The sequence below is a fragment of the Schistocerca piceifrons genome, chromosome 4 (assembly GCF_021461385.2).
Source record: "Schistocerca piceifrons isolate TAMUIC-IGC-003096 chromosome 4, iqSchPice1.1, whole genome shotgun sequence".
NCBI lineage: Eukaryota > Metazoa > Arthropoda > Insecta > Orthoptera > Acrididae > Schistocerca > Schistocerca piceifrons.
In genome coordinates this window covers 329385147-330538579 of record NC_060141.1, presented here as the reverse complement: position 1 = coordinate 330538579, position 1153433 = coordinate 329385147, and the positions used below count along the sequence as shown (strand labels likewise).

Genomic DNA, 1153433 nt, shown 5'->3' with positions numbered 1-1153433 from the left:
CCACCTAGCTTTATTTGCTATTTTAACTGCATTTTTACCTTGCTGATTTTTAAGATTTCTTGTTTGGAGGCCTTCAGCAGTGAAAGAATTGGAGTTTGAAACTCATAGCTGGAAAAGTTCGGCTATGTGCCGCTTTCGTTTGAAGGTGTTGTTAAATTACAATAAATAACAATTTTGTGCGAAACTGACCGACACCTTATTTGGTCCTTTCCACAATCCTAATCACTTGTTCTGCCCAGAGGGTTTAGCGGGCGTCTCAGGGTTAGCACTGTCACACTCTCTTCCACCGTCAATTCTTCGCTATACTTGCAAAATAAAAAAAATCCTCTTCAGTTGACAGTAATTTCTTAATTTATCCCACGACCGGTTTCAAAACATAAAGCTTCATCTTAAGGTGCCACCGGCACCGCGGTCACGAGGCTTCTGGACCGTCTGCACTTTTCCGCGTCATGCTGCCCAGTCGGGCGCTATGGATGCTGTACCTACGCTCCTATATCTGTTTTTGAAGTCTGTATGACCCCCCCTCCCCCATGGCTCACTGGTCCGAAAGCGACACATCTGTATCCCATAATTATTTGGTGACACCTGAAGATGAAGCTTTATGCGTCGATACCGGTCGTGAGATAAATTTACTAGCAACTAGAGTGGATTTTTATTCAGTAAATATGTTACTCAGTTGCTGATGTTCCTTTGATCAAATATTTTCTTCGTTACAGCTTTGATAAACCGCTGCGATTGCTGCTGCGTCAGTAGCTACTGCTGTTGCTGACCCTTCAGGAATGCAGTAATCACGGGAGTGTCGCGCCGGCCGCCCGACGCCGCACCTGCTACCGGAGTCTCAAGCCAGTTTACTACTGCGCCGCTGCGCCGTCCGCCGTAATAAATGGGGGCGGGGTCACGGCGCGGCGCTCGCTGCTGCAATATCGCGATGTAGCCGCTAAGCCGGGCGCCGGCCACCGCTGCCCAGTAAACTTGTGCCCGAAAGCCGGCCGGCTCCCCACCCCACCTCACACCACGCCACAACACCGCACCACACCACGCCACACCGCCATTCCACACCTTAGCCTTCTGTGCTCGAACGGCCGCTAAGCCCTGAAGCCACAACCGAGCTCTGACCTGCTACCGACGTGCTACACGGCGCTGCGGCTGTTTGTCAACTGCCAGCTACCAACATCGGCCAACCCTCTGTCGAGATTACCATCTTATTTGAAGACGCCTGCATGAAACCTCTTCTGTGATATTGTAGCGGTACATATATGAGGCACTCGGTCGTAAAACATGGTATCTAACAATTTTTGCCAATCGGCGTTTTAGGCAACGTTGGACTCGTTACAGCTGATTTCATAGGTTGGTGAAGGAATCTGTAAGAGATGTATACGTTGTAAGGAATTATGTTGGTATTATGTTATGGTAAGTGACAGCTGACTGCAGGTAAAATATTGTAAGTAACAAACATGGCGTCCCGACACAGTCTGTTTCATAGTGATGAGGAACTTGAATCGAAACTTTCGAGTGCTAACAATTATTCTGACTACAGTTCTTCCTGTAATGACGAAGATGAAAGAGTATTATCCTGTTTATGAGTGTAAACAAATCGGATGCAAATTACTCCTTAAAAAGGTAAGAACAAATGCCTTTATTTCTTAATCTGTTTGAAGTAAAAGATGGTATGTACTGCACTTACCAAGTTTTACTGCCTGTTCGGTATTGAAACTTTTCAAAAACGGAAATTCTGAACGTTTCTTTCATCAAATATGAACTCAGTACGTGGTAACCAAACTTCGTAAAACATAAACACAATGCATCATAGAGAAATAACCGAAACAGGTTTCATTTTGACTCGCGAATTATAAATATGTGCGAAGGTGACCAGGGTATCTACTAGAGTTACCATGTTTTACACCCACTAGGTTAAATCACTCAGGAGTTTTTCTATTATCATGGTGTAATTCAGCTCTTCAGAAGAAATGTCTACCTGAAACTTAAACACAAACTTTTGCTTTACGTCCTGTAGTGTAGCGACTTAAGCGCTTGACTACCAAGCCAAAGGTCACGAGATTCAATCCTGGTCGGATCACTAAGCGTGTTCAGTTAATCTTCGGACCGATCGTTTTCAGTAAGATATGAATTACGCCAGATACAGCCGCGGTTCGGCTTTCGCGATGAACTGTTGATCACTTCTCTTGCAGGTTGTGGATACGGGAACCTCCCAAGTGGCTTCAAGTTGATAGACTAGCAACAGAATCGGGATGCATACGAGATTTTTATTATTATCCCTTGCACTTTTTTTTAAAAGAAGGGTAATGAGCTTTTCGATACAAGTATTCCTTGTTTTGCATCAGAAATCGACAGCACTTAATATCATACAGGATTGTGAATCGGAACCACCTACCAGTGGGTCTACAACCAACAGTCATGATGAAAACATTGCTGTAACGTCACCTACTGCTTGTGCAAAATCTAATCCGCCTAGTCGAGTCCGTTATGCAGGATCGTCGGTACCTCTTGAACAAAAGGATACTGTAGATGATCAGGAAAAATCAAACAAAAAAGGTAGAAAAAGGAAACTTGGGGTAAACCAACAGGAAAAAAATAAAAAATTAAGAAATTTAGGTAAAAGCTATTTGTCTTATCGAGGAAAAGGAAATCAACAAGTACCTCGAGAAGCAGGCCCAGATTGCCTTTGTAAGAAAAAATGTTTTTCAAATATTTATGCTGACGAACGACACACGGTGTTTGAAGAGTTCAATAGAATGGAAAACTACAACATCCAAAACACTTATCTATTTCGTCTAATAGATGTAAAAAAAACTGCCAGAAGTACGAAAAAGACTGGAAGTCCCTCTCGAAGAAAATTTACCATTACTTACAATATCTTGGTTGAAGGGCAAAAAGTACAAGTATGTAAAACTGCTTTCCTCAACATCCACGGACTGCAAAAAAGTAGGGGGAGAGTGGAAATTTTGGTTTGAAAAAAAAAAAACAGTGGCGCTCATACTCCACCATCAGATAAAAGAGGTGCACATGGGTACCACAAGAAAAAGTATTCAGAAGACGATATATAAAATGTGCATACATTTATATCAGAACTTCCCAAATACGAAAGTCACTACACCAGGCGCATAAATCCTTATAAGATGTTTATGTCTATGGAATACACAGTTAAACGTTGTTTTTATTTAAGAATATACTCGGTTCTGTTCAGAAAGTGGTAGCAGTCCCGTATCTTCAGACAAGTTCAGAAGAATATTTACGGACGAATTTAATATAGGATTCAAGTCTCCTAAGACAGACGCATGTAAGGACTGCGACTCATTGAGAATTGAACTGCAACAAGCAGGAAACGATAAAAATGACGCTAAAGTCCAAGAAATTGGACACAAAATCGAAAGACACCACAACATGCTGCTGCCGGCCAAACCTTTTTGCAAGTTGCCCCAGAGAACAAAGAAGCCCTTGTTCTAACATTTGATCTCCAACAGGCGTTTCCCATTCCAAAATTATCCACTGGACTTGCATTTTACAAAAGAAAATTGTTTTGCTACAACCTCAGCATTCATGATTGCTCCAATAACGTAGGATACTTTTATTACTGGGACGAGGCTACTGTTAGGAGAGGAAGTGATGAAATTGCAAGTTGCATATTGAAACACTTCACCTTGAATGACATACAGTGCAAGAAACTGATAGTAATATCAGATAACTGCTGTGGTCAAAATAAAAACTGGACAACAGTCGCTCTCTGGCTTAAATTATTGGCAAGTGGCCGTTAAAACGTGTTGAACATGTTTTTCCAGTAGTTGGACATACTATGTTGTCATCAGATAGAGATTTCGGCCGAGTAGAGCAGTATGTGAGGGATCACATTCAGTATGTGTACTGCCCGGAAGAATGGGGACAGATCTTGAAAAATGCCCAACGCTCACCTCCCTTTAATGTGTACAGAATGCAGCAGGGAAATTTCTTTCAAGTTTCTTCACTGAAGGCATTGTTTAGAACACCCAAGAATGTAATTGCTGCGTCTGTCAAACTTCTGTTGGTCCGCGAAGACCCAGATTCTCTGACTGTTTATAAATCATATTTCGGATCTGGTGAAGAAATATCATTGAAGCTCAAAGGTCGTCCTCTTACAGAAGATCTTCTGGGGAAATTTAACGCACCTCTTCCACTGCTGTATAATACACCAATACCAGCAAATAAGGAAAAATTGCGCGATGTCCTCAGCCTGTTCAAGTATATTCCAAAGGCTTATCACGGATATTACACGAGTTTATATCCTGAGCATTAAATGTAAAATTATTGTACCTAAAAACTACTAATAAAACAACTGGTAATGCAACTTTTGGCTACTTTATTTTATTTCCAATGTGATTATCATTTTACACCACTGCACTGTAAACACCCTGGTAAGGTTCCATCTATGTGGTAACTGCCACGTACCAGAAGCAACATTTAACGTCAGTTGTTGTGTAACATGGTATCTGGCAGATAACAAAGTAGCAATGTCTCATACGTGAATGAAAAATATGGTATCTACGGGCATCTTTCCTCTGATTTTAGTTCTTATATTCGCAAACAAAATGTTATGAGGAGCAGCTAAGACGAATTTTACTTTTCAGTACACATAGAATATCTGCGCAACATAATTATGTGAGTTTCGTTAGAGCAAACTATTTGATATTTTCCTCAAAACTTAACAGCCGATTTCCCGTAAGTTTTCATTTCTTTGGTTACCATGTTTTACGACCGAACGCCTCATATAGTTTTAGTTAGTTTCCTGTTGCATAGATCATTTGCGCAATAAATCTTAATGACGTGGAACGATTAATTTTAATTTCACATACGAGATTAATTTGTAAATATGATTTGTAAATACGGCTCCTGCACCCACTCCACAAAAAGGCCGACAAGACATATCCTAATAACTACAGAGGTAGTCCACTGAAGAGCCAAAGAAACTGGTACACCTGCCTAAAATCATGTATTGCCCTAGTGAGCACGCAAAACTGCCGCAACACGACGTGGCATGGACTTGACTAAGGTCTAAAGTAGTGCTGAAGGGAAATGGCACCATGAATCCTCCAGAGCTGTCCATAAATCAGTAAGAGGGTTGAAAATCTCTTCTGAACAGCACGTTGCAGGCATCTCAGATATGCTCAATATTGTTCATTTCTTGTGAGGTTTGTGGCCAGTGGAAGCGTTTAAACTCGGAAGAGTGTTCCTGGATTAACTCTCGTAGCAATTCTGGAAATGTATAGTGTCGCATTGTCCTGTTGGAATTGCTCAAGTCCGTCGGAATGCACAATGGACATGAATGGATGCAAGTGATCAGATAGGATGCTTACATACGTGTCACCTGTCAGAGTCGTATCTAGACATATCAGGGCTCCCCTATCACTCCAGCTGCACATGCCCACACCATTAGAGAGCCTCCAACACCTTGAAGAGACCCCATCTGCGACGCAGGGTCCATGGATTCATGAGGTTGTCTCCATACCCGTACACGGCTATCCGCTCGTTACAATTTGGAACGAGACTCATCCGTTCAGGCAAGATGTTTCCAGTCATCAACAGTCAAAATTCGGTGCTGGAGTGCCCAGCAAGACGTAAAGTTTTGTGTCGTGCAGTCATCAGGGATACACGAGCGGGCCTTCGGCTCCGATAGCCCATATCGATGATGTATCGTTGATTGATTCGCACTCTTAACTCTTGTTGGTGGCACAGCACTGAAATCTGCAGCAATTTGCTGAAGGGTTGCGTATCTTTCAGGTTGAACGATTCTCTTCAGTCGTCGTTGATCCCGTTCTTGCTGGATTGTTTTCTGGTCGCAGTGATGTCGAACATTTGGTGTTTGACCGGATTCCTGATATTCACGATACACTCGTGAAATGGTCGTACCAGAAAATCCTCACTTCATCGCTACCTCGGAGGTAATGTGTTCCATCGCTCATGCGCCAACTGTAACACCACATTCAAACTAACTTAAATCTTGATATCCTGCCTTTGTATCAGCAGAAACCGATGTAACAACTGCGCCAGACAATTGTTGTCTTATGTAGGCGTTGCCAATTGCAGCGCCGAATTCTGCCTATTTACATATCTCTGTATTTAAATAAGCCTCCCTATGCCAGTTTCTTTGGCGGTGTGTGTGTGTGTGTGTGTGTGTGTGTGTGTGTGTGTGTGTGTGTGTGGAGCGAATCAACGCGTATTTCCATTGCTGTGGAGTTTTCTCTGTATTACATATTTCTGTAAGGATTTCATGGATTTTCTTGGTGATGGTTTGGTCTTTGAGTTTCCAGAACTCAGAAATAATGCCGTCTACTGCTGCGGATCTGTGGGTTTTTAGTTGCCTTATAATCTCTTCTACCTTTGCTATTATAGGCGGCTTTCAATGTGGGTTTGGTACAGTTTTCTTTATGCTTCTCGCAGTTGAGCAGTTTGTCAAAATAATTTTTAAGAATTTAGCAGTTCCTTAGCATTTGTTTGTAGAGATATATGTGTTCCATTGAACCAAATATTTGGAGGATAATACCCCTCTATATTTTTCATGAAAGCTGTGTAGAAATTTTTGGTGTTATTTGTCTTGAAGTTACCCTCGATTTCATTTAGTCTATTTTTGGCGTATGTCCTTTTCATTCTTCTAATATCTCTCGAGAATTGTTTCTGGACTTTGTGGAAATATTACATTATCTGTTTTGTTCTGTAGTTGCTAAACTTCTTCCAGCTTTCGATTCTATTTACAGTGGCCTGGTCGCAAGTTGCATTCCTCCACCTACGTTCGTTTCTAGGAAGTTCACCCCAACGCACTGCATTCTGAATTGTCTTCCGTTTATCTTCTATTAGTTTCTTCAGAGATTTTGTCTTTGTTTGTCATCACGTATTCTGGATCCGTGCTTATAATTCTTTTCTGTGTTGTCTTTCTGTTTCCTGGGATTGGCACAATTTGCACTTCTAGCAAGTGATGATCGGACTCCAACAATCCTTAGCGTGTTATCGCATTCAGAATTTTGCTTTTATATTTGATTATAATGGCTACGTGTTGTATTTGAAATTCTCTCCACTTGTTTTTGGGCATTTTCCATGTTGTAAGTTTTCGTTTTGGCCTTTGAAAGTGTGAAGTATGAGATCTTCCCCATTCTTGTTGGTGCGTTTGTGTGTGGGCCTGTGACTGGCTTGTACTCCTTCTCCTTGCCGAGTTGTGCACTGAGGTTGTCTAATACGGTTTTAACATGTCTTTCTTGTATTTTGTTATTTCATTCATGTCTTGCCAAAAGTCTTCGACGTCTTGTGGTTTCTTTCTGTTGTGATCATTTGTGTGTGCATTTGCATTTGATGATTGAGTATCTTTTGTTTCCTGACTCGATGATTGTTGTCGACTCTTTCTGATATTGATTTTAACTCTAGGATGTTGCTTATGGGTGATTTGTGAAGCGCAAATCCTGTGCCAAACGTTGTCGGTGTTCCTCTTCTGACAGTAGGTTTTCCTTTGTATATTATGTAGTTTTCAGTGCTGAAATGGTTTTCGTCTGTGAAACGCGTCTCTTATATTGCGAGGATTTTGATATGAAAGTTTTCCAGAACATCCGTAAGCGCTTTGAGTTTGCGTATCTTGACCAGCGTATTTATGTCGAATGTGCGAATGTAGTGTTTGGAGGGAGATTTCGAGTAGCTCCAATTTATCTCCCTTCCATGATGATCCTGGTCTCCCGGATTCCGATTACTGTGGAAGTCCAGTTTATTTACTGAAGCTTGGGATAGTGAATATTTTCCCTGTTGTTCGACACATGACTTTTTCAAGTTGAAGGTGATTGTGGTGAACTCTTTTGGAGGTCGCAAATGTTAAAGACTTGATATTAGAGACAAAGACATTTTTGTTGCAATCGCGCCAACTTGGTGAAGGGACGCTGACCACTAGCCGCTGGATGACGGAACAGACACTAATGGATTAGGCCTGAGTTAGTGTTTATTCCACCCAGGGTGTATATAAACATTACTGAAGATGGCGCTGGAGAATGAATGTTCCTCTGAGCATGTGCCGTGTGGTTCATGTGTATTGCGGGCTATGTAATTGACGCAGCTTATTTGTAAGAAGCAGAATGGTCCGGTATTCATGTCAGGCACAAGCTGAAATGTTGTTTGTGACGGCCAAACAGATGGAAACTACCGAGAGGCAGCACGGCTACACCAAAACAAGTACTCCAAAGGACTGTGACCCCACCACATAACATTTCAAGCCCATTTTGGGTTTTTGTGTGATCATGGGTCCCATCAGACGGATGAACGTGCGGGGAGGCGGCGAACTGTGCGTGCATCAGATTTGGAGGACTGGCTTCTAACAAACCCTACTACAATCTCAAGGCAAGTGGCCCGCCAACATGGTGGAAGCCAAAGTATGATTATATGTATCTTGCATGACGGCCGCTTCTATCCGTATCACCTGCAAAGACTACAAGAATTTTAAGCAGCAGATTTCGTTCTATGGGAAGGCTCTTACCGATGGTTATTGCACCGTACCATCACAATTATGGGTTACCTCTCATGAGACCTCTTTACTGACACAGCAGCCTTCACCACAAGTGGCATCATGCGTCTGCATAATCGTCATTTATGGGCTGTAGACAATTCGCAGAGAATGGATCAGGCCTCTCATCAGCATCGGTTCACCATCAGCGGGTGGGCAGGGATTCTTGGGGACCACATACTTGGACCACTTAGTATTCCACAACATCTCGACAGAGGAACCAACCTGGACTTTCTGCGGAATGCCTAGGGTGTCTGAGAGGGTGCCTTTGGCAATACGACAGGTTATATGGTTTCTACATGATGGAGCGCTACCCGGCTTCGGCATTACAGTTCGCCAACACCTCGACAACATATTTCCCGGACGTTTGATAGGACGCAGAGGCCTCATAACATAGCCTGCTAGATTACCGGACTTAAACCCTTCGGATTTTCCTCTCTGGGGACATCTGAAAAGCGTTGTGCATGCTGAATCATTTCCTCGAGTGCAGTTCCTTCGACATCGTGCTCATGACGCCTGTGACACTATTTGGTGAGAGGCCAGAAAGTGTGAAAGAGTGCGGAAATCCATGATGCGATGTTTGAATGCATGTACTGCAACCGATGGAGGGCACTTTGAACATGTGTTGTGATGTGGGTGCGTCGCCGTTTTGTACAATGCTCTGGCACGATTTTTTGTCATTTCAATTACATTGTCCATTTCCGGATACTTGTTCATGGGATCTCTTTTCCTTTATGTCCATCCTTCAGTTTGGTGGGTTTAAGAATCGAAACACCAAAAACCAATTACTCTAAATTGGTAAAATTTTGGGAATGTATTTGTCTAGGTAACATATTTAAGTGTTTAACATTACAAGATCACAGGTTAATGTAAGCACAAGACAAGCCATTGCAAATGCGAAATGTTAGTAACCCGTGTAAACGCCAGACTCTTCACTGCGTGCATGCGAATATGCGTGTATTGTGTTGTACAGGTGCCAGAAGTCAGTATGTACAATGGAGTTTTGTGCCTGTAGCACTTGTTCAGTCAATACAGGGACTGTTAATGTTGTTTATGGATGATGCTGTAGTTGTCGTCCAATGATGTCCCATGTGTGCTCGATTGGAGACAGACGTGTGGCTGCACCTGTGGCTGCCCGAAAGCATGTCCGACACTCTGAAGAGCGTGTTGGGTTGCGAAAGCGGTATGTGGGAGAGCGTTATCCTGGCGGAGAACACCCCCTGCAATGCTGTTCATGAATGGCGGCATGGCAGGTCGAATCACTAGACTGACATACCAATTTGCTGTTAGACTGTGTGAGATAACCATGACTGCGCTCCTGTCGTCATATGAAATTGCACACCAGACCATAACTGCTGGTGTATGTTGGTTGCAGGCCCTTAGCTGTCGTCCTTCTAAGCAACACATGGCCATCACTGGCACCGAGACAGCACTGGCTTTCATCAGAAAACACAACAGACCTGCGACCTGCATGGTGTCGTGGTTGCGAAGATGGACCTCACCGTGGTCGTCTGGAATGAAGTTGTGCTTCATACAGCCTATCGCGCACAGTTCGAGTCGTAACACGACGTCCTGTGGCTGCACGAAAAGCATTATCCAACATGTTGGCGTTGCTTTCAGCGTTCCTCCGAGCCTTTATCCGTAGGCAGCGGTCATCCACTGCAGTAGTAGCCCTTGGGCGGCCTGAGCGAAGCATATCACAGACAGCTCCTATCTCTCTGTATCTCCTCCATGTACGAACAACATCGCTTTGGTTCACTCCGAGACGACTGCACACTATCCTTGTTGAGAGCTCTTCCTGACACAAAGCAACAATGCGGAGGCGATCGAACCGTGGTACAGACCGTCTGGGCATGGCTGAACTACAGACAACACGAGCCACGTACCTCCTTCCTGGTGAAATGACTGGAAGTGATGGGCTGTCGGACTCCCTTCGTCTAATAGGCGCTGCTCATGCATGGTTGTTTACATATATGGGCTGGTTTACTGACATTTCTGAACAGTCACAGGGACTGTGTCTGTGATACAATATACGCAATCAACGTCTATCTTCAGGAGTTTTGGGAACTGGGGTGATGCAAAACTTTTTGGATTTCTATTATTTTAATCTTTAAAAGATGATGGGTATATAAATTACTGTGAAAGTAAGATGATTGATAAATCATAGAATCTACCTGCAAAACCTACAACTTGCCATCGCCGTGTGGTAAGAGTCCAAAATTACTTATTCTATGCACAGATTTTGAACATTTTCCAAAACACATTGGTAAGTATTAATTTTAATTTTTGCCAGCTCAGTTACTTCACGTGGTTTAATAAAAAATGTAAACACAGAAGAAGCTTTGGAAACAATGTTAAATGCTACTATGACTGACTCACAAGAAAGGGAATGTGACGGTCAAGGAAATGATTCCACTGAATCGAATACTGGAACAGAAGGAACAGGGAGAAAATGTGGTTACAGCAGGCGAAGAACCATCAAGACATCGGTACCAACTAATGGTAGTGACGGGATGCTTAACTTCCAACAGTGTTAATAACGTGTACTTGGTCTAAGAGACTGTTAAAGAAGGTCCTCTGTGGCAAATTTTATCAACTTGTTACCCAACCGAAGTCACTGTTAACTAGGAACCGGTTTGAATTTTAAAAGGAAGATTTTATTAACGTTGAAGTAGTAGGAAGAGAAGAAATCAGTATGTGGGAAGTAATCGCCAAAGTATCTGTTGCTGGAGGATAAGGGCAAAAAAAAGCTATGCTTTAAAAAAAACTGTTCAGCTAAACTAGCTTGTGCAAATCCTCTTCCAATTTATGTAATTCTAAATGTCACAACAGTCAACCTTGTGGTTACAAAAATTAACAATCACAAACATTTTATAACATTTTTGTTTAGCATTTTAATACTTCATTATAATCACATTGGAATGCAAAAATATTTAAATAACATAATTGTACAGTCAATAAAAACTATTTCAATAATTGCTAAGGTGATTTTTTTGGCTGTGAGTACTATTTATTCTTGGGTAAATCCTAAGGTTTATCAATGTCTCTTGGTAAAAGTTCGAAATCTACGCTTATAATAAGAAATTTTGGACAATTACCACAATGTAATGGTAAAAGTTGGATTTCCCTTAAAACAGTAAAACAATAGAAATTTCTGTACAAAAGAAGAGGTTGTGAAGGAGTAATGAAATAACAGTAATTGTATAATATCAAAGAGAGAGCTTCTGCTTAGTTGTCTATCCGATCCTGGAGAATACGTCTCTCTCATTCCACCCTTTTCAAACCATCTATCGAGCGCCCATAAATGACACGCTTCGTCAGTTTAAATTTGCATTTCTCAACTGTATCCCCATTAAAACCGTCTTCCGTCCCTCATGGACACATGTCCCGTACGACAGTACTTCTTCAAGAATCTATATCTCACCCTGTATGACACTCCTGATTAGCACATTTATCTAGCATAAATATGTTAACCACTTATTTCGTAATGGTAAGAGGACAGTTGTCATTGAGATACAAAGGCCACTTTCAGTTTATTGCTGTCATGACTATTTTTGCTCTGTTAAGTTTGGAAATAAAGCGTTTCGGATCTAGACAGAATCTAATTTCAAAACAATAAAAAACTGATCACAGTCTATAAAGTTCCTGTCCAGTAATCTACTCAGAAACGTTATGGAGTACTGCATTTGTTGAATAATAGAAGCTGCATTTCCTACCCACGCTTTAACTTTATTTCTCACACGATGCATTTTGGTAAATAATTGCCATTATGAAGTATACTTCTTTCTACGTACCACTATTTTACTTTGTTTGTTTAACGATGCTACAGTAGCATCTAAAGTACTTCAGTGGTCCAGTTTCGAATCTACCACCCAGCATTTTATCTTAGTATTTTATTGCACTGGGAGTATATCTCCAGTGCTTCCAAAACATTCATTTTGTGGCCTTTGCCTAGCAGGTGGAGTACTTTAACGTTTGCCTATATTTCTGAAATGGATATCCTGTTTTGTCTAAGTGTGTCGCTATTACCTGTGTTGTGTGTCTGTTGTGCGTGGTAGCTCTAAAATGCCCTGCATACCTGGTGTGGAATTCTAGATCTGTCTGTCCTTAGTAGAACGCCGAGCATTTCTCAATAGGGTCATCATTTTGAAACATAGATTAAAATGTTGAAGCACTACAGCGACTAATTAAAGATCATAAAATGGATCTGTTGGAAGAACTGGAAATATATTCTCATTAGAAAAAAAAATGCAGATAAAATTCTGACAGAGTGAATCAGTGAACTTTTTCAGATGCTTCAGTACTTGTATGAGCAAAACAAAATAATTATACATAAGACTAAGTCACTATGTGCTTAGTACATAAAAAATATTGGTTTTAAAGTGCATATGAGAAATACTCACAGCACAAAAAAACGTGCAAACAATATCTAATCAGAAATATTCGGAAGCCTGTTAGTAGACATTAATATGGCTTTCAATATGATGGAGCACAGCAATTAGTCCCTTTCAGGCTTTACTAAAGCAAATCTAGCTTTTGGCTAGTAACTAGCCATTGTCAGTGCTGTATTTAAGGGTTTTAATGCAGTCTTGAATGAACTGTGACAGGAGTCCGAACCACAGTGGCCTGAGTAACTAGAACGTGCATTAAAACTCTCAAACATTGCATTGATAATGGATAGTCATCAGCCGAAATCTAGATTTACTTTCGTAAAGCCTGAAAGAATCGTTGAGTAATGGAAGGTAACTTGATCGTTAATATGGCATCTGTACACCTTTCTCTTTCATTACACCTTGAACTCTGAGGGGTTTGAAAATCTGTAAAGGAAGTCTCAAGAGCCGAAACCAGAGAAGGTACAGATGTCTGACGCTGGGGCTTGGAGCGATGTCCACTATATGTGTCAATCAGAAGGTTCAGGTTAAGACTCTGACCAGGCAAATCAATTTCAGGAATGTTACTGTCCATAAAGGCATTGGCTTACAGCCACTGTTTTACGACAGGGTGCAGTGTCATTCAGTCACTGTCTTCGAACTGTTTTTATACTCTTACGCAATACGCAATGCTCTAAAGTGCGTTCGCGTTCTTCCGTATTTAGTGCTTTCTTAAGCGAGATAAGAGGACCAAATCCTAACCTCGAAAGTCATTCCCTTACACCAACTGCTCTACACTTCACTGTGGGCGCTACACACGACGGCCGGTAACGTTCTCTAGGCATTTGTGAAACCCAGTGTATAACGTGATTCGTCACTCCGAATCACTCGTTTCCAGCCATCACTGTCCATTGGCGTCACGTTTTCACAGCCTCAAGCGTTGCTAAGCACTAGCTGGAGAAATGTGTGGCTTATGAGGAGATGCTCAATCATTGTACCACATTCATTTCAACTCGCTGCACATAGTCAGTGTGCCGGGTGAACTGCCGGTAGCACCCTGAAACTCACGAATGATTCCTTCCGCTGATTTCATGCAGTCCTTCTCAACCAATCTCCGCAGTGCTCGATGGTCCCTGTATGTTAGTACATACTGTGTGCCTGGCCTGGGAATAGCTGTGGTTGTTATTTCGCGTTTCCAGTTCATAATCACATCACAGACGGTGGACTTGATTATCTTCTCTGACTGATTTGATAATCGGGTGACATCCAGTGACTAGTCAACGTTTGAAGTCACTGATCCCTCCTGACACATTCACTCAGCTGATACTGCTTCTCTACTAACTACACAATAGTCCTTGACGCCTTTTATAACGATGGGTGCGCCCCTCTTGACGTCTAGTGATCAAATTTCACAATACATAGGGGGGTCTGGATACTTTTATCATATAGTGTACTGGATGAATCACTTAGCATTCTCATTTCATTTTATTTCGTAAACGATTCATGGTATCGATATGAGGTTTTCGGAAAAATTATAGTACGCCGTTGTGCCGTAGTTTTATCCCAGTATTGCTTGTATCTTCCGATACACTGAAACAATGTGGCGCAACTGGAGAGCAGGAAGGAAGGCAGGCCCGATTCATTGATTTTGGTTGCAAATTACGACAATTTCCGTTAAAATAACAAGCTTCCTAAAAACCCATAGCTATTCAAGCAATTCACTTTAGTGGCAGTGAGAATAATATTTAAAACAGAGCTTCAAAGTCACTGGCACCGGTTTTGGATCCCAGACAATCTTTGCCAAACTTGGCATCTAAGGACATCCACCAGTTCCCTTGCACATGCGGATTGGTTACATTATCATTTTGTTTCAACAATCAATCCTCACAAATTCCTATAGTTAGCATCAAAATTCACAATCACGCAAATGTTTACCTGGCACAGTTTAGTTAAGGTCATCAGTTTAAATAAATTTAAATAATAACTGTTTGAAAAAATTTGCACTCAGTAAAACGCAAGAAAAACTTCATTAATTTCGGCATGTAATTTGATTACTAATGTCTAGTCCTTCAAACAATAAGCTAAAAACAATTTAAAATGAACTAAAATATAACAATACCTGTGGCAGAACGGCAGAATTAACAAATCGTTAGTTTACAGTACCAGAATAAAGCACTATCTCTCTCGGTGTATGCCAATGAGACTTGGTTGCGCGTCTCGCAGTAATGTACCGTCTGCAAGTTGTCAGTAATCACAGCCACAACTGCACACTCAACGTCAATGAGCCCCACGCTCCAAAATGTTAAAGCCGTTCTCTCGAGGCAGCTAACGTTGGCGCGGGACTGTTCGAGTTTTGTGAAGTCTCTTTCTGTTATTTCGCGTTCAGGAGCCATTGCCTCGAGTGAAATACAAAATTAATTCTGGGATATTTCAGAACGTGCTGTGAGAGACTACCAATATGAGGCAAGAGCGTTCTCTAACGTCTCAAACAGAACTTCGGGAAAGGTCATTTTATACTTGCAGTTTTCAGCTGAAGCCCATACTTCGGGGTTTTATATTACAACTCACTCCCTACGAACATATACAGTCTCGAAACACCAGCAGATTGTTGATCTCTAGGAAATGCGTCATTATTGGTAGGATTTGTTGTAATAAAATGAGGGGAAACGTCATGTAAGTCTTTAAAAAAGTTATGTATATACTATAAGCAATATTATCGAGATATAACTCGCTGCTGTGAATGTACGCCGCTCTAAGGTAATGCCACATTGAAGATTCATCAAAAACGCCTCGTTCTTGGTAGGACTGGTTATAATTAACTGTCTGTTAATAATATGTCACCGAATAAAGTCTTTAGAAGATCATAACCTAAAACAGAAAGTCTTTTGTTGTAGAAGTTCAGCATAGTATACTTGGTAGGACCATCAACTTACGATAAATTTGTAGCAATTCCTGATTTGCTACGAATTTTTTTCTTTTTTTTGCCTTCGCGCTTTCTAAATGGTTGTGGATCTTTCTTATTGGATTGTAGAAATATTTTCTGTAATATTGATTGTTATGTAGATAGAATGGCCATCTCTCTCAGCAATGAGTTTGTCCAACATTTTAAAATTTTTATAAACTGATTTCCTTACTGTCTGGTCATGGAACCTTTTTGTCTTATAATACTTTCACAGATATTGAAGTTTCCATTTATGTTTACCACACAGAACTGAAAAAGTGTAATGATGATCTCTCCCGTGGTAAAAGATTCCACATTATCTCCAATTCGGATCTCCGGGACAGGGACTGCAAGGTGAATGTTAAAATGAGAAGAAGATACTATAACCAACGAACGGTAAACATTCTACTAGTAGGAGCACTGACCGTCAGATAGTTGACAGTAATAGGAAACGTAGAAAATGTGAAAACGGAAATGCAAAGACTCACTCTAGACACCCAATGGCGTTCAGTGAAGCGAAATAGAGAGAAAATAAGTATTACTAGTCAGAAGAATATAGTGTAATATCAACAGCAGCAGAAAATGCTGTAACGGACCAGGAGTGGTCATCAATAAGAAAGCAGGCTAGAGAGTGAGTTACCGTGAACTGTTCGGTGGCAGGGCAGTTCTCATCAGATTCGACAGCAAACCAAAGACGACAACAAGGGTTCAGGTGTACTTGACGACGTCGCAAGCAGAAGATAAAGAGACAGAAAAGTATACGAGAATATTGCACGGGTAATTGAATACGTAAAGTCAGGTTAAAATCTAATAATCAAGCGGGGTTGGAACATGATAACAGAGGAGAAATACTAACTGATCTATGCAATAAATTTGAAATGTTAATAGTTCATACTAATTACTAGAGGAGGTGGTACACCTGGAAAAACCTAGAGACAAGAGATGATTCCAGCCGGATTAGAACACAGTCAGGCACAGATTCCAGAATCAGACATTGGATTGTTAGTCACACCCAGTAGCAGATATGATCATAATTGCTTAATGATGCAGAACTCACTGAAGTTTAAGAGAATAGTATGGAAGAATCAGTGGAGTGAAGCAGACTACTGATGTACTGAGGAAAGATGAGAAACATTTCGAGTTCCTTAAGGACTTGGATACTGTGATAAGGTGTATCACTGTAGGCAGTTCACTTGAAGAGGAATGGAAACTCTAACTAGGTTAAATACGGATTTGGACAGTAAGATATATGTACAAGAAATGTAGCTCCGAGGAAACTTTGGGTAAGAGACGGAAGGACAAAGTAAAAAAAAAATATTCAGGGGAAGACAGGAGTACACCAACGTAAATCACTTAGGAATGAAATAAAAGCAAAGAGCAGGACAGCCAAGGCGAAATGGCTGTAACACACTGAAGGCCTCTTATGAGCAGGAGAACTTGTCTGATGACTTGATAGAAGATGAAGCTGGGCTCAATAAGGAAGACATTAAGGATCCATTATTAGAACTGTAATTTAAAAGAACTATGAAGTCTTTAGATCAAATGAAGCACATGGGATAAATAACAATCCATTGGAATTTCTATAATCATTGGGGGAAATGGCAATCAAACGGTTATCCATGTTGGTGTGTAGAGTCTATGAGACTTGTGACGCACCATCAGATTTTCGGAAAAATATCATAGGAAACTGAGGATATGTTACATAACGATCACTTCGGCTTTAGGAAAGGTAAAGACAGTAGAGGGTCGTTTCTCACACCGCGCATGTTAATAGAAGTAAGACTGAAGCAAAATGAATATACGCTCGTAAGATTTGTCGACTAGCATACCCCGCTGTGAACAATCTAGACATCGGCTCACAGCAAACTCTGACTACCGTGATAGGAAAAGTGATATATAACGCTATCTGTAGAGTGAGGATGCATCATCTCTGTCCAGCCACATCAGAACAGACTGGTGCCAACCTTGATAGATGAAGCAAAATGGTGTCAACCTTGGCACAGCAAGTATTTTTTTTAAAAATGGGAATATGTTTCGATAACTTCAATAGTTCACAAATAAAAGGATTGCAATTCTAATGAAATTCTTACCCCTGTACGGTCTTTGGATGATCAGTAACGTCATATCTCTGTTGACAAGCGTGACGTTTCTCTGTGACTCGTCGTTTATGTGGGTTCCTGTTTCTTGCGTGTACTTTGGACTCTGAACTCTATAAATGACGTTTAACGTTCCAAGATGCTAGTCCAGGCGGGTGTAAAATGAATGTGCGCAACGGAAAATACTGATCGCGAAAATGAAGATTTGACCCGGTCTGACTACCCCCTGAAGAAGACCTTTGGGTCTCTTAATGGTGATATTATCTCCTCCTTCTTGGTCTTTAACATATAAATTACAACATGAACATAAATTAATAATTGAGGCAACTAGTAAATACAAATTACAAATGCTGTTTCTGCTTATACATTCATTGTGGATTAAACACCGCTTTATGTGTTACAACTGTTCATAGCGGGTGATCAAAAAGTCAGTTGTTGTTGTTGTTGTGGTCTTCAGTCCTGAGACTGGTTTGATGCAGCTCTCCATGCTACTCTATCCTGTGCAAGCTTTTTCATCTCCCAGTACCTACTGCAACCTACATCCTTCTGAATCTGCTTAGTGTATTCATCTCTTGGTCTCCCTCTGCGATTTTTACCCTCCACGCTGCCCTCCAATACTAACTTGGTGATCCCTTGATGCCTCAGAACATGTCCTACCAACCGATCCCTTCTTCTGGTCAAGTTGTGCCACAAACTTCTCTTCTCCCCAATCCTATTCAATACTTCCTCATTAGTTACGTGATCTACCCATCTAATCTTCAGCATTCTTCTGTAGCACCACATTTCGAAAGCTTCTATTCTCTTCTTGTCCAAACTATTTATCGTCCATGTTTCACTTCCATACATGGCTACACTCCATACGAATACTTTCAGAAATGACTTCCTGACACTTAAATCAATACTGGATGTTAACAAATTTCTCTTCTTCAGAAACGCTTTCCTTGCCATTGCTAGCCTACATTTTATATCCTCTCTACTTCGACCATCATCAGTTATTTTGCTCCCCAAATAGCAAAACTCCTTTACTACTTTAAGTGTCTCATTTCCTAATCTAATTCCCTCAGCATCACCCGACTTAATTAGACTACATTCCATTATCCTTGTTTTGCTTTTGTTGATGTTCATCTTATATCCTCCTTTCAAGACACTGTCCATTCCATTCAACTGCTCTTCCAAGTCCTTTGCTGTCAAAAGTCAGTAAAAATTTGAAAACTGGATAAATCACGGAAGAATGTAAATAGAGAGGCACTAATTGACACACATGCTTGGAATGACACGTGGTTTTGTTAGGACCAAAAAAATTGAAAAGTTCAAAAAATGTCCGACAGATGGCGCTTCATCTGATCAGAATAGCAATAATTAGCATAACAAAGTAAGACAAAGCAAAGATGATGTTCTTTACAGGAAATGCTCAATACATCCATCATCATTCCTCAACAAGAGCTGTAGTCGAGGAATAATGTTGTGAACAGCACTGTAAAGCATGTCCGGAGTTATGGTGAGGCATCGGCGTCGGATGTTGTCTTTCAGCATCCCTAGAAATGTTGGTCGATTACGATACACTTGCGACTTCAGGTAATCCCAAATCCATTAATCGCACGGCCTGAGGTCTGGGGACCTGGGAGGCCAAGCATGACGAAAGTGGCGGCTGAGCAAACGATCATCAACAAACGACGAGCGCAAGAGACCTTTAACGCGTCTAGCAATATGGGATGGAGCGCCATCCTGCATAAACATCGTACGTTCTAGCAGGTATTTATCAGCCAGACTGGGGATGATGCGATTCTGTAACATATCGGCGTACCTCTCACCCGTCGCGGTAGCAGTTACAAAACCAGAATCACTCATTTCCTCGAAGAAAAACGGCCCGATAACGGTAGATGTGGCAAATCCAACCCATATCGTGACTTTCTTGTCGTGCAATGGAGTTTCCACGACAGTTCTAGGACATTCGGTAGCCCAAATTCTGCGGTTGTGGGCGTTGACAGGCCCTCGGAGCGTGAAATGAGCTTCGTCAGTCCACAACACGTTACTCAACCAACCGTCATCTTCCCCCATATTTTGAAACGCCCACACCGCATTTGCCTTCCGCTTCACTAAATCGCCAGGTAACAGTTCATGATGTCGATGTATTTTGTACGCATAGCATCGGAGGGTACGCCTCAGTGCCAACCAAACAGTAGTGTATGGACTGCCGGTGCGACGTGCGACTGCACGAGCGCTGACTTCCCCGTGCATAGACGAACCCGCTACAGTCTCCATTTCTTCCTGAACTGTCTCACCAGCATTACGCCTTGTGCTTGGTCGGCCACTACGGGGTCTATCGTCTAAACAACCCGTGGCTTCGAACTTCGAAATCATTCTCGCCACAGCTGCATTTGTCAACGGACCTTTACCCGTTCGAATCCCCTTCCTATGACGATAGGATCGTAACGCTGGACTAGCACATTCCTCATTCTGATAATACAGCTTCACTAAAAGCACCTTTTTAGGTAACGTCAACATGCTGCGACAGCTGGCGCATCTAATTCTCTCTCTCATTACAGCCCCTTTTATACACGATTGTCATGCGCAGTCACTGACGTTTTGCTGTCCAGCGCCATCTGTCGGACATTTTGTGAATATAGTTTTTTTTTGTCCTAGTAAAACCCCATGTCATTCCAAGCATATGTGTCAATTTTTACCTCTCTATCTACATTATTCCGTGGTTTATTAAGTTTTCATTTTTATACTGACTTTTTGATCACCCGGTATATCAAGTCCAGTGGCCTTAAGAGATATCCCAACTAATATGAATGGTCAATTGCCCAAATCTGCCACTTTTTATGGCTACGCTATCTAATATAAATAGCGAGAGATGACTGTCATCACCTATGTACCAAACACTAGTAGACACTACTTTCCAAGATGATCTACAGTGGTGTGCACCCTCAGTGGAAATAACATTTACGTGATCACAGCTGTTTAGCTTTATAACCCTAATAAGCCGTACGAATTAGCAACATCACCGTATGTACTGCCTCCGATGCGTCTGAGTGCTGGTTCTTATACACGTCTGCGATGACGGAAGAACTCCAGCCACAAAATACATATATTTCTTTTTAAAAAAGCATTCAAACACTAGGACGGCAGAAGACAGCCCTCTGACTAGTATAATCCAATACTGTCTTCTCCTCTCTGTGTTCTGCAGACGAGAAACGCGAACTCCCAGGCACAAGGATGGAGTTCAGATAACGTCTCAAAGTGAGTATAGGCAGGAGAAGTGCTCTCAAACACTGAACGCTGCGTACTCAACGACGACTCCCTACCCTGAGGCGAAGTCCAGAATCGTATAGGTTCGCAACAGCACAGTGCCGAAACCGTTCTAACTATAAAATCTCCAAAGACAGCAAGTCTATCTGTACCAACAAAAACTGATACTGAGGGACCGTCAAACACGGGCACTCAAAACGGAAGACGTCTTTCTCTCCACCTCTAGCTTCCCAGCGAAGCTCGGCTCCCCTCCCCCGTAACTGCAGAAGGCGAATCATATTCTCGAAACCACGGAATATTCTCCCTCTCTACAGGTTCTTCCGATCGCCGACCAACCATATTTTAGTCTTTTGTCGTCCAGGGTGGAAAGTTGGCGAGGAAATACTCATCCCTGTTATTTAGGAATTCATACAATGGTACGCTTCTCAGAGTAAAAATCCTCAGAAATAACCCATCCTGCGTGAATTCCGAAGTAACGCTTTCATGTTCCTCTCTGCTGCGTCCAAGATTTTCAGAGATTCTGGTTATCCTTCTGCCCTAGCTACAATACCGGCAAGCCACCACTATATTGTGCTTCAGCGCTCAGGCGCCTCAACCGTCCGTCTTGGCTACTTCCTGCGTCAAGCAGGACCAACACACCTGTGTAGGCTTTTCCACCCAGTGCCTGAGCTACGCCTGCCGTTTCATTTCCACTGGTGTTCCCACCTCTGCTAGTATAGGTAATCATTCATAACGCCGTTTTGATAATAAAGACAATCCATCACCTTTCATGCAGTAAGCGTTAACAACTACTTACAAGGTTGACGTGACCATGCCAGTCTTCTTTAAATATTCATGTATACGATTTACAATCTATCAAATGATACCTAATTCCGGTAGTAAACCACGGAAAAGTGTGTAGATGAGTGCTTGTAAAGTGCGAAATTATAGCCACCTTACAATACCCCCATCTAATAAACTCTTTTTGCATTAGGATGGCGTAATTCTTATAGTATTGTCCCATCCAGTACAAAATAATACAACCATCAATTGTCTAATAATACGAGGACAGAGGAACAATAGGATCATGACATGTTCTTCTACAGTCATTCTACGTTCATTCGTGAGCTTACTGCCATAAATTTATTTATTACATGTTTATCATTTAATCTGTCTGCTCCTTATTTTTGGAACATTTTTCCGAGACATGATAATTGCTGCATACGATAACACGCAAAATAACCCATGTTATCAAAAGAAATTTAACTAACATATCTGAATTGTTATGCTATTTCGAGAAAAGCAGTTCCCATCTTTCTTTTAGACTTAAGGTCCATGCACTCTGTTATTCATCGATCTCTAAGACATAGGTTGAGGCAAGAAATATTAAAGTATCCTAATCTTGTGCTTCATTTAGCCATTAATATGCAAAACAAGCGTTTACATCAATTACTCTAGAGGGTATCTATTGGGCATTATACAATTATATAAAATTCTATGATACATCCTGAGTATTTTTACTTGGGCACATTTATGCTCTTGGCTTGCATTTTTTAAAGAAAACATAATTTCACAAATTGATTGTCCAAGTTTACTGTTTCCATAACGTGTACACCATTTAAACATTTCTAAAATCATATATAAAGCGTTATTTGACAAAGTGCATTTACGTTTCCTGTGACAACAAATTTTTGTAATAAGAGTTCGGATCGACCTCCAATTTTAACTAACGTTCTTGTTCACAGTGTATAAATATATAATGCATTAAAACGTTAAAGCCCATAGCATGACTTTCAAAGAAAATGATAAACCATAAGTTTACATAAATAAATACACAATTATTTAAAAACTTTGAAGTATGTAGCATCATTATCAAAGAGAATGACAAAAAATAATTTTACATGAACAAATACACATATATTTTCTTAAGTCTACCATGAAAAATAAGTACAAGACGTTTACAAAAATAATAAATATATTGTAAGCTGTTAGTTAGGGGTGTAACTGTTAAGTAATCACATTATACGGACTTTTTATCAAGAGTCACACACTGATTCGGATTTCACAACACACTTTCATCTTCATTTGTGTACAGGGAAGTAAGCTACAGTTTCTTTTTTTTGTGTAGTTTAGGAAGTGACGATCGGTTCAACATCTGTTTGAGATCTGTCATTGTGGCTTTGCAAGTCCATCTTAGGACCCTTAGTCCATTGTTGATCCCATCAGGTTACAAGTATCTCACAGAGTTGATGATTAGGAAGGATCCTCGGAATATATAACAAAGTAGGTGGTTATATGTTTTGAAACAATCAAGTTTTCGTCGAAGTTGCACACAGTATGAGGGAAGTACGGTCAGGTAGGATCATCATAGGTTACCTAAATTTCTTCTGTGTCGGCTAAGAGAAGTGTAATGGTATCTAGTCTTCAGTTTTTCATGATTCTTCTTTCTACTATGTCTGTGTTCCTACTTTTCTGTTCTTCAAGTCGCCTCTTTCTCTTGATATAAATATTGTATTTTGGATAAGGATATAAGTAATTGTGGACTGGTAGGTTATCTGTATGGTGACATTGTACGTGGAACTTGAGCCATTGTGTGTGACTCAGATTCCTCAGAAGTCAGTGCCAGATGACTGACTACTACAGATTATGATGTTTACCAGTCTCTGTCTGGCACCGGACAGCATAAGGAAAAGAAAATCAGAGTTCACAGTTCCGTACAGCTATTATCAGTTGCGCTGTAGGATTAACTGTAAAATGTGTGAAATTTGCTTATCTCGTCTCCATAATGTAGTACAACAGTGGAGACAAGTCATTAGTGGTCATTTAAACACCCATTAGGCCCGACCCAGCAGGTCCGCCGCGGATCGCCGCATACTACCTGCTCGCTCTGTCATCGCCTGCCTACCAAGATCTTGAGGTAGCCGCATTTGACTAAGCCTGCTGTTTGCTCATATACGCGACGTGGCTTGGGCTTACTGACGGCGTCCCTTGCTCCCGCTTTTCTCTGCAGCTGTGCCATTAGTCTCCCGTTCCATCTGCACATCACATTGCTGCTTCCAGTGTGTCGCAAAAGTTTATTTTTGTGAAACTTGTATGCACTATTATATACAATTAGTTTCCGATTTACACAAATACTATACAATACATAGCACAAAATCATTGGCAGGTTTCTGTTATGAAATATTACTTTTTTAAGAGGCACTCGCCAGTCATTGAGTTCATTTATCTTTACATTTATTATTATTCTTGTTGTACAATCAGTGAAGACGCTCACTTATTTGCTCTTATTATTGTGATCAAAATTTCATGTACAAAGTTAATGTCAACTATAAAAGAATGCATTCCTCAACCTATGTGATTTAAGTATTAAATATCTGGTGGCACCTATATACCTAAGAAAAAATACACATAACAGTAGAATTATGATCATCTCCAGATCCCAATGTCATTAATTGCAAATACTACTTGTTAAACTATTGGCCAGTGGGATGTTTATATTAGTCTAGCTACAACCCTATTCAAAGTACTAAACTGTCGTTGGGTATCAGAAGATCGTCCAATCTCATGGCTCTTGGCTTCGTCATGGATGTCATTGTGAATATATGTGAACAAGAAAGAGCACGTCTGCGCAAACATACACAAACGAACGATTAGGCGGACCTCTTCTTCATTGCATGCTTTGGATTGCTTCCTGTGGATAATCATAAGCTAAACAGTAACTTTAGCACAAAATTACTGATTGCTTCTTTAATCACACTGTCACATACCTTCTTCCATGTTTTTACTCAGGTATACCTTCTCTGCCGCTGTCCTTTTTCCGGAGCTGCTGCTGTTACCTTTACCTGTCATTAACTCCTCCTTTTATGTTATTAAAGTTACATTTTATTTTACTAGTGGTACCTGCATATATAAAGATTTTGAGTACATTATATAAAATCACTCCTCATCAACGCGACTGCCATTCCCTTATGTATTACCCAAGATGTCATGTGCTTTGAAGTATAGAATTTCGTACTTTCTTTAATTAATTCTTATGTGTCGATATCCCCTTATCACATGTCCATTTGATGACGCTATAAAATGCAACATTTCGGTAGGCTCATACGGTATTTCACAGAACTGGCCTCCATGTACGCAATTCTTCCATCTCTCCGAACAGCATAAATACAACATTTCCATATACAATTATGGTGCGCTCTTTTGTAGCCACGTGGAGCAGGCCATCTAGTGAACTCTCATTCCTCTGAAAGGAGACAAATCATACTTGGACCACACACGTGCTTGTCACCGCTAACCACTACTAGCAAATCACTCATTTGTGATCCCAGTGCTAAACATGGAAAATAGACACTCATTTCAGGAAGTAGTTCTAAATTTAAAAAAAAATGCTGACATTATCTGCTAATATGTTCCACATCAATTGGGTAGCAAATGTACCTATTCGCACATCTTTACAACATTTTTGCAGTACCACCCGTTGCTCATTTTTCCTTTATTCATTCAGGGACAGATAGCACATCTTAAACTCCAAACACCTTTCAAATTCTACGCTCAGCTTGCTGTGCACATAGTAACAGCCTACGCAAAGAAACGTACCCTAATTTTCTCACCCTCGACCTCCTGACCTTTTTATGCACTGTAGTACCTCTTTCAACATGATAATAGCACAGAAAATATTGATAAATCTGCATATCCATTCATTCCAATAACTTAATTCCTAACCACATACAATATAGCCGGCCGAAGTGGCCGTGCGGTTAAAGGCGCTGCAGTCTGGAACCGCGAGACCACTACGGTCGCAGGTTCGAATCCTGCCTCGGGCATGGATGTTTGTGATGTCCTTAGGTTAGTTAGGTTTAACTAGTTCTAAGTTATAGGGGACTAATGACCTCAGCAGTTGAGTCCCATAGTACTCAGAGCCATTTGAACCATTTGAACCACATACAATATACTTTACTTTCGCCTTACAAGTTCACTTTAATTCTTCCTACTTATTCTACTTCATTTTGCGGTACTCTCCCAGGGTTAGGTGGTCTAATTTCAATTGATTGTTCCCGATTCCTATTGTTATTCATTCATCCACCCTTGGTAAGACCGTTGACGAGTTTCTCTATTGTCGCCCCATGATGCGCCATTTCTTTGAGGCTCCCATCTGCTTTCATTTTGTTGCCTATATTCTCTGCCATAGTTCTTCCACTGTACATTGGTCCCACTACGAAATCTATGCTCCATGTTTTTGCGAGGCGGCCGATTTACATTTTTTTGTAAATTATGGTCTCTATTATTCCCTCCATTGTTCTCCTTTCTTTCACTTTGCATGTCTCTCTCCCTACGTTTTTATCGCGCCTGATGCTCGTTGAGAGCGAACTCAAGCTCTTAGGATACCCTTGAATCCTTCTACATCACTTCCACATCGGCCGACGAGCGTTTGCGTTTCATGTAACACAATCTTATGATCTCACCACTGTGCATGGGTCGCCCAAGTACTTATTTTTCTTGGTCAAGTTTTCAAAATAGTTCACCGGACTACGGCACCCTGAACCATCCAAGTCTCTGCTCATCATTATTTCCTGCCTGATATTGTCCTGTGTCACCTTGGACCAGTATTTGTTTAAAAAAGCGTCACGAAACACTTCGTATGACTTTCACGATTTTGCAATGTTACGCATGTATTCGGCGGACGTTCCCTCGATACGTGACCATACGAAGTCCAGTTTGTACATCAAAGGCCACCGAGGACGTAATTGTCCACTGAAAGTTTTTGGGTGTAAAACATTACCCTCGTCTTTGCTGGAATTTTCGTACAGAGATAACATGCTTAAAAGCGAAAATTTCATTAGAATTTCTTCCCGCTCACCCTACCACATTCTCACTTGGCGCTAACGTTTCAGGTCTACCGTTAATTTGGACATCCTCTCTTCTACTCCTTGTCAAGTTTTCGTCACTGGGAAAATGTCCCATAGTGAGCATTATCGGGTAACAACTATGCATCTATGCATATGAAATATCTCATTGCTGTTCTCCGTATTCGCAATTTGCAACACGGTCGTGCCCTGTGTAGACGCGGGGGCCATATCTCTAGCGATATCTCGTTGCTTTGCAGATACGGTTTCATTCTGTAGACGAGCAACTCTTACATTCGAGCACATTCTAGTATCGTCTGGGGTTGGACATGATCGTGCTGAGTTTGAACTCGCTTTTTTGGTTTCTGTTATTTCCAAATCGCCTACCATTTCTTTTCTGAAATGTGATTTTTGACTACGTTGTGACCTGACTTCCTGAGATAACTGCTTAATTTCACTTTCTATATTTCGTTTAAATTGTGAGAGCTCCACGATCAATGCCTTATTTGGCGCAATTTCTGTCTTTTGCAGCTGCGTTGTTTCAAGCGCCTCTTCAAGTTCCTTAATGCACCTCTACCTATCTTTGTCGTATTTTCTGTCTTCTCCAATGTTTCAAGAGCAATCCACTTTGCGCCCCTCTCTACTAATCGCGCCTCGTTTGCGGTTCTTCTGACCTCTGCAATCTCTCGTTTTAACCTTGTTCGCAGCGTCACTACCTCATGTTTCACTTTCTTTGTTTCATGCTTTATAGACTGAATCTCGACAGTCACGTTTTGAATTTTCCTTCCCATTTCAGCACTAATGTTTTGAATTTTACTTTCCATTTCAGAGCGTACTTCATAAATCCCCATTTTCATTTGGATTTCCAATTCAAAGCGGACCTTTTGATTTTTATTTCCCATTTCAGAGCGTACTTCATCATTCCCCTTTTTTATTTGATCTCCCAATTCAGAGCTGACCTTTCCAATTTTATTTCCCATTATATTCCCACTGCTTTTAGGTATGCAAGGATGTGCAACACACCTGTGTTATCTAAATCTTCTACTATACTCTTACGTCATCTTTTGGCCTTCCCCCTTTCCGTTCCTTGGTATTCGAGAAATTATCACGTGCCCCTGATATGCTGCCTCGTGACGATGTCACTGACGGCGATCTACCGCGATTCTTAGTCGTTCCGCGTTCTTTTTGACTCCCTACATTACAGTCCCATATCTTTACGATTGGCTCAGTGTGTCGCTGTTCCACATCTTAGCTATCAGATTGCCCAGCACTGTCTTGACTGTGTCCATCACCCTCAAAATGTTCCCTTGGATCGGTATTCTCCTCACCTGTGCTTTGTGCTGCTAACAAAACTAACTCTTTCTCATCCAATAGGGTTTCTTGACTGCTCCATTCATCTCAAATCTCTATATAGTTACAAATAGTGATGTGCTGTGCCACTAAGCGCGCTTTCGCCCTAATTATCATGGAGTGATTCCTGGTAACAGTTCTCTCTTAAAAGTACACACAATTTAAATTACCCACATTTATTATGAAACGGGAATGTAACATGAAATATCTACAACAAACAATTTAAAGTAATGGCAACGTAGTGAACGAACAGTGTCGTTACAATACAGACAAATTAGGACGACAAATAACATTACATACATATCAATAAATTGCAGCCAGAGGGTTGAAGCACAACACCTCTGAAAAGAAATACAATAAAATACACAGTTAATGTTTTTAATGTTGTCGCGTGATTTTAGCAGTGCAAACTACACACGCGAGCTGGTGATCACTATCAATAACACCTAAACATCATAAATTGGAAAAACCAATTTCTTGAAAATTTCCGACGTTTTTTAACCACCTTATGACTACTATCAGAAGACTCTAATTGGGGTCCTGGTAGGGTAAGCCATATCCAAGTTGCTACTCCAGGCGGGTGTAAAATGAATGTGCGCAACGGAAAATACTGAACGCGAAAATGAATATTTGACCCGGTCTGACTACCCCGTGAAGAAGATCTTTGGATCTCTTAATGGTGATATTATCTCCTCCTTCCTACTCTTTAACATATAAATTACTACATGAACATAAATGAATAATTAAGGGAACTAGTAACTACAAATGGTAATTGCTGTTTCTGCTTATACATTTATTGTGGATTAGAAACCGCTTTATATATTACAAATGTTCATATACCAAGTACAGTGGACATAAAAAGATAAAAATGGATATCCCTCCTAATATGAATGATCAGTTGCCCAAATATGCCCCTTTTTATGGCTACGCTATCTAATATAAATAGCGAGAGGTGACTGTCATCACCTATATACCAAACACTAGTAGACACTACTTTCGAAGATGATCTACAGTGGTCTGAAACTTCAGTGGAAATAACACTTACGTGATTACAGCTGTTTAGCTTTATGTCCATAATAAGCCGAAGCAATTAGCAATATCACAGTATGTGCTGCGTCCGGTGCGTCGGAGTGATGGTTCTCATACACGTCCGCGATGACGGAGGAACTCTAGCCACAAAATATATGTATATATATTTTAAAAAAGCATTTAAACACTAGGACGGCAGAAGACAGTCCTCTGACTAGTATAATCCAATACTGTCTACTCCTCTCTGTGTTCTGTAGACGAGTAACACGGACTCCCAAGCACAAAGAATGAGTTCAGATAACGTCTCAACGTGAGTATAGGCAGAAGAAGTGCTCTCAATCACTGAACACTGCGTGCTCAACGACGACTCATTACCCAGGGGTGAAGTCCAGAATCGTATAAGTTCACAACAGCACAGTGCCTAACCGTTCTAACTATAAAATATCCTGAGGGCAAAGACAACAAGTCCATCTGTACCAATAAAAGATGATATTGGGCGAGTGTCAAATATGGTGACTCGAAACGGAAGACCTCTTTCTCTCCACCTCTGGCTTCCCAGCAAAGCTCGGCTCCCCTCCCTCATAACTGCAGAAGGTTAATCATATTCTTGTAACCACAGAATATTCTTCCTCTCTACACATTCTTTCGAACGTCGACCAACCATATTTAGTCTTCTATCGCCAGCGCGGAAAGTTGTCGAAGAAATACCTATCCCAGTTAATTAGGAATTCATACAGTGGTACGCTACTCAGAGTAAAAATCCTCAGAAATAACCCAGCCTGCGTGAATTCCGAAGTAACGCTTCCTTGTTCCTCTCTGTTGCGTCCAAGATTTTCAGAGTTTTCGGTTATGCTTCTGGCCTAGCTACAATACCACCAACCCGCACTCTATTGTGCTTCAGCGCTCAGGTGCCCCGACCGTCCGTCTTGGCTACTTTCTGCATCAAGCAGGTCCAACACACCTGTGTAGGCTTTTCTACCCAGTGCCTGAGTTACGCCGTTTCATTTCCACTAATGTTCCAACCTCTGGTAGTATAGGCAACCATTTATAACGCCGTTCTGATAATACAGACAATCAATCACTTTTCATGCTCTAAGCGTTATCAACTACTTACAAGGTGTACGTGACAGTGCCAGTCTTCCTTAAATATTGTTATATACGATGTACTATCTATCAAATGATACCTAAATAAGGTAGTAAATCACGGCAAAGTATGTAAGGAGCGAAATTATAGCCACCTTACAACTTGTGTGGGAAAAGTTTCCGCCAGATGCTCCACCATGTCTAGAATTATACTTCAGTAGTTATAAAATCTGCATGCGTTCAATTGACAGTAAAGTCACCACAATAATCCAGTAGCATTAACACGCCAACACGTTATAGTACAAGAAAGTAGCACTTGGCAATGGTTTTTTTTTTCATAATATCGAGGGAAAATAAAGAATGATTGTCAATAGCACTAGTAACCCTTCGTCTTAAAGTCGCAGGTATTAAACCACCAATTTATAGTGGATAAAATATTACCTAATATTGTTTAGCATATGTCTCTATACCGTCTCGGAAAAGGTACAACGCTACGAAGTTTTCATTTGATATCCAGATGCTGACGCTTTTAGCTGATAATTTTTGCAAGACAACCGTTAAAGATGTAAATGTCTCACATATACCTTTCAGTTTGAACGGCTTTCTAAATGACTCACATTGGTGCTCGCTTCGTGAATACATATCTTTAAGAATCCTATTCTACGTCTTCTGCACTCATACTTTATGTGGACAATTCACGGGTCACAAATGCTATGCAGAACTGAATGACGCGCTGTAGTATATAAAGGCCACGTATAATATACTATGGCCCTTGTGGCCGCGTGGTTCTAGACGCTTCAATCAGGAACTGCGCGACCACTACGGTCGGAAGTTCGAATCCTGCCTCGGGCATGGATGTGTGTGATGTTCTTAGGTTGGTTAGGTTTAGGTAGTTCGAAGTTCTAGGGGACTGATGACCACAGGTGTTTAGTCCCATAGTGCTCAGAGCCATTTGAGACATTTTTGAGCTGATTATATTTTTCCAGAATTTATTTTGGTTACTTGAATGTAGTCAGTCATACTGAACTTCTTCCATCCTGAGATCTCCCACTCCCTGTACCTCCCTTGGCTCCATACCAGAAAGAGTAAGACTTTTACAATTGTAGAAATATACTTTATAATTACTGTCCAGTGCCCATCAACTCTACAGAACTAACATATTCAACTGATTAGCGTTCAGCGCACTAGCTTCCTTATTTCTTAGTAATGACCCATAACAACAGACAAGTCTTTGCCAAGCGTTGCTCTTATTTTGGTCAGGACTTGTCCTTGCAAAATAACCAGATCAAAGAAACGTCAGATACGTGGAACAGAATGGGAAGAGCTTTATTTGGGAAAATGGATGACCTTTTAATATTATGAGAGGCTTAATACACTTTTGCATTCGCACAGATATGTCGAAAGTATTTCTTAGGATCAAAAAAATGACTGGGTGGAAAGTTGTGACTTGGTGAACACGTGGTATTGGTAGATCATAGCTAATGGATGAAAACGGTAGATACGTAACACATAAAGGCTGCAAAATACAGAGCATATAAAACGGAATTCGTGAGATCTTTGCTGCAGGACGTGGTCTCAAAGACTTTGCAGTACTGTTGCTATGATGACTTCGACGCCCGAAGTGGAGAAAACATTCTGGCAAGCACGGAAGTTACGGCAAAGAGAAACTGATGTAGAGTGATACAAATTTTGGCACAGTTAAATGTTATTCGCATATTTTGCGAATTAGCTGTTTTTTCTTAGGTGTTCTAACTCATCGTTTAGTGCTGAACTGGAACGTTTGCTGAGAAGTACCGTAAGTAAGTAAAATTTCACCGTGTAAAATGTATGCGACATTAGTCTGCCGCTAGCCTAAAGCAAATGTGTAGAGCAGTGTCGTCAAATTGCGGCCCGAATAAAGTACAAGTATTCATGTGGTCGGCGATTCTCAGCTGTGTGTCGTAATAATATGCGTCTAGCAAATAATAGCCAAATTCAAGAGAGCCAACTAAAGTAAGAGGTTCTTAAGAGTACAGTTTTTCTGCTGATTTACCAAAAATGTACTGATGACGACCGTAAAATTTTAATATGTGCTTAATTTTAACTGCCGTTGCTGTATACGGTCGTGAGCTAAGTGCCGGCCGCGGTGGTCTAGCGGTTCTAGGCGCTCAGTCCGGAACCGCGCGACTGCTACGGTCGCAGGTTCGAATCCTGCCTCGGGCATGGATGTGTGTGATGTTCTTAGGTTAGTTAGGTTTAAGTAGTTCGAAGTTCTAGGGGACTGATGACCACAGGTGTTTAGTCCCATAGTGCTCAGAGCCATTTCGTGAGCTAAGTAAAGTTGAACGCTTAACTCAGTGGCAGAGGGGTAAGTGGTGTGGCCACATGGGGGTTGGAAGTTGTGAGAGTGGGAATGTTTCATTAGTTTTCCTCTAGTCCAGTATCGCAGTGGCGTGTGCAACTCGTTCCGACAAAAGGCTGTGGTATAAATTTTGCCATGGAGGTAACATGGATTTATGAATGCGCAGTGTAAAGGTTGTCATCTTGAAACGCGGTACCTATTTTTAGCAATAAATATGAAATTCACTTAAGGCAATGAGGAGGGGAAAAACGTCATTCGAAACGCTTAGTAACCATCTGTGAGTGTGTCTCATATTCCATAATGCATTTAAATATAAGTAAAATTCGTAACCGAGTAGCCATGTCGGCCTGTAGCCTCAGCACAAACATGTTTGCAGTTAATGTCATTAGTTAATTAATAATTCGCTAGCACGGGCTACACGCCTACTTTTCGTCAAGCAATTATAGTCTCACAACATTAGGGTCACTGAGGGACGCTGCAATATGAAACGGAGAAGTGTCGAGACGCAGTGTTCCGGATGCCGACTTTTAAGGATAAGTACGTGGAGGTCGTCGACCAATTTACTTCACCCTTACTTAGGGCTCTTAAGATACTAATCTATGTAGATCACCAATTAATAATAAGATCGGTTCAAACGCAGCCCGAGGTGCCACCCACAACAGAAATATAGGCTCTTAAGCAAAAAAGTTTGACGACCACAGTTCTACAGCAGGTACCATGTCAAGCTACGTTACTTAGCAGAGGAACAGCCCCGGACCCACTTCATGGAAAGCGGTCGATTAGCCGCGGACGCTACGTAGCGTCACAGTTGCTAACAGGGCTGCAACATGTTAAAAATTCTTGTGTTTATTGGATTAGCTGGACGTTCATCGCGTGCTGCAGTTTCATCATTGCATATATCCCATGGATCCACTGTATACCTTGGAAATATTGATCCCATTAGTAAGAGCGGCATGGTTAGAAGGTAGTAATTACTAGAGAAACTGATAGATGTTTCTCCGAACTGTAGCTATTCGAAAGGATGCAGTGATTTATAGTGATTTGCTGTATGTGATTGTCCTGTTTAAAATCTCTCTGTACGCAAACTCGCAGATATTTAATGCAGGTGCTTCCAGTGACTGTTCATCAGCTGGGAAATCGTACAATTATGAACATCTCTACATACGGGCAGTACGCTAGATCTTTTTCTTTTTTGCGTCAAATGCCCATCCTGGCGCAAGGCGCCTGCTGTATGCAAGTCTTCAAGCATTTCGCTACGATTTGAGTCTCGAGTTCCATGCATGTAAGTGCATCATCCGTGACAGCCTGATGGAGCTTCCAATGCTATTCACCGCTCTTTTATAGGTACTGTGAACACTAATGGTACTAAAACTGTCACTTCGGGTACGCTATAAGCTACTAATATGTATCGAGATTACTTTTCGTTATGAAACTGAGCTTTCCTTTTCTCACATGATATCCTGGAAACTATGGATGATGGGCGACTGTTAGATTCCATATTCTTAGATTTCCGAAAAGCATTTGACACGGTGCCTCACTGTAGACTGTCAACGAAGGTTTCCAAATATGTGAGTGGCACGAAAACAAGTAACAAAACTCAGTACGTTGTCCTCGACGGCGAGTGTTCATCAGAGTAAAGAGCATCGTCATGAGTGCCCCAGATACGTGTGAGAGAACCGCTCTTGTTCTATATACACATAACTGATGGGACGGACAGGGTTGGTAGGAATCTACGGTTGTTTACTGAAGACGATGTGGTGTTGTTGAGTGATTGTAGGAGAATACAAGATAGGCAAGATTTCTAGTTGCTGTGATGAATAGCGGCTAGCTCTAAATGTAGAAAAATGTAAATAACATATGTGAGTAGGTGAAACAAACCTGCAATGTTCGAATACGGCACAGTTACTTTGACTAAATATCTAGGCGTAACGCTGCAAAGCGATATGAAATGGAACTAACATGTAAGGATTGCAATAGGGAAGGCGGCTGGTCTACATCGGTTTATTGGGAGGCGTTCAGGAAAGTGTGGTTCATCTGCAAAGGAGGCTACATATAGGACAATAGTGCGATACGTTTTTGAGTACTGCTTGGGTGTTTGGGACCCCAGGTCGGATTAGAGGAAGACATCAGAGCAATTTTCAGAAGCGAGCTGCTAGTTTTGTTACCGGTAGGTTCGAATAACAATCAGGTATTACAGAGATGCTTCGGGGACTCAAATGGGGATCCCTGGAGGGAAGGCGACGTTATTAACGAGGAACACTATTGAAAAAATTTAGAGAACTGACATTTGAAACTGGAACCGACATTTCAAACTGACTGCTGAACGATTCCACTGCCACCAACGAACATTCACGTAAGAACGATGAAGATAAGAGGCGTCATAGCTCCTAGTGAGGTATACAGGTAGACGTCTTTTTCTCACTATTTTTGCAGGTGGAACAGGAAAGTAAATGATTGCTAGTGGTATAGCATACCTTCCATGACTCGATGTACCATGGCTTGAGGATTATGTGTGTAGATGAAGACTTTGAGACTGACATACTGCGTTCCACTTACTAAAACCCTTTCAAACTACTCCCAGACTGGTCTAATATTTCGAGTCCTCATATTTTGTTCACTAGCCGACCTTGCGTAGCTGTATCGAACGCCTTCTGGAAGTCAAGGAACACGGCATCAACCTGCTCGGCGTTATTTACTGCCTTCTGGGTCTCTCGAATCTGTGGGTGTTTCGGCTAAACCCGTCGGCATACATGAGGATTTAGCCAACGTTGACGTTGCGCTCTACGAGTTTTGTTGCCTCACGTTCTTGAGCCATTTCGTCAAGCGAAACATAAAGTTCTGCGACATTTCGGCCACGTGTCACGTAAAGTAGAACCAATAGGAAGCAAGAGCACTCCCTACGTCAGTCAGAAAGCTTGAGGCACGCAGACTGCAAGACACCATTTTGTACTTATCGTCTCCAGTAGAGTCCCATATTCGGTGCGTTTTATATTGTACCTTACACCTCGTGAATATACTTTGTTTCTAAGAGTCAGCACACTGAATGTCTTGATAACGATTCATTATTGGTACGACTTGTAATAAACCTATGAGGAACCTCATATCGATAGCTAAAAAACTTTCGTATTTAATTATTATACCGCTATAACTCGCGTGCTATCAGAGTAAGCCATTTTAAGGCAACGAAACATTCATGATAAGTGTGTCGTTCTTTTTGAGATTTGTTATAATGAAATGTAGATTAATAACATATCGATGGCTGAAGCGTGTAGAAGTCCAAAGTCAGTTATAATGAAGCTACAGACTAGCGAGTGTGCAGAGGCACCATGTTATACTGCAAATATTAGGTCATTAGAGGGGTTTTTATAATATTATATCTTTTTCTTCCTCTTTCCGTTTTACGTAAGGTTGTAGGACTTTTTAAAGAAATTAACAGAAATAATTTCGTAATACTTAATGTTATGTAAATATAAGTGCGCTCTCTGTCAGGAGAGAGTTTGTTAGATTTGGTGAACTTTTTTAAGCTGAACCGGACATGTAGCTTCCATTTTTGTATTATTACATGTCACGCGCATTTAACTTTTTATTTATGTGTACCACAGGCAGAAAAAGGACTTGGAAGAGCCGTTGAACGGAATGAACAGTGTCTTGAAAGGAGGATATAAGATGAACATCAACAAAAGAAAAACGAGGATAATGAAATGTAGTCGAATTAAATCGGGTCATGCTGAGAGAATTAGATTAGGAAATGAGACACTTGAAGTAGTAAAGGAGTTTTGCTATTTGGGGAGCAAAATAACTGATGATGGTCGAAGTAGAGGGGATATAAAATGTAGACTGGCAATGGCAAGGAAATCGTTTCTGAAGAAGAGAAATTTGTTAACATCGAATATAGATTTAAGTGTCAGGAAGTCGTTTCTGAAAGTATTTGTATGGAGTGTAGCCATGTATGGAAGTGAAACATGGACGATAAATAGTTAGGACAAGAAGAGAATAGAAGCTTTTGAAATGTGGTGCTACAGAAGAATGCTGAAGATTAGATGGGTAGATCACATAACTAATGAGGTGGTATTGAATAGGATTGGGGAGAAGTTTGTGGCACAACTTGACTAGAAGAAGGCATCGGTTGGTAGGACATGTTCTGAGGCATCAAGGGATCACCAATTTAGTATTGGTGGGAAGCGTGGAAGGTAAAAATCGCAGAGGGAGACCAAGAGATGAATACACTAAGCAGATTCGGTAGTTACTGGGAGATGAAGAAGCTTGCACAGGACAGAGTAGCATGGAGAGCTGCATCAAACCAGTCTCAAGACTGAAGACCACAACAACAACAACAACAGGCAGAAAAATAAGCCTAGAATTATAGATACCGGAGGAAATTTGCCTTTTAGTAGAGCCAACGTAGGAATTTTACGCGCGTCCATATCCGTGCACAGACTGTATTGTCTGCGAACCATATAACGCCGAATATTTCGCTGCAGAGCGGTGAGAGCGCAAAATCAAGTTCACTAGCTCGTGCTGTGTGCCTGCGGCGCTGTTTCTCGTGGCGCTGGACATCCCGTCTGACTCATACCCTGTGCCGGCGCCTTACGTAATTTGACACCTTCGAATGTGCCTCGCTAGCATTACTGTCGTTACGAAGGGTAAAGCGGCGCCATACACAATCCAATTCAGCTGCGAGCGTGTGTGCAACGGAGAGTGGTTGCCGGTAAGCGGTCCGACCCGCGCCTGGGGGGAGTGCGGGCAGTGAATGGCCGGCCGTAATGACGCCCGCGAGACTCGCCGGCCTGCCCCAGCGCGCCAGTTGAGCAGGTGAGCCGGCAGCGGCAGTCAGCGCAACTGTGGCCGCCCCAAATGAACCCCACAAAGTTTCTCTGGGGCGCCGCCGCCGAGTACTGCCGCTGCGAGTGCGCAGCCATTCATGCACCGCTTCCCGGAGGCCCCTTTAAGGAGGAAGGTGTTCAGGAATGCCAAACAGATAAATATGGAATTACCCGTCAAAGAAGCCTGAAGACTGGACCAACCGAGAAATCGGGATGAGAGGTAGTAGTGGCCAACATCCAAGTGTTCTTACAAACCGGTCAGTACACGACAATGCACGGTACCGATATGTTCCAAAACGCCACCCGCGGAAATGCGATTCTTCAGTGGATCATATTTCCTATTCTATTGATCAAAGAAATAAACGGCGAAGAGTTTTTTACAGCCCTTGACCTAGGAACCATTTGTACGGCTATCGGAAGAACATGCATACTGTAGCTATCCTACAGTAGAGGGGCGAAATTAAAACATTACCCACTTCCTCCAGCCCTGCATGAGGTGTGGCCTAGGGTGGACTTCAGGTGGCCTGTAAAAGCCCTTTTGTTCATGGGTGTTTCCTGGGAAAAGCCCGGTGCGAAAAGTACCAGTTGTGGGGATGGCTACTTCTACAATTCTTATTCATGGGAGATGATCGAAATTTTTATCATATGTTCCTAAGATGATATTCTCGGGGAACCTAGAAAGTATCTTCGATTTCATCATCCGTTACCGATATCCAAAGGTTCAAAGCTATCGCACTTACGTTGAAAACCGTAAAAACTGGTCTTCTAGCCACATCTCCTCCATGCGCCACAAATATCTAGATAACTAATAACAGCAAGTGTAACACATTTTAACTGTACATTTTTTAGACTATCGTCTTTCCCTGTTTCCAAATGTCTGTATATGTTGTGGACGTACACCCGACAAACCATGATTTATGAGTGCCAAAAGTATCACTTGCGGGGGTGGCCACTTCTCTAATTTCTGTTCATGGCAAAGTGTTGAAGGTTTTATCACATGTTGCTAGCATGATGTTGTCGGGGTATCGTGAAATTTCTTTAGGTATCATTGTCTGCTAGTGAGATCCAGAAAGTTACTGTATTTACGCACTAAAATGTGCACGTAATATCGCGTCTGAAGTGTAAATGAAGTTCGAATTGACGTAGTGAACACATTCGAGGTTTCTAGGGTAATCGTAAGGGTTCTGAGGTCACAAAACTACGTTATTAGCCTCTCAATTACTCATTATCTGTGTAAAACGGGTACGTTATATCTATACAAATATACTCAAAGTGGTAAGGCAGTGACAAAAAAGGGCTTAAAAGAGGCTTCGAATGCCTGGAAAGGACATCAAATAACTGTAGAAAGTTATGTAACACTGGTAAAACTGCACAGTAAGTTATTTCTTATAACATTTTTACTCTTTTAAGTTAGAAATCACAAACTGGGTGATGAGCCGAATATCAAAAAAAAATGTAAAGTGAAGGTTTTGTGTTAAACATATATTATGCGTAATTATTTGTTTTTTTATGTTTCAAAATGTATAAAAGTGTCGAAGTACAGTATATAAATAAACTGTCAAAACTTTGCTGACGTATAGAATTCGTTTTATGTAAGCATAACAATCTGCTGTCAGAGCACAAGAAATGCGAATATGTAAGACAGAAAAGTGGGGAACCAGATGCCTCTGTCCTCATTCCGCATTCCGCCTTCCTCACAAAAATTTTGGCATGCGAACATATTCATGCTTTTCTGTTCTGAAACAGAGTGGCAAAGAGACAGTGACGATGGCAGAGAGAGGAAACAGTGATGACGCTACTGAAAAAGTGGTAGTGAAAGTGAAATATACATGGTTATAAACAACAGCAGTGAGAGAGGAGATATTGATGGTCAGTGACAGACAGCGGCAGTAAAAGAGAAAGACAGATGGATGTAGATAAAAGCAGTGGGAGCAAAAGAGAGAGGAGACAATGGAAATCAAAAATAGAGATAAGCGGAGACCAGACATAGGCTTGGGGGTCAAAGCCTCCCACACCAGCGAATTTTAACGCCTATGTAGAGGACAGTTTGGACCAAAATTTTAGACATGTGGGTATAGGGGAAAAGTAATTTGGACACCCAAGACCTTTTGAGTTGCAGAGGTATGATGGAGACACTGGTAGTAGGAAAAAAAGGCTAAAGGAGAGACTGTAGGTGGAGAGGACTCAGTAGCAGTGGTATACAGGGCGAGTCACCTAACATTACCGCTGGATATATTTCGTAAACCACATCAAATACTGACGAATCGATTCCACAGACCGGACGTGAGGAGAGGGGCTAGTGTAATTGGTTAATACAAACCATACAAAAATGCACGGAAGTATGTTTTTTTAACACAAACCTACGTTTATTTAAATGGATCCCCGTCATTTTTGTTAGCACATCTGAACATATAAACAAATACGTAATCAGTGCCGTTTGTTGCATTGTAAAATGTTAATTACATCCGGAGATATTGTAACCTAAATTTGACGCTTGAGTACCACTCTTCCGCTGTTCGATCGTGTGTATCGGAGAGCACCGAATTACGTAGGGATCCAAAGGGAACGGTGATGGACCTTAGGTACAGAAGAGACTGGAACAGCACATTACGTCCACATGCCAACACCTTTTAATTGGTCTTTTTCACTGACACACATGTACATTACCGTGAGGGGTGAGGTACACGTACACACGTGGTTTCCGTTTTCAATTACAGAGTGGAATAGAGTGTGTCCCGACATGTCAGGCCAATAGATGTTCAATGTGGTGGCCATCATTTGCTGCACACAATTGCAAACTCTGGCGTAATGAATGTCGTACACGCCGCAGTACATCCGGTGTAATGTCGCCGCAGGCTGCCACAATACGTCGTTTCATATCCTCTGGGGTTGTAGGCCCACAGAAAGAAGTCCAGAGGTGTAAGATCAGGAGAACGGGCTGGCCAATTTATGCGTCCTCCACGTCCTATGAAACGCCCGTCGAACATCCTGTCAAGGGTCGGCCTAGTGTTAATTGCGGAATGTGCAGGTGCACCATCATGCTGATACCACATACGTCGACGCGTTTCCAGTGGGACATTTTCGAGCAACGTTGACAGATCATTCTGTAGAAACGCGATGTATGTTGCAGCTGTTTGCGCCCCTGCAATGAAGTGAGGACCAATGAGGTGGTCGCCAATGATTCCACACCATACATGGTCGCTGTCGCTCTACCTGTCTGAGCCAGCAAGGATTGTCCACGGACCAGTAATGCATGTTTCGTAGATTCACTGCCCCGTGGTTTGTGAAACCCGCTTCATCGGTAAACAGGTAGAACTGCAACGCTTTCTCTGTTAATGCCCATTGTCAGAATTGCACTCGATGATTAAAGTCATCACAATGTAATTGCTGATGTAGCGACACATGAAACGGGTGAAAGCAGTGACGATACAGTATGCGCATGACACTACTTTGACTCAGTCCACCGGCTCTCGCAATGTCCCGTGTACTCATGTGTGGGTTCATGGCAACAGCAGCTAACACACCAACTGCACCCGCTTCTCCTGTGACTGGCCTGTTACGGACCCGTTTGCGTGCTACGACCATACCTGTTGCTTACAGTTTGCGGTAGATATTTTGCAATGTGCGGCACGTTGGATGCTCTCTGTCCGGGTACCGTTATGCATACACCCTGCAGGCTTCAGCTGCATTTCGTCGACACTCGCCATAGATGAGTATCATCTCCGCCTTTTCAGAGTTCGAATACATCATGGTCACAGTGCCTACAGCACTACACTATCACAGACGTCTGGTAAAACGGTGTACTACAGTTGGTCTGCGTGTGGAGACGAATGCAGAATAACAATAGCAGCAAGCGCTACATGCGGACACTGCGACAGCCAGACCAAACCACAACAGTGCACTACAGCCACACTCGTAAACACGGTCGTCATCGTAAACATGTCCCTTGCAGATGCTGCTCGCCGACCGTGGCCCGTGTTTGTTACAACACGCAACTGAACGTCGGAGGTTTCAAGCATCAACTTTAGGTTACAATATCTCCGGATGTAATTAACATTTTACAATGCAACAAACGGCACTGATTACGTATTAGTTTATATGTTCAGATGTGCTAACAAAACTAAAGTGGTTCCATTTAAAAAAACGTAGGTTTGTGTTGAAAAACATACTTCCGTGCATTTTTGTATGGTTTGTATTAAACAATTACACTAGCCCCTCTCCTCACGTTCGGTCTGTGGAATCGGTTCGTCAGTATTTGATGTAGTTTACGAAATATATCCAGCGGTAACGTTAGGTGACTCACCCTGTATATTGTACATAAATGGTAGAAGGAGACAGTGTGAGAGAGACAAATACAGATAGCGGTAGTGAGAGGGAGACGCTGAGTATAAAGGCTTAACTACAAAGACAGACTGGGTAAAGGATTTAGAATGACCTGTATCAAAAGAGAGTGAATAGGTTTGTATGCTCAGGTTTTTGGTGAGGACTCATAATAAGGATTGAGGCAGCTTGTTCCCAACTTTTCTGTCAAAGAGTCTTTGAAAGAGAAACATATTCACCTTTTTGCACTCTAAAAGGAGCACTTTTCAACTAGAATTTACTTTATTTATTGTTTATTTAGCCTGACTGGATTAAGGCTTCAAGGCCCTTTCTTACAATGGATTGTAAATTATGTTTGTATGCCCAGTGTCTCCTTCTAAACCGCTAGAAGGAGTTCAAACATATTTGGTATATGTACTGTTTGGTACATGTGAATCAGTATTGTGGAGCTTATAATACCCTACATGCCATAGGAGCGGAGATATCAAAATATGACATGTAGGCTGCCCAGCATGACAGATATGCTGTGCAGATAGTATCAGCATGCCCTACAGTGGCTGAGCAGAGAGAGAGGGGAAGAGGTAGATAGAAACAGCAGAGAATGAGGTGAAAAGACAAAGGACGAAGAGGAGGAGGAGATGGACAGAAAGGGGTTGCGGTGATGAACAGAAAGGGGGGGAGGAGGAGAGCATGGACACATGCGGAGGAGATATGGGCAGACAGAGGTCGTGTAGGAGATGGATAGAGTGAGAGGAGAAGATCGACAGAGAGGGGAAGAAGATGGAAGGGGGAAGAGGAGATGATAAGGGAAGGAGGAGTAGGATAGAGAGGTAGTGCTAGAGGAGATGGACAGAAACTGGGGGGAAGAGGAGATGGGTAGACAGAGGAGAGAAGAAGAGGTGGACAAAGAGAGAAGGAGGAGGAGTTGTAAATGTGCGAAATACGTATGTTGAACATGGGCGAGGAAATTGAGAACAATAATGATTAACTTAGAACATTTGAAGCTGTGTTTAGTCTTGTAAGAAGTGGAAATGATAATGGAAAAGGAGAAGATTGAAATGACAGTGACTGTTAACAAAGCGCCGGCCGATGTGGCCGAGCGGTTCTACGCGCTTCAGTCTGGAACCGCGCGACCGCTACGGTCGCAGGTTCGAATCCTGCCTCGGGCATGGATGTGTGTGATGTCCTTAGGTTAGTTAGGTTTAATTAGTTCTAAGTTCTAGGGGACTGATGACCTCAGATGTTAAGTCCCATAGTTCTCAGAGCCATTTGAACCATTTGTTAACAAAGCCCAGAATTTCAATAGAAGAAACTGTAGATCAGGAGGCGAAAAAGTGGTGGGAGATGGAGAGTTGACGAGAGTGAGCTCCAGACGAGTAAACGGAAGATATAGCTATTTTGGTAGAAGGTCCGTCATTAGCTGCATTTGGAACTTCGAAAGTAGTTCAAAGTCTCAGATATATTTAGGAAGGTTGTCCCAAAGGGAGGAAAGTTAGGTTTGACATTGTAATGGTTCTTTATTTACGTGAACATTACGGCACTCCAACCCCAGTTCTCGATACCAGTAGTATCGTACTCCTTTTCTGCGAAGTAACAGACATATTTTTGTGACAATATTCACGTTTGGTTTTATTAATGTATAGGTACTCCGATGTATCGATATATTACAGTGATATGGTTCTTGTGTGTATTCATTTTTGTGAGACTGTCATAATCTTTGACTTACTTGTAATCGTTTTGGCGCGAATACGCACAGAGCAGTCTTTGTTTCACTTTGCAGAAGTTAAGTTGTTATTTCGCTTTGTAAAAGAACAGTCAAGTCCTGTGTTTGGTTAAAGTGGAAATTAAATATATGAAGATTGATAAAAAACGGTTTTCTTGATGATGTGACAATTAAGAAGCATATGTGAATTTACAAGAAGTTTAATAAATGTGGATCGTTAATACCAAGTCAAAAATTACTTCTACCATACCACTGTTCTGATCTGGGATTGTTTGATCATTAAGAATTTCCTGAAAAACGGATTTGTTAGATCTTCAAATATTGCTAAAATACAGATCTCGACATTCTAGCAGTCAAAGTGGTATCACCCTAGAATCAACAAGATGAGCCATAACAACTTCGACGAAATCTATTTGGGAATCCATTCAAGATAAGTGCCTAAATTAATGACTTTTTTACAGTGACTTCATTATTTCCATTCTGACGATACCATCCACAGTCAATACTTCGTTGTTGCCCGATAAAGCGAACATATGCTGCGTGAGCAACATTATTAATCTGATTTCTAACCTACTTTGCAAGTGGTGGTATTGTTAGAATATCCCATCGGCAAAGAGGTCATTAGAGACAATGAACAAGCCCGGACTGATCAAGGGCTGGGTAGGAAATCAGCTGTGCTGTTTCACTGGCGCCGTCCTGGTATTTGGCTTAAGTGATGTAGTAAAATCACGAAGACCCAAATCTGATCGGACGCGGATTTGAACAGTCGTCCTCCAGAACGCAAGTCCAGTGTGTTAAACAAAGCGCCACTTTGCTGGTAATTGTTCGGAAATCATGTTCCTGATGCATAGATGTTTTTAAAAGAAAACAGTGTTATGTAGTTGTAGTGGTACAGGGAGCACGTTATTTTGTTGAGAAGGAGTATTTCTGCGTTACTGTTTAGAATGTGGTGCAAGAGTTGAAGATAAATAAGAGGGATTGCAATGAATGCGGAGGCGGCAGAAACATACGGTCTCGACGGTTGTCGGCAAGAAGTCATTATAATTGTTCGTAGGGAAACTTTATGTGGTCGAAATAGAGTACGTCATAAACAAACCACACCCAGTCATTTACAACTAGTACCAGTCGGCTTCAGCTTGTCCTTCGGGAATAGGATCACCGTACTTAGTTGTGGGGAATAAAAGTGAATATACAGGTCTGTTTAACTTCGAAAGGAAATATATTTCTGTTGCTATTGAAGTAACGCTGACACATACTTACATTCTGCAGTTGTGTTTTTCAGTCCAGTTCAAGCGATGGCGCGGCTGCTACGGTCGCAGGTTTGAATCCTGCCTCGGGCATGGATGTGTGTGATGTCCTTAGGTTATTTAGATTTAAGTAGTTCTAAGCCTAGGGGACTGATGACCTCAGATGTGTCAGTCCCATAGTGCTTAGAGCCATTTGAACCATTTTGAAGCGATGGCCCAAAATTATCGCCAGGTTCTTTGCAGTAGAGAAAACAATTATTTTTGTACTGATTTGGATTAAGGGTCGAAGATATTTTCTGATCTCTCATGTAATAAGTCTTTTGTGAGCGACTAAGATTCTTGCATCTTAAAAGGGTTTAAAACCGATACTCTGCGTCCATCTGATAAGGCAAGTAACCCAGCAATTACGTGCTGGACTTGCACTAAGGTGTAACTGAAGCTCGCTGGCATGTAAGTGATATTTCCAATGAGAGTGAGTTGTATACAGTCAGTAACAAGTTGCTGATCTGGTCTTCATTCCGAAAACTGGTTTGACACAGCTCTCCGTAGTATTCTATCCCGTGCGAGCCTCTTCATCTCCGAATAACTACTTCAATCCACGTCCTTCTGAATTTGCTTAAAGAAGTATCTCACAGCCTCCCTCTATGATTTTTACTTCCCTCTCCCCCCCCCCCCCCCCCCCCCCCACACACACACACTTCCCTCCAGTACTAAAGTGGTGATCCCTTGATGTCACAGAATGTTTCCTACAAACCGATCGCTTCTTCTACTCAGGTTGCGTCACAAATTTCTTTTCTCTCTAATTCTTCTCCGTACTTCCTCTTCATTTACGTGATTTACCCACCTAATCTTGAGCATTCTTCTGTATTACCACATGTAAAAAGATTCTGTTCTCGTCCAATCGGTTTATCGTCCATGTTTCACTTCCATTCAAGGCAACGCCCTATATAAATACTTTCAGAAAAGGCTGCCTAACACTTAAATCTATATTCGATGTTAACAAATTTCTCTTCTTCAGACACGCTTTTCTTGCCATTGCATCTCTGCATTTTATATCGACTCTACTTGGTCCACCATCATTTATTTTACTGCTCAAATAGCAATTATCATCTACTACTGTAAAAATAATAAATGAAAAGCACCAGTTTGCATTTGTTCTACAATATTGTAGAACAAAAGCAAACTGGTGCTTTTCATTTATTATTATAATGTTGTTCTACCAAGAACCGACGGAAGATTCTGTTAATATACTACTTTAAGTCTATCGTTTCCTAATCTGATTTTCTTAGTATTACCTGATTTCATTCGACCATATTCCATTATCTTTGTTTTGCTTTTTTTGCTGTTCATCTTATATTCTCCTTTCAAGACACACTGCTCTTCCAAGCCCTCTGCTGTCTGTGACAAAATTACAATGTCATCGTTAAACCTCAACGTTTTTATTTTTCGCTCTGGAGTATAATCACTACTCCCAATTTTTCTTTGGTTTCCTTTACTGCTTGTTCAGTGTACATATTGAATAACGTTTGAAATAGTTAAAACCCTGTCACACTCCCTTGTTGATCACTGCTTCCTTTTCATGCCCCTCGACTCTTATAACTGCCGTTCAGCTACTGTGCTAGTTGAAAATAACCTCTCGCTCAATGTATGGCTCAAATGGCTCTGAGCACTATGGGACTTAACTTCTAAGGTCATCAGTCCCCTAGAACTTAGAACTAATTGAACCTAACTAACCTAAGGACATCACACACATCCATGCCCGAGACAGGATTCGAACCTGCGACCGTAGCTGTCACGCGGTTCCAGACCGTAGCGCCTTTAACCGCTTGGCCACCTCGGCCAGCTTGCTCACTGTATGTTACCCCTGCTACTCTCAGAGTTTCATAGAAAATTTTCCCATCAACGTTGTCAAAACATTTATCTAAGTCTATAAATGCTATAACATAGGTTTACCTTTCATCAATCTATCTTTTAAGATAGGTCGCAGGGTCAGTATTGGCTCACGTGTTCCTACATCCTAACTGATCTTCTCCGATGTTGGCGTCTACCAGTTTTTCCACTGTTCTGTAAAGAATTCGTGAAAGTATTTTGCAACCATGACGTATTAAACTGATAGTTCAATAATAATCACAATTGTCAGCAACTGATTTCTGTGTAATTAGAATTATTATTTTCTTCTTCATGTCTGAAGGTATATAGCTTGTATCATTCATCTAGCACACAACGTGGATGCTTTTTGTCATGGCTGGTTCTCTCAAGGCTACCCGTAGGTCTTATTTCGAATGAGGTCTTTCACTGCTCTGTCACATTCCTGTCGCAGAATCAAATCGCTCAACTCGTCCACATCTACGTCCTCTTCCAATTCTCTAATATTGCCGCCAATTATATTTCTCTTATTTAGAGCCTCTATATTTGCATTCCACCTTTCTGCTTTCCCTTCCTTGCTTAGGGCTGGTTTTTCCCTATGAGCTGTTGATATTCATACAGCTGCTTCTCTTTTTTCCAAAGACCTCTTTAATTATCCTGTAGGCAGTCTCCGTTTTTCCCATAGTGACATACAAGGGTCGTTCAATAAGTAATGCTCCAAATTTTTTCCCAGGACATATTTATTGTTAAGAGTCAGAACTTGGCGAAACTATATATCAACATGTCTTGTCCATGTCCTGTTTTGCTACGTAGTCTCCATCACGTTCTGTGACCGGACTCCAACGTTGTGGATGAGCATGTATTCCCTGCTGGTAAAAGTTCTTGTCCTGTAGGCGTAGCAATGTTTTCACTGCACGACTGACACTCTTGTCATCCTCCTAGTGTGTTCCCCGTAGAGAATCTTCAAGCAGCCCAAAAATATGGAAATCCGAGCGTGCCAGGTTTGGATTATAGGGTGCATGAGGTAATGATGTCCAACCCAATTTTGCGATGTGCTCCCGGATTCTCAGACTTTCGTGTGGGTGTGCATTATCTTATTGGAGCAAGATTTATGCTGGATTCTTGTCCGTTCGAACACATCGGAAAAGATTTTTGAGTTTATTCAGAGTATTCACGTATGCCTCTGAATTGATGGTTTACCCTCTTGGCATCACGTCCACGAGAATGACTCCATCATAATCCCAGAAGACTGTCACCATGGCTTTTCCGGCAGAGGGGATTGTCTTGAATTTCTTCTTTTGTGGCAAATGAGGATTATGCCACTCCATGGACTGCCTTCTTGTTTCCAGCTCAAAGTGGTGCACCCAACTTTCATCCTCCGTAACGATCCGTGACAGGAAGGCATCTCCGTCGGTCTCAAAACGCTCCAACAATTCAGATGAAATGGCCTTCCTCTGAATTTTGTGGTCCGCTGTGATCATTCGTGGAACCCATCGTTAGCACATCTTTGAATATCGGAGACTCTCGATCATTGGAGGCGCACTTCCGGTGCTGACCGACAGTTGTAGAGCCAATTGTCGAGTTGTGATGTGGCGGTCGGCACAAATAATGGCATCCGCACAATTCAGCATGCCAGCAGCAGTGGCTGTGACAGGGCGTCCCGAGCGGGGCTAATTTCCTGCATTTCCTGAGACTGTAACTTTCTTTACCTATCGCCCAACTCTATTGCTATCAACTTCGGCATCACCATACGCTGCACACAAACGTTTATGGTATGTTCACCACGGTTTCTTTTTCTGCACCCAAGAATTCAATAACAGCAAGCTGTTTGTAACGAGAGTTGTAAGTAGACGCCATTTCGACGCTGTATTACGGCTCTCTCATCTGCTAGAATGGTTCGAAACTTCAGCGGCGCACAGAACAAACATCAGATGTGAAGCAGCAACAAGGACGTTTGTCCGTGCATATTAATGGCTTTTTTAAAAAAATGTGGCGGATTAGTTATTGAACGACCCTCGTATGCTTCCTCAGCCTTCAGTTGCCTTGCAATCATCCTGCTTTGCAGTTCCCATCAGTCTTATTTTTAAATGTTTGTATTCCCTTTCGCTTGCTTCATTTGCTGATTTTTTTAATTTTTTTCCTTTCATATATTTCTCGTTTCATTCATTCTACTAGGCTTTCTCTATTTACCTATTTGATCTTCTGTAGAAAATGAAATGTGTGGCTAGGGCCTCCCATCGGGTAGACCGGTCGCCTAGTGGAAGTCTTTTTAGTTGACGCCACTTCGGCGAGTGGCGTGTCGATGGGGATGAGATAATGATGATGATGAAGACAACACTGCACCTGGGCCCTGAGCGGAGAAAATCTCCTATCCAGCCGGGAATCGAACCCGGGCCTTTTTGCACGGCATTACGTTTCGCTGTCAACATTTTTCCTTTTTTATTTTTATTTATTTTGTTTTTCCATTTTTTTATGGGATGTTGCGCCGGTGGGGGCTCAGAGGGCAAAGTGGGCAGGGATCGAAACCCTTGGCCTGGCCATAGTGTCCCCGTCACCACAACCGAGGCTGTGCAGCACAGGAAATTGGCAGACACATGAATATCCAGAACTGGAAGGCGTAGGTGTTGTTTATTTATTTGCATTTTGTTTTTGTAATATTCACTGTTATTATGCGATTATGTGGAACATACATCAGACACGGAGAAAAAAAATATAAATGCTGGGTAAAGAAAGAGAAAAGAAAAAGGAGAAGAAAAAAATAAATGAAATCCGTGAAATCTACGACACGCTCTCCCATCCGCGGAGGTCAGAGGTAGAATCTATCATAGACGGCTGAAACTCCGACACCACCGGGTAGGGGGGGGGGGGGGGGGAGGTGGTGCCACCAGCTCTAGGAACCCCCCTAAGTGGAGGTCTGACAGAGACCCCTTGAAGATAGTTAGCAAATAATGTTCGGTAACGTGGCGTGCTTTCGAGAGCTGCATGGGCCGTTCGTAAATAGGTCCAAAATTCGAGGCGGGATTTTGGTCCCTCATGAAAGAGGTAACGACTCACGTAATTCCAAAATATTTTGGGGCGGGAAAATGTTTGTCCTTCGGGTATAGAAACAATCTCGGTTTTATTGTGTCTGGTGGCACCCCCGCAGATAGCAGACAACGATTTGCTGCATGAAGAGCCGGACATCTTGCGATGAGGCAGGTCAGACGTTGGTCATCAGTCTCATGCTACAGTAGCTGGCAAAGGAGACAAAGTGGGGACTCTGACAAACCAATGTTGTGCAGTCGCTGTTTCGTGGCAAATTTCTTGTTGACAATGTGATACAACAGTGCCCGGACATCCGTAGCGAGGAAGAGCTAGTGGATAGTAGTCCACACTATGGGCCACTGATGGAGGGATGTTTGGTCTCCACCACACTCCGGTGAATACTGTGCAATAGCAGGCTGTAAAAATCCTTAGTCCTGGCAGGGCGCGTAACTGGGAGACTGGTTTGAGTGTAAATGTAGTCGACGAAAAAGGTCGAAATGTGAGACAAATGAGACACAATGTGGCCAACAGACACAGGTGATAAGGCGGAAGCAGGCACGAAGACCTCAAGCAAGCTGCCTATTAGAGATGTGCCCTGTCCGGTCCACTGTCTTCTCATGGTACTCATGTACAAGGCCTCAGCTCGCCTACGGACATTGATGAGCCCGAGGCCACCACGCCTTGACAGCTATGCTGGAAACTCTTGGTGTGTGTCAACACAATCATTCCGCCTTGTCTAAGAGACCGGATGTGCGGACAGAGAGATCGAGACACTCTCTAGCCACTGGGAAGGGAAACAGCGACAAAAAGAAAGAGAATCAACAATGATCAACAGCATGAGAGTGCAGAAGGAAATGGACACCTCTGCATTAAGGACACACGTTTATCCACAGGACATGTGGCCTATAACAGGAATAGTTCATGATGTTTTCTCCATTGGCAAAACAATCCGGAGTAGTCCCCCATAGCATATCTGAGAAGGGACTGCCAAGGCGAAGGTGTTAGAACGTGCTAGGGACGCTAGAAAATCTGTAAGAAGAAATGTTAAAGCACAATGTGGATATGGTGGGGCTCAGTGAAGTGAAATGGAAAGAAAACAACGATTTCTGGCCAGACGAATGTAGGGTATTCTCAACAGCAGCATAAAATTGTACATCGGAGAAGGATTCGTTATGAATAGGAAGAAGGTAGGGCAGAGAGTGAGAGACTGTGAAAAGTTCAGTGATAGGGATGTTCTCATCAGAATCTACAGTAAACCTAAACCAACACCGACCACATAGTTCATATACACATACCGACATCGCAAGTAGAAGAGGCACAAATTGAGAGAGTATATGAGGATACTGAAAGAATAATTCTGTTTGTAAGGGGCGATGAAATCTAATTGCCATGGGGGACTGGAATGCGATAATCGAGGAAAGAGTAGGAGAAAAAATTATAGGAGCATGTGGACTTGATAGTAAGTAAGAGAGGAGAAAGGCTAACGAAGTTCTGCAATAAATTTCGGCTACTTGTACGGAATACTCTGTCGAGAATCATAGAAGGAGGTATAATTGGAAAAAGGTTGAAGATTTCAGGTAGATAACATGGTGGTCAGACAGAGATTCCTAAATCAGAAATTGCATTGTAAGACGTATCCAGAAGTAGATATAAACTCGGGTCGCAATTTAGTAATGAAGAGTTAGATAGGCCTTAAGAGATTAGTCAGGAACAATCAACACGCAAAGAAGTGGGATGCAGAAATACGAGTGACTGAGAGATGTATCGGAAGTTGTCTGAGGCTATAGGTACTGGCATAAAGAGTATCTCACTAGGCAGTTCACCTGAAGTGGAATGAACTTCTCTAACACAGGGAATCACAGGGGTGGGAGAAATAAAAATGTGTAACAGGAAGGTAATTGCATAGGAACTATGAGTAACAGAACCGTTAAGCGACGAAAGAAGGAATAAAAAAATATTTAGGGCATTTCAGGAATACAGAAACACAAGTCACTTAGAAGTAAAATAAAAAGGAAGTGTAGGGAAGTTAAGGTGAAACGCCTACATGAAAAATGTGAAGAAATCGATGAAGAAATGACTGTCGGAAGAACTGACTCAGCACACAGAAAAGTCAAAACAAACTTCCCTAAAGTAATAGCGATGGCGGCAACATTAAGAGTGCAATGATAATTCCATTGTTAAATTCAGAGGAGAGAGCGAATGGGTGGAAAGAGTGAACTGAAGGCCTCTATCAAGAGGAGGACTTGTCTGACAGTACAGCAGAAGAGAAACTGGAGTCATGGAGGAAGACATAGAGGATCAGGTACAAGAGTTGGAATTTAAACGAGCTATCGAAGACTTAAGATCTAATAAAGCGGAAGGGACAGATAACATTCTGTAGGAATTTCTAAATTCATTTGGGGATTTGGCAAAGAAACGACAAGTTGTTGTGTATAATAAATGGGACTTGCGACGTACCACCAGACTTTCGGAAAAACATAATCCACACGGTTCCGAAGATAGCAAAAGCCGACATGAGCGAGAATTATCATACAATCAGTTTAACAGCACACCCATTCAAGTTTCTCACAAGAATAATATACAGAAAAATAGAAAAGAAAATTGAGGATCTGTTAGATGGTTATCAGTTTGGTTTTTGGAAAGACAAAGGCACAATGTAGGCAGATTCTGACGTTGGGGATTGACAATGGAAGCAACACTGAAGAAAAATCAAGATACATTCATAGGATTTGCAGAGTTGGAAAAAGAGTTCGAGATTGTAAAATGGGAGATAATTCAGAGGCTTCCTTTACCAGGATACAGGTTGGCTGGCAGCTTTTCTAGGAGCTCTTTGCGGTGTGGGGGAGTAGCCATGTATGTGAGAAACGGTATCCCATTTGAGTCAATTGATGTTTCAAAGTACTGCACTGAAAAGGTGTTTGAATGTTGTGCAGGTGTGGTTAAATTTAGTGGAGCTAAACTTCTTACTGTTGTTATTTATAGATCCCCAGACTCCGATTTCACAACATTTTTGCTAAAGCTAGAGGAGGTTCTTGGTTCACTTTATAGGAAATACAAAAAGTTAGTTATATGTGGTGACTTCAATATTAATTGTATAAGTGATTGTGCAAGGAAAAGGATGCTGGTAGACCTCCTTAATTCATATAATCTTATGCAAACCGTATTCTTTCCAACGAGAGTGCAAGGGAACAGTAGAACAACCATAGACAATATTTTTGTTCATTCGTCATTATTAGAAGGGCATTCTGTTAGCAAAAAGGTGAATGGCCTTTCAGATCATGATGCACAAATTTTAAGTCTAAAAGATTTTTGTGCTTCAACACATGTTAAATATAGTTACCAACTTTTTAGGAAAGCTGATCCAGTTGCTGTACAGACTTTTGTAAACCTTATCAAGGAACAAGATTGGCAAGATGTTTATAGTGCTGATACAGTAGACGATAAATATAATGCTTTCCTCAAGACTTTTCTCGTGCTCTTTGAAAGTTGCTTTCCGTTAGAACGTTTAAAACAGGGTACTAGCACAAACAGGCAGCCTGGGTGGCTGACTAAAGGGATAAGAATATCTTGTAGAACAAAGTGGCAATTATATCAAAACGTTAGAAACAGTCAAAATCTAAATGCAGCAGCCCATTACAAACAGTATTGTAAGGTGCTTAAAAAAGTTATTAGGAAGGCAAAAAGTATGTGGTATGCAGATAGAATAGCTAAGTCTCAGGATAAAATTAAAACCATATGGTCAGTCGTAAAGGAAGTGGCTGGTCTGCAGAGACAGGTCGAGAATATAGAATCAGTGCGTAGTGGGGATGTCCGTGTTGCTGATAAGTCGCATATATGTACAGTACTTAATAATCACTTTCTGAATATAGCAGGTGAACTAAATAGAAACCTAGTCCCAACAGGGAATCATATAGCGCTCTTAGAAAAAAGTGTTCCGAGACTGTTACCTGAAATGCTCCTCCATGATACTGACAAGAGGGAGATTGAGTTAATAATTAAATCACTAAAGACCAAGAACTCTCATGGATATGACGGGGTATCTAGCAGAATACTGAAGTATTGTTCCACGTATATTAGCTCAGTACTTAGCCATATCTGTAACTTTTCCTTTAGCAGTGGTCGGTTTCCTGACCGATTAAAGTACTCGGTAGTGAAGCCACTTTATAAAAAGGGAGACAGGGATAATGTTGACAATTATAGACCTATTTCTATGCCATCGGTGTTTGCTAAAGTTATCGAGAGGCTTGTATATACAAGGTTACTGCAGCATTTAAATTCACATAATTTGCTGTCAAATGTACAGTTTGGTTTTAGAAATGGCTTAACAACTGAAAATGCTATATTCTCTTTTCTCTGTGAGGTTTTGGACGGATTAAATAAAAGGTTGAGAACGTTAGGTGTTTTCTTTGATTTAACGAAGGCTTTTGACTGTGTTGACCACAAAATATTACTGCAGAAGTTGGAACATTATGGAGTAAGGGGAGTAGCTTACAATTGGTTCGCCTCCTACTTTAAGAACAGAAAGCAGAAGGTAATCCTCCGCAATATTGAGAGTGGTAATGATGTTCAGTCCCAATGGGGCACTGTTAAATGGGGCGTTCCCCAAGGGTCGGTGCTGGGGCCACTGCTGTTCCTTATTTATGTAAATGATATGCCTTCTAGTATTACAGGTGATTCAAAAATATTTCTGTTTGCTGATGACACCACCTTGGTAGTGAAGGATCTTGTGTGTAATATTGAAACATTATCAAATAATGTAGTTCATGAAGTAAGTTCGTGGCTTGTGGAAAATAATTTGATGCTAAATCACAGTAAGACTCAGTTTTTACAGTTTCTAACCCACAATTCAACAAGAACTGACATTTTAATCAGACAGAATGGGCATGTTATAAGCGAGACGGAACAGTTCAAGTTCCTAGGCGTACGGATAGATAGTAAGCTGTTGTGGAAAGCCCATGTTCAGGATCTTGTTCAGAAACTAAATGCCGCTTTATTTACCATTAGAACAGTATCTGAAATAAGTGACATTTCAACACGAAAAGTAGTATACTTCGCATATTTTCATACGCTTATGTCATATGGTATTATTTTTTGGGGTAATTCTTCTGATTCAAAAAGGGTATTTTTGGCTCAAAAACGGGCTGTTCGAGCTATGTATGGTGTAAGTTCGAAAACCTCTTGTCGACCCCTATTCAATAGTCTGGGAATTTTGGCATTGCCCTCACAGTATGTATTTTCTTTAATGTCGTTTGTTGTTAGCAATATTAGCTTATTCCCAAGAGTTAGCAGCTTTCACTCAGTTAATACTAGGCAGAAATCAAATCTGCATGTGGAATGCACTTCCTTGACTCTTGTGCAGAAAGGAGTGCAGTATTCTGCTGCATCCATTTTCAATAAGCTACCACAAGAACTCAAAAATCTTAGCAGTAGCCCAAACACTTTTAAGTCTAAACTGAAGAGTTTCCTCATGGCTCACTCCTTCTATTCTGTCGAGGAGCTCCTGGAAGAGATAAAAAATTAAGCAAATTCCAGTGTTACATTCTTGATTTTCTTTATTTAAACTAACGACTTGTTTCATTTTATGTGTTTCTACAATCGTGTTATAATTTCATGTATTGACTCGTTCCATGACCATGGAGACTTCTCCTAAATGTGGTCCCACGGAACAATAAATAAATAAATAAATAAATAAATAAAAAAAATAAAATGTCCGAAATTTTGCGAAAACTAGGGGTAAGCTACAGAGAAAGTCGGATAGTAAACCGTATGTACAAGAACAAATAAGTCTGGAAGACCAAGAACGAGGTGCTCGGATTACAAAGGTTGTAAGACAGGAATGTAGTCTTTCGCCCCTACTTATCTGCCTATACATCGAAGAAGCAAAGACGGAAATAAAAGAACGGTTGAGGACTGAAATTAAAAGTGAGGCTAAAAGGATATAAATGATAAGATTCGCTGATTACATAGCTATACTCTGTGAGAATGAAGTAGAATTACAGGATCTTCTGTACGGGGAACAGTGTAATGAGTATAGAATATGGATTGAGAGTAATTCGAAGAAAGTGATGAGAAGAAGCAGAAATCACAACGGCACCGTTGTTGAAACATTGTGAATTACCTCGAAGAAAACGGTCTATTGACACACAGTCAGCATGGGTTTAGAAAACATCGTTCCTGTGAAACACAACTAGCTCTTAATTCTCATGAAGTGTTGAGTGCTGTTGACAAGGGATTTCAGATCGATTCCGTATTTCTTGATTTCCGGAAGGCTTTTGACACGGTACCACACAAGCGGCTCGTAGTGAAATTGCGTGCTTATGGAATATCGTTTCAGTTATGTGACTGGGTTTGTGATTTCCTGTCAGAGAGGTCACAGTTCGTAGTAATTGACGGAAAGTCATCGAGTAAAACAGAAGTGATTTCTGGCGTTCCCCGAGGTAATGTTAAAGGCCCTTTGCTTTTCCTTATCTTTATAAACGATTTGGGAGAAAATCAGAGCAGCCGTCTTCGGCTGTTTGCAGATGACACTGTCGTTTATCGACTAATAAAGTCATCAGAAGATCAAAACTAACTGCAAAACGATTTAGAAAAAATATCTGAATGGTGCGAAAAGTGGCAGTTGACCATGAATAACGCAAAGTGTGAGGTCATCCACATGATTGGTGAAAGGTACTCCTTAAACTTCGGTTATTGTACACGATAAATGAGTACAATCTAAAAGCCGTAAATCCAACTAAATACGTAGGTATTACAATTACGAACAACTTAAATTGGAAGGAACACATAGAAAATGGCGTGGGGAAGGCTAACTAAGGACTGCGTTTTATTGGAAGGACACTTAAAAAATGAAGATTGCGTACACTACGCTTGTCCGACCTCTTTTAGAATGCTGCTGCGCGGTATGGGATCCTTACCAGACAGGACTGACAGAGTACATCGAAAAAGTTCAAATAAAGGCAGCATGTTTTGTATTATCGCGAAATATGGGAGAGAGTGTCACAGAAATGATACAGGATTTGGGCTGGACGTCATTAAAAGAAAGGCTGTTTTCGTTGCGACGGAATGCAACGAAAACCTCTCACGAAATCCCAATCACCAACTTTCTCTTCCGAATGCGAAATTATTTTGTTGACACCGACCTACATAGAGAGGAACGATCACCACGATAAAATAAGGGAAATCAGAGCTCGTACGGAAACATATAGGTGTTCGTTCTTTCCGGGCCCTATACGGGATTGGAATTATGAAGGTGGTTCGATGAACCCTCTGCCAGGCACTTTAATGTGATTTGCAGAGTATCCATGTAGATGTAGATGTAGAACGTCAAAATCAGAGTAGGAGCGAAATGGACGGAGTTGAAGGTCTTCTATCTTCGCTTGTGATCGGTCCAGACAATGTATCACTTCATGATCGAATTCGCCGAGACGTAAAGACCACCTTGTCAACCTGCTAGTTGGATCTTTTAAGACCTAGTAACCATGGAAGCGCTACGTGATTTGTAACTACTTCGAAATGTATACAGTATAAATAACACAGCAAATACGTTATACCGAATAAGAGTGTAAGCATTTCCTTCTCAGTTGTTGAATAGTTTTTGTCAGCTGAATTTAGTCGCCTAGTGACGTGTGCTACGGAATGCTCGTGACCGTTGATTCACTGACTGGGGAAGCAGTGAAGATCGAAGTTACTCACGGCGCAGGATAATATGAATACTCTTTGGAAATCGGGAAAAACAAGAGCCGGGCTTGGAATTAGCAAGTCTTTTAATATTTTAAATGCCGTTTCACAGCCCTCAGACCATTAAAATTTTACTCCCATTCAAATAAATTTCATAAGTGGTATTTCAATTTGAGCAAAGCGCGGAACGAAATTCGATAGAAAGTAAAAGATGTCAAATCAAAACATCTTCAGCCGACTAAATTTCCAGTTTCATTTTATCTGTGCTACCAGTTTCAGCTTTACATTATGCCCCCTGTTCGACGTTGTTGGAAAAATTCCATCTTTTTTACAATCGGAATAGGGGCCATCATACAGTCACTGGTATTCGCAGATTTCTTCTTAACGCAGCGATCACTTCATTCATCACCTGCAGTGTACAAGTGATGTTCGAAGCTTAAACGATTATATGTATTACAATAAATTAAAAACTGTGTAATTCGTTTGTGGAATTTAGTATTTTCAAATAGATTCCTTTGTGAATCATATCTTGATATTGTGGCCATCAACCAGCCACTTGGGTCTCAAACCGATCTCTTACCACGGTATGAGTATAATGAAACCATTCCCTGTGTTAAAAAAGTTCAGTGATTTTCAAATTGTCATACGTTGTAAGCTTTCACATCTTAAAACCTGGTGCATGCTAATATTGACTAATTATGTGGGAATCTAGAGGTAGATTTGCGAGCCAATATATGTTTCCTTTTGGGACCCATGCATAATTAGCGCTTCCCCACTCGAGACTAGTGCCGTGCGAGGTTAAATAAATTGATGTTTTCCAGTCTAAAATGATCTTAAGGGATCACTGTTTTTACTAACATTCCTTGCAGTATGTCAATGTTGTCTGATGGAGAAATAAATAAAGTGAAAATTAAAAGCAGGCAGTTCATATCCTATTTAACCCTAATCTCCCTACCGTATCCTTCTTGTGATCACCGAGCGAGGTGGCGCACTGGTTAGACACTGGACTCGCATTCGGAAGGACGACGGTTCAATCCCGCGTCCGGCCATCCTGATTTAGGTTTTCCGTGATTTCCCTAAATTACTCCAGGCAAATGCCGGGATAGTTCCTCTGAAAGGGCACGGCCGACTTCCTTCCCCATCCTTCCCTAATCCGATGAGACCGATGACCACGCTGTCTGGTCTCCTTCCCCAAACCAACCAACCTTCTTGTGATCAACTTCAAAGAACCATTTTAATGACAAAGATAATAGTTAATTTTTTTTAAAAAGCTGATTATCTGCACTAGGGAGATAGAGTACTGCACGTTTATGACGGGACTTTCACCAGACCTTACCTACCTGTAACTATTCATGCAAAGGAACATAAGTGTTATCCGTTTGCGACGTTAAATTATTCTTCATGATCATTTCACATCTTTTATCGAACGAGGCCTTTGTTTCTGGGATAAAATATCTGCTTGATATCTATGGACTATGAATTTTGCGCATGTAAACGCAAAATGAGCGACTTCAAACGATCTTGGAGTTATAAATACAAGTTGAAGCGGAAGGAAAGGTACATGCTTTGAGGCGTGACAGTATTAGTGAGTCTGAACAGGAAACGTTATATGAACATATGTCTTGTTCGTAACAGTTTCCAAGGAAACTAATGACGGACAGGTCTAATTCAGTTGATAGTAAATGAAACATTGGCTAATGTTTTGTATCATTCTGTACATTTCCCCGCAAACTATGTTGGAAAAAGTACACTGTAACGGCAATGCATTTTGCACATTTTGCAGACAGCTGCTGCGTTCTTGGTTTGAGATCACTCATACGGTCCTTTACTTGAGCACACGCATGTGAAGTACGAGTGAGGTGTTGGTCTTGTGTGCCCACTCTGCCCTTTCGGACTTCGTACTTACGCCCACTCCTCCAACAGTAATCTAATGAAGTAAGATCGAATAACCTTGGCCGGCTGCTGAGGCCGTGCGGTTCTAGGCCCTTCAGTCAGGAATCGCGCTACTGCTACTGTCGCAGGTTCGAATCCCGCCTCGAGCATGGATGTGTGTGCTTCCCTTAGGTTAGTCAGGTTTAAGTATTTCTAAGTCTAGGGGACTGATGACCTCAGATGTTGTCCCATAGTACTCAGAGCTATTTGAACCAATTTGAATAACCTCGGTGGCCAAGAAATGACTCCACGGCAACCGACCCAATGCCCAGGATACGTTTCAGTGAGGTACTGTGACAGTGGCGGTACATCCCACAAGGTGCAACTGAAGTGCGCATTGAATTGGCCAGTATAGGCAACACTAGATAGCGTTATGTAGCTTCAGTTGTATTCTCAGTGCTGGTCAATAAGGATATGTAATTGATGCCTATGATTTTTAGACAGATTTTAAGGAAAGGCATACGTTTATTCGAATTTTTTTGTTCTGAATCACCAATAATATCACCCACAGAAGAATTTTTTCCTCTCCCTGTACAGTAAAATCAAAGAAAGTTATCAGATTTTACGCAATACGCGGGATTCGCTGAAAGCCACAACAGCACGATATGATTACAAGGAAAACTATTTGGAAAGATGAAATTTCACACGCATTTCCACACGGAACATATGGGCGCTTGCTGGAAAGAAATGACTCTGATTTTTTTAAATGAGACAAGTCTCATAGCTTTTTAAATGAAACAAACGTTATTAACACTCTACATTCTACGTTAGTATTCTTCGTGTATACATACTGACATCCCTCTGTCATTAGGGGCTTGTAACATGTCACTGCGTACATACGTAGGTTAGTGAGAATCAGCGTGCTGTAATCGGTTTTCGAATTCGACGACTTCATCCACATCTCCTTCAGCATGACAACACCAGACCACATACAAGCGCTGCCACGTCTGCAACAATCCGGCGTCTTGGTTTCGCTGTCGTCGCTCATCCCCCATACACTCCCGGCTTCGCCACATCCGACTTCCATCTGTTTCCAAAACTTAAAGAGCACCTTCGGGGACTTCACTTTGATAGCAACAAAGCGGTGAAAACGCAGCCGGTGTCGTGGCTCCATCAACAATGTGAAACATTCCACAGTAACGGTACGAAATGGTTCAAATGGCTCTGAGCACTATGGGACTTAACAGCTATGGTCATCAGTCCCCTAGAACTTAGAACTACTTAAACTTAACTAATCTAAGGACAGCACACAACACCCAGTCATCACGAGGCAGAGAAAATCCCTGACCCCGCCGGGAATCGAGCCCGGGAACCCGGGCGCGGGAAGCGAGAACGCTACCGCACGACCACGAGCTGCGGACAGTAACGGTATCAACAACCTGGTCTCTTGTCAGGAGAAATGTGATCGTCGCTAAGGTGACTGTGTTGAGAAATAAACATGTAGACATGGAGAATAAAGACGCGGAGTGTTAATAACCGCTGTTTTGTTTAGAAAGCTTAAAGAGATTTCAAATTTCATATACATAAATTCTGAGGCATTACTTTTAACCACGCCCTCGTATAACAAGTTACTGGATTGTAGAACAACTAATATGATCCCTACAAACTTACTATTTGGAGCCTCAACATCGAGAAGGCTATATACACTCCTGGAAATTGAAATAAGAACACCGTGAATTCATTGTCCCAGGAAGGGGAAACTTTATTGACACATTCCTGGGGTCAGATACATCACATGATCACACTGACAGAACCACAGGCACATAGACACAGGCAACAGAGCATGCACAATGTCGGCACTAGTACAGTGTATATCCACCTTTCGCAGCAATGCAGGCTGCTATTCTCCCATGGAGACGATCGTAGAGATGCTGGATGTAGTCCTGTGGAACGGCTTGCCATGCCATTTCCACCTGGCGCCTCAGTTGGACCAGCGTTCGTGCTGGACGTGCAGACCGCGTGAGACGACGCTTCATCCAGTCCCAAACATGCTCAATGGGGGACACATCCGGAGATCTTGCTGGCCAGGGTAGTTGACTTACACCTTCTAGAGCACGTTGGGTGGCACGGGATACATGCGGACGTGCATTGTCCTGTTGGAACAGCAAGTTCCCTTGCCGGTCTAGGACTGGTAGAACGATGGGTTCGATGACGGTTTCGATGTACCGTGCACTATTCAGTGTCCCCTCGACGATCACCAGTGGTGTACGACCAGTGTAGGAGATCGCTCCCCACACCATGATGCCGGGTGTTGGCCCTGTGTGCCACGGTCGTATGCAGTCCTGATTGTGGCGCTCACCTGCACGGCGCCAAACACGCTTACGACCATCATTGGCACCAAGGCAGAAGCGACTCTCATCGCTGAAGACGACACGTCTCCATTCGTCCCTCCATTCACGCCTGTCGCGACACCACTGGAGGCGGGCTGCACGATGTTGGGGCATGAGCGGAAGACGGCCTAACGGTGTGCGGGACCGTAGCCCAGCTTCATGGAGACGGTTGCGAATGGTCCTCGCCGATACCCCAGGAGCAACAGTGTCCCTAATTTGCTGGGAAGTGGCGGTGCGGTCCCCTACGGCACTGCGTAGTATCCTACGGTCTTGGCTTGCATCCGTGCGTCGCTGCGGTCCGGTCCCAGGTCGACGGGCACGTGCACCTTCCGCCGACCACTGGCGACAACATCGATGTACTGTGGAGACCTCACGCCCCACGTGTTGAGCAATTCGGCGGTACGTCCACCCGGCCTCCCACATGCCCACTATACGCCCTCGCTCAAAGTCCGTCAACTGCACATACGGTTCACGTCCACGCTGTCGCGGCATGCTACCAGTGTTAAAGACTGCGATGGAGCTCCGTATGCCATGGCAAACTGGCTGACACTGACGGCGGCGGTGCACAAATGCTGCGCAGCTAGCGCCATTCGACGGCCAACACCGCGGTTCCTGGTGTGTCCGCTGTGCCGTGCGTGTGATCATTGCTTGTACAGCCCTCTCGCAGTGTCCGGAGCAAGTGTGTTGGGTCTGACACACCGGTGTCAATGTGTTCTTTTTTCCATTTCCAGGAGTGTATTTGCCATGAACCTTTGTCCGAAAATCGAGAGAGCGCTTATAAGTAGTTGCCGCACTCTACCGGTCCAGCCGGAAGAATAGCCGTGATGTGCCACTTGTTCTAAAGTTAGAACCACGTGTAGGGTAGCAGAACAGCTATCAATTGTACTCTACTATGTGCGCAAAAGCGGTGGTTCCTCCACGCTATCAGGCTATCTACGTTGATGCCAGCATTACCTATCCATAATTTTTAGTTGACAGTACAACACCAAAACAAAACAGACTCTACTAAACACACTTACTTCACTGGAGCGAATTATGAAGTGCTCCCTTTGTCTTGTTTGTTCACTCACAGAAGACGGATGATGTGAAGTATGGCTGCGTATGGTCAGAACACAAATAAATAAATAGAGACAGGCGCTCATTCACCCTCCAGAATATCTGTGTTGGAATGACACAGTACAGAAGGAGAGTCACACAAAGCCAGCATGCTGAGGCGATACTCGTACTTAGCATAAATGATGGAGACTCAACACAGCACTCACCAGCAACGACATACACGCATATATGAACAGTGATCCATTACTGTCAAATGTTTTTTTATTCCAGTCTTTGATCGCAATATCAATTCTTTTGACGATGACCGGTTTCAGTCAGTAATGGCTATCCTCAGATCTGCAGTATAAAATTAAATACACCTAGTGAGCAGTGTGTCTTTGAACACAATACAGCATTACATATCACAATATACTATCATACAACCAGGGAAATGTACAGATAAAATACGGTAAAACGTACCTTTTCTACAACATGTCCTAAAGTGATAAGGCCGTAAAGGCATCGTCAAAACATATCAATATACTCAGCACAGCATCGTCACATATATCTAAAATAAGTTGTAGAATAGGCCACATCGTCCACACAGTCAGTTTTGCAACTGGCTACTGAAGTACAGTAGCTACCAGAAATATGTTTGCCTACATCCTACACAGATGTCGCTACTGTGGGCTTAGATGTAGTCATCATTTACGTAAGAAACATAATCTGATAAAAAATACATTAGGTCAAATACATGTAGCAGACTTTTATTATTATTTTTTTCTTTATTGAGTTTCGATTCCCCCCGAAGGATGCGGGCTGGCAGCAGCTTGGCATGCCGCTCTTCAGCCTACAGAATTTGTTTTAAAAAGATGAAGATAATAAATAATAAAAACAGGCGATAAAATCGGAGACTTAAATGGTAATATGGCGGAAAATCGTTGAACTTAAAAACATAGAACAAAGGGATGATGATGCTAATAAAATGTATATGAAGCAGACAGGTAAAATAATAGACAGACAATTAAAAAACACGGTGACAGTCTGGTTTCTGTTCGCAAGAGACATAAAATTCACACCCAGCGACAGCATGATGTTCACAACACTTTGGAAAGACGAACAAATATGACATACCACAGCTGTGGGCAGACGGGGGGAACCTGGACAGACGATGGGAAAGAAAAAGGGGGTGGGAGACTTTTAAATATTGATAACTATTATAGAAACCAATTGTGATACACTAAAAGGCGAATACAGTTAAATTATTAAAAGGAAATATATATAAAGGTAATAGGTCTGACATTTTTATGGTGAATTTACGGCCAAAAATTAATAAACGTAATACATTGCCTGTAGCAACCTATAAATTACCTATGAAAGATAAAATGTCTATATGACAGCTGAAGAAACGGCAGATCGATGATCAGCGCCCTCTGTTGGGTCGGTCGCGAGGACGTTATGTAGGCACGCACCGACCGTAAGTACTTAACCACTAGAGGGCTTTACATACATCGTGATATGTCTCCCACAGGAAACGTTTAGACTACATATTAACGGTCTTTAAATAAAATTACTGAGTGAAAACGGTCATACTCAAAAGAACTGATATTTTGATCAAAGACTGGAATAAAAAACATTGAACACACCTCTGACTTACGCTAGCCATTGTAAGTCCTTACAAAGGTGGCTGTAGAAACTATTTCGGTTTGGTTTGTAGCATTATTCAAATGTAAGTTAACGTAAAGTAAGAATACTCTACAGAAATGTAGCGACATCAAGAATTATTTGGGTACGATTAAAAAGCGTTTCAAAACTGATGGAGGAAAGTGGAGACACGCTCAGAATTCAACGACTACCTACAGTTTCCTTTAAAGCTCACACGCTGTCAGCTAGTTGCAAACTAAAGATATCTAGACTAGCCTCGTAAAGTCACAAAATTTTTGCTGTGGTCGAAAACAAATTACCACACGATATGCCACTTTATCGGTGGGCTTTTTACGACGGTACCGAGACGCAGGAATTTCAACGAGTACCCGGTCTACTGATACAAAGAAAACTAGTTACCCTTTTTTGGGTAATAATTGTTATTTCGTGTCTACCCCTTGTCCACACAAAAGCACTCGCTTCAGATTGGTGCTGCACTCTTCCCACTCTAGGAGCACTGCCTTTTGCTGTAAATGAACACGGGTGAACACGTGTCTGAGTCCGGAAACTGGAAAGTCACAGCCCAGGAGCAACACACGAACTTTAATCAAAGGCACTTCTTTCATTTCCCATCTGTGAAAATGAATCTGTGTGGAGATGTATTCCGCAGAACTAGCTGCATCTGACGTGCGCGTTATCGTGGCGTGTTAACGCAGGGAGCAAATTGAAACACTGGATGCTTTCAAAGCGTTCTTTATTCGCAGACCGTCGTCGGTGATGTTTTTGGAATTGCGGTCTTTTGAAGTGTTTCAATCTCTTTGTCCCTTTATCTTGTTGGGACTGTTTTGCATTTCAATTTTAGCCAGCGGCATCTCTACGCTTTCGTCATTCGTATCAAGCATATATACCGAGATATGCAACGCTCGCAATAACTATTTAACAGAGAAGCTGTTCCATATTGGTACAGCGTGAACGTTTTTCTTAGTACATTGTTAATCTTTGCATGTTACACGTCTAGGTGACTGCATAAAAACGTTCTGTAGGTAAAGTACTGATTCCTCATAATGAAAAATTTGTCTCTGGCTCCTTTTGAACGTTAACGACCCCACTGCTAAAACGAGGATTTACAGAGAAAGAAACTTTTGTAAGTGAAGATGATTATTTCGGTTGCTGCGATGTGGTCTTTGGGTTGGCGTTACCATGCCGAGGAAGATGACACCGTGGGTAAATCACTAGTCTCGTATTCGAGAAGACACATGAATAATTCCAGTTCTGGAATCCAGTTTTGTAATTTCCATGACGCCAGGATTTTTTTCGGTAAGGCCACGGCAAATTGCATATTTTTCCATCTGAACTTGTGTCACGTCTCTAATATCCTACTTATTGTCGAGAGAGAAAATTATAAACCCAACTTCCGTAACACGTTCCTTCTCTGAGCAAGGTCGCAGGATTGGGTAGAGCTTTGACAATGGTCCCGGTGTTTTGCGATCTCTGTGACAGAGAGAAGACATACTGTCATTTAGCAATGTGGCCAAGCGATATCATCACTGGAAATATATTCTGGAATGAAATTCGAGAATATTTCTCGGTGTCTCGTTGACTATGAATTCTTGTATCAAATTCTTATTTTAAACAGCAGTAAATGAGCCGATTTTGCAACTTACGTTCATACCAAGTCCACGTATGCAATACATTCTCACTTAGACTTGTAAAGAATAAAGTGGAAGTAGTTGCCGCCTTGAAAAGACAGTGCTTCCATCACTTTGCAGGTTGAATAGTTGTATGTGAAACCTGACCGGGACGCCGATAATGTTGACCATCGTCGTAACATTCGAATGCAGGACGATTAAGATAAAAAAATAAAACACACATTTTAATCGTGCACACAATGTGGTTGTGTAACATGGGGATAGGAAGCTGGGTTCGTGTTAGGGTGAGCTGGGGCGCTAACATTCCCCAATCATGGTTTGCTCTACATCTAGACCAGCGTCATCGTTGTTGGAACATGAAACACTAGTCTTCCATCCGTATGGCTGTGACATTACGAGAACCTGGCCTGAGGAGCGAGAGATACTAGCGAATGTTTTGACAGTTCGCGGCGGCTATCTGGCCGAGTGAGGCGTGGGAGGATCTCAGACTGTTGAGCGCCGGATACGGGTTTCTGCCGAGGCCTGAACTTCCACGTTTGACAGAAGGGGGGAGGGGGAGGGGCAGAGGAGGGGATAAATTGATGGATAATTGAGTTGAAAAGAAAGAAGAATATTATGTTTTGTACGAAACAACGGCACATACCTGCAAACATGCTTGATACTAGACAACCAAGTTCACTAGAAGCTTCGCAGCAATGATATGCGCTCATTGCAACTTGAAGCATGATTCTACGATTAATATTACTGTTCAGAGATGTCACTTAACCCCCCCCCCAAAGGTGTAAACAACCATTCCTGAGCAGCACTATTAGACGGAAGGGGGGGGGGGGGGAGACAGCCGACCCAATCATTGCACCAGGAAGCCAGGAAGGTGGTACACTGCTCGTGTTGTCTGTAGTTCAACCATGCCTAGAGGGTCAATTTTGCGATTCGATCGCCTCCGCATTGTTACTTTATACCAGGAAGGGCTCTCAACAAGGAAAGTGTCCAGGCATCTCGGACTGGACCAAAGCGATGTTGTTCGGACATGGAGGAGATACAGAAACAATCGATAACATGACTCGCTCAGGCTGCCCAAAGGCCTGACAGCAATGCCACCCTGCTGAATAATGCTTTTCGTGCAGCCACAGGACGTCGTGTTACGACTCAAACTGTGCGTGATAGACTGCATGATGCACAACTCCACACCCGACGACCATGCAGCGCGGTACAGGTGGGTCCAACAACATGCCGAATAGACTGCTCAGGATTGGCATCACGTTCTCTTGACCGATGAGTGTCGCATATGCCTTCAACCAGCCAATCGTTGCAGACATTGTAATGCCCCAAAACTGAAAAGTAGTGTGAGTGGTATACGTATGTGGCATTACGTACGTAAGTCGCCTCAACTTATTATCAAAGTGTCAGTTTCGATGTATGAAAGGGTTGTTAATTTTATTTGTATTGGCTTCTGAAAATGTTGTCAAAACTATGGTGTAGAAAGAGCACATGCAGCGGATCCCGTCGCAGCCAGAGATGCCACACAACCGCGACGATAGCAGCAGCGTGGCGCGCGGCAAAGATATCGACTGATGCGCAGCTGGCCGCTATTGATGAGGAACGAAAGCATCTAATAATGAAAGTTATGAAAAAGAGACAATTAACATGACATGTTTGTTTGTTCAAAAATTCTGGTTCTTGGTTTTGTCCCATGTTTCAAGAGGAGTTACCGTTGAGACCCCGTGTAGAGAGTTACGTTTGAGACTGTAGGCGACTTGGCTACAACAAATAATTGCATAGCCGTCCGGTATAATGTGTTAACGGAAAAATATTTATTCGCAAAAACTCACAATGAGAAGAAACTCAAAAACCACAGAGAAGTAACAAAAACTAGGAGATTCTATAGTCTTACGGCAAAGATAAAAAAACAACACATGACCAGAAAAAAAAACTCTCGCGCACTTTTGTTATCACTTTGCACCAGACATGAAAAACATCGCTGCCACACAGCCCCCCCCCCCCCCCTTAAGGTGCGGAGCCCCAGGGATATCGTGATACTTGAATTTTATTCGACGTCCAACTCTGGTGTGCGTTGGGTGTCTCGGGGGCGGTGACGTTGTTGTTTGTGGTCGCTGTAGCGTGCGTAACTGCGTTCGCAAATCCTCTATTGCCGTTTTTAAATCTCTAATTTCGTTTCAACTTTTTGTTGTTTGTCGCGTTGCGACCGTGGCACAGTTTACTGTTATAGCATCAGTTTGGTCTTGCTGGTAATGGTAGTTATCGTACGTGGCATCTGTCGACGTCATTGCGACTGTTGCAGTAGGCTCGTGCGTCTCGTGGATTCTGTCTGCAGCGAGCAGCAGTTTGTCAACTGATCTTTCGTCGTATATAGCCAGTGTAGATCTTACTTGCGTTGGTAGCTGTTGTTGCCATACCCACGTCTATCAGAGACTGTCGAATTATCTACTAGGCTGCGTAAATGACGCCAGTATTCTGACGGGGTCCTATCTCCCCGTTTCTCTTGGTACAGTACTTGTTTGATTCTGATGTCGACTGACTTCACACACCGAGAAATTAATTCTTATTTCAGCCGAGGTCTGATGGTCCAAATTACTTATCACCAATGTGAACTTCTCGTGATCACTGACTATTCTTTGTTGTAGAGATATATTTTCCATTATCGCGAACCATATGTGTGGCTGAGAAGGCATGAATGGGGGGCGCTCGTAATTGCAACCGTTAAGTTGGTGAAGCGTTGACACCAGCGGCTAGTTCCATTGTTGTTACTTGCTGTGGTTGTGCTGCAGTAGTCCCAGTTTCTGATGATGTTGCCTTGCTGGTGTGTGCCATGGTTGTTGAACCAACGTCATTCCTTTGGTCCGGTTGCAAGGTGTATGCTTCGTCGGCGATGGGCGAGGCATGACAGAATCTCTGACCAGAGAGTAGTTTATTGTTAGTTGTTGCTTGTCGCGTGTCTGCGCTAGTCTGCACGAGTCGACAGTAGAAGTCAGTCTGCGCTTGTCTGCGCGAGTCTGCAGTAGTAATCAGTCGGAGTCTGTCTGCAGTAGTCAGTCGGATACGGTAGTAGGGAGTCGGCATGCGTCGGCTGTGTGCTCTGGTTGCGACTCTGGTCAGGACTCTGGAGGATACGTATTGTTGTAGAAGGTAAAGAAGCAGCCTTGCGCATAATTAATAATGTACGTTAATTGTAATTTAATTTGTTCAGAAAAAATGCCCCAATAATATTTTTTTTATAAAGTAAATCTTTTAAAGAAAAGTAATAATTTCAATTTAAAGAATTTTTCCACTCTTTTGAAGAAAAAGCATTCATTTCAATTTAAAGAATTTTCCTATGCATTCCTTCCAAGCTGCGTCGATAAATAAGAGCAGATATAGTTGCAGTTTTTATTGAGGTTAGAATTTTGCTTTTGTTATTCAGAATACAGGGCCGAAGGTCAGCGCTGCTGTCCTTATAAAATTTACCAGATATTATTATTTCTGTTAGGAGGTTACATTTCGTTCATGGTTCATTATTTAATTAATATTATTGTGTGGTTTTTGGTCAATTTTCATTCATTAATTTTTTGTGAGGAGGTTACACTTGGCTCCATTTCACAAATTCTTATTTATTAATTTTGCGGAGAGGTTACACTTGGCGACATCCGGCCAGGATCGTATTTCTTTGTGAATCTTCTGAGAAGTAGTCATATATCTGCTCTTAATTACTTAAATGTAATTAGCATTTGGCGCAGCGCATTTACTAATTTGTCACTCTTTCTTCCATAGATCATCGGCAATTTTTTTGCTCTTTGTTGTATTTGTGTTTGTTGCATTTTTGCATTGTGTTTGTTTCATTTGTAAATAATTTTGATTTTTTGATTTGTGAAAAATGCCGCGAAAAACTGTTAACAGTACATCGCGATGTGTAATGAGTGAAATAACCGACTCGAATAACTTGACCGATAGTACTTGCGACACTCAGTGTAATGATGACAATCCTCCATTTACAGACAATCAGTGTGTACCGACCACTAATGTTGATTTTGATGCTAGTGATGAACAGACGAATTCAATTGTGTCCTCTGTTAATTTAACGACAATTGATGACGCGGGACGTTCTGTTACAATGAACATTGCCCAGTTTAACACACCCGGTTTGCAAAATTTACGTAATGAACAGACAACTTTTTCTAACGAAAATGAACAGTGTAGTCAGAGTACGACAGATTTATTTAACTGCGAGGTAGTGACTAACAGTTCACATCCGATTAGCAAACATTTTCAAGAATCACAGGATGTCCAAATGGATACACAAAACGTGACAATTGCAGATACACCATCACACAGCACAGAGAATAGTGTTAATTTTAGGTTGGATCAAATTATGGCAATATTGCTACAACATAGTGAAAATTTCAAACAACAGAAGAAAGAACAAGACAACAATCACAAACAAAATAGTGAAAACTTCAAACAACTTAGTGAACAGAACAAACAACAAATTAATGAAATTAATGAAAAATTAGACAACAGTTCCAGATAGCTTAGTGAACAGATTTCAGCCGTTGCCGCGCAATGGCATGATACTAAAGAACAATTACGTGAGGAAATTGAGGCTTGTGCTAGGAAAAGTAGTGATAAAATTAGATCTGTCGCCCAAGAATTAAGGGATATGCAAACAGCTGTAGAGAATCACTTAGAGACGAAATTAGTGCAGTCGGTAAACAATGCTCTGAAAAAGCAACACAGTTACGCGACGAGTTTAAATTAATGACTGCAGAACTTTCGCGCACACTGGATGCAAGAGTAGACGCGAAATTCGACCAACAGAACAGTCAAATTGGCGAACGTTTTAATCACCACCTACAAAACAGTGAAACGCGTTTCCGTAAATTTATACAGGAACAGAATAAAGTAAAGCGACAAGTCATGGAAACAATTACCATACAGAGACAGGAAGATAAACGTAAATTGTTTGCGAAAGCAAAAACATACGTAGACAACAATATTGCTACTGTATCAGACGAAATTAATGCAATCAAACAGTTGAACACCGAATTGCGTGATGAAATTTCCGATCTTAAAACAAAAACAGACATACACACAGTAGATTTTCAGACAGTGACCGACAGACTCGAACAATTAGAACTAACACAGGATTCCGATGTCATCAAAGCTGACGTTAAAAAATTGAACGAAACCACACGTAAAATACAACAACAAATTAATGCTTCTGACACTAAAAACGATGATCAGGTAAAAATACTGACTGAAAAATATGATGAATTGGCCAGTCGTATTGACGTTATTGAAAGTAATAATGACAGCAAATCAGACGACACTTCACCGATTTCGTTTAATCAAACACCTAAATTCCAAAATTTACAGCAGAAGATCAGTGAGATAGATTCGTCTAATAATACATTGCGTAGAAAATTGTCAACTTTATAACAAGAAGTGACAGAGATAAAAAATATTTCAGTTAATAACACGTCACAGCATACGGCACATTCCGAACATTTCTCACGATCACACAGCCTGTATAATTTGGGTAATTTACAGAGAGTACATGAGTTAGATTCCGAACAGTCACAGACAAATAGATTCTCATACAATCGTGTACCTGTTCAGACATACAGAGACGATAATTTTGATTACAAACATTTTCTATCAGTGAGAACATTTTAAGTATTTAAAAATGACAGAACACAGATTCACCCCCTGGATTGGATACAACAATTTAGCTTTGCTTTTCCACTGACTTGGCCTGTAACGCACAAACTTGAATTTATTTGCAGTTTTTTGGAAGGCGAACCGGCAACTCATATGAGACCGATCGCGAGACAATGCTACTCGGTAGAAGAATTTCAGAATGCTTTTCTGTCAGCGTATCGGTCGAAGACGACACAGCGCGGAATCAAGGACCAATTAATTAGTTTACCAAATTATGAGAACTCAAATTTTTCCACTATCACGCAATTTTTTGAGCAGATGGTCCAACAAAACCAGTACTTAAGTGAACCATACAGTGAATCTACACTTATTCAAATATGTATTTCTAAATTACCACGATCATTAAGAGTGTCACTTTTAACGGGTCAGCAAAAAGAAAATATTTCGGCATTCAGAGATTTGTTACAGCTTTTGGAAGTGCAGCAATCGGATTATTCCTTTATAAAAAAAAATTTTTCCTATAACAACCAAGGTCATCAAACATACAGCAATTACGATCAGCCACGCAATTTCAATAGCAAAGGTAATAGACGCTTTAGGAACGACAACCACCAGAACTTTAATAACAGACAAAATTTTAATTATGAGTATCGTCAAAATTATCAGCAAGGGGAACCACATTTTGGTAACAATAGACGTTTTTCCCAACAACAGCAACAAAGCCAGCCGGTTAGCATACCTAACTAACAATGTAATGTACAATGTCAACCAAGCTTTAATGTTTCGCCGCGTGCACGTATAGTCTCAGCTCCAACAAATAGTAACGCACAGCAACAAGGAAATCAGTACATACAGAAAACACACTATTTCAATTCCTATCGCACTGCACCCTATAGAAATGACTATCATGACGGACGTAAAAATAATGGTCACAATTTTCAGCGTGCGATTAATAACAGTCGGTCTTATCAGCAGCAAAATCATCAGCAACAACCTATTATCATGAATGAACCAGACAGTAGATATCATCTGGAACGTAATACGTCAGGAAGAAATAACAGAACAGTACAAATAGTGGAGCTGCCACAGCATCCTCCCGAAAATAATAACACGCCACATAGAATTTGATTAAATACAGTACAGGTTGCATATTCCAGTAACGCAAGCAATACTTTTGACACGCAGAATCTCGTTCACGAGAATGTTATTTGAAACATGCTTTGTTGAATGCACCACTTTTATCGCACCCAGATCTTACCAGAAATTTTTCCATTGCCACCGACAGTTCTAACACCGCTTTAGACGTACATATTTTTTAGGAAATTGAAGAAGATGGTTCCACAGTAATTAAAAACATCGCTTTTGCTAGTCGCATTCTGTCACCTGCTGAGCGCAATTATTCTGTTACTGAACTTGAAACACTATATGTTGTATGGGCTTTTACCGGATTTAGGCATTTTCTTTATGGAAGACACACTACAGTTTACACAGATCATAGAGCGATACAATTTTTACTTTCGGCTAAATTTACACACGACAGATTAAGCGGATGGAAACTTTATCTACAAGAATTTAATTTTACAATTGTTCGCATTCCCGGTACACAAAATATTGTAGCAGATGCACTATCCCGTTCTCTCAGCAACAATCAGCAAGACATCGCAACCGACTTTTGCAAAGCTACTTTCAGCGTCATGTACATTCAACAAGTTGCATTTGAAAATTTCATTTCGTCGTCGTTACAAGACATAGCACAAGAACAGAGTAAAGACAACGTGTGGAAAGAGATTAAACACCTTTGGCAAGATAGGAATAATGTCGCCATTAGAAACCATTACACTGTACGCAATGACATTCTGTTTCGCCGCTCTCATCCTGACAGCAACAATTGGTTATTATGCATTCCTGACGAACTTGTTAACAAATTAATCTGGTATATTCATTTAAGTTACGCACGTTACGGAGCTAGAAAATGTTTTCTTATACTGAGACAGAACTGTTATTTTACCAACATGGAGAAACGTATACGACGAGTTTTAGCGTCATGTAAAATCTGCCAGAAAGCTAAATCAGATACGACTTCACATATTCCTCCATTACATCCAATTGTACCTGTTAGATTAAGACATATGCCCGCTGTAGACATTTTTGGTCCGATTCCCAGAACTAATAGAGGTTTTTGCTACATCTTTGTCGCTGTTGAACTCACTTCAAAATTTGTTACCTTAACTTCGTTACGAAAAAGCTACTGCTAAAACTGTTTCGAAAGCATTTGTAAAACATTTTCTATTTCATGTAGGGCATGTGTTGAAAGTAATTTCCGACAATGGACCACAGTTTCGATCTGCTATATGGACACGTACGTTACGAGCTAGAAACATTTCTCCGGTCTATATATCCAGGTACCATGCTTCTTCGAACGCTTGTGAACGATTAATGAAAGAAATTGGTAAACTGTGTAGAATTTACTGCCATAAAAAACATATTGATTGGGACACACACATACTCTCATTCCAAGATGTAATTAATTCCATACCGAATGAATCTACCAAGCTATCTCCGTCTGTTATACTGCACAATGTTGAACCACCTAACAAAATTAAAGAATTAGTAACATTTCCTACATCTCGTCGACTACGACACCATGAAATAATTGACATTGCGCTGAACAACATCAAACGTGCCGCAGAGCGCCGGAGAAGACAGCAAAAACAGGTTTGTATACGCCGTGACTTTCACATTGGACAGAAGATATTAGTACGTACACACTATTTATCCAACAAGGGAAAGAATAGATGCAGTAAATTTGAGCTTCTATACGCAGGTCCATATCGAATTCGCAGCATTCCTCACCCCAATGCAGTACAAGTCGAAACTTTGAGAACCAGAAAAACCAAAGGGAACCACCACGTGTCGAACGTCAAACCTTTTATTGAATGAAAATACTTTATGATTTGTAACACTGTAATGCCATTTCCTAATTTTTTATGACCGCTTATGCAATTATATTGATATGAACACTTACTGATGATTATCGTATTTTTCTTGGCAAGTGCCCGGCAAGGTAAGGTTGGCAGGTCGCTCTTCTTGTCGTTACACATCAGACCGTGAATATATTTCCAGATGAACTTACACATTTTTATGACCACTTATGCAGTTATATTTATGTGACTACTTGCTGATGATTGACGTGTTTTGTCTTGACAAGTGTCCGGCAAAGGTAAGGTTAGCAGGTCGCTTTTCTTGTCGTTACCCATTAGACAGTGCACATTTTCCAGATAAAATTACGTATCTTACGAATAATTATGCAATTCTATCTAGTGATATATTAATTTTATCAAATTTTCTCTACATTAAAGTCTTAAATTTCGCCTCTATTAACTACACAACATACAAGCTGTACACAGAGAAGATCACATTTATTGTCGTTATACACCCTAGACCGTGCATATTTTCCATTTTTATGTATGTATGATTCTTTTCCTGTTTTGTTTGTATGTATTATGAAATATTTAAGATATAACAAAGACCAGTTGACTTTAACATTTTACCATATGATATCTCAACATCGTGATTACTTTACTTTTTTTGCTGCTACATTGTGATACACTGTGTACAATTTTGCTTCTGAACACTGTCGATGTTTTGGAAATATTACGTTTTCTGTCATGTTATGCTGTATGCTCAATTATGTTACTATAAACCAGTTTTTATCTAATGGGTATATGAATTAAATGCAAGACATTAATCTTTGTTCATCATTTTCAGAAAGAAATAACGTGTAAACCAAATAAATTAAACAGAAATTGGAATTACACCTTCGGAATGAACGAAAGAGGATGCAATACCTCGTGATGAAGAGTAAATGGATCAGAATTAACAAGCATTAACAAGAATATACTATACACATCGTAGAATAGCAGTCTTAACTAATTTTTTCTTTCAGAATACGAGGCGATTGATGCAGGCTGTCAGAAAGAGCTACACATCTTAGTTTTAGTGATGAAATATCATAGAAATAAGGAATAGTTGTATAATGAATAATGAAGTGACTTTTTTGCAGATGATAATGAATGGTGATGAATAATGATGAAGAATATGCTACTATGGATAATGAAATTTTTCTTTACAGGTGATGATAATAATGGAGTTATGGTGATATGAATAATGAAGTATTTTCTTTGCAGATGAAAATAATGATGAAGTTTATATATTTGCTGTTAGTTAAGAGATGCTATGTAGTTATTTAAGTATTTGTTGCAGTTCGTTTTGACAGTATGTTTTATATCGTATGGTATGATGACTGAAGGTTTTGGACAGGACAGCTAGAGAACATATATATTTTTATACACATTTCACTACCTGTTAATTCGAAGTTCACTACTTTTCAGCATAATATGCGTTTCTTCTTTCAGCTCAGTATTCCATTTTGTATTTTTTCCAGGAGAAGCTTTTCATGATACTTACTAAACCTGTTACTTATTAAACCTTTTCTAGTACTTGCATTCTTTTTTACCCAGTTGTCTCTATCATTTATAAATGTGATCACATCTACTGCCTTTGTTTCATAACCTTGCTACAGCTGACTCATGACGAATGACGTTACACATCTTCATTTGCTGCAATAACTCAAAAGCAAAAAAAGTAATTACCAGTCCCAAGTAATGCTACTAGTTTAAGAAAGTTCTGAATAATACTGATCAGCTCTGAATAGTATGTCACTTCAATAATGACTTCCGAATAATACAAAAAAAACGCTTTGTAATGGGGCCAATGAATGCCACTGTTTATTGTAATAAGATTACCTATGATGCCAATGGTTACTATAATTAGATTAATTATGTATAAACGCTATGCCAATAATTAACTCATTCTGGGTAATGACTTCTAATGAATGCCACTGTTTACTGTAATAAGATTACCTATGATGCCAATGATTACTATAAGTAAGTGAATTATGTTAATACTATGCCATTCATTAGCTTCTGTTTTGAATGATGACTTCTGATGGTTTGTAACTGGGCAATGAGTGCCAATAATAACTATATTCAGTTAATTTTATGAACATTATTCTGTAATACTACATACATGGTACAGAAATGTTCAGTAACTGGGAGATGAGTGCCACCAATTACTCAAATCAGTTGTTAGACTAGTGTAATTCTCAATGAAGACTACTATGTGACTTAATGTCCTTCACCTTCTGACCTAATTACCAGAAATTACTGCAATATCCATTTGTCCTGTCTATCCTCATGATCATATTTGGTTTTTGCACTAATTCTACGTTGGTCTACTTTACAAGAACATGGTGTTGACACGACATGCTGTACACTACCTTGAGCGATGGAGATGTTATTATGGTCCCACTGTTTGGTGTACCTAGTGTACTACCAAAATGATAGCATGGAATATTATTACGACATTTCAGTGTCTTGGGTACACTGATTAATACTCCAAGGAAAAGAGCTTCAGATTGTCTCACTTGGTGTTGTGCTTCTGTAGAAAGATATGGACTTTCAGTGGAGCTGCGTGCAACCTAAAGTGCTACAACCATGACGCAATCCTTCCCATTCCTTTCCTAATTCTTGTAAAATGAAAAAGACATATTCAGTGCGTGTGCATTTCATTTCATTTGTTAACAAGATCAGTTGTCCTGCGTGTGCACTTCATTTCATTTGTTAACAAGATCAGTTGTCCTAAAAATACTAAAGACTTCTATAGTGCATGTGCATTTTATTTCACTCCTTAATATGATTATTTGTTGTAAAAAAATATTAGAGAGTTTTACAGTGCGTGTGCACTTTATGCCATTTGTACTCATTACGTATACATTTTTTTGTGATTCCCAGATATGTTTTGTACTACAGTGCGTGTGCACTTTCTTCATTTTGTTAACATGATTTGTATTCATTGCATTTTCTGATTTGCTGATATATTCTGAACTACAGTGTGTGTGCACTTTATGTCATTTCATTTGTACTCATTGTGTATACATTTCGTCACTGCCTGATATGTTCTGTACTCAGTGCATGTGCACTATATTTTATTTCATGTTCTGCACCTATATATATGTACATATTCAGTGATTGTAAAGTTAATTAATTATGAAAAATTTGTTGCTCATGGCAAGTCCAATTGACTCACCATCGCTGCCAAATTTTTGCCCCCCCAGTGGAGGGTTATGTAAGGTGTATGCTTCGCGTGTCTGCGCTAGTCTGCGCGAGTCGACAGTAGTAGTCAGTCGGAGTCTGTTCTGTCTGCAGTAGTCAATCGGATACGGTAGTAGGGAGTCGGCATGCGTCGGCTGTGTGCTCTGGTCGCGACTCTGGTCAGGACTCTGGAGGATAAGTATTGTTGTAGAAGGTAAAGAAGCAGCTTTGCGCATAATTAATAATTTACGTTAATTGTAATTTAATTTGTTCAGAAAAAATGCCCCAATAATATTTTTTTTATAAAGTAAATCTTTTAAAGAAAAGTAATCACTTCAATTTAAAGAATTTTTCCACTCTTTTGAAGAAAAAGCATTCATTTCAATTTAAAGAATTTTTCCTATGCATTCCTTCCAAGAATCAAATATATATATATATATGCCAGCATTGCACGAAGCTGTGTCGATAAATAAGCGCAGATATAGTTGCAGTTTTTATTGAGATAAGAATTTTGCTTTTGTTATTCAGAATACAGGGCCGAAGGTCAGCGCTGCTGTCCTTATAAAATTTACCAGATATTATTATTTCTGTTAGGAGGTTACATTTCGTTCATGGTTCATTATTTAATTAATATTATTGTGTGGTTTTTGGTCAATTTTCATTCATTAATTTTTTTGTGAGAAGGCTACACTTGGCTCCATTTCACAAATTCTCATTTATTAATTTTGCGGAGAGTTTACACGGTATATGCTTGAAGTTCATATCTTTCTAAATATGCAACTGTTAAGTTTCCATCTCATTCTGAAGCCTATGTATTTCTTGCGGTATCGAACTGTATTGTTTGCCGTCGTCGTTCATTGCTTTTGCAGTTAATTTTCGACGTAGCTAACGAAAGGTTTAAAGCTCCTTAATCGGAGGTCGCCAATCATGTAGGCGACTTGCCTACAGCAGATAACTGCATAGCCGTCCGGTATAACGTGTTAACGAAAAAATATTTATTCGCCAAAAACTCACAATGAGAAGAAAGTAAAAAACCACAGAGAAGTAACAAAAACTTGGAGACTCTATAATCTTACGGCAAAGATAAAAAAACAACACATGACCAGAAAACAAACTCTCGCGCACTGTTGATATCACTTCTCACCAGACATGAAAAACATCACTGCCACAAGACATCGGGGAGTTATCCACCATTGAGGTCACGGGGTAACGACAGTCAGTTCGTGACACTCTGGAAGTGTGAGCCTATTTGGAATTGGCGCTCGAGTGATTTAATGTCGGATTTGGGCTTCTAAGATTGTTAGTGGAACCAGTGATGGGGTTATGGCCTATATGGGAAGTTGTATGTAATTATTGCGCGAAGTGTATTGTTCGCAATCGGTAGTGGGATGTGCGATGATAGTTGGAGTTTGCGTGTGAGACAGGCTAAGAGATTGATTTTTCTCGCGTTTTAATGTAATTAGTGATAGCGTAAGGTTTGGTCGAACTAACCTTGGAGCTACTCGCAGTCAGGCGTTCCATATCTTGTGCTAAGGGGAGGTTCATTTCACTCTTGATTGTGTGTATTTGCTATCGCCTTCAAGCGAAGACTTTGTGAGTGATAGGTTTAATAAGGGTAAGCACAAAGGTACATGTGCCGTTGCCGCTTCTGTAATAAGGATTTGCTAAAGCTTTGGCGTGAGTGTGCGACTGTATTGGTTGTAATTGTGGAGAAATCCTAAGGTAATAGAATCCCCGGCTGAAAGAACTCTCAAATTGAAGTGCAGCCTGTGATTATCGTGTAATTATTGTGAGAATGGACGTTCCAGTTTGATTAATGTAAACGGTAGAACAAATCTGTGTCAGATACTTTGTGACACGCGCGAATTGGTGTAATAGTAATTTTCCATCCGATGAAATTGACAGAACCAAGACCTATTAACTGAGTAGAGCACGATAATTGTCTCTTTGAAATTGTGAGTGCTGAGTGTTTTAAATTTGGTATAGAGGGTCTGCGTATGTCAATGCCTGAAGAGGGAGAGATTTGCTTTGATTTGAGTGAATATTAATGATACTTTAAAGTGGCAGCGACGCTTAGGTTTTTTGTTTCTTTTTTCTACTCGCTTCCGCTTAGTGGGGAAGTAGTTTACCACCAGCACTCACGCCTGACGAAACTTTTTGGATACATTGAAAATTAAGAAAATGTCTAAATAAAATAATGCTCGAGCTCTGTACATGGTAAAGGAAAAATTGGTGTCTCGTATTATCATTTCTCCCCATATAACATAACTTGAAAATACGATAACAGAATCTCTGAATCTCAAAAAATAAAAAGTTTAAAGATAATGCAGTGAATCAAAACGGTAAAGTACAAGTAGGACAAAGAATATTCAAGTGAAAGATAAGTCACACTGAGAGTTTGTTACGATAATTACGTAAAGTTCGGCTTAAAGTATATGAAAGAGGTTTTTGTCTGACTGTTTAAGTGATAGAAAGTGGTAAAGTTACGTTAGGGGGAATTAATAAACTATGAAGGTTGTAGCATAAACCATTATCATTGATAAAGTGCAAATAGCATTATCCGTTGTGTGTATTCGTAAAAAGAAAGAAGCAAGAATAGAGCTGCAGTGCAGTGACTGTATAGGATTAATAATCTCTGACTAGCAACGCTCAGTCAACACGTAAAATTATATCGCTGGCGTGCTCTTACGAAAAATTAAACTAACTGAAACTGGTAGCTAACAAAGTTCAGTCTAGATTGATTGCTTCAATGGGGTTCTATTAAAAGAAATGCTTAAACTCCACGTTGGATAGTTTTCAAGCAGGGAAAAAGATAAATCCATGGTATCAGCGTTGGAGTGTTGGGTTACGTAAGCGAGGTTTCCGATCACGTTGCTGTGAAGCGTGGCACATCACAGTGAGTTGGGTTTGACTTAAGTAGCACATCCTAATCAGACAGGGTTTCTGCTTGATTCCATCGACTACTAGACCACTGTTGGTGTTAGCTTGCTGGTCGAACCTGCAAAATCTTGTGATAGTCAGATGCGTTAACTACAATTTATAATCGGGAGCTAACACTAGCCGATAATACCAGAAACCGTTTGTACTACTGGTGGTCTAGTTGCATCTTCGGCGGTAGCTATTGTGCGAGTGCCTAGCAGTTGGTTAAACTTCCCATCCTCGCAACTATTTGCAGAGAGCTGATACAGTACACAGCGTTGAGGAACTCTATTGTGTCGTAACGCGTTTTAATACACTTGTCATCTCTGTGTATCAGTGCCATCCGAACCAGGTTTGACACGCTTATAAATAGTAGTCGCTTTAGCAGGTGTTGTTGGCTAGCGCAGTAACTATAATTTAGCAGACACACCACCACCGAGGAGCAGTAAAACATGTTTGGAGGCAACGCGGTAAGGGGAACGCCTTAGACACACTGTCCAGCGAGTGCAGCGAGATGGAGGTTCCCTGGTGTTTTGGGGTGTCACTATGTGGGGCCGACGTACCCCGCTGGTGGTCATGGAAGGCACCGTAACGGCTGTACGATACGATAATGCCATCCACGGACCGATAGTGCAACCATATCGGCAGCGTATTGGCGAGGCATTAGTCTTCATGCACGACAATCGTGCACATGACTTTCTTCAGGATAACGACATCGTTCGACTAGAGTGTCCAGCATGTTCTCCAGACATGAACCCTATTGACATCGCCGTTGTGGAGTGGGACAATCTGGACCAACAGTTACTTGATGAATTTGTGGATAGTATGTCACGACGAATACATACATCTGTCAATGCAAGAGGACGTGCTACTGGATATTAGAGGTACCGTTGTGTACAGCAATTTAGACCACCACCTCTGTAGGTCTCGCTGTACGGTGGTGCAACACGCAATCTGTGGTTTTCATGAGCAATAAAAGGACGAAAATGATGTTTATGTTGATCTCTGTTCCAATTTTCTGTACAGGTTCCGGATCTCTCGGAACCAATGTGTATAATAAGGAATATAAGAGTTCACGCCAAAATTCAGTGATGAAGCTTCTTTGGTTATCAGTTGAAGGAAAGTGACGACTTTAAGCAACTTTTCAACAAATATCTGGCGAAAACTAACTTTCTGTGAAATGTGATATTTCATAGCTACTGGAGTGTAACCTCCTCTTCCGAGGGAGTACCGACCCCCATAATCACGAAGCTTGTCAAGAGATTGTCCACGCTATGGTAGCGGGGCAGGTGCAGCTGTCGAGGCTCGGTACTTCAATCCTTGTGCTGCATGTTCATTAGGTGTGCTGCCCACACAAGAGGCATTTTGATATAGACGAATATAGATGTGACACAGGGATATTCTGTCCACAGGAGGAAAGAACACACGAACCTACGAGCTGCCACCATCCATCGCAGCACAGTCCTGCCCTCACCACCATGGGTAACAGAGCTCGAATCACTTATGGGAATAAAAGCATGTCTGCTGAGCTAGAGCAGGTATGCAGTACTTTCTGCTGATTGATTACGTGACGATGTGAATAAAATGGAGCTGTCCAGAGGAGCAAAGGAAGCACTCAGAAAATTCGGAAGGAAAAATCAAGACTCGCCAAGTTTGTTTCAGATGCAGGAGAAATGTAAGTTGGGGAAAGATATGGACCATATCCTTTCCAAAGTAGCCGTCTCTATGTTTGTACTAATCGATTTAGAGGAAACATGGAAAATCTAAATCTGGGTGACCGCACTCGGGTTTGAACCACTACCCTCGTGAATATAATTCCTGTACGTTAACCACTGCGCAACTTAGTTGATTCTAATATAACCGAAGGAGAAATTAATGAGCCCCTAGAGCATAAAAATCCTTGTCAAATTGGAAGTGAAATATGTTTCTGCTATTTAATATAGTACTTACAATTGCACCATTGAGAAAAGAAGCCTTTAAGTATGTTGGTTGATGCACATCTAGAAATCTCCGCATATGCAGAGACATCTAGCCTCATTCGTGATGGGAGTGGCACCACTATACATAATACAGTCCTTAATCCCCATTTACACAAGGAAGTCGATTTGATCTCGATCTGCTCGGAGTATTGAGAACATAATGCTATATCGAACTACATGTGAAGTTATGGCATCGACATACCGCTCTGGATGTCAGAAAGATCTCTACCAGGTGACCTTGCCGATAAACATATCAAACCCCACAGTATCACACGAATTTAATTACAGTTGTCACGCAACAGATAATTTAATGCATTTAATTTACTAAGCAGGGGTGTTCCTAGCAACTGTAAAACATGTGTGCTGTAACTCGTAAGATGACAAAAATATAGGGCGTTCATCAAACTGCTAAATGAACTAATTGCTGCTATAAAACTCGCTTTATTACAGTTAACAGCAGGCTTCAAATGACTGGACAGAGACAGGAAACGTGGTTGTGATGAAATGGAAATATGAAGGCCTTGGTAAGGATAGAATACTGGGTTTGAAGTGATAATGTTTAAGTCAACACAACATTTGGTAGCCGGGCGGAGTGGCCGATCGGTTCTAGGCGCTTCAGTCTGGAACCACGCTGCTGCTACGGTCGCAGGTTCGAATCCTGCCTCGGGCATAGGTGTGTGTGATGTCCTTAGGTTAGTTAGGTTTCAGTGGTTCTAAGTTCTAGGGGACTGATGACCTCAGCAGTTAAGTCCCATAGTGCTTAGAGCCATTTGAACCGTTTTAAACATTCGGGAAAACAGCTAATTTCACTGAGGTCACGCAGTGATTGCCGAATGTTAATCAGAGAAGAAAGGAAGAACTACAAAAGGAATTATGTCTCCACTCATTCTCTTGATTGAGCATATATTCAGCTTTGGATAGTTAATAAATGCACTTCAAGTAAGAATGTGAAGTATCTAGTGTCAATACGAAATCTTCGTGTACAGCCTATCATTCATTTTTCGAACGCTGCAGTTGTTCACCGTAGTTAGAATTATTACCGGTGCCAGTGAGTGATGAGCTCAGATGGTTCAAATGGCTCTAAGCACTAATGGACTTAACAATTGAGGTCATCAGTCCCCTACACTTAGAACTACTTAAACCTAACTAACCTAAAGGCATCACACACATACATACCCGAGGCAGGATTCGAACCTGCCTCGTGATCCTGGACTGAAGCGCCTAGAACCGCTCGGTCACAATGGCCGGCACGAAAAGGACAGCCGGGCGCACTTTTGCACCGCAGGAGTCACCGCAGGAGCATGCGGTCCAAGCCGCGGAGGTACTGGACAAAGTAAGGAAAGAGCCAGGACGAGGGAGCCTTGGCATATTGTTCTTGTAGCCAGAGGAAAAAAAATAGTTCTCAAGATTTCTTTCACAGAGTTGGGTAGTTATGTGAAGTCATAGTTATTCCCAGTAAAGGCGAACGGCAGTCCATCAGTTTTTCAAGGCTCTCATACCTTTCCTGCTTCCGCTAAGATGGGTAACAGCTTGGCTAGGGAAAACATTTCTCAGAAGTACTGCTGGTGGCCAGACACTGGGAAAAATAGATGTTTTGTTTGGACCACGCTCCATGAGGTCATAAAACGGCAGTTTCAGTGTTCTTGGCGAAAACTCCACACAAACTTTTCCACGCTTCTCAAAAAGTGTGGGGAGCACAACCCTCAGTGGCAAACTGTGGAGGATTGTGAATGAGATTCAGTTTTATTCTCCAGAGGAGATTTTGTTCTTCGGACTTTGGGCTCGACGGTGTATCCATCTGGGGGGAGATGATGGAGGTCCACCATCCGATTCGGCCCCCAGGTGCACTGGACATTGCATCTAGAGTATACAGTCAGCATTTCACAGCACTGGAACGAGGAATCCATAGAGTGAACTCTCTTACGCTCTTGCACACGCGTAGCAGCAGCAGCAGTTGTCATCTGATTCAACCGCATTGCAGTAGTTTGTTTCCCGGTTTAGTTAGCAGTCACCGTCTTTCTTGTAAGCCAGTATCGGATCACTTCACAGTTAAATCGTGTCATTAGCATTGGTTAAACTTTGTCAAGTGCCAATTAAATCGCTTTATTTTACGAATACGAGATAGAGTATAACCAATGTATTTTTTTTTACCTATGTACCATGTGACTCATGTTTTTATGAATTAATCTCTCGTGATAATTAATTCTGTCATTCAAGGTCACAAGATCCATTCATCAAATTTGATTATTACTTACATATGTGGGAGATTAGGTCGCAAGAGCCCTTCATCACCTTTCATTATTTTACTTACATGTGCAGGAGAATAGACTAGTACCGCAGTAACTAGTACAATGTGTTGTCTTCAGTTTCACAACACAGGGTCACATTTTACAGTCACTTGCGTTACAATCTGTTGTGTTTAATTTTCATAGCAATGTCACTGAAAGGGTGAATCTGTGTCTTACAGTTATTGAGAGACAGGGACTGATTAAAGATAGCTACATCCTGCACATGTGACCACGTGTAAAAAAATCTTTCTCCTCCAGGATCTAGGATCTGTTTGGAGCTTTCGTGACTTCCAGGATCTGGAATCCATTTGCAAAATTTGTGACTAGTCACGTCATTATCGATGAATGAATGTTGCGTAGAAGTCATTGCCTGGCAGGCTTGTATTTTTCTTGACAATTTTAATTTGCTGACTGCTAATTTTTCGATTAATTACGATTTAGTTTCATGTGACAGGGTTGTGAAGCATCAGTGCCGCTGCAGCTGTTATGGCTAGCGCGAATTTACTAATCCATGTATCTTTTTCTCCTTAGGTTAATAACTTTGGGTGTAAAACATTTTTGGAAGCTGACTATAAACGGCCGTCAAGTCATGAATAAAATGTATGTTTGGCCATCAGCCGCTTTTATTTTAAACCCAAATATTGGCCATTTTCAGTCATGGACCATTTTCACAGATGAGGGTTAAAGTGGTTTAAGACACACCTTTGCATTTTCCAGTACTTACACAATATGTAGAGCCTATCATGAGTATCAAGGTCTTTTAGAAGCAAACACGCTAATAATAAGTGTCACGTTGTAAGTTGGCAGAATAAATGAAGGTTAATTTCCCACCTTACATTTGAGTTTTATACATCACAACAGGAAGGTGAATATGACATCTAATTTACTTTGGTGGTAATGAGCAGATTTGCCTATAAGTATGTAATGCCAAAGGGATGGCACTCAGCCGGCCAGAGTGGCCGAGCGGTTCTAGGCGCTACAGTCTGGAGCCGCGCGATCGCTACGGTCGCAGGTTCGAATCCTGCCTCGGGCATGGATGTGTGTGATGTCCTTAGGTTAGTTAGGTTTAAGTAGTTCTAAGTTCTAGGGGACTGATGACCTCAGAAGTTAAGTCCCATAGTGCTCAGAGCCATTTGAGCCATTTTTTGATGACACTCATTCGACGGTATTAACACATCACCCCTATGTAACGCATGTCAATGAGCAAAAGGTGACACACGCAGCGAGAGGAAACGTTTTGTATGGTGGCAGGTGTGGGCAGAAGCAGAGGCCGCACCACAGGAGGCAGCACAAAAAGCTCTTACGGGCTGTCCCATGGACAGGTGCCGCCAACTGGAGAGCATGTAATGACCAGTGACACAGTCGATCACCCGAACAGCGAGTGGTACACATGTGATGTATGCATGTAGCTTTTATGCGTATGGAGGGGGCACAAACTGTACGATTGGTGGAAACGAATTAGGAAGGAGTAAAGTGCCGAGATATCGACACAGTTTATTGGTAGGGCCCTTGCAATTTTCAGAGAGTTACCACAAAATAAGGGGAACGATCCTTTTGGTCGAAAAACGCTGTAATGTGGGGAACGAAAGAAGCCAGGTGGGGAGACAGTTCAGCTACAAGAAAGACAAGAGCGAAATTTTTGGGGACTCTTCTCTGAACTGTCATCATGTGCAGAACAGGGTGCATAACGCTATGTACGAAGCAGATGAGAAATTTGTGTGAAAACTGCGTTCACTGCAGCTGAAGTTCGGCTAGAAATTAGCTGTCGCGTCGTTGAGCTCCAACTGTGGAGAAACGAAGCAGCCAGTTAGTTAAACGTTCTTTTAAATGTTCTTCAGAGGACTAAGAGGGCATTTTAATATGCATGCTGCTCCAGTCATGTGCGTGCATATCGCCATATTCCAACTCTAGAGGTGAGTACATGTTCATTGCATAACAAGAAACATAGGGAGAGTTTCTGCTGGAAGTATCAGCAAAGGCTTAATTAGTTTTTTTTTTTTTTTAATTTCAGAGGGTGAGAGCAGCCATGGAGACAACACCTCACCGCAGCTAAAGTAAATTTCGTGAGCAGAAGCTTGAACTTGTTGGTTCACCAGCTTGTGTCCACTGTAAACTCAAGTGCCCTTAGGTAATCTTTTGCTCAACTTGTGACAAAAAACTAACAATCCTCCATAGACTTGATTGTCATCCTAAATAGTGCCGAACTTTGAACCGGAATCGGATGATTTATCGTACTACTGGCCCACATCATGACGCAGTTGTAAAAATAATTTTTTAAAGAAACTTCTAGTTAAAATTTACCATTGTTGTATTTAGGATTATTTCACTTTCTGAAGACGAGATGCGTTTGTTTGACAACTGCCGAAACATTGTCACATTGTAAACTGTGTAAATGCGTGTATTTCTGTGAAAAGATTGCAACATTAAACCAAAAATATTTGCATCTTACACAGTTATTGTAGTGTCCTCAAAACCTTACAACCTGTTATTACTATGTTTGCTTCTAAAACTCCTGTGTCATATATTAATATTCATGACATGCTATGCGCATTAAGTAATGACAACTGTAGTGTTGTGGCTTATACCGTTTAATCTTTATCCTTGAAGATGGTCCATGACTGAAACCACTCGATATTTGAATTTAAAATAAAAGCGGCTGACGGTCACACGTGCAATTTATACAATTTTGTGCATGTTGGTATGTGATTTTTTACCACTTGCTGTGTTTTTTATGGCGTCGGTACGAGCGTTGTTATTTTGGAAGGGTTATTTAATACAAGTGTATCAATATAGGAGACATTTTCCTTTTGGTTAATAAGCAATTTTCATTTTGGTTTATAATAGTGATATCCTAAAACTACACTTGAATGATAACAAGGAGCAAAGCAAGGCAAGAACGCAAGGGGAGTGGAAATAAGGATTTCGGTATGGATGAAGTGCAAAACACGGTGGTAGATGAATTCGGAGACGAACCGATTAACACTCGTGCTGAGGCCGGAGTTGTGACGGTGTGGGGAAAGCAGCATGAGATTGTGTGGAATAGTTCGACGTGTACGATGACTAGAAACAGTAGTTAGAGTCTCAAGCGCGATATCAAGAAATAATGAGAGTGACGTTGAGCAGTAAATTTACGTGCCTCTGCTCCAGAATTATCAAAGAGGATGAGAACGAAAATAGACAAAACTTTGAAATTTTTAAAACGACTGCAAGGTAAGGAAGGAAAGAGAAGAAAATAAGTTTTTTTAAACAGTGGAAGGTAAAAGAATGAAAGAAAGTAAGGAAAATAAAAAAAAATTGAAACAGGTAGAAGAAAACAGACAAAAAACGGAGGAGGAAAGACCGAAGCTCGACAAGGACTAAAGGAAAGTTATAGACAATATCAAGGACGACGTAACAAAAGTTCAGTAGACAGCAACAAATCAAAAGATGGCAAATTCCGCGACGCAAGACGCAAGAGTATCTCATAGAGAAGGACTAGGAGCGAGGAAGAAGGCACTAGTTTCACAAAAACAATCGAGACAAGCCGAACAGGCAGCCTGCCGACGGAAAAGGTAGCTGCGCTGCAGGAGCGTTGGAAGAAATTGAGAAAGATACGCAAGAACAAATATCGCTACAAGAGTAGCAATATGAAGAACTAACAGAAGTATTCACGAAACAATACATAGCAGAGCTAAATTATTAAAGACGTTAAAGAGACACGAGATCACATGAAGTGCTATGAAATTCGCTCCATGAAGACAGATCCATCACACCATCAGCAGGAAACGAGTGGGCAAGAAGGGGACACGGAGAGAAGACATTCAGATATAACCGTATATGTGCACACCATAGAATCATTACTGTCATGCGACCGTTGCATGCCCATAGCAAATAAACACAACACGAATCACCAGCCGTGACTCGGAGCCGGAACCGTCGCATAATTGTATACCATTACGAAGATATGTATCCCACGGTAGTGAGGAAAATAGTTCAGAAATACGTGGTAACCACTCGTGTAATATGCCATACTCCACCGTGAAGAACTTAGCATTTAAGAGGGAAGTGAACACACAATCGAGGACAGCGATGTGGGCTTCGACAACAAACATTTCTTGTGTGTTCAAAACTTTCAAAACTATGGGGACTACAGTAATACTTTATATCTGAAGCCGTGGACCGCAGAATTTGATACCTCGATACTCCCTTCTGGACATTATGATATAAGTCAAAATTAATCTGTGGATACACGGAAGATTCAGTCGCGGAGAAGGTGAGTGCTATTGCGGACACGTGCAGAACATGCCAAAGATTTAGAGGTGCATTCCTCGCCAGTTATTGATCACGAGAGACGCATGGAAGAATAAATGTGGAGATCATCAAGACTTGGAATCATCGGAATTCTGGAGCCTTGTGAAAATGTTCGTGTCACTTCTCAAGAAAACCAGTTTCTGGATGAACCATGTAGTAACAGCGAAACTATCCGATTCTGTTACATAGAACTGTCATTCAGTTACCAGCAGGTACTTGAAGGAAGATGGGAAGACAATTCTGAAGCGTTTAAAAGCATTTCGCATGAACTGGAGTATGTCTCCGAAACGAACGACGCACGAGAGAATAAATATAGAAACGGATTTTCAGGACGTGGTTGAGGAAGCAACAAGCAGAGGTACCCTCTCAAGATAGGTAGAACAGCTGGGACAGACTTCATAGAGTAAACGGCAACTGACATTTCGACTGAAACTGGTGAGAACTAGACCGATGACAGCAACCGACCGAGACATGAACACCGTAATCAGAAGCCATCTCATATGTGAAGGACGGTTGACGCAGGCTGGGCTCAAAAGACACCAGCGGCAACAATCGGACCGAGCTATAAATAATTACTGGAGGATGAAGATCTTAGCCGGCCGCTATTAGAGGAAGAAGAAGAGGAAGTCAGGCAAGATCTCCACCCTACCATACACGTTAGCACATGTGATGTACAGGTGAAAGATATATTTGACATAACGTCCATATCAGATTCTGCATATCGGAAGTGTTCCGAAAAATCATGTTGGCAGGTACTGTCGCTCAAGAAGACGAGAATAAAAGGAAAAGTTACTGAAATACAACTCCAAACTCTCTGGAATTTGTGTGTAAAGGTCACACGTTAGGAACGTACTTCCTGGTAGTGCTGAATTTCGCTACTGACCTGATCCTCAGAACGTATTCCTAAAAAAAACAGCAGGCGATACTAGATCCTGAAATCACGATACGGAAAGACCCGCTCAGACAGATAAGATTCGAATAGCTTGATATTAGATGGCATGTTTCCGCCACCTGCCTGAACCTAACCTAGGGAAGAAGTAGAAGGAGCCAAACCACAACGCTATAACCAGGAGACCAGTGGTCAAGACGAGCAAGAGATATGGAGACAGACATAATTGTGATAGAGGAGAAAACAAAGCAACTCCAGAACATTATAGGCGAAGAAAGAGAAGAGTTATATGATATTTTGGCAGCCAACCACAACAAAGAACTTCGGGTTCGCGTCCAGGGTATGAAAACACAAGAAATTCTTTTCATCAGCATATGCTATTCTGTATGCAAATAGTTACGAAGTGTTCTAGGAAATTAGAAAGATAGTATAGAATGATATAACACGATAGTTCAGCCGGAGACAGCCAGGCCAGAGAAACTGGAGGAACTCCTACTGAATTTTAACACAGTAACAGTATTCTCGTCGATTGATTTCAAATCAAATATGTGGGAATTCCTAAGGGACCAAACTGCTGAGGTCATCGGTCCCTAGACTTACACACTACTAAAACTGACATACGCTAAGAACACGTTTTTTCACTTCCTGCTTATTTTTCATGACCCAGCCTCTTATTTCTTATGGTGGCTCTGTATATGCCACTTGGCCGCTGTGACTGGTTTCAGGATCCGTAGTGGCTTGGTATACCACTCCGGCTCCCGTCCCACTCACACCGTTGACCATGTCCCGCCACGTAGAGGCGGGCTCTATTTATTTTTGGTTTCCATATTATTGTTTCATGTGCAGCATCTTAAAAACCTTAGAATTAATATAATGGAAGTAGGAAGGTGAAATACAAAAAATTTGGTAATTAAGGAGGATTTGAAAAGAAGACAGGAAAATTATAGTATGAGAGATTCCCGCCACCTGTTTGTGGGAGGCGGCCAGGGTCTTGGAATCAAGTCGCTGGCCGCCTCTCACGATTCCTTTTATATGTCTACTACCCTTAATCTAAAACAAGAATAAAAAAAGACATGCACTCCATGCCCAGCCCAATTTACTCATCCCTGCCAACAGTCCGGTGATTATCACCTCCCAGCTACGCAAACAACCCAGCCTGAACAGTGTGGTTCTCCCAGATCTACATTAACCTATCCGTCGAGTTGAGCTCAGATTACAGGGGCGACAATTGAGATCCTTCTGTCCAGGCTGTAAGTCGCCGCTCACCAGGAGGCGTAGGTACGCTGAAAAGTTACCTAACTTTAAGCTTTTCTTCGAATGCTACTGACCTGGTGGGACCACCTCACGTATGGGACGTGGAGATGCAACTTATTATTTACATAATTATGTAAGGTTATGGTGCTATCTATTTTTATGTGCTGGATCATATGCACCTAGTTTCGGCTTTTCTGGACCATGTATTGTACTGTTATGCGAGGAGCCACTACGGATCATCAGCGCGAGACGGCTTAAGATCCATTTCATCGCAAAAGTCGGTGTCTGTGGCTGGTGGTTTCAGTAATATCATCCATCCCATGGGCACTCTGCCGTCTTTGTATTCTGACTTGCCTTCTGTAGGGTCTGTTTCCTAGGTATTCCGTGTGCAGGATCTTGGAGTTTTCGTCGGTCAATGTGTTTAGGTCAGTCGACTGGTTAGGGTCGCGTAGTACAGCGTACAAAGTGTTATCCAGGTGGCTTACGTGTAATGTATGTCTTATGTTTGTGGGCTGTCCGTAGAATAAGACGATGTGTTCTGGGGTACCTTCTGCCGCGCATGTGCACCTAGCAATCTGTTGCAGACTCACGCGACTCAAGTGCGTGGGATAAGGGCCATGGTCTGTGAGGAAGTGTACCACACCACGGTTGCGATAGATATGCTTTAGTTTTAATCTTTCCTTAATATAAGGGAAGACGTTGTAAACTCGGCGGCCCTTATCACTATTGGCCCACTCCCACTGCCAGGTATCCACTCTTCATGCTCTTAGTTGGCGTGTTGTCTCATGCGGTACACCAGTGATTTGCTCAACCTGGTCTAGTTTCCCCACCCTAAGCCAGTACATTGCCGCACGGTATCTGATGGTTATATCTATCTGGAAGATTCCCATCACAACGCATATTGCACCAACCGACGTTGTGATGAAAGCCCCGTTAATCGAAGCAGAACGCTTCTTTGCCCACGACGTACGACGGTTCTGTTGGAAGAAAGTCTAAGTCTGTGGTCCCACATGATAGCATCAAAGCACAGCACTGCTAAGAACGGCACACACACACACACACCCAAGCCCGATGGAGGACTCCAACGTCCGGCAGGAGGGACCGTGCAATCAGTGACATGCGCCTCAAACCGAGCGGCCACTCCGCGCGGTTCGATTGATTTGCGTTCTAGTTTCTGTAAAGATAAGTAGCTCCATACCTAGATTGTTGTAAGTACATGACGTTCCTGGCATTCGGAAGATACTACCAATTGGACTGACTACCGTTTGGATTGTACATATCATAAGCGGCGTACATACGTGGCCTGGGTAGTATTTTTAGCGTCTGTCTGAGATGATATGTGGATTATCTTTTGATAGCGGACGCTTCATGGGAGGAACACAATAATTTTTTTGCACCAGGTGCCACAGACACTTAAAGAGCACAGTGTAGCCATAAAGGGAGATAAATCATGTTTTGGAACTTCAGAGATCAAGTTTCTTCGACAAATTATTACAGGTGAAGAGATCTCTCAGAATCCGGAAAAGATAGAGAGCATTGAGAAATTTGTGAGGAGAACCATAAAAAAGCAACTGAGAGGTTTCCTTGGAATTATCACTTTTTATGAATGATTCATGAACATGACTTCATTGGCATCACCACGACTCTGCCGACTGCCAACGAGTAAGAAGGCACAGTAGTCTTAGGATGCAACCTAAGAACAAGAATTACAGTCCTTAAAATCAGCTTTGAAAGAAGCACCGATATTGTCTCATCTCAATTTGTTGGTGGAATATTTTATGGCAACGGACATTGCAAGTATGGGTTTAGCAATCGTTATTTTCCAACTATGTGAAGAAACAAGTAGTCTTGTGTTATCAGATAATGAAATGAAGTGCTAGGTCACTTAAATGGTGACTCTGGCTGTCATATGCGAGTTTCAGAAATTTATGGTTTTCTTGTCCAGATGGAAGACAAGGATCTTCATAGACGACAAGGCTCTGTAATTTCTTTTAACAGCAAAACTCGTGCCAAAGAGGTTTGGCACGATGGCTACTTTTCATTCACGAATTTCGTTTCACTATCTTATACATACCAGGCAGGACGAATTTTATTGCAGATGCCTTGTCATGATCACCATTTAGCTTAGTGGAAGGTGTAAACGAGGAGCTGGATGACAACCGCTTTACTTTGTTCTATATGAGAAGAGTGGCGTTGGATAATTACATGACGAACAGCATCAATGAGTAGGACGCGGATCCTGCCTTGTTATCATTCAAAAGAAAATGGAAAGAATGTTGGCAAGCAGCCATTAGACAGTTTTACTTGCAACAAGGTAAGATGGTATACGCATCTGTATTAAGGTCACTCTGGCCCAGGAAGTGTTTCTTGAAGTTTGCGACACTCTGTCATTTTAGTAATATGGAGAGATGAATTAGGAGAGTTTTTGCTGTCTATATGCCCTACCAGAAGGCCAAAAGTTCTACCATAAAGATGCAGACACTCCTGTACCTGATTGCGCTCAGGAAACTAAAACATCAGTGGCAACAGTTTTGATGCGAACCCCCCTACGCACATTTCAAGTTTTCTGTTATATCACGGTAGACATGTAGCTGACTTCAGAGTTCATGACACTCACGCCGTCAAGGAAAGCCTAAGAGTATGAAAAGCACTGTACGTAGACTTCTTGCCACAGATCAACCATGTCAGTCTCAAAATTTCGGATAACAGAGCGCAATATGGATCAGAAAGGTGAAAAGCTACAGTGAGGTGGTGTAGAATTAAATCTATCTATATTTCGTCCCAATACCGAGCCTCAAACCAGTCGGAGCATGTAAAGAAGGACCTAAGAAACTTGTGCAGTATTTACTGAGCAAAACATCTCACTACTTGGGATGCATTCTTCCAAAATTTACAAGACGTAATGACTGAGTCTCTACAGCGAGTTGCGTCGCTGGCTCCATTCACTATGTTATGAAACTGTCAGCCCAAAAAACCTAATCAGAGGATTAGTCGACATTCCGCCTGGGGCACGTGATCAGCACCATTCAGCTAGTAGAGAAAGCAGTCCTAAGAATCAGGACCCAGCAAGGCAACGGAAGAACTGCTTCGATAGAGGCACAAAAGCGTGAATTCTATGTGGACCTGAAAGTTCTGATGAAGTCGTTCAATCTGTCAAATAAATAAAAGCAAATCTGCCACAAACTCTTCTCTGTATATAACGGACGTATTCGAATTCACTGGACTGGTCACTCAATAGCAGTTATGCTGGAATCCATTAAGACGAAAAAGTCAATGTGACTGAATCAAATCTAGCATGTAAAGTCTTTTGTTGAATAAAGGGGATATGCAAAAGGAAATTAGGTTAGGAGCATTTTGTTTAAATTTAGGTTGTTATTGAGTATTAGTATTGTATGAGATTAACACTAGTAATCTGTATTATCCAATGGTTGCAATGATTATTGTGGTGTCATTCAGCTTGAAAGAATCGGAGTAAGGTGTGGATCTTCATATTTCACCGTCTCAGGACCACTGCGCTGAGCAAAATGGAGAACGAATGTGCTAATAAATGGTGCAGATAAATTTAGTACAGATCATAAGTTATTAAATTATACAGAGAGTTGCCAAACAGGCTTCTGCCGTTTTGTCTGATACAATCAGAATATTTATCACTCTACTCCCACTTCAGAGTATTTGTGTCGTTGCCTTTCCTGACCTTTGTCATCCATTTGCTTGTTGTTGGTGTCATTAATATTCGCTTGTGTTGCTGTAATTGGTCAAACCGGAGCTGCGCATTTTCCACTGTTTTTGATGGAGGCTGTATTCTGTCCACAGAGTGGATGGATATCTGACGCCATTTCAGCTTTTGTGTTTCGTCCAATCTAGGATAGTGCCGGGACCTCTTCAATGAGTGTTTCTTGTGAACACAGCTTGTCACTGTAAATACCATACAGTCATTTCATATTAGTAACCGTTTATGTACTTATATTACAAGTAGAAAATTTGATAGTATGAGATTTATTTCATTATTTGATATTCTGAAAGTCCATTTTTGCATTTTTCACTGTCAGCGGCTCGTATTTTTAAACTGTGCTTACAAATAAAGTGTCACAAGTCGAGTAATGAAGGCATGTGTGAGGTGTGTGCAGAGTGGGACCTAGCGCATGACGGTGCAGAGAAGCGACACACAATGTCCGCATTGCACAGCCGTGGAGGCGTCTCGGCACCAAGCTGCGAGGCGCTGGCCGAGACCCAGTCGAGGGCGAAGGAGGGCGGGGCGGCCACAAAGCGCTTCCCTCAGCCTGATCACGCCTGGAGGACTCCCGGAACGCGTAACACCTTTTGGAAGAGGTGCAGATTTTCATTCTTGATGGCTGAATTCCTGTGACATTATCTTCGGCCACTCTGAAGCCAAACGAAGCGTTGTGCTACGAGTTTATCTGCAACATGCACGCATACATCACTTTCTGCTAGAGAGAATAACTTCTATCGTCCATGAAAACACAACCGATCAGGACAAACTTGTATCAACTGGCATCTTGGACAGTGACTGCACCACTGTTGTGTAAGTCCTTCCTCTCTTTCTGAATATACTATGCTCACAATAGAGCCATGTCTAAATCACTATCAATCTTACGAGGCACACGGTACCAAGGAGGACAACTGCAGGAAGTACACAGTAGACAGTTCATATCAGAGGAGAATTGAGTGGAGCCATTATGACTGTGTGCACAAAATATCTTCACTGCCAAATTACCACCACATGCTGTCACAACGTCCGCGTGAGTCTACCATTCAGTCCAATATCCCATGCTGCCTTTGACAAGAGAAAGGTCACAGTTAGTAATAATTGACGGAAAGTCATCAGGTAAAACAGAAGTAACTTCTGGCGTACCCCAAGATAGTGTTGAAGGCTCTTTGATGTTTCTGATCTACATAAACGATTTAGCACACAATCTGAGCAGCCCTCTTAGACTGTTTATAGAATACGCTGTCGTTCACCGTCACGTAATGTCATCAGATGATCAAAACTGATTGCAAAATGTTTTAGGCAAGATTTCTGTATGGTGCAAATGTGACAATTGACTCTAAATCATGAAAAGTGTGAAATCATCCTCATGAGCACTAAAAAGAATCTGCTAAATACCCCTTGCACGATAAATCGCACAAACCTGAAGGCTGTAACCTCAGCTACACAATTAGGGATTAAAATCTTAAACATTGCTTCTAAACAACAACTGTATAAATCTGAAGAGGTTGAAAAAATCAGCCAACCAGTTGCAAAACAAAGGTTTATAAGTCCTTCACCTAAGTTTAAATATTTCTAAGAATATCTTTTGCAGAAGAATTATCCCAAGCCATGGCTTTAGATAATAGCCGGATTACACTTTTCATACTTCTGAATGAATGCTCACAAGTAAATGGCAACAGGTACAGGCTCTTGTGAACATAATATTGTAACAGGAGTCGTAGGATAAAATATTTGCATAAGTTACGTGTAGATCATGCCACAGACTAATGAAAACTGTTTTGTCAATTTTATACACTCCTGGAAATGGAAAAAAGAACACATTGACACCGGTGTGTCAGACCCACCATACTTGCTCCGGACACTGCGAGAGGGCTGTACAACCAATGATCACACGCACGGCACAGCGGACACACCAGGAAACGCGGTGTTGGCCGTCGAATGGCGCTAGCTGCGCAGCATTTGTGCACCGCCGCCGTCAGTGTCAGCCAGTTTGCCGTGGCATACGGAGCTCCATCGCAGTCTTTAACACTGGTAGCATACCGCGACAGCGTGGACGTGAACCGTATCTGCAGTTGACGGACTTTGAGCGAGGGCGTATAGTGGGCATGCGGGAGGCCGGGTGGACGTACCGCCGAATTGCTCAACACGTGGGGCTTGAGGTCTCCACAGTTCATCGATGTTGTCGCCAGTGGTCGGCGGAAGGTGCACGTGCCCGTCGACCTGGGACCGGACCGCAGCGACGCACGGATGCACGCCAAGACCGTAGGATCCTACGCAGTGCCGTAGGGGACCGCACCGCCACTTCCCAGCAAATTAGGGACGCTGTTGCTCCTGGGGTATCGGCGAGGACCATTCGCAACCGTCTCCATGAAGCTGGGCTACGGTCCCGCACACCGTTAGGCCGTCTTCCGCTCACGCCCCAACATCGTGCAGCCCGCCTCCAGTGGTGTCGCGACAGGCGTGAATGGAGGGACGAATGGAGACGTGTCGTCTTCAGCGATGAGAGTCGCTTCTGCCTTGGTGCCAATGATGGTCGTATGCGTGTTTGGCGCCGTGCAGGTGAGCGCCACAATCAGGACTGCATACGACCGAGGCACACAGGGCCAACACCCGGCATCATGGTGTGGGGAGCGATCTCCTACACTGGCCGTACACCACTGGTGATCGTCGAGGGGACACTGAATAGTGCACGGTACATCCAAACCGTCATCGAACCCATCGTTCTACCATTCCTAGACCGGCAAGGGAACTTGCTGTTCCAACAGGACAATGCACGTCCGCATGTATCCCGTGCCACCCAACGTGCTCTAGATGGTGTAAGTCAACTACCCTGGCCAGCAAGATCTCCGGATCTGTCCCCCATTGAGCATGTTTGGGACTGGATGAAGCGTCGTCTCACACGGTCTGCACGTCCAGCACGAACGCTGGTCCAACTGAGGCGCCAGGTGGAAATGGCATGGCAAGCCGTTCCACAGGACTACATCCAGCATCTCTACGATCGTCTCCATGGGAGAATAGCAGCCTGCATTGCTGCGAAAGGTGGATATACACTGTACTAGTGCCGACATTGTGCATGCTCTGTTGCCTGTGTCTATGTGCCTGTGGTTCTGTCAGTGTGATCATGTGATGTATCTGACCCCAGGAATGTGTCAATAAAGTTTCCCCTTCCTGGGACAATGAATTCACGGTGTTCTTATTTCAATTTCCAGGAGTGTATATGACAAGAGCTGCTCGGGTTCAGCTAATCTAATGTACCATCATGTGATACAACAAGGCCCACTACTTCTGAAGATCTTTTCAGAAGTATCGAAATCTAGGTCAAGGGTTAATAAGCCTTTGTTTTGCAACTGACTGATTCTTTCAACCTTTTCACTTAGAGATTACAATTACGAATAACTTAAAATAGAACGATCACATGGATAATGTTATGGAGAAAACAAACCAAAGACTGCGATTTACGGTCAGAACACTTAGAACATGTAGCAGATACACTGAAGAGACTGCTTACATTACGCTTTTCTGCTCTCGTATGGAGTATTGCTGTGTGGTGTGGGATCTGCAACACATAGGATTGAAGGATGACATCAAAAACGTTCAAAAAAGGACAGCTGTTTTTTTATTATCATGAAGTAGGGGAGAGAGTGCCAAGTGTATGATACACGAATTGGGGTGGCAGTCATTAAAACAAAGGCGTTCTTCGCTGCGGCAGGACCTTCTCATGAAATTTCTGTCACTAACGTCCTCCTCAGAGTGGGAAATTATTTTGTTGGTGCCCCATCTACATAGGCAGAAACGTTCGAGACGTCTTGCCAAAGGATTCTGTTTCTTCAGTATCCCTCCTATTCTTCATATTAATGTATTCTTCTTCTATATTTACTCTCCACAATACACTAAATTGCTGTTGAATCTCCAAGGTGAAGTCACTATGTAGTGTTTCTAAATTAACGGACACTGTTATAGCAGTAGCGGACACCGGAAGATCGTGAGGAAGATCCCAGCAGAGGGGTTGAAACATCGATCATTTTACAGAAAATATGACGCGGCCTAATAACATAGAAGATTTTAACTTCTATTTTGATGCTGCTCATTCTTGTCAGACTTCTCGCACGCGTACGCGGTAATTTCTGCATATCCGAATGAATTAACCTTGAATATTCATGGCACTTGAGCAAGACGTACAAGATATTAAAGAAATTCGATAAACCTACGTACAAAATGTTCAAATGGCTCAGAGTACTATAGGACGTAACTGCTGAGGTCACCAGTCCCCTAGAACGTAGAACTACTTAAACCTAACTAACCTAAGGACGTCACACACATCCATGCCTCAGGCAGGATTCGAACCTGCGACCGTAGCGGTCGCGCGGTTCCAGACTGTAGTACCTAGAACCGCTCGGCCACCCCTGCCGCCAACCTACGTATACACAACACAACAGTACTCCTCAAAATACAGCATACACAAATAAAATCACTATAACAGATTCGAAAACTGAAGAACAACTGGCTGATATAAAACAGCTCTACTTACAGAAGTAAAATAAATGGGTTAGTTATTCACCATGAATCTCCAGTTCTTCGAGAAAAATATAAGAATCGCAGATCCTACTTGATCTTAACAATAAGCCTACCACTAGCGATCGGTAAATTTCATAAACTTCTCGCCTGAGTGGCAGTTTCTCATCATAGTCTCCATTAAGTAGTGTGGAAAGTTGCGAGCGCAATGATTTGGTGCAGACGGCAAAACATCTGCTGGTGAATGCAGCAAGCTCCTTACTCTACATCTGCTGGCGAAGTTTACCACCATTGACTTCCTCAAAGTCTTCAGACCATAGCTTCAGAATCTCCAGCCGAAAGTGCTCTCTTCAGATGCCGCAGGCAAAGCGCCCACTCCAGAAACCAACGTTTCTCTCCTCTCTACAAGTCCATGATGATCCTGCACGCCATGAGGAAGGCTTGTCAATGATGATGTTGTTGACAAAATAACCAACGTCACACACGGTAAAAGTCTTACAACGTTAACCAGTTAACTAACTACCACGCAGACAGATGTGTGTTACACTCGCACTCTTCAGTTAAGTTTTACATTTCAGCCAATATGCTACTGTGCACGCCTGAATGTCTTCGAAAAAGATGGATTCCTGACTTTACCTTGGCTGCCATTTTTAAAATTAACCCCAGTGACACAGCTTTATAGACAAGAGGGTGTCCACTCAGCACTAAGTGGCAGCAGAAAGTCCGCCCATCACTTTTCAAAGACAGACAAGAAATCCTGAACACAATGCTGCTGTGTCGCTCCTCATAGTCCGCTGAGATTTGCATCTGTGGCTGACTTCATCTTCCACAGCGTTCTAGGAAAGCGATCTGTCGGCGAGAAACAAAGCGAGTTTCACAAGTGACATGACGAGATGTCACATCTTGTAAAATCCAAGTTCCTGCGCACATGCAGCCGGCCGCGGTGGTCTAGCGGTTCTAGGCGCTCAGTCCGGAACCGCGAGACTGCTACGGTCGCAGGTTCGACTCCTGCCTCGGGCATGGATGTGTGTGATGTCCTTAGGTTAGTTAGGTTTAAGTAGTTCTAAGTTCTAGGGGACTGATGACCACAGATGTTAAGTCCCATAGCGCTCAGAGCCATTTGAACCTGCGCACATGCAGATGTTCATCACAGCACGTTATCCGGCCTTTTTGAATGGAGGCCAGAACCCCGTATGGCGCAGGTTGCAATTATGTGGAAAACTGCCGGAGTGTGACTCCTAGGCATCTGAGCTAAACACCACTTGAGCTGTGGCATTATTCCTGCCCAAGCAGACAGTTCGCTGCATGCCCCACGCTCAAAGGCGAGCTGAAACTCTGAGGAGGGCTGCGGACGGACATCGAATCACTGCCCTGGGACTTTCTGCCTAACCCAGTTAAACTATGAAAAATAGCATAACTGTCTCCAGGAAAGAGAACGAATTAATATGAAAGTAAATAACTGAATAGTGATTACTGAAGTTGCTGATAACAAACACTTTTCTTTTGTCACGGATATGATTTAGATTGTGATGTTATAAAACAATTACGAATTAAACGTGAGACGTGTGAGACAACCAAAAGATGTCCATGTGTCATGGATTTAACACGTTCTCCGTACGTTTCTGGAAGACGTGGAGCACTAAATATCTATGCACAACTTACACAACTTCCACAAATTAGAGGCCGGTGGTATGGGTGTACGTAGGTGGCAACCGGGCGAATTTGGTGACAAAATCATCAGTGTGACTTCACTAACATGCTTTTCAAGTAATTGTAGCGCCTTTCGGATCTTGTGACACTGATAAATATCCTGTTAGAAGATGGCATCGCCGTCGGGGAAGATACCAAACAGAAAGGGATCCAAATGGTACGGAGTAACGTTGACCCAGTCGACAGCTGTCATGGTGCTTCCGATTACTGCCATAGGTCCCATAGAAGTTTTGTTGAATGTCACCGAGTATTATTATTCTACTCCACCGGTCTGCGTCCGTTGCGTTGTGCATGTTTCGAGTAGCCATTTGCATCTGGACACGACCATCGAATTGGAGCAACATGAAACATTCATCGGACCAGGTGACACTTAGCATTGATCCACAGTGCGAACTCAAAGATCCCATGCCCACTGAAGTCGTAATTGACTTTCCATAGATGCTCATGATAGTAAAAAGCGATCAGCCACCCAGATTATTCGTTTCTGAGATATTCTTTCCAAAGCTGTTTCACAGAGGAAGACCGCACTGCAGTTCCTTCTCTAAATCCTCGCACAAACGAAAAAATGGCTGACATAGAAATAAGTGTCCAAGGAATAGAAAAGCAACTGGAATCACTCAATAGAGGAAAGTCCACTGGACCTGACGGGATACCAATTCGATTCTACACAGAGTACGCGAAAGAACTTGCCCCCCTTCTAACAGCCGTGTACCGCAAGTCTCTAGAGGAACGGAGGGTTCCAAATGATTGGAAAAGAGCACAGATAGTCCCAGTCTTCAAGAAGGGTCGTCGAGCAGATGCGCAAAACTATAGACCTATATCTCTTACGTCGATCTCTTGTAGAATTTTAGAACATGTTTTTTGCTCGCGTATCATGTCATTTCTGGAAACCCAGAATCTACTATGTAGGAATCAACATGGATTCCGGAAACAGCGATCGTGTGAGACCCAACTCGCCTTATTTGTTCATGAGACCCAGAAAATATTAGATACAGGCTCCCAGGTAGATGCTATTTTTCTTGACTTCCGGAAGGCGTTCGATACAGTTCCGCACTGTCGCCTGATAAACAAAGTAAGAGCCTACGGAATATCAGACCAGCTGTGTGGCTGGATTGAAGAGTTTTTAGCAAACAGAACACAGCATGTTGTTATCAATGGAGAGACGTCTACAGACGTTAAAGTAACCTCTGGCGTGCCACAGGGGAGTGTTATGGGACCATTGCTTTTCACAATATATATAAATGACTTAGTAGATAGTGTCGGAAGTTCCATGCGGCTTTTCGCGGATGATGCTGTAGTATACAGAGAAGTTGTTGCATTAGAAAATTGTAGCGAAATACAGGAAGATCTGCAGCGGATAGGCACTTGGTGCAGGGAGTGGCAACTGACCCTTAACATAGACAAATGTAATGTATTGCGAATACATAGAAAGAAGGATCCTTTATTGTATGATTATATGATAGCGGAACAAACACTGGTAGCAGTTACTTCTGTAAAATATCTGGGAGTATGCGTACGGAACGATTTGAAGTGGAATGATCATATAAAACTAATTGTTGGTAAGGCGGGTACCAGGTTGAGATTCATTGGGAGAGTGCTTAGAAAATGTAGTCCATCAACAAAGGAGGTGGCTTACAAAACACTCGTTCGACCTATACTTGAGTATTGCTCATCAGTGTGGGATCCGTACCAGGTCGGGTTGACGGAGGAGATAGAGAAGATCCAAAGAAGAGCGGCGCGTTTCGTCACTAGGTTATTTGGTAACCGTGATAGCGTTACGGAGATGTTTAATAAACTCAAGTGGCAGACTCTGCAAGAGAGGCGCTCTGCATCGCGGTGTAGCTTGCTCGCCAGGTTTCGAGAGGGTGCGTTTCTGGATGAGGTATCGAATATATTGCTTCCCCCTACTTATACTTCCCGAGGAGATCACGAATGTAAAATTAGAGAGATTAGAGCGCGCACGGAGTCTTTCAGACAGTCGTTCTTCCCGCGAACCATACGCGACTGGAACAGGAAAGGGAGGTAATGACAGTGGCACGTAAAGTGCCCTCCGCCACACACCGTTGGGTGGCTTGCGGAGTATCAATGTAGATGTAGATGTAGATGTGCTGTCCAGAATCTAACCTTTGCCAAAGTTACTATGTCAGATTTTTTTCTCCATTTTCGAGTCGTATCGTCATTAGAATGATTCTCCATTCGTCTTCTCTCCGCTTATATTCTTTCCTTAGCGCCTCACGTGCCCATAGCGCCCCCAGACAGCATTCGACCCCGCGGTGGGCAGTGGTCGTTATGTTTTGGGTCATCAGTATATGTTGCCATTACGAACACTTACAGCAACGAATTTGCTGGCCTGTGTTAGGTATTTAAGAAACTGTTGGAGAGAAAGATAAAATACACTGTCGAGTCACATTAATGTGACCACCTGTTAGAAGCCTGAATGACCATGTTTTGAAGATTCGACCGCTGCGAGAGGTGCAAGAAGGGTCAATGAGGTTCTGGAGGACACCGATATTGATGTGGAGCAATGCCGACAACAGGACCGTGGCCAGCTGCGCTAGGTTTCTGGCCTGAGCACTTATGGCGTTAACAGCCCTATTGATCTGTTGCCACAGCTTGTCGATTGGGATAAATCCGGGGAGATTGGTGGACAGAAAAGTACGGTAAAGTCATTTTGGCGTTCTTCAAATCACGCACGTAGACTTCGAGCTGTATGACACATTGCACTGTCCTGCTAGTAGATGCCAGCGTGCTAAAGATAAACAAACTGAATTTACGGGTGAACAAGATTCCGAAAAACAGATGAATATTCATGTTGATCCATTCTGGCTTCCAGAAAGACCATACGATCCAGAGATTTCCACGAAAACGTTTCGTAGATCATAACGCTGCCTACTCTGGCCTTGACCCTTCCGGTGACTGTTGTAGGACGTTTGCTTTCAGACATCTTGGAGAATACAACGTCATTCATGTGAAAAGACCACCTGTCGCCTCTTACCAGGTAAGTACTTGGGCTCGAAGAAACAGATCTGTATGAATGTGTGGTTACAGGACCATTATGTACCTCTGAATGTGCTGGTGGGTGTCGTTTTTCTGCAAAACTCTGCAGTCATGCTCTAGATATCACTGTAGATGTAATTGTAGACGCCATACGCAATGTAGCAATCTTAACTATAAATGTAAAAGCGGAATGTCAATAAAATGCTCCGAGCAATACGAATGACTGCAAAACGAACAGTGAAGAAATGCAAGTTGATCGCATGGCGTATTTGCACATTCTATAATATCAGTGTTGAACGCCACGTCAATGACACTTTTGAAGTTGTTCACTGGTTCACCAATATCGTAGCTAGCGTTCTGCCACGCGTAACGAAGCATTGGTCTGTATACTCCCGCAGATAACTGATTGTAAATGGCAGAACGCATATTCATGATAAAGAATCTGTCGTGCAATTTCAGCTGCATATTACTGGAACGTAGTTTAATGAAGTCTGTTATATTCTTGGCATATATTTTATATAGCCTGAAGAAATACACATCCAGAGGTGGTGTATGTTTTGTAGTTTTAGGCGGAATGATTTTTAAATCTACATGTTTTCCGCCACATGCTTCCAGTAGTACTCGTTCATCCTTATGTCCAGACCAGGAGTCACAAAGTATTAATGACTTTCTCGACAAATGTGGATTCAAAACTGACAGAAAAAACGTTTTCAGATGTTGTTTCGTCATCTTCCCACTCACACTTGCATCGACGACAACATTTGGAGGGCACCGCGTTTCTATTTCCCTTGACACGCGGGGTCCAAACTTTCCACTGGATTCTTGGAAGCAAATATAGAGTTTGTCTGCCAATCGTCCGTCGATTGATATAGCAACATCGATCGTGTAACTATGTGTTACACAGTTAACTGATTGCAACATCGCGACAGTGTTTCTCTCCCCTTTCATGGATAGTGTTCTGTCACAAGAAAGTTCATAGTTGAACTGACTCTGATCACAGTTCCATGCAGAACTGATATCGATGTTTTTTCTCGTTATATGCTCATTGACGTCATCAACAAACGTTTGAGGTCTTCCAATAAGCTCTTCTTCGTCATCCTTTTCTTTTCGTGCTTGGAGCATAGTGATACGGGGTGATGTTATCCTAAACTCCTTTTTCAAAATAGTAATAAATGTTAGTGAAGCTGTAAAGTTTGTACACCCGAGAATTCTGGCTACGTCCAATGACCAATGTTGTAAATGCCAATAATGAACGGCGGAACCGCATTGTCGCGCTACATCGAATTTCGCCATTAAACGCTCCTTGATAGTCTTGAACAGCAGTGTACGATTTCCTTTGAAAACTGTATTTCCGTCTCTTTTCTTAGCCACGTAATCCAGGATGTTTTTAATATTGCTTCTAGACTTCAGTTTAGGGTATCTTTTCAGAAGCTTGTCGTATGTGACGAAACCTCTTACGTAATAATCATCGCACATGTTCTCCAGTGTGTTGTCATCAAACGCCGTGATGATACTTGCAACTTTAACCTTCTTCTTGGGAGACGGTTGGTATTCACTGTCACTGCTTCCAACCCCTCTTCCCGCACTTGCCGTAGCACTACCGTTTGCAATGAGTTGTTCGTCATTATCATCCCTATCATCATCATTATGTGTTAGTGTTCCAACAGTATCTGTTTCTAACTTATGCTCATATTTCTGCACTATAATAGATACCAGAAAACATGCGAATGATCCGTCTTCTACACCAATACCATCTTCACGAAGAAGGGTTCTTCGTAACTTCATCTCAACCAATCGCAATACATTAGCAAGATTGATTACCAGTCGTCGAGCCATCTCACGCTTCAATACGCAGATAATGTCACAAAACGCAACTTCAGAGGCACACTGCAGCGCCCCTACTGGTCCCGACTGACGTACCGGCAGGTCAGTGTGCAATGCGGCACGGCACACGCAGATGCCTCTAACGAACGACTGCAGAGTTTTGCAGATGCGGGAGTATCACTAGTGCAATAAGAGGCTTTTACATTATTTCTCACATGATTTTGGTGTATTTGTGTTTGTTCGAGGTTCAAGTACTTTCCTGGTTAGTGGACATGCAATTGCGGTACTGAATTTCAAATTCCAGCCGTCGCCAACGAACATCAGTCAGCGTGGTACATGAACCAGGTGCCTGCTGCGAATGCCCACACGCAGCAATATTCGCTGAACGATCGTTGAGGAGACACTGTTAGTAGCCTCTTGGTTCTTCTGGGCGACAGTCTCTCAACAGCTGCACGTCTTTTCGCCCTTACACATCTCCGCAGCCATCGTTCACTCCACCTACCTATGGCCCGTGGTGCACCACGTTTGCCTTGGCGCCGGGTTTGGATAGTGCCATTTTGCCATGCACGGAATACTTTAACCATGGAGACATCGAGCAGTTTGAAAACTTTGACATTTCGGAAATGCTTCCAGTCCTAGCCCGAAAGGCAATGATCATGCATCTTTGGGCGCCAGATAATCGTATCGTTTCCGCATTACGACAACGACTGCACTGTTTACCGCATCCCCCCATCATCATCATTAGTGTTCTGCCAAAAGGCAGGTTTTCACATGGTATTTTCCAGGCTGTGTTTTCTTTACGTCTGCATAATATATTCTTCCCTTTATGTCGTTTATCATCTTGTATCTCCTTCTTCCTCTCGTTTTCTCCCACAAACCAGTCCTTCCATAGCATCTGCTAGCAAACTTTCCTGTCTCAAGGAATGTCCCAACCAATTCTTTAGCCTTTCTCTTAAAACCTTCAGCAAACATCTCCTCCCAGCAATCGTTTCCAATACTCTTACTCTTTTATTACTCACTGTTCCCATCCAGCTTATCCTCTCCATTATCCTCCACCTCCACATCTCAAATGCTTCTAACCTTTTTTCATTCTCTCGTCTCGGCGTGTATATTTCTGCCCCATATAGTGCCACACTCCAGACAAAATATTAGCCAAGCCTTTTGCTTAGGCTTTTACCTAACTTGTCACGTAACAGTCTCCTCTTTCTATTGAATGCCTCCTTAACTATGGCAATTCGAGTTTTCACCTCCTGATGACATATCAAGCCTTCAGTTATTGTGCTTCCAAGATATTTAAATGCATTTACTTGATCTAATGATAGCTTGTCCTATTTTAATACTGGACAGTCTACGCCTTGTACTGATGACCATACTCTTTGTTTTTGCTGTGTTTATTTGCATCCCATATTCCACACAAGCTTCATTCAGATCTTTCAGCATGTTATTCACTGTCCGCTCACTTCCTGCCACCAATACCATGTCATCAGCAGATCCTATACTTTCAGTTCTCTTTCCACCAATACATATTTCTCTTTTCTCATCTAAGGCTTTCGCAATAATCTCTTCAAGGTGTGCGTTAAACAACAGTGGGGAAAGACAACAACCTGGTTTAACACCTTGTCCAATGGTGCTTCCTTATGACATTTCATTTCGAATCCTTATCTTTACTTTCTGGTGTAAGTATCACACGTCTCTCTTTCCAATCTACTCCTTTCCTCTTCAATATATCCCTCAGCTTGTTCCACTGAATTCTGTCAGAAACCTTTTCTAAATCTATAAAAACAGCAAAGATTTATCTACCTTTTTCCATGTATGTTTCCCCTATAGTTCTTAACAGGTCGAGAGCATCTCTTGTCGCCTTTCCTCTTCCAAATCTGAACTGCTCCTCTGTAATCCCTCTATCCAGCTTGCCATATAGCCTTCTATTCAACACTTTCAACAACACTTTAGCTGCATGAGAATTTTGACCAATGGTCCTATGCCCTTCACATTTTTTAACGTTCCTTTTTATCTCTATTGGTATATAACTGTTACAAGGAATTCCTCAGGCTATTTCCCTTTGTCATATATCTCATTACAGAGGTAGACTATTTCTCTTCTTGCCTTGTTTCCCAGACTTTTCAACAGTTCTGCTGGATAATCATCAATTCCACATGCCGTCCTATTCTTCATCTCGTTCAGCTCCTTCCCTACATCTGCTTCCAAGATGGTGAATTCCTTTCCATCTTCCAGCACATATTGCTCCTCTTCAACCTTAATTTCACTTTGTATTTCATCCCTCTTATACAGACATTCAATATATTCTTGCCATTTGTTCAAAACCTCCTGTGGTTCTTCTATTAAAGTTCCATCCGCTCTTTCTATTTCCATGTTATTCCTCTTTCTTTACGTTCAAAAACTATCTCACTAGCCAGTCTATACATCACTTCATACTTTCCCTCTTTCTTCAATTTCTCTATTTCGTCGCATTTCTGTTTCATCCATTTTTCCCTCGCTTCTTCAGTTTCTCTTCTTAATTGATTATCAGTTTCCTGTACCTCTTTTTGCCTCCTTTAGTTTCTACGTTTTTCCACTTTTTCCGCTCTTCCATCTTTTTCAACATGTTTTCTGTTATCCATTCTTTCCTGGTACTTTGGGATACTCTAATTCCTAGTACTTCTTTGGCAGAGTCTCCCTGGCACGTTTTATATGCGCTGCACTGCTAGTGCTGCCATCTGTCATAAGTGATAAAGTACTGTAGGTTGAGATCGAACATAGGCGAACAGCTCTATCGAATCACGTTACTCTGAGTGGACCGTGTCTATTTTGGAGCTTGGAAATTACCAATATGATACCGTTATAAAATCTCGAACACGTTGAAAGATTGATATGTTAAAACCAGCAGTGATGACAGTGATGCAGCTGCGCAATTTCATTTACCATTTGCAAAAAGGAATGACCTTTAATACATTAATATTCTGCCGAGAACGAGGCAACCTAGTTTTTGCCTTGATGGAGGTTGTTGTTGTTGTGGTCTTCAGTCCTGAGACTGGTTTGATGCAGCTCTCCATGCTACTCTATCCTGTGCAAGCTTTTTCATCTCCCAGTACCTACTGCAACCTACATCCTTCTGAATCTGCTTAGTGTATTCATCTCTTGGTCTCCCTCTACGATTTTTACCCTCCACGCTGCCCTCCAATACTAAATTGGTGATCCCTTGATGCCTCAGAACATGTCCTACCAACCGATCCCTTCTTCTGGTCAAGTTGTGCCACAAACATCTCTTCAACCCAATCCTATTCAATACTTCCTCATTAGTTATGTGATCTACCCATCTAATCTTCAGCATTCTTCTGTAGCACCACATTTCGAAAGCTTCTATTCTCTTCTTGTCCAAACTATTTATCGTCCATGTTTCACTTCCATACATGGCTACACTCCATACGAATACTTTCAGAAATGACTTCCTGACACTTAAATCAATACTCGATGTTAACAAATTTCTCTTCTTCAGAAACGCTTTCCTTGCCATTGCCAGCCTACATTTTATATCCTCTCTACTTCAACCATCATCAGTTATTTTGCTCCCCAAATAGCAAAACTCCTTTACTACTTTAAGGGCCTCATTTCCTAATCTAATTCCCTCAGCATCACCCGACCTAATTAGACTACATTCCATTATTCTTGTTCTGCTTTTGTTGATGTTCATCTTATATCCTCCTTTCAAGACACTGTCCATTCCATTCAACGGCTCTTCCAAGTCCTTTGCTGTCTCTGACAGAATTACAATGTCATCAGCGAACCTCAAAGTTTTTATTTCTTCTTCATGAATTTTAATACCTACTCCGAATTTTTCTTTTGTTTCCTTTACTGCTTGCTCAATATACAGATTGAACAACATCGGGGAGAGGCTACAACCCTGTCTTACTCCCTTCCCAACCACTGCTTCCCTTTCATGTCCCTCGACTCTTATAACTGCCATCTGGTTTCTGTACAAATTGCAAATAGCTTTTCGCTCCCTGTATTTTACCCCTGCACACCTTTAGAATTTGAAAGAGAGTATTCCAGTCAACATTGTCAAAAGCTTTCTCTAAGTCTACAAATGCTAGAAACGTAGGTTTGCCTTTCCTTAATCTTTCTTCTAAGATAAGTCGTAAGGTCAGTATTGCCTCACGTGTTCCAGTGTTTCTACGGAATCCAAACTGATCTTCCCCGAGGTTGGCTTCTACTAGTTTTTCCATTCGTCTGTAAAGAATTCGTGTTAGTATTTTGCAGCTGTGACTTATTAAGCTGATAGTTCGGTAATTTTCACATCTGTCAACCCCTGCTTTCTTTGGGATTGGAATTATTATATTCTTCTTGAAGTCTGAGGGTATTTCGCCTGTTTCATCCATCTTGCTCACCAGATGGTAGAGTTTTGTCAGGACTGGCTCTCCCACGGCCGTCAGTAGTTCCAATGGAATATTGTCTACTCCAGGGGCCTTGTTTCGACTCAGGTCTTTCAATGCTCTGTCAAACTCTTCACGCAGTATCATATCTCCCATTTCATCTTCATCTACATCCTCTTCCATTTCCATAATATTGTCCTCAAGTACATCGCCCTTGTATAGACCCTCTATATATTCCTTCCACCTTTCTGCTTTCCCTTCTTTGCTTAGAACTGGGATTCCATCTGAGCTCTTGATATTCGTACGAGTCGTTCTCTTATCTCCAAAGGTCTCTTTAATTTTCCTGTAGGCGGTATCTATCTTACCCCTAGTGAGATAGGCCTCTACATCCTTACATTTGTCCTCTAGCCATGCCTGCTTAGCCATTTTGTACTTCCTGTCGATCTCATTTTTGAGACGTTTGAATTCCTTTTTGCCTGTTTCACTTACTGCATTTTTATATTTTCTCCTTTCATCAATTAAATTCAATATTACTTCTGTTACCCAAGGATTTCTACTAGCCCTCGTCTATTTACCTACTTGATCCTCTGCTGCCTTCACTACTTCATCCCTCAAAGCTACCCATTCTTCTTCTACTGTATTTATTTCCCCCATTCCTGTCAATTGCTCCCTTATGCTCTCCCTGAATCTCTGTACAACCTCTGGTTCTTTTAGTTTATCCAGGTCCCATCTCCTTAAATTCCCACCTTTTTGCAGTTTCTTCAGTTTTAATCAACAGGTCATAACCAATAGAATGTGGTCAGAGTCCACATCTGCCCCTGGAAATGTCTTACAATTTAAAACCTGGTTCCTAAATCTCTGTCTTACCATTATATAATCTATCTGATACCTTTTAGTATCTCCAGGGTTCTTCCATGTATACAACCTTCTTTCATGATTCTTAAACCAAGTGTTAGTTATGATTATGTTGTGCTCTGTGCAAAATTCTACAAGGCGGCTTCCTTTTTCATTTATGTCCCCCAATCCATATTCACCTACTATGTTTCCTTCTCTCCCTTTTCCTACACTCGAATTCCAGTCACCCATGACTATTAAATTTTCGTCTCCCTTTCTTTTATTTCATCATACATGTCTTCAATTTCTTCGTCATCTGCAGAGCTAGTTGGCATATAAACTTGTACTACTGTAGTAGGTGTGGGCTTCGTATCTATCTTGGCCACAATAATGCGTTCACTATGCTGTTTGTAGTAGCTTGCCCGCATTCCTATTTTCCTATTCATTATTAAACCTACTCCTGCATTACCCCTATTTGATTTTGTGTTTATAACCCTGTAGTCACCCGACCAGAAGTCTTGTTCCTCCTGCCACCGAACATCACTAATTCCCACTATATCTAACTTCAACCTATCCATTTCCCTTTTTAAATTTTCTAACCTACCTGCCCGATTAAGGGATCTGACATTCCACGCTCCGATCCGTAGAACGCCAGTTTTCTTTCTCCTGATAACGACATCCTCTTGAGTAGTCCCCGCCCGGAGATCCGAATGGGGGACTATTTTACCTCCGGAATATTTTACCCAAGAGGACGCCATCATCATGTAATCATACAGTAAAGCTGCATGCCCTCGGGAAAAATTACGGCTGTAGTTTCCCCTTGCTTTCAGCCGTTCGCAGTACCAGCACAGCAAGGCCGTTTTGGTTATTGTTACAAGGCCAGATCAGTCAATCATCCAGACTGTTGCCCTTGCAACTACTGAAAAGGCTGCTGCCCCTCTTCAGGAACCACACGTTTGTCTGGCCTCTCAATAGATACCCCTCCGTTGTGGTTGCACCTACGGTACGGCTATCTGTATCGCTGAGGCACGCAAGCCTCCCCACCAACGGCAAGGTCCATGGTTCATGGGGGGAGGATGTATGTAAAATTGATAAAGAATGTTGAAGTTTTTGCCAACAGTTTATTCTGTGGCAGGTTATATTGTCTCCAATTTTCAGAGTTTAATCTGTGCTACACGTAATGTAAAAGCATCTTATTTCAACAAATGCTCAGTACTACTCTCCCTTTGTTACACGACTCCGTCCTTGTTTGTGTTATTTTATTATTTTACGCCATCAGCATTAGAGACATCTGTATAGTATAAAAGGCTGTGATCTCACTTACGAAGCGATTAATAACTATTTGTTAAATAAATGCACACATGCTGGAACAGAAAACCGGGACGAAAATTTTTATACGACTGACCTCATTTAGAAGAAACGCCCAAGGACAACATTTCGGTAATCTAATATTGATAAAATTTCATCATAAGATACTTCTGTCGTGTTCAATTATGATAATACTGAAAAGTCAGAACCTTTATGAGACTACTATTTGATGCAATTGGCCTCACTGTAAACCTACTGAAGAGGCTGATGATGTGTGTATTGCTAGTTCTCAAATTTCTGTGAAGGATAGTGACAAAATACATGACAGAAGAATCAGACTAGGAAAAAAGAGCTACGTGAAGATCTAAAAGACCAAATGTCTAGTTATGGCCAACGTTAAGGTACTTTTTTCTTGCATAAATCCTAATGAAATTTTTGTCTTGTATCTCTCGCAACATTCATTTTTCAGTGTAAAAAAGAACATTTTCTGCTGAACCATTGCAGATAAAAAGGTGAAATTTGCCGCAGGCTTTATACGTACTGTAAGGCAACTTTCTACGGCACAAAGTTTTTCGAAGTGCATTTCTGATAGATTTATTTAAAATTTTGTGAAATAAAAATTATGCATCATTTAAATAAATTTTGAAATTTTTTTGCGAAAGTTCTAAGACTGATATTAAAAAACTGGCCCACAGATATCTTTATCTAATTACTAAAAGTTACTACCACATTTTGAAGGTGATACTAAAGTATCCTTTGAGAAGATGTTCCTCGTGTGATAATAGGTGTTCTAAAAGTATCCGTAAGCATCCTGATCAAATTATTTGACTAAGTAATTGCAAAACTCCAAATTGTAGACAATAACATATTGATGAAATGTGCAAAATTCAGTCTTTTTTTCTCAAGCAGTAAAAGTTTAATTAACTGATATGTACCTGCTTACTTTCTCACACCTCCCCTCTTAAGCGATTTACGGAAACAATGTGAAACCTAAGTCTCAACTGTCGAGATCTAGAATGTGGATCCGTTTCCTCAGTTAAGAGTTAAGAGTAATTTTGGTGCTGGAAAATGTTTCTTGACTAATTTTTCCGAGTACTTAGTCCCGAAATATCCGTTCCCATTTATATGCTCAACTATAGACGAATTCCGCTCGCAAGAACCACTTTTTCACTTCACAAAACACATTATTTATATTGTATCTGTATTTTCAGTCGCTGTTGATGTTTACATGTTTTCATATCAGTTTGACGCTGAAGTTGACGTTTGTTTACTTTCTCTGTTTGTCTCTCTCTCTCTCTCTCCCTGTGTGTGTGTGTGTGTGTGTGTGTGTGTGTGTGTGTGTGTGTGTGTGTTTGTGTGTGTATGTATGTATGTGAGTGGATGGTGGAATTGGTGAGTGTATTTTTCTTTATTAGTGTCTTCTTCTCCGTGCAGCTCATTTAATATATTAAATAATAAGCTATTCCATTATGTACTGTCGTTATTTACAACGTTTTCCATCTGCTAATGTCTTCTGTATGTGTAAATTCTATTGTAAGTTTATACGAGGGCTCTTCGGTGAATGAGGTCTGGTCGGTCAAGAAGTGCAAACATAGTGAAAATCAAAAATACTTTGCTTGCAACAGTTTGCCACACTTTCCAGCTACTTGTCTACATAGCCGCCGCTCTGACATAGTTCCTTAGCCCTTTGCCATAGCGTTGTACCAACCTTCCAATACCACCGGAGTAGATGGTAGCCATCTGCGCTTTCGGCCACTTCCCTACCCTTGTCTGCAGTTCGTTTTCTGTGCCAAAATGTTGTCTCTGTATCCAGCGATTCATGTGAGCAGAGATGAATACCGGAGGGATCCAAGTGTGATTATATCGTGGGTGGACAAACACTACGAATCGAGAAAGCTGCAAGGCCTACTCATTGCCTCTGCAGTGTGTGGCAGAGAATTGTTATGAAGAATGAAATGCGTGTCAGGTACGTAATGTGGGGTTACTTGAAATCAGGCGAAACCTCGCAATGGGCACCCGTACTTTGTGGAAGACACTATTGTTCTAGGCATCTTGACATGCTCAGTGTGTGCTCAGAACTGAAAACAGCGATGTGACACGATCGACAGACATATCACAGACACTACCCAAGACATCTGTGGAAAGCTTAATCGGGTTTCAGTGTCGTTCCCATTTCGCGACCTATTGCACCCTACTTTCTGAATAGTTTTAGTAGTTCTGACTTTGGGTATATTTTAGTATTATAAATTTGTTTCTAGTTTAGTTGAGTAGTGATAGTGAGACATAAAGTGGTCAACAAATGTGCTGTGCAACGGTTAGAGTATTGAGGTGTTCTGAATATCTTGTTAAAGTTAATATCTTCTTAAAATACCTTCATGTTTACCCTATGTACAGTACAGTGAATGACAAAAGTTGTATGTAAGTCCATACATACCTGATCTTTAGAACTTAACTATAGGTGCTTCCTTTGTTCTGTGTTGTATTTCAAATCCCTATTTATTTAAAGTTTTACCAATTGTATGAACTATTTTATTATTATAGGTTAATATGCACAATTTTATTTCATGTGCAGTTCCTTGTTTTTTCGTGCCCTGTGTATGGCCATTGTGTGTTGGATTATTCTGTCTTGCATGCATACCATATCCATGTAATTTTGCATATGGATATCAAAATTTATTCTCCACTGCTGTTTGTCTTATTGTATTTAACTCCCTTTGTAACCTCACTCTTACTAATCGGCCTATCCTGCTTGCAATATAAAATATTACTGTGGATCGCGTGTGTGCCTAATGGATTTTTTCCAATTGGATAAGGCTATCTTTCCCGAAGAAGTAATACTGGTAAGTAGGGGGAAAGCGTACAACCGACCCGTCTGATGGAAAGTCTACTAAAAAATAAAAAGTAATTAAACCGAACAGGGCTATAATTTGGAAAATGAAAGTTATTTTATGCATTCACTCACGAACAACACTGGACAGAAAAGAGGTACAACTGATCATGAATCCAAAAGTTACACTAATGAATGAAAAGGAAATAATTAACGGTCGCCATCCCACTAGGGCAATTAATATACAAAATCCTGTACAAGATGATGGGAAAGAAAAACATGTCAACAGTGACTTTCAGTGACCTCAACATACGTCATCAAAGAAATTTAGAAAGAAAGCTAGCACTTTTTACTTTGCCGTTACTTATTTTGCAAATTGGATTTCATATTATTGTCTGAACAACTGAGCCTTTTTTTACTGACTTGAACAGAATTAAACACTAGAATACATACCAAACCAAACAGCCATGTGCTCCGAGCTATATGTAAAATAAATAAAACTTCCGCACCCTTAATTTGTGCATTTCTTTAGATTTGGATTTTTTCCAGTGATTGATTCTCAAACTTGAAAAATGAAATTGTGTTACTTTAGTCATATACTAAACCTTCTGTTGTACAACAGTTAATTGAAAGTAGACTGAGGGTGAAATTATTCATTAATAAACTGGCTGTAACTATTCAATTTGTTTCTTATGACACTCAGTTAGCATGTAAGCAAAAAAGAAAGAAGGATCCTGCTTGGTAACAATGTCTGGGGGCAATGGGGACACAATCGCCCTGAGTTTAACTGATTACTATTTAAATAAATTTTATCAATCGAATCACATTCAGTTGTGCTGCTTGGTTAGCCGTTAATACTTTCTACCAATGAATAGTCTTACTTCAGTGCTGTGCATACGACGAAACTCAGAGCCGCCGACGAAAATGTGTTGCTGGAACTGCTGCTGTTGTTGATGTCGGTTGCATCTTGTGCAGCCACAGCTAATTACAGGAACTGGCAATCGTAATTAATACAGCCTCTCCCGCCTGTCCACTGTCCGTACTCCTGCTATTAGACGTCTCTCCTGAACTCGTACATGATTCCGCCGAAAATAGTACACTCTACTGCGAGAGCGTTTACACCACACTTTGGCACACTACAAGCGCTGGAACCCGTCTCTCTCTCTCTTCGCGCTCTCCGCGCAACAACTCCCTACCCAAAGATTTTACAACGCACAAGCACTGCTATTATAGTGGCTAGTCGATGCAGATAACAATTCCTTTGGCTTCGTCGCAGAGCTTATAAGTTTCACAGTAATACACAGATAAATACAATAAAACGTCAAGATACTTCTACCTACATTTAAACATACAATGAAGCAATGTCCTTACTTGCTAAAAGAAAGCATTTAATTACAAATAATTACAGACAATTCCAAAAAAAAAAAATATGTATCGGTAGCAGGTGCTATGCATCCTACATTTTCAGTGTTGCACCATGTGTAACTCTGGTTGTTTGTGGGTGTTATATTCGATTTGGGGAGCATCATTCTCAAACTTCATTGTTTGCGTGTCAGTGTATTGTCTGACTGACTGTGAATGTTGGTGCTTGTGGATGTGTGTTTCTTGCATGTTGTTAAATCATGTGTGTTGTTCATTTGTTGCACGATGAGATCTAGGAAATCTGATATGTTCTTGGTTTCTGCTCAAGGATGTGGGTTTCTTGTATCGGGTGGCCATAATCAAAATGCAATTACTCACAGAGGCTCAGTGTGGCCTGTAACTGTCGTACCAGTGAAACTTGGTGGATGACTAATGCTTTAATGCGGAACAGAAGTAGAATGGAAAAAATTAATTGAAATTTTGGCCACTAGGTGCAAATCCAGTACTCTTCATTGTACGGTGGTATGACATCTACTCTGTCATGTCAAGCCATAACGTGAGTGAAAGGTATGGCTGTCGAGAAGAGAGACCGTCTGCTGTTAGTGAAACTTTTTTAAGTGAATAGCAGCAATCAAAGTGGTACATTGAGGAAGTATTGTCGACTGAGAGGTCTGAGTTGAGCATGACCTGCCATGGCGTGCCAAACTTCACATGTTGAGTACGTGTGGGCCGCGTGCTGGCCAGGGTCCGGCCTGTCATCCGGTTTTGCTCGGTCCTTCTCGGAAGTACCCGGATCAGTCGACATTTCATTTAGTACTGCTCTGCGGTATTTTGGGGTCAGCACAACTCTTTGAGTTCGGCAGAATCGTGGTGTCAGCACTGTTTACCCTTCACTGGTTGCTCGTGGTGTGATGGACGTTCACAGGTTCAGTGGCTGTTTGCTGAAAAAGGAGCAGTCTATCAAGCTATCGTCACAATCCTTTAAAATGAATGAGCATTACAAAAGAAGGGATGAGAATGATCAATTTGCACAAGCGACAGGCATTGCTTATTTGCTATAAAACGACATTATAGTACCATGCAGAAAGAATTAAAGCTTTTAGATGACAATGAAAGAGAAAAAAATTACAAGTTCATTGTTCTATACATGAAGAAGCACTTTGTGCTAAATTTGCAGGCGTGGAGCCCTTGAAGAAACTGGGTATGAACAGTAAAATTTCTGATGTCACACACGTTACTCCTTTTTCAGTTGCAGCAGTTTTCGGCGGAAACAAACGAAGAGTATGGAGAATTCATGTATTACTGCATAGTACGTTGGTTAAATCAAGCGGAATGTCTGCAACGATTTTTCGAATTAAATCTCGGTAATGTTGAATTTATGAATAAAAAAGAGTACAGCAACGAAAATTAGGATATCTGGTTCAAAATGGTTCAAATGGATCTGAGCACTATGGGACTTAACATCTGTGGTCATCAGTCCCCTAGAACTTAGAACTACTTAAACCTAACTAACCTAAGGACATCAAAAACATCCATGCCCGAGGCAGGATTCGAACCTGCGTCCGTAGCAGTTGCCCCGTTCCGGACTGAGCGCCTAGAACCGCTAGACCACCGCGGCCGGCCAGGATATCTGGAATTGGTTTGCAACATGGCATTTCAAGTTGATTTGAATGCACATTTCACATAGTAAGACATTGCAAGGTAACTTCTTTCTGGTTCGAGGGGGATGCATTTAAAAATAAAATCGCATTGTACGAGGGACACAGTCTGACAAAGACAATCTAGTTCCCTAAGCCCACAGGAGTTAAAGAAAGTGCTAGGTCTGAAGAATTCATTTTGGACTTTCAAGAATTCAACGACAGTTTTATAAAGATTTTGAGGACACTGTCAATCTTATATTTCTTTTCAAGCTGTTTTCGAGACTGTTTGCCGTTTCAGTTGAAATCGCCCCTGTGTATATTCATGTGTAACTGGTTGACCTGCTAGGTACTTCATGTTTTCGTTACAAATATTTCTACATCAGAACTGTCCAGGACATCTACATTCCTGTTCTAAGATAGATTTTCTGTCTTCATAATAAGAATGTGAAATGCTGTAATATTTCATCGACATATCTTTGTGAATAAATAAGTCACGATTATGTGGCAACTTGAGTGAGAAACTCTCTGAAATTTTCTGCATCTGTCCATATGTCGACAGTCCGTACCGGCTAAAAATTATATTATTTCAGCGTGCCAAAAAATATGTAATTAATTAATACTCAAAACATGTTTTGTTTGTGATCTATATTGTTGTGAAACGTGAAATATGAAACCAAGTCGTATACAGTGTGACTGTACTGCCATTTAAATGCGGCACATTCGCTATTTTCCCCTCTTCCCCCTCATCACGCTCAGATAGTACGGTGTGGTAGTAAAGAGGGGGGGGGGGGGCAATGTGAAGTAAACCTGAGCCCTTTTGCACTCGTGTCCGGGCGTGGCCCGCAAGCCGAAATCTTGGGCACCCCTGAAGTAGAGGCTCGATGCAATTAAATGGTTTAAAGAAGATGATAATGAAATTCGACAACACTGGTAAAATTGGTGTGGCACCTGGAAGAGGAAGGTGTCCTATCATAGTGGAAGTTACTAAGCAATGTTACAGTTGCTGTAACTGACCGTGCAGCACGTGCTTTGGGTGGTCCTAGGGCTAGTGCCGTGTCACCAGAATTGTCCATCCCGTGGTCAATATTACGGCCACTACCACATATTTCACCTTCCATTTACTTCCCATTCCTAATCCATAACAGGCGGCTTTCGTTGTGGCAAGATATTTTCATGAAAATCAATCATCAACTTTCTCCTTAGAGTGTAAAAATATTTTGTTGACGCCCAGCTAGACAGATCCTCATATTAAAATAATGGAAATCAGAGCACACACAGAAATATTTAGGTGTTCACTTTTTTCCGCCTACTATTCGAGAATGGAACGGTAAAGAAATAGCTTGAAGGTGGGTCGATGAACCCTCCGCCAGGTACATAATCAGGAATTGCAGCATAATCATGTAGATGTAGATGTACACATACTCAAACATTTCTGTGCGGTTGTCTTGCATCCCGAGTGCCAGATTTACACCTGGTGTCCACAATCGGATCGAATTTCTTTCCAGGGTAAACTAGTTCCACATTAAAACGATACTTACAAGCCACACTGGACCGTTGCGAGCAGCTGCTCTATCCATTATACAGGGTAGCCCATTGATCGTGACCGGGCCAAATATCTCACGAAATAAGCGTCAAACGAAAAAACTACAAAGAACGAAACTTGTCTAGCTTGAAAGGGGAAACCAGATGCCGCTATGGTTGGCCGGCTAGATGGCCCTGCCATAGGTCAAACGGATATCAACTGCGTTTTTTAAATAGGAACCCCCATTTTTATTACATATTCGTGTAGTACATAAAGAAATATGAATGTTTTAGTAGGACCACTTTTTTCGCTTTGTGATAGATGGCGCTGTAATAGTCACAAACATATGGCTCACAATTTTAGATGAGCAGTTAGTAACAGGTAGCTTTTTTAAATTAAAATACAGAAATTAGGTACGTTTGAACATTTTATTTCGGTTGTTCCAATATGATACATGTACCTTTGTGAACTTATCATTTCTGAGAACGCATGCTATTACAGAGTGATTACCTGCAAATACCACACTAACGCAATAAATGCTCAAAATGATGTGCGACAACCTCAATGCATTTGGCAATACGTCTAGTGACACTCCTCTCATCGCGGAGTAGTTTGCTTTCCGTAATGTTCGCACATACATTGACAATGCGCTGACGCATGTTGTCAGGCGTTGTCGGTGGAGCACGATAGCAAATATCCTTCAACTTTCCCCACAGAAAGAAATCCGGGGACGTCAGATCCGGTGAACGTGCGGGCCATGGTATGGTGCTTCGACGACCAATCCACCTGTCATGAAATATGCTATTCAATACCGCTTCAACCACACGTGAGCTACGTGCCGGACATCCAACATGTTGGAAGCACATCGCCATTCTGTCATGCAGTGAACATCTTGTAGTAACATCGGTAGAACATTACGTAGGAAATCACCATACATTGCACCATTTAGATTGCCATCGTTAAAATGGGGGCCAATTATCCTTACTCCCATAATGCCGCACCATTCATTAACCCGCCAAGGTCGCTGATGTTCCACTTGTCGCAGCCATCGTGGATTTTCCGTTGCCCAATAGTGGATTTTGTGCCGGTTTACGTTACCGCTGTTGGTGAATGACGCTTCGTCGCTAAATAGAACGTGTGCAAAAAATCTGTCATCATTCCGTAATTTCTCTTGTGCCCAGTGGCAGAACTGTACACGACGTTCAAAGTAGACGCCATGCAATTCCTGGTGCATAGAAATATGGAACGGGTGCAATCGATGTTGATGTAGCATTCTCAACACCGACATTTTTGAGATTCCCGATTCTTGCGCAGTTTGTCTACTACTGATGTGCGGATTAGCCGTGACAGCAGATAAAACACCTACTTGGGCACCATCATTTGTTGCAGGTCGTGGTTGACGTTTCACATGTTTCCTTAAATAACGTAACTATCCGGCGAACGGTCCGAACACTTGGATGATGTCGTCCAGAATACCGAGTAGCATACATGGCACACGCCCGTTGGGCATTTTGATCACAACAGCCATACATCAACACGATATCGACCTTTTCCGAAATTTGTGAACGGTCCATTTTAACAAGGGTAATGTATCACGAAGCAAATACCGTCCACAGTGGCCGAATGTTACGTGATACCACGTACTTATACGTTTGTGCCTATTACAGTGCCATCTATCCCAAAGCGAAAAAAGTGGTCCAACTAAAGCATTCATTTTTCTTCACGTAATACACAAATATGTAATAAAAATGGGGATTCCTATTTTAAAAAACGCAGTTGATATCCGTTTGACCTATGGGAACGCCATTTAGCGGGCCAACCATAGCTCCATCTGGTTTCCCCCTTCAAGCTAGACAAGTTTCGTTCTTTGCAGTTTTTTCGTTTCACGCTTATTTCGTGAGATATTTGGCCCAGTCACTGTCAATGGACCACCCTGCGTAGTTAAATGTTTTGTTTGTTCATCGTACACAGATTTCGTATGCTGTATTTTCTGTTTGTGGACGTGGGTTTCTTGTATATTGTTAAGTCACGTGTGTGTCTGTTTTTTATTTTTATTTTAATTTTTTTTCTCTTGATGCTGTGAGAGCCACAGAATTCATTGTGTTGTCAGTTACAGTTTCTACTGTGAAATGAATTTTAGGCTGTAAATTGCGTATTGTCATAAAGGTGTTTTACTTGTGTCTGTGACTATTTAATGAGAGATGTTGCGTCATTGCAATAACGGAACCGATGTATAAACTTGTATTTATTTTTTGGTTTTATTTTACGCCCTTCGTAATTTTTTTCTCATATCGATATCATTGTTGGTTACGGACGGGGCAAATGAGGACTACCAGGAAATATCTTCTTCTTCCTGCCTCATCGTTAGATGAGTTAAACGAGGCACGTCAATAGAAAAGAAAGGAGTACCAGCGGAGCAGGAAGCTCGCGGCGAACGAAAACAATGAAGACAAATTGGCCCCACGGCGCAGACGAGACGGGAACAGGGCGAACGCTTCCACAGTCCTGATTTCTTCGTCTGGGTAAGTCAGTCTGCTCTCCACTATTGTCTTCGCGTCCAGATTTCGAGTCTTATCTCGTGTGTGAATCATTATGCTTATTCATTATGAGCAGAAAATTAGCTACAAACAAGTGACATGTACCTAAATGGCAGCCATTTCCATAAATGAGAATAGTGGTAATGGAAGAATATATCATAATGTCAAAGCAGTGCACCATGGTTTTTGTTATATGCGTTTACCATTTCTTTTCCTGCTAAAGGAATGCACCAGTCGCTTTGTTACTGAGTCAAAATCTCGTTGTTCATCTGTTACTATTTGACTGCTCGGTTGTTTCCATGTAAAGTGCTTTCGTATTAAAGAACTCGAATACTTGACTGGGTTCTAAAGAAAAGGGTATTCATGGAACATACTAAATCTTCTCACTATATTCAGCAGCTGCAAACCAAAAAAAATTTCTTTGTGGCATCATTATCAATACAGAGCTGATATAAAGGTTGGGGCAAATGAAAATTGCCTGGACGAGCGGATACGATTGGCAACACTAAGGAAAATGGAGGAAAAGACCTACAGTTTCTTGCAACAGGATGGAGCAACTACCGTGAAAGAATTGTTAGGAGAGATTGCGGCCTTAACTGGCCATCCAGGTCACCTGGTTATCTTGTGTGGGGGTACCTCAAGTTCGAGGTGTATCGTAACAACCCTAATGGTCTTTAAGAACTGCAGCAGAACTTTTCGGATGAGACTGCAGCAAATTCCAGGAGTCCAGTTGTGATTCGCCTTCAGCAACTTGCTGACCAGGACCTAACAGTGCCAAGATATGAATGATGGTCACTTTCAACATCCGCTATATTCAGCTCAATACTGTATTTCCTGTCCTATGCTGTGATTTTTTTGTACCCTGAAATTCTGTATTCTGGACCGCTTTTATCTGCACCAATCTGTACGTTGGCCTCCAAGCGCAATGTTTCTCACGTTTATTATTCACTAATTTTTGGGAATTATTGTAACAGACCTAAAGTATACCGTATATCTTTTTCCCATAGTAGTAACTCTTCCGAAATATTGTTATTTCGAACGAGAACGTTGTTTTATTATATTAATTCTGTATTAAGCGTACTGAACAGTAACTTTGGTTACTCTCATTTGGTTAAGCTGTGATTATTGTCTACGCAATTAAATTCAGACAGGACATTTATTACACCAGCGGAATTGTTCATATGCGCTCACTCACCCACCCAACCTCCCATCCACTCATACACAAACACACACACACACACACACACACACACACACACACACACCCAGACACACATAGCCACAAGGATCATTTTCCCACAGAACAGTATTCCAGTATTTACAGCAGTGGTGTCAGCGTTCAGATGACACGATAAAAAATTAACAATTCTAGCACCATTAGCACAAAACGTTGGTTAATTAGAACACCTAACCGACACTTTTTGAACTCATTTGGTAATATTAATAGAAAGCGTCTGTGGATGGTAATGACATAATTCGGCATCCCAGAAAAGTTAATACAACTTGTAGAAATTTTCATTGAAAGCTGAAATTTTAGAGTTGAAGAACAAAACCGTCTCTCAGAAACGATATATATTACTTTTGGAGTTAAAGATACAGAGCAGATTATCTGAGGCACAAACATCACACATTGAAGGTAAGAAATATTGACATACGACAATAATAACTGACATAGTTGTAGGCTAAATAACGTGCAAATTAAGTCACTGACGGAAACACTGTACAGGAACCTCTAGTTACACTTTTTTTAGAAAAAACGTTGGCACTATTATTTGTCCGGGGTTTACTGCGACTCAAATTACTCATACATGATAATACAAACACATCACAACAAATTAACTCTTGCCTGTACAGTTTTTACAGTAATTAATTTGTACAATAACATTGAAATCACTTTTGCTGCATACCACATCAAACCACATTGCATTCCAGATGATGAGTCAGTGTCAGAATATTGTACGTCAGGCCTCAACAGTGCAGCTAATCCAACAACAGATGTATAATCGTTTAATTTGCACTAGAATAGTTAGTAACAAAGGAGATATATTTAAATTACTTTAATACCACTGAATAGTTTTTCTTTTTAAGACTCAAGGTATTTAGCAAGTACTTTAATTGGTGGGCCTATTTAATGAGCTAGACAGTTAAATATCTATTACTCGAAACTTATTAAATATTCTCAGAAGAATTTAGTTGGTCAATTTCTTTATAGTTTATTGAGTTACCTTATTATCCCAATGTTCATAATTAAGAATAGGTGATGTTCTACAATCCAAGGGGCTTTCACGTGCTTCTCCTTAGTGCATCCCACGTGCACGTGATATACGGTAATGCAGCCTCAAAATTTGGCCAGGCAGGACGTAGCTCACTGCTGCTCTCTGAGAGGTATTACAGTGGGAACACCGGCTGAATCACAATTATTCCAGCGCTCCTCGCACCCAGCGGCGTCCACGCTCTGTTTGGATTTAAGAGTGGAAGGACACGCATTGTACAGTGGGGGCCGTTACTGAATGGATGTAATAGTGTATAATTAGATTTTTATTTTTCACTTGCTGTCCGTCAGTGCCTTCTGTCTGGCGGCTAGCTGCAGCAGATCAGTCACGTTACATAACCATTTTGAAACTCACGTGTTGAACCATCAGCAGCAAAACTCACGTGTTGCTGACGAGGTAACGCTATCGAACTGCGCATCTACGATTTGGCCGACCAACCGGGGGATTTGTTGAAGGTCAAGAGGGGGCACGGGGGGGGGAGCGGACACGCCGTCCGCTCTCTCTCTTCTGCTGGCAACTTCCGACACGACCAGACGCCCTCCTCTCCTGCTCTTTTAGGCGGTCGCCCATTCAGCCTCGGTGGTTTCTCTAGGCCGGCCTTTCCTTTTTACGGCATTAAACATCCATGCATTTAAAATATGTTTGATTTTTACCTCAATGGGTCCCTACTGATTTCCCCTCCTGGCCAAACCTGACACGTTAACAGCATCTACAACAGTGTTTATTTATAGTTTTGTGCCCTGTGAAGTTACAGTGTGTACACATCTTCGAAACACAGCATAAACTAACGTGCAAAACTAACCTTTACAACACTCGTACACAAATACACTCCTGGAAATTGAAATAAGAACACCGTGAATTCATTGTCCCAGGAAGGGGAAACTTTATTGACACATTCCTGGGGTCAGATACATCACATGATCACACTTACAGAACCACAGGCACATAGACACAGCAACAGAGCATGCACAATGTCGGCACTAGTACAGTGTATATCCACCTTTCGCAGCAATGCAGGCTGCTATTCTCCCATGGAGACGATCGTAGAGATGCTGGATGTAGTCCTGTGGAACGGCTTGCCATGCCATTTCCACCTGGCGCCTCAGTTGGACCAGCGTTCGTGCTAGACGTGCAGACCGCGTGAGACGACGCTTCATCCAGCCCCAAACATGCTCAATGGGGGACAGATCCGGAGATCTTGCTGGCCAGGGTAGTTGACTTACACCTTCTAGAGCACGTTGGGTGGCACAGGATACATGCGGACGTGCATTGTCCTGTTGGAACAGCAAGTTCCCTTGCCGGTCTAGGAATGCTAGAACGATGGGTTCGATGACGGTTTGGATGTACCGTGCACTATTCAGTGTCCCCTCGACGATCACCAGTGGTGTACGGAGAGTGTAGGAGATCGCTCCCCACACCATAATGCCGGGTGTTGGCCCTGTGTGCCTCGGTCGTATGCAGTCCTGATTGTGGCGCTCACCTGCACGGCGCCAAACACGCATACGACCATCATTGGCACCAAGGCAGAAGCGACTCTCATCGCTGAAGACGACACGTCTCCATTCGTCCCTCCATTCACGCCTGTCGCGACACCACTGGAGGCGGGCTGCACGATGTTGGGGCGTGAGCGGAAGACGGCCTAACGGTGTGCGGGACCGTAGCCCAGCTTCATGGAGACGGTTGCGAATGGTCCTCGCCGATACCCCAGGAGCAACAGTGTCCCTAATTTGCTGGGAAGTGGCGGCGCGGTCCCCTACGGCACTGCGTAGGATCCTACGGTCATGGCGTGCATCCGTGCGTCGCGGCGGTCCGGTCCCAGGTCGATGGGCACGTGCAGCTTCCGCCGACCACTGGCGACAACATCGATGTACTGTGGAGACCTCACGCCCCACGTGTTGAGCAATTCGGCGGTACGTCCATCCGGCCTCCCGCATGCCCACTATACGCCCTCGCTCAAAGTCCGTCAACTGCACATACGGTTCACGTCCACGCTGTCGCGGCATGCTACCAGCGTTAACGACTGCGATGGAGCTCCGTATGCCACGGCAAACTGGCTGACACTGACGGCGGCGATGCACAAATGCTGCGCAGCTAGCGCCATTCGACGGCGAACACCGCGGTTCCTGGTGTGTCCGCTGTGCCGTGCGTGTGATCATTGCTTGTACAGCCCTCTCGCAGTGTCCGGAGCAAGTATGGTGGGTGTGACACACCGGTGTCAATGTGTTCTTTTTTCCATTTCCAGGAGTGTACTTTTTTCTAATTAATTATGCTTTATATAGAGTAATTTTTCTTCGGAATGTAGTTTTTGATATGCTGTAAAGCTGTAGAAAGATATGCTCTATGTTTTCTCTTGACCGTTAGAACACGTTGCATCATTTGGAGGAGGATGACTTTAATTATATGTATTTTTTTTTGTTTACTAATATGTGTAAATGAAAGGAATTTGTAAAAGATATGAATATACAAGTACGTATATGCTGATTCACACTTAGGACTTTTGAATTGTATAAATGAAAACTTGGTGTGCTTCCCCTATGAAAATAAAGTGAGTTAGTGTTTTCAAAATGTGGCTGGTGCAAGGGAAAAGGTGGAACAATAGTCAGTCGGACGCTAGCAATCGTACAGTCGGCAGCTAGTAATTGGAAGGTGCATTTTGTAGGTGCCGAGTCAGGCTTTCAGTGCTTGGAGATATTATGGAAAAGCCTTGGGTGGATGAATGGCTCTAATACATTGCTCTGTTGTTGGAAAAAACAATAAAACCTGATGATCGTCGCCAAGAAGAAAATAACAGAGCATATCACTTCCAATGGAAAGTCCACCAGTTGTGTACTCGCTGCCAACATTGCGCAATCACTTCAGCAGAGAGGAGAAGACATAACTTTCGTAAAATGTTGGATCAGCACTTTTAGTATGTGTAAATATAAGGTAACTCATGTTAAATTCGTATACCTACCTTGAATTTTTTCCTATCATGATACTTGTTACCATCCTCTCCTTTTGAACAATGATTTCTGAGTGCCCTAAGTATGAGATCTGATAATCAGAAATAAGTGTTTGATTACTTTTGCTTGAAACTGAGTGCAAAAAGTGGCCTAAAATTACTGCGGATTTTGTTGAAGTTGAGGGAGGAAGTAAGTGGTGCTTCTATGAAAGCCTCCCTAGTAATTGAACTGCTTCAGTTTAAAGACTTCGTGGTTTTAAAGATTACTTGCTTAAATTCTGGCTATAAAAGTAAATGATTATGATGATGACAAACAGTTAACAAGTTATTTTGGGGTTAGTCAAAGTAAATATTTTCAAAGCTGGATTTGAAATACAATATCTAGTAAAAATATCTGCTGCATTAACTGTTGAAAAGGCATACAAGGTGAGGAAAATTTATGAAAGAGTGTTTCCAAAGTGTACTGATTTTAATGTGCTTCAGAAAAGTGGGTTCAGTTTGATTTATAATCCCCCCCCTCCCCCACCCCATTGTAAGTTGTTCAAAATGCGTAAAGTTACTTGATTAATGAATTTACCAACTTATTTTAAAGCTTATGTTGAGTTTTGTGCAAAATTGTGTGATAAAAAGTGTAATATCAGACTGGGGGCCTCCTACTTGCTGATTTTATTACTGAAGGTAAAGCTACTATGAGTGCTCTTATTCACAAAAACGTTTAAAACATTGCTTACATGGCAATGTGTGAATCTTAATGCAAGTGATTTTAATCAAATTTGTGTTGTGTAGAAATTATCTGTTGAAATAAGACTAGTCCTGTGTCCATTTCTAGGTTACTAATGAATTACAATTGCTGTGATGATAAAATAATTCAGGTTTGGCAAGGTATTTACTATTGATGAGTTTCAAAGTGTCAATTGTGTTTGTGAGAACTTGAATATCTAACAATAACTACTTTTATCCACTACAACATTTTTCGGCTTGTGATAGGGTTCATTGCAATTTCATGAGAAGTGAGTATTGGCGGTGTTTTTTTTTCCTTAAAAGAAATGTTTCATATTTCTATGTCTAAACGGGCTGATGACCGTATTCTTTTTCTTTTGAATAAAAAAGTGATTACTTAAAAACATAATCTAAATTGGATCTGACACTTTCTGTGTTGTTATGTAACTTTAATTTCAAGTCCGATAAGCAAAACTCCTTTGGGCATTTCACGTTTAAATCTGTAAAAATCCTCCCAGAGGGTAACATTATACTGTATTCAAATACCAAACTTGGGTATTATCTATATGCTGACATAGCAAAACTGTGCAGTGATAGTGTTATAAGTTCACCCGTACCATGTGTGAAAGTTGTACGGCCCATCAGTGGCACATTAAATCTGGAACTTGTGAAATCAGCAGGCCTGAACATAGCCCCAGAAATAAACACAAAATACAAGTGGGGTGCACCTGGAAATCTAATGTCGGACTCTTGTGCCTGACCATGATGCAATCCTCTTCAATTCAATAAACCTAACCAACAGCCTTATACTTTAGGTTATTTTATTTTATTTCGAACGCTACTTGTTTCGACAACTCATTTTGCCATCTGTAGCCCCCATATGCTTTTTTTAGAATCAATAAGCTTATCGTATAGTGCCACAAAACTTGACACCGTATTGAACTGAGAAGTATGTACCAGCCGATCTCTCCTGGCCGTAATGGACCGACAGAGGACGATGCAATCCAGCTGGAAACTTCCTGTGTTTCCGGCTCTTTTCCAAGCATACCTCTTCCTCTTGCTCCATCAAGACGGTTGGAATAACTGTTTTGCGAAGATCGATAACAGTGTCCATGGGAGACAAACACTTTCATATAAAATAGTAAGTCACTTGAATAACAGCGAAAAGGATGTGGCAGATATCAATGTCATAAAGAACAAAGACTGGCTACATTATTACAAGGAAATATGGACTGATGAAATGAACACAGAAAATGACGAAGATCTTGAAACAAATCCAGATCATCTTGAATTCCTAGAATTCGAACATGCTCTCAGATATACAAAGAACCCGAAAACAGTAGCAAGTGATAGTATTAATAGCGAACTAATTAAATATTCTTCAGTAGTTTTTGAAAAGGGGGTTCCTCAAATTTTTGAATCTTTGCTGGATAGCAAAATAAATACAAAAAGAGTGGAAGATCTCACTTATACAGCCAATATTAAAAAATGGAGACAGATCAAATACCGAAAATTATAGACGCATAACACTATTAAATACAGCATATAAGATCTATGCTAGAATAATAACCGAAAGACTAAAACCCATAATGGAGTGCCTACTGTCAGAAGAACAAAGTGGATATCGAAAGGGGAGAAACTGTACAGACAACATAATTATGCTACAGCAAGTTACAGAAAAACATAACGAATTCAATAAAGAAACACACATCCTTTTCGTCGATTATATAGGCTTTTGATAAAGTAAATAGGCAGCTATTGTGGGAAATTTTAATAAGCAGAGGTATATCAATACACATTGTACAGATAGTTCAAAAGATCTATGCTATTACAAGAATCCCAATAATTGGGGATAGTGAAGAAACTAAAAAGCTATTAATTTAGGAGTTTGACAAGGTTGCAGCCTCTCTCCACTGCTTTTTAATATATACATCGACGATATTATACGGCATTGGAGAATGAAACTGATGAACTATTCATATAACTTCAACCAAAAAAGTTACATTATGACTTTGTTATTCGCAGATGACCAAATGTTAATTTCGAATAATGAACATGGTGTGCAGAGAGCTGCCTACAAACTATACCGAACATGCCAGATATATAATACGTCAATATCAACACAAAAAACAAAAGCCATGGCTTTCTGCGAAAAAAATTCAGTAAGAACAAAAATAAATATAGACAATAAGATTATAGAGCAAGCAAATAGATTCAAGTTTCTTGAAGCCATTTTCTCGTACAGGGGAGACCTAGATCAAAAAGACAAAATCGAGAAATGTAACAACTTAAATGGCACTATTAGAAGAGCCCTCCAACGCAAAGTAAGAACAGAAAGATATCTAAAATTTTATAAAGTTATGTCATTACTATATGGAAGTGAATCTTCGGTAATGAGAAAGAAAGGTAAAATAAGATTACAAGCCAATGAAATGAAATTCCTCAGGTACATAGCAGGATACACCAAGGTAGACTACAAAAGAAATACAGATATCAGGAAGTAATTAAATATTTTCGATATAAACAGTAAGGTTGACGAATACCGACAAAACTGGATATCCCATCTGTTACGAATGGACAAATCGAGATTAATAATACACTTTTGGCGATATACTCTGCAAGGTAAAAGATGCATTGGAAGACCTACAAAACGGTGGAAGGACCAGGTGTAGCTGCAACAGACTGAAGGAGACCCTAATGCATGATGGAAGAAGAAGAAGAAGGAGACCACTTCCTCAAGTGATTCTGCAAGAGAGGCGCTCAGCATCGCGGTGTAGCTTGCTGTCCAGGTTTCGAGAGGGTGGGTTTCTGGATGAGGTATCGAATATATTGCTTCCCCCTACTTATACCTCGCGAGATCACGAATGTAAAATTAGAGAGATTCCAGAGCGTACGGAGACTTTCCGGCAGTCGTTCTTCCAGCGAACCATACGCGACTGGAACAAGAAAGGGAGGTAATGACAGTGGCACGTAAAGTACCCTCCGCCACACACCGTTGGGTGACTTGCGGAGTATAGATGTAGATGTAGATGTATTATTATCTGAAATTTGTTGCAGAGCTGAATTAGTCTTTCTCCTCTCTCGTTTCTACTGCCTAGCCCGTATACTCACCTTCCTTCTACTCGCTCCCCTACAACCGCATTGGCAACCTTACATAATTATTAGCCCTTACAAATTCCTCAGGTATAAAGCAGGATGACTCGTTCAGTATCCTTATATACTTTCTCCGTCTCTCCATCTTCTCCTTGCTACGTTAGCGTGTATACGAGAGCTATGGTTGTCGGCGCTGGTTTTTTGTCGAATCTGTTTATAAGAACCGTATCACTGAACTGTTCACTGTATCTCAGTCTCCACCTTACTTTCCTATTCATAAAGAATGCGTTATGGCATTTTTTGCTGTTGTTGATATTATCCTATACTCGTGTGACCAGAAATCCTGATCTTCCTTCCATTTCGCTTCACTTAACGTCTACTACGTCTAGACTGAGACTCTGCATTTTCTGTTTCACATTTCCCAGCTTCCCTACCGTGTTCAGAATCTGACATACCATGCTTCTACCCGTTGAAAGCTGTCCCTTATTTCGCTTTTCCATCTTCTTCTAATTGTCACCTCCCTCTTGGTAGTCTACCCTGGAGATAAGAATAGGTGACTAATCCAGAATCTTTTTCGAATGGAGAGATCATGTGACACATTTTTTTTTTTAAATACAGGCCACAATGCCTATGGATATATATTATTTGTCTTTAACGCAGATTTGCATTGTCTCTGCTTCCTCGTGGTATCACCGTTGCTGATTCTTCCGCCTTTTAGGGGTAGGTTCCCCCCCCCCCCCCCCCCTGAGGCCTAGAGAGCGCCAGAAACTCTGTTAGTCATTGTCCAAGCGAGGGTGACTTCTCTTGCCGGAATTCTACAGCCACCACTGCTGATGATTTTTATTCAAAACTTCGGCAGTGGTTTGGTTCGAACCCGGGACCAACTACTTTTTGATTACTGATCAAAGACACTACTCCTAGACCCCACGTTCTGATATATCTATCAATATTCCTTAGAGGTAATGTTTTTAACAGGGAAAGGCTTTATGCTCACCCTGTATTTCGGAACACATGAACAGTGAATCTTTACTTATTTACTGACACAATTACCTAACTGATCGCAGACTATTTTTCTCCTTCATTTGGCAAAGCCCTCTTAGAGGTTTTAAACCTCTTGGGTTTCAGTACATTAACAGCCTGTCGAGCAACTGTGGGCAGAATTACTCATCGATGGCGGAAACGGAACAGTCCACAGGTTTCAAGCAAACACTCCCTCTCCCTCCCTCCCTCCCTCTCTCTCTCTCTCTCTCTCTCTCTCTCTCTCTCACACACACACACACACACACACACACACACACACAGAGAGAACGAAAGAGAGAGAGAGAGAGAGAGAGAGAGTTCCATGAAGTAACTCCGTGGCTGACGTCTTCAGAACCACATCAGTGTGATCACGTATCGGCTAAGCCTGTCTGCTGTGTCCCCTCTGGCCCTTTGTCCTCGGTCCGAATTGGCCGCTGGTCTCACTGGTCTGGCGGAAATCGGAGCAGCGAAAGAGACGAGTAGACGAGTTCACTCCCTCCAATAGCCTGGCACGAGGGTGGGCAGAGAGGCGCCTTCCTCGCACCCTGAGCCTTAGTTATTCCGAGCTTCTCCTCCATCTGCTCCGCCTACAATTTCGTTCCCTCCGCCACCCTTTTCACTATGTTTATACCACGCCTCACACCTTAGGTCGGAATACTGTTCTCATATCGTTATCGCTTAACTCCATCTCCTGCTGCTTTACGAGGACAGGTTTCTAGTTTGGAAGTATAAGTTTACGTGAACCTTTCGTTTTTAACATTTGATGAATAAGGGAAACAGTAATAAAATAGGTATGAGCCTCATGTGAAGCAAATGATCCACTTCTGTTTTCTACAGCGAAACTATGATGACAGCACTCACTACTCGTCAATGCGAATTTTTGCCATCACTAACCTATGACTTGGTTTACTGTGTGGCATAGATCATGTACCTCCATACCCTACCATTTCTAGTACTCCAAAGGAGAAATTATCTATAAGTGTCTGCAAATAACATGAACAATGGGCATTCATGTTGGGAGCTATCTTTTAAAAATGAGTATGTAGATCATGGCTGTTTTATGCCACGTAACAGATCACCTTAACGTCATAGGAGGCCCAATATTGTTTCATATTTGACCACTTTCAGAAAACATAGCACATCTAGCGGAATACTCAAATATTATCTTGTAACGTAGGATATTTCGCAAAGAGTCTCTCGATTTCGTAAGAATACACCTTGTACATTCCTGAACGGCAACTTAGTTATGATATATAAAGTTTTAGTAAGGCCATTGCTAACATACGACGCTGAAACACGGACGTTAACAAATTTTGATGAAAGTCGACTGATTATATTTGAAAGAAAGATCTTGAGACAAATTCTAGGGCCAGTGGAAGAAAATGGTGTATGGAGAAGGAGGTTAAACTATGAACTGTGAAATCCGTATAACGAACCAGACATTGTCAGCTCCATTAAGATTGAAAGGCTGGAATGGGGAGGGCAGCCGCGCGGGATTAGCTGGGCGGTCTCAAGCGCTGCAGTCATGGACTGTGCGGCTGGTCCCGGCGGAGGTTCAAGTCCTCCCTCGGGCATGGGTGCGTGTGTTTGTCCTTAGGATAATTTAGTTTAAGTAGTGTGTAAGCTTAGGGACTGATGACCTTGGCAGTTAAGTCCCATAAGATTTCACACACATGGGGACGGCATGTACTGGGAGCAAACGACAGAATGATTAAGAAAATGTTCAGCAAAGTGCCTGAAGGAAACAAGAGAGCAGGAAGACCAAAGATAAGGTGAGAGGAAGGTGGCAGAAAGGACATAACGGAAATTCAAAATTTAAGGGGCTCGGCAATAAAGAGAATGAATGGAATAATCTTCTACAGAAGGTCAAGGCTCACAGAGCACCAATTATGATGATGATTGTGATTATAATGATATCTTGTACATTAAAGAAGATAGGAACATAGATAGATTTTAAATTCCACAAAGGAACTAAAAGTGTAGCTGGGCGCCAGTTGTTGGTTCCCCATCTCATTTGGCTGTCCATAGGAATCCCTCTGCTACTGCTCGATCTCTCGTTCATAATTCGATTCTGAGATCATGCCCAAGCAAGATGCTACGGGCTACGGCTAAATGAAAAAAGTGCCTTCGCTCTGTAAAGAATGGACCCTATCGATAAGCAGATCGCCGCCCTCTGACACACATGTGATGAGACAAACTGTGCACAGCGAAAACAATTGGGAAATTAATGGCAAAGATAAATGAGTCGTGGGTGTTGTCCTTGTCAAAAGTAATCGTAATTAACAGAGTTTTCATCTCTCTACTGGAGTGCTAAATAGGTCTATATTGACCACAGTTTATTGTTATAGAAATGCAACTGATTTACATATGAAACAGTAACTTCTCCAAACTAACGGAGATAAGAGAAATTGGAACATTAAATCTTTACAAAGCACTTATTTAAACACAACAACTGAGCGTCAAAGTCCGAGGGAAAGAGGTACAGAAAAATAGCTTTAAATAACGAGCACTCATCGAACTCAGTCAAACACATGTTTCCATATCGAACGTGATGACTACAGGAACCCCAGATACCTGAAGCATAAGTCAGGCATCGAACACAACGTAATTCCTAACAAGCTCCCGTCAACTTCAGAAAGAAAGGCGCTTACCACCGTCTCGTTAGTCTCATCTCACACTTGTCTCGGCAGCGTGAACTCACAATGATTCTACGTTACAAGAAGTTTCTAGATTTCCTACTTCGTTCAAACTTCTAACTTCCGGGCTCCGACTCGTAGAGCGTTATCCCTTCGTTGGTTGTTTCATCTTCTTCTCATGGTCGTTCATCCCTTGGCTGCCCACTCCAGGAGATCCGAATGGGGACTAACCAGGAATCTTTTACCAATGGAGAGATCATCCTGACACTTTTTAATTACGGGCCATATGGCATTTGGATACACATTACGTCTATTCAGTGCAGTTGTTCACATGGCCTTCTGCATCCTCAAGCCTTTGATCATTGCTGATTTATTCGTCTCAAAGGGCAATTACCCGCCCAAAGATAGATGAAGGTGCGCCTAAGTGAAGTCCAGAAGAGCCTAAGCGAAGCCTCCGCAATCTATGTAGCAACAGAAACGGAGCCACGGTCTCGTGCAGGAGCCCAAGCGGAAGAGTCTGCGTAGAAGCCTAGCGAAGTCATTCTCAGTGGAATCCAGCGACGAAGTTCCTCCAACACGCAGGTAAGAAGACGTATCGACAATCGAGACTCTTCCGAGTTCCCCGCGGACGAGCCACCATAAATACCTATTCGCCAATCAAAAAATATTTCATACTAGCTCCTAGGGGATGCTACGAAACAAACTTACGCTGCTTCCTTCGAAAAGCTTACTTACGCACTAGCCAACTTCTAAATCTTCCGAGTTAAACAAAATACTAATAATCTAGAGACAAAAGCCGCCGTTCAGACCAATGCGAGAAAACTGACCCTTCCTAGTCTTGGAAAACACCCGATCTTTTACACTTTCTACTTTTTAGGTGCCGTCCAATCACCGTGTCTCCCGCTCTCGATGTCAGAAATCAGGTCACCAACTTCTTTACCCTGACGACAAACCGACGCACTACTTTTCATCAAAAGTGGGGCAAACATTCTGCAGGTTTTGCATTCACATAGACATGACAAGGTGTTATCTGCTGTATCGTCTGCCCACACCCTGATCTTTTATGACCAGCGTCTGGCCCGTGGCCAGCAAACACCACAGGGACAGTTTGGTTGAATATTTATTTATTTATTTATGCACCCTAAAAGGATTAGGACCTTGAAGCCCTCTCTTACATCTGACCGGGAATGGACCATACCAAAGATATTACAAAAACATTAAGAGGAATAATAATAATTAACAATAGTAAAAATAATGAAAATACACTCCTGGAAATTGAAATAAGAACACCGTGAATTCATTGTCCCAGGAAGGGGAAACTTTATTGACACATTCCTGGGGTCAGATACATCACATGATCACACTGACAGAACCACAGGCACATAGACACAGGCAACAGAGCATGCACAATGTCGGCACTAGTACAGTGTATATCCACCTTTCGCAGCAATGCAGGCTGCTATTCTCCCATGGAGACGATCGTAGAGATGCTGGATGTAGTCCTGTGGAACGGCTTGCCATGCCATTTCCACCTGGCGCCTCAGTTGGACCAGTGTTCGTGCTGGACGTGCAGACCGCGTGAGACGACGCTTCATCCAGTCCCAAACATGCTCAATGGGGGACAGATCCGGAGATCTTGCTGGCCAAGGTAGTTGACTTACACCTTCTAGAGCACGTTGGGTGGCACGGGATACATGCGGACGTGCATTGTCCTGTTGGAACAGCAAGTTCCCTTGCCGGTCTAGGAATGCTAGAACGATGGGTTCGATCACGGTTTGGATGTACCGTGCACTATTCAGTGTCCCCTCGACGATCACCAGTGGTGTACGGAGAGTGTAGGAGATCGCTCCCCACACCATGATGCCGGGTGTTGACCCTGTGTGCCTCGGTCGTATGCAGTCCTGATTGTGGCGCTCACCTGCACGGCGCCAAACACGCATACGACCATCATTGGCACCAAGGCAGAAGCGACTCTCATCGCTGAAGACGACACGTCTCCATTCGTCCCTCCATTCACGCCTGTCGCGACACCACTGGAGGCGGGCAGCACGATGTTGGGGCGTGAGCGGGAGACGGCCTAACGGTGTGCGGGACCGTAGCCCAGCTTCATGGAGACGGTTGCGAATGGTCCACGCCGATACCCCAAGAGCAACAGTGTCCCTAATTTGCTGGGAAGTGGCGGTGCGGTCCCCTACGGCACTGCGTAGGATCCTACGGTCTTGGCGTGCATCCGTGCGTCGCTACGGTCCGGTCCCAGGTCGACGGGCACGTGCACCTTCCGCCGACCACTGGCGACAACATCGATATACTGTGGAGACCTCACGCCCCACGTGTTGAGCAATTCGGCGTTACGTCCACCCGGCCTCCCGCATGCCCACTATACACCCTCGCTCAAAGTCCGTCAACTGCACATACGGTTCACGTCCACGCTGTCGCGGCATGCTACCAGTGTTAAAGACTGCGATGGAGCTCCGTATGCCACGGAAAACTGGCTGACACTGACGGCGGCGGTGCACAAATGCTGCGCAGCTAGCGCCATTCGACGGCCAACACTGCGGTTCCTGGTGTGTCCGCTGTGCCGTGCGTGTGATCATTGCTTGTACAGCCCTCTCGCAGTGTCCGGAGCAAGTATGGTGGGTCTGACACACCGGTGTCAATGTGTTCTTTTTTCCATTTCCAGGAGTGTAATATTTGACAATCTCAGTAAAGGGCATTAGAAATAACACAGATTAGTTTAGAACATTTGAAAATATCTTTAGTATTATAGAAATGGAAGGGATAAAGAAAGAGGAGAAGATTAACATTACAATGAAAATGGCTGCTATGGATGAACAGAGTTTCGATAAAGAACCCTGCCAACATGGGGAAGGGAAAAGTCGTGTGGAAGGGGGGACCGATGAGACTGAGCTGCGGACTAGTATATGGCAATTGTGATACAAGGTGGCCCATTAATTGTCTTTTCAAGTTTCGAAGGAATTTAATTTCTCTGACTTTTTCAAGATTATCGTTCAAAAGTTGGGTTTCTGATATAGGAAAAGATTTAGAGAACATTACAGTGTTATACGATAACATACAGAGGGTTTTTCCTTGTTGAGAACGAGTATTTCTGCTGTGCTGTTAAGATAGTAGTGTAAGAGTTGAGGATAAGTAAGAGGGAGTGCTCCTGGGCACGGTGCAAAGAAATACACAGATTTCAAGTAGTGCCAGCTATTTCTTTATTCCGTAATGCTGCAAGATATTTTGTGTGGCTCGTTCTCCTGACACCTGTTCAGTTGTCACGAAGCAGGGTGACTTACCCTGCTTCGCCAGGGCAGCGCCCGGTACACAATGGCTGGAGAAGCGGCGGCGTACCACTGGGCCTACGCCCAGAGAGTGGGGGAAGGCGAGCTGTGCCCACAGCACAGCTCTTAGAGTTTGCGAAAGTCGGCCCCTAGGGGCCTTAACCCTCTGGCTAACACGGCAGCCGTTGCTGTGATGGCTCGCCGAGACTCAGCTGGTGTACCAGCCTAGTACAGCACACTGCCACAATACACAATAGTAGGAATTATGCTATTGAAGGGAGATTTTTACCTCTGCTATCATTGTAGTGGGACGAAATTAAGCGTCACCCATCCACCAAAGTCAGCCCAGTTTGCAGGTGACTATAAGTTTAATTTAGTTTTGTTTATGTGTTTTCTTATTATTTGTAATAAGATGTGAATTATCTAAAAGTTTTGTATTTTTTTTATGTGTTTCATGTACGGAGAGATCGGCGCAACGAACGGGGACAGCATCTTCGTTGCCGCGACCAGAGAGGAAATTGCTGGCCGCTATACGTCGCGGGTCGACAGCCAAGGAGCAACAGAAGATCCTGGAACCGAGTTGTTGCGTCGTGTTTCTAAAAATTAAAAATGAATTTTTATACTCTTTTTGTACAACAATGAAAAAAAAAATAGAGCTTAATCTTATTGAGAAGTCAGTCACTGTCTGTCAACGCTCAAGTTCACATCTGTATGTGTGGGAAGCTAATAAAATAGTGTATGCTACTAAAGTTGAAACACGTGTCTTGAAGATTTATTTATGAAGAGCTATGTGAACAGATTAATAATATATTTGACAAGATTATTGATTCAGACAGCGTTGGCCGAAACTTTGAATCTAAAAAGTTTATTTAATGTGTGATTCTGATATCGATTAGATCAAGATAACGTGTGTCGATATAATTTTCTGAGGAGAAACAAACGAAATTTAAATTCGGAAAAGTTACAAAAACCAATTGGCCCAAGTGAGGTAATTCTTTGCATACGACTCAACGGATGTTTTACAGTTTCGTTCAAGAACCATCCTATGACAATTTAAAAGAATATGAATCATTTTTGAAAGTGGGTTGTAACTGACGTAGGTGACGAAGTCTGCACATGGTCATACATATATCAAACGAAAAACTAATACGTCGTTACACCGCACTGTGGCGTCCTTAGAAACAGGACTTGTGTGCAACTAAGGCACACAGGTACGAAACAAGAAATCAAGAGTCCTTCGGAAGTCAACGCGAGTTTTCGTGGAGCCTTCACCAGCCAGCGGCGACTTCGCGGGTGTGGGCATCTGACGGAGTGCAGCCAAGCAGTACGGTCACGCAGTTGTTCCACGAGAAGGCGCGTCTGTTGGGCAGCAGCTGAACGCTGCAAACCCCGACAACCTTTTTTCTCCCTAAACTAATAGGCCCAGTACGTCAGCTGCGGGGCGTTCCTCCGGCTGATATTAGAGGTGTTGCTGAGGGCTTCGCCTGTCTACGGCGGTGCCGGGCGTGGTTGCAGCCAGCGACGTTTCCGGTGTTCGACTCAGCGTCCTGCCGGTTGCGGAAACGGGGTCACAGCATCTCAGCGGCTGCATCGACGGCTGTTACATCTGCAGCCCATAGCAGCACACTGATCATCGAGAACTACAAATTACAATATTAAGTCTCCGGTGAGTTTGTTTCAAGTTGGAAGTGGAGTGTTGTACATAGGAAGTGTGCTTTTACAGGATTGTTGATTACAAGTCTGCGTGTGTAAATAGTTAATATTTTACAATAATGTCGGGAAGTGAAATGTCAGACGAAGAGCAATCTATGTCCGATAGGAGCATGAGATCCCTTTTTAGGGCGATCGCTAAATTAAAACAATCTAACGGGGATTTCCTAGCTGAATTAAAACAGTCTAACGAGGAATCTACTGCTAGATTAAAAGAGGAACTAAAACAGGAATTAAAACAGTCTAACGAAGAATCTACTGCTAGATTAAAACAGTCTAACGAAGAATCTATGGCTAGATTAAAACAGTCTAACGAAGAATCTATGGCTAGATTAAAACAGTCTAACGAGGAATCTACTGCTAGATTGAAACAGGAACTAAAACAGGAATTAAAACAGTCTAACGAGGAATCTACTGCTAGACTTAAAGGGGAGCTAACAAAATCAACAGACAGGTTGCAGGAATATCTTAATGAAACCAGTCGAGAATTAAGTGATAAAATAGAGTCTTCTAAAGTTGAAATGCAGGAAAAATTAGTAGGACTTAGTAATAAGATTGCTGATAATTGTAAAAGGTTAGAAGAACATATCCAGGAATCGCGCGAGGAAAAAGCTCGCATGCGACACGATATTACTGACTTATCCGAGAGACTAGATAGTGTCAATATCTTAGTTGTAAATGAAATACAGAAAAATAACGATATGTTACGAGATGAATTTTCTATGCAAACAGAAACTGTTCGCAGAGAATTATTGAAATCTATTAAAGAGGTCTCTACCAAACCCGTAGAGATTTCTTCAATAGATAATGTAGAATTAGAAACATTAACTCATCAAGTAGAAAAGGACCATACCGAAATAGAAAACATGAAATTTTTAATTACTGAGATATGCAGTGATCTTGAGACTGCCAAAGATAATAATATTGACGAAGGTACAGAGCGTTCACATCGTGAACACAGTGAAGAATCGATATTAGCTAATCGCGTATCCAATACAGAAATGCGGATACAGGAAATTACGAAACGGTTATCGGAATTAGATAATAACGAGAACATTTCAGGTAGCAGAGGTAATAACATAATCAGAGACAACAGTCGCATCGAATTTGCTAGCACGGATGGCAACAATATGAATAAGGCAGTCACGGCAAGCCAGTCCGATGCAACTCCGTCTCTGCCAGCTAAACAAAATCCGACTATTTCTCTCGCAGAATGTCTGGATGACATAACAACAAATTCAAATGTAGCAAGTCGATTTCCTGTATTCAAACCAGGAGGCGAACTGCACCCTATAATCTTTATAAAAGCTTTTGAAACATCATTATCTCCTAAATGGAGTAATGAAAAACGCATTCAATTTGTAATAGGACATTTAGAAGCAGAAGCTGCGGAGTGGGCAGTACTGCATAGAACTGAATTCAGGGATTGGGATGATTTTGTTAAGCAGTTTAAACAAAATTATTGGTCAAGAGGAAAACAACAACACTTAACTTTAGAGTTGTTAGACCCTCCTCCATATTCTAAACGGTGGGGAGGTTATAGGAATTATTTTGAATGGCATTTAAACCGTGCTAAATTAATTGAAGAACCAATTATTGAAAGTCATTTAATACGAGTCCTAATTACTAGGTTACCGTATTACGTAAAGGAAAGAATGATAGAAAGAGAATGGTCACAGCCGTGCGAATTGTTAGGATATTTAGAGCAGTTAGATATACTTAATAGAGAAAGGGAAGACGAGAAGTTTAGATTTGGTAGAAATGACAATCCTCGAAATAATAATAATGATTCAGAACCACGAAAAGCTAATAACAACAATCATAGCCGGTTCTGTTATATAAAACGTCAATCTAAAGATAAAGAGAGCCAACAAAATCGTGGTAATAACCCTAAAGTGCGGAAATTACACAGTAACGATCATGAGATAAATCATCCTCAAGTAATTAATGAAGGTCAAGTGGTAGGTGACGTCATCATAGAACGTTCGGAAAACTAGTAAAGTCCTTTAGTACGGGTCAACTAAAGGGAACTATTGGTCAAGATTATCCAAGGCCCAATTGCAATTTATCATTAAGCTGCCAAAAGGACGATGACCGGCAACAAGATTTACTTCAGGAAGACAATCAGATAAGGGAGAATGTAACATATAAACCCGTTATTAAAGGTTATATTAAAGATACCGAAGTAAATATTATAGTTGATTCGGGTAGTGAAGTGAGTATTTTATCCAAAGAATTATTTCAGCTTAAAAGAAAATATTGGAATTTCCCGACTTTACCTGTAACTGGGGTGAAAATTATAGGAGTTACTGGTAAAAGAAGTCAAAATATTACTGAAGAAGTTTATGTAACTTTTGAAATTGCTAAACAATTAATTGCTCACTCTGTACTCGTCGTAGCCAACTTAAATGTGGCCATAATTTTAGGTATAGATTGGATGTGTAAATATAAAGCTATATTAGATTTTAAAGATTCTTCCTTAACCATCCATAAGGAGGCATGTACTTTTAAAGTGAGGTTCTCTAATAGTCAAGTACCTGAAAATTGCTACGAATCCTTACAGATTAGGTACGCACCGACCATGAATCTATTAACAGATTTTAGTGATCTTGGGTATGCAGTATACCAATGTCAGGCTAGTAATAGTATCGAAACCGAAGTGAAAGAAAAATGTTTATCTACGAATTGTCTATCCGAGCAAGAAAAGGAAGAGTTGGAATCTTTGATGTTAGAATTTAGAGCCGTCTTCTCAGATGAACCGGGGAGAATTAAAGATTACGTTTGTAAACTTAAGATTAAAGATAAAAAAACATTCTTTAAGAAACCTTATCCCATTCCAGTACAATTCAAAGAACCGGCTAGTAGAGAAATAAGTAAGATGCTAGAACAAAACATTATCGAACGATCATGTAGCGCTTTTAACAGTCCGTTGTGGGTAGTTAAGAAAGCTACTGGTGGGGTACGACTGGTTCTGGATGCCCGTGAATTAAATAAAATTATAGAGATGGAAAGAGACAGACCTATTCCTATGGAGGACGTATTTCTTAAGATTGCTGGTTCTCGTTATATGAGTACAATGGATTTAACCGCCGGCTACCATCAAGTAACATTACACCCGGATTCACGGCAATATACGGCTTTTCTTTTTGAAGGCAGATCATATCAGTTCCAAGTTTTACCTTTTGGACTTAATATATCAGTGTCAACTTTCATTAGGGCATTAGATTCTGCTTTGGGTCAGCAATTGTTACAAAAGATTATTTTATATGTAGATGATATTTTGGTAGCTACTAAAACGTGGGAAGAACACGTAACGATATTACGGGAATTGTTTAACCGTTTAATTGACAGAGGAATTACTTTAAAATTATCTAAGTCTTACTTCGGAAAGGAGGAAGTGAGATTTTTGGGGCATATAGTGGACAGTAAAGGTATTAGGCCAGACCCAGCACGTATTGAAGCTATTGCTCGATGCCCGAGTCCTAGAAATCGGAAACAATTGAAATCATTCTTAGGAATGGTAGGATTTCTAAGAAGATTTCTTCCAGGGCAGGATATTGTTAATCCTAAATTACTAGATTTATTGAAAGAGAAGTCAGTATGGCTCTGGGGACAAGAGGAAGAGGAAGGTTTTAATAAGATAAAAGGAGCGTTAACCAAAGCCAAAATGTTATACCACCCAGATTTCGATCAGGACTTTGGTATGTGTACGGATGCCTCTGATTATGGTGTGTCTTGTGTAATATTCCAAGGTGATCTGACCAATGAAGAGGGATTATATCGGCCTATTGGATTCGCTAGTCGAACTTTAAATAAACATGAAAGAAATTATTTTGTATCCGAGAAGGAAGCTCTCGCAGTGGTATGGGGTTTTCAACGATTTAGAGGATTATTAATGGGAAGAAAAACAATTGTATATACTGATCATCAGGCTTTAATCTTTTTGAACAATTGCCGGTTACTTCACCGTAGGCTATTACGTTGGGTATTATACTTGCAAGAATTTCAGTACGAAATTAGGTATATAAAAGGATCTCAGAATGTAGTTTCAGATGCTCTGTCAAGGCTTCCCGTAGGAATGGAGAATATTAATATTGCAGAAGAACCAGGAACAAATTATCATGTTTATTTCCTTTTGACTAAGGAGAACGAACGTAAGGTTAAACGGATAGTAACTGCTGTTAGATGCAATCAAAGAAATGACGATCAATATAGGGACCTTATACAAAACCTTAATAATGGGGACGAAACAGTTAACACCCGGGGTGTGTGGTTATATTTTAACGACTTGTTGTATTGGAAAGCACAGAGGGAACACCAGAGATGGAAAATCTGCATTCCGAAAACTGTTGTGGACGAGTTAATTACTTATATTCATGAAGGTTACGGGCATTTTGGGATTCATAAATGTATTAAACATCTAATGAAGTATTATTATTTCAAAAATATGTCCCGTATTGTGAAAAGTATTATTAGGGCTTGTGAAACCTGTCAAAAGGTTAAAGTTAATAACAAATCCAAGCGTTATAAATTATATGCTGTAATTCCTCGAGGTTTGTGGGATCTACTGTCATTAGATTTTTTCGGCCCTCTGCCTCGGAGTTCAGGAGGATTAACATATGTGTTTGTTGTAATGGAATGTTGGTCCAGACATGTGAAACTATATACTTTGAAACGAGCGAATACAGCAAGCGTTATACGCTGCCTCACCCGAAATTACTTTGTTAACTGGGGCATTCCTAAACGACTTATGTCTGACAACGGTAGTGCCTTTATTAGTCAAAGATTTCAAGATATGATAAGACAATATGGAATCAAACATATCTTAATTTCGAAATATCACCCTCAAAGTAATTTAGTAGAAAGAGTCATGAAAGAATTAGGACGATTATGTAGAACTTATTGTGCACATAAACATACTCGGTGGGCCAAACTAATGCCTGAGTTCGAAAAGATATTAAATGAATTGCCTCACCTAACGACGGGATTATCACCTATAGAAATTTTAGGCAAACGAATTATAGGTGAGCCTTTACTAGCTGCTTTACCTTGGCCACCAGTAAATGAGATACAACAAGATATTCCAGACGAAAAAGTTTGCGAACAGATTGTAAAAAATGCCGAACGGAGAATTAAAAGTTATAATCAACAGGCTATAGAACCCTCATTTCAGGTAGGAGATCTTGTGTTAGTACGATCTCATCCTAAAAGTTCTAAGATCGATAAGGAATGTAGAAAATTCTTCTTTATCTTTGAAGGTCCGTATGTTGTACATAAGATTGTACATCCCAAAGCATTACTTCTTATGGAACCTTCATCAGGTGTAATTAAAGGATTATATAGTGTTGATCAAATGAAACTCTTCATTCCTAAATAAGTTAATATTTAGTATATGTTACACACGGGAGAGCATTCATAGTTTATTCATGTGAAGTTTTTCGTGATAGTTACGTATTATTTTAAAGAATGAAACAGAAAGCTTAAACAAGTGTTCTACAATAATCTACTGGTACTTCAAAAAAAGAGAAAGATAACCAAAAGGGGGATTTATATGGAGGAAATTTTGCTCTTAGGTCTAAAGGAATTTTGCGTATTTTAAATTTACTCGGATAGTAGGAACAAAAGGGGATGGTTAATAGTTTTAGGGACCATGGGCGTCCAGAGCTATATGGCTCACGAGAACATAGCAGAGTGCCTTTAATAGAGGTTTGTAATAGTGTTAATATAGAACACACCAAACGGGGCTCTCTCGCTTGTTTCTCCTACATAAATGGCCATTACCCAACAAGGTGTCCGAAGGTAAAGAGAGCCGTGCCGAGATTCTAAAGAAAGTTTTGCTTGATTTCTTCTTGACCTCAGGCATAAATAAGGCATTAGGGAAGAGAATGACGTAAAGTAAATAGTACTATTAGTTATTGTGAGAAACGTATTAGTAATATACATTCTTGGAAAGAATAACTCTAGTAAGTAAATGAAACTATAGCTAATCTATCACAATTTGAATGCTCTGTCCTAATGTACAACGTTAAAGAACGTACTAAATTAGTATTTATTAGCAACTATTAACTGAAGAGGAGCAATCTCCCTATATTCGGTTACGAATTACCATAAGAGCACAATTAAGAGTAAATGACAAATAGTCACAACGATATCGTATTAAAAGGATTAAATCTATCTAATAGCAAAGACTCTAGGTTACGTAAAATGTGAGGAAAATGTATTAACAGTTAAATATTGTATATTGAACAGTTTTAATTCCGGTTAAAACCTGACAAACTGAGCTTGTGGGTGGGGTATGTAGTGAGACGAAATTAAGCGTCACCCATCCACCAAAGTCAGCCCAGTTTGCAGGTGACTATAAGTTTAATTTAGTTTTGTTTATGTGTTTTCTTATTATTTGTAATAAGATGTGAATTATCTAAAAGTTTTGTATTTTTTTTATGTGTTACATGTACGGAGAGATCGGCGCAACGAACGGGGACAGCATCTTCGTTGCCGCGACCAGAGAGGAAATTGCTGGCCGCTATACGTCGCGGGTCGACAGCCAAGGAGCAACAGAAGATCCTGGAACCGAGTTGTTGCGTCGTGTTTCTAAAAATTAAAAATGAATTTTTATACTCTTTTTGTACAACAATGAAAAAAAAAAAATAGAGCTTAATCTTATTGAGAAGTCAGTCACTGTCTGTCAACGCTCAAGTTCACATCTGTATGTGTGGGAAGCTAATAAAATAGTGTATGCTACTAAAGTTGAAACACGTGTCTTGAAGATTTATTTATGAAGAGCTATGTGAACAGATTAATAATATATTTGACAAGATTATTGATTCAGACAGCGTTGGCCGAAACTTTGAATCTAAAAAGTTTATTTAATGTGTGATTCTGATATCGATTAGATCAAGATAACGTGTGTCGATATAATTTTCTGAGGAGAAACAAACGAAATTTAAATTCGGAAAAGTTACAAAAACCAATTGGTCCAAGTGAGGTAATTCTTTGCATACGACTCAACGGATGTTTTACAGTTTCGTTCAAGAACCATCCTATGACAATTTAAAAGAATATGAATCATTTTTGAAAGTGGGTTGTAACTGACGTAGGTGACGAAGTCTGCACATGGTCATACATATATCAAACGAAAAACTAATACGTCGTTACACCGCATCATTCGTGCCCGATTTGAATATAAAATCTTGCATCACTTGAGCAATTAAAAGAGAAAAAAAAGACAAATCTAATTGTTGAATGATTGACGAGTGAATAATAATAATAAAGAATTAAAAGACATACTGGCTCCACCCTGGCACTTTTCACCCAAAATCTAATTTGTTAACAGCATGGAGCGGCAAAGCACAAGTACTCGCATTTAGGCGCATTTCTTAACAATAAGCTACTTCACCGATGACCGATGACCGATCGGCCATAACTGGTGTATATATATTACCTTACACCGTTGGCCTGCATGGTTTTCCAAATTCAAGATTTCAGCTTATTTTTGGGAGGGGAGTGGGAGATGCGGAGGGTTATTTGTCGGTGTTGTGTTTATGAGAGGCTCTATGTGCCTCCCATCTAACAACCATTGGTGAACTGCTATGCCACATAGCAACAGCAATGAATACGGGAACTTCGGACACGCTCATAAAACTATGGGAAGAGTCTGAATATCGTCTCGTTATTTTTCATGCGTTCGGTGGAGGGAACGTTGAAGATATGTGAGAGGTAAAAGGAAAATTGATTTTAAACGTAATTGTAAAAATACCCCATTTGTAAGACATCAGCTTTACCAGACCTTTTAACCTTTCTTGTGCAGTCGACTGGTGACTTTGGGTCCTACCATGAACAATATTTACAAGCTTCCTTATTAATTTTACTTCATCTTATATCACTATTTACAGACTCTTAGTAATTTTGGGCTGTTACCATGTGGAGCTTATTAGCATCCTGGTAGAAATTATTTCTCTATACACGAAATCACGCATTATTGTTGAACGCTCTTTACCGGTGCCTGTGAAGTCTACGTACCTGCTCCAAATGCATGTCTGTGATCGTGTAAAGCGTCGGGGGAAAGGCACATCTCGACATTACTCACAAGAAACTTTGGTAAAATTTTCGTCTGTTCAGACAATGGAAGGCATACGTAAATATACGTATCGCTATTCACATTCGTAATTAAGCGTATATTGAAGGGTACAAGTGAAAAGCGTTCTAGGTGCAAAATCTGACATTTGTGAAGAGAGTAAAAGAACAACGTATCTTGTACATAACTGAAATGTATGAAAAAAAATTGAGAAGCTATTTTGATTCTATAGAATTTTGCTGCCCACCGAGTCACAGCAGAAAGTAATGAGAAAAACTAGAATATAAATACTGTTTGTACATAACTGATTTGTGTCCAAAAAAGTTGAGAAGCTATTCTGACTCCATAGAATTTTGCTGCGCACCGAACTACCGCAAATAATAATTAGACAAATAGGAAAATACATAATTCAGCAAGATCGTTCCAAGTGACGTACCAGGAAACTGACTGGTTCTATACCAATAAGAAACTTTTAAAAAGTTGATTCTTGCAAAGAAAGAAATAAAGTCACACCCGCTTAACAGTACCGTCTGTTCTAATCGACAGGTTCATCTTCAGATGGCTGATCACGTTTATGTTAGATTTGTTGTTCCTTACATTAGTTGTTGGCTGGTTTTTATCCCAATACCTAACGTAAAAGCCAACAAATGTAATACCTTAAGCACAGTCATCTGAATATGAAGCTGTCTGCTAGAAACTGATAGCCGTGCAGCCTCGGTAAATAAATAATACTGTTAATAGCATCTGATTGTTCTTTTTTTTATCTGCAAGAACGAATTCCTATTTTGTACGCAGTCACGATCTCAAAACGTTAGTTTTCGACAAAATAGCACAGGAGTGTTTCTGTTCCAAGAGCCTTCAGTACTCATGTACTGCTCTTTATTTGTGGAAGAACAAGTCCATGAACACAGGACTACATTTTTAACTAGTAGAGCTGAAGTCAACAAAAACCTCTTGGCGATCTTACAAATTTCGGAGCTGCGAAAGGAAGAACAGCTTGGCGCGAAAACACATGTTTTAAAGACTTTCCCCATAGTTGCACGCCTTCTCTCGTTAGACAAATTGTTAGCAGTGTCTTGATTTTTCAAAAGTCAGAGCTGTTACGCTGGTGCATTTTGTTTCCCTAAACCCAAACTAATCATCACGTGACAGGTTCTCAGCTTTCTTTTCAACTCTTCTGGATACTATTTTTGTCATCGATTGGGATGCACATCAGCTGTTAACCTCCTAATCTCATGTTTTTCCGCCCTTGGTATTTGTGTGAGTATGTGAATGACATTTTTCAGAAATACTCGTCGTTTGGTGGTCACTTCTTAAAGTTCAGAAATTCCGAAGTAATGTTATGCACGCCTTCCTCCTTATTTGCTCTCAAGCCTTCCAAAATTATATTAAACTCTGAGTGTAAAATTGCATCCCCTGTATCGTCCAAATCAGCTTTCTTCTCCAATCACATTATCAGTAAGTTCCTCCCGATCACTGACGCCTTCAGTTTTCCCCTTTCTGCCAATTTAGTTTTTACTCTGCGCTTAACAGTGGAATTGTTCTTGCATTCTTAATGTTGAAGCCTTTGTTTTTAATTTGACCGAAAGATTTTGACTTTTCTATATTGCGAATCTGTCTTCCAATGCCACTTCATTTTCGATTTCCTCACATTTTTCCTGCAATCATTTCACCTGCGCTTTCGAGCATTTCTTATTTATTTCATCCATAAGTGATTTATATTACTCTATTCGTGTCATTTTTTGGAAATTTTTATATATCCTTCTTTCGCCGATAAATTGAAATTTTTCTTCTGTTATGCCACATTTCTTCACAGTTACATTACGTAAACTTATTTTTGTTAGTACAACATATATGATTACCCTTTACAGAGATTTTCATTCTTCTTCAATAAAAGTGTCTGCTATGGTACCCATTATCGCGGTACGAGTAACCTTGGAGAACTCCTAGTGCATCTCGGGGCACCTCAGTAATACAGTGTGCCACTTCTTTCCACAATGATTCTCTTGGATCATTGGCTTAAACAACATAAGAGGCATATTCCGAAAGTAAGATCCGATTAGGATCGAAATGGAAACCACTGTGAAAATCCGATGGAACTTTTCGCAGATGTGCTGGGTAGTGTCTAAAGTGACCCTGTCGATCACTTCACGTCCCTCTTTTCCGTTCAGAGCGCAAAGTGATCACGTAGAAATGCCTAAAACAACAGTGCCTCCCGCCAAGTATGTGGATCGGGTGAGAGATTTCGCCTGAAGTTATGGAATCCACGCTTTTCTTTCTTCAAGACAATTTTCAGCCACATTCTGCCGGGTCAATAAAGACGCTCCTGCAGCGTTTTCGACGGGGAGTGTTTGATCACTCACAATACAGTCATTAACTGGCTCCCTCCGTTGTTCATCTCTGCTCATATGAACCGCTGGCGACGAGGACAACATTTTGGCACAAACAACGACAGGAGACCAACGTAGAGAACTGGCGGAAAGTGCAGGTGGCTGCTTTCTTTGACGATGGTACTGGAAAGTTTTCACAACGCCACGACAAATACCTAAGTCGGAGTGGCGACTATTTAGAGAGGTAGCTGGAAGGTGTGGTTAACTCTTGCGAACAAAAATTTTTCATTTTCAATGTGGTTTTCATTTGTAAGTAGGCTGTTTATGTTTTCTCTATGTAAGTAGGCTGTTTAGGTTTTTTATTGGTAACGCCACCTCTGTATGACAATCACTGGCTGTGCTGTGGGCAGTCTGTGTCTGCTTTGCATTGTTGTAATACTCGCCATTGTAGTGTTAGGCAGCTGGCTGTGAACAGCGCGTAGCGTTGCGCAGTTGGAGGTGAGCCCCCAGCAGTGGTGGATGTGGGGAGAGAGATGGCGGAGGTTTGTAATTTGTCATGAACTGATATATATATTATGACTTGTGATGATATCAAGGTAAATACATTGTTCGTTCTCTATTAATATCTTTCATTTGCTAACTATCCCTATCAGTAGTTAGTGCCTTCCATAGTTTGAATCTTTTATTTAGCTGGCAGTAGTGGCGCTCGCTGTATTGCAGTAGCTTGAGCAGCGAAGATTTTTGTGAGGTAAGTGATTTGTGAAAGGTATAGTTAAATGTTAGTCAGGGCCATTGTTTTGTAGGGAATTTTGAAAGTCAGATTGCGTTGCGCTAAAAAACATTGTGTGTCAGGTTAAGCACAGTCCTGTATAAATTGTTCAAAGGGGACGTTTCATATGTCGACCCTTAGCCTAGGATACCTCACTGGAATCTTCTGATTTTTCTTGTAGTTTGTGTATTTAGTGTAGCTTTTGTTTATTGCTAGCGCGTAATTGTAGAGAGAATCTCCTTTGTAGTTGTAGCCTTTCATTGTTGTACAGTAAAACAGTTGTGGCATGCATATAGATTTGCACCAAGTATTTCGCAACTGTAATTAACAAGATATTATTTTCAGTGTTATGTTAATGTGTTCTCTTATTTTTGCTCTTCAAATTGTGTTTTTCTGTGTTGTCGTGTGAAATACTGTGACAATAATGGCGTGTGAAAAACGTAATACTAGGCTCCAAAGTAAACTGAGAAATGACAGTGAAAATGAGAGCAGTGTGTTAGCGCCACCGAGTTATGAATTAACTGATGTTCAAAGTAGTAATTTGGTAATTGTGCATAGGGAAATGGAGCGGGCGGCATACAATGGCGTGGACAGTGAAACAATTAGTGAAGAGGGAAGCATTATCGATCGATCGGTCGGCAACAGCTCGCCTCAGGAATCCGAAATGACAGGACACAATTTCGCAAATACTGTAGATTCAGGTTTTGGGTCATCACCGTTTTCTCAAATAAGTCAAGACACATTTTCTGCTTCTCAAAATGTGAATGTTGTTGGTGCAAATGCACTGCCGAAAAGCGTAGAGAAACAGATTCCAGACACTAATACATTATTATTGCAATTAATGCAACAAATGGAACAAAATCAGAGACAAACACAGCAACAGTTAGACACAGTGGAACAAAATCTCAAAAAGTTAGACACAATGGAACAAAATCTTCAAAAGTTAGACACCACACTTGAACAAACACGTGAAGATTTAACTAGTGAGTTACATAACATTGAATCGAAATGTCAAAAAGTCTGTAATGACGTAAAATCACAAATTTGTGAGCATTTCCAACCTATTTTTTCGCGGCATGAAAATGCATTACAGAATCATGAAGCAGCCATAAAAGAACTGCAAACTATTTTTCATGAAAATCACAACACCTTGCAAGCTAAAATTGACTCAGTTGCATCTACCGATTCGGTTACGCAACTTGCAAAAACTCAGGAAAACTTAAAGGTCACAGTAGAGACGATTGCAACACAAATGGACACTCTGAAACTTGGTTCAGAAAAACATGCAGAGGAAATGATTTCACTATCGGATAAAGTAGCCGAACTTTCAGATCAGTTCACTAACTTATCTACAAAGGTAGATGATGATCTGAATGACACAACACCTGTAGCCTTCACTGACACAGAAGAGTATGAACAAATTAGAAAATTCAAACAAAATCAAAATCAAATCAATACACAGTACAAAAGAGAAATCCGGGAAGTGCAAGATCAGTTGGCACAAGTAGTACAAGAATTACGTATTTCAGAGGACACTCGCGCCCCAATACGGGAAGAGGGACATAGAAATACGGAACAGCCACAAAATAATAACACAGCGCATTTCGGAAGTTATGAAAGAAATCGGCAATGTGCACCGAATTTTGAGTTGGAACCGCCGAAGCGACGTAACAATGACCGACATGCGACTCGCCGACATGATGATTTTGACTATAAGCTGTTCATTACTACACGTAAATTCAAAACATTTAAGAATTCTGGCAACGACATTCATCCACAAGCATGGCTCCATCAATTCTCTCATTGTTTTCCTCCCAACTGGTCGTTAGAACACGGATTAGAATTTATGTGTGGCTATTTAGAGAATGAACCAGCTGTAAGAATGCGATCGGTCATTCACGATTGCCACAGTGAAGGAGAGTTTTACCATGCCTTCCTCTCAGCATATTGGTCTCAAGCCACACAAGACCGTGTAAAACATAGCATCATAATGATGAAACGTTTCGAACAATCTGAATTTTCCAGTCTTATGAAATATTTTGAAGACATGTTGCATAAGAATCAGTATCTTTCAAACCCATACAGCCCCTCAGAACTCATCCGCATTTGCTTAATCAAACTGCCTGAACATTTACGACATATTATTTTGGCAGGGCGTTGCAAAGACGACATTGAAGCATTTCAGGGACTGTTACAAGAACTGGAAAGTGACACTGACAATCGCAGAATGCAGGAACACAACAATTACAGATCACATCAGTCGCAATTCCGCGATGAAAGAAATAATAACTGGACGCGACAAGGCTATTCTTACAACGCAAATCGTGACCAAAATAGACACCACCCGTACGACAACCGTTGGCAGAGTAATAATAGTTACAGAGAAAGATCGCATTTCCGCAGTAATGACTATCACAGAGACAATCAGAGAAACAGACAATATGGGAACCAAAACAATTATTATCAAGGGAGGCACAATAACTTCAGACGCAACAGTTCAGCGCGCAGTTACGATTCAGGGAGAAATTCTCCACCACTTAACCGACAAGAAAGACTCTACAGAAACTACCGACAAAACGACAGACCTGAATTCCATCAGAACTGGCGGGATTTAAACAGGGCAGGGCCCTCTCGGCAAGGCGAATTTGTAGAAGTTAGGTCTCCTAATCCCAATAACGACGCGCGCCAACAAAGAAACAGACAATGACTCACACCGCAGGCAGCCGCGTGCGCCGGCTGGCTCAGAGAAAAATAACATTGACGCTAACCTTGAGCAAGATTCCAGTATTCTTTACGGACGAATACCGCATGATAATTGCATTCAAGTTGAAATTCTGCGTACTAGGAAGAGTAAAGGTTTACACCATATTTCACATGTAAAACCGTTTATTGAAAGATAATCTGCTTTTTAACTTTGTCTTTGCCATAAAACGTTTCACTTCACGTTACTAGTATGCTGTAGAAACTGTTACCATGCAACAATGTTTGAAGTTCAATATCCAGCCAAGAACCAAGAGAAATTATTTAAACAGAAATTACGAATCCATTGTTATTGCGAACAGATGACACAGAGGTTAGTTTATGTGACAGCTACACGATTTTTATCACGACGCTACTAATGAGTGACAATTTACAATGTTGCTTTTGCAGTGTATCTGTTTTATATCTGCACAGTTTTCTGAATTCTTCTAGGAAGAAAAACATGTTTTAGTAGTAACTTTTGTGGTATAGCAACAATGAGACAGCCTTTTTCGTGGCATAACAATACGTTACTGTACAGTACTTTCCTCATCACGGCAATAAGCGTAATAACTAAGATATCTATACGTAAAGCATTTCACTTTTGTGTATCATGAGGTAAGTACATTGACTTTAGCAGAACTTTGCTTACAGAGGACGATAACTACGACAGTTCCACAGAATTATCTTACAGCAAGACGCGCATTTAGCGCTACAGGACACGCATTTGAGTGATTAATCTTATACTTAAAACACTTATTTTCAAAGATTTTTTAATTACAAAGTAAGTTTTCCGTGATACATTTCATTCCATTGCTGTAATTTGTAACACCTGAGGGTATAATTACATTAATCCTCAGGGGGGTACATGCCTACTTTGTGTACCATGTGTGTGGCAACCACAAGGAACCCTAGCTAATATGGTATTTGCTTATACAACTTTACACATCGGTACCATATTTCTCTAACACACAAATTACACAGCTATCTGATCATTTAACTGAGAGAGACAAACATTTATTTTACTATATCAGTGACAGATGTTTACGTAATTACACAGTTGGATAACTTCACACTTATGAAACTGTATTTTGTCTGTACTTTGTAAACTGTTCATATTTTTTTGGAACCATTGTGATACTATGAGAGCTTTGAATGATGTATTTGGTATGGATTCATGATTTTTAAAGTACGTTTGAGGCAGCTGACACTTTTGACATGAGCAGAGAATTTTTTTAGGCTTGGAAATTATTGGAGGAAGTTACGACGATTTTGAGATTTGACTGAGGTGTTATGATGTTATTATTACGACGACGATGTGTATTATGTTGTTGAGGAATGTTTATTATGCTACGTATTTCTCATGATGAAATATTGAAGAAGTGTCGACGAATATGTATATGTATAATGAGGTAAGGAATAATGAGTAGTGTTTAGGGACTCTGATTTATGAAAAGGATGTTGGAAACCAAGAAACGTACTTTAAGAGTTATGAAATGTGTGTGTATATGCATGAATGTATCACAATGCCACTGAAAATTTTTTTGGACACTGTTATATTTATAGGGTTTTGTTTCTACAGATTTGCAACGCTAATTCTTGACCTGTGAAATATTTTTATATGAGACTACCACGGTAGCAGAATCTCCTGTCGTAAATATTTCCGTACGAAAGTTAAGTGACCACCTGCACGTAATGCGTCGCGGGCACCCAGCTGTGTCAGACGCCTGGAGAAAAAGCCATTATTGCGAGCCCTTTTCAGCGGCACCGGTAGCACAAAAAAAAGGGGAGGCCATTATCCTTGGAAATATTCTTACATCTGCAAACCTGATAATGACAAGTGTCTTTCTACGAGAATTGAGAGCTACTGACTTACGAAATGCCACATAGCTATTGAATGATGTTTTTATGCTTTGGTTTGCGTAATTGCTTATTTCATTTGACATCTGTTTTCCAGCTGTGTTGCAGCATTGGTTTCATAAAATAAAATTAAATGCATTTGCTAATGTGAACACTTTCTGTCAACAGATCTATTAAATAATTATTTTATGATCCACATTCTTTAAAAAAGGAGCACTTGGAAAGGAAAGAACAATAAGAAGGAACTAGTAACTGCATTTATAATTTTCTTTTCAAGTAATTGGTAACTTTTTGGTAGAATAACTTCTTGTGGTGCACCACTTTAATTACATAGACATTAAGATGTGAATATACATTTCCCTTATCTGCATTGTTGTTTAGTGTAATATTTTTTCTGCTTGCGCTATGTCATGTTTAGGTATAAGTTGCTGCTGTTTGCCAGGCATAGTGTTATTGAATTTGACTTTTGCTCATTTATGCTGCTAGCTTTGCCAATTTGCATTTTTTGCATTGCTGTTTGTGTTGATTTGTTATGTGATGCTGCATTGCCTTGTCCCTTAGTTTAGCATCTGAGCTCAGTAGATTTAAGTTAGCTTAAGAGGGGGTAGCCTCTAAGAGAATGAGTTGCGATGAATTGGAAGAAATGCATTGAGAAAACAGGTTTAGGTAGGATTTTCTTGGAAATAAATGTTGAGGTAAGAAATGTGTGAACATATAAATACAGAAAGCATGCTTAGATAGAATTTTCTTTGGTGGAAACAAAGGATGAAATAAGAGGAAAGATATATGAAGTTTTGGGTTGGACTGCAGTACCAAATGTTACACTGAAAACGAACCCTGTCCTTTCCTATTGGTGTTATCCCACTATGAGTTTGTGTACCCTTGTATATTTGTTTTCTTCCTGTCTCTGTGTACTGTTTCATAGAATTTTTTTCTCTTCTAATACTAAGCTATATTCACTATGAGGAGGAATACTGTTATCCTCAAATATAAGTTGCATTAATAATATGTTATTTTCTTTGTAAAGTTGTTTACAATTCTGTTCTGTTTCAATGTTCATGTGTGAAATTAATGTTTCGAAAACTATTCTCATTATTTTATGTATGTACTTATGTCACTATTTTTGTAACACTGATGTATATGTTTATTTCTATTCTTTTGTAAAGCCTGTACTACAAATGTTATCTGTATTATTATGTTTTTAATGATGTATTTTGTACCTTTGTAATTGTATTCTTATGTTATAAAATTGTAATTGTCACCAGTTCATGACATTATTAACTTGTTAGTTACATTTCACTGCACACGTTTCTGTTGGTCATAGTATATGGATAATATGTGAGAAGTTGGGACTGTGAGTGTTTGCACGTGTGTTAATAACTCAGCAAGGGACTGGATAACAGCATTGCTGGTTCTAAGGACAATTTCAAAAACTTTGTGAGTGCACAAGTGGTGGTTTATGGACTTGCTATATTATCCGCAAGACTCTTCAATGGTGATTGTGCACCTGCACAGTCACAACAGATGGCTGCTGGCCATTTCTACAAGGACTACAGTGGGTCTGCATCTATGATGACCCACCATGCCATTATTTCTACAAGGACTGCAGTGGGTTTGCACCTCTGGTGGCCCACCAATACCACAATCTCTACCAGGACTCCAGTGGGTCAGCTCTGTGATGACTTACCTACCAATATTCATCAAAACTTCGACTGACTCTGCAGTGGGTTTGCTCTGTTGTGGCCCATTACCTGTCTGCATGTCGAGAGTCAGCACTGTCTTTCCATTGGAAGGTCAACACTACTTCTTCAAGACTGCATGGAAATCCACTACTTCTATGTGCATTTTCTTTTACTGCTTGGACTTTGAGAAAAACTCTGCATTTTTACTGTGATGAACAATGTGGACTGTCTTTATGGACTGTGAGAAATTTTGATCTTTTGACCAACATAATATTAATTAGTGTGTGCATTTTATATCTTTGTTACTGTAATTGTGAAAAATTTTTGTCAAATCTGTATTGGCCAGTGCCCAACACCATTTGTAAAAATTTTTGTGGGGAGCATGGGGGCTATGTAAGTAGGCTGTTTATGTTTTCTCTATGTAAGTAGGCTGTTTAGGTTTTTTATTGGTAACGCCACCTCTGTATGACAATCACTGGCTGTGCTGTGGGCAGTCTGTGTCTGCTTTGCATTGTTGTAATACTCGCCATTGTAGTGTTAGGCAGCTGGCTGTGAACAGCGCGTAGCGTTGCGCAGTTGGAGGTGAGCCCCCAGCAGTGGTGGATGTGGGGAGAGAGATGGCGGAGGTTTGTAATTTGTCATGAACTGATATATATATTATGACTTGTGATGATATCAAGGTAAATACATTGTTCGTTCTCTATTAATATCTTTCATTTGCTAACTATCCCTATCAGTAGTTAGTGCCTTCCATAGTTTGAATCTTTTATTTAGCTGGCAGTAGTGGCGCTCGCTGTATTGCAGTAGCTTGAGCAGCGAAGATTTTTGTGAGGTAAGTGATTTGTGAAAGGTATAGTTAAATGTTAGTCAGGGCCATTGTTTTGTAGGGAATTTTGAAAGTCAGATTGCGTTGCGCTAAAAAATATTGTGTGTCAGGTTAAGGACAGTCTTGTATAAATTGTTCAAAGGGGACGTTTCACATTTCGCGACCGATCGGACTTTACTTTCCTGAAAACCCTCAGAATACCCTTCATTATTAGCGAATTATATTCTGCCTCGGGCATGGGTGTGTGTGATGTCCTTAGGTTAGTTAGGATTAAGTAGTTCTAAGTTCTAGGGGACTTATGACCTAAGATGTTGAGTCCCATAGTGCTCAGAGCCATTTGAACCATTTAGCGAATTATAATCCGAGCTTTAAGATGCACCTGGATATGCTTTATATTACTATGCGATTTTTGAAACTCTCTCACTATGATGTAATGTAGTTGGTATCTTTCCATGTCTCCAGGCCATTTCCAAGTGTACTACCTCCTTTTCGATTGCTAGAATAATGTAGAATATTAGAGTGGAGTCCCATCTTAGGAGTGCACAGTGCAGTACAACTGTTTATATTGTAACCACACAAGTGATTTTTCTTTTTTTGGCTCAAAGACTCATTATGACTGCGAGAGACAGATTACCTCTGACTCGTGAGATAAAGGCTCTGTGGATACAATGTGCAACATTATGTGCGCAATGGACTGACACTGCTGATTGAGATTTGTGGAGAATACTATCGCAGTGGAATTGTAGTTAGCGGCGATATTGTAAGTTGCCATCTTGAATATGGAGTGAAATTTTATTACTTATGATAATATTTCATCTCATAGAAGAGGATAACGTACACTGGAATGTAGCTAGGAAAATCATTTACGGAAAAATATAATTTCATGAATGGAAAAGGTACATGCAGTTCTTTCGTTATTTCAAGTTCTCCCTTGCGTGTGGCTTAGAACACTATTTGGTGTGTTGTAACTCATAGGGAGCTTTGTATCCTGGGCAATCAGTAGATCCTCCACCATGATGGCTTCCCCATGGCATACGATTGTGCCTCTGATTATTTTAAGAATTTTCAGAATCAACGATCACCAGAATTTTGCAGAACCGTAGAGATTTTATTCCAGATGTAGTAATTAATCTTATACCTGGAAGAGTGGGACATAACTGTGTAAAAATATCAGAGAAGAGACTTCTGTCACTCAAAATGTTCCATTCGAATAACTACATGTTATAAATATTTAACTTCGAGTTTCGGAGAGAGAGAGAGAGAGAGAGAGAGATAGAGAGAAGTTAAGCTGGCGACCACGACAGGACTCTGTGTATAATATTTGTGTGTATCTCGTTCATGCCATAATGGAACATGTATTGCTGCTATGACATTGGGTTCAGACTGTGCAGGTGCGTCACAAGCGAATTTCAGACCAGAAACACGACGGAATATAACATATGAAGGCAGGACCACCAGTTTTCTTTCTGCATCTTTTATGCCACCAACTTGGTTCTCGTAGTGAGCAGATGTAACAAGGACTCTGTTGCTACTCTGTGTAAAGGATAATTTTCCATTTTTGATCATCCTGTAGACAAACTTCTTTAGCGGTAGTTTGTGAAGTGCTACGATATTTTAATCGGTTGTCAAACAGTGACCCGATTTGTTGTGTGTGTTAATCAGGAAAGTAGAGTAGACGGAATTTTTGGCAGAAATTCATAATTTGAACTCGTGCGTAGTAGACATCTCCACAGCTGCGGTGCAGAATCTAGCGAGATCCGCAGCACCGGCGACAGACCCCCCCCCCCCTCCCTCACCCCAATTATGCAAGAGCTTAGTCTGCTATCTGATATTGTGGCTCATATCGTGCAGGAGTAGTCAACCACGGCACAAGCGCAGTCAGCCACGGTACAAGCGCAGTCTAAAATCCAGACAGGTGCAAAATCAAAACGACATGCAAGAGACGATTGCTGATCTTATTAGAAAGCAAGAGGCCATGTAGAATGAGTTACAAGAGTTGGGACAAGTTCAGGACAATTTTCTGATAGAGATCGAAAGAGTTGACACTGTCAATGAAATTATGAATCGACAGATTCAGGTAGAAGAAACGGTTACTAACCTCAGCAAAACAGTGCAATATATTTTCTCAGGACTAGAAGACAAAATCAAGGAAAATATTGAGCTACATAAGCGCTACTTTTCGGAGGAGATCGATAACTGGACAAAAGCTAAGGAACAACAGCTGAATCAGGAGATAATAGATGTTGTAAAATCCATTGTCTCATCTCAATATGCATTGGCAGAAGAGAATTCCTTTAAGAAAGAATTAGAAGAGAAGACTCAGCTCAGTTCTGACTTTGTGAAATAGAAGGAGCAAGTCGAGGAATCTATTAAGGTGACCAAAGAAAAGCTATAAATGTTTCGAGTGGCGGTGAACAGTGGTTGCAAGGTGCATCAAGCTCCACGAACACATAATTCGGGCAACGCATCCAGTTACAGAAATCCAAACGTGTATTCGCCATAACTACAGTTCCCCATAACGTCCATAAGAAGCCGCTAGGGTCAGTACATGTGTTCTACACCTAATAGTGAAGAGAAATGCTCGAGTATTGACAGTTTCAGATATTTAATCCCAATAAGAGGACGGCAAATCCCGTAGTGTTCGTGGGAAGCTTAAGGAGGGCTTGCCAAGGAACTGGACTGAAGCGCAGAAGATAAGCTATATAAGCTATGGATCAGATTATGTACAAGGAGGAGGTGCATTATGGGCAACCGCCGAGCGCGAATCTTGTCGGACTTAACGATGAATTTGAGCAAACATTTTTAGCAAAATACTGGTCGCGTAGAATTCAACAAAGTTGCGCTAAGAAGTATTTTACCCTGAACAGTTCTCGCTGAAGCAAGAGACGTTATAAAGTACTTTGAAAAATATCTTAATAAATGTCGCTACTGGGACGATCCGTTATCATAACGGGACATATTGAGAATATTATAGTTAAATTACCGGTCAGTGTCAGACATCAGCTAGTTAATGTGTCAGACGAAAATTTCGAGGAATTTTTATCTGTGTTATATTCGATCGACCTTATTCAAGAGGACCTGAAGTCAAAGTCACGATCGAATAACGGATATAACAATGCGATCACTAGTATCCATCACTCAGGAAGTGGCCGTGGAAATGGTAGTAATGCATGAAGAGTTAATAAAATGGATAAAGCAAATGGAGGCAGTGTACCAAATGGTAATCCAAACAATAGTTGGAAGAACAACAATGGAAATGGTAGCGGCTTCCGACAGGCCAGAAGCAAATTTAATAGAGACGATCGGAGATACAATCGAGCCCAACCTAATAACCAACAAAAGTCAACTAGGCAGTTGTAGGACAATAACATTCCGCAATAGCAACAACAGAATTAGCCGCAGTCTATGCAAGGAGATTGGCACATGCAGATACCAATAATTACGGAGATAACAGACGGCAGAAATAGTGGTAGTGCCGCGCGTCCAGCAAACTAATCGGTTCGAGCCCCAGAGACGCAATCGGTGATTCGAATAGGGGTACAACCAGCAGCTGCAGATGCTACGGTACAACAGTGTGAAGAAGTTATCGGAGGAATTGTGTGAGGATATTTCTCGGAGTGGCAATGTTTCTCCTTTGGTGCCGGTGTTGAAAATCCTTGCTACAATCGAAGGAATTCCAGTCACTATAACATTAGACAAGAAAGCTTCGACTAGTGTGAGATCAAGCGCTTTGTTCCAAATGATATCGCAAAAAGCAAGACTACCAGTCTTGCCAGTGGAGATCTGTAGAGTTATAGGAGACTTAAGCACAAGATCAACAAGTGTCAGGATGCAGACACAACTGAAGTTGAAACTGGGAAATGCAGCAATTACATGAGCCTTCCTAATTGCTGACACATTGGTAGTGGATTGTATTCTGGGGATTAGTAGTAGACAAGAGGAGGACGGAAGCGGGAAAAGAGAAATTTTGGAAAGGTGGTGCTTTACAGGTTTGCCGCACGCCTGTTTAAGCTTCGTCATTACATATAATAAATGCCGAACAATGTTTTGTCTGAACACAATGAACGTATCTACATTTTCAGATCAAGCAACTGAGTAACTGAAGGAACCTGTACATCTCACTTATGAACAGAAGCAGGAATTATGAAACCTCTTATTACCTCATTCGGTTCATTTTGATGAAAACTCAGGAATCACCAAAGGATATTTGCGTCATTTTGATGTTGTGCCACGTACGACATCAGTTTCCCTGGAGTCTTAAGAAACATGTAAAAGAGGAAAATATGAACAACTTACTTCACACATCAGTGAAATTCACACCTGCTTAACTGATGTTTAGAAGAAAGGAATCGATGGGTAGATAAAATTCGGAAGGCAGAAGAAACTGACGTACCTTGGGAAGAGAAAATTAGGCAAGCTCTGGTTAATCTCGCGGAGAAATCCAGGATCAGAAAAAGTGATCATGACAGCAAACGCAAACGGAAGAAGACATTCAGGATCGGAGAAATGGTATTGCTGCGAACACATCCGCAACGTTCGTTACTGTCCAAAAAGAACAGGAAGGAACAGTTATGTGCTGTACCATTCTTAACTGTGAAGATTCCAAACCCTGCTGCGTGTTTATTGGTGTATCCAGAAAGTTTACTAATCAAAGGACTGTATTCCCATCAAGATACTAAGAAATATCATGTGAAGTGATTAACTGTGTGAAAAGGATTATGATGATTAAATTCGTACTGATTAGGAATTACATAGTAAGGAGTGATGAACTGTGGTTAAATTTATGGTAACTGCGTTTTGTGCTGGACTATGATGCACTCATAGTGAGATCAGAGTTAGAGAAGTAATGACAGTGCTTACATACTCAGTGACTAATTAGTTCTTTTTGTTGGTGGTCAAGTTAATTATTTATTTTTAAGAAGAATGTACATATATTTGTAAGGTTGTGTGATCTTCAATTTTAATTATTTAAGTTTTAATTTAGGAAGTGTCTTTGTGTTCATCCACTCAGTTTAATGCATCATAAATAACTCTTCCGTGTGAGAAGAAACGTACCTGAATTGACTGAACTTATGCGAAGGAGGTATTCTGATTTATAATTATGGAGACGCTTTAGGGATTTGCAGGGATCAGCGATAATGAAGAGTTAAATTTTGCCACATTCTTGCCACATACTATAGTTGCAAGACGGTTGGGGTTTGTTTGATGATTCCTGACCCTAAGGAATTTTACTTCCAGGCAGATGGAATCCCTTATATATGTTTGTGTGATTATCTGATTTCAAAAAATCATGAATGTGAGAAGAGTTCATTTATCTGCTAGCTCTAAAGTGAATTCAGATTCGGACGTGGTCACAAAAGAAATTGGGGAGACATAGGTCTTTGATAGAGAAATGCATGATGAAAGCATAGAAGAGGTGCGAAGGCAAAGTGATTTATAGCCTTCATGGGAAGAATTTCTATGTGGAAAATTCACTCTGCATATATTTAAAAAATTGTCTTGTCTTACTATGAAGGATGGTAATGTGATATCGAGCATAGACAGAAGGATTCCTAAAATGAAGGACGATCTTTCTTGAATATCGACTCATACGAAAAATTCCTATATGTCGAGTTAAGTGGTATATGTAAAAGGATTGGATGCTCTGCTGACTTCATACAGTACAAGAAAACCTGGCCCACTGGCCTCACATTCGCGAGGACGACGCTTCAAACTCTCGTCCGATCAACCTAATTTAGGTTTTCCATGATTTCCCTAAATCGCTTCAGGCAAATGCCGGGATGGTTCCTTTGATAGGGCACGATCGACTTCCTTCCCCGCCCGTCCCTAGCCCGATGGGACCGATGACCTCGCTGTTTGGTCCCCTCCCCATATCAACCAACCAACCAAGAAAACCTGAATACAATGAACTGATTATGAGCAGTGATTTACTTTGGAAAGACTTATTAAAACTATTAAAATTGATTGCTATGCGGTGGACACTGCACTGGGTCATACCTCTTCCGAATCTACTGAATTGATGAAGGATCCGATGGAGAAATTTGCTACTAACCAGTTCTTTTGGAGTGTATAAAGTAAAGATCCAATGTTTGAAGTTGTTTCAAGTCCTATTCCTCCGCTGTGGTGGCGTGAGGTTCGAGATTATCCCACTTTACTACAACCTGGTTCCTGGTTCCTGCGAGATCAGCCCTACATCAACCACAAACAGTTCCAGCTAGCCTCCAGCATCCATCTGTTGATCACCTCCATGCAGCTCCATCAACCGTCGTCAGATTCATCTATTCAAGCCACAATATTGTTATTGTTGTTCACTGAACTGTTTTAAACACAAAAATTGTATTTTATTCTATATTGGTAATCTGAGCGTTGAAACACCTCACCAAAAGAAATAGGTTAACGTTATAAAGCATTCAAGATTATTTGTACATGCTGCTTTAGTTTTCACTGTTCTGTGTGCAATTTTCAAACCATTCAAGTTTATTTGTACATGCTGCTTTAGTTTTCAGTGTTCTGTGTGCAATTTTCAAAATTTTCATATGCATCTTATCTATATATCACGAATAGGTCAAGTTTGCCGGTCTATTTTCCGGGGTTTTTCATGATTTCCCTCTGGAATACAGCTCCCTAATAGGTGGCCTGAATTTATTGTGATCTTCCATGATTGCGTGGCAGAGTGAGGTATACGCCACTTAACACGAGGAAGTCAGTAACCTTGTAGGCTACTGAGTAAGATAGCTTCTTGTGAACCCAGGTAAGATAAAGACAATGTATAGAAATTTTGTAAAAAGTGGTTAAAGTACCAAATCTTAGTCTGTTCGCAAACGAACACAGTTAATAGCTATTCATTGTGCGTAAATTAATGATACTGGACAATCCTTTTTAATTGGTAGCAAACAAATTTAAATGGTATTTAAAGTTTATTGCTCCCTGAGGGTCAATGGCAATATCACGCTTTATCATGGACACAGATGTGTGTTCGTAACCACGCAAGCGGTTTTTCTTTTTATTTTGTTTGCTCAAGGACTCATTATGACTGTAAGAGACAGATTATCTCTGACTCGTGATATGAAGACCATGTGGGTATAATATGGAACATTACGTGCACAATGGACTGACAACTTCTGATTGAGAATTGCGGAGAGTGGGCTCGCAGTGGAATTGTAATTATCGGCATCTTGAATACGGAATGAAAGTGTGATAACATTTCATTTCATACAAGAGGAAGACGTATACTGGAATGTACAGTCGTCCTCAAAATTATCCGAACGACCTGAATTGCATTTCGCCTGATTCGCATGCAACCGGCATAACGCAGCTGTCTAGCAGGTCCTCTAATCGCTCCTTGGTACAGTCGTTTGACTACTGAAAATGGTTCCGACAAGTCACCACTAGAAAACACTGCTCTCTATCGCAATAACGCTCGTTTTTGTTATCAAGTAACGTCTTCATTAATTACTATAGTTTTAATGTAATCTTCGAGTAATTGCTGATGTTTGATATTAACATGAAAAGGATTTCGCAGACAGGGAAAGAACCTTTTCTTGGGAAACTACTTCTATAATGACCAAAAGGCATTAAATGATCTTCAAGCACACGTGTTCCAGAAGCAGTATGAAGAAAATGATAGTAATAATGACGGTAATAATCGAATTATCCGGTAACTTCACATTTTACAGTGGATTTTCTCGAACTAAAAAAATTTGCTGAATTTGTGAAAATTTCAAAATAGCTAGCCTATGGTGCCTAGAAGAGACTTTACATCGTGCTGACATGAGAATAGCTTAGCATTAAACATCACGTTCCTTCGTTATTAACTGGGCAGAGCCGGTTTACGTTGGGAAATGACATAGCGGAAGCCATCGTAAACAGAAATACAGTCGCCAGTAAACTTACTTCCATTAGAAAATTTTATTTTATTTGATGAACCGATAGCCATTTAAAGGAACAGGGCTCTTACTTTACTGGTACTTGATTGAACTAGAGACGTTGAAAATTTTGTGCTGGACTGATCCAATACAAAAATATTCAAAATATCATTTCAAGCCCTATCACGTGCTTACTGGCCTGCTTTTAATGTCTGTTTATGTGTTAACAACAATCGCATTAGATGCCGTTATATCTGGTCAAACACGCAAACATCTTACTGTTGGTGAGTAAGCAGCTGATACTTAACCTATATTCGTGGATGCACGGTAGGTGTGCAGTTCGATTGTCGCTTAGGCACGAAAGTTTGTATCCTTGTTTTAGATTCAAACACCTAGAATCTGGTAAGAAAAACCGAGACGTAACATTTGATTTTACTTAGTCGATTATGTGTTGGGTTCGTATCTTCGTCACAGAACTCCACATCATGCACTTCATCTTTAAATGCATGCACACTTTGTTACTTCAGAATGGAGGTATATCAGACACCTTTCGTGGTTAGTTAACAGGGACGAAAAGGTCTTGATAGGAGTCCCGGTTTATTACAAAAATTGTCGTCTTTTATTGTCAAGTTTAGATTTGGTTACTGGAATTGGCAAAAGTTTCGGTAATTCATGACTCTACATTGCTATTTCTCAATATGACATGATTACATTAGATTACATTAGATTAATTCTTGTTCCATAGATCATGAATACGACATTTCGTAATGATGTGGAACGTGTTATTTTAATGAAAGATTTCTTTACATATCATGATTCAATTTCCTTACAACAGTTTTTTACTCTCTCTCTCTTTCATTCTTTTTGATTTTTATCTCTCTCTCTGTCACACACACACACACACACACACACACACACACACAAATTCCTTTTTTATTTTTATTTGTTTGTTCTGCTCGACTATCAGCTAGGCACGAAAATTTTTGTGAATGAGTTCTTAGTTTTGAGTACACTTACGAAAGAAATATATAAACAACTATGAGAGTTACTGATTTATGATCCTCAGTTCTGAGTATTATTAATAACTACGCTCCAGTCCCTAAACCGAGTTACAGAAATGCGAATCAGACGCATTACGTATTCCAGGGCGTAGCAGCCGCGACTTGGAGACGCCAGCTATGGTCACTTCCCAGCCCACTGTAGGATCACATCGGCTTGTTTTCTTCCTTCTGGTACTGCAACTGAGATTTGGCAACAAGGCAGGGTATATTTGGCAACTCTGTGATTGACGATTTACTTACTGGTGTGCACAGAAATAAGCCTCAAAGTTCACTTGATTTTACCTGTCATTTCCATTGAATAATCTGAGTTATTATCGCTTGAGGTGTAATAGAAGATTGTAAATTTACGGTTTTCGGTCCAGGAAAGGCGTTGCACGTGGAAATCGCAACTAAACTCGACCTTTAAATATCGGTTAACGAGTTCTAGCAACCGTTGGCCTCGTAAGACGAAGATAAGACACATATCTCTTCGTCAGCTCTGTGGTAACGTGCAGACCTGTGAAAAAGCGTCTGTTATGGTTCGCAGTTCCAGTCTCACTGACTCAAACGTTTTTATACCTTCTGTGGAAGAGCTACAAGAAGTAAGATCAAACATTGATAAGGAAATCGCAAGAAAATACTTACGGCCCATAGCGCAATGGCGAAAAACTTACAATGCTGCACAACAGGTAACGCCTCTTTCCGCTGCTGGCAAGCAAATTTTGGGTTCTAGGAATATGTAACTTTATTTACGAAATGCCACATTTGTATACCCCTTGAGTATGTCACAGCATACCAATTAAACACAGGCCCAATCAAAATCTAAATGAGTAGTATTTTACTAATTCGTGTCCATGGAGACACGCTTGTGTACAGATATTCAGTTTTATTAAAATAGACTTTCGTCGTAAGCTTACCGTGGGTGGTTTTATTTCATTTCTTATAATACAGTACACAATTTTCGTAAGTTTTCCTTTCCTGTTGTTAAAACAACAGTAAACATGAGAGAGATATTAATCATCAATGATATATGCGAATTCTCTCATGTTATCTATAACAGTCTGACAATACACATGCATTTTATTGATTACATGCATGTAGAAAACTTGTTCTTAGTTAAAGCTGTCAAACAAGGTTTGAAGCAGAATAAAATGTCACTACCACACGACAGCTAATGTAGAAAATACTTTTCTGACGTATTTTGGCACAATGCGCTCTCCCCATACATAATACAAAAGTTTCGAGATGCATCTGCTGCCTGGCTGTCTATTAAACCTGAAAAGAACAAAATATCGCAGAAGTTAGCCCTTTTTTGACATGCGGCTATTTTGGGTTGAGAAGTGAATGGAATTATGTTCAAAGTTCCATTAGATTGGTAACTTTAGCAGAGAGCAGAATTGTTTTTTAAAAAACGTAGCAGTGAATGTACTCGAACTCGCGACATCTTATCTACAGTACGCGACACTTACCATGAACTCAACAGTTCCTCCAGAACTTCTGCATTCCACTGTGCTGTGAGATAATACATATGGCCGAGTCTAGACTTATGAGAGACAAACAGTTAAAGCTTTTCTTTTTCACTGCACGACGTTTTCAACAAACAGAAAGCGCTAGAGTAGCTCAAGTGGAAAGGAACACTTCCTATTTAAATTTCTGCATCCTACACTGTTGGCTGTTCTGTGTAGGTGGCAGTTACGTGATTTTATTTCGGTGATTACAAAATAGAGTCGAATGTATGCACTGGGTAGCCGAGGCAGCTAGTTGATAGTGATTCGGTCAACCAAGTAAATGAATTTACTGAACGTGCTACAAATTACTACAGGGAGCCTGTGTGTCAGAATTCTCATCCAGTGTGGTGCAACAGCGTTATGATAGCAAAATGAGTCACAGAGAAGAGAATTTGGTGGTCTGTTGGACTGATGATAGATTCATATACCTATGGTCTGGGTTCGATTCCAAGCTCTGTCGATGATTTTATATAGGGAGAGACAGATTCCATTCTCTTCTGTCTACACCAAGTGAAGAAGATTAAATTGCACTGTGGTCTGAAATTCACATTAAAAATGATGTTCCTTCTCTACCAAGTAGACGTTAGTTTGAACCACGATAAAGTCTGGAGTGGCGACATGTAGAAACTCTATCACCAGTAACCTTTCTTATACTAGTTATTTATTTCTAGTGACGAAACAAACGTTATGTCGGGTCACAGGACACTTATTCCATCTTTTATTTGAGCTTTTGTATGTCGATAAAATTGGTTCTGAACTGGGAATGCAACTCAGACCGCCCTTAACGCGGAATTTGATCACTCCGTGACAATATAGCTCGGCTACAATTTGTTGTTTGTTCAAAACTGCAGATTCTTCATCGTCTCGACATGTTGCGCTTGAATGGGTTCGAATTATGGCTCGGCACTAAAGATTTCATTACGTTTTATCAAGCTCTAGCATGAGGACACCTATCTGCTGGTGGATAATAATTTTGATGTTTAATGTATTTTCATTCGTTGTCAACACTAACGATATTTGACGTTTTTGACTCCCAGTGAGACACAAACGTATTTGCGAGATCACTGTAAGTTCAAGATGTTATACCGAGCTGATGGTGGAGAAAAATTCGGCAACTCACGTCTCTTTGTGTGTAGTCAACAACGATATGTGTGGGGTTCGATTACCAGTCAGCAGTGAACGCTTCATCATATTATTTCTACTCCAAACATGCTCACATGTCACTGCTGTTGCAACAGACACATATTTAACGTTCGTTTTCTCTAGAATATAACAGCGATAGGTGCTGGGTTGGAGTCCTGGGAAGGAAAAAATTAATGTCTCGTCATTTCAGTTAAAACATCTAGCTGCTGCCAAGAAATTCTGATATGTCACAGTTGATTGTGCTTCGATATCAATCCGATTAGGTTCTGGGTTCGAATCCCTGTCCAACACAAAGCTTTACCTCACGGCATTTCAAGTAAGTTACTTGTGAAAAAGCAATATTTAACATCTCTCGTAGTTCGTTAACAGGGACAGTAGATGCTGGGTAGGAATTCGCGTCCGTTAAAAATGTCTGCGTTATGTAATTTAAAGTTGGTATTTGTTAGCTGATACTGTCTAAAATCGAGATATATCACTCACTGTATGCCTAGTGAGGAACGACTGTTAGTTTCCGTCAGTCACGAAATATTTGCTTAGTCTGCATAACCTGAGTTTGAATCCATGTGCAGAACATGACGGTTTATCGTGTCATTTGAAGTTCATACATATTATCACCTAGCTGGTCGTGAAGAACTTAAATTTTTAATGTCATTTTGTGTTAAATAATAAGTACGATATGTTACTTCCAAGAGCAAATCATGAATACGACGAACTTACTACGTTCATTACCTTTCTGACGTAATAATAAGAGTGGTAACATTTCAGGTGTGTCATTTATTGTAATAAATGTGACCTTACAAGACTTAAGGACAGTCTTATCTGTGATAAGGGGTTCGCTGATATTTGTGGTATCGTGGTATTACTTTACATCTTCAGTTATTGCGATAGAGAGTAGTGTTTTCTAGTGGTGACTTGTCGGAACCATTTTCAGTAGTCAAACGACTGTACCAAGGAGCGATTAGAGGACCTGCTAGACAGCTGCGTTATGCCGGTTGCATGCGAATCAGGCGAAAGTAACATACCGTACTTGTCATTTAACACAAAATGACATTAAAAATTTAAGTTATTCACTAGCAGCTAGTTGAGAATATGTATGTACTTCAAATGACACGAAGAACAGTATCGTTCTGCATATGGATTCAAAACCCAAGTCATGCAGACTAGGGTTTCGTGACTGACGGAAACTAACAGTCATTCCTGACTAGGCAAACAGAGAGTGATATACCTCGATTTTAGACAGTATCAGTTAGCAGATATCAACTTTAAAATACAAAACGTAAACATTTTTAACGAACGCAAATTCCTACCCAGCATCTCTTTTCCCTGTTAAAGAACTACGAGAGATGTTAAATATCGCTTCTTCACAAGTAAATTACTTGAAATGCCGTGAGGTAAGGCTTGGTGTTGGGCTTGGATTCGAACCCAGAACCTAATCGGATTGTTATCGAAGCACATTCACCTGTAACATACCGGATTTTCTCGGCAGTAGCTAGATGTTTTAACTGAAATGACGAGACGAAACGTTAATTTTTTCCTTCCCAGGACTCCAACCCGGCACCTATCGCTGTTGTATTTTAGAGAAAACGAAAGTTAAATACGGGCGTGTTACACCAGCAGCGACATGTGAGCATGTTTGAACTAGAAATAATATGACAAGAAATTCAGTGCTGACTGGGAATCGAACCCCACACATATCGTTGTTGACTACACACAAACAGACGGCAGCTACCGAATTTTTCGCCACCAGCAGCTCGGAATAACTTCCTTGAACTTACAGTGATCTCGCAAATAGTTATATGTCTCACTGGGAGTCAATAACGTCAGATATCGTTAAGTGTTGACAACGAATTAAAACGCATTAAAAATCAAAATTATTATCCACCAGCAGATAGGTGTTCTCATGCTAGATCTTGATAATTCATAATGAAAACCTTAGTGCCCCGCCAAGAATCGAACCCATTCAAGCGCAACATGTGGAGATGTTGAAGAATCTGCAGTTTTGAACAAACAACAAGTCTTAGTCGAGCTGTATTGTCACGAAGGGATCAAATTCCGCGTTAAGGGCGCTCTGAGTTGCATTCCCAGTTCAGAACCAATTTTATCGACACACAAAAGCTCAAATAAAAGATGGGATAAGTGTCCTGTGACCCTACATAGCGTTTGTTTCGTCACTAGAAATGTATAACTAGTATAAGAAAGAATACTGGTGATAGAGTTTCTACATTTCGCCACCCCTGACTTTATTGTGGTTCAACCTAACGTCTACTTGGTAGAGAAGGAATATCATGTTTAATATGAATCTCAGACCACAATTCCATTACACCTTCTTCACTTGGCGTAGCCAGAAGCGAATAGAATCTGTCTGTCCCTATCAAATATCGTTAGCGGAAGATGGAATCGAACCTAGACCGTCAGTATATGAACCTATCACCAACACAGCAGACCACAAAATCCGCTTCTCTGTTACTCATTTTCCTATCATAGGACCGATGCGGCACACTCGATGAGAACTCTGACACACAGGCTCCCTGTCGTGGTTTGCAGCATGTTCAGTACAGTCATTTACTTGGTTGACCGAATCGCCATGAACTAGCTGCCTCGGCTATCCAGTGCATACATTCGGCTCTCTTTTGTAATAACCGAAATAAAATAACGTAACTGCCACCTACACAGAACTGTGAATAGTGTAGGATGCAGAAATTTAAATAGGAAGTGTTCCTTTCCATTTGAGCTACTCTATTGTGCTATCTGTTTGTTGAAACCGTCGTGTAGTGAAAAAGAAAAGCTGTAACTGGTTGCCTCTCAGAAGTTTAGATCCGGCCTTATGCATTCTCACACAGCACTGTGGGATGCGGAAGATCTGGAGGAACTGTTGTCGACTTTTGGAGCTGCTAGCATAACGGTAAGCGCCGCGCACTGTCTATAAGGCGTGGCGAGTTGTATTACAGACGCTGCTACACTTTTTAAAACACAGTTCTGCTGTCTGCTGAAGTTATCAATTTAATGGAACTTTGAACATAATTCCCCTTACTTCTCAACCCAAAACGTAGCAAGTATAAAAAGGGCTAACGTCTGCGACATTTAGTTCTTTTCAGGTTTAATAGACGGCCAGGCAGCAGAGGCATCTCGTAGCTTTTGTGTTATGTCTCGGGACAGCGCATCGTGCCACAATAGTGAGAAAAGTATTTTCTACATTAGCTGTCGTCTGGTAGTGGCATTTTATTCTTCTTCAAACCTTGTTTGACAGCTTTAACTCAGAACAAGTTTTCTACATGCATGTAATCAATAAACTGCATGTGCATTGTCAGACTGTTATAGATAACATCAGAGAATTCGCATACATCGTTGATGATTAATTTCTCTCTCATTTTTAGTATTGTTTTAACAACAGTAAAGGAAAACTTACGAAAATTGTGCGCTGTATTATAAGAAATGTAATAAAACTACCCACGATAACCTTACGACGAAAGTCTGTTTTAAAAAAATTAGTAAAATAACACTTACTTTGATTTCGATTGGGTCTGTCTTTAATTGGTATGCTGTGTCATACTTAACAGGTATGCAGATGTGGCATTTCATAAATAAAGTTATGTATTCCTAGAAACCAAAAATTTGCTTGTCAGCAGCGGAAAGAGGCGTTAGCTGTTGTGCAGCCTTGTAAGTTTTTCACCATTGCACTATGAGCTGAAAGTATTGTCTTGCGATTTGCTTATCAATTCATTTCCTTCATTCTTATCACCCTGTCATGTGAGTCTTATGTGAAGAACAGTACTGAATTTCGTATCGTTGACGGTCGATTCGTATTTCTTCAGAGACGCTTGTATAGTGAAGCAGCTTGGCAGTCAGAAAGCAGAAATCTATGACCATTAACACAACTTACTGAGTCGAGCTGCCAAGAGGATTTGTTGTGTGAAGGTTTTCTTCTGATTTCGTTGCAGTATATTTTCTGGAAATTCGCAGCTCCATAAAATAAACCACGGAGAAAAGTTTGGACACTCTGGCCTCCGCCACGGTTAGAACCGACGATTCCTTCAAGCGTTGCAACATTAAACACAGGCGGTACCACGGGGCTACGGACACACTGCTACCAGCACGCCACTCTCATCATGGTATTGGTCTTTCATCCTCATAACGCATAGAGAACGATAATAAAAGTTGTCACTTATGTGAAGAATGGCATCCCATTATTCAAAAAATTCAATTTTCTGTCTCAGTGTCTTAGTTTACATGAGGATAATACAGCACGAGTCATTCAAATGGAAAGGGAATATCAAGTAAATTAGCGAGTCAATTCAGTAGAATACGCGGAAGTGATTGCACTGTCACAGTGATACCAAATGTTTGTGACTATGTTGCCAATACTCAGCTGTGCTAGGAGCAGCTCTGTAGCGTTATAGGAGGAGATTCGCGTGCTGGTGTCATAGGACGATACGGAGAGGAGGCGCGGGGTTTGGTTAATATGCTGCGTTTTCTCCTACCAGTTGTGTCAAACATTCAGGTGTGTAATCTTCCATCACGATTACAGTTTCCCGCAAAATATATACCAATAAAACACTTACCTTGTTACTTTGTGACAAAAGATTACTTCAGTACAATAAAAAGTCTCTTGAATTCAAATTGGCCCAGCTGTCACGAAAAGTAAGATAACAAGTATTTTGCACCTCGAAATCGATGGCATCTATATGCAGTCTTGTGATCATACAAGTAGAATTTCATGAAATGCACGAGAATGTAGAAAAATGTTGGTGCGAATGGAAGCTGTAAGAAACACAGTTAACTGATTATTCTATACCACGTAATAATCAATTCATTTGAAAATTCAGAAGAGAAGAAACTAAAAATTATGCCCATTAAGACAGAAACTAAAGTGGATATGTGGGCACTGTGCAGATGTGGGCTTTTTCATCTTCAGATCTATTCAAATAATGTGTACTAACCAGCGTATTCATTGCTTTCGTAATGTTTCCCTCTTGTTTAGTCTTCTAATGATGAACTGGATCCACACCCATGAGTCTGATTATTTCTTTGTATCCTTCCATCTACTACATTTGTGTGTTATTGTTCGGTGTTCGAAAAGCAAAACATTGCGCCTGCTCCCACGAGGTATTAAAACGAGGTCGCAAGAAGGCTAACGAATTATAATCAAAATATAGTGAGACGCCAATTTGTCTGTCGTCATGGTGTTGAGTCGACAGAAATAGTTTGGTGTTATTGCCTGCATCACCGGCATCTCATTGTCGTCTTCTCCTATTGAGAGTTTCATATTACCCTGAACACAAGACGCCGAGATAAATGTGTATATTCTCCGTGACGAAACTTCCCACATTCCATTCATCCTGATCCACTCTTTACGTGTATCTGCGGTATTGAGTGATAGAAAAGCTGTTGTGAGGTGACGAATAACAATAACAATGGTAGTAATAACAAATCAATACTCAAGGATGTTTACTGCATTACAGACGATTAACAAAATAACCAAGAAAGGCTGAGTGTTTAAGTGGCGCACTGCGTAGATGTTCTTACCACTTTGTTGCTGAAGTCTGATCTGGTTGTTTGCGGAGAGAAAAGAAAGAAGCCTGTAGCCATACATTCCTGTTCTCTCTCTCTCTCTCTCTCTCTCTCTCTCTCTCTCTCTCCCTCTCTCTCTCTATCTATCTATCTCTATTTTTACTTTTATTTTTTGAGGAAAGCATAGAGAAGCGCGAATAATAAGGAAGTAGGCATATAACCTGTTTACAGTTACTTTCATCGGGATACATAATGCAAAAATACAACTTTTAAGTGTATTATTGCGTAATTTCAGTTACTGACAGTCTATTCGTGAGTTTGCTCGCATTCAGTGGGGTGAAACCTATCAGAGAAGCAAGCAAAACACAAATATTTCTTGTACCATGCGCAACACACAAACGAAATCTCGCTGCACTGACGTGCTGTCCGATATATTGCAGGGAAAACATATCTGATTCATGTTGCTGAATAAAGCTCTATCAGATATCAATTTGGATGCGTATGAAGTGTATAAAAGTATATCTTGAAATACGCAGAAAGGCACATAGAGGTATTTGACTGGAACATAGCCATGACCAAGATTGTAAGTGGGGTCGAGAGCATCGTCGTCTACCACCTTGACAACTCGAACGGTGACGGTGCTCGGCCGGTTACTTACGTTTACTGCTATCAAAGCTACAGCATGATAACACAAAAATGTTAATAACCCGAAGATCATTAATTTTGGAACCCAAAGAAAGTAAAGCAGTCATCAGTCGGAAGAGTTGATTGAACACCACAGTGCTTTAATAGGCACGGTCTTGTTGGAGGTGGTATGCCGTTGCTTTCCTCCGACCTTTGATTTCACTTACCTAGCCAGTTAATAGGGGAACCTACAGTTTAACGTGGATTTCGGACCACAGTGCAACTCGGAATTTTTCACATCAAAAAACTCTGCCCGACGGGAAATAAGTGTAAAATGGCACATAAAAAACTTGGGACTGACGAGGGATCGAACCTGAGACCTTTATATCCCTAGTCTTGCTCTTTATCACCTTGCCATCATGCAGCCAACATTGTGGTTTCTGCTTGGTATTAAAATTAAGATCTCCGTTTGTGCCTGCGTTGGCACTTGCGTGTCCCTTAGGAGACCTTATTTTTGGGATTAACCTCGTATACGTGTGTGTAAACGCCCACTCAAGGAAGACAACGATACACAGTCTAGCTTCAATATTACAAATACGCCTCAGTTTGTGGATGAACGCAGACTTAGGTTGATAATCATTCTGAATATTTAGCAGTACTGTAACCATTGGTGTTAAACTCGTTTACAACCAATGATTCCTATAGCTACAGGAAAACTGTGGGGCGGCGGGTGGAATTATTGTTATTAAATGTTCCTATTATTTATTTAATGCTGTTATATGCCGTTCTCAACACTGGCTCTCTAACTACAATATTGGCAACCAGAAAGTGATTAGCAAAACGTGAAGCCTGTAATTAGAATTCCTAGTGCCCACTTCATCTGAGAAATACATTTATAGCTACAGCTTATAGCTCTGAGGAATTAGGAGATTGTCTGGGATTCATAATCAAAAACCATTCTCTCTAAAATGTTCACTATATATTCTGAAAGTCACAGACCAAAAAGAATCCACACAATCCAACTACCAGAGCAGTTCAGAGTCTAACGCGCTGATGCAGCTATAACTGTTCAAATTAAATGTTTAAGTGAATGCTCGCCATAATTTGATGATAATGTTCATCAAACGCCACGCTAAATAATGGTAGAATGTCTGTCCCGCGGCGGCACGTGAAAATACGACATACACAAACTAAAGATAGATCATTAACGTCATCCCAGAATTAACACTTCACTCGAAAACGATTTCATGGTTACGCGTATCCCGAGTAACTTATTACGGCATTCAAGGCTGTTTATAGCAATGACACCGACGCGACGCAACTCCCGGCACAGGTGGTGCGCTAATCAGCGTCTGGAGAGAACTGGGGCCTTTCTCTCCCGCGCAGCGTTCTTATATATAAAGCCGCGGTGCGGACGGTAAGGGAATGCCTGGTCAAATCCGCTCTCCGGACTAGCCGCTGGGCTAGTAATACACCATTTAAAGTTATCGAATATATCATTGCTTCCTTTGCTGATGGCTGATGAAGCTCTCAATTTAAATGTGCAATCAGCACACAGGTAAGTAATCATAATATAAGTCTGATGTGGCTAAGTCGAATATTTTGAGCGAGAGAATTAATTTAATTACACTACATGCAGTAGACGAGCTCTGAACTTTCCCTTTGGAGATACGCTATCGCTATAGTTTTATATTTATTCAGTTGAAACTTCTCACATCTTTATGATTATAGCGGATCTCCCTTCTACTTAAATTTAAACATCCTAGCCTTATTTATTCGCCTACTTAATCTATCTTGAATCCTTAATTTTTAAGACAAAAACCAGAAAATCATGAATTTGAACTAAAATTTTAATTTGTGAGATCCAGAATACTGTTTCTACTAAATTATCATGAAAAAGGAATCTAAATATAAATTTTTAAGTTTCTAGCTCTTTTCTGTTGCGCCAATGATTTTTACAGAAAAACGTCCAAATTTCGAAAATGGTTTAAGTTATTGAACTTATATCCAACACATATTGATTTATTATTACTCTTCACATGCTAGAAACGTTTCAGGTTATTTACTTCATTTTTAAAGAATTGCGCAAAATTTATGACGTCAGAGCTAGTTACAGCGGACTGGCTGGCACACAATGGAAAGACTGATGTGAATTTTATAAAGCGTGAGTATGCTGCTTCCCTACAACCCTACTTGTGATACCTCTCAGACAAAATACTTACGCAGTGCTGTCAGACGAAATGATCAACCTGATACTGTGGGAAGTTTGTTTACAGCCTTCGTACCTGGATAAAGACATTTAGTCAGCACGAGAGCGTTACGGAGATGCTGAACAAGCTCCAGTGGCGGACACTTCAAGAAAGGCGTTACGCAACACGGAGAGGTTTATTATCGAAATTACGAGAGAGCACATTCCGGGAAGAGATGGGCAACATATTACTACCGCCCACATATATCTCGCGTAATGATCACAACGAAAAGATCCGAGAAATTAGAGCAAATACGGAGACTTACAAGCAGTCGTTCTTCCCACGCACAATTCGTGAATGGAACAGGGAAGGGGGGATCAGATAGTGGTACAATAAGTACCCTCCGCCACACACCGTAAGGTGGCTCGCGGAGTATAGATGTAGAGATATCTGTGAACGTTGTTGCGTAAGACGATTTAAGAAGAAACTAAATTCTTTTCAGCTACGCCAATGTTTAAACAAATCGTCTGGTTTGTGAATCGTTTACCGGTCGTACTCTGCCGCATTTCGCTGGTTGGAAGGCAAAAAGCTTAGTGACAAAACTCACAGAAGGAAAAGGGGGACGAAATGTCTCCCACTGGAAGGTCATGTTGTTTTATTTGAATGATTACAAAATCAGGTAAAACGAACAGCGAAGTTGTCAGTATAAGCACATTACTGTTTTCAGTATGATGTTGCACCGCCCAGGGCCTGTAATGATAAAGGTCCTGTTTAGGTCAGGCGTATTGTATACAGAAGTGTAAGAAAGAGCACCACTAAATTCTACAATCCGTATGCATTGCATACACACAGAAATTACTGTTACAGTGTGCTTATGGAGCCCAATGAGTGAACTGCATATTTTCCAATGAGAAAGAACACTGGCAACAGTCTTCGCTACTTTAGGTTACTTAAACTGGTGTTACTCTAAGCTAGAATTTATGGTCACCGACTAAGTGTAAGGACAATGAGTCAGATGCGGGTTGTGCAACTGTGAAATACTTTCCAACATTATAGAAGCCAATATTAAATATCAACTAATATTGCGAACATTTTGGATTTGGATAGCTTAGAAAGAAAATCTTTCTGTTTATTGCAAAGAAAAACGATTGATTTTCTAAAACATTCTCTGTCATACACAACATGAAACAGGCCACGTTGACCAAATCATATCGAAGTACTGACAGCGTCGTATATCGGAAGGCAGTAAGATCCCTTGGCTCTTGGTTAGGCAGTATTCGACAGCCATTTCTAGGCGCAAGTAAATGAAGAGAGGCAGCGCGTTTTTGTTATCAAGTAACGTCTTCATCAATTACTTTAGTTTTAATGTGATCTGAGAGTGATTGCTGATGTTTGATATTAACATGAAAAGGATTCCATAAACAGGGAAAGAACCTGTTCTTGGGCAACTACTTCTATAATGACCAAAAGGAATTACATGATCTTAAAGCACATGGCTTAAAGCAGCGGTATGAAGAAAATGATAGTAATAATGACGGTAATAATCGAATTATCCAGTAACTTCACACTTCACAGTGGATTTTCTCGAACTAAGAAATTTGCTGAATTTGTGAAAATTTCAAAATGGCTTCACATCGAGGCTATGATGCCTAGAAGAGTCTTTACATCCTGCTGACATGAGAATAGCGTAATCTCCACGTCAGAAACTTTCTTCTTCTTAACCATTTAATACACTCGCATTTTTTCCACCGTGACTAATTTTGTAAGCTAAGCACATCATCCGTTTCAGAACACGCCTGGGATTGGGAAATGTGGCCACAATGGTCTGGTGGAACGAACTGTCACAAGGACAATGCGTGGGTTCAGGCATTTACTTTTAAGAGGCACAAACAGATTTACTTTACCTCTGGTAACCTCAAGAGAAAGATGTTATAATCCAGAATACGCATTACACATAACGTTTCTTCATTACCAAATGGGCAGAGCCGGTTTACGTTGGGAAATGACTTAGGTGGAGGTCATGGTTAACAGAAATACTGTCGCCAGTAAACTTACCTACATTTGAAAATTTTATTTTATTTGATGAACCGATAGCCATTTAAAGGAACAGGGCTCTTATTTTACTTGTACTTGATTTAAGTAGATACGTTGAAAAATTTGGCGCTGGACTGTGATTCGAATTCGTATCTCCTCTTTCGAGGATCTGAATCTCTCGGAACGGTATAGTTAAATCATGTCGTTCCTTTTTCCAAGACTGCAATATTCTCTGGGTCTCCTCCAAAGGTAACTATGTGGCTCCGAATCCTGATCCAGTACAAAATTATTCATAATTTCATTTCAAGCCCTATCACGTGCTTACCGCTCTGCTAGTGAAAATTAACGTGCATTTTTAATGTCTGTTCATGTGTAGCCAACAACTTCTGGTCAAACATGCACACATCTTACTTTTGTTGAGTAAGCAGTTCATACTTAAGCTATATTCGTGGACGATAAAGAAGAACGATAGCAGTGCGGTTCGAGTGCGCTCAGGCTCAAACATTTGTATCCTTATATTAGATTTAAACACCTAGCAGCTGGCAAGAAAAACCGATACGTAACATTTGATTTTACTTAGTTAACAATCCGATTACGTGTTGGGTTCGTATCTCCGTCACAGAATTTCATATCATGCGCTTCATCTTTAAATTCATACACACTTTGTTACTTCTGAACTGAGGTGTATCAGACATCTTTCGTGGTTAGTTAACAGGGATGAAAGATTCTTGATAGGAGTCCCGCTTTATTACAAAAACTGTCGTCTTTTATATTCAAGTTTAGATTTACTTACTGATATAGGCGAATATTTCGGTAATTCATGACTGTTCATGGCTAGTCAGCAATATGATATGATTAGATTAGATTAGATTAATACATGTTCCATAGATCATGAATACGACATTTCGTAATGATGTGAAACGTGTCATTTTAATGAAAGATTTCTTTACATACCAGTATTCAATTTCTGTACAACAGTTTTTTATCCTCTGTCTCTCTCTCTTTCTCTCTCTCTCACACACACACACACTTTTTATTTTTGTTTGTTGTGCTCGACTATCGGCGAGGCACGAAAACGTCCGTGAATGAGTTTCTTAGTTTTGCGTACAGTTACGAAAGAAATATAAAACCAACAATTACAGTTACTGATATATGTTACTTAGTTAGCAGTCATTTCTGAGTATTATTAGTAACTACGCTCCAGTCCCTAAACTTTGTTACAGAAATGCGAATCAGACGCATTACGTATTCCAGGCCGTAGCAGCCGCGTCTTTGAGACGCACCTATGGTCACTTCCCAGCCCGCTGTAGGATCACATCGGTTCGTCTTCTTCCTGCTGGTACTGTAACTGAGATTTGGCAACAAGGCAAGGTATGTTTGGCAACTCTGTGATCGACGCATTACTTGCTGGTGTGCACTGAATTAAACCTCAAAGTTCACTTGATATTTCCTGTCATTCCCATTGAATAATCTGAGTTGTTATCGCTTGAGGTGTAACAGAAGATTGTAAATTAAACGTTTTCGGAAACTGGAATGTCGTTGCACGTGTAAATCGCAACTGATCTCGTCCTTTAAATAGCGGTTTACGAGTTCTAGGCACTATTGACCTTGTAAGAGGAATGCACTTCTTCGCTGGCCTTGTGGTGGCGTGCTGACCCATGAAAAAGCGTCTGTTACGTTTCGCGGTTCCAGTCTCGCTAACTATAACGTTTTTATCCCATCTGTGAAAGAGCTACAAGCAGTCAGATCAAACATCGGTAAGCAAATTGCAAGAAATACTTTCCGCTCATAGTGCAATGGTGAAAAACGTACAATGCTACACAACAGGTAACGCCTCTTTCCGCTGCTAACAGGCAAATTTTGGGTTTCTAGGAAAACGTGTATCTTTAATTATGAAATGCCACTTTTGCATACCTGTGAGTATATCACAGCATACCAATCAAACACAGACCCAATCAAAATCTAAATGAGTAGTATTTTAATAATTCGTGTCTATGGAGGCACGCTTGTGTACAGTTACTCAGCTTTATTAAAACAGACTTTCGTCGTAAGGTTATCGTGGGTAGTTTTATTTCATTTCTTATAATACAGTGCACAATTTTCGTAAGGTTTCTTTTAGTGCTGTTAAAAAAATACTAAACATGAGAGAGATATTAATCATCAGCGATACATGCGAATTCTCTGAACAACAGTTCCTCCAGATCTTCCGCATTCCACAGTTCTGTGAGATAATGCATAAGACCGGATCTAGACTTCTGAGAGGCAGACAGTCACAGCTTTTCTTTTGCACTGCACATGCAGTTTATTTATTACATACTTGTAGAAAACTTGTTCTGAGTTAAAGCTGTCAAACAAGGTTTGAAGAAGAATAAAATGCCACTACCAGACGACAGCTAATGCAGAAAATACTTTTCTGACTATTTTGGCACGATGCGCTCTCCCCAGACATAATAAAAGAGCTTCGAGATGCATCTGCTGCCTGGCCGTCTATTAAACCTGAAAAGAACTAAATGTCGCAGAAGTTAGCCCTATTTCCACTTGCTACATTTTGGGTTGAGAAGTGATGCGAATTATGTTCAAAGTTCCATTAAATTGATAACTTCAGCAGACAGCAGAACTGCGTTTTGAAAAATGTAGCAGCGGCTGTAATAGAACTCGCCACACCTTACCGACAGTGCGCGGCGCTTACTGTTACGCTAGTAGCTAGCAGCTCCAAAAGTCGACAACAGTTCCTCCAGATCTTCAACACTCCACTGTGTTGTGAGATAATGCATATGGCCGGATCTAGACTTCTGAGAGGCAGACAGTTACAGCTTTTCTTTTGCACTGCACGACGGTTTCAACAAACAGATAGCGCAATAGAGTAACTCAAATGGAAAGGAACACTTCCTATTTAAATTTCTGCATCCTGCACTGTTGGCAGTTCTGTGTAGGTGGCAGTTACGGTATTTTATTTCGCTTATTACAAAAGAGAGTCGAATGTAGGGACTGGATAGCCGAGGCAGCTAGGTCATGGCGATTCGGTCAACCAAGTAAATGACTGTACTGAACATGCTGCAAACCACAACAGGGAGCCTGTGTGTCAGAGTTCTCATCGAGTGTACCGCATCGGTGTTATAATAGAAGAGGATTTGATGGTCTGTTGGATTGGTGATAGGTTCATATACTGACGGTCTAGGTTCGATTCCACCTTCCGCTAACGATATTTGACAGGGACAGACAGATTCTATTCCCTTCTGGCTACGCCAGGTGAAGAAGGTATAATGGAACTGTGGTCTGAGATTCACATTAAACATGATATTCCTTCTCTACCAAGTAGACGTTAGGTTGAACCACACTAAAGTCAGGGGTGGCGAAATGTAGAAACTCTATCACCAGTATCCTTTCTTATACTAGTTATACATATCTAGTGACGAAACAAACGCTATGTAGGGTCACAGGACACTTATTCCATCTTTTATTTGAGCTTTTGTGTGTCGATAAAATTGGTTCTGAACTGGGAATGCAACTCAGAGCGCCCTTAACGCGGAATTTGATCCCTTCGTGACAATACAGTTCGACCTGCAATTTGTTGTTTGTTCAAAACTGCAGGTTCCTTAACATCTCCACATATTGCGCGTTGATGGGTTCGAATCTTGGCCGGGCACTAAGGTTTTCATTATGAATTATCAAGATCTAGCATGAGAACACCTATCTGCTGGTGGATAATAATTTTGATTTTTAATGCATTTTAATTCGTTGTCAACAGTAACGATATCTGACGTTTTTGACTCCCAGTGAGACATATAACTATTTGCGAGATCACTGTATGTTCAAGGAAGTTATTCCGAGCTGCTGGTGGCGAAAAATTCGTTAGCTGCCGTCTGTTTGTGTGTAGTCAACAACGATATGTGTGGGGTTCGATTCCCAGTCAGCACTGAACATCTCGTCATATTATTTCTAGTTCAAACATGCTCACATGTCACTGCTGGTGTAACACGCCCTTATTTAACGTTCGTTTTCTCTAGAATATAACAGTGATAGGTGCCGGGTTGGCGTCCTGGGAAGGAAAAAGTAATGTTTCGTCTCGTCATTTCAGTTAAAACATCTAGCTTCTGCCGAGAAAATCTGATATGTCACAGGTTATTATGTTTCGAAAGCAATCCGATTAGGTTCTGGGTTCGAATCCATGCCCAGCACCAAGCTTTACCTCAGTTAACAAGGACAATTGGTGCTGGGTAGGAATTCTTGTACCTTAAAAACGTTTACGTTATGTAATTTAAAGTTGATATTTGCTAACTGATACTGTCTAAAATCGAGGTAGATCTCTCTCTGTACGCCTAGTCAGGAATGACTGTTAGTTTCCGTCAGTCACGAAATTTTAGTCTGCATGACCTGGGTTTGAATCCATATGCAGAACGAGACTGTTCTTCGTGTCATTTGAAGTACATATATATTCTTACCTAGCTGCTCGTGAATAACTTAAATTTTTACTGTCATTTTGTGTTAAATGACAAGTACTGTATGTTACTTTGAAGAGGAAGTCATGAATACGACGAACGTACAACGTGCATTACCTACCTGACGTAATAATGAGAGTGGTAACATTTCAGGTACGTCATTTATTGCAGTAAATTTGAGCATACAAGCCTTAAGGACAGTCTTATCTGTGATGAGGTGTTCCCTGATTTTTCTAGTATCGTGGTATTACTTTACATCTTGAGTTATTGCGATAGAGAGCAGTGTTTTCTAGTGGTGACTTGCTGGCAGCATTTTCAACAGTCAAACGACTGTACCAAGGAGCGATTAGAAGATCTGCTAGACAGCTGCGTTATGTGGGTTGCATGCGAATCAGGCGAAATGCAATTCACGTCGTTCGGATACTTTTGAGCATGACTGTCATAGCTTCTTGCATTGTCCTTTTGTATGTCCCACAACTGTTATCATAGTCTACCCCGAACAGACGATCAATTACTCAACATATCCCACCCTTTAACATACCAGCTTCCCATATTACGCATGCCACCTCTGCCTAGTTGTGTAAATGAACCTTCTAGTTCCTTGAAACACCTTTTCCAAAAGTCTTTCGGTCAACAGCCTTTTCATTATCTCGTCACACTTGTAGCAGAAAGACGTTCGTAACACAATTCCAATGTGATCCCCAACATGAGCCCTTCCGTTGCAGATTGCATGTGTGAAGCAAAAAGAATGCTGAAGAACCTACATTAAAAGAAGAAAAGTTTAATTTAGAATCAGTATCGAATGAATCTACAAAAGTTAAAAGTAAGAAACGACTAGCAGTGATAATAAAAGAGAACACCATTAATGCAGAGGATGATGTAGATCAGGGATGGAGAAAATTAAAGAAAGTATTGAAGCTGCAGCTCAAGCATTAGGCAAATGAGTTACAAAGCCGGATAGGAAAATAAAAAAAGGTGCCGTCTCTATTTCAAATATAAGACATCCAAAAAACGTATGCCTTATGAAAATTACAAAAGAACTCGTGGATGATTTTGTGAAGGAACACTGGGAAATCTTTAATCTTTTCCAAGAATGCAGAACAAGACTTGTTTGGGCTGCAGTAAGAAATTTGGAAAATGATACGGTAACAGAGGAAGCAATTAAATGAAATTTTGGAATTGAACATTATAAAAAAAGGAATCGCGGGTTGAATATCTAGCAGAGTTGTTAACAGGTAAAAATCTGCCTGAAAATGTAAAGATATCGGAGACCAGCATAGAAGTAAAGGATGGTGCAACTGTTCCACATGCAGAGGTAAAAGAAGCTGTATGTCTGGTAAAATGTAGGAAGTCTTCACGGAAGACAGGATTCCAAATCAATTACTGGAGTAAGGAGGGTACACACCAACTGAACAGCTAACCAAGTTCGTTAAAAATATTATAGCTCTTAATAAAACTGTAGATGAATTGAGAACTAGTATCACTTTCTCATATACAAGAAAAGGAAGAACCGCCCTAATACAGAGGGATAAATCTACTCATTTCGGCTCTTTAATTTGAAATAAAATAATAAAGAAACATTATAGCCCTAGCTGTGGAGCAGTATGATACGAACAGACGCAATATTCATTCGGCAGGTTGAAGAGATGTCCATGGAAAACAATAGACCTTATATTTGTTTTATTCCGTTAACAAGTGCGGTAAACATGCTCTACGATACGGAAGTCCCTTACAACTTAATAAAAACAATTTAAGAGATTTATTCCTACAACTACATCCAGGCGAAAACTGATTCCATGTCAACTATCTGTATACCATTTAATATAGGTATCACACAAGGTAACTCTTTGAGCCGGCTACATTTTAGTTCAGTCATTGACAAGGTAATAACGAGAATATTGACTGGTAGTGATTATACAGTGGGGGGCGAAGAAATTAAAAGCATCTGCTAGCAAACAGTGAAGATAACCTGCAGATACGTTTTGCATGTTTTAACGTGGCAGCCCAAAACTTAAGTATGGTTACATCACTCAAAAAGGCAAATGTATGACCATACCTGTGGAACCAATTAGATAGAGTGGAAGTAGATGAAAAAAATAATTCGACAGATGATGACATTTAAATACGTGATACTGAAATGTTCACCTGACAAAATGCTGAAAAGAAGGTTAGAGAACAAGTAGCCAAGGAAAACAACCAATAGTGAGACAAAATATGTCATATACTGCTGAGACGAGAACTCAAACATCAAAAACTAAAGGCTATAGGAAATCACGAAAATGAACGTCCAGCAGAGGATTACAGGAAAACACTGATCAGTAGTGAGAGAAGAAAGTAATAGAAAAGAATGTAAATTAGACGTCATTGATTGGTGGGTACGCAAGAGAAAACGTGAACAGAACGAATGCATAGACAGAATGGACGAACGGAAGACTGCTGAAGCCGTAAGAAATAATTCATCACGTGGTGTATATAGACCGCCGAAGGAAAAAATGAGGTAACAGTCTCAAGGCAGACTAGGTGTGCCGAAGGAAACAGACTGTAGCCTAGGAAGCAAGCAGGAGGAAGAAAAAATCAGAAGGAAGATCTCACCGGCGCTTGACTTGTTCGTCTGTAGAAGAACCGCTTATGGCTAAAGCAAGTGTAGCCATCGACACTGTCTTACAGCTTCGCTATACTATGTGTGACTACAATGTGACGGTACTCATGTTTTCAAAGAGTACGGATGCGCCAAAAATGAACGACCAACACCTGTGAAGTGTGAAGCCTTCTGACTCTGATAAAGCGTCTCTGGTGTCTGCAGACAAGTCTGTCTGTGCGTGGTCTTCGTTTGTGTAAGAGCTGTTATTTTTGTTTGCCCAAAAAAATTATAAATGTAATAATAGGGCAACGAACTGTGCCAAAGTTTCACATCAAACGTGGGGAAACTGCTACTGAAAACTACGTATTACTAAAATAAGTGTATGACGAAGTCTGTTTAACGCTTACGCCAATTTTTGAGTGGTTAAAGCGTTTTCGAAATGGCCGAGAAGAAGCTGAAGATAACTTATGTTCGGGATGCGCTCCATTATCGAAAATGGATAAAAATATCAAAAAAGTAGGTAATATAATCCAACCTGACAGTCGATATTCGATCGTTTTCTGGACTGCAGGAATTGACAAAGACTGCGGAAGGGAAATGATACGTAACAAATATATGAGAAAAGTATATGCCAAACTGGTCCAGAAAGTTCTCGTGATCGAATAAAAAGAATCACCGTAATATCCTAGAAAGAGTGGTAACATGTGACGATCTTGGTTTTTCACTTATGGTTCAGAAACTGATCGCCAATGCATGCGCTGTAACGGCCCAGCTTCACCGAGAACGGAGAAAGCTCGAATGAACAAATCACGATTCAAAGCGAAAATGTTTGTTATTTTCGATATTCATGAAACTGTGTGTCTTCACTGAGTTCCTCTAGGTTAAACTTAATCAACGTTACTACCTTGAGGTTCTTGCTCAACTACATGTAAAAGTAAGAAAAAAAAACCGTATTGTGCAAGAAAAAATCATGGAGTCTGCTTCGAGGCGACGCATCGACTCATAACTCATTATCTGTTATAAGGCTTTTAACGAATTAGAGCCTTCCAGTTTTAGACCATGCCTGACCTAGCCCGTCTGACCTAGCACTACGTGACTTTTATATATTCCTCAAGATCAAACCTGCATTAAAAGGAACAAGATTTGAGTCTGTTGAAAGAAAAGGCGGCACCAGTCATCAAGGATCGCACAGATAAAGACTTCCAGCACTTTTTCCACAAATAAAAAATTCGCATGGACTGTTATAGGGACCGAAGAGGGAAGTATATTGAAAAGGACAATAACTAAATATGTGTCTTTTTAAATTAAATCTTTTATGGCAATATTCCCGTTATTTTATAGTCACACCTCGTATAACGCAGCGGTTTGTTATTTACCTTACTGACGTAGTATGCAGGTTAAGGGCAACACCAAAGCCTCTCTTTTTGTTACAACCTATAGCAGCAGCGTAGAATTGAGGATGGAATATTTCCGTAATACTATCCAGTAATTTGTATACTTACTCCATTGTATTTGTAGTATACGATTTAACGTAAATTATGCACACCCAAATTGAGTATCGGACAGTAGCAAATGCCTACAGAAAAATTTCTTACTTATTTAGCACAGACAGCTTTCAGACACTTCGTGTCAGTGCGTCAAAAACAGATATATTTACGTCTGTGAAAGTGGCAAATGTTTTGCTATTTTGGAGAAGAGTGCACTGAATGGAACGGGCCGAAGAAAAAGCAAGTAGTGAGCTCTTGTCCGTTTCATAGCAGAAATAATTGGCGCTTTTATCCCTCCGTTTTGTTGCATCATTTTCTGCGCTTGATAATACTCTGCAGAGTAAAATGAAAGCTCGTCTCCCATTAATTGTCTCATATTTGATATATAATGTAGACAATTGAGTACCCGTAACCAGTCAGTTTCGCTGTATCTCGTTTCGCCCGTTGCACGTCTGAAATTTTATAACTTCCATGTTAGAGCAACAGGATAAAGAGAACATTCATACTCAAAAGCACAACCAAAAATAGCTGTTTGCAGTCTTTTGACTTATATATTACCTTCTTGGAGGGGAGTAACAAGATTGATAAAAGGCATGCTATAGTGCAACAGTCTTGCGTTCCCTTGGCGTGAGACGCAATTTTCCTGCAGCTTTTTCCTTTAGGTCTCCCAGAGTCCTGTTTTCCTTTAGTAACTTCTTTCTTACGAAGGACTCACTTCATTCAACAGCCTCCTATACAGAGCGGAGCATGATGAAGACTCTACTACAGCATGAGCTAGAGCGCGTTATTCGCGCAAGACCCAAGAAAACTGCACGGTTCCCTGTATTGAGGGGCAGCGTTTTCGTGTGCCGTCCCCTTCAGCCTGTGCTTCTAAAGAAAAACAGATTTTAGGGGTAAGCCCGAAAGAAACTTCCTCTCAAGTCGGTTTCGATCCCATCTGAGTATCAAATGGCTTGTGAAATTACTTTTCGTGGCTGCAGAAGCGGCTCGCAGACGCAACGCACGCCGTAAAAACAAAGGCGTAAATTTCACGCCATTCCCTTATACAACTGTGCCCGCTACATGGAGGAAGCACGAGGAGGAGTAACCGAAAACAATCAGGTCTCTCACAATTTCACTGAATAATTTTTTTGTGATATATTCTACAATTTTAACCGATATATTCTCAAGATCAGTGCTGGTTACAATTTCCTTTCACATAATATGCCATATTATTTGTCCAAAAAGTTTCTTCTTTAATCTATTGATGCTTCTGAATCTGTTACATGACAAAGTTTCATTCATTGTCAGCCGTGTTTAGAGAGCCAGAAGGGGCTACACAAGAAATTTCAAACTGCGGTTAAAAATTGACTTCCGGTCATTAAAATCGCTCCGTCAGAAAGAAACGACATAAAGGATATTTACATATTGTGCGCAAACAGTATAGCAGGAAGTATACATCATTAGCTGTCTGGGTGATTCAAGGCTGTTTATGGTGCGAAATGTACACTGAAGTGACTAAAGTTTTGGGGCAGCGATATGTGCATATTCAGAAACTGGTATTATCGCATACACAAGATATAAAACAGCATTTCGGAGCTGTCATTTGTACTAAGGTGATTCACGTGAAAAGATTTCCGAAGTGATTATGGTCTCACGATGGGAATTAACAGACTCTAAACGTGGAATAGTAGTTGGAGCTAGACACATGGCACATTCCATTTCTGAAATCGTTACAGAACTCAATATTGCGAGATCCACCGTGTAGTAACTGTGCCCAGAATATCAAATTTCAGACATTACCTCTCACGACGGAGAACACAGTGGCAGACGCCCTTCACTTAACGACCGGGGACAACGGCTTTTGCATAGTGTTGTCAGTGCTAACAGACAAGCAACACTGCGTGAAATAACCGCATAAATCAATGTGAGAGGCACTACTCATGTGTCTACTAGGAGAGTAAGGCAAAATTTGGCGTTAAAGGGCTATTCCATCAGATGACAGGCGCGAGTGCTTTTGCTAACAGCGCAGCATCGTCTGCGGCATCTCTCTTGGATTCGTGACTTTGTCGGGCCCTAGATGTATGGAAAACCGTGGTCTGGTCATCTGAGCCCGATTTAATTTGGTAAGAGCTGATGCGAGTGTGGCTCAGACCCGACGAAGCCGTGGACTCATGTCGTCAATGCACTGTGCAAGCTGATGTTGGCTTCATAATGGTGTTGGGGGTCATTCGTTGCCACTGAACCGATCATTGACCAGCACCGGTTATGTTCGGCTACTTGGAGAACATTTACAGCCATTCGTGTGTTTCCATACGATTTCGTGTCACTGGGCCACAGTTCTTCGTGGCTAGGTGGACAATGCGAGCAAATGGTTTGGCCACCCAGATGGTCCAATGTGAATCTCACTGAAAATTTAGGGGAAGTAATCGAGAGGTAACATTGTAGGTAATGTCCTGCACTGACAACACCCTCACAATTATGGATGGCTATAGAGGCTGCATGCTTCAGTATTTCTGCAGGCGATGTCCAATGACTTGTTGAGTCCACGCCAAGTCGATTTGCTTGACTACGGTGGGAAAAAGGAGCTCCAACGCGATATTAGGAGTTTTCTCACGTCTATTTCACCTCAGTGTAGTTCACAGGGCAGCCAGTGCTTCCAGCTAGAACGGTTCTAGCCTGGCTGGTGATCACGTCGAACCGAGCTTGGATGACAGATGTAGCTACGTGATTACAATGCTACTTAATTTCTGTGCTGTAGATACTTATAGTAGCTGGAGAATTGTGAAATGCCACTCCCTCTGCGACCTATGACATCCCATGACCAGAAGTTTCAATGGGTGTCTGGTGTTATTATGATGCCATGACATGGGAATCTGTAACCATGCCAATGTGATAACAATACGTGATGTTCCAGACTGAGTGTCACTATCCGTGTGGGTGCACTCCCTGGAAAAAAGTCCATCTCCCGACTGTAGAAGTCTAGCAAGTACGTCCTCATGCGTGTTCGTAAGGCAGGGCTGCTGAGATCTACAGAAAAGAGAAGATTATTACTAACTTTGATTGCGATTAGTCAATGGGTAGAGCAGACAAGTTTAGAGGGGAGACATGGAGCTCGTGGAATCTTGTGGTTGGCATAAAACTCTTGTGAGGGCGGTTGTGTGAGTGCATTTGTGGAGTTTACCGAGGTTTGATGGAAAGCTAGGAGCAGACAAACTAGGTCTTCTGTTTCAAACTCCGGTCTGGAGATGTTTCTGCTCTTCAGTCTCGCAGAATCGGAGAGGAAAGGAGTTTGTGGAAAACACTGACAAGGAGAAGGGACAGGATGTTGGGACATCTGTTAAGACGTTAGCGAATGACTCCATGGTACTAGAGGGAGCTGTAGAGGGCACAAACTGTAGACTAAGAGATTGAAGGACATCCAGCAAATAATTGAGGACATAGGTTGCAAATGCTACTCTGAGATGAAGAAGTTGATACTGAGTGAGGTTCGATTTTGTGAACATTGCATATGAAATGATGCATGCTACCAACATTACGCTACGAAAGGACACGTACTATACGACCAAAATTATGTATTGTATACATTAGTTAACTGTTAAGTAATCCACAATGTGAGAAAAGCTATTTCACATAGTTTACCAGTCTCGTATTGAATTGTGTCTTTGCCTTCAATTGCATGCAGTCATATTTTGCATATTTCCGGATTTCTCTCACCTTTTGGAATTCGGATAAAACTCACTACCATAATCTGCCCTTGAATTCCAGATTACTGTAAACCTCTAGGGCACTCGTCTCTACTAAAAAGATGATACGTTATTTTAGGCTCTTAATTAAATATAAAATTAGTGTGTATGTTTCACAGACGTCAAGATACTAAGATAATCGCTAATTAGCGCAGTTCTCCCCCTTCCTGTCATATCGTTCCAAGATCGCTGCCTTGTAGCACGTGACACTGAACTGACCAGTGGCAGCGCTCAGTTGTCGGTAGTCCATACGTAAGAGGTCGCAGTGCCGAAAAGGTGAAGACAATCACAGAAATCTCACAATGAGGACCCATCACCTCCCTAAGACGTCAAAGATAGGAAAAGCACTAGATGCTGTGACTACAGTTCACCGGTCATCACGACAGTCCGTTGAAAAGAGCGAGCAAAGCACGTACTCAGAGTGCCATCACTAGTCGGCGAATGCAGCTGCGGTGGGCCAGAGGCAGGTGGGAATCTGACAGCGTATGGAACATGAGTCCCTGGATGGAGGGCTGGATCGCCTCCTGGAGCGACGAAGCAGGAAACGTGTGGCGGAGCAGCGACGCAGCCTGGCGGACAGACGGCCGAGGTTATAATCGTCAGAACTGGCCTGCTTGAGTTGGCTGATTAGGTGTGAAGCAGAAGGCGACTGCCGTTGAGCCTAGTGTACTCAAATGGAAGAGTACTAGTTGAAGGTTAGGCAGTGAAAATTACATTGTCATTTCTTTTGTATTTCATTGTTTTACCGCCCTGATATTCTGTTTGCTGCAGAAATTATAGGTTGTCGGCTTCAATGTGATGTTGTTGTCCCTTGTTACGTCTGTTTAGTAATAAGTAAAATGTCAGCTTTGTCTGAGTAGTTTACGTATTTGGTCTTAGGTGAGACCTGTTATTGTGTGTCTCATATGCTTTCACCGCGCGTTATTTCTTGTGTAACTTAATTCATGTCATTGTGTGCAGCATCAGTGAACAGAGAGATTCTATCGTACCAGGTACTACTGTATTGGTAAATTGCATATACTTTTCTGTCCGCTAATGTTGACTGGTTCTGTTGGGACTAGTTAGTTAAAAGTGCTTATCTGCATTAGTTTGTAAGTCATATTTTGTCATTCTGATCACTGAGCTTTGTGGTAGTTGCTCTTGATATGCGTACGCTGGATAGAATATACATATTGATCAACTGAATTACTCTTGCTGAAGAAGTTACGTCAACACAACACCCTGCCAATATACAGTGTTATTCAGGTGGCCCTACTGATTTAGTTTTAGGCATTCCAGTTTTATATCTGGTCTTCAAAAGCCACGAGCGAGATTTTCATATTCTTCCGCACGCTACCAGCAAGCTATTAGACCAACCGAAAAATTAACTGGATGTTTTTGGAGGAAATTTAATGTAGTTAAATTTTGTAGCTGGATATGTTTACACTGGAGGCAACGGTTTCCGTATAATTCGAGAAAAACATACCGCCACCATCACACTCGCCACCAACGTCAGGATTTCTGGTATGTTCGATTATGGCAGTAGAGCAGATCCGCTACACAAAAGAAATTGTGAGTACAATGGGAAGTGAAATGTGGTATTACGCTAGGTTCCGCGCCAACATTGATAAGTTCCCAAAACAACGTTTATTAACATCCAAAGACATATGGTGAAACACAGACACCAAGGTTAACACTCAAGGTATGAAAACTGTATAGAGCAGTTAAAATTACTGCAAAAATTTACCAATGCTGCATTCAGACCGTTTAAGTCAGTTTACTTAAAAAGGAAACATTTGATTGCTTATTATAACATGAAATTGATTTAGCAAGATTAATAACATTTAGTAATAAGTCTGAGATCCATTAAGTTCACTGTGGAAGCCCAAAGAAAGATTTATTAACATTAAAACCTGGGAATTAATAAAATCAATACCAAAGTTATATATCATAACAGCAAAGGTCCCCAGAGCACTATTCAACCAAGCTCTAAGCAATAGAAATTCACTATATCTTATTCACGGAACAATATAAAGCCAGTTGATTCACAGTGCCCGCAGCCTCTGGCCCAACCTCAGTGCCGTTAACAAGTCGAACGGCTCCAAATTCTGGCTGTCAGCTTCTAAAAATTAGGAGATACATGTGACTGTATACAGGTACATAATATAATTAACAACTGGACAAGTTGAAACCATAGAGGAGACATCATAACATCCCAAGCAATTAAATCAAGAGACTGACATGATAATTTGCAGAATTCGCATATCAGCTATAGATCCACAACAAGAAACTATTCGAGGACTATACAGTCGCTGAACACCGCCAACAGAACAATATTAATAATAATAATAATAATAAATAATTTGACAGCAAAGAACTCGGAGTAAGGTCTAAGACTGAAATGTTTCAAATGGAGATAACAAATTTATGAGATTAGAAATTACCGCACGCTCTTGGTCCCTGTAGACCGGAATAAGTTCAAACGCCAGCCGTTAAGTACCCCAAATTAGTAGTATGTGTTGACTTCAATGTTAATTTTGTACATGATTGTGCAAGATAAAGGATGTTGGTAAATCTGCTAAATTCATATGATCTGATGCAGAGTGCGTTTTCTCCAACTAGGGTGCAGGGGAACAGTAGCACAGCCATAGACAATATTTTTATTCATTCTTCATTACTAGATGGGCGTTCTGTCTTTAAAAGGGTGAATGTCCTTTCAGACCACAATGCACAAAATTTTAACACTTTTTTTTTTTTTTTGGTCATCAGTCTACTGCGGTCCGCCACGAATTCCTTTCCTGTGCCAACCTCTTCATCTCAGAGTAGCACTTGCAACCTACGTCCTCAATTATTTGCTTGACGTATTCCAATCTCTGCCTTCCTCTACAGTTTTTGCCCTCTACAGCTCCCTCTAGTACCATGGAAGTCATTCCCTTATGTCTTAGCAGATGTCCTATCATCCTGTCCCTTCTCGTTATCAGTGTTTTCCACATATTCCTTTCCTCTCCGATTCTGCGTAGAACCTCCTCATTTCTTACCTTATCAGTCCACCTAATTTTCAACATTCGTCTATAGCACCACATATCAAATGCTTCGATTCTCTTCTGTTCCGGTTTTCCCACAGTCCATGTTTCACTACCATACAATGCTGTACTCCAGACGTACATCCTCAGAAATTTCTTCCTCAAATTAAGGCCGGTATTTGATGTTAGTAGACTTCTCCCGGCCAGAAATGCCTTTTTTGCCATAGCGAGTCTGCTTTTGATGTCCCCCTTGCTCCGTCCGTCATTGGTTATTTTACTGCCTAGGTAGCAGAATTCCTTACCTTCGTTGACTTCGTGACCATCAATCCTGATGTTAAGTTTCTCGCTGTTCTCATTTCTACTTCTCATTACCTTTGTCTTTCTCCGATTTACTCTCAAACCATACTGTGTACTCATTAGACTGTTCATTCCGTTAAGCAGATCATTTAAGTCTTCTTCACTTTCACTCAGGATAGCAATGTCATCAGCGAATCGTATCATTGATATCCTTTCACCTTGTATTTTAATTCCACTCCTGAACCTTTCTTTTATTTCCATCATTGCTTCCTCGATGTACAGATTCAAGAGTAGGGGCGAAAGGCTACAGCCTTGTCTTACACCCTTCTTAATACGAGCACTTCGTTCTTGATCGTCCACTCTTATTATTCCCTCTTGGTTGTTGTACATATTGTATATGACCCGTCTCTCCCTATAGCTTCCCCCACTTTTTTCAGAATCTCGAACAGCTTGCACCATTTTATATTGTCGAACGCTTTTTCCAGGTCGACAAATCCTATGAAAGTGTCTTGATTTTTCTTTAGCCTTGCTCCCATTATTAGCCGTAACTTCAGAATTGCCTCTCTCGTCCCTTTATTTTTCCTAAAGCCAAACTGATCGTCACCTAGCGCATTCTCAATTTTCTTTTCCATTCTTCTGTATATTATTCTTGTAAGCAGCTTCGATGCATGAGCTGTTAAGCTGATTGTGCGATAATTCTCGCACTTGTCAGATCTTGCCGTCTTCGGAATTGTGTGGATGATGCTTTTCCGAATGTCAGATGGTATATCGCCAGACTCATATATTCTACACACCAACGTGAATAGTCGTTTTGTTGCCACTTCCCCCAATGATTTTAGAAATTCTGATGGAATGTTATCTATCCCTTCTGCCTTATTTGACCGTAAGTCCTCCAAAGCTCTTTTAAATTCCGATTCTAATACTGGATCCCCAATCTCCTCTAAATCGACTCCTGTTTCTTGTTCTATCACATCAGACAAATCTTCACCTTCATACAGGCTTTCAGTGTATCCTTTCCACCTATCTGCTCTCTCCTCTGCATTTAACAGTGGAATTCCCGTTGCACTCTTAATGTTACCACCGTTGCTTTTAATGTCACCAAAGGTTGTTTTGACTTTCCTGTATGCTGAGTCTGTCCTTCCGACAATCGCATCTTTTTCGATGTCTTCACATTTTTCCTGCAGCCATTTCGTCTTAACTTCCCTGCAATTCCTATTTATTTCATTCCTCAGCGACTTGTATTTCTGTATTCCTGATATTCCCGGAACATGTTTGTTCTTTCTCCTTTCATCAATCAACTGAAGTATTTCTTCATTTACCTATGGTTTCTTCGCAGCTACCTTCATTGTACCTATGTTTTCCTTCCCAACTTCTGTGATGGCCCCTTTTAGAGATGTCCAGTCCTCTTCAACTGTACTGCCTACTGCGCTATTCCTTATTGCTGTACCGATAGCGTTAGAGAACTTTAAACGTATCTCGTCATTCCTTAGTACTTCCGTATCCCACTTCTTTGCGTATTGATTCTTCCTGACTAATGTCTTGAACTTCAGCCTACTCTTCATCACTACTATATTGCGATCTGAGTCTGTATCTGCTCCTGGGTATGCCTTACAATCCAGTATCTGATTTCGGAATCTCTGTCTGAACATGATGTAATCTAACTGAAATCTTCCCGTAACTCCCGGCCTTTTCCAAGTATACCTCCTCCTCTTGTGATTCTTGAACAGGGTATTTGCTATTACTAGCTGAAACTTGTTACAGAACTCAATTAGTCTTTCTCCTCTTTCATTCCTTGTCCCAAGCCCATATTCTCCTGTAACCTTTTCTTCTACTCCTTCCCCTACAAGTGCATTCCAGTCGCCCATCACTATTAGATTTTCGTCCCCCTTTACATACTGCATTACCCTTTTAATATCCTCATACACTTTCTCTATCTGTTCATCTTCAGCTTGCGACGTCGGCATGTATACCTGAACTATCGTTGTCGGTGTTGGTCTGCTGTCGATTCTGATTAGAACAACCCGGTCACTGAACTGTTCACAGTAACACACCCTCTGCCCTACCTTCCTATTCATAACGAATCCTACACCTGTTACACCATTTTCTGCTGCTGTTGATATTACCCGCTACTCATCTGACCAGAAATCCTTGTCTTCCTTCCACTTCACTTCACTGACCCCTACTATATCTAGATTGAGCCTTTGCATTTCCCTTTTCAGATTTTCTAGTTTCCCTACCACGTTCAAGCTTCTGACATTCGACGCCACGACTCGTAGAATGTTATGCTTTCGTTGATTATTCAATCTTTTTCTCATGGTAACCTCCCCCTTGGAAGTCCCCTCCCGGAGATCCGAATGGGGCACTATTCCGGAATCTTTTGCCAACGGAGAGATCATCATGACACTTCTTCAAATACAGGCCACATGTCCTGTGGATACTAAGACCCTTTTATACTCAAACAAATGTCACACACAATTACAAACTATATAGGAAAATCAATCCAACGACAACAGAAAGTTTTTTTAAAACTGCTCAAGGTACAAGAGTGGCGGAGTGTTTAGAGTCCCTATAACACAGATGACAAAAATAGTGCTTTCCTTAACACATTCAGCAAGCTCTTTGAGAGTTGCTTTCCATTAGAATGTTCGAAACGGAGTACTAGCAGTAAAAGGCAGCTTGGGTGGCTGACTAGTGGGATAAGGAATCATGTAGAACGAAGCGGGAATTACATCAAAACGTTAGGAGTAGTCACAATGAAGCTAAAGTTACTCATTATAGCCGGCCGTGGTGGCCGTGCGGTTCTAGGCGCTTCAGTCCGGAACCGCAAGACTGCTACGGTCCCAGGTTCGAATCCTGCCCCGGGCATGGATGTGTGTGATGTCCTTAGGTTAGTTAGGTTTAAGTAGTTCTAAGTTCTAGGGAACTGATGACCTCAGATGTTAAGTTCCAAAGTGCTCAGAGCCATTTGAACCATTTTTTTATATTTTGCTCATTATAAACAGTATTTTATGGTGCTTAAAAATGTTATTAGGCAGGCAAAGAGTATGAGTTGCGCAAATAGAACAGCTAATCCTCAGGATAAAATTAAAAGCATATGATCACTTGTAAAGGAAGTGTCTGCTCAGCGGCACAAGGTCGACGATATAAAGCCACTTTGTAGTAAAAATATTTCTGTTACTGATAAATCAGAAATGTGTACAATATTTAACAATTACTTTCTGTACATTGCTGGTGAATGAAATAAAAATTTAGTTTCTACAGGAAAATTCCTTTCAGAGACTTATGTCCGAAATACTCCTCTGTGATATTGACAAGAGGGAGATTGAGTCAATAATTAAATCACTGAAGACTAAGGACGCTCATGGATATGATGGAGAGCCTAGTAGAATATTAAAGTAATGTGCTGCACATGTTAGCCCTGTACTTAGCCATATTTGTAATTTTTCCTTTCGGAATGGTCAGTTTCCTGAACGATTAAAGTAAAGCCGCTTTATAAAAAGAGGAGAAATGGATAATTCAGAAAATTTTAGACCTACTTGTAGGCCATCAGAGTTTGCTAACGTTATTGAAAATGATATGTATGTAAGGATAATTGATCTTTTTATGTCGCATAAATTGCTATCATACGTATATAGTTAGGCTTTAGAAGTCGTTTAACACCTGAAAATGCTATATTCTCTTTCCTCTGTGAGTTACCGGATGGGTTAAACAAAATGTTTCGAACGATAGGCATATTTTTTGATTTAACTAAGGCGTTTGATTCTGTTGATCACAAATATTGCCCCAGACGTTGGGCCATTACGGAATACGGGGAGTAGCTCACAATTGGTTCACCTCTTACTTTAACAACAGACAGCAAAGGATCATTATTCACAGTGTTGAGAATAGCTGTGATGTGAGGTCTGAGTAAGGTACAGTCAAATGTGGGGTGCCCCAGTGATCAGTGTTGGGGCCACTCCTGTTCCTTATTTATTTAGGTGATATGCCCTACGGGTAACTCTAAAAGATTTCTGTTTGCTGATGACACTAGCTTGGTAATAAAGGATTTTGTATTCAACGCAGGCTAGATTTCAAACAGTGCAGTTCATGACATACGTTCATGGCTTGTAAAAAATAAATTAACGGTAAATCACAGTGAGACTCAGTTTTTACAGTTTGTAACACATGATTCAACAAAGTCTGACTTTTTAATTTCACAGAATGGGCATAAGATTAGTGAAATTGAACAGTTCAGATTTGTAGGTGTTCAGATAGATAGTAAACTGTCTTGGAAAGTCCACGTTCAAAATCTTGTTCAAAGACTTAATGCCGCCATTTTTAATATTCGAACGGTATCTGAAGTAAGTGGTCGTCTACTTCGCTTATTTTCATTCGCTTACGTAATATGGTATTACATTTTGGGGTAACTCTCCACACTCTAAAAGGACATTTTTGGCTCAGAAACGGGCGGATCGGGCAATAAGTAGTGTAAGTTCGCGAACTTTAAGTTCGCGAACCTCTTGTCGAGCCCTGTTCACTACTCTGGGTATTTTGGCATTGGCATTAGGGTCCTACCTTGTTAACAATATCAGCTTATTCCCAAGAATAAGCAGCTTTCACTCACTCAGTTAATACTCAGCAGAAATCAAACCTGAATTTCCATCGGACTTCATTAACTCTTGTGCAGAAAGGTGTTCAGTACACCTATATTTTCTATAAGCTACCACAAGAATTCAAAAATGTTATCAGTAATCCACGCGCTTTCAAATCGAAACTGAAGAGTTTCCTCATGGGTCTCTCCATCTATTCTTTTGAGGAGTTCCTTGAAATATTAAACTGATTATTAGGTTATATTGTCGACTGCATTTACTGAAACTTATGGCTTGGCTTTTTTGGGTTTATAAACATTTTATTTTTATCTGTTATTACTTTTATGTTGTAGTTTCGTGTACTGACTCGTTCCATGATCTTGGAGACTTGTTCCTAAATTTGTTCCTACGGATCTCGACGTGTAAATAAATAAATAAAGAAACCAAACTTCAGCTATTGCGCCCTTGGATCGAAACCGAAAAGAATCCACCTGTCGTCCCGCGGGACAGAACTCTACTCTTGTGCGTATATACAACAGAAAGGTTGACTGGAACACTTCCTCTATGCTGGGGCAGAAAGATAAAATTAGCTATCAGTAGCAATTAAAGTTAACGAAAATTACTACAGAATATCACGTAAGATTCAAGACACGTGTTGTTCCCGGCTGGGAATCAGCGTAAGACTTCAATAATAATACATAAAACATAAGTAAAATTTAACAATCTTCACTACAGTAACTTATTAAACATTAAGGCAAATGTGACACCAGTATGACCCACTCAGACACGGTTAGAAGCTGCGCGAACGGTAACGCAGGCCGTTACAGTCAAATCTGGAGACAGTACATGTGTGGCAACCGCGAAATTCTAATCAGGAGGCTGAAGTGAAGCACCATCCGGAAGGCAATGCACCTCGATAGGTTAAGTCACAGAGTAATGACCAAAACAGAGGCTAATATCACAACGGGAGAGACATTAACTACAAAACTGAGACACGGTCACACTCAGAAATGATACGAGAAATATCAGAGTTCCAAAACGTGCTCACTAGGAAGATCGTGTAATGTGTCAGCTGATGAGTAACTCCCGGTGTTGTCCGAAGCTCGTGTGATACAGCAAACGGCTTACTCCAACCTGATCCCCTCAGAGTGTGTCTGCATTGATATGCTGAGTTGACTTTTACATGTCCTCCTCGGATAAACGCCCAGCGTGTTCAGCAGACAAATCGACAATGAACCATAGGAACCGCTACACGTGTCCTCACCGCCAGCACTCATGCCGAAATCCAAAATGACTAGTCTCGTGCTCCTCACCGCGAGCTCAGTCCCCACCACTGCTCACGTCAGCCGCCCGATGCGCTTCTCAAGCCACGCGGCCCACACTCCAAAGATAAGCCTGTACAGGGCGTGACACTACCTGAAATTTCTCGCAAGGTCTCAGCCTCAACCACCCATCTTAAAACTGAATCCTCCTCCGGATCGTGTCGTGCAGTCATCAAGGGTACACCAGTGGGCCTTCGGCTCCGAAAGCCCATTTCGGTGGTATTTCGTTCACTGGTTCGCACGCCGACACTTGTTGACGGCCCAGCGTTGAAATCTGCAGCAATTTGCGGAAGTGTTGCACTTCTGTCACGTTGAACGATTCTCTTCAGTCGTCGTTGGTCCCGTTCTTGCAGGATCTTTCTCCGGCGACAGCGATGCCAGGCATTTGACGTTTTACCGGATTCCTGATACGACACACTCGGAGATGTTAATTGCTCATGCACTGACTATAACACCACGTTCCTGCACGCTTAAAATTATAACCTACCATTGTAGCAGCAGTAAACGATCTAACAACTGTGCCAGACACTTCCTGCCTAATATAATCGTTGCCGACTGCAGCGCCGCATTCTACATCTTTACATACCATATCATCTTTACATCTGTACATATCTCTGCATTCAGTGTATACGAACAAAGAGGATGGTTGAAAGTGGAAAGACTGTGAAAGGGGAGGATTGAACATCACCCACAACACTGACAAATTTCCGAAACAAGATTTATTAACATCCAAAGACATATGGCGAAACACAGATACTAAGGTTAATACTCAAAGTACGAAAGCTGAAAAGAACAGTTAAACATTTACCAGTACTAAAATAGTGAGCTGCTTGTCCACTAGCTAACACAGAACTTTCATCTTGGGAGGAGACAGATGGTCGGGCAGTAGAATCCAGTACTCTCATCAACCCTGCAGAACATCGAGGAGAGCTTGTGTCTCACCAGACGATATACGCCTGACTTCGAATTCTCCAAAGAAACTCTTTTCATTAAGGATGGAAGCTCGTTTAGAAGAAAGACTAGATAAACGGTCTCTGTAAGGCGATATATTTACACAATTCCCTCAATTAACTGATAATCTACACATTTAGAGAAAAGCATTCATGAAAATGTTTCTCCACTAAAGCACATGAATTCAAACATGACAACCAATGTGAATTACGAAAGTTATCGATCACTCGGTATTTGCAATTAGCCTGTAAAATATTATTTGTACACTCATGTCCGTATCTAAAGTGCTGCATCCACTGTAAATGATGAGAGAGCAGTGCATATACAGTATGAATCACCTAAAACTTGAACCTTAAATATTGCAGAATGTGCTATTGATGTGCGGTTGTTACAGAATGGATTGGTAATCAGGTGCTCGTATAATGAGTCGATCTACAGGTTGTTATAATACTTAAAAGGTGTATTTTTTGTGCAAACATAAATTTTTATATGTGATAATGCCTACTGACATTAACAGACCAAAATTAGGGTAAATTACAATTTCAGTAGTGTTTTTTGCAGGTTTATAGTGCGATTCTGTGTGCCATTCAACCTGCGTAGTTTCTAGGTACGGTGTTGTTACGTTTGCTTGTGTGTTCCTTGTGTACTTAGTGACTTACTAGTCCGTGTGTGACAGTCCAAACAGCAGGTTGTGAGTGGACGATGAGATTTACTAAGAAAGAAAAAGCCGACGTACTCATGGTGTATGGAGAGTGTAGGAGGAACGCAGTTCGTTCTTGTACGGTGTATGCGGCAAGTTGTCCCAATAGACGTCAACGCTCTCGGCAATTATTTATCAACCTCTTCAACTATTTACGTGAAAGTCGTAATGTAACAACTAGACACCTAGAGAACGTAACAGAAGGAAACAAGTGACGATAGAAGGGGAGTAAATTAATTCTCTTGCTGCTGTCAAACGTTAGATCCCGTCCAATCACAAAAGGAAGTGACATGAGTCAGGCAAGGGTACTGCACATTCTCCATCGACATATGTTCTATCTCTGTCACATGTCTCTCCATCAAGAGCTGCGTGGAAATGATTATCAGATTCGTGTTCTGTATATGGGCATTAAGACAGGATACTCCAGATATATCATGTAACTTGTTTAGTGATGAAACCACGTTTACCAGACCTGGCCACGTAAACCTCCGAAAAATGCACTGTTGGTCTGCTGACAATCCCCATTCACTTCGTCAAGTGGGTTGTAAACGTGTGATGTAGGTTAGTGAAACAACTGCTCGCAGGCCCATTTTTCATAGACAGAACATTGAACGTGCACAAGTATCGTAGCTCCCTATCACATTATCCTCCACAAATGTTGGAAGACGTTTCTCTGCAGATTAGGAGGAACCTGTGGTGAAAACAAGATAGCCCATAGTCTACGAAGTACTACAGACTGTCTTCACGAATTGTTTCCAAATCATTGGATTGGACGCAGAGGACCTTTACCTTGGCCGCCCCGTTCCCAGGATTTGATGCTTTTAGACTTTTATGTTATCCGTGGCGAAAGCTGAAAGACGTATTACGGCAGCCTGCTCGGTCATCTACACTGAAATGCTACCACATGTGCAATAATCGTCCCATACCAGACTGCAAGCAAGTATTGCTGCTGCCAGTCGTCTTGAACAAAACTTGTGATGGTCAGTTGTCTTGTTACTGGTCAGAATCCACATAGCCAGTGTATTCAGAAGTGCTGTTGTTTAGTCTGTGCTACCCCAGATGTTGTACAAGTGTCGGTGTGGGAACTTTCCAGAAAACTTTATCTCGTAGAGAACCCGCGTTAGAATCCTATAACAAATACCACTGTCATTCTAATGTACCCTACTTTTAGTCTGTTAATGTAAGCATGTATTGTTACATCTTAAAAGTGTATGTTTGCTAAATAAACACACTTTCTATTATTGCAGTAAGCTGACCATCTAACAATACGAGCTTCTGAGTACCAATCCATTCTGTGAATACCGCACATGAATAGCACGTTGTGTTTCTGCAGTATTAGTGGTGCAAGTTTTAGGTGATTCAACATGTGTACTCTACTCTGTAGACAATCTACACGTGTAGTAATTCTGCGTGTACTTTTTGAATGACTACTTTCCATCATCTGGTTGTCTTCCGCTTCATCCACGCTTTGTTCATTTGTAGGCTCAGGTGAAATACGGCTGCTGATCATTGAAGTAGTTTACACAGTTTAGTGAAGGCATGAGTAAACATTCTTGAATGTGGTACTACGCGGCTAACAAACCGTCTATCGTATTCTCTGGAAAAAGCAGCAGCATTTCCATTCAAAACAAGTACACGAATAACATCTCAGCAAAGTCATGCGATGTACTTAAACGGAAAACTATAATTTGAAAGCCAATTACATTCACATTTGTAAAATTCAGCATGTAAACTAAAACAAAGCTTCGCAACTTGAATTTCAAAACGAAAATAACAGCCGATAAATAAGCCCATTGCAACTGGAATGCCAGCGAGCATCATGTGATTGGTAGCGATTATGGGTTGTCATACAAATTATTGTGATGTAATGATATACCTGAAGATGATGTCTTAATGACTGAAACAGGTTTTGTAATAAAGTGACAACATAGCTGTGTACAAATCACGATTTTTCAAAAATTTGTAGAAGCTTAAGATCACTGGATCGGAATAATTTCTGTCTGAGTTTTTTAAGTAACACTTTATTTCTTAGAACACCGATTATTTATACTCGTACTTTGTTAATGAGACCTGAAGCAATACTTCTTACCTCTGATAGAAAAAACAAGTGAGAGATAGCAGTTGTATTTTTGATTTCGACTTAAAAGTGAACAGTACAGATTAAATTTTTTAATATAAAATTGTAGATACATCACTTTGCAAGTCGTCCACAGAAATTGGTTCATCATGAAAGTAGAATTACAGACGCGATCACCCTTGCGTGCCACCTCTGTCTCAGTAATAAAACTGATTCTCTCATAACGCCACTCTTATATGTAGGAATACATGAAAGTATTTGTATGGAGTGTAGCCATGTAAGAAGTGAAACATGGATGATAAATAGTTTAGACAAGAAGAGAAAAGAAGCTTTCGAAATGTGGTGCTACAGAAGAATGCTGAAGATTAGATGGGTAGATCACATAACTAATGAGGAGGTATTGAATAGAATTGGAGAGAAGAGAAATTTGTGGCACAACTTGACTAGAAGAAGGGATCGGTTTGTAGGCCATATTCTGAGGCATCAAGGAATCACCAATTTAGTATTGGAGGGCAGCGTGGAGGATAAAAATCGTTGAGGGAGACCAAGAGATGAATACACTAAACAGATTCAGAAGGATGTAGGTTGCAGTTGGTACTGGGAGATAAAGAAGGTTGCACAGGATAGAGTAGCATGGAGAGCAGCATCAAACCAGTCTCTGGACTGAAGACCACAACAACATACATAATAGCACCACTGCATTAAGCTTGTAACGCCGGAAATGCATATCCTCCTATTTCCATCTATTGTACTATTATTTTTTTTCCTTGTTTTGTTACCTCAAGATATGACATTTCTGTCTCTTTATATATTGTAATTGTTTTACTGTTTGTATATATATATTTATGCACTCATGTCGATGTATAATTGGTTTGTTTCGTAAATATTATTTGTATTTTTACGCTGGGTCTTGCCTAGGGAAAACTGCTATCGAACGATTACATCGATAGGTCGTGTAAAGAATCAAAGTTTGTAGGATCTTTGGTAGTGTTAACTCTGCCGCGTGGAGCGCGGGCGGAACAGTGAGAGTCTGGCGGGAGTAGCGAGTGGAGCAGGTGTTGTGTGACGCTCCCGCGAGTTGCCGCGCTTTCGGGGTTTGGCAGCATGTAATTGCGCTCGACTCGCGATGATAGTTTCTGACATGGTGTCGCGGACGGGAAGCATTAGCTGGCGCACATCAAGAGCCCGTTTCGCCTGGTGACCGTGTCGAGAAGAAGGCGCGCCAACATCCAGCTTCTGCAACAGCGACGGCCGACAATGAGTGACTGTCGCCACCTCCTCGACCGACGGCTTCAAACCTACAATCAACCGACAAGGAAGACTGGACGCACGTAAAGTTTTAGAGCTGTATGGCAGACCTCAGCTTTTAATCTTGTTCCATTTGCCTCGCAAAATTACAGCAACTTAGCATGAACCTTTGTTGCTCATTGTCCCAATTGCATTACCAAGCAGGGTCCCTTCCTTTACCGGAATGAACCCGAGTGTCGTTGAAATTCAGACGCCAGCATTAAAGTAACATCATTTCACTGCTTTAATCTCAAAGGTATTCATAGCTGGCTTCTATATTCAGATTACACAAGCACAAATTAAGAGTGCGAGTTTTGTTATCGTATTTTAGCTTACCTGTGACAGCTGCTCAGCTTGGTACGTACTAAATTTTACTATTGTTAATTGTTCAGAATCATTTAATTCAAGTTCAAAGTTAAATCTCTTCTTTCTAAATTGCGTAGATTCAAGTAGCTTTTGAAATGATTGTTGAGGTAGTCCAAGACTAACCGTATTTTACTGAATTTCGATGTGCTTCAGAAAGAAAGCTCACTATTAACTTCAGTCACTAAATTAACTTTCGATTTTCCGGTTTTAGTAATTCTTTTGCTAAATTGAGTCAGAGTGTAGCGAAATTTATTACTTCTGACAAACTTTCAGTTTTCACACTACACGTGTCAACCTTCAGTTGCCACGCTTCTAGTGCTAATTATATGTGTAAAAACCTTTCTTTTTCAGTTACTATAGTAATTGTCCTTAGGACTGGCGACCGTAATTTCCCCCAAATCTCAAATACCTAATTACCGATAGTTAATTGTTAACGTAACGGCTGCACATTTACTTTCCTTATTAACTTTACCCCTTTTCAAAATTAATTTCCACCAGTTTCATTAGCACATTTCCTTTCATTTAGATGTAACCCTTTCCTCCCTCTTTACAGACAGGTTAACTTCGGTGACGATTGCTTTCCCAAATTTCCATTAGGTACACGTGGTTTAATTTTTCACTGTCATTAAGGTCGGTAAGTGAGGGGGAGGTTACAAGCTCATAGCGTTCGATGGCAGCGGTGTTGCAGATCAAGTACATTATGGAAATAAAAACATAGACGAACATCGATGTTAGTCGATCACAATATTATTGCACTTGGGAGTGATGGTGCTTCGGTCGGTTTATAGCGAGTCAGCGCGTGTCCGGGATTGATAGTATATGTACAGCTGACCTAAAAGCAATGACATTACCACGAGTTTTCCTTAAATAGTAATGACGTTGTTTACTGTAATGCCACAGCCTATTTTCGATAACGATAGCATTGTGGTGTAGTAGTACCTCGTCCTCAATATTTATCTCGATCCCAAAATGTGAACCATGTAGCTCGCATTACAGTTCTAGTAGTGTTCTGAATACATCTGGTTAGAAAACTGTAAATAAAAATGGAATTATATGCTTTGCGATACCTTTTCAAGTCTCAAACCCGAACGACGTGGCGCAGTGGTTAGCACACTGGACTCACATTCGGGAGGACGACGCTTCAAACCTGCGTCCGGTCGTCATGAGTTACGTTTTCCGTGATTTCCCTAAATAGTTTCGGGCAAATGCCGGAATGGTTCCTTTAAAGAAGCACAGTCGATTTGCTCCCCATTTGGTCTCCTCCCCCAAATCAATCAACCAACCAACCATGTCTTAAACATCTGTGATGTCTCTATATGCAGACCGAAGCGACGAATGAAAATTTGTACTAAGGCTAGGAGTCCCGTCCAGTAATCAGGTACACTGACCACTACGTCACTCTGTCACAATGACTTCATAGAACTGGACACCCTTACCTTGCATGTCTCTCTCCTCAATCAAAATTCCCATTCATGCCTCAGACCACTTGGTATCCCACCTAAAATCGAACAGTGTTGCAGAGGTACTTCAGATGTTTTAGAATAGTACCTCAGCATCAAACGAAACATGCTATCCTACCTGAAATACAGGCATAGATGCTTTAATCAAAGGAAACTATGTAGTTCCAGAGACATTTTTATGTCTCACACTGTAATTATGTATACATTCTGTCTCAGACCGTTTGGGTGAACTTGAAACAGGTCACAGTGGGTCCATATCTGATTATAAAGGGATAGAGAACCACCGGTTGGAAATGCATATTCATTGTGTTATGGACATACACAGCGTACACCGCATAATAACAGCGTAGCTTATAGTAACTGTCGAAGTGACGGCCGCCAGTCTCGGTACATGTGTTTCAATGGTACATACAGTTCTGGCGCACTCTCACAAAGATCCCAGGTGTCTGTTGTACACTGCAACAGGCAGCGGGTGATAAAGAACGTACAGTCCTCACTAAAATGTATTGTTCGCGGATGAGGCCTCACTCACGCATGACGGTGATTTCAGCAGTCGCAACAGCCACACTAGCCGGCCGGAGTGGCCGAGCGGTACTAGGCGCTACAGTCTGGTGCCGCATTGCCGCTACGGTCGCAGGTTTGAATCCTACCTCGGGCATGGATGTATGTGATGTCCTTATGTTAGTTAGGTTTAAGTAGTTCTAAGTTCTAGGGGACTGATGACCTCAGATGTTAAGTCCCATAGTGCTCAGAGCCATTTGAACCATTTTGAACAGCCACACTACTGGCCACCAGCGACGACTGTCGACATATGGGAGAGTTTTGTCCAATATCATCTAATAGCACCTTAATTGCCACCTCCTCGTGGCACCGGTCCATGTTACCTGGTATTCCCGCAATATGAACTGCCACGCTTTGTCGAGACTGTACCGCTTGTTGAATGTGAAAGGATGAGGTTCCCACAAGACAGTCCAACAGGCCACTTTGGTGTTAATTTGCGCGAGCGCCTGAACAATACACACCCTCATCTTTGGATTCGAAGGGGAGGTTCTGACCCTTCATCAGCGTGATCGCCGTATCTCACACATTTGGACTCTTTCCCGTGGGCTCACGTCAAGACGTCGGTAATGAAAGCCGTTTAGAACCGGATGAAGACTTGCTTCATATTCCAAGTTGCCTGCGTTCAGGTACAACAGACACCAGGGATCTTTGAGAGAGTGCAGAAGAACTACATATGCCGTTGCCATGCATACATTGATACTAGCGGTCATCATTTTGGACAATTACTGTGATCTACGTTGTAGCTATGCAGAGTATACTGTATATGTTCATAAAACAATAAATAAGTGTTTATGACTCTTAGTTCACTATTTCAATGTAATCGATCGTGGGCCCACTAGCACCTGTTCCAATTTGGTCCAAATCGTTTGAGACACCTTGTATATGCAGGCTAGAGCGACCAATGAAAATTTATATGTAGACCAGGGTTCGAACCTGGGTCTCCTGCTCGCTAGGCAAATGCGCTAACCTCCTTGGCACAGTGGTTTTGCCCAACTGCAAGGACTGCCCTAAAGATTCCTTCCTTCTCAATACAATTTCCCATTCACGCCTCAGCCCACTTGGTGTTCCCCCTAAACTCGAACAGCATTGCACAGTCTTTCCAACTATATTGTAGTAGCACCTCAGCATTCTATAAAAATACGCGAATAGTGCCACCAATCTCAGCAGGGCAGATTGGGAAGTCCATCTTGTACCGTGAGACTCCCATATTTTCGGCAAGCTAACTGAACATCTTGGGGGGGGGGAGGGGGGATATTACGGGTGAGGGGATGGCTGGCCCTTGTCAAATGGCGCCAAAGAGCAAATTTCTGCCGTCGATGAACTGAACAAATGGTAGAACATCTTGACTGTTGAGAACAGACATTTGGTGAGTATGTTGAGAAATATAAGTGGCATTCAATCAGTAATGCGACACAATTTCTTTCACGCCCATTTTAGGTTGAAATAATGCGGAATTTGTTGTTGGATATTGCGGAATATTTCCGCTTCAGCCTCTTTAGTTTCCTGACCACACAGGTGATGGTGCTACACGTAGCCTTCAAAATGGCGTCTGTAACGGAGGTGCATCCCAAGCAGAGACCTATCACAGATATTCATTGGCGCTTGCGTAATGACTATGGAGACCTGTAAGTGGACTAAAGCACGATGAGTTGTTGAGCGAGACATCTATCACCATCGCAACAAGTTCAAGCAAACCTGTCCAATCTCCCGTGTGCTGGCCGCTCGCACACGACTGTGATCCCTGCAGTGTTGGAACATATGGACATTCGAAGATGGATCAGAATCAAACACTTTGCAGCACAGATGGACGTCTTCTGTCGGTAGAGCTGACACACTTGTTATCTGGTTGGAGGTAATGTAAGATGTGTGCCCGCTGTGTTCCTCGCCACTAACAGAGGACCATAAAGAGCAACAAAAGGCAAGCTGTGCGGAATTGCTTGCACGTTAGGAGACTGATCGTGGCAATATTTTCGTCGAACGTAGTCACAGGTGACGAAATATGGGTTCATCACTTCGAAGCGGAAACAAAACGGCAGTACGTAGAGTGGTGTTACACCACCTCTCATCCGAAGAAAAAGTTCAGAACCACACCATTAACAGGTAAAGTCATGGGGACTGGCTTCTGGGACTCTAAATGCGTTTTTTTTTTATGTCCTTCGTCATAGTACAATGATCAACTACGAAGTGCATTGTGATATCCCCAGGATGCTGAATAAACAACTTCCACTTGTTCGTCACCACAGAAATGTAAAGAAACTTCTCCTTCTTTTATGACAAAGAAAAGACCTCACGCAGGTCTTCACAATCTTCACAGTCTTCCTTGGACTGTTCTTTTTCATTCACCCTGCAGCCCGGTTCTCACACCTTCCTGCCTTATCTGTTTTTCCCAGTGAAAGGATGCATTCCGCGGGAAGCAGTACGTTTATGATGGGGAGGTTATTGATGCTGCACGACTTTGGCTCCGATTTCGATCAGTATAGTACTACCATGCAGGCACGCAGGGTCTCCCAGTAATGTGACGTAAGGTCGTAGCATTGAACAGAGATTTCGTTGAAAAATCGGGTCTTGAAACCAAACTGGGGAATAATATTGTGTACTGGAACCCTGAATAACAACAACCCGTTTTCAGAAAAAGAGATGCGTTGCATTAATTATTGAACACCCCTCTTAGTGTCAAGCATCTGTGTTACATTTAACTGTAATGTAGCATGTAAGGTTCCAGATCTCAGGTGATACACGTCTAACGGTAAATTAAGAATTTATATTTTCCCGTGTTTTCGTCGTAGGATATTTATTAAATTTCATGCGTATTTCTCTATTCGAGAGGTTTAACCTCGCGTTTCTGTAAGTGCAAATTCACTCACTCAGTATGTAGCGCAGTAGTCGCTCATTTGTTTTGTTCTGAAAGCAACCGTACGTTCGTTTAGTAAGGCCTATCTGTAAGACTAAAGCTCTCAGCTGACATACGTCTACAGAGCGGCGAGTTAAGTGTTTATCTTTTTTGTGTTTTCGTCATAGTAAATTTATAAAATTTCGTCCGTATTTCTCTGTTTAATAGGGTTAATCTCGGAGTTTTAAAGTGTAAATTCATTCATTCTGTAGCTCAGTAGTTTCTCACTGCGCAGCCAGTTAAGTAGCTGATTAAAGCATCAGCGTCCATTGGTGACGCATCAGGAGCGTAGCAAGTTGCATATCTAGGACTGTCTGCTTTTATAGTTCACTTCTTCAGTCTTGCTAGCATGTCTAGGGTGTGTGCATGTTGTGTGGATGCAAGAAGATCTGCCCGCAGTCCGCGAACAGCTAAATGCGCGTTTGGCTAAGGTCACTCAAACTTCAGGCTGCTACCTCGGGGTGCAGCGGCGGCGGAGAATCTGGCGCCTCGCATGGGCACCTCAGGTGTGAGTTGTTTGTCCACGGGCTCTGCTTCCGGGTTCCAAAAGGGGGCGCATAAACGACGACAAGTGAAGGTTAGTAGAGATTCGTGCGTCTGTGAAAAGATCTATGCGCAAAGCATACAGCAACTACCACCGTCACACGTTAGCTAAAGGTCTGGCAGAGAACCCGAGAAAATTCAAGTCGTATGTAAAATTGTTAAGACAGCAAAACGAAAGCTGAAGTTTTAAATTTTACATTCACGAAATCACTGACACAGGAGAGTCGTACAAACAAATCATCATTTGACCATCGGACAGACTCCTCTTGAGGACGTCATAGCAATACACGTGATGTAGAGAAACAACTTGACGTTTTGAATGCAAACAAATCACCAGGTCCTGATGGAATCCCAGGTCGATTTTGCCAAAAGTACTTTGCGGTATTGTCCCTTACCTAGCTTCCGTTTATCATTAAATATCCCAAACTTCTGTTTGCTACAGAATCCTTGAAGATGTTCTCAGTTTGACTACAATAAACTTCCTTGAGACTGGGAAGTTTATGTCCGCGAATCAGCGTGGTTTTAGAAAGCACTGCTCATGTGAAACTTTCCCTTTTCTCACAAGATATACTGAGAGATAAGGATGAATGGCAACAGATTCCATATTTCAAAATTTTCAGAAGGCATCTGATGCAGTGCCCCATTGCAGGCTGTTAACGAAGGTATGAGCATATGGAACACGTTCACAGATATACGAGTGGTTCGAAGACTTCTTAAATAATAGAAGCCAGTATGTTGTCCTCGACAGCGAGTGTGCAACAGCGACAAGGGTACCGACAGGAGAGCCACAGGGAAGTGTGATAGGACCGGTTTATTCTCTATATACAAAAATGATTTGCCTGGCAGGGTGGACAGCAATCTGCGGTTGTTTAAGGATGATGCCGTGGTGTACGGTAACGTGTTGAAGTTGAGTGACTGTAGGAAGAGACAGGACGACGTAGAAAAATTTCCAGCTGGTGTGATGAATGGCAGCCAGCCCTAAATGTAGAAAAATGTAAATTGATGCGGATGAGTAGGAGAATCAAACCTGCAATGTTCGGAAATAGTATTGCTAGTGTCCTGATTGGCACAGCCAAGTCGTTTAAACATGTAGGCACGACGTTGCAAAGCGATATGAGGTGGATCGATCATGAGAGAACTGTGGTAGGGAAGGCGAATGGTCGACTTCGTTTTATTGGGCGAATTTTGGGAAAGAATGGTTCACCTGAAAAGGAGGCCGCATTAGCACAGTGGTGCGACCTATTGTTGAGTACTGGTCGAGCGTACCGACATCAAAGTAATTCACAGCCGGGCTGTTACATTTGTTCCTGGTAGGTTCGAACAACACATTAGTGTTACGGAGATGCTCCAGGAACTCAAACGGGTATCCCAAGAGGGAAGGAAACGTTCTTTTCGAGAGACAATTTTGAGAAAATTTAGAGAACCAGCATTTGAAGGTGACTGCCGAACGATTCTACTGCCGCTAACGCACACTGTACGTATGAACTACGATGATAAGATAAGAGAAATGAGGGTTCAGACGGAGGCATACTGACAGTCGTTTTTCCGTCACTCTATCTGCGAGTGGAATAGGAAAGGAAACGACAAATAGTGGTACAGAATAGCCACTGCCAAGCTCGCATGGTGGTTTGCGGACTATTTATGTACACTACTGGCCATTAAAATTGCTACACCACGAAGATGACGTGCTACAGACGCGAAATTTAACCGGCAGGAAGAAGATGCTGTGATATGCAAGTGATTAGCTTTTCAGAGCATTCACACAAGGTTGGCGCCGGTGGCGACACCTACAACGTGCTGACATGAGGAAAGTTTCCAAACGATTTCTCATACACAAAAAGCAGTTGACCGGCGTTGCCTGGTGAAACGTTGTTTTGATGCCTCATGTAAGGAGGAGAAATGCGTACCATCGCGTTTCCGACTTTGATAAAGGTAGGATTGTAGCCTATCGTGATTGCGATTTGTCGTATCGCGACATTGCTGCTCGCGTTGGTCGATATCCAATGACTGTTAGCAGAATATGGAATCGGTGGGTTGAGGAGGGTAATACGGAACGCCGTGCAGGATCCCAACGGCCGCGTATTACTAGCAGTCGAGATGACAGGCATCTTACCCGCTTGGCTGTAACGGATCATGCAACCACGTCTCGATCCCTGAGTCAACAGATGGGGACGTTTGCAAGACAATAAACATTTGCACGAACAGTTCGAGGACGTTTGCAGCAGCATGGACTATCCACTCGGAGACCATGGCTGCGGTTACCCTTGACGCTGCATCACAGACAGGAGCGCCTACGATGGTGTACTCAACGACGAACCTGGGTGCACGAATGGCAAAACGTCATTTTTTCGGATGAATCCAGGTTCTGTTTACAGCATCATGATGGTCGCATCCGTGTTTGGCGACAACGCAGTGAACGCACATTGGAAGCGTGTATTCGTCATCGCCATACTGGCGTATCACCCGGCGCGATGATATGGGGTGCCATTCGTTACACGTCTCGGTCACCTCTTGTTCGCATAGACGGCACTTCGATCAGTGGACGTTACATTTCCGATGTGTTAAGACCCGTGGCTCTACCCTTCAAAAATGGTTCAAATGGCTCTGAGCACTGTGGGACTTAACCTCTGAGGTCATCAATGCCTAGAACTTAGAACTACTTAAACCAAACTATCATCACACACATCGATGCCCGTGGCAGGATTCGAACCTGCGATGGTAGCGGTCGCGCGGTTCCAGACTGTAGCGCCTAGAACCGCTCGGACACCCCGGCCGGCCTGTATCCTTCATTCAACCCCTGCGAAACCCTACATTTCAGCAGGATAATGGACGACAGCATGTTGCAAGTCCTGTACGGGTCTTTCTGGATACAGAGAATGTTCTACTGCTGCCCTGGCCAGCACATTCTCCAGATCTCTCACCAATTGGAAACGTCTGGTCAATGGTGGCCGAGCAACTAGCTCGTCACAATACGCCAGTCACTACTCTTGATGAACTGTGGTGTCATGTTGAAGCTGCATGGGCAGCTGTACCTGTACACGCCATCCAAGCTCTGTTTAACTCAATGCCCAGGCGTATCAAGGCTGTTATTACGGCCAGAGGTGGTTGTTCTGGGTACTGATTTCTCAGGATCTATGCACCAAAATTGCGTGAAAATGTAATCTCATGTCAGTTCTAGTATAATATATTTGTCCAGTGAATACCCGTTTATCATCTGCATTCCTTCTTGATGTAGCAAATTTAATGGCCAGTAGCGTAGATGTAGATAGTTACTTGACCTACTATAATAAAGTGTAGCTTAGTTCCTGAAGCTCGCTCGTCCTTCAGACTGGCCCTCACTTTTGACGGAATGTAAATGTTGCCCCTGTCTATTTCGGAGCTGCACTGCGCTCTCAGTGTAACGCAAATTTTTAGCTACCTTTGTGGGCGCACAGTGCGCGCGTCGGTCGGATTTACAGCACGTCCCGTCGCGGCGGTGGAACTGATACCGGATGCGGCGGCCCGTAACGCACGTGGGCCCACCGAGTCGTCGGGGAGCGGGCTTTCCGATGGAATCTCTGAGGGTGCGCGGGAAGTGGGAGGCGGGGGACGGGTGGGAGGGCGGCGCGCGGGGGTGGAATATTGGAGTTGGAGCTGGCGGAGTAGAAACTTGGAATAACTTCAGGGCGCGTGGCGCGCGGAACAGGTCAGTGACGACGGTGCCGCGAGAGGCTTTGAGCTTTCCGCCTCCCGACCCCGTCCCTGCGCTGTTCTCTTGTTTCGAATTTCAATATTTTACTACAAAAGTAGTTGTGGGGCGGGAGGGTTATCACATGAGCTGTCAAGTGTGAATGAGACGCCTTCTATGCAGCTCAAAACTGTAGCAAAGTAAACCACATATGTTTACGGATACATTTATGAGACTGAACTTTGTAACAAACTACACATCTAGTTATGATCGATACGAGTTCCGAGTAAATATTTAACGGCAAGACTACTGGTCTGAGAGATGTTAAAAACGGAAAGGGGATGAGTGTGAGCGAAGATACCATTGGTGTTGGAGAGTCTGTACTACCGTTGGTGTAAGAATGAGTTTCGTGATGTCGTTCATCCAATGGAGTGATGCCACTGCAGATTTTATGAAATGAAAGTAAATTCGTCTTATTTGTAAGAAAAACGTTATTTACAGACAGGAGAATACTCAGTTCTAGATCGCGTTTGGTTCCGCCAGAGGGAAGTTGCTTCGTTGTCATAATATTGTGAAATCATGAAATTTGATGAGAATAGAATGTATTTTATATCAGTCATAGTCAAATAGTTATGTGAATACAGCGTCGCATCTACGTTTTGTCTTCATATTTTCCACCTTCGTTCTGAAATTTCGTGTTAAATCTGTTTCTTGTGGTTTGGTAATTACATTTCATAGAAGTTGAAAAAAAAATAAGCCTGTAATATCAATAACTGAAGCTTTTTCGACTCAGCATCGTTATTGGCCAAATAATAAGATATTACTGTTATATTTTCTCTTTTTTTATTTGTAGAATATGAACGAAAAATGTAACGAGTTTATGAGCCTAGCCCATAGGCTTGTTAATTGTGAGGACCCTACATATAATGATAGGCCTGATAGTATTCCTACGCCTATTCTGGTGTCTCGAAATGTATATTATACTGAACAAATCAACGTTTCACAGGAATACACTATGAAGATATCCAGTGGTTGTCAGATCTCTTTCAGCAACTTGGTAGAAAGTCGCACCAAGATGACTTCATTTCGCCTAGTCCGGAGTTCTGTTCTGGTTGTGATGCTGAATACGATATCTGAATGTAAAAGAAAAAATTCTGAAGAGATCCCAGCAGCAGAGTCCTCGGAGAACCACGAAGCTTAATCCACCTCCTGTCAAGAAAAAGGTAAAGAAAAAGCGTTCCTGTTACTAAATACCGAAAAAGTGACAGAAAAGAGATTGAAAATTCTGTTCAAATCTAGAACAGAGAAAGCACTGAGGCTTTTTTTTTTTTTTTTTTTTGTCATCAGTCTACTGACTGGTTTGATGCGGCCCGCCACGAATTCCTTTCCTGTGCTAACCTCTTCATCTCAGAGTAGCACTTGCAACCTACGTCCTCAATTATTTGCTTGACGTATTCCAATCTCTGTCTTCCTCTACAGTTTTTGCCCTCTACAGCTCCCTCTAGTACCATGGAAGTCATTCCCTCATGTCTTAGCAGATGTCCTATCATCCTGTACCTTCTCCTTATCAGTGTTTTCCACATATTCCTTTCCTCTCCGATTCTGCGTAGAACCTCCTCATTCCTTACCTTATCAGTCCACCTAATTTTCAACATTCGTCTATAGCACCACATCTCAAATGCTTCGATTCTCTTCTGTTCCGGTTTTCCCACAGTCCATGTTTCACTACCATACAATGCTGTACTCCAGACGTACATCCTCAGAAATTTCTTCCTCAAATTAAGGCCGGTATTTGATATTAGTAGACTTCTCTTGGCCAGACATGCCTTTTTTGCCATAGCGAGTCTGCTTTTGGTGTCCTCCTTGCTCCGTCCGTCATTGACACTGAGGCTAACAAGATGGAAATCTCTTGCTCTGATAAACGTAATTATTGCAGAGTACAACCATTCAGTAACTCCTGGAGATTGGGCGAGTTACAAATTCGGAGACATTATTTGAGCTCTTCTGTTGAACAACTCATCCTACAACATCAGAAAAAGTGTTTCAAGTAATCAGGATGACCAATCTACTTGTTTATTGCCAATGTTAATAAGCACGTGTTCGAAATCTTTCTTGACATTTTTTGGATTGCTGAATGAGCCAATCGTACTGGTCTAGAGAGAAAAACAAGAGGGCCAAATATGATGCCTATAGAGAGCAAAGGAAAATATGGCCATTATAGAAAATTTGATCAGGAAATTATATAGTCAGTCCATGATCACGTGAATTCGATATCTCATTTCGAAAGCCATCACGCAGCACAACAAACGAAGAGAGAATTCACGGGTGGTGGGCCTACTGTAGTATAAAAGCAAAGAAATTTTTCGAAAGAACGATCTGTTGAAAATAAGGCAGCTGCTACTTATGATTGATTTGTACGTTCAGTGTGTGATCAAAAGTATCCGGACACCTGGCTGAAAATGAGTTACAAGTTCGTGGCGCCCTCCATCGGTAAATCTGAAATTCAGTATGGTGTTGGCCCACCCTTAGCCTTGAAGACAGCTTCCACTCTCACAGGCATACGTTCAGTCAGCTGCTGGAAGTTTTCTTGGGGTATGGCAGCCTGTTCTTCACGGAGTGCTGCACTGTGGAGATGTATCGATGTCGGTCGGTAAGGCCTGGCACGAAGTCGGCGTTCCAACACATCCCAGAGGTGTTCTATAGGATTCAGGTCATGACTCTGTGCAGGCCAGTCCATTACAAGGATGTTATTGTCGTGTAACCACTCGGCCACAGGCCGTGCATTATGAACAGGTATTGAAAGATGCAGTCGCAATCCCCGAATCGCTCTTCAACTGTGGGAAGCAAGAAGGTGCTTAAAACATTAGTGTAGGCATGTGCTGTGGCAGTCCCACGCAAAACAACAGGAGGTGGAAACCCTTCCATGAAAAACACGACCACAACATGACACTACTGCCTCCGAATTTTACTGTTGGCACTACACACGCTGGCAGATGACGTTCACCGAGCATTTGCCATACCCACGCCCTGCCATCGGATCGCCACATTGTGCACCGTTATTCGTCACTCCATACAACGTTTTTCCATTGTTCCATCGTGCAATGTTTGCGCTCCTTACACCAAGCGAGGCGTCGTTTGGCTTTTACCGGCGTGATATGTGGCTTACGAGCAGCCACTCGACCATGAAATGCAAGTTTTCTCACCTCCTGCCTAACTGTCATAGTACTTGCACTGGATCCTGTTGCAGTATGGAATTGCTGTGTAATGATCTGTATAGATGTCTGCCTATTACACATTACGACCCTCTTCCACTGTCGGCGCTCTCTTATCCGTCAACAGACGAGGTCGGTCTGTACGCTTTTGTGCTGTACGTGTACCTTCACGTTTTCACTTCACTATCACAACGGAAACAGTGGACCTAGGGTTGTTAAGGAGTGTGCAAATAACGCTTACAGACGTATGACACAAGTGACATCCAATCACCTGACCAGGTTCGAAGTCTGTGAGTTCCGCGAAGCGTCTCTTTCTGATGTCTCACCAAGTCTCATGACTACTGAGGTCGCTGATATGGAGTACGTGGCAGTAGGTGGCAGCACCATGCACCTAATATGAAAAACGTATGTTTTTGATAGTGCCTGTATACTTGTGATCACATAGTGTATGTTAGATGAGGAAACCAACACAGGTTTCTTTGGTCCCAAAAAATATTACTGCGATCTTTGCGGAAACAACAACGCCAATGAGGAAGAACAGACGAAACTTCAAATCTATCGTCAGCAACACCTGAAGGAAAAAAATTGATCAGAAATGAAAATAAAAACGACAAAGAAAAAATGAGAAAAGCAGGAAAAAGGTCTTGCTGTGTACGATCTTCAGGCAGTGTTGTCTTTGCCGACGGGCAAGGCTCTGCGCCCCTTTCATGAATCAAGAAGAAACTGTTACCATTTCTCCGTAAGTTCCCAGTGGTTCAAATGGCTCTGAGCACTATGGGACTCAACTGCTGTGGTCATAAGTCCCCTAGAACTTAGAACTACTTAAACCTAACTAACCTAAGGATATCACACACATCCATGCCGAGGCAGGATTCGAACCTGTGACGGTAGCGGTCGTGCGGTTCCAGACTGTAGCGCCTTTAACCGCTCGGCTAAGTTCCCAGTGATTTTTTTTAAAAAAATTATGATAGCTTTTCACTAATTTTATTATTGCTTTATTTATAAAGTTCACTTTTTTTCTAGATTTCGAAAATCAGAGGACAATCATCCTGATATTGTTTGTAGCAGAGGTGCAGTAGAAACTGTTTCGTGTGTTTTGCTTTACCTTCATCGATTTTCAGTGCGTAAATCAGGCGTGGATACTGTACTTTACTCAGACAAACGCGGAGGGCAACAAAAAAGGGTAATTATAACGTTTATTCAAATAACAAGTCAAATTTTATTACAAAAAAATGATAACAAGAAATTTCTTATTTTATTAGTAATTAATATAAACTCTGTTTCCTAAGAGATTTTTCGTCGTGTTGCAGATCTGTGGAATGAACATCAAGATATTAATCCATACCTACCTTTTCCGACAACATACTCAGATTTTGGAACATGGTATCCACTAAATATACAACAAGCAATAAAGAAGGTCAAGAAATCTTGAGGGTTCTAACATTCTGCGTGGTGTCTGTTTGTTCTATATCGTGTCTCCCTACCACTTTCGCGCAACGACGCTCTGAGTGTGTTTTTTAGGGAATTGACTAGTTTGAACCTGGGGCCTGTTGCTGGTAAAGAGACGCCAGACCACACATGACATGTAGTATTCAGAAGAGTTCAGTGAGACTAGCGATGATATAACCAAATACTTAATGATTTAAGCGTCAACTCCACTGCACTCCCTGTAAAAGAATCTTAATACTACCAAAATTTAGTGGAAGGGGTTCAAGGCTTTTCTATTTTTAGTTAGCTGGTAAAATAACGTCAAAAAAGCAGTTAAGTTTACCATTGGAAATTTTATTCTACTCGCAAAACACTGTTTATAAATTGCACTATTGATAAAAGGAAATGTTTTAATACAGGATGGTAAAAACCAACTGCGTTCAACAAAAATGTGAATGAATATTCCATGAATGGGTTTCCAAGTTCTACAATGGATCGAAGGATGACCTATGCCATATCACATCTATAATCTAGGTTTAAATTAAGTTTCACAAAAGAGAAAACTATCAAAATGGTCTACAGTGACCCTGAATTATCTTTAATTACTTACCTAACTTGTCGTAAATTACAGTGGCTGATGTGGCTTCTCAATAACTATATAACAGAAAAATCATCGCGTTTCAGATTTTTACTTCAAGTGGCAAATGTGAACACCATGAGCTTTAATTGACGATCAACACTAGTATTACGCAAAAAGGGGGTGTAACAGATGAGACCTCTGCAGTTCTGAGTGAAGCTTTATGCGCTATTATGCGGCATCGCGTGCATTCATTACCTTGTCGCTGTTCGTCAGGGGGCGGCGGGCAACACAGCTCTGCTCACCTCGCCGTCTCGGAAGCAACTCCCTGTTCACTTCTCCTTACTACAATTTACCGAAGTTGGTTTAAAAGAAACTATCTGGCTGTGTTTTCATCTGACCAGTCAGGGTCTCAATGTTAACCTTAAGCTCCGCCTACAAAAATTCTGTCTATCCAATGAGAAACGTTATACTTTTCGTGGTGGGGCAATGTTTTTAAAGTTTGCAACGTAAGAGAGACGCGAAAAAGTCTCACGCTAAAACTTGCAGCTGGTGTGGTCCTTTGTTCTTCTGGAGGGCTCTATCTTTTAACATGGGCTGGGGGGGTGGTCCTGATGTAACAGAGATGCGAAAAAGTCTCACGCAAAAACTTGCGGTTGGGGTGCCCCTTTTTGTGTTATCGTAAGATCTATACTGTTCTTCTGGAGGGCTCTAGCTTTTAACATGGGCTGGGGGTGGTCCTGACGTAACAGAGACGCGAAAAAGTTTCACGCTAAAACTTGTGGCTGGGGTGTGGTCCTAGCGGTTAGCTGGCACGTGGGTGTCCATTCCTTATTGTAGGGCCTTCCAGCTTAACACGGTTCTGCTCTCGGCTTCTGTTCTCATTTCTCCCCTCGGAACTGCGTCTGTCTCACGGTGGGAAGGTATGACATGCATTTAGGCATTCTTGTGTTAGTCTGTGGTATTCCATTTGCTCACTCGTTACTCGTATTACTTTGGTTAATTTAATGTCACCATTTATTCAGAGCTATGTGACATACTACTGGATTTGCTTATCATGTCATGGTTTTCATGGAAGGTGTTAGATTTGCCTGACACCTTACAGGGTCAGTGAATTGAAATGGAAAGAAGACTAGGATATCTGGTCAGATGAGTATAGGGTAATTTTGACGGCCGCATAAAATTGTATAACGGGACTGGGACTCGTTGTGACTGGGAAAGCAGGACAGGAAGTGAGGTACTGTGAACAGTTCAGTTATAGAATTTTTCTCATCACACTCGATATCAAATCAACAACGACAACGATACTACAGGTAAGCATGTCGACGTCGCAAGCCGATGATAAAGAGACAGAGCAATTATATTGAACGGGTAATTCAGCACCTCAAGGGAGACGAAAACGTAATAGTCAAGGAGAGGGGAGGGGGGTGCGATCTTGGGGGAAGAAGTAGAACAAAAGGTTACGGGAAAATATGGGACTGGTACTAGCAATGAGAGAGAAGGAAGGCTAATTAAGTTGTGCAATAAATTTCAGTTAGTAATAGCGAATACCCTGTTCAAGAGTCTCAAGAGAAGAAGGTATACTTCGAAAAGACAGGGAGATCAGTAAGATTATAGCATGGTCAGGCAGAAATTCCGAAAACAGATATTGAATTGTATGGCGTACCCAGGAACAAATATAGACACAGATCACAGTTTAGTATTGATGAAGAGCAGGCTGAAGTATAAGAGATTAGTCAGGGCCAAAAGAAGTGGGATACGGAAGTACTAAGGAATGGGAAGATACTTTTTAAGTACTCTGAAGCTATATATACTGCGATAAGAAATAGGTCAGACCGCAGATCAGTTGAAGAGGAACGGACTCTAAAAAGGGCAGTCACTGAAGTTGCACAGAAAACTATAGGTGCAAAGAAGGTAAATACGAATAAACAATGAGTAAAGAAGAACTGCTTCAATCGACCCAAAAAAGAAGGAACCACAAAAATGTTCATGGAAATTTAAGGAATACAGAAATACAGGTCATTCGGAATGAAATAAATAGGAAGTGCAGGGGAACTAAGGCAAAATGGCCCCATGAAAATTGTGAAGAAATAGAAAAAGAAATGATTGACTCATCATATAGAAAAATCAAAACATCCTTGGGTGAAATTAAAAGCTAGGGTGGTAACATTTGAGTGCAATAGGGATTCCCCTGTTAAATGAAGGGGCGGATAGGTGGAAGGAGTAAACTAAAGGCCTCTATGTGGAGGAAGGCTTCTCTGATGGCGTGATATAAGAAGAAACAGGAGGTGAGAGGTGATATAGAGGAGATAGGGTATCCAGTACTAGAATTAGAGTTTGAAAGGGCTTTGGAAGACTTAAGATCGAATAACATCGCATTAGAATTTTCAAAGTCATTGGGAAAAGTGGCAATAAAACTAATAATCACGCTGGTGATCAGAATCTATGAGCAATGTAAAGGAAAGGGAGTTCCGGGTACATGTAAAAGAACTGAGCTTCGGAAACGTGGTGGATTCGTAACAACTGTGTGATGAACCAACTATAAATGTATTGATGTACACTGTATACCGATGAGAATACATTTAAACACTGATGTGAAGCCTTTTGAAAAGGATAGTCACTGTTATTCTTATGAAACCAGTTTTAAACAGTTGTAAAGTGAAGTTGTCAATTTTAAATTCAAGAAACGCGTTTTCGGGATAATAACTGGCAAATTTCTGCCTGACAAACTGCCTATTGGCTTCTGTCTCGGGTTATTCGGCCGAGGTTCATCTGACGATTTTACTGACGTTTCGCCAGCACGAGTGACTGGCATTGTCAAAACTTCACCCTCCACTGCCGGTGGCGAACTGGAGCCGAGCTCGCGGCTGCAGACTACATGCACCTGACGCGCTAACGTCCGAGGACTTCTCCGCGGTCATTTCCGGTGCGGTTCTCCTCTTGCTACCTGCGACGATCTTTCGCTGCAGCACGGGAAGCCAGGATCCGTTTACCTTAAGGCTTTCCTGTTTCTTGTTGAAGCTGTTCGCGTGTTTTTGTGTTTCTACAGCTTCTCTGAAGATGAGGGTGTGGTAGTGCTTCTCTACAGTCAGAACTTCAGTGTCGGCGAATTTTATTACGTGGTCGGTCTCACTCAATGCGTGCTCTACCACGGCCGATCACTCCACCTGCCCCAACCTGCAACGTCGCTTATGTTCTTTGATCCTGGTGTTCATGGATCGTCGTCATTCCGACATAAACTTTTCCGCATGTGCAAGGTTTACGGTATGTTCCCGACATTGCAAATGGGGTCTCTTTCCTCCTTTGTCGACCTAAGACACTCTTTGATCTTCCTTGTCGGTTTGAAAATCGTCTTTACGCTTGTTTGCGGAATATACGGCCGAATCTGTCCGTCACTCTGGGAATGTATGGCAGAAAAGCCGTACCCGACATGTGCAAGGTTTACAGTATGTTCCCGACATTGCAAATGGGGTCTCTTTCCTCCTTTGTCGACCTAAGACACTCTTTGATCTTCCTTGTCGGTTTGAAAATCGTCTTTACGCTTGTTTGCGGAATATACGGCCGAATCTGTCCGTCACTCTGGGAATGTATGGCAGAAAAGCCGTACCCGACATTTCTTTTTCTGATTCCTTACTTCGCCGAGTGTTTGTCTCTGTTACAAATCTAATATAATTTGTGGAGTACCCATTGCTCCTCAGAACACTTTCCAGGCGTCTGAGGTCCTGCGGCTCACATATTCGTCCTGCCTCTTTTCTGGCTCGGGTGATGGTTCGATAGTTTGTGCAGGTATCGGTCCGTGTATATCGGTTTTCGGTACACGGTGTGTCCCAAGTTTTCGCCCTCCTTTGTGACCAGCACATCTAGAAATGGCAGTTTTTTGTCCTTTTCTACTTCCATTGTAAATTTTATGTTGGTATGGGGGCTGTTTAAGAGTCTTGGGAAGTCACCGAGCTGTTCTTCACCATGGCTCCATAGAACGAAAGTATCATCGACGTATCTTTACCACACCTTAGATTTGCAAGTCGCCAAGTCCAGTGCCTGTGCTTCGAAATTTTCCATGAAGAAGTTGGCCACCTCTGGAGTAAGAGGACTGCCCATGGCGGCGCTCTGTTTCACCTCGAGACACCTGGACACTTCCCTTGTTTATATCCCTTCCTCACACAAAGTAACAATGCGGACGCGATCGAACCGCGGCATTGACCGGTCGTTCAGGGAACGTTGCTATGTAAGGGCCTCCGCAGCTGGTGCCTGGTTCATGCACCCATGCTGACAACTGTTCATCGGCGACGATGGCTGGAATTTGCACGCTAATACCTCAGCTGGGCTTCCACTGAGTGGCGACAAATGGCCTTTACAGATGAATCGCGTTTTATGCTCCATCGGACAGATGAACTTTGGAGTTTACGGCCCTGCAACTATTATCGGAAGGATCCAGACCGGATGAGGGTGTGTTATGTTCTGGGAAATGTTTCCGTGGCATTCCCTGGGTGATGTCGTCATCTGGATGGCACAATGGCTGAAAACAAGTATGCATTTATCCTTTGCCACCATGTCCATCCCCGACATGTGGTTTGCCTTACATCGGCACGATGGCATCTACTAGCAGGGCGACGCAGTGTGTCACACAGCATGCAATGTACATGTCTTGTTTGAAGAGCACTGGGATAAGTTCCCTGAACTCCTCTGACCACCAGACTCCTCGGACTTAAATCCAATCGAGAATCTGCGAGATCTAGTCGATCGGTCTTCTCGCACCAGTCGACATGGCTACACATCCAAGTCGGTACCTTCCAGAACCATATTTACTCTCTTCCTGCACACCTCGCAGCGGTCCGTGCTGTTCAAGGTGACTATTCAGGCTTAGGACAGGTGGTCACATTAACGTGACCGGGTAGTGTTTTTCGACGTCCCTTGCAACGATCCTTGAAGCAATATTTCTTATGAATGATAAGCGTAAATGAATATTAGGTATGCCCCATTTGCATCTTTTGTTGTTTTCTTACTGCGGCGCAACTACTTGTCATTCGTAATTATTGTTTCATTTGAAGTTAATTGAATTGAAGATCGTATGCAAGTGTTTGCCTTGATTATTTATGTATGTGCTCTGACGTTATCAACTGCTGTTAATTAAACAAAGCATTTGCTTAGAAAATCTCGCTTACACAGCCCCCACCCGAATACTACTCCCACGGAAATCGTGCTCCACGTAGAATTGCCTGTGCAGCAGATAAGAGCAAGCGTAGTTGTGCTGTTACTGCAGCAACGTGACCAATAAACCACGGGATGCTATGTCTCATCGTTTTCCTAAAACACTCAACCTAAAACGGGCTTAATCGCATTAGTAACAAACAAGTAAAAGGAGGGTCTCAGGAAAACCTGGTAACAATGAGTTAAGGCTAATGGCCATGCTACGTCTTACAACTGTATAAAATGACACCTAAGACATTTAGTTACGACGTACGGGCTATTTTGTCACAGTGTTTCACATAGTGCCAGATTCGATGTTTACTAAGAAACGCAAAGTACAGGGTTATTACAAATGATTGAAGCGATTTCACAGCTCTACAATAACTTTATTATTTGAGATATTTTCACAATGCTTTGCACACACATACAAAAACTCAAAAAGTTTTTTTAGGCATTCACAAATGTTCGATATGTGCCCCTTTAGTGATTCGGCAGACATCAAGCCGATAATCAAGTTCCTCGGCGCAGCATGTCCCCATCAATGAGTTCGAAAGCATCGTTGATGCGAGCTCGCAGTTCTGGCACGTTTCTTGGTAGAGGAGATTTAAACACTGAATCTTTCACACAACCCCACAGAAAGAAATTTCATGGGGTTAAATCGGGAGAGCGTGGAGGCCATGACATGAATTGCTGATCATGGTCTCCACCACGACCGATCCATCGGTTTTCCAATCACCTGTTTAAGAAATGCCGAACATCATGATGGAAGTGCGGTGGAGCACCATCCTGTTGAAAGATGAAGTCGGCGCTGTCGGTCTCCAGTTGTGGCATGAGCCAATTTTCCAGCATGTCCAGATACACGTGTCCTGTAACCTTTTTTTCGCAGAAGAAAAAGTGGCCGTAAACTTTAAACCGTGAGATTGCACAAAACACGTTAACTTTTGGTGAATTGCGAATTTGTTGCATGAATGCGTGAGGATTCTCTACCGCCCAGTTTCTCACATTGTGTCTGTTCACTTCACCATTATAAAAAAATGTTGCTTCATCACTGAAAACAAGTTTCGCACTGAACGCATCCTCTTCCATGAGCTGTTGCAACCGCGCCGAAAATTCAAAGCGTTTGACTTTGTCATTGGGTGTCAGAGCTTGTAGCAATTGTAAACGGTAAGGCTTCTGCTTTAGCCTTTTCAGTAAGATTTTCCAAACCGTCGGCTGTGGTACGTTTAGCTCCCTGCTTGCTTTATTCGTCGACTTCCGCAGGCTACGCGTGAAACTTGCCCGCACGCGTTCAACCGTTTCTTCGCTCACTGCAGGCCGACCCGTTGATTTCCCCTTACAGAGGCATCCAGAAGCTTTAAACTGCGCATACCATCGCCAAATGGAGTTAGCAGTTGGTCGATCTTTGTTGAACTTCGTCCTGAAGTGTCGTTGCACTGTTATGACTGACTGATGTGAGTGCATTTCAAGCATGACATACGCTTTCTCGGCTCCTGTCGCCATTTTGTCTCACTGCGCTCTCGAGCGCTCTGGCGGCAGAAACCTGAAGTGCGGCTTCAGCCGAACAAAACTTTATGAGTTTTTCTATGTATCTGTAGTGTGTCGTGACCATATGTAAATGAATGGAGCTACAGTGAATTTATGAAATCGCTTCAATCATTTGTAATAGCCCTGTATGTTAGCTGGACCACCAATAGAAGTAGAGACAGGTGACTCGATTCTATCCTCAGCAACTGGAGCACCTTCACACGAAGGAATACCGTACACATTTCCGGTGAGTGTTAGAAATAGCATACTGATCTTCCATGACGCTACTCAAGATGGGTGTAAAATGAATGTGCGCAACGGAAAATACTGAACGTAAAAATTAAGATTTGGCCCTGTCGGACTACCCCCTGAAACAGATCTTAGGATCTCTTAGTGGTGATGTTATTTCCTCCTTCCTGCTCTTTAACATATAAATTACAACATGAATAATTAAGGGAACTAGTAATAATGATAAATGTTGTTTCTGCTTATACATTTATGTTAGTTTAAAGCCCCTATATATATTAGAAATGTTTATATATCAATGTCCAACGGGCATAAAGAGGTATAAATGAATTTCCTAACTATTCTTAGCGACCAGTTTCCCAAATGTACCCCTTTTTGTTGCTACGCGATCTAATATAAATAACGCGAGCTGACTGACATCATCTACGTACCAAACACTAGAAGTCACTACTTTCAAAGATGATCTACAGTGGTGTACTACCTCACTGGAAAAAAAAATTATGTGATCACAGCTGTTTAGCTTTATAGCCCTAATAAGCCGAAGCAGTTAGCAATAACAACGCATGTTCTGCGTCCAGTGCGTCAGAGTGATGGTTCTTGTACACGTCTGTGACGAACGGAAGAACTCCAGCCACAAAATAAACACTTTCAAACACTAGGACGGCAGAAGGCATTCCTCTGACTAGTATACTCTAATACTGTCTTCTCCTCTTTGCGCTCTACAGACGAGAAACGCGAACTTTCAGCCACAAATACGGAGTTCAGATAACGCATCAACGTGAGTATAGGCAGGAGAAGTGCCCTCAGTCACTGAATTCTGCGTACTCAACGACGACTCCCTACCCGGAGGCGACGTCCAGAATCGTATAGGTTCGCAACAGTACAGTGCCTAACCGTTCTAACTATAAATCCCCCGAGAGGAAAGACAGCAAGTCCGACTGCAGCAACAAAGCTGATACTGAGCGACTGCAGACACGGGCGCTCAAAACGAAGGACCTCTTTCTCTAAACCGCTGGCTTCCCGGTAAAGCTCGACTCCCCTCCCTCGTAACTGCAGAAGGCGAATCATATTCTCGAAATCACGGAATATTCTCCCTCTCTACAGATTCTTCCGAACGCCGACCAACCACAATTTAGTCTTCTGTCGTCCAGCGTGGAAAGTTTGCGAGAAATACCTATCCCCGGTAATTAGGAATTCATACAGTGGTACGCTTCTCAAAGTAAAAATCCTCGGAAATAACCCAGCCGGCGTGATTTCCGCTTTCTAGCTCCTCTCTGCTGCGTCCAAGGTTTTCAGAGTTTCCGGTTATCCTTCCGGCCTGACAACAACACCGGCCAGCCGCCACTCTATTGTGCTTCAGTGCTCATGACCCGACCGTCCGGCTAGGGCTACTTCCTGTGTTATGCAGCATCAACACACCTACGTTGGCTTTTCCACCCAGAGCCTGAGATACGCCTGCCCATTTCCACTGGCGTTCCAACCTGTGCTAGTATAGGCAATCGTTCATTACGCCGTTTTGATAAGACACTCCATCACCTTTCAAGCAATAAGCGTTAACAACTATTTAAAAGGTGTACGTGACAGTATCAGTCTTCTTTAAATATTCATATACACGATGTACAGCATATCAAATGCTATCTAATTCCGGTTTAAATCACGGCAAAGTATGTAGATGAGTGCTTGTAAGGTGCGAAATTATAGCCACCTTAGAATATTTATTACATTTGATGTTGGGAATTGTGCAATCTCCTAGATCCTGGAGACGGTTATTCTTGGTTCAACCAAGCAGTAAATATGTAAAATACTCTTATGTTGCCAAAATACCAATACTGTCGCGGATATCAATATTCGTTACTAAAAGGTTTCTTTCTGCAATCGTAGTCGAACGAATCACCAAAAATCCTCTTCAGATATTCCCCTCGTTTTGCATGTTCAGGCAGTATTTCAGTGAAATCTCTCATCTTTGAGTGTATTGATCTTAACATAAATCGTTTACTAATTCTGTAAAATTATATTATGAGATTTCCTCAGACTTTGGTTGTGGCATCTTACTCAACCATTAATCCGGCTCAAGGAAGATAAGATACGTTCCACATCCTCGACTAGAGCCATTCACACCTCACACATTCTCGTTGCAGGGGTGGGCATCCATCACATCAGTAGACTAGTGTGCACTGGCTAAGTTCGGAAACAGACGCAGTTTCAAGGGGTATCAGGTGGAACTCCTTGTCCAGGATTACGGGCGAAGACCATAACGCCGGCCGATGTGGCCGAGCGGTTCTAGGCGCTTCAGTCTGGAACCGCCAGACCGCTACGGTCGCAGGTTTGAATCCTGCCTCTGGCATGGATGTGTGTGATGTCCTTAAGTTAGTTAGGTTTAAGTAGTTCTAAGTCCTAGGGGACTGATGACCTCATACGTTAAGTCCCATAGCGCTCAGAGCCACGTGAACCATTTGAAGACCACAACGGCGCCTCTGGCAAAGAAAGAGACCTCCAGAACCAAGAATCAGAAAATGGATAAAGAAGAGAGTAAGCAGAAAAAATCTTCAGCTTTTCTTCTTTTTGTGGGCCACACTTCGTTTAAAATAGCAAGAATCCTTTGTTAATTTCAGGCGAAAGTGCTTTTCCGTCCACCATCTAAGACTGCGGACCTCTTGGGACCGGTGAAGACGACTTGCTATTGCGGGAGGACGGGATTGGCAGAATACGTTTTCAGTATGATATAGCTTACATACTAAAGACCACACGCACAGGGAGAGAAAGCTGCACTCAGCATTACGGTTTCACTCGCCTTTGGAACCAAGCAAGTCTGTAATTGGCGAACGTCGTCTTTTCACTGGACATTCGATGGAGTGTGATAAAACTGTGATTCTGACCACAGAAACATCTTTTTGGGACTTCATTATTAAAGAAGCCGCTGAAATACGCCTTGCGACAATCTGATGAACCGCTACAGCGGCCACTATTTGGACAGTTCGTGGAACCCTATGATCTCCACGATTTGTTCTAATCGAAGACGACAGAGCTCATCAACGGCCGCGGATGTTTTTAACCCAGGGAACAGCAGAGTTCCGTGGTTCCAACAGCGAGGGCGTTGCCGCCATTAACGGTGGTCGGTTTGCCAACTTGATCTGTGAGGTACGCACGGAATACTTTCAGCTCGCTACAGATGGTGGAACGGTGCAAGTCTTCGTCATTCTTCGATGTTTCACCTGAAGGTGACTGGCACGTGACCAGTCGAAAAGTAGTGCTATGAATTAAACAACGACCGGCTGCAAGCCCGAAATTTGCTTGGAAAGGATGAAGGATAACTACCTGCCAAAACAATACTTGGATTGTACGAGGCAGGGGAATAAATAAATTGGCCGATCCAGAGATAGATGGCTGATTCAGAAAAAGGAAGGTCTGGAAACTAGAGGAGAAGGCCGGTAAACAGTATCAAGAGAAACAGTACGAGTACATCAAAATAATGCAAAATGAAGGCAAACTCTTCATAAACACTCTACCTGGCTCTCTGGAAGGAAGCGAATATGATAATCTGTTTCCTGTAGGACATATTTTATAACGTGAGCAGAAGTACGCCGAAGTTACTGTGCAGTTGTCAGGCCCAATTTAACAACTCGTGAAAATGCCAGTGATAAAATCTAAGATATAAGTTCCTGGCAGGATTCATTGTCTTCACATGCAAGAACATTACTGTTCCCTGAGAGGTCAAATAAGAAACTGTATGCTTACTACAAAAGAAATTGAGGAGCCTCATTAGATTACTGTAATTTGCAAATGATGATGATGTTTGGTTTGTGGGGCGCTCAACTGCGCGGTTATCAGCGCCCGTACAAATTCCTTACCTTTTCTCAGTCCAATCTCGCCACATTCATGAATGTTCATGAAATGGTGAGGACAACACAAACACACAGTCATCTCGAGGCAAGTGAAAATCCCGGACCCCACAATTTGCAAATGAGACCGCACAACTTCGTCACCAAAATTATTGAGTACAGTGCAAAGTCCGAGCATATTTATGCAAATATCGCTGTGGGTAATATCATGGCCTGATAATTATTATAAAAGGCAAAAATGTGCAACTGCGAGAAACGGTAAAGCAGCTTCTAGAGTTCTGCTATTATGAACAGTCTCAATCCATTTTTAACCGTTTTATAATACATCGCTTTCAGATTGGCTAATCAGAAGTAGCTGTTTTAAAATGTATCATAACTAAAAGTGATAGCAGGTATATCAACTAAGCTCCATTTACGCCTACAGTAGTGACAATTTCCATGGCCTGTTCGGAACCGGTGAAGTGATGTCCACGATCTCCTTGTAGCTCTAATCCAACAGGGCGTTGGCTCGGATCTTTGATTAGATTACTTGAGCCTGGGTTGCTGGGAGACCATTCTCGGCTCCTAGCAGCATCCATGTTAAAAATTATCTCTTACTAAACCATCTCCCACCTTTCATGATGGTCTACGAGACCTTAGACGAGACTGGGAAATAAGGTCTTGATGGATAGAGAGTTGACGGTTGTCTAGGCATTTTTTCCACTCTTTTTTCAGTGCTAGCTGTCTTCGTTAGTCTGGAGGATGGATGTTGGACAGAAAAGAGAGCCACTGGGTTGGGTTGACTTAATGGTTGCCGATATCGTCCTCACAGTGTTATTGAGTTGAGTATCTACTACTCTTGTATGGGCGCTGTTTAACCACGTAGAGCTGCAGTATTCTACTGCTGAATAGACAACAGCAAGGGCCGACGTCCTCAAGATTATCGCTTTCGTTCCCCAGCCATTTCCTGTCAGTTTTTGGAGTACGTTATTTCTAGTTTTTATTTCGCAGGCTGTCTTCTCCAGGTAGGCTGCATAATATGTTTGCTTGTTGTTTAGGTGAAAGCAGGATGTCTCTGTCTTCATGGCGTCGGCTTTAAGTCGCCTTACTTGGAAATGTAAATCCATCTTTTTCAACTCGTTTTCAAGAATAATTTCTGATGTCTCGATATCGACAGATTGCCTAATTAAACATATGTCGTCGGTGTAAATGAACGTCTTAGAATGGGTGTTTGGTAGGTCAGATATGTATATGTTGAAGAGCAGAGGCGAAAGAACTAATCCCTGGCGACGTCCGTCTTTGGGTTGGTAGTTGCGGCTTTTCTTGCCATTAAGGTATACTTCGATATGTCTATTTGCCAGCACGTTGTTAAGTTTTGTGACCACTTTCATGATGCGTAGGAATTTATGTAGCATTCATTGTCTCCATACTGTGCCATACACAGACGGTAGATCAATTATTACACCTGTGGATTTTAACTGTTCTTCAAAGCCCTTTTCGATGTATGTGGTTGTTGCTAGTATCTGGTCACTGCACCTACGTTTATGTCTAAAGCTAGCCTGTTCAACTGGTATCTTGTCCTTAACAGTGGGTTTTATTCTGTTAAGAATGAGCCTCTCGAGCAATTTATAGCAGACGCTCAGGAGAGCTATGGGTCTGTAGTCTTCAGGGTGCTTTCCTGTCTATCCCTGTTTTAGGACTGCTACGATTTTGGTTCTGTTGAAAAGGGCTGGCAGCCTTCCAGTCTGTAATATATTGTTGAAGAATTCTATCATCCATCGTAGGCCGCAGTTTTTCAAAAATTGTGAGTGTACGCTGTCGATGTCTGCGTCTTTCCCTGTTTTTGTACTCTTAATAGCCTTGGACATCTCGTACGTCTCAAAATTCTTTTGAGGCATCAGTTTAACGTGTTCTTCCTTTGAAACTGTTCAGTTCTGCTCTGATTTGTATGGTTTTCTTTTTGTCTATCTCTTGCGTTCTACGTGTACCGTTCAAAATTCCGTTGGCAACATCATTGGGACATATATCATCTCTACTGTGTACTGTTTTCATTGAAGTCGCACCCAGCCTCGACAGTAAGTGCCATGCCTTTCTACTGGAATGTACGAAACTCATTTCATCCATTAATGTGTGGTGTGCCATTTTTCTCGGCGAGCTGAGTCCAAACATCGCAAAAGCTCGTCCACGACGTCAGGGTCGCCATTCTCAAAGTAATCGTTATAGAGGTCTGTGCATTCCTGGCTCTATACGAGAATGTATGTTTTCCGATAGCCCCTGGGGACATGCTTTCAGGCGATGGATAGTAGCAGGCCCACAAATCGCCCATAATTTTCTGCCTTTGGAGGAATCCGTTGAATGTTAAACTCTAGCACAGAAGTATATTTCTCCCAGTTAGGTTTACCAACATTCCATTGGGGTTTAGGAACCGATCTGATGACAGGAATTTGTCTCCCCAAGTTGAGTAGAACAGGCGTATGTTGAGTGCGAGGGAAATCTGAGAGAACTTTCTTGTTACAACTTAAAGGTGTATTTTGTACATCTTTTGTGACGTAGCACAAACCTGGACAGTAGTCTCCACCCCATCTCGCAGAATGGAAAGTTGGCATGTACCGCTGTCTTTGTGGTAATATATTAAAAATGTATTCTATATTAAAAAGGTATTCTGTATCTCTGCTCATTTGGATACTTCTTCGCCATCTGAGTTGGTGTAGTTGTATCCCCATCAAATGCTCTGACAGCTGAAGTCCCCCATGATGACTGGAGGGTGTTGGATATCTCGAATTGTTTTGTCATTCCAAGCTTGAGCTGGAGGCTTATAGAGGTTTATAATTTCCATATTAGAAATTTTAATGCATGTGACATACATGTTTCCTTCTGTAGTGGATACCATGTGCAAGGACTGGCCACTATCTCTTCATATAGTGAAACGCAAAATTATGAGGTAATGGGCGTCAAAAGTGTTATCCTTTAACTAAAGGAATCACTCAATGAGCTACCAATAAAACTTGATTGTCCTCCAGTTATGAAAGATGTAGAACGTTTCAAAAATTACGTATTTACTTTGCATCTGCATTGGCAATTCTTCAGACAAATGAACAAACACAGGGACTGGCACTGAAAATGTGTCCGTATTGTATTAAATACGCACTTATTTTTCTACACAATCTCTGTACATAAAAAAGTCTTGATTGATTCGATGAGTCATCATTACTCATTCCAAACCGGTAAGGCTGGCTCAAATGGTTCAAATGGCTCTGAGCACTATGGGACTTAACATCTATGGTCATCAGTCCCCTAGAACTTAGAACTACTCAAACGTAACTAACCTAAGGACAGCACACAACTCCCAGTCATCACGAGGCAGAGAAAATCCCTGACCCCACCGGGAATCGAACCCGGGAACCCGGGGGTGGGAAGCGAAAACGCTACCACACGACCGCGAGCTGCGGACAAAAACCGGTAAGGATAGCGACTTGAAACTTGAAGAGTATATTGACGTTTTTTTTAAAAAAATTTGCCGCTGGTAAGGGAGTTTTGAAACAAAAAAATATGAAACTTGGTATCTGGTTTCTCGATCAGATATAAGAAAATGCCGTGTTCAGAACTTTTCGGCAATTCAGCCCCTAAGCTGTGAAATTTTTAATAAGTTATTATTAAAGAACCACTGAGGTATTTTTAAAGCTACATCTACGATAACTGGTGTTTACCTTCCCCATAAAATTATGTGTACATCAATGTTTTGAAAATTCAGTCCATAAGGATCTGAAATAGGGCATGAAAAGTTTTCTGAAAATATTTCATCGTGAAAGAATTTTGAAAGCTAAATCTATGAAAAATGGTATTTGGCTTTTGGGTTGGATAAAGAATGCTTGTTTCAGTGTTTTTATAAATTCTGTCCAGAAGGAGTTGAAATAGGAGATGACAACTGTTATGGAAATACAGGGTGTATCAAAATGTATCATCCGATTTTAAAAAATCATAGCTATTGTGCTATTTGAGATATGTGCGTGAACAACGTACTTTTGAAAAGAGCACTCTCGAGTTTTACATGGCACCAACACACTGGCCTCTTATGTGGAAGTGCGAAAATTTTTAAATCAAAGGATTACTGAACGATGGATTGGTAGTACAGGACCAAATGATTCAGCCTTACATTACTGGCCTGCAAGGTCACCGGACCTGACTGTAAGTGATTATTTCCTGTGGGGTTTATAAAAGACTCTGTTTATGTACCTTCGTTACCAACCAGAATGAATGAACTGAGACATCGCATAACAGCAGCTGTGGAAGTTACAACTCAAGACATGCTCGCTGCAGTGTGGCAACAATTTCAATACCGAATTGACATATGTTGTACATCTCAAGGGAGACATTTTGAACACCTATGAAAAGGTACAAAAAAACTTTTTGAGTTTCCCGTTCATCAAACAAACAAAATTCAATTTATTCGAATGTTCAAACGTGTAGGAATTCCTAAGGCACCAAACTGCTGAGGTCATCGGTTACTAGACTTACACACTACTTAAACTAACTTATGCTAAGTGCAACACACACACCCATGCCCGAGTGAGGACTCGAAACTGCGGTGGGACTCGGCCGCGCAATCCATGACATGGCGCCTCTAACCGCACGGCTACTCCACGCGGCATATGTTTATTAGTTTCACGAATATGCACATACCAAATCGGATGATTCTTTTTTATACACCCTGTATTTCATTATACTAAAAACTTTTTAAATCCATAAAAATTTATATTTGACTTTATGCAGTAGTTTCTATGCAAATATCACCATACAATTCAAACGACAGGACTAAGAAAAACCTCCTATTCCACCTATCTGAAGGGCTTTGTGGCCAGAGATACAATCCGAAAGGACAATGCTTTTGTGGTTGTAATTAGTGTGAAACATTTAGAAGGTGTTGCAGTTTGTGAACTAAATCAAATAAAGCTACTGAACAGTCACCTCAACAAATTGACTTTGCCAGAACTGCAAAGGCTTAATACATGTTTACATAGTTATTTCCTTTGTAATTACTAAACTAACGCGAGCGAAACAACGGACGCTCATCGCGTCTTGTAACAGTCATTGAAGATTGGGTTGGGTTGTTTTGGGGGAAGAGACCAAACTGAGAGGTCATCGGTCTCATCGGATTACGGAAGGACAGGGTAGGAAGTCGGCCGTGCCCTTTCAAAGGAACCATCCCCGCATTTGCCTGTAGCGATTTAGGGAAATCACGAAAACCTATATCAGGATGGCCGGACGCGGGATTCAACCGATTGAAGGTTGTATAACTTTTTTGTCCAAGACATGTATCATATACGAGAAGTGTGGTTCTTTAGGGCCTGTACAATGGGCACATACGCCTAACATTTCGACTGGGCTCAAATTTTTTCAAGCCACTAATTTTCTTTATATTAGGAAGCCGGCAGGGGTGAGAGTTTAAAAAATTTGGTGGCTAGGAAAGACATTCTAAATTTTCGTATTTCAAATCAATAACTATTCTAGTAACAAAATATCTTTATTTCGAGATACGTTATCTTTAGCCTTTTCTTTCCAAATCATGCCCCTTCTCACATTTTTTCATCCGGCGGATCTGACGCCTTGTGCTGTATTCGAGGACAAGGGATTGGTAGCGATCCAGTTACTAAATTGGCAGCAGAAAAAGAACAGTGACGCAACCAAATCCTTTTGTGCAATTATTATTTGTTTCTATTGACAGTCACTGAAAATATCCTTTTATATTTGGCTACTTCTCGTCTAATCAGTGTCATGAGCAGTAGTTTCTGAGATATAACCTTGAGGAGTGTGACCAGCGCTCCAAATATGCTCCATCACACCGGCTTCCTATTTCAGATTTTTTTTTGCTTTGCTCACAGGAAATCACTGATGGATTATATCTTTCCAGCTTGACCCTCTTGGGCGTTTCTCCTGTTCTTCATCGTTCGTTCCAGCTTGATACGTTTTTCGCTGAACTCTCCCACAAGTCCCCAAAATATTTAATTTGTGGCCACTTGTTGTGTACGGGCTTCAGTGTACACCCTCCCAATAGGCCTTCTTACATTGTTGCCCCACAAGATGACCCTTCGAGGTGTGTTGGAAACAAACTTACTCCATCAAGAAGTCGACAGTTGGCTTCTGGGTCGCAACTCCCTGCAGGTGAGTTAGCTCCTTTGTTAAGTTATTCACGGAGGTGCATGTCTAGTGAAATAAAGTTTCCCTAGTGCAAAAGTACCCTATGTCAACCATCAGCCTGTCACAGTAACGTCCATCCAGCAAGTAAAAAAGTTCTTCTCTGCATGTTCGCCTTGTCCACTGGTCTGTCGGAATTCACAATTTACATGAATGGATGCAGGTCACCAGATGGGATGCTTACTTAAGTGTCAGAGTCGTACCTAGACGTATCTGGGGGAGGGGGGGGGGTCACATATCACGCCTACTGCACACGCCCCACATCATTACAGGGCCTCCACCAGCTTCAACAGTCCCCCGCTGACATGCAGAATGCTTGGATTCATGAGGTTGTCTCCATACCCTTACAGGTCCATCCGCTCGATACATTTTGAAACGAGCCTCGTCCGATCAGGCGACATGTTTCTAGTCACCAACAGTCCAATGTCGGTGTTGACGGGCCCAGGCGAAGCGTAAAGCTATGTGTCGTGCTGTCATCAACGGTACACGACTGGACCTTCGGCTCCGAAAGCCCATATCGATGATGTTTCGTTGACTGGTTCGCACGCCGACACTCGTTGATGGCCCAGCATATAAATCTGGAGCAATGTGCGAAAGGATTTCACTTCTGCCACGCTGAACGATCCTCTTCAGTCGTCATCGGTCACGTTCTTGCAGTATCTTTTTCCGGTAGTAGCGATGTCGGTGATTCGATGTTTTACCAGATTCCTGATGTCAACGGTACACTCGAAAAATGATCGTACGGAAAAATCTCCACTTCACTTTAGTGACATCTCTGAATAGTCAATGGGACTGTGTCTCTGATACAATATCCACAGTCAATGTCTATCTTCAGGAGTTCTGGGAACCGGGGCGACGCAAAACGTTTTTTGATGTGTGTATTTACTATTATTAACCAGTTAATCATCCATCTACACAAACGGTACAGCAATAGATAGTCAGGCAATTACAGGGACACAACATAGAGGTCACTGAACGTGGCAGGAATCAGAAACAGAGAATAGTCGACACGGAGTGTTCCGAATGTTGCCGACTTTTAACGGAGGCTAACTTACCGCGTCCTTCATGTAGCTGGTCTATTGAGAGCTTGTAATATACTAATTAGTGCAGGTTACCAATTAATAATAAGACCGGTATATATGAGGTGCGTGGTGCCGCCCCACAATGTCAATATGGCTTCTTGAGAAAAAATCTTGACGACCAGTGATCAAGGTGAATAAATATAACAAAGGGAGTTCCTGTAAATTGGCCGAAAGTCGTACTACTTCCCGTTTACGGTAAAGGGGGAAAAGCATTAGAAGACGTCTGATTAACAGAGGTAACGTAGGCAACCATTAGATGGTAATCAATAAAAGAAATTACCTTCATGTAGCTTTCTCTCATAGACTCTCCGCCAAATGAATCTCAGTACGCCTTTTAGATGCAAAAATATCGGTTTCCAGCCATCCCATTCTTTGCTGTTTCTGGCGTAAACTTGTGCCTCCATAGAAAAAAATAGGAGAAAATATGATTTTTGATAATGAGAAAACACGCGAAACAACACTTTTTGCATTATCTTTTTGTGCCGATACTTGTGACAGCCAACTTTCGCAACACTTTCTCATAGATGCTTCACGTAAAATAAGTGTTCCACTTCCTTCCAACAAGACTGTGCATAATCAGTTACACACAGCTCTCATACTACCTTGCCAATGCTAGGTTATGTACATTTTGTTTTCACCTGTGGTTGCATTTTGTCAATATCCACCGTGTAGATAGCCTTCAACATAACTAAGATCGCGTTTAAATTTATCAGCTTTTTTTCGTTTTTTGTGGGATTGGAAAACAAGCTCATACATCCACTCACATTGTTTACAAGTTTTGTTAATATTTCTAAAAGCTTCACAGATACACACACACACACACGCACACACACACGCACATACACACACACACACACACACACACACACACATACACACATACACATGCGCGCATACAACTATTGTCCTGTTGTCGTATCAGAACCGAGCGACAGAATTCTATGCGTCTTACGCAATCCCGCCATAGGGATGGAAGCTGTTTGCGTGAAAAATGCGAACAACGCTGCGCTGGCATATTCCAGAGGCACTCGCAATTTGTCCGGAGCTATTATACGGATTATGAGCAACAGCTACCAAAACATGTCTTTTGTTCGTTCCGCTCGTTATGGGCTTGTTCCTTAGCTTCTACGTAGTGTTAGAATATCGTTACAAAAACAACGTTTCGCACATTCGCTAAGTGGTATTTCTTGCTGGATGCCTTTGTGAGTAGAACTCTCTTCGCGTTCGTGCTGCATTTTCGGCAAGGAAGTAGCGTACCTATTATTTGTTTTTGAGAATGACAGTTTTAAACTTACAAGCACTCGACCCATGAAAACGACATTGATATAATAAAAACTACATTCACTGAGCGGTTCAGACTTTACAGCATCAACGACACGTAAGCAATACGCAGTTTCAGAAAGCACGCCATAATTTTGACATCTACATGCTGTAAAACGACAGCATGAACATAACATACACGTTTCCAACTTCCTAAATGTAACTGTTGTAGATATAAGCAGTTTGTTATGTGTTTGAAACAGCTGCAACACGCACTGACACGCAACATAAACATATAGACATATAACACACACAATGAGGTATTTAATAAGTAATGCGTGGTACATCCAAAGCTCTCAATGTAGGCGAAACTGGGGAGACTTCCGGAAAAAGATACTAAGAACATAAAATGTCCACTACAAGCAAAATGCCACTAAATCAGCACCAGCCACCCACATAACGGACTCTTATCTTCTATTACATGTCATCACGAATGGTCTTGAAGCATCATATAATATGGACAAGAGACACCAAATGCACCTGTATGAAGAAAGCACGCCATAATTTTGACATCTACATGCTGTAAAACGATAGCATGAATTTCATTCGTGACACAACGTAGACAGGTTGCTAAATGATAGGCTAGAAAGTAACTGCGTGAATTTCTTCGAAAATTTCTCCTAGTTGGATCCCTGTTTTATTAAAAATAAGACTCAAAAAACCTTAACTTTACAGTATAACCAAAAATACAAAATAATCATACTATTTAATATGTGCCTTAATATAACTATGTGTGTATAGAAAAGATTGCATGTTCGTTGTATATACTGTCTGAGCAGTTGTAATGAAATGTGTACCAGGCAACTAACTTTCCATCGCCATTATACGAGTACATAAATAAACTAATGGAATGATGTAAACATATAACGCTCGTAAGGTAAACAATAAAATGATTGCACCTTCTTATATGGGCTTAAATTTCGTTACATAACCTCACTGCCACACCAAGAAAATAATATTCATCATACTTCAGATTAACGTAATGTACATGTAACTGTAATGCACTAGGTGGCGGCAGCACGCTGCCGAAACGCATCACGCTAATACTTATAAGTAGAAAGTGATTTAAGCAGAAAAGTTCTTTCATAAATTTATAAATGAAAAGGAAATATTGACAGCAGCGTGGGAAATCGTGTTAAAAGCTGCTTCAAAATGATATGCCATATTAATCAGCCGAATAATATTTATATATGTTTCCTTTTTAGATATACTTTGATAAAGTCATAGATTTATGATTTTTGTGACGGAAAGGGAGGCAACTGGTAAAGCACCGACTGTGTTTAGTATCTTCTGATACTGGCGGCGACTCGGACAATAAACTGTAGAGCCAAGAGTAGTCTGAGCTGTCAGGATACGAATGCTCCTTGGGCAGAGTTCTTGCTGGCTCAGGCGTTCACACGCCGTTTCCGTATTAGATTTGTTACGTGAGCCGTGAGCACAAGTCAAACAGCTAATTTGAGAATTTAACGTGAACAACAACTGCACTCATATCATCCAGAGAATGTGAAGTCATTGCAGATGAAAAATAACATCCTAAGCAGGTAGCTGACAATCCATTTTAAGCCTAAATAAGGTGACGTATGAAAACAAGCCTGACCAAGCCTATAAATTTGCAGAACTTATTTTAGCAAAAATAGCATGATAAGAAGGCAGGCACACAAACGAATATGAAGTCTGAATTATTTCAACTACTGGCAAAATGCTATTAATGTGGTCAGACCCAAATGAGAGTATAAAGAGAAACAAACCTGAACAAGCAAAAACACACAGTTTGTATGTCACATGTCACAATGTTATCATCTCATTTAAAATATGAATTAGACAATCTAGTGCTGCTTTTCATTACATTTGGTTTAAACACAATCAAGGATAAGCACAAAAACAAACGTTCAAGGATGGCTGCAACATTTACTAATTGTGCTAAGACTTGATAAAACATTTATCGGCTCTGTTTCCATAACCAACAACTAAATAATTCAAAAATTTGAGCTTAATAATCCAAAATATGTTATACAAGAACACGCAACTTAGTCATAAACAAAAAAACTGAACAAACATCCTTTTAGGAGGGAAGAAGAAATTTTGACAAGATCTTTATTGTGTTGTAACACTTATAATAAGTATTTTGACAATATACAAATATCAGTTCATAATGCTCTGAATTCAAGTTGTAAACATGACTAAAGACAATGGTGGAACAAGACAGAGATGAAACAGGGCCAAAGGCATGGTGGAGCAAGATAGAGACGACAGACTGACATCTCAAAAATACAATCTTCCCATCAAAATAAAATTATTTATCAAAGTAAGTAACTATTTCGACGTAAAGGTTGTGTATCATGATACATAAATACATTTAGAGATCGGTAATAGGGAATGAAAATTCGAACTGTGGACCAAAATATGTGAGATTTCAAGTGCAAATCACACATGGAACTAATGTCATAACTTCATTGTTGTACTGCATAACAGCAAAACAAATATGTACGGGATGCATATTCACACTACTTACTAAACACACAGGTTAAGCAGCACTTGCTGGTGACCAATGTTCGACATCTGCACTACTTTGTAGGCACAATGGAACCCCAAATTAATTCATTCCATATTTAAGTTGTCTGCATTACTTATCAAAATACATGTGGCTCACCTGTTGGCGCTACTGTGTAACTTACATGTTTGTTGAGCTTATTTCGATATTAGTATCATGCACAAAATGTATGGAATAAAATAAAATTTTGGGCTTAGAAGGCACTTGTTGATAATAATTACCAAATTAAACAATGCTATTCCCAGAACATGGCATTAGCAACACCTTACGCCTGCAAAAAGCTGTTTTAATTAGTCCAGCATTCAATCACACATCTTCTCACGCTTGTAATGCGTTTAACATACCAATATTAATAGAATACTTACCACAGCAAATATTTTTGTTGATACACCAAATTGAAATTGTCTATACAACTAACAAAAACCTCTGGAACTGTTGGCAGCTATAGTTACAGGTACATCACCACAAAAAACACGTTACCTCATATCTTTATCTTACTCAGTCTTGGTGCAATTGACAAACTTAGCAAGAATCTGCCTCATCGAGACAGTTCATCTTTTTTTAAGTATTTCAATTCCCTACCTTAGATATTAACTTCGATTACAGCAGGAATAGGTGTAGATTACACTGCATTGCTAATAAATTGTGCTATTGCTCCTACATGCAATAGTTCTATTGACAAAATGCATTTTCAGTTTGGCTATCAGAGCCAGACAAACCTTATAGTGGCCCCAACCTAGCATACAGACTTTACCTTGCAATACAAGGAGTTTGTCATCTCCTGCTACTGTATAGTGGAGATTACGTGACATTTTACCACGTAAATCCATGTACAGCGAAATGTGACGAACTGCCTCATGCTACTTTTGAGCTGTGGAGAGGTTTCTGGTGTGGTTCGCGTGATTTCTCTGATGCCCGAATCGACAGTTCTGCACATTAACATAGCCAACCGGATGGAAATGTGGGTGGTCGCTCATTATTATTGTGACATCTGTGTCACCCATCAGAATGGTGTCCAATATGCCACAAAACTCTTGCGGTGCTCAAAAACACTTTCATGTGGCTTCTGGACAATCATTATTTTCTATGGGAGAAATGTAAGGTTATCATGTGAGATGGGATGAAGAGAGCGATGTGATATAGACCGCCGCGCGTGGTGGTTTGAGGCGCCTTGTCAAGGATTGCGTGGGCCCTCCCGCCGGAGCTTCCAGTCCTATCTCAGTCATGCGTGTGTGAGTGTGTGTGTGTGTGTGTGTGTGTGTGTGTGTGTGTTTATTTGTTCTTAGTATAGGTTAGTTTATGTAGTGTGCACGTCTAGGGACCGATGACCTCAGCAATTTGATCCCTTACGAATTCACACACATTTGAACATTTGACATAGACGACACTGTGGCCTGTATTCTAGCCCATCGATTTGGAATAGCTTTTCTCACACTATTTCCGGAGCTCAGACTGAATGGGGAAGACTGTGTTTCATTTATTAAACATCCGCATTCCTAAACGACTCAATCTATATGTTTAGGGTGTCTCGATGTCGAACTGCACCTCGACGTTCGACGTTAAAATTTCGATGGAAAATCATTGAACATTGGTCACAGAATCATTGTTTCCAACAACAACAAAAAAACTACTCGACTGCAAATACTCGACGCTCTGTGGCCCTACACTCCACAGCAACAGAAACTGTGTTGTCTGAGCTGTCCGCCAGATGTAACTCAATGTCAGTACCCCCAGTCCGTAAAGAGTACTAGTGATTTAAAAAAACTTTCGATTCCTTTTTTTCATCCTGTATGTTAGGCACTAGCTGCAACATTTTACATTCGGCTTTGATAATTTTGACCATCTGCTTGCCTTATGGCATTTGTTAAGAATTTTCTAACGATCTTACTTACGAGTTATCAATTGGCCATCTGCCAGGTCACTTACTAATTGCTTTAAAGCTAAGCATGTCAACGTCTTGCTTCCATATTCGCTGATAGATATTTGCTAGGTAGCCCATGATAGTGCTCGAACTGTGATCAATGTTTCTCAGCTACAACTCCGATTCGTTTGTATCAGACACAGCTCTCTCTGATTTCATAACTCGTCAAGGTTCTATAGCACCAAACGTAATTTTCTACCAGTTTCAGCTTTATTTTGTTATTAGATAAACCAAATAGTTCTGATATTCTTTCGTTTCCACTTGGACCTTCCTTCTTATGTCAGCCTATCTTAAAGATTCCAGAATGAAAGTGCACTATGCAGAAAAGTTTACTCTGCCTTGAAACTTCCTTTCAGATTAAAATGGTATACCAGACTCGGACTCTCATCTGGTCTGTCATTCAGTTGCCCGTCTGGGACACACTATTAGTCTGCGAAGAAGTTTCAAGTCAGTACAACTCTGCTGCAGAGTATACTTTCACTAAAGAAACAATCCCTCAGACTGTGGCTAAACATGTCTCTGCAACATCCTTTCTTCCAGGAGTGGTCGGCTGGCAAGGTATGCAGAACAACACCCACAAAGTGCCTATGTTCCAAGTTCGAGTCCCAATCCAACACATTGTTCTAACATATCAGGATTATTAAGGATTGTTTAAGTTCTATTTGGTGGATTAATCCCATTCTTAATTTTTTCACTTTCTTAATTGCCTGCTTCATTTATTAATTTAGTGACAGTTTGCATACTCTGTCACGTATCTCCATTAAACTGTACTTAGTATACTGTTGTCTAACAACTAGACCTTTTGTCATCCTGCTAGGCATAAACATAGTTTTTCTTCATCTAGGACTGATAAGGCACTCATTGTCCCTTTCAGCCCAATTCCTTAGAGTGCAAATTAGTTAACAATACAAAATATATTTTGAATTTCTGGAAAAAATCGTGATTGTTGAGGTCTTTTCCAAGTCTACACAGGTCACTAATGTAGCAGAAACACGCATTAATATGAAGTGACAGTCTGTATAAAGAAATTCGAACAAGAAATTCCAGAGATAAGGATCTGAAGCACTTTTTTATTAATTTTTGCTCCATTCTTTTTTGGCTCTCTGAAGTCAGCGGCAGTATTCAAGGCCAAAGACCTGTATTATTACTCTCACAGTGTCCATATCACAGAACAGTAGGCGTATACAAAATTGTGTGTGTGATGGCGAGAAAAGTTTTCCCTGTACATTTGTAACACGAAAAATCTGTGAGTGTTCTTTACGAATAGCCCCTATCCATAATAATTAGTAGACGAACAGGTTCACAACATTATTGTTCTGCTGGGCCTAAGCCTACGCTTCACTTACTTATTCCCACTTTGCAAATGTCTGTAGAAATGATGATGCCATGTTAAGCAAAGATGTTGGGGAAGGTAACGTATTTAGCAGTATTCTCTACAGTTCTATTAGATGCACTGTCTGAAGGGCAATTGTTAGGATGGTGAATAGTAGTTGTACACAGTTTTTACCACACGTAGTAGATCAAAACACTCGATCGAACGTCTGCTTCATTTTGTTAAACATAACGGAGTAGAGAATGAAGATATCAACAACTTTTTTGGAAACTAGATGTGCCACAGAAAATGAACCATTTAAACCGGTTCTCTAGTCCTGGTACTTTGGTATTTAACAGCAATGATTAAATTACCGCTAAATTAATTGTTATAACAGATGTCCATTTATTTTTGTATTGTAGTCCATAGTTTGTATCAGGTGCCTCAAATTTTAAAGTAAATACCACTTCGAGGATCTCTCAGACATATTCTATTCCATAGAAGCAATGGAGACGTATCTGAATAGTGGAATAATTTTAGCGTCATTCTATTTACGAAGCAGATACCTGTACTACATTTCAGGTACATGATATTTACAAAGCAGATACGTCTGCAGCATGAACTTTGGTACCTTTAGTTATGTATTAATAATGTTATGTTTTTCTTTTTTCTTCACAATTACTTGAGGTATTTTTCTGTTGTCCACATCTAACATGCTGCTATTTTATTCATATGAACTCAGTGTCTGCAGATTGGACTCTTCATTGTCTGTTCTGTAATATCATGAAATAATCTTTAACATTTCAATCTCAATTAATTGTCCTCTTCATTTTCTTTCTTCTGATCTTTCTCTCGTTTGTACACAACGTTTTGAAATTTATATGCCATATATTAAAAGAAGATGTATGTGAATGAAATGAATACGTTCTTCTCTTTTGAGATATTTTCAGTATTTAGTCATCAAAAGACAATCCTCTTTCTAAATGATTACAAATACTACAAGGCTTTGGTTTCTGCAGTTAATCGCAATATCTTGTTCATATTGTTAGTGTCAGTCAGTTGGTAAAATGAAGAAAATTGATATTTTTCGTGAGTTCATTTTCCTTTCCCTTTTACTACTCTGTCACACATCACACAGAACCTGGATGTAACTGCTGAATTCTTCTTTCTATAATCATCATCACTAACCTTTTAAAAATTATCATTAATGCAAACATGTTATTAGAATTTTAAACAACTAAGTAAAAAAATGTTGTGACATGAAGTATTCTATTACTAATTGAAGATAGTGTCCTTGGTTGCTTAGTGAAAAACTATTACGTACATAATGTGTTAATAGGACCATGTTGTTTGCATTATAGATTAAGCTATAAGTGACGATAAAAGCAAACTTTCAGATTGACATGTCTCTCAAAATAATGAGACATTAAATCCAGATTTAAAAGTTTGAGTGGTTCTTAGAGAAACATGTAACAGCATCAACATTATTGTGTGTAAGTGCGTGTGTGTGTGTGTGTGTGTGTGTGTGTGTGTGTGTGTCTGTATGTGTGTGTGTGGGTGGGTGTGTCTGTATGTGTGTGTGTGTGTGTGTGTGTGTGTGTGTGTGTGTGTGTGTGTGTCTTCATGTGTTAACGTACTTCAAATCTAAAAACTTTGCCCAATCCTCATTTTCATCCCGTCCAAAGACTCTTTTGTGAGAACTATTTCAAATATCTTTTATCAGTCTCTACATCTATTAAGTTATTATTTCCCCTGAGCACTACACAGCCGTTCCACAAAACAGGAAAAGGTAAACATATTTTCAAATCCTTTAGTCTGCACAAATACCAGCAAGTTATATTTTTGCAGTGCAGTGATGAAACTTTCCACTCTCACTGACAAGTTTCCAGAGAGCAAAGAATATATCAGGGTGGGTAACAGAATATATAGAATTCTGTCAAGTACTATAAAACTTATGACATATGATAGATGTCCTATTAACAGCATATACACATATTATCTCATGCTGTAGTGAATAATGACAACATACAGTTTTATTCAATAACCATAATCTCTTTATTATCTGGAGTACTGTAAATATATTTAAGGTCATAACATAGCATGCACCTCAGTTGATTGACATTCAACAATTATAAATTTCGTATCAATTGCAGTCAATTCCTTAAATTGCAATTTGACATCAATAGTTTGCTTACATCTAGTCACATTTAGTACAAAATAACGTTTAACATGCAAAAATCCTTGTTTGAGACACAGTCAGAAGTTACAATATACATCAAAAGTGTTAAAAATTATTCTTTTAAGGAATCATGACCTCAGACACTAATGAACTCCCATTCTTATATCAAGTCTTAGCAGTTGAGAGTTAGATTATGTACCTCGGTTTTCGAATAGCACAAAAGTAAAATTTTCTCTTCATATGACAGTGTGCCGATTTGGCCTACATGTTTTTCAGAAAGCTGCTTTAAGATGATTTGGAGATTACAACAGTTAAATAAACACTGGTAATCTATGTTTTTCAAATGACAGCAAAGCACATAAATCTTAAGTTAATAAAATAGTGGTACCTAGAAAGAGTAAAGAATCTTAGAGACTTAAATATGAAGTAATTACTATAAATCGAAATAAGAACTCTTCATTTTATTGTTTAGTATTTTCCTTAGAAATAATTGCATGATTAAAAGCAAACAACATCATAATTAGGCACAAGGAAACAGGGATAAAGTGGTTTGAACACACAATGATGAGTTTAATTGTTACTTAACTTTTCAGGAGAATCATTTAACTTAATGTCAAAATATACATTAAAGACTCCACCATTACGTTAATTCAAACTCCAAAGTCAGTGTTGAGTGAGGCCTTGCAAGTTAATGTTAATATCCACCTTGTATTAAAGGACAATATTATTTACACATGAATTATTTTTATAAAGTATGTTAAGAAGACACTAGTACAAATTTCTCAATTATTTTTGGATCATTCTGTTGAATCTCAATTTTTGCTTCTGTGTACCTATAATTTTTGTTTCAAAATAATCTATGATGTCATTTACTGACCTGTAAAAGTCAATTCCTTGTTTGGAGCTGCTGTTCAATACTCTGTCTGACATACAAGTCAACTGTGTAAGTGTAAGAGCGTCATTTGTTAAAGGCTGTCGGTATACTCTTGCACAACAGTTCAGTAAGAAAGAGAAGTTCAAGGCTGGATCTTCTTCCCAGTCAATTAAAATTCTTAAGTAAACCAATGCTGAAGAATTTTGTTGCTGGAAACCAAAATAATTCTACATTTTTCTAGTACCTGATTTACATATTCTTCATTATCCAAGACAGCTAGTTTCAACCTATAAACAGACTAACAAACTTCAAAGAACATTGCATTGCAATTAAAATCATAGATGTATTTACTAGAGGAGTGCACTTCAAACGAAGTTTTACTCATCTACACAAAAACTGCACTGCACCACATTCCTCAGAGGAAGAAGGACTCACACAATTTTTGTTCTACATCTCAAGAGAGGAAAGACTACAGCCAGTGTTCAGACTCAGTTGGAAAACATTATTACAATTATTTCATTAACATAGATTTTCCAATACTTGTTTAGTTTTGTGAGCTATATATCACTTTCAGTCCTATCCATAATGTAGATATTATTTATAAGATATGAAGTATGGAGACAAGTAACACTGATCACATATATAATTTTTTTTAGAAATGCATTTTAAGAATTCGACTATCAATAAAAACTTAAGTGTAACAATGACAACAATAAAATAACATACAGAGTTTCATAATAATATTTAACTTCACTTACTATATCAATCCTCCAAGAATTAAAGGTATGCTTATTTTTATTAAGTCACTGGCAGAGATTTACAGTATGTTAATGCAGACAAAAACACTAACATTGGTAACACTGATTTTTTTAGTAAATTAATACACTATGATACTTGTATATATGAAAAGAAGTCACAGCGGGAATATGATAAACGAAATGAAATTTATTGCTTTGTTGCTTGAGAGCAGTCTGGCACCATATGATGTCAGTAGTACGTTTATGCAGTTTTCTTCCCATTTTCATAGAGATCCATATTGTGGCAGCTCATAAATTACTATGAGATGCTGTCAGAATCACAAAGTATTAATTTTGCACCATAAATCACTATCTTGAGAACATTCCACTATGTACCCACAAAAAGGGCACAATATAGTTAACAAGCAATCAAAAACACTAAATTTTATTTTAAAAACTGTGGAAAACTAATTCCCATTGTACATTGCTTGTACTTGAAGTACCTCAGGTGCACTGAAGTTTGTTTGTTGAATCGAACACAGTTCCACACTGTATGGAGCTTCTTGAGGCAATGAGAGATGATCATCTGCTACTCGATTTAGCAAGCATCATCAGACTTGAGTATGTGTGTTGGTATGATATTCTTCATCGTCAAGGTAGTTTATCTGATTGGCTGGTGTGTAATACTGAAAAAAAAGGAAATCGTGATGTGAAATTAAGTAATTCTGAATACCATAAAATGGCATAAGAATAAATTGCTTATTAATCATAGAGCTCCAATAGCCTTACAATCAAAGTAGGTTTGTTACATATCAGCCTACCGAACTGTGAAGTTTACAAAACATTAAGATATGGCAATAGAAAGTAGGATGCTGCATGACAATTATATATTTGTTAGGGAACAACAAATGTCACGAAACTGTGTGCTCCTTCTGTGGTTTTGTCACCTAGGAGTCCTGAGACGTAATTTCTCTGGTGTTCCGGAAGACGTTTGCAATTTAGTTTTTGCGACGTGTAGCAGGAATCAGCACAAACAAATCGTGTTGATCACGTCTCACATACAACGCCCACTGTCGACAGAAAGCGTCGGTTTGTTTCATGATACATACGAAATGATTTTTAAATCGTAATTTTCATGCCATTTGATGGGCCTGTCCCAGATTAGTCATGTACAATATTTGCTTTACCAATGTGTATTAAGATGGACAGTAAAACATGAAGAATAGTAGGCACCACAGCAGCGACTGAGCAGCGCTGCTTCATGGTGGTAGCAGTCAGTGTCAACCAGGATACTGCTGTCTCTGCTACAGTAATAGTTTTTCTTCATGTTTCACTGTGCCTGTTAACACACATCAATGAAAGGAATATCGTATAAGACTAATTTTGGGACAACTCTGTCGAAAGGGTACATTAAATTCCACTTCAAAAATAATTTTGTTTGTAATGGGAAACGAACCAACACACTCAACTGACACTGATCGTACAAAATATCTGATGGCTAATATTTGTTTGGGCTGACTCCAATTAAACATTGCAAAAACAAAACTGAAAATATCATCTGAAACACCAGAGAAAATGCACCTGATGGCTCTTCGGAGCTACATCTTGTATACTTATTAATTTTAAAAAATGTTTAAATTCACAGGAAAATAACAGAATAAAAGGGAAAACAGAAGAAAGGTCACTATTTTGGTGGTTTATCAGTGTAATCAAAACATTCCAATTTACAGTTACCTTTCTGGATGCATCAGAGCCATACTATGTTATAAAGCAGCATAAACCATAGTCTGCCAAATGTCTGGAATATGATGACCCATAAAGCTTGTGTACATTGCTTCCATGCTCATTTAACACACTGGACAAGTTTTATATTTTGTCCCATACAGATGCATGGTGTTGAAAGTAACCTCCTTTTTTTCTTAAGGGTTCTTCCAGAGATAATTTCATTTCACCACAGATCACTTATTTCCTCACTGAGGTTATGTTGTCATATCACATGTTTCTATTTACAGGCATGTTGTGGGAATATATATGGACATTCTGACCAAAACTGTGGTATTTTGAGTCTTACTGGCATGACATTCTGCCTTATGCTTTTCATCAACACTGATCTATCCAAATGAAGAGATACGATAAGCAAAAATTAAATCATTAACATCCACACTTTGCAAGAATTATCATTTCTGTAACTGGAGTTTTCTTCTAAACTGTCTGTGTTGTTTCACTCAGAGCATCGAAGTCTGATTTTATGGTATCCTCCTCCAGTGTTTGAGAATATAATCATGGTATTTCTTTGTCTTCATGCCTTACAATATGCATCATCTAACACATGCACGTTTTTTAAGCTTACTAACGCAGGTACATTCTGTATCTGTTGCTAAGTGACTCCAAAACTTGCATCCTGTGAATTAATGTAATTCATTTTGACTACTAAGTGGTAAAGGAATCAGATAATGTACTAATTCATCATGAAATGTAAATTAAATGGGTATATGGTATAAAGAGTTCATTGAAAGGAGTAAGAATTGCCTCTATGTCCTTTTCCTTTCTCATTAAAAAAATACAGCTACTTTGTTTGTAAAATATTACACTCATGTACCATATTAGTATATCATATACTTGATATTTTGATAATATGTAATATAGTCCAATAAAGATCTAATATTTTCTGCTAATCCTAATTATTTATTTTCATCTGCAAATTACTATTCAAAACTACAAATCAATATCTTAGGTTGTATGAACGAGAAGAATGTTCATTGCAGCATTGATTTACTTTATCTCTTGAATTCCTAAAGTAACGTTAGTGGTTATAGAATCCCTAATGTCAGCATCTCAGTATTTCCTGAACAATGTAGCTTTATTTAAGTTGTACAGATACTTTTTTCCAAGCATCTAACTGGTTAGAATTTTTCTGCATTAGGCAGTTTATTACTTTAACAGGTTTACAGAAAATAGCATAAAAATCCTTATATAACATAAAAAATTACAATTCCATTACTATAACTGATCATGTAATGGGCCATTAATAGGATTAGAGACAGTAGTTGTCTGTATTGTCTCATTATCCCTTACCACAGACATTTTTTCATTTATGTTGACAAATTAAGATGTACAGTTATGGAGACATGGGAAGTCGCAAAATGTAGATAGGTACGTCTGTCAGCAATCTGATAAATCATGTACATGAGTTACACAGGTACTTTATTCAAAGGAAGGTGGTAGAGTGTAATTCGAACTATTTGTTAGAAGAGCTACAGCTGTATTGATGTGAGATAAATGGATCGATGGGAAAGGAATATATGAACATACAATGTTATGAAACAATATAAGTGAAAATTGTCAAGATATGTTGAACACATAATGTGATGAGTGTAATGAGTAATGAATTGTTTGCTTAGATATTTGTTACGTTTTTAGCTCCATAGCTGTTTTCATTGATAATAAGTAAAAGCCCCAAAAGTAGCGTGATTTGAATGCTTGACTCAAGCATCCTGCTATTCACAATAAATAAAGTTTAATAAGATCGTCGTTCCTGAGTAGAAATGTGCTGAATCTTTATACTCGTAATTTAAACTTAACTGCTTTTCCTGTACTTCACTGTATGTTTGAATATGAGTAATTACTTTGTAATTGTTGTTAACATCCACAATTATTGACCACTGCCATAACATCTACAAAAATTACTACGTCATGAATGAAGTAATGTTGTGAAGTCTATTTAGTCGATAGAAAAATTTTAATGGACTTTCGTGTTTCTGATCCAAGTGTCATTTCAGAAAACCTCAGTACTGATTATCTTCGTTAGATGATGTCACTGTTGTGGAATTACATACTAAAATTTCTGAAAAAGTATGTTCTATATAAGAAATAATAATTTGCTAAATATGATCCAGAATATTTCCACAGTATTGATGAAGAGGTGGAGAAAATCAGTGCATCTGCATCTGTAGTCTACATGAACTTCATTAAGTTACAAGTGCTGTATATTTCTAATGCTAACAAATAACATTACTTCACTCCATTTTGGCCTGAACCAGCAACAGGGGTTCAGTGTTCCAAAAACAGAAATAGTCTGTGTTGCAAATGTTTTATTAATAATGACGCATATGGCACAGTTAGCGCATCTCCAGATTCTCTGGAACTAGCAGCAAGAATGTTGTTACGTAACAGTTTATTCGTGAAGCTGTATTGCGCTTATCAATAGGATAGCTAAGCTAAAGGTGAGAAGTAAAAAGATTCACTTGCCTTGGGCAACGTAGACTGTAAGACTGTATTAGACAAACTTGAAAGCCACAGCAAAAAAAAAAAAAAAAGTCAAATATGGACAAAGCCTGAAATGGCAAGTAAAAACCTCTAAGTCAAGTTGTAAAATTACAAAGTTGGGAACAATTTAAATCTGCGTGAGCGCAGGATTATGGGCCAAAAAAGGAACTCAGCAAGCCATGGCAATATGCGGTGCAAATATGGGTTAAAGATCGGAACCACGTATCACAGCGGTAAATAAATACTCCTCTTGACAACGTTCATGCTGAATTGAATGTGCACACAATAGACTAGCGTGGGAACGAAAGTTAGTACAAGCGTTGAGTGGCGGCAATAATACTAAACAGGGATTGAAATAAGGTAAATGCTGAACAGGGCCAAACATAATGGGAAGAAACAAAAATTCTCTTAAAAATTTCAAAGGGGGCGAATTAGTGGTAACATCAAAAACTAATTATTACAGTGAACTGCCAACTATTAATGTGAATCGAAATGGCAGACTAAGTGACTAGAGAGCGTGTGGTGGGAGTGTGTGTGTGTGGGGGGGGGGGGGGGGTTTACAGTGGAAAGTTCTGGAGACGGTAAACATAGGGAGAGAGGGGAGGGGAAAACGGCTAATGGGACAATCGAATAGGAAGCCATAGTGGTAGGACACAAAGGCAGCAGAAGTGAGGAGCAGGCCAAGAATTTCTAAGAAGAAAGAAAACTACCTACATTTTGACAAAGCTAACATGAAGGTATCGCAGAAAATTTGTTTGTTAGTCTTGCTTCTGCTTGATTTAAACTGCAGGTTGGTAGAGAGGCACATCGTGTATAACGTCTGCGGTAACGTGCAACAAGCGATGCCACCATAAATCCCACTAACCATAAACATAGTTTTCTCTGATCTGTGATTGATCGTGCACTCAGTGTCGTCTTAAGTCCAAATTATTTACAGCGCCAATTAATTACCTTGAAGTACATCGCGCAATCCAGTGATTACAGTCCTAATTTAGCAGATAACAAATTTCATTTGAAGTCAATGACTATGAAAAGCATAGCTGGTACTCGGAGACTCCTTCCAAGTGTATCTACATCACCGAACCTTTTGTCAGCGACAAATCTTATGGAATCGCCAACCTCAAAGGCAATGGTGTTAAACTCTCCTTTCCTACCTGCGATCCAATGCAGTATCAACCCATTCACTGTAAACTACTAGTCAAGGATTTCTTTTCCAACTCAGGATTCTGTAGACTCAGTTGACTCATTGTCCTCGAGCTAGCATAGATTGGACAAATAGGTCACCAGGTTAAAACATGGTTTTTTGAGAAGCTACCTTCTCACTGAAAACGACGCAGTGAAAAACTCTTTTTTTGCTGAATATCTTACGGCAAGTGACCACTGTGAACCGACTATCGATTCTCTGATCCTAGATGTAGTAGCTAAAGGGGAAGAATTGGAAGAGTTCCAGATAACCAAATTTCCCAAGCTGTCGAAAAACTTAGGACTTGATTTTTAACTCATCACTAAAAACCAGCTGTTTTATAATTGCATGACGTCAGCTTTCTCAAAATTTAGCTAGGTTTCTCCTTTCTTCGTAATTCTTGGGTCTGCTCCTTACTTTTGATGCCGTTGTGTCCTAACATCGTGGCTTTGTGTTCGATTTATCCATTAACTCAAAAATTTTAACTCTTTCTTTTTTAACCATTTTCCCCCAATCCACCTTCCAAATGTTACCGTCTCTTATCCGTTACCCTCTCAACCCCCACTTCCTATTCATTTAGACTATTTCAATTCACTTTAATAGTTGGCAGTTTACAGTAATAGTTCTCTGTTACCACTAGTTATTTTAAGAATATTATTATTTCATCGTATTATTTTTAATTGGTATGTTCGGCATTTTACTTTATTTCAGCCTCTGTTTACCGTAAGCGCTGCCAGTCGGCCTTTCTGTAAGTTTCGTTCTCAAGTCAGTCTGTAGCGCTCCCCACACGCCTCAGCATATACGTTGTCCACACCAGTATTTGTTTACCACTGTGATACATGGTTCCGATCGCTAACCTATCTTCGCACCGAACATTATCATGTTTTTTTTTTAGTTTCTTTAGCGATTCCTAATCCCATACTCAAGCAGACTCTACTCGTTATTAATGTTTTAGTTTTACGCCTAAACTCAGACATTTTCACTAGCCATACCTAACTTTCCCTTGTCTATATTAGACAACTTTGGTTTTCGTTTAGCTACTTTATTGAGTGGCTGGATAGGTCCGCGTATAAACGGCTATGTTATTAATTTCAGAAAATCCAAAGATGCGGTTACCGCGCTAAAGGCCTCATTATTAATAAAACCCTCGAGACAGAGACTTTTCTGTTTTTAGAACTAATACAGATACTGTAAATTTGTCGTATTAATCACTAAAAATTAATTAAAGCTAAGCAAAATCGTGAAAAATAATTAACTGACTCATTTCAAGTGAGAGTCCTTGTCCAAAGTGCTACTTCCTGTGGTCCATAGTGCTTCCCCCAAATTTTATTAGAGTTGCAGATACAACTAACTGAATCACGTGTCTCTATATAAACATTAAGGCTGGAGGAACGTAATGCTAGAACACCGTAAGATCCATAAGAAAGAGAACTTAAAGGAAAAATGACGAATTTATGCTCTCACTGAACATTAGTCTCTCAAGCCAGGTCAACATATTTATTAGCAGCTCTTCAGTTTCAGTCATGATATGTTCTATATTTTTAACTTCTTACAGAAACTTACACTTTATATTCAGCTAAGCACTTGTTACACCAAACACCACACCAAAGACAAGAGACATCATTGGGGATAGGAACTAGCCTAAATTGATGTTAACAATATAAAATCTTGGCAGTACTATAACTAATGATTTATCATGTCTCTGAGAGCTATCTTCACTTACTCTTCCATTATCAAATTCTCTTCCTCCTCCAACAGTTAGTCTCGCTTTCACCCTGAAGGCATCAGATAATGGAATCTGTAAATGAATCAGTTTCGTTGCAACAATTAGGTCTTTCATCTCGTACAAGCCTTATTTTGAACGAATTATGTCTAATAGGAAAAGGATACTTTATCTGTTGGAGAATTTTATTCGTAATTAGGGAAAATACTTGTTTGTGTAAAATTCATGTCTATATTCTGCTACAATGGCGTCAGGCAGGCATCTGCCGTAACGTTCGCACTGGGTTGCGGCGTTGCTGCTGCTATCACGAATTTTATCTCCCACTACACTCTAACACTATGGTTGACGTTGTTATAGTGTTTCCCGTAACGTAACTCGTCCACTTGCTGGAGCTGACAATATATAAATAGAAACATGATGAAAATGCACAACAGTCATAGAGTTAACCATCTTCAAGTGAAGGTTTAGTATGATTACAATGGACACCAATGAAGAGAATGCAGAAATGCAACTCATTTATGGAGAATGTACATTAACAATACAGTTCTTGCAATAATGTTCTCATATTTTCAGTACTAGTGTATGGAGTACAACATTTTAGTAGTTTTGAACGAAAATCTGTGTACATTAAAGCCAGTTGTTGATTAGAAACTGCATCATCATTCCTTTTAATGCTGTTGAAGGTATGCGTAATTTCCCTTTGGCAGACGAGCTCCACAGATATTGGTATCCTGACAAAAACTCACCTTCAGACGGATGTTTTCTCGACTTTTTGTGGTGAATCAAGTAAGGAGAAGTTTCTATCCAAGACAGAGTAACAGTCGTAGAATTAGCACAGACGAAGTTACAGAGTGCCACTGTTCTCGATTCTGTTACAATGGAACAAACTTTTAGTTAAGGTGGTTGACTAAATGATCGGTATCCTTTTTCCTTGTGTTTCATTTGCTCACCATCAACTACACCACGTGGACAAGTTTACGGTACCTAGGATACCTTACACTGTGTTGTAGTACAGGAGAGTCAACGATAGTTTGGTTCCATGTTTTTAATAACATTCTGTTTATGTGAATGGTAGCTTATGATACGTTTCTGAAATGGGCTAGAGGAGAGGAAGCGGATTATCGAATAAAAAATACAGCCGACCATTTAAGAAAGACGTACTTTTCTACATGTCTCTGTAACAAGTGAGAATACTGAAGAGGCAGTCATTCTGATCAATGTTACCCCGGTGTCTAAACAGCAATTTCTTCATACATTTTTATTGTGTCTTTGGGAGTTCATAGTAAACGAACGCCCTGTATAATCATTTCCATTTTGTAATAGTGTATATAGCTATGTATAATCACAGGAAACGCTCTAAGAATACATACATCGTTAAACTTGCAACTAACTGCGACATAATTTCAACACTGATCGCTCACTGGTCTACATGTCTGAATAATAAAAGCCTCAGAAATATGTGTAAACATACACGGGATTACCAAAGTGTGCTCTGATGATGAAATACTGAAAAGATACAGAGATGATTAATCATTTTAATAAGAACTTTGTAACCATATAAGTAAATATAAATATAATGTTGCTAGAAATGTAATGAACACTGAATATTTATGTATAAACCGTGCTAGCCTTGTATTAACAATTAACACTGGTATAAATATCACACATTTAGAAACATGAAGCAGGTTGTTTTGCATGATATTGTTACCTCACTGGTTCTACAGTGAAATATTATGGGAGTCTCTTGATGGAAAATAGTTTATGGCCAACTTATAATAGTTACCCGTTTATTCCTTGAGGTTAACTTTCAAAATTGTTACCGACATAATACGATTTTAATTGTTAGCAATAGAGTGTGGAATGTAGTACCACATACGCTTGATTTCTGGTGAAAATTTGATGAAATCTTCAAACATGTAAGGATATTTGTAGCCTTGTCTGCCAGTCTAATTCAGTAAAGATCGAGCCGAGGTATCGATATAGCGGCACTCCCTTGAGTACTCTTAATCACATTGGTTTTTGCGATTCTATAAATCTCATAAAGGTAATTTGTTTCTTATAACCTCTCAAGGCTACTAATCTAATGAGATATGAATATGACGAAAGTAGACACTTATACCAGATGCTTGCGATTTCATTCCGACAATATTGTTGATCTGGCATTTATTCAGCTCCAGAGCCACACAATTGTCTTCAGATGCTAAAGAAAGATACGAACCAAGTAGTATAGTTGCCTGAGAAGAGAAGCAAAATGTGTGATCATACACTACTGGCCATTAAAATTGCTACACCAAGAAGAAACGCAGATGATAAACGGGTATTCATTGGAGAAATATATTATTACTAGAACTGACATGTGATTACATTTTCACGCAATTTACGTGCATAGATCCTGAGAAATCATTACCCAGAACAACTACCTCTGGCCATAATAACGGCCTCGATACGCCAGGGCATTGAGTCAAACAGAGCTTGGATGACGTGTACATGTACAGCTGCCCATGTAGCATCAACACCAGTTCATCAAGAGTAGTGACTGGCGTACTGTGATGAGCCACCATTGACCAGACGTTTTCAGTTGGTGAGAGATCTGGAGAAAGTGCTGGACAGGGCAGCAGTCGAACATTTTCTGTATCCAGAAAGGCCCGTACAGGACCTGCAACATGCGGTCGTGCATTATCCTGCTGAAATGTAGCGTTTCACAGGGATCGAATGAAGCGTAGAGCCACGGGTCGTAACACATTTGAAATGTAACGTCCACGGTTCAAAGTGCCGTCAATGCGAACAAGAGGTGACCGAGACGTGTAACCAATGGCACCCCATACCATCACGCCGGGTGATACGCCAATATGGCGATGACGAATACACTCTTCCAATGTGCGTTCACCGCGATAAACACGGATGCGACCGTCATGATGCTGTAAACAGAACCTGGAGTCATCCGAAAAAATGACGTTTTGCCATTCATGCAACCAGGTTCGTCGTTGAGTACACCATCGCAGGTGCTCCTGTCTGTGATGCAGCGTCAAGGGTAACCGCAGCCATGGTCACCGAGCTGATAGTCCATGCTGCTGCAAACGTCGTCGAATCTGTTCGTGCAGATGGTTGTTGTCTTGCAAACGTCCCATATGTTGACTCAGGGATCGAGACGTGGTTGCACGATGCGTTACAGCCATGCGGATAAGATGCCTGTCATCTCGACTGCTAGTGATACAAGGCCGTTGGGATCGAGCACGGCGTTCCGTATTACCCTCATGAACCCACCGATTCCATATTCTCCTAACAGTCATTAGATCTCGACCAACGCGAGCAACCATGTCGCGATACGATAAAAAGCAATCGCAATGGGCTACAATCTGACCTTTATCAAAGTCAGAAACGTAATGGTACGCATTTCTCCTCCTTACACGAGGCATCACAACAACGTTTCACCAGGCAACGCCGGTCAACTGCTGTTTGTGTATGAGAAATCGGCTGGAAACTTTCCTCATGTCAGCACGTTGTAGGTGTCGTCACCGGCGCCAACCTTGTGTGAATCCTGTGAAAAGCTAATCATTTGCATATCACAGCATCTTCTTCCTGTCGGATATATTTCGCATCTGTAACACTTCATCTTCGTACTGCAGCAATTTTAATGGCCACTAGTGTAAATAGAGGCTCAACAGTGCAGCCAAAAGCAATGGGACAAAATTGAAATACATTCTGCAGCGTAATTAAAGGGTGACTTTTTACGAAACCCCGTAATTGTCTTCCATTACGATGCACGAGTTTGAAAATTAACTCAGACATACCTACATCCTTCCTGTATAATGGTGCAAAACCGTGGCGTCCCGTGACGTCACCATCGGGCTCTACAACTCTCCAAACAGCATGGTGTAGACACATGCAAGAATGAAAAGGAAAAATACAGAAAAGGCCACTGCTCAGAAGCTCATGTGGTGGGTAAGGTGGGTTAAGGATGTCACGTTAATTTCATCACAATTCTTACCAGCCCCATTGTGGACATATCACATAATGGGAAGGTCAGACACTCGCTCTTAGCCGTATTTCACCACTTCCTTTCGATGCTGCTCCGTTCGGGACCAGAACCCCAACACCTAGCGCTGTTTTCTTATGGGTGGCTGAGAACAGCATTTCAGACACACCGCGGCTCAGTAGTGACACTATACTTCGGGAGGTGGCATAAAGGGCATCAAGGAAAACAACCCTTCCCTTGAGCCGGCCGCTGTGACGGAACGGTTCTAGGCGCTTCAGTCTGGAACCGCGCGACCGCTACGGTCGTAGGTTCGAATCTTGCCTCGGGATTGAATGTGTGTCATGTCCTTAGGTTAGTTAGGTTTCAGTAGTTCTAAGTTCTGGGGGACTGATGACTTCAAATGTTATGTCCGATAGTGCTCAGAGCAATTTGTACCATTTGAACCTTTCCTTCATGCATGCATTTTGCGGTCTAAAATGACAGTTGGCAGTGTAATGAAACGGGATGACTTTTTTGGCAACGTTTGACACTGCTGATTTCTAAAGAAATCGCAGGCCAGCAACGCTATTGTGCGTGATCTGGCCTATGATTTCCTTAGACAAAGGTTGAATAGTTCAGAGAGTGTCAGCAGTGTCAAATGTTGCCAAGATCGTCACCCTGTTTTCATTACACTGTCAGCTGTCATTCTCGGCCGAAAACGCGTCGAAATCAACTGCCGAAGGGAGGGGGTAGTTTCATTGACGCCCTTTCTACCATCCCTTGAGGTATTTCTCTGTCGATGTTGAGCTGCAGTGTCTCAAACGGTTTCCACAGCTATCCATAAAACAACCGCGTTGTGCGTCGTGGGTCTGACCCCCATCGTAGAGGCGTCGAAAGAAGTGGTGAAATGCAGGTAAGAGGGGCTGTGACGACTTTCCCATAGTATAACATGTCCTCGGTGTCGTTTAGTAGAGCTAGGGAGAAATTTTGTGCCAACGGGACATTATTAGCCCACCATACATCTCACATAAGCTTCTAAGCTCTGGCCTTTGTTTCGCATGTGTGAATATCCGTGTCGCATGTGTGAATACCTGTGTTCCACCTCTGTTAAACGATTTACTAATAAGTTTCACCTGCTTTCACATGGCGCAACAGTAGAGGCAGGCAAATGGGCTGCACAAATTTCGTCCCCGTCTAGGAGATGGAGGGGGGGGGGGGGAGGGGAGGAGCACACGTCAGGAAGTGCATCCAGCCACCCACAATCACTAACAATGTAACATTGTCAAACCCAGATTAATAAGGCAAACCAGTGAATAAACGTGATAAAAAAGCAAGATCACGATTACCCGGTTTCCTGATCGTCTGTGCAAAGTTCGTGGATTTTTGAATAAATGAAAACAAAGGCAGAAGTATGCTAAATCTGACACACGGTTTACCATTTGTGATGAAACTGGTCATTGATACTCTGTATTCTCTATTAAGCAACACAGTGCTTGCACTCGTAACAACACGACCCAGTATCAAAATCTTACATTGATAACCATAATGCGGGTACTTTTTGCGTAGCATTCATATATTCATCAACAGAAAATTAACGTATAAAAATTATTATCACACAAATGATGTATTTCAAAGTTCCCGTGTACATTTTGCACCTATTTGTGTAAATGGTTAAATTGGCAGTTATTGTTAGGATAATAATTACAAAGATTAACTTTTGTTATTGAAAAGTATGGAAATATTAAATTATAAATGAGTTGCAAGTGAAATATTTTCTCTTAAATCGATAACATTAAAGTTATAGGAATAGCTTTACAACACAATATTGGTGATGTTATGTTCTTGGCCGGAAAAGTATTATTATGCTAGACAAGTTCTTGTAAAAAGTCATTAATAAACATGGAAAGTTCATATCTAAGCCTCCATCGTTTCACTGAAAAAACGTACAAAGTAATTCAAAAACTTAGGTATAATTTTGCATTCGGGGGCATCGTAGACTTCAGAAGAATACTATGTGAACAATGACATCAAGATGGAATGGACGGCGAGCAGATGTTAAGTAAGACAGAGCTATTTTCATGAACGTCAATTTCTAATTTATGGGCATTCTAATCACTTGCTATTATTTGTTGTGAAGATTTATCTAAATATACAGAAAACAAAATCACAGAGCAAATTTTTGGGGCTTCACTAACTCGTAATCTTCGACTTAATAAAATAATAAGTAGGTTAAAGATCATTAGCCGTAGCCACGCCTTCGCTGATAGTGGCGTTTAAAGTTATGATAGTGATCAATTTCGTACTGTTACTCCTATGGCCGACCTTATTACAAACATTTCTAGTTCCGAAAAGGTAATGAGGAAATCATCCACGTCTCGTCCAACAGCGTTGTCTACGATTTGGGATTCGAGCAGGTAGGGGTGACATCGATATAGTGAAAAAAGTGTGTTAGCTAGAGGAAGACAGCGAAGACGAGACGGTGGAGGCACTGAAATGTACACACCTGTACTGAAATGCACTGAGCTGTTGTTAGGCTATGCAGTGCAAGACTAATATGACTGTACAGGTGTTTTGGCTGTACACTAAATAACGCTGTTGTCAGGGAGGAAGCGGACTGCTGTTTTCCTAAGGTGAACTGAAGGCAAGTGATACAAAGTATAGTGTGTTGTAAGCGTAATTTTGCAAATAGGATTTCAGTTTACGGAGAGTAATGGATAATTACTGCAATGGGCTTTCAAATGTTACTTCTGGCGTGTTTCGAAAACACAACAAATCGCTGTTTTCCATTTGGAATTATCCGTGTTTTTAGATTATCAACCGAGTCGCCAGACCACATTAAACTATTTAATCGGGAGCTTGCTGTATATTTAATTTTCCCGAATACGTGACAGATAACCGGTGTAAGTGTATCAATAGATTCTTATGTTAATTGCATGAAGTTATAAGAATACAGGCTTTCAGACGTCCTTCCTTTTAAGTGGTCGAAACTCGAGAGACAAATTGACACAATACTGAAGTTTCCTGAGATATGCGTAGAGGTAGTGCGTTTGAACTAAATTTGGAAACTTTTTCAAAAGTTACAAGTTGTACAAGATTCCTGCAGTCATACTGATTTTATTCACAACCTGTACAAAGCAAGCAGGATATGTCAAATTGTCGATGTGCAATTTTTGGTGCGTATTGTATCTCTGACCATAAAGGAAGGAGTAAAAAATATTATTTGGTATTCTAGAGAGTAAGTTATTGTTATTGTGAAGGGCTTAGAAATTACTTTAAATATTCTACAGTTTCTGAACAATTTCGTGCCGTTTCTAGTCAGAACAATGTTCCACTTTCCCCTAATCTGTTGCGTAGTTAAGCTGAAATAACGTACTGCATGTACTCAATAGACTGCGGTAAAGCTAAGAGCTAGCCAGAGCAACATCAACTCCTTGCCTGCATACTGCATAGCATGATCACTTAGGTTAAATAATCTGAATACTGAGTGAGCAAAAGCCCGCATGTTAGGACGTAGAGCATGAGCACTACAGTTAAAAGATGACAGATACTAATGGCAGTTATTATTAAATATTCGGAGTAATTTAAACTGAACACAAAAAGTCTTGGGTCACATCGTCCATAAACAGCCCCTTTCAACCTACCCCAGGCATGTTCGATAGGGTTCATGTCTGGAGAAGATGTTGGCCACTCTTGTTGAACGATGTCGTTGTCCTGAAGGAAGTCATTCACATGACGTTCACGAAGGGAACGCGAATTGTCGATCATGAAGACGAATGCCTTGCCAATATGCTGCCGATATGGGTGCACTGTCGGTAGGAGGATGGTATTCACGTATCGTACAGCCTTTACGGCACTTTCCATAAACACCAGTGGCATACATCGGCCCCACTTAATGCCACCCCTAAAGAGCAGGAACCCCTACCTTGCTGCACCCGCTGGAAGTGTGTTTAAGGCGTTCAGCCTGACCAGATAGCCTCTAAACACGTCTCCGACGATTGTCTGGTTGAAGGCACATACGACACTCTTCGGTGAAGCGAACGTGATGCAAATCCTGAGCGGTCCGTTCGGCATGTTGTTGGGCCCATCTGTACCTCACTGCATGGTGTCGTGGTTGCAAAGATGGACCTCGACATGGACGTCGGGAGTGAACTTGCGCATCATTCAGTTTATTGTGCACAGTTTGAGTCGTAACCCGACGTCCTGTGGCTGCACGAAAAGCATTATTCAACACTGTGTCGTTGCTGTCAGGGTAGGTTGCGGTCTTCTACTGCAACAGTAGCCTTTGGGAGGCCTGAGCGAGGTATGTCATCTACAGTTCCTCTCTCTGTCTGTATCTCTTCCATGTTCGAACATCATTGCGTTGGTTCACGCCTGGACACTTCCCTTGTCGAGAGCACTTCTTGGCAGAAAGTAACAATGCGGACGCTATCGAAACGCGGTATTGGTCGTCTTGGCATGGTTGAACTACAGACAACGCGAAGCGTGTACCTCCTTCCTGGTGGAATGACTGAAACTGATCGGCTGTCGGACCCCCTCCGTCTAATAGGCGCTGTTCATGCATAGTTGTTTACATCTTTGGATAGGTTTAGTGACATCTCTGAACAATCAAAGGGACTATGTCTGTGATAGAATATCCACAGTCAATGTCTGCATTAGGGGCATCTTGGAATTGGGGTGATCAAAAACTTCTTTTGATGTGGTATACAGGAGTTCAGTTTATATGACACTTTATACGAACATGCTGTCATAAATCGAAAAAATATTTTATAACTTACAAATTGTATAGTGAAGGAAAAAGTGATCTATCTCTCCCGGATCTATCCCGGACTTGACATACCCTAACAAAGTTTGGGACTCTGTTCCTCGCCGAAATGATACTTATATCAAGTTTAGAAGCGGTGATACGCAATATTGTGGTATTCTCCTTGATGGAGTGGACTGAGGGGAGGGGGGAGTGATTAATTTCTTGACCAGTACGGTTATGTGTACATTAGTTGGCATGTTTCGTCAGATTCTTTAACAGGTTTCAGCCGAGTATATTAAGCAAACTATTAAATTTTTATAGGTAAACATGTTTTTAGTATAAATGTATGTATATCACAAAGATATTAATTACAACAAAGAAAGATAGATTTAAAAGTTGTCTTTCTTACGGAGATTTTGAGAATAAAACCGTCCAGCAGATCGCTTGATAATTTACTTCATTTATAACGTCGTTTCGGCTGCTGTTATCATCAGATATTAATTAAGATTAAAATAATGCAACAATGAAAAGTGATTTAACACATTATCAGATTTTATAGATTGATTTATTAGGTATGCCCAGATCATCTCTGTGTGATGTGAGGTTTTGTTTCTCTGAAATTTAGTAAACATATATCTGTTAGCAACTGTATTTTGACTGTGGTTCTCTATTTGTTTAATTAAGATAACAATTAATTCAGTGTGACATTAATTTGACAGTTTTAGATCTACAATGTCGTGTATATACGTTTAGTGCAAACAGATCTGTAGTGAAAGTGAAAGATATAAAAATTAATATCATACAGCAGCGAGTCTGGATATTTCTTGAAGATATGTCACTTGCTGACTTATACTACGTTCCAGGCCCTATGGAACATAAACTTTATTGATTGACGCCGAATACTGGTTTAGAAGCTGAAGTTCTGGTATGCGCCTTTCAAAAAACTTTAATCTTCCTGGTTTCCCTCTTTTGTATCCTGATAATATATAAAAACATGTTTTCTTCATTATAAATCTCATGAGGGCGGTAGCCGAAACGACGTTACTGGTAAAGCAATACATTAAGCGATGAATACCGTTTTATTTGCAAAATATTCACAATGATAGCAGACTATTTACGGAAACTTATTTCCTCTATTAATTACTCACGGAAGTTTTTTACTGCCAGCTTGTGTACGATCACTCACCTTGGCACGGGAAGCCTCCACGTGTGATTTGTAGCAGAATTCGAGCAGGGCTACAGCCATCGCGAGCAGCAATCCACTGACCAAGATGTAGAAGATGCCGGCAACGTTACTCAAGGAAAGCTCACTGCGGGACGTGTCCTGCAGACAGACAGCAGTTGTTATGGCATTCGCGGTTTAGTAGGCAAAATACCGACCTTCTCTCAATATTTATTTCGTGATATATGTTCGTCAGGCGTAGTCGCAAAATATAACACATAATTTTAAGGAGAATGGAAGATATCCTCGGACGACACACAGCTGTAAAAAGTGATACATTGCTATACTGGAAACATACATGTGATACATTGGTATACTGGAAAATTACATGTAGAGACAATCTTCGCCTACTTGTTAACTATAAAGTAGGTTTATAAAATTGGGACTTAACATTTATCTATAGGGTAAGCCTGGTCTCCACTAAACAAATTTCGTATGTCATTCAGGGATATTTTCTAAATATTTTGGCACATGTAATCCAGGCTCTCCAGTGATTTGTTAAAGAGTATTAGTGTATTTTTTTATATATTCTTCTCAACACAGCCTATTATCTAAGAAGCTAAAAGATACCATTGAGTTCATTCAACTACGCTTAAAAATCTAGTTTTCTTATTTTACAAGCTAGCACTTTTGAAACAGTAATTTGTCCATGTAATAGTTTTCTGGATTTTTGGCTGGATTTGCCACCTCTCAGACATTCCATGTTATTCGACAGAATATCAGACGATTATGTTCCTGTGTGCTGAATTCCTTTCTGAGCCACTGACAGCTTCAAAAATGAGTGATAAAGTTCAGTTTTCCTCTAATGTTGTAGATATGGAGATCACTGTTCCTGTCAAATTGTGTTGGATTGTTTATGACAAATGTAATTTGCGAGTATATGTATTGTAGTGGTGTAGCGAAATGGCTAACTCCTTGAAGATGCACTTGCATGACGACTGCGAGAGAATAGCAAATATTATTCATACTGTTCGCTGTTGTGCAGTCAGTATTTTCTTTACAAGTGGTGAATTACCTCAAAAAATACATAACGGTGTAGAAATAGACAAAATATGTCAGGAGGTTGATTCGTTTATTTTGGAGGCTAGCAATTATACGAAGAGCAGGAGTAACTGAACTCAATTGTTTGAGAAGCTCTGTAATATGTTTATTTTAGTTCAAGCTTTCATCAGTATGTACAACGAAAAGTTTGGAAAATTCTACCCTATTTGCGGACTCCCGTCCATGTACTACATCAATTATTGGTATGACTCTGTTTGTGGTACAAAACTGAAAGTAGTGCGTGCTTTTGAAATTCAGGGACAGTCCATTTTCAGAGAACCTTCTGACAATTCTTTAAAAAATTCATTTACAGACTCGTCTGTTACTTTCACTCTAGTGAGAGTTCTTATTATGCAAGAATATTCTGAACAAATTACCTTTTCTGCTGACTGAATGTTGAGTAGAAAGTTATTCTAACATTCAAGGGATAGAAATGGACCCCGAACTGAACCTTATGGCACTGTCTTGGTGATTTCTTCCCGTCACTAAAAACTTCTACCCTTCCAAAATTGTCAGAATAATTCAGCACAACTTCCTGCTTTCTGTTTCTCAAGTACGATTCGAATCAGTTATGCATAGAGCTGTCAGTTCCATAAATCTTGCGTTTTTCTAAGAGTGTTACATGATTTAAACAACCAAAGTCTGGGAAAACTCACAAAGAATACCAGCTGGAGGTATTTTATTATGTAAAGCTCGTAACATTTCGTAACAGAGTGAATAAATATCGCTCTCATTCAAGCAACGGTTCTGGAATCTAAATTGTGATACGCTAAGTAAATTGTTTCTACTTAAATGGGGAACAATAGGTCTTTTACTTTCTTGTTATTTCCGTGAAAAAGGATTCTTGTATACTCTTGACATACAAGTTACGATCTGTTGTAAAAAGATGCGTCTAATAAGTCGCATTGCTCCGACTCCACACTCACTCCTTTTTCGCATCTTGCACAGACGTTGATGTAATTGATTTTCAGAATTCCATCGCCCTCAATTGCTGTGTGACTCCATGCACGCAATGAGCATTTCAGGTCAACCACTCCATTGCTCACAGACTGCAACGTCGGTAACACCATTTGCACCGTAGGGTGAAAAATAACTTATCGGCTACGTCACCAAATTGTATAGCTATTGTCTCAGCCTGTACTCGTATGTTGAGTATCCAGTACGAATCGTGCAAAGTAGTATTTCTGACATTCCAAGATATCAAAGGTTCAATGGAATATGTCTCCGTTTAATGGAAATAAGATGACCATTATTAATAGCCTCACAGAAAATACAAAAAATTAATTGAAAAGCTATGGTCTGTGTCAATGAATACCGTTTTTGCATGGGACAGTTACTTCCAACAAGAGGAGGAGTATCAAGAAAAGCGGAGATAATGATTTCTCAGATTTATTCTTCGAAACGATTTTCCTTTTAACATCTAAAGAGAAGTAACGGTCACAGAAGCTGCAAGCATAAATATACAAATGTGTTTTATACTTCAATTGTCCTGCGTACTCAATACATAAAAAAATTGCATATAACATAACTGAAAAACACGATATGAAGTTATTAGTACTAAGACAAACTTTAAACCCTATTTCATTCTTTCTTCTGCTTTGATATCATTTCTTCTCTACGAATCTGCAGCATGATATCTTGTAATCATTGCATTCATTGTCTACATGTATGTTTCTTCAGTCTATTGCTTCATCCAATGCCATATTAATCATTCTACATCTCTATGTACATTCGTACTCTGGAAACCATAGTGATGGCGTGGGTGAATACTCACTGTACCACGTGTCCATAAGATAGAGCTTCTTCCGGTTACCTTCATGTATGGAATGAGGGAACAATGAAATCTAAAATGCCTCTGTTCTCGCCGTAGTAAGTCTCACCTTGTCATCGGGAGCGATACATAGAGGATTGTACCAAATCCCTAAATTCGTTCACTCAAAGGTCGTTCTTGAATCATTGTAAGTAGATATTCCCTGGACAGTTTGCGTCTGTATTCAGGTGTCTGCCAGTTCAGTTACTTCAGCATCTCCGTGATACGCTCCTATGGGACAAACAAACCTATTATCATTCGTACTGCCCTCCTTTCTGTACTTTCAACACCACCTATTAGTCGTATTTGGTACAGGTGTCACACACTTAAGCAGTATTCTAGAATGGATTGCACGAGTGTTTTGTAAGCAACCTCCTTTGCAGACTGATGGAATTTCTATAGTATTTTCTAATAAGAGCGAGGTCTTTCACGTGATCGTTCAGCTTCATATCACAACAAACTGTTACAATCAGGTATTTGTATGAGTTGACGGATTTCAGTTGTCACTCATTGATATTATAGTTATAGGACAGTGTGTGCTTTGGCTTCCTGAAATACACAGATTTATATATCTGAAGGTTCAAATTAAGTCGCCAGCCTTTGCACCACTTTCAAATCTTATCAAGATCCGAGGGAATATTTATGGAGCTTTTCCAGACGGTACTTCATTACAGATTACCGCATCGCCTGTGAAAATTCTGTGCCTACTATCGAAATTGGTTACAAGTTATTAACATATAGCAAGAACAGTAAGGGTCCCACCACACTTCATGAGGCACACATCACGTTACTTCAATATCTGTCGATGATTCTCAATCCTAGATAATGTGCCGTGCCCCCCCCCTAACAATAAATCCTGAATCCAGTCAGAAATTTCACTGTCGATAATTATCACAGGTGTAGTACTGATTTAGATGATTTTCACTAGTTAAGAAATACTATACCTACCTGATTTGCTTGATTTATAGCTTTCACAGTGTCATACGAGAAAAGTGCGAGTTGGGCTACTCATGATTGGTGTTTTCATAACCCTTGCTAGTTAGCATAAAAGATTTCATTCTGTTTGAGATATCTTATCACCTTCGAAGTGAGTAGAAGTTACATTATTTCATAACAAATGAATGTCAAGGATAGAAGCGGCAGTTTTGAGGATCACTTCTGCTACCCTTCTTGTAGACGGGATAGACTGTTGCGGTCTGTGATTTTTTCCAACAACTGGACAGGGTGTTTTTGATTGAAGGATCTAGGGTATAGTGTGGTTAAAAGAGAGAATAACTCAGCCACAAATTCGATACACAATCTGACAGAGATTCCCTCGGATCCAGGAGTTTTGTTCAATTTTGGTGACTTTCACAGTTCATAAATATCAGTGACAATCTCTTTCACATTTTCTGTGATGCGAGAACTGAACTGGGGCAATACTCCTGGTTTTTATTTTGTGAAGGAGCATTTGAAAACGTGGTTCAGCATTTCAGTTTTTGCTGTGTTTTCACCCGTGGTCTAGGGGTAGCGTCTTTGATTAGTAATCAAAACGTTCTAGATCCCGACCCATGTCACAGTTTACATTTTGAGTGTAAGTCATCAGCAACGGCGGCCAAAGACTTCTAGCAGAACAAGTCACCCTCGTCCTGCCAACGGCCTTGTCAAAGAGGGAGGAGGAGAGGACAGAGGTTCAGGGCACTCACTTGCCCTTGGGATCGGACACTGCTCCTAAAGGCGGAAGAGTCAGCAGTGATCAACGGCATGAGAATGCAGAAGGTAATTGAAGCCACTGCATTAAAAACACGTAATGGGTACCCACAGGACATGTGGCCTGTAATAAAAAAGTGTCATGTTGATCTCTCCAGTGGCAAAAGATTCCGGTCTAGTTCCCCGTTCGCATCTCTGGGAATGGACTGCTGAGGAGGAGGAGTATATTGGTGTTTAACGGCCCCTTCGACGACGAGATTATTAGAGACGGAGCACAAGGATGAGGAAGGAAATCGGCCACGCCCTTTCAAAGGAACCATCCCGCCATTTGCCTCAAGAGGTTTAGGGAAATCACGGAAAACGTAAATCAGGACGCCTGCACGCGGGTTTGATCCGTCGTCCTCCCGAATGCGAGTCCAGTTGCTAACCACTGCTCCACTTCGCTCGGTACTGCCAAGAGAGAGGGGAGCGTGAGGAAAAGATTTAATAACCAACGAAAGGATAACTTTCTGTGAATCAGGACGTGGCATGTCAGAAGTTTGAACGTGGTAGCGAAGCTCGAAAATATGACTAGAGAAATGCGAAGGTTCAGTCTAAATGTAATGGGGATCAGTGAAGTAAAATGGAAACAGGACAGCAACTACTGGTCAGACGAGTATAGAAGAATATCAGTAGTTGCAGAAAATGGTATAACGGGAGTAGGATTTGTTATGAATAGGAAGATAGAGCAAAGAGTGAGTTATGTGAAAAGTTCAGTGACATATTACTCTCTTTAGAATCGACAGAAAACGAACACTGACAACGATAATTGAAGTATACATGCGTACATCGCAAGCTGAAGATCAAGATATAAAGAAAATATGTGAGGATACTGAACGGGTAATTTAGTATGTAAATGGATATAAAAAGTTTAATAGTCATGGGCGACTGGAATTCGGCTGTAGGGGAAGGAACAAAAGGAAGGGTTACGGGAAAATATGGGTTTGGTCCTAGGAATGAGAGAGGTGAAAGACTAACAGAGCTCTACAACAATTTTCAGATAATAATAGCATATACTATGCTCAAGAATCACAAGAGGAGGAGGTATACTTGTAAAAGGCCGGGAGATACGGGAAGATTTCAGTTAAATCATGGTCAGGCAGAGATTCCGAAATCAGATAATGGATTGTAAGGCGTACCCAGAAACAGATATAGAATCAGATCACAATTCAGTAGTGATGAATAGGAGGCTGAAGTCTCTTAGACTACACAGATGGAATCAGTAAGTAGAGAAATGTAATATGGAAGTACTAAGGAATGAAGATATACGCTTGATATTCTCTAAGGCTATAGGTACTGAGATAAGGAATAACTCAAATGGCGGGTCAGCTGATGCTGAATGGGCATCTGCAAGAAGGGCAGTCACAGAAGTGGCAAGAAGAAACATAGGTACCGCGATTGCAACAACAAAGAAATCATGAGTGACAGAAGTAAATGAAGTAAATAGGAAGTACAGAGAGACAATGCAAAATGGCGGTATAAAAAATGTGAAAAAATCGAGAAAGAAACGATTGTCAGAAGAAGTGCTCTACATACAGAAAAGTCAAAACCATCTTTGATGAAATTGAAAGCAAGAGTTGTAACATTAACAGCTGAATGGTACCCCCACTGTCAAATGCAATGGAGAGAACGGATAGGTGGAAACAGTACAGTGAAGACTCTGTAGAGGAACACAGGTCTCACGACGTGATAGAGGAATAAGCACAAGTCAATGTAGAAGAGACAGGGGATCCAGTATTACAATCTTAACTTAAAAGAGCTTCGGAAGACTCAAGATGAAATAAGGCAGAAGGGATAGCTAACATTCCTTCAGGATTTCTAACATCATTAAGGAAAGTAGCAACAAAACGACTGTAGACAATGGCGGGTAGAATGTATGAATCTGGCAATATACCATACGACTTTTGGAAGATAGGAAGAGCTCTGTGAAGGTAGAAAGAGCTGAATAGTGCGAGTATTACCACACAATCAGATAGAAAGAGCTGATTAGTGTGAGTATTATCGCACAGTCAGCTTAACGGCTTATACATCCATGTTGCTGACGAGAATATTATACAGAAGAATGAAAGAGAAAATTGAGAATTAAATGATGATCTGTTTGTCTTCAGGAAAGATAAAGGCATCAGAGAGCCAATTCTGAGGTTGCTGAAATGTCGTGTGGCTAGGGACTCCCGTCGGGTAGACCGTTCGCCTGGTGCAGGGCTTTCGAGTTGACGCCACTTCGGCGACCTGCGCGTCGATGGGAATGAAATGATGATGATTAGGTCAACACAACACCCAGTCCCTGAGCGGAGAAAATCTCCGACCCAGCCGGGAATCGAACCCGGGACCTTAGGATTGACATTCTGTCACGCTGACCACTCAGCTACCGGGGCCGGACCTGAGGATGCTGTTAATAATGGAAGCAAGGCTGAAAAAAAAATCAAGACACAGACATAGGATTAGTCGATCTGGAAACAGAGTGCGATACTCTCAAAGAGTGAACAATTAGAGTGGGAGACTAAGAACGAAGGGCACGGAATAAAAAGGATGTATGTGAGGGATGTTATCTTTTGCCACTACTGTTCAATCTATACATCGAAGGAGCAATGAAAGAAATAAAAATGTTTCAACAGTGCAATTAAAACTCAAGGTGGAAGGATATCAATGATAAAGTTCACTGATTACATTGCTATTCTCAGTGAAAGTGAAGAAGATTTACAGGATCTTATGAATGGAATAAACAGTCTAATGAGTAGAGAATATTGATTGAGAGTTAATGAAGCAATAGAAAATTAATGACATGTATTAGAAATAAGAACAGTCAGAAACTTAACATCAGAACAGGGGATCACGAAGTAGACAAAGTTAAGAAATTCTGCTGCCTAGGTATCAAAATAACCCATGACGGATGGAGCAATGAGGACATAAAAGGCACATTATCACAGGCAAACACTTCATTCCTGCCCAAAAGATGTCTACTGGTCAAACTTAGATGTTAATTTGAGGAGGAAATTTCTGAGAATGTTCTTTTGGAGCGCAGCATTGTATGGCAGTGAGACATGGCCTGTAGGAAAACCGGAACAGATGAGAATAAACTGATCATTCGAACATTATGACCACAGACCTACTTTCGATATAAACATTCACGTTGGCATCCATGGGTCCAGTGGAGCTCGTGAAGGGCACCATGACGGTCAAAGAGTATCGTACACCGATTCCAGACAACGTACACCCCTTCATGACGACCATGTTTCCCGACGGCAGTGGCATTTTTCAGCAAGATAACGCGCAATGTCACAGGTCCACGAATGTGACGGAGTGGTTCCAGGAACACAGTGACGTGTTCCAATTGATGTGCTGGCCTCTTAACTCATCAGATATGAACTTAATCGAACACATCTGGGATGTAATTGAATCTGGAAACAGAGCTCATTGCCCCCCTCCCTGGAATTTACGGGGAAAAACGTGGTGCCATCACCCTCCACCTCCATGCTTCCCTGCCACGACGTGTCACCGCTGTTATATGTGCCGAAGGTGGACGTACCGGCTGTTAGGTATGTGGAGATAATTTTCTGGCTGATTACTGTAGAAGTAATTCAGATGTAGTGCTATCGAAGAATGTTGAAAATTATTTAAACTGATAATGATTCTACACAGTATCGGCGAGGGAAAGAATATATGGAAAACACAGAAAAGAAGGAGGGATAGTATGACATCACATTTGTTAAGACGTCACGGAATACCTTCCACGTACTACAGATAGCTGTAGTTGACAAAAGCTGTAAAAGGAGACAGAGATTGGAATACATCCATCAAATAATTGAACACTTAGGTTGCAGTGCTACACTGAGATAAAGATATTGGCAGAGGAGAACAATGTGTGCTGGGCTGCATGAAACGTGATGGAAGACTGATGGCTCAAAAAAAAATAAATAAATAAATAAATAAAATAAAATAAACAAATTCTGTTCCTGTCCCGTTCGTAAGTTTCTTAGACACTAAGTTTGGTGCGACTAAAAGACTTCACTTAACGACTGCAATTTATTTGGGTTTTGTGTGAGGTATTTAGGTAATATTCTGCTATGGTAGTCGTTGAAAACTTGACGCACTGTCCTCTTGATATCGACAAGAGTTTCACTCAGCTTCTCTCAGTCTATAGTTCTGAACTTTTGTCTGCACATATTATGTAGAAGCATTTTTAGAAGATTCTTTACTGTGTCTGTATACCACGGAGGATCCCGTCTACCAGTACGTTCAAATAAGTAGATACCCATCAGGTGCACGGTCAACTATCCTTTTAAACTTGAGTCAGTTTTCTTCGACATGTTCCTGCTCAGAGCTAAATGTTTCAGTATCCTCACTGAGATGTAATACTACTGGCTCTTTGCTGAACATATAAAAGCTTCTAATTGTTTTAATGCTCTTTGTTGGTTGGTAAACATTGTTGATACAACTGCCTTATGATCAGTGATAAAAATTTTTAATGTTGACATCCTCAAAGAGGTGAAGTCTATTTGTTGTCATTATATCCAATATATTTCCATGATGAATGGGCTTTCTAGCTATATATTCTAGGTAGTTCTCAGAGAAGGCTTTTAGTAATGTTTCGCAGTACATCTTGACACGCCCTCCACCTACGAAGCTGTAATTTTCCCAACTGATGGTTCGGCGATTAAAGCCTCCTCCAATGATGAGAGTGTGATTGAGGGACGTACGTACTTGTGAACTTAGGTTCTGGGTAAAGATTTTGGTAGCATCTGGAGGTGAGTCTTGTTGGTAGAAGAAGGATCTGATTATACGTTTATGCCAACCCTTCGTTTTCTTGCCAAAAGAATCTTATATATAGCGTAATTTCTCCCTCTGTAGACTTCAGTTTCTTGTCTACTGTTACGAATAAACTACCTCCGTTACCCATCAAAATACTCTTTGACTACAGACTTTAATTTCATCAAAAATCTCATTGTTGACAGTTTTGGGTTTTAACCAGCATGCAGTATGGAGTATTCATATGGAATAATTTTCTGGGACAACACAGTACTTAGAACGAAAATAATGACTGCTCACTATCGAGCAGTAACTATAGTTAGTGATGTTCACCCACGGTCGTCATGTAGATATTTCTTCAAGAAGTTAGGCATTTTAACTGCCCTATCATAATTTATATGTTCGCTAATTAAATTCGTTATAAACAATCAACCACAATTTGAGAGGAATAATGATGTCCATACCTACAACACTAAATGAAAAACCATCATTATTTCCCATTACTGAAGCTGTCAATGCGTCAGGAACTGCAACAACAAAATTGTTTGATATTTTGTCAAATAACATAAAACGTCTGATGGGTGGTGTCGCAAGTTTTAGATCCAATCTAAAATCATTTCTCCGGGACAGTTGCTTCAGTTAAATAAACAGCGTTCTATTTTAAAACCGGAAACATGTAAAAAGGTTAGAGTCTAGGTGTAGTTCCATGAGGATTAAAAAAGTAATATCTTAATTCATGTTAACACTAACCATGTAAACATATCCAGTAAACTGACTCGCTCCACATCATTTCGATCAGGGAACTGTTCAAATCAACGTGTAGTTATGTAAATAATGAACAGAAATTACTCCCGAGAATTTTCTTTTATTAGACGTTCTCGAGGTATTTGAGCTGTAATATTCCACGTTCCATCAAATTCTGACAATATTAAATGGTTACTATTTCATCAAGAGTAACTTCTTACAGCAATTTTAGGGAGAGTTCCTCGTCATCCTACATATCCATTATTACTCACTTACCTTTTCCTCCGTACCTCATACAGGTTTCCTATATGTACTTTCATTTGCTTCTCTGAAATAATGTTAATTTATTTTAATAACGCGACGATAATATTCTCTATGGCCATAAAAATCTCCATCTCCGTACGCTTCCCCTGTCCCCCTCCCCCTACCTCTCTCTCTCCCTCTCTCCTCTTTTCTCTATCTGGCTTGTCCGCACGTTCAGTCAGATCTTACTCCAGTGTTCTTATTGTTAACTTAAAACCTATTCTGCTGTGTTCCCATTCCATCATTTCAATTATTGTAGTTATTCCTTTCATCGATAATGAGGATTGTCTTCTGAGTTCATAATACACTTGATCCTGTTCAGAGCCTGAATTATATCCTTCTTTTTAATGTTACTGTTTCATTCTGCTTAACTATCATCCATGCTTATGCTTAGATGATTAGCTTAGCTTACGTAGCGAACACCACGCTTCATCGTGGCATGTAATTTCTTTCTGAATGTCTTTCTAGTGATCGTTACTACTGGGGTTCGGCCTAAATCCATATCTGTACATTTTTAGGCGCAGCGGCCGAGTGTTTGGTTCACAAGTCGTACAATACTCACCTAGTCTGTTTAATAGTTTTCCGTACTTTCTGGTCTTCTCCAAGAACAGCTTCTTATCCTGTGTTTTTAGAAGGCATTTGTGACGGTCATCTGAGACTTATCAAAGAAGTCTATAAGTCTTTTATGGCTCATTTGTCTTATGCAAACCATTTTCTCCAGTATTCTTGCCTTAGTTTATCTCAAGTCTTTAATTTTACAACATTGATTTTTATCCGTAATAGGTTTTCTAGAGTCACTGTCTTCCGTAGCAGTTGTTGAACTTTTTATTTGCAGTACAGTTAAGGCGGAAAAACGAATGTCGTGAGGTTGATTCGGGTTGTTCTTTCAGGAATAGTTTTCCACCATCAAATCCATTCATTAGAAAGCGCCCTCCACATCATTTAGCTTCACGTGAGTTAAAAGTCACTGGCAAAGTGCAAAGACAAACTATGCACTGGTTTCGTCTGCTAGAAATGCCACAATTTTTTGCTCTGTAGCGTAAGCATATCTACACTCTTCACTTTGTAAGCAGTAGCTGTTTCCGGGATCGCTAGAGCAGTCATCATCCCTTCGACGATGCGCGATCTTCATTGTTCTGCTGGTTCAAATTCGACGACTTTGTCAAGTGTTTCATGTTGATGGCGTTTCTACGCTGCATCCTACAAGAATTTGAGTTTAGAATATTAGGTGCTCGAGCTTTTTGGCGTAATATTACACTAATATATTAATTTTTCCAGATTTTAGATGTGCTTTTTGTGTGACCAAGGCGTATCCGTAGTTCAGAGCGAACGACTCTGTTCCACGTTTAAGGATCAATACAGGTCTTTCATGAAATCATCGGTGAATACAAGTCATTGTTCAGTTACTGTCACATTTATATAATGTTACTACGGGGTTAGAAGTTATATGGCGTTCTTTTTGTTCTAATTTTGACTATTTCTGGTTATTGTATACTAGGTGCGGTCCTGGAGGATTTCTGTAATTTCATTGCTGAGCTACAGTGTTTTTATTCTTGAGCAATAATCAACCATTATTCCAATTACTGTTTAATTATCTATCATGTTGAAACATTTTATAACTTATCAAGCTTTGTTGGTCAGATTCCTATGTCGTAATCGACATGAACACACTTAACTGAGTCCTTTCTGACTTCACTGCAATCGTTGTTTACAGAAGCAGCTAAAGGTAGGTTACACTTATTTCTGAGCACGCGAATTACAACAAGAATAACATAGATCAGATCTGCAGATAACTTCAAGACATGTTCTAATCCTGATTATGTTGAGAATGGCTATTGTGATTAATGCTTCTTTTGAATAAGTGGAAGTTTATATAACGTGGAGTCTTTATCTCCACTACACACGTGCTGCTTATAAGAGAGGATGTTGACTGTTTCGCATCGCGTTAGTAAGCATTGAATACATCGGCCTTAATTTTGCATGGCCTAAGATAATGTTCAAGATGCCATATGTTAACCGTTGCGCAATGTAAGTCTTCCCTATCAGTGAATATCTCACAAAAAGACGTCAGATCGTGCTATTATTCACATATGAGTCAAAATCTACTTTACAAGGGGAATATTTTCACGGTATTGATACTGAGGTCATCCCAGTTATGCACTTAGGTTAAATTTAAGAATGAGTAGGAGGCTCTCACACTCAAGGTCAAAAGAGTGTACTAAATTTCTATCCGCTCGCCTTTCTTGGCAGTTGGCAAAATGAGACTGATTCGTTATTTTCTGTTACTGCAGCTCGTGAAAATAGCGCAAATCCTATCAGTACCTGGTTTCCAAACCGTCTGATTTACACAAATTTATTACTTGCAGAAGAGTAAATACCATTCGAGAAACACAGGCAATGAAATATATTGGGAAAAAGTTAAACGAAGATAGATTTCCGATTCACACGGAAAGCACAATAAAAGACCTGAAAAAATGAATGGTTATTAGGGTTTAACGACTCATCGAACTGGTTCTTGGCGACAAAGGACCGGTTTGGACTGGAAAAGTATGGAGGGGGAATCATAACCATCTTTTCAGAGTAATCAGCCTTAAGCGATTTAGAGAAACGCCGAAATCCTAAATATGGCCTGTGTGATGGGATTTGAACCACGGACCTCCCGAATATGTGTCTACTGTAACACACCATTCGGAAGCAGGCTCAAGAAAACGAGTGGTCTTCTGTCCTAAATTGGATTACAACATATGGGCAATTCTGGGTGAACAGGAAAGTAACCTATTTTTTGTTAATGTGTCGTGGAGACCGGCTATTAGAATACGAAATGTTCTATATCGGAGAATTTAGAGAGGTCAAGTAAGATGCTACAAGACTGAGTGGCGAGGTTTGTTTCCAACATCAGGGACTACTCTCAAAAAGGGAATATGCATTTCATATGAACTTCACCTACCTTTCATTGTGTGTGTGTGTGTGTGTGTGAGAGAGAGAGAGAGAGAGAGAGAGAGAGAGAGAGAGAGAGAGAGAGAGAGAGAGAGAGAGCGAGAGAGAGAGAGAGAGAGAGAGAGAGAGTGATAGAGAGAACAATAAAAGAAAACGAATATTAAAAGTGAACCTCAATGTGTTAAATAAACAGCAATTACAGCCAGTTGTACAAGCTGCAAGTTGTGTTTACTTCAAGCATATATACAGAAAATTGCTATCGGGTTGCTCCCAAACGTACAAATTTCCACGTCTTTCGAGTGTTTTGTTTAGCGTGAAAGTGTTTACTTGCTTAATGCGCGAGTCTTTTTGTAATTAAAACATAATTCTGCAGAAGTAATATCTGTTACGAAATATGAATCTCGCATTCCGTACGCGCCGAATAACGTTGGTGCCTTTGTGAATTTAACGCCAACGAGCAGCCTCTGTAATTAAACAAGGTAACAATTTTCTCAAAAATCTTCGTATATCCAGTGGGAATTATCGTCGTTAATGGCTATGACGTCGATGGAGGTACAAATAACGAAACGTCGGCCTAACGAGGGCCTTAGAGTGAGATAAATGGTTAAATGCACGTATTCTGATATTAAGTTCGTGAACGATTTGTTTAATTAAATACCTACCTCTGAATACAAAGAAATATCCTGTATAATTAGAAAGTCAGGAGGCTAACAGTATAGAACAAAACAATTATTCTCCTTCTCTTCCCCTACGCTTACTTCGTTGTTGGCGTTATCTGTGTACTCCTATATTACCGAATGTGAAAACTTTGCTGTTTTGAATCTGCGTGAAATCAAAACTCTGCTACAGGGAGAATGTAAATTATTTTGATTGCATCGGTCAGACTTACAATGATATACTCTCTATGTTGCCGAAATAAAATTAGTAGCCTTTTGGAAATAATTCTTCTAAAACATGACGGATTTATTAGGCGAACTGTATTCTGCAGTAACGCCACTTTACATAAATAGAAACAGTTTTAATATTATCGTAGTTGCATTATCCAAATTAATAGTGCCTACTAAATTATTAGATTTCATGTTAGAAAGCAGTATGGAATCGAAGTACAAGAAATATGAAAGACATACGTAACTTTAATGCTGTATATTAAGTAAACGTAGAAATATACTCCAGATAATTCATTTATATCAACTAGTGGAAATCAAAGTTGAAATTTTCTTCGACGTACAAATTCTATAAAAATGTACTGGAAAAGTGCCGAAAGCGTAAACCATAAATACCTGTTTGTCGCCATGCTTGCATTCAGTACGGTCATACCACCAGCGGTTCTTCAGTTTTGTCAGCTCCCCATTCTCTATTAGCGACAATACCGCCAAATTAATCTCATCCCTGTAAAGCAGCAGTTTGGAACTCATTTATACATTGTGCTACTGTCGATCACAATATGAGATCCTAATAACTTATTATTGCCATAATTTTGTTTTTGCAGGAATATTTTTTAATTTAACTAAGCAATATGTTAACAAATAAAACCATTTCTAATAAAGCTTTCTTTAAATAAAATACAATGGCGCATCAAAGCATCAACTTATCTTGAAGACGTCAACCAAGTTATGTAGTACGCATAGGGACAAATATTTAGTGTATTTCTTATAACATTTAAATCTATCAATACATAGCAAAGGTACACATTTCATACATATTTATGTCGCTTACTAGTGGCATTCGAGAACTTTTGAAATGACGAAAATTTTGATATGATGCTTCGTTTATTTGCAGTAAATGTGTCACGAAAAACAAGTTTTTGTTAGATATGGAAGTCAAAACTTCTGGAGTATCTCAGGTTGGGTTACCAGACATTTTCAGGAGAAGTCAATTAAAGAGTGCTGTGACAGTTTATCCTTTCAAATGTAACTTATCCCCCTTGTCCTATACATCAAGAAGACCATAAATACTCGTATTTTAAAACGCAGCATATTATACATGCGGGGCAGGTTTCATACTTCTCTGATGTATCTCACGCACAAAACCTTCGTGACCTTCCATGTATACGGTTCAGGGTTTGTGCCGCTGCGAAATGTCGTTCCGTTCATCGCGCAGGAACTTTCATTAAGTGCGAACTTGCAGCTTCACCGAAGAGTTCACAACTTCAGTTTATATCTACTTACGATGTCATGTTCGCAGATGAATAACTGTGCGTTTCAGTATAAGAATTACGATATTAACTGATGTTCTAGTAAAACTGAATGCACCACAAAAGAGTCATTCTTTCAGAAGTAGCCACAGCTACATACTTTAGAAGATGTAATAATTATTGATCACCTTACATCGCAAAAAATACTGTCGTTTATATCAGCTTGTGACATATTTATTTATAGGACACTGTAAAGCGTTACCTGACGTCAACCCTAAGATTGCTTTGAACACCACTCCAAACCACAATGCAGCTCGGTATTTTTCACGATACCAAACACTGCTAGAAGCGTAAAAAGTAAAGATTGACGTATACAAATTATAAGACTGACTGACGATCGAACTTGAGGAAAAATTGTTAAAGCACCTCACTACGAGTGTTTTTGATGCTGATCGTGTGGGAGTATCGTCCACGTGATAAGACGTAGCTTTCCTCTCATCCAGGTCCAAAAATTGACAATTCGCTTGCATAACCATGTATGTGCTGTAGTTCCCACCTAATTCGATTTATCGCTATCAGATTTATTTAAAGCTTCTTTTCCAAAGACGGATCCGTTTTGTGACTAAGTCTCATCAGATAAGCCTCATGTTTGTGAACAGGAACCTGAAATGAATATTGTTCTAAATTCTGCTCGAATCTGCGTTTGACTATTCAGTCTTGCGACATCGTGCAAAAAGCACTGATATAGTGGACTATTGGCTGTTTCGCGATTTTAGAATCAATGTAACTATGATCCAAATAATAAAGTTGATGTAACTACAAAGAGTTCTCCCATAGGGCAGTCGGAACTGTACATGGCCATTTTCACAAAATGAAGAAAAATGCAACAGTTATTGAATAAATATTATTTTATTGTAAACTGCATGACTACTGAAAACAAGTCTTCCTTTTGTGACAATTAATATAATTAGTCACTGATAGGCTCACTGCAAAGAAAATGACAAATGTAAACAATACGTCTATGCATTGTGAAAATAAATATAAGTAGATGCTGATCGGTGAGCGTCTAGGATTATCGGTGGCCGGAAACCCATAGGGCGACGTATTGATCTACCTTTCTGTTATGATGCCTTTGTTGTTACTATGAAATCTCTGACTTTTTCAGATCTAGATCTACAGCTAGATCTACATCTGTACTCTGCAAAACCATCGTGAGATCAATGGCAGAGAGTACGTCCCACCGTACCAGTTATTAGGGTTTCTTCCTGTCCCATTCACGTAAGGAGCGCGAGAAGAATGCTAGTTTGAATGCCTCTGTCAGTGCACTAATTATTCTAATCTTATCTTCACGATCCCTATGTGAGCTATACGTTGGGGGTAGTGCTATATTCCTAGATTAATCATTTAAGGCCGATTTATGAATTACTTTTCTACAGGCTTTCTGGGAATAGTTAACGTGTACCATCAAGAGTCTTCCAGTTCAGTTCCTTCAGTATCTCTGTGACACTCTCCCACGGAAGAAACCTGTCACTATTCGTGCTGCCCTTCTCTGTATAAGTTCGATATCACCCGTTAGTCTTGTCGGGTACAGGACCCACACACCTGAGCAACATCCTAAATTCGGTCGCGCTAGTAATCTGTAAGCAATCTCCTTTAGAGTGACTGCACTTCCCCAGTATTCTACCAATAAACCGAAGTCTACCACTGCTTTATCCACAAATGTACCTGAGTGACCATTTGATTTAATATCCCTACAAAGTGCTACACCTAGCTACACTCCTGGAAATGGAAAAAAGAACACATTGACACCGGTGTGTCAGACCCACCTTACTTGCTCCGGACACTGCGAGAGGGCTGTACAAGCAATGATCACACGCACGGCACAGCGGACACACCAGGAACCGCGGTGTTGGCCGTCGAATGGCGCTAGCTGCGCAGCATTTGTGCATCGCCGCCGTCAGTGTCAGCCAGTTTGCCGTGGCATACGGAGCTCCATCGCAGTCTTTAACACTGGTAGCATGCCGCGACAGCGTGGACGTGAACCGTATGTGCAGTTGACGGACTTTGAGCGAGGGCGTATAGTGGGCATGCGGGAGGCCGGGTGGACGTACCGCCGAATTACTCAACACGTGGGACGTGAGGTCTCCACAGTACATCGATGTTATCGCCAGTGGTCGGCGGAAGGTGCACGTGCCCGTCGACCTGGGACCGGACCGCAGCGACGCACGGATGCACGCCAAGACCGTAGGATCCTACGCAGTGCCGTAGGGGACCGCACCGCTACTTCCCAGCAAATTAGGGACACTGTTGCTCCTGGGGTATCGGCGAGGACCATTCGCAACCGTCTCCATGAAGCTGGGCTACGTTCCCGCACACCGTTGGGCCGTCTTCCGCTCACGCCCCAACATCGTGCAGCCCGCCTCCAGTGGCGTCGCGACAGGCGTGAATGGAGGGACGAATGGAGACGTGTCGTCTTCAGCGATGAGAGTCGCTTCTGCCTTGGTGCCAATGATGGTCGTATACGTGTTTGGCGCCGTGCAGGTGAGCGCCACAATCAGGACTGCATACGACCGAGGCACACAGGGCCAACACCCGGCATCATGGTGTGGGGAGCGATCTCCTACACTGGCCGTACACCGCTGGTGATCGTCGAGGGGACACTGAATAGTGCACGGTACATCCAAACCGTCATCGAACCCATCGTTCTACCATTCCTATACCGGCAAGGGAACTTGCTGTTCCAACAGGACAATGCACATCCGCATGTATCCCGTGCCACCCAACGTGCTCTAGAAGGTGTAAGTCAACTACCCTGGCCAGCAAGATCTCCGGATCTGTCCCCCATTGAGCATGTTTGGGACTGGATGAAGCGTCGTCTCACGCAGTCTGCACGTCCAGCACGAACGCTGGTCCAACTGAGGCGCCAGGTGGAAATGGCATGGCAAGCCGTTCCACAGGAGTACATCCAGCATCTCTACAATCGTCTCCATGGGAGAATAGCAGCCTGCATTGCTGCGAAAGGTGGATATACACTGTACTGGTGCCGACATTGTGCACGCTCTGTTGCCTGTGTCTGTATGCCTGTGGTTCTGTCAGTGTGATCATGTGATGTATCTGACCCCAGAAATGTGTCAATAAAGTTTCCCCTTCCTGGGACAATGAATTCATGGTGTTCTTATTTCAATTTCCAGGAGTGTATTTATATGAGTTGGCCGATTACAACAGGACTTATTGATATTATATTTATAGGATACTTCGTGTTTTCGTTTTGTGAAGTGCAAAATTTTAGATTTCTGAACGACCAATAGTTTAGAAGCGGTAGTTTTCTGCATCAGTATTATGTCAAGATCTGCAGCAAGTATTTATCACTTAAAACATTTTATTTTGGAGCTTAACTCCTGGCAGGGCCACCCAAGTCAGACAAGTCTCTTTGGCAGGGGTCATAAACAGCGTGAGGAAAAGGCGAACATCAAAGGGAGACGACTCCAACAGAAAAACCACTGTACCGCAATGCCTAAGGTAGCAGCCTCACCACCTAGTTACCCTGGCTGCAAACAGGTATCCCGTAACGCGGGAATTACAGTATTACTCAGAATCTCCAGAAAAAGGCACGCTGGACTCATAAATTTTAGACGGCATTGGCATAAACCTGCAACAAACGACTTGATATGGCTATATTCAATATTCGCAGTTTCAGTGATTAGGAAGTAGAACACTAAAATGAATTTAAAAAATATTGATTGACTTAGCCATCATAACAGGAACCAGAAAGAAATCAAGAGGTTCTACAACAATAAATATGATCTACAGTGAAGTCTGTCGAAACGTAAGGGCCTGTGCTAGAGCAGCTGTTCTGTGAAAGAAAACTTTACATCATCGTCAGTGAACGGATAATTCAGGTCAGAATAAAGATACCAAGGGGCTCCTTACCGGTAATGGAGTATATACCCCACGAAAAGGAAATATGATGACAATGTAGAAATTTACTACATTTTGCAAAGCAACCTATACAACATAAACAAAAATGATTATCTGATAATAGCAGGAGATTTATATGCAAGGGTAGGTAAGATCCCAGTGTCAAATGTTATTGCTTCTGAAGGGAAAAATACGAAAAGATATAGACCAAACGCGTTCTTGTTAATTAATGAGTTAACGATAACAAACATATTCTTCAGGCGTAAACACATGCACAAACACACATGGTCAGCTAGAAGCTCTGCCACAGTTATAAACTACGTGTCAGCTAATAACAAGACATCTAATGCAAAAAGAACAAGAGTATTCTTAAGACCAAATACGAGTAAAATTACTTAAAAGTTGGAAGGCAGTTTTGACATCTGATAGTTGGGTCCTTCACTTCCTCACAATATATTTTATCTTTTATGAACTGCAATAACTATTCTGTTACTATATTCGAGATCTTGCAATAACATGTTCCAATATACATCGATACCGACACTTTCGCACATCCTTTGGTAAGTTACTGAATCAGTGTTGTCTTTCGTGAGCCAGTTGGCCCTCAGTCAACGTTCGTTAGCGGTTTTCTAAACCATGTGGCTTTTCTGTTCGAGGGATGTTCATGCCATTACGTTATAGTATTTTGGAGTGCTACATATAGTCCAATTGGAGAACTATTTGCTGGTCTGATGAGTTCAATTTGGCACAATACCATCAAACACGATACATCAGTGATAGCTCAAATGAACAGGAACTGATTCTTTGCTAAATCTGATATATACAGGGTGAGTCACCTAACATTACCGCTGGATATATTTCGTAAACCACATCAAATACCGAGAAATCGATTCCACAGACCGAACGTGAGGAGAGGGACAAGTGTAATTGGTTAATACAAACCATAAAAAAATGCACTTAAGTATGTTTTTTAACACAAACCTATGTTTTTTTTTAAATGGAACCCCGGTAGTTTTGTTACCATATCTTAACATATAAACAAATACGTAATCAGTGGCGTTTGTTGCATTGTAAAATGTTAATTACATCCGGAGATATTGTAGCCTAAAGCTGACGCTTGAGTACCACTCCTCCGCTGTTCGATCGTGTGTATCGGAGAGCACCGAATTACGTAGGGATGCAAAGGGAACGGTGACGGACCTTAGGTACAGAAGAGACTGGAACAGCACATTACTTCCACATGCTAACACCTTTATATTCGTCTTTTTCACTGACGCACATGTACAGTCATAGACAATAAAACTGACCGCCGGCCGGCCGCCACAGAGACTAAGTCCGAGTCGTTCACTTAAGGTGGGCAATAAAACTGACCGCCCCTGACAACTCTAAGTCCGGCCATATGCACAATCTGGCAACACTGTAAGATGTGGAAGTGTTAGAAGGAAGTGTTGTCTACTTCCGACCGTTCTCGGACTATGTGAGCCCGTGGTCTAGTGGCAAGCGTCGTGCATTCAAAACGCCGACACGGTACCTCAGCGTGTTCGGTCAGAGGGTTAACTGCCCTCTGTAATAAAAAAAACTGAGTGAATGGATGCATAACGAACTTCGAAGAGCGTCTGGGGACGTCCGCCACGAACAATTGCAACGACCTATAACGAACAATAATTAAAAAAAAATAAAAAAAAACTTACAGTCGCCTGTTCGCGTCCAACTGTACTTTTTTTTCCACTGTCGGTCTAAAGTTATGAGTCTGACTGAACATCGAAGATAATTCGCTTAACATTCTGCCCACCAGCAATAACAAGTATTCCAGAAACAATTCCGCAGGACAGCTCGTGGCTGCGCCGCGATCGTAACAGCTTACGCTCGAGCGTTTCCTCGCGCTGGCCAGACGCCACCCGCCGCCTGAAATCCGGCGCCGTCCAGGTGAAGGTGGCGCCACGCTGTCAGTGTATGTATCAGCTGTCATTTTCGAATTTGAAGTTCTAGTTATCCTCTTGCAGTTAAGCATTGGATTTTGCATACTTGAAAATCGTGAACTACAGTTAAGCATTGTAAAATTGAGTCGCAAGTGGAAATAGGTGTAACATCTGCAACACAACGTTTACTTTTGGTATAACAGAGGGGTGAATGCAGAGGAGGCAGCTAGAAAGATTTGAATTGTGTGTGGAGCGACTGATTTTGGGAAAAATACGCCAGAAAAAGATATTCTTGTTTCAACAAAGATCGTTCTGGCATGAATGATTTTCCACATTAAGGAAGTCTCGATTACTGATGTATGTGACAGATTACCATTTTACCATCATGCGTCATTTGCATTCAACAGGCAAAGTTCAGAAGTCTGGTGTAGGAGTACTGCATGCTCTAATTTGAAACAACAAAAATCAACGGAGTGACTATTATTGAACGTCAACAGGTCGCTCATTGAGCATTCGTATGCAGTACTGTTACTGGTGATGTGTTATGATGCCTTTATCGTTAACTTCCTAAGAAGAAACGAAAGGCTGAACCCCTCCAAAAGACATAAACTCGAGCAAAGAGTAGTGTGAACATAATATTCTACATCTGATAGCTCCAAAAGTGTGTTTTGGTCTACGAATTCTGCCCCAAGGGCTGTGTGCAACACAGCTGGAATTTGTTGCCAACAACTGAGACACCTTTCGGTCTCAGCGTAAGAAAAGCGAGCAACACAACTACGTCACATGTGCTAGTGCATGATAACGCACTTCTCGATTTGAGAATCAAAACTGTCCAGGAGATTGAAATTAAAGTCGTCTCTCAGGCACTTGATTGATAGCGAAGTCCTCTCTCAAGCACTTGTCCCTCTCGTCATATATTCGTAAAGTTTTACCTTTCCCGCTCTTGATCGATCAACCGTCAATGCAATTCATTTCTAGACGAAAATACTCTTAAAACTACTCTGGTATAATGATATCGTTGGAACCAGTAGGTTTCTACTGGCGTAGAATTTGTAAACAACTTTAGCATTGTCAGATCGTTTTAGGTATCGTGAAAGAAAATTCTTTTGCTGATTTATTTCTCTTTGATGATTTCTGTTGCGTTTAGTAAACTAATGGAAAATCCAATTAAAATATTCACTGTACTAATACAAATTAAATTCAGCTTACTACAGAAACATCACGACGGCAGACTATCTTAATAAAGTATTAAGTATCTGTAAGACGATTGAGCCTATTTTAATACGATTTAGTAGGACATTACCGACTTTTGACTTCGAAAACATCTGTATTTACTTCATTTCCTGTATCATTCGCAATTATTATGAAAATGTGGCATTTCGTAGATATAATTATGTATTCACAACAACAAAAAATATGTCGTCATTATGAATTTGGCAGTACCGTAAGTTTTCGCTCTGACACTATGGGGTTACTGAAAGTAGCAAGGCGCGTTGTCTTACGATTCCCTTATTGCGTTTGTATCTGCCTGCTTGTAGCTATGCTACAAAAGAATTAAAAATCTGGCTTTCAGCGAGTCTCGAAAGGCGAACGAAAGCAGCTTGCACCTGGTAGCCAAACATGTTTCTTGGGAACAGGCTACTTCCTAAAGTGTGAAGACATTCTTTTGTGGTTGAATTGTTGGCAAATGTCAGTCAGACGTGTGCCGTTGGTCTAAGCGTTTCGGTGTGTTGAATTTGTACCAATGATTTTTCTACAGGTTTTTTCTGTCCCAAATACAGAGTTGAAGTCTCCCATTAGTATTTTCACGTCATCTTGGTGAATTTTGTTCATAGTATTTTAAAGTGTAAATATTTTATAGGGGCTCTGAATGAGCATAGTCATAAGTCGATTGTTGATGGAAGCGATTTCTTTGACAGAGTTGATGATAGATCTGTGTTCGAGAAATGCAGTGCCGAAGATTGTCACGCCTTCCGCTACCTTTTGTTGTATTTTGCTCTTGAAGATGCAATGGTTTCCGTAATGCAAGTTTTAATTGTCAATTAATCGTAGTTCTGGAAGAGCAAGGATTAGAATTTTTTGGCGGTAAATGAATGTTTTCTGCTTGTAGGGAAATTTACCAGAGATCTTCAGTATTCTCTGCCGTGCTAACCTGGACTCCCCAGAGTGCGAAAATCCAACTGCCGCCTATCGGTGGCCAGGATTTATACCACTTGGGGTAAAGTTACCTTTGCTTGTATAGTTCATGTTTTCTTGTGTTTCATTGGCTTGGCCTGGGTTATACCGAGACCAGACAGGACCAGTGGGTGTTGAAGCCTTTGGAAGCAAATATTTTCAGCCAAGTTCATTGAGATAACAGACGGTGACCAGAGTAGCGGTGATTTTCACTCAGACGTGTCTGGATTTTGGGTTCAACGGATTGAGTAGTAGTCCAGGATTGTGTTAGTATTTGGTTCATCTCAAGTATTTGATTTCCTCGGTACCACCCATATGGGGGAGGGTTTCCCCTATCGGCCACACGGGATTTTTATTATTATTATTATTGTCATTATGTCATCAGCAAATCCCATATGGTGTATCTTCCCTCCACTGAATTAGATGTGTATTGTTCGATTCAGTATTTCCATCACATAAATATGGGTTACAATTACGTTATATTGCCGCTAGTAGACATATTTCTCACTTTTTCTTAGACAGTTGCTAGCTGTTACTCCATCATAGGAATTTATGTGCGCAGCATTGTTGCAATACAGACGTTCAAATTATCCGATTTCTGTAATTTCATTTCGATGCAAGATCGTCCTAATCGGATTCAGTCAGTAAGTCTTAATGTGGATATCCGACTACGACTCTCATCATACGATAGACTGGGTGAACCACCTTCTTAATCGGACTGTTGAATCCAGATCACTTATCTATGACAGGGCATGAATTCTTAAACACTGTGGAAAATAATAATCCAATATGTTTATTAGAAATACGTTATTTAAATATTAAATATATGAATTAACGAATAACAATGTATTTACAGGAGCAGAGAACCATCCATCATAGTAGAGCAGTGCGAGATTGGTTTCAGGGCCAAGAGAGGATAAAGCTGTTGCCGTTTGTTCCACGATCACCGAACATCAACCAGATAGAGAATATGTGGGCAGAGGTAACAAGGCCGGCCGCGGTGGTCTAGCGGTTCTAGGCGCGCATTCCGGAACCGCGCGACTGCTACGGTCGTAGGTTCGAATCCTGCCCCGGCCATGGATGTGTGTGATGTCCTTAGGTTAGTTAGGTTTAAGTAGTTCTATGTTCTAGGGGACTGGTGACCACAGAAGTTAAGTCCCATAGTGCTCAGAGCCATTTGAATCATTTAGAGGTAACAAGGTCATTGCCATGTGTCCCTACAAATGCAAGCGAACTTTGGACGAATATAGAAAACGTATGGTGGGAAGTAAACCATCACGCTACACTGTCGACGACTTAATGAACTCAATTCCCCTACGCCCTCGAGAAATGTTACGTAAAGATTGTGGGGGGTTGGTTACTAAAAGTATTCTCGTCCACAAAACCCATGTGGACAATTAATTGATAATCGGTCAAGCTTTGCTCTGTCGCAGCTCTTTAGCATATAGCAAGTCCATTTACTTTCAGTCCCCTCCTTACAATTCTTGCAGTGCAAGGTAATTCAAAAATCTCATCCACTCGACGCCAACTGAGGAACTGACTGGTGCATGTGTTGTTCAACACACAGTAGTTGTCACCCTCACTGAAATCAATGACTGTTTGTGTGTGAGTGTGTCCGTGCGTGTGTGTGTGTGTGTGTGTGTGTGTGTGTGTGTGTGTTTTCGTGTTAACGCACAATCTGAATCAATACTATTAACATTAGAGAGACAACCAACAATAAATATTGCATTAAATATGACTGTAAAATATTTTAATGCGGTGGGAAGTTACAAACAGAATTTTTACCCATCCCACGTCCTGCGTATTACGTTAAGTAAGATGTATTAACTCCATAGTATTGTTAGCAGAGACAGTTGTTGTCGAGGCTCGCGACAAGTGCAGCGATTAGCAGTGCCCAATGCCGCCGCGATTTGTTTATGTTGGCTGAGCGTGGACACTGCAGCAGACGCTTCTCCCTAAACAGAAAGAAATCACCTTGGCTCTGACTGCAGTCAGCGGATATCACTGCCTGCGTGTTCTTATAGTAACCAACGTGAGACTCTACTCACAGGTGCCATGGAGCTATTGCAACGGGTATCATGTCATTAGTCATCAGAATATTAACCAGTGATGAAATGTCCACTCTATTTGAATCCCAAGAAAATAGGAACCTTCTCACAAAGGAATGTGACGCGATATCAAAATTTATCCAACATACAAAAATTAACTGCAAGGCTTTCATGTATGCAGCAATAGCACACAAGGAAGCACTTGGAAGCGTGTATTTCATTTCCTCTTCTCATATTAACGCCCTTGTTTTAATATGAAGTGAGAAAATAAACGCCGGCCGGTGTGGTCATGCGGTTCTAGGCGCTACAGTCTGGAACCGCGCGGCCGCTACGGTCGCAGGTTCGAATCCTGCCTCGGGCATGGATGTGTGTGATGTCCTTAGGTTAGTTAGGTTTAAGTAGTTCTAAGTTCTAGGGGACTGTTGACCTAAGATGTTGAGTCCCATAGTGCTCAGAGCCATTTGAACCATTTTTTAGAAAATAAACACGAAAAACTAAAGTTCCTGAGAAGCATATAAGTCATTTCCTCATCTCATATCACAACTTTTGTTTTAGTATGAAGTAAAAAAATAAACAGTTTAGAGTTCTGAAGCACAATATGACACCAGATTCTTATCGTAGGCGCTATCGGAAACGCCAAAAGAAGGGAGCTGTCCATTGTTTTGGCTAACAGTCTGTTTCCTTTCATGTATTACTCCCGCTAGGAGATTCTTATTTAAGGACGTGTGGGCATCAAGTTCTTCAGCAGAACAAGCCTTATGTTATTGTGCTAATTACGGTACGAAAAAATGCAACAACGACGAGTTCCACCGGAGCAATGAGGATATTTCCACATGTGTGTATTCAGCAATGACTGCCAGCTGCCACAACACTTCACAGAATCCTTGCGGCGGGCAACACAACTGTGCGTTCACTTCATTCAGTGAGACGTAAGGAGATGGATGAAAACGTCAAATTAACGTCGCTTTCCGAGTCGTATTCAATCCAGACTGAGGTGTTATTAAGGTAGTTGAGCGTTCTAGCAATTACACATTTATGATTTCCATATGAGTATTTCGATAGCCAAAAGAACCAGTTAGTGTGAAACTATCGGGAACTGCATTATATCAAACTGCAAGAACTTGAGACAATACGTGGACTCTTCTCTTCGCTGGGTGACCTATTACTGTTATTTAGCATTCTCTCCGTCCTAGTCGTAATGCAAGTGGAACTTCAGAGGCGCTTTCCGCTATTCTTGACAAACATCAGCAACCTGTAATCACTGAGAGTCACAACTGCGTGATGATAATGGTTCAGGTTGTCAGTAGTTGTGGTGGTGTTATGCTGTCAAACTGCTTACAGTAACGTTAATGGTGGCTCACATAATTTACCGCTGACTACCTACTTAAGTAAAGATAGTGTTGTGGCGTCGTCGCTTGCCTTTATTTGGCCTCAGCTTGAGTAATCCGGTTTAACGAACATAGTTCTCCAATCGCGGGCTCCTAACACAGTATGACTGCAGAGATTATCGTGTGGATATTACATTAATTCTGCAATGAAATGCTTAACAAATCTTACCCTCGGCTATGCAGCTGGAATGACTCATTACACAGGTACTCCATGTTGCACATGTTGGTTAAGTGATCAGTTCGCTGCAATCCTGCTTGTACTGTTCGTAATACTTCAGAAATGGTTCAAATGGCTCTGAGCACTATGGGACTTAACTTCTGAGGTTATCAGTCCGCTAGAACTTAGAACTACTTAAACCTAACTAGCCTAAGGACCTCAGACACATCCATGTCCGAGACAGGATTCGAACCCCGGCATACCATTCGTTATTTGACTAAATATGAACTACAATCTGATTCGCATATATATGACTTCGGCTAGCGTTGGCACAAAGTAATCACTAAGGGTTGGATGCTTTGAAGTCCTGTTACGTTGATGGCAAGACAAATGTTCGCAAATCACCTCTATTGCCTAAAAAAACAATTGCATCTTAAATACGAAGGACCGACGACCACACTGTCACAGCGCGTTGAAATACAGCAACTTTGGCAGATGAAAATTTGTGACCGACTGGGCTTCGAACCCAGACCTCCTGCTTACTAGACAGTCATTCTGATCACTGGACTATTTTTTTTTTTTTTTTTAATGGTTGAGAAGACTTTCAGCACCAGGTAGGCGGAGGCAAAGAGGGCAGCGGTCGAAGATCCGGTCCTGTCATGGTCCTACAACAAGGTTCGGACGACATTACGCTCCCAATTGTTAGTGGCCATGCGCTTGGGATTCGCCCTTAACCACGGTCGGAGTTGGAGACTCTCTTCAGTTACATCTAACCATTGCGCATCTATTGCACTATTGCAAGAACCGAGATGCAGTATTTTGGTATTAAAATTTTGTAAATTTGTGGTAAGAACTTATGAGACCAAGCTGCTTAGGTCATCGGTTCCTAAGCTTACACATTACTTAATCTAACTTAAACTAACTTACGCTATGGACAACACACACACCCGTGCCGGAGGGAGGATTCGAACCTCCGACGGTGGACACTATGATGACACAGCAGTCAACCTCTCTGCAGCACCTTTCTACACACGCTCCTCGTCAGACGCGAATTCCCATTTTTTGCCGCATTCCACATGCGCGGTACCCCCCCCCCCCCAGCCATTGTTCCACTAGCTTGCGTCCACACTGTATTCCCGCGATGGTCGGACGATGTCGTGCGTCTAGCACTGAAAACTTTCAATGACCCGTGGAGACCCAAATAATTATACAGGATGTTTCAGGAGGAATAGTAAATATTCTAGGAGATGGTAGTATAGACAAATTGTTGAAATAATGACATATAACATGCGATCAATTTTTATTGAACATACAGATAGCTGGGTTCAATGCATTTTCGCTTCGTATGTTGGTCCTTACAGGACCCAGTTGTCTACACTTCCTTGAAAATGAGCTTCCAGCGTCATTGGAAGAGGTTCATTTGGCTCAAGAATGCGTATGTTCCTCCAGCATGACGGGGCTCCTGCACATTCTAGTCGTCAGGTGACACATTATCCAAACCTAACATTTCCTGGAAGATGGATCGTTAGATATGGGCACTTTTCTTGGCCTTCAAGGTCCCTGGACCTTATCTCTTTCGATTTTTGCCTGCGGGGATGGTTAAAGGCGAAGTCTACAAAGAAAAAGTAAACCCAAGAGCCGATTTGATCGTTCGGATTATGAGTCGTGCAGCCCTCATAAAAGAACGCAAAGACGACCTACACGTGTTGTTATCAAGAGAAGTGAAATGTGCATTGAATTTGTTGGGGAATTTTTGAAAATCAACTTTGAATGTCCTCGTTGCCTCTGCTTTGATTTTATTAGAGTTACTTACTAACAGCTGCATCTCTGTACACATTTATATGGAATTTTTTTATGCCATTCGTCTGCACTGCCACCTGCTAAAATATCTAATATTCCTCCTGAAACACTCTGTATATGGATATATGTGTGGTGTCTGTTCTTTCGGACATGTCCGAAAGAAAATGCTTCGTGGCATTCTGCAACGACCTTCGGTCGCAGGCGCTGATAGAGATTTCAGAGCTGCTTGGCTGTCTGATTAAAAGTAGAATCTACGATTTTTGTAGGATCTACTCTAATTTTCCTCCGTGCACATGCTGACAGAAAAAAAAGTGTAATACTGTGGCCATCATCCCTAAAGAGATTCTAGGCAGTACACCAGACCCGTTGTTTTAATCTGTTTTCGACCTGTCAGTATACCACTATATTATGTCTCCTGAACGGTGTAAGGGTTCGTTCTTCCACTGCTCCCTGCTTCCAACTGTTACATGGCAAGGTTTATTGAAACAGCTAGAAGTTATTGTATAGTTAGTAGGCATTTCCCCAGCCGTCGCCATACTGATTTGGTATTCCGCATATTCTAACTACATCCAGTTATATACAATTTTTAGCCTTTATGTCCCTGCTGCGGCCTCCATTTTAAGCCACAGGTGTAAGGCGGGCATGTCTAGCCTAATATCCATCCCAAGAGTGAATGTCCTGCTAATTCCGTCTGTTTGTGAAAGCAGGCCAGTCTCTGCACTTTGCCAGACTCCCTAGCACCCACCTTCTGTTGGACTTTGTTCATATTATATGACAATAAATTATCATTGATGTTTTTGCAGAGGTGTATATCCAGTACGTACTGGGTTTAGACCCCAGTTTACCCTACAGCAGCTTCTAGTGCTTATAAGATTATCTTTCGCAGTGGAATATATTCTTTATGTGAGGTGTTCATAATAGTTTTCCATCCAGGGCTACCTCTAGATACACTACAACCCTCTCTAAAGTTTCATCGAGAAACATAATTTTTCAGTATATGTGCTGGACATGCTTCCCCATAAATAATACTACACCAATTTTCGTGCGGCTTGTCTTTAAATACTTTTTCACAATGTTCAGTGCACATAGATTTAACAATACTATCAAATTTTCTAAGTCTTACTGTGAATAAATCGTCTACTTATTCTTTTCAAGAGTAGTCTGTTCATTCAACACTAGGTTCTTCATCTCTAACCATTTACTCGAAGATCGTATTACTAGAACCCCCTCGACATCCAGGAAGATACAGAGAGCATCCAGAAAGGGTAGTGCTTTTTCCACCTTCCCGGCAAGTTGGTGAAGTGTTACCTCACATGATTTGCTTCGTAAGTATTATGAAAATGTGGCAGTTCATAGATAAAATTACGTATTCACAACAACAAAAAAGTATGTCGGCAGAAAATAAAAGTGGCATTATGAATTTGGCAGTACCGTAAGGTTTTTCGCTTTGACACTAAGGGTTACTAAAAGTAGCAAGACGAATTTTGCTAGAGCGTTGTCTTACCATTCCCTCATTGAATTTGTATCTGCCTGCTTGTAGTTCTGCTACAAAAGAATTAAAAATCTTGCAGTCAGCGAGTCTCTAAAGGCGAACAAAGGCAGCGCGCACCTGACAGGCAAGCACGTTACCTAGGAGCTAGCGAGCAGGTAGGGGTCTGTGACGTACTTACCGGCTCAGTAGCCGCTATGGCACATAAATCTCAACATAAGAGACGAGAGTAGTTGTATTTCCTGTGTGGAACCACTTTCGTTGACTGAAAAGCATTAACTGATATCCTTATGTCACGTCTCAAGAGAAAATCACTTACAGTATTCAATTGAAATGACACGATAATATCAAGTGATTTAGCAGGATAGTTCTGTGCCATCAAGGAAGTAACTCGTAGGTCACAGAGTTGCCAAACATATTCTGCGCTGTTGCCAAGTTTCAGTTATAGTGCCAGGAACGATACCAGCTGATGTGTTCTGTGAGTGACCTCGGAAGTGACTATAGCTTCATCTCAAAGTTGCGGGTGGCAAGGGCCACAAGATCCTCATTATATGTCAATGAGTCTTATTCGCATTTCTGTAACTAGGTTTAGGGGCTAGAGTGCAATTACTTGTAACACATCGATGCACTGAATGCAAACTAAATGTCATAAATTAATAACTGCGACAATTATTTGTGTTTTACTGACTTAATCGGACAGAAACCTTGAAAGCGTATTCACCACACGCGATTCACAGTTTTGGAGCCTCTCCAGTGGTTGGGTTGGCAATGTATATTTGCTGTACAATATTGTTATTGAGATCACTGTCATTGGCACATCCACCAGATGACAGGCATGGCCTGGCTTATTGTTGTCAGCTTTCCTGACGGATATTCTGCCTTTGCTCGAAACGTGAAGACTTAAGGTGAATTCGAACATTCCATACGGCTAAAATTTGATGTTTCTATTCTTCCAGCTCTAACATACAAATAACAGTTACGATAAGCTGCAGAAAAGCGCCTGTGAACCAACAGCTAATGATGCAATCACAATTAGTGGAATCTGACAAATTCCATCTGTCATCTGATAATTGTGAAAACTACTTTTTCATCTTCACAGCACCGCAGTATGAACTCAAGGGTTTCATAGAATATCTATACTTAATTTAGTTGTGACCGTTTTCAATGACGGTAGGGGAGGAGCAAAACCATCTGACTTGAAACATACTTTTCCAGTGGGATTTGAATCTTTGGCTACAGTTGCAGTAGCACGTCCAGTGAGGTATCAAGAATGTGAGCAATCACTCATTGCTATAGTATAGCCTAGGGCAGAAAGAAGCAGGTTTCCGACAAAGTAAACGATGAGAGACACTGTCGCTGTCACTTATTAAACAGGAATTGTTCAGAAAATTACAACAATATCTAGGGAAATGAGTAGGTTGATGGAGCTCCAGTCTGGCATTATCACTGACTTGCCAAACGTTCTCCAAATAGCACTTACGATATAAATGTGTGTGTGTGTGTGTGTGTGTGTGTGTGTGTGTGTGTGTGTGTGTGTGTCTGTTCTAAGGACTTTTCCGAAAGAACAGACACTACGAATCGAAATAGACAGACTTCTTAATCAATTAAAGATTGAAGGACAGATGTCCAGGCTGTAATGGGCATTAAAATAGAACAACAGCGTCAGACGAAATTTGTGCCTGACCAGATTCAAACCCGGATTTACAAAATTTTAATACCAAAATACTGCATCTCGGTTCTTACAATAGTGCAATAGGTGCGCACTGGTTAGATGTAACTGAAGAGAGACTCCAACTCGGATTGTAGTTAAGGGCGAATCCCAAGCGCATGGCCACGAACAATTGGGAGCGGAAACTTAATGTCATCAGAACCTTGTTGAAGGACCATGACATGCGATCGTTAGACCGACTGCACAAAGTTCAGATTATAAATACACACATACTTAGAAAAATATATTACGTCGGAGCAGTCTTACCGATACTGCAGGTCACTGCACATAAAAATATAAGCTATAGCCTCTTGGTATGTGTGGAAACAAAATATCATCAAATTATCCTTCGACATGGCGACTTTGCAGATGCAAAATGGAGGACTTGGAATTAAAGACGTGCTTTTAAATTAATACACGCCACTAAGACAGGCATCACGAAACTTCTGTTCCTCTCGTTAGATCCTGGGTATAGGAACGCTCCTGTTAATGTACACGCCAGCCTACATTACGTCCGAAAGTAATATGGCGATTGGAGCTGTATAAGACTTCCACGAGCACAAACCAACACTAGAACCGTTTATGATTATATTACTAGACATCGTCTTCACAAACCAATTCCGGTAACTTAACCTACAAAAAACTGGAGGAACGTCTGGAAAAATATCAACAATAAAATTATACCAACTAGAGTATGTGCCGTATGGTGCGACTTTGTAAACGAAACCATACCCAGAGCGGAACGATTATGGATAATCAAATTGAGACCATTTCCATACGGCGACAAATGACCGTGTATAGAAACTGTAGCGCACATCTTCTCATGTGAAAATAGAATCAGAATTTGGAACTGGACTAGAGAAAAATTAGCACCCTCAATAGAACCGCAGAAAGGCAAATACCGATAACTGAAGCTTTACAACCCGACTGGAAATGTTACCCGTCCGCAAAGAATTACAGTTATTCGTGGCTTCTGGGACAGTTTGTGTTTTACGTCATAACAAACAAAACTTAGAACTTAGTAGAGTACATGTTCTATATTGCAGTAGAACATTTTAAGCTGAAGAAGAATAACAAATATAAGGAGTGGTTTTAAATTTTTTATCTATTGCTTTATGTGGACTACAAAGAGGTGGGCAGTTTTCTTCATTAGAAGAGGAATACTATTCTTTCACTTTTTTTATTCCTGGAATATTCTTTTACGTTGGATCTAAAATCAGAACTGTTCTAATTTGGCAAAACCCCACCGGCTCCAAAATTTCTTTTATTTGTTAAAAAATATACAGCTTCCTTACAGACCTCGTATGCATCCAGTGCATAATAAATTAAAATGTGAATATATTTCTGAATGAATGTTTGTTATGTATTTTTCCGTCACCCTTTCCATTGTTATAAGTTATGTTCTACAAGGAACGCACGCTATTGGAGGTGGCAATCTGTAATTTATTTTACATAAATTATTACTTCAATTTTGTTCTACAATTTAAAAGAATATACGGGTGAAAACATGGAATACATGGGAATAATGCAGCTGCTCAGTGCCAGGTATGGGAGAGGCATTATGGCCAGGCCTCGGATCTTCGACCCCCGCCCTCTTTGCCTCCGTCTACCTGGTGCTGAAAGTCTTCTCAAACATTTAAAAAAAATACTAGTGCAGTGATCAGAACGCCTGTCTAGTAAGCAAGAGGTCTGGGTTTGAAGCCCAGTCGGTCACAAATTTTCATCTGCAAAGTTGCTGTATTTCAACGCGCTGTGACAGTGTGGACATCGGTCCTTCGATATATAAGATGCAATTGTTTTTTGAAGCAATAGTGGTGATTTGCGAACATTTGTCTTGCCATCAATGAAACAGGACTTCAACGGTATCCAACCCTCAGTCATACCTTTGTGCCGGCGCTAACCCATGTCATATACATGCGAATTAGATTGTAGTCCATATTTCGTCACATAACGAATGTTCAGTATACAAGTATTCAGGCCGGGGTGGCCGAGCGGTTCCAGGCACTACAGTCTGTAACCCCGCCACCGCTACGGTCGCAGGTTCGAATCCTGTCTCGGGCATGGATGTGTCTGATGTCCTTGGGTTAGTTTAAGTAGTTCTAAGTTCTAGCGGACTGATAACCTCAGAAGTTAAGTCCCATAGTGCTCAGAGCCATTTGAACCATTTCTGAAGTATTACGAACAGTACAAGCAGGATTACAGCGAACTGATCACTTAACCAACATGTGCAACATGGAGTACCTGTGTAAAGAATCATTCCAGCTGCATAGTCGAGGGTAAGATTTGTTAAGCATTTCATTGCAGAATTAATGTAATATCCACACGATAATCTCTGCAGTCATACTGTATTAGGAGCCCGCGATTGGAGAACTATGTTCGTTAAATCGGATTACTCAAGCTGAGGCCAAAAAAAGACAAGCGACGACACCACAACACTATCTTTACTTAAGTAGGTAGTCAGCGGTAAATTACGTGAGCCACCATTAACGTTACTGTAAGCAGTTTGACAGCATAACACCACCGCAGCTACTGACAACCTGAACCATTATCATCACGCAGTTGTGACTCTCAGTGATTACAGGTTGCTGATGTTTGTCAAGAATAGCGGAAAGCGCCTCTGAAGTTCCACTTGCATTACGACTAGGACGGAGAGAATGCTAAATAACAGTAATAGGTAACCCAGCGAAGAGAAGAGTCCACGTATTGTCTCAAGTTCTTGCAATTCGATATAATGCAGTTCCCGATAGTTTCACACTGACGGGTTCTTTTGGCTATCGAAATACTCATATGGAAATCATAAAAGTGTAATTTCTAGAACGCTCAACTACCTTAATAACACCTGAGTCTGGATTGAATACGACTCGGAAAGCGACGTTACTTTGACGTTTTCATCCATCTCTCTATCTGGTTGATGTTCGGTGATCGTGGAACAAACTGAAACAGCTTTATCCTCTCTTGGCCCTGAAACCAATCTCGCACTGCTCTACTATGATGGTTGGGTCTCTGCTCCTGTAAATACATTGTTACATCGTTAATTCATATATTTAATATTTAAATAACGTATTTCTAATAAACATATTGGATTATTATTTTCCACAGTGGTTAAGAATTCATGCCCTGTCATAGATAAGTGATCTGGATTCAACAGTCCGATCAAGAATGTGGTTCACCCAGTCTGTCATATGATGAGAGTCGTAGTCGGATATCCACATTAACACTTACTGGCTGAATCCGATTAGGACGATCTTGTATCGAAGAGAAATGACAGAAATCGGATATGAGAGTCGTAGTCGGATATCCACATTAAGACTTACTGGCTGAATCCGATTAGGACGATCTTGTATCGAAAAGAAATGACAGAAATCGGATAATTTCAACGTCTGTATTGCAACAATGCTGCGCACATAAATTCCTATGTTGGAGTAAGAGCTAGCAACTGTCTAAGAAAAAGTGAGAAATATGTCTACTAGCAGCAATATAACGTAATTATAACCCATATTTATGAGATAATGCTGAGTCGAACAATACGCATCTATTTCAGTGGAGGAGGGAAGATACACCATATCGGATTTGCTGATGACATAAATAATAACAATAAAAATCCCGTGTGGCCGATAGGGGAAACCCTCCCCCATATGGGTGGTACCGAGGAAATCAAATACTTGGGATGAACCAAATACTAACACAATCCTGGACTGCTACTCAATCCGTTGAACCCAAAATCCAGACACGTCTGAGTGACAATCACCGCTACTCTGGTCACCGTCTGTTATCTCAATGAGCTTGGCTGAAAATATTTGCTTCCAAAGGCTTCAACACCCTCTGGTCCTGTGTGGTCCCGATATCACCCAGACCAAACCAATGAAACACAAGAAAACATGAACTATGCAAACAGAGGTAACTTTAACCCAGGTGGTAAACAACCTGGCCACCGATAGGCCGCAGTTGGATTTTCGCACTCTGGGGAGTCCAGGTTAGCACGGCAGAGAATATCGGAGATCTCTGGTAAATTTCCTTACAAGCAGAAAACATTCATTTAAAAACTAAACATCGATACATTGATCCAAACAAGAAACCTCAATTATCTCACAAAAGAAAATAACCGCCAAAAATTCACATCCTTGCTCTTCAAGAACCACGATTAATTGACAATTAAAACTTGCATTACGGAAACCATTGCATCTTCAAGAGCAAAATACAACAAAAGGTAGCGAGAGGCGTACCAATCTTCGGCACTGCATTTCTCGAACACAGATCTAACATCAACTCTGTCAAAGAAATCGCTTCCATCAACAATCGACTTATGACTATGCTCATTCAGAGCCCCTATAAAGTATATACACTCGAAAATACTATGAACAAAATTCACCCAGATGACGTGAAAATACTAATGGGAGACTTCAACTCTGTATTTGGGACAGAAAAAACCTGTAGAAAAATCATTGGTACAAATTCAACACACCGAAACGCTTAGACCAACGGCACACGTCTGACTGACCTTTGCCAACAATTCAACCACAATAGAATGTCTTCCCACTTTAGGAAGTAGCCTGTTCCCAAGAAACATGTTTGGCTACCAGGTGCAAGCTGCTTTCGTTCGCCTTTCGAGACTCGCTGAAAGTCAGATTTTTAATTCTTTTGTAGCATAGCTACAAGCAGGCAGATACAAACGCAAAAAGGGAATCGTAAGACAACGCGCCTTGCTACTTTCAGTAACCCCAATGCGTCAGAGCGAAAACTTACGGTACTGCCAAATTCATAATGACGACATATTTTCTGTTGTTGTGAATACATAATTATATCTATGAAATGCCACATTTTCATAATAATTGCGAATGATACAGGAAATGAAGTAAATACAGATGTTTTCGAAGTCAAAAGTCGGTAATGTCGTACTAATTTGTGTTAAAATAGGCTCAATCGTCTTACAGTTACTTAATGCTTTATTAAGATAGTCTGCCGTCGTGATGTTTCTGTAGTAAGCTGAATTTAATTTGTATTAGTACAGTGAATATTTTAATTGGATTTTCCATTAGTTTACTAAACGCAACAGAAATCATGAAAGAGAAATAAATCAGCAAAAGAATTTTCTTTCACGATAACTAAAACGACTGACAATGCTAAAGTTGTTTACAAATTCTACGCCAGTAGAAACCTACTGGTTTCGTCTAGAAATGAATTGCATTGACGGTTGATCGATCAAGAGCGGGAAAGGTAAAACTTTACGAATATATGACGAGAGGGACAAGTGCTTGAGAGAGGACTTCTCTATCAATACAAGTGCCTGAGAGACGACTTTAATTTCAATCTCCTGGATAGTTTTGATTCTCAAATCAAGCCGCGCGTTATCATGCACTAGCACATGTGATGAAATTGTGTTGCTCGCTTTTCTTACGCTGAGACCGAAAGGTGTCTCAGTTGTTGGCAACAAATTCCAGCTGTGTTGCACACAGCCCTTGGGGCAGAATTCGTAGACCAAAACAAACTTTTGGAGCAATCAGATGTAGAATATTATGTTCACACTACACTTTGCTCGAGTTTATGTCCTTTGGAGGGGCTCAGCCTTTCATTTCTTCTTAGGTAGTTAACGATAAAGGCATCATAACACGTCACCAGTAACAGTACTGCATACGAATGCTCAATGAGCGACCTGATGACGTTCTATAATAGTCACTCCGTTGATTTTTGTTATTTCAAATTAGAGCATGCAGTACTCCTACACCAGACTTCTGAACTTTGCCTGTTGAATGCAAATGTCGCATGATGGTAAAATAATAATCTGTCACATACATCAGTAATCGAGACTTCCTTAACGTGGTAAATCATTCATGCCAGAACGATCTTTGTTGAAACAAGAATATCTTTTTCTGGCATTTTTTTCCCAAAAGCAGTTGCTCCACACACAATTCAAATCTTTCTAGCTGCCTCCTCTGCATTCACCCCTCTGTTATACCAAAAGTAAACGTTGTGTTGCAGATGTTACACCTATTTCCACTTGCGACTCAATTTTACAATGCTTAACTGTAGTTCACGATTATTCAAGTATGCAAAATCCAATGCTTAACTGCAAGAGGATAACTAGAACTTCAAATTCGAAAATGACAGCTGATACATACACTGACAGCGTGGCGCCGCCTTCACCTGGGCGGCGCCGGATTTCAGGCGCCGGGTGGCGTCTGGCCAGCGCGAGAAAACGCTCGAGCGTAAGCTGTTACGATCGCGGCGCAGCCACGAGCTGTCCTGCGGAATTGTTTCTGAAATACTTGTTATTGCTGGTGGGCAGAATGTTAAGCGAATTATCTTCGATGTTCAGTCAGACTCATAACTTTAGACCGACTGTGGAAAAAAAAAAAAAATACAGTTGGACGCGAACAGGCGACTATAAGTTTAGAACGCACGACGCTTGCCACTTTTTTTATTTTTTGTTGTGGTTGGTCGTTGCGGACGTCGCAAGACATCCTGTTCAATTTCGGTGGTTGATCCTTCCACTCAGTTTTTTTATTACAGAGGCCAACCGGCTCTCTGACCGAACACGCTGAGCTACCGTGCCGGCTCCACTAGACCACGGGCTCACGTAGTCCGAGAACGTCTCGGAAGTAGACAACACACTGTCCTAACACTTCCGCATCTTACAGATGGTTCAGATGGCTCTGAGCATTATGGGACTTAACAGCTGTGGTCATCAGTCCCCTAGAACTTAGAACTACTTAAACCTAACTAACCTAAGGACATCACACACATCCATGCCCGAGGCAGGATTCGAACCTGCGACCGTAGCAGTCGCGCGGTTCCGGACTGCGCGCCTAGAACCGCGAGACCACCGCGGCCGGCCCGCATCTTACAGTGTTGCCAGATTGTGCATATGGCCGGACTTAGAGTTGTCAGGGGCGGCCAGTTTTATTGGCCACCTTAAGTGAAAGACTCGGACTTAGTCTCTGTGGCAGCCGGCCGGCGGTCAGTTTTATTGTCTAAGACTGTACATTACCATGAGGGGTGAGGTACATGTACACACGTGGTTTCCGTTTTCAACTACGGAGTGGAATAGAGTGTGTCCCGACATGTCAGGCCAATAGATGTTCAATGTGGTGGCCATCATTTGCTGCACACAATTGCAATCTCTGGCGTAATGAATGTCGTACACGCCGCAGTAAATCTGGTGTAATGTCGCCGCAGCCTGCCACAATACGTTGTTTCATATCCTCTGGGGTTGTAGGCACATCACGGTACACATTCTCCTTTAACGTACCCCACAGAAAGAAGTCCAGACGCTAAGATCCTATGAAGCGCCCGTCGAACATCCTGTCCAGGGTCAGCCTAGCGTTAATTGCGGAATGTGCAGGTGCACCATTATGCTGATACCACATACGTCGACGTGTTTCCAGTGGGACATTTTCGAGCAACGTTGGCAGATCATTCTGTAGAAACGCGACACTGGACTCGCATTCGGGAAGACGACGGTTCAATCCCGTCTCCGGCCATCCTGATTTAGGTTTTCCTTGATTTCCCTAAATCCTTTCAGGCAAATGCCGGAATGGTTCCTTTGAAAGGGCACGGCCGATTTCCTTCCCAATCCATCCCTAACCCGAGCTTGCGCTCCGTCTCTAATGACCTCGTTGTCGACGGGACGTTAAACACTAAACACCACCAACACCTGTAGAAACGCGATGTATGTTGCAGCTGTTTGGGCCCCTGCAATGAAGAGAGGACCAATGAGGTGGTCGCCAATGATTCCGCACCATACATTTGCAGTCCACGGTCGCTGTCGCTCTACCTGTCTGAGCCAGCGGGGATTGTCCACGGACCAGTAATGCATGTTCCGTAGATTCACTGCCCCCTGGTTTGTGAAACCCGATTCATCGGTAAACAGGTAGAACTGCAACGCATTCTCTGTTAATGCCCATTGACAGAATTGCACTCGATGATTAAAGTCATCACCATGTAATTGCTGATGTAGCGACACATGAAATGGGTGAAAGCGGTGACGATGCAGTATGCGCATGACACTACTTTGACTCAGTCCACCGGCTCTCGCAATGTCCCGTGTACTCATGTGTGGGTTCATGGCAACAGCAGCTAACACACCAACTGCACCCGCTTCTCCTGTGACGGGCCTGTTACGGACCCGTTTGCGTGCTACGACCATACCTGTTGCATACAGTTGGCGGTAGATGTTTTGCAATGTGCGGCACGTTGGATGCTCTATGTGCGGGTACCGTTCTGCATACACCCTGCAGGCTTCAGCTGCATTTCGTCGACACTCGCCATAGATGAGTATCATCTATGCCTTTTCAGAGTTCGAACACACCATGGTCACAGTTCCTACAACACTACACTATCACAGACGTCTGGTAACACGGTGTCTCTACAGTTGGTCTGCGTGCGGAGACGAATTCAGAATAACAATAGCAGCAAGCGCTACATGCTGACACTGCGACAGCTAAACCAAAACACAACAGTGCACTACAGCCACACTCGTAAACGCGGTCGTCATCGTAAACATGTCACTGTAGATGCTGCTCGCCGACCGTGGCGCGTGTTTGTTACAAAACGCAACTGAATGTCGGAGGTTTCAAGCGTTAACTTTAGGTTACAATATCTCCGGACGTAATTAACATTTTACAATGCAACAAACGGCACCGATTACGTATTAGTTTATATGTTCAGATGTGCTAACAAAACTTACGTGGTTCCATTTAAAAAACGTAGGTTTGTGTTAAAAAACATACTTCCGTGCATTTTTGTATGGTTTGTATTAAACAATTACACTAGCCTCTCTCCTCACGTTCGGTCTGTGGAATCGGTTCGTCAGTATTTGATGTGCTTTACGAAATATATCCAGCGGTAACGTTAGGTGACTCACCCTGTATATATATCAAATACTGACGAACCGATTCCACAGACCGAACGTGAGGAGAGAGGCTAGTGTAATTGTTTAATACAAACCATACAAAAATGCACGGAAGTATGTTTTTTAACACAAACCTACGTTTTTTTAAACGGAACCACGTAAGTTTTGTTAGCACATCTGAACATATAAGCAAATACCTAATCAGTGCCGTTTGTTGCACTGTGAAAAGTTAATTACATCCGGAGATATTGTAACCTAAAGTTGACGCTTGAAACCTCCGACATTCAGTTGCGTGTTGTAACAAGTATATGTATATATATGTATATATAGGGTGTCCCAGCTATCTTGTCCACCCAAAATATCTCTGGAACAATAACAGCTATTGGAAAACTACTTTCACCGTTATCAATGTAGGGCTGTGGCCCATGAATGTACATATTTGGAAATATTCTAAAACGAAAACATATGTGCTTTTTAACACAAACTTATGTTTTTTCAAATGGACTTCCTAAATTTTTTCTTCAGCAATCCATAGCATGACAAAGCACATACACAATGGCGTTGATTGCATCGCAATATTCACATTACATCCCGAGATATTAAGACGCGAAGTTGACGCTTGAAACACCCGACTTGCGCTGCTAGCGCGCGTCCTGAGGCTCAGGCGTGAACCCCATGCTGCCCGTAATCGCGATGTGATTGACATGCGTAATCACACTTCCATACATATCAAGAGGTCCGAAACTAATAATACGGTCTGCTGCCATCCTGCATTAACGTCGTACATTCCAGCAGGTATTTGTCCCCTAGGCTAGGGGTGATGCGGTTCTGTAACATATCTGTGTACCGTAACGTTAGTTACAAATTTAACTTCGCTTATCGTTAATCCGTTACTAAAAAGTTAATGCCGTTCAACGTTAAAACTTTACTTTACTGTAGATCTAGCGCAAGTGACAGTTAATCATTCACTCGTAATAGTAAAATTCATGTTGATGGTTTTAGTGAAAAAAGTGGACTAAAAGTTTTGCCGTTGTTAGGTAAAAATGTTTTGATTTGGGAAGTTCAGGTAGGACACAGAAGGTGAATGTAAACATGTTTAACTAATTAGTTTAATTATCACATAATTATCAATATTATGTTTATCTAATGCGTTAAATGACAAATTGTTGCAAACAAATGTTTCTTAACATCACTGGGTAAAATGTCCCTTTGTAGAAACTTCCACTGTGATACCAGCACTACATACTAAACATAGCGTTCACATCTCATGCTCAAAGTGATGCCCATTGGCTTGCATACATAGGGTCACTCTGTGGATGAAAGATGCCCTACTTCGTGCTACTGTTTCCTCTTTGATGGCTGTACAAGCATCAATAATGCGTTGTTTCATGTCCTCTGGTGTGGTTGGTTCATGTTGGTAAACAGCATCTTTCACTGCTCCCCAAAGAAAATAATCCAGCGGTAAGGTCCCGAGATCTGGCAGGCCACCTAACTGGGCCACCTCGTCCAGTCCACCTACCAGGGATCTTACGGTTCAGAAGTCATCGTGCTCGTAAGGCGTTATGTGCAGGGCATCCGTCAAGCTGATACCACATGACCATTCTCCGGTTCAGAGGTACGGTGTCCAAGAGAACAGGAAGATTGTGTCATATTAATCTGGAGTAATGTCTGCCATTTTGGATGCCATCTATAAAGAAAGGTCCGATAATGGTATCTCCAATAATCCCACACTAAACATTAACTTTCCACGGACGTTGATGCTCTACCTGACGGAGCGATTTTGGATTGTCTGCGGACCAATAATGCATATTCCTCATATTGACAATTCTTTTGTTGGAGAATGATGCCTCGTCGGTAAAGAGAACATCTGCAAAAAAAAAAAACTGGATTAGTCAGAAGTTTTTGCTGAACCCACCGACAAAATCTTACCCTATTGCGGAAGTCATTTCCATGAAGATCCTGATGTAAATGAACATGGTAAGGATGAAATTTATGACGTTTAAGAATACGCTGTGCACTTGGTTTCGACACACCAACTTCACGTTCAATTTGAAGTGTGCTGATTTGAGGACTCACAGCTATGGTAGCGAGCACAGCAACTTCAGATCGCTCATCTGTGCGTGTTCCAAGACGATGTCGAGGTCTTGGATTTAAGCTTCCCGTTTCACGTAGACGAGATGTGAGACGACCAAACATCCGGCGCGAAGGCGATGGCTTGTCAGGGAATCGTCTTCTGTACAGTCGTTCTGCCTGAACAGCATTTCGTCCACATACAACAGGGTACAGTACAAGTATGTAGAGTAGGGTAGAAAACAGACATATTAATTTAATAATCATAATGTTCGCTAACAGTACTGTCAACAAATAAGCAATCTCATAACGTACTTCCCGTCAACGTACATTCTCCATAGATCAGTAGCATTTCTACCATATCTTCATGTGTGTACATTACACTGTTCAGTATAAGTTCCACAACACAACGTTTATTCACAATGTGTACTACCTCCGTGCCGTCACTAGATTACTCTGATGCACGACTACACTGGCAAGCGGTGTACTGCACGCCAAAGCAACAACAAACGGGATGCTCGGAGGGTGGTGGAGTACAGGAGTTTGCATGGGTCGCAAATCATAAACAAGGCGAAGTGGTAACTGTGGCAGTAGTGGGAACTACGTTGGACACTTGAATAGGTAGAGCCAGGCCCTGCGCGACAGGCACAATGGGTCATATAACGCATTAGGTAAACCTTATTTTGGGTGTGCAGGATAAATAAGACAACCTGACGGGTGTACACCGATCGGTACTGGTTCATATTGTGTACGTAGATACGTAAAACGTACAAGAGGGAAACCATTATGTGCTTATGAGAGTTGATGGCAGCAGACCGTATTATTCGTTTCGGACCTCTTGATAAGTATGGAGGTGTGATTACACATGTCAATCACATTGCGATTACGGGCAGCATGGGGTTCATGCCTGAGCCTCAGGACGTGCGCTAGCAGCGCACGTCGGGTGTTTCAAGCGTCAACTTCGCGTCTCAATATCTCGGGATGTAATGGGAATATTGCGATGCAATCAACGCCATTGTGTATGTGCTTTGTCATGCTATGGATTTCTGAAGAAAAAATATAGGAGGTCCATTTAAAAAAACATAAGTTTGTGTTAAAAAACACATATGCTTTCGTTTTAGAATGTTTCCAAATATGTACATTCATGGGCCCCAGCCCTACATTGATACCGGTGAAAGTCGTTTTCCAATAGCTGTTATGGTTCCAGAGATATTTTGGGTGGACAAGATAGCTGGGACACCCTATATATATATATATATATATATATATATATATATATATATATATATATATATATCAGAATATGACCAAAAACTACTACCTGAAATATTGCGAAAATCGAAACTGCTATTGATGTGCAATATTCACAGAATGAATTGGTAGTCAGCGGCTGGTATTGTTAGCTAATAAACAGATTGCAATAATACTTAGGAAGTGTAATTTTATGCAAACGTACTTTATTTACATGGAACGATGCATATTGACATTAACAGAATCAAAGCAGGATAAATTAGAACGTCAGTAGTGTTTATTGAAGGATTCTAGTGCGAATAGTTTACGAGATATCGAATTTTGAAAAGTTTCCAAAGCAGCACTTGTTTGTTGCATTCAACCTGCGAAGTTAATAGGTTCGATGTTTTTATGTTTTCTTACAGAGAGCTTGTTCGTTCACTGAATGCACTGCGACTTCCTAGTCAGCATGTCACAGTCCAAGCATTAGCTGAGATGCTCATGGTGCGTGGAGAGTGTAGAAAGAAGGCCGTTCGTTCTCGTACAGCATATTCGGCAAGATGTCCCAGTACACGTCAACCATCTCGGCGGTTATTTATCAACCTCTTCAACCAGTTACGTGAAAGTCGTAGTGTAATACCTAGACAACGTAACAGAAGGAAACAACTGACAACAGAAGAGGGGCAAATGAATGTTCTTGCTGCTGTTGCTCACGAGCAATTAGCATGAGTCAGGCAAGAGTCCTACACATTTTCCATCGATATAGGTTCCATCCCTATTACATTTACCTCCATCGAGAGCTCCAGGCAAACGTATTATAAGAATCGCGTTAAATTCTGTATATGGGCATTAAGACAGGATACCCCGGATGCATTATTGCATTATGTACCTTGTTTAGTGCTTAAGCAACGTTTACCACTTATAACTGGGTAAACCACAGAAACATGTCCTACTGGTTCGTTGACAATCCCCGTTGGCTTGGTTAGGTGGAACGTCTGTGTCCGTGTAACGTAAACGTGTGGTGTGGGATAGTGAACCGTCAGCTCATTGGTCCGTTATTTATAGACGGAACACTGAATGCGCACAAGTAACGCATCCTCCTGAAAGACCATCTTCCTTGCTAGAAGACATACCTCAACAGACTGGGAGGAGCCTGAGGTACCAAGATAATGGCTGTCCAGCCCATAGTGGACGAACTGCTTCAGCATGGCTTCACGAATTGTTTCCAAATCGTTGGATTAGACACAGAGGACCTGTACCTTGGCCGGCCAGTTCCCCTGATTTGAAGCCCGTAGAAGTATACTGTGGGGAAAGCCAAAAGACGCTATCTACAAGGACATACCACTGACACTTGATAATATGCAGATACGTACGTATAACTGCAGCCTTCATCTTCGCTGAAATGTGCAGCAGTCGTTTCATGACAGACTGGAAGTGTGTATTCCCACCGCCGTTGGCCATTTAGAACACAACCTGTGATGGTGAATTGTTCCGTTACTGGTCACAATTCGCGTAACTAATGTACGCACTTATTTTCTTTTTTTTTAATGTGTGCCACTATAGGTATTGTACTCACACTAGCGTGTTTGTGGGAACTTCCCAATAATAGATATCTCGTAAAGACTGGCACTAGAATCCTGCAACAAATAGCGCTGACATTCTAAATTATCCTACTTTTAGTTTGATAGTGTCAATACACACTGTTACATTTAAAAAAGTGTATGTTTGCTCAAAAAATACACTTTATAAGTATTATTACAATCTGTTTATTGGCCAACACTGGGAGCTCCTGACTACCGAACCATTCTGTGAAAACTCCACTTCAATAGCACACTCCATTTCCGCAATATTAGGATACAAGTTTTATGTGGAATAGACGTGAATATGGGAACTACAGTGGTGCATGTTATAAATTGTACGGTAGTATTTTAACAATATGACCATCAGCAATCGCTGAAACTTATCGTATGCCCAGTACGCTTTCTGCTAAGGGAGAACATCTCTGGCCTCTACCTTCACTATGGCACAACTAACATAAAAACACAGTGAATTCAGTTTATCAACTTTTCTTGCCTTCATTGACTACGTAAAAGTTTTTGGAAAAGTCGGCGGTCGCTGAACATTGTTTGTCGGAAAATCACGCTATGGAGTACGAAAGCACGAGGATTCTGGTACAGACGTCGAGATACTGGGACAGCGTTGTTAGAGAGGCCATCGAAATTCGCACCAATAACGACCTCATAAACTGTGACTGCGGCTATAATCTTGGCAAGGCTTGGGAACCAGCGATTGGGTTAGTCAAGAGTAAATCGAGCAAACTTATAGTTGTGACGACCACGGCGGACTGAACCATCACACCGACGTCATCTCAGACGCCGTCGCAATCTGTTCCACCGCGCGACCGTGGCGCGGGGCGCGGACAGTGGAGGGAGCGCGCCGCGGGCGGAGGGTATTTAAATCGGCCGCCGCTGCGACCGAATCCAGTTCCCTCTGAGCAGCCATAGCGTACGGATCTCCGTGCCGGCACGTTCACAGGAGCTCAGTCCGTCAGTTCACTTGATGATGGTGACATGTATGATCGCCGAAATATTGTGCCGGTTGGACACTGTAGGCCGGCAGTACACCCGTGGGTATTTTGATTATAATTAAATAGAATTACACACATCCAGTAATCTAATTAAAAAATAAAAAGAACGGTTATGTGAAAGACAAGTAGTGGAAAGGTTATGTTGGCAACACTACGAAACACAAACAACAACACATACTTGAAGAACCAAAACAAACGGAATACAGTGATGTGCAGAAAAATGTGTTGTCAAAAACATAAGAAATGCATAGTGCTGCAGAGTATCTAACAATTAGACCAAAATTATTAGTGTCTAACTCAGAAAAACAACGATGTGCTAGCACAGGGCATTTCCCTATGTAAGCGAGAAACCAGCCGAAAAATCACCGTAAGTACAAATCAACCTACTCATAACGAACTGTTTTTCGATCTAAATCAAAATGTATATAACTTAATTACAGACCCCGGATTATGCTTTAGCTCAATAAAGCGAAATGCGTCAGGTGAAAAAAATCACCCATTTTCATAGGTGCAGTGACAGAACAAAAATACCCTCAAGAATTATAAAGCAACTACGGACACTATGAGCACACAAATGAAGAATTTACGTTAATGTTCTATACTCTCCATATTTTCTCCGGATCTTAATGGTTGATTACGTTTGATAGCTCTCCGTCCAACAGGTTCTTGAGTGGCTAATACGTTTTCAAGCGAGTGAGTAGAATATCTTCGATCGTGACTGAGAGGCAGAGTCTAGCCAGACAAACAAGACGAATTTCTTGTTGTCGTATCCCCATAATCACTCGACTCAGAAACCGTAATTTCGCTTTCTTCAGGTGGAGTTTCTCCCGTCAACGGGCTCACATTATCTTTCAACATACCAGTATAGCGTAAGTTTAACCACAGCACACCCGGCTCTGGACCTGCTTTGTCCATAGTTGTAGAAGTATTTCTAAACTCCACGAACAATTTTTATTCTTATCAGTACCGTATCAGGAAACATTGTATAACCTACGTGTAAATTTCAATGGGCAACTCAAGTGGGCAAAAAATACTGACGCCATGTGCAGGAAGTCTTTCACTTGATCCTATGCCTCCAAAAGTTCTACATTAACATTTCTTAACATGATGATGATGATGTCCCTTGCTCAGAGGAGAGTAGGGGACGATATATCCATTTTATGTACAGTACTTAATTTTGCATCTACTCCTCCTGCCGAACCTATACTAGGATATCACGATGTAATCTAACCAGACAGGAGAAGCTGAACAAATGGTAGAACTAGCCTCGAAGGTCTCTATGTGATACATCCGCAAATCCGTCTCTGTGACCACGTCACCCAGTTGGGGTGTTCGCCGGCAAGTCACGTGACCTCCTACGCACGGCTACTTTTTCGACACCTCCATGCACGTGTATCCCATCAAGTGTCAACAGAGAACGAGTCATCATACTCGCAACACAAGGTCTCACTTATCTAGAATCCCAGCCTTGCTGATTCATACAACTAAAACTTTCGCAAACTCCGTCTCTGTTGATGCTGGCTATATCTTGAATAAGCTACGCTTCTCCCTTCGCACGATTCATTGCATTACTGACTCACCCACTGTCAAACAGCACCTGAAAAATTAACGCATATGGCCTTTTTTCTCTGTCACAAAAGGGTCCTATCTTTTCCCAGTTGTTATTTCCGTTTCTGTCCCTTATAGTCATTATTTGTGTATTTGTGATGTTGCTTCTTGCTGTGCGTGCTGGGAGTAAGCTCTGTCTGCTGAGTACCAGCTCCTGTATGTCTGAACACCTTCTTTACCCTCATAGACAACGTCACAGCTTGCCAGAATGCAAATTCGTTATGGTTCAGTAGCCTGTCAAAACGTAATTCGAAACATACTGTAAACAAATTAACTCTTGTATAAGAGGGTCACCATGGAGCTTTATTACCTTGATAATAAAGAAAGAAAAACGTGGTGTTGCTCATGTCAGAGTCCGAGCGTTGAAGTTGCACATTTACTAACGTGTTACGGTGATGTGTCTACAATGATGCTCAGTGAAACACTGCTTACCAGACCATAAAATGTATTTTTATTTCTTTAAGAGACAGAATACCGAAGAAAGTTTCCTACTGCCATTATCCTAATGCAACCATATTTACTCAAAAGCTACTCTCGTTCTGGCGAAAAACATACTGGTGTCAAGGCACGATTGAAGTCTGTCCCACGATTTTAGACACCGAACTGCTGTAAGGAGTGTGTCACAATTCTCCATTACGTTGAACACAATATAGTCAACCCTATTTGAATTCGTAAGCACTCAGTTATCGATAGCAACAATCTGAGGGCGAAACATGGGAGCGCGATTCTAGGCACTGCTGTGAGACGAGGTCTGTCTGCGAGAGGGGAAGTAGTAGTACCGGTCAAGAGCTCGGAGACAGAACACGTGTTACACTGCCCTCAACTAGGTGATGGCAGATCAAATTCGCAAGCATAGCGCAAAAACAATTGCAAGGTTAGCCTCGTGATTCTTAGTCCGAGTTTGCAATAATCCTACGTTTTGATTGTCAGTTAAAGAAGCCTCTTTATCCTCCCAAAAACAATAATTATTCTCCACATCTATATAATATGCTGTGGCTACTAAATGTTAGTGTAACTCTGAAATTGAAATAATTTGTTAATCCGGTACTCAGCCATTGTTGACATACATGTCATTGTCTTTGCCGTTATTAGTATTTGTTCATGATGATTCTAAAGTTTTAAATGGACTTAATTAATGAAATCCCTTTTCAAAAGTTATTTAATAGTTAACAGGACCCAGGAAAACTCATTTTCATTAAATTCATTCTTAATAACAACAAGCTTTAGCCGCTGCTGCTGCATGTTGCTGCGAATTTCTGTAAACCACATGGAAAAAGGCAGTCATCTAAAGAGGTGAGTGCAAAACGTAGGGCCAAAACAGAGACACTGATACACCACAACATATCATGGACTCTAATCCAGTAAATTCCGTTCCACAAGTCAGAGTCTGTGTCACTTGTAAATTCTTGTTTAAAAACACACTCAGATAGCTTATCCAAATGTTAGTTTTTAGTTTTTCATGTAACGATCTGTTTGAGAACTTAAACAACAGTGAAACTGACACTCACATAATACGCACACGGTGTTATGCAGGTTAGATTCCGTGTACTGGTAGCTGCGGTATTGGTTGCATATACGTTACACTGTTCGATTGTGATCTGAGTCAAAAGGTGACCGTCAAATCCCCCGTCACAAGCCAGACCCTTGTCACAGACAATAATGTTTTATTATTTTTAACTTAAAATATACACGTCTCCCTTTAATAGAAGCCCTCATCTTTCCCTCTTTTTGACCTTTCTTATTAAAGTGAGACAATTACTTGTAATTTTAAAATCCAGATAAGTGAGTCTAGAATTCACACAGCGAAGGATCCGTACAAAGTATTTGGAAAGTTCATCCATTCCGATAATCGACAGTCCCGGCGATTTTTGCCTATTATCGACACTGGTACAGACAAATTATCAGTCCCGAAAATTCTAAGATATTTTAGAACGCTTTAATTTTAAGTTTGTAGTCGTGTAACAAATGACAAAAGAATTATTTTTGTGTGATATAATTACAAATTAACGGTTTTCGGATATTTTCCTTTAGTTCATACGGTGAAACTTTGCTTCTTGTCAAATTTCATGATTACAGACTTTGATGAGTGAGTCTGCGAGTATCAAAATATGTGATACAAGTTTTCGTATCTTTTGATTGTAATGACCTAGATGCTTACATTTATTACACTACCCACATGCCTTAGACTTTCGTGTGTGACATAAATACAACTTGATACGCGTTACTGCTAGTGAGGTAAAGAGGTTTAACAGCAGGCTGGACATTCAGTCGCATGACAAAAAAATACGTATACATAATGACAAAGTATATAAAATATAATACATTTATATACGAATATAATGAAAAATTAAAAATTTTCGGATTTTTTCTTCCAACTGTTTGTTGCCAATTTCATGATTCCGGGTCAACGGGATACAAATCATGTGACGTAAATGGCCGTACTGTTGATTGCATTAACTTAGAAGTTTCAGTTTTTTACACCGCCAAGGGACCGTAGACCGTAGTATGTAGCACAGATTTTTACTTGATACGTCTACCCTTTCTCGAGAAGGAGTTGTCTTAACAATCGGACTGACAGACAGACAAATAGACGGCCAACAAAGTAATTCTAAACGGTTCCGTTTTTAGCGATCGAAGTACGGGGCTGTAAAAATGAAATAAACTGTGACAATAGCTCGTACGCCTCAACTAAGTGCAGCATCGCAGCGCCTGTTACCTTAAGGGCGATCCCAATGGCGTCGCGATACCGAAGCCCTTGGCGTCCAGGTTGCGGCCGACCTTCATGGTGTCGCAGGGCTCCCTCTCATTGATGTAGTCGTTCTTAGGGGACTCGATCAGCAGCGCGTACTTCCCTTTCGACGTACGCACTCTTCGGATGCCCTCGTCGTACGTTCGCACGAACACGTGCTTGCGGGAGTTCATGAACTCCCACATTTTGCTGTACAGCGTGATCTGCGACCTCTGTGTTGCAGTGAAAGAAGCAGGTAAATACAGGTGTAGTATTTCACTGGTATATGAATTCCTTAAAATTTCGTGAGAAATGTTAAAGGAAAGCTATTAGTAGGTTTCGAGCAATACTAAATCCTTGACAAATGAGTAATTACGGGGGCTATTCGGAAAGTATTGTCAGATCCGACGTAAAATGCAAACCACAGTGAAAATCAAAATTTTTTTATTCGCAACAGTTAGCCACCCATTCCAGCTACCTCTCTAAATAGTTGCCGCTCCGACTCAGAAATTTGTCGTGGCGTTGTACAAACTTTCCGGTACCCTCGTCACAGAAAGCAGCCGCCTGTGCTTTCCGCCAATTCTGTGCACTGGTCTGCGTTTCGCTGCCTGTGCAAAAATGTCTTCGTAGCCAGCGCTTCATGTGAGCAGAGATGAACAACGGAGAGAGCCAATCAAGGGTTGTATTGTGGATGATCAAAAACTTACCATCGAAAACGCTGCAGGAGCGTCTTCATTGCCCCTGCACAATGCGGCTGAAAATAGTTTTGAAGAAAGAAAACACATGACATTTATGTTATGTGGGCTGCATACCATCAGGTAAAATATCTCTCCAGATCCACACACTTGGGGGAAGACACTGTTGTTTTAGGAATTTCTATGTGATGAGTTTTCGCTCTGAGCCGGCCGGTGTGGCCGTACGGTTCTAGGCGCTTCAGTCTGGAACCGCGTGACCGCTATGGTCGCAGGTTCGAATCCTGCCTCGGGCATGGATGTGTGTAATGTCTTAAGGTTAGTTAGGTTTAATTAGTACTAAGATCTAGGCGATTGATGACCTCAGAAGTTAAGTCGCATAGTGCTCAGAGCCATTTGAACCATTTTTCGCTCTGAACTGAGAAGAGCAACGTGAAGCGGTCGAGAGGCACACTAAAGACACTGTCCAGCACGTCTGTACAAAGTTCCATCAGATATTCACAGTTTCCATTTCGCGCCTAATCTGACCTTACTTTCCTGAAATATGAACTGCGCCCGTCAGGCCTTCCGATACCTCATTTTCTTTCTAAGCAGGTACGCACGTAGAAAGCAGACACATTTACATGCACAAATCAAATAAAATAATTTTGTGTGTGTTAAATTTGAAAATGTTTTTGCTGACGCCTGCTCCTTTATATATACTCGTGCACCTCTCATACTCGCGTCCTGGTTGGCGAACCTGACAACACAGGTAAGAGGTAGACATTACTTTATAAAGTATTCCAAATCAGTTAAATACAGAAAAGGAACATGAACACTCTGTTTTCGAACATTTTTCCATTTCGCCCCCTCTTATTCCCATCCCACCCCTAAGGATTTTTTATCCCCACAGTATTTTGTAAACAGAGGGCGATCAAGAAGTTTCTGTTTGAGGGCATTACAGCAGCGTATGCAATGTAGCGCGACTCTGCTGCCGGTGTATAAGTACCGACATGTGGACGAAGGATTTGTGTGTCATTCGTGTCTTTTCGACGTGTTTGTTGTAAATGCGGAAACGTAATGGCGACGTTAATACCAAATGTCTCCAAATAGGACCAGCGAGCTAATTTTATTATCTTGGCTGTCGAAGGTTATACACCAGTAGACAACCATTGGCCAAAGAAGAATGTGTACGGTGCGACAGGTCTGTCGAAAACCACCATTGTGCAATGACGCACCAAGAGATGTTGCTGCTTCCTGATAACGCATGTCCCCACATCGCATATGTCGAAACACAGTAGTTATGGTAATTCAAATGAGAGACACTCGAGCACCTTCCCTGAAGTGCTGGTCCTTCCCCATGCGATTATCACGCCGTCCGTTCCTTAGAAAAGTCCTCGAAGGGCTCTCAATTTACATTGAAGGAGGATGTGCAGTAGGCAGTTATGGACTTCTTCACGCATCAGACGGGTATCATCAACCTGTCGCGTCGGTGGGATGATTACCTCACTGCTCATGGCGATTTTCCCTGACTGACATACCGATTCTGGACTGCACGGCCTTCGAAAGGAAACTTTCCGATCGCCCCTTATACTTTTATGCCACTCCTTATCATCCCCACCCCCAACCACATGGATGCTAGGGCTGTTTTCCTGTCATGGTATTTTTTCCCATAATACTTGTACTACGATTGGTACAAACTATTTCAGCCGTTACAGAGATATGTTGATATGTCACTGTCTTTGCAAGCATTGCTACCCTGCACAGGCCCACTCCTAGGGGAGCAGATGTATTGGGACTGTCTACCGACCTCGAAAACAATGTATTCGGTATTAATGTCGGTCGTTATCGACTGTTTTCACATGTCATGCCTCCCCCCCCCCCCACTCCTTTCACACACACACACCTGGATTTATACAAATGATTTCTACAAAGGTATATACATTTGGTTGAAACTTATCAATACGCTCCTGAATTACGATGTTATGTCACCCCCTATTGACCTCCACACCCACGCCAAGGGGAGGCAGGTGGTTTGTACGCCAGAATAAACCCTTGCGGGCATACTGGCAACAACTCATTGGAATCGGATGGCTGATCTAGGAATACATAGAAAATGAACGAACAAACATTATTTTTAGATAATTACTGGCGACCCGCCGTGCCTCCGCACACGTAGCTCATTTATGGCCGGGTTGCTATTTGTTCACGGGACGCTGCGCAGAATTAAGCATGGAACTCAGAATACAACGTTAGTTAAACGTCATCACTATCATACATGTGACTTTTAAAGTTTTAGTAATATGTTCACCGGAAGATGTGGCTCTTACTGCCACGAAACCGGTAATGAGCAAAAATAAAGGACTAAGTACAGCTGAAGATGTTTATTGAAAACCAAGACGAGTACTCGTACCTATGGTTGCCCTACCTACAATGTTGTCAGGATTTTTATATAACTTGAGAGAATTAAGCAGTCCACATCAGAAAAATTCTCAGAGGCATGCGTGTTATCTGCTCCAAACATAACTTGTGTTTGGAGTGACATCTCATGGCACCTATGAGAGCAAATCATAATGCAATTAATCTGTTTAATACCAATGTAACTATTCTCTACAAATCTAAGGAAGTATATATATATTTCGCAGCCAATTGGACCTCACTTTCCGAATAGCCCTCGTGTATATATATATATATATATATATATATATATATATATATATATATATATATATATATATGAGGGCTATTAGGAAAGTGAGGTCCAATTGGCTGCGAAATGGAAACCACAGTGAAAATTCGATGAAGCTTTGCACAGATATGTTGTGCAGTGTCTCTAGTGTACTAGTCGATATCGTCATGTCGCTGTTTTCAGTTCTGAGCGACCAGTGAGCATGTAAAGATGCTTGGAACAATAGTGGTGGTGGTGGTGGTGGTTAGTGTTTAACGTCCCGTCGACAATGAGGTCATTAGAGACGGAGCGCAAGCTCGGGTTAGGGAAGGATTGGGAAGGAAATCGGCCGTGCCCTTTCAAAGGAACCATCTCGGCATTCGCCTGAAACGATTTAGGGAAATCACAGAAAACCTAAATCAGGATGGCCGGAGAAGGGATTGAACCGTCGTCCTCCCGAATGCGAGTCCAGTGTGCTAACCACTGCGCCACCTCGCTCGGTCTTAGAACAATAGTGTCTCCCGCCATGTACGAGGGCCTGGTGTGAGATTTCCCCTGAAGTCATGCAGCCCACATAACGTAGCTGCCATGCGTTTCCTTCTGTATGACAATTCTCGGCCGCAGTCTGAAGGGGCACTGAAGACGTTCCTGCAGAGTTTTCGATGGGAAGTGTTTGATCACCCAAAATAGAGCCCGTAATTGATTTTCCCTGAGTTTCATCTCTGCTCTCATGAACCACTAGCTATGAAGACAACGTTCTGGCACAGACAACGAGCTGTAGACCAGCGTTGAGAATTGGCAGGAAGCACAGGCGGCTTGCTTCAATGACGATGGTATTGGGAAGTTGGTACAGCGCTACAACAGATGTATAATACAGAGCGGAGACTATGTAGAGAAGTAGCTGGAAGGTGTACCTAACTGTTGCAAATAAAACATTTTTGATTTTCACAGTCGTTTCCATTTTGCGACCGATCGGACCTTACTTTCCGAACAGACCTCATATATATATATATATATATATATATATATATATATATATATATATATATATATATATATATGTGTGTGTGTGTGTGTGTGTGTGTGTGTGTGTGTGTGTGTGTGTGTGATTGGAGTATGTATATTTTAATTTGTAGCTTATCACCTATGGGAGGATGGTTAAGTTGATCGTAACTGAAGCTCACAAAGAAAATAAAATGAAATAGCAAAACCACTTGATGTTAATATTTAGCCACTGACGGAAGTCCTGTTAGAAAGCTAAGTCCCAACCGATGCATTGTTCAGACTCATTGCTGTAATCCTTTTTCGTGGATCTCTTACGGCACACTGTGTCCCGCTTCTACGCAAAGAATCGTATCCGCATCTGTCTGATTCAAGGACAGCGGAAAGCTTGAAGTTCAATTGAATCGTCTGCTATGCTGCTAAAAAACTTTCATTACGCAAATGAAGCAAAAATGCTTCCCACACCGCAGTTTTACTCGGAAAAAATTTTACTTTTCGCATAAAAATTTGAAAACCGATTAGTTAAATCCGCTTGTTTTTTCGCTAAACAATTGTTCTGAAACTATTGCAAACAAGTGAACGTCACTTAGGTGACTTGCGTGTCCCTAACCAGTTATTCAACCTGGGACAGAGTACCTATAGTGTGACTTGGAATGCGAATCACATTTCGCTCCTAGCGAATGTCCATATCATTGAGAGGTGCATGCTGCGTTAGAAGATAATGTCAAAAAAAAAAAAAAAAAAAAAGAAAGAAAGAAAGAAGATGACCAGCCGAGAATCGATCGCGCAACTTTGCCCTTCTCCCTCACGCACTTCACCGCTAGACGAAATTCGGTCCACAAAATATTAATAAATTATACACAAAAACCTTTCTCGACAATCAGTGTATCTATTAGTCGAACGCTGATCAAGCCCTATAGTAGCTCCTGAGATTAGTCCGAATGTACAGACGGGAATGAGCAGACGACTTCATTTTGTACATAGAGAGACTAGATTTCCAGGTATATGAACGCTTCATGCTATAATATGAACCAAAAATTTCGCTGCTATAGCAAGTGATCTTTATCCGTCTGTTATACAGAGCGTAATAGCACAATATCGGCAACTCCGAATGATTGTAGATAGTCCTCTAGACCATGTCCGCAAATGTCATTCAACACCGCTAAGGAGCGTAGAAGTTACAGGGCTGCCACTAGGCAAGCCATTCGGCAACGTAAAGGAGTTTTCACACTGATGGACAACGAGCACAACTTAGAGATCGCTAATAGCAGAGGTGACGCAGGTGGTAGCGAAAGGCCTCATATGCTGTCACAGAGGTGATCAGGCGGTATAGAATGGTCTCTATAACTTTGCCTCCCAGTAGCGTCGTTGTAAGACCTTCCTGCATTGGGTTCCTGCTCTCAACTATTGCCTCATGATACCCCTCACAGTTTTTCAATATCGTTATGTTTCATCCCGTATATGCCTGTTACTAGATCAATGGCGCATTTTAGCATTGGCCGTTAGTATACTTAAATATAAGATTTGTCTTGATTGCTATTTATGTAACCATAACCGTTTTCCATTGCTCAAGCAATCATATGCAGATCATCAGAATACCGGCTAGTGAAATGTCGCTCCAGTTACTAATAAGAACATTATTAAATCCATGACCAGTGTCGGTCTTTCCTCTTAGGCCATTTTCTAGTGGATCTGAAAATTATACTGTAGAGAAGTAAAGCCAGATGATAATGGAGTAATTGTAAGGGCCGAATCCCGTCGTGAACTTCATAAATTTCTTATTAGTTAATGGGTGTGGGGGGGGGAGGTGAAGGGGGGGCGTTGTTAACTGAAGATACAGCAGTGGAACCAGCACCCTCCGACAAGGAGGAACGCCTGCAAACGATATGAGCAACAACGCGTGCGCGACGCGTGATGTTTTGAACATCCTACTACTCTTACGACACCAGCTCAGGCGGTTAGATTTTTTTCAGTTTTTTAATTTAGATAACATTAGTAGCAACACATAGTGTCGTAGTAACAAGAACAGAGAAAGAAAGGTGATTGAACTGTTAATTTGTGCTGCTGAAGTTCACAAAACTTCAACGTAAAATTAAACAAGGGACATTTTTACAATTTGTAAGTGCAGTAACAAGATGTGTTTCATATTCAAGGATGATTTTAGCAAGAGAAAGGTATGAGTTTCTAACAGTTAAGACAGACAAAGCCTGTGGTGTAAGCAGGTGAAAGGATATTCAAAATGTCGCTTGGTGCGCATGCGTTGGTGTGGTGTAGATGCCTTTCGTAGGTCAGTTTGGGATTGTTTCCTGGCTTCAGAGATCGCAAGAGTCCCGTAGCAAATCTTAGCTTCCCCTACACGATTGTGTCCGTTGTAAACGATCATAGTTTGGACCCTGTATGAAAAACTGTAATGAATGAAACCTGAAATCATGGCCTAAGGAATCTATGTTACAGCATGAAGCGGCCTTAGAAATGGAATCATTTTGTTGAACTTGACAACGGTTGCGGAAGTCGACGCAAACAACAATGAAATACTACATTTATATACAGTAAATTGGCCGTACTGATGCGGCAATATCGTACATTCTTATTAAAACGAACTCATCCTGCTATTATGTAAATTCAGGTAAATTGGCCAAGCTGGAATATTGTAATACGCTCTAGTTTCGGAAAAGCATTACTTATATACCGAAAACATTTATCGCCTTAGTTGTATGTAAATTTATTTTAGCTGTCTTGGTGGCTTTTTTAGTTTTGACACGTTGTTTTCCAGTCGTTAGCTGAATTGCTAACTCAGAGAACATCATAGCTGTGATGCACGCGCAAGCTCACTGTGATTCATTTTGGTTTAACATAGAATACTAATTATTATTATTATTATTATTATAACAAATAAGCGTATGATTTAACGGACTTCGACTTCACGAAAAGCCCAGTTTATATTTAGAGTGACAGATTTTACTCGTGTAAGTATTAAGTGAGACCAGCTTTCCTTCTGTTCTTGGGTTTTTATCTTCATATTTTCTTGTACTCTCAGGGAAACAGGTTACGGGTATTTTTAACAATATAACATGCAATTACGTCAAACTGTTGTGTATACGGGGCCTATGGTGGAAGTTAGACTGTAAAGGAGCGACAGTGCTCTGTAACGCTAGCTGCTAGGAGCAGCTAGACGGTTGTAATGTCTCCAATGTGCACGAAAAAATGAATTCCAAAATATTTGAAATTTCCATAATATTCACTCCTGACACAGTTATTAGCACAGTTCAGTTTCGTCGTGGCCCTGGGTGGTCACGCAGGCCACCTGATCTGTCAGCGCGATCTTACTTTGTGTGGGGAGCCCTCAGCCCCAACGTCTATCGCAACAACCCACACAGTCTTCAAGAACTGTAGCAGAACATTTCGGATGAGACTGTAGCAATTCCAGTAGTGCAGCTTCGATCCGCATTCAGCAACTCGCTGACCTGGTCTCAGAAGTGCCAAAAGATGAATGATGGTCACAATCAAGATCTGTTATAGTCTAATTAGTACTGTATTTCCCTCCCCCTGCTGTGTTCCTTTGTACCCTGCGACTCTGTTCTCCGGGCCACTTTCTTTTGTCGCACCCTGTATAATAACAAATTTAAAACAGATGTCAGCTGTCTAGATGGAAAACGTTTATAGGTACTTAATTTGTTACATAAATGTATGTGCCTTACGTTAGTAACCGCTGTTCTCTGAACTCTCAACTACACGTCTATTGCACTTTGTATCTCCTCCGTCATAAATATCTCCAGTTCTTCTATTAAAATAAGTATGTAAGTTATTCGAAATTAATAAATTACGACAAGAAAAGTAGCAAACAGCTACACATAAGCCCGTACTACCTCTGGAAATAGAGGAAAAAGTTGGAATTCCTAATTTTCTCTCTGAGTGAGATTCAAGTTTCCAAAATTTAATATTGTGCACTACCACAAACACCTCCGAAAGCACCCAAATGGTTTTAGGACTTCTGTGTAACGACGTTACGATAATACGGTACTTGCGTACAAATCTCTGAACTAAAGTTTTATCAACGAACAGCTAGTAACCTCAAAAATGGTTTAGCCTTTTTATCTCAGACCAGTGACGTTGTATTAAGAACTTGTTCCTATCAGAGGTAGAGGCTTTTACCAATGAAGCTTAGGGCTTAAAATCCCGTCTATACCGAACTACATGGAGATGTATTATTAGAACCGGTTGAACATTAGAAGATAATCAACTGTAGTCTTCCTAATTGAATAATCCCGACAGTCTCCAGAAGTACCGGGTGATCAAAAAGTCAGTATAAATTTGAAAACTTAATAAAACACGGAATAATGCAGATAGAGAGGTAAAAATTGACACACATGCTTGGAATGACATGGGGTTTTATTAGAACCAAAAAAACTTCAAAAATGTCCGACAGATGGCGCTGGACAGCAAAACGCCAGTGACTGCGCATGACAATCGTGTATCAGCATCATGAACTGTTACCTGACGATTTAGTGAAGCGGAGGACATTTGCGGTGTGGGCGTTTCAAAGGATGGTGGAAGATGACGATTTGTTGAGTAACGAGTTGTGGATCGACGAAGCTCATTTCACGCTCCGAGGATCTGTCAACGCTCACAGCTGCAGAATTTGAGCTACCGAAAATCTTAGAACTGTCGTGGAAACTTCATTACACGACGAGAAAGTCACGGTATGGGTTGGATTTACCACATCTACCGTTATCGGGTCTTTTTCCTTCGAGGAAATGCGTGATTCCGGTTTTTTAACTGCTACCGTCACGGGTGAGAGGTACGCCTATATGTTACAGAATCGCATCATCCCCAGCCTGGCTGATAAACACCTGCCGGAACGTACGATGTTTATGCAGGATGGCGCTTCATCCCATATTGCTAGACGCGTGAAAAATTTCTAGCGCGCGTCGTTTGGTGATGATCGTGTGCTCAGCCGCCACTTTCGTCATCATTGGCAGTGCCTCACCACAACTCCGGACATGCTTTACAGTGCTGGTCACAACACTATTCCTCGACTGCAGCTATTGTTGAGGAACGGTGGTGGACATATTAAGCATTTCCTGTAAAGAACATCATCTTTGCTTTGTCTTACTTTATTATACTAATTATTGCTATTCTGATCAGATGAAGCGCCATCTGTTGGACATTTTTTGAACTTTTGTATTTTTTGGTTCTAATAAAACCCCATGTCATTCCAAGCATGTGTGTCAATTTGTAACTCTCTCTCTACATTATTCCGTGATTTATTCAGTTTTCAAATTTATACTGACTTTTTTATCATCCAGTACTTGATACGCCTAGCTCAAAGCGTCACGCTCGTCCCTAAAAAAAGTGTCCACTGAGCTAATCCCTGCTCCATCTCGCACTGTACAAAGTTGAAGATACCAACGCTACAAAAACTGTATGCGGCTTCCAACAACTGCGTGTTGCTGCTGAAGTTTTTATTTCGTTTTCGCCGTATAGACTGATTTACAGTTTAACACCGCGGTGTGTTTGAAAAATAAAACAGGCCCGAAATTAACTGATACGCCACATTGCAGCTTTACTCAAATAACTTTGCCACCATTAATTATTATAGCGGTTTATTAGGTAATACTTCCAGCGGGTAGAGCTCGACTCTGTTGACAGGTGTATTGGCCTCAAAACGACTGTGAAATTGCGTAAACCGTTCCGCCATAGGCCGGTGATAGCAGCGCGCTATCGATTGGTCACGCTTCATTTGAGCCTCTGAAAAGCACGATCACGGCCAGGATGCGAGGCGCCGCCGGCCGTGACTCAGCAAGCGTGGGTGCAGCGCGGCAGCGGAGTGATTTTGCGAGGCCAGGCTGCGCTAAGCGCTCAGCAGGACTATTTGCAACTACGTGCTCGTAAATCACCTATACAAAAAAAAAAAAAAGTAAAGTGCCCGGGCGCTCTTGTCCGTCATTATGTGAAGATAATCTCAGAAACTACTGTACGAATTTTCATAAAGGTTATCTCCAGTATAAAGACCAATCATCAGGAAGCTTTGTGTACATAAATTATTGCCACTGCGGCAGAAAAAATGCATCCTCTATCCTATTAAAGGTATTTGTTAAGGAAAAATGTAAACATACGATACTTATAACTGTAAGATGGTTGAAATGGCTCTGAGCACTATGGGACTTAACTTCTGAGGTGATCAGTCCCCTAGAACTTAGAACTACTTAAACCTACCTAACTTAAGGACGTCACACGCATCCATGCCCGAGGCTGTAGTGCCTATAACCGCTCGGCCACACCGGCCGGCGACTGTAAGAGCCACTGTAATCTCGAATATCGTAGCCTGCACAAGACGTTTATCTTTTCTGCGAAATAAAAATAGCTGATGATATTTTTCACTGAATGAAAGTAACGGGTATTGGTTTTCTGTAAATTTACTTCAGTTGAAAGTCTAATAATGTACTGACTATGCACAACTGTTCTAGGAGCACAGAGAATGTAATATATCGACTAATACGACATTCACTGATCTTGTAAGAGCATTACACAAAGTAATCGGTGTAAGCTTCAACTGGTTCAAATGGCTCTGAGAACTATGGGACTTAACATCTGAGATGATCAGTCCACTAGAACTTAGAACTACTTAAACCTATCTAGCCTAAGGACATCACACACATCCATGCCCGAGGCAGGATTCGAACCTGCCACCGTAGCAGTCGTGCGATTCCGGACTGAAGCGCCTAGAACCGCTCGGCCACCAAGGCCGGCGGTGTAAGCTTAGTTGTAGGCTACGTGTTTAATGTTTCTCGCAGAATTTAACTAAACTTGTACGAAGTATGCCCTACTGAAGTTATATCATAATTTAAATTTTGCTTCACTATATGATTTGACTGAAGGCTACTTAGAAAAATTTCTAATGCCGAACATACTAACTGCTATACTACCGGAAGAAAAAAATGCAACAACGTCAAAGAGATAGTAAATTTTTTGACAAGTGAGGTGTATCGTCAAACCAGAAGGTGCACAGACAGACCTCCTGAATGCCATCTGATCGCTGATTATCGTGATAAATAGATCAGTAGCACTACAATCTTTGATTGTGCATACATTGTATGTTGGTGCCACTGAACACAGTCCTTGACCGTCCTGCACTTTTTTCCGGCAGTGGATACTGACTGGCCCTCCATCTCCTTCCAAATTTTTTGTGGCTATTCTTATAGTCTCCAGTGTTATTAAATGGCCGTATTACCGAAGTGTAGCTGATGTACAAGAGCTGACCGATTTCGAAATTTGGAAGTTACGGAAGAACTGAATGTAGGGTGTTCATAAATTAGGTATACGAAAGTAAGCTTCCATTGTGATAAATGCTAAATAACTTACAGAAATCTTTGACACAGCACTGAATGCAGTACATCTTCAAGTCTATTCACAAATGTCGATTGTGACTATCTTTAGCAACGCGACGAATGTCCCATTTGATATCAGTTTCCAGCCAAGTCCTGTGAAGGAAGTCTTGATGTATGGTGACAACTCCTTGTGTTATCCACTGTAGCAGCTCGTCAATGTTTCTCGGACGTTAAGGAAGAAATCTCTATCTTTGATGTAACCCCATTCACAGAAGTCCATTGTGGCTAAATCAGGTAATCGTGGTAGCCAGGGTATTGTATCACCACGACCAGTCCAACTCATCACATTCCTACGGAGAAAACCGACAGCTTGACGACATTAACACAGGGATGCGCAGGCGTGCTGGATAATTTAATTCTGGCGAATTTCCTGCTGTAAGTGAGGCATTAGGTAATGTTCAAGCATTTCCAGGTACAATAGGCCAGATACAGCTAAATCGGTAAATAAGAATGGATTTAAATTTATTACCGCTTACAGCGCCAAAAACATTTACCTTAGGCGAGTCCCATACTTGTTGGATCACGTGACTTGTTTTCTGCTCATCCCACATTCAAACGTTAGGGGGCTATGCCGATTCACTTTACCACAGGTATGGAAGTAAGCTCTGTCACTGATCACAATTTTATTAAGAAAATCACCTTCAGTCTGCATTTTTAAAGGTTTCTACACAGAACTCAGCTCGTAGCTTTTTTTCAGTTTCTCTTAAAACTTGCAAGATATCCAGTTCGCAGTGTTTGAAAAAAACTCTTTTTCGTAATACCTTCGACACTGCAGCATTAGGCATATTTAATTCCAAGGTATTACCTCTCGTTGAATTACCCGGACTACCAATGTAAGACTGCCGAACTTGTTTAATTGTTGCGTCAGAGACTGGTGGCTGGCCCTGTCCCGATGTCCTCGGTGATACGTAGTAAGTTTCAGTGAAACGATTGTACCAATTAATAACCACTTGTCTCTGAGGTGGTGGTTCGAGACATTTAGTACTGAAATTGTCTTTGAACTGCAGGAGTGGATTTGGATTCAAGAAACCATAAACAACTCTACGCACACTTTGCGTCGTTATACAACTCCGTTGTGACTGTTGGACATAACTGATTTGGGCATGCCACCTGGTGTGAACGTCACGAACTTACAGTGTAAGGCAGGAATGGAAGTTGAAGAGGTACGGAATTCAGTGCTGTATTAAATATATCTGTCAGTTATTTACCATTTTCACAAACGTTCAAATGTGTGCGAAATCTTATGGGAATTAACTGCTAAGGTCATCAGTCCCTAAGCTTACACACTACTTAACCTAAATTATCCTAAGGACAAACACACACACACCCATGCCCGATGGAGGACTCTAACCTCCGCCGGGATCAGCCGCTCAGTCCATGACTGTAGCGCCTGAGACCGCTCGGCTAATGCCGCGCGGCACTATTTCCACAGTTAAAGGCGACTTTTGCTTAACTAATTTATAAACACCATTTATATTTAAAATCCTGAATAAAACATCGGTTTTAAAATGTATGTATGAGGACTTGTTTATCTTCGCTACTGGGAAACACTTCTCTCCTACTGAGCAAGTGCTCATAGCTCTTAAGGCAGTCATTTCACAGCCAAAGTTCACTAGGCATCTTTTGCTTGTTATGGTCCGCACTACCAAATCTGAAAGTTTGTCGGTAGAGTTCTAGTTCACGCAGTATATGCGTAAAGGCACAAGGCCAAGCATGGCAATTTCCCGCTTTGCCGTATAGGGTCTCTATAACTAAACTTTCGCTACTTGTGCTAATGTAGACGGAAAAGTATTTACCGTATGGGTACCCAACTTTATGCGAATGAGTCCAGATTTGCTTTATCGGTAGTGTTAGCGTCGTGACTTGTGGAGATTGGAAAAAAACCGATGTTAAATCCGATATCTGGTTTTAGTTCTGAATATCCGGTATTCTTCGGTATTTGTTTGGTCTTGGTAGTAAAACGTGCATTTTTTACTAAATGTATCAATTAGCCACAGCAGAGCGCTAAAACTTTTGGTTTTTAAATAAACCGTTGTTAAAAATCGAGTAATTTTTATTCGTAAAATTTCCGTTTCTTTGAAATATTCCGTTATAATAGAAAACGGGAATACCGATCAGTGCTACCTACAGTTCGATTTTACACAGAGTACGTGAAGGAACTTGCCCCCCTTTTGGCAGCGGTGTACCGTAGGTCTCTAGAAGAGCGTAGCGTTCCAAAGAATTGGAAAAGGGCACATGTCATCCCCGTTTTCAAGAAGGGACGTCGAACAGATGTGCAGAACTATAGATCTATATCTCTAACGTCTATCAGTCGTAGAATTTTGAAACACGTATTATGTTCGAGTATACTGACTTTTCTGGAGACTAGAAATCTACTCTGTAGGAATCATCATGGGTTTCGAAAAAGACGATCGTGTGAAACCTCGCGCTATTCGTCCACGAGACTCAGAGGACCGTGGACACGGGTTCCCAGGTAGATGCCGCGTTTCTTGACTTCCGCAAGGCGCTCGATACAGTTCCCCACAGTCGTTTAATGAACAAAGTAAGAGCATATGGACTATCAGACCAATTGTGTGATTGGATTGAAGAGTTCCAAGATAACAGAACGCAGCATGTCGTTCTCAATGGAGAGAAGTCTTCCAAAGTCTGATTTCAGGTGTGCCGCAGGGGAGTGTCGTAGGACCGTTTCTATTCACAATATACATAAATGACCTTGTGGATGACATCGGAAGTTCACTGAGGCTTTTTGAGGATGATGCTGTGGTATGTCGAGAGGTTGTAACAATGGAAAATTGTACTGAAATGCAGGAGGATCTGCAGCGAATTGACGCATAGTGCAGGGAATGGCAATTGAATCTCAATGTAGACAAGAAAGAAAGATCCCTTATCATTTAGTTACAGTATAGCAGGTCAACAACTGGAATCAGCTAATTCCATAAATTATCTGGGAGTACGCATTAGGAGTGATTTAAAATGGAATGATCATATAAAGTTGATCGTCGGTAAAGCAGATGCCAGACTGAGATTCGTTGGAAGAATCCTAAGGAAATGCAATCCGAAAACAAAGGAAGTAGGTTACAGTACGCTTGTTCACCCACTGCTTGAATACTGCTCAGCAGTGTGGGATCCGTACCAGATAGGGTTGATAGAAGAGATAGAGAAGATCCAACGGAGAGCAGCGCGCTTCGTTACAGGATCATTTAGTAATCGCGAAACTCCAGTGGAAGACTCTGCAGGAGAGACGCTCAGTAGCTCGTTACGGGCTTTTGTTGAAGTTCCGAAAACATACCTTCACCGAGGAGTCAAGCAGTATATTGCTCCCTCCTACGTATATCTCGCGAAGAGACCATGAGGGTAAAATCAGAGAGAGTAGAGCCCACACAGAAGCATACCGACAATCCTTCTTTCCACGAACAATACGAGACTGGAATAGAACGGAGAACCGATAGAGCTACTCAAGGTACCCTCCGCCACACACCGTCGGGTGGCTTGCGGAGTATGGATGTAGATGATGATGTAGATGTAGAATAACAATGCCGACAGCAACGAACAAGAAACACATGACGTAAGAATTGGTACAGCGTTGATGAAACAATAGTGTACCAATTACCATGTGGCATGGCCTAACAGATGGTAAGCTTGTGCACGCAGTGTGCAAGACTTGCTCATCTGATGTATGTGGTAGTTTCTCACTGACATCGTCGGACATCAGTTGCAATACAGAATGGCACCACCCGTAGTCTGGAAGTATTCTATAAACTGTAGTGTTAACGATGTAAAATGCTCCAATTGCTTTAAAAGACTAAAAATGGGAAGAGCAGCAAAAGACTTCCCACATCAAATGGGTAGAAAGTTTAAAATGTAACAACTCATTCATAGCTTACGATAAAAGTAGGAAGTAGCTGACAAGTTGCCTGTGTTAAAGTAATACGCCTTTCTCCTATCTGTTAGCAGCCCTTGAAGACATTCAAATTAACACGAATAACAGAGTTCTTCAACCTCAGTTTTTACCCTTTAGCACTGACTATTCGTAATGCCCAATAGTATGATCCTCGATTACGTGATTTTTGAACGGAGTCTGAAAGAATTAGAATCAATAGGAGAATACTGGTCATTTTCTATAGTATTTAGACACTAATTGCTTTTAGAAAATGGTTGAAATGGCTCTGAGCACTATGGGACCTAACTTCTGAGGTCATCACTCCCCTAGAACTTAGAACTACTTAAACCTAACTAACCTAAGGACATCACACACATCCATGCCTGAGGCAGGATTCGAACCTGCGACCGTAGCAGTCGCGCGGTTCCAGACTGTAGTGCCTAGAACCGCTCGGCCACTCCGGCCGGCTTGTTTTTAGAGAAAATCATCGGACGGTGGACGAACTAAGTTTCTTTTATTTTTATTTGCCTATTTAATTTAATATTTTGATTTTGTATATCTCAAAACTCAGGGAGTCGAAAGTTTTCAGGTTTGTTCGGTTTCTGCGTTTATTACAGGAAGTAATAACAAAAAACCGAAAATCAGTTATTTTTGTAAGTGGTTATTCTGAGCAGTTTCAACAGTCAATTTTAACTGGCACTGAAGAAAAAAACAATATAACCTAAAACCGGTTGTTTCAGCGATAACCGTCATCCCTAACGACATGCCATTAGGTGCCGGTACTCGTACCGCTACGTATGGTTGACACACAAGCGTCAGTTTGCACTACAGCTGCACACATTCAGAGTCGGTCTGCACAAGTAGAGAAGGGCTTTGCTAGTAAAGCAGTTTTATCAACAACAAAAAAGCAATACTGCTGATGATCTTCGAGAGTATCGAAGCATTAAAGGAATACGGAGATGTTTTCTCTTTCGCACCGCGGTTGATTCGGAAGCTCGAATTAATAGACATTTTGGGAATTGCTTCTTGGAGACACCGACGGTCAATTAGCTACAAATTGTTGAAGAAATTACTGTTGCCACGGCTGAAACGCTGGATGCAATCTGCTATCTTGAAGCAGTGCATGATTTCTGTCACAACACTCCGTGGTCCTTCATTCGAAATGTGTTGGGAGTAACTGTGAAATGGGATTCCTAGCTCCCTTTCAGGCTGTCGAGGATGCAGATGGTAGTCACAATGAGCAACGTTTGCTAGCTGCAATGTAAACGGAATTAACAAATGTTACACTCTCATGCGGGAATTAACATGTGTTTCTTTCGGTAGTTTGTTCATTATCTCTCTTCCGAATGTCTTCACAAATGTTTGCACAAATTTTTATTGTCCGTCAATCACTCGTCTTTCATGGAGACCCTCTCAAGTAGCGAAAGTTTAATTGGAACCACCCTGTATAAGGCGGAGATGAGAAGCAGGTGTCCTGACACCAGAAATAGCACCAAAGAAGACAAGTCGCAGAGGTTCTGTTAAGTTGGGTATTTGCTAATCAGTTGTTCAGAACTAATAATGGTTTAATCAATGTGCTAAGGAACTGTTCAGGTTTAAAATCGTTTTACATCTGATCTGTTTTAGCTGCATCCTGAATCGGCAGATATTAACTGGCTAAACTAATGTAAATATTTAATATATCTCTTATTAATTAAATAAGTGCTTAAAGAAAGCTAAATGTTTTGTCTATTTTAATTTATCGACGAAGTGGAAGATGTTAATTGGCTATACGATTGTCCTATTCAGAGTGTTCATTGTATAGCTAAAGAATTGATGGACTTTATGGCCATTAAGAACCATATGTGAATTGACTAAATAACTGTTCAGATCTGCTATTTCCATTTAAAAAATAATTTTCGTAAAACACTACTTGCCTTATCTGAATGTGGAGACAGTTTGAAAAATCAAATCTAGTCGTAAAATCAAAGCGGTTAAAATTAATTGCACAGTTTTCCAGCTCGGTCAGCTCGGACCACTAAGGAAAAGTCCCAGAAACGTTTTGAGGTTGGAGGCGTTTGATCTCAATTTTATTCGTGAGTTATAATCAAACAGGATACGCTCAGACTTACCATAGTTGTGTGACAAAAGTGTATCTCTGTCGTGATGCATGCTTATCCAGTTCAGTGTAAAGTGTACGTTGCTACCAATGAATATGATAATGGATTCTAGGATAACATCTCTACAGATATTATTTATCTTGCAAAGCACCAAGAAAGATGGGTCACTATGAAGTTTTAACACATTCTCTTACTTCATGTGACGTTATGGAAACGATTTGGATTGAATGCAGTAAAATTATCTATAGAATATCGAGGCGGTACTTTGCCCCTTCACCTCTATTCTTCATTAATGAATAAGACATTCAGTGAAAATTTCTGCCACCATCAGTATTCGAAGTAAACGTGGCGTAGCGTTGAATATTTGTATGGATGTGCTTACCCTGAAAAAGTCCCAGGTGGATCCGTGGTAGAGCGTGCCGTACTCGACCTCCGTCTGCGAGGCCAGGTCCTCAGGGCTGTTGATGGGCGCCACCATGCGCTCCACAGTGAGGAAGGCGGCCAGGTTGGCCGTGTAGGACGACAGAAGGATCAGCGTGAAGAACCACCACACGCTGCCCACGATGCGCCCGGAGACAGACCTGTACATCATACGTGTCTGGTAAAAAAAGGAACACTAGGTTTAACATCCCGTCGACAACGAGACCATCAGAGATGGAGCACAAGCTCGGATTGTGTCAAGGATAGGAAAGGAAATCGAGCGTGCCCTGTCACATAAACCATCCCGGCATTTTCCAGGAGTTATTTAGGAATATCACGTAAAACATCAATCTGGATGACCATATACGGGAGTGAACCGTCGTCCAACCGAATGCGAGCCAGTGTGCCAACCACTGCGCTACCTCATTCGCTCATGTGTGTCTGGTCTTACAATCTGCGAACACAGGAAAACTTTCCGTAAATTAACACGCAAACTGACTGAAATAACAAGAATGTCCTCCTGATTGGACCTGTTGATGTGATTCCTGTCTGACAAATGACTCAGTGTGTGTCTCCGGTTATGAAAATTGTTGGCTATGTAATTTATATGTGTCGAAGAATGGACAGTGAGACTTCAATCACAAGTTCATATGTTTATTCGCCGTAAATAAGAAGTGTATGTGGCAGACGTCTAATATTGAATCCAACATTTAGGTCAGTTTTCATACTATTCAACCACCAGAGGTTGCACAAGAATATATTACAACCTTCATCTGCTTCTCGTTCATTCTCGTAAGATGATTTCTCTGGGAGCTGTGTTCGTTACTTAGTAATAACAGAGATAGTGACAGTAGTAATAGTATAAGTAACTTTGACATTGGTGATGGTGGTGGGATGATGTCTTAGGTAAAACACCGTGAAGCATGTTTCGCACTAGTGAAGACTAACAAGCAGTACATTTGTCGATATTACGAGTGACCGGCTGCGAATAATTTACTGCTTGAAACGCACACTGTTTCATTAAAACGTCCATTACAAACGGTCTGTAGATAAGTGAACAGACATACAGCAGTTTTCAATTAGCTCAGCAGTGTTGCCGTTAGGAAACATCACTTTTTACCTCCTGACGAATCTGCGACTTCAATAAGTGGCGTTGTAGGCATGCCTATGAAGTATCATAGTGATGTCATGCAACACATTATTACGCGTATGTAACATCGTTTTGGTCTCTTCACCACCGAGCCTCTGGTCAGTTTTCTATGGCCCTACAACGGAGAAATACCTTCCGCCAACCAAAATGCGACGATTATACATTGCTTGAAATACAGTTACTAGATGATCAATGTGTTACAATGTTAGTGATACTGAATTCTAAACCGAAAGACACAAAGAGGCAATCATTATTAATACGCCGTCGTAACTAGTCTTAGCGATTGGTAATATTGGTACCGAAATGCTCCGTAGGGCACATCATTGTAGCCTAGGAATCAGAGCTTTAATGGAAATATTGTCGTTCTTTTTAAAACATGCGTCAACCATTTTCGAATGGGACAGTAAAAGTAAATTTAAAAAATTTCTCTTCACATCCGCTCTCTCTGTCTGTCCAGTTCTTCTTTCCACTCTGTCTCCCTCTCAGGTCACCTCCTACTCCTACCTCTCTCAGTCCATCTCACCCTCCTCGCTCCGACTATCCGCATCCTCCTCCCTCTCTGTCTTTCTCCCTCTATTTACCTGCTCAGTTCTCCCCATACGCACTACTACCTGCATAACACACATGTTGTGCAAGTAAGTCACTACTTATCCCACATCCCACTTCTACAGCAGCTAAGTCGATCAGATCCCTATAGGACCCCAGGACAGATAATTAGTAGGATGTGTACCAAATTTGGTTGGAATCAATGCAGTGGTTTAGGAGAGATGTTACATAAACACACACAAACACACACACACACACACACACACACACACACACACACACACACACACACACACACGAATCGTGAGCGCGCTCGTTTTTACAGTCAAGACAATAATTCCTAGATTTTATTATGAACACTCCAAGAAAAAATTAAAGAAAAAGACACACACCACGAAGGAATTATCCGAATGGGAAGGAAATCGGTGCCGGCCGGAGTGGCTGTGCGGTTCTAGGCGCTACAGTCAGGAGCCGAGCGACCGCTCCGGTCGCAGATTCGAATCCTGCCTCGGGCATGGATGTGTGTGATGTCCTTAGGTTAGTTAGGTTTAATTAGTTCTAAGTTCTAGGCGACTGATGACCTCAGGAGTTAAGTCGCATAGTGCGCAAAACCATTTGAACAATTTTTTTGGAAACTGGTACATGTAATATACATGCAGATACAAACAAATGATTACGATTTCAGAATATTGGATGATTTATTCAAGAAAAAGAGTTTCACAAGTTGAGCAAGTAAATAACGCGTTGGCGCACCTCTGGCCCTTATGGAAGCAGTTATTGGGCTTGGCACTGATTAATAGAGTTGTTGGATGTTCTCCTGAGAGGTGTCGTGCCAAAACCTGTCCAATTGGCGTGTTATATCATCAAAATCCCGAGTTTGATCGAGGATACTGCCGATATGCTCCAAGCTTTCTCTATTGGGGAGAGATCAAGGGAACTTGGTGGTCGAGGTAGGGTTTGACAAGTAGGAAGACGGGTAGTAGAAACTCTCGCTGTGCGCGGAAAATCATTATCCTGCTCAAATGTAGCCCGGGTTGGCTTTCAATTAAGAGCAACAAAACGGGGCGCAGAATATCGTCGACGTCCCGCTGTGGTATAAGTGAGTCTTGGATAACAACCAAACCGGGTCCTGTTATCAAGTGATACCTCCTGGTTGACAGCCCTTACTGTGGGAGTCAGTAGGGTTGGTATCACAATGAGGTCCTGGGCGTCTGCAGGCGTGTCTTTACCGGTCATTTGGGCTCAGTTTCAAGCTGGAGTCATTACTGAAGACAATTCTACACATGACAATGAGATTCGAAGCATATACATGTCTGGAGCTGCCAAAATGAGCAGTGGGATACCAACCTCCTGAGTGTAGTCAGTCATATGGCATGAGAACCAAGAGTAATCATCTGGGGAGCAATTTCTTTTCATTATACAATCCCTTTGATTGTCATCCGTGGCACAACGGTATGTCGGCGAAATTCTGTGCCCCGTTTTGTTACCCTTCTGGCAATCCATCTATTGCTTACATTTACATTTCAGTAAAATAATGGTCACTCTCGCACGGCGAAAGATTCTATTATTTGTCTTTGGCCTTGTCGCGCCTACCTTGAAAAGCAAGGTCGCCGGATTTCTTCCCAACTGAGAACGTTTGAAGTATTGCGGGAGGCTCTCCATCCAGCTCGGGATTTTGACGATCTAAAGTGCTAGTTGCACAGAATTTGGCACGATATTTCTCAGGAGGACATCCTACAGCATATCAATATATGCTAATACGAAAGGGCCAGAAGTAGACCACCGCTCAGTTTGTGAAGCATTTTCTCTTGAATAAATCACTCATTTCTTCTGAAATTGTGATCATTTGTTTGTCTGCACAAGAACGTCAAATCTACCGATGCTCTACACATTCCGATAATTCAGTCGTAGCGCGCCTTTTTCTTTTAATTTTTGTTAGAGTGTATATTTTTAACAGTCACCGAAATAACCTGCCATTTATTTTGTGGAGGTGCTCACTTATAGCATGCGTAAATTGTTGTAACATCATGGTTGCACACAGCTTATTAATGAGTTTAGTACATTATCTCACTTACAAACCTACCATCTTCAGTGGTATTGTGACATCTTGATCAGATGTGTGACAGCCCATAATAACAAGCATGAAAATATTGTTGACAACGTGTTGCTTGCTAGCGGTTATGGGCTGTCAAACATTAGGTTACGATGTCACAATTTACCTGAATATTGTCTGGTTATGACTGAAACTAGTTATGTATTAAACTGATTAATAGATGTGTGGGTAACCTTGGTATGTCAGACTGCAGTTTATGTGTATGTATAAGCTAAGTAGCTGATGCGTAGTTGCTTAGGCAGCGCTGCACCTGGGCGACACGTCGCAGCCTTGCCGCATGAGCGCGCCCAGCGCGAACCAGAGGCTGTTGAGGATGCTGAAGTCGTTGACGAGCGTGCCGCAGCCCGCCGCGGCGGCGCCTCCCGCGTCCGCGTCTCCCACGGCGGCCAGCCCCAGCGCGCCGCACGCCGCCGGCACCGGCACGCTCACCACGGCCAGCCCCGCCGCCTCCTCGGAGCCCGGCTGCAGCAGGCGCCACTCGTACGGCGAGAAGCGCGACACGATGAACAGCACGATGCTGACGCCCACGTACGAGAAGATGACGCACACCCAGATCTCCTTGCTCAGCGGGTTCAGGAAGCTGAACACGCCCGGCTTCTGCTTCACCGGTTTCTTGATCATGATGCTGATGCCCAGCGACATGAACGGCTTGCTGAAGTCGATCACGCGTTCCCGTTCCGACGTTATCGTCATCGATGCGATGGCGATGTCCGCCTCCTGGAATGCCAGAAGAATCATCGGCATGGATTATCACAAACACTGCCGAACTTTTCTTGTTGATACACTAAGTCGGTGCCATGATTATAATCTTCTCCATTTACTGCATATAAATCAAGGTGTATTTGTATATGTTCAGGATTGCCTGCCAAGCCTCAGTATCGATTTCAAACGTATTTGGAGCAGAAACACTCAGGCTCGCAAGTAACAGCACTGTGGTGTTTATAGGTTTCTAGCTCCAATAGGAGCTGAGATACGGGCAAAAACGTGAGTTTTACAGCTCCTTGTGTATAGGCTGTTCTGCATAGCAGTCTTGTTGTGTAGGAACAGAATCAGCTGCCTGATCGACCTGCTTTGCAGAACAGCTTGCATATCAGCGGCAAGAAACAGTTTTTCCAGCAATGAACATGTAAGTCGCCAACAAAGACATTCATGTTGTCTTGAGTAGCATCGCCTGAATGGATAGAGAGGGGGAGGTTGGTGGCGATGGTTAGAGAGGTAGCGGAAAGAAGGGTAGGGATAGAGACAAGGGGAGGAAGAGAAAGACATAGAGTGGACGCAGAGGAGACAGAAAGTGTGGAAGAGGAGATGATGGACACAACAGAGAGGGTATGAAGGAGATAGACAGAGAGATGGGCGAGAAGTGGACGATCCCAGAGAGAGAGGGCGAGAAGGAGATGTACAGAGAGAGAGAGGGGAAGTTACAGGTAGGGGTAGGAGGAGGTAGAAGGGTGAGGAGGGATGGACAGAGTGTGGAAAGAGGAGCTGGTTATAAAGTGGGGAGAAGACAGAGAGAGAGAGAGGGAAAAGAGGAGGACATAGACAAATATGACAGAAGCGGATGGAAACAGAGACAGGAAGGAGGTAAATGAAAAAAAAAGTAAACTTAGTATCATCAGTACAGCACTTTTTTGAAACACTAATAATTTCTAAATTAAGTCCAGCATCACATAACAGATGACGATTACCTCTGGGAAATATTGTGTAGAACACATAAGAGGGCAAAGCCGTGGGGAAAACTCTAGTTTAATTGAACAAAATGCGCTACATTACAATATAGTACACATAAGGAGACTGATACACTATGCCATAAATCACTCATACCCAGTTACGTAATCCCTATCTACGTCAGTGACTGCCAGAGTTCTGGTAGGAGTCAAGGGTGCCTATACGATAGTTTACATGGGTCTAGACCTCGATGGTATGGAGCATTTTCAATGTTTTGTAAAAAGTCACATAAAATTTTCAGTTCCAATCCTGTTAAAAACTTTGTCCTGTTACTAAAATGCTAGGAACTGGTATTCATACTCTATAAAGAAGAATAGTAAGTTATTTTTAATCAGGCGGTCCGTGGTCGAATGTCGGAGATCTCGGGCCGCACTCGAGGCCGCGGTATCCTCTCGACTCGCTAGGAGGCAACACAGTCGCAGCTCTGAGAAAAAAAGAGCGCGCACGGCCCGACTGAAGGCTCCCCAGACCCCGTCTGCGAGTAGTGCCCGATGTGACAACGGACGAGTAGTGCGTCCACCGGTGTCTCTGTCGTTGTTGCGTTTTGAGGTAACATCCTGCGGCGGGTTGTGCAGTTGTGCTCTCGCAGATGGATGCGTGTTGTCCTTCTTTGACCGACGTAGTGCACCTGGCAGCGGAGTAACCGTGGAAGTCATAGCCAATGGTTGCCGCATAAGGTCTATTAGTAGAAGTACTGCACAAGGACGACCATAATCACCAGACAGAGTTGTCAGCCACCCTCGATATTAGTCGTCTACTGTGCATGCTTTCCGAGATATGTTTGCTGGGGCCGGCCGTAGTGGCTAGGCGCTACAGCCTGGAACCGAGCGACCGCTATGGTCGCAGGTTCGAATCCTGCCTCGGGCATGGATGCGTGTGATGTCCTTAGGTTAGTTAGGTTTAATTAGTTCTAAGTTCGAGGCGACTGATGACCTCAGAAGTTAAGTCGCATAGTGCTCAGAGCCATTTGTTTGCTGGTCGAAAACAAAGCATCACTTCAGTGTATGCGAGTGTCACGTTTGGATATAATTACTTTTTCCCTGGCGTTAGGACAAGAGGTTAATTTTTGCTTTGAATGTTCAGGTGTATACCTGCGCTTTGAAGTTGCTGAATTTATCTGGGCCTACGGCTTTTGTTGCTTTAAGGATTGGTTGTTTTAAGAATAAAAGTTTAACTGTTTGAATTTTATTGTGTGTTTGTTGATGCAATACATTTTAAACATTGAGCCATAATTCCTTTTACAGAAGTTGTAAGCGTTAAAATTACACCTTAAAAGAAAGTATAATTTCTATTAAAATTTTTCTTTCGCGCTCCTGGTCGTAAGCCCTGGCCGTACCGCTTTTAGTGAACATTAAGTTTTATTGCTGGTTCTTAAAACCATTTAATTTAATTTGATTTTTACCCAAGGATTGGCTACATAATTATCAAGCAGGTGTTCTTGAATTATGTTGTACGTTTTGTAGTTTTTTAAATATATGTATGTTCTAGATTTTGCCGGTACCCGACGTGTGTTGATGTATTCTGTGAAGGCAGCGATCAGCAAGGTCGTGGAGGCTGTTTGTTCACAGGCTACGCCGCTCCTTCCGTGTCTACGTCACTGCCATTTGAAAAGCGTCCCGTGTCTACGTCACTGCCATTTGAAAAGCGTTGTAAACCATTCAAATTGTCATTTGTTGGTAATTTACTGTTAAATAAATGTATACAATTTCCGAGTGTTTCTCTGTGTTTGTGTCCACTATTCTTCCATGGCATAATTTAGCGTGCTTAAGTTTTTGTCCAGTAGTACTACCACGACTGCTCATTAACTACCTTGATGAAACCTGTGAACACTTAGCACCGTAAATCTAGGGACAAAGTCCTTATAATTTAATACAGAAAACAAGCCAAAAATGAACACGTCAGAATATTTAACACTGGTATTGATATAAAAAAACTGCAAAGAAATGTTTATGATGTGACACTAACATTTATCTGAAAAATAAAGCCATAAACTTCTTTTCTTCTTGCTGAAAAAGTCAATCATTTTGTCATCGAAATTAGGGTCTGTCCCTCTTTTCCTGTGAACACTAAGAAGGCACAAGCTTGCAGACAGTCCTCGCAAGTAGTACTTCTCATCCACTTCTTCACCCTACGCAGTGTGCCGAAGGATCACTTTACAGCGGAAGTTGTCGGGCAGTCTCTGTACTTCTGGGTGAATTGTAGTTACTGCAAGTATATCATGGAGCTTGGTTTTTTTCAAGCACTCCTTATTTGCCCAGATGTCGTAGTTGATAGTGTTGCGCTATCTACTTGGTTGGCTCGTGAACTAGTGTCTCGATTGTTTTCACTGTTATTTTCAAGGCGATTGAGACGATCCTTTATTGCCAAGGAGTTTCCTTTTAATACCCTGACTGATGTGCATTTACGTGATCACCTAGTTTCGCAGACACACGAAATGGTAGGTATTGATGTCCCATTTAAAACACTTCCTCGAAAGAACATGATAACTTCTTTTGCTGTTCTAACAGTGTTACAAATAGCCCGTACACTGTTAAGCTAATTACGACAAAGTTTAGTCTGTGTGATCCACAGTGGGAACAAAACATCTTAAGGCTGTTTTTCTCTACTCCTAGCCTGAAATCCAGTTTGACGGCCTGTCATTGTTGTCGAACAGCCCTCAATCCCTAAACCACCAACTATTTCGTATCAAAGCCTTAATTCTCAACAAACTTTAAAATAAATGAAGAAATTTCCTCAAGATCCAGTGTAGTAAACTCTTCAAAACCATAAAAATTATTCTTTTACTGTAAAGGTGAATTTCTCGTCTGCAAAAAGTACTCCCACCGACAGTCGTTCCTTCTTACAAATGACAACCGCTTCAACAACCCCTAATCGAAACGATCATTAACAATCCCGTGTTGTAGCTTAGTACCACATACAGTCATTAAAATCGATTTGAAGTGTGTGACGTGTATTTTGGTTTTTCATTATGGTTTTGGAAATGATCCTCCGACATTTTATCGCCCATACTTGCTCTACTCAAAAGCAAATTTTAAAAATTTCCTTTGCTCGAATCTTTTCCTGTAACATATATGTCATGAGGGCCACAAAATGTTACAATGTCAAGAATCGATTTCAGTTTTTTCTGTTGGTATTTGTAACCTCTGTGATCCCAGCGGCCAAGATGTTCAAGTTATTGTTTTTCATTTGTAAGCACTTACAAAAGCTTTTGGCCTTACTTGTAGATTCGAGGTGTCACCTGCTCTTCTCATGGTCTCGAGCATCTTCAGGAAAGTGTTTGTAACCTTACCAAACCTTTATGTTAAAAGCACAAAACATTCCTCTTTTAAAAGCCGCAATGGACAGAGTACAAAATGTATATGTCTCTAATTTCAACATGAGCGTGTATACTGGGCATGGGTACTTACCAAGCTAAGTTGCTTGAAAAGGCCTTTTTTTACCTTTTTGCCATGGTGTCTTTTTTGAAACATGAGACGAATTTAGAGCACGTAGGTTTGTTAGTCTCCGTCCATGAACCATGGACCTTGCCATTGGTGGGGAGGCTTGCGTGCCTCAGCGACACAGATAGCCGTATCATAGGTGCAATCACAACGGAGGGGTATCTATTGAGAGGCCAGACAAACGTGTGGTTCCTGAAGAGGGGCAGCAGCCTTTTCGGTAGTTGCAGGGGCTACAATCCGGACGATTGACTGATCTGGCCCTGTAACACTAACCAAAACAGCCTTGCTGTGCTGGTATAGCAAACGGCTGAAAGCATGGGGAAACTACAGCGGTAATTATTCCCGAGGGCATGTAGTTTTACTATATGGTTAAATTATGATGGTGTCCTCCTGGGTAAAATATTGCGGAGGTAAAATAGTCCCCCATTCGGATCTCCGGGAGGGGACTACTCAGGAGGACGTCATTATCAGGAGAGAGAAAAGTAGCGTTCTACGGATCGGAGCGTGGAATGTCAGATCGCTTAATCGGGCAATTAGGTAAGAAAAATTAAAAAGGGAAATGAATAGGTTAAATTTAGATATAGTGGGAATTAGTGAAGTTCGGTGGCAGGAAGAACAAGACTTCTGGTCAGGTGAATACAGGGTTACAAATACAAAATCAAATACGGGTAACGCAGGAGTAGGTATGATAATGAATAAAGAAATAGGAGTGCGGGTAAGCTACTACAAACAGCATAGTGAACGCATTCTTGTGGCCAAGATAGACACGAAGCCCATGCCTACCACAGTAGTACAAGTTTATATGCCAACTAGCTCCGCAGATGACGAAGAGATTGATGAAATGTTTGATGAGATAAGAGAAATTATTCAGATAATGAAGGGAGACGAAAACTTATTAGTAATGGGTGACTGTAATTCGATAGTAGGAAAAGGAAGAGAAGGGAACGTAGTAGGTGAATATGGAATGGAGGTAAGGAATGAAAGAGGAAGTCACCTCGTAGAATTTTGCACAGAGCATAACTTAATCATAGCTAACATTTGTTTCAAGAATCATTAAAGAACGCTGTATACATGGAAGAGGCCTGGAGACACTGGAAAGTTTCAGATAGATTATATAATGGTAAGACAGAGATTTAGGAACCAGGTTTTAAATTGTAAGACATTTCCAGGGGCAGATGTGGACTCTGACCACAATCTATTGGTTACGAACTGTAGATTAAAACTGAAGAAATTGGAAAAAGGTGGGAATTTAAGGAGATGGGACCTGGATAAACTGACTAAACCAGAGATTGTACAGAGTTTCAGGGAGAGCATAAGGGAACAATTCACAGGAAAGGGGGAAACAAATACTGTAGAAGAAGAATGGGTACCTTGAGGGATGAAATAGTGAAGGCAGTAGAAGATCGAGTAGGTAAAAAGACGAGAGCTAGTAGAAATCCATGGGTAACAGAAGAAATATTGAATTTAATTGATTAAAGAAGAAAATATAAAAGTGCAGTAAATGAAGCGGGCGAATAGAAATGTCTCAAAAATGAGATCGACAGGAAGGGCAAAATGGCTAAGCAGGGATGGCTAGAGGACAAATGTAAGGATGTAGAGGCATATCTCACTAGGGGTAAGATAGATACTGCCTACAGGAAACTTAAAGAGACCTATGGAGAAAAGATAACCACTTGTATGAATATCAAAAGCTCAGATGGAAACCCAGTTCTAAGCAAAGAAGGAAAGCAGAAAGTTAGAAGGAGTATACAGAGGGTCTATACAAAGGCGATGTTCTTGAGGACAATATTATACAAATGGAAGAGGATGTAGATGAAGATGAAATGGGAGATATGATACTGCGGGGAGAGTTTGACAGAGCACTGAAATACTTAAGTCAAAACAAGGCCCCGGGAATAGACAGCATTCCGTTAGAGCAGGGCTTAACAACTGGCCGGTTTTGAGCGCGAGTACTCGCGTCTGCTCAGGCACGTGCTCGCGAGCAGCTGCAAGGTCGCGGAGTAGGGCGGAGGGGAGGGAGGGGAAATGCGCGCGCACGTTTGAATAGGGCCGCAGCGTGCCTATTGAATTCGCGCCGACTGTGTAACGTTTAAAGTACTACGATCAGCTCTTAACAGTCACTTCGCTGGTTAAGAATCATGTGAAGTCGCCGTTGTGTAACCCCAACCATGCTTTCGCAGTTCAACCCCCATTGGGAGGAATTGTATCTGTTTACTGAAAAAGATGGTGTTGCAATATGTTTAGTATGTCAAAAAACGCTGAATTCTTTTACGAAATTTAATTTGCAGCGACATTATATGTCGAACCACGCGAAAGACTACGGACGTGGAAAATGTGATTGACCAGATCGTGCACATGAAGTTATTAAACTTTAAAGGAAGCTATCCGAAGATGATCTGGACGACGAAGAAAAATCAACTGAGGCAGCTCTCAGAGTGGGTTACAAAACTGCTTTGCTTTTAGCAGAATCCCTGCGCCCCTTAACTGATGGCGATTTAATAAAAGAATGTTTGGTAGTTGCAGCGGAACATTTGTGTTCATCTGAAGTTGAACAGTTTCGGATTGTGCCATTATCTAACATGACCATTATGCGTCGCATACAGGACATGGCAGACAACGTCCAGAGCCAGCTTGCAAATATCTGTGAAGATTTTATGGCGTATTCTCTAGTTCTGGACGAAAGTGTTGATATCACTGGAACAGCGCAACTTGCCATATTTATTAGAGGTGTTAACAGAGATCTTCAGGTGAGGGAGGAGCTCCTCGATGTAGTAGCCATGAAGAACACTACAACCGGAGGTGATATTTTAAGTAGTGTTGAAGAAAGTGTTGAAAATATAGGATTGTCGTGGAATTCTTTAGTTTCAGTGTCTACAGATGGTAGAGGCATGCACTAAGCTAATGAAATTATGTGGCACGTGTACATTCTCCTTTGTTTCCTTCATTTGTAGCAGTAATAATTCGTGAGTGATATCCCTGCAGGTGGACGCGGATTTACATCGACTGGCGGCAGCTGTTGTGTTGTGCCCCACGTGACTCTCCCCACTCTACGCTCTGGTCCGGTAGTGGGGGTAGCGTGCTCGCGCTGCTCCGTGCTCGCGCCTTGCTGCTCACAGCTTGCTCCACGAGCACGTATTCTGTGAAGCCCTGCGTTAGAACTACTGACAGCCTTGGGAAAGCCAGCAATGACAAAACTCCACAGTGTGATGAGCAAGATGTAGGAGACAGGCAAAATAGCGTCAGACTTCAAGAACAATATAAAAATTCCAATCCCAAAGAAATCAGGTGTTAACAGATGTGAAAATTAGAGAACTATCAGTTTAATAAGTCAATGCTGCAAAATGCTAACGCGAATTCTTTACAGACGAATGGAGAAAGTGGTAGAAGCCAACCTCGGGGAAGATAAAAAAATTTGTTCAAATGGCTCTGAGCGCTAAGGGACTTAAAATCTGAGGTCATCAGTCCCCTAGAACTTAGAACTACTTATACCTAACTAACGTAAGGGCACCACACATATCCATGCCCGAGGCAGGATTCGAACCTCTGACCGTAACTGTCGCGGGCCTCCGGACTGAACCCCCTAAAACCGCTCCGCCACAGCGGCCGACAACTTGACTACAAGAAGAGATCAGTTGGTAGGACATGTTCTGGGGCATCAAGGGATCACCAATTTAGTATTGGAGGGCAGCGTGTAGGATAAAAATCGTTGAGGGAGACCAAGAGATGAATACACGAAGCAGATTCAGAAGGATGTAGGTTGCAGTAGGTACTGGGAGATGAAGAATCTTGCACAGGATGGAGTAGCATGGAGAGCTGCATCAAACCAGTCTCTGGACTGAAGACCACATCAACAAAAACAGCTTTGTTAGTGACTCATACTTGACTTTGTCTGACAATGAATGGTTTATGCATTCGCCTAAATCAAAGCTGTGATTAACTACTAATGAATGTTGTTTATCTGGCTTGTTGACAGAAACTGAAGTTGATGGGTTGACGTCATCCTACTCTAGCGTCCGGTGTAGTGATATCAGCATACACAATAGCAAGGAAAGCATTTCTGAAGAAGAGAAATTTGTAAACATCCAGTATTGATTTAAGTGTCAGGAAGTCATTTCTGAAAGTATTCGTATGGAGTGTAGCCATGTATGGAAGTGAAACATGGACGATAAATAGTTTGGACAAGAAGAGAATAGAAGCTTTCGAAATGTGGTGCTACAGAAGAATGCTGAAGATTAGATGGGTAGATCACATAACTAATGAGGAAGTATTGAATAGAATTGGGGAGAAGAGAAGTTTGTGGCACAACTTGACCAGAAGAAGGGATCGGTTGGTAGGACATGTTCTGAGGCATCAAGGGATCACCAATTTAGTATTGGAGGGCAGCGTGGAGGGTAAAAATCGTAGAGGGAGACCAAGAGATGAATACACTAAGCAGATTCAGAAGGATGTAGGTTGCAGTAGGTACTGGGAGATGAAAAAGCTTGCACAGGATAGAGTAGCATGGAGAGCTGCATCAAACCAGTCTCAGGACTGAAGACCACAACAACAACAACAATGGTGGAAGAACACTGTGGCAATGACATTTCTGATTACCCAATGCTAGAGATTGCGCTCGCCATACAGAGTGGAGTTTGAAGCATGTTTTGAGAAAAAAACTAGAAAAAAGTGAAATAACAATGCGGCAATGATTATGGAGAACCGACATGGGGTTGTTTAGTCGCCGAGTTGATGGTCTTTGTAGGTGGCGCCACGTTGGGCCACTTGCATGTCGACGATGGTAAAATGGCAACACAATACCTAGTCCGTGAAAGGAGAAAATCCCACTCCCATGGGGAATCGAACCCCGGCCAGCTGCAGGCCAGTCATACGCAATGACCACGCGGCTAAGGAAACGGACAATAAACTAGAAGTTGTTGAGGGGACGCATTTTCGAAGTCACTGGACATGAAATTTTTAATGAGCGAGGAAATTTCCTTTGATGTGAAAGAGAAACAGCTTTTTGTCCAACGAAATTCCTGATATACATCTCTGAAATTAATACAAGGAAACTTAGCTTCATAATATATAGGAGTAATCCTGTTGAGATCTCTTTACCTGCCATCATAAACCGACTTAGATATTTAGTGTCTTTATAACAAACAATAACATGCATTTTTTATAAAGATGTATGCTCAACTGCAACACTGTAAATAATCTGAGACGATGCGACGAAAGAGGGAACCTGAGGAACATTGCAAATTTTTTTTTATATCTACTCTTTTCACTGATTTATTTATAGTTCTTTAAAAGTAATTTACAGTGAGAATAAACGCTAAATTACTACCAAGCCTGATGTAGGGAACTACAGACCTAGATTGGAAAAACTCGGTTTTCTCGTGATAACAGTGAAGCTATACGTTGTTGTGTTACGTTGTCGCATGGGCTTGGGTTTGGATAGCATTGGAAATGGTTGATGACTCATCAAGAACGTTACGCTTGCAAGCGTTTACTCGTTGTACATAGTACCTTGAGACCGCTTAAACTCTTACTAAGAAAACTGGCCACGTGCAAGTACATATCGAGATCTGAAGGTTCGTACGAACTTAATTATGTATGTAGACAGTTCATCCATTCCGGAAATCAAGGTTATCGGTCATTTTTTCCTGCCATCGACATTGTTACTGACAAGATGTTGGTTCCAGAGATTTCAAGATTTTCTAGAATGAAGTTGGATAATAAATAACAAAAGAAATATTTTTTCCTTGTGTGTTGTGTATCCTGTATTTATGATATGTGAATATTTGGTTTACGTTCCCGCACACAATTCCGATGTGGAAATGGTATTTTCGCTGATTTCGGCTCCGTAGGCTGATGAAGGAAATCGACTGCTGTCAGGGACAGTGGAATCAATCTTACAGTGCGAGTTTAATTACAAGCTGACTCGCATAGAGTTTTATAAATACGTAAGAGGGAAAAAAATACTTGCTGAAAAAGGCGAAATCATCCGAAACATATGGTGCACCAGCTAATTCTGCCGCAATAAGTTCCATGCAGTTGTTTTCTAAACAAAAAGTAATTATATTGAAAAATTGTCTTCATTTCTCTATCCCAATCTCAGAATTTCCAGCTAGATAGTACTCCCATCGAAACCAAAAATTATCATTTTTCTGGTTTCTACAGCACCTGAGCATCGATTATATTTAAAGAGTGAAATGTGTCTGAACTCTTCATTTATCTGTACTTGAGAATCCATTGCGATTAGCCTTGAAAATGGCTAAAGCGAACTGTTAACAAGATACAAGCTCCTGTTAGCAACAAACAAACTCCAAACTGACGAAGAGCAATTGAATAACGACAAACGAAGTTTCCACAACGCAGTTGTGCCAACGGAATGAACGATAGAGACTTACTCACAGACACTGTATTACAGGCTGTACCAAAAGTCCATACTGATGATTTCTTGATGTTTTGTTATAAGAGACCCTTGGTCTCCGATGATTCATTACGCAACAGATGCATTTCGTTTGATTTCTTACCTCCCTTCATCTTAGTAGTCATTTTGCAACGAAAACACCTGAACAAGGGTGCTATTGTCAACGGAATGTGCTCTATGACTATTTTTCTATCCCATTTGCTGTTCAGTCGTGCATTCAGCTCTGCTCGATTCTGTTTCGAGTTCGTTTTTCGGGCGATGTTCGTTGTACGTTTAGCATTGATAAACACTGGTATAGCTATACTTAGCGATGAAGAATTAGCCGATAGGCAGCTCGCGCCTTAGTTCACTGTGTGCGATGAAACAGCATAAGAGCAGCGTTGTGATCAGGTGTTTCTGCACCGACGGCGATCACACCAGAGGACTTAAGCATCTGTACGTTACCGCGTATAAGAAACTGCATCCCTCCGTGCTGCTTCCAATATATCTCGAAGTATACCAAGTCAATAACGCTACAGATATCATTCTAAGAACAATCTATTACAATAAGAACTCTACTTTTATCGTTATGAAAATATTTCACACCGTTTTCTTCTGCTACCGTAACATGTATCTATGGAGTATAGCCAACTACGGTAGATATTTTGCTTCTCAAAATATGGAACATTACAACTTAGAATGTAAATCTTAAATTACCAATCACATTTACATCAGTGGAAATCAGTATAAAAGTATCGATATTTTTAGGAAAATTAACATTGTCGGGTGGATAGTTGTGCACGGTGCATATGCAGCAGTATAAGATCCAGTACACCGAATAATACAGTCAAATGGTGTCGCATTTGATGTCAACAGTAAAGTATATAACAAGTCATCAGTGGTTCAGGTGACGGACGATGGAAAAAATGGTTCAAATGCCTCTGAGCACTATGGGACTTAACTGCTGAGGTCATCAGTCCCCTAGAACTTAGAACTACTTAAACCTAACTAACCTACGGACATCACACACATCCATGCCCGAGGCAGGATTCGAACCTGCGATCCTAGCGGTCGTGCGGGTCCAGACTGTAGCGCCTAGAACCGCTCGGCCACTCCGGTCGGCGACGGACGATGGAACTGGGGATAAAGCCAGTGGTGCATTAGTGTGTGTGTCCTTGCGTTGAATGTAGACAGGAAACATAAACCACGACTGCGACAATGCCACACGGGAAAGTTATCATGAAACGAAAAATCAAAATTCGGTGCGTACAAGGAAATGCGACTCTCAGATCATCAATTCGCCAAGACGTTGAACCGTTTAACTAAATCGATTGGCAATTATGTTATATTTGGCATACGATATAGACTGAACGGAAAATATGGGCAAAATACAAAATTATCAGAGGCGTCTAAACAGTTACTTTTGCGCAAAACAAAGGTCACGAACGGTTATCCTTCAGAGTTTGTTGCTGATTCACTCTTGCCAGTAGCTGCCAGAAGTATACAACAAATTTTGTTACATGACTAATATCTTGCACTCAAAAACCGAGTGTAGAAGACAGGCTAGACTGTAGTTTGGTGAAGCACTAATGTCATGGAGTTTAGAATGGGATAAAGTGGTCTTCAGTGATGAGACGTTTAATTTATATGGCTCGCATCGATCGCAATATTACTGGCATGATCTGAGAACACAGCAGCAGGTAACAGTGCATAGAAAATTTTTATGGTTGAAGTGTTGTGATCTGGGTAGCCTTCTACACTAAAAGTAAATCACACATTGCTTGGCTGAACACTAGAATGAACTCTAACACGTACACGGAGATGCTACAGACAGAACTGATTAGAATGTGTAGAACACAGGTGACGAAAGTCTAATGTTTCAAGCACATAACACATCCGTGCATGTTTCTGCTAGAACCTAAAAAGGTTTTGTAGATAAAGATATCGGTGTCTTGCCCTGGCTTACAGGTAGCCTGGATTTGAGCCCCATGGGAAAGCTTTGGGGATTACTTCCAAGATGTGTTTATCGCAATGGAAGGCAATTTGAGACCTTATGTGAGTTGAAATGAGTGATACGAGAGGAGTGCGCAACAATTTCACTGTAAAAACTACAGACACTGACAGAATCAAGACCGAAGAGAATTTTCTATGTAATCAGGAAGAACAGAGGTTGGGCAAAGTACTAAAAGTGCAATAACACGACAGAACAGTGAGTATCTTAATACCAGTTTCCATCCAGGAACGCCTTACCTTGTTACTCGTGGTATGAAAGAAACTAAAAACTCCGTCATTATTGTTCATGTCTTATAAATATCCACCGGTTTCATAATAAAATCGCTACATGTGTGTTTCAGACATTGTAATATTACTTTCATAGGGAACTTGCTTTTATACTGATTTCCATTACTGTATTTTGTTTTCCATTGGAAGGAACACATAGAAAACGTTGTGGGGAAGGCTAACCAAAGACTGCGTTTTGTTGGCATAACGCTTGGAAAATGTAACAGATCTACTAAGGAGACTGCTCACTCTACGCTTGTTCGTCCTCTTTTAGAATACTGCTGCGCGTGTGGGATCTTTACCAAACAGAACTGACGGAGTACATCGAAAAAGTTCAAAGCAGGGCAGCACGTTTTGTATTATCGCGAAATATGGGAGAGAGTGTCATAGAAATGATACAGGATTTGGGCTGGACATCGTTAAAAAAAAGAGGCGTTTTTCGTTGCTTCGGAATCTTCTCACGAAATTCGAATCACCAACTTTCTCCTCCGAATGCGAAAATATTTTGTTGACACCGACCTACATAGGGAGAAACTATCACCACGATAGAACAAGGGAAATCAGAGCTCCTACGGAAAGATATAGACGTTCGTTCTTTCCGCGCGCTATGCGAGATTGGAATAATAGAGTATTGTGAAGGTGGTTCGATGGAACCTCTGCCAGTCACTTAAGTTTGATTTGCAGAGTATCCATGTCGATGTAGATAATACGTTTCGAAGATATCAACACTCAGGTACTCTTAATTATTAAAATCGATTCTTAATGGGGAATTACACGTAAAAAACACAGAAGAATCCAATCTCGGTCATAAGGTTGGGTTTTGTAATGTGACATCCAATTATTAGAGAATCGATCTTCGGATGAACACTTAATGTTTTGAAAAACACTGTTATATGTTAATTCTTTGTAGATTCGATAACGTAAATATGCGCGTTCCATTTTAACAGACTTTTTTTACTTATTTTACATTATTCTGAACGGAACTGTTGCCAGTGTGCAATCATTAAAAATGTGATAAATTCTAGTTTCCGAGACCGAGAGTGGCCTCCGCTCTTTGTCTCTTTTCGTTTCTTGCCTTGTTTCTGAGAGCGAGGCTCGCATTTCCAGACAACCGATGACGCTTCCTTTACGCTTTTAACAAGAGAGGACCTGGGGCGTTTGTAAGGGCTGTAAAAAGGCAGTGGCACCTTTCAGACGGTCCACAAGGCGCGAACAGACGACCGAACTGAAATTGCGTTACTCACCAGTAGCAAAAGCCTGGAAAATGATGGCGTTTCCTCCTGTCTTCGCTTGTCTACGACTTTTTGTGCAGACATAAAATGATTTTTATCTACCATACATTAGAAGGAGACACTAGAACCTGCTTTGAACGTTGGGGAACTCCAAGAAGTGCAATTAAAGAAAAATGTGATATAGAAATTAAAAACCGTTTTGAGACCCCAGAAAACATGGAAGCAAGAGAGAAAGTGGAGTAAAAGTAGAAATTAATAACAGTCCAAGGCTCTAGGTGTAGCGGATGATACGTTCGGAAGAAAGAAGATAATGAGGGGTAAATGGTTCAACGGGACATGGCAGAAGACTACACAAAAGAGAAAGAATATGAGGGAGAAATGGCTGGCTGACAATGAGAACAAACAGAAAAGTTAACATTTTCTCAACTGCAGAACGGAGACGAGGCGAATCCTGAGAACAGAGCAGAGAATATATTCAACCATTTTATTAGAATATTGAGTCTGGGAGCCTTAACAAGAATTCAAGACAATTTTTCCAGTGAATCAACAATCGGGTACGGGCTTTTCATTAGAGATAAGAACGGAAGCTTGATAAACGACAAAGAAAGTGTTGTACAATGACGTAGAGAATACTTCACAGAACTCCTGAATCGCCCAGAATCAGATGAGATGCTACTTGCAGACACCACGGAGAAAAGGAAAAATTTATGAATGGGGATTGACTGAGGAAGATGTAAAGATTGCAATCAAAAGACTCAGAAACAGAAAGCTCCACGGGAGGACGGAGTAACAGGAGAATTAATCAGAGGGGGATGAGAGTTTTCACTTAGAGATATATAAACTAATCCAATTGAAATGGAAGATGAGACACTGCCACAAGAATGAAAATTGGCCATAATAAGACCGATATACAAGAAGGGAAGGAAAACAGACTGTGGTAACTACAGAGTCATCAGCCTGCTGAATGTAAAGCAAAAGATACTGTCGTTATCCCCATGAAACTGCAATGACTCAGAGAACATCATACAGGAATACCAAGCCGGCTTTCGACGAAACCTATCGACAAAAGATCAGAGTCTTACCCTGGGAATATGATAAAGGCATCTGTAGTCTGTTCGTCGATTTCAATGTGCATATGACAGAATCCACAGGAATCTCCTATACAATGTCCTGCGTGAATTCAGAATCACTGAGAAGCTGGTGAGAATTGACCAAAATTGTATGGACAGGTCGAGGGAAGCAATGCGTTTTATCTTGCATATGCAGATGATACAGTGCTGCTAAGTGAATCAAACCGTAAGTAGAACGAAATGTAACAGACAATGGACAACTACGCACAGAAGGTTGGGCTAAAGGTGAAACGAAACACAAAGTAATTCACGCAAGTAGGAACAATACAAAAGCAGCAAGAATTTCTTGAGATAGATGACATGAGTTTCAAGAGAGTTCACCACTAAGAATACCTGCAATCTTGGTTTACGGTCACAAGAGAGTGAAAATGGACATCAAGCAAAGAATAGCAGTGGAAATGAAACGCATGTATTTCCCCACGGAGACGATTAGCCCACAATCAATAACAGAAAATACAAAGATGCTAATGTATAACACAGTAGTATGCCCAGCACTCATGTGTGGTTAACGAACGTGGAGCACGAGAAAAGTAAAAAAATTAACGTTTGGAAGAAGAGTAGCGAGGAAGACATGGGGACCGACCTTAGGTAAAGGAAAATGGAGGAGGAAGAATGACGATGCGACGACAATTCTACAGAGCTGAAGAACAAAAGAATCCAGCGTCTTCTAGAGGCGCAGATATGAGAGCAGCACCAGAGGCACCCAAGTGCAGGATTTGTTTAAGGATGTATGATAATTATCAGCGGAAACTGACACGGGTGAAAATATACGATAACAGAAGCAAAACAGTTCCGGGAAAAATGAGTCTCCAAACAAACAATTTGCGACGTATCTGCGAATATTACGGGCCGCCATTGATTTCAGTATGAAATGTTCCCCAGGTTCTAAGACCTCGACCCCCGAGTGCCGTCAGATATTAGGTAGTAACCTACTTCCCTGACCCCACGATCATCTACATTAGCCTACTTAAACTACATGATGTAAAAGAGGTCACATTTATTTTTGAGCAATTCTCTGTGCACCACGACAGCTACCTACAAATCTTCATTAGATTGTAGATCACTTGACTGTTTGACTCCTTATTTCCGAGCTGGCAAAATATGACAGAATTCAGGCTGCCAATGCCTTGTGTCTGACCACTGCCACTAATGAAGGAGAAGGTAAACGTTTAACGTCCCATCGACAACAAGTTCATTGGAGGTGGAGCACAAACTTGGATTAGGGAAGGACGGAGAAGGAAATCGGCGTTGCCCTTTGAAAGAAACCACCCCAGCAACTGCCATACGCGATTCAGGGAAATCACGGGAAACCTAAACCTGCAGGGCCGGACGCGGGTTTGAATGTTGTCCTCCTGGGTGCGAGTCCAGCGTGCTACCTCACTCACTTACTGGCAGTTATTAATAATACACTACTGGCCATTAAAATTGCTACACCACGAAAATGACGTACTACAGACGCGAAATTTAACAGACAGGAAGAAGATGCTGTGATATGCAAGTGATTAGCTATTCAGAGCATTCACACAAGTTTGGCGCCAGTGGCGACACTTACAACTTGCCGACATGAGGAAATTTTCCAACCGATTTCTCATACACAAACAGCAGTTGACGGCGTTGCCTGGTGAAACGTTGTTGTGATGCCTCGTGTAAGGAGGAGAAATGCGTACCATCAAGTTTCCGACATTGATAAAGGTCGGATAGTAGCCTATAGTGATTGCGGTTTCTCGTATCGCGACATTGCTGCCCGCACTGGTCGAGATCCAATTACTGTTAGCAGAATATGGAATCGGTGGGTTCAGGAGCGTAATACGGAACGCCGTGCTGGATCCCAATGGCCTCGTATCACTAGCAGTCGAGATGACAGGCATCTTATCCGCATAGCTGTAACGGATCGTGCAGCCACAAACATTTGCACGAAAAGTTCTACGACGTTTGCAGCAGCGTGGACTATCAGCTCGGAGACCATGGCTGCGGTGGTCTGGTCAATGGTGGCCGAGCAACTGGCTCGTCACAATACGCCAGTCACTACTCTTGATGAACTGTGGTATCGTGTTGAAGCTGCAAGGGCAGCTGTACCTGTACACGACATCCGAGCTCTGTTTGACTCAATGTCCAGGTGTATCAAGGCCGTTATTACGGTTGTTGTTCTGGGTACTGATTTCTCGGGATCTCTGCACCCAAATTGCGTGAAAATGTAATCACATCTGGATTCAAGTGTAATATATTTGTCCAATGAATACCCATTTGTCATCTGCATTTCTTCTTGGTGCTGCAATTTTAATGGCCAGTAGTGTAATACCAGTAATGATAATAACAATAATGTTGGTGGTATAATATTTTCAAGGTTCTACAGCAATATGGTAGTCATTATTGTTGTGTTGTGGTGTCAATTACTTTTTTTATTTGTTACGAAATGACAAAAGAAATAATTTTTATCGATTGTGGGAACTGCCTAAAATTCGTGTCAGTAATTTTCATGAAATATTTAAGCATATGCGTTTTATATATCTCTGTTTTACTGTCATAAATGCATTGTACAAAGTACAAAGAATGTACGTAGTGGGTCGCCTATGTGAGGAAGGCGAAATTCATACGTCTCTTTCACAAGCTGTAACCTTCATCGTATCCAATCACACAATAATCCTAGTACTAAAAATTTAACTATTAGTAATATATGTAATCAATATAACAGACTTAAGAAATATTGACGATAGCAATGATATTTTAAAAATAATTTAGGTTTTTGACCAAAACATAATCGAACTCCTTTGCTTTTATTCCTCAGATAACTTCATTCTACCCCTCTGGGGGTGATTACCCACAGATGGGATCAACTGTGCTAGTTAGCAGAATAGTATCTGAAATGTAGAATTTTCAAATAATTCGCTACAAAATGGGTCTTTCATTTCACCCAGCGTCTCCCTTAACAAGAAATACAATACTGCCTCAGTATGTCATACATCGCAACTTACTCAACACCTCCACCCGTTGAAGGAGGTGCTCCACAGGCCGTCATCAAACGATGTTGTTAAGAGAAAGTTTCTATTTTGTTTCACACACAAATCTATAACATTTTTCACTTGCATAAAATGAAAATTTTTACCATGTTTATCAGTTTCCAGTTACCATACATTTTCTATAATTTAATTACCTACTGGTGAGATGTCGTCACATATACCATATAACTTAAGCCAATAAATAGTGTACTATGTGTAATATGTCAGTACAAAATTAGATGACATTTATTGTATTTCGGTCCAAATTTTCAGATGGAAAGTGAAATAATTTATAAACTATAGAATTAACACTACCATTACTTAAATGGGAGAATGAGAGGAGTTTTATATTTCATTCTTTCCATTCAGATTCAAAAGCCAGCACATTTTAGATTTAGCTACAGTAAAATATTAGGTATATCTCTTTCTTTAATTACTCTACGGGAAATACTGCAACCAGCCACCAAGGTTTAAAATGATTTTGTTACACCATTACTAGTCGCGGGTCGGAGTCCATCATCAGAGGGTATCGTCGGTTCCTTTCCATGTTTTAGATTTGTGTCTTCATGAAAAGTACTCCATTACATATTATAAAACAGAGATTTGATATTCTTTAACAGTCCATACTGACCAGTGAACAGAACTAAATACAAGATGGAGGATACTTTTGTTTACATCACCTGCTGATTTGATGTACCAAAAAACCTATGTTTTTAATATGCAATGGACTTTTCATGAAGACACAAACGTAAAACTTACAAAGACACCAACGCTAACAATCCCAAAACTAGTAATTGTACGATAAAATCCTTGAAAACCACTTTTGGTTGTTTCCAAAACGTTCTACAATGACATTTATGATGACGGCTGCCTGTTCTCTAACCGAAATGAGTAAAATACTTCTTTCTATTTTCACTAACAGCTTTTAAAAGTCTTCTTTCAATATTTAGCACTGGAGTAAGACTGAGAAATTTAATTCCGGCATAGAGCTGTGACTATGTAGAATTTATTTTAAAAGAAGGAAACTTCACATTTTCACGGTTAGTAGATTTAGATGTAATTTGTTTATAAAGGTTTTACGAAGAGTCCAAGGAAATGTATCTAATGCCGGACGGAGGAGACAGCGCTAAAAACGATATGTTCCTTCTCTGGAAAAATGTTTTCAAACTGGTCCAGAATAGGGCCTTACGTTATTGGTAAAAGGTGTTAGTTATTTACGCAAACAGTAAACTTAATATTCATTTCCGACCATTAGTTCCATGTCTCAAATTACCCCCGAGAAACTTTACAAGTTTCACACTAACCCTTTTAGAAACGCTAGCTATTATCTCCCGTGTCTGTGATCCCGTGCCATCATAATTGTGTTCTTTTGTTTTCATAATACGTTGAAGCACTTACGTCACTTCTTAATTAAAATTCATTCCTGTATATTCTCGTGCCATTTAATTATATAGCGCAGAATAAATTTCAATGTTTTTATGCGTTTCCGAAGATCTTCAGGTAGTCGGAACCGCTATTTTCCAGAGAAGATTTCGACACATTCCTTCAGATATCGAGTGATAATTACTTTCACTATTCTATGACGTCACTGGCATGTCTACAGTCTCGAGACTGATCACTATGCGTGCAGAACGGAAGTCTATTTTTTGACCATCTACGCTCTTATATTCGGTATCTTTTATTAATCACGTGATTAGCTGATGGTTTTTCATTATGTTCCCTCTGTTGTGAGCTAAATCTGTGTTATTACTTGAAAATTTTATTGTATATGCTTAAACAAATATCTACAAGATGTAAACAAACAGTATGCTTTTGTTTCTAATGATTTTATGTTCCTAAAACTTTCAAAATGTTTTTAAATGAACTTTTAACTGTCTTGATTGCAATAATACATCACTTTAAAATTGATTACTAGTTTCGGTCGGTAAAGAACCATCTTCAGATCTGTAAAAGAAACAGTAAACGGAAAACAGCCTTTAGGTTAAAATGACTATTACAGTATTCAATAACATATTATTTTAATGTAAGAAAGTTTAAGTAGCGAAAATATAGCACTCATGCTAGAGACTCTGCGTCTAAGTACACTTAGGTTAGACTTCTATTGTCTGATAGTGTATCTCACAACTAAGTGACTAAATGGAAAGTATCTACGCGTCAATGTGAAGAGTTTTACAACACATATTATTTGAATAGGCCTTAGAATGCAAATAAAATCAATGAAAGTCATACCATGCTCACTAACGAGCCAAATTTTCAATTGACTGTTGGTTACGCCAACGAAGTAGCGTTTCTGAACGTATGGAGAGGAAAGAGAATTCCCGCTGGTTAAAAGTAAGGCACTAGGACACCTTATAAATTAATTATAAACCGGATGAACCCGAAAACTGTTAAATATAAGAAAAGCATATTACTATTAAACAGTGTATGTGAGCACAGAGTTGACTTATCGTCTTTAGGAAATGGAACACGTCAATGATAAAAACGAAAAGTTGGCCAAATTTGGTTTACCAGCGTTTTAAGGCATGAAAAGTATCTTTTACTATTAAAATGTGCAAATGGAGGATAGCTTAAAATAGTTATTTCAGTTTAGAGAGAGATACTTTCCTAAAAGATTCGACTGCAGGCCCACTCACAGCTTGCATTTGATAACTATTTAAAAAGAAAGCATAACGAATAACTATCTTTTACATGTAACATATTAACCACGGATACAGAGCACGATTTCATTCATTAACGAGGTTTTCTATTCAGTCTTACGCAAATACATTAGAGAGAAGGTGATAGGAGTGCAATACACAAATCATGAATTACTTTTCAGTATAAGGTACGAGCTATTTGTTAAACAATTTTATTGAACGTGGACCAATTACAGACAAAACAGCAGCATTCACAAAATAATATATTGGTGTGATCTCCTACTCTACGAGAAGATTCACTGAAATACAGGAGGGCACCAAATCTAACAGTAATGTGGGTTGGTTGAGAAACAAAGTGGAACACGAATTAGGAAAACAAACCTAGCGCTCGTACACCCGCTTATACCACAACGCACCAAACCACCGCATTATTACTACGAAAACTACCTTGAAACACTTAACAGAGGGTATCTTGGTTAGAGAGACGAGAGACAGGACACGGTCTGATCAACGCGTGATCGCATACAGGAAAAGCCCGGTTATGACTTCGACAAAAGTTACAGAAATCTACTAAAGCGTACAAACGATCCAGGAATGCAGAAGGCGTGAACAGTTGCTGGAAAAGTAATAAAAGAACCAACTAAATGCGATTAAGTTTCACAATCAGTGAAAGTACTCTAAAGTGCTCGGTTCTTGAGTCCCAAAATAACTAAGCACATGTGTATTCCACACTATAGATTGAAATCAAGCTACTTATTGATTGTAAAAATGTAGTGCATCTACATCTACATCTACATGGATACTCTGCAAATTACATTTAAGTGCCTGGCAGAGGGTTCATAGAAGCACCTTTATAATTCTCTATTATTCCAATCTCGTATAGCACGCGGAAAGAGCGAACACCTATATCTTTCCCGCGATAACTAGCATGATTACTCCTGACTACCAAAGGAACTGAAATAAAGAATACCGAAATTCACACAATAAATAACTGAAATACCTTTACCCGTGGGCTGCCCACAAATCAGTCCGTACTTCCCAGGCTCCAGGAGAACGGTAACCATTTCAGCTACACCTGCTGCTACCGCTGCCCCTGCGGTGGGCAGGCACCAAAGTTGAAGACGTCTAACCTATCAACCTAACTCATTTGTACCAGCTCTGATGACTAAGTATAACCTCTCAGCCTTTCTACTTCCCCCAAATCTGTTGGCAGAACTGGAGAAGCAGACGAAACTGCGTTAGCAGATAGGTACTGGCTACAGTCACGATAATTCATATTCACTTGTTTCAGTCACGGACTACAGGTTAAGTGATGTAGCAAGGATGTGGAAGAGATTCAGGTGCCCACTTATTTGTAAGATAAAACAGGAAATAGAGACACAGAAATGAAAAAGACACACATATACACAAAACATACACACAAACACACACACACACACACACACACACACACACACACACACACACTTGTCGGCGCCAACCACAATTAGCCAGTAAAAGTCGGAAGGTGGTGTGTAAGTAATGTCAGTTATTGCTCCAAGAATTAAATAAGAATAAAAAAAATATCTCAGCATACAACTGTTGACTTTGAAAACGTTTTAGGACAATCTGATATCTCTAAGGTTTCAAATACAGATGTATAAGCTCCGATCCTTCTTGCTAGTCCAACAACAGTCTGCCACCCATTAGCAAGATTAAGATTTAATTTTATTACTCAGCTCATCATTGGAACAAGAATCGTTTATAAATTCAAAGCAACTCGTTACGATAATCGTGCTATAATGAATGATTCCTTATCGATGTAAACGCTTTACTGAGAACTCTCACGTGTGTTACACATGAATGCTTCTTTCACAATGTCACTTTCACATTCATCTAAATATTTGACTGTATCTCGATTGCTAATAATTTGTCGAAGCTATCGGTATTATACTTAATTTAAGTGAGGCTGTCTTATTAATTGTAAAAACATGATCTGGGCTGAAAGGTCATACCTTAAAAATGACTATTAGTTATGGTTCTGTGGGGTTCATTACAGAGGAATATTTCCACTTAGAAAAAGAGAAATGAGCAGAAAATTTCTCCGACATGGAACGACGCCAAATTGCTTCTGAACTAGTTTAAAGGATTCAAGGAGGGCAGGAGAGCATAAATTGTCGTGTCATGAAGACAAATGTGAGCCACCTCCTTTGGAATACGACGCTAACGTTAATGCGTAGTGGAAGCGTACGTCAACCCACTTAAATTCTTCATCACCATCATTTAATGAAAACGTCCAAATTTTCTAAGAAGTTTTTAGAATGAATCCCCGAACAGCAGGCTTGTTAATTGACCGTCAACAGTTGTTTGACAAATGTGTGCAAATCTTTATACCGCAGCAGTTTAGGTTAAAGGCAAATGTTGTCAGTTGGCCATAGAGAGGCATCATAATCTGACTCCGCAAGAATAGTAAGTTTTGCCAAGTACTTCAGGGCTAATATGAATTACGTGTTAAGTTGTTCGGCGCTGCAGAACGTCATGAAGTTCAGGAACACGCCACTAGAGGAAACAATATAAAAGTTCAGCCACCCAGGAAGTTGGGGGTGACCAGCAACAGCGGGTTCAGCTCTCAGAGTTAGTACACAGCGTTTAATTTAGTTTAGTTTAGTTTAGTGTCTTTCTTTAAACGAGCTTCTGACAGGAAATGAACATTATCTGTGTTTTTTGTCTGACTGAACAGTTATATTCACAATTAGAGTTGAATATTTATTTTGTGTAGTAGCTTTTGTGAAATCCGAGAACCTAGTTACAATAACTGTTGTTAAAAGAGAAATTTAAATCTGTTTTTAAGAGCTTGCGTATCTTGCGATCATAGGCTATGTTGAGAAGTCTACAGAAAAGATTTTAGTGTTTGTTTGTTGTTCTGTTTTACATCTTGTGTACACCCCAACTTCAGTAGCGCCACAATCTGGTAATTTTCTCTTTTGCACGGCCTACTTGTCTTTTCTCATGTAGTCCAGACAAGTTGCTTTGCACTTTATTTTTGAAATTTTGTACAGTTTTTTTTACACAGTACGTCATGGATCTGGACTGTGCTTGTTGTGGTTGCGGACACAAGGGGAATTGTCCGTCGCCGGCCGTTGTGGCCAAGCGGTTCTAGGCGCTTCAGCCTGGAATCGCCCGCGACCGCTACGGTCGCAGGATCGAATCCTGCCTCGGGCATGGATGTGTGTGGTGCCCTTAAGTTAGTTAGGTTTAAGTAGTTCTAAGTTATAGGGGACTGATGACCTTAGATGTTAAGTCCCATAGTGCTCAGAGCCATGTGAACCAATTGTCCGTCATTGTAAACATCTGGAAGCTGCGTTGGCCACGGTCACCAGACTACTGGCTTCTGTTCAAAGCTGCAGAGACATCGGGGTGCCGGAGACGAGACCTCTACATCTTTGCTGCTGTTGGAATCCCCTGTTGACCTGCTTGTCACTGCAACTTGCGACACATATCATCCGACAGCTGTTTCTCTACTCAAGAATGGGTGGCGGACAGTGGCGTGTTTGCATGTAACTGGGCGGAAGGTGAAAGTGGAAACTGGTCGTATGGCTTGCTCCTTGGCCTTAGAAACAGTGCGATGTGCTATCCATTGTCGATAATACTTCTGAGCCAGTGCGGCACGCCTCCCCTGTTGGGCCAGTGGCCAATATTCCTACCCAGTGAGGACAAGTGCAGAATGCGGATATGCTAGTCACTGAGAGATCCAACGTTAGGCGGGCGATGGAGCCAGTGCGCAGTCGGTATGTATGCCGGGGTAGGATCTCGTCCGAGAAATGGAGGAGGCTCTGCCAGCCGCGATCGAGCACACTGGGTGCAACCGGCTGCAAACTGTAACTCATGTCACCGCGAATGACACTTGCTGTTCGGGTTCTGAGGCCATCCTCAGTTCCTACAGGCAGATGGCTGATTCCTGTGTTTCCTAATAAAGTTAGTGGTAGCACAATACTCAGAGTCGATCGCAAACTGAAGAAAAATGGAAGATCTAAGCCTGACGTTCAGACGTCTCTGCAACGCTATCGGATGTGAATTTCTCGACCTCTGCTTTCGGTTGAGAGCTACAGAGTTCCCTATAATATGTCAGGCATGCCACACACTCAGGAAGCGGCTACTAGCGTAGTGTAGTAGACGTGGCGTGCAAATGAGCTTTTGCAGGTTTCAACCCCCCCCCCCCTCCTCCCCCCCCCTCCACCCACACACACTTGGGATTAGAGATGATTTGCCTGCAGAAATCGAAGATACATGTACCAGACTATCTCAGAGAATGCTCGTCCTCGCACATCGACAGTAGGAAGGGTAAATACGCTATTAGAAAATTGCAGGAGCATCCGTCATTAGGTCTCAGAATTAATATCGCTTATTTAAGGCTATAATGCTCAGATTGTATTAGGAACATAATGTTGGTTGAAACTGGAAGTGAGTAGCAACGAAATCCTTACTTTATATTGGAATATGTATCTTAAGGATAGGTTAGCCACAAGTGGCGCCGACGTATTTATCACACTAAAGAATTCGATAATATGAAGCGAGGGTATCACGGATTCCTATGTGAATTAATCTGGGTGAAGTTAATTATTAATCTGGGTAAAAAATGGTAATCAGATGCTTTTATACATCACCTAGGTCAGGAGCTGTAGCAGTAGAGCACTTCAGATAGAACATGCGTAATTTCGTGAATAAGTTTCCTGATCATGCTATTGTAACGGTGGGTGATTTCAACATGCCAGGTATAGATTGGAAGAATAATGCTATTAAAACTGGTGCATGAGACAGGAATTCATGTGACGCAATTCCGAGTGCATTGCACAAAAATAACGTTGAACAGATAGGGAACCAGCTCGTGAAGGTAACGTCTAAGACCTTCTAATAACAAACAGATCGGAACTTCTCGGATCAGTTAACGTAGAGCAGGGTATCAGTTATCATGAGGCTATGATAGCAACTATGACTACGGGCGCTACAAGGAATGTTAAGAATGGGAAGAATTTATTTTTCTTAGCAAGAGTGACCGGATAAAAATTGCAAAGTATCTGAAATCAGCATCAAATATTCGGTGTTGAGGGCGAAGATGAGGAGCACAAACACAACAAATTCAAAACCATAGTTCAATATGTCTTAGACAAGTATGTTCCGAGTAAGGCCTTAAGCGATGGTATACACACATCGTGGTTTAATAACCGCGTTAGAAAAGTACTGCGTAAACAAAGAAAGTCTCATCACAGAGTCAAGATTAGTCCAAACCAGCTCACAAACAGGAGCTGCATAAACCGAAAATGAGCGTAGGAAGAGCAATGAAAGAAGCGTTCAATGACTTTGAGAGTGATATTATGTCAAGCGGTCTCATTAAAAACCTTAAGAGCTTTATGTTGTACATAAAATAAGTAAGCGTTTGAAATCATTCGAAACGGAAAATGACAGAGAATACCTCGTAATACTTAATTCAATACTCCGTAATTGTTTCACCGTGACGAACCTTCCTTTAAGTCTTCGTACAAACTTCTAAGTGGCAGATAAAGAGATAGCTGCAAGCGAAATAGAAAAACAGTTCCGACCACTTTGTAGTGGAAAGGCTTCAGGAGCAAATGAGATATCTGTAAGATTCAAAAGAGATTACGCGACAGAATTTGTTTCCCTTCTAGCAGCAGTTTATTCCGGTTCATTGGAGCAACAGAGGTTGACTAACGACTGGAAAAAAGCTTAGGTCATTCGCGTTTTTGGTAAGGGTCGGTGGACAGATGCATATAATTAAAGTCCTGTATCGTTGACGTCAGTCTGTTGTAGAATTAAGGAAAACTTTTGTGCTCATATATTATGGTGTTTCTGGAGAACGAAATTCTTCTCTTTAAAAATCAATATGGATTCTGCAAACAGAAAACTTTCGGATCCCTGATCGCTGTTCCTCCATGAGATCCACGCTGTACACATCGGCGCTAGTTTGATGCCGTGTTCCTCAACTTCAGGAAGGAGACTGTCCTGCACTGCCGACTGGTGAAAAAGTACGAGCCAACCAAATATCGTACAAGATTTGCGACTACATTCAAGACTTTCTTGCAGATATAACTAAAATCGTCGCTCTAAAGGGAACTAAATCGGCAGATGAAAATATAATTTCGGGAGTAAGTGTGGTAGAACAGTTACTAAATAGGGTGAGTCACTAACTATTGCCACCTAGAATAACTCCGAATTTGTGATAGTAGCTGAAAAGTTTGGGGGACAAATGTTGCATGGGACAGCGGGCAGGTGTAGTTGGAACGTCTTTAAGAATGGTTCAAATGGCTCTGAGCACTATGGGACTTAACAACTGAGATCATCAGACCACTAGAACTCAGGACTGCTTAAACCTAACTAACCTAAGGACATGACTCACATCCATGCCCGAGGCAGGATTCGAACCTGCGACCGTAGCAGTCGCGCGGTTCCGGACTGAAGCGGCTAGAACAGCTCGGCCACCGCGGCCAGCGGAACGTCCTTATAAAAAAAATTATAAATCCCCACAAGAAAAAATCCAGGGGCGTCAAGTGTGGCGAACGAGCCAGCCACGACACATCTCCTCCGCGTCCAATCCAACGATCTGGGAATTCTCTCTGCAACTCATATCTAGCGATCAGCGAAAAATATCTCGCACACCATCGTGTTGATACCAGTTTTTTTTTTTCCCGTCGATCAGGCCTTCATCCCATGACTATTAAAATCTCGTTGCTGCGAGTAATTTGGTATATGTAAATATAGAATAAGGAAGTAATGCGTCATTAAAACTTATGTGTATCCCGTTAGGGGGGCATTAAAGAGAAATTAATTTTATATGTTATTTTTAACAGGAAGTTTCATCTCTTTAATAACAAGATACACATATCGTACGATACGCATTTGCGCAGTTGCTTACAAATTCTTATTGTAATACAGTCACAAAGACAATCAGTGTAAGGAACTTTAAGATAACTCTATAATGAGCTCTGGAAACCACTGGATCTTTGAAGACGGGAAACATGCCAGAAACCAAATGGTACAGTTAGGTCGTACTTTGCATTCTTCATTTAACTGTTTTGACAATCGCGGTTGTTCAGAAAAGAAGTTAACGTCGATCAATAAGACTCACCTCCTAAAACTCAGTACTGATTTTTCTAATTTCAAAATCACAAAATCATACCACAGGCAGCATAAATATCTTGGCAGTTACCATCATCGCGAAGTTCACAAACTGATCTGTTGCAGTCTACAGTGTTAGAAAGCGTTACCAGCATCATTGAAATATATATTTTCCTCATCATTCTTTTTTCGTATCTCCCTTTGAAACAGCTTTCCACTAAAATTTCAAACATTTCTGCTGCAAGTTACAGGCCATCGATTTCAGGGAATGGCAAGCTGCTCCCAGTTTCGCCCCAGAACGTACGCTTCCCCTCCTCTCCCCCGACACACGCTTTTAAATAAATTAATACCGCTTTTCAGAGGATCCGTAATCCCGCATAAAGCTAACTAAAATCTCCATTTAAAACAGATTGTGGCATCAGACGGACTTCCTGCTACCATCACGTTTTACGGTGGATGAGGGGCAGAGTTAATTCCTGGAGTAATTTACTATTGGGTTTTGAGTTCAAATAATTTCAAGACAGCGTAGGAACTTCCATGCCAAGAAGTAAACTCTGATTATTGTTTCCTTCGAATGCTCCAACAAACTTTGTGTTTCGGTATGCTGCTTTTTCGTGACGTTGCTAATAACACCTAAAGGGTGCACCTGACCAAAACCGCCCTCGTTGCCGACGTCGCTCATGCACTGCTGTATGCTGGCGCTGGATAAACTTTCACAGCCACTATTTTTCCGGCAGGAGGATCAGAGGTGGTGGCGTAAAATTCTCGATCACTGGACTTTGCGCCAGTTTTCCTCGCTGTGTTCTTGATCCTATTCAAGAAATTTAAGCTGTGTGCCGACATAAATTTCAACCTTTCTCTCATCATCATACAAGCATGACGTCACACCACACAAACTTGTGTTAGTGTCACATATAGAAGGGGCGCTCAGTAAGTAATGCAGCAGGTGTTTTTTTTTTACCAATTTCGATTTAAAAAATTCGGAATTTCGCTGGGGGCTCTTGTATTATTCCCACTTCGGGTCTTATAGTTCCATGATGTTCTGATAGGTGGCGGCGCTATACGTAGCTTTCAAATTGGCATCTGTATAGGACGTGCTTCCCAGCAGAAAGCTGTTAGTGAGTTTCTTTTGGCGGAAAACCAGAGCTTCACACATATTCATAGGTATTTGCAGAGTGTCCACACAGGCATGGGACTGTACAAAAGCACGGTGAGCCGGTGGCCAAGGCGCCTGTCATCATCCAGCAAACCTGTCTTACCCCAGCGTGTCGGCTGGCCGCACGCAGCAGTGACTACTGCAGTGTAGGAACGTGCGGACACTCTCATTCGCCGGCCAGAGTGGCCGTGCGGTTCTAGGCGCTACAGTCTGGAACCGCGTGACCGCTACGGTGGCAGGTTCGAATCCTGCCTCGGGCATGGCTGTGTGTGATGTCCTTAAGTTTGTTAGGTTTAAGTAGTTCTAAGTTCTAGGGGACTGATGACCTTAGATGTTAAGTCCCATAGTGCTCAGAGCCATGTGAACCAATTGTCCGTCATTGTAAACATCTGGAAGCTGCGTTGGCCACGGTCACCAGACTACTGGCTTCTGTTCAAAGCTGATGACCACAGCACTTAAGTCACATAGTGCTCAGAGCCATTTGAACCACTCTCATTCGAGGAGATGAACAGATCACAAGCAGACGCCTCGCTGCACAACAGGACGTCTGTGTTGGCAGTACAAGCGCACTTGTCCACCAGTGAGGGTACTCAAAGGTGTGTGCAAGCTGGGTTCCTCGCCACCTAATAGCATACCACAAGGAGCAACGACGGACATTCGGTGTGGAATTGCTTTCGCGTTACGAGTCTGATCATGACAATTCATCACAGGCGACGAAATATGTGTTTATCACTTCGAACAGGAAACAAAATCGTATTCCAAGGAGTGGCGCCACACTGGTTCTCCTTCGAAGAAAATGTTCAAAGGTGCACTCTAAGACGGTGAACTCATGCGCACCCTAAGACAATGAAGTCACGGCGACGGGCCTATGAAACTCTTAAGCGGTTATTCTGTTTGATGTCCTCCCTCATGTTGCACCGATAAACTTGGGAGTGTATTGTGCTAGCCGCAGGAAATTGAAGGAACAACTTTAGCTTGTTCGTCACCATAAAAATGTAAAGGAACTTCACTTTCTCTATGACAACGCACGGCCTCACATAGGATTACGCAACCGAGAGGAGCTCACAAAACTTTTGCACTGTTCCTTTCACCCAGTGGAGGATGTACTGTGGTTCAAATGGTTCAAATGGCTCTGAGCACTATGGGACTCAACTGCTGAGGTCATTAGTCCCCTAGAACTTATAACTAGTTAAACCTAACTAACCTAAGGAGATCACAAACATCCATGCCCGAGGCAGGATTCGAACCTGCGAACGTAGCGGTCTGGCGGTTCCAGACTGCAGCGCCTTTAACCGCACGGCCACTTCGGCCGGCAGGATGTACTATGCACAAGTGAGTGTGCAGAGGTTATTGATGCAGCAAGATGTTGGCTCCGACATCGACCATTAGAGTGGTTCATGTGAGCGTACAGGCCCTCACAGTAAGGTGGCTTAAGGTAGTCGCGGTGAACGGAGTTTATGTTGAAAAACATGGTAGTTTAGCCAGAAGAGTGGGCAATAATATAGTGTAGTGGAATACTGAACAAAACCAACCTCCATTCATTAAAAAAAAAGTGTTGCATTATTCACTGAACGCACCTCGAAGTCGACAGATACACTTAAGACACAACTCGCATACGAGGCGCGGAAAAAGACCACATAGCACCATCTTTCGTATTAAACGACTAAAAAACCTCTCTCATTGACATCTGACATCCATCGCTGCCGAACAACAAGCTCACGCAGAATGAGATTTTCACACTGCAGTGAGTGTGCGCTGATATGAAACTTCCTGGCAGATTAAAACTGTGTGCCAGTCCGAGACTCGATCTCGGGACCTTTGCCTTTCACGGGCAAGTGAAGTTTGCAAAATAGGAGACGAAATACTGTCGGAAGAAAAGCTGTGAGGAGGGGGCGTGAGTCGTGCTTGGGTAGCTCAGATGGTAGTGCACTTGCCCGCGAAAGGCAAAGGTCATGAGTTCGAGTCTCTGTTAATCTACCAGGAAGTTTTAACAAACTCATGCTTTCCTCTTGACTCAAACGAACTGTACATCTAATTTTTAATTCAACTTACACACAAATGATAAAGGTTAAGGACCTGTAAATGATACCTGACTTCGTCAATTCAGCACAGTGTGAGGCTCCTATGTGCTGAAATTACGAGTAGAGGCTCTAAGCATAGTGCCACGTGCCAACAAATAGCCCCTACCGATAGGAAACAGGAAGCACCTAGAACGCATGGCCTGACGTAAATGTAACTTGTACTCGTACACAATGTCGGTGGGTGCGTAAATGATTCTCTGTGATAAGTAGAACGGCGACCAGAGTGCCTTAGCATTCTTCATGTGACGTATACAGGGGATGTAAGTATATACAAGGAACTTGAAGAGCACGAGGTGTTAACTGATCACTGAGAAGAACACGAAAAGGCTGCGTATTAGTGTGAGGGAGCGCCATCAGCGCTTGACAGAGTTTGAAACGGACCTCATTGTGGGTCTCCGTTTTGCCAGCTGATGGAATAATTCAACATTAAGAGTTATGGGGCATTCGGACTGGACAGTAACCCGATCATGGACTGCGGGTGAACTTGATGGCAGGCATATTCGTCGTCAAGGTTGCGATCAACGACATTTGACCATGGCAAGGGAGGACCGCCTAAGTGTACACATAGCACATTGTAACTCCTTAACATATGCGCCTGCCATGGAAGAACAAGTAATAGACTCCCTAAAACATACTGTGTCACACCACGCCATTGGTAGGCGAGCAGCAGCGGTCAGACTAATGAATTACCGTCCCAAATCTGGGCTGCCGTTAACGCCACAACATATATGGCTGCTTTTTGAGTGGTGCCGTGAACAACAAGCATAGCCTGCTGAAGAATGACGCCTTATTGCCTTAAGCAATGAATTGCGGACAATCGTCGGTGAGTATGGTGACGACCTATGTTTTGGAGAGGCGCAGTGATGTTATTACTGGTGTCATGTTGTGAGGAGCCATCGGGTATGATTTGAGGTGATGGTTGGTTCTGACTGAGGGAACTATAACTCTCAATGCAACGTTAGGAACATCCTGTGTCCTTTCGTGTTACCTCAGATGAGACAGTATCACGGTGCCATTATTCAAAATGACACTACCCTTCCACACATGCGCGTGTCACTACGATTCACCACGGACCACTGGAAGGTGATTCGGCAGAAGAGCCCACAGGCGAAACAGGTTACACCTGAGCTATCCCATTTGACGTGACGCGCCAGATACTCCGCCACTGCTACAGCCTGAAATTGCTGACCATAGCCAAGACATTTTCAGCTGTTCGGGAATGCGGCTGTAACATCCTCCGTTCGCATGCGGCAAGCACATATCCTGTCCATCCTAGTATAACTAACCTAAGAATTAATTATAACAGCACACACAGAAAGATTAATACGTGCCTTGCTACCTTCCTGATGTGCCGCCAACGGAGACTAACGCCTTATTGGTCGTTCGAAAGAAATGACAACTGTCGTAAGACAGTGTGAATCTGCACATTACAGTTACTAAAACGCGTGAATACACATCTTAAGTACAAAAAAACGCATGAAATCTAAGAATGAAAGTACAAAAAACGCAGGAAAAGCTAATTACGTAACTTGCTGTTCAGTTGGCTTGTCACAGTTGATAGCTGAAAACTAAGTAATACGGGAATAATCAGATTCCCAAGAACGTGATAGCTGATATAGGTGAGCCACCACCAGCTATTGACGAACTACCATAAAATGAAGAAGTTAATCACCTTCCATCCTGATATTAGTGGTTCAGAAAGAGCGTTGTTCTACACAGGAAAAACGGCGTTGAATAGCTGCGGTTCCAGATGCTGCATAGAAGGTCACAGAAATTTGGAAATAGCGAGCTATAAGCAGACTTACTAGAGTGATGAAACCTCTAGTGTTTCCAGTTTATCTTTATAGGGCTGAAAATTGATGCTTTATATATATGGACAAACAGAAGGTTTCTGAGAATTCGATGGATGGAAAAGTAACCAAAAGGTTGTGCAGTATTTGTTTTCAACGAAACCTGCTGTTCTTTGCTTCCATAGTTCGTCGACAGTCGTATATTTTGGAAAAAATGATCATCGAAGGCAACGTTGAAGGGAAGAGATTCCAGGGAACACCGCTGGGACGATGGATGTCCAATAGAGACAAACCGTTAAGAGAATCGTTACATGGGATACCAACGTTCAGCTATGGAAGATGGAGTACTGACATTGAAGATTTACCCATTTTTCACAGCTGAACATATTATCTACAGAGTGCCCAATACTTAACACAACCGCTTGGAGGAGCAAGTGTCTGGCGCAGTAGTTAGACCAGTTACTGCTGCTATAATGACAGGTTATCAAGATCTGAGTGAGTTTGAAGAAAGTGGTGTTGCAGTCGGTTCACGTGCGATGGGATACACCATCTCTGAGGTAGCGACGAAGTGGGGATTTTCCCGTACGACCATTTCACGAGTGTACCGTGAATAATAGCAATCCCGTAAAACATCAAATCTCCGACATCGCTACGGTCGGAAAAGAATCCTGCAGAAGTGGTACCAACGACGACTGAAGAGAATCGATAAATGTGACAGAAGTGCAACCCTACCACAGATTGCTGCAGATTTCAGTGCTGGGCCATCGGCAAGTGTCAGCGGGCGAACCATTCAACGAGACATCATTGATATCGACTTTCGGAGCCGAGCGCCTACTCGTGTACCCTTGATGACTGCACGACACAAAGCGTAATGACTCGCCTGGGCCTGTCAGCACTAACATTGATGACTAGAAGCACGTTGCTGCTCGGACGAGTCTCGTTTCAAATTGTATCGATCAGATGGACGCGAACGGGTATGGAGACAACCTGATGAATCCATGGACCCTGCATGTGTGCAGGGGAATCTTCAAGCTGGTGGAGGCTCTGTAATGGTGTGGGCGCTTGCAGTTGGAGTGATATGGGACCCCTGATACGTCTAAATACCACCCTGACAGGTGACACGTACGTAAGCATTGTGTCTGATCACCTGCATCCATTCATGTCCATTGTGCTTCCGCCTGACTCGGGAAATTCCAGCAGGACAATGCGACACCCCACACGTCTTTAATAGCTGCAGAGTGGCTCCAGAAAAACTTTTATACCTTTAAACACTTCCGCTAGCCACCAAAGTCCCGAGACATGAACATTATTGAGCATATCTGTGATGCCATTCAACGTGCTGTTAATTAGAGATCTCCATCCCTTCGTACACTTAAGTATTCAAGGAGAGTCCTGTGTGATTCATGGTGTCAATTTCCTCCAGGACTATTTCAAATATTAGTCGAATCCATGCCACATCGTGTTGCGGCACTTCTGCGTGCTCGTGAGGCCCCTACACGATATTAGGCAGGTGTACCAGTTTCTTTGGACCTTCAGCGTATATATTTCGTCTCCACCACGAGGCTTCTGTTTGCCTAGAAATCCTGCGCAGGTACCACATGTTTGTTTGGCGACGGAATGTAGTCCATTGTGTGGAAGTGTTTCAAGTGAAGTAGCGAATACAGGTATTTTATTCGCCAAAGACAATTCATGTATGATTGCTACATGTGTACAGAATCAGTCTATGCATTAAGGAGATTATCTCAAGAGGAACTTCCTGATGTTCAGGTCTCTAATCGATGTACGATTGTCGGCCGGTGTGGCCGTGCGGTTCTAAGCGCGTCAGTTTGGAACCGCGTGACCGCTACGGTCGCAGGTTCGAATCCTGCCTCGGGTATGGATGTGTGTGATGTCCTCAGTTTAGTTAGGTTTAAGTAGTTCTAAGTTCTAGGGGACTGATGACCTCAGTAGTTAAGTCCCATAGTGCTCAGAGCCATTTTTTGATGTACGATTAATGGATTGACAAATAAATTTCGTTAAACGGAAAGCGTTCTTAACAGTAAAGAGTACTCACAGTTTCTTGGTTAACATTGGTATGCTATGGAAACGTCTCCAAGGAAATCAGTTAGATGTGTTTCAGACTGGGGTTTCCTGTGGCTCTGTTCAAACAACTACAGAAAATATTTCAAATGGCTCTGAGCACTATGGAACTTAACTTCTGAGGTCATCAGTTCCCTAGAACTTAGAACTACTTAAACCTAACTAACCTAAGGACGTCACACACATCCATGCCCGAGGCAGGATTCGAATCTGCGACCGTATCGATCGCGCGGTTCCAGACTGTAGCTCCTAGAACCGCTCGGGAACGCCGGCCGGCAAATAACTAGAGTTACTGACGTTAGAGTCCCATCAAATAATTGCAGGGCAAGAATTTAATCACAGTGACCCTACAAATATGTTGCGGATTTGTGAATGAAATTTGAATACGGTGCATGGCAGAGTAACTGACTCTCACCTAACTTTCTTTTCAGACAAATCATGGTTGTTTCTAAGTGGATTCATTAATTCACAAAATAGCAGTTACTGGAGTTCTGAATAGTCTAACTTAATCCATCAGGCACCCGTACACTATTAGCAGTGAGAGAATAAGAGGCTCTATTTTTTGCAAAGAACACTTAACAGCCGGTTACTGTGTTCGAGCGGTTCTATGCGCTTCAGTTCGGAACCGCGCTGCTGCTACGGTCCCAGGTTCGAATCCTGCATCGGGCACGGATGTGTTGAAGTCCTTAGGATAATTAGGTTTAATAAGTTGTAAGTCTACGGGACTGATGACCTCAGATGTTAAGTCCCATAGTGCTTAGAGCCATTTGAACATTTAACAGTTAGATATAGCGGAAAACATTTTGCAGCCTCTTTTTAGCCAATTAATTCAGAGAGAAAGTACATCCGTGACCTTTCAGCGGATCTCTGTGACGAAACGTACAGCTAACTTCTCATAACAGGAAATTAATCACGTATCTGAAGATATAGTTATCATGAACAAGCTATGGCCTGCCCGTCCCCCGCCCGTCCCCCATTGAACTCCCTGCGATTTTTTTCTCTGGGGAGCGCTAAAAGGGATGGTGTAAAAATCAAATCCACACACTTTAGATGTATTTAACACTAACATTTGTCAAGAGATTGCTGTCGTTTGTCACTGGGAAGTGCATAATAGAGTGTAATGAGCAGTTTCCTAAGCAAGCGTCAGAAATGCTTGAACAACTAAATCAGGTAGCCCAAGAGTCTCGTTGTTTAATATATGTGACTAATTTAACTTTCTTCGTAAGTGTTTATGTGTATTACGAATAAATTACGCTACAGACCTTACTGTATTGACTGCATATTACCTGTCAGCCTCGCCGCGTGCATAGGAGCAGGCATTGCCGGATGGCCACGCTTGGGGATAGCGCGCTGTGTTTACGGTTGATCACTCTGTATTTCATAATGAGGAGCAGCGTGCGTCAGTGTGAGTCAACAACACTACATCCGGCAATGTATTTTATAGCTACACTCAAACTGCTTAAGCACTGTTCGCCCGTTACGGCTGTTGACTGTAGACCATAATTTGCCAGTTTCTTTCTCAAACGCCGCGTCGGCAATGTAGGAGGACATCAGGAGACCGCGAAAACAGTGGAACACGGAAATTATTCCGGGTGCGGCGCGGCCCCATTGCAGGGCAGCGCGGCGTGCGGGCAAGTGCGCGCGCGCGCGGGCGCGGGCTTTTTCTGCCGGCTGGCGGCTGCGCTTTAAGCGCTTCTTGCGGGAAATGAGTGAAAAGGAAGGGTGCCGAGCCGCCGGCGGGCGCGTAATGGCAGGCTGGGGCCGGCGCTGTTTTGCGGCCGGCGTTTGAACGCGTGCCAGGGGCGGCGGAGGGTGAGGAAGCGTTGGCGCTGGCGCGCCGGCGGCCTAGGAGATAGCGGGGCCTCCTCATTTGCTCCACAGGGCTGCTGCGCCTGCCGCTTTCAAAGATGTCTTTCTACGGCACAGCCTCGCTCAGAGACGAGGTCAGACTCACATCCGGCTATTCGTCATACGCTCCTCCTAATCCCACAATTACCTTCTGTTGTTGTTGTTGTTGTTGTGGTGTTGTTCAGTCCTCAGACTGATTTCATGCAGCTCTCCATGCTACTCTACCTTCTGCAGAAGACAAATAATGTAGTACTTTTTGCAGCAGAGGGAAACTTTGAAAATAATAGTTTAATTCGGTGACTTGATACAGCGGTCAGGACCTTGAAGAACTGAGTGTTTGTCATCAGCTGAATAGCTGTATTAGCTACACTACTGGCCATTAAAATTGCTAAACCAAGAAGATGACGTGCTACAGACGCGAAATTTAACCGACAGGAAGAAGATGCTGTCATATTCAAATGATTAGCTTTTCAGAGCATTCACACAAGGTTGCCGAAGGTGGCGACACCTACCACGTGCTGACATGAGGGAAGTTTCCAACCGATTTCTCATACACAAACAGCAGTTGACCAGCGTTCCCTGGTGAAAAGTTGTTGTGATGCCTTGTGTAACGAGGAGAAATGCGTGCCATCACGTTTCCGACTTTGATAAAGGTCGGATTGTAGCCCATCGCGATTGTGGTTTATCGTATCGCGACATTGCTGCTCGTGTTAGTTCTGATACAATGACTTAGCAGAATATGGAATCGGTGGGTTCAGGAGAGTAATACGGAACGCCGTGCTGGATCCCAATGGCCTCGTATCACTAGCAGTCGAGATGAAACGCATCTTATCCGCATGGCTGTAACGGATCGTCCCGCCACGTCTCGATCCCTGAGAAAAAGATAGGGACGTTTGCAAGACAACAACCATCTGCACGAACAGTTCGACAACGTTTGCAGCAGCACGGACTATCAGTTCGGAGACCATGGTTGCGGTTACCCTTGACGCTGCATCACAGACAGGAGCGCCTGCGATGGTGTACTCAACGACGGACCTGGGTGCACGAATGGCAGAACGTCGTTTTTTCGGATTAATCCAGGTCCTGTTTACAGCATCATGATCCATGTTTGGCGACATCGCGGTGAACGCACATTGGAAGCGTGTATTCGTCATCGCCATACTGGCGTATCATCCGGCGTGATGGTATGGGGTGCCATTGGTTACACGTCTCGGTTACCTCTTGTTCGCATTGACGGAACTTTGAACAGTGGACGTTACATTTCAGATGTGTTATGACCCGTGGCTCTACCCCTCATTGCCGGCCGCGGTGGCCGTGCGGTTCTGGCGCCACAGTCCGGAACCGCGGGACTGCTACGGTCGCAGGTTCGAATCCTGCCTCGGGCATGGGTGTGTGTGATATCCTTAGGTTAGTTAGATTTAAGTAGTTCTAAGTTCTAGGGGACTTATGACCTAAGATGTTGAGTCCCATAGTGCTGAGAGCCATTTGAACCATTTCTACCCTTCATTCGATTCCTGCGAAACCCTACATTTCACCAAGATAACGCACGACCGCATGTTGCAGGTCCTGTACGGGCCTTTCTGGATACAGGAAATATTCGACTGCTGCCCTGGCCAGCATATTCTCCAGATCTCTCACCAACTGAAAACGTCTGGTCAATGGTGGCCGAGCAACTGGCTCGTCACAATACGCCAGTCACTACTCTTGATGAACTGTGGTATCGTGTTGAAGCTGCATGGGCAGCTGTACCTGTACACGACATCCCAGCTCTGTTTGACTCAATGCCCAGGTGTATCAAGGCCGTTATTACGGTTGTTGTTCTGGGTACCGATTTCTCAGGATCTCTGCACCCAAACTGCGTGAAAATGTAGTCATATCTCGGTTCTAGTATAATATATTTGTACAATGAATACCCGTTTATCATCTGCATTTATTCTTGCTGTAGCAATTTTATGGCCAGTAGTGTATTTTCTATCGGTTTAGGCCGTAGCAACCCTCTTGACAGGAAGGAAAAATCATTGGCTGGGAGTGAGTACGCCTCGCGCACCGTGGGTTCCATACGAACTTAACTATGTATATAGACAGTTCATCCACTCTGGTAATCGAGAATCCCGACTAGTTTTGCCTGTTATCGATATTGATACCACCAACATATACAGCCAGGGCTTCGAAAATTTTCGAGAATGTTTCAATTCATAAACATAGCTGTGAAATAAAGTCATGCAGGACCCATGCGACCATTACTATAATTATCAGTACTTCCCCATTCAGATTGATTGGTTCGCAATTATAAAAGTCAAACTCCGGACTAGGAGTTTCGAAACTTACCTATCATCAGATATCCAAGAGCGATTACTGCATGTAGATATGGCGTTTCAAGGTTTATGTGAGACCAACATATGCAGGATAGTTTGCGACGGATGTGAAACAAACATTCACAGATTATTCTGCGAAGGTCTGCCAATGTTTGTTTCGCAACTATCGTAGACTAGCCTTCGAATGTTTCGTTTCACATACAACTTGAAACACCGTATCTAGGTGCAGTATTCACTACTGGATATGTGATAGTGGAATAAATACCGAAACGCGTCAATAAGCCATAAAGTCATTTCCTGTCTGACGTACGACTTTTACTATTGCGATCAAGAAAGCCTGAATGCACAACTACTGATTGCTATAATTTCAATAAAAAATGATAAAAGAAATATTTTTTTGCGATATAGTTACAAATTAGTAATTTTAACGTTTTTTTCCTTTACTTGTACTGTAGAAAGTTACTTCTTGCCGAATTTCATAATCCAGGTAAACGGGAAGTACACAACGGGTTTTGATGAGTGAATTTGCGAGTACCAAAATATATTACGTAAGTGGGCTAGTCTTTTCGTTGAGTTGACTTAGATGCTTACATTTATTGCCCCCAAATGTCTATACACCTTAGTCTGTGACGTGTAAGTATCAATTTGATACGTCTGCCCGTTCCTGAGAAAATGGGTCTCAACAGACTGACTGCCAGACAATCACTCAGATAACAACTTTTCCGTGTGATGTAATTATAGATTCATAGTTTTCGGAATTTTTCCTTTGGTTTTACTGCGAAACTTTGTTTCTCGGCAAACTTCATGATTCTATGTCAACCGGAATTGCCCTACACGTTTTAATGTGTGGATTATAGAATATCACAATATGCGACCTAAATGGCGCTATCTTTTGACTGATTGACTTAGAAGCTAATGTTTATAACAGCGCCAAGACACAATAGACATTTGTATCTGCTATAAATTTCAATTTGGTACATTTACACGTTCCAGCGAAAAGTGATGTTAACAGACGAACGGACAGACAGTCGGATGGCAAATGACAAAAATATTTTGTTCATGTGATATAATTATGAGTTAACAATTTTAAGATTTTTATCGTTTCATTTTACTGCAAAACCTTTCTTCTTTCCAAATTTCATAATTCTGGATCAACGTTAAGCATCCTATAGGTTTTGGGGATTGAGATTGCGAGTAACAAAATATGTGACATCAATGGCGGCATCTTTTGATTCCACTGACTTAGAAGCTTAAATCTTTTACACTATCAACGAATCGTTGGTCTTAGTACGTGACAAATTTCAGCGTGATATGCCTACCCTTATATAAGAAAAAGAGTTTTTAACAGCCGGACAGACAGACAGGCAGAGGGATGGACAATAAAGCAATGCAATAACGGTTCCGTTTTTATCGACCGAGATACGCAACCTTAAAAATGGTATATTCTATGGATATACAAATCAACTTATCGTTGGATGCATAAAAAAGAGTCGTGGAATCTTTACGGAATGAAGTATAACAAGCCATGATATCGATACCAGCACAAAATTGACTTCAATATGGTGATACAGGATTCATGTGAGGAATTATGTAATTTTATCAAACTAATGATACATTAAGAATGCAACGACGCCTGCAGATATCGGTATCTTCATTTTAAAAAGTACTGGACAAGTGCGAATAGGACTCGCCATCTGAGGGTTCCGAATGCAATTCATTACGTTTATAGATAATAGTTTCGTGTGGCTCAGTGGCCTGGTGGAAATCCTTCTACTGAACACCACTTCAGTGACATCCACGTCCCTATCCCATCCCAGTTTGCCAACATACAGGGAACATACAGGTTAATGTAGAATCAGAACCATGTGTAATATATTTCCAGCCGTAGTATGTGAAGCAAATGACTGTATATGTGATTGCACTGACTCAGACCTTAGACCTTAAATTCCCACTTTATTCTTCTACTCCTTCCTGATTACAAGGTGTCTTAACAGGCAGACAGAGAAATGTACTGAAAATGGCAAAAAAAAAAAAAAAATACAAATTAACAATATGCGGATTTTTCGCTTTACGTGTACTGCGAATTCACGCTGCTTGCCAAAGTTTATTACTCTGCGTCAGCGAGATGAGTGAGTTTGCAAATATCAAAATATACGACACAAATGGCTGCGTGTTTTCATTTCATTCACTTAGGCGCTTAACGCTTTTCTTTTGCCCTTATCAAATGCTGTGAAGTTACGTTGAGAGCGCTACGAGAAACAGTAATCAAAGATACGCGAGAACTCAGAACAGTTCAGAGTACAAAATGATCATTCAGAACAGTTCATAGTACAACATGATTCACAAATTAGCACATGCGATGCAAAGAATAGTAAACTCATAATCTGTTTATTCTCAGTTTCGTAAATTAAGCGGAAGAAGTAAGAGTCCCACTCTGGAGGAGATTCAGACCTCTCGAAATATAAGGGCCCTACAAAAGTTAAAGTATGGTGGCGGCATTATGATGTCCTCGTCCAGCCGATTCGCACCCACCTCATCAAGCAAATTCACCTTACCTTGTACCAATTCTAGGTGGCCAATAGCTCGCCAACATACGCGTAACGTTACACCCTGTACTTCTTCGTTGTGGACAGACTTGGCAGGAAAGTTTTGTAAATGTAAGTCGAGTCATTTGTTAGGCTACAGTATATTACTGGTCGTGGTGTGTGAAATGATACTGAATACAAATGTTTAAAAGTCAAAATACTTCACTTCATTTAGTATACTTACAATTATATGATTTCCACAATTCCTACATCAGTTAATTTTCTCCGTGCTAGAACAGAACTTGTGGACATCGCCATGTCTCTAAAGAGGCAGCGAAGCCGTCATAGAGATGATCAGCTAAGTAAAATTCCATTTTTTCCTACGCGGGTGTGTCCTTTCATTCAAAATTTTGGCTACCGTCTGGTTGGAAGGCAAGTAATCGATTATACACCACTGAAGAGGCACAGTTTACATTACATCAGGATTTATTTGTATCATCACAAGTTAGTCCCTGTGTTACTACCTTAACGATCATCCTGTATAATAGTAACGAAGACAATTTTTTGCTGATATCGAGATCGAGCTTCTGTAAACATTTTATGCCTCTGATGGTTTTGAGTTTATCGTGGAAAGTTGAGTTGCGTATCCGCCTAATGTACAGCTCTTGAATTTTTTTAAGATGGTTGATATGACCGAAACCAGTAGGAAACATAAGTAATTTATGCAGCAGAAGCCAAATATGCAATTCTTTAAACTTTGAAAGTTATCTGTCACTACGACGACTTTCAGAAACTGCTTTTTGTCGCGTGTTCTAAATGATAGACACACGGCAAGTATGTTTCTGCACCGAGAAATGGATCACTGAAAGCATCACAGTCTTTGCTGAATTTAGCAGGTACATTTCAGGAAGAACACTTTTGCGAGCGGTAACACTAGAAAACGTCAAAAGTGTGAGACGCGTGGTTCGCCAGGATTTGAGAGTTTAAAAGGGACAAAGCGACTCCATTTTGCGGAGAAGCCCGTGTCACTCTAAGTTTATTGTCAAGTGATGTCAAAATGACATACCTGAAAAACTTTGAAGAAGACCACATTGGATTTCGACTTATTTCGTTGCTTGTGCATTGTAATTTGCGTGTTATGACAGTACGCCATTCTAAGGCAGTGGCGCACTGAAGATTTATCACCATCACGTCACTCTTGGTACAAGTTGTTATGACGAAGATGTGCTGGTCTAGTCTGTGCAGTTGTGCAAAGCCACTTTGCCAGGATAGTGTAGTGGTTACTACATCCGCCTAGTGAGCATGAGACTTGGGTTCAAATCATGGGTTTGGTAAAATTTTTCATTTGTCACTTCAGTCTGCTAATATACATACATCATAGTTGTTCGAGACCTCAAAATGTCTCTAGAACCATATATTTTCTGTTAATTAAATGCCTGCTAATGGCACATTGGCAGTAGTAGCGTTTTGTAGATCTTAAGATGAAACACACTGCTATTAAAAGTAGTATGCGTTCACCGTGACGTTGTGGTTGGAGACATGGAATTATGAACCACAAGAGTAGGTTCGTGTCCTAAAATATTCATATTCTTTATATATATACCTTCGCACTTGTGAATAATAGTGTTCCTTTCTTATTAGTACAATAGGAGTACATTCTGCAATATTTTTGTTCGATTTTGTGACTTCAGTTTCATTAAAACGAGAGAGATTACACTGCTACATGCGAATAGAGCAGCAATTACAGTTATATTACTGTTTATCACAAATATTTGACTGCTTTTTCCGAATATGTCAAGGTTTCCAAGGTTGTGGTTCGGCAGGAGTCGATGAGTACCGGAGCAATGACATTACGTTGTTGCTTGTCACAAATATTTAGCTATTTATTTCTATCCGAAAGCCAGTTACTCACCTTAGAACCGTAGAACTCAACGCAATCATAGCAGTCGACAAATGTAGAAAACAAAATGGAACTGTACTCACTTTCTGTCGAGCATTCTAAGCCTTTGTGTCACATATGCTTGCCTACTTTCTGCTTGCATCGCATGGCTGGTGTAATACTATTTGGATAATTTCTAGATAGTTATCGTGCATTTACCGACGTAGAAATTTAATGTTTGTTGTTCGGTGAGATAGTCAATTTTCATCGCATGGTACAGATGACTTCATGTTTATTCATCTGAATAGTATGGTCGTGAGCTTCATCATAGCCTCGCCGAGCCAATTGATTGTTTAAATGTTTCTCCTCCGTTGGTCTCTTACACCAGTCTTTCACGCACGGCAATGTATGCTTCATTCTGACCAAGATAAGCCTTCATATGGAGTGATAACAATCATCTGAATCAAAGTTCACGAAGTTCATTCGCAATCCCGGAACAATGTTCAAAAAATTCTATTATGTTCGTGTTACTGTGAGCAGTATGCAATCTGCGTCAACCTGCCTCATGTAACTTTGGAAACCTTCCACCTTCAACAGAGACTGCAGTCTTATTGGGCCATTACTACGATCAGCATATACGTTTCTCATAAAAGCCTCAGTCAGTGGTATGCTTCGGCTATTTATTTACATGTTTTTCAGACCAAAAGGTAAGTCATCAGCTGAAGACGCAGCGAGAATTACCGGTGTAACAACTTATTTAAGACGTGATTAGTATGCATTTTTGAATTTCAGGTTTCTGATTATAACAAATTGTGCCATGCAAGTTCACTGCACTCATGTGCCAACAAGGCTGGTTACTTACACGTTCTTGTACCTAGGTCCTGGGCTTATGACAGGTTAGCACCTTTTTAGAATTCATTGAAGTCCTGATTTATGCCCACTTTCATTTCCCCTCGCAAAGTAGGCTGTTATTCTGTTCAGTTAAAAATTGTAGTCAGATACCATTAAAATATCACTATTGTGTCCAAACCTTATGCAAAAGAAGGTATTTATTCGGGGTATATTTCAGCATGTGTATTTTCCTGTAACCAATTTTACAAGGTAGGTGGTAGCTAACAATTTCCAATTGTATGAACGTCTTACACTGAGCCCATCTCTATTAAACATAATTTCTGCGAAATGCACAGGAGACAGTTACTGCTTTTCCATGGGGTTCCCAGACACGGAGTTCGTAAACTGATTTCCCAATACCACTTCTCTTTGGTATGTAAACACTCCAATATAGAGTCAGGAAATGCGATTCTAGGTGTAGGATTTCCTCTTCCACAATCGATGTTCCTCCCATGTAAACGCACAGCCTGTTTTGAAACGTGCTTGTGTGGTGCAAGGTTACATCATGTGCAGTGAAGGAGAAGGAGATATGTTAGACTGATCGTGAAGGTGTCTACCTCCGATATATAATTCAAGGGAAACAGCCACTGCGTTCTCAAAATTTGAATCTGAAACATTATTTGCAGAGACCATGTGTGTAAACAACGGACGACTGGAAAACCGATATTTGTCTGCTCTGCAAAGCTGCTTCAGGTCTTAACGTGTAAACACGACAGCGAATAACGGTTCGAGCAATTCTGTGTTTGTCTTCCAGAAATTGTATCTCACGTAAACGAAGCAAATATGAGTCTACACGTCACAGATAGGAGACATTTGCTATCTATGCCATTTTCTTGTTTCGACCCTCTTTTTCATCGTCAGATCTATTAATTACTAAAAAGAAAGACAAGAAAAGGAGGCACAATAACATAAAGATAATCATAAAGTGACGTACAAATGTATGCAAAGGTGAAATATAAAATTAAAATGAAACTTTGTGAACGAAATCATACCGAATGTGCGAGAAGTGCAGAAGACGAAACGGAGGTAGATACAAGAAGATGCTGCCTGAACGGCGGCCGGAGTGGCCGAGCGATTTTAGGCACTTCAGTCTGGAACCGCGTGACCGCTACGGTCGCAGGTTCGAATCCGGCCTCGGGCATGGATGTGTGTGATGTCCTTAGTTTAGTTAGGTTTAAGTAGTTCTAAGTTCTAGGGGAATGATGACCTCAGCTGTTAAGTCCCATAGTGCTCAGAGAAATTTGAACCATTTTTTATTTACTGCCTGAAGCACACTGAGCTTCGAATGTGGCGGTGATTTTTGTATACATTCAGCAGGCTGCAACCAGAAGGTCACAAAGACCGCGCAAGTAGGCAAATTGACTTTGATGAAACCAGGGAGACACCAAGCCTTCTGAGTTGTGCATGGAACCTCACTGTACTGTATACACTGAGGTGACAAAAGGCATGAGATGCCACCTAATATGGTGTTCCTTTCTCCCGGCGTTATGCAGCAGCTGGATGTGGCAGGGACTCGATAAGTCGCTGGAAGTCCCTTGCAGAAATACGGGGCCATGGTGGCTCTATAGCCATCCATAACTGCGAAAGTGATGCCGGTGCAAGATTTTGTGCACTAATTATCTTCTCGATTATGTCCCTTAAATGTTCGATGGGATTCACGTTGAGCGATCTTGAGTAGTCCAGAATGTCCTTCTAACCAATCGCGAACAAGTGTGGCCTAGTGACACAGTGTAGTGCCATCCATAAGAATTCGATTGTTGTTCAGGAACGTGAAGTTCATGCACAGCTGCAAATTCTCTACAAGCACCCAGTCAATGATCGGTTAAGTAGGACCAGAGGACCGAGTGCATTCCATGTAGATGCAGTCCACACCTTTATGAAGCTACCACCAGCTTGCACTGTGTGTTGTCGACAACTTGAGCCATGGTTTCGTGGGATCTGCAGCGCACTACAACACTACCGTCAGTGCTTATCAACTGAAATCGGGGCTCATCTGTCTAGGTCACTGTCTCCCAGCCATCTATGGTCCTGTTGATATGATCATGACCCCAGGAAAGGCACTGCACGCAATGTGTTGCTGTTAGCAAACGCTCTCACATCGGTCGTCTGCTGCCATAGCCCAAATGGTTCAAATGGCTCTGAGCACTATGGGACTCAACTGCTGAGGTCATTAGTCCCCTAGAACTTAGAACTAGTTAAACCTAACTAACCTAAGGACATCTCAAACATCCATGCCCGAGGCAGGATTCGAACCTGCGACCGTAGCGGTCTTGCGGTTCCAGACTGCAGCGCCTTTAACCGCAGGGCCACTTCGGCCGGCGCCATAGCCCATTAAAGCCAAATTTCGCTGCACCGTCCTACGTTCGTCATACGCCCCACTTTGCTTAATGCGATTCTTTCACCCAGTGTTGCTCGTCTGTTAGCAATGACAATGGTACACAAATTCCTCTGCTCTTGGTCGCTAAGTGAAGGCCGTCAGCCACCGCGTTTTTTTGGTGAGATGTAATGCCTGAAATGTGGTTTCTCGACACACTCGTGACACTGTCGATCTCGGAATATTGAATTCCTAACCGATTTCCGAAATAGAATGACACATGCGTCTAGCTGCAACTACCATTCAGCATTCAAAGTCTGTTTATTACCGTCACACAGCCATAAGCTTTTTGTTGTTGTTGTTGTCCTATCATTCTCCTGCCCCATATGGGCAGGGGAGGGCCGTCAGCGGCACAATCCGCCGCTCTTCAGCCGAGTGACATGACAACTAATACAAAACGAAAATTATATATAAAGGCGATAAAAAGGGGGACATAAAAACAGAATAAGGGGAGATAATGGAGGTAAAAGTATACTGACATGAAGACGTCCATGGGGGGACAACTAAAAAAGTCAACACAAAGTTAAAAAGATAAGGAAAACACAGTTGTCAATTCGTACAGCACAAAAAGGGGACTTAAGTCACACACATTGGTTAAGAATTGGCTAAAGTATTAAAAACACTCCAGAACAAGACACTTTAAACCCATCTGAAGAGATGAAGCACACACGACGAAGAATAAAACTGCCAGAAAGGACCTGCCGAGGGAGATGCCGGAGAGGAAGGAAAAGGAGTTGAGAACAAGGTGCAGCAGGGGAGGGGGCGGGATGAAAAGAGTAGGGGCGTACGGGGGTGCACCAATAGGGAGGAGCAGCCATGTGCACGTCACGTCCCCTTTCGCATGAATCACCTGAGTGCAACTGACAGTTCCGCCAATGCAATGCCGTTTTATTTCTCGTGTACGCGGTACTACCATCACCTTTATATGTGCAAATCGCTGTACTATGACTTTTCCTAATGTATACTCAAACAGGCATTCCGTGAAAGCTCTTTCTGCTCATTTAAAATCTTGTGGGGAACTTCTCTTTTAGCGCAATATATTTAAATTTCCTCCATTACCTCTAGATATCGCCCCTGGTTAGCTTTGTGGAAGCTGTCCAAGTTTGTTTCCACCTCCGATATTGTTTCGTTGTATGCTGGCGTATGTGTACTCAGTGTGTCTTTATTCTCTGCCTAAGGAATGCGTTCTGTCTGGCCAATAGATTGGCAGTCGCTACTTTTAATTTAGATTTACATAAAGTCCTTATAATTTTGTCTGATTTTAGGTTATGATGTCATACCGACGTATTTGCGTACGTTTGTCATTTAATTTAGATTATTTTTCCCCATATTTTAATTTGATATATGTACTTGTGATTATGGAGCAGTTGTATCCATTTGCTCTGTTTACTTATAATTTACTCAGTTTTAGGCTGCTATATGTCTTGTTGATGTATTTATGGATGTTTCTCATTAAGTTTAATTTAATTCACCCTTCGTTTTAATTTGTTATATACACTTCTAACTTTGGAGCAGTTGTATCCATTTTCTCTGGCAATGTGTTTCAGAGTATCAGTTTCTTTTCTGATCTCGTCTTATAATGGCGGACGGAATATTCCGTTTCGCATTGCATCACATGAGGGCGTTGGAGTCTGTTGTCAGCCACGGGGCAATAAGTGCATAATTTTCTTTGCAGTCCAATTTCCATAACTGCAGTAGATTAAACTGAATATTTTTCAAGCTGCGACTGCGCTTCGCAGTAATTCGGCATCATTTGTTTCGTGTGTGCCATGAGGAAATATGTGCATAATTTTCTTTGCAGTCGAATTTCCGTAACTTCAGTAGATTAAACTAAATATTTTTCAAGCTGCGACCTGCGCTTCGCAGTAATTTGGCATCATTTGTTTCGTGAGTCGTCTGTGGCAGAATGTGGATAGCAGCAGTATATCGAAAATCTGCTGCACAGAGCACAGCTCCGACGATGCATGGCAGCTTTTTGAGTTGGTAGAAATAAACGATCAGAATGTATGGAAGCACTGAACGCCTGGAACTTACGCTAGGCATCAAATGTCGGTAAAATATTTTTGCAGCTGCTGAAAAATATAAAAGGCTTCGGAAATTAAAGGTCACGTAAATCGTGTACATGATTGATGATAAAGGCGACTTGCCATCCAGTTACCACAAAACTGTTCTTACATTACCCAAAGAAACACAAGTAGATACATACCAGAGATCTCCATGACATATGACTCCTGCAAATTGCTGACGTGGAAAACAGAAAAAAAGTAGCTGCGAATTTGACGAAACTGATCCGTTTTTATTCAGAAAAATGAACAAGTCACAGGATCCAGACAAATGGCTCTGAGCACTATGCGACTTAACTTCTGAGGTCATCAGCCGCCTAGAACTTAGAACTAATTACACCGAACTAACCTAAGGACATCACACACATCCATGCCCGAGGCAGGATTCGAACCTGCGACCGTAGCGGGATCCAGACAGACTATATACATTAAGAATGAAACACACAGAACACTCGTGTAATACTCTACAGTATTTGTTATCTGTCACAGTAACCAGTTTTCGTCTGTTACGTCATCATCAGGTACAAAGATAAGCATGCGCGGCAATGAAATATTGGTGGATCAAACATTTTAAAGTAATGCACGTACAGAGTCTCTTAATTTCCAGAGATGAATGGAGATACTCTGTACATGCACTACTTTAAAATCTTTGCTACAACAAAATTTCAGTGGACCACGTACTTATTTTTGTTCCTGATGATGACGCAACAGCCGAGAACCAGTTAGTGTCACAAATAATAAATACTGCGTTTGATTGATAATGTATAAAATTTGTACCAAGAACCGATGGAACCGTCAATCAACGCACTGACATCATGCATAGTAGTGGAAGGAAGAGTGAGGAAAAACATGACATCTTAATTTAATTTCTCACTAGCGAAGGTGTACTTACTGTGTAGGATAGGCAAGCCATGGGACACAGCGCTATCAAAGGTTCTCTTCCCAGGGCAGAAACATATTGTTGAACAAATAAGAAAACTCTTCTGAGTATACGACAAGTTTTCACCGTATGGACGCAAGTTGCCGCAATGCTGGGGCATTGCCAGAATCAGCTGGAAGTTGGCAGACGTACCGCTGTTTGCAGTTCTGAGGTTTACATATTGTGGATACGGTTCCAGGATTCTTATGTCGTAAGGCGGAAGCAGGCTGAAAGGTTTATTGTCACGGGTGGTATTTCAGCTGAGCAGGATCCCTTGCCGTGCTGAGACTCAATTTTACAGTGCTTCCCTGATACAAAAACACTTTATTGGCTGAACTGCCACCGCTTTTGATAACTAATTTGATGGTTCCACCATGCCCAAGATTAAAATTTCACTAAAGAGTATGAGCATACAGTGCAGAAGGATAATCCCCTCATTCGGCCAATGATGTACTGAAAGTTGTTAAATACTTTGTCATCCGGCGCTTGTGGCTAGCTACTAGTTTCAGCGACAACCTCAAACATCTACAAATATACAGACAAACCTCTATGACTGCTCTCAAGTTGCTGTGTGATCTTCGGTCCTCTGTTCATCATATATAGTTAAGATACATCGAAATGCTTTCAGTAATTTTGCAGACGGAATCATCACCCAAAACAAGAGTAAAAGAAACTTCTTCGCCTTTGAACAATGAATGAAAGTTTATGTTCAGTTCTTTTCTAGGTAACATGATGTAAATAATAAGACACAGTACCAGATAATTTTTTCATGATTAGCACGACGCGCGTCAGGAATTTATTCCCATTTTGATGTGCCACTATTTAAATTACTATTGTATGTGACATGTATGTGTGTGTGTGTGTGTGTGTGTGTGTGTTGGGTGTGGGTGTAATTTTTTTTTCTGCATCTCTTCCTGCAGTCGTCGATTTATAGTTTGAAGGCATTATGTCTGATTCACTGCACTGATATTCACGCACAAGTAAACCACCATTCACATTGTTTCCTTTCGTAAAATAATAACATGGTACAAATGTCTTTACTAAGTTATTTTTTTACGCATGGAAACAGGGCGAGTAATGGTTTACACGAGGTGTGTAGAAAGACTACCGCAGGATAATAAAAGCAGAACAACACACACATGGAGACACCACATACGATAGTAATGTAAATAGTAGCTATTGGAAATGGGAATAAATTTCTGAAATATGTCGTGGTATACACGAAATAATGCTGTGTTTTATTATTTAAATCATTAATGACACAACTGCAGACTTTCGAATTAAATATATTGTGATAAAAGGAACTAAACTAAAATACAACATCTAAGGTTTGTAACTATTACTTAAAACTGAATTTGTTAAGTAGTCGAAAGTGATGTTAGCGTTACAAGTCGTTAAACAGAATCTCTCATTGTATTATGGATGGCGGTTCGATACTATAAATATACGAAATCAGTTCTATAGGTGATATGCGCAAGGTCATTGCTCAGAACACTGTTCTAGATTTGCGAAGGCGTGTTTTCCTGCCAGTAAGATGGTTTTCACCGCGTAATAGAGCTCATCGCAAACCTTAAACAAGGTTATTGTTAATAACAAATCCTCTAACCCGCTAACGTATTTCACGACCTTACTTTTCTTGAATATAAACTCTTTTACATTTTTATAATTCGACATTAGACTTAATATCGACTCATTTAACTCTATATGAGGTAGAAGTACGATTTTAAAAGCTAGGGGACAATGCTGAAATATTACAAAACAATAACGATACAAGATATGTAGGCTGCTAAATCATAGATTTTTGTACTGATTCAGAAAATTGTTTTATTTTTATTTATTAGAAGTGAAACGAGGGGAGACGAAATTCGTACCGAAGAGACAGCCATTAACACAGATCTCCTAAAACCTTGAAATATCGCTAGAAGGGCATAGGCCAACCTCATTTAGAACAACTGCGTGATGCAGATCACTCAAAATGAGTATAAAATGTCGCATAACAGGCAGGTCAAACACCGCTGCCACTGTAATATACTTTGGCTAAGCCTGAAGAGGTGGACCAACTAAATATGGCATAAGACTCTGTGGAGAAACTGAATACGGTCCAAAACGCCGAATGACGTTGCGTTAAAGGCTTGCCGTGTTTGAAGAATCATCATCATAACAGACTTAGAAGCTAAACAGCAGTGGTATGTTCAGCTTTGTCAAACTACAAATGACGAAGTCTTTTGACCGGTAAAGAGCAACAGTCAGGCCGGCTATTATTTGAGGGAAAAAATCATCGAAATTGATCGTTCATGTCGAAGTTGTTTGCGATTGTGACTGAAAATAAAATTTTCTTGAAACGAAAGCTGAAGTTTTGCCATCAAGAGTCTAATTTTAAAAAATAGTCACCATATTCTCTTTTCAATACGTACAACTCATCGTCCTGATATCTCTGAGTAAAGTTGATAGTGGTAAGCAATGTTCTTCCTCTTGTCATTTTCAAACTGTGCAGTGGTCGACAAACGCGAGAAATGTCCCTACTTTGTCTTTGTGCAGGTGAGCCACTACCAAGAATTAAGTGACACTCTATTTGACTTGTGAGGATGTACCTGAAGAAACGCTTCTGCTGTAAAATAAGACACTTCTCGCCATACAGGTTCTTCCACATTATAGAGACACGTTTGCACAGTGTATCATTCTACTAAATGCATGTGTGTGGACGAAGTTAAATTTATGTATAACGCCAAGTATTGACTAAATCCCAAACTTTACAAGTTACTGTAAGGCACTGACTAATGAAAACGTAGTAGTAAACATATAGCTGTCTACCTTTCATCACCGCAAAAGTCCACAATGACCGATTCCATAATCCATATCCTGATGTAAAATACATTTCCACCATATTTGAGTAATATTGTGACTGTTTATGTACAGCTTGCAAACCGAGTCATGCAATGAATATCAGAAAGTAATGCAGTAACCCAATTACTGCCCAATGTTCAGTGCTTATAATGTTACGATACAATTCTGTAATGCAGTGCAGTGGAAACAAACTAAACATACACGACAAATTAAATCTGAATGGGGAAATGTTACGCAGAGAAAACGGTAAATAATCAGTGTAGCCTACCAACTGAGTTCAAAAGTCGTCATGTGTTCAAAACAGGCAGTTCCACAAACCACAAAACAAATGATTGTACGTTATCGCCTTCCTGTCCTATCACAATCGCCAGTCTCTTGCGCTCGCTCCCCCCCCCCCCCCTTCCCCCCACTACAATCCTTACATTGGTTACAGTTTGTAAGTTATGAAGTACTTAATCTTAGATTATGTTAATAATTTTGTTGTTGTATGGATGGTATGTATGAATAAATAAACCTAATGATGAGACAAACGTGCTCTAATATCATAACAATGTATTAAATAAATAAATAAGTGATATGACTGGTAACAATACAAAACAAATAATTTAGTGAAAACTAGATGCCGATAATTCTTCTTGTGATTTCTTTCTTCCAGCCGATGTCAAACAACATTTTATTCCACATTTAGTCACTCGACGATGGTTATCCGGTCTCCCAAATGTTCAAAATAAAGGCACAGTGTTAGCACTAGTAGTTGTAAATATCGGCACAATTATGTACAAACTCTAAAAATATAAGTTACTGAACATGTACTGGAAAAAAACTTTGACAACAGAAGCATAACTGTTGCCGTTACGAACTGTACCTCAGTGAACTCGGGCGGACATGAAGAACGGACGTACGGTGCTGGCGTGCTTTAGCTTTTCACAGTAGTTTCTGTTAAGGAGTAACTATCTCTTCTGATGAAGTACAAAAATTTTCAGCCCTGTATCAATCTCTTCATCTCAGAATAGATCTTCCATACTACATGATAAGTGATTAGTTGGATGTATTAAAATCTCTGTCTTCCAATTCAGTTTTTGCCCTCCGTAGTTTGGAAGTTATTCTCTGACTTGCTAACACATGTCCTATCTTCCCGTCCCTTCCTCTCGTAGGGGTTTTCCACACGTTCCTTTCTTCGCCGATTCCTTGGAGAACCTCCTCATTCTTTCTTAATCCATCCATTTCATTTTCAACATCCTCCCACAGTACCACAACTCGAATACCTCAGTTCTCTTGCATTTCCGTTTTCCCACCGTCCACGTTCAGTACCGTAGAATTCTGTGGTACAAACGTACATTCTCAAGAATATTTTCCGCAAGTGCCGATGTTTGATACTAGAGGTCTTCCTTTCCGAGATATGTCCCCTTTGCTCGTGCTGCTTTACTTCTCGTATACTTTTCGCTACGTCCCTTGTCAGTTACTTTGGTTCCAAGGCAGTAGAATTCCATACCTTCGTCTACTTTTTGGTCCCCAAATTTCATGTTAATTTTATTGCTAATCTCATCTCTGCTAATCTCATCACTTTCGTCTTTCTCCAGTTTACTCTCAGTCCACATTCTATACACATTAGATGGTTCATTTCCATCAGCAGATCTGGTAATTGTTCTTCACCTTACTTATGATAGCAATGATGTTAGCGAATATTATCACTGATATCCTTTCACTCTGAGTTTTTATTCCGCTCTTGAATCTTCCATTTATTTCTGTGTTTGCTTCATAAATATATACAAGGTTCAGTCACATTAAGTGACCAACGCTTCGACGTCAACGTGCAACCGACACCCGCACGCTGCCGGTGGTAGTACTACCAGCGGACGTACAATAACCGTGTCGGAGCGACGAGAAAAGCAGTGCAGTCGATACGGAAACGGAACGATTTACCAGACTACCGAGAGGACGTGCTCATTAGCTTTCAGTCTAAGGATGTAAGCATTTCCGAAACGGCTTAGTTTATAAACTGTTCGACTGCCGTCGTGGTTAAACTATACCGTGGCACCACGGGCCCCAGAAGACAGGATTGAACAACTGCTGCGGAGATGTGTGCGGGCGAATGGACGCGCAATTTTTGAGCTACTGACCGCCCACATTAACCAAGGCGCTACGACCAGTGTTTCTTCAGCGACCGTTGCCTCCGAGGCAGTCGCCCGCGTCGTGGGCATGGTGACTTCTGTTCATCGGCAACGAAGGTAGGAATTTGCACGCCAATACTGCAGCTGTACGTCCAGTGAGTGGTGACAGGTGGCCTTTTTAGATGATTCACGTTTTATGCTCCATCGGACAAATGGCCGTTGACGTGTACGCCTTGAGACGTCTGAAAACTAGGGTCCGTGGTGGAGGACGAAGCGTTATGGTCCGGGGAAGGGTTCCGTGGCTTTCCCTGGATTATCTCGTCATTCTGGTAAGCGCAATGGATCAACACAAGTATGCATCTATCCTTGGGGATCACGTCCGTTCCTACAGGCAGCTGGTTTTTTCTTGGCCCGATGGCAACTACTAGGAGGACAATGCAACGTGTTATACAGGGTGAAAAGTATTTAAACCGACAAACTCTGGGAGGTTGTAGAGGACATCAAAACAAATATTTTTCCCTAATGTCATTTTTTCCTGTGAGGAGTATTTAAACCTGTAGAGGAAGATTTTTCTGGCGGCAAATTAATTAAACCAAACACTTTTGCATTTTTTATGACGAAGAGACAACACATTAACACAGCTCAATTTCAATTACAGTAGATTTCCAAAAATTCCTCCATTGACACATAAACAAAGGTTACACCGTCGGATCATGTTCTGCCTGACACGGGCAAAAACACCAGGAGTATTCTGAATTGTTCCTACTGCTGCTACTATCCGGGCAACCAGATCCTCTTCTGATGCAACAGGAGTAGCGTAAACAAGGTAGCGCATCTCTACCCACACAAAAAAGTCCAGAGGGGACATATTTGGGGATCGAGCAGGCCATGGCACAGGACCACCTCTGCCAGTACACGTCTCTGTGAACCGTCGGTCCAGGAATCGACGCACGCGACGACTGAAATGTGCCGGCACCCCGTCATGTTGGAACCACATGCTTTGTCTTGTAGGGAGCCGGACGTCTTCCAGGAATTCTGGCAATACCCTGGCGAGAAAATTGTAATAGTGCTCACCATTTAATGGCCTAGGTAGCAGACACGGCCCAATTAAACAGTCCCCAACAACACCGAGCCGGCCGCGGTGGTCTAGCGGTTCTAAGCGCGCAGTCCGGAACCGCGCGGCTGCTACGGTCGCAGGTTCGAATCCTGCCTCGGGCATGGATGTGTGTGATGTCCTTAGGTTAGTTAGGTTTAAGTTCTAAGTTCCAGGGGACTGATGACCACAGATGTTAAGTCCCATAGTGCTCAGAGCCATTTGAACCATTTTGAACAACACCGACGCACACATTAACGAAGAACCGCACTTGATGAGCGCTAGTAACTGTGGCATGTGGGTTATCCTCACTCCAAACATGCGAATTGTGCAAGTTGAAGACTTCATCGGTAAAAACACAGAGGATGGAAATGTAGGATGCATTTCACACTGTTCCAGGTACCACTGCCAAAACTGTGCTCTGTGTGGATAATCAATTGGAACACGCTGTAAGTGAAATGGACGCAACAAGTGCTCTCGAAGGACTGTTCTTACATTCGTCTGATTCGTCCCCATATTACGTGCAATTAATTGCACGAGTGCTGATTGAAGGATCCCGCTCCACATGCTGCAAGACAGATTCCTCAAATCGCAGCGTTCTTACCGTGCGAGGGCGTCCCCGTCCAGGTAATCTGCTAAATGACCCGTTCTCATCCAGACGTTGGTACACAGCAGCAAAGGTGCGGGATACGGCGATTAGGATATTGTTGTTGATAAACCCGCTGTGCAGCTCGTCCGTTGTGGTGCGCTACGCAGTACGCACCAACCATGTACTCACTCCAGCTGTATCGCTGCATTAGTAAACAGAGACAATGCACTACTACACTGGTGGACAGCAGTTGCCTACAACTGAAGAGCGTAATACGCCCTCTAACAACTGAGACCGTAACACGACCTCTAACAGGTGAAGAGCGTAATACAGCCTCCGGCAGTTTAAATAATCCTCACAGGAAAAAATGACATTAGGGGAAAATATTTGTTTCGATGTCCCCTACAACCTTCCAGAATTTTGCTTTAACTTTGCTTTTCATATTTTTTATGTAAAAATTAATGAACATAATACTTTGAGCAGTGTTTCGATTTGTTTGCACTGTAAGTGACGTCAAAATTAAAATCGTTTCGCAGAAGGTGGCGATCCAGGGACTCGCGGACTACTGTTCTGTCCTCTTTCCGCTGCGCCAACCGCTGCCTGCAAACTTCGCTAACATAAACTGTCCGTGGCTCCCCCACATGCATCATATATGCTAATTTTTTCCTAAACGTTTGGCGCTACCACTTCTGTCACTTTTATTTCTGGCCAAACCCTCAATATACCATAAATATCGACGAAATCGGGGATGACGAGTTTTCATATCCATTCTTGTAGCAACACTTCATGAAAATTCAGTGTTTGTTGTCCGTCGCCTTCATGTTACACCAACTTTAATGTCCAGCTCTGTATAAGCTTGAACAGAAGACGGTAGTGCAGACAAGAATAGTAACAAGTGCACGAAACACAATCTACGTCGGAGCGAACAGTGTCGGTGGTTGGGCGACTGCCTTACCTTCCGGACGAGCTCTCCCACCATGCCGTCCCATCCGCCCTCCACTTCAGGGTTCTCGGCGCCGTACTGGCCGTCCTTCACGATGCGCAGCTCGTCTGAAACAGGCGACACAAGGTTTATTTCTGGCTAACGAGAACGTCTACAAAGCCGAGACCCAAGTGCCTTCATAATCGCCGTGGAGAAGTCATTACTTCCCGACAACACGGGACATGGAGCACACGCTCAAAGCTTTCAAACTCCGGAACTGCACCGATAAGATCGTCATCAGTGATTCGTTAATTCTAGGCAAGACACTCGGGACTCTGTGATTTTAATAGTCTCATGACAACGCTGATTTTTGTAATACCAGAAAGGTTCAGTGTAAATGTCTTACAATCTGGCTCTTTATTTTATTCCACACCCTCCGTACTTTCCATTGTCGCTATTATGTACATCATAATCCCTTATCCCGTCTTATTCTTCATCTACAATTCAATTTTTCGATCTGTGTAACATAAAGAAATGGCTCAAATGACTCTGACCACTATGGGACTTCTGAGGTCATCAGTCCCTTAGAACTTAGAACTACTTAAACCTAAGTAACTTAAGGACATCACGCACATCCATGCCCGAGGCAGGATTCGAACCTGCGACCGTAGCGGTCGCGCCGTTTCAGACTGCAGCGCCTAGAACCGCTTGGCCACTGAGGCCGGCTGTGTAACGTAGGTGAATGTGTAGTACTCCTTTTGGTGTTGATGTCATAGGAAGTAAAATGATTTTAAATATAATATTTCAGCTGAAATTCAGTGAGAAAAAAGGTACAATGTTTTCTACATAGAAGACAGCAGAAAGCACGAACGTCAAGTAAATATACTCAAAGAAACTTTAGCACCGTCTGCATATCTGTGAAGATACATGGACCTAGATTCAAGGGGAGGTGGGAGTGAAATAATAGCACTCCATCTTCAGGCCACAAGTGGCCCATCTGGACCATCCGACCGCCGTATCATCCTCAGCTGAGGATGCGGATAGGAGGGGCGTGTGGTCAGCACACCACTCTCCGAGTCGTTATGATGGTTTTCTTTGAGCGGAGCCGCTACTATTCGGTCGAGTAGCTCCTCAATTGGCACCACGCGGCTGAGTGGACCCCGAAAAATGGCAACAGCGCATGGCGGCCCGGATGGTCACCCATCCAAACGCCGGCCACGCCCGACAGCGCTTAATTTCGGTGACCTTACGGGAACCGGTGTATCGACTGCGGCAAGGCCGTTACCCGGAATGAAATAATAAGCCTTCTGAAATTAAACAAATAATTTTACTGTAAAATTAAAATAAAGAAATGCTCGACATAAAACTCTATAGTAAAGTACACATCTTTGCATGTCTGTAGAATCAAACTCTGCTACTCGTTAAACGGCGCGGGGTAAATTTCCTACTCGTTAACATTCTGTACCATCCTTCCCATGCATTGTAATATGCCTCGATTTTCATTGGCATGCTGTTCTTGAGTTGGTGGAAACTTTTCTGCAGAATACTGTCCCATTCTTGGACAGCACTCCTGCTCTAATCAAGCTGTGGATGTAGAGGATTGTTGTGACAACGAAGAACAAAAATCTTTCAGATATCGTCTGACACAGATCTTTATGAGCAAGGTAACTAAAGTCAGGTGGGACGAGTTGGGGCTCCATCATGATGTAATCACATACGTCCAATAAGATCAAGTGTGATATCTTCCAACGAAGTGGGATTTCACAATATTGCTACTTTTGAGGACACCGTCTCTTCTAAAATACTTCATCCAGAAAATGTACAGCTACGTAAGCAGGAAAGCAAGGACGGACCAAACAACGCTTCAGAACTCATTCGGTCAACAAACCGAGATACAAAATAGGAAGAGCAGAACATTGCTGTTCTTTTGAGTAATAGTGGAGTACTTGCTACACATGTGTCATTTTATCGTACTGGTGCAGTTGGTGTTTGACTGAGTGCTGATGAAAGACTTCACATCTACGCGGAAAAGGGCGGTTTCTTTTAAGTTGAATGTTTCCAGAGTCTTGCTTGACGGATGCTTTTTAGTACCATTGGCTCAGTCTTCGGAACAGTGTTAGTAACTCGTACGTTAGCTGTCTTTGTGTAAGTACTTAGCCCAACACAACCTGGAACCCGCCCTATTACTTCTTTTTGCTTATAAATATCACAATCTCTATCCATGAAGTAGATACACAACCATTTCAGTAGAGTTGACTGACTGTTCACTTAAACTTGAAATGGAAAAGTCAATATGTCCAATACGCAGGTGGAAAGCTAAGGTTACTGCGTTCACTCTACAAACATTTCATAACATCTCTGTAAAGCTGTGATGTCTTCTCTACTATGCGCAAGGGCGTATCAGTTCGACTATAGGAGTAGATATGTTGTAAATCGTTTATATTAAAGGCAGTTACTTCACGTTTTTTATTGCTGTAAGGAACATGAAAATTCGAAACTTTCCGTTGAAAAAATTTGCTTTCCAAGTTAGATTATGTGTCACATATTAAATTCTGACAACATTCTAGTCCTCCGTACCACGATGGCATATATTACTGTGGATAAAAGGACTGGCAGAGTATCTGATTTCCTCTCTGGGACGCTTCGAACACTACGTAGTTGTTTCTAGAGAGGTCAAGTCCGTAGAACTGTTTCCTAAAATTCGCGATACTTAGTGAATTATCGCTAATTGTTGCAGTAACTGGCAGCTTACTCCTAACATGATTAAAAGTAACACAATGTACATAATGGGCGAAAGGATACAACATACTCTCATATTCAGAAAAAAAGCAGAACACCTTGAACGACTAGAGATAGGACGTTCATATTCACAGGATATGTACATTAGTTTGGACAGCAGAAATGATTACCACTTCAGTCACTTCGATTCAACAAGTGCACTGTTTTCTAGGAGGCACTGGGTCTACCATGGGCCTTGATAACTTGTAGTGTTTATCATTGAGTCACAGTACTGCACCTGTCGTTCCACCATATCCCACACATTTTCGATTGGCGACAAGTCTGGTGATCTGGCGGGCTAGACCAAAAGGCTGACATCTTGTGAAACCAACAAACCACGTTTTCGGGGAGAAAAATGTGGACGGTATTGTCATGTTAAAAATGGCGTCTAGGGTGTTGTGTAGGAACGATATGGCTGTGGGTCGCAGGATGTCATTAAAATAGGTCGTAGTGGTCACTGTGCCCTGGCCATGTACCAACACTGATTTGTGACTGTACCCTACAGTACACCACACCATAAGGCCTTGAGTTGGCGCTCTATGTCTTGTGCGAATGCAGGCACTGTGATGGCGCTCCCCCTGTCTGCGGAGAACGAAAATACGGCCATCATTTTCAAACAGGGAGAGTCTGGATTCGCCCGAAGACGCTATCTGATGCCATTCCTGTCCCCATCGACGACGCTCCATGCACCACTGACGTCTAGCATGTTTTTTTTTTTTTTTTTTACTTTCGTCAAAGGTAGGCGGAGAATGGACGACGAGCACGTAACCCATGCCGTAGTAAACGGCGACGGACTGTCGCTCCTGATAGTGTGCGATGTGTTAAACTGTTCCAATGTTGCGCGAGAGCCGATGAGGACTCAGATCTATCCTGCAATGCCATTTGGATGAGGTGATGATCAGCTCATAGGGCGGTGTGGATGGTGTAACCTGACCCATCTCTTCGTGTTCCACATCGTCGAACACGAGCAGCAATTTCCCGGACGGATGCGTCACATTTTCTCGTGCCAATAATGCTCCCTCTTTCATACTCACTGATTTGACGGTACGGTTCGCGCACACCTCTGCGAGGCATCCTGCACGTCTGCTCAAGTCATAGTGATCGATCACCTTCGGTTTATAGCGACAACGATAGCCGCAGGCACATTTTACCGGTAGGTGTCGTTGCGCTGCGATATCGATGTTGACCTTGAACTGCGGGACGACATGGTTCAAATACTAATTATTTTTGCAGAACATACTAATTTACATGTTCTATGAATTGAATGTCGTATCTCTCTTCTCAATGTTTTCCATGTATTTCTTTCCTCACCAATTCTACAGAGAACCTCCTCATTCCTTATCATACCAGTCCATCCAATTTTCGACATTCTTCTGTTGCACCACAGCTCCAATGCCTCTATTCTCTTCTTTACGGTAGGCAGCAGAATTCCTTAAATTCACCTGCTTCGTGTTCACGTTTTATGAAGTTAAGTTTCCCTCTGTTTAATTTCTTCTACTTCTCATTACTTTCGTCTTTCTTCGATTTACTCTCAATCCATATTCTGTACTTATTAGATTCTTCATTCTGTTCAGGAGGACCTGTAATCCCTCTTCACTTTCAATGAGAATAACAATGTCAACATCAAATATTAACGCTGAAATCCTTTCATCTTCTATTTTAATCCCACTCTGGAACCTTTCCTTCATTTCCCTCCCTGCTACTTCGACGTATAGATTGAACAGCTGGAGTGAAAGACTACATCCCAGTCTTACACCATTTCCTAATCCGTGAACTTCGTTCTTTGTCTTCCACCTATTACGGTTCTGTCGCAACTGTCGTCTATTGCAATCTTTGGGACTGTGTGGGTAATGTTTTTCCCAAAGTTTAATGGTATATCGTCAGTCTCACACATTCTAAACAGCAATGTGAATAATCATTTTTATGCCACTTTCCACAATGATTTTAGAGACTCCTATGGAATGTTACCTATCCCTTCTGCCTTATTTGATTTAAAGTCTTCCAAAGCTCTTCTAAATTCTTAATTTCCTACCTCCTCCCTATCAAGTACTGGTTTCTTTTTCTGACATGTTATCAGATAAGTCCTCTGCTTCGAAGAGGTCCTCAATGTGCTCATTCTACCTATCCGGTCTTTCCTCTGCATTTAAAAGTGAAATTCCCATCCCACCCCTAATGCTATCGCCCTTGCTTTTAATTTCATCGAATGTTGTTTTGGCTTTTCTAATGCCGAGCCAGTCCTACCAAAAATCATTTCTTTTGCGATTTGTGCACGTTTCTCATGTAGCCATCTCGCCTTAGCTTCCCTGCAGTTCCTACTTATTTCATACCTGTTTTTTTTTTTATTCCTGAAATTCCCTTAACATTGTTGTCCTTCATTCTTTCGTTGATCAGCTGAAATATTTCTTCTGTTACCAATGGTTTCTTCGCAGTTACCTTCCTCGTACTTAAGGTTCTCTCTCTAATCTCTGTCATTGCCCTTTCTAGAGGTTTCAGTTCCTCTTCAACTACAGCCTCAGAAAACTTCAAGCATATCTCTCCATTCTTTATTACTATCGTATCTCACTTTTTTGCGCATTAAATTCTTCTTGGCTAACCTCTTAAAAGCCGCGCAGGATTAGCCGAGCGGTCTCAGGCGCTGCAGTCATGGACTGTGCGGCTGGTCCCGGCGGAGGTTCCAGTCCTCCCTCGGGCGGGGTATGTGTGTTTGTCCTTAGGTTAGGATAATTTAGGTTAAGTAGTGTGTAACCTTAGGGACTGATGACCTTAGCAGTTAAGTCCCATAAGATTTCACACACATTTGAATATTTTAACCTCTTAAAAGGACTTTTATTCAAAACTTGAATGTCGTCAATTCACCGCTCTTCTGTCATATGTTTCGCCGCCAGTCACTGCCAGTGACACAATTCCTGCATCCTACATATGCATACCAGAACAACCGTCTCTTCTGTGGCAGGAATAACTGCCCGTTCCAACTGACTAGAATTCCATTCACCAAAGACAAGGCTAACAACCTGTAACTTGCTTAGTATTTTTTTCGAATAAATTATTGGTGCTATCTGGTTTCTTTTACTACCAATTAAAATGAATTTCCTGTATGAGTCTGCGATCGCTATGGATTTTTGTGAATAAAGCCGTCTTGATGGGTCAATATATTTCTCTGTTGATAATATCTTTTCGGTTACTGCAATCATCAGATCAAAACAAAGAACTTGCAAGAGAACGTTCTGAGTCCGTATGATGATGAAGTCCCATACTCGACAGAGCGTAGGGGAACGATGCGGTAGATCCGCACCGCCGAACTAGGCAAGGTCCTAGTGGAGGTGGTTTGCCATTGTCTTCCTCCTACCCTAATGGGGATGAATGATGGTGAAGACGACACAACAACACCCAGTCATCTCGAGGCAGGTGAAAATTCCTGACCTCCGGGAATTGAGCTCGGGACTCGGTGCTGGGGAAGCCAGAACGCTAACGCGAGACCACGAGCTGAAGTCTTAGAGTCAGTATAAATAATCCGGATGCGTAAGTGAGGCATCAAATAATTTATGCATATTTTTTATTGATGAAAACACTGGACGTTATTTTACTAGTTATAATTTTTGATCTGATGATAGGAGTAGCCATTATAAATAAAGAAATGTACTGAGTGACCCGGACAGCTTTATTCAGGGAATCTGTTATTTACTTTTCTTCAGTTGTTCGCCTTCGGCGTACTGTGGACCGCAGGATGCAAATGGCGTGCTGGTTAGTTTTTTTCTTCCCCTCTCAGGAACTACAGCTGGAATACACATGTTCGTTCCTAGAGGCATCCGACCATCTCGTCATCCCTTAAACTAACCAAGCGAAATCCGTTAGTAACCATGCCCTGTACCGAAGCTGGATAAAGAAATAAGAAAAAGAGGACGGGATAACGTTTTGCTTAGTTTTTCTTTGACCCTAGAGAGTATTAGTAAAATTAAGGTATATGATGCTGATTCCATTCATAAAATTAAACTGCAACAAAAATATTTGTAGAGAGAGAGATAGAGAGATAGAGAGTGTGATTACGTCGATCCTTTGTTCTCCAAGCTGTATTCGATTCGTAAGATCGGTACGTTGACAAGCAAGCAGTTCTAAATAGGAGGAATGATAGTCCAAAGCTCATTATTTTTCAACGGCAAATATCTGTTTAACCTACAAGTGTACATCTTCCCCGGAAGAGTTTGCACACAGAAAACAAACATGGGAAATGAATGAAAAGTAAGAATTTTTTTTGAACGACACTGTACTCCTTCAAAAAGAAAGTTTAATGATCGCAGTAAACCTTTAAAGACGTGTCACTGTTTTATGGAACAGGAAGCTGATCAGAATGAGGGCGTCTCTACCACCTTTAGTACTCTGGCCCTGCCGAGAAAGACAATAACCTTTGTAAAACTAGGTTCAGAGCGGATGATATATTGCGGCAGTTCTCTCTCCTTACAATCGCTGTGAACTCATACATTCTTCTAGTGACGCAAAAACTGAAACGATGGAAGTCGTTTCCGGAGAACATTATTTTGCGCATCTTATCTCCAACAGTCGTTCTGGCGAAAGAACAAATTGCCGATTCAGGTCGTAAATAGGGCTCCAACTATTACCACGTCTAGAAATATCTGTCCGCCGACAAAGCGATTCTGCAGTTTCAGTGTACAGTGCCAGATTGCAGCAGTCCTCGTTTTGTACGACATAAATCTCTCTTCTGCTCTCGATAAACGTTACACTTTCAAGAGCGTCTAGAGCTTTTTATCATTTGAATTATGACGTTACATCTTCCGTTGCTGAAGATTTTATAATAGTGCTTAGTGCACTAAAGTCACAGATTTATGTAATCTTTGCGCTTTGCGTTATCAGAGACGATGATACGGTATTGTATCATGCAGTAACTACGAATTTTTCGATATCCAGCGAAGTAACAACATGTGCAGCTACTTTGTACTGCCCGCAAGATGCCGCCTGATCCAACACACACTTTCACAATTTCCGTACCACCAGTTACTGTTCAAATGGCTCTACGCACTATGGGACTTAACATCTGAGATCATCAGTCCCCTATACTTAGAACTACTTAAACCTAACTAACCTAAGGACATCACACGCATCCAAGCCATAGGCAGCATTCGAACCTGCGGCCTTAGCAGCAGCGTAGTTCCAGACTGAAGCGCCTAGAACCGCTCGGCCACATTGGCCGGCTACCACTATTTAATTCGTTACTTTGTTATGAGTTGTTTTCACGACGTACTACAATGGCGTATTGCAAGTCAATATACAGTCTTCACCTACGTATTTAAGGTTACATGCTTGTTATTCAAGGATGAGATCAAATAAAAAAACTCCGTCCGAGCACACCTCGGATCGAACAACAGTACCAACCGACCACCGTGTTATCGTCAGCTGATAGGAGTAACTGGATGCGCTTATGGACGGACATGTAGTCAGACGACAGCTTTCCTGGCCGTTGTCAGATTTCTTGACCGCAGCCGTTACTTATCACAAGGGAACCTCCACTTCGCACCCCCCTCAGATTTAGTTGTAAGTTGGCACAGTGGATAGGCCATGAAACACTGAACACAGATCAACTGAGAAAACAGGAAGAAGTTGAGTGGAACTATGAAAAAATAAGCAAAATATACAAACTGAGTAGTCCATGTGCAAGATAGGCAACATCAAGGATAGTGTGAGCACAGGAGAGCCGTGGTCCCGTGGTTAGTGTGAGCAGCTGCGGAACGAGAGGTCCTTGGTTCAAGTCTTACCTCGGGTGAAAAGTTTATTTTCACAAAGTTATGATCTGTCCTTTCGTTCATTGACGTCTCCGTTCACTGTAATAAGTTTAGTGTGTGTGTTTTGCGACCACACCGCAAAACCGTGCGATTAGTAGACCAAAGGACGTGCCTCTCCAATGGGAACCGAAAACATTTGATCGCAAGGTCGTAGGTCAACTGATTCCTCCACAGGAAAACACGTCTGATATATTCTATACGACACTGGTGACGGCATGTGTGCCACATGATAGGAATATGTTTCCGACCCACCTAACTTGTACACTTTGCGAATGCGTAAAAAGATTCTTCTACCTTGCCCGATTTAGGTTTTCTTGTGGATGTGATAATCACTCCAAAAAAGTGATGAAAACATAAGAGTTTGTCACATAAACTGCAATAAATGAATGCAACAGTTTCACAGTCGTACAGTTTTCCCTGTGCTCTGTCAAAACATATGTTTTTAACGTTTTCAAATTTTTCCGTGTGTACACCGTCAAATCCTGCATATGTCCAAGCAAATCTGAACATGTCCTGGAATTTTGGAGAGCGAAGTTGGTTATATAAGAAATTAAAATTTTCACACAAGGGAAGACTTAAAACCAAGAACCTCTCGCTCCCTAGCCGCTCACGCTAACCACGGGACCACAGCGCTCCGGAGCTCATAGAATCCTTGATATTGCCTATCCTGCGCATGGACTACTCAGTTTGTATATTTTGCTTATTTTTTCATAGTTCCATACAACGTCTTCCTCTTTTCTCAATTGATCTGTGTTCAGTTTTTCAAGGCCTATCCAGTGTGCCAACTTATTACTATATCTGAGGGGGGTGCGATGGGGAGGTTCCCTTGTCAGTTAAGTTGTTCCTCACCTGAAGACATCCATGGAAAAACGGGATAACCATCGAAGTGCTAACGCTCTAGGTGATACGGGAAGTGTTAAAACTGGCCTTAGTCTCACCCCTAAGTGATATTTAGGGATGATACCAGTGTCAGTTTTGATAATTCCTGTACCCGAAAACAGATGGCAACACTTAACTCTCACTTTTTACATTTGAGGTTTAGCCTGTTTCTCCGCGCGTGTCTTCAGTTGGCCTCGCCCAGTTTGCCAACAGCGCTCGGCAGACCCGGATGGTCACGCATCCAAGTACTAGCCAAGCCCGACAGCGCTTAATTCCGGGATAAGGTCACATAACGGAAAAATATTTACTTTAATAAAAAGTAACTGTTTCCCACTAAGTTACAATTTGCGTTTATTAACTCTGAGGCAGATTATATAGTTTGATAAGTGTTCAAAAATGTATTATGCATTCCATTCGTAGCTAAAAGTAAGTTACAATGAAGAATAATTCAGGTCATGTATTTCCTTCTAGTGTTTTAACTATCGATATAAAACAAATGAAGCATGAAAAGAAATGGTAAAATTTCAATGTAACTTCGTACATATACGTACATACCATCTGCAGGGATATAACGGTTAGTCGAAATTCTCTGGAATTGATAGAACGATGACCAGAGTGCATTAATGTTGTTTATGTTTGATGTTATTAACAAGCCCGACAGGGTATGCAGGGCAATTCAGCTGCCCGTGCTGATGTGTTTCGTGCAAACTCACATGACAGAACAATGTTGTTGGCCAGTTCTCTCTGGAGATGTGAGCTATATTGTCAAAATGTCACAGAAAAACTAAAGGAAAGGTGTTACTTCTACGCTTTATAATTTGATAACTCGTGTTAATTTCCTAGTCTCCATTGCTGAATCACAGAACATAATCCTAAAGTTGTAAAAGACGCCCAGATCTTGCACTCGGAGCAGAAAGGTTTTAGGCTTAATATCTTAGAAGAGCTAGAAAATTTTTAACACCTATCTCTGAAGGACGGTCTCATTCTTAACGAACAGTTGCAATTACGCAACAAAAACGTTTTTCAAGGTGTAGAGCCGCTAATTAAAAGTGGTCTGAATGGCGATACTCTCCTCAATGTAGACTCCTAAACATAGTTCTCCTTTTCATTTTCATGTTTTCTCCGTACATTACGTTAACTGTATTTTCTTTTTTAAAGAAAGACTGTTACGTTATGTTGTAACTTTCATACACGGGTTCCTGTCTGTCACCTGTAATGTTTAAAATTGTCTCAGCAATGCCTCATTTGCTCTTGTTTATAATTCGGTTACTTCTTGCTAGAATGGTGCGAATCTGTTTTCTTGTCCAACTCGCGGCTGCCTTGGCCTGTTAGCCGTTTAGTCTGACGGTAGCGGCTGCATTGATGCAGTTCTTGTCCCTAAGCGACCTCGCAGCTGCCATTGTATTTCCATGGAATATTTTATCCAATTGACAACAAGTTACATCTAGATTTTAGTTTTTATTCTTGTTGCCATTTCTATCTGTCGAGACCACTTTTGCTCAGACGTTTTTCACCCATGATATGATTACATGTGTGTACACTCTGTTTGTCCGGTCGGGTTGGGGATTTTCTCTGCCCGGGGAGTGGGTATTTTGTTGTCCTCATCATTTCATCATCACTATCACGACTATCATCATCATCATTCGTGACAGTGGCTCGATTGGACTGTGTAACAATTTGGGCTGTGAATACCTTTGGATTTCGTACGGACGCCGATGGCCGCGTAGTTGAGCACTCCACAAATCAAACATCATCATCAAACACTGTTTGTACAGTTTATGGAAGTAACCCTATTAAGTATATTGTATTTCAAACCATGTCTTATATTTTCTAGGTAATCCTTCGCACTTTTCTTAAGGTTAAGTTTCTGAAGATTTAGAAGAGATAAAATACTATAAACGCAATAAACTTACCGAGACATCGAAAACTGTAAGATTACACCGCTCATTACAAAAAGCAGGATTGGAGACACTTTGCAGAGGTAAGGTATATCTTGGTCCAAAACAACCGTGTATACTTCAAAGTAGGCCTAACATTTAACAATGATGCTCTTTGGCAGAAGGGGAGGATGTTCGATGGAACTGGAGATTGAATTTACCTTTACACAAACACAAGAAATGGAACGAGAGAGACGTTCTACCGACAATAGGTTTGACTATTACAACATAACTGGAGAAGAATGAGGAAATTTATTTCTTAATACCTTTCGCAAGAGTACTGAAGTTCTGAGATCGCACAAGCCGGAAAATTCTCCACTGTATATTTTCTAAAAACACTGGAAATTCAAATTAAAGAATAAAAACTAATGTATTTAGACATTAGTTTCGTCCATTCACAAAATCGTAGATGCATTCATAGTGATTTGGTGTCGGTGAACTCTGCACACACATTCGTGTATGGCTTTAATCATCAATGCATACCTGTTTATACCATAACACATATGTCTCTCGCAAACATTTTCTCAAGCGTGTAAAATATGTAAGAAGAAAATGCCACACGAATTCTAGCGAGTCCCACACAACCGTGCTTAATTTAGAAATCCAAAGATAAAGCTACAGATAATCCAAAACATGTACAATTCGAGTTTTCCCGAGCTCAGCACTGAACCGAAGGGCAGCAGATTTTAGAATATGTTTGAGAACGGGGGTTTGGACACAGCTGTAGGATTTTATTGTTGCTATCTATTTACTTTCTCTTGTTTATTCTTGTATTATTTATTATTAGAATATTAAGCTGGATTATATTGTTGTTTTCCAAATATGCTAACAGTTTCATGCTATCAGTATGGTACAGTACATGTATAATGCTTATTGTAACAAAGTGTTAATAAATACTAAAAAAAATTGTGCTGCACACTTCGTGCAGGCATTGCGCTATACTATAAGAAAGCAGATCCTAGCAAGAGCAAGTGCAAACAATAAAAAGGAAAGTAAAACGCAGATGTGTTGCAATAAGTTTTTCGTCATTGCTGGAATACTTTCCCATAGTATTTAGTCGTTTTTCCTTTCATCTCTAAGTGTGTACGCTATATGCACAAGGATCTGCTGCATTCGTTAAAGGGTGTATTGAACCTACCGACAACACCCATCTCCGTTCATCTACAAAATAATTAGATGGCAGACTTATTCAGCTCACGAAAATCCAGTCAGCGTAAAATACGGAACAAATGAAGAATAATGGTTATTCTCATCACAATGGAACTGTCAACTTTTAACTTAACGTAAACCTCTAGCTACGCTACATATCGGTATGTCGCAACTAACACTTCATATTTGTCACTGTTGGAGTCATCAAAGCAGATCCAAACTGTTACTTTCAAATCTAATATATATATCGAACTACGTTACAGGTCAGTCTTTCACCATAAACTAGATGCCAGAAATTAGTTTAGAAAAAAAAATAATAATTTTCTCACTGCTTTGTTCTATGCGAATTTTGTTGCGTACGATGCCGTCGTCATCGGTCAAAGGTGATACCCAGTATCGGTAGATTCAACTGACACTAGCGCATCCATAATGTATGACCGGACACATAAAACTAACATTGCCGAAAACAAAACCGGAGGCAGAAGAGAGCATTACGTTTTTGAAGTGTGAGACTGAAAACGAAAATTATTTACTTTTGTATTCAAAAACAAATATGCCACAATACAATACGTTCTAGATTCCAAATGAAATTACCAACCGAAATAACTGTGACGAGCTACTACTAGAGGGTTTCTTACATCCAAATGATAGACAAAGAATTCTGATCAATAGGTTAAATTCGTTTTTCGAGTTTCGATAAAGACCGCACGTATGTTATTACAAAATAAGACTCGCTTCGGCAACGTATACAACCAACCACGCATCACTTGCATTTTAACATCCGAGCAACATGTACAATCAGAAACCAACTCTACCTATGGTTAAAATGAGGGAAACGAAGAAGTGATGTCAAAATGATCGTCATGGGAAGTATATTGTGGAAGACATAAGAAATAGCAAATCCGTACGAAAAAAATGAAATCTTGCGTGAAGCTGTAAATACACTTGGACACAGTCATCTCTAATAGAAGTGTCCAATTTTTCAGCTGAAGCATCATCCTGATCAATTTGTTCAAACTGATTTTTTGGAATTATCTAAAGACATTTATTTTCCGGAAGGTTTCACAGTCATTTATTCAAATAGAAAAACTATCAGGTGTGGCTTGTGCACATTATTTCATTAATCACTCTCTTGACCGTAGAATATCCTACTCATTTCCTCATCTTTATATTGTTTTTATATCCATAACTTACAAACCATCAGGTTATCTATCTTTGCGGGATAATCTTGAAACATGCATCGCGTATCAATGCAATGACACAGAAATGGCGTAGGATTTCTGGGAACGGTAGTCCTATCCAGTACCTTTGGCTGTAGAAATAGAGAAACCAATCTGTATCTACGAGCAGTTTAACGTCAAACGGAAACTAAAGAATTTATCAGTGTCTGTAATGGAATGCATTTCATTTAACAACACAGGTTACGCGATTAGGGGGACGGTTGTACGCGAAGGATGTTTCTACATCTACATTTACATGGATACTTTGCAAATCACATTTAAGTGCCTGACAGAGGGTTCATCGAACCACCTTCACAATTCATAGTATGAAGGCTTTCACGACCGGATGACATATCTTCTGGTAAACCTTCCGGGATGTAAGGTCGTGGTCCATGAAACTCTTCAGCTCCTAACGTTTCGTCCAGAGCTGCGCTGGACATCTTCAGAGGGGTGTTTCTCCTCCGGTGAGTCTTGCCGGCAAGACTCACCGGAGGAGAAACACCCCTCTGAAGATGTCCAGCGCAGCTCTGGACGAAACGTTAGGAGCTGAAGAGTTTCATGGACCACGACCTTACATCCCGGAAGGTTTACCAGAAGACACCTTCACAATTCTCTATTATTCCAATCCCGTATAGCGCGCGGAAAGAATGAACTCCTATATATTTCCTTACGAGCTCTGATTCCCCTTACTTTATCTTGGTGATCGTTCCTCCCTATGTGGGTCGGTGTCAACAAAATAATTTCGCATTCGGAGGAGAAAGTTGATGATCAGAATTTCGTGAGAAGATTCCGTCACAACGAAAAACGCCTTTCTTGTAATTATTTCCAGCCCAAATCCCGTATCATTTCTGTGACACTCTCTCCCATATTTCGCGATAGTACAAAACGTGCTGCCTTTCTTTGAACTTTTTCGGTGTACTCCGTCTGTCCTATCTGGTAAGGATCCCACACCGCGCAGCAGTGTTCTAAAAGAGGACAGACAAACGTAGTGTAGGCAATCTCTTTAATAGATCTGTTACATTTTATAAGTGTCCTGCCAATAAAACGCAGTCTTTGGTTAGCCTTCCCCTCAACATTTTCTATGTGTTCCTTCCAATTGAGCATTCGGGAGTACGACGGTTCAATCTCGCGTCCGGCTATCCTGATTTAGGTTTTCCGTGATTTCACTAAATCGTTCCAAGCAATTGCCGGGATTGTTCCTTTGAAAGGGCACGGCCGACTTCCTTTCCTATCCTTTCCTAATCCGATGAGAACGATGACCTTGCAGTTTGGTCTCTTCCCCCAAACAATCAAATCCAATCCTTCCAATTGAAGTTGTTCGTAGTTGTAATACCTAAGTATTTAGTTGAATTTATGACTTTTAGATTAAACTGATTTCTCGCATAATCGAAGTTTAACGAGTTCCTTTTAGCACTCATGTGGATGACCTCACATTTTTCGTTATTTAGGGTCAACTGCCACTTTTTGCATCATTCAGATATCTTTTCTAAATCGTTTTGCAGATTGTTTTGGTCCTCCGATGACTTTATTAGTCAAGAAACGACAGCGTCACCTACAAACAACCGAAGACGGCTGCTCAGATTGTCTCCAAGATCGTTAATACAGATAAGGAACAGCAAAGAGCCTATAACACTACCTCAGGGAACGCCAGAAATCACTTCCGTTTTACTCGATGACTTTCCGTCAATTACTAAGAACTGACACATTGCAGTTTAACGTGTGCCGAGGTTGGTATTAACACAGAAACGTGGCAAGTGGCTGACAGATTTGTTGTAGATAATAACAGAGTTCTTCATTATTGCAAACGTTATGTGGAACCTGTTGTAGAGTTCGATGCCTGATAGTTGCCACAAGCAACTGCCCAACCAAAACCTCACAAGGCGTGCCAATATGAACGCGTGGTTTCTTAAATGAGACTATTCCGTCATCAATTGAAGCTCACGGAGGTTGATAGAGTGAAACAATTTCAAAAAAAATTTAAGACACAATGAAACTAAAGACATTAGCGGTCAGTAGACATTGATTTGAATCGGTGTGGAAAGTAGAAAATTTATGTCAGACTGGGATTCGAACTCAGCTCTCCTGCTAACAAGGCAGATGCGTGGACCACTATACGATTTGGGCACAGCTGCACGGACTACCCTAGCACGCCCTCCGGTCGTACCCAATTTTTCACCTTCTCCACACGTTACTGATGCAGTGCTTTATGCCCATTAGCCATATTACTCGTCTTTCATTCCTTTATGTCTTTATTCATAGTGACTGCAGCGTCAAAATGACGTTTGTTTTGTCGAACATGTCGTAAAGAACAAACACCACATACAGGGTATTCGGAAATTCCCATTACAATCTTCTAGGACTTGTAGAGGGAAATTATTACATAATATTTTGAATAGGAACCCATCTCCGGAAACGTCATCCAATGAAAATACAGAGGGTCAGAGTCATTGATTATATGTTATGGGTGATTCCATGGTGATGTACTTTCAAGAATGGTAGAGAGGGATGAATGTATCAATTTGAGGCAAGGGTTATACCGGAAACGAACGAGTCGAAAATTATAAGCGAAAACTGTTGTGATATTTCTGCCACTAGAATACATCTGTCGGTTCTGTTGTGCTAAGATTATAGGGCAGACAACTTTCAGAGGTGGTAGTATGAGCCAATACAAGAAAACACGGCCAGTAAACATTGGCTCTAAACTGCATAGCTTAAAAGATATGAGCAATTGTTCAACAGAGGAGACGTGTTCCACAATATCGGAAATATATGCTTTTTACAGCACTTGTTTGATAACCGTTTTTTCTTGTTTTGGTCCATATTACCACCTCTGAAAGTTGTATACCGTACATCTTAGCAACAACAGCACCGGTACAAGTATTCCAGTGTCAAGAGAATCTGACTGATTTTCGCTTGCAACTTTCAACTCGTTCGTTTCTGAACTAGGGACCCTTACCTCAAATACATAAATACATAAATTTATAAATCAATTTATCCGTGCCCAGCATCACGGAACCGCCCTGTACATAATATAAATTTACTGGCGCCTGTAACTTTGACGCTCTGTAGCGTCTATGTATGACATTTCCGGACATAGGTTCCTGTTAAAAATATTCTCTCCCTTCTATAAGCCCTAAAAGCTTGTAACGGGAATTTTCGAACAGCCTGTATATCGAAAAGATTTGTTAGCTGAGATACCACCGTTACTGCATACAGTGTGTAGCGGTGTGCGCAGGTCTGCTCGAGTATATTTTTCCATACAAGCAATTTGGCGTCTCCTGGCTTCCACCACTTTTCCTCGTGAATTTTCCCTCGTGTCAGTTTTCACTGCCAGTTGTGTTACACACAGTACAAAAGTCTTGCACTGCGGTGCCTCTGGCGTCCCTTTCAGCCTGGTGCTCCAATGGGGCGGCACTAACTGCGATTTGTCCTGTACAGAAATCTTATCGTTGTGGCGCCTCTGCCACCGAACTCCGCTTGGCGCGGGTTTGTGTCGCTTGTGCCTTAAACCGGCCCTGGTTGTGCGTGTTTGCCATCTACCGCCTGTGGCTATAGAATCAAGCTGTTTGGTGACCATATTATTGCCAGCGTGCAGTATGTTTACATTGTAAGCAATTAGGACTGTGACGCCCCCCAGAGGAAACCATACCTGATTTGTTATTATCATCACCTTACTGCCTGCTAATGACCGACAACGATGAAAGTCTTGCAAACGATTCACGATATCTTTCAAGCTTTTCTTAGGAAATAATATGCAGACTGTTACGTACCGTATGATAAATGGTCAGCAGAGTGAATGGAATGAACTTCGGCTGACGATGCATATTTAAGCTTAGACTATAGAATACTAACCAGGGAACAGAATATTTTCTTAAGGTTACAAAAGGAAAGAAAAAATCACTTCTCTGCTTTTTACAAGATCACTATGTGGCATTATTTATAAAATACTATTATAGTAAGTCATATCACCAACGATAGAATACATAAGAGTTTGAATAGTATTTCTTAATCATATATATTTATTGTATGACAGACCTCCCTTATTACTTACTCATTGAGAGATCATCATCAAGATTTCGTTCACCACTAATGACGTAAAATACGCAAATGATTTAAAGTTATTGTTTGCGTTAAAAAACTTTCTATTGAAAACATTTTCAAAATAAAGTAGAAGGTGCCGCCTATTGAAACTTTGTGTAACTAACATACATGACACCTGTTGCAGTTGTTTAGATCTTTTACTTAAGCGTAGTCTATCACGCAATTTCGCTCATACACATAGTTGCAAAGAATTTAGAAGATGCCATCCATTAAGAATCTAATTTTACTATTATGCGAAACAGTGGTTGGAGTTCTTTACTTTCTTTAAGCAAGCGTCATGTACTGCGCGAATAAACTGAATTACAACATTATTCATCACAAGTTTACTTTCGAAGCTTAATTAATAGTTTACTTTGTTTAACTTTTAAGTCGCCGTTACTTTACAGCGCATGATATGTAACGTTTTAATTCTCGTAACCTCAATAACATTAATATGCATATTTATTTTTATACTTTGTTATTCATTATTTTACAGCTTTTGCTACGTTTCGTTACACTTCTTCTAACCTCAATACGATTAATAACTGTAGTTATGATAGCTTTATTATCACCACATTCAATGCCACATATATCAATAGGCAAAATATTTGAGAATTCTATTCAGTAGCGTCTGTATGGCCAAAAAATGACGACTGTACAACAAATAATGAATATGTAATTTCTAATTTAAAAATACACATCAGTTCTGATTCTATCCTAGTTGAAGAAATAAACGGTGTTCAGTTGTAAAAAAAAAAAAAGGTTCAAATGGCTCTGAGCACTATGGGACTTAACAGCTGTGGTCATCAGTCCCCTAGAACTTAGAACTACTTAAACTTAACTAACCTAAGGACATAACACACATCCATGCCCAAGGCAGGATTCGAACCTGCGACCGTAGCAGTCACACGGTTCCGGACTGCGCGCCTAAAACCGCGAGACCACCGCGGCCGGCTATTCAGTTGTACCCTGTACAATTCTTGAACTCATTAGATCCGTTTGGCTTCACTCCTACATTCAGCAACTCTAAAAAAATTTTGCTCGTAACCACATTAAACTCACACCTTCTGATCCAGACATTCATTTCCAAATGATGAGAAAACAATCCTTACAAAAGTAGCTTTCACCATGACCATTAACAGAGCACATATAAAGACTTTTCAATGGGCAGGACAGTATTTACAAGAACCTGTTTTTACACGAGATAGCACTTTCAGCGATATTTGTCTTTATACCCGTGGTCTAGGGGTAGTGTCTTTGATTCATAATCAAAACGTCTTCGGTCCCGGGTTCGATCCCCGCCACTGCCTAAATTTCGATAAATAATCAGCATTGGCGGCCGAAGACTTCCGGCGTAAGAAGTCAGCCTCGTTCTGCCAACGGCCTTGTCAAAGAGGGCAGAGGAGCGGATAGAGGTTCAGGGCACTCTCTTGTCCTAGGGATGGGAAATTGCCCCTAAAGGCGGAAGAATCAGCAATGATCAACGACATGAGGATGCAGAAGGCAATGAAAACCACTGCATTAAAGACACGTAACGTGTATTCACAGGGCATGTGGCCTGTATTTGAAGAAGTGTCGTGATGATCTCTCCATTGGCAAAAGATTCCGGAATAGTCCCCCATTCGGATCTCCGGGAGGGGACTGCCAAGGGGGAGGTTACCATGAGAAAAAGATTGAATAATCAACGAAAGGATAACGTTCTACGAGTCGGGGCGTGGAATGTCAGAAGCTTGAACGTGATAGGGAAACTAGAAAATCTGAAAAGGGAAATGCAAAGGCTCAATCTAGATATAGTAGGGGTCAGTGAAGTGAAGTGGAAGGAAGACAAGGATTTCTGGTCAGATGAGTATCGGCTAATATCAACAGCAGAAGAAAATGGTATAACAGGTGTAGGATTCGTTATGAATAGGAAGGTAGGGCAGAAGGTGTGTTACTGTGAACAGTTCAGTGACTGGGTTGTTCTAATCAGAATCGACAGCAGACCAACACCGGCAACAATAGTTCAGGTATACATGCCGACGTCGCAAGCTGAAGTTGAACAGATAGATAAAGTGTATGAGGATATTGAAAGGGTAATGCAGTATGTAAAGGGGGACGAAAATCTAATAGTCATGGGCGACTGGAATGTAGGGGAAGGAGTAGAAGAAAAGGTTACAGGAGAATATGGGCTTGCGACAAGGAATGAAAGAGGAGAAAGACTAATTGAGTTCTGTAACAAATTTCAGCTAGTAATAGCGAATACCCTGTTCAAGAATCACAAGAGGAGGACGTATACTTGGAAAAGGCCGGGAGATACAGGAAGATTTCAATTAGATTACATCTCGGTCAGACAGATATTCCGAAATCAGATACTGGATTGTAAGGCGTACCCAGGAGCAGATATAGACTCAGATCACAATATCTGCAGTGATGAAGAGTAGGCTGAAGTTCAAGACATTAGTCAGGAAGAATCAATACACAAATAAGTGGGATACGGAAGTACTAAGGAATGACGAGATACGTTTGTTCTCTAACGCTATAGATAAACCAATAAGGAATAGCGCAGTAGGCAGTACAGTTGAAGAGGAATGGACATCTCTAAGAAGGGCCATCACAGAAGTTGGGACGGAAAACATAGGTACAAAGAAGGTAGCTGCGAAGTAACCATAGGTAACAGAAGAAATCCTTCAGTTGACAGATGAAAGGAGGAAGTACAAACATGTTCCGGGAAAATCAGGAATACAGAAATACAAGTCGCTGAGGAATGAAATGAATAGGAAGTGCAGGAAAGCTAAGACGAAATGACTGCAGGAAAAATGTGAAGACATCGAAAAAGATATGATTGTCGGAAGGACAGACTCAGCATACAGGAAAGTCAAAACAACCTTTGGTGACATTAAAAGCAACGGTGGTAACATTAAGAGTGCAACGGGAATTCCACTGTTAAATGCAGAGGAGAGAGCAGATAGGTGGAAAGAATACATTGAAAGCCTCTATGATGGTGAAGATTTGTCTGATGTAATAGAAGAAGAAACAGGAGTCGATTTAGAAGAGATAGGGGATCCAGTTTTGGAGGACTTTGGAGGTCTTACGGTCAAATAAGGCAGAAGGGATAGATAACATTCCATCAGAATTTCTAAAATCATTGGGGTAAGTAGCAACAAAACGACTATTCACGTTGGTGTGTAGAATGTATGAGTCTGGCGATATACCATCTGACTTTCGGAAAAGCATCATCCACACAATTCCGAAGACGGCAAGAGCTGACAAGTGCGAGAATTATCACACAATCAGCTTAACAGCTCATGCATCGAAGCTGCTTACAAGAATAATATACAGAAGAATGGAAAAGAAAATTGAGAACGTGCTAGGTGACGATTAGTTTGGCTTTAGGAAAAGTAAAGGGACGAGAGAGGCAATTCTGACGTTACGGCTAATAAGGGAAGCAAGGCTAAAGAAAAATCAAGACACTTTCATAGGATTTGTCGACCTGGAAAAGCGTTCGACAATATAAAATGGTGCAAGCTGTTCTAGATTCTGAAAAAAGTAGGGGTAAGCTATAGGGAGAGACGGGTCATATACAATATGTACAACAACCAAGAAGGAATAATAAGAATGGACGATCAAGAGCGAAGTGCTCGTATTAAGAAGGGTGTAAGATAAGAGTGTAGCCTTTCGCCCCTACTCTTCAATCTGTACATAGAGGAAGCAATGATGGAAATAAAAGAAAGGTTCAGGAGTGGAATTAAAATACAAGGTGAAAGGGTATCAATGATACGATTCGTTGATGACATTGCTATCCTGATTGAAAGTGAAGAAGAATTAAATGATCTGCTGAACGGAATGAACAGTCTAATGAGTACACAGTATGGTTTGAAAGTAAATCGGAGAAAGACGAAGGTAATGAGAAGTAGTAGAATTGAGAACAGCGAGAAACTTAACATCAGGATTGATGGTCACGTAGTCAATGAAGTTAAGGAATTCTGCTACCTAGGCAGTAAAATAACCAATGACGGACGGAGCAAGGAGGACATCAAAAGCAGACTCGCTATGGCAAAAAAGGCATTTCTGGCCAAGAGAAGTCTACTAATATCAAATACCGGCCTTAATTTGAGGAAGAAATTTCTGAGGATGTACGTCTGGAGTACAGCATTGTATGGTAGTGAAACATGGACTGTGGGAAAACCGGAACAGAAGAGAATCGAAGCATTTGAGATGTGGTGCTATAGACGAATGTTGAAAATTAGGTGGACTGATAAGGTAAGGAATGAGGAGGTTCTACGCAGAATCGGAGAGGAAAGGAATATGTGGAAAACACTGATAAAGGAGAAGGGCCAGGATGATAGGACATCTGCTAAGACATGAGGGAATGACTTCCATGGTACTAGAGGGAGCTGTAGAAGGCAAAAACTGTAGAGGAAGACAGAGGTTGGAATACGTCAAGCAAATAATTGAGGACGTAGGTTGCAAGTGCTACTCTGAGATGAAGAGGTTAGCACAGGAAAGGAATTCGTGGCGGGCCGCATCAAACCAGCCAGTCGACTGATGACCCAAAAAAAAAAAAAGAAAAGATAAACAAACATGCAGCCAGAAAGTAAACGATGATGACGTTATAAATGGTAACTACATTTTCAAAGTAAAACAAATAACTTTTAATAAATGAAATTGATCTCACAGTGACAATATACGCTTCTTATATGTTACCCAATTATTGTGCGTATTGATATCTATGTTTTAAAATCAGGCTAATATTCGTTACTACTATTCAAAACATAATATATTTTATAAATAACTACTTGCATTTACTTATTTCTCCGTTACTGTAATTATTAATGACTGATCAGCACAGAGTGTGAATTATTCTCAAGGGTCATCTACACCGAAGAACCAAAGATATTGGTAAACCTGCTTAATATCTTGTAGGGCTCCCGCGAGCACCCAGAAGTACTGCAACACAACGTAGCATGTACTCGAATAATGTCTGAAGTAGTGCTGGAGGGAATTAACACCATGAACCCTGCAGGGCTGTCCATAAATCCGTAGGAGTAGGTGAGGATGGAGATATCTTCTGAACAGCATATTGCAAGGCATCCAAGATATGCTCAATATCGTTCATGTCTGGAGTTTGGTGGCCAGCGGAAGTCCTTTGGAAGAGTGTTGCTGGAGCCACTTTGTAGCATTTCTCGACGTGTGGGGAGTCGCAGTGTCCTGCTGGAATTGCCCAAGTCCGTGGGAATGCACAATGGATGTAAGTGGAAGCACGTGATCAGACAGGATGCTTTCGTAAGCGTCACCTGTCAGAGTCGTATGTAGACATATCACGGGCCCCATGTCACACTACACAGAGCCTCCACCAGCTTGATCAGTCCCCTGCTGACATGCAGGATCCATTGATTCATGAGGAGGTCTCCATACCCGTACACGGTCATCTGCTTGATACAATTGGAAACGAGACTCTTCCGACCAGACAACATGTTTCCAGTCATCAACAGTCCAATGTCGGTGTCGACGGGCCCAGGCGAGGAGTAAATCTTTGTGTCGTGCAGTCATCAAGGGTACACCAGTGGGCCTTCGGCTCCGAAAGCCCATATCAATAATGTTTCGTTCAATGTTTCGCACGCTGACACTTGTCGATGGCCCCGTTCTTGCAAGATCTTTTCCCGGCCGCAGTGATGTCGGAGAATTGATCTTTTGCCTGATTCCTGATAATCACGGTACACTCGTGAAATGAACGTACGGGAAAATGCCCACTTCATCGCTACCTCAGAGATGCTCCCATCGCTCGACCACCGCCTATAACAACACGTTCAAACTCACAAAAGTCTTGATTACTTGCCATTGTAGCAGCAGTAACCTATCTAACAACTGCACCATACACTTTTTGTCTTGTGTAGGCATTGCTGACAGCAGCGCTGTTTTCTGCCTGTTTTCATATTTTTGTATTTGAATACGAATGTCTATACCAGTTTCTTTGGCGCTTCAATGTAATTATGGACAACGTGCCGTATTTGCCACGAGAGTTTTCATTGCTTGTGCGCTCGTGGACGCGCTTATCTGAAACTCTTGTAGGCCCATCGTTATAAAGCACTCCGCTGCTTTTGACATTTTCTAAGTCTGTTATCAGTCGTTGAAGTCATTCTATTTGTGCATTGTTATCTAACAGATTGCTGCGTGATTCAGCGCTCAGTGGCCGCGACTTCTCCCCTTTGTGTGCGCCATGTGTGTAGATGGCGTCCTAAAATCTAGAAAGCAGGGATGAATGTGGAGGCTGATTATAATATGAACGTTGATGCGTCTAAAATTATTCACGTTTTGAAAGGTCAGTCTGTGTTTCGTGGTGGTCGTTTGATTTTACTTCGACAAATGCTGAATTTGAACCTGATCAGTCGTAGCTTGCTGTAGTTTGTTTTGTTTTTGCTTTACATTCATTGGCTACTACGCTTAAAATGTTCTGCCTCATGTCGTTTTGTGCTATAGAACATTTATGATAACGCAGACAGAAATGAAATCTGGTGTTGGTGCTTCTCTACTTTATATTTTTAACAAGACAATACGTATGCGATCCATTTTGTATTTGAATTCGTCTAGGCCCGCTGCGTCGTATATGTCATGTAAGCACATTATACACTCCTGGAAATTGAAATAAGAACACCGTGAATTCATTGTCCCAGGAAGGGGAAACTTTATTGACACATTCCTGGGGTCAGATACATCACATGATCACACTGACAGAACCACAGGCACATAGACATAGGCAACAGAGCATGCACAATGTCGGCACTAGTACAGTGTATATCCACCTTTCGCAGCAATGCAGGCTGCTATTCTCCCATGGAGACGATCGTAGAGATGCTGGATGTAGTCCTGTGGAACGGCTTGCCATGCCATTTCCACCTGGCGCCTCAGTTGGACCAGTGCTCGTGCTGGACGTGCAGACCGTGTGAGACGACCCTTCATCCAGTCCCAAACATGCTCAATGGGGGACAGATCCGGAGATCTTCCTGGCCAGGGTAGTTGACTTACACCTTCTAGAGCACGTTGGGTGGCACGGGATACATGCGGACGTGCATTGTCCTGTTGGAACAGCAAGTTCCCTTGCCGGTCTAGGAATGGTAGAACGATGGGTTCGATGACGGTTTGGATGTACCGTGCACTATTCAGTGTCCCCTCGACGATCACCAGTGGTTTACGGCCAGTGTAGGAGATCGCTCCCCACACCATGATGCCGGGTGTTGGCCCTGTGTGCCTCGGTCGTATGCAGTCCTGATTGTGGCGCTCACCTGCACGGCGCCAAACACGCATACGACCATCATTGGCACCAAGGCAGAAGCGACTCTCATCGCTCAAGACGACACGTCTCCATTCGTCCCTCCATTCACGCCTGTCGCGACACCACTGGAGGCGGGCTGCACGATGTTGGGGCGTGAGCGGAAGACGGCCTAACGGTGTGCGGGACCGTAGCCCAGCTTCATGGAGACTGTTGCGAATGGTTCTCGCCGATACCCCAGGAGCAACAGTGTCCCTAATTTGCTGGGAAGTGGCGGTGCGGTCCCCTACGGCACTGCGTAGGATCCTACGGTCTTGGCGTGCATCCGTGCGTCGCTGCGGTCCGGTCCCAGGTCGACGGGCACGTGCACCTTCCGCCGACCACTGGCGACAACATCGATATACTGTGGAGACCTCACGCCCCACGTGTTGAGCAATTCGGCGGTACGTCCACCCGGCCTCCCGCATGCCCACTATACGCCCTCGCTCAAAGTCCGTCAACTGCACATACGATTCACGTCCACGCTGTCGCGGCATGCTACCAGTGTTAAAGACTGCGATGGAGCTCCGTATGCCACGGCAAACTGGCTGACACTGACGGCGGCGGTGCACAAATGCTGCGCAGCTAGCGCCATTCGACGGCCAACACCGCGGCCCCTGGTGTGTCCGCTGTGCCGTGGGTGTGATCATTGCTTGTACAGCCCTCTCGCAGTGTCCGGAGCAAGTATGGTGGGTCTGACACACCGGTGTCAATGTGTTCTTTTTTCCATTGCCAGGAGTGTATATTAAGCTGCAAGACCAAAGACGCTGCTGTGTTCGACTATATTTTTATTACAGTATTCATATATCGGTGTGATTGCCATCCTCAGGTTATCTACATCTACATCTACATTTATACTCCGCAAGCCACCCAACGGTGTGTGGCGGAGGGCACTTTACGTGCCACTGTCATTACCTCCCTTTTCGTTCCAGTCGCGTATGGTTCGCGGGAAGGACGACTGTCTGAAAGCCTCTGTGCGCGCTCGAATCTCTCTAATTTTACATTCGTGATCTCCTCGGGAGGTGTAAGTAGGGGGAAGCAATATATTCGATACCTCATCCAGAAACGCACCCTCTCGGAACCTGGACAGCAAGCTACACCGCGATGCAGAGCGCCTCTCTTGAAGAGTCTACCACTTGAGTTTGCTAAACATCTCCGTAACGATATCTCACTTAACAAATAACCCTGTGACGAAACGCGCCGCTCTTCTTTGGATCTTCTCTATCTCCTCTGTCAACCCGACCTGGTACGGTTCAAATGGTTCAAATGGCTCTGAGCGTTATGGGAGTTAATTTCTGAGGGCATCAGTGACCAAGAACGTAGAACTGCTTAAACCTAATTAACCCAAGGACATCACACACGTCCATGCCCGCGGGAGGATTCGAACCCGCAACGGCGGTCGCGCGGTTCCAGACTGTAGTGCCTAGAAGCGCTCGGCCACCCCGGCCGGCGACCTGGTGCACACTGATGAGCAATACTGAAGTACAGACCGAACGAGTGTTTTGTAAGCCACCTCCTTTGTTGATGGACTACATTTTCTGAGGACTCTCCCAATGGATCTCAACCTAGCACCCGCCTTACCAACAATTAATTTTTTATGATCATTCCACTTCAAATCATTTCGTACGCATACTCCCAGATATTTTACAGAAGTAACTGCTACCAGTGTTTGTTCCGCTATCATATAATCATACAGTAAAAGATCTTTCTTTCTATGTATTCGCAATACATTACATTTGTCTATGTTAATGGTCAGTTGCCACTCCCTGAACCGAGTGCCTATCCGCTGCAGATCTTCCTGCATTCGCTGCAATTGTCTAATGCTGCAACTTCGCTGTATACTATCGCATCATCCGCGAAAATCCGCATGGAACTTCCGACACTATCTACTAGGTCATTTACATATATTGTGAAAAGCAATGGTCCCATAACACTCTCCTGTGGTAAGCCAGATGTTACTTTAACGTCTGTAGACGTCTCTCCACTGACAACAATATGCTGTGTTTTGTTTCCTAAAAACTCTTCAATCCAGCCACACAGCTGGTCTGATATTCCGTGGGCTCTTACGTTGTTTATCAGGCGACAGTGCGGAACTGTATCGAACGCCTTCTGAAAGTCAAGGAAAATGGCATCTACCTGGGAGCCTGTATCTAACATTTTCTGGGTCTCACGAACAAATAAAGCGAGTTGGGTCCCACACGATTGCTGTTTCCGGAATCCATGTTGATTCCTACATAGTAGATTCTGGGTTTCCAGAAATGACATGATACGCGAGCAAAAAACATGTTCTAAAATTCTACAACAGTTCGATGTCAGAGATATAGGCCTATAGTTTTGCGCATCTCCTCGACAACCCTTCTTGAAAACTGGGACTACCTGTGCTCTTTCCCAATCATTTGGAACCTTCCGTTCCTCTAGGGACTTGCGGTACACCGCTGCTAGTAGGGGGGGGGGGGGGGGGGGGAAGTTCTTCCGCGTGCTCTGTGTAGAATCAAATTGGTATCCCGTCAGGTCCAGTGGACTTTCCTCTGTTGAGTGATTTCAGTTGGTTTTCTATTCCTTGGACACTTATTCCGATGTCAGCCATTTTTCCGTTCGTGCGAGGATTTAGAGAAGGAACTGCAGTGCGGTCTTCCTCTGTGAAACAGCTTTGGAAAAAGATGTTTAGTATTTCAGCTTTACGCGTGTCATCCTCTGTTTCAATGCCATCATCATCGCAGAGTGTCTGGATATGCTGTTTCGATCCACTTACTGATTTAACGTAAGACCAGAACTTCCTAGGATTTTCTGTCCAGTCGCTCATAGAATTTTACTTTCGAATTCACTGAACGCTTCACGCATAGCCCTCATTTCGCTAACTTTGACATCGTTTAGCTTCTGTTTGAGAGGTTTTGGCTGCGTTTAAACTTGCAGTGAAGCTCTCTTTGCTTTCGCAGTAGTTTCCTAACTTTGTTGTTGAAACACGGTGGGTTTTTACCGTCCTTCACAATTTTACTCAGCAAGTACCTGTCTAAAACGCATTTTACGATTGCCTTGAACTTTTCCATAAACACTCAACATTGTCAGTGTCGGAACAGAAATTATCGTTTTGATCTTTTAGGAAGTCTGAAATCTACCTCCTATTACTCTTGCTAAACAGATAAACCTTCCTCCCTTTTTTTATATTCCGATTTCCTTCCATATTCAGGGATGCTGCAACGGCCTTATGATCACTGATTCCCTGTTCTGCGCTTACAGAATCGAAAAGTTCGGGTCTATTTATTATCAGTAGGTCCAAGATGTTATCTCCACGAGTCGGTTCTCTATTTAATTGCTCGAGGTAATTTTCGGATAGTGCGCTCAGTATAATGTCACTCGATGCTCTGTCCCTACCATCCTTCCTAAACATCTGAGTGTCCCAGACTATATCTGGTAAATTGAAATCTCCACCTAAGACTATAACATGCTGAGGAAATTTATGTGAAACGTATTCCAGATTTTCTCTCAGTTGTTCTGCCACTAATGCTGCTGAGTCGGGAGGTCGGTAAAAGGAGCCAATTATTAATCTAGCTCGGTTGTTGAGTATAACCTCCACCCATAATAATTCACAGGAAGTGCCCACTTCTATTTCACTACAGGATAACTACTAACAGCGACAAACACGCCACCACCGGTTGCATGCAATCTATCCTTTCTAAACACCGTCTGTGCCTTCGTAAAAATTTCGGCAGAATTTATCTATGGTTCAGCGAGCTTTCCGTACCTATAACGATTTCAGCTTCGGTGCTTTCTATCAGCGCTTGAAGTTCCGATACTTTAACAACGCAGCTTCGACAGTTTACAATGACCATACCGATTGCTGCTTGGTCCCCGCATGTCCTGACTTTTCCCCGCACCCTTTGAGGCTGTTACCCTTTCTGTACTTGCCCGAGGCCATCTAACCTAAAAAACCGCCCAGTCCACGCCACACAGCCCCTGCTACCCGAGTAGCCGACTGCTGGGTATAGCGGACTCCTGATATATCCAGCGGAGCCCGAAACCCCAGCACCCTACGGCACAAGTCGAGGAATCTGCAGCCCACACGGTTGCAGAACCCTCTCAGCCTCTGATTCAGAGCCATCCCTCGGCTCTGTACCCAAGGTCTGCAGTCAGTCCTGTCGACGATGCTGCAGATGGTGAGCTCTGCTTCCATCCCACTAGCGAGACTGGCAGTCTTTACCAAATCAGATAGCCGCCGGAAGCCAGAGAGGATTTCCTCCGACCCATAGTGACACACATCATTGGTGCCGACGTGAGCGACCCCCTGCAGATGGGTGCACCCTGTACCCTTCATGGCATCCGGAAGGACCCTTTCCACATCTGGAATGACTCCCCCGCCGGTATGCACATGGAGTGCACATTGGTTTTCTTCCCCTGCCTTGCAGCCATATCCCTAAGGGGCCCCATTACGCACCTGACGTTGGTGCTCCCTACTACCAGTAAGCCCACCCTCTGCGACTGCCCGGATCTTGCAGACTGAGGGGTAACCTCTGGAACACGACAAACAGCCATATCCGGCCAAAGATCAGTATCAGCCGGAGACAGAGCCTGAAACCGGTTCGTCAGACAAACTGGAGAGGCCTTCCGTTCAGCCCTCTGCAATGTCTTTCGCCCCCTGCCACACCTCGAGACGACCTCTCATTCCACCACAGGTGAGGGGTCAGCCTCAATGTGGGCAGTATCACGGGTAGCCACAGCCGTAGTCCGATCGGGGCATGCATGGGACGAGCTGGCCGTCCCCGACAAACCCCCGTCCGGACCCCCCACAGTGATGCCCATTGGCAACAGCCTCAAGCTGTATGACCGAAGCCAACACTGCCTGAAGCTGGGAGCGAAGGGATGCCAACTCAGGCTGCATCCGAACACAGCAGTCGCAGTCCCTATCAATGCTAAATTGTGTTGTGCAAACGTCTGAACTAATCTATAGAGAGCACAAACAATTCGGCACAAAATTTAAACGGTTATGAAAATACAAGACTGTCTAGTAAATGCAGTAATGCTGCTATTTGCACACTGCTGACACTGCTCGGCGGCAGAAGGAGACTACGTGATTTTACACCATTCAGGCACTAAAACGCGATGCTACAACTCTCAAATACTACAATACGCCCGAAATTTATGAATTAAACAATGCAAGTACTCAAAAACACGCAAAGAAATTAAGAATTGAACTGAGTGAGCTAAGAGTTTACGACTCGCTGCTGGCAGCTGCTTATCCAACGGCGGCAGGGAGCACCAGAAGCGTTCAGTAAGTAACGTAACACTTTTTTTAAAGCAGGCTGGTTTTACTCAGGATTCTATATAACATATTATTTCCCACTTTTATGGATAAAAAAATCCAATTTTTCAACACAACCTCCTTTATACACGACGGCCTTGTTTACGCCACCTTACTGGGAGGACCTGTATGTCCTCATGGTACCACTCTACTTCTCAAAGTTGGAGCGAACGTTTGGTGCATTAAAACCTTCCCATCATTCGCATACTGCCTCTCGCGGAGTGCATCCTTCACAGTGCCAGACAGATGGAAGTCGGAAGGAGAGATTCCGGGTGTAGGGAGAATGAGGAAGAACAGCCTAATGGAGTTTTGTGAGCTCCTCTCGGTTGCGCTGAGTAGTGTGAGGTCCTGTATTGTCATGGAGAAGGAGATGTTCGTTTACATATTTGTGACGGCGTACACGCTGAAGTCGTTTCTTCATTTTTGCTGAGAGTACAATAATACACTTCAGAGTCGATCGTTCCACCATGAGGAAGGACATCAAGCACAATAACCTCGTCAGAGTCCGAGAAGGCGGTCGCCATGACTTTACAGGCTGAGCGTGCAGCATTGAACTTTTCCTTTGGAGTGAAGATACTACACATTCGCTCCATGTGTTGTTGTTTTGTTTCTGGTTCAAAATGGTTCAAATGGCTCTGAGCACTATGGAACTTAACTTCTGAGGTCATCAGTCCCCTAGAACTTAGAACTACTTAAACCTAACTAACCTAAGGACATCACACACATCCACGCCCGAGGCAGGATTCGAACCTGCGAGCGTAGCTTTGTTTCCGGTTTGAAGCTAAGAACCCTTATTTCAACGCCTGTGACGATGTTCGACAGTAAATTGTCACGATCAGCCTGGTAAGGCCAGATGGCGCTTCGTTGCTCTTTATGGTGTTCCATTACGCGGCGAGGAACTCAGAGGTCACACACCTTTTAAGTACCACAACTGGTGCACGAGTGTGTCAGCTCTACCAGCAGAGACGTCCAGTTTTGCAGCGAGGTGTTTTATTGTGATCCATGGATTACCTCGAATGAGTGTGTCGGCACGTTTCAGCATTGCAGGAGTCACAGGATTATTTTTTTTTTTTGCCAGCTGGCACATGGCAGATCGGACAGGTTTGTGCGGACTTGTTACAATGATGAGCGGACTTGTTACAATGATGATAGACGCCTCGGCGAACGACTGATCATGCTTTCGTTCACTACCAGGTCTCTGTACACTCCCTGCAAAAAGAAACTCAATGTCAGCTTTCTGCTTGGAACGGATATCCGTTACAGACGCCGTTTTAAAGGATTCGTATATCGCTGCTACCTATCGGAAATTCATGAAATTGTAGGGGCTGAAGTAGAAATATCATACGATGCCCCACACTAACGTATTTACACACGTCGGAAAAAGTTTGACACCACCTTGGTTCCCAGAGCTCCTGAAGATAGACATTGACTGTGGATATTGTATCACAGAAGACACAGTCCATTTCAATCTTCGGAGATGTCACTAATCCCTCCCAAAGATGTAAACAACCATGTATGAGGAGCGCCTATTAGACAGATGGGGTCTGACATCCGGTCAGTTCCAGTCATTCCAACAGGAAGGAGGTACACGGCTCGTGTTATGTGTGTAGTTCAAACGTGCCTAGACGGCCAATACCGCCGTTCGATCGCGACCGCAATGTTAGTTTGTGTCAGGAAGGGCTCTCAACGAGGGTAGTGTACAGGCGTCTCGGTGTGAACGAAAGCGATGTTGTTCGGACATAGTGGAGATACAGAGAGACAGGAACTGCCGATGACATGCCTCGCTCAGACCGCCCAAGGGCTTCTACTGCAGTGGGTGAACGCTGCCTACGGATTATGGCTCGGAGAACAGCAACGCCACCATGTTGAACAATGCTTATAGTGCAGCCACAGGACGTCGTGTTACGACTCAAACTGTCGCAATGGGCTGCATGATGCGCAACTTCACTCCCGACGTCCATGGTGAGGTCCATCTTTGCAACTACGACACCATGCAACGCGGTACAATTGGGCCTAACAACATGCCGAATGGACCCTCTTTACCGATGAGTGTCGCATATACCATCACCCAGACAATCATCGTAGACGTGTTTGGAGACAATCCGGTCAGGCTGAACACCTTACACACATTGTCCAGTGAGTGCAGCAAGGTGTCGTTATATTGAAGGAAGTCATCCACAAGATGTGCACCATGGGGGTGCGAATTGTCGTCCATGAAGACGAATGACTTGCTAGTATGCTGCCGGTATGGTTGCACTATCGGTCAGACGATGGTTTTGGGGTTTCATTATGTGGGGCCGACGTACGCCGCTGGCGGTTATGGGAGGTGCCGTAAAGCCTGTACCAAACGTGAACGCCATCCTCTGACCGATAGTGCAACCATACCGGCAGCATACTAGCGAGTCATTCGTCTTCATGGACGACAATTCGCGCCCCCATGGTGCATATCTTGTGGATGACTTCCTTCAATATAACGACACCGCTCGACTAGAGTGGCCAGCATGAACCCTATCGAACATTCCTGGAATAGATTGAAAAGGGCTGTTTATGGACAACGTGACCCACTAACCACTCTGAGGGATCTACGCCGAATCGCGGTTAAGGAGTGGGAAAATCTGAACCAACAGTGCCTTGATGAACTTGTGACAGTATGCCAGGACGAATACAGGAATGCATCAATGCAAGAGGACGCGCTACTGGGTATTAGAGGTACCACCACCTCTGAAGGTCTCGCTGTATGGTGGTACAACATGCAATGTGTGGTTTTCGTGAGCGGAAATGATGTTTATGTTGATCACTATTCCAATTTTCTGTACAAGTTATGGAACTCTTGAAACCGAAGTGATGGAAAACGTTTTTTGATGTGTGTATTTTGGGGTAACTGTTCCCATTCACAAAGGATGTTTTCGGCTCAGAAACGAGTAATTAGGGTAATAAGTGCTGTAAGTTCGTGAATCTCTTGTCGACCCTGTTTACTAGTCCGGGTATTCTGACACTGGCTTTTCAATATATATGTTCTTTACTGTCGTTTCTTGCTGACAATGTGAGGTTATCCCCAAGAATTAACAGCTTTCACTCAGATAATATTAGGCAGAAATCAAATCTGCATTTGGGTCGCACTTCCTTGAAGCTTGTACAGAAAGGTGTGCAGTATACTGCTGCATCCATTTTCAATAAGCTTCCACAATAATTCAAAAATCTTATCAGTAATCCACGCACTTCCAAATCGAACTGAAGAATTTCTTCGTGGGTCATTCCTTCTATTCTGTCGAGGAGTTCCTTGAAAAATTAAGCCGATTCCTATGTTACATTGTTGACTGCTTTTACTTAAACTTATGGGTTGTCTTTTTCTGGGTTCATACACATTTCATTTTATCTGATATTACTGATATTACTTTTATGTTGTAATTTCACGTACCGACGTGTTCCATTACCATGGAGATTTGCTCCTGAATTTGGTCCTATGGCTCTAGACTTATAAAATAAAAATAAAGAAAATCTCTTTTTTTTTTCAAACCGGAACTGCGCGAGAAACAAATTGTACTTACTGAACGCACCTCGTAATATAAAATATCTCTGATAGCTTCGTGTGGGCCAGGATTTTCTGCTGAGGGAGGATGTTGTGATAGTAACAATCACTGTTTTATTGAGATTTGCTTACAAACATTAGCATTAGTCAGAAGTGCAAAGAAAATGACGTCAACACCCTCCCCCCCTCCCCCCCCCCCCATGCTGACGGCACGTTGTGCTGCTGCGCTGTTGCTGCTTCCCTTGTCTCCTAGCTGTAGTGAGTGTGGCTCGTGGCGGCGGCTATGGGGCATCGGGTCGCGTCACTATACTGGGCTCAGAGCGTAGTGTTCTTCTGTTGGTGTCCAGGCGAGGGCAGAGATGGCTGCATCCTATCATACTCCCAGGATGGCGGCCACGTGTGGGACTGCCGTTCGCACCTAGAGGCTTAGGTCTGTGTGTCCTTAACTACTGCTCCCTTGCTGATTTCTGCTGATTACATAAGTTACTGAGTTGCGACGAATCGTCTGTAACATGTCGGTGACTCCCTGCCCAGTCCCCTCCTCCCAGCTGTCGTCTTGGTTTGCAATACTCCTGCAGACTGCGTCACGCGTGACGTGCAGGTGTGGTGTGTCGTCACAGGAGCTTAGCAAAACCATTAACCGTGGAGTCCCCTCGCCAGCTGCGACCGACTTAGAGGTGGCCTGGTTTCGACATGGCTCCCCTTGTTGGCTCCAATGCTCATTTGTAACTTTATCTCATTACGTTCCTCCCCACTATGAAGAACATTCGTCCTAAATTTTACTGAAATAGAAACGCTAGGCTATTTACACTAATTTAAACTTCGTATTTGCTCCACCACTCACGGTATCACTTCGTAAGTTACATGTCCATCATTTCTAGCACTTACCTTTAAACAGAGATCTTTGTTCGTGGTGCATTTTGTCCCCTGCATCACGTAGCTTCTAATTGTACTGTTGTAACTAGTTCGAACCCATAGGTGGAAAGTTGGCTGCGACGGGATTTGGGTAACTTCCCAATTGAGTTTGTGGCCTAAGATTCCAGTCATTGCGAAAGTTATGCTGATAGTTGAAATGGGAGGTCCTACAGCTACTAGTCGTTCTTTATGTTCGCAGCGGTACTTTTTCGTGTGCTCTAACAGCTGTTCCAATCTTATATGGCCAAGTTGTGTGGCTAACATTCGGTCCAGGGAGGCGAGCAGGGTAGGGACCAGCATGTTATTTAGGAAGCTTAGGTTATATGAGCGTAAAATCTCAATGTAGAGACTGGACATCTAAATCAATGTTTGGGTTATATTTGAGGTTGTGATGCCTGTCATGGTGGTGGGTAATCGGAAGGTCGGTCTGGATAAGTGACAGTGGGTATCCTTGAATAGCAACATCCGACCATGCAGTGATATAAGCTGAGTGCTACTCTGTCGACGTTCCTCGTAACAAGTAATGATAATAACTGTTTGGCTTAATATAAATGACAACCAGTACAGACACACTCTTTGGAAAAATTCCGTTCTGTCTGACCTGACTTGTTTCAAATATTCTGTCATAGATTCTTGTGGGTGGAACTGTTTGATACTACCCTTCGTCCTAAATAAGTAAACTAATTGAGCAGAAATCTTTCCCTGCAAGTCTAAAGATCTATGACTAACATACATACAAACTGACACTGGTCTCCAGTGACAATCTGCCTGCTTTTCGAGCCTCCTGAGAAAAACAGCTACTTCCTCGCCAACTAAACGTGTATCACAAAGTAATCAAATTATCGTTCGAGGTATATCGGTGTTTTTCCTGCCAACTTAAGTGCTAAAGTTCAACTGCCATTAGCTGTATTCATCCAAAATTTCTTCAATGTAGAACTTACTCCAAAAAGTTTACTTATTGTTCACCTATGAAACTCTTGCTCGAAAATAACATACTCTAAAAGTCAGTCTTTCCTAAAACATAAATATAACCGTAAAATATTTACACACATAACCTAATAATTAGTAAGAAAACCCCTAAGATTCATTTTATAGTTATCTTACTCTTCCCCCTTTTGGCCTGAATGTGTAGTGATGTGTTGGGATAACTACAGCATAGTCTTGATTTTTTTCCTAACCTTTCAATTTTTTTCTATTCCCCAGATTGTTCTCTCCCCTCTTTGGAAAACGCTGCTGATAGTGGAGGCAGCACCATTACGGTTTCCTTAAAAGGACGAATCCGACTGACATGGATTATAGTTTGCGAGTGGAAATGTAGCTTAATAACGACAGGCGACATCATTTCCATCACCTGAAAGGGACCCTGATAACATGTTGGAAACTTCTTACTTTTTCCCTTTGGTGCGTATGGGTTGGTCATCAAAATCCATTGATCTAAATGATACTTAGGTAACATTACTCTCTTAATTGTGTGTCCCACCTTGTCGTTCCAAAGCTTTGGTGTTCGTCTTTTTAACCTGTCGCCAAAATACGTTCAAACTGTTCAAATGTGTATGAATTCCTAAGGGACCGAACTGCTGAGGTCATCGGTCCCTAGACTTATACACTGTTTAAACTAACTTAAACTAACTCATGTTAAGAACAAAACACACGCACACACATATACATGCCCAAGTGAGCATTCAAACCTCCGGCGGGAGGGTCAGCGCAATCCGTGACATGGTGCCTTAAACCGCGTGGTCACTCAGTGCGGCTTAAACTGTGTGCCGGACCGGGACTCGAACTCGGGACCTTTACCTTTCACGGGCAAGTGCTCTACCAACTGAACTACCCAAGCACGCCAAAATATCACAACCTTGGGGAGGTTTACAAAACTCAAATAGACGTGGCATCTTCTGATCAGAATCATCACTCAAGGACAACCTTGAGCTCTTGCTCTTTGAGTTGTACCGTCTCGTGGCATATGCAATTAGAGCGTGACAGTTATTACGCTGTGAGTTAATAGAGTAGCTTAATGTCTTCCTGACAGTACGATGAACCCTTCCTTTGGCCATCTACCTGTGGATCTAAAGCGTTAGTCCAAAATTTCTTAATGTGCGATATCCGGCATAACTGCTGCGTTAAATTGGACACAAAATTTGTCCCTCGGACAGTTGTTAGTTGCTTTCAAAAAATACTGAAAAGTTCTTCTTGATTGTATCTCGATGTACTATTCCTCCAACATCTACCAATCCTTTCTTGAAGACATCGAACGGCATAGCCTCCCTTAACTTTTCGTGGCACATCACATACGTCCTAGTGTACCTGTTAGTTTTGGCTCGACTACATCTATCAAATTCTCATACTCCTGTTTCCCAGCCCAGTAGCTGTGGCCAAATTATCGAATAAAACAAAGAATTCTCCTCTGACTTAACTGAAAATGGTGTGACCATTGCAACGGAGTTGATATCCAGGGTTGGCGTACTGGGATGCGTCCATTCCCTTTTCTCCTACCTTAGTTTCCATAATTCTTTCTGTAACTGAGCCATCTGATTTATTAACTGCTGAATAGCACTCTGAGCCGAAACTTACCTCTCCGTATTGCCTACTTACTGCCATCCCAAGTATCAGCATACCTAAAATATGGGAGGTCGAAAAGAAAACGAAAACAACTACACAGACTCAAACAAAACTCTGAATTTCGCTCTTACTCGTATTATTGTTGGGTAGGAAATCCTGCTGCAGAAGATCCAGGGTTCTGACTACTGTCTTCTGGCTGTCCATCTTCTTTTTATGCTCATCCTCAGCACCTGTTCTGACACCTGTTACAACAGGACGTTTCTGATACCTTAGTGTGCGCTGGGATTCTCTAGTGAGGGAGAATGTTGTATCGCTGAAAAAGGACCGATGGTTGTTACGACTTCCTATTGAGGCTTGTTTAGAATCATTAATGAATGGCGTGGCGAATATGATGGAATCTCGCCCAGTGGGGACGTCCTGCGGCTGCTGACTATACGTTCTGCTGCTGTACTGCTGCTGCTGAACCGCCAGGTTCCCGCTTTCCCTGGCCATAGACAGGGTAGGTGATGGCAGCTGTTACGGGGTTGTGAGGCCCCGTCACGCTCCCGGCCTTGGAACGCAGTGGTCTTCTGTTGGTACCTAGGCGATGGCAAAGATGGCTGGGTCCTGGCGTCATACGTCCGGGATGGAGGCCAAGAGTGGAGCTGCCTCTGGCGCTCAGGGGCTTAGGTAAGGGGCAGAGGTGCGTGACCGGGTCGTGGCAGAAGCGCCGCCAGTGTCATCGACGTGGCACGGATTAGCAGCGGCTGAACGTTACATCACTGGCCAGCTGTTCCACAATGACGGACATCCCGCTGCACATCGGTTAGTGTGTCACCCTGAACCGTCTGGTACGCTTTTCGTCGTAACTGGATTTGCAATATTCTTGCAGGCTGCTTCACAAGTCGGTGGCAAGTGTCGTATGTCGTCACAGAAGCATAGCGAAGGCGCTGACCACACGATCTTCTTGGTGGTTACGATCAACTTGGCGTTGGCCTGTGGTCAACATGACTCCCCTCTGCTGGTTTGAAGACTCGTTTATAAATTTGTCCCTTTACAGTAAACACAATGTGTCCTCGACACACTATCCTGTGGCAGCAGCTAAGGCCGTGCAGGCCAGTATAGCTTCAAGGCGTTCAGTAATCCGCGCAAATACACCACGTTACACATAATTACGATATAATATTCAGATTGTTACATATTCTTTGGTGAGAGGCCAGTGGAGTGTATGAGATGAACCTCAGCTTACGCCACAGATTTAAGCTTACATTACATAGCATCAGATAGGGAACATGATGCTCAGAAGCAAAATTAAAAATATTTTCATTTTCTTGCGTCGACTTAAGACTCGCTAATACTGGTTCTGCTGAACGCTAAGGTGCATCGTGGAAGAATCTTTTATTATCACTCAAAAGGGTTCTTGTCTCTATGCTCCCAACTACCAAAAGTGGCCAGAATTCTAAACTTCAGTTCAAATGGTTCAAATGGCTCTGAGCCCTATGGGACTTAACATCTGAGGTCATCAGTCCCCTAGAACTTAGAACTACTTAAACACAACTAACTAAGGACATCACACACATGCATGCCCGAGGCAGGATTCGAACCTGCGACCGTAGCCGGGGCGCGGTTCCGGACTGAAGCGCCTAGAACCGCTCGGCCACAGAGGCCGGCAAAACTTCAGTCAGTATGGACTGAAACCGGCAACTTCGGGATATGATCTTTTTGGTAAAGTATAAAACCAGAATGAAAAACCTAAAGAGTGGGACCCAACATGGCAACAAAACACGAATTAATATGGTCCGGAACCACGTGGCTGCTACGGTCGCAGGTTCGAATCCTGCTTCGGGCGTGGATGTTTGTGACGTCCATAGGTTAGTTACGTTTAAGTAGTTCTAAGTCTAGTGGACTGATGACCTCAGATGTTAAGTCCCATAGTGCTTAGAGCCATTTGAACCATTTGAATTAATATGAATACTTCGACGAAAATCGATGTCTTGTGATATCCGAATTTGCTATTTGCGAATTTTAAATAAAAATTGTAAAATCAAAATCATATGGTTTGTTGGACAAAACTGAGCAGTTTACTTCTTTATCTTAGAAAAACTATTCGGTAATTGATATTTTTCGATGCTAACACCGTTTCCGAATGGGAACCATGCGTTCATTTCCGTCAAGTTTTTTCTTATTCCTCGTTGCCTTAGATAACGTAGAAGAAGAAACATCAGCCTGATGATCTGCTTTTTGTTCCTGCAATGACAGGAAAGGATACATCACTATTCAATCAGTTGTCAAACTTCTTAAACTCCATTATTTTGATTGCTTGTCACATGACCTTTGACTCTCAACGTGCTAAATAATATTCAGATTTGTGCCTTATTGCCCGTGTACTGTCAACTCTTCTGTGTCAAGGACTTTTCCATGTTGTTAACGACAGCCTGCAATTCACTCGTCAGGTGGCTTTTCAGCTACATAAAAATAATGTCACTGTAAGCTCAACATTGATATAAAACGAACGCGAAATTAATATTATTATGTAGTATTTATTTAATGTAATATTATCATTTACGTTTTATCTACTTTTGGTAATTTTTCTCATTATTTGGCTATTATTCTTCATTGTACATACTTTACAAAATACGCAGCAGAGACGCTTGTGTTGGCCAAAGTCATCATACTGATGCCAATTAAAGCCCTCTTTTAATACATCGGGACTAAAATTTACACTTTTTAATCAGTTTTCACTAAATTCTCCAGTGACCTATATTGCAGTTGCAGTTTCAAATGTGGCTAATTACCGGAAGAATGACTGGTAGTTGAATTTTAAAGATATTTCAGAAAGAAAATGTATATATTTTTATCGCAAAGTTCAAAATATAGCGGAGTATCATGGTACACGAACTTATCTCTCCATTTTCATGAGACATTATGATTAATTATTCGATTTTTCGGTACCTATGTTAATTTAAGAAATAGTTGATAGCATACGACAACAATTAAATTGGTATTTGTTGACTGGTACCTATCAACTGCAGTAACACTCATTTCTAAATTTCATGATCAGGGTACACTGAACAGTAATATTTCCCGCAAAAAAGAGTCAATTTCTTCGTCTGGTTAGCCTGGGATGACATGCACAGCACAGCAGTGCATTTTGACCAGAAATTCAATAATCGGATGCAGCAGCCAACTGTTCACGTGAGGGAGTTTGAATATACTGTCATTGGTATAGCCAATCCACTAGCTCAAAATTCCTTAGATTTTTTTTCAGTTTTATCTACGATTTAAGCACGTTGATACACAATATATGACAGTACCCAAGAGACCCCTGGGACAAATCATGATCTAATCTCATGGTCGCCCTCTACGTTTCTCGGGAGCTGCATGTAGTAAATTCAAGGACATGTAATGTGATCACGCGTCGAAATATGACCATCTCCCTTACGCTATCGATGCCTATAGGCCAATTATATGAAATAAAACTGGTGGCGGCATAACATACACCCATCGACAGTGGATGGTATATGAGCTGACATTCAAGACCATCCTCTCCAACTGATCTAGCATAATAGGATGACTAGGCCAGTTGTGTGAGTCTGAGAGGTCTGTGTACCATACGGAGAGGATCATCATGAAGTGCCAGCAGCACAGTTATCCCACTTAAGAATGGTGGGAAATATTACCACAGTGTATGATGTAAGACACTGATATTACAGTGTGTGAACGGGAACTTCGAAGTAGTTCAGCTGATTTACCATAATTTAATGATATCATAGCGTCTTCTCCAAGCACTCCAAAGTATGACCATCTCCCACTGCTGTTTACAAATTTATGGTAGTTGATGACTCATTTTCTCCAAATACCAAATGTAAAGATGCAAATAAATACAGAACCGCACAATTATCACACTGCCCACAGTGTGTAATTTAAAGAAGCACATCAATATCCCATGGTTTAGAAGCAATGCAATGCATTATTTACACAAACAAATACGCCCTTGAGGTATACCAAGATTACAAGGAACTTGTCCACTTGTAATATCTCTATTCGCCCGCCTTAAGGGAGCGTGACACTGTGAGATTGCAGTAGACTTGTGCATAATGGCGGAAAAATCCAAATAGGACCGTTCCTATAGACAAGTACTTTACAGTCAGGAAACACACAAGACATCGCAAAATTGCACTTTAAATAATTTTCACCACTTGTGCTGTTAGCGCCTTTACTGGTACAGGATAGGAATGTTACAGGAATGCAGTTTATTTAAAAGAAGTAAAAAATCTTGACTCAAATGCTCCATAAGTGTACGAGACTTCAACCATGTCCGTCTATGCTACGATGGTCCGCCTCACCACACCGCTGTCTAGCATCAGGCCACCGCCATCGCTGCCGCCTCTAGCATGTTCTCACAACAGCTACAGCATCGCATAGCATCTGATGAAGAGAGAGCTGCTCGCACTGGTGGCAGTCAATAGCTGAAAAGCCACACACCTGATATACAACGCTGCTGGAGAAAGCTCTGTCACACCTGCCACTCCGGCCGCTGTGGCCCATTGGTTCTAGGCGCTTCAGTCCGGAACCGCGGTGGTACTACGGCAGCCTCGGGCATGGATGTGTGTAATGTTATTCACAATATACATAAATGACCTTGTGGATAACATCGGAAGTTCACTGAGGCTTTTTGCGGATGATGCTGTGGTACATCGAGAAGTTGTAACAATGGAAAATTGTACTGAAATGCAGGAGGATCTGCAACGAATTGACGCATGGTGCATGGAATGGTAATTGAATCCCAATGAAGACAAGTGTAATGTGCTGCGAATACATAAAAAGAAAGATCTTTTATCATTTAGCTACAATATAGCAGGTCGGCAACTGGAAGCAGTTCATTCCATAAATTATCTGGGAGTAGGCATTAGGAGTGATTTAAAATGGAATGATCATATAAAGCTGATCGTCGGTAAAGCAGATGCCAGACTGACATTCACTGGAAGAATCCAAAGTATATGCAATTCGAAAACAAAGGAAGTATGTTACAGTACACTCGTTCGCCCACTGCTCGAATATTGCTCCCCAGTGAGGGATCTATACCAGATAGGGTTGATAGAAGAGATACAGAAGGTCCAACGGAGAGCAGCGCGCTTCGTTACAGGATCATTTAGTAATCGCGAAAGCGTTACGGAGATGATAGATAAACTCCAGCGGAAGACTTTGCAGGAGAGACGCTCAGTAGCTCGGTACGGGCTTTTGTTGAAGTTTACAAACGTATCTTCACCGAGGAGTCAAGCAGTATATTTCTCCCTCCTACATATATCTCGTGAAGAGACGATGAGGATAAAATCAGAGAGATTAGAGCCCACACAGAGGCATACCGACAATATTTCTTTCCAAGAACAATACGAGACTGGAATAGAAGGGAGCACCGATAGAGGAACTCAAAGTACCCTCCGCCACACACCGTCAGGTGGCTTGCGGAGTATGGATGTAGATGTAGATGTACATGATGTCCTTAGGTTAGTTAGGTTTAAGTAGTTCTAAGTCTAGGAGACTGATAACCTCAGATGTTAAGTCCCTTAGTGCTTAGAGCCATTTGAACTATTTTGAAGCACCTTGCTACGAAGCATCTTAAGTCGCTCGCCAGCAAGCCGCAATTGGCAGGGCGGCAGTGATCAGATGCTGCCTTCCATGTCAGAGAAAATGGGGCCAGCCGCGACAAGGACTGCAGCTTGATGACACACCACGTAACCTGTCTTAACACGATCTAATATATTTTTACTGCATGTCTCTCTAATTCTCTGAGAATACTGTCAACATTCCGCATACTAGCGACGTTTTCCTGTACAATAATTTGTTTTCGTCGACTTCACTAAAAGGAACTCATCGCACTGTACACATTGTACTGTACGGAGATGATGTGTGAGACAGAAAATCAGTTTGTCTTTAAACATAATTTTCACTATGCACTGATCCGTTTTAGTAAACAGACAAACGAGCTTAGGAAAAATGGTTCAAATGGCTCTGAGCACTATGGGACTTGACATCTGAGGTCATCAGTCCCCTAGAACTTAGAACTACTTAAACCTAACTAACCTAAGCACATCACACACATCCTTGCCCGAGGCAGGATTCGAACCCGCGACCGTAGCAGTCACGCGGTTCCGGACAGACGCGCCTAGAACCGCACGGCCACCGCGGCCGGCCGAGCTTAGGAATTGGCAATGCATATGAAAACTATTAGATAAAAATTTAACTCTCATCCGACAGTTCCTTTGTTATTTTTCTAAGCTCATTCCCCAGCTACGAAATTAGTGGCTTCCAATGATTTCCGCACGGCAGCGACAATCATACAATTTTATGTTTTGTTTACATATACCATGCTAAACCATAATCATTATACCTAATGTATCACTGCCTACGTGCCACATTCATTCTGCAAGACATGTGTTCACACTGGTTGCTACGATGTGTCGCCACATGTTGTTACCAGCAGTAGTTCGCTATGAAGAAACCCGAAAGCAGAAATAAATAGTACTGCGACTTCTTGTGTGAGTTATTTGCATTTCGCATTTTTCATGCAAGTGGATGGCGTGGACCATAGTGAAACTTCCTTTACACACAGTTCTCGGCGAGTTGGGCAAAGGCGGTTTCCAGCTGGGAGTGAACAAAATTTGATGCACACTTATTTTTGTAGGAAGGGGAGGGCTTACAGTTCCATTTACATGGTGTTACTTGCCAATCGTTTTGAGTGTGCTTGCTTTCTGATAATTTTTCACAAGCTACTGGGTTTCTGCTTAACCAGAGATATTAATTTAGAAAGTTGCTTCACATTGAGGGGCTTTTCAAACTGTCTTACATACTTAGTTACTTCAACTGGTGTGGTAACACTGCTTTTTCGATTGTTCTTGTCCCCTTTGGATTAAAGTGACTATTCCCATTTCAATGTCACTGACAAAATGGTTCAAATGGCTCTGAGCACTATGGGACTTAACTGCTGTGGTCATCAGTTCCCTAGAACTTAGAACTACTTAAACCTAACTAACCTAAGGACATCACACACATCCATGCCCGAGGCAGGATTCGAACCTGCGACCGCAGCGGTCCCGCGGCTCCAGACTGTAGCGCCTAGAACCGCTCGGCCACTCCGGCCGGCACTGTCACTGACAGCATTTGTGATGGATTAAGTCAAGAACCAACGATGTTGGTCTATGACTAATAGCTTTTGGATGTTAATTAAAGTTCCTATAGTGGACAAGAAGCTAAAACAATTCTAAAAGTTAGAAGTGGAAGAGAAGGATTTCTTACTCAATGTTGCTACATATTTGCGTAGTGTTTTGTGTGACAGACGACATTATTATGCAACAGTGCCTGAATCCTCTCCTAGATCTTAGAAGGCTGTCTGAAGTGACTTTAGAATGTGTGAAATTCAGCATTACGGTAATTAATAGTGTTTAAGTGCAAATGGTTCAAATGGCTCTGAGCACTATGGGACTTAACTTCTTTGGTCATCAGTCCCCTAGAACTTAGAACTACTTAAACCTACCTAACCTAAGGACATCACACACATCCATGCCCGAGGCAGGAATCGAACCTGCGACCGTAGCGGTCGCGCGGTTCCAGACTGTAGCGCCTAGAACCGCTCGGCCACACCGGCCGGCGTTTATTTAAGTCGAGTGAGAGAAGAGGAAGTTAGTCACTCATACAATGTCGATTGATAAGGACATAAATTTCAGGGAGGGATCAAAAAAGTGATGAAGAATGTAGGTCACCCTCTCATCTACGGCAGTCTCGTTGAAAATAAAAGACAAATCAGCTAATATCCAAGACTGATACGTTTATGGGCAGCATATGACATCCATCTATTGCAGGAATCTAAAAATAAATCCTTTAATGTGGAAAAACCAAAGTCTATATGATTCATTGCATCTGTCTTTAAGAATTGTGGAATAATATTATTTGTGGGAAAAGCTGCAGTTCAAGGTACTTCCGTTCTCAAGACCCACGCTATTACAAAAGTGACCAGTCCATCACCCATGCCGAAACACCAATATTAGTATACTGTGTAGCCTCCACGGGCAGAAATACAGACTCTGACTGTGGCATCCAGACGTTCGTACAGATGGTGAATCCCGTCCGGGGAAACGTTATGCCACGCCTGCTCTACGTATTCACGTAGTTCTCCAAGAGTTGCTGGTTCGCGAGTTGCACGAGTCACTGTTCGTCCCATCATATACCACACATGCTCGATTGGAGATAAGAACGAAGATCTGTTGGCCCGAGAAGTTGCCGTAGGCCTTGCAGAGAACGTTGAGTTTTGTGGGCCGTGTGCGGCCGAGCATTATCTTGTTAGGATAACACATCACCTTCCTGTTGCAAGAACGGCAAAAGAACGGGTCTAAGAACATTCTGTAAGTTTCGAGCGCTGGTTAGCATCCCTTCTAGAAACACCAAGGATGAACAAATGTTGTGGCTTACCGCACCCCAGACCACAAGGCCCAGTGTATTTTGGAAGAATACATTCTACGAGACAGGATTCACGAAGTCTATACTTGCGTGCAGGCATAATCTGAAGACCTTGGCGCGCCATTTCAAGGGATCCTGTGGCGTCAGCAATCGAGCCGTGCACATCGATGCTGTGGCGTGAGTGCAAGACGAGCAAGAGGTGTGCGTGCCTGTAATCCCACTGCTAATAATAGTTCGTGTTGATGCGTCGGGGCTCACAAGCCCTCTTATCTATACTAAGGTAGCTGTAAGACATGCCACTGCTGCTCTTACAATACGTCAACCCTAGCAGCCGTCCGCGCTGCCTGGACATCCAGCGCGTCGCGCAGGAATATGTTTAATAAGTCACTTCTTCTCATACAACGCTCGATAACTGTGCAAATGGTTGATTTATGTAGACCCTGTTACAGTTCCTCGATCACATAAATGGAGTCCTGACGTTAAATTTACTATCGAGATGGCGAAGGATGGGAAGCTACCGATCTTGCATTTTTTAGTTGAGCAGATGGCAGGAGGCTGGTTTGCTCATTCAGTATACAGGAAACTAACGCAGGCTGTTTGATACTTGGATACCAGAAGATTTCACGGTCCTGCACACAGTGAAGCAGTCCTGAACACGTTAGTACACAGAGAAAATATAATTTGTGGTGACGTTCAGCATTTGAGAACGTGTGTTCATAGTGAGCCTTTACAATAAGGGGAGATACTGAAAACGCTTCCAGATGACCGAAACGAAGGATGCCTTGAGATTCCGAAGAAGAAGCCAAGCCAGATGCTTTCTTTCCTTACTGTGAGATAACGAACAGCAGGTTAAGACGTGTGCTGAGTAAACATGGACTGAGACTAGTGTCCGGCCACACCTCTAAGATATGAGATACACTGCACCTTGTTAAAAGAGATATAGCTCTCCACATACCCAGTGTGTATGGTGTCCCCTGTGAATGCCACGGCGTCTATATAGGTCAGTCAGTTTGCAGAGTTGCGGGGTGTTGTACTGAGCAAGAGTGACATATTAAACAAAGCGAGTTCAACCAGTCGGCCATAGCTGAGCACTGGCTGGAAAACGGCCGTAAAATACAATCTGAAGAGATGAGAGTCTTGGCTCATGCGTAACATATTGGGATTCTATTATGAAGGAGGTGGCAAAGATTAGAAGAAAACAGTAACAATTTTAACATTAACCATGTATGCACACTTAATAAGGTATGGGTGCAGGCTTTGGATACCGAAAGAAAACAATGACGGATGCTTGACGCTTCTAGGTTAGCGGGATTGGCAGTTTCAAATGTGGCGACGGCCCCTCGCGCTGTATGGCACCGCTGGTTCCGCAGGAGACTCGAGCTGCTGCGAGCTGCACAACCCGCCTGCTGCACAAGTGTCACATTGACTCCTCTCTCATTGGTGTCAGATGCAGCAGTCGAGTCCCTGTGAGAATCATGCCAACCCCGGTATTCAGTACCTGTTTACTCCTGACAACTAATCAAAAACTAGAATGTTTTATTTGAAATGACGTAACTTCTAACAGAAAATTTTTGAGAGTGGTATTTATTTTTACGTAGTCTTCTTATGAAAACTTTTATTTATTTGTCAAGATCCTTATTTTAACACATAAGTGGCTTACTGGTTTTGGCAATATAAATAGAGTGAGAGCGTACTGATATTAAGATGTGGATTCAGTACATTTTACATATGTTTAGAGTTTGATGCTTGTTTTAATAAAAAAAATTTATACATGAATTGTATTTCATATTGCTTCCTACATTACATGGTGGCTTGTACGACTTAATCTTTTAATATTGCATGTATTGATATAGTGTCAACGTTACAACAAGAAGTTTTGTTAGTGACTTATTCCTAGGTCGTGGGCCACCATTTATGACACTTCACAGCATGCTGTATCTTTACACGTAAAATTTGTGAAATTTTCCTCTTGTGATTACCTGATGCGCGCTATTTAGGTGTTAAAGTACCTTAGTATATTCTAGTGTAATACAAACATGGGACCCTATTACATTATTTCTAATCGGCATCATCATTGCTGTCCACCGTCTGGTGGCATCTCCCAGCACAGAGCATTTTCATTCTACCCTAAGTCTAGTCGTTAGTTGCTCTATCGTAACCAACATGGCAATATACCATGAAACGTCGTTATGCGGCATGTATGTGATTTGTTCATTCCATACAAATTCTAAGTTGTACATACATTATGGCAACACATCTGGCACATTATCGTAAGGCCTCAACGTTCTTACGGCATATCTTCATTTAATTTTACTTATCAGTTTACTTATTGTATTTTGACTTTGGATTGCAGCCGTACACATTAAAAAAATTACAGCACATTGCATGTTGCTCTCGTGACAGTAGTTCAAATCATTTCATGACGTGATTACCGCTTCTCATCTTATGGAAATTGCTGAAGCTAGTAACCCACTTTTGTTCTAACAAAGCGATCTTGGCAAATAAATAAAAGTATTCATAAGAAGGCAACAGTATAAATTTATAGATCTCCTCCTGGAAAACCTGATCATGGCAGTTAACTACTACCCGCGGCTCCAGACTGTAGCGCCTAGAACCGCTCGGCCACTCCGGCCGGCACTGTCACTGACAGCATTTGTGATGGATTAAGTCAAGAACCAACGATGTTGGTCTATGACTAATAGCTTTTGGATGTTAATTAAAGTTCCTATAGTGGACAAGAAGCTAAAACAATTCTAAAAGTTAGAAGTGGAAGAGAAGGATTTCTTACTCAATGTTGCTACATATTTGCGTAGTGTTTTGTGTGACAGACGACATTATTATGCAACAGTGCCTGAATCCTCTCCTAGATCTTAGAAGGCTGTCTGAAGTGACTTTAGAATGTGTGAAATTCAGCATTACGGTAATTAATAGTGTTTAAGTGCAAATGGTTCAAATGGCTCTGAGCACTATGGGACTTAACTTCTTTGGTCATCAGTCCCCTAGAACTTAGAACTACTTAAACCTACCTAACCTAAGGACATCACACACATCCATGCCCGAGGCAGGAATCGAACCTGCGACCGTAGCGGTCGCGCGGTTCCAGACTGTAGCGCCTAGAACCGCTCGGCCACACCGGCCGGCGTTTATTTAAGTCGAGTGAGAGAAGAGGAAGTTAGTCACTCATACAATGTCGATTGATAAGGACATAAATTTCAGGGAGGGATCAAAAAAGTGATGAAGAATGTAGGTCACCCTCTCATCTACGGCAGTCTCGTTGAAAATAAAAGACAAATCAGCTAATATCCAAGACTGATACGTTTATGGGCAGCATATGACATCCATCTATTGCAGGAATCTAAAAATAAATCCTTTAATGTGGAAAAACCAAAGTCTATATGATTCATTGCATCTGTCTTTAAGAATTGTGGAATAATATTATTTGTGGGAAAAGCTGCAGTTCAAGGTACTTCCGTTCTCAAGACCCACGCTATTACAAAAGTGACCAGTCCATCACCCATGCCGAAACACCAATATTAGTATACTGTGTAGCCTCCACGGGCAGAAATACAGACTCTGACTGTGGCATCCAGACGTTCGTACAGATGGTGAATCCCGTCCGGGGAAACGTTATGCCACGCCTGCTCTACGTATTCACGTAGTTCTCCAAGAGTTGCTGGTTCGCGAGTTGCACGAGTCACTGTTCGTCCCATCATATACCACACATGCTCGATTGGAGATAAGAACGAAGATCTGTTGGCCCGAGAAGTTGCCGTAGGCCTTGCAGAGAACGTTGAGTTTTGTGGGCCGTGTGCGGCCGAGCATTATCTTGTTAGGATAACACATCACCTTCCTGTTGCAAGAACGGCAAAAGAACGGGTCTAAGAACATTCTGTAAGTTTCGAGCGCTGGTTAGCATCCCTTCTAGAAACACCAAGGATGAACAAATGTTGTGGCTTACCGCACCCCAGACCACAAGGCCCAGTGTATTTTGGAAGAATACATTCTACGAGACAGGATTCACGAAGTCTATACTTGCGTGCAGGCATAATCTGAAGACCTTGGCGCGCCATTTCAAGGGATCCTGTGGCGTCAGCAATCGAGCCGTGCACATCGATGCTGTGGCGTGAGTGCAAGACGAGCAAGAGGTGTGCGTGCCTGTAATCCCACTGCTAATAATAGTTCGTGTTGATGCGTCGGGGCTCACAAGCCCTCTTATCTATACTAAGGTAGCTGTAAGACATGCCACTGCTGCTCTTACAATACGTCAACCCTAGCAGCCGTCCGCGCTGCCTGGACATCCAGCGCGTCGCGCAGGAATATGTTTAATAAGTCACTTCTTCTCATACAACGCTCGATAACTGTGCAAATGGTTGATTTATGTAGACCCTGTTACAGTTCCTCGATCACATAAATGGAGTCCTGACGTTAAATTTACTATCGAGATGGCGAAGGATGGGAAGCTACCGATCTTGCATTTTTTAGTTGAGCAGATGGCAGGAGGCTGGTTTGCTCATTCAGTATACAGGAAACTAACGCAGGCTGTTTGATACTTGGATACCAGAAGATTTCACGGTCCTGCACACAGTGAAGCAGTCCTGAACACGTTAGTACACAGAGAAAATATAATTTGTGGTGACGTTCAGCATTTGAGAACGTGTGTTCATAGTGAGCCTTTACAATAAGGGGAGATACTGAAAACGCTTCCAGATGACCGAAACGAAGGATGCCTTGAGATTCCGAAGAAGAAGCCAAGCCAGATGCTTTCTTTCCTTACTGTGAGATAACGAACAGCAGGTTAAGACGTGTGCTGAGTAAACATGGACTGAGACTAGTGTCCGGCCACACCTCTAAGATATGAGATACACTGCACCTTGTTAAAAGAGATATAGCTCTCCACATACCCAGTGTGTATGGTGTCCCCTGTGAATGCCACGGCGTCTATATAGGTCAGTCAGTTTGCAGAGTTGCGGGGTGTTGTACTGAGCAAGAGTGACATATTAAACAAAGCGAGTTCAACCAGTCGGCCATAGCTGAGCACTGGCTGGAAAACGGCCGTAAAATACAATCTGAAGAGATGAGAGTCTTGGCTCATGCGTAACATATTGGGATTCTATTATGAAGGAGGTGGCAAAGATTAGAAGAAAACAGTAACAATTTTAACATTAACCATGTATGCACACTTAATAAGGTATGGGTGCAGGCTTTGGATACCGAAAGAAAACAATGACGGATGCTTGACGCTTCTAGGTTAGCGGGATTGGCAGTTTCAAATGTGGCGACGGCCCCTCGCGCTGTATGGCACCGCTGGTTCCGCAGGAGACTCGAGCTGCTGCGAGCTGCACAACCCGCCTGCTGCACAAGTGTCACATTGACTCCTCTCTCATTGGTGTCAGATGCAGCAGTCGAGTCCCTGTGAGAATCATGCCAACCCCGGTATTCAGTACCTGTTTACTCCTGACAACTAATCAAAAACTAGAATGTTTTATTTGAAATGACGTAACTTCTAACAGAAAATTTTTGAGAGTGGTATTTATTTTTACGTAGTCTTCTTATGAAAACTTTTATTTATTTGTCAAGATCCTTATTTTAACACATAAGTGGCTTACTGGTTTTGGCAATATAAATAGAGTGAGAGCGTACTGATATTAAGATGTGGATTCAGTACATTTTACATATGTTTAGAGTTTGATGCTTGTTTTAATAAAAAAAATTTATACATGAATTGTATTTCATATTGCTTCCTACATTACATGGTGGCTTGTACGACTTAATCTTTTAATATTGCATGTATTGATATAGTGTCAACGTTACAACAAGAAGTTTTGTTAGTGACTTATTCCTAGGTCGTGGGCCACCATTTATGACACTTCACAGCATGCTGTATCTTTACACGTAAAATTTGTGAAATTTTCCTCTTGTGATTACCTGATGCGCGCTATTTAGGTGTTAAAGTACCTTAGTATATTCTAGTGTAATACAAACATGGGACCCTATTACATTATTTCTAATCGGCATCATCATTGCTGTCCACCGTCTGGTGGCATCTCCCAGCACAGAGCATTTTCATTCTACCCTAAGTCTAGTCGTTAGTTGCTCTATCGTAACCAACATGGCAATATACCATGAAACGTCGTTATGCGGCATGTATGTGATTTGTTCATTCCATACAAATTCTAAGTTGTACATACATTATGGCAACACATCTGGCACATTATCGTAAGGCCTCAACGTTCTTACGGCATATCTTCATTTAATTTTACTTATCAGTTTACTTATTGTATTTTGACTTTGGATTGCAGCCGTACACATTAAAAAAATTACAGCACATTGCATGTTGCTCTCGTGACAGTAGTTCAAATCATTTCATGACGTGATTACCGCTTCTCATCTTATGGAAATTGCTGAAGCTAGTAACCCACTTTTGTTCTAACAAAGCGATCTTGGCAAATAAATAAAAGTATTCATAAGAAGGCAACAGTATAAATTTATAGATCTCCTCCTGGAAAACCTGATCATGGCAGTTAACTACTATATTGTATATATGTCCAAAGCAGTGAATTTTACACCAGTGATAATGCCAGAAAGGAAACCGAAAAAACGGCTAAAATGATAATTGACTTAAATGTAGGAAAAATGTGTGTACCCATTACAACCTAGCCAGTCATGTGGATGGCAACATATTTTTGTATGAATTATTTTGAATCTATTAACATCAGTTGTGGTATTTTAATCTACGAAACCTTTTTCTTTGCTTTATAATCTAACACCTTATTGGCTGATCTGTAACTTCAACACATATTTTCAGGCCTTACAGATACGATTTATTTCTCCACAGATCGGTAATGACCACAGAGGAAAGCGAAAACAATCCAATTATCAGCATTAAGCTTCGTTATTCACTCATTTACCATATTTTCCACGTCTTTCTGTATTTTGTCATGATTTCCATGTTATTCCCGTGTTCCATATTCTTACATTTTCTCCATTTTTTTCCATACGTGTGTAGAGATGTGCTCTTACTGCTTGCCCTGACATCCAACAGTGGTTCAGAGTCCTACAGCAAGCTACAGAATCTTTAAAATGCATGCAAGATCAATTCTTCCTATTGTCATACGTGCACCCAGAGAAAGAAGTCTTCCATCAGCACACAGTGCCAACTATCAAACCCAACCCTTACATACACTGAAACACAGATCGGCTGTTGTAGAGGTAGTGGCGACGTTAGATATCTTAAATGCAGCTTTATGCCTTCTGATTCTTGTAAAATCTTGCTCCATGAACATCTAAAAACGATGACATCCATTTGTACTTTCTTGATTGTTCATACACAGAATACAGTCCTGCTGTGGTTGCCAAGGGACGGCATATACTGTAAAAATAGAAGATGTGAGTCAGACATGAAAATAATGTTTATAACACTGATCAACTGCAGCTATCAAAGTTCCTTAAATAGACTAAAGTTCTAGAATGTATGTAATAGATGGAAATAGTGTTCTAGGAATTGGCCTTATCCTATTGTAAACACCTAGCACAACTGCCCTAATTTGTGTGCGTGTGTGTCAATTTCTCATGGGCCACACGTCCAACTACTGACCTAACGCTAATGGATCCACTTCAGAACACTATTTCCGGCGTAACGTAGGTGGATCCATCTCTTGACGCTATCCCCAGGTGCACTACGTGTCGATCGACCTCCGAACCTCAGTCCAAATCTAGCCTGTATAGTGAAAACCCCCATAATAAACTAACCCACCCACACACAAATCAGTCCTGTTGTGATAAGTGTTTACAACAGGATAGAGTGAGTTCCTCGAATATTACTTCCAACTCTTACATATGTCCTGCGACGTAAGAGTAAATAAGAAATATTGACAGCTGGAGCTTATCAGTATTCAAAACTTTATTTCCTTCTGTTGAATTCGCCTTCATCTTTAGAGTGCATATGAAGCGTTGGGAGCCATAGCTGTTCTGTATTCTGTGTTGTAACATACAAAAAGATAGGAATTGAGTCATCGCTATTAGGTTTTCTTGGAACAGGATTTTGTAAAAATCATGAGGCGTAAAGCTGTATTTAAGATATCTAAAGTTAGTATTCCACCTCCACCACAGGCCACATGGGTCTTATTGCACATGAGAACTGACTTTGGTACTTCGTGTTGTATGTTGATGGAAGATTTCTGTGGGTGGATATTTGAAAGAAGAGGAAAAAAATGATATTGAAGAAGCGTTGTAGATTTTCTGGCTTCCTAAGAAATCCAAATCACTGTTAGACGCTCCGTAAAAAGTAAGAACACTACTACTCTTGCACATTTACATATAGAGCATGGAAAAAATGTGGAAAATATTGTTAATGAACGAATAACTAAACTTGATGCTCATACCGATATTTTAGTCGTTTTCTTCTTTGGCCACTGTCCTCCTGTGCTGAGATAAATCGCACCCATGAGGCCTATAAAAGGGATTGCTGACGTTATAGCTCAGTTGGTAAGGCGTTACATCATAAAGTAGAGAAACCGGCTAGCTCCGTTAGAATATCTAAAACTGACGGTAATGGACTAAAACGAAATCATATAACTAAATGTTTCCATCCACCGAACAAGCTAGGTTGTAATAACCACGTATATTTTGTCTACATTCATTATCATGAATTCCATCAGCAACTAATTCTACTGTTCAGCACTTCACTGATTTTAAGACAATTATCGACATTGCAGCATTTTTCCCGTTTTTCTTTCCAGCTGTATAAGTGTTGGAAATATAACTGCTTTTGACGTACAGGTTATGGGGAAAATTATGGCAACACAGCCGGGCCAGTGGGCTCTACTGCTGTACTCCACCATGAAGCACTTGTGCAATGTCTTCAATACGTTTCAAGTGTAAGTCATGGTCATATCAACGTACTGTGTAGTCGTGAGTGCATTATGTTGGAGTTCAGTGTATTCGGACGTGGGTAAATTGCTGGACTTCGTATTGAGTGTGCTTCCACAAGCGAGGTAGACGAACTATTTGGTGTACTGAATATTTACACAGCATAAATGGAAAATGGAAAAACATCATCTACTAAGTCACACATCGGACGAAACTGTGTGTTGTGTGATCATGAGAGATGGTCACTGTAGAGCATTGCTGCGGAAAATAAAAGTACGACACCTGGAGAAGTCAATAAAGAGCTGGCTGCAATACGAACTCGCAGACCCAGTCAGCACCGAAACAACATGAAGGGCGCACCATAAACAAGGAATTACACGGCGACCTGGAATTCCAAAACCATTCATCACTGATGGAAATGGAAGTAACAGACAAATGTGGTGACGAAGCTGTAAAACATGGACAATGTAAATGTCGTGTGACTGGGGCCTCCCGTCGGGAAGACCGTGCGCCGCATGCAAGTCTTTCGATTTAACACCACTTCGGCGACTTGCGTGTCGATGGGGATGAAATGATGATGATTATGACAACACAACATCGAGTCCCTGAGTGGAGAAAATCTCCGACCAGCCGGGAATCGAACCCGGGCAATTAGGATTGACATTCTGTCGCGTTGACCACTCAACTACCCGGGGCGGACACCTGGACAATGGACTAACAGCAGATAAAATTCTTTTGGTCGGATGCTTCTTGTTTCACGCTGTTTCCACCTTCTGGAGGAGTTCAGGTTCCAAGAATGAAGCGTGGCAGGTGTCCAGTGATGATGTGGGCAATCATATCGTGGTCTTCCATGGCCCCCGCTGTTACTCTCCAAGGTAGTAATACTGCGAAGGATTATGTGACCATTTTGGCTAATCGGGTCCATCCCATGGTACAATGTTTGTTCTCCAATGCTGCGTTGCAAGACGACAGGGCTCCTGCTCATAAGCTCGCATCACACAGCACAGGTTTTGCGAGCACGAGGATGAATCGTTGTGTCTCCTCTGACCACCACAGTCAGCAGATATCAATATTATTGAGAGTTTGTGGTCTACTTTGGAGAGAAGGGTGCATGATCGCTATCAACCACCATCACTGTTACCTGAACTTGCCATAATATTGTAGGGAGAATGATACAAGAACTTATTAAAAACTATACAGGACTTGTATTTATCCGTTTTGAGATGACTGGAAGCTGTTTTGAATGCTACCGGTTTCAGTACACTATATTAGGCATGGCGATGTGTTGTTCTCTTGTGTTTCTATATTTTTTACAGCCCCTGCTTATATATTCACTTATTTCGACATAAAATAGACTCATTTTGGAGCAGAGCGATCGTACTTTAGTGTATTCCAATAAAAATTATAGTTTCATTGCTATTTACCATATGCACATTAATTTACTTGAGACTTCAAACATGTGCAGCATACGAAATAAGTTGGTGTTTCGGGTATATCATACCGTTTACATTGCTTGAGAGATATACATTAACAGATTTTGAAGACAGTTCTTCGGAGATGGCCAACGATGCGGGGATGGTTCCCGTGCATTCCACATGAATACGACCATAGCAAATCGCTCGTAACTGAGTGTCAGGCACAGTCGAATAATGTGAAATTATCCATTTCTTGTCGTACAAAGTACTATGCAAATACGAGGGCAGTTCAATAAGTAATGCAACACATTTTTTTTCTGAAACAGGGGTTGTTTTATTCAGCATTGAAATACACCAGGTTGTTCCCCAATCTTTTAGCTACACAACACTATTTTTCAACGTAATCTCCATTCAATGCTACGGCCTTACGCCACCTTGAAATGAGGGCCTGTATGCCTGCACGGTACCATTCCACTGGTCGATGTCGGAGCCAACGTCGTACTGCATCAATAACTTCTTCATCATCCGCGTAGTGCCTCCCACGGATTGCGTCCGTCTTTGGGCCAAACGTATGGAAATCCGACGGTGCGAGATCGGGGCTGTAGGGTGCATGAGGAAGAACAGTCCACTGAAGCTTTGTGCGCTCCTCTCGGTTGCGAAGACTTGAGTGAGGTCTTGCGTTGTCATGAAGAAGGAGAAGTTCGTTCAGATTTTTGTGCCTACGAACACGCTGAAGTCGTTTCTTCAATTTCTGAAGAGTAGCACAATACACTTCAGAGTTGATCGTTTGACCATGGGGAAGGACATCGAACAGAATAACCCCTTCAGCGTCCCAGAAGACTGTAACCATGACTTTACCGGCTGAGGGTATGGCTTTAAACTTTTTCTTGGTAGGGGAGTGGGTGTGGGTGTGACGCCACTCCATTGATTGCCGTTTTGTTTCAGGTTCGAAGTGATGAACCCATGTTTCATCGCCTGTAACAATCTTTGACAAGAAATTGTCACCCTCAGCCACATGAGGAGCAAGCAATTCCGCACAGATGGTTCTCCTTTGCTCTTTATAGTGTTCGGTTAGACAACGAGGGACCCAGCGGGAACAAACCTTTGAATATCCAAACTGGTGAACAATTGTGACAGCACTACCAACAGAGATGTCAAGTTGAGCACTGAGTTGTTTGATGGTGATCCGTCGATTATCTCGAACGAGTGTGTTCGCACGCTCCGCCATTGCAGGAGTCACAGCTGTGCACGGCCGGCCCGCACGCGGGAGATCAGACAGTCTTGCTTGACCTTGCGGCGATGGTGACACACGCTTTGCTCAACGACTCACCGTGCTTTTGTCCACTGCCAGATCACCGTAGACATTTTGCAAGCGCCTATGAATATGTGAGATGCCCTGGTTTTCCGCCAAAAGAAACTCGATTACTGCCCGTTGTTTGCAACGCACATCCGTTACAGACGCCATTTTAACAGCTCCGTACAGCGCTGCCGCCTGTTGGAAGTCAATGAAACTATACGAGACGAAGCGGGAATGTTTGAAAATATTCCACAAGAAATTTCCGGCTTTTTCAACCAAAATTGGCCGAGAAAAAAAATGTGTTGCATTACTTATTGAACTGCCCTCGTACATAGTGACTTTGAAAAAGAAAATCCTTTTCGTCCACTTCTAACTTCGATGAGAGTTTCAGTTTATTGTTCACTAGAAGAATTTTCGATTACGACCAGAAAGCTCTGATTATGCTTCATAGACCAACAAAGTGGTTTCTTGACCAAATTCGTGACGAAATGATGTGAGTGACAGTAAAATGGAAACGGTCACTGAAATCCAAGGGAGACAAAAAGTATCCAGAAAACAATGCTAACGTGCCAGTTAGCGCCATTAGGTGGGCAACACAAATTCAGGAACCCTTCAGTGTTATGTGGCTTTCTAAGTGAATTCCTCCAGTACTGCAAAAATATAGCAGGTTACGAGAAATTACGAGAAAGTATGAGCACACGACATGACTGGTAATTACTTACAAAGGTATGTGTGAAACGCAATTGTTTCTCTCAGTTGGGAACAACTCTTGCCCATCTCGTCAAATTGACTACAACGAGTGCTTCACAACGTTCCGTCACACTTAAGTGCATAGGAAATGGTAGATGTAAAACGACTGTTACAAGAAGTCACAGTATTACTGAATGACCGTTCAAATGGTTCAAATGGCTCTAAGCACTATGGGACTTAACATCTGAGGTCATCGGTCCATTAGACTTAGAACTACCTAAGCCTAACTAACCTAAGGACATCACACACATTCAGGCCGGAGGCAGGATTCGAACCTGCAACCGTAGAAGCAGGGCGGTTCCGGACTGAAGCACCTAGAACCGCTCAGCCACAGCGGCCAATCTGAATGACAGTAAAAATTTTGTTGTGTATTCCGGCTTTCGTCTTTTTTCATAGAGAATTATAATAGGTTACAAGTGTTGGCAATAAATGACAAGAACGAACTTCCTTATGGACGCTGCAAATTTCTTGGAAATTTATTTTCTATTACAAATTTCTGTTTTTGCTTTTCATATCTTTTGTGAAAGTGTTAAGAAATGCACTGGCATTATTTCGATTTATTTGCAATGTAAGTATCGAAAAAATTGAAAATAAGAAATTATTTGCTCATAGAAACACGATCCAATGAGCCACGCAACTAAAAATTATGAAGGTCGCAAATTTTTACAATTTCTTGCCATTTTTGGTTTCGACCCGCAACACCATTGGCCCCATCCCTTTAATCCTCGCCTGTACTTCTTCTATTTTCAGGAAAGGAAACAACGTCATTATTCACAGCGAAAGTACAGGCATGAAGAACAGATGCAGCGTGTGTCTGCATTAAAGAGGAAGGCGCAAATACACTCCTGGAAATGGAAAAAAGAACACATTGACACCGGTGTGTCAGACCCACCATACTTGCTCCGGACACTGCGAGAGGGCTGTACAAGCAATGATCACACGCACGGCACAGCGGACACACCAGGAACCGCGGTGTTGGCCGTCGAATGGCGCTAGCTGCGCAGCATTTGTGCACCACCGCCGTCAGTGTCAGCCAGTTTGCCGTGGCATACGGAGCTCCATCGCAGTCTTTAACACTGGTAGCATGCCGCGACAGCGTGGACGTGAACCGTATGTGCAGTTGACGGACTTTGAGCGAGGGCGTATAGTGGGCATGCGGGAGGCCGGGTGGACGTACCACCGAATTGCTCAACACGTGGGGCGTGAGGTCTCCACAGTACATCGATGTTGTCGCCAGTGGTCAGCGGAAGGTGCACGTGCCCGTCGACCTGGGACCGGACCGCAGCGACGCACGGATGCACGCCAAGACCGTAGGATCCTACGCAGTGCCGTAGGGGACCGCACCGCCACTTCCCAGCAAATTAGGGACACTGTTGCTCCTGGGGTATCGGCGAGGACCATTCGCAACCGTCTCCATGAAGCTGGGCTACGGTCCCGCACACCGTTAGGCCGTCTTCCGCTCACGCCCCAACATCGTGCAGCCCGCCTCCAGTGGTGTCGCGACAGGCGTGAATGGAGGGACGAATGGAGATGTGTCGTCTTCAGCGATGAGAGTCGCTTCTGCCTTGGTGCCAATGATGGTCGTATGCGTGTTTGGCGCCGTGCAGGTGAGCGCCACAATCAGGACTGCATACGACCGAGGCACACAGGGCCAACACCCGGCATCATGGTGTGGGGAGCGATTACCTACACTGGCCGTACACCACTGGTGATCGTCGAGGGGACACTGAATAGTGCACGGTACATCCAAACCGTCATCGAACCCATCGTTCTACCATTCCTAGACCGGCAAGGGAACTTGCTGTTCCAACAGGACAATGCACGTCCGCATGTATCCCGTGCCACCCAACGTGCTCTAGAAGGTGTAAGTCAACTACCTTGGCCAGCAAGATCTCCGGATCTGTCCCCCATTGAGCATGTTTGGGACTGGATGAAGCGTCGTCTCACGCGGTCTGCACGTCCAGCACGAACGCTGGTCCAACTGAGCCGCCAGGTGGAAATGGCATGGCAAGCCGTTCCACAGGACTACATCCAGCATCTCTACGATTGTCTCCATGGGAGAATAGCAGCCTGCATTGCTGCGAAAGGTGGATATACACTGTACTAGTGCCGACATTGTGCATGCTCTGTTGCCTGTGTCTATGTGCCTGTGGTTCTGTCAGTGTGATCATGTGATGTATCTGACCCCAGGAATGTGTCAATAAAGTTTCCCCTTCCTGGGACAATGAATTCACGGTGTTCTTATTTCAATTTCCAGGAGTGTAGTTCCCGTCTCGCCGCACCTCTTATCAGGCAGCCCATTTTAGGGGCAGAGCTATTCTTTGGAACCCACTCTAGCGCCGGCTAACGAAAGTTCGCGCATATTAATATCTCATAGCAAACAATTGTGCTGAAATAATGTAATTAAAAGTAAAAGGATAAGAAAACCGCGGAATAAAATCTGTTTGCAAGACTGTTGCACCGAAGGGATCGAAGGGATCAAGAGGAATCTGTAATACTAGCGTCGGGTTTTACCAGCAATGTAATAGAAATAGCTGCTGTGACGTCTCCCCGCCCTTGCTTTTAATGTCACTGAAGGTTGTTTTGACTTTTGTGTAAGCTGAGTCAGTCCTTCCGAACATTATTTCTTTTTCGATTTCTTCGCATTTTTCATGCAACCCTTTCATCTTAGCTTCCCTCCACTTCCTGTTTATTTCATTCCTAACTGAGATGTATTTCTGTCCGCAGCTCGTGGTCGTGCGGTAGCGTTCTGGCTTCCTGCACCCGGGTTCCCGGGTTCGATTCCCGGAGGGGTCAGGGATTTTCTCTGCCTCATGATGACTGGGTGTTGTGTGCTGTCCTTAGGTTAGTTAGGTTTAAGTAGTTCTAAGTTCTTGGGGACTGATGACCATAGATGTTAAGTCACATAGTGCTCAGAGCCATTTGAACCATTTTTTGTATTTCTGTATTCCTGAATTTCCCTAAACATTTTCGTCCTTCCTTCTTTCATCGATCAACTGTAGTAGCCTAAAATAAATTCTTTTGTTACCCATGGTTTCTTCGCAGTTACCTTCTTTGTACCGACGGTTTCCTTTCCAACTTCCTGAACGCTCTTTTTAGAGATGTCCATTCCTCGTCAACGGTACTGCCTACTGAGCTATTAGTTATTGATCTAGCTATAGCCTTAAAGAAGTGCTTCATTTCGTAATATCCCACTTCTTTCCGTATTGATTATTTCTGACTAATCTCTCAAACTTCAGTTTAGTCTTCATCACTGCTACATTGTGATCTGAGTCTATATCGGCTTCTGGGTACGCACTACAATCCAGTATCTGATTTCTGAATCACTGTCTGACTGTGATGAAATCTAACTGAAATCTTCTTGTATCACCCAGCGTTTTCTGGGTATACCTTCTCCTCTTGTAATTCTTAACTGGAGCATTCGCTATTACTAGCTGAAATTTAGTACAGAACTCAATTAGTCTCTCTCCTCTTTCATTTCTTGTCCCTGGCCCATATTGTCCTACAACCTTTTCTTTTACTATTTCCCCTTTAACTGCATTCCAATTTCCCACCTTGTATACCAGAGCAAAATATGTAGCCGCACTAAGCACCAAAGGCGTCACATTCCGTTATCACGGTCAACGGAGTTGCTGTCCCATGATGTCCTCAGAGAACGGTTCAACCATCCTGGGGATAGGGGGCTGGCGGTGCGAAGGGGTGGGGGGGGGGACGGCCGGGGGGGGGGGGGGGGTTAGGGGTTGCCAGCTGGGTCTAACGTTGTCAACAACTTAGTCCTGTTGCGCATCACACTGCGAACTGAAAAATGTGTGGAAATCGACGCTCCACGGTCAGGGATCTTTTCATTGAAGCACTTCATGCCATTTCCTGGGACCTTTCCTGTCGATCCTTAGCGGCAATATGTCTGTAATAATTTTCTTCCGACACCCATAAGAAAATTGGACGATTTCAACGCTAGGTGGCACTGTTTTGACCTCCGTCACTGATGGGTCAAAAGAAGGGGCTGAATTTTGAGTAAGAGAGGTGTGACGACCTACCCATTATGTAACACGATAACGGTCGGGCAGAATTGTTGTAAAATTTGGTGCCAGTGTGATACCATAAACCCGCCTTACACCTCACATGAACTTCTGAGCTCTGGCGTTGATTTTATTATGTGTCGACACGCTTTTTCATCATTACAGAGGAAGGTTGAGCAGCGCAGTGGGAGAAAATTACGGGGTTTCAAAAGGTGACCCTCTACTGTGTTGCTCAGTGCATTTGCAAGCGTGTATTGTATTCTGTGTTTGAACTATATAGCCAAATATTATTTTACTATACTAGCTCTGATTCGTTTCCGACAGATTTCTTTTTTTCTGTTTTTTGTTTGTGTAGTATGTCGAAATATCCAGTCTTGTAGTGCAGTCTTTCTTCGGGGCTGATTTCGTTCTCTTTCTGATAAATGTTCCTTTTTAATAATCTGCGAGGGAACATCGTAGTTGTAATTCAATTTGTTATTTAAAATGTAAAAATTCCCATTCGTTTAGTGTTCAAAATATAACCAAAGATGGCACTATACGTCGCTATGTTTCTACATTTTATGACTTAGTCACCTATAGCTATGGTCAGGCGTACGGCGAGTGGCTGTTAGTGCACTGTTGACAAACTGTGAGTCACATGTATTGATGGTCACTTGCAACTGTTACTTGTTCTAATAATTTCTTCTTTGATCAAAATCAATAGAATTTGGTTTTTGCGTAGAAGTATTGATTTAGACTATGTACTCACATCGTCATATAAACAATGTACGAGTACATTATTTAAATTAAAAAAATTTAAAAAACCTTGGAACTGAATTCGTTATTCGCATTCTACAGTGTGTAAGACTATTACAGATAAAATTAGTTATTGTAAGTTCACATGAAGTGTAAATTTATGTAAATCAGTGACAAAAAGGCAACCCAGGGTAAAAAATATAACTACTGGATTTTCTAGCAAATTAGCAAGCAAACGAAAATGCATATTTGCTCAAACTCCGCTGTTTTCATTTCCGAAAGGTACTCTTCTTACTTGTTTGTTTTGCTTCATGTCTAAACTAATTTACATTTTTAAGGAAGTCAGTCTTCTCTGACACCACTTGCGCAACTATCATCCTGCCTCCCTTTCCTAACAGGTACCGTAAGGCCACCACTTTGGCTCGAACTCTGCCAGATACTTTACTAAATGGTCTTGAGTAATCCAAGGTTCATCCAAACAGAATATAGGTCGCATTCTGTCTCAAGTACGCAGCGAATTCATCGTTCGCAAAACGTTAATTCCGGAGGGCACTACGTCATTGTCATGAAGTAATACTTGTATATCATTCTGACGCTTGTATTTAAATCGTATATCGTTTAATATGTTATAGCAGAGTTTTTCAACCAACATTTTCTCCATTTCTCTGACGTTGGGTACTCGCCATTACCTCCATCGGTAATGCTGGAATCCACTCTTAGCCTTAGTGACAGCTTCCACTCTCGCAGGCATATGTTCAATCAGCTGCTGGAGGGTTTCTTGGGGAATGGCAGCCCATTCTTCACGGAGTGCTGCGCTGAGGAGAGGTATCGATGTCGGTCGATGAGGCCTGGCAAGAAGTCGAAGTTCCAAAACATTCCAGAGCTGTTCTATAGGATTCAGGTGAGTACTCTGTGCAGGCCAGTCCATTACAGGGATGTCATTGTCATGTAACCACTCCGCCACAGGTCGTGTATTATAAACAGGTGCTCTACCGTGTTGAAAAGTGCAGGTGCCATCTCCGAATTGCTCCTCAACAGTGGGAAGCAAGAAGGTCCTTGAAACATCAATGTAGGCCTGTGCTGTGACAGTGCCACACAAAACAAGGCATGCAAGCCCCTTCATGAAAAAGACGACCACACCATAACACCACCGCCTCCGAATTTCACTGTTTGCGCTACATACGCTGGCAGATGAAGTTCTCCGGGCATTCGCTATGCCCCCACCTTGCATCGGATCAACACATTGTGTATCGTGATTCGTCATTCCACACAACGGTTTTACCCTGTTATATCGTCCAGTGTTTACGCTCCTTATATCATGCGAGGCGTCGTTTGGCATTTATCGGTGAGATGTGTGGCTTATGAGCAGCATCCCGACCATGAAATCCAAGTTTTCTCAACTCCCGCCTAACTGTCTTAGTACTTGCAGTGGATCCAGATGCAGTTTGGAATTTCTGTGTGATGGTCTGGTTAGATGTCTACCTATTAGACATTACGACCCTCTTCAATTGACGGCGGTCTCTGCCAGTCAACAGACGAGGTCGGCCTGTACGCTTTTGTGCTGTACTTGTCCCTCCACGTTTCCACTTCACTATGACATCGGAAACAGTGGACCTAGGGATGTTTATGAGCGTGGAAATCTCGCTTTCAGACGTATGACGCAAGTGTCACCCAGTCACCTGACCACGTTCGAAGTCCCAGAGTTCCGCGGAGCGCCCCGTTCTCCTCTGTAACTATGTCTAATGACTACTGAGGCCACTGGTATGGAGCACCTGGCAGTAAGTGGCAGCACAATGCGCCTGATATAAAAAAGTATGTTTTTGGGGGTATCCGTATACTTTTGATCACATAGTGTAGATGCCAACAGTCCATTATCGTTGTCTACAAGGTGTTTAAAATATTTGTGCACGTAGTGGATTACTTATTTGCTTTGTTTTCCGAAACTCAGCAGTCTTTATCAGTCGCATTTAACCTGCTATGAAAGTGCGTATTATTCAAGTTGTTTAGAAATCTGACCGACATGGCACAGGAAACATCTCTTTCTTCCCACTTTTCCATTTTCAACTTACACAAACACATTCACTCAGTAAATATATTTTACAAATAATACTACAAGATACAGTTTTTTTACTCCCACTTAAACTGCCAGAACTAATAACTTACTAAACAGTGCGAAACAAGCCTGTGCGAAAAATCTACACACCGTTCTACAACTGACGCTCTACCAGCACTCGAACTAGACAACTACGGACACTCAGCGTTGCCATTTTCGAATGTTATAGAGTGCTTCGCGACACTAGGCACAACTGCGCCATCAGCGCGCTTGCAGGAATCCACCATTACGCCTGGCCAGTAGTTTATTACATCAAATAGCAAAATAGATAATTAGTATCTCCAATTTATTCAAACAAGAGATACGCAAATCACTATGATTAGCTTCCAATGAATGCCGCAGTGAGATATGAATTCTCATAACATACCACGTAACAAGACGCAATGCTTGAACTCGCACATTTGCTACAGAAGTACCGTCAAGAAATTTCTGAAAAGTAGAAACTTTCAGGCAGGTGAAGACCTTCGGTTTTTCTCGAAATCAGATCAGTGTCTCCCGCAGAAAAATGTTTTACCGGCAGAAATACCCAGTCAATTTGATTTCGTAGCTTCAAGAGTTAAAATATCATTGTGCAGTTCTACAGAAACATAATGGTAACAAACTACACCAAAGTCATTGATTATGGCATAATACAACTCACAGTTGATGCCGATCTTCTTGGCAATCAGATCAGCGAGGTCCTTGCAGTACCCCTCGAAGCGGTCGTTGCCGGAGAGAACCTCTCCAGCCTCTGGCTTCCGAAGGATTATGTATGGTTCCTCCTGCCAACAAAAGAAATAGGACGACGTGGTGGTAATGAATTAAGAGGAAAAAATTGCCAAAATTCTAACACTACCCAGATTTCCAAAGTACGCTAGAGGGTTCCTCAGTACTACTCTTTATCAACAATATTTTCTTTAATATATTTAGTAACTCCATGAAACCTGCAGGGCTGTCCATAAATCCAGTAAGAGTACGAGGGGGTGTAGATCTCTTCTGAACAGCACATTGCCTTCCGCAGTAGCCGAGCGTTTCTAGGGACTTCAGTCTGGAACCGCGCGCCCACTACGGACCCAGGTTCTAAATCTGCCTCGGGCATGGATGTGTGTGATGTCCTTAGGCTAGTTAGGTTTAAGTAGTTCTAAGTTCTAGGGGATTGGTGGCCTCTGATGTTAAGTCCCATAGTGCTCAGAGTCATTTGAACCATTTGAACAGCACATTGCACGGCATCCCAGATAGGATAAAAAAAAAAGTTCAAATGTGTGTGAAATCATATGGGACTTAACTGCTAAGGTCATCAGTCCCTAAGCTTACACACGACTGAACCTAAATTATCCTAAGGACTAACACACACACCCAATACCGAGGGAGGACTCGAACCTACGCCGGGACCAGCCGCACAGTCCATGACTGCAGCGCCACATAGGATCAATTACGTTCACTTCATGGGAGTTTGGTGGCCAGCGGAAGTGTTTAGTGTTCCTCCTGGAGCTACTCTGCAGCAATTCTGGCCGTCTGGGGTGTCGCAGTGTCAAGCTGGAACTGCCTAAGAGCGTAGGAAAGCACAATAGACATGAATGGATGCAGGTGATCACACAGGGGGGTTAAAAGCGTGTCACCTATAGAGTCGTACCTAGACGTATCAAGAGTCCCATATCATTCCAACTGCACACACCCCACAGCCTCCACCAGTTTGAACAGTACCCTGCTGACATGCAGCGTCTATCAAGGGTACACGAGTGGACTTTCAGCTCCGAAAGCCAATATCGATAATGTTTCGTTGAACGGTTCGCGCGCTGACACTTGTTGATAGCACTGAAATCTGCGGCAATTTGCAGAATGCTTGCGCTTCTGCTACATTAAACAATTCTCTTCTGTCGTCGTTGGTCCCGTCCTTACAGAGTCTTTTTCCGGCCGCTGCGATGTCGGAGATCTGATGTTTCACCATGTTCCTGACATTCACGGAAAACTCATGAAATGGTCGTACAGGAAAATACCCACTTCATCGCTACCTCGGAGATGCTGTGTCCCATTGATCGTGCGCCGAGCACAACACCACGCTTAAACTCATTTGAATCTTGATAACCTGCCCTTGTATCAGCAGTAACCGATCGAACAACTGCGCCAGACACTTGATGTCTTATATAGGCGTTGCCGACCGCAGCGCCGTATTCTGCCTCTATTTGAATATCTGTAATTGAATACGCATAGTTATACCATTATCTTCGGCGCTTCAGTGTATTACGATGATGATGAATACGCGCTACAACCGAACGGCGACCTCCTTACAATAATTGGGAAGATCAACTGACTTTAGTGCCAGCGTAAGAAAAGAGGTTATTGACACTCAAGTAGCAGGAAACACCTTCACTACGCAGAATGCCTTTACACTGAGTGCGCGTGGCTAATGTGACACAGGAGACGGAAACCGAAATGTTGTCTTCTGCAGATATGAATGAAAACGCAAAGATGTCGCATTACATTCCAAGGGTTTATAAGAAAGGTACGTCTCTTTCAGTTTCACAATGGCCGTAACCTATTCCGTCAAAAATTTTGGGTACCTTTGTCATATGATCATCTTATAGGCCCCAAAATTATTTCTTAAGAAAAAACGCTAGTTTATTAATGATAGAATACAGAAGGCACTGCTGACTTGAAAAACCTAACGTAATCCTCAGAATGAAAGGCGGAATAAATGCAAAAACCGTGCAGAGGGGTTTCTGTCATATGTGACAAATTCTGATCATTAAGTTCTAAAAATTAAATCAAGATAATTATTATTATTGTAGACAGTTTATTGTTACTCTCTAATAACAAATCACACCGCAGACTTTTCATTATTTGAAATTTCAACTTGGACCAAAGAAAAGTTCAACCTCTAAGTTCCTGGAATGAAATAAATACTACGGAAAAGAAGGAATTTTTGCGAAATTCGGTAAGCTGCAGGCCATTATACTCCAGAGAGTATTTCAAGAGAAGAGCATAAATAGTGAACTTAACATTACTTCTGTCATAATTATAGCATTTAATGAGCGGTGTGTGTCTAAAACTTCACCTCTGCAGCTCAGTGATCAGCGTGTGTGGATGCTATGGGGGGTGACTGTGTTCGATTTCCAGTGCTGCCAACTTACAGGCATCTGTTCTTTGTGGGAGGTCTGGAACGGTTTGCACTTAGCCACGTGACGCCAGTCGAGGAACAACACTATGTCATCAAAAGTTTCCAGACTCCCCTCACAACATACGTCTTTCATATTAGGTGCAATGTGTTGCCACCTATTGGCAGGTACTCCACATCAGCGACCTCAGAAGTCATTAGACATTGTGGGAGAGCAGAATGGGGAGCTCCCTGAACTCACAAACTTCGAACGCGGTCGGGTTATTGGGTGTAACTTATGTCATACGTCTGTATGCGTGATTTCCACACTCCTAAACATCTCTAGATAATGAAATAAATAAGGATTAAAAGCTACATTATGCGCTCAAAATATCCAGACACCCACAAAAACATACGTTTCTCGTATTAGATGCATTGTGCTGCCACCTACTGCCAGGTACTCCATATCAGCGACCTCAGTAGTCATTAGACATGATGAGAGAGCAGAAAGGAGCGCTTCGCGGAACTCACGGACTTCGAACGTGGTCAGGTGATTGGGTCATACGCGAGAATTCCACACTCCTAAACATTTCTAGGTCCACTGTTTCCTATGTGATAGTGAAGTGGAAACGTAAAGGGAAACGTATAACACAAAAGCGTACAGGCCAATCTCGTCTGTTGAATGACAGAGGCCGCCGACAATTGAAGAGGGTCGCAATGTGTAATAGGCAGACATCTATCCAGACCGTCACACAGGAATTCCAAATTGCATCGGGATACACTGCAAGCACTATGAAAGATAGGCGGGGGGGGGGGGGGAGGTGAGAAAACTTGGATTTCATTGTCGAGTAGCTGCTCATAAACCACACATGACGCCGGTAAATGCCCACGACATCTCGCTTGGTATAAGGAGCGTCAACTTTTGACGATTGAACAGTGTAAAAACGGTGTGTGGAATGACAAATCACGGTACACAATGTGGCGATCCGATGGCAGGTGTGAGTATGGCGAATGCCCGGTGAACGTCATCTGCCAACATATGTAGTGCCAACAGTAAAATTCGGACGCGGTGGTGTTAAGGTGTGGTCGCGTTTTCCATGGTGGGGGCTTGCAGCACTTGTTGTTTTGCGTGGCACTATCACAGCACAGGCCTACATTGATGTTTTAAGGACCTTCTTGCCTCCCACTGTTGAAGAGCAATTAGGGGGTGGTGATTACATCTTCCAACACGATCGAGCACCTGTTCATAACACCCGGCCTGTGGCGGATTCTTTACACGACCATAACATTTCCGTAATGGACTAGCCTGCACAGAGTCATTACCACAACTTTGTGGTGTTTTGGAACGCCGACTTCGTGACAGGCCTCACCGACTGACATCGATACCTCTCCTCAGTGCAGCACTTCGTGAAGAATGGGCTTCCGTTCCCCAAGAAAACCTCCAGCATCTGACTGAACGTATGCCTGGGAGAGTGGAAGTTATAGTCAAGTACTGAATTCCCGCCTTACCGATGGAGGGCGCCACTTACTTGTAAGTCATTTTCAGCCAGGTGTCCGGATACTTTTGATCACATAGTGTGAGTGAGTGAGTAGTGTTGGCTCCAAGGCTAAGAAAAAATCATGTTAAGTTGGCACCCGATTTTCCAAGAATATTGATCTTTTTCGGAGTTCTTGATAGGTCTGCTACAGTTCTAGAGTTCACTCTGCTAAATTTGATGCCGGCCGCTGTGGCCGAGCGGTTCTAGGAGCTTCAGTCCGGAACCGCGCGACTGCTACGGTTGCAGGTGCGAATCCTCCCTCGGGCATGGATGTTTGTGATGTCCTTAGGTTAGTTGTGCTTGAGTAGTTCAAATTTCTAGGGAATTGATGACATGTCAAGTCCCATAGTGCTCAGAGCCATTTGGACCATTTAAACTAAATTTGAACAGTTATGCAGAATTTCGAGAAGACACTACTGATCAGGAACATTTTAATGTCGTAAAAGAATTATTTTCCAATTTGCGAAAGTAAAGTTGTGATCACAATTCTGCCTTTTAGCTGCCAACGGCAGATAGATAGAGAGTTCTTGTAGGAAACCATAATGACATTTTCTGTGCAGGTAACACTTTATGAGATAATTGAAATAATGGAGAACCCATTTTCACTACGTAAATATACGAAATCGTACTAGAGTTCAGTTGACAGTTTCGGTCACAGTACTGGACAGAATCCCAAGAGTTTTATCGAGAAATCTGAGATAATTTCTTGTGACGTTAATCGTTTATAAATGCAGTAACGGGGGACCCATTTCAGTAACATACAGCTTTTCGATTGAAACGCATTCGAATTCCCCAAAGCTGAGCTTCGCTGCTCTAGTTGTGATCGGCGCATGTAGGTAGAAGTCGGCACACATCGTGTGGACTGTCCTTACGTATCCGACAGCTGACAACCTTACGAATCTAATGGCAACTACCATGTTTTCGTCTACTTATTGCGTTATATTACAATTGCTTTAATTTAATCAGTATCGGATTTGAAGATAGCTGTCTCTATAATGCTCTTTCGTGAACTCCTGTTACTTCCGTGTTCATTACGTACTGTGGTTATTCAGTATTCAGCAATACGTACGCTATTTTTTCCACAGAGGTGTTCAGATGCGTCATACAATTGAAGAACCTTTTGTAGCTGCGTACGTCCATTGTCGAGGATGGAAACAGTTATAGAGGTAGGATCTTGTTGGCTTAAGAGGAGCTAAAGGAATAACTGACACTCGCAATTAAATTAATTAATTTACATTGGTACAAAAGACACACGATTACTGGAGCACCAGTCATCAACAGTGGGAAATCATATCTTCGATGAGAGGGCGAGTGCTGTCGTAGATCCCGCTTACAGTGCTACAGCTGCCAGAGTTCGTTGTTTGGTGAAGATAATTCTGGGCCGGGTTTTTGGATGCGTTTTAGCTGCCTCCGGCAGATAAATAGAATCGGCAACGCGATTTCTTCCCACAGCGTTTCCATGGTACTTCACATCCTTAAACATCGTTCTCAGGTACCAGGACGGTCCAACCCCAAACTGGATAGCCACTCACGTAAGATTACATAGTGTTCCGTTGTTTATTTTAAGTTAGCCATTGAATTTAAAATTGCGGCTGAGGTAGAATGTTCAGCATTTATAATAATAGTGGTAATGAGAATTCGCAGTTCGCTTTTGAAACATGGCTATAAGACGACCAAGGTCTTAAACCAATTAGACGTAATTTGTTAAACCAAATAATATCACGGGCTTCTAGTAAAAGAAAGGACAAACATTTGGATCAATTGTATTGAAAGTTTATTATCTAATAGGAAGTCACTAGCTAGTAAGAGATGAAGGATGTACTAGGGTATGAGTTACGGAAAGAGAATGTGACAAGGAGAAAGGAAGAAACCAGAAAAAGACAAATTATATTTTGATAAACTAAAAGGCATACTTCTTTCTGATGGGGAAGATATTGTTGTACTTTGTCTCCATACGTTTGGACGCCATTTGGTAATAACGATATTGATGTTCGATGAGATTTCGGGATTGCAGCCGGATCATGTTGACTTCTTGCCACGATATTTCGGCTGGCAATCGTCCAACCATCTTCAGGTGAGTGTCCGTCACTGGAGAGTTTCCGTCACTTTATTGAGTTTCGATTCCCCCCCCCCCCCGCCCCCGAAGGGGGGCGGGCTGGCAGCAGCATAGTACGTCGCTCTTCAGCCTAGAGAATTAGTTTTAAAACGATGGAGATAATAAATAATAAAAGCTGGCGATAAAATCGGTGACTTAAATGATAAAATGGCGGAAAATTGTGGAACTTAAAACAGCCCTCTGGAGCTACTGTCCTATCTGTAGAGCGGAGGCGCATGCGTAAAGGTGAAAACTACATGTCCGTCCTAAGGACTAAGGATTCTAAGGAAACTTCAAGTTAAAATAATTTTCCGGCCACCGGCGAAGATTAGTGCCCTTCTCGGTTCAGTAAAGGACGATCTGGGTCTGCGGAAGACCGGGATCTATAAAATTACTTGCCAGTGTGGCAAATCTTACATCGGTCAGACGACACGCACAGTACATGAAAGGTCCGTTGAACACGATCGCCACACTCGCCTTTCGCAGCCCAGTAAGTCGGCCGTAACTGAGCACTGTATCACCACAGGACACGCTATGGATTTTTCTGCCACGGAAGCCTTGGCCCCAGCGAAAATTTTTTGGGATTCAGTAATTAAAGAATCTGTGGAGATACGCCTAGCGCCAAATCTTACAAACCGTGATGGCGGTTTTCAACTGGACAAGGCTTGCGACCCGGTGATCTCTCTAATTTCCTCTGAGAGAAAACAGTTTATTCATGACACGTCTGGCGACAACTGACGTCTGTTGTTAGCGTCGCGGGAGCGCATTCCGACAGAGGGCGGACATGTAGTTTTCACCTTTACACATGCGCCTGCGCTCCGTAGATAGGTCTCCAGAGGGCGCGGATGTCGATAGAGGACGCTCCTGAGACGGAGGCCAATGCGCATGCGTTTTGCTATAAAGTTGACTCCTGGAACTTGCCGTCTGTAGTGACGGACACTCACCTGAAGATGGCTGGACGATAGCCAGCCGAAATATCGTGGCAAGAAGTCTACATGATCGGGCTGCAACACTGAAATCTCATCGAACATTCAATACGCCGGGAAAACTTCAAGAACCACAACGATAAGCATTCGGGAGGACGACAGTTCAATCCCGTCTCCGGCCATCCTGATCTCGGTTTTCCGTGATTTCCCTAAATCGCTTCAGGCAAATGCCGGGATGGTTCCTTTGAAAGGGCACGGTCGATTTCCTTCTCCATCCTTCCCTCACCCGAGCTTGCGCTCCGTCTCTAATGACCTCGTTGTTGACGGGACGTTAAACACTAATATCCTCCTCCTCCTCCACAACGATATTCATATTAGAACGAAAAAAAATTCCTACGTCAAGACACACAGTTACGAGACGAAACGAGGACGTATCTTAGCAACTGGAAGACCTTGTCCATTCTCGTACTTTATTTTCTCTGCCTTTGAGTGGATCAACAGACACAGGCGAATTTGCTCAGTTTACCATTTATATAACTGGAAATAATGTTAATTTTATGTCTTAGGATATCTTTCCAGTATGTAGACGTTAGATGCTAGAAGAAGAGGATCTGAGATACTTAAAGAAGTAAAACTACCCCAGCAAAAATATAAAATCAGATGAAACTCATCAATGTGTGTACTGACGGAGAGACGTCAATGATAGGTAGCATCAACGGCACTGCAAATTAGCTCGAAAACTTTAAATCAGCTTGTAGTAAAATATTACTGCATTTTGCACAACGAGTCACTGCGTAGAAAAACCTTAAAACATTAAACACGAGCATGTTACGTCACCGGCTCCGAAATGTGTGAATAAACCTAGAGCTTCGGCAGTAACTACACGAGAATTCTGAGTTTACTGTGAACTTTTGGTTTTGGAAAATGTTGAACTTGTTCTGCATTTTGAAGAGCAATATTTCTAAAGGAAAGCTCCTGAACACGTTTTGAAACTCGAAAATTGCTGTTTCTGACTTTTTAGAACAGAAAATTACACTATCTGACAAGTGAACCATACGACATGACAACTAGCAATTTCAATTGACATTTTTACTTGCAGTTGGTTGCCATCTCAAAGCCTAAATTTAAAATAAGATGTCAAAACCATCAGCCCACTTGAAATTATTTTAAAACTGATCATCCTTCAGTTATAAAATGAGGATTGGAGTCAATTTCTATACCTGAAAAAAGAGTGAAGGTGTTGCGGATGACAAAAATGCGGCCAAACACAGTGACAAAAAGAAAAACCCAACACCAAAAAATACTTAAAGTTGAGTGATAGTATTTGGTGGAAACATTCGTCTAGGTAAGATATTTAAGTGATAAAGATTACAAATTTTTTGAAATTTGTGGTAAGGTATTATGGGACCAAACTGCTGAGGTCGTCGGTCCCTGCACACTAGTTAAGCTCACTTAAACTAACTTACCCTATGGACAACACACACACCCATGCCCGAGAGAGGACTCGACCCTAAGACGGGGGAGAGAAGCACGGACCGTGACAAGGCGCACTAGACCGCGCGAGTGCCCCGCTCTGCTCACATTACAAGATCACACGTTAATGTAAGCGCGAGATACGCCATTGCGAATGTGAGATGCTTGTATATTAATAATCGGTCTAACCACTAGAATGTTGAATGCAAACGTGCAAAAGTGCATGCATTGTGTTGTGCATGCGACGAATCTCAGTTTGTGTGATGTAGTTCCATGCCTGTTGCACTTGGTCGGTCAGAACAGAGGCAGTTAATGCTACTTGTGGATGAAGCTGGAGTTGTCGACCGATGACGTCCCGTATGTGCTCTACTGGGGACAGGTCCGGTGATCGAGCAGGACAAGGTAACATGTCGAGACTTTGTAGAGCATGTTGGGTTACAACAGAGGTATATGTGCGAACAATGTAGTGTTACCCATGGGATGTTGGCCGTGAACGACAACACAACAGGTCAAATTACCAGACAGACTTCTAAATAAGCAGTAAGAATGCGTAGGATAAGCACGAGAGTGCTCCTGCTGTCATACGAAATAACAAAAATTGTTCAATTGGCTCTGAGCACTATGGGACTTAACTGCTGAGGTCATCAGTCCCCTAGAACTTAGAACTACTTAAATCTAAATAACCTAAGGACATCACACACAGCAATGCCCGAGGCAGGATTCGAACCAGCGACCGTAGCGGTCGCGCGGTTCCCGACTGAAGCGCCTAGAACCGCTCGGCCACACTGGCCGGCTACGAAATAACAGCCAAGACCATAGCTACAGGTGTAGGGGCACTGTGTCTAGCACGAAGACAGATTGTTTGTTGACCTCCTCCTAGTCAACACACGGCCATCTCTGGTACAGAGACAGAACCACCTTCATCAGAAAGCACAAACCACCTCCAGCCTACCCTCCTACGAGCTGTCTCTTAACACCACTGAGGTCGCAAACGAATGTCTTTTGGGATCTCATCTATATCTACGTGATTACTCTGCAATTCACAATAAAGTTCCTGGCAGAAGGTCAGTGGAATTCACGCTACAGTGCATCTGGCTTGCAGTTGTCCTCTAAGTAACCGACGTTGTATCACTGTAGTGCCATTGTTGCACAAATTGCTGTTGCAGACGCATTACGAGCGAAACAGTCACAACCCGAACATGATGGTCTTCCCTCTGTGCAGTGTCACATGGCCCTCATGATTCCGGTCTTGTTGTGACCGTACTTTTCGTGACCACCGCTGTCAGCAATTTAAAATTGCTATATTCCTGCTAAGTCTTCTGCAATATCGCGGAAGAAATGTACAGCTTGCCGTAGCCCTATTACACGACCGCGTTCAGACTCAATGAGGTGCTGATATTTGCGTCTTCGTCACCTTAAAGGCATTACTGAGTAACGTCAACTCATCACGCCCAGTCTCAAAGGTGACTAATTCTCACGACCTCTACCACCGCCACTACGAGGATGTGAAATTTGAATAGACATCATCTTTCGCTTGTAGAAACACGCCTACCAACTTTAGTTTATGTCGCACAACTGCCTCATTGTGTTGCAATTTGTTTACTTAAATATTGCGAAGGTCATTTGAAAGTGGTATTCATAAGATTTAATCCATTTTTAGTTAGTGAATAAAACATAATGCCGGTTCCTATTCACATAGAAATAGAGTTGATACGTTAAAAATAATTTCATTGTAAAAAATGAAGTCCGATAAGCTTCTTTCATATCAAAGTGACTCTGTCATAATTTCTGGAATTCATTACTTTGTGAACATTTCCTACAGCTAAGAACATTTGAACATAGTTCTATACGCCTATGTCTCTTCGAGGTGATATGCAGATGAATACAAGGATTTTGATCGATGACATTTGTTAAAGGCAAAAGGACGTCAAAGATAAGAGAATCGATTTAACTTTCAGTAAGGTTCCTGTGCTGTAACAAATGTTGTTTAAATATGTTAGTTAAATAATTAAAAATGTTAATTTAGTCTATAAACATACTTAATTTTTAACCTGTTAAGCGTATACTGTGTCTCCTTCTGCTGAGCAGAGAGAAAAGACCACTCCAGTTTTCTCTCTCTCTCTCTCTCTCTCTCTCTCTCTCTCTCTCTCTCTCTCTCCCTCGCTCTCTATCCAAAAACGTTGCCCAGAGTTCTCGTCACCAGACGACTCTCTCCGGCAGCTGTAGCAACGGATACTGGGTCCCGTCAGTACTCAGCTTCCCATCCAGAGATTATTTCTGGCTATGGATTATTGGTGCTCCAGTAATTGTGTGTCTTTTGAACTGACGTAAACTAATTGCCAGTTATTCTTTAAACTTCTCTAAGCTGACAAGGACATACGCCTATCTCTCTTTTCCCTCCCCAACAACGAACGTATGAGGCTACAAAAGGTGCTTGAACTGCATGACGCATCTAAATTCCTCTGTGAAAAAGAAAATAGCATGTGTCTTGCTACGTCTTAGATAATCTCAGCAAGTATCGAACACAGGAGTTACAAGAGTTCTCGAAAGCACATTACAGAGACAGCTATCTTCAAATCCGGTACTTAATTGTAGCAAAGACTATAAAATTAAAGTAGTTGTAATAAGACACAATAAGTAGACGAAAATATGGCATTTACCGTTAGATTGCTGAGGTTGTCAGCAGTCGGGTACATAACGACAGTCGACATGATATGTGCTGACTTGTACCTACGTGCACCGATCACAGCTTGGGCAGCGAAGCTCAGTTTCCGATTGAAAGGCTGTATGTTAGAGAAGTGGATCCAACATTATTACAATTATAAATACCTTCACAAGAAATTACCTCGGGTAAATGGAAATAAGCGTATGGCATCGTTGGCCGAGAGGCCACATCCGTGGAAGTTCGGCCGCCTAGTGCAAGTCTTATTTCACTCGACGCCACAATGGGCGGCTTGCACGCTGGTGATGAGGATGAAATGATGATGAGAACAACACAACACCCGGTCCCAGAGCGGAGGCAATCTCCAATCCAGCCGGGAATCGAACCGGAGCACGCTCACATGGGAGCACGTTACCACCTAGCTAAGCAGGTGACATTACCTTAGATTTTTCGGTAAAACTCTTTGCGTGCTATCCAGAACTGTGATCGGAACTGTCACCACAATTCTAGTGCGATTTCGTACATTTTATGTAGTGAAAGTGGGTCTAACACTATTGCAGTCATCTCATAAAGTGTTACCTGCACAAAAAATGTCATTTTGGTACTGTGTAGAGCGTTGGAGAGCTAGTCATAATTGCTTCCACAGCTTTACTTTCGCAAATTGGCAAATAATTTATTTTACAACAATAAAATTTTCCAGATTTTAGTGTTTTCTTCACTAAATTCTGTATAACTATTAAAACTTAGTACAGAGAAAACTAGAACTACTGCATATCTACCAAGAACTCTGAAATAATGTATATATATCGAAAGTCGGGTGCCAACTTCATCCCGTCCAAGAAAGTCGACTACTACCGGGAGAGTGGTGAGCTGACCTTATGCCCCTACACACTGCATGTAACTATGCCATCGGGCGGTCTGTCTCTATTGGTTCGTCAGGGACAGAACGCGGAGGTTTGCTTGTGAAAGGAAGATCACATTCGAATGTTGCCGGTATGTTTATGGAATATGCAGATGAAGGTAGTGAACGTCTCAGTCAAAAGTAAAATTGTTATTACGTTCGCTTAGACAAGTGGTATGGTAAATAGAATGGTAGCACAACAACTAGTACCATATTACAGGATTGGAGTCTCTTTCTGGTAACAAAAACCGACAGTTAAACTTGGCTTACGGAATATTTTTATTTTCTGCGTGATAAATACACACAGAGTAGCGAAAGAGGGTTTTCAAGAATTACTAAAACAATGATATTGGCAACTGCAACAGCAAATGTATACCAATAATAAAGGTTATTAATGCACAGTGGGACAAAAACACACGAAGGAAGTGCGGAATTCCGCTACACTACAAGACGCAAAGAAGAAAGAGTGGAATGTGGCCTTATTAGAAGTGTCAGTCATCAAACAGAATTATTTTATCAGAAGATTTTAGTTTAAAAGAAGGCATCATTTTAACAGAATACTTCTATTGAAAATGTGTGCCCGGACCGTGACTAAAACCCGGGATCTCCCGCTTACATGGCAGATGCTCTATCCATCAGAGCCACCGAGGGCACAGAGGATAGTGCGACTGCAGGGATTTATCGCCGGCACGCTTCCCGTGATACCCACATTCTCAACTTATAGTCCACACACTACATTCGTAGTGCCCCTGCCATTATATCCATTACTCGCGGCAGACTATCCACCGAGTCCCGTAAGAGTTCAGGCAAATCGTGTACATCCGCACTGAAAGAGGTCATCAGCCGGTTAGCCTTAAACGATATGAAGATGGCATCTGTTCTTTCAGACATGTCCGAAAGAACAAATCTGTCACTTGCCTCTTCTTTCAACTCTAGGGATCCGTTCTAATATGCAAAATGCTGAATTGGACAGTGGTTCGGAATCCATGTTAAGCTGTAGGGAAGACCATAACTCAAAAACTGATGTTAATCTTGACCACTTTATTCATTAATCTTATTCTGCATTGCACGTTTAGACCGTACGCATTCGCAAAGGCTCTACAAGAGAAATACATGAAAGGGTATCAGTGTAAATACTTGGCTCTTAGAACGTGCTTCGTACAAACGGAAGAATCAAGCACTCAGTGAGAAACATTTGATAAAATACATGAAACGCACATCGTAAAAAATGGAGAGGATTAGGTGTATATTTTGGTGAGTTCTACCTCTGTTCGTTTTTACGATGTGCATTTCTTGTATTTTGTCAATGTTTTTCATGTAATGTTTGATTCTTTCGTTCGTATAAAGTATGTTTATTTACCCATTGTTTTTATCTTTTCATGTATATCTCTTGTAGAACCTTCGAGAATGGCGTAAGCCCGAAACATTTAAGGCAGTGTAAGATTAATAAATACAGTGTTCAGAACTAATATGTGTTTATGGCTGCATTAAAAACAGCACCAAACATCTCACGAAGCATTTATGCATCTTGCTGTTGAACAATATAATTGCCGGTGATGGAGATACGCCACGGCGTAGCTCTTCCAACAACTCATTACCTACCAGTGCACTGCTGTACTGAAATCAACCTTGACACAATTACCTCTGCCTGCGAAAAAGAAGGATGGTTAGTGTTTGACAACTCTGGACCAGGAGAGCGCAAGAGACACTATTCGCTTAAAAGATATATTATTAATATGCCTTACTTTTGTATATCTATTCTGTAGTTACGTTGCTAAGAACAGTTCGTAACATCATGTTAGATTTAGAAGATAAATTCCATATCAAGACTGCATTTACACACAAACTTCAACATTATTGAAAATTTCATAAACGTGGAACGCTATCTTCCTCGTTTTATGGTTCCTCCGTTCTGTTGATCATCACGTTATCTGTCGTGTGTTATAGTTTCCTGTATTTCGCTATATTTTCACACATGGGACTTATTACGCAGTTTTTCTAAATTAAAACCGATAATGCTGGTAGAACATCAGGCGTTAGTCAGTTCTGCTGCTGCAAGAAAGCTTTCGTTTGGAGACGGTAGAGGTGGAGTTGGTAATCAGTTCAAGATGCCAAGATTGCTCGTTTTGTGTTCTACGTCTACAAAACTCTTCCGAAACAAAAGTTTCTTGCGAAAACAACTTTAAGCAAAGTGTTCTAATCAATATTTGATCGCGAGAGGATAGTGTATCGTTGGACGAGATTACTACACCTGTTACGTCACAGGCGAGATAACCGTATTGCTCCATGGAGCTATCAAGTGAAATTATTAAACGAATGTGTTATATCGCTACTACTCAGTTGAAAAGCCTATTTGCTCCGAATCGTTTTGTTACGTGTGTGTGTGCGGGGGATTGGTAATTTAATGGCTCGAGCGCGCGGAAGCTGAAATGCCTTCCATGTAAGTGCCCTGCTTTTATGAACAATCCGTGCCGGACCCTAAATTTCATAAACTCATTCGCTTGGACGCCAATGTTACTCACAGATAAAACTGTATTGTTACAGCGACTCAACGAATAACAGCAATTCTCTTCTGAAGCGTGCAGCATGCGAAAAAAAAGGAAAAAATAAAGCTTTGTACAGTTTTATCCGTCCTAAAGTTCCTCTTTTTCTGAATGATGTGCGTTGTTGCAGTTATGGTATCCATCTGTGGACTGGTGCAGGTATAGGACCCATGTCACAGGTGATACACATCTTGCTCCGGTTGGGTAACTGCTACGTTAGGAATACGTGTGGTTATTCCCACAATGTCATGCCGACATTCATATGGTGTGCGACAGGCCACATAGGAAAAAGCCGAAGCATGGCAGCCACACACAAATTCTGAATCAGGTCGTCACTGACATCTCTCTAGAGCCATGCAGTTGTTACACGCAATTCGCTTGTCGTAAAACTAAGTTTTCCGAAACAAAGGGTTATGCAAGTTTGTAATGTTTTTACATAAGTTTAATAAACAGAGCCGAAGCACATAACAGAGACATTAGTCATCAGTAATACGTTCTCCCTCACTATTAAAATAGCCTATCAACGCTGGTGTAACTTTTCTATTTCGTGACTTTATGAATCACTCGGTTTTGAGGCGAAGGGATCGTCGAGTCATGTTCGGAAAGCGTTTTCATCCGGAAAATAAATTTCTTGAAGGTTGTTGGATAGAGAGTGGAAAACGTGAAAAATCTGAGGGCACCAGATCAGTTGAATAAGGTGGGTGCGGAATGACTTCGTAACACATATCCTGTATACTTTTTCTTTTCTCAGTCTAACAGAATGCAGGCGGGCGCTATCATGAAGTAGCATCACTCCATGCAGTGTTCCTGCTCGTTGATCTTGGACTGCGTCTGCAAGACGTCTCAGTTGTTAACAGCAAGTGACATCAAAAGAGATGGTTCCACCTGGGAAAGCAATTCGTGGTACACCACAACGCTGCTGTTCCACCAGGCGCATGTCATTATCTTTAGTGAATGCGCCCAAATCTTTGTACGGGGAATTGCTGCTTTGTATGGGCTCAGCCATTCCTTTCCTTTTCTTATCTTAGCAAGACGTCATTTTTCATCAGCAATAGGATAGAAGTGGTGGGTGTCGTTCACGAGCCAATTGATGACAAACAAGCAGAGATGCATATATGACCAACAGCTGATTTTTGTGATTTTGGCTTAGAGCATGCGGTACCCATACACTCTATTTTTGAACCTTTCCTATTGCACGTAAATGTAGCACGATGATTGAATGACCGCAGATCATCGCATTTGCCGGTTCTCGAGTACAGCGAAGTGGATAATTACAGATGAATGCGTTTAAACGATCTTTATCACACCTCAAAAATCTTCCTCGAGGACTTCCTGAACCAACGTCAAAACGATCCTCCTTAAAACGTGAAAACCATTTTCTTGCCGTGCTCTGTCATATGGCGTTATCCCCATATATGATGCAAATGTTTCTGGCTGCCTAGGCTGCTGTTAACCCTCCACTGAACTCAAACAGAAGCATATGTCGGAAATGTTGTGGTTCCTCCACTTAGCATTCCATTTTCTGGCGTCCACAGCTCTACTCACTATTTCCAAACGACAAAATGTAAACTCGACTAGCAACAGTGACCTAGAAAAAAAAATTGCAATCGATAAATAAACTCATAGGAACGGAATACTAACATTCAAAACGAAAACGCTACGAACTTATGCGCAAACCTAATAATTCCAGGCCTACAAAGCACATAGAAAAATCACTTTTCGTTCATACTGTAGCGCTAAACGATTCTAGAGCTTTCGGGCGAAATTTTCAGACCTCCTATTTATTGTACCTTCAAGCTATTTTTCATATATTTGCTACAATACTTCAATTCTATTTATCCTGTGCCATTGACTGTAGACTTGGTTTGCCAAACGGCCTTAGATATCAACGGTTTATACAAATTCTGCATTTTTAGTTTCGCCCCGAAGTTCACATCTATTGCCAACTTGGCTAGCTAATAATCTTGAGCATTTTTTGCTCCATAGCTTAATCATGCTACTGTTAACAAAAAAAAGATAAATTTAAAATAAATTTATTGCCCCACAAGTGGTTTCATCCGAATAAAAATCATCACGTGAAAGTCAAAATTCGCCAGCAGTCCTTGTAGGAAGAAACCGATTGTGGTGTGATAAACATAATTTAAATACCTTTATGGTGGGTTTTATTAGCATAAAGTTACCTAGTCCCAAATTAATTTGTATTAACGTACCCAGAGCGATGATTTTGAATATTTCATAATGTAGAGTCTGCCATTTTGACTGTACATGACATTTTACCAATAGATACCATCGAGTGCATCATATAGTTGTATAAAAGAAAGCTCATACGTTATTGTATTTATATTATGACTGCGTTTACGATTTTACGGTAAGCTGAAGCTAATTATAGCGAATACAGAACTAAATTTGTAGTCAAATGTAAGATGGCATTACAAAAGGAGAGATAACAGAAATGTCGCAGGTTTATATTCATTGTATTTCCTACGTAAATCTCAAGTGTGAACTGAAGTTACATAACGAATACTCACTCTTAATAAATCTGTGCAGTCAGCTGTCACGTCCACTATTGAGCCACTTTTAAATAGTTTTACTACTTTTACCGCCTTTATTGAGCCAAGTAACTTATTTAAATACCTTCTGCCTGCTTCACATGGTGCACTCGTTGACCGTCTGAAGTTCAGTTCCGTTGTCTTATACAGTAATGTTTTCTTCCTCGTACTGTAAGGTCAAGTACAGTGGGTGAACAAAAATATGGAAACTCCACAAACGCAAAACGTTACCGTACCTAATACGGTGTACGAAATCTGTTGGCATTCAAAGCAGCTTCCAGTCGCCTCGGAATAGATAAATACAGGTTCCGTACAACTTTCAAGGGAACCTTGTACCATTCTTTCTGCAAAATAGTGTGAACTTCCAGTAACGGTGATGGACGTGGATAGCGACCACTCACCATGCTCTCCAAAGTAGACTCCAAAGGCTCAATAATATTGAGGTATGGTGATTTGTGGCCAGAGATGCGACAATTCATCAGTGTGCACACAAAAGCGGTCCTCCACGATGCAAATTGCGTGAACAGGGTCCTGTCGTCTCGTAACACAGAATCACCATCGGGGACCGAACATTGTACCATGGGCTGGACCTGACCAGCCAAAATGATCACACAATCCTTGGCAGTAACGCCACCTTGCCACACTCTTGGGATGTAAATTCGGTCACAATTTGGAAAGACCAAATGCCTTACTTTCACTACTCCATTGTCCAGGTTTTGTGATTTCGGCACCACGTTTACATATTACGGTATCTGTATCACTGATAAGTGGATTTGTAATTCCAGCCAGCCCTGAAATTCCCAGCCGATGGAACGTTCTTGTTGTTGTTTTGTAGCTGACAGCGTTCACGACTGCGACATTCTGTTCTGCAGTGACTTCTGCAGCCGTCGTGTTCTTATTTTTATCACAATTCTTTTCTGTGATCGTCTGTCGTGATAACCCAGCATACACTTTTGTCTGCTATGTGACTTAGCGATTATGTTTTCCCGTTTTCTCTACTTGTGGTATCACTTTTCTGTACGGTGTCTCTTGAAACACCAAACACTTCGGCTACATTGGTTACGAAAGCACCCATCATACGACCATCAACAATTTTGTCACGTTTGCATTCACTTAGTTACGACATAACGTAATCACAAAAAGGCGTGACAGTGTTTTGACAAGTAATGACACCTGAAACGTATTGAGGGTATAGCAACGGTGCTGATCGTGGTTAAATACAACAGTGCAGTCTGTAGTTTTGGGTAGCATTTGCATTTATGTTGAAGCATGCATTTCACAACGCGTTTCCATATTTTTGCCCATCCCTGTTTCGTCTTATAAAGAATACGGACTTTGTTTTGTTTCATTGACGTCATCATCTGATACCTATGCTGCGAATACACTCTCACAGTGTGTTAAAAAACAATTTTCCATGAGACTGTGTCGATGTAGTTTTTGTAATACATCAGCAGACGTCCAAAGGAAGACATGTACGTGGGAAAGATTCTAAATCGGCATTTTTAAATAACAATGTCAGTGATTTCAGAAACACATTATCTCGAAAAACTGAACAAGAGATACAAAAACGTATGGTATTCCAAATAACAGTCAGTCACTCAATATTTATGACGGGCGAATTACTGTGATGCCTAAAAATACACGGAATCATCAGTACAATCTAAGACAAAAAAACAAGATATTGACTTACTCAATTTGTGAAGCTCTTTTTCTTGAATAAATCATTATGTTTTTCTGAATTTGAAGTAATTTGTTTGTCTATATCTGTAAAATACGTCTACTGATTTCCGTCCCATTCGGATAGTTTCCTCGTGGTGCTTCGTTTTTTTCGTGTTAGAGAGTATATAATATCTTAGTCTAGTATTAATGTGATTTTTTATGTCACCTTTTTTAAATTAATGACTTGGGGGCACGCGAGATACTCCGCTGTCTAAGTGCCTTACCACGGTTCGAGCGGCTCCCCCCCTCGGAGTTTCGAATCCTCCCTCGGGTATGTGTGTGTGTGTGTGTGTGTGTGTGTGTGTGTGTGTTGTCTTTAGTGTAGGTCAGTTTAACTTAGATGAAGCAGTGTGGGAGCCTAGGGACCAATGACCTAAGCAGTTTGGTCGCATAGGAACTTACCACAAAAATTACCAATGATTTGAAATCATTCTTAAAAATATAAAATATTCCCAAATTTATAGTGCTGTGCATAAGAAACAGTCGTAAAGTGGCTGGCATCGTCAGAATTTATTAACTTCAGCTTTTACACACTTTGGGGCGTCATAGGAGCAAAAATTGAAGGTTAATAATTGAAGTGTAATATCAGTTCCTTCGTAGTAAAAATTAATACCTGAGGTCTGTAACCAATAATTAAAGTTAATTATCTAACAGTGTCAAGTCGTTCCAGCTGAAGCATACGCTGTATCCTCGATAGCGATATGTTGCTATGGGACGCGTCTACGTTTGGCATTTCTGTACATTTGTGGTCAGTCTGCATTGAAGGTTTACATTTGTAGAGGTCAAACTTTCTTGAACGATTTACGTGTGTGGTAGTAATAGTGAGTTACCAAAATGAGATTTCTACTTTGCAGCGGAGTGTGAGCTGATACGAAAATTCCCAGCAGATTAAAACTGTGTCTCTAAGTCGGGACCTTCGCGTTTCGCGGGTAAGTGCTCTACCAACTGAGCTACCGCAGCATGACTCACGCCCCGTCTTCACAGTGAACTGTCTTATAACTAATCATTCTAACCATGGCAGTGTATTCATTTTGTGAAGAGGCAAAACTGATGTTTGTGTTGAGCCTTGCAAACTATAATGCAAGCAAAAATGTATTAAAGTGCGTTTTCCAGACAGAATACGACTGTGTTATTGTCGTTTTATTACTGTGTCACTGAGGTACTATCCATAGCGCGTCAAATGGTGGATCAAGGCAGACTATTATTTGCTCGTGCATATGACCATAAATAATGTATTATGCAGGCTATCGAAGAAGGTCCATGTACCACCATACGATATGCCGTCGTACCAAGCGGTACAACTCATGGTACGACGTGGAGGATACTACACGGGCAGTTTATATCCGCGTATCATCCTCAACGTGTGCCAGGTCTTTTGTCTGCCAGTAATCGACCAAGGAAGAACTTTGGACAAGTCACACAATGAAAACAGAACAGAGAAGTAAGCTCACCACAATGGTGGTGACGATGTACGTCTTGTTCCTGTATATACTGGAGCCGGGCCAGGGACGCACGTACTTGGCTGCCACCTCCGACAGGCCCGTCTGGTCAGACCACTCCGCCACCTGTAAAAATGAAACATCTTTGTGGTCATCTCCTTTCCGTATGTTGGTTACACTGCAGAATCTCATATACCATTTAAATGAACTGGACATAAATATATTCTAAAATAAAAAAGAAAACGACGTACCACGAAGGATTTTTCCGAATGGGACGGCAGTCGTTAGATGTGAGGTATACATGTACTGGCAAACGAATGATTTCAGTTTCACAAAAATTATATGTTTTATTCAAGAAAAATATCTTCAGAGGTTGCGGAAGTCAGTAGCGCGTTGCTCCACATCCGACCCTTATACAAGCATTTATTTGGCTTTGTATTGACTGATATGGTTGTCGGATGTCCTCCTAAGGGATAATGTGATAAATTCTGTCCAACGTGCGCGTTCGATCGTCAAAAATCACCAAGTGTTTCAAGGGCCCTGCCCATAATACTCCCAACATTCTCAATTGAGGAGAGATGCGGGTACCTTGCTGGCCAAGGTAAGGTTTGACAAGCACGAAGACAAGCAAGAGAAACTATCTTCGTGCACGGTATTGGTGCCAGAGCCTGCAATCGTGTCTTTATAAGCGGGAAAAGCGCCACAACCCTGGCATTCGCAGACTCAATTCCAGTAAACCTATCGTTTCGTTCTGCTTTCCAGTCGTCATGTACCGCTGCGCCTTTACCAACACATTCCACCAACCTTATACCTACACACCCTCCCAAAGACACTTCAACTGCCCTTTCCTCTCAGATTATTAACTCAGCCCCGCCATTTGCCGATCCTATCAGCCATTTTTCTTCCTATATCCATAATTGAAACAGACGACTTGGGACGTCAGCTAGTATAATATATGTTAAAAATGACGAAATTCATCCAGCTGTATTAAGGTTTTGTTTTTATTGGCAACTAGTTTCGATGTTACAACATTATCTTCAGGCCCATACTTGTTGACAGCAACCGTATGTGTCTAGTAGTCAGTGGAGAGATGGGCGTGTTCCATGCGGAAGGCAGGTAGTAACTGATATCAGTTACCATCTGGTATCAGTTACTACCTGCCTTCCGCATGGAACACGCCTGTCTCACCACTGACTACTAGTATTAGACATATACGGTTGCTGTCAATAAGTATGGGCCTGAAGATGGTGCTGTAACAACATCGAAACTAATTGCCAATAAAACGATCACCTTAATACAGCTAGAGGAATATCGTAATTTTTTAACATATATGAGCCATTTAGTCCACCCCACCTTTTTCACCTCTTCAGGGCTTCCTCTCCCTTCCTTCGCTACGTTTCCCTACCCCCTTCTTCTTCTTACCATCCGTCTTTATTTCCCCACCCCACCAAGTTTTCCTACAACTATTACTGTAGTCACCAATTGCCCTATATTCCACCTCTTTTTCTATCGCAACGACCACTCTTATCCCATCTCTCATATGTACCAGTCCTCCATCCTCGTAACACAATATTCCCACCATTCTCACCGGCCAACATTTCCCCCTTCAACAACAGACTCCATATTCCACGGCAGGTCTTTCCGGTTCTTAGCTACAGAAAAGTGCTTCATTTAAATATTAGGGTTTCGGTATCTGGTTATAAATGTATTCAAGTGTGCACTTATTGCTTGTCGTTTTACCTTTAATTATTACTGTTTTTAACTACCAGTGCAAGACATCATATGTCTGTTATATCAAAAAACTTTCATTTAATTTTTCCGCTTTAAAAATGTTTTATATTCAATGTAAATATATCCCCTGTTCGTTTCTTGTTTCTTTTTCATCTAATTAGTTTTCTTCTGCCAGCTGCCGAAGAGTGGGTTATCCTGTATCGCTGATAGCCCCCCCCCCCCCAACCCATATGGGCGTGCGGTGATGAAGTAACAATAAAGAAAAGATACCTGGCAGTCAGCTATTTTTAATCCTGACGACGCTGGCGAAGCTAGCCTTCGAAAGGCCCAGAATTTTATTCGTTTGACGCAGCTTAAAAAGCAGTATGATTTTACGCATGCCGCTGCAAAAGATACCGAGGACATAGCATTCTATGCACTTTCCCTCGGAGCTATTAGTATCTAAAGACATTTAGATAGTTTGGTGGAGTATTAATTGCAAAAGAAAAGCACTGTAAAACACATCTCTGGAGGAAACGGGTTCGAGTCTCTGTCAGAGGCAGAGTTTTGAAGCTTATTTCTGTGAAAGGTGACGGGTCAAAGCGATACACAGCTTTCCTCAGCAATGCGCTGTTTCTTATACTGACAGAACAAATGGATAGCAACCGGTGAATTGCTTAATATTCTACTGGAAAATATTCTGTGCTGTTTTCAGCATTAAATGGAAGAACAAATAAAGTGGCAGGATTTATTCCTCGAGTAAGTGGTTAACATTTTCTAGACCTCCTGCGATACGTGCGCTAACTTGTCATCGCGAACAGATCTAATACGTCCCATAATTGTTGTTGTAGACGCCACTATCGTTCCATAGATCCATACTGAGGGGATTTAGACCATGTCATAAGAATACATAACACATGTTAACTGAAGATTCGGCATGTTGATGTTTCTTCCTAAGATCCTGAGTGGAAAAGTACTCAGGGATGTGTCATAAGAAATATTTGAAAAATACAGTGGTGTGCCAAACTCAAGGACGAAAGCAACTTTTGCATGATGTGTCCGTGACGAGTAACATAGCTCGATATCACATAGAAAAAACTCCAAGAGAATAGCACAGAAAGCAACTGGAAGAAACACGAAATGAGGCGAAAACGAATGATACTTTCATTCAGAGACAAATATTACACCTAAGTCACCTCAATTTATGATGGTCCGTGGATATTACAAAGTCAGGACAAGTTTATTAATAGGGTGTATGATCACCACACGAGAGCAATGTGCTACGTGCTTATACAGGGTGGTCCATTGATCGTGACCGGGCCAAATATCTCACGAAATAAGCGTCAAACGAAAAAACTACAAGGAACGAAACTTGACTAGCTTGAAGGAGAAACCAGATTGCACTATGGTTGGCCCGCTAGATGGCGCTGCCATAAGTCAAACGAATATCAACAGCGTTTTTTAAATAGGCACCCCCATTTATTTACATATTCGTGTAGTATGTAAAGAAATATGAATGTTTTAGTTGGACCAATTTCTTCGCTTTGTGATAGATGGCGCTGTAATAGTCACAAACATATGGCTCACAATTTTAGACGAACAGTTGGTAACAGGTAGGTTTTTTAAATTAAAATACAGAACGCAGGTACGTTTGAACATTTTATTTCGGTTGTTCCAGGGTGATACATGTGCCTTTGTGAACTTATCATTTCTGAGAACGCATGCTGTTACAGCGTGATTACCTGTAAATACCACATTAATGCAATAATTGCTCAAAGTGATGTCCGTCAACCTCAATGCATTTGGCAATACATGTAACGACATTCCCCTCAACAGCGAATAGTTCGCCTTCCGTAATGTTCGCACGTGCATTGATATTGCGTTGACGCGTGTTGTCAGGCGTAGTCGGTGGATCACCATAGCAAATATCCTTCAACTTTCCTCACAGAAAGAAATCCGGGGACGTCAGATCCGGTGAACGTGCGGGCCATGGTGTGGTACTTCGACGACCAATCCACTTGTCATGAAATTTGCTATTCAATATCGCTTCAACCGCACGCAAGCTATGTGCCGGATATCCATCATGTTGGAAGTACATAGCCATTCTGTAATCTAGTGAAACATCTTGTAGTAACATCGGTAGAATGTTACGTTGGAAATCAGCATACATTGCACCATTTAGATTGCCATCGATAAAATGGGGGCCAATTATCCTTGCTCCCACAATTCCGCACCATACTTTAACCCGCCAAGGTCGCTGATGTTCCACTTGTGGTAGCCATCGTAGATTTTCCGTTGCCCAATAGCGCATATTATGCCGGTTGACGTTACCGCTTTTTGTGAATGACGCTTCATCGCTAAATAGATAGCGTGCAAAAAATCTGTCATCATCCCTCAATTTCTCTTGTGTCCAGTGGCAGAACTGTACACGACGTTCAAAGTCGTCGCCATGCAATTCCTGGCGCATAGGAACATGGTACGGGTGCAATCGATGTTGATGTAGCATTCTCAACGCTGACGTTTCTGAGATTCCCGATTATCGGGCAATTTGTCCGTTACCGATCTGCGGATTAGCCCCGACAGCAGCTAAAACACACCTACTTGGGCATCATCATTTGTTGCAGGTCGTCGTTGACGTTTCACATGTGGCTGAACACTTCCTGTTTCCTTAAATTACGTAACTATCCGGCGAACGTTCCGGACATTTGGATGATATCGTCCAGGATAACGAGCAGCATACATAGCACACGCCCGTTGGGCATTTTGATCGCAATAGCCATACATCAACACGATATCGATCTTTTCCGCAAATGGTAAACGGCTCATTTTAACACGGGTAATGTATCACGAAGCAAATACCGTCCGCACTGGCGCAATGTTACGTGATACCACGTACTTGTACGTTTGTGACTGTTACAGCGCCATCTATCACAAAGCGAAAAATGTGGTCCAACTAAAACATTCATATCTCTTTACGTACTAAGCGAATTTGTAGTAAGAAATTGGGGTTCCTATTAAGAAAAACGCAGTTGATATCCGTTTGACCTATGGCAGCGCCATCTAGCGGGCCAACCATAGTGCCATCTGGTTTCCCCCTTCAAGGTAGACGAGTTTCGTTCTTTGTAGTTTTTTGGTTTGGTGCTTTTTTCGTGAGATATTTGGCCCGGTCACTATCAATGGAACACCCTGTATACTGGCCACAGGGTTGGTAAGGAGTTCTCTTGGTAGGGTGTATCATCCCTCCGTGTAGCTTGCAACTGCTGGACGATCGTTGGTGCACGTGGTCGTGTTGCAATACGCCTCCCCAACGCATCTCACTTGTGCTCCATGGGATTTAGGTCGGGGGAACGGGTTTGCCAGTCAAATCGCTGAATGTTTTCTCGTTCCCAGAGCGCCTCCGCCTGCACCGTTCGATGCTGTCGCGCACTGTCGTTCACAAAAAATAAGTCGGGGCCGAATGCACCCCTGAAACGACGTACATGTGAAAGGAGTACAGTGTCACAATAACGCTCACTGGTGACTGTACCACGTTCAATGATTTGGAGGTCAGTACGCCTACGCAACAGTACTGTTCCCCACGCCACCTAAAGCATCATGTTCGGCAATGTGCCCCAGCGCATCACCTTTCCTCATCTCTAACTGTGTGAAAGAATGTTCATCATCACTACGCGGACTGTATCTGTTCTCGTCCGAGAAGAGCAGGTGACCCCATTCTTTGTTCGTCCGCTCCCTGTTCTCTCAGTACCATTGTAAACGGTGCTGCCTATATGCAGGAGTCAACGTCATAACGTATTGGTCCGAGGCCTACGAGAAAGAGACGCCGCGGCGCGTACGTCACGAATGTGGCCGTGCGCTCGCTCGCTCCAATCAGCAGACAAACTACGTTTCTACACCTGTTAACTCGTAACTAGGCGTGTCCGTACAAACGAAAACTGAATCTTTTACTGGAATCCGCTGTTATTGAATCTTACTGTTATTAGTCCTATAATGATGGGAAGTCCATGAGCCTACTTATAATATTTTACGGCAGCGCTAGCGTACAATAAAATAAAATCATGTTAAAATGATTATCAGTTGCGTAAAGCACCACTTCCAGCATGTAATGATTACTGTTAAGCAAAGAGACTAAATGCTATAAACAAGCCGTTATACGATTTATATCGAGTATTGATCTTCCATTAAATTTTGCTGTAGTACTGTTAATCAGTAAGACTTCATAATAGCACATTCCAGTGGAAGATGCAATTCTCGTTAGTACTTTCACGCCCATCTGCGCGTTAACAGGTTTAAAAACGCATTTTGTCTGCTGAGGTGAGCGAGCGAGCGAGTGAATTCAGGACTACCTTCGTAACGTACGCGCCACGGCCTGTCTTTCTCGTGAGCCTCGGTATTGGTCACGGGGCCAGATAACTCCCCGTGTAATCACGGTGCCACAGTGGAGCGGCAGAGTACGTGCCTTGTAGTCCAGTTGCATGTTCTTGGAATTACACATGCTGTTTGATGTGGGTCACTTCTTGTCTGTTACACAATGTAGCGGCCATCTGTTGCTGCAGCAGTGCGTGTTGTTCCGAACACTACCAATCTACGGAAACAATGCTGTGACGAATATCAAACTCCTTATCACAATTCATCATTCCTGCAGTTTCCCGATGATTCTTTCCCGTGTGAAGTCATGACGATTGTTGTCCACGAGTCACACCTTCATATAGCAGTGTAGCTGCTGGCTGAATGATGTTCACTGTCTTTTCCCGTTCCGTCAGCTGCCTTGTGTTGCAGAAGCAACAACATTTTGCGCTACAGTCAAGCTAACACCATGCCGTTTGTTGTCAAACTTCCTATGCGCGACTGGGAGCAGAATATTTTCACTTAAAAATTATGCCATCTTGTAGAGAACATTAAATATAAATACACCGACATGGAATGTCATAACCATGTCATTGTTTCAATCTCTCCGTAACGCTCACTAAGACATATTACATTACTCCTTGCCAAATGGGTGCGTCTTTAACAGTGGTGAATATTTCATCACTCTGTAAGTATGTGAACGGTGCAGAGAAGTGAAGAAACCACTCAGGAAACCACTCATTCCACCTTTTCAATGGGATACCTGTGAACACATTCCACACGGAACATCCTCTACATTAATAGGGTCACGACCAACAGACATAGCCGCGCCCAAAATTCAAGTTTCATAATGTTCTATAGTCTGCATTTGTGACAATATTGTTAATATGCTTCTAGCATTGAACACAAACTATTAATAAGCAGTTTGTGAATCACTGTGGTCCACAAATGTCGCCAAACATTCAAATAGAGAGTTGCGGCCAATAGGAGTGAGTACGAAGAGCTGCGCAAGAAACTTCTTAAAATAAAAAAAGAGAGATCAAATACCTGGAACGATAGATATTTTGATGACCATTTTTTTAACGTGCCATACGAGTATTCCTCATACAAAGGAGAATTAGGTTGGTGCATAAGTTCGCAGGGTTTTTGTTTTGGATGTTGGTATTCCGGCTGCTATGGGTTTACTTTTTATTTGTAGTTCACTGTGGCCTTTTGAGTTTACATAATGTCATTTTGTCATTTAAAGATAGTGAGTGGCGCTGTGGAGTCTAGAAAATGAGTGCCAAGTGGAGAAATCGGAACACTGCCCACATATTCTTCTGTTTGAGTTCAGTAGAGGGGTGACAGCAGCGGAGGGAGTCAGAAACATTTGCACCATGTATAGGGATAATGCCATTGCACAAAGCACAGAAAGATAACGGTTTTTCCTGACGTTAGTGATCCTCCACGTTTAAGAAAACCTACGGGGTTTTATCCAGTTCGTTTGAACAAATCAATCCACAATGATCCACTCCAGCGCACTTGAGAACAAGTAAATCTGATGAACTGCGATCATTACACCACAGTCCGACATTTTCAACCAATGGGGAAGATTCAAAAATAGGTTGTATAGGTACCGAGTGCTCTAAGCCAAAATTACAAAAATCAGCGGGTCGTCATATATGCACCTCTGCTTGTTTGTCACCAATTGGCTCGTGAACGACACCGACCATTCCTATGCTATATCTGTATCGGTGATGGAAAAATTGTGTCTTGCTAAGATGAGGAAAAGAAAGGAATAGCTGAGCTCATACAAAACAGCAACTCCCCATACAAAGAGCTCAGCGCATCCACAAACAATAACGAGATAACGCTATTCATCTAGTGGAACAGCGACGTTGGGCTGTACTACGAATTACTTTCCTGTGTTGTAACCGTCTCTGCTGTTATTTACTGTCAACGACAGGCGTATTGCAGACGCCGTCGAAGATCAACGACCAGGTTCATTGCATGAAGTAATGCTAGTCCACGGCAGCGCCCGCCCGCATTCTGCTACACTGACAATAAGCGATGTACAGGAGATGGATTAGGAAGTCATTCTTCACTCACCTTATGCACCTTAACTTGTGCCCTAAGATTTTCACGTTCTTCACTCACTGTCCAACAACCTTCAAGGAATTTCTTTTCCGCATGAAAATGTGCTCCAAACATGGCTCGACAAGTTCTTCGCCTAAAAACCAGGTAATTCCTAGAGTCGCGGAATCGAAAAGTTACCCCATTATTGACAGACTGTTTTAAATAGTGAAGCAGAATATATTATTGATGATTAAATTCTCTGTCATGTGTATAAGATGTGTTTATTAAACTTATGGAAAAAACGCTACGAACTTATGCACCAAACCAACATTTGTGTATTTATCAACATGAGAACAGGGAATGTTACACTAGCTATTATGGATCTCCAACGATCTTCTGAAACCGAGTAGATTTTGATTCTCTCTAGTTGAGATTACAGCGAATTATACTAAATACAAGAAAGAAATGTTGATAAATAGAGGAGAGGACGCTTTGTATGAGACTTTTTAAAAAAATACTTCTTGTACGACATTCCTGTTCGAACTCATAAATATTACGCTGATCAGTCAGAACATTATGATCGTCGGCCTGCTTTCGATATAAACCCGTCCATGCGGGAGCAGCGTCAACGGGCGAGGAATGACTGTTGGTCAGACACATGCATGGTACTTATAGTATCACTGAGCGTGCTGTCCATGTGTAGAATGGTGAAGGCGCATCATCTGAGTTTGACCGAGGGCATCTTATGATGGCCCACAGGCTCGCCACGAGCATTTCCGTAACTGAACGAGTTGTCGGGTGACCGATGTGTGCTGCGGTGAGTGTCTTCAACACGCTGCGAAATCAAGATGAAACCACGTCCAGAGTCGTGGGGTTTGGCGGCCACCTCTCGTTACAAATGTCGGTCGTCGTGGGCTAGGTGCACTGCTAAAACAGGAGAGTCTGTGAACTGTGGTGAAACTAACATCAGACTTCATTGCTGGGCAGAGTTCAAGTGTGTCTGAACACACCGTGCACCGAACACTTCTGACCATGCGCCCTTGCAACTGTTGACCCATGCAATGTTAACAGCAACTGTGACTGAAATGGGTACGTAACAGTCGGTACCTCACGTTGAAGCAGTGGCAGAGCTTGTAGGGTCTGATGAATACTGATAATTTCTTCACCATGCAGATCGGAGGTCAAGAATCCGTCATCTTCCAGTGGAAATGCTCCTTGAAATTTGTACTGCTAGACAGAGACAGCCTGGCGGCGTCTCCATAATGCTCTGGGGAACTTTCACGTGGACATACATGGGTCCAATGGAGCTCGTGTAGGGTACCGTGACGGTCGACGTGTATCGCACACTTGTTCCAGACCTGGTACACACCTTCAGGACGACCATGTTTCCCGATGGAAGTAGCATATTTCAGCAAGATAATGCGCCATGTCAGAAGGCCAGGAGTGTGATGTAGAGGTTCGAGGAACATGGTGGCGAGTTCCAACAGATGTACTGGCCCCCAGCTCGCCAGTTCTTAACCAGATGCAACACATCTGCACGTAGCGTCAGAACCCATCTGCTCCTCTTCGCAATTTACGGGAATTAGGTGACTTGGGTACGCAGATGTGATGTCAACTCCCTCTGCTTCCAATCCAAGACGCTCTGCCGCTGTTATCATTTCCATAGGTAGACATACCGGCTATTAGGTAAGTGGTTATAACGTTCTGGCTGATGAGTGTGTTTCACTACGGAGTAAAACAAAACTGTACTCAGGTAAATTATTTATATACACTGTCCCATTTGCAAACATCAGACAGTAGTGTATGAAAAAACGAATTCTCTCCGTTATACTGCGGTGTTGCATTTATTTCCAAACCTGCCAGCAGGGCGACTAGTATCTCTGACATTCCAACTCGACGCCATGTTACAGAGGCTCCTGGTTGAGGACAGAACTTTCATCAAGGATTCTCAGCGTCCTGAATTTCATCCATTTCGATGATACGTAGATTAATTTGAGAGCTCACACTGTGCATATTAAACGATGCTGATCAAGCCGTCTGAGATGCTATGCATTAGCATCACGGGTACATATAAATTCCTCTCATTTGAATGCAACCAGCATTAATTCCGTGGCACACCTGACGCATATTAAGGCGGCTAAATTATGCAGGACCAGCAAGCTGTTAGGTGTCGACTCAGATCTCCAGTCTTCTTTTAGTATTAGTGTGCAATTGTGTTCGTCTTCCAGTGCGCCTTTCATGGTCACCCCTAGTGTACTTCAGTGTGGCTGATGACAGTGTTAGTTTCCCGCAGCAAGTCACAGATACGCGATGGGTGACTTGTGTTACTGCTCTGAAACGCAGAGCGCGCAGAGATGCTTGCTAAACCTCCTTCTAAAGGATTAAGCAAACCAGAAAATCTCACGTCTTGCTATAGTTGTGTATAAGCGTTGTGCTGAAGTAATGTGTTTATACTGTTCCATTAACCTGTATTCCTAAGTCAATTATGCAGGGGGTTAAGAAACGGCCTTACACGAGCTCTTAGCCAAGCACTCGTTGGCCATTCATTGCCAAGTGGTACGACATTCGGTGGGCTGCTGGTACTCGCCTTACATACTCTGGCTCCCAGCTGCGCTGTCACTGTACTCGCGCCTTCACGACATATGGGCTCACGTTGACTCGGCGTTCGATTTGTCCACTTTAACCACGCCATCGCTGGATCCTATGCCGTGCTGAGCTGCAAGCCACCGTCACTATTTACGGTGTTACTGGTGACTTATTTCAATGGCTTCTTACATTACATAATGCCAAGAGAAGTTATTGAGAGCCAATAAGTAAGTTTCGTCGAGTTTCATCCGTTGTCCGCTTTCTAAAGCACGCTCAGCTAAAGAAGATCTCTTGTGGCAGCGTAGGCGATGTATCCTCTCTTGCTATTTTCTTCGTTGTTCCACAGTGCGTACTGTTTGTCCGATGTAAGACTGGCCACATCTGCAAGATCTTTTGTACACCCCAAGTGTTCTGAGACCTGCTGCGTCTTTAACTGGTCTCAGCATTAGACAGAGTCTTATCGGAGGCCTGAAGATCGTTTTGATCTTGTGTCGTTTCAGCAGGCGGCTCATCTTGCCCGACACGGAACCACAGAACGGCAAGAAAGAATTCCTCTTCCCGTTCCTCGACGGTTGTCTTATTGCGATTCTTGCCTGAAATTCATTTACTAGATGGGCGTTACAGCCGTTGTTTCTGCAGACCTTTGGTAGGTGGTTCAGCTCATGGAGCAGGTTATCAGAGTCTCATACCATTATTGCACGACTCAGAAATCGGCTAGTACCGGCGGAGGTTAGAGTCCTCCCTCGGGCATGGGTGTGTGTGTTTGTCCTTAGGATAATTTAGGTTAAGTAGTGTGTAAGCTTAGGGATGTTTGTCCTTGGATAATTTAGGTTAAATAGTATGTACTCTTAGGGACTGATGACCTTAGCAGTTAAGTCCCATAAGATTTCACACACATCTGAACATTTTTGACTCCGAAATGTTTATAAAACAGTACGCTTCTGCGCTAGGTGATTGTGGCTGATGGCATGCAAGTACAGATCGGTGTGGGTGGGTTTTGCGTAGACCTGTGGCCTAGGGCATGCATTTCGTATACGGCGGACGAGGATGTCTTGTATTTTTTACTTCCGTGGTGATATGGATGTTATTGTTAATGCTGCTGAGGTTTTCAAAGAATTCAACAAATTTCTCACGTCATTGAGACCAAATGACGAATATGTTGTCAACGTATCGAATGAAGCTACTAGGCCTTAATGGTGCTGTGTCTAAGACAATATCCTCAAAATTCTGCAGCAGCTGGAGCTTAACTGTACTTGCACTTTACAAACGTTTGTGCATGATGTGAGAATGATATGAGACACTGATAACCTGCCCCATGATATGGGCGACCTGCGCAATGTCTTGATGAAAAACGGCTATAGTGTTCATGAAATAAATAAAGTGATTTCAAGCCAGACTCACAATAATACCAATGACAAGGTTTCTTTCTCTCCGTTTTGTGGATCCGTGTCGGGCAAGATAACCTGCCGGCAGGTATGTCAAAACATCAAATCGACCTTCAGGCCTCCGACAAAAATTTGTCAATTGGTGAGACCAGTTAAAGACGCAGCATGCTTCAGAAAACCTGGGGTCTACAACAGGGGCGGCCAAGATTACGACTAATAGACCGTGCCCGGGCCCGAGCGCAAAGCTCTCGGTCTTGCTTCACATTTTCCCCACCGGCTACACCTCCACTCTCGACATCCTCTCCCAATGAGATGTACTCGAGTTCCCTTACCCGACCATGAAATCCACTCTGATATGTAACCATCCTACCAGCTCTAAGAGAACCCACCTCACATCCCCAGGTCAGTGCTCCCTTTATCTCCATTCCTTTCCTCCCATAACCTAAGAGTTGGTCCAGAACAGCGTCCCACCTCATTCTCCGGCATTCCTCGTCCAACTATCCACCCATACAAACTCACCCTTATGCACTACCCCAACTGCTACGTTCCCATGATACCCCTCCTGTTAGTCTATACCTACTCATAACTCCATTCATCTACACTAAAGAGCCAAAGAAACTGATACGCCTTCCTAACATCGTATACTGTCCCAGCGGTCCTTCAGAAGCGCCGCAACATGATGTGGCATGGACTCGACTAATTTCTGAAGTAGTGCTGGAAGGAATCAAGACCATAAATCTTGTAGGGCTGTCCATAAATCCGTAAGAGTACGAGGGGGTGAAGATCTCTTCTGAACAGCACATTCCAAGACATCCCAAATATGATCAATAATGTTCACGTTAGGGGAGTCTGCTGGCAAATGGAAATGTTTAAATTCAGAAGAGTGTTCCTGTAGGCACTCTGCAGAAATTCTGGACGTGTTGGGTTCTCACGCTGTCTTGCTGGAATTTCCCAAATCCGTCGGAATGCACAATCTACATCTACATCCACGTGATTACTCTGCTGTTCCCAATAAAGAGCCTGGCAGGGGGTTCAATGAACCACCTTCACGCTGTCTCTCTGCCGTTCCACTCTCGGACAGCACGTGGGAAAAATGAGAACTTAAATTTCCGTGCGAGCCCTGATTGCTCTTATTTTGTCGTGATGATCATTTCTCCCTATGTAGGTGGGTGCCAACAGAATGTTTTCGCAGTCGGAGGAGAAAACTGGTGATTGAAATTTCATGAGAAGATCCCGTCGCAACAAAAAACACCTTTGTTGTAATGATTGCCACTCCAATTCACGTACCATGTCTGTGGCTCTATCTCCCCTTTTTTCGCGATAAAACAAAACGAGCCTTCCTTCTTTGAACTTTTTCGATGTCATCTGCCCATCCCACTTGATGCGGATCCCACACCGCACTACAATATTCCAGAACAGGGCGGACTTTATGAGTGTGAAGAGCTAGTTGTGTTTCACAAGAACGAAGTTTCCTGAATCCGTACTGACTACGTGTCAGTAAATCGTTTTATTTGAGATAATTCGTAATTTTCGAACACAGTATCTGTTCTAAAACCCTACTGCAAATCGACGTTAGTGATAAAGGCTTGTAATTCAGTATATTACTCCTGTTTCCCTTTTTGGGTATTGGTGTGACTTGATCAATTTTCCAATCTTTAGGTACGGAACTTTCTGTGAGCGAGCGGTTGTATATAATTGCCAAATATGAAGCTATTGCATCAGCATACTCTGAAAGGAACCTGACTGTTATACAGTCTGGACCGAAGGTCTTGCCTTTATTAAGTGATTTAAGCTGCTTTGCTACACCGAGGATATATACTTCTATGTTTCTCATCTTGGCAGTTGTTCTTGATTGGAATTCAAGAATATTTACTTCGTCTTCTTTGAAGAAGTTTCGGAAAACCGTGTTTAATAACTCTGCTTTAGTGGCACTGTCATCAGTGACTTCACCGTTGTTATCGCGCAGTGAAAATATTGATTGCGTCTTGCCACTGATGTGCTTTATGTATGACCAGAATCTCTTTCGGTTTTTTGCCAGATTCCGAGACAGAGTTTCGTTGTGGAAATTATAAAAAACATATCGCATTGAAGTACGCGTTATATTTCGAACTTATGCAAAACTTTGCCAATCGTGGGGATTTTGCGTTCTTTTAAATTTGGCATGCTTCTTTCGTTCCTTCTGCAACACTCAGTACAATTTCGAATAACGTTTTACGCTTGCCGCCGGCGTCAAGGGTAGAAGATGCCTGATGTGTTGGCGAATGTGCCAACACCTTGTAGATAGAGGAGGCGGAAATGCACGCTATCTAACGCAGACGGGCGTGAATTCTGGAACAGGATACATAGTGAATGTTAATAAAAGTATGCAGCTCCTCGAATACTTAACTTTTATTTATCCTTGTTGTGAATACAGCATTCTTGATGAGACATTTCATACGATAACTATCAAACTATGTAAATCTAATGGCGCCTTGCTAGGTCGTAGCCATGGACTTAGCTGAAGGCTATTCTAACTGTCTCTCGGCAAATGAGAGAAAGGCTTCGGCAGTGTAGTCGCTAGCAAAGTCGTCGTACAACTGGGGCGAGTGCTATCCCGTATCGCGAGACCTGCCTTGTGGTGGCGCTCGGTCTGTGATCACACAGTGGTGACACGCGGGTCCGACATGTACTAATGGACCGCGGCCGATTTAAGCTACCAGCTAGCAAGTGTGGTGTCTGGCGGTGACACCACAATGCCACCGACTATAATTGTGTGAGTGGGGCACCTATCTGACATGAGACTCAAGATTTCTTTGAACTGTTATGCTACTACATCTTCTGAGTCAGGGGACGGTAAAACGATCCAATAAATAGTTCAGCCCGATTGTCAAGTATAGCCTCTACCCTTACTATTTAGCAGGAACTGTCTAGTTCCATTTCACCACAAGGTAAACTACTTCTGCCAACAATAAATACTCCACAATGGACATGAAGGGATGAAGGTGATCAGACAGGACGCTTAAGTACGTGTCACCTGCCAGAGTCGTATCTAGTCGTATCAAGGGTCCCGTATCACTCCAACTGCACACGCCGCACACAATTACAGAGCCTCCACCAGCTTGAACAATCCCCTGTAGACATGCAGGGTCCATGGATTCATGAAGTTGTCTCCATACCCGTAGACGTCCATACACCCGCTACAATTTCAAACGTGACTCGTCCGACCAGGCAACATGTTTCCTGCTTCCAGTCATTGACAGTCCAACGTCGGTGTTGACGGGCCCAGGCAAGGCGTAAAGTTTTGTGTCGTGCAGTCATCAAGTGTACACGAGTGGGCCTTCAGCTCCGAAAGCCCACATGGGTGATGTTTCGTTGAATGATTAGCACGCTGACCCATGTTGATGGATAAGCATTGAAATCTGTAGAATTTGCGGAAAGGTAGCACTTCTGTCCCGTTGAACGGTTCTCTTTAGTCGTCGATGGTCAAATTCCCGTAGGATCCTCACCGCGCGGTTTTAGGCGTAGGCGTCATATCACGGACTGCGCGGCCACCCCCGCCGGATGTTCGGGTCCTCCCTCGGACATGGGGTGTGTGTGTTGTTCTTAGCATAAGTTCGTTTAAGTAGTGTGTAAGTCTAGGGACCGATGGCTAAAACAGTTTGGTCCCTTAGCAGTTCACACACATTTGAACATTTGTAATATCTTTTGCCGGCCGCAGAGATGTCGATGATTTGATGTTTTGCCGGAATCCTGATATTCACGGTACACTTATGGAATGGTCGTACGGGAAATCCCCAGTTCATCGCTACCTCGGAGATGCTGTGTCGCATCGCTCGTGCGCCGACTATAACACCACGTTCAAACTCACTTAAATCTTGATAACCTGCCACTATAGCAGCGGTAACCGATCTAACAACTGCGTCAGACACTTGTCTTATATAGGCGTTCCTGACCGCAGCTTCGTATTCCGCCTGTTTACGTATTTCTGTATTTGAATATGCATGCCTATACCAGTTTCTTGGCGTTTCAGTATACATCTCTATCTTAATGAGTCAATACATCGGCTTTTTACTTTTTGTCACTCTGTCTTTTATCTTTTTCGAAACATTCATTTGCCATTCCATCTGTGTCAGTCTTTCAATTAATCAACAAATCTGCTTTTTATATTTTCAGTTATGAAACTGATGTCTCTTATTACGTCATACATTCATTTTTTCTACCGGCATGTCCGATTTCATAACACGTTATTTAAAATTTTTACTTTCATGTGGTTGAAGAGCGACGACTTGTATCCACCGACACCCCACCTCCCCGATCATATGAGACAAGTGGAATGAAAGGACAATAAAGGGAAAAAAATGTTGTCGCGTTCACAAGGAATATTATAAATTGACGGCACTTACATACTTAGATTATAGATTATCTTTAACGGTTCGCAACATTTCTTTACTTCTCCTGAGTGGTCGAAAGACTGGTGTGATTCCTTGTCTGTTTAGGATTTTATCTAATTTAATGGTTGTAACGCAGAATGGAAGCCGCGCTGTGTGTTGGTCCTATTCGTTCACTTCAGTGGCATTGCATCTTGGTTTTCTCAACAGCATTGACCAAATATCACAAACAGAACATCCGTTACCTCTGAACACCGTCGTTAGGTGGTTAATCTCCAAACTGAGGTGGTTCCTGCGCGAAATAATTCTGGCTCTGTGTACTACAGTGTTGAGCATAGCTGTTTTCTGAGCTAGATGGTGAAAACTACACCCGTTGAGATACAGGTACCTGTAGGTGTCGGTTTTCTGTACACAGAATGGCCGAGTCGTCCATCTGATTTGCGTTCGACCAACACCTCTACAAAAGGTAACTTTCCGCCGACCTCTACTGTAAGTGTTTGTTAGGATGTATAACATTGACGCATGAAAGAGAATTGTTTGATGGTGTTATGGAACGTTGCACTGTAATGAAATCTACATCTTTATTTTGAGTCATTTCGTGAGGTAGCGTCTGCATAAAGAAATGTTTAGGTCAAGCCGACCAGTGCCGAGGACCTCTCAGTTCCATCCACGCAGTAAATAGCGGAGGCTACGTGAATATGTCAACAGAAATTCTGCATCCACATCCTCAATAGCAGTTTCCAGTTTAGGACGATTGGAGGAAGAAACGAATCAGGTTTCCTCTCTGTCAATCGCTCCAAACTTTTCGAACTGAAATATTCTGTTCAGCCATCGTTTAACTACTCCCTCTTTTCTGTAATCAATCAAGAAATAAGTGCAGAGGATAGTACGAGGCAGGGGTAGGCATTATTGTGGTTAACACCGGCGATATATATCATCATTCAGAATCTGCAAAGAGAAATTAGTCGTTATCGGTTCACGAAAGGAACACTAACGTGACGTTTATGTTGCAAATAGCTAAATCCTAAGCTAGTTTCATAATTTTTTTTAAAATGAACAAGACGCCCGCCAGAGTGCCAGTTCTCTTACCTTGACCATGGCGCTATTGACAGTCATCTCGACGACGTGCAGAGTGTAGTTTCGGCGACGGCCATCCTCACTGAAGCGGATGTCTCCAGTGAGGCCCTCGATTTCTACCTGAGCAGAAACAGCGTTAGTTTTCGTAAAATTAAGACAGTTACGATTACAGGAGGGAAAGGAATATCATGATTCAACACCGCGTAGACGAGGCGGTGGTTATAAATGGAGCACCTGGTTCACGGTTTATGGATATGACGGAAGCCTTAAATTAGACTAGCCGGATGGGGATTTGAACCGTGCTCTTTCCGACTGCAAATCCATTGTCTTAACCACTGAGCCATCTCTCTCAGTAGGGCACCGTAAATAAATACCTGCGGTAAAGAAATAAACTACCGTGTGATGTTTATTATAGTAAAAATTAAATTCCAGAAATTATTAAAATATTTTAGTAACGCGTTAAATAGTAGAACTCATCTTCAGCTGGGTTATGTAGACATTTCATACGCCATGAGCATATAAATAAATTCATGTTACCGTTGTGGAATACAGTTTGCAACAGTCTCAGGTTTATTAAAACCCACGTTTAGATCGGAAATAAGCTGTTTATCCATGGGTGTCCGGAGAAATTTATGCAAAACGCGGGCGGCGCGGGGAGGGGGGGAGGAGGAGATTCTAAAATTGTCACTTTCTGATACGGCTGATTTATTGAGTTTGAGAACGTTTAGTGCTCCAAAAGCTGAGTGTGACAGGAATTATAAAGGAAGTGGTGGAGATCAGAGTAAACTGCAATGATTTTTAACAGCAACCGGGTTAAATATTTCTTGGGCCCTGGTGATGGTCTTTGGATATCACGCGAAGGCAAAGATGGATGTTCGACATTTTCTAAGTGAAATTTTACATAACCTAATTTAACATCAGAAAAGTGCATCCGAAACGGGTGCCGAAAATTCTCACGCTTGTACCAAAAAATGGTCGTGAAAATGTTTGTACCGACACTTTGAATACCACTGAAAATGATCCCGATTTCGTAGCACTTGGTTTTTCACTTATGGTCTACAAACTAAGCGCCTGTCTATGGACTGGAAGGGCCCAGCTTCACTGAGAGCGAAGAAAGCTGGTTTGAGCAAATCAGAATTTAAAATGGTGATGGGTGTTCCTTTACTTTCGATATTCATGGTACTGCGTATCTTCACTGGGTTCCTGAATGTCAAGCTATTAATCATCATTGCTATCTTGAAGTTCTTGCTCGACTGTGTGAGCAAATAAGAAAGAAGAAAGACCTGAACCGAGGAAGAACAAGTCATGGGTTATCTGTTTCACATCAAAACAAAGCAATGGCTCACTCAGAATTGTCAGTTACAGGTTTCTAGCGAAGCAGAGCATCATAATATTAGAGTGTCCACCTTACTCCCCTGACCCAGCCCCATGTGAGTTATTTATTCGACAAGGTTAAATCAGCTTTAAATGGAATAAGATTTTAGTCCGCTGAAAATGTGAAAGAAAAAGCAGCGTGCGTTCTCGAGGAGCTCACAAAGGAAGCCTTCCAGCAATATCGGCGGAAAATTCACATGGAGAGTTGCAGGGATAGATAATAGGAGTGTATTCATGGTGACAATAACTAAATATGTATGTTTTTGACATAAAAAGTTTTAAGCATTAATCTTGTAATTTTGTAGCCACACCTCATGTACGCAAACTTGTTTGATGCGAGGTGAAGTATCGTACACTCATTCGCAACACTCGTTTTTCCGCGGCCATGGAACCAATGTCTCGAAAAGTTTTGAGATTGAATTAACAAACAATAGATAATGGTTAAGATAGTGGTTTGAATGTGTCACATATTCTACAAAATTCTTCCCGCTCCCCTAACTTGAGTACAATGCACAGAACGCCCATAAAGCCACGTCATACTCTCATGAAATTCATTCTTTGTGATGTCGTTCAATTAGCGCTTTATATCGGCTTGAATGTCGGTTGTGTTATCAAAACGTTGGTCCTTCACGCGAATTTCTGCACTTTGTCGTCTTATAGTTGCTATTAATAATACCAAGTCTCGTCATCCGTGATGATTTTTTGCAGAAAGGCAATTTCAGCGTTTTGCATTCAGCCAAGTCACGCCAGGAGTCCACTAGTCGTTCTTATTCCTCGGCTGTCATGGTGAGCGGAACAAACTCTGCACACACTTTTCTGTGTGGAGAATATTTTGAACACCAGATTTTGAGACGAGGCTCCATTGCAGCTTGTGACACAACAAAGTTAACACACTACGGCCGCAAGTCCACTTACTTAGCACTGTCTAGTCACAATTGACTGGTCGAATGCGCATCTGTCGTTTACAGCTCTTAGTTCACACTGCCACCGTTGTTACAGCGCTGGCATCGCCTATATGCCGGGAAAAAAAATCACTCTCTGAACCTTTTGGACAGACGGTATATGTCCTAAGTATTGTATCATTATTCATTGTGTTTTTGCAAAAGGGGTACTGTCCCTCTTTGTAAGTACGCTGCTGAGGACCGGAAAAATTCTTGGCGCCTTCACAGACCGAGCAGCGCAGTGTGTCTGGTCGCTAGCCGAATATGTGCCGACAAGCCATCGCCCCACGGAGAAGCACGCGCGCATTGTCTCTAGTGAGTCCTTGTATTGTTAAACTGCTGTTGTATAATTTTTCTATCAACGAAATGGCTGTTATTATGTTTGGTGTAATCAGGTCGACATGTTCAGGTGTTAAGTCATTTTTAATCAATGTTAGAGTCGATAGAGAGGTGGCAATGTTATTTTCTGCTTGGGTTAACATTGCGCAGCAAAGTTCCCACGAGTGATTTATCTATATTTTCGCCTTCCTCATAGTTATGATAGGGCTTGAGGAATATTTTGATTGGAGATGAAGAATAATCTTCCGCTGAAGTATCTGATCACATCTTCATTTCATGAAAAGCTAATTACTGTTGAGAATTTTCAGAAGGTGTTACATATTGTATATACAATTTGTGCCGAACGGAGGCGGAGTTTTAATTTCATTTTCGGCAGCATATGTGGAAGAACTTAATTACTGTCGACATTCCTTCGATGCTCCTGCAGTATTTCTTCGTCGTTTTGGGAAAAACTAAACTTTCAATGACCATTAACATTTAATTTAGAGGACAGATTACTGAACGTCCGCGTCAAGGAAGAGGATTCTGATTTATGCGGTCTGTCGTCGCTCGGTCTCTAATTAATACGTAGCATCGCATGAGTAGCTCCCTGTTCGACAGAACATGAGCACCATAGAAGGCGGTGTTCTCTTCAGACGCACTATTATGCACTGACGCACTTCATACGAAGCTGTCACTTGAGAATGTCACAACATGCCGAAATCTCGATCGTGAACAAACGCGTTTAATAACGGTCCTGAAGGAAAATGCTGTCGTTTCTAAAGTTACAGTCTGGTGTGAAACTGTGTGTTTTTGACAAGGCACGACTCTTGTCTCCAATTTTTGTCGATAGTTGCTTTCAGGCCGTTTTACAGAGCTATGAGTAATATGCCAATCGTTGTCGATACTTTAGACAGTCCGCGTTGATACACCAGTAAGTCGGGTAGCTTCTTTCACATTGTGGTCATGCGCACGTTAGAACGCCACAGCTCCTTTCAGCTGTCTGTCAACTATCTTATTGCGCTGATTCAATACAACCGACTCTACCTGTCTGACAAACCACTTAACTGCTATTGCATATGTTTGCGGTGGAGGATTACGTGACGACCTGGCACGAGTTTTGCGTCATCTAAGCCGCACAGAAGTGACAAGTTCGCATTTTTTAGGTAGTGACTGATATTTTGTCCGGGAAATTTATAAAATTGACGTGATATGCCCTTAAGAGGGGCCAACTGGAGTAGGAACAAAAGGGAAAGTTTTCTTTTTTTTCATGCAGCAATTGGACTATGAACGAATGCCATCTAATAAGTTTTGTGCGGACCGTAGTTCTCCACTTGGCCGTAACCAACGGCCCCTACTGCGTAGCTCTCATACTATGTAGCTGATACCGCGGGTTCCGTTGCCCATGCAGCATTCCGTGGACATGGGGCGTCGTGACCCTTTGTCCTCTTTCTTTGTGCAAATGGCAGCACTATTCAACATATAAAACTTGACTGTTGGACGACACAAACACTGAGATATTATTATCGCGAACAATTGTTGAGAGCAATCGGGCGCATGGAGAGAAGCCACGCGCCATGAACTGTCACAGCCTGCCCTGCCCATGCTAGTAGCACTAGAGGAGATTTTGGTATTAATTGGTAATTGACCGTTTTTGCTGCGCGCAGCTGTTGCTTGCTTGCGCAGTAGAGGGATTTTGTCAGATTTGTATGTGCATACATTGAAAGCAATATTCATATCTTTGTTGCGACCAAAAACGTGATTATTGATTAAAGACAATGTGAAATAACTAAAGTTTTTGCTAATGAAACTGTTCAAGGAAAAGAAAGGCCTGAGTCAAGTTTGGCAATGTATGAATCATCAATTTTCAGAATATAGTAAATCAAATGTTCTCATTGATTCATTTTTTACACCGCTTAAGGCTATTTGACTAAACACCTCCCAATCATTTGATTTTTATAAAAAAAGAAAAAGGGGTGTTTTGCCCATGCATTGCACTCTGTATGGGTCGCAGTATTTCTTTTGCATTGTTTTAGCTTTTGGTAGATGCAGAATATTCATGCACCTGCAAGAAGAGGTAAAGTGTCAGTTGCGTGCAGGAGCATTACAGTACAATTGTTAGGAGATGTTAGAGAATATTTTCAGAATGGCTGTTAGATACAGTATAATCAACTTTTCATGATTTACAGGAAGAGTATGTTTTTGTTGTTGTTCTCTATCATAATACTGACATGTCCGATAGTAGGAAGTCCCAGAAAATGTTTGAATACTGAGATATTGGATTAAGAATTTTTATAAGACAAGTTGTAGAGCTATATATCAGATTTTATGATAACGATAACAATGTTTCACTAGAGAGATTAGTAATTTTTATAGATAAAGTATAGATAACAACAATATTGTCAGAGACAGAGCTTCACGCGTTTCTGTACGTCTGTTGTCATAATAAAAAATTTTGGCAATAAAACTTTCAAACTATTACACATCACACCCGAAACAGGAAATTTCAAACGACTACATGTTATAAGTAAAAATGATGTTAATGATAAAAGAAGATAGGACATATTCAGTGGTAGGTATCCCTTCAGTTGCGCTGCTCAGTGAGGAGGTCTCGGAATGTGACCGCTAGTGCAGTGCCTCACAAGGTTACTAACTAAGGCATATTAATATGTTAGCCTATTTAATTCTAGCTTCAACATCGTGTTTGTATACTATGTGGAAAAGGATTACTATTGGTTTTGTTGTGTATGTTTTGTGTATTCTTATTCTAACTTACGCTGCGTCCTAAACAGCTATGTAATTATTATGACAGGTTTAACGTGGCGCCTGGTACAATAACCGGTTACGGTTATATGATTATGAGTGCCTCTCTGGTTTCATCTATATTTAACGTTGCTATATTTGAAAACTGACACCATTCCACCAGACTGTGTTTTAAAATATTTTGTTTGTACTACTAGTTTCGAGCATGTAAGAGATATGGATACAATGTTGACGGTTCATTAAAAAACCGCGTGTCATGCATATTTATGCACCGCACGGTCGTCAGTGGTCGTCTTCTTGTTATGTTTAATCCAAATCACACTATTTACACCTGTTGATATGACTGTTATGACATACATTGGTACTTAATATGTACCAGATATACCAGTATTTTACTTTTTCTCTCTCAACTCTGGAAATAAGTGATACTACAGATTCTACCCTCATTGCCGCAACTGAATATTTTCATAAAACATTCTCAAAGCTACTGCAGCAGCGGTGTCAAGTGTACTACCCAGCCACGGTATCACTGATCTTGACATTGCGTGTCCGTTATCAGGACACGAGGTGACGTTACAGAAAACAAATACGGTGGTGACTAAGGAAAACATATTGTAATGTGAATCCTTCATGTCAGTTGTGCATATACTATTAAGTGATTTAGCGTGTGGTCGTGAAATGCTGTCAGTAGTGCAGTGCTGTGTAACCCATAATTATGAAGAACTCTGTGAGTGGAAAACAGAGGAGATGTCGCGAAAGTGAACACATACAGGTGAAAAAGAGCTTATATTTGAAGTAGTACAGTTTTTCCAGGGAGAAAAAAGCAGAATTAAGAAATAATATTTCTACAGAAAGCAAGCTTGTGGATGTCAAAAATACTAGGGACGTTGCAAAGAACAATGTAAGACATTCTGAAAGACTTCAAGAAGGTAGAAGAAACCGATGAAAAGTTAAAACCCCTATTAAACAAAGGCGACCTAGGGAAGTAGATCTCTAGATCAGTGGTCGTCGAACTTTCTGCTCAAGTGCCAATGCTAACGTTGTGGGGAGGCACCTAGAGCCGGGTAAATACCGACCTTATGATTAACTCGTAAACTACAAACACTATGACACTGAAATTGCCTGATGAAGTGTTGTTGTGTTGTTTGTGTGAGCGAATGATTAACTAATTAATAACAGTGACTTTATTTAAATTCATTATGCAATGTAAGACTGAATCACAATCTTTACTAAATGATTTGAATGTCATTTATCTTCTACTGATTGCCCTGTATCACAACAGCTGTAATTTAATTCCACAATCATTGATACAAATACGTACTCCATTTTGTGGTGACTATCTCTGTAATGCGGATCCTTCTTACTTACTTACTTTCGTTTGAAATTTGTACCACAGCAGCCGATGTGTGTAAGGCACACAGACCCATGTGTTATCAGCACGGGAAGACAATCAATAAAACATTCCGTCTGTTACATCCGTTAACCCCGCAGTGGCCGCGCTACTTACACCTCTGCCGCTGGGGTAAACTGTCAAATTTACTTGTTGTTGTTGTGGTCTTCAGTCCTGAGGCTGGTTTGATGCAGCTCTCCAAGCTACTCTACCCTGTGCAAGCTTCTTCATCTCCCAGTACCTACTGCAGCCTACATCCTTTAGTGTATTCACCTCTTTGATTCCCTCTACGAATTTTACCCTCCATGCTGCCCTCCAGTACTAAATTGGTGATCCCTTGATGCCTCAGAACATGTCCTACCAACCGATCCCTTCTTCTAGTCAAGTTGTGCCACAAACTCCTCTTCTGCCCAATTCTATTCAATACCTCCTCATTAGTTATGTGATCTACCCATCTAATCTTCAGCATTCTTCTGTAGCACCACATTTCAAAAGCTTCTAATCTCTTCTTGTCTAATCTATTTATCGTCCATGTTTCACTTCCATACATGACTACACTCCATACAAATACATTCAGAATCGACTTCCTGACACTTAAATCAATACTCGATGTTAACGAATTTCTCTTCTTGCCATTGCCAGCATACATGTTATATCCTCTCTACTTCGACCACCATCAGTTATTTTGCTCCCCAAATCGCAAAACTCCTTTACTACTTTAAGTGTCTCATTTTCTAATCCTGTTCCCTCAGCACCATCTGACTTAATTCGACTATATTCCATTATCCTTGTTTTGCTTTTGTTGATGTTCATCTTATACCCTCCTTTCAAGATACTGTCCATTCCGTTCAAGTGCTCTTCCAAGTCCATTGCTGTCTCTTACAGAATTACAATGTCATCGGCGAACCTCAAATTTTTTATTTCTTCTCCATGGATTTTAATACCTACTCCGAATTTTTCTTTTGTTTCCTTTACTGCTTGCTCAATATACAGATTAAATACCATCGGAGAGAGGCTACAAACCTGTCTCACTCCCTTCCCAACCACTGCTTCCCTTTCATGTCCCTCGACCCTTAAGACTGCCATCTGCTTTCTGTACAAATTGTAAATAGCCTTCCGCTCCCTGTATTTTTCTCCTGCCACTTTCAGAATTTGAAAGAGAGTATTCCAGTCAACATTGTCAAAAGCTTTCTCTAAGTCTACAAATGCTAGAAACGTAGGTTGCCTTTCCTTAATCTTTCCTCTAAGATAAGTCGTAGGGTAAGTATTGCCTCACGTGTTCCAAACTGATCTTCGCCAAGGTCGGCTTCTACCAGTTTTTCCATTCGTCTGTAAAGTACTCGCGTTAGTATTTTGCAGCTGTTACTTATAAAACTGATAGTTCGGTAATTTTCACATATGTCAACACCTGCTTTCTTTAGGATTGGAATTATTATATTCTTCTTCAAGTCTGAGGGAATTTCGCCTGTCTCATACATCTTGCTCACCAGATGGTAGAGTTTTGGCAGGACTGGCTCTCCCAAGGCTATCAGTAGTTCTAATGGAATGTTGTCTACTCCCGGGGCCTTGTTCCGACTCAGGTCTTTCAGTGCTCTGTCGAACTCTTCACGCAGTATCATATCTCCCATTTCATCTTCATCTACATCCTCTTCCATTTCCATGATATTGCCCTCAAGAACATCACCCCTGTATACACCCTCTATATACTCCTTCAACCTTCTGCTTTCCCTTCATTGCTTAGAACTGGGTTTCCATCTGAGCTTTTGATATTCATGCAAGTGGTTCTCTTTTCTCCAAAGGTCTCTTTAATTTTCCTGTAGGCAGTATCTACTTACCCATCGTGAGGTAAGCCTCTACATCCTTACATTTGTCCTCTAGCCATCCCTGCTTAGCCATTTTGCACTTCCTGTCGATCTCATTTTTGAGACGTTTGTATTCCTTTTTGCCTGCTTCATTTACTGCATTTTTGTATTTTCTCCTTTCATTAGTTAATTTCAGTATTTCTTCTAGCCCTCGTCTTTTTACCTACTTGACCCTCTGCCGCCTTCACTATTTCATCCCTCAAAGCTACCCATTCTTCTTCTACTGTATTTCTTTCTCCCATTCCTGTCAATTGTTCCCTTATGCTCTCCCTGAAACTCTGTACAACCTCTGGTTCTTTCAGTTTATCCAGGTCCCATCTCCTTAAATTCCCACCTTTTTGCAGTTTCTTCAGTTTTAATCTACAGTTCATAACCAATAGATTGTGGGCAGAGTCCACATCTGGCCCTGGAAATATCTTACAATTTAAAACCTGTTTCCTAAATCTCTGTCTTACCATTATATAATCTGTCTGAAACCTTCTAGTACCCCCAGGGTTCTTCCAAGTATACAACCTTCTTTCATGATTCTTGAACCAAAACTATGATTAAGTTATATTTACTTAGCTCATGGAAAATTACATCAAAGTTAATTAAAAGTAAGTACACCTTAAAATGTTACTGTCCCTGTAAGTATTCTTTTTTGTTACTGAACAGGAAAACTACACTCTTAAGAACCTATTAAGGTTACTTGACGTTTTTAGATTTGGCTATTAGTTGCCTGATGGATATTATTGTGAAATATGGTTGAGAACCACTTGATTCGGGCCACATGCAGCCCGCTGTCCGCAGTTGACGACCACTGCTCTAGATAACGTTGATAAAGCATTTATTCGAGAAGAAATTTTTGGAGTATTATGCGCAGAAGAACTAAATGCCTGCGTCGAGGGAGCTGCTTATATTTTCAAAAACAGAGATAAATTTTGAGGATGGGGAAGAAAATTTCGGAAAATCTTAAAGAAATGGGATTTTGCTTCAAAAACTGCAAAAATAAGAATGCCTCCTAACAGAATGTTCCGACATTGTTGCAAAGCGTGCGGAATATCTGATAGTAATCGGAAATAATGAAAGGAGGCGAAATAAACCAGTACTACTCACAGTCGAAAGATGGATACATACGCACTATACCATGAAAAAGTGCTGACTAACAGCACTGCAGACAAAGGTGCTGTTGTCTGCGTTGGAAGAACAACGGGTTTCATACAGGGTGCATAGCTAATTTATGATTCGAAATAGGAATCCAAGTATATCACGGTGATATGGACAGGGATGATTACTACAAATATTTAGGAAAGATACTGATTCTCAAGTTGCCATCTGGTAGTACTTTCGTTCTTGATAACGCACCGTATCAAACTGTTCAGTCATATAAATTCGCTACTACTGCAACCAGCAAAATGAACGTAATTGAATGACTCATTCAAAGCAAAATCAGTTTGGAACCGAACTTAGCAAAAATCAGCTCTTAAAAATCGTGAGTTACAATAAGCCGAAACCCGTTTTTAAAGCAGAAGCTGTTTTAAATACTACCAGCACACTAGTATTGCTTAAACCGTATAGAGCTAATCTGGAACACAACGAAACAAAAAATTTCAGGAAAAAAGCTTCTACCATTAACTTAACTAGCCTAAAACATATAATTGTGTAAAAAAATGGTTCAAATGGCTCTGAGCACTATGAGACTCAACTGCTGAGGTCATCGGTCCCCTAGAACTTAGAACTACTTAAACCTAACTAACCTAGGGACATCGCACACATCCATGCCCGAGGCACGATTCGAACCTGCGACCGTTGCGGTCTCGCGGTTCCAGACTGTAGCGCCTAGAACCGGATGGCCATTCCGGCCGGCAATTATGTAAAGGACTGCGGACATTTAAAAGGAACTTAAATGGAATACTGTCGCAGAGATGGGTTAATGGAAAAACAACGAATAATTTAATAATCAATGTTGGTCTCGAGAGTGAAGATGAATATGAAGCACATGCCGAAAGACAGTGATTTGGAAACAGACACGGCAGGTGATACTGGGACGGATTCCAGTGAGAAAGATACAGCAGATGAAGAATATGTGCTCCACTCCTTTTACGAAGGACCAACCACTTCGTAATTCTAATATCCAAGGTTGTTGCAGTTCTCATTGCATGACTGTAATTGTACCGTCCTTCGTCCCCTCCGCTACCACACTGGTTCAGATAAGCCGACAGTAACGCACTCAGTGCCAGGTGCAATAATATTGTCATCGACTGGTATATAGTGTGAAGAAAAATATGTGCACTCGGATTTCGCAGCGTGATTGCTGACGTACCAGCAATAGAAAAGAGAAGTATCTCTCACAAAATTTCGCCCTGCGCATATTTCGGGCGCTAAATGAACGTTAAAGATTGTCAATCTGCCAACACTGTAATCACGTGCACGTTAACTATCTCTGCCGGCTACCAGAGGAGAGCTGAACAGTTGGTAGAGTGGGTAATTTTTTGGTTTCGACTGGATCGAGGCTTGTTTGTTTTTATTTGCTAAATGTAGTCTGCGTGGCCTGCTATCTGGCGTCTTAATCGTCATACAGCGATTACAGTGGGTCTTTTACAAAACATTTGAGCTCATGTACTACGAGGACAGAAATGGAAGTACAATCGTTTTCATTGGTCTGCTTTTAAAGGAGCCTTTTGCACGTCGTGGACGCGAATTGTTTCGCGCCAATGCATCTACTAGATTCTAAATTTGTTTTCTATATACCCTCCCCAAATGGTCCCATAGAAATTATTTTCAAAGCATGTCGCTAGCCCTACTGTTGACGTAAGGCAATAACTAAATGTAATGGACCAGAACTTGGCTAGAATAATAGCTAGTATTAACGGATGGGATCACTGGGGAGGTTACACACAAAACAAGTTGGAATCTAGTAGATACGGTCATTGGAAACAATTCGTATCCATGACTTGCTAATTGTTTCTTTAAAAGCTGACAATGAAAACGATTTACTTCAATTTCTGTGTTTGTAGTACGTAACTGCTAACGTTTTGTAGAGGACCCACTAGAATCACTGTATGATGATTAAGACGTCAGATAACGTACCAAGCAGACTACTTTTTGCAAATAAAAACAAATAAGACTCGATTCAGAATCGAACCTTCGACCTACTGCACGCTAATTCAAAACGCTATCGACTGTTACCGCCTGACTGCTACCGTCTGACAGCGATAGTTGCCACAAAATAGATTATAGTGTTGCCAGACGTCCATTTACTGCCCGAAATATGCGCAGGACGAAATTTTGTGAGAGACTTTTCGTATAGCTAGTATCTGAGGAATCAGGCTGCTAAGTCGGAATGTGCGGGTTATTCTTCGCCCTATACAGTCTGAAAGTAGAAAATATTACAAGAAGATGATCGCTAGCGACCATGACGTGCACAAATATGACGGTACGCGATTTTTTTAATGAACCGACAAAGTTGTATCCACATCTGTTACTGTAAATATATAGGGTGATTATAAATAAAGTTAATCTTTCAAACCGCTGTAGAAATAACACAACTGGTTAGAATATTATCGTACAAAGGCGAAAACGGATGGCAGAAGAAAAAGAAATAGTTAAAAATGTAGCAATAGATGGCGCTGTAAGCATCATAATTTAATAGTGGTCGACTACAAATGACAAATGAATCATACAACAATGCCTAAGATCTACGACAGACGCTAGACAAGCTGTACTACTCAATGTGTATTGATGTACATGTCTGACAGTGTTAGCTGAGTAAAGCCATTCATCATATCACATCCGATGGAAAAATCTGTTTTTAACTGTCCTGAGGCAAAAAAACGCGTAAACAGCATCACTCACATGGGGGTATAATTGCCCTGAGGCCAAAAACCGCATAAAAGCATCAATCACATCGGTTTTTAATTGTCCTGAGGCCAAAAACCGCATAAAAAGCATCAATAACATTGGTTTTTAATTGTCCTGTGGCCAAAAACCGCATAAAAAGCATCAATCACATCGGTTTTTAATTGTCCTGTGGCCAAAAACCGCATAAAAAGCATCAATCACATCGGTTTTTAATTGTCCTGAGGCCAAAAACCGCATAAAAAGCATCAATCACATCGGTTTTCGATTGTCCTGAGGCCAAAAACCGCATAAAAAGCATCAATCGCATCGGTTTTTAATTGTCCTCAGGCCAAAAACCGCATAAAAAGCATCAATCACATCGGTTTTCAATTGTCCTGAGGCCAAAAACTGCATAAAAGCAACAATCAAAATCAAATCGGATTATTAATTTCCGTGTGACTGTCCACCGTTTTCCGCAACAAGTTCAAATAGAGAAACAGCATGTTCCACAACTGATCGAAGTGTTTTTGGGGTCATCTTCCGAATGTGTTGCTGAATGCATGCCTTCAGCACAGCTGAGTTTGCAATCGGAACACTGAACACAACATCTTTCAGATAGCCCCATAGTAAGAAGTCACACGGATTAAAATCATGTGATCGGGACGGCCAAGTTGTAGGGAAATGGAGGCTGATAATTGTAGCATTTCCAATATGGCGTTTCAGCAGCTGCTTAACTGGATTTGGAATGTGTGGAGGTGTGCCATCGTGCATAAAAATGATCCATGCACACATCCACGCTGTTGGAGAGCTGGAATGACGTGGCTGCTCAAGAGACTTACCAGTGATGGTACAGGTAACAGGACCGGAAACACCGGCCACTTCGAAGAAAATATGGCCCTATGATAAATGATGCCATAAACCCGCAGCAGAGACCTTTTCAGGATGAAATGGTACTGGTTAATTTGCGTGTGGATTTTCCGTTGCCGATATTCGAGAATTATGTGTATTGACATATCCTCTCTGTTGGAAGTGGGCTTCGTCTACCTACAAAATCTTCCACGGCCAATCATCCACTTGCAACTTGATGTCATTTTGACCAGTGGTGCTATTTCTACAGCGTTTTGAAAGTTTAACTTTAATTATAATCACCCTGCACAAAACGTGCTGCCCTGCTTTAACATGGTCGATGCATTCCGTTGACCTTGTCTGTTAATGATCCCACACTACACAGTAGTGATTATAATCACTTAGTACCTGAGAATGGACAGTGTAGGAAACTAGTAGCGCAAAGAAAATATTTCAAAACACAGCCTGGTGGAATGATGCAATTTTCAAATTGATGAAGGCTGCTGGGCCCACCTAGAAGGAAATGAATATTCTGTATTTCGACGTCTACATGTTCATCGTATGGTACGTCCTCTGCGACGGTGCTGGAGGAGTCCGTTGTACAGACGTCCTCATCTGGACTAACCCAGCCGTCTGTCTGACTTCTACTACGATGACTGTAAGGTCTCATTTGCTTATAAACAGTGTGTTTCGTCTTGGTGATGTGGTCTGTTAGGTTTCCTCATTTGCGAGAGTCCCTGACTGTGTGTTGTAGCATGGAAACTGCTGCGACCAGTGTAGCGGGTGAGGGTAGAGAGCAGAGAGGAGGGAGGGAGGGCTGACCTTGCGCAGCAGGCGGGCGATCTTCTCGCCGTGCTCCCAGTGCGTGACGAAGCCGCCGCCCAGGTTGCACTCGACGGCGGGCGCGGCGCCGCGCCGCAGCAGCTCCTGCTTCTTCCGGACCAGCCGGCTGAACGCCTCCACCAGCGCGAACACCGCGTCGTACATCAGCGCCGCCGGGGCCTGGCGCAGGACACGAGCGATCATCACCGTCGAGGCGTCCACTATTGTAACAAACTTGCACGCTTCTTCATCAATTCCTGCATCACTCGTTGGGTCACTGGATCATGAATGTTTGTTGATCTGAAGTACTTGGGTAAGTAGGGTAGCTCTACATTACTCAGTTTACTCTCAAGCACCGGGCGATCAAAAAGTCAGTATAAATTTGAAAACTGAATAAATCACGGATTAATGTAGATAGAGAGGTACAAATTGACACACATGCTTGGAATGGCATGGGGTTTTATTAGAACAAAAAAAAAAACAAAAGTTCAAAAAATGTCCGTCAGATGGCGCTTCATCTGATCAGAATAACAATAATTAGCATAAAAAAGTAAGACAAAGCAAAGATGATGTTCTTTACAGGAAATGCTCAATATGTCTCCCATAATTCCTCAACAATAGCTGTAGTCGAGGAATAATGTTGTGAACAGCACTGTAAAGCATGTCGGGAGTTATGGTGAGGCAATGGCGTCGGATGTTGTCTTTCAGCATCCCTAGAGATGTCGGTCGATCACGATACACTTACGACTTCAGGTAACCCCGAAGCCCATAATCGCACGGACTGAGGTCTGGGGACCTGGGAGGCCAAGCATGACGAAAGTGGCGGCTCAGCACACGATCGTCACCAAACGACGTGCGCAAGAGACCTTTCACGCGTCTAGCATTATGGGGTGGAGCGCCATCCTGCATAAACATCGTACGTTCCAGCAGGTGTTTATCAGCCACGCTACGGATGATGCGATTCTGTAACGTATCGGCGTACCTAAATGGCTCTGAGCACTATGGGACTCAACTGCTGAGGTCATTAGTCCCCTAGAACTTAGAACTAGTTAAACCTAACTAACCTAAGGAGAACACAAACATCCATGCCCGAGGCAGGATTCGAACCTGCGACCGTAGCGGTCTTGCGGTTCCAGACTGCAGCGCCTTTAACCGCACGGCCACTTCGGCCGGCATCGGCGTACCTCTCACCCGTCACGGTAGCAGTTACAAAACCAGAATCACGCATTTCCTCGAAGGAAAAAAGGCCCGATAACGGTAGATGTGGTAAATCCACCCCATACCGTGACTTTCTCGTCGTGCAATGGACTTTCCACGACAGTTCTAGGATTTTAGGTAGCGCAAATTCTGCAGTTGTGGGCGTTGACAGACCCTCGGAGCGTGAAATGAGCTTCGTCGGTCCACAACACGTTACTCAACCAATCGTCATATTCCGCCATCTTTTGAAACGCCCACACCGCAAATGCCCTCCGCTTCACTAAATCGCCAGGTAGCAGTTCATGATGCCGATGGATTTTGTACGGATAGCATCGGAGGGTACGCCGCAGTGCCAACCAAACAGTAGTGCATGGAATGCCGGTGCGACGTGCGACTGCACGAGCGCTGACTTCCCCGTGCATACACATACCCGCTACAGTCTCCATTGCTTCTTGAACTGTCTCAGCAGCATTACGCCTTGTGCTCGGTCGGCCACTACGGGGTCTATCGTCTAAACAACCCGTGGCTTCGAGCTTCGAAATCATTCTCGCCACAGCTGCATTTCTCAACGGATCTTTACCCGTTCGAATCCCCTTCCTATGGCGATAGGATCGTAACGCTGAACTAGCACATTCCCCATTCTGATAATACAGCTTCACTAAAAGCGCCTTTTCAGGTAACGTCAACATGCTGCGACTGCTGGCGCATTTGATTGTCTCTCTCATTACAGCTCCTTTTATACACGATTGCCATGCGCAGTCACTGACGTTTTGCTGTCCAGCGCCATGTGTCGGGCATTTTGTGAACTTTCTTTTTTTTGTTCCATTAAAACCTAATGTCATTCCAAGCATGTGTGTCAATTTTTACCTCTCTATCTACATTATTCCGTGGTTTATTAAGTTTTCAAATTTACACTGACTTTTTGATCACCCGGTACATTGGTGGCCATTACTCTTGCAATACCATCAAGGCACCATTCACAAAACGTAAATGCCATGAAGGCACTTAGTTAATAAAACGGTACAGATTACTATGGAGTGGTCGAATGGATGGAAACGAAGCATTTTGTCCGCACCTGCGGAGGACATTTCCAAGGCGGATAGTAGCTTCTCTGACCATCCGATACAGACCCTGGCTCGCTACCGATTGTAGCAAAATGCTGTTTATGCCTACTTCCGCGCAGTGGCGTGAGGTCTCATGTTTTGAATACGCGAGTGCAATTGGCCGTTGTCTACTTCCGTTGCCCGCTGTTGCTATCACCCCATGGTGGAAGACTGAACGCGTCTTCTTCGGTAACGGGATACAAACGTCATACAATTTCACGCCGTACTCCTTCCTACTGAAAATCCTGGGGTGTTTTACAATCTCTATGAACTCTATGTATAGACTCTCATGGTATCCGTTTATGAGTACCAGTGCTTGAATTCTATCAAAGAGAGTATGGTGATCTCCTAACTGTAAAGCATGTTCCGCAACAGCTGGTCTCTCAATCTCCTGCCTTCTGCAGTCGCTCTTGTGCTCCTCTAGTCGTTTTTTGGCCCTTCTTTTTGCAGTACCCATGTACATCTCAACTTCTTAGACTCCTATAAATTAGAGGATTTTCCAGCAATTTCCGAGCATTCTGACCAATTTTAGGTGATCTTGTATCTTGTATGTTGTAAATTACAGCCATGTTCCATATTTTCAAGATTTTTGATATGCGGTCAGTAACGTCCCTAATGAAAGCCAGGATTGGGCTGTTCTGCATCACTATGAGTTCTGGGCGCTGGTCTGAACGCTCTTTATACGTCAGCGGACAAATAATCATCCTTGAGCAATGCATATATTGTGGGTGGTAGTTCGAATAACAGGGGTGGTAACGATGCGTATGCGTGGGTTTTCGGTAAACTGTGTGGCGTAAGCGACCGTCTTCTTTTTTGAGAACTAGCCCATCAAGGAAATTTATTACGTGGAAGCAAGCGTAATTGTAATTTTTCTGCAGTCAGAGCAAGCCAGGGTATGAACCTGACATTCAAAGAAACTCCGATCCCCGTTGAAAATGTCCTCCGTAGATGAGGACGACATGTTGGGTTTAAATGTGAAATACTTTCGACCATTGGATAATAGATGGTACATTTTTATAACTGTCACATTTTCCCCACTGAAGGTTTAACTTTTACAATCTTAAAGTGTACTTCTTGCCCGGATTACCATTTCAGGGTAACCGCATAAAAATGGTGCGAGTCACACCATCTAGATTCTGTGTACAGCATGAAAAAAACTTTGAACACTCGAGAGCCACAGTGCGACTCCTTGCATATCAACGCTACAATAATTCCTCTTACAAAATTTATTCTTGTGCATATTTTCGATAGAAAATAGGGGTTACAGAAAGGCGGTTGCGCATCACTAATCGCGTGTACGGAAAGTATCTTTATTCAGAACTGTGTAGCAATGCTGACCAGTTAGCGCAGTCTGCTTTCAGCAACGGCCACTAGTGAGACCGTTATCGCCTTTGCGAGGTGACAGATAGCGAGCTTGCAGTTACAGTAATCACTGTGTTTACCTGAGACTTTAGAATGACACTCTAACAACAAATGAGCTATACAGGGTGTTACAAAACGGTGCGGCCAAATTTGCAGGAAACATTCCTCACACACAAAGAAAGAAAATATGTTATGTGGACATGTGTCCGGAAACGCTTACTTTCCATGTTAGAGCTCATTTTATTACTTCTCTTCAAATCACATTAATCATGGAATGGAAACACACAGCAACAGAACGTACCAGCGTCACTTCAAACACTTTGTTACAGGAAATGTTCAAAATGTCCTCCGTTAGCGACGATACATGCATCCACCCTCCGTCGCATGGAATCCCTGATGCGCTGATGCAGCCCTGGAGAATGGCGTATTGTATCACAGCCGTCCACAATACGAGCACGAAGAGTCTCTACATTTGGTACCGGGGTTGCGTAGACAAGAGCTTTCAAATGCCCCCATAAATGAAAGTCAAGAGGGTTGAGGTCAGGAGAGCGTGGAGGCCATGGAATTGGTCTGTCTCTACCGAATCTGTTGGCCGAAGTGGCCGTGCGGTTCTAGGCGCTACAGTCTGGAACCGCGAGCCCGCTACGGTCGCAGGTTCGAATCCTGACTCGGGCATGGATGTGTGTGATGTCCTAAGGTTAGGTTTCACTACTTCTAAGTTCTAGGGGACTGATGACCTCAGATGTTGAGTCCCATAGTGCTCAGAGCCATTTGAACCAACCGAATCTGTTGTTGAGAAGCGTACGAACGCTTCGACTGAAATGTGCAGGAGCTCCATCGTGCATGAACCACATTTTGTGTCGTACTTGTAAAGGCACACGTTCTAGCAGCGCAGGTAGGGTATCCCGTATGAAATCATGATAACGTGCTCCATTGAGCGTAGGTGGAAGAACATGGGGTCCAATCAAGACATCACCAACAATGCCTGCCCAAACGTTCACAGAAAACCTGTGTTGATGACGTGATTGCACAATTGCGTGCAGATTCTCGTCAGCCCACACATGCTGATTGTGAAAATTTACAATGTGGCGGTGAATCGAGGAAGTACAGTACGTACTGACGAAACTAAAATGAGCTCTAACATGGAAATTAAGCGTTTCCGGACACATGTCCACATAACATATTTTCTTTATTTGTGTGTGAGGAATGTTTCCTGAAAGTTTGGCCGTACCTTTTTGTAACACCCTGTATAGAAAGAATACCTAGAACTGAAGGCCGGCCGAAGTGGCCGTGCGGTTAAAGGCGCTGCAGTCTGGAACCGCAAGACCGCTACGGTCGCAGGTTCGAATCCTGCCTCGGGCATGGATGTTTGTGATGTCCTTAGGTTAGTTAGGTTTAACTAGTTCTAAGTTCTAGGGGACTAATGTCCTCAGCACTTGAGTCCCATAGTGCTCAGAGCCATTTGAACCATTTTTTTTTTAGAACTGAAGCTTCCATCCTAATTTATTTCGACTGAAATCTTTGAAATTTGTGGCTTGTAACAAATCTACCCCCTCGGGACTTCTTCTCAATGAATGAACTGTAGGATACCGTCCGTATTTTAGCCCAATTTGATTTGATTTCCTTACGTAAACCACGTATTCCCAATCTGTGGACGTCCGTAGAGTTCTAAGTATGTCACATACAATTTTCCTCTCAATATATTTTTAATATTTATATGTAGATTTGTCTACATGTATAGATTATACACAATGAAAATTTGTGGACGCGTTATTATCCACACATGCTTTCAAATTAATCCTACATCATTTACAATATTTTTTATTTTCACTTTATACACAAATATTTGTTTCTATATATATCTTTAGTTATTTTACTATCGATATGACATCAATATTTGCAAATAAGATGTAATTTCTAATTTTATGTTTATAAATTTTGCAACCTTTGTCATTTGATGTTATTACTAAAGTTCTTTATACGTAGATATAAACGCTAAGAAAGTAGAATGTATTACAAATTGGCTAGATAATCTAAAGATCGGAAGTCATTTGAATCATGTTTTGACTTACGGAATGGTCTCGAAGATTATTCTACATGTATACATCCTATACTATGGTGTTTTTGGCGTGAAGTATGGCAGTTTAGTTCAGTATTGGGGCAGTTCATTTCAGATCATTTCAATCGAGAAGATGTCTTTGGATTTCTCGATGTGTTTGGAACTTTTATCTTTGGTTTTGTTATATGGTGTTTTGGAAAAACTCTTAAAAGTTATATGAAAGGATTTATAAACTGCAAATGTTACTTTAAAGCTATTAAACTCTCTGCCTGTTCATTTATGAAATACTCTGGACGGCGGATTTGCATCTTACGTCATAAATTGTGCCTAGAAGCTGAATCCAGCTTCAAATGCTAAATACAGTTTCTAAACTAATGTGCGATTTCACCTAGCCGTCCACTGTGACTGAGCGGTTCTAGGCGCTTCAGTCCGGAACCACGCTGCTGCTGTGGTCGCAGGTTTGAATCATGTCTCGGACATGGATGTGTGTGATGCCCTTAGGTTAGTTGGGTTTAGGTAGTTCTAAGTCTGGGGGACGGATGACCTCAGATGTTCAGTCCCATAGTGCCTAGAGCCATTTGACCCATTTGTGAGTTCACCTACCTTAACCTAGGAAACCATCGCTTACGTAATAATGAACATTAACTAGCAATGTTCTTGTTAATAACAGGCATTAGAATTGAAATCGTGGAATATTTAAAGAAGGTGAATTACAGGCAACAGGATACTGCTAAGATATCATATGAAGATATCTTTGAACTACATCTCTTGATTGTGAACGTGTACCATGTGTCTTAAATTGAAAAATGTAAAATTATGTGACGGAGTTCACGGCACAGGTAATATCTTCGTTGACCACAAATGGCGGGCCGCTCGCCGCTCACAGCTATGCGGCAGACGGCAACTCTAAACCTCCCGCCAGCGAGCCGCTGGCCAGATCTTCCATCGCTCGCTGTCTCCGATTGTGGCGCGGAATTCATACGACCTCACTGCCTGCGACTCTGGTTGGCCGGCGCGTCTTTTTGAACCAACCATACTCCGAGAGCTGACCCAGATTCAGTCAGTGTGTGTGTGTGTGTGTGTGTGTGTGTGTGTGTGTGTGTGTATGAATTCTTAAGGGACCAAACTGCTGAGGTCATCGGTCCCTAGACTTACAGACTACTTAAACCAACTTACGCTAAGAGTAACATACACACTCATGCCCGAGGGAGGATTCGAACCTCCTGCAGGAGGGCCACGCAGTCCGTAACATGGCGCCTCGAAGCACGTTGCCACTGCGCGCGGCGATTCAGTGACATTTCAGACTCCTGTCAACCTTAGTACAGAAGTCTGCAGTGAGGCATCAATGTATCATGATGCTACTAAGCAGTTCAGCTTGTTAGTGTCTTAGATTGTATCAGCTTTCAACACTACTGTTTCTATAAAGAACATAACTCTCATTGCATACAACTTAGCCTTGTAGAAGAACTCCCAACACTTCGAAGTTATGTGTATGTCTATTTTTAAGTGTACATTCATATTTATTATAAAAATGGACGTGTGTGTGTGTGTGTGTGTGTGTGTGTGAGAGAGAGAGAGAGAGAGAGAGAGAGAGAGAGAGTGTTCTTCATCTCCTACTAAACCATAGGACAGATTTCAACCAAACTTGCTACACATAGCTCTTACCGTCAGGCAACAATCGCTCATGGGATAAGAACCAAACCACCTACCCACCGCAGTTCAGGAGATATGGCGTAATAATCATTCATATGCGTGAAAAACTGCTGCGTCAAGCATGATGTTTAAATTCATTACTTCTGTGCCAATAAGTCTGTTAGCAATAAATTTCGCAGACAATATCCACATACGATGCCAAATGCAGCTACAAACCACACATAATTCAAGAGATATGGCGTAATAATCTCTGATGTGCGTGAAAAACTGCCATATTGTACATGAAGTATAAACTTATTACTTCTTTGTTACTAACCCTGTTCGCAACACAGTTTCCAGGCAGTGTGCAAATATAGTGCTGAATGAGCATAAAAAAATTATATCATTACATACAGAGCAGGAGAAACAGTGCCATAAGAACTGAGACATGTGGATAAATGCTGCATAGTGAATGATGTTTAATACATTTATTATTTACTACTAAAACACTCCTACTCTCGAGTCAGTTTAACAAAATCCCTCACACATTGCTGCTTATCGACAGCTTTCAACTTCGAAAAGCAAACGGCTGTAGGCGAAAACAATAGCCGTCTATAGAGCTATGGAGAGGCATTGCCATAGAGAGAGTCACGAAATCGCGTTGTAAATACGAGAAACAAAATGGTTCAGATGGCTCTGAGCACTATGGGACTTAACTTCTGAGGTCATCAGCCCCCTAGAACTTAGGACTACTTAAACCTAACTAACCTAAGGACATCACATACACCCATGCCCGAGGCAGGATTCGAACCTGCGACCGTAGCGGTAGCGTGGTTCCAGACTGTAGCGCCTAGAACTGCTCGGCCACCTCGGCTGGCTACGAGAAACAGCTGCGCCCAATATACAGGAACACTTTTTTTTTCTTCTGACTGGGCTGATGCGGCCCCCCACAAATTCCTCTCCTGTGCCAACCTGTTCATATCAGAGTAGCACTTGCAAACTATGTCCTCAATTATTTGTTGAATATGTTCCAGACTATTTTCCTCTACAGTTTTGGCCCTCTACAGCTACCTGTAGTTCCATGAAAGTCATTTCCTGATGTCCTGTCATTCCATCCCTTCTCCTTGTCAGTATTTTCCGCATATCCCTTTCCTCTCCGATTCTGTGCAGAACCTGCTCATTTCTTTCCTTACCTAAAATAAAAAAGCTAAACTCCATCCGCATATGCCTTGGAAGGGCCAACGGTAGCGACCGGCCGCCGTGTCATCCTCAGCCCACACGCAACACTGGTGCGGATATGGAGGGGCGTGTTGTCAGCACACCACTCTCCCTGCTGTAAATCAGTTTAAGAGACCGGAGGTGCTATTTCTCAATCAAGTAACTCCTCAGTTTGCCTCACAAGGGCTGAGTGGAAACAGCATGAAAATAGCGCTCGGCAGAGCGGATGGTCACCCATGCAAGTACTAGCCCAGCCCGACAGCGCCTAAGTTCGGTGGTCTGACGGGAACCGGTGTTACCACTGCGGCAAGGCCGTTGCCTCTTCACATAATTTTCATCATTCGTCTGTAGCGTCACATCTCAAATGCTTCGATTCTCTTCTGTCCCTGTTTTCCAACAGCCCATGTTTCACTACCATACAATGTTGTGCTCCAGACAGGAATACTATGGTTGTCAATTTGTATAGTGTATTTACATGTTTGTACTTTACGCGTTTTTGTTTCGACGACTGTTTCGTTATTTCAAAGATGTTTTCACGAATACACGGAAATGAATTTTTTCGATATTACTCTACAAACTGAATTCACTTTTTGATTTCTTTTCTAATAGAAAATGAGAAAAGTGAGTACCTGTGCAACGCTGGGTTTATCAGCTGCTATTGTAAATAAACATATTAACGTGCTACCTTTTCATATATCTCTGATTGTCTTTATTACCCACATCAATTACAGATACATCACAGTTTTTCACTATTGAAGCTTCAATTTGTAGTTGAGTGATTGGGATGGAAATGTGAACGAACTTAGTGTAATACAGGCGGACTTGGTACTCAGACTATCACAATGTTTGAACTCCCCTTTAAATATCAGCTGAACTGATCAACGCAGCTATAGTACCTTATGGAAAGGTGATTAATAATTTTGCCGGAAAATAATCGAGAGCGCATAAGCGCCACGTGTTAAACGGAGCACGACAGATGAAAGTTGACCTCCAAAAGCATATACCACAGCAGGTAAATATTGGCGGTTTTCGGGCTATAAATACCTATAATGGGCAATCATGCACTGTCGTGTGTGCCACTGAATTTACACCCATGCTTGCAACGTCATGTAACCCACTTATCTGCGGGTGAAACTACACAACCATTGGAGATGACAGCACTGCCCAACATGTATAGGTATAAAACCGGGATGTCGTACTCGGAATTATGTCCAGCTTTCGATGTAACCGATGACAATTTCCGAACGGACGTTAGCAATCCAAATGAGGAACGCCCTTCGGAACTCCCAAATACCGATTCTACCCCTGAAGCCCCTCAAAGAAGTCTATAGAAAAGAAGACGGGGTTGGAGGCTCCTGCAGTTAACGAACAGCAGCTCACTCAGGGCCTAGATTGATGAACAAGACGATATGGTAGTGGTCATCATCTGACAGTAGGTGTGGTAAACTGATCGTTGTTCATTTTTGTTAAACTTTCTGGCGTCTATTTACGAAAATGAAATATCTAGTATTCTTCATCACACTCTACGTCTGCTTCTACATTCACACGATTACTCAGCAGTTCAAAATTAAATGCCTGGTAAGGGTTCATCGAACCACCTTTAAGCTACTTCTCTACCGCACTCAAAGTTAATTGAACAACTTCCTGCGAAGCGATCTCGCAGTGATTTGCCACATGACGTGCACAAGCAGAACCACTCCATTTGATGATATTACCTGTTCACATTGAACTCTTCGCAAAATACGTGCGGTCCTAAGATGAGGCTCTGACTCACTGCCCTGGACCTCTCTAAACTGCTGCTCTAGATCAATCGTGTGGTGTCACATATTGATGCCACCCCACGGGAAGCACAAAGTTGGTAACGGAACTGTAAGTTTCCATAAGACACCGACAGTGGCCAAGCGGGATCTGGCGGACCCAGTGGTGCAGGCCCACGAGCCACGCCCCCAGTGGCTCTGGACTGTGAGCTCGCTCTGCCGCCGCAGTATAGGACGGCCGGTGACCGCCACACAACCCACTCGCGCTTGGAGTCTTTTCGCTACTCGACGCTACGCACACGACTCCTAGTCTCATTTCCGACACCATCGTTTGTGATTTAGTTCAAAGAGCATCGTCTTTGTTGCTATTGTATGATATTTTTACTGTTTACTATGTTCTGTTTACTATGTTAACTTGCTCATTAGTCATTTCTGCTCCTTTACAATTTTCCTACGGTACTTGCCGCACCACTCTCTAGCCCATCTCTCCTTACTGTTTTGTAGGAGGTCGTACACAAAATTTTTAAAATGTCGTGCAAGACGTTGAAAACTGATCCATCTCTGATTTTCACATTTTCCATTACCGCTTCGATTGTGACACGTCGATCTGTAGGCATTAAGGCCACCACCTCTTTTGTTATTCCCTGTTCTTCACAGAGAAATAGATTGTCACTTTGTTCTTCGTCATTCAGAATTATCTGACCACCTCAGAAGCGTCCGCATGACCTAATTATTGTTACATATGATGTTGCACTGTTGCTATGTCGCTCTACCCACTCAGAAAGGATTGTTGGAGCGTTGTTCATCTGCAAATGCAGAAAACCATTTGCCGCACTAGAATACACTTCATTATTTTGTTTGGGCACCTCTAGTGGAGTACTACGGTACTGTGGAACGGAGATATCGGCTTCAACTGGGACTGCAGACATGTACCCGGAAACAGAAAAACCATTGATTCTGTAACTTATATTTTTCGAGGTGATAATTAAAACTGTATGACAATCTGTCGTACGTCATTCAATGGGAAGTACCATCGGCTCTGCACTTCACAGTGTTTTGCATAATATGGACAGATGCAGCTCAAGTAGCACGTCGTCCCGTCCTTCGGAAACCGGTGCATCTGTCACATGAATATGATCAAATCCGTAGACAGCCAGGGCTGTCTGGACGAGATCCTGATTCTTTGAGAAGAACATCTAACGGATATATACAAACATTAGGTAAAAATTTTGAAAGCTTCCTGTAGCATCAACAAACGGATTTCGTACATAGGACAGCTTAGCTCACATCTCAGTAACGTTTTATTCCCGTTCTTATGCTCTCACCTTTAGGAAGTAATAATGCCTTTGGCATTAGCCCATATGTTAAACTACTATGCATCCAGTGTAAAATGCCATGTACTTTTTCTGTATAAGAAAAGATCTGATGCTCGTAACAGAAGGCGGACGTACACTCGAACATAGGGAAAGGTGCGGTACAATGGCTAAGGCACGGGAAACAGAATTTTCGCTTAACGTAGGTTTTTGACGGAAGCCACGTGTTAGTGAGGAAACAAGAAAAATATGAATCACCGTGGACCATTAAACTGAATATCAATCTAATCTTTACCAAAAAAATAACGGAACACGCTCCCTCTATCACAGTCACTGACAACAATAAAACTGTACATTACAGTTGGTCTGTCCACTTCTCGACGGGCAGCAACACTGTTCTCAGCTGAAAATATACTATGACCACTTTGCCTCTCCTTCCCACTGTAACAATAACAGTAATATATATGCACAATGAGCGACACTTTTAACGAAAAGATATTTCAAGAAAAATATGTATCGTCCTCTGCTGCGGACACCTGTGGGTGGTTCAGCATTATCTTCGAAAACGGGGCAGTGGAACGAAGTGAAGGAAGACTGACTGACCTTTACACTTCCCCAAACAGAAGTACTTCTGGAATATCCACCATTTCTAACAGTTGTGATTGTCGTTGACGTCTCTTTCATAATTGCTTCATTCGTGCTACATAACTCTCAAAAGTGCGTTGTGGACCATGACTGTGACCCCGGGACGCTTTGGACTACAATGAGTATATGAACACTGGCAGCAACAGGTCGCTTTGTCAAATAGGTTCCGCTTATCTTCGTATACAACGACGGCTGTATACACATTATGTGGCAGGCTATTCGACAGGCTATTGTTTCTACTCACCCTTTGTGGTATCATACGAGATTAGTGGCAGGTGTCATGCTGCGTTATGCCTTAGATATCATCAGCAATCACGGCTTCCACGAATGGCGGGTACTCTCAACAGTAGTTGCTCCATCTGAGTTTCCTTCAGTTGACCCTAAATCTTAACACAAAACCGAAGACATCTTGCTCAGAATTTTGACAACTTCTTCGGAAAAGAAGCATATGGAATATCTCTCACTGATCTGAAAGCATGCTAGGCTATGTTAACGGTGGGCGACCCACGAGTGTTCTGCTCCACAGGGACAGGTCGATAAAGCTTCTGATTTCAGAGTAGTTCTTTCAACGCGTCGTTCGTGGGTGGAACAATAAAGAGGGTGGAGAGGTGGGGAGGGGGTGGGGAGCGGGTGGAGAGAACGATAATGCCAAATGAAGTACCCTCCACCCCACTACTTAACGAGGCGTGCAGGGTACAGATGTAGATGTAGAAGTAAAGGCATTTCTACCTTACTTCTGCGTCTACCATTTAAGGGCTCGACATAATCTTCGTACACGTCTGTGGATGGCATCACAGAAGAGCTTGTAAGGTTATTTTAGTTTCAGAAGTTAAAAAATTAATTTGTTTGTCATAAAATAAATTTCTTTTCCTCCGTATTTATAGTGGTCGATAGGTGTTCTGTAACTGTCATTGTACGTAATTACTTTCGTCTCAGTAATAATAATTTCGCTACGACGACAATCACAGTTAGTGAAGCTGAACTGCACTATGTGATCAAAAGTATCCGGACACCTGGCTGAAAATGACTTACAAGCTCGTGGCGCCCTCCATTGATAATGCTAGAATTCAGTATTGTGTTGACCCACCCTTAGCCTTGATGACAGCTTCCACTCTCGCTGGCATACGTTCTATAAGGTGTTGGAAGGTTTCTTGGGGAATGGCTGCCCATTCTTCAAGGTGTGCTTCACTGAGGAGAGGTATCGATGTCGGTCGGTGACGCCTGGGACGAAAACGGCGTTCCGACACATCCCAAAGGTGTCCTATAGGATTCAGGTCCTGACTCTGTGCAGGCCAGTCCATTACACGGATGTTATTGTCATGTAGCCCCTCCACCACAGGACGTGCATTATGAACAGATGCTTGATCGTGTTGAAAGATTCAATCGCCATCCCCGAATTGCTCTTCGACAGTTGGAAGCAGGAAGAGCTTAAAACGTCAATGTAGGCCTTTGCTGTGATAGTGCCACACAAAACAACATGGGGTGCAAGCGCCCTACAGCTGGCCGAAGTGGCCGTGCGGTTCTACGCGCTACAGTCTGGAGCCGCGCGACCGCTACGGTCGCAGGTTCGAATCCTGCCTCGGGCATGGATGTGTGTGATGTCCTTAGGTTAGTTAGGTTTAAGTAGTTCTAAGATCTAGGGGACTGATGACCTCAGCAGTCAAGTCCCATAGTGCTCAGAGCCATTTGAACCATTTTTGAAGCCCCCTCCATGAAAAACACGACTACACCAAAGTAACACCGCCACCGAATTTTACTGTTGGCACTACACACTTTCATACATAACGTTCACCGGATATTCGCCATACCCACACCCTGCTATCGGATCGCCACATTGTATACCAGGATTCGTTACTCCACTGAACGTTTTCCCACTGTTCAGTCGTCCAATGTTTACGCTCCTTACACCAAGCGAGCTGTCGTTTTGCATTTACCGGCGTGATATGTGGCTTATGAGCAGCCGCTCGACCATGAAACCCAAGTTTTCCTACCTACAGCCTAACTGTCATAGAACTTGCAGTGGATCCTGATGGAGTTTAGAATTCCTGTGTGACGGTCTCGTTAGATGTCTGCCTATTGTACATTACGACCCTCTTCAACTGTCGGCGGTCTCTGTCAGTCAACAAACGAAGTAGGCCGGTAAGCTTTTGTTCTGTACGTGTCCCTTCACGATTCCACTTCGCTGTCACATCGGTAACAGTGGACCTAGGAATGTTTAGGAGTCCGAAAGTACAGACGTATGACACTAGTGACACCCAATCAGCCGAACACGTTCGAAGTCCGTGAATTCCGCGGTGCGCCCCATTGTGCTCTTCACGATGTCTAATGACTACTGAGGTGGCTGATATGAAGTACCTGGCAGTAGGTGGCAGCACAGTGCACCTAATATGAAAAACATATGTTTTGGGGGGTGTCCGGATACTTTCTATCACACAGTGTAGTTTTTAATCTTTATTTATTTCACTACCCGTTCTGCACATGGTGACATAAGGGATTGTGATAGTTCATGTCTCAACTACGGTATGACTGGTAAAAGAACGAAAAACGATATATTACGGCCGCGACAGAAGACTTAAGTTGTAACATACAGGGTGAAAAGTATTTAAACCGACAAACTCTGGGAGGTTGTAGGGGACATCAAAATAAATATTTTTCCCTAATGTCATTTTTTGCTATGAGGATTATTTAAAGCGGTGGAGGCCGTATTACGCTCTTCATCTGTTAGAGGCCGTATTACAATCTTCAGTTGTTAGACGGCGTATTAGGCTCTTCAGTTGTAGGCAACTGCTGTCCACCAGTGTAGTAGTGCATTGTCTCTGTGTACTAATGGAGTGATACACCTCGAGTGAGTACACTGATATGGTTGGTGCGTACTACGTAGCGCACCACAACGGACGAGCTGCTTAGCAGGTTTATCAACAACAATACCCTAATCGCCCTATCCCGCATCATACGACCTTTGCTGCTGAGTACCAACGTCTGCATGAGACCGGGTCATTTAGCAGATTACCTGGACAGGGACGCAGTAGCATGGTAAGAACGCTACAATTTGAGGAAGCTGCCTTGCAGCATGTGGAGCGGGATCCTTCAATCAGCACTAGTGCAATTGCACGTAACATGGGGACGAATCAGACAAATGTAAGAACAGTCCTTCGAGAGCACTTGTTACGTCCATTTCACTTACAGCGTGTCCACAACCTGGAACCAGTTGATTATCCACACAGAGCACGGTTTTGGCAGTGGTACCTGGAACAGTGTGAAATGCATCCTACATTTCCATCCTCTGTGTTTTTACCGATGAAGTCTTCAGCTTGCACAATTCGCATGTTTGGAGTGAGGATAACCCACATGCCACAGTTAGTAGCGCTCATCATGTGCGGTTCTTCGTTAATGTGTGGGTCGGTGTTGTTGGGGACTGTTTAATTGGGCTGTATCTGCTACCTAGGTCATTAATTGGCAGGCACTGTTACAATTTTCTCGACAGAGCATTACCGGAAGAATTCCTGGAAGACGTCCCGTTCTCTACAAGATAATGCATGTGGTTCCAACATGACGGAGCGCCGGCACATTTCAGTCGTCGTGTGCGTCGATTCCTGGACCGACGGTTCCCAGAAACGTGGACTGGCGGAGGTGGTCCTGTACCATGGCCTGCTCGATACCCAGATATGTCTCCTCTGGACTTTTCTGTGTGGGGAGAGATGCGCAACCTTGTTTACGCAACTCCTGTTGCATCAGAGGAGCATCTGGTTGCCCGGATAGTAGCAGCAGCAGGAACGAATCAGGATACTCCTGGGGCTTTTGCCCGTATCAGACAGAACATGATCCGACGGTGTAATCTTTGTATACGTGTCAATGGAGGCATTTTTGAAAATCTGCTGTAATTGAAATTGGTTTGTGATAATGTGTTGTCTCTTGGTCATAAAGAAATGGAAAAGTGTTTGTTGGTTTAATTAATTTGTCGCCATAGAAATCTTCCTCTACCTGTTTAAATAATCCTCATAGGAAAAAATGACATTAGGGAAAAATATTTGTTTTGATGTCCCCTACAACTTCCCCGAATTTGTCGGTTTAAATACTTTACACCCTGTATATCTTGGCTTCCCATGTGTACTACACTTGTTCGGATTGTAGTCATTTCACCCAGTTTCCATTTGCAGTGGGAAGGGGGTTTCTGTTCGACATGAAGATGGGCCGTACTTCCCCTAATCCTTCTGAATGAGTGGCGGCCGGAGCCGACTAGGCTGACCTTGGGCGAGTAAATTCCCAGCGCTTTCCGTCACCAGTTGCATTAAAACTTCAAAAAGACTCGCCGGGAAGCAGCATCATACATAGGCTCTATTAGAGGAATCGGCCACTAAAAGAGCCCGCACTCTGTTGCTGGGACGGATTGGCTGAGACGCCTAAATAACCCCGTGGAACGGTCGGAGATGGCGAAATCGGCGAGTCGGCTGGCACCCACGTGGGCCAGCGGTCGTCAAAGAATGACATTGTGGGGGGCCATCTCGAGCCGCAGATGTGCCGATCTTAATATTGATTGATAATCTACATAAATGATAACGTTACGAGCACCCAACAGATTAACTAGTAAGGGCGCGATCAGTTGCCCGCCGCCCTCCAAGTATAGATCAATAGAAGTCGACGGCGTTCGGAACACTTCGCCCGACTGTTCTCTTTCTGAATATTGCCACCTTCAGAGACCTCCAATGTTATGGTCCTGTAACTGCCTGACGAAGTGTTTCTGTATTGGTGAGTGGAAATAATAACAGTAAATGCATTATTCAATACCTCACATGACCACGAATATTTACTAATGTTTTGAATGTCGTTTTTCTTCTACTCATTGAGGTGTATTACTACGGTCTTAATTTTTATTTCATATTCCTTTCTACAAGTATGTACCACATTTGAAGATTAGGGTCTCTGTATCGTGCTTTCGTGAATACTTGCTATTTCCTTGTCAATATTTATAGCAGAGCACCTGATTATTACGAGTCACACACGGCCTTGGGTTGTAAGCAAATGAAGGTAAACAATAGGACATCCCCCCTCTCACATATTCTAACCTCGCACTGGCCGCGTGACTTACCCCTCTGCCCCTGTCATCTTTAATTAGCTTACAGTCAAATTCACAGGCGTTAATTAAAATAAAACACATTTTAGAATATTACTGCGTCTGTAGCTATTTTTGTTTGTTACTGATTGTGAGCAAGAAAACTACACTCGTTAGAAGCTCTTAAAGTTAGCTGATGTTTTTGGATTTGGCTGTTACTTGCTAGACACGCAGTGTCAGAAAATACGACCGAGAATCGCAGGCTGCACGATTACTTGATTCGGGCCGCAGTTTCACAATCACCGCTAGTGTGGTGTGGTAGGTAACTTTTATTCAGCGCCACACTACGCTTCAGAATGACTCAACAGATAAATACGTGACACTATTTTTCACCTGTCACCATGCCATTGTAAGCAACGATCGGGACATTGTAACCAGTCGCCGGTCGCGGTGGCCGAGCGGTTCTAGGCGCTCCAGTCCGGAACCGCGCGACTGCTACGGTCGCAGGTTCGAATCCTGCCTCGGGCATGGATGTGTGTGATGTGCTTAGGTTAGTGAGGTTTAAGTAGTTCTAAGTTCTAGGGGACTGATGACCTCAGATGTTAAGTCCCATAGTGCTCACAGCCATTTGAACCATTGAACCAGTCGTTCAGTTTCTCAATTCAGAGCGGTTAGAGGACCACTGTCTGAATATTCTCAACGTTGCAAACTCTTCCCCCACCCCCACCCCCCTTCCAAACGTTCTTTCAGTTTGGTGAAGAAAATGGAAATCACATGGTACAAGTTCTACCCTTCCCGGTCATCACCACCCACCTTCTGTGTGGCCTTGGTCAAATTGTTAGCACAACTTCGTTACTGCTAGATGTGACAATGAATTTGGTCCACTTACCGCCAGAATTCCATGGTGAACCTGTTTTCAGTTCATGTGTTTTTCTTACAAGAATGGTACTGTCCTGCATACTTCAACTTTCGTGTATTTTTCCAGCTGTCGTACCATTTCACTCCGATACTATGATGCTCCTGTTACCTGCACTGCAGCATAATTGTGTCTACAGGGGACCCGGTACAGTATTATGCTCTCTTCTGACAATGCGCAACTTTTGGGGTGCAATGATGTTAGAGTGGGACATCTGTAACTAACATAATTCTTCACGCTTCTGCAGTTAGTCAGTTGACATATCGGTTTCCTGGGTATGGTGTGTGTGTGTGTGTGTGTGTGTGTGTGTGTGTGTGTGTGTGTGTTAGGTCATATTGTAGAAAACTACTATTGCTGGAAACAACATTTTGGGCATGGCAACAGTTTCTATGGTTCTCTACATTATTCTGTAAAAACGCAACAGTTACAGCAGTGGTCGTCAAACTGCGAAATCATGAATTCTTGTGTTCCACGATTCTCGGTCATAATCTGCATTTAGCAACTAACCAAAAATGTCACCTAACTTTAAGACTAAAGGCTACATGGGCGTTTCTTTACGCAACTTACGGCCGATAAACAAAGCAAGAAATATGGATCCAGTGTTGTGATATACGACGTGGGTACACTATAGGGAATTAACACACATTGTCGAAGGACAGACACGTTCTCAACGTCGTACCGCAGACGGATGGGCCTGGGCCCGTTTCCTTCCGTTGAAAGGCGCAAGTGGTAGTGGGCACAAATGCGTTAAATAAAGCAGTGTTGTGTCCAGCTAATGCTGGCGGCCACGGTTGTTGAGTCTTTCCCTAAATCCACATTAGCAGACTCCGCGCAAAGTACTGTGGCCTGTAGATGCGCAGTCGGCAGAGCACACGTGGGGAGTGCGTTAGTGGTGGGGGTTACGGACAGAGGCTTTGGGGGAAGCGTTCAGCGTTGTAAGGGAAGTGCCGTTCTATAGTGAAGGTCTCGTTTTTGTAGATATTAAGTGGAGCCCCTCCACAGCCACATTAGCATCGAGACGATTCAAAATCATCTGACACCTCTGCTTCGGATAGTATCTAAAAAGAAGTCCTCTGAAAATGCGCCGATTTATTTTCGTATGCCTGTTAACCACTTGTAACCATCAGAGAAACGTCATGAGTGGCGAATTTTGAGTAGAACCTACACATTTCTCTTGCTGCCATGTCAAAATGTGCTTGTTTTGCCAAAAAAAGCCGTGTTTATAAATTACATCTCACTAACATATTGTACAGACCCGATTACGAGAAAAATTCTGAAGTGATGGTTTATTCAGTGATGAACTGAGGAAAACTAAAGTCAGTAGCTTATGCAAAAGCCTCAGTACAAAATAAATGTCTAATGTCTTTAATTATGATACTCCCAAAACCCATAGTATTTCTCGTTTCACCAGCCATCGATGGCCCTTAAAAATTAAATTGTTTCATTAACAATGTCTGTAGTTAGTGGAATAACACGGTAGATAATGATTTATGCATAATAAACATATGGAAAAATACTCTCCTCTTTGCGTGCTACCATTTGCCAAAATCCCTTTTATCTAAAATCTTGTATGAAACATGAGGGATGTTGTGGATTTCTCATCGCGATTTCGTCGCTGGCGCAGCGCGATCGCAAATGAATGCGCTACATCAAATCAGTTTTCTCGAGATTGGTGACAGATTGAGACCTTACCCAACTCTAAATAAAAATTCGATATGTTAGCTAAATTTCAAATGCGTCAACATATTACATAATATCCACCAAGCACAAAATCATGGTGACCCCTATTCGTTCATTGCAAACTCTTTCGAATTTCTCTCAGTGTCTTACTTCCATTTTAATGTAATAATAACTGTGACCATTAACGAAATGATAGTCACATCATCATAAACCTGACATATAAAGCTATAAGTAACACAAAAGCTAACGGTATTTACCACACGTTTCCCGTAAAATCTTTCTATAAATTTTGCAGGGCGTGCGCCTCTATTCTGTCATCGCCGACTGGCCGAAAGGTGGCCAATACTATCGGCCTCCCCTTCTGAACAAACGAATGGACTCTCCCAGTGCTTTGGATGAAAATTGATCACTGCGTACCGACCACGGTAATCTGTGCGGACTCTATACGCGGGTAGCCCGACACTTTATTTGAACCTAAGTGCGTATAATGATGTTCACGACACCAATTTTATAAAATCATTGTAAGAAACAATATTCAGGTCCTGTACAATCTCGCATATTGTTATCTCTGCGTATAAATTTGTCACATATGTTAGAAAGGAGATACCCAAATAATTGTATTGACATATTATAATTATCGGAAAACGAGGTTGGATAATTTTAATCTTTCATTTAAACCTTCCTTTTCGAGGTCAACAGTTATCGGATGTACCGACCACTTTCTGTTTTTCCTCTTTTCGTCCTCTGACAACCAATAACGAAATACTCGCGTTTGATGTTATGCTCAGTTCTGTCATTCCACTTCTCAATGCTCGATATGCATACTTGGCTCCTGTCGGTGCACAGTGGGCCGTGCTAAAAAGGAAACGAAGTTAGTACGTCGTGTTGCCAGCGTGCTCCCGATTTTGCGTCGATTACTAGACGAACGGTTGCATTACTTAACGTGTGGTAAGAAAACGCTGCGGTAATTTTCGTAAAATTGTTGCGTTAAGGCACGCGCGTCTAGAGATGCCATAAAAGCTTCTTCAGAGTGTAAGTTTCATACCAAAAAAGAAAATTTCTTCCAGACACAGTAGTATTTTAAGATGTGCTTCATTTTAATTGACCTTGTTGAATTCGGCCGTGAGCTAAGCGATGTTGGCCGCCTATGTCATGGGCAGAGGGGTAAGTAGCGCGGCCACAGCGGGTTTAGAGGATATGAGAGAGGGAATGTTTTATTATTTATCTTCCATTATTGACAACCCACAGGCGTGCGCAGTTTGTACCGATCAGCTGCTACGGTATAAATTTTGGCACGGAAGTAATATGGATGCGTGAATGAGCATTATAGAGACGACCGTCATCGACTGCAGTTAGTATCTGCAGCAAAGAGTATGAAATCCAATTAAACCTCTTGTACTTCAGTGCGATTAACAGAACAAAAATGACTTTCAAATCGTTTGTGATTGTGTCTCATAATACATAATACATTTAAATATAAGTAGAATTACAGTTATTCGGGCATGGATGTGTATGATGTCCTTAGGTTAGTTAGGTTTAAGTAGTTCTAAGTTCTAGGGGACTGATGACCTCAGATGTTAAGTCCCATAGTGGTCAGAGCCATTTGAACCGTTGAACCAATTACAGTTATTAACCAATTAATCATACTAGCATACTCTGTCAGAGACAACGTAATAGTTCTACAGACAATCACAGAGTCACATTTCCAGGCCCACTGAAGGTGGCAGCCATCTGAAACACAGAACAGTCCGTACTAAGTGTTCCAGGTGCCGATATTTAACGATCGGTACTTGAGACTGGCGTGAAACTTATCGTTACTTTCCCATAGGTGGTCTACTGGGTATTAATAACATACTAGTTTATGAAGGATACCAATTAATAATAAAATCGGAACATATGCGGCCCGACGTGACACCCCACAATCTCAGTACTGGGTCCTGAGGAAGAAAGTTTGACGACCACTGCCTTACAGGATAATTCTGTTGTCGTCTCTGTCCGTCCGTCCAATTGTTAAGAACCCCTTTTTTTCACCAATGTGTAAAAGTCCAAAGTCGAAATTTGTGTCACATGCTGGGGTCTATAGTCTCTCGGCGGTGTATAACATTTAGCTTTTAAGTCAATGCAATCCAAAGACATGGCCATTTTTTTGTTCTCGAAAATTCTCTAATCGAAACTCTCAGGGTAGTTCCCATTGACTTAGGATCATGGAATTTGACAAGAAGCAAGGTTTCCCAATACAAGTAAAGGAAAAATCCAGAAATTTTTATTTTGTAATTATATCAATCAAAAATATTTTTTCCCATCACAAACTTATGCCTCATTCGTAATCCGTCAGAAACCTCAGAAACTAATGCATGGATTTTGACTTGGGTTTCAGTAATAGGTTAAGTGATGCACAAGGAAGGCTTATGTATATAATTTTCAAATTTTTCGTGCTAATTGTCTGACCAACGATGAAGTGAAATTTCCAGCCGCTGTAAAAATTTTGTCTTTGCCACGTAGTGGTACGACCTCTACACTACGCGGGCATGTCCTTTACGAAGTGCTCATTCTCGCTACAAACATTCACTGTTGGTCTATGTCTATAGCACGCACAGCATCCGTACCGATTCAAAGCAAAGTAATAGTGGTAACTGGTGCAAGATTGCATTTCCGTTGCTTAGGATGAGATTCCGATATCCCATAAAATATCCGTTGAAACATTTCATAGAATAATTGCACATTTACTTAACAGTAGTAGCCCTATGGCCGACTGCTGCGTTTTCTTCTGTGGAAACTTCCATCGAATCTTACCAGTTACCGCAGTAGGGACGAGAGTAGACGAAGTTAACGCATCTGCAACTGCCAGATAGCATATCAAGTTAACATAACTCCAAAATTAAAAGTTTAAAATTGTAAGTAGGCTGTTTAGGTTTTATTATTGGTAACGCCACCTCTGTATGAAAATCACTGGCTGTGCTGTGTGCAGTCTGTGGCTGCTTTGCATTGTTGTAATACTCGCCATTGTAGTGTTGGGCAGCGGCAGCTGGACGTGAACAGCGCGTAGCGTTGCGCAGTTGGAGGTGAGCCGCCAGCAATGATGGATGTGGGGAGAGAGATGGCGGAGTTTTGAAATTTGTAAGACTGTCATGAACTGCTATATATATTATGACTATTAAGGTAAATATAGTGTTTGTTCTGTATTAAATTCTTTCATTTGCTAACTATGCCTATCAGCAGTTAGTGCCTTCTGTAGTTTGAATCTTTTATTTAGCTGGCAGTAGTGGCGCTTGCTTTATTGCAGTAGCTCGAGTAACCAAGATTTTTGTGAGGTAAGTGATTTGTGAAACGTAGAGGTTAATGTTAGTCGGGGCCATTCTTTTGTAGGGATTTTTGAAAGTCAGATTGCGTTGCGCTAAAAATATTGTGTGTCAGTTTAAGCACAGTCTTGTTTAATTTTTCAAAAGGGGACGTTTCATATGTCGACCCTTAGCCGAGGATACCTCACTGGAATCTTCTGATTTTTTTCTTGTAGTTTGTGTAATTAGTGTAGCTATTGTTTATTGCTAGCGCGTAATTGTAGGGAGAATCTCCTTTGTAGTTGCAGTCTTTCATTGTTGTACAGTAAAAAGTTGTAGCAAGCATGTAGATTTGCACCAAGTATTTCGCAGCTGCGCTTGCAATTAACTACATATTACTTTCAGTGCTATGTTAATGTGTTCTCTTGCTCTTCAAATTGTGCTTTTCTGTGTTATCGTGTGAAATATTGTGACAATAAGGGCGTGTGAAAAACGTAACACTAGGCTCCAAAGTAAACTGAGAAATAATAGTGACGACGAGCGTAGCTTGCCAGCACCACTGTGTAATGAATTAACAGACGTTCAAAGTAGTAATTTGTGTAACTGTGCATCGGGAAATGGAGCGGGCTGCAAACAATGGCGTGGACAGTGAAACAGGTAGTGAAAAGGGAAGCATTATCGATCGATCGCTCGGCAACAGCTCGCCTCAGGAATCCGAAATGACAGGACACAATTTTGCAAATACTGTAGATTCAGGTTTTGCGTCCTCACCATTTTCTCAAATGAGTCTAGACACATTTTCCGCTTGTCAAAATGTGAATGTTGCCGGTGCAAATTCACTGCCGAAAAGCACTGAGGAACATGTTTCAGACACCAGTGCATTGTTATTACAATTAATGCAACAAATGGGACAAAAGCTTGAAAAGTTAGACACAATGGAACAAAATCTTCAAAAGTTAGACACCACACTTGAACAAACACGTGAAGATTTAACTACTGAGTTACATAACATTGAATCGAAATGTCAAAAAGTCTGTATGACGTAAAAACACCAATTTGTGAGCATTTTCAACCAATTTTTTCGCTGCATGAAAATGCATTACAGAATCACGAAGCAGCCATAAAAGAACTGCAAACTATTGTTCATGAATATCACGACAGCTTGCAAGCTAAAATTGACTCAGTTGCATCTACCGATTCGGTTATGCAACTTGCAAAAACTCAAGAAAACTTAAAGGACACAGTAGATACGATTTCAACACAAATGGACACTCTGAAACTTGGTTCAGAAAAACACACTGAGGAAATAAGTACACTATCGGAGAAAGTAGCCGAACTTTCGGATCAGTTCACTAACATATCTGCAACGGTAGATGATGATCACTGACACAGAAAAGTATGAACAAATTAAGAAATTCAAACAAAATCGGAATCAAATTAATACGCAATACAAAAGAGAAATCCGGGAAGTACAAGATCAGTTGGCACAAGTAATCCAAAACTTTGATATTTCAGAGGACACTCGCGCTCCAACACGGGAAGAGGGACTTAGAAATACGGAACACCCAGAAGATAATAACACAGGACACTTCGGAAATTATGAAAGAAATTGGCAAGGTGCACCGAATTTTGAAATGGAACCGCCGAAACGACGTAACAATGACCGATATGCGACTCGCCGACATGATGACTTTGACTATAAGCTGTTCATTACTACACGTAAATTCAAAACATTTAAGAATTCTGGCAACGACATTCATCCACAAGCATGGCTCCATCAATTCTCTCATTGTTTTCCTCCCAACTGGTCGTTGGAACACAGATTAGAATTTATGTGTGGCTACTTAGAGAATGAACCAGCTGTAAGAATGCGATTGGTCATTCACGATTGTCACAGTGAACGAGAATTTTATCACGCCTTCCTCTCAGCATATAGGTCTCAAGCTACACAAGACCGAGTAAAACATTGCATCATAATGATGAAACATTTCGAACAATCTGAATTTTCCAGTTTTGTGAAATATTTTGAAGACATGTTGCACAAGAATCAGTACCTGTCAAACCCATACAGCCCCTCAGAACTCATCCGCATTTGCTTAATCAAATTACCTGAACATTTACGACATACTATTTTGGCAGGAAGTTGCTAAGACGACCTTGAAGCTTTTCAGGGACTCTTACAAGAATTAGAAATTGACACTGACAATCGCGGAAAGCGGAAACAGGAACACAACAATTACAGGTCATATCCGTCACAATTCCGTGACGACAGAAACAATAACTGGACACGACAAGTCTATTCTTACAACGCAAATCGTGACCAAAACAGACACCACCCATATGACAACCACTGGCAGAGTAATAATAGTTACAGAGAAAGATCGCATTTCCGTAGTAATGACGATCACAGAGACAATCAGAGAATCAGACAATATGGGAACCAAAACAGGTATTATCAAGGGAGGCAGAATAAATTCAGACGCAACAGTTCGGCGCACAGTTACGATTCAGGGAGAAATTCTCCACCACGTGACGGACAAGGAAGAAACTACGGAATCTACCGACATGACGACAGACGATATATTCGTAACGACAGACCTGAATTGCATCAGAACTGGCGGGATTCAAACAGGGCAGGGCCTTCTCGTCAGAGTGAATTTGTAGAAGTTAGGTCTCCTAATCCCAATAACGGCGCGCGCCAACAAAGAGACAGACAATGACTCGCACAGCAGGCAGCCGCGTGCGCCCACTGGCTCCGAGAAAAATAACATAAGACGCTAGCCTTGAGAAAAATTTTAGCATTCTTTACCGATGTATACAACATGATAATTGCTTTGAAGTTGAAACTCTGTGCACTAGGAAGAGTAAAGCTTTACACCACATTTCACATGTAAAATCGTTTATTGAAAGATAATCTGCTTTTTAACTTTGTCTTTGCCATATAACTTTTCACTTTACATTACTAGTATGCTTTGTCAGACTTAGTATCTGTTAACATGCAAGAGTGTTTGAAGTTAAATATCCAGTCAAGAACCAAGAGAACTTATTTAAACAGAAATTACGAATGCATTGTTGTAGTGAACAGACGACACAGTGTTGTTATTTGTACATTCTTACTTGTTAGTTGCACAATTGTGTAACGACTATCAGGCTTACATACATAGAACACGTACTGGTACTGCTAATGAGATTTTAGTGCAACATTTTGGTTTACTTGAAAACACATTACGGATTTAAAGTACTTTCTGAGAGATACCAGATGACACAGTGGTTAGTTTACTTGACAGCTACACGATTATATCACGACGTTACTAATGTGTGATACAATTTACATTGTTGCTTTTGCGGAGTATCTGTTTTATATCTGCACAGTTTTTCTGTATTATTCTGGAAAGTAAAACATGTTTTAATAGTAACTTTTGTGGTATAGCTACAATGAGACAGCCTTTTCCGCAGCACAACAATACGTTACAGCACAGTAATTTCTTCATCACAACAATAAGCGTAATAACTAAGATATCTATACGCAAAGCATTTCACTTTTGTTTATCATGAGGTAAGTACATTGGCTTCTGCAGAACTTAGCTTTTGGAGGACGATAACTACGACACTTCCACAGAGATTATCTTACAACAAGATGCACATTTAGCGCTACAGGACACGCATTCCAGTGATTAATGTTGTACTTAAAACATTTACTTTTAAAGATTTTTGAATTACAAAGAAAGTTTTCCGTGATACATTTCATTCCATTGCTGTAATCTGTAACACCTGAGGGTATAATTACATTAATCCTCAGGGGGGTACACGCTTACTTTGTGTACCATGTGTGTGGCAACCACAAGGAACCCTAGCTAATATGGTATTCGCTTATACAACTTTACACATCGGTACCATATTTCTCTAACACAGAATTACACAGCTATCTGATCATTTAACTGAGAGATAAACATTTTTTTTTACTACATCAGTGACAGATGTTTACGTAATTACACAGTTGGATAACTTCACACTTACGAAATTGTATTTTGTCTGTACTTTGTGAAATGCTCATATTTTTTCGGAACCATTGTGATACTATGAGAGCTTTGAATGATATATTTGGTATGGGATCATGATTTTTAAAGTACGTTTGAGGCAGATGACACTTTTGACATGAGCAGAGAATTTTTTTAGGTTTTGAAATTATTGGAGGAAGCTAAGACGATTTTGAGATTTGACTGAGGTGTTATGATGTTATTATTACGACAACGATGTGTATTATGCTGCTGAGGTATGTTTATGATTAATAGGCTGATGCTATATGAGTTATTTGATTATGATACTTATCTGTTATGATGCAATATTGAAGAAGTGTCGACGAATAAGGTAAGGAGTAATGAGTAGTGTTTAGGGATTCTGGTTTGTGAAAAAGGTTGTTCGAAACCAAGATTCGTACTTTAAAAGTTATGAAATGTGCGTAAATGCGTGACTGTATCACAATGCTGATGAATATTTTATTTGGACACTTATATTTATAGGATTTTCTTTCTACAGATTTGCAACGCTAATTCTTGACCTGTGAAATATTTTTATGTGAGACTGTCGTAAATATTTCCGTAAGAAAGTTAAGTGACCACCTGCACGTAATGCGTCGCGGGCACCCACCTGGGCGACAGCCGCCCAAAAAAAAAGCCATTAGCCTTTCAGCGGCACAGGTAGAAAAAAAAAAGGGGGAAGCCATTTTCCTCGCTATTGACGTTCCTTTGTAGAAAGCATCGCAAAAACGACACGGTCGAACTTGAAAACATATGATTACACTGTGGAGCTCTTAATTTGTGATATTTACTGAAATACTTATGAATTGATGGGAAATATTCTTACATCTGCAAACCTGATAATGACAAGTGTCTTTCTACGAGAGTTGAGAGCTACTGACTTACGAAATGCCGCATAGCTATTGAATGATGTTTTTATGCTTTGGTTTGCGTAATTGCTTATTTCATTTGACATCTGTTTTCCAGCTGTGTTGCAGCATTGGTTTCATAAAATAAAATTAAATGCATTTGCTAATGTGAACACTTTCTGTCAACAGATCTATTAAATGATAATTTTGTAATCCACATTCTTTAAAAAAGGAGCACTTGGAAAGGAAAGAACAATAAGAAGGAACTAGTAACAGTAACTGGACACATAATTTTCTTTTCAAGTATATAGTAAAATTTTTTTACAATAAGTTGTTGTGGTGCACCACTTTAATTACTTAGACATTAAGATGTGATAATACATTTCCCTTATCTGCATTGTTATCTTTAGTGTACTATTTTTTCTGCTTGAGCTATGTCATGTTTAGATATAAGCTGCTGGTTGCCAGGCATAGTGCTACTGAACTTTAATTTGTGTTACTCTGCTAAGCCAGATTTATTTTTTTGTTTGCTGCACTTTGCCTCATATTAGTTGTAATGTTGAATTGCTTGGTAATTTGGATTTACTGTAGCTTGCTTTGCGATTTTCCATTTTTTTCATTCATTGCTGTTTATATTAATTGTTTTATGTGATGCTGCATTGCCTCGTCCCTTGGTATATATATCTGAGCTCAGTAGATTTAAGTTAGCTTAAGAGGGGTAGACTATATAAGAAACTAACTATGATGACTTGGAAGAAATGTGTTGAGAAGCTATATGAAAATGGTTTGGGCGAAAAAGAAGGATACTGTACAGTGGAGAAAAACTATTTTTGACAGAGGATGTGAACAGAATACAGAAGGCAGGCTTAGATAGGACTTTTGGGAATAATGATGAATGAAGGGAGATCTCCAAGAAGCAAAGAAAGTTTTGTTTGCAAAATACTGCAATGAAACAAACCCTGTCCTTTCCTTTTGTGTTATCCCACTATGTGTTTGTGTACCCTTGTGTAGTTGTTTTCTTCCTGTCTCTGTGTAGTTTCATAGAATTTTTTCTTCTTTTAATATTAAGCTACATTTACTATGATGAGGAATACTGTTATCCTCAAATATAATTGGCATTAATAATATGTTATTTACTTTGTAAAGATGTTAGACATTATTTATTCTGTTTAAATGCTCATGTGTGAAGTTGATGTTTCGCAAGTTATTCTGATCTTCTATGTATGTACTCATGTCATAATTCCTGTAACACTGATGTATATGTCTATTTCTATTCTTTTGTAAAGCCTGTACTACAAATGTTATCTGTATTGTTATGTTCTTTAATGAGGTATTTTGTACCTTTGTAATCGTATTCTTATGTTATAAAATTGTAATTGACACCAGTGCATCAAATTAAGTAACTTGTAAGTTACATTTCACTGCACACATTTCTATTGGTCATAGTATATGGACAATATGTGAGAAGTTGGGACAGTGTTTGCATGTGTGTTAAAATTTCAGCAAGGGACTGGATAACAGCATTACTGATTCTAAGGACACTTCCAAAAAACTTTGTGAGTGCACAAGTGGTGGTTATGGACTCTTCAATGGTGATTGTGCACCCGCACAGTCACAACAGATGGCTGCTGGCCATCTCTACAAGGACTACAGTGGGTCTGCACCTCTGGTGGCCCACCAATACCATACTCTCTACCAGGACTACAGAGGGCCTGTCCACAATTTCTACAAGGACTGCAGTGGGTCTGCACCTCTAGTGGCCCACCAATACTCTCTACCAGGACTGCAGTGGGTCTGCTCTGTGATGACCTACCTACCTATATTCATCAACTTCGAATGACTCTGCTGTGGGTTTGCTCTGTTGTGGCCCATTACCTGTCAGCATGTCAAGAGTCAGCACTGTCTTTCCGTTGGAAGGACACCACTACTTCTTCATGACTGCATGGAAATCCACTACTTCTGTGTGCATTCTCTTTTACTAATGAGACTTTGTGAAAAAAACTGTAATTACTATTATGATGAATGATCAGGACTGTCTTTATGGACTGTGAGAAAATTTTAGCTTTTGACCAACATTATATCAATAAGTGTGTGCATTGGATATCTTTGTTATTGTAATTATGAAAAATTTTTTCAAATCATTTTTTGCCACTGCCCAAAATAATTTGTAAAATTTTTTGTGGGGAGCATGGGGGCTAGGTAAGTAGGCTGTTTAGGTTTTTTTATTGGTAACGCCACCTCTGTATGAAAATCACTGGCTGTGCTGTGTGCAGTCTGTGGCTGCTTTGCATTGTTGTAATACTCGCCATTGTAGTGTTGGGCAGCGGCAGCTGGATGTGAACAGCGCGTAGCGTTGCGCAGTTGGGGGTGAGCCACCAGCAATGATGGATGTGGGGAGAGAGATGGCGGAGTTTTGAAATTTGTAAGACTGTCATGAACTGCTATATATATTATGACTATTAAGGTAAATATAGTGTTTGTTCTGTATTAAATTCTTTCATTTGCTAACTATGCCTATCAGCAGTTAGTGCCTTCTGTAGTTTGAATCTTTTATTTAGCTGGCAGTAGTGGCGCTAGCTTTATTGCAGTAGCTCGAGTAACCAAGATTTTTGTGAGGTAAGTGATTTGTGAAACGTAGAGGTTAATGTTAGTCAGGGCCATTCTTTTGTAGGGATTTTTGAAAGTCAGATTGCGTTGCGCTAAAAATATTGTGTGTCAGTTTAAGCACAGTCTTGTTTAATTTTTCAAAAGGGGACGTTTCACGCATCTGCAACTGCCAGATAGCATATCAAGTTAACATAACTCCAAAATTAATAGTATAAATGAAAAATCGAATGCGAATGCGAATGCGAAATCACTCAAAAATTTAAACCAATAATTACAACATTCTCGAAAATGTTGAAATTCCCGGGACCGACAGCTTGCCAGCATCACTATAGGTGAGAGGCAAAAATAGCCGAGATTCTCGATTTATAGGATAGATGAACTATCTGTATACACAATTAAGTTTACATGGAACCCATGGACCGCGAGGTCTACTTGCACTTCTTCCATTTTTTATGATATGTCGCGATACCTCACCAGGAAACTTTTGTCAGTTTGTAAGTCACTTTCTCCCTCTGGGGCGAAGTCGGTGTTTTCATTGCGTTCCTGAAGTAGTGAATAGGTGACCCTTCGTGATCAACCAAATACGGAAGACAGGGAGAATCCGAATCACGATCCTGGACGTTCCTAGAGATCATTCATGCAAATAAATTTCATTTGTTTGCAAGCAAAAGCTTTTAAAGTACTTGTAACGGGGTTTTTCTCCTAACGTTATTGTTTTGCACATCTACTGTTATTAATCGTTTAGAGTTCTGCAAAACATTAAGGAAATCAGTATGAATTTTTACTTTTGTCCCTTTTTTCTATTAACATCGCTTGTTTTGAATTTTCCTATCCTGGGAATCGAGAATCTCGACTATTTTGGCCTGATCCCTATATCGATACTGGCAAGATATCGGTCCCAGGAATTTCTTTATTATCGAGAATGTTCTAATTTTAGGTTTAATTTCTTTGAGTAATTTCGCACTCGCTGTTGTAATTTTGTGTGTGCCGTTGCAATGTAATGTCTTTCGTGGACTCGTTATTATTTTTTACTGAGCAACGTTAAATCCATGTCTGTATGTAACTTCGTTGTAATTTTAGGATCCTCGGTTTGTTAGGGAAACTAGTATCTGTGAGTATGTTGAGAGGAGCCCTCTGAGCAAGGATGGTGGGCTACGATGCGTTGCAGCTACGAGATACGATGAATATTACAAGTGAAACAGACTTTCTTCGTTTCGGGCAGTGAGCTGCCCATGGTCCGCTTTGGTATGTCAAAAATTATATTGGAATCTATGGAAGGGACGAACTTTTGAACGGTTTGATTTTGGTGAGGTGAAAAATGAACGGGCGGAATGCGCAACAGGTGTGACGCTCGGCCGGCCGTCCACTGTAGTATTCTTGAACTCTGCATTCTGGGTATTAAATTAACTTCATTGGCCTTGTTCCGTTCTGCTTTAGGACCAGTGAGGTTTCGGTTATGGTTTATTCTGACGGAGCGACGATCAGCGAGACAGCGGAACGTCGGCACCAGAGATCTTTCAGCAGTCGTCTCAGGTAGGAAGCTGCCGAACTCACATCTCTGAAGCCACACTGTTGACTGTCAACCGCCATTTATTAAAGTGGTTCACGTAGGTTCAACTCAACTTTCAGTTAACTTTTTAACCTTTCTCGTAGAGTAACGCCTCGAATTAAAATTACATTTGTTCTGTTATGGGCAATTTCAGTGCCAGAGCTCTACGTAGCTGCCATAAACAGTGTGTGCTCACGTAATGGTTATAATTCAGTTAACGACATGTTGAAGAAACTAAGGATAAAGATTGAACAATTTTGTTCTACTGTTGCTGTGAGCTCAAGTTATTAAAGATAGTGCTCTTGAAACGATAGTGGCATTTATAATCAGCTAACAACGACTTGAAGTCGAAAATGTTTACAGCTGCGGCATTTCAATCCACGTTATTACTCATTCCTTATTGCTGACAATTTTATTGCAGTCAGGGATCGTTTAGTTGGTCGTTGATTGCACTTCTTAATAATTAAATTTTATCACCAAAGACGCTCTGAATCCTAACAGATCTAAGTTGCTATCAATAATAAGCCAATAATCATAAAATTTACTAATTTTGTGAAAACTATGTCTGTATGACAAAAGTTACACTATCTATCCATATATCCATCGTCAATAGCAAACAGTAGCCCAGAGCTATTTTTTGTTACAGCAGCTCTTGCTAAATAATGTTTGTTGATATTCAATCTATTATATGTCTCACATATAGGCATTCATTTTGTATATGATTGAAGTGTGCTTGTGTCCCATGTCTGTGATCGCAGCGAATCTTTCTTGGAGGCAGACTCTATCTATCGGATAATACCCGAGGCGTATTAGTTCGGGACAGGAACAGACTGAATAGGAGTTAGATTAAATGAGCGGGCCTGATGCTCCTTCATCCCTACAATTTACGAAGTCTTTTGCTGAACGTTTTGCTACAGTACTTCTACGTGTTATATGCATAAGGGCACTTCCAAATCTTATAAGCTAATTGATAATGTGGGGAAAGGTATCAGCTGCGAATTTACCTGTGGGACACTGTGTAAATCATTGTAGAACGTCTAGCCGAATGACGGTCCCTGTAACTGTTTCATAAACAGTGTTAACCCAACTGCAGTAGTAAATCTGAATCAGTCAAAATATGGAAAAAGAAGTTAGGACCGTTTAAGACTCTCCGTTTACTCTGACCTGTATTCCTGCTTTGTTGCAGTGATGGTTATCGGTGAGAGTTGGCAGTAGCCAGTTGGAAGCGGTGTGTGAACTGTTAGCGGTGTACGTATTCGAGTGGTAGTACCTTGGACCTCTCTGAAGGTAGTTCTATTGGTAACAGGGCTTTCGTTGTTGAGACTGGGGCAGTTAGAAGTTTAGCACTGTCTCGCAAGGCTATTGAGTCTTTGTTAGATTGATTTTATAGTGTAACAGAGCAGGGAATTAGTCTGGTTCCGCTAATAAACGTTTGCAATTAAATCCGCTGACCAGTATGCCGGTTACTTTCGTCTCTCGCGCCATCCATCGCCAGGAGTGCGTGGATTCAGATCGCGGCCGCGAATGCACCTTCGCGCGGCGCCACCGTGTCAATGTACCTGTGTATATTCAGACTTCAGAATATGAATATTTTACGTATATCCGTCAGCGATCATTCGCTGTCCACATTACAGAAAATGCTTCCGTATGAAACACCCGTTCGCCTAATTACTAATACTTACCGATATGTATCCGTGGGATACGGCAGTTGATGAGCTATGGTTGAATTTCCGCCAGCTGTCCAGAAACTGGCGGACGTAAGTTCTGGATGAGTCCACGATGCGAAACCCCGTGATGTTGATAGCGCCGTACTCTATGACTTCGCTCTCCCATCTGTCGTCCATTATCTGAAATAGTATTGCCACTTTTACGACAGACACACACACACACACACACAAACACACACACACACACACACAGGCGCGCGCGTGCGTACAACGTTTATGCCCAGCGCAGGTGCCTGTGCTAAACAAATCAAGCGATATCTATCTACCACATCGTAAGTTTCAGTACTGTAAAATATTGCATAAATTTCTGACACAGAATAATAAAAAATCTTAAAGGAGTCTAAGTTTGGATTTGTAGACATTCAGTGAACATAGCGTAAGGTATTGACCAGATGATGTTCTACTGATGCTACAAACAGACAGATGTGTTAGACGACGTTTCACACAGTTAAGCGAGTTTTGAGCGCTGACTAATCATCGGCATGAAATCCTCAAGCTCATCAACATGCTCTATGGCTCGCTCTGGCGATCGTCTAGAGTGTTCCGTCAGACGATGGTTTTATAAGTGGACACGAGATGGCACCCACATGTACCGTATCGGGTCTGGGGCCACCAGAAAGATGACGAAGCGAGAGGATCGAAGGATCGTGCGGCAAGAAACCAGGGATACTACAGTGTTTCGCCACTCAGTACAAGCAGAAGTACGGGTGCCAGTTATTCCACAAAACATTTACACACATCTTGCGGATGCATATTAGCAATCAAGGCGCCTTTGTCGTATACTGCCGTTACCACCGAGATATCGGCGACTCCGTTTACACTGGTTCATAGCCAGATCGATGTGGACTGCCGCAGATTGGCAAAAAGTGGTGTTTAGTGACCAGTCTCTATTCGTTTGGGGGATTGATGATAACCGTATACCGTTGTGGAGGCAACGCGGTGAAAGGTCCAGTTCCACCAAATCTGGCACGCGCCACACCACCCACATAACCGGCATAATGGCCTGGAGGGCCATAGCGTAGGATATCCGGTCCGCTATAACTGTAGTACGTTGAAGCTTATCGTGTCAGCGAATGTTGACGACATTCTTCAATCCCATGTGGTACATTTCCTACATGGTCTACCAAGAGATTTTCTCCATCAAGATAATGCTCGTCCGCATACGGCTCGGCAAGACTTCCTACGTCATGTTCCGACTCTGCCATGGATGGCCTGTTCTCCGGACATGTCCCCAATAGAGCATGTGTGGGACCTGCTGAAACTCTAGATGCCGGCGCTTCACTTTGTACCTGATTTGGGGATGGCTGTTCAAGATTTTTTGGGCCAATCCATCTTAGGACAACATCAGAAGCCTAATCAACTCGATGCCAGACAGCAAAAGATAGTCCAAGCGCTATTCATGTTGCATTGTATTTGCCTACTTGCACTCATTGCATTTCTTTACATGTATTGATTCTGCAATTAACATTATGCCGAATAAATTTCATTTCGATCCAATCCCCCTCTGTATGTGCGCTATTTTCAGTGCTTCTGAATGCATAAGGGGCGACAAAAATGTTTCAGTTTGAGGGCGATATGCAGCATACATGCAATGCAGCACGACTCCGAAGCGAGTATATAAGCACCGACATTTAGGAATGGGGTCTGTGTGGCATTCATGCCTTTCCGACGTACGTGCGGTAAATGCGGTAACGTGAGCTGCGGCGACGTTATTAAACAAATGCGTCCAAACATGACCAACGTGCTGTTATTCTTTGCTTTGCTGCCGAAGGACAAGCACCGGTAGACATTCATCGTAGAATGAAGAATGACTATGGGGCAATATGTCTGTGGAATGGTGCACCAAGTTCTATGCTTCATGGTAACGCACGTCCCCATATCGCAAATGTCGTAACGCATAAGTTACGACAGCTCAAGTAAGAGACACTAGAGCACCGGCTGTATAATCGTAATCTCTCTCCATGCGATTATCACGCCTTTGGTTACTTAAAAAAGTCCTTAACGTATCGACCATTCCTGTCGGGCGAGGAAGTCCAGCAGGAAGTTATGGAATTCTTTATGCAGCAGGTTTGGCGTACCGATTCAGGAGGCGTTCGAAACGAGACTTCATGACCACTCCTTATAGAATTCATTTTTCTGTTGTCAAGTAGCTAATCAGTGGTGCAGAGCTCTGTAGATATTTATTCCTCTTGGACTCACAATTTAGAAACTTTCACAATCAACAACAGAAAACATCTGAACGACGCCACACTCAGGATTTTCAGACATCTTGTAGTGCAGGATCTCTAGGGGAAATATTGTGATAATCATATCCCACAAAAGAGCATTGTAGAGCTGTTTTCGAAATAAAAGCCTATAACGCAATTTTTGAACATTGACTACTGACCTACCCCGATTTCGCACAGGTGGTAGCTATGGCTGGACGACTTGTCTTTTTTTCTTCTTTATTGTTATCTAATTCCCTCTAATCCCACGAATTAAAAATTTTTGAAATCGGCGATGTTAATGGGATAACATAAGAAATAAGGCTGTCTTCATGAATAGTTTAAAACAGTGATAAAATGTGGGCGGATAGCATAGTTAAAAACATTTAGAAGCACTCGAACTGGAAAATGATCTGCCCTGGGCAGGTAGAGTGTTTATGAAAAGAGCGGTGGGTATGGAAGGAGATGAGAGAGTGGTTATGATGAGAACTTAGGACAGGTAAGAGGTTGAGTTGAGACAATGGTGAGTGCGGGGCAGAAAAAGAGATGGGTGGCTGGTATTGGGATCTATAAATTTGAAAGGAAAAGGAGGTGGGGGCGACAGGTAAGGGGAAAAGTAGGAGTTGTGGTACAGGAAGAATACGAGGAGTGAACCTATAGCGGGACGGCGGGGAGGGGGGGTGGGGGTGGATAGGGGAGGGTGGATTCAGTGTTGGTAGGATCAGTACATGTTGGGGCGGAGTTTGTGGTCCAGGAGAGGAAGACGGTTCAGATTTCATTGAGGAGAGACCCGGAGGGCGTGCAGGTGGATAATGTGAATGGAGAGCGGACGCAATAGAATTGTTGGAGTCGACTTTGCGGATGGTGTAGGTTAATCGGAGGTGTTCAATGTGAGTGAGGAGCGTTGAGAATTTGATCAGTTGCCAAAGGATAATGGTAGCGGAAGGTAAACGGATGCGAAGAGCGAGGTGGAAAGCGTGGCGTTCTAGGACCTGGAAGGACTTGTAGAATTTGGGCATATATCCATGCAACACTTGCGTAGCAACGGATGGGACGGATCAGGCATTTGTAAGTGTGAAGGACAAGAGAGAGGTGCATCCCTATGTTCGGCCATTTTGTGGTTTTAGTAGTCTTAGTATACTGTGAGCTTCCTGTTGGATGGTTAGCAGGTGAGGTTTCCACGTTAGTTGTCGGTCGAAAGTGAGTCTTAGGTATTTTAATGTGGGTAGGATGGTCGTAAATGATGAAGTAGAAATCGTGAAGACGGAAGGTGCGGGTAGTACATCCTATAACACTAGCCAAAGTGAAAATACAACTTGGATGAAATAAAAGTTTGTCACAAATGTCAACTACGCTGATAAAATGTCTTGTCATGGGGAAAGGCTCGTCAGGGATGTCCACCGCATGAGCTTCTAGGGAAGTGATTCGAGTGCTGGTTTCCCGTTGCCTTCCACGGATGATGATGATGAATCGATAATGAGGACAACACAACACCCAGTCCCTGAGAGGGGAAAATCTCCGTCCCAGCCGGGAATCGAACCTGGGTACCTTGGCTCGACAGACGGCCGCGCTGACCACTCAGCTATCGGGGCGGACACGCTGATAACGAAACCGACAATAAAAAACTAAATTTAAATCTTGTTTCCAAGTTAAACTGGGCTGGAATTAACTAAAAATATATTTTATTAGTATTCGTCTTCAATCCCTTCCCATATAGGATTCGAGATCTCCCTGATGGTGGTCACAGTGACGAAGATTCAGGCAACAGCTGATGTGTGTTTTTTGTCGCTATTTCGAGCCTGGGCTTGTAGCAACATGGAGAAGGCGAAGAAAAAGGGAGGAACGGAGTATGTTTTATTTAAGGATACTTTAAGTCTGTTACAAGCTGTGTTCTTTGAGTGTGCTAGACGAATATGCTACTAAAATGTAGTTTGTGTGTGTGTTCATTGTAGTTCCTGTGATTCAATATGCGTCGGAAATGCGTAAAGAGTGCTGACAAGTTTTGCTACATTTGCCGACAGGCTACACTGAAAACGCAGAGGACGTCAGTAACGCCATTTATTAGGAGGGCGTACAGATTGTACTCTGGCTGTGCAATCGGGGACCGGGGTAAACGCTGGGCTCTTCATGTATGTTGCATATCTTGTGCCTCATGTCTTCGTTCGTGGTTGAACAGTAAAAGATCTTCTACGGGCTTTGCTATACCCACGATCTGGCGAGAACCATGAAACCACGTGAATGATTGGTACTTTTGTATTACAACTTCATTGACACATGGTTTTTCCACGAAGAAAAAAACATTCATTGACACGTCGTAACATGTCCTTGGCCACACGACCAGTCCCTCAGGGAGACGGTCTGCCTGTTCCTGTCCTGCGTGATTGTGGTAGTGACGATGGGGGTAGTGGTACTAGTGCTGTACCGTTACCTTAAAAGTCCAGTACATCGAAATGTCTTGACTTTGTTAGTAAAGATACGTTCACAGAGATTCAAAAAATACCACAGTGTGAACTTAATGATCTAGTCAGAGACTTGGACTTGCCAAAAGATAAAGCAGAACTGTTAGCATCATGACTACAGCAGTGGAATTGACTTGATAACATGGTAAATGTAATTGCGCTCCGTAAGTGATGTATGCCATTCCTTCCGTTTTTCGAAAGTGAAAAAAACTTGGTATTTCGTAATGGTGTACACGGACTAACGGCAGGTAGGGGTATTGACTAGAAAAGTGATCATTGGAGGTTGTTCGCCAGCTCCTCCAAAGTAAGTCTCAAGTGTGTGCTACTGCATAATGCCAACATGTTACTATCGATTACGGATGGGTACGGTCCTTACATGAAGACACATATGATGACAGGAAACAGTTCTTGTTGCGATTAAACTATGAGAAGTTTAAATGGCAGATTTCCACCGGTCTGAAAGTCATAGGCATATTACTTGGACTACAACACAGCTACACGAAATTCCGTTGCTTCCTGAGCCTCTGGGATTGACGTGAGCGCCAGTCACCTGACCCGGTATCTCATAATGTTATGCACGAAGCACTTGTCGAATGCAAGAACATAATTCTCCATACTATTCATATAACAATGGGCCCAATGAAAAGCTTCGTTAAGGCCATGGACAGCAATGGGGAACCATTTATCTATTTGCGCGAGTAATTACCACGTCTTACAGAGGCGAAAATAAAAAAAGGGTTTTCGTGGGTCCCCAGAAACGAAAGCTACAAGGATGAGCGTTTCAGCACCATCCTGATAGGTGATGAGAAGTTGGCTTAAGATGCCTTTGTTCAAGTGTCAACAAACTTTCTAAGAAATAACAGGGCAGAAAACTGTAACTGCTACAGTAGACTGCCGTGCAACAAGTGCTTAACGCTAAATTTCCTAGATCCCAACAACTGTGTTGCTGTAACCGACGAGCACAGAGCAAGCTTCCACCAGTAAATTTCAGGCATGGAAATCACATACCATAGAACGTGGAGTGCATCAATGGTAGCCGAGTAGTTGCGTCCTTAGTGACCTTCCTCGAATGGATAACACCAAGGTAAATATAAGGCTAAAACGTAGAGTTATCAACTTCAAATCGAGAGCTAATCTTGCGTTTTCGTTACCATGTCGTTATTACCACACCCGAAAGCATAAAGATCACCTCTTTTATGCCAGCTGCAGAAAAAGTAAAATTTTGTAGGCTAGTTTAGTTATTGCCTGCATTTTGGGACTTGTCTGGCGTCGTGGCAATAAATTATACGCGCCAACTCTCCTGATGCATCTGTTTTTCTATTAGTGAAAACTAGCCGTCATATACAGACAGGAATGTCTGACGTGTGAGCAATTTATAATATGTACAGAAGACATACGTAAAGGAGCATAAATTCTGGTCAAGCTTCGCTGCTCTCAGGTGTTATGGCATCTGTTTACTTTATTGCTTTTCCCGCCAGATGTCGCTTCAGCTGTGACTGTCCAGCTCGTAGCTCCAATGACTGCCACGATGTATCACTCCAGACGCCCATCAAATGTGGAACAGGAAACAATACTTAAAATACAGACTAATCATTACTATAATTATAAATTATGTACACTAACGTCCTACGTGACTCAGTTTATCAGTGAAAACTCTATCAAAATCTCAACAGTAGGTCCTGAAACTGGACTTCACAGGAGATAGAAAACCAGACTCGGGATTTCAATAATATTCTTAGACTTTATAACATTTTTACACAGTTTATAATTTAATGAGCTGATGAGACTTTAAAAAGAGAATTTTCGTTTGCCACTTTTAAATTCTTCTTTCAGTTCATGGCGATTAATTTTTCTTATATGGCGTTTCCTAATGATAGATTACACGAAAAAATTAAAAAAATATCTCATTACAGTGAGAGTTTTAATCTGCTCTCACACTATTGTTACTTGTCTACAATGACGGCTAAAGCCGCCACAACAGCTCAGTTAAATTGCGCTGCAATGACATCTACAGTCCTCTTAATGCTGTAATAGCGATAGTTACTGTTTTTGGGAACTGTTTCCGATTGCTAGTAGCATAGAAATCCGGAAGAGAACTTTTTTATTTTATAAATGACATTATATTGTATAGAAAATACCTACATGATACCTCATGAATCAGATACCTGTCTGTCAGACGTTCTGCATCTTAAGATATCTTGTACTTTTCCGGCAACTTTTCATCAATTCAGTATACATCATAAAAATAAGTGTACAATGTGCGTGCCGCAAAAACTCAGAAACGAGTCTCTGTACGATGAAGGAAGTTATATGGTGTAGTACCCCTCTGTCCCCCATCCACGAAGAAGGTTCCCGGTGTTGCTTTTGAAGATATAAGAGCTAGGAAGTTTTTCCTTCTAGAAATCTCTAGAACATTCCAGAACTTTCAGGGGTGTTCGAGAGCATTCCACAACACTCCAGACTGTTCAAGAATGTTCGACAATGAACCGGAATGTTCTGGAATCTTCGGGAATAGTCTGGAACATTTGGGAAGATTCCAGAATGTTTGGGAACATCCCGGAACAAATGGTTCAAATGGCTCTGAGCACTATGGGACTTAACATCTGAGGTCATCAGTCCCCTACAACTTAGAACTACTTAAACCTAACTAACCTAAGGACATCACACACATCCGTGCCCGAGGCAGGATTCTAACCTGTGACCGTAGCGGTCGCGTGGTTCCAAACTGTATCGCCTAGAACCGCTCGGCCACCCCGCATCCCGGAACAATCCAGATCATTGTGGAACATTCCAGAACATTTCGAATGTTGTGAAACGTTCTGGAACGTTGTGGACGATTCCAAGCCTTTTTGGTTTGTTGTGGAATTGGCCACTGGCGGGGCTAGCTATTGGCAAAAACCTGTGTTGGGTTCGAGCGTCAGTTTCTTATCAGTGACGAAGGGAGGAACCAAAAAAGTGGTGCAGTGATTGAATAAAAACAAACAGCGAAGTGTGAGTGATGAGAACGATACATTGACTGAGTATAAATCGAAAACAGAGTGTGTAAAGTGTACTTAACGAGAATGAGCACCGTGACAAGCAGAGAAACCGAAGAATAACGAAATGAAGGGATTGAAGAATCAAGAATTGCGGCACAGTCTTATAATAAAAGACAGCGAACTCAAGCTGGACATGAAAATATTACCCTACGAGAAGCGATGACGAGGACAACTAAATAGTACAACCTATCAAATGAAGCCTTCTACTACGACCCGACGAAAGAATATAACAAACACAAACACGTCGCAATCGGGAAAAATAGATAACATCTGCCAACTCTGCAACGCGAAAAAATTCAGTAGAGAAACATCGGGATTCTGTTGAAGGAATGGAAAAATTCTATTACCATCACCGGAAGCCAGAGTTTTTTCATTACATGACTGGGGAAACTCCAGAATCAGTTTCTTCCGAATATAAAAGCGTACTACACCTGCATCCAAATTATTTCTTTCGGTGTCACCTAAGTCAACACTAAAGAGATAAAATCGATTTGCTTCTTCCATCCGACAACAAATCTGTCACATCATGGGATCAAAACTACCACCACCCAACGAAGAGCACATATCTCTGCAAGTCTATTTAATCGGAAATGAAGAAACAGAAATGTATCAACGATGCATAAATGTCAGTGGATTGAGACGAGAAGTAGTCCAAGATATCAGAATGATCGTACACAAATACAGTCAACAAATACACATATTCAATACAGCACTTGACCGAATGATTTCTGATGACTGTGAAGTTATAATTGGAAACGACAAAAGACCACGTGGAGTACACGAATGTCGATCTAATGCACCTCAGATATTCGCACTCGCCATCATAACTGTGCACAAGGAAACACAAGCCGTGACATAATTGCACAAAGAAGAAGAGAACGTGTACAACATGCTGCAGAGACACACCGTTCATGTGTGGCCTCCAGCATCCTCTAATATTTCTGCACGGAGAGAACGGATATCTTTTTAATGTGAAAAAAAAAATCCAACTTGAAACAGGTGTAGAAACAAAAGGAAAAAAAAGGGTCACTTCGAAGGAGTTCTACGTTTACTGCTTAATGACCAGATACAATGAAACATACAGTCACATTCTCAACACTCGCCATTTGTTGCAACAATTTCTGGTGGATATGTACGCAAATATAGGAGCGGAACGGATGGCTTACATAAGATTGAATCAAAAGAAACTACGCACGGTAGAACGCGCCCACCTTCGAGACGTAATCATAAATCACGGAAGCACTGACGACACTAGAACGCTCATCATGCCTAGGAAGTCCTAGACACATGGATAAATACACTCAAGATGCCATGACCAGGTAAGAAAATATGGACCACCTGACCTCTTCATAACACTGACATGGCCGGCTGGAGTGGCCGAGCGGTTCTAGGCGCTTCAGTCTGGAACCGCGCGACCGCTACGTTCGCAGAGTGGAATCCTACCTCGGGCATGGATGTGTGTGATGTTCTTAGGTTAGTTAGGTTTAAGTAGTTCTAAGTTCTAGGGGACTGATGACCTCAGCTGTTAAGTTCCGTAGTGCTCACAGCCATTTGAACCATTTTTGAACAGTGACATGCAACTCTTTGTGACTTGAGAAGACTAAACTTTTACGTCACAAGCAGTGTAAATCACTCTGCAAGAAAGTAATGATCTGAACGTAGAACATACATGATAAATTAGAGTATAAAATGAAAAAGAAGAATGAAATGGAACAGTGACGGTAAATCAGACTTCAAAATAATTAGTCAGTTTTCAAGCTTATATTCTAATGAAAGGACATCCACATGCTTCTTTTTGAAGAATGTTAATGTTTATCTTTAACCTGAGCTTCAAAGTCCCACTCGATTAAGTTCAATATAATTATCAAGTCTTCTTCAACACTACGTCTGCTTCTGTATTTATTTTCAATGTACAACAACTAATAAAACCCACTTTCAGACGTGTAAGTAGCAACGAACGACGGTGTGAGGTTTCCGTGTCTTTGCAATCCTAAAACCAGTCAAGTATGAGACTTTTATCAGGTTAATATAAATGTAAACAAATTTGTCATATATTGGAATTCCTGTTTACAAAACACAGATATCCTTAGAAAAAAGTCAATTAGTTTACCGAGTAACTCGGAGTGCTTACAGCTTTGATGACAATTTAATAACGAAGGCTTCCTGCTTTGATTTGAATGCGTTCCTAATCATACAAAGCGTTGGAAAAATGGGTTGTCACTGATTTCTGTACCGACCTTTGCTGAAAAGCCAAGAGGTAAGTAGGTTTAATTATACTTGTGGTTAGGTGTAGCTTAGGTTTTTTACTGCATCCTTGACGGAGGAAAGAGCTTTCTGGCTTAAAAATCGCTTCATGCTTAACTTAAAAATCGGTCACATGTAATTCACACAGTCAATTTTAACTTCAGTTCACAGTTATAGTACTCAAAATCAGCTTTGGAACAGCTTTCTTCGTATTACGATACCATTTAACTCAACATCAAACAAAGCGACAACAACAGCAACAAACCATTCATTGCATAATGACTACTGCAGCGCCTCACATTGCAACACTGGAGAAGTTGGCAGAAGTTGCAAAGCGACATGATAAGTTTCGCTCAAAGTATCGTCTATGTCAAAACAAGATGAATCATTGCCGGCCAAGGCAGAGAAGAGTAATGAGGGATGGGGTGGCGGGAGGGGGGGGGGGGAGGGTACAACCCTGTGTTTTGCGTACAGTCCGAAACAAACGTTCTTTGATAAGTCCATTTTCTTTAATGCTACACAGATGGTACTTTTATTGATCAGTTTTCTCACTATAATTTTACTTTACAAATAAAGTCACATAATGGAATAATTTTACCTTTATTAGTGCGTGTTCCGTTTTCTTTCGCGCGTACGGCCTGAAATGTCCTCGCGTATAGCCAGTGGTTCGCGTACCGCCGTCTGGAAACCGTCATCTTAGACGCGTATTAGCGAGTCCTTAGTTAATTGTAAAAGAAACCCTTTTTTATATGAGATTTTTGTGATGCTAGCCCCAGGCCTGTAACATAGGCAGCCTACACGATAATGCGACTCTGCGTCTGTCAGTGAATCACACGCTACGGTGATCTGACTTCCAACCACAGCCAACTGGTGAATAAGAACTAAAGATTCCATCAGAAATCGTAGCTTGCGCATGTAAAAAGGCTTTGTGTGCGAATTTGTGACGTGGGTACTTGAAAAACATTTTTAATGCAAATCCGAGCGTACACTAGGCTATTGTTGTACTGAAGGGTATTCGCATTTGGAGGAGACCGGATCAAATCTTTGACAGGCGATCCTGTCGAAAGCTTATATCAAATGGTAGAATTCTACCACGTTTTTAATTATGTCGCCTTCTTGTCAGTCTGCCTGCTCGGACAAATTTTACAACTGATTTTCAACTAACTTCCAAATGACCTAGAGACTTAAAGCTTTCGACTCACCCAGAACACGATCTCAGTGAAATGTTAAAACGCTTTCTTGTCTGAAGTGTTGTGGTGTGACGGAGAGCAATTCGTTTAACACGTTTTTATTTAGATGCTTTCTTTTACAGTTGATTTTAAATTAATTTCTCGATAAGATAGAGACACGAAGCTTTCAATATACCTCATAATTGGATGACAATGCGATATTAACACGCTTCTTGTCTGGTTTGTGGCGGAGGGCACTTTGGTCACCATTGCTGTTACCCCTTTTTCCCGTTTCAGTTGCGAACGGTTTTCTGGAAGAACAATAGCACGTAAGACTCCGTCTGAGCTCGAATGTGTGTAATTTTTACCTTCACCATCTTTTCGTAGCGATACGTAGGAGAGAGCAATGTATTGGTTGAATCAAGTGAACAGAAACCGACCGTAAAAAATGTTCAAATGTGTGTGAAATCTTATGGGACTTAACTGCTATGGTCATCAGTCCCTAAGCTTACACACTACTTAAACTAAATTATCCTAAGGACAAACACACAAACCCATGCCCGAGGGCGGACTCGAAACTCCGCCGGGATCAGCCGCACAGTCCATGACCGCAGCGCCTTAGACCGCTCGGCTAATCCCACGCGGCAAATCGACCGAAAAATTTCACATACGCAAGACTAAAAATCAGAAAATCATTATATCAAGTAAACTAAACACTTATTTAGCCATCTTTCACAATCTTTATTATTACCGTACGACCTATGTTTTGTATTAAAAGCCCATTTTGTGGTACGTAACTAATCCCAAAGATGAGAACGAAACGAAGATAAACACGTCAACTTTTTACAATATCGAGTCTTGACTTACTCTCTGAAAGTTATTTCTGCTGATAATCTTGATAAAATTACAAAGTTGTGAAATAAGACTAAAAAAGTGCTTCGTTTAGTTAATATAATATACAATGTTTCACCAAGAACCCATAGCTGAATTAATTAGTTTGATTAAGAAAATAATTATTTAAAATGAAATTAAATTTTAATTCACTGCGTTTTAAAGCGGACTAAAAGGTATAAACTAATTTCTTCTGGCCCACACAAATTCGTAACTCCACAGAGATAGCTCTGAAAATCTGTGATTGTGAATTTTTAATAGCTGTCAGAGTGCTTGTGAGATTTAAAAATAAAACCATAGGGTGCATGAAATACATAATTAATGAGTGATTCGTCTTCTCAGAATAATGTATTGCATACGCTCCATGTTTTTCGTTTCAAATCTTATAGGTATTTTCATAGCTATTGAAAATTCACAATCTCATATTTTCCGGATTATCTATTTTGGATTAGTATTCTGAATGGACAAACTGACTGTTAGCTTCTGTCTCGGGTTCTTCGGTCGACGTTCGTTCGAAGATTCTTCTGACGTTTCACAAGCATCAGTGGCTGACATTGCCAAAGCCACCAGCAGTGGAGAGTGAAGCTTTGACAATGCCATCCACTCGTGCTGGCGAAACGTCAGAAGAATCATCCGACGAACGTCAGCCGAAGAACCCGAGACAAAAGCCAAAAGGCAGTTTGTCAACAAGTGGCCACGAAAGCCTAAACAATTTTGTATTGTGTATGCAGTTTGAAGATATTATTTTATATTTTTAGTCCCATTTTAAAACGTCGCATAGTAAACAATGATTTTTATTTAAAGAATTATTTTCGTCTGAAAAGGTCAAAGCCGATTTTTCCAGGTTCTTTCCAAATCCATGTTGTGCTCCGTCTCTAATGACCTTGTCATGGACGGAACGGTAAATTCTAGTTTCCTTCCCTTCTGTTCTTAATCTGGATTTGAGAGGGACAAAGTTCAAAACATGGTAGGTTTACTTTGCTGTATATCGTCGTTTACACTTTATACTCACCAGCCCGCTCAGGAGGTAGTGGTAGGTCCGCTTGCCGAGTGTAATGTCTCGCACGTGCGTCACCACAATCTCCTTCGCCATCTCTGTCGGGCAGTCCAGTATTACGTACTTGTTGCTCCACCTGCGACAGTTGAAAATTACTCATTATTACATTTTCCCATAACAACTGGTCTATGCGTACTTGTCTGTCTAGATTGCGGACTCAGCACAAGGCCTCCATTTGCCAGCAGAACAGGCAACGAATGGAGCCTGAGGCGCTCCAGAACTAACTCCAACTGCACAACGACTGGCCCCTTCCACACCACATCTACATACATCGCAAAATACCGTATGGTGCATGGCGGAGCGTACCTCGTACAACTTTTAGTCATTGTCTTTCGTGTTCCAGTAGCGAACAGAGCGGTGGAAAAACGACTGCTTATAGACTTCTGAACTATCTCGGATGTCTCTTGTTATCTCGGTGCTGCGCGAGATGTGCGTTAGTGGCCACAGGATCGTTGTGCAGCGTTTCTAAATACCTGTTCTCTAAACTTTCTCAACAGTATTTCACGTAAAGAATATCTACTTCGTTCCAAATATTCCCATTTGAGTTCACAGAGCATTTCCGAAACACTCGAGGAGCGGTAGTCACACATTTGCAACGTATATGTTCTGTAAAGAGTCTCCTTTGTAGATCAGCTATAATTTCCTACTTCCCTACAGCCGACCTTACGTGCTCTTTCAGTTTTATGTCGCTTTGCAACGCTGCGCTTAGGTACTTAATCGACGTGACTGTGTAAGGCATCACTCAGCTAATACTGTATTCGAACATAGCCGGTTTGCTTTTTCTGCTTATCCGCATAAACTTACATTTTTAAACATTTAAAGCAAACTGTCATCATTAGGAAGAAATAGAAATTCTGTCGAAGTCATCTTGCATCCTTTTACAATCACTCAAAGGCTACATTTGACCGTAAACTACACCTTCATCTGTCAGTGGTCTCAAACTGTTGCACACCTTATTCATCAGACTGTTTGTTATACAGAAATAAGAACGGTCCTATCGCACTTCCTGACGATTCGTTTGGCTCTGATGAACACTCGTCGCACAGGACAATGTACAGGTTTCTATTTCTTGAAACGTCTTAGAGCACCTCACATATCTGAGAACCTATTCCCTAGTCTCGGACCATCGTTAACAGTCTGTAGTATGGAAGAAGATGGATGTGTTGGTGGAGACTCGCTCAAACGTGTATCACAAAGCTATTTTAATCCAAATATGGTCTGTGTTTGACCAGTGCAGCTACTGCAATTCGCTGGATACAAACAGTGGAGCGACTGTCCAAAAAACGGCAGATAGTGATACGATCTCACAGAAGACTAAGCTACACAATTTCGGTACACATGCGATAGCATGCAAAATACAAATATGTTTCAAAATACCGCGCGTAAAAAAGGGATTTTTCCGGAGCTCATACCTCGGGTTCTATTGGTGATAGGAAGTTACTGGTGGTTTGGATATCCGTTAAGCCAGAGACCATTTGTACACCCAACAGAAGGACCGTCTCGCTGTAACTATCCTACAGTACAGGATCAAAGATTGAATATTACGGACTTCCTCCAGCTTAGACAAACGGAACAAATCAGTTGGTTATTTTTTCATTAGATGCGGTCTATGGTGCGCGTTAAGGGGCTTACGATGGCACTATTTAGTTCATGGGCGGCTCCTAAGAAACCAAAAAAGGTAGGTTTCACCATTTTTTCGCTGTCAGCACCGGATATGTAAATTACCAACTGCAGCAAAGTACTCAAATTTTAACGGTACACTGTCTAGGCATTTATCTAGAACTGTCATCCTCTCGTTTTCAAAATATTTATTGGTTATTGAGAAACACCCTAAAAACTTAGTTTTTGGGTACCAAAACCTAGCCGTGGATTTCAAGACGGCAATGTACAGAAAACTCATGAAATTCTTACGATATTTTCCTAAAATACCGAACTCGAAGGACCTCAAAACATTCTCCATATCTTTATCCGCTCCTGAGATACAGCGGATCGAAATTATCCTAGTTTTACATGTAAAATGTACTTGTAAAATCTGGTGTGAGACGAAATCGAAATACTAAATAACCACAGAAAATTGCTAAAATTTTAACAGTATATTCTTTAGGCATTTATACAGAAATTTCATGTCCCCTTTTCAAAAATTTTTATCCGTTATCGAGAAACACCCCAAAAACGTGATTTTTGGGATCCAAAACCGAGTAGTGGTTTCCAAGGCCGCTGTTCTGGCAAATGGCTGAAACTTTTAGGCAAAATTTTTGTGCACGTAAAATCCCGTCTGAGGAGTAAAATTAGTTTTCATTTATTTAAATTTCGTATAAGAAAACTATCAACATCTTACTGAACTATAGTGTTCTTTCCAATGAGTGACACGCCCTACCGTAGTAGGTAAAAGAAGGGGACCAGCGAAAAATGCTCCTATCAGAGCAGAAGAAAGGCGAATACGCTCCTGTTTAAAAGACTGTCTGAAAAGAGGCCGTCGCTCTCCCTTCCCATACACATCCAAAAATTTTGGCATGTAAGCATGTACGGTCATTTTTATGGCCAGAGAGAAGGTGGAAATAGTAGCGTAAAGAGACAGAAAAGTAATAATGAAAAACTGAAATGATCGTATGGTATTGTTGGCCGGGATGTCCCTTTGGGGCTCGGCCGCGAAGTAGGGCGACTTGTGGCCGATGATGAGGACAACGTAACACCCAGCCCATGAGCGGGAGGCAAGCATGTTACTACCCAGCTAAGCAGGCGGAAAGTAATAAATATTTAATACAGTAGACAGTGGCTGTGATATAGAAAGAGCGAAGGCGACAATGTCAGTGTGAGGGAAAGAGTGGGACACAGTGGCAGTGGAACATAATTGCCAACAACAGAGGAGTGTCGCGGAGAAATGAAGGACACAATGCCAGTGGGAGATGAATAAAGACAAGCAAAAAATGAAGGTGGGTCAGGACCAGTGATAATAAAAGACAAAGTCTATGTCAGTGACGACGAGGAAGGGAAAATAATGACGGTGATAAGAGACAGCAGTAGTGGAAAGGAATCCCACTGTGAATCCTTCCAGGACACTTGTGCATATATTGTGAAGTGTTCCAGCGTGTCTTCGGGAAATATCACGATAAAAACTCACTACTAGCCGACTGAAGGGTCCTCACTACCAGGTGAAATAGTATTGTAGTCGACTAACAGTACTGGCTTCTGTAACGTCGTACTGCGGTACTGACGCGGGTGGGGGATTTTAGTACTGCAACATGTACCAGCACACAAACAAAAATTAATTACGCAGTTCTATATTTTCGGACCGATGACAGTTAAACGTTCATGACTATACCTTTCACATGCATAATTGTTCTTGACAATATTCTTCATCACAAAGAAAATAATGCCCCCGAAAGCACTATCCACAAAGTGATAATTCGCATATTGGAGAAGTGACAGAAGACTTGTTCAACCGATAATTGTTACAAACTATTAAGTAAGCCTAAGTCTATATACGCTGCGTCGTACTGTAGGTACTTTAAAATCTAATTGGGATTCCATCGGGAACTGGTGATTTATTTCCTTTCAAATATTTCAGTTGCTGCTCTTAGCCAGGGATGCTTGTTACTATGTCGTTCATACGTGAGTCTGTACGATGGCCAAATGACGGTATGTTTGTACGACTCTCCTGTGTGAACGATTTCTTCGACGTGAAATTTAAAACTTTGGCTTTCGTTTTGCTATCTTCAACTGGCACACGAGACTGGGCAACAGGAAACTGAACAGGAGCCTTAGACCTGCTTAGCGATTTTACTTAAGACCAGAATTTTCTGGCGATCTCTGCCAGATCTTTTCCTAAGATGTGACGCTGCTAGTTGTTGTATGCTCCTCACGTAGATCTTTTTACAGACGCACGAATCTCTACAAAGCTTCGCTTGTCGTCATTTGTGGGTTCCCTTTTGAATCGAGAGTACAGCCTCTGCTTCCTCAGCATTCTTTGTTAAACCATGGTGGGTCTCTTTCATCTTTTATCCACTTACTAGACGCATAACTTTCCAGATCACGATTTACAATCCCCATAATTCCTCTAGATCTATCTTACTGGAACTACACGATGCCAATTTACGGTCTAAGTGCGATACTAATAACTGCTTATCTGCTTATCTACCACAAACACTTTCCTAACCGTCTTGAGTGATTTATTAACACTTATAATTGTAGTTGCTATAAAGACATCGTGATAGCTAATCCAAGTTCCTATACTGGCATTGTCGACAAGGCTCGGCCTATTTGTAGCTACAAGATGTAAGATATTTCAACTGTGAGTGGTCTGCCGAGCTAGCTGTTGAGGACAGTTATCAGAAGATGTGTTCCAAAGTGTTTCGCCTCCAACTAGTACTGTATGATCTGGTTATTTACGCGCTACTGACTCTAAACTTTCTTTGACAGAAGAGCAGAGCAAAAAACAAGATCACAGACAGAGAATGAAGAGGTTTTGGGAAGGGAAAAAGAAGAAGAAAACCAACAAAAGTGAATAATCATGTAACCTTCAACTTGACCACCCTCATGGAAGCAAAAATTTGTTCCGCAGTATCAATCCAGGACAGTATTAGAAAGAATATCTTAACGTTTAATTTGATTCTGGTAGTTACATTGCAGTGGAAAGTCATAAGAAAGCTGACTCATACATCCTTTAACGTCAGAACTGATATACTTAATAAAGTTATAGCAGATTATGTACCGTTGTTTGCAATTATGCTGTTAACAAAGAGACCCGTTGCCAAAGGCAGATAAAATTTGATATTGTGTTTTTAGTCACATTATTGTTAAAGAGTACTGTGTCAGCAACCATCGCAACAGAACATTATTACCGTCTTAGCGCGGATCACAAACAGAATAAATGTATAGCCATATACAGAATATCCCCTACCATTATCCAAATGTAAATATTCAAACATTCTTTAAAATATCTCTTTGCTTGTGTAAAAGTTAACTATTATATCGGCTTTATAAACGTTAACGAGAGTTTATCTGGTGATATGGTAATACGTGCCCCTTGTTCCACTTAGTTGTTGTTTGTAGAAATATAAAAAATGATTGAAAACTGACTAGTATTCTATTACGCTGACCACGGAACGACATTAATGCACAACACGTCGAGTCCTCCCTCGGGCATTGGTGTGTGTGTTTGTCCTTAGGATAATTTAGGTTAAGTAGTGTGTAAACTTATGGACTGATGACCTTAGCAGTTAAGAACCATAAGATTTCAAACACATTTGAACATTTTTTTGTAAATTAGTGAAACAATGCAAACAGCAAATTCCCGAATTTTTCCTAACCTGTGCTTATTACAGCATAGGGGCGGTGATTGTAAAATGATCTTCGAATTTCATTAAAGTATCACTGAACTTTCAAAAAGAAAATTTATACACTAGCTAATGGTATGCAAGACTGTGTCATTTGTGCCTAAGTGGAAAGTACAGTGTCCTGACGTAGTGAAGATGTGTACGGCGTGTCATTCAAGTTCAAAATAATTATCTGAAAACTGGAACTGTTCCGTATTTTGTGAGGAAACACCTTCGTGTTTTTGAATGACGGATCATTAGACGATACGGGTACGTGATGCTTCTCCTACCAAATACTGTTGCCCAAAGGTGCTCTGATTCAGAGGACGGAACTTGTTGATTAATGATCTAACAGGGAGCCCTAAGAAGTGCCCAAAACACGTATAGCACATATTGCAGGTCGAGTATCGGTCGCCAGTTGCCAATTGGACGTTTCCTAAATGTTTTGAGATTTAAACTGCTTCTAGAAACATGCCATCGCATTTGAACCGTTCCTCACATTGGTATATTCTAGAACTCATTAACGCTTTAACGATATCACTATCTAGCCGTCAACGCCATTGGAAGTTCACGCAAGAGTTCCACTCTATAACCGTTCCCGTAAAAAGAGTTTCTGAAGTGCTTGAAAGTCCTTAGTAACATGACAGGTACACTCGCCTCACCGTCGGTGGAAGAATGAAGCATGCCATTAATCGAAATATTTAAATACATTTAATATCGTTCGTCTGCTTTTTTGCTTTGTTACGGACAATAGAAACGACCAATAATGTGTGCTCGCTGTAAATTACGTAAAAATATCATTGAAATGTTATGGAAACATTCACTTGCGTAACATGTAAGTCTAGCAATAGCATTCTGGGGAAGTTATATGGTAATATAGGGCCTACGCTTACAGATTCGTTGCAACTTTGCTTAACATTCGTAAACATTTTGTGATCTGCCAATTAGTAAGAATCCAATTTTTGTTTAATTGAGGAGTCTTCACAGATGTTTCTAAGTCATTGAAAGCCATGTTAGCACCACATAGCTTCATATATGGAGTGAAATAATGTTCTGAGTAGAAAGAGACATATTCAAGTCCATTATGGCAGCGAATGTTTTGCATTCGCTATGAGTTAATGTAAATCATCACACATAGTATTGTGTAATAGAAAACTGCCACACAGGGGACATCATCTTAAAGAAATTCAGCTTCACTTACAGGGAAAGCGTAACAAATGGTTCAAATGGCTCTGAGCACTATGGGACTTAACTTCTAAGGTCATCAGTCCCCTAGAACTTAGAACTACTTAAACCTAACTAACCTAAGGACATCACAAACATCCATGCCCGAGGCAGGATTCGAACCTGCGACCGTAGCGGTCTCGCCGTTCCAGACTGTAGCGCCTGGAACTGCTCGGCCACCCCGGCGGCAAAGCGTATCTCCTCCGTATTCAGCAGAAAGTCATTGTCTGAGAGTCAGTAACATTCCTCGTTAGGTTGCAGGTTAAACGTCGAAAATTTCGAGATCAGCTTGTGTGTAGTAATTAAAATTAATAATAAGTAAAATCAATAGCTTTAAGTATCAGGTAATTCATAATATGCCTAGTCTGTCCAAATCAAAGCCACATATTTCCGTAGAGATAAACAATCATCTCACACTTTGTTCACATATGTCAATGCATTTCTTGACAGTGCTTTTACCATTCTTTTTCTTCTAGTCGCTATCATGCATCCCAGTGCATTTATATGATCATCCAAAATCGGTCACATATTTTTACCACACACATTAATTATCACTTCATGATGTTACCAAGGCAAGGTGAAAATCGCTTTAAAGGCAGAGCATAAATTGTCAGAAAGCCTTTGTTAATATCACCTGGGATAAGGGGTTGAGAAGAAACTACATAATATACCGGTACAAAATTCGTGGTACTTGTAGTGGAGGGACAAAGCTGCAGGTTGTTTACATAAGTAATAGCTTCCGTGCCCCATAGATAGCTACTGATGGCTCTGCCAGCTGAAAAAGAAGCTAAGATACCTAGCCCTACCTAACTCGCCTTTCAGTTCCGCTTCTACAGCATTCTTACTTGTGTATGACTACCTCGCGTGCTACATACAAATCACTGAAACGATTCTGGGCAATCTATCTACTCGATCGAAAAATAAAAGCCACTGATCTTCTTTTATTATTATGTAAAACTTACGATAAAAAATGATGAAAGAAAGCCTTGTACCCTTGTTATTGTTTATCTATAACTGTAGCATTTCCATCACCAAATCAGAAGTGATTTTCCCGATTACACACAAATTCTCAGTCAGTGATTTTCAATTACTAGATGGTGATGCTCGCTCCATAGTTCTGTTGGCTATCAAAGCTAGAAGTTTTCTATTCGGAAATTTCTCTTGGAAAGCAGAATAACTCTCTAATCAGAACTTAATACCAATGTTGCAGTGTAGGACACGGCATCGCTCTGTACATTCCTCGCACTCGCGATTAGTTACACAAAGCCTGAACACAACAGGAGTAATTTCGTGCACTCAAATAGGATGCTTACACATTAGCAAATATAAATCGCCGAGGAATGAATACTCACTCGTCTAAGGTTGGACACTTTTCCTCCATTTACAACTAAAGCTTTTCTGAGATACACTGACTTACGCTGGTCGTCTCAAGCTCCACCAACGAACCGATTTCTAATGTACGTCAAGAACAGCGCTTCTAAATTGTATTTTGCGATCGGGATTAACGTGAAAAGTATCTGTTTTGGTCCACTTTCATTCTTCTCCGTCTATCTTTGCTTATTATTACGTTAATGGGTTATACAGTTGTCTTCTGCACCATTTGATAAAATTCTTGTAAAGGGAATACGTATGGAGCGAGCACTTTTAATTCACTTTGATAACCAGTAACCTCTTTCCATCCTCATCTTGTACCTGAACGGTATCTGTAAATATGAATGTGTAAGTGAATGACCTTAGAACTATACCGGTTGGATGAGAGAGTTTCAGAGTTTACTCTCTCGTCTTTTTAGAGCTCCATCTTTTTAGAGCTCCTCCAAAGATACCCGGCAATATAGTTACCTCCTCATCCTCAGCTTTCCCATCCTTTCCGTCTCTACAGTTGGCTAGAGGACACTATCGCTTTTCTGAAAAAAAAATCAACGGCAGTTTGCCAGCGCTTTTTTAACTTGCTGTGGGATGCGCAACCGAGCTGTCTTTGATCTCCAGAATATGGTTGGGTGTGATTTCATTTGAGTTAGGTTTAAGAGTAATTTCCCTTTAGAAAATCATTCAGTTGTTTCAATTATGCGTTCGGATATGATTTTGATTTTATTCGTGGTGTAATTCCTCTGGATTTACTGTGAAATGAGTACATTTAACATTGCCCTTTGTTCTGATTCGACACAGCCACGTGCCTGCAGCAATTGCGCCTGTTAACTTGATTCTCTTTGCGCGCATCTACAAATTAATATCTCTTAACTCACTAGCATTTCGTGTCGATGGATCAGGTATTTTAAATTAATCGTCTACAGTGATCTATCAGTGTATGCTTCCCTTTTCTTTATCATGGATTTTCTAATAATTTCCCCTGTGCTGGTTTTTAAACCATTATGTCGCACGATCGCCACGTCTGATGAAACTGACTATTTCGAGGTCATCCCCAATGAATAGACGAAAATATTCTTCTCATAACGAATCCCTGTTAGTGTGGGAGAAACCCAGAGTAAATAAAGCTATTGACTTTATTGACTTTAGTGGGAAAGTTTTGACGTCGAATTATACCCCACTGCAGTTGAACCCGCTTTCTTTTATCTATATGCACTCATGGCAATGAAATAAAGTACTGAAGTTCTTAGTATCTCCACGATGCACTTGATTACGAGAACACAGATTGAATTATTCTCCCTTTTATAGAATTCCATATTTTTCATACCCACATCCTCACAAGTCACGTATGGCACAAGTCCCACTGAGACTCTGATACTTGATGCAGTGTAATTATTACATTTATTAAGGGACCATTTTTCTTTCAATATTGATTCAATAATTTTTATGTACTCTGCATAGGTTTTCAGATTATTGTAGTGAATTCTCATTTGGCAAATTTTAAAGCCTGTCACACATATTCATATCCTATGTAAACCCTCTAGTGATCAATAGCTCATGGTTCTCAAGAGACAAAGTAATTGATTGTCCGATGCTTCTCACCATGAGTACAACAGATTACTTAATGTGTATTTCATCTCCCTGTTTTCGCATTGTATCATCATCATCAATTCGTTGCGTAGTCTAAATTCAGAGCTAAATAAAGAATCTTCGCTGCCAGGAATGGACGGCATTGCAGGCACGGTACTGCTGAATGGTACGCAAGCAAAAAATAAATAAATTACTGTCTCCCCCACCCCGCACTTTCAAGCCCGGGGAAGGCAGGAAGTCCATGTTTATGCGTCAGAAAGTGGGTCTGCTAAGGTATGGGAAGTGAAACCCTTATAACTGACACAATAATGGAGAAAGTAGCAGGCGGCTTTCACCTACCAACACCTCCCAGGATACTTGAAATAAAAACTACTAACGCAGAGGTTGGAATACAACTGCAATTGTAAGGTTGTTTTATTTAGAACACTTTTATTTAGAAAACTATTAGAGTGCTTTCAGGAGAGTTAAAAGTGCCAATCGCTGGCCCTTCTCTAGCTTGATTGAGGTCTATTTGGAAATATATTAACGTCACTGATTTCCTTTAAAATCTTCATAAATCTATAATATTTTGAATTAAGTAGATCCAAAAAAATCCATTTACAGTACAAATCCAAAATATTCAACAACGAAAGTTACAGAAGATAGAATCTTTTAAGTTGGCCATTGATAAAATGTGTCTAATCTGCTCTGCATACGCGAAAAATCTTATACGTACAATTTTTTTTTTTTTTTACTTATTTTCTTCGAATTCGTTATATATTCCTGAATGAAGCATATGTATCCACTGCGCTATTTAAAATTGCCGAGGGTACATTGAAAATAATACATAGTCTAACAGTTTCAATGAACTTTATATATTCGTGTATAAAAGTAACGTTAAAGTTAAAGCAGTCTGAAGTCCTAGGAATTACATGTCTGAGCTAGATATCATCTTTATATCTCAACACATTACGAATATTTTGTGTCATGGTTTTAAATGAATTACAGAAACATATTGAATGATTCTCCTCGAAATTGATAACTATAGCCTAACTATACAACCAATGTGAACATGAAAATAAAATTTATATCTCATCATAAAACCCAAAATTATCACATAGTATTGTGCAATATGTTGAAACTCAGCACGCTTAGTGGTGTGCTTTCAGCCGAGTTGTTATTTCCATAAACTGTAAACAACAAGTCGTCAGAACACCTGAAAGAACACCATTAACCAGCCTCGATGAGACAACCTGAGAGATTTCACCAGACTTACTTCCTTACTTGGAGGATTTCCTTATTCATGTTATGCCAAATATTCGCCCGATCTTTGAGTGTGTCCTGCTATAAGCTACAGTATCCTGCTCACAGAGAGCTTCCACTCAATTGTTTCCTTTCAGCCTGGTTCAATTATTGTTGCTCTTTTAGTAACATACTTGTCAATAAGTTCAAAATGGTTCAAATGGCTCTAAGCACTATGGGACTTCACATCTATGGTCATCAGTCCCCTAGAACTTAGAACTACTTAAACCTAACTAACCTAAGGACATCACACAACACCCAGTCATCACGTGTCAAGAAGTATTTCACCTACAGAACGCATGGTTGGGACTTACATGAGACGTTGACACAGAGTTTTCACAGAAACGCGTTTCCTTCCCATATATGGCATCATAAATTTCCAGCGAGCTTTACATAAGCTAAAAGATAAACAAGACTTCTTGCCCCCTTAATTTTTAAACATTGTCGTCGTATGGGTTTTCTTGGAACAGCTACTTCCATCTCAAGAGCATTATGGCAATGACTCATCCTTAGTTAAGTGGAATCGGGAGATACTGTGCCATCGCCACTATTTAATATTCAAGCTTTACGTCCCTTACCACTAACGCTGAGACGTTTAGAGCCTTTCACTTGGCTATTTCGATGGGATGGAGAAGCATGTAAGGTTAACGTTGTTGAAAAGCACCCAAGTGGGACTTGATTCAAACAGTCACATAGCGTGCACAGTCACGTCAGGCCACGCCGAGCATCTGTGATAAAACATGCAAGTTGAGGTGGGTGCTAGCCAAGGAGCTGCACGGTTTTTCTGTCGCGATGGACATTTGAATAGGTGAGCAAATCAGTGTCGTGGTCGAACCAACATTACGTAAAAGATAAAAGTTTCTCAACGTTGTGGCATGGTTGTCTGAAATGTGCACAGCTGTAATGTGAAAGAGGGTAGGATGTTCGTCACGGAATTTTCAAAAGTACATCTTCTAAACATCATGAGCTGCATCTAAACTGGATACCAGCCAAACTGGTATTCGAGCATATTACGCACGTCTGCATCAATGTCATGCATTTCAGTTATAAATTCTTTGTGATGTTCAAGTTGATGTTCATCCCCAGCACAGAAGTTGTCGAGAATATTACTGTTGTCAGTTCTTAGGTAACATATACTGCTCATTTTTAACGTAAGTGTTCCTATATGTTTCTTCCGATAATTTTATTAGTAACTAATATCCGATACCGTTTACTGTTAATGCGTTTTGTGAAAAGTAAGCCCCCACCACCGCACGGCATGTCGGTACTAGGGCGTCAGTTATTCATAAGGCGCGTTGCGGAAGGGTCGGTATAACTTTGAGAAATTCCCCGTAGTAGTTTGTTGCGGTGTAGAAGCATAGACAGAGTGGGGAATCACCTGCTCGTTCTTCAGTTTTCAGACCTACAAATGAGGGGAAGTACATGACAGCAACCTGCCAACTTACTTTGCATCATGTTTCTACCTTCCAACCCACCACCCTCCTTCAAAAACCTGTTACACCCTGTTGTTGTTGTTGTTGTGGTCGTCAGTCCTGAGACTGGTTTGATGCAGATCTCCATGCTGCTCTACCCTGTGCAAGCTTCTTCATCTCCCAGTACCTACTGCAACCTACATCCTTCTGAATCTGTTTGGTGTATGCATCTCTTGGTCTCCCTATATGATTTATACCCTCCATGCTGCCCTCCAGTACTAAATTGGTGATCCCTTGATGCCTCAACACATGTCCTACCAACCGATCCCTTCTTCTAGTCAAGTTGTGGCACAAACTTCTCTTCTCCCCAATCCTATTCAATACCTCCTCATTAGTTATGTGATCTACCCATCTAATCTTCAGCATTCTTCTCTAGCACCACATTTCAAAAGCTTCTATTCTCTTCTTGTCCAAACTATTTATCGTCCATGTTTCACTTCCATACATGGCTACACTCCATACAAATACATTCAGAAATGACTTCCTGACACTTAAATGTATACTCGATGTAAACAAATTTCTCTTCTTCAGAAACGATTTCCTTGCCATTGCCAGTCTACTTTTTATATCCTCTCTACTTCGACCATCATCAGTTATTTTGCTCCCCAAATAGCAAAATTCCTTTACTACTTTAAGTGTCTCATTTCCTAATCTAATTCCCTCAGCATCATCCGACTTAATTCGACTACATTCAATTATCCTCATTTTGCTTTTGTTGATGTTCATCTTATACCCTCCTTACGAGACACTATCTATTCCATTCATCTGCTCTTCCGAGTCCTTTGCTGTCTCTGACAGAATTACAATGTCATCGGTGAACCTCAAAGATTTTATTACTTCTCCATGGATTTTAATACCTACTCCGAATTTTTCTTTTGTTTCCTTCACTGCTTGCTCAATATACAGATTCAATAACATCGGGGAGAGGCTACAACCCTGTCTCACTCCCTTCCCAACCATTGCTTCCCTTTCCTGTCCCTCGACTCTTATAACTGCCATCTGGTTTCTGTACAAATTGTAAATAGCCTTTCGCTCCCTGCCACCTTCAGAATTTGAAAGAGCGTATTCCAGTCAACATTGTCAAAACTGTTACACCCTAAGAACACAATTTACAATTTATCTGTGAATGCAGTTCTATGCCACTTAAATGTGGCACGCACCTTTACTATTTGTTCTTAACCTACCATATTTAACAATAAACGTTAATTTCATACCCTTACAACACGTTTTAAAAATCTATTTTTTTTTCATCTATTGCAACGAAGAACTGTTAGTCCTAGAGAAAAAAATGAGTGAAACCTTTCTTGTAGGAAATATAACGTAGTTTAATTTTGTATTGGTACACACTTTCGTCAAAAGCAGCAGTTTTCGAGTTATTCGAGAAACACGTAGAAAAGGGACCTTTAAATTCTGCCCCAACTTGAAGCTCCCACGTCCTTCCCGACCAGGATTTTTCGTAAGTTTTCCATGGTATTTCATCCACCATTGTATAAAAATTTATGACAACACGATTTTTACTATACTTTCCTTCTTTGACTGGGCTATATGTATTGTGTTAAGAAACGAGTTCGACGATTCAGTAATTTATTTTCCCACACCCAGATGGAAATCTAAACTCATCTTGGAAATCAGTTATTTTAAGTTCGAACAATGTTTTGGTAAACTACTACACATCTTTACTCGATCATATTGCAGTGAAAAAGGAAATGTAATTTTTGCACAAAAGGAATGCTTTTATCTGTAGTTTGAAATTTGTTATGGCAAAACAAACCTACAACTCAGTAAAACTGTGACCGCTTGACAGAAAGTTAGTTGAAAAAGTTCGACCTAATAACTTAAATCACTCGGAAATTATTCTTTTGTTGTTTATTGGTATCGATAATTTCCAGTTTATAGTCATGATTTGTTTCGATCTTATTCATGTATTATTCAAAGCACTTTGATCTTTGGGAAACATTCATATTTTTATGCTCAAGAAGTTGAGGTGAATGGAACTGGAAATTAGTTCTGCACCCGTCAACCAACTAAGATATATATTTCTTTCAAATACAAAACAAAACTTGTCTAACGTACCATATCTCGTAGTCTAAGCACGAATCTGTCAATTTCAATGTCATATAATGAAGTCATATTTGCACGCTGTATCCATATATTACATTATTTTAAAAAATCTACTTTGGGTAAGAGCTGCATCAAACCAGTCTCAGGACTGAAGACCACAACAACAACAACAACTTTGGGTAAAACGCCTTTAGGGTTGAAGAGTGCCGTCTTGACCTGCTAACTGGTTTAAAATACAGAACTGAAATAATTTATACATAAAACATTCCAAAGCATAATACATAATTTACCGGAATTACAAAAATATTTTATGAAAACCAAAAGTCTAAAAACTTTTAAAAATACGTCCTCCTTTCTTTGTATTTGACCATCGTAGAAGTATGGTATGTTATACGTCTTTCGTATTCTGTTAGACAGAAAAATTGTATGTTAAATAACTTTTTTTTCGTATTAGATAGAAAAGTAACTGTTTTTATATTTGTAATATTGTAAACAGAGGATTATAACCCAACTGTGATTTATTTTACTGATTAACACATCTGAAAATGGGCGACATTGCCGGAAACCGGTCGTTTTGAAATAAAATCAGCGGCCGACAGATAAGAAATAAGCTTATTTCAGTCAATTCAGTTTCATTCATAAAATTAATCCCTCATCGTCATTGACCTTACTTAATGTGAAAACGGCATTTCGCTCGCGATTCGTTGTTCACTACCCTCGTAAGCGACGCTGCGCCAGTGTCGATATGCATCGAAAATTTATTTCTTACGACTGAATAACAACGACATTGTTCACGTCGCGCACATGTGTGTGTGTTACACGTACACGTCGTCCAACAACCTCCTCTACCTAACAGCAGCTCCCAGTCAATCACTACACCTGCTTGATGTACCGGTAGTTGATACAGTTCGGCAGAATTATTGCACTATGCTGACAAGAGTGTACCCACGGCGGTTTATCGATACAGCACACGCTACGGGCCTCGCGCTCTCTAGGGCTTCCCATGCTATGTACTACTTTTGAGGGACAAATTTAACCGCTAGCAGTTCTAGCTTGATAATAATATTAGTGTTCAGTATTGTGCCCACAGGATTGTGTAATATTTTTAAAGCAATGGAAATAATCAATTATTGACGTAAACTGGTGCGTATTTTTGAGCGTCTGAAGAATACTTTCGTCATAATTCCACTTGATTAAACCTAATTTTATATGTTATGATTTATTACATAATTTTTATTTACATAAATTGTTCCATTCTGTTCTCCAGTGCTTTATCACAAACTTGCGCCACAGCTTTTTCGACAGTTGTTAATTCATTTACATTGTTAAAAAAACTCGGCTAAAATTCATTTCTTGACATCTGTTCGCTTGAGTGAAGTTAATGGTAATATAGCACACTTCCTTCTGATTTTGCAGTCCTGTTTTACGTCCCTTACAGTAAATTCAAGTTGAGGTACTCTGTCCTTCAAGATACGTTTATAACCATATTTAACGCGTCCACATACGCCTATATGCTCATTCTGCCGATGCGAATATCACAATATTAGGTTGCTAACTCCCACCACCGAGCACAATATAGATTAAGATTTCTCAACCGGTGTTCTACGACGTTTCACTATTCTTCAGAGAACTGTAAGGTATGTATGCGTATGTATCTAAATTTTACTTGTTCACGATAGCTGTAATAAGAAATAAATTACAGCACAGTATAAGTCAGCACCTGGAATAATCGGCAGTTATCAGCACCATTATTCGTTAGTTAAGACATGGTTAAAATTTGGAAGAATGTTTACCTTACCTTCCAACCTAGAATGTACCTTATGGACTGAATACCTTCGATTTTCTTCATAACTATAGGTCAGATTCCACACATAAATTTCCTAAAGCGCTATCATACAATTCTCAAACAAACTCCAAATAATCGACTTACAAAAGTTGAAGACTTTGAAGCACTGTTCGGCACAAAATACTTCGAGCATTTTAGCGAAACCTATTAATAGCAAAGGTGCTGATTCGACTCACAGTAACAGCAACACTTTCTTTACTTTTATTGGATGTTTACACTTATTTAAAAAGTAAACGTAAATTAACAATTTTTTGAAAGCATGATTTTTAATAAAAATTACAATTTTCTAAATTGCCAATCGATGCAAATAAATTAAAATGTTGATACAGATATTAAAAATGCCTTATTGTCAATCAAAAAATCTCTATACAATATATCAACAATGTTATATAATCTCTATGCATAAAGGCTGTTTCATTTTGTACTCGATGTTTCACATTTTTGTATCAAATTTTAATTTATAGTGATACATGCATTTTATCCAATTAATAACTGAAATTTAAAAATAGTACTATATTCAAAAATTATGATTAAGTATATGTTAATTAACAGGTCCATTTGAAAACAAATTTAAATACAAGTAAACAAATTTCTGCTACTCACATTTTTTAAAGTAACTTATATTGTTAGCTTACACATTTTACATAGTTAAGCACACATTTTAAATTTGTACAGTGGAAGTATTCTGCCAAAGTAATGGCACGTAAGAAATAATTAAAGAAATGACAAAAAAATAAACATAGAAATTAGAAATTCTCAAAAACAAGCAGTTAACTTTCATTTATGCGACGTCTTTCAATTTTCATAATCATGATATTTATCCATGGTGACATTTGCTGCTGGAGATTTGTTATGGCTGGTTATTCCTGGGAAGGCAGAATTTGGTGTACAGGGAATTGAACCAGCAATTTGTTAATACCGAAAGGCGAACACGCGACTTTGCAGTTTCATTACTTCTGCGCTGGACACTCAACTAACAACAATGCGAAATGTTTTGTACTTGTGCTCCAAAACCTTCGAAGGCAATTTCTTTGAGATGATATGAGAATGACGACGTACCACTTCAGGAACTTTATGGTCTGGCATATTTATATTTATTGGAGTCCTAAAGAGGGGGGAGTAGGAGAGGACAATGGAAGGAACTTTCCCCTCCCTTTCCTCTTCAAACATGAAGCACAGAACTTCCATTTACGAACTGAGTGTATAACAATCGATTTTCTCGGATATGTCACCAATAAAACTTGATTATCACAGCAACATGCGTCTAGAATCTGATAAACTCTTTTCTACAAAAATTGTAATTTTATAGTGCGTCCACCCCCGCCCTGGAGAAATTTATACAGGCGGTATGTCCCATACGCATAAAGAAAATCGTAGAATGCTATTCTGTAGGACCCCCTTCTTAGTCAAACCAAGAGTAACGTTGTCATTTTCAATGTATGGAGGGCTTAATATGGTTGTTTTTGTTGTTGTTGGGGTCTTCAGTCCTGAGACTGGTTTGATGCAGCTCTCCATGCTACTCTACCTTGTGCAAGCTTATTCATCTCCCACTACCTACTGCAACCTACATCCTTCTGAATCTGCTTAGTGTATTGATCTCTTGGTATCCCTCTACGATTTTTACCCTCTACGCTGCCCTCCAATGCTAAATTTGTGATCCCTTGATGCCTCAAAACATGTCCTACCAACCGATCCCTTCTTCTAGTCAAGTTGTGTCACAAACTTCTCTTCTCCCCTGTCCTATTCAATACCTCCTCATTAGTTATGTGATCTACCCACCTTATCTTCAGCATTCTTCTGTAGCACCACATTTCGAAAGCTTCTATTCTCTTCTTGTCCAAACTGGTTATCGTCCATGTTTCACTTCCATACATGGCTACACTCCATACAAATACTTTCAGAAACGACTTCCTGACACTTATATCTATACTCGATGTAAACAAATTTCTCTTCTTCAGAAACGATTTCCTTGCCATTGCCAGTCTACATTTTATATCCTCTCTACTTCGACCATCATTAGTTATTTTACTCCCTAAATAGCAAAACTCCTTTACAACTTTAAGTGTCTCATTTCCTAATCTAATACCCTCAGCATCACCCGATTTAATTTGACTACATTCCATTATCCTCGTTTTGCTTTTGTTGATGTTCATCTTATATCCTCCTTTCAAGACACTGTCCATTCCGTTCAACTGCTCTTCCAAGTCCTTTGCTGTTTCTGACAGAATTACAATGTCATCGGCGAACCTCAAAGTTTTTACTTCTTCTCCATGAATTTTAATACCTACTCCGAATTTTTCTTTTGTTTCCTTTACTGCTTGCTCAATATACAGATTGAATAACATCGGGGAGGGGCTACAACCCTGTCTCACTCCATTCCCAACCACTGCTTCCCTTTCATGCCCCTCGACTCTTATAACTGCCATCTGGTTTCTCTACAAATTGTAAACAGCCTTTCGCTCCCTGTATTTTACCCCTGCCACCTTCAGAATTTGAAAGAGAGTATTCCAGTTAACGTTGTCAAAAGCTTTCTCTAAGTCTACAAATGCCAGAAACTTAGGTTTGCCTCTTCTTAATCTTTCTTCTAAGATAAGTCGTAAGGTTAGTATTGCCTCACGTGTTCCAACATTTCTACGGAATCCAAACTGATCTTCCCCGAGGTCCGCTTCTACCAGTTTTTCCATTCGTCTGTAAAGAATTCGCGTTAGTATTTTGCAGCTGTGACTTATGAAACTGATAGTTCGGTAATTTTCACATCTGTCAACACCTGCTTTCTTTGGGATTGGAATTATTATATTCTTCTTGAAGTCTGTGGGTATTTCGCCTGTCTCATACATCTTGCTCACCAGATCGTAGAGTTTTGTCATGACTGGCTCTCCCAAGGCCATCCGTAGTTCTGATGGAATGTTGTCTACTCCCGGGGCCTTGTTTCGACTCAGGTCTTTCAGTGCTCTGTCAAACTCTTCACGCAGTATCTTATCTCCCATTTCATCTTCATCTACATCCTCTTCCATTTCCATAATATTGTCCTCAAGTACATCGCCCTTGTACAAACCCTCTATATACTCCTTCCACCTTTCTGCCTTCCCTTCTTTGCTTAGAACTGGGTTGCCATCTGAGCTCTTGATATTCATACAAGTGGTTCTCTTCTCTCCAAAGGTCTCTTTAATTTTCCTGTAGGCAGTATCTATCATACATCGCTACACGGAACGCACTTGCCAAACTGTTTATAGTTCAAAAATTTTGACGGAGGGACTTATAATTCGCAGTTACTGATTTTTCTCTGCTATGTGAATGGATCTAATCCAATAAGAGTCAGTTACGATGAGAAATATTAGTGTCTTGATCAGTCATTATTACGTATGTTGGTAGGATAATTGTTCACAAACTGCTACTGCTTAAATTAGTGAAATAAATTTTGTTAGAAGTTACCTTCATAGATGTCGAATTAAAAAATGTAAGTATATACTGCTGTAAAGAGGCCCTGAAGTTCATCTCCGCTCTGGACCCCACGCGATCTGAAACCGTGTCATACAGGTAGCGAATAGTGGGCGATCAGACAGTTTGGCAAGTGCGTTCCGTGTAGCGATGTATGATAGTTTCTGCTGTATTAATAGTAACCATGCGATACTGTTACAACTCAGATTTGAGATGGGATGCCACAGGTAGAGTGATATTCATGAAATTAGTTTCCTTATAGTTCGAATGTATTCTGTGTCGCGACTCAGGAGGCGGGTAACGGAGATCATTGCACATCAAGACTCTATAGCACTAAGAATATCTGCTACAGTAAGACATTCCTCAAGCCGCCACCGTGGTTGAAGCTCCATACACGGTGGGTCAGGCACTTCCAGTCAATTGCTGCTTGGCATGCGACAAAGAAGGCTATGACTTGTAAACTGATTCACTGGCTAAGGCTGATGTTAAACACATGTCTCGTATGGACAAAAGGACCAATGCTCTCTGCAGCTGAATGACTTTCAAAATAGGAGAGTACAACACATCTACATCTACATCTACATCTACATCGATACTCTGCGAATCACATTTGAGTGCCTGGCAGAGGGTTCATCGAACCACCTTCACAATTCTCTGTTATTCCAATCTCGTATATAAATGGTTCAAATGGCTCTAAGCACTAAGGGACTTAACATCTGAGGTCATCAGTCCCCTAGATTTAGAACTACTTAAACCTAAGGACATCACACACAGCCATACCCGAGGCAGGATTCGAACCTGAGATCGTACCAGCAGCGCGGTTTCGGACTGAAATCTCGTATAGAGCGCGGAAAAAAAGAATACCTGTATCTTTCCGTGCGAGCTCAGATTTCCCTATTTTATTATGGTGATCGCTTCTCCCTATGTAGTTCGGTGTCAACAAAATATTTTCGCATTCGGAGGAGAAAGTTGGTGATTGAAATTTCGTGAGAAGATTCCGCCTCAACGAAAAACACATTGTTTTAATGATGTCCACAACAAAGGCTGTATCATTTCAGTGAAACTCTCTCCCCTATTTCGCGATAATACAAAACGTGCTGCCCTTCTTTCAACTTTTTCGATGTACTCCATCAATCCTACCTGGTAAGAATCCCATACTGCGCAGCCGTATTCTAAAAGAGGACAAACAAATATAGTGTAGGCAATCTCTTTAGTAGACCTGTTACATTTTCTAAGTGTCCTGCCAATAAAATGCAGTCTTTGGTTAGCCTGCCCCACAAAATTTTCTGTGTGTTCTCTCCAATTTAAGTTGTTCGTAATTGTAGTTCCAAGGTTTTTAGTTGAATTTACGGCCTTTAGATTTGACTGATTTATTGTGTGACTGAAGTTTAACGGATACCTTTTAGCACTCATGTGGATGACATTGCACTTTTCGTTATTTAGGGTTAAATGCCAATTTTCGCACCATACAGATATCTTTTCTAAATCGTTCTGCAATTTGTTTTGATCTTGTATTGTGTTTATTAGATAGAGTCATATGCAAACCACCTAAGACGGCTGCTCAGATTGTTTCCTAAATCGTTTATATATAACTGACAGTTTTTGGGATACCTTGCATCCAGGGGATAGGCAAAATAATGTGAACATCTGCACGTACTTGGGAATGGTTTATTAATAGGGAGTTGGAGTCCCATTTGCTCGTAATACAGCTGTGATTCTTCTTTGAATACTGGAGTATAATTATAGTATATTCTCTAGTGGAATGTTATGCCTCTCTTCGATCAGAACCTATTCTAACTCCTGTAGTGACGAAGGAGGCGGAAATCTGCTCCGGAGTCGGCGCTCGAATAGCGACCACGGGGGTTCGATAACGTTTAAGTCTGGGGACTATGCTGGCCAGGGAAGGCGCTGCAGTTCAGTTGCATGCTCCTCATACAACGATTGTACTGTGCTGGTAGCGTGAATGATTGCATTATCGTCATGAAATATGGCTTCATTGTTGGGGAACAACATTTGAATCATCGAGTGCACATGATCACCTAAAATATTCACTTAATCGTTGCTGTAACACGGCCTTTGAGAGTAATTATGCGACCAGCAGGATACCATAATATGGCTGCCCACAGCATCACACTTCCACCTCCATGGTTAACCGTTTTATGCTTCTTTGCGTTGGTTGTCGTCACTAATGGTTTCGGTATAGCAGCTCATCCGTGAATATTCGCTTTATGGAGTCCTCGGCAAACAGCGTCGATAGATACGGGAAGTGGTTGTTAAGCTCTGCAGTCACTTTAGCCACCGTGGTTTTGTGTTCTTCTGTCATAATTCGTGTTAACGTACGAAACTCCCTGTTATTTAGCATTGATTTGCACCCACTATTACGTTTACACGATGATGTCTTTCCATGTTTTGTGTAGGCTATCATGACTGTTGAAACAGTTGCTCTTGAAACATTCAATAAATTGGCTGCCATGGTTACTGATGCTCCAACTAATAGGACTCCCTTAATCTGCCCTCTTTGGAACTCTGTTGGGTCTTTCACTGCACGTCGACGTTGGCCTCTGAATGGAAATACGAAGTGTGCACTACTCGTAAACAACCTGCACTCATACCTAGTCCATACTGAACACACACAGTCCAGCGCGACACGTGCCTTACCGTCAAACACAACCAACCCATGACTACCACTGTTCACAGTATTTCGTCTATCCCCTACAGTTATGAGCAGCTGAAACAAAGACATCTGCTATGTTGGAAAAAGGGCAGTGTTGTAGTCACATTGAATGGAATGGAGAGGCACGTCACATTAATTGTGCTGTCGGCTGCTGAGAAGAATGCGTGCTACAGCAAACAGCAGCGAGTCGAGTGTGCATAGTGAGATAGTCTAGAGCCGAAAAACACACATTTCTAAAAACGTTCACATCAACGCAAGTACTGCGACTGACTTGGAGCATAGTAGATCGTCTAGAGCAGGAAAACACGTAGTTCCAAAAACGTTCACATCAGTGCTATTACTGTGACCGACTGAAATAAACTTTTGATGCTAATCTATGTGTACATTATCTTTTATCAGTTCATTGCAGCGGTGCCTCTTTTTAGGACTTGTGAATCAAATCAAATAGTTCGATCTTCTTCATGGTTTTGGTTTGTCCAGCACGGTTATTTTGAAACCAATTTATCAGATGAATTCCGACAACTTACCGTGAGGCTGGTTTCTTTTTTAAACGCTTTGCTAAGGAACGTTATCAAAATCTATTAATTGCTTCACTGGTTCTCGGCCGTCGCGTCGGATAACGTTACGACAGCTGCTCGTCATATACACATGTTTACTGACGGCTTGGTGCAGCAACTCGCCAATATATGCGCTGTCTCACTAGAAATGCACAACCGCTAATAAGTGTGGCTGTAAGGTCATCGTAGACGATACATAGAGCACGGCGGCATCCAGTTCCTCCTGCCGGTGAAACGGTCCGCAGTCTCCACATGTGCGACAAGGGAAGCGCGGCCGGAAATCGCGGCCAAACGATCGCGTGGACAGTATGTTGGCGGCCATTTTAAGTGAGAAGACTGCGATTCCTTGTCTATGTTGACTCCTTTTTTTAGTTCTTCTGCAGCCGACGATGCCTTTGTGCTGCCAGTGCTGGTTCCCATGTCTTGCTAAGTTGAAATCCTGTATCTCTATAAATCTGGTAGTTACTTAATCGTATTTCCACTGCTTCTTTAATGACGGACTCCCAGTAATTGGAGGTGAACGAGTGGATCATTGTCTCTCAGTGGTTCATTCTATGTCCCGTGTCGACATAATGTTCAACCATAGCAAACATTTCTGCCTGACCCAGTCTGGTGTGATGTGTATATTATGCGCATCTATCTTTAACAGTGCGACGCGTCTGGTCAGTGTACGATTTCCCACACTGGCAAAAGATTTTATACATCCCTGGTCTCCATAGATTTACGTTGTATTTAACAGAATCCTTTCTCGTTTGCACTGGGGCTGAATGCCGGGAGACACTATTCGTTTGGTGTGTCTTGAACAGCTTGCCAGTCCTAAAGGACACGTCGGCTACATAGGTTAGAAAAATTGACCTCGTGGAGTTCTCCATCTCTCCTGCCTTCTCTTGAGGTTAGTGCGTGCAGGTTGAAATGCTATTCCAATTTATATAAAATGGATAATCTGATAAGCAGATTCGTAAAGCATTTCTAACCTATATTGATAGCATGTTCTTTAAGAATGGCAAGCTGTTCAAGAAACATCGAACAAAATGAATCTTCCGCCCTTCGTCGTGAGTGCGAACGATGCAGGGTTCTGTTAAACATAACCTAGGTCTAGGTAGACCAAAGATGTATAGAATCACGTGGCAGGGTGGGAAGTTATACACTGGCCAGACGTGTCGCACTGTTAAAGACAGATGCGCTGGGCGTAGACATCACACCCAATTGCATCAGCCAGAACGCTGTGTTGGCGTGAGACAGCCTGAACTGCGGAGGGACAAATATCGTTTTGCCCACTTCCACGTACTGGGTCTCTGCCAATAAAGGAGCAGTCGAAATACGTCTAACGACCTGATTAATAAAGACATAGGATTTCAATTTATAAAGGGATGGGAATCAGCTTCGTCGACCGCAGAAGAACGAATCCAGTGAGTTAAGACAGGAGACTAAAACCGGACGCCAACACTCTGCCCGCGCGACCGCTTGCTCAAGATTTACGGCAGCACTTTTCCCGCGTCGTGGGTGCGAAGACTGTCGCTCGTTTCTCCAGCAGGCAGCATTGGATGTCGACGACTTCTATGGGGTGTCTACCATGACGTTATACCCCGACCCATTTGTGCCTGCGCTTTTCTGGTGAGCCGGCCCATATATTTGCGAGCCACAGCATCAACTCGTCAGTAAGCACCTGATGATGACGAGAAGCTGTCTCGTTGAAATATTGTGCAGCTTTCTCACCGTTATCCGACACGACACTCGTGCACCACTGGATCAATTTTTACGACGATAAAATCTCATACAGCAATTATTATACTCCGCTTTCGTAGATGGAGGAGCAATTTTTTCCGCATCTACTTCTCGAACCTGGAAAGTTTCAGTTTTCATGTCCTCCACTGGCTTTTTTGGTTCTAAGAACCGTTTCTGCTTCGTTGATAGCTGTAATGTTTTCATTCTCCCAGAAGATGCAAGACTAATCTCAGCAATGTTTCTATTCTGTACAACTGTGAAACATTACGTTTGGCCAGCCGAAGTGGCCGAGCGGTTCTAGGCGCTTCAGTCTGGAACTGCGCGACCACTACGGTCGCAGGTTCGAATCCTGCCTCGGGCATGGATGTGTGTGATGTCCTTAGGTTAGTTAGGTTTAAATAGTTCTAAGTCTAGGGGACGGATGAGCGTAGATGGTAAGTCCCATAGTGCTTACAGCCATTTGAACCATTTTTGAAATGTTCTGTAATGACTGTTATCTCATTCCTGCTGAAGTTATAGTAATGAAACTTTTATTATTCGTATATTGCCGTCTTTTTAACAGGAGTGCAAAGAGAAATTCTGTTTTTTTATACTTTTTTGTTGTTACAGTTCTTAGATGTTCTCCATCATATGAAATAGATCACAGACTACTTTGGACACTATATATTTAAAATTTGGTGCTCTAGTTCTCTGATCACATGATTTCGTATCGTTCTTCACCTTCTTTCGCCTGCTTATTCTTGCGATCTGAAAACATCAAGGAGCCAGGAGAAATAACCCCGAGCACTACGGATAGACCATTTTCTCAATTAAGTAAGTACTGTTCTTCCCAAATGAATAATGCAACTAAAGCAAAACAGAAAAAACAACATAAATAATTATAAAATATAATATACGAAAGTGGAAAACGAAGAGAAAAGACGGCGAACAACGAGACGCAACACAGCAAGGCTGACAAATTGTTTACGGGTGTGGGGAGAGGGGGTGACGGAGGGTGGGCGGGGCGGGGAGGAGAAAGTGTGGGGGGGAAGAAACTGTTTCTGCGCTCGCTGCCTAACGCCTGAGATTTTTCTGGACTGCCTGAAGTACTGGTGGCCAACGTGGCAGTAAGGCGTGGAAAAGGCACGAGGCATAATGTGACGGCAGTTCATCAAGCCAAGAGGGTACCCAACACTTGATAATGATAAAACTTCTTCGATAGTCGTGCATGCACAGGGATCTTTCAAGTCATTCGAGAAAGTACCGTAAGTATGACTATTCCGGAAAACAGCCGTGGACGGAATCAGCCACCGTCGGATACAAAACGGACCGCCGTCAACTATCGAGGATGGGACCAAGCCATTGATGGAAACAGTTCGTCACAACATTCGCATTGTACAAAACCATTTCCTTGTTGTGGGGTGCATACACCTCTGTCTCGTATATGTGCGTCTGCTCACAGCGCATCGAATGGGACAGGGATCGTCATGGGTGCATGAACACAAGAATTATACTCTCGAAGCATTTAAAATGGTCTCATAGACTAATGAATTGTATTTCGGGTGAACCGGGATACTGTTACAAACTTGCTAGCAGTCTGTAATCCAGCAGTTCATTTCAGATACGTATTTGTTATTATTCTCTATGTTGTGAATAAACAGTACTGATCAATGGCAACAGCAATTATAAAATCAGTCGTATTCACCAACTCAAAGAGCTGCAGATTCGAATTGATATTTTTTCACATGACACTTTTTTATAGATTCTTTTGGTTATAATTTCCATCGCGAAAGCAGAATTTTATTGCGATATCAGGAAATTAATTTAATAAGTTGTTTAATCCTCGTATGAATGAACAATGACTAATCGTTTAATAGATGAACGATGAAAATCAGTTACAAGAGACCTGACATGTGATTTTCGGTGTTTCTGACGAATCGTATCTTGCTACTTAACAACTCATGATCGTATCATCAGAATCACTGGTTTCCAGCTACCTAATTCGCGTCCAGTAACGAACTTCTACTTCGGTAAGCACCATTGGGCAACTGTGCGTCCATGAGCATCTTAGGAAACAGTCACTGACTGCTATCGAGGAGTTATTGAGCAGCACATGTATTATTTATGATTTCGTATGTATATACATGTGCTGCTGAATAAATGAAATAGATGTTTTACCCACTTCACCTCTATTTATTAAAAATTGTCTTCACTAGTAGTGCGTGTTGATGAGTGTATACTGACGAGCTAAAAATTATGATCACCTGTTTAACGTAATGTAAGTCGACCACTGCCAACGACAGTAGCACACAAACAGCAGATCAGCTTCCTCGTTGCTGAGAAGAGAGTGTAGTATTAACTATTAGTAAAATTAGCTGCTAATGACTCACCATATGCATCAGGAGGGCGACAGAAATTGAGTGTCTGGGAGGTGCAGAGATCAATTTCTCTTAAATGTATGTACTACATTTCACAAAATGGACATCGTCAACATTCAAGGAATGTTGAAAACAAATCATTAACATACACTAGGTACACAGAATGGAAAATGACGCGCCACAGTGATCACAAGGGTTCGCCTTATCAAGGTCGAAGGCGAACTCCTTGGGAGTTACAAACCTTGTAGGACTTTCAGCTAGGTATCCACTTTTCAAGAACGCAAAAAAATCATGTTGGTAAAACGAGGTGATCAGAGCTAATGGAATGTGATGGCATACAACCGAATGCGAACAGTCTGTCGTGGAGCTTATCGTGAAACTGGCTGTCCTTTAAGGCTTAGCTGCAGATAGTGCGATAATATGGTTTATAGACATGAAAAAAAAACATCCAGAAGCTGAATTTGTCCAGTGGTTCCAGGTTGTATGAATAACACACTCTTCAGGAGGTACCGTTTGCTCTAAACGAATATGATTTTTATACAGATACCAGGAATCAAGCACAAGCAATTGTTTTGACCAGCTATTGGCCAAAAGCAGTGTACATACCATAGATGTAGTTCTCTTTGGCCCATTTCTCCACTCTTGCTTGCTGTGACGTATATATTTCCTACTGCCTTGCAAAATGACGCACACGAGAAAGAATCGTAGGGGACAGAGCACCTCCACCTTCTCGCAGCACAGTAAATATCTTTCCAGCCAAATTATCATCCAGATTAACAGTCGGCATAATTGTCTACGAATACTTTTAAGTCACTGATATTATCTGATCTCTAGGTGCCTATAGTTTATGGGTGCCTTTGAAATGAATTTTCTCTTCAAATCCTGACTGGTCGGAGTTAAAATCCAAATCCTTACTAAACGATGGGACAAGTTTCTTTATCTCGCCCACAATGCTGTGCATCGTCAAGTTGCCAATTTGTGTGAACATCCGTTGTCTTACACACTCCAATTCTGTAGCAATGTTTGAAGTTATGCAACCATCCACTCCTTCCCTCGAAATCATTATAAGCAATTTCACGTGCAGTTTGCTGTGGATAATGAAGTACACCACTATCGTCCATCTTGCTCTAAATTATATCGAGTATCCTTGAAACGTGCAAATACCAGTTTTTGTAACAAATGTGCCTTATTCTCCCTCGAATATCTGTAGTTTTTGTTATGCACTGCAAGGTCATATTACTGCGGACTTATTCGAAATGTGTCCATAATTTATTTTTTACTATGGTGTGGATGATTTTTCATGTACGTAATTACGTTTAGTACTCCCTCCTCGAACAACGACTGCTTGGCTGTTTGGTGATGACGATTCTCTAATGGCGAGCATGGAGGAGATCGAGGACACAGTGGTATAATGCATGCGATATGACCACCCTGCGAACATCTGAATCACTATGCAAAAGGATGACGCCACTGCGGAAAAAAAGACTGTGCCGACGATCCCAAGAATGCTGGATTTCCACATCGTGAACACTACGATGACTGGTCGGCCAACCTGCAGCGATTTGGCGATGGAGAGCTTGCAGTGTCGGATCCAGCACGGTGGCCTGCCGTACTGCATCGGCATCCAGTGGAAGGGCATCCAGAGCTGTGTGGTCCGCAGCTCGTGGTCGTGCGGTAGCGTTCTCGCTTCCCGCGCCCGGGTTCCCGGGTTCGATTCCCGGCGGGGTCAGGGATTTTCTCTGCCTCGTGATGACGGTGTTGTGTGATGTCCTTAGGTTAGTTAGGTTTAGGTAGTTCTAAGTTCTAGGGGACTGATGACCGTAGATGTTAAGTCCCATAGTGCTCAGAGCCTCCAGAGCTGTGTCTACGTTCGGTTCCACATGGAAACAAACGAAGGGGGAGGCGTCAAACTTACTGTCCGCCCAAGCAGGTACCAAGGAAAGGAAATCGGCGTTGGCGCGCCGTTCGGAGATGCGATAGACAATACCAAAGTCGAACATCACCAAGAAGAGTGCCCAACGCTGGAGGTGGTGCGCTGTCCGAGTGGACACTGTGGCACCAGGGTGAAACAAAGAAACCAAAAGTTTGTGGTCGGCCTGCACAGTGAAATGAAGCCATTCACGGAATCGTAGAATTCTGTCTCGGCGAAAACCAGCACCAAAGCTTCCTTTTCAGTTTAACTGTATTTGGTCTGGGTGTCAATTTCTTGGATGCAAAAGCCACCGATCTCTGAACGTCGTCGACCACTTGCGAGAGGACTGCACCGAGGTCATAGTTCAGTGCATTGATGGTGACAGTGAGGAGCAGGAAGGGTTGAAAGCGGCCACACAACAGGGGTAGGAGAGAGCCGACTTGAGACTTGTGAAAGCCTGCTGACATGCCGCGTCCCAAACCCAGTGCACACCCTTGCACAACTATCTGATCAGGAGGGCCGAAATTTCGGCGTCGTGGGATATAACACGACAATAATAGTTATTTTGACCAAGGATGAATTTCAGTTGCTTCACGTTGGTGGGAGGCGACAGGTTTTGAATCACCACGACACACTCCTTAGAGGCATAGAGACTGGGGGCATCAATCATGAACCCGAGATAACTTACGTCGCTAACTTACGTCGCGCACAAAAAAGTCACGCTTTTCTCTCTAGCAATGTAGGTTAGCCTCGGTAAAAAGCTGAAACAGCCTATCCAACTTGTCCCCCAGATCCACTGCGGACGTGCCACCGACGATGACATCGTCCAGATTATTTGCCGCACCAGGCACCTGTCTTATGAGGTGTTCCAAACAGTGTTGAAAAAAGGCAGGGGTGCTGGCAATGCTAAATGGGAGGCGGTTGTACCTCAAAAGGCGACATGGGGTATTGATGACTTGGATCTGCTGCAATTCCTCGCCCGATGGCAGCAGCAAATAAGCATTGCGCAAATTAATTTTGGCGAAAATGGTTAAGTCCAAAAGACGTTTGAGTGTGTCATGCACTGATGGGACAGGATATGCGTCGATTACGGATTGAGAATTTACCAAAACCTTAAAATCGCCACAGATACGTAAGCACTGTTCGGCTTCTCGACCAACACGATAGGCGTGTGCTAGATGGGAGAAAGGATGCCTTCATCTTATAAACGGCGAAATTCCACCTGGAGCCTGTCTCGGAGAGAAAAGGGAACCAGAAGGGCCTTAAAAAAACGAGGGACAGCAGAGGGAAGAAGCTGAACATGTGCGATGAAACCTGTCAACCCTTCACCTGTGGCGTGGAGGATGAGAACAACGTTTTGTATTTGCTGAGCAATGGGGCGAGGAGGGTATCCGAGGAGGGCATCAAAACCACCTGGATCTCGTCCTGCACTGACAAACCCAGATGACCATAAATGTCCACACCCAGACGGTTAGTAGCGCTGGGATAGCCGACCACCAAAAACTGAGTGATGAGGGAACGACCATTCTAGGAGATTTGTGTTGAAAAAACGCCGTCGACTGATATGTGGTGATTACTGAAACTACACAAGCTGCGAGGGTATGAAGACAAAGCTGGTGAGACCAAGCGTTGTTATGTGGCAACAACCACAATCTAAATGGAAGATGCCGTGTCAGTTTAGACGACCGCGGGAATATACGTGACTTCAAGGGAGGAAATGGGCTCCCCACTGCGGAGTGATGGAGAATACTTGGCCGTCAATGGAATGAGAGGCTTCAAGGTCCTGCGGTGACGATTCTTGATGAGCCTGTGCGTCCACAGAAAGGGTGACATCTACGCAGTGTTTCTGCAGGCCTGACACACAATGTCAATATGGCCAGTTCAGCTGCAAGCGGTGCACCTTGCTCGCCGGTGGGGGCACTCCGATCTTTGGTGAGTCCGGAAACAGTCCAGACATGATGAAAAACAGGCGAACGACCTTTTGTCACATTATGTACCAACAAACAGACGAGACTCCCAATCGGCGCTATGAAACTGGCGAGTCGGAAAGAAGATGGTTCAAGACGCGGCGGCTGGTGCCAGTGAGACTGGTCAAAGTCACGAATGATCCGCAGACATGTATCGAGGGACGGGTCCTGTAACTTCAAAATAACCCTGGTCTGATGCGTGAAACACCACCATATCGCTAATCAACGAAGAGGCATAAGACTGCTTGCAGCCAACGTTGGCGCACCGGTATTTGCAACCGCGGGAGAGACCCTGGAGCGTCGTATTCCATTCCATCAGGAATGGATTACGGGGCTTTCGACAAGAAAGGAAAGTCTGACGGGCGGGGGTGACGTGTATTTGTGCATGAAAGTACTCGAAAAGGCAGCCCTTAATATGGGTAAACGAGAGATCTCGATCTGGTTTCAACTGTTGAGTTAAAGGATACACCTGTGAACCGACTGTTGCTAAGAAAAAAAGCCAATCTTCGATTTTAGTCGTGGAACCCATGTGCCATTAAATGTTGTTCCAACCGTTCGGCATAATTTGCCCATTGTTTGACAGACCTATCGAATGCCAGATACTTTGGTGGAGACACGCGCAAAGCGTTCAATTTACCCGCGATGGGATCAACTCTATGACCTAACTCTTGCAACACTGGGGAGTGAGAGCGATGTTCTGACCTTGTGAGCGCTACCCGAATCTGCTGTAGAGTTTCCCTCAAGATCCGAAAAAATTCCTGTGAGGAGGCCATTTCGTTCGTTCGAGAATGAAAGTTTTATCCTCGTCGCCAATAGCTGTACTGTCCTGTGGACAGCAGGAAAGAACTAACAATCAAATCTGAACACACTTTATTTAACTAAAACGCCTTCTTGGTTCTGCAAGAACAACAAGAAGCACAACAGTTCTTGTGGTGGCAAAAGCTGGATAAGAATACAAGATAATGAAAGAAAAACAACCAAAATACTACTCTACACAAATGCAAAGTGGCGTTACACGCAACGAAATACAACTTTCCGCTGAAGGCTACTGCGAGCGTCTATTAAGCTAGAGCAGGTGTAGGTATCGGCTGGAGGAACACACTGCCGGTCTGACTCGGCGGGCATGTTTATCACACCGATTCGGCGGAGTGCTACATGTAATCTCATTACTTCCAATTGCTGGATCTCTGTCACATGGCTTCTCACGAAATAGTATCGTGTTTATGTGGAAAGTCTGTTGTTGTTTACGTCCACTGGCGAGTTTTGATCTGAGCTCTTTAAGTGAGGTCGGCCACCCACCTTGCTTGTCTGTTGTGCAGACCCTGTAACTAATAAGGGGCCGCTACGATACTTCCTCCCATTTGAGCTCAGTAAATCACACATTAGCACTCTTCATCACATTTTCGATCTCTATCACTACACGCCAGTCACTTCCTGCTGCTTATGTGCAGTGATATATTCAAACTGATGCACTAGCAGTTATATTGAAGCGTACAGCAGTAGCACACAGGGAGCAACTGGTATCTTATCATCCACTATATCTACCCTCTGTCCTTGCAGCATCTCTGGAATGTTCTGAGGTGATGTTGATGACACATATGTTCGAGTCTAGTACCGACGTGCGCCATGCTGCATGAGACACCTGGTGCACTTCTGCAAGTAGAGGACAGACTGTGTATGTTCATCAGTGAATGACATTGAAATAGCAACTCCTTGTCCTCCCACGTGATGCTGACCAAATGCACTGCAGGATCCCACATGTTGGAGGTCACTGCTCCTGGTGCATGTCCTGAAACACTGGAGGCCACAGAAACTGGTACAGGTCCCAAAAAGCAGGAGGTCAATGAAGGTCCCAACATGTCAGAGGCCTTTGCTACTGCTGCAGGCCGTGACACTCTGGAGGTCATCTCAGCTGTTGAACAAAGAAGAAGAACCAATACATGTAGGACCAAGAAAAAGAGATGGACAAAGAACAAGAAGCAATAGCAAAGGCATCTAATTAGGACTTACTCTTCCACTTTTTCCTATTCTGCTGGGGGTCACTGGATGGTCTCAGTTCCTCCTGCTGTTGACATCTCTTGATCCTTCCACTTACTGATCAGTGAGCTGTCGCATGATCTCTAGTGGCTGAATAATGGAGTAGGCTAGCCAGTCACCATACATCAAGGTGGAAACACACGTGCCCACACACGCGCACACACACACGCAAACACACAATGTTTCTGCCATTATCCAGATGGAGAGGGGTGGTGACGGGCAGGGAGAGGTGGAGAGGGGAGGAGATGGGGTGGTGCGGGCTGGCAGTTTCCCAGAGGATGGGGATGAGACCATCCAAAGGGTTCGGGAATTCCCAAAGGGGACAGGTAATTCAATGATCAGTTTAATAAGTTAATTTAATATCAAAAGTGCACCAGAACCCATTTTATCCCCCTTTTAATTAAATTGTAATAGAAACCCTTTGGGTGTAAAGTAAAAACTACAAACTACTCTATGGAACGATATTGGTATCCTTTTGTGTATAGATAGTCATTTCGTAATAGTCATTTTGAAAAACCAATTGATGGAATGATAGTTGAGATAGATAGTGGCTTTAGTATTAATTTCACAAGTTTACGTTCAGTCAATAAGTTAGTTGTATATTCTGCTGGCTGGGAAGGCTATGTCGTCATGAACCTGATCTCTGAAACGTAGGTTGACTATTGACAAAGTAACAACGCCAATTTTTTTTTTTTTAATTCAGATGCAAATGTGACCGAATGCTACATACAATGTAAATAAAAGCAGAGTTTTTTCCTACTACGTGTGGTTCATATACGTCTACAGCTCATTTTGGAATTTTCTTTTTTAATTGAATGTATCTCTTGTATAGCAAAGGGTGTATAAAACCACTCTGAGACTGGTCGTAAGTTGAATTTCCAGACCAAGTCTTCTTATTCTGAATGTGACGCATTATGTCGACTGCAACTAGAGTATTTGTATATATGTGTTACAGTAATCGGTGAAGAACGAAATTTATCTAGGGTAATTTCTTTTCTGACTGTAACTGCTGAACATCAACAGTTCGATTTCATTTCGTAGCTATTTTACATTAATTTCTTTTCTGACTGTAACTGCTGAACATTAACAGTTCGATTTCATTTCGTAGCTACTTTAAATATCATCTACCAACACCCTATATCATATTAATTTGTTTTGATGCCATAAAGCATGGCTGAAGGTTACTCCAGTTGCTCCACTGTACCGTGGTGTTGCCTCTCTATGATATTACATCGCTTTCCTACGTCATCATTTTTTTTTCCTTGTCTTTTTCCGTGAATGCTCACATCCCTCACGGGGCGGAAATATTTCCCAGATTCTGCCGCTGGAAATGTAACCCCATCTCACTCCCATGCTTTTACGTACCATCGGCATTCCATTAAAAAATTTATGTGGTCAGACTTCAGATATCAAAAAAATTGTTTTTTCTCCCCTCTGATTACGAAAGCCCGCGTAATGGCTATAATGTTAACCTGGCCGCGGATTAAAGTGAATCTTTTTCATGCCGGCGTCCAATGGAAGTTACTGCCCCTTACTTTGTGTTCCGCTCTGTGATATGTACGCCTCTCCTAATGAAACCAATTCTGTAAAAAGCACTGTGCATAATAACGGCAGATTAATTAAAAAGTTTTCATTAAAACTGAATGAAATCCACGGGTGACATTCATTAGCAGAGAAATTACGAGTTCGTAGCCTTCCCACCTAATCTGCAAATAGAACTGAGATTCGGGAGATCGTATAAAGCATTCTCATTTAGATGACGTCTGCACTAAGACATATCATGATGTACAAGTCTGCTCTTTTGTGTCTTGAGCAACTGAAAGTTAATTTTAGTGTGCAGAGAAAGCAGGAGGTAGAATAATTTAACAATTTGACGACAATCAGAGTACAAATGATTGCCGTATCAGAAAATTTATGAAAAATGTTTCTATTTTTCATCTAATTTTCTTGTATCTCTCCAGGTATTGATTTACTTATTAATCTGTTTCGACTATGTAGATAGTGCCTGTAAACAATAATTCCGTTAAACTGTTATCGCCGCAGGAAGAAATAAAATGAAAGCTCAGCTTGTTATCAATATCTTGAATCTTACACAGAGCTCTGTAGACTTATAGGTCACATACTCAAGATAATGATGTAGAAATGCAATACTAATTAATGAACTATCATGGTACTTATAACTCCTGCAATGAAGAGTTTTGTAATTATTTGCATCAGGCGGGGTCTTGGTAGAGTTTTAAAGTCTCAGTTCTCTGAGGTTATTTGCTACTACAAGAGGGCCACATAATTAAGAAATACGAGTAGTAACGAGATGCGGGAAGTCTTGAAGATCAGCACCTGATGCCACGTTTGACGATACAAACAAACAGATTTGTTGTAGAGCATTAAATAGGACATCGATCTGTCACTGAAATCAGTTCCAGCCGCAACTTATCTGGCATTCTCTCCAGAGAGATTTATGGTTGAACGATCACATAAACAAACAGCGTTAAAGGAAATATCAGACTAAGATATGTCCGAGGAAACACAACAGAATGTGTTTCACAGCTGAAGGAGTTCGCTTACAAAATCATTGTGCAATCAATATTGTTCGTTATCAAATGGGATTAAAGAAAGATATAGGAATTATTCAAAAGCGAGAAACGTGATGATCCAAGCGTTCATTTAGTCAGTGAGAGACCGTCGCAGATATTCAACTTTGTATTTTCAAAAGGCAAACCCTCTTTTGTATTGTATACTCGATTCTATGCAAAAGCTTATGTACAACTTACTCAAACCATTATTTTCCACTCGTGGTAGACGGCGCTGTAATCCGCAGAAGTCAAGTGTGCCTGCTTTTGCAATTAAGAACTGACGCATTTGATTCTCTGTTTCATTTACGATGTAAATGTAAAACTTTTGCTCTAACGTTTGACAAAAATGTTACTTCAGTGTCGCAAATGTGATTGTGCAATTGGAAATTGGCAAATAATCTGAGTCTAACGTAGTTTTCTGCTTCCTACAGGGTTGATTGTGGTGAGTCCTCAAACCATTGGAAAGCTTGATTTCGCTAGAAGCCCTCGAAGCCTGCCACCAGGAGTTTCCCATTTGAAAATAGAAAGTTGAGCCCGCCCATGCGGGAGGGTTGTTTGGGAGAAGGTTAGTTGTAGCACAACAGATGTCCCGTTTAATGCAGCGGCTGACATGAAAATAGGCACCTTAAGGTCGTCTTACCGACCTACACCATTGCCATTTAATGATAATTTCAAATGTTAGCACGAATTACCATAAAATACTAGACAATTCACTTTTTAGTCTAGAATATGATGGAGCACTTTCCAGAAGAAAATTCTTGCCAGATGTTACGAAAAAAATAAAAATAAATTAAAATAAAAGCTAACTTTCTAAGGAATCTTGGAGAAAAGTTTTTTTTTTCTTTTCTTCTATCTGTCGAAAATCCAGAACCACTGACATACTTGGACTGATAATAATACATGAACACTCCCAATGTATATAGATTCATGTGACACGTATTTTGACGTGAAAACATAAAAGCATTCCGAGATGAAAAATACAATACCCTAAGCGAAGTGAAACTGTTGTGTAACGAAAAATGTCGCATTTATCACCCAAATCGCTATAGAAAAATAGCTCTAGGTACCGTACTGCCATTCCAGTATTTCCGTTGAAGTCAAGCAGCGAACGTTTATCGAAATATACTTCCAGGCTATTGTCCTCAGCACGCAGTAAGTGCATTTTACACTACGTTCTTGCTGCTGCAATCTCTCTGCAAACCATTAAAAACTTTTGTACATCATTACACTTCCTGAATCAAAAACCTAGTGAGCGGAGAAGACAAAGAATGGCGGTCTCTGGGCCACAATAATTCATTTTTTCACAGAGATCTTTCTGCATTTCACTAACCGTCAGATACTCTCCTTTGTCGGAGTATCGAAGGAAAATTTTACTCACTAACATTTTGCCAACATCGTCAAATGCCGTAATTTCCATTTTAGTTTATATCTCTTTCTTGGAAAATCTAAACAAGATCTCACATCCAGAGATTCTGCTGATGTTACTGTTCTTTCAATACGTAATACAGTCGATTCAGAAATAAAAGATTCTGTTGTCATTTTATGAACTTGCACAAAATCTACATTATTCCTGTCTTTTTCACTGTTGGCCAGATCAGAAAAAAAAATCTTCAGTACATTCGATGCTACAATTATAGACTGTTATCGAACTTAATTTCGCCCTCCGAGCACAGTGACTAGAGTAGCATTACTGCTCCTGCATTTCGGTCAGTACCAAACACACGTCAATGCACCATTCCGCGGGAGACTGGAACCACACACGAACGCATAATTGCACGGAAACACAGAACATTCTGCTGGTGCTTACCTCCTTCACTGTTGTTAACGGCGTATGTGCGGCAACAGAGCTAAGGTATGCGAATCATAACGCTTAGCGCCGATGGACTACAGGGAACGGGTGTGGGGTTGAGGTTTCTAAATTTCGTGACGGCCGCTCTAATTTTAGCTTCTCACCTACAACCTTGTTTTCGTACGATGCATGTTTTCAAGATATTTGTTTCAAGTTGAAATCAACAGGCTGTACGCAGGATGAAGAAAAAATGCCGCACTTGGAGTTCAACGTGCGATTATTCAACCCAGTTCAAGATAAAAGAGTATCCAGTAAAACCCAGTCCAGCCAACAGGATTCATAGAAACACGATTTAAGGCACGAGACTCTGACAACGGTGTAACTGCGTGCAGTGTGGCTAAGAACAGACAGCAGCCGGCTGGTGTGGCCGTGCGGTTCTAGTCGCGTCAGTCTGGAACCGCGTGACCGCTACGGTCGCAGGTTCGAATCCTGATGTCCTTAGGTTAGTTAGGTTTAAGTAGTTCTAAGTTCTAGGGGACTGATGACCACAGATGTTGAGTCGCATAGTGCTCAGAGCCATTTGAACAATTTTTGAACAGACAGCATTAACTCTGTGCTGTGCGGCAGCTGTCCCATTAGCTTACTGAGACGAGGCAATTCCCCATCGGTGAGGCAGTTCGCAAAGTGATGGTCACTTCTGTGCGAGACCCCTACGCCTCTGCCCTGCACAAACCGGATGGATCATTTCAGGATGCACCTGTTCTCCCACGGCACTCCCCTCGGGATAGATGGTGTGGACAAGATCTTACTGGCACAGCTTTCCCTGATGACGACGAGACCAACAACTCTCCAGAGCTCGATACCCCCTCGAAAAACAGCGGTCGCTCCAAAAACGAAAGGAGCAAATTCAAACGCCCTCTGGCGATACACTTCTTCATATGGCCACACAGGTAGTGCACCAGATACTAGACAGTGATACACCTTTGAGCGCCCCCACGATAGGGGTGGCTTCTCCCAATGCCTCATCTGGGGAGCATCCTTACCACCTCCTGTGATCCCGCCCATTAACGACGGATCCCATTGAGGGAGGTTTTCCAGGTCACACTGTGGCAGCGTCACCACCCCTAGCCATCGATGTGTGAGACAGCCGCCTGCCATTGGGGTGAAGACGTCGACAACAGAGCAGATGAAGCTGCTTTTCTCCCGCCAGGGAGTGCTTCACGGTGGTGACCTACCCAGCTTCCACCAAGTGATTGCGGCCACAGTGGCTGCACTAGATATTTCACACCAGCTAGACATCTCCGCAGGACCCTATGTGCCAATATGTGTGGCATGTCCACAAAACTACCGCTTTGCAATGATGAATCTGGACACCATTTGTGATTCACATAAACTGGCCATGTTCAGAGACATCATTTTCGCTGCTGATCTCGACACTTCCCTCCTGCAAGATGCGATTGTCGCTGATTTCTACGCTCCCATCTGCTTTGCAGCCCACATCTTCCATGCCTCTGACAATGGCAGCAGAATGGCAATTCTCCTCTGTACGGGGCTCCTCGTTGAAGATGTAGTGTATCTTCCTAATTTTAGAGGTATGTTCCTCATGTACAGAGACTGAGCCCTAAATGTATATGCAGCATCCGGCTCTAGTCGATGTCATGAATGACACACTTTAATTGCTGACGAGATAACACTGCTTTTTGAGTGTACTCTGGATTATGTGGTTCTTGGTGGGGACTTCAAATGACACAAGCACCTGCTGATCAACTCCCACAACATTACCTATTGGCAGCCTCTCTGTCATCATCGACCGATTTCAGATTATTGATACATCTACGAAGGTTCATGGCACCCACGTGGGTTTCACATACTATATGGCACGCTCATCTAGTCAACTTAACCGTGTCTACCTCACATGTTCCCTTGCTGGCGACAACTGACATGCTGAAAATCGATCTCAGGATTTCCCCAACCACGCCAACAGGTGTGGCACAGTCGTGGCCTATGTAAATTAAAGGTTGTCCACATGACTGCTCTTGACTGCTAAGAGATTGCTGAAGATGTGTGGTTCCTCTGTCGTCGACGTCGTCCCTGCCTACACATCCTGATTAGTATGCGGCACAAAATCGGCTCTGCACAGGGCAGCGATGGGACGTGGCAAAGTCGTCAACGCTTAACATGTGAGCACCACGCACTTTTATTATGCGATCCTACGTGACTGCACATCGACGGCATTCTCTCCTGTCTATCAAGTGACATTGCATTGTGTAAGAGTGCGGATGACTTCTCTCATATGATGACGCTTGGAAGAGATCCTTGTCAGGTCGTGGACCCATGACCATATCCCTTACGAAATGCAGTCGGTGTACAACTTCTCATAGAAAACCGGTGTCGTCGTCGAGCTCTCGAGCAGAACCTCACCGATGCAGTCGGATGACGATATACCACACAATGCCCACTGGTCACACTTTCCACACTCATTTCACCCACCTATATGCTGGCGTCCCACGTCACCTGACATTAACTGAGGATTAGTGGCACTCACCAAAACACCATACCGCAGGACGTGGCTCTAGAAATGACTATGGATTAAATCTCAGATGCTGTGAAGGTGGGAGCAGCCAGTATGTGCCCCAGACCTGACGGCCTCCCCATTGAGTTTTATATTTTAGCTATCTGCTCGTACCTACTTGGATGTCAATCTGTTGTGAACTGATGTCCCTCACAACGTCGATCCTAGCCACTTTCCTTGACGGAATCGTTATCCTGGTCCCGAAACTGCATGGGTGGTCGGCTATAGGTGCTTACCAGCCCATTACTCTATTCAGCAATGGCGTGAAAATTTTCATCCATTTGTTGGGATCATGACTGAAGAAGTCAGCCGGTCACGTTACCTTCCTTGATCAGTTTTGTGGACTGGCAAGACAGCCAATCCACTAGGACAGGAGGTCGAAGGGCACGCGTTTAAGCTCACGCAGGATGGCGTGAGGTCTGGAACAGGACAAGGTCTTTATAGTAGCAAAAATAGTACGTAGCTTCTGGAATACTTAACTTTAATCCATAATTGGTGAACATCGGTCTGACGGTACATGCATCACAAGATAAATAGCAATTGATAATGGCGCCTTGCTAGGTCGTAGCAAATGACGTAGCTGGAAGCTATGCTAACTATCGTCTCGGCAAATGAGAGCGTAATTTGTCAGTGAACCATCGCTAGCAAAGTCGGCTGTACAACTGGGGCGAGTGCTAGAAAGTCTCTCTAGACCTGCCGTGTGGCGGCGCTCGGTCTGCAATCACTGATAGTGGCGACACGCGGGTCCGACGTATACTACCGGACCGCGGCCGATTTAAAGGCTACCACCTAGCAAGTGTGGTGTCTGGCGGTGACACCCGAATCAGACTTCCCTGGGTGGTGACAACAATATTCATAAAGCCCTTTGCTGTTACAGGGACATGATCATACGCCCCAGGTCACAACATCTGCCTCATAAGTTGGCGTTGCTTGACTTCAGTCAGGCATTCGACAGTGTCGATCAAACCGTTTTGATGCCAGTCCTCCAGCACAAGGCTTTTTTGGGTTCATATAGTAATAGTGACAATGCGCCTCTTGAGCAGCGCGACTTCAAGAATACTCTATAATAGACGCTCCACCGTGCCTCTAGCGATTGAGTGCTCCATAAAAGCGGACTGCCCAGTTTCCACGATACTGTATGCTTTAGCGTTAGAAATCCTACTCCAGGGACGTCAGCAACACCTGATGAGATTGTCGTTGCATGGACACCGCTTCTGATGCACGATCTATGCTGACGATCTCGTCCTCTACCTACACGGTGAAGATGATGTCCACGTGGCTCTAACAAGGGTGGCCACATGTGATGAGGCGTCAGGCAGTTGTCTTAACATTTCCAAATCGCAGATTCTGCTGACTGGTGAGGGCGTACCTGAGAAATGTGTCGCCCCTCTAAGAGTGGCCACTACCGTTCGCTGCTTGGGCATTGATCTCACGAATGACCTTTGTCATTCAGCGACAAGAAACAGCAGACATCTCCTCCAGACGACAAGGGATGGCCTCGTCAATCACTGGCTCAGATCCCTTGCCATTATACAGCCGGCATGACACGTGAATGTCTACCACATCTCTCATATCCCGCACATGGCACAAGTGTTCCCAGTCCTGTCGGATGGCGATGGGATATTTGGTCTGTATCAGGGTGTTACTCAAGGTTCAGTATGTCTCCTTTGTCTTCTGATGGGAGCGGGGTAGGGTTGGCTTATTCCACGTGCTGGACAGTTAGTGGCAGCTTTTAATATCTCCCAACGGGAATTCCTGCGGCGTTAATCGTGGAGCCTCACCGGATTGCTTTTATTTGAATACGCATCTCAGTATCACCTTCAGTCATGTTATCAGACATTCCAACACCCCCCCCCCCTTTTTTTTAAATCACTTTCGGTACTTCTTTCTGGAATTCAGTTACATCCATCACTCCTTCTCAGTTCCACAAACACTATAGACAAAGACTGTACACAACGATTACAAAGGCAACGGCTCCCCAGTCCCACTGAACGGAAGACTACCCAGATCATATGGCGTCGCGTATGGAAAGCAGTGCTTTCATGTTTGCTCGACACCAGCTTCCCATCCGCAAATAGGTCAGCCACTCTCGTTTGAACCGCACCCGCCTCGCTTACACACGTTTGTGTGTTCAGTGTGGTTTGGACGACGCAGACGCCCACCGATTCTCATGCAATCTGTCGTCAGACGTTTGGATACTAGCGCAGAGTATCATGGCTTTCTTCACCTAATAGACACCGGTTCAGAGCGCATTCAAGATGCCTCTATTCCCGGGCGTGATTCATTACCCCGCAACGAAAACTAACGCTGTGAATTGGATACGCAGATATAAGGTCCTCTACCTGTTTCCCACCATCGAAAAATCTGAACTGGGTTCTTGGACGTACATTAATGATCGACACTGTACACTTGTTCACAATCCCAGATACAAGCTTTTCTTTTAAAATTTTCTATGGTGCTCTGAACGAAGCACGAACAGAAATTGCACAAAAATATGGAGAAGAAACGTTTGGATATTGCGCCACCAGAAGGTGCGAGCGACCCCCATAAATCTGCTAAAAAGACAGTCACCCTACACAACTCCTTTCATTTTCGTCACTGTGTGTTCTATTCCCCTACATTCTTCCTTTCCTACCGCCATTTTACTAGTAAGGTAGTTGTTTTTGGGATAGGCATGGGTAAGCGTAAACGCCTGAGGAGATGGAGTTCCCTTGTTTTTTTTCTTAGATCACAAGTGGCAGTGGTAAGTATGTAGACACAAGGACGAGGCAACGCTGTGGGGAACGGAGATGCAGACCCGTCGATGTTAGACTCGCGTTCAAGCTAAACATTTTTGTTTTTATCTACTAGGGGATCAAATTGAATCCAATTTACACCTCCATAACACGCTGTCTTTTGTATTTCTTTCTTGTACTGTTACATTTATTTAAATATTAAGACGTAACATGAACTTCTTGCAGACATATAAGCGACCTCTTTGTTTCGTCCATGACACAAATAAAGCAAATAGGAAATAATAGTGGATACGGTAACATTATCTGTATCCAATGAGGTACAAAAAACACAATAGGTTGGCTACAATAATTTGCACATCATGCTGTGCACAAAATTCCATTCTGTAAGTTCAACGTCCAGTGTTATCTTCAAAGAGTCGGTATGTATACGTACGGGCAACGTTCACTTTAGAGAATATGTTCAAAGCGGCCACCTTCCATTTGCAAACTTTTCGCTACTCACTAGATAGTACTTCGTCGGATCCCACGCAACACACTATTGCCGAAGCGATATGCACGCGATTTATTAGGCGGTGTACATCTACTGTTGGAGTACTGTGAATTTGGTTATTCAAGTGTCCCCAGAAACTAAAGTATAGTGGATTGAGGTCCTGGAAATGCGGAGTCCAAAACACTGAACCTGAAAGGCCAATCCATTTCTCTGAAAACACTTCATTTAAATAGATACGCACATTCATTCCATAGTGCGGCAGCGCATCATTATGTTGAAACCGTAGCTGACACCGAACACCAAGTGTCACGTTTTCTAATGCTTCAGGTGAAGTATTGCAAAGAAACATACGGTACAAAGGTACAGTCGTGGACAAAACGAGCGAGACCCCTCGCCTTCTCCTTAGGCTGATCAGCACAGCTTTAAAGTCTGCGACACGGCATAACAGGCAAGGCGACAAAGTGCTACCAATATACTATGCACAGGCGTGAAACTGACAAACTATCCGAACTTTGTCAGACTGTTTCCAATCATGTGTAAGACCATATTAATGCTGATTAGTGTTTTAAACACAACACGTAAATATAATACATAAATGAAAGAAGAAACGCTAATTAGTATGAACTGTATTAATAAAAATGAATTTCACCTTATCGAGATAACATAACTGTTTTAGTAAGACAAAGTACCCCAGATCTTTACGAATTAGCAAAATATATGCGCATTCGGCTGTGACGAAATCCTAACAAAGAAAATAGCTACGACAGTTACCGAAGATGAGGGCCGCATAAATAATTCCCCATACTCTTTATTGGAAATGTTCTAGTTGCAGTCGATACATCAGCATATGACTCTTAGCTACGCCTTCGATCCAAATCACGTTTACAGGAATACATATAAAATCCATTTGCCAACACACGCGGTAATTCAGATCCCAGTATTAATGACACCGCGTTTTAGAAGTGCGAGCATTCCCATTGCTAACTAACTTAAAAAACACTTTGGCTAATGAACGTCTTTTGGGTTTTTGGAAAAAACACTTTGGCTAATGAACGTTTTGGGTTTTTGGCTAGTCTAATGGAGAATTCGAAACATTGTAGAATACATTTGGCAGCCTGTAGCCGTTAATTCCTGGGGTGGTGCAGAATTACCCTACTAAATTTACTCGCTAATAACAGTATCTTGTTATTTCGATAAACATTCGAAATGATTATGGCATAAACGGTGACATAAAGGTGGAAAATTCTTGTTTTTGAGTCCAGAATGCTCTATGCAACAGAAACTGCAGATCATTTTGCCATTTTCATTGCGAAATTGCCGGCTTATTCACGTCTGGGATAATAATAGAGGGCTGTTTGCCTGCGTTGTCTGGTTCAAATGGTTCTGAGGACTATGGGACTTAACATCTAAGGTCATCAGTCACCTAGAACTTATAACTACTTAAATCTAACTAACCTAAGGACAGCACACAACACCCAGTCATCCTGGGTTGTCTGCTAGCGTAGTGAAAGGTGTTTGCTACTGCAAAGGAGGTCTGGTTTGTTTTCGGTTCCAATCTCGATGGAGGCAGGTAGACTATCAGCAAAGCAATTTGAAGAAATTCTCGCGCCCCAATTCGTTTTATTGCTACCTTTATTCTGTACCGGCGCCCTGTGGATATAAATATGAAGATCTTGTAGAATTTCATACTTGTTACTGCCTACTTTTGAACTGACTTACATGTGGCACAGAATGATTTTTAACTGAAGTTCGTTATGAATCTTCACGGATTGCTAAATTTGCACGCTTTCATGGTAGGTCAGCAATGGTAATCTAGTATGACTTGTCTGAACTTTGACACAGACCGTTTGACAGACGAATGCGCATAATATTTTGCTAATTCGTAACGATCTGGGGTACTTATCTCGATAAGCTGAAATTCATTTTTATTAGTATAGCTCATACTAATTAGCGTTTCTTCTTTTATTTATATATTATATTTACGTGTTGTGTTTAAAACATTAATTAGCATTAATATAGTCTTACACATGACTGGAAACAGTCTGACAAAGTTTGGATGGTTTGTCAATTTCACGCCTGTGCATTGAATGTTGGTAGCACTTCGTCGCTTTGTCTGTTATACTGTGTCGCAGACTTTAGAGCTGTGCGGATCAGCATAAGGAAAGGGCGAGGGGTCTCGCTTGTTTTGTCCACGACTGTACATTCAACTTGGGCAGCACTAGATAAGGGCCCAATAGGACTCCTCCCACTATTCCTGACCACAGGTTTATGCCAAACCGTGCCTGAAAGCCACGTTCCAGGTGACATGTGGATGATGCTCCTACGAATAGTGGCTGCTGTGGAGGTTGAACGTACCGTCACGAGTGAAGATAGATGCATCAGTCCGTATGACGTTATTTATAAAATTTTCCTTATTTTCTGTATGGTGACGAAGTCATTCTCAAAACTGTACTCTTTGAATACTGTCTTCCGGCCGCTGGTGGTAAGTTAACATGTATTGTTGGATGTAAGGTCCGCCAGATATGCAAAACAACGTTTTTTCCAAGTTCCCAAACATGTTTCAGCATCTCTATGCCATCATCAGTGGGTTTCTACTTCATTTAATTCGTAATGTGTACATTTTTACTAAATGATTAAAAAATGATGTGGGTATTTAGTTCAGACAACAATTCGTTTCTTTTTGTTAGTACCTTCCCACTCGGTTTGCATATGTGTTACTTATTACAGGTGGCTTGTCACATGCAACCAAACGATATTGATAACAAATTTTGTTGCGAGTTAACCTGCCATTTTATGCTCTAAACGTAATTTAGTTGTCGCGACATTTCGCGCCTTTATTCGTTTTTACTTACGTTTTTATATGGCAAGCCCTTTTATTGTCAGCATCGTGGTGAGGTGTTGTGAAACACACGTAAACAGAACACGTATTTCCACAAAATAATACGGACTGTTTGAGATTTTCCCGACGAAGCAACTGCTTCATTGAAATTACGTTCGGTCTAACTAGATAAGTACAAAGTATGCCCTTTGCTGTAGAAGCTACGGAAACTTGGCTACACACAGTTGTAGGGGGTGGAAAACTTTGGAGTCCTTTGAAGAGACACTAAATACATGCTGTACAAGATGGACCGAGACGTAAGCAGAGCAGAAATTAAACAAGAGATTGGGTGAGATGTGCACCTACCAACGTGAATTACTAAGTGAGAACATGCATACAGATGAATGCGTGGTGTCTGTTCTTTCGGAGATGTCCTAAAAACAGACACCACGTAGAGCTTGCAGATGTGATACATTACATGTGAACTGAAGTGGAGAGGGAGAGAGAAGAAAGGAATGACTGATATCAGCTGCTTCGGGACATTACGCGGAATCAGCGGTGACGGGTGAAAATGTGTACCAGACAAAGATGCGAGTGGGGGATCTCCCGCTTACGAGGCAGGTGCGTTGACCACTGCGCTATCTGGGTCACAATGTTGTCGCAACTGGGCGCACTACCTCGGCACGCCTCGCAGCCCACCCACACTCCCACCGAGCATCACTTATCCTCAGCCCCTCTCCATTTCCTCCATGCTCACTACATTTGAGATTCACAGGGGAGGTCGGACGTACCGACGCGTCTGAAACTGAGGAAGGTGCATCAATAGCCCATCTAGGTTAATCAATTATATGAATGTATGGTGTCTATTCTTTCGGACACCCCTGATCTCCTGCAGGAATCTCAGGGGACTGTGGATAGGTGGCGTTCGGTGGTAGTGTGGATCAGCCGTATGGTATGCCGGCGTGGTCCGCGCAGTTGCATTAGCACTGTGTCCCGGCTGCTCCAGTGATTACCGCTCCTGCCCACTAAGCCGGAGATCCCGCGCTCGAATTCCGGTGTGGTACACATTTTCACTCATCGTCACTGATTACGTCTAATGTCTCGATGGAGCTGACATCAGTAATCCCTTCCTTTTCATTTCCTCCACCCCCCCTCCCCCTCTCCACCTTCAGTTTACATATGATTGCGTACACTAGGAGCACGTCCACTGGGTGAAAATCGACGTAACATGTGCTGTTTTGGGTAAACTTGAGCACAAAATTGGTAGTCACGCTGCGAGCTGTAATTTACTCGGCATTCTCTTTTCCGTGAGCAAGAATAGATAGATGTACGGACAGTATGTCAAAACTATGTCACTTAACGAAGACGTCGCATAAAATGCCTAAATTTCGTAATGGCTTTATCACCACCATTTTCACATCGACTCTTTTCGATACGTTTGCTTTTTGTCACAAGCTACTTTGGCGCTGCATGGTTGGCTATGATGTTCCGATCATAGCATAAATATTAAATGTGTGATGCGTGTTACATGACGCTCATGCACGTAGCATATATTACATGTATAACGTCTACGGCTCTTATACTCTAGTGTGGTGGAGTTATTGCACTGGTGTAAACACGTTCACCACGGACACCGTTTCTCAAGTTTTATAAGAGAACACTCCTTTGGGAGACACTCCTTGATCCACTTACATGCACCGATTCAGCAAAAGACTTCTCTCAGTATATGAGATCTAAAAGCTTTGTTGTGTTCAATCTTCCCAGACACAAAAAGCCATATGCAGTTCTTCAGGAAGTCTACAGAAAACGAAATTCACTTAGTGAATGTCGCAGTTTCTTATGAATGAGTCAATAGTGTCGACAACAAATCCCACGACGGAGTATATGCAGAGGGACGACAACGTTAGATTGTGAGACACTTCAATAACAGCCAATTTGAAGTTCGTGAACGCAGATCAGTTTCACTGATATTTTGTGAGTAAAGAATATTCTTGACGAGTGCACAGAGGTGCCCCAAAATACTGTATAAAAAAAATACTGTGTAAAGCTGTACTAGACAGTGTAGTGAAAATAAGGAAAGTAGACAAAATTTCCCGTTCCCGTGTCACAGAGAGTGGGGATAGCCGCATTCCGTTTCTTCACAAGATCTTGAACGGTATACTTACTATCAAGTTTCCCACCTACTCTCCATTCTAAGTATTTACAATTTTCGTCTTCACTGACTGTTTTATTACATTGGGACAGTTAAAAACTCCTTTTTCTACGAAGTTCCGAGCCGAAAATTATGAGCATTACATCTAAGATTAGTCTCTTCTCTGAAAGCCATGTGCTGATGTTAGTTCAAATGGTTCAAATGCCTCTGAGCACTATGAGACTTAACTTCTAAGGTCATCAGTCCCCTAGAACCTAGACCTACTCAAACCTAACTAACCTAAGGACATCACACACATCCATGCCCGAGGCAGGATTTGAACCTGCGACCGTAGCGGTCGAGCGGATCCAGCCTGTAGCGCCTAGAACAGTTCGGCCACCCAGGCCGGCGCTGATGTTAGTGATTACCCTTCTGGCTAGATAATTTACGTAACGTTCCTCGCCTCGCCTTACTTACACAGGAGGACTAATTTGTGTTTCCCACTGGCGACGTGTGAAATGAACAATTAGTGTGCTTTTTCTCTAATCCCATAAGGCTCCAGCTGATTCACAAGTCAACAGACGAAAATGCTTTCGTTACATTAAACAGAATACGTACTGTTTAGCCTCGTTGATGGTTCACACACAAAAGAATAAAATGTAACAACTGTAGATACCCATTTCCCGAAGCCAGACAAGTAAGTAAATTACGTCTACTGATATGCGCCACTGCTCTCTTATACAGTCTTTTCTCAAAAACATTCGAAAACACTAGTAACAAAGAAACTGACCAGTCCTTGTCAGCATTGTTGTTTCATAATAACTGCTAAGCATAGCCAAACGCTTTTCACAGAAAGAGTAACTGTTCTCAGGTACCTTCGTTTCGTTAACGTACGCGTATGTGGAAAGATTTTCCACAGCTGCTGTTACGTAGTCGTATGAATCGCATAGTGCTGTTTCCGTTTCACCTACGTATACGTAACGCTTTTTAAAAAAATGCTGGGCACACCCATTTGTCTCTTTGGTCAAAAGATGGATCTAAACGTAGCCGGTTACCGGCTTGTTAGGATGTCATTGGCTGACTTGTGTTCATAAACACGGTGGTGATTAAGAAAGCAAATCTCAAAAAATAAAGGAGTTAACGAGTGCACATAGCCTTTGACCATGAAATCAGGAAGAAAATATATATAAAAAATGGCTCTGAACACTATAGGACTTAACATCTGAAATCATCAGTCCTCTAGACTTAGAACTACTTAAACCTAACTAACCTAAGAGCATCACACACATCCATGTCCGAGGCAGGATTCGAACCTGCGAAATTTCTTTTACCTTGTCTCGTGCGAGGTATTCGTTGGCGGCCGCAGGATGGTCCTGCAGCTGGCAACTGATGTAGACAAAGACATTTATGTCCCTGATTAGATGTGAACATGGAGGTAAGAAAAGAAGGGAGCTGCCATTACGTCACAAATTTGAAGCTGACGTCCACCATCTTATGTAGTCCAAAAACATTAGCTTCACCGCAATTAGCCAGCCGGAGTGGTCGAGCGGTTCTATGCGCTTCAGTCTGGAACGGCGGGACCGCTACGGTCGCAGGTTCGAATCCTGCCTCGGGCATGGATGTGTGTGATGTCCTTAGGTTAGTTAGGTTTAAGTAGTTCTAAGTTCTAGGGGACTGCTGACCTCAGCTGTTAAGTCCTGTAGTGCTCAGAGTCATTTGTTTTTTTTTTTCACCGCAATTATATCTCCTTGGTTCACCGCGTGATACTTCCACGTAACATCACTCTAACGTGCCATGCCCAGCTTCTGCTGTTGAGGATGACTGTCGACTTTTGTGGTCGTATCTCAAATAACGTCTGGTGCTTTGATTGTGTGACAGTGTAGTTGTTTCATAAAAAAATGCCAGCTCGCGTCGTGTGGAGGTGTACAGTTTAATAATCGTAGCCTTTTTTGACATCCACAAGATACGATAGTATGCCCTGTTCCGTCCCTCATTGCACACGACTATGGGCTAAAAAAGAACTCGCAGGTACGTTTTCTGCAAACGCCAACGTTAAAAATGTTGTGTTCACAAGCTGAAAGCTGAAAATGTAATGAACAAAAAGCAGTACCTGGTTTCGGAATTCCAGCTTCATGTGCTACCGATACACATACAGTAAAAGTGGAATTACATGGATTACGAAAGCATCCTTTTTCACATCATAACCTTCTCTTCATGGTTATTCTAAATACACCAAACAAAAACAAGTTACCTTAATATTGCAAAATGTGTCGAACTACTAAAGCAAATACACGTTCAATAATAAAAGTCTGTAAGGTTTTGGGCTATTAAAGGTGGCCGCAGGCCTCGCCCAATCTGGCTTCAAAAGAACGTGCAGCGTAATTCTGTTCTGCCATCACTCTCTTTTTTTACGTCCGTGGATGTGACGCTAACATCTACAATCTGAATTATCGTAAACTCATGGTAAAATAAGTTCCTTGACTGTAAATAGAGTTTTATACTCATGAAAGTAAAACAAAAAGGGAACTGTCATTGTGTCACAAACTTGAAGCCGACGTCCGCCATCTTACATAGCCCAAACATTGGTTTTTTCACCACATTTATACCTCCATGGTTCACCGCGGTGGCACCTCCACGTTATGTCTCTCTGACGTGCCTCTGCGAAGTTTCTGTCTTGGTGACATCTATCGACTTTCCTAGACGTATCTCAAATAGCATCTGGTGCTTTGATTGTGTGGAGATGTAGTTGTTCCGCAAAATGCCAGCTTGCGAGCATCTGGTGCTTTGATTGTGTGGAGATGTAGTTGTTCCGCAAAATGCCAGCTTGCGTCGTTCGCGGGTGTACCAATCAATCCGATAGTAATCAAAAGTTCAAAGGAATCACATTTCATTCGGAAGAGAAAGATTTTCTTCTGTATACATGCATTTTGGTTGCGCTGTTTACTTGTATTTTAGGAGTTTTATTTTTATGAACTTTCAGCATTCTATTTTTATTTTTATTTATGTTTCCAATCAGTTCAACTCGTGAGGCTCTCTGGGTGAACGCTATGGGAAGTAAAGATTGGGAACCAACCAGATTAAGCAAAATATATGCACAGCATTGCTAATAAATGATTTACATACAAACAAATTATATTAACGAGGCCAACTGTGTCGCATTACTAGAAGAAATACGCATTTAAGAATAGAAAAACTTTCAAAATTGCCATCCTATTACAATGTTACTCATGTAAACACCGTAACGTTTAGTATTTAAAACAGATGTTGTGTGCACACGACAGAAATAATGAACAAGAAGCAGTCGTAAGCAGTAGTCTGCTAATATTGCGGGATATTTAAGATGGCTGCTGCCTCCACCTATTCTGGCTTCAAAACAACGTACAGATAAAGTCTATAGTGCCATCTCCCTGCTTTCTCCATTGTTATACCGGAATCACCACCTAATATTGATATCATGAGATAGAAATTGGAGCCGACACTGCAGCCGTTTCCCACGATTGCTGCTATGAAACGATGGCTTTTGCATGAGCTTCTAACACAAGGAGAGCTCACTGAAATGCTTTGTTACGCCAACTAACAGTCCTTCAGAAGACGACCAACTGCGTGAGCAGGTTAAGTCTAATTGCACATTCGTGCCACAATTTTTGTTGTTTACGTTTTCTATACGCAGTTGAACTGAATATTGTGCACCATACTGTCACTGTAGCTACTCTGTTGATGCTTTAAAGGGCTACCAGACTCAGAGCTTTGCACTATGCCAATAGCACGTTTGTAACTGGAGCTGTCACTTGTCAGTTACTGAAGACTGCGTAGTGTCTTGGTCGACTCTCATGGGGATCACACCTATTCGTCATCACCGGTTTTATCCAAATTTATGGTAGATTCAGGTCGTGGCCAGGGATGAAAGTGGGAGCTCCAGACCGGCAAGCGTTTAGAGGAAACAGCATTTTTGGCGCGGATCAGGTGACGTGTTATTTATGTTAGCATAGTTTTCAGGCAGCGGTTGGGGCAGCGGACCTGTCCGAAAGAACAGACACCATATCCATATAAGTATATAGTTCTGGCAATACCGACTATGACCTCCTTCTTCTGTGAGGATGCACACATATTACCCGAACTCTTACGGGACTTGGTAGGAATGTCTTCCACGAGTAATGAGTATGTTGTGTAGGGACACTGCGAATGTAGTGCGTGGACATATAAGATGACAATGTGGGTCTCGCGGGAGGCGTGCGCGAGATAGTCCCTGCAGTCGCACTATCCTCTGTGCCTTCGGTGGCTCAGCTGCATAGAGCGTCTGCCATATAAGCAGGAGATCCCGGGTTCGAGCCCCGGTCGGGGCACACATTTTCACCTGTCCCCGATGATACATATCAACGCCCGTCAGCAGCTGAAGGTATTAATATCTAATCCTAATTTAAATGCTTATGGTCATATAGTGGAATCAAAAATTCACAGAATTTTTTCTGGCAATATCTGCTGACGCTGCCTTATTGATGGCAAGCAAACCGGTCTTCCAGAAGGGGACATACTTTAGTCGAATGGAATTTATAGGAGAGGCATTAGTATAGCACTTACTTCGCAGAAGATCCTCTGTGACAATAAAACATCGACTTACAATCCACAGCAGCAGCCCTTCATCTCTGCACTAATGAGAAGAAAACATTATTCAAAGACAATAAAACATTATAGTCTAATTTGTGTCTTTTGCGAAGAACGTGACCGTTGAGCCCAAGAATGTTTAAAATTAATGAAGTCACTGAACTAAAACAGGAATTATGAAGTACCATCTGGTGTGTTCTATGCCTAATCAGAGGATGTAATGGTTTTAATTGCAGTGAAGTGTATGGCATTCTGTGCCAATTGTAAAAAAAAAAAAAAAAACACACAGACACATCACGAGTCGTCATGCGACGAAGGTACGACGTATAAGATCACGGCAGCATTGAGCAACGTCACTTCTGTAAAATAGACGCAACTGCTCCAAGCTTCATATTCTGGCACACAGCTCAAGTGCACGTCGCAGGACCAACACGAGTAAGTAAATTGGTTCGACGTGTTCTAGAGAGCGGAAGTCCAGCATCCTTCACAGTAAACTCATTACCGAAGATTTGGAAGTGCCTGCCTCCGCCCAACGACAGCTTAGCGTTTGCGATCTGGAATCTCGCACTAGTTCCTCGCGGCGGAGCAGCCTTAACAATTTCGAAATTTAGGTGAGTGTGGACTAATTCTACGAGTTCCATTACACGTGTGGTAGTGAAAACTGCTTCACATCTCAGCCCAGAGTTTCACAAGATACACTGAAGCACCAAAGAAACTGGTATAGGCATGCGTATTCAAATACAGAGATACGTAACTAGACACAATACGGCGATGCGCTTGGCAACGCCTATATAAGACAATAAGTGTCTGGCGCAGTTGTTAGATCGCTTATCGCTCTACAATGGCAGGCTATCAGGATTTAAATGATTATGAATGTGGCGCTATAGTCTACGCACGAGCGATGGGACACAGCATCTCCGAGGTAGCAATGAAGTTGCGGCTTTCCCATACGACAGTTTCACAAGTGTGCCGTGAATATCAGGAATCCGGTAAAACATCAAATCTCCGACATCGCTTAAGCTGGAAAAAGATCCTGCAAGAACGGGACCAACGACGACTGAAGAGGTTCGTTCACATGACAGAAGCGCAACCCTTCCGCAAATTCCTGTAGATATCATTGCTGGGCCATCAACAAGTGTCAGTGTGCGAACCATTCAACGAAACACCATCGATATGATGAGCAGAAGACCGACTCGTGTACCCTTTATGACTGTACGATAGAAAGCTTTACGACTCGCATGGGCCCATCAACACCAATATTGGACTGTTATGTTGCCTTGTCGGACAAGTTTCGTTACAAATTGTATTGAGCTAATGGACATGTACGGATATGGAGACAACCTCTTGAATCTATGGACCCTACATGTCATCAGATGACTGTTGAAGCTGATAGAGGCTCTTTATTTAGGGTTCCGATTACATCCCGCGGCTATTATTAGCGATAATAACTGTCGCCCAAAACAAAGTACTAGGTCTATCACTCACATACACCGCAAGAGAAAAAAGTTGACGTACCGTGAAGTAATTACTCGAAAGAAACGCAAATTGGTGAATGTGATGTACATGTATAGACAAACAAATGATGACCATTTCAAGAAAAAGAACTCCACAAATTGAGCAAGTCAGTAACACGTTGTTCCTTCTTTGGTCCTTTTGCAAGCAGTTATTCAGCTTGGCAGTGACTGATAGAGTTGTTGGAAGTCCTCCTGGGAATATCGTGCCAAATTCTGTTCAACTGTCGCGGTACATCGTTAAACTATTAAACTGGTTGCAGGTGACCTTTAAACGTTCTCATTTGGGAAGAGTGGGGAGACATTCGACGGCCTTGCTGGACAAGCAGTAGAAACTCTCACCGACTGCGGGCGGGTATTATCTTGCTGAATTGTAAGCCCAAGGTGACTTCCCATGAAGGGCAACAAAGTTCGACGTAGAATACTGTCGACGTACCACTGTGCTGTAAGGGTGTCGAGGATGACAAACAAAGGGGTGAAGAAAGGCACGCTCCCAGTTGTCGGGCCGTACTACAGATAACAGTCATGCTGGTATCCCACAGCTGTCTTGGGTATCCCCAGATCCGTCTTCGACCTGGAATCTCATTGAGTGGAGTAGAAGTGTCTTCAGTGATGGACCCCGATGACTAGCGAAGAAGTTTCTGCAGAGGGCCCAGACAGTGGTGGGATACCAACTTGTTTGCCCCCCCCCCCCCTCCCACCGATACGGCCCTGCAACCAGGAGTTATGGTCTGGGGTGCCATTTCTTTTCATAGCAGGAGCCTTTTGATTGTCATTTGTGGCACCCACAAAGCACGCTCCCTTTTATTGCCATAAAGGCAAGCAATTCTCGGTTAATATTTCAGCAAGATAACGCCCCACCGCACAAAGCGAGAGTTTACGCTACATGTCTTCGTGCTTGCCAAACCCATTTTTCAGCAAGAAGGTAGCAGTATCTCTCCCGAACTGGAGCATTATGGGCAGGGCGCTCTAACCAGCTGAGGATTTTGACGTTCCAACACACCAGTCGGCCGGAATTTGGCACGATATCGCTCAGGAGGATACCCAGCAGCTCTGGCAGTCTGTGCCAAGCCAAATAACTGATTGCATAAGGCCCAGAGGTGGACCAACGCGTTATTGACGTGTTTGATTTGTGAAGCTCTTTCTCCTGAATACATCATTCAATTTTTTCTGAAATTTTAATCATCTGTTTGCTGCACATTCACATCACATCTGCCAATTTCCGCCACATTCGGATAATCCCTTCACGGTACATTGTTTTGTTTTTCCTTTTTCTCTGAGAACCTGATCCGTTCGCTTATGCTTTCGTTAATCGTCTGCAATGTGACATTGTCTGGCGCTTTCTGAGTCAGCGTTGATTGGCGGATATGCGCTTTTCTTCCTCAAGGAAACTTATCATTTTCGGAGTCAGAGTACGGTCAAGAATTCTGCTGTGAATTGATGTTTAGGGTATTGTTCTGCAATTTTTAGGTTTTACTCTGTTACCCTTCTTATATATGGTAGTAATCTGAGTACGTTTCCAGTCGCCTGAGACTTTTTGCTAGGCGAGCGATTTACGATAAATGCAAGCGAAATATGGTATCAATGCCCCGGAGTACCCTCTGAAAAACTGAGCTGGGTTCCATCTGAACCTAGCACCTTATTTCTTTTCAGTTTCACCGGTTTCCAATTCTTCGACGCGTGGGATTCTTATTTCGTTTGACGGTCAAAGGATGATACGTCTGCATAGTCTTCCGCAAGGGGGGGGGGGGAGGCTGGGTGTTGGGTCGGGGACCCTTGATCCCTCCTGGTCTCTGGACGTGAAATACTGTCACTATAGCAATCAATGCGTATGCCCCACTTTACGGAACAGCGCCGAAATAGTGCCATAATGTTTTCTCTGGCATTTCCTCATAACGCTCTTATCGAACTGGAGAGAAAGGGACCGGTCCAACACCGTGACGTGGGGATTCCCAGCACAGTACAAACGTGGCAGCAGCATACGTGCTCATCATCAGTCTTGAATTCTCTCAAGGAAATGGAATAGAAAGAATTAAAATAATGTAATACATCAAGTAATGTGGACAAATATTAAGTTTCACAAGCAAACAAAGTGTTGTAGATTGCGTGAAAGTTGAACAAGTTTTTTTTTTCTTTTTAGTTTATTCCCTGTTTCTCCACTTCGAGGGGTATCTCTTGCTGTCTGTTTCTGGTAATATCCAATAGGACTTTCTCAATCGTTCAGACTTTTCTTCTGCTTCATATTTTTAATGCTCAGTTTCAACCTAACCCTGTGGCCACACAAATTATTTTTTATGAGTATCTTCTACTTTTCTTTCATGTCTCTTTGGATCAAAAAGATGGCAATTCATAATTTAAATAAAATGTAATTTATATACACTGTTGTTTGCGTGTCGAAGTAAACTGCCTTAAAAATACTCAATGAATATCAGTTGTTTAGGGCACAGTAAGCTTCCTGCACTTCTTATCATATTTAGTTCGTGGGGAAGGACACGTTTGCAAAAAAATGGTTCAAATGGCTCTGAGCGCTATGGGACTTAACATCTGAGGTCATCAGTCCCCTAGAACTTAGAACTACTTAAAACTAACTAACCTAAGGACATCACACACATCCATGGCCGACACGTTTGCAAATTAACTGAATCAGTTATATTAAAACTAGTACTTTTGGAACCTTGTCACCTCTCGGCAAAATTTTTGCAGACGTCCATACGTATCTGTACGATCCTCCTGAGTGAATGATTTTTTAAACAAACAATATAAAAGTTGTGCTTTCCTTCTGCTGTCTTCTATTTCCACACAGAACAGGTTGCTGACCAGAAGCCATCAACCTCGCTTAGCGACTTTACGTAAGGTCTACATTTACTAGGAATCTCAGCATGGTCTTTCGTTGATGTATGACTCCTGGCTTCGTGCACCGATCTTTTCACAGACTCACGAAATTATACCAACATTTACCTGCTGATTCAGCATTCTCTTTTTCTACCAACAATCAGTTTTCTCAACGTTTTCCGAAATTTGATGTTAAACCAATGTGGAACTTTCCCGTCCTTAATCCTCTTATTTCGTGTATACTTCTCCAAACCGCGATCTATAATCAGTCCAAAATTTTCTTCATAATATCTCTAAGCCCGTCGTATTGGAACTTAAAGAACTCTATTCATTAAGTGAGTAGATTGCTAACACCTGCTTATCTGCTCTTTCCAACACAAAAACTTGCACGATTGCCGAACAAACGCTTGAAGCAGTCGCATCGCTTAAATATCTGGGAGTATACAGCGGGGCAACCACGACCACGTGGGACTAATAGCAAGAAAGGTAAATGCCAGACAGATTCATTTCCTCAGGAACAGTAGTTCACTAACGAAGGAGGTAAGTTACAAAATTAGGTTCAAGGAGGTAGAGGTAAGTTATTTTTGCTCAGCTCGACCGTCTCCTGTCTTAATAGATCACAGTTAACGTGACGTCTTTGGCCAACACAACAGCCACAAAGCGCATGAGAAATTATAAATTCTTGATGCAAAATAGACAGGTGGCACGATAGGAATTTATGAAAAAGACACACGTTTCTACCAGTCATAAAAATCTTTAATTATACTCTGTTATTCAGCCAGTCTTATACTGTAGAAACCTTTCAGAATGTAAATAGCTTCTTCTATCCACTTCAACCAGTCAGTTACAGGGGAAGCCATTGTCCAAACGCAAAACAGTTCAGGAGGCAGCTTTGGTTTCTTCATACACTCGAACAATTACTAGTCTTGACTGCATTGTTAACTGCATGGAAATGAACTGAACCAAGATGGCAGAGGCCTCTGTGCGCAACTGTGAGTCATATACACAAGCATACAATTATTTGGTAAAAAATCATTGGAGACAATAAAAGCATTATATGAAACACCTGGGTAAGTAATTGAACTATGTATTGAAAATTTGTCAGTGTAGTTCGCATCCTGACGATGCAGGAGATATTTTCGCTTCATGTTGTCCGACTTGAGTCCTGACAGTGCACTATATGCCCACTTATTTACTTACAAAGTATGCGACACGAACCGAAGTCGGTTTATGGGCTCAATCTTTAGCCTCCCGCATTGGAGTCTGTCGCTCGCCTTGACCTCCTGGGCTCCTAGCTATTCCATGTCTTTCTTTAATCCATCCATCCATTTCTGTTTTATTCTATTAACGGGTTTCGTCTCTTGCATATTTCGCTCTGAGCTCCCTTCACAATTTCTCTTGTCTGCACATCTTCCAGCTATTTAGTTCTGCTGTCTTTCTTGCAGCTGTCACATCTGATTCATTAAATAGCATGTGAATTCCTCTGGTTTTGGTTTTCTAAAAATCCTGTTTCCTACACAGATCCTAAGATTTTTTCTATATTCCTTGTTTTCTAACCTCATAATTTTTGTATCTATCTTCTTGCTCAGTGTTCATATGTCAGGATTTTCTGAAATGGGCAGGCACGAACTGTACGATCCAGAAAGGATATCTGAATATTACTTGAATATTTTTCGTCTTGAGAAGAGCCAAAGGGGAGCAGCTCATTCAGTTCCATTGACTGACGTTGAAAGAGGGACGTTGTGTGGTTTTCTGTTTAAATTCTGTGATTGTACCTTCCTAGAAGGTTCAAATAAAATATAGTTTCCTGTTATGTATATGATTATAAATTTAAACTAGGTCAACCAAATTACTGCTTAGAAGTAGGTCTACCACCAATCGTCCTTCGCTCTAACCACTCGCAACTTGTATTAGGTTGATGCATAAGTTGGTAGCATTTCTGTTTTGAACGTTAGCATACCGGTTGCTATAGATTTATCTTTGGATTGTCATTTTTTATTTGTAGTTCACTGTTACTATTTGAGTTCACATATTGTCATTTGTCATTTGGAGGTCGTGAGTGGAGCCCTTGGACGCTATGATATGGAAAGCCAAGTGGGGAAATCGAAACATTTCCGACATATTCTTCTGTCTGAGTTCAGTAAGGGGGTGATAGCAGCAGGGGCAGCTGGAAGCAATTGCGCCGTGTATGGGGATAACGCCATGGGACAGAACACGGCAGAAAAATGGTTTTCTCGTTTGGAGGTGGATCGTTTTGAAACTAGTGAATCTCTACGTTCAGGAAGACCTTCGGGATTTGCTGAATATCGTTAAAACTCATTATCCTACAATGAATCACGTCAGTGTACTCGAGAACTAGCAAATGTTGTGTACCGTGATTATTCCATCACCATGTGACATTTTCATGGAACGGGGAAGATTCAAAAATCTTTTGTTTGGGTACTGCACGCTCGAAGCATTGTAAATATCAGTGGATGGCCGCATGTGCATCTTTCCTTGCTCGTCATGGCTGGCTCTTGAACAACACCGATCATTCCTATCCAGTATCATTATTGGTGACGAAAATTGGTGTCTTTACGCTGACATAAGGAAAAGAAAGAAATAGATGAGCCCAAACAAAATATCAACTCCCCGCACAAAGATCTGCGCGCATCCGCAGAAGATAATGTTATGCATTTGGTGTACTACGCGACAGTGCAGTGTATTACGAATTGTTTACCCGAGTTGTAACTACCACTATTGACGTTTATTGTCAACAACCGAGAAGTCTTCCAGGCGCGATCCAAGAATAACGATTCAGGAAGACTGTGTGAAGTGATGCTGTAAGTAGTCTGTTTAGCTTTTGTATGTTGGTAACGCCACGTAGCGCTCTGTATGAAAATCACTGACTGTGCTGTGTTCAGTCTGCGGCTGGTTTGCATTGTTGGAATATTTGGTATTGTAGCGTTGGGCAGTTGGATGTGAACAGCGCGTAGCCTTGCGCAGTTGGAGGTGAAGCGCCAACAGTGGTGGATGTGGGGAGAGAGATGGCAGAATTTTGGGAGCGGACGATATGGACGTGTGTCCACCAGAAAGAGTAAATTTGTAATATTGTATATCATGCACTGATATATATATATACATTGTTTGTTCTCCATCAAAATCTTTTATTTGATAACTATGCCTATCAGTAGTTAGCGCCTTCAGTAGTTAGAATCTTTTATTTAGCTGGCAGTATTGGCACTCGCTGTATTGCAGTAGTTCGAATAACGAATATTTTTGTGAGGTAAGTGATTCATGAAAGGTATAGGTTATTGTTAGTCAGGCCCATTCTTTTGTAGGGATGATTGAAAGTAAGATGGCGTTGCGCTAAAAATATTGTGTGTCAGTTTAGTGTTCATCAGAATAAGTAAAGAGGGAAATGTCTGAGTACGTTCAGTTCTGCTCAGCTGTTTTAAAATCAAATAACGTAAGGGGTTTACCAGCACAGTAATTCATAAATTTTTCTAAGAGGAGGTTTAAATGCTACTCCACAGTAATACCCGACTACAATCTGCTAGACTGGCAAAAAACGCTGTACAGGAGTTTCGTTGGTAAGTCATTCCACGCAGACCTTATTCACCTGATCTTGCACCCTCAGATTATTATCTTTACCGCTCTGTACCTAACAACCTTCAAGTAAGTTCCTTTTGTGGATGAGAATGAGCTCGCTGAGTTCTTCACTTCAAAACCACGTGATTTCTAAAGTCGCTGAATCGAAAGGATGCCCTTGAGTTGGCAGAGTGTTGCAAAAAGTGAAGAAGAAAATATTATTGATGACTCAAGACTCTGTTACGTTTGTCTGTTTTGTTTATTACACTTAAGGAGAACGCTACGAATTTATGCGCCAACCCAGCAACAGAAGGGGCAAAGTACACCCCGCCCCACACCAAAAGATACCTTGTGGAGTATAGCTTTAGTTACAGCTGTAAGCAGGCGTTCGAAGTTGGAGCGATAGAATACTCCGCCTGGTGGCTAAACACAGTGAACAGTGAGGCAGATAGAACGCAGCAGTGGTTAAGCTAGCGTCGGTCATTCGTTACGTGCGGCTGCAGGAAGCCACAGAGGCGGGGTAATGACCAGAGCACGCCGCGCCGCCTCCAGCCTCCCGCGGCGCCGCTGATGGGAGCGCAGCCGCCGCCCCCCGCCCCCCATCCCCTCTCTGATCAACCCCCTACCCTCTCCCACTCTATTCCGGACGGGCCACCGTGCCGCTGCCAAAAACCGTACCGTGCCAGACGCGCCGATCGATCAGTCAAGCTGACAAGGGTCACTGGAGGCTGACCGCGGGGGTCAAATCCGATCAGGCCGGGATAAGCCTGGCCTCGGCTCGCCTCGCCTGGCGCCCCTGCTCTGCCCGCGGCAGCAAAAAGGCGGCAGGGGTCCCGCCACAGCTGCTCCCCCATCACCGGCTCTCTTTGAAAGAGTTCACCGCACCTCTTACGATGCATTTACACCTGGCGTGTGTAACACCGATAAATTTTTAAGCCTTTCGGTCGCTCCAGATATTTCTGAGATCCGAACAGCTGTAATTTCACGTTGTATGACATTATTAACTCCCCAGATTTAAATATGTTCTTTTTGTTGTTCTACTTCCTACTAATGATTTCACGGACTCCGCCACTTGTACCCGCTCAGCACACGAACTCTGCAGATTACCACCAATCGACCTGTCACACTCAGTGGAATAGCATTCGGAAGAACTACGGTTCAAGTACAGGCCCAGCAATCCAGATTTATGTTTTCCGTGATTTCCCTATCTCGCTGAAGGTTCCTTTGAAAATGCACGGCCGATTTCCTCCCCCAGCCTTCCTGTATTCGAGCTTGTCGTTGTCGAGTGGGACTTTAAACTATAATCCTCTTCCTTCCGAAAAGTATCCTAGACTGCCCTTACCGTCAACGCACAAACTCAGGAACTAGCAGGAGACTTGTAATTTTCTGTAGACCACTCTCTGCAACACATCGGTTAGCAGTATAGTTGGACTGTAGCAATGTTAAACTAACGAGTACTGTTACAGCTGTATAACAAAATTTACAAAAAATTACACTTAAATACTCTGACAGAAAGATGACGAAGTGTTTCAAGAAAAGAAGTTGTATGACATCGAACCTAAATTGACAGTGCATTTTACATAGCTGCAGATATTTCAGTTTATTCGCTGTCATATATTCGTGTCATTAATGAACATTCTATAGAGACAGTACAACGGAACTACTGAGGATAATGTTGACAATCAGACCAATTCTCATTGTCATGTATTTCGGTCAATGGTTTCTAGAACTGGGAAAACTATTCGAATTTTATATTCCTTTCAATATCTGAATACGTATTTCACTGCAAAACGTCTCGTGGTAAATAGCAAAGGTGGGTGTGTTCGTTATTTGCTAACAGATCTTTTTCGTAGCATAACTAGATTGTATGATACTCTACAGTGATACAGAAATCTCTGTTAAATATGAGGTTAAATATTATAAATTTCTTTTTTCTCCTAGCTGAATGGAGCAGATTCACTTCACTATAGGAAGATCTATATGTGATAATAACAACAGAGCAAATGCCACCCTTTGCATGTTAAAAGCCAAAATTAGTTATAAAAGAGTTTTTGAGATGCATAGCAACTAAACATTAATTCTTTCTGGAGTGAAATTTACTTACTTATTAGTTGTTTAGGTTAAAGACTTTTAACTTCTCAAGACGAAAATTTCTTAACGTTACTCTGAAATGGCCACAATAACCGAAGTTACGCCAAAAAAATTATGGTAACATATATTACATTTTCAAGAACACGTTTTACACACACACACACACACACACACACACACACACACACACACACACACACACACACACACACAAACAAATTCACAGATACGTTTTCCTTTCTTTAAATCATTGGCTTCATGTAGGGTACCACAGCCGTATATTTGTTGAAAGGTATTGTGGAATTGCTTTCTCGTCTGTAACCTACACGTATTTACTTTATAGAAACTCACACAATTGGTCGACTAAGGCGTTGCAGGCCATTTTCAAGTGCTATAGGTGCCAACACGACGTAATATTACCCGAGTACTCAACAGCGGACATAACAGTTCTGAGAGGGAGTGCATACGAGATTTGTGAGGGTCAAATTTAAAAACATAACATTTACTGAGTGCAGTATTAGTCATCCTTGAAACTATTTGTACGTTATAAGTCACTGACAGTTGGTATTTAACAACGGAATTGGGCATATAAAGCGACTTACAACGTGGCACACGTTTCGTGGTTGAATATTACTGCACTCAGTAAACACACTTTCTTTAAAATTTGACGCTGCACGTTATGCACTCACGCTCAGAACTCTTACGACCACTGTTAACTAATCGGGCAGTCCTACGACTTTCTAGCACCTACAGCACTTGAAGAACGACAGTAAGGCCGAAACTGGTCACCTGCGTGAGTTTCAATAAATTAAATACACGTACGCAACAGCCGGAAATACGAGTATATAACTCATTCGATCATCTAGCTAGTACATTATACAGATTTGTGATACGAAATTTTAATTTGTTCTTGATCATTATTTTTGTTTGTTAATCAATTATTTATACTTTCTCATATTTATGATAAACTAGTAATGTACACTAAAAAGCTGTAGAATGCGAGGAGAGAAAACGTTTACAACGCGTTGGAGTCGACCCGACGACCTTTCTGCTGCGTTGAGTCTTCCTTTAACCTTCACGTCTCACCTGGCGTTTCTGCCTAGCTACAACACCTAAAAAATGTAGGAGTTTCTTTTTAGTCTATGTGAGAAAGTTGGCGTCATGAGAAATATATCGAATGGGACAGACTACCCTCATAACCTATAAAGACTACTTTTCTTGTGTGACCGAGCGGGGCGGCCTAGTTGTTAGCACACTGGACTCGCATTCGGGAGGACGACGGTTCAAACCCAAGTCCGGCCATCCTCATTTATGTACTTCGTGATTTCCCTAAATTGTTTCAGCCAAATGCCGGCATGGTTCCTTTGACAGGGCACGGTCGATTTCCTTCCCCATCCTTCCGTAATCTGAGCTTGTGCTCGGTCTCTGATGACCTCGTTGTCGACGAAACGTTAAACACTGATCTCCTCCTACTTTTATTGTTGTAGATTCTTGAACGGAATTTTGTCGATCAAGCTTTTAAGCAACTACACATTCTTGGAAACGTTACTGGACCCAATCAACGTCTGCAGTACTGGAGCATTTACACTCCTGTCTGAGGACTAGCTATTTAAGAAGAATGTGAATGGGCTAGTACACCACGGAAGAAACAACTGCTACAATCCGTTGACGACGTATGGGAGAGCAGCTGCCTAGCACACTTGATTTCGGTAGTGTCAAAGTGAGTGCAAGAAGAATGTGAATGGGCTAGTACACCACGGAAGAAACAACTGCTACAATCCGTTGACGACGTATGGGAGAGCAGCTGCCTAGCACACTTGATTTCGGCAGTGTCAAAGTGAGTGCTGTCTTCGGTAACGAATAGGTACGCAACTATAAAGTGGATATTTTTATAAAAATACTTTATTTATAATGATGGACCTGCGAGACAATCAGAAATACTCTAGAATTTTGATATCCCAAGAAACACGTTGAGGGTTGAGAATTTTCAGGAAGTTGAAGTCTGAGGACAGTAATTACGACAAACGATGACTTACTGATCAATGCGAGTGACAGTAGATCAGATTTGTGAGAACGACACTGATGCACAAGCTGCTGCCGCGATTTATCATCCCACATCATTTATCACACCACCGGTGAAGCTATTTGTTGATTCTTTCGGATTTAACCGTACGGCATAACTGTGTGCAATATACACTTCTGTACAGAGAGGAAATTGATGGAATGAAAGAGGAATATTTTTGTATATTGCTTCAGGAAAAAAAAGTCACACATTCACAAAATTACCAGGATAATTATAACCACTTTTTACGTGCAACGGTGACAGACATGAGAAATCGACCTTCCGGAACAATACGACAAATCGACAAATTCACAATTGCAATATTTTTACGAGAAACGGTGACAGACGTGAGAAATCGACAATACGACGAATTTACAAATGCAAAAGATGAATTTCATGGCCCGAAATTTAAGATTCTACAGTAATCGTAAGAAAACTTTCTTGGGTACCTTTGTGGATGTAAATAGGTCAGAGCACCTAATAGCAGCGTTCCTGCTCAACATCAATATACTGTCATTTCAGTACTTTTTTCCTGTGTGGTAGATGAGAATTATTATTTCTTCATACCCAGCGGGATATCCTTAAGCCTCAGACATTTCTAGATGCGATGTCATTCAACAAGGGAGCCTTAAAGTAATGACTGGCACACAGCTTGATGATTTCTGCTAGTCACAGACTGATCAACTGCAGAGTAACCAGCTACGAATAAAAGTTGATTAGCAATATGTCTAGCGACAGAGGAGTTCACGTAAACGCAGCACTTAAGTGCAAAACAAAACTACACATTCCAGATTGTGTGGAGCTGCTGATACATCAGTTTTTTCTGATGCGCCTCTTTATTAACACTCCCATCACACGGGGCAAAAAAAGCGATTAAGACGCATGATCTTTTATCTGGCTAACGTACAATAAGGTCAAGCTTGTTAGTTGCTACGAATCATTTCTGATGTACTTGTTGACTGTGCAGGATAATTTTAATGTTGTTACTGTTTTGGGTGCTTGGGTGTACCATTTATTGGAGAGGGAGTCTAGTATTCGTAGAGTTCCACATCTTCGCCCTTGAAGATATGCGCACGTCATAATGTGCCTCTTGAGAAATTCCTTTTTCTGCAGGAGGTGGCAGCCAGATATTATGTGGTCCATGGTCTCAGTGCGTCAATGTCTTCTTGAATTGTGTCTATTATTACTTTTCCGTAGTTCTCCGTCCTTAAGCCGAAATCCTGTGGACCCATTATTGGAGTTTACTCTCTTCTTCGTTTAGTCCACAGATGTGTATCATCTCTGTCAGTCTTTTAAGTTTCCCAGATTATTCTGAATCTCAATTTTAATAATACGTTCATTATTATTATTATTTGACATTATTATTATTATTATTATTAGACATTATTATTATTATTATTATTATTATTATTATTCAGGTACACTGCCCTCTCGAACTTCATTCCGAAAGCAACCTCTGTCATGGACAGTGCGAAACCATGGCGGCTAGGTAATTTGATATTTGTATATCCTAGACATTTAGTAAATGTTCTCACACATCCAGTCACATGGAGTTGTGACCTTGCGAGCTCTCTGCACAGGTCTCCGTGGTCATTGCCAAGTGGCAATCACTATCTGCCATGTGCACTAGCTTTACTAACAGATGAATGCAGTCTAGAGCAGCTAAGCCCATATTTGTCGCTTCGCGTCTGATGTGATATCTTCAGCCTCACGAAATCCCTTCACCAAAGAAGATGAAGTATGTATTCCAGATTTCAAATCACGAACAGCTGCCAACACGAGTACCTTAGAAGTGAATGTCCTCGGAGTAGTGAAACAGCTTAAAGAACTTCATAAAAGCAAGACTTCCAGTCCCCATTGTATATCAGTTACGTTCGTTTCAGGGTATACTGGTGCAACAGCTCCATACTTAATCACATACAACCAATGTCACAGCCAAAGATCCGGACTCAAAGGCGCAGGTCACACCAATATTCAAGAAAGGTAGTAGGAGTAATCCACTCAATTACGGACCTATATCATTAACGTCGTTATGTAGCAGGATTTTGGAACATATAGAACGTTCGAACATTATCAATTACCCCGATGAAAACGGCCTATTGACACATAGTCAACACGGATTTAGAAAACAACGTTCTTGTGAAATAGAACTAGCTCTTTACTCACACAAAGTGATGAGTGCTTTCGACAAAGGATTTGATATTGATCCCGTATTTCTAGATTTCCAAATGGCTTTTGACACCGTACCTCACAAACGAATTGTAATCAAATTTCGTGCATATGGACTCTAGCCTCAGTTACGCGCCTGGATTCGTGATTTGCTGTCAAAGAGGTGGGACTGATGGGAAGTTATCGAGTAAAACAGATGTGATTTCTCGCTTTCCCCAAGGCTGTGCTCTAGGCCCTCTACTGTTCCTTATTTTTATAAACAATTTAGATGATAATCTGAGCAGTCATCTTAGGCTGTTTGCATATGATGGTGTCATTTATCGTTTGGTGATGTGATCATAAGATAAAAAGCAATTGCGAATCAATTTAGATAAGATATCTGTATGGTGCCAAAATTGGCAGTTCACCTTAAATCATTAAAAGTGCTGAAAGAAATCCGTTAAACTTCGGTTGCACGACAAATAAATGAAATCTAAAGGCCGTAAAATCAACTAAATACCTAGAAATTACAATTATGAACAATTTAAATTGGAAAGAAGACACAGTAAATGTTGTTGTGGAAAACGAACCAAAGACTGTGTGTTATTGGCAGGGCACTCAGAAGATGCAACAGCTCTACTAAAGAGCCTACCTGCATTACTCTCGTACGTTCTCTTTTGGATTACTGCCGAGCGGTTGGGGATTCTTACCAGATACGATTATCGGACTACACTGAGAAAGTTGAAAGAAGGACTGCGCATTTTGTATTATCAACAAATGGGAGAGAGAGAGAGTGTCACGGGCATGATACAGGGCTTGGTGTGGAAACCATTAAAACAAAAGCCTTTTTCGTTGCGGCGGGATCTTCTCACGAAATTTCAATCACCAACTTTCTCCCCTGAATGCGAAAATATTTTGTTGACGCCGGCCTATGTAGGAAGAAACGATCACTATAATAAAATAAGAAAATCAGAGCTTGTATGGACGGATAGAGGCCTTCTTTTTTCCGTCCGCTGTTCGAGAGTGGGATAATAGAGAGTGAGTGTGTGGGTGGTTCGATGAACCTCTTCCAGGCACTTAAGTGTGATTTGCAGAATAACCATAAGGATGAAGATGTAGATGTAGGACCTCGTGATGGCTGTGGCCCAATGCAAATTCACAAGGGAACTGTCCAGTTCGACATGTCGAAACCTACCCTCAATCTTTTTATACAGGAAGAATACAACGAAAGAAACACAATGCCAGAATTTTAGCTGCTAAGACACACTGCAAGTATTAAAAAACTACTGAAATTCGGTACATTCCTAGTTCGTCAGGCGGCAGGAGAAATGTACACTCCTGACATAGCTGTAGCATACAGTGCATGCGCATCATAGCGGAAATATCCTCGATTGCCGACATATCGGTAAACAGATAACACGGCCCAACGCGATCGTAACTTTTAAAGTGAATTTCAGATTCCTTTAATAGTTTCTCTGACACAACTGTTTACAGTTACTATTTCCTCGAATCTGCAACTCATTTAATATCTATAATAATTACCAGTTGCCTTTGCGTAATTGTTAATAATGGAGATAAGACCGAATTAATTTTCTTTGTGACTTATTGGCATGTGCTTGCTAATAGGATCTGTCTTTGTGCAGGTTCAGAAGTTTCATAGTAATGTGTAATCCAGTTAATGTCTTCAACATCGCAAAGATAAAATATGAAGGATGCAATATGAAATCGACACCACCTACTTCTCCTGAAGACCAACTTACATGGTATTTATTGATTAATTTTTTGGACATTCATACCAATGATGTCGGCATTTCGTTAGAAATTGTAGTAACACTAGAAGAAACAGAAAATAACTCAGACGATTGCGTGAATTTTGGTTCAAACGATGATTTTTGTCCTAATTTGAGTCAAGAAGGAAAATAGAGTACCTTCCAAGCTCAAAGAAAGCTTGTACACTAAGAGCTTTCGCTGACAAAGGAAAAGCTGTAAACTTTTTGGCTTAATGAGGAAGAAAACGCTTAAACGTATGCAGTGTGCAAAGCCAGTTTATTTTCGTTAAATCTAAACACGAATTGCATTTTAGTTAAATCTGAACACGTATAAACGGAAGAATTGTATTTTAGTTAAATCTGAACACGAATTGAATAAATGGAAGAAAGATTTACACAAAGTATAAAATATGCACCAAAATAAAACTCGCAGAAGTGAGATAAAAAACAGTTCAAAAGATTTACAACTGCTCTCGAGAGTCAATAGGCTATTACTGAGGGAGATCTACGAGACTGGGCACTCTGAATTATAAGTGAGAAGAATATTACTGATTTCAAGTCTCCTTTAACCTGGTTAAACAGATTCAGGAGATTATATGGAAATCGAAATCGCAAAATTACAAAGTTTACCTCAAGTAAACATGTAGTGCAGATGTCATTAATAAGTAATAAAACAGAGAAATTCGAGAGTTGAAGACGGAGCTTCTTGTTACCCCCGAAAGATCATCAGTCAGGTTTCACGCAAACTGAACTTTATCATTTCGGCGAAAAAGAAGACAGTCACTTGTGCAGACGATGAATGTTATGACACATCCGCATACAAAATTCCAGTGATAGGAATCAGTGAATTGGTGTTTCCACAACTTTATCTCTGACTTAAGGAACATAAAGACAAGTTAGCACTAAAATTTAATAAAACGGACTATTTACTTGTTAAAGTCTTGTAACCGACGTAGAAAAATCTGTAAAAAATAGAGAGAATAGTTTTCAATGGTACCTTTGTTACGTCTTTTCACCATTTGCAGAAAATAATTCATTGCTTTTAATGAACTATTGGCCTGGACATAATGACATCTCTGTCTTTAGCAGAACTAATATTGTGATTCACCCTCCTGATAAAGTATTTCAACATTCTAAACCATTTTGCAGATAATTGTCAGACAAAATAATTTCCAATTGCTCTTTGTCATTTCAAGTCTATCAGCAGAACAGTATTCTTAAACTTCAGTCATTTCTGCACTGTCAGTTTGCTTCACCACATTTTATGAATTTGATCACGTATGCCTGGTAAGAAGCACAATATGCACAACAACGGCCACGACCATTTCTTACTCGTTTCCAGTTCTCTCTAAATAAAACTAGTAATTACTGTGAAGTGTCCGAACGCATTAGTTTTTCTTTCAAGTGTGCCTGGTGTAACGAAAATACTGGTTTCGTCATCCAAGAGAGAGTTCTCATTTTTGTGACAACTGTTTCAATGTTAGCAAAATATACACTATTGATAAATTATGGTAAGAACTATACTAGAGGACATGTTGGCAAATATTTAATATCAACAAAGAAATGTTCCGATTGATAGATGTCGTCTGTAACATAACAAAATACATTGCTTTGATCTTCTTTCCTCCCCTTGTCACTTGTGTGACAATTACATCAGAAACAGTTTAACTATGCATATGAACTGCAAGTTATCAAAACAGTAATAAAATGAGACATTTTTTGTATGGTTCACGTGATTAAAATTCACGTGTGAGCAATATGGACTTCGTGCAATGTCCAATTGTGACGACTACGTCTGCTTATTCACCGATTAGATCTCTAGGCAAGAAAACTGTTCAGACCGCTGCTAGAAAAGGTTCTTCGTGTGGCAAAAATGAGTGACTGTAACTATTTTCGAAAATACTTGCAATGAACCTGAGCAACTAAAATTTGACCCTGCATTTTTTCGGTGTATTGTACTTGCGTGAAAAGTTTCGGTATAGGTTTCAACATTTTGGGTTGGACCTATTCCTTGTCAATGGGAGGTCTCCATCTTTTTTGAAAGTGCATCTTAATTTACGTTTACATTTACATTCAGATTTACATTGTTTATTTTATATAGTGTGTCCCATTTATCTTGACCACCCTAAATAACTGTTTTTCCAGCAGCAAATTACAAAATGTTCTTTATCCGTCAGGGCGACATCAATCAGCATGATTGCCTTCGTTGTAGCTTTGTTTTTCGCAAAGATATGAACAGCGGTATAACTTTTTTAAAACGGCACCCTGTGTTTTTTATTCAGTAATTCATTTCCTCTCCTAAAGACCTATTCAAAAATGTATCACAGTGTATCATTCACCGAAACACAACATTATTAATTACATAATACAACACTGACTTTGAGCCCGTGATCACAAAGTCGTCCACTTGCTGGAGTTGTCAGAAAACAAATGAAAACCAAATAAAAACATAACACAAAATTGACTTTGACTCTCCTGTATTATTGCCTGGGAGTAGAACATTCAAAGGTGCTCAGAGTGATAACCCCGGACACCAACACACTGATACACTCGTTGCATGAAAGAATTATTTACTGCTTCCAGTGTTGCCTGCTGACGCGAATTACAAGCAAGCATGTTACGTTCCTGCATGTCCTCTGGAGTTGTAGGACTATCGCGACAGACAACGTATTTAAAGCATCCCCAAAGAGAAAAGTCCAGAGATTTACATCAGGAGACCAAGCACGCCAAGTAACTGCTCCTCCTCGACCAATCCATCTGGAAGGAAACCCTCGGTTCAGAACACGACGTGCACGCAAGGCATTATGTGCTGGACACCCATTGTGTTGATACCACATAAGCATTAGCGGCACTTCATCCAGAATAGGAGGAAGAATTCGTCTGAGGAAGTTGGCTTACGCTGTGCCGTTTAGACCACCATTGATGAAATAAGGGTCGATAATTTTAGTACCAAGCATCCCACACCAGACGTTAACTCTCCACTGACGCTGATGTTCCACCTGTCTAAGCCATCGTGCGTTGTCGCTGGACCAATAATGCACGTTCCTTGTATCATTGTTTGAGAAGGAACATTCATCGGTAAAAAGAACGTTGGAGAAGAAGTTCGGCCTTGGGAGGATTAGCTGCTGTGCCCACTGACAGAACTGTACACGTTTCGGGAAATAATTCCCATGCAAATCTTGATGTAGGTGTACATGGTAAGGATGGAACGTGTGAGAATAAGATATTCACTGGTTTTACGAATGCCAATCTCATGTTCAGGCTGTCGTGTGTTCACATGTGGATTCATAGCAACGGAAGCGAGAACAGTAACTTCGGCAGCTTCGTCTGTGCGAGTGCTGCGACGATTGCATTGTCGTGGATTCAAACTTCCCGTTCCCTGAAGCGTCGCAACAAGACGAGAAAACATCCGTCGGGAAAGTGGGTTCTTGACAGGATATCGCTCTCTGTACAGTTCCGCTGCCTGTGTAGCATTTCGCCTACCTTCAACAACAACAACAACAATAAAAGAAACGTTATGTTGATGCAGTTTGTAGGAAGGACAGCCTTTATTGTATGTCTAGTCTACGAAACAGTATTTAAAAGGACTAAACTACTGTACTAAATATACCCGTACATAAGAAAACAGTATTGCAACTCTCCCCATAGATGAGTCGCATTTCTACCTTCTCTTCGTTGGTATACATTCTACTCAAACAACTCATCAACGGACGATCGTTAACGGAATGACCGGTGCGCATTCTACTTAGGTTTACATTTGTCCTCTTTCAGCGTCAGCACGTGGATGTGTTCCATTACCTCTATAACCTGCACTAAGCTCTGGGAGTGTCAACGTCAATGTTGTGTTCTGTTATTAATAACATTGTGTTTCAGTGAGTGGTACACTGTGATACATTTTTGAATTGGCCTTTAGGAGAGGAAATGAATTACCGAATAAAAAATACAAGGTGCCGTTTAAAAAAGTCATACCGCTGTTCATATCTTTGTAAAAAATCAAGCTACAACGAAGGAAATCATGCTGATTGATGTCCTCCTGAGGGCTAAAGAACATTTGTTTGAAACATTTTCACCGAGCGAGGTGGCGCAGTGGTTAGACACTGAACTCGCATTCGGGAGGACGACGGTTCAATCCCTCGTCCGGCCATCCTGATTTAGGTTTTCCGTGATGTCCCTAAATCGCTCCATGCAAATGCCGGGATGCTCCCTTTCAAAGGGCACGGCCGACTTCCTTCCCCGTCCTTCCCTCAAAATGGTTCAAATGGCTCTGAGCACTATGGGACTCAACTGCTGAGGTCATTAGTCCCCTAGAACTTAGAACTAGTTAAACCTAACTAACCTAAGGACATCACAAACATCCATGCCCGAGGCAGGATTCGAACCTGCGACCGTAGCGGTTCAAAATGGGTTCAAATGGCTCTGAGCACTATGGGACTTAACATCTGTGGTCATCAGTCCCCTAGAACTTAGAACTACTTAAACCTGACTAACCTAAGGACATCACACACATCCATGCCCGAGGCAGGATTCGAACCTGCGACCGTAGCAGTCGCGCGGTTCCGGACTGAGCGCCTTAACCGCGAGACCACCGCGGCCGGCGACCGTAGCGGTCTTGCGGTTCCAGACTGCAGCGCCTTTAACCGCACGGCCACTTCGGCCGGCCCGTCCTTCCCTAATCTGATGAGACCGATGCCCTCGCTGTCTGGTCTCCTTCTGCAACACAACCAACAACCAACCAACCAATTTGAAACATTTTGTAATTTTCATCTGGACAATCAGTTATTTAGGGTGGTCAAGACAAATGGGACACCCTGTATACTCCGAGCCTTTTTGTCTGGCAGGTAGAAATAGTTTTATAAAATATAATTTGATATTCATGTTTTGTAGTGCGTTTTGCTACTGCTGATGTATCCTCAAGCACTTTCCGTTTTCCCCCGCAATGAGTTTTACAACAGATATATTACTTTGAATAACGTGTGTTGTCGATGCGTATTATTAAAATGTCGCCTCGGAAAGCTTTTTCTTTCATTTCTACCTGGAATTCTAGTCATCCCCCATTATATCAACGTTACTGTCGTCATCATCATTATCATCATCATTGTCATCATCATCATCAACAACATCCTCATCATCATCTTCATCATCACCGTCTTCTTCAAGGATTAGGTCTTTTGGACTGTTCCGCCTCAGACCCGTTCACTTCCCTGTCTTTACAGTATTTCGAACGTTTTACTTTCCTATTGGATTATATGGTATTGCAGCTTTAGCTATCCTATTACTACACAAACTTTGGATATGGTACTTCCAGTTCACTATATTTTTCACTGGTAGTTCTAATGCTTCCTAAAATTAATTTATGTCTTATAGCGGTGTTTCTTTTATTGTCCTGTAAGGAATATCCAGCTTCAGCGCGAGCGAACATCATCTCTATCGCAACTCATCAGATGTAATGGTCCAACTTTCGCTGCATACAACAGCAAAGGCATAACTATTAGTTTTTAAAGTTGAATTAACTTTTTTTCACTGTTTTAGTGTACGTAGTATGGATTCCCAGAAATATCTGAGCCCAGCCAATCATAGCTCTACGTCAACTGACTGAGGAAGTTTAACATTCTACCCAAGATATTTAAACTCTCTTACTCTTTCATTGTTTGATTCACCTATAAAGTTTTGTCTCTTGCGGGTTTCAATCATTGAAATGCCATCGCTTTCGTTTTATTTTTCAATATTCTCATTCCGTATTTTGCAGCAATATGTCTCAGTTTTTGTACGGCGGCTTCAACCTTTTCCTCAGATTCTCCTATTATAAGCTGATCATCAGCGATAAGAAGCGTCATGAAATTAAAATTATCACTTGTTGATGTGTCATTCAACGTAGGCCACCATTTATGAATGATGTCAATGTAAACAATGAAAATAGTGGGGGACACAGAGAATCCTTCTGTAACTTTCGATTAATGTGGACAGATTCTGTTCCATTCCTTACAGTACGGATTCTTATTTTGTTACTTTTGTGAAATAAATTGCAGTAACCGGGTTTGCTCCTATATCCTTTACTGATGCCAGTGGCATTCCGTTTTACCTCCATTACAACAGTCTTGTTTCAGATGCTTTTTCTGCGTCAATACAAAAGAAAATAGTAGCACAGTTTCGCAACTTAGCTCGAATTGCGCACCGATCAGGGGGAATGGGCAAATGGAATGACCACGCATCCCAAGAAAGCGTTCCCCGGTTTCGCACAGAGGACGATTTCCCTCGGTACATGGGGCGCCATTGTTAGTAATCACGGTTGTGGAAGCGGACGTTGCAGCCTATGCCAATCAGTATTCCATTGTCTCTGATCTTGCATTCTTTGTAGTCGGAAGAGTGGGTGATACGGGCTTCAGAGGAGCAGCCGCGAGGGAATGCAGGCACGCACACAGACCTCTGCACTGCACTTAAAATAGCCCGTGGAAGAACACGACACTATACTTCTATATACATATACTATGTTTTCGTATCAAGGTGAGGTTAAGCGAATCCGTTATATAAAGCTAGATTGTCCCTGACATCTAGAGGTGTCATATTTAATAATGAGTCACAAGATTCTTTTCAAAATTTGGGTGTACTGCCGCGCCGTATTAGGAAATACATAAATGCTACAATATTAAAGTCACCTAAGTTTCACCCTTATCGAAGGCCCTCAGTCTATACCCTGAAGAAGGCCACTACAAATTCGGTTGTTTGAATATTTTAGCATTTAATTATTTTTTTAAGATGATACGGCGGTACATCCAAAAAGATTTTAATGGGATTTACGTCGGCCGCGGAAGCCTGCGTATTTAAATCACAGGATTTTTCTTTATGTCTTCTTGACAATTTCCATCCCAGAGGAACTTTCTTGTCCATTTGAGCAGCAATTTACTGAACGGAATTTTTCTAGGAATACTTAACGATCACCCATTATGTAGTTTTCTGTATGAACTCATGTTACGAGACACAGTGACCTAACTCTGTTTATGCATCTCAAATGAAGAATAAATATTCGTACCAGTAAGAGAACTCGAATTTGGAGTCCCTGTTGTTAACGAGCCTTCACCTTCCTATTCCGCTATCCAATGACTGCTCGTGGCCGCCGGCCGGTGTGGCCAAGTGGTTCTAGGCGCTACAGTCTGGAACCGCGCGACCGCTACGGTCGCAGGTTCAGTCCTGCCTCGGGCATGGATGTGTGTGATGTCCTTAGGTTAGTTAGGTTTAAGTAGTTCTAAGTTCTAGGGGACCGATGACCTCAGAAGTTAAGTGTCATGGTGCTCGGAGCCAACTGAACCATTTTTTCTCGTGGCCACGCTCAATTTCTCAGTGGGAGTCGACGTTCTCTCCAAAAGTGTTTTGCATTTTTATCGTGAATTTAGCTTCAGCTGCAGATTCATTACAGGCTTTTCAATTTCCTCTAGATATGAAAATTAGCAGAATGCAAATTGCCATACTAACTCATACTTGCTACAGAATTTCACAAGGGATTACAAGAATTTACGTCCGATATCTAGGTGAGTTGTTAACGTAGGTAGCTGCCATCTATAGGACCTGGGATCCATTCCCACTGCTGACAGAGATTTTTTTCCTTGCTCAGAGGGCTGGAACATGGTCCAAAAAGCCTTATGATATCAGTTAAAGAGCTACTTGAATAACAAGTTGAAATTTATTTTTGAATTTCAACAGTAATAGGTACAGATGTCCTACCTAAAGCGACATATGAACATTTGTGCCAAACTGGGACTCGAACCTGGATTTACCGCTTCTAGCATGCGATCTCCTTACCACTAAGGTTATCCCAGCTTGCTCCCTGGAACGATCTTACCATCCAAAAGTCACAAAGTTATAGTTTCTTCTCATAGATTATTGTTTCAGTTAAGCACACTGGCATATCTCATGATTATTGTGCTGTTTCCCCTCTCTCTCTCTCTTTTCACTATCGTTGTTATTTTCATCACAGTTCCGTGTCCGTTTTGTATACACTATTAACCATTAAAATTGCTACATCAAGACAAAAATGCAGATGATAAACGGGTATTCATTGGACAAATGTATTCTAAAAAAACTGACATGTGATTGCATTTTCACGCAGTTTGGGTTCATAAATCCTGAGAAATCAGTACCCAGAACAACCACCTCTGGAAGTAATAACGGCCTTGATACGCCTGGGCATTGAGTCAAACGGAGCTTGGATGGCTGTACAGGTACAGCTGCCCATGCAGCTTCAACACGATACCACAGTTCATCAAGAGTAGTGACTGGCGTATTTTAACGAGCCAGATGCTCTGCCTCCATTGACCTGACGTTTAAAATGGGTGATAGATCTGGAGAATGTGCAGGCCAGGGCAGCAGTCGAACATTTTCTGTGTCCAGAAAGGCCCGTACAGGACCTACAACATGCGGTCGTGCAGTATCCTGTTGAAATGTAGGGTTTCGCACGGTTCGAATGAAGGGTAGAGCCACGGGTCGTAACACATCTGAAATGTAACGTCCACTGTTCAAAGTGCCGTCAATGCGAACAAGAGGTGACCGAGACGTGTAGACAATGGCACCCCATACCATCACGCCGGGTGATACGCCAGTATGGCGATGACGAATACACGCTTCCAATGTGCGTTCACCGCGATGTCGCCAAACACGGATGCGACCATCATGATACTGTAAACAGAACGTGGATTCATCCGAAAAAATGACGTTTTGCCATTCGTGCACCGAGGTTCGTCGTTGAGTACACCATCGGAGGCGCTCCTGCCTGTGATGCAGCGTCAAGGGTAACCGCAGACACGGTCTCCGGGCTGATAGTCCATGCTGCTGCAAACGTCGTCGAACTGTTCGTGCAGATGGTTGTTGTCTTACAAACGTCCCCATCAGTTGAGTCAGGGATTGAGACGTGGTTGCACGATCCGTTACAGCCATGCGGATAAGGTGCCTGTCATCTCAACTGCTAGTGATACGAGGCCGTTGGAATCCAGCACGTCGTTCCGTATTACACTCCTGAGCCCACCAATTCCATATTCCGCCAACAGTCATTGTATCTCGACCAACGCGAGAAGCAATGTCGCGATACGATAAACCGCAATCGCGATAGGCTACAATACGGCCTGCATCAAAGTCGGAAACGTGATGGTACGCATTTCTCCTCCTTACACAAAGCATCACAACAACGTTTCACCAGGCAACTCCGGTCAACTGTTGTTTGTGTATGAGAAATCGGTTGTAAACTCTCCTCAAGTCAGCACGTTGTAGGTGTCGCCACCGGCGCCAACCTAGTGTGAATGCCCTGAAAAGCTAATCATTTGCATATCACAGCATTTTCTTACTGTCGGTTAAATTTCACGTCTGTAGCACGTCATATTGGTGGCGTAGCAATTTAATGGCCAGTAGTGTACATTTATATTTGTTGACGAACTACAGTTTCCAGTACTGAAACCTATTTCTGAATTTCAGCTTAATTGAAGTAGATGAAAGTTTAATACCTTAAACGTCATATGAAAATTCATTCTGCAGTGGGACCCGATACTGGATTCCCGCATTTTCGCGAGCCGTCGCCTTACCGCTTGCTGTAGTATCATCCGAAGAGTGAGGTTCCAATTCAAGGTTAGTACCTAGCAACGAAACCACAAGAGAAGATAGTCTCAGCAAGCAGCATCGAGGAATGAGCGATATCGGCGTTGCCACGCCCAGAAACGTTTCACTACGCCGCCGCAATCGCCGATTTCGGCCGAACGCATTACCGCTCTGCCCAATCCGTGATCATCGACAAAGACGACAGCATCGTCTGCTAGCAGGCCCGCTGTGTCATCAGTTTATAGTTATAGTTAAATTTACTCTTAGTGACAGACTTGTGCTGTATATTGTCTGCATAGAGTTATACGTTAATGTTCAGAGACAGCTGTAACTATTCATGACTTACCTGCAGGAATGGATTATACGAGGTTAAGTAATTCCCATCGATGTTGTAATAAAGTGAACTAATGTATCGTGTGTTACAACATTCACTCGACTTCCTTCCGGAGCAAAGTTAAGAAACCACCATTGTACGAGGAGCGTTCGAAATGTAATGCAATATATTTTTTTTTTTCTGAAAGCAGATTGGTTTTATTCAGGTTTCCAGTACGCCCTACGTGTCCCCACTCTTTTGGCTAAAAAATCCTACTTTTCAACGTAATCTCCTTTCAACTCGACGGCCTTACGCCACCTTAATGCGGGATCCTGCATGCCGGAATGGTAGCACTCTACCGGTCGATGTCGAAGCCAACGCGTTGTTGCATCAATAAGCCCCTCGTAACGTGCAAGCAATTCCACACAGATGGTCCTTCGTTGCTCTTTAAGTTCTCCTGTTAGCCGGGGAGGAACGCAGCGGGCACATTCCTTCGTGTAACCCAAATGGTGGAGTAGTGTGTCAGCGGTATCAACAGAGACGTCCAGTTGTGCAGCGAGGTGTCTGTGATCCGCCGATCGTCTCGGATGAGAGTGTTCGCACATTACAACATTGCAGAAGTCACAGCTGAGAGCCTACGAATATCTGCGATTCTCTGGTTTCCCGCCAGAAGAAATTCAGTGACAGCTTCTCCGTTACAGATGCCCTTTTGAAGGGAACGTATAGCTCCGCTACCTATCGGAACTTTCTGAATTAGAGGGCCTCAAGAGGGAATATTCCACGATGTTCCACAACAAATTCCTCACTCTCTACAGGTGAAACTGGCCGAGGAAAAATGTGTTGCATTTACATACTGAACGCCTCTCGTATCAAAGAGTGTATTTTCGTCTAGTACAACGCTTATGCTAACCGATCACGCTCCATGGATCAAACCAATCTTGCGTATGTCACGCATTTATCTATTTCTTCTCATCCGTCATTAAAATTGATAGATGTATGATAAAAAGAATTTAGGGTCGAGCTGAGAAGAGTGCTCGGATAGCCTATTAGTAGGCGACCACTCGTGATAAGCGAGACGTCTGTGTTCGAGCCCCAGTCCGACAGAAATTTTCATATGTCGCTTTGGGTCGTACATCTGTATCTATAACAGTTAAGCTGAATCTCAGGTATTAATATCAATATTTGAAACTAGTTCGTAATCAAATAGAAATATGATCGAGAAGTAGCGTCTCTAATGTTTGCAAAGCTGACAATGGCCAGGAGAGTAGTGTGCTGACCCATGTCCGTCAGTATTGCGTTCATATGACACCACTGGTTGAGGATGAAACAGCGGTCCTGATTGGCCAGTCTGGCCCAAAACTCGGAGCTTGCTGTCACTGTATAGGACAGCAATAGCATAACTACTGTACCTAAACTACTCAAATAAAGCGGTCAGCGCAGTGGTGTTTCGCTTCTCTTTGCTGCCATAATCTATAGCGTATAGCGTTGCTGAAGTACATACTTGTCTGTTGTTGTTAATGACTATATTTGGAACCTCATAGTGAATGGCTGATTTTAAGAAATAGTTTGTGGCACTGTGGACACTACACTCGTAATCTGGGTGACCAGAATTCAAATATGACTTCCAAATTTCAGTTATATGTGGATTTCATTAATTCGTAAGGCGTACGTGACTCAGAGTCCGTTAAGAGGGATGTTCGGCCACCTATTATAAGGTTCTTCCAATTGGACGCGTCTTTAGCGACCAGTGCGCCATTAACCTATTCCAGTAATTCAACTGGTGAAAGGAGGCCAACTTGGAATCTGAACCACGTTTCATTTCTGGCAACTCTTCACATCGCTCACAGACGGAGGCTAGCGTAAGAGCAACCGGAAAAACGAGTGTCTGACCGGTATTCGATTCTGTCACGATACTGTCTCCAGGCTCGCAGACCTTGAAGCCCTGCTGTCGATCTCGTAGATCACAAAAGACGAATGGTCACATATTTAAATAAAATGGGCCCTGTTATCATACTTCTCCCCTTTCTCTACAGTTGAGGTACTGCTAGGTCTCAAGTCATATGTTAATCCTATCTCGATTGACAGATAACGAACACTCCAGGCATCAATTCCTTCTTCTGAACTGTTGTTGACGACAAGCTATTACCTGTCCTACATTCATATAACAACAAGACAACACTTTATACGGTATGTTCTCTGGAATGTAAGCACATTGTCCACAGACTCGTCACTATTTAAAAACGTGTGGGACTTTTCCATTATTGTCACAACCTCCAGTGTCTTCCTTTACCATTATGAAATTGCTTTTAACTAAAACGGAGCCCACAAAATATGAAACACGGGAGGAATCCACTAACATGAAAATATGTGTCGGATATAACGAGAGCAAAAACTCACTTACCTGCTGACCTCTTCCAAACTGTGCAGGTAGTCGATGGCATCCGACGTGTTCTGGACTCGTTTCACAGCCTCCACGTGGAATGACCCGCGGCCAGGACGCAGGCTCTGGAAGATCTGCTGCAGTCTCAGCAGACCTGCCGGCATAATTGTCAGGTTGCTTATAGTACGTCTCAGTACCATTTACACTTTTTTATCCATACAAACAAATACAAATAGATCCTTTGTTTCAGTAGTTATCCTTAATGTTAAATGGAACACTATCACTTTAATAAGTGTTACGTTTGCCTGGGGCCTTAGCATGCTCGCGGTGTCTAGTCTTTCTACAATATTATTCTTGAAGAATCAAGTTTGCCAAGGCCGCTAGTAATTTTTTTATTACTGTACCGGTTTCGATAGATCTACTCTGTCATCACCGTGTCCTGTAACATTATTAGATGTACGTGCTTTTTACAACACTGGAAGTCACATAGTGATGGGTCAAATTGTAATAACAAGTGGTAAGCAACACCAGCATGTCATAAGTAAAGTAGCACATAATCAGAACATACATGGTGTGTTGAAGTTACAGTATACGTTATCATAGGTGTATGCTGGAAAATCAGCACAACCAGTTGTCCTAAACCAACACAAAGCAGTCGACAAGTAGAACTACCATACTGTGCTGCTACATTACAGTATTCATTCTGTACTCTACACATCATCCCACATCGAATAGGGACACTGATACGAAGACGACTGGGGGGAAGCAGTCCGGAATATCAATATACACCTAAATCATGATCATCTACTTGATACCTATTACTAGGAAAGGTCCACTTCACAATAGGGGCACGATTAATGAAACGAATTGTATATTTCTGGCCTTAAGAACTCCTGGTAAGCTCTCATCAGTATATGTTAAAATCGTTGTAATACTCAGTTCAAAAAAGTTTCCTAGTTTTCTCTCACTAAGCCGGCCGTTGTAGCCGATCGGTGCTAGGCGCTACAGTCTGGAAACGCACGACCGCTACGGCCGCAGGTTCGAATCCTGCCTCGGGCATGGATAAGTGTGATGTCCTTAGGTTAGTTAGCTTTAAGTAGTTCTAAGTTCTAGGGGACTGATGACCTCAGATGTTAAATTCCATAGTGCTCAGAGCCATTTGAACCATTAGCCCATTATAAAGCACCAGTGCCATTGTTATTAAGATCCGGAACCGCGAGACTGCTACGGTCGCAGGTTCGAATCCTGCCTCGGGCATGGATGTATGTGATGTCCTTAGGTTAGTTAGGTTTAACTAGTTCTAAGTTCTAGGGGACTGATGACCACAGATGTTGAGTCCCATAGTGCTCAGAGCCATTTTTGTAATTAAGAAGTATTATGCAGTTTTCCTTCGGACACGCATGCGTGTTCGAAGGAACATTGCATCGTACCTTTTAACGACACAGGTGCTGCTTTTAACAACACAGGTACTGCTATTCCCAATTTATTACCCAGTGCCAGGCCACCGACTGTCAATAAATTTGTCCTTCCTGGACAGAAATATACGTACGTAAAGTTGTGACACATGAACGACGACATGTGGAAGTATTGGTATGCGTGCACGGCTAGCCACAGCGGTTAATGCGATCGATGGCGGAAAGTGGGAAGGCCGGTTTCGAGTCCCGATCCATCACCAATTTTCATCGTTGTCCTTTCAATATACAGCCTTGGTGTTTTATATTCGCCATTGACAATACATTCCCATATCACATTCGTTTGTTAAAAAGTCTTAATTTAATGTAAATCTCACTACAAGGTCTATCTTCTTTTCATTATGTTTGAAACGTCTATTTTGTGTAAAAGATATTCATCGTTCGGAACGCTCCTCATCCACGTGGGACAACGCTACGACCAATATCAAACTGCTTGGCTACGTTCGTCACACTTCGTCTTTCTTAGAGTTTCCCGATCATTCTTCCAAGTGTGAAGTCATCCAAATGATGTCTCAGCGTCATGTTGTAATGAAGGAAACTTCCACAGTTCACTGTAACTGCTCGCTGACTGACACACGCTGTCTTTTCCCCCTTCCATCAGCTGCCTCGTGTTGCGCGGTCAGCCCCTTTTGCCGCTAATACTCAAGATGGCCATATGACGGGGCTGGGAGACCTCTGGCAGCATCTCCCGCGCTTTAAATCGGATATTCAGAGCAGTGTATTTTAATGTAATAATGATAATTCGATTACATCAGTGAGTATTACGTTGCCTTAGCATTACATTCAAGTAAATGCTATTCAAAAAATACAGCCTTTTAAAAGTATATTTCGTCAATTTGTGGGGTTCGTGTGCCATACAATTAATTTAAGAATTACAATAGCAATAATGTCTCACAACTCTGATAACATTGTAATTTACACAATATAAAAACAGAAGTTTGTACTAACAGTTATCAGTATTTCACTAATGACTATGGTTATAAATAGTCTCCACGGGCCGGCCGGGGTGACCGAGCGGTTCTAGGCGATTCAGTCTGGAACAGCGTGACAGCTACGGTCGCAGGTTCGAATCCTGCCTCGGGCATAGATGTGTGTGATGTCCTTAGGTTAGTTACGTTTAAGTAGTTCTAAGTACCTTAGAAGTTAAGTCCCATTGCGCTCAGAGCCATTTGAACCAGTCTTCACGGTTTTGCCGCCAGATGACATTGTGCATATTTCAAAACTATGGTTTAAACAGTGGTTTGGTAAGTCTGGCTACAAGAGAGTGTAAATCAGGGAAATGCAGTTTCTTTCAGTCGTTTCTACCTGAGGTCAGGAAGCGACTATTTCCATTTTTATTTCTTTCCTTATTGGAGGGTCTTTCCCTTTCCATCTGCTCGAAGTCGACATCCAGACAGTGAACTCATTTAGCAGTGTCAAACTTGCTGTTGACAGTGAGTAGATCGACCTATGCTTATGGCCACATGGTATTCGACGTGAGTATTCTATCAGACAAGCAGCTGAAAAATACAGGGTGGCGCAGCTGCCTCCGCCAATGGGTTTTATGCAACCCGCAACGCCTTCAAATACCGCACACCAATTTTCACGATCTGTGATTCACAATGACCCTATTATTAGCCCCCCCCCCCCCCCCCCCCCCGCAAAAAAATTAATCTAGTTTCTCTAGAGGCTGTAGTTCTCAATTTATTGAAGAAAAATATACATAAGCGACCTTGAAATGCGTTCTTCGTGATTAACTCGAAAACCATTGCCTCCAGCGAAAACGTATCACAGCGCTAAATTTAACTATACTAAATTTTCCACAAAAATTTAACTTTTTATTTTAATTAATTAATTAATTAATTGATTAATTTTATTTTTGGCTAACAGTTCGCAGTTTGCATATAATGAGCAAGATAATGTGAAAACATCTTACATGGTTTTTGAATGGATTGCTGTGTGACAAATAACTTCACATTTCTAGGATACTTTGCCCTGTTTGAGACACTTAGTTTTCACGATACTTTACTCTTTGAACCTTAGCTGTGAACTCTGAAAGCTGATGATGTAAAATATAAATTTTTGTAGTGCCTTATTTCTGTATGGAAAGGGGGAGGGTCGGGGCGGGGGGGCTGATCATAATTCTCACGTCCCCCCCCCCCCGCTCCTGCAACTACGAAAAAATAAAACATGAAATTTAATGTACACAACGCAGCAGACACTGTTAGTGTGTGATTTGATTTGCGAGTGCAGTCATTCCAACAATCAGTCCTTCGCTGGCAGGCTACGCTTCAGTTTACTAAGAAAATGAATTTGGCTGTGTGGTGTGCGTACTGTAAGACCTTCGGTACACACACCATCAGATTATTTGACTTGTCGCTCTAACGAAGTTGGCGAGTGTCAGCAATATGTCTCGTGGTCTTATCGTGGCGTGTCTATCTTCTGCCGTTAGGTCAGACGATAGAAATGCCACTTGCACGCTTAGAGTAGCAGATTGACGGTGACCAACTTTAAACAGAACTTGATTAATTTTCATACACATTTATTAAAATAATAAAAAGCATAGAAATAACTTAACTTGGTTCTGGATGCTATTTACAATTGACAATCTGAAGTTCCTTTGGTCTTGGTACGTTTAATCTTATTCTTACATATCTCTGATACTTGGCAAAGTGTCTACACATTTCTCTTCGTGGCTATGTACAGGAATATGATAATCTTATTAGGCGCAGAGTGAAACTGGACTGCAGACTAATGCAGACTGATGCAGACTGGCTAATCGGAGGTCTGTACACTCGTTATAATATCTCGCGCGTTAAGGTTTCACTGCGCGAGTGTGATCCGCGAGGAGAAAAGGCTCTATGTTAGCAGCAATCTCATTGTCTGCGTTACATATTAATACGCGGATCGGCGGAAGCAGCATTTGGTCCGTCTCTATGACAGCGCCATCTCATAGTGCGGAGACGGACGAGCGCTGCTCCTGCGCTGTTGTGCTTAGCGGGGCGCGCTCTAGTGGGAAAGTTGTGTACGCACTGACTACGCGAAACTATGTACACAACAGGTTGAGAGCAAAGTTCGAGGGCGAGACAAACGAAAACCTTAAATATTGTTTTAAATATTATTTACTAAGCAGAAGTAATACAAAGCTGCATCACTTTTCAACATAATCTCCCTCACGCTCAATGCAAGTCCACCAGCACTTACAAAGTGCATAAATTCCTTTAGAAAAAAATTCATTTGGTAGTCTGCGCAACCACTCATGCACCTAATGGGGTACCTCTTCATCAGAACGGAACTTCTTTCCTGCCTTTCTGTCTCTGAGTGGCCTAAACACGTGGAAATCATTTGGGTCAAGGTCTGGTGTGTATGGTGGATGACGGAGACACTCAAAATGCAAAGACCCTGTACTGTTGTACGGGCAGTGTAGTGCCTCGGATTGTCATGATCCAAAAGGATACCTGCTGACAACAATCCACGTCGTTTTGATTTGATTGCAGGCCGCAGATGATGCACTAGTGACATTGGTCCCTCTAGGCATGTAATGCTCCAAAATGACGCCTTTTTCGTCCCAATAGAGAGTCAGCATAACCTTGCGTGCTGATGGTTCTGTTCGAAACTTCTTTGGTTTTGGTGATGAGGAATGGCGCCATTCCTTGCTCGCTCTCTTCGTTTCCGGTTGGTGAAAGTGAACCCAGGTTTCGTCCCCAGTAACGATTCTTGCGAGGAAGCCATGACCTTCTCGTTCAAAGCGCCGAAGAAGTTCTGCACAAGCACTAACACGTCGTTCTCTCATTTCAGGACTCAGTTGCCGTGGCAATCATCTTGCAGACAGTTTGTGAAACTGGAGCACATCAAGCACAATGTGGTGTGCTGACCTATGACTAATCTGTAAACATGCTGCAATTTCAGTCAGTCTCACTGAGCGGTTTCTCTTCACTATGGCTTCAACTGCTGCGATGTTCTCTGGAGTCCCAACTCGTTGTGCCTGACCTGGACGAGGAGCATCTTCCACTGAAGTCCCACCATTTGCGAACTTCCTATTCCATTCGTAGACCTGCTGCTGTGACAAACATGCTTCACCGTACTGAACCTTCATTCGTCGATGAATTTCAATAGGTTTCACACCTTCACTGCGCAAAAACCGAATAACAGAACTCTGTTCTTCCCTGGTGCAAGCCGCAAGTGAGGCGGCCATCTTCATACTGATACTGCGACGGTATATGTGCATCTGCACTATGCTGGCATCTACAGGCCATTCTACAACCTGTGTGTAGCACGCTTGTGAACTTACAGGATAACGGCGCGAAATTTCGATTTGTTATAACGAATTTAAGGGTTTCATTTGACTCACCCTCGTAATTTCCGCGCCTACCTGATGACAGATTTCGAATCTGACAGGTTTTAAAACTTTTATAGGGAAATAAGTGAATAATAAGTACGTTTTATTACTTATACATCCAACAACTCGTCCAGTACAAACTGATTGGGCCGGCCGGGCTGGCCGAGCGGTTCTAGGTGCTACAGTCTGGAACCGCGCGACGGCTATGGTCGCAGGTTCGAACCCTGCCTCGGGCATGGATGTGTGTGATGTCGTTAGGTTAGTTAGGTTTAAGTAGTTCTAAGTTCTAGGAGACTGATGACCCCAGAAGTTAAGTCCCATAGTGCTCAGAGCCATTTGAACCATTTTTGAACAAACTGATTTGTTGACGATTTGTTTTATTGGCCATAACACTGCCACTGACTGCAGAAGAATACTGCAGCTTTAATTACCACTAGGGTTGTAATTTGGCGGCCGGCTATCAACAGCCCTGGGTAAGAACTAATTTGGAAGAGGATGAGGTCTGCGAGCCGCCGGCAGCGGCAGGCAGAGCTCAGAGGCGCGGCGGCGGCGGCGGCGGCGGCGGCCAGGGCGGCTCTGCTGCGGCTGCCAATCGCAGTGGCCGCTAACGACCGGCTGACTAATGAATGATTACACGGCGGGCACAATGGCGCGGAAACCGACGCAAGTGCCGCCTGCAACTTTAATAGTCGGCGCCGTCGCGCGCTCCGCTACGTCGGCCCACCCGACAACTGCCAGTGCCACGAGCCGCTCTCGCAGCACTCCGCGCCGCAGTTTAACGGGCCATTTAAACATTAAACGTTCCCATTACCGACCTCTCCCCGTGCCTGCCCCCAACGATACACGTAATTTCAGACTGAAAATGCAAGTATAGCGCCCTGATAGTGCTCACTGAGGCATGCTGACTACCAGGGGTAGTTCGAGTCTCGGTCCGGCACACAGTTTTAATCTGCCAGGAAGTTTCATATCAGCGCACACTCCGCTGCAGAGTGGAATTCTCATTCCGCACACTGCATGTGTGTACACCACCTAACCATTGATCATTCGATAACGCATTGTTGGCATGCACTTCTACCACCTTAGTATGGATCGTTGCACATTGTTCCCCTTCAAATGCAGAGAACAAACTACCACAGAATAATCCTGTTGATTAATGAGCAGTCTCATTTAGTTCGCTACTTTTGTGGTTATTTTTCAGATTTTATGAGGACAGCAGATGCCTGTCTGTAAACAAACAAAGAAGTAACTACCGCAACTCATTTTTTCGAGCTAACATTTAAAATATTATGACTAACTGGGTCGTAAAGATGTATATTGACAACGTATTCCAGTTACATGGCGCTTACTTTTACACGTTTCATTCCCTAGCCCCAAAGGTTAATGCGAGTTCTGATCCATTTTAGAGGGAGGGTCTTTGCAGATAAACGCTAGGCAAGCTTTTGATGTGGCATACGGAGTTCCATTTGTGAATATTTCCAAGGGAACTTCCAGTTTACGAATTTGTGTTATACCAAGGGGTGTCTTGGCCAGGACCATGGTTGCAACTATTTTTAACTTAATTCTGAGATAAAAGCATTATATATTCATCAAACTGTAAGTGTATTTGTTTATGTGTGTACGGTGTTACGTGGATGAACAGTGACCAGAAAGTTTTGGGACTGGATTAACAAAAACTATAGAAAGCTTAAAATTATGGTTTAAATGCTTCAGGTGTTCTACGTAGTCTCTCCCGCCACCATTTGATTATAACGCACAGAACGATAAAACAACCATGTAAAGTCCACCTAGAAATCGAAAAAGTTAAAATTTTTGTAGAGTTAACATGACTTATGAAAACTAGACATCTTATTGGAGCTATAAACAGTACGTTTGATGTACACAGGCTGCATCTCTAACATGTTCCAGCATAATAGGGATCGTAGCACCACAAAACTAAGATGCAAAAGATAAAAATGAGAATGCAAATTTTCAAAAGTAATGAAACCAAAAAATTGCACGATCACATCTTATGATTACCAACAGTCTATTCATATAATGAATAGGGAGTAAAGAAGTATTTGAAGTTAAAATAAACATCGGATAGACAACATTGTCTAATGAACTCAAATTATGCTGGAAGAAGATATTTTTCTGTACAGAATATCAGAGAAGTGCCTATTTCTTGGTTCGTTACTTCAAGCCGTCTATGATTAAGTGTCATCACAGAACAAGTACTAGCTCTTTTCTGCAGAGGATCCACAGAGATGGCCAAGGATCGCCAAAGGGGATTGTAAGATAAAAAATTAATTATCGATTCCGGTTATTAGCTCCTTATCTCAAAGTAGTCCAGGATCGTGTGCGAAGGGTATAGTTCTGAGTAAGTAATAATAACACCCTATTAGGCTTTTTTGAAGGTAGATAGGAACGGGAAACTCAGGTAACGCAAAGTGGGATCACCACATCCCGATACGAATGGCGATATCCCGCCGTGTACGCGATAGAAAGAGCTGGTCCCGTGCTAGCAACCTGAGCGATTCGGTATAGTAGTTACGACATTGGACTCACTTTTCAAGGAGGGAGGGCGCAGTTTTATGGTTCCGCGTGGTCTCCCTGTATCTCATTAGACAAATGCAACGATGGTTCCTGAGTGAATAATACGGCTGTTTTCCTTTGCCGTCCTTCCCAACCCATGCTTGTGGTCTAATAACAGGACTCAGGACGGGACGTAAAGCTCAAGATCCCTTCCGCCGTGCTGGCTATTATTCTGTCTTGCTCTCAAAACAATGGTACGTGCAGTTTCAAGATACAATAGGGCTACTCGATGTTCGATCGACCAAAGGAGGGTTCCTGGACAATAGACGTTGCAATCCCAGGAGAGTCTCTTCCTCTACAGCGTCCGTCTGCGTCGGTGCTCGTCAACAGGCACCCCTTTTCCAGATTACTGGTTCAGTATTCACGCTGTCTCTGCCGGCCTGGTACTGTTCCCTCTGGGTAGCCCGGTGCTCGCCCATTGTAGTCTTCTCTGCGACTCCTTAACTTAGAACTGCTGGTGTCCGCTCTTGGGTATTCCAAGTCGTTCTGTTAGTATCCTATACTCAAAAGTGGCAGGCTGTGATGGACTTGAAATCTGTTCCCAAAAAACATCCGGCTAGCTAATGGATATCCCTGCCGGATCTCCCACCAAATGTTAGTCTCAGCGGGTCGACTTTCGTGTATGACCCACTTACGTAGCGCCTATAGCAATGACGTTCCATTGTTACGAGGAACGTCTTTTGTAAGTAAGTTACGTTCCTAGGATCATACTGCTTAATGAAGTAGAGTGCAACATCATGTCTCGAGAGAAACTAACAGTATGAATTGCGACTTACCATCGTTGGAATCGTACAGGTATATGACGCTCTTCCAGCCGTAGTGACAGACGACGTCAATAATGGCCTGGTGGTAGTCGGGCCGCATGCTGATGGCGTAGTCGAGCAGACCCGACGATGGAGCCAGCACCTACGGAAAAAACATTGTCAAGGTATGTGTAATATGACACGCCAGCGTAGTAATGTTACTTCAGATGAATTTTCCATTCGTGAGAATCACTCCAAAGAAATGCACATTTTTCTTTTTTAAACATCGATTTTTTTGTATGCTTTTGGTATTTGTATAATAGTTTATACAATCTTGAGAGACTGAATGTCATCTTTCTCATAATCTCTCTTAAGTTTCAGCTGCCTTACGCCACCGTGGAACTAGGGCCTGTATTATGCAGTCACTTTTTAGAAGTCTTCAGAAGGGAGACAATGTTCTGCACAACCCGTTTCAACGACTCCTTCTCGGATTTTGTTCAATTATGTGACTGTCAGCCAAACTCGAATTATGGAAACGCTACACGTTGTCAAGAGTATGTGCAGCACTTGGTTGGCCGCTGTAAAACAGCGATTTGCTTCAGACGAACATCAAGTACAGCAGCCATCTTAACAGCGTGCTACGACAGAGCGACTTGTGGATGAAGCTTGAATTATATTTGAATACAAGCGCGAAGAATGTTTCTATGAAGTCAGTAAAAAACAAAGACAAAGAAAAAATTGGACATCTAAGTGAATAACGTTGTACCAGTGGGCTGAAACATCAATAACAAGAAAAATAACTATATTACGTAACGTCCTCCTTACCTGAAAGCATTAGGGCATGGAGGGGACGAGTTATTTCTAGGGAATTACTTTCATCATTCATTCATAGTTCTGAGATAAGAAATGTTATGGACTTGCAACATGCCCACTGCATTGTTAGCGAAGGTGCTACATTACCCCTGCTCTTGAAATCTGTTTCTCCCTTATTACTCCTCAATCGGCAAATCATAATTAGTGGATTCATTCAGTTTATCGATTTAGTCATATAATGAATTATGTCTTCCTTCAGTACTGGATAATTATATGGGAAATAAAGGCTTTAATTAACCATATGTACTGTTAAATCAACATCCTCTTTTCTCAACCAATACTTACCGCACAGGGATAAATGAGGTAACGTTATAAATTTTTTTAACCGGCGTCTGCTATTGCATACCGTTTCTGCGCTGAAATATACTGTTTGTGCTAAATTTTAACATAAAATAGACTTTTAACTATCATAGGCAAAAGGGCATCCTGGATACTCAGCTTCACATCTATGTTTCACGAATCTAACTTATTAACCACGAATAAGAGACTCCTTTTAATATTGTGTTATTATAAATAGCATTTTATTTGTTTTGAAGTACTCATTAACTGAATAATTTGTATACTGAATTGTCGTAGATAACAACCGTGATCACTGCGGTAGTCAGTTATCTCTGCCCATCGTACAAACTGATTTATCTAAATGAGTATACTTTCCGGAACAGCAAACGTATTGGTCATTTTCGCCTTGAATTGTGATTTACCGATTGCTACTACGGCCTGACGTGCTTATTTTATTCCAAATACTAAACACATTTTTGGACAAGTGGAAATGTGTATACAAGGATGAATCATAAATTCATGATTTTTATTTCATGTCGTTCTGTTCGTATTTAAAGGTGCTTTCTCTTCGTTCCCACAACTACCCTTATCCCAGCGACTACATTTATTCCAGATACCGTCGTCATTGAAAACCATATATTGTGAAAGTTCCGCATGGATCTCCTGGTAGCAAATAATTGCGAACTGCGAAGTGTATTGTACGTTGTTGCAATCGTTCTTCCTCTAAAATTTTCAAGCTACACTTTGATCCAGAAAAATTCCGCACGGTACAAGACTGCAAATTTCTTCACACAGAAACATCACGAATACCGCAAACCCGGAGGGAATGATTAAAGTAAACCTAATCTCGAGTTGCATGATTTTTTTTTTCTGTTTTACCCAAACACAGATCTCAACGCATCTGAATCTCGTGAGCGCTGGCAACGAACTCAGTCTGATTTAAATATTGTGCCCAGCGGGCATATAATGAAAAATAACGTTAATTCCCAAGATATGTCAACAGATAAAAATTGTTTCTCTGTTCGATACAGTTTAACCCGGTATTTCAAGAATAATCTTTAAAAAATTACAAAAATTAACATATAATGTGAGGTGTGAGGATATATCATTGTCACAGAATCCACTCTACACAGAATCATCCACCTGAAGTTGAGAAACTATGAAAACGAGCTTCTCTGGACAATTTTCTGCAACATGACGACTTCTTAAGACTCTTTGTGGCAGAGATTGCAAGGGCGAATAAATTCACACAAAAGAAACAACCAGATGTTACGGCATGTTCATTACGGCAGAAATTGAGTCTGTCTTGATGAAAAACACCTTGTTATTCGTTTATTTCTTTATTATCCCAAACTAGTTTCGGCGACAAATATCACCATCATCAGCGGGGTTTTTTAATCTAAAACATGCAGAAAATGGTATGGTTGTACAAACACAGTAAAACATTATTACATTTTTACAATTCGTCTTTTGAAATATAGTTTTCTATTGATACTTTCATAACTACCTTATTTATTGTATGCTACAGCATGTTTTAAGCAATTATTGCCGCTGTTTGCGACATATTTTCTGTGCTCTTCTTTTCTGTTGCCGTCTTTTTACTTAGCGAACGTCATAGCTCTTATCCTGCCCTCTTCACTGTTAAGATGAGAACATTTCTGAGCCTGGGAAATAAACCGCATTAAATCATTTACCATTCTACTGGACGCGCTATTACGAGTGTGTATTCATTTCCTGCATCTACATCTACATAACTACTCTGCAATACAAACTAAAGAGCCTGGCAGTGGGTTTATCGAACCACATTCAGACTACATCTCTACCTTCCATTCCTGAACAATGCAAAGGAAAAATTAACAATGAAATACAAACTCTGATTTCTCTTATTGTATTATGATGATAATTTCCTCCAAAGCAGCTTGGCGTAAATAAAACATTTTCGCATTCGGAAGACAAAGCTGGTGGCTGAAATTTTGTGAAAAAAAATCACCTCGCAGCTTTTGAGGAAGGAGGCTTTCTCCTGCCAGAATATGGTGGCTGTTCTTTCCCGAATCCTACTAAATGGTCTGTGACGGAAGTGTAAGAGGCTGGCTCAAAGCAGAGCTATTTCCAATGGTGAGTTAGTACCCTTTGTGCTTAAAAAAGTTGCTTGTGAAAATTCTGAGAGACAAGAATCGAAAATGAATCCCCAGGAGCGGTCGTGGAATTCTTTTTAGTCTTTTTCTGGTTTCCTGTCCAACTGTCGCCTTTTACTGAGACTGCTAGTGCTCACTGTTACGTCAGCGTGTGGAGCCATTAACTAACTGGAGTTAGTGTGTACATGAACGTAGTGCACTAGGAGAGGTTCAGTTGAATCAGATGTCATATATTTCTATGGAAATTTTACCATGACTTATCCTGTAGACTTTGAACTGCAGTCGTGTTTTATTGTTTTGGATATAGGATACGATTAGTTGTGGAGATTGTTGCCAAAAGCTGTTGGAAGCCAGTTGGAGGCAGTGTAATTACTGTGAGCAGTGTAGAGAAACTTCTCGTGAAAAGTTCAAATGGCTCTGAGCACTATGGGACTCAACTGCTGAGGTCATTAGTCCCCTAGAACTTAGAACTAGTTAAACCTAACTAACCTAAGGACATCATACACATCCATGCCCGAGGCAAGATTCGAACCTGCGACCGTAGCGGTCTCGCAGTTCCAGACTGCAGCGCCAGAACCGCGCGGCCACTTCGGCCGGCTCGTGAATAGTATTCAGCAACTTGATTGTTCAAACTGCTTATGTTGGAGCAGGGGCAGCCCAGATTTCGGCACGCGCGCCGTGCCTGTGCACAAGTGCCAAAGCACTCAGCCTTGCTTCATATTTCGCCGGCCGGAGTGACCGTGCGGTTCTAGGCGCTACAGTCTGGAGCCGGGCGACCGCTACGGTCGCAGGTTCGAGTCGTGCCTCGGGCATGGATGTGTGTGATGTCCTTAGGTTAGTTAGGTTTAAGTAGTTCCAAGTTCTAGGGGACTGATGACCTCAGAAGTCCCATAGTGCTCAAAGCCATTTGAACCATTTTGAACTGAAATGGCAAACGGTCTCGAAAACAGCTCGGAAACAGATGTAAAATTCACAGTATCTTCAAAATTAAAAAAAAACTGTACTTGTAATTCTTTCAAGACCACGATGAATTCATCAAAACTCGAGTTTTCTTCAATGGCGATGCGATGAGATTAAGGGACTGGACTTTCTTTGTCAGAAATTGTCCCTTCTACAACGTGATTTTCTTTTTAAATGTATCCCCATCAACAAATGTGTGTGAAGTTCTATAAGACCAAACGGCTGAGGTCATCGGTCCCTAGACTTACACACTATTTAAACCAACTTATACTATGAACAACACACACACACACCGATGCCCGAGGGAGGACTGGAACCTGCGGCGGTAGGGGCGCAGTCAGTGACATGGCGCTTCTAACCGCGTGGCCACTCAGCGCGGCGGCATCCCCATCAAATAACAAAGAAAGTTACCTTGCAATTCCTTACTGTAGTCAGTGGACCGTCTAGTTCACTTAAGACGTGAAGTCTACACTCCATTCTGGATATTCCAGTTAACATTCTTGCACTCCAATGTCCTTCACAAATTCAAAAACAGCAAGTTCTAAATCGAAATATTGTTCCAGGCATGCCCCCTTGACTTAACCACCTTACCTATTAGTGATATGAAGTACCCATACTATCCGTTCGGTTCCATTGAAAATTGTTGCAACGTATAATGAAATAACGCTTGTGACTTGAGAATTTTTACTATTTATAACAACAATATCTTCACGTGCTCCAGGCCTGCAAATGCAGCACAAAGTGTTTTTTTAATGTATAGAACACTGAATCTCATCTGTCGATTGTTGTATGCCTTACTTGTCGTCTGTGCGAAGTGAGAATTCTCATCCCTGTCTTCTGCTATTGGACACTGCCTCGCCGCGGTGGATTCACCGGTTCCCGTCAGATCACCGAAGTTAAGCGCTGTCGAGCGAGGCCAGCATTTAATGGGTAACCATCCGGGCTGCCATTCGCTGTTGCCATTTTTCGGGGTGCACTCAACCTCGTGATGCCAATTGAGGAGCTACTCAACCGAATAGTAGCGGCTCCGGTCAAAGAAAATCGTCATAACGACCGGGAGAGCGGTGTGCTGACCACACGCCCCTCCTAACCGCATCCTCAGCTGAGAATGACACGGCGGTCGGATGGTCCCGATGGGCCACTTGTGGCCTGAAGATGGAGTGCTCTTCTGCCATTCCCATTAACTTTAAATGACTGCGAAGATAGATTTCTAGACCGACTCTTTTTGTACAAACAGCCACTGGACCTGCAAATGTCCTTCACACCATGAACAAATAGCGAAGGTTAAACAGCACTGACAGAACGATTCTGACGAACTCAGAGAGTTGCACCAACCGGAAATTGCCGCACCGCAATGCTAAACGAAACGTCGCGCTGTTCCGAGTACTTCCGAGAAGAACCGAACAAATCCGAGTGAGAGGACGGGCCTTGGCCCACAAGCAGCCCACGCACGCTGCACGCATCTAGTTTGGCACTCCGTGGCTAGCCCTGTGTTAGAGGCCGCCAACGGCGAATGAATTCACAGAAGTGAAACAACCAAACGTTAAGAGATTTTCATTCACATTGATCATCTCCTGCAGTCCAGTTGTCGGATCTCGGATTCTTTCTGAAAGTACATGGTATCCAGCGAAGGAGTCCCTGATTTCAAAACCAAATATCTCGAAAACTATGATCGATAAACGAGTACAACAAACAGTACATTGATTACGAAAGCCGTAAGAATTTAATGCGGAAGTTACACTCGTAAAAAATTACGAAACATTAGGTTGTAGCATAAGGTCGTAGCGTTTTTTCTTATCATCTTGGTATGGTTTCAGTTAGCGATTGTAATTTATTTGTATTCACTGTTGCTATTTGAATTTCTGTATTGTCATCTTGTCATGTAGAGATTGTGAGTGATTCAGTTCAATAGAGGGATGACAACAGCGGTGGTAGCCAGAAACATTTCAGCCGTGTATGGGGATAATGCCATTGGCCAGAACAAGGCAAGCTAATGGTTTTCTAGTTTTAACGGGAATCGTTTGGACACTAGAGACTCTCCACCTTGCGGAAGACCTTCAGGGTTTGACGCAGATTGTTTAAACGCACTAACTGATCCACGTCAGTGTACTCGGCAAACGCGATAAACTGTGAACATTCCACTATCGTTCGACATTTGCAATGTATGGGAAGGTTTAAAAATCGAGTGTATGGGTACCGCATGCTCTAAACCAAAAATCATACAAATATACACGTGGTCATATGTGCATCGCAGCTTACCCTTCATCAACTGGCTCAAGAACAACAACGACCTTGTCTATTCCATAACCTTACTGGTGCCGAGTAATTGTCTCTTTATGCTATCACAGGGAAAAGAATTGGGGAGAAGACGAGTTTGTGGCACAGCTTGAGTAGAGGAAGGGATCGGTTGGTAGGGCATATTCCGAGGCATCAAGGTATCACCAATTTAGTATTGAAGGGCAGCGTGGAGGGTAAAAATCGTAGAGGGGGGCCAAGGGATGAATACACTAAGCAGATTCAGAAGGATGTAGGTTGTGGTAGGTACTGGGAGATGAAGAAGCTTGCACAGGATAGAGTAGCATGGAGAGCTGCATCAAACCAGTCTCAGGACTGAAGACCACAACAACAACAAGGAAAAGAAGAGAGTGGTTGAGTCCAGACAATGCAGCAACTTCCCGCACAAAGACATGTGTGCATTAACAAAAGATAATTTCATGCTTGTGGTGGGACGGCGATGGTTTGGCGTACTACGAATTGCTTTCCTGAGGTGTAACCATAAATGCTGACATTTACTGTCAACAACTGAGACGTCTTGCAGACGAAATCGAAGAACAACGACCAGGAAGACTGTGTGGTGTGATGCTACTCCGCACTAACGGCCGCCCGCATTCTCCTAGACTGACAAGAAGCACTACACACTTGTTGATTTGGAAAGTCATTCCGCACTCGCACTATTCACCTGAACTGGCGCCCTTAGATTTTCACCTTTTGCTCTCTCTATCGAACAACGTTCAAGAAACTTCCTTTTGGGGAGAAAATGCTCTCCGAACATTGCTCGACGAGATACTCTCCCACAGATGTTCTTAGTCGCCCAGACATGATTTTCCTAATACTTTATATACTAAACAGAAAAGTGGAATTCCACTATAGTTCGTATAGTCGGCTTTCTCATGTTTCTTAAGTACAGGGCAGAGTATTACTCTATTCATTTTTCCGGCATATTTTCTTTCCGCCATATTTCTACTATACTCTAGGAAACGAACAATGAAATTTGCCATCACATCGTGTATTGTCTCAACGGAAATGGATTTAGAAGCCAGGCAGATCGTCGTTTCGAGCTCGTCCCGAGGGTGGTGCGATGGTTCTGGTGTCAAGTGTCTTTCAATATTATGGATGGAAACATGCATAGGTTCAGCTTTTTTTCTCCGGGCTAGAACACTTCAAACCAGTCTCTCGTGTAATTCTTCGGACGGATTTCTTTGCATGTTGCTGACTAACTCCAGCAACCATGGCGACATTTTTAGGAGTAACTACAGTTTTCTTGGGGCCAACATGCCACTCTAGATCATCAGCCATGCTGCCTGTCCATTGGAATTTTTCGAGGAGCTTGCGATGGTTTTCGTTTGGATCCTTTTGTAACATAAAATCGGGTTTGAAAATTATGCCGTATTGCTCTCAGACTCTGTATTCTAGTACCAAAAGAAAACACTTTGTTCAATGCAATAAATAATATCGATTTCTTCCTTCGGTACGCTAACCTCCTTTCGCGTTTCAACTATGGAAATGATCGCTGTCAGCTCCAGCGTACTATTGATAGCAATATGTATTGCTATAACAGTGGTATCTATCAGCCGCTTTCCTGACTACTTCGAAACCTCTGTGTAACTACTGTGCCAAACTTTTGCAACTTTCATAATAAACATATCGTTTCTCCAACTCGTCCACGGATCTTCGTTTACGAGATATAAGTAAATTAGTGCAAAGATTTGATCCGCATCGGTCAAAAAGCGTTTCAGGTTAAATCTGTAGTACAGTACGTAGAGTAATTTGTCTCGTTTCTTGCCTGTCGACAAGGAAGAGTGGATCCTGGCCACGACCGATAGTACGATCTTACTCGATGCTACGGCAGCTTCGAAGCAAGGATGAAAGGACCGTGTCAGTAACGTTGTTCTATCTTGTAGGACTCCTAATAGAAGTTTAGAGATATAAAGCAATCCTCCTGCTAAACATGGTGTCTATGATCTTTTCTATACGTGTGTAGGGTTCATGGTAATGTCATCGTCTGTATCCAACATTTTCTTTGACTGGGCCAAGGATTCTCAGTCAGATCTTGCTCTTCTTTCCAAATTCTCTGTCAGACTACTTCAACTCACAGCAAGCCTTTCTGCGCCTTATATAGCCTCCAATTGTTTTAATATTTAGTAGTGTCACATTCTGGCGTTAATGTACACCGATTTCTTTCTTGTAGACGGTTTTGGTTAGTTGATACGGCATTTCCATTTCTGTGTTGTGTGATACAAAGGCTTCTCTCTAAAGAGTGTTTGAACATATCCAGTCTCATAGGTATTTAACCATCTGAGTCCCAACCATATAAAAAAAGATTTTAAAATTTTTCACGAAATTTTTCTTTATCATCATAGTTATCAACGAATACAAGAATAAATTGGCAAAAAAGATGCAGTCATTTATTTTAAGGAAGTGGTTTCACTTTGGAATATAATTTTGTTACCGATGAGAAAAACAGATATGAAAAAACTGAAGGTGAAGCTGTCAAAAGAACGCAAGAGTAAAGAATTATTGTGTTTGTAAGCACAGATATAGATATTTGAAATATGAAATATGAATAGATCCGACTAGGGGAAGAGCTTAGGGTTGTATTTTTAAAATATGAAAAATTTAAGCATCTCTGCTTAAAAATGCATCATTTCCGTACCGATGCGCCCTTTTGACAGCGTCGCCTTCAGTTTTTTTCTTCACTGAAAACGAGCTTCCAAGTTTTTACCAAATTCATGCAGGTTAGAGATCTACAAGGAAATCGCAGGCAGAGCATTATTACAACTTGACAAAGTTATCAACGATAATAGTTACACCAAGTGAAAAATGAATACAAGAATGATAGGAGTTAATCGAACGTAGACATCAATACGAAATCACAACAATTGTGTCACTTCAATTATATCGATAAGACACGATGAAAACCTTTGAAGAAATGTACGGAATTGGTTTTTAGTGTCAACTCGACAAACTTATCAAAGGTAGTATTTACACCAACTCAATAACGAATTCCAGAAAGTCTATGGTTAACGGTGTTAAACTGTTAACGTTACTATTATGATGATAAAACGTCCCAAAATACTACATTTTAAGGGCTCTGTCATTTCTATCGTGGTTTATTTAGTTTTGTTTTATAAAACTTCTGCTGTCCCGATTTTTTCCTACAATATAATGAAGTAATACTTATACGAAACTAAGTCGACCCAAATAAAAAAAATGCCAATTTTACTCGTTTTCGTAGACAAATCACGCTTGATCAAAAAATTTGATTACGGCAGAATTTTTTTCAGAGAAAAGCACCTAAAGAATCCTAAGACGGTTTCCCTGTATCACGTGTACGGAATCCGATCTCTCCGTACTGAACCAGTTAAAGGAAGTACTCTGTTTTTATAGGTAACTCGGATTCTAGGTTAAGGCGCTACAGTCATGGACTGTGCGGCTGGTCCCGGCGGAGTTCGAGTCCTCCCTCGGGCATGGGTATGTGTGTGTTTGTCCTTAGGATAATTTAGGTTAAGTAATGTGTAAGCTTAGGGACTGATGACCTTAGCAGTTAAGTCCCATAAGATTTCACACATACCTCCTCGGATTCTAGGTGGTGTATCAAAATGAAACATCTACTAGAAATTAAATTAGATTTCTAACACCACAACTGTGAAAATCGAATTCAATTTCGTGAGGCAGTTTTTGCGCGATACTCATGCAAACATACGGACAGACTGACAAACAAACAAGAATTCTAAAAATAACTGCTTTCGTTTATATTGGTGTTATAAAGTTCAAATGGTTCAAATGGCTCTGAGCACTATGGGACTTAACTTCTGAGGTCATCAGCCACCTAGAACTTAGAACTACTTAAACTAACTGTGGTGTCACCGCCAGACACCACACTTGCTAGGTGGTAGCCTTTAAATAGGCCGCGGTCCGCTAGTGTACGTCGGACCCGCGTGTCGCCACTATCAGTGATTGCAGACCGAGCGCCGCCACACGGCAGGTCTAGAGAGACTTCCTAGCACTCGCCCCAGTTGTACAGCCGACTTTGCTAGCGATGGTTCACTGACAAATTACGCTCTCATTTGCCGAGACGATAGTTAGCATAGCCTTCAGCTACGTCATTTGCTACGACCTAGCAAGGCGCCATTATCTATTGCTATTTATCTTGTGATGCATGTACCGTCAGACCGATGTTCACCAATTATGGATTAAAGTTAAGTATTCCAGAAGCTACGTACTTTTTTTACTAGACTCAACTCCTTTAACTGTTCCAGACCTCACGCCAGCCTGCGTGAAATTAAACGCGTGCCTTTCGGCTATCTCATAGTGGCTTGGCTGTCTTGCCAAGTCACAACACTGACTATCCTAAGGACCTCACACACATCCATGGCCAATGCAGGATTCGAACCTGCGACCGTAGCGGTCAAGGGGTGCAAGTTCTGGATTCCACCTATTCCTGCACCTGTTTTCAGTTGACTCACAAGGTAACAGGAGCCTTTGGTGGATATTTTGCAGACTTTCTGTTTTCGCAGATCTGGGATGTAATTTGCTCAGTAAGAGAATGGTAAATGATATTGTATAATGATACTATGCACTTCTATTGAAGTTTGTGCTTCTGAATGCTTGGCGATAAAGACACAGCCGCAGTCGTGATTGATAAATTTGTTGCAAACAGAAAAGAGGATGAATGACAAAGTTGATCAAGGAGCGTTGCAGATGACTCATGAAAACTTATTCAGAGATTGAAAGAAAAAAAAAATCATTAGTTTCTTTATGTTGTTGGTCAAACACTTGACCTATTACTAGAAATAGTTGTCTGCATACATAGACGCTTTCTCCCCACTGAAAACTGAAGTTCGGAATATTTATTCATTACAAAATTATCCCAAACCTCTAGAAATGATTTATCGTGATTCTGCTAAACTTCTCACTCTGCCAAATGCAGCAGAACGTGTGTGATCCCATTGTGATAATTCTGTGGATTTAGCTATAGCTGCAATAATTGTTACCTTTTTGGGTCAGCTATCAAAGTAATCTACCTATAAAAAACTTGAATGGGTAACCATAAGTTCGAGGGGATGTAATAAATTTTATGAGTCAACCATAAAATATAATTCTTGTGACATGACACATCTCAAAAGTGACGAATCCATTTATACGAAAAAATGGCAGTTTTGTCCAACACGTCTCCCTGGATAAATTTCTGCGAATAACCATCCCCCCATGATCAAACGACAGTATACTACAATGAGGTATACATTTCCACGAAGTAAGCGCTTATGTATTGCGCTACGATACTTTGTTACTGGCAATTATTTCGAAGACTAGAAATCTTCAAGTGCAGTTTCATCTTAAAGTAGTTCAGACACATGTGCAATAAGGGACTGTACTTTCAGTAAGCAAAGTACACACACACACACACACACACACACACACACACACACACACAGAAACACACGCACAAATGAATACCTATGTACCCAACTGTGCGTTAGTCAAATAAAAAAAAATGCTTCGTGGCTGTACGCCACAGACCCCTGTATTTTCTGACCGACATATCACCCGATTCGTTCTTAGTATTTCTGGTTTAGTGTTTATCTGCCCTACAAAACATCCCACATACCCGGCGATGGTTTGTATATTTCGATACACTCAAATAACAACGCTCTTTCGCCTTGTTTTGAACTCATTTGCAGCACAACAACAATAACTGGCGAACATGACAGAGCCTGTATCACACGAGCATGCGCGTAGAAGACTGGCAAGGATATCGTTGATACTGCTCACAGACGGAAACAATACGAGTGGCGTCCAATACGTGACGTAACACAATTTTTTCTCGGCTACTTTCGGTTGAAAGAATGCAGAATTTGTTATGGAACATCGTGGAATGTTATCACCTCGGCCTCTACAGCAAATCCGATAGCTGGGGCCTCTATGTGAAGACTTCTAAATGGCGTTTGTAACGGAGGTGCGTTCGAAGCAAAGAGCTGTCATTTACATGTAGTTTCTTTTGGTGGAAATCCAGAGAATCGAAAGTATTCAAATGCGCTTGTAGAATGTTTCGGAGACCTGGCAGTGAACAAAAGCGTGATGAGTCGTTGGGCGAGGCGTCTGTCATCACTGCAGCGAGGTCGCGCAAACCTGTCCGATCTCCCGCGTGCCGACCGGTCGCACGTAGCTGCGAGTCTTGCAATGTTGGAACGTGCAGACACTCTCATTCGTGGTGACCGACAAATCGTAAACAAACACTTCGTTGAACAACTGGACGTATATGTTGGTAGTACTTATGCACTCGTCCACAAGTTGGGGTGCTCAAAACCGTGTGCCCGCTCCGTTCCTCGCCCTGTAACAGAAGACCATAAAGAGCAACGAAAGAACATCTGTGCGGAACTGCTTCCGATTGTTGCGTGGCTGATCGTGATAATTTTTTGACGGACATCGTCATAGTCGATGAGACATAGGTTCATCACTTCGAACCAGCAACAAAAGAGCACTCCATGGAGTGGTGCCACACCACGTCCCCCACGAAGAAAAAAATTCAAAGCCGCACCTGCAGCCGGTAAAGTCATGGCGACAGTATTTGAGGACTGTGAAGAGGGTGTTCTGTTTGGTGTCATCCCTCATGGTGCAATGCTCAACTCGCAAGTGTATTGTGCTACCTTCAGGAAACTTAGAAAACGACTTCAGCGTGTTCATCGCCGCAAAAACGCAAACTTCTGCTCCTCCATGACATAGCAAGGCCTCACACAAATCTGCGCACCTGAGAGGAACTCACAAAACTTCACCGGACTGTCTGCCGCGCAGTACGAACCTCGCACCTTCCGACTTCCATCTGCTTGGTCCCGTGAAAGATGCACTCTGCAGAAGGCAATATGTGGATGACGGGGAGGTTATGGATGGAACAAGACGTTAGCTTCGACGTCGAACAGTAGAGTGGTACCATGAGGGCACGCAGGACCTTCCAGAAGGTGTGCGTAAGGCTGCCGCACTGAAATGAGATTCTGTTCAAAAATAAATTTATTTAGACAAATAAGTGGTGAATAACATGGCGTACAGGAATAATAAGTAAAACCAATCTACTTTCTTAAAAAAATGGGTTGCATTATTTATTGAACGCTTTGTATTCCCAGGCACCGTAATATATTTCACACTCTTTGATGTTCGCAGTATTATTGTGCAGCCTGTCAGACTCACCCCCACACGTACAATACACATATCAAAAACAGTTTTGCATCGACTCCGGTTCCCAGAACTCCTGAAGATAGAGGATGAGTGTGGCTTTGTATCACAGACAAAGCCCCTTTGATTGTACAGAGATGTCACTAAACCCGCCCAAAGATGTGAAAAACCATGCATGAGCAGCGCCTATAAAACGGAGGTGGACCGATAGCTGATTGTTTCCAGTTCCACCACGAAGAAAGTACGTGGCTCGTGTTATCTGTAGCTCAACCATACCATACCGCGTTTCGAGCGCGTCCGCATTGTTACTTTGTGCCAGGAAGGCCTCTCAACAAGGGAAGTGTCCAGGCGTCTCGCAGTGAACCAAAGCGATGTTGTTCCTAAATGGAGAAGATACAGAGAGACAGGAACTGTCGATGACATACCTCGCTCAGGCCGCCCAAGGCCTACTACTGCAGTGGATGACCGCTACCTACAGACAGCAACACCACTTTGTTGAATGACGCTTTCCGTGCAGTCACAGTATGTCGCGTTACGACTCACACTGTGCACAATAGGCTGCATGATGAGCAACTCCACTCCCGACGTCCATGGCGAGGTCCATCTTTGCAACCACGACACTATGCAGCGCGGTACAGGTCGGGCCAACAACACGCCGAATGGACCGCTCAGGATTGGCATCACGTTCTCTACACCGATGAGTGTCGCATATGCCTTCAACCAGACAATCGTCGGAGACGTGTCTGGAGGCAACCCGGTCAGACTGAACGTTTTAGACACACTGCCCTGCGAGTACAGCATTTGGAGGTTCCCTGCTGTTTTGGGGTGGCACTATGTGGGGCCGACGTACGCTGCTGATGGTCATGGAAGGCGCCGTAACGGTTGTACTATAAGCGAATGATATTCTCCGACCGATAGTGCAACCATGTAGGCTGCATATTGGCGAGGCGTTCGTCTTCATGGACGACAATTCGTGCCCCCATCGTGCACATACTGTGAATCATTTCCTTCAAGATAACGACATCGCTCGACTAGAGTGGCCAACATGTTCCCCAGACATGAATCTTATCGAACGTGCCTGGGATAGGTTGAAAAGGGCTGGTTATGGACAACATGACCCACCAACCACTCTGAGGGATATACGCCGAATCGCGGTTAAGGTGTGGGACAATCTGGACCAATAGTGCCTCGCTGAACTTGTAGATAGTATGCCACGACGAATACAGGCATGCATCAGTGCAAGAGGAAGTGCTACTGGGTATTAGATGTACAAGTGTGTACAGCAATCTGGACCACCATCCCTGAAGGTCTCGCTGTATAGTGGTACAACATGCAGTGTGTGGTTTTCATGAGTAATAAAAAGGGCGGAAATGATGTTTATGTTGATCTCTATTCCAATGTTCAGTACAGCTTCCGAAACCGATGTGATGCAAGACTTTTTTTGATGTGTGTATGACTGGGCATCAGAAAATATTGCAAACTTTTGTTGACCATCTAGGAGATTATTTAGGTAAAACTGATTAAGCTAAAGGGGACAACGTTAAAATAACGTCCTTTTTTATGTAAAAACTTCATTTCTCTGTTAGACCGATAATTTCTTTTTGTCCTCGCACACCAAAATACACTCCTGGAAATTGAAATAAGAACACCGTGAATTCATTGTCCCAGGAAGGGGAAACTTTATTGACACATTCCTGGGGTCAGATACATCACATGATCACACTGACAGAACCACAGGCACATAGACTCAGGCAACAGAGCATGCACAATGTCGGCACTAGTACAGTGTATATCAGGGTGAGCATTAATAAAATTGTCAAAGTGTAGGGGCGAATTACTAACTGTAAATCGAGGAAAAAGGGTCCTATGACCATGTGTTTGGAAGTGGACGGTGTGCGGGCAATGACAACAAATCGTCACGGAACACAGTACAGAACTGCATCGCACCCGCGCCACAACGTATGTTCGAAGAGGCCTCTATGGTAGCGGTTGTCACGCAGGATACACATAATACTACTTTGGCTTACACCATGTTGACGGGCCGCTTGCCTGGAGCTCGTACTAGATATCCTGTTCTACGTCTGGTGTACTCTCAGGCCACCTACTCCCTGATAGTATGCCTGACAGCACTACAAAAACGCCCAAAATTCACTTGAAGTATTGTGTGTTGTGGTTGGTAGCTGCTAGATTACTTGTTTTTGACGCAGCCGTGCTGCCTCTCACCTGTTTCCATCTGCTTGGCCGTACGCAAACACCATCTCGGATTGTTCTCGACAGGAATACCGGACTATGCTGCTGGTTGAGGAAAGCTACGTCAATCACAACTGCCACTGACAAGGAACACACGGCTGGAGGTCAAAGGAACGAGGAATGTTAATTCATCAATACCACGTACCACGACAACGTTGCATTTCCGGACACATGTTCATAGGACCTATTGTCCTCCATTTACAGTTAGGAATTCGTCCCTCCAGTTTGTCGCTTTTATTAACGTTGTTACGAGCGTATTACAAATACTTACGAGTTGACAATGGTAGTACTTCACACGATAGTCTCTAGTGACCAGACGCTCGAAATAAACTCGCAAACGGTCAGTTCAAGGATCCGTGTTTATGAGAATGTTTAATTCTGTTCATTCACTAGCGCCCCGTTGGCAATGTGTAACACAACAGTACCACTGCGAGGCAAACGCATGTGTCAGGAATGAATTAGTTTCGTTAGACAGCTAGTACCACGGAGATATAATTTCATATGCTATTTAACGTAATATTTTGGTAAGTTACGAAAGCTTCCTGAGCAGTAATGAACCTTATTAACATTTTGCATCTTTATCCTTCATGTCTACATATTTATTTCTCAACGTAGTCACCCTGGCGACGAACACATTTCTCCCACCTAAAAACCAGGTTGTTGATACCGTCACTGTAGAACGTTTGACATCGTTGACGGCGCCGTAACATCACCTCTGCTTGCATCGCTTCATAACTATTGAAATGAAATTTTCGAAGGTACACTGTGAGTTACGGTAACAGACGAAAATCGATTAGGACAAAGTCGGGATCGTATGGAGGCTGATAGATGGCAGTGAATCCAGGGTTCGGGTTGTTGCTGATGTCACAGCACTCTTGTGTCGCCGAGCGGTTCTAGGCGCTTCAGTCTGGACCCGTGCTGCTGCTACGATAGCAGTTTTGAATCCTGCCTAGGGCATGGATGTGTGTGATGTCCTTAGGTTAGTTAGGTCTAAGTAGTTCTAAGTCTAGGGGACTGATGACCTCATGTTAAGTCCCATAGTGCTCAGAGCCATTTGAACATTTTTGAACTCTTGTGTGGTCTGGCACTGTCATGCTGTATGACAGAGTGCTCAATGTGTGGCGACTTGTCGAAATCGTGACTCGATTAAAGCACGGTGTTTCTCACGCACCGTCACAGTTACGTTACAATGCGCCATGTTGCGCGGTATAGTTCAGAGGCTTGTATCGGAAGATGGCTTCAAATACGTAGATATGAAGAATAAAGATGCAGAATATTAATAATGTCTGATCTAAATCTTTCCTGGCAGATTAAAACTGTGTGCCGGGCCGAGACTCGAACACGGGACCTTTGCCTTTCGCGCGCAGGTGCTCTACCACCTGAGCTACCCAAGCACGGCCCACGTCCCGACCTCACAGCTTTACTTCCGCCAGTACGTCGTCTCCTACTTTACAAACTTCACAGAAACTCTTCTGCGAACCTAGCAGAACTAGCCCGCGAAAGGCAAAGGTCCCGAGTTCGAGTCTCGGTCTGGCACACAGTTTTAATCTGCCAGGAAACTTTCATAATAGCGCACACTCTGCTGAAAAGGGAAAATCTCATTCTGGAAATGTTTGTGAGCCGTGGTAAAAATTGCTGTTTTGAAGAGCGCGCCGCAGAACGTAGTGTGAAGCAGTCGCCCTCCGTTTCTGGCGGTGGCGCCGCAGTGGCAATCGCAACTTTGGTGTCTCCCTCTGGTGGGAAAGGGGAAAGGTTGCCTGTTCACGTGCATTTAACGGGCGCTGTGAGCTCGCCACTCTCCGCCATTTTACACTTGACGTCACCGTTTTATCGCCTGTTTTTCTTGTTTCTTTTCTTCTTCCGTTTTTTAAAATAAAAATCTGTAGGCTGTAGAGCAGCGTACTAAGCTGCTGCCTGCCCGCCCCCTTCGGGGGGAATTGAAAATCAATAAAGGAAAAAAAAAAACCTCGCCACTCGGTCAGTCTGGGTCAGTCTCACGTCCCCAGATTGCTAGTCCGTCTCTCGTCCGTAGTTTCTGTTTGTCGTTCGTAGTTCAAAAATGGCTCTGAGCACTATGTGACTTAATATCTGATGTCATCAGTCCCCTAGAACTTAGAACTACTTAAACCTAACTAACCTAAGGACAACACACACATCCATGCCCGCGGCAGGATTCGAACCCTCGACCGTAGCGGTCGCGCGGTTCCAGACTCAAGCGCCTAGAACCGCTCGGCCACACCGGCCGGCTCGTTCGAAGTGCTAGTATGTCTGTCGTTCGGATCAACCTTTAAAGCCGGCAAAATGAGAGTCTTTCCGCACCGCCAGTAAGAGAAATCAGCGAGTGGTCGCCCAGTCGGGGCTTAGTTCCTGCATCTGAGTCTGCGCGTTAGGCCGCCAGTCTGGTCGAGTTTGTTCAGGCAATGGTCATTGGCGGTTGGATCGAACGGTTGGTCGGTCTTGCACTGAGACACAAGATGACTTGTCCGCCTTGAGCGTCGGCGAATGTGAGGTCGCGTGAGGCCAGTGGGCCGCGGCGTATAGCGAGGGGTAGTGACTTCGCGGTCGACACGAGAGCAACAGGAGTCAACCCACGACATCAGTCTGGCTGGTGCTAGCTGCGACCCCGTGAGACAGGAGATCGGCGCGCCTCCCTGCGTCCGTTGATGCGGCTGGCATCGGACGGCTCGGGAGAGCGATTTGGGGGTGCTGCGCCAGGTCTTCTCCAGAAATCTCAGTTCATTAGAAGTTAAGTGATTGGTGATATGTTGTTTGATTTTTTTTTTTTTTGGTCATCAGTCTACTGACTGGTTTGATGCCGCCCGCCACGAATTCCTTTCCTGTGCTAACCTCTTCATCTCAAAGTAGCACTTGCAACCTACGCCCTCAATTATTTGCTTGACGTACTCCAATCTCTGTCTTCCTCTACAGTTTTTGCCCTCTACAGCTCCCTCTAGTACCAAGGAAGTCATTCCCTCATGTCTTAGCAGATGTCCTATCATCCCTTCCCTTCTCCGTATCAGTGTTTTCCACATATTCCTTACCTCTCCGATTCTGCGTGGAACCTCCTCATTCCTTGCCTTAGCAGTCCACCTAATTTTCAACATTCGTCTATAGCACCACATCTCAAATGCTTCGATTCTCTTCTGTTCCGGTTTTCCCACAGTCCATGTTTCACTACCATACAATGCTGTACTCCAGACGTACATCCTCAGAAATTTCTTCCTCAAATTAAGGCCGGTATTTGATATTAGTAGACTTCTCTTGGCCAGAAATGCCTTTTTTGCCATAGCGAGTCTGCTTTTGATGTCCTTGCTCCGTCCGTCATTGGTTACTTTACTGCCTAGGTAGCAGAATTCCTTAACTTCATTGACTTCGTGACCATCAATCCTGGTGTTAAGTTTCTGGCTGTTCTCATTTCTACTACTTCTCATTACCTTCGTCTTTCTCCGATTTACTCTCAAATCATACTGTGTACTCATTAGACTGTTCATTCCGTTCAGCAGATCATTTAATTCTTCTTCACTTTCACTCAGGATAGCAATGTCATCAGCGAATCGTATCATTGATATCCTTTCACCTCGTATTTTAATTCCACTCCTGAACCTTTCTTTTATTTCCATCATTGCTTCCTCGATGTACAGATTGAAGAGTAAGGGCGAAAGGCTACAGCCTTGTCTTACACCCTTCTTAATACGAGCACTTCGTTCTTGATCGTCCACTCTTATTATTCCCTCTTGGTTGTTGTACATATTGTATATGACCCGTCTCTCCCTATAGCTTACCCCTACTTTTTTCAGAATCTCGAACAGCTTGCACCATTTTATATTGTCGAACGCTTTTTCCAGGTCGACAAATCCTATGAAAGTGTCTTGATTTTTCTTTAGCCTTGCTTGCATTATTAGCCGTAACGTCAGAATTGCCTCTCTCGTCCCTTTACTTTTCCTAAAGCGAAACTGATCGTCACCTAGCGCATTCTCAATTTTCTTTTCTATTCTTCTGTATATTATTCTTGTAAGCAGCTTCGATGCATGAGCTGTTACTGATTGTGCGATAATTCTCGCACTTGTCAGCTCTTGCCGTCTTCGGAATTGTGTGGATGATGCTTTTCCGAAAGTCAGATGGTATGTCGCCAGACTCATATATTCTATACACCAACGTGAATAGTCGTTTTGTTGCCACTTCCCCCAATGATTTTAGAAATTCTGATGGAATGTTATCTATCCCTTCTGCCTTATTTGACCGTAAGTCCTCCAAAGCTCTTTTAAATTCCCATTCTGATACTGGATCCCCTATCACTTCTAAATCGAATCCTGTTTCTTCTTCTATCACATCAGACAAATCTTCACCCTCATAGAGGCTTCCAATGTATTCTTTCCACCTATCTGCTCTCTCCTCTGCATTTAACAGTGGAATTCCCGTTGCACTCTTAATGTTACCACCGCTTCTTTTAATGCCACAAAAGGTTGTTCTGACTTTCCTGTATGCTGAGTCTGTCCTTCCGACAATCATATCTTTTTCGATGTCTTCACATTTTCCCTGCAGCCATTTCGTCTTAGCTTCCCTGCACTTCCTATTTATTTCATTCCTCAGCGACTTGTATTTCTGTATTCCTGATTTTCCCGGAACATGTTTGTACTTCCTCCTTTCATCAATCAACTGAAGTATTTCTTCTGTTACCCATGGTTTCTTCGCAGCTACCTTCTTTGTACCTATGTTTTCCTTCCCAACTTCTGTGATGGCCCTTTTTAGAGATGTCCATTCCTCTTCAACTGTACTGTCTACTGCGCTATTCCTTATTGCTGTATCTATAGCGTTAGAGAACTTCAAACGTATCTCGTCATTCCTTAGTACCTCCGTACCCCACTTCTTTGCGTATTGATTCTTCCTGACTAATGTCTTGAACTTCAGCCTACTCTTCATCACTACTATATTGTGATCTGAGTCTATATCTGCTCCTGGGTACGCCTTACAATTCAGTATCTGATTTCGGAATCTCTGTCTGCCCATGATGTAATCTAATTGAAATCTTCCCGTATCTCCCGGCCTTTTCCAAGTATACCTCCTCCTCTTGTGATTCTTGAACAGGGTATTCGCTATTACTAGCTGAAACTTGTAACAGAACTCAATTAGTCTTTCTCCTCTTTCATTCCTTGTCCCAAGCCCATATTCTCCTGTAACCTTTATTCTACTCCTTCCCCTACAACTGCATTCTAGTCGCCCATGACTACTAGATTTTCGTCCCCCTTTACATACTGCATTACCCTTTCAATATCCTCATACACTTTCTCTATCTGATCATCTTCAGCTCGCGACGTCGGCATGTATACCTGAACTATCGTTGTCGGTGTTGGTCTGCTGTCGATTCTGATTAGAACAACCCAGTCACTGAACTGTTCACAGTAACACACCCTCTGCCCTACCTTCCTATTCATAATGAACCCTACACCTGTTATACCATTTTCTGCTGCTGTTGATATTACCCGATACTCATCTGACCAGAAATCCTTGTCTTCCTTCCACTTCACTTCACTGACCCCTACTATATCTAGATTAAGCCTTTGCATTTCCCTTTTCAGATTTTCTAGTTTCCCTACCACGTTCAAGCTTCTGACATTCCACGCCCCGACTCGTAGAACGTTATCCTTTCGTTGATTATTCAATCTTTTTCTCATGGTAACCTCCCCCTTGGCAGTCCCCTCCCGGAGATCCGAATGGGGGACTATTCCTGAATCTTTTGCCAATGGAGAGATCATCATGATACTTCTTCAATTACAGACCACATGTCTGATTTACTCTTGTTAAATTCTGCTTGTTTTGTTGGTGAGGTCACCAGCCGTTTTGCTTTGGGGTCGTCCGACCATTCTTCTCCGTTTGTCCACCCACGGGAAGGTGGTCGTTTATAAATTCGGTGGTCCGTTTTTCGTTTGTGGAGTTGGGGCGGGTTAGAGCAACCTGCGGTTCGGGTTGTTCGGTAATCTCCCTATCAATCTATCGTACCTTAGTAACTGCCTCTGTCATGATTGTCGGATTTGGTGTGTCAACGAAGTTATTGCTTGGAGTGTAACGGCCTAATACCTGAAATATGTTTTGTGTATGGAAACTTTGATATTATTGCCTATGATCTTGAGAGGTGGTATCTGTGTATTGTAGAGCATCTTAACTGTCGTTTGGCCAACCATGTAGAATTTTATATAAGATTGCATTTCATGGGATTTTATTTAAATGACCAATTTAGTGTATAAAGTTGCCACCCTTTCACCGTAAGACGTTTCTTAGAAGTTAAAATCATGTTGCACCTTGGGTGGCAAGGTTAATATTTTAATTGTTTGTGCTTTGTACCATTTCCATCCCTCCTACGGGGGGTGCATAGTTTGTGTGCTTGTGTAAATTGTTGAATCTCCTAGTTTAAAGTTATCTGGTGTGTTGCAGATTTGCACCAGTGTAGTCTTTCAGAGGCTGTTGTGAGCGGTCGTAGCTACGGCCGTGTCAAAGATAGTGGCAAGGTTCTCTGCCCGAAAGCTCATACAGTCAAAACTTGTTTCATTCTGCCTCTCAATAAATTGTAACTTTGGTATTAGGAGGGTGCTTTCTGATTATAATTTTAAATCTGTTTCTTTAAAATACGCTTTTACGCACTATTAAAGTGAATAAAATTCCCATTTGTTAAAAGGAATTTGGTTATGATTTCATCTGTCACTCCCTGGCAACTACTTCCATGCTTACATAGTGTGATTAAATGTGTTAATGTTCTTGATGAATCGCTAGTAAATAAAATAAATTCTTTAGAATATTCTTTGAAAATAAATCACGGTTCAGTTTGTTTTATTTAAAAAGCTTTTAGAATTGCCCCAAAAAATTCAGAGGCACTACTTTTCAACACGCCCTCGTATATGTACAATATATTTGATGAGGTGGCTGGGTGACGGTAAGTTTCATCTTCTGGTGTTTGCCAGGATACATATTGAATATCCATCGAGCTCATCAACACCAGATCGTAGAGCCTGTCACATGTATTATGGTCGGGCCTAAAGCAAAGCACTACCTACCACTATATGTAGGCCTACACCCGATTGAAATTTGGCGTCAACGTTGTATGCAAATTTTGTGGGGTAATGAATCGCCCGCTGCTACAAATCATGACCACCTTTCAGCTGCACGTCACACAGACAGGACGTTTTTCGTGTGCAAATTATGAGTCACAATAAGAACAACGCTGTTTAGATACTTGGCAGCCAACAGCAACGATCAACAGCGGTGCAGTTTGTAATTGCATTTGCTTTGCAATAGCGTTGGCTGGGACAAAAAGCGTGGCTCACATCCGACAAAGAGGATTATGCTGAATGAGACAATAATGTAACGCTTATTCATGAGAGAAACAGCAGCGGAGGCAGATGAAATGTGTTGACCTGAATTCCAAGCGCACTTTAAACTCTGTTTTGTACAGCTTAATATGCAGCTAACTGCGACAATTCTGCGTGGTTTCGTGATTTATTTAAGTCCCCCGGCTAAAGAAAATCTTTGGTTACAAAAGTAAAATACATTCACCTAATTTAATGAACTGCGACGCTGAAAATTGAACTTTCTTGTATTCGTTCATATCTACTTTAGAAAATGTTACTCACTGAAGCCAAATGTGACACGAAGAGTGATATTTACCGTTTCCAGATCTAACAAACAGCAATCGGTAATTGCTTTCCCGGGCTGTTTAAATCTCTGGAGGGATATTCTCCTTTCAAGAAAAGGTATTGCAGTGGTTAATTAATAATTTACTAAATTGTGGTCATTATATTTCGAAAAGTAGGAAACTCAAATTCCCTCGATGTGATCTATTATTATGCCAAAATAATCTGAAATGCGACGTTTGCATTCCATATGAATAACGAAGGATATTTCACTTACCGGAAATGTTCCTAACTGCTGAATGAAGTGTGCATAAGTTCATATCCGCACTGATTAGCTGTTATACATTTCTTTTTTATGTACGTTACCTTTGTCATATTCACAATCGTTCCCATCTCAAATTGTTTTTGGAAATATGCTCAAATGCAGAAATGTAGATCCTTTTCCATATTATCTTAATAATTTTTGAATTGATGTGCCTAATCTGCAGTGTAATCTCTATTTTTTTCTCTTTTCAAACGAAAAGTCAGTACTAATGTTAAATACGGGGTTGGTATCTGCTTACAAATATTTTTTCATGTTTTCGTTACTTGTGCGTCCGTGAATTCTGTAAGAGTTATAACTGTATTGATTAAATCAACATAATAGTACTTATAGAGCAGTCGTAAGTAAATTTCTATCTCGTGTCTGTATGTGAACTGAAAAGGAGACAGTTAATTCGAGAGGATTGTGCTAGAGAAAAGAACTGCTCGCTTTAAAGCGTTAAATTGAGGCCCAGTGTTACTGAAAGTTTGTTACAGCCATTTACAGATACTTAATTTATTGAAAATACTGTTGTATTCTACGAAACTCTTTCAGTAATAAGCAAATTTGGAATTTTGTTTGCAGCTTAAAGTTCTGCCTTCATGAAATAATGTAGCTACTTTTTTAGTCACTTTCGCTTTTGAGCATGGTTGTATTAGCAATGTGGAAAGAGATACATTTTATACTTAGCTACCTAATGAAACAAGTTTTTTTTTAGCATCATTATTCTGCGTGGCTTAACGTACCACGACACGAACTGCCCTGTTTTGCCAACCCCTTCATGTCTGAACAGTACCTGCATCCTAAGTCCTCAATCATTTGTTGGATATATTCCAATTTCAGTCTTCCCCTAGAGCTTTTATCCTGTACAGCTGCCACTAGTACCGTGTAAATTATTCCCTGATATCTCAAAACATGTCCCATTATTCTATTCCTTCGTCTTGTCAATGTTTTCCTTATGCCCCTCTCTTCCACGTTTCTACAGATAACCTCCTCATTCCCAATGGGACGACCTTTCAACATCGTTTCATAACATACCATCCAGTCTCTTCGAATCTCTTCTTTTCTGGTCTTCCCCCAAATCATGATCCACTAACATACAATGCTGAACTACAAACCTATATTCTCAGAAATTCCTTGCTCTTGTTAACGCCGATGTTTGATACTAGCATGTCTGGTCTGGAATGCCCTCGTGGCGTGTGCTGATCTGCTTTTCATCTACTCGTTACTTCGTCCATCGTTTGAGAGAAGTCACATTTAATATACAAAAGCATTTTCATACCGGCTCTTGACACTCACAAAGCCCAATGTGGGAAGTTACAACGCTGCATCATGCATTACAAATTTTGGTAAATTTTTCTAAAACATTGTGTCTATCCTGGTCCCTCCTGAGAGTTTTTCCTCTTATATCTTACTACTTTCACCAGTGTTTGTTACTGTGAAAACAGTAATAGATGGTCTTAAGGAAACGCTCTTCGTGTGGTCACTGGTCACCAATACAGCTACGCAAATTTCTCTTGTGGCTAGCACATAGACCAGTTTACATCAAAACGTGAACACACTGATCACTCTGGCTGCGAAACAGAAAGAAAGAGATGTAGAACTTTCCTATACCAAAACCTGCCTCTGAAAACCACTGTAAAGTGCATGTCACACAATACTTCCCATCGTATCACTTACCAAGGCCTTTTCATGTTCCATTTGCATATGAGTGTGGGGAATCACAAACGCATCTCTGAGCGATGTAATTATTCGTAGTCTACTCTTTTAGCTATAGTCTCTACTGGAACGATACGTAGGGTATTACAGTATATTCGCAGATTCCTCACACAATACTGAATCTTGGAATTTTATAAGTGGGCTTTGCGGAAAAGTTGACGGCTATCTCGCAGAATCTACCAATGCAAGGTTTTGAATCAAACAGGCATGTAACCAACAGTGCTGTCGTTCTTTGTAAACGCTCAATATGCCTTGTTATTGCGATTTGGTATGAGTCCCACACACTTCAGCCAAGTTCTAGGATAAGTCGCACGAGCGCTTTGCAAACAGTCCTGCTTCACCAGCGATTGGACCTAAGTGATCATTCCATTTCATATTCTGACAAAGTGCTACATCCAGATATTTGTAGTAGTCTGCTTATTTGTAATGTACTCATCGAGTACTACATTTTAGCATTTTGTAAAATGCAGAAGTTTACATTAATGAAAATTTAAGACGAACTGCCGATATTTGCACCACTTTGAAATCCTATCAATATCTGACTGAACATCTTTCCAGTTTCTTGGAGAGTTTTCCCTTAAAATTTTCCCAGCGAATTTAATGTTCATACAAAATTCGGGCTTCCAGCCAGTCGTCGTTTAATTCATTGCACGATATTTCGACTGGGTGCCCTCCAGTCAACTTCAGGTGAGCCATCGAAGCCAGGAGAGCCAGTCTTCGATGGTTCACCTGAAGATGATTCGCAGGTGCCGAGTCGAGATATCGTGTCATGAATTAAACTACAACCGACATCAAGCCCGAAATATGTTTGAACATTTTCAATATATCTTCCAGGTCATTAATAGGCAACGTGAACAGATGGCCTAGCAAGACGTTTCCCTGGTGCATCCCTGAAGTTATATTTGCATACCAGATGAGTATCCTACGTTGCCCGGTACGTATTTATTTTAATTCCATTAGTCAATTTCCTACTTCTCCCTCTCTCTGTCTACCTCCCTGCCGCCCTCTCTCCTTCTCTCCATTCTGTCCGTCCACCTTCTAACAACCCTACCACAACAAAGGTCAGCATTTAATAACGATTGTGGTGTTGCTCACGCTGCTAAATACTGCAATTTCGGGCAACAACTAAGTTATCGTGTGGCAGGTATTATTAGAGCACAGTTAATAAAGTCATTTCATGTAATAACCAAAAAACTAGGCACTCATCTTTTTGTGTTTCCCACGCCGGTCTCGTATTATCGGGGCTCAATCATTGAAAATCTAGGTGATTATGATTCCAAGCTCGGATGCACAGAGGCCTAGGTTTTATTCTGCTATATTCAAAAGTTTTATGGATGCGCTTCACAAAACATTCTTCAAGATTACACTTTTGCGGGACAATGGTGATGTAAAAAAATAATCAGCACTCCGAAATTTAGTTAAACTTCCTTTTAATTGCTTTTATTGCAATATCATGTAAACACAAAACATCACTTCACAATACAAAACATACTTGAAAACATCTCTCTCACAGTCGTTAAAGTTCACATTTTATAAGCTGACTATGTTATGCGTCTTTCCAACATGACATCCAAGACTTGACTTTCTCAAGGTCCGACTCTCTAACAACTCAACAATTAACTAACTATCGCTTACGCGCCCAAAAATCAGAGTTACAAGTACGTCAAAGATCATAGTGACAAAAGAAAGAATACACAAAAGAATAATATCATTGCAATATAAACATATCGATGTATCACAAATGAAATCAAATCTGAATGTTGTCTCAGAAATATGTCAACTACTTTGCAGAAACACAGTAGAATATTACTGGTATCGAGAGGCTCCGGTGAGGTGCCGTAATGGTTGCGTAATTCAAGTACCATTACAACCTCCTTCACCCAGCATTCTCTGTCCGTATTCTCCTGTGCCTCTTTGTATCCGTCTGCTACTCCTCCCACTCCCCTCCCCCCACCCACGCTCTCCCTATTCATCGTCCATTTCCTCCTCCACCTCTCTCTCTCCATCTCATCCTCTTTTCTTTCTATGTCCATCTCTTCCTCCCCCTTCCCTGCCCATATCTCTCTCTTCCATATCTCTGTCCATCTCCTCAGCCCGCTCTCTCAGCAGCTTAAAAACGGTTCAAATGGCTCTGAGCACTATGAGACTTAACATCTGAGGTCATCAGTCCCCTAGAACTTAGAACTACTTAAACCTAACTGACCTAAGGACATCACACACATCCATGCCCGAGGCATGATTCGAACCTGCGACTGTAGCGGTAGCGCGGTTCCAGACTGAAGCACCTAGAACCGCTCGGCCACACCGACAGGCTCAGCAGCTTATGTGGACACAGTGTGCTAAATGTGAATAAAGTTAGTATCAAGGATGTTATAAATTCAAACGTCATACACGATGAGATAGTCTTTCACGCATCTCCGTGTTTATGAAGTCAGATCTCCTGAACTACGTGCCATGCAATGATATAATTTCGGGCATATACTCAGTCCTATATGTGAACACTGAAAAGTGTCCTAAATATAGTTGTCAGTGAAGAACACAAATTAAAACTTCAAATAAAATTAAATAATCGTGTGGCATTGTCGGCTGGAAAGCCGCATTCGGGTCTTTTTCCAGTCGGCGCCACATTGGGCGACTTGCGTGCCGATGATGAGGATAACACCCAGTCGACGAACGGAGAAAATCTCCAACCTGGTGGGGAATCGAACCCGGGCCCGATGCATGGAAGGCAAGCACGTTACCACTCAGCTAAGCAGGCAGACATTAAAATTTTAAACTTTCGTCACTGTCGGAGTTATAGGTGAGATAAAGTTTCCTAAAGAATTGAATTTATGTGTAAGGTTTGTTGCAAGTCGCTAAACGCTCTCGTTCCCAACTACTGGATACTGTGCATACTAGCTATGTATCCTACTACGTGTACATTATGTGGAAGTGTGGGTTAAGCCCAATGAAGATTGTGCGAGCATTGTATTCGTTAGCCGAGCGGTTAAAGGCGCTACAGCCTGGAACCGCTCGACCACTACGGTCGCAGGTTCGAATCCTGCCTCGGGCATGGATGTGTGTGATGTCCTTAGGTTAGTTAGGTTTAAGTAGTTCTAAGTTCTAGGGGACTTATGACCACAGCAGTTGAGTCCCATAGTGCTCAGAGCCATTTGAACCATTTTTTTGTATTCGTTACTTCAATTCGCTTCACGTAGCACAGAGTGGTCCAGATTGCTGTACACACCATTACCTCTAATCCCAGTAGCACGTCCTCTTGCACTGATGCGTGCCTGTATTCGTCGTGGCACACTATCCACAAGTTCATCAAGGCATTGTTGGTCCACATTGTCATACTCCTCAACGGCGATTCGGCGCAGATCCCTCAGAGTGGTTGGTGGATCACGTCGTCCATAAACAGCGCTTTTCAATCCATCCCAGGCCTGTTCAATAGGGTTCATGTCTGAAGAACATGCTGGCCACTCTATTCGAAAGATGTCGTTAGTCGTTATCGTGAAGGAAGTCATTCACAAGATGTGTACGATGGGGGCGCGAATTGTTTTTCATGGAGACGAATGCCTCGCCTATATGGTTGCACTATCGGTCGAAGGATGGCATTCACGTATTATACAGCCGTTACGGCGCCTTCCATGACCACCACCGGCATACGTCGGCCCCACATGATGCCACCTCAAAACAGCAGGCAACCTCATCCTTGGTGCACTCGCTGAATAGTGTGTCTAAGGTGTTCAGCATGACCGGGTAGCCTTCAAACACGTCTCCGACAATTGCCTGGTTGAAGGCATATGCGACACTCAACGGTGAAGAGAACGTGATGCCAATCCTGAGCAGTCCATTCGGCATGTTGTTGGGCCAATCTCTGCCGCGATGCATGGTGTCGTGGTTGCAAAGAAGGACCTCGCCATGGACAGCGGGAGTGAGGTTGAGCTTTATGCAGCCTATTGTGCACTGTTTGAGTCGTAAAACGACGCCATGTTGCTGCACGAAACGCCCTATTCAACATGGTGTCACTGCTGTCAGGGTTCCTCCGAGCCATAATCCGTAGGTAGCGGTCATCCACTGCAGTAGTAGCGCTTGGGCGGCCTGAACGAGGCATGTCATCGACGGTTCCTGTCTTTCTGTATCTCCTCCCTGTCCGATCAACATCGCTTTGGTTCACTCCGAGACGCCTGGACACTTCCCTTGTTGAGAGCCCTTCCAGGCACAAAGTAACAATGCAGACGCAATCTAAACGCGGTATTGGCTGTCTAGGCATGGTTGAACTACAGACAACACGAGCCGTGTACTTCTTTCCTGGTGGAATGGCTGGAACTGATCGACTGTCGGACCCCTCCGTGTAATAGGCGCTGCTCAAGCATGGTTGTTTACATCTTTGGGTGGGTTTAGTGACATCTCCGACCAGTCAAAGTGTGTGTGATATAATATCCACAGTCAACGTCTATCTTCTTGAGTTCTGGGAACCGGGGTGATGCAAAACTTTGTGTTTAGTAAATAGCTTTTTCAAAGAGGAAATATTTTTCCCTAATTCGCGTATTGTTCTTGAGATCAATAAGTATCTTGTACTACGCATTTTCTAAAGTAGCCTACGTTCTTCCTTAGGATTCCAGCTATTCCCTTATCAAATCTCATCGATGTCGGTTCAGCTGGTCAGTTACAATAAATTAAAACGTCATAATTGATGTGAAAATGAAAAGCGAACATGTGACATTTTTTTTTCCTTTCATGATTATGCAAGGAGTGTCAGTGAGAAAAAGTTTTTTAAAGGTTTAATATTATGTCTAAAGTTTGTTACAAGTCCCGACGAGTTTTCACTCGCAGTTACTTGATGAATAAAATCTAGGAATTCGCGTGTGTTGGCCTACAGTCTTTGTTCACCTCCGCCCTAACTCCTTTGACATTTAGGTCTGTTTTTTGCCCCCACAGCGATTCCTTCCAGACAGCAACTGGTAGGTGTAACAAGTTTGACTGAAATGGTTGCAGCGGTTTCGGAGGAGATGTGGAACATACATAAATACATACAGTACATATATAAATTTTATAATATCTATGAAGATCTTTCCTCTGGTATGACTTTGATGAAATACAGTCAATAAAGTGTTCCTAACTACGCTGAAGTTATCAGTGAAAACGTCATAAAAATCCACCTAGCAGTTTTGGAGGTTAGCGTGTTCAAAGACAGACAGACAAGGGGTTTTACATTTATTATTAGTATAATGTCGATTCTCTCCATCCAGTATAACATGCAGAGTCCTCTTTACCAAGAAATCGTCAATCTAGTGACAAATCTTGTTTGACAACCTGTTTGATCATATGTTCGATAATAAGCGTTGGTTTTCCACTGAGTGAAATGCTTCCTCCACCGACGCTGCATGAGACTAAGCAGATGCATATAAAATTAATGTCGCGTATTTATGACACAGTATCTCAAAAAGACTTCTTGTCGATACGAATTCTCAAAACACAGAGATATTTGACGTATTCAAATATATCTTCGATTCTGTAAAACGCAGTAACTACAAAAAGTTACAGAATAAAGATTAAATGCAAATGAAATTTATTGAACATGTGATATACAGAGATATCGAGAGCGCATTGTTTGGTTTAAGTAATAGCGTAATATTACAGAACCATATCCACAAATTACTGAAGTCAAATTTGAAAATGATCTCTAAATAGGGCATTGTGATAGCCAAAATGTTCAAAACTGGAGCAGAATTTATTATGTGGTAATAAGACTCAAGCTATTTGAGATTCTAACCGTCAGTAAAGTTACTTTCGCTAGTAGTGTGCGAGACGAAAGAATTTCTGTACTGACAACAAGCGCAATGGGCATCAAATCTTTTGCAAAAAGCTCAAGAAATATACCGTTACTAGTTCTGTAATGTACCAATTGCACTTAACGGTACTCAGCTCTGGTTCAAATGGTTCAAATGGCTATGAGCTCTATGGGATTAAACTTCTAAGGTCATCAGTCCCCTAGAACATAGAACTACTTAAACCTAACTAACCTAACAACATCACACACATCCATGCCCGAGGCAGGATTCGTACCTGCGACGTAGCGGTCGCGCGGTTCCAGACTGTAGCGCCTAGAGCCGTTCGGCCACCCCGGCCGGCTACTCATCTCTGAGTAACTTGGATCGTCCATGAGAAACAATAATATCCCAGACCATCACGTGACACTTCCCGTCCTGTTTTAACATTGTATGCCGTTATAGCAGTCTGCCGTCAGCAAACTGAAGCGAGATTATGCTCTCTAAACGTTCCGTTCACTATGTTCCTTAGTGGATAAGACGAGCTGTAATCAATGGGCGTGTCACAAGCCGAATTGCCAACTCACCTGTAACTGGGCAAATTATGGGAGCACATAGTGGCAGGTGTAGAAGAACAGTGCTACAAAAGCTTACGGAAACTGGAGGTAATGCCTGTATTTACTAGTGTTGTGTGTTTGAGTCGCATTTAGTGTACAGCCGTCGAATTCACGACTCATCCGGTCCTGTCTGAATTATATTAATTATACGAGGCCTGTTCGTTTATTCAGGTCCGATTGGTCGCGAACTGCAGACCACAGTGAAAATCAAAAGATGTTTTTTTGCAACAGTTGGTTATACCTTCAAGCTACTTTTCTACATAGTCGCCATTGCGACTTAGACATTTGCCATAGCGTTACACCAAATTTGCAGTACTGTCGTCATAGAAGGCAGTTGTCGATGCTTTCTGTCTATTCTCTCAACTGGTCTACAGCTCGTTGTTTATGTACAAAGGTTGTCTTCATAGCCACTGGTTCAGGTGAACAGAGATGAAACTCAGAGGGAGCCAAGACCGGGTTGTATGGTGTGTGATGAAATACACTGAAGAGCCAAATAAACTGACATAGGCATGCGTATTCAAATACAGAGATATGTAAACAGGCAGAATACTGCGCAGTGGTCGGCAAAGCCTATATAGGGCAACAAATGTCTGGCGCAGTTGTTAGATCAATTGATGAAGATACAATGGCAGCTTATCAAGATTTAAGTTAGTTTGAACGTGGTATTATAGTCGGCGCACGACCGATGGGACACAGCATCTACGAGGTAGCCATGAAGTGGGAATTTTCCTGTATGACCATTTCACTGGTGTACCGTGAATATCAGAAATCCGGTAAAACATCAAATCTCCGACATCGCTGCGGCCGGAAAAAGATCCAGCAACAACGGGACCAACGATGACTAAAGAGAATCGTTCAACGTAACAGAAGTACAACTCTCCCACAAATTGCTGCAGATTTCAATGCTGGACCATCAACAAGTGTCAGCATGCAAACCATTCTACGGAATATCGTCGACTGGGCTTTCGGAGCCAAAGGCCCACTCGCGTACCCTTGATGACTGCACGACACAAAGCTTTACGCCTCGCCTGGGCCCGTCAACACCAATATTGGACTGTTGTTTTCAGAAATGTTACCTGGTCGGACAAGTCTCGTTTCAAATTGTATCGAGTGGATGGATGTGCATGGATGTGGAGACAACCTCATGAATCAATTGACCCTGCATCTCAGCAGAGGACTGTTCAAGCTGGTGGAGGCCTGTAACGGTGTGCTGCTTATGCAGTTGGAGTGATATGGGGCCCCTGATGCGTCCAGATACGACTGTGACATGTGACACGTACGTAAGCATCCTGTCTGATCACCTGCATCCATTCATGTCGGCTGGACAATTCTAGCAGCACAATGTGACACCCCAAACGTTCTGAATTGTCAGAGAGCGGCTCCAGGAACACACTTCTGAGATTAAACATTTCCGCTGGCACCAAGCTCCCAGACATGAACATTACTGAGCATATCTGGGATGCCTTGAAACGTGCTGTTTAGAAGAGATTTCCACCCTCTCGTACTCTTACGAATTTATGGACAGCCCTGCGGAATTCATGGTGCCGTTCACTCCAGCACTGCATCAGTCGAGCCCAGGCCACGTCGTGTTGTGGCACTTCTGCATGCTCGCGCGGCCCCAGACGATATTAGACTGGTGTACCAGTTTCTCTGGCTCTTCAGTCTATCACCTATCGAAAACGCTGCTGGAGCTTATTCATTGCCCCTGCAGTGACCAGCCGAGAATTTTCATGAAGAAGGAAATGCATGACAGTTGCATTATGTGGGCTGCATGAAATCAGCTGAAATCTCTCAGGATGCACTCATAATTGGCGGGAGGCTCTATTATCTAGGCACCGCTACGTGCTCACTGTGCGCTCAAAACTGAGAAGGACAACGTTGTGCTGTCGATTAACACACAAAAGATACTACTCAACGCAGACGTGAAAAGCTTCCTTGAATTTGCACTATGGCTTCCATTTCATTACCGATCGGATTTTAATGAACGTAATAAACGAATATACCTCGTATTTCACTCCTATAGTTAACCATTTCTGCATATGACAAGCCTCGTTCTTGAAGGATAAGCATCCCATGTCATTCAGACAGCCTGACTTCATCCAAGAGCTCCTTTTAGAGTAACGGAACTGATAGCTAACATTTACTGCTGATGGCCAATAATACATACACAAATTCAGTGATTCTATGGAGCAGTTTTTACCCACGCCTAATTTTGTGAAAACTGGGAGGCCTAGTAATAATGACCCAAATACACGGCTGAAAAAAAATTACTGAACCTAGTTAGAAACTTCCAGTTCCCTGAAGATTTATTGTTACAACAGTGTATATGGAGTACATGAAATGGCTCTGAGTACTATGGGACTTAACATCTAAGGTCATCAGTCCCCTAGAACTTAGAACTACTTAAACCTAACTAACCTAAGGACATCACACACATCCATGCCCGAGGCAGGATTCGAACCTGCGACCGTAGCAGTCCCGCGGTTCCGGACTGCGCGCCTAGCACCACTAGACCACCGCGGCCGGCTCTAATCAATCTAACTGATAGCGAATATTGTTCTGGGATACTTTAAGCCACACCTGCTCGACCTGTTCAAGCAGTTTGTAAGTGTTGGTTGACGAGATGCAAGTGTCACTTCTCGTCCCATAATATCCCACACGCGCTCGGTTGGAGACAAGTACTGAGATCGTGTTGATCAGGAAAGTTGCTGCACATCTCCTCCGGAGACACTAAGGAGAATGAGCGTTGTAGCTTATCGCACTCCAGACTATGAGGCCTGAGGTGCTGTCAGTATGTCTTGGATGAATGCAGTCTACGTGACAGCGCTCGCCTGATCTATGTCGTACGTGCAAACGATCATCACTTGCATGCGGGCGGAATCGGCTTTCTGCGCTGAAGCACTGCGCGTCATTCCATCTTCCAATTGATCCTCTGAAGGCCACAGTCGATCCGTGAACGTCGGTGCTCTGGTGTGAGCGGAAGACGGGCTAGAGGTATGCATGCCAGCAGTTACACTGTTAATAACCAGTTGACATCAATTCGTTTAGACATGTCTGGGCTCACAAGCCCTCTGTTCTATGGGAGCTGTACGATCTGGCATTGCTGCCTCTACAGTACGACGATCCTGGTGGGCTTCTGTGCTGTGTGCATGTTCAGAGCTTCGTCTAAGATCTGATAAAATTCACGTGACCATTGACACCAGGATCGACGCACAATTGACGCAAGACGTCCAGCTTGTGTGGCAGTTCTCCGAGAAGGCCCTCCTGCCACTCAGAAGGCCACAATCTGGTCCCTCTCAAACTCGCTGTAGAAAGCAAGAGTGTGTCTCCGTGGCATGGTTCCCTGCTTGCTTCACACGTTTGCACCACGCTGAGCCTTCTGCATGTGACCATTCCCTAATAAAGGCTAGACGAAGAAGGCACTCTGGTAGCAATGCCACTACGCTATCTGTAGGTGGACGACATCAAAGCCATCAACAGTCAATCAACTACCACTCAGGTGGCATATGCCGTCGTCGGATCAAAATTGACGTTGTCTTTCCAGGTGCACTAACTTTTTTTCAAGTCTTGTAACTTCGAACTAATTGTGTAGAAAATTGTCTCCACCCTATGTAATTAACAGTGAAAAGACATGAGGTACGTTAGACCAGTAACAGACAGCCTATACCGACAGAGTGGCCAGTGGTGATATCGTCTCTCAGTCCCGAGGGCTAAGGATGCGACGTTTTTGCCACTACTGTGTTTGCTGCGGCTACTGCAGGGTGTATGGCGTTGTTGTAGATCGCTTGGGGCTCTGAATATCGTTCACGTGGTGTATTGTTTACGAACGGACAAGATATGTCTCACCATACTATTCCAAGTCTTTTGTCATTTGATTTAAAGTAATTTAACATTGATAAACACTAATACTGTAAGTCGGATCTGACGATAGTTTACGAATCAGATTTTTTCATACGTTTTTACTGAGTAAGTTTTCACTGAAGACGACTTGTTTAATACAACTAGCCTAACTTACGTAATTATGAACAACTAGCCGTAATGTCGCCTTGTGGAAACATGGAAGTAATTCTGTTCCGAATGAAATAAGTATTTTATCAAGTGACGTTAAAGAATACGCAGCTAATAACATTTCGTAGAAGGCCAAATTATTATTTATAGGTGGCAGTGTACAGTTTTATGTTGCTAACAGAAGAACGTAAGTATTATACTGCCAAACTGTCACAATCTTGGTAGTGCACAGAGTGTTAAAATCAGCCGGCCGAAGTGGCCGTGCGGTTCTAGGCGTTGCAGTCTGGAACCGCGAGACCGCTACGGTCGCAGGTTCGAATCTTGCCTCGGGCATGGATGTATGTGATGTCCTTAGGTTAGTTAGGTTTAGCTAGTTCTAAGTTCTAGGGGGCTAATGACCTCAGAAGTTGAGTCCCATAGTGCTCAGAGCCATTTGAACCATTTTGTTAAAATCCTTTATTACCTCCGTAATACACTACAGCTCATTGGTAACCAACACTAGGTTGCCATATAATGCCTTCCAACCACACATTTTCATTTAATTTACCATCGCTGTGGATATAATAACAAAATCTGTGAAATTCGTTTTAATTTCTTGTCATCTATGACGATACGTGAATATAACATAGAAGGGAATCAAGGATTTGTGTTTCTGTCATTCTAAATGTAAGTAGAGGAAAACCTTACTGGATTCCATCACTACAATAGAATGTTATTTAAAACACAATAATTTATCCAACTACAATGTTGGGAGACGGGAGGACATTTTCAAACCTCAGTGCGCACTAACTTCAAAGAAGTAGTTTCCCGAGGAAAAAATTGATATCGGCTCAACTTTTACGAAATGAAGCGAACGAAACATTTTTCTTGTCAGGTCTTGTTCTATCCATAACGTCGAGTTACGCGACTAATAATTCTCTGATCCTGCAATTTGTCGGACGCAGCTTAGTAACAGTTTCTACTATATAATTAAATATAGTTATACAGGAGTGGAGTTAGTTTAATCTGTTATCAAATAGTAGACAGCCATCAAATCCATGTCTTTTCATAGTCGGTGGGTAATTGCATTTCACTTACTACGCTAGATAATTGTACATTCCGCACGCATCCTTGTAAACGTATGGCCACAGTTGAGGGATTGGGCCATTGTCTGCGTAGGCTCTCTAACTGGTATTACCATCTAAATCTGTGGTTCCCACTCTGAACACATCGGTCGTGCTACAGGGTAACTTCGAAAACATTCCAGCACTATACACCTTTTGCATAACGGAGACAGAGAGAATGAATACAAATCCAGTAACTTATGTTCGCGACCTGCTGTGATGTACTTGCCATACAGTTCTGAATGTGCTAAAATCTAAATGGAACGGGGAATAGAGATAGCTCTATATCCAATTTCTTTCCGAGATTTTAGAAGTTGTATACCCAAAAACAAGCTCATGCATCGAATTAATTACATCAGTCATAAGTCCGTTAGATTAACTTTTTGTGAGTTTACAATACGTTTTTTCTTGTATTATTATCCAGGCTGAACCTCAACTCCACCGACTAAACATCGGAGGTTGTTTAGGGACGTTTTCTGATAATTTTGATAGAAGAGACCCGTGCGCTTTGCAGTTCCTCGCCCAGTAATTGCATTTATTTGATTTGTAACTCCCCAATTATTTTGTTTCTGTATTGCACTAGAAATATCTGCATAACAATGAAAATATAGACGATCTGCGCTGCCCGTCTCTTTCGGATATAAAGTCGTTCCATTCATACATGGTACCTACCCGCCAGGTTAGCCGAGGGCGATAACGCGCTGCTTCCTGTACTCGGGTAGGCGCGCCGGCCCCGGATCGAATCCGCCTGGCGGATTAACGACGTGCTGGCTAACCTGGATGTGGTTTTTAGGCTGTTTCCCACATCCTCTATGTCCCGCCTCAGTTACACGACTCGCAGACATTTGAAATGGTTCGCTCTATTTCATGGCTTAGACTACACTCAGACAGCTGGGATACACTAATTCCATCCCCTGGGGTACAGGGTGGCGACAGGAAGGGCATTTCGCTACCCTCTGACACTAACATCGCCAAATCCACAGTAACAAGGTCGACTCTGTGTTGAAGTGGGACAAGGCCCAAAGTAAATGAATGATTCACATATGATACGTGCGGTTGACAACAGTAGTGGCCAACTTCACTCTTCACTCTCAAGCTCTCATGCAGTACTGCTTGACTGGTTCTCTGGTTTGTTGTTCTGGGAGAGTTAGTTTACGTTAACGGATATACACAGCAGTGTGGATAGGTTTACTTATGAAAAGTTGGCCGATATGCAACTCACGTAGGACTTTAGTGAATGCAATGCTAGCGGCGTTAACCACATCACAGTGCTTTAGCATCTGATGATTTTTACATTGGAGTGTTGTAAGCTTTAGTAATTGCATTGTTACACTAGTAGGTAGTCGGGGCGATACACCAAGCGAGTAGCGTGCAGAATGACCTGTTGATTATCTTAAAATTACAAATCATGAAGACCAATATATGACAATTTCATAGCACAGAAAAATATTCATACGTAAGTAACACACCAGTGTCAGAAGTTTCATTAATACAATAGGTAATCATTTGAGATCGATTTAATTTCCATAGCCGTCTTCAGTCCTTGGCAATATCGTTGCTTCTCATGAATATTCTACGTACTAGGGTAATTCGGAACGTTCTCGGAATGGAATAGGAAGAAATAACTTATCTCAGTGAAACGTCTTATTTTCCCATGTAATCTCCTTGTACACTAATGAACTTGGTCCAGCGACGTTCTAATCTCTAGATACCATCTCTAAAATTAGATTCAAAGACGCCTGAAAAATACCCGTCCTCTTTGGCTGTCTGTTCTTCGTTTGAAGAGGATCTACGTCCGCCGAGGAAAGTTTTGAGTCGGCCGCTGTGGCCGAGTACTTCTAAGCGCTTCAGTCTGAAAACGCTCGACCACTACGGTCGCAGGTTTGAATCCTGCCTCGGTCACAGATGTGTGTGATGTTCTTAGGTTAGTTAGGTTTAAGTAGTTCTAGGCTCTAGGGGATTGATGATAGATGTTAAGTCCCATAGTGCTCAGAGCCATTTGAAAATTCTTAGCTTTGGGAAGAGATGGAAGTCGAATAAGGCTGGTGCGGTAACAATTTGTATCTTAGTTCATGTATTTTTGTCATGGCAGCGACATTTATGCATGGACTCGCATTATCTTAATGAAAGATTACTTTCTTTCTTGCGAAACTGGCCTTTCTTCGCGTGTCTTCTGCTGTAGTTGAGCCAGGAAGTTAGCGTAGTACTGCCCCGCAATTGTTTGACCAATGGGGAGATTACCAGCCATCTCCCTTTGGCATCCCAGAAAACTGATGCCATGACCTTTCTGGCAGACCGTACTGTCTTTGCTTCCTATGGTGATGGTGAATCAATATGTTTCTAGTGATTTGACTGTTGTTTTCTCTCTGTGATGACAAACCGGCGCAAACAAACTTTTTGAATGCTCTGAAAAGGGGGCAAACATTGTTCGTTTCTCATCCTGCGTTAGAGTCGTGGCACTCACCTAGTAGATAGTTTTCTCATGATATGCTCGTTCAGATGACTTTCAGTCGGCGATTCCCCAAGGCCATTTCGTGTACTTGTGCAATAATTTCTGGGGTAGTGGCGCATCTTGGTAGACCAGCACGGAGACCATTATCTAAGCTGTCAAGGCCAAAATTAAACTTGTTTGTCCGCTTGGCCACAGTTGAGTATCAAGCAGCAGAGACCTCCATACTGTTCAGTATGTTCTGAAAATCACCATGAATTTTTTCCTTAGATACCTTTCTTTACGAAGTATTTAATCACTGCTCGAATCTCAATTTTTTCTATCTTCACAAGTCAGGATACAGGAAAAATAACAGAGCGCCATCCACACCACAGATCTCTACCAAGGGCACTGACGCCTAACGCTTTTCTTCACGAAGGATGACATATTACTACGCAGGAACCTCGTTGCGTTAGCACTGACATCTGGTGGTGATTCCGCACTACTCTCGTATGTTCAACCAAAGCTTAAAGCCCAGTGCCTACATTCACCATTAAACTTAAATACAATATTTCCTTTACCAGTTAATACACAGACGTTGTTAACATTGAACATCTGAAAAACAGACCACGATAGCATATAGCCAAAATAGCAATAATTAAATTAAATACAAATAGCATACAAATTAAATTTCTTACAAGAACGTAGTATTATGATCTCCTGGCAAATTTAAGGTAATGAACAACCATTAAAATTAGAATAAATATTAGAAAAACAATACCCCTGTGCGATCGTAAAAACTTACAACGGTACGCTAGTCCACAAGTTAAAAATGACAAAAAAAGAAAAGCTTTAGCGTGTCCGAACAATTTAATTACAAAACACCAAAATGGCAACATCTACTATACAACAAAAAGTTCTCCCTTAAAATGAGAGCTCACATAGAAGTCCATTACAGTTCACTGCCCAAACTTATGACTAAAGCCGGCGAAGATGAACACAATTGCAGGAATAATCATAAGCAGTAAAAACACAACCACTTACAATTGTCTAAAGTACAACTCACATACGACATACACTGGCAACAAGCTCAGCCGCAACAAGTGACGGCCAATGCATATGTTAGTTGCGGTAGAATGTGATGTACATGGCACCAGCCAACGGCGTTTTATTTTATTTTATTTTTTATGTTAACATGCTGAAGCTGCTGGGCATGAAATAGGCAAATTACCTTACTATAACGTTAAATCGAAATGCTATCATTCTTGGGGAACTGTAATTAATCAGGTATGGGGCTGTAACACCTATTTTTGACCTATTTTGTACCTGTTTCGATATTTCTATGTCCGTTTGTAGTACAACTTACATATAATGTTGTATCGTGATGGAAATTCTTTGACTATGTATACATGTGTCAGTTATGAGCCGGCCGGTGTGGCCGTGCGGTTAAAGGCGCTTCAGTCTGGAACCGCATGACCGCTACGGTCGCAGGTTCGAATCCTGCCTCGGGCATGGATGTGTGTGATGTCCTTAGGTTAGTTAGGTTTAAGTAGTTCTAAGTTCTAGGGGACTGATGACCACAGCAGTTAAGTCCCATAGTGCTCAGAGCCATTTGAACCATTTGTCAGTTATGTGAATTTTTGAACGATGTTGTTTAAATCATGCTTGTGAATATAAATAGCTACTGAAATGATCGTTATGTAATGTACTATAAATGACTTGGTCCATACTTAGGGAACATAGGGTTGAATGTAAAAGATGTGGGGAAGCCTAACAGCTAAGGAAGTAGCCTGGCGGACAGGAAAAGGTATGGTTGCCGCGCAAGTGGCAATTCGTCTTTAGAGACGGGTAAGGAGTCTGGGCTGAACAGTGCTGTGGTTAGCACCTCGAGCACCTCGCTAGAAGTAGAGGATCATTGTGGCTCATATTCCTGGAGTTAAGCTTAAGGACAGTATTTATGGGCCTCGGATGCTGCATTTGGTGGTACCATTATCATGGCATTGTTTTAGCCCTATAAAAATATAATTTCGACGCCAAGAGGGCGAGGCCAACAGTATTGCTATGACTGCGTCGCCGCCAGGTTAATAGCTACTGAAATTTGCGCCACCAGTGCCACCAGCCTTCCACTGAACTGTTTATACTTGGCACTCTGTAAATGGACCAGGTGTTTGTGAAATTTTGTTGATTTTAATAATAATCGTGGCGTTGCTTAAAGCTTTATCTTATACCCATGACTATCCCTCACAAACCTGGACAGGAATCCTGTCCTAGTGAATTTAATTCCGAGTGTCCTGATTTACTACGAGAAAATAGTTAAACTGGAAGTTAATGTTGTGTTGTCATTTGCACAGTCAAATACAATTTTCAGTAGGTCAAAAGACTGCTTGTGAAAGCACATTTGTTAATTAAAGAGTTATAGTGTGTCGTGCTTCACTTAATTGATAATTAATGTTGAGAATATTTACCATTTCTCATACACACTGGTTTAGTTTTGTTAATGAGCATGATTCTTCAAACCATAAAAGTTTAATGGTCCTTATATGCTAGGTTAGTTAGTTAATGAAGCAATGCAAAGGCTACTTCAGAGCCAGTATAGTTAGATTTTCATTCTGTTTACTTTGTTTAGTTGCTTCAAACCGTGTTTAAGAAAGCACTATTACTGTGTTATGTATTCTAATGTAAGATGGTTAATGCATAGGCACAGAGACCCTGTACTAAGCAATGAAGTAACAGAGTATGATCATTAGCAGACATCCTGATTTAAATTCAGAATCATTTCAAGTTTTCCCTGTTCAGTATTGGTACTAGTTTCATGTCTGTGGGTAATTGGCTTTATAAACTGTTGCAGCTAGTTCATTTAAGGTACGTGTAGTTGAGAGGCACATGTTGCTGTTTGCTATCTCACTGGGCATTTGCTTATCTGGCTTACTAGTTATCAGCACATTTATCTGCAAGTTTAGGTTACTGTGTAGTAGTGTGAACAGATATAAGGAAAGAGTTTAGTGGGTGTGTACGTCAAGGAAGGTTAGGCTATCCTTAGCACTACCTTCTGCTTTTTCATTTTGTTTGACACAAGAATGCCTAATTAGGCTGGCGATCGATTTTAATATTTAATGATACATCTTTCTTTTGTGCTAGGAGAATGGGTGTTCCTGAACCACCTGTTTACTGTTAGTTATACTCTGCTGGAGTGCTTCGGAAACGATTCCTAGTTTGATTGTTCTGTTTCTATTAGGTTATCTTAGGTCATAAATTTCCAAAATTCTTCGCAGAGGTACAACGTTAGCATTGATTGCCGTGTAAGTGGTCGGTGGTATCGTTACAGGGCCTGACCAAATTTTGTTCTAAGCCAATACTTACAAAAGCAAATACAATCAGTTGAGAATCAAATCCCGGAATTCTATGATAGATCCGATGAGATGCTAATATCTGAATGAGTGGCCAGCGATTTCCTTAAACAAGACTCATCTCTAACCAAATTATATGCCGCGGAACACCGCTGGCTAGAACCTAGTCCGAAAGTAGTGTTGTCTCATAACTAGGGCCCGGATTTTAATGACCTAAAATAATGCGAAATATGCAAGCAATTACGACCTAAAGCTATAGAGAAATACATAAATACGACATAATTTAAGCTTACATAGCCTTTTTTTAATATCATGTAATACAGAATTCACTTCTGAATAAGTTGTGAGTGTCGTACAAATTTTTTTCAGTATTTGAAACTAACTGGCATTTTTGAAATGTATGCCTTTGCCTGAAAAAATACGAAGTACAATAAAAACAATAACACATGTCCAAACAATAAGACCATTCGAAATTTGTTAACTCGCCGCGCCAATCTTTATTTCTGCAGAGTTGTACTGGATCACGAGGTGTATTTTCAGGTTTACTACTATCAAAGACCCGCAGTTGTCACTAAGGATAGTTTAGTACATACAGAAGCTCCTCTCCACACCGTACAGGACGCAACAGGAGCGCAATTGAAGGCGGCGAGATCACTGTAGACCATGCTCGGTTCATTGTCTTCAAATATTGTGACGTTCCCAGAACACAATCACCAATTTTTGTACGCATTGTAATATCAAATATTCCAGTTGTTTGCGCACTTTGTCATCCATATGACTGCGAGCTCGACCGAACTCTTTCTGTACATGTTGCACAATATCCAGGGCGTCACACTGTAGAGTACCAGTGGCTTCCAGTCGTGTGACAGCTTTTGATACCACTGAAAAGTTGGCGTTGATACACGCCAAGTTTCCGGACAAGGTATCTGCAAAGACCTCTTTCACAGTTTTGATATCACTTGATTCGTCGCTATCAAGTTCATAAAAGATTGTCTTTGTTTTGGTATAATCGGGGCAGTAATACTAATTAGCATTAAGCCAATAACCCTATCGTGTAAGAAAAGGCTGAGGGTTGAGGGAGGGGCAGTGAAGGTGCTTCTTCCTTGAATTTCTGAATCCGCAGAGGAGCTTCCACACAGACATTCTTACAGCAGTACAGTAATTTGTTTACTTCAGGGTGGCTTGGTCGCTCTTCTTCTGCAACTCTGTTTAACTCATCTGCAAAGCAAGTGAATCTGCTAGGCTTGGCTGCTTTATCCGTGCATGAAGCACCATCTGTTACTAGCAAAAAACCATTCTGTCTGTTGTTCAGAGTCGTCAATCCAAATGGCCGTTGTGGGAATTGTTTACTCTCTCGAGAGCTTCACACATTAGAAGCAACATTTATCCAGGCCCTTCAACTGTTAGAACATCAACAACAAAATGTGCAAAGTAACACCCACCCCAACAGTTGTTTAATCTATGGGCACCCAAACCTTTTGATCAACATCACTAATTTGTATTTTGTTGAAAACCTCCTCGTAGCACACGGATAAATAGTTCTCTCTCAAAGTAGATTCATCTCGAACTGAATGTGTTGTGCACTTATCCAAGAAATCTCTGAAGCACTGATTCATCAGATTTTCCGATGGGATGTTGAGAGACACTTTCATCTGAAAGAGGTTCTTTAAGAATGATTGCATTGTTCAAGGTGGACCAGTCTGCTCAAATAACAGCCTTTATCTGCTGTTGTTTTCAGCACTTGCAGCAGACAGCTGCTGTGTTTGGCGGTATTACAGTGTTGTTGCACATTAAAGAGCTTTTCTGCACTAACTTTAACTTCTCAGACTTCACAAAATAATATTTGCACATCAGTGCTGAAGAACTTCTCTCCAAATTCGTAAACAAAATTTTGTAGCTTTCTTCTGCTGGAGTACTCTGTTTTCGACGTATTGGGCCAGGCTGAGTTTGTATTCAGACTCAGTAATGTGACCATGTGTGCGATGTTTATTACGTCGAAAGCCGCCTTTGTTGACTTAGAGAGCGTTTTGTCGACCCTGCGCAACCATGTCTTACGTCTGCGAACCGACTGGTGTTCAAATGGTTCAAATGGCTCTGAGCACTATGCGACTTAGCTTCTGAGGTCATCAGTCGCCATGAACCTAGAATAGCAACGCGTATTCGGGAGCACGAGCGTTACATTCGTCTAGGGCAACACAATAAATCCGCAGTGGCAGAACATCACCTTGACTGCGGAAAAGAAATAAAATTCAGCGAAGCCTGTGTGTTGGCCAAGCAGCCAACTAAGACGAAACGCAAAATCAGAGAGGCCATCGAAATTCTCAAACACCCTAACAACATGAACAGGGAGGATGGACTCAGGCTTGCCCCATCTTGGCTGCCAGCAATCAGAGCCCAACAGACCGCACTGTCAACACGAGGCACGAGCACTACCGGCGAGTAACTGCTGCCGCGCGGCCGACGTCCAGCAGCTGGTAAACACACAGCAAACTTCTCATTCGACGGTGGCCACCAATCATGGCACATAACACAAGAGCCAATGGACAACAGAGGTCATGTTCTCCCTCCACCGCAATAACCTATTAAAATAAAGTTCCCTCTCCTTCTTCCTTAAGTGACCAATAAACCAACTACCTTTTTAAAATTATGACGTAATGGCATGCGCAGTGAACACTAACAACAAAATATAAAGGACACTGCATAGCTAGAACGCACCATTAGACCCAGAAGAAGGCCGCTGCAATCGTGGCCGAAACGTTGGCTTTTCTATAGCAGCAGTAGTTTTTACATTATGACGCGGTACCAAACCCAGAAAACTTTTATGTCGACTGACTCTGGCCGCGGAAGCCTACGCAATTATATTAGTTAAACCTAACTAACTTAAGGACATCACACACATCCATGCCCGAGGCAGCATTCGAACCTGCGACCGTAGCGGTCGCTCAGTTCCAGACTGAAGTGCCCAGAACCGCACGGCCACTCCGGCCAGCCCGACTGGTGTGTTATGCTGCTTGTCTACTACAGCCCTGATAAGGCCAAGCTCACCTGAGCAACTTTTCCATGTTTTATTCTTGTGTGGGTAAAGATAGGACAAATATAAGTATTTTTGGCTCAATTGACCGAAATGTGATCTATTAAAACAAAAGTTTGGAGTGCGCTATTCGATCCGTCTTGAGCTAATATGTATAGGATTCTCGGGTACGTGACGAAAGAAGGTGCACTGGCCAGTTCCATTACACTTTCAATTCCTAGTTGTTTCCTTCCTAAGTAATTTACGTTGTGGCGCCAATGAAACTGGTGTAGGAGTATGTTTAGAAATACCGAGATACGTAAACAGGCGTAATACGGCGATGCGGTCAGCATCACCTTTATTAGAGAACAAGTGACTGGAGCAGTTTTTAAATCGGTTACTGCTGCTACAATGCAGGTTAACAAGATGTAAGGAAGTTTACGTGATGTTATAGTCGGCGCACGAGCGATGGGACACAGCATCTCCGAGGTAGCAATGAAGTGGGTATTTTCCGTACGATCATTTCACAAGTGTACCGTGAATATCAGAAATCCGGCGAAACATCAAATCTCCGACATCGCTGCTGCCGGAAAAAGATCCTGCAAGAACGGGACCAACGACGACTGAAGAGACTCGTTCAACGTGACAGAAGTACAACCCTTCCGCAAATTGCTGCAGATTTCAGTGCTGGACAATCAACAAGTGTCAGAGTGCGAACCATTCAACGAAACATCATCGATATGGCCTTCAGGAGCCGAAGGCCCACTCGTGTACCATTGATGACTGCTCGGCACAAAAGTTTATGCCTCGCCTGGGCCCGTCGACACCGACACTGGACGGTTGATGACTGGAAACATGTTTCCTGGTCGGAGGAGTCTCGTTTCAAATTGTATCAAGTGGATGGACGTGTACGGGTATGGAGATACTCTCATCAGTCCATGTACCATGCATGTTAGCAGGGGACTGTTGAAAATGATATGGGACCACTGAAACGTCTAGATACGACTCTGACAAGTGACACGTACGTAAGCATACTGTCTGATAACCTGCATCCATTCATGTCCATTGTGCATTCCGATGAACTTGGGCAATTTCAGTAGGACAATGCCAACACTCGAGAATTGCTATAGAGTAGCTCCAGGAAAACTCTCATGAGTTTAAACACTTCCGCTGGCCACCAAACTCCCCAGACATGAACATTATTGAGCATATCTGGGATATATTGCAACATCCTGTTCAGAAGAGATCTCCACCTTCCCGTACTCTTACGAATTTATGGACAGCCCTGCAGGATTCATGGTGTCAGTTCCCTTCAGCACTACTTCAGACATTAATCGATTCCATGCCTCATCGTGATGCGGCACTTCTGCGAGCGCGCTGGGGTCCTACACGATACTAGGCAGTTGTAGTAGTTTCTTTGGTTCTTTAGTGTATATTGCCGTCTTCCTGTCTGTCCCTGAACAATCTTGTACTTCCTTCTTTCGTCAGTCGATCGAAGTATTTCTTCTGTTATTCATGGTTTATTCGTCGTTACCTTCCTTGTGGCTGTGTTTGTTGGTCCAACGTCTGTAGTCGTCTTTTTTAGATATTTTCATTCCTGTTGAACTGAACCGCTTACTGTTTGTATTTATTACCGCTGTATCTGCAGCTCTAGAGAACCTCAACGCACATTCTCATTCCTCAGTAGTTTAGTGTCCAACTTTTTTCCACCTTGGTCCTTCCGGAGAAGCTGTTCAATTTCAGTCTAGTCTTCAGCATAATTACTAAATTGTGATCTTAATGTATATTTGCTTCTCAGTACGTCTTACATTCCAATACCTGATTTCGGAATGTCGGACCATAAAGTAATCCAGTTGGATTCTTCCCGTGTCTCCAGGCCCTTTCCATGGGTACTTCCTCGTCCCGTGATTTTTGAACAATGTAATCACTGTTACTAATCGACATTTATTGCAGAGCTAAGATAGTCTTACTTACCTCTCTTCCCTCCTACCAAGCCCATATTCTCCATTGTCGTTTCAATCGGTGAGTAAGTATTACTGCACGTATTGCCCGCTTTCTAGTCCACGTGGCCGTAGTGCGAAGTGTGTATTCGTCCGAAGTTCAGACTCGAAGATGAGCCTTGATCTGTCTACGCCGACACCCTTCGCTGTAGGCTCGACTAATCAGTCACTTGCGTGACGTTGCCTAGGTTTGAATTTCCCCGAAACCACAAACACCGTAACCCGTAACTAATACGTTTACGCCATCACAACTGTACAAAGTAGGTAATTTTGGTTGTTTATTTATTTTTTCATTGTTTAGATCGAATGGGTCGTAGAGTGACGGCCACATGTGTGCTAGACTACTTTGCTGAATGCCATCTGACACACCGCTGACGTGACGAAAATTACATATTCCAAGTAAGATGAATAAGGGCGCCATTGAATACAACTTCCTTGACAGCACCGTGCTAAGGGCAGTCTTAGCAACAAGAGCGTGGAGCTTTTATTAACTTGCAAAAAAGGAACATTACTCAGGATCGTGTCCAGGTCCTCTTAGATACCGTGACATGACATTTATGTCCTTTGTAAGGGCATGGAAGTACGCGACGGGCGAAGGAGTCTAAGGTGGGCAAAGCGAGGAACCCACCATGGAAATAATGAACTCTAAAACTGAGTATGTTTGATGAAAGACACTAATTTGTAGGAAGCGTACCCAGAACCATTTGCAATGAAAACTCAAAAAAGGTATCTCTTCATTCACCGTGATACAATATGAGCTCTCCGCCTCCTCCCCTCTCCCCCACCACCGCCACCTCCAAACCTCAGGGACTAAGTGCATTTTCAATAGTGAAATCTCTGCAATCTTAACCAATCACGTAATTATTTATTTCTAAACTATAATGTAAAGCTTATTTTGGTTACAGTTGTCTCGAAAGTTTAACGTACTTGATATTGCCCCGACAGTCTAATCATTTACATGCAACGTTCCTCTTCCAGTATTCTGTAAATTCCGTATTGTTTGCATACCTCCTGCATAGCAGCGTACTGTAATTTTCATAGCTAGTAATATGATTCGAGGAAAGTGCCGCAATTCGCTGAAAAGCACCTATTTTCATTGCATCTACATTTCTATGACTCCTCTAGTACGTCGTTACTCTCATCGGTGAGGCAACTGGTGCTTACTGACACAGATATTGCGAGACCGTGGGTACCAGTACTCTCCGTTTACAGCTGTTGTTGGTGATGTCTTTAAAATTTACGGATATGTCACTTGTTTCTAACTTGTTTTGCTGTCATTACATAACATACAAGTATACATGATGCATTTAGAGGTTAATGTTTAAGTTTGACAAGCAGTTCGCAACACTCGGTGACCCTTCGTGCAAGTATTTCAAACCGCATTTAGAAGTACTGAACACGTCGTATCGACAAACACACAGTCACGTAAGAGCTGAAGATTTACAGTGTCACAAACAATGAACTATAGCAATAATCGTACTAACGGAAAACTGTGTTTTTCTTCTACTCGTACAATAAATAATAAACATATGATAAATAACGGTTCCTCTGCGCTATACCAAGCTCTAATGTCTAGCGTCCTCATCCATAGTAAGTCACAAGGGCTATCTTTAGTAGTTATTCTCCAGACGAATAAGGGCGCGACTCATACTGGAGTCGCCCTGATCAGTATCAGTAATACTTCAGATATTTGACGGGCTTATTCCATTGCATGGAGCGCTATAAATTATATGTCAGAACAATACCAATTTACTGATTGGCGTTTGGTGAAACAATGAGTTTCAGATGCTTGTATGTGTGTACCATCAACACATATTTGTACAAAAGCTTTACAGGACAACAAGCTAGATTTAGAAATTGTTCAGTGATGTGTGAATATATAGCAGAGAGTAGTTGGTATGAATTACTACTTTATCTGGGATTTTAAGAGAAATTTTAACTCAATTTCAACAGAATCTGTGCTAAGAGACCTTGAGAAAAAAAGCAACGATCCGTTCTTCGGTAACACACTGAAGACTGTTCAGAGTGTCCCAGAAGGAATGGTGAGTAATCAGGATTGTGACAGGATAGATCATTCGAGGCACTAGACTCTAGTAAACATGGGTTCTGAAATGTCTAGGATTATGATCACTTCTTCATCTTCGATATTATGAAGTACTCAGAGCCATTTGAACCATTTTGAACAACTCTTATACTGGACAGGCTACCCCATAATGGTCCTTGATGTCACGTAGGAGACATGATAATAAGATATCATAGTGTGGGCTGCCTGTGATGGGATGTCGTACGTTTCATTTACGACGATTATAAGAACTAGACCGCTAGCTACCTTTCCTCGGTAGAACAGATTGCCCTGTGGGCCATAGTGTCTACGGTAAGTCCACTCATATAATCTCTATCTCTATGCACGAATCATCGCTTTCCTTCACAGAGTAGTGCACCCTTCGGATATAATACAAAGAGCATTTAGCCTGCCAGAGAACTTCGGCATCTGAGATTCATTTTCACAAATAGTGTATTCAGAACAACAAACTGAAGGTGCGCTGTGACGGAAGTAAAGCGACACACGCTATCTAAGCTTCCGGGAAAATCTGGAAAATAGTTGGAAAGTGTCATTTCAAATGTACATCGACTCTACCTACTAACTGAAAAATCTGCTAAGGTGATGACGTGGGCTTACCGAAAGTGAAAGTACGTCCGGTGTGGCATGTCACACGTTGAACACACATTAAGAATTACCGATATACAAAACAGGTGTATGACATACCAAAGACAACATCAGCAGTCGCTGGGCAGTGTAAGGTGACTGTTCTAGCGTTGAGTTTTCTTGTACCTCGTTGGAAAATAGTGTAAATGCTATACGTGGAAACCGTCTGGGATGGAGTGGAACAATACGAGAAGCGGCGTGTCCAGTTCACGGTTCGGAGTACAAATGTCAAGTAAACGGGATCTCTGCTTGGTGGGAAAAACGGTTACATCATCTTGGAAATATGGATATTACTCTTCGCTTGCTCCATAAGCGAATAATACAGGGCAAAAGTACCTCATAGGTTTTACAAAACTGCTTCTGCCATTCACCCCACATTCTTGGTACGTCGTGGTATGGGAAAACTTAACCAAAACGCAAGGTAAGCAGAGCTCAAAGGCTGCATATATATATATATATATATATATATATATATATATATATATATATATAACTTTAATATTCAACATAAGGAGATAATCACGGTCTGAAGGACCCAACACCTTTGATTAATTATTGACCAATACAATAAGTTACTGAAAGGAATGACTTTAATCATTTGACCAGAAGGGCCAATCAAATATAACCACAATGCTGTTTTGACAATGCTACAAGAATGCAAAACCAACAGTTAATTTACTTCGTCCAAAGGATCAGTCAAGACCAAAAGAGAAATTCATATACCAAAGGTTTTTTTTATGAAACAAGCTAACAAGATAAAATTAATAACCAAAAAGGGGTAGTGACGTCGCCACTCGGCCTGAAGGGCCTGGATATCTGTAGTAATAAATATTTGAGAATGGTTGAACTTAGTGAGTTAGCACTTAACACCAGCCCGTGCCCCTCACCACTATGAAAAATTTACAACCAGCTTTAGCAATATGGCACAGACCAGCAGAACAACTGGAAACTTCACCAACGTGGCGAATCGTCCACATAGGGCATGGCAGCAACTCTCTATAACACATAAAATAAAATTTACTAAACATTGAAACACGTGGTTCAAAATATAATGCCCGCTGGCCTTCGTAAATCTTCGACTTAGTAAATGTGACGGCCAGTACTAAATAATACCACTCAACAAATTGTAAAATACAAGATCGTTATTGCACTTGGGTCAGAATAAAATTTCAACCACAGATAATATTTTAGGTTCAGTTAGTAAGGCACAGAGAGTTAAAACTCTTTTCGAGTGATAGTTACACTTGACAATATAACAGCAGATCATTGAATCGGGATTTCGGGCACACCTGAGCCTACTAAAATTGCGAAACACCATGGCACACGACCTTAAAGCAAAACACACCCGACGACACGGGCAGAAATTAAGTGAGACACATCAAGTCAAGAAATTCTCACCGTTAGTTCAGAAGGCAGACAATCATTCGGCGACAGGTTGCAACCAGCACCAACTCGAGTTATGTCAATCGCCCCAGTTCCACCATAGCAACACGGAGACGCCGCATCAACAGTTGCCACGCCGAGCTTCCTTATCACACAGCCCGTCCAGAACGACTGCCGCCGTCCCGAGTACACACGCTCGTAGCAATCACGTGCGTTCACAGGAAGTTATACCACCTTTCCCGCAACATTGCGCTGCCACACAACCGGAAACTAAACTCCCCGTCTCACTCCGGCAGCAGCACTCGATACTCTCGTCGTCAGCAGGTCTCTACCGAGAACGCAGCGTCCTCCGAAATTTAAAAGCAAACGGACCAATCGCGGCAGAGCAAAGCCAAGGCTCCGGAAGACGACACACCACACGTAGGAAAAGATGAAGATGATACGGTTCAATTCTCTTTCATATTAGAGATGACAATTTCAAAAAGTAAACCATGAAAGAATCATCGAACATGACTGCTTTTAATGTAAATACAAGGTGTTCGTAAATTCCCTCTATCATTTCAAACAATCAAACTTGGAAGCTGTTAGAGATTCGCGGTTTGCTGTAAACCGTTTAGCAGCTCAAAAAGCTTTTTTTTCCTTTTGTCTTTCGTTGTAGGTTTCATGAGGAGTGCATCAAAATGGTGACAGACCGGGAGGAGACTCAGTTGTATCATCTGACATTCAGAATCCAAATCTCGGACAACGATACTGCAGAATTGTCCACGCTAGTATCGGACATTAGCGGCAAAAACGAGCATAACGAGATGGTTCAGAAACTTTCTAGAGACAGGCCGTGTCAAAACTTTTACTCGAGGCGGACGGCTTACTGCGTTTCAAACCCGTTCTTGACAGAATGCAAGCTGAATTTCAACGCAACGCCCAGAAGTCAGTTCGACGTGCGTCACACAAACTGCAGGAAGCAAGATCAACTGCCCATAAAGCGTCACATAAGCGGTTACGCCTTTTTGCGTAGCCGGCCAGTGTGGCCACGCGGTTTGAAGGCGCTTCAGTCTGGAACCGCGCGACCGCTACGGTCGCAGGTTCGAATCCTGCCTCGGGCATGGATGTGTGTGATGTCCTCAGGTTAGTTAGGTTTAAGTAGTTCTAAGTTCTAGGGGACTGTTGACAAAAATGGTTCAAATGGCTCTGAGCACTATGGGACTTAACATCTGAAGTCATCAGTCCCCTAGGGTTAGAACTACTTAAACATAACTAACCTAAGGACATCACACACATCCATGCTCGAGGCAGGATTCAAACCTGCGACCGTAGCAGGCGCACGGTTCCCGACTGAAGCGCCTAGAACTGCTCGGTCACAGCGGTCGGCCACCCGTAATTTTCCAGCGTGATGGTACACCCCAACATCGGAGTTTTAATGTGTGGGGTTTCGTGAACGTCACGTCTCCTGAGAGGTGTATGGGCTGCATGGCCCACGTGCTTTCAGAGTGTCACTCCATAGACCTCTTTTCGTGAGATCGCTCAAGGATTACATGTACTCAACGTCAAAGAATGGTACAGCTGCCCCTCTATGGCGAATCAATGAAGAAATCAGAATTGTGATGTTGCACTGCTGAACCGTTCATGGGCAAAACGCAAATATTACCTTGATGCTCTACGAGCCCACATTCAAATTCTGACATAACGGAGAAAAATGCGGGAGCTGTAAAGGTTCTTAAAAACAAATCACGAAACTCTCTAATTATTTTCAAGTTATGACTTTTTGAAATGGTATCGCGCCTTATGTATACCCTCCACAGTGATAAACAGAGAATTTGCAACATGATATGGTAAGAATCTCTCCCTGCAAACCTATGTACTTAAACGGCATTTCCATGTTTCTAAAATGTCGTTTCAAGCGGATTATTATCGAGTACAATGTTTTGTTGTGTGTCATGGACTGTGCGGCTGGTCCCGGCGGAGGTTCGAGTCATCCCTCGGCCGTCGTTGTGTGTGTTTGTCCTTAGGATGATTTAGGTTAAGTAGTGTGTAAGCTGAGGGACTGACGACCTAGCAGTTAAATCCCATAAGGTGTCACACACTTTTTTTGTGTCCTCTGCTTGGCGAAGTCGGAAGGATCCACAAAAACCCAGATGTGGTGGAAGACATTAAGTAGTGTGTAAGCTGAGGGACTGACGACCTAGCAGTTAAATCCCATAAGGTGTCACACACTTTTTTTGTGTCCTCTGCTTGGCGAAGTCGGAAGGATCCACAAAAACCCAGATGTGGTGGAAGACATGCCGCGTTTTTCATCAGAACAGGAATGAAGAGTATCTGTTTTCGCAGGAGTGTCCTTGAGCATAACTGCAGCTGCAGGAATGCGGTGAATACAGGTTACCACTGCTAGCTCGACAAGTGCCCTTATGCAGTAGTCACTTTTGAGAGGAATTCATTCCGGAATAGAGGAGCAGCATATGATAATCAGTGTCGTAGCATATCACTATCCCATTAATTCCTCCCATACAACGCTGCATACTGTACAGAGAAAGATATGTAGCCCTTTGCTTCTTAATGTATTTGTCCCGTTTCCTCTTTCATCTTTTTCTCCTTTTCTACTTTTTCTTTGCTATAGTATTTCCTTGAATCGGGGCTATGATTAAATACTCCTGCATATCGCATGAGTTATGATGTACACGCGTACTTGTCTCTGTTATAAAAAGGAGGGTAAAATGACCGAAAACGGAACAAGTTTCAGTGCTAGCCCGCCGCATGATACTCGTATTTTCTTTCAATGAGGAGGAGAAGTACAAATCTCCGTCCCGCCGTCAAGACTTAAGTTTACTGTAGGTTTATGACCTTTCTTTCTTCCACGCTTGAATCTTAGTCAAACTTTCATGTAAGTCGAGGCAGGAGGAATAAGTCCATAAAATTAAAATAAGATGAGATTAAATCACCCAATTCTTGAAGCCGACGTTCACATCCCTTACACAGGAAGATTAATGTGTAACATCTGTTCATTAGAGACAGACCACTGAGGAAGGATCGGAAGGAAATCGGTTTATTTTAAAGGAACCATCCTGCATTTGCCTAGTGTAATTTAGGCAGTTGACGGAACACCTAATCTAGATGGCAAGACAGGGATTTGAACCGTCGTCCTCCCGATTTACACAGCCTGGCAGCGAAGACTGGACAGTTTAATTAGACTCTATCTTCTCAGGACTCCGGGTTAAAAACATCCCAAATCAGTAAAATTTAGGATCTTACAATGGTATCTGATTCTCTCTTTCGTGTCGCAGGTTATGTGCGCGCTCTTGTCAGGAAACAGAACCAGCCACGGCGTGCGAAACTGCGTACATGCACAATGTACGGGCTGCGTATTCGGTATGGCACTACACTTCATGTGGTAATGTCGTGCTGCAATGTTTCTTCCAGCATATGGTGCAGTACTCTTCGAAATGCCAGTGTTATGTATTCCCCGCTATTCGCTTGTGAAAAGTGTAAAGGAACAATGGTGTGGGAATGGCAGATACACTCAAAAAAAGGCAGTCTAGCGACGTACTGTCACGACCATTTATGTATGAGTGGGTATTAAGGTTTTTTCTTTCCGAAGAGAAGGAAGAAAATTCTCAGTGTCTATTACGCGGTCAAATAATCAATAGGCGCACAAAGTATCCTATGGAACGTCATTACACCTCAGTGCACAAAGAATTTAAAGACTTAGTGGGTGATGAAAGAGAAAACAAGTCATCGGACATAAGAAAGTGCAGTTCTGCACAGCGTGCCAATCTCAACGAGAGTAACCAACGTAAATCATTGTGTTCGTGCTATTCGTACATGTATTTGTTTGCTTGTAAGAATCCAGTGTGTGCCCAGTCCGTTCTTTTGTTTCTTATTTTTAGCAGGCAACCAATTGTAGCAGCTAGTCATTAAAAGCAAGGTACAAAATAGCGCTCAAAATTTCAGGATCTAATAAAACTTTTACCGACGGCGAGGTTGTTAAAAAGTGCATTGTTGAGGCAACCAAACCCGTGACGCCATGGAATGTACAGACGTTTTTCAAAATTCGCGACAAACAAAAACTTGTTGATCTGCTGCCACGGCAGCTGACAATGCCAGCCAGTTCATTTCATTCTCGATTGCTTTGGAAGAGTCGATAGACAGTGCGGACACGGGACTACTTACGATATTTGTTCGTTGAGTCGACAGCAGTTTGCACGTAACAGAAGATCCTTTAGATTTTGTGCCAATGTAAGACACAACGAAAGGGATCTACTTGCTGAAAACTGTTGAAGAGGCTACTGTAGCCCATGGGCTTATCTAAAGTCACTTTCGTTATTATATCGGCAGTGTCAACAGTTTTTGATGGAACTACAAGAACAGTATGGAGACCTGATTTACTACTACAAAATACGTCGTTTAAGTCAAGTGGCACGCCTGGAACGGTTTTTTTTTTCTAGTTAAGAACTTCGATTTACGATGGAAAAGGTAAAGCCCGAACTAATACTACCAGATCCAGAATGGACTGCAGACGTCGCAGTTTTAATTGATTTGACGGCACACTTGAACACTTTCAGTAAGATATTGCAAAGTGAAATGCAGTTAATATTTCGTTTAATGGGAAAGGTCGACGCTTTCGAAATGAAAGTAATATTGTGGAAAGAAAAACTTCTGGAAAAAAAACCACTCATGTCCATAATCTCTCTCGTGTTAAATAAAATGCTAATTTTCAACAATTCATTTTTATGTTGGAAGAAATACAGGAACATTTGTCAAACCGTTTTCAGGTAGCTGCCAACCTCGCATCTGTTTTGGAGACGTTTTCAACAGTTGAAAGCACCCCTGTTCATTTATAGATGGAACTGGTCGATCTGCAGTATAATTCCCGATTGAAAGACAAACTCTGTTACGTTAAAACTGTCCGGGAGATCTCCATGTCCTCCATAATGAGGCTGATAAAGTGGTACCGGTACCCGTGTTTGGAGCAACTAATGTGTGTGAAATGTTCTTTTTAATGAAACGAAAAATGTCACGATTATCTGGCAGCGGGAGTGTCGACACACTGAATTGCCTGCGCCTACCAGCGTGCCGACGGTTTCTACTAGTTATCAATTTTATTGCGTCTTCAGCGAACCAGAAGTAATTAAATAATGATGAAAATTTTGTTTCGGTTGTGGTATATTTTGTTGAGAATTGTAGGCATAGCACTGTCAGTAGAGAAGCGCTAGGTAATAAATTTTTCTTCCTTACACATGTAGTTACGATAATTTATTTCATCCCTAATGGCATGCTGTAGAAGCTATTGGTTCTTGTGTCACTTTTTGTTTCTCAGCTGACATGTTAGAATTTTACATGAAACAACATGGCTCGCACAGTATTACTGGTGTAAAGCAATATCAAACTCTACTTCATTTTTTTTTCTTTTTAGGTATATGCTTTTGTACCAACAGCTAGTAACAGTATAACACCGCTCTGCATGACACATAGTTTCAGTTTTTCGAATTTCCTAATGTAGCATAATATGGAACCAAATCGCATGTAAGCCAGTCTGTCTTCCGTGGGCAGCTATTCTGCCGACTAAGCGACGCGTTTTGCAGTAGCCGCCCCGACAGCATAGTGGGATGGTGGGGGAAGCGTGTCACGAGACGAGAGAGGGCCCCCATGTCGCAAAAGGCCGTGCGTGTGCCACGTTCCTAGCCGTCCCTGTCATAGAACGTGTTAAGTGACCAGCCTTAGTTGTTGTGGTATGAATATTCTCGAATAGGCGTTCCTGAAGCGTCTCATCGAACATAAAAGACCCCAACTAGGTTCACATTACACTCCTCCTACGACGCTACTCCTAAGTTGATATCAACAGTTCCGCAACGTAAGTCCCATGTGTTATCAGGGAACTTAATACGCTAAGAAATCGAGGTAAGTGAAGAAACAGTCAGGAAAGTGGGTGAAAGTTCCTAACTGAGCCATTACAATGCTTTCTGCAGAGCCAATCAGTAGTGCAGTATACTCTATGTTACCGATTTCAGTAGGCTACTTAGAAATCGTATCTGGTAAACACATTACATCTTATGACGGTTTGCAATAATGAATTATTGCAGAAGTGCCATTTACCTAGAAAACTAAAGAGATACAATCACCAGATTAGGGAATTTGAGAAGTCACTCGCTGATATCGAGATAGAACGTGGGACTCTGACGTAACGAAGTGCTGAATACCATCTACATGCCTTCTTTTTGGTCCATACTAAATTTTTGAAATTAAATGACAGTATACATGAACCTAAACCTGCGAGAACAGTGGTTACTGTCAAAAGTCATATGGAGCACGTGGAACAGGGGTAACTTTGCAGCAGAAAGAGGCATACCACAGTAACATACGAACGAAGAGAAATATATGAACAGAAATCAGGTTACTCGATTAATTGAGTAAAATACATTCAGTAGAGAGCCAGAATCTGCCCTAAATCTCTGAGAGTCAGATTTCATCCAGAAGACTTCTGCAACGACAAATGTAATGAACCCCCATCTGCTGCACAGATGATACGGAAACCAATCAAGAGCTTTAAAACAGTAACGGTTCGTGGTAGCCACTGATTCTTAAGACGCCTTTCGTAAACTTTAATGATTCCCTTTAGTTCGGTCGGATTTCCAACACTCAACACTTCAAATGGTTCAAATGGCTCTGAGCACCATGGGACTCAACATCTTAGGTCATAAGTCCCCTAGAACTTAGAACTACTTAAACCTAACTAACCTAAAGACATCACACACATCCATGCCCGAGGCAGGATTCGAACCTGCGAACGTAGCAGTCCCGCCGTTCCGGACTGCAGCGCCTAGAACCGCAAGACCACCGCGGCCGGCCACTCAACACTGTCAAGCCACAAACCATTGACGACAATCAAAGATATATTTTCGTTCTTCTTCCAAAGCCATCTGTTATTTTACACACTACAAGTCCATAAATAAAATAACAGACAAATAATAATTACCACGATTGCTATAAATCGTGACGTTGAGGGTAAAGGTTTTCCACTCAGCTACCGACAACGCCCCACTATAGTTTGGTGAGATTGAGAACATCGTCTGAAGCTGTGTTGCATAATACACGAGGGAAAATTAGAGCGTATGTAAAATTGGTGTAAAAACTTGAACCTTTTGTCTCTGAGATGTAAAACCATTTTTTCTTTTCAATGTTGCTAAAAATTGTTCTCCTATGGACGCATAGAAAATTCAGCAGAAGGAAGAGGAACGAAACATATATAATGCTAATATGTGCTCTCCAGAGACCATGGGATCTATTTGTTCGCTGAACGCTTTGAATAAAGTATTTGAAAAACTATTAAGCAAAATGTTGCTGGGTGATATAGGGCTACGTGACCTGAAGCCTCACAGATACTGGTTTACTATACCCGGAACAAAATAACAGTGGCTGACAAATTGTTATTTACAGAGCAGATACCATAGCAACAGCCAAACAGAGGACGCACTTGGTCATATATTTTGTCTTGTGCGCAGTTGTTACATCGCTGTTGAAGATCGCCAGTCACCAGCGGGTGACAAAATCGCTGTCTGTAACGTAGTTGTTGAGATTTGTTCTTAGATTCTTAGTTCTTCGTACAGTATGTTCCTTTTACGGAGCGTGTGAAGTAACTGCGGAAGTGATTCGATTATTATGAGCCTGCAAAGAGTACTCAATTCTACACAATAATGGGGAACAAATGAACGTATTCGGTAGGGAGCAGCGCAGCTGCTGCATCGGGAGCCATATTGAGCTTACTTGTAACAGAGAACCAACATAATCCGCACGTCCCCACCCTTTTCCATAATAATAATAATAATTTCGTGTGGCACACTGGTCTGGTGCTAGTCTTACAATCGGACGCCACTTTGGGACTTGCGTGGCCCTAATTACCCTAGTAACCCAACCTGGGAAAGGACCTGCAGTTTAATGTGGACCACTCTCATCTTTGAGAGGTGACGCCTAGGTTAAAACGCAGACTGAAAATGCGAGGTCCGACGGGGTTCGATCCCGCGATCTCTTGGTTTCCAGACAAGAGCTGTGTCGCGCCTTATCGATCCTCAATTGTCAATCATTCCGGTACTCCGATCCGGTATAGGAACAGTAAGGCAAGGGAAATGCAATAAATGAAACGATTTCTCTTGCGACAGTCACTCCTCCTGTGTATGCGGTAGCAATGTTTAATATCACTTGCACTTTCGGTAATCTATGTTGACCATGTTTCTTTGGTCACCTGAGTGTACTTGGTGCTTCCAGAGGTGCATACAACTACCTACTGTCACGCGAGACATATCTAACGTGCACGATTGAAGGTAAGCAAGTCCACGTGACAATGGCAACGTAAACAGACTGATAGTACTTCCAGATAAGATTTTGTTCCGTAAGCAGAAAAGTAGTCCTTAAATGAAATTAATAGATACAACAATTATAAGAAGCTTAGTGTTCATTCCTAGATAAACTCCGTATGTTCAAACATCAGACAGAGCTTGGCAAGCGGAAAAGGTCCAGTATGAAGCATAAAATCATAAATATTTCTAAGAGACAATCTGGACTACACTGGAAAACAGTCATTATACAGGGTGACCCAAAAGTCTGTTAACATTTGAAAATGCACTAATTCATGATATAATGTACGTCGAGAAGTAAAACTTGTCACACATGCCAGAAATGATCCACCGCTATGCCTTCTCTACTCTTACACAATACACAAATACACAGGAACATAATTAAATACAATTACACAGATACAGTAATCTAATTTTTTTTTTAAATGTTACAGGTCAAAGACAAAGTAGTGGAATGGTTATGTTGGCAACATTACAAAGCTCAAACAACAACACATACGTGAAGTACAAAAACAAACGGAATACAGTGGTGTGCATAAAACTGGGTTGTGAAAAACGTAAGAAATGCATAACGCTGCAGGACATTTACAAATTAGACCAAAATTACCAGCGTCTAACTCAGAAAAACAACGATGCGCTAGCAGACGGCATTTCCCGATGTAAGCGAGAAACGGGCCGAAAAATCACCGTAAGTATAAATCAACCAATTCTTAACGAAATGTTTTTCGATCTAAAAACAAATGAAAATTTAAATAACTTAATTACAGACCACTGATGATGCATTACCTCAATAAAGCGAAACGCGTGTGGTGAAAAAATTTTTTAAGTTGCAACGACAGAACCGAAAATACTCTCAAGAATTATAAAGCAACTATGGACACCATGGCCACACACATGAAGAATTTAATGTCACCTTGTCAGTCATAATTATTATACATATATTTTTATTGCATACAAATTAATAAGATGTATGGTCTGTTTTAACCATCAAGATAATTGGTTGACTTGTGATGAATAAACGAATAAATGACCTTAGTTGCAGATGTACCTGCTGGTAACTGTCATCAGGGCTTGCAGCTAACTGTGCATTTATTACGAAAAAATATGTATTTGATGCCCTGGGTGGTTTGTCTCTGTCAGAAATCAACCAATGTGTGTTCCGATCACTGCAATTCAGTGACGGATCTACAAGTTATGTAGTCAGCAACCTACACACTGAAAAATCAAGTAGTTCTGTAATATGTTCTTAATGGATGGATCCTCCGCTACTTTACGAAACAATACCCATTGTACATTCGTTTGAGAGGAAACTATACACAGCCAAAATGGGAGAATATTTGCGCATTAACCGGCAGAGATTTGGAAACCGTCGCACACGCGATAGTGGCGAACAATAGATGCAGGCCAACAGACCTATATTCTTAGATCTCAGGACGTCCACAGACGCAGTACCACATAATAGATTGACAACATAGATTCAGGCATACGCCATAGGTTCCCTTACAAGTGTCCGCCCCGATAGCTTACTGGTCAGCGTGACGGATTGCCGTCCTACGGGTCCGGGTTCGATTCCCGGCTGGGTCGGAGATTTTCTCCGTTCAGGGACTGGGTGTGGTGTTGTCTTCATCATCATTTCATGCACATTCGGCGCGCAGATCGCCCAATGTTGCGTCGAATGTAAGAACATCTGCACTAAGGCGGCCGGACCTGACCCGCAAGGAGCCTCCCGGCCAATGACGCCAAACGCACATTTCCATTTCCTTTACAAGTGGCAAGCTCGAACACTGAATACTCGAAGCCAGTGCGTTCTCTTGGTGAAGAGTGCTCATAAGAGAAAAATTATCACCAAAAGTGAAGCAGGGAACCGTTACACGAGAGCTCCTGCTCCCCACTTACATAAACCGTCTGTCTGACAGGATAGACTATATCTGCGGCAGCTGATGACGCTGCTATATACAGGAAAGTGTCAATATTGGGTGACGGTGAGAAGTTTATGAAGTGACATGGACAGAAATTCTATTTCATATGATGAATAGCAGTGCGAATAAAGGTAACTTAATTTGAACAGGTACGGAGAAAATTCGTAAAGTACTGAAGTATTAGTGGTTTACTGCTTGACTCAATCATGTCGATTAAATATCTAGGAATAACGTCAGAAAACGAAACGAAATGGAATGGTTTCAGAAAATACTTGTAAGGAAGACGAAAGGCTGACTAAAGCTTACTAGGTACAAAGATTTATTTCAAAAGTTCCACACCCAGGGGCAATTATCCCCTGAGGGATAATATCCGATTACTATTTATTTTTCAGATACTAACACTGACACGTGATACAATGCGGTGGAGATTACAGCTAGTAAAACGAAGGCATGAACATATTTTTCACGTAGTCTCCACACAACCCACATACTTTGTATCTTATGCCATGCATCTATGTCATTAAAATTAAGATATATGCGTTGCATATACGTATTTAGATACCTCATGAAAGCTCCTTCCTCGTGTTGTAAGCAGTTCCCACAATACATCATTACTTGCTTCATTAGTCACTTTGCTGTAGCGTGGGGCACAGTTGTCGATACGGCATATTTTAACTGAGTGTGTTTTATATGCAGGTTTGAGGGCAGATTTCAGTTTCCCACCAGACCTCCACTCTCTTTTAACTAATAATGAGGCGAATGTCACTAGGGTTTTACGTTTTTGTGTGATGTCTGGCCTTCTTCCCAAAATATTGGGATTGAAGTCCTAATGTGCTGTCCAGTGGTTTGGTCACCCATTATTTGTAAGTGGTCACTCAGCCACCGTTACTTATTTTTCCCTGTTTGTACTGCTCTTTCATTTTTAGTTTTCTCTCCCTGTTTTGATGTGCTGTGTCCAATCTTGCAATTTGAACAATACCACTTCTCTCACGATTCGGCTCTGAATTGAACTTTTGGGAACGGGCGCTGATAACCTCGCTGTTGTGCGCCCTACAACACTAATCATCATCATCATCATTGCTGTAGCGCTACACACTATAATATGGTTATTTTGAATGGGGGTTGGTGAAACATGTGTCGCTAGGGAGAGGAGTGGTGTGGAGAAAAAATGTTTTTAAAAAGTGTCTACTCCCCATGTGCTAGTTAGCTTTCTTTTCTGCGAAGGAGTTGTAAGCGGCACTCACGTGCAGACAGAACTGCTTCATCATGCTGTAAGAAATCGTCACTTAATAAAACACCAACAGAAACGAAACACAATTTATCTTTCGTCATTTTAAAAATAAAATTTTCAGCGAAAACTATTTTTCATTTTAAAGTTTGATGAAGCGCTAATACTGATGACCATGGGAGGAGAGGAAAGGGAGTACTAGCTAATATCTGGTTGCACTCGAGATTACTCATCTCAAAAATATTGAGAACCACTGCTTAATTAGGAGAGACTTGGAAAAATGCAGAGCACCTATTTTGGAGACCGCGACCACAACCCTTGTTCCACAATTCTTTAACATAGTGTTGGGATACTCCATGGAGTCGATTAAAGGAGGATATCGAAGCACGACAGAAATTTGTCAGTAGATTTATTACCGGGCTGTTCGATCAGTACGAGAGTTATGTAAATGCTACGTGATCTTATATCAGAATCCTCGATGGAAGGAAAACGATCATTTGGCGAAATGTTTTTCAAGACGTTTAAATAAGCACCATTTGTAACATTATAGAGCGATTCTACGGTGTCCAGCTTTAGTCTTGCGTTAGGACCACAAGGACGAAACAGGGTTCATTAAGCGTCCTGCAGTGGCATAAGAGAAGTTTTTCCACCTTCCATTGGCATTTGCGAGTGAAATATATAAAGGAATAGATGGTAGTGGTGCAAAGTACACTGCACCATGCATTGCCCTGTGGCTTGCTGACAAGATGTAGATGAAGATTTAGAAAAAAAGTTACGTCTCTGTGGATTATTAATTTAGGTAATTGAAAAGCATTTTTGATTTTCTTGGGAGGATCACGTTGGTTCAAATATAGAACTAAGTTGGTAGTAACGACATCCTTCTATAAAATACGCTAAATCTTCTTGAAACGTCAGACTTGAATATAAGCTCCACTTTCAGATGACGTATTCTACCGTTCTTATTGATGTGATCTTTTATATGCAACAGTCGTCCTGTGGTTGGTCAGCTTACGTCTTCTGATTGACACATTGCTGAAATCTGCCGGCTTTCAATTCGACAATTAAGCATGAAAGGTTACTGCATTAGCAGTCCCAACAGTCAATTGTTCGTCATGCTGACGATGGTAGATGTTATAGAAAACTCAAGCCTTTCTCTCATATGGCGTGTCAAGAAGATAATGTTTTATCCATTTAGGATTACAGCTTCACGGCTTTCATGGTGATCGACGAAGTATTAGGAATGCTCACTGAAATGATGGACTAGAATCACGTAACACAATTATGTGCGCCGTTTAGATGGTGTAGTTGGTGCATGGTTCATCTTGGGCCACACTCGTGATCAGTATCGTGCTGTTATGGTGGATCAGTTTCCAGCAGAGGAATATACTGATCTCACGATTGGACAGCGCGGTACCTGATGTGAATCCAATTGAGCATCCATAATATCTACTTGATAGACGAATTGTGGTTCGCCGGACACCACCAACGATCGTTCCACTTCTCCAAACAGCTCTTTCTCTGGAGTGTGATCGATAGCTAATGAAGCTCTTGGACCAGCTGATTATAACATGCTAAATCACTACTCAGTATGTGTATCAGCCAGAGGTAACGTGACACACACGAGCTTGCTAAACACGAATAACATTGTGTTCTACGGAAACAACCAAGCTGAAATATTTGATACGGCACTGTATGCAATATTCTTCAAGTTTTATCTACAAACGTTCAGTGTGGCTACCTTTTGTAGCACAACTAATGGCTTATCTGTAATCATTTTCCTGCCAAATCTTATGAAGCACTCTTGATGTGTGGTGGCAACTGCTTGTGCTCTCTGTTGTCGCAGCCTGTCAACGTTTCCCGGAAAAGGAAGAACAAACACTCTGTCCTGGATGTAAGCCCACATAAAGAAGTTCATTCGGGGTTAACTCGGGTGGTCGTGAAGGCGAGGGACCACGGCCAATCTGAGCCGGCATATTCCGACGGAGATGCGCGACAGCCGCACGATAATGATGCAGCGGCGCGCCTTTTTGCAGGAAAATAAATTCCGTGCCCACATCATAACGTAAATGAGGCATTACATAATGTACGCGCACAGTCCAGTTACAGGTGATTCGGCAAAAATGTATCGCAAATCTTATTACATCTTACAGCGAAATAATTTTTTGCCTTTTTCAAATCCCGTTCATATTCGGTTAGGGGGGCCTAAGTGACGTGGTTTCTGCTCACCTTATAAAAGAACATGTTGCCGATTACTGTACCGGAGGTATGGAAGTTGGCTTCGTCACTGAACACTGTTTTATTAAGGAAATCATCTTCAGTCAGCATTCTGTTACATATTTCTACACAAAACTTGGTTAATTTTTTTTTGTCACTTTCTTTTAACGCTTGCAATAGTTTCAATTTGTAGGATTTGAATAACAGGCGTTTCCATAATACTTTGGCCACTGTGACACTAGGCATATTCAATTCTAAGCTGGCACACCTCGTTGCGTTACCCATACTACAAATTTAATATTGCCGAACATAAAATTCTGCGTCAGAGACTGCTAGGCGATCCTGACGCATTGTCCTATGTTATACACAGCCAGTTTCCCTGAAACGATTGTACCGATTATTAACACTGTCTTTGATGTCGTGGCTTGCGATATTTATTCCTGAAATCTCTCTTAACTGTAGCAGTGGATTTGGTTACATGAAACATAAACGAGAGTTTGCACGCTCTGCACCGTCATATGACTCCATTATGACTGTTGGAATATCATTCCCTCATACCACCTAGCTGTAACGCCAGGAAGTAGCATCGTAAGGAGAGAATAAAACTTCAAAATCTGTTACATTCAGTTCTCTATCTAAAATTTCTCTAAATTATTTACGCTTTCCACTATTAAAGGCTACTTTTGTATAACCAATTTTTAAAAAAATCTATTGTTCGCTATCATCTCGTTGTGTACAGGGTCGGCTGTACTTAATATTTGGCAAATATATTTTATTAACTTTTGCTACCGTACAATATAACTAATATCAAAAATTATATAAAACTTTTAATTGCGATTGCTGGTGGCACAGCTACAGAAATGGTAAAACGGGGCGTAGGACATTTTTACTTGCTTAATAATTAATCTGCATTCCGCCATCAAACATCACATTCCCATTAGACCGACGAGAACGTTGACCGACAATATTTCTCAGAGGCCAGTGACATATCTCAAAATAGGCATTTGCAAAATTACTTTTCCAGGATACTAATGGAGAAGATCAGTGCAAGAGATCTCAGGGAAGCTGAAATAAAAGTTCGATACAGTAAATGTCGGTTGAACACTAATACCGTTCGGCTGTGACCACCAAACAATTAGTCGCCAAGTCTCCTTCGCTGCAGCCTGAAAATGTTCTAAAATGCAACAAAATACATTGAGATTTTGCATTAATGGAAGAGTGAAGTAAGTTTCTTGGTTCAAGCACGGCTGTTATCATTAAGTGAATGTGATTATTTAACCAAAAGTTACAGATACGAGAGCGACACTTACACTTAATGGGACAGAAATTAAAAAAAAAAAGATGGAGAGAAAGAGAAGGAGGACAGTTCCTGCTTTTAATAGTCAAACCAAATTACGGAGACTGCCTTCAGCTTGCTTTACAGAGTGTCTTTTATAAAGTTTCTGTTTATAAACAGTTCTCTAGAACATTCTTTATATCAAAAGTATAAGAAATAAATTTTTATATTAAGTAATGTCCTTTCCTCCTTACTCTACAGATTTATTTACATAGCGAAAACTTATTAGCATTAATTAAACATTTGGGGCATTCCTTATTCATTATTAAAAAACATTTCAAACGTATACCCTTCTGTTGCTGCAGCCGCCACTTACCCAAGGGAGTGGAGTCGTTTGCGCCACTTGAGTGTGGTTCGTGTGCACTTTTTCTGTGTGTGACGTTATCTATTTATATACCGTATTTTCTGAATTCAGCGTGGAAAACCACCTAAAAACCACATCCAGGCTGGTCGGAGCAGCACCCATGTTCGTTAACACACCGCGCGGACTCGAGTCACGTCTGATATTCTGGTTTACCATCCATAAGTCGTCCAGATAGCCACGTGCATTGAAACGCCGCTTCCGGAATGCAGAACGGCGAGCCTGGCCCCGGTAAAATCCGCTAGGCAGATTAACTACGGGAGCCGTAGTGTTTCTCACTTCTTGCTAGGTGAATATAGGGCTGGTACCCATGTCCCACCTGGATTCCACGAATCGCACCCATTTCGAATACGTTATTCCATTTTCAGGTGGGATGACTCTAGACGAAGTCAGATGTAACGCAGAAATTCCGTTCCGCACGGAAAGGGGAGGCAACGGGAAGGATATCACTCTCTACCACTAACGTATATGTATAAGGTGTCCTATTTATCTTGACCACCCTAAATAACTGTTTGCCAAGATCCAAATTATAAAATGTTTCAAGCAAATGTTCTTTAGCTGTCAGGGGGACATCAATCAGCACGATTGCCTTCGTTGTAGCTTCGTTTTTTACAAAGATATGAACAGCGGTATGAGCTTTTAAATGGCACCCTTTATTTTTTATTCGGTAATTCATTTCCGCTCCTAAAGACCCATTCAAGAATGTATCAGTGTGTACCACTCATTGAAACACAACGTTATTAATTACATAACACAACATTGATTTTGAGCCCAGGATGACAAACTCGTCCACTTGCTGGCGTCGTCAGATAACAAACGTTCCTGCACCATTGCCTCGCAGTAGAACATTCAAAGGTGCTCAAAGTGGTGACCCTGAATACCGATACACTGGTCCACTCGTTGAATGAAAGAATTCTTAACTTCTTCCAGTGTTGCCTGCTGAAAAGAATTACAAGCAAGCACGATACGTTCCTGACTGTCCTCTAGAGTTGGAACATCGCGATAGACAACGTCTTTAATGCATCCCCAAAGAAAAAAGTCCATATGACGTAAATCAGGAGACCTAGAAGGCCAAGTAATTGTTCCTCCTCGATCAGTCCATCTAGCAGGATACCTTCGGTTTCAGAACACGACTTGCACGCCAGGCATTATGTGCTGGACATCCATCGTGTTGATACCACATAAGCATTCTGGTTCTTAGCGGCATTCATACGCTGTTACCGGCTGGAGTGGCCGTGCGGTTCTAGGCGCTACAGTCTGGAACCGAGCCACCGCTACGGTCGCAAGTTCGAATCCTGCCTCGGGCATGGATGTGTGTGATGTCCTTAGGTTACTTAGGTTTTAGTAGTTCTAAGTTCTAGGCGACTGATGACCTGAGAACTTAAGTCGCATAGTGCTCAGAGCCATTTGAACCATACGCTGTTCCGTTTAGACTACCATTGATGAAATAAAGGCCAATAATTGTAGTACCAAGCATCCCAATACCAGACATTAACTCTCCACTGACGCTGATGTTCCAGCTGTCTAAGCCATCGTGGGTTATCACTGGACCAATAATGCGTGTTCCTCGTATTTAACTATCCTTTGTTTGAGAACGAACATTCATCGGCAAATAGAACACAGCAGGAGAAGTTCGGGTTGGCGAGGATTTGCTGCTGTGCCCACTGACAGAATTGTACACGTGGAAATCATTCCCATGCAATTCTTGATGTAGGTGTACATTGTGAGGATGGAACCGGTGACGTGTAAGAATACGATGTACACTGATTTCGGAATGCCAGCCCGCCGCAGTGGCCGAGCGGTTCTAGGAACTTCAGTTCCGGAACTGCGCGACTGCTTTGGTCGCAGGTTCGAATTCTGCCTCGGGCATGGATGTGTCTGATGTCCTTAGGTTACTTAGGTTTTAGTAGTTCTGAGTTCTAGGAGACTGATGACGTCAGATGTTTAGTTCCATAGTACTTAGAGCCATTTGAACCATTTTTTAGGTATTCTAGTCTCGTGTTCAGGCTGTCGTGTGCTCACATGTGGATTCATAGCAACGGAAGCGAGAACGGTAACTTCGGCAGCTTCGTCTGTGCGAGTGCTGCGACGATTTCGTTGTCGTGGGTTGAAACTTCCCGTTTCCTGAAGCGTCGCAACAAGACGAGAAAACATCCGTTAGGGAGGTGGGTTCTTGTCAAGATATCGCTCTTTGTACAGTTCCACTGCCAGCGTAGCATTTCACATACCTTTAACAACAACAACAACAACAATAAAAGAAACGTTATGTCGATGCAGTTTGTAGGAAGGACAGCCTTTACTGTATGCCTACTCTACACAATAGTATTTAACAGGACTAAGCTACTGTAATAAATGAAGTCGTACAAAAGAAAATAGTATTGCAATTACTAAACTTAAATTCCCCATAGATGAGTAGCATTTCTGCCTTACCTTCGTTCGTGTATATTCTACTCACACAACTCTTCAACTGACGATGGTTGAAGGAATGACGGGTGCACATTCTACTTATGTTTACATTTGTACTCTGTCAACGTCAGCACGTGGATGTGTTCCATTAACCCTATTACCTGCACTAAGAACCGGGAGTGTCAACGTGAATGTTGTGTTATGTAATTTATAACGTTGTGTTTCAATGAATGGTACACTATGATACATTTTTAATAGATCTTTAGGAGAGAAAATGAAATGCCTGATAAAAAATTAGGGTGCCGCTTAAAAAATTCTTACCGCTTTCATATCTTTGTGAAAAACAAAGCTACAGTGAAGGCAATCATGCTGTTGATGTCCCTCTGACGGCTAAAGAACTTTTGCTTGAAACATTTTGTTATTTGCATCTGGACAAACAGTTATTTAGGGTGAGAGAGAGACTAAAATAATACAAGATACTAGATTTCAGAACAAGTTAATCTGTTATGCTATCCATGCCATTAAGGTTCAAATGGCTCTGAGCACTATGGGACTTAACTTCTGAGGTCCCCTAGAACTTAGAACTACTTAAACCTAACTAACCTAAGGACATGACACACATCCATTCCCGAGGCAGGATTCGAACCTGCGACCGTAGCGGTCGCGCGGTTCCAGACTGAAGCGCCTAGTACCGCTTGGCCACACCGGCCGGCTATACCATTAAGGAAAAGGAAACAACTTTGAATAGCTGTAGAAGCCAGAAGATTTCTTGAAAGTACGCAGAAGTTATCACAAACTGAAGTACAACAAAATTAAACTGTACGACAATTGAACAAAGAATTGTAAAACGAGATGATAACAGTAACAAAAATGCAGCAATTTTCATTTACGGCAGGAACTCAAACAGAAGAACGAAAGATTTTTTGCAGACAATAACGTAAAAGAAATACACAGAAAGGTCAAACTAGAAAATTTAAACAAGATTTTAAGAAAATATGAGACAGCCTAAGCTTTGTCGCGAATAAATCGCAGTAGGGTACGGATTAAGCTGTCGTTGCGCAACAGAGAGCTGAGATATTGTAACATAGCGGAGGGAGTTGCCGCTGAGTAGGGTCATGTCCTTCGGGGCACAGAAAGCCTCCACACACAGGGTGGTTACAAAAACAACAGACTGGAGGAATCCAGAGCTGCGTAGTACGTAGTAAAATATAAGCTTCCATACGAAGCGAATACTTGACCGAGTGAAGGACGGGAGGCGTCCAGGGCATAGGAGTTTCCACAGACGTTGTGGAAACGTCAGCAGGGATGCTAGGAAGCTCCTGGAACGAGCCGAGGTCAGCAGGACAGTGCGTAATCGCATGGGACGCTCGTCATGAGAGCCTATATAAAAGACAGCTTAGCCGGCCTGAGGGAGTCCGTCTTAAACTACACTTTGGACGCCGTCTCTGCGCTACTCTGCGCTCGGGGCGGACTTAAATCACTGCCACTGAGCATGAAGATGGAAAATCTTCTGTTCACACCTCTCATCATCCCGTGAGCCAAGTAAGATTCTCGCGACACCTAGTTCCACACGGTAGCGATGCCTCTCTCCCTTTTCTCAGTAACTCAACTGTATTAGCAGTACCTCGCAAGCTTGCAGTACATCACACACCTTCCTTTGTTACTCCTTTTTACAGATATATCCCCTCTGAATACCGAGTTCCCTGATCTGAAACCTTTTCAACTTCCAGCTCTAACTTAAGAGAACTACGAGTTGGAAGTGCTCACGGTACTTCTGGAAACTTAATACCTTAATTCCTGTAGGTACGGCAATAATTATTGTTGCTGATGTAAAGTATGATAGTGTGTCAACAAACAACAAGCTCTCTCATTCCCGATCCTCTCGCAGAAAATCGCAGACGAGACAGCTTCTTGTTCTCAGAAAGGGGGAGAAACACTTATAAAATCATGAATCTATGCATCCCGGTACTATATTCACAATTTTAAAAATGATATTGAGTTCAACGGATAGCAGAAAATTCTGATGTTTAAGGAAATAGTAGCTCCATCATATCGCAGAATGATGTCACAAAAAAAATGGTTCAAATGGCTCTGAGCACTATGGGACTTAACATCGGAGTTCTTCAGTCCCCTAGAGCTTACATTTACTTAAACCTAACCAACCTAAGGATATCACACAGGCCGGCTGGTGTGGCCGAGAGGTTCTAGGCGCTTCAGTCTGGAACTGCGCGAGCGCTACGGTCGCAGGTTCGAATCCTGCCTCGGGCATCGATGGGTGTGATGTCCTTAGGTTAGTTAGGTTTAAGTAGTTCTACTTTCTAGGGGACTGACGACCTCAGATGTTAAGTCCCATAGTGCTCAGAGCCACTGGAACCATTTTTGATATCACACACATCCATGCTCGAGGCGGGTTTCGGACCTGCGACTGTAGCAGTCGCGCGGTTCCGGACTGAAGCGTCTAGAACCGCTCGGCCACCGCGACCGGAAGTAACGTCACTACTGTTCACTTTACATCATAACAATTGCCACGATAGTACTACACTTTTCCGATAACCGGTTTTCAGTATCTCGATCCCTTTATTAAGTACCAGAGACGTCCACGTTGCATGGTTAGCACAGGTCGCAACAAATGTTTCCATAAACGTTTCACGCGTGAGGTGGAGATGCGCATGTAAATACGGACTCACGTTCAGCGACAGAAATTTCTTGCTGGCATTCATGACACACGCCGTTCTTTCGGCCTGTATGAATAGGAGCTGCTTCCTTGCCGCGATGCTTTCACGACTTTTAAAGTTTGAGTGAGAAATAGACGTGCAACAACTCAGGCAGGCGTACTCGGTTTCTTCCTCTCGCGAGCCGCCGCTCCGTCTAGCGTTGACTGACTGAAAGAACTTCCCTCCCCTCCGAGTCGACAGCGGCTCCAAATGTCGCCAGAAAGAGGTGGCGCGGCGGGGGCGAGGGTGCTCGTTCTGAGAGAGAAACCTGCGCCACACCACTCAACAAACGCAGTTACCTTTGGGGATGAATGGCCGGCAGACAGGAGGATTGTGCGCCAAGTCGATGAAATATGAAAAGTGCGCCGCCGAGTCCTCTGACGGAATCTGCGGCTGCCACAAGGGGGCGTCGCCAAGTTCAGCCAGGAAATAGGAAGAGGATTCAATTCTTGGCATTCTGAGTGGCTTACAGCGTTGCAACGAGAAAATTACTGCTGCATTTCTGAGATATTTCCAGAGTGAATGGCTTTAGAAAAACGTACGAGGTACATTACCATGTGCAGGACTTTATATTTCTTTCGTGGCTGGAATCACCCTAACGGAATGTCAGTAGTACCATGAGCACCATTTCATATCGAAATGATATTGGCCAACAGAGTAACAAAAGTAATATCTAACATAAAAATAATTTCATGACTCATACGTAGAAGATCCTTCCGGCATTGACTGGAAAAGAAGTGTATTCCCTATTATATCTTCTCATTGCACCACTCAGACAACGTTATATTTATTTAAAATAAATGGTTGAAGCTTCTTAATAAGTTGAACTAAGAAATATCTATTTTTCATTTCTTCATGGTGACTAGTTTCGAACACCTGTGTCAATTTTCAAACCATCCGTGCTGTAAGTGTGTCAAATCAGGCCATGGCCCATTTACAGTTCTCTAATATCCGTCCTGTGTGATGTAACTTGCTGTTATTAAGTCGGCCATATACCGCTTTGATTACTTACTGCAGGGAAAGTTTCTGTAGATGGGCTATCGCCTGTATTTGTGACACTTACAGCACGGATGTTTTAAAAATGGACACAGGTGTCCGAAACTAGCCACCATCAAGAAACAAAAAAGAGTGCAACTCATGACGAAGCAACAACCATTTATTTCAATTACAAGACAAGTTGCTGGCATATTTTTCGCCTGCAACATGCTGCAAGGTCGTAAACGTTACATGTAACTTGGTATTAGTATCCAGAGATGGTATCAGTATTTTTAACTTCTTTAACTTTATTTCGTGTAGAAACACGGACGTTCACAGAGCAAAGGATAATTTAGCAGCAAAGGAAAGAACAGAGATTAATACCCGTTGACTTCGAGGTTGTTAGAGGCAGCGCACAGTGTCTGACTGATGAAGGGCTAGCAAGGAACTCGGCCAATCCTTTTCATAGGAAATATCCCGGCATATATTATAAGCACTTTAGGAAATTCGCGGGAAATCCATACAGGAAGAACCAGGTCGTCACCGATAAACTTACAGAGGCTTGTTCAGGGATACTTTATGAGTAGTGACCGGATTATATGCATCATAAAAACCTTAAAATGTGCATGCAAGTATGCATGAAAAATGCTTAAAAATGCGTGGAAAGTGTGGAAATATGCAGGTTCAAATAATAAAATACATGGTTCATGGGGGCTTAATTATTAATAATGCAAATATTTTTTAAATTTTTAGTAGCTGTATGTCCGATTACGAAAGTCTCGTAAACGGTTGGCCCTGACTAGTATTTGTACGCAATCTGACTGCATAGAATAACAACAAACAATGAAAGAAAATTTTCGTTAACACAGTTAATTAATTAAGTCCCCAGCAACTATAAAACCTACGAAGCCAACAAAGCACAAGTGTAGCTGTTCTGTGTGCGGAAGTGTGATTCAACGTACACATCTGGCACGGTTCTTCTTCACTAAGACAAGAAACTTTAAATATCATTTATACTGAAGTAATTAAGAAAAATAGAAATCCTATAATTGCGCAAGAAAACCAGAATTACACTCTAATACAAGAACACAAGCCAGATGCTTTGTTGACTGAACCTGTAATGACGCATTATTCAGGACATTGAAATAATGAGAAAAAAAAGAAAAGTAGTTTGTTACCTTAATTTATATAGATGAAAAGCACTTTAATCATTACAATCTCTCCACACCGACTCGCTACTACCACATCTCAACCAGAACTCTCCAATATCACATCTCAGCAAGCACTTTTCACTAGCACATCTCAACAAGCACTCTCTGCTACGAGTTCTTAACAAGCACTGACCACTACGAGTCCTCGACAGGCACTGACTACTACGAGCTCTCCCCAAGCACTGTGGAGGCGGCTGAATAATACTCTTTGGCGCAATCTCTGGCGCAGTGGCTCAGTGTAGCCACCTTTCATATGCCCCTCCTCCACAGGCCAGAATTTGATGGTATTTTTGCCAGCATTGGTGGTGAAAATACCACCAAATTCGTCCACAAAAATACAGGCAAAAATAAAAGATAATCTCAATACAACTTCTTTTCATACATGTGACTTTACATAAGAGTTCACACAATACACAAAAAATCCGTTTATACAAAAAAGACACCAACAGGTGACATCTTTTCAGTAGAAGCAATCCATCAGTAGCACCCAGCAATGTTGAGTTGGTGCAGACAGCAAGAAGTAACATCATTTCAGTAGAAACAGTTCTAACAGTGGCACCCAGTAGTGTTGAACAAGTGCAGACACCAACAAGTGACGTTATTCCAGTAGAATCAGTCCATTAGTGGCACCCAGCAATGTTGAGCAGGTGCAGACAGCAACAAGTGACATTATTTCAGTAGAAGCAGTTCCATCTGTGGCACCCAGCAATGTTGAAGAGGTACACACAGCAACAAGTCACATTTCTCAGCAGAAGCAGTTCCATTAGCGGCACCCAGAAATGTTGAACAGGTGCAGACACCAACAAGTGACATCATTTCAGTAGAAGCAGTTCTTCAGTGGCACCCAGTAATGTTGACAGGTGCAGACACCAACAAGTGACATTAGTTCAGTAGAAACAGTTCCATCTGTGGCACCCAGCAATGTTGAGCAGGTGCAGACACCGACAAGTGACATTATTTCAGCAGAAGCAGTTCATCAGTGGCACCCAGTAATGTTGAACAGGTGCAAACACCAACAAGTGACATTATTTCAGTAGAAGCAGTTCATCAGTGGCACCCAGTAATGTTGAACCGGTACACACAGCAACAAGTCACATTTCTCAGCAGAAGCAGTTCCATTTGTGGCACCCAGCAATGTTGAACAGGTGCAGACACCAACAAGTGACATCATTTCAGTAGAAGCAGTCCATCAGTGGCACCTAGCAATGATGAGCAGGTCCAGAGAGCAGTCCATGATATTCACTATCACTGATCACACTGTTCATCAGAGTTTATAAGCAGAAATTAAACATGTCCTAGTGGCACCAATCATGTAGAAAAAGTACAAGTAACAGTCCATAATATTCACTATCGTAATCACACAGTTCCTCAGCAGAAATTAAACATTTCTAAGTGGCACCCATCACGTAGAGAAAGTACAAGTAACAGTTCATAATATTCACTATCACTAATCAGACAGATCAGGCATGAACAATAGTTTGAATCCACATACAAATGCTAATAAACACACAAATGATATCAGATAATTGTCATATTAACTATTACAAATACTCAAATACCAGTTAACCTATAATATTTATGGGTGTCAGTGCAAGCCACTACAAACAAATAAAATAATATTTAGGAGATAGGTGGGTAGGATTGTTGTTGTTGTTGTTGTTGTGGTCTTCAGTCCTGAGACTGGTTTGATGCAGCTCTCCATGCTACTCTATCCTGTGCAAGCTTCTTCATCTCCCAGTACCTACTGCAACCTACATCCTTCTGAATCTGCTTAGTGTATTCATCTCTTGGTCTCCCTCTACGATTTTTACCCTCCACGTTGCCCTCCAATGCTAAATTTGTGATCCCTTGATGCTTCAAAACATGTCCTACCAACCGATCCCTTCTTCTAGTCAAGTTGTGCCACAAACTTCTCTTCTCCCCAATCTTATTCAATACCTCCTCATTAGTTACGTGATCTACCCACCTTATCTTCAGCATTCTTCTGTAGCACCACATTTCGAAAGCTTCTATTGTCTTCTTGTCCAAACTGGTTATCATCCATGTTTCACTTCCATACATGTCTACACTCCATACAAATACTTTCAGAAACGACTTCCTGACACTTAAATCTATACTCGATGTTAACAAATTTCTCTTCTTCAGAAACGATTTCCTTGCCATTGCCAGTCTACATTTTATATCCTCTCTACTTCGACATCATCAGTTATTTTGCTCCCTAAATAGCAAAACTCCTTTACTACTTTAAGTGTCTCATTTCCTAATCTAATCCCCTCAGCATCACCCGATTTAATTTGACTACATTCCATTATCTTCGTTTTGCTTTTGTTGATGTTCATCTTATATCCTCCTTTCAAGACACTGTCCATTCCGTTCAACTGCTCTTCCAAGTCCTTTGCTGTCTCTGACAGAATTACAATGTCATCGGCGAACCTCAAAGTTTTTACTTCTTCTCCATGAATTTTAATACCTACTCCGAATTTTTCTTTTGTTTCCTTTACTGCTTGCTCAATATACAGATTGAATAACATCGGGGAGAGGCTACAACCCTGTCTTACTCCTTTCCCAACCACTGCTTCCCTTTCATGCCCCTCGACTCTTATAACTGCCATCTGGTTTCTGTACAAATTGTAAATAGCCATTCGCTCCCTGTATTTTACCCCTGCCACCTTCAGAATTTGAAAGAGAGTATTCCAGTTAATGTTGTCAAAATCTTTCTCTAAGTCTACAAATGCTAGAAACGTAGGTTTGCCTTTTCTTAATCTTTCTTCTATGATAAGTCGTAAGGTTAGTATTGCCTCACGTGTTCCAACATTTCTACGGAATTCAAACTGATCTTCCCCGAGGTCCGCTTCTACCAGTTTTTCCATTCGTCTGTAAAGAATTCGCGTTAGTATTTTGCAACTGTGACTTATTAAACTGATAGTTCGGTAATTTTCGCATCTGTCAACACCTGCTTTCTTTGGTATTGGAATTATTATATTCTTCTTGAAGTCTGTGGGTATTTCGCCTGTCTCATACATCTTGCTCACCAGATGGTAGAGTTTTGTCATGACTGGCTCTCCCAAGGCCATCAGTAGTTCTAATGGAATGTTGTCTACTCCCGGGGCCTTGTTTCGACTCAGGTCTTTCAGTGCTCTGTCAAACTCTTCACGCAGTATCTTATCTCCCATTTCGTCTTCATCTACCTCGTCTTCCATTTCCATAACATTGTCCTCAAGCACATCGCCCTTATATAAACCCTCTATATACTCCTTCCACCTTTCTGCCTTCCCTTCCTTGCTTAGAACTGGGTTGCCATCTGAGCTCTTGATATTCATACAAGTGGTTCTCTTCTCTCCAAAGGTCTCTTTAATTTTCCTGTAGGCAGTATCTATCTTACCCCTAGTGAGACAAGCCTCTACATCCTTACATTTGTCCTCTAGCCATCCCTGCTTAGCCATTTTGCACTTTCTGTCGATCTCATTTTTGAGACGTTTGTATTCCCTTTTGCCTGCTTCATTTACTGCATTTTTATATTTTCTCCTTTCATCAATTAAATTCAATGTTTCTTCTGTTACCCAAGGATTTCTATTAGCCCTCATCTTTTTACCTACTTGATCCTCTGCTGCCTTCACTACTTCATCCCTCAGAGCTACCCATTCTTCTTCTACTGTATTTCTTTCCCCCATTCCTGTCAAATGTTCCCTTATGCCCTCCCTGAAACTCTCTACAACCTCTGGTTCTTTCAGTTTATCCAGGTCCCATCTCTTTAAATTCCCACCTTTTTGCAGTTTCTTCAGTTTCAATCTGCAGTTCATAACCAATAGATTGTGGTCAGAATCCACATCTGCCCCTGGAAATGTCTTACAATTTAAAACCTGGTTCCTAAATCTCTGTCTTACCATTATATAATCTATCTGATACCTATTAGTATCTCCAGGATTCTTCCAGGTATACAACCTTCTTTTATGATTCTTGAACCAAGTGTTAGCTATGATTAAGTTATGCTCTGTGCAAAATTCTACAGGGCGGCTTCCTCTTTCATTTCTTCCCCCCAATCCATATTCACCTACTATGTTTCCTTCTCTCCCTTTTCCTACCGACGAATTCCAGTCACCCATGACTATTAAATTTTCGTCTCCCTTCACTACCTGAATAATTTCTTTTATCTCGTCATACATTTCATCAATTTCTCCATCATCTGCAGAGCTAGTTGGCATATAAACTTGTACTACTGTAGTAGGCATGGGCTTTGTGTCTATCTTGGCCACAATAATGCGTTCACTATGCTGTTTGTAGTAGCTAACCCGCACTCCTATTTTTTTATTCATTATTAAACCTACTCCTGCATTACCCCTATTTGATTTTGTATTTATAACCCTGTAATCACCTGACCAAAAGTCTTGTTCCTCCTGCCACCGAACTTCACTAATTCCCACTATATCTAACTTTAACCTATCCATTTCCCTTTTTAAATTTTCTAATCTACCTGCCCGATTAAGGGATCTGACATTCCACGCTCCGATCCGTAGAATGCCAGTTTTCTTTCTCCTGATAACGACGTCCTCTTGAGTAGTCCCTGCCCGGAGATCCGAATGGGGGACTATTTTACCTCCGGAATATTTTACCCAAGAGGACGCCATCATCATTTAATCATACAGTAAAGCTGCATGTCCTCGGGAAAAATTACGGCTGTAGTTTCCCCTTGCTTTCAGCCGTTCGCAGTACCAGCACAGCAAGGCCGTTTTGGTTAATGTTACAAGGCCAGATCAGTCAATCATCCAGACTGTTGCCCCTGCAACTACTGAAAAGGCTGCTGCCCCTCTTCAGGAACCACATGTTTGTCTGGCCTCTCAACAGATACCCCTCCGTTGTGGTTGCACCTACGGTACGGCCATCTGTATCGCTGAGGCACGCAAGCCTCCCCACCAACGGCAAGGTCCATGGTTCATGGGGGAAATGACAAAGTGAATATAGAATCAGGAGACGATTTACAAAAGTCAATATACAAAGAGTACTTCATTTCAAAAACATTTAATTTCGAAATACCTGTATACAGAACTAAGGAACAGGCATTTTCCATGAGACAGTTCCCAAGGGCAAAAATCTTAACAAGAAACAAACCACGGGAAAGGTCACTGTTTTTAAGTGTCTTGGTTTTAGTTTAAACTTTGACAATTCCAGTGACATCGTCTCCATAACAGAATCATTCTTTAGTTTATGTAACGTAATTAAAAGAACATTAAATGGCAAAGCCAGATTTGAATCAATGGTAAATTTTTATATAATCAAAGCAGTTCCTACAATCCCCCGTGGAGCAGTGTGTTGCACTCTGACAGGAAAACAATGAATCCAGCCAGCAGAAATGAGGTTTTTATACTCGACTTGAGGGTACACAAGAGCTGATGCCTTCCAAAATGAACATGTATGACCCAGATTAAGTGTAAAGGGTATACCAGAAGAAACTGAAGTGTATCAGATAAAAATGATTAAACTATGTTAAAAGAATGATTAACAGTGTATATCTAAAAATAATGTAAAATTACAGTGTCTTGGCATAACGTAGTAAAAGATTACAGAAAAGATGGAAAGGGAAATTTTGAGACCTCTGAAGACTGAACGCTTAAAAAAACTAATCCCTGATTATGGTGATGACCACATGTCCCACAAATGAGAACTTACATATTTTGTTGTTGAAATTGACATTGTAAATATACCCGCTTAAAATTGTTGTAAATTTCAGACTAAAAGAGTTATGAGTAACCACACAGAGTCTTGAGTTTCCGGACAGTAATATGTGTTCACATTGGTTGCTCTGCATCCATGAAATTCACAACTCTAATTTAATACTAGTAACTTAGGTACAGAAATTACAATTTTTACTGAGGTCACTCAGAACAATGCACAAGGCGAAAGTTTGGGTTATAGATTACGTGGTTAAAATGCTGATGATACCTTAATTTTGGAGAATTCTTTACACTGTTAATGCCCTTCTGCTACCTAATTACATGACTGGATGTCAAAAACAGTTGCCTCTGCATAATTTCCAGTTTAGTTCCAGAGAGAATATTTTTAATTTAACCCTACGCTGTGGCTTGAGTCTATCTCAATTAGGATTAAGTTCCAAAAACCAAAGACATATTCTTTCTGTTCTCTGTACGTCAGCAGCACTACAGTTTTTATCTCTGGGACTAATAATTACATGCTTATGAAGTGTCTCCATGGATAGTCAGTTTTCTAATAAACAGCAGACACAACCTGGGAGGCAGTAACCTCATGAAAACATTCTTTCAAGCTGGCGCTCTGATTTCCAATATTTTGCAAAGCAACGAAAAGAGATTACCCATAGCAAAGAAATTCGAGAGAGAGAGAGAGAGAGAGAGAGAGAGAGAGAGAGAGAGAGAGAATAGAACACAGAAAATTTAATACCTGTTTAGGCGAAGATCCAATATAATTTTTTTTCCATCTACAACAAATCCAACGGTGAGATCATGGATGTGGCCCCCTTCCGGTAACCGGTACCAGGATTAGGAAAGGAAAACACACAAAACACACTCACTCATCTTTCATCCACATTAAGTACTACTGTGTAATTGAATAGTGTTAACTGTGTAAATGCAATTCTGTCAAAATTTGATATTCATCATGTGTATCAAGTAGTAGTGGCAGCAATGTATAACAGTCAATAATAGTTAAGTCAACGTCATAGTCATCATGTCAAGACCAATGTTTGTGAAGCCAGATCAAAATGTACTGTTGCTGAACAACTGTCAGTGTGCCAAGATATGCAAATACTTCCTCGCTCCAAAAAAAAGTATGTACTGCTTATTGATTTAACAAAGCGTGTGTAGACAATCTTCCTTCCACTTTAGTGTTCTAGTCTGCTATCTTCATCCTCCTTGTTCCATATAGACCAACAAAAAAAAAAAAATATGCTCCTCAGTTACTTTACCTCTTATACACCAAAACTCCAACAATCATTAGCATCACATAATCTCAATACTTCAATAATACCTCTTACGTCGATACATATAAATCTTATCATCAATATCATTTACCTTACCTCTTGTCCACAAAATCTCCAATAATCATCAACTTCATATAATCTCAATACCTCAATAATACCTCTTCAATACGTCGACACATATAAACCTTATCGCCAATATCATTTCACTTCCATAACAACTCTTTCCTCTAGTCAGTCTCCTCGAACAAGTACAGATAAAATCCTAATGCAAACCTCATCATCCCATACAATCCGAAGACACATTGTCAACACACAACCTCTGTGTAATCCATCTGACCCAAATCTTCTACTCATTATGAATTATAAACAAAAGAAATGCATACATGACCTCTAACAGACTTAGTTCGAATAACTCTCAGTAATTAAGTACGATTACGGAGCGTGAATGATCATAATATTTCACAGTGTGTACACCACTTCAAGAATTATAGCAAACAGAAGCAAACATGTGGAGTATTTCTTGTGTCAAGTGTCACTTCCTATTTCAATTGCTCACGAAAAATGCAGTGTAATAACTGTCAATGGTCTAAACCTAGTTTTGGTATGTCATGTAGTTAGCTTCCTTCCTATTAGCATAAATTTATACAGCTTCCATAAAACCTCAGCTCATGTGACTTCTATGAAGTTTCTTGTACTAATGTCGTTCGTCGAATTATAGCAGTTCATTTTCTTATCTTAAAAGTATAAGGCACTGAGCGTAAGCAAAACATGCAATAGCGAGTAAATATACCAGTAGTGAACAGAATGTCAACAAGTGGATGCAGCACAATTCTTACAACGAGGCTCTGCCAAGCGAACAATCTGTAACCTATACCATAATGTAACCTAAACTCTATGTTCGTACACTGTACATCAGCATTGCTATATACCAAATTAAAGAGTAGTTGTGACGACAAACAGAAATGTATAAATATGCAATCCATATGCATAGCAGTAAACATATATCTTGCGTAATAAACAAGTCATTAGCATCATATCAGCAGAAGCAAATAAATGTTCATATGTAATCTTAATAAGTAAACATGAAGGCGCAAGCAGATAAATCACAAAGTATAACTTACATACATAATCACAGTCAGCACAATTAATCAGGTTACAATTATAATTTAAATAAATAAGCACAGCAGGCACATAATAGAAAAATATGACATCAGTGAAAAAGCAGTGCAGCCAAGCGATGCATAATATACACAAGTTACAACCCAGTTCGTTAATAATCATTGTCAAAATCAGTTAACGTACGCAAGCATGTCGCTTCACAAGTAAATTCATAGAACATGACATTAGCACAAAGTATGAATCACGTAATCGCGAGCAGCAAATTACGTCTAAAGTACGTACCTAAGTGGAAATATGTTACCTGAAAAATGAACTCAATTAACAGTTACCTTTTTTTTAGTTTATTAGTTTCTTCTTCGAAATTACATTCTTCCTGAAAATTTCTCGATAGCAAGTCGTCTTAACGTCGGACACGCACAGAATTTACCTGAAGTTCTTAAATATTTTATAGAACCGTATCCTGAAAAATACTGAATGTTAATAACAGAATTCATCAAGTCACTATAGCTTTATACTGAATTTAATCGGAGAAATTAAACTGTGTATTTGTTTACGGCTGTCAGTGCATTCGCACTGAGCGCTCGATCAGCTGTAGGGGCGTGACGTAGGAAGCAATTGTTTGCGGTCAACGACTGCCTTGTGCGGCGCGCAGACTTTACCGTTGCTTTGAGTATGTGCCGCCGCCAAAACACAGCGCGGTATCCTTGTATTCTCTGCATGTTTACACGTAGCTGTTAGTTTCTCTAAAGTATGTCATTCCACAAAAATTTTAACGTTAGATATATGATGTATTCCCTTAGAGCGTCGTGATTTAAGAGTTTCTACTTCGACAGCGTTATCATGAATAATTTTGCGAATTCTATATGGACCGTTATAAAGCAGAAAAAATTTGCGACACAAGCCTTTTCCTTTGTGAGACAAACGATGAGACTTAATTAACACCTTCTGACCAACTGACAAGAATTTTGAACGACCAGGACGCTTAGCTGATTTCTCTCTTCTAGCAGCCGCAGATGCAATATTTTGCAGAGCCAGGTTCACAACTTCAGAATGCCGCAGTTTCCGTGAAGGCGGAAAAGGAACGATTTCAGAAATGCGATTTGTCGGTGCTTTGTTTTTTAATATCAGTATAGGCGGTAAAGAAGTTGAGTCATTAGGAAGTTCATTCAGAATGTTTTGAAAAATATGAAGATACTGATCCCACGTTCTGTGATTCTGATGACAATAAAGACGACACAATTTATTGATGTCCTTCATCCATCTCTCTGAAGCGTTAGATTGAGGGTGAAAAAGTGAAATGAAAATTGGTTTAATTTTACGACGCCGTAGAGTACGAAGCCAAATTTTAGAACGAAACTGTGATCCATTATCTGATATAACCCTATCAACATGACCAACTTCTTTAAGAAAATGGTTAATGAAAGCATTAGATACCGAATGAGCTGTTGCTTTGCGTAACGGTGTAAAACACACATATTTTGATGTCAACTCCACTGCTACAAAAATGTACGCAAAACCATTAGTAGAACGAACCACTGGACTGAACAAATCAACTGCAGCCATGTCCTTTAATTTCGCTGGAATGATAGGAAACAACGGTGCTCTGTGAGAAATTGTTGGCGGCTTAGCCTTTTGACATAATTTGCATTTGGCCAGAACACATCGAATACGTTTTTCCATATTACTGAAGTAGCAATTTTCCCGTAATTTATGAAAGCATTTTCTGGGACCAAAGTGTGCATAACTGAAATGCGTGTACCAAATCAGCTTATTAACCCACTCATCAGGAATACAAACTAACCAAACAGAGTTGTCGACCGATTTTCGTTTAAAAAGAATGTCATTGCGAACTAAATAATGCTGTCTAATCGCTACGCTTTCCTTTCTCCTCCACTTCTCCTTAATGTCCTTCCAGATTGGATCCTTATTTTGCTCCTTGGCGATGTCCTGGAGCGAAAACGAAATAAAGTTCTCAAACGCAACACCTTGAATATACATCAAACAATAATTGTTTTCTATGCAGTCCTCTTCAGCACTTTGTTTCAAACCCATAGGTGCACGTGATAAAGCATCAGCAACAATATTTGAAGAACCCTGTATGTAAACAATACTAAAATCAAATTCCTGTAGGTACAACGCCCATCGTGACTATCTGCCGTGAGTTAATTTTGTTGACATAAGAAATTTCAGAGCTCGATGATCGCTGTAAACCTTAGTATGTCTGCCAAACAAAAATATGCGAAATTTGTGAAAGCCCAAACAACAGCCAAAGCTTCAAGTTCCGTAATAGAATAATTATTTTCCGATTTTGAGAGAACACGACTTCCAAATGCAATAGTTTTCTGTACTACAACGCCGTCTTCTTCTATCTCTTGAAATAAGTGTGCACCTAGGCCCTTGTATGATGAGTCCGTCGCCAAACAAAAATCTTTAGATAAATCCGGATGTGAAAGAAGTGGAGCAACAACTGAAGCATCATGAAGTTGTTCAAATTCTGACTGAGCTTCCTCATCCCAACACCAATTAGATTTCTTTCCAGATAGTTCACATAAACGAGGTGTGGCCAAATTGTCCAATCTAACAAAGCGTCTAAGAAAATTACAGACACCAAGGAAACTACGAACATCACGTTTTGTGGTAGGAACAGCATAATTACGAATAGCGTCTAGTTTCTCTGGATCAGGAAGAATACCTTCTGTAGAAATAATGTGACCGAGAAATTTCACCTGAGAACGACCAAATTCAGATTTTTCTACGTTCACTGTAATGCCAACTCCTGCAAAAATACGTAATAATGAATCCAAAATTTTGTTGTGCTCACTTCAAGAATGTTTAGCAATAAGAATATCGTCATCATATGAAGTAATATTGTTACGAAGATAAACAGGTAAAATTTCGTTTAAGCTACGAATGAATGCTGCTAAAGATACAGTAAGTCCAAACGGTAATTTCCGAAATCACTTTTAGGTAAATTAGTCATATCAGGTTATTGTTTACTTACTCTCTAGATAGATTGATAGTCGAAGACTTGGTTTGACAGATGCAAAGAATAGTAAAAGAGTAGGCAGCGGTGCAGAAAACTAAAAGGGAAATAGCACCACTACAGCTCGGGGCCCCATGCACGCTACAGCACATATTCACTTAGAGTAGTGAATCCCCTGAGGACATTAATACCTGCACACAATTTCCAGTTTGTGTCTTAGTGGCCAATTCGGTGGAAGTGCGTACATACAGGGTGTTTCAAAAATGACCGGTATATTTGAAACGGCAATAAAAACTAAACGAGCAGCGATAGAAATACACCGTTTGTTGCAATATGCTTGGGACAACAGTACATTTTCAGGCAGACAAACTTTCGAAATTACAGTAGTTACAATTTTCAACAACAGATGGCGCTGCGGTCTGGGAAACTCTATAGTACGATATTTTCCACATATCCACCATGCGTAGCAATAATATGGCGTAGTCTCTGAATGAAATTACCCGAAACCTTTGACAACGTGTCTGGCGGAATGGCTTCAAGTGCGGATGAGATGTACTGCTTCAGCTGTTCAATTGTTTCTGGATTCTGGCGGTACACCTGGTCTTTCAAGTGTCCCCACAGAAATAAGTCACAGGGGTTCATGTCTGGCGAATAGGGAGGCCAATCCACGCCGCCTCCTGTATGTTTCGGATAGCCCAGAGCAATCACACGATCATCGAAATATTCATTCAGGAAATTAAAGACGTCGGCCGTGCGATGTGGCCGGGCACCATCTTGCATAAACCACAAGGTGTTCGCAGTGTCGTCTAAGGCAGTTTGTACCGCCACAAATTCACGAAGAATGTCCAGATAGCGTGATGCAGTAATCGTTTCGGATCTGAAAAATGGGCCAATGATTCCTTTGGAAGAAATGGTGGCCCAGACCAGTACGTTTTGAGGATGCAGGGACGATGGGACTGCAATATGGGGCTTTTCGGTTCCCCATATGCGCCAGTTCTGTTTATTGACGAAGCCATCCAGGTAATAATAAGCTTCGTCAGTAAACCAAATGCTGCCCACATGCATATCGCCGTCATCAACCCTGTGCACTATATCGTTAGCGAATGTCTCTCGTGCAGCAATGGTAGCGGCGCTGAGGGGTTGCCGCGTTTGAATTTTGTATGGATAGAGGTGTAAACTCCGGCGCATGAGACGATACGTGGACGTTGGCGTCATTTGGACCGCAGCTGCAACACGGCGAACGGAAACCCGAGGCCGCTGTTGGATCACCTGCTGCACTAGCTGCATGTTGCCCTCTGTGGTTGCCGTACGCGGTCGCCCTACCTTTCCAGCACGTTCATCCGTCACGTTCCCAGTCCGTTGAAATTTTTCAAACAGATCCTTTATTGTATCGCTTTTCGGTCCTTTGGTTACATTAAACCTCCGTTGAAAACTTCGTCTTGTTGCAACAACACTGTGTTCTAGGCGGTGGAATTCCAACACCAGAAAAATCCTCTGTTCTAAGGAATAAACCATGTTGTCTACAGCACACTTGCACGTTGTGAACAGCACACGCTTACAGCAGAAAGACGACGTACAGAATGGCGCACCCACAGACTGCATTGTCTTCTATATCTTTCACATCCCTTACAGCGCCATCTGTTGTTGAAAATTGTAACTACTGTAATTTCGAAAGTTTGTCCGCCTGAAAATGTACTGTTGTCCCAAGCATATTGCAACAAACGGTGTATTTCTATCGCTGCTCGTTTAGTTTTTATTACCGTTTCAAATATACCGGTCATTTTTGAAACACCCTGTAAATTGATCTAACCATGAACATGGATGTATGTCATTCTTAGAATTGCGGAAGATCTTAAATTTCCGAACAGTTAAGAAGTGTTTATAGTCAAAGTTTTCGCCTCGTGGCGACAAAGACCTACCGCGTCTGTCCCAGTCCCAATGTTGATTATTGTCAAGTTCGCGCGCCTGGCGCTCTCTTGTTGCATCCCGTAAATGAAACAAATTATTTTCTTCAAAGCTCTCTGCTAAACTAAGACTTGTCAATTTATCTGAGATCTCCTCAACTCTTTCCGATGAGTCACTTAATTGTTCTTTCTGTTTATTTACGTCTTCCGTAAGTGTCGCGACTCGGGTTTCGGTATTGTCACATTTAGTAGTGAACTGTTCATACTGTTGCGTTAAGTTATTTATTCTGTCATTTGGTACGGATTCTTCGATTCTCTCAAATATTTCTTCCTTATCGTGTGCACGTTGTAAATTTAACTTTGAAAATTTTTGTACTATCACGTGATCTTTTTCTTCCTGTTCTCTGTCCTGTTCCTCTTGTCTAATTTCTGTTGAAATTAAACTATTATTGTCAGCATTCAAAATCGGCTGTACTTCTTCTCTGATTTCTTTCTTTAATTCATCTTCCATGTTTTTGAAACATGTCCCCATTCATGAGCCTGACTGTGTTTCCATTGTTCTTATATCAGTTTCTAATTCAGATCGTAACTGTGATCTCACTGCTTTCATCTCGGTTATAATTGTTCCTAATTCTGTTTAAATTGTTCCCATTTGTGAGTCTAACCGTGTTCCCAAATTTAATATTGCACTCATCAACTGCTCCATAGTAACTGGTTCGAAACTCTTTTCACCCCGAACATTTCCCGCAAAATCGACTTCTTTCGTCATAGCTGTAAAGCTATCTTTGTTCGATACTCTTCCAGAATCTTCTGTCATTAATCTCGTATTCTGTGAATTTTCTGATTGAGAAAAATTTTGAACTGTTTCCGGACTATTTTCGCTACTTATTAAATTGTTTTCCACTACATTATTCATGACACTGTTTTCCTCTGTTGGCGAGTTCGCCATGTTAACAATTTCGTTATTCTGACTATTCATCATTTTTGCCTTTTTCATTGACCGCGTAATCATTTACAAAACATAAAAAATTCGTCACTGTACGAAAATTACACACAATGACTCTTTATCTCCAACAATACCATTTACATGAAATGTTTCCCTCAAACACGATTAATCGAACAATTGAAATAATTGTCCTAAATTGTCAAACCCATAGACAAGACAATAAAAATTACATTTTGAAAAATACCATTAGAAGAATGCCAATTACCAATCTACACATGCAATATAGATTACAATTACTAAACTACAAATTACTGCAACAATACTACTGTCTACTATTTTTACAATCAGAAGAATTCCAAGGGACGATCCGAAGCAGCGGTCGCCACGTGCAAGGGGGCTTAATTATTAATAATGCAAATATTTTTTAAATTTTTAGTAGCTGTATGTCCGATTACGCAAGTCTCGTAAACGGTTGGCCCTGACTAGTATTTGTACGCAATCTGACTGCATAGAATAACAACAAACAATGAAAGAAAATTTTCGTTAACACAGTTAATTAATTAAGTCCCCAGCAACTATAAAACCTACGAAGCCAACAAAGCACAAGTGTAGCTGTTCTGTGTGCGGAAGTGTGATTCACGGCACGGTTCTTCTTCACTAAGACAAGAAACTTTAAATATCATTTATACTGAAGTAATTAAGAAAAATAGAAATCCTATAATTGCGCAAGAAAACCAGAATTACACTCTAATACAAGAACACAAGCCAGATGCTTTGTTGACTGAACCTGTAATGACGCATTATTCAGGACATTGAAATAATGAGAGAAAAAAGAAAAGTAGTTTGTTACCTTAATTTATATTGATGAAAAGCACTTTAATCATTACAATCTCTCCACACCGACTCGCTACTACCACATCTCAACCAGAACTCTCCACTATCACATCTCAGCAAGCACTTTTCACTAGCACATCTCAACAAGCACTCTCTGCTACGAGTTCTTAACAAGCACTGACCACTACGAGTCCTCGACAGGCACTGACTACTACGAGCTCTCCCCAAGCACTGTGGAGGCGGCTGAATAATACTCTTTGGCGCAATCTCTGGCGCAGTGGCTCAGTGTAGGTAGCCACCTTTCAATGGTAGTGTCAGTGTGCATCAATCTCAAAGTCGAACCTGTGCGCATTAATTAGGAGGAAGAGCGGCGGCCACACGAAAAATCGGTACATGTAGGATGTTGATATAAGTTTTTAATACTTTCTGGTAGAGGTTAGGAACGAGACGTTTCTGAGATTATTTTCAAAAACTTTTCAAAATGGGGACGCATACCGTGCTTCAATAATTGTTCCCTCTTTGCTATTGTTGTCGGTAATAAGCGGATGCGATGTGAATGAGTCGCAGCAAAACGTTCGATATGTACAGGGCCAACTTCGAGATATATTGCATGCAGAGGGGCACGCTCAAAAACTCCTTAATATTTTATTTAAAAAAAATGAATTTTTTGAACAGCATTAACTTTCAATTAATACTATTGGACCAAAAGCATCATTTCAATTTATTTTGCATTTTTCTACCATTGTAAACACAAACGACCAAAGTGCTGTTCCAAATGTTCGGTAGTAGGATTGTGTCTTCGATCACTGAAAACATTTTTATAAGAAGAAAAGGACCGTTCTACATCAACTAAGGTAATATGGGGAGTATTTGAATTTGGGTGCTATCTTGACACTTTTTGTTTCTGGTAAAAGTTCACCCATCCCATTAATAAAACTGTCAATTTGGCAGAAGGGTTCAAAGCCTGGGTTATTGTTTAAAATGCTTTCAAAGTTTTCTTTAAGTTTTCTTGTGAATACCTCCGGCAATGAGGACTTCACTAGAATAATTTTATTCATTGATTGAATAGATTAATTCAACGCTAAACCTTGAATTTCAAGATTTTTAATACTTGCAGGTATATGCGAAAAATAAGTGCTAATCATAGCAATGTCGTTTTTAATACCGGAATCATTAGAAGCTTCCTTGCACTGGCAAACTGCCAAAGCCTCTGCACATTTGGTTTTTTTTTTTTTTTTTTTTGTAGGTCTTGAGGAGAGCAGGAGCCTTTAAAACACTTCCTTTGTGTATAATATCAATTTATTTACATTCACAAACGTGCAACGTACTTTTTCAGCAAGGCAATGTACAACAAGAGCAAAGCACACCACATGAATTATATTGGGTTAAAATACTCGGCCGGCTTTTCCTGCTTTGATCATATTAGGAGCAGCATCTGAAATAAACACAAACACCCTTTCATGTGCGGAAGATGGCGGGAAAAATGGGTCAAATGGCTCTGAGCACTATGGGACTCAACATCTGTGGTCGTAAGTCCCCTAGAACTTAGAACTACTTAAACCTAACTAACCTAAGGACATCACACACATCCATGCCCGAGGCAGGATTCGAACCTGCGACCGTAGCGGTCACGCGGTTCCGTTCCAGACTGAAGCGCCTTTAACCGCACGGCCACACCGGCCGGCATGGCGGAAATATTTTTGTAATACCCTCATTCACAAATCTGGCGATTGTAGAATAATTTACTTTTTCAAGTTCTTTACAGGCAGCTAAATAGGACGAGGAAGGCTCTTCTTTTAAAGCACCAACAATTTTGCAATGTAACGGCCACAAGCGTCTGTAGTTTCGTCACCTGAGATCCACAATGATGCTGTCCTTGAGTTTATTGCGTATTTCTTCCAGAAAATTTACGCAAATTGTCGGTGTGTAATTTTTACGCTGCATTGATTCATCTGCTATATTTCGATTTAAGCAATATTTGCACAGGAGGCCTATAAGGATAGGCTTTGTAAGTCTGTGGAGAGGAATATTGCTTGCAGTGAATACTTCGCATAGATCCATGTTGTAACGACGTTTTTTGGTTGTCTTTGGACAAATCCATGGTACTGCAACTTGTGTTGTCAGAAGCTGTTTTCGTTGTCGTTCCTTCTGCATTCCTGCGACTGGAAGACTTGCCTTGATATGCTGGTATATTTGAAACCTTTTTATGCATGAAACGTTTTTCTCGCGAACTCGAGAAGATAAAACAATTCCGACATATGTAAATGTTCCAGGATGGTCAGTTATCCACGAAGCGACGTTTCTTTTTTCGGGCGTCATGGCGCACAACACGTTACACATTACATGTCGTAAACACGTTCGACTGTGTACAAGTAAATAGAAAACTAAACTGAAACAATGGACGTGCATCTACAAGCTTGTGTACTTTGTTGCCAACGCGTACGGGGGCGCAGACTCTGTCTGCCTTTTCCTTTTCCTCTTCTGTGATGATTTCGCTAGGCAGTGGTCTCTCGATTAGCGATTGCACACAGTTCTAGGTCGCGGTCAATCCGTTAGATATCAGAACTAAATCGAAATAGACACTATATTTTTTTTAAATACTGTAAACATAGAGCGAAAATATGCATCGTTACTACTTTTTAGTTAAATTATACAATAACCGGTGAAAAGGAGCCAAATATTCAAATGCACATGGAACATGCAAATGCGTACAATCTGATCTCCACTTATGTTTTGGTATGAAAGGCCCACGGTCTAAGGCGGTCCGTTACAAAATAATTCTGTAATTATAATTTATCCAGTTTGTTACTGCAATTTTCTTTTTTCTTTGAAAATACTTTCACAACAGTGAAGAAGCCTCTAATATGCAGTCACCTTAAGGTACAACACAGCATCGTCAGACGAAACATGTGCGAAACAGAACCGAGCAGTACTCAAGGGAAGCTTAAGGGCGAAGAGTAATCTGTTGCCAACTACAGCTACCGTTAGTGAATGAAACAAGTTTCATTCTAAGAAAGCTTCACAGCAAATGCCGTCGACAATCTTGCTCGCTATTTTTAGTGCAATATTAACACAAAGTTAACTGGGCCAAGAAACCAAAGAAAACGCAGTAACTCTGAACCAGTCGGCAGAGACGTTGGGTCCCTTATGGAAAAACATTGAGGGGGTATCCCTGAACAACCTCAGAATGTTTGCCGGTGGAGTTCTTCTTCATCCTGCATGTGGTTGGTCAGACTGGAACTCGAACTGTTTCCCACCCGCACATGTCCGAAAGAACAGACACCATATACATATAAGTATATAGTTCTGGCAATACCGACCATGACCTTCTTCTGTGGGGATGCACACATATTCCCCGAACTCTTACGGAACTTGGTAAGAATGTCTTCCACGAGTAATGAGTATGTTGGGGTGGGACACTACGAATGTAGTGTATGCACATACATGATGAGAATGTGGGTCTCTTGGGAAGCGTGCGCGAGATAGTCCTTGCAGTCGCGCTGTCCTCTGTGCCCTCGGTGGCTCAGATGGATAGAGCGTCTGCCATGTAAGCAGGAGATCCCGCGTTCAAGTCCAGGTCAGTGCACACATTTTCACCTGCCCCGTTGATATATATCAACGCCCTTCAGCAGCTGAGGGTATTATCATATAATTCTAATTTCACTCTGCAGAGCATGTTGGGTTAGAACAGCGGTATGTGGGCGAGCATTATCCTGTTGGAACACACCCCCTGGCATGCTGTTAACGAATGGCAGCACAGGTTTAGTGACCAGACTGACGTACAATCTTGCACGGAGGATACGTGGGGTAACCACGAGAGTGCTCTTGATGCCATATGAAATCCAGTGGGTCTAGCAAGCACCCGATTTTCTTGTAAGCCCTCAACTGGCCTTCTTTTAAACAACTCATGGCCATAACGGTCACCGAGGCAGAACCACCTATCATCAGAAAATATAACAGACGTCCATCCTGCCTTCCAATGCGTGTCACGTGACACTACTGAAATCACAAATGGAAATAGTTTGGCGTCAGTGGAATGCACGCTATAAGCCGTACGGCTCGGAGATATCCTTGAAGTAACCGATTTGTAACAGTTCGTTTTGTCACTGTGGGGATAACTGTTGCTCAAATTGCTGCTGAAGATGCAGTATGATGCGCCAGGGTCATACGCCGAACATTATGGTCGTCCCTCTCGGTAATGCCACTTGGCTGTCAGGAGCCTGGTCTTTTTGCATCCGTTCATTCTCTTGACCACAGCTGCAAGCAGTCCTTTACAGCCCCACTGTTATACGACTGGGGAGAGATTTGAACGGAGAACATCTTTCAGATCTAGAAACATGCCTATCAACTTCAACGCAACTCCTTCTTGGTTCTGCGATTTTTTTCTCGGTGTATTGTCATCGCAGTTGTGTATTTTCTTGAAGTTTCTCAAATTTTTATGAAAGCGGTTATGTCAATAATAGTATTATGAACGTCAACGTGTGCTATTAATAAACATTTTTGGTATATACATCTTTCCCTTATGGTGCAGCCGAATTGACGCTGTCTAAAATTGGCAGATGTTTGGAATCCCGCAACCGTTCGCTTTTTTCGCGCTAGTACCAATAATTATATCTGAGTGGCAAGCAAATGCTCCGAGACGCTTTGCTTTATAGTGAAAGCGAATACGTTTATGTGTGCAACTTAAAGCGATAATTATCTGTCTCAGCACTTCTGAAACTTTTCTTGTTTCTATTACTGCAACTACTCTTACTCCTATGCATTGCAATCTACCTTATTGCTTGCCAAGAGAGGCACATCAGGACCCTGATTTATACTCTCCCATTACCCTTCAATTCGCCTTCGGAACAACGTAAGAAATGTTATCGGTTGGTCCCATGAAAACATGAATTTCTCGGTTTATTACGAAAGATCTATACTGGAGTAAGTAATATGTTTCATCTTAGGTAAGGTGATTTTTGTTTATGAAATATTACTCTTAGTACTCATGTTTGCTTCAGTAACAACTATAATTTCATATATTTTATCTTAAGCAAAACACAATAGAAAACAGGTGATAAAAAAAGAGAAGTTATCTTCAACGCTGAATGTACAAAACATATTTGGTAATATGTTTCTTGAGTCATATTAAAAAGTGGACTCTCTGCGATTAAAAACCCATCTGTTTTAACGCTTCCCAAGGCATAATTTACTGAACATTTCTTATACGATAGCTCGTTAAAACTCGCGACAAATCTCGCACCTCTTCTTTCAGATCATTTGTTGCTCTTCAGCTAATCCAGCTCGGCCGTGGTAAATAGGCAAAAGAAACTGAAAAATTAATGAAACAGAGGATTTTTATAACATCATCTGCACTGAGCAGTTTTGTAACATCATCTTCCGCTTTCACTGATCTGCCGTTTATTAACAACACATACAAGAAACATACTGATAAAAAAAATGGACAAGTTCAGAATCCGTGTAATGCCAAGTCATCGAACGCGAGCAAGAATTGCGTAATCAAAATATCAGGTGCTAGTGAAGGACACTGGTGTGCAAAGTAACCTTCCTATGATAAATCACAGCCAAGTAAAAAAGTCGAAGAAACTTGAAGCATGAATAGAAAGAATTGCTACAATGAAGTACAGAAGGTAACTGAAACAAATACGCAGTGAAACCAATAGAAATGACACGTTTGTTCAAAGACAATTTATGAAGGTTGCCTGGGCATTACAAAAGGCGTGACACGATTCATAATAGGGTGTGTGATCGCCACTGACGGCAATGCATGCTCTGCAATGTTCTCCCATGTTGGTCACAATATTCGTAACGAGTTATTGTGATTGGGCGTTCCATTCCTCCACCTGTGCGGTTGGCAACTGTTGGATGGTCGCTGGTGCCACATATGTGCTACGATACGTCCCTCCAACACATCTTACACGTTCTCGACGGTATTCGCGTCGGAGAAACGGGCAGGTCAGTTCATTCGCCGCATTTCCTCTCATTCCAAGAGCCCCTCCATAATAAAGAAATCATGGCCGAACGCACCACCGAAAAGACGACGCACACGGGAAAGTAGTACAGTGTCACAATAACGTTGACCGATGAGTCTTTCGTGTTTGAAGGTTTGGAGGTCAGTGCGCCTATGCAACATTGAACCTTCCCATTCCTTAACTCTTGACCACCAAAGCGTTCATGTTTCCATTATATGTCCCCAGCTCTCACCATATGAGTGTAAGTCTAGCATTGTCGAACATGGTGAAGAGCATGGGGCCACATTCCAGAGCATGCACTGCCGTCGGTGGTCATCACACACTCAGTCAGAACTATGGTTCAAATGGCTCTGAGCACCATGGGACTTAACTTCTGAGGTCTTCAGTCCCCTAGAACTTAGAACTATTTAAAGCTAACTAACCTAAGGACATCACCCACATCCATGCCCGAGGCAGGATTCGAACCTGCGACCGTAGCGCCTAGAACCGCTCGGTCACCCCGGCCGGCTTAGAACTATGTCCCACCCTTTTTAATGCTTTGGCAATCATCGTAATTTGCGTTGACTTCAATGTAAGTTTTGTCTTTGAATAAAACTGAAATAACTTATGTAGTACACTGTGTCAGTTCTTTGTTAGTTACATGTTCTATAGAGCATTTGAGTGATCCTCTTATCGAAATGACGTGGAACTAGTCAGTTTACAGGACATGCATGCATGATTAGCGTTAAAATTAAGGAGCACATTAATATTTTTAGTCTTACACGTACTACTAGAGTTTCTCCGCTTTCTTTTCGAGATGGAGCCGTTCAAGAGATATGATTTTAATTTGGATTTAAAACTTGCTTCTCTATCTGTCAGACATTTTATTTTGTTGGGCAAATGATCAAAAACTTTTTTTGTTGCATATTGGACTTCTTTATGAGCTACGGACAGTTTTAACAGTGGGTAATAAAGCTTATTTTTCCCTCTAGTGTTGCAGGTATGTACATCACTGCTCTTTTCAATTGTGATGGACTTTTTAAGACGAATTTCATTAGTGAATATCTGTACTGTGACGCAATATATGTACTGTGAATTCACAGTTGAAATAACAACTACGCTAAGAGGTACCTAAATGACGTCCGTGGGTGAGTAGCTTATTTTATTCATACTTCTTGCTTCTTTGGAATCAATACTTTCTTTCTAAGTGGTAAGGTGCCCCAGAAAACTGTTCCTTGCGACATTGTTGAGTGAAAATGTGCAAAATATGTCAGGAGGCTGGTGAGTTTGTTTCAAGACTAGAAACTGCACGGAGAGCAAACGTACCTGGGCTTATGTCTGTGTCGGATATAAAACTCCCGGATCTAGAGTTATACACTGGATGGATACTTCATGGCTGTGGCTAATTTTGAGTGACTTACCACAGGTGATTAGAGGTTAGAAAATATACATAATGCACTTTAATTCAGGAATAGAGTTTAATTAATCAACATGCTAGTTCCAAATGCGACACGTGAGTAGGTCAGTGTGGGTTACTGTGTATGTACCCACGTGTGTTATGTGCTTATAATCGGGTCGTACACGAGCATAATTTTGCCGGCAATCTGTAGCCGGCAGTATAGCCGCGGCTGTTTTGGTGGCCATAACTATGTCGCCTACCTAAACTGTTCTGTTCCGCCACTGATGTGCCAAAAAACTGTTATAGGTATGAGTATTCAAATACAGAGATATGTAAACAGGCGAACACGGTGTTGCGGTCGGCAACGCCTATATAAGACAAAAAGTTTCTGACGCAGTTGTTAGATCGTTTACTGCTGCTAAAATGGCATGGTTCCAGGGTTTAAGCGAGTTTGAACGTGGTGTTATAGTCGGTGCACGAACGTTGGGACACAGCATCTCCGAGGTAGCGATGAAGTGGGGACTTTCCCGCAAGACGATTTAACGAGTGTACCTTACATATTTGGAATCCGGTAAAACATCTGATCTTCGAAACGCTGCGGCAAAAAAGATCCTGCAAGAGCCGGACCAACGACGGCTGAAGAGAATCGTTTAACGTGACAGAAATGCAACCCTTCAGCAGTTTGTTGCAGAGTTCAATGCTGCGCCAACAACAAGTGTCAGCGTGCGAACCATTCAACGAAATATCATCGATATAGACCTTTGGAGCTGAAGGTCCACTGCTATACCTTTCATGATTGCGTGACAGCCAGCCTTACGCCTCACCTGGGCCCATCAAACCCGCCATTGGACTGTTGATGACTGGAAACATGTTGCCTCATCGGACGAGTTTCGTTTCGTATTGTATCGAGCTTATGGATGTGTGCGGGTATGGAGACAACCTCTTGAATCCATGGACCCTGCTTGTCAGCAGTGGACTAGTCAAGCTGGTGGAGGCCCTGTAATGGTGTGGGGCGTGTGCATTTGGAGTGATATGTGATCCCTGAGACGTCTAGGCACGATTCTGACAGGTGACACGTACGTAAGCATAATGTCTGATCACCTGCATCCATTCATATAGATTATGGATTCCCACGGACTTGGGCAGTTCGAGCAGGACAACGCGTCACCTTACACGTCCAGCATTGCTACAGAATGGCTCCAGGAACACTCTTCTGAGTTTAAACACATCTGCTGGCCACCAAACTCCCCAGGAAAGAACATTAATGGGAAAATCTGGGATGTCTTGCAACATGCTGTTCAGAAGAGATCTCCAACCCCTCGTACTCTTAGGGATTTATGGATAGCCCTGCAGGATTAATGGTGTCACTTCCCTCCAGCACTACTTAAGACCTTAGTCAAGTCCATTCCACGTCGTGTTTCGGCACTTATGCCAGCTCTCGTGGCCCTACACGATATTAGGCAGGTGTACCAGTTTCTTTGGCTGTTCTGTGTCTGTGATTATTAATTTTTCCAAAAAATCTGGTTCGTATCTAACATCCTCAAGCAGAAAGTTTTGTAGAACGTCCTCCTTAAACCGCTCCAGACACAAATACTTAAGCGATGTGACTGGTTCTAGTGACCGATAACACTGTGAAACAATGAAAATGTAAATCGAATGAAAATAGCCAATTCATATGTTCTAATGTGCTGATCGCGAATATGACAAAGACAATTCAAAATTAGCTCTAGTTTTCATTTTGCACTGTTTTATTTCGGTTGAACAATTATACACGAATTTTTATGTTAAGTTTAAAATCAAATATTATAATGGTTTTTTAAAGTCATAATAACAAGTAACAATGGCTTACATTATTGTCCCCAGTCTTACTTGTGTGCAATATTTTGGATGTAAACATTTTGATACCGGTATTAGTGATCTTTTTGTCTCTCTCCTCTGTCCAGTGACTTTATTAATGCATGTAATAATTTTTGCACATTTGTTTCCAGATTAACTGCCAGTTGTTCAAATTGACTGCTATTGAAGTGAACAAAAATGCCATGAATTTGTGTTGACAGTTCTATGTGTGTGGAGAAGTGACATCTGCTTCACAAAACAGCAAATAACTCCATTGATTAAAAAAGCTTATAGTTATTTTGAGTGCAAAGTAGATCATCAGGATAAACCCTGGGCTCCACATCAGATCTGGAACACTTGTGCTAGCAACCTCAGGAATTGGATCCATGGGAAAGGACGTTCAATGCCCTTTGCAGTGCCCATGATCTGGCGTGAGCCAACTCACCATGTCATTGACTGCTACTTTGGTATGGTTCCTCCTATCAAGGGCATATCTAAGAAGAAGAAGCGGGCACTGATCCATCCTAACATTCCATTTGCCATACGTCCAGTTCCACATGGTGAAGAATTGCCAATACCTGAACGACAGACGGAGTACGAGATTTCTTCTGATGGGGATTCTGAATGTCCTGAACCGTGGATATCACAAGATCCAGAGTTTCTTCCAAACATATCATCAACTGATGATCCACAAAAATTGTCTCAAAATGAGTTAAGTGATATCATTAGAGATTTGGAGCTCTCTAAAGCTAAGGCTGAGATTTTAGCATCAAGATTGCAGCAGCGCAATTTTCTGGAAAGCAATGTAAATGTTTCATTCCACCGCAGAAGAGAGCAACAAAATGGCTCTGAGCACTATGGGATTTAACATCTGAGGTCATCAGTCCCCTAGAACTTAGAACTGCTTAAATCTAACTAACCTAAGGACATCACACAAATCCATGCCCGAGGCAGTATTCGATCCTGCGACCGTAGCGGTCGCGCGGTTCCAGACTGTAGTGCCTAGAACCTCTCGGCCACACCTGTCGGCTAGAGAGCAAAAATTCACTCCTTTTTTAACATGCAAGATAGTCTTGTGGCTTGTGTGTACGTAAATGGTGTAATGAAGGCTCTCAGAATTAATTACAACCCTGAAGAGTGGTGACTCTTTATTCATTCGTCAAAGTTGAACTTAAAAGAAGTGCTTTTACATATGAGCTTCCTTCTATTGGACGTTGTGTGCATATGAGTGATACCAAAACATGAACATTTTACTAGAAGCCATCGAGTATAATGACTCTCAATGGCAGATTTGTGGTTACTTGAAAGTAGTTGCACTGCTATTGGGCATGCAGTTAGGGTATGCTAAATATTGCTGCTTTCTCTGTGGATGGGATAGCGGTGCTCGTGAATCTCATTGCAGTAAACATAAATGGCCCACCAGAAAATCTCTTCAACCAGATATAAAGAAAAATAATAGTGAACCTCTAGTAGACCATAAAAAAAATTCTGCTCCCAACCTTGCACATAAAGTTGTGTCTCGTAAAAGCTTTGTTAACGGAATGAAGAAAGATGGCGACCCGTTTAAGTACCTAAGGCAAAAATTCCCTTACTTAAGTGATGCCAAGGTAAAGGAGGATATCTTTGTAGGTCCACAGATTCGAGAGCTTTTTGGAGACCATACTTTTGATGGAATCGTACAAAGTGATGAGAAGCATGCATGGGAATGTTTTAAGACAGTCTGTTTACAGTTCTTAGAGAACAAAAAATGGCTCTGAGCACTATGGGACTTAACATCTTAGGTCATCAGTCTCCTAGAACTTAGAACTACTTAAACCTAACTAACCTAAGGACATCACACACATCCATGCCCGAGGCAGGATTCGAACCTGCGACCGTAGCAGTCCCGCGGTTCCGGACTGAAGCCCCTAGAACCGCACCGCCACCGCGGCCGGCTCTTAGGGAACAAACGAGCAATAAATTACAAGGAGATTGTATATAACATGTTGTCATCTTATGAAAAACTTGGTTGCAACATTTCCTTGAAAATGCCTTTCTCACATAGTCATCTTGACTTCTTCCCCAAAGATTGTGGTGCAGTAAGTGATGGACATGGGGAGCGATTTCATCAATATATTGCAACATTTGAGAAGAAGTATGCCGGTACTGGAGCCCTACTATTTTAGCTGATTACTGCTCGACTGTCCTAAGGGATGTTCCCGACTATGTGTATAAACGTCAAGCCAAGCGAAAACTGTCATCTTCTCAATTTATCTCTGAACAAAATATGTAATTGTATATACTGTACATATGGACGTTTAACATTTGTAATCCTTTATATACATTTGTGACCAATTAATTCGTATACTTTCTTTTGTGCTTTACATAATTCTGGCACAAAGCAGACTTACAAAGTAATTTCATTCATGTAATATTACCTTCATTTTTTCTTAATATTTCACTTTTGTACTTCCAGAATTGCACTGAAATTTATCAGTGCATAACACATAACATAATTCAAGTAATTATTCACTTAAAATTGGTAATGATGAATCTTGGAACATGAAGGCATATTTAGTTAGTGAGTTATTCATACAAAAATGGAGATTACTTTTTTAAAAAGACTACAGCTAAATATTTGTGAAGAAGTTGATTTTTATCGTTTTATACATAACTAACTCTAAATCATGCAATATACATACTTTCACTTCAAATTTGTTGTTCAGAAACCTATTGCATGGCCAAATTATATAGCTTCCTTTTGTCTGTTTACGCGAATGGTATTAAATTTATTCATGTTTGGAATTACCTGCCATTGTTTTCACTAGGCGGTGAGGATTCTTCTCTGTAGTTTCCTTGTCAGCAGTGTGTACAAAACTGCTTCATCTGCGAATAGTCTCTTAGGGCTATGGGCGTTATGCGTCATACCATTCCTATGTATCGTGTACATCAGCGTCCCCGTTAGACTAACGTGAGATACACTAGACGCTACCTTCTGATGATGTCTCCCCAGTAAGAAACACATGCTGAGGTCTTTCCCCTAAAAAGTGTTCAGTCAAATCGGACTTGTGTACGGATTTTTTTAAATAAAATATGGCAGTGCAGAATTGAATGTTTGCTTCAAGTAGAGATACACAGTGTCTTGCATTTTACCAATCATTTTTGCGTCTTACTCAGCCTCAGTTAGTCACCATTCTTTCTTCAGCTTTTCGTCCACATGTTCTTTAGAGTTTAGTTTTCCTGACTACTTCAGCTTATTCGTCACTTAAATCCTGTGTAGTGTTAAGGATTGGCGATTGAGGTGGTATCTGAACAGATTTCGAACAGTTTACAAGTTACGATGTGTGCTTTGACATTGTCTTTGACAATCTGAATGTAAATCTAACCCCAACCTTTGTGCACATCTGTGCAAATTTTGGTTCAGAATGTTGCAAAATCTTTTTTTTTTGTTTTTATTTTTTTTTTAACGCGATGGCAAGGAAATCAATGTCTACAATGACGACGAAATACAGCCGCAGAACCATAGCAAAACAATTCTCCAACGGAGTTTTAACACAGATTTTGTCTTTCCCACAGCACAGTCCTTGGGTTTGTTGGAATAACAATGAATTTGTTCTCATTGTCTAATATAACATCATTTTGATCATTTGCTGGTGTGGTGCGTTGTTAAGTGGAACATTTGGCCTCGCTTCTCTTTCTCCACATATGTCTTTTTCCTTCCCGCTTTTCTGTTATAACTTTCTTTTCTGATAACCCTTCAGACTGCCTATTCACTTATTTTCTTACTACATACTTGAAGCAAATAGCCTGCAATTATAGGTGTATTTAGTCGAAGATTATGCTTAAATTTTTTATGAGTAGTTGTTCTCTTCCATTTAGCTTCATTCGCTGTCCTTCTTGAGGAAGATTCTGTGCGATCATCTTCTCAAATGGTCTTACAGCATCTCCAGTTATGGTGGGTGATTTAGCAAACCACCAGTATCTTGGTAACTGGGTCACTTCGTGTGGTGAATGTCAGTAATCGCTGTCTGAACATTTCCTTGGTTCCCTACGTTCCTTTATGATCTTGGAGACCACGCAATAAGAGGAAAAAGTAATAAATAAGCGCAGAGAGAGAAACAGGACGTATTGTACCTAACACAACCAGCATTTATACGACGCAGTTTAAGTAATATCCTTTCTTGACAGGGTGTTAAAAATGCGTTCCTTCACAGTCCTTCAAATTAGTTATTTTCAAAAGTGTGTTTATTAACGTTTTACTGAAAATCAATGGTACTTCGTTGCTTTACACCTATCTCTTTACTGATCAGGAGCATTGTTGTATACATTTGGTATATAATCACCGAATTTACAGTATGCAGGAAATTAGTAAAAGCAGTGGCAAACCAAAAATGAATGGCACTATATATAAGCCTGGTAAGCGTAAAGATCATGTTGTATTTTCGGAACTACCACTCCAATGATCACCAAAATATGTTCTGTTAAGAAGATTCATAATTATCTGTCTTGCATGGGTTTGACATCTGTTCTGATAGCACTACGTGGTTTGCTTTATGTCCTGTGATACATCTTCCAATAATTGCATCTGCATTTCTCTGTGGAGACTTATTTCAATGCAGAGATCCGTCAATGAAAAGGGACCAGCGCTGCGATTCATGAAAGGTGTGCACCGCACATTGTTTATTAACTTTCAAAATCCAACATGGATCTTCCAGTGATCAGCAGTGAATATTGGCAGGGTACATTTGTCCCTGATTTTTAAACGATGCTACGCTCGTCAGCAAATGTTTGCATAGAAAGGTCGCACCACTTTACATATTTCACAGGCACCATTCGGAGAACTGCAACCGATTTTAAAAGTCACTGAAACGAAGCTGTTGATGGAGCGAAATGCAGAAAGGATGAAGTGCTCCTTTGGCTGATATCGTTCTTACACCCATGCTTTCGCTACAAGTGGACTGTGTTACTGCCAAAATATTATCTGCATTTCCGTCATCAACTGCTGTTTTTTCTCGACGGCGTATTTAATTTTGCAGTTTCTTGAAATATTTTATAATGTGAGGCCTTTTCACATATGATTATACAATTGCACATTGTTCTAAAAGTTTGCCGACACTCGCCGTAAACGAAAACTGTAACTGCTTTCTCGACTAACGTGTACAGTTTGGAAACCTGAAGAACTTCACAAGCAAGTTTTCTGATCACTGTACAATAGCAGAGCAAAACCCAATGTCATTCAAACGTACAAGAGAACACGTGAACCATAACTGAGTTATTTGTTTGCTTACATTTGGTATAGAACGACAGATATTCATCTTGAGGTTGAAACTTACTCTTGTGTCCGTGTTTGGTTAAAAATGAATTTTGTTTTTGAACAGAGGTCTGCCTTGAGCAAACACTTATTTTTATCTTCTTTTCACCCAGGTATGTTTCAGTGAAGTTACAGAAACGTCAGTGGGTATTTTGTTTTCTCTCTATTAAATAGCAGAAAACAGTACGTTTAAACCTTAAGTTTAAAAATGCATTTTTCAAAATGAATATTATTGGGAAACCATAAAAAGTAAATGAAAACATGTTATTGTCTCTCTCTCTCTCTCTCTCTCTCTCTCTCTCTCTCTCTCTCTCACACACACACACACACACACCCACACCCACACATAGAATAAAATAAAGTTAACCACAACATGTTGTTGTTGTTGTTGTGGTCTTCAGTCCTGAGACTGGTTTGATGCAGCTCTCCATGCTACTCTATCCTGTGCAAGCTTTTTCATCTCCCAGTACCTACTGCAACCTACATCCTTCTGAATCTGCTTAGCGTATTCATCTCTTGGTCTCCCTCTACGATTTTTACCCTCCACGCTGCCCTCCAATACTAAATTGGTGATCCCTTGATGCCTCAGAACATGTCCTACCAACCGATCCCTTCTTCTGGTCAAGTTGTGCCACAAACTTCTCTTCTCCCCAATCCTATTCGACACCTCCTCATTAGTTATATGATCTACCCATCTAATCTTCACCTTTCTTCTGTAGCACCACATTTCGAAAGCTTCTAGTCTCTTCTTGTCCAAACTATTTATCGTCCATATTTCACTTCCATACATGGCTACACTCCATACGAATACTTTCAGAAATGACTTCCTGACACTTAAATCAATACTGGATGTTAACAAATTTCTCTTCTTCAGAAACGCTTTCCTTGCCATTGCCAGCCTACATTTTATATCCTCTCTACTTCGACCATCATCAGTTATTTTGCTCCCCAAATAGCAAAACTCCTTTACTACTTTAAGTGCCTCATTTCCTAATCTAATTCCCTCAGCATCACCCGACTTAATTAGACTACATTCCATTATCCTTGTTTTGCTTTTGTTGATGTTCATCTTATATCCACCTTTCAAGACACTGTCCATTCCATTCAACTGCTCTTGCAAGTCCTTTGCTGTCTCTGACAGAATTACAATGTCATCGGCGAACCTCAAAGTTTTTATTTCTTCTCCATGAATTTTAATACCTACTCCGAATTTTTCTTTTGTTTCCTTTACTGCTTGCTCAATATACAGATTGAACAACATCGGGGAGAGGCTACAACCCTGTCTTACTCCCTTCCCAACCACTGCTTCCCTTTCATGTCCCTCGACTCTTATAACTGCCATCTGGTTTCTGTACAAATTGTAAATAGCCTTTCGCTCCCTGTATTTTACCCCTGCCACCTTTAGAATTTGAAAGAGAGTATTCCAGTCAACATTGTCAAAAGCTTTCTCTAAGTCTACAAATGCTAGAAACGTAGGTTTGCCTTTCCTTAATCTTCCTTCTAAGATAAGTCGTAAGGTCAGGATTGCCTCACGTGTTCCAGTGTTTCTACGGAATCCAAACTGATCTTCCCCGAGGTTGGCTTCTACTAGTTTTTCCATTCGTCTGTAAAGAATTCGTGTTAGTATTTTGCAGCTGTGACTTATTAAGCTGATAGTTCGGTAATTTTCACATCTGTCAACACCTGCTTTCTTTGGGATTGGAATTATTATATTCTTCTTGAAGTCTGAGGGTATTTCGCCTGTTTCATACATCTTGCTCACCAGATGGTAGAGTTTTGTCAGGACTGGCTCTCCCACGGCCGTCAGTAGTTCCAATGGAATATTGTCTACTCCGGGGGCCTTGTTTCGACTCAGGTCTTTCAGTGCTCTGTCAAACTCTTCACGCAGTATCATATCTCCGATTTCATCTTCATCTACATCCTCTTCCATTTCCATAATATTGTCCTCAAGTACATCGCCCTTGTATAGACCCTCTATATACTCCTTCCACCTTTCTGCTTTCCCTTCTTTGCTTAGAACTGGGTTTCCATCTGAGCTCTTGATATTCATACAAGTCGTTCTCTTATCTCCAAAGGTCTCTTTAATTTTCCTGTAGGCGGTATCTATCTTACCCCTAGTGAGATAGGCCTCTACATCCTTACATTTGTCCTCTAGCCATCCCTGCTTAGCCATTTTGCACTTCCTGTCGATCTCATTTTTGAGACGTTTGTATTCGTTTTTGCCTGTTTCACTTACTGCATTTTTATATTTTCTCCTTTCATCAATTAAATTCAATATTTCTTCTGTTACCCAAGGATTTCTACTAGCCCTCGTCTTTTTACCTACTTGATCCTCTGCTGCCTTCACTACTTCATCCCTCAAAGCTACCCATTCTTCTTCTACTGTATTTATTTCCCCCATTCCTGTCAATTGCTCCCTTATGCTCTCCCTGAATCTCTGTACAACCTCTGGTTCTTTTAATTTATCCAGGTGCCATCTCCTTAAATTCCCACCTTTTTGCAGTTTCTTCAGTTTTAATCTACAGGTCATAACCAATAGATTGTGGTCAGAGTCCACATCTGCCCCTGGAAATGTCTTACAATTTAAAACCTGGTTCCTAAATCTCTGTCTTACCATTATATAATCTATGTGATACCTTTTAGTATCTCCAGGGTTCTTCCATGTAGACAACCTTCTTTCATGATTCTTAAACCAAGTGTTAGTTATGATTATGTTGTGCTCTGTGCAAAATTCGACCACGCGGCTTCCTCTTTCATTTCTGTCCCCCAATCCATATTCACCTACTATGTTTCCTTCTCTCCCTCTTCCTACACTCGAATTCCAGTCACCCATGACTATTAAATTTTCGTCTCCCTTCACAATCTGAATAATTTCTTTTATTTCATCATACATTTCTTCAATTTCTTCGTCATCTGCAGAGCTAGTTGGCATATAAACTTGTACTACTGTAGTAGGCGTGGGCTTCGTATCTATCTTGGCCACAATAATGCGTTCACTATGCTGTTTGTAGTAGCTTACCCGCATTCCTATTTTCCTATTCATTATTAAACCTACTCCTGCATTACCCCTATTTGATTTTGTGTTTATAACCCTGTAGTCACCTGACCAGAAGTCTTGTTCCTCCTGCCACCGAACTTCACTAATTCCCACTATATCTAACTTCAACCTATCCATTTCCCTTTTTAAATTTTCTAACCTACCTGCCCGATTAAGGGATCTGACATTCCACGCTCCGATCCGTAGAACGCCAGTTTTCTTTCTCCTGATAACGACATCCTCTTGAGTAGTCCCCGCCCGGAGATCCGAATGGGGGACTATTTTACCTCCGGAATATTTTACCCAAGAGGACGCCATCATCATGTAATCATACAGTAAAGCTGCATGCCCTCGGGAAAAATTACGGCTGTAGTTTCCCCTTGCTTTCAGCCGTAACCACAACATTACCAGTGTAAAGTTTTGACGTAAATGACTTCCTGCATTAAATTCTCCGTGCCTGCACTTGACAAATGGCGAAACAAAACAGCTTAACGCAAAATATACAAAACAACAAAAACCACAATATGTAGTAAAAAGGTATAAATCAAAAAATGTGTCTGTTATCAGATATGTGAACAGGTTTCTTAAAAACTGAAATTTCTATATTTACGGATAGTAAAGAGCAATTTACCTGTTATGTAATAGAAAGAAAATAAAAAAAAACACTGATGACACTGTAATTTCAACGAAACCTCTAGTATAAAAAGAAGGAAAAATATGGGTTTGTTCAAGGCGGAAGCCTATCCAAAAACAAACTTCAGTAGGGCATATGTTTGTGGGATGCCCTCCCAGACGCCGGGACGGTGCTTTGCGGTGCTGTTGTCTTGTTACTGTTTGGCGAAATTCCACACATGTTACGTCGCTGAAGTGGTCTTCTCAGTACCACAGAACGATGTATACAGTTCGACTTAAAACATGTGGCTGTTATTATTTGGCGGGTGTAAAAGCTAAAATGAGTTGCATGTGTCCGAAATGCGCGTAGCTCCAAATACCATTCCGCGTTCAGAGTCTGTTAATTCTCGTCGTGTGACCATACTTATGTCGGAAACCATTTCACATGAATCACCTGAGTACAAACGACAGCTCCGCCAATGCGCTACCCTTTTATACCTTGTGTACGACATACTGCCGTCATCTGTATATGTGAATATCGCTATCCTATCACTTTCGTCATCTCAGTTTAACAGTACTTAAACGTCTACAACAAATTTTCTTCTCATGCATAATTTTGGGAGAAAATGGATGTCTAAGAAAGACAATTTGCCAACACTGTAATCACATTCCCGACAAGTATCTTATTCAATTCTCTGTAACAGTGCTGAACTGTTATTGCAGTGGTTACTGTATTGTATTAGAGTAGTTCAGCTCGAGAGTTCGATAGTGGGGTAAGGTGCAACACTTTTTAATTTGCTAATTTTGCACTGCATCGCGTCTTATTCTTGCTGCAGAAATTACAGCGTGTCTTATGCACGCTACATGTAATTTTTCACTACTGATACAAAGATGAGAGTACACTGAAAGATATGCTGTCACTGATAGCATGTTTAAAATGTTACAACTGGCCATTGTTATTCAATGTGACGGGTATGTTAACCCATCGTGCCTAAACTGCGAAAAACTGTACCAAAGGGTTTACTATTTGGGGAGAATGTTACCAAAGCAACTAAAACGGATTAGTGCATTGTAATATTTTTAATTTGTGAGGAAGAAAAGTGCGTATTCTGAGTCCCGTCAAGATGTATAATCGTATCTTATCGGGTTACCCGTTTACTGCGTTAGTAAAATCAGTTTACATTAACTAAAACAATACGAAATCTGATTAAAAACATCACAAACGTCAAAGTACAATAACTTAATTTCACGACTGGATATCCCTTAAAATCTTATGACAAAATTGACAACACAGAGGTATCACAATTTGTGGCTTTTATCCATCTTCTTGTTATGAGGAAATAAACAACAGAGCGATACGACAGTCTCTCTCTATCTCTCTATCTCTCTTTCTCTCTTTCTCTCTCTCTCCCTCTCTGTGGACAGTCATACTGAACTATCACAACCAAAGAGTTTATTATACAACAAGAGAGGCACACATATTGTCCGACACGATGCCAGTGCATGAATATAGTGCCATGTTCTTCTATGACTTCAGAAAGTGGACGGGACTTTAAGTCCCGTCAGGCAGAAAGTGTTTACATCTTCACACTTATAAGCTTTGTGGTTATTTCTGTCGTATGACAGGAAATTTATTTTTAATTGTTTGTGAGCTTCCATGAATATCTCTGACATGTCTGAACAACAGCTTTATTTTCGAAGTTAAAAAAACTGTTGTTGTTGGATATGTATTGGTTATGAAACTGAGCATTATTGGGCATTTCAACATTTATATAAATAGAAACGTAAATGCATATTCGCTCACAATCTTAAATCTCTGTATTTATACGTTTACTGTTTTGAAATTTTGGCGCAACGTTGCATTAGAATAAGCGCTTGATTTGTATTCCATACCTATTGGAGCGCCATCAGTTGAACGTAACAACAACACACGCAGTACTAAATATTTCTCATGTCGGCGAGCGTGGTTCTTGAGAGCTGCTGTCACATAGCATTTACAGTGTTGTATTATTAGTCAGTATTGTTTAGTTGAAATATTACTGAGTTGTATTTGTTATCGTTTCAATTTAATTAGACCACTTGAGAACGCAGTAATACTGCCTACAGGATGTTTCGGGCAAACATTACCTGTAATTCCTCAAAGTAAAAGTTTGGCTGAAATATTCTATTTTGTGGTGACAGGTAAAGAGGTTGAAATTAACTATAAATATGCGTATGCAGCTGCAAAGCGATGGATCAGCTGATATATTCTCACATCTAACGAAAATAAAGCTCCTCCCGAAAAGGCCATGAAGGGCCAACGATACTGACAGGCCTCAGTGTCATCCTCAGCTCACAGGCGTCACTGGATATGCGGATATAGAGGGCCACGTGGTCAGCACACCGCTCTTCCGGCCGTATGTCAGTTTCCGAGACTGGAGCCGCTACTTCTCAATCAAGTAGCTCCTCAGTTTGACTCACAAGGGCTGAGCGCATCCCGCTTGCCAACAACGCCCGGCAGACCGGATGGTCACCCATCCAAGTGCTAGCACAGCCCGATAGCGCTTAGCTATTGTGATCTGACGGGAACCGGTGTTACCATATATTCTCACATCAACTGTTGGAAATCGGGAACGGACTGCCACCGTCTGATCTAACCTCGGAACGAATTTCATTGCCTCATAACTTAAGTAATTTAGTCATGTCAAAAGAAGAAATGGTTGGAAAAGTATTTCACAATATTAAAACCAATTATAATAATCACGATTGGCTGAGTAGAACGGTTATTCTTTCTACCAAAAACAAAGATGTCTGCTAACTTATTAATATTACTTAGTCTAAATTTCAAAATGAGGCAGTCGCACGGAAGTACGTTTATACTGTTGTGGAAGCACATGACGCGGTTAATTAGCAACCACAAACATTGAATTCACTTGATCTGTCAGGGATGCAACAGCACATACTGCAACTGAACTTCGACTTGCCAAGAGTCATGTTGCGAACTATCAGAAACTAAAAGCTCTGCAATGGCACGCAGCCTGCAGTGAAAAAAATTAAGGGGGAACGCCCTAGAAGCAACAATCTTTACAGGACAATTCATAGGCGATATTCTTATTCCATGCATTCTTACAATTCCAGCAGATATGCCATTCAATTTAAGAGGTTTTAGTTCCCAGTTCGGTTGGGGTTAACAATCATTACGAACAAAGGTCGGGCCAATCTGTAGGATTGTGATGGTTAAAATCTAGACAAGGATTGTTTCTCACTTGGACAATTACACTGAAGAGCCGAAGAAACAGGTACACCTGCCTAATATCGTATAGGGCCCCCGCGAGCACGCAAAAGTAGCGCGACACGACGTGACATGGGCTCGACTAATGTTTGAAGCAGTACTGGAGGGAACTGACACCGTGAATCGTGCAGGGCTGTCCAAAAATCTGTAAGAGTACGGGTGGGTGGAAATCTCTTCCGAGCAGCACATTGCAAGGCATCTCAGATGTGCTCAATAGTGTTTACGTCTGGGGAGTTTCGTGTCCAGCAGGACTATTTAATCTAAGAAGAGTGTTCCTGGAGCCACTTTGTATCAATTCTGAACGTGTGGGGTGTCGCATTGTCCTGCCGGAACCACCCAAGTCCATCGGAATGCTCATTGGACATGAATGGATGCAGGCGATCAGTCATGATGCTTACGTACGTGTCACCGGTCAGAGACGTATCTAGACGTGTCAGGGATCCCATATCACTCCCACTGCAGACACACGACACCATTACAAAGCCTCCACCAACTTGAACAGTCCGCTGCTGACATGCAGGTTCCATGGATTCATGAGGTTGTTCCATACCCGTACACATCCATCCGCTCTATACAATTTGAAATGAGGCTCGTCCGACCAGGCAACATGACTCCAGTCATGAACAGCCCAGTGTCGGTATTGGCGGGCCCAAGCGAGGCGTGCAGTGTGTCGTGCAGTCATCAAGCGTACATGGGTGGGCCTTCGTCTCCGAATGCCCATATCGATGATGTTTCGTTGAATGTTTCACACGCTGACACTTGTTGATAGCCCAGAATTGAAATTTTCAGCAATTTCCGAAAGGGTTGCACTTCTGTCACGTTGAAAAAGTCTCTTCTGCGTCGTTGGACCCGTTCTTGCAGGATCTTTTCCTGGCATCAGCGATGGAGAAGATTTAATGTTTTACCGAACTTCTGATATTCACGGCACACTCGTGAAATGGTCGTAACCGATCTAACAACTGCTCCAGACACTTCTTGTCTTATATAGACGTTGTCGACTACAGTATCGTATTCTACCTGTTTGCGTATCTCTGTATTTGAGTACTCGTGACTATACCACTTTCTTTCACGCTTCAGTGTTTGTGTTGCGTGTTCTAGATTCGGAAAATCAGAGGACCTCTGTATCTGCACACACAGTGAAACAACTAAAAAAATCTTACACCAACAAGCATTGTCAAATTAAAGGTTTTATAAACTTATGATTGTTCTTTTCTTTCTTATCCACTTAATCAAACTGAACCACAACAACAAGTGATCGGGGACAGCTAGTTAGAAAATAAAAAAAGTTGTACCAACATCCAGACTCGACCTCGAATATTCCAACGTGAAACGCTACCCATTGCATTAACTTCTTTTTTTGTGTTTGCTATCTAGCCAGAACAGCTGCACAGTATTGAATGAACATACTTGTCGGATACATATTTACAGTGTTGTGTAGTTGCCGTCCTTTGACGTCTTTTCTACCGAAAATGTGAATGTGAATACATTTCCGTAGTTCTCAAGGGCACCTACCATCTCCTGGTGCCTTTCCTATACTGAGAGCTTTGCTTTTTTTCCATTCCAAGCTGAGTAACTCTGTACCTGTTATTTGCTCATGGATGCGGCAGTAGAATCTACGAACTCCGTTATGATGTTTTACAATGCAATAGCTTCTAAAGGTAGAATTTAGTATTTCGTCCTTCTCTTCGGTCTTACGTTTAGCGGTGCCATGGTCATATCTTTTTTCCATTAAGTGATTTTACGCAGGACCTAATGTTTTGAACTTCTTGACAACTCAACAAGTAAGATCTTGTTTCCAACCCGCGACGCGAATGACGGTGTGTTATAATTTTAACATGTGTGTTTGCATATCTGTCAGTGGCATCATAGCTCGCAAATGCCAGGTCCCATTTGAATGCAGACTTTTTCTTTTTTCATTTTTATGTGAAATCTGGTTAGATCGGGGTGGTTCTTAATTAAGTTCCAAGAAAGTCTGTTCAGCTGTTTAAATTTCATCGGGTAAATTAAGTAAATATGTTTTCTGCCAGCGCGCTCTCTTGATCTACGCTGCGTAATACGTACGACCTACAACAAATTGCGTCGTACCGGATAGTAGTGATAAAAAGAACTAAATAAAAGTCCGCAATTACGTAATAATCATCTTTTACAGTTGACCCACAATGATGATTTTTGTCTTTTGAAGTCTCCCATTTCAGCACATAGAAACCAAGAGAAGGGTACAAGATAAATAAATGCTCTCGCACACTTTTTTACAGTATTTTTCATGTCTACAATTCAACGCTAAATCAAATGGTTTTAGTCTTAACAGTTTAGGCAGCCTATTGCAAGAGAGCGCATTAGCAGCCCACTTTCTTGTGACTTGGAGGAGGAGGTTAGTATTTAACGTTCCGTCGACAACGAGGTCATTAGAGACGGAGCGCAAGCTCTGGTGAGGGAAGGATGGGGAAGGAAATCGGCCGTGCTCTTTCAAAGGAACCATCCAGGCATTTGCCTGAAGCGATTTAGGGAAATCACGAAAAACCTAAATCAAGATGGCCGGAGACGGGATTGAACCGTCGTCCTTCCGAATGTGAGTCCAGTGTGCTAACCACGGCGTCACCTCGCTCGGTTCTTGCGACTTGATTTAGTGTTATCGCCACTGCTTATTGCTTATGTTACCTAAATTAGATAAATATATGCTAAAATGTTGTCAATGGCAATATTTGTGAATTAAAGAAGTAAACAAGTAATTCGCATAAGTGACAATGGTAAAATTTGATGAAAGTGCTATTGGAATAATCCATGAAATTATCACCTTAGCCTAAATAAATCATTATTAATTAAACTTGTCTTAGGGAGAGTGCAGTAATTAGGCCAAAAACTTAATCCAGAAAACTAAAACCGGTGAGTTGTTTATGGTCAGTTGCCCTAAGTACCTATTGAGCTGAAATTAATCGCCTTTCGTCTGATAAAATATCAAAGAAAAGAAAAATGAGTGATAATAATTTCAGTCTGAAACTCAAAACGAGACGTGCGGTACTGCATTGCCAACATCTTTCGACTGTAATAATATGTATGAGATTACATCTATTGGCAGAATATACAGCTTTCGGTGTGGTAAGAAAAAAATTCGTGGTAAGGATTATGGGACCATACCGCTGAGGTCATCGGTTCCTAGGCTTACGCACTACTTAATCTAAGTTAAATTAACTTAGGACAACACACACACTCCCATGGCCGAGGGAGGACTCGAACCTCCGACGGGGGGAGCCGCGCGAACCGTGACCAGACGCCATAGACCGCACGGCTACCCCGCGCGGCCGGTGTGGTAAGATCTGGCGTCGCAATTTCGTGTTTCTTCCCAGATAGTATTAGTGTGAAGGTGGGGATAGTGTGTCGATCATGCATGTAAAATATAAAGTTTAAAAAGCATGAAATAAACCTCAATTAAATTTTTAAAAAACTCGACAAAAAATTAAAAAAGTAATATGCATTGCCCCTTTAAGTTAAATATTAGCATTTATATTTTGATTTAAGCGTCATCAAGTCGGGGGATCACTAAGTAAATAAAATAAAAACAGAATACATCTAAAATGATACAGTATGAAATTTGAATATAAATAAGTTACCGTGGCAACGTAGATAATTATCAAAACAACAACATCAAATCGTTGAGTCTAAGTCTTCATTAATTTATTCCAAAAAATTCGTTACATAAACGCGGTCAACAACGACGCCGGCCGTCTCGCAACTGCACGTTCGGAACGCCGCACTTGATCACGCCCCGCGCGCCGCCGCCGTTTAGTGAAGAGTGAGTTAGTACGCTACCACCTGACCACTGCAGGACATAGGCCTCGTAAGATGCATTAACGCATGAAACTAAGTTAGTATGTAAGTATATTATGTAAATATATGGCATAAAAGAAATTGGTAACTCTTTTCTTTAATAATGTTAGACTATATATTATTCTATATCATAAGTAATTGTAGCTTCACTAGCTATTCTCAGGTGTGGATGCGGGACGAGCAGGACTGGGAGAGATAATACCGAACAGAACAAACGTATATCCAACACTGGAAAGGATAGCTGCTGTTAACTACTACTTATTGTTTTATTCTCAGTTTATGTTTACTTTCCATTTTACCATACCTTCACTGAATACAACGACCTTTGTCGTGTCGGTCACAGTTTTTCGATTCGTAGACCTGTAATCAATCACCGCTTAGCAAGACTCACTGTTTACACATGTAAGTTTCACTCATATTAGTAACCTTGGGAGATATTATTGCGTATGATGTACTGACCTGCTCGGTAGAAATCATTTCATATTCCGCAAACAGGTATTTTGCTTGGCTGGAGGTGGTGAGAACTATACTGATATCTAGAAGTGAGCGGAGTGATGCAGTGGTTAATACAATATTCAACAAGAATGTCATTCCATTTCCAGGCTGGCCTGGTTTTTCAGTACTTTCATTAAATCAATTATTGTGAATTGCTGCATGCTTGCTAAGCGAAGGATGTGTATGCCTTCCTTCGTCACTCTTAAATGAAAGTAGTTTCGCCAAAACAACGAAATGATTTTACTTTTGATCACATTCAGAATGATATCATAATCAATACAAAAATTGTAGTGACAAATCACACGTCACTTACAGATTAGATCACACATGGGCCGAAATGAATAATGGATCCAAAACAAAACGTCGTCATCTCATAATGTTGAAATGTGCTGCGACATATACTTAATACGAAACCATAAACTGTTTCCTATGCCGTCTCTTATTGTGCTTCTTCAGATGCTTTTGTTTAGAGTATGAGTTAAAATGTGACTGAATCATAGACAAAACACTATTACGTCCGCGGGTATGAACTGAGTATTTTCGCTGTTGTAAGTAGATTTTTAATAACTGTGTATCATTTCTGCTATATAGTCCGCCCTGATGGTCTAGCATATATCCTTGTTGAAGGAGAGAAAAATGGAGCATAATTACTGGTGGTACCTGCAAAACGCTCAAAACGCTCTAAAACGCACCCCGAGGTACCGTACACTCTTTGCAAATTATTTACGCAGTGGTTTCGTAAACCTACCCACTAGTTCGGGAGCGCTAGGCTTAGTGTAACGTACCGCGCATCATCACATCGAAGACAGAATGATCTGAATAGCAGACACTGTGAAAGGAAAGCCATTGGCCGATTCAAGGAACGCTGTATTCATTGAGGCATTAGTGATGCAGCATGAGTCCGTTGTAAATAGACGGCATTATTGGAAACAGAAGACGCCAGTGGCAGTGGAAAAGAAAATCCAGTTTCCCCACTTCGTATAGGAAAATAGTTCTACTTGAAGTAGAGCAAGCAATATACAAAACTATTTTAGTTTATGCTTTGAACCATACACCATTTTCATTTTCTGTATAATCATGTCAATAATAAATAAATAAATTGTACACCCGTGTAGCATATCGCCTTGAGAGAATTTTCAGGAATAGCTTTGGTGGTAGGGTTAAAGTGTCGGTGGGATGTAGGGATGGATTTCAATTTCTTTTCTTAATTTTTGGGAATTCAACTTACGTAAGGAGATAGGTCCATGACCCCTCAAGAAAAGGGTAGTAATAAAAACTAAAAATAAAGAATTGAAAACAATTTTATGACAAAAATAAACACATTAAATAAAGCGGCAGAGCGTTTGCCTGGAAACAAAGGTCACGGGATCTTATACCGGTTGGAACACGGACATTTTCAATCTGTCTTTAATTTAACCTTGATTTCTCAGAAATGTGAGGAGTCGCCACGAAAGACATGTGGTTCGGATTTCACGTTAAATTGTTCCGCTGGATATCTGGTGTATGCTAGGGACACGCAGTTCGCCGAAGAGCCTCGTGACTATCGTTACTGCTCCAGCAACAAGTTCACTGACCAATCTGTCTCGAGAAACCTGGTTCTGACTGAAATATAAAATGAACAGCTAAAAAAAGATTTTCCCAACCTCCATGACTTACGAAGTTCGAGGTTTTTTTTTTTTTTTTTTTTTTTTTTTTTTTTTTTTTTTTTTTTTTTGCAGAAATCTCTTTCTTAACACTCCTTCAATTGCAGGGAAACGCTGTGTAGAGCGATCTGTGTACTGCAAGTAAAATTGTACCTTCAATACAGCGCAGATCAACGGTGCGCGCTACCTTTCCAATTGTGAATGATACAACGCGGCTTGTCTGCTGTCAACATTCCTCGAAATGTCATTCGAAGCGGAGACCATGCACGCATTTTCCATTTAGGATCAGAAAGATTTTCAGCACGGAAAACTGCCGGCCGATTTGGCTTACACAACAGCGGCATGATTCGAACATTTAACCAAGATACTGAGATACAAAACACTGAAGATCCGACACGTAGTGATCGTAAGGGGTCGCCAACGCCAGCTGATTACAACTACCCAAATTATGGTTCGTAAGGACACAGAGGAAAATAATAATATTTTCGTGTGGCTCAATGACCGTGTGCAGTTCTTTCGATTGGAGCTCGCTTCGGTGTCTTTCGTGACCCTAAACTATACCTTTTGTCCAACTAGGGAAACGGAACCTACAGTTTAACGTGGTTTCCGAATCCTGTGCTATTGCTGGTGACTCCCCACGTTCAGAGGCGAAGGCCATATGAAACGCAGACTGAATATTTTCGTGGTCCGACTGCTATTCGATCCCACACCCACTGGTCTCCTGGTAGATGTTTTACCCATCGGCTATCAGGCCCGAGACCGAATAAATTGAACAGAGCAAAGGCACTGCCGTTTCGGAAGCAACTGGGAGGCCTGTGTCGACCCACATTCCACACGATCAGTAGAATCTCTAGATGTCAATTACGAGTGTAGTGCCTTGGGGGTGAGTGTCCACTATGGTGTAGGAGTTAAAACAGAGATAGGAAGTAAAACTCTTTTATTCAATTTGTGCCACAACATTCGCAGTTGCGCCACAGGCGCGTGGTGTGGAGACTCCACTGACAGATGTGGAAGCCAGCTGCCGGTGGTGTGGCTGCCTGTGACGACCACGCCCAGCGGTGCTGACACCTGTTTAGCCCACTCAGCAATGCCTGACCCAGTCATGTGGCGTCATGTGGTGAGCACCAGAAGCACGTACGACTGCCACAATTCTCAGAGAGACCATCATTGCCTAGAAAAAGTGCGCTCGTCCTCCTGTTGGTGTACTGGTGGCGACACCACGCCAGACATAAAACGCTGCTCTCCACAGCAGCAGGTGGACTGTTGCTGAAGACAGCATGGAAGTAGGTCAGCTGTTGCATAGAGCTAAGTCCCCAGGTGATGAACTTAGTACTGGGAGATGGTCTGGTAGAGATATTGCCCTGTTTCTTGATCCATAACCTGCTGGTGAGTAGCATGGCCCCTCGTGTAGTGGTGGGTGCTTCCAGACTCAAACTACGGACTTTTGCATTTCCCAAGCAATTGCTCTTCCGTTGCACGAATCGCGAACCGTCCTCACAAGTTCATTTCCGCCAGTACCGCAGTTTTGAAGGTAGGAGATGAGGTACTGGCGTAAGTAAAACTGTAAGGATAGGTTGTGGGTCTTACTTGGGTAGCTAAGTAGGCGAAGCACTTGCCCACGAAAGGCATAGGTCCTGAACTCGAAAATCGGTCTGACAAATGATTTTAATCTGTAAGGAAGTTTCATATCAATGCTCATTACACTGCGGAGTGAAAATCTCATTCAGTATTTACACTGGTTAATGGCACGTTTGTTACGTTCATGCAGTTTCCAACTGCATACGAACAAACTGTGGCTCAATGATGTAGTAAACCCCAGGCGCATTACACAGTTGCTGTACATCTCTGCCATGTCGCCAGGTTTGGGAGGCCGTGACCGGGTCTCTCCCCCCCCCCCCCCCCTTCCCAACCCCCACCCCATCCACGGATAAACAGTGTGGTTCGTGAACTGGATATATGAATGCCTCAGTACCCGTTGACTGCCCGTGGTTTTCAACACAGCCACAGCAGAACTACTGTTTCCACAGTAGAGTCCAAAAGAAAGACAATGGTGGGCAAAGAAGCTGGATAATAGGATACCTGGAATGAGATTAGCAGAAATCACGTCTGGTTCTGTTCAGAGTAGAGTGCTGGATTTGTTCAACGTTTCATGGTAACTGTAAAAGAGCCTTTAACTGACCAGGTACGGGTGAACATTTCAGACATGCTGTCTCATGAGTTCAACTGGGAGATGGTTGAGTCATGTTTTAGGCCCCTCTTTACTTCGATGATATGTTCGTCCTTTAGTCGGTAGTGCACGAATAGAACCGTGTTCACCTCAACAACTTCCTAGAACTCTATGTAGTGGCCTGCTGAGGGGAGAGTGATAGAGCAAGCCTGAGACAAGTTGGCATGGAGAGCGTCATTGCTGCAACCCTCCTCAATCACTGGATGATCTCAGGGGGTGGGGAGGGGGCGGTACCGTCGAAGAGTTGGAAAGACTTGAGCGATAGCGCCTGGACCACAATGTGGTCAACAAGACAAGAGCAGTCCTAGAATGTTACATGAGGTGAAGCGACATAGCATCAAATTTTTTCAACATCAGATTCTGATCTCAGCGATGGGCAAAAATTTGCACTTTCGACCAGACAGCAGTTGTCTTCGTCGTCATTTTGCTTTTACTTTTCAGTAACTTTTTTCTTGTTTTAAAGTTCCATAAAGCTTATTATTTAATTCTCCTTAGTCCCTGAATCTAAAGCGCGTACGGTAGCAAATATGCAAGTGGTGCAAAATTCTTTTCGTACAGTTCATCTCTCTCGTCTGAGGTCAGGCAAACTAGTAGCTTTAGACATTCATAATTCTTTCAGTAGTATGTATCAAGAATGTTTATCCTGAACGTCGCTAACCTACACGTGTTTTACAACTTGCAACTAGAACTATAAGTTCCTCTCCTACTATTATCAAATGGTAAGAATGTTTAGGAGGCATTGAATTTAGGCTGTCTATCAATTACTTCACCACAGATGTTCTTCTAGAAACATCTATTTAATCTGAGCACTTCAATGTTTATTTGTAAGGTTAGCATGAGTTCGCAATCGTATTCATTTTGCACCACGCTAGACCCCATGTTTCTACATGTTACTCTGTACACTCCATCTCTACAGGAGTTTCACGTACTTTCCAAAATTTTCTTGATTTCTGGTTCGGTTTACAACCAACTTTCAGCTCCTCGTAATGCGTGAAGGCGACTGTTTTCTTCGAGACGAGTCAGTTCAAGAAAATTTTGGATCACTGCTTTGGCAGAAAACAACGCTTTGTTGCTCTCGCTCTCCATGTTTGATGTAACTCAATGTGTACAAATTTCAAACTGCCCTAAAAATATGTCTTAGGGGCTTAGAGATACTTAAAAAGCTCGGACCCACTGATATTCTCTATCATAAAACTGTACGAATAATACACTGCCAAAAAATGGTTCAAATGGCTCTGAACACTATGGGACTTAACATCTGAGGTCATCAGTCCCCTAGAACTTAGAACTACTTAAACCTAACTAACCTAAGGACATCACACACATCCATGCCCGAGGCAGGATTCGAACCTGCGACCGTAGCGGTCGCGCGGTATTACATTGCAGTTAATAGACAAAGTATACCTTGTTGGAGCTATGTAATTGCTAGCGAGGTCAATCATTGGAATTTTTAAAGCAGGAGCAGTGAGTTTTTATAGTGATAGAGGAGTACTTAAAGAAACGGATTTCTGATTTATAAGTCGTCAAAATATGATTAATTTCAAAAGAAAGAAACATAAACTATCTATTAACGGTACAAGACACAAGAGCAGTATTTTCTTTAATTCGTATTGCAGATGTTGTGACTTCGGCGAGCATCAGGTCTCCACCAAGCTGCGTCGTGTAGCGGCAACTGCTGTTTCATCTCATGAAATGTATCAGATTTTCAAGTACGACTATTTTAGTTGCACTTAGCCCTTCAGAGGTGCTGCTGCAAAAAACTGTGGTCAATTGAAACGAGGATCAATCCGTGTTCGGCGTTGCATAGAACAATGTGTGACCCATAAGAGAGCGATTTAACAAACGTCACATTCACAGTTTCCTTCCTGACGTGAATAAAAGAACGTAATAAATCCAGTTCCTCATTTGCTTGGTTTTATGAGATTTTATACACGTGCTGAAAAGTATCACAGTATGATTTGTCTCCAACAAAGAGGTTATGAGCGACCTTACGTATGGGTTATCCAATCACTACGCACTTCCTTTTAATATGTTAATATTAGGTCTTGTCTGTCTGTTTGTACTTTCGGTACAAATTTTGGAATAGCTTTCAAACTAACTTTCTAATGAGCTAGAGCACTTGTCGCCAAACATCAGCTCACGGGCCGCATGCAGCCCGAATCAAGTATTCTGGCGGCACGAGATTCTCAGCCGTATCTTATAACAACAAGCATCCAGATATTAACAGCCGAATCCGTAAACGTCAACCAACGTTAAGAGCTTGTTCAGAACGTAGTTTTCCTGTTCCGTAACAAACAAACATATTTACAAACACAGTAATATTTTATGACGTACTTAATTTTAGTTGATGTTGAAGTTGGCTGTGAGCTAAGTGAAGTCAGCTGCTTATCACAGGGGCAGAGTAGCAAGTTGCGATACCACTGCGTGCTTAGAAGATGTAGTCTGTCTTCCAGGACTGACGACTCAAGGGAGTTTGTGCCTCATACCGATCTGCTGCTATAGTATACATTTTGACACGTGATTAAAATCGATACGTGAATTGACATCACAGAGACAGTCGATCTCAAATGGAGTACATACTAGCAGCAAGGAATATGAAATCAGTTTACAAAATGGTTCAAATGCCTCTAAGCACTATGGGTCTTAACATCTGACATCATCAGTTCCCTAGACTAACCTAAGGACATCACACACATCCATGCCCGAGGCAGGATTCGACCCTGCGACCGTAGCAGGAACGCGGTTCCGGACTGAAGCACCTAGAACCGCTCGTCCACAGCAGCCGGCGAAATCAGTTTACGCCTGTTGTAATACAACGCAATGAGTAAAAGAAAAATGACATTCAAAACATTCAATAAACGTTTTTGATTGTATCTCATATTGTTTAATGCATTTAAATGTGCCTACGGATTATCGCCTCAGTTGTGCGACTGGATTCGTGATTTCCTGTCAGGAAGGTCACCGTTCGTAGTAATTGGCGGAAAGTCATCGAGTAAAACAGGAGTAATATCTGGTGTTCCCTAAGGAAGTGTTAGAGGCCCTCTCTTGTTCCTGATCTATATTAACGACACAGGAGACGATCTGAGTAGCCGTCTTAGATTGTTTGCAGATGATGCTGTCAATTACCGTCTTGTAAAGTCATCAGATGATCAATACGACTTGCAAAATGGTGCTATAAGTGACAATTGACCCTGAGTAAAGGAAAGTGCGAAGTTATTCACATGAGTACTAAAAGAAATCAGCTAAATTTCGATTACGCGATAAGCCACACAAATCTGAGGGCTGTACATTCAATTAAATACTTAGGGATTACAATCATAAATAGCCTAAATTGGAACGATCACATACATAGTATTGTGGGTAGAGCAAACCAAAGACTGCGATTCATTGGCAGAACACTTACAAGGTGCAACAGGTCTACCAAAGAGACTGCTTACACTGCGCTTGTCCACCATATTCTGGAGTACTGGTGTGCGGTGTGGGATCCGCATCATGTGGTACTAACGGATGACATCGAAAAAGTACAAAGAAGGGCTGCCTGTTTTGTATTATCACGAAATAGCGGAGATACGTGAATTAGAGTGGCAATCATTTAAACAAAGGCGTATTTCGTTTCGTCGGGATCATCTCATGAAATTTCAATCACCAGTTTTCACCTCCGATTGCGAAGACATTCTGTTGGCACCCACCTACATAGGGAGAAATGATCATCGCTATAAAATAAGAGACATCAGGGCTCGCACGGAAAAATTTAAGTTCTCGTTTTTCCCGCGTGCCTTTCGAGAATGGAACGGTAGAGAGACATCATGAAGGTGGTTCGTTGAACCCTCTGCCAGGCACTTATTCTGAATAGCAGAGTGATCACGTAGATGTAGATGTTGATGTAAGCAGAATTACTATTATGAATTAGTTAGTCATCCCCTCACACAGACAACTCAACAACTCTTCGTCAAACAGTTACAGTATCACAGATTAGGGCTCGCTGACGGTGGCAGCAGTCTGAAACAGAGAACAGTCGACATCACTCATAACATACTAGTTTACGTAGGTTGCCAGTTAGTAACGAGTCGGTTCGATTACATCCAGAGGTTCTGCTTCACAATGACTCTAATGGCTCTTGAACAAAAATGTTTGACGACCACTGAACTACAGACTGGAAATTCCATCATAGCTCAGAACTGTATGACAATGCAATATGAACCCGGTGTGTGGCAGGCGAAGAACGATTGCTCCAATCTCTGTAATTTTTCACCTTTACGGTCATTTCAATAGATATACGTAGGAGGAAGAAGTACATTGGTTGCGTCAGGTGAAGAGAAGCTGAAATAACTCTGAAATTGAGGCCATGCCTCTCTTGTAACCTCATCAAAATGTGTGAAACCGATTGAAAAGTTTAATACACTAAGGACTAAAAAACATAATGTAATTATTTAAACAAAGATCTGTTTTTGATATACCACATTTTTAAACCGGACTAAAAAGTAAGAATGCAAAGTACAAGTTACAGAGAGGAAACGCACCATCGATGCTTTCACTGCAGGCAGCAGGGATGGCTTTCCAGGCGCGACTAAACTTCTTGCCGTCAGTGGCTGATGAGTTGCAGGCGAGTTCACAGGGGCGTGCGGAAGCGCACTCGCTGTCTCCTTGCCTTCACACGATGTAATAATCGTCAGTCACCCTTGTTTCTGAATATTAATTCTTTGTATTAGTTAAATTATTTCATAATTGGCAGTGCAACGTTTCCTATTTGTTCTTTTCCACCTTGAATTTTGGTTGTTAAATTGCTTCGTAATATAATGGTGTGCACTTTTTCGTTATCAAATGGCATGATGCTCATTACAGTATGCATCCTATGTTCTCCTATACTGTCCCCACATTTCAGCATTATCACTTGTGGAATCCTTATATTACCCTCAGTTAAACTGTCAACAACTAGGGAGTTGGCACAGTGGTAACACATTGGAGTCACATTTGGCAGGGCGACGGTTCAAATCCTCGTCCGGCCATCCGCCTTTAGGATTTCGTTAATTTCCCTAAATCACTCCAAGTGAATTCGGAATGATTCCATTGACGAAGGCACGGCCGATTTCCTGCCCCATCCTCTCCTAATCTACATCCACACTTATACTCCGCAAGCCACCCAACGGTGTGTGGCGGAGGGCACTTTACGTGCCACTGTCATTATCTCCCTTTTCTGTTCCAGTCGCGTAAGGTTCGCGGGAAGAACGACTGTCTGAAAGCCTCCATGCGCGCTCGAATCTCTCTAATTTTACATTCGTGATCTCCTTGGGAGGTATAAGTAGGGGCAAGCAATATATTCGATACCTCACCCAGAAACGCACCCTATCGCAACCTGGCGAGCAAGCTACACCGCGATCCAGAGCGCCTCTCTTGCAGAGTCTGCCACTTGAGTTTGCTAAACATCTCCGTAACGCTATCACGGTTACCAATTAACCCTGTGACGAAACGCGCCGCTCTTCTTTGGATCTTCTCTATATCCTTCGTCAACCCGAACTGGTACGGATCCCACGCTGATGAGCAATACTCGAGTATAGGTCGAACGAGTGTTTTGTAAGCCACGTCCTTTGTTGATGGACTACATTTTCTAAGCACTCTCCCAATCAATCTGAACCTGGTCCCCGCCTTACCAACAATTAATTTTATGTGATCATTCCATTTCAAATCGTTCCGCACGCATACTCCCAGATATTTTACAGAAGTAACTGCTATCAGTGTTTGTTCCGCTATCATATAATCATACAATAAAGGATACTTCTTTCTGTGTATTCGCAATACATTACATTTATCTTTGTTAAAGGTCAGTTGCCACTCCCTCCACCAAGTGCCTATCCGCTGCAGATCTTCCTGCATTTCGCTACAATTTTCTAATGCTGCAACTTCTCTGTATACTACAGCATCATCCGCGAAAAGCCGCATGGAACTTTCGACACTATCTACTAGGTCATTTATATAAATTGTGAAAAGCAATGGTCCCATAACACTCCCCTGTGGCACGCCAGAGGTCACCTTAACGTCTGTAGACGTCTCTCCATTGATAACAACATGCTGTGTTCTGTTTGCTAAAAACTCTTCAATGCAGCCACATAGCTGGTCTGATATTCCGTAGGCTCTTACTTTGTTTATCAGGCGACAGTGCGGAACTGTATCGAACGTCTTCCGGAAATCAAGGAAAATAGTATCTACATGGGAGCCTGTATCTAATATTTTCTGGGTCTCATGAACAAATAAAGCGAGTTTCGTCTCACACGATCGCTGTTTCCGGAATCCATGTTGATTCCTACAGAGTAGATTCTGGGTTTCCAAAAGCGACATGATACGCAAGCAAAAAACATGTTCTAAAATTATACAACAGATCGACGTCAGAGATATAGATCTATAGTTTTGCGCATGTGCTCGACGACCCATCTTGAAGACTGGGACTACCTGTGCTCTTTTCCAATCATTTGGAACCTTCCGTTCCTCTAGAGACTTGCGGTACACGGCTGTTAGAAGGGGGGCAAGTTCTTTCGCGTACTCTGTGTAGAATCGAATTGGTTTCCCGTCAGGTCCAGTGGACTTTCCTCTGTTGAGTGATTCCAGTTGCTTTTCTATTCCTTGGACACTTATTTCGATGTCAGCCATTTTTTCGTTTGTGCGAGGATTTAGAGAAGGAACTGCAGTGCGGTCTTCCTCTGTGAAACAGATTTGGAAAAAGGTGTTTAGTATTTCAGCTTTACGCTTGTCATCCTCTGTTTCAATGCCATCATCATCATCATCCCGGAGTGTCTGGATACGCTGTTTCGAGCCACTTACTGATTTAACTCAAGGCCAGAACTTCCTAGGATTTTCTGTCAAGTCGGTACATAGAATTTTACTTTCGAATTCACTGAACGCTTCACGCATAGCCCTCCTTAACGCTAACTTTAACATCGTTTAGCTTCTGTTTGTCTGAGAGGTTTTGACTGCGTTTAAACTTGCAGTGAAGCTTTCTTTGCTTTCGCAGTAGTTTCCTAACTTTGTTGTTGAACCACGGTGGGTTTTTCCCGTCCCTGACAGTTTTACTCGGCACGTACCTGTCTAAAACGCATTTTACGATTGCCTTGAACTTTTTCCATAAACACACAACAGTGTCAGTGTATGAACAGAAATTTTCGTTTTGATCTGTTAGGTAGTCTGAAATCTGCCTTCTATTACTCTTGCTAAGCAGATAAACCTTCCTCCCTTTTTTTTATATTCCTATTAAGTTCCACATTCATGGATGCTGCAACGGCCTTATGATCACTGATTCCCTGTTCTGCACTTACAGAGTCGAAAAGTTCGGGTTTGTTTGTTATCAGTAGGTCCAACATGTTATCTCCACGAATCGGTTCTCTGTTTAATTGCTCGAGGTAATTTTCGGATGTGCACTCAGTATAATGTTACTCGATGCTCTGTCCCTACCGCCCGTCCTAAACATCTGAGTGTCCCAGTCTATATCTGGTAAATTAAAATCTCCACCTAAGACTATAACATGCTGAGAAAATTTATGTGAAATGTATTCCAAATTTTCTCTCAGTTGTCCTGCCACTAATGCTGCTGAGTCGGGAGGTCGGTAAAAGGAGCCAACTATTAACCTAGCTCGGTTGTTGAGTGTAACTTCCACCCATAATAATTCACAGGAACTATCCACTTCTACTTCACTACAGGATAAACTACTACTAACAGCGACAAACACGCCACCACCGGTTGCATGCAATCTATCATTTCTAAACATCGTCTGTGCCTTTGTAAAAATTTCGGCAGAATTTATCTTTGGCTTCAGCCAGCTTTCTTTACCTATAACGATTTCAGCTTCGGTGCATTCTATCAGCGCTTGAAGTTCCAGTACTTTACCAATGCAGCTTCGAAAGTTTACAGTTACAATACCGATTGCTGCTTGGTCCCCGCATGTGCTGACTCTGCCCCGCACCCTTTGAGGCTGTTGCCCTTTCTGTACTTGCCCGAGGCCATCCAACCTAAAAAACCGCCCAGTCCACGCCACGCAACCATTGCTACCCGTGTAGCCGCTTGCTGCGTGTAGTGGACTCCTGACCAATCCAGCGGAACCCGAAACCCCACCACCCTATGGCGCAAGTCGAGGAATCTGCAGCCCACACGGTCGCAGGACCGTCTCAGCCTCTGATTCAGACCCTCCACTCGGCTCTGTACCAAAGGTTCGCAGTCAGTCCTGTCGACGATGCTGCAGATGGTGATCTCTGGTTTCATCCCGCTAGCGAGACTGGCAGTCTTCACCAAATCAGATAGCCGCCGGAAGCTAGAGAGGATTTGCTCCGATCCATAGCGACACACATCATTGGTGCCGACATTAGCGGCCACCTGCAGATGGGTGCACCCTGTACCCTTCATGGCATCCGGAAGGACCCTTTCCACATCTGGAATGACTCCCCCCGGTATGCACACGGATTGCACATTAGTTTTCTTCCCCTCTCTTGCTGCCATATCCCTAGGGGGCCCTATTACACATCTGACGTTGGAGCTCCCAACTACCAGTAAGCCCACCCTCTGCGACCGCCCGGATCTTGCAGACTGAGGGGCAACCTCTGGAACAGGACAAGCAGCCATGTCCGGCCGAAGATCAGTATCAGCCTGGGACAGAGCCTGAAACCGGTTCGTCAGACAAACTACAGAGGCCTTCCGTTCAGCCCTTCGGAATGTCTTTCGCCCCCTGCCACACCTCGAGACGACCTCCCACTCTACCACAGGTGAGGGATCAGCCTCAATGTGGGCAGTATCCTGGGCAGCCACAGTCTTAGTCCGATCGGGGGATGCGTGGGACGAGCTGTCCGTCCCCGACAAACCCCAATCCGGACCCCCACAGTGATGCCCACTGGCAACAGCGTCAAGCTGTGTCACCGAAGCCAACACTGTCAGAAGCTGGGAGCGAAGGGATGCCAACTCAGCCTGCATCCGAACACAGCAGTTGCAGTCTCTATCCGTGATAAAAACTGTTGTGCAAAGAACGACTGAACTAATCTATAGAGTGCACAAACAATTCGGCACAAAGTTCAAACGGTTATGAAAATACAAGATTGCCTAATTAATGCAGTAATTCTGCTACTTGCGCACTGCTGACACTGCTCGGCGGTGGAAGGAGACTACGTGATTGTACACTATTCAGGTACTAAAACGCGATGCTACAACTCTCAAATACTATAATACGCTCGAAATTTATGAATGAAACAATGCAAGTACCAAAAACACGCAAAGAAATTAAGAATTAAACTATGTGGCAAATAAGTGAGCTAAGAGTATACGACTTGCTGCTGCAGCTGCTTATCCAGCGGCGGCAGGGAGCACACTGGCTATAACCAACCGACAGTGGCCGTTCAAAACAAAAACAGAAGACAGACGACTACGCGATTTTACACTACTCAGGTACTAAAAAGCGATGCTACACTCTCAAATACTATAATGCTCTGTCTCTAATGGCCCCGCCATCGACGGCGCGTTAAACTCCCATCTTACTCGCTTCTTTCCCGTTTTTTAACTGCCAACATCATTTTCCTAATGTATTTTATTTAATATAGTTCTTATAAGATAAATTTAATGATGTAACGGTCTCAACGGTTGTGCCTCTAGCAGATATTCACAAGTCTCTATCTCAGATAGGAGCATTAAAGAACACAGTAGTTTTAACGACTCAGTATGTGTGCCCGCTACATGTAATTACGATATTTTAGTGCCATGTTCTCTGTTACTTTCTTTTCCTTTTGTATAACACATACGGTAGGATGGCAGAACTTTTTACTAACAGTGCTATTTATGAAACTTTCTGACAGATTAAAACCGTGTGGCGGATCGAGACTCGAACCCGGGACCTTTGCCTTTCGCGGGCAAGTGCTCTACCCACTGAGCTACCGAAGCACGACTCACGCTCCGTCCTCACAGCTTTACTTCTGCCAGTACCTCGTCTCCTGCCTTCCAAACTTTACAGAAGCTCTCCTGGGTGGCTTAGTTGGTAGAGCACTTGCCCGCGAAAGGCAAAGGTCCCGAGTTCGAGTCTCGGTCCGGCACACAGTTTTAATCTGTCAGAAAGTTTCATATCAGCGCACACTCCGCTGCAGAATGAAAATCTCATTCTAGTACTATTTATGTCATTTTTAGATCTGAAGGTGGTTGCAAGAGCACTCCTAGACAGGTTATCATGCTATGAGTCTGCGTTCTTGACAAATTTTATAACGATAGTTACGATCGCGTAGACCGTGTAACGTCTTATAACAAAAGCACTTCGTTTTAAGGGGCAAATATGCAGAAACACATAGTAAATAATCACATAACGAGTTCGCATTTTCTGCGTTTAACACAACAGGACATTTCAGTTGTTGATACATGTGTTACAGGGCCCTGGACACATGAAAACATAAAGTAATGTAATATGAAGCTATCAGTTTCCAATCAAATATCGACTACCGGCCACGCTACGGATCAGTCTATCACCTCAACCGTTTCGGTTTGGTATTCGTTGGCCTCGCCAAGTCGCACAAAATTGTTATCTTCCTTCCTAAACTGGACCCTGGATTACACTACAGGTTGTCACCACAACGTACATCATCCATTCCAGACGAAATCATTAATTTTGTTGGAAGAAAGTTAGTGCTGTACATACCAAGAAAGGAAACTTCTGTTTGCAGAAAATGAAGGAAGGGGCGTCCACACAGTGTGAGTAATTCACATCATTCTCTCACTATAACGAATATTTGCATTGAGACTGATTTCAGTGTTTGTTTCATCCAACCGACGTAACTCTCGCGCTGGCCGCTACGTGGCTACTGATGGAATACAGACCATAACACTCGTAATAGGGTAAAACGTCCATGGAGTGAAGGTGCCAGGCGCACCTGGCATGGATTCTCACCGAAATCAAGCTCAGTGGTGAAAGGCAAAGGGGACTCATCAATTTCAAGCATCCCGATAGGAACACAGAACTATTACATCCCCGTCATTGTTTCTGGATCACACCAAACGTTGTTTCTAAGCTGACATTGAAACGGCGAACCATATTGTACGGCAAAAAAAAATTTGCAACTCCAAAGTTAATTTCTAAGATAATTATCAACAGTTAGATCACAAAAATTTACATTTACATCGTGAATGCAATGTAGAATCAAATGCTTTGAGTCTTAATTCTAAAAACAGGCACTCCTGATATTTGTCGCAGGCCGTTGTGGCCGTGCGGTTCTAGGCGCTTCAGTTTGGAACCGCGTAACCGCGACGGTCGCTGGTTCGAATCCTGCCTCGGGCATGGATGTGTGTGATGTCCTTAGGTTAGTACCATAGTGCTCAGAGCCATTTGAACCATTTTGATATTTGTCAATTACAGTGCCTTCTACCAAGAATGGAAAACAATGTTTTGAGCAAACGATAGGTATTTTTTGACGTACACTCAGAATATGCAATAAAAATGTGGATTCCCATTTGAAAATAAAAGGCTGGCGGCACCCAAGCTGGAGGTGGCCAGTTGTAGCACAGACAAATGTTCTCTTTACTAATTTCAACTCTTCGTCCTAAACATTTTTTTCGTACGTTACCTCCTTTTAGAGACAAACGAGAACACTGTTGTAAGTGAAGTCGAGCCAACAAATGGATGTAGGACAGTAGGACACTTGTGGTGTATCAAGGTTGAATATACCTTAAAATTGGCCAACAAATGTCACTTTAGCTACAGTCCATGCACACCAGTGAGATTCTAGGTAAAATCGTGCTTTGAAAAAAAATCTTGTTCTTACAATTGTAAAATGTCGAACTGACGTTTGTCTAAATTTTCTCTTACAATTTTGCGAATCGTAACAGGCATAAAATTAACAATCAAGTCATTTTGTTTGTTAATCTTCTTATTACAGAACTACAGTGCTTGTAAGGTGCAACGGTCCGGTTAATTGCTGCCTAGATCATCACACTGAGAGCCAACTCCGCTTACACTTCTTGTTCAATTCCTGCTTCTTTAATACGAAGACGGGTGGGTAACACGTTGATAATTACAAGAACCAATTACGGAAGATAGTTGTATAATACTTTCCCTCACCCAATCCTCAGATATTGATATACCTGGGTCCTTATGTACAAAGAACGCATTCGTCATGGAATACGCTTTCCACACCCCTTTGAATGCAGGTTGGGGCCGCACCACTGTAGATCGCTCTTTGATAATAGGAGTCTAGTTACGTGTTCTACGTAGGTGGTCTGAGATAACTTTGAATTCAAGATTATTCTACAACTATCTGGCTGACTGGCGTCACAGAGTCGAGACACCGTACTTCACTTACGCAATTTCTTATTGTCTAATATTACGTCTTTTTGGGTAGTGCACCAGGAGGCACCTACAGGGGTGCAGCCGCAGCATTACTTTTTCTGGAAGACCCTCAAGCACATCACGGATTAAGCAGTGGAAGGAAGAAGAGCCTTTGAAGTTCCTACATGAGTTTCACAACAGGAAATTGCCCAAGGACGCACATTCTCCGATAAGTTCGCGTCAGAACAATGTGTCGCACAAGTATCCTACTTCTGTCTCTCTTCCTCCTCCTCTCTCGTTCACTCTGGTCACCGTATGTGGAAACTTCCACTCGCTGTCGTTAGCAAGGGATGACACAAAGGCATTCTTTCTGCCCCATAGGACAGTCTCCAAAACTGCCGGTAGATGTGATATGAGCAGCAAACAGTCTCTCATGTAATTGGTGTATCAGTTGTTGCTAGAATGTTATTGGCTAAAAAACAAGCTCGCACTTTTTATCAAGCAGAACCTAAGTGGATTTGAAAAGTGAAGTCGTTGTGGGTCTCCAAGCGTCTCAGAAGCTAGAAAATATGCCTGACATTCAGCAGCTAAAATGCAACGGGCCTATTTCGAAGTATGGATTAAACACTTTGGGGATTGTATAAGCACTGTATTGATTACGTTGATTCGCATGTAGGTCATGTTAAACAATAAAAGCGTATTTTTAAATACGATACTGTTCAAAACCAAATGTGTAACTACCTTTTTGTAAGAGTAATTATTGTTTAAGATTTCGCGTTGTATTCTCCAAGTCAATAAACATGTTGTACTATCCACTTTTAAATGTAGCCAATGTGTTAATTCAAGTTATAAGCTTATTCCATTCCAGATTTCTTCCAAATCCGTCCAGCCGTTTTAACGTGAGGGAATAACAAATATACTCACACGAACCTTCGCCTTTATAATACAAATGAGATTCCGTGATGTGTATTTCGGCGGACAAGAGGTATTGAATGGACGTGCTGCTGCCCTGCTGCAGCGAACAGAAAGATGGGCCCTGCTCTAGTGGCGTGTACCTAACCCTCCCCTCCACTACTCCCCCCCCCCACCCTTCTGCCCATCCTCCATCTCCCCCCCCCCTCTCTCTCTCTTCTGGTGCTGGCAGCAGTTTCCTGGCGACGTCGCCTGATGGCAGACTTCAGCAGTCGCGGACGTTGTTAACAGGCACGAATGGAGTTAGCTCATTAGCTACACGCGTTTGCAAATCGCGACGAACTCCTTGCGTTAATGAGGACGACATATAAGGTTGGAAATTTGTGAAATTATACACATGAAACAGAACCGATATCGATTTACATCTTAGCAAAGCGGAGCAGAAACCTGTGAGACAACGGTGACTATACTTGATGAGTTGCCGTAGTCGCTCACGTCAAATAACTTCCGAACCGTATGTGAACATCTCAAACTGAACGCAAAAAACGTCGTATAATAGGTGTCTAGCTTATTTTTGTAACCTCATCAGTTACCAATATGACCACTGTTTCTTCCTATGGGCAGCAATATTTTACCATGAGATACAAAACTGAACCTCAACCAACACCGTTTCATGATTTTTCTTTGAAAGAAAAAGAGAATCCACAGGAGACGTAGCAGTCTTAAAGGAGAAATAACACTGATTAGGAATAGGCTACAGCAGAACAGAAAGGATACAGTCGGTAACTAGATCCTGTCTCTAATTAAACTGCCCTGTTGTTTTAAGAACACAAAGAAGAGGAGAAGTTTGAGGGCCAATAATAACTGATAGTGCTCATTGTGATAGATACTCCTTAAAATCAGAACCATTTTCAAAATGTGGCGTTCGTAAATTTAGGTGTGAAAGCAGCTTAACATTTTAGACGACTGATGCAGAGACATTGTTCACAAATCTCTTCAAGCACCATATGGCGTGCAGCACCTCGATGTTTGCAGCACATCTAAAGGAGGAAAAACATGAAGTCCTTCGCATTAATAACTCCACTGAGGTTCTGCCTGAAGTTCACCAGGCAAATTAGCGGGAGTACTGCAGGAAGTGGAAATTTTCATCCTTCTTAAGGAGTTTAAATGAACGCAAGAAATTACCAAGTAAGCAGTAACTCCACAATTTTGTATCGGTTCATTAAGTTTTGTTGCACCCTAGGATTCGCAAGCGTTGTCGTAATGTCACAAGTCAGACGCGGATGTGGTATACGAGGGCTATTCCGAAAGTGAGTCCGACTGGCAGCGAAATGGGAACCACAGTGAAAATAAAAAAATTTTATTTGAAACAGTTTGCTACACCTTCCAGCCACTCCTCTTTATAGTAGGTGCTCCGGCTTAGACATCTGTTGTAGCGCTGTACTAACTTTCCAATTCCCTCGTCACAGAAGGCAGCCGCCTGCGCTATCTGACACTTCTCTACCATGGTCTGCAGGTCGTTGTCTTGTCATGAAAAATAAAATGCATGACGGGTACTTTATGTGGGGTTGCATGAAATGAAGCAAAACCTAGCAGCTGGCACCCATATTTGGCAGAAGCGACTAATGTTGTGGGCATTTTTACGTGCTGACTGTGTGCTTACAACTCATAATCTCGTCGCGAATTACAAGTCCAATACTCCACCACATTAACTACTAATTCCCGTGATACCACACAACGCAGAACTTTCTAGGTCGTTTCACTTCCTAGCTACCTAAAGACCGACCGTCCACTTTCGCGTCTCCAGCCGAACTGTCCGCTTTCGCGTCTGTACCTGCACTGTCCCTCTGCCCGTCCCCGGCCGCGTTTCCCGCCCGCCGAATACCCTCACTCAACTGACTAGGGCAGTTCCCTTTCCTGCAGCCATCCATCTGATTGACTGCAACTTATTCTACATTATTTTACATTTTAACAAATTTAAATAATCAAAGCTTGGCCACTTTCATGTTCTAAATAAAGTAACAATAATATCCATTACATAGTAAACGTTACATTCTTTTACATAAAACCAATGCAATTTCCTTCTTAACTTTGAATGTCACGGCCAGTAGCATTGCACCAAAGTGTTTTCTGATAAATAAATAATGAACAAAAGTAACTATTATGCACTAAACTTTACAACAAATATTCTATTACCTAATTATTCAAAAAGGTGTCATGCTGTCATCGTTCAATGTGTTTTGTGTGGAGAAAATGATGATCTGATGCTTAACTGAAAATACTGATAATTTAAATTCACTATATCTTTCAAGCAAATAAAGCTACAGAGTTTATATTTCCAACATTTTTCATTTTAATCATGCGCCTCTATAAGAAATGTCGAACGTTAAGATCGACCATAGGGTTCAGATTTTAGCATTCAGGTCTTTGTTACAAAACTAGTTAAATTCACTTATCAGCAAATCCTAACCTATTATAGATATGGTCAATATTCAGGTTTTACTGGGATCACCATGAAAATTTATTAAGAATCGTTGATTAATATTACTGTAGCTTCATTCCCTGAATTACTACAGAAATAAATAGTTTTCATAAATGTTTTCCTTTATGGCCGATCTTAGGTCGGCCATATTTAACACTGCTACGTCTCCCTGGCCACAAACGGCTTCTACGGGATTTCCCTATGACGTAGGTTCTCGTCTATCTCACTCGCACACTACAGTGCTTAGGCCTCATTCAGCATAATAGAAGCCTGTGAATTTCCCCATCTCGTGGAGAATTTGTGCTCTTTGTGATACACAGTCCTGGACGACGGGGTTCGTTTCACGGTGCCTAAAGTCTGACTTATGGCCATATATTTAAATGAGAGCGAAATGCTCATTAACTCACGCGACCTATCGGATCTTACTTTCCGAATATCCCTCGTAGATGGTTATGAAGATACCTTAATTCTCTGTGCTTTTTAATATGAACATATAAGGTATTAGTGTGTATTTTATTATAAACGGTAGGTTACACACGGCTGTTACCGCACTCCCAGACAGATATGGAGCGTTATCCTGAGTGTATCATCTACAAATCTGTGATGTATAGTTAGCACAAGAACTTTGTAATATCATCCTGAGCAGAGATTTGCTCACATAAACTGATGTTGAGTTACATCCTGTACATCGAATGTGATTCAGCCATTTACTAATATATGTTATTCTATTGTAGTGACATTCTGCAATGTAACTGTACTAGTTTTATAGTTTTAGTCATACATGCGATATCTGCACTCAGAAGTGCTAGCCTAAGGGCTTGCGATGCACACAAGTGCAGGAGACCGGTATGGCAGGAAGTTCCACCTCAGATTTATTACGATTCTGCTGTTAGTAAAACTGTCTACTATATTATCGCACCTGGCGTAATTACTGTTCTGCTTAGTCACCACTTTTAAATCTAATTCGTATCTGTTGTATCTTAAATCCTAGTTCTTTACATGAAGCTTTTTAACACGGTTGTTTAAAATGGCCTAAGACTGAAACTGCGACAAGAAAGGGAAGACTGACAGTTATAGACGGTGTAGAGTCACTAAATAAAACAATTTTAGTAAATTTATACGATCTACCGCACAATAAACAATGCTCGCTATTACCGACCTATCAAATGTGCTGTCCTGTGCGAGAAATAGGTGTTTGGTTAAGGCTAAATTGTACGTATAATGAACAAATCCCAACAGAAAGTTTTTGAATATAACGTGCTATATATGTGTGTCACAAGCAAGCGAGAAAAGTTAACGAGAACTAGCGACTAACGTGTACTACAGTGGACGAGAAAACGTTTGTCCTTTTGGTACACTGTTCTTTCACGAAACCTGTTGAAACACGAAAGCCGTGCAGCTGTCAAATATCTTTGGCTTCGTGCTGTGTATGATCGGTTATCACACACTAATAAGCAGTTGAGTTAGACAATAACAGCTAGTAACTCACAGTAAGTTGTAACCTCCCAACAGTTTATTTCCTTAACCTCGCAATAAAAATGTTACTAACCACCCAATAAAAATGAGACTAACCTCTCAATAAAAATGTGACCTTTCAATAATTAACTGACTATGAATCTAAACTGGTAAATCTGGACGTCAGCAGTGCTGCGTCATGGCCCTGAAAAGTCATTCTGAATAAACTGAAAATTCTTACCTCAGTGATGCCGCCGGATAACGCGTATATATCTGCTCCTATAATACATTTTTCTGGCACAGCCAAGTGCAATGCTGGCCACTAGATTTTGTTATGTATGAAAAATCAACTGATTTTATTTACGATAGTTGGCATGACTATGGATAAGAGAAATTAGTAAAAAAAATTTTTAATTCAGATGAATGACTGTCAAAAATCATCTTTATAAGAAAGATTATTATTGAAAAATTATTGAAAATATTTACATGTGACTCTGATATAACAATAATACAAAATCTGTTGTAGCAATTAACATATGCGCGAGGCAATAAATAACAATTATTTTGCTTTTACCTTATACTACATCACTCAGGCACCGCCATCGTTCCCCACGTCCGGTCTTGGTAATTCCGTAAGTCCACTGCTCTCTGTGAGCTATACAACTCGACGACTGCTCTCTACGAGCGGCCTGACCCAACCGCCCGACTGCTAGCTACTACTACTACTGCTGCCGACTCCGCTCCCTGGTCCGCGATTCTATTGTAACTTCCATATCGCAGGCAACGCGTGAGCAATCCATCGAAGTTACATCCGCTCGAGTGCGCGAGCAATAAATTCCTTAGTCATGGACCTCTTACAAAGTCTCTCCTTCTGACGACCACAGCGTGGACTCAATAAACCACCGAAAGCATTGGAAGCCGTACTGAACTATTAGCATACAACTATCAACCGTTACGAAGCTGGTCAGAACAGAATAAAAGTTCTGCATGTCTCTCACGATTATGTTCCAGATGCTCTCGGCAGTATTAATGTTAAGTGATATTTGATGCAGGAGGAAGCGACATAGAAGCAACATCATCCTTTGGATCTGTAGAAAGATCGTCGAACCGTTCCGATCCATTTCATTACCTATTGGGTAGTAAATTATCTTGCTGAAGGTGAAGGTCATCTGTGTGTTGCTGCAGGCAAATTCCGAAACCTGTGACGTGCAGTGAACACATGAACACGTGTGGCCAGTCAGTTCTGTACCCGAAGGTGGGAGGTGGCTCTGGATGATGTGCCTGCCCAATTGCTGTTGCCAATTGTCGTTACAGTCTGCTTCCCTGTGAATGACATGTTGTTGGCCATGGTAGTTGCTACTAATTGCAGTACCCTTCCACAAATCAAACAATTTTCGTCCATCTGTAACATAGGTGATTCAGAAAGACTAAACCGATTTCATAAGGCTGTATCTCCTACATGAACAAAGATAGAATCTTCGGGATAATTTTAGCCTACGCATATGGCCAAAATTTGCTTGTTTTATTATCAAAATAACCATCTCATTCCGCAACGAATAATTGTGGTTGCTAATTCGGTGGTTGTTCTGCTCTGTTAGTTAAAAAATTTTCGATACTTTTTTGTGATTGTGGAGAATGGTAGATTTCCAACACATCCATGTGCGTGAATCTGCAACAGCCTTCTCCTTAGAAAACAATAGACCACAAAACTGCCGAGCGGTTCTAGGCGCTTCAGTTTGGAACCGTGCGACTGCTGCGGTCGCAGGTTCTAATCCTTCCTCGGGCATGGATGTGTGTAATGTCCTTAGGTTAGTTAGGTTTAAGTAGTTCTAAGTTCTTGGGGACTGGTGACCTCAGATGTTAAGTCCCATAGTGCTCAGAGCCATTTTGAATCACAAAACTTCTCTCGGAAAATGGCTCAAAACTCATGAATCCTTGGAGCTTCTCTCTCATGTTCGATTGTGGTACGTACCTCACAGATGTGGTCCCAGTGTTCTTACACTGTGCCGAATCACTGTCCCACTTACATATGACATAATCTTGTAAGCCTGAACCACATACGCATGAAGACCCCTCAGCAACTGTACTATCCAGTCCCATGCAAAGTAAGTGTCTTTAATTCCGTAACAGCCACGTTTCCAATCACGGATTAGAAGAGTACACTTGATTATAGGTGAAATGATAGTAATGATGGGATTGTTGCACAATTAGTTGATGTAATCAGTAATTTTTTTACATTAATGTCACATCTTGAAGGAACAATTTGTTGCCTAACTAGAGAGGGATTGGATCAGTTTTAACATAAGCTGATCTGTCTAATTAAGAAAGCCGCAAATTGCATAAATCAGTAGGGTTTTTAACTGTTGTTTTCAAATCTGAGCAGCAGACACAACATTTCGGAGAGAGAGATTTCATTTGCATGGTAGTTCTCCTGGTGCATGACAGGTTCCCCAAACTTAACACCAAGACATCTTGCCATTCTCTGCAGGCCAAAATCCGCAGGAACTTTCTTCGCCGCTCCCTCCTCCCCATCTAATATCGAACAGGTTAGCTACTGCACAAAATAATTGAAGGGCCACGTCTTTGTAACCTCACCACTATCCTCCACAGCGACACAGAAGCTTGAAATTTATCCCAAAGGCGCCTACAACCTTCCTATGTAATTGCTCAAATTTGTAGTGCCCTGTGACGTCACACTCGGACTCGGAAATGTTTCAAAAACAGAAGTGTCGATACATGCGGGGAAAAAAATACACAGCTCGCAAGTTCATGGGAGGTTTAAGGCGGGTTAATGAGGTCACACTGGCACCAAATTTCGTCACAATTCTACTCAACGCCGCCATGGCCATGTCACAGATGGGAAAGTCGTTACACGCCCTCTTACCCACAATTCACTCCTGTTTCGACCTCCTGCGATGGAAGTTAAAACCCTGCCCAGCGTTGTTACCACACGATTTTCTTATGGGTGGCCGAGAAAAACATTTCAGACACTTAGCTACTCGGAACAGACGCGAAAATCGTCAGCATGTAGCATAAAGTGCGTCAATAAAACCACATACATTTGAGGGTCGGAAGCGATAGCCTGTAGTGCAATGAGCGACAGGACTTACCGACAGTGATCTACACTGCTGACGTCCACGTGATGCTTCAACCACACGCTAAGGACATTGTTGGTTTGCAATCCTTTGGAGCGTAGCGCAGCCATAACTTTTGCTCTGGTATTCAAGGAAATCACTACTGACTGTTCAAAACCATTCGACGAAATTTCAACGTGATCTGAAGCAACAGATGTTCATGCTTTCTCAGGCCTCCTATTCCGCACCCTCATGTGGTGTGATCACATGGGGGTGAAACATTGACGTTTGCATGAATAAAAAGGCAAAGACCCCAGAGTGGCAACATGTTCGGTGCCACCCACGCAACTTCGTTCAGCAAACTTCAAAGAAGTACTTGTACAGAGACAACCATTGACCAATTATTTGGCACTTGTGGGCAGGCAATCGCTTCGATGCCCCACGGCTGAGTGAAGCTACATCGATGCTCCAAAATCTGTTGGGGACATGAGGAATACGAGGGGTGAAGAAAAGGCTACCTGTCTGCACGTGCCGAAGAATCAGTCAGCGGTTGCCTCTGTACAGGTACGCTTTTACAGTCTTCAACGAAGGCGTGAAGGTCTCGAACTCCTGGATCTTAAAGGCAACCTTCGCAGTTTTTCAAGCAGGTTTCAATGTCGCACCTCTCCGTAATCACACCCCAGGACAGTTGAAAAAGCGTAACCACCGATTGTTGCTTCAGATCATGTACAAATTTCATCCATCGATTTTGAAGCGTCCCAGGTTGTTTCACTCTGTATACCAGAGCAAAACTTGCAGTCGCGCTACACTCCAAAAGAGACGTATCACGATCTATCTATCTATCTATATCTATATCCATACTCCGCAAGCCACCTGACGGTGTGTGGCGGAGGGTACCTTGAGTACCTCTATCGGTTCTCCCTTCTATTCCAGTCTCGCATTGTTCGTGGAAAGAAGGATTGTCCGTATGCTTCTGTGTGGGCTCTAATCTCTCTGATTTTATCCGCATGGTCTCTTCGCGAGATATACGTAGGAGGGAGCAATATACTGCTTGACTCTTCGGTGAAGGTAAGTTCTAGAAACTTCAACAAAAGTCCGTACCGAGCTACTGAGCGTCTCTCCTGCAGAGTCTTCCACTGGAGTTTATCTATCATCTCCGCAACGCTTTCGCGATTACTAAATGATCCTGTAACGAAGCGCGCTGCTCTCCATTGGATCTTCTCCATCTCTTCTATCAACCCTATCTGGTACGGATCCCACACTGCTGAGCAGCATTCAAGCAATGGGCGAACAAGCGTACTGTAACCTACTTCCTTTGTTTTCGGATTGCATTTCCTTAGGATTCTTCCAATGAATCTCAGTCATCTGCTTTACCAACAATCAACTTTATATGATCACTCCGTTTTAAATCACTCCTAATGCGTACTCCCAGATAATTTATGGAATTAACTGCTTCCAGTTGCTGACCTGCTATATTGTAGCTAAATGGTAAGGGATCTATCTTTCTACGTATTCGCAGCACATTACACTTGTCTACATTGAGATTCAATTGCCATTCCCTGCACCATGCGTCAATTCGCTGCAGATCCTCCTGCATTTCAGTACAATTTTCCAATGTTACAACCTCTCGATATACCACAGCATCATCCGCAAGAAGCCTCAGTGAACTTCCGATGTCATCCTTGTGGATGACATCGGAAGTTTATGCATATTGTGAATAGCAACGGTTCTACGACACTCCCCTGCGGCACACCTGAAATCATTCTTACTTCGGAAGACTTCTCTCCATTGAGAATGACATGCTGCGTTCTGTTATCTAGGAACTCTTCAATCCAATCACACAATTGGTCTGATAGTCCATATGCTCTTACTTTGTTCATTAAACGACTGTGGGGAACTGTATCGAACGCCTTGAGGAAGTCAAGAAACACGACATCTACCTGTGAACCCGTGTCTATGGCCCTCTGAGTCTCGTGGACGAAGAGCGCTAGCTGGGTTTCACACGACCATCTTTTTCGAAACCCATGCTGATTCCTACAGAGTAGATTCCTAGTCTCCAGAAAAGTCATTATACTCGAACATAATACGTGTTCCAAAATTCTGCAACTGATCGACGTTAGAGATATAGGTCTATAGTTCTGCAGATTTGTTCGACGTCCCTTCTTGAAAACGGATATGTCTTGTGCCCTTTTCCAATCCTTTGGAACGCTGCGCTCTTCTAGAGACCTACGGTACGCCGCTGATCAATGGGGTTGCAGCTCTACGATATCCTTAGAGAAGAATTTCGTTCTGTTGCACGTTGCATTGCAAACTGTCGTTTTAGAACATGAAACGTTTGTACATGAATGCCCCAAAGAAACGGGTGGTTTCTTTCAAGTCCTCTATGCTACTTCCTGAGCCCTTTACGTCTCGCTTCTGAGCGGCGGTGTAGCTGATTTTATCTCAGCCACCCTTAACAAACTGTTTGCCTTCAACGCTGGGCGTCGCGATTTTGACCTCCATCACAGAGGCATCAAGAGGAAGGGTGAGATGAGGGTAAAAGGAGGGGGGGGTGGCAGACTTGAGGTGACGTTTGTAGGCAAGGTGACCTGATTAACATAACTTACTACTGACGTAAGTTTCTAAGCTCTGGTCCATTTTTTGCATTTTTCAACATGCTACTTAAAGCGTTGCCGAGCGTGAAGATTACCTCGCAGGGAGTCACACTTTTGCATCGTTACAGAGGAGGGTTGAATGCCTCTATGTGCAAAATTTCAAACTCCTGCGTCGCAATGGGGGAAAATATTGATACTTTAATTCTTTTGCGCAGTGTAAATTTCTTTCCGCATAGGCAAACAACTGCCCATCCCCGTCTCCAACAAACCACGTAAAGAAGCTCCTACGGAGCCCCTTTCCACTACAGCGATCAGATGGTCCCCCACTTCTTTGCAGACCGCAGACGTTACCATTTGTACCACTTCGTTACAGACCTTACATTCGAAGTGCGGAAGTTGTCGCCATTTGTATTGGACATGAATTGTCTTCCGTCACAATGGGACGAGTCTTGTATAAATCCTGATAATTCCCAGTTAAGTCGCGTCGCGACGGAAGCTAGCGCCTACTTCGTTCGCCCGCCGTTATTACGGGTATACGCAGTTGGTGCCGTGAGCTGCTGGTACCACACAATGACGGATTTCGTTGTAGGCATTGCCACGCTTGCCGTCCTTTTTGTCCGGATCCTCTACTCCCTTAATGTGTCTCGTTAGTTACCCCTAAAAGTTCATCTCCTTCAATTGACTTTAACTCTACAGCGACTGGACGACTTATTATTTTTTGTTTTGCTATGTTTCTTGTATTACCAAATTACTTACCAACGAGTAATCCAGGATTTTGGGTTACTTTAGGTTACAATATCTCCGGATGTAATTAACATTTTACAATGCAACAAACGGCACTGATTACGTATTTGTTTATATGTTCAGATGTGCTAACAAAACTAACGGGGTTCCATTTAAAAAAACGTAGGTTTGTGTTAAAAAACATACTTGCGTACATTTTTGTATGGTTTGTATTAAACAATTACACTAGCCCCTCTCTTCACGTTCGGTCTGTGGAATCGGTTCGTCAGTATTTGATGTGGTTTACGAAATATATCCAGCGGTAACGTTAGGTGACTCACCCTGTATAGCTAATTGCATTTTCACTTAGAATTTTCGTCTTAAAAATATATAAAACTTTTAGAAAGACCATTATAATATCCAAATTAAATAAAATTGAAATCATCATTTCATGTAAAGTAATTTAAACAAATGCCATCTGTGAACAAATATCGATATGTATCATATTCTATGTGTTATCGATGTGAAATTTTAACATCTTTAGTTTATGGTTTTTCAGTAGAGAGTTCGTAGTGAACGGTGAAGGAGAGGAGTCGAAATGTAACTATTCTCGTTTTTACCCATGTGAGCTGTATTGTCGATGTATCAAGAAATGTGGAAAATTGTTTTGTGGTTACTTAAAAGTGGAGAACATGTACTATACCGACTTCAACTCGAGCTTTATTTCAATGGAGTAACATTTATACCTGATTACATAATTTTGAGAACACGACTGATATGCATTATTGACGATTTTGTTGGGTGGAGGACTTTTGGCACAACACTGAGAGCAAGAGTAACATATTGCTCTTAATCACTTTCAAGAGCCATGGGCCCTTTCAGCGAAATCACATCCAATTTATTTTCAGGACAATGAGCAGCAACAATTAAATGCCGTGTGGCTAGGGCCTCCCGTCGGTAGACCGTTCGCCTGGTGCAAGTCTTTCGAGTTGACGCCACTTCGGCGACTTGCGTGTCGATGTGGATGAAATTATAATGATAAGGACAACACAACACCGAAGCGGAGAAAATCTCCGACCCAGCAGGGAATCTAAGCCGGGCCGTTAGGTATGACAGTCCGTCGCGCTGACCACCCAATTACCAGGGGCAAACAGCAACAAAAATAACAACTACTTTGTAAATCAAAAGATGAGTGTTATTTTCAACCAATGACTTTTGAAAAGATTCGCAGTCAACCAAATTGTTCTTGCACTAATGCCATGCAATTTGTCTGAATCGATTCTACGCCTATTATCCATCGACAGAATTCAGAGTGTTATTACGTCATTTATTCAAAAATATTTCAGGCGTAGGCAGGACAGAGTGGCATTAGACTACGGAACCGTGATTAGATCCAGACGTGCTGCTCTTTGTCGGATGCAAATTGACTGCCATAAAAGTCTTTCTAAAGCCCACCAAATATATGGAAATGGCATGGGGAGAGATTGGGACTCTTGTAGGATGTGTAAGGAAACTTCTGCAGCGCAGTCCTTGCCACCATGTAGGCGGAAATTATCCTGCAACAGATTGATGCCGCCCGTAAACATTCCTGGGCGTTTGAACTTGATGGCACTTCAACTTTTGCAAAACATCCAATTGGACAGGATAATCGCGACTTATTTAGTTCCATAACCGGAAAAAAGGTCTTTCACACAGAACGGGTCGATCGAAATACTGTAGCACTTTTGCAGCTTCTTTATGAAGACCTGAGAAATCTACACGAGGAGAGAGATAGTTGCCCTGAACAATTTTAACGGAAAAAAGATTTGTCATTGGGACTGGAATTACGTTGCAGGTCAATCAATTACCTCTGCACATGCAGAGGGGTGCTTTCAACGGCAAATGGTCTGCAAACCAGCTCGTAAAGAGATGTAAGACTGACAGTGTCCTCGAAACCTTAATAAGACTATCCTTTTAATTTTTGCAAAGCCACGATGAATTCTTGAAACCTCGTGCTTTCTTTAACGCCAGTGAGCGTAGGAAACTGGACAGTCTTTGTTAGAATGTGTCGCTTCTACAACACGATTTTTTTAAAATGCTTCCCCATGAAATCAGAAAGAAGTTACCTTGCAACGTTTTATTGTGGGCAGTGTGCAGTCAAGTCCACTTAAAATGCGAAGTCTGTAATCCATTCAGGATATTCTACTTCTTGTTGCTGCACTACTTTTTTCCTTCATAAATTAGATAATAGCGAGTTTTAAATCGAAAAATCGCTCCAGGCATGCTCCTTAACTTAATCAACGTACTTTGCTGTGATATATGAAGTCTATATTCTCTTTGTTACTTTCCAAGAAAAAGCTGATGCAACTGGAATAATAAGAGACTTCAGGAATTTACTATTGGTACGTCTAATTTCTTCAAGTGCTCCATGCCTGTAAACTTAGCCGTCTCTCCCGATCGGCGTAATGTTTTGCTCTTTCATTGTAACCTAAATGTATAAAACTTTTCTGCATGGTATTGTAATGTCATTTCATAGAAAGAAAGCAGTACCCGCCGCTCATGCAAATTGCTAATTCTCATCTCTCTCTCCTGTCATTCCAATTTATTTTAAACAATTGTGATGGTAGATCGCCATACTGCCACTTTTTATAAAAAACCGTCACTGGACCTGTGAACGTCTTTTGTACCATGAACAAATAGCGAGGGTAAACAGCGCTGATACCACGATTCTGTCGAACTCAGAGAGTAGTGCCGATCGAAAGATGCCACGCCTTAATGCTAAATGAAATTCACGCTTTTCCGGGTACTTCAGAGAGGACCGAGGAAAATCAAATGGCACGCCGTGCCTTGGCCCACTCACAGCCCACACACGCTGCACCAGTGGAGATCGGTACGCCGTATCTTGCCCTGAACAAATGGAAGGAAGTCGGAAGATGCGAAACCTTGGCTGTAGGGTTGATGGGGATGAACAGTTCAATGGACAGGTCAGTCAGCACTGCCAACAGAGACATCCAGTTAAGCAGTGGGGTGTCTGATTGTGATCCATCGATTGAGACTGTTTGCACGTTCCAACGTTGCAGGAGTCTCAGCTGTGTTTGGCCAGCCGGGACGTGGGAGATCGGACAGGTTTGTGCGACCTTGTTGCGATGACGAAATACGCCTCACCCAACGACTCGACGTGCTTTTGTTCACTTCCAGGTCTCTGTAGACATCTTGCCAGCGCTTACGAATATTTACAATGCTCTGGCTTTCTACCAAAATAAATTCAATGTCGGCTCTCTGTTTGGAGTGCACCTTCGTTACAGACGCCATTTTTAAGGCCAAGGATAGCGTCTTCACTTCTCGGAACTTCATGAAACTATAGGGGCTGAAGCGGGAATATTCCACGATGTCCCATAACAATTTCAACATTTTTACAACTGAAATTTTCAAGGAAAAAAGCGTGTTGCATTACTTATTAAACGCCTCTCGTACATACATATCACATTTACTTCATGCTCTCTCAAAGAATTTAATAATGTAATTAAATCCGACAAAATCAAATACTCATGTAGTTGATGATAGCTCAAGTTCTAAAATCCTGTTCTTTAAATATGTGCAATGTCTTCAATCACATATGAAACACATCAGTACCACAGGGGTTATTTTGGACTAGAACGGGTCGGCAAACCACGGTTCGCGAACCACATACTGCTCTTTGGACTCTCGAGTGCGGATCTTCTACTAAGTATCATGTGCGGGCGGTTACGTACTTTGCCATAAATATAAAATGCGAAGGGGGTGTCGTCAAGTATAATCGCACCGCGCTCTACAATGTGTTACTACCAAGCGCGTGTTCCCGCAGGAAAGACTAGAACTGTAGTTAAAATCTGCACCCACGCCGCTGGCAATTACACCAGCCTCTGACCGAAGCGTTTTGCTTCCCAGCCGAGATTTCCCCTAACGACGCCATTTTACCACCCGCTGGCTGCGGTTCTGCGCATTTAGGGGCTGCGAAGTTCAGTCGGCCAGTGAGCATGGGGAAGGTACGCGTGATTCATGCACGAGTCGCAGTACATGCACTAGTTGAACAAGTCAGTCAGCCAATAGTCTCATTGTGAAGTGTTAGTGACAGTGGTGTCCTCAAATAGCATGCAGGTGATGAAAAGTATCCACTCGAAGCATAAAGTTAACTGAATTTTTACAATTAACTGAAAATCCTATAGGTATATTTTTTATAAATTTAAGAACTGTAATTATCTTTTGTTTGTGCCTATATTACTATAAAATAAAACATTTCTGGGTGCGCTGTTTGACATGGCTAAAAAGAAGAAGCAAATAAAATTTTGAGACGAAAACCGTGAACTTAAATCGACCGAAACTTTCGCGTTCATTCAGACCTTAAACGACCTTCCGACTTGTCTTGTTTGTCGGGAAAAACTGGCTCATGACAAATGAGAGGCAACCAACCATATTACCCACCTATGGACCAAATTGAGTTTGTTTTAGTTTCAGTGGTATTTTATGTGTTCTACATAACCCACCAATCAAATTGCGTCTATTTGCGTATTGTAAGACCGAAAAGGTATCTTGAAAATGGCCGGTTAAAACAAATCATATATTATCCACATAACTGAATGAATCAGAATGTATAATGTCCACAATTTACGTTTCAGTTTGCTTTTGTTTCATCTACTTTGGCAGTACTGTCGAGTTTATCTTGCTTGCGGCTATCCAAAGCTTTACTCGGGATCGTTGTCTTCTGGTATTGTTTGACATCGTTTAAGCAAAATCGTTATTGTTAGTACTGCATATCATTAGTATTCTGTTGTGTTTTGTGAGTCCAATGGATTTAGAAGAGGAAAGTGTGACTCTAGGAGAGGAGCGTAAAGATCGTGGAGCAAGGAAAAGAATGAAAAAGAAATCAAAAGGAGAAATGGAATCTGACATCAGGTAAATCTTCTGTTTGTACCTTCTTATTAGAAAAACAGAATTTGTTCCCGTAACATTCACCAGTAAATAGTACCACAATAAACAGCATTTTCTTAGGCTTTTTGTCCTAGATATCGTGATGAAATTCCTCATTTAATGACTTTTGATCTTCCCTGCTTACATAGAGAGGGTCGTTTTAATCGCTGCTCTGACACATAGAAATGTATCTTCTACACCAAATAAAAAACACGAAGATAAAAAAATATCGTATCTTTTGGATGTAAGCAGTCCAAAGCTTCGGCGCAGTCGCAGAGAAAGTGCTAAAGTAAAACCAACAGCTGTTACAGTGAAATATTACCTAAGTTGGGGTTTGATACAGATTAGCACTATACTTCATTTTTATTTTTCTTCATAATGAAGTACATCTTTGAACCAATACTAAACAGGAAATGATCCAACAGACTGAAAAACTTGCAGTTAATGTTCCAATTTGCTAAACTGAACAAAGAACATTATTATTCCACAAAGATAAGTAAAATGGTTCAAATGGCTCTGAGCACTATGGGACTTAACATCTGAGGCCATCAGTCCCCTAGAACTTAGAACTACTTAAACCTAACTAACCTAAGGACATCACACACATCCGTGCCCGAGGCAGGATACGAACCTGCGACCATAGCAGTCGTGCGGTTCCGGACTGAAACGCCTAGTACCGCTCGGCCACCGTGACCGGCAAGGCTAACACTCTACTAATCGATGTCGGTGCCGACGTCTTTCTGCATCAATAACGTCCCCGGCACCAAAGTACTGCTTCCCACGGAGTGCATCCTTCATTGAATCAAACAGGTGGAAGTTGGAAGGTGTGATATCCGGGGTGTAGGGTGGATGAGGTAGAACAGCCAGTGAAATTTTATGAGCTTCTCTTGGGAGTGCAGAGTTATGTGAGGCCTTACATTGTCATGGGGAAGGACAAGGTCTTTTGCTCTTTTGTGGCGACGAATACGTTGTGGCCGTTTCTTCAGTTTCCCGAGGGTAGCGCAATACACTCCAGAGTTGATCGTTGCATCGTGAAGGAATATGCTACACAGAATAGTCCCGTCAGAGACGCAGAACACCAGCGGCATGACTTTACCGGCTAGGGGTGGGGCTTTGAACTTTTTCTTCGGGGGAGAGGTGGTGTGGCGCCACTCCATAGATTGCCATTGTGCCTCTGTTTTGGAGTGATGAACTCGTTTTTCATCGCCTGCGACGATGTTCGACAAAAAATTGTCACTATCAGCCTCGTGACAAGCAAGGAATTCCGCACAGATTGTCCCTCGTTGTTATTTATGGTTTTCTGTTGCGCGGCGAGAAACCCAGCGAGCACACACATTTGACTATCCCTACTTGTGGGCAAGTATGTCAGCACTACCAGCACAGACATCCATCTGTGCAGCGAGATCTTTTATTGTGATCCGTTGAACGTGAGTGTTGGCAAGTTTTAACATTGCAGGAGTCACAGCTGCCTGCGGCCGGCCGACACGACGGTTTGCGCTAACTTGTTGCGATGATGACCGACGCCACGCCCAACGGCTCACCGTGCTTTTGTTCAGTGCAAGATCTCTGTAGGCATTCGGCAAGGGCCTATGAATACCTGCGATGCTCTGATTTTCCGACAAAAGAAACTCATTGACAGCTGCCTGCTTTGAACGCACCTCCATTACGGATGGGCCGGCCGAAGTGGCCGTGCGGTTAAAGGCGCTGCAGTCTGGAACCGCAAGACCGCTACGGTCGCAGGTTCGAATCCTGCCTCGGGCATGGATGTTTGTGATGTCCTTAGGTTAGTTAGGTTTAACTAGTTCTAAGTTCTAGGGGACTAATGACCTCAGCAGTTGAGTCCCATAGTGCTCAGAGCCATTTGAAACATCCATTACGGATGCCATTTGAAGGCATCCCCTCGTTCTGTTTGGGAGTGGAACATGGGGAGAAGATGCTAGTTGTGGTACGAGGTACCCTCCGCCACGCACCGTATGGTGGATTGCGGAGTATGTAGGTAGATTTAGATGTAGAAGGCTACTCATAGCGCCACCATTCGAACTTCATGAAACTATAGGGGTTGAAGGGGGAGTAGCAATGATTTCCCACAAATTCTGCTTTTTTTCAACAGAAATTGGTCGAAAAAAAGAACGTGTTTCATTGCTTACTGAAAGCCCCTCGTAAAAGTAGCATCAAACTTAAATTCAAATCATATCTGCTTGCCAATTTTTTGAACGCCATAGAGGGTATTGTAAAGTGCATTACAGTCATTGCGTGTGTGTGTGTTAAAAGGAAGAATAGAGAGCCATTGAACATAATTATGTACCACTACATGTACTAAAACGCATCCTATGAAATCATGTAAATTGTCAGAATCTTAACATATTTTCCACTGGAAAGATGTGCTACAGTTGTATAACTGACTCGTTCGGAATTATATCAAGAGGTCGTAATAGTGATACACGGACGATGCAAGTAACTATCTTATACTAACACGTAAATGAATGTGACGAACGGAAGCTTAACATTAATTAACGGAGTGTATCCGTCGAGCGTTCGAGAATATTTTTCCACACAAGCGACTTATTATTTGACACACCCTCAACCCTTTCCGACTCGTACACTTTCACCCTTGTCAGTTTTCACTTCCATTTGTGACACGCACTATATACAAACCTTGCATTTGGGCGCCCCCTAAGCAGCTGTGGCGCTCAGTGAATCGCTGTTTACCGTGAATTTTGTCAGAGACAAAATTTTTTGACTCATTTCGTTGTAGAATTTAGCACGTCCACCGCCAGCAGGCAAGATAGCTGATGAGTCCGACATGAATCAGCAGAGTGCGCCAAATTAACGATCCTTGGGATACTGGCCAGTCTTATTTTGGCTTTTAGTGAGTTTACCACAATCCTGGTCCTTCACACCAGATTCACTATTACATCCCTTTAAACGCAGCTGTACGAAAAGTTAGTCAAACGGCATAAACGGCTTCCTCGCCAATCTTTTAATAAATTATGTGACGTCGGGAATGGCCTATGTTTCTATAAATCATCATCATCATCATCATCATTTAAGACTGATTATGTCTTTCAGCGTTCAGTCTGGAGCATAGCCCCCCTTATAAAATTCCTCCATGATCCCCTGTTCAGTGCTAACATTGGTGCCTCTTTGATGTTAAACCTATTACTTCAAAATCATTCTTAACCGAATCCAGGTACCTTCTCCTTGGTCTGCCCCGACTCCTCCTACCCTCTACTGCTGAACCCACGAGTCTCTTGGGTAACCTTGCTTCTCCCATGCGTGTAACATGACCCCACCATCTAAGCCTGTTCGCCCTGACTGCTACATCTATAGAGTTCATTCCCAGTTTTTCTTTGATTTCCTCATTGTGGACACCCTCCTGCCATTGTTCCCATCTACTAGTATCTGCAGTCATCCTAGCTACTTTCATATCCGTAACCTCAACCTTGTTGATAAGGTAACCTGAATCCACCCAGCTTTCGCTCCCATACAGCAAAGTTGGTCGAAAGATTGAACGGTGCACAGATAACTTAGTCTTGGTACTGACTTCGTTCTTGCAGAAGAGAGTAGATCGTAGCTGAGCGCTCACTGCATTAGCTCTGCTACACCTCGCTTCCAGTTCTTTCACTATGTTGCCATCCTGTGAGAATATGCATCCTAAGTGCTTGAAACCGTCCACCTGTTCTAACTTTGTTCTTCCTATTTGGTACTCAATCCGTTTATATTTCTTTCCCACTGACATTACTTTCGTTTTGGAGATGCTAATCTTCATACCATAGTCCTTACATTTCTGATCTAGCTCTGAAATATTACTTTGAAAACTTTCAATCGAATATGCCATCACAACTAAGTCATCCGCATATGCAAGACTGCTTATTTTGTGTTCACATATCTTAATCTCACCCAGCCAGTCTATTGTGTTCAACATATGATCCATAAATAATATGAACAACAGTGGAGACAGGTTGCAGCCTTGTATTACCCCCGAAACAACTCTGAACCATGAACTCAATTTACCGTCAACTCTAACTGCTGCCTGACTATCCATGTAAAGACCTTTAATTGCTTGCAAAAGTTTGCCCTTATTCCATAATCTCGTAGAACAGACAATGACTTCCTCCTAGGAACCCGGTCATATGCCTTTTATAGATCTATAAAGCATAGATACAATTCCCTGTTCCACTCGTAACACTTCTCCATTATTTGCCATAAGCTAAAGATCTGGTCTTGACAACCTCTAAGAGGCCTAAACCCACACTGATTTTCATCCAATTGGTCCTCAAGTAATACTCGCACTTTCCTTTCAACAATACCTGAGAAGATTTTACCCACAACGCTGATTAAAGAGATACCTCTGTAGTTTTTACAATCTTTTCTGTTTCCATGTTTAAAGATTGGTGTGATTACTGCTTTTGTCCAGTCTGATGGAACCTGTCCCGACTCCCAGGCCATTTCAATTATCCTGTGTAGCCATTTAAGACCTGACATTCCACTGTATTTGATGAGTTACGACTTAATATCATCCACCCCAGCCGCTTTATTGCACTGCAATCTATTGACCATTTTTTCCACTTCCTCAAATGTGATCCTATTTCCATCATCATTCCTATCCCATTCTACCTCGAAATCTGAAACATTACTGATCGCATTTTCAGCTACATTGAGCAACTCTTCAAAATATTCCCTCCATCTGCCTAAGGCATCCACAGAATTCACCAGCAGTTTTCCTGACCTGTCCAAAATACTTGTCATTTCCTTCTTACCTCCCTTTCGAAGACTGTTAATTACACTCCAGAATGGTTTTCCAGCAGCTTGACCCATAGTCTCCAAAGACTTCCCAAAATTTCTTCTTGGATGCTGCAATTATCTGTTTGGCTTTGTTTCTTTCTTCAACATAACTTTCTCTGTCTACCTGAGTTCTAGTATGTAGCCATTTTTGATACGCCTTCTTTTTCATTTTACAGGCTGCCTTGACTGTGTCATTCCACCAAGCTGTTCGCTTCATCCTACTTTTACACACTTCTGTTCCAAGACATTCTTTAGCCACTTCTAGTACTGTGTCCCTGTACCTTGTCCATTCCTTCTTCTATAAAATTATTCCTAAATCCTGGATGAACAAATCACAGTTTGGTGCGACCTCTGGAAGAGGAATGAATGAGGAAGGATAGAGATTGTGGCAGTTATGTGGTTTGTCGAGATTTCAGATACTCGAACCAAATAATTTGAAGCTTTTCGGTCAATACCGGACAGTTATCAAATGTTTCCGCAGTGTGGAGACCATCGCGGTTGTATATAACATACACAAAAGTGTCAATCGTCGGGCGGATGATGTATATCGTAAAGGTGTTTTGGTATAAAAGCGCATTTCATGGGATCTCGTGATTGCAGCAATATGGTATCGACTTCTTACAATAATATTTATGCTGATAACAGGCACTCATCGTCTTGTGAATAATACTGCTGGAAACTGTGTTGCACACAATTGTGTTTATAGCAAAAATTGATGATCTGTGCTCGAAAGTCTGGGCTGCATGACGACCTTCCGTCGCATATTACTCCATCTGACGCGCCCCGGCGTATGCGTAACAGTGTTACTGCAGGAATGTTATTTCGTCATATAGCTGCAAGAAGTGAGAACTCGGAATATAGAAACCAATTCATCTAATCGCAGTTTGAATTACTTAATAGCATCGCTTCCCAGGAATACTGTACCGTGGAAATACGGATAACGAACAGTTCACATTGTTGCACTGAGAATTGTAGAAACACTTGTGGACATGTACAAACATGGGTATTGTTTATCAAATAAAACAGAGTTTCAAACTCTACTCTGACCTTCGCAGACAGACAGGTAAAGTATTCTACGCATGACCGCTGATAGCCGGCCGCGGTGGCCGAGCGGCTCTAGGCGCTTCAGTGTGGAACCGCGGGACTGCTACGGTCGCAGGTTCGAATCCTGCCTCGGGCATTGATATGTGTGATCTTCTTAGGTTAGCTAGGTTTAAGTAGTTCTACGCTCTATGGGACTGATGACCTCCGATGTTAAGTCTCATAATGCTCAGAGCCATTTGAACCATTTGACTGCAGATAAGTCAATTTTCCATTATATTTCAGAAGTTGTAGTACTCAGTCTGCATTAGGGTCGTTACGATTTTTGTATTTAGCAGATACAAAGCGTAGTTTCGTTTGGAAAGTTCTACGGCATAGCACATGAGAGAAAGAAGGAAGGCGGGCCCAGTCCTGGCTGAAAATCACCAGCAGCTCTAAGGGTCCGCCAGGCTTTAATTCCCATTTCACCAACGGATCATCATCGACTGCATCAGTGGTCCTCACTTCATGAGACTCTGTGGAGAGGATAGCCCAAGACATCGCTGCACACAGAGGGTCAGAAGCTATAAGCCTCAACCTCTTTAAACTCTTACTGCCAGTCTCTCGTTACATAAATTGCTTCCAGCATCAAGACACGAAGGGGCTATATACTGCCGCAGTAATATGCAATGGAGAACTCATCCAGAAACGGAGTCCTTAATAAATAAGTAATGTCGCACTGAAAACGTACACCGTATCGTCCTTTGGAACCACCTGATGGCCATACAAAAATTTAAGACTGTGTTTGCATTCATATCTGCTTTAAAAAATAAGGACATTCAGCACTCATAAAGAAAGAAAAATAACGTCCTCTGCTAGTGTGGTTGTTATTACGTAGCGACAGTGTAAATACAGCAGGACGTGACGTAACTTTGGCATCGTAGTCGGATGATATGACAGACAGAAAGCACCATTATACTTGCGTAACAATAGGATCGCTGCGACTACCATCTCATTGGTGGAATATTAATGATACCTTTTTATTTTCATTTCAATGGGTCTCGCGTCCGTCCTGCCTCGCACGGTATCAAAGGGAAATCTTTTCAAACTTTTGTCCGGAAGTAAACAAGGTGGAGAGGGAAGAGGCAACGCCTATTGTGGAATTTCGGAACCTCGCTCATTTATTCGCCCCTTCAGGCACCATCATCTTCGTTTTAGGTAACGGTTTCAACAATCTCCGTTAACCATCATTAAGAAAATTTTCGTCGTCTTTTGACATCATTAAGGGAGAAATAAAAAACAGATGAGTATCACACAGAATTTCATTTATCATATGTGTTCAGCTACGATAAATATTATGTGACTAGATGGATTTGAACGCAATTGTTACGTCGTAATGACAGAACAAACAATGCCGTAAGTGAAATGGATATAGATGTTTTAAAATACTCTATTAAACCAATTCACGAGAGAAAATAATTTCACTGTAATCCAGTTCCTTGAATTTTCCTAGAAAATAATAACACTGCGTCACGGGATGGAATATTGTACACGATCGACAAAACGCACTGCAAAGTAAATCTATAGTAATCACAGTCTATCCACGTGTTTAAGAAGGTCTTTGTGCTAGATACACGGCAGGTGAATGATATCGGAACCCTCCTTTATAATGTCTGAATTAAAGCGATAAAGGTGTCTCACCAATTTATGCTTCCTTGCACTCTTTTACAATCAGCCATGTATTATTCACAAACATCTTATTACAAATAGCACATATAAAGCTATATAATCTTAAGTAGTTAGTAATGACAACAATAATTACAACTCTGATGACGAAACAGTTATATCAACTAAAAACGAATCATGGTATCATACAAAGTAGGAAAAATTTTTTTGCTCAGACTCGACTGATAACAAGTGCTACTTTCGAGAAATAATTGGCAAGAGATAGAGACTGAGAAGAAATAAGAAAATGAACCGAGAGAATACAGAATAATTTAAGAAACAAAAAGTAAAAGATAAATAAATGGCCTAGAGATTAGTGGTAACGTAAGATAAATGGAGATTGCTTGAGGTGTCGCGCAACGAAAAGTTCTTTGTGAGAGAGAGACAGATGCTCTGCAGAAAATTGTATTTGGTTGGTGTAGAAGTTCGTAGCGTTTTACCAAAAGTTTAATAAACGCAACAGATGCTCTTAGTCATCAACAATTTATTCTCCTTCACTATTTACAACTGTCTGCCAACGCTGGGGAAATTTTTCGATTCCGCGACTGTAGAAATCACGTGGTTTTCATGTGAAGAACTCGTCGAGCGATGTTCAGAACGCTACTTCATCCGGAAGGCAAGTTCCTTAACGGTCGTTCGATAGAGAGTGGAAAAGATGAAAATCTGAGGGCGGAAGGTCAGCTGAATAAGGTATGGGCGGAATGACATCCAAACCCAATTCCTGTCTAGAGGTTTTTGTTAGTCTAGCAGAATACGGGCGAGAGTTATCGTGAAGTAGCTCCACGTCACGCTGTCTTCCTGGACTGCGTCTGCAACACTTCTCAGTTGTTGTCAATAAATGTCAGCAGTGATGGTTATACTGCTTAGTACATCACACCGTCACCGTTCCATTAGATACATAAGTTTATCTTTTTTGGATGCGCTCAGGTCTTCGTATGGAGAGTTTCTGCTTTGTTTCGGTTCAATCGCGTCTTTCTTTTCCATATGTTAGCACAAAGATACAATTTTTCGTCACCAGGGACTGTACAGGATAAGAATAATCGGTGTTGTTGACGAGTAAATTGATGACGGGCAAGCAGAGATGCACACATGACTACCCCTGATTTTTGTGGTTTTGGCTTAGAGTTTTTAGTACCCATACACCCGATTTTTGAACCCTCCCCATTGCATGAAAATGTCAGAAACTGGTGGAATGAGCACAGTTCATCACATTTGCCAATTCTCGAGTATACTGACGTGAAGCATTGTGGGAAGTTGCATTTAAGCGATCTTCATCGGACCCTGAAGGCCTTCCTGAATGTGGAGAGTCACTAATGTCAAAACATTCGTCGTTAAAACGGAAAAACAATTTTCTTGCCGTGCTCTGTCCAATGGCATTATTCCCATACTCGGTGCAAATGTTTTTGGCTGCCTCCGTCGCTGCTGTCCCTCTAACGAATTCAAACAGTAGAATGTGTGGGAGGTGTTCCGATTTCTCCAGTTGGCACTCCATTTCCTAGTGTCCACAGCTCGGCACAGTCACTGACCTAACGACGATGTGTCAATTCAAACACAAACAGTGAACTACAAATAAAAAATGACAATTCACACGGCAAATAAACCCACAGCAACCGGAGTACCAACATATAAAAAATACCGCTACGAACTTATGTACGAACATAAAAATATATTGACGTCTAGTGGAAAGCATCATTAATGTCTAATAGTCGTTTGTTTCCGCGACTCAAAGGATTACGACGCCATTCCATTAACGTACTTCTTGGGAAACCAAAATTAAAAATTAATCTCCTCGATCTGGCTCAGAGAACCTCTCGTCTGTCCACCAGCTGCTGTGTCATCCTGTCATATGGCTTATTCGGATGTAGCATGACAGGTATTGTTTTTTCCACTTCTTGCAAGTATAGGAATATACTTATTGCACGTACGAGTGCAATTTGTAGAGATATCGTTGATGATATATGGCAGTTGGCTCTCCCATGAAGAGTGATCGGATAGCCTAATGGTAAGGCAACCGCTCGCGGTAGCAGAGATTCTCGGCTTCGAGTCCTGCTCCGCACAAATCTTCATTGTCGTCATTCCATTATACAGCTGATGGTTGTCCATATTCGCAAATGCGAATACATTTCATGGATTTCAATTTAGTGCCGCGATGACAGCCCCGTTGTCACTGGTGCGGGCGCTGCTTATGGCGAGAGTGGCGCCTCTGATGGCCCCTGCAGGAGGCTGGCTTGTCAACAGGCATGTTTGTATTTGTCGGCCGTACTGCGGACACACCCGCAGTGCACTTGCATTGCTCGGCACGTATTGTTTCGGGGAAAACGGGAAAGAAGCACCTGGGGCAAGACTACCCGCTGGTCATGGGTGCTGTGCCGGAGTTAGGTCCATCGAGAGGGGCAACGCAGTGGTTAGTACACTGGACTCGCATTCGGGAGACCTGCATCCGACCATCTTGATTTGGGTTTTCCGTGATTTCCTTAAATCGCTTAAGGCAAATGCTCGGATGTTTCGTGGGAAAGGACACAGCCGCTTTCCATCACCATCCTTCCCTAATCCGAGCTTGTGCTTCGTCTCTAATGACCTCGTCGTCCACGGGATGTTAAACACTAATCTCCTCCTCCAACTCGGAGTCAGAAGTGGTCGATGCACGGCCTGGTATATGACGGGGTGGTGAGAAACAATCTGAAAAGCTTGCATAGTAGCTTGTGATGAGCAATAATTGTTGAGAAGAAATCAAATATGTTGCCCCGTTTCTGAGCTAATTAGCATTGAAGTTAGTGAGTCAGTCCGTCGTGCGCAAAAATTCAAGCAGCCCGACAGAGATGGTGTCGCATAAGGTGTTCTTTGGTTTTCCAAAACCGAACAAGAGAGCGATATCAACATTGGACATGGGACGGTAGTTAGGCTCGAACCTGAGCTAAAGGCTGAACAGTCCCGTGCGCCATCATCTATGCTATAAGAACAATTAACACTAAGGCAGCCTTCACACTGTCGACTTCATAACGGCGATTCAGCCGCACTGTTAAGTCACTGCAATCCGCGACTATCTTCCGCTTGAGCCGCGCGTTTGAATCGCCAGGCACGCGACTGAACCGCGCGGCAGAAAATTCTGTGACAAGAGCTGCCAGTTACCAAATGGATTCTGTTGAGTAAGTGTCGCTTTTCACTTTGTTATTGTAAAGACAATACGGACGCTACCGGCGCCAACGAAAGAAGTGCGTTCAACCTTTGTTAACACTGCATAGTTTTTACAATTTGTACGAAACTGAGAGAAAACTCTGCAACATTTCTTAATTACGTACACAAAATGCTAATTTTAAATGTAATTTTTTATTTAAATGAGTGACTACTGAGAATCAGATCGTATAGATGAAAATGTGGCATCGGTATTTGATGTGCTAGGACTTGGATTGGGGGGAAGAATAGTTATGGGTGCATTTGAATATACAGTTACATGTGTGAATTGAACTGAAAATTACAGTTATCTAGTGAACCTGCTGTATTTCCTAAAAACTGATATTATTTCAAATTTGGCGTCCATGTTCAAATGTTGTTGTACAGTTTTCAAACCATCGAGAGAATAAGAAATGCTTGTCAGAGCCATCTGCTTCAGGCTTTGATAAATTTGTCGTTACGTTTGCTGCAAGTATTTGAAACAATTCCTTCCCCTCTATTATCCTTTTCCCCTTGCTATAACTAGAGATAACTCCATTCTAAACATAAGAATCACTTACTTCATCAGAATGAGCAACAGCTTCTTCCAACATTGCTAGTTTAATGTCAGTTACAGGTGATAGCAAATTTAGCATTTCAAAAGATTTTTTTTTGTCTGATTCTGCAGGAGGAACGCTTATCGATGCTTCCCCTTGTTGAGCTACATTTACAAGGCCTCGACATTTATCTCACTCGGGTGAGCCTCTTCCATTCTGCTTTGTCGGAGATGACGCACTTGCTCCTGAAGACAACATGCTACGTCCAGAATTTGTTCCTAAAGTTTCGTCCGGTTTGGAACCATACGTGTTGCGAAGTTGCGCAGAATGCAACGTGCTTCAATTGTTACTGCACAGAGGACCTCTTTCACATTTCAAGGGCGATGAAATATTCGTCATGGATTGGATAGGATCCCAAACGTACGTTCTGTAGCGGCACTTTCGATAACCTGTAACAGTGTACCTGTAATTATGAACTTTTCTTTTCTCTGTCAAATTTTTCCACTGTCCGGAAGTCAGGAACAAATTTAGCAATACATTTTTCGATGTTATTGCTTTAATCCTTATTTCCTGAATGCCAAATTAAAGGACGATTTTCTACTACAAATATGAAAAGTTTAACGTCGAAGTTAATTTTTGCTGCAGGATAGAGCACAAAATTCTTTAAAATGACACAGAAAAACCATCGAGTCAACAGTCACAAAGCGCTAACGAACGACAAACGCAATACAACCACGCGAGGGGGCAACTGTTTGTCCTCGCCCTCTGCATCCGCACTGGTATATCACCACGTGTGAAAGGGCGAACCGTGGCTGAGTCGCTGCGACCATTCACGGGCCCGGCGGGTGCACAGCGGATCAAATCGCCTGTGAGTAACGCCGCATTGGAGCTGAGTGTTAAATGAGGAACGCCAGTCTACCGTGCGCGCAAGTCGCGCGACTACATCGTCAGTAAGTGACCTAAGACGGATGGGAGGAGGGAGGGCGCTTAAATTAGCGCACGAAAAGATCTGATTGGCTAACTTCAGCGACAATTAACTCGAAAAGTGCACAACGTATATAATTTTTTCTGAACAACTATTCCTCACTACAAACTGCCCTGCGACATCCTTACAAGCTAGTCGACGACTGTTTCTTACCAAATGAAAATGAAGTTAATGGAGAAAAAGTAAGCAAACTGTTTCTAATTTCCTAAGTAATCGCCATAACTGTTCATACAGTTATCCAACTCTGAGACAAAATGGACATTGCTTCATGGAAAAATATTTGCGGTACCTACGGAACCATGACTTTACGCACATTTGCACATCTTTGTCAAGAACAAATCGACCCCGACGAATGTCTTTCTTGACGGCTACGGAGCCCTAAAGAATACATTCGTGCTCAGCGATATGTTACGGACGAAGCGATGCACGCCTACGTACAATCATGATCCCGAAGGCTACATCTACATTTATACTCTGCAAGCCACCCAACGGTGTGTGGCAGACGGCACTTTACGCGCCACTGTCATTAACTCCCTTTCCTGTTCCAGTCGCGTATGGTTCGCGGGAAGAACGACTGCCGGAAAGCTTCCATGCGCGCTCTAATCTCTCTAATTTTACATTCGTGATCTCCTCGTGAGGTGTAAGTAGGGGGAAGCAATATATTCGATACCTCATCCAGAAACACACCCTCTCGATATCTGGACAGCAAGCTACACCGCGATGGAGAGCGCCTCTCTTGCAGAGTCTGCCACTTGAATTTGCTAAACCTCTTCGTAACGCTATCACGCTTACGAAATAACCCTGTGACGAAACGCGCCGCTTTTCTTTGTATCTTCTCTATCTCCTCTGTCAACCCGACCTGGTACGGATCCGACATTGATGAGCAATACTCAAGTATAGGTCGAACGAGTGTTTTGTAAGCCACCTCCTTTGTTGATGGACTACATTTTCTAAGGACTCTCCCAATGAATCTCAACCTGGCACCTGCCTTTCAACAATTAATTTTATATGATCACTCCACTTTAAATCGTTCCGTACGCATACTCCCAGATATTTTACAGAAGTAACTGCTACCAGTGTTTGTTCCGCTATCATATAATCATACAATAAAGGATCCTTCTTTCTATCTATTCGCAATACATTACATTTGTCTCTGTTAAGGGCCAGTTGCCACTTCCTGCACCAAGTGCCTATCCGCTGCACGTCTTCCTGCATTTCGCTGCATTTTTCTAATGCTGCAACATCTCTTTATACTACAGCATCATCCGCGAAAAGCAGCATCGAACTTCCGACACTATGTACTTGTTGTTGTTGTTGTGGTCTTCAGTCCTGAGACTGGTTTGATGCAGCTCTCCATGCTACTCTATCCTGTGCAAGCTTCTTCATCTCCCAGTACCTACTGCAACCTACATCCTTCTGAATCTGCTTAGTGTATTCATCTCTTGGTCTCCCTCTAGGAATTTTACCCTCCACGCTGCCCTCCAATACCAAACTGGTGATCCCTTGATGCCTCAGAACATGTCCTACCAACCGATCCCCTCTTCTGGTCAAGCTGTGCCACAAACTTCTCTTGTCCCCAATCCTATTCAATACTTCCTCATTAGTTATGTGATCTACCCATCTAATCTTCAGCATTCTTCTGCACCACCACATTTCGAAAGCTTCTATTCTCTTCTTGTCCAAACTATTTATTGTCCATGTTTCACTTCCATACATGGCTACACTACATACAAATACTTTCAGAAATGACTTCCTGACACTTAAATCTATACTCAATGTTAACAAATTACTCTTCTTCAGAAACGCTTTCCTTGCCATTGCCAGTCTACATTTTATATCCTCTCTACTTCGAGTATCATCAGTTATTTTGCTCCCCAAATAGCAAAACACCTTTACTACTTTAAGTGTCTCATTTCCTAATCTAATTCCCTCAGCATCACCCGACTTAATTCGACTACATTCCGATATCCTCGTTTTGCTTTTGTTGATGTTCATCTTATATCCTCCTTTCAAGACGCTATCCATTCCATTCAACTACTCTTCCAAGTCCTTTGCTGTCTCTGACAGAATTACAATGTCATCGGCGAACCTCAAAGTTTTTATTTCTTCTCCATGGATTTTAATACCTACTCCGAATTTTTCTTTTGTTTCCTTTACTGCTTGCTCAATATACAGGTTGAATAACATCGGGGAGAGGCTACAACCCTGTCTTAATCCCTTCCCAACTGCCATCTGGTTTCTGTACAAATTGTAAATAGCCTTTCGCTCCCTGTATTTTACCCCTGCCACCTTTACAATTTGAAAGAGAGTATTCCAGTCAACATTGTCAAAAGCTTTCTCTAAGTCTACAAATGCTAGAAATGTAGGTTTGCCTTTCCTTAATCTTTCTTCTAACATAAGTCGTAAGGTCAGTATTGCCTCACGTGTTCCAGTATTTCTACGGAATCCAAACTGATCTTCCCCGAGGTCGGCTTCTACCAGTTTTTCCATTCGTCTGTAAAGATTCGTGTTAGTATTTTGGAGCTGTGGCTTATTAAACTGATTGTTCGGTAATTTTCACATCTGTCAACACCTGCTCTCTTTGGGATTGGAATTATTATATTCTTCTTGAAGTCTGTGGGTATTTCGCCTGTTTCATACATCTTGCTCACCAGATGGTAGAGTTTTGTCAGGACTGGCTCTCCCAAGGCCGTCAGTAGTTCCAATGGAATGTTGTCTACTCCAGGGGCCTTGTTTCGACTCAGGTCTTTCAGTTCTTTGTCAAACTCTTCACGCAGTATCGTATCTCCCATTTCATTTTCATCTACATCCTCTTCCATTTCCATAATATTGTCCTCAAGTACATCGCCGTTGTATAGACCCTCTATATACTCCTTCCACCTTTCTGCTTTCCCTTCTTTGCTTAGAACTGGGTTTCCATCTGAGCTCTTGATGTTCATACAAGTGGTTCTCTTATCTCCAAAGGTCTCTTTAATTTTCCTGTGGGCAGTATCTATCTTACCCCTAGTGAGATAAGCCTCTACATCTTTACATTTGTCCTCTAGCCATCCCTGCTTAGCCATTTTGCACTTGCTGTCGATCTCATTTTTGAGACGTTTGTGTTCCTTTTTGCCTGCTTCGTTTACTGCATTTTTATATGTCCTCATTTCATCAATTAAATTCAATATTTCTTCTGTTACCCAAGGATTTCTACTAGCCCTCGTCTTTTTACCTACTTGATCCTCTGCTGCCTTCACTACTTCATCCCTCAAAGCTACCCATTCTTCTTCTACTGTATTTCTTTCCCCCATTCCTGTCAGTTGTTCCCTTATGCTCTCCCTGGAACTCTGTACAACCTCTGGTTCTTTCAGTTTATCCAGGTCCCATCTCCTTAAGTTCCCACCTTTTTGCAGTTTCTTCAGTTTTAATCTAAAGGTCATAACCAATAGATTGTGGTCAGAGTCCACATCTGCCCCTGGAAATGTCTTACAATTTAAAACCTGGTTCCTAAAACTCTGTCTTACCATTATATAATCTATCTGATACCTTTTAGTATCTCCAGGGTTCTTCCATGTATACAACCTTCTTTCATGATTCTTAAACCAAGTGTTAGCTATGATTAAGTTGTGCTCTGTGCAAAATTCTACCAGGCGGCTTCCTCTTTCATTTCTTAACCCCAATCCATATTCACCTACTACGTTTCCTTCTCTCCCTTTTCCTACTACCGAATTCCAGTCACCCATGACTATTAAATTTTCGTCACCCTTCACTATCTGAATAATTTCTTTTATTTCGTCACACATTTCTTCAATTTCTTAGTCATCTGCAGAGCTAGTTGGCATATAAACTTGTACTACTGTAGTAGGTGTGGGCTTCGTATCTATCTTGGCCACAATAATGCGTTCACTATGCTGTTTGTAGTAGCTTACCCGCATTCCTATTTTCGTATTCATTATTAAACCTACTCCTGCATTACCCCTATTTGATTTTGTGTTTATAACCCTGTAGTCACCCGACCAGAAGTCTTGTTCCTCCTGCCACCGAACTTCACTAATTCCCACTATATCTAACTTCAACCTATCCATTTCCCTTTTTAAATTTTCTAACCTACCTGCCCGATTAAGGGATCTGACATTCCACGCTCCGATCCGTAGAACGCCAGTTTTGTTTCTCCTGATAACGACATCCTCTTGAGTAGTCCGCGCCCGGAGATCCGAATGGGGGACTATTTTACCTCCGGAATATTTTACCCAAGAGGACGCCATCATCATTTAATCGTACAGTAAAGCTGCATGTCCTCGGGAAAAATTACGGCCGTAGTTTCCCCTTGCTTTCAGCCGTTCGCAGTACCAGCACAGCAAGGCTGTTTTGGTTATTGTTACAAGGCCAGATCAGTCAATCACATAGAATGTTGCCCTTGCAACTACTGAAAAAGCTGCTGCCCCTCTTCAGCAACCACAAGTTTGTCTGGCCTCTCAACAGATACCCCTCTGTTGTGGTTGCACCTACGGTACGGCTTTCTGTATCGCTGAGGCACGCAAGCCTCCCCACCAACGGCAAGATCCATGGTTCATGGGCGGAGGACTATGTACTAGGTCATTTATATATATTGTGAAAAGGAATGGTCCCATAACACTCCCTCGGGGCACGCCAGAGGTTATTTTAACGTGTAGACGTCTCTGCATTGAGAACAATATGCTGTGTTCCGTTTGTTAAAAACCCTTCAGTCCAGTCACACATGTGGTCTGTATTCTGTAGGCTCTTACTTTGTTTATCAGGTGACAGTGCGGAACTGTATCGAAGGGCTTCCTTAAGTCAAGGAAAATGGCATCTAGCTGGGAGCCTGTATCTAATATTTTCTGAGTCGTATGAACAAATAAAGCGAGCTGGGTCTCACACGATCGCTGTTTCCGGAATCCATGTTGATTCCTACAGAGTAGATAAAGTGTTTCCAGAAATGACATGATACCCGAGCAAAAAACATGTTCTAAAATTCTACAACAGATCGACGTCAGAGATATAGGCCTATACTTCTGCGCATCTACTCGACGACCCTTCTTGAAAACTGTAACTATCTGTGCCCGTTGCCAATCATTTGGAACCTTCCGTTCCTCTATAGACTTGCGGTACACGGCTGTGACAAAGGTTTTTTCCATAAAGACATTGACCGTGTTGCCTCACAATGGGATAAACGCATTAACAGTTATGGCGATTACTTTTTAGGATTCCGCACCTCAGTTGGTGAAAAACGAAAACTTACGGTGACGCTTGGTTCTCCGTCCGTCTGTCTGTCTCTCTCACTGTTAAGAAACTCTTTCCTCAGGAATAAATGGACGTATCATGAGAAAATTTCTGTCACATACTAAGGCCTTTAGGCCCTTGGCGGTGTAATACATGTAAGCTTGTAAGTGAATGCAACAGAAAGGTACGGCCATTTATGTCACATATTTCCAAACTCGCAAACTCACTCATTAAGACCCACAGGGTACTTCCCGTTGATCCACAATGGCGAAATTTGGCAAGAAGTAAGGTATCACAGTACAAGTAAAGAAAAATTTCAAAAAAAATTGCAATTTGTCATTATGTCATACGAAAAAATTTCTTACACCATTTGTTATCTGACGTCAAACTTGAAATTAAAACAATCGGTAGTTCTGCATGTAGGATGACTGAGTCGCATAAGTAAAAGTCAAACATCAGGAACGGAATGACTGTATTGATCATACGACGCTTTCGGACTTCATCCATCGTCTGATATCCAAGGTGCTCTTTGTTTCACATTCAACTTGAGACGTCATATCTACATGCAGTAATCGCTGCTGGATATGTGATGATAGATACATTTAAAAACGAGTCATATGAGTAATAAAGTCATTCCTTGCCTGACGTTTTACTTTCATCATTTAGATTCAGTGAGCTTGAATGGAGAACTGTTGATAATTACATTCATGGTCGCCTGTTTTCTGGATGACTTTATGTCACATTTATATGACTGAAACTGAAAGATTCTCGAAAGTCTTGTAATCCCTGGGACAGATATCGTGTCAGTATTAAAGCCGATAATAGGCAAAAATAGTGAAGATCCTCGATTCCCGGAATGGATGAAATGTCTGTACACTTAATTAAGTCTGGTCGGAACCCTCAGTACGCGATCCCACCTCGCACCTGGTCAATTTTTTCCATATGTCTCGTTTTCATTTCGTTGTTCTTTACATGTTATGTAACATCAGTTGATTCAACATGACAGTTAATGTATGATAAAACGTTCCAGTTAACGTAACCGAGATGAAGGTATATATGAGCCACTAGGTCCGTTACTAATAATTTTCTGGTAAGTTCAAGCAGCAGTCCCCTTGTAGCATCATTACTTAGTATTAAATCTTGTTGCTGGTTTTTATGAATACTATCAGCTCGAAATCGGTGCTGTGGTCTTCTCCCTATTTTTCGCCTGTAGACGTTACATTGATTGATGAGTCATAAAAATTGGCCATTGTCCCCACAATTGGAGGAGGAGGAGGAGGAGATTAGTGTTTAACGTCCCGTCGACAACGAGGTCATTAGAGACGGAGCGCAAGCTCGGGTAAGGGAAGGATGGGGAAGGAAATCGGCCGTGCCCTTTCAAAGGAACCATCCCAGCATTTGCCTGAAGTGATTTAGGGAAATCACGGAAAACCTAAATCAGGATGGCCGGAGACGGGATTGAACCGTCGTCCTCCCGAATGCGAGTCCAGTGTGCTAACCACTGCGCCACCTCGCTCGGTCCCCACAATTGCGAGCACTTAACACTGTACCGAAAGCTTACTGCGTGATTTAATCAACTAGGTACAAACTGCAGAAAACGATTCCTAAGAGGACAAGGAGCAAAAATATGTGGTGGGCACATGGCGGGATATGCGTTCCAAGGGAGGTAAGCCAATTTGAAGCTGGAGATAAAAGATTTGACAGCAAATGGATCCAAACCAGCCGACCACATGCAACAAAAGATAGTTTTAATGAACCTTCGAGCATGGTTTCGACGTATTTAACGCTCCTTCTTCAAAAATACATGTAACCTGAAGACAATTTAACAATAGTAACAACAAACCCAGAAACATACACAAAATTAAAATCCATAAATAAAACCAATCAGGAAAGCAAGGCAAGTAGACAGTGCTCTGAGATCTAAATGTGTTTGCGGCATAAACGGCCAATAAGATAAAATGCATTGAGAGACTGGGTGAGTGAGAGAACTATTAGAAATATAGACTATTAAATTACTCTATGGTAAAGTAAAATATGCCATCTTTTATAAAAATCCTTATAAGACCACTGGTATACTATCTTACATGCAGGAATCAAGTTAATACGTGAACAAGTTGTGATAAACCTACGTTAGCATTGAAAGAGATTAGTGCATGAGTCACCGTATAGTGAAAAAAAAAAAAAACAATGACAATAGTGGGTAAAAACAATGGCTTCACAAAATACAATACGGGACATATGAACACGCATACACAGATAATGTATATTAGAATTTGGAGAAATGAGCAAGTCTCAAAGGCTACTGGTAACCGCATGAAAATTTAAGCACAATATAGGTTTGAATCCATCAAAAAATTATCAGAAAGCAAGATGCAGTTTATCAGTCAAGTCCAGCATGTCTAATAATGTGTACAATGATATCCGCTGACAGCATATTTTCATTCTACGGTGTCATGTCGAGCCGGCCGAAGTGGCCGTGCGGTTAAAGGCGCTGCAGTCTGGAACCGCAAGACCGCTACGGTCGCAGGTTCGAATCCTGCCTCGGGCATGGATGTTTGTGATGTCCTTAGGTTAGTTAGGTTTAACTAGTTCTAAGTTCTAGGGGACTAATGACCTCAGCAGTTGAGTCCCATAGTGCTCAGAGCCATTTGAACCATTTGTCATGTCGATTCATTGTTTGTTTTTCCAATGCCATATTTTAGAGCTAAATATTATTAGTTTGCTTATGTTGTATGATAGATGTGATAGTCGCATCATTTTGGGGGATCTAGCTTCTGTATGACGTGCAATTTTGACAGGTATGTTTTCGGGCTTGTAATTATTGTTGTTACATTGTCTTCAGGTTATACGTACTTCTGAAGAAGACGGGCTTATATCCGTCGAAATTACGGTCAAAGCTTGAGTGAAACCATCTTTTGTTGCACCCGGCTGGCTGCGCTGGATTCATTTACTGATCTCCAACCGTTGCTAAAGAGCAGCCATGGTCAAAATATTGAAGACCTGACAGCGTATGTTTCAGTGATTGAAAATACACGTGAGAACACATCAGATAAGTGGAAATTTCTCTCTCTACTAGTGGTTTAGCTTCACACTTAAGAGGGCAGTGAGCTGGAGCACCACCACATTAGCCTTCGCACCACCAAAGACACGTCTTCCCGCACAGTAGACAGGATCACCGGCAGGCAGTCCAAATATACCCAGCCAAAGAGGCGTTTTGGAAAGGATGACTGGTCTCACGATGCAGACACCAATAAATCTGGCCCATACATTGGACATATGATGTTGACTCGCTGCTACCACACTATGGGGATTCTCTGTAGCCCACAGATGGGTACAGCGAGTTGACGATATCGCATCTCGTAGAGGTAGCCCCTCTGTGAATAGGATGGATGACAGAAATTCCAGCAAGGTGGAGGCCTATGCTACACTCCCCGTCAAAAACAATGCCGAGGTGCAAGCCCGTACGTAATAAGGATTGCAAGCGTTGTGAGTGATGCGGATAGTGTCAGTTGTCGTGGAGAATGTTCCAGACAGTCGTCTACCGTACCGCTTGCTGGAGGGACACCTGCCTGGTGCTGAATCAGGGGTCTCTGTCAATGATCTTCTATCTCCTCCTTCTAGTTGGTATACCATCCTTGGAAAGCGCTTTTGTTCGGACGACCTCCTTGCGCTTTATCCTCTGAGGGATCATTGTTTGCAGTTTATACCTATTATCATAATTTCACTATATAAGGGTAGCAGGACGAATGGAGAATCATTCTAGCGATGATTCGAGCCGCAGAGGTGGAGATCTCTTGACATAAGCGATTTGGACAAAAAGGAGATTGCTATGGCCTGGCTCCTGGGAACGGAACCGTGAAGCTGATCGGCTGTTCACATTCTGCTGTCGTGAGCATCTGTCAAAAGTGATTGAAGGGCTGTGAAACCGCGAGTAGGTGACAAGGATTTGACATCCACGCCTCGTCACAGGTGATGGAGTTCGGAGGCTCGCCCATCTGTAAAGTGTGAGAGGTAGCGGTCTGGGAAACTCTGATAACAGAATATAATACTTGTGCACAACTGTGTCAGACCGCACAGGTGAACATGTTAACCCAACGACATCGTCACTTAAGACTGCAGTGAAGTCGGGATCATCGTGCTTGGACCATGGTTCAATGGAAATATGTCACTTAAAGGGATGAATCATATGTCTTGTTACACCAGTTCGATGGTCGTTTTAAGGCTACTCAACAGTGTAAGGCGCTAAGATAGCAGGCCAGTGTGGAAAGTATTGTGGTGTAGAGACATTTACGCGGGCTTCACGGACATGAGGCAGTAATCGAGGACACCACGACAGCTTTGGATGTTACCGTGGACCACTTGTATCTATCTATGCTTGATTTCTACTTCGACACCAGTGGTATCTTAAGAGTGCATAATTGTCCATGTCACAAGGCCAGAAACCTGCTGCAATGGTTGGAGGCCTTTGCCACCAAATCCGCCTGGTTTGAATCTGATGGAACGCATCTGCGGCACCATTGGGCGCCAGCGCCGCACCCACGAACCACTGGCGAGTAATTTACGGGGATTGCGTGACATGTGCGTAGACTTCTGGTGCCATATACCTCTGAAAACCTATCAAGCTCTTGCACCACACAGAATCGCTGCTGTAATGCGTTCCGAAGGTCGAACTTCACTCTGTAAAGCAGGTGATCAGAATGTTGATGCTCAATATGGTGCGAATGAATACTGAAATAGTTTCTGTAATCAATTCAGTTGATGACTTCTGCCCATGCAAGTATTAAACCTAGTTTTGTATATCTTTGGCCCCACTCCAGATAAATTTGACATACAAAATGAAAGGAAAAAATATTTGAAAAATCATTTGTGACTAAGGGCTTAAATTAGTCACAGTGATATCTAAATTCGCCAGCTCTCTCTCTAGTTTGTCCACTTCCGTATCAGAGTGGCCAGAGCAGTTGTCTATCATGTGGGGGACATGTGTTCGATTCCTGGTACTGCCAGAGATATTTCCTTGGGTGGCGGACTGGTACGGTGTGCACTCAGCCTATTTGACGAACAACAGCTGGGATGGCGGGTGCCGACCCCATGCGTCTCTATAGTGTATCGAATGACGCAATCGGCAGCGGACGACACAGTGGTCGTTTGGCCCGATTGGTCTGTCGAAGGCCCGAACGCAGAATTTTATCTTTTTACTCTTCCTAGATTAAAACAGTGCTAATAGAAATTAATGTAAAGTGACAAACATTTGACTACTTGTAGAGCTTGTGCAACTTTTAAAATTTGCTGTTGATCGATGCGAATTGTTGTTGGTATTTGACAGACATAGTTAAAGTGGATTAGGTTCATCATAAAGTGTTCAGAGTATCACAATTTCTTGCGCAGCAAAACAATCTGCGGAAAGCTAATACCTTGGACTAACTGCTGCGAAGGGTGTGGAGGGTCATACCTGAGACGGGCGTAAAATCCTGAAATTTCATATCACCTGCGGGCCTCACGTGAAGAAATAAACTGAGCACACATCTCTCTGATTCAACAGTTAGAGACCTAGAGTAGTTTATGGAAAAATGAAACGTGAATAGTCTGAATGAAATACAGATTATAGAAGGTGCAAATGTAATCGCCTCACAATATAGCTGAGAGATACAAGCGTTGAGAGATCAACTGGTACCTAAATAACATTGAAAACATACGGAGCTTTCAGATAATGTCGATCTTCAGAGTTAACTAACGAAAGCATGCACGCGCAGACATACACGGACACACACGCACGCAAGCGCGCGGGCGAACGGCAATATTATCATGGCCATCTCCATTGTCGCAGAGCTGCAGCTTGACTGTGTGTGTGTGTGTGTGTGTGTGTGTGTGTGTGTGTGTGTGTCTGTGGGTGTTTTACTCAGCACTGAAGAAGGACATTGTGGGAAATCTCAGTAAAGGTTTATTTCTGTTTTATGTATCTGTCTATCGTTCAGCGCCTCGACAATAATGTGAGTGGTTATTTTTTCTCCATCCGTTCTTTGTAGAGTGTTGACAGAACGCTACCGCGGTACGCAAACGGAACAACAAACAAGTGGCATCTCCAGCCACTAATATATCGACGAACTCTTGCACTAATCATAGCATGTTCACTGACTAGCTAATAATGAAATTCTACAGCTATAACAGCGGGTTCTAGTATCCTTAAATTAGCAACAGTTTCACAGTGGACAATAGCGTGTGACCAGTTCCTGGAAGAAGGTGTCAGCAATAAGACCGAAACGTCACTTCAGAAGATGCTACAAATATCCAAGAACTTCTAACATAAATTTGCAACGATCACGAAAGCCTATTCCTTGTGTAACATCATGGAGGAAAACAGTTCGTATTCTAGGAAATATTCGTGAGAACAGTCGTTCCTGTTTCCCCACGTTTTCCTTGACCTCACACAGCTTGCAAAGTGAAGTAAAAAAAATTGTCACAATGAATGGCTTAAATGTTTCTTTAAGTGCGATGTAACTGAATATTACGGTTAATTATGATGTTAAGACTACTTACGTTCTCTGGGAACCAAGGCGTGACGAAAGGCATCTGGAAGGTGTTGCTGTAAGAGTGCAGCGTGTCGAAGGAGTCCGGGCTGACGGCTCCGACCAGGGAGAACACGCCCCGAGAGAACTGGCTGCAGACTGCAACAAACAGACACGCCGAGGCTCTCAACTGGGTACAACTCGCTGTGGGTGCAGCAACAAAAGGGTTTCCTACCATATGCTGGTAGCAAATTAGAAACTTCTTCGGAAAGGAACTGACAAACATAATTCTATATCCTAATGTTTCTGGTGGACATGGAGATGATTGAAAAGAATTGTGACAAAGACCCGTAGAATCAAAAAGGATAAAGGACAAACTTACGCTTTATGTACTATACTGTTCATTAAAGAGCGTTTGTAGTACAACACTCTTCAAAGGAGTCCCATTATCCGGTATCATACCACTTGTAGGCATACTGTAATATCACAGCGCACCAACCTGTACTTGCTTTCCTTTCAGAGCACAGTGACTCTTAGACTCGTGTGTGGACTTGTTGTGGACAGAACGTGTTTAGCCGGATCGCCATGCCTTTCAGAACGGTAACCATTTCGCTTGCAAATAACTGGGTAGATAGCCGGCCGGAGTGACCATGCGGTTCTAGGCGCTACAGTCTGGAACCGCGAGACCGGTACGGTCGCAGGTTCGAATCCTGCCTCGGGCATGGATGTGTGTGATGTCATTAGGTTAGTTAGGTTTAAGTAGTTCTAAGTTCTAGGGGACTGATGACCTCAGAAGTTGAGTCCCATAGTGCTCAGAGCCATTTGAACCATTTTGAACTGGGTAGATACTTCACATTAGCAGTCGTATATACTCCTACGTCATTGCTTCTTAGTTAAAGTATCTGTAAGTTACTATGAACCTGTGTACTCTCCATGATTGGTTGTCGTATCACTGGGGCAACAGTCATCCGTACCATGAGGGTTACTGAATCAAAAGATGAATGCGCTCGATGAACATTCTGTTTGAGAAATTATACAATACTTAGGTTCGTGTATTTTGTCAGACGTTCAGCACCAAACTACATCCTGAAACAGATACTCATAGGTAGTGTGGCTGTACCGCTTCTGGACCAATGACTTATGATTTATGACTTGTCTGCTAGAGGTGCTAGTGTCTCCATAAACATTTTTCACTGCTCGCCCTTTTACTATACCCTCCCCCCTCCTCTGGAGGCTGTGTGTGTTGTTATCTGGTGTTTATTTAGAATATAATTTATGAATCTGGGAAGGTATCCTACTGATCTGAGGGCTTATGCTGGTGTTACTTAGAATCTAGTTTATTATCAAATTAATTATCCTAATCACTATTCTTTATTACCTCAGACGGCCTCTATATTTATGCCACCCTTATCCTAATTATCAATATATATGGCCTGGTTTCGTTACCAAAATCAAAATATGGCTGCCTGAGATACGTGTGACGCTATGGTGTCACCGTGTACATAGATCAGTGCAAAAACGGCAAGAAATTAAAAAAAATATTGAGTAAGATAGCTTGCATATTACGTGTCCTTTCTTAAAAAATATTTTGGAATATTTTGATGCAATGTAACACATCAGACTGTCTAAAAGAATGTGAGTAACTGTTTTAAATAACATACACTCCTGGTACATAGCGATTGCACTGCGGAGGCTTTGGGATTCAGTTTTTCTTTAGAAAAGTACACTCTTGCTACGCGGCAATTACACTATGGAGTTGCAGAGTCCTTTTTTTAAACAAAATACGCAGACAACCACCTTGGTTCCAGGTTTGTCAACTACCTCTACTTCCTGCCCCCCCCCCCCCCCCCCGCCCCAATATGCGTACAGAAGTATATATGACTTTGTGAGGGACTCTACAGCAGATTCATATTATGTGGTTGAGAGCGCAACGGCTGAATACGTGTGCCTATCGCACTGTGCAGCCTGAATAAACACGTTAAGTGCCCCAATCCATCCAGAACAGTGATCCAGGAAAAAATAACTGTCTTCGATCATACTGAAAGCCCCTGCCAGCATGTGTTCGGCCGCTGTACCAAGGGAGTGGGCACAGACATCCACATTGTGCTGATCCACGAGTTACCTCTTATTGTCATACTGTCTTTGCACATTATTACAATGAAATGACAAGTAAATAATGCTGGAAATTGTGGCTCTGCTGATGGAATCATAGTTGCACACTGTACACAACCAGAGAGTCTCTGGCTTTAATCATTATCATGTGTGTTATGGTAAAATTCATCTTTTTTTCAACACACCTAGTGTTCAGTACCTACTAAACGACTACATATTACAGAGCTCCGTATCAGTAACTAATCATGAGCTGCAGAGCATTTTATTTTAGCACAGCAGAGGTGGCAATAGAGTGTGCAAAGATACTTCAAGAGTTTGGCAATATCATTGTGTTTAACACATGTACTGGCAATTTCTTCCCACGTGGATTCCATAGTGGAATATGGTTGTTCTAATTATCAGTTTTAACTAGAGGTAATGTGTGTATCCTCGCATTTGGATAGTGCGTACACTGTGTGATCAAAAGTACCCGGACACCCCCAAAAACATACGTTTTTCATATTAGGTGCATTGTCCTGCCACCTACTGACAGGTGCTCCATATCAGCGACCTCAGTAGACATCGTGAGTGAGCAGAATGCAGCGCTCTTTGGAACTCACGGACTTCGAACGTGGTCAGGTGATTGGCTGTCACTTGTGTCATACGTCTGTGCGCGAGACTTCCACACTCCTAAACTGACAGAGACCGCCGACTGTTGGAGAGGGTCGTGATGTGAGATAGGCAGATACCTATCCAGGCCATCACACAGGAATTCCAAACTGCATCAGGATTCATTGCAAGTACTATGACGGGCGGGAGGTGTCCCAACTTGGATTTCATGGTCGAGCGGCTGCTCAAAAGCCACACATCATGCCTGTAAATGACAAGCTTTGCCTCGCTTGGTGTAAGGAGCGTAAAAATAGGACGATTGAACAGTGGAGAAGCGTTGTCTGGAGTGACGAATCACGGTACACAATGTGTCGATCCGATGGCATGGTGTGGGTATGGCGAATGCCCGGTGAACGTCATCTGTGTAGTGCCAATATTTAAATTCGGAGGCGGTAATGTTATGGTGTGGTCTCTCCTCAGTGCAACACTCCGTGAAGAATGGGCTGTCATTCCCCAAGAAACCTTCCAGCACCTGATTGAATGTATGCCTGCGAGAGTGCAAGCTGTCATCAAGGCTAAGGGTGAGCCATATTGAATTCCAGGATTACCGACAGAGGGCGCCACGAACTTGTAAGTCGTTTTCAGTTAGTTGTTCGAATACTTCTGATCACATAGTGTATGTGCGAACTCGGTCCCAATTTAGTTGCTTGATGTGTGTTTTGTGATCTACATTATGCATCTAATCAAAAGTATTTGGACACCTGTTATTATACATTAATAATGGTCGCGAATACCGTCGAAATGCACACTATATTCAAAAAGAAAACCACGACTCGCTGTAGAAAGAAACTTACTTCACCACACTGCTATTGATTTCCTTGCTTATAAAATCAGTAACGACCTTTTCCTTTAAAAAAGTGTCACATTGACTTACAGGCGTTGGAACGAAGATTTTACTACCGAACGAGGTGGAGAGTGGTTGAGGGTTTTACATGTATACGAGAATTATACACTGAAGCGCCAAAGAAACTTGTACAGGGATGCGCACTCAAATACAGAAATATGTAAACAGGCAAAATACGGTGACGCTATCGGCAACGCCTATATAACACAAGCGTCTGACGCAGTTGTTAGATCGATTACTGCCGCTATAATGGCAGTTTATCAAGATTTAAGAGAGTTTGAATCTGGTGTAATAGTGGGCGCAGGAGCGATGGGACACAGCTTCTCCGAGGTAGGGATGAAGTGAGAATTTCCCCCTACGACCCTTTAACGAGTGTACCGTGAATATCAAGAATCCGGTAAAACATCAAATCTCATATATCACTGCAGCCGGGAAAAGATCCTGCAAAAACGGGACCAATGATGACAAGAGAATCATTCAACGTGAGAGAAGTGCAACCCTTCCGCAAATTGCTGCAGATTTCAATGCTGGGCCATCAACAAGTGTAAGCATGCGAATCATTCAACGAAACGTCATCGATATGGGCTTTGGAGCCGAAGGAGCACTTGTGTACGTTTGATGACTGCAAGACACAAAGCTTTACGCCTCGCCTCGGCCCGTGAACACCGATATTGGACTGTTGATGCCTGAAAACATGTTATTGGTCGGATGGGTCACGTTTCAGATTCTACCGGGAGGATGGACGTGTACGGGTATGAGAACAACCTCATGAGTCAATGGACCGTGCATGTAAGCAGGGGACTGTTCAAGCTGGTGGAGGCTCTGTAATGGTGTGGGTTCATGCGTTCAGTTCATGTGATATGGGACCCCTGATATATCTAGATACGATTATGACAGATGACGCGTACGTAAGCATCCTGTGTGATCACCTACATCCAGTCATGTCGATTGTGCATTTTGACGGACTTGGACAACTCTATCATGACAATGCGACACTCCACACATTCAGAATTGCTACAGAGTGGTTCCGTGGCTCCAGGAAGACTCTTCTGAGTTTAAACACTTCCGCTGGCCACCATTCTCCCCAAGCATGAATGTTATTGAACATACATGGGATGTCTTGCAAAGTGATGTTCAAAAACGATCTCCACCCCCTCGTACTCTTACATATTTATGGACAGCCCGGCAGGATTCATGGTGTCAGTTCCTTCCAGCTCTATTTCAGACATTAGTCGAGCCCATGCTACGTCGTGTTACGGCACTTCTACGTGCTCGCGGTGGTCCTACACGATATTAGGCGGGTGTATCAGTTACTTTGGCTCTTCAGGGTAGAACTGTCAGACAGATGATGAGAAGAGTCAGCAGAGCTATTTTTACACAATACCCGTGCTTGGCAGCAGTTAATACATGTAGACAGTGTCCCGCAGGCAGAAAACGAACACCATCTTCTATTTTCTACTCTCTTCAGATTAAATATTGTCAAGAGATTTAGACTTGCACTACATTGTTCAGTATCATCTGTAAACAAGATAATAATCAAGTAGCTCAGGTAGATCGTGTCCTAGGAATGGTGGGTGTCATGACCCACTTTTTAATTGTACTTTGAGCCTATAAACTAATTTCTATGCTGCGGTATTACCTACATGCAGGAAATTCAAAATTACAGCCCTCCTGACCACTCCAGATTTTATGGGCTACCAAGACTGGTAGACAGCAACTGCCATTGGAAGTGGTTGGGCGTATTACACCTGTGTACAGACCAACCATTTCACCTGTCTATTTAGCGGTGAAAGCAGTACCGCTGTTCACAAGTACATTTTTTGACAGTTTCCAGTTCGAAATTAATAATTGTTAGAATAGTGCCAGACATCGCGTTTGCGTAATTGATGAACTAGACACTGAGAGCAGTCCAGAAATGTTCGGTTCAGTGAAACAGAGTTGTGTGAAATTCTGTCATATCAGGAGACAACTCACCACTGAATAGAACCCACATGGAGTCAACATCAACCTTCCCTTCAACAGGAGCAGTGGCGCCACCACCAGCAGTAGTTGTGGTGCCACCTCGACAGTAACTGTGTTTGGTGGTACAGTACTGAACCACTAGATAGACAGACTAGGGGCAGCAATATTTTAAAAAAAGCAAACTGCTACAATTATATGGACTGAATACGATGCAGTGTTTTTTGCTAATGGCTGGTTAAATCTATTACATTATATGTTCAAAACGCGATCAATGACATGTTGCAATATATAATACAACTTAAAGCTTGTGTGAGCATAATGGATGACTTCATAGCTGCATGTGAACATGATCGCACATATGCCGAATTTAACATGTGAAAAAGATATTTATTTGATAAATAGTTCCATAAAGCGAGTGTTGTGATGAAAGAAGAATAATCGTGTATTAGTTTGTATATATGAAAGTAATAAAATTAATGCTGTTTTTAAAAAGTCAGAAAATACGTTTAATTCACAATCATGCATCTTACTATACTTCTCTCCATTACTTTTATGTATGAGATTTAAATCCAGAATAATACTACAGCACGATAAATGTTTAAAAGTGTTCTGGCATAAAGCATGAGGCTCTCAGAAATGTCATATTCAGTAGTAACAGTAATATGTGAAATGATCAAACTAAGTTCGCCCATAAGTGCTGCTTAACCTGTAAGGTAGGCCAGTAGTGCCAATATATGAGCCATACGTTCCTTTTATTCTTTTCCTTTTTTGTACTATAGTAGAACTATTAAGTTAAAACACTACTACCATGTGAGCATTTTACTTTCGATATCTTATATATTTTGATAAATACTACAGCCGAGTTTTATTTTTGGGCTCAAGATTTAATTTTTTCTTGATCAGTGATCTATAACCATATCTGCGTATTACAACAAGCAGTACTAAATGTCTTTTTGTGCACTTAATGTAGCTCTACACGCTAATCAACGTACATAATGGGGAAATTTAGTGTGTCGTTTTAGTGTGAAGATGCCTCATACTAGCAAACAGTATATAAAAAGGAAAGTAAGAAAACAAGATAGTTCGAACCAACTGTTAAAATCGGAAGTTACCCTAGCATGGAAAGTCACTACAATGGACAGATGATTTTGGTGACGATTTTAGCAGAATTAAGACGAGTTTTTGGAGAAAAGAATATGGAAAATTTACACTTTGGTACAAAGATTAACTGTTTTTTTTTTTTTTTTCATTCATATCAGTGTTGTATAACCACGCTTGTGTAATACAATATGCAACCTGCATTGCTTTTTTACATATTCTCTTGTGCTCTAGCACATAGATAATTCATTTAAGAGTTTAGGATTGTATATTCACTAAAGTACACATTAAAAAATAATGAAATATTTTAATAAATTACTGGTTTGCCATATATTTTTCCTGCCTTGACTACAGAATGATTTTTAACTGCATGGAACTAAGGCACAAGACACAGCAGCCTACTAAATTTAAGAGGTATAATCGGAAGTGAGGTCTGATCACATGACCAGAAGTGTCCAAAATTTCACAAATCTTAGAGTTTACAAGGAGGCTTGATTACTGCAACTGATCAGTATTATGTGGTACCAGAAGGCGTTAACATGTCTTACTCAAAGCGCTAAAAATCCCTCAGTTGTTAAGTAAGAGGATGAGACGTCCAATGAATGCTTTCGTGTGTGGTTGTTACAGCAGAACCTCGACAATCTGGTTACTGACACTGGTTACACAAATTACGCCAAAAATGGCATGCTCCTTAGCAAGGAGAATTTACTTATGCTTACGCCTATTACAGAATCATTTTATGACACCATTATCATGGGTGAAATCGGTGATCAAGTCGGCAGCGAAAAACGGTTAGAGGACGGACGGTCTTTAATGTTAAAGAGGGAAGTATGTGGTTCATTTAACAATTGTCAATGTGGTAAATGCTCCAAGATAATCTATGCTAGACATAGTGTCAAGTTGAAGCTACCACATCTCAAACACTGGAACGGCGATGTGGCAACTAGACGAGTATTGTAAAAATGTTGGCAAGGAACCCCTGGAAATCATTTCGAGGAAATATATAAAAACCTGTGGTTATACCATATGAAGCGGAATTGGCTGACATTAAATTGAATATTGTAATGGACATGCTACCTAGAAAACTGCAACAGCATCATATTGACAAATATTACCTTATGAACCCAGATATAACATTAGATTTTGCTGAGATTTTTAACAAAGCGGAGATGTGTGACTGTCTCACATCAAACTACGACTTTTGTCTGCAAGAAGAAGTCCAAGGAAACGGCACTGTTTCTGGAAACAACGATAAGATTTTTGGAATAGACTACATATAACAAAGTCACAAGTAGCCAGAATCGAGCGAAAGAACAAAGTTACACGTAATCATCTAACCGACTTTACAGTGTGCCCTGATCTGTGTCTGCTTAGCTAAAGTACATGATACTGCCAAACTAGGAGCTACACCTTATAACTACAGAAAAAACAGTGTGTTTTACCCTGCGGAAGATGTGTAACTGCATTAAACACCAACAAACAGTCTTTACAATATGCTCCAATGCACTTTATGCGCTCTTTCGTGTAAATTATCCGACAGCTTACAAAACAGCTCCAGTACTGTATTTAATTGTGTTCTGCAATTTGTCTACTGACACAATCACTACACATAAAAGTTGACAGGAAAGCTTCCACACAATCAAGAAAGAGCAAAACTTATTATTATTTTTTTTATTATTTTGAGCTTTTCCTCATTACAGAGGCTTATCTCCAACATAATAATTTACTTGGAAATTACAATACAAACAATAAACGTTCTTAAACTATAATCTCAAAATATTTCTCCAGGTATTTCGATCTTGTGTGTCCTCTTCCTCTGCGCCCATTCTCCTCATTATGTGCTGTACATTTTGGAGCCAGGTTGTCATAGGTCGTCCTATTCTTCTTCTCCCCTCCGGTTCCCACTCCAGTATCAATTTTGGTATTCTGGTTTTCTCCATTCGTCGTACATGCCCGTACCACTGTAATTTCTTCCTATCCATTACGTCATATATTCTTTCTTTTATTTCCATTCTCCTTATTACTTCTGTGTTCCTTATCTCTTCTTTCCTGGAGATTCTTGCCGATCTTCTCCAAAAGTCCATCTCTAGAGCTTGTAATTTTTTAATGTGCTTCATGTTAATTGTCCAGGTCTCCGTTCCATACAGAACCACCCTCTCTAATATGGATTTGTATATTAGTTTTTTTGTTCTGCTCATTACATTCCTGCTCCATAAGACTGAGTTAAGCATCCCAATGACCCTCCGTCCGCTACTAATTCTTTTATTGATTTCTGACTCTGATTTTCCCTCGATTTCTAAAATGGATCCTAAATAACAGAAAGTGTTTATCTTTTTGATTTTCTTTCCTTCAGTGTATAGCTCATCTGAATCATTAGTCAAGTATTCTGTTTTTTGGTAATTAATCTTCAAATCCCAAGTTTTGTATGCTACTGCTAGTTGATTGCACATATAGGTAGCATCCTCCCCATCTTGTGCTACGACTACTCGATCATCAGCAAATAATAAATGACGTAGGTAAACTCCATCTCTTATTTCTAATCCCATACTATTACATTTACGAGACCATGTTCTAAGGCTAATATCTATATAGATTTTAAATAATGATGGTGACATGGGACAGCCTTGTAAAAGGCCTTTGCTTGTTCTAAATTTCCGTGAAAGTTTATTACCAACTTTCACTTGGCAAATGTTATCTTTATACATCTGTTGTATTATTTTAATCAAGGGAGGGTTTATGTTTGCCATATGTAGTGCTCTCCAAAGTAATTTTCTTGGAACAGTATCATATGCTTTTTCGAGATCTGTGAAAATTAATCCTATATTTTTTGATTTTTCCCTATGTTTCTCCAAAATCTGTCGTAATGTGAAAATATGGTCTACACATGATCTCCCAGCCGTGAATCCACATTGTTCTTCTTGGGTTCTAAAATTTTTTTCCAGTTTGTTTTTAATTATTTTCGCAAAAATTCTCATTAATGTGTTTGTAACACAAATTCCTCGATAGTTTGAACAAATTTTGCGATCCCCTTTCTTAAATATTGTATTAATGTAACCTAGCTTCATCTCGTTGGGTATTGAATCTCCATGTATCATTTTGTTGAAGAGCTGTGTTATCAGTTTCACAATTTTGTCACCACCATATTTCAGACACTCCAGATTGCTATTGCCTGGTCCCGGTGATTTACCATTCTTTCCTGTTCTCAACGCCTGAAGTACTTCACTTTCTAAAATCTGGATCTCATCATCTTCATGTCCTTTATCTTCCCCTGTTCCTTCTTCTAGATATTCTTCTCTGTCCTCATTTAATAATTTTTGGAAATACTCTTCCCATTCCTTTTGTGTTATCAGTTGGAGATTAGTTTTGCTTTTTGTATCCTGTCGAAGCCCTTTCAATACTGACCATGCTTCTTTTGCTCTCCCAAATCCTAATTTACTATTCACCTTGGCGCATGTTCTTTCCCATGCTTCATTTTTTGCCATCCTTATTTTTTTCATCACTTCATTCTTCTTTTCCTTGTATATTGATCTTGTTTCTTCTGATTTATCATTCAACCACTGAAGGAACGCATTTCGTTTTTCTCTAACGAGGACCTCTAGTTCCTCTGACCACCACTCTGCTGCACGGTTGTGGTTGCTATCTTTTTTACCCAACACCTCCGTTGCTATGATTTTCACATTAGCTTTTATATAGTCATATATTTCCTCTGTACTTCCTTCAAATGATTCAACCAGTTTCCTTTCCATCCTGGCCGCAAAGAGTGTTCTGATACTTTCGTCAATATTAAAAGGTAAATTTTCATCTTCCTCAGTCTGGTTTGTTTTATTTATGTTACTTGTATCACTCCTTGCATTCTTCCATGGCCAGAAAGACTTCATTTTAACTAGATAGTGATCTGATCCACAGTGGGCTCCTCTATAACATCTGACGTCTACTGCTTTGAAACTACTTGTTTGCCTAATGATAATATAATCTAGTATAGAACGAAGTTCTTTGGTGTTCTGTTGCCAAGTATATTTATGAATGTCCTTATGTTTGAAAAATGTGTTGGTAATTTTTAGATCAAATTGTTCACAAATTGCAATCAGTCGTTCCCCATTGTCATTATATTCGTCCTCTCCATGTTTTCCTACTATTCTACAAGATTCTTTAATTCCTACCCTTCCATTCAGATCTCCCATGATAATCAGTTCCTTTCTTCTTGGGATTTTTTCAATAGTCTCCCTGAGGGTATCCCAAAACGTATCTTTCTCCTTACCTTTTGTATCGTTCGTGGGTGCATATACGCCAATAATCACAACTTCCCTAGCAAATAATGTCATATCAACAGTTATAATACGTTGATTGATGAATGTCCAATTTGTGATTCTGTCTTTCGATGATTTCTTTATCATAATGGAGTCTCCTGCTTTGGCTCTTACTGCTTTTGATACCCACTCCAGATATGTACATAATTATCCAGTTCTTCTTCTCCTTGGCCTTTCTTCTTTGTTTCAGAGAGTACGACAACATCCATGTTGAACATGTCAAGTTCTGCAGGTAGTAAATTTATTTTAGTGGAAATACCTTGCACATTCCAGCATCCAAACATAATTTTCCATTTCTCATCGCCAGTTCGTCGTCCAAAGTTCAAATTTTTCTAAGGCATATTATTAGGTTTTTCAGCATTTTCATGTTTTTATGTGAGTGAGGAGCTGGCCAACTGCACAACCCCCAACCCGGAGGACCAGGTAATTTTTACTCAAGGTTTTCTTCCTTTAGCCTTTGATAAGCCAATATCATCTTACAAGGCAGCAGTTGCTAGTTTTGGTCCACCCCAGGTATTTTATTTCCCCGGTACCCACAATATCTGGTGAGCATTCCCCTATCCGCCACGTGGGGAGGCGCCCGATGGGAGACTAGCAAACTCCACACGGGCAAAACTTACAAACCATGTTCCGTATACCTACAGTTTTAATTATTTACCTGTAAACTACGTGGAGATTGTTAACACAGACACCAACAACGGTATAAGTTGGGAGGTACCAAGTGGAACGACAGTGGTGCTTTGTACCACATGTGGACAGCAAAAGGGTACAGAGTGCCAACAACATATTGTCAAGTACTGCTAACGCCCTGCGGGTAACCAGGGATATTTGCAGCTACAAGGGTAACGTCTATTCACACACCGACCGGGATGGAATGGCACCAGCGTGAATGCTTGACTGGAGTACCGGCAGGTCAGGGTGGAAATCTGCAGTGTCTATCACACAACGATCTGGATAAATTCGCGCATGTTTGAGGCGCTGGCGGACAGAGCGGTTCAAAAGGTGATAGTGAAGGCGTTTTCTCTTCTCGTAGAGAGGTGCTCTGCAGTCAACTGTCTCACCTGATCAAGAATGAATGGCGGTGTCTACAGGGGAAGTGTACAGATCGTTTATGTACTGAAGTCTATGACAAATGTGATACATGGTACTGAAATAATTCAAATTAACAGAAGTTTTATGAGAGATTAGACATAGTAAACATGTAGTGATTGGTGTCATTAAAACCAGCATTCAAGTGTGATTTAGAATAACCTTTCTGTCAATTATAGTTATTAATTTTAGCTAGTTGGTTCACAGTTTTACAGATTCGTACCTTACTATATGGCACTATGATGAAATGACATGGTGGGAAACGCACAGAAGTTGTGAGCCAATAACAGACGAACTAAAACGTACGGAGGAGATATTAAAAATGTAGCTGGTAACTGATATTGAGAGGAGTACCTGACTTCTGTCGGCGGAAGTCCGGGGATTCGAGACCTTTTCGTGATCGTGAACTGAAGAGAGTCCTGATATTCTATTGTATTTGAAGCCTTGGGTCGGTAAGGAGAGTCCAAACGAATCGGTTTTAGAAGCAGCAGTGTTTTACGGACGTCATTAGTTATGGAATTTTGCTTTTACCGCCATTTAGACGATTACGGTGTGGCTGAAACATCAGTGCTTTGAGATATCATTGGGTTTGTCTCGGCCTGGAATACTTACGCCAGTGGCATTATATCTGAGCAGTAAAGCTGTATGGGTAAGTGTGATCAGACTAAAGAACAATTAAAACCTTTCTGTAAATTAAGAGTGACCCTTTTAACGAGTCTAGTAAACTGGTTGCTGCTGAAGGGACAGAGACTGTTAATGTCATTGATAAACTACTGCTATTAAATAAACATGAACAGTTTAAAGAAAAGTTTGGTGTCGCCCTGTTTCATTGGTAAAATGCAACTCAAGTTACTTAAATTTAATTAGAACACTACTAATAGCTCTCCTACGACATTATAAACTTGGGATCATCGTAAAGGGTATTGTTTTGCAGCGTGCATGTTTGGTATCCAGACAAAATCTGATGAGCAAAATTTCAAGTAAAATTCAATGTTTCATTTAAGTTCCCCTTTGAAGGAGGAATCATAATTCTCAGTAGGAAGTGGAAACTTACAAAGTATTACAAAGAAGTGCTATTTTAAAGCTAGATAAACATATTTCTTTCAATCTAGGGCATTATCTTCTACAATACCAGCAAATGTAGATATTACTGAATTAGGACTGGTTCCCATGGACAGTTTTATTCCAGAAATCGTTAGAAAAAGAACTAACGTGTCAAACGCACTTACACCATTCCCTATAAAGGAAATTATTCCTTTAAGTACAGTTAATGTGTTATAAGCACTGAAAAGTAAACTAGAAATGGAGTGGGACAAAGTCAAAAAAAGACAACTGCCGTACATGGTAGAAACAACTGCCACGACGGTGCCACCACTGGAAAGAAAGACCATTGTAAATGTGGTGGTAACAGTTACATACTAGTTGAAACGCAGTGTATGGAATAATATGGACACAACAAGGGAATACAAGGTACCTGTGTTAATTGCAAATAGCAACGAAAAACGCTTACATTGAAATGCTTGAAGAAGTCGATGGATTTGAGGAAATTTACGTATTATGTTTAAAGAAAGACTAAAACTTTGTTTGTAATCCTCCTTTCTCATTTAGATCTGCATGAAAAGCATGTAGTTGTATATGGTGAATTGGATATTGTGCGTATAGCGAGAGAAATGCCATTTATAGACTTTAAAACTGACAGAATGACATCAGTTATTGATTTTTTAACGAAGAAATTCGCCCAACAGCCGTGCACTGCAGAAGTTATTTTATTTTATTTTCGCTACCAGTTTTGTTAATTCATTATGCCATCTTCAGGCCCCATATGCAAGTCTCACAAATAACCGACATTGGCATACTGGGGCCATGTATCCGTAAGTGCTTCCTTCGAGGATTTGACTGAGTATAGCATAATGAATTGCCGAAACTGGTAGCGAAAAAGAAAAATCTCTATCGCACGGCTGTTTGGCGAATTTCTGTGTTAAATATTTGACCAGCCGCTGTCCCATGTCCGCAATGGATCAAAAAAGTCAGTTAATGGTAGTTCATTTGCAGAAGTTGCGAACTGAAAGTCCTACACGGAAATTAAGCGAGAATGTGGGGGAAAAGAGTCGTCAACGATTTTTCAAGGTGTGGAATGTCATAAAAATAGTGTAATGCACGAAATAAACGGCAAAATTAAAATATCTAAAGCTCTCCGCTAGAAGAATGGTACGAACGAATAGAGATAACTGCGAAGGTGAGAAGGGTGATAGTTTACAGGAAAAAACGAACTAGATATATACTGTAATTTGAAAGTATACCTTCTGTATGTATGAAATTACTGGTCGAGTAAAGAATTAGATGATTCTGATGCAGATTTTAAATTATAAGATAAAAATTAACCTAGGTATTATGAAAACTATGCCAAATGGATACAAAGAAATAATTTTTTTCTACATGTATATGTTTCTGCAAAAACTAATAAAGATTTTGTACAAGAATATTTGTTTTCTTAATCGTGCTCCACCAGGCTTCATTCTTCATAAAACAGCGGATGGTTATGGTTGTCATGTCTCTTGTACCATAACCTTCGCTCCATGCCTCCACTGCATGTACTTTGGTATTTTGGGTACTCCATTCCCAGGAACTTGTAATGCTGTGTGGTGGCTCAGAAGTTCTTTGATGACGATGTGAAAAAGATTTCCATAGAATATTAATAAAAATATTTCCTTCCCAGATGTTGCACTATTCTCATCACTCAGCAAGAATTCGAAACTTATTATCCTAGGCCATTGTTTTATGAAGAATGAAGCCAAAAAGTAGATTGTGTAGAGGTACAATGTCAGTGGCCTTGTTGTATTCATTCTCTACTGATCATGCACCATGGTTTTTCTGATTTAATAAACCTACTAAAATCAGTTAGATTCCAGAACGTTTGCCAGTGAGGCAGGTGCCTTTCTATATGAATGACTCAGTTTATTTGAAAGTATTTCAACCTTCAGACACGGAGCGTACGGTAACATTACTGTTTATCTCGGCTTAACCACATTATTAGGCGCCTAACACAAACATCACCCGGAAATATTCGTCAGCAGTCACATAAATCGTTACTGCGGCGCTAGATTATGCATCTATGTGAAGAAAGTGTTTAGCTCTCAGTAAATAGCCAAAAAATATTCCATCATAAAACAAGGAGTAAATGGTTCTCACAGATTCACTCACCAGAATTAAAACCTGTATATCAAGTAAAGTGATTGAAACTAAAACAAACACCTTCTCTTACCTAAAGGAACGAATGTGCCGAAAACAAAATCAATCAAATTCTTGAAAGTTACAGACAGTGCGCCTTGTATTATTAAACTCCTAACTGGGTCACTAAAAATCTGGCACAATGATAGTCTGGTCAGTCCAGAATGAACACAATTCAACACCTGATGCAGTACAACCAATTTTTAGCCTTCTTCCTTCGGAAAACAACGGCTGGTTGCGGTAACCGTACCTCTTGTTGCACGACCACTGTTCTGCGCCTCCACTGCATCTACTCTGGTCTCACAGGTACTCCACCCCCAAGATGTGATTTTGTGTGGCGGCTCGAACGTTCTTTGCTTGCGAAAGATTTTTACAAAATCATTAATGAAAAGATTTTCTGCTAACTTTCCGCCCTTCTTCCATCACTTAGCTAACATTTGACATTCATTGTGCTAGGTATAAATTTGAAATTCATATTTTGAGAGAGAATAAAGGAACAGGTGTAACTAAACAATTACAATTTGTATTTAAAAAATTGTAAATAGTCAGTAAACATCTACCCAAATAGCGTTTGAACCGTTAGTGAGCATGTTCCCAGCATTATATTGGAATGTAAAATGACTTGTTATTCATTGCTATCTTTAATGGTACCAATGATTCAAACAACAGGAAAATAGCTAGCTAACGATATAACTGACAGAACACTGAAAAAGTAACGGGATGGGAACTGTTGTGCGAATTAAAATGAGTGTCCTCCAATCAGTCTGTGGATTTACAGTCAAATCACCTGAATTTGTCACTTTATTTCTTTCTTTATGTGGAAGAATTAGTAACAGTAACACGTGCGAAATTGTACACAACTTTCTGTGTATTTTGTTAATAAAATGTAAGTGTAAATCTATTTTCTGTTCTGTTTTCAATGAGTGACATCTGCCTTATCAATCTACGTAACAGACTGGACTAGCCACTCACTGCAATTTAAAAAAGCAAAGATAAACTACACAGGCACATCCTTCGCTTGGTTGAGCTGCCTATACAGTCATACCCATTTATTAAAAAAATAATACACACCATTAAAAATCAGTGCATGAAAAAAATTCAAATGTATGTTACATACAAACTCACTTAGATCTCTGTTTTCCTGAGAAACTAATTTCGATTGTAATCTGTTAGGGGACAGCATCGCTTCCTCTCAGAAGCCTCAGGTATACTTTCTTACCTGCGCTATCTGTATGTAACATTAGGATACTGGGTTTGACAGTTCAAATTATTGTATGAAAATTATGCCAGTTATTTTCATCTGCAATAAATGTTGAGAATGGATAGCAGGCAAGTTGGCGGGCGCAAGTGTAATGCTGAAATAACATAACTTCAGGAAAAACGCTAAAAATAACCAACACAAGGAGAGAATAATAATTTTAAAAATCCTGTCCTTCATAAAGTAAGAAGGGTGACGCTTACAACTCAGGAAATAAGAACAATGCTTTTTGTATGGATCTGCATCATCCATCCTACGTTCAGTTCTTCATTAATGGATACCCACATTCACAATGGCTACGGATATATGCTATTACACTTTTACCCACGTGCCATCCCCCCCCCCCCCCCCCCCCGCCTCGACACACACGAAATAACAAAATAGAGCAACTGGGCTTGAAGTTTGGAACTGGATAAGCACGTCCTGGAACATAATTTCGATATGTTTCATGCGTTTCGGATCTTGAGAGTATAAGCAGTTTGGCTGCTGTAACTGATCAGTATTCATGTTATCAACACCCGAGAAAGTGAGAATGGGTGATGCCCTTGTTAGGTTCTCATGGAGCAACATTCCGCAAGAATCAGTAAACATAAAACTATATTTAAGATAGCTAACAATCGGCACACTCACTTACATTGCGCTACCTAACACTGTAACAAACTACACCTCCACCACAATCCACGTCTCTTTTGATGTATGGTTCAAATGGTTCAAATGGCTCTGAGCACTATGGGACTTAACATCTATGGTCATCAGTCCCCTAGAACTTAGAACTACTTAAACCTAACTAACCTAAGGACATCACACAACACCCAGTTTTTCATGTATGTAAGCGGTGGCTTTGACAGCTAGCATTGTGTTGACAGAAGCTCTTCTCATTAGACACTTGGAAGAAGAAGCAAAAAAAGAAGAAGGAGTAGAAGAAAAAGAGGAGGACGAGGAGGGGGAGGAGGAGAAGAAGAAGTGATCTTGCAAACACTTTGCAGGTACTCTGAGTGGAGGAATACGAATCACAGTTGGATGCTAAACAAGCCAACACACGCCTAGTCGGGCACGATTAAGAAAACAAATATTCTTGTACAAAATCTTTATTAATTTTTGCAGAAACATTTACATGTAGAAAAAAATTGTTTCTTTGTATCTATTTGGCATAGTTTTCATAATACCTAGGTTAATTTTTAACTTATAATTTAAAATCTGCATCAGAATCATCTAATTCTTTACTCAACCAGTAATTTCATACATACAGAAGGTATACTTTCAAATTACAGTATATATCTAGTTCAATTTTTCCTGTAAACTATCTCCCTTCTCACCTTCGCAGTTATCTCTGTTCGTTCGTACCATTCTTCTAGCGGAGAGCTTTGGATATTTTAATTTTGCCGTTTATTTCGTGCATTACACTATTTTTATGACATTCCACACCTTGAAAAATCGTTGACAACTCTTTTCCCCCACATTCTCGCTTAATTTCCGTGTAGGACTTTCAGTTCGCAACTTCTGCAAATGAGCTACCATTAACTGACTTTTTTGATCCATTGCGGACATGGGACAGCGGCTGGTCAAATATTTAACATAGAAATTTGCCAAACAGCCGTGCGATTGAGATTTTTTTTTTTTCGCTACCAGTTTCGGCAATTCATTATGCCTTCCTCAGACAAGTCCTCGAAGGAAACACTTATGGATACATGGCCCCAGTATGCCAATGTCGGTTATTTGTGAGACTTGCATATGGGGCCTGAAGATGGCATAATGAATTAACAAAACTGGTAGCGAAGATAAAATAAAATACCTTCTACAGTGCACGGCTGTTGGGCGAATTTCTTCGTTAAAAAATCAATAACTGATGTCATTCTGTCAGTTTTAAAGTCTATAAATGGCTTTTCTCTCGCTATACGCACAATATCCAATTCACCATATACAACTACATGCTTTTCATGCAGATCTAAATGAGAAAGGAGGATTACAAACAAAGTTTTAGTCTTTCTTTAAACATAATACGTAAATTTCCTCAAATCCATCGACTTCTTCAAGCATTTCAATGTAAGCGTTTTTCGTTGCTATTTGCAATTAACACAGGTACCTTGTATTCCCTTGTTGTGTCCATATTATTCCATACACTGCGTTTCAACTAGTATGTAACTGTTACCACCACATTTACAATGGTCTTTCTTTCCAGTGGTGGCACCGTCGTGGCAGTTGTTTCTACCATGTACGGCAGTTGTCTTTTTTTGACTTTGTCCCACTCCATTTCTAGTTTACTTTTCAGTGCTTATAACACATTAACTGTACTTAAAGGAATAATTTCCTTTATAGGGAATGGTGTAAGTGCGTTTGACACGTTAGTTCTTTTTCTAACGATTTCTGGAATAAAACTGTCCATGGGAACCAGTCCTAATTCAGTAATATCTACATTTGCTGGTATTGTAGAAGATAATGCCATAGATTGAAAGAAATATGTTTATCTAGCTTTAAAATAGCACTTCTTTGTAATACTTTGTAAGTTTCCACTTCCTACTGAGAATTATGATTCCTCCTTCAAAGGGGAACTTAAATGAAACATTGAATTTTACTTGAAATTTTGCTCATCAGATTTTGTCTGGATACCAAACATGCACGCTGCAAAACAATACCCTTTACGATGATCCCAAGTTTATAATGTCGTAGGAGAGCTATTAGTAGTGTTCTAATTAAATTTAAGTAACTTGAGTTGCATTTTACCAATGAAACAGGGCGACACCAAACTTTTCTTTAAACTGTTCATGTTTATTTAATAGCAGTAGTTTATCAATGACATTAACAGTCTCTGTCCCTTCAGCAGCAACAAGTTTACTAGACTCGTTAAAAGGGTCACTCTTAATTTACAGAAAGGTTTTAATTGTTCTTTAGTCTGATCACACTTACCCATACAGCTTTACTGCTCAGATATAATGCCACTGGCGTAAGTATTCCAGGCCGAAACAAACCCAATGATATCTCAAAGCACTGATGTTTCAGCCACACCGTAATCGTCTAAATGGCGGTAAAAGGAAAATTCCATAACTAATGACGTCCGTAAAACACTGCTGCTTCTAAAACCGATTCGTTTGGACTCTCCTTACCGACCCAAGGCTTCAAATACAATAGAATATCAGGACTCTCTTCAGTTCACGATCACGAAAAGGTCTCGAATCCCCGGACTTCCGCCGACAGAAGTCAGGTACTCCTCTCAATATCAGTTACCAGCTACATTTTTAATATCTCCTCCGTACGTTTTAGTTCGTCTGTTATTGGCTCACAACTTCTGTGCGTTTCCCACCATGTCATTTCATCATAGTGCCATATAGTAAGGTACGAATCTGTAAAACTGTGAACCAACTAGCTAAAATTAATAACTATAATTGACAGAAAGGTTATTCTAAATCACACTTGAATGCTGGTTTTAATGACACCAATCACTACATGTTTACTATGTCTAATCTCTCATAAAACTTCTGTTAATTTGAATTATTTCAGTACCATGTATCACATTTGTCATAGACTTCAGTACATAAACGATCTGTACACTTCCCCTGTAGACACCGCCATTCATTCTTGATCAGGTGAGACAGTTGACTGCAGAGCACCATTCGACGAGAAGAGAAAACGCCTTCACTATCACCTTTTGAACCGCTCTGTCCGCCAGCGCCTCAAACATGCGCGAATTTATCCAGATCGTTGTGTGATAGACACTGCAGATTTCCACCCTGACCTGCCGGTACTCCAGCCAAGCATTCACGCTGGTGCCATCCCATCGCGGTCGGTGTGTGAATAGACGTTACCCTTGTAGCTGCAAAAATTTTATTAGGCTGTCCTTAAATGTATTGTAATATGTTTATCACTGATTTTGGTCTCTAATGTGTGACATTGTCAGTACTGATTGATGTAGAATAAAGAATTTTATTTTTTCTTATGATGTTGTGATTGTGTACATATTGTTCCTTATGAACTGTAGTGAATTTTGTGGAAAAAATCTTTCTGGGAAATACACATACTGCATATGTCTAAAAGATGATCGTTGGTGAGCACCACACGTTTTTCTTACAATTTCGCTTTTAAGTGATAATATATTTCTTTCTTAGAGATGAGGTACCCCATAACATTAGTCCACGGGATTTTATTAAATGAAAATAAATAAAACATGTTTTCGTTCTGATTTTTCTCTCCCCTGGATTCACTATGACCCGAAGTTCGAAAGCTGCTGAACTATTTTAAGAGTTCAAGACCTTATTCCATGAAGTTAAAATTCTCATAAAATTTTTGACCTTTGTTCCATGAGTTTTAGTTCATCACCATGTGTTAGGCGTATAGCTGACATAGCACTTTTAGATATGCAGAACTGAATTTTGTTTCTTATTATTACGATTTTTTGTTTCGGAATATATGTTTTGACCGATTAAAATATTAGTGCAGGCGCTTCTAACGACAGAGTAGCATCGGCTCACAAGTTTCAAGAAACCTGTTGTTGATAAAAAGTGATCAAAAGTATCCGGTCACCTGGCTGAAAATGTCTTTCATGGTCGTGGCGACTTTCATCCGTAATGCAGGAATTCATACGGTGTTGGCCTACCCTTAGCCTTGATGACAGTTTCCTCTCTCTCAGGCATATGTTCAATCAGATTCTGGAAGGTTTCATAGGGAATGGCACCCCATCTACACGGAGTGTTGCACTAAACCTCGAATTTCTCTTCAACAATGGAAAGCAAGAAGGTGCTTAAAACATTAATGTAGGCCTGTGCCATGATAGTGCCACGCAAAACAACAAGGGGTGCAAGCTCCCTCCATGAAAATTACGACCACACCACAACACTATCACCTCCGAATTTTACTGTTGGCACTACACACGCTGGCAGATGATTGCCATCGGATTGCCATCGGATTGCCACACTGTGTACCGTGATTCGTCAGTCCACAAAACGTTTTTCCACTGTTCAATCGTTCAATGTTTACGCTCCTTACACCAAGCGAGGCTTCCTTTTCCACTTACCGGCGTCATGTGTGGGTTGTGAGCAGCCGCTCGACCATGAAATCCAAGTTTTCTCACCTCCCGCCTAACAGTCATAGTACTTCTAGTGGATCCTGATGCGGTTTGGAATTCCTGAGTGATAGCCTGGATAGATGTCTGCCTATTACACATTATGGCCCACTTCAACTGTCGGCGATCTCTGTCAGTCAACAGACGAGGTCGCCCTATAGGCTTTTGTGCTGTACGTGTCCCTTCACGTTTCCACTTCACTATCACATCGGGAACAGTGGACCTAGGGATGTTTAGGAGATTGGAAATCTCGCGTACGGACGTATGGCACAAGTGACACCCAATCACCTGACCACGTTCGAAGTCCGAGAGTTTCGCGGAGTGCCCTATTCTTCTGTCTCATGATGTCTAATGACTACTGAGGTCGCTGATACGTAGTACCTGGCTGGCAACACAATGCACCTAATATGAAAAGCGAATGTTGCTGAGGGTGTCCGCATACTTTTGATAACATAGCGTAGTTCACAATGGTCAGTGTAGCAAATCACGCGCTAACTGTGATTTGCGATCGTGGCCAATAGCACCCCATACCATGAGCTCTTCAGCTGGCAGTGTATATCGCATGCGAATGAAGTCACAGGGATTGCGCTCCCCCTGCCTGCGGCGAACCAAAATGCAGCCATCATTTTCAAACAATCGCAACATGGCAACGTCAGAAAACACTATTTATTGGTCTTTCCGTCGCCAGTGACGTCGTTACACATGCCATAGCCGTCAAAGGTAAGCAGAGAAGTGGACGAAGCACACGTAACCGATGCCGCAATAAATGGCGAAGGACTGTCAGCCCCCATACTATATGATGTGTTCCACTGTTGGCCAGAGTCGAGGAGCACGCAGATCTGCCCTGAAATACCATTCGGGTGAATATCGAGCCCCTCGGGGGTGGCGGAGGTTGGGGGGGGGGGGGGGGGGGATGGACTGGGTGGTGGGACCTGACCCATCTCGTCAAGTTCTATGACCTTCCGTGAACCATTGGGAACACAAACGTTGCATGGCCAAAACACTTCGACCTAGAGCAGCAATTTCCTGGATGGATGCCAATACGCCAATATGCCAATATGATTTCTCTGTCAAACTCACTACTTTGACAATACGTTGCGCGCTTACATCTGCGAGACATGCTGCACGTCAGCTCAACTCAAGCTGATCCATTACTTTCGGTTTATAGCGACAACGAGAGCCGCAGGCCCATTTTCCCTGTAGGTGTGTTGCGCCCCGATATCCATGTTGACCGTCAACCCAGAGGACGACATTGTTGAAATATTAATCGTTTCTGTAAACCATACTAATGTATATGTCCTGTGAATATGAACATGCTAGCTCTAGTCGTTCAAGGTGTTCTCTTTGTTCTGAACATGAGTGTATATATGGGCCACGAAGGAAATCTGAACACGAATCTCCCCCCTAGTAGCCTAGCACCGTGACGACGTACCAAAACATGGTTGCTACTTAAATACTTTTGGTGTTGCACATCTTGATCTTGGACCGTTCACTGTTTTTGTTTTGCTTCTTTTTCTCAGTTCAGTACATCTTCTTCTTGTTTTCATGCATGATCTTTGCTCAGTTTTTGACGGACCATCCCCTAGCCAGCCGCGGTGGCCGAGGGTTCTAGGCGCTTCAGTCCGGAACCGCACGACTGCTACGGTCGCAGGTTCGAATCCTGCCCCGGGCATGGTTGTGTGTGATGTCCTTAGGTTAGTTAGGTTTAAGTAGTGCTAAGTTCTAGGGGACTGATGATCTCAGATGTTAAGTCCCATAGTGCTCAGAGCCATTTGAACCATTTGACCACCCACTGGGAAACCCCAGCATTAAATCTGAAGGGCATGCGATGAGGAGTTTCCCTTATGAGTACCATTTCTGCCAGCAAGAAAGGCAATCGTGACGTGTTCGCAGTTCCATTCTGCTTACATCCATTTTGTAGCACGGCCAGGCTCACACTGAATGTTTCAGCCGCCGGTACGCAGCCATCCTCGCATCCGGTCGCAATCTGTCAGTTGATTTCGCTACTTGTTGCCGCGGGCTTTCGAATGTACTTACTGCGCTTACGGTGATGCGACATGTTTGCGTGATATACCATAGTTGCATCACTTATGGAATGACCCTTTTATATACTATCATTTTGCTTAAGGCGGGTGTGCAAATAATATGGTCGCACTTCTTTATTGGTGTGGTCATCTGATGATAGCCGCGAAAGGCGAAATAAACTGTTGAACTAAATATTGTACTCCATGAGAATTTTAAATAAAATATAATGGAATTCTACAAAGAATATCCATAGTGTCCAACAGAAATGTGTGCTACATTGTGTCAGCAACCATTAAGCAGCTATGCAGCTCACAAAATTACACCGTCTCTCCATTTACGGCCTCCAGCGCCTTAAGGAAGAATTAAGAGGGACCGAAACAGGTGCTGTCGCCAAGTTGCTTGGGGGACAATTTCCGACGGCGGGCATGAGGGCGGCCAAGAAAATGAGACTGGAGGAGCAGCAGGCAGCAGGCAGCGGGGCCGCTAATGTCTCGGGCGAAAGTTGCCGTCTCGTAACGAGACCGGAGCGCTGCCGGACCCCGTGGTGGCGGCGGGGGCGGCGGCGGGGGCGGCGGCGGAGGAGGCCAACTGGCGGCAAGTTTGGCACGGCGGCAACTTGGCGCGGCCCATCCTTGCAAGTTCCAGATTCCCGCGTGCCTCTGTTGGTGCGGCTAATTAATGAAGGCTAACTGCGAAGAGACCCGCCTCAAAAGCACTTTCGTGTAGTTTCTTTGGTCAGGTACGTACATCTCTCAGACCCGACACAGAGTTTACTGTTTATTTCTTGGCAAGGACACAGCTGGAGTGAGTAACGGATATGCAAGCAGGATTAACAAGACACTCAATACAGCCCTCTTCAACCGAACGGAGGTTAAACTGTATTTGTTGTACACCGTTATTTTCCTTTCTGTGTCGCACATAAAATATCAAGAACAGTGTCCAAATCAGATTCGCAGGAGAGCTTCTGTGAATTTTTAATACTAATGTTAAGTGAAGTTCGGCATATAAATGTCAATCGTACAAAGCAGTTCAATGCAACTCTCAAAAATTCTCGACAGAATCGAATGTGAAGTACTTCCGAAAGGCCGGTTTGTTGACTGCTTGACGCTGTAGAGGAGCCTGTCACTTGGGCGGCTGAGGTTCTATTCACAGCAGTACTAAATTTTTAAATGGAGACGCACGTATTATGTGCATTTCCATTAAGATTAGAAGGCATAAAAATTTGTAATGTTTTTCTTTAATTGAAACAAATTTTATTAATAATGTTTTACAATAGATCCCCCAATTAAGAATTTGAAATTGTAATGAAAATTGGAAATTTGTGTGTGATATGTAATATATATATGTAATATATGTACTAATAATAAAACTGTAAAACCGTCATGTCTTTGTTTTTTTGAACATGTTGATCTACAAAACTATGACACGAATTTTCAGGGTGAGTTTCACAAGTAACTTGAGCGCCGCTTGGCGCAAATAAAGATTTTATGTAATCATAATCGTCTCAGGAAAGAAATCCTAATTTAAAGTTTTATCTAAAATCATCTGCGCAGCTTAGTAACTCGTATGTTCAACTCAGTGACACGACCATCACAGCATAATTCACTAAAGAACCAATACAAGGCCCTGTTAGTTTCGTAGTATACCAAAGAACCAGTAGATGGCGCCGTTAGATTTTTCAAGTAATTTACAGATGTATTTTCCAAAGTGTATGTAAACGACACAATTTAAAAACAACGAAATTGTGAAATGGTACGATGCTCAAAGTTATTTCTGTCCAGCTTAATACCATAGAAGCCGAAGTTTCGATGGGAAGCGGCGCAAGTGAGCTACATTTTGTGCTGCGAATCCCGCTTATTCCTAATAATTTACAATTTCGCTTTAAATGTGAACGCTATAACTCCCGGTGAGATTACGTTATGCTACGACTATAGACAATGCACAAGACCAAATGCTGGGTACTGCGGGCGTGTGCCTTAGTGTCACTTGCTTTTTGCAAGGCCAGATCTACTTGACTCTTCCCAGCGTTAATGATACAAACAAGCTCTTCGTTCATGAGCCGAATCATACTAGCCTGAGCGTTTATGCAAAGAAGCTCTGCACATAAAAAAATTCAGTATGTACGAAGATTCACGCACAGCTATAAATAAATACCTTGGCGGCGATGCGTTTCTCAGTTAGTTACATACAAGAAAATTTGTATTTTTCATGAAAATGACTGGTCTGTGTTAGTTAGCTTATTTGATGAATTTTATACTTCGACTGAACTGAACGAAAAAGAAAACTAAAAGCGAAATGGGACAGCGATCATCCGGAAATCAAACCCAAATCACTTACGTCGGAGACGTGCACTTCACCACGTCGAAAATCGACACTACTTCAGGTTATTAATGACAGGAAACTTCAAAATTTTAAAGTCGATTTTCTCGAGGATTTATGAGAGTTGTATCTATCAACTTTGTGTGACTGATATTTGATTTCGGAATTTCACATACCATTGGGGCCAGCAGTAACCAGCATACAGAGTCACTAAGTGTTGTAAATTAACAATTATCGCGTAGAAAGGTGATTAAGAATTTGTTTCGTTGTTTCAAATCCCTTATATTGCGATGCAAGACAACTGAGTAGCTGTAAAAGATGAAACAGGAAGGAAGCACGAATCATATAATCGAAAGGGCGACGCACAATGAAAATCTTAAATTTAAGTAACGAAAGGAGATTGTATAAAAATTCAGTAAATGAAGCATGTAAAATGAACCAAAGACGTTTCAAAAATTAGATTCACAGGCAGTTAAAATGGCGTAACAGAAATGGTTGCATGAGAAATTCGAAGATGTAGCAGCATGTGTGACTACAGAAAGATTCAGTTTACAGCAAAACTAAGAGACCTAAGCACAAGAGAGAAGCATCTATATGACTAGTAAGAGCTCAGATGGCAAGCCAGTGCTAAGAAAACATAATAAGGCAGAACGTTGGAATGAATGCATAAAATGGTTATAGAAGGGAAACAAATTTCAACACAATATTATACAAACACTGAGCGCCACGAGAGTGAGTGGAAGGATTATGAGAAACGGCCTTGCCGGCCGTTGTGGCCGAGCGGTTCTAGGCACTTCAGTCTGGAACCGCGCTGCTGCTACGGTCTCAGGTTCGAATCCTGCCTCGGGCATGGATGTGTGTGATGTCCTTAGGTCAGTTAGGTTTAAGTAGTTCTAAGTCTAGGGCTCTGATGGCCTCAGATGTTAAGTCCCATAGTACTTAGAGCCATTTGAACCGGAAACGGCCTTGATTGACTCAGTGACGCACGATGCCTTTTATTTCAGACCGCTGTAAAATGTTGTCATTTAGGCTGTAGTAAATAGTTTTGAGTGTGTGGCATTTTGTTATGACCGCTGTCGTAAGCATTGTAACGTATTCACTGTGTATTAAAATGCGCATTGAGACTATATATTGTTCAATAATTATTTTGTATGCAGTTAGTACGTGGTTTAAGTGATCACTTGATTCGCTGAGCTAGTCGCCAAGCAGCTTACCAAAAACCAATTAACATATGTTACAGAAAGCTCCTAATCCTGAAAGAGGCGGCAGGAATTTGATACCGAAATAGGAAGTATTACGGAATGATAGCCAATAAAACATTAAAGTTTGTAAGCATGTGTAAGGAAAGATTCAAAATAAACAAAAACAGCAATTAAAAAAATTTTATACTGAATAACTGAAAAATAAATATTTTTCGTCTTCTAAAAGTGCAGGAGTCTCTTGTTGAGCTTTGCCTGTACAACAAAAAACACTTGTTATATGAGACCACAAGCTGTGGTCTACAGCAGGTCGAGGCGTAGCGAAAGCAAAGAGTTACCATTTCCCGCATGACACGTTGAACAGCAGCAGATAACGGTGTCCTGGAGACGGAGAGTGACTCAGCTACAGTCACAGCGACAATTTGTGTGTGGTTGGTTGCTTTGTTGGTTCAATGATTGAAGGGATCAAATTAGGAGATCATCACGCCCTCCTAACTGGAACTGGCTACTCAACAAAACTACACACAAAGAAGGGTCTAGTAAGTGAAACTCTAAGAGAGAAAACCCCAACATCTACTAAGGATCAACAACCCCAGAGGAAGGAACAAGGAAGAAGAGGGAAAAGAAGAAATTTGAGTGAGGTGTCCCATCCAGAGAGCAGCTGGAGACAGAAAGTCAGATGGGAGGCATACCCACTGCCAATTACCAAAGACCACTCCCAACAAATCCCAGAACACACTAGCGACACAGACTGAGGGAGAAAAGCACAGGAAAACAGAGGAATAGCGCCAAGTCAAACCGAAAATGCAAGAAGGGGGAAGAAGAGCAATAGAGTGGGTAGACTGAGGGCTGTGGTGGACCACCAAGCCCAGACAGCTGCCCGTTTGGGTCAGGGGAGACAACAGGGCATCCCGCTAACCCCCCAGTAATGCACAAGGCCGAAGCACCATCCCTTAGAGAGAATGGTAGAAACCACCTTCACAAATAAACTGTGAAACTGGCTCAGCCACTGATTCCTCGTCTGCTAACACCAGAGGTAGAGAGTGAGGAAGAGTGTGACGCAGGGTGGCCAGGTTAGGACAGTCCAGCAATTTGTGGACCACCATCAAACAGACACCAAGACGATAGTGGGAGGAGATGATCATGAATTAGTCAAGTATGACTGATGTGAAGCTTGAAAAGAATGTGAGAGGTCCACATGGAGGCCCTTTATGATTTTGTGGTATCCCTTATCACCCACAGTTGGCAAAGTCAGAGTATGTCTCTCAGAATTCCAAATCCTTAGAACCTGGTAGCATAATATCGATCGAAGGTCCAATTCCAGAATACCAATCTCAACAGGTTGTTTGCTGGTTGCCAATTTGGCCAGCTTGTCAGCAAGTTCATTGTTCAGGATGCCATCATGACCTCGGGTCCAAAACGAAAACCACCTAGTATCCACATTGTTTGGGGGCAATAGGGGGAATCCTAGATAGTCAAGACCAAGGGATTGCGAGGTTAACACTGGTCATGAGCATCTAAACTGTTCAAAGCCTCACTACAGATAAGGAAGGACTCACCAGTAAAGGAATGGATATGCTTAAGAGTAAGAGAAATGGGTACCAACTGCACAGTGGAAACAATGCAGCCATCCAAGAAGGAGCGGAGTTCATTATATCTCACATGAACATAAGCAAACCCAGCATGACCAGCAACCATCGAGCCATCAGTGTAGACTACACTTGAACCCAAAAATTCACTGAGGATGAGGAAGAATTTGTGACAGAGAGCCTCAGGATGAGCTGAGTCTTTTGGACCTTGTGGACCATGTGGGCTCAGGATGCACCGTGGAGGTGCTGCGCAGTGATGGTAGTGGTGAAAGCTGGAGTTCAGAAAAAAGAGACACCATTGTGGGAGATGGGTCTCCATATCTGGAAAAAGAAGATGGTAATTTGGGTGCTCCATGGAGCAGCGGATGCATAATGCATAAACAATCAACTGTTGTTGGTGCAGAGTCTGCAGTAGTGGAATCCCCGCTTTTACTAGGAGGCTAATCACAAGGTTAGTCCGAAACACAAAATTTGTCAGCTATACCTCAAAATTGTTTATTGGCTCAAGCACCTGTAACATCGAATGTGGTACCAAATCATATATGAGACACTTGCAGTATAGATGGGTCTAGACCAATGTGTGTAGACTACACAAGAATAGAGTAGTCTGCACCCCAGATGGATTTTAAGAAAAATAGTGTGTGTTTCTTTTGGAGTGACCCTCGTAGATCAGACAGTCTGGTGAGCGAGGAGCGTATGGACCAGAATAGTTTACACACTTAGGTGATTGGGTGCAAGGACTCCCAACTTGAAGAGGGTGGCTGCAGTCACAGGAAATTGGATTTGCCACACATCGTGAAGACATGTGACTGAATTGGAGACACCAGAAGAAGCACATGTGAGGTGGATACAGGGCTTCAGTAAAAGATAAGTTCGCCTTTTTTGGAAAGATATCCCCCTAAAAAGCAGGATGATATCACAGGAATTAACATTATTCTGTACACTTCTGCAGTCACTCAACAATGACAGTGTACACCACAGCGTCATCAGGAAACAGCTGTTAACTGCTGCTCACCCTTTTCGTCGGGTCATTTGTATGTATAGGGGACTTGCCGGACGAAACGAGCACATTGCTGTTGCAGCTTAGTCTTGTGGTTCTCATGTTTAAAGAAGGAGATAGGAAATATTTGTGGACTGGAGAAGAGCGATGCTCACTGATATATCTCCCAGGTGCTTCAAAGCACAAAGAGAAACTGACTGACTTGAAGAAGAGGTCTTAATGAATGGAGAACTAGATCGCATATTACTAAGTTAGTCAGTTGCATGAAACTTCAGTCTGTTCTACCAGAAAAAACAGTTTGGTAGCTACGGAAGTCTGTCTGTCTAGGAACAAACCACATAAGAGGAAAAGGGTGTTGCACTAAGCCAGTGAGCCTGGGCCTCCTCCCAGGAGGTGGTCAGAGAGAGAAAGCCCAAGGAAGATAAAGTAGGAACAGAGAGAGAAACGTTCCTGTCTCAAGAGACAGTTGCCAAAGAGCAGCCAAAAGTACACAGCTTAGAAAGCTTAATGTGCGGAGCGCACACCATGGTACCACCCACTCCAATCAGGCACTCACCACGTGGGCGCTACCTAACCGTAAAAATGCCCACCTGGCACAACAGTCATTACTGAGGGTCCACAAAAAAGACGAGTTGTCACGGAGCTCAGCCAGTTGCGTACATTAGAGCTCCACAACACATGCTGGTGACCTAGCAAAATGGGGAGTTGGGGAGCCTACAGGATGGAAGGAAGGGTGGAAGGAGTGGGAGATAGGAACCCACGCTGGAGACGCAAGGAAGGGAACTCTTCCCTTTAATGGCTCACACTAGGGAACAAATTTAGAAACGGAGGTCAACCCCGAGGGGGAACAGAAACAGCCAAAAAGAAGGAGGAGTGCAGGCACAAAACACAAAAGGAAAAGGAAACAGCAGAACTGAGGGAATAGCTGGATCGTCATAGAGGGAAACAACAAGGGAGAAACAGAGGCCAGGAGGGGGAGGTGCTATTAGGGGGGGGGGGGTTTGGGGAAGGAGACCAGACAGCGTGGTCATCAGTCTCATCGGATTAGGGAAGGATGGGGAAGGAAGTCGGCCGTGCCCTTTCAGAGGAACCATCCCGGCATTTCCCTGGACTGATTTAGGGAAATCACGGAAAACCTAAATCAGGATGGCTGGACGCGGGATTGAACCGTCGTCCTTCCGAATGCGAGTCCAGTGTCTAACCACTGCGCCACCTCGCTCGGTGCTATTATGGGAAGGAGTGGATATAGGGAAGGGGATGCGGCCCAGGAGAGACGAAAAACTGCTGCAACAGCTCTGGACCCCATGCATGCCACACATATATTCACACTGAGCTGTTGGCCCACTGGGGAAACAGTATGACTGCGATCTTGATTATCGAGATGGCAAGATCCACGATGCTGCCAGCAGCAACTGTGCACCAGGCAGTCATGCCAAACATAGACAAGGCTACCATCTCAGTATAACAGTCAGGCAATGTTACCCCTTCAAGATTCCGGCAGAAGAGGAATCCGTGTATGCCAAGAATTCTTCTCCCAAGCTCCAATTGAGCAGAAAGCACTCGTAAAGTATTCTCACGCCCTCGCTCATCTGTTCCAAAAGTTTTCTCTCATTTGCTCGTCCGCTGAACGTCTTCCAACTAATGAGGTGTAGTGTTACTAATTAATGGCACGCACTAAGGTTCCTCAGTCTTCGATTGAACGGAATTCTCTCGTAAAGTGTTTGCCTGCCGTTGCTCTTCTGCTCCCATACTTTACTCTCATTGGTTCATCCACTACATGTCTTCCAGCTAGATTGTGGCCTACTAACTATTCGGTTGCACTAAGGCTCGTAAACTACAGAAACACGTTGAGATCGGAATTTTCTTGTACTTGTCACACGTACTTCTGGAAACATCCCCTAGGCTGCGGCTAAGCCATGTCTCCGCAATATCCATTCTTTCAGGAGTGCAAGACCTGCATGGATCGCAGGCGAGCTTCTATAAAGTTTGGAAGGTAGGGGACGAGATACAGGTGGAAGTAAAGCTGTGAGGACGGGGCGTGAGTCGTGTTTGGGTAGCTCAGTTGGAGCCGGCACGGTGGCTCAGCGTGTTCGGTCAGAGGGCTGCTCACCCTTTGTAATTAAAAAAAAAAAACTGAATAAAGGAATCAACGATTAGCTTGAACAGTTGTCTTGTGACATCCGACCAGACAAAACGCAACGAACAATACCGAAAAAAATGAAAAAAAAGTTGGTAGAGCACTTGCCCGCGGAAGGCAAATGTCCCGAGTTCGAGTCTCGGTCCAGCACACAGTTTTAATCTGCCAGAAAGTTTCATATCAGCGCAGACACCGCTGCAGAGTGAAAGTCTCTCTCTAATAATCTTGTCCTCGATAGAACGTTAAACTTTATTTTTCCCTGCTATTTTTCTTCTGCTATTTATTCGCTTTAGTCTAACTCTAATTTCAGCACCACTCCATATTTTCCATAATTGAGTCACAACGGCTTAAGTATCGCTCTAATGACACAATGTGTTTGTGTGACCTCCAGATCTCTTGACCTAAGTCTTACTGACCACTTTCAAGATGCCACAGAATATGTGCGCGTCTTTTATACAGGTCCGATCAATTTCCGTACACTGTGGGCGGTAGTTAAGCAGACTTGGTCCCGGATTGTTTCCCATCAACACCAAAATAGCCTAGTATAAAGAACTTCTCAACATGCTTTTCCATTACCACGATTGTAGTCGGGTGTGTGTAACTGAATTGTTCAGGAGTGTAGGTAGGTTGTACATGGCTCTATGTGGTGTAACTTTGGTGTTTTACTGTTAAGGATCGATAAATTGTACCTGAGAAGTTAATTTACTTTGTCAGAGAATCAAATAATACTTTTCGGTTAAAAAATGGTAATTTGCGAAACAAATGAAGACAATGTGCCTGACACACAGGTAGACAATGCCGGAAGACATCTACTATAAACATAATTTAAGAACTCCATGTAATCCTCATAGTATCGGAGAAAACATTATATGCATGTGGAAACGGTATGAAAATGACCCAGCAAAATTCGTTGTTGCAGAATCTGAAATGGGAAAGACTCGCCTTAGACGTTGTCGTCGAAAGCGATGTGGATATCATCGCAGCAGTCATCGACTTGCTCAGCTTCCAAGTTGCGCCACGAGACAGAAGTTCTCCCATATGTTCCATATCGCCTTTAAAAATGTGATGAAGTGTACTTCTTCCAGCATCTACTCCACTTGTCACTTTCTGAAATTGTTTAGTTGACGTCACTGATTTCTGGCACACGCACTGTACTTGCCTGTTTTGGACGCCTTTCACATGAATAGGTTTCAAGAGAAACGTCAGCACTTATTTGTAAACTCTTCAAATTAAACGAGTGGAATCCTTATAAGCGTCACCAAAGACGGAAGGAAGACGAACAAAGATTACGCTTTATTAATTACGTCATTGTACAATGTCTGTGTTGACAGCTCACGTTATACAAACTGAAATATGAAAGTTTGGGTTGGTCCTGGAGGCGCGCTCGCATGGCCGAAGTGGTTAATGCAACCGCTCATGTTTAGCAAGAAATTCGGAATCGAGCCCAGTTCAGCACAAGTTTTCATATGTCACCGATAAATAGTAATGCTGAAATCAGTTTAAATTGAGAAAAGTTGTGAATCTGATTTCGTATTTGATTACGATTTAATGTCACGTCGACGAGGAGTCGAAGCACAAGAGAGACTTTAGATAAATGAGAAAGGATATTATTTTATTTTCTCTTTTCAAAGGAACGAACATGACATTTGACGCTCATCATTTTAGGAAAATTTTGTGTGATTAGTGGTTTATTTACGTCTGCAATATACAATCTGTCCGGCTCTGTAGCTGAGTGATTAGTGTGTCTGACTACCACGTGGGGGAACCAGTTTCAATTCGTGATACTGCCAGTGGGAGGTGGGAGGAATGGAACAGAGTGCAGTCAGCCTCGTGATACCTAATCAGCAGCTGGTTGAACGAGAAGAAGCGGGTCGGAAGTACGACAAGCTGACAGTGGCCGGGAGACCTGTTTCTTGATGATATGCTACCCTTACCGCACCAGAATGGTGCCACAGGCAGAGAACGACACGGCAGTCGGTGGGCTTACAAGGGAAACTCCCCATCGCAACCCCTTTAGATATAATGGTAAGATGGCCCAGCGGATAGCCCGATAACAACTGAATATACACTCCTGGAAATTGAAATAAGAACACCGTGAATTCATTGTCCCAGGAAGGGGAAACTTTATTGACACATTCCTGGGGTCAGATACATCACATGATCACATTGACAGAACCACAGGCACATAGACACAGGCAACAGAGCATGCCTAATGTCGGCACTAGTACAGTGTATATCCACCTTTCGCAGCAATGCAGGCTGCTATTCTCCCATGGAGACGATCGTAGAGATGCTGGATGTAGTCCTGTGGAACGGCTTGCCATGCCATTTCCACCTGGCGCCTCAGTTGGACCAGCGTTCGTGCTGGACGTGCAGACCGCGTGAGACGACGCTTCATCCAGTCCCAAACATGCTCAATGGGGGACAGATCCGGAGATCTTGCTGGCCAGGGTAGTTGACTTACACCTTCTAGAGCACGTTGGGTGGCACGGGATACATGCGGACGTGCATTGTCCTGTTGGAACAGCAAGTTCCCTTGCCGGTCTAGGAATGGTAGAACGATGGGTTCGATGACGGTTTGGATGTACCGTGCACTATTCAGTGTCCCCTCGACGATCACCAGTGGTGTACGGCCAGTGTAGGAGATCGCTCCCCACACCATGATGCCGGGTGTTGGCCCTGTGTGCCTCGGTCGTATGCAGTCCTGATTGTGGCGCTCACCTGCACGGCGCCAAACACGCATACGACCATCACTGGCACCAAGGCAAAAGCAACTCTCATCGCTGAAGACGACACATCTCCATTCGTCCCTCCATTCACGGCTGTCGCGACACCACTGGAGGCGGGCTGCACGATGTTGGGGCGTGAGCAGAAGACGGCCTAACGGTGTGCGGGACCGTAGCCCAGCTTCATGGAGACGGTTGCGAATGGTCCTCGCCGATACCCCAGGAGCAACAGTGTCCCTAATTTGCTGGGAAGTGGCGGTGCGGTCCCCTACGGCACTGCGTAGGATCCTACGGTCTTGGCGTGCATCCGTGCGTCGCTGCGGTCCGGTCCCAGGTCGACGGGCACGTGCACCTTCCGCCGACCACTGGCGACAACATCGATGTACTGTGGAGACCTCACGCCCCACGTGTTGAGCAATTCGGCGGTACGTCCACCCGGCCTCTCGCATGCCCACTATACGCCCTCGCTCAAAGTCCGTCAACTACACATACGGTTCACGTCCACGCTGTCGCGGCATGCTACCAGTGTTAAAGACTGCGATGGAGCTCCGTATGCCACGGCAAACTGGCTGACACTGACGGCGGCGGTGCACAAATGCTGCGCAGCTAGCGCCATTCGACGGCCAACACCGCGGTTCCTGGTGTGTCCGCTGTGCCGTGCGTGTGATCATTGCTTGTACAGCCCTCTCGCAGTGTACGGAGCAAGTATGGTGGGTCTGACACACCGGTGTCAATGTGTTCTTTTTTCCATTTCCAGGAGTGTAGATTAAACATGAAAACAGGAAGAATGCATACTGAACTGCGAAAAAAGGAGCAAAATCGAAACAGTGAATAGTCCATCCTCAAGATGAGCAACAACTAGCGAATCTGAATAGCAGCGGCGTGGTAATTATGTCGTCACGGTGCTGGGCTAAGGCCCGTGTTGAAATCTCTCTCGTGCTCCTTTTTGTTCTCCTACTTTTTCTTTCACAAAATTATGAACTGTCCGACCAGTCATTGACGTGTCTGTTCACTGTATTCAAATTTGTGTCTGTGTCGAGGTGTAACGTCCGTCTACAACTGCGAGGTGTGTCAGGGACCTCAAGAAGGACGTACCTCTAATTTGTTCTACACTATAAGCACATGTTATGACTCTTGGGTTCCGATGTGGCAGTTTTTACGCTTGAATTCTTTATTGTAACGTATTTCACACCCCTTTATTTGCAGTTTTCATTTTTGTGATAGGTCAGTGCGGCATCTCGCCTGTTCTCATTATTCATCAGACTTACTTGCGACGGTAATGTATTCTTTACACACTCGAGGTTCATAATTTTTCGGGCAAAGAAAATGGGGCCCGAGGGAAATTCGAAAACCGATCCCCTGCTTCGTAGGGCTTAGCTATTCAAATTCGCTGGATGTTGTAAGTCTTCAGCTTGGACCGTTCACTTCTTCTGTTTTCATTATTTTTTCACAGTCCAGCACAACTTCTTTCTGTGTTCATCCTTGATCTGACGGGATATCCACTGAGCCATTTTAGCACTAAATCTGAGGGGCGTACGATGAACAGTTTCCCTTGTGTGAATGAGCTGTCATGACCTTAGTCCAGAGCTCCAAAATAACAAAAATTATTTATACACTAACGCAAGGTGGTTTAGTAAAATCATGGATAACCCGACTATACTTGCTCTCCATATACTACGAATATCAGGCACTTCGTTATGAATAAAAGTATCGGCTTGATTCGCGATGAAGTATTCACAACAGCGTGATATTTCATTTAGAACTGCGCTGTGGCATTTTAAACTTGGCACAACACTCCTCTATTGGGCAAAATAATGGTGTCAGCTCTGTTTAGCTTTTGCTATTTCTTAATGGTTTGGAGGACGTTCACATATCCAGTGGGCGTTTGTACGAAAGAAGCAGTCTAGCGACCTATCGTCACAAGTCTTTAAAAGTGAATGGGAATGATATAAGAGAGGGATGAGTACTCTCGACATGTATTATGCAGTCGGATAAGCAACGAGTTCTGCAAACTTTCTATAAAACGAAGAAAGAATTTAATGATTTAGCTGACAGCGAAGGAACCAAAAATTACAACGATTGACAGAGGGGGTTTCCTTGTTCTGTACACGAAAAAGCACTCTGTGCTAAATTCACAAGCATGCAACACGTGAAAAATTTGTTGGCGTGAATAGTAAAACATCTGATGTTGTGCGCATTACTGCACTGTCAGTTGCAGCATTTGTCGATGAAACTGAAAAAAGAATATAGTGACATGTATATTACTGCAATATACGTTGGTTACGTCAAGGAGATTGCCTGAAACGATTCTTCGATTTAAAACTCGCTGATGTTAACTTTATGAAGAAAAAGAAGAATGCAGGAATGAAAATCAGAACATCCGAAATAGATTGTAGACTTTGCATTTTAAGGGGGCTTGACTGTACACTGTCACAGTAAAACATTGCAAGGTGTGAAACAACTGACTACTGAATTGTTGGGAATGTACTTAGAGAGAAAATCGGGTTGCAGAAGGGACACATTCTGACAAGCACAACCCAGTTCCCTAAGATTACTGGTGGTGGTGGTGGTTAGTGTTTAACGTCCCGTCGACAACGAGGTCATTAGAGACGGAGCGCAAGCTCGGGTTAGGGAAGGATTGGGAAGGAAATCGGCCGTGCCCTTTCAAGGGAACCATCCCGGCATTTGCCTGAAACGATTTAGGGAAATCACTAAGATTACTGGTGTTCAAGAAAACGCGAGATTCGAAGAATTCATTTTTGGCCTTGAAAGAACTACAAGTTAGTTTCCTAAAAATTTTGAGGACACTGCCAGTCTTACATCTGTTTTCGAGGTGTTCGAGATCGTTTGACATTCACAAAACGCCCCTGTGCGTAAAGAGATATAACCGATTGATCCGCAAGGTAACATCCGTTTTAAAAACAAATTCCTTTAATGTTAACACTGTCCAGGACGTCTACATTGCATTCTTCAAGTAGAGTTTCCACGACTCCATAATAAGGTTGTAAAAGTGATACAATGCTTCGGTCAAGATACGTGTGTGAAAGAGGTCTTTTTCCAGTTATGAAACTGGGTAAGTCACGATTACGTGCAGCATGAGTGCGATAATCTCAAACTGTCTGCATCTGTTCGTTTGCCGACAGTCTGTACCAGATAAAAATTATGTTTCTTGAGTGCGACAAAAATAACTAAATAATACTGGAAATATGTTTCGCTTTTATTCTCTGTTGCTGAGAAATGTGAGATATAAAACCTAGGCTTTCGTAGTGAGGCTGAATTTCCATTCGAAAGAGGCGCATTCGCAGTTTCCCACTCGTCACTCTAAGACAGCGTGGCGTGACGGTGGAGGAAATGTGCCACCTAGACTTGCTCTATGGCACTCGTGCCAGGGCACGGCCCGTGGTCCGAATTTTGGCCCACCCCTACTATTGGGGAACAAACATCGCACCATGGGGTGGACGTGACTAGCCACAATGGTCACATAACCCTTGGCAGTAGTGCTGTGGGCCCATGGAATACCAGGGTATGGCTCCCCAAATCAGCAACTAATCCCCTCACGTGTCACTCATGGCAGCAAGCTGTCTGCATCGTAGATTTACAACGGCGCACGTCTGACGTAAACTCGGCCATAAGTTGGAAACAGTTTGAAACAAGAATCACCCGACAAAGGCTTCAATAAATTGCTCCATAGTCCAAGTTTTGTTGCTTCGGCACCGTGTTTTCGAGTTACTGGCATTTTCATCTCAGATGAGTGGTTTTGGAACTCCAGTTTGCACAGGAATTCCCAGCTTATGTAGATCCCTCCATGATGTTTTGGGTCTTACAAGGTTTCCAAGTGTGTCATTCAGTTCTGCAGTGATTTTGGCCCCTGTTGTCGTCCTATTTTTTTTTGAGCAGATGATGTTTTGCGGTTTTCCTGTACACAGTATAAATCGTCGATACGATGCCTCTTGAAATAGCAAACACTTCTGCTACCTTGGTTACAGCAGCTTGCACCATATGAGTTTCTTGTCGTCTCGTTGTCACTGTAGGCTTGTACCACAGGATGCAAGGAGAAGATGTTATTTGGTGGCAAGTATCCTCTTTTTATAACACACCTGCTCACATGTATTAACTGGGTTCTTTATTAACTAGAACAAGAAATTACTTATCTTTAAGCTAGCATTTGTGCTACAAGCTCTTCTTTAATAGTACACGTTAGCCTCACTGCTGGTGAGGTATAGCTCCCACTATGCACACTACTGCGGTCGCTATGAGCTGCCTGCGACTGTCTGCGACTGCAAGTGACTGGGCTGTCTCGGTGACTCACTGGAGGACTGACTGGGCCCTCTGGTCCACGGCGGTGAACTATATACGAGGGTAATCCCAAAAGTAAGATCTCCTATGTTTTGATAAGTACAGAACTCTGTTTGTGTGGCAGTTGGTCACACTGTTATGAAGAGTGCTTCACGCGCTTTGTGTAAACATGCGCACACCGCGCTGAGGCGTTCAATCTTGGCTTCGCAGGCATTGAAAATGGAGCTCCCGTTGGATGTTACGGCCAAGTGCGATCTGTGCTCATTTATTCGGTTTTTGAACGCAAAGGGCACTGCGCCGATTGAAATCCATCACCAATTGACGGAAGTGTATGGTGAGTTGCGCATGGATGTCAAAAATGTTCGTAAGTGGTGTAGAGGGTTTGCAGCTGGTCGAACCGAAATTCACGACGAACAAAGGAGTGGGAGACCGTCAATTTCTGAGGAGACAGTGTTGAACGTTGAGCAAACCATGCGTGAAGATCGGCGGATCACCCTGTATGATCCCTGCACGTTGGTTCCTGAGGTCTCTCGAAGCACCGCTCACAGAATTTTAATGGAAACATTGAACCACCGGAAGATGTGCGCAATATGGGTGCAACGCATGCTGACTGAGGACAACAAGTAGCAACGACTTGATGCTTTCCGCGCATTTCTTCACCGCCTTGCAGCCGAACAGGACAACTTTCTGGATTCAATCGTCACAGGTGACGAAAACTGGGCACACCACTTTACACGTGAGACCAAGCAACAATCACGCCAGTGGCGGCATCCTTCTTCGCCAAAGCCGCGGAAATTCAAACAATCACAGTCATGACAACCCTTTTTTGGGATCGGAAGGGTGTATTGTTGGTCGACTTTATGCCCACTGGGACCACAATTAACGTTGACAGGTACTGTGAGACTCAGAAAAAACTCAAACTGGCAGTTCAGAACCGGAGAAGAGGAATGTTGAGCAAGGGCGTACACATTCTCCATGGCAACGCTCGCCCGCACATCGCTCGGCAAATCGTTGCTCTCCTGCAACAGTTTCAGTTAAACATTATCACGTACAGTCCTGACTTGGCGCCCAGTGACTATCACCTGTTCCCTGGGCTAAAAGAACATTTGGCCAGAAAGCGATTCAGTTCAGACGACGAGGTGAAAGAAGAAGTTCATAAGTTTCTTAACAGCATGACGGCGAGCTGCAATGACATAGGTATACAAAAACTGCCACAGCGTCTACAAAAATGCATCGGCAGAATGGTGATTATGTCGAAAAATAGCTAAATGTTCAAGCCGTAAAGTGATGTAAACCACTGTATAAATTAACAGGTCTATGTACTTATAAAAAAATAGGAGACCTTACTTTTGGGACTACCCTCGTACTTGCGGCCGAGAGGGCGTTGGCAGCACGTTTCTTATGAGTCTGTCTTTGGCCTCTATCGGTCTTCTCACAACCTCTTTGCCGCCTGGTGTTCTGGCGCCAGCTTATGCCAGCAAAACAATTTCGCCAGGTTCGAACTCATCAAGCTCCAACATCACGCACTCACAACTACACAGAGCACTTTATCGAACACGACTGACCCTTTCAACGTCTTGAGGGGCATTTCAGAAGTGCTGTTCGTGGTCAAACACAACAGCGCCACCTGCAGGCATGTCTAGCATCTGGATTTATGTCCAAGCACGTACTTTGGGCGGTGTTTCCTTATTTTTGTTCAATCCCTATATGTATGTTTTGATGAACCTATTTTAAATTGTGAGGAATGTAATGTTCATGTCACCTTAAATTATCTCGAGTTTGTAACAGAACATTTCTCTGTTCACTCATATATTCGTAAAGCTTACCTGGTAATTCGATTAACTAAGGAAAGAGTGCACGTTACGCACCATATTCTCTTCAAGACAGATAGAGAATAGATTTTTATCCGTGATCCCTACAAAAACTGACTCAGGACATCAGACGCACAGTAACCAAACTGCTGGCCGATGTTTGCGGTCTACGTTTAACATGGCGTCTGTCGACACTACTCCGAGTGTAAGTTGACGTTGATAGATTCATCTGTTGAGTGAAAAACGGGCTACTCTGCCAAAGAACAACTCGCGCAATTCGACTTGGGAGATTACTAGACCATTCCTCACTCTTTACTTAGTAGCGGAGCTCATATTAGCCCAGACCTCTTTTTTGTCCTCCCGTGCTCTTCATGCAAGTTGGCCCTTAAGACTCACTGTTGTGCAGCAGGGCCGGTCCAACGAAAATAACATAAAATCCTGGCTATTGACACCACGTCGGCGCTAGTCAAGAAACTTCCGATATGGGCACTTCATTCTGTAGTTTGTCAGTTGTAGCTACACGTCTTTCGAGCGTTTAGAGGTGTTATGTTAAACTTGCTATAACTGTATTTGGCCCGGGGTCCCTTCGTATCGGCATCTTCATCAGAAGCACGAACGGGCGGTGTGGAATTTATTCGGCGCCCCGCAGCGCACGCCTTGCGGGCCGTTAAATAACGCGACGCTGGCTGGTGCTGCGGCGGCGTGATGAATGGTCGCGGGGGCGGCCAGCTGCCACGCAGATGATATACACCGCGCAGGCGCGCCGCGGGCGGCCGGCCGGGGCTGGCTGGCTAGCGCCGGCTCCGCTAAATAGAGTGAGTGCCGCCTCTGAATGCCGACCTCGCGACGCCCTCAAGAATTAATCACCGCACTATTACCAGTGAACCGTGCAGGCGTGTACAAATGAGGAACGCCCTGAAGAATTAATCGTCACGCTGTTATGGCTGGGCAGCCGAATCTCAATGGCGACCACAATCTTAAGGAGGATCTGCAACGAATTGACGCATGGTGCAGGGAATGTCAATTGACTCACCATGTGGACAAGTGTAATGTGCTGCGAATACATAGGAAGAAAGGTCCCTTATCATTTAGCTACAATATAGCAGGCCAGCAACCGAAAGCAGTTAATTCCATAAATTATCTGGGAGTACGTATTAGGAGTGATTTAAAGTGGAATGATCATATAAAGTTGATCGTCGGTAAAGCAGATGCCAGACTGAGATTCATTGGAAGAATCCTAAGGAAATGCAATCCGAAAGCAAAGGAAGTAGGTTACAGTACACTTGTTCGCCCACTGCTTGAATATTGCTCAGCAGTGTGGGATCCGTACCAGATAGAGTTGATAGAAGAGATAGAGAAGATCCAACAGAGGCAGCGCGCTTCGTTACAGGATCATTTAGTAATCGCGAAAGCGTTACGAAGATGATAGATAAACTCCAGTGGAAGACTTTGCAGGAGAGACGCTCAGTAGCTCGTTAGAGACTTTTGTTCAAGTTTCGAGAACACACCTTCACCGCGGAGTCAAGCAGTATATTGCCACCTCCTACGTATATCTCGCGAAGAGACTGTGAGTATAAAATCAGAGAGATTAGAGCCCACACAGAGGCATACCGACAAGCTTTCTTTCCACGAACAATACGAGACTGGAATAGAAGGGAGAACCGATAGAGGTACTCAAAGTACCCTCCGCCACACACCGTCAGGTGGCTTGCGGAATCTGGATGTAGATGTAGATGTAGAATTCTTGACCTGTTCTCGAATCAACCATATTGCAGTGTGCGAAGGTGTCTTTTACTTCGTAATGGAGTGACATCTACAGACAGTGGAGGAAAGGTGCCTATTATGCGATAGTTCCCTAATATGAGCCACCCCAACTGTGCTCATGTTAGGGGTTGCACTCTGGTGGAGAGTTTCTTAAACACGTCTATTGCGTGCCAGACGACGACACAGCGAGCGGGACGCCATAGTTGAGCCGGACACAGTACGTAGAGGTTGATACAAAATTTCTTGTGTTTGGAGTTTTTGCGACATCGGTGTTGAGACAATATTTCAGCTTAAAGGTGAGTGGATATTACGGCACTCTTTTATTGTTGTTATTTGTAACGGTATTACCTATAATTATTGACAATTAGGCTCATTTTCCAACGAACGTTGTTAGCAAGTGAGTGATTCTTTGTGTAAGATGGCGAAATTCCTTATATGCGATAGTATGGGGATCCAAATACGCGACATTGTCGCATATTACGGTACCTGTCGCATATTGGGGGAACTCGTCCTCTCACGAATTTTTATATGTAATTTACGGAATACTATCATGAGATAACAATATTTCATCATTTATTGTAGTAAAATTTTGGCAACTGCGTTTGTTTTAATTCGATTAAATTATCATAAACAGGGGTTACTTTGACTAGTGTTATGATCATCAGAAATTGTAATATTTTATGGAAATTGATGGACGGTGCACCTGCAGGATCAATATCAGCTTGCCATCCAAGTGGCTGGATACAAACTCACATTTTTACTCAGTGGTTTGATCATTTTGTGAGTCATGTAAAGCCGTCTTCAAATGACCCTGCCATTTTGATTCTTGATGGGCATTATTCCCACACAAAGAATCTTGATGTGATAGATGAAGCACGTGAAAATAATGTTCATTTTGTATGTTTGCCACCTCACTCAACTCATAAAATGCAGCCACTTGACGTCGGATTTATGGGGCCTTTGAAAACCTACTATGCCCAAGAGATAGAAACGTGGTTGGCAAGTAACCTAGGTCGTGTTATCACCCCATTGTTAATAGCTAAGTTATTTGGGGCAGCTTAGAACTGAGCAGCAAAAATGGAAGCATCTGTGAATGCCTTCAGAAAAAAAGGTCTCATCCCATTCAACAGAAACATCTTTAGGGAACATGAATTTTCAATTCATCGCCATGTTAACGCTCTTCAAGAAAGAGATGCCAAAAACGAAAATGAAACTACTGATGGTGATGGTCTAGCTGTCAGCCGGGCAGACATTAAACCTCTCCCACACATCGCAAAACCACCTGGAGTTAGTCAAATAGGTCAAACATCGCGTTCGTGCTCTGCAGGCGTTACTAACTTCAACTCCTTATGTGAAGCAATTGCAAGAATCTAAACAGAAGATATCAAGAGGCTGAAGCTAAGAAAGCAGCAAGAAAGTTATTTAGGGAGAAGAGTGGAAAATCTTCCAATCGTTGACCTAAAGCAGAAGAATCGTCTAGTGACCCGGCATCCGATGTCCATCTTGATGACAGTGGGGATTCAGACAGCAGTGATGACGATGACGCAGAGTGTCTGTTCTGTACTGAGGGCTTTTCTGAAGGCAAACACGGGGAGAAATGGGCACAGTGCACGAAATATCGCTGGGCTCATGAAGATTGCGGTGTCACAGAAGACAATTTTGTTTGCCCCGGACGTCGTAAATATAAACCTAAGTAGGTTGAAGTGAGTGAAGGATAACAGAAATGAATGAACATGTAAAAATTGTGTATTCATATGTCATTATTATGTAATAAAATAAATAAAGCAAAATGTTATTAGTGTCTCATATTAGGAAACCTTGATCTCATTTCTATGAAATGCCTGGTTTGTGAAGTTTTAATAACTACTCTGAAAGATTGTTTATTATTGCAAATACGACAATTGTATGATAAAATTAAATAATGTAAGATCTTATTACCATAAAAAAATACAATTGCGCTTACTTTTAGGTATTTCAAATGGGTTTACAAAAGTGTGTCTCATATTAGGCACCTTTCCTCTACTTATTCTGAATGACTTATGGAACACATATGACAGATTTTTTTTTCTTTAACTTCCGAACAGTCGTGCAATTAAAGCCGCAGTGAAAAACCAGGTGAAGCTTTGTGCACCTGAGTTACGCAGTGTGTCTAGTATCCCATCTATCACGGCACATCGCACTTTTCAGTTGTGAGTAAATAGTGAGCATGTAAAGATGCGTACGACCATAGTATCTCCCATTCGGGAGGACGACGGTTCAATCCCGCGTCCGGCCATCCTGATTTAGGTTTTCCGTGATTTCCCTAAATCGCTCCAGGCAAATGCCGGGATGGTTCCTTTCAAAGGGCACGGCCGACTTCCTTCCCCGTCCTTCCCTAATCCGATGAGACCGATGACCTCGCTGTCTGGTCTCCTTCCCCGAAACAACCAACCAATCATAGTATCTCCTGCAAGCTTGACGTGGCTGCCGAGAGGATCTGCCTGATTTCACTCACCCCACGTGATGGAACTATCGGGCGGTTCCTTCATTTCGACATTTTCTCGACCGCACACTGCAGGTGCAACGAAGATGATCTCTTCGCTCATACGAAATTCTGATTCTGAGAACAGCAGTTTGGCATAGACAACGAGCAGAAGACCATCGTAGAGAAATGGACGAAATCACTGGCGGCTGCCTTCAATTACGAGGGTATTCGAAAGTTGGTACCGCCCTACGACAGATGTCCAAGTCTGAAAGGCGACTACGTAGTTAAGTAGCTGGTACGGATAACTACATTTTGTAATTTTTTTTTATTTTCCCTATGGTTTCCACTTTGTGATAAATCGGAAGTTCAAAGACATAGCCCCAGTGACTAAGGAGAGAACAAGTTTAATGTTAGTTGGTGTGGTTACACACAAAAACGATGTTGGTGGTGGTACAGATGTAGAAAGTAGGGGGCAGGCAAATACTTGCTGACAAAATGTTAATAAGGAAGAATAGCTGTTTACATGTGGAACAGTGGAATTCTTCAGGGAAGAGGGCGGACGACGGCTGGCGCCAAGCAAAACCGTCGACCGCCCGGGGCTGAGAGACCACGCTACGGACAGCCTTTCACCCATTAGGGAGCACAAGAGCCCACCAAAAACTGAATTGCGTACTTATTATTTATTAAATACTGAGGTTCCTAAATGCAAGAAATATAGTGGAAGTAGAGTTGGTGTCCAGATCGTTATGGTACGTTTAATTGGTTTTTCAAAGCGCATAAGTTATAAGGTGCATGAAAATCAAAAGTAATGTGGAGGGAGATCCCAGCCCCTGATTGGCTGGCACAAACATTTGTTGTGCAAGTTGCTCAGGAGACGCCCTAACATAAAAGACACTTTCCCTTCACCACTGTAGCTGACCGTCTTGGGATCTTTGTACTCGAACGTGAGCTGTAGACAGGCAGAGGACAGGTTGTACTACGGTATTTAACATTTTTAGGTATGAACCTATTTTATGGATACTTTGTCATTTGTTTTACCGCCGGCCGAGGTGGCCGAGCGGTTCTAGGCGCTACAGTCTGAAACCGCGCGACCTTTACGGTCGCAGGTTCGAATCCTGCCTCGGGGATGGATGTGTGTGCTGCCCTTAGGTTAGTTAGGTTTAAGTAGTTCTAAGTTCTAGGGGACTGATGACCTCAGAAGTTACGTCCCATAGTGCTCAGAGCCGTTTTTTTTATTTGTTTTACCAGTTTTGGATCAGTTTATCGCTTACCTTTATAGTAAATTATAATACATCAAGACAGTGGAGAAAGAGGGGGCGAGGAGAATGGGGAGGGAGGGGAGGAGGAGAGATGCACAGTGACACATCAGCATATCTGCGTAACGCGCCGAGGAATTTCTGCCAAAACTGGCACACGTATCACTTGCTTTACTTTGGCAAAAAGACCCCCAGCATCCCTAAGGCTGTGAGTTTGGGTGAATAAGCGTGACATGAACGTATAACTCAGAAATGCCTGGAGCAATTTCAGCCTAATCTAATACTTACATGCCTCATCAGTTGTCTAAAAATTTGTCGAATTTTAGATATTGCACATCTGTTTTAACCAGTGTGTCCTTTTTCTGTATAAGTTCTCAAAGTACAGATCTTTTCCTATGTTTACGAAAACAGAAAAATTTTTGTTTCTCGTAGATCCCTAACAAATTAACGATCACAATTCGAAGGCCCTAAATGAAAGGTTGCCATAGTCATCTGGCCACAGACTTTTGAAAATCTGGAACCACTGATACTTAAATACACGAATCAAGAAAACTGTACAGAAAACTGGAATAGAGATCAACATTGCCGCCCTTTTTATTGCTCATGAAAACCACACACTGCATTTTCTACTACCATAGAGTGTGACCTTCAGAGGTGAAGATCAAGATTGCTGTACACACCGATACGTCTAATACCCATTAGCAAGTCCTCTTGCATTGAAGCATGCCTATATTGGTCGTGGCATACTATCCACAAGTTCATCAAGGCACTGTTGGTCCAGACTGTCCCTCTCATCAACGGCGATTCGGTGTGGATCCCTTAGAGTGGCTGGTGGTGACGTCGTCCATGAACAGCCCTTTTCAATCTAACCCAGGCATGTTCGATAGGGCTCGTGTCTGGAGAATATACTGGCCACTCTGGTCGACCTATGTCGTTATCCTGAAGAAAGTCATTCACAAGATGTCCACGACGGGGGCGTGAATTGTCGTCCATGAAGAGGAATACCTCGCCAATATGCTGCCGATATGGTTGCACTATCGGTCGGAGGATGGCATTCACGTATAGTACAGTCGTTACGGCGCCATCCATGACCGCCAGCGGCGTACGTCAGCGCCATGAAATGCCACTTCAAAATAGCAGAGAATTTCCACCTTGCTGCACTCGCTGGACAGTGTATCTAAGGCGTTCAGCCTGACATGGTTGACTCCAAACACGTCTCCGGTAATTGTCTGGTTGAAGGTATATGCGAGATTCATCCGTGAAGAGAACGTGATGCCAATCCTGAGCGGTCCATTCGGCATATTGTTGGGCCCATCTGCACCGTGCTGCATGGTGTCGGGGTTGCAAAGATGGACCTCGTCATGGACGTCGGGAATGAACTTGAACATCATGCAGCCTATTGCGCAAGGTTTGAGTCGTAACACGACGTCCTTTGGCTGCACGATAGGCATTATTCAACATGGTGGCATTGTTGTCAGGATTCCTCCGAGCCATAATCCTTAGGAAGCGGTCATCCACTGCAGTAGTAGACCTTGGGCGGCCTGAGTGAGGCATGTATTCGACAGTTTCTGTCTCTCTGTATCTCCTATATGTCCGAACAACATCTCTTTGGTTCACGTCGAGACGCCAGGACACTTCCCTTGTTGAGAGCAATTCCTGGCACAAAGTAATAATGCGGACGCAATTGAACAGCGGTATTGACCTTCTAGGCATGGCTGAACTTCAGACAACACGAGCCATGTATCTCCTTCTTAGTGGAATGACTGGAACTGATCGGTTTTCGGACCCCCTCCGTCTAATAGGCGCTGCTCATGCATGATTGTTTACATCTTTGGGCGGGTTTAGTGACCTCTCTGAACAGTCAGAGGCACTGTGTCTGTCATACAATATCCACAGTCAAAATCTGCCTTCAGGAGTTCTGGGAACCAGGATGATGCAAAACTTTTTTTGATCTGCGTAATAATAAACTTTTTATATCATACTTGTCACTGGTTGCTGTATTCAAGTTACAATCCTCATATTAAGATTTCTAAGTAAATGTCAAATATAGCCGCAAGTATGAGAAAAATTACGTTTACCTGTAAATCACTTCAGGTAGTAGTAGTAGCAGCAGCAGCAGCAGGAGTAGTAGTAGCAGTAGTAGTAATGGTAGTAGCTTTGTTCATTGGTACAACACTTTAACAAGTATATTACATTTTAGGATCAGCAAACATAATTAGATTCAAAGATACAGCACTCACATACTTACAGGTATAGTTTGGCAAGAATGGGACAGGTATTTAGCCATGTCCTTGTTACATGAACCATCCTGGCATTTGCGTGAAGTGATTTATGGAAACAACGGAAATAAAAGGTAATTTATTTGTCATAAGATCGGTTTCGTACTTGTGCCCATTCTCAGGTGTTTATAAATTCATATACATGTTTATACTGCTGGAAATCGTTGTATAAATACAAAAAATTATTTTCTGGTATCTAAACAGAGACAAGTGGGACAACTGTAGGTGGCAAGGCAGCATTTGTGGAAAATATATCTGTACTTACATAAAGATGAAACATCGTTATTATAAGTACGCTGTGGGCACAGTTTTTCCACTTAGTTGCACACTTCTTATCGTTTTCACGTCCATGTCTTCCATATATACAGAAAGAGGAGGAGGAGGAGATTAGTGTTTAATGTCCCATCGACAACGAAGTCATTAGAGACGGAGCCCAAGCTCGGGTGAGGGAAGGATGGGGAAGGAAATCGGCCGTGCCCTGTCAGAGGAACCATCCCGGCATTTGGCTGAAGCAATTTAGGGAAATCACGGAAAACCTAAATCAGGATGGCCTGAGACGGGATTGAACCGTCGTCCTCCCGAATGCGAGATTTACAGAAAACCCACCACTAGTGATGTTATCATTAACAACTCCTCACGTCATCCACTACAACACAAAATGGCATTCTTCAGAGCCACACTTAACTGTATACATAAAATACCACTCTACCTCCATGATGAACAAAAGGAAATTAACATTATCAAAGAAATTGCACGTAGAAATGGATACAACCCAGATGTAATTGATAAACTTAACAAACAGAATCAAGAAGAAACAATGCACACCTCCTAAATCAGATTCACAAGAAGGAAGAAACACATTTGCCCACGTGTTCTTTGTAGGTAAAATTTCGTATCAAATTGTCAGCCTCTTTCGGAAAACTGGTATTCAAATTTATTTCAACACTAACAACAATCTACAACAGCATACCATCCACAACAGTAAGATAAATAACCAATGTCACCACAAATGCCGGCCGAAGTGGCCGTGCGGTTAAAGGCGCTGCAGTCTGGAACCGCAAGACCGCTCGGTCGCAGGTTCGAATCCTGCCTCGGGCATGGATGTTTGTGATGTCCTTAGGTTAGTTAGGTTTAACTAGTTCTAAGTTCTAGGGGACTAATGACCTCAGCAGTTGAGTCCCATAGTGCTCAGAGCCATTTGAACCATTCACCACAAATCAGGTATTTACAAATTTTCATGTGACAATTGCCCACAGTTCTACATACTGTGAGCATATGGATGCCTTCCAGCTAAATAACTCTGATAACTCCACCATTGCAATGCACCTAAAAGACCATGGTCACTTGGCCACAGCCATTACAGACAACTTTCAAACACTACACACTATCAACAAAGGGAAGAAAATGAATCTGCCCAAAGAGCTAGAAATTTATATCCATAGCTCTAACTCACCAGACCTTATTCTCAACGAACAAGTGGGGCTTGCAAACAAATCTTATCTCCACATATTTCATGAAATATTCAAAAACAAAAATTCACTATCCTCTGATATAATAACAAAGTAATATGCTATGGTCTTTCAATCTAGCAATCATACAACAGTTCAAGTGTCATTGTCGCAATTTGTAAAAGTCATATTGTAGAAAAACAAGCTGTAACTGTCATTTTCATAATTTGTAATAGCAACTTCCCAGTAGCTAGGTTGAAAAACCAAGTCACCATCTCTCTATAACACGTGAGGTGCTCAGCTCTGAAAGAGGATAAAGTGTTAGTATTATACATTTCATAGGTTTGGGAGGAGGATTTTCCAAACAAGAAAAACAACGGAAGAACGTAGTGTGAAGTTATTATGTGTAGTTATTGTTATTATTATTATTTATATGTCTAACATTTTTTACCAAACCCCTAACCTAAGTTATCTTAATGATCCCTCATTGTATGCAATTTATTGCTTAAGAGGTACGTTAAACTGCCTTTTAATTAGGTTTATATTAGCAATCTCTTTAATCTCCTTGGGAAATTAATTTTAGAGTTTCATTCCTTGGAATAAAATGCTGGTTTGAGTTTTATGTTTATTCTTTATTGCTAAACGTAAGTTCAATCTTTTTTTTCGATGGTTACGAACAAAGCTGCATGTGCACTAATTTTGTGGAGTGTTTGGAGCGTCAGCCTAACTCCACTCCAAAGAAGGGAACTGGAGTATGGTTGAACATTTCATCTACTGTGAGGTCATTAGACACAGAGGAAAATCCCGGACTGAGAACGGGTGAGGCAGGATATCAGCAGGGCCCTGTTAAAGGAAATATGGCGGTATATTGCTTAAGTGATTTCAAGAAATCACAGGAAGCCTACACGTGATTGGCCGAACAGAGATTCCAACAGCCATACCCTCCAATAGAAGACTAGCTTCCTACCACTGCGCCATCTTGTTACGCAACAGAACTACAGCTGGACTTCCTGTTATCAATCGGTTTCAAGGCCGCGCTGCTATCAAAGTCAAACTCGTGTGAAAAATGGCAGCGCACAAAAAAAAGGTTTATAATTTTTGGAAAGCGCCATAAGTAATTCTGTTACTTTTTGTGATTTTCAGCCAGAATAAATCGTAAGCTGTCACACTAAATTACATAGCTGCACGTTAATAAGCTCACGTCGTCGTGTACAACCGGTGGCTCACGCTAAGGGCGGCCGGTGTGGCTGAGCGGTTCTAGGCCCTTCAGTCCGGAACCACGCTGCTGCTACGGTCGCAGATTCGAATCCTGCCTTGGGCATGGATGTGTGTGATGTCCTTAGGTTAGTTAGGTTTAAGTAGTTCAAAGTTCTAGGGGACTGATGACCTCGGAAGTTAAGTCCCATAGTGCTCAGAGCCATTTGAGCTCACACTAAATTCTCCCATCTGGCGGTGTCTACCACTGGTGGCTCGCTCCCGAATCTTCATTTTACACTACCAGCAGTAGTCTGATGTATTACGTATCATCTAGGCACAACGAACAGCTGTGAGCACAATTTTGTGTGACCATTTAACGAGAGAGCTTTCTGAACGAATGAGGTATCACATGATATGTGATTAATTTAGCATAAAATTATTTTATGTCATATCTCGTCCTTTTGAAAGAACAGACTTTCAAAATGAAAGGTAAATATATTAAAATAGCAGCCCACGGCGAGAAACAGAGAGAGCGGTGCTGCCACATGTGGAAAGCATGAATACATGTGCCGCCACAAAGCGAGAAAAACAATTCTCACCACCGGCGTGAACGTGTTAAAATTGAAAACGATCAAAGGCAGCATGCAAAAAACGTCAAATTGTCATGAAATGTATCGTATGCAAGGACTTGCAAACGACTGGTATTTACGCGCAACTCTACAGAGTAGGTAAGAGTAATGCCATCTGTACTCTGTGTATACATACACATTAATAAGCGGGTTACTCATTCGTGAATCATATATTACTATGGGTTATTTGTGATGTCACCTAAAATGCAGAATTTCTTGCTTTCCCTAGTAAATAAATTTTTGACGCGTTAAAATATTTTGTGTAAAATTCGATGAAGAACTTTAACTAAATGTTTTATCACTAAATAACTATTTAAGACCTGTCAGCCATCTTATTCTTACACCTTCAATTGTTCCACTGCCCGCCATGTTTGTTTTTATAGCTAGTTAAGTAGTGAAACAGTTACAGTGACAGTGACATTGACAGTGGCAACTCAATACATAGTGTTTGACAGTAATGAAGATGTTTGGCATGAATTCGTAATTTATGCGTTTTTTTTTCAAATATCTGTGATTACGATTTAAAAAGTAACAGCTACATGTATACCGACAGCAAAGAACACTCTTACACTCTTTATTCAGCAGATGGCAAATAAAAGCCCACTGAAGATGCTGCAACTGAAGTGAAACATGTTTGGGTTAAAAAACCAAATTGTGTTTTGAAAAAGGCGGACCCTATCCAAAAACATACGTATGAGATATTTCATTAATTGGATAAACATGAAATGCAAATACGAGCAACCAACAGCTGTATAAGGGAATGACGACAGTGAAATTTTATGCTGGACCGAAGGAACACTCTATCGTTGTTCCTAACAACACAGGCACTGCACTATAGTCAGTGGATAAAATTTACCTATTTGTTGTATTACGTGAGTGAAAGAGGGGGCGGGGAAAGGGTTTGAGGCGATGTGGCATGTGTAAGTCGTTAAGATTGTTAATAGCTCTGAGAGAGCATGTGAATCAGAAACTTTGATAATTTTACATACATGGGTTGGATAAAAAGTAGTGGCAACACAGTTATAAATCATAACACATTATTGACAGACATTCACCGATTTACATGCCCTCAATGTAATTGCCCCGCATCTCATTTATCTTCCCCCTCGCAGGCAGAAGGCATCGTACACCGCTGGTTCGTCTCTCCCTGTCGATGTCTCGCAACGACCGCCTTTAATCACGGATTATGTCTTCTCTCGCGTTGGGTACTACATGCGATGACGGAGGTGCAACAGTGGCATCGTTACGCACTTGTAGAGGAATTGCTCAATCGCTGCCACAGGGAGGGTGAAGACTACCTTGGAAAGACCGTCATCAGGTACGAAACGTGCGAACCACAATTCGGCGGCATTCCAGTGAATCGTAACGCTCTGCTTCTCCTCGCCCACAGAATGTACGCCGTGAACCAGTTGGTACCAAAGTGACGATTATTGTGGTTACCGATATCTATGGGTCAATCCTGTATCAAGTTGTACCGCCGGGGAAGAAAGTCACTGCGGGCTGCTGCTTCAGTTCCTTGCGACATCATCTGCGTCTCGCACTGAGAAGAAAGCAATGGAACATTGTGGCACTGCATCCAATCATCCTTCGCGACACCGCACAATGCATCACTGCGAACCCCGTGCAGGAGCTCCTGCTAACGTAGGGGATGGATATACTGGAATATTCACAGCATGCACCTGATGTGAGTCCGTGCGATCACGGCCTGTTCGCCAAAGTGGAGGAACCTCTTCCTGGCACGCGGCACAACACAAGGGAAGACATCATCCGCACCATAGAGAGGTCCTTGCGTAACGTGGACAGAGACAGACGCGCTGACGATGTACAGCGCCTGTCACCTGTGCGAGGGACGGTGCTAGAGATGCAGGGAGACTATATTGAGGGAAAGTGATATGGTGAACGTCTGTCAACAAAGTCTGTATGGATTATAACATTGTTGTCACTACTTCTTATCCAACTCTAGTACATGGGGGATATGATGATTGTGAAGGAGCTAATTTTCGGTTCTTAAGAAATTTATGTTTACTTCCGTCTTTCAGACAAGTTTAGATTGGATTATTTTTCATTTCATTTGTTTTTTGGAATGTATTAAATTGCCTTTTCATGTAAACTGGTTCGGAACTGGAATTGGTCAGAAGAAGGATATTCCTGCGTTTCATGAACTGAAATACGAATATAATTGGCTACCGTGTTATTCAGCCACTCGAAGAAGAGGTTGATTCGCTCCTTACTATGGGTCAGTCTGAAAGAGCGCACGGTTAGCTGTTGTCACATGTGATCCTATAGAGGAAGCTCCAGTCATTTCTGTTAATACGGCGAAACAGTTTTTACACGGAGAATCAATTCACTGCGTAAACATTTTTGACTGCTACTGTGTAACGGTTAAGGAAATTTCCGAGTTGTTTGCGGGAACTGACACCTATGTTTGATGGATATAAATTGTGCTTAGCATTGTCTGTTGTCATAACCGGGAACTTCCAGAGTACTAAATGTGATACGCTGTATAGCATTTGAACGAGCACTCAATGCCGTTAAACTCGCGTGTTTCTACAAACTGTTTGTTAACTGATAAGAATTACAATTCTTTTAGTAACAACTCGTGACTTCAGACTTTAACCTGCCTGATAGAGAGACAGCGCGCAACAAGCATGAGAGAGTTACTATAAACTGTGATTATTAGCGGACGTTCAGTTTTGGTATTGTTTTCCTGGACAACTTGCTAGCAGGATTTGTGTTTTCAAAGAGACAACAGAGAACAGATAATTTTAGTTAAGATTTTGTCTTCCTTCACTAGTTAGAGCTAGACCTAGTGAAATGGACAGAGTTAACATAAATGATTAACTACAGGCATCCTGTCGACACGTGTTGTGTGAATAGCTATTCTCAGCTGGGGAACATTATACGTCACCTCTTGGAGACCGGTAGTCTGAAGAACTTCCAAATATGAGTAACTTCGGCATATTATCGAAAAGTCGTAAGAGGACGTGCCGATGCAAAACGGTTTTTCACTGTCGAGAAATCTTATCTTGATTGTGTTGAAATCTTGCTTCCATTATCGAGTACACCATCAGTAATGCCTTTCTATCACCCCTGTTCTTTTAAAATCACATTAATCGTCAATTAACATCCTATTTTTCTTTCTCATTCCTCTGTTCATTATGGTTGTTCTGCAACGTGGATTAATGAGACGGCTGTGCGATAGTTTTCACGCATATGTCGGTGCTAACTTCGAGACAGTGCGGATATTATTTTTCAGAAAGCCAGGTAATGTGCCTCCAGACTAATGAACTCAAAAAATCATCTTTAACAGGCGTTTCGTTTGCCACTCCATAAAATGCTTTCAGAACTTCCGATGGAATATCATCTATGCATTCCGTTGTAATTGATTAATAGCAGTCCAAAGTTTTTTTAAAAATTCTGACTAATACTGGAATCCTTGTTTTTTGCATATCAACAACCATATTTTCTTCCATCACGTCACCGACAGTTTCTCCCCATTATGGAGGCCTTCACACATCTTGTCTCTCCTTTGCTTTTAAGTTCTCCAAAGCCTTTTAGACTTTTCTATGTGATGAATCAGTCATTCCGGCGACCATCTTGGCTTCCCAGATTATCTCATTTCTTCCATTCCTAAGAGACTCATATCGCTGTACTCCCTTCTTTTCCTGAATATTTTTGCAGGCCCTCTTCTTTCGACAAAGTGAATTATTTTTTGTGTTATCTCAGGTTTCTTTGCATTGACCTTCCTTGTACTTACGTTTGTCTTTCCAACTTCTGTGACTGCTCTATTTGAAAATTTCTACTCCTCTCCAACGTAACTACCTATTCTAGCACTCATTTTCGAGGTGTCTACACCCTTAGACAACCTCAAACATATTTCATTATTGCTCACTTCAGTATCCCTCTTCATTCCATCTTCCAGATGAATCTATTGCGGATATTTTTATCAGTGACTGATAACAGTATACTAAACAGCATTACATTAGTACTTACTTCATTTGCAGATTAGAAGTAATATATATTTTAGTTCGTTACTGCCTCCAAGTACATGTGGCAAGATCAAGCCATTAATGCTTATTTTCCCCTGGGCAGCAGGTCAGCTGATGAAGCTCAAATGGCTCAAATGGCTCTAAGCACTATGGGACTTAACATCGGAGGTCATCAGTCCCCTAGGCTTAGATCTACTTAAACCTAACTAACCTAACGACATCACACACAACCATGCCCGAGGCAGGATTCGAACCTGCGAGCGTAGCAGCAGCGCGGATCCGGACTGAAGCGCCTAGAACCACTCGGCCACGGCGGCCGGCAGCTGCTGAAGCATGGGCACGTGGATGCAGAACAGCTAGTCTATACTGAAAGGTGGAGTCTACTTAGTTGTGCAGTTACGACCATCTATGAAAGATCAGGTAGTAAATTATGTAATTTTTTTTTTTTCGTGGGAAGACTGTCTGATGCAGAGAAAAAGCAACCAGCACACTTATGTGTGTACATAGTAAGATACCACACGTAAAGATACTTGCAGTTATACCCGTTACACTTGTATCTGCTCCTCGGCCTGTCTTAGAATCCAATATCTGACTTTGTAACCCAAGTATGACACTGCTGTAATCCAACCGAAATCTTGCTGCGTCTCTTCCTGTGGCTTTTCCTCTTCTTAGTTGTTTTTTAGAGCAGTATATCACTATTAATAGCTGAAATGTGTTGTAGAAAGAGTTTCTCCTTTCGCATTTGTACAACAAAGGTCATATTTTCCCATAACTCTGCCTACCCATGACTGTCGTTCGATATGGAATCAGGTTCAAGAGAGCTATAGTCAGTGTTATGTAGGATGTCAGTGGCACCAAACGACTGCCACCCTGAAGTATGGACGTATTGTTTGTTCACATGTGCAGATGCATTCACTCACATCAAGAAATGGGCTTGTTTGTAGCAAAACAAATATCGACACGGACAGTGTGTCAACATATGAAGAACCATGCTGACGCAGTTTCTCCATACATGACAGAAGAGACAGTTGCTCGTCTACATCTACATGACTACTCTGCAATTCACATTTAAGTGCTTGGCAGAGGGTTCATCTAACCACAATCATACTATATCCCTACCATTCCACTCCCGAACAGCGCGCGGGAAAAACGAACACCTAAACCTTTCTGTTCGAGCTCTAATTTCTCTTATTTTATTTTGATGATCATTCCTACCTATGTAGGTTGGGCTCAACAAAATATTTTCGCATTCGGAAGAGAAAGTTGGTGACTGAAATTTCGTAGACCTCGCCGCGACGAAAAACGTCTTTGCTTTAATGACTTCCATCCCAATTCGCGTATCATATCTGCCACACTCTCTCCCCTATTACGTGATAATACAAAACCAGCTGCCCTTTTTTGCACCCTTTCGATGCCCTCCGTCAATCCCACCTGGTAAGGATCCCACACCGCGCAGCTATATTCGAACAGAGGACGAACGAGTGTAGTGTAAGCTGTCTCTTTAGTGGACTTGTTGCATCTTCTAAGTGTCCTGCCAATGAAACGCAACCTTTGGCTCGCCTTCCCCACAATATTATCTATGTGGTCTTTCCAACTGAAGTTGAATTGACAGCCTTGAGAATTGTACTATTTATCGAGTAATCGAATTCCAACGGATTTCTTTTGGAACTCATGTGGATCACCTTACACTTTTCGTTATTTAGCGTCAACTGCCACCTGCCACACCATACAGCAATCTTTTCTAAATCGCTTTGCAACTGATACTGGTCTTCGGATGACCTTACTAGACGGTAAATTACAGCATCATCGACGAACAACCTAAGAGAACTGCTCAGATTGTCACCCAGGTCATTTATATAGATGAAGAACAGCAGAGGTCCCAGGACGCTTCCCTGGGGAACACCTGATATCACTTCAGTTTTTCTCGATGATTTGCCGTCTATTACTACGAACTGCGACCTTCCTGACAGGAAATCACGAATCCAGTCGCACAACTGAGACGATACCCCATAGGCCCTCAGCTTGATTAGAAGTCGCTTGTGAGGAACGGTGTCAAAAGCTTTCCGGAAATCTAGAAATACGGAATCAAATTGAGATCCCCTGTCGATAGCGGCCATTACTTCGTGCGAATAAAGAGCTAGCTGCGTTGCACAAGAACGATGTTTTCTGAAACCATGCTGATTACGTATCAATAGATCGTTCCCTTCGAGGTGATTCATAACGTTTGAATACAGTATATGCTCCAAAACCCTACTGCAAACCGACGTCAATGATATAGGTCTGTAGTTCGATGGATTACTCCTACTACCCTTCTTAAACACTGGTGCGACCTGTGCAATTTTCCAATCTGAAGGTACAGATCTATCGGTGAGCGAGTGGTTGTATATGATTGCTAAGTAGGGAGCTATTGTATCAGCGTAATCTGAAAGGAACCTAATCGGTATACAAGCTGGACCTGAAGACTTGCCCGTATCAAGCGATTTGAGTTGCTTCGCAACCCCTAAGGCATCTACTTCTAAGAAACTCATGGTGGCAGCTGTTCGTGTTTCAAATTCTGGAATATTCCATTCGTCTTCCCTGGTGAAGGAATTTCGGAAAACTGCGTTCAATAACTGCGCTTTAGCGACACAGTCGTCGGTAACAGTACCGTCGGCACTGCGCAGCGAAGGTATTGACAGCGCCTTGCTGCTTGTGTACTTTACATACGACCAGAATTTCTTCGGATTTTCTACCAAATTTCGAGACAATGCTTCGTTGTGGAACCTATTAAAGGCATCTCGCATTGATGTCCGTGCCAAATTTCGCGCGTCTGTAAATTTTAGCCAATCTTCGGGATTTCGCGTTCTTCTGAACTTCGCATGCTTTCTCCGTTGCCTCTGCAACAGCGTTCGGACCTGTTTTGTGTACCACGGGGGATCAGTTCCATCTCTTACCAATTTATGAGGTATGAATCTCTCAATTGCTGTTGCTACTATATCTTTGAATTTGTGCCACATTTCGTCTACATTTGCATAGTCAGTTCGGAAGGAATGGAGATTGTGTCTTAGGAAGGCTTCTAGTGACACTTTATCCGCTTTCTTAAATAAAATTATTTTGCGTTTGTTTCCGGTGGATTTGGAAGAAACGGTATTGAGCCTAGCTACAACGACCTAGTGATCACTAATCCCTGTATCAGTCATGATGCTCTCTATCAGCTCTGGATTGTTTGTGGCTAAGAGGTCAAGTGTGTTTTCGCAACCATTTACAATTCGCGTTGGTTCGTTGACTAACTGCTCGAAATAATTTTCGGAGAAAGCATTTAGGACAATCTCGGAAGATGTTTTCTGCCTACCACCGGTTTTGAACAAGTATTTTGGCCAACATATCGAGGGAATGTTGAACTCCCCACCAACTATAACCGTATGAGTGGGGTATTTATTTGTTACGAGACTCAAATTTTCTCTGAACTGTTCAGCAACTATATCATCGGAGTCTGGGGGTCGGCAGAAGGAGCCAATTATTAACTTAGTTCGGCTGTTAAGTATAACCTCCACCCATACCAATTCGCACGGAGTATCTGCTTCGACTTCACTACAAGATAAACCACTACTGACAGATACAAACACTCCACCACCAATCCTGCCTAATCTATCTTTCCTGAACACCGTCTGAGACTTCGTAAAAATTTCTGCAGAACTTATTTCAGGCTTCAGCCAGCTTTCTGTACCTATAACGATTTCAGCTTCTGTGATTTCTATTAGCGCTTGAAGCTCAGGGACTTTCCCAGCACAACTACAACAATTTACAACTACAATTCCGACTGTTCCTTGATCCAAGCATGTCCTGTATTTGCCATGCACCCTTTGAGATTGCAGCCCACCCCGTACTTTCCCGAGGCCTTCTAACCTAAAAAACCGCCCAGTCCACGCCACACAGCCTCCGCTACCCGTGTAGCCACCAGCTGAGTGTAGTGAACTCCTGACGTATTCAGAGGAACCCGAAACCCCACCACCCTATGGCGCAAGTCAAGGAATCTGCAGCCAACTCGGTCGCAAAACCGTCTGAGCCTCTGATTCAGACCCTCCACCCGGCTCTGCACCAAAGGTTCTGTCAACGACGCTGCAGATGGTGAGCTCTGCCTTCATTTCGTAAGCAAGACCGGCAGCCTTCACCAAATCAGATAGCCGCTGGAATCCAGAGAGAATTTCCTCAGATCCAAAGCAACACACGTCATTAGTGCCGACATGTGCCACCACCTGCAGCTGGCTGCATCGTGTGCTCTTCATGGCATCCGAAAAGACCCTTTCCACATCAGGAATGACTCCACCCGGAATGCACACGGAGTGCACACTGGATTTCTTCCCCTCCTTAGCCGCCATATCCCTAAGGGGCCCCATTACGCGCCTAACATTGGAGCTCCCAACTACCAATAAGCCCACCCTCTGTGATTGCCCGGACCTTGAAGGCTGAGAATCATCCTCTGAAACAGGGCGGGCAGCTGCATCTGGCTCAGCCAGAGACAGTGCCTGAAACCTGTTCGTCAGACGCACCGGGGAGGCTTTCTGATCGGCCTCCGCGGACGTCTTTCGCTGCCTGCCACGCCTTGAAACGACCTCCCAATCAACCACAGGCGAGGGCTCAGCCCCACTGCGGGCAGCAACCGGGGCAACCACAGCGGCAGACCGATCTGGGGACAGGCGGGAAGAGGTTGACATCCCCGTGATACCCAACTCCGGCTCCCCACAGTGGTGCCCATTGGCAACAGCCTCAAGCTGCGCGACCGAAGTCAGTGCCGCTTGCAGCTGTGAGCGAAGGGATGCCAACTCAGCCCTCATCCGAACACAGCAATCACAGTCCCTGTCCATTCTAATCGATGTTGAACAACAGTTACTGAAACACGAGTCCGTGCCTAGATAACGCAAGGGAAGCACGCAAAGAATGTATTACTAACCTGTACAAATGCCTAACAACTGCGCTACAATCTGCCTGAATTTACGAATATAGTAACTAAACTCGAAATTACACCTCCTACACGAAACTCACATGCAATTTAAATAAGAATCTACTGTTCAGGTACTAAGGCGCGATGCTACAACTCTCAAATACTATAATACGCCCGAAATTTATGAATTAAACACTGCAAGTACCCAAAAACACGCAAAGAAATTAAGAATTTAACTATGTAACAAATAAGTAAGCTAGCGGTGTACGACTTGCTGCTGCAGCTGCTAATCCAACGGCGGCAGGGAGCACACTGGCTGTGACCAACCAACACTGGCCGTTCAAAACAAAAACAGAAGACAGACGACTACGTGAATTTACACTATTCAGGTACTAAGGCCCGATGCTACAACTCTCAAATACTATAATACGCCCGAAAGTTAAGAATTAAACAATGCAAGTACCCAAAAACACGCGGAGAAATTAAGCATTTAACTATGTAACAAAAGAGTAAGCTAGGGGTATACGACTTGCTGCTGCAGCTGCTAATCCAACGGCGGCAGGGAGCACACTCGTCCAACAACACTGGCTACTGGGGTGGAACCACGCCGTGTATGCGGCGAGTCCCTATTACACTTATTACAGCATTGTCATGGATATCTCTACGTGAGCCGGCCAGGGTGGCCGAGCGCTTCTAGGCGCTACGGTCTGGAACCACACGGCCGCTACGATCGCAGGTTCGAATCCTGCCTCTGGCATGAGAGTGTGTGACGTCCTTAGGTTAGTTATGTTTAAGTAGTTCTAAGTTCTAGGGGACTGACGACCTCAGAAGTTAAGTCCCATAGTACTCAGAGCCATTTTTTTTCTCTACGTAAGGAGGATCCGAAGGAAAATCATCGCCTTTCTCATTCATTATCGTTGTACAGTCCCAGCACCTGCTTTGACTGTATTGGGTGCCACTTGGTACACAAGACAATCACCTCTGACTCACATAGTAGTTTGGATAGCAGCATCCACATTTCTGATATGTAAATACCGGTCGTTATGTCCTATCCTAGAGGTCTCCGTGATGTTATCCTTCGATGGTGTAGGACCACGTGTTGCCTTTGTTATGCTACTATACTTCGACACAGAGGGTATACGGCGTTGCCCCGGACAGCACGTTCTTCAGATCTCTCACCTATTGAAAACATCTCGTCATGGGTTACAGATAGACTGCAAGCAGCCATTCACTAGCCGGTGTGCATGATGACATAGAACTGAAGCAGCATACAATGGTGTACCCATATCCATCATCCGATCTCTGTCTCACCCGATGTCCATCCAAGGAAGTGTCATTGTCATTGCAGGAAGTGGCTGCTCTGTGTACACATTACAATTTTAATAATGTATTCTCCCTACTAAACTTTATCCACACAAGAAGTACAATTTCATTATTTCCTGTTTAATGGCCACCACTGTACGTTCTTGTTACCCGTGATCAGGCTGCTCGGATTGTCAGTTTACCAATTTACTTCTAGTTACATATAGTGAAGATAAGTGAAATTTTGTTGCAGCTCAGTATTTAGTAATGTTTTGAATATATGTTGCATTAATTGTCTATACACATATACCTTTTCATCTCCAGTCTTCCTGAAGCAAATTACGTAAAAATATCTTACAACATGTTCCTAAAACCTACCCATCTTTCTGTAAACGATTATTCATAGATGGCGTCTCCCACTTGTTCTTCTAAAGACATCTTCACTTTGTATTTTATCTGTATTCTCAGTTCATAATATATTCCTCTAGCACCACATTTTACAAACTTCCCGAGTCTTCTTTTCCAAGTTTCCACAGTCTAGGTCTTTCTTCCATATTCTTTTGCGCTGACGATACACAGTTCCAGAAATATTGTCTCTAGTTCTATTCCAATGTACGCTAATTGGCGTAGAACTAAGTAAAGCCCAAAAGCATTGTTGGGAGGGAGACCCCAAGTCATAGATTTAACCATATAACTGGAGAGACTTCTTTCGTCTTGCACAAAGTTACATTTCCTTCAAAATGTACGAGAGTTGTGCTATAAGTGTATGTAATAATTATACGTTACTCTGGTGACTGTTTGTGTGTGGAGTTTTAGTGTTTTACTTTCTCGTCTTGATGACAATGAGAGAGAGAGGGAAAGTTATGAAACTCGGTGCCCACTCGTAGCCTAACACTCTTGAATTAAAAGAAGATGGTTTCTGTGCTTCACAACTCCATCTGATAGATGACCAACAGTGTCACATGACCTCATTCCCTGAACACATGGGAGAGTTCTGGAATGTAATCCAGCGGATTGGCACTACGTCTGGTGATCACGTACTGTAAAATACCATCTTCCTATTCTTTCGGCCGAATGGCCGACATGAAAGTTATTCTACGATCAAGATTTGCATTGGCTACCTCGATATCGAGTGATACCACAGTAACTGAATTTGGCACGTAGTCAACAGGCCAAAGTAATCCCATACTCAAAGAATGACGGTAGAACAGATGCAAGAATCCCGAGTCGCCGTTCCAGGCGAGATCCTAGCGGAGGTGGTCTGCCTTCGCCTTCCACCGACATGTTATGAAGCGTCGGGTGTGTGTCTGTGTCGTGGCCATGGCTGTGATGAGTGCTCGTACAGTGTAGTTCTGGTTTTGTACTCTTGGATGAAGGGTAGGGACAGGCTTAACCCAATACCGCAGCATAGCCTACTCATCGCGAGTAGCAACAAAGAAGCCGCCATGCTTAACGTCCCCATTCGACGGACGGATCACTATCACATGCCTTCACTTCATGAGACACTGAAGAGAGGTTTGGAATTTAAGCGAAGACACTGACACTGGAGTGAGGACTGGTGTTTACGAAATCTCTGCCACCACCCATGCTTTCTTTTCGTAATGTGAAATGGAAAGCTGTCGATAGCACCGTCTTGCGCGGGGCTGGTCATCAATCTCACGGACAGTGAGCTGACTGGGAATGCAGTTTCTGTTCTCGAGAAGGGACTTAATTTTGCTCCCACACCTAGGTTCGCGCCGGTAGCAGACAATGTCAGTGCAGTTGAACAGGTTGTTGCGAGACTACCACCTGAACAAGCTGAAGAGGTACGCCAGGAAACCTGTCGTGTTATGACGAGAACTTAACCGATCAAGTCGAATATTACCAGCAGGGAGGGGGTAGCCATTCGAGACCTGAGACAGAGGCCTGAGATTGTTGTCTTATGGCTGACAAAGTTAGTGCTATGGTTGTACTTTCCCATAAGGACTACATTAAGAAAATGCAGAGCCTGCCAAATGACGAATCTTACAGGAAGATCAACGCTGACCCCACAAAGAAGGTGGAGAACAAGTCTAGGGCTCTTCTCAAGGACGCAGATTTACCAGAGGGTGTCGCCAAGAAATTGACACCTCAAGGACCTGTACCGCCAATACTTTATGGACTCCCTAAGTCAACAAAGAAGGGGTGCCATTACGCCCGATTGTCTGCAACATTAGGGCACCTACATATTTGCTGGCCAAATACCTGTCAGAATTACTAAGCCCTTATGTGGGTAGATGCCCTCATCACGTTCGTAGTTCTGTGGATTTCGTAAAACTTCTCGATAACTTCAAGCTGAAAGACTCAGATATCCTGGTGAGTTTGGACGTAGTTTCACTATTAACGAGGGTGCCTCTTCGAGAGTCAGTTGATGTTATTGCACAGAAATTTGACGAGAAAACCACCGACCGTTTAGGCACATTCTGACCTCCACTTATTTTCTCTTGAAGAATACGATGAAGAAACAGAAGGAGTCGCAATGGGGAGCCCACTCTTGCATGTGCTGGCGAATTTCCACATGGAGTACTTCGAGGAGGAAGCTTTGGCATCATCCTAGTGTAAACCCACTTCCAGAATGAGATTTTCACTCTGCAGCGGAATGTGCGCTGATATGAAACTTCCTGGCAGATTAAAACTGTGTGCCGGACCGACACTCGAAATCGGGACCTTTGCCTTTCACGGGCAAGTGCTCTACCAACTGAGCTATCCAAGCACGACTCACGCTCCATCCTCACAGCCTTACTTCCGCCAGTACCTCGTCTCCTACGTTCCAAACTTCACAGAAGTTCTCCTGCGAACCATGCAGAACTAGCACTCCTGGAAGAAAGAATATTGCTGGTCGTTTTTGGAGCATCACATGCGACCAGCTTTGCGAAAGAAGTGGCGACACTTTCTGCGCAACTCACCCATCATTTTGCACGATAATTCGCAGGCGCATACAGCGCATACTTGGCTGCTCTCTTCAGTCGATGGGACTGGGAATTAGTGTAGCATCGACCATACTGCCCGGACTTAAGTCCTTATGACTTTGATTTGATTCCGAATATGAAGTAACCACTTCGTGGCATTCGCTTCAGAACTGTTCCAGAGATACGACATGAAGTAGACCGCTCCATTCGCACCATCAACAGAACAGGCTCTGCTAACGGTGTACTATGACTTCCACATCGCTGGAAACGGGTTCTACACAACGCTGGTGACTACTCTGAAGGACACTAACAGGTGTAAACATGTAATTCTTTTGTATCGGTTATGAATAAATAGTTGCCACTATTTAAATTCCAACCTACGTATGTAAAAAATCTTCCACGGAACTTGTAAGTAAAGTTCAAAATATTACTACGTAATAGCAAAAACTAACCACGAGAACTGTTTATAACCTGTAGGTACATTGCTCAAAATCTAAAGCAAATAGTGAAAATATGCACATGTTCCAGGCCAATGTAGATGCCTTGCATAGAGTAAATGTGAAACGCCTATGGCACGAAAATTGTTTCATCCAGTTGTAGTCAAAAGGCCCAAGAAGTAAAACTTATCAATATACCATAATCCTTATTGCACTATGCCCCTACTGTCAAAAAATCAAATGACCATTGGTTTGATTTTTTATTTGCTCATTCCAGCTCTTTTCGGTCGAGATGTCTCAGTGTACCACACCTCACTTTGCCGCTTTGTCTCAGGAGTGTACTGAAAAATCCATGAGTCAATACCTGTGATCACACGCCGGAACCATTCGTGGTCATTGCCATACTTTCAAGAAGATCAACGCACATTTCTTCGGTTGTTCTGCTCAGTTGTGAGGTTTCTCGGTTCCATTTTGGCACAAACTTGCGCATGTCCAAAACATAGGTCAAAATTTGATGTACGGTGAAAGTATTTGACAGGTCACCCACCATTCTTATAGTCAAACGTCGTTGTGATCTTACAATAGCACGCACACGTTCGACGTGACATTTTCGTCGGTTTTTTAAGTTTAAGGTCTCACTGAGCGAGGTTCATCTTCACATGTCCTCAACCTTCTAAAACTAATTTTTTCCAGCAGAAAACTGTTGCTCTTGATGAGAAACGTCCCCGACAGGACTTTTCATCTTTTCAATGGTCTCACTCGCGGATTTCCGAAGTTCAACACAAAACTTGATGGCATAACGTTGCTGTAAACTCCGATGTTCCATTTTCGTAACACATAACAAAAACGCAGCTTCACTGATGACGCTCTCAAAAATCACGTGATGACTGTGTGGAGCTGAAATTGGGACTGACCATCTGGAAGGGATGGAGACACCCAAGCAGAACAGCACAGCATTGCCAAATTCGTAGTGTTGCCAGACTCATTTTTTCTCGCGCATCCCTTATCCAGCAGATCAAGTTACGAATCTAAATACGTTACTTCAAAACGTGTTCTAAATTAACAAAAAGAAACTTTCCATGAAATTAACATCATTTCACTGCGAGGCTAACAAGTTTCCACTTTACCCTTTAGAGGTGGCACCCATGTGAACATATTCTCAACAGACACTCGTACTACTTTCGGGAGAGCAAGCGCTATTCCGTAGCTGAAAGGATAGTTCCGTATCTCATCCCTTACGTCATTAAGTATACTTTTTTTTTCTCGCTTGTCGAATCCAGCAGTAATTCTAAGGCCCTAATACACTAATGGCCATTAAAATTGCTACACCAAGAAGACATGCAGATGATAAACAGGTATTCATTAGACAAATATGAACACAGTTTGGGTTCATAGATTCTGAGAAATCAGTACCCAGAACAAACGCCTCTGGCCGTAATAACGGCCTTGTTACGCCTGGGAATTGAGTCAAAGAGAGTTAAGATGGCGTGTACAGGTACAGCTGCCCATGCAGCTTCAACACGATACCACAGTTCACCAAGAGTAGTGACTGGCGTATTATGACGAGCCAGTTACTCGGCCACCATTGACCGGACGTTTTACGTTGGTGAGAGATCTGGAGAATGTACTGGCCACGGCAGCAGTCGAACATTTTCTGTATCCAGAAAGGCCCGTACAGGACCTGCAACATGCGGTCGTGCATTATCCTGCTGAAATGTAGGGTTTCGCAGGGATCGAATGAAGGGTAGAGCCACGGGTCGTAAAACATCTGAAATGTTACGTCCACTGTTCAAAGTCCCATCAATGCGAACAAGAGGTGACCGAGACGTGTTACCAGTGGCACCCCATACCATCACACCAGTTGATATGCCAGTATGGCGATGACGGATACACGCTTCCAGTGTGCGTTCGCCACGATGTCGCCAAACATGGATGCGACCATCATGATGCTGTAAACAGAACCTGGATTCATCCGAAAAAATTACGTTTTGCCATACGTGCACCAAGGTTCGTCGTTGACTACACCATCGCAGACGCTCCTGTCTGTGATGCAGAGTCAAGGATAACCGCAGCTGTGGTCTCCGAGCTGATAGTACATGCTGCTGCAAACGTTGTCGAACTCTTCGTGCAGATGGTTGTTGTCTTGCAAACGTGGCCATCTGTTGACTCAGGGATCGAGACGTGGCTGCACGATCCGTTACAGCCATGCGGATAAGATGCGTGTCATCTCGACTGCTAGTGATACGAGGCCGTTGGGATCGAGCACGGGGTTCCGTATTACCCTCTTGAACCCACCGATTCCATATTCTGCTGACAGTCATTGGATCTCGACCAACGCCAGCAGCAATGTCGCGATGCGATAAACTGCAATCGTGATAGGCTAGAAACCGGCCTTAATGAAAGTAGGAAACGTGATGGTGCGCGTTTCTCCTCCTTACACGGTGCATCACAACAACGTTTCACCAGGCAACGCCGGTCAACTACTGTTTGTGTATGAGAAATCGGTTGGAAACATTCCTCATGTGAGCACGTTGTAGGTGTCGCCACCGGCGCCAACCTTGTGAGAACGCGCTGTAAAGTTAATCATTTGCATATCACAGCGTCTTCTTCCTGTCGGTTAAATTTCGCGTCTGTAGCACGTCATCTTCGTGGTGTGGCAATTTTAATGGCCAGTAGTGTAGTTCTCTGACATGCGATGTAAAAAGCACACACAGCAGCGGTAGAATAGCCGAGAACGGGTTGCCATTGCCGGAATCGTCTATCAGGGACCATACAGCCAACACTCAGTGAAACGCAGTTAAAAATTTACGACTCGTCATATTGGTGCTGCAGGCGGGCGGTTGGAGCGCTGTTAGCTCTCGCCGCAGCCCGCTCCGCAATGGGCCTCATAAGCGCGCGCCGAGCCGTGGCGCAACGCCGCTCCCACTAAGCGAACGTTACTGCGCCGCTACCCACCACACGTAGTAATGCCGGCCCTCATTCCCCACGCCCGAGAGAAATAAACGTCCTGAAACACAACTCGGAGGAGCGCTACATGGGTCTGCGGAAGCTTTTAACCTGAATGCTATCAGAGCAAGTGCAATTTTGTCTCTTCCTCGAGTGGATTACTTTGCAGTTACCGTGAAACAGACACCTGGGAGCCGCTGGCTTCCCCCCCCCCCCCCCCCGCAAGTGGTGGTCCAGAAAAGCCTCCTTCGCCAGTCCTTTCTCTGCGCCCCCCACGCCAGCTTCCCGCCTGCCCTCTCTCCTCTGAGGCTGTTAATTCGTGGCCGTGGCGCAGAAAATGGCGGCCTCGAAATTTTCAACATCATACTTGAGATGATGCCCTCAAAGTAGGAGTTTCGACCGAGGTTACAATTTTTCTCTTTTCTTAGAGGCAGCGCCAAGTTCCTTTTCAGCATTGCTAAAGTCTTTATTTTCCTCTGAGAGGGTCCAAAACATCTCGAAATGACAGTTAAGCCTCTCAGCGCAGTAACGTGTAATAAGCAAGGGAGAGTGTTGTACCTGGAGGATAGTTTACATAGGAACACGCAGCAATTCCTGGTCGATGTTTCAGTTTACTGATTGATTTTATAGCACTCTACAAACAACTATAAGTAGTTTCCGTCATTTTCTACCACATTTGCTGTTGTGAGAGATGATGATGTGTTCTGGAGAGCGTTTGTAAATAATACGAGCTCTACATATATCGAAATCCTCTGTTCCTCACAAGCGACTTCTTATCAAATTGTGTGCTTGTGAAGTATCGTCTCAGTTGTGTGACTGGAAGAATGATTTGCTGTCAGAAAGGTCATAGTTCGTAATAATTGACAGAAAGTCATCGAGTAAAACAGAAGTAACATCTGCCGTTCCTCAGGGAAGTATTACAGGCACCCTGTTACTGATCTACATAAACGATTTACGAGACAATCAGAGCAGCCCTCTTCGACTGTTTGTACATGTAGCCGTCATTTACATCTGCATCTACATGGATACTCTGCAAATGACACTTAAGTGCTTGGCAGAGGGTTCATCGAAACACATTCACAATAATTCTCTATTATTCCAGTTTTGAACAGCGCGGAAAAACCGAACACTGTATCTTTTCGTGAGAGCTTTTATTTCCCTTATTTTATTATGATGATCGTTTCTGCCTATGTAGGTCGGAGGCAACAAAATATTTTCGCATTCTGAAGAGAAAGTTGGTGATCGAAGTTACGTGAGAAGATTCCGACACAACGATAAACGCCTTTCTTTTAATGACGTCCATCCCAAATACTGTATCATCTCATTGACACTCCGTCCACTGTTTCGCGATAATACAAAATGTGGTACCCTTCTTTAAACTTCCTCGTGTACTCTGTTAATCCTATCTGATAAGGGTCTTATACCATACACATATCTTTTCTAAATAGTTTTGCAATTTGTTTTGATCTTCTGATGATTTACCGTCTTCTAAAGTCATCAGATGAGCAAATCCAATTGAAAAAAGATTTACACAAGAGACCTGTACGGTTCAAAAGCCGCTGTTAACTCTAAATAATGATAAGTGTGATGTCATCGGTACTAAAATGAATCCGCTAAATTTCCACTACATGGTAAATCACACTAGTCTAATTCAGCTAAACACTTAGGGGGTATAGTGCGAATAGCTTAAGTAGGGACGATCACATAGATAATGTCGTGCGTAAAGCAGAATACTCAGCAGATATTAACAGGTCTACTAAAGAGACTTTACGCTTGTCCGCTCTTTGCTGGGATGTTGCTGTGCGGTGTGGGATCGGCATCAGGAAGGATTGACGGAGGACATCGAAAAAGTTCAAAGCATGACAGCTCGTTTTATATTATGGCCAAATAGAGGAGAAAGTGCAACGGAAACGATACACGAACTGGGGTGGTAGTCTTTAAAACAAAGGTGTATTTAGATGCGGCAGGACCTTGTGACGAAATTTCAGTCACCAGCTTTTTCCTGTGCTAAAATATTTCGTTGGTGCCCACCCAGATAGGGAGAAATGATCATAATAATAAAATAAGGGAAGTCAGACCTCGCACGGAAAAATTTAAGTGTTCATTTTTCCTGCGCGCTGTTCGAGAATGAAACGGTAGATAAGTAGCTTGAAGGTGGTTTGATGAACCCTCTACCACACACTTAATTGTGAATAGCAAAGCAATCATGTAGATGTAAAATACTTTAAAGCAATTAGATGGATAGTGTTAGTTCTTCAGTTACATTGTTTTATGGTGAGTACAATTCTGTATATTTTCAAAACTAGTTGCATGACGTGCTGACGGTTAAGTCATACTTCGTTGACCGTGCAGCACATTTTGCCTTGTAACGGAAAGATATTTTACCACAGCACCGTGATGTTTGCAAAACAACGGAGTTTCTTTAATGTCTTAAGAATTTTCGCCTTGTTTTGACTGGAAATTCTCGTTAGTTGCCAATAGCTTCCGTTACCTAATGTTTTTAATTAGTGGCCGGTTTTTGATAATAGTTCTTAATTTGATTTCACTTACTATTTATTAGTGTGTAGTAGAGTAATAACGCAACACGTACACTGCTGAATACAGTATTAGCACGGTTTTCTCGATTGCAACATTTTAAAATTTGCATGGAACATTTGTTCCTAGATACATGACCATGTTGAAAATTTGGTAAGACCTTAGTGTTTAGAGCACAGCAATTTTTACAATTTCAGAAAAAGATTGGAGCATAGATAAGGTAAACGCTATCGTTCAAAATGGAATTAGAATGTCTGTTAAACTTCTGTTACACGACTAGCTAGACGCGAGAGTGTGAAAAGTGTTTCACGATACAGTACACTGACTTAACAAATATCATGAGATAAGCACCTAAAATTGAGTGGAGCCTCTCTGGCCCTGCAATTTGCAATGAAACGCCGTGAAAGTGAGTCTACAAGGCCCTGGTACTCCTCTGGAAGCAGCTGACACCAAATTGTTTGCCGAGCGGCAGCCAATTCTGTTATGTTCGTGAGTGTAGGATCCATTGCATGTAGCCTGCTTTCAATGACACTCCAGATAGGCTTGATGGGGTTGGACTCCAGGGTGGCCATATCAGTCTTTGGACTTCCCTCTCATATTGCTGCAACCATTCCTGGTCGACGTGGGAGCAATGTGGTGGCCGTTATGATCTTGAAACACCGCAGAACCGTCACAGTATTGGAAGGCCAAAAATGGGTAGAGATGGTCCCCGGGTAGCACAACATACCGCGGACCACTCAAAGTCATTTTCAGAACAACTAGGGCGTCCATTCCATACCAGAAAAATGCACCCCAGACCACAACAGAGGCATAAGGCCACATCTTCTTGCCAGGGGGTCCATCGATTCATGTGGTCTGCGTCACGCACGGTACCTCCCATCGGCATGGTGCAGATGAAATCGTGATTTGTCCGACCATATCACTTTACGCCATTGTTCTAGTGTCCATCCTTGGTGACAAGCGAGCAACGCAAACTGTTTTGCCCGATGAAGTCGGGTTAACAGTGGCACCCACTTGCGGCTTCCGTCCCATACCCCTCGGAACTCATATTCCTACGGATTCGCACTGTTGCCCTTCTGTCTCACATGTCGCGGGTCACGATCACCGAGGGTGGCTGGACAGCCGCTAGTTCGTCTTTTGTGGACTGTGATACCCTCATTCAACCATTTACGCTATATTGTGGACACGGTTGAACGTATGAAGCCGAATTTCTGAAACGCTGCCGAAATCGAAATTCCCATCCGTCGGGCACCGACCACCATACCCCGGTTCGAACGAAATCAGCATCCGACGACGTTCCATGTTACAGAAATGAATTGCACAACAACTTCTCAGAAGGTCTGCTACATAACTGCCGCTGTCACATTGGGAGTATGGTGTGCACGCAACACACCTGCGCCACTTGTGCCACACTAACCCATGCTCCCTTACGCATTTGTGTTTCGAGTTAGTACTTCGTTGAGTAGGAACTTTTGTTTCATTTTAATGGTAACTGCCCTGAGACGGCCCTGATCGACATGTTATGACGGACTAAAAAATTTTAACCTTCCCTCCTCTACATCCGCATGTCGGTTGCTGCACTTTGACAACGAATACAATTATTACAACTGTTAATTAGAGGTTTATTTAGTCGTAACACGTCCGCTGCAAATTTAAATTACAAAACAGTCGTTCCCTCCACATTGTTCTCTACCAAAGACTGCCGCTTCCGGAAGAATACTGCACGATCTTCACGCATCTCAGCATGGACAATTAAATACAGATCATGACATCCTGTCTGAAAGCCGTAGTAATTCTCTACTATGGCCTGGGGTGAAAAGTCATGATTTTTTTTGTATATATTTGATGGTTTGTGGTAATTATCCAAGTGCAACGGTATATGTAATTACAGGCTGGTAACATAAGGTATATAATTGTCCACCTGAAGATAAAGGACAAATCTTACTCAAACTGTAGGCTCTAATAAAGGGCCGACAATTGTGGCCGAGCTGTTCTAGGCGCTTCAGTCTGGAACCGCGCGACCGCTACGGTCACAGGTCGGAATCCTGCATCGGGCATGAATGTGTGTGATGTCATTAGGTTAGTTAGGTTTAAGTAGATCTAGGTTCTAGGGGACTGATGACCTCAGATGTTAATTCCCATGGTGCTCAGAGCCATCTGAACCATCTAATGAAGGATAATGTGACAACGACGAATTTTATCTACCGCCCGTTATTGATGTTTCAGTTATTATACACGAATAATTTGAATAGTATACGAGTAACAGCCAAATTTATTCATTGAACCTACCACATAAATGCTAATATAATATTTTAATGTTATCCATCTTATGGATTAGAGACTGCGATTGTGACGAGTCGATAGTTATATTTGGTTACTATATAACCATGCTAAAAGAACGAAACAAATACAACTCGTTTCGAGAGTCATTCTCTCATCATCTGGCTTCTCATTTCTAAAATATTAAAAATATGCACGTTAATAGTCAAAACGGCAAACACTAAATAACGCCTCTTGACCAAAACACCTTCGTAGAATGATTACGACGGAGTACACTCGACTCACGTTTATGTTTATACACTTTCGTCCTTTCAGCTTCAGCGCACTACAGCAAATCCAGCATTGTTTTTTTTTACAATTTTTGTGCTTCCTTAGCTTGATTCCTTTTTGTTTTTTTCTAGTTCAAATCATAACATAAAAGTACACAATCAGCTGTGAATATGAAGCATGAAGTGATTCAGATAATGACGAACTATTAAAATGAAGGAACTGCCGAGTTTTGACTAAATGGGCGAAAGACTAAAGAAAATAAATGACAGATTTCTACAGATCTTTTCATTGGTATCACTTTGTCGAACCTAAAATGTATCCCACCCACACCCAAAGGCACTCATGAACAATTCCGTAATCCTCCATGATTGATGATGGACGTACAACTGATGATACAGATATGTGTGTTCCAGTTAGAATCGCTACATCGCTTGCAAAGGGTATTGTGTAGACAGTACCATTGTTTACTTTAAAACGTATTTATAATAATTTTTCCGTTTCATTTATGACCTACAAATTGAAGAGTATATGTGATAGAAGATACATTTTCTAAGTCATTGGCTATTTCTGCTTGTGTCATTCGTTATATAGGGTGAGTCAGCTCAAATATTTCCGGAAACATTTCATGTTTTCGCTTCACTAGACGAATTACATTCACTTTTAACTGTAATTACAGTGTTTAGAATATATGATTTATCTGTTTGGAACAGGAAACCGATTGCTGTCTCATGCGAAAGGCAGTGATTTCATGACCAAATAAGGAAGTACGTCACGTCGCATAAGGAGAAAACGGAGTGCTGCACCATCGTTATACCGTTACAAAAGGGGCACAGAAGTAATGTGACTTTCAATCGTCTGTGTCGTTACTCACCTGGATGGCCGTGCCCGTTAAACCACCGCTTCTGAAATGGGGAGGTGCGCCGCCCTCCCAGTGGATTAGCGACTAGGGTCGGTATGCTGGCAAGCCTGGGTGCGGTTTCTAGGCGGTTTTGCACATCCCACTAGGTGAATACCGGGATAACAGCCCATTTCCGCCTCATTTACTAGATTCTCCAACCTTTAGAAAACATTCGATCAGTTCCTCATGAATGTCACGCAGACAATTGGGGAACCAAGTTCCACCCTGGGTAGGATGGGGCGTGGTGGGGTTGGGGGAGGGGGAGGTTATGAGGTGGCGACAGGAAGGGCAATCGTCCACCATTTAAAGGAACCTCGCCAAACCGGTAAATGACCACGCCGACCTTGCGGACGATGAGGGCCAAAAGCAAAAAGAAAAAGAAGACTGTCTGTGTCGTTCATGTGTGTCGAGTACTGGTGGCTTTGAAAATGTGAATATTTCACAAAAAAAGAGAAACTAGATGTGCTACTTCCTTACAAGCACGCAGAAAGAACGAAAAGAGAACAGGTGAGTTGCGCGCACAATGTTGAGTTGTACGTACAGACGGTGTCCAACAAGAATGACAATTCAGAGAATATGAAAAGCATTGGTGCTGGTAGGGCACTGGAATACGGCGCAAGGAGCAAGCCTGCAACGAGCGTAGCGAACGGAATAGAGTTTTGGTCGCTGTTGCTTATATTCCTTATATTAGCTCCAGAGAAACTGCAACTGCCTCTGGAATAACCTAGCCCAGGGCTCATTCCATTTTGCGCGGAAAAAGCTTCCGTCTGAGTAAAGAGTTACTTCTCTTGCAGAATAACTAGCAGGACTGCAGAAGACGTATGGAATTCGGTCGCTTGGTTCTGATGCGGCATCAGGTTAACAGGTTCTTTCTTCGACGTATTCTCTTTACCGATTAAGTCTCCTTTAACAGTCGTCAAAGGCCGAGTCTAAGAAATACGCATTACAGGGTCACTGAAAATATGCTCTGGCTGAGCCCGGTTCAACATCAGAGACAGTAGACTATGAACGTTTCGTGCGACATTGGAGATTATGTCACTGGTCCGCTACCAGATTGAAGAAACGTAACAGGCAAAAGACACGCACTGTTTCCTACCGAAATGCTACGAATCTCCTAGAGGAAGTACCGGTTGGTTATAATTAAAATGCAGCTAATTGCAGAGGTCCAAGGTCAGCCGTAATTATCGTATAGCAACGAAACCTAGTTCCAGTTTTGGCCAACAGGTGCAAATTTGGCGCTGTGAATTCTAGAAAGACGTACAGAAATGTTTCCATATCTAATGAAATTGTGAAGGGATGTGGGCGCCAAACGTCCAACAAGTGAGAAAAGTGTGATGTTAATTTTATTATTAACAGCCGCTTACATGCTTTATTCCATATGAGCACAGGAGAGATGGACGTGATCAACAGTTGCTAGCAGCAGTTCAGTTGAACTGGAGCAACGTGTTCTTGTATACTGGCCTTCGGATCTGGTAGAGACCCAACGTGTCCCTGGTAAAGCTTTCTTTTAGGTATTCCGAAGGCCAAAAGACACATGGATTCAGATCAGGTGATCTTGCAGGCCATGCATCTGGGAAACCTCTAGACGTAACACGTTCGTTGAATGTTGGATTAACAGATTTTTCACTGGATGATTCACATGTGTTGCCCCTATCTTGGGTGAAAACAATGGTTTCTAAACAGCTACGATCTTCAATAGTAGGATTCACATGCTGTTCAAGGAGGCCTCGATAACTTACACACGTCGCGGTGCACCTGAGAGGCTCTCTGGGTGTATTCTCTTCGAAACAGAACGGACCGAGATTGAAGGTGCTTATGAATCCATACCACACGGTCACATAAGGCAGAGTAATGGCTCTTCGTGCACAACACACCTTTTAGCAGTACTCCAAATTCGGTAGTTCTGTGTGTTGACTGCACCCTTTAGTGTAAAATGTGCTTCGTTATCAATAGAATACTGCCCGTCCACGTGTCATCAACTTCGATCCGTGCCAGAAACCGACGAGCAAAATCAGAACGTTGCTGCGGATCTTGAGGCTTCAGCTGCTGCGCTGTCTGGATGTTGTCGGGTATCAGTGTACAAGAGACCGCACAAATTGCCGTACTGTTGATGGGATGAAGAATTCTGGTGACACTCCACGAACAATAGCAATAACGGGGCCACGTGCTGTATAGCCAGTTACAGCACCAACAACCTCGTCAATAACTTCCTCTGTTATAGGACGTCTTTCTCTTTCAGGTGCGTCACCAACTTCACCAGCGATTTCCGATTTCACTGTCATCTTCTTTGAATAATGTAGTGACATCGGACCTCTCCTCAGATGTTTCAGTCGAGATACTGTCTCAATGCAGCATTTTAATTGCTGACTTTCACATAAAACAGTTTTATTAATAACCCGCGGTTTCTCTTCTCGATAGCCATACTGTTTATTAATGTTATGACCAATGACACCGCGGATGTGATAATGTCATGCAATCAGTATACAGTGCTAGATTTGCACCTGGTGGCCGTAACTGAAACTAATTTTTCCACGGTGAATCCATTCCGCATTGACGCATAAGTATATCTATCAAGTTATGCTCCCATACATTATTACAGCCCACACTGGACCTCCGTGAGTAGTTGCACTGGTACATCTTGAAATACAAAGATGTAATGAGATACCAGTGCGACCTTCTTGTATAGCTTAACGTGCAGCGTTCCAGCTTACGAGACAGGGAGGTGGGCTAGAAACGATTTTTGTCCGCGTGGGAGTTTGACTGTGGGATGAAACACCGGTCAACCGGAGTGTGATTTTTTGACAATTTCCTTTGTCCGTTTATGCAAATGCTGGGCTGACCCCAGAATTTCGAGTTGGAGCATACAATACACAAGCAGTCAAAATTCGTTAGCACAAAGAACAACTCCCACAGATGGCGAGCACGGCTTCCATCCCTTGGGCTACCTTGGCGACAATGTCGTCAGCATCGGCGATGGTGCGATAAGAACATAAAATGTGCCTAATTCTGAACAAATGGACCACGTTTTAGGCTGGGTAACGCTAGAGATGAAAAAGGGAATTTGATACTATCATGAGGCGTGGGTGGCTCAAGATTATCTTGTGGCCAGGAAAACCGCTCACCCAGCTTTCTCCTTGTCGCTGGAAAGGACGTGAAAGCGTCATTATTTCTCCTGTACGATCGCCTGGACCGTAACTGCTGGACTTTCTACTGCGTTGTAAATACAAGTACGAAGTTCTTCACGGAGTGCTGCACTGAGGAGAGGTATCGATGTCGGTCGGTGACGCCTGGCACGAAGTCGGCGTTCCAAAACATACCAAAGGTGTCCTATAGGATTCAGGTCAGGACTCTGTACAGGCCAGTCCATTAAAGGGATATTATTATTGTGTAACCACTCCGTCACAGGCCGTGCACTGCTCTTCAACAGTAGGAAGCAAGAAGGTGCTTAAAACATCAATGTAGGCTTGTGCTATCATAGTTCCATGCAAAACAATAAGGGGCGCAAGCCCTCTCCATGAAAAACACGGCCACACCATAACACCACCGCCTCCGAATTTTTCTGTTGGCACTACACACGCTGGCAGATCACGTTTAACGGGCATCCGCCAACCACATCCTGCCATCGGGTCGCCAAATTGTGTACCGTGATTTGTCACTCCACACAACGTTTTTCCACTGTTCAATCGTCCAATGTTTACGTTCCCTACACCAATCGAGGTGTCATCTGGCATTTACCGGCGTGATGTGTGGCTTATGAGCAGCCGCTCGACCATGAAATACAAGTTTTCTCACCTCCCGCCTAACTGTCACAGTACTTGCATTGGATCCTGATGCAGTTTGGAATTCCTGTGTGATGGTCTGGGTAGATGTCTGCCTATTACACATTACTGCCCTCTTCAGCTGTCGGCGGTCTTTGTCAGTCAACAGACGAGGCGGGCCTGCACGCTTTTGTGCTGTACGTGTCCCTTCACGCTTCCACTTCACTATCACATTATAAACAGTGGACCTAGGGGTGTTTAGGAGTGTGGAAATCTCGCGTACAGACGTATGACACAAGTGACACCCAATCACCTGACCACATTCGAAGATCGTGAGTTCCGCGGAGAGCCCCATTGTGCTTTCTTTCTATGTCTAATGACTACTGAGGTCGTGGATATGGAGTACCTGGCAGTAGGTGACAGCACAGTGCACCTAATATGAAAAACGTATATTTTTGGGGGTGTCCGGATACTTTTGATGACGTAGTGTCAGTTAGGAGCATATCATTGTATGACAGTCAAACATGGACTGTGGGAAAACATAATCAGAAGGGAATCGAAGCATTTGAGCCGTCGTGCTACATAAGAATGTTGAAAATTATGTAATATAATAAGGTAAGGTATGAGTACATTCTCCGCAAAATCGGCGAGGAAAAGAATGTATGGAAAACTCTGAGAAGAAAGAGGAACAGGATGATAGGACAAGTTTTAAGATTTCCGTGAATAAAATCAGTGGTACTAGACGGACCTGTAGAGGGTATGTCTGTACAGGGAGACAGAGATTGGAATACATGCAGTACATAATTGAGGACGTAGGCTACAATGCGATTGGCTACTCTGAGATGAAAAGGTTAGCGTAGGTGAGGAATTCGTGGTGGGCCGCATCGTACCAGTCGGAAGAATGATAATTGGAAAAAAAAACCTTTTAATTTTTTGTTTTATGAATCACTCAAATTTTGACTTGCGCACTATTTTCAAGGCTGTGGCAGAAACAAGAGTAGCAGTGTAACTTCTAGTTCATTGACTGGTGAATCGTTCTTCCTCTGAGGTGCAGTGGTTTATCGGTCCAATCACATGTAGCCATTTGTAATTATCATCAGTTTTAAATTTTTTTTCCCCACTGTTCCGTTTTCTTAAGTAGGTTCTGTTACCTGCATCAAAATGGAGCATCCCATCACCCTGACGCGTTAATTCCGTATGACTAAACGAACTTCCTCATTTTGATAAAAATTATACAAAACTTTTTGTATCTTGTAGAATACAGCCTGGAAATAGCACATTTCGTATTGAACCGCACTCCGGGAAAATCGCCCTACCGAATGAGTTATGCAACGTAGTGAAATCAAAAAACAACTAATCGAAGAATTGTATTCTCTTATAGAGAAAAACTAAGTAAACAAAAGATGGTTGTACGAGCGAACAATTTTAGCACCATCAAGTACATAGTTTAACAAAAAATCAACACCAAATACAGAATACGGTAGAAGGGAAGAAAAATATTTAAATTCACTGATACAGTAGTGAAACAAGGTGAAAGCGTAAACATCACAGTGCATTTCCTAAATTCGCTTCATGTTTCCGGTATTCCCTCACAAAAAGTCTCCCAAACAGCATCATACAAATAGAAATACTAAGCGAAAAGGGCAAATCACTGTCCATACCACAAATTCCAATAATTTCATGGAATAACATTTTGCTTTCGAAGGCTCCAATTTCCAGTAATATTGGCGTACAGTATGAACAGCAATGAAGCACAAGGGCCAAACATTCCAGTGCTGCGAAGTGAACTTAAATGTAACATGTTTCTCGCATGGACCAATATACATACATAAAAGAAAATTGCTCATGCGACATGCTTCTCAAGCCCCTTATTCAGTATTTAACTATTTCTGGATATGTTTGTCTTGTCAAATTGTGAAATACTTTTTCATGGTCAATAATAGCAATATAAGTACTTGTATTAAATTCTATGTTTTCTGTTAACTTAGTTATGGTGAAAATAGTCTGTGCAAGATCTGGTTTTTTACCAACTCTTCTCTGTACAGTCCTTCCGGGTAGATGATATGTTATGAACAGACGTAACAGTCCTCAGTTCTGTGGTTTTAGTTTAGTTGAGTGGAGAAAGGGTTGGGGAGAGGTAGAGACCGTTAGGCTTTCAACGGCCCTGGTCCATATCAGAGTGTAAATGACACCAAATATCTGAAAAATGTTTGTGCAGTATCCTAGCAGCTCTGTCAGCCTATTATATTCTCAAGTCCTCGATGGCAAACACCACATGACCCTTGGGCTAAGCACTCCGTCTTGAGAGTAATGGCATTCTGGCTAGGGTAGACAACGCCGACAGGAAAACAAGGAGATCCGGAGGCATTGAGCTGACAGCTTCCCCACAGACCAAACCCGCACAGCACTCGTAGCGGTCTTGGAACATTGCCTCACTGAGAATCGTCAAGTTGCTTAACACAGGGCTGATGTCAGTCACAAAAGTCTGGAAGGATTATGGATCAAGACTTTTGGAATTAAGGAGCAACTGACGCTTTGTGACAAAACAGGCTGGCTCCCACCACCCTTCCTTGTATCTACATCTACATCTACATTTATACTCCGCAAGCCACCCAACGGTGTGTGGCGGAGGGTACTTTACGTGCCACTGTCATTACCTCCCTTTCCTGTTCCAGTCGCGTATGGTTCGCGGGAAGAACGACTGTCTGAAAGCCTCCGTGCGCGCTCTAATCTCACTAATTTTACATTCGTGATCTCCTCGGGAGGTATAAGTAGAGGGAAGCAATATATTCGATACCTCATCCAGAAACGCACCCTCTCGAAACCTGGCGAGCAAGCTACACCGCGATGCAGAGCGCCTCTCTTGCAGAGTCTGCCACTTGAGTTTATTAAACATCTCCGTAACGCTATCATGGTTACCAAATAACCCTGTGACGAAACGCGCCGCTCTTCTTTGGATCTTCTCTATCTCCTCCGTCAAACCGATCTGGTACGGATCCCACACTGATGAGCAATACTCAAGTATAGGTCGAACGAGTGTTTTGTAAGCCACCTCCTTTGTTGATGGACTATATTTTCTAAGCACTCTCCCAATGAATCTCAACCTGGTACCCGCCTTACCAACAATTAATTTTATATGATCATTCCACTTCAAAGTGGAATTAAGGAGCAACTGACGCTTTGTGACAAAACAGGCTGGCTCCCACCACCCTTCCTTGTATCTACATCTACATCTACATTTATACTCCGCAAGCCACCCAACGGTGTGTGGCGGAGGGCGCTTTACGTGCCACTGTCATTACCTCCCTTTCCTGTTCCAGTCGCGTATGGTTCGCGGGAAGAACGACTGTCTGAAAGCCTCCGTGCGCGCTCTAATCTCTCTAATTGAAGTGGAATGATCATATAAAATTAATTGTTGGTAAGGCGGGTACCAGGTTGAGATTCATTGGGAGAGTGCTTAGAAAATGTAGTCCACCAACAAAGGAGGTGGCTTACAAAACACTCGTTCGACCTATACTTGAGTATTGCTCATCAGTGTGGGATCCGTACCAGATCGGTTTGACGGAGGAGATAGAGAAGATCCAAAGAAGAGCGGCGCGTTTCGTCACATGGTTATTTGGTAACCGTGATAGCGTTACGGAGATGTTTAATAAACTCAAGTGGCAGACTCTGCAAGAGAGGCGCTCTCCATCGTGGTGTAGCTTGCTGTCGAGGTTTCGAGAGGGTGTGTTTCTGGATGAGGTATCGAATCTATTGCTTCCCCCTACTTATACCTCCCGAGGAGATGACGAATGTAAAATTAGAGAGATTAGAGCGCGCATGGAAGCTTTCCGGCAGTCGTTCTTCCCGCGAACCATACGCGACTGGAACAGGAAAGGGAGGTAATGACAGTGGCACGTAAAGTGCCCTCCGCCACACACCGTTGGGTGGCTTGCGGAGTATAAATGTAGAAGTAGATGTAGAAATCGCTCCGCACGCATACTCCCAGATATTTTACAGAAGTAACTGCTACCAGTCTTTGTTCCGCTATCATATAATCATACAATAAAGGGTCCTTCTTTCTATGTATTCGCAATACATTACATTTGTCTATGTTAAGGGACAGTTGTCACTCCCTGCACCAAGTGCCTATCCGCTGCAGATCTTCCTGCATTTCGCTACGATTTTGTAATGCTGCAACTTCTCTGTATACTACAGCATCATCCGCGAAAAGCCGCATGGAACTTCCGACACTATCTACTAGGTCATTTATATAAATTGTGAAAAGCAATGGTCCCATAACACTCCCCTGTGGCACGCCAGAGGTTACTTTAACGTCTGTAGACGTCTCTCCATTGATAACAACATGCTGTGTTCTGTTTGCTAAAAACTCTTCAATCCAGCCACACAGCTGGTCTGATATTCCGTAGGCTCTTACTTTGTTTATCAGGCGACAGTGCGGAACTGTATCGAACGCCTTCCGGAAGTCAAGAAAAATAGCATCTACCTGGGAGCCTGTATCTAATATTTTCTGAGTCTCATGAACAAATAAAGCGAGTTGGGTCTCACACGATCGCTGTTTCCGGAATCCATGTTGATTCCTACATACTAGATTCTGGGTTTCCAAAAACGACATGATACTCGAGCAAAAAACATGTTCTAAAATTCTACAACAGATCGACGTCAGAGATATAGGTCTATAGTTTTGCGCATCTGCTCGACGACCCTTCTTGAAGACTGGGACTACCTGTGCTCTTTTCCAATCATTTGGAACCCTCCGTTCCTCTAGACACTTGAGGTACACGGCTGTTAGAAGGTATTCCCTCACAAAAAGTCTCCCAAACAGCATCATACAAATAGAAATACTAACCGAAAAGGGCAAATCACTGCCCTGCCTGCAGTCCTATTTCTGGTATTAATGACTATATAATATTTTGGCTAATTTTGTTCCAAAATTTCGATGTGAAAGTTCATACATTAAGCGCACGTTACACTTATTTTCAGAATTACAAAAATAAATTCCCCCTACAGAACTTTATGACTCACGTCAAGCAGTTTGTTGTTCTGATTCCAATAAGAACATTAGTTTCGTCAGAAAGAATGGTAATCAAAAGTTATTGCAGTTATAATTATTTGTACATCTAGCCATAGGGAAAATGTTATGGGCTACTAGATAAATTCGGAACGAAAGATCACTTCCAAATTATAGAGCTATTTTCCTCCTTTTAGTAAAATATTTCCATGTGCCCAAACTTAACTATTTCAAAAGGTACGGTTACTTAAGGATTCCATCTGGTCCAAACTTTCAGCGACATTTCCAACCAAGCTACTGTAAATTTCCGGTATCTGTTGATATGCTTCTCATTGTCTGATGCTTTTTGAATCAGTTGACACCAGTATTAATGAGCAAGAGTTCCTAATTGAAAATTACTAAATTTCCAGCAACGAAATTTCAAAATACTAAATGGATCCTTTTGTCATAAACCCGTGATTTCCCAACTGCATAAGCATTTATTAGTATTGAATATTTTAATAGATGCTACTCATGAGACTATGTAAACAAAATATAATAACAATCTTGTCAGCCAGTGAAAGGCAAACATTTTTATTTACAAAATTTATAAGTTTTTATACGAGTAGATTAAAGAAGTTGAGCAGTGCCCAATATCATAGAGCGAGTTTTTAGAAGGCCAAAGTTCTTGCCAGTTTTGTCAGTCTTACGTTAGTTACGACCAGGCTTCTTACCGGCTGTGTACCACTGTGAATCTTGCCTTTGTTTTTGTTCAGTTTGACATCGGGACACCTTAGCAGTAAAATTTAGATTTGTTTAATCAAGACTGAGTGGGTGATCCTTATAGCCAAGAGCTGTATCCATTAATATTTGTGGTTACACTTTAGCTGAGGATATTGGTGGTTATAATTACTGCTGTATGCAGCATTTACGCGTGTAAAGCGACTTTTCACTTCATCTGCACTGTGTGCTCTTTTACTTTCTGACGAGATAAGAACTTTTAAGCTCCGCATATGTCCGAACTAATAATCTGTTTGCAAACATTAGAGACTGTAAGAGACCTGGCCATCAAATGGAGGATATTAAGAAAGCAATTAAAAATTGGGTAATTTTCAATTTTGAACTTCTAAAAGAAACTTCTGGCTATTCATTTTAAGGAGAGATCCTACAACAGCACTTTCAAGTGAAGATCCAGCGCAACTGCTCAGCTGCCAGGACTTATTCCATAACGGGTAGGACACCTTGCTAAGGATCAACTGCAGTTGCTACGGAACACCCTGCAATTGCTGCGGTACACCCGGCAACTACAACGGAACAACCGACCAAAGATAGTGACAGGAAATGCAGAGGGCGGGCCGTGGTAACTGCGGCAAAGCCTGTGCGTTGACACTCTGTATGGATTCGATACTTCATGCAGTACGTTATTTGACGAAGGCTGCTTTGGAACTGATCAGTGCGACATGCTGTGTGTTACGGCAACATGTCAGCAAGACATCATTTGAGCGCTTTCGATCGTGGGCGAGCATTTGCACGGATGGAAACCGGTGAAAGGCCACTGAAGATGAAAATGCTTTGCGACAGCATGCTGGTGGTAGTAGACGTATCACTACAAAGCAATGTGATCAATTCGTGGGCCTAGTGGCGAAAAAAAACAGACAACAAGACCTATCAACCGCTACTGGAACAAGTACTCTGCCACAATCAGTTCACTGGGATTAAATCGGGCTGGTTTGTATGCTCAAAAGCCTGTTAAATGCATCACACTTCAATCACACTGTCGTCGAAATAGAGTCCACTAGTTTGGGAAGCATGTTGGTTGGGGTCCGCAACAATGATCCAAAGTGATGTTCACTGACGAATCCTGATTCACTGTGTGAAGTGATTTTGGGCATCAGTTAGTGTGGAAATAGTGGGAATACATTACACACCACAGAATGTTCATGAACGTTATCAGTATGGTCTAGGTATTATTGTGTGGACAGCCATTATGCACAATGGCCGAAGACAGCTGCATATCTTTGCGCGAAGTATCGTTACAACACAGCGGTATTGTAGGGAGGTTATTTTGGATCCATCTGTGTGGCAGGTACCGACTTTTTGTTAATGGACGGCAGTGATCCCTCCTCACACAAAAGCGCTGAGATATTGAACGTACGGAATGTCCTGCGTACTTCACGGACCTAAACCGTCTTTAGAGCATGCTTGTGATGCTCTTGGCGACGAACATGCTTTCCACGAGCCGTGCAAGAAGAGAAAGGTGCTTCCAGAGAAGAGTGGGACGATATCCCCCACAGACTCCTCAAGAGAATGGTGGCCAGCATGAATAACATGTGCAAAATGTGCGTTAGTGCCTGAGGAGGACATATTCCTCACTGAGAGTTCAATATTGACCTTTACGTCGAGAGTCCGACCTCCTCCAAATATGAACGTTACATACAGCGTGACCGTTATTGAACTCCATGAAAATGGTATTTGAAGGTTTTGGAATATGATTTCATCCCCATTATCCAAAGCGACCCCGATTTCGACAAGATGTGTTTCATGGAAGACGGAGCTCGACCCCATCGAAGCAAGAGAATGTTTGATGTCCTGGAGGAGAACTTTGGGGAACGCACATTCTAGCTCTGTGGTACCCAGAGGCCACTGGTATGGGCCTACAGTGGCCGTCATATTCTCCGGATCGGAACACATGCGACTCCTTTTTGTGGGGCTATATTAAAGACAAGGTGCATAGCAATAATTTCAAAACCACTGGTGAGCTAAAACAGCTATTCTGGAGGTCATCAACAACATTGATGTTCCGACACTTCAGCGAGTCATGTAGAATTACGCTATTCGTCTGCGTCACATCATCGCCAATCATGGCAGGCATACCAAACACGTCATAACCTAAATCCCAATATCTGTAGTGAGGCCTACACGATTGATAAAGTGTGTGCACCCCTTAGTTTGTGACTAATTTACGTTTGTTTTCATATAGTTCAATAATTTTCTCACTATATGTCTGTCATTCTGCTTTCCCATGTGGTGAAATCTGTACCATTTTTTGTGATAAATGTACCGCTCCACCTGTAATACGTACGTAATGTGTTTCATGTCGTCCATCCTTACCTGTGATTATTCCTATCCAGCAATGTCTTAGCAACTGTCAAGTACTGTAACATTAGAGATATACAGATTTATAGTAGAAATCTCAGCACAGAGATCAGTGAGCCGATGAGAATGTAAGAGAGCTGAGAAAGAAACACATCAACACCTACAGGGTGAACCGGACAAAGTTTCTGAGTTTATTCAGGGATATTTTCTGAGGTTTTTATTAAAGCACCCCTTGGTTTCCTGTCGCTCGCTACACAGTAAACGCATTTCGTTTGATTTCTTTCCCCCGTTTTTCTTTGTATGTGCATTGCACTGAAAATATCTGCGTAACCGTACAAATATCAACAGCACGCGTTGGATGTTTTAAACACGTTTCTTCCATTTACTCACGGTATTTGTTGTTGAGCATAGTAACGCCCTCTTTGCCCTTAGCCTTGCGTTCACAGCCGCTCGGTTCTGTCTCGGATTTGTTTCTCCAGCAGTGTTAGTCGCACGTTAACAGTGATACACAGCAGTATTGGATAGGTTTACTGATGGAAGGGGTGGGAGATATGCACATCGTGTTTGGCCTCACTGAGTACGACAAAAAAGCCGTGTTTAGCTGTTCCCGCAGCAAGGGCAACCGTAACACAGTACTTTCGCGTCAGTACATAGGTGCTCACTAGAAGGCCGATCATTGCGTGTTACGGGGGTTACGTATTATACACTTTTTCGCTGTTGTGGAGGTGTATTCTCAGAAACAAAGGTAACTGCGGTAACAATCAGAATCAATTATAATTACATTATTGCCTTATCAAAACTTACCTGATATCATGGGTCTTTTCTATGAAGATACTCAGAAACATCCCTGAACAACATTCAGAATTTTGACGGTGAACCTCAGCTCAGCTTGAACGTTCTGAAATTCAGTATGAGGCGTATCGCGAAAGGCTACAAAGGGATTTCAAAAAGGAACTTACACATTGTTATGGCAGGACAGCTAGCTTTTGTTAAATGCTTCAATGTACATCAGAGTGACTCCAGATACGTTTCAGAATTTTTCGACATAGGCACCTAGCTTCCTATCATATTAGACTTATGCAATAGTTACATACTGAACAACCATACTCAACCATTCCTTTGATAAAAGAACCTTACCAAAAAACTGGAACGTTGCACATGTCACACCAATATTCAAGGAAGGTAGTAGGAGTTATCAACTAAATTACAGGCCCATATCATTAACTTCGATATGCAGCAGGATTTTGGAACATAGATTGTGTTCGAACATTATGAGTTATCTCGAAGAGAACGACCTGCTGAGACATAGTCAACGCAGTCTTAGAAAACATCTAGCTCTTTACTCACACGAACTGTTGAATGCTATCGACAAAGGATATTAAATTGATTCCGTGTTTCTAGATTTCCTGAAGCCTTTTCACACCGTGTCTCAAAAGCTGCTTTCAATCAAACTGCATGCCTACGGAAGTTGTCTCAGTCATGCGACTGGATTCGTGAATCCCGATCACAGAAGTCACAGTTCGCAGTAATAGACTGAAAGTCATTGAGTAAAACAGCTGTGACAGCTGACGGAAACCTGTCTCAACATTAGCCACAATATCTTCCGTGGGAACCATTCGGGGCGTCACTGCAAAATTTGCACCCTTAGCAAGTACTGAAACTTCAGCTGTCACAGCAGTCAGCTGATGTTATAAGAATGGAAACAGCTAGAATCTTGCGCACATGTAAGCCACCTAATAGTAATCTATCACAGGCACAAAGGAAGGTACTGAGGGACATCAACGCAGATGAAAACATCATCGTGCTTTCTGCAGTTAAAGGCAACGCTACTGTCATAATGAACAGTAAAGATTATCGTGAAAAAATCATGGAAATTTTGGATCCAAACAATTACAGACAACTTCAGAAGGATCCGACATCGAGGATTTTAAAATTGACCAGTCAATTGGTGAAAGCGTCTTCCCTTTCTTCAGACGACAAAAACTCTTTAAATCAGAAGCCTACTCGCCCAGACTCTATGGGTTACCCAAGGTACATAAACCGCTGGTACCTTTGAGACCTATAGTCAACACAGTAGGTTCTCCCACCCATGAATTAGCTGGACACCTGGCCTCACTGCTGAAACGTCATGTTGGTGGAACTGAGAGTCACGATAAAAATGAATATCACTTCATCGATATTATTAAAGAAATTAGTGTGGGCCCTAATGATATCCTGGTCAGTTTTGATGTGGTGTCGTTGTTTGCCATGATTCCGGTGAATGAAGCTATCACTTGCCTAGCGGACATTTTTCCTAGTGATATTTTGGCATTATTCAAGCATTGCAGTACAACAACTTATTATCAATATAACAATGTTTTTTTATGAATAGATTGACGGGGTGGCTATGGGAAGTCCTGTTAGTCCAGCTGTGGCTAACTTGTTCATGGAGAACTTTGAACAACGGGCGCTGCAAACAGCTACAAAATGGACCAGCCAGATGGTATCGTTATGTAGACGGTACATTCGTTATATGGACCCATGGGGTAGAGGAACTGGATCCCTTCCTTTTACATCTGAATAGTATTAATCCAAGAATTCAATTCACTATGGAAAAGGAAATCGATAGTCACCTGAAATTCTTAGATGTGACTGTAATCAAACGAGAGGATGGATAATTGGGCCGTAAGGTTTTCAGAAAAGACACACACATACTGATCGTTATGTGCGGAAAGATTCTAACAACCACCCAGGACATAAAAGAGGGGTGATTAAAACATTAATAGACAGAGTGCACAAAATATGTGAACCAGCTCACTTAGATGATGAGATTGAACACATCAGAGCGACCTTCAAGAAGAATGGGTATTCCAACAGAGAGATAGATCGTGCACTAGGCCCTGGACTGACAACTAGGACGGATAGACACCAACCCATGGGGAAGGTGTTCTTACCATTCATCACTAAGGTCACTGATCGCACTGAAAAAGTTTTAAGCAAGTGCGATGTGGAAACTGTTTTCAGACCAACCGCGAAAATAAAAGAATGTTTAAGATCTGCAAAAGATGAACGACATCCTCTAGCTACACCATGTATCTATAAAATTCAGTGCAGTTGTGGAAAGGTCTATATAGGCACAACAAAAAGAAGCGTCAACACCCGTCTGGGTGAACATAAAAGGAACTGCCGCCTCAGACATATTGATAAATCGGCTGTAGCGGGACTTGTGTTTCAGGAAGGTGATCATGAAATAAAGTTTTGTGAGACGACTGTCATAGCAAAGACGTCGCATTATTATGCGCGAATGTACAGAGAGGCCACTGCAATAATTTTAATAGAAAAGATGAAGCCATTAAGTTGGATAAGATATGAATGTCAACATTGCAGCAACTCCGTGACAATCGATTAATTTCAAATGACAAAGTTGGTAATATCAGAGATCATAGCACAGCCGATGTCACATGATTGGCAGCGGCGCCCTCTGGATGGCTTACATATACGGTGCTTACTCGTGCTCTCGTTGCAGTTCGCCGATTGTCGTCGGAGGATGCCTTCTGCAGTCGAAGGTGAAATGCCAGGGGAGATTCTTATGATTGAGCCATGGCATCTCAGCCCGGAAGTTTTAAGTGATGACAACAACTGCCGTGAATGCCTTCATTCTATGATCAAAAGCGTTGTTCGTTGCGGCGGAATCTTCTCAGGAAATTTCAAGCATCAACTTCCTCCTCCGAATGCGAAAATATTTTATTGACACCGACCTAACATAAGGAGAAACGATCATCATAATAAAATAAGGGAAATCAGGGCTCAAAAGGAAAGATATATGTGTTCATTTTTTTCCGCGTGGCCTTCGTGAGTGGAGTAACGAAGAACTACTGTGAAGGTGGTTAGATGAACCCTCTGCCAAGCACGTACGCGTGCTTTGCAGAGTATCCAAGCAGATGTAGATGAAGTCGCTGGAAGCAACATTTTTAACCAAATCATTCAATTCCTCGACGTTACAAACCCGTTTCGTGGTCGCGGAATCTCTCAATACCTGCTGTGTTAACGTCCTCGTCGTTGGAAGATCTCTTTCTTCCCAGATCTTCTTTCAGCTTGTCGAAAGGTGGAAATCCTTTCTGCCCGAACAGCATCACCTACTTCTCTGCGGCCTTGGTCAAACTGCTGGCACCATTTTACAACGGCTGGATGACTACATTGCATTTGATCCACCTAACTCGAGAATTTCACCATGAATTTATGGTGCAATTCAGACATTTTTTCCCACAGAAACGTACTGTCCCGCAGCCTACAACTTTGGATGTTGTTTCCAGTTGTGTGCCATTTCATTCCCACACTGTGGTGCAGCCGTTGTCGCTACCGCAGCGGATCTGTTTCTGAAGGAAATCTTGATCGAGTACTCTCTTTCGACAATGCACCATTTTAGTTGCTCATTGGTTTTAACGTGGGAAAACAGGCAGGCGCCTAAACACTTTTTCTCAACCAAATATTAATAGCTTTAATCCCCCAAACCATCCAACCAAATATTAATAGATGAACCGTGAGAAGAATGAGAACTTATAGGTATCCGTAGCAGGAAATATTAGCCTATTTCAATCACCACAATCCCTGCACTGTCGATATGTACAGCGTCGGAGAAAATAGGCAGTTTGTGCCGTAAGTACCAGTTCTGGAAGTTTTTTAATCAGATTCTCGGGAGATACACAGCACCGCATTTCGAGCTTTTGCCTGTTACGATTTTTCGACATTTTTGTTACACTTTTTTGACAGCCAAACCAGATTGTGACCTTTTCTAGAACCCTTCCACCGATACCTTCTTTTGGACGGACGTGATACGGGTCGTCCCGTATACGCTCGAACAGTGTCAAAGTATCCGCCTTACAAATCTTTTGCAGGCAATCTCTTTAGCACACGAACTGCAATGTACTAGTATCCTCCCAATGAATGAAAAATTGTATTTTCTTCACCCGCAAGTGAGCCAATGTATCGCTCCGCTTCAGATATTACTCCCGAATATTTGTATGGCGTGACTTACTCTAACTCATATTTGTATAATCTGGCGTCAAAGGCGTGCGGTGTGGCTCGTGGTTAGAGTCACCATGTCAGGAATCACATGGCCCCTCCCGCCGGAGGTTCGAGTCCTCCCTCGGGCATGGGTGTGTGTGTTACTCTTAGCGTAAGTTAGTTTAAGTAGTGTGTAAGTCTAGGGACCGATGACCTTAGAAGTTTGGTCCCTTTGGAATTCACACACATTTGAACATTTTTTGCCGTCAAAGGCTCCCTTACTTTAATCTTTAGTTAAGTGCACAACATCCTGTTTCTCTACCTTTGGAGCTAGTTACCATTATTAGCGCCAGACGAACGTTTTGTCTTCTGTTGTCTTATTGGTTTCTGAATTACGTATGACTTTCTCGATTTCTTCTTTCGTGATTGGAGACCCTGTTAGATTTACATTCCTAGAAATCTCAATATTTGGTCAACCATCTGGAAAGAGGTTTTAATGCAATCTTCCCATATCTCTTTCTTCTCTGTGGCATCAAGAACTGTTTTATTATCTATGAGAGTTAGTTCTTCCTTGATTTGGTGCTAGATTTCTAGAAATAATCAATCGAAGGTTATGTGAAAAATGCGAAAAATTGATTGATGAGAGACAGTTAGGATTTAGGAAACATTTAGTCACAAGAGAAACAAAGTTACACTTCAATTCAACTGCAAAACCACTATAATCAGAATAAAAATGTAGATCTTTGTCTTATCACTATGAAAAAACCTTCAATAGAGTACAACCAATGGAAAGTCTCAAAAGAATGGATATAGATCAGAAAGACATTTGTTGAGTAGAGGTTTTATACTGAAACCAGAGAGCGGAGGTTAAATCTGATAATGAGATAGCTGACTTGGTTAATATGTGTAGAGGAGTTCGACAAGAATGCATTCTGTCACCCATCTAATTCAATTTGTACTGGGAGAGTATTTTTCAGGCAGCCCTAGGTGATGTATGAAAAGGCAAGAAGGTTAACGGAGTCCTCACCAACAACATTCGCTATGCTGATGATACGGTACTGAGTGCTGATAATGTAGACGACCAACAACTCGTCAACACGGTAGAAGATCACAGCAATAATCTAGGTCTGATTTCTTTTATTCCTTTTTTTTATAATTATAGTATTTGGCCGATTCTAGATCGCTCAGAACCTAAAACTACGCTATAATCTTTTTCTGCTTACCTTCCGACAACTTCTTCATGCGTTAACTTACGGTCTGCCTCTGTTGATTTCACGCTACCCTCCTAGATTGGTGTTTTTGTTCTTTTACAGGAAATTTTGCGGTACTGATCAGTAACATGAAATTTTTCCTGTCTGTTATAACACCTTCTATGACTGAATTTTCTCAAATCCCGTCTTATCTCTTCCAACCATTCCTTAGTTTGTTCTTAATTTGGAAAGGAAATTAAAAACTTTCTTTGCTAACCGGTTGATATTCATTCTGCAAATATAACTGTAAAACTTATATTACCTCTTCCTTTTTGTGTCTTTGATAGTTTCTATGTTTCTGTATAAAAGTTCATTCTTCCTCTACGTCCAGTTATCCTTGTCCTTTTGCGGTCCTGTCTTTTTTTCTAGTTCTTCTTCTTCAAGTGTTTTATTCAGTGTTAAGCATTAAGATCCGCATAGTGCATCTAGCTTAACTATTGTTGCGCAGAGTTCTATTTTTGCCTGGAACGATACTGAGCTTTTATTATATCGGTTTTAGAATCCATTTTCTTTTATCTTCTTTTACTTTTGCTGTTATCTAATCAATTTCGCTGTATCCAGTCTTCCAAATGCTTATATCTATCCACTCTCCACATGCTTCCATGTTGTACATGTATATATTTTTCTCTGTTGTGTTACTGTTCAACGTATCCCGTTTAGTCATAATATATTTATGATATGGTTTTAGGTACAATTTTGTAAAACGTTTCTATCATTATCTTTGCGTCTGTTTTGTCCTCAGAAATTATTCCAATATCTTCTTTTCTAGTGGGCCCGCAGTACTCGTAATTTTGAAGAACGACGTATTTTGTTTTTGGTGGGGTTTCTAGTGCACTACTGATTTATTTACTCGTAGTGATTACGAAGTTACAAGACGAGATCGTTCCGGTGTTTTGCAATTATGAAGTTTACTTGTGGAGATGGTATAACAAGTAATAATATTCTTCCTTGCGTGTATGTTTGTTTTTGTGTCTATGTATGGCACATTATGCTTACGCTCCAAGATGCACTATGGACCACGTCGTACCAGCTGAAAGCCCATCGCCCTGCCGAACTCCGGCGTTAATTCTGAATAGTTCCGAAACTTCTCCTAGGAATTTAAGATACGAAGTTGTGCCTGTGAATGTTTGCTCGATTAACTACCTGGTTCTTCCAATATTAAGAATACTGCCTGTCTGTCTGCGGAATCGTAGGCTTTATAGAAATAAATTAATGTGACGACTGTGTTAAGGTTCCGCATTAATCTGATGCTGAGGATTATTTTCAAGTTAAGAATTTGCTCTCGGCACAGTCTAATTTCTCAAGACCCCACTTGGTACTCACCAATTGTGAGTTCTGCTCGGTCTTCTATCTCACTCAGAAGAGCTTTGGATGTAATTTTGTAGGTGATGTGAAGCAGAGATATGCCTCAGTACTGTTGGTGTCTATCCTGTCTGCCTTCTTATATAATGGAAGCATTATAGCTTGTTTTCAATCGTCTGGTATTCTTCCTTCTTTCCAGCCATCTTTAATAACCTCATAAACGAATTCGGCTGCCCGTTCCTCCCCAGTTCATCCCTCTTCTTCTGGCGCTCTGTTGTTTCTCAGCTTTCCAGTGTATTGCCAGTTTGATGCAGTGATGGTGGTTGTGAAGATGGGTTTTCTTTTTGAGACTGTCTGAAAATTAGTCGTTGTGTTGGTTCCTCGCAGTATGGAAAATTCTTGAAGTATTTTGCTAGTAGCTCGTAGTTGTCTGTGTTGTAGGTGAAAAGCTTGCGTAAACGCTCATCTGTGTTGTATCCTCTTATTTCTTCTTTGAAAACTTTGTAGAAATCTCTAGTGTTGTTCTGTCTGAACTTTGTATCTATTTCCTCTAATCATCTTTTGGTATCTATTTCCTCTAATCATTTTTCGCCATATTTCAGTTTCTCTGTTCGAATAATTTTTGATGCCTCTTTTCTGATTTCAGTGAACTATTTTCTTTCTGCAGAATTTCCATTTTTTCTAATCTGTTAGTCTACGCTCTTTCGCTTCGTCACATGTCTTATTCCACTATCTATGTTTCCTTCTTCTTGGTGGATGCTCTAGCGTTTTCCCAACGTTTCTCTCATAGTTTGTCTTTGATTTTTGTTTAAAGTTCGTCCGAATCTCCATACGCTCATGATTTCTCTATGGTTTTGTTTGGTTATTGCCACATGATGCAGATTATATGAGCCGAAAAGTGTACAAAGTATTAGGAGAAGATGAAGGTCTTCTTTCTCATTAGTAATTTTCTGAAAAAGATTGAGATTAATGTTTAGTCGAATTTTCTGAAGAAGTCGATGAGCCTTTCTCCGTTCTTACTGGTGCGTTTGTGTGCAGGGAAACTTCCTACCATTGCCTTGTATTTCTCTTCTCTACTGATCCGTGCGTTGAAATCTCATACGAGTAATTTTTATGCGGTGCTTTGGTATTTTCGAAGAAAAATAAATATCTACAAAACGTAGCAATAGATGGTGTTGTAAGCATCATAATTTAATAGTGGTCGACTACAAATGACAAATGAATCATACTACAATGCCTAAGGTACACGTTTGACATTAAATAAACTGTACTACTCAGTGTGCATGGGTGTACAGGTGTGATACACTTATTTACGTGAGCTCATTCACCACGCCACGGTCATACCACATCGGATGGGAAAAGTCAGTTTTTAGTTTTCCTGAGGCCAAAAACCGTATAAAATGCACGAATCAAAATTAAATCGGATTATTAATTTCCATGTGACTGGCGTTTTCTTCAAAAAGTTGAAATCGAGAAACAGCATGTTCCACAACTGATCGAAGTGTTTCCGAGGTCATGTTCAGAATGTGTTGTGCAATGCGTGCCTTCAATGCATCTAAGTTTACAATCGGAACACTGAATACCACGTGTTTCAGATAGCCCCACAGCCAGAAGTCACACGGATTAAGGTCAGGTGATCGGGACGGCCAGGCTGTAGGGAAATGGCGGCTGCTAATTCTAGCATTTCCGAAATGCCGCTTCACAGCTGCTTAACTCGATTTTCAATGTGTGGAGGTGCACCATCTTGCATAAAAATTATCCCATCCACGCCGTTGGAGAACTGGAATGACATGGTTGTGCAAAAGACACTCAGCGCTTACCACTGACGGTACAGGTAACAGGACCGGAAGCACATGTCTCTTCGAAAAAATGTGGCCCTATGTAAAATGATGCCGTAAACCCGCACCACACAGTGAGATTTCAGGATGAAGTGGTACTGGTTCATATACCTGTTGATTTTCGGTTGCCCATATTCTACAATTCTGTGTACTGACATATCACGTTAGGTGGAAGTGAGCTCCGTCCGTCCACAAAATCTTACACGGCCAATCATTGTCCACTTCCATGAGAGCAATAAATTCTACAGCAAACGTCTATCTTCCTGGGAGGTCAACAGGAAGCAACTCGTGCACATGGGTAATTTTGAATGGATAGCAAAGAAGGGTGTTTCGTAGGATTTTACGCACAGTGGTCAAGGGTATGTCCAATGTTCGGGCACTTCTCCGTGCACTACACGTTTGCACGCCACCACTCGTCTCTTCCTGCATTGCTATGGCTACTGGTTCCACTGACGTCGAATCAATTCGTTTCCTCCCTCTACCAGGTTGCACACCAAAAGAACCCGTCTTTTCAAATATCCGAACCATTTTCTCGAGACGCACGGCAATCATCGGACCAACTCCTGTTTTAAAGCCCTTCAGTGTCCGAAACTTCTGCAGAGTGACGTGTACACAGTCATCAGTCTTGTAATACAGCTTTAAAAGCAGAGCGCGATCCTGCATGGACACAGTCATGGCGAACGTCGCACACGCGAAAGAAGGAAAAGCCGAGTACGTGGAACGTTTATACCAACTTCAATGGGTCATGCGCATGACAGGTGTTTTCTTTTACGTATTTACAGCGCCGTCTATTGATCAATTTTCAAACTATTTCTTTTTTTCTTCTTCCACAAGGTTTTCCCCTTTTCCGATAATATTCCGTTGCAGTTTGAAGTTATTCTGACCAGTTTTGAAAGTTTAATTATAATCACCCTTTACATCCGACAATTGTTTAAGTTTCCCTATCTTTAGTAAAACTGTTGGATGTTCGATGTTCCTAGCAGAATTTTTTCTAAGGCCATATGCGAGAAGTTCTACTAAGCTCCGATTCTTCCTTACATATTGTTCTAGGCTCTCCACAATCCGATGGCCTAATTGCATCTTTGTTTGCAGTTATGAAGGCTGGTTAGCCCCTTCGTGGGATGTTACATCTGTGATCGAATCGCCAGATTGGTTTTCTTCGCATAACCAGATGCTCGAACAATAATACCGAGATGACTGTAAAAGTTTATTTTTAAATTTTGCAGCTGACATTTCATTTATTGTCCCATTTGAACTGTTATGAAACAGTTTTACGAAAAGTAAGAACAATACTACATTAGCTTCAATAAGGTTTGAATGCAAGGGTGCAAACAGCGAAAGACAGTGGAGTTCCTTCTCCCACCCAATGCCCTCACCACCTCAATAGAGAGGAAAGGTTACGTGCGAAAACGGAATCTTATTCTGTGTTTTTACACAGACAGGGGTACTAATGCAGTATCAGTTTCAAGGAGTCAGTTTTCTATGACTATTATTTCGCCATTTGCCGTTATTCTCTTTGCAACTGAAAATTCGAGATGTCTCTGGGTTACAATAGCTTCGAGTAGCATTGTATCTTGAATTCGCAATGTTGTTCCCTTGTGTATAATTAGCCAATATCAAAAACTGTTAAACCATTATTATAGAAATTGTTCAGATGTGTCTGAACGTCACCTGTTTGCAGCAATATAATATGTACAAATCTCGTAAAAAGAATTCTCTGTCAGCTGAATACATTATACAGTAAGTAGCAGGGCCGAATTATAGCTTATGTAAATGGTTCAAATGGCTCTGAGCACTATGCGACTTAACTTCTGAGGTCATCAGTCACCTAGAACGTAGAACTAATTAACCCTAACTAACTTAAGGACATCACACACATCCATTCCCGAGGCAGGATTCGAACCTGCGACCTGCGGTCGCTCGGCTCCAGAGCTTATGTAAATTAAGTGATTGATAAATACAGTTTTTCAATAGTATTATGTTTAATTTGGCAAGATATTCTGCTTGTATCCGCTATACCTCACAACGGGATCGGTACATTGCGATTATGCTAACAACAAATCCTTCCGCGGCTGGTAAAAGGTGTCAGTGGGGCGACGCATAGGCCTGGTTGCTAGCGTCAAGCCGGAGATAAAACCCAGCTACGGCACACCTCAAATCGTGCTGTGCAAAAGTTGTCTCTACCTCATTTAACATCGTTTCCTCACTACCTGCCTGTTAACTGGATTTCTGCTGGACTACATTATTTAGCCGCGCGCCAGAAATATTTACCTCCAGTCGTCTATTGTCGATCTTGCCACGACTTGCTGGTTCTTTGTTTTGATCGACTGTCGTCTTTAGTTTTCTTTCTAGGCGGTAGCGACGCTAGTTTGCAGAGTTCTGCTGTTTAGACGCTGCGCAGGAATGCCGGGGCCAGCCGGGTTGTAGTGTGTAAGGTAGACCAGTGGCGCGATGGCGAGTTTCCGGTGGTTAAGGCCTCATGTTTGCTGCGGGTTGTGGGACTACTGGCCTGCCGTGTGTTTCTGTGTGTGTATGTGTGTGTGTGTGTGTGTGTGTGTGTGTGTGTCAAATGTTCAAATGTGTGTGAATTTCTAATGGACCAAACTGCTGAGGTCATCGGTCCCTAGACTTACACACTACTTAAACTAACTTCAACTTATGCTAAGAACAACACATGCACCCATGCCCGAGGGAGGAGTCGAACCTCCGACGGGAGGGGCCGCGCATTCAGAGCCATGGCGCCTCTAACCGCACGGCTGTGTGTGTGTCAAGTAAAGGGCGGCGCCTGCGGATGTCAGTTGTTGTGGAATAGAGGACAGTCCTCACTTGTGATAGTGGCGGGTGTATGTTGGTGGTGCCCTGTCTGCACAGTGAGGTGAATTTGTGCTGATCAGCCATCGTTCTGCAATAGACGTCAGAGCTGAATTCTCACCAGTACTGTGGCACGTTCTCAGCATTATGACAGGCTAATCACGGGAGTCCCGGTCGTGTTTCCTGGCTCCGATAGTCTGTCGCCACGATGTCCTCAGAGTCAGAGGGAACTGTGATATTAAAACCGTGTTCCGCAGTATTCGGATCCACTAGAAATGGATGAGATATTGTTCTATATTGATAGGCTAGTTCTTAGCGTCCTGGTTAACCCATTGACTAACTAGTACTTTTCCCGATAGTCAACCTTATATTTGCTATTAAAACCAGCTTATTTTGTCCTACACACTTTTCTCAAAATAATATAATTTTGTGATAGGTATTCTTCATAAATTATCGTTCATATTTATTGAAGTGATGAAGACTGAGGGTTATACTGTTCTGGAAACTTTGTTAGTGTGATATACCCGAAAAAATACTGGCACGTGCAACGCCACTAGACATTTCTCATACTCATACCGTGTATCACTTTTCTTCTTGCACGCTTTACACACTGCACGACGTAGGGAGGATGTTCTGTTGATGGGGCTGGAGGAATGAAACAAATAAAATGTGAAAACGATGCTTATAGCTTGCAAAATATCGAAAGAAACCTAGTGTGTTATACACCACTAAATAGATCGATTTCTCAGCTTTCCAGTGGTATATTACATGTGTAAGTAGGCTGCTTAGGTTTTTATGTTGGGAACGCCACGTAGCGCTCTGTATGAAAATCACTGACTGTGCTGTGTGCAGTCTGTGGCTGGTTGAAGTCATTGCTGGAATATTTGCTTGTGTAGTGTTGGGCAATTGGATGTGAACAGCGTGTAGCGTTGCGCAGTTGGAGGTGAGCCGCCAGCAGTGGTGAATGTGGGGACACAGATGCCAGAGTATTGAGAGCGGACGATATGGAAGTGTGTCCGTCAGAAAGAGGAAATTTGTACGACTGGATATCATGCACTGATATATATGTGTTGAATTTTGAACATTATTAAGGTAAATGCATTGTTTGTTCTCTATCAAAATCTTTCATTTGCTAACTATGCCTATCAGTAGTTAGTGCCTTCAGTAGTTAGAATCTTTTATTTAACTGGCAATATTGGTGCTCGCTTTATTGCATTAGTTCGACTAACGAAGATTTTTGTGAGGTGAGTGATTCATGAAAGGTATAGGTTATTGTTAGTCGGAGCCATTCTTTTGTAGGGATTATTGAAAGTCAAACTGCGTTGCACTAAGAATATTGTGTGTCAGTTTATTGATGATCAGAATAAGAGAGAAATGTCTGAGTACGTTCAGTTTTACTCAGCTGTCTCTGTATCAAATAACTTAGAAGTTTACCAGCACAGTAATTTATAGTTTTTCTAAGGGGACGTTTCACATGTCATGCCATCTGTTAACAGAAAAGAACAACACTAAGAAGAGAGGGCCACGACGTTGGGACCACGGGTTTACTTCAAACCTTCAAACTTTGTACGCTTTTAGTAGGCCATTAAAACAACAATATGTGTAGGTAGTAAGGTGTATTACTGTAGCAATTCAGAGAAAATCACGAGAGAAATTTTGCGCCTGTATCATGTCACTGATGCATCTGTGTGTAGGTGCTGAATGTTAAGAGTCCGCCTTGGTCCACTGGTCGGCGGTACGGTAGCTCATTGTGTTCGGCGAGAGCGCTGGTTGGCCTCTGTAATAAAAAGAAACGGAGTGAAGGTATCAACAACGAACTTCAGAGGGTATCACCTGACGTCCGCTACGATCAGATACAGCGAACAATGTCGGCCCCTTGCGGCCGAGCGGTCCTAGGCGCTCTCGTCCGGTACCGCGCGACTGCTACGGCCGCAGATTCGAATCCTGCCTCGGTCATGGATGTATGTGATGTCTTTAGGTTAGTTAGGTTTAAGTAGTTCTACGTTCTAGGGGTCTGATCACCTCATATGTTAAGTCCCATAGTGCTCAGAGCCATTTGAACCATTTTGAACAACGAACAATTACGAACAAACTGAACCAAAAGGTGGTTAGTGTTCGAGATTCGTCAGACCACGGTGTATGAGGTGACGGTTCAACTAACGCCCACATCTTCATTTTTGTAGTTTAAATTCTGTGATATTAACATCTTTGTTGCTACGCTATTCGTTCTTGTTACATTAGCAACGTTTCATCACTACGCGGGTTAAATGCCAAATGGGGCTTGCCTCTGTGTCTGCAGCTCGAAGCGTCGAGGTGCAAAGTACACTACATGATCAAAAACATCCGGACACCTGGCTGAAAAGGACTTAAAAGTTCCTGACGCCCTCCATCTGCAATTCTGGAATTCAGTATGTTGTTAACCCACCCTCAGTCATGATGACAGCTTCCACTGTCGCAGGCATACGTTCAATAAGGTGCTGGAAGGTTTCTTGGGGAATGAGAGCCCATTCTTCACGGAGAGCTGCACTGAGAAGAGGTATCGATGTCGGTCGATGAGGTCTGGCACGAAGTTGGCGTTCCAAAACATCCCCAAGTTGTTCTGTTGGATTCCGGTCAGGACTCAGCGCAGGCAAATCCAGTACAGGGATGTTATTGTCGTATAACCACTCCGCTACAGTCCATGCATTATAAAAAGGTGCTCGATCATTTTGACAGATGCAGTTGCTGTCCCCGAATTGCTCTTCAACAGTGGGTAGCAAGAAGGTGCTTAAAACATCAATGTAGGCTTGTGCTGTGACAGTGCCACGGAAAACAACAAGGGGTGCAAGCCCCCTCCATGAAACACACGACCACACCATAACACCACCGCCTCCGAATTTTACTGTAGGCACTACACACGCTGGCAGATAACGTTCACCGGGCATTCGCCATACCCACAACCTGCCATCGGATTGCTACATTGTGTACCGTGATTCGCCACTGCACACAACGTTATACCGCTGTACAATCCTCCAATGTTAATGCTCCTTACACCAAGTGAGGCGTCGTTTGGCATTTACAGGCTTGATGTGTGGCTTATGAGTAGCCGCTCGAGCACGAAATCCAAGTTTTCTCACTTCCCGTCTAACTGTCATAGTGCTTGCACTGGATCCTGATGCAGTTTGGAATTCCTGTGTTATGATCTGGACAGGTGTCTGCCTATTACACATTACGTCCATCTTCAACTGTCGGCGGTCTTTGTCAGTCAACAGACGAGGTCGGCCTGTACGTTTTTATGTTGTAAGTGTCCTATTGCGTTTCCACTTCACTGTGACATCGGAAACGGTGGACCTAGGGATATTTAGGAGTGTGGAAATCTCGCGTACAGACTTATGACACAAGTGACTCCCAATCATGTCCGAAGTGAGTTCCGCGGAGCGCCCCATTCAGCTCTCTCATGATGGCTAATAACTACTGAAATTGATGATATGGAGTAACTGGCACATAATATGAAAAACGTATGTTTTGGGTGTGTCCGGATACTTTTGATCATATAGTGTAGTTCTGGGTACCTTACGAGACTGCGTGTGTAAGGGATTTCGTAAATCATGTGCATGGGGGCTTAATTAAATTTTATGCAAATAATTTTAATTTTTTAGTAGCTGACTGTCCGGTTACGCAGTCTCGTAACCGGTGGGCCCTGTCTGGTATAGTACGCAATCTGACTGCATAGAATAACAACAAAGAACGAAAGAAAACTTCCGTTAACACAATTAATTAATTAAGTCCCCGGCAACTATAAAACCTACGAAACAACAAGGCACAAGTGTCGCTGTTCTGTATGTGGATGTGTGATTCAACGTACACATCTGGCACGGTTTTTCCTCAATAAGACCAGATATTTTAAACACTATTTATACTGAAGTAATTTAAAAAAACCAGAAATACTATCATTGCACATAGAAACCAGAAATGCAGTCTAATACAAGAACACGAGCCAGATGCTTTGTTGACTGAACCTGTGACCAAGAGGCATTATTGTTTAAGACATTGAAATAGTAATAAAAAAAACGGAATTTTTTTACCTTCATATATATTGACGAAAGGCAGACTCTGATCATTACAGCATCCCCAATCCAATAACATCTGGTGTCTAGCCCATCAAAACAATACTACAAATTCTGAACAAGCACTCACTACCGCAACTTCTCAACTACGACTCACCACTGCTACATCTCAACAAGCACTCTCCACCACGACTTCTCGATAAGAACTGCCCACTACTACATCTCAACAAACACCGACTACTGCTACTTCACAATAAGCACTCCCACCACGACTTCTGAACAAGAACTGCCAGTGGAGGCGGCTGAATAATACTCTCTGGCGCAATCTCTGGCGCTGTGGCTCAGTGTAGCCACCTTTCACATGACAAACACACATTTTCAGGAAAACTCTAGGCGTTCCCTCGTTTAGCTGTCGGTAGTTACAAATATGTTTGTTCTAATGAATAAATTTAATTAAAAATAATAAGTAGTCAAATAACATTAAAGTGTTTTATTTAATTATATTACCTCGCATATAATATGACCAATGATGAAAAAAATATAGATTAAATATTAAGTTAGAGCAGGAGTCGAACCATCGGCTCACAACGTCTAACGAAGCTCGAACGCTAATCACTTGACCACCATGACCTTTAATATCGGGCCCCTACGCACAGATACATCCGGTACGTAATATACGTGTTAAACTTTTGTTGTAATTTTCTCGGAATTACCAGATTTGTTTTAATGGCCTACTGAAGGTGGACAAAGGTCGAAGTAAATCTGTGATCCCTACGTCGTGGCCTCCCTTGTAAGAAGAAGCTATAGCTGCTTGGTCCGTCTCACAACCGGCAATGTAATAACGGACTTGAAACCTATGACCTGCTGTGAGTCCGCTGTGTAAGCCAATCGGTTAAAGAGTGTTTATTCAAACTAAACTTCGGAAAGGTTCATTAAGAACGTAAGTATCTCGCAGTGTTCTAAGTAGTGCTTAACGATACAGTGACCTGGCTGCCGGTCACGTTATTTTTTGTTCTAGTACAACTAAAAATGGTTCAAATGGCTCTGAGCACTATGGGACTTAACTTCTGAGTTCATCAGTCCCCCAGAACTTAGAACTACTTAAACCTAACTAACCTAAGGACATCACACACGTCCATGCCCGAGGCAGGATTCGAACCTGCGACCGTAGCGGTCGCGCGGTTCCAGACTGTAGCGCCTAGAACCACTCGGCCACTCCGGCCGGCTTACAAACTAAACTGTTGTGAATACACAAGTACGGGTAACTAAGAATTCCGTTTTCAATTTGTAACTGGTATGCCATGTGTGTTCCTGTATATGGTTAGCGGCTTGTGTAGTAATCGCTTTATGTTATAGGAATTTGTTGTATACTTGTTTCGCTCTGTTTAAAATTTTAAAATTTTGCGAAGTCAGTCTGCGCTACAGGAAGTGGCAGACTCCAATGACGGTGGCCAGTTTGACAGTTGGGGACTTTCGTACTATTAGTGGCTGAATGTGAGGCAATCTGCATAGGTTGAGTAATTTGTTGGTAACTTTATTTCCACTTTTGCTAGTTGCCTCACATGCAATAACGTTATTCTGTTCATTAACTGATTTCTTTTCGCTGCTACCTTGAGTCTTCATATTATCCTTAAACATTAAGATTAGGCTTCGAGAAGCAATCATTTCTTACAGGCTGTAAAAGTTACTGTGAGATACTCTTAGAATAACGTTACTGAATTTTAAGACAAGTGAGTAAATTTAAATTTGGTCCTGTTGAAAAACATGTTCTTGTGTCGTTACTATTACGCGCTTTTATCAAAAACTGTAAAATCTAGAAATTTTACGTAGCTACAGTTACAGTTAACTAAGACTGGCTTAGAAACAGATTTAAGTTTTAAGATAATTTCACGTCATATTCATGGTTCATTAGTTTTCCATGCTGTGGGCTTAAGTTCTTCTCTGTGCTTGGCAACATTAATTTTTTTTAAAATTTACTTTCTTTTAAACTTATTTCAAAATAGTAGGTCAAAGTTTTACTCTGTAAAGAAAATAAATTGAATTTTCATGCCAAAGGTTTTGAGTAGAGTCTTGAATCATTTTATGGAAATGTTTAAAGCTAACGTCTTACCAGTTTTCATAATTTCTTTATTGTGTTTTGAAACGGAGTATAATAAAGTCCATGTCAAAAGGAATAATTTAGTTTTGGCCCAGCCCATCACCACTCCCTCCCCGCTCCCTACAAAAATGGACTAGTGCTCCGCAATTTATTGAGGGATTTGCTTACAGAGGACTGTTGGGATTATTCTCTAGGTGTTGGCTACAATTTACGAAAATCTGCTGTGAACTGGAATTGTGAACTATCAAATGTTTACAGTGTGTCCATACTTCCTGTGTCAATAAGTGTGTGTTGGACCGTAGCAGGCGTAGTAGTCCCTCCATTCTTCCCTCTTTGAAGAAACTAAAAAATATATATATAACGCTACCCTCTAAACTCATATCACTGAATATGCTCTTGCTTCAGCGCTTCAGAGCAACTTCAATGTATACCAGAACAACATGATGATTCCCTATTTAAATTACGCTTTTTTTGCTGTGAAATGATATTACAACTGTAATGAGACGAATGTATATTTTTAGAACAGATTTTAGAAGTTCATGGTGTGATATTGAAATTAGTCGACTTTATTTTGATTTCATAGCAGCCAAGATACGACAAAAAAAAGAGATACGCCGCAGAATCACTGAGAAAGGAATATGTAAAAAGAACTTACTAGAAGGGGAGACAGGACGACAGAACATGTTAACACAGGAGGAGGGAGTAAGCTCCACGGTACTAGTGGAAGCTGTAGAGCAAATAATGGTGGGGAAAGACAGAGAGGATAACGGAGCGTCAGTGCTACACTGAGGGGGCCATCACAGTAGAAGAACTCATGGTGAGCCACATCGAACCAATCATAAGATCGATGATTTATAAAAAAAAAAAAAAAAAAAAAAAAAAAAAAAAAAAAAAAAAAAAAAGCAGTAAAGGCAGACGATCCGGTTTCGAACTAATGTTGCTTGAAAGAAGTAGGAACACCCATATTCAAAGACGGGAATTCATCGACTAAATGCAAGCAGAATTCGGCTGGGGACATTCTGTTACATTTCATGTTTAGCCGATGTTGCTAGTCCAGAGTTATCACTTCAAATATCACGTATTTTTTGGAAAAAGGAAGCGTATCCGTCACAATTTCGACAAATATTTTCTCCGTACAAATGTTCTGTTTTGTGTATCACATTATTTTTTAAATACTTTGCTGTGACGGTGCATTATACTGAAATGTATGAACGCTTCCACCCTCCACTCTTCCACTACTCATGAAGGACAGTAACAGCAGGCTAGATGTTTCGGCCAAAGGTAAATGGCTACTGTAAAAGGGCTACTCACTAATTCTGGACAACTTGTAGGCATCGGCGGTGTTGATGACGTCGACGAACGCCTGCAGCTCGAAGCGACGGCCAGAGGAGGCGTTCTGGCTGTGCGTGAGGACGGCGAACTTGAAGGCGTCCTGCACCTCATCTGTGCCCTGCTCGAAGATCGCACCTGGAACAAAGCGAAAAAATATCTCTATCAGACTTGGCGTCATAGGTGCAGTTCTTTCTTTCACAAACAAACTGAATTAAAATTGAACTAGTGGTGTGGAAGAAGAAACTCCCATACTTAGGAAAATTTTGCTTCCTGCCTACATAACCACGAAAACATATGGAATGATCAACGAAAAAATAACATGCTATGAATCAGAGAGTGGAATGCCAGAATTTGAAATTTAGTAGGGAAGCTAGAAAATCTGAAAAAAGAAATGCAAAGTCTCTGTCTAGGTATAGCGGGATCATTGATGTAAAATGGGAGGAAGATAAGGATTTCTAGTCAGATGAATGTGGGGTAAAATGAATAGCAGCAGAAAATGGTATAACAGGTGTAGGATTCGTCATGATGAGGAAGGTGTGGTAGACACTGAGATACTGCGAACAGTTAGGTGATAGAGTTATTCTCATCAACATTAACAGCAAATGAACGCCAACAATTTTAGTTCAGATATACAAGCTGAAGTAACATAGAGGAGGTGAAGACATAGAGAATTTATATGAGGATACTGAAGGGTTAATTTAGTGTGTGAAAGTAGATGATAATCCTGTGGCCACGCAAGACTGGAATGCGGCAGTGAGGGAATAAATGGAAGAAAGAGTTACGGGAGAATGTGAGCTTGTAGTAAATATGAGAGGAGAGGAATGCAAGGAGCGTTTAATAAGTAGTGCAACCCATTTTTTCCTGAAAGCAGTTTGATACACTCAGGATTACAATACGCCATATTATTCTCCACCTATCTGGCTGCAAAAACCATATAATTCAACATAACCTACGTTCAATGCGACTGCCTTGTCCCTTTTTACTCGGAATGCCTGTATGACTGCATGGTATCACTCTACTGGTCGACGTCAGAACCAACGTCTTGCTGCATCAACGGCCTCCCCATCATGCACGCACTGACTCCCGTGGAGCCAAAAGACTGATGAAATGAAAGAAAAACTACGTTGCATGTGAATTTTCGTCTGCGTTGAACACCTATTTCCTGGAAACACACTACATCATGGGACACTATAGCATACAGACTACTGTGGTGATCTGCCACGGGGCCAGGGGCCTCACTCACTCATTACACAGTGTGCCGAAAACATTCCGGGGCACAGTCGGATGCTAGTTAATCCGTTAGCAGAGTCCACATTACAGCGAACTCACCGACGGTGTACGGAATCTGAGGCAGACGGAGCACAGCGACAATCAAACACCTAGGGCCTGTAGATGATTCCGATAGGCCTTATGTACAGCCCTGGATGGCGATCCGCCCAGGTCACATTGTGACGCCAGCGTGTCTAGGGCATCCCGCTTAGGTCAGCCCCCTCGGCTATGTTCCGATAGTGGAGGAACTGACGCCATCTGGGAGGCCACCTCCGTGTCGTTATCAGCTCCCTGTTTACAAGTGCTGACCACACGGCTACCTCTGTTGTAAACCTCTCTGTTGCTGTAGTCTGGCTCTGGAACACGCTCCATATTTATGTCTTTCGTTTCAGGCGGGGATGCAAGAAATTGGTAGGATTATATACAAAATTTGAATGAAAAGGTTTTACTTATATCCATGTCGTCGATGACGATAATGCATCGATGGCAGAAACCAAGGTCATCATATGTTTAAGCGCTCCAGCACTTGAACGCTGGCCCACAAGTCATCTGTCAGAGGAATTTTAAGCATAGCGACGTAGCCAGACACATACAAGCGGATGCGCTCCTCTTTGGGCCGCCACTTTAAGCAGACAACTGTTACCTATGCTTTGCCACCGTCTGCACACCGCCGCTGCCGCTGGACTGTCAGCATATGTCTGCTTCGCTGGACCCACGAGTCTGCTGTACTGCCGTAGTGCTTTGTAGGTACTGCTCGACTTTGGGTGACAGCCTCATTTCCTCTGGGTAACTGTCTTATAGGAGCCAGGGTCTAGTGGAAAAATTTGAACTTGCTTATGTTATTACCAAGTGTCACTGACTAAACGTCTGAAACTTCAAGTGACAGTTTCTTCCTCTTTCTTCTTTGTCCTGTGGACTTTAAATTTTCCCAGGATCAAGTATTCGGTAATTTAGGCTATATTAACACATTCGAAATGGCGTCCGAGTCTCACTCGTGAACTGTCAAAGCCAGTGCCCGGTTGAGACACAGTAGGAGTCTTGAAAAGTTTAACATTATGACAAAACGAATCATTCACATGACCAGAATCACGATCACCATCGACTTATTGTAGAATCACTTGTAAACACTGCCACGTTACGCTTCTTTACAGGTCTAATGACGTCCGTATCACTGGAATCGTAATCAGAACCATAAAAAAATTCACATAGTCACCATCGCCTTCATTGTCGCTAAATACATCTGACAAATCGCCGTCGAAAATCTCCTAAAGTATTTGAGATTGGTTCATTTCCTTTTGTTTTCCGAACAGGGAAATCTCAAAAAGCAGGCTGAACTTAAAAAATAAATCAAAATACAATCAAAATGCAATGCAAGCAAAAAGTACATGACGGCAGTCAAGTTCAATACACCGACTACTGGGTTAAACATCTACACAGACAAAGTAGTTAAAATATATCCATCAGGTGGCATCTATAGGCAACGTGTAGAAAACACGAGTTATCTCGAGATAACGGATGTTGTGAGAAACAAATTGGGTGTGGTACTGTTGCATGACCAGCAAATACTGTAACAGTACGAATATCTGCTGTAGGTTACACCAATCTTCCTTTCCATTTCTATATCTTAGCACTCATGCACATACTTCCTATTTGCCAAATATCTTTTATACATTGACACTTTCTTAGACAGACTGTGAATTTTTCACTTATCTTTCCTGTCTGCAGTTTTTTCTTAGACAAAAAGAATTTCTGGAAAACCTTATTTTTATCATTAAGAGGTACATCTTTTAAACGTGGAATAGAAACATCCTGAGACACTCCAAATTAATAATATATGCAATTCTGCTCGTTTGGTATGATAATCTAGTATCTCATTTCGCAAAATGTGCCTACCACCAAGCACTTTGCCGTGGTGGCCAAGCGGTTAAAGGCGCTACAGTCTGGAACCGCGCGGCCGTTACGGTCGCAGGTTCGAATCCTGCCTCGGGCATGGATGTGTGTGATGTCCTTCGGTTAGTTAGGTTTAAGTAGTTCTAAGTTCTAGTGGACTGATGACCATAGCTGTTAAGTCCCATAGTGCTCAGAGCCATTTGAACCATTTTTTGAACCAAGCACTTTATGTATAATGCTTACCTCAGCTGTCACGTTTTGTGAAATGTTCTCTTTGTTAATGGATGGTGAGTTTTCAACGCATAAGAAAAAACCGTCTGTAGAAAATGCGGATAACTTGGAGACGGAAGTCCTCTACCACATTTTATTTACCAAACGGTTCAGTCAATATTTCACATCAATCCTTTTTGTTTATGTGAAGTACTTGCTGAAACTTCCTTTGGCTGCAAGAGGTAGCGGATATCCTAACAGACAGCCACGCGGGAGACATAGCGGTTCGTGTTGACAGCACGCGGCGGATACGTACACGAAAAATGAGCCACATTTTTTCAAGCACCTTCACCAGGTAGCACCGCTATCCAAGACCGGAGCAAGTACAGTTCCAAAGTTACGATTCTCTTTGGTAGGTTCACTATCGACATTTTTCGTGCATTTTGCAGCCAAAGTACTTTATATGAGTGAAGAAGCTCTATGGCATCATCATATTGTCGATTTACAAAATGGCTCTGAGCGCTATACGACTTAACTTCTGAGGTCATCAGTCGCCTAGAACTTAGAACTAATTAAACCTAACTAACCTAAGGACATCACACACATCCATGCCCGAGGCAAGATTCGAACCTGCGACCGTAGCGGTCGCTCGGCTCCAGACTGTAGCGCCTAGAACCGCATAGCCACTCCGGCCGGTGTCGATTTACATATAAAATATTTAGTCTCATGTTCTTACAAATTTTCTGACCTGCATAAAAGTAGTGATAGTTCAGTAAATATTGATTTGCGTGAGTAGTGGTACATAACATTTCGATTCTTCGTCCAGTAAAGTGTCTCTAAGGAAGCTGATAGGGCTAAATGGAAACTTATGCTAGTGCTAGGATTTTCTTCTTGATACACGATTTCTCGTAAGTTGTATTGTAGCCTCAACATGGTTATTTAATTTCTTACATAAAATTTTCTCATTGTTCCTCGCACCTGTACACAAATTCGTGTAAATGCTCTTTGCTAGATATAAAGATGAGCCACTCAGAGTCGATAATTGAACTTGGTTTCTAAAAACAGGCGAATAATTTGGTATTAGAAATATATTACTGAAGAAATAATTGTCGGTGGCACTATTATATTAAGGGGAGGTAATTAAATACTTTACTTTTGTTAGGTACTATAAAAGCGCGAATGATTACCTTTGTCTTTCCCAAGATTCTATTCATTCATCCCATACGACAGTATTGGAATAGAATTCCTTACTTTGATGTGTGATTAGGTCTACAAATTGGAACGTTGTTGCTTTGGTATTTAAATGCGATACTCTTCCTCCAGAGATAAAAACGACGCTGTTATCTTAAGTGTATTGCTATGTACATTTATTCTATTTTCTAGCAGTATTTCACTGTTGCAGTATGAAATGCGATAGAATATTCTCTACGTACCGTTAGGAATGGACAGGAGAAAAAATTAAGATTTTCCTCAATGTCACTTGCTATGCAGACATAGCCACCGAGGATTTTTCCTAAGCTCATTGCTGTACTTCGTAGTGGAAATACAGACTTATAACTTCCACACCAAATTTTATTGCATTTGATATTTTACTGGCTCATTAAATGGACATCGTCAGACTTTGTTACTGAGATGGTGAATAAAAAAGTAATTCCTCCGTTGTCAAAAAAAATTTAATAATAAACGTATAACAGCTGAATTAGTACACGTCGTAGTCTGAACTGTCCTCTGCGCGACACTACAGTTGAATAGTCACCACGCATTTCTACACATTTGCACCGTCCTTGAACACAGGAATGAAAACCAGTTATAAAAAATTCAAGATTTAGATTCTTGCCCCTTTTTTCTCAGGATGTTTTTAAAGCTGTTGATTGTGACACTAACGCGTCAGTCTCCTAGAATCACTTTATCAGTGCGTTCTCGATTCGTATCTGTGTCACATGTTGTCGGTCGGGCTCTAAGTGGTTTATCTGCAATAACCGTCTCTTTGTTACCAAACTTCTTTACCCAATGCAGCACTCTGCTGGGTACAGCATTCCCGTACACTTTTTTCTTGGTTAAGGTTAATACAGCCCTAAAATTATGGCTGAGAAAACAAAACCCTGAATTTTTCCAAGCTGATTTTGATACCCAGGTTCAATGTCGCTGCAAATGTATACAAACACACGCTGTATACAGAGTAAAACGAAGTAAATATTCCTGAATACGAATGAAGAACAGCTGCCAACATGAGTAACGTATAAGTAGATATCCTCGGATTAGTGAAGCAACTTACACACTAAATATACCAATCAGGTTTTTTTCAGAGTATGCTGATGCAATAGCTCCATACTTAACAATTGTATACAACCGTTCGCCCGAAGAAAGATCCATACCCAAAGACAAGAAAGTTGTCCAGGTCACACCAATATTCAAGAAGGGTAGTAACAGTATTCCACTAAATTGCAGGCCCATATCATTAACGTCGATATGCAGTAGGAGTTTGGGCCATATATTATGTTAGAAGATTACGAATTACCACGAAGAAAACGGTCTATTCACACACAGTCAACACGCATTTAGAAAACATCGTTCTTGTGAAACATAACTAGCCCTTCACTCGCATGGGGTGTTGAGTGCTGATGACAAGGAATCTCAAACTGATTCCGTATTTCTTGAGTTCCGGCAGGCTCTTGATACGGTACCACACAAGCGGCTTGTGGTGAAATTTCGTGCTCATGGAATATCGTCTCAGTTATGTGAGTACATTCGAGATTTCCTGTTAGACAGGTCACAATTCGTAGTAATTAACGGAAAGTCATCAAGTAGAAGAGAAGTGAATTCTGACGTTCCCCAAGGTAGTGTTATAGGCCCTTTGCAGTTCCTTATCTATGTAAACGATTTGGGAGACAACCTGAGCATCCGTATTAGGTTGTTTGCACATGACGCTGTCGTTTATCGACTAATAAAGTCATCAGAAGATCAAAACAAATTGCAAAACGATTTAGAAAAGATGTCTGTATGGTAAGCAAGTTGGCAATTGAACCTACATAACGAAAAGTGTGAGGTCATCCACAAGAGTGCTAAAAGCAAATCGTTAAACTTCGGTTACACGATATATCAGTCAAATCTAAAAGCCGTAAATTCAACATGCATAAATACCTAGGAATTACAATTACGAAAAACGTAAATTGGAAGGAACACAAAGAAAATGTTATGGGGAAGGCTCACCTAAGACTGCTTTTCATTGGCAGAACACTTAGAAAATGTAACAGATCTACTAAAGGGACTGCCTACAGTACACTTATCCGTCCTCTTTTTAGAATACTGCTGCGCGGTGTGAGATCCTTACCAGATAGGAGTGACGCAGTACATCGATAAAGTTCAAAGAAGGGCTGTACTTTGTGTATTACCACGAAACAGCGGAGAGAATGTCACTGAAATGATACAATATTTGGGCTGGACAAAATTAAAATAAAAGGTTTTTCGTTGCGGAGGAAACTTCTCACGAAATTCCAATCACCAACTTTCTCTTCCGAATGCGAAAATATTTTGTTGATGCCGACCTACACAGGGAGAAAGTATCACCATTGCAAAACAAGGAAAATCAGAGGTAGTACGGAAAAATGTAGGTGTTCGTTCTTTCCACGCGCTATACGAGTTTGGAATAATAGAGAGTTGTGAAGGTGTTTCGATGGATCCTCTGCCAGTCACTTAAATGTTATTTCCAGAGCATCCATGTAGATGTAGACGAAATACGTTGTGACCATGTTAAATGTTGGTGTTGTGTAGAGGACAGTTCAGGTTACATTGTGAACTAATTTATTTGTTATATGTTCTTTATTAATTTTTTTTATGACACGGGGGCCTTCACTTTCTGATCCAACTTCCTGCAAGTGCAGAAATTCTGATTGACAACAAAGTACTTTATTGCATATCGATAATTCCATCGCTTTAAGCCCCATGTCGAATCGCCCGGCCGGTTAATCCGTCACAAGCGACCCACTAGAGAGCTTGCTTCCTACTGGCTGCGACGGAAGTTAACACGACTTCACGGCTGAAGATCGAATGAAATTTGCACCTCTCGCTGCGAGCACACTGTGAAACCAGAACTCTTGTCAAGCATGTTACCTAAAGGTGTCGACGCAAGTGGTTGTAACAGATCTGAGTACCCACAACAGAGTTGTGTTTATGTACCAGAAAACGTTAAAGTGAAGTGAAGTGATATGCGGGTGATTTTGTTTGCATGCGATATGTTTCGATGTTCTGGTGTAGTCCACAACTGTACTTTGTGAGAAAGGAAGGAATATTGCTGCTGTATACATGCAAACTGAAACGACGAATGTGAGGCCGGGATTCGAACGCGGGTCTCTTGCACACTCGGCAGATGTGCTTACCATTACGTCACCTTTGCACAGCCGCCTTCCATTCTCTAGGGTAATCTGTGCAACGCCACTGTACCAAGGAGACATAGTGTTTAGCGCATCTGCCTTGTAAGCAGGAATCAGCGTTACGAATCCCGGCCTTGATACAAATTTTCATTCCTCGCTTCAGTCTGCAGATTTACATCATAGACTTTTGAGATTTGGTCTCTGTAAACATTTAGTTTCATTTCAATACTGCTGCTACAACAAGACATCTATCTACAACTTTCCGTCAGCTATTGATCAGCGGATGGCGTGAATACCTAAACTCTTGCCTGTCCACTTGTACACTTGAAACGTCTGTGGCGGCATGGTCGATCGATACCACAAAAAACAACAGTTGACGGGAAGCTGGCCGGTGTAGGAACACTGCCGTCGCCAGAAGTATGTGACATCCAACCAATGTAGCTCCCATCACAACATGTTTCTACGGGAAACAGTCGGCTGAATAAAGTGACACCAAGAATACAGCACATGCGAAGAGTCTGTAACGTCGTAATTCATTCGCTGGAGAACATGGAAAGGGCGAAAAAAATTAGTGATCCATGAAAAGGAAGAGCGAAGGCAAGAAGACACTTTGCCGGTGTCAGTAGTTCGGTTAGAGCATTGGACAAATCATTTACAGAGTGCTGTTCTATTGGAGTTTTGAAAAATTCGCAGTGCTTCACCAACCGTTGCTGTTTTCGAAATGGTAGCCGTACCAATTAATTTCACTCTCACTTGGTTTGGACCTGTGGCCGCCAAACTGCAGCCCGAGTCAAGTATTCGTCCTGACTGCGGTTCTCAGCCGTGTTTTATAATAAAATGCATCTAAGAACTAACAATTGTATCCAAGAAAGATCTACTAATGTCAAGAGCTTCGCATGTGTTTTCCTGTTCAGTAGCAGACAAACATGCTAACATCGATAGTAATACTTTAAGGTGTGGATAACTTTAAAGACGCTGGTGAACTTGGCAATGATCCAAGTAAAGGAAGCCGCTTACCTCATGGGTAGTTGGTAAGTATCGCATCCACTGCGGGGTTAGAAAAAGTCAGAGGGGGAGTACTTGTTGCCCGTCTTCCAGTGCTAACAACTCACGGAAGTGCACGACTCCTACCGATCAATTGATGTGGTACAATCTTTGACACGGAAGTAATTTGGATCCGTAAATACTCATTATGGAGACGTTTATCTTCAGATGCGGTACGTAGTGACAGCAAGGAGTATGGAATTACAGTAAGGGTGTTGTAGTACAATGCAATGAGGAGAGGGAAAAACGGTGTTCAATATATTAAGTAAACATTTGTTGCATTAGCATTTAAGTACAAGAACAATTATCTTACTAGTTAATTAATCATCCGCTCACACAGGCATCGCAACACTACTTCTTCAGACAGTGGCAACAGTCTGAGGCAGAGAACAGTTGACGCCTAGTGTTCCGAATGCTGCCAACACTTAATGATGAGTGCTTGGGGGCCGGCGGTCAACTTACATTGTCCATGAAATAGCTTTTTCTTTTTTAAAAAAAAAAAAAAAAAAAAAAAAAGACTCCTGTCCCTTCTTCTTACCTTGTCAGTGAACCTAATTTTCTAAGTTCGGCTGTAGCCCCACATCCACTACCATACAGTGCTGCACTCCAAACATAGATTTCAGAAATTTATTCCTCAGATTCAGGCCTCTGTCTGACACTAGTAGACTTCCCTTGGGCAGGAACGTACTTTTTGCCAGTGCTATTTGATTCTGAAGAGCTCCTTGCTGCGTTCGTCATGCGTTATATTGCTGCCTAGGTAGCAGAATTCCTGAACTTCATCTACTTTGAGACCATCAACCCTGATGTTAAGTTTCACTCTGTTCTCAATTCTGCTACTTCTCATTACTTTCGTCTTTCTTGGATTTACTCTCAGTCCATACTCTGTAGGCCGTTCCTGCCAGTCAGGAGACCCTGTAATGCTTTTCATTTTCACTGAGGATAGCTATGTCACGAGCGAATCTTATCACTGATCTACATCTACATCTACATAGATACTCCGCAAACAACCGTAAGATGCGTGGTGGACGGTACCCTGTACCACTACTTGTCATTTCCCCGCCTGTTCCACTCGATGACAGAGTGAGGGAAAAACCACTGTCTGTAGACCTCTGTATGAGCCCTAATTTCTCGTATCTTATTTTCGTGGTGCTCACGCGCGATGTATGCTTGGGGCAGCAGAATCGTTCGGCAGTAAGCTTCAAATGCCGGTTCTCTAAATTTTCTCAACAGCGTTCCCCGAAAAGAACGCCGCCTTCCGTCAGGGATTCCCATTTGTGTTCCCGAAGCATCTCCGTAATGCTTACGTTTCGTTCGAACGTACCAGTAACGAATCTAGCAGCTCTCCTCTCAGTTGCTTCGACGTCTTCCTTCAATCCGACCAGGTACGGATACCAAACATTCAAGCAGTACTGAAAGATAGGTCGCACCAGCGTCCTGTATGCGACTTCCTTTAGAAGTGAACCACTCTTTCCTAAAATTCTCCCAATAAACCGAAGTCGACCATTTGCCTTCCGTACCACAGTGCACACATGCTCGTTCCACCTCTTATCGCTTTTCAACGTTACGCCCAGACATTTAAACGACTTGACTGTGTCAAGCAGGACGGTAGTCATACTGTATCCGAACATTACGGGTTTGTTCTTCTTACTCACCTGCATTAACTTACATTGTTCCACATTTAGAGCCAACTGCCATTCATCAAACCAACTGAAAATTTTATCTGAGTCGTCCTGGATCTTCCGACAGTCACGCAACTACGGCACCTTACCATACACCACGGCATCATCAGAAAACAACCGCAGACTGCTGCCCACCCTGTCCGCCGGATCATTTATGTATGTCGAGATCAACAGCGGTCCTGTCACACTTCACTGGGGCACTCCTGACGATACCCTTGTCTCTGATGAACACTCATCGGCGAGGATAACGTCCTGGGTTCTATTATTTAAGAAGTCTTCGAGCCACTCACATATCTGTAAACATAGTCCATATGCTCGTACCTTCGTTAACGGCCTGCAACGGGGCACAGTGTCAAACGCTTTTCGGAAATCTGGAAATATGGAATCTGCCTATTGCCCTTCATTCATAGTTCTCAGTGTATCATGTGAGGAAAGAGTGAGCTGAGTTTCACACTAGTGATGCTTTCTAAAATCATGCTGATTCGTGGACACAAGCTTCTTAGCCTCAGGATGAAATTTACCTAAAAAATTTAGATAAGACTGAAGAACCTTAAAAGAAAGTTTATTATATTCGAACTGAAAATGTGTTCAAGGATTCTGCAGCAAACAGAAGTTAGTGATATCGGTCTGTCATTTTGCAGGTCCGTTCTTTTACCTTTCTTATATGCCGGAGTCGCCTGTGCTTTTTTCCAGTCGCTCGGGACTACGTGCTGTGCGAGAGATTCACGATAAATGCAAGCTGGGTAAGAGGCTAAAGCCGTAGAGTACTCTTTGTAAAATCGAACTGGGACTCCATCCGGACCTGGTGATTTATTTATTTTCAGATCTTTAAGTTGCTTCTGTACACCAGGTATGCTTATTTCTATGTCTTCCATATGGGAGTCGGTCCGATGCTTTCTAACACCATTCCACGCCCTGACTCTTAGACTGTTACCTTTGCGTTGATTATTCAGACTTTTTGTTCATGGTCAACTCCCCTTTGGGAGTCCCCTCCCGGAGATCCGAGGGGGTGACTATTCCGGAATCTTTCGTCAATGGTGGGATCATCATGCCACTTTTCATCTACAGGCCACATGCCCTGTGTATAACTATTACATGTCTTTATTTCAGTGGCTTCCATTGCCTTCTGCAAATTCATGCCGTTGATCATCGCTGATACTTCCGCCGTTAGGGGTAGTTCCCCAAATCAATGACAAGTGAATGCCTTGACCTTCTATCTGCTCCTCCGGCCGTTGGCAGAATGAGTGTGACTTCTTATGCCAGAAGTCTTCGGCCGCCATTACTGATTACATATATTCAAAATAGAAGCAGTGGCGGAGTTCGAACCTGGGGTAGACGACGTTTCTTACTTTTTTATCTCATTTTGTTTGTTATTATTTGTTGCATTTTGTTCGGGACGGACGTCCCATGACACTATGACACTCGTTGAAGTTCAACGTTGATCCAATCACTCAGTTGTTTTTTTTTTTTTTTTTTTTTCACGGCACCCCTGAGCCACTTGTGCCATATAGCTAGTCAAGTGGGAGCTAATGACACACTAATGCATGTAGGCAACCAGTTAATAATAATCTCCGTAGATCCATCACGGACGGGGGACATCGGCTGCTTAAGTAATTGTCAATGTCAATTAAATCTACCAACAGCCATGTAATTTAGATGTTTGCCTTCAAAATATGATAAAATAAAATATAAATGTAATAAAATAACATCTAATGTACACTGCTGTTGGTGAATTTCAGTGACATTGACAGCTAATAACAAGGTCGGTACGTATGTGGCTCGAGGTGCCGTCCCACTGCGTCGCTATTGGCTCTTGAACGAAATGGGTGACGACCACTGGTTTAGACCTCGGTTCTGACAGCGTTTCTGTCATCCTGATGGTCCGCAAATGCGGAAAGCTAGCTGCAACGGCTTCGCGAAGCATGTTCTCACCTGCTTCTGCCAGGTCCCTGCAGAAATCCATAATTTCCTTAAGTCTCTTATCGGTATAGACAAGAACCTGTAATGCCGTGTAATATGTCTCTGCAGCCCAGGCAAATCACCTTCCTTGCCTCTTGTTCTTTGAACAGCTAGCGTATATTTTTAAACAGTCAAAAATTTGTGTCTAAGGATTTGTTTTGTTTGTGTTTATTTTCAGTGTTTCAGTTCATGTGCTTGCGAATAATGTTTCATTGCTTAAAACCTCACACTATAACAATCCTATTACCTCTCTTTCAGGGCTGTAAGCGCACTGGGGCATATTTTAATTGGCTTGTAATAATCGGACTGGCGCCCAACCCAATGACTTAATAGAACCTTTTAAACAAAATGCCGTTGGTTCGGATCATATGGAGACAGCAGTGGTGACAGGAGCTTGTAAAAAGTCAAAACATCTTATGATGATGCAACAAAAAGTCGTTGCATATATTATAAATATTATAAAATAAGAATCTCTGTGTTCATTATATTATATCAAAATGGCAGGCATAACATTTTGACGCCCAAATCATGGGGTGACACACTGCAGTTTATTATTCAAAATGAATCTTTCGCTCTGAACTAATCTGAAATGTTTTAATACTTCCTGGCTGATTAAAATAATTTACTTGACCTGGACTGTAATCTTTTCTAGTCATTGTTCTTGCGGACTTGCGGTCCATAGTAACAGCCTAGTAAGTTACAGGTAAATACTGGCAAATTTGAAACTTTGACGGTGGGTCATGAGCAGTGCCTTCTTAGCTCAGTCGGTAAGAATACCGACTGCACAATCCTAGATTATAGATAATCCATGTTTACAACTAGATTCATGCCTATCTGGTGCTTTCCGATAGTATCTTCAGACTGTTACTTTGCATGTTCTCTCTCGCTCACCCTTTCACTAAATTTCTTGAAGGTGGTTGATATCTCATCCGTCTTCCTTCAGGAAACCAGTTTACCTGTGCTGTTCATTCGCCTACCGGTACCTTTGTTCCCTCCGTGATTCTACCCTTATTATACAACACAGGAATGTGGAGCGACTGGCTAGAAGCCACGGCAATGAGACTATTATATAATTTTGTTCTCTATCTGTGTAGGTAGGACGGCATGCAATATAAGATCTTGTCCTGCATAAAGTTTAACTAATGGCTAGCATGCAAACTTTTGCTTAGAAGCTGTACACTGTTACATTCTCATAGCGAAAGTTCAGTGTTACCGAGAAAGCTAGAAGATAATGAGTACATAGCGTTTTCCTTTAATATCGAACTTTAATAACCGTTTTATTAGTGCCCTTACACCCGAAAAAGAACTTAGCGGAAAAACGAAGTAGACAACAGTCTACGATTTCTGGATGGATATAAAAAGCTAATAAATAACAACGTTTTTCTAAGAATTTCCCTTATTTAGACTCACACGACGCAAACAAAATTGATAAAAAAATTTATCTTCTGCCTGTCGAGCTAAACTGAGCTCTTCGTTACACGCAAAATCAACTTTCGTACATTGTTATTAAGTGCTTAGTTGCACGAAATGTAATCATTGTTGTAAGATTTTTATCAGTGTGTCCCTTTAGAGAATAGGTTATAACTGCCACTTTGGCAGAGTACTGCACGTTATTTAAGAGAGATTTACAAGTACGTCAAGTAAGAGCATCTAGTGCGCAGAGACAAATACACAAGTTTTTTGAAATTACTGCAACCAGTCGCCTTTTGTTTTGTTCTTCTATTTTTTTTCATTATTATTATTCCATTGCTGGTTTGGAAGCGTCTAGTGATTCATCGTCAGATGGTACATGTATTACTTGTCTACAGCAGTATGGGAGTCGTGTAGCTGTGGCGAGATGTATAAACGAAACATGTATGCACTGAGTGTGGTGAGAATTATGCATATTATGAATATCAAGAAACCTTTATATATCACATTCGCAGTGTTCCTCATTCATAATGGATAAAAGTTTTATAAATATAAGGATACATCCGAATATAGAACTGTCATAATAGTCACTCTGAATACTGTTTACTACTTCATTTATATAAGGGACATTCAGACGGCTGTTTCCTATAGATATTGAGTTGAATAACTAATGTACTAATGGGGAAACAGATTCAGAGATGCTATATTTCCACCAGATGCTTCGATGGTGTCGTACGAGGTCTCAGTGGACAGTCTCCAGTCTGCGCCACCACGGTGACCGTCAAAGATCAGCATTATCGCGCGTTACGCCCACCTGCCCATAGCACGTGCGCCAGCTGATACGTAGAATCATCTGCGTAGCTCAACTAGCATCGTTTCGCTTCTAGATTACATCAGTACACCTGGAAGTGCGTTTGAGCTTCTCTGAGGGTTGTTTTCACTTACTTGTTGACTTACCTCTGCGATGAGTTTCGTGTTTTCTAGGTTGCAGGAAGGACGTTTGTGGCTAATTCACTTAACCGAGCTACATGTACATTGTGCGTGGAACCAAACGACTGTGGTACTTCTACGTATCGTGAATGGCAGTAGATTTCTGAGAATGTACGCTTACAACAGATCGTTACATGGTAATGAATCATAATCTGTGGGAAAGCAGGAGAAGATAAGAACTGAAGCGTTTGAGATGTAGTGCTATAGAAGTTGCCGTGATAGTCTTCGGTTTTCCTATGAATCATTTACCCATTGTTTCGATTTCGCAAGATTTGTGAACAATGTGTCTAACTTCGGAAGCGAAACCCGTCGAAATTCTCCGCACTGCTATCTGAGTTTTTCCATGGGATGCTGAGAAACAAGATGGGCTATTAAGGTAAGGAATGAGGAGATTTTCCGTAGAGTCGAAAAAGAAAGAAACATAAGGAAAACACTGACAAGAAGAAGGGACAGTCTGAAAGGACATGTGGTAAGACATGAGGGAACGGGTTTCGTGGGCCGAGAGCAGTGGTTCCCAACATGGGAGAAATTACCCACTGAGTGGTAAAACGAAATTTTCTGAGGGGTTGAAACAAAAAGAGTTTGTGTTTATCACGAAAATAAATTATTTTTAAATGAAAATATTGGTTGTATAAATTATCAATAATTACTTTTTGTCAATAATTACTCTTTCTCAGTAATTACGTTTTCTCAATAACATTAATGCGTGACACTACGTTATGGAGATTAGAGGAGGTTGCTCACGTAGTTCACTCACTACGTGCGTGCTTTGTTTTTCCTACCATACACTGATGATGGGAATAGTTAGACATACTCGTAAAAAAAATACTAAATATTTGACTAAAATGTCTTCTCCAGATTGTAGAAAGTTCCCGCAGTACACCAGAAATTGCGTAATTAATCACTTTGAAACAGATAAATGAACTAACTGACAGCCCGGAACAACAGTAACTACATAACGTTACTCTAGCATTCTTCACAGTTTTATTGTTATTATTATTATTACATTGGACAGACACAAAGCATTCATAGTCTGAAGTTACCATTTTTCTGACAGTGCAGAAGTATGGAGTCCAGCCAGGTGATTTACAGACAGAAAAGAAGTACAGGGTACACACTTTAAATTAGTTAATTTTAAAAATTGGAGTGCACAGTACAAGTGAAGTAGTTACCGCTAGGGAGGGGAGTAGTGCAGGAGAAAAATGTTTTGCAACAAGTCTGGCACTGTGGCAAGTCAGATTCCTTACCTGAGAGAGAGTTATAGGCATCATTCGCGATAACCGGGAATTGGTTCAACATTTATTCCAAAACACCCACCCACACACTCACTCACACACCCACTCACACACACACACACACACACACACACACACACACACACGCAAACTGCCAGAACACAGCACATGGAAAAGAGATGTGTCATTCCAGATTTATACACGTGAAAGTAGATTTTTTCCTATGATAGCAATGAAAATAAAAACAAGGAAGTGATTGGATTTGATGTGTGATTTACGACGCACACTGACGGAGAACAACTCAAATACAAAAAAAAAGTAGTACCAATCGTCTCACATACTCACTACTTTGTAGTTTGTTAAAACACCCACAAAAACTAAATATCATTCATCTTCCATAATTTTTAAAATAAGATGGTCCAAAGAGGTTTTTTTTCATTTTAAAGGCGCTAAAGAACTGGGAGGAGGATGGTTGGAGGGAACGGGTACTAGGAAATGTCTGATAGCACTCGTTGGTAATGGTTTAAGAAAGGTTGCGAGCCATAGTCCTAGAGGAATATGCAGAGGATAACTACTGTGAGGGAAGAGAGGAAGAGAGAGGCTGGATAACATCCGACAAATAACTGAGCACTCGTTGTGCACGTGCTGCTCCGGGGCTGGGCTCAAGACAGGAATTCGTAACGAGTCGCATCGAACCAGTCAGAAGACCGACGAATCAGAAACTGAAGTGTCTGACACCCAGCTAGCGACTTATCCACTGTATTAATATTTTTCAGTTACTTCTTATTGAATTATACAAATGAATCGTACGTATTACAATACCCTGATTTCATGTTACACTACTTGCATATTTAATTAGTCTACAAATTAAATGTTGAGGTCTTTCCTGGAGTGAGAAATCTTTCTTGAAAATAAGTAAGACGCACATTGCAACACATGGAAGCTTTTTAAAACCAACTTATATTACCTGGTCTCATACGGAAAAGAAGTCATCATCAGTATTGACAGTAAAAGAAGAGTAACACTGAGTAGCGATATCAGGACTAAACATGCTGTCGTCGACAGGGCCGTTAGAAACGAAACTTAAGGTCGATTTAGGCGAGGTATGGATAACAAACCGGACGCGTCGTCTTACGAGGAACCGTAACTGTGTTGACATTAAATCGTTCAGATGAAGCACTGGAAGTGCTAAACTGGATCACAGACCACCAGTAATTCCAAATGCGGATCCACCGCCTTACTTACACACTACGGAAAAATTAGGTCACTAGCAGTTTTTCTTGATAATATAGTCACCGTGCTATTCAGATGGTAATGGCTTCTCAAAAAAGCGAACATGTATCCGATGCATTTAAGTTGACTTCCTATTGTAGTCATTATTTTTGGTAAGATTCATAGTTGTAATATTCTACCTCTAAGATAATTATTTTCAGTTCATTTAGATTTGTATAATGATGAATATTTAGGTGAGGTACCGTACATTGAAGACTGAGATACTTCTTGAAACTATTCTACGTAAGATTTCATGGAGGAGAGAGATAACACTACTTAGAGGCACCTGAATGATTCTATTCAACAGAATTTTAGTAACAATTTGTTTCTGTGCCCTGTATCGTAATGACGTAATGATCATATACGACAGTAAAAAGGATGCCGTGTAGTGAAGAGAGAATCTTGAAAAAACCTCACTAAGGCTAAAAAAAATATTGACGTTCGAAAACCACAAGAGTATAGTGAATAAACCACTGAACACTCGTCAGTGTCCTATACCTATCGATGTATGTGGAAAGCTAGCAACAATATTAGAGAAGATAATTTTTTGTGAAAACCATCCTAACGTACGTATATTTTCGCTCTTAATCTTTATTGTTGCATATTTTGTTGGTTCTGTATGTCTGCATATCCATTGCTGGTTTAAGGCCCAGGTGACACGTCTACCACTACATCTGCATAATTATTCTGAAATTCCCAATTATGTGCCTGGCAGAGTTCACGATTTGGAGCTCCCAGCTGAATGGGGCACCTAAGTACAATATTCGTATGCTGACACGGCTGCAAGAGTATGAGGGAAACATGGTGGCGGGGGGATTTGATAAATTGCCTGTGTGGAAAAATTTTTCTCCAACCGACCCTGTATAGATCAAGCTCAGGTTCTGTTGCTCTCTCTTTCTACTGCTACAATTTTTTTTCTGTTGTTAGTATTGCTTGTAACTCTCAAAGCGAGTAACAAAAAAGTAACAAAAAAGCAATAATTATACTTTTTCACATATGATTCATTATTCGAAAAAAATCAGATTTTAAGAGTCTAGTAAAATTTTCTTGACACTGAATTCTTTATACATTGCCAGTGTTCCTAACATACTGCGGTCACTTACGTCACAGTTTGTTAGAATTTTGTCGCAAAGGTTCGTAAAGTTTTCTGGTAATGTATATGCCAAGCTTGGTTTCTTATAGTAGACACCTTAACTTAAACCATAACTGCCTTGTTACCTCCGCGCTGTGAGTAGCTTCTTCATTCCGACTTCTGTTATTCCATTTAATCTTTGTACATTATGTTCCAGAAAGTTTTCGCCGAAATACAAGGGTAATTTGCTGTTAAATTTAAAGAAGGCCGAGCGCTGGCACCCAGAATTTCATCGTTCCGAAGTTAGCAACGTGAGCACGGTATATATGTATATACACAGGGAGGAAACTGAGTGCCAAGACAAAGAGTTATACACCTTAGAAAGTTTCACGCAAATAAGGACGCGTACGAAACAACGCGCACTCAGGTGTTTATTACAGTTTCCAATTAGGCCTGTTCGGAGAAATATGAGACTACAGATAACGATGTTTCCTGATTGAAACAGTTCTCAATTACCCGGGAGCAACTTGTTATCGTGGAAGTGTATGCGCGAGTCTGCAGTAAATTTGTTTGCGCTAGCGGCCCGTGCGGTGTTAGTATTCGCTACCCCCCTCCACGCCGTTCGAGGCTCTGTTGCGATCGCAGCGCCGCCGCGCCGTCCTCGCTGCCTGTATTTATGCTGCTGGGATAACAGTCGGCCTAATTCGGCTCCATTCAGATCAGTCAGCCCCAGCCGGCTGCTAGATTATGCCGCATCAGCAGATTATTGCCGGCAATAAGAAGATAACGGCCACAAGCGCTCCGCATTGTTAACGGCAAAAGCCAATTTTCCCGCCGCGGTATCGAGCAGCTCCGGCGATGTGAAACAAGAAACCATTTTTGTTCCTTCGCGCAGACACGCCACACGGGTGGTGAAATGAGAAATACTCCAGTACATCGTCGACTCATTTTCGGACCCACGAGGCTTCTACGGGGATTAGAGTACTCCAGCCAATGAAATTACATAAAGTTTTCAAAAACTGTGATCGTACTTGTCACCTTCTCCACCTATTTGCGGAGTAGTGTCATATTTCTTTCTTTCTCCTTTCAGTTCTCCTTCTCTTCCCTCCCTCTTTCCCACTTCTTATTACTGTCACTTTTGTCTCTTTAATATTAAAAAAGAAAACACTTCCTAATGTTTTGTAAAAATAATTTACTTATCTGACGATTCGGCTCTCGGCTCTCAGGCCATCTTCACGTAACAACTGAATGACGCAAACAGAGATAAACATTATGTGCGACTTACACAGATATTGTTTGTACAGAAGATACATTCAGTTGTCAGCTAAAGATGGCCTCAGAAGCCGAAAGCCAATTCGCGACCAGATAAATATAATTTTGAAGAACATTAGGAGGCGTTTTCCTTTTTACTATTATTATGTTCTGCCAAGCACCGACGGATAATGCAGTTAATATCTTCTGTCTTTATTGTTATTAGATTTTTTTATAACATTTGCTGGAGGGTAGTTTTAAAGAGTAGTTCAGATGAACAAATTGTTGGCATCTTAATGCTAGTTCTTTAGCCAATTCCGCTCCCGAGCGCCCGCATCTCGTGGTCGTGCGGTAGCGTTCTCGCTTCTCACGCCCGGGTTCCATGGTTCGATTCCCGGCGGGGTCAGGGATTTTCTCTGTCTCGTGATGGCTGGGTGTTGTGTGCTGTCCTTAGGTTAGTTAGGTTTAAGTAGTTCTAAGTTCTAGGAGACTGATGACCATAGATGTTAAGTCCCATAGTGCTCAGAGCCATTTGAACCAGCCAACCGCTCCCGAGCGATCGGGATCGAATACATATTCGCTGATAATTCGCCAGCGTTCTTTTACCATTCGCCAGTGTTGTGAACAAACGTTTACGTTAGAGGAAACGGAAGAGAACACAAAATGGTTCAAATGGCTCTAAGCACGGTGGGACTTAACATCTGAGGTCATCAGTCCCCTAGACTTAGAACTACTTAAACCTAACTAACCTAAGGACATCACACACATCCATGCCCGAGGCAGGATTCGAACCTGCGACCGTAGCAGCAGCGCAGTTTCGGAGTGTAGCGCTTAGAACTGCTCGGCCACAGCGGCCGGCAACACGAAATGACGGACATAGGCTATGACCTCTGCGGTAATGTTTTTTGGCGGTAATAATATGCGCATAGGACGCAGCATTATGTATGCACGATGCATAGCTTTGACATAAAGAGAGGATGTGTTTTCATGGCGAGCGCACTAAATTGCCGCTCCGACTTTCCATGGCATTAGTCCAAAAGAATGCGGTGGGGGGAGGTGGCAGGAGAGACGAAAATACGATACGAAAAGCCAAAACGGAACACATTACCGCGGCTAATTCGGTGTAGTAAAGCCGTTGATCTTCTAAATAGCTTCCCGGAGTCTCGGAATGGATAAATGCAGGTCTTATATAGTTTATACCCTTTTTCTGCAAATTAGTGGCAAATTCAAGTGTGGATGACAGCCGTGGATAGTGGCCACACACTCTTCTCTACAATGCAGACCACAAAGGCTCAATAATACTGAGATCTTGTGCCTGTGATGGCCACAGGAGATCCGGCAATTTATTCTCGCATTTACGAAACCAGTCCTGCATTATGCTACATTTTTGAAGAGGGATCCCGTAGCTTTGGAACACAGCATCACCATTGGAGAAGAAACAATCTACATGGGATGGGTCTGAACAGCCAAAATGGTCACATGATCCTTGGCAGTAATGCGACCATGCAGAGTAACCATGGCGTGCATGGAATACCACGATGTGGTTGTCTAAATTATCTTCGAGACACCACCATGATTCACTCTTGGGACGTGAGGTTGGCCCGAAGCTGGGAACCTTTTGAAACGAGATTCAGAGATCCACGTTTTTGGCTTCAGGTCCACGCTTTCCTGTTACGGGTATTTACATGGCTGACGAATGGTTTTGGATTCTAGCTCACCCTGCACTTCCCTGCTTCAGGAGCTGCCTTCGTGTTCGTTTGGTGCCGACAGGGTTTACGAGTGCTTCATTGAGTTACGCAGTGACTTTGCCAGCTGTCGTGCTCTTACTTTTCGTCTCAATCCTCTTCGATGGACGTCCCTCGCGATCACTCAACGCACACTTTCATCCACACTGTGACTTACTGAATGATGACTTTCCGATTTTCATGTATGCGTTATAAATCTTCGACTCAGTGACTGTTGAAGCACCAAAACAATTAGTTACCTTGCCTATGGAAGCACGCACCACACGAGCATCAATAATAATTTTCCCACGTTCAAACTCACGTATCTCTGACGTAATGCACTCACAGCTATACAAAACACTGTTCCGACCTCGACTGCCACTTGGAGAGTATTGAGCACTCTGCACAGATGCCGGTCATTGTCAAATACAGCAGCAGAACCTGCAGGCCTGAGTAGCACCTGTATCTATGTGCATCTCTGTCCAATCATGCATGTCTCATGGTGTTCCATATTTTTGTCCAAGTCCTGTATATCAGTTAACGATTCTGTTTACAAGTGAGGAAGAAATTTAAAAGCAGTACACTACCTACGACCAGCATAACGTGATAAAAGGCAGGTTAGCATATACGCTCTACGTATTAGCAACCGGAGGCATTTACGTTAGTGACGTTTTCGTATTCCAATAGCTGCTATAACGTACACCTGCAAGAACAGTGACAAACCCAAAAATCCAGTACAAACTACGTGCCCATATTAGTGTTGTATAGAATATTATAGAAGTAATTGCCAAAAATACTTCCACGAAATTAAAAGGAAGGTTATGCTTTTCCGATACAAGTTGTGTAGAATTCTTTAGGTCGATTTTTCTCTGTTGATTCACAGTTCTTGCCGGTGTGCGATATGTCAGATACTTCCTGATGTCCGTAGTGACATATGCGAAGAGCATCAAGGATTTTACTAAAGTATGTGAAAGGAAACGGCCTTGCCGCAGTGGCTACACCGGTTCCCCTGCGATCACCGAAGTTAGCGCTGTCGGGCGTGGTCGGCACTTAGATGGGGTGCCATCCGGGCCGCCATGCGCTCATGCCATTTTTCTGGGTGCACTCAGCCTCGTGATGCCAATTGAGGAGCGACTCGACCGAACAGTAGCGGCTTCGGTCAAGAATACCATCATAACGACCGGGAGAGCAGTGTGCTGACCCCACGCCCCTCCTAGCCGCATCCATCACCGAGGATGACACGGCGGTCGAATGGTTCCGGTAGGCCACTCGTGGTCTGAAGACGGAGTGAGTGTAAGGAAAGTAATGTCAATAAAATATGAAATACAATAAACATGTCCTCTCACACAGGCTACTCTATAAAACATGCTATATAGTTCGTTAGATGGTAGATAACGTGACAGCAAGTAAAAGATTTTTATTCATCGTAAAAAAGCTCTAACCAAAATGGTACGTCAACCACGTAATTATAGATGTCAAGAGAGTAAGCAAAGATAATTTTCAAGTCTTTTGTATATTTTTAGCTGTAATGAGCATGATAGATACATGCTGACAGTGGTTTACTTTCAAGGAAATTTATTGTACTTTTTCTTTTCAATGAAATGAATTACAAAGTTTGTGTAATGAATTACAAAGTTTGTGGTTATTCGCACTGTTTCGCGCCTGATGCAAGCATCTAATGAATATATCGTCATTCTCTCGTTGCCGCTAGGATCTTAGAGTTTCAGGGCAATTTTCTACCGATGTATTTCTTATCCTTCGGCATCTGCTCTGTGGATCTCTTGGATCCTAGAAGCACGTGTGATGTCTATACTCTCCTATAAACATCATCACACCCTCTTTGGACCACTGCATCCTCACACATCTTATGGCACCTTCCTTTGCTGGTTCGCCAAAAAAACCGACAACCAACAGGGCATGAGCGAATGCGATCCGAACTTGGCCGAGTGCCGTTAGCTCACGCGCTTTCCTACTGTTTACACGAGAGACAATTCTCCTTCGCTGTTGCACGGGCACTTGTGTACGCTTTACAAGAAACAAGAGTGCAGAGGAACACGCACAACCGCTGTGATCTCTGTATTTCTGTCGATGTCTAACTGCAGCCGTCTGAGCGTCCTGACCAAACTTTGTCGTAATTTGTATTTTCCCAAATTGCAGAATGGTAGGGATGTGAAAACTCGACCGGCTACAGCCGATACCGGAGTTTTAGTTCTGAATGGTTCAAATGGTTCAAATGGCTCTGAGCACTATGGGACTCAACTGCTGTGGTTATCAGTCCCCTAGAACTTAGAACTACTTAAACCTAACCAACCTAAGGACATCACACAAATCCATGCCCGAGGCAGGATTCGAACCTGCGACCGTAGCAGTCGCACGGTTCCGGACTGCGCGCCTAGAACTGCGAGACCACCGCGGCCGGCAGTTCTGAATAACTGATGATTTTTGGTATTTGTTGGCTCTCTGTTATAACAGTTGTTTTCTTTATTTCTTACTAAAACCGAGTAAAAACCCGAAATATCAGTTATCCGTTGCAACGGTGCTAATTTTTTTCTTTTTTCAATAAACCTTTTTAAAACGGGAGTATCTTTTATTAGTAATATTTGCATTGCTTTGAAATATTTCGTTATCGTAGAAAACGGAACTAGCGATCACTGCTGTTTTAATAACAACGGCGACAGAAACGAGTAACAATCATATAGCATAGAAATTGGTACACCACTGCTGAGGCAATACTGTCTCAGTTCCCGTGTGTCGTGGCTTAAGGTAGGCGTCGTTGCCGGACATCCAATGTGTTGTAGAATGGCACCAACCATAGTCTCGAAATATTTTGGCGAAGTGACGTAACAATGAAGTGCAATGTTTCTTTGCTTTAAAACATCAAAAATTTGTCTGCCGTTTCTATGAAATAATAAAAGAAAAAGGAAATTATGGCAACAATAATAAATTAGAAACTTAACAATAGTTCATACATCGTATATAATAAAAAGAGAAAGTAGCTGATCGCTCCCCGTGTCTGCATAATAATGCCTTTATTTGTTCATAGCCCTTGAAAAAGGACAAATTAACACGATAAATGAAGTACTTCAGACTCTAGCACTGACTGTTCGTAATGCTCAAATACTATTATGATTCCCGATTACAAGATGATTTTTGAGTTCAAAAATTTCGACTCAGTAGGACAATAGGGGAGATTTTTTCTACTATTCAACCACTTACCTCTTTTCGAGAAATGCAATGAACGCTCGATGGACTATGTTCTCTTTTTATATCCCCATTTAATTTAATATTTTTAATATGTGTATCTTGAAACTGGGAAAGCCAAAATTTTCCAATTTTTTACGATTTCTACATTTATTAAAGGAAACAGGAATAAAAAACCGAAAATAACTTGTTTCAGAATCCGGTTATTTCGATTAGTTTTAACAGTCAGGTTAAAATGATATGGAAAAGAAAACGATATAACAGAAAACCTACAACATAGTGGCCAGAAGTGTCGCTAGAGCCCAAAAGAAAATACTTCTTCACACGCGTGAGTCTTTTACAAGGGATGTTCCAGATTTCTGTAGAACAATTGCTAGAGACCTAGTGCAAATGCTGTTGATAAGTCTGCTGTAATGTTACAAAACCCTAACGTGACCCACAGATATTCACAAGCTGTTCAGAAAATTGGTTCTACATTATTTCAGTTGAGTTTTATTCACACATTCCATTCTGAACTGTCGCAACACACAGAAGAAATCATTTAATTTGGTTCTATTCATTAACTAAACAGTTAGTGCGTGTAATTCTTACAGTCAGGTGTAGTGAACAATGCAGGTACCTCTGCAAAACATTTCGCATTATTTGCTCAGACGCGCCACTTCTCACGATAATAATTACAAATGAACTACTCAACGTACTCTGAAGTAAAAAGTAGCATTAGCTTATGCAGGAATGCTTGTCAATTTAAAGCAAAATACATATGCACATTCTTCGTATCTGAAGGAATATGTTTGCCCACCAGCATTTATGCGAACACTTAATGTCATGACGACACTTGATGCAAATGTGACAACGTTTTTCTCTCAACAGGGAATTATCCAATGAGCTTTCGGGAAGAACGTCAGCACTTCTGAGCGTTATAATATGTAGCCTTCATTGACTACAGACATACGTAAATAAGTCGGCAATTAAAATGTTTTAGGGGTTGTGTTACAAGTGCTTCATAATTTTCTGCACGATATACACAGCAAAGATACAGAGCACTCGAAATGTTTTTGGTGAACTACATTTTTTGAGTAACAAATGCACAACAGACATTATAAAGTACGTAGTACGTGAAAGAAGGAATTACGCTGGTTCTTTTAACGAAGCATTGCTGTATTGTGGAGAACTCATGGTTGTCTGCCGGCCGGTGTGACCGTGCGGTTCTGGCGCTTCAGTCTGGAACCGCGTGACCACTACGGTCGCAGGTTCGAATCCTGCCTCGGGCATGGATGTGTGTGATGTCCTTAGGTCAGTTAGGTTTAAGTAGTTCTAGGGGACTGATGACCACAGATGTTAAGTCCCATAGTGCTCAGAGCCATTTGAACCATTTTTTTTATGGTTGTCTGCTTCAGACATTCTTACAGTTAATGAGGACAGGTTTTGATTAGAAAAAGTAAATAATGGTTAAGCGCTTACACACCAACAGAAAAGTTTTGCCTGTCTACAAAATGGTGGACGGCACAGACAGCAGCCGTTTACAGGCACGCCTAAGTTATGTGCTCCAAGAACACGGATCCCCATCCAGTTAGTATACGGGTCATTGCACATCCGTAAAGTTCATCTGTGTGCAGCTGACAAGGACGAAAGAACATCGGTTGATTTAGCTGAGCTGTGTGCCTCATGTATTTCCTGAACCGTTTAAGATATCACAGTTCAGTTTCCACCAGAATGAATGAAACAGTTCGCACTAAATGAAGTACAGTCTCTTTTGAAAGCTATATTAATTCAGAGATATCGGTATTCGCTTTTTCGAAGTAAACGATGATAATTTTTGCTGTTACTGCAATACTTTTAAAAGAATCTAAATGAACAGCGTTTCACTTTTCAAAATGCAATTATTAATTTCCAAGAAATTACGGTATTTAGGACTTACGACGGGGAGTCAAATGGAAACCTTAAAATTGGAATTTAAATTCTAATTTCAATCCCTTGTTCCGTAAGCTGTCACCAATGATGCAAGGAATGCCGTACAGGCGGCAGCGTACCGCAGACAAGCGAAACGCGGCCACAATACCGGCTGAAAACGGTTGGTCCGCTAGCGATATGAATCAAGGAGGATTGCATTCCGACATCTGTCATACGTTTTATGGGCTGAGAAGGTACGAAACCTATTGAAATCTATCGCGGAATGAAGGTGCAGTATGGTGATACATACACTACTGGCCATTAAAATTGCTACACCACGAAGATGACGTGCTAGAGACGTGATATTTAACCGACAGGAAGAAGATGCTGTGATATGCAAATGATTAGCTTTTCAGAGCATTCGCACAAGGTTGACGCCAGTGGCGACACCTACAACGTGCTGACATGAGGAAAGTTTCCAACACAAACAGCAGGTGACCGGCGTTGCCTGGTGAAACGTTGTTGTGATGTCTCGTGTAAGGAGGAGAAATGCGTACCATCACATTTCCGACTTTGATAAAGGTCGGATTGAAGCCTATTGCGATTGCGGTTTACCTTATAGCGACATTGCTGCTCGCGTTGGTCGAGACCCAATGACTTTTACCAGAATATGGAATCATTGGGTTCAGGAGGGTAATACGGAACACCGTGCTGGATCCCAACGGCCTCGTATCACTAGCAGTCGAGATGACAGGCATCTTATCCGCATGGCTGTAGCGGATCGTGCAGCCACGTCTCGATCTCTGAGTCAACAGATGAGGACGTTTACAAGACAACAACCATCTGCAGGAACAGTTCGACGACGTTTGCAACGGCATGGACTATCAGCTCGGAGGCAATGGCTGCAGTTACCCTTGATGTAGCATCACAGACAGGAGCGCCTGCGATGGTGTATTCAACGGCGAACCTGGGTGCACGAATGGGAAAACGTCGTTTTTTCGGATGAATCCAGGTTCTGTTTACAGCATCATGATGGTCGCATCCGTGTTTGACGACATCGCGGCGAACGTACATTGGAAGCGTGTATTCGTCATCGCCATACTGGCGTATCACCCGGCGTGATGGTATGGGGAGCCATTGGTTACACGTCTCGGTCATCTCTTGTTCGCACTGACGGTACTTTGAACAGTGGACGTTACATTTCAGATGTGTTGCGACCCGTGGCTCTACCCTCATTCGATCCCTGCGAAACCCTACATTTCAGCAGGATAATGCACGACCGCATGTTGCAGGTCCTGTACGGGCCTTTCTGGATACAGAAAATGTTCGACTGCTTCTCTGGCCAGCACATTCTCCAGATCTCTCACCAATTGAAAACGTCTGGTCAATGGTGGCCGAGTAACTGGCTCGTCACAATACGCACTGTGGTATCGTGTGGAAGCTGTACCTGTACACGCCATCCAAGCTCTGTTTGACTCAATCCCCTGGCGTACCATGCCGTTATTACGGCCAGAGGTGGTTGTTCTGAGAACTGATTTCTCAGGATCTATGCACCCAAATTGCGTGACAATGTAATCACATGTCAGTTCTAGTATAATATATTTGTCCAGTGAATACCCGTTTATCATCTGCATTTCTTCTTGGTGTAGCAATTTTAATGACCAGTAGTGTATTTATCACCGCAGCAACTGTATGAGTGGAGTAGAAAGTTCGGCAATGGCGTGACTTCTACAATATACGTGCAGGGACACCGAGTCTACTGCAGCAGTTGAGATCATTATGATAGGAAATAACCATGTGATCGTGGATGAAACAGCCGCAGGTCTGAATAATACTCATGGCTCAGTACATCACATCATTCTTGAAGAGCTGATGTTTCGCAAAGTGTCTGCAAGGTGGCAATCAAGGTAGTTTACTCCAGGAATGAAAGAGCGATGCGTTGACGTCTGTGAAGGACATTCGTGGCGCTGTCAAGAAAAAGGCAATGGCTTCTTCGTGAGAATCGTTACAGAGGACGAATCCTGGGTACACTACCACGAACCCGAAATATAGAGAGCAACCCAGCGCTGGCTCCAACCCTCATAATCACTCCGAGAAGTTTCGGACGCAGCCATCTGCAGGGAAGGTTTCGCTGACTTACTTTCGGGATGAAAGAGGCGTTGTCTCCAAGCACTGCATGACTAGGAAGAAAACCATTACCAGTGCATCATATTCCAGTATGTTAAAAAATTAGTTTCGGCCTGCACTATGGTTAAAGCAATGTCGACTTCTGACTGTAGGTGTCACTTTGCAACGTGACAGTGCTCGACATCATGCTGTGAAGCACTTGCAACCATCGATGAATGCATTTTCATACTCCGCCACATCCGCCTCGGTCCGAGTGATTGCCACATGTCGGGACCGCTCAGAGACGTGATGGAAGGAAAGAAATTTCGTTCCGATGAAGAGATGCAGCAAGTAGTGCACGAGTGGCTGCGCACACGAGCAAAAGATTATTTTTTCCCCAGAGGAATCTGTGCACCTCCTACGTGCTGGTGGAAGCGTGTTGAACGATAGGGAGACTATGTCGAAAAATGATACACTTGTAATCCACTTTTGTTGAACAGAAAATTTGACAAACATATTTAAAGTTTTCATTTGACTCCCCTTCACAATGTTTATGTATTTTTAGTATGAAACCGATCACTGTTTTAAGCAGAATTTTACGACAGGAAACCTATTGCTGTTTTAAATGGAAATTTAAAGACCCGCCACATCACGACAATTGGCGCTCCCCTTTGGCGGAGCTAACAGAGTCCACTGCATTGGTGCTATCCTAAGGCAAGGGGGTGCATTGGTGCAGTAAACAAGCTTTCACAAAATACTGGCGCCACATGGTGCGCACCACACAAAATAGTTAAATTACATTTCCATTAAGTGTTCGAAATAGCTACCGTCTACTGTACTACACGTTTGCAGTCGCTGGTGCAAAGCGTTCTGGACAGACTGAAGTGATCTGTTCGATATCATTAAACGTGCTACAAAAGGGCGGTTTCAAATTTTAAAGGTCGAAACTTGTGCATAGGTATCATATACGGGTTTATTCACAGAAAAAATGTTTTTCGCCGAAGTGAGACTCAATTACGTATCCCTAATAATCTCGCACCAAACATTTGCTGTTCATGGTATCTGACGTTTCTAATAGAACATCAGGAAAAAGAATCCACAGCCTTCCAAAATCTGAGGTGATGTAGAAATTATAATCTCTGTGTAATTCGTTATGTTTTTGTTTTAAAACAACTGATAGTTCAGCTCAGCTCTTCATGTCCCACTCACTAACTAATCGGCGTCTTTCTGTCTGCACGGCAAGAAGGTGATATGCAATTTAGATTAATTACATTCCTTTCAAAGCTGTATTACTTTTGTTTTATGTTACCTATATTTCCTGTCGTAACATTTTTAAATGATTTCACAGCCTTATCACGGTGAGGGCCTAAAGAAAATGGATGTTACTAATATCGTGATGCTGTTGATCGGCCGTCATTGCTGTTGCCTTAAATACATACTACATGATGAAGAAAGGGACCTCAGATTCTACAAAATTCGTTTCGCGAAATCTGATCCTTTTAAAAGCAGCTTTGCTATTCAACGCAAATACTAGTGTTGAACTAGTCAATTTCTTTAACGGCCACGTATCGCCGATAGTAACAGACAAACAATTATCGATTGTGTCGACCTTACTACCGATCCTGTCATTAAGATAATTCCGGTTTGTCCTCGTCTTGATCTCATTAAAAGGAAAACATTTAACCTTACACTCAAGAGAATGAGGAATTACACACTATAAACCAAAACATTAAGACCACTGCCCCCACGACGTTGGATGCCTCCTGGTAGCACAGCAGGCACATGATGTTTAGCAAAAGTATGTAAGCGGTGCGATCACCCCAGCGAAAATAGGGGCTGCAAATAGGGAATCAATCGAGGTAAGGAAAGGGGAGATTATTATTACGCAGGGCCTGTGAACGACTATCTCGAAAACGGCGAAGATGATCGAATATTCACGTGCCATTTTCGTGAGCATCTACGAACAGAGGTAGAAGGACAGAGAAACCACCACTAGGACGTCCACGACTCTTCACAAAAAATTGTTCAAATGGCTCTGAGCACTATGGGACTCAACTGCTGAGGTCATTAGTCCCCTAGAACTTAGAACTAGTTAAACCTAACTAACCTAAGGACATCACAAACATCCATGCCCGAGGCAGGATTCGAACCTGCGACCGTAGTGGTCACGCGGTTCCAGACTGTAGTGCCTAGAACCGCTCGTTGAATTACGTGACCTGTGCGCAGACATATAATGCCACATACCCCTACAAACCTACCAAAAAACCGGAGGATCCCTGACCCTTAGAATCAGTGATTTATTTTGTTCAGAAAGCGGACAAACAAGCTATTAAGCAGGTGGTCATAATGTTTTGGATCATCAGTGTTTCTTAAAACAGCCTCAGCCAGTGCGTTTTCTCAGCCGTCGAGCAATGCACACTTTTTACATTCGACTTTCCATTAATCGAAAAGGTAAAGATAATTCTTTGAAGAAAGAACCTACTGATGTGAGGTATCAGAATATAACGGTAGAATTCCATGCCTCTTCTGCATTTCACTGTTTAATCTGCTAGCTAAGTACGACGGGATGCGGATGGAAGCTGTTCGCGCGTAAAATGTGAAGAGCGCTGCGCTGGCTTATTCCAGAGCCAGTCGTAGTTTTCTGGAGCTAACATGTGGATTATGAGCAATAGATGCCAGAATATTTATTTCGTTCTCTCCGCTCGTTGCAAACTTGCTCCTTACCTCCTGAATTGTGCTCCAATGCCATTCCAGTATCAATTTTTTGCACATTCATTGAATTTTCATTCTTGTTGGACACCGTTTTTCAGGATACCTTTGTGAGCAAGACACAGCTCTTGTCATAACGTTTCTTCCTCAGTATTCCAAAAGAAGAAGAGTACATAGTTTCTCTTGCCATGTCAAAGAAACTAACCAGCACTCAACAACATCCGAACGAAGCAGAGCGAATGAGAGCTGTATTTACTTTGTGGCTTTCTTATACTAGTATCAAGCCGGTGCCGAACTGTTAACTCCTTACCCGACGTGATTTGTTTCCTTATTTGTGTAAAAAATAGCTAACCTTCACCTAAGACGGCAATAGCTTTCACAATCTAGCCGCCCGCAGTGGCCGTGCGGTTCTAGGCGTTTCATTCTGGAACCACGCGACCGTTACGGTCGCAGGTTCGAATCCTGCCCTGCCTCGGGCATGGATGTGTGTGATGTCCTTAGGTTCGTTAGGTTTAAGTAGTTCTAAGTTCTAGGGGACTGATGACCTCAGAAGTTAAGTCCCATGGTGCTCAGAGCCATTTGAACCATTTTTTTTTTTCACATTCTAAACGAATCTATGGTAAGTTCTAAATTTTGTAATTACTCCGGAGTTAATGACCGGCTGTTGAAAGTTGAATCGTCGTTGCATTCGACTACTTTAGAAGTTCGCTACTAGCAGCAGAAATTACTGTATTTCATTTGAAAAAGTGATGTTCATACCGATATCTCAGTAATTACTATAGCAATGAAAAGGTGGTTTAGTGACGACTTTTTAACAACCGATGTGGATGAAAACAGACTTACAATTTGTGAAACTGTTCTGGAAATATTTGAGGCAAATAGCTTAGTCGATTCTCCTTTTATATTTGTTGCGCTAAGAATTAATCACTAAAATGTGGACCCTTTTCTTGTATATCATGTTTCAAAATACAATGAATAAAAGAAATTGGCCAGGTGCGAGTAGCCTAGGATGCGAGTAGTCTAGAACTTGCGCACTGAGGTTTCCCTACAAACTTAATTATGTATAAAGACAGTCCATTCATTCTGGGAATCAAGGATCTGGACGACATTGATACTGGTAAGATATCGGTCCTAGGGTTTCGAAGACTTTCTAGAAAGTTCTAACTTCAAGTCTAAAGTCGGATAACAAGTGACGCAAGAAATATTTTTTCGTGCGGTATACTTACAAATGAATAACTTTCTAATATTTTACCTTTACTTGCAATGCGAAACCCTTCTCCTCGCCAAGGGGAAGTACCCCGTAGGTTTTAATGAGTCAATTTGCCAAAATCAAATTATGTAACATAAATGTCCACCCCCCCCATGAACCATGGACCTTGCCGTTGGTGGGGAGGCTTGCGTGCCTCAGCGATACAGATAGCCGTACCGTAGGTGCAACCACAACGGAGGGGTATCTGTTGAGAGGCCAGACAAACGTGTGGTTCCTGAAGAGGGGCAGCAGCCTTTTCAGTAGTTGCAAGGGCAACAGTCTGGATGATTGACTGATCTGGCCTTGTAACAATAACCAAAACGGCCTTGCTGTGCTGGTACTGCGAACGGCTGAAAGCAAGGGGAAACTACAGCTGTAATTTTTCCCGAGGGCATGCAGCTTTACTGTATGATTACATGATGATGGCGTCCTCTTGGGTAAAATATTCCGGAGGTAAAATAGTCCCCCATTCGGATCTCCGGGCGGGGACTACTCAGGAGGATGTTGTTATCAGGAGAAAGAAAACTGGCATTCTACGGATCGGAGCGTGGAATGTCAGATCCCTTAATCGGGCAGGTAGGTTAGAAAATTTAAAAAGGGAAATGGATAGGTTGAAGTTAGATATAGTGGGAATTAGTGAAGTTCGGTGGCAGGAGGAACAAGACTTCTGGTCAGGTGACTACAGGGTTATAAACACAAAATCAAATATGGGTAATGCAGGAGTAGGTTTAATAATGAATAGGAAAATAGGAATGCGGGTAAGCTACTACAAACAGCGTAGTGAACGCATTATTGTGGCCAAGGTAGATACGAAGCCCACACCTACTACAGTAGTACAAGTTTATATGCCAACTAGCTCTGCAGATGACGAAGAAATTGAAGAAATGTATGATGAAATAAAAGAAATTATTCAGATTGTGAAGGGAGACGAAAATTTAATAGTCATGGGTGACTGGAATTCGAGTGTAGGAAAAGGGAGAGAAGGAAACATAGTAGGTGAATATGGATTGGGGGACAGAAATGAAAGAGGAAGCCGCCTGGTAGAATTTTGCACAGAGCACAACATAATCATAACTAACACTTGGTTTAAGAATCATGAAAGAAGGTTGTATACATGGAAGAACCCTGGAGATACTAAAAGGTATCAGATAGATTATATAATGGTAAGACAGAGATTTAGGAACCAGGTTTTAAATTGTAAGACATTTCCAGGGGCAGATATGGACTCTGACCACAATCTATTGGTTATGACCTGTAGATTAAAACTGAAGAAACCGCAAAAAGGTGGGAAGTTAAGGAGATGGGACCTGGATAAACTAAAAGAACCAGAGGTTGTACAGAGATTCAGGGAGAGCATAAGGGAGCAATTGACAGGAACGGGGGAAATAAATACAGTAGAAGAAGAATGGGTAGCTTTGAGGGATGAAGTAGTGAAGGCAGCAGAGGAGCAAGTAGGTATAAAGACGAGGGCTAGTAGAAATCCTTGGGTAACAGAAGAAATATTGAATTTAATTGATGAAAGGAGAAAATATAAAAATGCAGTAAGTGAAACAGGCAAAAAGGAATACAAACGTCTCAAAAATGAGATCGACAGGAAGTGCAAAATGGCTAAGCAGGGATGGCTAGAGGACAAATGTAAGGATGTAGAGGCCTATCTCACTAGGGGTAAGATAGATACCGCCTACAGGAAAATTAAAGAGACCTTTGGAGATAAGAGAACGACTTGTATGAATATCAAGAGTTCAGATGGAAACCCAGTTCTAAGCAAAGAAGGGAAAGCAGAAAGGTGGAAGGAGTATATAGAGGGTCTATACAAGGGCGATGTACTTGAGGACAATATTATGGAAATGGAAAAGGATGTAGATGGAGATGAAATTGGAGATACGATACTGCGTGAAGAGTTTGACAGAGCACTGAAAGACCTGAGTCGAAACAAGGCCTCCGGAGTAGACAATATTCCATTGGAACTACTGACGGCCGTGGGAGAGCCAGTCCTGACAAAACTCTACCATCTGGTGAGCAAGGTGTATGAAACAGGCGAAATACCCTCAGACTTCAAGAAGAATATAATAATTCCAATCCCAAAGAAAGCAGGTGTTGACAGATGTGAAAATTACCGAACTATCAGCTTAATAAGTCACAGCTGCAAAATACTAACACGAATTCTTTACAGACGAATGGAAAAACTAGTAGAAGCCAACCTCGGGGAAGATCAGTTTGGATTCCGTAGAAACACTGGAACACGTGAGGCAATACTGACCTTACGACTTATCTTAGAAGAAAGATTAAGGAAAGGCAAACCTACGTTTCTAGCATTTGTAGACTTAGAGAAAGCTTTTGACAATGTTGACTGGAATACTCTCTTTCAAATTCTAAAGGTGGCAGGGGTAAAATACAGGGAGCGAAAGGCTATTTACAATATGTACAGAAACCAGATGGCAGTTATAAGAGTCGAGGGACATGAAAGGGAAGCAGTGGTTGGGAAGGGAGTAAGACAGGGTTGTAGCCTGTCCCCGATGTTGTTCAATCTGTATATTGAGCAAGCAGTAAAGGAAACAAAAGAAAAATTCGGAGTAGGTATTAAAATTCATGGAGAAGAAATAAAAACTTTGAGGTTCGCCGATGACATTGTAATTCTGTCAGAGACAGCAAAGGACTTGGAAGAGCAGTTGAATGGAATGGACAGTGTCTTGAAAGGAGGATATAAGATGAACATCAACAAAAGCAAAACAAGGATAATGGAATGTAGTCTAATTAAGTCGGGTGATGCTGAGGGAATTAGATTAGGAAATGAGGCACTTAAAGTAGTAAAGGAGTTTTGCTATTTGGGGAGCAAAATAACTGATGATGGTCGAAGTAGAGAGGATATAAAATGTAGGCTGGCAATGGCAAGGAAAGCGTTTCTGAAGAAGAGAAATTTGTTAACATCCAGTATTGATTTAAGTGTCAGGAAGTCATTTCTGAAAGTATTCGTATGGAGTGTAGCCATGTATGGAAGTGAAACATGGACGATAAATAGTTTGGACAAGAAGAGAATAGAAGCTTTCGAAATGTGGTGCTACAGAAGAATGCTGAAGATTAGATGGGTAGATCACATAACTAATGAGGAAGTATTGAATAGGATTGGGGAGAAGAGAAGTTTGTGGCACAACTTGACCAGAAGAAGGGATCGGTTGGTAGGACATGTTCTGAGGCATCAAGGGATCACCAATTTAGTATTGGAGGGCAGCGTGGAGGGTAAAAATCGTAGAGGGAGACCAAGAGATGAATACACTAAGCAGATTCAGAAGGATGTAGGTTGCAGTAGGTATTGGGAGATGAAAAAGCTTGCACAGGATAGAGTAGCATGGAGAGCTGCATCAAACCAGTCTCAGGACTGAAGACCACAACAACAACAACAACAAATGTCCACGTCTTTTGACCACATTGACCTACAAGCTTAAGAATTTTACCTACAGATCTCGGTATGGGACATAAATTTCTGTTTAATATGTCTACTCATTCCTCAGAAAAGGGGGGCTTTACATATACAAAACTTACAGATTCTTTTTTTTTTTTCCTTGTAATGTGAAATCTTGCTTCTTCCCAGATCTGATGGTTCCAGGTCAACGGGAAGTAACATACACATTCTGATGTCTGAGTTGCTGGCTGAGGTGGCCGAGCGGTTCTAGGCCCTTCAGTGCGAAACCGCGCGACTGCTACGGTCGCAGGTTCGAATCCTGTCTCGGGCATGGATGTGTGTGATGTCCTCAGGTTAGTTAGGTTTAAGTAGTTGTAAGTTCAAGGGACTGATGACCTCAGATGTTAACTCCCATTGTGCTCAGAGCCATTTGATGTCTGAGTTGGCAAGTATCAGTATGCGTGAAATATATGGCCGTATATTTTGATTGCAATGACTTAGAAGCTGTACGTTTAGCATCGCAAAGAGACCACAGACCTTCACATGTTGCATAAATTTCAACTTGATACGTGTACCTGTTCCTGAGAAAAAGGGTTTTGAACAGTCGGATAGAAAAACAGACAAACCGAAATACAGACAGACGCACAGACTGAAGGACTGGCGGACAACAAAATGATCCTACAAGCGACCCTTTTCTACCGACTGAAATACGAAGCTCTACATACGATCCATTTACGTAGCTAGGTGGTGGACTGCCAATAAAGATAAGTAACTGTAAACATTGCTTTGTAAAAGTGTTAGAACAATGGTGTCCAACAATCACTGGCCTGAATCAGTTAGCGACCAAGACCCCCATCAAACTTCATTACCGAAGTAAACTTTAAATTGGAGATAAAAATATTCCGATTTTTTATGTTACTGAAAAGTAAAATTGTGTACTTCACAAAATGCGAAAAGGTAGTTTTCTGTCAGCATACAATATTAGAGGGTCAAATTTGAATCAGCCAAGTCATACAAATACCTGGGGGTAGCAAGTTACAGCCATTTGAAGGGGAATAATTACATAGCCAGAATCGTAGGTGAAGCAGGTTGCAGACTGCGGTTCATTGATAGGACACTGGGAAAAACGCAATCAATCTACAAAGGACATAGCTTACAAAACGTCTGAATACTGCTCGAGTGTATGGGACCCATATCAGATTGGCGTACTGGGGGATCTTGAAATATACAGAGGTGAGCAACACGTTTGGTCACAGGTTTGACTGACCCTTAGGAAGGTGTCATTGAGGTGCTGAAAAATCCGAACTGGCAGACATATGAATATAGGCACCAACTGTCCGACGAAAACTTGCGTAAAAGGTATCAACAAATAGCCTTAAGTGAAGTGTCTAAAATTATGCTACGCTCTTCCTACCTCTCGTTCCCATTAGAACCGCGGAGAGCGAACAGAGGCATTTCAGCAATCATGCCTTTCCACACTTCATAGGCGAATGGGATTGCAAGAATTACTAGTAAATGACTGATCTGCTCTCTGCCATACATCTCAGTGATTTGCACAGTTCAGATGTGGATAAATTACCCCTATACGAAATCGGAAGAAACCATGGTAACGGAAGAAATACTTCAGTTGATCTCTGAACGAAGGAACTACATAAATGTTTCAGGGAAATTTAGGAATAAAGAAATACAAGTCGCTGACGAATGATACAAATAAGAAGTGCAGCGACGCTATTACGAAATGGCTGCAGGAAAAATGTGAAGAAATCGAAAATGTACTCTTTCCTTCTATCCGCTCTCCCCCCCTGCGTTTAACAGTGGGATTCCCTCTGCACTCTTAATGTTACCACCCTTGCTTTTAATTTCACTGAATGTTGTTTTGACTTTCCTCTATGCTGAGTCAGTACTTCTGCCAATCAATGATAATAGGATACCCGTTACGACATCAGGGAATGACTTCAATGGATTAGAGGGAGATGCAGACGTCAAACACTGTAGAGGAAGACAGAGATTGGAATGAGATTGGAATACTTTCAGCAAATACACCGAAGAGCCAAAGAAACTGGTACACCTGCCTAATATCGTGTAGGGCCCCCGCGAGCACGCAGAAGTGCCGCAACATGACGTGGCATAGACTCGACTAATGTCTGAAGTAGTGCTAGAGGAAACTGACACGATGAATTCTGTAGAGCTGCCCATAAATCCGTAAGAGTAGGAGGGCGTGGAGATCTCTTCTGAACAGTACGTTGCAAGGCATCTTAGATATGCTCAGTAACGTTCATGTCAGGGGAGTCTGATGGCCACTGGAAGTGTTTAAACTCAGAAGACTGTTCCTAGAGCCATTCTGTAGCAATTCAGAACATTTGAAGCATTTCACTGTCATGATGGAATTGCTCAAGTGCGTCATAATGCACAACGGACACGAATGGATGCAGGTGATCAAGCAGGATGCTTGCGTACGTGTCACCTTTCAGAGTCGTATTTAGACGTCTCAGGGGTCCCATATCACTCCATCGGCAGACGCCTCACACAATTACAGAGCCTCTACCAGCTTGAACAGTTCCCTGCTGACAAGCAGATTCCATGAATTCATGAGGTTGTTTCCGTATCCGTACACGTCGATCCGCTCGATACAATTGGAAACGAGTCTCGTCCGAACAGGTAACATGTTTTCAGTTATCAACAGTCCAATATCGATGTTGATGGGCCCTAAGCGAGGCGAAAAGCTTTGTGTCGTGCAGTCATCAAGGGTACACGATTGGGCCTTTGGCTCCGAAAGCCCATATCGATTATGTTTCGTTGAATGGTTCGCGTGCTGAAACATGTTGATGGCCCAGCATTGAAATTTGCAGCAATTTGACATGTTGAACGATTGTCTTCAGCCGTCGTTCTCTCGTTCTTGCATGATCTTTTTCTGGCCACAGCGATGTTGGAGGTTGGATGTTTTACCGTATTCCTAATATTCACGGTAGACTCGTGAAATGGTCGTACGGGAAAATCCCCACTGCATCGCTACCTCGGAGATTATGTGTGCCATCGCTCGTGAAGCGACTATAACACTACATTCAGATTCACTTAAATTTTGATAAATTGCCATTGTAGCAGCAGTAACTAACAACTGCGCCAGAAAAATGTTGTTGCCGACCACAGTGCCTCTTGTTACTGTTTACATTTCTGTGTATTTGAATACGCATGCCTATACCAGTTTCCTTGGCGCTTCAGTGTAATTGAGGACATAGGTTGCAAGTGGTACTCTGGGATGAAGATGTTGCACAGAAGAGGAATTGATGGCGGGACGCATCAAACCAGTCGGTAGACTGATCATTCAAAAAGGCAGCGTAATCGAATGTAATCTGATAGCAGCCAAGAATCCATCACAGCTCATTATTGAACTAGACTATATACTGGAATGAAAAAATTATGTTTTTGAATTAACTGCAAATATTTGTAGCTAATGTTCTGACAAAACTCGTAAGCATTTGTACATTTGTAGATTTTTTGTTGAGTCAAGAAATAATTCGAAAATGTCTCGAACAATATACGTAGAAAACGTAGCTTGGTCAAAAAAGTAGTAACTAAAGCTCATCAAGAATTGTTAAATATAATTTTATCAGCTATACAATATGATGTATTTGATAGACAGAAGGTGCCAATAAACTCATGGAACAACTTTTTATTGCTGTTGTTCTAATCTTCAGTACAAAGACTGTTTTGTTGCAGCTCTCCATGCTATTCTATCCCGTGCAAGACTCTTCGTCTCCAAGTAATTAATATAACCTACATCCTTCTGAATCTGCTTACTGTATTCATCTCGTGGTCTCCCTCTACGATTTTCATGTCCCACATTCCCTCCAGTGACAGTTGGTGATAGTTGATGTCTCCGAAATTGTACTACCAACCCAGACCGTCTTCTATTCAGGTTGTGCACTGTTTTGACATGTGTTATTTGTAGATTATAAAGCGATTCACGTCTAGTTTTGCAGAAAAGATTTCCTGACCCTTAAATCTGTACTCGATGTTAACAAATTTCTCCTCTTGAGAAACGCTTTCCTTGCCATTGCCAGTCTTCATTTTATTTCCTCTCTACTTCGGCCATCGTCAATTATTTTGCTTCCCAAACAGAATAACTCACCTGCTACTTGAAGTGTTTCGTTTTATGAGTGAACTCACTGTTTTGCTTTTGTTGATGTTCATTTTGCGTCCATCTTTCAAGACACTGTCCATTCCGTTCAACTGCTCTTCCAGTTACTTTGCTGCCTGACGAAATTGCAGTGTCATTGGCAAACTTCAAATCTTTCACTTCTTCTCCATGAATTGCTTCTCCAAATTTTGCGTTGGTTTCCTTCACAGCTTGATCAATGTACAGATTGAATGACATCGGGAATGGGCAACAACCTTGTCTCAGTCCCTTCTCAATCATTGCTTCCTTTTCATGCCTCTCAACTCTTATAAATGCCGTGTGGTTTCTGTAGAAGTCGTATACAGGCTTTCGCTTCCCGTATTTTGCCCCTGCTTTGCTTCAAATAAGCTCTTTAAAGGTCGTGAGCGTTAGTTAGCTCTGAGATGGTACGTGGTGAGATGATGTTAGTCGATAGTGCTTTGATGGCGACAATGACGCCATCAACAACACCTCACTGAGTTTGTACGAGGTCATGTAAAAAGTAGTAGGGCTACGAGAAGCTGGATGTTGCTTCTGCGATACTGCAGATAGACTTGGCAGGAGTGTAGTTACTGTATATCATTGCTGGGAGAGGTGGTCACGAAAACGTATGATCGAATAAAGACCGGGATTAGGAAGGCCACAGGGCACTACCGAGAGGTAGTTCCACGTATGGCTCTGGGGAGTCGTACTGCACCTGCAGCAGTAATTTGACCGGTAGTTGGAAACACAGTGACACAACGAACTGTTACAACGCTGTTACTTGAAGGACAGCTCCAAGCCAGAGCCCCTGTAGCCTACGTTCCATTGACCCCAAACCACCGCCATTTGCAACTCCTCTGGTGTCAATGGGGACCTCATTGGAGGACAGGGTGGAGGTCTGTTGTGTTTTGTGATGCCAGCTGGTTCTGCCTCGGAGCCAGTGATGATCGCGTGTTATTTAGTGGTAGGTCGACTGAGCGGATGCAACCAACCTGTCTGCTTGCGAGACACACTAGACCCAAACCTGGAATTATGGTCTGGGGTCGCATTTTGTATGACAGCAAGAGCACCCTCGTGGTTATCTCAGGCGCCCTGACTACAAATTTGCATATTCGGCCTGTTGTGCTGCCGTTCATGAACAGGATAGCGCTTGCCCACTTACCGCTGTTGTAACTGTGGTGTCACCGCCAGACACCACACTTGCTAGGCGGTAGTTTTAAATCGGCCGCGGTCCATTAGTACATGTCGGACCCGCGTGTCGCCACCGTCAGTGATCGCAGACCGAGCGCCACCACAAGGCAGGTCTCGAGATATGGACTAGCACTCGCCCCAGTTGTACAGACGACTTTGCTAGCGACTATACTGACGAAGCCTCGCTCATTTGCAGAGCAGCTAGTTAGCATAGCCTTCAGCTAAGTCAAGGGCTACGACCTAGCAAGGCGCCATTAGCATTACATTGCATGTATCTACCGAGTCTCACTTGTATCGTCAAGAGCGATGTACAAATGATGGATTAAAGTTAAGTATTCCAGCAGCTACGTACTTTTCTTTATAGCTTTCATTACGTATCCTGTTTCAGACCTCACGCCATCCTGCGTGAGCTTATATCGTGCATTTCGGTCTCCTCAAGACACACTGTGTCGGCACTTCTGTCGACACATCAGTAACCCAACATGCTCTACCGAGTGTCATGTTGACTTGGCCTGTTCCACCACCAGATCTGTCTCCAATCGAGTACATATAGGACATCATCGAACGACAACTCCATCGCCACCCACAAACAGCATTAACCACCCCTGGCAAGTGCAACAAGCACAGAATCCCATCCCACAAAGTGACATGCGGCATCTGTTGAACACAGTACATGCACATTTGATGCTTGGATTCAACATACTGGCAGTTACGCTGGTTATTAATGTTCTAGCATTTCACATTAACTTGTGATCTTGTAATGTTAATCACTTAAATATGTTACCTACAGAAATGTATCCCAGAAATTTAATTACTCTACATAATTATTTTTTTGTGCTGTGATATTATTTTCAGTCACTGTAGATTCTGAAAAGGCTTTCCATAGAGCGAACCGCAAGAAGCTTTGGAATCTCATGAAAAATCGAGGGTATCCGAGACTCGAAGATAATGAAGAGTTAATATCGGCACACAAATAATAAATATAGGAAAAGAGGAGACAGTGCAACCAACGATTAATAGACGAATGCGATATGGATACCGCCTTTCACCTACTACAATCAGTATACACTTAGACGACATTTTTGTGTGCTAGAAAAGGGAAATTAAACATTGTGTCAAACTGATATCAGGAACCCCACAAATAAATGCTTTTCGCTGGTGAGCAAATAGTTGTTCAGAAACCATAAAAGTGTTTCAGGCACCATACATCACCTAACTTGAAGTAAGAACTATCGTCTACAAGTTTAAGTAAGATAATAGCCGTCACATGGAAATTTCCAGTACACTCCAAAATAGTACTAGATGAGCAATCACTAGAACAGGTGGCACATTTTCAGCCATTATACTGCAGTATCATCCATGAATATGAAGGTGACATCACTAATAAATGGCACAGGTTTCAAATTACGGCCGGCCGTTGTGGCCGAGTGGTTCTAGGCGCTACAGTCCGGAACCGCGCTGCTGCTAAGGTCGCAGGTTCGAATCCTGACTCGGGCGTGAATGTGTGTGATGCCCTTAGGTTAGTTTGGTTTAAGTAGCTCTAAGTCTAGAGGACTGATGACCTCAGATGTTAAGTCCCATAGTGCTCAGAGCCATTTGAACCATTTTTGAACAAACTGATTTGTTGACGATATTTTCAAATTACGTGTAGCGCAGTACAGAGAACATTGAGCGACAAAATACGGGAGGACATAAAGCTCAAATTTTACAAATTACTGGCTACCCCTTTTTTTTGTATATGAAAGCAAATCTTGGCCATTAACTAAGAAAGAAGAAAAAGATGCTGTTGGCTGAAGCAAAATTTTCAAGGGAAGATAAAGGATGTATCCTGAGAGATAAAATAAAGAAACCGTTTAATAATAGAACTATATAGACGAAAAAATAGAACAGGGATGCATGAAATGAAAGCACTTTATAAACAGATAGGGGGAACGCAGATTAGTTAAGCAAGTAATCATTCATAAATCAAGAGGATAGAGAGACTTAGGACGACCGAGGAGCAAATGGCATATGATGTCAAGAACGAGAAGAAGCAGGAGGTGGAAGAGGAGGAGAAGATGATGAAGGCGGGATAATTATTGTGTCTTATGTCGGTCACTACTCATTTAAGGTATGGTCGGAGTCAAGAACTACCTCTGAACATTTTGTTGAGTATAAATTCAAGTTTCGGAAAGTCTGTTTTACCATTATATAATCAATCCGAAACCTTCCACTGTTTCTCGCTCTATTCCACGTGTACAATCTCCTACATTGATTCTTAAACAGTCAGCGATGGTTGGTTTATGTTCTGCGCAGAATTCTACCATGCAGCTTGCTCTTTCATTCCTTTCCCTCAGTCTGTTTTCTCCTATTACTTTTCCTTATTTTGCTGTCCTTATTACCGAACTTCAGTCACCCATCACGATTAAATTTCTGTCTCTCTGAACTATCTGCATAATTTCCTTTATCTGTCAAACGTTCTCTACATCTCTCAATCATCTACAGAACAAGTGGGCTTATAAACTTTGGTGTTGGCTTAGCGTCTATCTTGGCAATGATAATGCTTTCTCTATGCTCTTCATAGTAGCTTACACTCACTCCTAATTTCTTATTCATTATTAGGCCTAGCCTGCATATCCTTATTTGGTTTGTCCCTGTAAGTGTTAGTGACCTCATGAGTGTGATGTAACTAGGTAGTCACATGTTGCTAAGCGACGATAAATAAATCCACGGATGTTTTATTATTATAGATTGTCTGTACGTCAGAACAGGGCTTGTGAAGTCAGGAGTATGAGCCTGTTACGTTCCCCGTTGCTGGAACGTAGTGAGTAGGCCAGCTGCAAGTTTTAGACATTAGGTAGTTGAGGAGCGGATTTCGGGAGGTTAGCCCGAATTTCCCGAAATACGGTAGAGCCGCGTGAAGGGCGTAACAGATAACTTTGTTGCCAGGTCGGAGTACCGCCAAGAGCCTTTTCAGAGCTGTGCGAACTAAGAGTGGTCCTTGGGGGGAGGGAGGGGAGGGGGAGCCATAAATGCCCACGGACTTTCCTAGAGGCTCGGGGCTCGGGCAGATAACGGGCCACCGTTGTTTCACCTTAAACAGCGTGCCAATTTCTAGTCAGTTAATGGAAATACAGCAAGCGCTTATTGGGAAAATTCTGCGGATTCCCCTGCATTTTAGAAGTTACAGAGAAATTCTCGGTTATCACGTTGGCAAACAACGCGAATCGTTCCTTCCAACAGGTGGCGATTAGAAGCGGGATGGAAGAAAGATCCACCGAGTGGGACCGTGCGAGAGACGTTTCGTCACGGAGATATCAAGAGTTGTCAGGCACAGTCTGGCGCTTCCTTCGCCTCTTTTTTGAGTAAGAGTCGCGTTTGACATTTGCGTTGTTTTACCTCTCTACAGCTCACAATTTATGAGTTTATTACGCAACGTGGGTTTGCTTTTTACAGTAATCTTTTGAACTGAGATCGTAAATAGATCTTCTCCAGTATTATTCCATTTGCGATTTACTGAGACTTTGAAAAGTCATTTGCTTGTTGAGTAGCAGTCTTACATATAGCATTCAGGTGATTTCAGCATTTATATAGTGCTTTCAAAGTAGGCGGGAACTGTGTCTCAGTACTGATTAATGTAATTCTGTTTGCTATTATTTCCGTCATTTTTATCCTTGAGGAAGTGAGCCACCATTGTAGTTTACCTTCGTCTCTGAATCATTTTTTAAGGATCTATAAATTGTCAGTTTCAACGAATATTATCGTTTTTCTGTCCTACAAGCGTCTGATTAGACTACTCTTTCGCTCTTAATAAATACAGGGTGAAAAGTATTTAAACCGACAAACTCTGGGAGGTTGTAGGGGACATCAAAACAAATATTTTTCCCTAATGTCATTTTTTCCTATAAGGATTATTTAAACCGGTGGAGACCGTATTACGATCTTCAGTTGTAGGCAACTGCTGTCCACCAATGTAGTAGTGCAATGTCTCTGTTTACTAATGGAGTGATACACTGATATGGTTGGTGTGTACTACGTAGCGCACCACAACGGACGAGCTGCACGGCGGGTTTATCAACAACAATATCCTAATCGCCGTATCCCGCGTCATACGATCTTTGCTGCTGTGTACCAATATCTGCGTGAGACCGGGTCATTTAGCAGATTACCTGGATAGGGACGCCATCACTCAGTAAGAAGGCTTTAATTTGAGGAAGCTGTCTTACAGCATGTGAAGCGGGATCCTTCAATCAGCATTCGTGCAATTGCACGTAACATGGGGACGAATCAGACGACTGTAAGAACAGTCCTTCGAGAGCAATTGTTATGTCCATTTCACTTACAGCGTGTCCACAACCTGGAAGCAGTTGATTATCCACCCAGAGCACAGTTTTCGCAGTGGTACCTGGAACAGTGTGAAATGCATCCTACATTTCCATCCTCTGTGTTGTTTACCGATGAATTAAGGTTCGGGCGTGATTCAACATGCACAATTCGCATGTTTGGAGTGAGGATAACTTCAAAAAAATGGTTCAAATGGCTCTGAGCACTATGGGACTTAACATCTATGGTCATCAGTCCCCTAGAACTCAGAACTACTTAAACCTAACTAACCTAAGGACAGCACACAACACCCAGTCATCACGAGGCAGGGAAAATCCCTGACCCCGCCGGGAATCGAACCCGGGCGTGGGAAGCGAGAACGCTACCGCACGAGCACGAGCTGTGGACTGAGCATAACTCACATGCCACAGTTACTAATGCTGATCAAATGCGGTTCTTCGTTGATGTGTGGGTCGGTGGGGACTGTTTAAATGTGCCGTATCTACTACCTGGACCATTAAGTGGCAGGCACTATTACAATTTTCTCGCCAGAGCGTTGCCAGAATTGCTGGAAAACGTCCCGCTCCCTGCAAGACAAAGCACGTGGTTCCAGCATGACGGAGGGCCGGCACATTTCAGTCGTCGTGCGTGTCGATTTCTGGACCGACGGTTCCCAGAAACGTGGATTGGCAGAGGTGGTCCTGTACCATGGCCTGCTCGATCCCCAGATATGTCCCCTCTGGACTGTTTTGTGTGTGGAGAGATGTGCAACCTTGTTCACGCAACTCCTGTTGCATCAGAAGAGGATCTGGTTGCCGGGATAGTAGCAGCAGCAGGAACATTTCAGGTTACTCCTGGGGTTTTTGCACGTGTCAGACAGAACATGATCCGACAGTGTAGCCTTTGTTTACATGTGATTGGAAGCATTTTTGAAAATCTACTGTAATTTAAATTGGGTTGTGTTAATGTGTTGCCTCTTGGTCATAAAAAACTGGAAAAGTGTTCGTTGGTTTAATTAATTTGTCGCCAGAGAAATCTTCCTCTACTGGTTTAAATACTCCTCATAGGAAAAAATGACATTAGGAAAAAATATTTGTTTTGATGTCCCCTACAGCCTCTCAGAGTTTGTCGGTGTAAATACTTCTCACCCTGTATAATCAGCCGGTTCTACATTGGTCTGCCAGAACATTAAGACCACTGCCCACCGCGACGTTTGACGACGCCTGGTAGCGTTGTGGCCACGTGAGGCGGTATAGAGCAGAAACGGACGAGGGACCACCCTGCGGAAGACAAGCGCTACAATTTTGGAAATTCATTGAGGTAAGCGACTTTAACGAAAGGCAGGTTATTATTACGCAGAGTCTGTGAACGAGTATCTCGAAAGTTGTTGGGAGTCCATGACCCTCCACAGAACGTGGGGTTCAGAGGCTTGTCTGCTCTGTAAAGTAGGGTCCGCAGCTCGTGGTCGTGCGGTAGCGTTCTCGCTTCCCGCGCCCCGGTTCCCGGGTTCGATTCCCGGCGGGGTCAGGGATTTTGTCTGCCTCGTGATGACTGGGTGTTGTGTGATGTCCTTAGGTTAGTTAGGTTTAAGTAGTTCTAAGGTCTAGGGGACTGATGACCATAGATGTTGAGTCCCATAGTGCTCAGAGCCACTTTTTGTAAAGTAGGATAAATGGTGATAAGTGGCATCCAAGCCGAAAGAGCACAACGCTAGTGCAGACACAAGTGTTTCGGAGCACACCGTTCATCGTACATTGTTTAACATGGAGCTCCACTGTACACCGCCCTTACGTGTTCACATGTTGGCCCAACGCCATCGTCATTTACGATTGCAGTGGGCACAGGACTATCGGGAGTAGACTGTCCGTCAATGGAAACGTGTCGGCTCTTCAGATGAATCACATTTTTGCTACACTATGTCGATGGTCGTCTGGACAAACCCCGTCATCGAGGATCGAGGTGAACGGCGGGTCAACACGTGCAGCGCGCCACGGACGCAGATCTGTGGGGGCAATATTATGCTATGAGAGATATACTCCTGCGCATGTTGGGACCTGTGGTAGTAATCGAAGACACCCTACAGCTGAGCATCACCTGCATCTCCTCATACTTGATGTCTACTTCGACGGCGATGTCATCTTTCAGCAGTATAATTGTCCGTGTCTCGGTGCCAGAACCGCCCTATAGTGGTTTGAGGAGGATTATAGCGAATTCACGTTGATGTCTCGGCACCAGTTTCGCCTGGTATAAATAGTACGGAACCCATCTGTGTCGCTATGGGGCACCATATGGGGCGTACGCATATCTGTGGCTCGTTATTAACACGAATTACGTGACCTGTGCGTAAATATATAATGGAACATACTTCCACAAACCTACCAACGAACTGTCAGATCCCTGAGACACAAAATCAGTTACTTACTTCGTTCTAAAGATGGAGAAACGAGCTATTAAGCAGATGGTCATAATATTTTGCCTCATGAGTATATATGACTGAACTGTGCTAATTCTGCGATGTACTTTATTTTTGATAATTAAACCTCACTTACATTTGCTCTGAACATTGTCAGTGATTATCACTGCCGGTGTCATTCTGTGTTGTTGTAAACGCACAAGGCATGGAACAACTTGTAGAATAAATCGTGTATTGAATTCTCAAGTGTTGCAGGCAGTTTATCCTAGCTACTACCAAACCCCAGCTGGCTCACACGAACAAAACGAACCATAACCGTAAGCCCGTCATTACGCCAGACATCCTGTTATTCCGGCCACCGCACTTCGTTAATTCCTACTATGTTTCATTTCAACAAATCTACTTTCCCTTCTAAAGCCTCTAACCTACCTACCCGCTTAATGGATCTAATACAGGACCTACCATGCTCCGTTCTGTAGAATGCTGGTTTTCTTTTTCCTTATGAGGACGTCCAACTGGTTAGTCCCCGGCTGCAAATCCGAATCTAGAACTATTTTACATCCGGAATATTTTACTCAAGAGGAGTTTATCATCGTTTAACGGTACCGTCAATCACACAGACTGCTTACGCTGAAATTACTGTAAAGGCTACTGTCCTTTTCAGGTAGCAGGGGCTAGTCTGGCTTCTCTTCAGATACCCTTACCTAGTGGTTGGCTCTACGGTATGGTATCACTGAGACAAGCAAGCCACCCCACATCGGCAGAGTTGTGGGATCATGGGGGTGGATTGAGAGAGAGGGAGGATATGCTATAGTAAAGGAAACTAAACCTATAGCTGAGATAAATACCGATTAAGAGCGTTGTGTGGCGTTTGGTTTTGAACGGAGTAGGGACAAAGACGAAAAGAAATTACAGACCTTTGAGCTATCATGATAAAATTAACAGAAAGGGCTAAGAAGTAGCAACCTCTAAACTGGATTAGCCAAAGCATAAAAATATTACAGGATATGCTAATAATAAATTTATGAATGAGTCTGCGGTCGTTGTGGCTGTTTTGTGAAAAATCCGTTTAGTTGGCTTAATATGTACCTTTATTTATAATGTCATCATAGGAAATCATAATGGGCTATAAATAAGGAGATATATTAAGCGATCTACACGTCATTGTTCACAAGAAAAGTAAAAATCCAAGAAAAACACGCTGCCTGAGAGACAATCTCATAACATATGCTTAGAAGGAAGCAGTGAGGTGAAAAGATGAAGGAAATTAAACTGCGAAATAGTTTCTTATTGCCAAAAATAGTGGAAAAACACAGAGATGTGTTGTGATTCGATACAATGGGAATATCTTTCAATAGGTAAGAACATAATTTCATAAAATAACAAAAACTCGTACCAAACAATGGAATAATAACAAATGTCAAACTATGAGCTACTACTCACCACATAGAGGAAGCGTCCAGGTGCAGATAGGCACAGTCAAGAAGAACCTTCGAACCAGAAAATGTCCTTCTTGCGAAATAGATCACACACACAACACGGAACGGTTGCCCGTGTGTTCGAGCTGTGTGAATGTGTGAGTGTCTTGTATAACAGAAGAAGGATTTTTTTGTCCGAAGACTTAAAAGTTTAGCAGTCTTTTTCATTGTGCCTGTCCGCGACTCAGCGCCATCTATATGTGGTGAGTATCAACTACTAAAATCGTTGAAAGTTCATTTCTCAGTACTTGCAGATACCAAAAATTCTGTTAAACTGAGTGAGGAACTTAAACTTGGAATATTTAAACTTCTAACTATATGGCAATAGAGCAGTTGCGGTGACCCTTGGCGCTGCCCGCGTTTCACGTGCGTGGGCTGGGGGGGGGGGGGGGGGGGCGCAGTGCATGTGCGGCCACGCTGACCGGAATTCCAGGGGCCGGCCTGCGCGGAATGGCAGATACGACTACACTGTGCGCCCGCATGCCTCTCCAGGATCCAGCTAAAGGAAATCGACCGCTGGAGCCCGCGGCTCTACCTCCAGCATGTCTGAACAGACACCACAACTCTTCCCGCAGTGCTCGAATAGAGCCGTTCTTACACCATGTACTCCTGTGTGTCTGTGACGTAAACAAGTAATATTTATTCACTGCCGTCCTTATCCCATTCTTTGTTTGATCACCATAGTTGAATGTAAATGACCTCTGAACGCTAGATGACCTGTTACTTTAGTGAAATATTTGGTTTGGTACTGACTCATTGGAGCCGGAACGTACAACCCAAACCAGCTGTCGTAAAACCATCTAATGCAATCATTATATTTTTGAATAAAAGTGAATTTCAAATACTCTGCATGCTCCAGTTTGATAATGTCCAATTTCATTGATAAACAGCCTTCACCTTTTCAAGTGTTACGTCTAATCAGATTTCTTCCCTAATGATCTTTACGTCAAAAGAACTCTTAACTTTAACGTTTCGTCCATTTTACTTTTAATAAATTCACAAGTGCTTTAGAATACCATTCTTTTGTTACCTTTCATCCTACAAGCTGGCTCCTATGATACAACAGTCAGGCAGATTTTCGTTGAACCGATGTTTCTGTTGGCTATATGTCTGTTTTATGTCTCAACAACCATAGTTTTACCTATAATAAATTTACAAATAACATTAAATCCCATTATTTTGCTAATATGACGCACTAACTCGGATGATTTAACGACGTCTGCGAAATTTTTCCTTGGACCGATACTTCTACTGGTTCTATACAGGGTGTTACAAAAAGGCACGGACAAACTTTCAAGAAACATTCCTCACACACAAAGAAAGAAAATATGTTATGTGGACATGTGTCCGGAATCACTTACTTTCCATCTTAGAGCTCATTTTATTACTTCTCTTCAAATCACATTAATCATGGAATGGAAACACACAGCAACAGAACGTACCAGCGTGACTTCAAAAACTTTGTTACAGGAAATGTTCAAAATGTCCTCCGTTAGCGACGATACATGCATCCACCCTCCGTCGCATGGAATCCCAGATGCGCTGATGCAGCCTTGGAGAATGGCGTATTGTATCACAGCCGTCCACAATACGAGCACGAAGAGTCTCTACATTTGGTACTGGGGTTGCATAGACAAGAGCTTTCAAATGCCCCCATAAATGGAAGTCAAGAGGGTTGAGGTCAGGAGAGCGTGGAGGCCATGGAATTGGTCCGCCTCTACCAATCCATCGGTCACCGAATCTGTTGTTGAGAAGCGTACGAACACTTCGACTGAAATGTGCAGGAGCTCCATGGTGCATGAACCACATGTTGTGTCGTACTTGTAAGGGCACATGTTCTAGCAGCACAGGTAGAGTATCCCGTATGAAATCATGATAACGTGCTCCATTGAGCGTAGGTGGAAGAACATGGGGCCCAATCAAGACATCACCAACAATGCCTGCCCAAACGTTCACAGAAAATCTGTGTTGATGACGTGATTGCACAATTGCGTGCGGATTCTCGTCAGCCCACACATGTTGATTGTGAAAATTTACTATTTGATCACGTCGGAATGAAGCCTCATCCGTAAAGAGAACATTTGCACTCAAATGAGGATTGACACACTGTTGGATGAACCATTCGCAGAAGTGTACCCGTGGAGGCCAATCAGCTGCTGATAGTACCTGCACACGCTGTACATGGTACGGAAACAACTGGTTCTCCCGTAGCACTCTCCATACAGTGACGTGGTCAACGTTACCTTGTACAGCAGCAACTTCTCTGACGCTGACATTAGGGTTATCGTCAACTGTGCGAAGAATTTCCTCGTCCATTGCAGGTGTCCTCGTCGTTCTAGGTCTTCACCAGTCGCGAGTCATAGGCTGCAATGTTCCATACTCCCTAAGACGCCGATCAATTGCTTCGACCGTCTTCCTGTCGGGACACCTTCGTTCTGGAAATCTGTCTCGATACAAACGTACCGCGTCACGGCCATTGCCCCGTGCTAATCCATACATCAAATGGGCATCTGCCAACTCCGCATTTGTAAACATTGCACTGACTGCAAAACACGTTCGTCATGAACACTAACCTGTTGATGCTACGTACTGATGTGCTTGATGCTAGTACTGTAGAGCAATGAGTCGCATGTCAACACAAGCACCGAAGTCAACATTACCTTCCTTCAATTGGGCCAACTGGCGGTGAATAGAGGAAGTACACTACATACTAACGAAACTAAAATGAGCTCTAATATGGAAATTAAGCTTTTCCGGACACATGTCCACCTCACATATTTTCTTTATTTGTGTGTGAGGAATGTTTCCTGAAAGTTTGGCCGTACCTTTTCGTAACACCCTGTATACAGGGTGAAAATTATGGAACTGTATGAAATAAAATCATCACAAATTCTGAACGGTTTGCGTTAGGACGTGCAAACTACACGGCCTTGTTGTTGTCGGTAATTTGCACGTGAAAATGTCACGGTTCAGCGTGCCTGAGCGTATAGCGCTTGTGAAGACCTATTGTGCGAGCAAAATCACCACAACTGCGGTTCAAGGGAAGTTTGCCTGAGTTCAAGCTAAAGACAACCGGTCCAGGTATGCTAACAATCAAGAAACGAAATATACTAACAATCAAGAAATTGATTATCGATTTTGAAAGAAAGTGCAATGTCGAGGTTCCAGAAAGGGTGAAAACGCTTGAAAACATCGAGAAGACACCCACTGTCTTTCAAACCAGCTCCAGAAAATCGATTTTAAATTTTTATAGTGAAATTTAAGGTAAACAGAAAGAAAATTTATCTAAATACGAAAGCATCTCTCCAAGTGAAACTACATTATAGTAAGAGGTCAGTTTAGGTGAACTTCACTCTCCCACTCAAATATAGAACATTTTCTGCTTATTTCCACGAAAGATTACGCGCTAGAAACATAACACGCTTCGTATTAGGCCCTGTTTGAGAAACTAAACACATAACCACCACCTGACCTCCACCGGATTTCCCTGTCGCCGAAACAAGCTCAGAAAAATATATTTCAGCAGACATTGTCACATCGCGTATGGTGACTCATCATTCCGCAGAACTTTCTTCTTTACTGACACAGAATAACGTTAACTGTTTCTCGATTATTCTGAGCGCTCTTATACATTTATTCTTGTAATTAATATCTTGTCGGTAGTAAGACGTTGTGAAAACGGAAGCAGGTCGTTTCCCTCTAATTTTAACAGCTGAGAGCCAAAGTAAATGATTATGAATGTACTGCTGCATCATAAAATGAAACACATAGCATAATAAAATAATGAGCGTTTTGGCTGCGTGGCAGCGACTCTTCTTATATCAGTGTCCTATTTTATATCATGACCGTACAAAAGAACTAAAAACCCACCGCTTCTCACGTCTTGCAGAGACTTGTCTCGCATGACTTTGTATACGAAGCACATTAAAATATGACACAGCTGTACAGGCAACGGATTTTTTAAAAAACCGAAGCAGAAATGCAGTGGCGACTTCGGACCACAATTTGTCCTTGGTCTGCCCAGTCCCTTTCCCCAATTCACGCCTGTCCCTCCACCGTCTGCTTTTCCTTTACTCATCCCAACTCTCTTCCCCCGACCACCTATCCATCCACAACCCTTTCCTGCCCCATTTCCTAAGCAATGCCCCTTCACCTCTCCTTGTACAAGTGAAGCATCTTCTCTACCCGTTGTCTTACTTAAGCTACATCCTTTCTTGGAAACAGATCCATCAGATAGCTTCTAAAACAAGTGTATTGCACATATTTAGCTGTCCCAATTACCGTGTTTTACTGCTGTTTCAGCTCAGTCAATCGCGATCCCCAATTCCTTATTAAGTCACACACCCCTCCTTTTTATTTTTTTTACAGAAAGTAGACTTACCAGGGTGCTTCAAAGCCAAAAACAATTCAGCATTGCAATATCATCTCCAAAACATTCCTCAGCTCCAACTTACATCATGTCTCCTTTATTGGAAACAGGATTAGAGAGCTTCTACGCTGTGTTAATCATACTTTGATCTCCCACTCTCAGTATTTTATTGCACCAACAGTGAAATATCCTCTCAGACAGATTTCTGCAACAAGAAGGGGTGATGGGTTATGGCATCATTCTCATCCAGTGGCGATGGTAATTGCGCAATTGTCTACCGTCTTGCCGGTTTCAAATATTCAGGCCAACATGCAGCAGCGTGCAGCTCAGCTGATGTGCTTTCGTTTAGACAAGACACACTCCTCACAGACAAACACCTGCTCTGATGTATTCGTAGTATCGACTCTAAAACTCTACTTATGCACACATCAAAAAAAGTTTTGCATACCCCGGTTCCAAAAACTCCTGAAGATAGGCGTTGACTGTGAATATTGTATCACAGCCACAGTCCCTTTGACTGTTCAGATATGTCACTAAACCCGCCCAAAGATGTAAACGGTCATGCATGAGCAGCGCCTATTGGCTGGAGGGGGCCGATCAGTTCCAATCATTCCACCAGGAAGGAGGTACACGCCTCGAATTGTCTGTAGTTCAACCATGCCTAGACGGTCAATGACGCGGTTCGATCGCGTCAGCATTGTTACTTTGTATCAGGAAGTGCTATCAACAAAGGGAAGTGTCCAGGCGTCTCCGAGTGAACCAAAACGATGGTGTTCGGACGTGGAGGAGATACAGAGAGACAGGAACTGCCGATGACATGCCACGCTCAGGCTACCCAAGGGTACTGAGCGGATGACCGCTACCTAGGGACTATGGCTCGGAGGAACCCTGACAGCAACACCACCATGTTGAAAAATGTTTTTCGTGTAGCCACAGGGCGTCGTCTTACAATTCAAAATCTGCGCAATAGGCTGCATGAAGTGCAACTTCACTCCCGACGTCCATGGCAAGGTCCACCTTTGCAACCACTACAAGATGCAGCTCGGTACAGGTGGGCCCAACAAAATGCCGAATGGACCGCTCAGGATTGGCATCAAGTTCTCTTCACCGATGTGTCGCATATGCCTTCAACCAGACAATCATCGGAAACGTCTTTGGAGGCAACCCTGTCAGGCCTTAGCCATACTGTCCAGCGGGTACAGCAAGGTGGAGTTTCCCTGCTGTTTTGGGATGGCATTATGTGAGGCCGATATACGCCGCTAGTAGTCATGGAAGGCACAGTAACGGCTGTACTATACGTGAATGCCATCCTCCGACGAATAGTGCGACCATATCGGCAGCATATTGGCAAAGCATTCGACTTCATAGACGACATTTCGCTCCCCCATCGTGCACATCTTGTGAATGACTTTCTTCAGGATAACGACATCGCTTGACTAGTGTGGCCAGCATGTTCTTCAGACATTAACCCTATCTAACATGTCTGGGATAAATTGAAAAGCGCTGTTTATGGACTACGTGACCCACCAACCACTCTGAGGGGTCTACGTCGAATCGCCGTTGAGGAATGGGACAATCAGGACCAACAGTGCCTTGATGAACTGCCACGGCTAATACAGGCATGCACCAATGCAAGAGGGCGTGCTACTGGGTATCAGAAGTACCGGTGTGTGAAGCAATCTGGACCACCACGATTGAAGGCCTCGCTGTATGCTGGTACAACATGCAGTGTGTGGTTTTCATGAGAAATAAAAAGGGTGGAAATAATGATTATGTTGATCTCTATTCCAGTTTTCGGTACAGGTTCCGGAACTCCCGGAACCGACGTGATAGAAAACTTTCTTTGATGTTTGTATATTCAAAAATCGAATATGATCCCTCGCTTCAGTTTCCAAGCTCTAGAGCATGCTGTCCATATCCGAAATCCCACACAACAAAGTAGTGTTTCGAATTTTCAAATCGCAACATTTCATGCTGTCTTTCAGCTGATAGAATGTTTTCGTATAAGCTGAAGAGCCAAAGAAACTGTTACACTTGCGTCATATCGTGAAGAGCCTCCACAAGCACACGGAAGTGCCGCAACGCAACGTGACATGGATTCGACTAGGAATGGAGGGAACTGACACCTTGAATCCTTCAGGGCTGTCAATAAATGTTAAGAGTACGAAGGGATGGAGATCTCTTCTGAACAGCACGTTGCAAGGCATCCCATATATGCTCAATAATCTTCCTGTCTGGGGAGACTGATGACCAGCGGAAGTGTTTAAACTCTGAAGAGTGTTCCTAGAGTCACTCTGTAGCAGTTCGGACGTGTGGGGTGTCGCATTGTCCTGATGGAATTGCCCAAGTCCATCGGAATGCATAATGGACATGAATGGTTGCAAGTGATCAGAAAGGGTGGTTACGAACGTGTCACCTGTCAGAAGCGTATGTAGATTATCAGAAGCCCCATATAACACCAACTGCACTTAACCCACACCATTACAGAGCCTTCACCAGCTTGAACAGTCCCCTGCTGACATGCAGCGTCCATGGATTGATGAGCTTATCTCCATACCCGTACACGTTCATCCATTCGATACAATTGAACACGAAACTCATCCGTCCAGGCAACAAGTTTCCAGTAATCAGCAGCCCAGTTTCGGTGCTGATGGACCCAGGAGAGCTTTGTGTTGTGCAGTCTCAAGGGCATACGAGTGGGCCTTCCGCTCCCAAAGTTCGTATCGATGATGTTTCGTTGAACGGTTCGTACACTGACACTTGTTGAAGGCCCACCATTGAAATCTGCAGCAATGTGAGGAAGGGTTACACTTATGTCACGCTGAATGATTGTCTTCAGTTGTCGTTGGTCCCGATCTTGCAGGATCTTTTTCCGCGTCGCAGAGATGTCTGAGATTTGATGCTTTACCGGATTCCTGATACTCACAGTACACTCATGAACTAGTCGTACAAAAAATACCCAATTCATCGCTACATCGGAGACGCTGTGTCTCGTCGCTCGTGCGCCGACTATAACACCACTTCAAACTCACTTATATCTTGATAACCTGCCATTGCAGCAGCAATAACTAACAACTGCGCCAGAAACGTGTTGCCTTATATAGGCGTTGCCGACCGCAGAGCCGTATTCTGCCTCTTTACATATCTCTGTATTTGAATAAGCATGGCTATACCAGTTTATTTGGCGCTTCAGTGTACAATTTGCCATTGGGCATTAGCATTTCTCTTAATTTCCCACAGCTGACTTAAGCTTGAATAAACAATTGTCATTTCCCTAAGTCCCTCTTCAACATATATTCTTTCATTATCAGAAGTGCATTATTGCCCATCTCTTTCAATATTAGCACGAACACTAGTTGCTCTGGCATTTCATTTCTGTTATTAGTTGGAAGCCATCTTCAAATCTTAAACACCAAGTTCATTTTTGCTCTGTATATGCCTGTACATTCTGATGATGATATGTATTTCATTATCTCTCTCCAAACTACAAGATGTGAGGAATTGTATAATTTCTGTGGATGTTGAAAGTAGCGTGGCACAGTTCGAGTGATAGTAGCCGCATTATGCTTCAAATAATGGTATAGAGTACTAAATGTACATTCAGAATTCATCTCGTAGGCAACCATCCTAATTAAACTTTCATTGATAGCTACATATAATTTCTCACATTGATTTACATAATGCCATTCAGTGTTGGCAAAAAACCGCAGTATCTTAAGTAGTATCGATTATGGCTCTTCGAAATTGGAAGAAATTAAGAGACTGTTGCTGGCTTTGTGTCAATATTTCTATAAAGCCACTTGTTACAGCTTGGAAAGTACCGAAAGTACCGAAGGATGGAACAATGTTGAATGATTATCTAAGTATAGAAAGATATCCCCCCCCCCCCCCCATGAACCATGGACCTTGCCGTTGGTGGGGAGGCTTGCGTGCCTCAGCGATACAGAAAGCCGTACCGTAGGTGCAACCACAACGGAGGGGTATCTGTTGAGAGGCCAGACAAACGTGTGGTTCCTGAAAAGGGGCAGCAGCCTTTTCAGTAGTTGCAAGGGCAACAGTCTGCATGATTGACTGATCTGGCCTTGCAAAAATAACCAAAACAGCCCTGCTGTGCTGGTACTGCGAACGGCTGAAAGCAAGGGGAAACTACGGCCGTAATTTTTCCCGAGGGCATGCAGCTTTACTGTATGATTAAATGATGATGGCGTCCTCTTGGGTAAAATATACCGGAGGTAAAATAGTCCCCCATTCGGATCTCCGGGCGGGGACTACTCAAGAGGATGTCGTTATCAGGAGAAAGAAAACTGGCATTCTACGGATCGGAGCGTGGATTGTCAGATCCCTTAATCGGGCAGGTAGGTTAGAAAATTTAAAAAGGGAAGTGAATAGGTTAAAGTTAGATATAGTGGGAATTGGTGAAGTTCGGTGGCTGGAGGAACAAGACTTCTGGTCAGGTGACTACAGGGTTATAAACACAAAATCAAATAGGGGTCATGCAGGAGTAGGTTTAATAATGAATAGGAAAATAGGAATGCGGGTAAGCTACTACAAACAGCATAGTGAACGCACTATTGTGGCCAAGATAGATACGAAGCCCACACCTACTACAGTAGTACAAGTTTATATGCCATCTAGCTCTGCAGATGACGAAGAAATTGAAGAAATGTATGACGAAATAAAAGAAATTATTCAGATAGTGAAGGGTGATGAAAATTTAATAGTCATGGGAGACTGGAATTCGAGAGTAGGAAAAGGGAGAGAAGGAAACGTAGTAGGTGAATATGGATTGGGGCTAAGAAATGAAAGAGGAAGCCGCCCGGTAGAATTTTGCACAGAGCACAACTTAATCATAGCTAACACTTGGTTTAAGAATCATGAAGGAAGGTTGTATACATGGAAGAACCCTGGAGATACTAAAAGGTATCAGATAGATTATATAATGGTAAGACAGAGATTTAGGAACCAGGTTTTAAATTGTAAGACATTTCCAGGAGCAGATGTGGACTCTGACCACAGTCTATTGGTTATGAACTGTAGATTAAAACTGAAGAAACTGCAAAAAGGTGGGAATTTAAGGAGATGGGACCTGGATAAACTGACTAAACCAGAGGTTGTACAGAGTTTCAGGGAGAGCATAAGGGAACAATTAACAGGAATGGGGGAAAGAAATACCGTAGAAGAAGAATGGGTAGCTTTGAGGGATGAAGTAGTGAAGGCAGCAGAGGATCAAGTAGGTAAAAAGACGAGGGCTGGTAGAAATCCTTGTGTAACTGAAGAAATATTGAATTTGATTGATGAAAGGAGAAAACATAAAAATGCAGTAAATGAAGCAGGCAAAAAGGAATACAAACGTCTCAAAAATGAGATCGACAGGAAGTGCAAAATGGCTAAGCAGGGATGGCTAGAGGACAAATGTAAGGATGTAGAGGCTTATCTCACTAGGGGTAAGATAGATACTGCCTACAGGAAAATTAAAGAGACCTTTGGAGATAAGTGAGCTACTTGCATGAAAATCAAGAGCTCAGATGGAAACCCAGTTCTAAGCGAAGAAGGGAAAGAAGAAAGGTGGAAGGAGTAAATAGAGGGTCTATACAAGGGCGATGGACTTGAGGACAATATTATGGAAATGGAAGAGGATGTAGATGAAGAGGAAATGGGAGATACGATACTGCGTGAAGAGTTCGACAGAGCACTGAAAGACCTGAGTCGAAACAAGGCCCCCAGAGTAGACAACATTCTATTAGAACTACTGACGGCCTTGGGAGAGCCAGTCCTGACAAAACTCTACTGTCTGGTGAGCAAGATGTATGAAACAGGCGAAATACCCTCAGACTTCAAGAAGAATATAATAATTCCAATCCCAAAGAAAGCAGGTGTTGACAGATGTGAAAATTACCGAACAATCAGTTTAATAAGACACAGCTGCAAAATACTAACACGAATTCTTTACTGACGAATGGAAAAAGTAGTAGAAGCCGACCTCGGGGAAGATCAGTTTGGATTCCGTAGAAATACTGGAACACGTGAGGCAATACTGACCTTACGACTTATCTTAGAAGAAAGATTAAGGAAAGGCAAACCTACGTTTCTAGCATTTGTAGACTTAGAGAAAGCTTTCGACAATGTTGACTGGAATACTCTCTTTCAAATTCTAAAGGTGGCAGGGGTAAAATACAGGGAGCGAAAGGCTATTTACAATATGTACAGAAACCAGATGGCAGTTATAAGAGTCGAGGGACATGAGAGTGAAGCAATGGTTCGGAAGGGATTAAGACAGGGTTGTAGCCTCTCCCCGATGTTATTCAATCTGTATATTGAGCAAGCAGTAAAGAAAACAAAAGAAAAATTCGGAGTAGGTATTAAAATCCATGGAGAAGAAATAAAAACTTTGAGGTTCGCCGATGACATCGTAATTCTGTCATAGACAGCAAAGGACTTGGAAGAGCAGTTGAATGGAATGGACAGTGTCTTGAAAGGAGGATATAAGATGAACATCAACAAAAGCAAAACGAGGATAATGGAATGTAGTCGAATTAAGTCGGGTGATGCTGAGGCATTTAGATTAGGATATGAGACACTTGAAGTAGTAAAGGAGTTTTGCTATTTGGGGAGCAAAGTAACTGATGATGGTCGAAGTAGAGAGGATATAAAATGTAGACTGGCAATGGCAAGGAAAGCGTTTCTGAAGAAGAGAAATTTCTTTACATGGAGTATAGATTTAAGTGTCAGGAAGTCGTTTCTGAAAGTATTTGTATGGAGTGTAGCCATGTACGGAAGTGAAATAGTTTGGACAAGAAGAGAATAGAAGCTTTTGAAATGTGGTGCTACAGAAGAATACTGAAGATTAGATGTGTAGATCACATAACTAATAAGGAAGTATTGAATAGGAATGGGGAGAAGAGAAGTTTGTGGCACAACTTGACCAGAAGAAGGGATCAGTCGGTAGGACATGTTCTGAGGCATCAAGGGATCACCAATTTAGTATTGGAGGGCAGAGTAGAGGGTAAAAATCGTAGAGGGAGAGCAAGAGATGAATACACCAAGCAGATTCAGAGGGATGTAGGTTGCAGTAGGTACTGGGAGATGAAGAAGCTTGCACAGGATAGAGTAGCATGGAGAGCTTCATCAAACCAGTCTCAGGACTGAAGACCACAACAACAACAGAAAGATATCGGAAGTGTGAATGTATTATCTCGTCCTACGCTTTAAACGCTTTTCTACTTTCATACCTCGCACCTTTCGTCCATACGTGTCATGGTTAATTTCGTTACGAAGATCCAAAAAATACATCTGATAAACGAAGTTTCACAGTTGACAGGTGAAGAGATGCGCACATGATTGTGGACATACTGCTAGTTCTGCTTCAGATAGCACCTCAATGCAGCTGGATTCCGTCGTCATTTTCCATTATATTACTTTCCACCATCGAACGTTAACGGAATGATCCTGGTTAAATTACCAGCGCCTCTGGAGCTTACATTCAGCCACAAAATATGTACCATTTGCAATTCATGAACCATTTGCGACACATACACACACACACACACACACACACACACACACACGCACGCACACACACTCACACACACACACACACACACACATATATATATATATATATATATATATATATATATATATATTATATATATATATAGGAATATTTTAAAACAAGAAGAGGGGTGGGGTATGGAGTAGAGGGCAAGTATGGAGGAGAATGGGGAAAACGAAGACGTGTGGTGTTGGAAGGGTGGGAAGGGAGATTGGGGGGGGGGGGGGAGGGGAGGGTTCAAGGTGAAAATGTGGTCTGAAGTAGCCATTGCATTGCTACTCACTGACAAGCGTTCATGCCTATCCTCTGCAGTATTCGACATGGATGTGTGACGATTGGCTCCTACAGAATAGTTTGCGGTCCCGTGATTCATATAAGTTCTTTTTTTGTGGCTGTCAAAGATTTTCTTTTTGCTGCGTTGCTTTAGAATGGAATCACAATCAACAAATGTTGCTAGATACACCTACTTTCAAATAATTCCAGAAAAATTTGCGAACTTGTCTGACTTTACAGTGAGTCTCCTTTCAGACTTACTCATTTCTCTCCATTAAACAGGAATCCTGTGTTCTGTAAATGTGCAGGCTTCTGCAACCGGAATGAAGTGGAAGCACCTAGCAACAACCTCATTTACTCATGGAGAAAGATAGTCGGGCATTACGGACGATGGTTGTGAGGAGCCAAATGAAATCAGTGGGAGGAAACACTCGTGAGTTCCAAGGCGTTACCGATAATCTAGCTAGCGCAATGACTGTGCCCAGGGGCTTAAAAAGAATGAGCCGCAATGGTCGTGCAACAACCCACAAGCGACACATTCCTGTAGTCAGTGCTAAGCTATGACTGAGTACTGGAAGGAGCGATGCCACTGACGTGGACTTGAAATGAGTGATGTGCAGTGATGAATCGTTTTACACCATGTGGCAATCCGGAGGGAGGGTTTGAGTTGGTGAATGTCTGGAGAATGTTACCTGCAATCAAGTGTACTGCAGAAAGTGATGTACGGAGGATGTGGTGTTACGGTATACGGGTGTTTCTCGTCATTGGGGTATGGTTCCCTTAACACACTTCAGAAAACGCTAAATAGTGAAGGGTATGAACACAGTGCATAGTCGTGAATACAGTGTACAGTAGACAAATAGTTCCAAGACGATAACTCCATCAGCATGAATCTTGGGAGAAAATCCAAATAATTTATTGTCGTATGTGAAGTATCCCAGCGGCAACACACAATCAATGCGTTCTTTGCGCGATAGCCATGAAAATACTATAGATGAAAGTGCTGCCAAAGGAGAGTTACTAGACACAGCTTTCCGAAATTCCTTCACCAAAGAAGACGAAGTAAATATTATGGAATTCGAATCAAGAACAGCTGCCAACATGAATCACTTAGAAGTAGATATCCTCGGAGTAGTGAAGCCGCTTAAAACACATAATGAAAGCAAGTCTTCCGGTCCAGACCGTATACCAAATACGTCCCTTTCTCAGTATAGTGATGCAATACCTCCACACTCAACGATCATATACAACCGCTCGCTCAACGTAAGATCCGTATCCAAAGAGCCGAATGTTGCAAGAATCACACCAACATTCAAGAAAAGTAGCAGGAGTAATCCACTAAATTACAGGCCTTATCATTAACGTCGATATGCAGCAGGATTTTGGAACATATATTACGTTTCAACATTACGAATTACTTCAAAGAGAACGGTCTATTAACACACAGTCAACACGGATTTAGAGAACATGGTTCTTGTAAAACACAACTACCTTTTTACACACACGATGAGTGCTGTTGACAAGGGATTTCAAATTGATTCTGTATTTATAGACCAGAGGACACTGACCACACAAGTGGCTTGTAGTGAAACTGTGTGCTTATGGAATATCGTCCCAGTTATGTGACTGGGTTCGTGATTTCTGGCAGGGAGGTCACAGCTCGTAGTAGTTGACGGGAAGTTATCCAGTAAAATAGAAGTGACTTCTGTCGTTCCCCAAGGTAGTACTACAGGCCCTCTGCTGTTCCTTATCTGTATAAACGGTTTAGCAGACAATCTGGCCACGCGTCTTAGGTTCTTTGGAGATAGTTATTTATTGCCTGGTAAAGTCATCAGAAGATCAAAACAAAATTGCAGAACGATTTAGAAAGATATCTGTGTGGTGCAAAACTTGGCAGTTGACCCTAAATAACGAAATGTGTGAGGTCATCCATATTACTGCTGAAAGAAATTCGTTAAACTTCGGTTACTCGATAAATCTGTCAAATCTAAAGGCCGCAATTTCAACTAAATACCCAGGAATTACTATTACGAACAACTTAAAATGGAAAGAACGCATAGAAATTGTTGAGGGGAAGTCAAAAGAAAGACTGCGTTTCATTGGCAGAACACTTCGAAAATGTAACAGATCTACTCTACGCTTGTCCGTCCCCCTTTACAGTCTGCTGCGCGGTGTGCGATCCTTACCAAATAGGTATAATGGAGTACATCGAGAAAGTTCAAAGAAGGGCAGCAAGTTTTGTGTTATACCGAAATAGGGGAGAGAATGTCACTGACATGATACAGGACATCATTAAATCAAAGGCGTTTGTCAAGCGGCGGAATCTTCTCACGAAATTTCAAACGCCAACTCTCTCCTCCGAATGCGAAAATATTTAGTTGACGACGGCCTGCACAGGGAGAAACGACCATCATAATAAAGTGAGGGAAATCAGAGCTCGCGCGTAAAGACATACCTGTTCCTTTTTTTCCGCGTGCTGTTCGACACTGAAATAACAGAGAATTATTGTAAAGGTGTTGAAATGGTTCAAATGGCTCTGAGCGCTATGGGACATCTGAGGTCATCAGTCCCCTAGAACTTAGAACTACTTAAACCTAACTAACCTAAGGACATCACACACATCCACGCCCGAGGCAGGATTCGAACCTGCGACCGTAGCGGTCACGCGGATACAGACTGTAGCGCCTAGAACCGCACGGCCACCCCGGCCGGCGGTAAAGGTGTTCGATGAATCCTCTGCCTGACAATTAAGAGTGACTTGCAGAGTATCCATGCAGGTGTAAATGTAGAGGTAGACGTAGATAATGTACGCTGTTATAAAACAGCCTCCGTGTGAGAATGATTTGTGGACAACAGGATTCCTGAACTTGGCTAGCGTGCCCGGAATTGCGACGTGAGTCAAATGTAACAGCTTTGGGACGAGCTGAAACATCGACTTCGCCACAGCGTCCAACATCTCTGGTTTCGTCTCTTGAGGAAGAATGGCTTGCCATTTCTCCACAGAGATTCAGACACGTCATTTCAGGTGTTCCCAGCATTCAAGCTGTCATAGAAGTGAATAGTGGACACATCTCGTAATAATGCCCTCTAATGTGTTAATCAGATAGTTTATGTAGGTCAGATTGGTAGAACTTTCGGGAGCCCTTTAAAGATCACAGTCGCTACGAAATAATATGACAACATTTGGGAACCATCTATCTGAAACTAAACTCTCGATAGGACCAATGGAGACACATCTTGAAATTTTATACCCAGCACATAAGGGATTTTTTTAACATCCTGGGAGAACTTGAAATCTATGGACATCACTCGCAAGAATAAATTAAGATATTCAGTCTCCAACGTGGCTTAAAACATTCTATGTACATCTAGATTTTTGACAGTCCAGTCAGCGGCAACTCTACATGTTTGCTACAGCTCCACTCGGCCTTTAACGAAAAACGGGGGAGACGCCTAAATTCTTCCTTTCGTGCGTTATTTTGCTTACTTCGTCAAACACATTGCGCCCACCACGCAAAATAATCCTCTCTGAATATCAAAGTTTTGTATCGTGACTGTAACTGTATTGTGTTGTATCCTGTACGTCGATTATTAGAGCAGAATGTAATAATGCAGCTTTCATAGGGTATGTTCGTTGTCTCGCATTGTCTTCCGTTCCCTCTAGTGGCGACGCCTGTGTTCAAATGCAGGCGTACAGTAGTGACCATTGGCGAATTTTCTGGCAATGTGCATTGGCTTGTGCTCGCTTCGAATTGATCCTGTGTGAAGAGGGATAATGCGAGTTGCGTGGTTGGGACGCGTCAGTGTATTTCAGGTGATTGGGTGCGTGCGTACTTATTGTTCAACAACACTGGTACTACGTACTGGAATAATATTTACCTTCAGAGAATAATGTTTATTTAGCTCTCTTGATCGTGCTTTTTTATGATAGAGCAAAGCTGCAGAGCGAGTATATGAGTACAGCTTCACTGATTTCGAGATGAGCAGTAATTTTAAATTTATTCTATCTAACTTAGTATTCCACTCTTGGGATTAATCACTCTTGACTAACACACGTAAGGCCATTCAATGTAACACAACGTGATTAAGTAGCCCCTTTGTCACATGATCACCACACATCATTTACACTATTTAAATTTAGATCCACCTTCACGTTTGACTATGTAGCGGCGCATTTCATCACAGAGTCGTGTAGTATGCGCGGGAGCGCTACGCAGACGCTGAACTAACTGCTGTGACAGTCGATAAAAGGGTGGCGTTTTTTCTCGAGGAGAGGCTTCAGTGTTGACCAGATAGCGTACTTTCCGAAGAATAGTTCGGCAACATAGTACTTCATCCCACGTAGTCTCGCGGAATGACAATGAGGAGAAAGTCAGATAAATTAATGCATAGTTTGTGGGGAGTTTGTTACTAGAAGTCGATTTCATCTACCGGAAATGTTACGACCATTATTTTATGGAATTCAGAAACAATTTTTCTTACTCGTGAACTGGGGAACACTAATCAAAACTTTCGGATCAACTGGACGAAAAATTACTTGTAAAAAGAACTGATCGAGAAAGGAGAAATATCAACTTGCATCACAATGATCCACCTACCCAGAAATGGACTTATTGAATGGTCAAACTGAGGGCGTTCGAAGTTTTGTTGAATGCGCTTCACCACGTTTGGCACACACTGACTTCTTCTCATTTCCACATGTAAGGAAATTTGACGTAAAATGTTTTTATGCCAATAAAGAGTTTATGGCAGCCACATATGACATTTTTCCCATCCTAACACAAAAGGTGTTTACATTGCGAATCTGCTCACTTGAATAGAATTTCGTTGGAATGTCTATTAGTAAAAAAGAGGTTTATGCTGCCAAGAGAAGAAATATTATCTTTGTCAAACTTTTGACCTTCTACTTACACTGCGTAAAGGAATTAATATATTCAAATAACTAAAGCCTTTTGCAGATAAACTACTGCGGTGTCCCAGCAAACAATGCGAAATAAAATACCCTTTTCTTCTTACAGCGGATAGGCGATAGATGTAATGACTCCCTTAATTATTCGATATTAGTGAACATAACTGAGATATCCGGCCAGGCACGACATTTTCAGTAATTTCTTCTCAAAACGCATTGGAGACTATATGTACACGACAGCTGTAACTTTGTGATGACAAGAAATGAAATAATTTCTGATTCGGCTGTAATTAGGGATAGAAATAATTTCCGTGGTGGCAAGGGAAAAACTGTGTCGGACCTAGGCTCGAACCCGGATTTCCCGCTTCTTGCGAACGGACACGATGACCGCTTCGGCCATACGTACACGACTCTCGCCCGAACCACGTTCCCATCTTGTCGCGCACTACTGGCGAAGCGCTCCCTGTACACCGTACTCGTTGCTCTCCAGCATTCGCTGGAGTCTCAAGGGTTCAGGAGAGAGAGTGCATTCGCACTGAAGAGATCTCATGGCTCTCAAGATGTATATACATTTTATGTCTGGTGTCTGTTCTGTAATACAGATGTAATTGTCTGCGCGTGTGTGGTTTGCCTTGGGTGTCTGGATCTCGGAATATTCATCACTAGCGTATGTCAAATGCTGTCGCCATCCGTGGTACTTGTAGAACATAATTTTCAATAATTCTAAATCCTTCATCAACTTAAAGACCTTCTTTCAAAGTTAGTATGCTGCTACTTCCACTGGAACTCCGTTACAGTTCATCAGACAGGTTTTCCTGCCATCTGTATCCACTTTTCTCGATCAACATTGAATTATTCGAGTCTTCTTTTAACATTATCACTAACTGATTTTCACGAAGTAGGAATGTTTGCATCGATATGCTTGAGTTAGATTTCCGGTCTGCCAGTAATGGTACTTTCGGATATAATACGTAGGAGATTTTTGCCATTCATTTAACTGTCACTCACCAGTAATCGTAATGATATCAGAAAGTGTTATATTCACTGCTATTTTCTACACCCACGACTATCATTTCATAATGTCGTGGACAGATATTGAGAAATAGGCTAACATATTATGCTTCATCAACAAGAGGGTTATGGATCTGAGGATCGATCTTTTGTCCTCGTGCAGCGAGCGAATTTGTCGGCGTCTGAGGTAGAATTATTATATGGTGTTTCTAAACTTGAAGAAGGGTATCAAGGAACTGAGGAATACAATAATCATGCTGTAACTAGACTTTAGCATTTAACACCACTGTTCCACGACAATGATCTAAAGAATAACAGAGAGTAAAATCAGGTTCTAAACGCAGTTTAGTTATAAAACGCTACTGCATATTTCAGATCCTCGAATTCAGCACGTCGTCCGCTTTAGAAATTAAACGTGGAACCTTCAAGCATGAACATGGGCTCCACATATTGGCGACCTCTGAGGACAGTGTTAAACTGCGAAAATAATTTAGTGTTCCAAAATATTCATTATGCTAGTAGTATTTGGTAGATGAGCATAAGTAATGACTGATTATAATCGAGTACGATGTGATTTGTGATGTATGTATGTTTATTGCATTATCTGATATAAGACTAAAGAAGATTTCCAAACTCTCTTCGTCTCTCTCTCTCTCTCTCTCTGTTTGTGTATGGTGTGTGTGTGTGTGTGTGTGTGTGTGTGTTTTATTCATAGGTTGTGTTTATGTTTTGGTTGACTTTCTCTCTCTCTCTTTCTCTTACATACACAGGCACCCACAAAATAAGAACTGCTTGCAATTTGGAAACGGTAAATGCAAGCCAGAGGCCAGTAGCAATATTTCTGTAGTTTCTGTAACGAAAGCAGGAGGATCAAGGTTGTCCCTTATGTGTCACCCCGTTTTGCCCCTGAGAAAATTTCTCTGTAATGTATTACTATTTTATTCGTATACTTTCTCGTAAATTTTAGCATTTTATTGAAACTGATGAATCACAACTGTTTCATACAGTAAGGCTCCCTACATGAACATTCTCAGAAATCGACAGCACTGTCACATCCATGTAACTGCAAAAAACCTTTGGACTAGAGAGGAGCTGTTGTGCACACCAAGTATGTGTGTATTTTTGAATATCTGTTCCCCATCCTCTGTACGAAAACAAGGACACATGATTGTGTGATTGAGATTGGTTCGAAATTTTCGCGGACAACTGACAACTGGAATCTGTAGTGTGGTGTGGTAGTTCTGCTAACTTGAAATGGTGCACGAATAAGGGGGAGAGGTTTGTCCACATCGATAGGGTGCGCATACTTTCGCTACCAGATCTTTAGGTTGGACAGCGGCTACAAGGTGTCCTGTCTGCGTTATCGCTACTCAAATTGCAGCCCCGAGTACTCAGCCGCGAACGGGCTTAGGCAGTCGGCCAGAGGCGGTGAGTATAAGTGGACGATTTCTTATGAACGCTCCATCTAGGTATCTGTTTAACGTATTCAGGTACCACATCTTTGAGTAATCATTCTACTTAACGCTTCCCTCTGAGCTGTGCGATGTTAGGGAAATCTATTGTGTTTCCTGTGCCTATAAATTTCTGCGTGTGCAAACTATTAAGATTTCCAACAAGAGCGCTTAACTCTTATCTGAAGTGCCACCACGTGAACAGGTAGTACAATATGCTTATGCCATTTTAAACACTTTGTAAGTACAGTCATTGTCAGCTCTAGTATTTCGTATGTTCAAATGAAACTATATAGCTCCAGAGACATTTTCAAGTCTCAAACATCTGTCATGTTTATACAGGGTGTTTCATAAGTCATGGTCAATATTCAGGGATGTGACCGGAATGATCATTCCAAACAAAATAAGTCAAGTAAACATGGGTTCTAAAATACATACCTTGAGAGCTATGAGAAATTCTTGATCTTCGATGCTATGAAACAAATCTTTCCTACTTCAAGCTCTTTGCTTTCCATATATTGGGAAGTGGTAGTATGGACCAAAATAAGGAAAATGTCCAGTAAACATTTGCTCTAAAATGCATACCTTAAAAGTTACGACCATTTGTTCATTAGAAGAGTTGTGTTTCTAAGTGCTCATAGTTCTCAATGTATGCATTTTAGAGCAAATGTTCGCCGGACTTTTTTCTTGTTTTGGTGCACACTACTATTACTCAAGAGTATGGAAAGCAAAGAGCTGGCAGTAAAAGAGATTTGTTTCACAGTATCGAAGATCAAGAATTGCTCACAGCTCTCAAGGTATGAGTTTTAGAGCCCATGTTTCCTAGCCGTTTTTGTTTCTAATGATCATTCCTGTTATATCCCTTAATATTGACCATCACTTCTGAAGCAACCTATATGTAGGCCGAAGGGAACGACACAAATTTGTGTCAACACCGGATCCGGACCCGGGTCTCCTACTCCCTAGGCAGATATGTTAAACACTACACCATCCAGATACGGTGGCTTTACAAAACTACAAGAGATTAGGAGGAGTATCACGTTGGCTGAGGCGTCAGTGGGAACCTGGGTCGAGGAGGGAAGCGTGCTACGGCAGTCTGAGAAGTTGTATAAAGCCACTGTGCCAGCGTGACGTATTAGTAGGCGCTTGTGCCCAGTGACCAGGAGACACAGGTTTGAATCCCGGCCTTGGTACAAATTTTCATTCGTAGCCTCACATATACATATGCACTCCGCTATCCATCAAGCGTAGTGTGGGGGCGGGCACTATTCGTGCCAAAGTCATATTTCCCCCCTCCGTTCCGCTCGCGGATCGTGCGAGGGAAAAACAACTGTCTGAACGCCTCAGTAAGAGCTGTAATTTCCCTTATCTTTTAATGGTGATCATTACGCAATTTCAAAGTTGGTGATAATAATATATGCTCTACATCCTCGGTGAAGATCGGATTTTGGAATATAGTGAGCAGCCCCTTCCGTTTAGCGCTTCGTCTATCTGCAATGGTGTCCCACTTCAAACTTTCTACGAGATTTGTAACGCTCTCGAGATGGCTAAATGTACCAGTCACGTATCCAAAGTATTGTAAACATTTTCCTTTGTTGAAGGACGGCATCGCTTCAGGATTCTACCAACAAACCGCAATCTAGAGTTCGCCTTACCCGTGACTTGTGTAATCTGATCGCCGGATGGAGTGGCCGATCGGTTCTAGGCGCTACAGTCCGGAACCACGCGACCGCTGGTTCGAATCCTGCCTCGGGCATGGATGTGTGTGATGTCCTTAGGTTAGTTAGGTTTAAGTAATTCTACATTCTAGGGGACTGATGACCTCAGAAATTAAGTCCCATAATGCTCAGAGCCATTCGAACCATTTTTTGTAATCTGATCATTCCATCTGAGATCATTTGGACTAGTCACACCTAGATACATGACGGATGTTACCGCTTCCAAAGAGTGGTCATTTATTTTGTACTAGTACATTAATGGGAATTTTCGCTTTGTTATACACAGTAGGTTACACTTACTAATATTGAGAGATAACTGTCAGTCATTATATCACGCATTTATTTCCTGTAAATCCTCATTGATTTGTTCACATCCTTCGTGTGATACTACTTTCCTGTAGACTACAGCATCATCGGCAAACAGTCTAATGCCACTGTCAGTACCATCAACCAGATCGTTTAGGTAAATTATAAAAAGCAGCGGACCTATTACGCTGACTTGGGGCACGCCTGATGTTACGCTTGTTTCTGTTGAAGTCTCCACATTCTGGACGACATACTGCTCTCTGTCCGTTAGAAAACTTTCTATCCAACCGCATATGTTATCGGATAGACCGTAAGCGCGCACTTTGTGGCGCAAGCGACAGTGCGGAACTGAATCGAACGCCTTTCGAAGGTCGAAGAATATGGCATCAACTTGGAAGCCGGTATCTGGAGCCTGTTGTATACCATGCACAAAGAGGGCCAGCTGTGTCTCGCATGACCGCTGTTTCCTAAAACCGCGCTGGTTTCTGCAGATGAGCTTCTCAGAGTCCATAAAGGTCACTATGTCTGAACACAAAATATGTTGAATCATTTTACAACAAATCGACGTCAGTGAAATTGGCCGGTAATGATGTGCATCCCATTTTCTACCCTTTCTAAAGATTGCTATGACCTGGGCCTTCTTCCAGTCCCGTGGAACTTTCCGCTGTTCCAGTGATCTCTAACAGATGATGGATAAGAATGATGCTGCATTTGTAGCATAGTCAACATAAAATCTTACGGGGATACGGTCTGGGCCATATGCCTTCCTGGCGTCTAAGGATCTTAACTGTTTTACAATCCCAGGTACACTAAACATTATGTCAGCAATCCTTGCGTTTGTTCGATAATTGAAAGGGGGAATGGTGCAGCAGTCCTCTACCGTAAACGAGTTTTTGAAAGCTCGGTTTAGAATTTCGGCCTGCTGTTTATCATCATCCATTACATTACCCGCACTGTCAGCAAGAGAAGGTATTGACTTATTTGTAGCGTTCGTAGATTTTACGTACAACCAAAAATTTTGGGGGTTATTTTTAGAATCTGCAGATACAATATTGCTTTCAAATTCGTTAAAAGAATCTCTCATGGACTATTTAACAATTGCTTTTATTTCGCATAATTTATGTTTGTCGACGGGGCAGTGACTAAAACGACCGTGCAAAATTCTCAGCTTTCTCAGCAGCGTCCTAATATGTTTCTTGAACCAAGGTGGATCCTTTCCCTCCCCTATATTTTTGCTAGGCACATATTTCTCTAGCACGTGGTGAGGTGGACAATAGCTTTCAATTACAACCAAAGATGCTCAATATCTTTGTGTTCTGCGGTGAATGCTTGGAGCTGACTCTGAAGATATTTATTAATGACACTTTTATTTGCATTTAAAAAACTCTCTTTCTTTGGTTTTTGAAACTTTCACTGACATATAATCCATAACGACATTATGGTCGCTAACACCTTCTTCTAGATTAACTTCCTCAAAAAGATATCTAATGTGTTCTCATATCGAGTTGGTTTTCGAACCAATTGCTCAAGGTTGTATGTTGAGAGCGCATCATAGATGTTTGAGATTTAAAAACGGCTCTGGAAACATGAAGTTTCATTTGATTAAAGCACCTATGCCTGGGCTTAACTATCCCCGATCAGTTCGATGCTGAGGCGCTATTACAATACAATTGGAGAGCCTTTGAAATGAGGTTCAAGTTTAGGTGGAATACGAAGGCTGTGGCGTGAGTGGGAATCTGGGTAGAGGAGGGAGGCGTGGTGGGGTAGCCCGCGCGATTGTGCAAAGCGCATCTACCTAGTGGGCAGGAGGCCTGGGTTCTAACATTCATTCGTCGCTTGAGTCTGAGCATATATTCCATGTGGCATTAATTCCTTTTCGCCTCCCTATATAATCTGAATCGAATTCTGGCATATTAGAGACTTTAACTTTTTTCATAGACTCTCCACGCAGTCTTGTATGGAACCCGAAACATCCGTACATGCAGTAAGCGTAAAATGCTTAATCTTTCAGCGCTTATCCAACAACAAGTTCATTGATAATTTCTAAACGAGTTTAGCGAATCTTTGTTACACAAGACTTTTCTCTCTTCTCCTGGCCACCACGTGCAATCAGAAGTTCTTCAGGATAGCTTTTGTTCTACGGTTGAGTTACTAATGTTTCCGTCCCTTTGTACGAATCCAAGACAAGGTTAACACTTATCAACGGTTAATTTTGACACCGCGACTGCCTGCTATTTTGTGTGGAATCCACATGGAAAGAGGTGCACGCGTTTCTACATACACCATGTGATCAAAAGTATCCAGACACCAGGCTGAAAATGACTTTCAAGTGCGTGGCGCCCTCCATCCGTAATGCTAGAATTCATACGGTGTTGGCCCACCCTTAACCGTGATGACAGTTTCATCTCTTGCAGGCATATGGTCACTCAGATGCTGGAAGGTTTCGTAGGGAATGGCACCCCATCTTCACGGAGTGCTGCACTAAGGAGAGGTATCGATGTCGATCGGTGAGACGTTCCAGAACTTCCCAAACGTGTACTATATGATTCAGGTCAGGACTCTGTGCAGGCCAGTCCATTGCAGGGATGTTATTGTCGTGTAACCAATCCGCCACAGGCCGTGCATTATGAACAGGTGCTCGATCTTGTTGAAAGATGCAAACGCCATCCTCGAATTGCTCTTCAACAGTGGGAAGCGAGAGGGTGCTCAAAAAATCAGTGTAGGCCTGCGCTGTGATACTGCCACGCAAAATAACAAGGGGTGCAAGCCCACCCCATGAAAAACACGACCACACCATAACACCATCGCCTCCGAATTTTATTGTTGGCATTGCACACGCTGCCAGATGACGTTCACCGGGCGTTCGCCATACCCACACCCTGCCATCGGATTGCCACATTGTGTACCGACATTCGTCACTCCACACAACGTTTTTTCACTGTTCAGTCGTCCAATGTTTACGCTCCTTACAGCAAGCGAGGCGACATTTGGCATGTACCTGCGTGATGTGTGGCTTATGAGCAGCTGCTCGACCGTGTAATCCAAGTTTTCTCACCTCCCGCCTAACTGTCATAGTGCTTGCAGTGGATTCTGAATGCAGTTTGGATTCCTGTGTGATGGTCTGGATAGATATCTATCTGTTACACATTACGACCCTCTTGAACTCTCGGCGGTCTCTGTCAGTGAACAGACGAGGTCGGCCTGTACACTTTTGTGCTGTACGTGTCCCTTCACGTTTCCAATTCACCATCACATCAGAAGCAGTGGGGCTAGGGATGTTTAGGAGTGTGGAAATCTCCTCTACAGACGTGTGACACAAGTGACACCCAGTCACCTGACCACGTAAAAGTCCGTGAGTTCCGCGGAGCCCCCCTTCTGGTCTCTTACGATGTTTAATGACTACTGAGATCGTTGATATGGAGTACCTGGCAGTAGGTGGCAGCACAATGCACCTAATGTGAAAAACGTATGTTTTTGAGGGTGTCCAGATACTTTTGATCACATAGTGTAGCTAATGTGTGCCTGGACCAGTTTATTCCGCCAATAATACGCGACTATTCGTGCCGAATAAATAGTATGTCTCTGGGTAATTGCCTCCGTTTGCTTAATTTCCAATTTAACGCGATTTGTAACCTGATGCCTGCCTGTGAAATGGGGAAAAGCTGTTATCTGCTTGAATCATTATAATCATATGGTTACTGGACGTAGTGTAGAATTTTACTTTTTGCTTATTGTGAGTATGAACAACCGCGAAGGTGATTCGTTTGTGTATGACCCTTCACTCATACATTTTCCACCCTTTCTTGCATCATAGGATGCTGCCCCACAAGAGAAACGGCTAGGTAAATTCAGTGTGTTTTTCTTTCGTATTGATGGTCCAAGTGGATAAATAGGACTCACGAATAAGGCCTGCTTAGCTGGTAATACACTCTTATATATTGTTAGTAAGGTGTTTATGTGTGTATTTCAATTTGAATATCCATTAGAAAACCATTAAAAGAAAATTACAGATAAGAGGTTGAAGACCCCCTTTCCAATTTTGGACACCACACCAGGTCCTGTTTCATTCTAAGGACTCTTTAACCGCTTATGAATCATAGTTGCTCAGGAGGATTTGTTTGTAAGAAAAGAACGCCAATTCCAAGAAAGTTCTGTGCTTCCCCATGTCCCCATATCTGCCTAGTCGTGTCCCAGTGTCTGTGACCCTGTGTTACCTGTTGCGCCCCTCTATAACACACCTGTTAAAGCGTTAAAGCTGTGAATTATTAAAGCCATTATATATATATATATATATATATATATATATATATATATATATATAAAGTAGTCCTTTCATTATTAATTCTTTTATCATTTTGTTTATGTGTTTCCTTATTAACGATCTGTAAACTATGTACTGATTCGCTCTATGCCCATGTAGCTTTCTTATACATGGTCGCACATACGTGATATATAAATAAATTCCTCTGTAAATAGGTTATTTGTTTAATCTGATTGCAAACTTTTGTTGTAAACACAAGCAGAAATGCGCCAATTACGGCAGAGTATAATGTCCTCCTTTTATAACAGCCTATTCCAAGTATTTTGAACGTTCGCCTCCTCTGGAGAGATGCGAAGTACTTCGAGGACCGAATGAATAACCCATCGTGATACTTGCGGAAAGCCTTTTCTGCCTTGTGTTTGTATCTCCAAGGAAAGTGCAGTGGGGGCTGCAGTATCCAGTTTGCGGGAAATTTATTCCATCAATACAGAAGCGAGCAGTATTCGTAGAACGCTAAAGTGTCTCGGAAAATACGACGTGTGGCTTTAACGGGATTTAAAGGGGCTCTAAATTTAAAACAGTAAACCTAACGGCTGCACAATAAAGATGGCTCAGAGTTATTTTCTTTTTCTATTACTTTACGGCGGTTAACATTCTTTCGGTAGCGCGTTCTATATTTATGGACGTTCGCTTCTGCAGATAGTAGCCTTAAAATCCTCGACAAAAAAATGAAAAATTGAGAAATTTTTATTGTAAAATGTATGATAGAGCTACCACAAGAGTTCAAGCCAACGTTTCAGCAATCCGTAGACCAAGAAAGGTACATGGGGTCCATCATGTTCAATAATCAAACTTTAGATGACGGGGGCAGAGTTAGCATCCTCAATAGCAAGTGTGTGGCGCGATATTCGAAAAACAAGAAGTTAATTGAATGGCACGACATAAACCCTACGGTTACAAACTAACCCTATATTTGGAAATCCGACGAATGTCAGGAGATCGCTAGCATATTTATTCCAGAGTTGACTGCGAGTAGCTCTGTTCACAGATCATTTACTGTTAATTCATCAATAGAAGTGTCAAACAGTTTCATTTTTTGCTTGATAAACACTGACAAGTAACGGAAGTAACTGACGTCCAGTTGTGACAGTTTCCAGAGAGGAAAGCATGCTATCGCAAACAGTTACACTCGGTAACAAACTGACACTCCACTATTTCGGTCCCTTGTGTTATACACTGTGTTGAGCCCTCGTCGCCAACTGTGGGCTCTTGCCCACTCGTCTCATGTAGGGTGCTATGCAGCAATTCAAGCAAATAACATTAGTAGTTTTATTTCAAATAAGAAGAATGACAATACTTGTATTTACACCAAGTGACGCAAGCGATGGACGACATGCAAACAGTAATGTTCTTCGTTATAGACAATGTCCAACCAAGCAATGGATATGGATCACTAATAACTGATGTCCTAGCACTCTGCTAGGCCGTGCTAATACTGTCCACTAACGTCTGGCCGAGGCTTTCTTTTTTTTTTTTTTTTTTTTGCTGTATTGTTATTTTCACACCTGATACAGGTAGGCCAGCAGCGGCATACTAGGCCGCTCTTCGGCCACAGATATGACTAATGATACAAACGGAGACAAGTGCAGAAGAGACGTGGTGGATAAACAAACGTAGACATACAAAATTTAAAAAAAAATGGCTCTGAGCACTATGCGACTTAACTGCTGAGGTCATCAGTCGCCTAGAACTTAGAACTAATTAAACCTAACTAACCTAAGGACATCACAGACATCCATGCCCGAGGCAGGATTCGAACCTGCGACCGTAGCGGTCACGCTGTTCCAGACTGAAGCGCCTTTAACCGCACGGCCACACCGACCGGCACAAAATTAAAACACACAGAGCCGTTCACGGGCGCAGTGTCCAAAATAAAATATGATAGATGAACTCCAGTGGAAGACTCTGCAGGAGAGACGCTCAGTAGCTCGGTACTGGCTTTTGTTAAAGTTTCGAGAACATACCTTCACCGAAGAGTCAAGCAGTATATTGCTCCCTCCTACGTATATCTCGCGAAGAGACCATGAGGATAAAATCAGAGATTAGAGCCCACACAGAAGGATACCGACAATCCTTCTTTCCACGAACAATACGAGACTGGAATAGAAGGGAGAACCGATAGAGGTACTCAAGGTACCCTCCGCCACACAACGTCAGGTGGCTTGCGGAGTATTGATGTAGATGTAGATGTAGCTAAAAACGTTCAGGAACGTGGACACGCACAGAGAAGACAGAGATGACACACACGAACTATGCAGCACAAACGATGAACACTGGAACACGAACACGACGGCACACGCGAACACTAGACGATGATCCCCGGCGCGCGAAAGTTCACTATACGTGTACAAGTCCGTGGACCTGTCAAAAAGGGGAAAAGGTGGGGGAGAAGGGAGAGGGGAGGGTGTAGATGCCAGTGGCAGAGGAGATGGGAGTGGGAGGAAGGAAGGTAGGGGGGGTACGGGTGGCCCAGGGGTGAGGAGGGAGGGAGGAAGGGAGGAGAGAAGGGAGACAGGCTGACCTTGGGAAAAATACACAGGGGGTGGATGGGGATTTTCAGAGTTGGTAGGAGGGGTAAATGGAGGTTCAAAATGGTTCAAATGACTATGAGCACTATGGGACATAACTTCTGAGATGATCAGTCCCCTAGAAGTTAGAACTATTTAAACCTAACTAACCTAAGGACATCACACACACATTCATGCCCGAGGCAGGATTCGAACCTGCGACCGTAGCGGTCTCGCTGTTCCAGACGTAGCGTCTAGAACCGCTCGGCCACTCCGGCCGGCGTAGATGGAGGGTAGGAGGGCATCATTAGGGAGGGGGAGTTGGGCTGAGGCTGACAGGAGCGGCGCTTATACTCACTTAGGCTAGCTGCCGCTCCTATCGTGGTGACGTCCAGGTTAGCGCGCTATTGGCCGACGTCGCCTCACCGCCTTCTCTGGTCTTGCGTTCTTCCTCTTCATTCCGGCGCTTGTGGTTACGCCAGAACACACGGTCACATTAATGTGACCACCACCTATATTCAACATCAATGTTTGTCGTAATGTGGAAACGTTCCGATTTATCTGACGTCCAAATGGGCATGGCCATTAGTTTTCGGACCAAGGGTGCAAGCATTTCCAAAACGGCTAACTTTGCAAACAGCTCGCGCGCCGCCGTGGTTCAAGTATACAGTGTCCTGCAAAATGGCGCTGCTCACGATCGGCGTCGAGGCAACTGAGGTGCACCACGGGCCACATATGACAATAGTGAACGACGGTTGTGTAGATGTGAGCGGACGAATAGATGTCCGACTGCTGAGTTACTGCCGCCCAGATGAACCACGGGGCTACAAATAGCGTCTCCTCAAAAATCGTGTAGCGAACATTGCTATGTATCGGCTCCCGCAGCAGGCGCCGGGTTCGTGCTCCAGTGCTGAGTGCTGTCCATCGGAGACGAAGGCTAGAATTTGTACGGCAATATCGTAGCTGGACGCCACTGAGTGGCGACAGGTCACCTTTTGAGGAGAATCACATTTTATGTTCAGCCGCCGTGCAACGTCTGAGAAACGACCCTCAACAATCGTCGGAAGGGTCCAGGGCAGAGGACGAAGCGTAACGGCCTGGGGAATGTTTCACTGCCATTCCTTGGGTAATCTTGTCATTCCGAAAAGCACAATGCGTCAATAAGAATGCATCTACCCTTGGGGATCTCTACATGAAATTTGTTTCTCCTCGGCACGATGACATCTACCAGCAGGACAATGCAACTTGTCACACAGCTGGCAGTGTACGTGCTTGGTTCGAAGAGCACCACGATGAGTATACCGCACTCCCCCGGCCACCAAACTCCCTGAACATAAACCCAGATGAGAGTTTTGTGATACTAACTCGATCGGGCTGTTGACACCATCGATCCTCTACCCAAATAACTAGCGCAGCAGGCCACGGAAATGGTGTGTTCATGGCTCCACATTTCTGTCGGTAAATTCCACATCCTCGCTGACACTCCTCCTGCACGTTTCTCAGTGGTCCGCGTAGCTAAGGGTCGTTATTCAGGCTTATGAGAGATAGTCCCACTGATGTGATGGGACAGTGTATTTTCTAAAATTTTATAGCATTAATTGACTGTTCCGTTGGTTGTTCGTGGAACATTCCTTACGTTATGAATGAAAAAACACACGATAGTGGTGTAATACACTTTAGTGACAAAAGTCATGCGATACCTCTCAATATCGAGTCGGACCTTCTTTTCCCCGGCCTAGTGCAGTATTTCGATGTGGCGTAGACTCAACAAGTCGTTGGAAGTCCCCTATAGAAATATTAAGCCTCGCTGCCTCTATAGACGCCCGAAAGTGTTGCCGGTGTAGGATTTTGTGAACGAACTAGCATCTCGATTACGCCCCATAAATACTCGATGTGATTCATGTTGGGCGATTTGGGTTGCCAGATCATCGCTCGAATTCTCCAGAATGTTCTTCAAAACAGCCCCGAACAACTGTGGTCCTAGGAAATGGTGCATTCTCACCCATAAAAATTCTGTCGTTGTTTGGGAACATGGAGTCCATCAATAGCTACAAATGGCCTCCAAGTAGCCTAAGATAAACAGAATTAAGTCAATGGCGAGTTACGTTCGACCAGAGGACCCAGCCCGTTCCATGTAAACACACCCCACACCATTATGGTGCCACCACCAGCTTGAAAATGCCTTTTTTCTGATAACAAGTTAGGTCCACGGCTTCGAAGGACCTGCTCCACACTCGAACCCTACCATCAGCTCTTACCAACTGAAATCGGGTCTCATCTGATCAGGCCACGATTTTACAGTCATCTATGACTGATATGGTCACGATCCCAGAAGAGGAACTGCAGGCGATGTGCTATTAGCAAAGACACTCGTGTCGGTCGTCTGCTGCCATAGTCAATTAACACCAAATTTTCCCGCACAGTCCTAATTGATACAGTAGTCGTACGTCCCATATCGATATCTGCAGTTATTTCAGGCAGCGTTGCTTACACTTAGTACTGACAACTCTACGCAAAAGCAGCTACTCGCGATTGTTAAGAGAAGGTCGCAGCCATTGTTGTGTGTAATGAGAGATAATGCCCGAAATTAGGTATTCTCGTCGCACTCTTCGTACTGTGGATCTCGGAATATTGAATTCCGTAACGATTTCCCAAATGGAATATCCAAACTACCATTCCCCATTCAAAAGTCTGTTGATTCCCATTGTGCAGCCAGAAGCATATCGGGAACACTATCAGATGCATCATCTGTAAGCAAATGACAGCTCCGCCAATGCACTGTCCTTTTATACCTTGTGCACATGATACGACCGCCACTTGTGCAGCCGGCCGCTGTGGTCGAGCGGTTCTAGACGCTTCAGTCCGGAACCGTCCTGCTGCTACGGTCGCAGGTTCGAATCCTGCCTCGGGCATGGATGGGTGTGATGTCCTTAGGTTAGTTAGGTTTAAGTAGTTCTAAGTCTAGGGGACTCATGACCTCAGATGTTAAGTCCCATGGTGTTTAGAGCCATTTGAAAAATTTTTTGAGCATTTTTGTATGTTTATATCGCTATGCCGTGACTTTTGCTAATTCAGTGTATTCTACAATATTTACTATTTTTTTGATTTTTCGGCTTTTACGAGATCTTCAGATACATGTGTCGCATTCATGTTTTTGCATTCGTAACAGAAAAACATAATATAGAACCCATACGTACAGATGAAGAATCGTGCTGGTACATAATGGCTGTAGGATGCGGCTAAGGTTACTGAATATTTGCAGGTAATGATCGCGACACAGCAGTCCAGAAGTACGTGCAGCAGATCTCTATTTTTCAGTCTTTGTGTAAAGTTGAATTATTGGCTTAAGGGACATGGGAGCATCAGACTGTAAGGTCGCACACACTGTTGATTTTGCTGCAATGGTGGCGAGATGGTATCAGGACAACCGTGTGAGAGGAAGACTAGGCACTGATTCTTCCAGATGAATTGCACCACCAGAAGAACCTAGATTTGTTCCAATGTCTGTGAAGAACATACACTCCTGGAAATGGAAAAAAGAACACATTGACACCGGTGTGTCAGGCCCACCATACTTGCTCCGGACACTGCGAGAGGGCTATACAAGCAATGATCACACGCACGGCACAGCGGACACACCAGGAACCGCGGTGTTGGCCGTCGAATGGCGCTAGCTGCGCAGCATTTGTGCACCGCCGCCGTCACTGTCAGCTAGTTGGCCGTGGCATACGGAGCTCCATCGCAGTCTTTAACACTGGTAGCATGCCGCGACAGCGTGGACGTGAACCGTATGTGCAGTTGACGGACTTTGAGCGAGGGCGTATAGTGGGCATGCGGGAGGCCGGGTGGACGTACGGCCGAATTGCTCAACACGTGGGGCGTGAGGTCTCCACAGTACATCGATGTTATCGCCAGTGGTCGGCGGAAGGTGCACGTGCCCGTCGACCTGGGATCGGACCGCAGCGACGCACGGATGCACGCCAAGACCGTAGGATCCTACGCAGTGCCGTAGGGGACCGCACCGCCACTTCCCAGCAAATTAGAGACACTGTTGCTCCTGGGGTATCGGTGAGGACCATTCGCAACCGTCTTGAGAGTCGCTTCTGCCTTGGTGCCAATGGTGGTCGTATGCGTGTTTGGCGCCGTGCAGGTGAGCGCCACAATCAGGACTGCATACGACCGAGCCACACAGGGCCAACACCCGGCATCATGGTGTGGGGAGCGATCTCCTACACTGGCCGTACACCACTGGTGATCGTCGAGGGGACACTGAATAGTGCACGGTACATCCAAACCGTCATCGAACCCATCGTTCTACCATTCCTAGACCGGCAAGGGAACTTGCTGTTCCAACAGGACAATGCACGTCCGCATGTATCCCGTGCCACCCAACGTGCTCTAGAAGGTGTAAGTCAACTACCCTGGCCAGCAAGATCTCCGGATCTGTCCCCCATTGAGCATGTTTGGGACTGGATGAAGCGTCGTCTCACGCGGTCTGCACGTCCAGCACGAACGCTGGTCCAACTGAGGCGCCAGGTGGAAATGGCATGGCAAGCCGTTCCACAGGACTGCATCCAGCATCTCTACGATCGTCTCCATGGGAGAATAGCAGCCTGCATTGCTGCGAAAGGTGGATATACACTGTACTAGTGCCGACATTGTGCATGCTCTGTTGCCTGTGTCTATGTGCCTGTGGTTCTGTCAGTGTGATCATGTGATGTATCTGACCCCAGGAATGTGTCAATAAAGTTTCCCCTTCCTGGGATAATGAATTCACGGTGTTCTTATTTCAATTTCCAGGAGTGTATAATAGCAGCAGCTTAAATCCGCGGATGGGTTACAGGCAGTGTGTCACCACGAGCCGTCGCGAACAGATTACTGGGAGCTAAGTTAGTAAATCGAGTTATCATACACAGTTTCCCGCTAACACCACACCAAAGACAACGGAGAGCTGATGATGTAGAAGCAGAGTCGCTGCTCAGAGATGAGTCTCGGGTCTGTGTGTGGCGGTCAGAGCGACGGACACGTTAGGAAGCTGCAAGACCGTTCCTCTCCTAATTCTGGTTCAAATGGCTCTGAGAACTATGGGATTAACTTCTGAGGTCATCAGTCCCGTAGAACTTAGAACTACTTAAACCTAACTAACCTAAGGACATCACACACATCCATGTCCGAGACAGGATTCGAACCTGAGACCGTAGCGGTCACGTGGTTCCAGACTGTAGCGCCTAGAACCGCTCGGCCACTCGGGCCGACCCAAATTCTGGAATCATGGTGTGGCTAGCTAATAAATATGACAAAGGACATTTGATCATTGTTGAAGGGAAGCAGGATGTTCGCCAGTATGTGGCAAGACCTGTTAATCTTTTTGTCTTACTCTTCATACTGCCACATGGCTTATCCCACTAGGATAACACTAGACCCTACCACGCTGCTCATACTACAAATGCTTCGAGGAACGAACAGATTTCTGACTGGCCTGTCCTCCTGATTTGTCACCCGTAAAGCATGTCTCTCATGTGATTGTATGACTTATACCACAAGTCTACTCTCATATCAACCTCTAGTCAGCAATCTTCATGAACTCATACGTCGTGTTATATATAGATGACATCTCCGTTTCGAAAGAACAGAAACCATTTAGATCCTGTAGCCAGTATGAATCTAGACGCAAAGGAATTAAAGACAGTTACTAGTGAGTATTGATTTCTATCAAAGGGGCAAGTTGACAATTTGCACCGGACCATTTTTCGATCCCAGGTGTCCTGCTTACTAGGCAGATGCATTGACCACTACGCCATCCGGACACGGTGGGCAACACAACATAACGGAGTACCCTAGCAGGCTTCCCGTAAGACCCAAATTCTCAGGTTTTACCACACACTAGTGATGAAGTGCCCCTGCTCATGAACCTTATTACTCCGGCACCTCGCCGATTCCCATAAGAGTTTGAACTCGGTGTGCACCTGCACTGAAGACATCGTTGCACTGACGAATACCATCTACAACAGCTGCTAAATGTTGGCGCCTGTCAAACCATACTCAATAAGATCAAAACTGACTGCTGCAGAAAACAACACTGTTAAAAAAAAGAATTTTTTCGGCAGTTTGGTTACTTATCCAAACACTCGCCGAACGTTTGGACAGAAAATAAGAGAATGATGAAGATTATACTAGTCTCTTTAGGTGTTGTTGTTGTTACTGTTCTGTCGTTATTGTCGTGGTCTTCAGCCCAAAGACTGCTATGCAGCGCTACACATGCTGTAATCTGTGCAAGTTTCATCGTTTTCGAACACCTGCTGCAACTCAAATGCATTTCAATCTGCTTACTTGGTCACCCTCTGCAATTTTTACCCCCGTATTTCCCTCAAATGCTAAACTGACGATCCCCACAATTCCTTGATGTCCCGGAAAGTGTCCTATTAACCAGCCCCTTCTTATTGGTCAAGTTACGCCACAAATTTATTTTCTCGCCAGTTATATTAAATACCTTCTGTACCTTCTCATTGGCTACGTGATGTACCAGTCTAATCTTCAGCAATCTTCTGTTGCACAACCTTTCAAAAGCTTATATTTCCCACAACTTGGAATAATGGAGAGGCCTTGATCACACAGAACTTTATTAAGCGTTTAGTGAGTACATAAACTGAACCTTACATGGATCTCACCTCATACAGGCATATTTGATAGTGCCGTTGTTTATTTGAGAAAAGCCACTACCAAACTGACTGTTGCGATTAAGCCATCTGACAAGTAAACGAAGGCGTTAGTTCTGACGGTAGTGGGAAATCAGACAGTAACTTTATAATATATACATACACGAGAGTTGGAACTTAAATAGTGGCAACCATTTATTCACAACCGATACAAAAGAGTTACATGCTTGCACCTGTTGCTATTCCTCAAAATAGTCACCAGCGTTGTGTAGGACCCGTTGCCAGCGATGTAGTATATCGTTAGCAGAGATTGTTCTGTTGGTGTTGCGAATGGAGCGGTCTACTGCCTGTCGAATCTCTGGAAATGTTCTGAAGCGAAAGCCACGAGGTGTTTCCTTCAACTTCAGAATCAAATCAAAGTCACAATGACTTAAGTCCGGGGAGTACGGTGGATGGTACAGTCCTTTCAACTTCCATCGACTGAACAGAGCAGCCACAGCTTGCGTGGTGTGCACCCGCGCATTGCCGTGCAAAACGATGGGTGGGTTGCGCAGAAAGCGTCGCCGCTTCTTTCACAAAGCTGTTTTTTTGAGCTAAAATGTCTATTTTCTAAGGTGAATTAAAGTTAATAGGTTGTAAATAAATACATGAATCTATTCCTATCTGATAGTAACTGTAATTCATCTGATAACAAAATAATTCATAATTACATTAAGATTTACACAATAGTGAGAGAACAGACATTTTCGGTGTGCCATGTTGAGTGTAGGCCCATCTGGATGTGCCTTGAGTAATAAAATGTTGCGGGACACTGCTCTAGCCATTCCTGCTTAGCCATTTTGCACAACTTGCCATTCTTATTTTTTAGACGTTTATGTTACCTTTCACTCATATAATTTTTATTCGCCTGCTTCATTTTTATATTTTCTTATTTCGTCAATTAATTTCAGAATGTCCTTTCATATCCAAGGATTTCTACTAGGCCTTGTCTTTTTACCTGTCTGTTCCTTTGCTGTCATCACTATTTCATCTTTCAAAGCAATTCATTCGTCTTCCGCTGTACTCCTTTCCCCTCTTTCTGTCCATAGTTCCCTAATGTTCCTTTTGAAACTCAACAGGCTCTGGGTCTTTTGGCTTATCTCGGTTCCTTCTTATAATTTCCTACCTTTTTGCAGTTTCTTCAGCTTGAATCTACAGTTTTCAACCAATGAATTATGGTCAGTGTCCGCATTTACCACTGCAAATATCTAGCAGTTTATAATCTTGTTCCGAAATCTCTGTCTCTTTAGATATGGAAAGCAAATTAATTACACAGAATACTGAAGCTGGAAAAATGATGTGAGAGACTAAAATTAAACCAGTAAGATACGATAATGCAGCGAACTTCTTACGACAATTATTAAGCTAAGTCCATTTGCATATATCCATTTCTTGTAAGTAGTTCTCATGCCATCACTGAATGATTTCTTTGGTAGCTCTCCCATGCACGTTTAATTCGGAAACACTGCCAGAATTATGAACCATTTCACAAGTTTTCAAGCAAAGCACTGTGTGCACGTTTCTCACTGGCCACAGAAGTAGGTCCTAACCTTCCACAAGATTCATTTTAATCGCCACTGGACCATCAACACTGTACTTCCACTTGCCAATACCAGTTTCTTCGCTATCAATTCTTTCTTTGAGCACTGAATGGATATGCTACCTTTTAAAAGATTATCGATTACCCTTTGGTTTGTTTTGAATATCTAGTGATGACAGGGGACAGGGTGCTTCCTGCAACATACTACTGACTACGTACATCGCAAATAAGATTTGAGATTTTAAAAGGAATTTTCCTTCTCCATTTTATTTTAGACCATTACCATTTTCAGCTGTCCATACTCACTGTTCACAGATTACCAGTATGTAAACGTAATGTGAGATTTGAGCAATCCAGATTACTAGTTGCATTACACAGCTTTTCATGTACACCAATGAATACTTAGATTATTTGTCTAGAAACATTTTGCGTTCAGATGACTGAGTCCACGGACGTTCTAACAAGGATTTTGTCGAGTCTGTAAGAAATCGTAAAGAGAAGTTGAAGGACCACAGTTTTCTGATCCGCATGTGCTCCGATGACTTGTAGTGCGAAATAAAACAATCGATTACCCCGAAACCTTTTGAGAGCTTTCTGAAATTAGTTTATTTTGAAGAAATATTCTTTTACTACTTCGTTTGTCAGCCGAGGTGCAAAAAGAAACGTCTTTCAAACATCAAATTGAAAAAATAACTAATTTTATAATTTCAAGATGGGACTCACAAAATATCACTCCGAAATGCATTTTCTTTATGAATATTGCAAAATAAAAAGTATAAAATGAAAGCAAAGAATAAATGTGAAATAAACGTTGACAGCTTACTTTATTGAAAAGACCGAAAATGGGTAACCTGAATTTAGATTTTGCTCGGCTGTTACGCCACGAAGAGCCTACCTCCTCGTCTGAAGATTACGGGCATGTGCTTCGCGTGTTTCTTTTTCTTTTTGTCGGTTTTTCATTCCCTATAATGCTGCAGACGGACTGTTTGAGATCTGGGCTCTTGTAGAGGTCCCAGAAAACCGAGAGTGGTGCGAATTTACAGAAACGAAGTACTATTTCCGGCATTATATAGGAGAAACACGTAGAAAATCTTGATCGAAGCCATTTGGTTAGAGCACGGTGTGTTTATTCTTGCAGTCTGTAGCCAGCAGAAGTACGAAACCTATTATTTGTTTGCCTAACTGTCTGTGCACTTTAGAATGTAGTCGATGACTTTCTTAGCATGTACTGTCTCTGTACCTGCCAACTCCGGACTCCGTAGAAGTAACATTTTTAATGGCTTGTGCAGTCTCTGTAAATAAGTACCGCCCCCCTCCCACCTTTTTTTTCATAAGTAGCTCTTGCAACCTACATTCTCAATTATTTGTTGGATGTAATCCAATCTTTGTCTTCCTCTACAGTTTCTACCCCCTACAGCTCCCTCTGCTATCATGGAAGTCATTCCTTCATGTCTTAACAGATGTCCTATCATCCTGTCCCTTCTCCTTATCAGTGTTTCCCACATATTCCCTTCCTCTCCTATTCTGCACGGGACCTCCTCATTCCTTACCTTATCAGTCCACCTAATTCTCAACATTCGTCTGTAGCACCACATCTAAAATGCTTCCATTATCTTCTGTTCCGGTTTTCCCACAGTCCATGTTTCACTAACGTATAATGCTGTACTCCAGACGTACATCCTCAGAAATTTCTTCCTCAAACTAAAGCCGATATTTGATACCAGTAGACTTCTCATGGCCAGGAATGCCCTTTTTGCCATTGCTATCTGCTTTTGATGTCCTCCTTGCTCCATCCGTCATTGGTTATTTTACTGCCTAGGTAGCAGAATTCTTTAACTTCATCTACTTCGCGACCATTAATCATGATAAGTTTCTAGCTGTTCTCATTTCTACTACTTTTCATCACCTTCGTGTTTCTTCGATCTATTCTCAATCCATACTCTGTACTCATTAGATTTTCATTCCATTCAGCATAGCATGTAATTCTTCTTCACTTTCTCTCAGGATAGCAATGTCATCAGCGAATCGTATCATTGATATTCTTTCACCTTGAATTTTAATTCCAATCCTAAACCTTTCTTTTATTCCCATCATTGCTTCCTCGATGAACAGATTGAACAGTAGGCGCGAAAGGCTACATCCTTGTCTTACACCCTTTTTAATACGAGCACTTCGTTCTTGGTCATCCACTCTTATTATTCCCTCGTGGCTGTTGTACCTATTGCATATGACCCGTCTCTCCCCATAGCGTACCCCTACCTTTTTCAGAAATTCGAACATCTTGCACCATTTAACATTGTCGAACGCTTTTTCAGGCGGACAATTCCTATGAAAGTGTCTTGATTTTTCTTTAGTTTTCCTTCCTTTATTAACCGCAACGTAAGAATTGCCTCTCTCGTGCCTTTACCTTTCCTAAAGCCAAATTGATCGTCATCTAGAGCATCCTCAATTTTCTTTTCCATTCTTCTGTATGTTATTTTGGGAAGCAACTTGGATGCAAGAGCTGTTAAAGTGATTGTGCGATAATTCTCGCACTTGTCAGCTCTTGCCGTCTTCGGAACTGTGTGGATGATGCTTTTCCGAAAGTCAGATGGTATGTTACCAGAGTCACACATTCTACACACCAACGTGAATAGTCGTTTTATTGCCACTTCCCCCAATGATTTTAGAAATTCTGATAAAGTTATCTATCCCTTTTGCCTTATTTGACCTTAAGTCCTCCAAAGCTCTTACTACTGCCCTTCAGAACGCTTAAAAGTCACACTAAAATTCATATTCGACGACCTACATAATTACGCCTCCTTTAGTGTTGTGGGTGTCATTTCTGACGTATTATTTGATAAAACTTTAAAGTTAACAGGAGTTAAACACTGGCCGTGATTTGTTAAAATGTATCAGGAATACTAGTAAATTGATAGTTATTGCTGCTGCAACCTCAGAAGAATTTTCAGCGACGAAATAGTACATGCAAATATTGTCATTAACACATTGCGTATCACAGGCGTGTTGTCTGAAACATGTGAAGAGTCCAACTAATTCTGTTAGGTGAGAATGGTAGAGTTTGACATTTCATAAGCAGCTGGCTGCTTTTGCTTCACACGATGCATGTGTATGATTAACTTATTTTTAATACATCACATTACGAAACGGTAACCCTTAAATACGAAAATTTTACTTCATGGAGCTTTTATTTACAATATGACAATAGTTGCAGTACATATATTTGGCTACTAGTTTCAACCCAGTTGGTTTATTCTCAAGCCTGGCCTGCGAAGGGCGCACTGAAAGTGCTTGATCTGGATAACGAACATCAAAATGGCAATATATGCTTTATAAAATATTCGCAGATGACTGCCACTATAAACATGTGCCTGATTAGCAAGTCAGAATTAAATATACTTGTTAAGTAGGCAGATGTTGATTGTGACAGTCTTCTGCGAACATTTTATAAAGCATATATTGCCAATTTGATTTTTGTTATTATGATCCGGCACTTTCAGCGCAGCCTCGAGAGGCCCGGCTTGAGAATGAACCAGCTGGTTCGACTACTCGCTAGACATATGTACTGCAATTGTTTACATATTGTTAATAAACCCTTCCTGAAATGTTAAAAAATGTTGCTGTTCCTGTGTCAATAGAATGTTGAAATTGAAAAAAAAAATTATAATGGGGTTTATCCTGATTGATTCCGGCTAGCAATGAAAAATAATAATGATGTACTTCTACCCTTAAGGAACTAAGATTATAAGGAGTTGCAGAATATTATATGTGTAACAAACTATCGAATGGAATAGTGCTTCGAGGTACATCCGACTTTACCAGATTTGTGTCTTACTACAGACAAAAAATTTATAATATGATAAAAAGGTGAACATCAACGAAAGTAAAACAAGGATAATAAAATGTAGTCAAATTAAATCACGTTATGGTGAAGGAATTAGATTGGAGAACGAGACACTTAAAGTTGAAGATTAATTTTTGTATTTGGGCAGTAAAATAACTCTTGGCCGAAGTACGGAGGATATAAAATGCAGACTGGCAATGGTAAGAAAAGGGTTTTTGAAGAAGAGAAATTTGTTAACATTCAATATATATTCAAGTGTCAGCAAGTCTTTTCTGAAAGTATATGTATAGAATTTAGGCATGTATGGAAGTGAAATATGCACGATACACAGTTTGGACAAGAAGAGAACATAAGCTTTAGAAATTTGGTGCCACAGAATAATGCTGTGATTAGACAGGTAGATGACGTAACTGATGAGGAGGTATTGAATCGGTGGAAAGAAATTTGTGGAACATCCTGACTAGAAGACGGGGTCGGTTGATAGGACACATTCTGGGATATCAAGGGGTTACCAATTTAGTACTGGAGGGAAGTGAGGGAGGAGGAGGGGCGGGGGAGGGGGAAAAATCATAGTTGGGGACCAAGAGGTGAATACACTAAGCAGATTCAAAAGGATGTAGGCTGCAGTAGTTATTCCGAGATGAAGAGGCTTGCACAGAAAGAAGAAACTTGAGAGCTTCATCAAAGAAGACTTCGGACTGAAGACCACAACAATAACAACAGCAACAGAAAATGTTCAGCGCAGAATATGGCTTGTCAATGTCTCGGGCGCACAATGCATAACGCCGACAACTTTACGGAATAAGAACTCGCTCAAAATTATAAAAGATAATAGAGGAAAGGTAACAGAATTTAGGACGTCGATGAGACCGGCACTTTAAGAAGACGTGGTCTTGTACAGAACAGAGAAAGTAATGAAAACACATGCTGGGAACTTAAGCCTCACTATAAAGGTTTAGAAACGTACAGTACGTCATCTCAGTGGTCTCGGTGCATTCCACATCATAAAAGTTGATAAGCGAAATCTAAGTACCTTGTACGTTTACTTCTTCAGCTTCAGAACTGGTATCATTTAGCATCCATCTTCTTTCATTTTCGCCGATAAGGCCGAATTAACCACTTCTTCATGCCTTAACAAAAGAAATACGAATATCTGCTTCTACTGATGGAGTTTCTCGATTTACTTGTTGTTGTGGTTACCTTGGCTGGTTGCAGCTTACCACGCAAGTCTATTCTGTGGAAGTCTCTCTTTCTACTTAACTACTGCAAACTACATCTATTTCCACTTTTATCTCCCCCCCCTTTCCCCCCCTCCCCCCACTTCCCGCTGTGAACACGTCCCTTTGTTAGCAAATTGAAGATGCCGCAGAATATGTTCTGTCAACCGATCTCTCCTATTAGACTCAGCCATAAATTTCTTCTTTCACATTTCGACTCAGTAGCTTCTAATTAATGATTCAATTTACCCCTCTAATCTTCAGGAATCTTTTATACTACTACATCTCAAAAGCTTCTCTTCTTGTCTCAGCTGTTTATCATCCACGTTTCACTTATGTACAACGCTACATTCCATACAATACCTTCATAAAGACTTTTTAACACGTCAGTTTATAATCAATGATAACATATTTTTTAGAATCGATTTTCTTGCATCTCTAATCTTATTCTCTCTACTTCGGCCGTCGTCACTTAATTTACCGCGCAGATAACCAAAGTCAGCTGCTACTTTCAGTGTCTTGTTTGCAAATGTAATTGTATTAGTATCACTGATTTAATACGACTATATTCCACACCCTTATTTTATTTTTGTATATGTTCGACTTATAAACTCTTTTCAAGGCATAACCAATCCATGCAACAACTCTTTCAAGTGTTCTGCAGCCTGTGACAAAATTAAAGTTTTATCACCAAGTCTTAAAATTTTTACTTCTTTTCCCTGAATTTTAACTCTTTTTCGAAATTTCTTTTTGGTCGCTCAGTGTACAGACTGAATAACGTTGCGGATAAGCTACAGATCTGTTAAACTATCTTTTCAGCCAGTGCCTTCTTTCACGTCCTCCGACACTTATAACTGCACTCTGGTTTCTATAAAAGTTGCTAACATGCGTTCACTCGCAGTGTTTTATCCCTGCCACGCTCAGAATTTCAAAGTTAACATTGTGAAGAGTTTCACTATGTCTTAAGGTGATCGACGTGAGGCTGTATTAAGACAGTCGATTGTATTGCTTTCTTTCTACAGCTTCAGCGTGTGAGCTACCATGGTACCTGCAAAAGTCAGCAAACAAGTTCCTCCAAAACACTTTCCAATTTGAGTTATTTGTGCTCATATTGACACTAGTGAAGCAGGAAAGCGACTTCTGCCCCCAAAGTAGCGTGTGTGGGGAGCTCCAGCATGGAATCTCCGTTACCACGGTGCGCGTGAAATCCTTGCTCAACAACAACGTTCTTTATTAATCTAGACTACCATAAGGAGGTCGATGACTGCAGCCCAGGAGCCGACGCTGTCTAGCGGGCAGCGTAATGCTGTGAAAGCATAGCAACGGCTGGTCGTGACGGTGTCCTTGATGACACAGTCTGGTGACAAAAAAAGAGACCTTGCGACCTTAATGGGGAGCTCTGCACGTGGCCCAAGACGGCTAGCTGGGAGGTGCAGACGCCTAGCTGGAACCCAGGATTCTCGGAGACGGGCTGGAGTGTCGCGCAACGGCACCCAGTAGTTTGCCTCACCTCGGCGGATCCTGTTGTAAACGCAGAACCATCAGGACTGTCTGAAGGCTTGTAGACTAAGGCTTTGAAAAACGATTAGGCTGCAACTGATTGGCTGGAAATTCGACCAGTAACTGACGCGAAGACTGCGCTGGTCGAACAAATGGCGCCACTAGAATCTGCCAATTCCTGCTGAGCAGGGACAACTGCTCCAGCTAGGTGTATTGAAAGTTAGGTGGCGTTACGTAGTCACTTACATCAGGTTCGTCCAAACTGTTCCCTAGGGCGCTGGTGCCGGTGATCGTCCGAGGCCAACGCCCCGGGGCGTATGTTTTTGCAGCGGCCGGGCCGCGTAGCTTAGCTGACCGTGGGGTACGCATCCGCGCTTTGCCATGCCGCTGTACGCGCACTTCGTACGGAAGACAGACCGCCTCGCCGGCAGCGGTCAAAAGCATTGATACGACGCAAAGCCGTTAGCCAACTAACGTAAGGTTACGGTGGATCGAGATGGATGGTCAACAGCAGCAGACAAAAAAAAGTAGGAGTTGCACGTCCGCACTATTTAAACCCGAGTATGAAAATAATTTCTTTTGTACTTCTGTCGAAAATCATTCCAAATGTTTAATGTGTCATCGGAACCTCATGTATTTAAAGCAGTATTCGACTGAACTTCAATACCTGTCACAAAGATGGGTTCGAAAATTCGACGTGAGAGGAACGCCAGTTAAGGCTTAAATACATCATCATCATCATTTATCATCATCATCATTTAAGACTGATTATGCCTTTCAGCGTTCAGTCTGGAGCATAGCCCCCCTTATAAAATTCCTCCATGATCCCCTATTCAGTGCTAACATTAGTGCCTCTTCTGATGTTAAACCTGTTACTTTAAAATCATTCTTAACCGAATCCAGGTACCTTCTCCTTGGTCTGCCCCGGCTCCTCCTACCCTCTACTGCTGAACCCATGAGTCTCTTGGGTAACCTTGCTTCTCCCATGCGTGTAACATGACCCCACCATCTAAGCCTGTTCGCCCTGACTGCTACATCTATAGAGTTCATTCCCAGTTTTTCTTTGATTTCCTCATTGTGGACACCCTCCTGACATTGTTCCCATCTACTAGTACCTCCAATCATCCTAGCTACTTTCATATCCGTAACCTCAACCTTATTGATAAGGTAACCTGAATCCACCCAGCTTTCGCTCCCATACAACAAAGTTGGTCGAAAGATTGAACGGTGCACAGATAACTTAGTCTTGGTACTGACTTCCTTCTTGCAGAAGAGAGTAGATCGTAGCTGAGCACTCACTGCATTAGCCTTGCTACACCTCGCTTCCAGTTCTTTCACTATGTTGCCATCCTGTGAGAATATGCATCCTAAGTACTTGAAACTGTCCACCTGTTCTAACTTAGTTCCTCCTATTTGGCACTCAATCCGTTTATATTTCTTTCCCACTGACATTACTTTCGTTTTGGAGATGCTAATCTTCATACCATAGTCCTTACATTTCTGATCTAGCTCTGAAATATTACTCTGCAAACTTTCAATCGAATCTGCCATCACAACTAAGTCATCCGCATATGCAAGACTGCTTATTTTGTGTTCACATATCTTAATCTCACCCAGCCAGTCTATTGTTTTCAACATATGATCCATAAATAATATGAACAACAGTGGAGACAGGTTGCAGTCTTGTCTTACCCCTGAAACTACTCTGAACCATGAACTCAGTTTACCGTCAACTCTAACTGCTGCCTGACTATCCATGTAAAGACCTTTAATTGCTTGCAAAAGTTTGCCTCCTATTCCATAATCTCGTAGAACAGACAATAACTTCCTCCTAGGAACCCGGTCATATGCCTTTTCTAGATCTATAAAGCATAGATACAATTCCCTGTTCAACTCATAACACTTCTCCATTATTTGTCGTAAGCTAAAGATCTGGTCCTGACAACCTCTAAGAGGCCTAAACCCACACTGATTTTCATCCAATTGCTCCTCAACTAATACTCGCACTTTCCTTTCAACAATACCTGAGAAGATTTTACCCACAACGCTGATTAAAGAGATACCTCTGTAGTTGTTACAATCTTTTCTGTTTCCATGTTTAAAGATTGGTGTGATTACTGCTTTTGTCCAGTCTGATGGAACCTGTCCCGACTCCCAGGCCATTTCAATTATCCCGTGTAGCCATTTAAGACCTGACATTCCACTGTACTTGATGAGTTCTGACTTAATTTCATCCACCCCAGCTGCTTTATTGCACTGCAATCTATTGACCATTTTCTCCACTTCCTCAAACGTGATCCTATTTCCATCATCATTCCTATCCCATTCTACCTCGAAATCTGAAACATTACTGATCGTATTTTCACCTACATTGAGCAACTCTTCAAAATATTCCCTCCATCTGCCCAAGGCATCCACAGGATTCACCAGCAGTTTTCCTGACCTGTCCAAAATACTTGTCATTTCCTTCTTACCTCCCTTTCGAAGACTGCTAATTACACTCCAGAATGGTTTTCCAGCAGCTTGACCCAATGTCTCCAACCTGTTTCCAAAGTCTTCCCAAGATTTCTTCTTGGATGCTGCAATTATCTGTTTGGCTTTGTTTCTTTCTTCAACATAACTTTCTCTGTCTACCTGAGTTCTAGTATGTAGCCATTTTTTATACGCCTTCTTTTTCCTTTTACAGGCTGCCTTGACTGTGTTATTCCACCAAGCTGTTTGCTTCCTCCTACTTTTACACACTACTGTTCCAAGACATTCTTTAGCCACTTCTAGTACTGTGTCCCTGTACCTTGTCCATTCCTTTTCCAATGACTGTAATTGACTACATTCAACTAATTGGTACCTTTCTGAGATCGCTGTTATGTACTTGTGCCTGATTTCCTTATCCTGAAGTTTCTCCACTCTTATCCTCCTACATATGGACCTGACCTCCTGCACTTTCGGCCTCGCAATCCCAATTTCACTGCAGATTAAATAATGATCAGTGTCATCAAAGAATCCCCTGAATACACGTGTGTTCCTCACAGCCTTCCTGAATTCCTGATCTGTTATTATATAGTCAATGACAGATCTGGTTCCCCTGCTTTCCCAAGTATACTGGTGAATGTTCTTATGTTTAAAAAAGGAGTTGGTGATTACTAAGCCCATACTGGCACAGAAATCCAAGAGTTGCTGCCCGTTCCTGTTGGCCTCCATATCCTCTCCAAATTTACCCATAACCTTTTCATACCATTCTGTTCGATTTCCAATCCTGGCGTTAAAATCACCCATGAGCAGAACACTGTCCTTGTCCTTTACTCTAACAACTACACCACTGAGTGCCTCATGAAAACTATCCATCTTATCTTGATCAGTCCCTTCACAATGCGAATATACTGACACAATCCTAATTTTCTTGCTAGACACTGTCAAATCTATCCACATCAGTCGTTCGTTTACATACCTTATTGCATCTACGCTGGGTTCCATTTCTTTCCTGATGTAAAGCCCTACACCCCATTGTGCTATTCCTGCTTTGACTCCTGACAACTAGACCTTGTATTCTCCCACATCTTCTTCTTTCTCACCCCTTACCCGAATGTCACTAACAGCTAAAACGTCCAGCCCCATCTTACTTGCAGCCTCTGCCAGCTCTACCTTCTTCCAAGAGTAGCCCCCATTGATATTAATAGCTCCCCATCTCATTGCCATTTGTTTGCCAAGTCGTATCTTAGGAGTCCCTGGTTTGTCAGTTAGAGGTGGGACTCCGTCACCTCCAAAGGTCCGAGGCATTTTGCTCTGATTGTTGCCAGCATCATATTTAAAGTACCAGGGAAGCAGGTTGCTAGCCTTACTTGCCCTGAGTCCCATTGGGCTTTACCCCTAACGGCTGAGGGACTAACCGGTGGATTTGGTAGTCTTTGCCGTATGAGCACAAAGGTGACCAAGACTCAGAATATGTCCGAGATGCCCAGCCTTATTCCAAAGTAACTGGTATCCCGACTGTCGGGACCACTTACTTGGCCACTCATACGTTGCCCGTGGTTCATGAACTTGGACATGACTACAGGAACCCACACCATGAACCACTTAAATACCTGAAAGAAAATTTCAAGCAGCATTACAGTGAAGTAAGTGTTTCCTATCGTATGACTCTTCATTATTTATTAAAGTTGATAAATACAACTATATTTTATAATCTGATATGACACTTAGCAATGGGCCAGTTATCGAATATCAGATTGTCAGCAGCAAGGAACATTTCTTTTCGGATAATTTTTATATTTGGGTAGCATTAAATCACGTCGCACAAGACATAAGAAAAAGTTTCAGGTGCGTTATTTGTTGCCACTTCCTTAAAACCAGTCACAAACGGTCTCTCGGACATCAAAGTGTCATTAAGAGTCATTCTTTGTTATAGTGTATTTGTGTTTTGATGGATGGGAAAACATATGTTGTAGTTTGATCTATGTTTTCAGTTAATTCAAAATGGCTCTGAGCACTATGGGACTCAACTGCTGAGATCATTAGTCCCCTAGAACTTAGAACTAGTTAAACCTAACTAACCTAAGGACATCACAAACATCCATGCCCGAGGCAGGATTCGAACCTGCGACCGTAGCGGTCTTGCGGTTCCAGACTGCAGCGCCTTTAACCGTACGGCCACTTCGGCCGGCTCAGTTAATTAAAACGCAAATATTCTAATAGATAAAAATTTATTTTGAGACCAAATTTCGCTGTCCTTGGTAGCTTTTCAGAGGAAGTGGGGCAAAACGCACCGAAGACCAATCTTTCTTTGCTAGTTTTTTTTTAATTTTGGTTTCAATGAATGAAACAATTAATTGTTAAAATGGTAAAAGTGTTTTAAAAATAGGATTGTAGAAAATTAATTGTAAGTTTTTTGCCGTGGTAGGAGCAGGAAACAGGTGGGCAAAGTTTGCGCCCAAGCTACAAATGCTCGCTTAGAATTGCTTAAGCAGGGAAACCCTTTGCGGCTGGGAATCCCTTGTAGGAATAATAATAGCTCTTTAACCTTAAACTGTTGCTCACTGAGTCGAAGATATGGCCTCAGATATGGAGCAACAATTAATAGAGAAAGTGGCAAATTTAGTTTCATTTTCTGTCGCTCTTGACGAGTCCACAGACGCTGCGGACATATCTCAGCTCGTTATATTCTTTCTGGGTGTCGACGACAATCTGCGCAACACCGAAGAATTTCTCGGCATTATACCGAGTCCGTGGAAAAGATGTTAGAGCCAATGGGTTTAAAACGGGAACCCCTGACCAGTGTAACAACGGATGGAGCCCCTGCGCTACGATGGATACGCATTTGATTCTGGGATTATGTCATCTCAAAAATGGCTGAAGTCAGCTGTTCCTTATTCGCGGTAGTCCATTGTCTGACATACCAGGAGGCACTTTGTCTGAAAATTGTCAACGTAAAAAATGTTATGTACACAGTTGTTCGAACGGTTAATTAACTTCGCTCGCCTGGACTCTTACACCGCCAATTTAAAGAATTTCTGGCTGATTTCGAAGCGGAATATCCGGACATCCCCTACCACGCCGAAGTAAGATGGTTGAGCAGAGGGCAGATGCTTCATCGGTTTTTCTCGTTGAGGGACGAAATCAATACCTTTTTGGAAATGAAACGACGTCCACAAGAATTAATTCGTGATCCTAAAAGGGTGGCGAATTTGGCTTTTTTGAGTGACCTGCGTGGCCATTGAACATTTCACTCATTCAAGCATTTCAAAAAACCTTTTTTGAGGGAAAAACAGTTGCGCAATGAGAATTGTGGACCCCCGCATTAGACAGCATTAAAGAAGATGTGGGTTTTTCAGATTATGTTCAAATAATTTTAGAATTACAAGAAGAGTTTGAAAACAGATTTTTTGGAGATACGTGAGCTTCAACCACCTTAGATATATTTCTTCGCACGTTTTCCCTTCAACTAGAGCTGATTGACCTGCAGGACGATATTCACTTGAAGTACCACTTTCCTACGTGTAAAACTTTGGATGGCTTTCCCCGCCGTGTTCCACGAGAGAAGTATCCTCTTTTCCACAAGCACGCGGCCAAAGTTCTCTCTATGTTTCGTTCCATGAATATTTGTGAGCGCTTTTTCTCCCTTTCAAAGCTTGCTAAAACTAAGAACCGTCTACAACTTAGCGATAGCAGTTTGACTAATTTTTTAATGTTAGCAGTCTCCCGGAATATTGTACCAAACCTAGAGAAAATCATTTCCTCGAGAAAGAAAAACGTGCAAAATGTTAATTGTCTTCTTTAACAATGTTGACTGTAAGGAATCAAGGTCTTTATAACCTATATTATATTTTTGAATACGTTTACAAACTTGGTCAATTAAAATTATTGCGTACAAAACAGCAAGTTAAATATCCGATATCTAAACTCTGAAAAGAGATAAAAAGAGCTGTAGCACGAAGTACAAAAATGGTTCAAATGGCTCTGAGCACTATGGTACTCAACATCTGATGTCATCAGTCCCCTAGAACTTAGAACGTGGTTCAAATGGTTCAAATGGCTCTGGGCACTATGGGACTTAACATCTGAGGTCATCAGTTCCCTAGAACTTAGAACTACTTGAACCTAACGAACCTAATGACACCACACACATCCATGCCCGAGGCAGGATTCGAACCTGCGACCGTAGCAGTCGCGCGGTTCCGGAATGAAGCGCCTAGAACCGCTCGGCCACCTCGGCCGGGCACGAAGTACAACAAAAAGTATTTACTTGTAAATACCAACAGTAAGAAAGAGACTCTATATCTCTTACGTAAAATCATTTCTAAAATAGAATATTTATGACAATAGTTTATTTAAGAAATTGATGTATGTTTCAGAAGACTCCTACTGTACAAATGACGAGTGTGCATGTCCAATACTAATAGAATCATCCTGTGGGTCAGAAAACTACTAAATTGTTCTTCGATTCTTCTTTCAGATATTGATTTCTGAAGCTTTGCATAGTAATTCTGCCACACGGACACAAATTGTTACCTAAACAGTAAATGGTTTATTTGTTTTATCGCTCATCGAACACTTTTACAGAGCTGCGCTTCTTCTGTTATTTTGTTTATGTTGTATCAGACCGCGGGACAGTCCAGCGCAGTGCAGTCTCACTCACTCCCCAGCTGTCTCTCTCGTTCCTATGCCGACACCAGCGACACGCGGTCACGTACGGGGCGCTCAACTACTCTGTCTTGCGCACGCGGAGCGCAGACGCGCCCGCCGGGCGCAACTCTTGGATGAACCTGGTTTGCAGAAAGGCAGAGTTGTGGTAGAAGCAATCTAGACCCGCAATGGTAGGCTGCTGTGTTGCAGAGCACTACTACTGCAGAATTATGTAGGTGGCTGTCCTGTATACCCCTTGATTTGTTGCGACATCGTGCCTGAGGTTAATGCCGCAACGCATAGATCTCATACTAATAAGATAGATATTCGCAGGTCTTCACGTCAGAACAAATCTTCTTTCTTTCCTGTTTTTAGTTTTTGGTTTAGTAAATGACTCAGATCTGAATAGGTTTGCACATTTTCCACCAAGTAGTCTCTTTTGTTTAATGCCTCTGTCAACTGCTTCCCTGTATGTCCGAAGGCTTTCGTGGCCATTGGTGAAGGTAAAATCTTCTAGAATATTAGGCTGCGTCAGTTTCTTCTACTCGATCGACGTTTCGACCCCTTTACTGGGATCTAGTTCAGGATCTCGTCGTGTTCATTATTAGCTGAATACTTAACGCCATAAAAGAGTTCACCTTCAGCTATTTCGCTCATTGCTCTGCATCCTTTATTTTCTTCATGGTTTCCTTCATATATACCATAAGAACGACAATATTTGAGAGTGAATAACTGATTGAGATGGTACGTAGACCCTTCCAACGAGTGTTGCTTCACTCTTGCGATGTATCACTCGCCTCTAGGTGGTGCGCATGTAGCGCCGAAGACTTAAGGGGGAAAGACAGGGTGACGGACGAAAATATTCCTCAAATTCAGGATTTTTTTCTCCGTACTGGAATGCAGTAGACAAATGACGTTTGCTGCGATGAATAAAACATACTTTGAAGTTTCTATTATTTTATCATCGAAAAATACTAATATCTTCACTGTGCTAATGGAATTTTCTCGAGGCAACTCTGAAAGAAGATAGATCGACGGTCGTAACTATAACTCCGGTTGTCATTACTTGAACATGAAATTAACATATTACCCTGATCCTTAAAGATGTAATTTTAGTTCATCGAAGGGATTTGCACAGAAAATGTTTTAAGCAAAATTATGGATATTTGAAAAATTGCCATTTTTGGACCCCTCTTTTTCGGCCGAAAAATGTAAAACCAACGCAAAAAAATAGGCTACGATGAACTGAAGAGAATTCAGTTTGCTTCGAGAGAGGCCAAAAATCATTAAAATCAGATGAAATTGTACCTAGGGTGGCAACAACCATGCCGAATATAATTATTTTAAGATAAACGTGTTTAAAGTTTAACAAGTATTTACCATATATATAAAAAAGAGACAAAGCTTGAAACTTGCGGGATATCATCCATGCTTGGTTCATAATAACTACCGCACCGGCTAGTGGATGGCCGCTTTCTGCTATTTTGACCTGATCACCCCTCATTTTCGCCCTCAAAGCCCTTTTCGGTGCTGAGCGCTTCGCTGCTGGCGTCTCTATCTGCACAGAATCGCCGCATTTCATCGCCGATTTTGATTTTAAGGCCATTTGCAGCGTACATTAATGCAGTACGGCCTACACTGAATAGACATATGGCCAAATCTGAAGCAATGTTGACAATTTCGCTCCGGCTGGGTCTTACTTTTGGAGCGTATCTCCAAATGAGACTATTGGAAATTTCATTCACATTTTGAGTAAAACCGCCCAAACAACACTATGGCAAATCAGGTTTACTCAAAACCCTGAAGATCTCACGAATGCAACGTTGAGAGCGTGAGCGCGGAAGCGGTTCTCTGAGGACGACGTGTGCAGTGCACGATCGGCTTCAAACGCTCACAGAATCGTTACTTTTTGGAGTACACGCATAATATTTTGGGGAACAATTCTTCATTGTTTATACAATGGAATTACACGATAAAAATTTTCGAGTTTTTTTTTCGACCGTCACCCTGTTGTTCCCCTTAAGGAGGAAAACAGAGGCCGAAGAATGTTGGTTGCGACACGGGCAGCTAAATGTGACGGTTGACACTCCGAGTAGCTTGCTGTGCTCCGCCCGAATTTCAGTTAACGGAAGGCACTAGATGGCGTGGGGCAGAAGCGTACTTGTAGACAGCAGTGGAGATCGAGCAATGTGTACGCGTGCCCGTCTTATGATATTTGTATTGGAGACACGATGTCTCGAAGCTGTATTAGCGGAAGAAATTCCCTATGATAATCGTGATCATCTGCAGATCCATAACACTTTGTACATTGCCCGTACTTTAATTGTTTTAGTAGGTTTCGCCTTGTGCACAACAGCATTCACTTCTATTAGCTTCGTGATGACTGGGTGTTGTGTGATGTCCTTAGGTTAGTTAGGTTTAAGTAGTTCTAAGTTCTAGGTGACTGATGACCATAGATGTTAAGTCCCATAGTGCTCAGAGCCATTTTAACCATTTTTTTCTATTAGCTTTATTTGAAATTTGTATGTTATCTATGTCACAAATATGCTAACTGCACTTTAGAGTCAGGGCTTTTATTATTATATGTTCTCACAAGTTGTGACATTGTCGCGAATAAAACCGTGACCCGCATATAGATTAAATTTCCTTTACATCTTCAGATCTGTTTTATAAAAACAATGTCCTAATGTGCTGCAGCCATAGTGGCGTTTAACATTTGACGACGCCACTATGGCTGCAGTACATTAGGACATCGTTTTTATAAAACAGATCTGAAGATGGTCATCATAGACCGAAACAGGTCATGTGTTGACAAAATATTTTGTGATCATAGACGTAAAGTAAAGGAAATTTGTTATATGTTCAGTTTAAGTCGTTTTAGAGCGGTGTTTTAGTGATTTAAATTTTACTAAGCTGTCCTAACCGGTAACCATCTTATTGAAACAGACTCTTTGTTAATTGCTCTGATTTGTAATTATTGGCTCATTAGCTAAAGGCATAGCCGTTCGCTAATTATTTAGCTACTTGACGGCTACTGTTAGTTTCTTTACTTACAAGCAAATTAGCTGACGAATAGTTATTTCGGGTCCATTAGATAACGACGTGTATATTTTATTTAAAGTTGGTTTTAAGGAAATGTAAAGTTTCTTCTTACCCACGAAAATATTCTGTAATAATAACTGCTATAACTGCTTACTATGGCTCCCATGGTCGGGGCGATCTGTGGGGTTTTAAAATAGTTGTATTTTGTTGTTATATGTATGTTTGTTTCTTGTTTAGGAGGTTACCTGTACCAACCTGTAACCAAACTGTCCATAATAATGAAGGTGGCCGATATCGGCATACTATGGTGCTTGGTGGCGTGCTGTACCACTTTCCCAATATATGGTTGAACACCTTTGTAAGTAATAATATTTTTCAGTTTCAGCTGTTTAACTAACTTTTGTAATAAAGTATTTTGGTTTTAAAATTTTCTTACTTGGAGGCAGTTCCACAAGAAAGTGTGCGCCATAATTTTGAATGTAATGTCCGCAGCGACATCTCTAGTAGTGGTCTCGAATATGCACTCAATGCGGTTTTGCACAGTGTATGGATAAATAGTGTGAGATATGAATGTTTTGTTTTGTCGGTTGCAGTTTTGGCTATATGCAGTTATTTACAGCCAACGTAAGCAAAGTGACGACACATGCAGAAAAAAGGTCAGAGCTCAATTCATGTGAGGTGTAAGGTTGGCCATGAGGTCACTTCGACACAAAACCCGCCACATTCCTACCAAACGCAGTCGTGATGGGATGGTTGTTACACCCTTCTCCCCCTTAGCCACATCGCACATATTCTCTTGATACCTCTGCGATGGAGGTTAGAACCGCGGCGCTCAGCGTTGAAATCAGATGGTTTCCTTATGGGCGACCGAGGAAAAAATGTCAGACACACCACCACTCAGAACCGACACGACAAGTCCTCTGGAAGTGGCGTAAAGGACCACATCGTTTCCCTTGGGGCAGTCATTTACACTCATTTCGCCCTCAGAAATGACATTTTGAAGTGCGATGCGCTATAGAACAACGTTCATGACAACCTCCGACACTGCTAAAGCCTCTCTCCCCCCCCCCCCCCCCCCTCCCTGTCGCCCTCAACGCACGATTCAAACAAAGTGTATAGCGGGGCTACTGCCTCGTTGAACGAAATCTGGATTTACCTCCATATAAACAAGAAAGTAAATGCGTAATATCATTTTTTCTAAGTGGTAGTTAAAACTTCATGACTATCATAGCGTCCGTCATCCACGTTGATTAAGGTTCCATGCCTCAATATAAAAAAATGAAACCCTTGTAAGATCGCCTTGTTGTCTCTCTCTCTCTCTCTCTCTCTCTCTCTCTCTCTCTCTCTCTCTCTGTGTGTGTGTGTGTGTGTGTGTGTGTGTGTGTGTGTGTGAGAGAGAGAGAGAGAGAGAGAGAGAGACTGTCTGTCTCTCTGTCCGACTGAACCCTTTTTCTCAGAAAAGGATCGTTGTATCAAGTTCAAAGTTATGTCATACATTAAGGTTCTTTATCTAACATCATAAAATTTGGCAAGAACTAACGTTTCACACTAAAAGTAAAGGGAAAAAAATGAAAATAGTTAACCTGTTAATACATCACACGAAAAAAAAATTTCTTTTTCATTTATTATCGACCTATCTCTCTCTTAGTCTGTTAAGATCTCTCTTTCTCTGGAACTGGTCGGTGTACCAAGTTCATATAAGTGACACATACTTAAGTCTATGGTTGGCGCTGTAAAATATTTAAGCCTCTGAGTCAATGACATGAAAGGATTCTGCCATTTATTTCACACATTTTGAAACTAGCAAACTCACTCATTAAAATCTATACGACGCTTTCAATTGACCTAGAGCCGTGAAATGTGGCAGAATGAAATGTTCCACAGCACAAATAAAGCAAAAAATCTGAAAACTATTAGACTGTAATTGAATAACATAAAAGATATATTTTTGCCGTTGGAACTACACTTCATGCAAACATAAAATGAAACTTGCAGTCAAGTTTTAGTAAGTAAATGAAAATCGTTTTATTAAATCTCCTCTCTTTACATACATATAGACTACAGTACCCTGTTCACCGCTTTTTGTATGTCCTGGCTAGTCTGAGTAACCAATATTTTGATAGTATCGATATCGATAACAGGCAACAATCACTGATTTTCTCGAGTGCCAAAATGAATCAATCATATGGATGTAACTCTGTTTCTAAGAGACTCTCAGTGCGCAAGTACCACTCTCCCTTGTCTAATTTTTTCAACATTAGGAAAACGTTTGAGACATCAATCAAAATTACAGAAAATCTTAACTTTGCATACATTCTGGAGCACATTTTGTTGGAGTTCGAAACATTGCATTCTTGTAGGGTGCAATCACGTATATTCTCGGCGGACTGAGTGGCCGAGAGGTTCTAGGCACTACAGTCTGGAACCGCGCGACCGCTACGGTCGCAGGTTCGAATCCTGCCTCGGGCATGGATGTGTGTGATGTCCTTAGGTTAGTTAGGTTTAAGTGGTTCTAAGTTCTAGGGGACTGATGACCTTAGAGGTTAAGTCCCATAGTGCTCAGAGCCATTTGAACCATTTTTTTAAATTCTCAATGCAAGGCTCGTCGTGCTTGGTGATAAAGTGGTAATGAGTGTGCCTCGAATCTGAGGAGTCGTCGGATCGATTCCTGGTGGGATCTTGGAAAATTTCAGTCTTCCTTTAATCTAGCTTTCACCTGTCAACGACGTGAGGAGTCAGGAGGTTCGACACATGGTTCGAATACCACATTAAACTCTAGGTCCTCTTTCCCCAGTTGGAAAACCAGCTGGGTATATTATGGACTTGCAAGTCGCCAAAATGGCTTCCAATTGAGAGACTAGTGACTGGGCATTGAACCACACGAAAGTATTTCAATTACAGACTAAAAACCCTTAGACACTTATTAGGAAGTAGGAATTACTAAGTATAAAATATTAAAGAATCATGTTTACTTCTTGCGAGTTGGAGATGCAATGCGCACTGCGGCACAGTATGCGAGTGCGAGCAGCAAATCCATAAGCACAGCGCAGAGCACAACGGGCTGGTGAGCCGAGAGACCCGGTTGCCACACTATAGTACCCCGCTGTCTGCAGCGCGATGGCTGCACTCGGCTCGCCAGCCCGGCGAGCCTTTGGTCGTTAGCCCGTTGACCGCGCGGGCCAGCGCGCAAGAAGCACCGTGCACGACTCTACCAGCCATTTCGTTCTGCACTGACTATAGCGGGCTTTCAGCAACCTTTCCAACTGGACAACATTGTGGAAGCTTGCACTTAACCGCAAGACCACGTCATGAGGCTGCGGAGTGTGTCCTCTGCGCTTCCATTTGTCTGCGTCCTGGACAATCTTCTTCCATGGTCCACTGCAGTCCGCACTACCTTCGTGTCGCCTTACGCCGTCAGCCGACTGAAAGCGAACCCAACCGGCAGGCGATCTACATCGGCAACGGGTTGCTTACTAGCTGGCACTGCAGTTCCACTCACGGAGAAACTCCGAAATGAGAAATTGCTGTTGCAGTAAGCGAGCGTGGAGGAGAGAGATTTTGCTTTGTGACACCCGAGCATTTTTTTTTTTTTTTTTTTGTTACACTCTACATGTCGAGCACAGATTCTGGCTCAGAGGAAGATGTGGCTATCTATTATTATTATTACACTCGGATGAGAAAATTAAGGATATTCTGAATTTATCCACCCATCCGAAGAAATATAAAGTTCAAGCTGTATGTTTCTGCTAAGGAGCAATAAAAACAGATTATTAATTCATTCGTGTTGTAGAACAACGTGAGTCGCGCAGTTGAATTTTTCCACCTAAACATCTCGTTTCTTTTATATTCAAAACCTGAATATCTTGAGATTTGTATACATGGACGTGTGCTGAGGGCGGTTTTTAGTCGTTAAATCATTCGTATGTGAACACCATTTCATCTGTGGGTTCTCACTGTTCTTTTACATCTGACTATGTAATTTTACGGAACGGCAAAGGCCGATATTCACAAAAAATCATTTACATTTTTTTTGTACTTTGCTCCCATTTACGTAAGGTAATTTTATTTCAAACGATAGATGTACAGCACACTACACATGCCATACGCAAATCTTTTCTCCTCTTCACACTATACTTTTGTTGTGAAATCTCCCCTGCTACAGTCTGGGAACTTGTATACATTGCGATGCTTTTCGATTTTTTGTACAAAGCTAATGTTCACAACGTACTCGTTCACCTCCAAATTAATCCAATACAGAGCTGTATTCGGGGACACGATTCAACTTAGATCACTTGGACGGGTCACTGACAGCTGGTTGGCAACGCGTTGCAAGCGACTGACTGGCGAGGCACTCTGTAGTAGCGACGAGCGCGGAACTCATTTGGCTACACAGGGAGCGATTCGCTGTCAATCCGCTGCTATCTCACTTCGGCAACGAGTTGCTTCCGAGTCGCTCCGTCTGCGTACGGCGTTAGACTTTTAACATAGCGTCACTCACAGGTGCACTGTGAGTACTGTGGACATAGGAACTAAGCCTCTTGACTAATCTATCACCAGTGTCCAGCCTCACCTTCTATTACGGATTTATATACCTTTTGAAAGGAACGGCGGTAGTAGACGCCGGTGATTCTCGCAATGACTAACAATAATGGATGCAGAACAGGATCCTACATCTCCCGGGGGATTACACACACCATCAGCTGTACGTCATAGTAGATGATCATCTTGAATGAGAATGCTTCAAGGCGCCTTCATGCTTGATTTATTCCAACGGTGGCCTTGCCACCCACGCCAGTATTCAAACCCTGGGACATCGCTCGTGTCTGGGAATCGATGCCCGAAAATAATGTGACACCAGCCCAGCCCTCTGAGTGAGGCTCCCTCTTCGTCTGCCGACCGCACCTGTGCCCCCCGCGCCACTATGAGGCCGAGTTTTCCCAAACGCATACGACAACACAAAATTCCCGGCAGAACTTGCCACTGAAGATCCCCTGCAGGCAAAGCACTAAGCGTAGCGTACTGTAGCTGCAGGGAATACAGAGAACCCTGTAACGACGAGATCGAAAAAAGCCACAAAGAGGGCATGTCCGCACCACTATAACCTGGTCTTTTATACCTTCCATCTTGCGGTATATTTAAACCATCATGCAAGTTACTCTACCCAAGTGTAGTCGGTCAGCACACATCTGACAGGTACAGGAAGAATAGACCACAGTCCCAGATTCAGGGACAGCAGGAGCAGGGACGACACAACACCACACCATCCTAATTTTAGGCGTCATGGTACTGGTAAAAAACTATCCATGCCACTAACAACAAAACCGCCAGTAAATTCCCTCATCCTTCCTTGCGGCGATAGCGGAAAGCAAACGCAACCTTTGCGACTGGCAATCCTGCACATGCTCATGACCCAAAATAACCGAGAGAAGAAAAATAAGGTCGCATCACTCTAATTACAGAACCACTCGACGCTAAAGGTTATCAAGAACCGTCTACGGCGTGATGAACAAATCCTTCACTCCAGGTGAAGAATACTACATCAGTGACTCAGTCAGCACAACTAAAGCATATGTATCAGCTGTGAACTTTGTGCCAGTGAATGACCCCTCTAATCGCATCCATGTTCGGCGTGGAGGCAACGATTTCAGCAGCCAATCATAACGGAGAAGGTTTCATCACAACAGCATTACCTTACTCATAAATTTAAATAACATAGTCCATGGAGAACAGTGACCTGATATTATATTTAAGTTTAAATGAACAGTCCAGAGCGCAATAATATTTGTTTATTTACCGGTTTCGGCTTATGTAAAAGCCATCTTCAGAATTTTTAGCCCTCTATGGCTGGTGTTGCTGGCTCCTCGGTTTTTTCGTGATACCACGAGTCTACGATCGATAAATAAACAAATATTATTGCGATCTCGACTGTTAATTTCCACTTAAGCATTACTTTCGTGCCAGGAAGACTGTTTGCCAGTACCAGCATACAACAAAGCGTTCATCAGATATACTTGGCATCAAATATATAAAAATGGCAGATAGAAAACCCCCTACCGCGGAAAGTCTTTGCGGTTATGAGGGGGATTGCTTGCACCCAGCAACAGTATAGACTCCTCACAGTCCCAAATGAGGCTAGACAAGACAATGACAAAATGACAGCAACACAGGTTACAAAGATTTACAATAATTTATAGAAACCTTACAAATAGATAACTGTAGTGCGAATATGATGTGTGGCAATAGTTCACTGTCTAACTCTGGTCTGGTACTGGATCCAGTGAACGATAACTACAATCACTTGTAGACTGTCCAGTTTCACTCTTCTTGGCAGCGACTACAGACACGGTCCTGGTGCTATCTTGAGGTACTGCTGATTGCGAAACTCTCTGAGTGGAGTCATGCATCGGAAAATATCAGCGCTCGGGGGGTGGACGTCCTCTGGACAACTGTTTGTGTTCAGGGTACCCTTCACCGTGGTGTGCATTAGTTGTAGGTAGGTCGGCACTCCTCTAAATATAGCCGTCTTCCAAATCTTCCGGATGACTCAGCACCAGCATACAACAAAGTGATCTGGTCGATGCTATTGGCCACCACCCTGATAACAGCATACTTACAGCAGGCGAGTGAAGACAATCTGTAGCAATTGTAAGCGAAATTCCCACTTTTCATCATTATTCACAAGGTCGGTCTCAACAATGGGTGGAAACTGAGCAGATGCTGCCGTAAGTGCAGTCTGAATTTCGCTGAGAGTATGCCATACGACATGAGCGGCAGCACCTCTTCGAGGAAGTGTTGGACGCCATCGAGTACCGCGAATATTTTGATGCGGTACTCATCTACCGCTCGCAGGCGTCCTTCGTTTTATGGTACCAAGGGCTAATGCACGATGCTGTGTGAGCTCACCCAACTGGCATCTCACGACCTGGACACCTAGCTGGCTCAAAAGACTATCCAACTCTTTGGACCAACCCAACCAATTTGACGCGTCTTCTTCGACTGACGATTTTTTTACTGGCCAGGCCAGCTTGTCACGTTCTGCGTCCATCTGTAAACCCCGTGTTTATTCTTATATTATTATTACTTCGATTAAATGTGCAGAGGCAGGTTAATTACAATTTTTACGACCAGCCAGTTCCGATGTCCACTAACGAACCTTTTTATTACCAGAAGAGCTGATGCAACAGCAATAACTTTATTCTGGACATATTCTTAATTTCATTATAGTGGAAATCAGTACTGACGGAATTCTAGGCACTGGATTTTTGTAGGGCGGAGTCGTTAACGACTGCAGTTTTCGAATTCACTGGCACATTGCAAGAATGAAGTAGTGGATTAAGTTAAAGATATTTTATCCCAGTGAGTTTTATTGTGTTGCAGAAGGATTCAAGGTGTTCGCGGCACAGGCAAAATGGCTGGAGAGGAGAATTCGTAATCTAAGTTCACAGCGCAGCAGGCTGGTAAGCCGACAGACTTGGGCTCGCTGGCCTGTTAGAGCACCCCACTGTTTGTGGCACGGCGGACAGCACTCAGCTCGCCATCCCAGCGGGTCAGGCGGTAAAGTCTGTGGCTCCTCGGGACAGGCTGCGCTACAGGGGCTTAGCAGTCTGAAACCTACAATGTTCACCACACTAATCAAGGCCTCCTGAACAAGCTACTTGTTCAAGGCGTCCCCTATAGTACCATCGATTATTGAGGACTTCTCGGTTCATGCATATTACAATACGGTGGATAATTCCTAGAGTTCCTCACGGTAGTTTAATAGGGTCTTTCAGTGGAATATTGAAATCTCACGCTACATTCAGACGACATGTCGCTGTACTGACATGGCATGAGTGCTGCCAACCTCAATTCCACTGCACACGACACCATGGAGGACAATTCGGCAAAATGACTTCATTCATTCCTTGCCGAGGTGATCAAAGCCCACGTTCCTAATCAAATGCTCGGCGCCTCATATTCTGGACTGATACCTTGGCATGACATAGAACAGGTGCCTAACATGGCACTTACATATCGAGCATCTATGCGTAAAGGCCATAGGGAGCCTCAGGATTCCGTAACTACCCACTGCTCAACCTTTTCTCACAGCTGCCTCTTCCACTTGGTGCCCGGTTGTTCTTCGTACTGTTGCGGGCAGTACGCTCCGGTAGTGTGAGAGTGTTTTTTACTGCTGTCACCAATTCTTCCTTCCTACTTTCCCATTCTTTCTATTCAGTCAGTCTCCTACATGGAGGTCTCTGACCGTCATTTCCTCACTAACCATTCTCTGTGTTGCAAGTGGGTATCCATTCTCCCGTGTAAAGTTCATATCAGAATTCATGTTGGCCACCTGTCATCGTCCATTCTTCCAACATGTCTGATCTTAATTTTGTCTTTTTTTCTATACAATTAGTTAACGTCTTGCTATCTCCATGAATATGACTGTCACATCATCAAATATGCGCACTGCCACGCAAAGGACAAACAGTTTATGGTAATGATCATGACGATGATAACGATTATTTCTAAGGAATATCTTTCTGAAACAGTACGTCGATTGCTGGTACCGACTGACTGTCGCTGTTTCTAAATGTTGCTTCAGTCACAAAGCATTCGTCCGTGTTTCGCGTCCGCTTTTTAGCACAACATACTATTTATACCCCTTCTTTTTTTCCACATACACTAAGAAAAAAAATGGAGCACCATGAAGAAATTATTCGAATAGGACGCAAATCAATCGAGGTGATGTACACGCGCAGGTAAACAAAGTATTACAAAGATCGTAAGAATTGGATGATTTATTCAAGAGAAAGAGCTTCACAAATTTAGCAAGTCATCAGGGCTCAGTTCGAAGCGGGACCTATCTCTGAAGACAATTCTTCTCCAGTCAATGACATTCAAAGCCGAAGATGTGTGTGGAGACGTTCCTGGCAGGTGTGGGATATCAACCTGTTTGTCGTCCAGACCTGATGTGTCTGGTATGTCATTTCTTCTCATAGCGGGACCACTTTGGTTGTCAACCGTGGCACCCTTACAGCACAGCGGTACATCGACGATGTTCGACTCCCCGATTTTTTTGCCCTTCATGGCGAGTCATCCTGGGCTTACATTTCAGCAAGATAATGCCAGTCCGCACATGGCGGGATTTTTCCTGCTCCTTGTCTTCAACGTTGCCAAACATTACCTTAGCCAGCAGGGTCGCCGGATCTCTCTCCTATTTAAAACGTCTGGAGCGGGGCCCAACAAACCAGTCCGAAGTTTTGTTAAAACGCCAGTTGGACAGAATTTGGCATGATATTCCTCAGGAGGGAATCCAACAGCTCTGTCAGTCAGTGTCAAGCCGAATAACTGCCCTACGGGTTATTGACTTGATCAATTTGTGAAGCTCTTTCTCTTGAAAAAAATCATCCAATTCTTCTGAAATTGTAATCGTTTGTTTGTCTGTACATGGACGAGACATATACCGATTTCAGTCCCATTCTGTTAATTCATTCGTGGTGTTTCTGTTTTTCTTTTTCGTCTTAAAGTGTATTAATACGATTGTATTTATATGATCTGACTTACTCAAGACGTTCACCGGTAATCTTTTTCTAGATTCAATAGCGCTCTTGTTCTTAGTTATAGACATTGTTTTACATTTGCCCACATTTAAAGAGAACTTCCATTCATTATACCATGTGAAAATTCTGTCGAAATTTTCCTGCTATTCCTTTGGTAGTCCACCGATGATACTTTTCTATGCACTACAACATCACCCACGAACAACATCATAATGCTGCTGATTGCATCTGATAGTTTTTATTTTTTATTAAAGTATAATTCAAAGCTGAAGCCCCTGTTGCTCTGTGTACTGGAGAACGGTTGACCGAGAGAGTCGTAGCGGGCGGCGCGTCCAGGGCAATTCTGGAAGACTGCCACCTCTTTGTAACTTCAAACGACGCCACTGTTATGTCCCAGGTTTCGTAGAAGGTGGTCTACTGTAAATTAATCTCGGTATTATAAGTTTATAAAGTGAAATCAGTGGCACTAACTGTCTGTTATTAGTAAGTGTACGAAGTTCTAGTAGAATGTTTCAAAATTTGACTTCGTGTTTTATTCATATTAGCGATCTTGCGGCTTGCGTTGCTTTGCAGTACATTGTTCCCTAACTATCACTGGTGAATTGTTATTCATATAATGTGATATTACTTCCATGTCTTTTGATTAGTTTGGGTGATGCACAATGGCATGTGTATCGATGTGTTGTCCCACTTGTACGTTGTTACGCACTATGCTTTTCAGTGTTATTTCCTCATCCATAACGTTAGGAACCGCATAAACGATTTTGTCACTTATAGGGAAAGTTTTCGTCCCACCCTCGTCCCCATTGTCTTGAGAGCTCCAACATCAACATGTTTTGGTTTGCAATCGTAGCACTACAAATAAAGTAAGCCACATAAAGTGATGAGACGGGTAAACGAGGACTCAGGGAAGGTCAAATAACAAAAAAGGAGGCGACAATTAATTACAAAGTGATTTACATTCCTACGAGATGTTGATCCCCTACTTAAGACTAACAACCTGTAGTAACTGATTTTTTAATATTAATTTTATTTCCGTGTCTATATAAGAAAAGCAAAGTGTGAGAGTGAAAGACAATCTGAAGAAGATTTCTTACACACGGCACAATAATATTCCAAAATTCGATCTATGATACTATCATAAGGAGAGAGCAATTTCTCCCAAATGGCGGCAACGGGAGTCGGCCGAAAATGTAAACGGCCACTTGGTACCAAAGCAACATGAGGAACATCCGAGGAATGAAAGCCTTATCTGCTTTCTGTGTGTCAGGATGCTTAACTTGTCAGCTGCCTTTCACAGCAGACTCCCTCGGGCATGTGTGTGTGTGTGTGTGTGTGTGTGTGTGTGTGTGTGTGTGTGTGTGTGTGTGTGTGTTGTCTTTAGCGTAAGTTAGTTTAAGTAGTGTGTAAGTCTAGGGACCGGATGACCTCAGCAGTTTGGTCCCGTAGGAATTCACACGCATTTGAACAGTTTCTCATCAGATGGCATGAGACCTATTTTTTGTATTGGAAGCTTACTTACAAGCAGCCATTGCGGGATCATAGATCTCAAGAATGAAGGCATATCAGTACGATTCTTCTTGTTTCGAGTCTGCGGTTGCTATTAGATATTACACTACGAAGACAGCAATGGCTATTGAATGCGGCCCTAGGCAAGTGCCACATAGAGTCTCGTTATAGTTTTTTTGTTCATAGCCCTGTACAGAGACGCGTTATAACGCCTTCTATAAACCATCACCGTCTTAACGTAGCACGAGCCTTTGTTACAGATAGAAGTGTAGTAGCAGACAGGAGGATGCCTCAAGTCACATTCCACATTGTGATAAGAATACATCGCAATCATTCTCTTTGTCGTCTGAATTAAATCTTCACCTGTGAAATGATCTCTCTGGTCTTTCCCTGATATCTCTGGTCTATGTCGGATCTCCAGTAGCACCTGCAGTGCAAAGCTTAATATAGCCTCTGGCGTTGCGACACGTTGGCCATTATTCTGCTACCACTACCTATTTAGTAATTCATGAAATATATTCGAAAACTGCGAATGCAGTACTATAACAGCTATACAATTTACTGGAAACATGTCAAAATTTGTGGCGCACCGTGACTCGAACCCGGAGCCCCTCTTGTGTTAATCACTTTGGCTACCAGAGGATAATTCCAGGACCGCGCTAATCTGCGTATGTCTCAGTGTCTGCTTTTGGTCGGTCCTGGAAGCGTACTTGGAGAGGCAAAGAAGTTAAGGCGACTAGTCGCGACAAGAGGGAAATCCAGGCTCTAGCCCCCTTGCGGCACAAATTTTCATGTTTCGAGTAAATTTTATACTGTTGTGGTACCGTATTTGCAATTTCCGAATACATACCATGATTTTAAACAGCTATTGAAAGTCAGCAGTGTCTATTTCTTCGGACATGCACGTCCGAAGGAACTTTTCATCAAACTACGAGGATCACTCAGTAAATAAAGCAATTTTTTCTCTCATTTCGGTTGAAAAAAATGTGGAATTCGTAATGGAACATCGTGAAATATTCCCACTTCAGCCCCTATAGTTTTATGAAGTTCCGGTAGGTGGCGGCGCTATATGTAGCATTCAAAATGGCGTCTATAACAGAGGTGCCTTCCAAGCACAGAGTTGTCCATGAGTTTCGCTTGGCGGGAAACCATAGCATTGCAAATGTTTATAGGTTCAAATGTGTTCCAATGTGTGTGAAATGTCATGGGACTTAACTGCTAAGGTGATCAGTCCCTAAGCTTACACACCACTTAAATTATCCTAAGGACAAACACACACACCCGTGCCCGAAAGAGGATTCGAACCTCCGCCGGGACCAGGCGTACAGTCCATGACTGCAGCGCCCTAGACCGCTGGGCTAATTCCGCGCGGCTGTTCATAGGTACTTGGAAAATGTTTACGGAGAGCTGGTAGTGAACAAAAAGTACTGTGAATCGTTGGACGAGGCGCCTGTCATCATCCCATCAAGGTTGCGCACAGTTGTGACTTCTACAGTGTTGGAACGTGCGGACACTCTCAATCGTGGAGATGCAAAGGAACTTCTCCTTCACCACGACAACACATGTCCTCACACAAGTCTGCGCACCCGAGGGGAGTTCACAAAACTTCATTGAACTGCTCTTTCTTTTCCATGCTACAGCCCAAAACTCGCACTGCCGACTTCAATCTGTTTGTCCCAATGATGGAAGAGCTCCACGAGAAGCAGTCATGGATAACGGGGTGGTTGTTGATGCAGCAAGACGATGGCTCCGTGTCGATCAATAGAGCGGTACCCTGCAGGCATTCCTCTCAGTGAGGTGGCTTAGGACTATCGCACTGAATGGAGATTATTTTGAAAAATAGGGTTTCGTAGACAAAAGAGTGGGGAATAATATGGTGTAATGAAAACAAACCAACCTGCTTACAGAAAAAAATGTGTTATATTACTTACTGAACTCCCCTCATATACAGACACTGTCAAATATAGACACTGCACTAATGTATTAAGTAATTTATTAACAGCGTCTGTTTCCCTGCCAGGAGCAGTGTTCCATTTATAGTTGTCTGCAGTAAATTCCTGGCTGTTATTGTATTTTCATGACGGCTGTTCTCCGCAATGCAATAGATCCTGGTCCTGACACATGAAGAGTTTAGTGTTAATCTTTCTACCATCTGAAAGGAGGAGAATTTTGTTTTCTTAATTCAAAGGTGATACCGGAAATCACAAGCAATTCTTCCATGCACAGGACACGATGGAGGCACTTCATTCCACTATTTCAGCGATTTGACTATCATGCAAAAATCCATAAAACTCTTACAAGACGATGGAGGAAGAAGCAATGCGTGTAGACAAGAGAGCAGAAGATGATAATTCTAGTCCTTGGGAATAATAAAGGAATGTGTTATTCCTTCTTTTTCATGTGAACATTGCGGCCAAACGTGGTCTACTTGGTGAAGAGCCAACAGATTAGTGTGTTTGTGCTGCACTTCGACAGTTCACGGATCACTAAACAAGCGCATGTCTGTAGTCACCATTGGAAAAAAACTCTGAAAAAACCCACAAACGATCCATCTTCCTCTTTCCCCATTTTGGGTTTCGTAGCCCATGTTTACTTTCATATTAGTTATGTAACAGAATAACCTACGGATTCTGTTCATTTTTTTCTGATTTGGCGATATTAGTAATATAGCGTGGTCACATGCCCCTTCTGTCACCACCGCTGTTCCTGTTCGGATGCTGGAAGCCGAATGACAGCTATATCCTGGCTGGCGGCTATCCAAGCGAGTCGATTAAGCAACTGATTAAATAGACATTTATGATCTAACTATGACTCTGTCATGTCCTCGTTTTTGTTACTCTTACAAAGCAGTTCTGGAAGATACTCTGTTCTTGATAATTTCCCGCATACTGTGACCTCGCCAAGTTCCAGTGAAATAAACATGTTAATTACAATATGTGGCTAGATAGCATAAAACTTTATTCACATTTAACTGTCACTTTAAAATACAGTCATTATTGTATGAGTAACATTTGACATTTACAAGCCGAAAATAATTTTGGAAGATATGTTAGTACACCTGTGTTGGGCCGTTACAACTAGAAGTAATTAATAACTGACTAGAGCTAAGCCAAGTCCGCTTGTATTCGGCTACCGTGATTTCATCACAGTATGATGTCAGTAGTCGCAAGAGTCTTTAGTTTGTCTATTACCTCTCAATATGCTGGACATCATATCATAGTTCTTATTTCTAGGCAAAATGTTCTGCCTTGATTCGATTGACGTCACTGTGCTGCTGTAACTGTTTCCATTTAGTAGAATTTTTTAGGTACCAACATTCATATGGTCATCACAAACCGAGATCGACAGTAAATTGTAATATGTTACCAATTAAGCTCTAGGATTAAAGAGAATTAAAATCAACTTTCCCTGCACCCTCTTTATCTTCATTGCGACCATATTGAAACTCATAAAGCAAAAACGCGTTACAATTTCATTTAATTATCAGTCAAAAGTCACACAATCCATTCCGTTTGAGCGAAATAGACTTTCTTACTTTCTCTGAAGTTGTTATTTTGATAACTTTGCTGTTTTGGAGAGAGAGATGTTAAAACAGTCCAGTGTGTGGTGCAGGAGACTGACCGCAACAAGATTTCAGGTTGAGGGGAGTGTTCTATCAACCGCTGCAGCCGCAAGTGGCACGTCTGACTCATAGGGTACAGCTGTCATGCGCCGCGCGAGTGTAGCAGAGTCTGACGCGCCTGTCAGGTAGATATCCCTCCCGTCGCTCCAGCGCCGCCGGCTGCCTAACCGGCCGGCGCTCCGACGCATCGGCGAGCACGGCACAGATCAGTTCCGGCGGCGGCGGCGGCGGCGGCGGCAGGGACGGAGAATAGGCGCGCTGGGGGCGAGCCGTATCGATCTGTGGCCGCCCCTGCCCCTTCCCGCCACTTCAGGGCGCAACAGCCGAGGCCCACGGCGCGGCGCACACGTCACGTCCAACAGTCAACACGCCACTCCGCGGACGCGTCGCCGCCAGCGAGCTCGGCGTGCGCCACGACAGAGACCAGCCGCGTGTGGCGCTCCCACTGCCCGTTCCGTCTTCGATACATTGTCGTTCACTTTCCCATCCCCGCAATAATCGTATCTTCGATACATTGTCGTTCACTTTCCCATCTCCGCAATAATCGTATCAAGACGTGGAACTATAACCACGACATCTTTGATAACGGAATTGTTGTATTAAACGGTTTCTGTATCCTTGTCCTGTCAATGGCCTCAGAGTACTAGGTTCCAGGCGCTGCAGTCTGGAACCGCGAGACCGCTACGGTCGCAGGTTCGAATCCTGCCTCGGGCATGGATGTGTGTGATGTCCTTAGGGTAGTTAGGTTTAACTAGTTCTAAGTTCTAGGGGACTAATGACCTCCGAAGTTGAGTCCCATAGTGCTCAGAGCCATTTGAATCCAAGAGTACTAGGTGTTTGCAATATTGCTAATCAAAGTGTCAGTATTTACGTGACACAATCTATTCTGTTTCCTCACACCACTACAACCAATATCAGATGCACGTGTGATACAGAAACCTGAAAAAAAGAAACCAAAAATAAAAAAATTCTATTCCCGAATTCAGCCTATTTTTTTATTGAGCAATAACGGATTCTAACTCATAATTCAAACCTATCGATCGACTGGCCACGAATTACACTCCTTTGAGAGCCTCTTCTTCTCAGAGTTGCACCTACCTCCAACGTTCTCACGTATTATTATTAATATTATGCCAATTTCTGTATTCCCCTATTATTTTTACCCTCTACAGCTCCCTCCAGTACAATGGAAGTTACTCCTCGATCTCGTGCTGCATGTACCAAAATCCTGTTCCTTATTTACAGTTTTTTCCATATGTTCTCGATGTACACTTCCTGTACACCACGATACAAAGTCATATCATCAACAAAAACAAGTTTTATTTCAATTCCAAGTCCACGAATAAAAGCAGACAAGCTATGGCCTTTTGACAATTTACACATATATCTAGTACGAACACACACTGGTTTATCAATATAAAAACTGGCAGACGTGTCGCTCCTTTTTGCAGTCCATGACTGATTGATTATAAATGTCCTACAGGCGAAAACGTCTCGAGAAGGGAAATTCTCCAAGCTCGTAGCCAGAGATCGGGAGCTGAATCAGGCCAGACTATAGTTAAAGTAAGCTATGCTTGGCCCCCCACATCGTGAATGTTTGTAAGTGCAAAGTCCACTCTGCCACCATACAATATAGCAGGCTCACACAGCAATTCGCAAATGTGATTTCGTCAGAGACTGATAACGGACTTTGAATTTTCGCGGCGAGACGCGAGCACAGTAGATCTCGTGCTGGTGATATGACTGTCAATCATAATGTACAGGAAGTGTACATCACGAACCGGAAGTTTTGTCAGTAAATTATATTCATCTGTCTAAGTCATGTTCTAATTTGTATTCGGGTCTTCAGCCAGTATGCTGATCCGCATCCCTCTGTTTGTAAACACAATAGTTAGGCAATCAATGGCAATGTGCTGTGCGGCCGATGACCTTCGTCGTTATCGCTCATCGGATCTGCGGAAAACCTCCTCATTCTTTACCTTACCAAGCCACCTATTTTCAACATTCTTCCGAAGTACCACTTCTAAGGCGCTTCGATTCTCTTTCCTGCAGTCCGTAGTTCACTACTATATAATGCTGCGCTCAGAATGTACATTCTCAGAAATTTTTTCCTCTAATTAAAGCCTACTAAAAATTTGTAGGTTAAATGATAAAATTCTAGATTATAGGAGAAAATGGAACCAAGATCTAGAAAGAAAGGAGAGTGGAAGACTCTTTAAAGGCTATAAAGCATCAGTGCCAAGGAAAAAGAGATATAGGAGACCCTGACAACTACGAGTACCGTAACGGGTAATTTCACCTGATACCTAAAGAGAAGAAGAACAAGAAAAAGAAGAACTAAGACCTATATTTAATAATAGCAAAATTATGTTGGTGAGGTATGCCTTCCTTGTCGTTCTAATCTGTTTTTTATGTCCTAATTACTTTGAACGTCCTGTTTCATTTGGCAGCAGAATTTCTTCACTTTATCTATTTCGTGGTAATAAGTTTTGGTATTAAGTTTCTCGTTGATCTCATTTCTTGTACTCCTCATTAAGTTCATCCTTTTCAAGTTATCCTCAGTCTGTGTTCAGTACTCATGATGCTGCTCAGGTCCTGATATTGTTTTTCACTTTCACTGAGAAGAGCAATGTCATCAGGGACCCCTTTTTCTCAGTAACCGGTAGAGTCATCGAATTGAAACCTTTGTCAAATACTAAGGTCTCCGGTCCTTTGTCGGTGTAAAAAATGCAATGCAATGTAATCAAACGGTACGGCCATCCGCTGAGACCCTTTTATATCTCAAACAGGTCGAGGTATCAAATTGGAATTTACATAAGATAGTAAGGTGCTGAAATTTACGTAAAATACTAAGGTCTATAATCCCTTGGCCGTGTAAAATATTTAAGCTTCTAAGTCAATGCAATCAGAAGACAGGTCCCTAAGGCCATTCATTTTACATATTTTGATGCTCGCGCACACATACATCAAAACCTGTAGATGAACTATCTATTTACATAATTACGTTAGTATCGAATTTTTTTAAAATACTTTTCATTCCCCACCCTAGAATCTGAGAAAATTGCTGCAGTAACGAATGAATTCCTCAGCCTGGACTTCTCAACCTAAGACCAGACGAGATGGTAGTGGACAAAATTAGTCCCAATTAGGAATATCTGAGAGAAGATTTAGAGTTCCAGCATTGACTCACAACACAGGAAACCTTTCCGAAAATCTCGGTATGAACAGGCGAATGGGAACTATTTTTAAGCTAATTCTGGGACAATAACAATTTCGCCTGCACGGAAAACCACGTAAGTTTAACGTTTGACGATTAAACTGAATACCTAGGGATGAAAATCGTCAACAATTTAAATCGGAACTATCACACAGAAAATATTGTGGAGAAGTCGAACAGAAGACTGCTTTGTGTTGGATGAATACTTAGAAAATGCTGCAAATGTACTGAAAACTGACCACACTAAACGTGTCGTCTTTTGGAGTACTGCTGTATGGTTCGGGAGCCTTACCAGATAGAGCTGACAGAGAACACGGAATAAGTTCATAGGAGGACAGCTCGTTCATTTCGTAGCGTAGCGAAAAAGGGGAAAGAGTGACAATCTTTACACAACATAGGCGTTTTTCGTTGCGGTGAGATATTTTCACGAAATTACAGTGTTCATCTACTCAGAATGCCAAAATATTACTTTATTGCAATTAGAGTCGTATCTGCTTGTGTGCATCCACATTACATAGTAAAATCGACGACTTTCTTGGTACGTGCAGTGTAACTGTGACGACTACAGAGCACGAGGTCCCATGTTACATATAGTGGTGGAAACTAAGGCAGTGGGAATAACGTTTCATCGTTGGTACAAATATAATCTCTGGTCGCTGTCACTTCCATTCGTAACGACGACAATGATAAATATTATCCAGTGCCCGTATTTTCATCAAGAAGAAACAGGACTTATGGGTCGAGACCATTTAATACAACATTTGCAAATTTTGTATCTAGGTACCTGAAACCGACAGCATTCCTTCAGAATTATGGAAATTCGTCGCTCAGTCAACCATAACAAAACTGTTCCACTTGGTGCGCAAGACGTTTTAAATACGCGAACACACTAAGAGTTCACGAAGAATGTAATAATTGTCATTCTACGGTGGGTACTGAAGAGGTACTGAATCGAAATGGGGAGAAAACAAGCTTATGACACAGCTAACTAAAAGTAGCGATCGGCTGACAAGACACATCATGTGGCATCAGAATTGTCAACTTGGCAATGGAGGGAAGCGTAGAGATAAAGCTGCAGCTCGAGACCACGGCTTGAATACAGTAACCAGGTTCAAATGTATGTCTGTTGCACCAGTAATGTAGAGGAGAAGAGCACTGCACAGGCTGAACTTGCGAGGAGAGCTGCTTCAAAACAGTCTTCGGACTGAAGACCAGGACAAAAATAAAAACATACAACTGTGAAGGAACTGGCAAATAATAACACCGAACTTCTCTTGTCATTAATAACAAATGTCCGTAACTTCTTTCGTGACTCGAAATCTTGATATTAGCGCTATGCTGCTGTTCTTCATCAAAACTCAAAGCCTCGAACCTTCTGCTGAGATCTTCCTCGTGATTTTTCTAGTGTCCCTGGCAGATATGCCTACACATTATTGAAAACCAATGTAGTAATAGTATTTCCTTCTCTTGCTTTTCCGAACGATCGTATCCTGAAGAATTTAACCCAATAAATCCACTTCTTCATTAAAGTGCAGGAAAATATCCGTTGAGAAGTCGAAACGACTGTATCGAATCACAAGATTTATCCGTTGTGCTTACGTTATACTTGTCTGATGCTCCTTAACTTAGTGATAAATACAACTCTCACATGTTCCAAATTTACGCATTTTGTACTACCACGTGCTCAAAAGAAACAAGCAAACTCTCATGAATGATGCCACAATTGTAGTAAAACATGTTTGAGTAAGGAACAAGCATAAATGAGACGGACTTTGTCAGTAATTTTCTGCAAGAGCTGAAAGACAGGTAAGATAGTTCGTAGTAGTTATTGTCTTAATTGACAAAGTAGGTTAGAAGACAACGTTAGAGAGTGTCCCTTTGACATCCGGGTAATGAGACAGAATATCAGTGCTGGAGACCTTGACATCCTTCCGTGTCCTTTCCGGAGGAATTATCCCAGGATTCGTTTGAATTCGTTAGTAGGAGTCCTGCTCCTACCTAACGTTAATCCATATTCGTGAGCCATGTCTTACAATTTGACGAATGGCTAGACGAAATACCTTACAAAGATAAATGCAGTTAAAAAAAATCTTTCCTCCAGGTGTAAAGAAATGGCCGGTACAAAATCAGTACATGTCCTGCATTGAGTTGAAACTCTTTCCGTATCGTCCACAACTACAGCATGCGAACTAGTTCTTTCATTTCTTCTACGGAACTCACGTTGGCTGGTTATTATAAACCAGCGGAAACCGTACGTTCTTCTCGAAACTTCTCGGACGTATGACACTGAAAACCGTGAAGCATGCGCCGTAGCGCCCTCTTGCTGGAAAGAGCTCATAGTCTCGTTCTTCGTCCGCTAGCTGCCTTATGAATAGTTGCAACAATTCCGTCACACACAACTGAGAGTTCACTGCGTTGTTAAAGAAAATGGGTCTTATCATCCGTTGGGCCGCGCGGGGTAGTAGCGCCGTCTCGGGCGTCTTGCCCCGGTTCTCGCGGCTATCCCCGTCGGAGGTTTGAGTCCTCCCTCGGGGATGGGTATGTGTGTGTGTAGCCTTAGCGTCAGTTAGTAGTCAGTTTGAGTTCTATTAAGTAGTGTGTAAGCCCAGGGACCAATAACCTCAGCAGTTTGCTCCCATAGAAATTACCTCAAATTTCCAAATTCCATTCCGTTGCCCAGAAACTTGCACACCAAACGCTTACTTTCAGATAATGCAGAGGAACCTCAAAGCATTCCCGGGGATTGTCTGTTGACCAATAGCGTGTATTTTGAGAGTTCACGTACCCGCTAAGGTGAAACCATGCTTCGTCTGAGTTGAATTAAAGATTTGGATCCAGATAAACATCAGCGACGTGCGTGAGTAACTAGTCGCAATACTGTCGTCGTGCGTAATCCCTGCTTGCACCACCCTTACTTTGTACGCTCGCGTATGTAACAGCTTCAACATGTTCTGGAATGACGTTCGTCTAATGTTTAATTGGGAGGACAGCTGTCTAGCTGATTTCTGTGGACTTCTTAACATAGTCTACTGAACGCTTTGAACAATTTCCGGCGGAACAGACTTTCTTTTCACGGTTACGTTTAGCGTTAGCGACTGAACCTGTTGCCTTAAATTTAGTGAACGATTTCTGTACTACACTTTTTGCAGGAGCATATGTCCCTGGATATTTTGTCATTCAATGTTTTAAACGCCTTTCATCCATCGATTAAAGAAGGCAATCTGCAGAACTGTATTCACAAGAAGCTTCAAACTAAACACAGACGACGCAACTCTGATCGCTAAATCGACGTTCGATATCACGAGACATTACGTGAGCCCGCTTGAGCGCCATCCTAGTGTTAAGAAATAACAACACTTAGATAGCTTCAAATATCACGTTCGGTATAATACCTCCCTCTTTAACCCCGGCCACATGTACAAAATGACGTAGAAATTCCCTTGTGTTGTGACAATGGTAAGACCCGTCATGATTCAATACCCGCGTTAGAATGTGTCTCCCAAAATGGTTCAAATGCTTCAAATGGCTCTGAGCACTATGGGATTCAACATATGAGGTCATCAGTCCTCTACACTTAGAACTACTTAAACCTAACTAACCTATGGACAGCATACAAAGCCATGCACGAGGCAGGATTCGAACCTGCGACCGTAGCAGCAGCGCGGTTCCGGACTGAAGCGCCTAGAACCACTCGGCCACAACGGCCGGCAGTTTCTCCGAAAACAACGATTACTTCATCGTATATCTAAACATATCCAAAGCCTCCTAATCTAATGATCACTGAAGTAAGCAAAATTAGCGTTAGAAGAGCCGTATTTGAAAAGACCAATGAATTCAAAAATAAAATTTTGTCCATCGATCCGAAATAAAATTTTTGTCTGAGTCATTAGGGTGTCGACTGAGAGAGAGCCGATTTGTTTTTTCCGAAACTGAACGAATGAGAAAAATCGTGTTGTGGTTCATCCTTTCGTTTATCGCACCGACACCAAAGTAACGGATGTCGAATTAAGTGAGCGCGTGGTACACAATCAACTAAAACGCTCAATAGAGGAAAGACGAAAGGACCTGACGGGATATATGTGCGACTCTATACAGAGTATTATTCAAAATAAACGAAAATATACCTATTCAGAAAAGCACTTAAAAATACAGTTGCCCCGCCGTGTAGCCGTGCACATTGAGGCGCGTTGTCAGGGTTCGCGCGGCTGCTCCCGTCGGAGGTTGAAGTCTTCTCTCGGGCATGGGTATGTGTATTGTCTTTAGTGTTAGTGTAAGTAAGATTAAGTGTGTAAGTTTAGGGACCTATTACCTCAGTTGTTTGGGCCCATAGGACTTACCACATCTTTCCAACTTTCCAAAAATTCACTTGACGCTCTACAGAGAGACTCAACTCCTTGCGAATTAACAATCGAAGAGCAGACCAGACGTGGCTTGAAGTCAAAGAAATAGTATCAGAAGCAATTGAGAGACTTATATCCAAATAAATCCTCCTTGCTAAACAAAACGGGTAAGAACACTATTGCAGAAATTACGAAAAAAACATGCCTAATTTTAACAGACCCTAAAGCTCCAAGATTGGCGATCCTTCACAGAAGCTCTAAATTAAGAGCAGACTTCAATTCGAGCTGCTTATGATAGTTGCCACAAGGAAACACTGTCTCGAAACGTAGCAGGAAATCCAAAGAGATTCTGGTGGCATGTGAAGTATTCTAGCTGCAAGACACAATCTATGCCTTCTCTGCGCAATGGGGATACTATAGAAGATAGTACTACCAAATCAGAGTTACCAAACACAGCCTTCCAAAGTGCCTTCACAAAAGAAGACAAAGTAAATATTCCAGAATTCGAATCAAGAACAGCTGCCAAGGTGAGTAACGTAGAAGTGTGTAGCCATATCCTCGGAGTAATAAATCAATTTAATCACTTAATAAAGACAAGTCTTCTGGTCCATACTGTATACAAATTAGATTTATTTCAGAGTATGCTGATGCAATAGCTCCATATTTAATCTACTAAATTACAGGCCTGTATCATTAACGTCGATATGCAGCAGGATTTTGGAACACATATTGTGTTCGATCATTATGAATTACCTCGAAGTAAACAGTCTATTGACACATAGTCAACGCGGATTTAGAAAAATCGTTCTTGTGAAACACAACTAGCTCTTTACTCGCGCAAAGTGTTGGGTGCTATTGACAAGGGATTTCAAATTGATTCCGTATTTCTGGATTTCCGGAAGGTTTTTGACACTGTATCAGACAAATGGTTTTAGTGAAATTGCGTGCTTATGGAATATCGTCTCAGTTATGTGATTTGATTCGTGATTCCCTGTCAAAGAGGTCACAGTTCGTAGTAACTGACGGAAAGTTATCGAGTAAAACGGAAGTGATTTCAGGCGTTCCCAAACGTAGTGTTACAAGCCGTTTGCTGTTCCTCATCTGGCAGCAGAGGATCAAGTAGCTACAAGGACGAGGGCCAGTAGAAATCCTTGGGTAACAGAAGAGATATTGAATTTAATTTATGAAAGGAGAAAACATAAAAATTCAGTGAATGAAGCAGGCGAAAAGGAATAAAAACATCTGAAAAATGAGATCGACAAGAAGTGTAAAATGGCTAAGCAGGGATGGTTAGAGGATAAGTGTAAGCATATATCACTAGGGCTAAGATAGATACTGGCTACAGGAAAATTAAGGAGGCCGTTGGAGAAAAGAGAACCACCTGTATGAATATCAAGAGCACAGATGGTAAACCAGTCCCAAGCAAAGAAGGGAAAGCAGAAACGTGGAAGGAGTATATAGAGATTCTATACTATAGCGATGTATTTGAGGACAATATTATAGAAATGGAAAAGGACGTAGATGAAGATGAAATAGGAGATATGCTACTCTGTGAAGAATTTGACAGAGCACTGAAAGACGCAAGTCAGAAAAAGGTCCCGAGAGAAGAAAACATTCCATTAGAACTACTAACAGCCTTGGAAGAGCCAGCCACGACAAACTTTACCATCTGGTGAGCAAAATGTATGAGACAGGTGAAATTCCGTCAGATTTCTATAATTCCAATCCCGAAGAAAGCGGGTACCGACTGGTGTGAAAATTACCAAAATATCAGTTTCATAAGTCATGGCTGCAAAAACCTAACACGAATTCATTACAGACGAATGGATAAACTGGTAGAAGACGACCTCGGGGAAGATCGGTAAGGATTCCGTAGAAATGTTGGAACACACGAGGCAATATTGACTCTACGGCTTGTGTCAGAAGATAAATTGAGGAAAGACAAACCTACGTTTCTAGCATTTGTAGACTTAGAGAAAGCTTTTGAAAATGTTGAATGGAATACTCTTTTTCAATTTCTGAAGATGACAAGGGTAAAATACAAGGAGCGAAAGGCCATTTACAATTTGTACTGAAACCAGATGCCAGTTATAAGAGTCGAGGGGCACGAAAGGGAAGCAGTGATTGAAAAGGGAGTGAGACAGGGCTGTAGCCTATCCCCAGTGCTATTCAATCTGTATATTGAGCAATCAGACAGGAAACAAAAGAAAAATTTCGAGTAGGAATTAAAATCCACGAAGGATAAATAAAAACTTTGAGGTTTGCCGATAACACTGTAATTCTATCAGAGACAGCAAAGGACTTGGAAGAGCAGTTGAACGGAATGGACAGTGTTGAAAGGAGGATATAAGATGAATATCAACAAAAGCAAAACGAGGATAATTGAATGCAGTCGAATTAAATCAGGTGATGCTAATGGAATTAGATTAGGATATGCGACACTTAAGATAGTTTTGCTATCTGGGGAGCAAAATAACTGACGGTGGTCGAAGTAGAGAGTATATAAAATGTAGACTGGCTCTGGTAAGGAATGCGTTTCTGAAGAAGAGAAATTTGTAAACATCGAGTAGAGATTTAAGTGACAGGAAGTCATTTCTGAAACAATTTGTATGGAGTGTTGCCATATATGGAAGTGAAACATGGCCGATGACTAATTTAGACAAGAAGAGAGTTGAAGCTTTCGAATTCGAATACTGAAGATTATATGGGTAAATCACGTAAATAATGACGGGATGCTGAATAGAATTGGGGAGAAGGGGAATTTGTGGCACAACCTAACTAAAAGAAGAGAACAAGTGGTAAAAGCAAATAAAGTGATAGATCTGAAAAAACAAGCACGATCGAAGAGATGCAAAGGCAGGAATACACAAAACAACTGTGAGACCAGTTATGACGTACAGAGCTGAGACAAGACCTGAACCATCATACACAAAAAGACTTTTTGGAACCACGGGAATGGAAATTCTGCGGAATATTCCAGAGAAGACACTGCGAGACAGGGAGAGAAAGATGGTAATGTGGACTCCATTAATGAGTGGTTACATAAGAGAAAGCATGAATGGAACGAACACGGAGATAGGGTGGATGAACGGAAGATTGTGGAAATCGTGAGAAATAAACTACTAGCTGGTAACAGAATTATTGGCCGTCCAAAGAAAAGATAGATTGATAACCTCAGGATAGACTGAGGGGTACTGAAGACAACAAGCTTTAGCCTTGGAAGGAAGACAGAAAGAAAGAAAGAAAGAAGAAGAAGAAGAAGTCTGTGACCCTTCACAGATACGACTGATACAAGAAATAAAGAAGATCCAACGAAGAGCAGCGGGTTTTGTCATATATTCCTTTAGTAAGAGCAAAAACGTCGTGGAGATGCTCAACCAACTCCACTGACAGATGCTACAAGAGAAGCGTTTTACATTACAGCATGGTTTACCGTTAAAACACTTAGAGCGCACATTTGTAGAAGAGAGAAGTAATGTATTGCTTCCTTATACAAATATCTCACAAAAAGACCATTAAAGTAAAATTAGAGATATCCGATCTCACACGGAGACTTACCAACACTCATTCATCTTACGCACCATTCGTGACTTTAACAGGAAATAAGAGACGTGGCAGTGCTATACAAAGTACCCTCCCCCACAACTATAATGTGGTTTCCGAAGTATAAACTGAGATTTAGACGCAAATAGCATAATTTTAACACCGCTGTCCTGCACTGACGAGTCACTCTTAGCGTCTTACCTTCTTTTTCTTTTTTTATTTGTTTTCATGCAGTTGCGAGCACGAATTGAAATTTAGAGGTACAGATAACGTAGCAAAATATCTTAGAAGCCTCGGAACTCATATCACTCAAGAATAATATCATTCACAATCAACTGTTTCGAAACAATCTTTTCTCGCTTATCCTGAAACTTCACAAAATAAGTTTAAGAAATGCAGAAATCCAACGAGGGTGCCTGAAACTTAGCCGCAGCGAGCGTTGAAGGAAGAATTCAAATGCAATAGCACACAAGGATAATGTTAAAACTACTTGGTGTATGAAACCTTTCTTTACAAATTGTTCAGCACGTGCATTTTTACTTACCTTTTCCTTACTTTTCTTCATCTGTCTCGCAAAGAGGCGCTTTACGGAACACTTCTACAACCCAAAGTGAAATCAATTCCGTTGTAAAGAAGTCCTAGCTTTGTCAGTTAGCTTCAGAAGTTGTCCGTTAGACGTAGTCTCCGCTGCCGTGCATTTAATCATTCCGGGTATGCACGGTAAGCTCCGCTGAAGACACATAGGTTTACGAAGAGAGGAATGGTGACGCAAATTCACGAGTGGCCCACATTAAAGAGCTGCTGTGTTTCACGTGAAACTTCAGGGAACGAAGAGCCTAACATCTAAGTCACGCAATGAGAATATTAAATAAAAATCCTTTCCCCTAATATTAAAAGTGATTTTATCGTCATTCGCCTTAGTATTTAGCTTCGGGAAATGCTTAAATCGTGATTTATGTTCTAACTGCAATGTTTTATAGCGTTTATCGGCTTAAGGATTCGGATTTCAGAAGTAGATAAATGTTTTATAGGCAGGAGATTGGGAATACACCATCAGGCTTCCGAAAAAGTATCAAACATGCTGTCCATTAAATTTCGAGCATGCAGCCGTGCAAATAAGGCTTCTTCCACTGATTTTTCGGCCGCGTATCGTCCGGTCATCCTCAGAGTGACTCGCAAGGCTCGCAACAAGGTTCCAAGCGCGGCCTTATATGTGGCAGTACCGCCGCGATGGAGCATATAAGGCCGCGCACGGAACCTTGTCGTCAGTTTTGCGAGTCACTCTGAGGATGACCGGACGATACGCGGCCGAAAAATCAGTGGAAGAAATCTTATTTGTGCGGCTGCATGCCCGGAATTTAATGGACTGTTCATTACGCAGCGAGAAGCTGGAAATGCACACCAACCAAACAGTTTCAAAGAAGGATGGGCATGTACACTATGTAATCAAAAGTATCTGCACACATACAAATACATGCGTTTTTTATATTAGCTGCATTGTGCTGCCACCTACAGCCAGGTACTTCATATCAGGAACCTCAGTAGTCAACAGACATCGCGAAAGAGCAGATTTGGGCGCTCCGAGAACTCATGGACTTCAACGTCGTCAGGTGATTGGGTGCACTTGTGTCATACGTCTGTACGCGAGATTTCCACACTCCTAAACATCCCTAGGTCCACTTTTTCCGATGTGGTAGTCAAGTGAAAACGTGCACAAGAAAGCGTACAGGCCGACCTCGTCTGTTGACTGACAGAGACCGCTGACAGTTGAAGAGGGTCGTAATGTGTAATAGGCAGACATCTATCCAGATTATCGCACAGGAATGCCAAACTGCATCAGGATACACTGCAAGTACTATGACAGTTAGGCGGGAAGTGAGAAAACTTGGATTTTATGGTCGAGCGGCTGTTCATAAGCCACACATCACGCCGGTGAATGCCAAACGACGCCTCGCTTGGTGTAAGGAGCCACATTGAACGATTGAACAGTGGAAAAGCGTTGTGTGCAGTGACTAATCACGGTACACAACGTGGCGGTGCGATGCGAGGGTGTGGGTATGGCGAATTCCCGGTGAAAGTCATCTGCCAGCGTGTGTAGTGCGAACAGTAAAATTCGGCGGCCGTGGTGTTACGGTGGTGTTGTATTCTTCACGGAGGGGGCTTGCATCCCTTGTTGTTTTGCGTGGCACTATCACAGCACAGGCCCACTTTTATATTTTAAGCACCTTCTTGCTTCCCACTGTTGAACAGTAATTCGGGGATGACGATTGCATCTTTCACCACGGTAGCGCACCTGTTCATAATGCACAGCCTGTGGCAGAGTGGTTACACGACCATAACATCCCTGTAATTGACTGGCCTGCACAGAGTCCTGATCTGAATCCTATAGAACACCTATGTGATGTTTTGGAACGCCGACTTCGTGCCAGGCCTCACCGACCGACGTCGATACCTCTCCGCAGTGCAGCACTCTGTGAAGAATGGGCTTCCATTCCCAAAGAAAGCTTCCAGCACCTGACTGAACGTATGCTTGATAGAGTGGAAGCTGTCATCAAGGCTAAGCGTGGGCGATCACTATATTGAATTCCAGTATTACCAATGGAGGGCGCCACGAACTTGTAAGTCATTTCCAGTCAGGTGTCCGGATACTTTTGAACACTTAGTGTAACTGTGAGAATGATAGCACAAGCAACTTAACCATCCCGAGCGACGACAGGAATGGTTTACTGAAGATTTGAAAACAACAATGAGGAGCTTAATAATAGAAGAAAAACTTCAAGAAATCAAGACACTTTCACAGGAACTGTCAATGTAGAAAAACCGTTCGACAACGTAAAATGGTGCAATATGTCTAAAATTCTCAGAAAGTTAGGAAAGTCGAGTAATATACAATATGTACAAGAACGAAGAGGAAGCAAAGCCAAGAACGAAGTGCTCGATTTAAATGAAAGTGTAATATAGGAATGTAGCCTTCCCCACTATTTCTGAAACTGTATGTCAAAGAAGCATTGACTGCAAGGTTCAGGACTGAGATTAAAATTCAAGGTGAAAGAATTTACATGGTAAGATTAGCTGATGATATTGCTACAGTGAGAAAGCATTACAGGACGTGATGAATGCAATGACAATTCTTGCGAACACAGAATAAGAGTTTAGAGTAAACCAAAGAAAGACGAAAGGAAAGAAGAGTAGAAGAAATGGGGTTAACGATAGATTTCACATCAAAAATTGTTACCAAGAAGTAGAAAAAGTTAAAGAATTTTGCTAGCTTTAGAGTAAAATAACACATAATGGACGAAGCAGGGAAGGGTATAAAGCGACTACCACAGACAAAGATGGCATTCCTGACCAAATGTAGTCAATTACCAACAATTAATACGAGATAAAAAATTCGGAGAATATACGTTTGGAGCATAGCATTATACCGGAAGTGAATCATGGACTAGAAAAGAAGAGTATCGAAACGTTTGAGATATAGTTTATTGATGTGTATTAACAATTAAGTGGACAGGAATACGTCTATCAAATAGTTGAGGGCCTTCGCTGCAAGAGCTGCTCCAATATCAAAACGTTGACGCAGAGGAATTCGTGTCGATCGGTAGCATACCAGACAGGAGCTAAACCATCCTTCACCCCCCAAACCCCCGCCTCCCACCCTCCCCCCGGCCCCATACTCACCCAAAAAAGTAGCATGCGAGCTCAGTTTCACAATATACTATTCGACATACAATTTCATTTCATTCTCCTGAAAGAGAAATAGATCGACGAAGTGAAACTATGTAACGTTGTTGAAGACTAGAGCACGAGGCAACCCCTTTCACAGTAACCTGAATAGACAGCGGAAATCGCCCTTCCCCAGAGACACGGCTGCACATTCAACGTCAGTGTCGTCATTTACAGTTAACGCGGGACGAATCGTGCCATCAAGTCTCCCTGTTCGTTGTCACTGTCACCGCTTGCACACCGTCAAGTGGCACGATTAATTATCATCAGCTACGTCCTATCATGTCCTATACTAGGCGTAATCCTTCACTGTCCATCTGTCGCTAACCGTCCCTCGAATTCACAACTTTGAGATACGTGAAATAAACGTTATTGTCCTTACATACATTGCGCAACAGAATTAAAAGACCACTTTTTCGAAACTTCGTAACTTCCTCCCATCGCGACGCTCAAATTTGGCTGAAAGGTACGACAGACTTTTCTGCAATGGTGCAGAAGTGTGGCGCCCAGTGACGTCCCACTCGGGCCTGACGAGGCTTCAAATTGCGAAGATGGGAAGGTCGTCAAAGCCCCCCCCCCCCTCCACTTACATTTCACTCCTCCTCTTGACTCCTCTTCGATGAAGGTCAGAACAACGACGTCCAGAAATCACGTGGTTTTGTTATGAGTGGCCGAGAAAAATATTTCAGACACACCGACATTCAGAATATTCACGAAGAGGCTACAGAGGGTGACGTAAAGGGCGTCACTGTAACCAACCCTTACCTAGGGACGTCGATTCCCATGCAATTTACGGTCGAAAACCATAGTTTCCGGTGCGATCAGCAGCAGGAAGACTTTCTTTGCAATCTTTGATACTGTTCACATCTCACTGTCGCTTCAACCTTTCTCAAAGGATATCGTGGGCTAGCAACCCTACTTGGAGTGCAGTGCGGCCACACATAAGCAAACCGTGTGCTTTGGATGCTTGGCGTCACGGTTCTGGCCTACAACGCAGAGGTGTCAAAAGAAGGAGTGAAATAGGGGTAAGAGGAGCTGTGACGTCCATCCCATCGTGTGACACGTCCATGGTGGCGTTGGGCAGAATTGTGGGAGGTTCGGTGGACATGTGACATCATTACCTCATCTCACACCTCCCATGTACTTCTGAGCTCTTGACCTTTTTCCCCAGGCGTCGTCACCTGGCTGTTAGAGGCGTCACCTAGTCAGAGGGAGACGCCGCAGGAAGCCACGCTTTTACATCATTACAGAGGGGTTGTAAACGCCTTTCAGCCAAATTTCAAACTTACGCGTTGCAATGAGAATTACGTGGTTTCGAGAAAGTGTTGCTTTAATTCTGTTGCGGATTGTACTTCCCCTTCATTCAAATAGTTGACAAATAAGAAGAGTGTCGCAGAAGATAGAGGAGGAAAATGAGCAACGTTCACACCATCCATGACGTCTAAGTTTTAGTATCCAGTATATGGTAACTCATTCTCGACTGAATTAAGAAGCGAAGGACGAAAAGTTAAGGTCTAAAGCACAATGTGTAACGAGTCAATTGAAAGGGGAGATTGTTATGGCAGGCCCTGGGAGTAATAATTTCATAAATGGCGGACCTGGTCGGCTGTTTGTGTCCTATTGCCATGTGCACATATAGAAACTGTTGGAAGGACGATGAGCAGGTGCCAAGTTATTGGACATCCACGTCTCGTTACTAACGTAGTCAGTGGTTAGTCCGCTATCTAAGTCGTGATAGGCCGCGATTCGTGGCAGATCCATTGAAGAGCTAAGGAAACTGGTAGAACTGCCCAATATCGTGTACGACCCCCGCGAGCACGCAGAAGTGTCTCAACACTCGATTAATATCAGAAGTAATGCTGGAGGGAACTGACACTATGAATCCTGCAGGGCTGTCTATAAATCCATGAGTACGAGGGAGTTGACATTTCTTCTGAATAGTACGTTGCAAGACATTGCAGATATCCTCAATAATGTTCACGTCTGGCGAGTTTGGTGGCCATCGGAAGTGTTTTAACTCAGAAGAGTGTTCCTGGAGAGACTCTGTAGCAATTCTGGACGTGTGGGGTGTCGCATTGTCCTGCTGGAATTGCCGAAGTCCACCGGAATGCACAATGGACATGAATGGATACAGGTGATCAGACAAGATGGTTACGTACTTGTCACCTGTCAGAGTCATTCATTCCAACTGCACACACCCCACACCATTACAGAGCCTCCACCGGCTTGAACAGTCCCCTGTTCACATGCAGGGTCCATGGGTTCATGTGGCTGTCTCCACAGCCGTGCACGTCCATCCGCTCGACACAATTTGGAACTAGACTCGTCTGACCAGGCAACATGTCTGCAGTCAACAGTCCAATATCGGTGTCTACGGGCCCACGCGAGGCGCAAACCTTTGTGTCGAGCTGTCATCAATGGTACACGAGTGGGCCTTCCGCTCCGAAAGCCCATATAGATGATGTTACGTTGAATGGTTCGCACGCTGACACTTGTCGAAGGCCCATCATTGAAATTAGTAGCCATTTGCGGAAGGATTGCACTTCTGGCACGTTGAACGATTCTCTTCAGTCGTCGTTGGTCCCGTTCTTTCAGGATCTTTTCCTGGCCGCAGCAATGTCGGAGTTTTGATGTTTTACCGGATTCTTGATATTCACGGTACACTCATGAAATGGTTGTATGATAAAATCCGCACTTCATATCTACCTCGTAGACGTTGAGTAAATAGCTCGTGCGCTGACTATAACACCACGTTCAAACTCAGTTAAATTTTGATAACCTACCATTGTAGCAGCAGTAACCGATCTAACAATTGCGCCAGACACTTTTTCTGTTATATACGCGTTGGTGACTGCAGCGCCGTATTCTACCTGTTCACAAATCTCTCTATTTGAATACGCATGCCTATACCAGTTTCTTTGGCGCTTCATTGTATGACAGAGTACAGTGCTGGTACCGGCACAAGTGTTTCAGTGAACGCTGTTCAGTGCACATTGTTGAACACGGGGCTCCACAGTGTGGCCATGTTGACCCAACGACATCGTCAGTTACGATTGCAGTGCGCGCAGTATCATCGAGATGGGACCGTGGATCAATGGAAACATGTCGCCTGGTAGGATGAATCACGTTCCTTTTCACACCATGTCGGTGGTCGCGAACGGCCGACATAGCTCTGGAGGTGGGGGGGACTTCCAGAGGACTGTGGTAGAAGTCGGAAACAGTATCACAGCTGTGGTATACTTGAAGAGTAGGGGAGAGTTAGGTTAACTGGGCCACATTTTTTAAAATTGGTCTGAATCATTTTCTGTAGAACTTATCAGTGTTAAATTTTATGGGAAGCCTAGGATACATGTTTTCTTTGCAATGTAGTGTTCAAGGACATTGTATTACTTCCAGTTTGTGTGAAATCAGAGGTAATAAACTTCTTCGCAAAATGACCACTTAACCTGACCGGTAAGGTTAACTGGTCCGTGGTGGTATGGTTAACTGATCCAGGTAGTAAAATGAATAGAAATACAGGAAATACATTTAATTTTGAGTTTTACAATGTTTTAAAGTATATTTCACCAACATTTAGTTTTTATTGTTACATGTCAAATGTACTGATTGAAATTTTAAATAAAAGCAGTCTTAGCGAAGGCAAAATTCATATAAATCGACATTGATATAAATTATGTCTTCAAATCTTTGACGGAAGTCTTTAAGGGGCCGGGGTAGTTTCATAATAATGTCTGCAGTGGCAACAAATGCATTTTCATCTGTTATGGAAAATCTGTTAGACGGTTTGTGCCGCTTATTGAAAATCACTTCAGCCCCAGAACTAAGAGATTTTTTCACAACAGCTACGTAATTGCTACCTGAGTCATTTATAATTCCATGGTCTTTAACAATTAAGAAGTCACCAGCTATAATTTCTGAAATATCCTCATCTGCTTCAATGTCTTCATCTCATGAACAATCGGATTCTTCTAAAACCAAGTGAGTGCTGCCTTCTGATGATGAATCTGGTTCTTGTGGAGTAGGTTTCTTTTTTTATTCTTTTTATTTTTCTTTTCATCTCTGGGAGAGGCTTCTTCTTCCAGGCGAGCCTTCCCTGGTGAACTTGTAAGAATAAGAGATTCTCCTTTCTTTCGGGCACGATTATCTCTTTTTCGGGGACCACACTTTGGAAATGGAAGTCAGGCTTCTGGAGCCACAAACAGTTCTGCTATGAATTCTTGTTCATGAGGACAATGAGGAATGAGATTATCAGCAGAAGTTGAAGGAACTGGATGAGAAGCAGATGCAGGAGGAGGTGGAGAAACTGAACCTGGAACTGTATTAGAAACATTACTTTCTGAAACAACTTCATTCTCAGTTGGCTTAAATGGTCGGTCTGTCACAGATGAGCACAAAAAATCTGCGTCACTAAATGTTTCATCATTGAAAGGCATTATTCCTGTAGCTTTGAAACCTTTGCTGATACCAGACGGAGTGAAAGCAGATGGAAATGCTTCACCTACTAGTCCTGCTACATCATAGATACGCAGTGTCTGACCAGGATGATTTAGCAGCCATCTGTTAAAAGCTTTGTTGTAAAAGGACGTGAAAGGCCCAAAAACGGCAACATCCAGAGGCTGCAGCTTATGGCTGCAGTGTGGTGGTATTGTTAACAAATTCTTTGGCAAATGTTATTGCCCTTATGGACATGTGGCTTCCATGACTGTCAATGATAAGAAGTTTTGGCTTTTCTTTGCTTGGTCGTTCATGTTTGACAAAATGTGCCAATACGTCCATAAATATGCCCCCGGTCATCCATCCTGAGGTGTGAGCCGACCCTGCACTTCCAGGTGGTGCATTGTGGAGCATGTGATCATGAAAATGGACACGTGTGAACACAAAAAAATGGAGGAACTGCTTTTCCAGTGCTCCCAATTATGCCACACATGGTTACAAGCGTGCCTCTGTCTGCAGAAGTTACCTTCCCCACTTGCTTCTGGCCACATGGGGACACTACCTTTCCAGGCTTCTGTACTGTTGTGAGGCCAGTCTCATCAAGGTTGTAGATGTCTTCTGGACAAAATTTGAAGTTTCTATAAGTTTCCTTCAAATTGGTATAAAATTTACCAACATTCGAATTATTGAAACTAGTAGCACGACTCAGACTAATAGCTTCAGATTGTCTAAGAGAGAGCTGATGCCTCTTCATAAAAGAACGAAGCCACTCCTTCCCAGCTATATTTTGTTGTCGCCAGTTTGCCAGAAGTTCCTTCTTGTTAGCTGCAGCAAATTCATATGCTAACTTCCTCGTATCTGTGAATGATAAACCGTAATTCATACCAGCAATTTCTTTCAAGCAGGAACACAAAGAAAGCTCCTCTGCTGGTGTAAACACCCTTTTGTGCTCATTTGATGGCCTGAAGTTTACTTCACGGTCATCAACAGATTTACAGACATAACGTTTTAGCGTTGTTCGAGGAATCTGAAACCGATTAGATGCTGCACGAATACTAGTTCCTTCTTTGATAGCTGTCACTGCTAGTTTAAGATCTTCAGCTGAATACGACCGGTGGTTAGTTGTACTAATACGAACTCGTGGCATCTGAAAGAAAAACTTATACCTCAGCTAAAACAGGCCTAAGTACAGTTCATCACTATTATAACTAAATATTACGTGAAATATTTTGAAATTAAAAGCTGTGTAAGTTACAAAAGTAAATAGTTATGTTGTTGTTAACTGGACCGGTCCACATAACCTAACTACCTTGGTGGTGGTGGTGGTGGTGTTTAGTGTTTAACGTCCCGTCGACAACGAGGTCATTAGAAACGGAGCGCAAGCTCGGGTTAGGGAAGGATTGGGAAGGAAATCGGCCGTGCCCTTTCAAAGGAACCATCTCGGCATTCACCTGAAACGATTGAGGGAAATCACGGAAAACCTAAATCAGGATGGCCGGAGACGGGATTGAACCGTCGTCCTCCCGAATGCGAGTCCAGTGTGCTAACTACCTTGGTGTCCAGTTAACCTAACCACACATTTTTCTTTTAATGTCACTAAAATAACCGCTAAACTAACCTTAGTCAAAAACAGAACCATCTGCTGTAAAGGATAAACACTTACAATTGCTATGGTGTATTTGACTTCTCCAAAACTCCTCCTGAAGTCACAAATAAACAACAAACAATATGAGCCGGAAAAAAATGTGGGACCTCGGGAACAAAGAAAGCCACACAAAACAGTTGTTTATTGCTTTTCAACTGTTACTGGTAGCTGAAGATCTTAGACCTGAGTAGTTACTTGAGCCATCTGCTGGAAGACACAGAAAACAGATTCTGATACAATTTACAACCAAGGACCAGTTGACCTGACCTGTCCAGTTAACCTAACTCTCTCCTATAGTGAGCCACCTATATCCCTTCACAGTCGATGTCTTTCACAACAACAATTACATCTTCCAGCAGGATAGCTTCAGAATCTTTCTACAGTGGCTTCAGCAGCATGACAGTGAACTGATGTTGATATCTTGGCCACCAGACTCTTCTGAGCCGATCCCGACGGAACACACTTTGGATGCTATGAGGTGCCAATTGGGGCAGTTCCGCGCCCGCAAACATCCGGCCCGTAATTCACCTGTTTTTAAATATCCGGTGCCACATACCTCTGGAAACCTAGTATGGACATTTTGAACCCACGGCACGGAGAATCGCTGCTGTACTCCGCTCCAAAATTGGACCAATACGCTATCAAGCAAGCGGCCATAATGCTACCGATCAACAGTATAAGTGTCAATGAATTTTGAAGAAGTGTTTCGTGCCGTGAAGATTATTAATGACCCACGTTAACCTTCTATCGCATTTGACAACAAACCGTAAATTTACGTGTAATCTTAAAGAATCCGCTCGTTTCTACAAACATTGCCAACAGACACACAGTCTGTTTTCATTGATCTACGCTGTGTTTAGCGTCATTATTTTGGAAAAAATGGTTCAAAATTGATAATCTGTGCCGAAGGAGGGGTGTACGTAAACACGCGCGAAGCAACTGAAAGAGTGAACCATTCCGGCTACTTACACCTCATTTAGTTACATTTCCCAGGTATGTAGAACGATACTTAATGATTACATAGATTATGATTCACTGTCTCTGTAAGTGAACGATTAATAATTAATCAAAATTTTCGGCTTCTTGTCGGCAACAAACCTAGAATATTGAATGAATCAAAATTTCTATGCTGAACCTGTTACATGAAATTTTTTTGTCAAACCGTAGCCCCAGATTTTTTTTCATTAGAATTAGTTTCTTTAAAAAATTCATGCAATAGATTGTTAAATGAAAATATTTCACGAGTAGCCTATCGTTCGCTTACTTGCGTGTCACAGAAACTACTTTCATCCATGTGGCTATCTATGGTTACGGATCATCTCATAAATAACAACTATGCTGACGCAGCTACTATGAAATGTGCAATTCAGGACGAAAAATTACGAAATGGTGTGTGTCAACAATTATTGATGGACGTACAGGTACAGTCTGTGAACAGTGCAGCCCAAATTAACGTGTGGTTTTCTGGTCTCAATGGACACGCTGTTTTATCGTATGCCTTTGTCCTATCCCTATAAACACTAATTAATTACAGGAAATCAGGCTGTTTGCAGAGGTGGAGCACGTGGCTGACCGTGGCGCAGCAGGTCGGTTATGTGGACGTACCAGACACCAGTCAACAGCTATCATCATAGAACATGTGTGCTTATAACAATCTAATCTATTTCCACAGGGCTACGTAGGAGTATCAACATTGATTCCACAAACAAAGATCTTACGACATTCCTCTCTCTCTGTTCCAAGAGATCCATAAGGCCGAGGTTGATGCTGTGCTCCGTGACTTCTAGAAATCATTCGATGCTTTAGCACACTTTAAATCAGTATGAATAGCAGTACGATATAACTGTTACTTGAAGCCATATTCCTTTATGCGGTATGCCTAAATAAGACTGGGGCCGAATAACATGAAAGGAATCCCAACTAAATGGCTCTGAATTAACACTGAATCTCGTTAAAATGACCATTTGCTGCCTCTTACGCTGTTGATAGCAAGTTTTTAAACTCTTAGATACCTCCTATGTGAGCTAGAATGACTTCTGGCTGTCACTGTCAGAAAATATCTCTCATAGTGCTTCACCTTTGCTTGCTACAGTTTCGCAATAATAATTCAGTGTTAGGCTGATGGCTGAACTTATACGCCACTATTTCCATTCCTCTTTTTGTCTATGATATTTGACGTTAGGCATACACTTCAACTCATTCACAATTACATGAGAACAGCTACAAATATGAAATCACAATGACATATGAAAATGTAACTACTTGTCTGATAAACGATTTCTGTAGATTCTACTGAATAACTGTGTAGCAATTTAGTTATTTCTCTTATGTATAGGGACTGTGGTTGTTGTGAGCGGACGCAAGGATAATTGGCCACTCTTCGGGGGCAGATGGAGGCTTTGTCTGTTAGGCTCATCGAGCTCGAGGCGCAGGCGTCGGCTCGTAGTGGCGTTGGGGCAACTGTGGTGAGACCTATGCCTACTTCGGTGGCCTTGGAATCACATGGAACCCCTGATGTCGCTGCGTCTTCCGGCAGTGAGCATCTTATCGGTCAGCCATCACTCCAGGGTGAATGGCGGACAGTGGTGGGCTCGCGCGTGCCTGGCCGAAAGGCGAAGGTGGGATCTGGCCGCGTGGCAGCTGCCTTACCCCTTTCCAGCAGGTACGGGGTGCTTCCTAGTGGTGATGACATCGTTTCCGAGCCACCACAGGATGCCTCGCCTGTTGGGCCAGTGGCCGATTCTCCGGCAAGGTCCCGACAGTCACAGAGGGCGGGCCTATTAGTTATAGGGAGCTCCAACGTTAGGCGGGTTATGGAGCCCCTCAGGAAAATAGCGGGTAGGTCGGGGAAGAATTCCAGTGTGCACTCGGTGTGCTTGCCGGGGGGTCTCGTCCGTAATGTGGAGGAGGCCCTTCCGGCAGCTATTGAACGCACTGGGTGTGACCGGCTGCAGATAGTAGCACATGTCGGAACGAATGACGCCTGCCGCTTGGGTTCTGAGGCCATCCTTGGTTCCTTCCGACGGCTGGCTGATTTGGTGAAGACAACCAGCATCGCACGCGGAGTGCAAGCTGAGCTTAATATCTGCAGCATAGTGCCCAGAGTCGATCGCGGTCCTCTGGTTTGGAGCCGTGTGTAGGGTCTAAACCAGAGGCTCAGACGACTCTGCGACTATAATGGTTGCAAATTCATCGACCTCCGTTATTGGGTGGAGAACTGTAGGGCCCCCCTAGACAGGTCAGGCGTGCACTACACACCGGAAGCAGCTACTAGGGTAGCAGAGTACGTGTGGCGTGGACACGGGGGTCTTTTAGGTTAGAGGGACCCCCCCTTGGGCGAAACGATAAAATACCTGACGGCTTACCAGAGAGGACATTATCATCGTTGATAAAGAACGTCCGTCCTCAGAGACCAAAAACAGGAAAAGTTAACGTAATATTGGTAAACTGCAGGAGTATCCAGGGCAAGGTTCCTGAATTAGTATCTCTTATTGAAGGAAATAGTGCGCATATAGTATTAGGAACGGAAAGTTGGTTAAAACCGGAAGTGAACAGTAACGAAATCCTAGACACAGAATGGAATATATACCGCAAGGATAGGATAAACGCCAATGGTGGAGGAGTATTTATAGCAGTAAAGAATTCAATAATATCCAGTGAAGTTATTAGCGAATGCGAATGTGAAATAATCTGGGTTAAGTTAAGTATCAAAGGCGGGTCAGATATGATAGTCGGATGCTTCTATAGACCACCTGCATCAGCAGCCGTAGTAGTTGAGCGCCTCAGAGAGAACCTGCAGAACGTCGTGAAGAAGTTTCGTGATCATACTATTGTAATAGGGGGAGACTTCAATCTACCAGGTATAGAATGGGATAGTCACACAATCAGAACTGGAGCCAGGGACAGAGACTCTTGTGACATTATCCTGACTGCCTTGTCCGAGAATTACTTCGAGCAGATAGTTAGAGAACCAACTCGTGAAGCTAACGTGTTAGACCTCATAGCAACAAATAGACCGGAACTTTTCGACTCCGTGAATGTAGAAGAGGGTATCAGTGATCATAAGTCAGTGGTTGCATCAATGACTACAAGTGTAATAAGAAATGCCAAGAAAGGAAGGAAAATATATTTGCTTAACAAGAGTGATAGGGCACAAATCGCAGAATATCTGAGTGACCACCATCAAACGTTCATTTCTGAGGAAGAGGATGTGGAACAAAAATGGAAAAAATTCAGAAACATCGTCCAGTACGCCTTAGATAAGTTCGTACCGACTAAGGTCCAAAGCGATGGGAAAGATCCACCGTGGTATAACAATCATGTACGAAAGGTACTACGGAAACAAAGAAAGCTTCATCATAGGTTTAAGAGTAGTCGAATCATAGCTGATAAGGAAAAGCTGAACGAAGCGAAAAAGAGCGTAAAGAGAGCAATGAGAGAAGCATTCAACGAATTCGAACATAAAACATTGGCAAACAATCTAAACAAGAACCCTAAAATGTTTTGGTCATATGAAAAATCGGTAAGCGGATCTAAATTCCCTATTCAGTCACTCGTTGACCACGATGGCACCGAAACAGAGGACGACCGAAGAAAGGCAGAAATACTGAATTCAGTGTTCCGAAACTGTTTCACTGCGGAAAATCGTAACACGGTCCCTGACTTCAGCCGTCGCACGGACGCCAAAATGGAAAATATTGAAATAAACGATATCGGAATTGAAAAACAACTGCTATCACTTAGTAGCGGAAAAGCATCCGGACCAGACGAGATACCCTTAAGATTCTACAGTGATTATGCTAAAGAACTTGCCCCCTTTCTATCAGCAATTTATCGTAGATCGCTGGAAGAACGTAAAGTACCTAGCGACTGGAAGAAAGCGCAGGTCGTTCCCATTTTCAAGAAGGGTCATAAATCAGATGCGAATAATTATAGGCCTATTTCGCTTACGTCAATCTGTTGTAGAATAATGGAACATGTTTTGTGTTCTCGTATTGTGACGTTCTTAGATAATACAAATCTCCTTCATCATAACCAACATGGATTCCGCAAACAGAGATCATGTGAAACTCAGCTCGCCCTATTTGCCCAAGAAATTCACAGTGCCGTAGACACTGGCGAGCAGATTGATGCCGTATTCCTGGACTTCAGGAAGGCATTTGATACGGTTCCGCACTTACGTTTAGTGAAAAAAATACGAGCTTACGGAATATCGGACCAGGTTTGTGATTGGATTCAGGATTTCCTAGAAGAAAGAACACAACATGTCATTCTTAACGGTTCAAAATCTGCAGATGTAGAGGTAATTTCGGGAGTACCGCAGGGAAGCGTGATAGGACCTTTATTGTTTACAATATACATAAATGACTTAGTTGACAACATCGGTAGCTCCGTGAGGCTATTTGCAGATGACACGGTTGTCTACAAGAAAGTAGCAACATCAGAAGACTCGTACGTACTCCAGGAGGACCTGCAGAGGATTAATGCATGGTGCGACAGCTGGCAGCTTTCCCTAAACGTAGATAAATGTAATATAATGCGCATACATAGGGGCAGAAATCCATTCCAGTACGATTATGCCATAGGTGGTAAATCATTGGAAGCGGTAACGACCGTAAAATACTTAGGAGTTACTATCCGGAGCGATCTGAAGTGGAATGATCACATAAAACAAATAGTGGGAAAAGCAGGCGCCAGGTTGAGATTCATAGGAAGAATTCTAAGAAAATGTGACTCATCGACGAAAGAAGTAGCTTACAAAACGCTTGTTCGTCCGATTCTTGAGTATTGCTCATCAGTATGGGACCCTTACCAGGTTGGATTAATAGAAGAGATAGATATGATCCAGCGAAAAGCAGCGCGATTCGTCATGGGGACATTTAGTCAGCGCGAGAGCGTTACGGAGATGCTGAACAAGCTCCAGTGGCGGACACTTCAAGAAAGGCGTTACGCAATACGGAGAGGTTTATTATCGAAATTACGAGAGAGCACATTCCGGGAAGAGATGGGCAACATATTACTACCGCCCACATATATCTCGCGTAATGATCACAACGAAAAGATCCGAGAAATTAGAGCAAATACAGAGACTTACAAGCAGTCGTTCTTCCCACGCACAATTCGTGAATGGAACAGGGAAGGGGGGATCAGATAGTGGTACAATAAGTACCCTCCGCCACACACCGTAAGGTGGCTCGCGGAGTATAGATGTAGATGTACTGTTTGGAACTAAGAAAGTATAAATTGGAGTGAATTGTAAATTATTACTTAGCAGTCTGCACTTTGTATGCTAATTTAAATTAAATTTACAAAGAGATTTTCTACCGAAATATTTGTGCAATTCCCTGTTATTGTTCTGTTCTTCTTAAATGTGTGTGTGGAACTGTACTGCTGCATATGCATATGTTTACGAAATATTTAAAAACTACCATATTATCCACGCCAAAAAAGCTAAAATAACTATTCAGTTTAGCACTTCACGGTCAAACAAGCATGCTTTCGCAGTCAAATGAAGTAGTGTGAAAATGACATTTAGCTGTAAGAAAATTAAATTCTGAATGAAAATAAACTGTATTCAGCTGTTTAACTGTTGTTAATTTGAATAACCGACTTAGATCTTCACTGTCCCTCACATTCGTCTATCTTTGGATAATGTTCAAACAGGGTGTTCAAATGTTTCAAATGGCTCTAAGCTCTATGAGACTTAACATCTGAGGTCATCAGTCCCATATACTTAGAACTACTTAAACCTAACTAACCTAAGGTTTCGGCGCCAGAGATGAATAACTGCAGTGCTTCCTTGACCCACCTGGCATGTTGCTGTAGCTCACAATCGCTGTCGTCGTCTCGTATCAGATATTTGGTGAGCCACAGGAAAATAACGAAATGGCGGATGCCAGCTTGTCAATGGAAAGTTGATTTAAAAGACTGAGCAGCTGACGTCGTGCAGCAGTTCCTGCTCCACACACAGCCATTGTCCATCAATATGGCTGTAGGTCTGAAGATCGTTGGGTATCATCGAAACCGATCACATTTTAATAAACGTGCCTTGAGACCTAGATTGTTGTAATTTATTCCAAAAATAATAATTTAAGAGAATAAATCAATCCCCGCCACTGGTCCGATGCTCCCACCATAGAATTCACTACCGAATATATGTGACATAATTTTTGATACGATATGCCATTGGAAGTACGAACACTATTTTACGCACACAATAATTGATGCTTTCGCCATGATGTACTTCAGCAATGTAGTATACATTTTGTTTACACTTTTACTGTCAAAGATGCTATATGCTTCGGTTATCACATCAAACAAATTAACAGTTAATTAATCCGTCCATGGTTCCCTTCTTCAAAATATCTGTAAACTGACACTTTTCATAACGTAGTCTGTATTATAGCTGTAGTTCAGTCTCTCCTCGACCAAATTATAGAAGACAACGAACCATTACACTTTCAGCATGGCTTCATGATTTACTTGAGTTTTTGTGATGGCAACTGGTTCTTTCTCAAACTTCCTATGTCTTAATACTTCCATTCTTTGGCGTCAGTCTTCTGCATCTGCCCAGCTCTGCATGCTTAAGCTGTGTCCTCTGTCTCAGTATTAAGATTCTCCAGTCCACTGAAGACCCTCTAACTTTCACCATATCGAAAACTTCTTCCTTATCCTCGAAATTACCGTCCTCCTTAAATGGCACGTCCTCACCCGTCCGTCATCACATTACCGAGTCCCAGTAGAGACTGACTTCCTGCACCTGTCACTTCTGCATATACATGAACTTAGAGCACGTAACACTTTCCCTACCAGACCAAAGAATTTGTACAGATAAATATCATACAGTCAAAATACTTAGAATATAGAAACATTTTTGCAAAATATATTAAATTTCATTTATATCTGAATACAAAATGGAGAAGAAATTAAGAACTTACAAGATGTATATAATTACACTTACTTATAGGGATAAATATGAAAATGTACGATACTGTCTAACGATATTGTCTTTTGTTAAAAAATTACCATTAGAAAACCGTTGTCTAGCTAACAAAATACACTACTGGCCATTAAAATCGCTACACCAAGAAGAAATGTAAATGATAAACGGGTATTCATTGGACAAATATATTATACTAGAACTGACATGTGATTACGTTTTCACGCAATTTGGGTGCATACATCCCGAGAATTCACTACCCAGAACAACCACCTGTGGCCGTAATAACGGCCTTGATACGCCTGGACATTGAGTCAGAGTTTGGATGGCGTGTAGAGGTACAGCTGCCAATACAGCTTCAACACGATACCACAGTTCATGTTATGACGAGCCAGTTGCTCTGCCACTATTGACCAGACGTTTTCAATTGGTGAGAGATCTGGAGAATGTGCTGGCCAGGGTAGCAGTCGAACATTTTCTGTATCCAGAAATGCCCGTACAGGATTTGCAACATGTGGTCGTGCATTATCCTGCTGAAATGTAGGGTTTCTCAGGGATCGAATGAAGGGTAGAGCCACGGGTCGTAACACATCTGAAATGTAACATCCACTGTTCAAAGTGCCGTCATTGCGAACAAGAGGTGACCGAGACGTGTATCCAATGGCTCCCCATACCATCACGCCAGTACAGTATGGCGATGACGAATACACGATTCCAATATGCGTTCACCGCGATGTCGCCAAACACGGATGCAACCATCATGATGCTCTAAACAGAACCTGGATTCATCCGAAAAAATGACGTTTTGCCATTCGTGCACTCAGGTTCGTCGTCGGGTAAACCATCGCAGGCGCTCCTATCTGTGATGCAGTGTCAAGGGTAACCGCAGCCATGGTCTCCGAGCTGATAGTCCATGCTGCTGCAAACGTCGTCGAACTGTTCGTGCAGATGGTTGTTGCCTTGCAAACGTCCCCATCTGTTGACTCAGGGATCGGGACGTGGCTGCACGATCCATTACAGCCATGCGGATAAGATGGCTGTCATCTCGACTGCTAGTGATACGAGGCCGCTGGGATCCAGCACGGCGTTCTGTATTACCCTCCTGAACCCACCGATTCCATATTCTACTAACTGTCATTCGATCTAGACCAACGCGAGCAGCAATGTCGCGATACGATAAACCGCAATCGCGACAGGCTACAACCCGACCTTTATCAAAGTCGGAAACGTGATGGTACGCATTTCTCCTCCTCACACGAGACATCACAACATCATTTCACCAGGTGACGCCGGTCAACTGCTGTTTGTGTGTGAGAAATCGGTTGGAAACTTTCCACACGTCAGCACGTTGTAGATGTTGCAACTGCCGCCAACCTTGTGTGAATGCTCTGAAAAGCTAATCATATGCATATCGCAGTATCATCTTCCTGTCGGTTAAATTTCGTGTCTGTAGCACGTCATATTCGTGGTGTAGCAATTTTAATGGTCAGTAGTGTACTAACTTTACATTACATTTGATCAGCTTTGTGATTGGACTCAGTATGTACTATCAGACGGCATCCAGCACTTAAGTGATTAACGGAGAGAAATAGTATGTGTGAAGCTAACTTGCCTCATACCCCTTCGAAGTGTTATATGTAAGTTACTTTTTACGATGTATATTAATGTTCTGCTAGATATTGGAAACTCTGTGAGGTTGTTAGCAGATGATGATGTACTTTAAGAAGTCCATAACTCACGACGAACCTGCAGCCGAATGGAGTAATAAATTCAGAGCATTAATGCCTCTTGGAGAAACTGGCCGTTGATTTTGAATGAATATAAATGTAAGTATTTATCATAGATATGGAGATTCTAAGAACAATAGTAAGCTATAGAGAAAGGTTACTAGTATACAACATGTGAACGAGCCAAGACAGAACAACGCGAATTGAAGACAAAATACGAAGTGCTCGGATTCAAAAGGATGTACGGTAGGTATGTAGTCTTTCGCCTCTGCTATCCCCACTTTTCTGTATATAAGGAAGACATAAAAAGCAGATTACCACAGATAAGAGATCGTTCGTGAGCAGGAACAGGCTTCTGGTATCAAACATCAGCCTTAATTTGAGGAAGAAGTTTCTGAAATGTACATTCAGAGCACAGCAATGTATGTTAATGAGTCATGGACTGTGGGAAAACCGTGAAAAGAAGAGAAATGAAGCGTTTGAGATGAGGTGTTTTAGAAGGAAGTTGAAAATTATGTGGAGTGATAAGGTTGGAACTGAGGAAGTTCTCTGCAGAATCCTCGAAGAAAGGAACATAAGGAAAACACTGGCAAGAATAAGGGACAGAATGATACGATCCGTGATAAGACGTCAAGGAGAATCTCCCTTGGTACTAGAGAGAGCCGTAGAGGATAAAACTGTTGTGGAAGACCGAGACTGGAACACACCCAGCAAAGAATTGAGAACGTAAGATACAAATGCTACTCTGAAGTCAAGAGGTTGGAACAATCCAGGAATTCGCTGCTGGTTCCATCGAACCAGTCAGAAGACGCCAAAAACGTTGAAATAGCAACTACACGATTCACGATGAATTACTGCAGTTGGTGAAATACGTATTAGTATGCTGAAGTGTAACGATTACTTAAAACAAGAATACGTAATTAATCAACAAAAGAGATAATTTGTAAAACGTTTGTTTGACCTATTCTTGAGATTCTGCTCGGCAGTCTGAGACTACAATCAGGTAGTATTAATAGACCAGACAGATAGGAATTACCGAGGAGCGGCGCGTTCTTAATGAGTCCTTTTATTAAGCACGAAAGCGTCACAGACATGCTCATCAAGTGATAGACGCTACAAGAGATGTATTGACCATCTCTGAGAGGTTTAAAGTAAAAATCTGGGGGTGAACGTTCCAGACAGAATCAGGCTGTCTAACATACAACTCGTGAAATGGTGACGACTTGAAAATCCAAGGATTTAGAACTTTTACAGAGTTTTAGCCACCGTTGTTGTTTCCATGCTCTATTCCAGAAAAGAATCGGAATGGGGGATTGTAATAATTGTACCACAAGGGGATATGGGATAGATTCGTGCTCTGTCAGATGTACGGTCAAGTTGTTAACTTGGGTCAGTGGTAATGGCACCTCATGTTGTGTCGCCCGTAGCTACATTTCCGTATTTGGTCGTTTTGTGAGGGTCTCTCCGTTAATCTGGTTTAATGTCCATGCTATCTGATGCCATATTAGCTGTACTCCTGCATCTTGTCTGATGACCTAGCACTTAACTTGGCATAATGATTATGGCAACCCACAGATTGTGACGGCCTCGTGATTAACCAGGCATAATGACCAAGGTACCACACTTTGTTTCTGATGTACCTGTCTGCATCTTGCCATCTGTGTTGGGCTCGTTTCTACTCTGATATATGATCCCTGCACCTCCTGTGGGGCCAGATTCACCTCTCCATCTGGCCAGACAATAAGGACCTTGGCGTTAACCTAAAGTAACAGCCACAGTGCCTGATCTTGTGTGGAAGGAGGGTATAGCTACTCATACCTAACCGAGAGTCTCTTGACATAAACACCGAGCCAGTTGCATTTTCTCCCAACATTGGAATCTCCAAAGCTGAAGCCCACTTCTCTGTTGTGAAAATATTCATAATCTCCTAAATTCTTCTATATCTCAATCTGTCGTTACACATCCGGACGCTCATGCACTCTGAGATAAGAAACACGACGCACCACGAAGGGTACCCGCCGGCCGAAGTGGCCGAGCGGTTCTAGGCGCTACAGTCTGGAACCGCGCGACCGCTACGGTCGCAGGTTCGAATCCTGCCTAGGGCATGGATGTGTGTGATGTCCTTAGGTTAGTTAGGTTTAAGTAGTTCTAAGTTCTAGGGGACTGATGACCTGAGAAGTTAAGTAACATAGTGCTCAGAGCCATTTGAACGAAGGGTACCCAAATGGGAAATTGGTAGATTTGCAGTACATGCACAAACAAAAGATTGTAATTTCAGAAAAACTGGTTGATTTATTAAGGAGAAAGAGCTTCACAAACTGAGAAAGTTAATAAGACTTGTTCCGCCCTAACCCTTCAGCAAGTAGGTGTTAGGCGTCGCACTGATTGGTAGAGATCTCGGATGTCCTCCTGATGGATATGCTGCCAAATTCTGGGCAATTGGCGCACTAGATCGCCAAAGCCCGCTTCCATTCAGCCCTGATGACCAGGGAAGATGTTCTGCACACGCCTCGGACAGCGTTGGGATACCAGCCTGACTCTCGTCCGCCATACGGTCCGACAACCAGCAGTGATAGTGTGTGGTGCCATTTCGTTTGGTATCAGAATCCCTTTGGCTGTTATCGGCACCACCCTTACAACAGAGCGGTACATCGACGATATTCAACGCCCTCTTTTGTTGTTCTTCATGGCCAGCCATCTTTGGCATACATTTCAGCAAGATAATGACCGCCCGCACACGGCGAGGATTTCTACTGCTTTTCTTCGTGCTTGCTGGACCGTATATCGTTCAGCTAGTTCCACAGAACTCTTTCCAATCGAGAAAGTCTGGAGCACTACGGCCAGGGCCCTTCAAAAAGCTCGGGATTTTGACGATCTAACGCATCAATTGGACAGAATTTGGCACAACGTGCTCTGTCAATCACTTCCAAGCCGAATAACAGCCTACATAACGACCAGAGGTGGACCAACACGTTACTGACTTGGGAATTTTGTGAATCTCTTTCTCTTGAATAAATCATCCAATTTTTCTGAACTTGTAATAATTTATTTGTCTATACATAAGTCACCACGTCCTTTGTAAAATAATTTCTTCGTGGTCCTTTTTTTTTTTTCTTACACTTTATTACTTGGCGGTCGCTTGACAAATAAACATCAGGTGTGGAGTAAAAGTCGAAACTCTACATAGGTCGACCATTGGCACTTTGGCCTGTGAGAAAAGATTCAGGCTGGCCTCACGCCTCTAGCCAGTTAGGATTGGCTGTTATCAAAACTATCTCGTCTCGTGCGTCGGCTAATCTTTGCGCACCTGTCGATCAGACGGACGGTTAATGTCTGGTTATATGAATCTCACGTTCCAATCTGACGTTTTCCATTCACCATGTAACTGGGGACCATTAGTTAAGTTCATCATTGTTGCATACTCATTGTAAACATGTCACTGTTAATGTTTATCAGTCCAGTTTTTCTGCATCCTCCATTCCTTAAACAAGTAACGACCAATCAAATTAGCTCCACAATTACATTAACCAACAAAATGGCACTACTGGTCACCAAAACATATCCTTGAAATCACTGGTAAAAGAACGGAAATGATTCTGTTATTTATACTAATTACAGCGTGAGGACTTCATACCACGGATTTTCATTATTTTTTATCTCCCTGAAAGAAGGTAAAGTGAAATTGAAATATTTCAGGAACTGCTCTGCGTTTTGCAACCGTTGACACTTCAGCATTGAAATATCGCGCTTTTAACCGAGTATTTCTCAGTATCGCTACATTTATATCTAAATTTGCTGTTAGATATCTAATCATTAACTCGTAAACCCATAAATACATTGACTTCCCTTTCCTCGAGTTTCATGACATCATTTGAACATCGGTCATGGACACGTCCTTATGTGTAAACCATAGAATAAAATACGCTACTAGGCGCAGCCCGTGTTTAGACCTGAATTTACGCTGTAATTGATTCACACAGCAAAAAGATACCAATTTTCTGTGTATGAATATCATTACGGAAGATGTACCAGGCGTAGAAGTATGAAACCGGAATTTCCCTATAGATGGGGCTAGGCGCCAGTGTATGCAACGTGAGACGGCGTCAGCAGTGCCATCTGCTACCTGTAACGGCTGAAGACGAATGCCAGCACAGAGTAACCCAAGTTCCATATATCGGTATCTGTTTCAAACCCGTAAACTTGTCGAGTTTTGTGCGATGAACTACGATTTGCGGACAGCATTGTTTTTTTGTTATCATTTGAAGAAAACTGCTGCAGAAGTGCATCAAATGCATGTCGAAGCTTTCGGAGAATATTCTCTCTGGAAAATACAGTGTTTCGAGCGGTTCAAAAGATTCAAAAGTTGTTATTTTGACCTGCCTTCCGTATCCGCCTTCCTTCCCCCACACGGCTCCTGTATGAACTGATCCCCTTCCCCCACCTCCTCTTGTTCCTCCAACATCTCCGCATCCTTTACATTGTTCGCAGGCTTGATCCCCCCCACCCTCTGGTTTCCTCCTTCCTCTCCACCCCCCGCCCGTTGCCGCGCCTCTATCGCTGTATCCCTCCCTCTCTCCACCTCCACACCCTCCATCTCCTTCATCAGGGCACTTTCCAACGCCTTCCCCTCCCGGATGACGAACTTCGCCGTGACATATACCCTTCCTTCCAACTATAACCCGGCCTTGTTCCCCCCCCCCCCTCCCCAGGGCCCCCTTCTCCTCTTTCTTCCTTCTCCCAGAGCGGATTTTCCTCCATCCCCCCCCTCCCCTGAGACCCTGCCCCCCATACTTGCCTCTCTCCTTCCCACATCCCTCCCTACCTGGCCCTCTTCCGAGCGCCCCCCATTCCCCTCCCCCATCTCTTCCCCTCCCTCCCTTCTTCAGGTCTCCCTCATCTCCTTGAACCTGGCAGATCCTCTGTATTGCTCATCAACAGTGTGCCACGTCAGTGTTGTGTTTCGTGCTGTTTCCCGTGTGCGTCAAGAGGTGTGATTTTAATTGTGTACTGCCTTGAGGTTCGCCGTCAGTGTTACGCTGTGTGCTATGCCATCCGTCAACACCTTTATGCTCCAGTCATACTGTGCCTTGTGTTCTTTTAATCGTCGCAGTGTGTGGATTTTTTTTTTGTGTGTGCTACTTTTAAACAGTTTTTTATCTCCATTTTACAGTCACCCCGTTTTTTGTATATTGCCTTCCATGATGTTCTCCCTTTTTATATCTATGTTCGCCTTCTTCTCTCCTTTGCTGTTTTTAAATGTCTTCTCTTGTTTTGTTCTATGTCTTTCGGCTGAAGAGCAGCGCATATGCTGCTGCCAGCCCGCCCCGATGGGGAATTGAAATACAATAAAGAAAAAAAAAAAAAAAAAAATTATTTTGACGCGAGAAAAGACGAGCGCGGGAAACCACCGAAAAAGTTCGATGACAAAGAATTGCAGGCCTTATTGAATGAAGATAATACACAGCCTCAATAGGAACTGACAAAACAAGTAAATGTGACGCAGAAAGCCTTTTCTCTTCGGTTGAAAACTATGGGAAAGATACAGAAAGTGGTAAAATGGGTTCCGCATGAACTTAATGAAAGACAGCAAGCAAATCGAAACACCACTTGTGAAATGCTATTCGTCAGTTACAAAATAAAGTCACTTCTCCAACGAATAGTGACAGGTGACGAGAACAGGATATATTTTGAGAATCCTAAGCGTCGTAAATCATGGGTGAATACAGGCAAACCATCGACATCCACTTCAAGTCCAAATCGCTTTGTAAAGAAGTCAATGTTCTGTTTTTTGTGGGATCAGTAGGGCGTCATCTGTTATGAGCTGCTAAAACCTCGTGAAACCGTTATCACTGATCGCTGCCAACAGAAAATTATCGATCTAGGACGAGCATTACGTGAAAAACGTTCGTAATATGAAAGAAAGGCAACACAAAGTCATATTGCTCCATGATAATGCCCCACCACAGAAAGGAAAACGGATCAGGGAAAAGATCGAGGTGTTCAGCTGTGAATTACTTATTCTCCAGACTTGGTTCGTCCGATTACAATATATTTGCATCACTCGGACACACTCTCGCTGAACAACGCTTCAATTCGTAAGAAAATGTAGAAAAATGGCTCGCTGACTTGTCCGTTTCAAAAAAAGAAGTTTTTTTCGGCGTTGCATTCCTAGTCGGCCAGAGAGGTGGGAGATATGTACAAATAGCAATGGAGATTATTTTGAATAAAATATTTTTTATCAGTTTCAAACAATAGATGTGAAAGTACTGCTACCAAATTCCGGTTTATACTTCTACACCTGGTAGGGTTATCTCAGACTGTGAACCCATGGAACAAAATGGAATAGCACTTATCAAGCTGATTTTTCATGTTTATAGGTCAGTGATCGTGGAGAGAGCCTTAACCATGGTGGTGGTAGCACACAGTTTCTGCCAAAGAAGGTGACGTATTTCCGACAGTGCCACGCATCCCTCTCCTCTCAAAATTTCAATCGTTTATACATAATTTATGGCCAGTTTAGCCTATCAAAATTTAATTGAGTTCTGTATTAGAAAACGTATGCACTGATTTGAACCCGCGTAATGTTTCACTATTACGACGTAAGTCACCCAGAAGTTGGAAACAGTGTGTGAAACAAGAGTCATCTGTGCAAATGATTTTTTTACATCGCTCCATAATCCAGGTTTTATAGCATCGGCACAACGTTTCCTATTACGGGCATTTGCGTCGCTGGTGAATGGTTCTGGAATTCGATATCGCCCTGCAATTCCCTGCTTATGGAGCTCGCTTCATAGTGTTTTGGTGTTGACAGAGATCCCGAGTGCGACATTCAGATCTGCAGTTACTCTGTAGCTGTCGTCCTCTTAGTTTTCGCCACAATCCTTTTCAACGGCTGTCCGTTACTATCAGACAATACACACACTCGTCCGCGCTGTGACTTAGTGAATTATTTTTTTTTCATTTTCCCTGTATGCGATGTAAATCTCCGACACGGTGCCTCTTGAAACACCAAACACTTCGGCTCGCCCATCACACGATTACCTACATTTCACCCACGTTAAAATTCACTTATCTCCGGCATAATGGTATCACGGCTATTTAGAACACTTTCGCGACCATTACAGACACTGGCAACATAACGGGAACAGTGCACAGCTACCGTGTGTGATCAGATAGAATGGTGCAACTTGCAATCTTGGCTAGCGTTCGTATTTATGTCTGTCCATCCATTTCTCAAGGTGTTTCCAAATTTTTGTCCAAAACCTGCAACAGAAGGAAGGAAAGAAGCTGTCGTGCCTGGACATGCCCATGGCCACACCCTGAATGAAGTTACCCGATAATTTAGAGTACGAAGTATGACTGTCGAACATGTCTACAAGGAATGGTGTGCCCACTCGCAGTCACACTCAAGCGCTGTAGTCTAGAAAGATACTAAGCGACGAAGACCGGAGACAAAAGCGAAGCTCAATGAAATTAGGATTTAAACCAGACAGGAACTGCTTATGTGAATGAAAGCAGGTCCATAATAATCAGATCCCAAGTGAAAATTGTGAACGAAATTGTATACAATAGATAACTGGAGTCGAATACCTTGCAAAAGCAAATTACTCGCAGCAGCATATAAAACTGCTCTTTTTCAGTGGCCTAGAACAAAGAAATGTGATAAAAGATTAATGGAGTGTGAACAATCGAGGCAGTTAATCTGCAGTGTGTGGAGAATGTAACTCCGTCTAGAGGTGGTTCTCCGATGTTTTTTGGGTGTTTTTCGTACTATAACTTGGGGTCACTCATTCAGGTCTGATCTTCGCCGAACTGAGGCTATTATAAGGGCTATGGTCGATGTGACACAGTAATGCCTCCTGTGGTGACGAATGTTTCGACCAGTGTGTTTGCATGTCTTACTAATCACACTGGAAGTTTGTTGCCAGGATGCTGTTTCAGTATCTCTATCTCCAGGACATTCAAGAAACCACCAGAACCTGAAGATTTTCTGCCCTCTGATACCTGGACCAGCTATCCGTTTTGTAAGTGGATGTATTACGTCCAGCGCCACAGCTGCTATCTATGCGGTTCCCTTAGCAGTCGCCCTGAGGTAGCCCCAGCAGGCACACAAAAGGTAAGATCTATGGCGCTCCTTTTGCTGTTTTAGTTAGTTTTTTATTTTAAGTCGTTGTTTACAATTAGATACGTTAAATAAAAGTGTTTCAGGTATCAGAAAAGTGTCAAAGACAACAGTGTCATTTATCAAATAAATGTAAGCACAACCCTTATTATGTAATGTTCGTTGTCGTGTCTAGTTTGTTTCTCCTATAGTGTTTATAAAACGATGAATCACGACTGATTTAGCTCTCTCTCTCTCTCTCTTTCTCTCTCTTTCCTTGACGCTTCGACTTGATACTTGAATTGTGCTGTAAGTGTGAACTGTTCTACATTAATAAGACCACCATAAAAGTTCTCTTCATTTTGTTCAAGTAATATGAGCACCTTGAGTTATCGTTTGAACTGAGAGATAACACAGGAAGAACTAAAGACAACAAATACCAACACAGACAATACATCTGTGGTATATGTCAGCTCAAATGTCAAGACTGCAACTAAATATGTATTGCACGAACACACACTGCTTACCTTCCTTTCAAGCTTATCTCTCTTCATTTCTCTCTGACAGAAACTCACACTCAGGGAGAGACAGAAAGATACACACAGAGAAAGAGAGAGAGAGAGAAAGAGAGAGAGAGAGAGAGACTTCGAAGTCTACGGTCAAAAGAAGTTTAGAAAGTCCCGCCAAGAATACATTAAACTTTTCGCATCTTGTGAACAGTGTGGCAGCATAATATAAGTGCAGTTTGACAGTGAAGGCAATCGTGGAAACGGGTAAAAGTACAAGCTTATTGCATACACACTCAAACACACACTGAGACAAGCAGTCTTCAACATAGAATAAAGTAATGTAAACTACAAGAGCTTAGCATTCTACGCGTAGTTTTTGATATCAATAAGATTTTGATCTATTAGTTCTTCTTGAAAATGACAAAACCATAAAAGAATTACAGCTGTAAAACAATGTAGAGAAAGAAATGGCTCTGAGCACTATGGGACTTAACATCTGTGGTCATCAGTCCCCTAGAACTTAGAACTACTTAAACCTAACTAACCTAAGGACATAACACACATCCATGCCCGAGGCAGGATTCGAACCTGCGACCGTAGCAGTCGCGCGGTTCCGGACTGCGCGCCTAGAACCGCTAGACCACCGCGGCCGGCGTAGAGAAAGCTACAGTAACCAAGATATACAGTTTTTATTTCAGTTCGTGAATACTTAAGTTAAAAATTGAAATTCTATGTCTGCAGACCTTAAAACGTGTTTTTCCTGTTACTTGAAAAAAATCAAATAAAAGCCTACTAAAGAAGCCGCAATTTCAGCGAAACATGTATGGAAAAAAGAAGAAAATGTTATGTTTGCTCAAGGCTGAATCTATCCAAAATCAAATTTATTTCTTAGTAAACACGGACACAAGAATGGGCTTCAACCTCAACATGAACACGTCAATTTATTTCGTGTCCTTTGACGTGTTATATCATTGTACTACAGTACTAATGGCATTTCGACAACGTTTTGCGACACCACAAACATACTTTTAATGTTCATTTAAAATTTAATCTAGTAAAAAGACAATACAACAAGAAATTTTTTGTAAATGATACCAGCAGACTGCAGCGGTTGTCTTTACTTGGGGTAAAATTTCCTTTTAGTATTTGTCACTCCAGACTGTAAAGTTTTTGAAATATTTACGAAATGTAAAATTACCAAAATCAGAACTTAAGTTAGTCATACAATGTCCAAAATATTGACGGACGACCTAGTACAGAGCACAAGAGGAATTAAAATGTGGCCGTCATATAATAAGGTATAATACAGGGTGAGTCACTTAACGTTACCGCTGGATGTATTTCGTAAACCACATCAAATACTGACGAACCGATTCCACAGACCGAACGTGAGGAGAGGGGCTAGTGTAATTGTTTAATACAAACCATACAAAAACGCACGGAAGTATGTTTTTTAACACAAACCTACGTTTTTTAAAATGGAAACCCGTTAGTTTTGTTAGCACATCTGGACATATAAACAAATACGTAATCAGTGCCGTTTGTTGCATTGTAAAATGTTAATTACATCTGGAGATATTGTAACCTAAAGTTGACGCTTGAGTACCACTCCTCCGCTGTTCGATCGTGTGCATCGGAGAGCACTGCAACATACATCGCGTTTCTACAGAATGACCTGCCAACGTTGCTCGAAAATGTCCCACTGGAAACGCGTCGACGTATGTGGTATCAGCATGATGGTGCACCTGCACATTCCGCAATTAACACTAGGCTGACACTTGACAGGATGTTCGACGGGCGTTTCATAGGACGTGGAGGACGCATAAATTGGCCAGCCCGTTCTCCTGATCTTACGCCTCTGGACTTCTTTCTGTGGGGTACGTTAAAGGAGAATGTGTACCGTGATGTGCCTACAACCCCAGAGGATATGAAACAACGTATTGTGGCAGCCTGCGGCGACATTACACCAGATGTACTGCGGCGTGTACGACATTCATTATGCCAGAGATTGCAATTGTGTGCAGCAAATGATGGACACCACATTGAACGTCTATTGGCCTGACATGTCGTGACACACTCTATTCCACTCCGTAATTGAAAACGGAAACCACGTGTGTACGTGTACCTCACCCCTCATGGTAATGTACATGTGCGTCAGTGAAAAAGACCAATAAAAAGGTGTTAGCATGTGGATTTAATGTGCTGTTCCAGTCTCTTCTAAGGTTCATCACCGTTCCCTTTAGATCCCTACGTAATTCGGTGCTCTCCGATACACACGATCGAACAGCGGAGGAGTGGTACTCAAGCGTCAACTTTAGGTTACAATATCTCCGGATGTAATTAACATTTTACAATGCAACAAACGGCACTGATTACGTATTTGTTTATATTTTCAGATGTTCTAACAAAACTAACGGTGTTCCATTACAAAAACGTAGGTTTGTGTTAAAAAACATACTTCCGTGCATTTTTGTATGGTTTGTATTAAACAATTACACTAGCCCCTCTCCTCACGTTCGGTCTGTGGAATCGGTTCGTCAGTATTTGATGTGGTTTACGAAATATATCCAGCGGTAACGTTAGGTGTCTCACCCTGTATAATGTAGTTAAATATTTCACTAAGAAACCAAAGTTTAAAATAAACAACACAAAATCAAGTGTTTCTTAACTAGCTGTGAGGTAACATTTTTCCCCTAGCATAGACGTGATGTAGATATCTATGAATCCTATGCACAGAATAAGGAAATACAAATCATTATTTCCTTTTCTCCCGTTTTCGATGCAGTCTGCCACTTTTGTTGTTAACAAAGATTACCTTTAATATTATTCAAATCATAGGGTGACGACTCAACAGAATTACACTGTACGTTGCTTCGTAATCGGGTTCGTCATGTTAGATGTCCCAAAACATTAGGGGACTACTGCTCACAATTGCTTCGTGTTCTCAGTTTCTGTCGTATGCATGCAACAGCTGTTTTAAACAGAAAATGTCGCAGTGCTTTCATGATTAACAGAGCGTCAGGAATGCAAATTCAGACGTTTTTCTGGTCTTGAATGCATATTTCATTCTACAATACGATGCATTTCGTCTCATGTAACTGTTGTAACTTCCTGTTTCTTATATGTGTCTGACAACCAAAAAAAAAAGACTGTTTTCGTTATCGCAGACTTGCGAAACTAATGTTCAGCATGTCCTCTTCCCGAAAGTAATGAGAACATATTTTATGAAAAGGATAGATTGCTACTCACCATATAGAGGATTTATTGAGTTGCAGACAGGCACTACAAAAATACTTCGGCCAAAAGGCATTCTTCTAAGTCCTCCTTTCTGAGAGACAGTGGTTATGTATGTGCGAGTAGTGCTTGCGTGAGTGGGTGTGTCTTGTGTAGATTAGATAAACTCCTTTTGGCCGAAAGCTCACATGTTTACCAGCCTTCTGGTTGTTTCTGTTTGCGACTCATCATGTCCTCTATATGGTGAGTAACAGTCTATCCTTTTCATAATAGTGTTATTCTTACATCCTGGATTTATCAATGTTTGAGAACATATTTTGCTACTTTTAGTTGGTTTTCAATCATTTCTTCTCACAGCGTTCCCCCAGAGAGCTTTTTGAGCAGGATTAATTGATAGGAAATCTGATGTTAAATTACAGAAATAAAACCACTACAGTAAAAGCAAGTAGCGCAAACAGAATTTGTTGATATAAAAGAAAATATCGCTTTATCGAGACCACTTGCGAATTAAATGTGATTCCATTACACTTTTGAGTATAATAAAAATGATTAGTACATACGTAAACGACTCCAGCCGTCATTTTTTGCCAAAACGCCTCCCCCAAAAGGTATTGTTTGTGATTTAAACGAAACACATGTTTACCTCTGGCCAGATAGCCACGAGTTGTCACTGTACATACAGTCGCTATTACACGCCCAAGTGATATGTTATGGCAGAACTATATAAGAAGCCTTGAAAAAAAGACTGCGTTTTATTGGCAGAACACCTAAAAGATGAAACAGATTCACTAAAGAGACTGCCTACACTACGCTTGTTAGTCTTCTGATAGTACTGCTGTGGGGTATGGGATCCTTACTAGACAGGATATGTGGAGGACACCGAAAAGTTCAAAGAAGGGCACTTCGTTTTGTACTATCGCGAAATATGGGAGAGAGTGTCACGGGTATGATACGCGACCTGGGGTGGTAAACATTAAAACGGAGATGCTTTTCGATGAAAGACACCTTGTGTTTGTTGAAAACTTTCCACGTGACTTAGATATTCTTTCCTGACAAGTAATAGGAATCTTGTACCGAGGTGTATATCACAGGCACTCTGCCTTGGAACTGATCTCCAGTACCCCTCGCCTGACTCTGCTAACTCGCTTCATTAATTTCTAAAACGCCTTTCAAACTTACTCGGAAGTTCTCTGGAGCATAAATGAACACCTCGTCATAATGCACGGCCACTTCTCGGGGCTTCCAGCGCGAAATTGTTGCTGTACACTAAATAAGGAGTTGGAGAGTCTTCATATTACTGTCTCGATATACAGATCGACTCAAGCGTCCGTGAACATTTGAAAATGCACTAATTCACGGAATAATGTACGCAGAGAGGTAAAAACTGACATGGCGTTTTATTGAGACCAGAATCTAATGCAAAAACTGGCCAACAGATGGGACTAGAAAGCAACACGTCAGTTCAAGTTGCCTGAGAATCGCGCATAAGATGAGCTGTAGTCAGAGAGGGAGTCACATCATCCCTAGCCTGGCTGATCAGTACGACCTTTAAGCAGGATGGCGCTCCACCCCGTATTGCTACACGCGTGAACGATCTGTTGCGCCCATCGTTTTGAGTGGATCACGTGCTGAGCCGCCACGTGCATCATACTTGTTCTACCAGATCCCCAGACCTCAAATTGTAAGATTATTGGTTGTGGGGTTACCTGTAGTCGCATGCCTACCGCGATCGTCCGACCTCATAAGGGATACTAAAAGACAATATCAGACGGCAGTTCCTCACCATACTTAATGATATCCTGTACAGTGCTGTTCACAAAATTGTCCCTCGACTACAGGTATTGTTGATGAATGACAGCCGACATGATTTAAATTTTCCTTGAGACGTTTGAGTCTCAGCTTTATCTACGATAATAATGGAAACTGGAGAAATGAATTAAAAATTCGTGCACTGGCCAGGACCTGAACCTATGTCTCGTTGCTTAATAGGCAGGTGTGCTAGCCATTACACCACCGCAGCAGTACAAGCAGGACACCAGTACGCCATATCCTATTCCATTACCCTCCCTAATACAAACTTCAGTTGACGTATGTGGGTCTCCTACGCCTGACGTTCAGGTAGGATTCCTCCATTACATCCAATGCTATTCCAACACGGGACAGCCTTGGCAACAGTGACGATTTAAGAAAGGGAAAATAAGCTGACGACGCGATTTGAAGTTTTTGTTAGGGAGGGAATTGAACTAGGGTGGCAGTGCACCTGTCTTACATAGACTGCTATGGTGGTGTAATGGCTAGGGCACCTCTGAAGTACATAAGGAGACTCAGGTTTAAGTCCCAGCTGTAGAACAAATTTTAATTCATTTCTGCAGCTTCTATCATTACAGTAGATGGCTGGCATGTTGAGCATTTCTTACACTGTACATCGTATATGCTAAAAATCAGTTGTTACAAAAGCCATTGTTTTTGTATCATATGAAGCGTCATCTGTTTGTCATTTTTACACTATATTTTGTGTTCAATAAATCCTCATGACATTTCAAACAAGTGTGTCAATTTTTACCTACCTACCTACATTATTTCGTGAAGTATTGAATTTTCAAATCTTATCAGACTTTTGGGTACCCTATAGTCCCCGTTCCTCACAGAATTTCTTCTTCTATGAATGAACTTTTAAATGTCCAGTTGCTCACGGCGTATATTAGCTTTGTTTACCGATTTCAGCGAATTACAGAAAAACAGCGATATTTGAGTATCTTACGAGGAAATAAGAGATACGCTTTTACTTATAATGTGATTCATTTTGTAGTGCTCTCTTGAAACTTCAGGCATTCCAAGAAATACAGAAATAGAATAGAGCACTATCCGTTAGCGTCATTATTCCTCGAAAAGGCCTTATTCAAATAACTGGTGTCAACACTTGTCACAGTAACTACTTGTGAACTTGCAGATAATTTCATCAAATAAGCTATTCTGTAATCGACTTTAAAAAGACGCTAAGGTAGTTGTTCTATGATGCAAATATTGGGGTGAAAAACGTCATCTGTGGAATATATGTGTGATGGAGAGTTAAGAAGAAAGCTTCAAATGAAATGAGCATACCTATAACAAAAGTAATTTCATCTCGTACACGGCGAGGTCATTAGAGACAGGATGTAAGCGCTAACCATGGGGGGATACGGGTGTGGGGGCGGACATCTCCCATATCCCTCGAAAGGAACTATCCTAATATTTGCCTTAAGCGATTTAGAAATGTCATGGAAATCCAGAGTCTCGATCACCGAAGGGAGATTTGAAACTTCTTCGTCTCGAACATGAGTTTAGTCTCTTAATAGTGCGTCCACACCCTTGGTGTTGTTCCTGAGGCTGAAATGCGCTGGACAGCGCACCTTCGATGACCCAGATGACCAGTACAAGCTCTTAGGTCATTACAGTCACGTGATATGTCACACTGTTCCATTCAACGTGGGAAGTCCAGTATTTTCTCTCTTATAGCACGTACCTCCACTTCAACTGCTCACGAATTGAAATAAGTAACACTTCACTTCTTATAAGTGCGTCTTTGATAGACTCCTTCCGGTAACACTAAACCGCTTTTCCCCTCCTTTTTAGTTACTCGTTAACGCACAAATGTGCCTGCTCTGTGAGCTTCGTACAAAAAATGTCTCTTTTTGATTTTAGGCTTGTTTTCCTCCGAAGTCGAATTTAACAAGTAATATAGGTTATACAACGTCTTTTGTGTCTTTAATATAAAGTCTTATTTAGCCCATACGCGTTTCGCTTTATTTCAAAGCATCTTCAGTCGTCACATTAACAAACAATTTGTCTTTTCTTACAAATCTGTTTGAAAAGATCATAAACAGTTCTCATGCTTTATATTACTACTACCATTTCTAGTACATTACAACGATTACTCGCAGATTTTTTGCTTCATACTGCATTCGAATGTTTTTCCACACATAGGTGTCGATATTTAGAACACTGCACTTCACAGATACTGGATTTTATGTGTACGTTTTCGTGTTATGTGGGGACACATATACCTCGTGAAGTTTGTTTTCATCTTGTGAGATGTGATCATCGTTGTTTTGTTATCTGTGGTTGTGGGAGTGTCTGCTATTCCTGTGTGTGTGTCGGGGGGGGGGGGGAGATATGTGTCCTAACTTCTGTTCGTACATATTATTACTTTGTTAAAGCTGCTTTGGTACAGCGGTGGGCCATCCTGACTGGGTATGTTGGCTGTTTTATATGATACTATTTTTTAAGAGACGTTCTGTGAATGTTGAGTGGCTGACGCCATACTTCAGCCCAGCGTACTTTATATCTTGTATTAGGCGTTCTGCTGGTGTGTCATATATATAGAGCATAGCAACTGTTACACTGGAGTTGGTAAATTCCAGATTTTATACAACTCCAGTGTAGCAGTTGCGATGCTCTATATTTATGTCAAGCCGGCAGAACACCTGGTACAAAATATAAAAGACGTAAAATAGGACTGAAGTATGGCGCTAGGCGTTCAACACACACACACACACACACACACACACACACACACACACACATATATATATATATATATATATATATATATATATATTGTTGTGGTCTTCAGTCCTGAGACTGGTTTGATGCAGCTCCCCATGCTATTCTATCCTGTGCAAGCTTCTTCATCTCCCAGTACCTACTCCAGCCTACATCCTTCTGAATCTGCTTAGTGTATTCATCTCTTGGTCTCCCTCTACGATTTTTACCCTCCACGCTGCCCTCCAATACTAAATTGGTGATCCCTCGATGTCTCAGAACATGTCCTACCAACCGATCCCTTCTTCTAGTCAAGTTGAACCACAAGCTCCTCTTCTCCTCAATTGTATCTAATCTTCAGCATTATTCGAAAGCTTCTATTCTCTTCTTGTCTAAGCTATTTATCGTCCATGTTTCACTTCCATACTTGGCTACACTCCATAAAAATACTTTCAGAAAGGACTTCCTGACATTTAAATCTATACTCAATGTTAACAAATTTTTCTTCTTCAGAAACGCTTTTCTTGCCATTGCCAGTCTACATTTTATATCCTCTCTACTTCGACTATCGTCAGTTATTTTGCTCCCCAAATAGCAACCCTGTCTCACACCCTTCACAACCACTGCTTCCCTTTCATACCCCTCGACTCATAACTGCCATCTGCTTTCTGTACAAATTGTAAATAGCCTTTCGCTCTGTCTGTCTCTCTCTCTCTCTCTCTCTCTCTCTATATATATACATATATATATATATATATATATATATATATATATATTCGTTTCGCCCTCTAAGGAGCACGCGCAATTAGCACTGGTATTCTTAGCTTTCTTATTCTTCTTTTCTTCCCAAAACTTACCCATTCTTTCACAATGGGCCATGCGTTTTTCAATATCAGAGTCTTTTCCGTCGGGTTTTTGGTTGTGAACGTATAAGAGTTGATTTTCTGTCTGTCTGCAGTCCGTAGGGTTTCTAGTGGGTCAATACTGAGCTCCGTGAGGTCATTTTGGGTTTCTGTTAGAGAGCGTGCCCTGGTTTTGCGAGTTCCTTTGATCATAAGGAAGATTTTCTTTGTCATTCTAGAGGCGTCCATTCTTACTTAATTGTAGAATTTCAATCGTGTTTTCCGTGCAACTAACGTGAAATGTTCAGTCCTTGAGTACAGTTCTTCAGAGCTTTTGGTCATCCAGATGCCATCTTGAAGGTCCCAAATATTTTCCTGAGTATTTGCCTTTCCATTTTATATATACCCATTACTTCTGTAACCTATTTTTTATTTCTTGTTTCTTAGAGATATTACCAATTTTATGTGTCACTTTATTTCCATATGTGAGAGCTGTTTAGTAGTGCGTTCGTGTGGAGTAGTAGTGGGGTTATTAGTGTGGGTGTTTGTGATGAGTGTTGTGGTCCCCTGGTTTGTGTAGTGCTTCTTCTCTCTTGTTTAGCATGTTTTATATCTTTCTAGATATTGTTACTTAATTTTGTGACTAGAGATCCTTTGTATCCATTTTTCTGCTATCTGACTTTTTATGTCAAACTCTTGATTGTACTGGTGTTTGTCTTGTGCTACTGTGCTTAGTCTCTGGAGCATGTATCAGAGTTGCTTCTTTTTGGAACTGTGGGTAGTTTTATGATTGGTGTAGAATTATGTCTGCTGTGGTGTTTTCCTGTAATTCTGAATGAGTGCCGGTATCTAGGAAGTTCATTTGCTCTGATTGCTCTTTCTCTAAAATGAACTTATGTTTTCGTGTAGTGTGGATTTTCTTTGTGTGCAGTTTTTCTGTCATTTTTCCTGAATCATCTAACAAACATGGGATGTCATCCGCGTAGGTTTTATTTTTCTGCCACTGTTTTCTGAAATGTTCTTTCTTCTAACACGTTCATGAAGCTTTCCTGAAATGAAGGATTCATTGGAAATCCTTGCTGTTGAAAGTGGAATTCTTTATTAATTTTAAAGAAGTTTTCGTCATTAATAAGGTGTAAGAGTGAGTTTATCTCTGAGATGTGTTCTTCTGGTAATTGACGGTAATTATTTAGGAGTTGTTCTCTAATTTTATTTGAGCTGGATCCCTCATGAAGCTAATAAAATTACACATAATAATTACACCACCTCGATTATTATCAAGATAAGTTAGTATTTTTTCAAGGGAAAATGAACCGATATCTGCCTCATTCTGACAGAAATAAATTACACTATACAACTGTAATATATGGGCCACTGTAATTTAAAATATATAATAACCTGTAAGATTCTTAAAATTACTGTTCACTGATGTTCATAGCTAGAAATGGAAGCCGATATGCATTTGATGACACCACCGAAGTCTGCACATTTATAGAGTCATGATTCAAGTAAGGCCCTGAACCAAATCTTGCTTTACGTCCTACACAAGTTGCTGAATGGAGAGAGAAGCTATTCCTGTCTTCAATTTATAAACGATTCTCAGGTTTGAAATACAGTTCTTCTATACAATTTCTGTCATTCAAAACTACTAATCATTACTGCATTCGCATATCAGAACCATTCTGAGAAAGTGACGGTATTCTATTGATTCTTAAGACGCTAGTTGTAGTTGTTCGTTGAGGGTAACAAAATAGCAATACCTTCACTCTGAACAAATATAGTCAAACGCGAAGCAGTCACTATGTCACAACCATTCTTCTTATCGGCATTTCCACTATTCAATGAACTAGAAAAATCGTTTCAAATGAAAAGCGATACAACCCTCTCTGATGACGCTGGAAGAAATGTATAGTACTCCTACGAGTTTTCAAATTGTACAGATTAAAAATATATGAGTTGTCATGCTCCCATCGGTGAATTTACTTTCAGCGAAATTCTTCAGAATGTGTAGCTGGACCGCGATGTGTAGTACAGTGCAACACATCGGCTACTGATGTGGGAACTTTCTCAGAGTGCATATTTTAGATTTGAAGACAGCTTAACTCACCCGGAAACTGACACAGCTTCATAGTATGTGATCTATTCAGTGCTTTATGTAGAAAAATAAAAATTACTGGGACAAAGTCTTACCAGTTGCAACTATTAAATAGTTTTAAATATTTTCTTTGGTCTAGGAACCCTATGTGAAATGTAGAAAATGGACGGATGTGAATATTCTATGCTGGACTGCCCATTAACAAGACATTATAAATTGTTTCCTGAGAGGCGGCAAATTACCTGTAACTTGATCCCCGCTCTTTTTGACTAACTAAGCGACTGGTTAGATGGTTCCTCTTAATATCCTAGCTTGAGCTTCTACGTCCTTGTCATCGATGGATCGTTAAAACCAAATCTTCCCTCTTACTTTTTAATCTAGGTAATCCAGTTTGCTGTGATATAGCATCGTTTATTGATCACTTGGAAGGCGACTATTCACAAAGACCAAAACAATGCCTAAAAATCTGTAACTGAATTTTAATGAGATTAAACTGTCCTACAAATGTTCAAAAGTTGAATGTTATGGTGAAGAAAATATGTTTCCTGTAAGTTTTTAGGGCCGCTGAACTCGTAAATGTCGTTTAATTTTTTTATTAGCTCTAGTGTTTGAAATAATAATATTCACTATATGTGTCTTACAAATAAATATGGAAAAATATGAAAACATGAAGAGGAATCAGTTACATTCAAAAGGTCTTTTTTGACCTGTCTTTGATACTGTGTTGCAGGAGCTCCCCGTTTCCCTATTCAGCAATAATCAATTGGCTTGTCAGCACTTCGAGTTAGGGATTGTTTCAAGGGCCAACATTCCTGAGAATGATATTTGTCTCTAGTACTACTATACCACTCGCAAAGGAAACAACAGTGCTTGGTGTAGCCGGATTGCATCCCTAAAAAATGGCAATAACTATAAAATTCCCACTCACTGTCCACTGGTATATCGTGTAGTCCACTACTTTCAGGGTGTTTCTCATATTTTCGTATGATTCTTTTGTATTGATGGCGTACTCCACAGAAATGGAAGGAAGCTCGTTTCCATTGTGTAAAAGTATTTCCTTAAGACTTCTCTTCGAGGCATCAATGAACGGTGGCTATTCATCATGACTGTGCTTCACATTCAATGTTCCCAACAGATCAATTATGTCTTCGGAGAATGAAAACCCCTCAGTTTCTAGAAGTTGCTCAAGTTCTTTATTTCTAGTGCAAAATGTTCTCACTTACACGGAGTCGTGTGGATATTTCCAATGTTGTAACTTCGGTGCCAGACGTTCTGCCTTATTTTTAGGATGTTCTGGACCCCTGCTGAGGTAACTGAGCTTCCCTTGTATCCTCCTGTGATTTGGAAATACAATGCTTGGAAAGAAATCTGCATCTGTTGAAGCTGAGGGCAGTTTATCTTCATATTTAGTTCTGGAAGCTCTATCACATCGTAATAGCTCATGAAAGTATTTTCTAGGGTAATGGATCAGAAAGATCGTTGCGATGAGGTATAGGGTGTGTTGCATAGAGTATTTTAGGGTTTACAAGTTGATTTTTTTTCTTTATGGAGATTCCTTTGTTTATAAGGGAAACCGTACATAAAAAGTAGTAAGTGGTATATTAAGTAGGCTCCCTGCTAATCATTGGGACTTCATATGTCGTAAGACATCCTTTTCTATTCGTCCTTGCATTCAGGTTGTCCGAACACTAGTGCATCATAGATGTGATGCTCATTTTTTATCCTGGTCCCCCATCTTACAGCCAAAATATAAAGAATATACCTTTTTTTTTATAGAAAGTGTAATCGTGTAACACATCAGTTTCTAGAAGCAGATGTTACTTCACAGCAAATATACACTCCTGGAAATGGAAAAAAGAACACATTGACACCGGTGTGTCAGACCCACCATACTTGCTCCGGACACTGCGAGAGGGCTGTACAAGCAATGATCACACGCACGGCACAGCGGACACACCAGGAACCGCGGTGTTGGCCGTCGAATGGCGCTAGCTGCGCAGCATTTGTGCACCGCCGCCGTCAGTGTCAGCCAGTTTGCCGTGGCATACGGAGCTCCATCGCAGTCTTTAACACTGGTAGCATGCCGCGACAGCGTGAACGTGAACCGTATGTGCAGTTGACGGACTTTGAGCGAGGGCGTTTAGTGGGCATGCGGGAGGCCGGGTGGACGTACCGCCGAATTGCTCAACACGTGGGGCGTGAGGTCTCCACAGTACATCGATGTTGTCGCCAGTGGTCGGCGGAAGGTGCACGTGCCCGTCGACCTGGGACCGGACCGCAGCGACGCACGGATGCACGCCAAGACCGTAGGATCCTACGCAGTGCCGTAGGGGACCGCACCGCCACTTCTCAGCAAATTAGGGACACTGTTGCTCCTGGGGTATCGGCGAGGACCATTCGCAACCGTCTCCATGAAGCTGGGCTATGGTCCCGCACACCGTTAGGCCGTCTTCCGCTCACGCCCCAACATCGTGCAGCCCGCCTCCAGTGGTGTCGCGACAGGCGTGAATGGAGGGACGAATGGAGACGTGTCGTCTTCAGCGATGAGAGTCGCTTCTGCCTTGGTGCCAATGATGGTCGTATGCGTGTTTGGCGCCGTGCAGGTGAGCGCCACAATCAGGACTGTATACGACCGAGGCACACAGGGCCAACACCCGGCATCATGGTGTGGGGAGCGATCTCCTACACTGGCCGTGCACCACTGGTGATCGTCGAGGGGACACTGAATAGTGCACGGTACATCCAAACCGTCATCGAACCCATCGTTCTACCATTCCTAGACCGGCAAGGGAACTTGCTGTTCCAACAGGACAATGCACGTCCGCATGTATCCCGTGCCACCCAACGTGCTCTAGAAGGTGTAAGTTAACTACCCTGGCCAGCAAGATCTCCGGATCTGTCCCCCATTGAGCATGTTTGGGACTGGATGAAGCGTCGTCTCACGCGGTCTGCACGTCCAGCACGAACGCTGGTCCAACTGAGGCGCCAGGTGGAAATGGCATGGCAAGCCGTTCCACAGGACTACATCCAGCATCTCTACGATCGTCTCCATGGGAGAATAGCAGCCTGCATTGCTGCGGAAGGTGGATATACACTGTACTAGTGCCGACATTGTGCATGCTCTGTTGCCTGTGTCTATGTGCCTATGGTTCTGTCAGTGTGATCATGTGGTGTATCTGACCCCAGGAATGTGTCAATAAAGTTTCCCCTTCCTGGGACAATGAATTCACGGTGTTCTTATTTCAATTTCCAGGAGTGTAGCATATGTGCATAATTTACCCATTTACTAGACATTTTGTGCTTGCCTGTAAGTAATAGATTGTCAGCTGAATGTGCAGCACAACATAGTTATCACGGAGGAACTTCGACACGCGTCAAAACTAGATCACTATCTTACAGCTCTTGCCACATAGCTCTTATTTGGCTATAAAGTTACTGAACAAGTGATGGATATATGCGCAGATGTACCCCATCATATGACGATACCGTCCTGTGAGATTGATGCCATTCTCAGATAGAGAAGCTAGTTTAAAATGTTTGGTAACATTTTCGGAGAGCTTAGATCTTGTAAGCTATATAAAATTAATGAAATCGCTGCTCAATATATGACGTTAACGTCATACAGAAGAAACGCACCTCACCAGATCCATATAACTCAATGCTGCTTAGCCAACAGCAGCAGTTTCAGCGGCTGAGGTCTACTGACTGTTCTGGACCTCGTCAGCTTCAGCTGGTGGGTAACGACTCTCCGAATTTAATGAGTATGAATTACTTTATTTTCAGTCACTGACTTCTTTATATAACTAGCACAATATCTATCATTCACAGTGCTATTCTGAAGATAGCCTAAGACTGGGCCGAAATCGGTCATGTTAAATAAAATAACCATTGTGATATGGAAGGTTTTCAGTAATTTTATAGAGCATCTAGTTACTTATTTATGGGACTCGATACTGAGCGACAAAAAATTGTAATTGCAATTAATGGCTGCAATTCGTCAACTAGAGCTAACATATGAATTTTAACGTTAGTTTCGAAGTCAATGGCACCTATTTCACAAAGCTTAGCTCATTCCAGTTTCATGACTTTGTGTATGTAGAACATGGACTTGGTATCATCCTATGTAGGCTTTCACGGCCGGCGTCTTCATCAGTAAAACCTTCCGGGCTGAGTTGCCGTGGCCGATCTGTAGAATTTCTTCTCCCTGACGTTTCGTTCTCAGCCCTGAAGTTTTTACTGATGGACTTGGTAGTTGATCAGTGCACAGATGTAAAGCGTCACGAAAGGATTGTTTCTATTACTAGACGTCAAAGAACTTGTTATTTTAGAAACATATGAATATAGTCTCTTCTTCACAATATATGATGGTTTTCAGTCATTTATGTGTTGAATAGGGAAGATATGAATAAAAAAATTGAACTTTGTAGAGTACATAGCAAATATGCAAATAGAACACGTTTGTCTTATTCTGTAGTCCATGTGCATCAGATGGGCAAAAGAAGTATACGTACATAGAAAAACAATGAGTGGTAAGGCATGGTATGGCTGCGCCACAGTCATTTTAAACAAGGAAGCAGTGACACTGCCCGTGTTCATCCAGGTGACTCGTCTCGTGCAGACTGTGCAGTGTCGTTGGATTAAGACGATTGTCCAATAGAATTCTGTTCTTTTTATGAAGCGTGACCAACTACTTGTCATATCACACGTTTCTGTGAGGTGTGTAATTATCACATTCTTGAAGCCTGTTCCAAAGATATCATCGGTGTAACTTCGCTTGCTCTTATTTAGCAAATATCATTCTGTCTAAGAATTAGTCCCCATTCAGACTGTTCCGAAGAGTCAAAGGAGGAAAGTAAATCAACAGATGGACAAAGATACTTTAAAGTCCCGCCAGCGACAGGGAAGGTATCCTGCGGTATGTGAATAGTGGCACGCACAGATTCCAAAGATAATCTTTACATGAGAGGGTGCCACGCCCAAACTTACTAACAAGGGTATGGTCCAGTCAGACAAGTCGAAAACTACCCGGAAATTTTTCACACAGGAAGAATACACCAAAAGAAATGCACTGTCAAAATATTAGCTGCTAAGGCACCCTGCAGTTAATTTTAAGAAATGTGAGAAGTTGCCAAATTTGTAGCTTCCCAGGAGACTGGAAGAATGTGGAATCCTGCCCTAGCTATAGCGGACAGCACATGTGCAACACTATAGCAACGTAACCTTGATAGAGGGCACATCGGTAAACAGATAAAAAGGTACAGCGTGATAGTAGTTTGTAAAGAGAAATTCAGTTCCGTTGATGGTTTCGCTGCCACAGTTGCTCACAGTTACTACTTTCTACCATTTCCAACCCTTTAATATCCACAATAATTAGCAGTTATCTTTGCGGTATCGCTATGTGTTAACAATGAAGTAAAACTGAATTAACTTCCTTTGTGTTTTCTTCGTATATGCTTGCTATTCCTTATTGCTGTAGCTGTAGCCTTAGAGAAGTTCAGGCCTATCTCGTCATCCCTTAGTACTTCCGTATCCCACTTCACTGCGTATTGATTCTTCCTTGCTAATGTCTTAAATACACTGAAACCTCTATGAGCAGGAAAGGTTGTCTGATACGATAGATGACGAAACAGGAGTCGATTTAGAGGAGAAAGCGGATAGAAGATTAGAGTCAGAATTCAAGAGAGCTTTGGAGGACTTAAGATCAAATAAGGCAGTAAGGATAGATAACATTCCACCATAATTTCTAAAATCACTGGGGGAACTGGCAACAAAACGACTATTCACGTTGGTGTATAGAATGTGTGAGTCTGGCGACATACCACCTGACTTTCGGTAAAATATCATCCGCACAATTCCGAAGACTACAAGAGCTGACAAGTGCGAGAATTATAGCACAAACAGCTTAACAGCTCAAGCATCGAAGTTACTGAGAAGAAGAATATATAGAATAATGGGAAAGAAAATTGAGGATGTGCTAGATGACGATCAGTTTGCCTTTTGGAATGATAAAGGCAAGAGAGAGGCAATTCTGACGTGGCGGTTGATAATGGACTCAAGATTAAAGAAAAATCAAGACACGTTCAATGGATTTGTCGTCCTGGAAAAAGCGTTTGACAGCGTAAAATGGTGCACGTTGTTCGAAATTTTGAGAAAAATGAGGGTAAGCTATATAGAGAGACGGGTAATATATAATATGTACAAGAGCCAAGAGGGAATAATAAGAGTGGACGACCAAGAACGAAGTGCTCAGATTAAAAAGGGTGTGCTACAGATGAATGTTGAACATTAAGTGGACTGATAAGGTAAGGAGTGAGTAGACTCTGCGCACAATCGGAGAGGAAAGGAATATGTGCACTGATAAGGAGAAGGGACAGGATGATAGAACACCATGTTAAGACATGAGGGAATGACTTCCATGGTCGTAGAGGGAGCTGTAGAGGGCAAAAACTGTAAAGGATGAGATCAAGTAGTTGAGGACGGAGGTTGTGTGTGCTACTCTGGTATGAAGAGATTGGCACAGGGGAGGAATTCGTGGTGGGCCGTATCAAACCAGTCAGAAGACTGATTACACCACCCCCACTACAAAAAAAAAAAAAAAAAAAAATGCTTGCCAGTAGCATCTGTCTTGGTGCGGGTTCTGATCTTTCATAGTAATGTGGTATCCAAATACATTTTCTGTTTTACAAAGATAAATTATGAAGAACGTGGTATCAAATCGAAATTACCTACTTTTCCTGAAGACCAACATACCTGTTATTTATTACTGGTCGTTAATTTCTTGAACATTCTTACAAATGTGTAGACTTTTCGCTGGAGATTGTAGAAACATTAAAAGAAAGACGAAACAACGAAGAGGTTTGAATGATGACTGCTGTTCCAATTAAAGACCAGAACAGAAATGGAGTACCTTCCTAGCCCATAGAAAAGATGGAGAGCAATAGCTTTCGGTGACAAATAAAAGGCTGTAATTATTTTTGGTAAACGAAGTAGGAGCAAACGCTTGGAGTTAAGCTATGCCCAAAGACAATTTTACTTCTTAAAATCAGAACTTTAGTTGTATAAATGGAAGAAAGATTTAGACGCAGCACGAGAAACAAGCCAAAATGAAATTCGCAAAAGTGTGGAAGAAAAGCTATTCGAGAGCTTCATTGCTGCTCGTGAGAGTCAGTGCACCGTTACCGAGGGAGATCTAAGGGGCTGGGCTCTCGGAATTGCAAGTAAGATGGACATTACTGATATCAAGGCTTCTTCGACCAAGTTAAACATTCAGGAAATTATACGGAAAAGAAAGTCACAAAATTATGAAGTTTACCTCAGATAAATATTTAGAGGAGATGTCATTAATAGATACTACTGCAGACAAATCTGTTAGTTCTTGTTGGCCACTAAAATCTGTGTATAAAGCCAATCATTATGGTTTCATGGGAGGACTGCATACAAACCGCATTTTATTATTTCCAGCGAAAACGAAGTCACAATCGTGCGAGCTAACATGCCAAAGATGTTTGGGCTCACATGCGGTTCCTTTTCGTCGAAATATCTTGGCTCAAACTCGTCTAGGGGTTGAACCGCAAGTGTCAAATTACACGCCCTAAGTTACACACTTGTGACCTTTTGGTTAAATTGTCTGGCTGATAGCAAGTTTGCGAAATACTAAGTTAACATGACATGTAATAACAGTAATAGTAATATCGAGAACTAAATTAATGACCCATAAATGATGTAGGCCACACAGTTGCGATTTGGTTAGAATAATGTTTATTCAGAAAGCAAACTAATAGCGAAAGTGATCGTATTTAGAATTACTATTACACTCTAGCGCATATCCATTTGACACAATTCATTCATTCACAATACCAGCGTGAAATAAAAGTCCAACACTCCACCTCGCGAACTGCTCAGAGACTAAGTGTCGCGATACCACACAACGCGAAATTTCCTAAGTCGCTTCACTTGCTAGCTGCCCAACAACCGACCGTCCGGTTTCGCGTCTCCACACGCACTGTACCCTTTGGTGTCTCTAGCCGATCTGTCTGCTTTCGCGTCTGCACCAGCTCTGTCCCACTGCGCGGCCGCATTTCCCACACGCCGTATATCCTCGCTCAACTGATTAGGGCAGTTCCCTTTCATGAAGCCTCCCATCTCATAGGCTACAGCTTATTCTACTTTATTTTACATTTAAACATATTTAAATAAAACTTGACAACTTTCTTGTTCTAAATAAGCTAACAATAATATCAAAATGGCTCTCAGCACTATGGAACCTAACACCTGAGGTCGTCAGTCCCCTATAACTTAGAACTACTTAAACCTAACTAACCTAAGGACATCACACACATCCATGCCCGAGGCAGGATTCGAACCTGCGACCGTAGTACTCGCTCGGTTCCGGACTGAAGCGCCTAGAACCGCTCGGCCCCCGCGGCTGGCACAATAATATCCATTACATAATAAACGTTAAATTGTTCTACATAAAACCTATACAATCTCACGGCCAGTAGCCTTGCACCATGTGCTTTCTGGTAAATAAATAAAGAACAAAAGTAACTATTATGCACTAAACCTTCAAACAAATATTCTTTTACCTAATGATTCAATAAGGTGTCATGCTGTCATCGTTCAATGTGTTTTGTGTGGAGGAAATGATGATCTGATGCTTAACTGAAAATACTGATAGTTTAAATTCACTATATCTTTTAAACAAATGAAGTTACAGAGTTGATATTTACAACATTTGTCATTTTAATGATGCGCTTCGATATGAAATGTCGACCGCTAAGATGGACCGAAGCGTTCAGATTTTAGAATTCATGTATTTGTTGCAATTCTTGTTAGTTTCATTTTAATAGTAAACCCTAAACTATTAGAGATATGATCTATATTCAAGTTTTACTGGGATCACCATGAATATTTATGGAGGATGGCAGATTAAAATTACTGCAGAATTAAATAATTTCCGTAGATGTTTCCCTTTATGACATGTCCGAAAGAACAGATACCATCTTTATATAGTTAAGGCTCACCGGCCACTTGACCATCTTCTTCTGTGCAGATGCACAAACAGTGCCGGAACTCTTACAGGAATCGGCAGTAAAGCCGCGAGTAATGAGTATAATGGGCAGGGGCACAGGGGCACTAAGAATATAGTGCAGGACAATAACTTGGGAATGTGGGTCTCACGAGAGGCGTGGCAGATATAAGTCTCTGCAGTCACACTATCTTCCGTGTCCTCGGTGGCTCAGATGGAAGCCGCCACGGTAGCTCAGCGTGTTCGGTCCGAGGGTTAGTTGCCTTCTGTAACTAAAAAAACTGAGTTATCGATCAACAACGAACTTAAACAGATGCCTTACGACGTCCGCCACGAGCGGATGCAACGAACAAAAGCGAACAAAATGAGATTTAAAAAAAAGAAGGATAGAGCATCTGCTATGTAAGCATTAGATCCCGGGTTCGAGTCCCGGTCGAGGCACACATTTTCATCTGTCCCCGTTGACTTATATCAACGCCTGTATGCAGCTAGGGGTATTCATTTTATTGTAATTTCATTCTAACGAGCTGCTTGGTCACCGATGGTATCTGTTCTTTCGGACATGTCCGAAAGAACAGATACCATCTTCATATATACACTCCTGGAAATTGAAATAAGAACACCGTGAATTCATTGTCCCAGGAAGGGGAAACTTTATTGACACATTCCTGGGGTCAGATACATCACATGATCACACTGACAGAACCACAGGCACATAGACACAGGCAACAGAGCATGCACAATGTCGGCACTAGTACAGTGTATATCCACCTTTCGCAGCAATGCAGGCTGCTATTCTCCCATGGAGATGATCGTAGAGATGCTGTACGTAGTCCTGTGGAACGGCTTGCCATGCCATTTCCACCTGGCGCCTCAGTTGGACCAGCGTTCGTGCTGGACGTGCAGACCGCGTGAGACGACGCTTCATCCAGTCCCAAACATGCTCAATGGGGGACAGATCCGGAGATCTTGCTGGCCAGGGTAGTTGACTTACACCTTCTAGAGCACGTTGGGTGGCACGGGATACATGCGGACGTGCATTGTCCTGTTGGAACAGCAAGTTCCCTTGACGGTCTAGGAATGGTAGAACGATGGGTTCGATGACGGTTTGGATGTACCGTGCACTATTCAGTGTCCCCTCGACGATCACCAGTGGTGTACGGCCAGTGTAGGAGATCGCTCCCCACACCATGATGCCGGGTGTTGGCCCTGTGTGCCTCGGTCGTATGCAGTCCTGATTGTGGCGCTCACCTGCACGGCGCCAAACACGCATACGACCATCATTGGCACCAAGGCAGAAGCGACTCTCATCGCTGAAGACGACACGTCTCCATTCGTCCCTCCATTCACGCCTGTCGCGACACCACTGGAGGCGGGCTGCACGATGTTGGGGCGTGAGCGGAAGATGGCCTAACGGAGTGTGGGACCGTAGCCCAGCTTCATGGAGACGGTTGCGAATGGTCCTCGCCGATACCCCAGGAGCAACAGTGTCCCTAATTTGCTGGGAAGTGGCGGTGCGGCCCCCTACGGCACTGCGTAGGATCCTACGGTCCTGGCGTGCATCCGTGCGTCGCTGCAGTCCGGTCCCAGGTCGACGGGCACGTGCACCTTCCGCCGACCACTGGCGACAACATCGATGTACTGTGGAGACCTCACGCCCCACGTGTTGAGCAATTCGGTGGTACGTCCACCCGGCCTCCCGCATGCCCACTATACGCCCTCGCTCAAAGTCCGTCAACTGTACATACGGTTCACGTCCACGCTGTCGCGGCATGCTACCAGTGTTAAAGACTGCGATGGAGCTCCGTATGCCACGGCAAACTGGCTGACACTGACGGCGGTGGTGCACAAATGCTGCGCAGCTAGCGCCATTCGACGGCCAACACCGCGGTTCCTGGTGTGTCCGCTGTGCCGTGCGTGTGATCATTGCTTGTACAGCCCTCTCGCAGTGTCCGGAGCAAGTATGGTGGGTCTGACACACCGGTGTCAATGTGTTCTTTTTTCCATTTCCAGGAGTGTATAAAATCCTGATCAATGGAAGTAGTCTGTTATGAAACATCGTATACTGTTACCTCTCCAAGTCAATTGTGTAACAATTGCATCTACAACAGTTTAGCTGTCAACATGAACTTATGCAAATAACTAATGGTACGAAACATTTTAGACACCCCACTTTCATATAACTGATTCGCTTCGATAGGCAATGAATCCACCAGCTTCAGTGCGGATGCACAATTACGTCCGAACTCCTCTGGGAATCTCAAAATAGCGATCATGGACGACATGTACAGGGACTGTGAATAGGTTTCGCTCGGTGGGAATGTTGACCGGACGAGAGGCGTGGTGTTCGTTCTTTCGGACATGTCCGAAAGAACAGACACCATATCCATATAAGGATATAGCTCTGGCAAAACCGCCCATGACCTTCTCCTTCTGTGAAGATGCACACATATTCCCCGAATTCTTATGGGACTTGGTAAGAATGTCTTCCACGAGTAATGAGTGCGTTGGGGTGGGACACTACGAATGTAGTGTGTGAACATACAAGGTGAGAATATGGGCCTCGCGGGAGGCGTGGGCGAGATAGTCCCTGCAGTCGCCCTGTTGACTGTGTTCTCGGTGGCTCAGATGGATAGAGCGTCTGCGATGTAAGTAGGAGATACCGGGTTCGAGTCCCGGTCGGGGCACACATTTTGACCCGTCCCCGTTGATATATATCAACGCCCGTCAGCAGCTGACGGTATTAATATAATTCTAATTTTCACTTATAGCTGATTCCGCATCAAGCCCCGATGCAGCAGACATCACTAGTCCATTTATTTTTTCCCCCTTCGCCTTCAGATACATAATGTGTTTCAGCGAGGTGTCTGTTCTTTCGGATATGTCAGAAAGAACGAACACCACGCATTCATATAATTTTAAGTATGGTTTAAATGCTTATAATTCGCGTATGTGGACTTTGGACTTCACGATACACTCTCTTGTCAAGGCTGTGTCTAAATCTTTGGCAGTGCATTTCTTTCCGTGTATCCTTACGGTATGAAAAATTTCAGAGTAGGTTTCGACATGTCGGATTGGATTATTCCCTCATAGGACTGGATAGCCATGTGCTGACAGTCTACCATAGCTGTGTTCCCATAGTCGGCCATCAAAAGAATGATATCGAGAATAATGCTATCTTCTTCCCTGTGCAGATATCCCGTTAGGCATTATGACGTCTTATTTCAGTGTTTTTTCCCTGTACACAAATTTTGGCACATTAACTCATCCACATAATATCTGGTATTTAGATACTTAATTAGCTCTATCACCCCGCCTAGATTCTCACCCGTAACATATACGTATCCTCACATTTTTTTCATAATGACCTCCATTAACTCAAACTAATGTTGGTGTGGCTATAATTGGCTTTTACGATGACATTTGTCCATGTAAAATAGTGTTATAGAACAGCACACTATTTATTTGCGGACACTACCTATTGCGATGTTATATTTGTCCTGTTTTCGAATGCGCCCACATTTCTCGCCTTCATTTACCACGTAGACGCGGGAATTTATCCTAGTAATGGAACATCACGAACGGAAACACAGTTCTCCTCTCCGACAGCGTTTTCTAATCTCCTGTGTGTGATTACTCAGTTGTTGATAGTGCAGTACATAGCTGTGAACAAGGCTCAATTTGTAGCTACCACCACGGGAAGCGAACATGACTGTGCTATCCAGGGACTGGATTGAACGGCGTTTACTACTTTGACTAAGCTGATAGAGTTCAACGCCAGAAGATATAACAGCCGACAGTAACAGTAATTCAGCTAAAAGCTTTGCGGTGCACCAATATGTTCTCCGAAACTGCGTCAGTAGCTTCTACGCAAATGAACGTGTTTCCCAACTGAATTTTGGACATATTCAGAAACTCTATACAATGTTTGTTTGGATGGTCATGTTTCTGCAGCAGCTAATGGGGTTATTCAATTTCTGCAGCAGTTAATGGGGTTATTCACTTTCTGGTCAAATATTTCAACGGAGCGAAAACAAGTCTTCCTAGAAATTACGCAATGGATTTTTGTCGTAATTTTCATAATGAAAGGAAGAGTGAGAAATGGACAAATGAGATATCACACTGACCGGCACAGCATTTAATCATACAAAAAAGTTTTTAAATGCTTGAGGGTAATGAAGGTAATTAGTGATTCGAGGAAAAATTTTTGACGGTATTTTCAAAGCCAAATGAAGGGTCATAGCCAAACGAAGAGTGAGAAATGGGCAAATGGGATATCTAATTGAGGATAGTGAGGTTTAGTTCTGTAGAAAAAAGAAAAAAAAATTAAAAGAAGTCAGGGTAATTAAGGAAAACTTAATTAGTCATGTCAAGGAAAATTTGAAACATATCCGAACAACTACTGCTAGCTATGCAAATGAAGTGTCAAAAACTTTATTTCTTCCACAGCAAAGGTATTTTTCGCAGAACAAGTACATTGATGTGATACAAAAACGTTAAAAAAATTTACGAAGAAACAGTGTAACGTTTTGTGAAATGATTTGTATGAAGATAAGAAATAAAACAGATTAGGGAGATATATTATGTGCCCTTAATGATGTTCGGAACCCTGTACGCCAAATGAGGTGCCGATTAAGAATTTAAAGCTAAACATTTAACTTATAATCTTATAATTTTGTATATAACTATAGGATATTTGTCTGGTGGACTATATTGTCCATGCAGTCTCATTTGCTTTACATGATTACATCATTCACATTTCTTACTTTTAGACAATTCATTTTTTAAAGTAAGTAGTAAGAAGTGGGTGTTTCATTTATTATGTTTGCCACAAGGAGCGTCTATGGATACCTGAACCTACGGCTGAAATGTAACTCTTTGGTTACCAGAGGTTGTGTTAGAAGCAGATGACGTCACTGTCATTTAGCGTGTGGCTGGTGAGTGAGCAGCCTAGATTGTGGACATAGTGGACAGAGAATGATTTTTGAGTTATTCCCCGACATGAGTATACATTTGGAATGAGGTAATATAGCCAGAGTTCTTATTTACTGCGATGCTAAATGTAACGCTAACCTAAACTGCTTTGAGCCTATTTAACCTTTCACGATTTACTATAATGGGTAGACGAAATTCAGATCAACAATATATAGGGTGGTCCATTGATCGTGACCGGGCCAAATATCTCACGAAATAAGCGACAAACGAAAAAACTGTAAAGAACGAAACTTCTCTAACTTAAAGGGGGAAACCAGATGGCGCTATGGTTGGTCGGCTGGATGGCGCTGCCTTGGGTCAAACGGATATCAACTGCCTTTTTTAAAATAGGAACCCTCATTTTTTATTGCATATTCGTTTCGAATGTTTTAGTTGGACCACTTCCTTCGCTTTGTGATAGATGGCGCTGTAATAGTCACAAACATATGGCTCACAATTTTAGACCAACAGTTGGCAAGAGGAAGGTTTTATAAATTAAAATACAGAACGTAGGTACGTTTGAACATTTTATTTCCGTTGTTTCAATGTGATACGTGTACCTTTGTGAACTTATCATTTCTGAGAACACATGCTGTTACAGTTTGATTACCTGTAAATACCACGTTAATGCAATAATTGCTCAAAATTATGTCCGTCAACCTCAACGCATTTGGCAATAAGCGTAACGACATTTCTCTCAACAGCGAGTAGTTAGCCTTCCGTAATGTTCGCACATGCATTGACAATGCGCTGACGCATGTTGTCAGGCGTTGTCGGTGGATCACAATAGCAAATATCCTTCAACTTTCCCCACAGAATGAAATCCGGGGACGTCAGAACCGGTGAACGTGTAGGCCATGGTATGGTGCTTCGACGACCAATCCACCGGTCATGAAATATGCTGTTCAATACCGCTTCAACCGCACGCGAGCTATGTACCGGACATTCATCATGTTGGAAGTACAACGCCGTTCTGTCATGCAGTGAAACATCTTGTAGTAACATCGGTAGAACATTACGTAGGAAATCAGCATACATTGCACCATTTAGATTGTCATCGATAAAATGGGGGCCACTTATCCTTCCTCCCATAATGCCGCACCTTACATTAACCCGCCAAGGTCGCTGATGTTCCACTTGTCGCAGCCATTGTGGATTTTCCGTTGCCCAGTAGTGCATATTATGCCGGTTTACGTTACCGCTGTTGGTGAATAACGCTTTGTCGCTAAATAGAACGTTTGCAAAAATCTGCCATCGTCCCGTAATTTCTCTTGTTTCCAGTGGAAGAACTGTACAGGACGTTCAAAGTCGTCGCCGTGCAATTTCTGGTGCATAGAAATATGGTATGGGTGCAATCGATGTTGATGTAGCATTCTCAACACCGACGTTTTTTAGATTCCCGATTATCGCACAATTTGTCTGCTACTGATGTGCGGATTAGCCGCGACAGCAGCTAAAACACCTACTTCGGCATCATCATTCGTTGCAGATCGTGGTTGACGTTTCATATGTAGCTGAACACTTCCTGTTTCCTTAAATAACGTAACTATATGGCGAACGGTCCGGACACTTGGATGATGTCGTCCTGGATACGGAGCAGCATACATAGCACATGCCCGTTGGGCATTTTGATCGCAATAGCCATATATCAACACGAGATCGACATTTTCCGCAATTGGTAAACGGTCCATTTTAACACAGGTAATGTATCACGAAGCACATACCGTCCGCACTGGCGGAATGTTAGGTGATACCACGTACTTATACGTTTGCGATTATTCAGTATCATCTATCACAAAGCGAAAAACATTCATATTTCTTTACGTACAACACTAATATGTAATTAAAAATGGGGTTCCTGTTTTAAAAAAAATACAGTTGATACCCGTTTGACCTATGGCAGCGCCATCTAGCGGGCCAACCATAGCGTCATCTGGTTTCTCCCTTCAAGCTAGACGAGTTTCGTTCTTTGTAGTTTTTTCGTTTGTTGATTATTTCGTGAGATATTTGGCCCGGTCACTATCAATGGGCCACCCTGCATACTTTGGAGTCCATTTCAAAATTATTTCTCGTCTCCCACATTTTAAAAACATTTCAAAAGAAAAGTAAAGACATAGTTTTTATGTACGGAATGTTCTACAGTTTCTACGTGAATTAGTTTCATAGTTTGTCACAATGTAAAAGAAAGACTGTAATTCTCATGTTGATGTAATTTAAGGTGCTGTGTGTTAGAAGTTGCTATATGTCAATTTGAGACGATTTTCTCATTTATCTCTCATTAGCCAGTTAACCTTTCCTTTTACTGTTTCAAAACGAAACTAAGAACAACTTTTCCGACGCACCTGGCGTTATTTCGTGATGAACTAACTGCTTTATTAACAAGATGTTAACCCTTATTGGGAAGCGACTAAGTTAAAATTTCAAGACTATTAGCCACGTAATGATTTGTTTGGTGAACAGCGTTGTCCATTGCGCGAGTAAGACTCAATTGTAGGGCCAAGACGAATTATCGTGTGTTATAATTAAGAATAGTGAACATCAGAAATTTTCTGTACCGTATAGAAGTTGCTTTTGAAGACAGTAGACAGATTTAACACATGACACTTAAGTTGCAACTTTTGATTGTTGATGAGGCAGTCAGTATATCACATACAGCTACTGTTTGCAAGTAAATATTTATCATTTACAGTTCGTTATGTTCAGTTTAGAGTAATTACAGCTTACTTATTAGAGAAAATTTACATATTTTATTCAAATTCAAATGGCTCTGAGCACTATGGGACTTAACTTCTGAGGTCATGGGTCCCCTAGAACTTAGAACTACTTAAACCTAACTAACCTAAGGACATCACACACATCCATGTCCGAGGCAGGATTCGAACCTGCGACAGTAGCGGTCGCGCGGTTCCAGACTGTAACATTATGTGATTGCCTTACCATTTTAAATCATTCACTAATCGAGCAGTCGCTCGGCAACAGCTACAGTTAGCAAATGAAGTTTCGAGAATGTAAAAGGTGAACAACCTGTGACGTAACTTGTTTATTGTCGAAGCGCCGTCAGAGATGCAGTGAGTTATTGACTTTGAAAACGGCGGCGCGAAAAACGGACAGATGAAGAACACTATTACACATTCTTTTGATGGACGAGATATTCTCGATGATCAGTTACACAGTTACTCATTTTTCTCTTGTCTCTTGTAACTTGTGTCGGACGCGCATGTCTTGCCGCCGTATTATTATCGTTAAAAATAATATTATTTTAGTGTAAAGTAAATGTGCAATACTAAAAGTGCAGTACTGCGTAGCAGTAGATTTATTGTGCGACGTGTATGTGAAAACGTCGAAGGAATTATTTTCCTTACGAGAAGTGCCAGTCAAAACGGCATCTATGTTAAATTCTTCATTGTAGTGTGAGTTCATCTATTAATTGCCATAAATTCAGAGTTAAATGGAACTGGTGTATGGACTGTTTATTTAATATAGAATCTATGTCTCACTCCTTCATGAAGTTATTTAATTTTCTTTACGTTTCTGCCAAATAGAGAGTTCACAGTCACGAATTCTTTCGTCGAGTTCGGACGGGAGTTGCATGCGCCGAAATATTTTCTCCGCACCATATTCTACTGGTAAATGCATGATAAACTACGGTCCCTTAGGAAATTCATGTTGAGCTATGAATAGGCATTTACTCTCCTCTGCAATGCAACTTCCGACTGATCACACGCTCCAACAAGAAACAGCCGCACACGGTCGGCGTTCGCAAATATATTTCCACCGCTGATTATAGCTATATGTTACAGCACAAAAGTAAACATATTGTTATAATTAGCGACTACGAACGGGGACATTTATAGCTGTATGTTTATGTACACACATTACGTAGACATATCGTTATAATTGGCGCCCGAACAGGGACGCGAATTAAAAAAAAAACTTAAAGGAATAAAAATTTGTATAAGATATGCATTGTGGAAATATTCATAAAGAATTGTAGCTAATCTTGTGCTTTTTATGTGTTACATGGCATCAAACACCATCCAATAAAATTTCCATTGAGCGATAGAATCGAGATATTCAGAGAAAATTATGGAAGAGAGATTTTATTTTTTGGAACCGAATTTGTGCGAAAATCTAGTTGCAACACCCAAGGCAGTCATTAGTAACGTAAGTTAAAATTTCATTAGCCGTAGCCAAGCTTCCTTAATTTCAGCCGACATTAATCAATTTGTGACGATCTTTAGTAGTTGCAGTAAAATTTGCTTTGAAATCAGTAGATTGGTAATTTCTTCAAATATTGTTTAAATTCCATTGTTGTGTATTGCAAATCATTTGTTTTTAAATGTCCGCTGCCTGTTCACGGAGCTGACCAACCTTAGTTTTCATTTATTTTGAACAGTGTGCAGCCCTTCGGCCATAGATACTAGTCGAAGGTGCGGTCATACTTTCTTTACGGTCCAGAATAGTCTCTTGTTCTCGTGACGTGCATCTCCCGACATTCCGATCTTGTGACGTAGCAGTGACAACTGAATCGCAACAGATAAATTACATCTCTGTCGGCAGCTGACGGCCGTAGCTCAAACGAACTTCATTGACTTACTGTTTGTAAATAAGTGAGCTAAGGCTCGGTAGCATTAGGCGTACCCTTCAGCAAGAATTACCAAATTGGAAGCAAGAGGTAACGGAACAGCTAAATAACCTGAAGGCACAAGTGAGTAGTGGTTCCCGAATACAGAGACCGAATTAATTATGGAAATTAGACGAACTTACACTACAATGAAGAATTTAACACGGATGCCGTTTTGACTGGCACTTCTCGTAATGAAAATAATTCCTTTGACGTTTTCACATACACGTCGCACAATAAATCTACTGCTATGCAGTACTGCACTTTTAGTATTTACTTTACACTAAAATAATATTATTTTTAACGATATTGATACGGCGGCAAGACATGCGCGTCCGACATAAGTTACAAGAGACAAGAGAAAAAATGAGTAACTGTGTAACTGTTCATCGAGAATATCTCGTCCATCAAAAGAATGTGTAAAAGTCTTCTTCTTCTGTCCGTTTTTCGCGCCGCGGTTTTCAAAGTCAATAACTCATTGCATCTCTGACGGCGCTTCGACAATAAACTAGTTACGTCACAGGTCGTTCACCTTTTACATTCTCGCAACATTATTTGCTGCCGGCCGCGGTGGTCTCGCGGTTCTAGGCGCTCATTCAGGAACCGCGAGACTGCTACGGTCGCAGGTTCGAATCCTGCCTCGGGCATGGATGTGTGTGATGTCCTTAGGTTAGTTAGGTTTAAGTAGTTCTAAGTTCTAGTGGACTGATGACCACAGATGTTAAGTCCCATAGTGCTCAGAGCCATTTGAACCACTTTGAACATTATTTGCTAACTGTAGCTGTTGCCGAGCGACTGCTCAATTAGTGAATGATTTAAAACGGTAAGGCAATCACATAATGTTACAAGCGCCTAGAACCGCTCGACCACTCCAGCCGGCTTACATATTTTATGTTTACGTTCAGGAGTAGCACAGGTATTAGCAATTTTAGATCACAATTTATTCGTAACACTGTCACTAATAATTACGTGAAACTACATGCGAACATAAAGCTAAATCACGTAGACGATCACACATAGGTAAGAAAAAGACACAAGAAGTTAACTATCAATTTTACAAAGCATTTTACTATTTCTTTGAATTTTTTTTATTCACTAATGTTCTATCTTTTGCCTGGTAATATACAATAAAATACTATCAGCGTATGCGTTTCGCACATTTATTTGATGAAGATCGCTAACTGAATGTAAATTGTACGTACTGATACTAATATACTATATACCCTGTTAGCGTTTTCTGGCTGTTTGCTCATCATCAAACGAAGCAGTTTTATCTCACTAAATATATCAGTAGGCTTTTAGAACCGCAACGAAAACACATTATTACATATTATAAATTAAATTCGCACGCCGCATTTTTCTCTCCGTATATGAAGGCTAATCTCAAAGACTGTTGTAGGTATTTTCATTTTTCATGACGTTTTTACTAATAGAGTTATTCACACGGAAGGTTTGCGTGTGTCTAGTGTATAATAAATATTTATTTGTTCACGTCCTACGCGTACCTACATCATTTATTTGATTACTATGAAACTTCGTTCAGCTGTTGTGTGTGCGGCAGTGAAGGGTTTTGATTTAGTACAGCCATATCTCTACCATCCCTCTGGGCGGGGAGTAGGTACTGGGAGATGAAGAGGCTTGTACAGGATAGAGTAGCATGGAGAGCTGCATCTAACCAGTCTCAGGACTGAAGACCACAACAACAACAACAACATCCGTGCGAAGACGGGGCGGATCGTTTGTTTAATACAAGTAGCTAAAATCTAGCTTTGTGGATCCTACATATCTACGAAAATGCAAGGGCTTAAATTCAGAGAACCTGGACTGAAAGAATATTAAACTAAAAAGAAATTTTATCATGATATAGCAATACAACAGCGACCAAAATAAAATCAGGCAGTTCGCTAGTGCACGTCTTTGTACATCTGCGAAAATAAAAATTGTTCCAAGGTAGTAGTCAAAATCGTGGTACATTATCCTGTAAACTGCAACATGGTCGGATCCTGCTAGGATCTAGACGTAACAGCTCAAGCCCTCCACACACTTCGTCGGTGGCTGCACTAAGGTTGAAAGCTGACCTTCATATCCGTTTATTATTACTATTATTTTTTTTTGAAAAGTTGGCTACTGATTCTGCTGCTGCAGTGCTTATACAAACTCTGAGATTTGGTATTAATCGAGGGTTTTTTGCTTCACGTAGTTGTAGCTTGCTTGCGTACTGGAGTGATTTTGTCAGATTTCTGCATGCATACATTGAAAATAATATTCGTATCTTTGTTGTGATGAGATATGTGATTATTGATTGTGGACATTGTGCAATAATTAAAGTTTTTGCTAACCAAATTGTCCAAGGAAAGAAACGTCGGAGTAAAATTTGTCAGTGTATGAATCCTCAGTTTTCAGAATACAGTAAATTAAAAGTTTTTATTGGTTCCTTTCATTTTTTAAACTGCTTAAGGCTTTTTAACAAAAAAAACCTCCATTTAATTTCTATAAAACATAAAACAAAGGAATAGTTGCATCAGTAGTTGTGACAACACATTTCACTCTGCATGGATCGTAGTATTTCCTTTGAATTACTTTAGCGCGTTCCTGGATGCAATATATTTATGCAGTTGCAATGGCAAGAAGAGGTAAATAAATTGTCTGTTGCGTGCAGGAGCATTGCGGTATAATTGTTACGAGACGTTAGAGAATATTTTTAATGTCGCAGTCAGATACTAGAGAGTTGACTTTTCATGATTTATAGGAAGAGTGATTAATTTCTATTGTTGTTCTCTATCTGAATATTGACATGACCGAGTGTAGGAAGTCCCAGAAAATGTTTGAAGACTGACATGCCGGAATAACGGTCTTCATAATATAAGTTTTACGGCTACATATCAGATTTTATGACAATGGTATTAAAGTTTCACTAGACTGCCTTGTAGTTTTTTTTTAGAGACAAAGTGTAGTTAACGATAATATTGTCATAGATAGAAATTTACAGGTTTCCGTATGCCTTTCACCAGGCTAATAATAGTCACAATTTTTAATTAAAAACATATTAAGGATCATCCAGTGTGTGAGCAGTGTTCCTGCGAGGAAGTATTGCAAGACTCAACTTAAAGGAAGAACGTTCGTTTGGGATTCATTTTAGCAGTTACCGCAGCCCATTCTCTTCCGTTGGTTCCTGCCTCCTTTAGGATGGTGTTCAGTATTGCGGCGGTATGCTTCTTAAGTACTGTGTCGAAAGTAGAAGTATGCGAGTTGGGGGTTTTGCTCGCCCGTACTAGCACAGTCACGCCGAGCTCGTCCACGGCGTGCGCGAGTATGAAAGCTCGTAGTGGGCTGGCTGTAGTCGAACACAGTCGCCACGTGGAGGGGAGGGCAGAGGACGCCCGGCCTGGTGCGGCGAACGTTGTAGCAGATCTGTGCGTCCCTAGGCTGGTGTTACTTCCCAACCTGATGGAAATACCGGAATATCAACGTAGTTACGCTGTAGACGTATATTCCTGCGTGGTAGCGTGTAACTGCGAGATCGTTATGGCCCAGAAGAGAGAAGAAAGCTTACTTTAGAATTAAAAAAAAATGGAAACAGTTAAAAAGTTGAAATAAAGACTGAGAAACTACCAACTTTCGTACTCATGGTCGATCGCAGAGTGAAAAAAAAAATGCATTGCTGTTATGTCTATACAGGGTGTTACAAAAAGGTACGGCCAAACTTTCAGGAAACATTCCTCACACACAAATAAAGAAAAGATATTAGGTGGACATGTGTCCGGAATCACTTAATTTCCATGTTAGAGCTCATTTTAGTTTCGCCAGTATGCACTGTACTTCCTCGATTCACCGCCAGTTGGCCCAATTGAAGGAAGGTAATGTTCACTTCGGTGCTTGTGTTGACATGCGACTCATTGCTCTACAGTAGCAAGCACCTAGCACATCAGTACGTAGCATCATCAGGTTAGTGTTCATCACGAACGTGGTTTTGCAGTCAGTGCAATGTTTACAAATGCGGAGTTGGCAGATGCCCATTTGATGTATGGATTAGCACGGGGCAATAGCCGTGGCGCGGTACGTTTGTATCGAGACAGATTTCCAGAACGAAGGTGTCCCGACAGGAAGACGTTCGAAGCAATTGATCGGCGTCTTAGGGAGCACGGAACATTCCAGCCTATGACTCGCGACTGGGGAAGACCTATAACGACGAGGACACCTGCAATGGACGAGGCGATTCTTCGTGCAGTTGACGATAACCCTAATGTCAGCGTCAGAGAAGTTGCTGCTGTACAAGGTAAAGTTGACCACGTCACTGTATGGAGAGTGCTACGGGAGAACCAGTTGTTTCCGTACCATGTACAGCGTGTGCAGGCACTATCAGCAGCTGATTGGCCTCCACGGGTACACTTCTGCGACTGGTTCATCCAACAATGTGTCAATCCTCATTTCAGCGCAAATCTTCTCTTTACGGATGAGGCTTCATTCCAACGTGATAAAATTGTAAATTTTCACAATCAACATGTGTGGGCTGACGAGAAGCCGCACGCAATTTTGCAATCACGTCATCAACACAGATTTTCTGTGAACGTTTGGGCAGACATTGTTGGTGATGTCTTGATTGGGCCCCATGTTCTTCCACCTACGCTCAATGGAGCACGTTATCATGATTTCATACGGGATACTCTACCTGTGCTGCTAGAACATGTGCCTTTACAGGTATGACACAACATGTGGTTAATGCACGATGGAGCTCCTGCACATTTAAGTCGAAGTGTTCGTACGCTTCTCAACAACAGATTCGGTGACCGATGGATTGGTAGAGGCGGACCAATTCCATGGCCTCCACGCTCTCCTGACCTCAACCCTCTTGACTTCCATTTATGGGGGCATTTGAAAGCTCTTGTCTATGCAACCCCAGTACCAAATGTAGAGACTCTTCGTGCTCGTATTGTGGACGGCTGTGATACAATACGCCATTCTCCAAGGCTGCATCAGCGCATCTGGGATTCCATGCGACGGAGGGTGGATGCATGTATCGTCGCTAACGGAGGACATTTTGAACATTTCCTGTAACAAAGTTTTTGAAGTCACGCTGGGGAAAGTAAGCGTTTTCGGACACATGTCCACATAATATATTTTCTTTCTTTGTGCATGAGGAATGTTTCCTGAAAGTTTGGCCGTACCTTTTTGTAACACCCTGTATAACATCATCCGCTTAATTGGTTTAAATTTACATACGTGTATTTCATTACCTAAAATCAGAAATCTAAAAAAAAACTCTTCCAGCTATTCTTTGATTCTTTGTTAGCACTGTAATTGCAGCGAAGTGTTAGAATGTCATCAAAGTAAAATTCCCTGCAGCGGTGAAATTTCACTATTTGCATTTCCGGCTGGTTCACAAAACACTCTTTTCGCTAAAACAGCTAGCTTGCGTTTCCACCACTCAAGAAGATCCTCGTCGTCACTACCATCTATTCGCGTTAAATACAGACTAACCTCACCAGAATCGGCTTGCCCGTAGTCCAACCACTCAGGAGACATGATTTTATGGCTTGTGAGCGTTGCTGACATTGTCTAGACGGCCCTAAATAAACATATCGCAAATATCACAAAAACAGAAGGAGCGTGATAACATCTTACAGTTGCGTTAAAGAAAGAATTGTAACGCACGAATTTATAATAGCTAGAGTATATATAAGCACCATATCATTACATGCCCCAGGAGCAGGGAGAACCAATGTATGTGATAAATTTTGCTACAGGTTGGGAACCGTCCTTCATTCCGTAAATAAGGAAGACTTCATTGTCAGAGGAGGAGATATGAATGCTAGAATAGGGAAACAGCGCAGTAACGACCTAATCGGAGTAAATGGAGAATGAGCAGTTAACCAGAATGGATACGTGTTACGAGACTTTGTGAATTGAAATTCATTGAGAATATAAAACAACATTCTCGAACATAGAGACATTTACAAAGTTACCTGGTTGCGGTTGTAGATCAATAATACATAATTTAACACCAAATGAAAAACTGTTCTGCAAAAATCAGTTGTCGGAAGAAGTGGAGAACGAGGACGTAGGAGAAATCAACTGAAGTGTTTGGGAAATAGAAAACATATTTAAGGAACTTCAGGAGACCTTACAGAGCTGTAAAATGCGAAGAGCTCCTGGAACGTTCAATCTAAATATAGAATTTTAAATATCTATCAGAAGAAGCTAAGTATAGGGTTTTAGATTTTGTAAATCAACGCTGGAAGCAAATAAAATTTCGAATAGACTGTGAAAAGCAATAGGAATGCCCATTTTCAAAAGAGGATCAATAACAGTCTGTCGAACTTAGAGATTTAAGTCTCTTAAATGTGGCAAACACCATACAAATGACAAAATCAGTAAAGAGAATGAGAAATACAGTCGACAGAATATTACTCTAAGAACAAGCTGCTCTGTGGAACGAAAGGTTCTGCTCTGATTTTCTCATTAAAGCAAATATTAGGAAAAGAATAGAATACGATATATTAACCTGTTTAGTCTTTACTGATTACAGGAAAGCTTTCTGTAATGTGCAGAGATCAAAACTATGAATGTTATGGAGAAAGAGGTATAGTACCACATCTGATCGACTTTATCCGAAGTGAATCCCCTAAAACTTGCACCGCAAACCCTGCGACAATGAAAATTCCTGTTGACTTGTGGTTTTCACAGAATGGATTGGTAGTCAGTGGATCGTTTTGTTAACCAATAAACAGATTTTAATAATACTTACAAAGTATATTTAAAAAGAAAAGATATTTTATGAAAACTTTGTTTGCTGACACCAGATCATAATTGGCGCGAAAGTAACTTACAGTGAACGTTATTATGAGGATTGATCCAGAAGTAAGGTTCGCAAAGAGCTTCAGCCGCACAGGAAGGTGCCGCGCGCAATCTGTCAACACCGCTGTGCGAGTCTCTTCCCCCACTCTCGATTCCGACCGGCCGCTCTTCGCTGCGCCGCTCAGTATTGGCTCAGCAGCCTTCCGCGGCGGGGGTGCCCATTGTTGATCCCGTCAAGTACGATATTCGTTCCGTAATTTGGTTTTTACATCGAAAGGGACTCCATTGTGAGTTGACTCAAGCGTATGGCAACAAGTGTATGTCCGTTCAACACTTCCGAAAATGGTGCAGGGAGTTTAGTGCCGGAAGGAGGTCCACGACGAAGAACAGAGTGGAAGACCTTCAGTTTCAGAGGCAGTTATCGAGATGGTCCCACGCGAAGTGCTTCAGAACAGGAGGATCACAGCGAACTTGTTGCTCGGATTCCTTGGAGTTCTTACGGCGGTACAGTTGAAAGAGCTTTTATGAAAAAACTGGTGTAACAAAGTGTTACTCTCGATGGGTACTCCGTACACTGACAGCCAAACACAAGGAGAAATGCCTTCACTGTGTTCGCCAGTTTCTTTAAAAGTATCAAGAATATAAGTAAGGATTGCTGGACTCCATCGATATGGGAGACAAAATGCGGGTGTTTCATTCCATTCCCGAAACGGACGAAACATCCAGACAATGGCGTCACTCAGGGTCACCAGTTACAAAGAAGTTCAGACAAACTCCTGCTGGCAAAGTCATGGCCACTGTGTTTCGGGATCGCAAGGGGATACTGGCAATCCAACTCATCGAACCTGAGACAACAGTCGACTCACTTATTGTGAAACACTACGAAATTTCAGGCGAGCTATCCAAGACAGCCAGAGAGTGCGACTGACAGAAGGGGTAAAGCTGCGTCACGATAACGCCCTACCTCACGTCTCCCGCCAAACCCAGGAACTTTTGACAAACTTTGGTTGGATTGGCACGCCTCTCCCACCTTACAGTCAGGACCTTGCGCCTACTGATTCACTAGTTCCCCAAGTTAAAGGAACACTTGGGTGGCCAACGGTTCCAATGTGACGAAGTCAAAGAAGAGGTGAAACGCCTTCTCAGAGGCTTGACGGAGGAGTTCTATGACATGAGGATACACAAAAAGGAGCACCGTTTACAAAATACATAGAAAAAGTTGGCGATTATATAGAAAAATAAAGCTCAGTTTCTTCTTTCCAACGAGGGAAATTTCTATGAGTATAAACGATATTGTCTATTTCTAAAAACGAAGAGAACCTTACTTCGCGATCAACCCTCGTATGTACTATATACAATAGCAGAAGAACATAGTTTAAGCATACCGACAAATGAAGCCAAGTCCATAGCATAAAATGCTCATTACCTTTCAGATGCATGTTCATATTGGAAAACAAAACTATTGGACATCTTAATACTTTCAAATTCATGGATTGTGACATATACCTCAGTGACATGGATAATAAAAGATTGAGAGATTCAATGTTATGTGTGGCACTCAAAAGAACTCTCAGGCTAACAGTATGAAAGGAACAACACCAAAATCTTCTAAAATTGTGGCAGTTTCCTATGGCCTATTTGGAAGTGAAAACTGGACTATGAACTCCAATACGCAGAGTAGACTCAAAGTTGCTGATATGAGATTTTTAACAATAATACAGGGAAAACAAATTAAAAAATTAAACCATGCAGAATAATGTAGAAACTTATAACATAAATGGAAAGGTTAAGGAACACAGAAAAGACCATATAGAAGGAATGGTAGATGAATGTATTCCAAAACAAGTGCTACAGTACATACCTAAAGGAAGAAGGAACTTTCATGAACCCAAAAGAAGATAGAATGGTCAAAAAGCCACAACGGACCAATTTGCTTAGTGCTCGAGGGAGATGAAGAAGACGAAAACAGAACAGTATATTACCGTCACATTGTAAATTTATTCTTGCTTACCTGGAACAGATATTTCGTCACAAATTTGACGCACAGCAGTTAACGTCTCGTCTCTGGCAGCAACGATCATTTTCTCTATTCGGAAGGGTGGTCAAAGAAATGTTGCTGTTCTGTGCAACGTGCGTCTTTCTACTTTATCCTCCAAGAAACGGAGACAACGCTCTTTCATCGCACATAGTACCTACAGTTAACATAAAATAATGCGACATTTGTTCTGTGCTGCCAAATGGCAGTGAATCTGAAACTGGTGTTTTGAAACCAACTACAGTTATGATTTTCTGGGCACGTGGCTCGCATTAAAGAAGAAAAGTAGATTTACCGTAATTTAAGAAAACGTGCCAAGATAGTGTCATGGGCTTTCTGCTGTTCCTGATTTACATAAATGACCTAGGAGATAATCTGAGCAGCCCCCTTAGATTTTTTGCAGATGATGCTGTAATTTACCGTCTAGTAAAATCATCAGGCGATCAACTCCAATAACAAAATGATCTAGAGAGAATTTGTATGTGCTGCGCAAAGTGGCAATTGGCACTAAACGAAGAAAAGTGAGATGTCATCCACATGGGTACTAAAAGAAATTCGATAAATCTTGGGTACACGATAAATCGCACAAATCTAAGAGCTGTCAATTCGACTAAATACCTAAGAATTACAATTACCAGCAACTTAAATTGAAGAGACTACATAGATAATATTGTGGGGAAGGCGAAAGAAAGACTGCGCTTTGTTGGCAGAACACTTAGAAGATGCGACAAACCCAGTAAAGAGACAGCCTGCGTTACAATTGTCCGTCCTCTGCTGGAATACTGCTGCGCGGCGTGGGATCCTTACTAGGTAGGATTGACGGAGGACATCTAAAAAGTGCAAAGAAGGGCAGTTCGTTTCGTGTTATGGCGCAATAGGGGTGAGAGTGTCACTGACATGATACGCGGGTTGGGGTGGCAGTCACTGAAACAAAGGCGGTTTACTTTGCGGCGAGATCTATTTACGAGATTTCAATCTCCAACTTTATCTTCCGAATGCGAAAATATTTTTTTTACACCCATCTAAATAGGGAGAATTGATTATAATAAAATAAGAGAAATCAGAGCTCAAACGGAAAGATTTAGGTGTTCCTTTTTCCCATGCGCTACTCGAGAGTGGAATGGTAGAGAAGTAGAATGAAAATGGTTCGATGAACCCTCTGCCAGGCACTTAAGTGTGAATTGCAGAGTAACCATATAGATGTAGACCTGTCTATCGGTGAGCCCTGCGCTGCAATGACTTTTCAGTTTTGAAGTCATAACAAAACAAACGGAACTGTGGGATATCTATCGTTTTCGGGCACTTCTGTTGCATCTTTGAATGGCTCCGAGAATGTCAGGAGTTCTATTGCTGTTTCGTTGTTGTAACCATTAAGTTTTTCAGTGACGCCCTTCTCCGCAAGTACCTCCATGACTTTTTCGTACTGACTAACTACAGATTGCAACATTCTAGATAGGCTGTTCTACTAGTCTCCCTTTCTTGCTTAAATTTTATTTGAAAAAATTAAAGTCACTTGTTTTCTTCGTGAAAAGGACAGTGTCATTGCCAGTATAAATCTTGAAACAAATCACTGCTACCTCATTACTCAAACAACAGTAATCGAGAAGGTGTTTTAGGACTGTAATGTGGGCAATTCATGCATAATTCGGGAAGGATTCCAGTGCTTTGCATGTATTAGCGACTCCGTCGTTGACAAGAGAAATCTTATTAAGGTGCTGCGGATTTACTCCTAAATTAATTAACGTTTCCCCAGATTGTCTTCTTTTCAGAAAACTGAGTTGTTTCCAGTGCCATGTTTTTGAGTGTCCAAACTTGATCAACAAAGCGTGCACAGTAACTGGTAGGTAACACCATTTCAGATTTGGATCGGTCGGCAAATCCGCTGTACATGTACATTCGTTCACAGTTATGGCCTGGGCAATGCTTGGTACTTTTATCATACTCGCCCGTATTTCATTGGCCTGTCGTTCAGTTTTTCGTGCCACCGTCGCAGGATGAGCAGAATGTTAGAGACATCCACGTATCCAAATTCGGAACTGACACTAATAGGCTCCTGGCATAAACAGGGAATCCCCCACCAGATATAAATGGAAATGAACTAAGGTCCCTAGCACATTTTTCCACACACTTTTTAGCTACAGAGCCTTTTGCTGAAGCCGGTAATGCTTCAAGACTTCAAATTTGTTCTGTTCTGCGGACATTGTGTTTTTAGAGTCGCTGTAGTGTATCTATAATTTAGGAGAGCAAAGCTTCTGCCGCAGTACGCGTAACCCACATAATACCCATCCTCATCAGTTACTGATGAAAATCTCTCCCAAACATTGCTACGACTACCGGCTTCCGCACACATAATGTATTTTTTCGAATTACGCTTCCCTTGCAAGGGTTCAACGGGAATTCCAGTGTTAAATGCAGAATAGAAAGCGGATAGGTGGAAAGAGTACATTGAAGCCCTCTATCACGGGGAAGATTTGTTTGATGTGATAGGAGAAACAGGAGTCCATACAGAGGACATAGGGGATTCAGTATTAGAATCGGAATTTAAGAGAGCTTCGGAGGACTTAAGATCAAATAAGGCAGAAGGGATAGATACTGTTGTTGTTGTGGTCTTCAGTCCTGAGACTGGTTTGATGCAGCTCTCCATGCTACTCTATCCTGTGCAAGCTTCTTCATCTCCCAGTACCTACTGCAACCTACATCCTTCTGAATCTGCTTAGTGTATTGATCTCTTGGTCTCCCTCTACGATTTTTACCCTCCACGCTGCCCTCCAATGCTAAATTTGTGATCCCTTGATGCCTCAAAACATGTCCTACCAACCGATCCCTTTTTCTAGTCAAGTTGTGCCACAAACTTCTCTTCCCCCCAATCCTATTCAATACCTCCTCATTAGTTACGTGATCTACCCACCTTATCTTCAGCATTCTTCTGTAGCACCACATTTCGAAAGCTTCTATTCTCTTCTTGTCCAAACTGGTTATCGTCCATGTTTCACTTCCATACATGGCTATACTCCATACAAATACTTTCAGAAACGACTTCCTGACACTTAAATCTATACTCGATGTTAACAAATTTCTCTTCTTCAGAAACGATTTCCTTGCCTTTGCCAGTCTACATTTTATATCCTCTCTACTTCAACCATCATCAGTTATTTTACTCCCTAAATAGCAAAGCTCCTTTGCTACTTTAAGTGTCTCATTTCCTAATCTAATCCCCTCAGCATCACCCGATTTAATTTGACTACATTCCATTATACTCGTTTTACTTTTGTTGATGTTCATCTTATATCCTCCTTTCAAGACACTGTCCATCCCGTTCAACTGCTCTTCCAAGTCCTTTGCTGTCTCTGACAGAATTACAATGTCATCGGCGAACCTCAAAGTTTTTACTTCTTCTCCATGAGTTTTAATACCTACTCCGAATTTTTCTTTTGTTTTCTTTACTGCTTGCTCAATATACAGATTGAATAACATCGGGGAGAGGCTACAACCCTGTCTCACTCCTTTCCCAACCACTGCTTCCCTTTCATGCCCCTCGACTCTTATAACTGCCATCTGGTTTCTGTACAAATTGTAAATAGCCTTTCGCTCCCTGTATTTTACCCGTGCCACCTTCAGAATTTGAAAGAGAGTATTCCAGTTAACGTTGTCAAAAGCTTTCTCTAAGTCTACAAATGCTAGAAACGTAGGTTTGCCTTTTCTTACTCTTTATTCTAAGATAAGTCGTAAGGTTAGTATTGCCTCACGTGTTCCAACATTTCTACGGAATCAAAACTGATCTTCCCCGAGGTCCGCTTCTACCAGTTTTTCCATTCGTCTATAAAAAATCGCGTTAGTATTTTGCAGCTGTGACTTATTAAACTGATAGTTCGGTAATTTTCACATCTGTCAACACCTGCTTTCTTTGGGATTGGAATTATTATATTCTTCTTGAAGTCTGTGGGTATTTCGCCTGTCTCATACATCTTGCTCACCAGATGGTAGAGTTTTGTCATGACTGGCTCTCCCAAGGCCATCAGTAGTTCTACTATACCATCAGAAATTCTAAAATCGTTTGAGAAGTGGCACCAAAACGACTGTTCATGTTGGTGTGTAGAATGTATGAGTCTGGCAACATACCACCTGACTTTCATCCACATAATTCCGAAGACTGCGAAAATTGTCGCACAATCAGCTTAACAGCTCATACGTCTAAGCTGCTGACAAGAATAATATACAGAAGAATGGAAAAGAAAATTGAGGATGTGTTAGATGACGATGATTTTGGCTTTAGGAAAGGTAAAGGCACCAGAGAGGTAATTCTGATGTCGCAGATGATAATGGAGGCAAGACTAAAGAAAAGTTCGTAGAATTTGTCGACCTGGAAAAAGCGTTTGAAAATGTAAAATGCTGCAAGATGTTCGAAATTAGGGATGAACTGTACAGAGAGACGGGTAATATACAGTATGTACAAAAGAGGGAAGACGGAATAATAAGAGTGGACGACCAAGAATGAAGTGGTTGGATTAAAAAGGGTGTAAGACGGAGATGAAGTCTTTCGTCCCTACTGTTTAATCTGTACATCGAAGAAGCAATTATGTAAAAAAAAAAAAAAAAAAAAAAAAAAAAAAAACAAACAAACAAAGGTTCAGGACTGGGATTAAAATTCAAGGTGAAACAAATCAATGATACGAGTCGATGATGACATTGCTTTCCTGGGTGAAAGTGAAGAATAACATGATCTGCTGAACAGAATGAACAGTCTAATGAGTACAGTAAATGGAGTGAGAGTAAACAGAAGAAAGATGAAAGTAAGGAGAAGTAACAGAAACGAGAACAGCAAGAAACTTAACATCAGGATTGATGGTCACGAAGTAGATGAAGTTATGGAATTCCACTACCTAGGCAGCAAAACAACGAATGACAGACAGAGCAAGGATGACATCAAACGCAGAGTAGCACTGCCAAAAAGGGCATTCCTGGGCAAGAGAAGTCTACTGGTATCAAACAAAGGCCTTACTTGGAGGAAGAAATTTCTGAGAATGAATGTTTGGACCACACCGCTGTATTGTAGTGAAACCGGAACAGAAGAAAATCGAAGCATTTGAGATGAGTGCTGCAGATGAATGTTGAAAATTAGGTAGACTGACAAGATGAGAAATGGCGTGATTCTGCATAGACTCGGATAGGAAAGAAATATGTGGAAAACTGTGACAAGGAAATGGAAATGCCGTGTGGCTAGGGTCTCATGTTGCGGAGACCGTTTGCCTGGTGCAAGTCTTTAGAGTTGACGCCACTTTGGCGACTTGTTTGTCGACGAGGATGAAATGACGATGATAAGGACAACACAGCACCCAGTCCCTGAACGAAGAAAACCTCCGACCCAGCCGGGACTCGAACCCGAACCGTTAAGTATGACGTTCCATCGCGCTGACCAGGAGAGACAAGGAGAAAGGATACGACGATAATACATCTGTTAAGACATCAGAGAATGACTTCCATGGTACTAGATGGAGCCGTAGAGAGCGAAAACTGTAGAGGAAGGCAGAGATTGGAATACATCCTCCAAATAATTGCGGATGTAGGTTGCAAGTGCTACTCTGGTATGAAGAGGTTGGCACGGGAGAGGAATTCGTGGTTGGCCGCAACAAACCAGTCAGAAGACTGATTATCCCCACGCCTCCCCCCCCCCCCCCCCCATCCAAAACAAAGAGAGAGAACAAGCTTGCTAACAGCATCTGTCTTGGTGCCGGTTCCGGACTTTCATAGCAATGTGGTATCCAATGTTTGTCTGTTTTACTAAGATAAACTATGAAGGACATGGTATCAAATCGAAATTACTTACTTCTCCTGAATACCAACTACATGTTACTTATTACTGGTCGTTAATTTCATGAACATTCATGCGAATGATGTAGACTATTCGCTGGAGATTGTGGAAACATTAGAAGAAAGAAAAAAACTGCGAAAAGTTGCGAACAGTATTTGTTGTGCTAATTAAAGACCAGAACATAAATGGAGTAACTTCCTAGCCCGTAGAAAATATGGAGAGCAATAGCTTTCGTGTAAGTAAGCTACATGTAATTAATCTCATTGTATGTTGGGTGCGCTATAGACTGTGTTAATATCACAGACAGCGCCTGAGGCGTCTTGTAACGATCCGTGCGCCTTCCCCCGTCGAAGGTTCGAGTCCTCCCTCTAGCATGGGTGTGTGTGTTGTCCGTAGCGAAAGTTAGTTTAAGTTGCACTCGGCACTGTAAATTGAGACGAAATGATGTGTTTATAAGAAAAGACGCAAGGAAATATACGATGACATCTGTTTGATTGGTAATGTTAGGGCAGTGGAATTATTAATAACTACATAATTTTTGGAACTGGATGTCACATGAATATGATAAAATGTTCTAACAAGGGAATCTCCCCATCGCACCCCCCTCAGATTTAGTTATAAGTTGGCACAGTGGATAGGCCTTGTAAAATTGAACACAGATCTATCGAGAAAACAGGAAGAAGTTGTGTGGAACTATGAAAAAAATAAGCAAAATATACAAACTGAGTAGTCTATGTGCAAGATAGGCTACATCAAGGAAATTGCGAGCTCAGGAACGCCGTGGTCCCGTAGTTAGCGTGAGTAGCTGTGGAACGAGAGGTCCTGGGTTCAAGTCTTCCCTTGAGTGAAGAGTTAAATTTTTTATTTTCAGACAATTATTATCTGTCAGCAGTGTCGTATAGAATATATCAGACGTGTTTTGCTGTGGAGGAATCGGTTGACCTATGACCTTGCGATTAAATGTTTTCTGTTCCCATTGGAGAGGCACGTCCTTTCGTCTACTAATCGCACCGTTTTGCGGTGCGGTAGCAAAACACAGACACTAAACGTATTACAATGAACAGAGACGTCAATGAAGGAATGGACAGATCATAACTTTGCGAAAATAAAGAAAATAAATTTTTCACGCAAGGGAAGATTTGAACCAAGGACCTCTCGTTTCGTAGCTGCTCACGCTGACCACGTGACCACTTTTCTTTTATTTTTTTTTCGATGTAGTTCGTTGCGTTTGGTCTGTGCGGACGTCACAAGACATCCGTCCAAGTGGATGGTTGATTCTTTGACTCAGTTTTTTTATTACAGAGAGCACGCAGCCCTCTGACCGAACACGCTGAGCTACCGTGCAGGCATCACGGAGATCCTGAGCACCCGCTGTCCTTGATGTTGCCTATGTCGCACATGGCCTACTCACTTTGTATATTTTGCTTATTTTTTCATAGTTCCACACAACTTCTTCTTGTTTTCTCGATTGATCTGTGTTCAGTTTTTCAAGGCCTATCCACTGTGCCAACTTGTAACTAAATCTGACGGGGGTGCGATGGGGAGGTTCACTTGTAAGTATATTGTTTGCTCTTCAACAAAATCTTTCTTTTGCTAACCATATGCCTCTTTGTAGTTAGAGCTTATATCAGTTAGAATCTTTTTATTTAGCTGTCTGTTGTTGATGCTTGCTGTAATTGCTGTAGTTCGTGTTACGAAGATTTTCTGTGCGGTAAGTGACTTACGAAAAAGAATGGGGTTTCCACTATCGGGATTCGTGATTGAAATTACTTCAGGCAACTAACAGAGTTGGAAGTAGTTTCATATTTCTTTAATTTCATATTTTTTGGATATGTATTATTGCCAGAATTTCTTGCAATTCAGGGCCATTCTTTTGTGTTAATTATTGGAAGTCATGTCGTCAATATACAGCAGTCAGACTGCATTGGCTACATCTACATCTACATCTACATCCATACTCCGCAAGCCACCTGACGGTGTGTGGCGGAGGGTACCCTGAGTACCTCTATCGGTTCTCCCTTCTATTCCAGTCTCGTATTGTTCGTGGAAAAGGATTGTCGGTATGCTTCTGTGCGGGCTCTAATCTCTCTGATTTTATCCTCATGGTCTCTTCGCGAGATATACGTAGGAGGGAGCAATATATTGCTTGACTCTTCGGTGAAGGTATGTTCTCGAAACTTTAACAAAAGCCCGTACCGAGCTACTGAGCGTCTCTCCTGCAGAGTCTTCCACTGGAGTTTATCTATCATCTCCGTAACGCTTTCGCGATTACTAAATGATCCTGTAACGAAGCGCGCTGCTCTCCGTTGGGTCTTCTATATCTCTTATATCAACCCTATCTGGTACGGATCCCACACTGCTGAGCAGTATTCAAGCAGTGGGCGAACAAGCGTACTGTAACCCACTTCCTTTATTTTCGGGTTGCATTTCCTTAGGATTCTTCCAATGAATCTTAGTCTGGCATCTGCTTTACCGACGATCAACTTTATATGATCATTCAATTTTAAATCACTCCTAATGCGTACTCCCACATAATTTATGGAACTAACTACTTCCAGTTTCTGACCTGCTATTTTGTAGTTAAATGATAAGGGATCTATCTTTCTATGTATTCGCAGCACATTACACATGCCTACATTGAGATTGAATTGCCATTCCCTGCACCATGCGTCAATTCGCTGCAGATCCTCCTGCATTTCAGGACAATTTTCCATTGTTACAACCTCTCGATACACCACAGCATCATCTGCAAAAAGCCTCAGTAAACTTCCGATGTCATCCACAAGGTCATTTATGTATATTGTGAATAGTAACGGACCTATGACACTCCCCTGCGGCACACCTGAAATCACTCTTACTTCGGAAGACTTATCTCCATTGAGAATGACATGCTGCGTTCTGTTATCTAGGAACTCTTTAATCCAATCACACAATTGGTCTGACAGTCCATATGCTCTTACTTTGTTCATTAAACGACTGTGGGGAACTGTATCGAACGCCTTGCGGAAGTCAAGAAACACGGCATCTACCTGTGAACCCGTGTGTACGGCCGTCTGAGTCTCGTGGACGAATAGCGCGAGCTGGGTTTCACATGACCGTCTTTTTCGAAACCCATGCTGATTCCTACAGAGTAGATTTCTAGTGTCCAGAAAAGCCATTATACTCGAACATAATACGTGTTCCAAAATTCTACAACTGATTAACGTTATGTCTATAGTTCTGCACATCTGTTCGACTTCCCTTCTTGAGAACGGGGATGACCCGTGCCCTTATCCAATCCTTTGGAACGCTACGCTCTTCTAGAGACCTACGGTACACCGCTGCAAGAAGAGGGGCAATTTCCTTCGCGTACTCTGTGTAAAATCGAACTGGTATCCCATCAGGTCCAGCGGCCTTTCCTCTTTTGATCGATTTTCATTGTTTCTCTATCCCTCTGTCGTCTATTTCGATATCTACCATTTTGTCATCTGTGCGACAGTCTAGAGAAGGAACTACAGTGCAGCCTTCCTCTGTGAAACAGCTTTGGAAAAAGACATTTAGTATTTCGGCCTTTAATCTGTCATCCTCTGTTTCAGTACCATTTTGGTCACAGAGTGTCTGGACATTTTGTTTTGATCCACCTACCGCTTTGACATAAGACCAAAATTTCTTAGGATTTTCTGCCAAGTCAGTACATAGAACTTTACTTTCGAATTCATTATGTATGTTATCGCCACGAGTCGGATCTCTGTTTTAACTGCTCAAGGTTGTTTTCAGATAAAGCACTTTAAAAAATTTCACTGGATTCTTTGTCCCTGCCACCCGTTATGAACGTTTGAGTCTCCCAGTCTATATCCGGCAAATTAAAATCTCCACCCAGAACTATAACATGGTGGAGAAATCTACTCGAAATATTTTCCAAATTATCCTTCAGGTGTTCAGCCACAACAGCTGCTGAGCCATGGGGCCTTTAGTGACACCCAGTTACCATGTCTGAGCCTGCTTTAACAGTGACCTTCACCCAAATTATTTCACATTTCGGATCTCCGTCAATTTCCTTCGATACTACTGCACTTCTTATCGCTATAAACACGCCTCCCCCTTCACTGTCCAGTCTATCTCTTCGATATAGATGACAATCTGAGTTTAGGATTTCATTACTGTTTACATCTGGTTTCAGCCAACTTTCTGTCCCTAGTACTACATGGGCGTTGTGACCGTTTATTAATGAGAGCAGTTCTGGGACCTTTCTATAGACGCTCCTGCAGTTTACTATTAGCACATTAATATTGTTATTCCCTGTTGCATTTTGCCTACTCCTACCTTGCCACGTCTCAGGAGGCGTCTTGTCGGGCCTAGGGAGGGAATTCTCTAACCTAAAAAACCCCCATGTGCACTCCACACGTACTCCGCTACCCTTGTAGCCGCTTCCGGCGTGTGGTGCACGCCTGACCTATTCAGGGGGACCCTACATTTCTCCACCCGATAGCGGAGGTCGAGAAATTTGCACCCCAGATCTCCGCAGAATCGTCTGAGCCTCTGGTTTAAGCCTTCCACTCGGCTCCAAACCAGAGGACCGCGATCGGTTCTGGAAACGATACTACAAATAGTTAGCTCTGATTCCACCCCGCGAGCGAGGCTTTCCGCCTTCACCAATTCAGCCAACCGCGTGTACGAACTGAGGATGACCTCTGAACGCAGACGGCAGGAATCATTGGTGCCGACATGAGCAACAATTTGCAGTCGAGTGCACCCAGTGCTCTCTATCGCCGCCGGCAGGGCCTCCTCCACATCTCGGATGAGACCCCCCGGCAAGCAGACAGAGTGAACACTGGCCTTCTTCCCCGATCCCGCCTAACGTTGGAGCTCCCAATCACTAATAAACCCCTCCCCCAGTGTGCCTGCTCGGACCTTGCTGAAAGAGCGGCCACATGTCCACTCAAAGGCAGAGCGGGCGATCCCACACGGCCAGCCTCCACATTTACCCTCCGCCTCGTGCGCCGCGAACGCCGCTGAACCCGCCACTCCCCTTGGGGAGAGGGTGGCCCAACCGCGCCCGGTTCCCACGAAGATGTCTCGACAGCAGGGACAGTGAGTGAAGCATGTAACACCTGGCGTGTACCATGCGACGCACCAGACTCCCCACTGCCGCTACACTCCGAGGCAGCAGCCTGAAGACGGCTGACCGCGGCCATCAACACGTTCAGCTGTTCGCGAACAGTGGCCAGCTCCTCCTGCGTCCGTACACAGCAGTCACACATACTATCCATCCTAAGAAATCAATTTACTGTAGAGAGTTAATCAACTTTTAACTAGACTGCTAATTCACTAAAGGCGGCTGATTGTTGACTAAACTTTGGTTGCTAGTCACTTCTTGTAGAAAACCATGAAAATAGCACTACCTGTCTCTGGACTGTATTGAAAACAAACACTAGCACTACTGGCACCATGGTTGACTAAAGGGACTCTCTCTGACTGTATTCAAAACAAACACGAAATCTATGGAACACTATTACTAGCACGCGACAATTAAAGCTTCCTAAAAGCAAAAACACACGGAAGAAGAAGTGACAAGTAAGAAAACTACAGTTAATACTTAAATTAAGGTAACTCGCTGCACAGAAGACGTGAAGCAGACGGCAGTTACGACTTGTATATTGTGGGTAATAAATGAATAGGTTAAGTTTAAGTTATCCTTGTCAGGGAGAATTCTGTAGGTTAGTGTTTAATAATAAAAAATTATTAAAGATTTAGTTTCACGGTGTACAGTAAATTGGAACCTAGACTGCAGGAAAATTAACACTCTGCAGTTACAACACTAGGCGAACTTCCTGGGTCAGTAATTGAAATATTACACTGAAGAGTGCAGACATTTCTCCGCCTACCTACCACAAATGTCTTTATCAGTCAGGCCAGGAAAACTTCATAAATCACATGACTGCACATAATTACGTCACATAAAATGGCACCTCTCCATTTTTAACGTCCTGGTAGTCACGAAGAGAAGGTATCCTGTCGTGAACGAAAATCATTACCGTCCATTGACGGTACAGGGTTTCTGAAGCCACTGATAACTCGACAATGTTCGTTACAAACAACTGTTCGCATGATAGAATCTGAGGAGATGGTGTATATGGTTGTCTTGAAGAATGCGGTGTCCAGAGTACTGATGGAGCAACAGTTGCGTCCTTGCCACTAAGAAGCTAAAAGTTTAGAACCCTCTACCAGGCGCGCAAATGTAGCTCTTAAGTTTCGGACATCGTGTACGACACTTACATGATTGGAACGACTTTTCCTGTAGTATTACCAAACAGGTGCATACAAGTAACTTCGAGACAAAACATTCTCTATTTCTTAATTCACACCATAATTGGTTTTTCCGGTGCTAATTAAGTGGTAGCGCCTCTACGCATACTGTATTTTATTACCAATCAACAAGAAACTTGTTTCTGTTTAGAGCCAAGTTGCATTAGTTACGATATCTTTCAAGTGCGCCTCTGCGTGGACACAGAGCGATAAAGAAAGGTCTAACGCCTAAGCGAGAATCAGAGAGAATTATTAATCGTAGGTAGCGTTCTCTTTTTCCGATGTGTGCATACTGTTTGTATATTCTTATTGCGTGATTTTATGAAGCGTAGTTTCTTTAGAACTATTTCCAAAGCTCAGCAACAAGCTTCTTCAATAACTTGCAAATTTTTAAATAAGAAGGCAGATGGTTCTGGTACGTAGCTCTCTATCGAAGAACACGAATAGTATAGCATAGAATTTCTTAGCCGATAAGGTACTTGATGTCTCTCCGACTTATATTTAGCAATACACCGACAAATTCATAAACGGAAGCAGCATATGGACGCTTTCGTTGATTTGTTACCTATTATATGGTCAGTTTCGTATCTTATTATTAACTTACATGACTTATTCTTATTCCGTGATTTTATGAAGCGTAGTTTCTTTAGAACTATTTCCAAAGCTCAGCAACAAGCTTCTTCAATAACTTACAAATTTTTAAATACGTACCTCGTCCATTGACGAGGTACGTGTTCGCCATGTGCACAAAACGAAACAGAAATCTTTCTCATATGATTAAAGTAACATTTTTCTGGTACATGTCTTGATGGGAGGTAACGAACTTAATGACGTAAACATTTTTATGCAGCCCTTTCCAACAGACCTGAACTATCGACGACTGCAAGCAAACACCGTTCTTGTGAATTATTGGCCACTTGAATACTGAGACTGAACTAAAACGTATCATCACAGGTTGATTGAAAATCAGTCTTGAGGCCATCGAGGCTAATTTTCATCTAACTGCGCCAATATGCAATAAAAAGAAAGAAATGCTCCGATACGATATCTTACTGCAATAGATAACACTGAACACTGTTTATTGTACTGAAGGTTCTGCATGTATGTGTTCGTGTGTTTACATAGCAAAGAGGGTTTCATTTATAACAAAGTAGCGAGGTGCCCAGGCTTCCCACGGGTAGCACTAAGTATCTATTGCTGAACGACTGTCTGGCGTAGTGGTAGTATATACACAAATCTTCTTCGTGAATTAACCTCTGTATTAGCGAAAATCGCATCAAAATCCCTATACTAGTTTCCGACACTGGCCTTCATACACATAAAATTGAGACTTTTTAAGTTACACTGAGATGACAAAGACTATGGAATAGCGATATTCACACACAGTATATAGACGGCGGAAGTATAGCGTACACAAGTTGTGAGAGGCAGTGCATTGCGGAGCTGCCATTTCTACTCATGCGATTCTCGTCAAAAGGTTTGCGACTATTGTCGCATGACGGGAATAAATAGAATTTGAACGCGGAATGGTAGTTGGATCTACACGAATGGGACATTGCATTTTGGAAATCGTTAGAGAATTCAGTATTCCGCGATGCACAGTGTCAAATGTGTGCCGAAAATACAAAATTTCAGACGTAACCTCTCACCGCGGACAAAGCCGTGGCCGACGACCTTCACTTAACGACCGAGAGCAGCAAAGACAAGTAATACTGTGTGAAATAACAGTAGAAATCAATGTGGGACATATGACGAACGTATCCATTTGGACAGTGCAGCGCAAGGTGTTATTGTTCTTTGGCAGCAGACGGCAGACGCGGGTGTCATAGCTAGCAATTCGACATCGCCTGCAGCGCCTCTCCTGGCTTGTGACTTTATCCGTTGGACCCTGACGACTGGGAAGCGGTGTCCAATTCAGATGAGTCCCTATTCATGGTAGGGTTCAAGTGTGGCACGGACCCCACGATGCCATGGATATCCAAGATGTTTGGCTACTTGGAGACCATTTGCAGCCATTCATAAACTTCATGTTCCCAAACATGTCCCTGGGCCGTAATCAATTGGTTCAAATGGCTCGAAGCACTATGGGACTTAACATCTGAGGTCATCAGTCGCCTAGAACTTAAAGCTACTTTAACCTAAATAACCTAAGGACATCATATACATCCATGCCCGAGGCAGGACTCGAACCTGCGACCGTAGCGGTCGCGTGGTTCCGGACTGAAGCGCCTAGAACCGCTCGGCCACAGCGCCGGGCCGTAATCGTTCGCGGCTGTCTGGACAGCTCGAGCCAATGATTTGGCCACCCATATCGCCCGATGTGAATCCCATCGAACATTTATGGGACATAACCGAGAGGTCAGTTGGTGCATACATACCTGCACTGGCAACACTTTCGCAGTTATGAACGGTTAAGACAGCGTGGCTTAATATTTCGGCAGGGGACTTCCACCGACTTCTTGAGTCCATGCTGGACTACGGTGTGCAGAAAGAGATCAGACATCGACTTTTGACTCCTCAGCTTATAAGCGCAAGAGTCTTGTGAAGTTTGGCCTTACCGATCTTCTCAGTCGCTTGCAGTGACTTGCATTTAGTATCGATCACAAGAGAATGGGAGAACAGTTCACGTAAATCATATCGAGAGAAAATAAGATGGAAATGTATCAGTACTTTCCGATAAGGAACTAACAGTAGGGAATGCATATTCAAAGCATTAGCAATAGTGGTGGGGGTAGGTATTTGCAAATTGCTCACGATCCATAACAAGTAACTCGCAGCCGCATTGAGGTTGGTAAATGTACCGTGAAAAACGATTCACAATCGTCTGTATTTTGTTTACGAGTGGCTATTAGTGACTGGTAGTCGGAGGTGGAGCATGAGACGTTGTGGGGACTAGCATACACGTATTTCATTTACTGTGAGGATGGGTGTCATGTTACGAAAGCCTCATGGATATACAGTGAATAGTTCGCAAGAGGCATCGTCCTAATAGGAAGAGAGTTATCACCCTGGATGGAAACTCACCAGATACAGGGTTTGTGAAGCCACTGATAACTCGACAATGTTCATTACAAACAACTGTTCGCATGATAGAATCTGAGGAGATGGTGTAGATGGTTGTCTTGAAGAATACGGTGTCCAGAGTACTGATGGAGCAGCAGTTGCGTCCTTGCCACTAAGAAGCTAAATGTTTAGAACCCTCTCCCATGGGCGCAAATGTAGCTCTTAAGTTTCGGACATCGTGTACGACACTTACATGATCGGAACGACTTTTCCTGTAGTATTACCAAACAGGTGCATACAAGTAACTTCGAGACAAAACATTCTCTATTTCTTAATTCACACCATAATTGGTTTTTCCGGTGCTAATTAAGTGGTAGCGCCTCTACGCATACTGTATTTTATTACCAATCAACAAGAAACTTGTTTCTGTTTAGAGCCAAGTTGCATTAGTTACGATATCTTTCAAGTGCGCCTCTGCGTGGACACAGAGCGATAAAGAAAGGTCTAACGCCTAAGCGAGAATCAGAGAGAATTATTAATCGTAGGTAGCGTTCTCTTTTTCCGATGTGTGCATATTGTTTGTATATTCTTATTGCGTGCTTTTATGAAGCGTAGTTTCTTTAGAACTATTTCCAAAGCTCAGCAACAAGCTTCTTCAATAACTTGCAAATTTTTAAATATGAAGGCAGATGGTTCTGGTACGTAGCTGTCTATCGAAGAACACGAATAGTATAGCATAGAATTTCTTAGCCGATAGGGTACTTGATGTCTCTCCGACTTATATTTAGCAATACACCGACAAATTCATAAACGGAAGCAGCATATGGACGCTTTCGTTGATTTGTTACCTATTATATGGTCAACTTTCGTATCTTATTATTAACTTACATTGTCAATAGATTTTTCTAAACCGTTTTCTTTATCGTTTTCAAGGAGAGTACATCCTTTCGATAAACTAAAGAAAATAACCTCTACGTTGTAAGCATGACACCAATAGTATTTATAGGTGTAATAATTGTAACGTCCATACGCCTGTCAAGATGTAAAAGTGTTCTCTTTACATGGAACATTATTAACTTTCTTGCTGTTTTCTCTGCGTGGAACCTGGTCAGAATAAAGTCAAACAAGAATGAGATGATGAAATTTATTGTGAGAACGGACTGCAAGAATTTTCTAAACAGGTATCCTCATCCGGGTTGATTAGCTTGTCTGAAAGATATATTCACAACAGTTGATTGTAATACGAGGTTCAAAAAGAGAGGGCTTTACAAGGATTGAATTTCCAGAGAAAATATAAAACTCAGGCATGAAAGATTTATTCAGCTGTAGAAGATGGCCAATGTTCTGTTGTTGTACTGTGTACATTACTTGTCCTTGTAAAATATAGTGCTTGCATAGAATTTTGAAGTGTTCTAATTCTACTAAGAGCCTTCTTAAGAACTGGGGCTAACATCATTATCACTTGATGTTCCTTTTTTATTCTATTTTTTAGCATACAATCCGCAGTTACAAGAACTGTTTGTGTACTTGACTCATGGCTTTTTTGTAGCTTTTGCTGAAAGATTGTGTGGTTATTTTATGCAGCGTTTAATATTTGCCGCATATTTACAGATCAAATTTGGGACCGTAATGTTACTGTTCAAGCTACGTCGTCTGTGAAATAAGTACCATGAATTTCACAGTACACCACGTGTGTTGGCGGTGTCGAGGAACAGATAAATCCGCATTTCCACTCAGGAGACAGTCACAGATTTTCTTTGAACATAGCTTAAAGGTTTTTCAGCCAAGGTTTCGGTGGAGAAATTAGCGATACTCTGGCACTATACCTGAAATTTAATGCCTCCATCCGGCACCGTATATTTCCCAGGCGGAAATTCTGGGGGCGTGAATTTATTGTAGACGAAACTGAAGACACTATATTCTATTTTCTCTGAGAGGTACTAGATGCGTTAAACAAAAGGTTTCGAACGCTAGGCATTTTTTTTTTTTTTATTTAACTAAGCCGTGTGATTGTGCTGATCACAAAATGTTGCTCCAGAAGTTAGACCATTACGGAATATGTGCAGCAGCTCATAATTGGTCCATCTCTCACGTTAACAACACACAGCAAAAGGCATTATTCACAGTGTTGAGAATGGCTGTCATGTGGGGGTTTGAGTGGGGTACACTCAAATGGAGGGTGCCCCAGGGATCAGTGTTGGGGCCACTCCTGTTCCTTATTTATGTAAATGATATGCCATCTTGTATCACTGTTAATTCTAAAATATTTCTGTTTGTTGATGACACTAGCTTGGTAGTAAAGGATGCTGTGTACAACATTGGCTCGGTCTCAAATAGTGCAGTTCATTACATAAGTTCATGGTTTGTAGAAAATAAACTAACGCTAAATCACAGTAAACTCAGTTTTTACAGTTTCTAACATTCAGTGCAACAAAACACGACGTTTTAATTTCACAGAATGGGTATATGATTAGTTAAACTTAACAGTTCAAATTTCTAGATGTTCAGACAGATAGTAAACAGTCATGGAGACCCCATGTTCACGATCTTGTTCAAAGACTTCATGCAACCATTTTTACTATTCGAACGGTATCTGAAGTAAATTAGTCTACATTGCTTACTTTCATTCGCTTATGTCGTATGGTATTATACAGGGTGGTCCATTGATAGTGACCGGCCAAATATCTCACAACATAAGCATCAAACGAAAAAACTACAAAGAACGAAACTCGTCTAGCTTGAAGGGGGAAACCAGACGGCGCTATGGTTGGCCAGCCACATATTCGTGTAGTACGTAAAGAAATATGAATGTTTTAGTTGGACCATTTTCTCGTTTTGTGATAGATTGCGCTGTAATAGTCACAAACGTATAAGTACGTGGTATCACGTAACATTCCGCCAGTGCGGACGGTATTTGCTTCGTGATGCGTTACCAGTGTTAAACAGGACCGTTTACCAATTGCGGAAAAGGTCGATATCGTGTTGATGTATGGCTATTGTTATCAAAATGCCCAACGGGCGTGTGCTATGTATACAGCTCGGTATCCTGAACGACATTATCCAAGTGTCCGGACCGTTGGCCGGATAGTTACGTTATTTAAGGAAACAGGAAGTGTTCAGCCACATATGAAAGGTCAACCACGACCTGCAACAAATGATGATGCCCAAGTAGGTGTTTTAGCTGCTGTCGCGGCTAATCCGCACATCAGTAGCAGACAAATTGCGCGAGAATCGGGAATCTCAGAAACGTCGGTGTTGAGAATGTTACATCAACATCGATTGCTCCCGTATGGGACGAAAGATAATTGACCCCCATTTTATCGATGGCAATTTAAGCGGTGCAATGTATTCTGATTTCCTACGTAATGTTCTACCGATGTTACTACAAGATGTTTCACTGCATGACAGAATGGCGATGTACTTCCAACATGATGGATGTCCGGCACATAGATCGCGTGCGGTTGAAGCGGTATTGAATAGCATATTTCATGCCAGGTGGATTGGTCGTCGAAGCACCATACCATGGCCCGCACGTTCACCGGATCTGACGTCCCCGGATTTCTTTCTGTGGGGAAAGTTGAAGGATATTTGCGAGCGTGATACACCGACAACGCCTGACAACATGTGTCAGCGCATTATCAATGCATGTTCGAACATTACGGAAGGCGAACTACTCGCTGTTGAGAGAAATGTTGTTACACGTATTGCCAAATGCATTGAGGTTGACGGACATCATTTTGAGCATTTATTGCATTAATGTGGTATTCACAGGTAATCACGCTGTAACAGCATGCGTTCTCAGAAATGATAAGTTCACAAAGGTACATGTATCATATTCGAACAACCGAAATAAAATGTTCAAACGTACCTACGTTCTGTATTTTAATTTAAAAATCCTACCTGTTACTAACTGTTCGTCTAAAATTGTGAGCCATATGTTTGTGACTATTACAGCGCCATCTATCACAAAGCGAAAAAAGTAGTCTAACTAGAACATTCATATTTCTTTACGTACTACGCGATATAATAAAAAATGGAGGTTCATATTTTAAAAAACGCAGTTGATATCCATTTGACCTATGGCAGCGCCATCGAGCGGGCCAACCATAGTGCCATCTGGTTTCCCGCTTCAAGCTAGAAAAGTCTCGTTCTTTGTAGTTTTTTCATTTGACGCTTATTTCGTGAGGTATTTGGCCCGGTCACGATCAATGGAACACCCTGTGTTTTGGGGTAGCTCTGCCCATTCTATAAGGATATTTTTGGCTCAGAAATGGGCGGTTCGGGCAATAAGTGCTGTAAGTTCGGGAACTTCTTGTCGACCCCTGTTCACTACTCTGGGTATTTTGACATTGGACTCCCAATAATAATATTCTTTACTGTCGTTCTTGTTAACAATATCAACTCATTCCCATGAATAAACAGCTTTCACGCAGTTAATACTCGGCAGAAATCAAACCTGCATTTGGATCGGACTTCCTTAACTATTGTGTAGAAAGGTGTGCACTATACTGCTGCATCAATTTTCAATAAGCTACCACAAGAATAAAAAAATCTAAGCAGTAGTAATCCACGCGCGTTCAAATCAAAACTGGAGAGTTTGCTCATAGGTCGGTCACTCCTCGTATTCTGTTGAGGAGTTCCTAGATAAGTTAAGCTAAATCTTATGTTATATTGTTGATTGCGATTCCTTAAACTTATGACTTGACATTTTTGGGTTCATTAAGATTTCATGTTCATCTGTTATTACTTTTATGTTGTAATATCATGTAATGACAAGTTCCATGACCTTGGAGATTTTCTCATCAATTTAGTCCTTCGGAACTTGAAGTGTAAAAAAATGAATAAAAACTATACCTAGGGAGGTATTTTCGTCAAATTTCTGTTCTTAAACAGGAATTATTGGAGCATCTGTATTTTCCATGCCCCGGAAACATGAATTGTTGTGCATGTTCACAATGTTGAGAATTCGTTTGTCACAGATACAAGGGACGGAAAATCTGGCTCCTTCGTAGTCTGTTGCAATAACAAGGAATGCAGCTTCCCGCGAAGAGGTCAGCTTCGGTACCGAAATACTCAAAATACGAACAGCAGGAACTACGGTTGCAGCACTTTCAAAACAAGCAGGGCCCAGTGATGTGCTGTAACTCGGATGTATTCTCGCGGCCAACTTCGTCGTGCATATTTACACGGAACTCACCGATAGCTACAAGTTTCCGATACAAACAGGCAGCTGTTTGATCTTTCGCAGTTTGTCTGAGGACGCGATCTTTCTGCATCGCTCCCGTTCTCGTAACTCGCGCGGCACGTCAAATACATGTCAGCCGCTCCAGCAGTTACGAAACACATTTTGCTCCACGAATAACTGACAGAGAGGGGAAATGCTCAGCAGAGACGCCGTCCTCTGAATACCGTTACAACCTACAGAAATGTCAACAGAATCTACATGAAATTTATTACCTGTCTGACGCATCCATAACGTAAGTGTTTCTTCACATAGACGCGGCGCCATCACTGAGGTAAGCTGGACTGCCGTCACATTCCGTTTCAAAATATTATTGATACCGATAAAATATAAGCAAAGGTACTGCGAAGACAGCCTTACACTGATGGGCCAAAACCTTACAACCATTGACCATCGCGTTGCGTAATAAAGTGGCAGCTGGAACTGCTGGTAGCTCCAAATTTGGTTATTCTCCAGACTGAGAACTAGGTCGGTCTATAAATCATATTTACGGTGAATACTCCTTCTTCGTATATGTCGTTTTTATTTTCTTGTGTACCACAGCACAAAAATGTTCTAGATGCGGGAAATGGCTTTTTACGTACTTAATGATTATAAAGAATCCGCGTCGATTGCAAATAGAAATCGGATGTTGACCTAGGTTTCGGCGCAGATAACCACGCCTTCTTCGGAACACACTAAAACTACAAACTGCCTAAAGAGGCACGGTCCAACATTAATACAGAACGCCCAAACGGGCAAAAAGACTCGCATAAAATGTAAAATAAACGGTACGTGTGTACCATGTCAATAGCTGTACTTAGCTCAAACCTCAGAAGCGTGCTTCTTCACCCCATTCAACGTTCGGTGAGCCGCGGGCTCTCAGGTAAACTCTTGTATATATTTTTCTCTTTAAGCTCACATCAGACTGTGTACAATATTTTCATCATTGCTTTTATTCCCCCTGCCAAATATTTTATATCCTTGCCTTAAAGATTATATCATTTTACACCGTGGATGCATATGTGGGAACACTTAATGTTTTACAGACCCTTCAAAAACACTGAATCACTTTTTCTCACAAGTGACAGTAAACGTCTATGCAGATAACTTCTCGAATTTTAACACCACTAATTTGAAATACAGATTATCAATTAATAATAATATTAATGAAACCATATAATTTTTATAACGCAAGGCTATAGAGAAAAGGGTGCGGGAAATATATCTGCCTCACGTAATGTAACGAGACATATTGCAAACAGCCAGGAAATACAAGGTCAAAAGTAAGACGCAAGTACTCCAGTGCTACACAGATTTACGTGAGTTGCTATTTTAACAAGGAAAGCTCGATGGTCTGTGATATTCGCAAACATGCACTTGGAAGTTTTTTGTAGTAAGTTTACTGGTATCTCAGAATGGAAAGCGAAAATGGTTAACGTGACAAGCTGTTTGTGAGTCGTGTCCTGAAGAGTGATAACAATACAAAACCACAACGCCTTCAATACAGTATCACTTAGTGTACGCATGTTAAAATATACGGTACCCTTATTTAAGGATTCAAGAGTCCCTAACAATGCAAATGAACACCTGAACTGCGTCTTAACTGTTTGAATTAATTTTTGATGTAAATGCCTATTTAACTGTAGTCTTCATGTTCTAAGTCATTTGAAAGGTTGTCTCAAATATTACTACAGATTTTATGAAAACTTTCACATCTACTCGCAAAACGTAATGATACGCTATGACTGTAAATGTGAAACGATAGAGTGTGTAACCTTAGTACTTCCTGGTACTTTCGAAGTGCGCTAATGAACTGATATCACAGGAGATTGTAATAAGAGGTAATGTAATGAATTGTAAAACAACCACTACATAAACGTACAGGAATTAGCACTAAGATATGCTAAAATAGTGCTAGTTGTTTACTGTCTAATCATAGCGCCCTGTCTACTCTGTATCAACATCAGTGTACATCAGAGCGTAAAGTCGATATGATGTTTCATATGTCATGTTTTTCAAAATTCCTAACAGGAACCAATATCCGTGGGCGATGAAGTGGCCACCAATACACTCTCTAAAGGTGCAACTCGTTCAGTACTTCCCAGAATGTTGGGGTAAACCTCGAACAAACATCATGTTCAAGCTACATATCGCATAGTGCTTCTGCAAGAGCACTCAGTAAAATATATTTCCGAAATAGCTGTACATGCAGTCATTCAGTCTTCTTTAAATAAAATGTTATACGGTACTGAAGCGTAGGATTACAGGTCACACATTAATGCTACACTGCCAGCAGTTAGTCACTGACACTCAAATACTCCGTAGACACAATTTCTTGGCGGTTTGGTCATCACTGCTTACAGCCACTGCCGCAAAATATGAAAAGAACATAAAAAAGGTATTACAAATTAGAATTTACTCCCCAGACCGCTCGCATTGTCGTCTCACAGCTAATTTTAGGGTGCGTAATATAAACTACATGCCTAGTACTGTTAAAATGTTCGTATATTTACAGAAAATGCATATCCCACGTTGAATCAACTATCTAGTGTTGTCAACGTTTATACAATTTCGGAGAACAGAAACATTACATTAGTACATATATGTAACTTATCATGCTATGGTTGTCTCGTTGTCTGGGGAGTCAGTTCTCGTTCATAGTTTCCATTTAATAGGTCCATGGGTCTTTGATTCAGTAAAAGTCGGTGGAAAATTTTTGCTTTTTGACATCATCATTTGTTTTATACCTATTAAAAGTTATCACACATGTATCGTGTTATTTCGGAGTTATTCTTGCAATCTGGCACTGAGTGGTACACAAGTTTACAATAACCGAACTTCAAAATAGTCAACTCTGATGATCAAACAAATAAATACCAACAATTTATATGGCAAGAAGGCTGCTCTTTCGAGACATCCATTAGAGCTGTGTTTTTAAGCAAACTACTTATTTTGGACCCCACCTCCGCTCACTTACTCGTTACCTATAATAACTCGCATATTTCATGCTAATTACGATCAAAAGTACATTACAATTTCAAGCGTGATGTTTCCACTACGTCGGTGACATGTCGGCGAACGACGTGGGTACTACGGCATTCCAAGAAGTAACGCAGTAGAGAATGTTATACACCTTTAACAATAATAATGACGTAAATTTCTTCCAACATTACGCTGCTCATCATATCGATTTTTTTTTTTTAATGAAGAAACTTTCCGTCCCTCGTTAACGCTCTTAAGGTTCGCCAACTTTGCTGTGAAATCGATACTTGCTGTGGCGTAAATCTATATCTAGTAGAACCACCCCGACAAGTTAACACATCTAACACTACTTTTTTTCTACTCTCGTTTCCCACAGATACGTACGCTCACCAAGATTTTATTTAGAATATTCTCGAATGTTCTTCCTCTGACGATTAATTTTTAATTTCATTTTGTAGCACATAAATTGAAATGGTTCCACTTCGTTCTGGTTCGGTTATCATATGACGGTATGCTCTAGGCGGAAGGTTTCAGGAAGATTGTTATCACACCACGGGATGGCTTGTACAACGTGTGATACATTGCTACGTTTTTGGACACTCGTCGTACTGGCCCTTCATACATTGCCCCGATGTCAACGGGACATTGAACTCTCAAATTTATTTCGTACAAAATTAGCTGTAGTTAATTCTTTGGTCCAGGTAAAATGTTATGACAGTGGTTCTTATGCCTGTGGTTGAGATATGAAGAAACATTGTAATCCACCAAGAGTGAAAGAAAAATACATTTAGAAATGTGAATACAGTATCAGAACTTTCCCTAGCCTGCAGTTTTGTTTATGTAGCGTTGTTTGAGACTGCTGTGTTTCCTACCAGACTGTCAAAGAAATACTTCACGATTCAGTTTCAGCTCTGTTTAAAAATATTAATTGTCTTATAGAGCACCATGGTGCACTCCGTAATAAAATGTAACACTAATTTTGTGTTCATGAAAGGCCAATGATTCGCAGAAGTAGAAAAGTCACAGTTGGAACTTTTTGGAAGCTACAAATCGAAGAATCAGTGAAAGAAAAAGCAAGTTTCTGTACACAAAGAAAGTTTAAGGAAACAGGAAAGGAGGTACGTGTTCTAAATGGCGTAGACCTACATACGGTAAGTGTGGAAGATTTAGAAAAAATATTGTATAAAATGAACAGCCAAACGAGCACTGAATACGGGTTAAGTATGAATGAAGCTAATACGAATACGATGCAGAACAACGAAAGCAAAGATTTATCTACCTGACATTGTTGTGATCTTCAGTCGGAAGATTGATTTGTTGCAGCTCCCCATGCTATTCTATCCTGTGAGAACATCTTCATCTCTGTATAATAATTCAGTGTCCCACGGTCGCTTAGATGTATGAAAAAAATTCACATTACCAGTTTCGGCAAGTAGTTTCCATCTTCAGGTGAGCTTAATCCGCTAGAAACCTTCGTACAAATGTATAAAAACAACATGCAGCTTCAACATCATGGGCTTATTTGAAATATTTCAGTGAATGAGCATCATACTGTCACGTGATGAACCTCGTCATCCTTGCAGACCAATCGCAGTCTGCTTCCATTTGAACCTGATTCCTGTGTTCCAGCCTTGGTCTGCTTCTGCACTTTGTCCTGTAACAGAGTTAACAATTCCTTGAGCCTCAAGTCAAGTCCTATGAACCGATCCATTCTTTTAATAGAGTTGTGACTCTAATTTCTTTCTTCGACAATTCTATTAAGTACCTCCTCATGCTTTATTCTTTCTACCCATCCTATCTTCATCATTCATCTACAGCACCAGATATCAAAAGCTTCGTCCGCAGCTCGTGGTCGTGCGGTAGCGTTCTCGCTTCCCACGCCCGGGTTCCCGGGTTCGATTCCCGGCGGGGTCAGGGATTTTCTCTGCCTCGTGATGACTGGGTGTTGTGTGCTGTCCTTAGGTTAGTTAGGTTTAAGTAGTTCTAAGTTCTAGGGGACTGATGACCATGGATGTTAAGTCCCATAGTGCTCAGAGCCATTTGAGCCATCAAAAGCTTCAGTTCTATTTTTGGCTGATCTGCGTATAGTTCACGTTTCTCTTCCGTACAATGTTACGCTGCAGACAAATAACAGCAGAAAAGAGATCCTAACACTTAAATTGATATTTGATGTTTGTCTTTCTATGAACTGACTGCTTTGCTATTGTTACACAATCGGCTACTTTACTGCTAACACTCTTGTGTTGCTATTAGTTTTCCCATTTCCTATTCTAAGCCCTCAGCGTCTCCTGATTAAATCGATTATACGCCATTTGTTTTACTTTTTCTGGCGTTCCTGTTATAATCACTTTTCGAGATACTACCCAATCCGTTCAACAATAGGCTTGACCCTATCTCACTCCCTTCACAACTACAGTTGCATGTTCATGTCTTTCGACTCGTGTAACTGAAGTCTGATTTCTGTAAAGATGTAAATAACCTTTCGCTTCCTACGTTCTATCCTGCTACCGTCAGAATTTGAAACTGTGTAGTCCATTTAACATTGTCAAAAAGTCTAACTCTACAAATTCTGTAAACGTAGTTTTGCCTTCTTATCTTCAAGGATAAGTCGTAGGTCAGTATTATCTCTAGTGCGCCCACATTTCTCCGGAATCGCCAACATATATATACATTTTTTTCATTCTTCTGTAAACGTCTCTTGTCATTATTTTTCAACCATAGTTTACGAAACTGATCGTTCGGTAGCATTCACAGTTGTCAGTATATGTCCGCTTTTGAACTGGTGTCTCTTATGTAGACCTTTTATGTATTAACGCCGATTTTCAGCTCTTCGTCATCTGCTTAGTACTGGCTTGCCATCTGAGCTCTTGATATTCATACATCTGTTTTTTCCTCCAAAAGCCGCCTTAATTTTCCTGTAGGCAACATCTATATTTCTCCAGTTCTGTATGCTACTACAGGCTTGCATTTGTCCTCTAGCAATTCCTACTTAGCCATTTTTCACTTCCTAACAATCTATGAAGAAAATTCACAAAAACCGGCGAAAACATATGCAAGTGCGGTGCTAATGAAGCCATCTAGTAGAGAGACGTCGAAAAAGCGAAGAATTTCTGGCAAAAAGTGAGCAGTAACTACCACTGAAGAGAGTATTCGACACAGGCCGAAGAGAGAGAATCACGCACCTACGAAAAAGTAGGAAATTACTTTTTACAACAGAAGCAAGATCAGGGGTGGATGTAGGAGTGACATATGGTGAGGGCTATCAGGATTTGTTGATACAAACTAGATAGTTGTACGTAGAAAGGGACAGCACACGTATTAAGGAAAACACTGGGCTTTCTGCAGAAGTAAAACAAGTTTCCCAATACAGGACGTGAACCGGCAACAAAAGCAGTGTGACACTTAGAGCCAGTTCGTGCAAGAAATAAACACTTACCATAAATGAGTAAACATTAAAACACAAACCGGAACAGATCCGCGACAGACCTATGAAACCATAGAATAAGTTATGCAACTCAGTAGACTGGAAGAGCCTATGACGCTTACAACAGCGTTAAGACTTATAGTAAGATATAAGCTTCCAGAAGGCAGTGTATTACTTTTCCTGTAACTAATTTCGTAGATAGAATCCATCTCAAAGCAAACAGTCGGCCAACAGAAGTGGAAAAACTGGAGAATTTTTTGAAGTAGGTTTCTGCCAGAAGGAATGAATCATTCTCCTTAAACACGTACTAGAAGTACTTTGTGATGAAGCATGGTCGTGTAACATGGAATTGCACGCGAGCAGGGCAAGACTGTCGAGTATACAAGCACCGTCCTAATGCAGATAAAGACAGGACAGCTTTTGCCATGAGAAGCGTCAGCGTATTGCATGAGGCTGAAGAGTGGCAGCAGAGTTGGAGTTAGATCTATTTTCGTCTCCAAGAACCGTAAACGAAGGCAGTAAAGATCCCCAGTATGCCCAGATAATCACAAAACATTGTGATAGACTTAAAAACGCCATAAAAGAGACGGAAATATAGAAATACCGTTCAGAACATGTAATCTGTGTGGGAATGTTAACCGTAAAGTAGAGTTGCATCCTGATTTCCATATATTTTCAGTTTAGTTATTAGATTTACGAGTATCTGCTAAGACTAAAGGATATTAGTCTCCTAGACGAACTAAGCCGCTTGTGTACTCCTTTGATGCAAATGCAAAGACAGTATTGGGGTATAGCCACCTGACTGATGCCCGTGGAAGACAACTAGAACAAGCTTTTATGGAACTCAACTTATAGGTATTGAATGTACCTCGCAATCCGCTAACCTGTGAAAGAAGTGTCGGAGCAACGACGAATGCGTGTGAAAGAATGGAGGTTGAGAGTGGAATGACATCGACTGAAATGACATCGAATGGCCACAGTGTCATACGCTATACCATCAATGTAAGGGAAATCCAAGACGTCACAGTAAACGCTTGTATAAGGCCCAAATATAAGATCAA

The 1153433-nt window shown here is 42.0% G+C and overlaps 1 protein-coding gene and 1 non-coding gene across 2 annotated transcripts; one reads left to right on the top strand and one right to left on the bottom strand.

Moving 5' to 3' along the window:
* Nucleotides 1-250711: 250711 nt before the first annotated feature.
* On the bottom strand, nt 250712-930887 carry LOC124795343 (glutamate receptor 1-like). Its single transcript, XM_047259331.1, has 18 exons — nt 930806-930887; nt 825111-825238; nt 653768-653897; nt 644652-644784; nt 563803-563923; nt 550741-550905; nt 516808-516987; nt 502685-502792; nt 485161-485274; nt 464871-464991; nt 399215-399309; nt 341013-341479; nt 336916-337114; nt 318814-319058; nt 282299-282407; nt 267674-267811; nt 257789-257863; nt 250712-251302 (listed from the first exon to the last, which is right to left on the bottom strand). Exons 2-18 carry the CDS (start codon nt 825141-825143, stop codon nt 251228-251230), a joined length of 2508 nt encoding a protein of 835 aa, XP_047115287.1. The 5' UTR covers nt 825144-825238; nt 930806-930887; the 3' UTR covers nt 250712-251227.
* Nucleotides 616045-616119, top strand: Trnai-uau. The gene has a single exon. It is a non-coding gene; the product is annotated as a tRNA-Ile (tRNA).
* Nucleotides 930888-1153433: the final 222546 nt, after the last annotated feature.

What these genes read in the sequence shown, in the direction of transcription:
- LOC124795343 (XM_047259331.1), bottom strand. Translation starts at nt 825,143, where the DNA reads ATGCCTTTCGTCACGCCTTGGTTCCCAGAGAAC. An exon ending in TGGGAGAGCTCGTCCGGAAG is followed by an intron (nt 341,480 to 399,214) that starts GTAAGGCAGTCG and finishes CTGGCATTCCAG; the next exon opens with GAGGCGGACATCGCCATCGC. An exon ending in CCATTGGGATCGCCCTTAAG is followed by an intron (nt 282,408 to 318,813) that starts GTAACAGGCGCT and finishes GCTGCTTTACAG; the next exon opens with GGATGAGATTAATTTGGCGG.